The sequence below is a fragment of the Tinamus guttatus genome, unplaced genomic scaffold (assembly GCF_059628265.1).
Source record: "Tinamus guttatus ecotype Peru unplaced genomic scaffold, ASM5962826v1 Tinamus_guttatus_pri_ptg000038l, whole genome shotgun sequence".
NCBI lineage: Eukaryota > Metazoa > Chordata > Aves > Tinamiformes > Tinamidae > Tinamus > Tinamus guttatus.
This window is the reverse complement of record NW_028288572.1, coordinates 375,625-1,529,057: the sequence shown is the minus strand read 5'-3', so window position 1 is coordinate 1,529,057 and position 1,153,433 is coordinate 375,625. Positions and strand designations below refer to the sequence as shown.

General features: G+C 41.2%; 10 protein-coding genes across 14 annotated transcripts; 3 read left to right on the top strand and 7 right to left on the bottom strand.

Annotated features, from left to right (window-relative positions):
• Window positions 1-21,839: 21,839 nt before the first annotated feature.
• Window positions 21,840-22,850, bottom strand: LOC148595979 (uncharacterized). Its single transcript, XM_088534797.1, has one exon. It carries the CDS (start codon window positions 22,848-22,850, stop codon window positions 21,840-21,842), a length of 1,011 nt encoding a protein of 336 aa, XP_088390923.1.
• Window positions 22,851-220,142: 197,292 nt separating this feature from the next.
• KCNK9 (potassium two pore domain channel subfamily K member 9) lies at window positions 220,143-299,067 on the bottom strand. Its single transcript, XM_088535091.1, has 2 exons — window positions 298,456-299,067; window positions 220,143-220,984 (listed from the first exon to the last, which is right to left on the bottom strand). The coding sequence occupies exons 1-2, from the start codon at window positions 299,021-299,023 to the stop codon at window positions 220,143-220,145; spliced, it is 1,410 nt and encodes a 469-aa protein (XP_088391217.1). The 5' UTR covers window positions 299,024-299,067.
• Window positions 299,068-356,423: 57,356 nt separating this feature from the next.
• On the bottom strand, window positions 356,424-716,326 carry TRAPPC9 (trafficking protein particle complex subunit 9). The gene is made up of 23 exons (XM_010225586.2): window positions 716,278-716,326; window positions 714,922-715,522; window positions 705,442-705,587; window positions 704,479-704,607; window positions 701,387-701,413; window positions 700,259-700,380; window positions 698,713-698,838; window positions 695,129-695,345; window positions 693,774-693,917; window positions 680,836-680,962; window positions 677,418-677,563; window positions 673,556-673,641; window positions 665,697-665,823; window positions 664,132-664,264; window positions 661,077-661,240; window positions 653,913-654,065; window positions 646,125-646,249; window positions 597,131-597,273; window positions 586,986-587,096; window positions 557,374-557,527; window positions 550,184-550,274; window positions 364,635-364,858; window positions 356,424-357,843 (listed from the first exon to the last, which is right to left on the bottom strand). The coding sequence occupies exons 2-23, from the start codon at window positions 715,503-715,505 to the stop codon at window positions 357,664-357,666; spliced, it is 3,459 nt and encodes a 1,152-aa protein (XP_010223888.2). The 5' UTR covers window positions 715,506-715,522; window positions 716,278-716,326; the 3' UTR covers window positions 356,424-357,663.
• Window positions 716,327-718,902: 2,576 nt separating this feature from the next.
• CHRAC1 (chromatin accessibility complex subunit 1) lies at window positions 718,903-720,121 on the top strand. The gene is made up of 3 exons (XM_088534784.1): window positions 718,903-719,057; window positions 719,167-719,293; window positions 719,873-720,121. The coding sequence occupies exons 1-3, from the start codon at window positions 718,920-718,922 to the stop codon at window positions 720,013-720,015; spliced, it is 408 nt and encodes a 135-aa protein (XP_088390910.1). The 5' UTR covers window positions 718,903-718,919; the 3' UTR covers window positions 720,016-720,121.
• An 8,041-nt stretch (window positions 720,122-728,162) lies between these two features.
• Window positions 728,163-772,817, bottom strand: AGO2 (argonaute RISC catalytic component 2). Its single transcript, XM_088534905.1, has 19 exons — window positions 772,736-772,817; window positions 755,407-755,602; window positions 752,014-752,134; window positions 746,266-746,447; window positions 744,830-744,966; window positions 744,558-744,692; window positions 742,392-742,479; window positions 741,459-741,606; window positions 741,144-741,263; window positions 740,658-740,780; window positions 738,720-738,853; window positions 736,858-737,042; window positions 735,150-735,309; window positions 733,164-733,254; window positions 732,210-732,404; window positions 731,077-731,211; window positions 730,484-730,585; window positions 729,255-729,454; window positions 728,163-728,899 (listed from the first exon to the last, which is right to left on the bottom strand). Exons 1-19 carry the CDS (start codon window positions 772,764-772,766, stop codon window positions 728,791-728,793), a joined length of 2,592 nt encoding a protein of 863 aa, XP_088391031.1. The 5' UTR covers window positions 772,767-772,817; the 3' UTR covers window positions 728,163-728,790.
• Window positions 772,818-777,608: 4,791 nt separating this feature from the next.
• On the top strand, window positions 777,609-778,825 carry RPLP1 (ribosomal protein lateral stalk subunit P1). Its single transcript, XM_088534885.1, has 4 exons — window positions 777,609-777,782; window positions 777,872-777,946; window positions 778,091-778,205; window positions 778,702-778,825. The coding sequence occupies exons 1-4, from the start codon at window positions 777,711-777,713 to the stop codon at window positions 778,779-778,781; spliced, it is 342 nt and encodes a 113-aa protein (XP_088391011.1). The 5' UTR covers window positions 777,609-777,710; the 3' UTR covers window positions 778,782-778,825.
• A 1,161-nt stretch (window positions 778,826-779,986) lies between these two features.
• On the bottom strand, window positions 779,987-875,339 carry PTK2 (protein tyrosine kinase 2). 5 transcript variants are annotated; one of them, XM_088534864.1, is made up of 34 exons: window positions 875,237-875,339; window positions 857,247-857,473; window positions 851,101-851,267; window positions 846,241-846,328; window positions 836,331-836,410; window positions 835,090-835,152; window positions 831,522-831,576; window positions 828,887-829,027; window positions 828,619-828,696; window positions 827,517-827,624; window positions 825,820-825,937; window positions 820,047-820,077; window positions 818,155-818,207; window positions 812,000-812,083; window positions 810,728-810,745; window positions 807,819-807,875; window positions 806,486-806,506; window positions 805,340-805,437; window positions 804,929-805,013; window positions 802,663-802,763; window positions 801,138-801,253; window positions 800,008-800,108; window positions 799,149-799,238; window positions 798,254-798,458; window positions 793,570-793,681; window positions 791,953-792,039; window positions 791,361-791,498; window positions 790,270-790,401; window positions 786,220-786,282; window positions 784,144-784,183; window positions 783,378-783,484; window positions 780,927-781,082; window positions 780,723-780,803; window positions 779,987-780,258 (listed from the first exon to the last, which is right to left on the bottom strand). In XM_088534864.1, exons 1-34 carry the CDS (start codon window positions 875,337-875,339, stop codon window positions 780,046-780,048), a joined length of 3,417 nt encoding a protein of 1,138 aa, XP_088390990.1. In that variant the 3' UTR covers window positions 779,987-780,045. The 5 variants fall into 5 exon arrangements, with proteins under 5 accessions (XP_088390990.1, XP_088390979.1, XP_088390996.1 ...); XM_088534853.1 differs by lacking the exon at window positions 812,000-812,083; XM_088534870.1 differs by lacking the exons at window positions 806,486-806,506; window positions 810,728-810,745; window positions 812,000-812,083.
• Window positions 875,340-987,023: 111,684 nt separating this feature from the next.
• DENND3 (DENN domain containing 3) lies at window positions 987,024-1,014,838 on the top strand. Its single transcript, XM_088534895.1, has 23 exons — window positions 987,024-987,107; window positions 991,000-991,276; window positions 991,594-991,709; window positions 992,180-992,319; window positions 995,915-996,026; window positions 996,688-996,807; window positions 997,031-997,249; window positions 997,734-997,855; window positions 998,300-998,455; window positions 1,000,778-1,000,874; window positions 1,003,271-1,003,374; window positions 1,003,663-1,003,844; window positions 1,004,425-1,004,946; window positions 1,005,869-1,006,131; window positions 1,006,685-1,006,855; window positions 1,007,434-1,007,563; window positions 1,007,923-1,008,030; window positions 1,009,606-1,009,745; window positions 1,010,393-1,010,553; window positions 1,011,699-1,011,832; window positions 1,012,897-1,013,012; window positions 1,013,682-1,013,819; window positions 1,014,537-1,014,838. Exons 1-23 carry the CDS (start codon window positions 987,024-987,026, stop codon window positions 1,014,735-1,014,737), a joined length of 3,813 nt encoding a protein of 1,270 aa, XP_088391021.1. The 3' UTR covers window positions 1,014,738-1,014,838.
• A 5,655-nt stretch (window positions 1,014,839-1,020,493) lies between these two features.
• On the bottom strand, window positions 1,020,494-1,068,414 carry SLC45A4 (solute carrier family 45 member 4). The gene is made up of 8 exons (XM_010221736.2): window positions 1,068,218-1,068,414; window positions 1,044,235-1,044,856; window positions 1,027,953-1,028,141; window positions 1,026,069-1,026,248; window positions 1,023,771-1,024,846; window positions 1,023,560-1,023,659; window positions 1,022,149-1,022,360; window positions 1,020,494-1,021,361 (listed from the first exon to the last, which is right to left on the bottom strand). Exons 2-8 carry the CDS (start codon window positions 1,044,476-1,044,478, stop codon window positions 1,021,017-1,021,019), a joined length of 2,346 nt encoding a protein of 781 aa, XP_010220038.1. The 5' UTR covers window positions 1,044,479-1,044,856; window positions 1,068,218-1,068,414; the 3' UTR covers window positions 1,020,494-1,021,016.
• Window positions 1,068,415-1,123,747: 55,333 nt separating this feature from the next.
• GPR20 (G protein-coupled receptor 20) lies at window positions 1,123,748-1,136,948 on the bottom strand. The gene is made up of 2 exons (XM_010221735.2): window positions 1,136,665-1,136,948; window positions 1,123,748-1,124,921 (listed from the first exon to the last, which is right to left on the bottom strand). Exon 2 carries the CDS (start codon window positions 1,124,898-1,124,900, stop codon window positions 1,123,839-1,123,841), a length of 1,062 nt encoding a protein of 353 aa, XP_010220037.1. The 5' UTR covers window positions 1,124,901-1,124,921; window positions 1,136,665-1,136,948; the 3' UTR covers window positions 1,123,748-1,123,838.
• Window positions 1,136,949-1,153,433: the final 16,485 nt, after the last annotated feature.

Here is a 1,153,433-nt window from a genome sequence, read left to right as displayed (position 1 = left end):
GTAGGTAACAATTAAATGCTGATTTTTTTTTTCTCTCTCTCCAGGTCTGTGTGCTAAAATTCTATAGTACTGAGGTCTGCAAGAAGGTAATAAATCACATCACACTTGAAAACAGGACACTTTTAAAGATATTGGCACACTGGAAGGAGGGGTTCTGTTTATAGCTGTGACTCACTAACTCAGCTAGTCAGTGCATTGCAAAATGCAGCATACCTGATGGAGTAGCACTGATTTAATGTTTTTTCTTCCTCTTTATTGAGCAACATTTCAAGGATTTGCCTGGAGTACACTTCAACTTCACATTTCCTTGTAATGTAGTAAATCAACATCAATGTCTATTTCCTGGGTTTTCAATGGAGCTAGGCTAGTTCGCAACAGCTGGATGAAGGACTCTTATTTTGGGTTGCTGAATGTAAAACCTAAATACAGTATCTCCATCTCTCTTAAGACAATGAGACATGTCCCTTCCTTTTTTCTTCTTACATCCTGGTATCCTTACAATCAGAAAATAATTTGGAATTTTGAAGTCCTAATTCCTTCTTAAAACATCAATGCCCACCACACTCAAATCATTGCATATGGTACATGAAATGAAACATTTATTTATTCTTTGAATTGGGACAAAACTAGCAGGAGAATGACTCAAAGATATGATTATGATTCTTGAATTAAGAATACTGGCATAGGTATAAAATTATAGGATCTATACTTTGAATGAGGCAAGAAGCTGTCTCTGTTCCCTCGTGATCACTAATAATCTTGTAACAATATCTGTAAAAATAAATTTATTCTGGTATCTTAATCAGCACTGTGACGCTTACATGTGCTGAAATGCATCTGCAGACACTCTGGGTGAAGTGGCTTGTTCTCTAGCTTGCGACAATCAGACAATCACTGTATCGTGCAGCAGCTCAGTATCAATAAAACCAGCTCGTGCAACTGAAGATCCTTACTTAATTCCAGAACTACTCTGTCACATCATAATAGCTAGGGGATTTACAGCTGAATGTGGAAGCAGTGTGAAAGCAGTAAGTCAGATGTAAGAAATTGTGCATGTCATACACAAAGAAAATACATGAGAGTGAGTAGTCAGTCTAAAACCTTTTGCAATGCCTGTTTTGAAGTGAGACTATTACTCACATGCAAATAAGTTGGACGTACCAGTAAGTGCTAAGCATACATCCCCCTTTTGCACTGTTTTTGCCTGTTACCTGACATGTTAAACAGTTTGAGGCTGATGTTCTTGATCCTATCAAACATACATTCCCATCCTTACACTTCCTCCACCCACTCCCCCAGGTGTCCCTGTCTATAAAGCCATTCTAAAAGTCCATACATAATTCTGAAACATTTTTTTTGCAATATACTTTCAATACAAAATAATATTCTCAATGCAGAAATAACTTCCCAGTGTGAATAGTTTCATATCATGCAACCTTCTGGGTACATAAGGCATATTTTTATATCCCACTGAGAGCCAAAAATCTAATTTTATCCTAACATAAAGTCAGATTTCTTCTCCTATGACTTCCATAAACAATATTCTGTAGGTTTTATATATATAGAAGTAAAAATAATGATCCAGACTGAACCTGACCTATTCACAGCCTCGAGCCAAGACAAATTTAGAAGAAATAAGGTTGAGAAAAAAATAATATATTTTCAGGATAACTTGTTTTAAATGGTAACTGCCTTATGCTTTTTCAAGGTCTAAAATATTGCAGTTGGTATGAGAGGATGGATTAAAGGGCACTAAGCTGATATAGTGGTCAAAGGCAGATTAATTTATTTAATGGATATCCACATCTCATGTATAGTGTATTTACTAGATAGATGCTTTTTTTTTCTTTCTATTAAATATGACATGCAGTGAAAAATCAGTGTCAGTACTAACAAGAGACAAAAAAATGCACCCAGCTGCTATATATTTACAAACTGAGCAGGGAAGTGAAAAAAGTCTATGAATATAAAATACATTTTAGAATTGAAGGATTGGTTGTATTTCTTTTTGATCCTGTTAAATAAATATTAACACTAGCTGATATACTGTTTGAAAAGAAGCATGAGGGAAGAAAAACAAAAAGGCAAGAAGAACAGAAAGGAGTAAAAAGGAGAGCAGAGCAGAGCTAAGACAAGGTTTCCTCTGTCAGACCACTGAGATGAAGTGAGGTGAAAGAGGGGAGGAGAACAGTTGTTCTGCCCCAGATGTTGCAACCAGATGTTGTTCTGAGCACTGTACACTACTGAAGAGAAAAGGAGCAATGAGGGATTGAGAGAAAGACCAAAAAAGCTTGAATTTCACAATGTGAACTTCAGTCAGGCTAGGAAAGGATGGTATGGTGCCTTCTCCCTGGCAAGCCAGAGGGATGGTTTAGTCAGTTGCATTTTGGAGACAGATAATGCAGATGTTTTAAAAATTGTAAGAAATTATGGAAATTATAAGAAATTATTGAAATTATAAGAAGAGCTGTATTGAGTCGGACCAAAATTTCAGATATCCCTGAATGATCACTTCCCTTCTGAGACATGTATGGAGAAGAACAAGACAAAAAATCTCAAATATTAAGTATATTCTTCTTAAGTGCAGTAACTCATAGTTTAGTTTGGGGTGTTTGTTTGTTTTGTTTCTTTATTTTGTTTGTTTTTCTGAATGAGGGTGGTATTTAAAAACTTTCAGTGGATTTCCCACACTGTAAAAGAATACAATCGCTTTTTAATCCCTGAAAACTGAAGAAAGAGTTTTTAACCACACTGCACAAAGAACAACCTCCTTTTATGTATTTTGTATCTACTCATTTTATTTTATGTACTTGAAAAATTATGTTAGAGTGCAATCTTTCATGACTTTATAAGCCTCTCACATCCCTCTTCAGGCTTGCTTTCTTCAACGTGAAGAATCTTAGTCTATTTACTTGTTCTTCATTTGAAATCTCTTTCAAAGGCTTAACTTTCCTTGCATGTCTTCTCTGTACCTTTTGAAATTCCAATTTACCCATATTGAAATATGGGATCTGGGGGGAAGCAACAAGGGCCAAATTCATATTCAAGTTTTGATCGCACCAGGATTTATTTGGTGACATAATTCTTATTGGTTTGCTCACTGTCCTTTTGCTGATAATTGCAACATTCTCCTTTTTTTGACCATTACTGAGCATTGAAACGTCATTTTCATAGACTCATCTAATATAATCCCATGATCTAGTTCTAATAATTGGATCCAAATCCATCAGTGTATGTACCTTTGTGATTAGTTTTCCATATGCACCACTTTATATTTAGCTATAATGAATTTCATGTGCTCTTTTACTTCAATGTCATGAAGTCTTTCTGCCACTATGTGCATTTGTTTTCCATCTTCACTAATCTGCATGATTTAATATTATTAGAGAACTTTGCTTTTTGTTGTTCAGCTTCCTTTCCAAGACTAGCTCTAGCACTAACACCAGTGTGACTGCATTGGAGACTCCATCTACAGTCACATGCTGTGTTACACTTTCCTGAGTGTCCGCCACTTGCAAATCCATCTCTTTCAGGGGATTGGGAATGTGAAGGCTGGCACCCATCTGCAGCTTTTAGTGACCAAGGCTACTTTTTCTGCAAAAAGAGCCTCCATTTGAAATAGAATCTAATTGTTCTGCTGTTGAGGAAAGTTTTGCATCTTCCCCAAATCACTAATGGTTTTCTTCCTAACGTGAAGAAAGAGGTGCTAACCCAAGGAAAATGCCAAGCACATCTAAGTCTGTCAAGGAATTACTAGGTCTTGCTCCTTTGGCTGATCTGATAAACATCACTGCATGAGTCTTCAGTTCTCCCTCAGCAGCAGAGAAGGTTCAAAATAAAAAGTGGGAATGGAGTTCAAGCCTCTCATCTTCTTGCACTGAGGTGGGATGTAGTTTGCCCAAGTCATTCCTGACAAATATTTGTCTAAGGGGTTCATGAGCTCTTTTCATTGAGGAATTCTTGTAGCATTTTTGCCAGACTTCTCCAATGTGTCCTTGCTATTTCTATTAGAAAGCTTTCCCTATTGATCAATCTCCATTTTTTTCTGCAGAAGAAACAGATTGTTTCTTTCCCATTACCCAATAGTCATGAAAAGGAGCCAGATGCTGCCTCTTTTAGAGAAGTTTTTGCACCCTGGAAGATTTATCTGCACCACAAGGTTCTGAATGAACACAAAACCATGCATATGCCCACTGAGGCCTCTGCTCTTTCCTCATATTGCTGGCATTAGCTCTATCATAATCTGCTTTCATTTGGAACACAGTGTCCACGTTGTGCCTGGGAAGACCCAGGCTCTGTTATAGAGAGTACGAAGTCCTCTCGTGAACTGATCCTAGGTGTCCTGGGATATTCACCGAAGGACTTGGCATGAGCACCCTCAGGCACATGTTAGCTCAGTCTATATTGCATAGAACAACTGAGGTTGACCCTATGCTGAACAGTCTCCAGATACCACCTGTGTAAGCTCTGGAGCTCAGGCTGAGAAACTGTCTTCTGAAGTACTTACATACAAACCATGGTAAATAATAAAATGGCAGGTGAGCTTAGTGTGGAGGCAAACACATGGACTTGCTTAACAGACAGCATAGGTATGAGCATCAATAAAACATGATCTAACAAGATAGATCATGTCTAAAAGGACTGACTTGCTTAGCCTTTGCTTTCCCAACATAGCATTTCTTTAAATATTATTTCCAGATAACTTAGGCTATCTCCCACTTGTCTGTGTTTCTTAAAATGTGAGGTTCAAAACAATATCCACTTCTCTAAATGAAGCCTCACAGGCTCTGAATAGAGTGGAAGCAGTCATGATAAGATTTTCCTTTTTTTTTTTTTTTTTTTTTCCTAGCAGAATTCTGTTGCTTGTTGCAGGAGTTCCATATATGGGAGTTGACTGAGATGAATTAGACATAATATATGTTAGGAAGGCCATGTTAAAGGAAAAGTGTGTTAGGGAGGTAGTACCGTACACCTTTTGGATAGTTACAGGGAAATAGAAGAGGAGAAGACAAAGAAATCCTGGAGGAGGTTAAATTTCCTAAACTACAATAAAAGAAGACAGCAGTGTTTTTCTGGATTAGTCACTAGTGTTTTTACCACAAATGGGCTTGCGAGGGGAGCCACTCTGCAGCTCTAAGAAGCGAAGATGTAGAAATAATAAAAAAAGGAAAGAAAAATTTGACATCAACATAAGGTTAAAAGCTTTCCTAAAAATATTTCTTTTGAAAATTACCTTTTATCCCCTGTAAGTGTCCTTTTTTTTTTTTTTTTCCTGTGAAAACTGAAACTTTCAGGGTGTTTTGCTGGAAGCTTATTAGGGAGCAAAACTTTGCTTTTTTTTTGACCACCCACAAATCACTTTTTTGTTCTAATCCCCTTGACTTCTTGATGCACAGAATAAATGTCTGACCCTCAGATGTGGGATTGCCAGCAGAGAGCACCCGCCTGAGTACTCAAAGTTATGACATGCGTGAAAGAAAGCCCTGTTCTCACAGTCTAGCTTGGCCCTGGTTCTGGTAGCGACAAATGTGGTGAGTATCAGCCGTTGCAATCAGTCATGATCAGTGAGTGCATCTAAGAAGTGGGAAAGCAGAGATGACCTTTACCACCTCTTTGCCCTCTCAGATGCCAAAACAATTAAGGAATTGCTCTTGTTTCATCAGATAAGACATTAATCTCTGTCTGGTCCTTTCAGTTCAATATATTCCTAGCACCGGGATTAGGGTTATGTGGGTCCGTTGAAAAGCCTCCTCACAAAAGATTCTTGATGGCCTTTTGAGAACTCTCTCATTAGTGATGAAAAGAAATACTACAATGGAGCCCAACATTGGCTCAGTGGTTATAGCTAAGTGTCCTACACAGTGTTTCAAAAATATCCCCCCTATAGGATCTAACTCCTGGTTTCAAAGGGAATCTGAGAAAACATTTGTCTTGCTTCTGTTAGTGCTAAACACTCCTCTCCTGAACTTTAAGTTTTATTTAGATTTTACTGTGCTGGCTGTATGACTCCTCTCACAAACTAAGCAAAGCAAGAGCAGTGAACACAGCAGTGGTCATATCCACCCTGACAGTCTTAAAAGAAGTCTGAAGTATCAGTTACTGACTCAAAGGCATGAACATGCCAACTGGTGTATCAGTGAGCCTCATTTCATGAGTGTCACCTGAATGTACAGAATTCACCTCACTGTTTAAAAATACAGATTGTCAGAAACTGAGACCAAATAGCCTTAAAGTTTTCAAACATTCCCCATGTTCTCTGTCCCTTCATTTTCTTTGTCAAAGTCAGTAAATTCTTTCACGTAAATGAATGATTAATATGCATGCAAATCTGGGAACAAAATGTTTCTGCTTAGATACACTAGTAGTTCTAATTTTATGAGGTATAAGATTGATTTTATATGACTATGTTTTGAGTTAAGCAAACTGTTCTGCTTCTGCTCTGAAGATCTACCTTCAGAGGTAGGCCTTCGAATTTCTACCCTTCAGTAGAAATTTGAGCGTTAAGATGAGGCAGGCTGAAACCTAATGGCTTGCCCAAACAGAGAAAATGGTCCACATAGATAATGTGAGAAAAAAAACCCTAGGCCAGCGGAAATATGAAAATTCAGCTCTGCAATTTATTTATTGTCTACTAACCATACAGAAAATCATGGTTCTTCTAAAATGGCATCTCTGAGCTATCCCATAGCAGGGCAATTCATCTTGAGCTGCCTTCACTGGTGACTCCCAGTTTTGGAAGCTTCCTGATAAGATAATGTCACCACAATGTGAGTGATACTCTAAGACAGCCATTCAGGCTTAAGAGACAATATGAACCTACTCACATTGAATTTATGCCTCAAACCGCTCCTTCCAATTTTCTACCTGAGAAAGACTATGACAGAAGTGCCTTCAGGACTGAATGTGCTATGCAGGTCACCAAAAGAAGTGACTCCAGTAGATGCTTGTCTAAATGAACTTATAAAGACTTCAACAATGAGGATTACTTTCCTGGTACTTAAATGTTATTAAGGTTAGGAAGATTTTCCTAAATTTCTTTTGCTACAAACTAAGATAATTACTGTCTGTGGAGAATGAGCAGGAAAGAATTTTTTTTAAAAACACAGAAGTTATCTTATTAAGCAGTTGAACAGTTCTATTGGGTTCTCTCTCAGCATTCTCTTGTCTGGCCTAAACAAAGCAAATTCTTCCATATTCTGAAAGGCTTTTACTATCCTTTTTGATTTTGATCATGCATGTCTCATTTGTCTCTCCATTGCAGTGTGGTGTCAATAACTGCACATATTCTTCCATTCATAAATAAATTTGAATTAAGAGAAATAATTTACTTCCAGTCTTTCCCATCATGTTGTTAACTGTACCTTTTTGAAAAAGTGCTCTCTTCCATTGCCCAAGTCATTGTTGATAATAACTGAGTAATTCTTGATCCTCTACGGATTCTGGTAGGATCGCTGTCAACATCTCCACTCAATCTGATTGTCTCCTTGGAAGTGGATTTCAGTTTGATGTTCACACAGTATCTTTTCCTCATTCTGTGAGTTTGAAGAGGCGAATATCAAAAGGCGAATAAAATCATGAAATATGATTATGTCATTCCTCTATATCTGCTAATCCATTACTTATGAAGCAAGGTGAATAAATTGGTTTAATATGATGTGACATATTGCTGAAGCCAAGAATTTATCAGTCTGTGAGAACTTCAACAAGCTTTATGAGTAAGGTATTTAAAAAGTGGACATAAACTGTCATGCTTAAAACCTTTGACCAATCTTTTTCTCACAGGTTTTACGTACTTTCCCAAGGCCATAACATCCCACAGTGATCCCATAAGAAGTTACTTGCACCTTCTTTACATATCAATAACAGAAAACGTTAGAGAGAAAATACTGCTGTGAAGAACCTGTGGGTCTTTGCTTTTGTGATCCAGATGGGGCATGAAAGAAAACCTTTGAAATATGGTACTTTTGGGGGTCAATTCCCATCCTAAATATAAGCTACAGTACAGTCATCTGAAATACAGACAACTTGTTTAATCCCTTCACCTCTGCACCTGGAAAGGGAATCACACTTAACAAAGCAGAAAGACCCATGCTGATGACAGTAGCCACAGTAGCAGGGCAAGTGCTTTCATTTTGTTGAGGTGCTTTTACATTTGGACTCAGTGATCTTGAAGGCCTTTTCCAACCATAATGATTGTATGCTGGGCTCATCCAAAGTGGTCTGGAACAACCTGATCCCGACAACTTCATGTTTTTGTTTGGCTTGCTGCTGCACCTGCTTGCTTTGACTCACAGATCAGAAGACTAGGGAACCGAGAGATCATCTTCTCTGGCCTCTTCCATCTCACCTTTCACTCTCCTACTGAGACAAAACATATCTGTTTGTTAAAATACATTCAGGCTCTTTCCTTTGACTCTAGGGAAGGGGAATGGCACTTATTTTATCGTTTCCCAAAGAGAATCCATCCAGGCTGCAGGTGTTAAACACTTTGTTATATTAACATTTAAAAAGAAGAGTGTTGAAAGGATAAAGGAGTTTGGTGTTTTTTCTTCAGAGGATCACTAAAAAACTATCTTTTCATGTCATCAATTTACTTTGTATTATCTTATTTATCTTCCTTGGATTGTGCAGGACTGTTGTTTATTTTTAGTATCATTAACAAGTCCAAAGAGGGACAAGAGCTGCAGTGTTAGAGCAGAAGGAAATAAATCCCTGCTCTTTGCTGTGATTGTGTTGCTATGCTTTACGTAGGTGGATTTTATTCATGACAGAAGTTGGCCATCTGCTGGAGAGTTGCTGAAATAACCTTTTCCAGCAGAGCAGGCCACCCCTGCGAGCTGATATTTGAAAAATCCATCCTTTTCCTCAAATTTTACCCAAAATAAGAAGCTTGTTTAAAAAAAAAAAAAAAAGAGGAATGTAGAAACTGAACAGAGCTCCCTTAAAAATAGACCATAAGACAGATGTTAAGTGGTGACAGAGGATTAAAATTTCTGTGATGAGTGGGGGGATACAGCAGGAAATGTTCAGATTCTCTGCCAAGCTTTCAGGAAGGTCGTATGGTCTGCTGGAGAATAGGGAGACGGGAGACACGGATATTACTACCAGCTCCCCAGCTCTATGACCCTGAATGAATCACTCCCTCTGCATTTTCCCTTGATCCATGATTCATCTGTCTGACTGAAAAGAAAAAATTTCCTAACACGCGCAAGCTCTGTTCCTATATACATATCCTGTATCGAGCACTGATGTTAGAATCCATCATACCATGTCCAGCACTTTTTTACTGGCAGAAGAAAGTTGGCTTCAGGTATATTGACTAAAGATTAAACAATTTATACAGAAAGACTCATCAAGGAACAATGATAGCTGGAGGAACCCCAATAAGATAGTGAGTGAAAGCCTAATCAGGGACTAATCCCCTAATCAAGGAAAATCAGACCACTGAATAAGATGCTCCTCAGATTGAAAGAGAGCAAACAGACCACTACTGCTGCTGTGTAGTCCACCAGGATGAACCAACCAAAGGAGCTTTCTTGCAGAAAGAGGAGCTGGTGCCTATATGTTTATAGGGCTTGATGGACTTCCAAGTCTTATCCTTCAGTAGATAAGGTTAGAGGAAAGATTATCAAAAGCCCTTAAGTGAGTTAGCAGAATTTGTTCATTTTTCAAAGGTAACTAAAGGAGGAAGAAGGAAGCTAGTTGAATAAACTATCATATTTAGTGGAAAAAATAGGACCGTATTTTTAATTTTTTTAACAGAATTCCTGGTTACCATTTTTTAATCATTTCATCTCTTTCCTGTGCCAGCTTTCCATCTTTAATGGAAGAACTCCTCCAAAACCTATTCAATCAACCATCTCACATGTAAATTAATCCTAGGAGCAAGAAACAAAATCCTTGCAATTCTTAACCCTAAGTATTCCAGAGGATCAGTGTTTACCTATAATATTTTATTTTCCCTAACTTTTCTGAGAATCTTTAAATTATATTGATAATGAGGTTTCATTTTTGAATCTAAGTGCATATTAGTAAATTAAGTAGATCCATAACATATTCTCAAACTTGGGGATCTAATTGGCTGTCCTATGAAGTGGTCTCCCAGCCAATGCTCAGGGATCTGGGAATCAGTATGGGCCAAGGACCATTCCCAATAGGAAGCTGAGATGCAGCCACCCTCTTTTGGCACATGAGAGAGTTTACTACTAGATGCAGGCGCTCACGTCACCTGACCTACATACCAGAGAACAAATCCGGACAAAGACCGGTCAATAGTATCTATTAGATATTTTATATATATATATAGCAGCAGAGTATCTACAGCTTTCTACTGGAATCTGATAATCTCTGTGGAACATTCAGGAAGAAGACGACACCATCGGTTGGGATTTACAACCCGCAGCACAGTCTGACAGGAAAGACTGCAGATAACAAGGTGCCAAGTTCTGTTCCTCTGCAATGATAGTGCCTGACTCAAGATTAACAAGCAAAAGAGAGAAATGAACTAAAATCTCAAGATGGGTCAGGTCCTAAATGATCTATTCAGGTCTCAGGTAATGTATTAATGAACAGAACCAAGGACATCGTTATTCAGCTTTGTGATTGGATTCTCTTGATGGATTCACTAGAGCTCACACCTGACGGTTCCTGGTCCTGAACTCATCTTGACTACGTGGCCACCACAGCCAAGGGAATAAGGGATCAGGTCAGCTTGCCTCTCTGTAAGATAAATGTCTGCCCTTTGCTCCACAGTTCTTTGGACTGATATTTTTTGATGATGTAGGAGGCCATGTCTCAGAAGCAAAGGACTGAATATACCATTTCAAGTGAAGCTGCTTCACATGTTTACTGGGGTAGGGAGATATTTCCCATTAGCTAGTGGGACTGAAGTAATAATTGCTTGTTTAATTGTCACTGGCAGCAACCTGGTGCAGCACTACTTAAATATGACAACTTGATTTTAGGGCAAACTGGCTAAATTACCATGTGAATTACCACTGGAAGTGCACTTGAATGTCAAACTATGTTTTTTAACTTAGCACCAACAGTTTATTTCCAATCCACAGTGCCCTGCTTTGCTGGCATTTTCGTTACCTTCTATTGACAGCTGTTTAAAATCAGAAAAAAAGCGGTAATGGAAAATATTAATTCAGGTTAAAAAAAAAAAAAAGAAAGAAAGAAAAAGAAAGAAAGAGGATGCTCAGCAGGAAAAAAAATCTTAAGTGCATCCTCAAGGTGGCCTTTAGAAGACCCTGTAGACACATCTAGTGTTTCTGATGCTCCCTTATTCTGCTTGCTTTATGGATGTGTTTTCTGGCAGGTAAAGCTGATGGTGGGCCCTAGCTTTTAGGAAGTGCTACTTAGAATAAAAACACCTTGCTTAGTTACCTTATCCTGTTGCTAAGGAGCTTCAACAGTTTTTTACATTCCTTACTACAATGTACTATGGAACATTTAAATTGAACAAGAAAATAATGGAAATGTGAGGGGAAAGAACTCCTAATGAAAGTTTCAGTTTGGAACAAACTAACCTCAACTACACCTCACTTGGTTCTCCACTTGTCTGTGACCGATAGTTGAGTATCTGATTTTCAACATGTTTTTCACACACTCTTGTGATAAACTTGAACCTGCATCTTAAAGTGTGCATTCTGGATAAAATAGGTAGTAACCAAACAAGTTGGTTGAATGACCTGAAGACAGGACTGTGGAGAGGATATAACTAACAATACTTGACTGAATTTCATCTGGGGCATTTGGCATTTTGCTGGGTATTTTTAATGCTTCGAGAGTGAGCTGAGATGTCTCTCACTATGTTCTTGCCTCTTAGACTTGACTCTAACACAGAGTATGGGATTAATTAATGGACTCTGCAGACCTGGTCCTAAACCTTACTTTTGTTCTTAGGACCCTCAGTCTTGGCCATCAGCAGATCTAGATGGGTCCTGTCCCATGGATAGCAATGAGAAAATGAAGTCAGGTGGCCTGCAGCTTAAGACAGCATTTTCTACAGTATATGAAAAAATACCTGTTGAAGTGTATGTCAAGAGTTGGATAGGTATCTGCATAATTCCTAAGAAAAGACTGCCTCACAAATTCACTAAAGTCCTGCTGAAACATTCCCATTGACTATAAAAACAAATCATAATTCTCGGTCACACCAAGACCTCATGTTCCCTTTGCTCATCTCAACTTTTTCGGACCTTTTGGATCTCTCCTGCTCAAAAACATTTTAATAAGGTGCTCGATTGCTGCTGTCTGTTTCTTAGTGAGACAGAAACACTTGAAAGGCATTTCAGAGCTCCTGCTCTTATTTCCAGCAGGAACTAGCACATGCAGCACAAATTAAGTAAGAAGAAAGAGAAGTACACGGAGCATGGGTTTTGTATCTCTTAGAGTCCACCATTTGTTTGCTTCTAGGTTTAGCTGGTTGTTCCATATATCCTTTATTTTTACTGAACCAATTTCCCTTCTGCAACTACATTAAATTTCCAAAGACAGAAAAACTCTCACTACCCTGCTCAGAGTAAAAAAACCCTGCACTCAAGGAACAAAGTTAAAAGTGCACTCTGCTAAAAGTTCTCTAGTACTCTTCCCTTTATTGACATTTGTGTTGCAATTGCCAGAAAGCATGTCATCCCCAGGGCCTCAGTGAATATTCAGAGAAAATAATTATGTCTAAAATCATGTCTCACAAAATGAAAATTAAGGCACTCTGTTGGTACAAGTGACCTGGGATCATTATCAGATTGATCCCAAAGGCAAGCTCTGTGCCAGGTCATTGCTGAAGTTGGAAGGGTGTTTTCCAAGTGTTTAATGCTACTATGCTCCATCAGCAGGAGAAATCAGAGGCGGCATTTAGGCTTTCCAGCCTTATTCTGGCAACTAGAAATTCTGTATTGGAACAATAGTATTTTCCCTACTGCTGATAATTGCTGAACTCCCTGGCAAAGGACCCGACTTCCATTTAATAGCCTGGTCATGCAACACTAGAGTGATCACAGCCTCTACTGTGGAAACCAACTCCTTATTCCCCTCAGGGGACAGCATGGACAAAGAGAGTGTGAAATCTTTGGCTTATTATTACTGGATGCAACTCAGGCCTCTTCACACTTGCATCAACTGCTAGATATAGATGTTGACTGAGCTTTTTGAAATTTCAAGTCTTCATGATCTGAAAAGTATGGCACATGAAGAGGGATGCTTACAGAAAGCAGGAACTACAGTCACAATGACGATAGACTAGACCTTTTTTGGTTCCATGCTTCTGGTTCTTATCTTCCTCCTTCTCCAGGTGATGGTTACATTGTTGTTTCATATAATCACTGGTTTTTGTTTTCACACAAAATCCATATTGCAGTCATTATAAACTCAAGCGTAGTTGCAAAGGGAGTCAAATAATAGGTAATAATAAAGATGAAAAAAATCTCTGTCCCTTGTTCTAAGTCCTCACTTTTAAAAATTTACCCGAATCTCTTCCCTCTGTCTTCCATCCAAGATGCTGAGCTTTCCTGCTTTAGACTGAAGGGCGGAACAATTTCAAGCAAATAGCAAGGCAGTTTCTCCAGGGGCATTCATGTACATTGGAGGGTACAGCCAAGACACTGGGGTATTTCACAATGTTCCCATCTGTCACAAGTAGTGTTTGGGATTCTGATCTCTCTGGCTTGTCCTCTTCTCGTTTCTGGTTTTTGGGTGTAGAGGACTATGTGTTGGTCAAAGATTTCTTTTCCCATATCAAGGAGTGCTGATTTCCTGTATGGTGTGAAGAATATAAAATCTCTGGGGGCAAAATGTAATCATCATGAGATAGGCATTATTATTAAATTACGTAATTGTGCCAGCAATCTGCAAGTTTCATTCATCACAATAATTTACAAAGGATTGCACTATAACCTTTTGCTTACTCAGTCTCTGTTGGATCCATCCATTGTTTCTTTATTTTACATTAAGATTTAAAAATCTTTGAGGTGGAAACCATCTTGTGTACTGCTTTTCTGCAGCTTAAGGGAAAGAGATGGAGCTTGCTCTTGTGAAATAAGAAATAAATCACCTTCTGGATTCCCAAGCTCCAAAAAAGACAAAAAATGTTGAAACTAAAGGCAGAGAAGTGGAGCAGGAAAACAAAGAGGTTTTATCTTGGAACAATCTATTGAATAGATATACAAATGTAAATGCTTAAAGTGCTATTTATACATTTTTGGCCTTTCATTACATAAGAATGGATGCCCACCTCATCATTTAGTTGCTAGAACTTTGTCCATTATGATCAATATCCGAGAATGTTTTATGGTACCTCTATTGGCTGCATCAACCATTCCTGGTTCGAACACATTATTGAAACATATATTCTTTGTTGTAACTTTGAAAGGAATAACATAAAAGCAACTAAACTGACTTCAAGGAGTGATGAGGTAGGTAGAGGTAAATAGGAGCAGAGATTGACCCGCTCCATGATACGCACCTTAATCTGCTCAATATCTTTTTGACAAAATCCTTATTTTGCCCTAATCTTACTATAAGAAGTAAGCATGACTGTTTATTGAAAGAAGGTCTTTCAAAATAACATTTACTTCTAAATATTTTTTTCATGTGTGTGAACAGGACTGCATTTTCATTGCACATGTTATATGCCAGCAAGTATTTTTAGTAGCAAATGTTTATTAGCAAATGGCTAATTTGGGGGTATCCTCCTGGAATGACCTGGAAAAGTACCAGAGTTCCCCTGGTCCTCCGTCAGTAATGCACTTTTCCATTATGGAAAATGTATGGCTATCATCACATTCCATAAAAAAACCTTAGATAAGTAGAAGGGAGATTCACATATTTGAAAGACACAGTAGAGTGTTTTATCGTCCAGACTACTCTTCCAACTAACACTAGTCCAGGCATTTCTAAACCAGGGGGACAATTATTCTTCAGTCTACAGAATTATAAAGACGGAGTCCAGATTTTTCAAGATTTTAATATCATGGAGAGTGTTCCCACTGTGTTCCTTGGCACACCAATACTTTAATTTATGTCCTCAATATATGATTTAAAGACACTTTAACTTGACAGAAGTACAGTCTGTCTCCAAAATGGACAGTCTTGTTCTCCCCCATCCCTTAGTTCCTTGCCTCCTCCACAAGCACTGCTAAATCCATTTGGTGAATCAATCCTGGGGATGCATCCCACCTTAAAATTCATTTTAGGGAGCAAGTTTCTATGTCAAATTCACTGTTTCAGGTCACTATACAGCTGTCTGAGGAACAGTACCAGCACAAGGGAGTGGTGGGAAGGCCTAACCAGCTGTAAGAGACAGTTATGGATTGTGTTTGTCTCAATATTGTTGACACACCATTTACCTGAACAATGCCCTGGTATCTTGTCTCTGGGAAGACTGTAATATCAGCTATCTACTTGGTGTCAGCATGCTGTCTCTGGGAATATCACCTCGAGACCTAAACAATGACATTCTCAGCAGTGGCCCCAGAGCAACTTACATTTGAATCAGGTGAGGAGGAACATTAAAGCACACCACACCTACAACACGAACAACACAAACCAGAAAACTTCAAGAAAGTGGGTGGACTCTTTGAGAAGGGGGACATAAAAAGACTATGTATCCCTTCCCTGTGTGCACGGACTTCTTCCCTGCCCCGACTCCCCGGAACATCACCTGCACCGGAGGCACCGAGGAACCTGCACTGAGAAGGAGCCAACAAAACCTAGTCGGACTGGTGGTGGTAACTATAATCTTGTTGCATCTCTCCCACTTGCTTGCTTATCTTTCTTTTTCCCTTCTTCTTTGTCTTCCCCTTCTTCTTCCTCTCTCTGTCCTATTGTGCTTATGAGAATAAAGCTAACAAGGTTGTATGGCATTTGACCCCGTTGGTGTCTTAATCTCGCTCTTGGGATTGTATCGAAACCTCCCCAACAGTGGATTGGGACACCAGCCCAAAGAGATAGGACAGCATGCTCTTGTATTGATGAATGTTACTGTGAAACTGTGGTCTCAGTTGTGTTAAAAGAGACAAGTTAAGGAGCAGAGCAATAACAAGGTGTTCTGATACACACGGTGACCTTCCTACAACTTCATTTGTCCACCCAGGTTGTCCATCCAGTTGATCTGCCACTGTAATTCCAAGGCAGAAATCTCAGCCAGTTGGGCACAACACCCACTTGAGGAAGCTCCTCATATCAGCTTGCTATAGCTTACTAAAGCTGAAGATCTTCTCAGATGAGCTAGGTCAATCTCAAGAACTCATCTGTTCACCATGTTGCTGTTCTGCCTCTACTACTGTCAACAGCAAATTATAATAGCATTTTTTTTCTCTGGGTGTTGCCTTATATATACGGAATACTGCTTGACTGGGAACATGTGAGATGCCACCAAAATGCCACATCTTGGGAAAGCAGTTTCATATTCTTAGATCGCAATGAGTCAGAGATGTAGCTGAATTCACATGAGCTGAATTGTTGTTTTTCCTCACTGCCCAGACATCACAAGGAGGATTTCTTCCTTGGTTTCTTTTATCCCTAGGTTAGCGTCTAATCTTAATTCCTTGCAGTGTTGGAGAATTACTACTACCTTAATTGTATTTATGTTATCTTGCCTGCATAGCTTCAGGCCCTTACTCTTACTAAGCAAACTGACAAATGGAGCTAGTGGCAAGTCATAGGGTGACTGATTTGTGTAAGTAGTGCTACTGCTGCTGTGATAAGCCCGGGCACAATTTCAGTCCTAGTTTCTGCAACTGGTTTTGTTTTTGTGTAGGAGTATCTGGGAACAGCACCAGAAAGTGTGTCCTGAATGGCAACTTTTAACATCTTCAGAAAGCTTACAAGACAATAAGTTAGCAGTTACTGCCAACTAGTTGTTTTTGCCCAAGCTCAGAAAAAAACAAAATAATGAAAAACAATTTCTCCTTCCAAAATGTCCCCTTTACCTCAGATGGCTTCCTCATGACTTTTCTGTTGTACATACACTGCTCCTATCCCCCATCTTAGTTTCCATTCACTTTTGTAGTCCCTAATTATTGTTCCATAGGGAAAGTTTCTGTGATTTCCTTAAGCTTTATCTCAGTGCCTGATTTTACACAATACAAATGTTTGGATTATGGGCCACTTTCAATGTGCTGAGCAACATTTTCTCTTTATCTTAAAACATCTATTTTTCTATAAAATATTTTCCTCCAGGTTTGTCTCTGATTATTTAATTTCTATAGCCTGAATTCAACTGTAAGTTGCCTATGGAATCCTCTAGAAAGGGTCAGGTGTTATAGAAGAGCAAATTTGTTCCATCTTTTATGGAAATGAATCACAAAGTAAGGATTCAAAAGTTCTATATGAACTCAAGTGTAAGAGTTCATGGCCTATCTAGAATTACCCAAGACCAGGCAATTGATAACAAAAAATTAAACTCAACAGTAATAGTTCCAAAATAATAAATAAACAATAAAAAAGTGGCAGAAAAAGCACATAAACACAAGCAGAGCAAAACAGGGGGACAAAAAAGAAAGAAAACCAACAAAAATGTTGAGGTAAAATCTCTATTCTGGCACTGTTTTCTCTCCAGCAAGAGATACCAGGAACAAATTCTTGATACATATCTGTACACTGTCTTTTTTTGCTGAAAAGGTAACGATCAGGGAGCATTTCTGGGAGAAAGAAAAAAAAAAAAGCTTTACAGTTTCTGATATTGTTGGAATGCAAAAAATGACTGCAGTGGTTAACCATATCTCATATGCTGTGGCTTTGGCTGTCCTCAGCATGTGTATAGAAGAAAAAATAAAGTGTAAATAAAATGTAAGCTCACCTCTTTCCTGTTACAAATGTTTTTCATTCTCCCCCCACCAAATCAAGAATTTCTAAAGACTGAGTTCTACTGTTTTTAGCCATCTTATCTAACTGATGTTTTTCCAAGAACATCCATGTATTTTTGCCAACTTTCATGATTTTATGGCAAGCCTCACCATTTCCCTTTTTAGTTTCTTTCCAGCTTCTAGAATCATGTGATATCCAGAAAATATCAGCTTTGCTAAAAACAAACCAACCAATCAAACAAGCAAACTACCAGAATATTTGAACCTCCCACTTTTTAAATTGAAAATGTCATTTACAAAGCAATTTCATAACACATTAGTTTTACTAATAATATTATTTGTACTGTATTAGCATTTCTAACAGCTTGTCATACCAGCTCCTTGAAAAAGAAGAAAAGAAAAAAAAACACAGAATAGATTTTGCTCCTTTAAAATATTTTGGGACATTCTTGGGAATGTGTATGCTTGGGATTTTTCATATTGTACATTATATGCTATATGTTTTCACATTTACATTGAGTAATATTCAGTCTTCAGGAGAGAATTATGGTCTTAAAAAGTGACCAGAAGTGAACAGTGAGAAACTGCAGGATATTTTAGATGATGAATTGCTGCAAACAAATGCCTACAAGTCGGCGCAGCTCAGCAATGACTGTAGATAAGTTTGAAAGTAGGGGGTGAAAGAATGAGGATTTATCATCCCTTTACCAAGAAAACAGGAAAGAACAAACAATTATATCCAAAGAAACCAGACAGAAGCAATCCTCCCATAAGGTGCAGCCTTCTGAAGGATTCAGTGAATATCTTGGCACCAGATGTAAGAAAATGGAGAAGAATCACGACAACATGGAGAGTTATTTTTATTGCATACTTTTGCCTTACAGTATATCTGCATAGTTAGTAGTTCTCCAAGCAGACAAATGAAAGATATAGACTGTAGAACAAAAGGAAATACAGGCATACCTCAGAGATATTGCAGGTTTGGTTCCATACCACCACAATAAAGAGAATATCACAATAAAGTGAGTCACACACTTATTCTGGTTTCTCAGTGCATATAAAGGCTATGTTTATGCTATACTGCAGTCTATTAAGTGTTTAATAGCATTATGTCTAAAGAAAAAACAATATACATACCTTAATTAAAAAATTCTTTATTGCTATAAAATGCTAACTATCATCCGAGCCTTCAACAAGTTGTAATCTTTTTGCTGATGGGGGTTCTTGCCTCAATGTTGACAGTTGCTGACTGATCAGGCTGGTGGCTGAAGGTTGGGGTGGCTGGGGAAACTTCTTAAAATAAGACAGCAGTGAAGTTTGCCATATCAATTAGCCCTTCCTTTCACAAAGGATTTCTGTGCAGCATGTGATACTATTTGATAGCATTTTCCACGCAATAGAACTTCTTTCGAAATTGAAGTCAGTCCTCTCAAACCCTGCTACTGCTTTATGAACAAAGTTTATGTAATATTCTCAATACTTTGTTGTAACTTCAGTGTTCATGTCTTCACTGGAAGTAGATTACATCTCAAGAAACCACTTCCTTTGTTCATCTATAAGAAGCAACTCCTCATCCGCTGAAGTTTGATCATGCGTTTGCAGCAATCCAGTCACATCTTCAGGTTCCACTTCTAATTCTATTTCTCTTGCTATTTCCATACATCTGCAGTTACTTTGTCCACTGAAGTCTTGAAACACTCGAAGTCATACATGAAGCTTGGATTCAACTTCTTCCAGACTCTTGTTCATCTTGATATTTGCCATGAATCATGATTGTTCTTAATGGCATCTAGAATGGTGTCTCTTTTCCAGAATGTTTCTGATTTACCTTGCTCAGATTCATCAGAGAAATCACTATCTATGGCAACTAGAGCCTTACAAAATGTATTTCTTAACTAATAAGACTTGAAATTCGAAATTGCTCATGATTCATAGGCTGTTGATTGTATGTTGTGCTAGCAGGCGTGAAAACAACATTAATCTTGTCATACATCTCCATCAGAGCTCTTGGGTGATCAGGTGTATGGATCAATGAGCAGTAATATTTTGAAAAGAATCTTTCTTTTTTTCTGAGCAGTAGGTCTCAACAATACCCGGAAGTTGCAAAGATTGTAGACAGATGTGCTGTCATGCAGTCTTTGTTGTTTCCTTCACAGAGCAAAGGTAGAATAGATTTAACATATTTCTTAAGGGCTCTAGGATTTCTGGAATGGTAAATGAGCATTAGCTTCAACTTAAAGTCATCGGCTGCATTAGCATCTACCAGGAGAATCACTCTGTCCTTTGAAGCTTTGAAGCCAGGCATTGACTTCTCTCTAGCTGTGAAAGTCCTAAAGGGCATCTTCCTTCAATATAAGTTTTTTCATCTATGTTGAAAATCTGATGTTTAGTGTAGGTGCCTTCATGAATTATCCTACCTAGATCTTCTGGATAACTTGCTGCAGCTTCTACATCTTGCACTTGCTGCTTCATTTTGCACTTCCATATTATAGAGGCAACTTCTTTCCTTAAACCTCACAAACCAACCTCTGCTAGCTTCAGACTTTTCTTCTACAGATTCCTCACTTCTCAGCCTTCATAAAATTGAAGAGAGCCTAGAGCTTTGTTTTGGGTGCTTTCATTTAAGGGTTTAAGGATTGATCTTCAATCCACACTACTAAGCATTTCTCCATATGAGTCATAAGGCTGTTTTTTTTTCTTATCATTTGTGCGTTCACTGGAGTATCTTAATCATTCCTATCTTTGGAATTAAAGTGAGAAATATGCGACTCTTCCTTTCACTTGAACACTTGAAGTCCCTTGCAAGGTTATTAATTGGTCTAATTTCAATATTGTGTCTCAGGAAATAAGGAGAGCAGAGGAGAAAGGAGAGAGACAGAGGAACAGCTGGTCAGTAGAGCAGTCAAAACACACACAGCATTTATCAATTAAGTTTCATGTTTTATATGGACCTATTTTGTGGTGTCCCAAAACAATTACAATAGTAACATCAAAGATCATTGATCACAGATCACCATAACAGATGTAATAATAATAATAATAATGAAAAAGCCTGAAATATTGCGAAAATTCCCAAAATGTGACACAGAGACACAAAGTGAAGACATACTGTTGGAAAAATGCTACTGATAGATTTTCTTGACACAGACTTGCCACAAACCTTGAATTTGTAAGAAGCACAATATCTGCGAAGGATATAAATTGCAATAAAAGCAAAGTGCAATAAAATGATGTATGTCCGTGGAAGTGAAAGGGACATTAGAAATTATTATCCTTTTTCCTTATTCCTGTATCGGATTAACTCTTCTGAATTCATTCTTGGCAGTTCTTTGTCAAATATATTATTTCAAATTTCAGCAATAGATGCCTCTGCCTTTAAGCAGCATTTTTCAGTGTTTACTGTCCTCTATCACTTTCTAACTTACATTTTGTGCTAAATTTTAGGCAAATTGCTTCTTGTTCTGCCCAAAATAGTAATGAAGAATATTTTAGTCCTTCCTTTCTGAAGCTAACTTGTTGTAGCTGAAAATGGCAGTGCTTTCTTTTCAGTAGGAAAAATCCTAATTCTTTCAGTCTCTTCCTAGAGACAAATTTTCTAGGGTCCTTTTTTTATTCTTTTCTGACAGCTTCCAACACACAACCACAGCCACAGGCACAACCACCAGCATCCAACCACATCTGAATTTTCGCTGTGTAGTCCACATCCTTCTTGAAATTTTGTACTCCGGACTGGACATAGGACTGCAGCTAGACCTTTTTTGCACTGAGCACAGTAGAAGGATATTTTCTGTATGAAATGCTTGTCTATACATCTCAAGAACTGTCATGGTAGTGGAATAGGTTTGCAATTGTTTAACAATGTTGGCGTCTTTTCACTTGGTGGTCTACTAAAATCTCTAGACACTCTTCTGAATAATTTCTACCTTAACAGTGAGTCTAATGTCTTTTACTGGGTAGCTGTAGTGTTTAACACTTCTTTGCTTTTCAAAGTTGGATCTAACAAGCAGTGGTGAGTATCCATATCCATGATATTTAGTCTTCATCCACTTGGATGATATCTCCCAAGGCCATCCTTCGAGTAGACTGCCTCCTTACAAAGGAAGCTTCATCTATTACCCCTTGCTGTGCTCCTCGCTCCTTGTGCTTTTTGACCACATTTTCAATGAGCTTGCTTGCATCACTTAGGGTTTTTTGTGTTCGTTGACCTGCATTTTTCTGCTTGCTCTCTCCCACAATCGGATCTGTGACCTTCAAGGTTTTGTCTTTCACCTGGTCTTCCTGCTGCTCTTTCATGTGCCTTAATCTGAACCGGCGTCGGGAATCATTCTGGCAAGGATCAGGGCTACTGTCAGGGCTGTTAGAGTCTTCATGTACGTCAGGTACCTGGAGAGTGGGGATTGACTGCTTACGGACTGTCTTTGGGGTGTCTTCAGGACCTGATTGCTTAGTCAACTTACTCCGGTTTGTCTCTGGAGGCAAAATAATTTGGATTTCTCCCAGGGGCTTGCTGCTTTTCAGGGAAAGATGATCATCTTTACTCTCCACAGTAGCCTTCTCGCTCAGTTTTGTCTTATGAAGGTTTTCCAGCTCCCCCTGGGCCAGATTCTTTACTCTTTTCACATGGGGTTCATTGCTGATGGAGCTAAGTGTCAGCTTTTGAGCAGCCATTTGGGCTTCTCTCCGGACAATCATAATCTTTTGGAGCTGAGCTTCTTTCACTTCCAAAGGAATCTCGAGGGGAGCCAACTTCCCTGGCCTCTTCAGGGTGATGTTCTCCATACTACCTAATTCGTTTGCACGATGCAGGCTAGGAGACAAAGACCCCTCCTTTTTTACCTTTTCTGGCCATAATTTTTTCTCTCCCTGGGCTGGCCTTTTCTCCGAAATCCTGGGAGAAGGAGGATGGAGACCAAGATTTCTACATTCACTTCCTGACTTCCCTGCTGACAACATGTGGATAGGATTCTTCTCAGGCTGCAGGTTCCTGATAGTGACTTCACTGATGGTGCAGTTGTACTTGGACATCAGCTTGTCCTCGGGCATTGGAGCACCCTTAAAGAAAGCAAACACACATGGAGATCACTACCACACATTCTACTAATGGTCAACCATTAAGGTGTTATATGTTTTGTGTTTGGCAAGATTGCAGCTTGATGCACCTCCCTTCCCATAGCCATAAGCCCCAAGCATCCTGCACCATCATTTGGTACTAATCTAATACAAAGAGCTAGCTCAATTTCCTTATCTGCTCCATGTTTACAATAAGCCTGATTGATAGCCTTCAAGGATCGTCTCCCTCTTACTGTGCCACCAGCTCTATCTGTCATTACTCATTTTCTCATTTCAGCTTTTGCATTTTTTTCTTCCGCTTTATCCTGGGTATTGAGTGTCATTTCTAAGCAGCAAGATGCACTATTCTGTACATTTCAGTCATTGATATACAGGAAGATGGAGACTTCCATAACACGTCTAAAATGCTGCTCTCACTACAGAACTGGTGTTAATTTGAGGGAGCTGCTGGATGAGGCACGGGTGTGGGCCCTCCCCTTCTTCCTACAACAGGACGAGTAATGTGCATTTCTGCTAAAGGTAATCATTCAGCTCAATCCCGTGCCTGTACTGATATCGGTTTTGTAGGGCTGGACATGGACCTTAATTTCTGTCCAAATTCGGCCTAATTACACTACATGCTTTTCCAAATGGCAGAGAGTTACACTGATAGTGATTTTTCTAGTGTCAATAAAATATACTCCTGAATGGATCGGAATGTATTTAGCATACCCCAGTTGTCATTCAGTTTCATATCCACTGGATTATAAGATGTTAACTAATGGGAAGCACTGAAGTGCTAAAGTCAACAGTTTAAGTAAGTGCCCTGCTATATTCCAGTGAAACAGTTAAGTCTGGCTACAGCTCTGTAAAAGCAAAGTGAAATACAATAAACATAAATAAACCCTTGTCCTAAAATTCAAGGACATAAAGCAATGAGACAGACTGAAAGCTCCAATTTACAGTGAAATATGTGAGTGGAAAGGAAGGAAAGGTAAATAATGTAGTTCCTACAAATGATAATTCTAAAAAAGATCTTTGTTGAAGAATGTTTTACATACCTTTATAAAATGGGGAGCCAACTAAAACCCAGTGATCTATCCAGGTATAAACAAATGTGTGCCATGGTACTTGGTATATAGAACGTGCTGTCCTTACAGTGCTGACTGAACATCAAAAGTGTTTTACTCTTCCTCGCTATGGCCATTCTTTGTGTTTATGCTATTTCCAGGCAAGAGTGATTACATGACCAGATAACTCTTTGCTACATGATCCTCTGTTACCCTGTACGCATTACTCAATACCTTCTTAAAATGTCCATCTGCTAAGCATATAGTCCTACTTAAAATTTAATTAAGTAATTGGCCAAATCTTGTATCTGTAATTGCTCTGTGCCCAAAATTCCCTTTGCAGTCAATGAGAGACCCATGCAAAAAATGACTACTTCAAGCTCTCAGGATCAAAGTATTATTATAGTGGTATTATCAAAGGGGCCACTGGTCTTTATTTAGAAACCACAACCTTCATGTAATTTAAATGCTTTCTTATCCAGATTCAGTTTCCTTATCCTTCTGCTATAAACTGCAGAGTAGTGGAAAGGTAGCTGCAAAAGACTCAATATATGTTATTATTATTTTACCAAATTTAATGCCTGCAACACAGCAAGGTCGCCAATTAGCATGGACTCACCACAAATCTAGTCAAGGAAACTTGGTGTCCCCCGCAAACAAATCTGATGACCCTCTGCTTAAACTATATTAGGGCCCGACTGGTCCTTGGAGAGAGGTTCTTCTGCTATATTTACTTTGAATTCAGGAGTCTGTTTCTTATAGGCAGTAAACAGGTTTACAGGCAGAAAATGAAAGGTGCAGTAGCACCTCAGGGTGATCTGACACTGTTTTGAAAACTTGCTCACTACCTAGAAGACACGGCTTGTTGAGGAAGGGATTGAGTAGAGTAAGACTATCCAGTCTTGGCTTCCAATCTCTGCCATTGAATAGGTGATAAAACCAGACAGACCTCAGGCAGTCTCAGAAGTCCTGAGGTTTCTCTTGGTAGAACTGGGGCAGGAAGAATGGGCCAAGCACATTCTACATGGGATTAACAAAGATACCCCTGGCAATCAACTGGGCTTTATCCACAAAGTCTATTTTTCAACAGGAAAAAAAAAGCAGCAAGTCTGCGGTGTTATTGTATAACTAACTCTTCAGGGCTTGAGATCCAAACCACTATTTTATATATATTACTTAGCTGCATGGTTCCATGGCCCTTTTATTTATGCCCTGTTGTGAGCATAACAACAAAGAAAAAATACAAGGAGGTTATAGTGTACATAGTTATAGGTGTGTAGAAGTTGAAGGAGGAGGGGGTCCTTTAAAAATTTCTGCACTCTGTTTTCCTTAGTCACACATGCAAAGTTTCCTCTTCCTGCTCAATGAAACCAGATTTGTAATACACTAAAAAAAAAAAAATCCTAAATCCCAAGCCCTTCCTACATAAGGAAAAGGTTTAATCTCATTGCTACCGGATAATCTGCAGCGATAAGCAGATGTTACACAACTTGAATGCTTTTCCTTCTCACCATCACGTGTATCAGCTGTTTGATGTGGTTCAAATGGAGAGACAGAAATATCTAGGAAAGGAAGTTCACAAATCAAATCCCCCAGCTTATCCTGTTGAAAGCTTGTCCCTAGATTGGAGGTTTCTGAGTGAACACGGAGTCCTCATCATGCCTTAATTCTCCATGTAATAGCTGCAGTACTGATAGCAAAAAGCTCTCTGGCACATGGAGATCCATTATAGATGCCATCATTCAACAGGGGAGAGACATGGCTCAGTTTAAATGGCTAGGAATCAATGGCTTTGCTTCCACTGCAAATTCTGCGGATGTGGTGAATGACTCCAATCGTTGTCATCAGGCAATGCCACAAAAACAACTGGCACTTCAGGCAACTCCCAGAAAAGCTCTAAGCACCCAGCCTCCAAGAACTCTGTTTGCTTTCATTAGCTATTGTAAGGATCACATCTGCAAAGCCAGGAGCTCATCATTTCTGCACTGGAAAAATTTAACAGCAACGTGGTGTCTGGCCCATTGGGTGCTAGAAGGATGTTAGATAGTTCATCAGATAGGTGAAGCCAAAACATAACAGTGCCTATAACCAACAGCACTGAAGATAGTGTTGATGTCACATTATAGCGACAAATATAAGGTAGGTATTAGGTATCCAAATAAGTAGGTATCCACTTCAAGGTGGAGTGAGTAGGGAAGATTTGGCACAAAGGCATGCTGAGCCTTTGCAATTGTGGATTCAGAGCTCTGATAAGCTAATCTGCCACAATTCCCCTTCTATTGCATCTGTAGGTGTCTTAAAACAATAACAACAGTGAGAAGAACTTCAGAACAAAATAAATCTGAGTGGTTTTAACACCAACCCTGGCATCAGGAAACCCACTTAAAATACCACAAACTTTCGCCACAAACTGTGCATGTAATAGCAGGAAGATGCTTTGGCCCTCTTTGACTATGTTCTCCACTTGTAAACTTGGACTGATTCCCTCTCCTAATTCACAGAAGCATTATGAATATAAGCATATTATAGAATACAAGTTTCTCAACAACACTGGAAATGAAGTTATGTTAGCTCCCAAAATAGATTCTGTTCCAGACAACTTATTTTTCAGAAAACAAGTGCTTTACAGAATCAGGTAGCATCTGTAGAATAGTTAAAAACAGAAAACATGCAAAACCCTACAACCTCTTGAAAATCACAGCCCATAATGCTGAGCATATATGGAACAGTTTTTCTCTTTAAAACTCCATGCACTTTATAAGGTAAAGTATTCTTGTTTCCTTTTGCACTTGACGTGACTGAATCTTTCAATGGGTAGTGGGATCTTTTTAACATTATGATGCTCTGAAAGCTTATAAATGCTTTGTGTTGGGGAATACATGTTACAGATCATTGCTACAAGTTGTATTCTGAAAAGCATTTATTCTAACACTTACAGATTATATTGTATAGGTGAAAGAGTTTTGGACATGATTCAATATTTTCATTCGGTAATGTACAGGCATGTTTCATGAAACCATATTTAATATTTTTTCATAAAGCTTTGGGGATGTTGAGAGAAAACATATCATTTTGTATCATTTGGAATTCAAATTCCATTCCCTAATGTTATCACTACTTTAATATCACCTCAATGAATACATGAAGAGTTTCTGGTTTGAATTTTAGAAAACCTACAACAGACTTGCCCTTGAGGATCCACCCAATTTGCAAATCATGGGGCCCACAAGAATAGCAACCTGTTTCAGGTGGTGTTGATTTTATTGTCCAGTATTTCCCATACCACTGCTTAGCCTCACAGAGCAAAGTAACTCTGGTTATTTAGTTCTTGGTAATTTTTTTTAGGGATTTGCAACACTGCAGAAAGAGGATGAGTTCAGTTATTACAGAATTCCAGTCCTGGACTTAATATTGACACTCTGCAATCACACATAAGTCACATAAACTAATATCTCCAGCTTCCACATTTAAATAAGGACATGGTTCCTTATTTAGACTAAGACAAAGATCTGTAAAAAAACCCACAACTAATATTAGGATTCTAAATCAAAATTTAAGATATAAATACATGACCTCTTTTTCAATGGCAGCACTGACACTGCACTTTTAAAATTTGGGTAACTTATTTAAAGTAAATTATATCTAAATCATAACTTAAGATTCTAGCTTCAGATTCAAAAATCTTAGTCTTTGCTATTGGAACAAGGAGCTTGTCTTCCCATATTCCTGAGTAGATCTCACAAGACTGCATGACAAGGTAAAGGGCTACATGTGAAGTTGGATCCATGCTACAGAGCCCACATATCCTAGGATGTTGGGGGTAATTTTATGGCACTAGCCTAAATCTTCCCAGTGTTGTGAGTGGAGTGAGGTAAAAATGGAAAATTCAATATCCCATACTAACTACCAGCTCCTACTTAAAGTTACATGTCCACAAAGAGAGCAGCATGAGCAAAACTTGCAGGGACAATGAAATTGAGTTCTCTCCATGACAGTTTTTCTTAATTTAGGACTTGGCACAGTATAACCAGAGAGTTGAAGCTATCTACTATAGTGGAAACTGCTGTCTACAAATTAATTTGGTATCCTGAATTATCTCACTGATAGCAGAGGCCAGCACCTAGAAGGCAGTGAAAGCAGCTCAGCAATCATTCAATCTGCCTGTTCTCTGGATGCCACTCATCCATTGCACTCAGAAATACTTAGGGAGACAGGCAACTTTTCTCAGATCTCTCCTGCAATTTTTCATTCAGCACAGAAGAAAGAGCATCCCTGTCTTCTGAAAAGGAGGCATCAGCAATGACATTATCTCTTCTTAAAATATAGAGGTTAGGAAATTTGATTCTTAAAGGAGAGACTTTTAAGCCCCTATGTGCTCTCTCTCCATAGTATTGAGAAGGGATGCTTATTTCTGCCAAAACTGTTCCATTATGCTTAGACCAACTGGACCAGGAGTCAAGACCAGCATAGACATCCTGGCTGGAAATTAGTCTTTTTATCTTGGAGGTTTATTGGTCTTGTCAAAGGCCAATAAAGACAGCCAAGTACCAAAATCTCTCCCTTACCAACTGAATGTCCTGTCATAGGGTTGAAAGCTCCTCTCACATTTTCTTGTAGATTAGTACAACATGTTTCTGTCTCCACAGCTTCAACGTTAGGGACTGAGAGGACATCCAGCTCAGGTTGACCTCATTCTTTGTTTTGGGCATGGCCTCAAAGGGATAACTCCAGTAGAATTTCATCAAACCAGGGCATCCTACAGTTGAAACGTCTGTGAGAAGGTAGTTCTGCGCTACTTAAAGGCTGTGCGCAGGGGGCAGGAGTCATGTCACCTCTAGCTATTAAGAGTCTACTCTGAACTGGTTATCTAAGCATCTTCAATAGGAATAGTAAGCAAGCCTCAGAAAATAGGAACCTCAAATAGTGTCTCACAAGTGGGGTGCCTCACCTTTGAGAAGGCCCTGTCTCACTTCTATGGCTTTGTGACTCCATGGTTAAAGGTAAAAGAAGGGAAACTTACACTAAGGAACCAGCAGCAGAGCAGAGCCTGATCAACAGACCCCCTCCCTTTAATGGCTAGGACAAGTTTTGAATATTTATTTTACCCCTCAGGATAGTTTTCTCACCCACAGTCTGCAGATATTACTCACTTAATAGTGTCACTCCATGAACACATTTTTCACATGTTCCTATTAAGCTGTAGGCAGCATATAGTGTTATGTCAGTATTGATGTTCAGGCGGAATTACCTGCTAGTTCTGCTAATCCACTGATGCTTTGACAGCAGGGGTATTACAAATAGAGCTTCTTTGTGCAAAATGATTAAACATGACCCAAAAGTCTACAGTTTTCCGATTCCCTGAAAATTACTGCTTTCTTTTTGAATTCACTAGCATTTAAGGCCAGAAGAGTCAACAACAGCCTATTCTCTGATCCACTAATGACATGGGTGTTGAAAGATTTTAATGTCTCTTCTTTTTTTCCTCAAGTCTGTTTTCTGACTCTTCTCTCTTTCCCTTTTGAAAAAGAGACTGTTTTATACAGCAGTGCAGTGGGCAGGGAGGGGTTATGAGCCCTTTGCTGTAGGCTTGTTTTGCAGACTTACACAAGCCACTGAACATCTCTGTGCCTTGTAATCAGGGATGCTCTCCACATGATTTGTAAGGAATGGGAGTCTGTTAAACTTGCTGGGCTGCTCAACCATACCCTCTTGCAACCTATATTTACCTCTAGTTTCAGCAGGATGCAATCATCCGGTTCATTCCATTTTTTTTTTTTTCCCAGTGCTCCTAAAGTTGTGCAATGTTATTCAGCTATTGCATTGTTCTGCTCTGGAAAGGACTGCATTTCAATGACGTTTGGATTCCTTCACCATTTGGAATCTGCTGTAGGACCATCCAGATGGTAGGCAGAATACATTAATCTATGTCATGAAAATTTAATTCATATGAAGGTAATAAATTGTTTATGTATAAAATAGGCAGGACTAATACATTAGCATTCAGGGCTGATTCGCACCAGGGTACAGACACATACAGCTCACAGTGAACTCAGCTTTTTTGGTTGTTATAAAAAAAAAGCAATTGAACAGAATTACCAAGTGCAGATACTCTGTATTTGGATAGAATAAGCCAACACACTAGCTAATGCACTGTTAAAATAACCTACCCCTCTCAATAGTAAATCTAACTCAATCAGAAGAAACTAGCCATGATTTAAGAGAGAAAAAAAAAAACAGAGGCATGTAACAGCATGGGCTTGCTGCTACATTTGCATTGACGTCAGAGCAAACAAGATTAAATGAAGACAAGCACAGCTACAGAAATGTGACCTTAAATACAGTCACAGAGCTGCAGATATTGCCAAAATCTTTGCTCTAACTCCACCAGGTTTGCTGATATAGCCCTAGAGATAATGTCCTCAAGAAATAGATGAATATCCTGCTGACAGCTGGCACAGTGGGAACTTCTCCCACTTTTGAGTAAAGGGCATATTGGCATGGAGAGGAATTGGAATGGGGCAGAAAGGATCTGAATCCTGCTGGCATGATCATGCACAAGGAATCGCTGAGGCTGGCAAAATTTGCAGCAGCCTCTTAGATGCCATAAGTTCTGCTGAGGCTGGTTTGGTCTCTGCCTAGTCCATATTAGGGAGAAGAGGAAAGAAGGCTTGATCCTGTGTTTCCTGGTCACTCAGTCTTCACAACTTTGTCCAGTGCTACCCTGACCCTTTCGAAAAAAAGTCCTGGAAAGCTTGGAAACAGAATCTGGGCAACAATGACCAAGGGGATGTTGCGCAGCTGAAAGTCTGTTACCATACGAGCAAAGCCTATGGTATCCATTCACATAAAGCCTGTTTACATGATGACCTTGCCAAAATCTGTACACTCACTGAACAATGGAAAACAAAAATGGAAGGAAAAAATCCACAATCAAGAAAAATTCTCCAATAAGGGAATATCCCTACGAGAAGACTGAGTGCACAAAACAGACCCCAAGTTCTCCCAGATACTATGACTTGCCATCAGTGAATGTACTTCCCTTGACTTAAAGAATGGCATTACCTGCTGGGCATCACTTAAACCTCTCAAAACCAGGCTCAGCTGGGATATAAATGATTTAACGACTTCTCTGGTTTTCTGTCCTGGGGCTTATTACACCTTATATATTTGCTGTGAGGCAGTAGTTTCCCTTCGGATAAAGTGGGTAAAGCACATTTGTAAAGGTCCATCTATCTGAGTGGAATCTGCTCAAATATCTATTACAGGCTAATTCCATTGCGGAGAAGCTAATCTGAACACAAAGATACCACTACATTTGTATCTCTGCATAGAGCTGTTCTGGAATGGTTAAAGCATACCAGGAGAGCTATGGTTGACAGGTTGCAGTGTAATATCTTCACTAATCAATTTGTCCTAGCCAAACAAAGATTCAGATAATTTTACCATGAACTACCAAAAATTAAATTCTTTTCCTATTTCCTTTCTATTGCATCTCTGGCTAGCTACTTCCAGCTAGATGCTTTTGTGTTTCCAGCAACTTAGAGTACATAACTAGGTAGGTTCATTAGCAGTGGAGGAGGAAGAATTAAAAAAAAAGAGTAGTAATGAAACCGAGATGTGTAATTTCATTTCACTCATGGCTCTGAACAGATGCTCTAGTGACCCTCACAATATCAGGCAAAGCTGTGCTATGAGAAGCTAAAATCCCTTTCAGAATGCTGTCCCTGTGGCAACCACATATCATAGGGGCTTGCAGTTCTCCTGGTCTTTCACCAGCCTCAAAATTTAATTAGTATTTATTAAAAGGTCAGAGAGATATTCTGGACCCCTCTGGGTATGGGTTTCAGTATCTTGTATCAGTTTGTGATACCAGCATGGAGAAAGGTGAAAATGAGCCATGTGTGTGAAAAGTCTCCCTGAGTTCTTATGCTTGCTCAGGTTAGCGCATCACAGCATTGAAGAAAATAGAGACAGAGAGAATCTATCTGCACAGTAAGATGCAAGATGGCCTTTTCTTTTTCACTGGTGTAGATTTATGGGTGCAAATTCCTCCAAACAAATCTATTACTTGATCGTACACATTCCACAAAGCTACGCATTTCTGATAATTGCACCAAGCAAATTCTCCATCCTCAGGAGCCCAGATAAATCAGATGTTATCTGATTTATTGCTAAAAGATCATTGAAGAATTCACAAATTCTTATTGTGTCTCTTCTATCCTCTCTTTGAAAGCTAGGGTACAAAAGCTGCTGTTTCATTAATTGCAACAGATCCTGTTTAAAATATTAGAGTAACTCTCCCATTCAATTGGAACTTGCTGTTGCTGTCCACATGGATCACTACTGGTGTTATGGAGACTTTTCATTCATACCACTGAATATGCAGAAGCAGTTTCAAATTCTTGTGAAACATGAGGTGTGAGATGCTAGTTATGCAGGGATGACTTCTGCTTTTGAGCACGTTCTGTTCCATCAGACAAGAGACCCTATTTTTTCTCAATGCTTAGCATTTAACTTCATTTAATCAGGAAACATATTGGACCTCTCTGCTTCACTATGACCTTGTGCTCAACTATTGTATAGAAGGATTTTATTTTCCCAAGGTGAAGGCATTTTTAAAATGCTCTTAGAACCAGTTCCATCTTCTGTCTCGTGCCTTACATTGGACATATAGAGTTACTGAAGGAAAGTTCAACTATTCTACCAAGCCAGGGATCATGGACATTTTTCACAGCTTAGTGTAATTCCAATGGTCCTCTTAATGAAGTTTACATCCTTACTTGCAAAAGCCTGCATTAGTCCCTTCATTTAATTGTAGACTGATTTACTTCTGACAGCTCTCTAGGGATTTTGAGGCCTTTATTCAGCTCCCTCCATTTTATTTTATTTTCTTTTAATTATTACCATTGCTTTGAACTCAGGAGTTAAGATGGAATAGAAAACAGTTTTTCTTCTGAGACCTAAACACATTTCACCCTGAAGAGCAAAAAATGCAAAGAATGCCTGACTGAATAACAGCTTTTCAGCACAACAGTAAGTAACAGTAAGTCAACAGTAAACCAGCATCATGATTTTCCAGCTAATCTGCTCCCTCATGAATTCATAAGGACCTCTTCTGTAATGTGAGTGGCTGGATACAGAGGTGACTCCAACTCTTCTGTAGAGCACGGCCTAAAGCTAGTGCAAGATATCATAAAATAATACAATATATTCCATTCCAATAAATGACTGTTCCCTTCTAATAACTGACTGTTGTTCTTCCCTCAGGACAATGGCACTGTACTTCGACAATCAGCTCTCTGTGGGAACATTTCTGTTCAGTGCTGGATCTAGTCCAACAAGGAGATCTTCACAAGTTGAATTTGTATGTCACAACAGAGGGACACCATATGGTAGAGCCCTCCAATTCCCAGGATATTGATCCAGTGCCTTTTGAGCTCCCCTTGACAGCCACAAAAGCAGAATAAAAAGGGTCCTCTCCAAATTCCCCATCACCATTTTAAAAATCTTTTATAAGATTCACACAATTTTACATGCAGCTGAAGAATAGTGAAGGGAATCTTCTGATGAAAACTGCATTAAATGCCATTTAACACTTTCAAGGCTCTTCTCTGTGAGTCTTCAGCTCTTTAAGCTCATCTTCTGCAAGAAATCTAGATGAAACTTTTTAAAAGCTTCTAGCAATTATAAGTATTCAGTATTTCCACACTCAAAAGGAAAAACTGTGTAGGTTGACCTTCTCAAAATTGCTGATTATCAGTGCCAGATGTTCCTTGTTCTGAGCTGCATAGCATTTTTATGGCCTGGCGGCAAAGTATATTTTTGTTCATTTTCAGCTTACCTAGTGATCGAGTTCAGTCAGACACAATAACCTGTTTTCTCCATCTTCATTTTTTTGTAATTCCCTCCACCTTTTCTGTATGTTCTCTTCATCACATGCTTTCAGCCCTTCCACCCTGTGCCTCATGGGTGCTATGCATGTCCTTTAGCAAAGGATCTAGTGCTGTAAACACCTAGGCATGTGTAGCACTGCAGGAAAATGAAAACCACTGGGCTTCCTTACAGCACAAAAGGGCAAAATAAGCCCTAATCCCCGCTAAATTTCCATGCAAGGCCTCAGAATCAGTCTTTAGTAGAGTATTACCTTCTGATTTTCTGGAAAAGCAGTGAATTTTCTTCATTGAGTTGATTCATACACTTATTAGTACGAGTAGGATTGGGCTCTATCAAAGGCACCTATGTTTACACCAAAGATGTTATATTTAGCATAAACAGGACACACAAAATAGCTCAATCTCCCAAAGACCCCAAACCATGCACAAGTTTGCTTTTAGCACATCATAACCTTCTGTCCATCTCAGAACTGCTAATATGTCTTTCTCTGTCTCACTGGAGATTCTGCTCCTGATACTTGCAATTCAACAGCAAATTAGGAATTTCTCATTTTGTCTTTTTCTCTGAAGGAAGGTGTGCTGGGCTACCTTAGCCAACAGATCCAGAGATACCCACATCTTCATGTACCAGCGTTGCTTATTCTAATTCAGCAACCTGAGTGCTTCGTAGGGTAAATCCTATCAGAGCATAATAGGAAAGGAAGTTAAAGCTATTAGTACTTAGGACTTTCTTAAAGAGTCAGGGGAATGAAGGAGAGTTCTCTAGTCAGCTTCAGATTCATTTGTTTTCCTTTCTCATAGTCTTGAATCATAACTAAATATCAGATACTCCAGATGGCTTTAGGAGCTATTAACCTATTTAACAAGTAACCCTGTATATACTTACCCAAAAGGGTAAGTATATGTGAGGAGTTGCCACAGGGCCTTGTCTGTAGAAAAGCAATGACTGCCAGCTGCCCATCTTTAGGAACAACTTAGGGGAAGGGTTCCATCCTGAACGGGGTCATGTGCTGCCCACCCTTCCTGCTAATTTTGTTTTCAATGGAAAAAACAAAGGCATGGAGAAGTCTAGATTGAGTCAGCCTGGCACAGTCACACCTATAATCAGTGACTCTTTCTCAGTCACGCCTGAAAAAACATTTTTTTCCACCAACATTATGATCTAGTCAAGTGGCAGATGGAAGAATCCTTGTTCTGCACTCTGTCTTTTCCATCACCCTGCTCTGTTTTCCCAAAGAGGTTCATTTCCTCTGAGAAGCCAGAGGGAGAGGGAGAGGTTTATCAGTGTCCACTCTCATTACTTACCTTTATAATACAGGACTTAGTTCAATCTGAACTATTACTCATTTTCCACCCTGCTCAAAGCAGACTACATACACACATTCCTTGGAAGATGGATGGTATGTGTGGTGTTGCTTGTATGATACAGACATATATACAGGGTATGTCTTACTGTCCTCAAAAAAGCCTCTGCTCAGGGTTGATTTTAAGCATCTCCTTCCCAGGAGATATAGAAAAAATGGTGCAGGGATCAGAGATGGTCACTAGTATCTTTAGATATGATCTTTAGCCATTTCAGGCAGCCATTTCTGTGAGTGTGCAGATTAAGGAGCAAAAGCAAGCCTAGCCAGTCCTACTGTGGTTCCTATGTTGAAAGGATGCTAAATATGTATGTCTGTTGACTTAAGGCTAACATCAAATCATCATCCCATGAAACTAAGGAAAGTGAGGGGTAGAATTTAGTTGTTCTAATCTAACGGTGTGTTGCCTTTTTCAGAAATTTCTCCGATAGCTTTTCCAAAACATTGTGTCGTCATTGCTGTGTTGTGCTAATTCTGGCTCAGTATAACTGCTCTGATACAGAATATGTTTGGGAGTCATTTGAAAAAATACACCATACCAGACACTTGCAGAGCCATGAGCACACCACAACACACCTCATAGCCCTTTGCAATCCCTGCTGCTAAGGGCACAGAGATACCTGCAGCTTTCTGCTGTGCAAAGTCTACAGACACAATCATTGCTGCTCCGGGCTACACTGAAGGTTATGTTTCACAGCATGTTCCTTAACAGTTTCTTCATCCTCTTGTACTACAAAATGTTTGCAATGTTCAGGTGTAGAATGTGTCCTACACTCAGTAAAACACACAGATTCACTCTCATCTTTGCCCCTTATGCCTCTCTCAATTTTTTAAAGTGTTCCACCTGTCTCGTAATACTACTGTTTTGGAAAGCAGTATGACTAGTGCCTTCAAAAGCAGAAAAGAAATGACAGCTCTTTCCCTATTTGTCCAACAGATAAGTGAAGAGCTTTTCTGGCTTCAAAAACTAAGCAGTAGGACCCAACACTTACCAATTTCTGGCATCTAGTACCCCCCCATGGCCTTTTCCCCATTAACTGTTGTTTCATAAGGCAAAAAAAATCTCATTTGCTTCCCCTTAATTGTCTTTTTCAATCCTTGGATCCTGGAGATCTCCTTAAGGAAATTAGGCAAATCAGGCTTAGAATTCTCCTGAAGCCTTTCCCCAGTAGTGAAGAGCTGATGATGGTGGTTATTAGTAGCTTGGTTTTAGAGCTACTTATAAGACTAAATAAGCCGGTCTATTTTAGTAGTAGTAATTTTCTAATCTGTCAGAAGAAACTGAGAATTTCAATACAACTAACAAGTGCATCAGGAAAATCTATAAACAGGTTTTGCTTACAGAAAAAAAAATACAAAGAAATGTAGCAAGAATGAATACAGAAAAGTTCTACTTCAATCACTTTAAAAAAATCCATTGAGTTTAGTAGAGGTTTCCTGAGAACCCATCTTATAGGACTGAATAGCAGAACTTGGCAGACATTGTTGGGGATAGAACAAAATTTTGCAGGAATATTTCTCTGTCATTCATATCTGCAGACCTTTTTCTCAAAAGCTGGCACCAGGTGGTACATCAGTGAAAGATGCCAAAGGTTGAATAACTGTGTTGCATAATGGGAGATGGTCCCTGAAGGTGAAGACATTTGTAGAGCCCAAACATTACGTTGCCAGCTGTGAGAAATTGTCACCCAGCTAGCAATAACCAGACAAATTGAGATTGCAGGCTTATCTGGCATCTCTTTTGCCATCATTAGCTTCATTTTTTTTTCACACTCTGAAGATCACTGGTTCCTATTTACAACTCCTATTAAATATCCTAAAATACATCTCTTCTAGAAAATTGAACTCTTTAAACCACTCTTTTAAATAGATGCTTCCATGAACAAGGATTTTCAGTCAGCTTTTACTGCATAGTTCATTGTTTACAGTTTCTCCATTGTCATTACTATGGGAATCTGAGCAATGCCCAAACTAGAAAATACATATTCTTTTTATTTGATTAGCTCCCAAGTTCTGTCTTACTACTTATGGTCTCATCCCACCCATGCTCTACACTGATCTGTCTGATCAACATTGCTTCTGCTGTTCTCAGCCATTGTAGAGTAACATTTTTAAAGGTAAAAATTTCCAGATATCTCTCTAAGATGAGACTCCTGTAACATTAAAAAAGCCAGTAGCTCCCAACTCACCAATCGGCCCGGCAGGTCTTGCTTTGCTCTTTGTTTTATCATTCCCAAGACACTTCTCCTTCTACAGACGAGGTGTGTTCACTCCACAGTGTTCAAGCTGTTCTGTCTGTATGTCCTAAGACCAGGTGCCTATGCTGATTTAGGATGACAGAAAGGCTTAGAAAACCTGCTTGGAGAGATTAGGGAGATTAGGGTCAATGCTTCTGCATTCACTCAGGGAACAGGGTTCTGAATATATTCCACATTAAAAAAAATGGACTTGGTTTCTTCTTCTTTAAAGTAAGAAGCATTACTTTAAGTACTCCTCTTTAAAGAGTCCCTCTCCTCAGATTGTCTTTCACAACCCATGCACCTTTTCCTCCTTTCACTCTTTTTCCTTTTCTTCTTTGTTTTTATCCTCCACCTTATCTTTGCCGTGTTTTCATTACAAGTGCCACAGACATCTTCTGATCATGCCAGTCCCACTGTTAAGGTACAAATTCCTAAAACAATACCCCCACATTTCTGTTTCAGGGACTAAGCAGAAATTGCCTGATTTCCAGCAATATCAATGAGGGCTTTGGCAGATGTATGGGGTTTCCAAAAACCCAATCCAAACTCCAGCTATATCCAATATATTTGGATATATTATATTCAAACCCAAGTGTTCATGGTTGGCTACATCAGGCCAAGAAGGCTGGTAGCTTAAAATGAAATATGTAAGACAGGAGGCATGCCAAGCCACATCAAACCTTTAGTGTTACCCATTTCTTGGGGAACATTCATATACACTGAATATTTATATTCTCATACACTGAGAAGATTCTTCATCAGACACTGCTGAAAGTAGAAGGCAGTGTAGCAGGTTTCATTTATATCAGAGATTTTAACAACAGTCCAAAGCCTGGCCTCTTGAGAGCCAGCTAAGGGCCAAAAGGGAACAAATCAAGGTGAGTGAGCAATAAAAGCCAAGGGATAGCCTGACCTACCCCCATCAAATAAAGATGATGCAGACATTAGCTAAATTAGTTGAGTTAGTTAGCAGAGAAGTAGCAGGAAGAGTGAATCCTGTCATCACCATTAGTGAGAGGAGGAAAACAGATTTATAGCGTCTATTGTGATATCAAAACTGCTGTCTCCAGCTAAGGAGAGCAGTCTCTTAGGATCCAACTTCCTCTGACTACATCTTACATCCTACCTAGAGTGCAGTTAGTGAGGTAGTTAGGCATCATCAAGTTAACAGAGCTGCATAGACGACCCAGTGTCAGTACTCCAGAATATTCCTTGATGCTCTTGAGGTATCCTGAGATAGGCCTTTTTTGTCAGCAAGAAGAAAAGCTATGACAGTGCTGTGTTTGGAAAGAAAAAGATTAGAGCTCTGCATTATTCCCTGTGCTACCTGGATCACTCCAGGATTATACAAGGAGATAACTCAGTTATGTAACCATGGACAATTCCTGGTGTCACCACCTGGTGACACCAGTGCCAGTACATGCTCCTTTCTGGTTTTGACAGCCTTACTCTACAGGATGATCTTACTCTACAGAGACTTTCATTCTCTGTAGAGGAGAGGAAGGAGAGGAAAGAACATCTCATCATGCTATGTATTCTCTATTTATTCTGGAAGATCAGCCACCTGCCCTGCATGTGGATACCTGGCATATCAGCACCTCCGATATAGTGTCCACCTTTCCCATCTACCACCAGTAGTGAGACTGCTGCAGTAATGCCCTGCTCAAGGGGCGAACACCTCCAGGATCAGTGAATAGCTCTGAGAAGCTGCAGATGAGCATCGATTTTTCAGTAATAAGCACAATAAACATCCCTCCCAAAAAAAGTGTTTCAAATGGGGTAGAATCTGGAGCTGTTGTGTCCCTTAATATCTGCCTCTGAATAGAAATCACTCACTTATATGTTCCCCTTGTCTGCATGTTAATATGGAAAAATCCAAACCAAAGATACTGCTGTGTAAATATTTATGTTGGATAAAATGGGAATGGAAAATTCACAAACACCCCAGTGCCCAAGGCCAGCTTCACTCAGTTTGTATAGCCAGTGTGAAGAGCAAGAGCCATTCTAGCACTTACATGTGCAGCCGCTGGCTCACACAGGATCAGCACGAGCAGCTCCAGAGCTGCCTCATCTATGTGGCCATCCCGCGTTCCCAGGATGGAACAGTCTGAATGCCACCAACAACAGTCCCTTAAACATTTACAGCCCAGATAGTTAGGGCAGTGACTGGGGGAGGAACTCACAGCAGAGAAGTGAACAATTCTAGTCGCAGCAGGAGGTTAATTGCAGCCATTTGGGCAGCCCAGCTGATCTTGCCTTCCAGCTCAGTTGCTGTTATAGACCGTGCATTTCTAACCCTTTGGGCTCTGCTTCTCTCTTCCCTACAAAGTATTTCGCTTTGATTTTTAGCCTGATTGACCTGGCTGGCTCATGTTAGCCCTGGGAAACACACTCCTGGTCTAGCCCTACCTTTACGGCAGAGTTGATTCTCCTAAAGGCCCCTGGGGCTTTGCCCTCCCAGAAGGACCAGAATTACTGCCCACATTATAAGGCGGATCTTACCTTTCCTAAACAGAATACATCCTTCCAGATTGTGGTGGGTAAAGGCTGGAAAGAATCATCAGTCCCAGTGTTTCTGTTTAAATCCAGTAAAAGCAGAAGCTATGAGATTTCTAGGGAAAAAATATGCTGCATTTGGCTGTTAAGATGTTTTGAGCTAAACACGGTGTTACTTAAACTGCTTGTTTAAAGGAGAGGGTCTCCTCTCTGCTATCGGGCTTTCTGTTTACTGGTCCAGGACCCTTTTCACAGATAACACAGTACATACAATAAATCCTTGAGACTCTGAGAAAGTGAGCTTTTTATATACTTATTTAAAATTCTGCCTTTTTCTAACATTTATCTTTTGCTGGTGTTTGTCCCTCCACTATGTTGCACTGGAACAAACTGAAAAGAGATATGGATTTGCAGTTTGCAGGAGACTAGCCCGGGTTGAGAGTTTTTAATACCAAACAGAAAGAAAAAAATGTCTAAGTAGAGGCAGACAGAGGGAGTTTCTCCTCTCCTCTCCTCTGGAAGGCACATGATGCTTGTTCCTCTTCAGTCTTTGATCTGGTGGGATTTATTTCTATACATTTTCTTAACACATGTTCTTTCTTCTTATTGGTTCCTACTTATTCAGTTTTTATGTTCTTTTTTTCTCCAAAACTGGCTGTATCTGAATCACACTACTGTAGTGACCATCAGCTGATCATTAAGATTTGTGTTGAAACCCCTGGTATTACCCTATTTCTACTCTTTTCCATACCACATTTTATTCCGGAATCACCAGCTGTTCAGGCCACATAGCATAACCGTCTGTTGTCACCATAAACTAAAGCTAAGCTACAGCAGTCCTAAGCCATAGTTCACTGACTGCTAGGCAATTACTATCATAACTAAAACTACAAGGGCCTAGACAAGCCCAGACAATTTCCCAGTCTGGGCTGACTCAGTCTTGACTGTCAGGTCAAGGCCATTTACCTAGTAATAGCAGAATCATAGGTACTGAGCTACAAAGCCTTCCTGATATACAAATGGCAGGACATACATCCAAAAAGTACTCTGAGCTGGCTTGAGAAAGAAACACTTCTTGGGATGTTGCCACAAGTAGCTTCCAACACAGATCAAAGAAAACTTATCATCCCCAATCTTGTTTATCAGCTCAGCTCTGTACCAGTCCTTCTCTGGGCTTGCATCAGAGGTGGCTGCTCCTTGGTTGCTCTCTCACTACCTGTGTATAATGCTTTGGTGAGTGGCTCTCAGTCATTTGATGAGCATGAGGTTTTTAAAGCTCTTCCATCTTCCAACTGTCTTTCTATTGTCTTTGGATGATGATGAACAATCTGAAAATTCACTCCCTTTGCATTTTGCTACAACTTTCTGTGCTTTGCCCTGGCTTCTGACCTTCCTTATCCTACAGAGTAAGAAAGCACCTTTCTCCCAAAGGCAAGTACCTTCTGGGAAAAAATAGGGCTGACTTTAGTCACCATCAAAGGCCATCTCAAATATCCTGGATTAATCATGAGGCCATTGTTAGTGCTCAAATTTTGTCCAAATTGTTTAGGAAAATCTGCAATCTGATGTTCAGTATGTGTGGTTCCTAGGGTTTACACTGAGATTCCAGGACTTAACAGGACCTCTCGGTCACATACATGTTTAAAAATTATGTCATAAACCATGGTAGAGTTTCATCCAGCATGCAGGCATGCTTCTATAGTGAGAACAGTGAAAATATGTATTTATGCCCTTTTTATTGTACACTGTGATGTTGTCTTACATTTAGGGTTTAATTTAATTTCCTCTGCAATAGCCTTGCTTCACACTGCTAGTATAATCCTGTGGTTTGTTTGTTACACTGTCTGTCTACCACAAAACAATACCTTCTGTACATTTCAAACCTAGCACAAGAACATTTAAAATTATAAACTTATTAACTAATTTCTGCTCTTTGTTTTCTGTCTCACTACAGATGTTGGGTCTTCATGCTAGTATAGGTTACTATGAAGCAAATACAGTGATTTTTCAATATTTAATTTAAAATGTACTCACAAATTTAGAAGGGTTAACACAGGAGGGTTACCAAAGTCTTTGACCAAGAAACCTGTTACTGAAGTGAAAGGTTAATTAAGCATCACGTGTTTTGGATCACTGTGTACGTAGGAGTTGGAGCTGGCCACAAAATGAACTTAGATTTCCTGACCTATTAAGCTGCTGGTATTTGTCTTCAGCTGGTATCAAATTAAAGACAAGATTAAAAAAAATGCTAGGAGAGGTTCCTCATGGCACAGAAAAAGCAAACAAACTAACAAAACTGATCTGGGGATATGGAAGCTCCTCTGGAATTTAGAAAGGAAAATTCACACAATCATAGAGTCACTGATGTGGACAGGGGCCTCTGAAGATCACTTAGTTTCACCTCCCTGCTCAAAGCAGGGTCATCTGGAGAAGATTGCTCATACCTACTTCTCTGCCCCATTTGACACCCGCCACGTCTCACCAGCCCTGGATCACTGGTTGTTCATTTGTGCTATTTGGCCACAGAAAACCTTCAAAAATTTTCTTTGCATTTTTCCAAGCATTTGCACCAGTGCTAGCATTTAGTTTTGAAACAGCTTTTTGCATCAGTATGCACACAATCTAGGACAGTTACCAACATTATAATCCCTGGATGCTGCCACTAATCCCTTAGTGTGGGGCATGAATTTAGTATCTCTTTCTAGCTAAGGACCCTCTAAGCCAACACACATCCGATACAATGTCTTCCTGGTTTTCCCTTGCAGTAGCATGATGTCTTTCAATCTAAAATTGCAGTTTGGGTCCTCCTTCACCTGAAAGAAGAAAGATATATTTTGCAATCTTAAAGTTTGGGTGACCCTCTGATGTCTGGTACCACTTACAAGAAATACTTCGAAGATGAACAGATGCCTATAGACTGTTTCAAACTTTCTTCTTCAGTGGCCTTGCTAGGCCACATCACATTTGTGTTTAGATAAAGCAAAAGCCTGCAGAAATCGTGCCATCTTCTGTTTGCCATGTCACTATCTTGTATTTTGAAAAAAGCAACTGATGCTAATGATTCTTAATACTCATTATAACATATTCAAAATGGGTTATTAGAAGAGGAAGAGCTTATTAATGTTCTTATTAACTAAAAGTGTTAGCAAGCACAAGCATATGCTCGCTTACTCAAACCTTCCCTTATTTTCTACAATTCACCAGTGTCAGATGCCCAGAATGCAGGTTAGTAGCAAGGGAGAGCATTGTGCTGTGAAGCTAAGCCTTTGTTCAGAGTATATGAGTGCTTATACATAGTGTTCCTATAGAAAGTGGACACTACACAAAAGTACCCATCTTCCTTCAGACTATATACAGTCTGTTTATATGTAAGAACTGTGAGACTGTGCAAGTTCACACACACACCAAAAAGTTACTCCTGATTTCTTTTTTGCTGAGTTTCCCATCCCCAGTAAATCACATAGCTGCTTAGGTATGAGGTGATAAAAGATTTTAACCTCCAAATGTCATGTTTTGACCTTCAAAGGTGCTCACTTTCTTAAGCTCCTTATAGTTATCTGCTGTAGCCATTTCCTTGTTCTTCTATAGAAAGCTGGACTTCTACTAGAACCTCTCTGGTCTATGGTCACATTGCAAACTATTGCACAGATCTCAAATAGTAGTTATTTATGTTCAATCACAAACATTTTCCTACATGTTTTTCAAGCAAAACACATGTTTATTCTTGCTGAGTTCCAATCCTACCAACCACATCTTTGTCTGTATTCTTCTCTAGTATCATGCTACTCCACTACAAAGGAAAGGGGAACACTTTTCTGTATGGATTTCAGAAGGCTTTAGTAATGCATATTGCAGTTCTTTGCCTCTTAAATGACTTGCAATCCTCTGTCAAGGTAAGCGCAGGTGCTTTAAGTTTCTAGAGCTTTGCCTTGATGTGGCTGTCTTTCCAACATTTATTCCTTCATCTAACTTAAATTTATTTTCACTAATTTATCTTTAATCATGAGATTTGCATTCTTGACCAGTCCAATTCTTCTCCATCCCCTGTTTCCTTTACCCTGAGCGCTTCTAATTTTTTCTCATTACTCATTCTTTACATTGTTTTGTCCAACTGTCCAAGGTTTGATTACTGATTCATTCAATGCTGTTAGCACAATACTGGCAGAAGGATTCTGTAGGAGTCCAGGTGGACTGAATAGACTGCTCATTGCACCAGCTACAGCCAGATAGAAAGAGCTCATGGCATGTCTACTTTTTTTTTTCTCCTGCCCCTGAGCTCTCATCTTGTAATTCCAGTCAAATCTCTAGTGTCTCAGGAGTTATATAAAACACCTTTTACAAACTTTTCTAATTTCTATGCAGGGAAATACTCTCTATCCTTCTCTGAAATTGAAATTACAAATGAAAATCATTGTCCATTCCAACTGGACTAATGCGGGATTGATTGTTCCTCACAGAATATAACCCAGTCTGATCATAAATGATACAAATGATATCTCTTTAGTATTTTTCCTGGAATACTTTGTCACATCCTGATCAATGCTTTTGCAACAAGTTTGTTCTGCAATACAGGCTTATATTTTTAATTTTTAAAATTCGTCTAACTACACTTAGTTCTTTTGTATTGTACTATCCTTAATCAAATGATCATTAGGATTCTTGCCATTTACGTTAAGGAAGTCATCAGTGGAAATGCTTGGGCAACATAGTGCTTTCTCTTTTATATGCATGACAGACTCTCTTGCACTGAAGAGTTTGTAGTCTCTTTATGATTCAAGATAAGAAGATGATGGAAACACTGAGGACTTACAAGACAAGGTGATGATATAACAAATTTATGTAACAAACCAGTTTCAAAAGTTGGTGGTCCATCTTTCTGAAACCTCTCGTGTATTATTTGATTGTGAACACATTTTAAAGCTCATTCATGGCTGTGACTGCTGTCCCTTTGTGTCTCTGCAGAGACAGCCCCTGCCCAAAGAAGTTCATAGTCAAAGTAACAGGATTATCAAAGATATATATAGACATGTACATCCCTGCCTCAAGCATACTCTCCCAGGTGATACTCATGAATCTTTCTAAAACCCAGCAAATGAATCAGTCTTCAAATATCTTAATTAAGAGATAAATTTAGAGGCTAGCAGGGCAATCCACATTGAAGCTACTGATTTCTAAAACTGTTCTAAAAATGTGTGATAGAGAATCAGAGGGATGCAAAATCAATGTTTTTATCTAAGCAAAGCAATACTGTTCTTGTCTGGATTGGAGTCCATCACATGTAAGACCATCCTACTCTATGTCATTTTATCAGCCAAAGTTCTTAGTTGTACTATCCTTGGATTTCTGGGTCATGGTAAATGGACCAAGGGCCTGGCCATCTCCCCTAAAGGTATTGCTTTTAGTCCAAGAGCTTCCTTACAGCCCACAGGTTTCAGTTTTGTCTGCTTTCATCCATCCGACTGGCATCCAGGTCCTGCAAAATTCCCTTTCAGCTTCTTATATGCTGCCTGTGGCTGCATATATCTGCAGTGACAAAAGCAACTGCTTTCAGAAGAAAACGTTTTTTACTTATGGTAAGTAGATACCAAGCTTTCAGAGCAAAGTATGACAGCCACACTCAGGCTAAATGCATCAGTAATAGGTGCATCTTCATGAATTTGCATCCTTTCATCCTTTAGGCTTAGAAACATCTCACTGTGTCACCACATCTTTGTCTCTCTGTCTTTCTGTGAGACAGGCAGACTGTTACTTTTTCACTGACGTGCATTACCCTCACTTACCCAAACTCCTCCCTTCCTTTCAAACACTGTTAAGGTTTTAGCCCCCGCTTTGATTTTTATGTCATTTTTTAGCTTTGGAAGAGTACCACTTTATAACTGAATGAAGCCATCTAGATTGTGGATAATTTTTCCCTGTAATTCATGGCCAGCTCTTGCTATGTAACTCCTAAACTATGTACCTGAAGTGCTTTATCAGTATGATGGCTTTATCCTTTTTTTGCTTTGTACAGTGCCTTTTTTGCTGCAACCTGACTGAATTAAAAAAAAATAAATAAATAAACTGCAAGCAGATTCTCAACTTAACTGACATTAGTGATGCATGGGGAGAAAGGCAGGTCAGGCCAGGACAAGACTAGTTAAATAGCATTTAACAGGTAACAGTTAAGTGGCCACAGGTCAGTAGGGACCATTGAAATAGACTTAAATATACTGTAAGATGCATCAGGAGCTACCAATACCAATTGCTGCACGTCTAGAGATTATTTTTGAAATCTCATGGAGGAAAAGTGCCAAAAAAGCAAAGGGCAAACAAAACAATTGTAAAAAGAAAGGTGAATTAAAGAAAGGTCAGCCGCTTTGATACTTGGAAAGAAAATAGACAAAATGATTAAATAGTTGATGTGTAAGCAACTAGAAGATAGGAAAGTGATAAGAAACAGCCAACACTGAATTGTCAAAAATGGATTGCTTCCTTCCAGTCAAAGACAGGATAATTCACGTAGTGACCAAGAGGAAGCACTGACATTTCCCACAGCTATGCTCCCCCAGCATCATGGAATTTGGATCTGCAAACACCTTTGGAGAAATGGGGTTCTATGAACTTTCAACAGCCACTTGTGGGTAGATTGTAAATTTCTCATTTAATTTAACATTTTAGAATCATAGAATCATAGAATGCTTAGGGTTGGAAGGGACCTCTAGAGATCATCTAGTCCAACCCCCCTGCATACGCAGGGACACCTAGAGCACGTGGCACAGGACTGCATCCAAGCGGGTTTTGAAGATCTCCAGAGAAGGAGACTCCACAACCTCTCTGGGCAGCCTGTTCCAGTGCTCTGTCACCCTCACTGTTAAGAAATTTTTCCTTAAGTTCCTATGGAATTTTTGATGTTTCAGTTTCCGGCCATTTCTTCTAGTCCTATCAGTGGCCACCACTGAAAAGAGACCATCCCCGTCCTCTGCACTCCCTCCCTTGAGGTATTTATATACACTGATTAGATCCCCTCTCAGCCTTCTCTTCTCCAGGCTGAACAGGCCCAGCTCCCTCAGCCTCTCCTCATAGGGCAGATGTTCCAGGCCCCTGATCATCCTTGTAAGGCCCCTGATCATCCTTGTCATCCTTGATCATCCTTTAAATGATTTTCACTTAATTATTTTATTTTAAAATGTGTAGCCTAACTGCCGGTTTATTATAGTTCTGAGTTAATGCAATGGTGATGAAATTACCAGTGCTACATCTTTGAGATCTACCTGTTTACCCAGTTGTTAGTGCCAAGGGAATAAGTACGGCTTCAGCATCATAAGTAACCCTCTAGCACAGATGCACTTCTTGGGGGAAAAGAAAATATTTTCTTGTGTGCAAGCAAAAAGCATTCACTTCTGGACAGAACATCCAGAGGCCACTCAAATAGTGCACAACACCCATGTGTGGACAACTTCAGTGAGCCATAGATAGTCCCTGGAGAAGTGATCAGCACAGTCAGTGGAGCACAGAAAGCAGTAACGGGATGAGCCCATTGCCTGCAGAGCTGCCTACATAATCCATAGGACGTCACCCTATAGCATCCATGGATCTCAGCACAGCTGCCCACAGCTAGGCGCCCAGCACAGCTGAAGTTTCCTATCAGATTTCCCAATGTGACTGGAAAACATGAGACAGCATCTGAGAGAGGCCGATACCTTTTGGGAATGGCTCCAGAGGTGACGTGGGGTTCCCTGGGACAGGTCCAGTGGTAGCAGATGGTTCTCTGTAGGTGCCTGAACTTTGCCATACCAAGAAGCTGAATTAAGATGCCCTGTTGACACCTATCTGTAAGCACAAAAAATAGGTCTTGATCTAAGCTGAATTCCACCTTTACAGTTTTATTTTTTAAGTGAAATAAACTACACTTAATGTAGGTTTAGAGCGTCCCCAAAGGGAATTAGTGTGGAGGAAGCAGAACATTATATACGACAACTGATTTTACAGTGACTGTATTTTCTAGGCAAACCCTGTGATATTGCTGCAAACAAGATCCATGGCATTCTGGTACATCTTAACCACTGTCACTTATGTAAGGCCCTGGAGGGAATTATTCACAGAACGTGGCTCTAATGAGACTCCAGCAAGAGTACTGGCGTCTGCCACTTGGCTTTGCTCTTTAGTAAAGAGGTTGACAATTGGAAGGTGTCCCTGAGCAGAGCAACATGAGTGATGCAGGTGCTGAAAAGCTGATGAAGACTGGATGAAATAATTGGGTCTGTGAGACTAAAGGGGGCTTAAAAATAGTTTGGATCCACTGCGCTCTATGCCCACTGAGGATAAATGAGTGAGTGTCTTAGCTTTCTGTAGGGGAGACTTGTTTTAGCTGATAAAGCTAGGAAAAGGAAAACAGACAACAAAAACCTTCTAACAGGAAGCATAAGGGAGCTCTTATGGAGATTGCATCGGAAGGCTGTGGATTACAAACTAAGGAGCTTCGAAGATGTTACACAAACTTCCCTGATAGTGGCAAAGATTTATTTAATCCTACTGCAGCATAGAGGGTGATGTCTTAGCATCCCTTCTAGTCCTGTACTTCATTGCATTTCTAAATATAAGTTATGTTTAGTCTTTAATTCTCTTTATTTGGACAGACATGAATTCAAACTGAACAAGGAAATGGGGACTCTCAAGAACTGGAAAATTGTGTTTCCAGTTTAGCTGTCCTTTATGCAAACTTTCATCCTTTCATCCTGACTGTGATTGGAGAGAGAGACAGATACCACAAGTGGGGCCAGCACCTCTATAGAGCCTTGCTGTAAATGTGCTCTGCAAAGCAGCCCTTGGGACTTGTTCCTCCCTAGAAAAAAGTCAGAAAAGCCACCACGGTAAAAGGCCAAGTAATTGTATGGGCAGGGGGTGAAAGAAGAGGGAATGATAGACAGCAGAACTGGCCAGAAAGGAGAGGGAGATGATGGAAGGATATAGAGAAAACATGAAAAACTAAAAGTAATAATAAAAAGAAAAATGCTGTAGTGAAAGAAACCCGGAAAAAAAAAGAAAAAAAAAAGAAAAAAAAACAAGAAAAGCTGTGTAATAGCCAGGTTAGTATTGCTGCATTAACACGTATTAGTGTATTTCCCTTGAGGAAGAGGCAGATGAGAAGGAAAACCTATTTTGGTTCAGACATACAAAGAGAAAAGAGGCAGAAGGTACCTGGTTTGGAGCTCGCCCCAAACTGTGTGTTCTGTCAAGTCTTGCAGCATTACCTCAACACCTCCAAAGCCTTGGCTTCAAACCAAACCTACCTTTAACACTGACCAGGCATTTGTCATTGCCCAGCAGTGGCTTCTCGTTGCAAATAAGCTAATACTACAAGATAACAAAATTTTTGATCACATTTGGTGTGCTTGATGTCAAAGTATCCTTTCAGTGGGCAGTTGCAGTTGGATCATGATTCTAGCTTGAATGACTTGACAGTCTATGCTCTGAAGGACCCTTGAAATCACTGGTCACTGCTAAGGTCACCAGAAGGCAGCTTGTGTGGCAGCACACAAAGAATTTAGCAGCATTAAATATGTGACTGGGAATACAATCTCTTCAATATCTTATACACCAAAGCTCAGATGGAAGCATTTCTCAGATACCGAATAACAACCCCAACCAACATGAATACGGAGATAAAAAGGCTATTCTGAGCACATGTTAATCCCCTCCTGTGCAAACTTTGGTAGTCCCAGGCCATGGTCTTTGATTTTACCAGCCTAAAGCTGTTTTAATCCTAAACACACAAAAAAATCTTCTATTTAAAATAAAGCAGGGAAGAGGTGCTTGGATTCAGAGCCAGACTATCCTCTGGCATTGTCTTGGCAGTGCAGTTGCCCAAAGCCTGTGAGCTCAAGAGCGAAGCACCACTAAAGAGCAAAGAGAAGGGAGAACAGGTCCTCAGAGGGACTTGAAGCCAAAAAACAAAAACAGCAGCAACAAAAACAACAACAACAAAAACAAAAGAAAAAAAAAAGAGTTAGAGAGAGTATATTAGGGTCCCACAGTGAGCAATGGTTAGAAGTGTCTGAATTAACTCAGAGCTTCCAGAGCCCCAGTGGGTCTCACAAAAGTGCGGGGACCAACGTGACACTGTCTGCAAAAACATCCACACTCATAAGAGCAAGTGATTTTCTTTTTTCTTTATGTAACTGATAAGAAGAAAGACTTATTTCTATAAGGCTGAAATGATTTTTCTCAACTCCATGACTTATATTTCCACAAACACTGCCTTTCTCCAAGGTTTAGATCCTCTAACGTGATTGCAGGGCAGACCATTCACACACGCTTTCCAGAAATATGTCCATTTCCCAGGAAAGCACGATGCCCAATACAACCTATAAAATACAGGCTCTGCTGTTGCTTTGCCGCACAGAACAGTAGCAGCAACCAAAAGGCAGATCGAAAAAAATGATGGGCAGAAAACAAACAGCCCTTTTTTAAAGAAAAACAGATAGCAGCACACCAGGCTGATGTTACCATTCAGATTCTGCATAGCTTGAAATGGGAGAACCACCCTCGTGCCCCCCCCCCCCAAAAAAGAAAGGGAATTTGGAAAGGGTAAAAAAAGAAACATTCTTAATAAAACAGTTTAGTTTGATTTTCACAGAATCATCAGCAAGAGGGCTGGGGAGTGAAAGAAAACAGCTCTGCTCTGATTTGGCCAAACCATTTTACCTCTGTATGCCTCTGTTTCCTGAACTGTGACACAGAGATGAGAGTGATGGTTGCAAAATGGTCTTGAGAGAAGAAGAATCACTGTCTGCAAAATTCACCATCTTTATTAGACAGCATGCACAAACACAAGTTTTTCATTCTCAAACATTATCCTGTTGTGTGTATACTGATCTCCCACTCATCACAGTATTTCTGTATCAGGCATATGGATAGCACCAGATCATCCTCAATGATTCACTATTTACGTGCAAAATGTCATGAACATCTGAGAGTGTTTTACACCTGGAATGCTATATTTGGCAGCCCCAAGTGACTCAGTTTTGCTAGCAATGTTAACAACATTGAGAAAAATAAATGGCAATTTTAATTACATTTTGTAGCTATTTTGCTGCAAGGATTTTTATTTTGGCAAATAGAGACATCTGGAGTCTAAATATTTTATCTTCTCTGCTCCCACTGCTTTAGGATTGGAGGGGAGGGATGCTGTACATACATTGCTATTCCCATATGTATTTGCCGCGCTCTCTCTAGAGGCACCACCAACATAGCATAGACAGTCACGGTGGGGTAGGGCAGTGCAGTAACACATCACAGTATCACAGAAGCAGGAATCTCCTGCTGTATTGCAGAGCAGCCCTATGAGATGAGAATAAACTGAGCACAGTATTAATACAGAGGACTTGGCATCTGTGAGTGTTCACTACTGTCTTTCACAGAGCTGTGTCTTGAACACCAGGTTCTTCCAGCCTGGGGACCCCAGCACCCCCGATCCTCTTGTACACATGGTGGCTGTGCCCACGCACAAACCAGAAGAAAGGCTGCAGGTAGATAACTTCTGTGGTCAAGCTCCTACACTCCTATTTTGTCTATTTGGACATGTGAGGCAGTGCTGGGCCTGTCCAATGACAAGTGATGCTCCTGAAGGTTCTTCAAGTGTTCAAGGAAGCAAACTATCCAAGGACACACCAAAATCCTTTTGGTTGCTCATGGGCCTGCTCAGCTGCCTTAACTTCTAAAAATATGAGGCAAGATTGCAAATGACTTGCAGGAAGCAGAGCAGAGGGTACTTTGATTATAAGGAAGCACAGACCTGAGTGTACCTCATGTCCACAACAAACATTCTGTGGTGTTTTATCTCATTCTGCCTAAGCTCACAGTGTTGCTCTGTTTCATCGCTAAATATACTGAATACTCTCAATAAGTCATCACATGTGCTGGCGACTGTCCGTGAGGGACATTGCTGTAAATGCTTTCTCTACTGTTGAAGCAAAGAAGTCATTAGATACCTTTGCAGAGCAGTGAGAGATACCACATACTGTCCTAAATTTAGGACTTGTGAGATAATGTTCTTTCTAATTGAAGTGGCTAATGACTAATGAAAGAATAGAGGATGCAGCCAAGCTTGGCTATACATTGGAAAGTTCATTAATAAGCATTTTCCCAAGATGTTCAGGGTATTCCCCAAAAGAAGCTAGGAATTGGAAGCTGCAAGATATGAAGGTACAAAGCAGAAAATGTCCTTGCCCCATTTTCCTGAGTATTCACTGTCATATAGTACTCCTAGAAACCATAAGTCATACCTTAAAGTCTGAGCCTGAAAAAAGAATTCCATAGTCGTTTGAAAGGGTCTCCTTTACCTTCAGTGCAATTGTACTTTAAGATCTGCAGCATTGTGCCACCTAACATGTATGGGATATAACTCAATGTTTGGAGATGTGGATGTATATATGCAGTTGCTGTGGCTGTGGGTATAAGTAGGCCTTGTTATTCTTCGTTTTCTGCTACGTATTGCTTTGTAGTACCCCTGCCAAGGGTTTTTCCAGCGTTTGCTGGCTATTCTGCAAAATAGGAGACAGTTGTTTTTAACAATAGCCAGCAAACGCTGGAAAACTGGAAGGGGTAAAAAGAAAAAGAAGAAGAAAAAGAAGAAGAATAACAAGCAGAAGAAAGGAAAAGGAAAAGGAAAAGGAAAAGGAAAAGGAAAAGGGAAAAGGAAAAGGAAAAGGAAAAGGGAAAGGAAAAGGGAAAGGGAAAAGGAAAGGGAAAGGGAAGGAAAGGGAAGGAAAGGGAAGGAAAGGGAAGGAAAGGAAGGAAAGGAAAGGAAAGGAAAGGAAAGGAAAGGAAAGGAAAGGAAAGGAAAGGAAAGGAAAGGAAAGGAAAGGAAAGGAAAGGAAAGGAAAGGAAAGGAAAGGAAAGGAAAGGAAAGGAAAGGAAAGGAAAGGAAAGGAAAGGAAAGGAAAGGAAAGGAAAGGAAAGGAAAGGAAAGGAGAGGAAAGGAAAGGAAAGGAAAGGAGAGGAGAGGAGAGGAGAGGAGAGGAGAGGAGAGGAGAGGAGAGGAGAGGAGAGGAGAGGAGAGGAGAGGAGAGGAGAGGAGAGGAGAGGAGAGGAAAGAAAAGAAAAGAAAAGAAAAGAAAGAAAAGAAAAGAAAAGAAAAGAAAGAAAAGAAAAGAAAAGAAAAGAAAAGAAAAGAAAAGAAAAGAAAAGAAAAGAAAAGAAAAGAAAAGAAAAGAAAGAAGAGAAAAGAAGAGAAAAGAAAGAAGAAAAGGAAGAAGAGGAATAACAAGAAGAAGAAGAAGAAGAAGAAAAAAGAAAAAGAAGAAGAAAAAAGGCAAATTCATTGCATTTAATTAACTGACATGGGAGGAAGAGGCAGATATGAATGACAAAGCAACTAATTTATTCCCATTTGGCTGAGTCAATGCCCCAACAGTATCCTACGTGTCGTTTATCTGACATAGTGTTGCTAGGAGGCCTTTTACAGATCCTGTTTCTTAACTGGATGATTTCTAGAGCACATCAAGACACATAATGGACAGAACTTGGGTTGAATGTGATTTAAGCAAAAACCTCGAGTTGTTTAACTTATCCTCATTATCCTTATTCTTAAAATAATGTAAGCAAATCAGGAATATGTGAACTAACAAGTCCCACACTGAAAGAAGTGAATAGTACAGACCTAGGATTACTCTCTTGTACACTCATATTCTCTATGTCCAGCTTCAGGTGACTACCCACATAGCTGCCCAGGCTTGGAGGCTACTTTTTGCCATCAAGCTGCATCCCACAGGTGCTTGGTATCTTGTATCTGAGTTTTTTCCAACTAGCAGTCCTGCATTTTTCCCTCAGCCACTGCTGTATCTAATGCAAAGGCTTCTTCTCCAGGCTAAAAGAGGTGGAGGCCTCCTTATGTTGGGTTTGAAAGTCGGAAGGGCATCAACAACCTCCTCTGGATATACCTTTTCTTTTCAGTTGATTCTTAGGGTTTCTTTTAATATAGGAGACTATAGAGAAGTGAGCCACCTAAGATTTACAGCAACAAATGAGCAAAGCTTTGGCACGAACATGAGCCCCACCTGTTACCATGCAGTTGACTATTGTTTTGGCCCATGCCACAAGAACTCTCCCAGACAAAGCCTGGGCAGAAATTGAAGTCAGAATGAGCTAGGGACTCTTCCCAAGAAGCTGTTTGGATGGGGCTATTCTAGGGAAACAAGAGTAGTCGATTTTCCGGGCATGAGCAATGCTTGACCAATTGCCAGAGGGCCAGAGAACAGCGGACCATTTTATTTGCTGATAGAGCCTGGGCTAAGAAGGATGACCAAATAATTCAGAGAGTTATCTTTTTACTGCTCAGTCTGGCAATAGAAGATTGACCTGTCCCTCCCCTTCCCAGGGTAGAGCCATAGGAGCCCGTAAGGAGGCTGTCATCTTTCCTTATTCCACAAAGACAACCTGCCTCAGCCAGCAAATGTCCTCCTGCTGTCCTGCACTACTGCCTCCATTTCTAATCCTGCTGCAACAGCATGTGTTGGCTTTGAAGTCTTGTGTGAAGTATCAAAAATGAGGCCTCACGGAGTGGAAAGAGGAAGGAAACTGCTCTGATGTGACTGGACTGGACAGGAAATTTTATTTACAACCTAATGAAGTTTTCTGGAAGCAGGCTTACTGACAATGTAGACCTTGTAATTCCTCACACCTTCAAAAATCATGCATGATAACTTCTAGCACAGTCCCTGGATTAAGCTGCTCTGGACACTTGGACCCTTTACCTCCCACAGGAAATGAGCTACTCCAGGCTGTATGTACGCCAGCCTCTCCCCAAAGGAAGGTTTTGGAGCACCTGCAGCACTCTCATTTTGGGTGTGGTGACTCCAGTCGTAAGAACTGCAGGAAACTCAGAGGAATTGGAGCACTGAAAATTAGCAGGCGTGCAGAAACATCCTCCAGCACAAACTGCTGGTCTGCATGACGACTCTTCAGCATATTCTTGGCTCAATTCCAAGTGTAAAGAGAAGTGGAGGGGTATGGGGAGATGAGCTTGGTTTAATTCTGGAAACCTGATTAACCTTTTTCCCACACTTCAGACCTTAAGGCTTCTCAACAGATCTACCGCTGCTTTTTTAATCTATTTAATACCTAAAGTAAGCATTAAAGATTAGATAGAAGCAAGGTTCAGCTCTAAGACAGCCATTTCTGGAGGCAGTCTGATGGAGAGAAGTATCCCCATCATGGGGATGGCAGAAAATGGGCCCTCCCATACAGGGCATTTCCAAACCTGAAGAAGAATAAGGAGGGAAAACTGTTTGCAGAGTTTATGTGCTCTCCTGAAGAGTAGCCACATCTGGAAAGGATAAAGTAAATTCTTGGTCTGTGCACAGCATTGCCAGCCACTACCTGCAGGGCGCAGGAGAAAAATAGCATGTTCAAGACAAAAGGATTTCCTGGCAAACTTCTTTCCAGTGCAGTCATAGGGATGCTAGGTGTCCTTGCTTATGCAGGGGGGTTGGACTAGATGATCTCTAGAGGTCCCTTCCAACCTTAACCATTCTGTGATTCTGTGAAAGTCTCAGAAACTGCAGAACTCAACAGAGAGAGTCAGAATTACCAGGCAAGGTTCATGACTTGGACCCTTGAAATACTCGGTGAAAAGTTTATCATTTCTCCCCAGCATATTGATGAATTAACCAGAAAGCTCTACTCTGTGTATACAGTTACTCTGGTGTTCCCCGGGTCCATCAAAATGCTTCTAGCAAATGGTTATCCATACTCATTCTAGTGTTCAGCACAATTAGTCTATATGGCAAGAGCTTGTCCTCTGGGCAGGTACACTTCCAAAACGCTAGCCAAAGACTCAGGTAAGTGCAACCAGCTTTGCTAAGGTCCTCCATGTTCCTTCACCACATTTATATTGGGCATAATATTGATTCAAGCCCATTATTTTCAAGCATCATTAAGAGTACAATAGAGAGTGATAAATTATTACTTTAATGGGAATATAATGACATAAAGACACTTTTAAAGTAATTGGATCCTCACCCTGAAGAGTGGAGAGTGCCTTTTTCCCATAAAACTCATGCAATTTTGATAGGAATGAGATTCCAAATGTACCTGAGGGCGGGACTGCTGCCTGAAGCAACTCCAGCAGAGCAAACCCTTGTCTCTCAAACTGCTTGTTGTTTTTTTTTTATTATTTTATTTTTCCATTTTGCCTCAAATTTATGCTTGATCACTACGCCAAAGAGAATGGGATTGCCTGGGAGCAAGAGCAGCCAGGAATGTCTTGGTTATGATGGTAGACCTACTGATAAAAAAAAACTGCTCCTGTTATTTACTCAGTTGCCTTCCCCTCTCCTAGCACAAGCAGCATGGAAATGTATTTCTGCAGTGGCGTACTCAAAAATCTAAACCCCATTTCTTACCTGAACCAGAGCTAATTACGATAGTTTACTGAGAACAGGTTTATTAGAGGTAAAAAAGCTCTCACATGGCTCGGTTTACAGACACAAATGTTCAGCTCAAGGCATCGAGGAAGTCAAGGATGGAAAAACATAAAACTCATTGATCTAAATTATTTCAACAGCTTGTGGAGAGCTTGGAGATGTTCAGGGGGACATTTCTGTAATAGCAAGGTCTTATTAGCAAGACCTAATACCTTCAGCGTTGGTGATTTATGCCACCAAAGTGTAATCCCTTTTTCTCTGCCCAGATCATTGCAAACAATCCTCTGGATATGGCCAGGACATAATAAGCAAGACAATGGTTTATGAGTTTTAAATCTTCTAAAAATTAACTGCTTTCTTGTAACAGAGTGATTTATGCAAGGGTTAGCTCCTGTCTTTGGTCTCTCATGATGATTAAAGACTGAAGTAATGACCAATAGCTCTGGGATTACTGCTTAAATATCACTGCCTGGAAAATGAAGACAGCAAACTGCTCCTGAATGGATCTGCATGAATATTGAAGGTGCATCCTAATGAAGATGAGACAGTAGCAGCCAGGCAATATGAAAAAAAAAGCCCGTGTGATTAGGACACCGTATGGGAAAGGGTCAGGATGAAGGCTAGAGAGGAGGATATGCCAATTAACTCAAAATGAGACTGAAGAAGGCTCAAGCTTCAATCTCTGTCTCTGTAAATATGTGGGACTGATTGACTAAAAAGAAATAGCTGTGATTGCTTTAGAGCTTAAATTTCTTTTTCCATAGAGCTACTGAAGTTCACCTTTGAAGAGACATTACCTTTTGGTCTGTTTAAGTGGCAGCATTTGGGAACCAAAGAGAGATTTCACTACAGCCGAGAAAAAGTACAGCTATTTTGCAGTCTTGCAGCCTTGCAAATTATGGGACCTGTTACTATCAAGGTGGGTAGGAATGGCAGGACAGCAGGAGAGAGTCCTGAATTCATGCTTGGTCAAAGTTTCCTGAGACAAGTCTCCTGGCTTATGTCTCAGGAACTTCATCCCATGAATGAAGACTTCTGAGTCTGTTAGGGTACAGACTGTCCCTAAACCTAAAGCATCAGCTTCAGCAATATCCACTAATGATGAAATAAGCACACAAGGAACAACTTCTCAAGTCATAAAAATGGAGGATTTATCCTGCCTATCTAGGCTAGGAGTGAACTTGCCTGGAAGCCCCTCAGTCCTTAACAGAAAAGAGGAAGGATTCAGTGATTAGTGTGAGATGAATTAGCCTCTGGAAGTCACTGACTTATTCCTCGGAAGTTCACATAACTACCTCAGTTTTTAGGTGGTCTTTGAACTTAATGGAAAACGGGGTGATTGCTGCTTTCATATAGATTTAATGTATTGACAAGTTAAAAGGAACCTTATTAGTAAGCTACCAACATTAGATTAAAACCTATAATCCTCTATATTTTCACTTTTTAATTCCTGGTGACCATCTTCTTAAGGTTCCAAGATGGATTGGATTTGATGGTCTGTGAAAAAAAAATGGAGAAGTTGTAGGAAAAGTTTGTCTGCACAAGCTGGTCTGAAAGACCTACCATCAGAATATGTTCACATGGTGCATATGTGCACTGTAGAGCCTCTCCAAGAGACAGCACGTACTTAGGGGGTCTGCTTTGTTTTTTCTCTTTGTGCTGAAATCCCTTTTTGAACTGCCTTGTTCAGTGTTAAAGCATCACCTGGAGATTGCAGGTCTGTGAACACTTTGGGGCAAGAGCTATCTGAATTTTACGGAGCCAGGCACAGGAGGGTCCTGGTCTGCGGCTCTGTCTTTCACTTCCTATTGAGGTCTAGATAACTACACATGATATTTTAAATGTGATGCTGCCTAGAGTAGTTGATTTTAGTATGTTGGTTGTTCTGAAAAAATGTTCTTATGAATAGCTTTTAAATAACATCTTCACCAGTGGAAAATACAATCTTTTACAAGAGAGGTTGCTCTTACCTTTCCTGCACAGAAGGATCTTTTCCTGGGATCTCTTATTTTTTATTTTGTTGTGTTGTTGTTGTTATTGTTTTTTAATGAGCAACAACACAGCCCTCTCATTTAGTACTTTCAGAAATCAAAGCATTGCCTCCTTGGAGACATCTTTATTAACCAGAGACTAAATATCATATTTGGCAACAGGGGATGAAAAAATAATTACATTATGCTTGTAACGTGCCTGGAAGATTTAAAAGATTCTATATATTCAATTAAATCAATATTTATTAGGATCAGTCAAGTCATCAGTCAAGTGGCACCAAAGGCCACAACATTATATCTTCCTACTCCTTTCTTCACTGACAAACTTGATCTTGAGTACAGCAGTAAATATCCAGCCAGATGTGCACACACTGTTCAGTTTATTGGTGATGCTATTCACCAAGTACTAGGGAATTTCCATTTGGACCAGAGGAGATGGTTCCCATGCCAAGGACAGGGAGATGTTTGGGAGTAAGAGGGCAATATTTTTCAAATGTATTTAATATGAATCAAATATGACTCCTCAAAGTGGCTGTGACAGATTGATGCAGACAAAATTTGTATAATAGATGGTGCAAGGGCAGGTTCAGGTGCTGTGGATTGGAGCTAAAAGAGGTGGGGGAGCCTAAATCCAGAAGATCACTAAGGAAACAAAGACAACTCCACAAGGGTTGGGCAGAGAGTTAAGGAGTAGGAGTGGGCAATTTTAAAGTGGATGGGCCAACCTGAGAGGAAGCTGGAAGATGATGACAAGCATAGTGGGCAGTGGATGGAGAAAAGTGTGTATATCAGCAAAAGCGTGTACAAATTCCAGGAAGGGAAGAGAGCCTCAGAGTAAGGCAGACAAGACCTCCTCCTTGTTCAGATGCTAACCTGCTGTAAAGCCCTTGGAGGAAGAAATGATCAGCCTTCCATTTAGTCTCCACAGACACTTTCCCCACCTGCAACATGACAGAAATTAATGTTTGCCTATGGCTGGGGAACTGAGTTTTTGATTCCTGGATGATGTGACACGAATGCAAAGTGTGTTGCTATGAGCAAAGCGCATGCATTTACTTTGCTGCTGACGTAGTTTCTCAGGTCACAGCAGAGGAGAGAGAGCTGGGTAAGATGTAGGAGGCAAAGCACAGTAGACTCATTTTCCAATCACACCATGGCCACTATCACCTAGCTGTGACCCCTGATTTCCTAGAGGGGTGTGCCAGATCCCCAGGGCACAAGGACATTTCACCCTCCTGGCCACTCTGCCTCTGGTCAGCCTGCACTTCCTGGGGATCCTCCACCCTCCCCTGATGTTGCTGGAGAAGACTCAGAAATTGCACAGAGGTAAACTGGAGAATAATAAATGAGGGTGGAGAGCCAGAAGATCTAACTTCCTCACTAGGAAATTTTCCTTCTTGACTCCATAAAAATAAAAATCCCCAAGGTAGTGTAGCATGAAAAGCCATATGGAATGACCCTCTCCTTTCCCATGGATTATCCAAGCCCCACATTCAAAGGATCTGGTATCTCACATACTTCCCTTGGGTCAAAGCATAGTCCAGATGTCCCGTGAGAATAACAGTTTAGAAGTGGAGAGCATCTGATTTTGAATATCTGTTTTTGTCAAAGAGGCAAACCAACAGTGGGCACACTGCCGCTGCACAAAGAGCTTCTCAGTGGACCTCAGATTTCCAGCATCTGAAGATCTTTATGAAGGTCCATCATCTCCCCTCCTGGACTGCCCCACTATAAGGCCAGACCTCCCAGGGCATGGTGAGAGCCTCCACATAGTGCTCAGCCTCCTGGGCAGCCCAAGTGCTTTCTGGTAGAACAGAGAAGCTGCACTTATTTAGATTTATATGTCTTTAAGAAGAGCTCTGTGTGCCTTTGCCATCTATTAAAAACCCACATCAGATGGAGCAGTGCAAAAGTAGCACGATCAGCAACCCAGGCCACAGGGGGACTTGGAGGGAGGAGGAGGAACTAGACTAAAACTCATCTTACCAAAAGGTAAAAATCTAAATCAATAACCCTCCCTCTCTGCTCCCAGTCGATACTCCCCACTGCAGAAGACATCACCTGGCATTATTCAGCTTCTTTTTTCAAGTTCTTCACTAAATTCCTGGCTATTGCCTAACTCTTAACAGGAATCTCTGAGGTTTTCAAACTCAAGGGGTTCACTTCGTGGCACATAGTTGGCTCTGGAAGACGAACTAATTCCCAACAGCGTCTGCCGAAAAAGCATGCAAGCAGCCGTTGCACTCTCTTTTCAGCAAACAATTGAGCCATGTTTTTATGCCTGCCAAAAAGCTACACTATCTGCTACATGGAGATTTATAGCAGGACTCAGATAGATGGAGATGAGTGCTTTTATTATCTATCTGAAACCACACAAATGCCGTGTGGGTTATGATGTGAGAGAGAAAAGCCTCATTCAGCAAGACAGAAGAGCTCGTTTGGGAAGTAAATAAAATGTTGGAACTTTCCCTTGTATATGAAGAGAGGGACGGCAAGGACTACTTCAACCTGCTGACTGGTCTGCAGAACTGACAAACACTCCAGAGAAATTAATGACAAAAATGCACATAATGACAGAAATCACATTGAGGAACAAAATCCCTACAGAAAATGGTCAAACACAGTTTAGTGACCTTCAAATTATGGTTAATAGTTTGTTGACTCTAAAAAACAGGTCTAACACAAAAAGAAACTGTCACCCTGAAGAATTAGAGAATCTCTGTCACATTAGATATTTCTATAAATTTACTACATTGCAGGTCAAGAGATGGTGGCTGGAAGATGCAACTTGCCCACATAATAAGTAACTAAAAAGAGTCCATCTCTCCCTCCATCTGTGGAGGGAGGATTCTGTTGAGATGACTAATATTCTTTCCTATAAGATCCTGGGTAGATTCACTTGTAGCTGTAAACTGAGTATCTAAGAGTAGTATTTATTTATTTATTCATCTGGGAAATATATATATATACATAATCAAGGAAAAAAAGAAAGCTGATCGTTAGAAGCAAGACTTTTACAAGTTGTTCAATGGCATCAAGAGGACCACTCACACGAGGAATCAGCACAGACACATATGTTGCCTGGATAAAAGCTAGTCATGCATAGCACAGATTAGGTTGAAGAAGCTGAGGTTAGTTTAATCTAAATTAATTTTGTATCCAGCTACAAGGCAAAAATACATGTCTTTTGGCTACTTACCCAAAACATCTTCAGCAAGGTAGTATTTTAAGATATTCATATGGTAATATTTTTAAGACATAAATAGAATATTTAAGGATTTTAATAGAAATTAAGGTATGATCAGGGGCACAAATGAAGACTGTTGACTCCTGTTGACTTCAGTGAGTCACTAATGCTCAGCACCCAGACCTTGGTGTCTGATGGGATCAGGCCATCTAAAGAAAAATGCAATCAGTAAATTGCCAGCTGAGTAGATACACTAATGATTAACTCATATTATGGTAGCTAATGGCAAAGCTATTAATGAAGATGCTCAAAATGTCTTTGTCTGGTGCTTTTAAAGGGAATCTTTGGAGCCAGGCACCCAATTGCTCTGAAAAGTAGGAGGATATGGCTCATAGAAGATAGTGCAAGCATCATATGTAATGCATCCTCCCTCCTTAAGACAGGATTAGGTACACTTAAGCTATTATCACCCCATATTTGTGTGCTCTGTTCTTAAAAAATCGTTGACGAAACACCCACATCTTCCACAGTTCTTCATTATCCTCTCTGTTAGACTTTTTCCACATCTGAATCTCCCTCTTTATGATTCAAGTCCATTACTTCTTGTCCTATCCACCTTGAACATGGGGAGCAGTATATTGCGTTACTTTCACCAGCAAGAATCATGTCTCTTTCTTGACTCCTTTTGTCCAGATCAAGTAATCCCAGTTCCTTACATCATGTCTTTACTGCAGTCATAAAAGTAGCAAACGTCACTTAAATCAGGTCTCTGCATAAACTGTTTTATACGTACGTTTAGTTAAAGGCAGTCATAAGTCAGGAGGAGCAGGAATAGATGGGACTATATTTTTATGAACTGATTCTCATCCCCACCATACGACAACGCCATTGTCCTCCATTCGGTTTCACCATCGCTTTGGTGGGTAGCTCCTCACTTACTTGCTGTCACCACCACTGTGTCTGCATGCTAAGGACTGAACTTCAACACACCTTCCTGCAATTCAGAACTGCTGCCCTCCACATTCCCTATCATTGCACCTTTGCTTGCTTACCCTTAAAGCAAATTTCAGCAATGAGGTTAGAGATTCGTGCTTGGCTCAGCACTTGCCTACTGGGCACTATGCAGTTTCCACTATTTGGTCACTTAGCAACTCAAGGCAAGGTGTCCGTGCATGATTGGATCTGCTCTAAGTGCGTACAGTGAATTGCTCACAAAAGAAATCTATTGCTCAGAATGAGACTCCTCATCTTATCACTAATTGCATCTTGTTATAGGCATTGCTAAAAAAAATCAAGTTATGAAGAAACTTGCATCATTCAAACTTTTCCTTTATTCTGTTCAAACTTTTCCTTCATTCTGTCTTACTTGACCTATTTTCTCATCCTTTTTCCTTTCTTTTGCGTGTTTCTACCAGAAGATTTTAATCTATGGAGGCGAGACTCTGGGAATCTTCAACTGTAAAAGAAGATTTAAATAAAAGAAAGAGTTCTTTAAATTTATGAAAGGGGACCAATGCTTTGAAATACTGTGAAGCTTTAGAGCTGGCAGTCTGTATTTTACAAGTTCACCATGTCACTGTGAGCAAATTTACAACCATATCTGCCTGACTGATTTGGCACTGAGATGAGATTAATAAAAACACACAAAGCAGAGTGGAAATTTTAACAAGAAAAGATATCAGACCTCTCATATAGCATTGCATGGGCTACCAGACCACTGATATTTTTTATTACATCCACCTATGCTGACCTGATTCATTAACATTATCCCAGAAGTGGATGTGATGCCATCAGCAATTCTTCAGAATCTTTCTTCAAAAGAACAAATTACCTTTTCTAACACACATAATTCTTGATCTCTGAGGACCCAACACCGAAAAGGACTACCAGGTGCTGGTTTGGTGTGCCAGAAGGTGCTTGCTGTTGTTTGGGACAGGGTAGGTTATCCATTCAATGCATTTCTAAACATTTCCTTTCTCTCTCTGGTCTACTAAATAGTTGCAGACCACATGAGCTGCTGTGGGAGTTGCTCCTGAAGAGTGAAGGAGCTCTGTACCTGGTCTAGGACTTTGAAACTTGTCAAATTTGTCCCTCACTTTTAACTAAAGTGAGGGTCAGGGTCAGAGCCTAAGCAGACTTTTCCTGACTGCAACTTAGCAGTTGGATCCATGCGCTTCAACCTGCCAATTTGGAACAGAAATTCCTGAAAATCTCCAGGAAATGTCATCCAGAACTACTTATTGCCTTGGGGCCAACATGGTGCAGTCAGCCTCTGCAATAGGACTCAGGGCTGTGAAAAGAGGTCACATCACTGAGGAATGAGTTGTTTCAGTCTCAAAGAAGATGGGAAATGTTGTTATGAAGACACTCGTACATAGCTGAGGACCTGAGATGAAGATCAGAAATGCAATGACAGCTACTCTCTTGATCCCCAAGGATACCATGTATGCGTCCCTAGCACTCACACTGCTGTTTCTGCACTGAAAGCACAACCCTGAATTGTCATTTGCCGGCAGCTGTCTTATGTGGATATGCTCGGCTTGATCACTTGTACAGTCAGCCTAAGAATAGCTTCCTCTTTAACATCTGATTTCTCTTAAAGGATAAAAATAAAACAATCAGAGCTTGGGTATAAAAGAGCAAACTGCTGAACACTGCACAGCATACATCTATGTTTAATGAAGGAAAATTTTACTTTACGTGTGGCACAAGTTATTTGTGTCAAGCATATTCATCCTCAAGATCAGACTCTAAGATGCCACTTCATTATCTGACAGTTAAATGACTTTTCATATTGGAAAGGGCTTGAGTTCTCCAATCATTATAGATGGTGCAGCTTTGAGCACGAACCTGATGTGGTCATGCCTCTTGTCACTTTAACTCTCCCAGGAAGAATGCAGGGGCCAGTACAGACAGGAGCATTCCCAGGAGGCTCTTTGGAGGCAGGAACATTCTTCTGAGTGTGGATTGTGCTGTTCCACTTGCCCTCAGGGGGCAGGGAACAGACAGGTGGGCTGGTTTTAGGTGTAGCTTGAGAATCCTGGGTGCTGTTATCAGACAGCCTAAGAGAGATGCTCTGCTTATACATATGTAAGTCATGGTGCTTCTGTTCAGGAAGAGTGTGGACAGGCCAGTTTTGGCTTTCCGGTCTAAGTTGCTGCTCTGTCAGTGGAGAGAATTCACAATACGTACCCCAGATGACTCAAATAGAGCCTATAAATAGCATTTGGTTCCTTCCTTCTCCCCTTCCTATTCGTACTCTGCATTAAATAAGCAGCTCTCTCATACTGAATCCTCATGGGGCATCTGTGGTAGGCACCACACCTTATAAACAGAAAATACTTTCCTTTTCAGAAACAAATAAACAAACCAAATAACTAAAAAAAATCAAGGAGAAATTAAATGTGATCAGCATTTTGCCCAGGTTAATCAAAGTGAAGAAATACTGCCTGAGGAGGAAATGCTGAAATCTAGCCAACGTGTTTTTTTTTTTTTTTTTTCCATGCAAAGCAGGCCTGTCTCTGTAGTGCCAGACCACCTGTCACGTTAATAAGATATTTTTCCTGTTTCAAAAATAGCATAGACCACGCTTGAGTCAGATATGAATTAACATGTAGAATGAACATGATTAAAGACAAGCCTTAAGCCAACTGCTTAGGGCTACGGTGCAAATATCTGAGCACTAAGGAAACAGAGATGCCAGCCTTTTGACAAAACACAGTCCTACACTATGCAGCATCGCAGAAAGGACGTCAGAAGTGCGTGAGGACCCTGAAGGACAAATCAGCAATGCAAATCTGTGACGTAAGGCAGCCAAACCCCAGTTCAAGTGGTAACGCTGTGCAACAGGCCGGGAAATATGTTTCTCAGATGTTAGGATGGGAGAACAGGAAACTTTGGGCTCTCATGCTCAGGCTTGTAGACTTGGTGTGAGCAGGAAGAGGTCCTAACACCTTTGATGTCCCACCTTCTATTCCAGCTACATCTTAGCCCATCAGATCACCAGAAAGGCATCTCTGACCTTACCATCTCCCTGGGCTAAGTCTTCTACACATTTGCAGCAAACTCAAAATTGAAATTAACAGTCATCAGAGGGTGGGAGAAAGGAGTTGACCTCATCTCCACTTGACACACAAGGAACTAAGCCACGGATGAGTGATTTGCCAGATGTCATGCAAGGAGTTGACGGCAACACTAGGACCTGGTCTGATCCCTTCAACAGAGGCCAGGTCACCCCCCAACTTGAAATGTTATTTGAAAACTTAGTTTAGCTGATTTTGGCTAGTAATGCCTCCACTGCTCTTTCTCTCTCTCTCTTCTTAATTACATTTGATTTTTCTTCAGAAGAGAGTTCCTTTCTGTGGTCATATTTTTATGGGAATTTTAATGAGTCGCTTGGCATGACATTAATCACTGAAGATTTAGAGTGTCTTTAAATCGTATTTTCTCTCCTCTTGAATGCCAGCCACACATTTTTGTTTACAGTGAAACACTAGGAAAAAAAAATCAGTCTATTTTCCTCTGAGCTAATTGGGGGTTTATTACTGCTTCATTTGCTTACAATTGAATCAAACAACAACCTCCATCCCTTTTTCATGGTGCTGCTAATTGGATTGAGTGGATTATAATGATATTACAGTATATACATAAATGAGCATTTTAAAAATAAATAAATGAACATTAAAAATACTTCTAAAGACAGAGTCTAAATCGTTGCTTGCATACTTCTCCAAAGCAGGTTGCATAGTTATGCTTAAAAAAATTGTGCACAGCTCGATTCTGCACTCAGGTTAACCCAGAAGCCAGCCAAAGACAGCATTGCTGGAAGAGGATTGAGGACAGGATTTGCCAAAGAAGTGAAGAGAATGAAATGCATTTTTGCAAGGGTACTTCATTGGGATTTTGGCATATAATTTTCACGAATGTCTAGAAATACTGCAGTCCCTAGCACCCACAGGGTACAACGCTGAAGCTGGTATTACACCTGGCCACTCTGATCAGTACAGAAGGGACCATAGGCTTTGGCATTGACCAGTCTCACACTCTTCATCAGATCTAAACTCAACATTGGTTTTATGTAAATTGCTGTTTAAAACAGCTAAGGTTGCTGCAATCCATTTGTTAAGTATTGTGACCATGTGCAAAAAGCATTTGTTACAGTTCTTATCAATGTAGCTCTCCACAAAATGCACCATTTTTCCTTAGCTACATTAAAATCAACCATGGCTATTGGTCTCCCAGGTCCCTCTCTACAATGTTTCCTCTGTTTTTGTTGTAGTCAGTAGAAGGCTGTTTATTTATGTATTTATTTTCTTTCAGCAGTTGTCTTTAAAAGAAAACAGTATTTCAAATTCAAGCAGTTATTTTTGTCTCCCTTAATCCTTACCTAACTCTGGTGTTAACTGGATTACGTACATCTTATAATCAAGTTTAGTGCAGTTGCCTGATAAAGCATCCAGGTGGTTTTGAGTGAGAACCTGCGCCCACGTTCAGGTTTCCACTTCCTGCAGCAACTCCTGGAACAAACTCAGTTTGCTAACCATGAGTGCATTGCATGGAAAATCAGAGCCAAAAATTTGCTTTCATATCATCACTTGTTACCTCTCAGGAACTCTGGAGGCAAGAGGAATTTTTTTTTCTTTTTTTCTTTTCCTTTTCCTTTTTCTTTTCCTTTTTCTTTTTCTTTTTCTTTTTCTTTTTCTTTTTCTTTTTCTTTTTCTTTTTCTTTTTCTTTTTCTTTTTCTTTTTCTTTTTCTTTTTCTTTTTCTTTTTCTTTTTCTTTTTCTTTTTCTTTTTCTTTTTCTTTTTCTTTTTCTTTCCCTTTTCTTTTCCTTTTCCTTTTCCTTTTCCTTTTCCTTTTCCTTTCCTTTTCCTTTTCCTTTTCCTTTTTCTTTCCCTTTTCCTTTTCCTTTTTCTTTCCCTTTTCTTTTTCCTTTTCTTTTTCTTTTTCTCTTTCTTTTTCTTTTTCTTTTTCTTTTTCTTTTTCTTTTCCTTTTCCTTTTCCTTTTTCTTTTCCTTTTCCTTTTCCTTTTCCTTTTTCTTTCCCTTTTCTTTTTCCTTTTTCTTTTTCTTTTCCTTACCTTTTTCTTTTCCTTTTCCTTTTCCTTTTCCTTTTTCTTTTTCTTTCCCTTTTCTTTTTCCTTTTTCTTTTTCTTTTTTTCTTTTTTTCTTTCTTTTTTTTTCAACACAGTTTTAACAGAAGAGGAGCCTGATGCCTTAAGAAAAAAGTAGTAAAATGAGAAAAAAAATGCTGACTAGTATGGAAAAAGCAAATAAAAAAGGCTATTAACTATTTCTCATTACATAAGGACTAATAAAAACCCCTGAAATAGTCATGTAGTAGATTTAAAGCCAACAGGTGAAGCTGCTTCCACAGAAAGGCCATAATTGAACTGTGAACTTACTGCCACAGGACTTAACTGTTCTTAAGAGCATAAATTTGACCAGGTGGGGTTTATCCACATTCAAGGAGAATAAGTGAGTCTGCTAAACAAAGTGATCGTGATGAAATCCTTGGTTCAGACAGTCAGGCTATGCTAGATACTGGGAGGGAAATGCCCCCTTGGCACTTGTGTTTGGGATAACCTTTCCCTAAAATTTCTCTGATTTTGAGACAAGGTACTAAGAAGGCACCTCTATGCAGTGACCCTTGCTATATGTGCCTTCGAATAGTTTATATTCTTAAAGTGCAGGGAGGACCCTCTATTCAAGTTTATTTACATGCAGAGATTGTAGGTCAGCGGCTATTTAATCCTGACTGTAAGAGATGTTAAGTTTTAGGAGACATTATGGTATTTTTTTCTTTTCTTTTTGAATGATGTATCTTATTTGTCAAAAGGCATCTTGAATATAAATGCAAAAATCATGTTAAATGAATTACGAGAGGATTAGCTTCATTGAGTTTGTTTATAATTTACTATAGAGTTGCTAGTAGAGAAGTCTGTTGGCAGCACTTTATATTTCACTGGAACAGCAATCTAAATAAGATGTAATACAGTACATTGAATTTTTATGTACTTACCTGCAGTTGCATAATAAAGCATGAGTTACGATATGAGTGTTCTTAGGTACATTAGTTAGTAGTCACTCATGTCACTTTTAATAACACACTGCATGCAAAGATGCTGCCTGTGTGTTTTTTAAAAATAAAATATATTTAGTGCAATGTTCATATATTAATCCTCTAGAAGCTTGACACTAACTTATTACTAGCCCGTGTTGCCTTGGGTGCATACGCAAATTGTTGTTTGGTTATTGTAGGGCTGTTCACCGTAAGTGCAGTGCTGTAGGCATTGAGATTTTTTTACACCTGCACTGAAGCATTTATTTAAGAACAGTTATGTATATCTATGTTCCAGAACACTTCTGAAAGGAAATGCAGTTCTGCGACAGAATAAAGCTTGGCCTTCCTGATTTCATCCCACTCAAATTTAGGCACCTGAAAACTTCTGTTTGGAGAGTAGCTATGCTGAGATTTCTCCACAGCCACTGGCAGGAGCTTGAGGCAGCCACTGGTTCAAGCACTTCCATCAGAATGAGCTGCCAAAGAGAAATGCCTTGTTCTTTCCTTTAACTTCTTAGGCATGAGGATAGGACAACTGAGGGGGAGTTTATGTGAGGACCAATACACTCTCAAGGCTTTGCTTTTAGCCTGATTTTACTCACTGTTGCCCCAAACCTACCCCTAGAAGAGACTGGTGGAAGACCCTTATATAGACCTCTTGGCACATTTGGACTTCCACTGCACGCTTGGTGATCGAGTCAGTAGCACTAAGGTAAAGGCTACTGCTCTAGCACTTTGTTAACTGGTCTGACTGAAAGACAATGGCTAATGACTTGACTTAACCCACCATGCTGTGTGTCTCTGCATGACCTTCCACTGGACATAGCTTTAGTTAACTGCTAGAGTAAATAAGGACATCCAGGGCAGGATCACTGATTCAGATGTCTTCCACAGTGCAAAGCACTGTTCATCTACATGAACAAACATGATTAAGAAATCATGGGCAGCAGCTCTGCTCTGCACAAACATGACTTTTTTACAGGACTAGCTCTCAAAGTAGAGTCACCTTAATGAAACCCTGTGGGCTCCAGCAAGAAGAAACAAACCTTGTACAGGTAAAGAGGACTTCCAAGATGACCATAAGACTATGCATTATGGGACATGGGACATAAAACAGGACATAAAATAGAGCAAGTCAATAAAGTTCAAACTGGAAACATAACGCAGAGTCCAATGGTTCCACTAAGTATCTCAAGTAGTTAACTAGGATATTGTCTAGTGGTAAGTTAATACTATGCCTTTTTGACATTATACATTATGTTAGGCCATGTGACAAAAGGAACAGATGAAGGAACTACTGAGCAAGACTATGCAGTTGCAAACGTTCCTATTCTGGCCTTGGGTGCAATTCATTCAGTTTAATGGCAAAATTCCTGGTGACTTCAGCAGGACTAAGATTTCATGCTGCAAATAAATAAATTTGCCCTGACTAGGCATAAGCATGGACCGAATCACAATCTTGTCTCCAGAGCCAAGCTAAACACAGCTATGCATAGGAGCTGAAGGGCAAAAATATAACATATGATTTAATAAGCAACAGTTTTGCCCAGGAGAGATCCATTCCAGCTGCTGAGATCTCTATTGCTGTGTGCTTCTATTCACCAGAACATTGTGTTTATTCTTAGGCATGACGGATTAGTTGTATTGGTGATATATAATGTGATGCGTACCTTGCTCCTGCCTAGTCTCATGATAATAGTTTCACTGGGCATATACACCATATGCACAAAATGCTTTTTGATATTTTTCTTAAAATGATATGAAATTGGAGTTGCGTAAAGCCAAAGCACAGAACTGGTGGCACAGGTGCTGCTGGCAGGAGGTCCCAGACACCAGCTGAGCAACTCTTGTGGTAGTGTTTGGAAGATGCTCTCTCATTTATTTCCCTCTCCTTTTACTGGAGCTAAGTGGCTTGATTTTCAAAGGTGACAAGTCTCCCTGGCCCCCACTGACTTCAGCTGGAATGACAGATCCATCTCTCTTCTGATGCAAGGAGGTCACTTCACCAAGCCAGGAAACTAACTGCAGGCACCTGATATGCAAGAATCTTTCCTTAATCTTTTTCCAAGTGGAAATACCAGGCCATAACTCCATAGTAAGCTCTGCTTTCCCAGAACTCATGCAGATTTTTCCTGAGCATTAATCACAATCTCACTGCTCAAGAGATCATAATGAGACACTCTGAATATTTGTTACCTTGAGTCTCCATTGCAAAGTCAATAAGCTGTCCTTGTGCTGAAACCTCTGAACTGGCCAGGGGAATGGGCACAGCTCCCTGTCCTATTACGGTTACTTGGTGTGACCTGGAGTAAATCACAGTCCCTAGATATATCTTGCGAGCTAGCTTGGTACTTCTTTGGAAATGACTGTGTAAAAATGCACCATTTATCCAGATTTCAGGATCTTCTCTTTGTAGCAATTGCAGGTGGCCAGTGGTATGGCACGCCGGTGCCGTGAGACACCTCCTTTTCTCGTGGTAACTCATTGCAAAAATTCAGTCTTGCAAGTTCCCAGGTACCAAACACTTGCATACCAACACAGTTGTATTCATTTCTTTAATCATACAGCAACCAAAGGAGTTCCTCCTATAGTGTTCTGTAAACAATATATGAGGTTCAGTGTGATCTCACTGAATCCCTCCACTAACATTACTTCCAGAAAAAAAAAATAGTTCCCTCCCTCCAAAAGCAAATTGAAGATGCTATTGATTTACTCAAAACTGTAACCACAAGCTCACTGTGGCCTAGGGCCCTGTCACATTAAGCAACACAAGCAGATAGATTAGGTGCTGTGTTTAAATACAAGGAGCTATATATAAATACAAGAAATTCATTAGTAACCAAGGCAACTGATTGTTATGGAACTTTTTTTCATAACAAATACCAAAATAAGCGAAAGAAGGGGAGGAACAAAAAACAAGACAGTGGACTATTTAGAAAAGGATAGTCTTTTAATAGCACTGGTAGCATCACATTTGAAACTACTACATACAGAAACACAGGCAACTAATATTATATCAATGTACAGACAGACTTTGCTCAGGCCAAGGGCCCAGATAGACCTGTATTCAGTGGCAGGATAGACAGGGCAGACACGCTGACCATAAAGGTACTATTGTCTGTCTGAGACTCATTTCTTACACTCCACATGTCCTGGTTCCCACAAATCAGTATACGTCCATAAGTAGATGCCAAGAAAATAATAAGATTAGAGTGGGCATATATGCTGTGTCCCCCTGATACTCTGCTAGTCTTTGACTATTTTCAGCTCAAGGATTTCCTGAGTCCATTATGGCTCATCTGTTTAGCACTGCATATTTTATTTAATTTCATTTCATTTTATTTCATTTCATTTTATTCCATTCCATTTCATTTCATTTCTTTCTGTAATGGATCCATCGTCCAAGTACTTTTCCCCTGAACTCACGCAGATTTCTCACATCCAGCCTTCAATGGCAGGGACTTCTGCACATCTCCTGCCCTTGGGTGAAGAATCATCTCTCTTCAGTTTGACTTTGCTTCTCACCATCCCCATCCCATCACCCCAGTTCTTGCACTGGAAGAGAGTGAATTAGTCAATCCCTGTTCTAACTACTCTTTAGAATTAATGCACCATATAGTCAAGCTACTAACTGCTTATGGGTAGGTGTGAATAGAATGAACACATGCCTGATATAAAGGCTATATCGCACATTGCAAAGACATGAAGCTATTGTTGATTCCTCATTTTTTTCCCTGTCTTTAAATGGCTTCTCCCAGTCTACCATAGCTGAGGGATACAAAATCTCTTGGGAAGTGAAAATAACATGGGAAAATGCCACCCCTCTGTTTGCAGCCACCACAAAGAGCTCCGTTGAGCAGCTCTCTGCTGAACAAAGCACTAGGAAAACGTAATTTACTGAATCTATGTTACCTAACTTGCAGCATGACAGGTCATTAGAAGAAAATCATTTTATCTGTGAATATTGGCCTAAGACTTGTTTGACCCTTTCAGACCTCAAACAACAGCTTTCACTGACCTGCTCCTGCTTCCCCATATGATATTTCTTTTTGGATATTTCTTTTTATTTCCCTGCTCCCTTCACTGCTTCTCACCACAAATCTCACTGCTTTGGGTTTCGGAGCTTTCCCCTTCCCTGCACATGCCATGTCTCTTTGCTTTAGCTTCAGTAGCACTTGTCTTGCCCTTCTCAGAGTTGTGGGGTGAGAATTCAGAGACTCGGGTCCCCTTGCCACCCTGTTATCTGCTCCCTGTAGGGTCTTCAAGCCCCCATCTGGCATGGGGGAGAGCAGTGGGAGAACTCATGGTGCTGAGCAAAGCCAAGCATGGGTGAGTGACCCAAACCATCTTGGCCTCCTCTGATGATGGGTGAGCACCTTGTCATGCAAAAAGCCCTATGACAATGGCATGGAATGACACCATAGTGTTTCTGAGGAGGTAACACTTCCAAATTATTCTCTCCATTCCTTAACACTCAGAAAGAGCTAAGTTTAACCATGTTTAAACTTTAGGTCACTTCCAGAGTTGGGAAGAGCCACTAAATGTATTTTTCCATCCCCTATGCATTTTGCTAATCCAAGGCAGAGGGCTGAAGGAGACCCTCCTGCAGAGGGATGATGTTGCACTATGTTATTCATGAAATCCATGAGTTCTTTCTTAAAGCAAATTGGATTTCATGCTTTATCTTTCTTATTATAAACATACACCAGAACCTCTGCTTTTGAGGCCAGAAACATGGGTATGGCTTTCTTTTCTTATGCCCCATTTGCCTTTTCATGCCATCACACCACTGGCCAATCTGCAAGGCAAAGCCTTTCTTAGCTTGTCTGAAAACAGACACTTTCAGATTCTTTCCTTTCTTGCTTCTCCTTCTCATTTTTTTTTTCTCCTTAAAATCTATATCCTATATATAAATGTAGCTCCAAGGGTGAATATGTGAAAAAACAGTCCACACTCGAAGTGCATTTCTATATTTAGCAATCTTTATAAAGAACTGCACCTTCAGAGAGGCCATAGCAGAGCTTCCGAGCTAGAAAGCATTAAAAGAGACTCGTCTACACTTCAGCACTATAAGGCTCCTAACTGTTAAGCTTACTGCTGGAGGCACAGAAGAGGCACATTTGCACAGTTAGGTTGTTTCTAATCTTCCCAGAAACTGAAGAGAAGGAACACAGGGTTAAAATAAATGTCAGAGTTAGAAAAGCTTCAAAAGTCTGTCTGAAATAGCATCATCTCCCTCTTTCCCACATAACATTGTTCAAACAGGTACTGAGACACATTGCATGTCCACTGTAATGACTGATAGCTCAACGCCCCGTCTGAATCCTTTTTCCCAGAATAGATGTGAATAACCATATCCACCTTACTCCTGGCAGTATAATTGCATTCGATTGTGTGCTGCTTACCTAAAATTTACTCTGATGATATTTCTCCTGGCAAAAATAGACCTTATATCCCCTCCTGATTGATCTTGCTGCTACTGCTAAATGAGCCTGGCCCTTTGGAGAGGCTGCATTTGTTGGAGAACAGGACACTGTTCACTTACTTAAAAGCAGGAGTCTAAATCCCGCCCCGACCAGTTTACTAATTTCAATAGTTTATTAATTTTATATTTGTCTGTGGGTTGGTCTCTGAGGATATCTCATCTGATGAAAGTACATGGAATGGTAGTTTCATGATTTTGCAGAATGTTTACTAGATATTTCTAAACTGCTATTAAAACATTTAATTGCATCAGCACTCTGTACATTACGTAAAGTGGGTGAAGTAACTGAGAATCATGAATATCATTAATTCTAAAGAAAATATTAGTATCATGTGGAAGTTTTCATTCGTTGGGGTGATTTTAGTAGGATAAACATCTGTACACTGCAAATTATTTGCATAACTGTGATATCTGCGGAAGACAGACTGCATAAACCCACCACCTAGGCATTCTGGAATATTGATCATTATACGCTTGCTGGTTCACAGGTAGTTAAAGAAGATAAAAGTTTATATATTCTCCAACACCCTGAGACTTCTCTTAAAGATAGACATATCAGCCACATTCTCTTTTCTAATTTCATTCTGCCATTTGATACCTGTACTATTTTTACTTCTCTCTCCTCTGTTACTTCAAAGGTGGCTGCAGCCACCTTTCAGCAGAATACACATATTTGTACATCTCGTATATTCAGCTGATGGCTTTACTTTGACTCATTCTTAGTTTTCCTGATCGTTGAGGTAAGGAACTTCCCGCTGATGGCAGTAGAAACTTCATCACTGTCATGACAGCAGCTCAGGATGCTGTGTGGGTAGTAATGAGAATGAAGCTGCCAGGAATAGCCTTCTCCCAGCAGGAGAATTGCATATTTTGGGGGGCAGATGCCAGAAAACTAGCCAAGCCATGCCAGCATCCCAGCCCCTTTCCAGTTGCTTTTCAGAGAGGATGGATCATTCCAGTGGCAATGGAGAATGGCAGCATTCCAGCTGGGTAAATTACATGCCGTTTGCTTTAAATAAGCCCTGTTACGAATCAGGTATTTCTCATTTTTTTCTCCTGTTTTCAGATACAAGTGAAGGCAGGGAGGAATTTCCCTTTAGTAATATGGACGATCTGTGTTTTTTTCACCTTAAAAGCTAGACTTGACCATTCTCACAAAAAGAATATTGTTTCATGGGCAAATACGTCATGCCACGTTGTTCAGAGATAAGAATTTTCTAATACTTTCAAACACAGAAACATCTGCAAAAGTGGGTGGAAGGGATGTGCTTTGGGTACATAGATAATTATTGCAATCGTTACATGATAGATGAGGTTATTTTCTCAGTTCTGTGCATACAGTTCATAATGACTGTATCCTTGCAAAGTGAGGTGACATTTAGCCACTGAGAGCAAAATGAAAGACAATTGCTGCCTGACTGTCAAGCAGGAACATTAATGCCCTTTTCACTCCTGAGAGGAACACAAGAGATATATTTATTTATGTATGCAATTTTAATTCCTTTCTCCATGTCCTGGCAGAGATAAGGATCAAGACCTACACATCCTAGTGAAGTCTATAAAAGCTCTGAACAGGACTTAGGAGCTTACAGAGCTTTGTGAATCTGGAAATCAGAGGCCCTACACCAATCAGAGGTCCAACCGCAGTGCCATCATACAAAGATTTTCTTTTCCCACCAAGATCTGCTTTGATTGGTATGTTGAATCCCATTTTTTTAAGGAGTTTTGAGAAGAATACTTTGAAATTATCTGTTGCTAATGGAGGCACGCACATATGCAGCATTGTCCAGATCCATAACGACGAAAGGAAAAACTTGGAGAACTCTTTCCATATCATATATCAGCATTTTAAGTTCGTCGTCCTTGACTTTGCTAAAATATTTTTTTCTTCTTCTTCTGTTACCCTGCTTTTATGTTTGGAATGAGGCCATACTTCTGAAATTCATGCAGATAAAGTTATTGAATATGCTCAGTGTGAGTGGAGAGCATAATAGCAAACTACAGAAGTAGAAGGTCTGTTTATATGAGTTATGCCGTTACACCAGTTTTTGAGGATACTGCCAGCTCTAGAATATATTATACTACTGAAAGTCTTGAATCTGCTCAAGGTTATAGAGGTCTTGTTCTCCTCCTTATTGGGTTGCTGCTTTATTCAGTGGGGTAATGATTGTTCTGCTCTGAGAGAAAAGAAACATAGCCGTTGTAAGAATGCATTTTAATGCAGAAATATGCCAGGGCACAAGTATTTAAAATTTATGTAAAGTCAAGCACAATTTTAACAGAATGATAGATGTTAACATGTTAGCAAGAACAGAAACACTCATCAGTTTCATAAAAAGCTCAGCTGAAACAACATCTTTCGTTGCACCAAGCACCAAAATCAGCTTTAGCTCATATGCAGTGGTTTTCATCTCTAGGTCATTAGTATTGCTAGAAACTGTAAGAATATAGGAGAGACAGAGTAAATAATACTTCTTTGCAGCAAAGCTCACAAATGTTCCCTGCCTAAGAATTTATGCTGTCTCTTGCCCCCTTTCCCATTAAAGTCACACCATTTTGAGAAGGAACTAGTTACCCATAGTATATAAGGCTTTAAAACCATTGGCTCTGGACCTCTGAACCACAGACCTCTGGCTTGGTCTTAAATAGATGACCTTATTTCTCTACTAAGGCCTTGTCTGACATTCCATATTGCTTAGCATCTGGTTCTACCTTCAGCTAGAGCTTCTAGATGGTTTTATGATGCAGTCTTTTGTATCATAATATCACTCATAGTGTCATTTTTCCTTTACACTAAACAAATTTGAATCCTTTCCATGTTTTTGCAAATCCTTCCTCATCCTTATACAGTAGAAGAAAGAGTTGATTCAGTCTCTCAAGAGAGCATTCAGCTCAATAGAACTGTCTCAACAGAAGCATTTATGCAGCAGATTCTGTTATATACATTGTCTTCATCCTGTTGGAGACATATCACCATGCGGCAGCTATTGATCTCTGATTTTATTATCCATATATTGCACACAGATATTACTGAGATTCTACCTGGAACTGTTTGTCGATGGCACATTCCCATACCAGCTTCCAGACTCTTAAAAAAAGGGAAGCATTTTCAATATATCTTACAAATCATAGGCATTTTACAGTTATTCCTAGACATTTTACAGTTATTCCTAGACATATCAATTGGATTTCAAAAAAAAAAAAAAAAAAAGTATAGGCTTCCTTCTGCAAACAGACATGAGGCATCACTGTTAATGCATTGGGATGGAGTCAGGGCTCCTGGAGCAGAGTTTTGGCTTGGCCAGGGATGTAGTCGTCACTGCACCTTAATTACTTCCATCCCTTTGATCAGAGAACGCAAACAAAAGGAACTGCAAATCTATGATGGACTGCACTTCTAATCAGGCTTTACATAAAGAAATAGAAATAAAGAAGAGGATTATATCACATGTGTTCAGGATGGTCTCTTGCACCTTAAGGCTCAGAAGAAACAGACATGAATGTACAGAATGTTGCCTATTCTGTATTAAGTTTCCACCAGGAAATCCATTAAGTACAAGATTACTGCCTCCATTTTGGAAATAAAAATGCCTTAGAATTAAATACAAGGCAAGTAAGGAATTCAGCAGGAATACTCATATTATTTAAATTCCTGTCCTGCTCATATTCAGATATGAATAAATCATAAATTTCCTACATAAATAAGTCCTAATGAAAGAAGAATCTGTCTCTTTAAATCTATGGGCAATCTTTCAGATCACAGGAAAATTTGCCTGCACAAAAGTTTGTCTGAAAACTGCATGGCTCCAGAGCACTTACTTGCTATGCACCTCATGCACAGAATCGCCTTTTACTGAGAAGTACAAGGAACACAGACAGTTTCTGTTTTCAAATCGTTTGATATCACTTGCAGTGTTCAAATAAATTTTATGGTGTGTCCTTTTTCTCTGGTAATGATTTGTTGTTCTATTGGGTTTCATTAAGCTATTATTTGTAAAGTGTTTTGTGATGCATTGCATGAAAGCTGCTATATAAGCAATTTTATGGTCTGGAATGACAATTCAGGTATCAGCAGGCAAGGATTAATGATGCTAAATAGTCAATACAATTGTTCCTTTCTTTAAGTCCTTTGTTTCAAAAGAGGGGTGTATTAAAATGAGTGAGAAGATGTTGTCTGTAATAGGTGAAGGCACTTCTGTTGATGGAATATAGAAGACATAGTTGAAGAACATGAAAAATAGCTACAAATATTATCTGTCTGAATGTGGTTACTATATGTCATGTAAATTACTCAATAAAATAGGACTCTACAAGCTACAGAGCAAAACTATTAACATATCAAATAATCCAGCTGCCAAATATGGAAAAAAAAGGTGAAAAATGCACCCTCCATCAACTACACTACCAGCTCTAACCTCCAGCAGTTTTTCTGAAGTGGATCGTGCTGTGCTGTTCCAAAATTTTCAGTAAGAAGCGTAACTGCTGCTGCTGAACCCACCTCTCTTCAGAGAAATTGGCATAAATAAGCCTACCTATACAGTGGGTTAAAGGTGTTTGGTGGGTTTCCTGTCTCTAAGACAACCAGTAGGACACTTCAATATATATTCCTAGGCAATCCTTCTGCTTCCTATTCTGCAGGCTTGATCATCTTGGCTCATTTTTTCGTAGGTAGGCTGCAGTTAGTCCAGGTTTTAGTTTTCTTCCTAAGAGCTTCTGCTTCTAAGCATGAGATTGCACACTGTTTTATCAGCAACATGGTACCCCTTTGATAGGTAATGGTTCTTTGTCCCTGCAGATTCCCTGCAGGAGCTGAGAAAGAGAGTGGAGATCGCACCTCATAGAGATAAAACAGCTGCAGTGAGTTGCTGTAGTCAGAGAAGGCTGACTGTGCAGCACACAGAGCTGGGAAGTGTCTTAAAATTGCAACAAGTCCATGATATTTTGCTTTTGTTTAAGTTCCTAATTCAACTGCAAATATCGACTTCTACTAACATACAAAATGAGGTATGTTTTTAGGAAATTTCTTTATCCCTTCCCCAAATAAAAGACTTTTCATTCCATTAGTAGGTGAAGGTTGCTGCAATTTTTCTCTCTGCCCCCTCCCAAAGTCTTCTTTTCCTCATTTTCCCTGATGTTCACTCTTGTTGGCAGGAGACTCAATTTCTATAAAATCATCTCCTCATAGAAAATCTAGATTTTCCTATTTTATTAATAAGAGATAAAGCAGTTTGTTTCCTTGTGTTACTCTCTGTAGATGAGTCATTCTCTTCACTGCTCAGCCCCAGATTCTGTTAATATAAGTTGTTTCTATCTATCTAGTGACGGATACTCAATAAGCAAATGGCCACCGCTTCGCATGTATGAAAAAACTCCCAAGACTAAGAGCAGTCCTCTAGAAGTGCTATAATGTACTTTTACTGATCTGCTTTCATTTCACCATGTAATTTGCTTGAACCGTCCTTACCACCTTCATATCAGTGGAGCTCATGCACATTTCAATACTCATTGAAATATTTGTTTAGACATTCAGATGGTGTGGATTGAGGGTCTAAAAGTTTGATACTTCATTTTCAAAATCCTTGCCAGGAACAATTCTTCACTTCCTTTTTGGCCTGGAATGAGTTCTGACTTCCTTCTTTTGGTCAGAAAGCATGGTTCCATGCTGAATTAAACCTCCGTGATGCCGTTCCCCCAGTATAGAGTTTTCCCAGTGGCAATCCCTTTTACAGCAGACAAGTCTATAGTGTACAACATACTTGCAGAAGAAACTGGAGTCACCTCTCACACCAGGGCTTTATCCCACTCTGTCAAGACCCTCTGCAGAAGGGAATTATTTACATGAATGATCCACAGAATCACAGAATGGCTGAGGTTGGAAGGGACCTCTAGAGCTGCTCAACAGGGACACCTAGAGCACATGATATAGGGTGGCATCCAGGCAGGTTTGAAGATCTCCAGGGAAGGAAACTCCACAACCTCTCTGGGCAGCCTGTTCCAGGGTTCTGTCACCTTCATAGAAAAGAAGTTCTTCTTCACATGGAGATGGAACTTCCTGCATTTCAACTTGTGCCCATTGTACCATTCTTCTCGTACCATAACCCCTTGCCCTGTCACCAGCCACCACAGAGAAGAGTTTGGCCCCATCCTCCCTACATTCTCCTCTCAGGTACTTGTGCATGTTGTTCAGATCTCAATCTTCTCTTCTCTAGGATTCTCTAGGCTATAATGCAAGTTATAGACTGTTGTACCAGGTCCCAGACTGCCACTAGGAGTAGGCAAGTGGAAAAAAAAGAACATGAAAAGAGTTTCCTCATCAAAATATAGATTGTGGCTTATAGTTAGGAGGCCAAAAGCTGAGTAAGTAAGGCATATTCTCTTTATGGCTTTATTGATTACCTGTGTTAATTAGATTTGGGAAAACAGACCAGGATGTTAAAGAAAACCTTGTTCCACATCAGCCTTTTATTCATTCATTGTTAGTCTTCCTCCTAGGTTCTCTCAGCACTGATACACCTGGACGATTTTCTTTGCTGGTAGCTGCAGCTGGAAGCACCAGCCTCCAGGAAACATTGGTCTTCTTCACATAACAAGCTGCATTCAACAGACACACACATGTTTCTATCGAGTTTGACTTCCAGCTTTGCCTGTTATTTACTACCTGCTTCCTAGGTATGCATATGAGTGTGCACATTCAGTGCTGTAGGGAGGATGATTTATTCCTATTACCATGCTAATTAAATCCTGGACAGAAATGGAAGAATTTGTAGTGCTCACATATCCAGCAGGAGCACAGTGAAATTTCTGCTCCTTTTCTGTGGGCTTGAAAGGGAAAAGGCAGGGATGATTTACAAGGTAACCATTTTAAAGCATGATCCTTGTGCCCTTAAAGTTCCAGGAGCTACTACTCTTCTGCTAATGCTCCTATTGGAAAGAGCAGTAACCCAGCTAAGGGATGCAGGTAGGTCTGATAGTAATGGTTAATTGCCAGCTCTGCTCCCCACAGCAGCTATGATCTTGACTTGGGTATCTCTGCAGTCTTGCTGCTCTTTGGGAACTTGTGGCCGCAGGGCCTTGGACCAAGGCATGACCTGGTTGCTAATACAACTAGATAATTACTCCCCCGATGGTTAAAGTGTATTCATTTTAACGTGAATCCAATGCAAACTGCTCATTTTAATTGTATTCTCTCCTCCCCACGCACACTTAACTCCCATTGACAGGAAGATCAGAACAGACTCCCCTCTGCTTTCACTTATTAGCAAGTGCTACAATGATTTTTCTGGTCGGGGAAGGTTTTGGGTGCTCTGTGGTGATGTGTTTCTGACTCATCCTCCATTGTAGCAAGAAGGGAGGGTTATTTTCATAGTGCTAATAGGAAAAGGCATGTGGAAAATGTAATGCTTCAAAGAGATGCCTTCTGTGGAAAGTCATCGCTAATTAGGTGGTACGTGGGTGTCATCTGGGTCTCTGTAAACTATAGGTCATGCCAATATTTGAATCCTCTCAAGATTTTAGTGTAATTAGGGGGAAATAGTTAGTATTTCACCTTTCATGGGGAAATTGTGATTAACTGTGAAGTAACTCCTTTTAATGATTTTCAGGTTTTCTAGAATTACTAAGTTCCCCGCTACTTTCAAAGGTCTGTGCTTAGTGGCAGCCAGAGAGCATGGGGGAGTCTTATTGAGTATCACAAAGGATCTCCATCTCTTTGATCCCAGCAATTACTGTCATCAACTCTTTACACTGAAGTTTTGTCTTTGCTTACCTGAGATATGGACCATATTGGGCTAAGTTCTTCCTCCCAGTAGAGTAAGTAGAGTAAGACAGAGCCCCCTACCTGGATAAAACAAAGTCTGGAAAGGAAATGGGAAATGTTAATTCTCTTGCAAAGAGTAACCCGGACTCAGGGCTACGGGACTGCATCTTGCCTCTTGCCACTGCTTCTCCTGGACAGAAACATCAAGAATGTGTTCACCTCTTTCCACTAGGTTTTAGAGATGTGAACGCCAGGATGTTGCACTTCCTTCTGATGGGTCCAAAGAGAAAGGAGCAAGTACAACAGGGGACAGTATGCAAGTAAATTCTGAAACAGATATGTACTAATTGCAGCATGCTTATAGCACAATCCCCCTGGGACTCCAGAGACAGCTTGTGCTAAGCTCCTTTATATTAGTGAATTAAGAGCTGATTCAGGCATGAGTGCAAGACCTGCAATCACACTTCTGACCAGCATAAAGTTTTACCTTAATATGTAGAGATTTTGCTCTTCCCATTGATCAGTTATGTGTAATAAGAAACATCCTCAAGGGAGGTATTTTCTAAGTCTGCTTTTCCCCAGTAGCAGTATCCTTGTGTTTGTTTCAGGGCCATTGATATTATTGTAATCACTCACAATAGACATGAATATGGAACGGACATACCTCTCTGGATGTGAATTTTCCTAAGTTTGAAAACTTCCTCTTCCTGTGGGAAGAGCATGGCTTCAGAATATTCTGCCAGAGGAGTAGTCTTCTCTTTTTTCTTCCACCAAAATGGACAGAAGTTTATCCTCCAAACATTACCTGCAAAGCCATACAAGATCCATCCACAGTCCAGACAAGAGGCCAGTTTTAGGACTCTCTGGTCTTTCCCAAAAACACTCCAATGCTGATTCCACTGGAGTTACAGGACTAAATCTCCTCACATCTTAAATGGAGTTTCTGTAACACAACTGAGAAGATTTTAAGACATCCCTGGGTAAGCATGAACTCCTGAGGCTGATATGTTTTAAGGAAACATGCATTGTGGACCTACGCATAGTCCCATTGCATCCTAAGGGGATATAAGGCTTTGAGTTCTGATTCTGAGTAAAATGCTGATGGACTCTCAAGAGCTGTACTTACAAACCCAAAATTCCTTCTGCACTGTTAGATTAGATCATTATTCAAGGAAAGGGTACTGTTCTGTCCATGCTATATCATGGTTTTCCTTAGCTCACTAGCAACAGATAGGGCAAGTATACAACCCTCACCAGTGTCATATTTCCATTACAAAAACATGCAGCTTGCTCCTCCAAAGTTTTGGATGGAATGATATTAAATAGGGTACAGCATGTATTTTATATTACCTGACATCTTCTGCACTTTTCTGGCTGACTACAGGATGCCTTCTTAGGAATGATCCAAGGTATGTGTCTTTGTGGTATTTCAGCTGGTAATAACGGTCAGAACAAGGCATGCCCAGAACTGCTGCAGGGAACCTGCAGCTATCACCCATCCAACTCTCTCTGTAGGTAGTGTGGACCATATGCTGTCTTTGGCAGGTTGTATCCAGCAACACTAAACGTAGGAGTTGGCAGTGCTCTTTGTTCTCCCTGAAAAGCTACAGATACTGGAGTAGTTGCCAGCCATTGACAAGCAGGAGGTTTCGGCTAAGAGCCATCTGTCCAGGCTTGCTTTCTGCCACGGCTGATGCTAATGTCCAGCAAGTTCCCACAAGCCTGCAGAATGAACCGCATTTGACCTCAGGCAAAAAGCTTGGAGGTGATGAGAGGAAAACGTGACAAGGAGTCAGTAGCTTTCATCTTTAGGAAGAAGGCATACACTTGAAAGCAAAATTAGGGAGAAGGGGAAGGAAAACAGCATGACCACCTACCTCACTGGAACAGATTGGTGTGTCACCATATGTGCATGCTTCAGGGCCCCCAGGGTACTGTGCTTGGAAGAAAAGCAACATCTTCATCCAACAAATTAATAACAGTAGTGTAGATAAAGACCAAGGTATAATTACTCGCATTAACAACTTAGTAGAGAATACAAGCAGTGGAGGTGATGTGATAGATTCTGCTAGCCTACATCAGGCAGCTAGTTTAGATACCATGTTACATAAAACATTGTTTTCATTAGACTTCACAGCTACATTCACATAGCTGTGAAATATATATAGCATATATATATTCACATATATAACACACTATCTCCCTCTTGAAGACAGACACATCCAGGGAAGGGGGTGTCCCAGCAGTCTGAAACCCATGTTTCAATATTAGGCTAATGAAGCAACTCCAGAGTTGCATATGGGACAGCAATTGTTTCGTAGGAGTGACCACTGTGGAAGGAGAAATGGAAGACCTCAGTCTACATATATTCCATCGTGGAAGGACAAACCAGAAAGTCCCCATGAGACATCTACCAAGAAGCAATCCTTTCTTTAAGGGCAGTGGCTGCAGTCCAGGAGGATCCAGGTTGCTCCTTTTCTTTCACTCTGCATAGAACATCTGAAAAAAAAAAAAAAAAAAGTTCTGAAAAGAAGAAAAACTGGGATATTAGGTTGAAGCTGGCTGCAATTATTGCCCAGAGACACTAGATGGAGAAACGCAGTTAGGGATAGACAGTGGGTGACAGGTTGTGTCACCAGTCTTACAGGAAAAAACAAAGGGAGTAAGTGCTCTCAGCTCACCGTTATTGATGCCTCTGGCTTTAAGTTTTGCTTAAAAGCTTTCTGTTTTCGGATCCCATTACAGCTCTGCACAGGCCATTAGTTAATTAAGTTATGCCACCAGAGTCTGTCAAAGCTTGGATATGTTGTTACTCTCTGCCAGCTCTCTCCCGCTCCCCCTCACTTCTCTTCCCACCCCTACCAGCAAATTTGTAAAATACAGTAAAAATCAAGGCCTTGGTGGATCATAGTTGTTTTATCCTTGATGAGGTTGAGCCAATGTAACCTCCCTGTGCCAAGTGCACGAAATCATTATTTACACACAACCATGGCACTCACATCTGTACCAAAAGTGCAGTCAGAAGTCAATAACGCCTTTCAAGCAAACCTAGCTCCTGCCTCTGCCTCCCCCACAACACACTTTCTAGTGGGTTACAGTTTACCTGTAAGAAGAAAAATGATATGGATATTCTTTTTGCTCCCTCCAGACACACAGGAGGAAGAAAATTGGCAAAGCCACAAGTGATGACTGCCACGGCCTTAGTTTACTGGCTTACATGTAAACGCCAGTAGTTTCTGCTGGGAAACATTCTCCTGCTCTCATTCCTCTCTTCAGCTCTGGGTTGGCTCAAGGCAAATGAACTAGCAGAGCTTGCATTAACTCCACAAGTGGAAGCAATGGGCTCAGGCTGGGCGCGCCAGCACTTATTTAGCAGAACATTTTGGCACAGTGGTACACTAATACAACTACCAGGACCTTGCCCATGTCTGTGCTCAACACTGGCGCTGCATCAGTTCACCTCTACACTTGACACTAACCCTGTGACAGCTATATTACCCTAATCTGTTTATTGACAGTGCTATAGCCTGCATTCTCTCATGAGTTCTTCTAGTGATAGCCTGTTAATTATAGGTGTGAAAGAGAATTAATTTTACTAGTTATTCACACATAAGGTATACTGACAATACTGGATGTTTCTTAGGACTCGCTGGATGTGCGCCCCAAATGATGCACTTGGTTAGACAGTGTTGATGGACTGGAGATTCAAGGCTCAGACACAGAGGTCAAGACTGATCATCATCATGAACTGCACCCTCTGTAAACAGCTGTTTTTTCTGGAAAACCAACTGTAGAGGTTTATGAAGGTTAAATCAATCTTAGAACAAGACTAAATCACAGTCACAACCAGTTGTTACTACAGAGGAGAGTAGATTCAAAACAAATGATGAACTTGCTACAAGCACAGCTTGACCTCTTTTGTCACATGTCACAAGCAAGGAAGGCATGTCTTGACCTCCCGTGTCCCACCAGCAAAATTTGACTTATGGTGTCAAGGACCAGAAAGTGGCCAAAACATCCTTCAAATTCTGAAATTAGCCTCTTCTGCCAAGAGCTCTATCTCAAAATATTCGTATTCAGATAATGCTGAAATGCAGGGTCTTTTATTCAAGAGAAAGAGCATAAGCTCATTCAGTCCTACCTCAAGCTCAGTGAGCAGATCTGATGTGATCTCTGCTGCTTTTGGAAGACAGATTTTTTTAATAGCTAAGATTGTGATTCTAAAAGAAAAAAAAAATCCCATTAACTGAAAGCAAAGTGCAGAAGGAAGCTGTAGAAATATTCACTTTGCTCTCTATAGCTAGAGATTTCACAAGCTTGAAATGTGGCTGATAAAAGTGGTAAACCTGAAGCTGGAATATTTTTTCTCATAGCAGGGAGCTGTTTCACTCTTCAGTAGAAGGGAAATGGTGCAGTCATCACCAGATGATCTGGGTTGCACTTTAGTCAGTGGAGAAACAGAACCCAAAGGCTACTCAGCAAGGAAAGAAGCAAACTGCTTCTGACAAATGACAACATGTTGTACTTGCATTCCTTCTTATCAGAACACATAGCAGTTTAGGAATTTGCTTCTTAAATTTTTAAGCATATATTTTTAGCTCAGTGCCTAAATTAACTGCCTTTTCTCCTTTCATAATGTCTTTGCTGCCAGCCATTAACAACAGGAATGCACGACAATCCAACACATTTCTCTTATCGGATGCAATTCTGGGTCTTTGTCATCAAACATGATCTGAGGTGAGCATGCTTTGTCAGATTTACAGACCTTATGAACTCATGAAACTAGTAACTCCATGCCTGCAGTGCTTTTCCTCTTAAGGCTGAAAAAAATATTGCGTGTGGGTGTGTTTGAGCAGGAGGAGAGAGTGGGGAATGTCAAGAGGCTAAGCTGCCATTTGTTTGCTTTACTTGGCTTCAAGGAGTTTTTTTTTCCTTTATTATCAGATATCAGGACTATGTCAAGTAAACTGAATTACAGATATATCAATGGGAAGAGAGTGAACTTAAATGAAAACCTGGAGGGAATGAGAAGATAGTTGAAAGGCTCTAAATCTGGATACATTAAAGCTCAGTGGGTGCTGAAAAGTTATCGAGGTGCTAGGCTCAGACCAGTTTTAAAGCACAGCTGATCAGGTCCAATACCTCACTGCCTTTTACTCTGCAATGTCAACTTGCTAGTGCAGAGTACTTCGAAATTCCATCACTGATCCGATCCCAGAATATTTTAGCAATGACACAGAAGACTGATTTCCATCACCATGAGAATATGTAGCAAAACAACCACATCACTGGGCCTGGAAGGAGGGGAAATAGGTGGTGATTCTCCCCACTGCTGGGAGAATCCCCAATGACAGCTTCCAACATACTGCATGCAAGAACCAGCAAAATGTGGCATCTTTATTTGAACTCTAAATTCATTTGGGAAAATTACTTGATCCAAGTGAAAATTGAACATGGCATTGGAAAGTGAGGTGGATGTTTTTTTCTGGATAAATATCATCCCTTGGTCAATAAACAGCTTCCAAACTGCCAAACTGATGACCAAACGCACAGAGATGTAGGCACCTGCATTTCCACTGAGCTGATGAGGCACCTAAACACTCTTTGGATGTTGGCTCAGTATCCTATCAATTTCTCTAAGTAAGTGGTGCATGTGTTCACCACATATCTCATAGGACCTTGAAAATCCTAACGAGCTGACCATGAAGCTGGCAGCCATAAATAAAGTGTTAACTGATGCTACCTTGCATTTAAAGTCTTGCATTTAAAGAAAGTTAAACAGCTTGGCAGAGACTCCTAACTGAAGACACTTGCAGTGCTTTAGGCAGATTCCTCTTATATGAAACTACTAAACCTTACTATTCTTTTTCTACTTGGAAAATCATGTCAAGATTCAGTCATGTAGTCTATCTCCCTGCTCCAGGGCAGCATAAACTCTACCTAAAAATAATATCAGACTCATTTGATTGAGGGAAAAGTCTGAAACACTTCCCTGCCCCCACCAGAAAAGGCGAAAAATCAGAAACCCAGGGATCTAAAATAGACACTGTAGTCATTCTATATAAATCCAAGGCCCTCATACCTAAGCCACCACTAAGTTCAGGGCATGTATACACACCAACACTTGGAACTATGTTGCTAGTCATCATCTCTGTGAAAATGAAATGTCTCAACAAAATATCCCCTGGTGTGGACTCCATCGTTGATTCCACATGGTGAGCAGCTCTGCGCAAACTTTCTACCATAAAGGGCAGGGATAAAGGAAATGGCAATAGGAAAAGTTTAGGCATCATGTAGGAGTGCATCAAGACACCTGTCCAACAGCACGTCACTGAAAACATGTCCAGAAAGAGGCAAATAAACCCAAAGGACTGAACTTGAAGCAAGAGAGAGGCAAAGCATAAATATCTAAATCCTAGCTCCATGCACATACAGCAGTTTGCTCTAGCAGTTCAAAAGATATTCAGGACCACTGAATATCTACCCTGGATTTTCCCCCTCTCTGGTAAATTGGCTCCAGTCACAGCAATCTACGCACAATCAAGCTCTGTGACACCAGATCCACAATGAACCTAGAGATACGATAAGAATTGTCCAGGGACCAGTGTGGGAGGCTGACAGACACTCAGACAGAAGAGAATCAACAGGAAGGGCTTCTACAAATATATCAGCAGGAAGAGGAAGACTAGGGAAAATGCTAGTCCACTGCTGAATGGGGAGGGTGCCCTGGTGACAGAGGATGCAGAGAAGGCAGAGTTACTAAATTCCTTCTTTGCTTCTGTCTTTACTTCCAAGGCTAGTCCCCATGAACTACAGATCCTGGATATAAAAGAGAGAAGCATGAGAGTGGAAGACTTTCCACTGGTCAAGGAGGATTGGATTAGGGATTATCTAGGCAAAATGAACACCCATAAATCTATGGACCCAGAGGGGATGCGCCCAAGAGTGCTGAAGGAACTGGCAGGGGTTATTGTTGAGCCGCTCTCCATCATCTTTGAGAGGTCATGGAGAGCCGGGGAGGTGCTGGAGGACTGGAAGAAACCAACATCACCCCAGTCTTCAAAAAGGGCAAGAGGGAGGAGCTGGGAAACTACAGGCCAGTCAGCCTCACCTCCATCACTGGAAAGGTGATGGAGCAGCTCATCCTAGAGACTAGGCATGTCAAGGAAGAGAAGGTGATCAGGAGTAGTCAGCATGGATTCACCAAGGGAAAGTCATGTTTGATGAACCTGATAGCCTTCTAAAATGGGGTGACTGCCTGGATGATCTCCGTAAGTGTGGACTGGATGAGCAGACAGTGAATTGCATTGAGGTAGATTGAGGACTAGCTGAATGGCAGAGCTCAGAGGGTGGTGATAAATGGGGTCGAGTCTGGTTGGAGGCCTGTGGCCAGTGGTGTCCCGCAGGAATCAGTACTGGGCCCAGTGCTCTTCAACTTGTTCATCAATGACTTGGATGAGGGCACAGAGTGCACCCTCAGCAAGTTTGCAGATGACACCAAACTGGGTGGAGTAGCTGACACTCCCAAGGGCTGCCCTGCCATTCAGAGAGACCTAGACAGGCTGGAGAGTTGGGCAGAGAGGAACCTCATGAGGTTCAACAAGCACACGGGCAGGGTCCTGCACCTGGGCAGGAATAACCCCAGGCACCAGGACAGATTAGGGGTTGACCTGCTGGAAAGCAGCTCCACAGAGAGTGATTTGGGAGTCTTGATTGACAACGAGTTAACCATGAGTCATCAATGTGACCTCGTGGGCAAGAAGGCCAATGGGATCCTGGCTGCATCAGGAGAATTGCTGCCGGCAGGTCAGGGGAGGGGATCCTGATCCTGCCCCTCTCCTCAGCTCTAGTGAGGCCACACCTGGAGTATTGGGTGCAGTTCTGAGGCTCCTGAGTGCAAGAGGGACGTGGAGCTTCTAGAGAGGGTCCAGTGGAGAGCAACGGATGATTAAGGGACTGGAGCATCTATCGTATGACGAAAGACTAAATGAGATGGGCCTGTTTAGCCTGGAGAAGAGAAGACGGAGAGGAGATCTGATCAATATGTATAAGTACCTGAGGGGAAAAGGAAAGAGGAAGGGGCCAAACTCTTCTGGGTGGTGGCCAGTGATGGGACAATGGGTAATGGGTATAAATTAAAGCACAGGAAGTTCCACCTCCGTGTGAGGAAGAACTTCTTTCCCGTGAAGGTGACAGAGCCCTGGAACAGGCTGCCCAGGGAGTCTCCTTCTCTGGAGATCTTCAAACCCTGCCTAGACTCCACCCTGTGCCATGTGCTCTAGGTGTCCCTGCTTGAGCAGGGGGGTTGGACTAGATGATCTCTAGAAGTTCCTTCCAACCTTAACCATTCTGTGATTCTGTGAACTCTGCCAGGAATCCACCTCATATACCTACACCTTTTTCCATATCTCTTTCCACTTTGTTTTTCTGCTTGTGTTAGACCCACGGAGATAGAGCTTTGTCACAGCATGGTTCTTCCTGCAATTCTGCTTCTTGTGCAGCTCCCAGAGCATCTCCCTTCCTCCCCATGGGGAACATTTTCCCCTCTTCATCACAGTGCCACCCCTCAGCCCTGCCATAAAAGCAGGTCCCTGAGCTGGGCCATGTCAAACATCTCCACTTTCACTTTTGTTGTTACAAGGGAGACTGGCTCCAACATCAGGCCCCTCGTGTGAGCCCACAAAACAATGTTGTATGGACAGGGCATTGGGTGGTCCAAGCATTCAGATCCAGGAAGGGCAGAAAAATGAGATACAGCTCTGCTGTGTATGTGCAACTGTGCCCTCACTACATGCGTGCAGTGCCTTCTGAGAGGAGACTTCTGGTGATCATTACCATGAAGTGATCGGCTATGGCAGATATCAGGCCTCTAAGCACGCTGATGCTCAGCATGCAAAGCCTCTCTCCATGAGCTAGGTTCTTCTGGGCCACTGTGCAAAGCCTGGCTGATCTCAGAGCACCGTGACGTCTCCCCAGCCAGCCCGACCCCAAATGCTCGCTAAACACAGCACCAAGTGCCCTATTTTACATTGCCTGTAACATCCCAAAACAATGTCTGACTTCTCAATTAGTCCATAAGAGGGCTGTAAACTTGAAATCCAAACTGATGGACTGTGAAATCCATATCACGTTGTCACCCACAGCACACTCTCCCTGCTTTGCACAGAGCTATAAATAGACTTTCATTATTAGCAAGCAGACAAAGGCAGCCTGGAAGATGTTCCACGCTGACACTGCTCCTGGCTTACTGATTTCTTGTTTTCACCTTGATAGAGGAGTGAGGATGGGGACAAGCAGGGAGGAGCTGCTCAGCAGCCACAGAGCTGAATTCACTTCTTCCCCTACACAGGATTATTTATCTTTTTTTTTTATTATCTTTTTTTTTTTTTTTTTTTTTTTACATTCTCTCCACAGAAGCCAAGACACTTGGCATTTATTACCCAGTGCAACAGAATACATTACACCACCTCCTGTGTTAGGTCATCTGTTTAAGCTCCCAGAATCTAGTTACCAATACCCAACAATGCAGTCATTAAATCCCCAAAGATTCCTCTCCCTATTTTTTTTTTTCTGTGACTAAAAAGGATTATGATCTTTAGTTTTACCATTTATATGTCTTAAGGGAGCTGCCCACTTGGAATAGTGGGAGGAACCTGAATCTTCTGGAAGGAAGCAAACTCTGGTACTTCTCTCCCTTCTAAACTCTGGTCTTTGCAAAGATTGAGTTTGCAGTGGCCTTTCTGAAAAACTCGAATCCACAGCAAAACCAAACTATTTCCTGTCAGAGAAAACATAACTTCAACAGTGACAGGAGATGCAGAAGCTTTGACCTTGGGACATAAACCAAGGGAGCCCTGAAGGTTTGTGTCCTTTAACATAGTACAAACACAGCACTGGTGCAATCTTTTTTTAGACAACCCAGTCACCCTTTCTGAAAAGGAAATTCGTACTGGGAACTGAAATGAGAAGAATGGTTATTTTTTCCTATTCATTCATGCTTTGGGTTTGCATGCCAGCTCTGCTCTATCCATGAAGTGTTTATCACCTATGACATGCAGCAACTCTGTTTCTGCCTGCTTCCTTAGCATTTGCATTGAGATCAATTGAACATACAAAGGCTGACTACTGTTTGTGCAATATTCCTCAACTAGCAGAAGTGAAGTGGCTGTGAATAGAACCTGGGAGGGTTTAGATTCATAGCAAATAGCAGACTGAATCTTTGAGAGAGCAGGTAATACTCAACTACTCAGCAAGCTGCTCTTTTTTACCTTAGCTTTCATTGAAAATAAGGAGAAAATAAAACAACTCCACAAATGTCCATAGCACATGCACGCTGTGCCTATGTAGAAAATCTTATCTGCAGAGCTGTGTCTGAGAGCATTGTCCTATTAACATTTATTTCTCACAGCTGTGAAGGTTCAAGTATTTCCCAGCCCCTTTTTGGCTGCTTCTTCCCCTTGACAGTTTTCAGTTCCACAGTTTCTGTTAAACTACTGAAATAGTTTGTGAGGCTTTACTGGAAATTGTATTTTTGGACGAGGGAGACAGTGAAATACGTTGAACTTAAATCACTGTAAACCACACCTGCACAATGATCCAGACTTTTGGTTTTGGTTTCAGTGAATTGCTCTAGTGCATGGTCCATAAATGGTTGCATAGGTACAGCAAAAGGACAGCACTTTGTAGCTAGGGAGAAAGGAAGAGTATCAGAAGGATGGAAATTTCTTAAACCATCTTTTCTGGGAAAGAAACATTAGGTGGAACTACAGTCACAGTCCTGCATAGACTTGGGCCAAGAAGATCACCACCTTCATGAAGTGTTATCTAAGCAGTTGCTGACAATACATGTTAACTCTTTGTTTCCTCCTACCAAAAATGAGACAGAGGGTCACATATCTGTGAATGACATCTTCTGCAGGGTCCTGCTGGGAAAGGCTGCCAGGATGCTGTACACTTATTCAATGTTTCTCCACAAAATCAAAGTTCAGTAGGACTGTATGACACCTAGCAATATACCATCTCAATCTGCATTTGATTTTTTGCATATTTCATAGTTGTAGCATGCTGTGCTGTGATGTGATAGGCCTTTCCTATGTCACCATCCCTACTTGTCCACAAGTGATGAAAACAGTGTTCTTAGCTTCCAAAGGTGTACAAAGCAATGATCCTCCATAATATTTTTCATTTACCTGACCTTTTCAAAAAACCTCAAGACTAATTAAAGATAATATGATGCAAAGACACATTGGGATGTTATAGTGCATACTCACTGACTAATGAAATTAATATCAGGACAATAAGGAATATTATCGGAATAATAGATGCCCATGAGTCTTAATAACAGCTGAAAAAAATGGGCAGATACTAGATGTTTTAAATCTATTAAGCGCCTCTGCTTTGTGTATTGACACAGGTAATGAGTTCTACGGAAGGAACGCTACACTTGAAAGCCTTTAACACTAAAAGCTTAATTTAGTGTACAATGAATAATACAGGGAGCCCATTCATGGGTCGATCAGAATGGGATGAGAGAGCACCAGAGGAGCAGACAGATCATGTTAATAGGAAGCTTGAGGCTTATTTAAAAATCTATAGTGTAGTTAAAATTAGAACGCAAATTGGAAGTTGGCATTCTGTTGCTCAGGAAATTGGTAATGGGATACTAAAACCTTGCACTTCTCTCAGTCTGGTCCTAGTTAGATGAGGACAAAGGCGATGACAGTCACAGTGTCATATACCGCAGGGAGCCATTAAAGAAAGTGATAACATACAAAAAATCAGTGTTTTAAATCAGCATTTTCCCAGCCATTTGCTGGTATGTGCTGTAATACTTTATTATTTCAAGTAGAGAGAAATATAGGTCAACATGAGCAAATGGATAATGCTTTTGTTATCTGTCTTCAAGACTATTCCAAGGGTAGATGATCATTTTGGCTTTTGGATTTTTACTGTAGACTTTTCTCAGGTATACCATTGTGGCTGGTGACATTTGGAGCAGATGTGCCATCAAGTCTTCCGATATAACAGCCATTTCCAGGACATGTAGGTGCCTCATCTCACCCCAATGGCCCTGTTGATCAGTGAAAAAGTGTCTTAGGAAGTTTATTCTCTTTCTAAGAGTAAAACTATCCCTATCTCTTTCTCAAAGTTACTTGTTAATCTTGATTCACTTAGCCAAACTGATCCTGAAGGCAAAAAAGGGAGAGGTGGAAGAACATTATCTTTTCGAAATTCTATATCTTTGTGTCAGGGCAGAACCACCTACCATGGACAAATGCATTCCTTCACTGTTATCATTTTCATGGTCTTCTAATCAGGCTCTGAGGTACCAGCTCAGTGCCTCCGTCTGGTAAAACACAGGAGTGCCCACCTGTTTCATTGCAGACAAGTGTGTGTCAATCTGAGCCGCAGGCTGGGATGCACAAAGCAGGGAAAAAAAAAAAAGAAAAAAAGGCAGACCTGGGATTTAGAGCATAAGTACAAGGGACAGCCAACCATGTCTCTCTGCAAAGAGACTAGATCTGCTCAGCTACTTCTGCCTGTAATAGAGGCCTTTAACAACCCAACAACCAGGTGAATGAGCGCCACCGGCAGAGCTCAGAAGATACCGACCATCTCAAGAACGTATGTCCTCAAGGAAAAGGTGCCTGCTGATTCTAGAAAACACCCTCAAAACTCATTTTAAACATAAACCACAGACAAACGCAGGCACGCACACAAATTACAGATGAGTCTTAGGATAATTGTTTCCTGGAGTCATAGGAACAATGGAGAGTGGTTAAATAACTTCTAGTTATTTTAAAACATACAAAAAGTATTAAAAAACATGTTAAAATGCATGTTCTGAGCAATGCCTTATGCAAACATAATGATTAAGATAAAACAATTATAGGCTTAACTGGAGGAATAGTCACCATTTTTTTACCACGGTTTGATTCTGATGGCTTTTTTTTTTCTCTATTAAAGCCTGACATCCCTGGCTGACAGTTTAATTATTAGGGTAATGTGATGGATAAAGGGACTTGCTCCATAGTGCCTCCCACTTACTAAACACTTGCTTGGAACTGCAGCTGCAAAAAATGCCACAGTTCCTCAAAGCAAAGATAATAATTTCCTTGTTGTCACTGCCCTTAACACTTCTTATATGAGCTTTTAAAGTAACATCACCTTTTTCAATACTTAAGAGAGCTTATGGAGATCAGAGGTAGATGGGGCCCAGCTCACTAAAAGACACTAAAATACCAGCCTATGCTCTTGAACAGATTCACATAAAAACGAACACTTTTACTTCATCGGGATTATTTGAGGACAACCAGAAAAGCACTTTAAGAATTTCCAGCTTAGGTCTATAGTACCTACAAAAAGGATCTGCTCCAAGCCTATTTTTTAGACTGATTAAAAAAAAAAAAAAAGGAAAAAATCAATAGATTCGAGTGTCCAGAATAACTGCATAATCAATAGACACAACACCTGACTAGCGCCAGACAATCTTGAGTAATAAGGCAACAAAGTTAGCTGCATATATAAAATTATGCAGTCATAAAAGCTACAAAAAGTTGCAGAATTTTCTTATACTTGGAAAGAAAGTGTCAAATTAAATTCCCTGATGGTGAATGCAAAGGATTGTATGGTGGAGGGAAAAAAACCTAGCTGTTCCTAGTGCAAAGTACAGAGTACTCTAAATTTCTAAATACTTCTGCAGAAAAGGATGATGTTTCAATAGACTCAACCTGTAGAAATGCCAACAGAATGTTAGCAAGAGGTCAGAAGTCAAGCAACATGTTAGGGATTATTAGAAAAAAAAGATCAGAGAACAAACCAGAACATTTCCTTTGGTCCCAGGGTTCATTAATGCTGAACCCAAAACAGTGGGTGCATATTTTGGTTGCACTATCCCAGAAAGGTGCAGAAGAACTAGAAAGGCTACAGTGGAGGTCAAAACAATGGTCAAGGTTACAGAATAGCTCCATGTAAGGACAGTATTTAACCTGGAAACGGAAGGAGCGTGGAGAAGCTCTAGCAGAATTTTGCATGGCACGGAGATAGAGAGTGGGAAATGTTTATTCTACGCTGTTTTTCATAACACAAGAGTAGGGATATCAGAAGAAATTATCAGCCAGAAGATCTATACAAAGAACTGCTTGTGCAGTATATAATTAAATCATGGAATTCATGGCAATAAGATGTGGACTCTAAAGTTATAAATAGGTGCAAAAAGCAATTAGGCAACTGCATGGAAGAAGAGACTTTCATGAGCTGTTAAACTCAAAGCAGAGAGTTAGAGACAAACTGCAGCTTAGGAAATCCCCAAGCTAGAGACTAGGGAAAGCTGGAGGACATGCCACAGAAGCAGGGCAATATTGCCACATGCTCTGCTCCTTAGGTGTTTGCTACTGACCGCTGTCTGATTCAGCTTATTGAGCTAGAAGAATCATCACCCGATCAGTATGACTATCTAATGTCTGAATTCCACCCCTGGAGCCTCAAATAGAACTGAAAACCATGTCTTTCTTCAAGATATGTCTTTCAGCCATCCCATTAAGGCTGAGTCAGCTTTAACTGAGTGTTGCACGTGCCTAGACAGAGAAGAAAACCCTGTCTTATTCTTGCAGACTGACAGTGTGGGACGATGTGTTGGTTCCTCTTCACAGATCTTTTCAGACTTTCTACACTACGGCAGTCAGATTTTTAAAAACATTAAGAAATACAGGAAGGAACCTGGAAACTCTTGTTGGAAAAGCAGAAGAACTTCAATACCAGTACAGAGGATGCAGCTTGTTCTGGAAGGACAAAGATGAAAGAGGGTGTTGTGTTGCATATCAAGAACATACATTTCCTCTGAAGATCAGAAGTGATGTAGTATTTGTTGCTCTCTTGACATCAGTATGAAGAGGGGCAATAAGATGAGATGGGTCTTCTGTAGGCCATGAATATCTGAAGGACTGGATGGGTAATAATAAGGAATGCTAAGCATCCACATTTTTGTTGGGAAACATGGTGGGATTCAAACAGTCAATTAAAATCTTTCAAATGAATCAGGAACATTTTAATAGGTGGAAGAAATTATAAGGAGAGAAAATGTTTTGGGTTTGTCTCTCTCTATTAGAGAGGAACTGGTTAAAAATCTAAAGAAGGAAGGTGACTTAGGTGAAAGGACCATGAATCACTATTCTAAGAAAAAGTAAAGAGTCAGGAAAATAAAGTAAGGATAATGGACTTAAAAAAATGGCAAACTTCAACAAGACCAGGGAAGTCATCTATAGGGTCTCTTGGGAAGGTAATTTAAGGGATAAAGGAGTTACAAAAGAGCTGGCAGTTACAGTAAGAGAGTGTATTAAAGGCACAATAGCAAACTGTCTTGATCCAAGGGAAGGACAGAGAGCACAGTAAGAAGCCATTATGCCTGCATCAGGAGCTCTTAAAGGGCCTGAGAATAAACTAAGGAAAAAAACGACACACAAAAGGCAAAAAAAAAAGTGTATGATTAGGGATGAGCAAGGAAAAATCAGAATGGGTTTGGGACAAAATGGGTAGCAGCTTGAAAGGAACATAAGAAATGATAGGGTAAGGATTAATAAATGCATTATAAGTAGGAAAATATATTGGAAAGGATAGGTCCATTACTTAACTGGGAAGGAGAACAAATAGCGCATAATACAGACTACAGCACATGATGAGAAGACTGGAGAATTCAATATTCTCTTTGCATTGGACTACACCAAAAATTAATTATGACTAGCTACTTAAGGCAATTAATTTTAACAAGAGGACAAGCTCAAACAAAGAATGAATAGGTGAAAGTATATGCAGATAAGATAGATGTATTCAACTTTGCAAGGCATAATGGAATTCACCAAAGGATGTTGAAGGAGTTAGCCAAAGTAATCTCTGATCCCTTAGCAATTATCTTGGAGAACTTGTGGAAGACAGGACAGTTCCCAGGGGACTGAAGCAGTGAAAACAGAGAACTTAATGAGAGGACCCAAAAGCACGAGGTTAGCCAACATGACCTTTATTCATAGACTGATTCAGGAGGGATGCTACTGAACAATCTACAGTCACCTAAGTGAAACTCAGGTGACAGGAAAGAACCGACATGATGATACAAGGAACACACCATGCTCATATTTCCTCTTTGATAGAACTGGTAGATGAGGAGGGAGTGGTGGATGCAGTTTAATCTGACTCCAGTGAGGCTTTCTTATAGTCTCACATAACATCTTATAAGCAGGCAAGAGAAGAACAGTTTGTGGGAAATTTCTAAAAACCCTTTTTTCTGTTAAATGTGATCTTGAAGTTTCTTGGCACCATGTTTATGATGCTTTGTTTTGGGTGCGGGCATATAGCGTGCTTCTTCCCACTGGCAGCTGGGGAAATGAAAAAAAAATATATCTCCAATCAGCCCTCTCTGTACATAGGAAACAATTGTTGCCCAACTCTCTTCCCACAGAATCACAGAATGTTTGAAGTTGGAAGGTACCCCTGGAGATCATCCAGTACACCCCATCATGATCAAGCATGATCACCTAAGACAGATATCCCAGGATTTCGCCTAGATGGGTTTTGAGTATATCCAAAGAAGGAGCTTCCACAACCTCTCTGTGCACCCTGTTCCGGTGCTTGAACACCCACAGAGCAAATATTTTTTTTCCTCATATTCAGGTGGAGCTTCCTGTGCTTCAATTTGTGCCCACTGCCTATTGTCCTATTACTGGGCACCACTGAAAAGAGTCTGGTCCCATCTTCCTTACACCCTTCCTGCAGATACTTATATGCATTGATAAGATGCTCCTGCAGCCTTCACTTCTGAAACTGAACAGTCCCAGCTCTCAGTCTTTCCTCACAGGAGAGGTGTTCTGGTTCTTTAATTAACTACTTAGTTCTTTTCTGGACTCTGTCCAGTAGCTCCATTTCAATCTTGTATTGGGGAGCCCAGAAGATCACACACTACGCGAGATGTGGCCTCACGAGGGCTTAGAAGAGAGTGAGGATCACATTCCTCCACCTGCTGGCAATGCTCTGCCTAATGTGATCTAGGATGATCTTGGTCTTCTTGGACACAGGGCAAATTGCTGGTTCATGGTCCACTTGTTGCCCACCAGGACAACTCCTACACAGAGCTGCTTTCCAGCAGGTCAGCCTGTTCTGGTGCATGGGGTTATTCCTCCCAAGGTGCAGGACTCTGCGTTTTCTTTGCTTGAACTTCCTGAAGTCCCTCTCCACCCAACTCTCCAGCCTGTTGTGGTCCCTGGGAATGTCAGCATCATCCTCTGGTAATTCAGTTATTCTTTCCAGTTTAGCATCATCAGCAAACTTGCTAGGGGTACCCTCTGTCCCTTCATCTAGGTCACTGATGGTTAAGTTGAACAGCACTGGACCCAGTTCTGACCCCTGGGGGACACAACTATCTACGCATGTCTTGTTAGACTTTGTGCCACTGATCACAACCCTCTGACTGTGCCATTCAGCCAGTTTTCAAGTATGTCTCACTGTCTGCTTATCTCTCCTGCACTTTCTGAGCTTTCCTTAAATTCTCTTAATGAACCCCATGCACAGGGTTGAGATGTAAAGACATATCTTGGATTCAGATAAACGCAGTATTTCAAGAGTTAACTTGCAATCAAAATCAGAGGGCATTGCAAGGGATCCTATGAGGGCCTTCCTTGATGTGGCTTATTCAATATTTTCATTACAACCTTGCATGATGCTGGAGAAAAGGCTCATAAGATTTGCTGATGATGTGAAACCGAGAGGCATTGCAGGCACCCCAGAGGACAGGATCACAAACCAAAACGATCTCAGCCTACCGAAGAGATGCTCTGATAAAAGCAAGATCAATAAATAAGTACTATACTTAGGAAGAAGAAATCAGATGCAAAAAGGGAAATAATCGGCTGAGCAGTAATGCAGCAGAAAAGAAAATGGGGTGAAAGCCCACTGAGTTGGACTCAACAATATGCTGCTATTGCAGAATTCCTGAGTGGATTAACATATGGAAGACATGGGAGGTAATTAGAATTATCCTCCTTTATCTGGTGGTAAAACCTCAGCTGGAGTATTTGGCTTCAAACTAAGATGTAGAAAGATTGGAGGGAGTCCAGAAGATAACAGCAAGGATAACAGGTTTAAAAATGCAGCTTGTGGAGGATCTAGGTTTGTATTGTTCAAGAAAGAATGCTATGAAGAAGCATATTACAGTGGTCTTCCAGCCCATAAAAGATATATTATGAAAAACAGTAAAGAATTCTTGCTCTATGGGAAAGAGCAAAAAAAAAAAAAATCTACCTAAATTGAAAAAAAAAAAAAGACAATTTACATTAGCCTGTTGGGCAGTTTTCCTAACAAAGGGCAGAAGAATGCCCTCAAGAGATCTGAGAATCTCCGTCTCTTCGGGAACTTCTTAGGAACAGTTTAGACAGACATCCGTCCCTGATGATGTCTGTTCTGCTTAGTTCTGCTCCAAGCAGCAATAAATAACTTTGCAAACCTAACCCCTAAGTTACTTCCCTCCCTCCTCTTCCTTGTCTGGAAAGCGTTTATGCAACAGGGAGGGAATCCGGGAAGAAAAAGCAGAGACATCACTAGGATCTGATATGACTGGACAACTTGGAGACTTTCTAGGGATGGTCAAAGGCTGGATGCAGGGAAAACAGAGGCACCTCTCTGCAGCTCTGAATGAGGCAGTGGCCAGCCAAGATTTACAACATCCCTGCCATCAGCATCTTCTGCTGGCTAGCTTTAGATAGCTACGTGCTGAGCACGCAGGAATGGGCAGCTCTTTATTGAGCATCCTGCATGTTTTGGACACTTTTCTCACTTTTGGATCCATTAGCTGTTATAGCCTTGAGAAACTTGCTTGGGCAATTTTCATTCCATATTAATTCTTTATTCTTTGAATTCAAGTCTTTATTCCTATCCTATGACTAAAAGCAGAAGTAGGACAATGAAGGATATAAGGAAGTTTTCACACACAAAATTGATGGAAAAATAAAAATAAAAATAAAGTAAAAAGTAACCAAGGCATATCATCTTGAAATGTCATTTTTATTCAGAAAGTGGAGAATTGCTTATTTCTGCATGGCCAGGGAACATATTTTTGATGAAGTTTGTCTGTCTTTGTCACCATCACAACTGCTACTCCTGTCAGATTCCCTCATTTCACTGTCCCCCTCCAAAATTATCCACTTAAAGAGCAAGTAAAACCCATTTCCTAGTAGGTTTCAGCTTGCCAGCAGAACAGCGTGATTTAAATCATGTGCATGAATGGTTCCTGCCATACTATAAAACTGTCCCAGTTATTTCCTCCTAAGAATAAACCAGAGATTACCATAATGTCAATGTTTTTTTTCAGAAAATTCTTACTTCAGATGCCTTCATTTATATCTTATCCTTGGCAACAGGCATTACAAAGGAATAGCTGGGGTTGAAACCCTCATGCTGGAGTAGATCTGGAAAACCGAATGTAACTGGAGAAAAAAAAGTCTTGAAAACAATGTTCCAGAGAAATATATTTTATTTTAGAGATGGAGTAAAATTCCCTGGGGCATCCCTGCTCAAGCGGTGATCCTGGCGTGTGGTCTGCTGCCATGTGAGGAGAGCTCAATGGGCTCTCAGGCTGTCCCCGTGTTTATGGGATAAGATGATTGACTTATAGTCATTCTTTCATTTCAGAGGACTTCTTTTGCCTGTTGTACGCACAATTAGCCTTATCTCCTCATCAGGATGAAGCCATCAGGACTGTCATTGATGGTTAATGTCTGAGTGGGGGAAGAAATCAAGGAGGCACCCACCAGGATCAGATAATGTCACCAGTGGTTAACACATGAATAGTCAGATTGGTTTGGGGAAGGATCACACCTGTCACACATGGTCATAAGATGGGCACTGTTGGTCAGCTGCTTCAATCTAGTGCCTTGGTCATTCAGGAACAAGACCCTTCCATTTCAACATCAAAGCCCCCATGGCCCCAAAAAAGCCAAGCTCATGCTTCCCATGGCTCCTCTGCCATCTATCTTGGTCATCCCATCAAACACTGCCATGGAAAAGCCCAGAAGCCCTCAGACAGGACCAGGCCTGGATGTGGGATGGGCATGGATGCCTTGTACACTGCTCAGACCATTCAGGTTTAGGCTTAAATTCCTCCGTAATGCTGAAAAGTGCTCATCTGATTATAGGCTTTAATAAATGGCTAGATGAAACAACCGAGATCCTTACGAACTGCACTTGAGGAAAACAAAACTCTTGGCCTAGATAATGAACGCTTCAGAAAAAAAATTAAAAAGCACAATTCAAAACTACAGCTGGTGAGAATCGCAGTTAAAGTGGAAGAAACTTGTATTTCTCAGCCTACGGATCCCTTCAATAAACATTGGCAACTGCTTAGTTTACTCAGAAAGAGCTCCCAGGCTCCAAAAGAACACTTGCTCGGGTAGCGTCTGACCCTGGAGCTCACAGCAGGCAGAAAGCACAAATGAAACAGAGGTGAGGAGCTGCTTGACTCGCTAGACACCACACCAGAGCAACAGCATGGCAGAGCCTGGGAAAATGTGTGTAAAGGGGAGATGGACACACAAGGTTCACTGGAAAACAGGGACAGTCGCTCTGACACTTATGTAGGGTCATACTGATGCAGCAGTCAGACCTTTAGAGTACATCTGTTTTGATTTTATTCAGATGTTCTGCATAGGAAATAACTGGTTAGTTGCTCGATACCACACGCTGTTTGGATGAATGCACTGCATTATGTGAAAGAGAAATACGCAGATACTCATAACACAGCTGGACAGACTTCACAGAGCATGAAGCTATGAGAGAAACTTAAATTAACATTTAATAAGGAAAAAACAGATCAATACCTATGCATATTTTTGCAGGTGCATTTAGTGTTTGATGGATTAAATTTCTACAGAAGCAGTATTACAATACTTAATCTATACCAGAAGAATTACACTGAGACCTATATCTGATGTGATATGATATTTAAAGCTGCTCAAGTAATGACTGTGACTTTACTGAGCAAAGCTGTCCAGTTCCAGAGGCGAAGGTCAAAGTGCTCCAGAGGGGACCAATATTTTCTAGCATACCAGTCTCTGGACATCTAATCTGAAATGTTTGCAATTTGGCTTGAATTTATGCAACACACTGAGTCTGCTCACATCTGGGAACAAATCAGGACTGCCGCCCGCCCAAACACAGACCTCCCAGACATGGTTTCACCTGAAAATTAAGGCACCTAAATTCAACAGCAGTTTTGGAGAAAAAAAAGGAAAAGATGTCTAAAATGAATAAGCATTATAATGGGAAGATGAGAGAAAAACAAAAATAATTGGAAAAAAAAAAGGCCCAATACAGAAAGCTGCACTCAAATATTGCCTTTTTCCAAGCATGTGTCTACGTGGAAGTTTCTCTTTGAAGATGTTCTTTCTTTCTATTTTTTTTTTCTTCCCTCTGATCTGATTCGCAGCACTTAGGAAAGCTGCCAACAACTATGAGGAGGGATGGTGGGGGGGCGGCCACGTTTCACATGCCCCCTTGAACTTTATTTGACAGAGCCTAAACCATTACGTGGATTTGATTGGATTAGGAGGAGTGCACTGCAGCATTGCATCACTACCTGAATATAGTTGACCTCTGGGGAAAACACACTTCTCACATCCCTGTCAATCCAGCCCGGATGCCTCCAACGCAGTTGCTCCTGGTCAGGATCCATCCCAGAGAAGGGCCGGCACTGGCGCTGCCCGCCTTGCGTGACTTGTGCAACCACTTGACTTTGTACAAGGTGACCGACTCCTCCAAGAGCTGGGAGCCGAGCCGGGAATAAGCGTGAAAACGCAGCCAGGCGAAGTGCTCAGCAGCCCAGGAGGAGGGAGCTGGTCTGTGAAGCAATTTTTCAAACAGGTGAGAAGCCTTTTCTCTGTTTTTTTTTTTTATATATATATATATACATCTATTTTTTCCCTCACATTCTCAAATGGCCTTCATTCATCAATATATGATGGAGATTTATTAGAAGAAAAATATTCAGTCTGTTAGAGAATGGGGCTGAAGGCACTGCAAACTCCGATTTCATTCAAGGACAGATTGGTTTTCCAGCACTTGCAGCCCCCATTTGTTGATCAAACCTGCAAAACAGCCATCAATACCTGCCCCTTCAATACAATCCACCCAGTCACAGTCTTGGACCAAAAAAATGCCTTTCAGGAAGCAGAGCAAAAGCAATTGCTGGCAAAAGCTACTGTCCCCTTCCGAGCATATGCCTGTGCTGAAGTCCTGCTCTGAGTGTGAGGGGGTGAATTCTATCTTGGTATCAAAGTGTTCATCAGCCAAAGCTGCTTTCACAAGTGGCTGGTTGTGATTAAAAGGTCCTTGAGTAACAGCAGATTGGGTTTACATTGGGTTTGTCTTTGAAGAGCTTTTGGGTTTTTTTTCCCTCCTCTGATCCAATTCTCTGCACTTTCTGTAACAAGTATCTGTTTGTTTAGGGCAATGGGATCCCAGGATTCACAGGGAAGCCTGGCTCGGCAGAGCTGGCTGTGGAGAGCAGAGAACAGCATGGGGTAAAGGATCATCTCGTTTTCTCAGTATGGCAGTACCTACCATGGGAATACCATGGACATGAGGAACGTTGCTCTCTCTCCAGATGAAGAGCCCCGCATGAGGTTCCGAAGACCTCATTACAGCCCCATTACAGATGTTGGTGTGATCAGACGGGGAAGGAGCCTAGAGCTGCTGCCTGCACAGAAATTCTGCAGTGCTCATTTTGGAAGAAATGTGTTCAAATATTCCTTAAAGATTGCTGTTAGTTGCTAAAGTTATAAATGAATGCATAATAAATACTTTGAAATCAGCTTTGATGGACCCCCAACAGCCCAATAGGCTGCCAATATCAAGGTTTATCGTAATTAAAAAATACCTCATCCAGGTGCTTGTGTCTGTAAGATGCTTATAGGAACAATTAATAATTTATTAAATCTTTAGCTGGTTATAATGAAAAATTCATGGAAACTGTGACCATAAAGGGACTACACAGGAACTCCTTCAGCAAATGAAGGAAAAAAAAAGAAAAAAAAAAAAAGAAAGAAAGAAAAAGAGAAAAATAAAAGCATTTCGGTTCAGGTTGTGTAAGGGCCTTTTCACCCAGCAGAGTTCAAGGTATGGAAGGGAAAGGTCTCTTATCCTACAGGTAAGAACAGAGAAGAACACCCAGCTCTTTTGCTGCACTTGTTTGCTTGCATTAGGTAGCCTCGCATGCAGCGGTCAGCTCTAGAGAGCATTTAAAGATACTTTCAAAGCTTCTCACAAAACAAGCAACAACCCCATATGGTGCTGTGCAAGAAATTTTTCTTCCTAAGCACCTTCCCATCTTCACTAAGCACTCCCAGGTATTCCTACTTGTTCAAGGTGTAACTCTGCTTCACTCTTCCCCTGTGGTCTCATCTAGTCATACAATTTTTACTATTCTCCAGTGTTCCCATATAATGGGTTTTGAGGGGCAGTTGTGCTGGATACTGTGTATACAAGTCAACAGCAGGAATAAAATGGCTACTTTTGTCTACTTGTTTTATCTTCCTATGAAAATGTCTTCTTTTGCTTTAAAAGGTGGGGGTACTGTCAATTCCTCCATACCAAAGACCAGGAGAAACAAGCTGCTGCTAAAAATGCTCCGCTGCTTTGATCATCACATCCCATTTTTGTCACTGTCACTATCTGGAAATAATGTTCACACTACATAGGATAGCCCTAAATGATGGAAGGTTGCTAAAAGCCCTGTAAGATTGTTGTAAGAGACAGAAAAGAAAGGTGTAAGATGTAGTTGGAACAGGAACATGTAAAAAAAAATCTCCTGGAAAACATTTTTTTCTACTCCGGTCTACCCCATTTGTTCTAATATGAACTTAGTCAATGGCTTTGACAACTAGAGTTTTAAATCAAGACTGTATCTTGATAGTGGCCAGTGACAGGACAAGGGGTAATGGATACAAGTTGAAACACAGGAAGTTCCACCTCCATGTGAGGAAGAACTTTTTTTCCTGTGAGGGTGACAGAGCCCCGGAACAGGCTGCCCAGGGAGGTTGTGGAGTCTCCTTCTCTGGAGATCTTCGAAACCCACCTGGATGCCACCCTGAGCCACGTGCTCTAGGTGTCCCTGCTGGAGCAGGGGCGTTGGACTAGATGATCTCTAGAGGTCCCTTCCAATCTCAGCCATTCTGTGATTCTGTGACAGGAAAGGTGGAGGCTTCTGCAAAACCTCTGAGATGACCTGACCACAGGCTATCATCATGTCCCTGTTTCATGCGGACAACAAAAGGGGAGGAAAAGTACAGGAATTTGGCACATTTTGTGGCCAATATTTTCTCTTCCTCCAGTTCTTGGCGTGGCAATTTGCTCTCTGCCATCAGGCACAGGCCAGCATCTCAGGGGCACTGAGTATGTGTCTTGTGCTTCTCCTCGCAGCAATCTTCCTCCCCATTTCCCTCTGCACTGCATAGATTTTGTTGTGTGGGCAAATGTAGGGATGAATATGTGTTTCTCCAAGCATCAGCTTTTATAGCTGAATCCATCCAAGCAGCTAGGAAGGGAAGTCCATGCATAGGCTAGAGGGGGAGATGGCGGGGGCATTACAGCAGCGCCTTATCTATAATAGATATGCTCTGTAAAGTGCTCCCTGTGACTCATTCTCCCAAAGAGCTGGCTTTCACAGCAGTGGTGATATTACAGAGTCTGTATCTGATTTGCCTCAAAACTCCATCAAATACTGCATATTGATCTCATGTCATTTGACATGACCACATTACATCGACCACAGCCCAGACATGAAAATTAGCCTGCTGCTTCTACCCTTTCTTATAACCTTTCACAAAGAAGTTGCATAGTGCTTTCAGTGTAACAAGGCACCAGGAGATACAGCAGGTGCATAAAACATCCATATTTAAGACAGTATCTTTCTGACTCACTCTTGTCCTATCATTTTGTTTCTCTTTCCAAGCAGCAATTTTCACTTGTAAAAAAAGAGTCAATAGATAGAAGTTGCTGATATCCTTGGACGTACAGGAGAGGAAAGATTTTATGCATTATGTTATTTCTCTTTCTTTCTCAGATACCCTTAAAAAATAAGGATTTAAGCAGTGTAACAAAAGACAGCTTTCCAAGCAGATATTTTTATTTTCTCTGTTTCAGTAAGTTTTGAATTTAAACAATTTATTCCCCAGGACTAAGTGAGAGACTTCATCCCAAGAAAACTGTGTACCCTTGTGGGTACACAGTTGTGTTAGTTTTCAAACTCCTGCTTTAAATGAAGTAGAAATGTGAATCCAGGCTTTTCACTCTCTTTGGAGATGCCCTCCTCACTGCACTGTACAGTTATTTGGGATAGAGCCATTTCATTTACTTCTGTTGACACTACTTTTCCTTGCAGAGCTGAATTAAGACCTAATGAGCAAGAGAAAGTGGGAATTTCTCCATAACACAATAGTTTGCGCATTCACCTGGGATGCAAAACACTTTTTCCTGGTTCCTTCTCCAATGAATAATTAATTACTTATGAAACATGGAACGACTTCAATACAAGTAAATGAGAGAGACACATCTTCATTACTGGAGAGGCTGAAGTAGCTGCTGGCATGGACTGTAAGAAAATGCAAGTGAGGAACATTCACAATGGTGCGCCAGGAATACATGATGATCTGCCAGTTGCACTTTGGCTGGATCTTCCTTTCTGGCTTTTGTTTGGAACTTCAGTCCAAGAACTGCGACAGCTAGAAGCAGGAGGACAATATCCTATCTGTAATATAAATCTCTAACAGTACAAGATTTTTTCCATTAATGAATATCCACTCAATACTTTATTCTTTCCCATGTTCAGAGACTTAAGTGACATGACTTTTACTACGTCTCCTGGAAGATTATTGCACAAGGATGGAATTAAGTCTCTTTTACAAGTTCTGCATATCTGACATGTCAGCTTCACTGGCAGCCCCTTTCCCTGGTTTCTTTTCCTTCTGCTATTCTCCTTCTGGAGAGTTTTTCAACCATTCCTCCTCTTTAGAGACTCCCTAGTGATTTCTTTTCCAACTCAACTTGCTTAGTGTTCCCTTAGACTTTGTTTTCATTTCCCCTTTTTCTTGAGGACGTCCATAATCTTGACTCCTACAGTCTCTCTCCATTAAAGACTAGTTCAGCATGACTTTTCTGATAACTCTCCCTGAACATTTCCTTTGACACCCAGCCACCTTTGAAGCTGAAAGTTGGAAAATGACATTCTTTTTATCTGTACTCTCTAAATCTTCCCATTTTGTGAAGAGATTACACTGCACAACGAACTACTCAGGCTACCAGTGTGACTTTTTTTCTCCACAAAACTGCAGTCCATTGACTAGATGTACTTTGTCTCAATTCTTTTCAGACTCCCTCCTCAGACTTTTCAAACATTCAAATATTTCCTCCACCCTTGTAAACTATGCATGCCATCCTCTTCATTTCCTTTGCCACTTTCTTTCCTCACTATTCATTAGGTGACAATAAAGCTAAACGGAATCTCTCAGCTCAACTGAGCTTTGATCGTCACATTTTTGGAGAGGACTAGATGAGGTTCTTTCTGCAATCCTGTCTCCCTCATCAAAGTCAGAATTCTCTCTCCTTCCATGGCACTGGACTGTTCTGATTATTCCTCATCTCTTTTGTGACTCCGCCACTTAAATCCCATTGTTTGTTATTTCTTTGCCCATTATTCATGCAACATTCTCATCAGTAGGATCTAAAATATTTCTTCCACACATCTGAGCAATATATGTCTTTTTTGCCCCTGAAGATCTCATGTTAAACACCTCCCTTGAGAATCCCAGGGCAAGGGGTTTGGTTTGGTTTTATTCTGTTTTGTTTTGGCTTTTTTGTTTGTTTGATTGTTTGTTTTTTGCTTCTGGCCATGCTTCCTTTTAGAGCTTTGTACTTCTCTGATGACAAGAAATATTCAGTCGTTGCTTCAGTGATAACCTAGGAAGATGCTATTTAAGATGAAAAACCTTTAAAATATGAAGAGGTTTTTAAAAGAGGAACATTGGCAAAATATCACTAGTCATGCAAGTGTAACTGTGCAACTGTAATTGAAATTGAGATTGAAAAACAGGTGGGCATGAATCTTTCTGTTGTTTTCTCTTCCATGACATGTTGAGTCCATTTGAATACTTCTGGTAAACACTATTCTCGTTCTTTCCTCTTTCTGCATCAAAAAGAACTGAATATGTAGGCTGGACCACATCTTCACAGCCCGTGTTCTGCACAGCAGTCTTCTATGGTAGTCAGAAAGAGATTAATAACAAGAGCAGAAATTTATATGTGGAGATTCATGGGTTTTATTATAACAACACTTGTTCATCACTAATTAATTTTCTTCTCAAGTGAAAACAATTTGATCATCGCTGACCTGGTCTAGACCAAGCAAAAATGTTCCGGAGCTCACAAGTTTTCCTCTCAGTCATTTATCTTGGAAATTGGAAAGAAGTGGAAGATATTTGGCTAGATAGTTCTCCTTTTGAGCCTTCTGCCTGCTGAATTCCCCATGACTCTGCTTGAGGAAGGTACATGCAAGGACAAACCAGGGCAATGCAGATGACCTTCTTACAGGTGCAACAGGGTCTATTTACCCATATGCCTGAGTCCTATGCCTGTGTCATCTGTAAAAAAATGCATAATTCCTCTGCCACATCCTAGTACGGTGAATGGACCATCACTACTTTCTTCTAACAGGGTGAGCCCTTGTTCTTCTTATAACTTTTAGCAAGGTGCATTCTTCACTCATGTCAACATCAGGGTAATTCTAGGAGCCCCAGGTGATATGGGGAACTTGCTCCAGTGCACACATGTTCAGACACACATGACTCTCTGACATTAGGCAACTTAAACTCAGAAAGCAGAAAGCTTTTCCACGGTTGGGCTGCAGGTCAGAAAGCATAGCCAAAATCAGACTCTGGTTTCCTTACCAATGGATCAGTGTGCTCTCCACTGACTGTCATGGGGTAAAGCATTAACCCTCAATGAGATAGCACCATAGTGTGAAGTGGAACTTATGTGCCATGTATGTTACGTATGAGCATCAGCAACTACCAGCTATTGTGCAATTATATATATATATATATACATACATATATATGTGTGTGTGTGTTCACATCCATACTTTCCCAAATTGCCACATAAGCCTCTGGATTTGTAAATATGTCCATGAAGTTAAAAGATCTAGTGTGTGACAAAGTCAACCACTCAAAAATGAGCAAATGCCAAAAGCAAAGTTTTCTGTGCAACTGTTATTACACAGAATAGCTAGCATTGGTAGGAACCTCTGGAGATTGTCTTGTTAACCCTCCTGCTCGGTATATCTAGTTACATTTTGAAAATCTCCAGATATGGAGACTCTGAGTATGGAGACTCCACAACCTCGCTCAGTTACTCATTGCAATGTTTGACCATCCTCACAATAAAAATTAAATTGATTTTATGTTTAAATGAAATTAGGTGTGTTGCCATTTGTCCCCTCTGCCTCTTGACCTGTCACCAGGTGCCAGATCGGATCCCCCCAGAGCCTTCTCTTCTCCTCAGCTCTCAGGCTGAACAGCCCCAATTCCCCTAGCTCCCCCTTGTATAAGAAATGCTCTCTATCCCTTAAATATCTTTTTTGTCCTTCCCTGGACTCACTGCAGTAGACTCAAGTCTCCCTCAACAAGTCTGAGCAGAAGGGAAGGATGGCTGAGCAGAGGATCATATTCTTCAATCTACATTTTCAGTGTTTTGCCTCCCATCCCCATCTAGCTGCTTCTGAGTATCTGAATCATGGTGTTCTTGCCAGTCTATACTATAGAAGAGTATTTAAGTGCTACACTTGCTTTGCGGAGTTTTACACCCAAGATGCAGTTATTTCATCAATATCAATAATGACACCTGCGAGCTTGTCTGTAATGTATGCAGACTGTGGAGCAGATTAATATGGCTTTCAAAACATTTTTGTTGTATCCATGAATTGTGTGAAAATATTTTAATTAAGTTACTTTAATTCACTAAAACTTAATTAAAGACTTGGTTGCTCATTGCCCAGAGCAACTTAGCATGAAATTCACTTTATGCTTAATACTGGCAGAGTGTAAGACATGGTGAGTGAAACACCCCATTCTAGTAACGTACAAGAGTGTGTGCCATCATTTGTATTATGGTTATTCTTTGTGTATTAAAAGTATCTGAAAAATCCAGTGTCCATCCATAATAATATATGTGCCCAACACTTGCCATAACGTCAAAATATCTTGGTATTCTTCATGCAGTACACATCTTTCTTCTGAGTTCACACAATTAACATTTATCCAGGACCACCTCAACCTCTCTATTTTCCCTGGCTTTGACCAGTGTCACCTAAGCTTTGCAGTTTCACTCACGAAGCTGTATTCCTGCTCCATGACTCAGAACACCTACCATCTTCTGCCTCCACAAGAAGGCGGTTCAGGTCTAAGGTCAAGAGATCCACAGACCTCCTCCAGTAGGATACTCATATTATCTAATCCCTTCTGGAAAGGGATCAAGCTCTGAAACTCAAGTTATGAAACTACTTAGTTCTCCTTTTCACATAATTCACATTCATCCAATTTACCCAGTAGTTTATCCAGTTCCTTGCACATTTTATAATGCATACATTAACTTCCAGCCTCTCTTGCATCATTAGTAAAGTTCGACACCGCATCAGTTCAATCACTGTAATGAAATCTTGAGACAGGAAATGTGCTGCATTTCTTTTGTCATTCCATGAAACACAAAGTGCAAATCCATGTAACATACTAAAGAGACAAAAATAGAAGAAAATATAGCTTTCAGTATAAAAAGACTGATGCCTAGGGATTCTGAGAACATAAATGAATAAATGAAAAGATGAATAAATTAATGAATACAGTAAGATGTTTAGGTAAAAGGGTGAGAGAAGTGACATATCTTTAAACTTGTTAATTCTTTTCCTAGCAAGCTCCTCCTATACATAGTGACCAATTACATTATTTTCCAGATCTTAATGAATCATCTTAAAGACAATTAATGACAGTTAACTTGCCTGCAAAGCTAAATATTGCTGTAGATTAATCCAGTATACCCTAGTCATGACCTCTAACTGGCAGGTGCAGTCTGAGGCTGCAATTTCTAGTTGTGTTAGGTGTGGCAGCTCTAAATGTTGTTCAAAAGTAAGATCACAGAATAAATAAAATACTGAATGTGAAATACAATATATCATTTTCCATCGTTTACATTCCAGTTCTACTCCAGCAATTCTATAGAATGACAGATGATTCAAACAGGCATGTCTAATTCTCCCATAGAGCCTTACACATCACCCTTTAAACTTTCATTATTTGAGATTACTCTCTTTATGAAACTTTTCAGACATACTGGGGCAAGAGCCCCATCGAACATTACCAGGGCCAACTGGAAGGTGTTGCACTTAGTCATTCACAAAATGTATTAAGACAAAAACATGACAGCTCTAATTATTATAAATGGATCATTAAATCCCTTTCAATTGCAATGTGAAATACAATCTCTGAATAGAAAGTATCTCCTGGAAAAAAAAAATTCTCTGAAGGTAGAAAAAAGGATCCATTCTGATTGAAATGGGATAGAAGGTGAAACACATTTCCTAATGAATACTGGTGTTATTAAGACATTAATTGCTACTAATGGAGAGGAGGTCTGGAATGCGAGAAGCATTATTTATAGAAAAGGTAATCTGCAAGAAGGAGAAACAGCCTGGGATTGTCATATTTCAAACTTAGATTTTACAGCATTACAGCTTTTGTGCGGAAGAATGATTAAGGTGTCCTTAGACGTATTTCCCGTAACTTTCTAAAAGTCATTCTCCAGAGAGAAGGGCTGCTCTTATAGATTGTCAAGGGAACTGGTGGAAGTCCCTGCCATGAGTACACTTGAGAAGACATGACATTGTGCATATACCTCTGCTCATTCAAAATAACAAAGGGAAAACAGTGTAAAGGGAAAACATCCCAAAGGGAAGAGCTAAAGATGCAAACAATAATAATTGCCAAAATGTCATACTAGACATTTTCTTTGGGCTACTCTCTTCCTATTTCTAGACTAAGTGCTAGACTCAAAAAGGGCATATTGAAAAAAAAAAAAAAAAAAAAAAAAAGGACAGACGACATGCACTAGGCGACTTCAGAGGCAAGAGCTTATATCTGACATGCAGTTTACACATAGTTTACACAGCACCAGAACAACATACTTGATGCAGACAGAGAAATCAGTTGTGCATTGGTTCACATAACCCAAAAGTGCATAACAGCCTTAAGGAGACTTTTTCCTATAGAAGGGAGTATTTCAGTCAAAAATCTGGACCACCTGGTCTATTAGAGCAAGGCAAAAGAAATTAGCAAATTAAGGTGTAGACATCTGTGACAGATAAAACTCTCAAGCTTATATCCAAGCCAAACTAACTACAGGCAGCAGTGTAGGAAATCAATTTCCATCTGCAGCCCAAACCCATGTTAAATAACTTCTTCAGATTTGCAAGGGCTCATAGATAAAAGGTCATATTCTTCCTCCATGTATGTGTTTTTTTTTTTTTTTTCCTGGACAATCTGCCTTATAGAATAGGGACAGAAATGACAAAGAACTCCTAAATTTAGAGGGAGGGACATGCTAAAATGTTACCTACCTAAGAAGGGACCTGGCACAGCAATAACTAGCAAATCTTTCCTGTAGTTCTTGCAGTACATACTTGCAGTTATTATAAGCAGGTTTCCAGCATATACCTTTAGTATCATATAAAGAATACAGTTCAATACAACAACCACCAATCCCAATTCTCCCTTCCTGACAAGAACCAAATGTGTCTACCAACAACTCAGAGTCTGCCCTTCGTTATCACAATTTCCTTCAGTCAGTCTGTAGAAGCAATACAATGTGAATGAGGAGACAAGTCATGAAAACACATAGCAGAAATAGTGCTTGAGTCATCCCTGTCTTATCTTCTCTCCCATCAGATGTAACCATAAGTAATAAACTCATAAAAAAGCTCAAGTCTATTCACAAAGAACTTTGGAAAAGGTAAAGGGTGAACTCCAAGAAACGGTCTGCAGACTAATAAGTAGGAAACCTCATGCAAATTTCCCTTACAGTCAGTCAGATGGCACTACCAAAACACAACAGTCCGTTAAACATTGACGTGAAATAATTTTTATGGCCTTGGAACAGAAACAATGTCTTGGTTCAGCAAGCCCAGGTCCCTTGCATTCAGAGATACAGTGTGCTATGCCTTTATTAAACAAGTAAGAATCTTCCCCATTTCTCTTTCTAGATATTTCTCATTCCTCTAAAATAAACATTCTCCAATTTCTAGCCTGAATGCAGTTCTGACTATTTTATAGTTATTTGTCCTCTTGTTGATAATGTTCTTTAGTTCAAATAGCCCTTTCACTGTCTGGGTGTTTATCCTCCTGGTATATGAACAGGGAGAAATCCCTAGCCACACTGTTCTGCTAATCTGAGTCAGCCACACTCTTTCATTGTCCTCAGTAAAGAAAGGGTCTCCCTCACCATGAAGATCAAAATAACATCCGCTCTGTGAGTTCCAGTCTGAGTTCATTTACCTTCAGCATAAATGACCAGAACTGCATAGTGCTCCAGACAATATAATTGCAACACTCCCTAAAAACCCTCTATATCTACTAAACTGGCTCAGCAGATGTGTCCTGAGACACATGTGCCCTTTTGAACTTCTTTTCACAGTTTTACCCCTTCAGCATATCATTGTTACTCTGCAGACGTCTAATCCAGTCACGATTCTTTTTTCCCCTCCTCAGTCATTTTTAGCTAATGAGCCCTGTGATGCTGCTGGTCTTCCTGTCTTCTGTTCCATATGACCTGCATATTTTTCTGGTTATATTTGGTTTCATTTCTCATACCGCAATCTTCAAAGTCATCCAACATTTCATTCACGATGGCCCCATTTTCTTTGGCATGGAGAATGTATCTATTCTGTCATAAGCTAATGTTATTTTCATACCCTGAATTTTATGCCAAATTATTAATGAGAATATTAAATATGATCAGTCCCAAAACTTGCCCTTGAGGAATTCCTTTAGTAACACCTCTTGATGCTGATATTTCATTGCTATCATGACCACTCAGTCATTCCTATATGAGTCCTTCAAGTACAGCACTCATTTTCATTTCTCCAAATCAGCTGCTAATTTACACTGAAAAACTGTAGAAAATATGTTAGACTGATAACACCTAGTAAATTCTCATTCAGAAAGATATTGGGTAATCTGATGCAATTCTAACTGTAAGTCCAGCTTGCTTTCTACCCTGTTTCTCAGTCTTTAGTCACCTTTTACTTTAAAAATCATTTTAAAGCCTGATCATCTGTGGAATTAGACCCACTGCTCTCAGTTTTTCTTCCTTAATGATGCACTTCAGATATGTGAAACTTTTTTTCAAGGTGAAACGCTTTTTCAAGGTATCTTGTGAAGAAGTGAAAGTAAGGCAACTGAGAGTGAGGAGCATGAATTCTCTGCTTCCTATTGTAAGAGAGCACAAAAAATAAGTAGGGAATTTTGTCACTTACATGTCTGGCAGCCACAAAATGAAGGAGATTAGTAGAATTGTAAAAACTGGATTTTTTTGTTTGTCTGGTTCAGTTTTTGGTATTGTCATCTTCAGTTCAGTTTCTCAGGAATGCAGGAGTGAAGCTGTTATGCTGTTCAAATGATTGTATGAACCTGTGTGTGCCTTCCTGTCCATCTGTCTGACTAGAAAGGCTTTGGAGGAGAGATATGCAGTCCGTGCAGCCTGAGCTCACTATTACTGCTAGAGAATTCACTCCCCTTTCCCCACAGGAAAGCAGGGAATCAAGGTACTGTGCCATCACATGGCTGTGAGTGAGGTCACACCAAACGATGCTCTGGGACACCACATTTAAGTGAAGAATGCTGTTCTCCAGTTAAATCTAGATCTCTTTCTGAGTGTCTTTAAGCTATTGGTTCATACCTCAGTGCTACAAAGGACATCGTAAAAAGTCAAGCTGGCATCACCTCTTAGTGAATAATTTATTTCACAAAGTTAGACACTTTCCCTCTGTGAATTGTGCTGTGTGAGCACAGGAGAACACTGTTTTCTTTAACTCATTATTATAAAAATTCTGCTGAATGTTTTCTTCAAATACTTTCTGAAGTGAAAATGGTCTGGAAGGCATAATTTCAACAGTCCAATTATCACAGTGGCCATGGTTATCTTATGATCACTAGGTAACATTCCTTTTCTCTTTATTGCATCCATCTCTTGTTTTATTGCAAGTCTGTAGGGAGTAGAGATCTTTTCTTGCTTTATTTGTATGCACGGCTTAACACAATGGAGCTAAGCACTCTACATCTCCCTGCAGTATGAATAATAATTCAGGCTATGATCTATGTTGTCAACACACATCAATCTCAGGTATTATACAGCTTCACTAAGATAGCACCTCGCAGTATCCTAACAATACCTCCATTAGAAACAAGACTACTAAACTACCCTCTTATTGCTATGGAAGAAGCCAAATAAATACACACTACTCACTTTGGACATTTACCATAATGCTTAACAAGATGTTCCTAACCAACCAGTAAGTTCCTAACTAGGTTCCAAACTTAGTTTAGGTACACAAATTATGTAGCTCAATGGAGAGGGTTAAACACCTCTGCAGGGCAGAGATAGCTAAGGGCCCAGTCTCCCCGTGATGCTACTACATGATGCTGCATGCCACTGGTAGGGCATTTCCATATTCCTAACTGGGGATCCAGCTGCTGTAGGACTGGGATACAGGGCTGTTAATCCCTAAGGCGATGCACTTCTGCCCAAATCCAAGGAACAAAAAGCCAGAGGAGGCAGTAAAACTGAACAACTGTTGCAGGAAACCTCTCAGTAAGACAGAATGGAGGTGGAAATCCGTCAGTAGTTTTCCTGCACACTTTCTGGTATATTTCTCTACATCTAGAAGGTGTGCACTAGCACTTCTGAAAGTACACAAAACATGAGAGGGGACGGAAAGTGCTCCTGAACGCCTTTTTTAAGTTGGTGCTGAGAATTACAGACCAGGACACCTTGGGAACATCCTTGGAAACATACGCAGTGACACACACACAGGACCTGACCAGAAGGTAAGTCCCAATATATGGATGAAAGGAATCATGGAGAAGAGGGGTTCAGATATATTAGCAACTACAGAAAATCCTGGAAGGGATGGCAGAAGACACTGAGGCCCAAACAGAATCAACCTGCAGGTGCTATAGATAAGTCTTAATCTAGATATGGGTCAAAGCAACCAGTATCGAAAAAAAAAAAAAAAAAAGCAGAGACTGAGATCACAAATGTCTCTTTGAAAAGCAATTGAAATCACAAAGCCTCCCTTACCTTAACAAGACATTGGATAGAAATTTGTAAAATTAGAGTAGGAAGCAACAAAGATCAGACTCAACAAATGCAGACCCATTTAAGGAGGAGGGTGAAAAGGCAACAGTCAAATCCATGTTAAATTTGTTGTTGCTTTTGCATAAATCCTAGAAATTTCATAACTAAGATGGGAGAACTGAAATACCTCTTTCAAACTCAGATATTGAGATTAAAAAAAAATGACAGAAGAGGAAGGCCATCCATGTAACAGTGTAAAAGCTGAGGTATGAACTGCATGAAAGAGCAGGTTGCTCTGGTGGACACTTACTGTAATTCACTAAAGAGAGCCTGAAGTAAAGCTAAAGAAAATTAAATATTCCAATAGAGACCCCACGGGTTGAGAGTTCATACCTGAGGAATGATAATATATTACTGGATCATTACAGCCCATTACTCAACCAGGATGATTCGGTGATGGAAATCACAGAGCTTACAAGGCAAAATATAAAAGAATAATGGGAAGTTGTTTCACTCACAAGTCAACTTCAGCTACACTACAGAAGACACAATGTCTCTGTTCTTGACTACCACAACATTTCTCTATGGACCAAACAATCAAAAAAATCTTCAAGAAAGGAAGGCATTTTTAATCTATTCCCCAAAAGTACACACAGACTAATTCAAGATCTTGCTATGAAAGACCCATTTTCCCATGAAAAAAAATGCTATGACAGACCTATAATGACTAAAATGTATTCAAATATGTTTTAGGGACTAACATAGGGAAAAAAAAAACACTTACTATTGTTGCATATGAAAAAGGACAATCGTATAGGAATAATAAAGTTTGTTAAATTACTTACTGCTACCAACATGCAAGAATTTCAATTGGAGGATTAAGAGTTCTTCCAAGAACAGCCTTAGATAGATAGGCTGAGCACTCTTGGAGGAGATAAGGATATGAAAAATACCAAAAAAAAAGAAAAAGTCTGATTTAGACTTCCTACATTGTTAGAGATTCTATTAATTCTGAGATATTGGGTAAAACTAACCTGCAGATCAATTGGCCTGCTCCAGACTCATCAGTGAAGAATTATACTGATGCATCCCAAGGTGCTTAGGAATGTAAGAAGCAGTCAAAGGTATATGGCATTTCAAAGATCTCAATTTGGATTTAGATGTCAACACTGAACGAGATGTAGGGATTAGGCATTTAGGTCTTTTGGAGAACTTGGCCTCTGGCAGCTCACCCCGACTTGTTCTACCTCTGTCCTTAATGAAGCATTACTCTAATGGAAAATTGACAATTTTCTTGCATTCTAGGGTACAAATGTTGGACTTGGTGCATATATTTGGGGCCCCAGTTAAGACAGACTCTCTGAATTGCAGTATGCTCATTCACTGAAAGGTCTGCAAAAGCACACACAAAATTGGCATGATCACAGAAGGTGAATCCCATGCTTTATCCCCAATAAATGTGTTGAACTCAGCTCACACAAGTAGCTATCGATTTTAAGCTGTTTGTAGCGTTAGCTGTTCCTCTGGATGGATGCAAGAAGTTGCATATGCAACATTTTCCTCGGCCTTCCTTCTGCATAAATGGGTGTTTGTTAATATGTGCTCAAGGCTGAGCTGTTTTCTCCTGATATTCCCAGAGCCTTGCTCCATAAACATCAGACTGGTGAGAAGCGATTACTTGTTGCCAGCCAAAACATTTGCAATTCTGTTTTCATCAGGTCACATTAAATAAAGGCTCCAAAAAGTGCATAACAGTATCTTTTATTTCCTTTTTTAAAGTAAAATAAAGCTCTCTCTGATTTTTTTTTTTCCTCCAGCAGAAGCAGTCATTTTGCTAGTTGGTCCTGGCAGCTCCAGTCAGAACCACCTACATGGCTCTGTTTTATCCCACATAATTTTGTGCGCTATAAACAAAGTGCTGCTCCTCGCTCTGTATCGGCAAAGTGACAATGCTAATTACAGCCAGGCAGCCCAAACATCCTGCCGTCCCGGCAGGGAGGAAAGTGCACCAGGATTTGAGCATGGACTCAAAGGTGGGGAAAGGGAAGAGGGGATGGAGTCGTGGCAGCTCAAGTGCTCCTGACTACCTGGGAGGAGGATCATGCTGAAAATAGCTCCAGTTAAAAGGGGAACTTCTCGCTGATTTTGTGCGACCCTGCCAAACACTCCATATGCTGCAAAGGGCTAAATGAAGAGCCAAAAGAGTTGTTGCTACACAGCTCCAAAGAGCACACCATGGCTGTCTCCTTCGTGCGTGATGGAAAGCCAGTCTGGGAACGGTCTCAGGCAACCGCCTTCTTCCAAGCTTCCCATACGTTCCTCTGACTTTGGCCCAGCATGTGGCATGCAAGTTCCCCTTGAGCTCTGCACATCAGCTTGGGAGCCCACCCACGGGCAGGCAGATTGCAAAAGTTTAGAGCCCAAACTTAATTGATCTAGAGGTTTTTCTGTGTGTGAACAAGAGCTTGGGAGGAGAAAATACACAAGCTCCATCTCCAGGAAATGTTGCACCAGAGGCAAAATCTACATGGGATGTCTTCATCCTTTTCCTTGTAATAAATATTCAGGGCACACATATTTAACATACTAGGTTAAGGTGCTTAACATTTGAGTACACACCATTGAAAAAGTAGGTTGGTACTTTATTACTAACTCATCTCTATTTTTAGTCTTAACACAGCTATAACATCCCTAGAAGCCTGACCACCCTGCTGTGATTAAATATCATATTTCCACAGTGAACTGCTGCTGAGGTTTAAAAGCAGGTAAATTTATTAAAAAGCTCTGATCAGGATAGTAAACCATTATTTTCAGTCTAGGTTATTAAAACAGAAGAGCCATTCTTCTCCTTTTTCATATTTAACCATGCAAAAGAATTGCTAATGGTGATTTACATTTTAATTGGAATTAGTGGAAGGCCTTATTTAAAGTTAATTGGGAGTTTTCATGCCTGTCAGATTATTGGAAGTTGCTGGGACAGTGAGGAAAATAATTCAAAAGTGTTAAAACAATGTGAAAGGGCAAAGAGAAGTCTCCTAAAGCATTAGCCAGAGAGAGCAAACAGAGGATGAGCATTGCAAATGAACAGGGACTGGAAGAGCATGCTCATAGCACTGCTTATTTTAATATACAGAATATAGAGTATCTTATCTATCTCTGTAAAAGTTTTAAATAATAATATATTTACTTATTTTGTTGCAGCAATTCATCAAAATTTCTGCCTAGAGCATTTGCCCTAAATGTACAAATACATAACAAGGCATAGGTTGGTCAAAAGAAAGTAGATACACAGCTGGAGGAGAACATTTTGAGGCAAAGAAGTATTATGATATGTACCAGCTCTGCCCTCCAGTCTGTGTCAAATCAGGCAAAGTCTCAAGGGCTGAAAACAGACTCTGTGTAACTGGGAAATCAGTACCACAGCCTGTAACACTGGAGATCAGCCATGCAGCAAGCTGGAACTGGTGGGATTTTCTGCTACCAATGGGCTAAAAACTGAGCACACATCTGGTTCATGTTATTGCAGCTGATTACAGTCAAAAGCTTTTCCTTCTACCTTCCATCTAGTTCTCTTGTTTGTGTCATCCACCTTTTATGTCTCATCCATCTAAAAAAGCCTCTCAGGATAGGGACTGCTGTTTACTTCACATTTGCACAATTGCCGTGCCTGCAAAAGAGATGTCCAAATGCTAGCACTTTTTATACATCAGTTATTATTGATGGTTCTTCCAGGCAGTGTCCAGTCACAAGTGTCTATATGTTAATGTATCCCAAGAAAAGTTTCTTAGGGCAAAAGAAGGGACTTTAATCCCTAATTCCTCTCCTCTTTTATAATTGCACTAACTCTTTTCTCTTCTGCTCTGAAGACTACAAAACACAAAGTGACTCCAACACTAGAGAATGGGTGAGCTATGTCCATCCCTCATCCCCCTGCAAATGTTCAGAAAAGCCAGAAAGAATTGAGGAAAAAAAAGCCAAAAAAAAAAAACTATCAAAAAAATCCTTTGTTTTTTCAGTTGCAAGAAAGCAATCACAAGAAATAATAATAATAAAAAAAGGCCCAGTCATTTTCACTTAACAGAGTCTTCTTCTCTAGTGTTTCTGCATTACAAGAAAGTGGTTGGTAATGATTTGTGTGCCTGAAACACTTCTAAGTAATTAAAACAAACCTCTGTCTGCTGCAGAACAAGAACGTGCCAACTAACCCAACCAGGCCAAGTTTGTCTAGGCTCAGTAAATTCACTGCAGATTAATATCACCTTGGATGGCCAATCACAAGGCAATATTTCCTGGAAGCCAGCTGGCCATCCACTTTTTTAAAGATAAGTAACTCCCCTGCTGAGACAGCACTGTGTGTTGCCTACCTTAGCTTGAATGCTTGAAGCATGTGGCATATTACAGTTTTATATAAGTTTCATATATCAACTATTATTGCAGAGGCAATGGGAACAGCAGAATGACTTGATGTGGCAGCAGAATTCATACATCACTGTTCAACCTCTTTATCTCCAAAATGACAAAAGCCCCAAAACCTTCTCCACCAAGACAAACTCTGATACAGTTACAAGATCAGTTACAATGATTGGAACAATAAAAACCTTCTGGCTTCTCATCTTTTTGGCATGCAGAGCCCATTTCTACTGTGAAGAATCATCTCACTTCATCTGGAGCTACCTGCAGCTTGTGAGGAGCTGAGGACGTCCCTGGAGGGCAGAGGGAGAAATTTTCTGTTGGCTTCTGCCATCAGGCATGAGAGACAGACCACTGACAATAGTACCTGCCTTTGGAGAAGGTAGCACCCAATCCTCTAACAGCTGATTTCAGTGTTTCATCCATATCCTACAGGTGTTAGTAGAAGTCCTTCCGGGCCACTAGCCTGGATAAGGCCAGTGTGGAAGGTAGGAAGATTTCATACTTCCTAGGTAAAGAGTAGAAACCCTAGAACAGGTGAGATGACGAAAGGTGTGCATGTGTGAGGTTGTGCAACAGGTATTTTTAAGGGCCTTTGAACAGTCTTTTTGGTCATAACTAGGAAAAGAACCCCCACAAAAATCTCCCTGCAGGAATTAAATGAAAAGCTTTCATCTGCATGATATAGCAGGAACAATGAAATGTTTAATGATCTCTGCTAAACATCACTTTTTCTTTATCTAAGAAAGGAGTGTTTTCCTTTTCCTTGGTATTTGCTATTGATCTTGCTTCTTGTCATTTTGCCCAATTTAGCTTGCATTCCAAATTGTTCATTCATGTGTCTCACAAGCTTTGATGTCTGCATGGTTTTGAGGAAATTGCAAATTGCTGTCGTAGGTGCATTGTCTATATTATGGTAATAACCTATAATGCACCAAAGGCCAACATTAAAGGAAAAAATCCTGTGCAGTGGTGCGGAATTGGATAGAACTCAGCATTCAGGTTAGTATAAAGATGAATTGTGGGTTTTTTTGAAAAAGTGATAGAGGACAGTTACTTGGTCTTGAAGTGAATTAGATGCATTTCTTAAAATCCTGTATATGCCTTTATTTCATCTAAGATCAAGGAATAAAGAAACAGAAGTGTGGCTTTAAGAAAGTTTGACAAAAGAGGAGAACCTCAGATGAAACATTCACCTTTCAACTCTTCAACACACATCTCTAGAAGGCATTCTCTGATGAAAGTACTGTCATTGTCAACTCATTTCTATTGCCAAGAGAAGCACTTGCAAAGGTAATTTAAATGCCAAACAGTTAGCAAGGTTATTATAAAACCACTGGAACTATGTTAAATCCCTGTCCTTATTTTGTCTTCTGCAGAATCTCTCACATCTCCCTCTATAACTCACTATCTGCTCACATTTTTTTCCTGACTAGATGGGGTGAGATTTATTTCAACTAACTATAGCCATCCAGAAGTTAGGAATGCAAACTAAGACATCCATTTAAACTCCTGCTGTGTTCAACAGAGAAAGACTTTGAGAAAGATAACACCTTCGGAAAGCAGTTCACCCACCTATTTGGTAGGCTTCTGTTATGCTGGGATGAATTGCCCTTTGAAATCACCATTTCCTTTCTGCTGTCTACAAGATGGACCCAGATGACTCTCCTAAACCAGACATGGAACTTCTAAATGGTTAAATGACTTCTAATCTCTGGCTTTCTCTCTGTTTAAGTCTCAATGCTACATGCTCCTTGACTTATTTCCTCATCTCTCAAACAATTATCTATCTGCTGAGGAACTGATCTCCCATAATCAGCTCCAGTCCTCAGTCACAACAGGAAGTCATGTCATATCACCCCACTTGTACATTTATCAAACTATCTCTTCAAAGTAGTTATGTCATCTTTACTCACTGCTTCAAGTGAACAGATGAGCTGCATTAATCTTCTTCCGCTAAGGCTTCTTCTAATTCCCTGCCTAACCATATTTATGATCATTTTATACCCCATTTGTTCCTTAGCTTAGTTCCTATCTCTTCCTGGAATTTACCCGCTTGTGGATATTTATAAACAATAATTACATCCTCTACTAGCTTTCATTTTGCTAATCTGAAGAAAGCAACCTTTCAGTTCTTTTTTTTAAGGTAGTTTCTTTTTCCTTTGCTCATTCTAATAACCTTGTTCTAGTTTTAACACCTCTCTTTCCAATGCTGCTGATCAGAGGTGTACGTTGTATTCCAGGCCTGTTACATTTTCCTCTCTCTACACCTAAATCCCAACTAAAGGGCCCTAGTATTCTTTCTCCTGATGGCCTCAAGCTGATTGGTCAGTCACTGTGAACCATTTAGGACCATCTTGTAGGACCATCTGTGTCCTTCTTTTTTTTTATTTTCTACAGAGAACAATTCGTCTTACAATAGATCTTCCAGACCTTCCTCCAAAATTCATTCTACGTCTGTTTTTCCAATATTCATGGACATCCGTTCCTTTGTATGGTAACCCAATACTTTTTACCTTGATAATGCATCCCAATATACTTATCTGTTATTTTTATTAGCATGATCTTATTTTTTGTTTCAATATCCTTGATGCAAATAGTAAATGACGTTAGGTGCAAGAATTACTTTTGAATAAAAACAGAAGCAATTTCTCTGTAGTCTGATGACTCTCTTGTCATTATAAACAGTTCTCAAATCCCACTGCAGTAGTTTCAGAGGCTTTTCATTTCTTTTACAAATCTTTATCTTCTCCATTTTTGTAATTTTCAGTGTTGAATTATCAAATATCTTACTGAGATATGAAGAGGTTAAAAATCTATGACATATCCTTCTGTAAAAAAAATTGTTCTTTGATCAGAATATCGGTTTGGTCATGTGTGATGCAGATTTCCTTTGCCTTTGTCAATCTTGTTACTTTGTCACTCTGGCACAATAAAATCTAATTTTTTTTTTTTTTTTTTTTTTTTTGGCAGAGGGAGGATTGTTCTGTTTTATGGCGGGGAGGACAAATACGTTTTCTTTGGTACATATTGCTAGCAACTCCACCCTAGTTCAGAACACTAGATTTCATTACTAATGAAACATCTCCTTGATATTCATATAATCACTTCTGGAAAGATTGTGGCCTTTAAAAGTACCAATCAATGCTTATTTTTATTGAGAAACCCATAGAAATGTATTTGCAAAATTCTAAGTTATTTGCAGTTTCGAGGATTCTAATCATAATGTGAAGCCTATAACTATTTAGAAAGGGTATCCCTTCTTTAGATGGAATACAAGAGGAAAAAGTTTACATATACATATATATATTTATATTTATATTTATATTTATATTTATATTTATATTTATATATATATAGTATATGAACTCTGATCTTTCCAGTGAGACACTTCTCAATTTATTTAGTTGAGCAGAAGATATTCACTGCCATGCTGCAATGTTCTGGAGACTGGAACAAGAAAGAATCAAATTCTTCACTAGTCACCTGAAAGAAGATTGAGTATCTATCTCGTGCAGACAAATAATAGTAGTCTACCAAGCACACTTGCCCTCCTACTCTGCTTGCTTCCACACAAAGAATTCCTGAACAGTAAAAACTACCTTCATTTTATTTATTCATAATCATCAATCACTTCCCCTTGAATGTCACTTATTTTTAATATCTTTGAGCAATTTAAGCCTCATAATTCTCCTATCAATTAACAGCCATATGAACAGAGACAAATATTTTCTGATCTATTCTACATAGGAGCTGACTGACTGACTGACTTTATACTTCAGATAAATATTGCTGGGTTCATCTTTCCCATAATAAGCCATATAGGGAACATAATTTAGTCATTGCTGGTAACTTTATTAATAGAGTGAAAAAAAAAATTATTGATCTCGAAAAGGCAGCTTCATAGAATCACATTTTAGGTTTATCTGAACTCCTGCCCAAAGCAGGACAAAGTAGACCAAGTTAAAGACCACATTCAGTCAAGTTTGAAATGTCCACAAGGATCTATTGTCTATTGTGACTGTGACATCCATGAATTGCCCTATTCAATGAGTTTCAAATAACAACCATATCTCTAGTTAAAAAAAGCCACAAGCATTTTTGTATTTGCAGAGATTTGTCCCACAGAGTTTGCGAAATAATATGTCTAGCTTTTTATTGGAATAAGACACATACATGTGTATGAACAAAATACATGCACACGCTTTTATATCTATCTGTCTTTCTATCTATCTATCTAGGTGAGAAAGGGAGAGAATTTAGTGCAAAACATGAAGTGTGAAAATGACATGGTGCTATTCTGCATCTAACACTTATTTTGCAAATATGAGTGAATTAAAGCAGATATGCTACAGAAATCTCCTCCTAAATGTGCCTGCACCAGAATTATGGATCTTTCTCCCTTGTGCTGCATTAAGTATGGGCTTTTTTATGACCTATCATTTTTTAAGCCTTCATTTTACCTTTCATTAAACATTACAAAATACGTCTCATCAGAAAGCATTGTTTTTTATGGCAACATTTCAAGCTCAGTAACTGAGGAAACTTTATTCTGCATCTGAATATGATCTCTGTTTTTCTTTTAATTAAGTGTTTTTATAGTGCAAGAGCATAAATGAATAACAAACTGAGTGGGCAAAGGTGCTTAAACTGCTTTCATAGAAACAAGTTTAATTAATAACTGTCTTTCAAGAGGAGCAATTTGGAACCTGTGCAACAGTTTTATCAGCAAGCATTAAGAAGAAGCTATAGGACAATTAGAAAGACCTTAGTTCTGGAAAACTAGTATGAAGCCCATTGCCTCAGTTTTAAATTGAGTCTTCCATCAGATTCTTCTTCCATGCAGCTGTTCAATGAAAGTTCCTCTAAGTTTTAGCACAAATTAAAGCCTGGCTTTATAACTTAGTTCAGAAGATGAATGGTTCACTAAACAGTTTCAGCAGAATTGTAAGGATGATTAAACCACAGTATCTCCAAGTGTTGGACCTGGGACTTGAGTCTTACCCTTATGTTGGATAGTCTCATCTCAGTGAGATGGTCACATCGACCACACCTCTTTCTGGTGCAAATTCTGAGCCTCAAAAATTGGTTTAAAAAGGCAGCATATTTTTCTTTGTCTTGCCAAATTTCTTTACTGTAAGCATCTCATTCAGCTGTAAGACATATGTAGGTCTCTTAATAGAATGGATTTCTTTGAGGAACCAATTTTATCATTATCCCGTAATGAAGGAGAATCATTAGTACTCGTTTTCTAGTGTAAAAAAGGCTTTGTGTTAAGGTCCTGAGTTTTTCTCTCCAAGAACTGTTCATCACCATGAACTGTCATTTCACTGAATTATTTGTCCCTGTTAGACATAAGCTACTTTTACTTGGCATCAGAATATCTGATTTCTTTTTCTTTCAGTAACTAAAAAATTAACTGAACAAATGAAACACTTCAAATGAAGACATTTCAATTCACAATTCAGAATTTCACAAATGAAGACATTTCAGTTATTTGAAAACAATAGTCAAAGATGCATGTAAAATCTGGTCCGTACCAATCAGGCCAGGATTCAAGATGACTTCAAAAATAATACCATATCAGTTTATGCAGGAAAAAAATCAAGCTTATTTACAGATACTTTTTTTAAAAGCTTGGCAGTCAGACTAGCTTTAACAATAACCAAGTGCACAGTCCTTAATCCTGGAACTTAAGCCAAAAGTAGTCTTGCGTACTAAGGACATCTGTGATTGTCTTCTTTGGAATTTGTTCTCTGTGCATATTATATAAGTGCAGCAGAAAACCTCCAACTCTGATCTCTTTGTTTTATTTACAGCACATGAGAAGGCAGGCTTGGAAACCTGTCAGCAAAAGTTTGCAGGGAAAAGAGAAAGAGAAAGAGGAAAAAAAGTAAATTCCAAAAATAGTTCTGATTAATTTGAAAAGAAAAAGAAAAATTAAAGACAATAAAAAAAGGAGTAATCATTTTAGGCTTCATTCACATGTGCATAAAAGAGAAAAAAAGAAATATGCAGAATGCAGCTAGAGAAAAAAAAAAAAGAAAATGAAAGAAAAGCAACACCTAACAAGGTTAGAGATTTTTGTTGGAGACTGAGTTTTGCTCAGAGCCATCAGTATCTCCATTCTCTGTTCTTTGCAACTAAAAGAAACATTTTTCCCAAAACCTGATTATTCCCAAAACACGCACAAATCCTCTCCTGCTTCCAAGGAAACTGCCTGTCTCATGAGCCTACCCAGAGCCACCTCTAGGCATGTCAGCACGCACTGATCTATTGGGGTATTTTAGTCCCGAGCAGGAAGAAAAGAAGAGCATCTTCTGATTTCACACTGGCTCACCCTGCCCTCATCACACTCACCCTACAACAAAGTAAAAAAATATTTTTAGCTACTGAGGAAACTAATTTTGAAAGAATACGCAAGATTTCCACACTATTCCTTCCTGAGTTAATGTCTAACTGCTTCTCAGAAGCCTTCATAGATCAAGGCTTCTGCTTTTATGTCTTATATTTACAACAGTATATATACTTAGTACCATTGAAAAAAAAGTGCAAGGCATCTAACTTCAAATGGTGCCTTTAAATGATGCTGACAGTGTACTTTACTTGCAAAAACCACAAAGCGGAACAAATAAAAAGAGCTGTTGTAAGACTAGCTAAAAATGTTCAGGTACTTGCCATAATCATTTTTCAGCTGGAGATAAGCCTGGAAGAACATTAAAGTTTCAGAGCAGAGATGTGATGTAAAGTTGATTATGTCAAAAGGTTAAAAATTTTGTTTTGCTTATGCTTTGGGAGAGCAGATTGTGAGATATGTATGAATCACCTACATCATAGTAACACAAAGCTCTAATTCTCTCTTTGAGACTTTCCATGGATTACCATACCAAAGTGCACTTTCTGTTCAGCTTCCACTCTTCAGTTGTCTATCTACTTTACCCTCTTTCATCCTCTTCACAATAATCTCTGCGTCATTTTTGAAAACCCAGCACTTTTCAACACTAATTTTCTGGCATTATCTGGCTATATATATATATGTATATATTATATATTTCCCCCTTTCAAATAACTAACAAACATAATACTTCTCTTATTGGTTTAAAAAAATCACTTTTCCTGTGATAAGAATTCAACACATACTGTTTTTAACAATTTAAAAGAGTGCGAAAAACAGTGTAGAATAGGATGGTGTATGAATCAGATTCTTTCAAAAAGTACCATTCTTTAAAAAAGAGAAAAAAGTTTGATGTCCCAGAATAGTGCTACCATGACATTACGATGTCAAATGCATTCACAGAATTTACCAATGACATCCCACAAAACTAGATGACATCATGATAAGCCATCAAAAAGTAATAAGCTTGGAAATTCAGAACCATCTTTAAGACTGAGCTAGGTTGGGAATTAAAGGTTTTCAGAAGGCTGAGAAAAAAATGTAAAGAAATTCGGAGCACAAACTGTTTCCAACTCCCAAGCTACCAATTCTAGTATTCAGGGGAACAGGTCATACAGGGGCCTTGGGCAAAGGCGGGATCTGGTTGAGCTAATTTTTATGCTATATAAAGACCATCTTAAGTCATCTCAGTAAAGATACCTGCACGTTTTATTGCTGGAGGGCCTGGGGTCATCAAGTGCATTCACTTGTAACGGTTACACATTTCTGTGGCATCGGGTGTTACAGTAATGAAAAATGTGAGTACCGTACATGCCCATAATACGAATGCAGAGGAATTCTATTGCATAAAATGTCTGCTATTATTCATACTGAACACTGAAGTTATTTCTAGTGTGGGTCAGGCCTACATTTTTAAATATTTTACTGCCTACTTTTGACTAAGTAAAATATTCATGAATATCTTTCAGAATAATCGAATCTAATTTAGATTCTAATTTAGAGCTGTGCTACTCAACAGGTCACACTATTCATGTTCTGCACACTTGTGAATAGGAGAGCTGTTTCCAGCACAGAAAAATATTTCTGAATGTTAAATAGCTTGCACTGAGGATGCAGGGCATTATTTTCCTGTGAATGTATCTCAGACACCCAAGCAGCATGCAAAAACCAGGCCATGTGAGCTAACACATATGAAGAATTGTGATGATTTGAAGTGAACTGTTTGCAAACAGTGCACAGATTGAAAAGTTTTCATCAAGGGTATTTAGCAAAAACTTATAAATAATACAGATATTCATGAAAGTCAGGAAATATTTTTGAATTAGATGGGACTTAAAGCCTTCCAGGTTCCGGGCTGGCAAATACTGCTTCATCAACTCTATCTTTAACTCAGTTGAGTCACTGTTTCCCAAGATGATGAAGCTAAAAGTAATAAGGTGGAATTTATTTATATTTATAATTGAATTTATTTATATGTAAAAGGTTTATTTTATTTTCATGTGTAATATGCAGGAAGTGAGAGTGTGCAAGCAGGGAACCCTCATAGCCCATCCAGAGTGGTGAGCTGGTATCTCATTGCTTTCTGTATCTCATAGCTTTCTGTAACAGCAAGCACAACAAAAGAGAAGAAAAAGAAAAGAAGATCAGTATGATTTAAGGGATGGGGTATTCTCAGACTGCACGGCCTTGGCCATCATAATACTATAAAAAACAGCAGTTCTGGGTCAATGTAGGTTTCTTACCAGGAGCTGAAGCAGTCTGAGGGTGGTATAGTACTACAGAGGTCTTGATGGAGCAACTTTTTTTCCCCAACAAGTCCATATGAGCCATTTGCTCATTTTAATGTTTTACGTCTATGGGTTATAGCTTGATCAAGAATAGGTAGGTGTGAGGATCATTCAGAGACCTTCTTCATGTTTTCCTACGGCCAGTGCTGGAAGCACAACTGACCCAAATCACTGGCTGCACATTCACGACATGACCTGAAAGCTCTGGCAAACCTTTTGTTTCAGGAGGCTGCCAACTCAACATTCATTTCAAGGTCAAGACAATGAATTGGGTTCTGTCAGAACCGATTTTGGTTTTGTCTTGCAGAGATATTTGTCTTGCAGAGATTTTGGTGATGGGAGCACTAGTAATAAAGTCAGCAAAGTGTGCATGACCCACCAAGGTCATTTAATCTTGCATCCAGAACCTCAGTTACTTCTGAATCAAAAGCTGATCAGGAAATCACCTATTCTTTTCACACGGGTTTTGATGATACTACAAAGTGTAAATGTGTACTACCAGTTGTGCAAACCTAAGCATTAGATTTTTTTTTTTTTTTGAGAGAGATTTATCTCTGAGAGTAACCCAAGGAAGATATCAATAACCCCACTTGCCATCTCTCATTGTATAAGATCAGCAACTATTTCTGCTGTTCCTCATTCAAAATGATGCCAGAAAATGAAAGTTCAACCACTATTCCTTTAAAATGCACATTTTATAAGAAGAATTTTAAAAGAGTTTCTCCTCAGACACTGTAGAAAAATACTTTGAATTATCGATGTGTGCACATGGCCTGTGAAGATACTGTCAGCCCTGAGGAAGCATGAATGCTCAATGTTTTAGCCATCCTGACCTGCACCCTCAAATTTCCATTACATATCCATCCAGATAAAATATTTGCTTTCACATCCATGGCTATCTGAGAAGTACATCAAAGACAAAATTCCCATATCCAGGTTATGTCTCAGACTCAATTTCCAGAACGTTTTTTGATTCCACTTACGATTAACACTCCTTTAGCACACATGAATTTCTCCACAAAAACAGCCAACCAATTCTAGAAATGGTTTGCCTAAGGTGACAGAAGAAGGCAGTGTCAAAACTAGGATAAAAGCAAGCAGACGTATCTTTCCCAGGCTGTGCAGAAATGACTAGAGGTTTATTCAGTTTGGTATTTTGCCTTGTTTTATTTGTTATACTTGTTTTGTCATTAAAATTGCCCCAGTACTCAACAAAGAACTTTAAATAGATTCATTTCTCAGTAGTCTGGGGTAGAACTAGTAAAATGTGGTTGCCCTAAAATTGCCTATAGACCTGGTCATGCTGCTCTCTCTTTGAATATGAATATGCTTATTTCCTTTAGGGTTTTGTCTGCTGCTGTTGGCCTCATGCTCTTCAGGCTTCTAATCATTATTCATGAGGCATTCTTCAATTTAAAATGAAAATTTGAGGAGCAAACCTTTCAATTAGATGACTATCTCCTGTTTCCAGAAACAACGTTAAAAATATAAATATATATATGCATATGTATTCATATACGTGTGTGTGTATATATATACACATAAATTTCCAGACAGCAGGAATTAACCTGGACTATGGTAAATTTTTTAATTTAAAATGCATCAAATATCACAGGGGCTTAGAAGATGGTGAGCAAATGAATGTGGTAGTATATGCTCAGTGTATTTGCTTTCTTTACACCAGTTTGTAAAACTACAAGGCTTCAGAAAGTGCTTCTTCACCTTAACAATGACTCTGAGCCAAACTTTCACTCTAAAAGAGAATCGGCATCTCTGCTGGCTGCATCCCCCTCCAGAGTGCAAAAGCTGTGCATAGTAGTGCCTTTCATGGCTCTGCTAAACGTCCTTTGGAGACAGAACAACATACTGACACACCTCTAATTTGATACTGCAATTATGGATGCTACCTTAGTCTAATCAAGCTGCATTTCCCATCTTTGTCAATGTAACCAACATAATGCTTTATGTGAGAAGTCCATGACCTTATGATGATACAGAGCTCTCTGGAGACTATGTGTCAACTTCCAACTCTATGAGCAGTTTATTTTTTCATGCTTAATGATGCAATTTTTGAGGTCCTGAATGACTCTTCTGTGAGGGGTTCCTAAATGCTCTGTCCCATATAGGATGTGACATTTCCCTGACTAAGTTTCAGTTATTTTCCCCATGCATGGCTGCCCAAGGACTGTTGTAATCCAACCTGGATTCGTATGGCTTAAATCCCACTTGGGTTTAAAGTTTCCCATGGGCTGAATCCAGATGGTATAAAACTTTAGACACAACGGCTTAACTGAAACCATCTGAATCATGAATTATGCCTTTTCAGAAGGACACTAAGAGTGAATATACCTTGTTTCCTACCATCATATTACTCAGGTGTCAGCATGTAGACGCAGTCAGAGACAGGGCAATGAACATGCTGAAGCACTCTTGGGTCACACATCATGGCCTGGAGCGACACAGGTGGGAGAAAATGTTTAAAACAGAGGTTAAATGGTTGAATTTAGCATATTCCTCACTTGCCTACCCTACAGACAGTGTGAACATAACCAAGTAGCCTGTATTTTGATTATGCCTCATTTTTTTCAGATATTCAGATATTATTATACCCTAAATTACAAATAATTGTTTTTACATAATCCAGTTGCAGGATATTCTAGAAAAGTTTTCTTAGAAATGACTCCATACTTGAGCTGTGATAAGACCCAGAGTCTGGTAGGAACTTCCTAAGCTGAGCAACTTGGAGCATAGATCAAAAGGCTCCAAAAATGCTCCAAAAAGGTCCAAAGAAATATAGTGACTTTGCCAAGAAGTAATTAGATAACATCTTTATCCCTAATAACTCTTTCCCTTGTTTTTCCCTTGTTTTTCCTTGCAGATCTTTTAACATTCAGTGATCTGGTGCACCCGGTAATTTGAAGCATTATTAAAGTTTGTCACATTATCACAGAAATCACAGAATCTTTTCAGAAAAGATTACCCAGTGGTTAGAGCCACCTTGTAATTAAGGTGTCAGTTCTCATGCCACGGACAGTAAAGATAAACCATGTTGAATGTCTGTTTCTGAATGAAGAAGGACAGTTTGACAGACCTTCACAACAATGATTTCAATTTCGTGAAAGGAGTGGTCATTCAGGATCTGTCATGGAAGTAGCTGAACTTAGAGCTCTTGGATGATGTCCATTTGTCTTAACAAAAGTAGGAAATATGTCAGAAAAAAAAAGAAAAATGTTGAAGTACTTTCATTGATTTTTTTTTAGATTTTTAGTTTTTATTCTAGGAAAACTACCTCTTATTTCTCTTACTTTCACAGAGATGCATCAGAGAGAAGTCTTTTGTCTAAAAGTTACTTGCTAGCACCAGTAAAGTCTCATAGGAAAGGGAAAAAAAATCAATCCATTCTGGAATTCTAGGTCAAGAAATTTAAACAATATATATTCCTATGGGTTCTTCTCGTGAACACATAGGAGCTGAAGGAATAAAAGAGTAAAGGAAAAAGAAGCCATGCGAGCTTCTGTCTGATCCTGACTCAAGTACCTCAGCTCACCCTGGCATATCACTGCCATGACTTGATCCTACTGCTGCTTCTGGCAGCAGCCTGCTAGGGTCTGGTTAACTTCCTGAGCAGACTGTGCAAGTTTTGTCATTGAACTGGGTTTCTTGCAAAGCCATATGAGCTTGCAAAACAAAAAAAGACTAGACCCTGGAAAATGGAGCTATTCTTCCCGGGTTTTCTTTCAAGCTACTGAAGCTGGTTGCATTTACATGAACTTACTCCTCTCTGAGATGATTTTTTGACTGGGTCTAAAACCCCTGAGTGATGCTTTGCTCTTGCAGGGAGGAGGTAATATGTTCTTCTCTCCCAGCTAGGGCTCACAAGGCTTCATATCTAAAAATACAAAAATGTGCTGTTTTATTCTTTGAAGGTTGCAACAACACCTTGCTCGATCCTTGGTATCTCCAAGAACCCACAAAACAACCATTCTGGGTATTTACATTGTAGGGGCAGGAGTTGTTCCAGAGCAAATAACTTTGAGAGGAATTGAAAGAGCTTCCAGTGCTCCACCTGCTCTGAGCATCTGGCACTGCCATGAGGAGCCCCTATCACCAAGGAGTTAATCTCTAAAGCCTGCTCTACAACAAGAAAGCATCGCCAATCATATTCTTAGACAGTGCACTTCACCAGGGCTTAAAGTAGACCACAATGTCATTTTTTTATGATGAGAAAGTTTTGCGGTGAAGGAAAAAAAAAAAAGAAAAGAAAAGAAAAAAAGAAAGCTGTGTCATGACAAGATAATTTCCTTCTTCAAAAGATGAAGGAGGTATGGTGAGCTTCTCTACAATGGCCAGTAGGAGAGCTTTTCTTCCAGTTTTCTGAAACAGAAGTGAATTTGATATACTGGAGTCTGCAATTGCCTTCACTCCACCTTAAATTTCCCTTCCAGCACTGTAAAATGAGCCATTTCTTCTCTAAGATCATCATTTCTTTTTAATAATCAAATTACCACTGAAACTACATATGACAGGTCCATTTCCAACTCCTTTTAAAGAGCCATTTTGCCATCCATAGTTGCCTTCCCTTATCACTTTCTGCCCTGAGTCTTGGCTGACACCTACAAGCCCTGAAGGTTTTATTTATGTTAATTAACAAGGAAGTTTCCTTCCAACTGAATAGCCAGAGTATCTAACACTAGATTTAATGACAATCAGCTTTATATACTGCAGTTTACTGTTAAAAAGTATGAACCAAAAGAAAACTGGCCTTCTGAAATGCTCAGACCACAGAATCACCACTCCAGGCTGGGGTATTTCAGTTCTGGTTGAGGTCCAGCACTTGAAGCAGATAGATACTGCAGTTTTGCTGCTGTCCATTTATTTTCCTACTCACTTTCAGATTTCCTCTGCAGCCTCAGCTCCCTTCATGTCCCCAAAACTGTGATTTCCCTCTTTGTGACATTACTCATTCTTTGTCTCCAGGCAGCAATTTAAGGGTTTTTGACCCAGGGACACTATGCGAAATGATGCTGTGTTGTAGAGGGTGCAGCATACTTGGAAAAAAAAAAAAAAAGAGTGAGAAGGGAACCTGACAGTCCCTCAGATTTGATTTTATAGAGGGAGATTTTAGAGATTTTTCAAGGCTTGCCCTTCTTATGATCCAGGACACTTTCAGGAGAAGGCTGGTATTTGCATGCAAACTCTAAAGGACTAGACATGGGGAGGAGGATTTGAGCAGTCAAATGGGAGGCTCAGAAGTAGGTGGAAAGTTGAAGATGCATATTTAAGGTCTTCAGAAACTCTCAGCATTCACAAGCCAAGGGACAGCAATTAATCCAGAGTTACTCATCCATTAGTCACTCCCTGGCTTCTCCAAATACGTCAGAGCTGGAGGTCCCTCTGTTCCCCTAATATAGGAAACGAAATCTCACATCTGTCTGTGGAAGATTTTTCTGCTGCTTTGTATAACTCAGCCACATTAAACAACTCACCAGTGCCATCCCTGTTAATTTATGGCCAGTGAAGGTGAGGATCTTTACCTTTACAAACAGGTTGGGCCTGTCTGTAGGACATGCGTCCTTTCATATTCTCTGACACACGTGCAACCCTGACTTTTTCTTCCCATCTCCATGCTAGCCCTGCCTCTTGTCAGTCCTGAACATTAATCCCATGGTGGTCCATCTCCAGAAAGCGGGTTCCTTCACATCAGCAATTGGAAATAGAGATCTAGCATATTGGGTAGTAATACTGTGACAGCTAGTGTACACATGCCCATCCTCCACCCCAGGACAAAAGTTCATACAGAATCACAGAATGGTTGAGGTTGGAAAGGACCTCTGGAGATCATCTAGTCCAACCCCTCTGCTCAAGCAGGGACACCTAGAGCACGTGGCACAGGGTGGCATCCAGGTGGGGTTTGAAGATCTTCAGAGAAGGAGACTCCACAACCTTCCTGGGCAGCCTGTTCCAGAGCTCTGTCATCCTCACAGGAAAGAAGTTCTTCCTCACATGGAGGTAGAACTTCCTGTGTTTCAATTTACACCTGTTACCCCTTGTCCTGTCACTGGCCACCATGGAGAAGAGCCTGGCCCCATCCTCCCTACAATCACCCCTCAGGGACTTACACAGATTGATCAGATCTCCTCTCAGTCTTCTCTTCTCCAGAGTAAACAGGCCCAGCTCGCTTAGTCTTTCCTCATATGACAAATGCTCCAGTGCCTTAATCATCTTTGTGGCTCTACACTGGACCCTCTCTAGAAGCTCCACATCCCTCTTGCACTGGGGAGCCCAGAACTGCACCCAATACTCCAGATGCGGCCTCACCAGAGCTGAGCAGAGGGGCAGGATCTCCTCCCTCCACCTGCTGGCAACACTCCTCCTGATGCAGGCCAGGATCCCACTGGCATTCTTGGCCACGAGGGCACATTGCCAACTCATGGTTAACCTGTTGTCAACAAGGACTCCCAAATCGCTTTCTGCGGAGCTGCTTTCCAGCAGGTTCACCCAATTGTCTCAGTGAACTTCCAGTACACCATGAAAATTTGGTAGCAGGGCATCTTGTAACAAATACTGGTTAGAGATCTGGCACACTCATGACTGTTTTTCATGATGCTGTTATAGAAAGTCTCATCATTCCTTTTGCTCCCTTAGTGCACTTGTGTTTCCTCATACATCAAAAGACAGTTCTCTGAAAGGCAATTTCCTAGCCAACAGGCTATGGGTGGCAATGAGGCACCCAGGGAGTGCTATGATAGAAGCTATAAATCTTCTTAGAGCAGAAAGAGGACTAGAGGAGTGGAATATGGGCCTGGAAAAATCTCGCGTGCCCATCTGTGATATGTATGAGGTGGTCCTGATCTTTGCTTGTATCACAACAAATGATATCTCCATCCAGAACATCTGCCTAGCAACAACAGAGCTTCCAGTGGTAAATCTCAGTGCAAGCTGTGCTTTTGTGGATCTCACGGAAAGGTCATTGCCAGTGGACAGATAACGGGCATTAGTGATTCTGAGCATTTTACCAACCTCTCTTAGAAGTGCTGCATAAGTCAGACAATGACCTGTTTCACTGCACTGTGCCCCTGAATGAAAAGAGCATCAACAAACTGGAGCATCAGTGCCTGGAATAACAGAATATCTCTTTAATGATTTATGATCCGAACTAGCAAACTTGCTAGCCAGATGGATCTGCGACTGAACAAGCCAAGGCTGACCCGAGGCTACAGAATCCATGTGAACACACAAAGGCACTGCAGAGACTTCACTAGAGAGTGACTGTGTTATCTCATTGTCACATAATCACCTGTTAATTTTTAATACTTTTTTTTTCTTTTAGTTATTTTAATTTAATTCAGACTGTCTGTTCACTTTCTTAACAGGTGCTGATATAACAGGTTTCAGGGCTCAAACATTTTTATAACTTACTGCAAGCTACTGAATTTTAGTATGTATTTTGCTTCTGAGAACAGCAGGTAAAATTTGCAAAGTCATGGGAGCCGGATAGGAGATTGGAAAGAAAAATGAGGAGCTATCTGTTTCTAACCAAACAAGAATTGTAACCACAATTTAGAAGATATATCAGGAGATTTCAAAGTCATGTACCAACAACTAGGGGAGAAAGATTGTTTGCATTTCTTTATTCAATGCAGTCATAGGGCTTTAGAATATTAACTGGGCCCTTTCTTGCTGGGCATGTTTCTGACAAACAATTGTGCATATAGGAAAAAAGAAACTAGCGAATAAAATATCCACTTTATTTTTCTATTTTGACTTCTGAGGCAGTATTTGAAGACAATCTCTTCTAAAAGATACTATCTAAGTCTGCATGAAGGAACTAAGGGGTGGAAATCCATCTTCATGTATTATCTTACAAACAGAATCCTTTTTCTGTTGGTCTTTCAAATAAATAATTTTATTTCAGCATTCTTATTCTGTTTATAAATGATATATTTCCATGCCTACGCTATGAAACTGTCACATGAACAGGTATCAAATGATGTATACAATGCATTTGTCTGACTTCCTGGGCAAACATCCTGCTATATTTGCAAATCCTATTTCACTTTCATAAGCATGGTCATCAAAGATGAAGACCTTCTTAATCACAGTAAACCAAAGGTGGCTTATTCACAAATACTGTATATTATTAGGCAATGCTCTCAGGTAAACTGAGATTTACTGGAAATTTTCCAATCACCTCTGCTGTACATTTCAGAATGTAGGAGCCTGAATATTCCTTCTGGCTGGTAGTCCTTGGACCTCAGGTGCACACACACCCTTCCGACCATGCAGTGATCAAGTTATTTCCCTTCTGTGAATGCCACAGCATTAAATTATCAACAACTTCAATACTTTGTCTGACTTCTGATGTACAATTTTCAGGACTTAGAGTTCTCTTCTGTATTTCTGCCTACTTGTTTTTCATTCCTTAATGTCCATCTAGGCTGTCCTTACCAAGGTCAGTTTTAATTAGTGAACTGAAGATTGAACACCTTCATTAATGATCTACAAGAGGGAGCAAACATCATATTAATGCAATGGATTGATGATACTAGAACGGAAGAGGACATATCCAAGGAGGAAGGACAATTCAATGCCAAGGAGGACAGACAAGTTATTTGTCTTTGTCAGAAACAACCCTTTGTTTCTTTCCTGAATGTTTGCCCTAATGTGTTGTTCATCTCTCAGTTTGCTTTTCCATTCGGAATCCTTATTATTAGGCATATTTCACAATTTAAATTTTAACCTAAAATGTAATGTTCATAATCCCAAACCCTGTATCCATACGGGCTTTGTTGCAGACACAGTGAGGCTGAAGGCAAGGTACTTCAGGCAAACAAGGCACCTCTCCAAGAGGAAGACTACCTTGAAGTGTCAAGTGCCATAACATGCTGAAGACACTTGTCCTCTTTTATACCACCTTTTAGGCAGGTACAAGGACATCTCAGGTCTATATCAAAAATGAGTCCGACTCAAAATTACAAACCAGTAATTCAAGCTATGAAACATCATAGGAGTTCATAGGTCATAGGAGTTCAAAATGAAGTTTCTGGAACTTGTCTTTACGCTGGTGATCATGTATTCATTTACACCAGTCTAGACCAGATGTAACGTTCTTGTGGCTTTCCAGGTAGACCATGCAGTGAAGAAGATGATGCCACAAACTGGAGACAATGAAGTCCCATATATTTTGTAAATCAGTTAATTAATATACTGCTGTTCTACTGTTATCCTTCCATTTCTTTGATGAAAAAGTACATAAAAAATGCTAATGGTATTGTATTAATTTCTGCCTATGTTGTTGCATTAATACACGATTTCTGTGCATCACAATCACCTCTTCTCTACTAAGCCAAAAACAGGCAAATTAACACTGCAGACAAGAACATCTTTGAAGACCTTGCATACAGCAGTTCACAGGGGAGGAGAAGGAAAGAAGTATTTGAAGAATTAATGGATGTGCAAGAACAGACTGGGAATTTCTCGGTGATATCCATTTCATAGCAACTTTTCAGTAAGTTGCCAAGGTTCCCCAGGTCTCAGCCTTGATTCAATGAATAAATAGAAATTTATCATACAAGACTACCAGTGAGACAAAAGGGGACCATTACAGGATAACTAATTGCCTGGTGGTAGGAAATTCACTATAAATGTGTGCAAAGTTGCAATTTATTGCTGTATCCAAGCTGATTTTCTGAGATGCATCTCTCTCTTATTTGTTCCTTTGAGGAAAATTTATAAAAGACTAGTTTGTAGAAGACTAGTGGAAAGAAAACCAAAAGATCCTAGACACATTTTATAAAGATTTTTTATTATTATTTCACAGACAGCTCTCCACTTTCTTCCTGCCCTCACCCTCATCACAATACATGAGTTTTGAAGGGATTTTTTGAGACAATGTGCTGCAAAGTTATGCTGACAGAGGAGCACATATGATAACAGCCTGTGCCTCAAATGTCTTGCGCTAGGTTTTATGTTTATGCATTCATATGGTTAACCATTAGTTTAAGGATAAGCAAATCTGCCATTCATCCCATCATAAAGCTGCTTTTCATGTCAACAGCACGCTCTAGATTCATATCTAGATACCACACTAGTAATTGTTTTAGAAATCAGAGGGACAAAGACAGAAAAAAGTGGTGGCCAGTGCCTTTTGTCTCTATCCATCCCTTTGTGGGGTGGCTGGGGCAGCTTCTTGGCAGCAGTGGTCCTGACTCAGTACTTTCAGAGGAAATCCAGATGGTTAGCCTAGACTGAAGCTCCTCCTGAGAGCATATCCATGTGCCCTTCTTCATTTATGTAACTTGATCGTTTCGGAGATCATTTCATTGATCCCAAATACGCCTTGCTTAATCAATTTCCCGCCCAACACCATGACCTCAGTGTGTGCTCTACCAGACTTCCTCTAATAAGGCTTCTAAAGTTGTACTGGCCCCAGCAGCAATTACAGATGGTGTTTGGTCTGCAAAGAAAGGCAATTAGCAGAGAGCTCCACACAGTTTTTCCATAGATGGTTGGATAAGGAAAACAAAAATTCTGATGCTGAAATTCAATCTTTGCATGTTTTAAGCGTGTATTTTATTAAATTCCTTATGTGGAGGCTGATTCTCATGTTATTTATGCAGATAATTGGAGCTATGCAATCACCACCACCAGTGTGGCTCCCCAAGAGAACTGAGCACACCGAATCTGTCCCATCACAAACAGCAAGGCACCAGTACAACAGAAACCCTTGAGAAGCAGGAACAGTGTTCAACTCTCAGAAGAATGTCCAAAAGTTTGTTAAGACAACTTGCCTTCAGCACACAATTCCAGTATAAATACTCGCCCTCATTCTTGGTTTAGTTTTGTTTTATTTCTATATATCTTTGAAATTCTGGACCCTTATTCAATAGATATGTCTGGCTGACATCAGAAATAGAACAGTAATAGAGCTTTCCATAGGAAGTTCTAGTTTCCTGTGTCTACCTAAAGCAAAGCAACACCTTCAAATGCAACAGTAAAACCCTCAATTCAAAATAAGGAAACCTGAGAAGCGATTTTTCTGGTGAGGATTTACGTATGGGGACTTACTATTTCCTCCCACTGAGAGACAGTCTTAACCATTAATTATGACTCATTTTGTGTCACATTTCACTTGTCTCAGTGATAAGAACCACCTCTTCTGACTTCACATTTTCAAGTTCAGTTGATGTACAGCACGTTTCACAACAAAGCCCTTATGTGACTGGAGAGCATAAGAAATACCTTATCACAAATGCCCCTTACTTCTTTTCTAAGGCATAATATACATGGAATATTTGAATGACTAATTGCAAGAGGAGGTCTAGAGTTGTTGGTTTGGTGATATTCTACACAGCTCCATTGAAATGTGGTGTATGTTACAGACAACAAAGCATACAGAGATTTTGATTTACAGAGATTTTGTTGTTGCTGTTGAATATGGAGGACACATAGGCCTAAAGATGATATTTTTATGGGCTTTTCAACAATTAAAGAAGTAATCAAGTCCTGAAATCCAGAGTTTGCATTGCAGACACTTTTGATTTGTTATTGCTGTTATTGTTGTTGCGGTGCTAAATAATAAGATCACTGCAAATGAAAGTACTCAGTTTGCTAGTTTGCACACAATCAACACTAAATTCTTTCCACTCATCAGAGATTTGTATTTTTCAAAATAAATGCTTACTTACCTTTCAATAATATGAATTGGGTGAATGAATTATAAGTTCTGATGTGCAATTTGGGAACATTTTCGTAGAATCATAGAATTCTTAAGGTTGGAAGGGACCTTTAGAGATCATCTAGTCCAACCCTGCTGCACACACATGGTCACCTAGAGCACATTGCTGCTTAAATACTAACCATTATACGGAGCCCCACGTATTTTGCTCTTTCAACAAAGAATAGGGTTATGTTTTGGTTTATATTAACTCCGTTTAGGAATCATAGCCTAGTAATTGAAGCACAGGGTATCAGGTGATAACCAGCTCTCCGGTCTTCGCACTCTCTCTTGCGTATACTCTTCCTATTGTGAAAAAAAAAATGGAAGTAATTTTTTCCCTATTCTGCTATCGTTGCCCATTTTAAACTATCATAGAGGACTTATTTATACAAACGTAACAGGAGAGTGATTCTTGTGTTTTCTCTTTGTATTGTCTTTTACTTCTTGTGCATTAGAAACATTAGGGTCCCCTCTAACAGGAGAAAATTATTCAGTTAGACCCAAGATGCCAAAAAATCAAAAAGAAGCTCATACACCAATAATCATTATGTTTTCTGTTTCATAAGGATGGGAAATGTTGTGAAAACTTCCACAGGTCGCTGTCAGCAACCTCAGTCTTGAAAGGGATACATTTAGAGCATTTGAGATCTTGCTTTTTTTCTTTTCTTTTTCTTTTTTTCTTCTTTTTTCTTAATTTCTTCTTTTTTATACTTTTTTTTTCTCCTCAAATAACCTCTTCCATATGTTCTTGCTACAGGACATAGATGTTCTGCTATACTTCTCCCTTTTCTCCGAATCCAGATTACTCTCTTCTGAATGTTGGTTGGTATCAAGATAGTTTTGAAGAAATAAAAAAGTGACAGTCTTAAAATTGAGCAAACTCTACTAAAATTTATCTGGCCAAATGCTAAGAGTTGGTCTTATATTCTAGACGATGCTATGATCGATGCACATCTGGGGCATCTTTTCCTGGAGAAGATATTTCAGACCGCGTGCAGAATGTACATCTAGTCTCTGCCAGAGGTGCCTAGTCCAAACTACTGACTATAAGGAGTTGAGGTCTACCTCAGATGTAATTATCCACATTAAAAACCTCTAGGGAAGAAAGGTTATGATGCCTGTGTGTGAATTCCTAATTATAAACTATACGGCTTCCACTTTAGTTATGCTGCCTAAACACAGTAGCTAGTGCCACTGGAAATTTCCTACGAAAGCAAACAGGCTGCCAGGTGAGATGAAGGTTTTGCTGAAGACCTTCTCTCATTTCGAGTGTCAAGAAGAGAACAGTCAAGGTATCTTAGGGCATCTCAAATGACACTAGACAACTATCCGCAAACAATTGGGCTGAGCCCTTTATCAATACAGTCAACAGAGCCCAGGGAGAAACCCAGATGACCAGATAGTAAATATCTACTTTAACACAAGCCAAATCACTGTGTGGACTCTATTGACAACTCACTAAATCTTCACTGACTGCAAAGACAGCATAGAAATATAGTGTACATTTGGACACCTACTTGTAGAATTTAAATTTTAGGTGTCTTTGCCTGGAATTGAATGTCACTTCTAAGGTCAGATGAGATGAAGCCAGTCTCAGATATCAAGGAAATGCTGCACAATGACAAAACAAAGTTCTGCACTGCCTCTGCATCACATTTCCCAGATGAATAGTTTCATGTGTAACTTAATATTGTGCATTTCTCAGAGGAAAACTCCCAGTCATTTGTATAGTTCACTTTGTCTATAAAATTGGATGAAGGATGTTAGGCCATGTTTAGGTACCAATCTTTTGGCAAAAGACATAGCAACTTTTCATCTTCCAGGGGTCAACCTACTATCATATCTAACGACAATTTTGTGACCCATGGACCCATAATTACTGGAGAGAAGTAATCACTTTCATAACACAGTACATCAGATGGATTTTATGGCATACTTCAGAATGAGAAGAACTGTAGCTTAATCTTCACTGACTATGACAAACAGATATCTGTTCATGAGAGAGAGGAAAGGGTGATTGTTCAAGGCTTTTTAGGTTACATTGCACGTATACCTACATATAGTCAAATGAAGCTCATCCATGTTGTCTGCAAAGATTAGAGGTCTAATCATGGGTAATAATGAGACATACTTGGATAAAGTACAATACTTAATAAAATAGTATATATACAAACATGTAGAGAAATTAAAGGTTGCCTGAGCTTACCTAAAGACCTCCATTAGTTAAATTTTTTCATTCTGCAATGGATGCTTTCACAAAAATACTGTTACCTAAATGGGTTTATGTATGACTCACTCACTTGAACTGTAATTCACAGTATTTATGGAAACAGTCAAATTAGGTAATCCTAATGGTCCTTTCTAGCCTTGTGAACTGTGAATGAAAAAGTTCATGGCTCCTCAGTAAAATTCATAACTGTGGCTGCTTTGAGGAGTTACAGTACCTTATGCACAATATTGAAATATATATTGGGTGCCTAATTTTTCCAACACTGCAATATTCCCTTTCTTAACAGTGCTAATCTGTCACACTGGTGGAGATAGGCAGGAGTTGAATATATTTCTTGATAATTCTCTGAACAACTAAAATGCATAATTAAAGCTGACATCCCAGCTACGTTACATGCAACTCTAGCTCTGAGAGAGAAGAAATTTTCAACATAAGAGGCCAAACACACTGTAATAGAAAGTTCAGATCATTTCAGCTACTGGATATACCAATGACTGGAATTTATTGTGAATCTTCTTTGCAGTTTATTTCACAACTTTAAATGTCTTTCCAAGAATACAGTAGAGATGGGAAATAATCAAATGTGTAGTCCTCGAGAAGTATCATCAATTTGGGCTATTCCCTTACTCTTGGTAAAGTGATCTGACTCCAATTTGCAATTAGGTATCCCCTTTCTCCCAAAGGACAAACCCACCCCCAATTATTCTTTGGCAGGATTGCTATGGCAGAAGCATGAATTTGTCTTGCACTGTGTGTGAGGGGCAGAAAAAAAAATGAGCTGCCATTTACAGGAAGAATTTTATTTTAATTTTAAATACAAGTGATTGCAATTGATAGCCTACAACACTATTACTTCGACGGGAACCCTCTGAAGTGTTAGAATGCTTTTTTTATATTTTTAATCCGGTTTTATTAAATAGTTGGAAGAAAAACTTTTAGGACACAAACTCATGGAAGAAATAACTTTGATGTGTCGTGTTTAAAAGAGCTGTTTTTATTTATGCTGTTTGCTAAGGGTTTCTAGACAGGGTTTGCCAACATCACCCCATAAAGGATGCAGGACCTCCATTTGTATAGAACTTCACTTCCATGCAGGTACTCTGTCACTGCAGATGAAACTAGCTTCACAGGATCAATGTCCAAGGTTGTCTCCATGGTTAGATTAATGTCTCCTCAGACAGGAGAAACTATTGGCTTCTCTAGTAAACGCTTCAAAACCCACCACGGATTAAACATCCCTAAACAGCGTGAGCTGTTGTTTTCTGTAGGAAGATTTCTGGCTGTTCTCTCCAACAGTGCAGATGAGCCAAAGACCAAAAATCATCTCAACATACTTTGCATTGTGCCTGACAGCTTTTGAGGGCATACAGAGACAGTGGCTTATTAGAAGCTCTGTTATCAGCTCTACTTCTAATTTTCATTCAGTACAAAGTGCTTTTGGCAACAAAGAGAAAATTATTAGTGACAACTACTGAAGCAGAACAAGGGAAAATGGACTGATTTGGGGAATGAGGGAGGACCTTTTGTCCTTCTCAAAAGTATAGGTGCCCCAAACAGTTTCCAAACAGTTTCAAAATAGTTTTGAACACGTATCTGTGCAAATGTCTCCTTTTACCACCTTTGGCTTCCCTGAAAAAAAAAAAAAAATATATATATATATATATATAGTTGCTTCTTCAATTCAATACTTTTTGTGGCTGAAACTCAGGTTGTTATGAAATCAGTATGGTTGTCAGTTTTGGGGAAATTTCCAGATGACAATATCTCCACTGAGTAAGGGATATCAACAAGTTCCTTTCCAAATGGTGCATTTTATGTTCTTTGGCTTTGGAATAATTATAAGAGGGATTTTGTAGAACGAGAAAAATATCTCTATAAGATATTACTGGGTAGCTGATGTGCAAATCATTAATATAAAAATTATGGTTGTATAAATGTAAAGTCTTTCAACTAAGATATGAATAATTGCCAGGAAGCAGGATAGAGTTACAGAAACCTTTACATCATCAAAGAGAAACGATTATAGGTAAAATGATAAAGAATATTATTTGGAATTACATTAAATCACATTGAAATCTTTAAATCACTCTTCTTTTACAATGACTTTATATCCTCCACTTCAAAAGAGTCATTTTTGAAAGAACATTTTTTGAGGAAAGAAAAAGATTGCAGACTGAGCAAGACTAAATTATAAAAAGCATCCTATGTGCAAATACTTCATTTTAACTGGTGGCAGTTGTTTAAGAAAGTGAAATGCCTATTGACTTTAATGGAAATAAAGCAGTCATTGAGTGCACACCAGTGCATGGCAGGACGAGGTGGAGCAGAGAAAAAGCCTCTGAGGCTGAGGAGCCTCAAATGGCCTCTGCCCCAAACGGGCAATTAACCAAGTTGCCTGAAGAAAGGAGCTTGGCCATCCGTTCCTCACATTATAGCAGTTTAAGTGTCCCTTAAGTATATTTATCTTTGCAGAACTATATCTTTCTCCCCCTGCAAGAATGATTGATTGAGGTCCCTGTTGAGCTGCATTGCGTCTGGTATGTGTTTTTATTAGGACAATAAACTGCTGTGTCTACTGCACCCATGTGACATGCTCCTTCAGTGGTCAGAAGGGATCCAGTGGTCAGGAGGAATCTGGTATATCCTGGGTGGTGACCAAATCCTGAGAGTGCTCTTCCTAATGCCTAAGGGGCATCACGTAACCATTCCATCTCCACCTCCCGTAACATGCATGCACAAAGCAGACTTGGTAGGCTCCAACTAAACACCAGTGTGGAGCTGTGTTACCCAACAGATGTTATAAATGAAACCCAAACTCTGAAGGCGGAGGTCAGAAGTCACGGGAAGCCTTTGTATGGGCCTCAGCCAGCTTTCAGCTTGGCCCTAACTGAGACATGAAATATTTAATCACAGTTCATTAAAGGTCTTTGAACTGGTACTTGTCAGGCATTCCAGTTTTCTGAATTTTCCACTTGTCATTGTTTAAAAATTTGCCTTTCTTTTTCGCCTGGCTGCCACTGAGAAAGATAATAAATGACTAACCCTGCAGCAGGATCCCATAGTACACTGCACACTGGGATCTTCACAATGAGCTTCTGCTCCAGGAATCACAGCAAGCGCAGTGAGCTGCAGATCTTATTGATGGCATGTTTCTGCCGCCACATATGCACTCCTTGTATGGCATTATCGACTAATATTTGGCACCCTCTGATCCCCCACAGTTGCTCTGTGTTGACAGACAGTGCTTTCCACACTCACAGAGGCACTTGGTATCTGCTCTATGCTGCCATGGACCAACCTGATTTACTCATTTTGGGATCCAATTAAGTCTCTTGCTGCCTTATGGGATGAGTCATTTCATATTTAATGACTTCTCTCAAGTTTCCTGCAGCTCATTTTAAGCATCGAAGAAAATAACATGAAAATGCTAGTCCTTGCACTGAGGCAGGTAAGCTGTGTTTGCGCAAGTCCAGCAACCTAGAGTCAAGGAGATGGTGGCAAATTTGCCATTTTCTCAACCTCATCCCTAAACCAGCAATGAAGGTGATCCTGAATCTCTTCTGAATGTCTTCAAAGGAAGGACCTAAAAATTTGTTGAAGTGATAGGTAGACTTAGACTTTTTTTTCTTTTACTTTTGAATTGATCCCAAAGGCAGCATGATGAGACTACATACATATTAAGCAAGAAAGCATCCAAATATCTGAGAAAAAGGAAAAGAAAAAGAAGGGTAAACTAGCTCTGATGTAGTTCTCATTGAAGTCATGGATCAATGCCACTTTGAAAAGAAGATGCCATCAGGCACTCCAGATTCCTCCCACACAGTCCCCTCTCCTTTTAGCCATCATTTAGATGATTCTTTAGCAACTGCCAGTTTTTCTGCTTTGGTTTGAATGAGTTGCACAAAAAGTCAATAGGCAAACTAATTCTGTATCATCTGGAATTAGTGTGGTGCTTGTAGTACCTGATCACTCCCTGCAAGTTTTAATCCTGTTCCTATTTTTTTTTTCAGGTCCACAAATTTATCATCACCCTCCATGCATTTTCCCAGCTGTACCATCCTGCTTCAGTTTTCATTCTTTTTTTTTTTTTTTTTTTTTTTAATTTTACTGCAGCTCTCTGTATTGTATCTTATACAAGACTATCCATGTCTCATGCTTGGAAAGTTACCTCAGACAACACTCTCCTAACCACTTCATAGGGGCTTTTCCTGTAATTACAGGCTTCCATTTTAATCATTTCCTTTTAGATTTTAAAATCATTAATCCATTTGCCCTAATAATTTTTCAGACATATCTTTTCCTCTTCACTACATTTCCTTAACTCTTTGAATACAATAAGTCTTTTTATTGCACCTCCAGTAACTGCAGCTCCTATTTCATAGCGACACTTCCTCATGTCCTGTTTGAGCTCTGTTCTTAAACCACAGCTACAAATACTTTCCACCCATTACTCTAAATTGCCCCATCTTTTACGCAGCTCTTTTAACAAACATTAGCCTTCCTTGAACCGGTGAAACATTTTGGGAGACTGTTTGTATAAAAGATCATTGTCAGTTTAAAGTTATGCTCAATTTTTGCTATGATCAGGATGGGGCTATTTTATGCACAGGAGCTCATAATCTGAGGATGGATGTAGTTTAAAGAGAGAAAGAGAACCAGGCATGCTGCCAGCTCTAGCCTACTTTTGCAAATAGGCAGGGGTAATTCATGCCAAGTTTTTGGACTACTCCCTATCAGACATAAATAGGATCAGACTTCTTACTCTTGCAAATTTTAATGAGCAAAATTTGCTACTAAATAATAAATACCGGCTGCAGCTAATATCTGAGGTAGAAAACCATCTAGTTTGTCAGTCCTCGAGGCTTCTGCTAAGGCAGTGTATAGTGGAGTCAATTCCCTGTTAAGTAACACAGCACTGAGGAGTTTTAAAGAGGTGGGTGGAAGTTGTGCCATGGATGAAGAGGGCTATATATGAAAGGTCTCATGGGCACTAGTGGAAATTGCAGAGACGCAAATGGCCAAGCTGAAAGTGTTGGGAGGGTGAAAGTGGCCGTGGGGGAGGAGAGGACACAAGCTTTGGCCAAGGAGGTGAACAGGGAATGTAGGAGCTGGACAGAGCCTCAGAGATGGTGATTAGAAGATCTAATATGAGGTGCTGCTGAATGGGGTGTCAAAAGCCATGTGCTCTTGCATGGGGTTGTCTGGTACCTTCTCTCCCTTTTCAGCTTCAGTTGTCACGGTTTATCCCTGCCACTGCAGCACTATAAAAGTTAAATATTGTTATTAAACACAGAAGGAGGGAGGGAAGTTAGACATGTTTAGAAACCTACTGTTGTAAAACTAGCAGAAGCTGTGCTGGAGAGACAGCCTAAAGGGGAGACTGTTCCCAGCCCCTCAAACTCTCCAGCTGTGTCGGCCTGTCCCACCTTGCAGTTTTCTCCCCAGCTTAAACAGAGCCATTATAGGGCGATACATCAACCCAGCACCTGCACCAGAGGGTTCATTTTGTTGGCACTGCATCATCATCACCATCATCCTCATGTCAGCTGTTCAGCAGCACAACGCATCAGTCAGACACATCATTGGAAGGGAAGCAGTTTGAGGATAATGTATGTAACAGATAATACAATTGTAAAGCTGTTGGGGCTTAATTATGGGATGCAAGCAACCGCTGCATCTGCACCACGACCACCTGGGAACACAGAGAAATGAATTATTTTCAGTGTGCAAGTCATATTGATGACTCTCTTCTATTGACACTCTCGGTTCTGGCAGTAAATTAGATTAGACAGAAGGGGATTTTTTTCCCATTTCAGTCCATGTTAACTGAGAGCTAATTTTAAGTCTCTGCATATTTACTTAGTAAACTTCAGTCTGGCAGCTTTGAACAAAGGAGAGAGAGGAAAGAGTGGAGGGCTTTTTTTTTTTGAATGCCACCGATTTTCTTGTGCAGCAGACTGTTAAATCCTATTAGCGAAGTTTCCCCAGGAGTAGCTATAGTAAGTGAGAGACGTGGTGCTCTCCATTGTGGTGATGTTTGAAGATTCACACATTTGGTTTGACGTTTTCAACTTTTTTTTTTTTTTTCAGTAAAATGAATGGAAAGTGAAACTCTACTGCCCTTGAGGTCTGTGAATTCACCAAGCCACCTCCACAGCCTTCAGGAGCGTCTGGATGCTCTTGTGGTCCCTGAGCCTGATCCAAGCATCAATGGTGTCAATGAACACCATCACTTCATTAGGCATTAAGTAAGATTCTCCATGCCTGAGTTGCCTCATTATTTAACCTGCCCATGGTTGGCAGTGCAAGCCACTACCTGTGGGACACCTAGTAGGGGGAGAATCTCTTTCACTAGGATTCACAGCTCTAGTGTTGATACACAAGAAAAGAACATCCCATTGTCCCATTTCTGATTTTTTTCTAAGCAGATTGTATGTTTTATTTTCCTTCAAATTTTATATACATTTGTGGGGCTTTTTTATTTGCAAAAAAAAAAGGAGTCACACCAGTAAAATTTGATTCAATCCCTTTGTTGTTCCAGGTGTGATCTGAGATATTCTGGTTCAGTTCAGGTTTAAATGCAGCATATTTCAAAAGAACAGTTTGGCTTTAGCTCCTCTTCCAGGGAAAAACATATATACATATAAAAAACAGAAAGCGGTTCATTTTCAAAAAGACTTCATACTGACCAATCCAGTTCATCATCTGCTCAAGAAAAAAAAATGAAAAAAGAAAAAAAACTCTTTAAACCAGCTTTTGGTTTGAGTTCAAGCTGAAATCAGCTCTCTGCTTGTAAACTCCATTTATCTTGGGAGGGAGGCATTCATAAGCAGTAAATAAAGGATAGGGCATAACAGTCACTCTAGATACAAAACTTCACTTCAGCATCATCTGTACAATAATAGCTAACATATTTGTCAAATTTGGGGATATAAAAGTGACTCATATTTTATGCAACTAAAAAGACAAGACCCTCTTCTATAAAAATAAACAGAAAAGAAATACAAGAAACTTAGAATAGCTATTCATTCAAAACCAGTAGGAGAGTTAATGAGTACATATTGGAAGAGCCACACTAAATTGATTGAAAAGATAAAGTCTTGCTTACAGAGCTGGGTTTTCTTTGGTGGTCTCTCATCTTGGTATTAATTAAGGCCAACCTTGTTTAGGAGAGCTGCCAAGACTCACAGCTCAGCAGTGAGTGTTATTACTGCAAGTGTTTGACAACTTTTTATTTTATCTTAAGTCTTCTGATTTCCTGTAACTGATTATTTCTACCAGTGTGCCTGGCTTAACGATTGAGTATTTTCCAGTAATGGGTCTGAAGGAAAAAACAGATTGACATATAGAAAGTATAGAAATAAAACAGTAATTTGGTGAGGAGCAGAGGGAGAACAGAAAATAACTTCTGCTGTCCCAGAAGAAGTCTAGATGATTTACCCAAACTATATAACGGTTCTATTTTTTTCGTTCCTCACATCAATGATTCTTCCATCCACACTTGATTTTTGGCGCCCAGACCACACAATGGCACTAAGCAGATGTGTTCTTCCCATGGCATCCACACTGTTTAAAAATTTTGCCCTCACTGACATTTCCACATGTTTTCTTGCTTAATGCAACAGCGGTCGATATGTTTTGATGTTGGTTCCTTTTCCTTGCATCCTTGCCTCTCTGCCATTTGTCAAGGCTGAAAAGCCAAGAGAGTTCAACAAACACCAGGAATGAAATCATATCAGTGTTTCTGTGGCTTGTTTGTTTTAGAGAAAGCATGGATCAAGTTTCAACATTTATCATGACTTGTCCATAGATGTTTATGTGCTGTTTCTACCTTATGGCAGTCATCAAAAACAAGCTGATGTTTTTATCATTTCCTATGATATAAATGTTACTTAACTACTGTGGTATCTTATGAGAGTCCATCCTGGATTTGGAACTGTTTGCAGACATTGTTTTCCTGTATATGTTTGTGTAAGTAATGATCTATGTGTAAGATCTTGATCTACGTTTATGTCTATGACAATGTTCAGCATTTTACATAGTCTACTATGTGTTCGAAACCCAATACTAGAGGAAATGTTTCCTTTACAGAGTATCTTACTGAAGCTGAGGTTAGCGGATTTTGTTTATTGTCCAGCCTGCAAATCCATCTACTCAGCCATCCACGCTTAAGAGAGACCAGCACTTCTGAAGACAAGCAGCGGCAGGAAATGACCCTTCAGGAGAAATGTGAACATGGAATATTTCGATTAAGAATCAAGTTTATGAGTGATAGACTGTCCTCGAGGGAAAAGGTTTGAACTTGAGAAGAATCCCAAACAAAACGAGTCTCTAGGGAAGTGTTTGTCTCCAGATCAAGATCCCAATCAATGAAAGCAATTCTGAAGGCTAGAGCCTTGCCTAAAGACAGCATTGCAGCTGAGCAAGCAGATAGAAACCAAGAAGATCCCTTGCAGGCAAACAAATATACATATAGCTATAAAAGGACACCCTCATTTCCTACATTGTTGCTGTATTAATTATGAAATGTATTCATAAATACATCTTCTACTTTTACCATAATAGCTATTTGGTTTAGAATGTTTTTAAGAAACAAGCAAGCCAGAGGGAACTCCCAGGGAAGCTGCAAATACGGGGAGAGGTGAATCCTTCAGTATCCAAAATTCCATACAAAATCAAAGAAAATCCAGAAGAAAATCATGCCTTTCCCTTAAGCTGAACAGTCCCAGTTTGGGAGAGCCAGGGCATGGGATGAACAGTACCACAGCTCTTTCTTTTGAATGTTGTGGCAGTCCCTGTATTTAAACAGGTATGATGCAAATATGTCATATTAATGTCTTCAGTGCAGCCTGGAGATGTCGCTTATTTTTTAGATATGTCTCAGCTGAATTCTCATACTAGAGGAAAGCAATGGTGAGAAAGTAAAATGCCTGTGCTGTAACCTGGCAGGCAGCACTCTCTGCCTTGTTACAGCCCTCCAGAGTTTTTGAGCAGTTGCAGCAGATCATCTTCTGGTGATTTTATAACACTGCTGAATGTTCAGCAAGGACATTCTTAAGAGAGTGAAGATCTAGTAAATTAAGGCAGATCTGATTTCTCTTCTCTAGATCTAATAGGTTAGTGCTTTTTATTTTAAAAATACTATATGCTTCATCGCAGTCCTTCAATAATGCAAAAAATAATTCAGGCATATCAGTCCCTAATGGGCTGGAGTCATGCCAGTAATTAATCTGTTTAACTAGGGGGATTGAAAGAACAGATGGGAAAATGCATCCCTTTTCACCTGAAATAGCATACCATAGCTTCAGTTCCCAAGCCTTTAATGTCTCTGTAATGTTACTTTACAATTCAGTCATGACAGCTGTGACTCTAACCACTGTAACTGACCTCTCCCATAACGTGTGATGATTCACCTTGCTTAAGCCCTTCTGATAGTTGATCTAAAATTAAATAAGTAAATATATATATATACATATACATACATTTGATCATATACACATATATAAAAGAAAGAAAGAATCAAGGCAAGAAATATTTGGTAAAGATGTAATCAAGGACAAGTGACTAAATCAGTCATAGGAGCATGTCTATCAATGCTATAGCCTAATTATTGTCTCTTCAGCAAACACATTCCCCCTCATGTGATGTGGGAACTCCTACGCAGTTTCACAGTTTTTCTATTCTGGTCAAGGGCACTACCTGTTTTTGATTACTGAGTTGGGTTTTCTTTGATGGTCTCTTTCTGGTATAAATGAGACAACTTTGGGCCCTAAGGTACTAAATGCAACCAAATAGAAAACACATGAAAGAACATATCTTCTAATGCCCAGATATTACCACTAGGAGTATCTGACCACCACCTGGTACTGTTTCATGCATATAGGTTGCCAAAAATCTCTGAACCATGCCTAAACCAGCTGACCTCTGTCTTCCTCTGGATTAAAGTTTACATCATGTGTACAAAATGCCCATCACTTAGATTTAAAACCTTATTACTTTATTGATTTGTACTTAATAAAATAATAAATACACTAAATACACTATGAAATAATAGAGAAATATCTATTACATTCCTATTAACCACAGTTCATTTTTACTTTCACCACTGTATGAAAGTGGATCGAATTGCAGTCTACTCTTGCTGAACAAAAATATTAGTAACACAAGAGAATTATAACAGTGTACCTGATCATTAAACCATGACCATTAAGAACTATTAATGTCATAATGAACCATCCTTCTTGGCATTAAATAATATTATGTATATTAATTCAACTATCCAAAGTTATTATTCTAAAATGCTATGCATGGCCAAGTTCTTTCTATAAGTAAGAAGAAAAACCACTACTGGTTTTGGTGGATTTTGAAAAAGTAGTTTTGTGGCATTTTTTCATCCATGGTTCCACATTTTTTGCCTCCAAGCTTCTTAAAAGAGAAGGCATTTGGAATGCTCTCAATATATACTTTAGAATACTAGGAACATTTCAAAAAATCAGAAGAAAATTATATGAGTCAATGTTTTAAAGGATAAATGTTGGTAATTATAGGGGTAAATTTCCATCTGTCACTTATCCTGGGCAAAATAATAGCCAGGCTAATATATGAATTGTTTAATAAGGAATTAGAGATGACAATATGTAAATCAGAATTCAAGTATAATAATAAAACTTGCTAAAATAATACGATGCATTTTTTTTCCTGAGATTGTACGCTTGGATGAAAAAAAAAAAGAAAGACTATAACACCAAAACAGCAGAAACCAATCAGGTATTTGACTTCATAACAGAAACAATTTGTACAAGAAACTAGGAGGATACAAAATGATTGGGTGTGTAGATGTTGACTTTTTACTGATTGACTGATAGACTTCCAAAAGTAATTGCAAACAGAATGCATATTTAGTTGGGTTTTTAAATAAACTATATTGAAAAGAGACATTACTGTGAAAGAGCTACCTAGTAAAGTGGGCACACGCAATGTTTTTATCACGATTAACTGACAAGTTACATATGAAGAAATAGAGAATAAGAGTAGAGCTCATTCCTTCTTGGAGATCAGCGACGTCGGAAAGGTCATGACTTCACGATGCATCATGCAGTCAAGAAGGCCAGTATAACTGCTGGACACATGAAATGGATGTTTTTTGATTGTATTAACACTAATTACACGGCCTCTTGATTTGGTAAGGTATCATAATTGTAGGAAGACTTTTTCTCATTCAGTGTATGTATCAGAATATTAGAAAGATAACAGAGGCAGCTTAAGCTGTCTACCAGTTCCCACACAAGGAACTGAAAACTTAATTAGAGGTTCTTCTGTTTCACAGGGAATGATACTGAAAGAGCTAACCTAGTCTAGACAAGCTCAGACAAGGAATAAGTCACAAGCTTTTAACAGCCAAAGTAATTAACTATTGGAACAACTTACCAATGACTGTGATGGATTTCCCATTGCTGAAAAATTTTAAATCAATGTTGGCTTTTTTTTTTCCTAAAAGTTACATTGCAACTCAAGGAGAGATAATGGGCTTGAAGCAGGAATCGGCTATACCTTGTCGTGTGGCTTGGCCTATGCCTTTCACATTGAATTATTACTACAGCTCTTGCTGGCTTTGAAAGCTGTTACACTAGGAAAAGAAGAACATTTTTCAGAGATTTAGGAGTTGATGATTAGCATGCAGCATCTTTCTGCCTGACACTGAGTGCATGACTTTCGTGTACTTGTGTCAGTCAGAGTACTTGAGAATGCAGCTTGTGAATTCCTCTCTTTTTTATGTTTCCCAGTGTTTAATAGATGTGTCAGTGTATCATCTGATATCAGCAACCTGAGGTGGGAACTTCTGGAGGAGCTGAAAAGCAACATCCTTAATTTCAGAAAGAAACGCAGATATATTGTGAGGTCATGATCCTTCTGTTTGTCATAAAAAGTCCTCGAAATGATCCAGGAAAAGCTTAGCCATCTGTTCAAGTTTGCTCTGTTGTAAGTTTCAACATTTGCTAAAGACAGCTCTGATTTTCCAAAATAGCTCACCTTTCTCCAATCACTACAACTCCCAGACTATCAAAACGGGTGAAATCTATTTCCCTAGCCAATCTTTACCATATAATGATCTCTTTCCCAAGTATCTGCTCCCTGTTTCCACAAGCATCTTGCATGATCTTTGGGTACAAATTTCCAGCTCTTTATATAAACTCATTTCACCCACATTTTACCTGCTTATTTTCTCTATTGAAGCTTAGCTATGAAGACCAGTGAATCAAAATAACAGCGAAAAAAAAATAAACCCTTTGCATGGAGATCCTGATTTTGTTGTTACTGTACATGCACAATAACTCTTAACAAAGAACTCAAAAAGCTCACAATGTGTAAGATAACACAGAGTATATTAAAATATTTTTCATACATTCATTTCCACTCATATACATCCACTCTAAAGCTTATTTTCCATTCTATCAAACATCCTGTATCATGTTGTGGTGATCATAGATAGAAGCAAGAAATCAGTGATGGAATTCTGCCCATAATGCATGTTAATTAAAGGATTATTAAGTGCATTGAAAATTCAGCCCTTTTCCACAAGTTTTTTGGTAACTTCCCACATAGCTCTTGACAGAAGTGCCCTTCCCATGGGCAGGTTCAAGATGACCAGTCAGACTTAGTTGACTTTACTGTCCATCTGCTCTGTAGTGCTGACTATACTCTAAAGAGCCCAGAGCAGGAAACCCAGTAATTATTAAACACCATCCTAGGTGCAAAAATAGTTTTATAGAAATGAACTACATGGGTAATAAAGCAAGACCTTTCATCTTATATTAAAAATGTTCTCTTTTGTAAGAATTCTTATATTCAGGCTTACTGAGGCTGGGATGGTTTTATTTTTAGTTATTGATTTTCTAGTCTACATGATGATTGTTCTTTAAACACTGCAGAATCATATGGCATTTTGCTGCAGACTCTAAACCAAGTAAGAGTAGAAAGACCATTTGAGTCACAAACCCAAGAAATACCCTGTGGGATTTTTTATTCTCCTTCTTCAACTGACCCTTGAGATGATTTCTGGTCAGATCTCTGTCTTTGTCAAAAGTAAAATTACCTCCCACCCACCTCTCTTCCTCCATCCAGCTTGTTAACAAGTGATTAACAGCAGTCTTTATAGACAATTATTTCTTCCTTTGTATTAATCAGTAGGAGCAAGGTGACTCACTCCATCATCACAGAACATAAATGTCTTGTTAGGTCATCTGCCCTTCACTCTGTTGGAGCAGAAATATAAGCTGATGCTCAGTGCCATCAATTCTCAAATGTCTCTACCTATCAACTATCTTTCCAGCCTAATACATAAGCACCAAATGTATGAAAAATACATAAGCACCCAAATGTATGAAAAACCACCTATGCTGTGTTCTGCACATCAAGACTTGCCACCATCCTCCAAACTTGAGAAGAAAATAGATTTTTCTTGGCTTTTTCTTCAAGCGTGTCTCTCTTACTCCTACACCACCCTGTGAGGGTTGAGGCTGCACTTCAGCCGCAGGAAAAGGGAGATTGATTACATGAATGCCTGTGGGAGGGAGACCTTTTGGCCATAAGGTCATATGAAATGTGCAACAATTATTACTTCCTTTTCGGTGGTCATTAAACAGACCCAGAGCAGCATGGAAACTGTGTGGGATATCTAATGTGGTAGAAAAAAACTAAGCCATTACTGATATCTTAATATCTGTGCAATATTTAGCAGAAGAGTCTTACCACGCTTCACCCGCTCAGTCGGGAGAAATTACAATACCATATGAATAATAGATGAAGTGCTATTCTGATGATGCAAATTAGTATTAATGCAGAAGATTATTTTAATGGTGTGCATAAATGGAATTTTCAGTGCTGAAAGGAAGCCTAATTAAATGTGATTCTTTTAACCATTCACTGCTATGCCACTCAGCATTTTGGCAGGGGGGAGGCTGTTTGTTTTCTTCAACATTTATTTCTGTCTCTCTTTAAATCATGTTTTGTTATATTTAGTCACTACAATCAAAAAAGTAAAATAAAAACTTAATGATGAGGTCAAACAAGCAGCTTTTTAATGATGCAGAGCACACTGCACCAGCAGGAAAACATTCCGGCACCTAGGGAGAGTCATACTGGGGACAGGCATGCTGTACTGTTAGGAAGCTGGAGAAAATATTTCCCATCCCTTTTGCTTGTTTTTCTGTAACAAGACCTTGGAATTTCATCAGTGTGGAACAGCCAACAGTACTTTTCTTTCAGAAAGCACAAGGGATTTAGCTGGCTTGACCTCAGTTTTACCTGTTGCTTATAATTATCTGTACAGTGATATACAAGCACCATTTCGATGTAACTAGTGCATTGCATTAGATTGTACTTGGGAAATGATGCAGCAACATCCTTCCAGGGACTTTCCCTCCTAGCTTTTTCCCATTTATCATTCATCTACCTGAATCCCAGATAGCTTAAAACTGGCTGACCTATTTGGACAGTCCTTCCATGTTCTCTCATCTACATACTGGAAAAAAACAATTGCATTATGTAAGTGAGGTTGCCCAAGAAAGAATAAGGGCCCTGAAAAGCACGGTTGGCCCTTTTGCATTGCAAGAAGAGCAAATCTAGGATGATACTACGATAATCTGCTAATTCTTCTCAAGGTCCACTTCTGTTTCTTCACAAGAGCGTGGGATCGGGTAAACTTGAAAGTAAAACATTTTTGTTTGAATCAATGAGGATGGATCAACACTTCGCCAGCTTCTTGGACAAGCTCGGGCAGTTCCACATCCTTTCTCTCTTTGCACAAGCAGAGCAGCTAAACCTGGTCTCTCTTGTGAAATGAGTGTACAATTACTGGAAAGGACAACAGCAGTATTCCATATAAACCATTTTCACCCCACTTCTTTTGGGGAAGAGGCTCTATTTCAGTCCGTTCTTTGTAGCTTTGAGGTGTTGTGCATTATTAGATTACATGGATCCTTGATTTCCAACATAGAATCATGGAATCATAGAATGCTTAAGATTGGAAGGGACTTCTAGAGGTCATCTAGTCCAACCCCCCTGCACACGTAGGGTCACCTAGAGCACATGGCACAGGACTGCATCCAAGCGAGTTTTGAAGATCTCCAGAGAAGGAGACTCCACAACCTCTCTGGGCAGCCTGTTCCAGGGCTCTGTCACCCTCACTGTTAAGAAATTTTTCCTTAAGTTCATGCGGAACTTTTGGTGCTTCAGTTTCCGGACGTTTCCTCTAGGTCTATCAGTGGCCACCAGTGAAAGAGGCCAGCACCATCCTCCTCATTGCCTCCCTTGAGGTGCTTATAGACACTGATCAGGTCCCCTCTCAGCCTTCTCTTCTCCGGGCTGAACAGGCCCAGCTCACTCAGCCTCTCCTCGTAGGGCAGATGTTCCAGGCCCTTGATCATCCTCGTAGCCCTGTGCTGGACTCTCTCCAGCAGCTCCACATCCCTCTTGTACTGGGGAGCCCAAAACCGGACACAATACTCCAGATGTGGCCTCACCAGGGCTGAGTAGAGGAGCAGGATCACCTCGCTTGACCTGCTGGAAACGCTCTTCTTAATGCATCCAAGGATCCCATTGGCCTTCTTGGCCATGAGGGCACACTGCTGTCTCATGGTCCACCTGTCGTCCACCATGACACCCAGGTCCCTCTCTGCAGAGCTGAACATGTGCTGTTGTGTCAGCTTTGTGTCTATTGGTAAACCCCTCCAGATGCTGGGCAGTAATAAAATATCCGTTAAGATAAATCCATCTTCTCCAAAGTGCCTTTCTGCAATGCAGTGAAGGCAACATACTTGACCAATCCCACCCCAAAATAGTCAGTTACCTCCACTCTGCCAGACAACTAGCATTCTGGTCAATACTCCAACTTTCCCCCTTTGACAACTATCAGAAGACACATTTTAACAGGGCTGGAGGTTTAACGTTATGGGTCTCTGAAGACATCCTGAAGCGTAGCTCCTCCAAAATCATTGAAAGGAATAAAGGAAAAAGCCCCAGGAAGGAAAGGAAAGGGAAAATCTGGAAAAAAAGAAAGAAAGAAAAAAAAGGATCTAGAACCAACACACAAAAATCCAAGGTACTAACACAAATCCCCATAGATGCAAGAGCTATAAAATTAGAGGTTGAAATGCATCAGCCTAGCTCTACATGCTCTGGCTGTAGAGTGAGGTAGCTGGAGATTGCTCTGCCTTTGAGCAGCGGCCTGCCATTCCCCTTTGCAGACTCTGCTCAGCAGTGGTTTAAAGCTGTAACCGCATCCACATCAAGCTGAGGGACAGTATTACAGTACAGTCTGTCATGCATTAGTCATTTGAGCAGTATTGATGGCCATGATTTGTGCTGTGAAGCATAATAACCAATGACAAAATGTCGATGGTGTATTTATCTGAAGAATCATCATTTATGCTTTTTATGATGGAGCTGTTTCATAATTTATTGCAAAGTTGTTTTGTGCTGGAAGATACATTATCCAATAGTTTCTAATGTATGGCCATAATATATTATCATGGCAATAAGATTAAGCTAAGGTGTTTATTACTGAGGCATATTTAAGCTGGGACAGCTCATACAGGAAAAGCTAAGAGTGACTAGCCCATTTTGGTAGAGATTTGAGTTAATGGAATACTTAAGTGAGAACAATAGATGCTGTCAAAATGGACAGGCTATAACAACAAGCTGGGAAGCATTTGCATTTAGTAGAGAGAAAGAGTTTGATTTCCAGCTGCTCTGTTTTTGTTCTGGTAGTTTTAATAAAGATATAAATACCTGCCTGGGGAGAAACCAGAATTTTTGAGTCACTCCACTGTACACAGAGGGTCAGAAGACATTTAAAGATTTGCTGTCCTCCTAAGGCCCTGAATAATAGCATCTCCTATACAGAGATGTGCTGGAAGAGATTACTGCCCTGCATGCACAGACTCCCTCTCCCAGGAGCTTTTAGCAGTCTCTCAAAGCCATCAACAGTGCAGATGGCCTCAGTTTACCCCAACACGCCTCAGCAGAAATGTCAAACATCTCTTGTTTTGGATTGAATGGTCCAGGGACTCAAGCCATGCATGCACTGTGCATATCTACCTGCAAGTCAAGTCACACCTGCTTGTCCTTCTGTATTGTGTTTTGCTGCTAAAGAAAGCATCATCCTGAACTGTGCAGCCACCATTTCTGTCTCCTCCAGAGTCACCTCTGCAGGGATGTGAACAAAATTTGCAACCTAACTGTTCCCCCCCAACTCTAACAGCTTGGTTCCAGGTGAAGCATTGCTCATTTTGTTGATAACGTATTCATTCTCCAGGTCATTGATTACACTCCCCATAGAACCAGACTACGATGATAAACCTTTCTTGACTGAGAGCTACTTATGTATTTTGAACATGAATGTAACCACAGCACACAAATGAGGTGCAAAATAGATTGCCTCAAACAAGGCAGTAAGTTCACACAACCTAGCACAGCTATAGGGAGAAGCCACTTAAAGTCCAGCAGCAACAAATACACTGATTCCTGTGACTACCTGTGAATTTCTTCCATAACTTGCATTGCGTGACTGAGGCATGCCTCCACTGTGCTCCCCTTCAAATGTGGTAAAATTTTTCATAAGGCCTGTACTTTCCAGAAAAATGAGAGGTTAAAATAGCTAATGGCAGCTAATAATTAACCCACTTTGGCATTATTTTAATGTTTTTGTAATACTATATTTAAAATAGAGTATAGACATAGACCTAGATGTATATTTTTGACATCAGTGTCAAAAAAACATGCTCTCAAAGAAATTATAATGAGAATTCTAGCATTGTGTATTCTCAGACAGCTCTTAGAATGTCTAAGATGTCATTGCTTTTAGAATGTTTAACATGTCTGCAGCCATTAAGGGGGTCATCGGACAGGTAGGACCTGAACTTGAACTTAAAAATTTTCATCATGGAAATTTCAGCTTCACTTAGATATGTTGATCTGAAACATGCACTTAATCAAAAGCAAACTCTATTCAGAAACAGAAAACAGAGCTTTTCCAGTAATGACTAAAATATAGTTGACCTGACTAGGCATTTAATTGCATATCTGTTTGCAAGGTTACAATTTCTATTCCAGGTCAGTTGCATTTACTCTGAAGACATTTACATCAATTACATTAGTTACTCCAAAGATATTTCCAATCCGATTAGCAATTTTACATGTAATTCTAGTAACCAAGAAGACAAAGTAGTTTGGTGGACAGGATAGTTTGTTTCAGATGAAGGCCAAAAAGTCACGTCTCAAAATCCCTCATAGCACTTTCAAACTATTCTGGATACATCAACTTAGGAAAATTTATTTCTTCTTTAATTTTCTTTTGAAGCTGGGTTACTTAAGTTTGAGTTTCATTCTGAAAGAATTTACCAGTCTAATCATATGTGTCAGTTTTCCTTTCACCTTGAATTTCAAGATTAAGGACTCTTAAGTTTGAATGTCAGGTCAACAATGAAAGACAAATTTGATAGTCACAGAACGCCATTAGTTCTTCATATTGCTTAACTCTCTGTTCCAAGAACTGGCATATTTCTGGAAGAAAATATTGAAAACTTTTCAACATTTTTCTCTTGTACATTTTTGTGAAGAAGGTAGGTAGGTAATGTGCATTTTTAAAAGACCTTTTAAAAAATAGAAGTAATGGAATGTGATGGGGATGAAATTTGCTGTTCTTAGGATGGTTGGTGCTACATGAGAATTGCTGGTAGCCTGTGCAAGCTCTCAGGGGCTCTGGAAAGGTGAGACTTTCCTGTGCAGAAGAAAATCAGTATCATTTTGAAGCAAGAGAAAAGCAACAGCTGCTGTTATTGAAATAAGTCTTGGTATAAGTACATCCATGTCTTCCATCCATCTTTCAGATAGCTGAGAAATGTTTTCTCCTCAGTAATTCCTTCTGGTATAATTTTAAATAGTTCTCCTTTGAATCTGTGCTCTGTGGACATCTTTCAAATGAGTAGTGGGCTGTGTCGACAACAGCTGTTGACTCGTTCAAGAGGAAGCTGGTAAGAATGCATGCTTCAACTTTCTTAAATTTCCCATCAGATCTTTCTTCTGCAGCTCCAATTTTCCTCTTTTTTTTCCCTAAAATCCTGTAAATTTGGGCACTACTTATAGCATTTAAAATATATATTTATAATTATTAGAAAGTGAGTTTGTACATGCAAGGTGAACCTCCTCTACCATCTATATCTGTTCTCTTTTTGGCGTGGATTTCTGATGCAGGATACAACCGTTGCAACTTCATGTTCAATTCCTAAAAAAAAAATGAGAAAGAGCAAGGCCAATCCAAGACCTGGGGGTGCATGAAAGACTTTCCACAGTCAACTGGCAATTCTCTTGAACAAGTTCACAGGGAGCATAGTGGCCAGGCTCTTCCTTTTCCTCGCCGTGTATGGCAGGACATGAACAGATATCTCATTTTTTACTTTCTGACACTTAAGATGGAAGTGCCTATGGTATCTTTCCAGATCTTGTCCTTTGGCTTAGATTCTGCATCTACAGAGTGTTGAATAAGCCCCTGGACAACCGAGATGTAAGTGTCTTGAACATGACATATTAATGGATACTTCAGAGATTACTTGGCCTTAGCTTTCTGCATTTCCAAAATTCAAGTAATGATTGTTACTTACCTTGAGGGCATACTGGAATGCTTAATTCATTAACTGTGTCCATAAAATAGAGCAGTATCTTTTGGATCCTAATTTACATTCAATAGCCAATGTTAAGTTCCTAAATCAATATGTAGGGATGTAAAGAAAAAGGATTTGCCTTTCAAAAGCATTTGGGTCCATGTATCTCCCAGTAAGAACTCTGCTCAGCTGAAAAGCCAAGCAACTTTTAATTGGCTCAGCTGAGAATTGGGAACCCAAAATTTGGCCATTATGACCTAATTTGTATCTGTCAGAATAAAAATCCAGCCCAAATCCAAAAAAGAAAAGAAAAAATAGTTGTTATACTCCTCACAAGAGCAGCTACATATGTACTTCATTACACACAAAGCCTCATTACAAACATCAGAAGTTTGAAGACACTTCACAGACAGGAACTGTCAGAGTCTGTCTCTCCCCTCATTATTTTTTGCTAATATAATATTCATAATTCTATTGTATGAAAACAGTGAACTTACTTAGAAGTTAAATGTCCCTACCACCACAGGACCATTGGCAGGTTATTTTCCCTCATGAGTGAGAAAGCATGTTTGTTTTTCTTTTCTTTATATTCTTCCTATTTCATGGACCACCTGTCCATGGGACACTCATCATATGGGAACACTGGAAATGAGCTGAAACCACATCTCAAATGTACTGGTTTTCTGTCCTCTCCTTTCTTCTTAGATGCTGATTTCACTTTCTCTGCTTTCTTTGCTTTTAGATGATGCTGTTGGCTTGGCAAACAATCTTAAATCATAAAATATAATTCCACTACCATTCTTCAGGGTTTCACCTGGCAGCCTGGAGAGATGGTGGAAAATCTGTTTCCTAACTGAGGTATAAAGTGTCTCGTATGTTGTTTTATAGGACCACTTCAGCTTCTTCTGAATGACCAGAGATTGCTGCAGACAGGCGTAGGTGATAAGTTATCTCTTTGCTGATGTGTTTTCCTGAATCTCTTGCATCCTGAGAGGACAGGTACCTCTCAGTTCAGAACTCAATATAGCCTGCTGAGATCAGATTTTTTGCCTCTTTATTTAGCACAGTGCACTCTCTACTCTCTTGGAGTACCTAGGGGATTTCATGGTAATGTCCAATGTACTCTTTGCATAGCATATCATAGTGCTGGCATTTGGTCTTTGATTGTAAATCTTGTTACAACCTGTTGTAGGCAGGTGGAATTGATGTTCTAAGGCCTCTAAATACTAGACATTTATGACAAACTTATTTATAATTGCAAGGAATTTAAGTTTTTGAACCAAGTATCTAGTCCATTGCAAAGTTCCTATGCTCACTTTGGTTTAGACAGACCTTTCAATGGATTTTTCGAGTTCCCATATGGGTTTCTAATTAATTCCACATTTTTTTTTTTCATGTACAAAGGCTATAAGGACTTAGAGTAATCTAAGTTTTAACCACCTGTTGAAGATGAACTTGGAGAACAGTTTGGATTTAGATAACCTATTGTTTTTCCCAATCCAGAAAAAAAAATCCTAGTTCAGGGAAACATTTGCATACATCCTCAAAGATAATTGCCTACTAAAACTGGGATTATAATGGCAGGATTTGCAGAGACTGAGGTTTGTTTTCAAGTCAGACAGACCACTGGACTACTACAGTTAAGGCTTCCTCTTGCTTATAAATAACAGAGCACGAGGGAATGCCGTGATTGGCATTGTGCTCAGGCACATTGTAGCAGGTTGTAATTAAGCAATCAGACACAGATTTACTGGGTGAGAAGGGGAAAGTGCTGCTTTAGCCAGCATGCACTCCTGGCTGGCATGCACTTCCAGCTGCACATCTGACTCACTGCATTAACAGCACAGCAAGGTGCGACCAATGACCACATCAAGCTGCTTTTGTTTCTCCAGGCTCATTCTGAGGGAAGACTCCTAAATTTCAATGGATTCCCTAATTCCAAAAGCTCATTGCTTTGGAGAATGGGCTTACTCTTCCACTATAGCATGTGTGATACCATGCTTAGTCTCTTCCATTCCTATTTTCCTCTGCAAGAAAATAGCAGGTAACTACCTCCTGCTCTGCTGTGATCAAAACAAACCACTATGTAAGAATAAAAATTACTTTTGTTGCTAGAAATTATTCCTGTTCTTTCCAGACTATAGAATAGAAATGGTAAAGAAGTTGCCAGACTACTCCTTGATTCCTGCTAGGACGTTTGTGCTTGTTTTGACCTCTCAAGTTGAAATAATGGGTTAGTACTTGGGCAAACTAGCTGTATTTCCCTTTTCCAGAAATTACTAATAAGCAGGCAGGAAATGTGCCAGAGAAGGACACAAATTTGTCATGTTCTTGTAGCGCCGAAATCTCTCTTATGAACATCCTTCTCATATTCGTGTTGGGTCATCAACAGCTGAAGCCCTGAACGCAAGTGAGACAGTGACATTTCTCAGTAGAGTTTCAAGTTGATGAAGAATCACCTGCAAACGTTTGACCACCTTCACTCTTAGCCTAGGATGGCTAGAGGAAGTTACTTCCTGACTTCCCATTCAGCTTTCTATCTTTCCACCTTTTTGTTTCCCCAGGAGGAAAATAAAAAAGTAGAGAAGGAAATAAATAAATTTAGGATCTTCATTTAAAAGTGTGTAAATGAGAAGTAATTGGCACTTTAAACAATATACTGTATTAAGTACTCTCTGTACTCCTCAATAGAATAGTTGAATAGTTAAGGGAAAAGATCTTAACAGGCTTTGTATTAAAGAAGTGAAGACAGGAGGAACACAGGACACTGGAGACACTGGTAAACAAACACAGACCTTAGCCAAATGTGTGTCTGTGATGGTCCTCAGATGATTAAGGACTCACAATTTTTTCATTTTGGAGAAATATGAGGAATCAAGCAGTGTTTAAATCTTTAAACAGTAAGACCTGTGGTCTCACCTTGTATTAATTTAGGTACTTTTTATCTTCTTGTATATTCCACAACAACTAAACAAAAAATGTTTCCTATTATATTCTACTCCTTTTAGATAAAAAAAAAAATCAAATGTACCCAGCCTGGGAGGAAAGCCAAAATGTTGAAAAGATATGACGAATGAGAGCAGACTTTAGCTGACGCAGTAACGCTGAACAAAAAAAAAAAAAAAAAAAAAAGATAAGGCATCAGCATGTCACTGCTTTTATTGTCACTAGCTAATCCAAGCACTTCTGCTTTTTAAAGTATTTGTATTTTTTCCCCCTCAGCTTAACAGTAAATTTCACATAAATTGAATACTGGATATGTTTAATTAAATAGTCCACCACTGCCATCACCTATGCCCAAACAAACAGGCTGCAAAGCACAAATGAAGTTCACAGAGGCTGTTGTCAGTAGGCTCCTAAGATGCAAGATGAGAGAGATTTGTAGAAACTTTTTCTGAGTAGAAAAGTGTTTTCCTGGAGGGCGAGTTCCTAGGTGATTTGAAAGCAGGCTCTAACGCACAGTGAAGTTTTTGGCAATATTTCCTCTGACCTCTAAGATGTCCACATGAGCATCTACCTCAGATAGATGTGACACGGATCCCACGAGAGATTCACAGTCTGTTTGAGACCAGGTGGAATATGCCAGAACATGTAACATAATATTAAGCTCTTACATTTATTCTGTTAGGCACAAAGGGGATTATGTCTTGACACCTCAATATCCCTTCTTCATGTCTCTCATGGTTTAGCCTGAGAGATTTACCAATTCAAATTAAACTTTTGGTTCCTTTCAGCATGCAATAGTAAACTGAATTTGCTCTGTTCTGCTCCCATTTGGCTTAGCATGAAACAGTTTCCAGAAGTGGATGTGCCTGAGCTAGAAACACAGCCTCTCATTAGCATATTAGCATGGTCATATATCCATCATTGGAGCTTGCTTGCACATGGCCAGTTTGATATCGATATTGGTGATAGTGATGTAGGAACAAAGTAAGTCTTCATGAGCTTCTGTGTAGCTCTGAGCAGTTTCTTTTGTGTAGCTCTCACATACCTCCATTGAGGTAGCATCAAACCTACATCAAGATGCACCAAAGGCAACATGCACTTCATTTACAAGCCTGCCCAAAGTGTCCTGCTCCATTAGGATCACAGTAAAAAGGATCTGGGTAAAAGCCACAGTAAACCAGATAAATTATTTTTACGTCAGGCTGTAGTCTGTTTTTATTAGAACTACATCTGAAAGAACAACCACCATCTGGTGTGGAAGAGCTTTTAAGATCTAAACCAAGAACACACAGAACTCAATATGGGTGAGGAAGCAGCTACCAAGGGGCCTAAACTTCCCTGGCTTCATCCAAAGCCCAGGAGTTGCTCTTGCATACCTGTGCAGCATTATTAATGAGGCCAACACTTGTGAAAGCTGTTTTGGGTGTTGTGTGAGCTGCAGAATCATCGCCTATCAGATCTGTGACCAATGTGGCCTGGGGTAGCAGACTCAGCCCAGGCACACTTAGCTCACTGTCTGGAACTCATTTAAAGCTCTTTGTTTTTATTATGAGATGAGGATTTGCCAACCCTAGTACTTCTATGTACTGATAGCTTAACTGCTGATGTCAGATGTTGTTGAAAAATGAGTTAATTTATGATTGCATGAAATGTTTGTCAAAAAGACAAAACACTTGGAACTGTTGGCAGTATATAAAACTATAAATACTAGAGAACACAGTGACAGAAGCCAACATTTATTAAAATTATGGCCTATAATGTTTTCAATAACCTCTTTCATTTGTTTATTATCATTTAGCATCAGGAGGTTTCTAAAACCATACAATCCAGGCAGCCACAGCACATCTAGAATATGAGTTCAGCACGAAGGACCTCCAAGAGCTAGGCACACATTTTGACAGAACATTTTCCAGGGTTTTCAGGAGAAACTGGTGATCACTAGTCCCTTTTTGATCTAGAGAGAAAAAAAATAGTCAGATGAGCTGGCAATATATGACATGACGATGTGGTTCCTTGATCTTCAAAGCGTGGTCAGTCAGGCAAAGTAACTGTGCTAGCAGAATACAAAGAGCAGCAAATAACCTATTCCTATACCTAGATGGTCACAATAATGCTAACTGTGCTTTTCATTTGGGATTATTGTTGTCAAAGGGCACTCTAAAGACAATATACGGTTTTTAACCTTTCCTAGGGACAGCCACCTCAGCTGCTATTTGAGGAACTAAGATGCAGTGTTCTCCAATGAGGCTCTCAATAAATCCTCAGTGATATGTTAGTCATTCAAATTGAAAAAAAAAAAAAAAAAAAAAAGTTTGTGAGTGAGTGAGTGAGGCTAAACATTTATGACAAAGTCTGAATGTCTTTGTACATGAGCTGTTGTTCCAGCAGTTTTCTATTTATTCTGGTGTCCTCACCTTGACACAGGAAAGATCTTCAAGCATCAGTTGCTAGGATAGTGACAAAGCAATACCTTTTTTTTCCAGCCATCAGAAGATTCAGAATTGGACAATTTTGCTGGAATTTTGTACATGCAGTTCTAGGGAAAGATGTCTGAGAAGTAAAGACAGTGAACAAAGATGTTTGATCCATTTTTCATGAGAAGAGACTTAAACTGTGACTTAAGATATTTCATTTTAAGAAGCGTTATAAAATCTTAGCTTAAACATCAATTATAAGTGTATAACACTAGCCAAACAGCATGGATTCACCAAGGGAAAGTCATGTTTCATGAACCTGATAGCCTTCTATGATGAAGTGACTGGCTGGATGGACGATGGGAGAGCCGTGGATGTTGTCTACCTTGACTTCAGCAAGGCTTTTGACACAGTCTCCCATAACATCCTCATAGGGAAGCTCAGGAAGTGTGAACTGGACGAGTGGACAATGAGGTGGATTGAGTACTAGCTGAATGGCAGAGCCCAGAGGGTAGTGATAAATGAGGCCGAGTCTAATTGGAGGCCTGTGGCCAGTGGTGTCCTGCAGGAATCAGTACTGGGCCCAGTGCTCTTCAACTTGTTCATCAATGACTTGGACGAGGGCACACAGTGCACCCTCAGCAAGTTTGCAGATGATACCAAACTGGGTGGAGAGGCCAACACTCCCGAGGGCTGCCCTGCCATTCAGAGAGACCTAGACAGGCTGGAGAGTTGGGCAGAGAGGAATCTCATGAGGTTCAACAAGGACAAGGGCAGGGTCCTGCACCTGGGCAGGAATAACCCCAGGCACCAGGACAGATTAGGGGTTGACCTGCTGGAAAGCAGCTCCACAGAGAGGGATTTGGGAGTCCTCGTTGACACCAAATTAACCATGAGTCAGCAATGTGCCCTCATGGCCAAGAAGGCCAATGGGATCCTGGCCTGCATCAGGAAAATTGTTGCCAGCAGGTCGAGGGAGGGAATCCTGATCCTGCCCCTCTCCTCAGCTCTAGTGAGGCCACACCTGGAGTATTGGGTGCAGTTCTGGGCTCCCCAGTACAAGAGGGATGTTGAGCTTCTAAAGAGGGTCCAGGGGAGAGCAACAAAGATGATTAAGGGACGGGAGCATCTATCTTATGAGGAAAGACTAAATGAGATGGGCCTGTTTAGCCTGGAGAAGAGAAGATCGAGAGGAAATCTGATCAATATGTGTAAGTCCCTGAAGGGTGATTGTAGAGATGATGGGGCCAGGCTCTTCTCCATCGTGGCCGGTGACAAGACAAGGGATAATGGGTGTAAGTTGAAGCATAGGAAGTTTAATCTCCATGTGAGGAAGAACTTCTTTCCCGTGAAGGTGACAGAGCCCTGGAACAGGCTGCCCAGGGAGGTTGTGGAGTCTCCTTCTCTGGAGATCTTCAAAACTTGCCTGGATGCCACCGTGTGCCCCGTGCTCTACGTTTCCCTGCTGGAGCATGGGGGTTGGACCAGATGATCTCTAGAGGCTCCTTCCAACCTTAAGCATTCTGTGATTCTGTGAAACCAGACAAAGAAAAGCTATGGAGTTGTGGAATCTTCATTCTGGAGATATTCAAAAGCCATCTGGGCATAATCCTGGGTAATGTGCTCAAGGTGATCCTGCTTGAGCAGAGGAGTTCAACTAGGTGGTCTCAAGAGGTCCCTTTTGAGCCCAACCATTTGGTGATTCTGAGGTTCTGTGCATCTAGAGGAAATTTCCATTGCATGAACCGTAGAGGAGATTCATAACTTGAACCATTTGGTCATGTGTCTGGGGGACAGGCTTAGTCTCAGCTCTTGAGAGGACAAAAGCAATGGATGAAATAACCTAGTGTTGTCCTTTTCCTCCCTCACAGTTTTGCCAACAAGGAAATTGGGTTTGATGGTTCTCAATACCACAGCACAATTAAAGTAGGAAGGAAATGACTCCTTCACTGAACTCTGCCACAGTGCTCACAATGAGTTGTGCAAATTCTCCATGCTGGAATGGGTAGGCTTCATCTGCCTGCTCTTTTATCTGCCTCCTGTGCAGCCGTAGATGTAAATTCTGCTTAAATATATATATATAAGAAGTTTGAGATCTTGTACTTCAGCCAAGATTCGATGTACTTTTCAATGTCAGCAAATTGGAAAATCTCAGCTTAAGCTGGAAGTTGAAATAAATGAGCTCTGAGATCTCTACCTCGGTAGGAGGATTTGTTTTGTCTTTTCTTCTTGGCTCCTTGAGAGTATTTATTTCTGAGCTTTCTTGCCTCTTGCCTTGCCACGTTGCAAGCAAAATAAAAAAGTATTTGTCTGCTAGGGAGCATGGAGAACAGGGGAGCTGACTGCCCATCTGCAGATGTCACAAGCGGATACCTTCTGGTGAAACGGTGTGAAAGATCTGGCTGTGTCTAGACACATGGGTGCCAAAGTCCCATTTCCAGGCACAAGATGCCGGACTGCTCTCAGAGCAGCGGCTACACGGGGAAGTAAAATCAAGATTAAGCCTTAAATCATATGAGAGAGCCCAAAGGAAGAAGAAATGGTTCTCTACCATGCAGTAACCGTATCTATCCTTCCAAAACCTGGCAGAGGCTGAGTCAAACACTATAATGCTCAGAGTGACAGAACCTAGTTTTGCTGGATAGTTTCAGAGCAAAAATCTTGAACTTGGGATAAATACTCCATGTCCCTGAAGACAGAAAGGGCATTTAAATGTTTCTCAACAGAATCTATAGCAGCTAAGAGAGCCATGAAAGCCAAGAACACCTATGCTAATAGGACATGCTGAAAACCAATTAATCCACCTCCTCTTCAGGATCAAAGTGTCTTAGTGCTATATTCATTTAAACCTTTTCCTGAAGGTGGCTTTATTCATTTATCCATTTAAGTCCTCCCTTTTCAAAGAGACCTCTGGAAGTGCAAGGGCCTGCCCAGGATACGGGGAATCATGCATACAAAACCTCTGGGACCGCAAGCTGGTCTGCACTGCAGATCTCATCTTTTGCATATGAACCAGTTTTGCTGAATAAGAATTTCTCCCATAACTGCCCCTTATGCAAGATGAGGCACCAAGATTATCAAAAACCTGTCAAAAGTTGCAGAGATAAGAGGAGGGAGAGGGGGGTATTCTCCCACATGAAAAACAAGCTATGGATTTTAAGATGTAATTTAATGCTACTCATAAGGGGGGAGTACAATCTCTCAGACTGATGAACAGTCTAATTGAGACTAATTTATGAATAATAATTCCATCTAAACAAAGTTTCTGTGCTTACATGTGTATGCGTGTTCGTGCAAATACTGACTCTGCCTCTGAGCTTGGAAATCTCATGAGTGTTTTGGCAGGGATGCTAATGAACCATAAGGCACAAATAGCTGGTTGTCTAACAGTGCTTCATAATAAGAAAAGGAAATGAAGTGTAAAAGGGGACGGGGTATGAATGCATTAAGCATTGCTGTTTTTCATGCTTGTATGGAAAGCGTGCAACACCAATGAATGGAATTCTACCAGACAGCACTGGAGTTGCCTCAGATACCATCTCTTGAATCACTCATGTTTCTGAAGCAGAAGAGATTTCGTTTCTCACATTGGCCTTAAGAACCACACACAAAATTCCTTGTTGCAAGGTTATTAAAAATATTTTTATTTATCGCAAAGCAAAAGCTATGAATTCCCCAAGAGGAAAAATAAAGAAAGAGAGACCCTCTCTATCATTGATTGTAAAGTAGTGGTTGCGGACTTGTATCAAGGTTTTATATATTTTGAGCTCTGGTTCTTATCTCAAACAAGTGTTTATAACCAGGATTAGATTTATACTGCTGATAATGTCTAAAGCAAAGTTTCCTGGCATGTTGTAGAAGGGAGCAACAGAAGAAAACTTGATATTCTCTATTTCTTTGTGCCTTTGCAAGGAACACTCATTAAAAACTTTGTTGAGAGATTACATTGATGTATTCAGTCTCCCTTTTTTTCACTCAGGCAGGATGGATAAGCAGAAGAACATAAATAGCAACAGGAAAGAAGAGTAAGCATTTTTTACACAGGACATTGGAGAAATGACTGTTGCAGTGGCATGCTCAGGAATCAACAATCAGGTCAGAATGCTGCAAAAATAAGTAATTACAACAGTTTGGAGCTGGGGCACCATCCTTCCTTCTTAAGAAACTCTAAGCAAGGAATTCTCTGCAGAGGAAGACAGAGAGGTTCATTATAATTTGTATGTTGTCTCATCTAAGGTGGGACTTAGCTCCTGATTAAGATGGACATATCTAAAAATAAGTAAGGGGGCAAAGTTTTCATTATAATCTGCTCTGATCTTGTCAATAGAGTGTCCACTTTAGGATGAACTGAACTGCACTTTTTGACTAAGCAAGTAATTCGGTTGCCTAGATGGATGTGTCTAGAGGCATCTGAAATATCCTTCTCAATACACCCACACAGGTTTTGGCAGACACGATGCAGATTTAGAAGAGATTTGTGCCTTTACAGACTGGGAGCTGAAAACCAGGTTGGATGAGCTGAGAAATTTTAAATGGCACTAGAGATCTATGTTTAGACAACTGAATGAAGTCCTAAATCTCAACTGTAACAGGAGCTTATCCATTTCCCATGTGGACATGTACAGATAAACACCTAGAGCCTGATTCAGCTCCCACATAAAAGCATCTCAGGTCTTTTAAGATGCCCTAGCTGTTCTGGCAAGCCCATGCAGGTATCTCAGAAGAAGGAGGCTGTTTGAAATGGCATTATCGGTCTATACTTGGGTAACCCAATCACACTCCTTAAGTTCTTCTGTCACAATTCTGAGACTGGGTCCCTTTATACATATACATCATTGTTTTCTGGGTGTATAATCACACCAGGATGATATTTTTCACCTTCTGCTCTCTTTCTGCTTGGGCACATTATTACAAAGATGTAGCTTAATAGAAAATGCTGTAGGAACTGGGGAGGAGATATAACTCTAGAAAAGGGAAGGCTGAAGGAAGAGGGTCCAGTCTTTAAATATCTAAAAGGCTACTGGAGAAAAAAAAAAAAAAAAAAAAAGGAGAAAGGTGGGGGAAATACAGGCTTTGAATGTTGTCAAACAGTGTCCAGGCCAACAAGACACAATAAATAACAACAGTGGGAAAAGAAATTCAGGTTGGAGATTAGAGAACTCTTAGGCATGAGTTAGGGAAGCACTGGAAGAGACTGCCTAGGGTAAGGCAGTGGTGGGAGTCAAGAGAGGTTTCTGCACATGTTAGATCAGCACTTGTCAGCTCCCCTTTCATTCCTGTTACAGATCAACATCTCCCACATCTCCCACCTTCTTATTTAATAACTTGGGACTATCCCGTTCCCACTTTCTGCCACAAAAAATAGCTTCTACCCTTTGCTCTCCCCTAACCTCCTGCCCTTCAGCCTCCAGCCTCTTCTTTCCTTTGGCAATCTGCAATTGCCTGTTCCCTCCCCAAAAACACTTTATCCCCACCTTCCAGCAAAGTTACTTCTGGTCCTACCCAAGTCAAGTCCCAGTCCACCATCCAGCAAGGATCTCCTGGATCCTTCATTCCGCCAGCTCCCTTGGCTCCTGTCCTGCCTCTCCTCCCTTGACACTTTTGCGGCCATCACTGCACTTCTACCAACCTGAGCTCATTTTCAAATGCACAGAGGGGAAACAGAAGCTTCATTGTATTGTCCAAGCAAGTGTCAATAAATGAGAGAGTAAAAATAGTAATACCTCATGGAATTTCCTTGGATTAAGCTCCGCAGATCATGAAAGCAACGAGTACCTTCGCTCCTAGCCTAATGTGTGAGAATCATTAAGCTAAAGAAACATGTACTGAGCTTCAGCTTAGGTCAAAGGGATGATTAGGCCCTTTTTTGATGCTTTTTTTTTTACTTTTGTGCAATATTTGAATCTCAGGTATCACTTTAGAATATACTTTACAAAATTGACTTCTCTACTTAATTCTCTATCTAGAGAGTTACTTTCTCCTATGAAATCAGTTATGACTGTTTTAAAAAGCTGATTGAGTTTTCCAAGAACTAATCATAAAGTGAGATACTTAGATTTACTTAAAATGCTCTAGAAGATGAGAAACAAGGGAAAGGCAATATGTATCAGCTTGTAATGCACTGTTTGCATTAAGTGTCTCATGGTACACATCAGCAGCATCCAAAAATAGGTCTCAAAATTCAGATAGTTATACCTATACCTATATTTATATCTCTCATGTCTAAATCCATATTCATCTTATATCTTGATCTATATCTATATATTTGAAAGCTGCAACAAAAATCTTTCATTTCCAACAATGAAGCTAGGCAGAAATAAGATGTTCCTCTATCATTTCTGGATTCATACTTATTAAAGGCAGGGAATAAATGGATGCTGAAGCTAGTTTTTCTGAGGGGTGTGAAAGGAAATGGTGTGAGCTGCCCTATTGACTCAGGTAGGAACACCAGCAGCAGGTGAGCAAGCACCATGTTGGAGCTACGCTGGGAAAGTGAGAGCGGGTGGATACCATACTGGGCCCAGTATAGAGCACATTCAGCGAAAGCTTGGTACTATCAATGCCCTGGTTCTCTATTTCTCCTAAAGGGTCGTTGTTATTATAGAGAACAGAACAGTTCAGTTTACAGAGAGGAAAATATTCTGGGGAAATGCTTCTTGAAAGCATCCATCATTCTCAAAAGGTATTGCTGAAAATAACTGCCTGCTTTATAACCAAGTGAAGGAATTTAGTGAGTACAGGATTATACAAGGTTTACAAAGGCCTATTAAGATTTGAGATAAGAACTCATTGTGATCTACAAAAAAGCCTAAAAAGGGAACCATAAAGGATTAGGCACCTGCCTTGCTTAGGTCCTTTTGCAAGTGCTGTTAGGCACCCTTATCCACCTCTGTGTGCAGAAATCCCTGCAGAGACTTACTAAGGCTTTAATCATATCCCCTTAAATGAAATTTGAACCTTGAATCTCAGGGTCTAAGCACAGACATGAATCATGAGTGGAATTTTCCCTTCAGTTTTCAGCTCCTCTCCAAGCCCTCCCTTCCCATCCTCAGCATCTTTGGTGAGACACAGGCTGTACTCACAGAGCAGACTTCTTTCTTTTTTTTATTTTATTTTATTTTTTTTTTTTTGTGGCTGGAGGATAACAAGCTGGGCCATTGAGGCAGGACTGCACATGTTCACTGATCTCACACTTTTTGATCAATCTCTCCTCTTCGTCTCTTATGCTCCCATCTCAGTCATCTTTCCTTGTTCTCAATTTCCATCGAGATCAACAGAAAGTTTCATATGTTTCATATTATGTCTTAGCTTCATTTATGAAGAGCAAGCAGAGGGTTGGAAAACTTGATCTTTTTCTCTTAAACACATGTTCTGATTAAGGAAAAGGAAAAGACCTTTCCTTTTCAGCAAGACTCCTTCTAGTGTTTCAAGGAATAATGCAAGGAATAGAAGTATCTTCTCTGGATATAAAGTAATTCTTGCACTGTTTCCATGGATATTGTCTAGCACTTTCATGTTCACCTCATGACACCTTTTGTATCAGGGTTGTCTTGTCTACTCTCCTGGTGCCTGTGGAGCTGCCATTTCACCAGGCATGTTACACAGGCTTGTGGGGTCCTTCTAAGACTCTGGATCAAGCAAGCATGTTTCCTCCTGGAGTTTGGAAGAATGTGATGACCTCCAGCTGTTCCTTCTGGCTGATGGGGAAAGCTATGGGACTGGAGCTGGGACTCTGGAGCTTGCTGCTTTAGTCCCCCTGTAAATCAGACAGGAGGAGCATATTGCTCACTTCCAGCAGCATCACCAGCCCTGAAGAAGGGGGACATGTGCTGGTCTTTCTCCCCACACTCCTGAGGGTGGATCTAGCCCCTGGCCTGTGAGACAGAGGATGACTGAAAGAAATATGGCTTGAAGCTTCCTGGCAAATTGCAAATGAAGTTCTCAAACTGACAAGCTTAGCAAGGTCTTTAAGACCTTGCTAGACACAATCTTGTGCTAGGACAGAATGGCAATAAGAAACAATCTTGTTTTTATATTGCTGAGCAGAAGCAGTAAGCATTTAAAGAAATGCTCATCCAGCAAACTGAAACAGCAACAGAAGAAAACACTATATTTTTGTCAAGATTCAAACCACCTCGAAGAGTAAATTAACACTAACCAGTTCTGAGTTTCTTGTCCCATCAGGAATGATAGTGTCTACATATTTATTGTTAAGTAAGTTTCAATTGCTTGAACAATGAACCCTTAAAGGAAGCAAGGCAATTTCAAGATGTGGTGGTGATGTTAGTTGTGCAGATGGTTAGTTCTTTGCCTGTGCTATTTTTAAAGACCATAAGAATTACTCATCTATGTTTAACACTGCTAAAAGAAATATCTATCAAGTATATCTCAGACATCAAGACAGCAACAAGAAACTGGGCGCTGTGGAGTAGATACTCGTGACTATTTGGTATTCTGCTCTGTACTCCAATCAAATGTTTGCCTTCCTTGATTCAATCTAATTTGGATGTGATCAGGAGGAATAAATATTTCTAATAGTTACACTTTGTAATCTACTCTGGACTCAGAACATAGAATTCCTGATGGTTACTCTTGCGAGTAAAGCAATCTTCACTAGGGAAATAATAAAACAGTCTTCACTGTGGCAAAGGAGGCACTAAGCACCTCAGTCTTTTTGGTGTCCTTTGCCACCAGGTCCCCTGTCTACATTTTCCTAGTTCCCCTTTGCTGCAGTTGTATTTGTAGAAGCCTTTCTTGTTGTCCTTAACATCTCTTGCCATTTTTAAGTCTGGGTGGTCTTTGTGCTCCTAAACCTATTCCTGCACGCTCAGACACTGTCTCTACATTCCTCCTTGTTGCTTCCAGCTTTCAGCTCTGTATACTTCATTTTCTGTTCGAGTGTAGTCAGAATTTCCATGTTCATCCATCTATCCTGCTGCTTTTGCTTGATATCTGCTTTTTAGAAGGGATCATTCTTGAACTTGGGGGAGGCGAGGAAGCTTAGGATTCTTCCAAGAGGTCTCTGAATAGGCCCTGACAAGGATGAGGGCCACATTCATGCTTCCAAAATAAATAAATTCTTCAGACACCTTCTTCCACATGTCATTATATACATGGATGGAAACATATCTTATTTAGAAACCAGAAGGTCTTTGAACTTGAAGCCAATAGGCCCATGTTTTAAAGCTGCATTCCCATGTGAATTTTCCAGCATCTAATAAGAGATGCCATGACTATGAACTTTCCTTCAGAGAGAGAATGATCAGCATCTTTTATCTATCTTGAGCATGTAGTAAATTCCTATCTTTAAGATCTCCATCCTTCGTTTAGATTTGGTTGGAATTGGCCATCAGGATAAAATAATAAGGGGATAGGGAGTTGCTGATTAACAAACAGACAGTATGTGCAGAACTCTTTATTTCTTTAAGAAACAAGACTAAAAATAAAGCAAAGAAGCCATGATTTTTACCCATTCTCTTCATCTGAATTTAGACAAACTATTTTTGTCAGGATGCAGTTAAGAGCTATCATCATTAATATTGAAGATCCCTGGGGTATCATTTAGAGAAAAATGACTGCAAACATCTGTATTCAGCTTCCCTGGAGGCTCAGAATCCCATATAAGAGCATACAGCTTTCAACCTATGTGATCATGTTATTCAGTAGCACTTAACCATGACTACTGAGTTAGACTGTATGGAAAGAACAGGTATAGGACAACCTATCTATTTTTACTTCAGAATTCCTTCCATTTCAGATGCTTTTATCACACACACAAAAAAGCAAATCTAATTTGATGGTCAAAAGTGTTAGCAGGAAGATGCATCTAAACTCTTAACACTTCTCACAAAGAAATGAGCCTGTCCTCAGAAAATTATGAACTTGGATTAAGATCGTAGTTTTTTTTAAATGCAGGTCTCTCAGCCTACAGGGGGACCTCCATTCACGCGAACTTTCCTTAACAACACAGAGAGCTAGAATTTGATTTCATCTTTTCTTTTTCTTTTTGAATAAAGGCTAAAGTCTCCACTGTTAACTCTGGCAGCTGGGACATGCTCTGAGAAAAAAAAACATCAACCTGTATGTGACTCATGATTGTGTCACAGAACTTACAAAGTGCTACCATTCCATTGTTTTGTTTTTAAAGATATTCAGAAGACATTATCTTCTCAATCCATAACTCTGTCTACACCATATCAGACCAGAGCACAGGCTCAAACGCAATCCTGCAACTGTCCTTACTGTTTAACTATATACTCCATTACATGGTTTGGATCTATACAAACAAGCATGGTTTTGGGTGATGTCTGTGCCTGGTGCCTGGTTCACAGACAGTACAACCTAACCATTATGTCAAGGGTGTACCATAGACAGTTCTGCTCCCATCAGGCAGTTTGGGTAAGAGAAGAGGGAGAATGGTTTAACCATCATGTGCATGTCCCCTATTCTCAAATTAAAAAAGCTCACCGTGGCACATTTTATTACCAGTGAAGACATAGCTCTCCAGCCAAAATACAGAAGGTATTCAAGAAGCTTAAGCATTAGTTCTGCTAAAGCTTTTGACTCAGCAATCACAGAATCACAGAATTGTTAAGGTTGGAAGGGACCTCTAGAGATCATCTAGTCCAACCCCTGCTGCTCAAGCACAGACAACTAGAGCACATGGTACAGGGTGGCATCCAGGCGGGTTTTGAAGATCTCCAGAGAAGGAAACTCCACAACCTCCCTGGGCAGCCTGTTCCAGGGCTCTGTCACCCTCACAGGAAAGTTCTTCCTCACATGGAGATGGAACTGCCTAGGTTTCAACTTGTACCCATTACCCCTTGTCCTGTCACTGGCCGCGACGGAGAAGAGTTTGGCCCCATCCTCCCTACATTCACCTCTCAGGTATTTGCACATGTTGATCAGATCTCCTCTCAATCTTCTCTACTCTAGGCTAAACAGGCCCAGCTCACTTAGTCTTTCCTCATATAACAGATGCTCCAGTCCCTTCGTCATCTTCTTGGCCCTATGCTGGACCCTGTCTAGAAGATCCATGTCTTTGACGGTAAACAGCTGAAAAGGCATAATGAACAAACAGGATGACAGTTTGGATTGAATAGGTCACCTCTGTAAGGCCACGGAATCAAGCTGTAATTTGTACTTGACCAACTGACCTTCTTTTCATACCTAGGACAGATCTTTTATCAGTTTAGTGAAGTCGCACAAGATTCTTTTTTAAAATTTGACACAGGTATGAGGATGGCGGTACCCTCAAGTTAGGCTGGTGCCTGTGTTTGAAGGAAACAGAGATCTGAAGCCACGTTCTTATTCACTGTATGCACTGAACTCAGAAACTCATCACTAATCTTTGTGCTGAAATATACAACATAATAAAAAATGAGCATTGGACTGTTGAAGCATATTGAATTATTCATGATTCATGATTTTCTTAATTAAAAAGGTCCATAAGGTTGTTCAATATCCTCCATGGAGTCACTATTTTGAATCTTTGCTTTCATAGCCCTCTTGCATTGTGCAGATCTTGAAGTCCTTTATCGTACCACATTACAGTTGAAAAGATCCTTTGAAATTTAAGAAACATATCAGTACCAATCTCTCTCTTCCTGTCTCACTCTTTCTCTCTCTCTCCTCACCTGTGCAGCTGGCTAGATGGTAACTGAGGCAAGTTGGATTTATACCATCATGAAATGAGAGTTGAAATGAGAGTTTTATAACTCTCTAATCCGTAGTATTTCTATAAAAATCTGCAGCATAAACAAAGCAGAAGTGTAAGGACTGCTCATGAGTAATATGGCCATCCTAAACTTCCAAATTTAGAAACCATTAATGGGTTAAACAGAATCTCTAGCTCTCCATCAAAATACAAACCTGACTTTCCCCATCTCTAGAGACTGCCTTTACCATATTTTTGCAATAAGTAACTTTGCAGAAGCTCATTTGCATTAAAACCACAGTTCATCTCCAGATAGGTTATTTTCAAAATTCTAACTTGATTGTTTTAAGCAAATGACCTTGAAACAAAAAGTCTGGTAAAACAGTTCTCATGATACTCATGTCCTAAGGCAGAAGAGTATAAGTTGCAGCAGAGGATAAGTTAATGCCATATGGATATTTCCCCGAGAAAAGGAAGATGAATTCATTTCAGGAACCACTTGAGACAGAAGTCTTCATTCTGTTCTTCTCCTCTTCAGTGCAGCCTTTTGGAAACCTGTTTCAATACACCTTACATGCTACAACCAGAAGAGCAAAAATAGAGCGTTTTTCTTTCAGAGTGTTCCTGGACAGAGTCAGCCTAGAATTAGAAACCCTTGTTTTCTTTTCAAATTACAAAAGAAAAGACCCAAAATCAGTTATAGCAATCTCATCTCCCAGGTTATTTAACGTTGTCTAGTTCTGGAAAAGGGCATTTCAGTATAGTAAAAAGATTGCAGAGTGCTCAGAGGCCAATCCAGTGTCTATCCCATGTCTAGGCAGCCCCTGAGCGAATCTCATCATTGTATGTAACTCAGTGCATGTAATAATGGGATGGGATCCATGTTGTGCAGTGTCTGTGGTTTTCTCTCCTGCTGAGCAGGTCCATGCTTAGTGCAAGGCTGCTGGGAAACAGCAAGGCACAGCTTCAGCTCCTATCTCCAGATCCACTCAGCTGTTCTTCTACTGCCTGTCTGCTCCTGCCTCGTGTTACTGGCTGTTCGCTTTATACTTGCAGGGTCCTTACAGATGGATAAATGTGGTGTTGCCTTCCAATACTAGACATTTCTTTCTTTTCATGACAAGAGTCTCTGCATCTCCGAATAGCATAAGAACAACATGACAACAGCGACCAACACACGAGTGGACAATTCTAAGGCAGAGCCGTGTAGAGATGTAGACACAATTTACCTGTAGCCTTTCCAGATTCTTCCCATAGTCACTATTACAGGCATTTATATGTCAATGAGGAATGGTAGCCAGCTACCAGCAACATCCTGCTAAAAATGCACTTTACATACCATAGACTGTGTCATCCACCTGGTGACGGCATCAGGATCCCAGTCTACCACAGCAGTGCTCCAAATAGCTGTTTCTTGTACTGACACCAGTGCATACTGCTCTGCATTCAGGGACAAGGACATCCTTTTGCAGAAAACATGAAAAATAACATAACAGAAAAGCTTACTGTTCTGTTGAATGTTACTACATGCCTCCTATTCAAAACAACCCCTTGGCTGGAGAGCGCTTGCAAACACATCTGAACCAGATAAAGCTTTGAACTCCCAAACACCAATGACACCAACAGTTTGCTGATGAGGCTATGTAATACTACGTGAATCAGAGGAATAAAACCCATGGGATCAGGCATGTAAGCAGAAGGTGTAGAAGCAGCTTGGGAAATTGAGTGATCAGTGGTGGTAATGAACTGATAGTGAAGGGATCATGTGAGCGATGAAGTCTGTGCTACACACATGGAATTCAAACCCTTCTCGCAAATGAGGGTCCTTGACAGATTATAACAGTGCATTCTAGACAGAGAGATATTGTGCATCTGATACCTAGACTCTTTAATAAAGTCCAGGATTACAAGCTGTAAATCATTTAGCCCACTTTTGATAAGTATCATTTTCAAATCGGATTATAATTTGCAAAAGCACAACATGTTCAGGGCAAAACCTGGTCAGACACTGAGATAAAGATTCCAAGGGGCTTCATTGCACACCAGCTTCATGGAGGAGGAACCAGGGTATGGGGATCAGGAGAGTAAAACACACACTGGCCAAAAAAATAAAAAAGGCCTGTTTTTTAATTCAGCTTAGGGCAAAAGTGATTTATCAAATATCGCAAGGCAATTGCTGCAGAGAAGTGGGGAAGTCTGTGCAACACGCAGCTATTTCTGGTTGTTTTCAGTGCTTTGGCACACAAATACACCAAAGATGCTGCTGTCTTTAAGTCTCGTTTTCCCTTGTGTTGTGGGAAGAGCAATGGCATTCGACACTGTGATAGTGACCACTCTTTGAACGGATTCCATCTCACAATTTCTTTCCCCTGTGATGGATTTGTGCACATCCAGCGGAACAAACAAGAAAAAGAGCTGCCAGGTCTGGCTCAAAGAGAATCTGGATGCCACAAGCAGGTGCCCAGAGGAAGTGAACATGAAGGTTTCTTTAACATGGCATGCAGGTTGACTGAGGAGCACCTTGCCATCTTTGCAGAGAAGCTGGCGTGTAAATGAAGGATGTGCAGATCTCCCTCCTGCTCCTGCTTCTCTCTGAGGTCCAGGGGGTGAGTCAGTGGTGAGCTGCTGTTGCTACGTCACCACTGCAATCAGCAGGGAGAAGCCCAAGTCGCCAGAAGAAGCTTAAGCCACCAGTGTGCTGCGGGGTATGGGAGAGACTGTCACTCAGCAGTGGGATTAGCAGCAATTGCTTATCAGGATTGAGCTGCTTGGAAGAAGAGGCCTCCCTTCCCCTGGAGTTTCTTCCCTGTCAAGCTTTGCATTGACCTGCGGAAGACTAAAGCCACCTACAGCTTGATTAGAAAGAAGACTGAAAGGTTCCAGCCTTTAATGTTATTAAAACAGAGAGTGACAATGCACAGGTACACAACTGTGATTCAGTTTTCTGTCTGGCTAAGTGTACAGACAATGTGGGAGCATATGTTTCTGCATGCTCAATAAACATAGCTGGAGAAAGAGACTCAAGAGGACATGCTCTATCCCCTCACCCAAGAGAAGCATGAATCCTTAGCCTTTGGGTAGTATGAGGACTCATTAACTCATGTTTACATAGTGCTAAGTATTAATTATTAAGCCAAGCTGTCACTGAAGTGAACAAAAGGTCTTGGCTTTCTAAATAGTAGGGCAAGCATTTCTTGGAATTCTCCCACAGCCAATTTGACAGATACGCAGAGTGACATGGCATCTAGGAAACTGCAACCATGTTTTCCTTTAAGTCACATAACTAATTAAACTCATGAGTTGTCTCAAGCTTCACTGCATAGGGTGATGCTTTGGAAGAAAAAACTAAAAGCTTCTTGAATTACTGTAACAGAGAAGCAGAGGATTTACTGATGAAAACTATCATCAGTGATCAAATAACTGCATATTTTATTTTCAGCAGAATTTTTGCATAAATGTGAGGGAAGAGCACCAAGAAAGAAGGAAATGAGCATTTCTCATTAGCAAGCAATTATTGTATCTACAGTAAAGCAGCAGTCAAAACCCTTTATAAAATTCAGACTCCACTGAACAAAAAGTTACACAGTAAAATAAGGAACAGCCCCTGCCAGTGAGAAAGGTTTAAACCAATGCCAGCTTAAGGCAGCAGGAAGAACATGGCATTGCTGAAGACTAATATTTACTCAGCAAATGTAGGAAAACTTGACTAAAAATTGAGCAGTTCATGACCAAGCATAAGCCATTAGTCTAAAAGATGGTATATGCTGTAAAGAACATCTTACGTGAGAGAAATGACTGTGCCAGACTAGTTAGAACCCTTTCTGCCCAGTTCTCCTCAAAGTTAAAAAAGCCCAAAAGTGTCAGGGGACAGACAAGCTCTTGACCTAGGTATTCTATGCATAGACCACAGGATAGCTGACCCACAACACTATGCCGGTCATTGTATGGAGGTATCTTGGAAATATGGGGAGCAAGCAGACATCTAGTTCTGTGGACATCTTACCTGCTCTGAAAATTGAAAATGAGCTTAGGAGCCATATGGTACCTCCATGTGAATGTGCCCATGGTCATAATTTTATCACTGGATTCTGACAGCATGCTTGTAATATGCTACAGCTCCAACACAGCCTCTCCCACCAGGCTATTTATCTTCACCCCTCTATTTTAGGCACCTGGGTGTTAAAATAGCCTAAAGAGAGTTTTTTCTTTTTTTTTTTTTTTTTTTCCTTCCACCACCACATTGGAGACACCCTGCAGCATGCATCAAAATTACCCACAAGTTCAACATCAAAGAACACCAGCTCCAAAGTGATGCCCTAGGGAGCTCCTAGGTGGACACACTGCTGCTCTCCAAGGTCAAATGGTGGCAGGGAATCAGAGTTAGTTTCTTTATTCTTGCAAAGGGATTTTGAGTGCTCAGGAAGAGCTTCTTTATTAATATTATTCCTTGTTGCTTTTATCATTGCTATTACTAGGTTTGCTATACCCTGAGTATTGGCAATAATAACAAGAGCAACACTCCTAGGAGTCATAGTCATGACTTCATCTTTACTTTTACCAGAAATACAAATCTCCTAAAAACTCTCAGGTTAGCGTCACTGGTAAAACCAATTGAAGGTGAGGAGGATATTGTTAATAATTGTCTCACTTGAAACTAGTGTGGCATCTCTAGCAGGACACTCTATCAGATGGCAACGACATCTCGTCAGATCCAACCCAGGCAATGCCAGGACATGGGAAAACAAAATGCAATTGAATGAGTAAGGGAGGAGTACAAGGATCCTCATTTGGTGTGTACAGGCTCTGCCCAGATTTACTGTCACTAGTTAACTGGTTCTGTAAGGCAACCACTTATGTGTAACTGATAGGTAGTAAAAAGAATTATTTGATGATTATCCCATTGCCTTTCCATTACTGGCCTGACCTGATAAGAAGCAGCTCCCCTATCCATCATAGCTGTGACCGTTCTAACTGAACTCATTTTTCAGACCACTATCAGCCAGCCTTGGCTATTTTTACTCCTAGATTTATGGTGCAAATTCATCCCCTAAATTCAATTTTCTTTGATGAAAGCCATTCAGAGATTTTTTCCCCTCCTTTCTCCATTGTCTGTGAATTCCTGTCCCAGGTGTAAGTCCTGAAAGGTTATCTTCACCTGCAAGGAGATTGCGTTGTCCCCTGTATTTCTTTGTAACTACGGAAGTTATTATTTTCAGAAATAATATTTTTCATTTAAATCTCACTGTAAGATTCAGAAAGACTTAGAACAAGGTAGCAGCTTACTTGTGTGTGTGTATGGGTTTTTTTTTTTCCTCCACAGAAGACTTTGGGTCAGCTGATGTTCAGTGAGTTTCTAGTGGAAGTGAGAGTATCAGTGAATTGTATTTGGGAGGATGCTCACCATTCACTTGCATGACTGAATCACAGAATGGCTGAGGTTGGAAGGTGTTGCAGCTTGGAGCGGGTCAGGAATGCCAGACAACAACTTCATAGAAGCTGGAACTGACTTCGTTCATTAGCTTACATGCAGTACATTTATATGATTCTAGGAGTTAGTGATGTAATTACACAGGATCCTAATTGGTAGACAATGATCTAACTAAGACCCTTACAGCCCCCCCTTACTTGTTTAGCTCATCCTTTTAGTTCAACAGCTCTTTTATTCCCTCTGACCTTGGTCTACTTTCTTATCTCCTAGTTAGCACTCCCTTTGTTCTTTCACTGAAACCTGAAGGCTGGAATTGAGCAGGCCTGCTGGGCAGCCATGTACACGGCTCTCTAGCCATCCCTCTACAATTCCCCCTTTTTCTTTTGTACCAGCAAGGCCTGCTTAGTAGTACAGGACACTTCTTCCTCTCATGATGTTCTGCAGGCTCACACTTCCCACCGCTAGGGTACCAGCTGTTTGCCTGCTACATCTGATGTATGCAAGTTTGCTTCCAGCCAGGGTTTCACCCATTTTGCTGGCACCCATCTGGTTCCAGCATCTGTAATGATACAAGCATACCCTTTTTCCCAGGTTATCAAGTCCAAAGGTCCCATCCATTTTCCCATGTTCCAGTCTCTCAGCATCATCTTACACGGACCCGACTTTACTTCTGTCAGGGCTCCCTTTAGCCCAGCCCTGTGTTTGACCATCAGAGGGACTAGGCTGTCCTGGGGTAATCTCAAAAATTTTAAAACATATTCTGCTCTTGCCAATTTTTCTGCAGGCATAATTCCCAATTCTCCTCTTTTTTTTTTCTTTTTTTTCCCTTTTTTCCCTTTTTTTTTTTCCTTTTTTTTCTTTTTTCTTTTTTTTTTTTTTTTCTTATAGCTGGCATTTCAGCGTTTGGTTCATACGTTCCACTATGTCATGGTCCTCAGGATGCAATAGTATGGTGAAAAAACAATCTTTCAAATCGATTATTAAGATGTCCCAATCATTTTGAAAGGTTCTCGATTTCCATTTCTATTTATGTTTGCATAGCTTCAATTTGGTTTCCTCCCCAGAAATTGCTTGGGATTTCTATATATTAAGGAGGCCCCCGCTCCAGTAGCATTGAGGCTTTTACAATTTGTAAGGACTGTTGCAGGTCCTTCCGTGCCAGTTGCACTGGAGCTTGGCCGTCGCTTCATTCTTGTTTCCCATGCTGAAGTACTTCCCTAGTCTCTTTCCAAGGATACAAGTCAGAGTACGGCTCCCGGTCCTCCACTGGTTGGGGGGGGACGCCATAGTCTGAGTTATTCCTGGCTTTCCTGCTTTCGAATTCTGCACTTTCCTGTTGTGCTCATTCAGCCCTCTCTGCTGATATATATATTACACAATAAAGATCTAAAGACCACACACACAAACAGCACAAACACAGTTTCTACCCAGTGGCACGACCTCACGTAGCTGTGCACTCCTCTAGTGAGTTCCACTGTCTCAATTGCCTAATCCCATCCTCGTTGACAATTAGGTTGCAAATGGGTTTGGGATTCGGCAATAATCACACAGAACAAAGTGGCTACGGCTATTCAGGTGAAAGCACGTTAAAGAAGCAAAGTATGACTAATTACTCGTGAGGTAATACTTGTCGGCAGGACACTGAGACTGAACATTCTCTCGAGGTGGCAGATGAGAGGGTTGCTGACAGGCTCCTAACTCAGCGGGCGTCCCCGCAGAGACAACATGGGTCTCAGTGTTAGGAGTCTCACCCCCCCTTCTTTCTGCACTGTCTTGTTTATGCCCGGTGCATCCTGCCACGTAGGGCCAGTACGTGCCAGCAGGCAGACCAAGGGGGCGGACAAACTCCGCCTTCAGTCACATAACCTTCCCTCCTGGTCGTGCAGGTGCGCATACCAGTAAGTGGTCGCAACCGTCAGTCTGAGGGTCTTGCCTTTCTCATCTACTCCCTCTCGGGTGTTTGACCTTCAAACTAATTTAGAGGATGTTGCAGTTAAGTTGGCTACAAGCCCGGTCGAGCAGCCGCCTTCAGCTGCTTTTGGAGGAGGTCGGCTCTGAGCCTGGCTGAGCAGCCGCCTCTATGCTCCTTATCACTCAGCCTGGGCAGGCAAACATCTTCTTTCTCAAGGTCTTGGATTCTACTTCGCACAACAATTTTATGACTCTACAGATCATACAAATTTCCACCTTTCAACCATACCTCGTGTCGGCATCAATATACAAAGGATACAACACATAATAGAGATGAACATAGCAAACAGAAACAATAGCCCTAATAACGGTTTCTGTCCTCACTTAAAGCATTACAATTCTCCAACCCCCACTTTAAAAGACGGATCAAATCCACCTGCACCTCCCTCCTGGCTGTTGTCAAGCCCTCAGCAACACGAGTCTCCTTGATCTCATTCGCCTTCTCTTCCCCAGCCCTCCTTCTCCTTTTTTCAACGTGATCTAACAAGTCCTGGACCCAGCCGGGCCGTTCTTAGGCACGACGGGGTGGTCCGGGAGTGGGGGCACAGACAGTGCAGGCGCCACAGGCACACATGAGGATGCGGGCGGGGGGGTTGGCAATGGATCTCCAGACACCAGCGGTTTTCGGTGGCGTGGCGGTCCCGTTCCTGAAGTGCTCGCAAAGGCTTTTACAGGTACACTGCTCGCAGCTTCGGGAGGCTCACGATCCGGCGGTGGCCCTGTGATGTCCTTTAGGCGATGGTGGGGCTCAGAACCCCCTCGCTTCAGCTTGGGGCTTTGCAAGTGTCCCTTGTCTCTAGCCCATTTATACAGCTCATACAGCTTCTTCATGCTCACTGCTGCTTCCCTTTTTGCTAATAAGTCCAGCAGCAGTTGTTCAGCAGCTTCTCGCTCCATGTACACGTGCACTGGGAATTCTGCTTCTAACCGTTACCCCACGCCGTCTTCCCGTGTGCGCAATCACGGCCGGCTTACCCGCTCCGGTCCCCTTCTTGGTCGGATCACTCGGCTGCACCCGTACGTCGTCCTCCGGAATCCCGCACCGTTGTGCCAGGTCCCTGTACTGGTCCCTGTTCGGAATCTTGTCCCTGTTCGGGCGCCACTTGTTGCAGCTTGGAGCGGGTCAGGAATGCCAGACAACAACTTCATAGAAGCTGGAACTGACTTCGTTCATTAGCTTTCATGCAGTACATTTATATGATTCTAGGAGTTAGTGATGTAATTACACAGGATCCTAATTGGTAGACAATGATCTAACTAAGACCCTTACAGCCCCCCCTTACTTGTTTAGCTCATCCTTTTAGTTCAACAGCTCTTTTATTCCCTCTGACCTTGGTCTACTTTCTTATCTCCTAGTTAGCACTCCCTTTGTTCTTTCACTGAAACCTGAAGGCTGGAATTGAGCAGGCCTGCTGGGCAGCCATGTACACGGCTCTCTAGCCATCCCTCTACAGGAAGGGACCTCTAAAGTCATCTAGTCCATCATCTAGACTGTTTCAATTACCCATTAATTACTGCAGCAGACACAGGTAGTGGGGTTTGTGTGTTAGGCATCTATGGAGCTCCTATGAAAGAGACGGGAGTCCTCAGGAGCAGATTTTGAATTTCCTAGTACCTCACGCATCTTACGCAGTAGGACATGTCATCTCCCCTCCAGTCTGCTATACATGGAATTTTGCTGGAACACTCTTTCCCCAGACATGCATTTGGCTCTTGGGACAAATTCAGCAATCTTCAATTGGAAAAAAAAATGAGTTTCTATCCTGCACAAATGGCAAATGCACAAGTGTCAGGGAGAAAGCACAGTGCTGATTCCTTGAAAGATCTAAACCATATCCTGTCTGTGCAAAAATACTTCCAAAGCAGAAAGCTCAGCCCTGCCCAGACACCACTAACTAAGGGAGAAAAATCTGACATAGCCCAGACCTCTGCACCCTCAGACACTCCATATATGGCTTCAGATATGAGGTCTTGGCTTTTGCTCATCCTTGTTTACATCCCATTAAATGAAACTGCTTTAATAGTATCATTTTTGCATTTCGCTCCTCTCAGCTGTTTGGTGGGTTAGTGAGGCAAAAACTGAAAGTCAAACACCTCTTCAGACCTTCTTCGCACTGCATAATGAAGACGGGAAACAGAGAAGAAAGAGTACCTGATATAGTCAGTCCTACAATTCAAAAGTCTGGAGGACACCTCACCCCAGGAAGCGGACCGTTTGATTGTTCATGCTGTTTGTATGGGTACAGATTAATTGAATCCAAGGACTATATCTAAAGGTGTTAGTCTATGTAAAGTCTGAAATAATCACAGCATACTTACTTGCTACCAACTTGTTACTTAAAAGCTCGCTGACATGAAGGTACGTCTTATTCTGTGTCATCAAGGATAATATCTAGCCATTTCCCCTTGGATGTCCTTGGTGGTTTTACCAGGGTTGTAACAGATTTCCAATTGTTCTGTTCCACTGCTCCTACTCCAAGAGATAGAGCTGGACCTCTGATCTAGCATAGAACCCATCTGGACCAAGCTTTGTACTTCAAGTACCCACTGTTGAGATACTCTCCATGAAGCAGCCAACACAGTCATGAAGGTTTTGCAGCTGCACTACCCAAACTTATGTGGAGCCTCCTGAAATGACAGGTTCGCATTACATTCCCATGGTTGCTACCTCCAGCAGCAGCACAGAATAATCATCAGGGAGCAATCATCAGTTGTCAGGGAGTAATCATCAGTTGTCGGTAGTAGGAAACAAACCCAACAACCCTCAATCTCAAATGACTTTCTGAACTTATGGTGCGATAGCCTTGGGCCTTATCTGAGCACTTCTGAGTGCAAAGCAGCTGAGAGCAGGCAAGCGTGAGGCGTCGAGTGCCGTGCCCAGCACCTGCACATTTCTGCTCCTCTGGCACTTTTGGCTTGTTCAGGCTGACCTCCACACTTGCTCTGAAATTCCCAGTCCTGATTCACTTTCAGCCCAGGAATGTCACTTCTGATCATTTCAGCATTTCCCTTTGGCTGCAGCACTCTTTTGTGTTTCAAGAGGCTCTTGACCTTAAAGGGAATAGAAGGCAAAAGAGCCAGACAGTAGAGGATGAGATGCATGCATTGGTACCTCTTATCCAGGAACAGAGAAGAGTGTCATATTTGTGAAGGAAAAAAAAAATGCTGGGGATTGTCTCTATCAATCTGCTGTGCTCTCCTTATCTTATATTTCATGGTCATAGAGTCCAAATGTCAATTTCCCCAGGCTAGCATGGACTGCCATCTCAGAAGGACACACTGAGCAACAGGAGCTTCCTATCTCATCCGGTACAAGTGCTAAGAGGAGTTAGCTTGCACCATTGCTGCTTACACATTTCCCTGCAGCAAAGTGCAAGCAACCTGTGGTGCAGTGGCAGAGATCTCCCACATCAACCTCTGAGCCCCCCTCTTTTATCTTGGAGACCCTGGTACTGAGCATAACTTGGATGAGAGGCCACCTAAAAATTAGGGGTAGCAGAGGTACTAAGTAGTCACAACTGTAGGGCTGGTGGCTCTAGACCAGAGAAAGCAGATGAATGGTCATACTACTGATGCTAAAATGACAGAGGCCAGGAAAGGTGACCTGACAGAAGATCGCTTCAATACTACCTTGCCATGTCGACCCACCATTTTCCGGTCTACCTCGAGCCTGGAGTACAGCTGCAAAGGAGGAGATTTTCCTCACTAGTACATGCAGTCTTGCTGGTGTGTAGACCTCCCAGCAGTGTGAAATCAGACCTGATTCTCCAGGGACAGTATCCTGCACAAAATAAAACCAGGTAGACAAAGTCTGTGGTCACACTCCCATTGTGCTGGCACTAATGGCTCTGAGAAGCAAGTGGACAGGGATCAAGAACCATTCATTCAGCAATACAAGGCCAGGTATGGGAGAACAAAGACATTAGCCAATCCTCAGGAGATTTCCCTTCAGCTTTTGCCTTGGGTAGAGTGCAGCAATTTAACATCAAAATGTGGTTTCAAGGGATGACAGTAAGGAAGAGATTTATTCCCTCAGTTCTGAATTTTCAGCTCAGTTTGTTCAAGCTTTTTCCTGCCTAAGCAAGAGTTGTGCCTTGATTTTAAATATCTGAAATCACATCATGACTGGTTATAAGGAAATAAAGTTGTAAAAAAAGGATAGTAATTCTCTACAGTAATCATATCACCATAGTTTCATAGCCATTCTGAATTCCTATTTAAAAATCTTATGCTGAAGCCCTCAGTAGTGATCACCAAGCGGAAGAGAGATCAATGATCTACTATTCCAAGCAATCAGACATTATACTAAGCATTGTAATGCTCGAATCATTATAATTCCCATCCCCAAATCCCATCAAAACCAAGATCTGGCCACAAGGTAGAACAGATTGAAACGACCTAGAAAGATTGTGTGATATATGGATTTTCTTCCTTCATTCAGCAACAATTGTGAGAAAAGCGATGACTTTGAAAGTAGCTTTGGGAACCTGTGAGAGTGGGAAGAAGAGCAGACACCATTTTGCTGCAGGATTCTGATAGGTGTTAATTGCTACCATACATTAAAAAGGCTTAAGACAGAGACTTCACAATGATAAATGGTATCCTCCCTTCCCTCACAAGGCATCCCAACTCCCTGTCTCATGTACTTGACCGTTCAGCTCTCACTTTGCACCAAGTTACTCCTCACTGCTGCTTCTGACCTCTATGCTGCCACCGCTCTGTGCTTTGTGCTTCTCTACCCCTGTGTCTATTGACTGCCTGGCTCAGGGATTGTCCCAGGACCTGGATACCTCCCTCCCTTCTCTTTCTTTTTCTTTCTCTGCTTATTGCCTTGCACAATCTGAGTGTCACCCACCATTTCCAGGTTAACAAGAGCAGAAGATGATGTCCAGGCCAGTTCCTAACATCTCAGGTGCCCTGTTTTCCTTGTAGGGTGCTGCTGACGTGAGACACACTACAAAGTGTGACAACAACTCTGGTTGTAGTTGGTTGGACACTCCCTAAGGACTATGGCATGTGGTTTTACTGCTCTGCTGCAGACCTTTTCTACGACTAATCCCCTGCATTAGACTAGGTTGCTTCTCTCTCAATAGCCTGTGATTGATTAAGGATGTAACTACTTCTGATACTAGCACTAGCCTTCATAACTTGTTATCAGGGCAAGTACCAAGACACAGAGAAAGATTCAAAAATCCACCAGCATATAACTTCATAATCAGGCCCAATAGGCACAACTACTTTTATTTTATTGGTGGCAATATTTCCTAAACTGCATGGAGTGGGATTCTTTCTGGGGCAGATGCTGCACACACTGAGGCTTGTTCTCATGCAAATTGCAATAGATGAACTGTAGGCATTCAAAAACCAGTCTGTTTGAGGGCTACAACAGTAACCCAAAGAAATGCACTCAGAGCCAAAAATTCTTCTATAGAGAGGGCTGTTTTCCTCAGGACAGAGTTTCAGTGGAGTGAGTCTATTCCTGCTATACCAACTACTCCCTACAACTCTGCAGTGTTACCATGTAGCCCTTGCAAACTCCGTGGTTTTATCACAGGGGTCCTTGGGGCTCTTCCATATGTCAGAAACCTTCTGGCTTAACAGTGACGAGGAGGATCTTCTTCCTCACAGGTACCATGTCACCAGGTGCAAAATCACCTGCTAGAGTGCAAGGGGACATATGCTCCCATTACCTTTGGATTCCCTGGAAAGTTAGTGCTGTTTTTGTATCTCAACAACTTCATTTTGAGGGCTGACACTCCAAGGGGACAGAATGCCTTGGAGGTAACTTGTTATCTCTAAATCACTTTATCTGAGCAGGCCCAGATAGAGCACGCAGTACAGGAATCGATCATACAATGTTTACAAGATATTTCTATAAATAAGTTTCTTTCTAGTCTAGCAGGTTGAGAAGTTTCTTTCACACTCTGTGACTTCAGCTAATAAGCTGAAAGATGCTCCTTACTCTTCCTGTTCAAGGACACTGATACTCATACAGCCCATTCACCATCTGGCTGTCTCAGAAAAGAGACCCCGTGTATAGAGTCCTTCTTTCTTTTATACTTTAAGTCCTTCCTTGTAATTTCTTCAGATTCAAAGATTTCTTATGCAATCGAGAAAAACATTCAAGCAGTCTATCCTCACACCATGGCCTAGTCTGAGTTGTTGGGGGCGGGTGAGTGATGCAATACACTTCTCTCTTACAAGAGAAATAGCAATGTGTTTTATTGACTGTGTTTTATGGACAGTGGTTCTAATGAGAGTCTATGTCAAGGTTACAGTTATTAATGCATGGAGGACAGGTTTTTACAAAATTACCAGGAAGACCCTCCTATTGGGTCACGTGGCTGAGATGGGACCCCCCTGCTTTCCAAACTCCTTCTCAGAGGAGCCTGGGTGTGGCTGGATTCAATCTTAGTCCCGTATTTGGCCAGCGGTTTATGTCTGAGAGATTGCGCACAATCAGTCCTGGATACAACTTAGTAAGACTTAGAAAATACTAGGAAGTCTAGCAGGTTGTGTTCACTTACCATGGATCTGCTGCTGATAAGAGATCTCTCAACATCAAGGAGTAACCTTGAGAGGGTCCATGCTCAGGAGAAGATCCTGGTGTGCCTTGCAAGCAGAGTGCATTGCTCTTGGGCTATCTTAATATTTATGGGATAAAATGAATTCATTTACAGATATTTTTGCATGTCAGATGAATATGTTTTGCAAAAGATCAATTAGCCCTTTCTAGTGTGATGTTTGTTTCCTGTCTCCCCTGGGTCCTTCAGATGTCCCCCAGCACAAGGCAACCATCAGGACTATTATTGCTGGGTTTTGTCCAACTTGAGGAAGAGATCAGGGAGGCAGCCACCACCATCAGATAATTCGACTGGTGATCGACACTTCATTAGGGCTACACTTGAAGAGGGCTAGGTGTGAAATATCAGATTGGGCTGGAGGAGGAGCATATCTGTCACAGGGCCCCACCAACATTCAAGAGTTATGTCCTTTGGACATAGCCTAGTGCAATTTCTGCTTGCCCATATGGTCAATAAAGTTATCTAATGAATAACCCTGTAGTCAGGGCCTATCATTAAGGACATTACTAAGAATGTCGTTAAGAATAATGAATATTCCCATGGCAAGGGGATAAATCATTAGTAACTGTAGAGGAAATGCTCATCCCCTCTGCATGGCTACAGTGAAAAGTGAGAGTCAAGCCTCTTTATTCATCTTCATATTCCACAGAGCCGTGTAAATTGACAGCCACATTTTACCCAGTGAAACACATGCTGCTGATGTCTATGTTCTACTGCTGGATTATGAACAAGTTGCACCCTGGGGTGCTAACAAATTTGGGATGAAATGCCCCACTAATTCTGTTTCTGAGGGACACGGTGACAGAATTATATGAGTCCCAGCCTATTCCTAACCATGTTGCACCCCCAGCTGTGGAGCCTGTATATGGCAATTATGAGAATGATGCCAGAAAAATCAGATTTGATGGAAAACTCTGCCCTGGAAAACTGGGCAGAAACATTCATTTTTTTTGCATGCTGAGCAGAGAGCAGCCTGTTACCAGCTCTGTGGACGTTAGTCCTTTCTTTTTAGGACAGGATTTGCAGATAACTACCTTATTATATTTCATATCTTTTAAGAGATTCATTATTTGTGGATGTTGCTCTTTTTCTGTCTCTGACAGTTCAGTTGTTTAACTTAGCGAACTGTAGGCTATATCCATTAGGAAAGGACAAGGAGAGGCTTAAATAATCGGAGAGAGCCTTATGTTAACTAGATACTTCAGTGCAAAATTTCTTTGCATAAAAATCCCATTCAGCTGGTGCCTGTCCTCTGTAACATCCAAACCCCTGTGTTTATGATCCTGAAATTCCCTAAGCACCTGAAATTTGCACTAGTGTTGAATATTTGTCCACATTAATGTAAATATGATTGGGATCCCAGAAAAAAGGCACAATGTTAACTTTATATTTCAAGATGCCCCTGACTGGACACCGTCAGCACATCCTCCACACCACAGCACGGATCAGAAACCTCTAAAAGTGGAGCAACAGCTGGCTTTTGCATTTCAAACATAACTATACAAATCAGAGGTAATAGTAAGGGCATCCATGTTAGTTGCTGCTGAGGTTTTATTGGACGCAGAGAAATGAATGACTCGAAACTGAAGGAGGAATGAAAATCTAGAGTCTCATTTTTTTGGGCAAATGCCATAACCTCAAAGCTGTGGTCTAAGAGGAGGAGACATTTATCTCCTTCATTGCTAGCAGGCCTGTTCTTAAGAAAAGATTGGTTCAGTTCACTGTAAAAAAGATTGGAGAAACTTACTTCTGGAAATATTTGGAGAGAGAAGGGCTTCTTTTCATGCAGTAAAATGTTCCTGATGGTTTATACTTGTTATCAGTTCACTAGCAGGAGATAACCGCAGGCTGCACATCTTGATTTTAGCCAAGATCTTGCTCAGACTCTCCATTCTACTGCAGAAAACTCTACCTATGCACCAAATCATAGAGTTAATGAAGGGTTAAGAAAATCTCTGGAGACAATCTAGCCCAAACTCCCTGCTCAAAACAGGGAGCAGGTTGCTCAGGACCCATTCATGCCAGGTTGTGAAAATCTCTAAGGATGGAGACTCTGCGACCTCTCTGGGAAACCTGTTCCCATACTCAGCCCCCTCACAGTGAAGAAGCCTTTTTTTATGTTGAAGTAGAAATTTCTGCTTTAATTTGAGACCATTGCCTCTTCTCCCAACTCAGGACACTACTGAAAAGCATCTCTTTCAGTCTTAACTCTCCTCTTTAGGTATTTACACATTGATAAGATTCCTCTTGAGTCTTTTCTTCTCCAGGTTGAACAATCCCAGCATTTTGAGCCTCTCCTTGTATGTTAGATGCTCCAGTTCCTCAGTCATCTTCAACACTCCTTGCTGGACTTGCTCCAAATACATCTCTCTTTCGCTGAGGCACTCCATGTGTGGCCTCACCAGTGAAAAGTACAGGGGAAGGATCTCGTCCCTCAAAGTGATAGCAAAGCTCTTCCCAGTGCAACCCAGGATACCATTGGCCTCCCTCTGGTTTATCAGCCATTCCTCCCAGTTTTGCATTGTTCACACACCAGAGCAGCTCCACTCACGAGGCCTCAGTTCCACACTCAGAACCATAAGAGTAAAAACTGGATATCACAGAAAGTAACTTCAATGGTCTAAGCCTCTTTTTTTCTGGCTCTGAGAACTGCCCTCCCAATATCTAAATATCATTCCTCACTCCTCACCGAGTTTTCCCTCACTCCTCACCGAAAAGACCATATTAAAATATCACAGCCCTGGTGCATACACTTTGCTTCAGCCTCTTTGCGTGTCAATATTATTAGTATTGATTTTCTGAGACTCTGCAGGAGAGATGGCAAAGGGGTCTCTCTGCCTCACACTCTGTGCGCAGCACTGTGCTCACACGTCACTGCTTTCGCAAATGCAAAAGCTCCATCCCAATTCTCCACATGCCACAAAAATTAACCAACTATGAACCCTGAAAGCAAGCCACGTTCCAGCTCATATCTTTTTTTAGAACTATTTGCTCAGCTTTGTATTCATCTCGTTGGCTTGGCTTTGCTTGCTGAGGTTAATTTCTGTAAGGAGGCAGCAAGATTTTTCTCCTTCCTTTGCAGCTGAGGTGCAGTGTGATGGCAGACAAGTGCTTATGTTGAAACTAGGGCCTATTTCTCTCCTTCCTCTGTCCTTTGCAGGAGCTCCACTAGAAGGATTTCATTAGGAATTCTTACTAGGGGCACCATCAAGCCATCTGCTGCTACAGAAAATAGCCAAAAAAGTGTGGATTGAAAGTATTTCTTTCATACATCATTCCCGAACAGTTGGCTCTGTCTGGTATTTAGGATACTCCTGAAGGGTGTATGTGAGAGAGTGCATGAGAGACCTGTCTGATGGGGAACTTTCAGTTGTGCTTTTTGCTAAAAGCCTCAGGCTTGACCAAATCCTGGTGGACATCAGCTGAATCTACCAAATGTTTTTCCTGTAGTTTGAGCAAGGCTTTTTTTTTTTTTTAACTCTGTTTGATTTCAACAACTTAAGTGGTTTTGACCAAAAGATCTGGAGAACTCAGACATTTACACTGTCATGAATGTCCACCTCACAAGCTGTGGTTTCTTTTCTGTAACCTAAAATGTTAATCCAATATTAGGAAAGGAGCCTCTGCCCAGAGGGTTGCTAACTCACTTCTCCCATGGTATTGCTCTCTAGTCTAGGAATATATTCCGCTCTGCATGAGTTTTTGGAAAGGATCCTTGGGCCCTTCTTGGAGAGGTTAAAAGACTAGTAGGACCTGAGAGCTCAAGTAGTGACTCCTTCTTGTGCAAGGCATACTCATGTTATATTAAAACTGTTATTAATAATCAGTGTTTGCTTCAGGATCCTCTTGGAACAGAGCGTCTTTAGTTGTCTCACTGTCTTTAATGTCCTTGAAGCTGCTGAACATTACAACCAGCACTCTTCCAGGATAAAATAAAGAAGCAGACAACCTTGGTGATCAGAGTCACTGTCCAAAACACAGAGCAGCAGAGTGGCCACTTCATTAGGGACTGGCACACATGATGGGCATGATGGGGTAAGTGCTGCACAGGGTCTCTGTTGCAGCAGGTCACAGAAGGGCAGGTGGAAGGACTGGAAAAGAAGGGAAGCACAGAAAGAAAGGGATAGGACTACATTAGACTTCTTGGGCCCCATAGCATTATATCCTTTGACTTATTTATAGAACTCAGAAGCTCAGTTGCACTTTTTGCTGGTAGCCAATTCAGTGTTAGGGCAGAAGCCAGTCTAAAGGTGAATTTCTTGTGGCTGAGTAAGGACCTCACTTAGTCCTTAGTCACTTAGTAGGATCAGAGCTACAAATACATTTTCAAAGTGCTGTAGAGATTTTCATTCATTCATATGTTTTTGTGTTAACAGCAAAGACAATGTTATGGAAATCTTTACCACACTTGGAAATAGGAAAAAAGGCTTAATGAGTAAGTCCTATTTGAAAAATAAGCTTCATTTTTACCACATACGGAGAAGAAGAAAAGATATCTCAATTTCTTTCCCAAATTTTGGGCAATATCATATTTTTTTATTCTCCTTGTTGAAGCTTTCTAAGCTTTAGTCAATTCTACTGGGGCAAACATGAACCTCAGAGACCAAAAGGTATGATTAAAGAGAAGCGTGGTTTTATTTGTAAACACTACTCTGAATTGAGCAGACTGAATTTCTGGCTGTGTGATCAGCATGCATCATTCAGAAATGTCATTTAGTTTCTCAGCTTAGAAAATAATGACTCTAATCCTCCTCCTTTTCTTCTCCATTTGTCTTTCTTCTCCCTCTGGATCTTAAGAAGGAATTAACTTTTTTTTATAAAGGGTTAAGACTTCATTGCATAATAATAATAAAAAGAGTAATACTAATTTATTACTATGGTTACTTTCACAGTTATTATAGAAAATAAGTAAAATATCTGCTAGAGTTTCAGGTATGCAGACTCTTTTAAGACACTTCCATGCCATTCCCTGAATTTCTGAGCTTTTGTAAATCAGTGTCCTTCACATCACACTTTGAAAAGGCTGGACTAGACAATTTCCTGAGGTCAGTTCTGACCTGAATTATGTTGTGATCTTGTTATATTGGTGCCATTAGCTAATGATGCTTAGGCAACACATTTCATCTCAATAGGTGTCTTCTTGTTTGGATGTTACTGCAACAAAGGCCTCCGATTCCTGAAGTAAATAGTAGATATACAGCTCAGTTATGCTACAACGTCACAGCCAAGGGCAATATTGAAACTGAGGAGAATGGCACAATGGGGAAATCTGGTAAACATATTTATCTTTTTATATATTTTATGTATTCATTTATATATAAAAATATTTAACATATTTATGAGAAAAATCTGCAAGATTGTAGAATGGTCTTTGAAAGCAAAAGGAAGTAGGAGTAAAGTTGGATCATGCTGCCAAAGACCTTTTCCAGACTTTTTTCAAACTTTTATCATCTCCAAGGCTTCCACTAGGACAAACTGTTCCTGCATTTGACCATTCTTACCAGGATTAACTTTTCCTTGCATCTAATGGCTAATTCACTTTCTTCAGCCTGTATTTGTTGGAGCCACAGCTCCAAGAACTTACTTCCGTCCATAACAACCCATATAGTGTGAGAAAGAGCCCATTCTTTTAATTCTGGGACAATTCTGATGATAAGCAATGGATCTGCACTCGTCTAAAACAAAGAGGTGAATATCTCTCATCTTTCTGTGAAGGATTTGCAGGATGTTGAATTTTCTCAGCAATGATTCTCAGGGTGATTTCTCCATGCTTCCATGCTCCTTCCTCTGCATGATTCTCTGGCTTGTTTTTCATTACACGTGGACCTCAGCATTATCTTTCATGATGCAGAGAAACAGGACTATTTAATACCTTATATCCCAGCATCTACTCTTGATACCTCACTGGGATGTTGCCATGGAAACAGGGATAGTTTGAAATAAAGGCAAATATGCTAGCTTTTCTTATTTTTCTGTAGGGACTTCAAAATTTACAGCTTTATAAAACAAGCCGTGTACCATCTGCTTATTGAAAATTGAATGCAAATGTTTATTTTTTCCCCTTTGGAGCTCTAAATCAAAGCTGCAATGCACCCGCTCAGGAGAGCCCTTTGACACGGTGCGTGAGTTCACGTAGCTTCCCATCTGATACTTAGGTACATGATACATAGTGCTGCCCTTCAGTGATGGATGACAGAGAAAAAGAGCAGTCTGACGGAAAACTGAAGGTGACACGTACTAGAAACAAGCAGAGCCATAAAATCCAATGCTGGAAAGCGAACCCATATATAAGTCGCATGTCCTCCCAGCTATGTTTCGGAATGGCCACTTTTTCAAGTGAGAGAAGTGTGTTGGAGAATTTTCACAAACATGCCAGTGCCTTTCCTTCCCCCTCTATGGTCACTTTTTCTGTATATCGAGTCAAGCATTGATAAACTGGGAAGTGAAGTCCTCTGTTCACAGAGGCAGCACGTGACTCCCGGATGATGTGACAGTGATATTTACTCAGATGTTACTCAGACATTACTCAGAACAGGGGTCACTAGAGCATGGTTTTCAACAAAGTCAATAGAGATAAGTCAGCTAGCTGGAGGAGGCAGACGGTCTGTATATAACACAATTCTCTCCAGCACTTGCCCAGGTCTGGAAAGGATCTCAGTCACCCTTTAAGTTATGTGCCATAGTAGGGATCTAAGACCATTGTAGGTGGATGGAAGAAAACCCTTCTTTTTCCACACTGATCCCACTCATTATATTGAGATTGCCACTTAGGGGAACTTTTGGCAACATTTTGAATAATCCTTTTATGGCCCTAGACATTTGTCTGTCAATGAACTGTCTCTCTGAGGCAGTTTACAGCTTTCTGCACCAATGTCAGTGTCAACACATCCCATAAAAATTCTCCAGAACTTGAGGAGATGGTCCAGAGCCACTACTTAGCGTTGGTGGACAGCTTCCCAGGAAATGCACAAGATGGGGCCACAATGATGAGCACAGTTACTGTTCTGTCCCCAGTTTCCCCAACCCTTCCTAAGTCACTGGTTGAAGAAAATAAAGTTCTTTACAAGGTTTTTGTGGAGTCAGGATGGTGGGACGCATGGCAGGGGGCAATTTGCAACCATCCTTGCATAGTAGGTCACCCTCCTCTCTCGAAGGAGAAGGTTCAGCCCTACATTTTTGGCATATAATGCTGCTGCAGTCTGCAAGGCTGCTAATGTTGCAAGTCAATCTGTCTCTCACATCTCTCTGCCTTTCACTGAGCGTTACAGGGAAGAGGTGTTTGGGTACCGGTTGTGAACAGATTGTGTTTTCTGTTGCCGTTTCTCTGGTAATCAGACAGCTACACAAATAATCATGTCCTTACAACCCTGGCTCCTGCTTATCACAGTCTTCTTTGAGAATGAAAGCACGCTGTGCCCTGCGCGCTCAGCCATCCATCACTTTGCAGTCCTGAATGATTAATGTCTACCTACCCGAGCTCGCACACAGCTCTCCCTGGGAGGCCACGGATCTGGATATATGATGTTTTGGGCTTGGTGGAAGATAGGCATGAATGGACCAGGGTGATGACTATCAGGAAGTCCAAGGTGCTCAGAGAAGCTCTATGGGGGACCACACAGCCTGGGAAATGTATTTTAAGGGTGCTTTGATTGCTGTTCATTTAGCCTTCCTCCTGTTACAATATAAATCTTGTTTATGGGCAAAGAGGAAATACACCTTCTGTATATAAATAAAGATAGGAATTAATTGCTAGTACAATGGTAATCTTAGTCTGACTCAAGAATCATCATTATTCTAAATCTAATTATTACAGGTGAATAGAAAATAACAACGTAGAGTACTTATATAAAGAAAAAATCATAATAGTAATGAAATTTTAAGTGTAACACACACACACACAGTTCTTATTTCTATCTTTCTTCATGGTTTTATGCTCAGCCTTCTCTGCTCCTGTGGATTGAAGGGCTGGTGATTTATGCTCAAGGAAAACAGACCTTTTTAAAGACTTATTGAAAACCGTTGTTTACCATAAGTGAAACACTTGCAAAGACCACAGGAGTACACATTAATAGGATTCCTGGTCTCCTGTGGTTACCATAGACTGTATACAAAAATTTGGGTGGTACTTCAAATTGCCATAAGAGCTCACAGAAATGCTGCCCACATTCACCACTCCTGATTCATGGCCATCCAATAAAACCCTACCAGCTCTGTCTGTAGTGACAGACCTATCATTCCCTGAGGAGTGTTACTGATATTATTATATTTAGATAGCCACAGTTGAGTCACTTGTATTAAACCTATGGGAAATGGTCACCACAAATGCCATGGCTGCATCCCGAATCCTTCACATCACATTAATTTAAATACAGAGTCCCAGTCTTGTTCAGTCTGGAAGGAACCACAGGAGGTCTCTAGTACAACCTCCTGCTCCAAGCAAGGCTAACACTAAATTGAGATCTAGTTGCTTAGAGTTTTGTCCAGCTGGGCCCTGACTCTTCCCTTGTTCAGGTAATTTGCCTCATGCATTTTGCATCATGGTTGTGCTTCCTTACAAATGCCTTACCTCTTTGATAGAGATTTTCAGCAAGACTTTTAACCATGGCCTCTTGGTGAACAGCTGATCCATCAGTCTTGACTGACCTATTCATGTTTGGGCACCTGAGAAGGCCACATCTTGCAGCCACATTGGCCTAGGAACTGCTCCAAGGAGATGTTGCTCAAGGTGGAGAATTGCTGCATGACAACAAACACAGCAGGATCTGCCTTCTAGATTTCTCTCTCTCCATTCCTCTTCCTCAGGAGGGCAGACACTAATCATTGCCTGTAACAGCTCTAGGTGATTAATGTAAGTGATTTAGCACCTGGGAATTCACCTTCACACAAAGATCGATGGTTTGGATGTTTCCTACATTATCACCCTTACAGCAATTACCTCCCACAGATACTCGCTCTTGTGTTAATGAGCCAGAAGCCATTAGCATCTGCATCCACCATCTACATGTTTTATAGCTGTAGGAGGGCTCTTCCTTGGTGACCAAATCTGGACAGGAAAATTTATGACATAAATGGCAAAGCCTTTTCTGCAGGCATTTTGGGAATTAAAAAAAAAAAAAGTTTTGTATTAGCATCAGGGCCAAAGAGAATACAGTAAGTCTCCCAGTAGTGTGAACAGAGCTGGGATTTACCTGGTCTGGTCAGTGTAAATAGTCCAGGAAGGAGTGTAGGCAGATGGAACTGTTAGGGTAAGAAAATTTGCATCATTTTTCCAGGGAAGCTCAAACGAGCAGAGCAGAGTAGTCCAAATGCTGATTGTACCTGGATTTACGTGCTTAGTGCATTGCTGAAAAACAATCTGCTTTAGTAATTCTGACTAGCTAACTCCTAGTTATTAATTGCTGCTCTAGCCCCTCCTTTCTTTTCCACCCCATCTGCACTCAGCTGAGTGCTCAGTAGTGTTGGCTTTTGCATCACTACTCAGCAGTTTGGCCCACACTGTTGTTGCATGAAATATGGATGGATTTTACCCATTAGGCCAAGTATTCCTCTCACTTACAGTAATGCAAATTCAGCAGACTGATAGCAGATTTAGTTTGAATTGCAGAGGCTGAATCACAAGGACCAAAGTTTATAAGAATTGTGGGGGACTACAGAACAAAAAGGAACTGAAAGGTGGAGGCCTCCTTGCTGTGTGGTCAGTGCTTTACAGGAGCAAGGTGAGTCTAGAAAGCTGAGTGTCTGAGTTCTTTTTCCATCTCTGTTCCTTGCTTCCTTTATATTCTCAGGTAAATTATTTCAGCTCACCTTTCCAAAGACGGAGACAAGGACGTTATTCCAAAAGTAATCTTTGAGGAGCAGGGTGATTGCAGGTCATGGCCTCCCCTTTTTTATACATAGAATTTCCTACCTTTGGTGAAGCAGAAATAACGAATGGAAAGCACAGTATATGGACTAAGTGTGAGAACCATCAAGAGGTGTAACACAGTGTGGGACGAGGGTCAATCCAACAGCAAACTCACCTCGTTTCATCTCAGTCCTGTGCAGAGCGCAATGAAGATCTGTCCTAAAGCTCCACAGATATGTCAGAACCTTGCAGTTTTCTTCTGCACCCTACTGCTTAATGCAGCAGGTAATATTGTCAGACACTACATAGTGAAGATATACCCTTATTGATATGTATTGTGAGATATAATCTGCTGCTCGTCGTGCACTGTGCTGCACTGCAAGCTACGGAGTGGCATGGACTGTTGTTCCTCATTCGGAAAGTCAGATGCTGGCTCACATCTAGAGAAGGACTACAGATTAAGCTAACAGTGGCATAACAGATACACCCAGATCTCTGAGATGCTCTTCCTTTCCTGTGGCAGCAGTAATTTACCATCTCTAACATTAGTCTAAATTTAATGTCACAACCATGGATGTCACACCCTTTGGAAATACCAGATTTATTCATATAAACAGAGAATTCCAGAACCGCTGAGGTAGGAAGGGGCCTCTGAATATCCGGTACAAACTTCTTACTAAAGCAGCTAGAGCAGGTTGTCCAGGATCATGTCTGGTCAGGCCATGAATATCTCCAAAAATAAACACTCTACAACCTCTATGGGCAACCCGTTCCCATGTTCGACCATCTACATAGTAAAAAAGCTCCTTATGTTTCAAATTGTGGCTATTGTCCTGTTACTAGACACCTCTGATAAAAATCTAGCCTCCACCATCTTCTTTACGCAACCCATTTATTTATGTACATTGATAAGATCCTGCTGGGGCTACTTTTTTCCAGGCTGAACTCTCTCATACTCTCCTCGTGTATGAGATGGTCCCATCCCTTGCTCCTCTTCATGGCCTCGCTCCAGTAGGTGCCTGTCTTTCTTGCATGAGGGATCCCTCATGCAAGATCCTCAGCACTCCAGGTGTGGTCTCGGTGGCACACCAGCATGGGTATGACCTAAATGTGTGTTAAACAGGAAACTGCTGTCGGGAATGAGGTATGTAGAATTAATAACCCTATTAAAAGTTTTTCTTCCTCACACTCTCAAATAGGTAACAGAAGAGAAGGATAAGCCTCCAAACAGAGTCCAAGGTTTTCAAATTGTTTGTACATGCCAGTATAGTTTCTATATCTGGCATTTCCACCCTCTTAGAAACCAAGCAACACCCTTGTGCCCCAGCCAGAGCTGGAACACACAACTGTAGTGTTAGGAAAGGACAGTTTGTCTGAATCCATGTCAAGAGTTAGAGCCAAGAGTTTCTGCTAATAGCCAAGATGTAAGTAGCATAGCACATTGACTTCATCTATGGGAACATTATCTTCCTTTCCTTCAATGATCAACATTTCCCAGCAGTAACATTTTGGAGCCAAGGTTAGCCCTAATACAAACAGCAACTAGTCTTTTATACACCTATACACTTCCAGTGGCTGAATTTGAGCCTTCAGCTGACACACTGATTGCCATCCTTCCAGGGAGCCTTTCAATCAACAAGCAGTTTTTCCTCATTCTGAAGACCCTAGAAATGTAGCTCCTTTCCTGAAAAAATGTTTGCTTTTTATTTTTATTTAAATAACTGAGCTAAAAATATTCTTTTCTCTCAGATCTAAATGTTTTGCTTTCTGTTTAATTGGATATTGCTTTGTCCTGGGAGAGTGAGAAAACACAACAGGGAAGAGCTCATTTACCTTTTATGTATTGCTCATTATTTTGTACACTTCCAGCACAATTCCCTCATTTGTTCCCTCTCAGAAGTCACTGCTTTTGCAGTGGGGCAAGCAGAACTGAAGACATTGCCCTAGGTGGAAAAGATGCGGTGGCTCAGTCACAGCATGATTATAGACATAAACCTGTTTTCAGCTGCTGAAATATTTTGTTTGCTGTCAACCCAACAGTTGATGTGTATCTAGCAGGTTACTGCATATTGCTGCAGGATGCTTAATTTCTTTCCTCCTCTGAGGCACAGACAAGATCCAGGCACATGGCAGCAAGCAAGCCTTGAACTGTTAGGCATACATGACTGATTCAGATTTCTAAATATCATTTATATATCTTTATATGAAAAAATTGATTTTTTTCTATGAGATTATTTTTTTCCTGATGTCTCACTTTCCTATTGTTTTTTTAAAAAAATTCAGCACATGAGCTCTTCTTCAAATTCTCCTGGATATGCCTCTACACTACCTGGATCTCTTTAAATGTGGTTTTCTGGTCCATATTATTGATTGTTCAATTAATTACTCTAAAAGGCTTTTTTTCTTGCAAAAGGGGAGGACAGAGTTCAATGACTCTTTGGCTTGTTGGTGCATGCTGGATAAATTGAGATGACAAAATATGCTGGCAAAGACCTCTCCAGAAATAATGAAATTTTTGATCCTAATTACTATCAGAGGCGTTATCTGATGCAGCACACAAAATGTGAGATTGCTTGGGTGTATTTATCTCTATTGTTAAAGCTTTCATTCCCCTTTCTGTGCCATGAAAACTCCTGTCTTCACCATCAGAAAATAAAGCATTCAGAAAAATTCTGTTTGTCATTTTACATCAGGACAATAACCAATAAATAGCGTGTATATAAAACTGGCTGTGTCCCACCACACTGGATATGTCAGACCATTTTGTTCATTTTTAAGTAAGTGAGCCACATACACAGCAAGAGCAGAGGAAGGCTATCAGGATAATCTAGTTTCACTCGCTGTATAATATAGACCAGTAAATTCTATCAAGTACTTTCTGCATCAAGGCGATATTTCTTTTCCTCAGAGAGCGAACTTGGTAGTTGGTCTCTGCTTAATCCCTGCAAGTCACCACAAATGCACAGCAACCAGCTACTTATTATAATGATTAATTATTCTCACTGCTCATATGGACATTTCTCTTTCTTTCATTGATTTTGATGTGAAATATAAAAACCCCATTCTGTGTTACTGCACAGCAGGAATCAGCTCCTGACCATAGTTGACATCATCATCAAACAAAAGAAGCCAGATCTTTATGGAATATCAAATATTTGGAACTTTTAGAATTTTTTTCCATAAGTAGCAGTGGGCAGAAATTATACATACAGGCAGTGCACCTATACCTGCCATCACTTGAGACTTACCTGGAAGGGAACAACAGTGAAAATTGTACAATACTTCTACACGAGGGATCATTCTTGTGCTCCGTAGCAACAGGGGCCACCTAAAACCAGCACTAATGTCCTCCTCCTCTCTATAGCCAGGAAGCCCTAGATGATCAATTGTGTGTGTGAAGCTCCCCAAGTCAGGGGAAATAATGCTGTTGACTTCAGCATCCAAAGACCTTGTCCTTCAGCTCTATAAGGTGAGGTGGCAAAGATCACTCCAAAAATAATGAAATTGTTGATCCTGTTGTTGGTGAGATGGGTGTTGTTGGGACAGCTAACTCCAAACCACCACACTTTTCTCTGCTCTAATGCATTCCCTAAGCACTTTCCTTTTGCTTATTCTACACTAGAATCTTTCAGGCCCAGCATGGTTGGGTATTTGATGAAGGTTCATATTTCACTCAGCACATACTTTTGTCAAAAAAGCTTTTATTGCAATGCAAAATATCTTCTGTATATGACATCTCTCTTTCCCCCACCTTAAATTTAATGAATAAATCTTTCTGGTTTTGTACATTGTGATTGTTGTGTGTATGTATGAATATATATACATATCTATCAATCTATAGATGTTATATTAATACAATTGTATATAAATTTGAACCTATATAATTTTATATATATACACATAGTACTAGATATATGTATGTGTGCGTATATATACATATACACACATTATATATACACTATATACACATATATCCACACACATACATACTGTAAAATCATAAACATTTGTTAGTTGCCAAGGGACTTTTCTTTAACAAAATAGGTTCCATCGGTGGATTTTACTTCTGTAGTGCAATTTTACAGGAAGTTAACATTTCCACATTCAATATAAAAGAAACAATATACATTTGAAAACGTGCCATAGGATTTTTAATGAAAAAATTAGAAAAGTGCATTATTTTACAACACTACAGTAAATGATTCCTTTTTTTTTTCTCTGTAAAGACATTGTAAAATATATACAGAGCTGCTTAGTGCATTCATTACAAAAGAAAGATGCAATCCCTTGCATAAATTACATATTGTACAGGGGTTCGCTGTCTACTTGGACTTGTAAACATTTGTGTGATACAGTTTTCATTCTTCATGTAGGCTGCAATACATCTTATTTTCATTTGACTGTTGTTGCATTCTAACTCTGGTACGGCATTCTAAGGCCATGTGTGAAGGCAACCTCTCCAGCCATGGAGAAGGCCAGGAAAAGAAACAAAAACACAAAAGAGTCTTTAATTTGATTCACCATAATCAAGTTATCACTCTTTTAACAAATTGCATCTTGATGTTTATGACCTGCTCTTTGTCCCTTGCTAGGACCAGCTCAACAACCATGTTGCAGTTAAATGGTATGAAAAGAGCAGAGAAAACAGCCTCCGGGAGGTAAATTCTCAGTGCAGCCCACAGCCAGGCAACGAGCCTGCTCTTTTTTCTAGATAACTATGCTCCTAATTCCCCATGTGCTGCACAGAAAATGTATCAACCAGGGTAGAAATTTAGAGAGTTTTTCTCTATCTCAGGCTGCTGAGGGCCTTTAGAATGCCGTCAATACACCGTCAGTAAGTCCTCTTATGCACATTCAAAGAAGTACAAAAATGCACCAAAAAGTGTCAAGAGATCCAAAAGAGACATAGCATCAACACACACTCACAAACACACACATACACACACGCTTCTATCTGAGCGGGAAGGCTCAGTCTTCAAAGTAGGAATCACAATTTAATTTCAACATGTATGTGTGTTTGGAAGAAATCCAAGAATTTCCATATAAACTCCTCAGGTCCCAAATTGAACACTTTTATCCCTGTTTCTCATAGATGAACAGTTTGTTGAAGTAAGAAATTGCACCTTGAAGAGACAGTATCCACATTCTTTTGGCCTACTGGAAACAACTTCTAAGCCCCCCTCCCACTCCCCATTGACCTATCCAGCTCCAAATAACTCTTTTGTCATCATATCACTAGGATCAATTTTTTTTTTCAGTCAAACTCCTCAATGGCAAGAAACAGCCACACAAATCTTAACAAGCCAAGGGAAGGGGAAAAAGATTTTTTTCCCACATTCCACTCCCGACCTTGTAAAAAAAAGGAACAGCTGGATTATTGGTTGTATAGCATAGTATAGAAAATTGACATTCTGCAGAAGAAATACAGATTAGAGTTGCTTTCTAAGAATGAATCACTCTCTCATCATTTCTGCATATTAGTTAATTATTTAAAAAAACGTAGTAGGCAAGATTTTTTTTTCTGTAGAATGTACTAGTCCTTTTTACATGCAAAGTTAAAGCCAACTCACACACCCAGAATAACCTCAGGTGGATTAAACAAATTTGCTAATCTTAAAATCTAGAAGAGGGGTTGCAGAGTGGTACCCAAAAAATGACTAACAATAAAGCCAAATTTTAGAGTCACATAGTGTCAGAGGTCTTTGTAACCTGGACACTCAGGTCCTTCTCTGGTTACATAGATAGTCTGCTCTTCCACCAGAAAAGGAGAAATATTCCTGCATTAACAACTTGTACAGAAAGTATTTCCCACAATGTAAATGCAGATGAACAGCCAAAAAAGAAGAAAAGCTGCCATGAAGGGATCACTAAGCTGTTTTGAACATACCAGCAAGTTCTCAGTGGTAAACAATGAGATCAAGGATGAAGCAAAATTTCTTACTGCTACCCCGACCGACTGCAGTATTTCTTCATGTTGGAATTTGAAAAGATATGTTAAAAAGGAACGTTGACACCAATCTTTGCTGGAAAATGGTGTTTGACAGTGAGGAATTGTACAAAGACAAGAGAAGTCCTCTCATGTGGAAAGAGATGTCATTAGGAAGCAACTGGGGCTTAGAGTAAAACAAATAAAAACAAAACTAAATAATGCCTAACTACGGACTTCAAAAACAAACTCACAGAGGTACTATGCCTTTACTTCGGCATGCATGCTTGGCCAATCTTTTGGCAAAATGACAGTTTTGTAAGGCAAACAGAAGAATCTGGCCACATTCTGGTAGCTACGAGCACAGTGGATCACTGTGAGGTGTTCCACAGATCCATCCAGGTGATTTGCACAAAGCAAATATGAGAATCTGCTCCATTGCTGTGCGCTCAATGTGAAACCTTGATTCACCCACATTGCCATTCACAAGAGGCTCTCAGAAGGGTAGCTTTGAATCAGAGGGATCAGAGAAACATATTGAGTTGTTTAAAGGAAACATAAGCAATAGATATAGAAGAAACTGAAGATCTTGTCAACATGCAAGAGAAAGCATGTTTCTTACTGAGGTTGAGTAGATTTCATTCTTCCCAGCAGAGGCAATGCCTCCAGAGAAATCACATTATACCTTTTCCAGACTCCCCTGAGTTATTGAAATTCAAGCTCAAATGGAAAAATGGAAAAATAAAATAAAATAAAATAAAATAAAATAAAATAAAATAAAATAAAATAAAATAAAATAAAATAATGGTGCCAATCAGTTTGGCTACTCTTCTTTTTTGAAGTAAAGATTGAAGATTGCCTGCTTTTTCCTCTACATAATCTTACAACTGATTTTTTTTTAAGTGGAACACATGGAATAAAACCCACCATATACAAGTCTCATGGTCCTGGATAGACACTTGCTAGTAAATTTTTTGCAACACACTTGCAAAGAGGGTAAGCAATGTTACTCGTATTTTACAAAAGAAATGCAGGGGGCTCCCGAATCCAGCCTTGATCTCTGAGTGCTTTGCCAAGCATTTTCCCAGCATGCAGGCCAAAAATAAGTGTTAGAAACCATCCTTGGCCTCCACTACCCTCACCCAGGCTCCAGGCAGAAATCCACCCTGTTCCTATGCCTTCTCTAACCTGGTTTAGAAAGGGTTTCGGAGAAGGGTATGTCAATAGCATGTGCTTCCTCATCAAGCCAGGTTGTAACAAAGGTGGCTGCACCTTTCCCATTCTCCAAGGGGTCCTGACATGCTGCCAGCAACCCATCACTATGCTCATCCTCGCCTTGCCCCCAGCTTTGAGCTCTGCCCTAGAAGCATCATCTATCCAAGACCCACAACTGAGACATTTTGGCCGTGAAGCAAATTAGTATCAGAACCATGCTCCATCCTGAAATGAAGCCCCTTGCTCAATACCTGTATCAGTATTTGGATGATGTCATCAATCTGCAATACAGCACTATTTCTTTCATCTACTGGTGACACAAAATCAGGTCCAAAGCCTGCCTCTACAAAGATATTTAAGCACCTAAGCACCTTAAGCACTTCATTTAATGGGAATTAAGGTCCTCTCTTCACTTGAGACCTCAACAGGACTACTGTGGCATGGGTCCCCTGTCAGCAGGGATATGACCAAGAGTCCCTTTGGAAATCATTTCATATACTGGACTGGAGATTTCAGTCTCTGGGAGGCCAAAAGATTTTACATACTCTACTTCAACTAATCTAATTAAATACTCTTATCAGATTAATGAGTCTGATAACAATAATTATAATAAATAAGCTGTATACCACATAATAAATAAGCTGTATACCACTGCTGTAGGGAGAGCCAATAACCATGAATTATTGTTATTTCTCTAAAGGTCAATTTTGATTATTGCTCTGCATATAGGAACTGTCCAAACATTGTCAATACAAAGAAGTTTCTTTGCTATATTGTGACCTGCTGCACCCAGATGGAATGGTTCAGCATTCCCCACCCATTTTTGTGGCACAGGTCTTGGGAGGTGCTATCAAGATGGATAAGGATACCACAGTGCAGATCTCTCAAAGGCACAGTTAGATTACAAGTTCAAAGGAGAAAGGAGTAATGATATAACTGACCTCTATCAAGACAATCTGAGCATCCAGAAGGCATCTTTTTTTCCTACTCCCTGCTTTCCCTCAAAACTAGCAATGTGGTTTCACCATCAACAGTCCACCGTACCATGAACCAGATGTGCTTCATCCTTCCTGCAGTTAGCAAATAGACTAAACCAGGAGGATCCAGAGCATTCCTTTGATCTGAAATCACATCACAGACTTTACCAGTGATCTACGGGCAATGATTAAACCTTTGCGTAGCTTTGTTTGCTCATTCCCTTTGTGATGCCTCTTCTACTGATGGCCAGGCCTTCTCCCAAGGTAGCACCATTTCAAATTCTCCTCCTGGGCTGACACATTGCCAAGTAGCGGATCTCACGTGTGCAGGTTTGTGCACTTTACATTTCCTATTTGATTCCCTGGGTATTGTTTTTAATGAATCTGAAGATTTCTTTTGTCAGCAGTAATTAGAGTGGAACATCTTCTTCCCTAGGGTGCAGTTCTTTAATATAACACTTTTCATTAAAACATGATGGGGGGAAAGTACAGAATGTGGTGATTTTGGACTTGAACATACGTCTATGAAATGGCTAATGAGTTAATGTCAGGGCAGGAAAGGGGAAGAGTGTATGGAGAAAGCCTGAGGGCCACTGTCTGTGAAATGGATCTTTCTTCTAGCCTCAAGTACAGTGCTCTAGATACAGCAATTACTGCAAGCTGTTCCACGGACCAGATAAACAGGGAATCAAAGGCAGGCTAGTGGTATCAGAACACATGATGAGGAAGATGCATTATAGAGCACAGTTTCAATTATTATATTTGCCAGCTCTACTTGTGAACTAGGCACCTATGATAAATTTCACCACGTTGCTGTTCGCTCTGCATTTCTCAAAGTGAACCAGAGACAACACAGCTTGGAACTGTGAATATTAATTACCAGCAAAATTGCAGCATTAATCTTTTCTTTCTCTTCATTTTTCTTTTTTTCTTTTTCTTTTCCTTTTTTTTTTTTTTTTCCCTGATCTGTTGTGGGTGTTGTTGTATGGCAGCACTCCTTACATGCTCAGAAAGCAAGGTCGGGGGAAGGCTCTGGGATATTTGCTAATTACAATATTCACAGAAGAATAGACAACCGAAGGCCCCAGGGAAATATTTCCAGCCTAAAATTAGCTAAGCAGTTTTGGTTGCCTGGATTCCATAAGCAAAACACAGTAGCACGAGCTATACTGGTTGACTGTTGGTTTTAGGTATTTCTGCTCCCACCATTCTATTTAATGAAGTTTGTTCATAACATGACTAGATGGAGACAATGCTATAATACCTAACAGTACCTAACAGTAAACTGACACAGGTCCCATTCCAGTTTTAGTAAGAGGGATATCAATTGGTACTCATTGCAGTGATCAAAAATCAATTAAAATGTAGAAAACTGCACAAACAAAAAATAGCTTTATAGTGGTATTTTTTTGTTTCTTTAGTGCCCTGTAGCTGATATGAGGTGAATGGAGATCCCAGTGCAAAGGCGACACAAATGCTGAAAGCTTCTCTATTGGAAGCTTTATGCTGGAGTTTTCCCTAGAGGAATACTGATGTGCACACTTGGAAAACTGCAATGGATAACAGTGACTAAGAATCAGAGATTTTGGAGAAATCTCTGGGGAAAAGAATAAGAATCACCATCAAACTCTTTCTAAGGATAGGTAAAGTAACATGCCTAGCACAATATATCGCAGGGACTAGCACTGCTCAGGATGGGCTGGATGAATCAAGTCTTAGTTTCCATGAAGGCAGCAGTAAAAATTTGCCTGAAGAATTAGGAGCTCCATGGACTTCAGTATCAGCAGTAATCTGTGAAATGTTGTGCATGAAGGGCTGCACAATACACAGCAGGGCAGGGCTTTAAAAAACTGCCACCCAGAGGGTCTGCAGATCCCCTTGTGGAGCCCCTGTTCATTGGCCTTACCCCTTCCCTGTCACATCAGCTTGACAGTTCCTCTCAGAACTGGGCTGGGGACTGGATATGATGAGCGGGAATCATTTCATTGTGGTTTCACTTGGAAATGAGGTGGCTGGAGTAATAACTACTCCAGCTGTTGAGTAAGATTTTTCATTATTATTATTTCTTTTTGTCTTACTATTACTTATTCAGGTGTTTTTTTTCTGCTATGTTCATTATCTACATCTTAAATAAATGTGTATTCTGCATTCTGACAACAGGCACCATCAGTTTTCAAGGCTTTAATTTAGGCTCCAAGTTCAGATTAAGTAGCAGAAAAGTCCTAGATAACTTTCCATTTGTAACCAGTTTTTCCTCCTCTGATGTCATTATTCAATTTATTTTGATCTTGGTGTATCATTAAGATGGTACTCCTTTTCATATAGTTTATCTTGATGAAGTTCCTAAAATTTGATACTGAAGTTAGATGACATGAAGGTTAGTCAAACAGGCCATGTTTCTTTTTGAGTTCTGTGAGTATTATACAGATGGATATTTCAACTTTAGTTGGTGAAAGAAGTGGTACTGTGATTCTCATTGTAATTTGTACGATATTCCAGTTAATAAGAGTGTCTTGTCGAAATACGCATTAAAAAGTCCATAACATTAGTGTAATGGACACACTCCGGAACATCTCTGTGGTCTAGCTTCCTCATAATGATTTTAAATCACTATCTTAATTAGACACTAATATTAACAGGCATATTACATAAACCTAAATGAGGATATAAACTTCAATAAAGGCCACTTCAACCCAACATTCTGGTCTCTGTGCACCAGATCATTCTGGAATATTTTCATTCTCCATCCTACTTCCATTGATAACTCTTATTTTTGAGCTTTTAGTAACACACAAACATTTTTTTTTTTTCCCAGCATAGGCTTTCAAACTTGTCAGAGAGAAAAAGAAATTACCTTGCTCGAGTTTGACTCATGATACTATTGATTACTGCCCAGGCATTCCTTCAGTCAAAACACGAGGAAACTAATGAGATGACCTACAACACAGCAAATTAACTTGGTCATGTATATTGCTGATTTTGTTCTAATGAGCTGTTTAGAGCAGAATCCAAACAGAAGAAAGCCTGTTGCTCAGTGTTGACTGTGCCTCTTTTCCATTCATTAGCAACCCAGAAGCTATTGTGGAGCCTTGAAGTAACACGCAAGTGTCCTCCTAGAGCTGCCTCGTTAAAGTCATCCCTGTAAAGCACATACACGTACAAATTTCTGGCAACGCAGCCTCAGTTAGATCAGTCAGGTTCTTCCTTACACAGTAATAAGGACTAAGCACAGGGTTGTTGCCTGCATTGTTCTATTAAGTTTCCTCTTTCATTTTCCATATCACAGCATGCTCAGTCAAAGCTATTTTGGTGCTTCACTGATCAAACTGATTTTTTTCCTTTGATGATAATATGAAATATGATAGGATAATAGGGTTGTTATATAATCAAAGTCGACAGCAGGGAGCTAAATTTGTGTTGTTTTGATGAAGAGTACATTAGTGTGACATAAATAGACTAATCTGATTTATTATTATTATTTCTAATGCTTAATAATAGGAAAGGGTAGGGGGAACAAGACTCTGCAGAATGAAAATGCATCGCGAAGTGATTGCAAAAGTCAGTGTGCTATTGAAACATGTTAGGCACTTTCGATATTAGGATGCCTTGTAATAAGCAACACCAATGCTACCCGCTTCTAGTTGAATTTCAAAAGAACAAGTAGAGAGCAAGAGAGGCTGTTTCGAGAGAAATAATGTCTTAAGTGGAATAAAACTAATAATGTAGCAGCCAGAATATTCTGCGGAAAGCAGACTTGTGGGAAGGAAGCCAATATTTATGTTGGGCAATAAGACGCCGGAGATGGAACAGACAAACCAGCTCACCTTTCACCGAGTGATTTTGCATGTTTTACTGAAAAGATGGGATTAACCTTAGGACAAAAGCTTCTCTGTCACAGTATTCTGCCTGTTCCAACTTCAGACAGCTCAAGTCATTCATTTATATAACATCAGGCAAGAAGCACAGAAAAAGAAAGAAAGCAAAGAAAAGAAAAAAAAAAAAGGTGTTTTCAGCATATTTTGCCTGATTTACTCATGGGTAGACAGGAACGCTTGTATAGAAGTTGCTCACAAAGCGAAGTCTTGAAATGGCTCATGCAAACATCTAAAAGCATGAAGCCTTGCAGAGGTCTTGTCTGGCCTCTTTAGAATCTCATGAGTACCAAAAAAAAATAGATCGGACGGAATAAAAGGTTCCTCGCACTGAAAATGAAAATAATAAAGTTTTTTAAAATTCTAAGCAATGCAGACCTGTTTTACTGCAGCACTTTCCAACATACACACTTTTTTATAGCTTTTGATTCAAAAGTATTGCTGAGGATATCTACTCTGGTTCCTCCATAGCAACATGCATAATTTTTTTTTCAACCACATCCATAAACTTCGACAAAGCTAAAGCAGAGTTTTTAGGAAGCCATTGGGTCTTAATACAAAGAGTTTAGGTGACGGATACCTGTATAACCTAGGTTATTGTTCCCCTGGTTAAATACCTCCTGTACTAAAATTTCCTCTTAGTTTACAATTCCTGAAGGAAAATTTTGTAACAAATCAACTGGAATATGTATCCACTTTGAACTTTTGGAGTTCAGCACAATATACAGGACATTTAAATATTTTCACATGGAGCAGAAAGAGAATTTTCCTCTTAAGGGAACAAAGGAAAAAAGGCAACCAACATTTTTTATAATGTATTTTTTTCCACAAAACTACTTAAAGTTTTTCTGACTGCTAAAAGTTCCGTGACAAATATTTTCTATTACAAGCCATAGAAAGGCTTATACTTCTGAGTTCTGCAAACTGTTTCTGTTTTGCTCCTGTGCCAAATATGACTAGTAGATGTACATGCCATGGACATGTATTTTCAAGGATAGTATATCATTTTCTTATCTCCATAGCAAGAAAAGAGACCTACAATTAGTTTCTGTTTCAGGATGCGATCAGCAAAGCCTGTGAAGGTGAATCTTGCCCACACTGTGAGCCCTGTTCACCACCTTCCTGGACACTGGCTTCTAGGTGGCAGTCACTGAGATGGTTTATAGCATCCTCAAACTGCTTTTCTAGATACACTTGCTTCAACAGTTCTGCCATCAACATCTGCCTGTATCATAAATGTGATACCAGCAGCACATAATCAATGCACCCAGCATACTCGCATATTATGCTGAAGGTTGTTATACCATATTTTAGGCTGGAAAAGTCAATTTTCCTATTAACAATCCTAGAGTTGTTTCTTCACTAATCTTAATGGAGGTTTTCATGCCACAGCAATTTAAATTCTCAAAGGAAGTTGCCTAGGGAAGTCAATGGATACTTTTTAATTAACTTGTTGAAAGAAAAATATGGAAATTAGGAGAATATAAACATATTTGATATAGCTAATAATTTAAAGTCAGAGAGAAGAGAATAAAGAAGTGAGGACATTCATTATTTCTCCCTATTAGTGGTCTTTCCAGATGCCTCCCTGGAAGGATATCAAGATCCATCAACACACAGAGCTCAGAGCTAACATTTGTATGAAAACACACCACTTAAGAACGAATATGGAGGATTATTGCTTTTATACTGAAAAATCATAGAATCAGCGGAAGATGATTAGTGTCAAAAAAAAAAAAAGAAAAAAGAGAAAAGATTTTTTTTTTACAGTGAATTAACATGGAAGGCAATTTGAAAGATAGCATTAATTCAGAGACAATGGTGCAGGTTGGTAAAAATCCCAGTCCTGCCCCTGTCAAATCGAAGATAAATCTCCCAAAGCACTAAATCCCATGTAATCTTTGCAAATTCCTATTGTCTTCAATGGGAGCTGGATTAGGCCTCTAATTTGATTCTGGAAATCTGTACGATCCAGAACAACAACCGAGCCATGGACAATCTCCAAGGAACAGCTCTACCACGTGGTGTCAACAGCCTTCACTAAAGCCTGCCAATGCAATGCACGCCCAGTATCACCCTCTAAACACTGGAGTAAAACTGCTTTTGCTCAATACGGCTATGTGCATTTTGCCTTTCTGCCAGGCAAAAAAGCAACACCATAGCTAATCTCACAAGTTCCCAGTGAGCCAAACACAAGATACTGTCCCTTGAATTCTTCCTGAGACCAACAAAGGCTTTCCATTATTTACAAATCAAAAGCATTTAGAGACAATCATCTTTATCTTTTTATTTAAAACAAGGAATGCCCTGTCACTGTTATATAAGAAAAAATATACATCCACCTATTTATACCCATCCTAATCAAGCATTCCAAAAAAATATAATTCCTATTCATGCAGGTAATTGCTGCACAATAAAATAATAATAGTAATAATAATAATTATTAATAATAATAAAATTATAAATAAAATAAAAAATAACAAAATAGATACTCTTTACTTCCAACAATTCTCCCAATTTATCGTAAAAATTCCACTTGCACAGCAAATTGTTGGAACAGTTGCAAATGGAAAAAGTAAATATAGTTAAATCAATAGGATTATTTGCTTTTGATTATTAATTCCACTGCTAGTTTTTCTTGTGTTTTTATTATGCATACCAGTTTTACAAAGTGCATGCTTTATTTTATTTTTTTTTAAATTTTGAACTGGCAAGCTAAAAATGATCCATCTTTTCCTGCCTTTTTATGTTAATACAATCTAAAATCTAGTATTAAAAATTTTTCATGACACATCTGGTATATTGACTGCTTATGGCGCATGCTTGACTTGGCAAAAAAACAATGCCTCCCCTCCCACCCCCATTCTTTTTTTCTTTTTTTTTTTTTTTTCTTTTTAGAAGCAATCTAAAAATTAAAAGCAGGCTGGAACACAATTGCTTCAAGGGGAAAAAAAATAATACCTGATGCTTTAATTTCTGTCACATGGCACTAGTTGTGGAATTGCACGCGCACAGACACCCACACGCACACCCACCACGCACGCAAGCACGCACGCACGCAGCAACCTGCTCGTGAGGAAAATAGTTTATTAGGTCAGGAGTGCCAGTGGCACATGAAGGCTCCCAGCTGTGTGTGCAACTTTGGATTTGGTACCCACTTCACGTCACCTTGAATCCTCTGACATCCACCGAGGGGGTAATGTAAGGCATACTTTGCTGGAACAGTAATAATCCATGCTTCATGCTCAAGAGCTGAGTCTCAGAGGAGGACTGGCTTTCTCTGCTCCCTTTGGCCTCACTCTGTCTCACTCAAGGAACAAAACAAAAAACAAAACAACGGAGAAGAACTGGGGAAAACAAGGAAAGCAAAAGAAGACAAATCACTTTAAATGGACTTTCGCCTTCTCATCAGCCTGTGGTTATCTGTAAAGCTGTGCAACCCAGGTGAGATGGAGCTGACAGGAGATGGGAAAAGGCTGTTTTTTAATGTGCTTGGTGAGATCTCCTCTATCTTGTAAGAGATGGAGTGAAAGTACTGGGGGTTCAGCTTCGAGCTGAACGAATTTTGGTGGGACACCACCCGGCTGGTGTACTCATGGGACCTGTAACACATGCAGGAACAAACTGACTGAAGGTCTGTTACTTCGGCCTTGTACCGTGGCCGACCGTGCTGGGAGTCCTCTTGGATGTGGATAATCATGCTGTTGCGGTTCCCTGCCAGGGATGCCCGTTCCTCAGCATCCCGCCTCTCGTCCTCGCTGTTCATGGTTAAGAACCTGAGAACAACCAGATTTAGAAATGCCCCAATGACTGTCAACCCTACTAGAATGTACATAAAGCTAAAAGCCACATAGAGAGGCTTCTTTTGAAGGGCCCCTTTGGTCTGCAGGGCCACATAGTCTCCAAACCCTATTGTAGTCAATGTTATAAAGCAGTAATAGTAAGCATGGAAAAAGCTCCATTCCTCATACTGGGAAAAGGCTGCAGCTCCAATGCAGAGTGTTCCCATGCAGGAGAAGAAACCCACAGTGACCATGTTTTCCATGGAGACCTCGGTGCTCCTCATCCCACAGCACTTTTTGATGCGTTTCAAGAGGTACTTGACAAAGGTGTTCATGCGCTCGCCCAAGCTCTGGAACATGACGAGTGTCAGTGGGATCCCCAGGACTGCGTAGAACATGCAAAAGGCCTTCCCCGCATCAGTCCCTGGGGCAGCATGTCCATAACCTGGGAGAAGGAATGAAAAGACAGGACAGTCAGCAAGGCAGGCGATTACAACAGCTCCTTCTTCATGCAGGCCACACGAATCTCAGCATCTCAAACACTGCAGTAGATCCCAAATTGCTCTGAGAACACCACAGTCAGAGGATCTTCCCATCTCCAGGCCCACATCCTGTATCCAGGAAAAGAAAATAAGACACAAAAAACCACGAGAGAGAAAGATGAAAGAATGCATCTTTCATTTACTTTAAGTAACCATGCAGTCTCCTAAACAGAAAAGAGATGGTGTTAGCCCGTCCCAAAATCAGAGTACACTGATGACATCCCAATTCTTCTGGCAAAGAAGAGTAAACAACTTCAATACAGCAACCAACTGAAGAAACTCCTTTTCAAACTGTCCTTCATATAAAAACAACCCTTTTCCTAGACCACCCATGAAGGCCACTCTCTGTTGGAACACCATGGGATTTTAATGCCTGCTTCATATTTAATTATTGTAGAATGACAAACTTAACAACAACTTTTACAGTTCTACAGTCTTTACAGCCAGGCTGGCAAAAGCAGTTGTGTCAGGATGCTGAACTACTGAAGGACAAAGGATGTAGCATGCTTCACAGTATAGTTTATAAAAAAACCAAAATCATAGCTAAACCTTCATTCAGAATCACACCACATATGTGAGAAGTTCCGTTTCAAAAAATTGTGATTTCAAATCATGCTGCCCTACAAATCTACATTATTTACTGATACGGTAAATGACAGTACCAAAGTTCCTGAAACAGGATGTCTGGGACTCACCAGGCCACGACAATGACAATGACAATGTACACACCACTAGCAAGACTCCCCTTAAGAATAGATTAGAAATCAGCACTTCCCAAGTGTAGTTGATTTCATCTAGACCCAAAGAGCAATGGGTGTCTCCTTTACAGGAGACACCTATTTGCCTGCAGTGCTTATAACAGAAATGTAGGGGCAGAACTCAGTTTAAAATTAGCATACCTAAATTGAGGTATCCACCTGTGCACTAGATGCCAAAGATTAAATTACAGTCAACATAGATTTAATGAAAACAGACAAGAGAGTCATTTAACTGACCATCCACACCTGCCTACCTTATGACAAGGTGAAATGACTGTACTGTGCTCCACTCACCGTATTGACTAGGTCCCAATTAGACTGACTAGATCCCTGCTGAATACAAAAGAATTTTAAAACCTATTGCACAAGTAGACATCTATACACAAACACCTAAATGCAGGTATCTTAACTGTGACTAGAGCTCTGCTGTCCTCATTTAGCCCAAATGTAGACTGTAGACACTGGAGATTCAAGGAAGTTGCTCAGACAGAGATGTCTAGCATATTTTTTAACCAATGATAATCTGATATCTGTGTATTACCTAGAGATAATACACAGGACAAATACAGCAGATCCATACTCCAACAGACCAGAAGCTGGAGGCCATACAGCATCTCAGATACTAGCAGGCAGACTAGATGAGCATGGTTGCTCTCTGAAGATGGCTTCTTTCATACTGTCCCAACGTTACCCATTAACCTCACAATCTGTTTATGGACCTGATGCTCCTGAATTTATCTAGTGTTTTTTGTTAACCTGTTGATACTGCTCCACAAACTGCTGTGGCAACAGATTCCAGGAATTCACTACTTGCTATGTAAAAATATGTTTTATCATTTTAAACATACGTCCTTGTTTCAGTTCTACACCCACCTTATTCCCCACCTTCATGAATTGGCTAATTTCAGGTCTAATCCTGTCCTCAGCCTTTTTAATCCTCCTGCAGCCTTTTTAGCCTCTTCTCAAGTAGCCAATATTCCACACTCTTGATCATTTTAATTCCTTTCTCTAGACCCTCCTTTGCTTTGCCAAACTTATTTTGAAGTATAGAGACCAGAACCCCACCTAGCCTTCAAGATATGGGCACACTTCCAATCCTGCAGTTTTGATACAACAAAAATCTGAACACTGAACAACCTTTAAAATGAAAAAAAAACCCACTGGTCAAGTGAAGAAAATTAGAAAACCAGTAAGAATGACCTCCAAAAGCCATCATTTTGTTAGCTCAGTTGCTAGTTGCTGGCAGATAGATGGGATGTAAAAACAGTTTACAAAAGCCACAGATGAATTCAGAAAGGAAGACTTTTTTTTTTTTAATGTTACAAAACAAACAGATTCACCTGTTGCATTGGGCCAGGTAGCCTGTTCATTGTAAAAAGCATTTTCCAAATTACCTGGACGGGGAAGTTACTCCAATAGATTGATGCTGGATTTGTTCCACCTGACTGTCCTTCAGTAAAGCCTATAATTGCCTCTCATTACTAAGATCATCTTTTGAACTACAGGGGTGTTAATTAAACCAGGGACATCTTCCCATTTTATAGCTTTAGTTACAGCTGATAAGGAGAAAGAAAGCTTCAGAAAATGTGATTTTCCAGATGGTTACAGAGATGGCAGTTGGTGGAAACAGCTTTTCATTTTGGGTTCTAAAGAGAATGGTTGGGGTGAAAAAAAGATTTCTTTTGATATCATTATATCCCACTTACTATAGATATGCACAAAGCTAGTTTAGGGAGATTATAAAACATTACTATTATGTGCTTACATACTAGCTCACAGATGAATTTCTGAAGTTCATCACAGACTTTGTAATTAACTCAGACTCATAGCTCTCATAAGACAGGAATATATTCACAATCCTGTTTTACAGACTGTTGTACAGTCACAGACTATAATTTCTCTCCAACTCAAACAGCTATGCAAAAGATCCAGAAATTCTGATTTCTATTTGCCTTAGGTCATGCTCACTTTCCACCACATTAAATTATAAGCCTTTTACCATATTTTGGTCATGAAGCTGGGGGACAGAGAAGGCTTATTCGAGAAGCTGGAATAAGAGTTTACAAATAAATTCATGCATAGGAGATCAGAGCAATATATTTCTACAGAGTCACGTGTCTTGAAAGAGTAGGAGGTACCTGAGGCATTGATTTCAGCACTCTAAAATGCGTGTTTGCAATAGACTTCTAGGAAAGAGCAATTTCTCAATTACTTTAGCATTACAGAATCTGTCTGATAATATGTGAAAAGCAAACTCCAATAGCTCTCTGAAACTCAGTAAATCTAAAATATGAAACAAAATCCTCCCTTTTTAACATCAGAGATTGCCCATGGGGATGAAAGAGAAGGTCAATGTTTGCCAGAGGGAGAGGGGGCACACAGAATCATCCTCCCCAGGAAACAGTCCTCTGTGGAGGACAAGGTCACTCTTCAAGTAGATGCTTTTCACTTGTGTCAGGCCTGAATAGGCAAAAGAAACTGCTTTAGCAGCAGATTTCAGCTAACAATATACAGCCTAGGGACTTCTGTTAACTTCATTCACACAAATGCTGCTGTCCTTTCACAGAATATGAAGAGAGGGCTCCACACGAACAGCAAGAAATGGCAGGATTAAAGAAAAATAGAGCATTAGGTTAAACCTGGTATTGATATTTCTTTATTTTCTGTGGTGAAGAAAGAAAGGTCAAACAGAGTGATTACAACTAGATTCAGAGAGTGCAATCCTGAACAAGCCAAGGGACAGGGATTACAGTTAGAAAGTTCGTGTCCAAAGGGGAGATGACCATAATGTGATGCATCTGTTGTGTGTGTCAGGCAGCAAAACACTCAAGCCTCTTCTTTCTTCTACAAACAGAGATTTCTGTTTATTTTGTAAGTGGCTAGTTCACCCCTGTGAAATTCTTAGTTCTTAAAAATTCTTAAGGCTAGGAGGTGCTGTTCTGCTCATGCAGCATTAGGATTTAACAACAGAACATCCCTCAGCTTCCAGAAAAAAACGGTCAAGCCTTGTAATAGGATCTGACAGAATTCATTAGAAGGCCAACTTGTTCTTTTCTATAGCTTACACTAATAGTATGAACAGATGGAGTATATACATACATAGAGTTGTATCTTGGTGCATATCTAGCTGAATACCTCTAGCGCATTCTCCAGTTTGCCGTGTCCCACAGTACAGCAGCATGACCATGGCCAGCAGGCTTGTCTGATATTTAGTGAGATGAGATAACATTTCAATGATCAAGGAGAGTCTAAATAACTTTCACCTTGACTGAAAGTGATTTCATTAGTGCCCTCTCTTTCTTTTATAATCCCTCTTAATTGCCTAAGCTTTCAAGACAGAACTCGTCTAGTTTGGCACCAAGAAGAATAGTTTGGCATGAAGAAATGTCATGTTTCAGAGTGTTATTCCAATTCTGGAGCACAAAGTACCAAGTCACCGCAACTGCTGCCTCCTCCCAGTTATGAAAAAAGTTGAACTACAGATGTCAGGCAGAACTGCAAAAATGTTTAGGGAAAGGGCCAGACCATAGGAGCTTATAATAAATGGGTACTTTGTTGCTGTCTTCTTCCTGTCTTCTCTGCCTTTGATTTTTTTCCACACTGATGTCCTGTGGAAAGCTTATTTTTCCATGACACCTTTCAAATGAGCCCCTGAGAAAAAACCCTCACCAGAGTCTATGGAAGGTCTACTCAGGAGGACAAGCACAAAGAGCTTCCTCTTGCTTCTAAAGTGACATTGCAGCAATTGTCCTGGGGCGCCAGGACAGAGTTACAGCATGCAGTAGGGCACACTGCATCAAAATGTGACCAAAACCAAATGGTTGGGGAAAAGAGTTAGAATGGTTAAGAGCATATATGATATTTCCCCCAAGCATTCAGACACCCAGCTTCCAGTCATTTGAAGCCCACAGGCTTCCTGAACCAGACAGAAACAAAGGATTTCTCTTCCATGACTTTGGCCATTCGCTCCTTGAATCTGCATAAACTTTTAGTATTTACAGCCTCCTGTGGACAGGAGTTCCATCAATCAACTCTGTTCTTTAAAAAATCAACTCCACTTTTTTACTTTCAATGTCTCTCCAACTAGTGTCATTTCATGCCCATACTTCCTATATGGAAGAGATCAGGAACAATTATTTCCTGCTCACCTTCTCTCTTTTCTAGACAGTTTATCGACAGAAATGCAATGTTATGCCAGCCCACATTCAGGCCTTGAGCAAATATCTCTGGCAGTGTGCTGCTTCTTGTGGACAGGCCAGCTTGCTTAGATCTACATCAGTGATCTTTGCACCACACTCAGCTGCAGGGTATATGCATGCCCATGAAGTCTGAGTTGTCTTCCAGCATGAATCCTCCTAAGTAACACTTTGTTTCTGGAACAAAAAGTATCTAAAAAAAAAGAAAAACCAATGCCATGCTATTGCAGTGATGCAGACGGCTCAGAATTAAGTTGATTCACAACAAAAATAAAACGTTGTGAGGAAAAATCATGAACGTTCTCAGTGCTTTGCATCTACACGGTAAGCATTTCTTTAAGACCTCAAGACAATACCTAAGCTATCAAACTAACACAGGCAAAGGGATGGGTGCTTGTTGTTCTCTGGCCTGTCCCAGTAGTGTCCCAGGCAATGCCCCTGCATGGTCACCCATGGAGGTTAGCACCAGCCTGGGACCACTCCAACCAAGCACTTCGGGCAGCATCAAGATCTAACTGTTACACAATCTCCACACAATAATATCTGTTTGCCTCTGAAGAACAGGTCCTGCTCTACTTAGCAGCACAGGTACAGCTGGTGTAGAGCAAGGCAAAGGGTGCTTCCCATACAGGCTGTCTGCTGTCAGTGGTTTGGGAGAGGTTTGTCTCTAGATGTGGATTGATACCAAGCCAAACACATGGTCAGTGCTAAAAGATAAAAATAAATGTGGCAGTGATAAGCTATTTATAGTTAGGGCTCAAGCCAGAGTGTGGCTGCAGAACGGTAAGCCTCATTCACATTTACATTCAATTTACAACAGGTTTTAGAGATCTTGAATCTTGAAACAAGTATATTCTGTATTATTCATGAGGGACGTTTTGTTTCTCTCAGAAGTAGGTCTCTCCCATCATTCATCTACACATCGTTCATTCCAGTTTGGACCAGGTCTTCTTTGACAATGTTCTCCAGAAAGCAATGATGAGCTACACCATTTCCGTGACTCAAGCCCTTCTTACTCATGCTGGCAGCAGCTCTGGGTGTGAGATAATGAAAAGACAGTAAGGATGCAGCAGGCTTCTCTAGCTTTATTATCACCATCATAAGGAAAACAGTCTTTTCTTGTTGATACTGGAATCAAACTTTCAAAATATTCAGGGAAAACAACTTCAAATGCAGGCCAATAGAGCTCTGATGGGATAGGCAAACACATACAGACATGGGGCCCAGCAGAGAAAAGATGAGGAGAAGAAATGGTTTTGTTCTCCTCTCTTCACTTGCAGGTGAGGTGGCAGCTGAAGGCCTGACCCGTGCACATCATGAGTCAGAAGACTTGATTGTCTCAAATCAGCTTTTGTTGAACTTACTTGTTGGAGCTTCTACTTGTACTGTTTAGATAAGAGATAACTGTGACCATTGACAATTCTTTTGCATAGCATAGCAGACTATCCAAGGTAACTGCTTCCTGGCTTCCAAGAAGTCATGGTCCTCCCATGAAAACATCATATCTACTCATTTCTGTAATGATGTCTGTAATGCCACATTTGCCTCAAACACTTAAAGGGGGCACAATACTAGTGGCAATAAACGTGTGTTGCTAGTGATGATGAACATATCCTTTAGAAATTAGTTTTCTTTCTCCTGTGTTAAAAAAAAAGGATCAACAGCATTACATTCATCTAGACACTGCCTCCCCTTTTTCCTCCAGGCTCTCAGTGATGCTGCAGTGCTTCTAGCTTGCAGAACAAGCTTTTTGGTTTCCTCTGCCTAAGAAAAGAGACAGGGAAGAGAGAAAAAAATCCTTTCTGCAGCTCTGTGAGGAGACAGGCACTGAAAAGGGCACAAATTAGGGCCATTTTTTCTAGTAATACCATCTCCCAACTCTTTCCTAAATCAAGAGTGATTTGGTTCTGGATTTCCAGTTGGTCAGTGTTGATAGTTCCCTGAATTGCAGCTGAGCTTGGGTAGCTTTCTAAAGAAATCAGCAGTGATACAAATGGGCAGCCAGAGACATCACCAGGATAAATTAACTTGGAACTCAAAGAGTTTCTGAGCAACACAGGGACTCTGAAAGACTGATAAGCAGATCATCTGGATTCTCTCAATAGCAAGAAACCTCAAAAGGCCAAAGAGAGACACATTGACAGTTGCTCTTGCGGTTCAAAAGTCTTGGGATCTTCACAGTAACCACCAAATGATCTGGTTCTCTGGTCCCTACACAGCACAGATTCATGTATGTTAGGGTTGTGCAGCATAAAAGCTTTCCATTTGGACCAGTGTGTTTAATATCTCTTTGGCGCTGAGAGATGTGACTGCACAAAGCCCTATAGCATTTCTGAGTCAACATTTTCCTACGCAACTCAAGTTCTCTATTTCTGACTCTGCCCCTGCATGCCTTTTCTCCACTTATTCCTCTCCATTTTGTACTCTGAAACAGTCAGGTTTGACCTGAGGCTCACATCACATCTAGTCCCAAGACAAATCATGCCCAGAACAAGATCTCAATCTGAAGAGAATCGCAGCAACTACTAGGAAAAGACTTATCAGATCATGTTATCCACTCCCAGGGGCTGGCACATGATTGTTCCCTACAAAATATTCTCCAGGGCTTTGTCCAGTTTTGTTTAAATGATTGAAACAACAGGGTTTCTGCTCTCTCCCTTAGGAAACTATTCCCCTGTCTAACAGATCCAGCTATTAGGAAGTTTTTTGATACACAGCCTGTACTCTTCTCTACCCTCCTGTAGTACAGTGCTCTTTTACAGCACTCATTCCAACACGCCCCATTTCTCTCCATCATTGTTCACTCCTTTATGCTGCTTGGAGGAAATCACAGCTTCATTCCTTAGTCAATGTTACATATGGAGCTCTTTGGGGCAGAGTCTTGCAGCAAGGAAGAAAATACATGTTTTACAGGCTATATGCAGACTAGAATTTTAACTATTTGCTCAGAAATAATTTGAGTAGCAGATAAGAAGATGCTAAAAATGTGGATATTTTTATCATACTTCTTTGAGATCCTCCCCATTCTTCAGTAATTTTCCAGGATCTTTGCTACAAATGTACAGGACTATGGTAAGCAGGATTATTGGCCTCCCTTACCAAACTTACACTTCTAGTATGCACCTCTAACTGACCAATGCTATAACATAATGACCTCACAGCATTACAAACTTTCTTTTCTTTCTTTTCATTTCTTCACATTCGGAATCCTTCTTCAGCTGCACGCATGTCATTAAGTACTATTCTATAGTACCCAATCTCCTTCAGGAATGGCCTTCTTGCCCTTCTTATTGAACTGGAATCCCTACCTGCAGGATTTAGGATTATCCAAACAGTACACGGAAGGGTAGAGGGGAGGGATCTGGAATAAATCAGTTGGGAAGATCTGTAAGGGCTCATGCCTTAATGTAAGGCCAAAAGGGAATGGGTTCCTTCTTTCTTTCCTTTATTAGGCTCTGATGACAGAGAAAGGCTATCAGAAATACGCCTTATTTTTGTTTAGAGGGTTACCTGTTTTCAAGCTAAAAATGTGCGAGGTTTGGCACAGCTAACAGGATTCTGCTTTCAGACCTGCAGAACACCGGAGACCTCCTGGCACTGCCAGGGCCGGCGATGCTGACTCTGAAGAGCCCCCCTGCCAAACAAGGTGTTACTGCAGGCCAGCCAAAAGCAGAGTGACTCGACACACCAAGCACAACCCAGCGTGGCCACAGCACTGCACCCTCCTGCCCGTGATGTCACTGCCCACCGCAGTCCACAGGGTTTGCCTGCAAATCAAAGTGACATCAATCCCTGGCAAAACGCAGCATGTCCAGAGGAGCCCTCTGAGAGGCACCGATGGCATCCAGAGAAACCACGCGGCTCATTTCACTGGAGCAGTTATATTTTGCCTCTACGATTCCCCTCTTCTCTATGAAACTAAGAGACTTACGAGAGCACGAATGATTTGTCTGGCATTTGCCTGGGTATCTGCTTTCATTTCCCGCTATATCGCTATTGTTCCCATGTAGGAGAGAAAAAAAGGCAAAAAAAAAGGATATTTTGCAAACTTTAGGCAAATGTTATCTCCTTTCTGCTGTTAGAGAAACCAGGTTTTCCTCTATTTAGAAGGACAGCTAATGGAAGGGTTAGTGATTCTCACTATGTTTCCCAGGTCCACACTAGAGAAAAGATGCCAGCAAACCAATCAGAGGGCATGACTTTTATTAATACAGCTAAAATAATTCAAGTTCTGCTCTGGACAAAAATTTAAAAGTTTTTTAACTCAACAGATGAACTGTCAGTGTGGAGGAACTAATGATTCCATTTCTTTTTCCTTTGCTTTTCTGTCTCTGCCTTTTTGTGTGTGTGTGCGCAAATACAGTATGGGAATTAGCCAGCTGAACAACAGCCCTGGACTTTGAAGGATCTTATGGAGCTTCTACAATGCTGCTAAATACTAGTTTTCCTGGTTCCAGACCCTTGCAATCACATTCTTCTTTACATCAGTCTCAGCATTTATTTTATCCAAAACCAACCCTGACTCCAAAAAAAAAAAAAAAACAACAACAACAACAACAACGACAACAAAATCGCTCTCAGACAGAAATTCCTACTTGGGGAGGCTGCAGTTTTGGCCAAAGCCTGTTTTCCCTGCAGACACTCTAATTTTCCAGCAGCTTTATTAGCTGAAATGTGGCTTCAGTGATCTGATGGCCAAACCAAGTGAAGTCCATCATAATTCCCCCCATCCCATGCCATCACATACAGACCAAGCAGTAATTCAATAAGATTTATAGACAGAGTTGATTAAGGTGTATTTATGTGTATTTCATTAAAAAAAGACTAATATTATGTTCAAATGCTTTGAATCCAAAAACAGAGTGCTTTGCTCCCAAAATAGAGTGCTTGAAAAGGCCAGAACACAGAGATTTCTCAAGTTTCCCTTTAGAATTTCAAGTGTGTTCAGTCTTTGAAAAAACTGAAATAATTCAATCAGAGCACTTCTGTGAAGGAAAAAGTTCAATTTTGACAAAGTTTTTGATATTTAAAAATAAAAATGTTAATGAAAATATATTGCCCAACTTTACTCTCCAGTTCATTTGCCCATTGAGCCAGTACAAAGTCTGCCTTAGATTTAGCCTTGGACTTTAAAGACAGAAGAGCTGAGCTAAAATGTGAAGTGAAGCAAAAGTCCTGTATTATTCAGGGTTACATGAGAGAAGATTTGTTGAAATTGCAGTATCAAGGCAATTACACGGCCATAGTTATACTGGGTTGGGACTCTATTTTGCAGTAACCTCATCCTTTTTTTCCAACAGCAGCTTCCATTCCAAACCAGCAAGCCCACCTGAGGCATGTACAGACTGACCATATCTTTCCCCACCAAGGAAAAACTGATGCTTTTCTTGCGTGATTCTGTTCCAGTCAGGAGAAATTGCACAAGATCAGGGAGATGTTTTAGGATCTTGAGACTAAGATACATTAAACGCAGAACCTGCTTTCACATACAGCAGAAATCCCCTTCATAAAAAGATGGAGATCCATCTCAGTTAGGATTTTTGCCTCCACTAATCCAGCTGAAAGGTTGTCCCTAAACTCACTCCTCTTATAGATAAAAATATTCCTATTTTCAGTCCAAATTTATTCATGTTCTGCCTACTCTCATATAAATAAAGTTCTTACTTAAACAGCAGTCCTCCCAGATTGATTCCCCTCCTTCAACGGATTAACCAAGAGCAGCCATATTCCACCAGCCTTTATTTTCCTAGGATGCATAAGCCAGCCTTTTCTAGTTTGCTGCCTAACTGCCAACTACCTGCTTTCCCAACTGTTTTTTGTAGCATTTTGCACCTTTCCAGTTTGAAATCAATTTTCTTGTGTGAGGACAACCCAAATCTAGATATAGAAACACAGAAATTCAATGCTCCATCCGTACACATTTAGAATATTACTTTATACAACTTTGGACAGATCTTGGAGACAGCACTGCCAGGAAAGCTGACATAAAGTACTGAGCCTTGAACCTACCTATCTTAGTACTAAGCATCCTTAGGACCTTATTTTGTCTCACACTGGTAGAAATAGAGCAATCTTCCTTGGTAATCATGAACTCACAGAAATTCACTATGTAGGAGTTTACGGCATAAATAAAGCCCAGGATTTGAGTTTAAACTCCATGTTGTTTAGCATTCCACAAGTGAATGCTGAAAAGAAGCCTTCCAGATGCTGCAAGCTGCTTTCTAACAAATGACCCATGAAAAGCAGGATGAGTTTTGTGAACTACTGAATCTTGAAGCTGACAGGCATATACCAATTAGTTATTCTAAACGTGGCTCAGTTTAACCTCCTAAACACAGCTTCAGTCACCAACAAATCTTTTTGCAGAGGCCAATCTAAAGTCTTCCACCTTCCCTTTTATTTCTTTATTGCTTACGAACACCCACCTCTCCTGCATCGGCCCTGATGAACACATGGAGCAACAAGATTGCAGGAGGCAGTGGAGTGAGATGCCACTTAGTGTACCTGACTAGGCATAATCAGAGTAATCCATCACTTCAGTTTTCTATTCCCAGCCAACAAGAAGAGTCCAACTGAGGAGGAAGAAAGGAGAAGCCACTTACCAAAACTCCGGCCTACAACCCCTCACCAGTTCTCTTCTGCAGGGTCAAAAATACATCCCCTAATATATTCTAGTATCATGACCAAGTATTTTCTTCCATAAAAGGTAGTTCCAGAGTTCTGACTGAAAAAGTACTTCATGTGATATTCTTGAGCACTTGTAATCATCATTAATCATCGCTCTTTGTAGAGCTTTTATCCCTGAGAACTGCCATTATGGTTCAGGACCCCACAGTGGTTAAGGGCTCTATAAATGTCACAGAATAATGGGGGATGATTCCTGGCTCTTCACCACTTTTCTGGGACATTGAGGACCACCATCTGTATTTTACATGCTGAGATTATCAGAGAGAGAAAGAGGGATTACACATGAAGAACATAGCTCACACAGAGTTTGGCATCCCCCAAAACAGCCACGTAATAAAGAAAATGGTTAATATATACAACAAGGGAGAAAACTTACTAGTGGGAATATTTTTTGTTTATGGATATCTTAGTAGCACTATATTTGTTTTGTCAAAGCCTGGCAACATTGTCCAGAACCATTTGCTGGTGACATGGAGATCAGGTAAGATAATAGTTACTTGCCACAGGCAAAGTACCCATTACTTGCCATCCTTAATTTTCACTATTCAAATTCTTCTGTAATTCTTCTCTGTAAACTCAGGTAGCTCTGCTGAGTTCAGCACATTTACTCTGGATTGGGAAGAGTAACTTCCAGTTACTCTGAGCCAGTGTAATTTGGCTCAGGGTTGGAGCTAATTCCTCACCTACACAGTATATGAGAGCAAGATATGAGAGTCTGGCTTCCAGCTGATGTTAGCAAAGCTTTGACTAGACCCTTCTGATCCAGATGGCACCAAGTGATTAAGTGATTTCAGCTCCACTTCTAAGTTTCAAAGCTTGCAGAAATATGGAGAGAGCAACATCCATAAGGGTCCACTAGACTGCCTATAAGACATAATGACCCTTCCTTCATTTTAGTACCCCTCTCATGCATGCCCTGTATGCAATGATATTATTTGACGCTCCTCTGTTTGGAAGTAGAGCTGCAGGCACATGCTCAAGTTTGGCCTCCCTGTAAGGATCTCAGTGGCATTTCATAGTCAAGTGCACATATCCTACAATCTCTCTGTATAAATAACAGTTTCTTTCTATTTGTTTGCTTACTAGCCTTGGAAGTGACATCTCCACTTCCTTATCTCATTTTCTGTGGGCTCTCCATTTGCTTGCAAAGCCCTAAGCAGTTTGATGGAGCTACTGTTCCAGCCATGTGTGCTCACACTGAGACTGAAGCTGCTTCTGAGTCCTGAAGATCTCTTGATTTCCTAATTTAGTAGCAGCATCAGAATTACAGAGTGGGCAACGTTTTCTTTATTTTTGCAAAGGACAGCTCTCAACTAGAAGGAACATGTCTGAGAGAGAAAACTCCAGTAAGCATCAGCACATCTGCTGAGTAACTGAGTTGCTTTTCTTATTAGGCCAATATGTACTATACAACTTAAAGAAGAGACAGAGAAGTTGAAAATATGCTTCAAAAGAAAAAAAATTGCTTTGGCAGAACTGCATCTTAGATACAGGCCACCCACCTATTTCTTCCATCATTTTCTTTCTACCTTTTTTCCACATCTTCTTCTTTTTTGGCTTGTTGATATTCCTTCTCTTTCCCTGCATTATCTAAACCTTAGTTCCATGACGTTCTCTTGACTGTCTCCTACTTGTTAGGATTTGTTGCAATCCCCTTCTCTTTTTCCCTCCTCCGTTTCCCTACTCTCACTCATGCCCACATTCATGCCCTCTCACTCATGCCCTCTCATTCATTCCCATCTGCCTTTTCTTCATTCTCCTCCGTCCTGACTACACCTAGCTCCTTATACAACACACACAGATTAGAGAGCTTTATAGCCTATAACCACTCTGTACAGCAGTTGTTTTATGGCCATAACAGCCAACTATAAACCATCAGCCTTATCTTTGCAGACAGGATTAATTCTGGCATGGTGCATTTTAAAATTAGCCATCCTTGGCAAAACCAGTGGCCTGTAGGTTTCGCAAGCACACAATTAAATGGCATTTGCACAGCCAAGCTCAGAGGAAACAGATATCACAAAGTTATTAGATTAAGAAGTAAAAAAACTATATCTTGGTTAGCTCAAGCACCTGAACACATTATATAAAATTTCAGAGGTAATACAGGCAAAATGGAGTTGCTCTGAGGAACTTGCCCTTCCTTTCTCCATCCCTAATCAGACAAGGGGAAGTACATGCAGTATTAGCAAACAAAATGCAGAGGGAAGTTGCCACCATATCTCCACACTTTTGGTTTGCTCAGAAGGTAACTTTTTTTGCATCAGGGAAAAAGCTAACTCAGCAGGGACTCTGGAACGTGGACACAGCCTGTGGTCTCTCCAAATTAAACACACATGCACACATCATAACGAGAACTAACCCCTCACCCCAGGGCTGGATCCTGAGCTCATGTAAGCCTCCTGACTTTGATTTATGTTGGCTAAAAATCCAATCCCAGAGCATTTGTATGTAGGAAAGGATAGCCTAGCACATCTGTGGTGAGTATCCGTGTCTAAAAAAGCCTTGCTCACACACAGACTTTCACCATGATGTTAAGCACTTGCATATAAGCCTAGATCAAACCAAATCATCTTCTGCTTGACGATGGTCAAATCTCCAGAGTTGTTTCCACATGATTCAACCTGTTGGGGCACTCTCCCCCCAATTTAGAGTCCAAAGGAAACAAAAGTCAGTCAATTTGTTGAGAGTGCCCTATTTTTCCATCACAGAAATCCCCCAGATTTCTGAATTTGGCACAGTTTTTGACGAAAACTGCACAGAGAAGAGCTCAACTCACTAGATTTTACAAAACCTGGAACTTGACTTGCTCACATAATTTGGAAAAGTTAAACATTTCTCCAAACTCCTCCAAGCACCTATTTTATGAATAAGGAAGTAGGGAACCAATGATCCTACTCTGGTTCTCCTTTAGAGGGGAGGAGATAAGAGGCCCTGTTTTTGTGGTAAGATCTGTAGTCCCTTGAAGTCTGTTGAGACATGAGGAGGCCAAGTGTCCTGAGCAATATGCCGTGGTTAGGTGCACTCTGGGAGACAGGTTCAACCTTTCACAAACCACATAGGTTTATACATGAAACTTGCTCAGCATAGCTCTCTTTTTCCACCTGGCCAAAGGAGCCAAACCCAGACTGCAGATTAGCTTAATTTGCTGCTCTTTAAAAAAAAAGATACTGGCCTTCAATTTCTCTCTATCAAGAGAAAAAAATACCCAAGCTCCTCAAATGAAAAGCCCTGCAGGATTTCATCTCTGTGAATGTGGAATGGAGATTTGACAATAAAAAAGACATTTCATTTGTCTTATTAGTGGCCAACTACTGTGGAAGGTGTTCAATCAATTAGACTGATCTTGGACTCCTGAATTATTGATAGAGAGAACTGGATTACACTTTCAAATGCTTTTAGCTTAATTGGCCAACCCATCATTGCTTCATTTTCTTTTTCTTATGTACATAATTTTTAATATTTTGTTTTGCTTTTTTAACTATAGCAGCTTGCCAGCAGCTGACCCTCTAATTCTGGTGTTATTGACAGCCCTGCTGATGCTGATCCGGGGAGCAAGTGCTGAAGCCGTGACTGGGCTGTGCTCACACATCCCAGTGCTCAGAGTACATGAGAATAGTGCTAGCCTTCCCCGGAGACCAAAGGGGATTGGGATGCAGGAGACAGCAGCTTCTGTCTATGAAAGAACTAGAACGAAAGTCAGAGATGCCCCCCTTTCTTCCTTCTGCTTAGGCTTTTTGTTTTGTAGCTCTGAATCTCTTTCCAAGCCCTTCCCCTCATTTCCTTCCTCTTTCTGCCCACCATCCTTCTCCCCTGATGCAGAAATGTAATTCATCTCTGATCTGGAGGTGATCTGGGCCAACATATCATCTCCAGCAGCAGCTGAGGGATGGCGGAATGATCCTTCTCTTCCCACCTCTGACAATAACAGTTCCTCACAAACCCTGTTAATTTTGTCCTCACATTTCCCTTAAGCATTCCAGTCTCTTCTCATTTCCCACTCATCATCATTTCTCATCCCCCACACCCTATCCCCTATTTCCCAAATGGAGCCCATCCTCTCCCTCCTCCACTAGTGGCCTGGTGTGGGCAGTTTGGGGAAAAAATGAGCAGTATTTGGGAACAAAATCAAAACAGCCAGTTAAATGCAGCCAAGAGAGATAAGTATCACTATTTGCATGAGCTTTGAGTAATCCAGTCTGCACACAAGCTCTGAACTACACTGACCTTGATTGTTTAACTCTCATTGACATACTGGGACATTAGCAAAGACAGATTCACCGAATTTGAGCATTCTCCATATTTTATAGACTAAGCACATCTCAAATGACTTTAAAGTGTAGTTCCCTGTTACTCTTTTGCAAGCTAATCTAAAGCAGAGATGCAAGCACAAATGGATTTATAAGTACTTGGGAGCTATTTCCCAATAAGAGAGGAAAAAAAGAACATCATAAGACCAGTGATGAGAAAGAAAAAAAAAAGGTAAGTGAGAGTAAAGAAGAGTTTAAAAACAGAAAAGAGAATATGAAGAGACAAAAAGAAGAGAGAGAAGATGTGAAAATGACAAGAAAAACGAACAAAAAAAAAAAAAAAAAGGAGAGGAGAAAAGCTTTCCAGTGGAAAATGATAGATACCCAATCTAAGCGTTTGGAAGAACTAGAACTCCTGGTGCTAGATTTGAAAAGGATTATTTCTGTGATAACAGGAACATGATAGGATCAGTATTCTGACTAGATTACAGTACTGGAGGATATGATCTGAGAGAGAAATAGGAGCTATAATGGCAAAATGGAAGTCTGTGTGAATAATCTGAGTGCTTGTAAAGAATTACAAAACTAGAAAACAAGATCCATGCAAATGCAATTCAGTTCCTGCGATGTTGCTACAGACCTCTGCCATTGGACAGATATCTCGTGACAATTATTAGGAAGATGAATATCAGGAATGCGTCATTATTCAATTTTCTAGATAGCAAATGCAGAATTATTGTTACTTGCAATACTGGAGCAATACTGGAGCTTCCTGGACCTAATGGGCAACAGATTTGCCACGCACACACTGAAATAGCACAGGAGCCAGCAAGAAGCAATTCTGGTTTAGACTTGGTTTATAGGAACAGTGACCAACAGCTCACTGCTACTGTTTAACTAATTGGAAGGACAAGAGAAAGCAAAAGCTGGTCTGCAACCCAGATTCTCAATTTCCAAAGGGCAAAAGGTGAAAAATTAAAGGAAGTAGTTAGTGAATCACTTGCTGTGAAGAAGTTTGAGATAATTTTAAAAAAAGATAAAAAAAAAAAGAAAAAAAGAACCTTTAAACTTCTCAGTGACAAATGTGCAATGAATACTCTCTCTTTTTCTGCACGGGAAAAATGAGAGAAGAGCATTCCCCACCTAGCTGAAACTGCCTCAATAAATAAATAAATAAATAAAATTCAATAAATAAGTATATAAAAATTGACTAGGAAAAGGACAAAATCATCAAATCTATGTCTTATAGATCTGTATATGTAAGGATAGGATGTATAAGATCTAATATGGAACAAATACAAAATAGAAATACAGAAGAGTCCTTTGGCTGCATAAGGTAAAAAAAAAGAGTCTCAAAAATATGGGTGGGACGAGGATGAGCCATACAATAATAAAAAAAAATATTGCTTTGCTTCAGCAAAACGAAAGCTACTAAATACTCAGGCAAAGACCAGACAGAGATCAGTGTCTGGGATCGACAATTTGTAACAACTCATGAAGAGCCCTATGTCACAGAATCATAGAATCATTATGGTCAGAAAAGACCTTCAAGATCATTGAGTCCAACTGTAAACTCCTCAACACCATGCCTGTTAAACCATGTCCCTAAGCGCCTCATCTACATGTTTCTTGAACACTGCCAGAGACACTGTCCACATCTCCGGGCAGCCTGTTCCAATCTTTGACTACTCTTTCTGTGTAGAAACTCTTCCCAATGTTTAACCTGAACCTCCCCTGGTGCAACTTGAGGCCATTTCCTCTAGTTCTATCCATAGTTATTTTAGAGAAGAGATCAACCTCCGCCTCACTACAACCTCCTTTCAGGTAGTTGTAGAGAGCACTAAGGTCTCCTCTGAGTCTGCTCTTCTCCAGACTGAACAACCCCAGCTCTCTCGGCTGCTCCGAAGAATGTCCTCACATCAGAGCTCTCTTATTTCACTCCAGCAAGATAATCAGTATGTCCCACAGATATAGTACTCAGTAAAAATGAGAAATATTAAGAGATTAAAGAAGAAATGCCATCAGGTTGTCTGAAGAGCTAACCTAGGCGGAGTTGGACAGTTAACCAGAACAGGTATCTTTTGTCACTGTGGTTAAAGAGGTGTCTAATCAGTAGCTGGTGAGATAGGAAGTCTGTCAGACCCTTTCCTGCTGCATAACACAGTCTGAAGACTGGGAAAGAGCTGAAATGCAAGGGAAATGATACACTGGAATGGTGTCCACCTCCCCAAACACGAAGCATTGAGCCATCAAGGACATGTGAGACTGTGCAGCCCCTCTTGCACACCCAAGCCCACCCTCTGCTCAAGCAAAGGGCCAACGTCTGTGAGGCTCATCTCAATTCCTGCTGATTAGAAGGAAATCCAGAGCATGAGGCTAGTGCTAACAGAGACAAATGATATGGAAATGAGGAGACACCTTTCTAACACCAGCGAAGCCCTGGAGAATGATTTCATTCACAACAAATCTCCTTCCTTAACAGTGCTTATAGCAAGGGGATGGGCTGTTCTTCTCCCATGCATTTAATTCCACTGATGGAAGTTATTCCCAACTTTCTGTGTATAAGTGCAGAATAGGTTCCAAATTTTCTTTGCTACTGCTTCCATTCCATATTCCCCATTCAACTTTTCTCTGCCTGAGCTTCCCATGGTGTTAAAAGCTACCCCAAAAGATTCAGTTTTGTACCGTGCTTTCCTTGCCCACTCTTTGGGGTCAGACAACTTGTTATCCATCAGATACTAGCCTAAAAGAGAGAAAAAAAAAAGTACATTCTAGAAGGTGATGAAAGTTTGTGTTTAAAATTGCTGTTTAGATTTCAGCCTCATTCCACTTATTTATTAATCTGGAAGTTTCCAGACTAAATAGACATGAAGGAAAAGTTGCTCAATAGTTGGTGTTTTTTATAGAATATCGTGGCCCAGGTATTAAGCAAGACAGGTGACCTAAGATTGGTGCTGTCCAACCTTTAACACACTAACTCCTTGTTTTAAGCTAATCTCAGACTTCATAAGTGGCAATTTCTTGGACCACCTAACTTCCCAAATGAAGAGAATATGAGAGTGCATTGGTATCAAAGTTTGTGAAGGGTTTTTATTTAGAGACTTTAACGTTTGAAGAATATATAGCATGTTTGGGTACCTCTGCGTGTGCAGGGGGGTTGGACTAGATGATCTCTAGAGGTCCCTTCCAACCTTAAGCATTCTATGATTCTATGACACTGAGAAATTCCCACTCTCCAGAACAAGGTGCTAAATAGCCCCAGTGAGCTAGAGCCACTGAAGACTTCTGGACGGGCCCAGACTGAGGTTGCACCACAGCAAAGCAGCAGGTCCACCCCACAGCAACAGTCCAAGATCCTGGCTGCCCTTAGTATTTCATGACCCCCTTCCAGCCCAATGTTCCCAAGTCCGAACCTGAGGAATAGCCAGAAAGCAAAGAAATGCAAATTGCCAGGTCAAGGTTCAAATCTCAGAAGGCCAAAATAGTCTTTGTTTTATGTATCTGATGTGCTCAGACATTAATTCACTAGAGGCACAGATGTATATGGTATTCAAACTGCTTGAAATCATTTTGGCATAGTATATTGAAATGCTAACAAGTGAGAAGCTGAATGAATACCTGCAAATTTGGTAGTTTATAAACTGCAAGTTTATAAAAAATTATAAAGACTTTTTTTTAACTGATCTAGAAGATAAAAGAGAAGAAGAGAAGAGAAGAGAGCAGAAACCACCTTCTCTTCCACTAGAACAGCTTTCAAAAGTGAGTATAATTTCCTCTTCCAGGAGTTTTGGTGAGGTATTTTGCACAATGGACAAATCCACACTCAAATATTCAACATTTTTTAAATCTTTAACAGGAAAAATGAAATCCTGGTCTTGGTCCAGTGCTCTGAGAGAGATCAGTAAAGTATCTCCCTGCTGAGCGAAGGCAAAGACAGTTATAACATGGTTTTGGAGTCACCAAATGGCATTATGGACCCTGATGTTGCCATTATTTCTTAGGGACACGGTATTAGCGCCCCAAATCTTCCATATCAGCCTGCTTATCCTCACCACCAGCAGAGACGCAGCCTGATACAGAAGCAAAACCAGCAGAGATGTAGCCTGATACAGAAGCAAACTAAGCAGCAGTGCACTCAAAATGTCAAGGCAACCATGCAGGAGCAGTTTCCCTATACAGAGCTACTGCCAGGCATTTTCCAACACATTTCTTCATATTACTTAAGCCATTATGATCATGACCCAAGGCGTTTCCTGGGGACCAAAGAACAGCTGAAAGTATCACACACACAGACCATTAACCCTGGACTGTTGTTACCTGCCAGCTTGAGCTCCATGGCCTACAAGTCCCCCTACATCCCTGGTCAAGGTCTCCAGCTGGTACCATAACACAGATAAATACTGTGAAAGCTCCTTTTGTGCAGGCAAGCCCAGCAGGCTGACTGGAAAATGCTTAAAGGGAGAGAGGCCTTCAGATCACCTTCATTCCCTGCCTCCGACCCTTCACCCCTTAGGAAGCAATCTCCCATCAGATAATGCAGTTAAAAGGGAGGGATGGAGGTTAAGGCCTGGGATGGGGCAATTTCATCCATGAAAGGTGTTTCATCCATGGCATTAGCCATTGGAAGTAAGGAAAACTGAGAGGAAAGCTCCTCTTGGCCCGCATGAGAAACAGAGATACCAGGCTGACTGAGACAGAGCAAAAGGGTGCTTGAAACATCATGACTGGAGAAGATTTCCTTCCAAGACCCCTTTCACAGTCTTCCAGGGGTTACAACATAACCACAGCTACAGAAGAAGCATTGGTTGAGGGTCTATCAGCACCTCCTGATGCTGCACTCCTATTACCTGCACTGCTAAATGCCGCTTTTCTGATACTCCCTGAGGAAGATGCTCAGTCCTCCTCATTAGGCTACTGAGATACATTCATTTCCATTTCCAATTCCCTTTTGTTCACAATCCATCTCCCATCAGCTGTGTACATGCATTCACTTGTCTCCATGAGCAATGAGCTCTATCCCTCTTCCTGTTTTTCACAGAAGTCCTCCAGTTGACCCAGGACCAGCAGCTCAAAGCTTCGCTAGCTCACCTGGGGTACATGTGTATCTTTCTGGATTCGCCCTCGGCTCCTCCATCACCTCAAACAACCTTGGCCTGATTTGTTCTGGAGCACCTAGTGTCTCCAGTAAACACTGCTTTCAGCCCCCTTTTCAGCAGAGACATGGTTTATTGCCCCCTAAGTAGCCCTTCACCGTTCCCCTTCTCAATCAGCACTGGGTAATGGTTTCCTAGGGACTATAATACTTAGCAGCACAGTAATTGAATGATATTATTAACAGCAGCAGCATCTGTGTTGTCTGTTTAATTAACTGGAGAGCAAATGAGGCCCTAAGAGTCATTAGTCTGATCCTTTATTGTTTTCCTAATGATCTGCAGCTTCTCTTATTTGATTATTGGCTAAGGATCCCCTTTACCAAAAAATGCACTTTTAATAAAATAATAACAAAACAACTCTCTGAATGACACACATTACTTCTCTCAAGCTGCCGATTAGCTAACTGTAAACTTCTACACTAAATACTCCAAACACACCATTGCTACTCCGCCACAAGCAGTGTAAGAGAAATAGAAGACACATTTCAAGGAACAAAGTTGTAATAAACAGTGTAGTGTTGCAACGCTGATAAGTGACAGAGGCAAATCTTGCCCCTTTACCAGTTACAGGAGGTCTACAGGGGCTGGAGGAGGTAAGACCCCCCTTTGCATACTGCTGGCCTCGAAGGAAAAGAATATTAACTCAGCACTGCTGTTCACAAAATTTTAGGCCATTTCTGTACTGAAAAAACAAGAATGGGACAAAATGATGAAGACAGCCTTTCTGTCCTTAACTGTGCTGAATTTATGGCCAGTCCCACAGCAGCACTTCCAACATCTCCACTTAGAAACTTCTTGCACTGCTGAGATAGCCATGTAGGAGCAGCCCAAGCCCACTGTGCAATAGCTGTGCAGCCCTTCATAGGCAGCAGCCCCTCTGCCACCACGCAATCGGGAGTCAAACAGCCACCAATCCCTCCACTCCCATTTAGCAGCAGCCCTGGTTGAACGTTTGGTTGGAAGTTCATTGCTTGACAGCTGGTTATTGGTTTCTCTGCAAGGGGGATGTGGAAATTTCCATGGAGATTATCCCAACTGCAGTTTTTCAGCTTACCAGGAAGCATAGACAATTGGTGTTAACCAATTCAGAAAAAGATCCCATCTCAGACAGGAGGGAGTTCTTACTGTTTGCATGTCTATGATATTGGCTCCAGTAAGTCTGTAAGTTAAGCAGTAAATGTTGTGCCAGATATAGTCACACACAGATCTGGGGACACTCTGGGGACACATCACTCATTCATGGCCAATTCAGGGAGCAGGAGTCTTACCACTACAAAGCTTTTTCTTTACCTAATCTTGCACAGCTGGTTAAAACCTAGTGTCATAGCCAAGACAGAAACCATCACCCTGCAGCAGGAGACCTGGACTGGTGACCATACAAATGGGTGATCCCACCACCGCACCATCATCATGCTAGCACCTTGGTACGCTCATCTAATTGGTGGCAATGTCTTTACGCACGCCAAGAGTATAGCTAATCTGGAAACTACTGACCTCAAATGTGGGCTTAGGTCTTACCTCTCTTGCTGTCATCAAGCACCACTAAACACGGACTGAGAGGAGGGGCATAGCAGCTATATCCATGGTTCTGTTTAGATTTAGAAATGCAATACTTTTACTGTACCTTTTACTGTCTTTTGTGGAACTGATAATCAAAATGTGAGCAATGAACATCAAGTCCTTCCTGGCTGCTCTATTTCAAGCCTTACGGTGTAATATCATCAGTGCCAGGTGGTCAATGCATGTATGAATGTGATACACAAGTAGCACGGTTGAGAACTGGAGTTCTCAAGAGGGGAAAGTGGTCTATAATTTCATGATCTCAATGCAAAATCCTGCAAGACTCATTGCCCACTATGTGAATCGTCATTAGGGGGAAAATAAGCCATGCAACTTCTGCATCTACATATCAGATATATAAAGAATGAATATAGAGCATAACTGGATCCTGCAGCCTCAAAAAGACTGAGAAAATCAGTGTGGCTTTTGTGTGGGGAAAATAAATGGGAAAATCACATGAGCAAGAAATGAAAAGAAAATTAAGATATTTCTTGACACCATTGGACTTCTCTGTCTCAGGGGCACTTAACTGCTCCAAGATGTGTAGCCTTAAAAGGGTTATGATTCTCTGAACATTTCTTCGGGGATCTAAAATAAGTCTTCACTAGACCAATTTCTTAGCTATAGACCAACTTCTTAAAAATGAGAGATATTACTACTTCTTACTTGCTCACCTGGAAATTCTGTTACACTTTCAACTGGACGAGAGACTTGCTTATAATCCTTGCTTTGTCATCATTCCCTCCCTCCTCCGATCCTGACGCAACAGCTGTTGGCTGCCTGCTGTTCATTGAATGGATGAAAAATAAATGAATGAACACATGAACTTTGTGGCACGTAATTTAGAATATAGCAGCTCCTTCCCATAGGTTATAACAAGTACAATAACAAGTCAAGGATGCTGTCGTTCCCTAGATAAAATTTCCATTATGATGGCTAAAAGGACCTCAAATTCCTCTTTGGCTATGGAGAGCCAACTACAACTTCAAATATTGTTAATGGCCATGAAAAAGGTTGTGCTAGCAATCTGACAAATAGTCTTTCTCACGATTTAGTTGCAGATTACCTGCCTCCAAAAAATATATCTTCCCTGCAGCATTTTGGTATAGCAGGATTCAGTATTGAAAAGGAATGGGAAAAAATACAAACATGTTACACTTCTGTGGAAAGGCTAAATAATAAAAAAAAAAAAGATTTTTGAGGTCAATCCCTGATTTGGTAAGTAACTACAGTCTTGGCCATCTACACCTTCCTTTTACTACCTGTGTAAACTGGGAATAGTAGCATCTTCCCAGCAATATGTGGAAATGGATCTCCAAATAGAAAATACTGGATATGAAAATGTGCTATCAACTTCTGCCGATTTCTGATCCTTCCCATACCAGTTTTCCTTTGTATTGCCTTTCGAAAAGCCTTCCCACTTGATTCTCCCAGCTTCTGTGTTACTGTATTCATGGGCAAGATATCTACGGGACCTCACAACACAGCTTTACATGCATTCATACGTCAACAGGCCTGTTTATATACCATCCCTTTCTCTAGGTGCCTTTATAACCTGTGTGCATTTACCTAGTCCCAAAACGCAAACCGACTGCCACACAACTCCATGGAAGTTTCTCTAAACTAGCACATCTGACTACAAATTTGTACTGTACTCAACCATGGATTTTAACTTTCCCTAAATTCTCCCTGTTACTGCTAAGTGCACTCTTTGACTAAGCCAAATTACTCCCCTATTTCTTTCACTTATACATTCATTTTAGTAGCTAGGTAGCATAAGCCCTTTTATTCAGCTCTTGGATAGGTTCTCCAGATTTAGCTCTCCACTAGTATTTTACATCACTTTCCCACTGATTTTTGTATGCTTCCTGGTAATTCGTGTCTTTTTGGTAGCAATCCTGAATATCTGCCCTTACCGAAGCTATGAGAAGGACGCTTTGCTTTCCTGACAGGACAGATCAACCCATTCAGTTTCTGCTGTTTCTTCCCAGGGACTGATTGCTTCTTCCCCCTATGCTTGTGCTTGCAGGAAGTGTTGCACATTTTATTCCCTGGCATGAAGCCATCTACTTATCTCCTAGCTATCTGGAGGTCATGCTGAGAGTCCAGTGAGAGTCACACACAAGCTGCAATTTCTAAGCTCGTCTACTTAGTATCTTTCCAGTTGCATTGGCATTCTGCAGATTTAAAGCATCTGAAGAAAACAAGAAAGTAATAAATAGGAAAGAAACCCAGCTCTGTGGGTGGGATTCAGTACCCCCTAAGAAGGTGCATTAAAAGGAAGCCCCAGCTCTGTACCAAATAATAAAACAGGTGGCATCGTGGCATGTGGCGGAAGAGTGCAGCCATTGCCAAGAGGCAATGCAGGGAACCCGAAACCTTGGCTCCTTGTCTCTGATCTCCACATGAAGCCACTGAGAAAAACTGCATAATTCACTTAAGCATGAGCCTCATTTTCTGATCTCTGGATGTAACAAGGTGGCAAGATCAACAGCTTCATTGACCATATTTGCAATGTGCATAAGGAAGTGCTGCCTGACTTGGTTTTAAAAGATGTTCTTTGATGCATTTGTTGAAAGTTGTTGTAATTATAATAAGGAGAGAGCAATCTCAACCAAAAGAAATCCATCACACAATAAAAATGCTGCACTCAGATCTGCAGGACCTTACCAGCCAGAGGTAATTTATTTCCAGAAAATTTGTTCCTTGACAGAATAGATGACTATTTCACTAGCTTTGCTTTCTGATCTTTTTTTTAACAAAGTTGATTATTCAGCTAATTTGCCACTCTTTTCCTGTATGTGGCTGACCAACAAATTAGAGACAGCACTCCCCTATTTTCTTTTGTTTCAACTGGAGAGCCAAGTCACATTCCTTTTTGCACCTTGGCTGCTTGTCACGATATACCGATCCCATCACAGTTTGGTTTTGTGGAAATCTGATCTTCGCTGGCCCATTCAAGAGAGAGAAATTCCAAGTGAAGAGAGGACAAAGTCCAGCTAATGGTAGAGAAAGTCCAGCCAATGTAATTCTATGGCTGATGCAGCCAGACCAGAAGCTTCTGGGATGAAGTTGGTCAGGCCCCCTGCTGCCTTTTCTGACCAGGGAGAAATGCCTGGCAAAGGGACATTACAGATATTTTGATGGCTGGTATGAGATCATGATCTTCGCTTTCTACTAGCATATTCTGGCTAGAAAGTTTGGCAAGTACTGGCTCCAAGCCCATTTTGTATTTACTTTATTTCTCTTCTGCATGGCTCTTTTTCTCCTGTCTGTGCCTGCCTTGTCCTTTTTGCAGTACATACTCTCTGCTCCTAGAACTAGAGAGTTTTCCACATGGCTTGTTGGCACACAGCAAATGAGTGCCTTTCAGCTTCTTGAGGTCACTGTGTCAAAGGATGCTTCCCTTCCTGGTACAGAGGACAGACTGTGTTGATGAGCAGTAACAGAGCAAGACAGTCCCCAGTGGTGGCCCACACTTTTCCATACTGCTGGTCTTTACCAGACACCAGGGGTGTGTCAGGTAGCCCAAAGGTTTCTTGTGCCCAGAACACCAACTCCAACACATTGGCATAATACGTGCTGGCAAATGCGTTTTGAACACAGTGACTGATCTATTTTTTGTCAGGTCTGTGCAATATAGCAGAATAATTTTGAAAGGGTCCCCATCTCATTAGGTGATTACAGTGAGCTGTTTTCTGTACCCAGGAGGACCCCAAGTCTTTATCTTATCATACATTTCACTACAAAGACATGATCTCAGCTTTTGCCGTTGTAGCCCTCCTCACCTGCTCCTCGTGGCTGACCAAAGACCCCAAGAGAAAGCAGAGGGGAGGAGGTATGAGTAGAGCCATGCTCATACCTCCCTGACTCCTGCTAGAAAGCACTTCCAAGCCTACTTGCAGGTAGAAGCAAGAATAGCCTTATAGCTGAATGCAGCTGCAGACACTACAACAACCAGACTGGTCATCAGAAACTCTCTCTCAGCCAAGGCTTGGCTGTTTTTTAATGAGCTCAAAGTCTTTAGCAAAATGTTTTGCTCCCCATATGGCCAGCAGTGTACTCCGGCAGCTCGGAAGTACAAAATCAGGATATCCAGGGGAGAGCATCAATAGTGAGTGAAAGTGGCTGCGAGCCTGCAGCAGAGTCCAGAGCAGAACCCTCTTCTGACAGCTATGCCAGCATTTAAATCACAAGACTCTCCTTCCTCTCAGCCACAGCCTAATTGTCTTCTAAGCTGGTTAGCCTTGCTTTTTGCCCATGTCCTGACTCCATATGATTGTCTCCGGCATAAAGCAATATGTTCCATCTACTCAGCTTGCATTTAGATTGCCTCGTTTGTTGTGTTCTTAGGGCTGCTCTCAGCAAGGACTGCTGATCTCATTCAGATTTACCAAATCACTTTGTAATGCTGAGTGCTCTTTGCTTGGTAGCCTTCAGTAGAACAGGCTCAGGTCCCTTAATCCTTGCTCATATATCACAAACATTTTTATAAGCCAAATGTAATGAACTGCATTGCCCAGTGCTAGCCACCAAGTTCTTTAGAGCAAAAGCAATGTCTCTCCAGGAAAAAGCAGTCAAACAGCACACAGAGTGCCCAGAAAAAAATAACTGTCTGTTACCATAGGATAAAAATGGATTTATATTTTTGGAGTCTGTTCCTTCATTAAAAAAGCAGCAATAACACTTCTTCCTCTCCCCCTTCTCTTAGGTATTTGTCAACACTTATCTCTGCACCACTTAATGCATCAAGGACGGCCATAAAGCTCAAGTCCATGCTTAATACATTTGACACAATCTGCCAGATGCTGGGGATAATGACCACAGCGGGACACAGCATACATGGTATTGCTATTAATCATTTCAACAGCAACAGTCCCCAAAGACCCCATAGGCGTGTTCCAGGCCCATTTCCTCTAGGCTTAGGTTTCAGTAGGCGTTAGAGTGTGGGATGTTTAGAATTAAGAACAATTTAGGAAATAAAAGTCATGATTTGGACACACTATCAGGACAGGTGGGCAAAGAAATAAGTACTGTTTTCAAATAACAAAACATCTACTGTGCCAATTAAATCACAGAATCATAGAAGCTTGAGGTTGGAAAGCACCGCTGGAGATTATCTAGTCCAAACTTGCTCAAGCAGGGTCACCTAGAGTTTGTTGCACCCATCTAGATGGAGTTTGAATATATCCACAGAAGGAGACTCCACAGCCTCTCTGGGCAACCATTTCCAATGCTGTCACCTCTTCAGGTGAAAACTCCATCAGCACACTGTATGAAGATCCCTTACCACAACCAGTCTTAAAAAAAAATAAGGAATTCATGTACAGCAGCACTGTCTGGATGCTAAGGAGAGAACCATATTTGTCCTGACACAGAATTATGTGATATGGAAACAGAGTCAAACTCTGTAAGGATAAAAAACACTGGTAAATCTCTGCTGAAGCCAGCTGAAGTCATAATTTAGCACCCATCACAGGAAAACATGGCAGGTCTGGTTCGATATCATGCTTCTAGTAATACCATTAGCTGGTAGTTCAAAGAAGTGCTTTGGTGCTCTCTTTATGTAAAAGCACTTCCACAACCCTTCATTGATATTTTACCTGGCAAGGATGTCTTCTTTCTTGATCTATGCAGAAAATATTTTATGCTCTGAAATTCATAACCAGAAATGTTATCACTGCCCTAAGAATTAGTCAGCTGCAATGTTAAAAAGACAGCTTCATGCACGCAGCAATAGGCTGCTTTGCATGATCATCAAAAGAGGTAAAAGGAGGTAATAGTCTGATTTCAGCACCTACCGTGACAGGAGAATAACATTTAATTTCCCTAGCCCCTGACGAGCCAGGTTTCTTCTCTCGTCATATAATCTGTAATAAATAACCCATCAATCCTTTCACTGAGTGGCAGACTGCAGAGCTTTTCCATTTAACATATGGGCACTTTAGTGTCCCCAGTGCACTGCTTGACATTAGTCCACATTTCAACCTTACTTGCCTTTGAAAATCTCACCCAGAGAAAAGACCCACTTCTCTTGCAATCCACATTAGCCACCATCGCCAGAGTGACTCATCCCTCTGCAGCAAAATGAAACAACTTGTCCTGGATAATCCAGTTTCATTTTGTTCATCTCTCTCTGCCCCCCTGGCCTTCTTGTTAAGCATTTCACTGATTCCACTCTGGGTTAACTATTATGATACTCGTCATCAGTAGTCAATATATACAGACTGAGGGACAACGCCAAGTCCAAGTTTGCATTTCAGGAGGTGAGAGGAGCACCAGTGGCATGCATCCACTTGTCCACTGTGGAATGGGAGAGGGTGGACTTCTTTTGAAGCAGGGAAGGTACCATTTTATCACCTGCACCTACCAATTTAAATTTAGTAACACTAAAGGCAACACTAGTCACCTGCCTGAATATGCATCAAAATGCAAAATATTTTTATAGCAAATTTGACTGTAACTTGACCACCTCTGTGCCTGATACAGACTAGGAGAAACTGGTGGCGGCTGGCCAGATCTGCCTGCCCTAAAAACCTTCAGCTGATCCCTTTTGTCCTATGGTATTAAAGAGGGACAAAACAACTATGAATCACAATTAGCTCCTCTGGACCCCAGGCAGACCTCAGTAAAACCCTGAGTGCTTCCGTCCTCAGCTATGTGGTCCTACTCACTGACAGAGACGTAGCACAAAGCTGGATGGACTCAGGGTAGAGAACAAGCTCTTTCTGCCCTGCAGATATTCAGTTTCCAGCAAATGTTAGATGCTTCCCCTGAGCCCCTCAAGCCTCTCAAGGCTCTCAAGGCAGGCTGAGGATGCTGGGCAGGACTGGGGAAATGTGCTCTCTTGTTGCTAGAATGGCATAAACTGAGAACAGTCTCCTGGTAGATGAGTACATTAGTGAGGCTCGACTTACTAAGCAGGAGAAATGTTTCACTGAGACAAATCTACTGCTTCTGAACTCTCCACGAGAGCGAAGAAGCCAGCACCAGTAGCTGCTGCTCACACCAATATGTTTTCCACCCTTACCTCGGGTAACCTCTGGATGCTCGCTGAATCTTGCAGGGCCTTTGAGAGAGGAGAGGACGTCAAGGCCAGGACCAGCACATTGAGCTCTAAATGATTAATCAGAGACTTCTAGTTTGTTTAAAGTAGTAATTTGATGATAAAAATCCTGACAATATCCTGCTCCCTTCAACCTCAATACACTATAATCTTATTTAACACATTAGAAAAAAGTCTTGTAGTGAGCAGGCACCAGAGGGAATGTGGGCTAGGAAAGGATATTACAGTATCACTTCGGAGAGTGCCATAAATAAATCTTCGCCCAAGATAGGTAGGCAGATTGGTGCAGCACTCCACACAAAATTGTGCTGGTCTACAAGACGGTGACTCATCAAATTCTCCACTTCTGATAATCAGTCAGGCAGAGTATTCATTACAACAAGAAAGAGAAGCCAGGGAAGGGAACCATCTCTGAGCCTGGCTAGAAGAAAACCTCGCTGTCAGAGTGGGGAGCTGGGATCCACAGATGCAGTTCCTGCCACTGTTGCTCATTTTCTGACTGATATGGGTAAAAGCAGGACCAAAATTTGGAAGACCAAGTGCCTCAGCCTGGCCTCTGAAACACTCCGGTGGGCATGCCAACATGATTTGAAACTCCTGAAGAGTTGGCTTGTCACCAAGGTGCCATGCCTCAGTGCAAGAGACACGGACATACTGGAGCAAGGCCAGCGAAGGACCACGAAGATGACCAAAGCATCTGACGTATGAGGAAAGAGCTAGGACTGTTCAGCCTGGGGAAGAAAAGGCTCAGGAGGGATTGATCAATGTATATTTCAGAGTGTGAAGAAGAGGGAAACAGACTTTCTCAGTAGTATTCAGTGACATGACCAGATGCAATGAACACAAACTGAAATACAGAAAATGTAAACATAAGATTTTTTTTCTTTTGCCTGTGAGGGTAGTTGAACACTAGAATGGATTACCCAGAAAGACTGAAAATCTCTATGCTTGGAGATATTCAAAACCTGATGGTACACAGCCCACAGCCCTGCTCAGAGTAAAGACTGGACTAGACACTTTCCAGAAGCCACTGCCAACTTCAGCTATTCCGTGAGACCTACCTCAGTTCACTGGCTGTTCAAGGATATTAATATCACCTACACAGAGGGTTTAGGTATTTAAAGGTAGACAAACATTTAAATACTTAGCGGGCCTCAGTAACTTAAAATTTAGAATACTTATTCACAAGCCTGCATGCTTGTGAGCTAACATCTAGCCATGCCCTACAAAAGACTCTGGCTGCAGAGATCAAGCCCCTCATGTTCAGAACTCATTCATTTCTCTTAAAAACATAAATTTACCATGAGTTATAGCCCTTCCCCTTGGCTTAGGGTCTCCAGTGACCCAGGAACCCCTTTTCCATGTGGGGAGGTGATCTCAGGCTCTCCAGTCTCCTTCTCGGATCCCTCTGTCTCCTTTCTGGACTATGGATCAGGGAAGAGTAACCACATACTGGTATCCTAAATACGCAAAGCAATATGCTTAGTGCATGTCATGAACTCCTCTAGTTTTCTGCCCTTCTTAGTTATGGTATGCACTATAGTGGAGATAGCAGAAGCATGCACAGACAGCAAGGTAAATTAAATAGACACCCAGGACATCCTCTCCAACCTCATTTCATTGATAACTTCGGTTTGTTCCATCCAGCACATTCTGTAACAAATCATTTCAATTCATGGGGTTCCTTAGACTCTACACTAGGAAGCTATTGCTTGTCTAAAATGGTCTTTCTCTTTTCGTTAATTACACCCATCATCTCCTTGTGGAACTGGAACTGATATCTCTACCTCTTGTACTGTTTTATATTGTTTCTAAATGCAGGTTTGGACAGGAATGTTATGTGACGAACCAAGCCTTTAACTGCTATTCTATGCAGACAACTGCATGAATTCACCTTACATGAATTATCTGAAGAAAATGGAAGGCAGGCAGGAAGGAAGGTAGGAAGACAGAAAAGAAGGCAGGAAGGGAAGAAGGAAGAGAAAAAAATCATAGCCCTTAAGGCAGACCACACTATCACAGCTCTTCAGGACCTTAGGTGACTGGTAAGTCCACCTCTGTCTATATAACCCAGGACAAGGGAGAATTCTGCAAGTCAGAACCTGTTTTCATTTTGTTTTCCTCTTCCCCTGCTTTAGAACAAGCAGACACTGAATTAAGTTGGAGACTTTCTATTGATTTCAGGGACCACTGGGTTAGACCTCCATGCTGTAATAAACTCCCTAGCCCTTCAGCTTTACACTGCAGCAACCCACCTCCTGAGGCTAACAGCAAAATCCAATCAGCTTTTCCCCATTTGTCCCTTTTATTTCCCTCCTTCATCCACCCAAGATGGGAGCTTTCTACAATTAGCCTCCCAACACATAAACCAAAAGAAAAGGACACCAGGCAACAGCCTGTTCATCTGTAGCTTTTATTCCTCAGTACTTGTATTGCCCCGAAGGCTCAGGATGCTGCTCAAGAGGCATGGCGCTGTTAGAGGTGCTGCCTTTTGGATTAAGGGAAAGCTAAATCCATGACCACGTGGACAGCTTCAATACTCCACTGCACTGTTTTTAAGCATTCACAGACTTAAGCCCAGCCACCTGGCAGGATTCCAGCTGTAGTGAGCAAGCTCTGTGTTATTTCTGCTTGCCTTAAAAACTCCCTTAAATACTCCTCATCTCAAACAGATGTGTAGGGCATTTCATTGAAGCCAGACATTTTGATGTCAGTATGACTGCTGCCATGTAAGACTTCCTGTTGCTGAAAAATCCCAAATTTTGGAGATGACACCAGCCACAGAAGTACATGTTAACAGACTGTATCCTTCTATAATGTTGAAGGGTTTATGGTTGGAATCGATGATCTTGAAGGTCTTTTCCAACCATAAGGATTCTATGATTTTGATTCTATGATTAAGCCAGACTTCAGGAGGAATAAATCCATGAAGCTCTGCTGAACTCATGCAGTTCTGCCACTCTGCAGCGGGTTAGATTTTCTCGTACCCCTAGTAATAAGTGATATACTGCTTACCTGGGAAATGACACCCTTGCGATGAGTTGGAGAGTCGTTACTGGTCATTACAGCAACCTTGATGCATCATGATGTTTCCCCCTTGACCATCTTGCCTGTGTGAGCCCTGTGCTCCATCTCCCTTGCCACACAGACTAACATTTAACATTCCAGATACCTCCAAATGCCTATCACTGCTCTAAGAGAAAAACTGATACCTTATGCATTCTTTCCTTCATGCCATCCTCCAAAAATAGAAGGGAAATGAGACCAGAGAGAAGCATGTAATGCTAAACAGGCACTCTAAGCCTCAGTTCATGCTCTGCAACAGAAGAGGGGGGCAATTGATATTCACAGAAGGAGGGAGCTATGCACAGCAAAATATGTATCGCTTGCTCTAGAAATCAGTTGATTCAAAGGAGCAGCATTTATATATGCAAAACAGCTATTTAAAGTGGTTCACAGAAGCTTTATGGTTGCCTCCAAGCTCTGGAGAGCTCGACTCATGACAAGTAAAGCACCTGGATTTCCAGGTGGGAGGATGCTAATCTAAACCTAATTTTCATGTATTACAGCTCTCTATAATATTTGCAGAACAGTTTCTCTGTAAGATGGCACATAAAAAAATGTGTGTTAGAAGATATGTTAGCAAGAATTTTTCAGTATATGTTTTGCCCTCTTCACTTATAGGCCTCTATGCAATACTTAATGTAGGATTCCCACAACTAGTGCAATTGTCTATATTATCCACTAGGGTCACTATGAGTTTTGCATGGCACCTAAAGCAGATAGATGATAATTTGCAGTCAAATTATCCACTAAATTTTCCTGGTTGGAGGTCTTCTTCCTCACAGGCAGAGTGAAAGCCAGGTAGAAATCCCACATGAACCTAGGTAACTGCAATCCTAAACAAGAGGAATAGAGCTAGAAAAGGGCTGAGAGAAGGTTGCTGTGTTGCATTGCTGTGTTCTGCCCCATAATCAACTTGCTCTGTGAATAAAATTGAGTAGCAACTGGAAAGAAAAGGAGTGACTGCCGTTTAATTGCAACTACTGCAAAATCAGCTAGGTTGTCTGTCCCCCCTGCCCAAAGGAATGAGGGAATGAGGATAACCTAATACACTAATGTTGAAAGCTTTACTTTCCAGCATCTCCAGTGGCAAATGCAGTTTAAAAGATTCCCATGCTTCCAGCCATACACTCCTGTCTGCTTCTTCTACTCCATTTGCTGCTGCCATGTGAACCCTAGTACATCCAACATCCACCTATTTAAGAGTGCAAGTTCAAGAACTCCCCCTGTAAGGTATTTGCCTTTTTCTCATCTTTAAACATAGCAATATGATTTATTTTTTAGCTAGTTACCACTTTCTTATGTCTTGCCAATCAATGAAAATAAGTTCTAGTAACCTAAACATTGAAGCAAATCTCTAGTCAACACTGGAGAGGCTAGAAAGGAAAGCTTTTCTGCCCAACTTGTGGTTTGGATGTTCATTTCTCTCCTTCGCTTTGCCTTTGAATGTTGCCCCAGATGAGAGACTTTCTTCATGCTTAGCCTTTTGCTAGAGTGTCATCCTTTATACATTATGAGGCCACAAAAGCAAAGAGAACACTGTGGGACCTGACTCCCTTGCTCTAAAAACTCAGTGCTTTATTCTAATCATCTAGGCAAAACTGGGCAAGCATGGCCAAACTCCATCACCTTTTCTGTAGCAAAGGAGAGAGAGAGACACAACCACTATCACAGCCAACAACTTTAACTCTCTAGCCCAAATGCTAGACACACATGCTTTGCCAGGCTGATAACTTTTAGCAGGGGTGCAGAGGGAATTTCAAACTCAAATTTCTGGATCTGTAACAAGAGGCCATATCCTTATTATATAAATGTGCTTCACGTTGGAGTGACCTATATAGGGACACACAGCAAGAGTTCCAGTCTTATAGGCACCCCTATTACTCTGCTGCATCTGCAGGGAGAGCACTCACTGCTGTCTGTGGGACAGCTTTGGCAAGAGGGAAAGGAAACATGGTCAGCTACTCATGACATATATTTAGTGCAATTATGACACAACATGAACAAGAAGTTTTGCATCCTTGGCAATATTTTTTCTAAGATTCAAGCGCTGTATACTGGGGCAATCTCTTGATTCCCAATGAAACACATTTCTGAATGTAGTAACTGTGTTCTGCTGTTAATTCTATGCTTTCTAACTTCAAAGTACTAACTACCAAACTTCTAATCACCAAAAAGCAATTTGGTGGTCAGGAGATCATGTGGAGAAAGGATGAATAAAAGTGTAAGCAATTCCTGAATATAACTCTACATTTCCCTGAAGTCTTTCTGTGTTGGGGCCAAGTGTTCACAACTGCAACACTCCCAAATTTGACCAGGTCTCCTCCAGCAGCGGGGCAGCTGGCACATTGAACGTGTAATTTGAACATGAGGCTACACATCTACAGAGCCACGAGCATCTGTGCTTTCTCTTGACAGCCCTTCTGCATTTCAATCCTGACGATATCCATTAAATCCTTCTCAATTAGGTTTTCCTTGTCACATCTCAAAGGAAACAATCTGGGGCAACACGAGGCTAGACTGTCATAAAGAAGGAGTAGAAGGGCAGTAAGAGGAATGATATTAGCTGAAGGCATTGCTTTCAGAGCATCTTCCTGTGGTGAACGTGTGTGACTGTCCATCTCCTTCCAGCCCAGCTTATGACCCTGCTGCAGGGCAGATACATTCTAGCATCTCTCCACTAACTCTGCAGATTGACTCCAAAATGGACTATGCACAAGCATTTGTTTCTAGCCTTATTCAGTGGGCCCAAAGGGGCTTTGTCCTCAGTGAGAAGACAAATAACAGCATGCTGTAATGTGGTTCAGTATTACTGTCTATGGGTTTCTGATTTTTCTCCCCTTCCTGCTGTTTAGAGACATTGTTTAGAGCTGTTCAAAGACTGGGGATATCATGAAAGTCACTGCCCAGGGTGCTTCTAGGATGCTCTGTGATGAGTACATAATCACTGACTGGTTCCTGTGGCTGCCTCAGAATCCCCTTGGAGGCAGAGGAACATGAATTGAAAGGTGCAGTTTCAACAAGCCTCATCTCCCAGCCACTTATTATCTGTGGATCACTGGCATGGCCATTAGGGCCTATCAAGTCAGTGCATGCCTAAGGAAGGATCCTAGCCACAGACCCACACACACGCGTTAAGTCTGCAGATGAAATCCATCTTGATGTGATTAACGCTGAACAGCAGTGTTCAGACTTTGACCCAGACCCTCTTTTTTTTTGAAAAATTTTCAAATTATATAGCGTATTTCCAAAGGGGATTTATTAAAAGTAGAAACCCATGCCTTTTAAAAAACATACTTGTATAAAGATCAGAGAGATCTTATGATTACTGATATTCAGGACTGAAAGAATTATTCACTAGAAAGAACATAATGTGTTTAATTCATTTTAGAAATTAAAGAGATTAAGAATTATTTTTTTCTGGATCAACGTTGCTATGAATTTGTCTAGCAGCTATGAAGTGAGACTCATTCCCTACAGAATGCCCCAGAAGGCCTGAACTGTCCATAACTTACACTAAACATGAGGCAGTGAAGAACAGTGACCAACAGGAAGAAGAGGACAGGATAGTACCAATGACGGGAAGGTCAAGCTTCTGCTTTACACCCAGGGCCAGAATCCAGGACATGATCCTTGTGTCACATCTGATCACTGTCCGAAGCACTTATTTAACATCAGACTGCAGTTTCCTTTGCACAAGGAGCCCTTCCTCCCTTTTTGTCCTATTTGCCACCTTTGTGGTTAACAGCAATAGCAATAGTCCTGCAGGGAAACCAGGCGAGGCAGCCTAGCTGCATAAGGCTGGGACAGTAAAAACATAGTATAGTAAAAACATCAGGTATCTTGGGTAGGCACAGCATAAGATACTCTTCAAGAAGCTTTGGGAAACAAGAAAAGACTAGACGATACACATTCAGGCCCCCAACCACCACGTCCCCATCGCTGGCATGGGGGAGAGACATCTCAGCAATCCTCTCCATTGGCAGCATCTTCTTGCATCTATCTGTGTCTCCCATGCCAGCACGTGTGCCCAGTGACAGTGTCACAGCCACGGCCAGAGAAGCATCACCACTCACAAGTGCTTCAGATCTCAGGCAGTTTCTCAAAGCAGTCTTCAACTTTGGATGGATTTCACTTCACCACTCTTCAGGAAAATTTCTTAAGCTCCTTCCTGTCCAAGAGCTGGGGTGAATGCAGTTACCCATACTTCATTCGTAGGGTTCAAAAGAGCTCAGAAACTGAGCCTAAACCTGAAACAAAAATGTTGAGTTTCTCCCAGTGACAGAGACATATATAGGCAAGACCTTTCCAACCCTGCCCAAGTCATCCCAAGTTGGTCCAAGACATAAAATACCTGGGAATTGCTAGGTAGCCAGGACTACACCCTACACAATCACAAAATTGGAATGATTTGGAGTTAAGAGGGGGGCCATCCAGACTGCAACCACTGCTGTGAGGAAGACATTCTGTATATACCAACACTTTTGAAAGGTTGACATTTCCACACTGCTTCCCTTCCCATTCATAGTTCTACATCAGTCAGTATGAAACTTGAATATTCACAGCCCGTGGATAAGTTAAAAAAAATGTGGACAGATAGGTAGATAGATAGATCACACACTACTAAAATACACATATTTCTCCAGGAAATCCTTCTCCCACTGAGATCCACAAACTGGGAGCAGTCGTTATGAAGCTTCTAAACAGTCCACCCCTCTGAAATGAACTGCCTTTAACTTTCCAGGTTTTTCTATGCACTCAGAATTCCATGAAAAAAGATTAAAAGACAAAAAAAGCAAAAGACAATAACAAATGAGCTTTCCCCTAAGAGTATTAACCCTGTTAAATACTTCCTTTCTAACTTATTTATCTCCCTTCCATATGGATTAAACCCCATCACTTTCCCTTCTTTCACAAAAGAACCACATGCTGCTGATCACACTCATTTTTTCTTATTTGTGCTATCATTTGCCTTCTCAACAAAAGGGTGAGCAGGACTGAACACAGCAGGTGCCATTAGTTAATCGGATTATTATTAGCCACATCATTATTATTAGCCACAGCTTCCTCCACACTTTTCTTACTTGGGCTGAGTGGTCCTTTCACTGCCGCAAGCCCCTGCTGAGCACTGAACGAATCCATCTTTCAGCCATTGATAATGATGCTCGGAGGTCTGGAGGATGAGAATGAATGCAGAACCCATGGGTGTGTATGGGGTGTTTAAGTCAGTTCTTTCAAGCAGCATTGCACTTGGCTATATTGAAACTCATGTTGGCAATTTTTGAGGTTTATTAAGTCTTTATGGAGTTGCTTTTATTCCGCACTACTCTTCTCTAACCTGATTCTGGACAGACCTTGTTATTAACCTCTTCCCATGCTGAGAATTGAACTCTTAGCCTTCCTCTTTCTTTCTCTGCTCTTAAGCACTGCTGAAGCTGTGCTTCTGCCTTCCCACTCCATCCAGTCACCAAATGCCCTTAAAAGCTTCTTGCAAAATGTTTTTGGAAAAAAAAATCTTGAAAATATAAATTAACTGTATTTACAGTTCTCCCTTATCTGCTATGCTGTTAATCTTATCAAAGAAATTGAAGGAGTTATTAACATTAGAGACATAACTTACTATTTGTATTCAAGTGTAGTAGTGTTCAAAGACATCAGCAAAGATTAGATGGCTGCATGCAAAGTGCCGCCTACAGAAAGGGAAAGTCACCATCCCTGTTTGCTCATGATCTTAGTAGATATAGAAAAGCCAGTGAAAGAGGTAATGATTGTTACCTCCATCCTAGAAAATAGGAATGCAGGCATGCTGAATTTTGCCCTTAAAATCCATGGTGTTTTGCTGTTCTCAACTTTTTATCTTGGTTCTTTACTTCTTGATTTTTAATTAATTTCTCTGTTATTCTTCCAGCTACTGCAATAAGACTGAGAAGTCTATAATTCTTTAGATCACCAATAGTTCCTATTAAATAGATGGATATGTTGGCCTCTCTCCAGTCCTCCCTAGTCAAATTATTCATCATAAATAGTATTTATTATGCATAAAGTCCCATTTTAGTTAGCAGAATGTTTGGGAACCATCCTGATTTTCTTTAACTGTATTGATTGTTTATAAGTGTTTGGCAAATAGACATAAAGATATTTGCAAACAATTTTCTTTGACTCTTCACTTTTAATGGTGCCTGGATGGTTCTCTAATTCCATGATCTTTTTTAACAGCTCTATTAGAGAAAGCACACACTACACTCAAAAATCATTGATAGAGTATAATGTCCTGCAGATATGAATTTCCAGATGAACACCAGTGGGCTTCAGAGAGTAAAGGATGCTTTCACAAATCCTTTGGGGCTCTCATTATACAGCGAGCAAAGTGAATTGAGCAAAGCAAAGCAAACAACAGATCAAGCACAAATCACAAAAACTATATTTTAATTGTGTGATTATTTAATTACTTCAGGTGATTTTCATGATAAACAGCATGGCTTTGCACCTCCAATATAATACTGAATTACTTAGCTCCTTTAAAACACCCAGAAGACCTTCCTACTACTCTGATCTGGGCCTCTCTTCTCGGAGCCAAACTATGGGAACAACACTGTCCCTTTCAGTAGGATATAGTAGAGTTTTATTATTCATTACATGCTTCTTACAGCATCTGATCCTTACTCTCTTCACTGCCATAATGCTTTTTGATTCTATCTTTCAGCACCTGCATTGTCCTCTCCCTCTGATTCCTCTATGTGATCCAAGCATGAGCAAAGAAGGAAAAAAGTCTCTGAAATGTAATCCTGGATTATTTGTGATCCTGGTCTTAGCATAGTTTTTTAGGGCCGCTTGCTTTGGCATGATGTATTCATAGGGGAGACAGTTTCATGAGATATATTTGGACTTACAGGTACAGAACTTAGTCTGTAGGAACAGTACCACAGTACTCAGAAACGAACACCCAGAAGAAAAAATTCCCACACGTCTCTTCTCACCCTGCTACCCAAACCTTACCCAAATCAGTGTGCGGACAGCTTTGGAGTGAAGATTGAGGCAACCAAGTGACTGAACTCCTCCATAGTTTCTAAGTTGCCCATGATTGACTCCTTTTCACCTTGTTGGTCTAGCATATAGAACCATTGCAACTAGCTTGTAACTATGAAGATGGCATAAATCAATTGTTTATTAACGCAAGCAAGAAATGAATCTGAAATGATGCAGGACCTGCAAGGCCACTAAACTTCTAATAAAGGAGCCCAAACACTTCTACATGAAACTTACAGCAGGGGTCTTCATCTTTTGGAAAGGAGGATCTATGGATGTGGGCAATATTGCCACTCTGCTCTATCTCAGAAATAAGAATGTTGTATTTCATACTAATTTTACATATAAATTTATCAATAAATTGGAAAGCATATTACAGCCATTAATTCATTGTCATAGTAAACATTCTGGGTTTTACAAGATAAATAGCAGCCTGATCACTACTTGGAGATGTTGGAGGGTTGGGGATGGCTAAGAAGAGCCCCAGGTGGTTTGGGTTGCTTCATTTGCCCCTATTTACACCTCTGCCAAGCAGCACTGCCAAAAATCTCCAGTCAGACCCACGCTAGTGCCTTGCACACCTGCTGGAGCCTGAACAGTAGAAAGCAGTGGTGATCTGAGCACAAAGACTGCAAATCTTGTGCTGCACAGATGGCTGCACAAAGGCCACCTGTCACCATCAGGCCGAGATACCCAGAGATACGAAAGGAAGGATCCTGTCTTCCAGAAGGGATGTGAAGTCCTCTCAGTGATTTTTGTTTTCTTTGTTTTTATAGCCATCAGTCTTTCTATTGCCACCATATTCTCCATGTTGGTGAGTGTACATATCCATTTGCCAGACCTTGAAATGCCAGCAAAATGGATCTGACTTTTTCTCTCTTAGATCCACAGTGCACAGGTATGCAGGACATACAGCGCAGTTGCATCTCTGAGAGGTGGGAACACAAGTCGTGCCTCCAAGAGAACATTCAGACCCAAGTCCTGGGACATGAAATAGGAAAATCCAAAAGGTTCCCTAGGCACCAAATTCAGAAAACCCTGCTCTGATTTAACTCCTTACTTTGTCTCTAAACAAGTAAGCCAAGTAGGTGTGTAGGTAGCTATAACTCTTCCCATCTCTCTCCCTCTATCTCGTGGTTTCGGCTCCTGTACAAACAAGTTTAAATACGATTAGGCTTAAAATAAGAGTGACATACTGTTGTCACTGGAGTTACGGCTTGCACAAAACGGGAGTTGTTACAACTGTGAAATAGCACTCAGCCTTTCACTGTAGGATTTCCATCACTTTATAAACACCAAGCAATCAGACCTCTGACACCAGCGAGACAGCTAGCTATCTGCTTTGGTGAGGGAGGGAGATTGCTGACACAACCTTCAAGCTGAGGCAGGATCAGGACACAGAGGAAGACACATTGCAGTTAATTATTAGCCTGCTCCTCTGACTCTTGGAGTGCCCCATGTCTCCTCTTTGCCTGAAACAGGGGGAGATTTCTCAGTTTTCCACTGAACACATACCCTAGGTATGAGGTTTTGAATCTCTATCCACAAAAAGAGCAACCTTTGAAGACTACAGGTTAGTATTGATATAAATGAAGTTGTGCAGTTTCCCCTCAGGTAAAGAGAAGATGCTCAGCAAATTTATAATTAATAAAATGTGTCATAAAGTAAAACTCTGCAGTGTTAGACCAAATTCTAAGAGATGTGAAGTAGTTGCAACACTACTACTATGCCAAAGAGATCCCTGCAGATATTTAGAATCTTTGGGATTAGATATATTCCTCCTGCTTCCAGAGAAGTCTAATGGAAAACTCCCCAAGTTCAGTGACTCCAGCACTAAGCCCAGTTAGCACACATACTCCTGCCAGCTCTTGGGTGAGGCACTGGCTTCACATTTTCGGAGCAAACACATTAGACCTCCTGCCACATAATAAGTTCAAGTGAGACACAGAAATCAGCAGATCCTAGAATAATGCTGCAGGGAAATCAGCCTGACCATCAGCTCCGGCTCTTGTTCTTCTGAACGGCTCAGTATCTGCTCCTTGGCAATGACATCACGGGCTGAGGGGATGAAAGTCAACATTTTGCAGTCTGACAGAGGCTCAAGATGTTAGCTTGTGAATTTTTCATGGCCTATCTACACCTCTATCAGCAACACTTCACTGGTCTGGCCCATATTAACCTCTTGATCTAGAAGGGATTTTTGTCTTTACCGTTACCCTCCCTTCCATCAGAATTTATTTCCTGTTATTCTGCTGCACAATGCTGGGAGTTCAGACCTCTCCCTGAGACACCAATGGGCTTGGGGATGTTATTCTGCCTCTACTGGATCATTTGCAACACAGTGTTGCGTGTCAGTTGCACATAAGGTGAGTCAGGCACGTTGTGCTGTGCGCCCAGCAAACCCCTTTGGGACTCAGGTTGAGAGTTTGCAGTCTCACCCTTCAACCAAGGACATTGCTGTTACCCAAAAACGGTGCTGCTGGGCTTCTTGGAAGCAGAAAGCTTGTCAAAGCCCGTTTATGGGAAGAAAGCAGGCGCACAATGGGATGATACTACACAGGTTCCCTTTACACTTCCAAGTGAAGGTCTAGAAACAGAGCTAAGCTTTGCTAGAGACCTATTTAATAAAGATAGTGATGTGATCGTATAGCTTTGGTTAGAAGACATTTACTGTGTTTCCTTCTTTGGAGCTGGCAAGGGCAGCTTTCTGAGGCTTGCCAAAATATGATATTTGTTCTCCTTCCTACTTCAGAATAGCCAAAACCTTTGTTTCAGTGAAGTCTACTTAAATTCCCACCAAAAAAGAGAGCTGAATAGTTCAAGAGCCACTCGTATTTCAGACACTATTGCAGGTGCGCCACAGTTTTTAGGTAAGCTGAAACCCCAGCTTTACAAAGAATCCAAGACTACCAAGACCAGCCCCATCATATTATCCAGCAGAGTCAAATGAGTGACAGACACTTGAGAATCAACAGTGACTTCCTACTAAAGATCCCTGTCCCCTGCACTCTCTCAGGTATGCTGATGCATCCTGGGGTTCACAAACTTGCTGAAGAACAATCTAGAATGTGAGTCAGAGGATTAGAAAAACCTGTCACCCTTTTCCTCCAGCTTCAAGAAAAGCTGAAGCTTCTGAGACAGGTTCAGGCATACTGATGCTTTATGTTTCCTGGATGGCTAGAATCACTTTAATTTTGCTGTCTGGGACCTTGGCTTTGTTGTGGGTACTTATTCTTACACAGATGCTTCTTTTAAATAACAGGGCACCCACGGCACTGCCAAGGCTATAATTCTGTCATCTGACATTTGAATCAAAATCAGTCTTTCCATTTCTTCACTCATTGAACACAACAAAACTGAAGATAAAAGTCCTAAGGTTCTCCAGGAGTCTAACCTAGATGGGAGGAGAGAAGGTGGAAAGGAAAAATTATAAATGTCCTTGCTTTCATGAGTGCCAGATAACATTTTCCCCTCTAGTCCTGGCAAACTTCCACCTACCCAAGGAGACGGAGATATGACTATAACATCCAACCTATCCAAGCTACTTTTGGAGCCACACGCAAGGCTTAACATATGGATTTGATTCTGTTTTCGTACTAGCATAAATGAGGATTAACCTCCCCAAGGTCAAAGACAGCCTTGGCACTAGCAATAAGCTACACATGGCGTTATCAGGAGTGGAACCTAAATCAGCAGAAAGAATTACAGCACAACGGGGTCCTTGATCTCCTACCATGGAAGTAATCCCCCACCAGCGCTGTTTTGACGTAGGAGAGGGACGCAGGTGAGATGTTCACAAGCTTCAGTCACAGGTCAGCCTGTTTACCTCTGAACTACATTTGGCTTGAATTTTGGTATGAGTGAGACTATGACTCTTTCAGATGCCTTCCATTTTATAGCATCAGCGAAATGCAAAAGAAACAGAACCTGCAACTGGGCAATGAAACCCCAGAGTTGCAAAGGGAAAGCATACGGCAAAATTCCATATAACCTCTGCGAGTTTTGCATTCACATCTATCCAGAGTGTTGGTAAAATGCTACCAAGAGACCACCTCTGTGATTTATGTCACAGGTTACACCTACGTATATGACAACACAAGCTAAAAATCAGGGTAACATGCACCGATTTACAAAGAACTCAAAGACTCTTTACAAAGATGCGACAAGAGATGGGAAGTTACTCAAAAGCCTCACGCTAAGGAGTCCCACTCAGATTTATTAGAGTTTCTAAGGGTCTCTAATTCTGGCTCACCTTCCATTTCACACTTCTCTCTTTCCTGGAATCATAAAGACACCAAGAGTGCTACCTCTCACTCATCTCACCTCTATTTCCTCGTAATTTATACCTAGTTCTGTGCTTTCCTGTAACCTCAAATAGCTTAAGGTTAAATTCTGTAATAACTCTTTGCTAGTTTAAATACTTTTGGCATCTCAGAATTGGTCTCAGGTTAGTTACATTTCAGTGAAAACAATTTTCAGACATGTTACAAGAAGTGAGGAGCTAAGAAAAAAAAAGTCTTTAAGGGACTAGCAGTTCTGAAGTATATTAATGAACTGATCTAATACCAGAAGATCTCTCAGAATTCCTGTTAAATCCATGCAAAGAGATTATGTGACTACAGAAAGGTCTTCTGAGCACCGACTATCTGCAGAAAGTGAAAAGAAGCAGTGATATAAATCCCTAAATGTTTCATTCACATAAGTATCCCACAGTCCTTTATTCAGTTTTCTGACCCTCTTGGTTTTGCAAAACTACCCAAAAGAATTAGATCTTTAAAAGAGATTTTCACTCTTTCCTCATTAGAAACAAACAAGCGAACAAACAAAAATATACTATTTTGCATAACAATCCAAAGTCTCTTGTTCACAAATCACAGGCAAATCTGAGTCAGCTGATGATATTCTGCATGAAGATCCCATTCATGGGGCAAACCTGCGCAGGTGGAAGCATATTTTGCCCTATCCCTAAAGGAGTCATGGGATCCTTGAGGTTCAGGAGTTAAACCTTTGTCCACCTCCAGAGGATCCCCAAAACCCCTTTTCTAACAGTGGGGATCTTTACTGCTGAGGATTTATTTGACAAACCTACATCTTTCACAAACCAAACCTTCAGGCACACAGGGCTGAAGGTATTTTTTAAATGCTATCTTGAGAAATTTTCACTGTGCAGAAATCCAGAAAAACTGATTCTAAGTCACCAGCATCAGAACAATCCCCTAGGATCTACCCATGTAAACCGTATAGACAGAACAAAAATGGGTGGTTTGGCTATAAAAAGACCCCCTCCAAAAAAAAAAAAAAAAAAAAGAGATCTGAGAGTCAAAGTCTGTTAGAGCATTTATTTATTCAGAAGTAAAACCCATGAGGTTCTGTGACAAATCTCTACAGTCCACTTCCAAATTAATTCACATGCTAACCTTATATTCCTAAGGAAAACAGATGAACTATTCTCTCTTGGCCCTCTTGGCCCTACTCTCCCACATACTCTGTTCCTTCTTAAAAGCTTATAAAGAGCAATTTTGCTATGACATTTCAACTGAGAACCTGCAAATCTCTCTATCTCTGGCTACAGAACAGCAGCAATTAAAAAACAGTAGGTCAGCCCCTCTGTATGTTTTTTTCTCACAGGCTGAACAGAGCATAAAACAAGGGATTTGCTTGTGGAAAGTAGCTTCAGTGATGGAGATATTCCCTTTCTTAGCATAGACACTGTTTTGGATTGGATCAGAGCTGGCCCTAAGTTCACATGGCCAAGGTATATTGAAAGCAGTGTACAGGGAGTATTTTTTATGGCAGACCTCGCTCTCTATTAGAACAAGACTGAATTCAGCTTCAAGCTTTTTCTCATAACTCAATGAAACTTTCACAGCCTAAAGCAGCCAAGCTTCTGCCTTTGACTGTGATTATAGCTGTGGCGTTGTCCTTAAAATCTCTTCAGTCCTGTTCTTGAAAGAAAAGGCTGTGTTTGGCCCAGATTATCTGGGAAAATCAGATGTGGACCTAATCCCTCTCTTGTACTAGCCTGAAGGCTAAGAAAGAAGAAATCCTATTATGTGGGTCATCTAACATTGACTTGAAACAGCTGATATGGGAAAGCCTGACTGTACCAGTTCCTCTGTGCAGAGGCCAAGCTGGCAATTTTTGGCAGTAGAGGAAAACCTTAAAGCTGGGGAAAGATAATGGTTTATCAGCCACTGAATTATTAGCCCAGCATATTGTTACATACAGCACAATAAAGCTATCGAATATGCATCAGCAAAGTGTCTATTAGCAAGACAAGATGGGTGTAATGCTCTAAGTTGCAGCCAAGCCCAGTTACCACGCGAGAGCGCACGCTTGCTACTCCTACTGCTACCAAATCTACGGAGATGGTAGGGGCAGCAACTGAAGCTGTAGAGCATGGCCAACTCCCAACCTCAGCCATGCTCAGAGCAGCCCACAGCCTCCCTTGGCAGGATAGCAATCCTGGCCCACCAGGCCTTTGGAAAGTAGGCAACAAGGCCATGCACATCTGCTGCCTAAGAGACTAAGAGCCTCTTCCCAAAGTCAAGGATCCTGCTGTACACAGAACAAAAGCCATGCCATGGCAAAACATGTTGTCCCACAGAGACATTAGATTGGATCCTGCAGCTCTCAGACTACTGGGAAATTGCTTGGCCTGGTGTGCCTGCACTTTCACTGTCATGGGGCAGGTCACGGGCTCTCATAACCATTGTGCAAACTGTCACTGCTATTGAGAGCAGAGAGAGTAGAGCCAGTAGAGAGACTGAGCCACACGGTACGGTACATATCAGATCACATCAGGCTCCCTCTCTAGTCAGTGGAGACAGCAGAGCATCTTCAAAGGGCAATTAATCCTGCCTCTAGGCGGAAAAAAAACCCTGTGAGCATGCCTGTCACTGCTTACATGCAGAACTGCCAGAGAAAAAGGAACGGGGAACAGGATGGCAAAACCACTTCAATGGAGTTAACTCCGTTAATATGCAATTGAAATGCTTGGCAGCCACCAAACACGAGAAGCGCTCTCGCGTGGTAATTGGGCTTGGCTGCAACTTAGAGCATTACACCCATCTTGTCTTGCTAATAGACACTTTGCTGATGCATATTCGATAGCTTCATTGTGTAATATGTAACAATATGCTGGGCTAATAATTCAGTGGCTGATAAACCCAGCTAAGCGGGACCTCAGAATGAATTGTTTTGAACATTAGCTAATTTGCCACTAGCCAATTCATCCAGAAAAAAAAATGAATTATTGTGCACAACAGCATTTCATCACTTGGGTTAATAATTAGCACTTTTGGATGTATTTCTTCACTCCCACAGAACTCTACAAATATTAACTAAATCATCTTCACGAAGGATTCAGGAAAGAAGGAAGAGGTTACTGTTATGGTCAGATGGGGAAATTGAGGCAGATTTCCTCATTTGTTAAGAACTTTGGAATTTAAGCCACTTGTCCAGAATGAACCAGCAAAACAAAAAAGAGAGGGAGTAAAACTAACAGGCTTTCTACCCCAAATACATCCACTAAACCACATAGTTATCTCAGGTTTGAAAGACAGCTCTGCACTTGTTCAAAATTTTTTTTAAAACTCTTCTTAAAAACATTGTGATCTGTCACAGGGCAGAAAGGGATGAGCTGACCTCTCAAGAAGGTGTAACGGGAACCCTACCCCCTTTTAACAACACCATAAATATGAGTCCACCTTCCCTGTTGCTGGATAACTGTTAATGAACAGTGCTCAGTAGATATTAAAGCAGAGGGAAGTCTAAAAGAGTAAGTGAGGTTACATGGATTTTAGTTGAAGGGCTCACCCTGTTGTAAGGTTGTGAGAGGTTGGAGATAGTTGTAGTAGAGAAGACTCCAAAGAAGGTAAGCAGTGAGGGTTTGGGGTGGAAGTCAGGCCATGACTGACTGATATGCCTAGTTGGGAAAGCAAACAGCGAATGTTGCGTCAATTATAAATATCTCCATCATTTTCACTAAACATTTTAGTAGCATGTTGGCTAGAAGAAAAACAAATTCTTATGTTTGTCTTTGCTAGGTTTCACTATTTCATTTCCTCTTCCCACCAAACATCATTTTGCTGAAGATACTAAAAATGGACTCTTATGCTTATGACAAAGGAGTGGTACTTCTGAATACTCAAATCAAGGGGAAAGAGAAAAGAAATGAATCTGCTGATGAGAAGTTGAATGACTCAGACAAGGGAATTGATTATTTGAGTCAATTCCATCAGAATCTGAATGTCAGTGTTGTTCTTAAAATTCATTTTCTTTTATTGAAAAGTTATGAACTGGAAAGTAAAAAATAATATTACCTTAACAAAATATCAACAGAGATCTAATTCTGCAGCATTTCTGTGGATTTTTTTGGCTATCATTAACATATACTTGCCTATATACTTAAAATAAGTCTTTGATCTACACTTTCTAATGATAATTGGTATTAAAACCTTCTTGAGTTAGAAGCAGTTCAACTGCCCCCAAAACGTGTCTATTTTCCATAGTGCTTTATGCTCTTTTACAACCTTCTAAAAGAAAAATAGAAAAACAGAATTTTCTTAGCCTCTGAGTTTTATTAAATGTCTATTAACCCAAGTATTTACCCACTGACACACTCAACGAGACTGTTTTTTTTTTATTTTATAGGTGTTTCATATCCAATAAGCAGGTCAAATTTAACTGGATACTGCCCAATAAACAGCACATTTTAAATGTAATATTTTATTATGAATGATATCTGCACATGTTGAAGTGTATTACTGTCCTTTTAATCTAACATAGCATTATTACTCATGGCATGCTGAGGACTTAGCCACCAGCTATTTATTTCTTGTTTATACATCACTGCCTGGAACAGTCAAAGAGCTTGTGATTTTTTTTATCACTTACCTAAAATTTTGGATTTAAACTATTTAAAAAGACAAAAAGAAAGGTGCTCTCATTCCCTCCCCACTGAACTGCACAGTTACGAAGAAGGCAGGTTTCTTGGTAAGAAAAGCCAAAGAGGCCAATTTTAGGTCAGGTCTGCTCCAGCAGCTGTTTCGTTATAAACAAGTGCCACAGCCTCTCTGATGTTGCGTGATATTATTTTGCTGACCAGTAGATGCATGACCCTGGGGCATAACTCCTCAGGAGAACTCTACTGACGTCAAACGTAGTTTCCAAAGAACATTTTGCAGTCTTTAATATTCAAACCATGAAGGAACAAAAAAAAAGAGATATTGAATAAATCTCAATAAATCTCACTGGTTAGAAAAACATCAGGCTTAAAAATGTACCTACCCTCGTCTTTCCTGCCAATAAGGCATCTCCTGACAGCAGCTAAGGGAATCACCTTGGGTGATATGCACGGCATGGAGCCATCTCCACCACAAAACATCTTCTCCAGCCAGATAAGAACCCTAAGAACATTTTCACTGACAGGATTACTCAGGGCTTGAGCTCAGACTTCCCAAGTGGTGACACTGCTTATATGCTGGCTCCTACTCTGGCTCAAGTCTGGAGTAAGATGTTTGCTAACAAGTAAAGAAACTCCTCCAAGTTTGCTTCTTCAAGTGAAGAAAAAACACCTCAGACCCCATCCCTGTCTATTACAGGCAGTTAGGGGACTTAATCACATTAGAGAGGCAAGGTACCGCCAGAAAACTCACAGACAGCATGAAAAGAGGAGGGAGATACCAGAAAATCAGGCTAGCTGATGCTGCCCATTTCTCTTCACCACTACACATCACTGTTTTGGGGAGGAAAGGAAAGGGAGTGGGGTGGGAGGAGAAACTTAGCCAAAATTAAGCAAAACAGAGGGAAAAAGCCACAAGGGTATCATCCAGCGCATTGCCCACAGCTGCAGAAGTTCTCCGGGCTCAGCCAGGCACGAACACTACCTAGAGACACGAAACTGGGTTGCCAACAGGTAAGAGGTCAGTTTGGCCAGGAATCCACAGTCAGTAAGTACAGTGAGGTTAAAAAAATAATGAGGTGAAAAACAAGTACAAGGAAGTCCCTCGAAGGATTTCATATGAGCTCCCCTTCTCCTTTCTCTACCCATGCTCCAATGACGGTGGTGCTTGAACAGCCTGGGCCTAAATGAGTGATGCTTGTACATACGCAGCCATCTGTAAATCTCTTTTAACCTAAAGTGGCTCCTAAAAAGCTAGTGCCAAAAATAAAGCAGTTAGAATTGCTTGAAATAAAATTTGGAGGGGTTTCTTTTTTTTTTTCTTTCCTTTTTTTTTTATCCTGTAATCTATAACAGGCTTAATGACTGACTTCAGTCATTACGACTTCAGCCAGTCATTAAATGTAAGATGAGGGGTGATTTTTCCTTTTTTTTGCTTCTTTTTTTTTTCTTTTTGCCTAGCAGATGGTGGTGGAGCTGTGGCCTATTCCACAAACAAAACCAACAAGCAAAATCCCTCCTATAGGGAAGGGAAAAACACAGGAAAAAGGAAGAGGGGAGGGAGGACGAGGAAGAGCCTGAATAATTTATGCAAATGATAAATGTTTTACCCACGGCTTTCTTGGAGAAAGAAAGAAAGAAAACGAGGGAAAAAAAAAGAAAAAAAAAGAAAAGAAAAGAAAAGCAAAACCCAAAAAGCGCGAATTAAAGCTAAAGCCGGGCAGGGAGCGCCGGGACTCGGTGGTGCCGCCGCCCCAGAGAGCCTCTGGGGGGAGCTCGGAAATCACAGTTCACCCCCCCGGGGCTTTTCCATTTCACTTTCTGTTCCGTTTCCATTTCTACACTGTTAAATTAGCCTCCTTTCAGCCTTTTATTGCTGCTTGGCAAACTAACAAGCCTCTTCCCACTGGAAATTCAGGGTGGAAATGCAGATATCTGGTTTACAGGTTTTTGGCTTTATTTTGTTTTGATGGAGAGTTCAAGAGAATAAATGGAAATAGCAGGGCTGAGCAAGAGCATCGCTGGCCCTGCAGTGTGATTCTCCATAACCATGTCCCTTTGGGGTGGTGCCAGTTACACATGTGCATAGGATCAAGCACGGGCCAGATCCCAGGCCAAGGCAGCAAATGCTCCTACGGATATCCACGGTGCTGCTGAAGTTGTTTTCCCTTTCTCCCGGGAGGCCCGTTGGCTGCTAGCTCCTCTGGGTGCCCCAGGCATTTTGAACAGCTCCTAAATTAATTAATCTCAACTTGTTCTACCTCGGTCACTCCTTATCCTTCCTAACCATCTCCATCAGTAATATCACGTGGAGCAGTGCAGCTCGTTTGCACGCATCCTGTAGAACAGAGCTTCATGAAAAACTCTTGTTCAGAAGGTCCTGCCAGGGCACCACAGCACCAGGATACATCCAAGCGCCACGAAACAAACTTAACAGCAAATATTTCAGTTTCACGCAATGTGGTAACTTCCTCAGAAAATGTCCCCTTGGTTCTTGAATGTTATTGAAGATGAAGTTGGGAATGGCCCTGCTGCAGAGGCACTTTATCTTCACAGGCAAGTCTGTGCATTGCTCCTTCATTTCACCCGAAAGCTACAGATGTGGCTTTGAATCACCAAAGTCCCCAAGTCAACCCAAGATTTGCTGACATAGTTGCACAAATCTTGCATTTATGCTTGTATCAGAAGCAGCAAAAAATTAAAACCTAAAATCACCACTGAAATATAATTGAAGTGAATGTTCTGATGGAAAAAAAAATGAGACAAGAAAAGCTCTCCCATTATTGCTTTTTCACTGAACTCCCAGTACCAGAGAGAGAGAGGATAACTAATTGTTCAAGATAAGGAAATCCAGAGAAAGCATAAGAAATAATTGCAGTGTTGGAAAGAAGTAATCAAGAGAGATTAAAACAGACAATAAATATACAGTTTGACTAAACATAACCTATGGTGTGGACTTTGTAAGAGACTATAAATAGTGAAAGGATATCAACACTTTATTCGAGGTAGTAAAACTAGCAAAAATTGAAGGAAGATAAGAAACAGAAATGAAGGCTAGAAACTAGGATGTCATTCCTAAGGCCTTTGCATCTGTAGAACAGTCGCTCAAGGAAAGTGAACTTTTATGAAAAAAGAAAAAAAAAAGGTTTTATTTAATACTGGTTGTAGCCTTTCAGACTCTTCTGATATCTATGAGGATTCAGCAGAAATGATTCTAGGGACGCTACAGGGTTAAGTGTGCAGCCTTACACCAGCAGTTTAACGTAGTATGTTTGCAAGCTGTAATGGTGTCGTTACAACTGATGCTGAGCAATTTTTTAAGGACTACTGCACGAAGGAAGGAAAAAGAATCAGCAGAGTTACAGAAAGAAGCAGCTCTGCTCTGCTCCTTGGTGACAGCTCGTGGATGATTTTTTCCATTCCTTTTTTGCTAATATCCATCTATCTGGATTCCGGATTCTAGTGCTCTTGCCACTGCATGATCCTCTGGAAGGGCAAGTGTTGGACATGACGGGGGTGCAGCTCTGCAGGAAAAAAATCTGGGGTCTTGGTGGACAACAAGTTGAACAGGAATCAGCAGCACACCCTTGCAGCAATGAAGGCCAACTGCATGGTGTTGTATTAGAAAAAGTACCTAGCAGTTCAGGAGAAGAGATTATTCCCTCTTTTATTCTCTATTTGGCACTGACAGAGCTGAAACCCCAGAGGTGCAATGTGAAATGGCAGGCCATGGCCACAGGTTGCAGAGAGAAATTCCAATCTGATATTAGAAAAATAATCTTCACGACAGGGGTGGTCAAGCACTGGATGTGCAATCTCCAGCTTGATAATATGCTGAAGATGATTGAAACTCAGCTAGCAAGGCTATGACCTAACCCAGGACTAGGTCTGCTTTGAGCAGGGGTTCAACTAGACGACCATCTCTTCCAGCCTAAATCACTCTAGGATTCTATGCAAGGGGCTCCCTTGAACCAAAATTTGGGCAAACTTTAAATATGAATATGGGAAATAGAAATATAAGGGGAAAGTCTGCAGTTAGCACCATGCCAAGGTAAAAAGCAGCCCCTCTTTCTCAAGGCTGCGTGTGCCTGAATTAGGCCTCCCTGTTTTGTTTAGAGAAACAGGTATTTGCTACTCTGAGCATGTAGGGCCACTGCACAGTGAAATGAACTGGTTTCTAAATTGACTCAAATATCACCAATAAAGCTGTTTCCCATGTGCTGACTGCAGAATATTACTGGAGATGACAGTCATGAGGGAGAAAATGCTGCTTGATTTCCAGAATCCAGCTGAGTTTATACGACTGGCAGTTGGAAAAAAAATGTTGACTTGAAAATCAAGCAATTCCAGTCTAGAAGTCATTGAGCGGGGAATAAACCATGGAGTCCCAAGATGCTTTTTGTAGAAGCACTTTAGCATGGAAAAACTCACTTTGTAATGAGGCATTTTTCCAACTCCTTTGTGTGTGTGTGTGTGTTGATGCTACGTTTCAAATAAGAATAAGGAGCTTCTTACAGCTTGTGTGTGTGTGTGCGTGTATGTGTGTGCGTATGTATGACTTGCATAAGAATTGGCTTCTGCTAAGAAGTGCCCTCATCCTTACCTCACCAGAGACATTTCTGAAGTCCTTATTGCTTGAAAGCCAACTAAGAGTAAATGACTCCGTATCATAACCCAGCCCCAGATCATCAGAGAGAAGAACTGTCAGGCTCGTTCAGGTTGGCTGAGTCACAACATCATTGCTTTCGTTTTTATGATGAATGTCAGGGATAAAAGAAAAAGCATCACAGTTACATTATTCCTGCTCACAGAATATAGGAAAATGTATTAGATGACTTCGAATTGGCTGTAGCACCACCCCAGCTCTCTAAAGTCTTTAGTAACAAAGTTCCTAGGCAAGGGTGAGCTCGCATCTGCCTGCTGTGTCCCACCTGGCAGGTGTCTTCCCAGATATCCAGGATCCCTGCGACTGCAACATAAACCAAAGTCAACCTGCAAAGACTGAACACTCTCCATCACTTGAGCTGACCCTCCTCTCTCTTCCTTCTCTACTTGCTTAGCACCAAATATCAGGATGCACTTCTGAGGTTCATGTTGTCTGCTGTCATTTTCCTATGCCCTGCTGTAGCGACATATCAAAACTCAAGTTAGAAACAGAACTAATTGTATCAGGAGCATGTTCAACTTCTAGAAAGCTGACTGCCTCTGAAGTTAGGAGATATTTGGGAGAGCTAGTAGCCACAGTCCAGCTGGATTCCCTTGCAGCAATGAGAAAAGATACCGAAAGTATTAATTTGCCTGCATTTGGGGTTTTTTTTGTTTGCTTGTTTGTTGAAAGTTTCAGTTTGGCCCTTGGCCCTTGCTTACGGCCACTTTTGGCATATCGCATTTCCTGGGAGCAGGATGGAATTTCAGGCTGAAAAGCACCGTCATTAGAGTGAATGACACAGCCCAATTAGTGACGTGCCTGAACCCTGGCTTCGCACCCCCAAGCTTCTGATAACACCACCTCCTTTCCCCCTCCCTTTCTAAGTATCCATTAGCAGAGTAGCACCATAAATCCTGCTCACATCCCAAGGGATTATCTTGACTACTGCACTAGTCAGCCCATCTCTTGACTACCCTGTCTCTCTGGAGCAATGACAAGCTCCATCTCCAAAAAAGGCACCACCTGGGAAGCCCTAGGAAACCCATGCAAACACTAGCAAAGGTTCAACTGGAGTGTTGAACTCCAATAGCGACATGCTACCACAGCACTGTCACCCAACAGTTATTCTTTTTCCTCTAGCACCAAATAAAATGTCCTGTGACAGCAAAGACTCTGTCTTGTGCTAAGGTTGTGAATGTTTCTCTGTTCCTAGAGAAAGCTGAAGTCCAGGTCTTCCTGAAAATTTCATGAATGTCTCAGGCTAGGATGTAGTTTTGTAGGTTTATAGGTTACTGAATAGCTCAGACAAGCATTAATTGGCTCTTTTTACATTTAGCCATCACTGTTCACCTAGCAGACACTGTTCTGATACGTAACAGCTGCCTGCTACATACTCTTCAGCATCTGGCCCTAGGTAGAAATCCCATGAAGTAGACATAACATGGATCAAAGGAAAAAAGAAAAAAAGAAAATAAATGAGAGAGAGAGCTTGAGATATAGACAAAAAAGCAGAGTAATGCAAAGGGAGTGAATCTATCAGTGAATGATATACAGAGCAAGAAATAACAAATACTGGATGATTTGGCTGACTGGGAGTCCATAGGGCATGAGGCTGCTTATTTTTCTAAGGGTGGGATTGGATCTGTGATATATTTGAGCCAAATGTTCATGTCCTCCCTGCATATTCACACTGGAAAAGAGGTGCCAAAAATTCCTCTGCTCTCTGCACCCTGCCCAGTAGTATTAAGGATCTTCTTGCTGGTTTTGAGGCTGCTGTGACAGTCAAGGAGGCCACAGAACTTGCTTTAGTTGGTAACAAAGAAATTTTACCAAGGCCAATTTATCTCCCACTGTACACCATGCAGATTCTTTATATTTCCCATTTGTCTACCGGACCATTTTTATGCTGTTTTATTCCTGACCCATGAGCCAGCACTAAGTTTAGTTGGTTTCAAGCTATCTTTGTGGATATGCAAGTCTGACTTGTAGATATTGTTAACTAAATGCAATTTATAGCCAGTTTTGGGCTTTGCCTTTCACTGAGACAGGAAAGCTATCACTATGTACTGGTATGGAAGATCATTGCAAACATGTAGCATGAAATGGGACATTTCTGATTCCACCTGATACAAAACAGCTTCATCGTTATGACCCAACTGCTTCATCGCACCTCACAGCACTTTGCAGGATATTCAGTAGCACAGCACGGCGATAACTTGAGGTGATAATTTAGGTTGCTGCACTTTCCTAAGCGTCTGGATTTTTACAGGCTATCTACCCTACTTTAATTCTCTCTGCCCATTAAAAGCTCTTTGGGGAAAATAAGCATGAATGTGTAACAGGAAAGAATTTTCCAGGAATCTGGAGAATGATGACGGGTGCGTACATAAATTGAAATGATGCATTAGTTCATTGGATTTGATCTGTGCACTTAAAACCCCAGCTGAGCACCTATACACTATATACTGCATGAGCACCCAGTAAGAGACAGGAAGAATTCCTTCTCAGTGTAGATTGCACAAAGAGGGGAAGAGGGACACAATGTTAGACCTATTTCACTTGTAGAAAACTGAGATATAGTAAGATTAAGGACTAGAAGCAGTACTGTCCTCAGGCGCCTACAATGAAGCCACAGCAATGTTTCTGTTTTAGGTGTCTCATTCACAGAGGGAAATTCACAATCTTGTCCTAGGGGCTTGGTAGATGTGGCTGTCATGACTGTCCAAGCATTTTATTCAAATAAAATATCCAGAATCAGTGCAGGGAACAAAAATCAGAGACAAAGACTCCCTTTATCTCAGAGCATCTGGCCCAGTCACCATGGTCTCACTTTGCTTTCCATACAGATCCTTTCCTATAGGACGGTTGCTTTAACAAAAAGGTTAGCAAGTGGCATTCCCCACTTTTCCTTGCTCCAGAGTAACCTCTCTTCCTCATCTCAAGCGTGCCTAATGATGGTTTAGCTGTTGAGATGTTAAGAGAGGGGCAGTTCTGGGCACATGGAAAACTGTAGCAACCAGGAGAGTACAAAACTAAAATAAATTAAAAAAAATATATAGAGGCATCGCACGTGTAGAAATCGCAGTTTTCAGAAAGTGAAGTCTGAGACCTGAGAACATCTCCTGTATCCCAAGCCACTGGCAATTACAGGGCCCTGCTGATTTGGCTTTAGAGCAAAGGTTGCAACATGAACTGTTCACCCGTTTGTATTCACCACAAAAGGAAAAATCAGCATAGGCAGCACACTGAAGAAGCCCAGAGCCTGTGAAAAAATAATGCAGAAGCTACCACAGTGCCGAGATGCCAGTCAGTTCCGCCATCTCCACACAAAGGCAACAAGAAAGCAAATCACCGAGAAATTTCCATTCCACTTTTGCATTTGCCCTGGGCACTACTGCCTTTTCATAGACTTGCAGAGATTGCACTGTCTCTCTTATCAGCACCAGGGCTCGTCTTTTTGAGATGGTCTGCCTGGCATGCGGTTTTCAACAATAATGCTACCAAAGCAATTAACATTTTCTTTTAAGTTCTCAAGTCAAGGCAAGGTAAAAGCACTCAGCCTGCAGAGTGCCACTTTTCATCAGAAAAGGGCTGTTGTGCTTTTCAAGGTGCACAGTAAGATCATTAAACAGCTAAATACACCCAGGCATAGCGACAGATTTGTAAGAAATAACTTGCACAGTGCGGTTTGGAAGGCAGTGTATAAACAAAACCAGATTGAGGGTCCTGGCAATGGACAACCTAAGAACAGATGAAGGAGAAGAGCAGCAAGCCATGGATTTTCCACCTCGGAACTGGAGAGGAAATTGTAACCACCAGGCGGCTTGAAATAACCTTCTATTTCCGGACTGCTGAATATTTTGCAGGTCCTGAAGCTTTTTCCTGTAATAAAACAGAACTACAGTGCTGAAAGGTGAAGAAGTCCTGTCCTACCATAGATCCCAAACCACATCCATGTTCTTCACACATGTGGTACGCCGGACCCAGGGGAGGTGTATGTCAGCATGTTGGCAAGGGAGCTGCACCACAGTGCTAACCCAGAAGAGTTCATCATGCCCTCTAGTTGGTCCCTTTTCAACACGATGAAAAGAAGACACTATAAGCCAGGCAGAAGTGGTCAAGAATTCAAGGAATGGGCTGGTTAAATGTGTCTAGCACATGGGGGCCACAGGGAGGAAGAGCATCCAAGGCACTTGGCTTTCCACGTGTGCGGAATCAGCCTCGCTGGGGGAGAGAAGGAGAAGCGAACCAGTCCTGCAAGGCTCTCACTGCACGTGTGGGACTTGTCAGGCCTGCAACGTGTCTCAGGGCCAGCTCAGCAGGACCTCAACCAGGAAGGAGAAGCGCTCCTTCCAACACAGTCTCCCTGCAGAAGGTGTGAAGGCAGGTGGCATCAGACAAGGAAGAGAGGAACAGTTTGGCACGAGCCCTGCCGGGGCTGGGTGAGGGGGTGGCTTTGAGCAATCCGAAAAGCTGGCTGCCAGAATTTGGACTGAGCTCCACCAACTCATTCCTCACAGATCCCCAAACAGACACACTTCCTTTTCTTAGAAGCACAGATGCCTATATATATATTTAAATCACTGCTCTAGTCAGGGTTTGTACTAGCTGTAAATTTTGAAAATGGGGGGAGGGGAAGAAACTGACGATTCCAATATATAATTTTCTCTTTTTTGGCTTATTAGATTATACCCTTGTTTAAGAACTAACTGTTCTTTTACTTGGTGTCCTTTTGGCAACCATCTCTACCTAGCAGTACGTGGGTGTGTGCACTCCCCCAAGTTTGCTTGTACTTGCATAGCAAGTTCAAATGAAATACAGCTCAGAAATTGCACTCCCGCAGTCCAGGAGCAGGAGTATTTAGAGCAATTAATCACTAAAATGAAGAAAAGGCAATGACTGGCACTGTAGAGGAAGAGAAAAAAAATGTCAACTCAGAGCACTACTGAAACGTGCTCAAAATACACAATCTGGAAAAGAAGCAGTACATCTCTCCCAGCATTAGTGATGGCAGATGAGCATCACAACAACTTGGTGCTGAGCTGTTCACAATCAAATTTTTTCTCTGGGGTGACCTGGCTAGCAGAGTAGATTTGGCGGTTTCCTTTCTTTCCTGAGGTAATTTCGCTCTCTTCAGTGAAACAAATAATAGCAACAATATTTTGTACTCCCAGAGCATGGTTTAACTGGAGAACAGCTCTCGGATGGTTTAAATAGTCCTGCCCCCACTTCTCAGGCCAGGAAGCAGAAGCACCAACATACCTGCCACACATTTATCACGGCATCTTACCTCCTTGGAGGTCTGTTTTCAAGATACTCAAAATTGGAAGGCGTCCACAAATCCATCTGAATTCATAAAGCAGCATCTGGCCTTGGAAAATTAGGATTGCAAATTATTGATTGAGGATCCAGGTTCTATGCCAAAGACTTTAGGCCTGGCATTCCCATTCCAGCATTGTCTAACCCTGCTGAGATATGGTTGTTTCCACAACCAAATGCCTCCACAAACCCACAACTGGAACAATTCTACAGCTCTCTCACCAGTGTTTTTTCATACTTTTTTATACTCCAAAATTTGCTGAAAAGTGTTGGTGAGCATTAAAAGAGCTGAGGCACTCATGATGCTGATCTCATGCCAGGTCTCTAGCATGATAAACCTAGTGCTGAGAGCACACAAAACCTGTAGGCTCAGGAAGGACCACACTAAGATGCTGGAACCCAATCTATACTGCAGCTTTATGAGGTTTTTGAGCCTCTGGTGTTGCATTAGATTATATTACAGTTAGCTCTGTGAGGAAAATAATCTAGGAATGGTTATGGTAGTCCTCATCCCTAGAGGCTTAAAAACATCTATAGCTTCAGACTCATTCAGAACGGACAGTGCATCCTGCATCCAGATCCCCATGGCCGTGTCAGGAATTAAGAAAGTCCTTCAGTCACGTACAAATCCTGCAGGCATCCCGGGGAGCAGGCTCCGAGATGAGCCCATACTGTTTGAAATGACACTTGCGCAAGCTATGGTGTACCTGCAGGCCACCACGGTCAGGTGGGAAATCCTCACTTATCTTGAAAAGCATCAAAGGAAACCTAAGTGAGTACTTGTATTCTGACCAGCAGAATACCCTAAGAACTCCACCCTTTCTCCTCTGTTGGCTTTGCTATTCCCCACATCAACCTCAACTTTATCATGACCACAAAGCCCTACTCCATTTTTGCATCCCCTGCCCAGCTCCATCTCATCACCCACTTCCTCATCTGCAACATTATTTGTGCCTACAGTGACTAGCATCTGTTGGCTCATCAAAAATACCCCTACACACCCTTCCTCACAGCCTCTTGGACATGAAATACCTCCCTGATCTAACCCATGAGACTAGCATTTTTCTTGAGAGAGAGAAAAAAAAAAGTAAGCTTTTCTTGAGCTTATTCTTCAGTTAGTCAGTGATGGTGACAACTTAGAGCAATACGGAGGAGCTGTTTTTATATGCTGACCTCCTGAACAAAAAAATCCAATGGCTGGGAGCAAAGATATCCAGGACATCATGCAATGTGTTATCACATTCATGATTTCTTCCCCTTCAGTAGTATTCTTTTCATTCTTGTCTTTTCATTCTTCAAATTTGTCATCTTTCAAAGAGACTGAAATTTCCTCAGGCAGTTACCTATTCCATGTTTTAACAGTATTCACCAAACTCCTGTGAATATCAATGGGAGTTTGTACCTCACAAGTCAGAATGCAGAAGGAGTTGTTTAAGCAGACCAGCATCAACTTTCATTGATACTTGGGAGAGCAAAATCTCCCAAGGAAAGTTTTTGTGACAGAGAGCTGTGCTGAGGGATTACTAGAGGATTCAGAGTTACAAGCACCTATACCTTTTTCAAACTGTCCTAAAAGGTATATTTTTCACATGTTTCTCCATGGCTTCACACCTCAACCTGTCTTCCCAACTCATATTTGGCATGTACAAGCTTACTTGGCTTGAAAACTAGCCTCCTAAGTGCAAAAGCTACTTCTGAAAATGAAACTTCAGTTCTGAGGTCTTCTATAGCCACTTTTTTGAAATTACGCAGAATTTCATGCTGGTACTGAGCCTGGTGCAGTGGGGCTTGAATCCAAGGACAGGACCAATCATTCTGACTAAGAGTGAGTGGCAATTCAAAAGAAAACCTACATCAAATCCAACTGCAGATAAAGCTATGCTACTGTTACTGCCAAGCAGTGAGGCACACAATTCAGCACGTGATAACGCGCAGCCTTCACAGGCAGGTCTTACAACCTGGGCTAAGCACCTGCACCAGGAGCACCCCAATTAGGAGGGTCAAAGATAGGGCTAGCATTTCCCCAGTGTACTGTGATTTCAGAGCAGATGCTTTCTGGCGTCTTGTAAAGGCTTTAGAAGACACCACCACAGCCACAAGGTAAGGGCTGCACACAAGGCAGACACATGAAGGAGGTTTCCCCACATCACTGGCTCCCCATTTTTTCAGAAGGGCCCCTCAGCGATGCCATCCTCATATCTCTGCCTCACCTCTCCCATCCTGTGCTGGGCCCAAGCCCTTTGCATCACAGTCTCCCTACTCTCTCCTGAAACTACTATCTCCTTGTTACTTTGCCTGGTGGACCCAAGCAAGGCTAGTGCTACCATCACAATAGCACAGGCACTGAAGAGGTATCACAGCTCAAGAACAGCTCAGGTGAGAGACCCGTGAGCAAGAGGTGGGACTATGTATGCAACAGGGTAGGAGCTACTGCCCACTCACCTCCGGCACAACCCTGGTGGTCTTGTTGTCACGGTCTTGGCGAAAGTGCCCCAGCCTTTTGTCAATTGCTACTGCCGCCCATCTGTAGGAGAACAGGCACAACATCCAATGCTACCACCTCCCCATCATTCCTGCGCTCAGAATGTCCTCTAAACACTTAGACAAGCCAGGAGTTTGTTACTGATACACCCAGAGCTCACAAGTTACAAACACATGCTCAGTCCCTCTTATACTTTCCGTTACCTCCTCTCCCCAAACCTGGGGAATGTTACCAACAGTCTCCAAAATTGACAACTGGCAACCTAAGTGTATTGGTATCTTCTAATAAAAATATTTAATCCTCAAACTCCCAACCAGCTCTGAAAAGAAGCTTTACTGATCTCAACATCCATAAATTGCTTTCCAGCTTGATATACAGAGCAAGTCCACACTGGCACATGTGCTCCACCATCCTTTCCCCTTGCTAAGACACTTAGCATTAGTAAATGGATCCTGTCTTTAATCCACTCTCCCTGCCTCACTTATTTCTTTTAGCCCTCCAACAAAGGAAAAACTGGGAAATTTACTACCTGCTTCAGTATCTAGCCCCAAGATTGCGAGGTCCCTGCCTAGGCTGCTCACTGGTAAATAAAATTTCCATGATGACATGAAGATTGGAGGATGTTTTGCAGCTGCACAGGGATTTCTGTTCAAGCAAAGGTTGGTCCTTCATTAGATCAGCCCACGGGTGAAATGGAAGTGTGGTGACATAGTGAACATCCTACTATAACCAAAGAAAAGACTTCAGACCCACAGATGAGTCATGAAATCTGTCTGTTTCAGTGCTCTAATTACATTGCTCATCCAAGAAAAGCCTCTTTTGGAGCCATTAGGTCAGAATCTGCTCTCCCTCAGCTGTAAATCCCTCATAACTCAGTGAAGTCAATCGATTCATATTGGTGTAAGCAAAACCAAGAGCAGTGCACTTGTACAGCCTTTGATCTTTCTGTCTCTTTCTGAGCACAAGCTCACAGAAAGCTGTTAAAGAGACAAGAAACTCGGGCCCCTAGGACTCATTTATGCTGCAGGCAGACTCAGCAGTGAGACTGACATCAAGCACTGCACTTGGGAGGCGAAAGGGAAGCCATAGGAGAGACAAATGCCTTCTGTCTACCTTTCAAGGCTGTGGACCTCCCAAAGAGCCTTTGGAGATTTGTAAAAGGGTTAGGCATGTCACATTTAAAGGTTGTATGTGAAAAAAAGAAGAGTGAGAGAAAGTTGGGTGTATATTTTTCCTCAGTTTCAGACTGTGCTACCATTCCAGTAGAAAAGCAAACAATGCAGTGAAACACAACTCCTGTGGGCTCTCCAACAGCTTCAGTGAGCACACACACTCTTTCTCATATACAGAACTGAAAATACTAGGAGGCCAATGACCAAACCAAACATTTCTATATCAGCAAATCACCTGAATGAATGATTCCAACAATGGTCCATTTTGTCCTAATAGATGTTTCCAGATTCTTCATCATCTTCAGTGTTTCTACTCATATACCACCCTCTCCAAGGCAAAAGAGCTCTGTATTGTGAATGGAAGCAAGCGTCACCATTCAAAGGACAATGGATGCTCCCCAAATAATATGGATATTATGCAAACAACCAAAGAATGATCCCACCATTTCTTCCTTTTAAATCTATCATAATTTCTACTGAGAGAGTTGATGACATGGTCTTCTGGTTGGGACGGTCATTAGCCACCTACTTCATCTACAGTCTTGTCTCTTCCTTACTGGATCAGTGAGGACATCCAGTCATTAAAGAAAGGCAACAGGTTGCCAAAACACTTGGCTTGCACAAATCCTACAGGAATTGCTAGAATATTACTGACTGTGTTAGAAAAAGTAAAGAGTAGAGACAGAAGACCATGAGAGACAGATGGCAAGCACAAGGACATTCCTTCATCTAGGATTCCCCCCAAGCAGAAGAGTAGTTTAGGAATACAAAGCTTTGAGAATGACAAAAGCTAAAGGGCTGTCCCCTCTTGGGTACCCTGTACTTGCTCTTGCAAAGCCATTTTTTAAGCCAAAGGGTATGACCCAGGGAACAAGAATTTTGGAGAAGACACCTCAAATAACATTGAAACCCCCATGAATATATTTCCCTTTTGGATACTTATTTGCACTTGTTCTGTTCAGTCATTGCTGTTTGGGAGACAGGGAAGAAAATTCTTCTGTTATCTAACATCAGCCTCTGTCAGACTTACCACTGAGGGCCTTGTATTTAAGAACAAGACCAGCTCTGAGTTCTGAAATGAAGTCCCCTAAGTTATACATTTTCCATGGCACTGAAATGTGTACAGTGTGAGAGAGACCAAGAACAGAGGTATCTGCAATGGCCACTATGGAACTGTATTGATTTTGTTGGTTATATGTTGTTTATTTACCTTTTTAAGCCCTATTTGGGAATATTTTCTGTTCCGTTCAGGCTGCTGCCACATTTTATGTTTGCTGCAGGAGCTAATATTGATGCTACACAGTGTGTGTGGGAATTTGTTGGGTGAGTGGGAGGGGATGCTTCGCTCAAAATACAGGCTCTCAGGACCAGATTCTGAACAAATCCATCTCAATGTAAAGCCAGTGACTCCAAAGAAACAACCGAGTTGTTACACAAGCTTTACAAAGGAGCAGCCATAATCAGAATCTGTCCCAGTCTGTCAGGATCCACCATTTTTGTCTGTTGGGAAAGACGTAGGCAGTTTCTCCCACTCCATGTTGATGGAAGGGGCTGGGAACACAATACCATGTGGGATTCAGAAAGTAGGTTTACGGTGAACTGAAATTTGAACAGGAATTAATACAGGGTGGTGGGAAGGGAATGAATCAGCCAGTCCCAGTGAAGACAAAGAAATTTTTTCAGACACTACCCTGGTTCTCACCCACTCAGCCCCAGCATCTTTTCTTGGCCCCTGTTATATATCACCTCTTTCTCTCACAAACAATATTATTGCAGTACCCCCAAAAGCTATAAAAATGACACTTCCAGGAGCAAATCAAGTGATCCTACAGTCTGTCCATGCATGCCAAGTCAGTCTGAGGCCTCCAAAATGATTTGTGTTCACTAGCCTCCTAGGGGGGGAAGGAGCGAAGGAAAGGTGGAAAAAAAAAAAAAAAAAAAAGACAGAACGAAGCCTGGACCAAAAATAAAGTCTAGAAGTTATGGAAGCCAGCCAGCCATCTTATCAAAGTTCAGGCAACTTCAATTCCAGATTTAATGAAGAATTTACCCAAGCCATGAAACATGAAAAATTATACATTCATGACCTCTGGAGTTATTGGAACAATGGCATATATGTATATCTCATTGTTGTGGTATAAAGATCTGAACTTTAAGCCCATGGAGGGGGCAGCAGGTTGTGAAACACATGCACATACACACACAAAGGGAAAAAAAAACAACAGAAGCTGCAAAAAGGCTTAGAGGGCTCTTCTGAGAAAAAAAAATACATTTAGTCTTAAAAAATGTGTAGTGAATTATCTGTTCTCCCCTTGGTGCAAGCAAGTAATTCCTCTCACTTTAATGGACAATTTTATGGCTGCTAATAACATTTGTAGCTAAGATAATGACAAGGATAATCAAATTCCATGCTTGAGGGCATAGACTGATTGCTGCAGGGGTTAGCAACGAAATCACCATTGCCCTATATTGCACAGGTGGATTATGGGGCCGATTTCCCTCCTCTGTAGCAAGGCAATGGTCCCCGCCAAGATAACAGATTGCATGATTGTCTGTGTTATGGCAATTGCCTGGTTTTATGCATGGGACCTGGGGAAAGAGGAGAAATCTCTTTGTTTCAGCATGACAGTATTTGTGATACAAAATACAAATGAGTAGGGTTGCAATACCCACACTGATGCATGTTGTAGCAAGGCAAGTTCGGCCTTGACTGAGTGAAGTCCACTGCCAGACAGCAAATGGTGCAGGGCACTTGTTATGGTATTCAGCAGCGTCCACGGTGTGCACACTCCCAGCAGCTGAGTCCCTGGAGAAACCTCAGCAGACCCATTCAAAGGGTTTCAGGATGCTTAGATCCATCATTTAAGGGCTGTTCAAAATACCCAGCTAGATCCTGGGTAGCACTATCACTCCCACACTCCTAGAAATGTGTGGCCTGAAAGGATCTCAGGAGGTTATCTACTTTGCAGGCAGACTAAGGAATACCAAGACCATGCCTGTTGGACAACTTTCTCACCTGATCAGATCGATATCTTATCAGCACTATCCTGCAGATCATGTTCCAGTATGGACCCAGATGTTCCCACTGCTGCCAGAGAACCTACATCCCCCATGCTGCAGATTAAGCCCTGGGTAGCCACAAGGAAATGCTGACCACTGACCCCCTTACAATAATCTTTCACATATTTGAAGACTGTTACAACTCTTATACTTCTCATTTTCAGTGTAAACAATCTCCTTTCACTTCAGAATGAAGGCAGGACAAACTTTCTCTCATCATTTTTGTTGCTTTCCCCTCCTGACACTTTGATTTTGCTTCCCTTCTCAAAGCACTGTGCCCAGAACTGGAACCAGTTTTCAAGCTGAAGCATTACCAATGACAACAGAGTAGAATAATTGCTTTCCGTGTCCTACGTCCAACGCTTCCCTGTTTTGAAAGTCTTATACTATAGACTCATATTTAGACTGTAATCCACTTTATCACCATGATGTTCTGGTTGCAGTACTGCATCTAGTCAGTTCATATCATATTTTTACGTGTGCATTTGATTTTTCCTTCTGCAGTATAATACTTAGCACTTGTCTTTATTGAATTTCATCATATTGATTTCAAACCATTTCTCCAATTTATCAAAATCATTCTGCATTCTACTCCTGCCCTCTGAAGTGCTTGCCACCCCTCTCACCATTAATAATACGTGTACTCTCTGTTCTATCAGCCAAGCCATTAATGAAAAATTGAATAATAGCAAACACAAAACAGATCCTTGTAAGACTCTACAAGTTATGTTCATCCAGTTTGACAGTAAACTGTTGATAAGTATTTTTAGCATTTTATTTATTCTGTTGTGAAATTATCCTGTGGCAGATTTAGCAGGGGCCAGCCGGGTTTGCATTTTCTGCCCCATTTCCATCCTCCTGAATAGCTTAATCTCTTGATACACAAGGGACAAGGAGCAGCCCAGTCACAACACAACTTCTAGTCCATGGTGTGTATGTGCCCAGCCCTTGCACCCATCCATTGTAACTCAATGAGAACTGAGAATACAACGTTACAGCATTACATACAGCAATTACACTACATTGTAAGTACGTACAAAGCATGTACTGAAAGTCAAGATCTGCTAGCTAGCTCAACAACCTCAGTGAAAAAAAAAATCAAATGCAGACATGAGTTACTCATGAAAAAAACGTGTCAGCTCTAGCTTGTCCCTTGTTACCCCTAGGTACTTTCACACTGATTGTTTAACAGCTCGCTCAAATATCTTCCTGAGTATCAAATTTAGGTTGACTGAGCATTAAGTCCCCATGTTCCCTGCTGTCCCTCTTTTAAAGATAGGTACTTTTGTTTGCTTTTCTCTGCAACAGCTACTGGTAGAGCTGTTCAAACAGTAGCCATTAAAAAAAAAAAAAAAAAGTGACACTGCTGCCAGTGACCAATTGCTGCTAAGAGAAGAGGTTTGATTCTTATCCAGATTTTCAGCTGGAGATGAAATCATAAGCAGCACTGATAACCCCTCAAGGAACCAGGAACCTTCAACAACAGCAAAAAAAAAAGGACAAGATAAACTTACATAGATTCCAGGCAAGATCTAAGACAAACTTCAAACAGCCTGTGTGTGTACAGAACCATAGAAAATAAGGCAGGAGGAGAGTAGTCCATACCTTGCCGCAAGGCAGGACAGTATGCATAGGTCACTCTTGACAGATGCTTGCCTATCCTGTTCTTCAAGAGATAGCAAAGGAGAGCCTATCCCCTCCCCAAGCAACCTATTTGAGCATTTCCCAAGCATCATTGCTAGAAAGATTTTTTTCCTCCAGGTCTGGACTGAATCCTATTTATCATTTGTTTATCAGTTTTTCTTATTCATTGTACCACGTTTAATTTTTTCAGGAACAGACCATCTACTGGGTAAAATGTGAAAAGGTCCCCAGAGTGGATCTTTTATCCTGGAAATCTTTTTAACTGCTCATCACTGTACATGCAGTCAAGTTTCAGTTTTCCAAACAGAGGATACAAATGCTCCAGAGCCAGCAACTTCCACTGTGATATCTACAGCTAGATATTCAGAGCCAAGCTTGTGTCCCATGCGTTTACCTTTTCAGCACCACCAAACTTTACTGTGTTTCACCTCAAGAAAAGAAAAATTAGTTGAAATCCTAAAAAAAAAAAAAAAAGGCGTCAGAAAATACTTATCCTCCCCAGCTTTGGAAATGGAGGATAGGGGAAACCACCATCAAAACCACAATTCATAAATTATGACAGAAGACCAAAGTGTCAGCAGCTGGTCCACCTACATTGTAAGGACATTGCCTTCTAATTTCATACTGCAAAAGCTACATGCAGATACACTGTAACACAGCGACGCTCTATGAAAAATTATCTTTGGTGCCAGTCCAAGAAGTCAAACCAGAGCTAAATAGAACCCGTACAGATTAAGCCACCAAAAACATAGGAGCTGTACAAAGCCTTCTAAATGAAAATGTAATTGGGGGTGGATATTTGGGAAGAAAACAGAAATGAAGCCATTCTGAATCATATCTAGTGCTTCTCAAGCATTAAAATAAACCTCTTGGGTGTGCAGTACATTCATGAACTGACTTGTAACATTGCTAATTTGCCTCTGTTGGCCTACATCAGTAGGTATCAGCTTATGTTGTTTCCTCTGACTGGCAGAGTGCACTCATTAAGGCAAACACGTTGCTACTAAACCCCTAATTGTTTTGAAAAGTGCCCTTTAAATAACAGTCCTTTTACTACTAGGCAGGATGTGTTTTAAGAGCAAATCATGAGCCTAAGCCTTTGCTGCCAAAAGACTCGATGCTCATTTATTGGTTTGTCAGACAAAAACAACAAAAAGGAATGCAAAAGCTGATACGGTATCAGTACAAACAGAACAGCTACCATCTCCTTCCTCCTCTTGCAGTGTTCCGTGCCACATGAAATAGCAAAGGATGGAAGAAACTCAGAAGGGGCAAGACCAAGAAGACGTCTGAATTGTTAATATACCTGTTCAAGGGGCAACTGAAAAATTTCACAGTCAAGGTTACTGTTGTGACTCTTCCTCAGGATTAGTTTAACCTCATTTTATAATACAGCTGTGTAATATTGCAAAAAAAGACTACAAAGGTAACACATTTGGCATCCAGTAGCAAATAAACAGTAGATTAGGGCCTTCTATGAAGGATGTGGAGGAATAGTGGCGGGCAGATCTCTTTAAATGCTGGGAGAGCATGTCGCCTCCCAAACTTTGGTCCCCAAACTTCCATGTCCCAAAATATGCTGTTTTCCTCTTGAGTAGTCTAAGGAACTTACTTTTTTTTTTTTTTTTTTTTTTTCAGTCTAGGATATGTAGGATATGTAGCAATCCTGAATAATGCTGAAAAGGCATCCTTTTACTATTAGCAGTCTTCAGCAAAAAAATACTACCATGAAAGTAGGCTTTTAAAACTCACACCAGAACGACTACAGAGGAGCACTGAGACTTTGAGTCTCCTCTGTTAGTACAAGCTATTTCTCTGATGCAAAATTCCAGCACTGAGTTCAACCACTATTATCTTGTCAACAATTTTGCATCATTTCAGATGCAATATCTTATATTACATACATGTATACAGAGCATTACAGTCAAGTACTTCTTTCTGCTGGAGTTCACTTTATTGCAAGTCCCTTAGTTTCCATCTCATGCTTATTCAAAGTACCCAGATGCAGATTTTTAGAAATTATTCGTGATTATCACTATTATTGCTGACATCAGTACTGTGTGAAATCAGGCATGTCAGTATATAGTCCGGACTATTAACAGCTAACAGAGGCTGCTCAAGTACTAGAGACAGGAGCCTTTGAAACAAGAATATTAGACACCTTTTTCTACTGTGTCCGCTCCTTAAAACTTCCAAATGAGTGTGAAATGTAGCATATTGACAGGTCAAAACTCCAGGTGGTCACAGTTTTGCTACTATAGTCAATTTATGATATAGTTCCCATAGTAATAAACCACTGTGTGGGTTTAAACAGAGGAAGAAGACATTCTTTCTAGCAGTCATAAAAAAAAAAAACAGAAGATGGAAGGAAATAAAATACTCCACCTGTACACAAAACATCTCCATAGCAAATATCAGAAATTGCTCAAAATGCCAACTGCCTTGTGAACAGATCTCTCATTTCTATCTTTCCTTCAATATGACAAGAATGTCCCTAAACTGGAAGTCTATGTACGCTCCCTTGAGACTAATCTCCTGCACTACACAATTAGAGAGTTGCTGTAGGTTTCATTCATCAATCTGTGTCCTAAAACTCTGTGTGAAATTTTCCTGTCAGAGAAAGCTCCCACAGTTAAGAGGAGAGATTCTCTTCTGTGACAGAAGAGTGAGGAGACAACCAGCTTCCATCACATACTTTTCAACCCCACTATTTGTCCGCTTTCTCCAAAGCACTTCTTTCTTGCAGGTGCAGAGAAGTCAAAGGACAATATAGTCTATTCTCTCCTAATTATCCTAACGAGTAGGTTATTACTTGTACATGAGTCCATAATAGAGATGGACTATCTAAAGAGAAGTCTAAAAGACTTCTCTTTTAGAGAAGTTAGCTATGTAGTAGGTATGTAGTTTAGCTTTCCATGCCTGGGAAAAAAAAAAGTATAAACACGGAAGACAACATATGCTCCAGTTCATCAAAATCTGCCTGCTCTAGCATTTGAAAAGAATAAAAACCTTAAAACTGCTATGTACAGTGAGTGCCAGCTCAGAAAATTACTTGCATTCTTCCCTTCTAATGATTATTATTCACTTTGTATTACATATATTTTCTAGGATTTAGTTCGTGATGGAGTATATCTCCTTGCTTTGTGTAATTCATGTCAAATAACAGCCTGATCTTGAAGTAATGTGAGTTAAAACATTCTCACCATTATTTACAGCCTGCCTTAATTTCTGGTTCTTTTTTGCTTAATATTCCCTAATTCATACACATTCTGTTTAATCAAAGAAACTGAAGGGGCTGCATTTCCAGTGATATCAACTTTAGTTGTAGCCAGTCACATCACAAACTCGTGAAGGATGCAGGCAACATGAGAATCTATCCACAGATTTTAGACTGGGGTCCGTGGACTCCAGCGACTACATCCAGAGAAGGTAATGAAATAAAAATGAATTTGCATCACAACAGCCTACAGATATGAAATTTCTAAAGTAGTCTATACCTCCATTCAGAAAATTTACCTATTGAAAAGAGATAAAAACCTGTCTGCTACATACAACAAACATCTGTTGCAAGTCCACAGCAACTTGTAAGTTCTACTTAGAAGCAGCAAGGTCTCTTCCTGATTAGCTCTGCATCATCAGCAAGTGTCCTTGCCAGCATCTGTCACAGGGGCAAGGGATATTTCATGCAGCCATTTTCTGAATTGTGTTAAGGATTCTCAGTAAACATCCATAGGAACCGGGCAGCTAAATTTCCAAGAGGACCTTCGAAAAAGGACACCTAGTAATAACAGAGATCATGATCCAGAATTGTATATGCCTCTTTGCAAAATTAGGCTACAGAATCTGTTCCTATTGCAAGTTAGAAGACCTAAGGTGCAGGAGTTTACTAATATCACCATGAATTCATTGTGGATTTGTGCCTTTGGTTCATCTTCACTGTTTAATCAGGCTATAAGCTAATGCCATGTGGTCTGAAAGTCAGGGAAGCGAACTGTTTGAGAATTAGAATAGATCCCAAACTGAATCTTCAGCAAGTCACTTTATCTTGTCTCTAAATTGAGGGTAATTTTTACATCGAGGTGTTGTGAAGATGAATCACTTAATGTCAGTAGAGCATTCTGAATATAAAGTGCTGTGTAACACCAGCTCTAAACCACAAGCATTGCCTTCATCATTTATGAAGGAATATTCTCCAGCATTGAAGAAACTAAGCATTTCAGCTTAGATTAGCTTCAAGGGAAGCTGACAGCTTTCTGGCCCATGCTTTGTGCCACACCAAGTGATTCAGAGAGTCCGTCCCAAAACCCACGCAGTCCAAAAGGGAAGCTCTCCATTAATCATATTTCCTTCCCATCAAACTTTGTAATTCTGATGCTGAATCCACATTAAAAAAGAAACCAAAAGGGTATTTCCTTTTATTTATGAAAAGCAGGCATAAGCCCACAGTTAACAGCTATATCTTTTAATTTACTCTTCGTCTATAAGACAACTGCTTCCTCACAGTTTTGTCCTGTACATTTCTGCTTCACATCCTTTTATCAGTGCTATCATTTTCTTCTTCAGCTAATTCCTATCCCAAAAGACTCACTGACACCATAACTTAAAATATTGTGAGTGGGCAAACATAGCTATTTCTATTCTGACACTTGCAAAGGCACATAAATGATTTTGCTGCATAGAAAAATGATCAATGAGCATGTGCAAAGACCATATAGTAGAAAAAATATCATTAAAGATCTTTGGTTTTCTTTCTCAAGAGAAACAAACTTTCCCAGGAACTATCAGAGCTAAAGCCGCATGGAAAAAGGGGCATCGAAAGAATCATAGAACATATGTCTTGTAAAGACTTCAAAAGGTCAGCCAGTCCATCTTCCTCCCCAAAGGCAAAAGCAGCTATAATTTAACCATTCCTGACAGATGTTTGTCTAAACTCTTCTTAAAACCCTCCAGTGATGGAGATTCCACAGCCTTCCTAAGCAATCTTTTCCAGCACGCAACTACCCTGACAGTTGGAAAAGTTTCCAATGCCTAATCTAAATCTCACATGCTTCAATTTAAGAAGGAAAAAAAAAGTTAGGAGGAAAAGAAAGAGCACCAAATCCTGATAAAAACTGTAAGAAACTCATTTCTCAAGGCTGTTTTGGGCTAAAGTCTGGTCACATCACCACCAAATGAGTGGCTAGGAGTTTCTCAGCACTTCCTCCAAACCACTTTTTATATTACTGGATATTATTGCACGATTACTGTATATTGCAGCTACACTGCCAATAAGCCATACAGCAGGAAGTATCAGTCCAGCATCAGTCTGAGTTATCATTTTGCCTTACTTATCAGTGACTTTTTAAAAGCTTTTGCTAATGTGCCTCTGGCAAGAACAAGAGGCATCACTGCAAAACCAGTTTTCAAGAACTCAAGAACTGTTTTTGTGAGCATGTGAACAAAGCAGCCACATCAAGCCTCCTCAGGGGCAGTAGAACTCTATTTGAGATTTTTTTTTGTTTTATAATTCTCAATGAGACAAATGGCGTGAAAAGGTTTTACAGGATATTGTAATCCAGGGAAGCAAACTCTGGTGCAGGGTTCATCTTCATGTGAAACACTGAAGCTGATCTCTTCTTTGCCCTGGAGATACCACCAGCAGATATTACAAGTCCCCATATCTCCCACTGAAGCCAAAGATGGGATGAATCAGAATAGCTGCATTACTTCAGGAGATCTACAAGCATTCATATCACCAGAAAATCGTGCTCTCCACTTTCACCTGAATGTTTTAAATTTGACCTTCACAATCCCAGCAAGACACAAAAGGTGCAATTAATTGACCAAAGTATGGGTGACTTTGTTCTCTCTCTTTCCCTTTTGTGTCTTTTCTTCCTTTCTTCTCTTTCTTTCCGCTGCAAATTGTCCATCTGCCATGATTCCCTCCTCAAAGTTTATGAGTGGACGGGTTTTAGGTATTGCTATCTATAAAAGATCAAGAGCAGAGTTCAAACACCAAAAGATGACATTAAAGAAGAAGCAATTCTGAACAAACAATTCACACTTAAAAATGTAAAAAAAAAAAAAAAAAAAAAAAAAAAAAAAAACTTTTTTAACACTAAATTGCAGATATCACAGCACTACCAGCTTGGTGAGTATTTTTATACCCATTTTACAGAAAGGTAAATGGATGCAACAAAGAAAGGCTAAGGAGACTTAACAACTGTCCTGAAATGGGTGTAAGCATTTTGTTTGCTTAGTTCATTAATGCAGAATCAAACTCCCCGTCAGGCAACCATCTGCCAGAAGTAAGTAATCCTCTCATCTGGATGTAGCCAGCTCTTAAGTGGTTAACTAAGTAGCCAAGCAGTTGTCAGTAGGTAGATATTCCATTCATCATTACAGGTACTGCACCACATTCTTCAGAAATATTTTGTCTCTGTTCACCAGAACAGTTCAGTCACTGCATATAGTGGATTAGAGATGGATACTAATGGCCTAAAGTTAGAAAACGAGACTTCCAATTTGCAGCACACACTCTGCCTGCATTTTGCTCTTCTTACACAGTTGCTTCTGAGAAAAAAATAAATAAAAAAATCCTCAATCTGTTTGTTGTTTCAGTTCATTTTAGGGTGACATAAACAGCTTTCATTTCTTTACATTCTACACAAGCCTCCAGAAATATTCACTGTTTACTAGAGCTCGGTGGTGTTAAATCAAGTATGACTATCACCCTTTAAGGCCTAAACGATGGAGCAATATCCATACCAGTAACACATTTTGACAGTGCCAACACCTGCTTATATATAAATAGTCAGTTCACCCCTACAAACCTGAAGAAAAAGGTCATTAAAATAATAGAAAACGCAGGAATTACCTCTTGTTTTCAAAAGTTTATGCTTTTATACATCATATCCAGCCTTTCAACTAACTCAACAGCAAATTCTACAGTGCATCACATAAAAGACAAGAAGCTGGATGAAGAACTGGATTAATTCACTCCCTGTCATCATTTTGGCTGGGTAACTGGAAATGGATGGGAAATGATACTAACTAACTCTTATGTGAGAAGAATCCTGAAACAAAGTTAGCAAGTGCTGCGAGCCAAGAGGAGCTTATTAGTTCATTCTGATCACCTAAAACTTTCTCAGGATTCAAACACGACCAAAACTTTGCAAAAACAGGTTATTTCTCTTCTGCCTCTGGATTTTAAGAGCAGAGCCCTCAAGCATGGAGTACCTGCAGCTGTTAATTTCCTTGATGGATCAGTTTAAAAAGTAGAGTAAAACAACATTGTACCTGGGGAGTAGTAAAAACATCTTAGGTCGCAGGTGGGGAAAAATAAAAAAAAAAAAGAAGTCTCTGATTAGCTGCTCGTCTCCTACTTTGTTTTTTCTTGCTCAGACTGACAAATCCACGACAACTCCCTTTCACCATTCGATAAAAAGCTGAATGAGATCGGAGGACACGCGAAAGCAGAACCAGACAGCGCTGCCTCTCCACGCACGGATGGAAGGCTTCCCGTGTGTCCTCCTGGCAGCCTTTCCGTGTGTTCCCCGGGTGGCTGCGCACTCCTTTCCCCACAGGATGCGCGGCGGGATGCGCGGCGGGATGCGCGGCGCTGTCCACTTCAGCACCACGTGCCGTGTTGGCGTCCACGCCGCTCCGCAGCCTCCACGGCATCACCGTCCCCGCCAGCTGTGACTGCCTTGTACCACGTCAGAGCCACAGGAGCCCAGATCGATGCTCTAAAGAGGCAGTCGCTTGGGACATGTTGCTAGCACGGCAATCTCGAGGAGCACGGTTAAGCTGGACGTAAACGTGCACGCTACCGTGTGGGTATCGCTAGGCTTTACAGCCCGCTCTCATCTTTTAATGAAGTTTGTGGAGCTATATTTAACACTCCAGATCAGGCAGTATTTTGTTCAATCTATTTTAAAATCCAGCCCGAGAGGGTTATTGAGATAATAAAGAGGCACTTTTACAGGGACACCTACTGACTACAGCACACTCACTAACGCAGGCGATGCACGTGCTTCTTGAAGACTGTCTGGAAGGTCTGAGAGGGAGAAGGAAATGCACACTTGAGAGTACGCCAGGTTACGTTGAAAATAAAGATCATCACAGAAGGTTAACAGGAACATTTAAGATCACTGCCCTGTGCAGGAAGCAGCGAGGAAATCCTTTCTTAATTTCCTCAAAACTTCAGTTTAGGGAGCGTTTTTCCCCCTGTAGACCAAACTCTTCTACTACAAATAAGAATTAAACAAAAGCATTTCATGCTCACTCCTGCAGACTGCCAACAGAACAGTTAACATCATTAAGGTACTATTGCACTGAAGAGATATGCAAAATAGAAGAAAAGTGGCTTTGGCAAAATGCAGATAGCAACTCTTAATAAACTTTCCAAAGCGTGATCACATATATGTCACATACTGGAGCAAGGTTTCTTAAATGAACAATCATGAAAGGATGTCTGTCTTTCTGCACTGTTCTTTATTACCACTCTCCCTCCCAGTGGTTCCCCGTTGCTATACACGTTTTAAACAGTCCTGACATCCCGAAGCACCTCTGCCTACGGAAATGTACACCATCCTCTGCACACAGACATGCTCTGAGCTTCCTAAATGAGTCTCACCTCTTTGCACGAGAAAACTGTGGGGTTTCCCAAGCAAGTTGTACTTGTTTCCAGGTAAAATACTGCCTGAGCAGACAACATCTACAGCCCATTCTACCTGCCACCAAGAGAGCATAAGAACACACAAAGTACTGCAGTCCCCTCTTAGAGGGCGGACTGGAGTATAGGGCACCGGGAGTATATAGGCATGTATGTGCAAACTCTATACCTAGTCCAGAAGCACATGACAATCCTGTATTCGCTTATACAAATACATTAAAAGACATGTATCAAGGAAGAGAGAATTAGTGATCAAGTTCTGACATCGCAATGAATGATAGGAAATCTAATTCATTTGCCTTGCTATTACGAAGTTGTATTCTGCACTGTATTCTCTAGCCTATTAATACATACATATATACACACACGTATGCATGCAGTAACATAAGCAGAAGAAGAAATTATCACTTAAAAATCTTATCTTTGTAAGGACAAATAGGTTTCAGATTGCTAGCTGGTCTTTCCTGAGAAATTATTTACTACCCCAAATTAAAAAAAAAAGTCAAATGCAAAAGTAAGTAAATACAAATGACAGTGGACCGGACATTCCGCTGAAAACTGAACAGTCAGTATCTGGAGGTTATAATGTGCAAATTGGTCATAACAAGCACTAAACAGTAAAAAGACTGAGTCTTTCTATATTAATGACAGCGCTAGTCTTTCTTGTCCCGTTCAATACAATCCATTAGCAAACACTGGAGATCTTTTCAGATCTCCCCTGACTTTAGGGGGGTGCATCTAGGAGTGCTGTGAGAACGATTATCAACTGCCTCACCAAATACACCCTAATTAACGCAAAACAAGGAGAAATACACTCGCTCATCAAGCCGAAGCAGGAGTTGCAGCACACTTCTGTCGGCACACTACAGCCTCGAGCTCAAGTCTTATTTATTTTTACAGCACGGAAGCAAACTTTATACGAAATGCTCCGTTTTAGCGGAGTGAAGCAGAGAGGTGCAAGATGTCAGTCTGTGGTTCTGTCCACAGACTGTTCCGCTACAGCCCCACACTTTTACACTCGGCAACAAAGAAGTGCCAGCAGGTCTCATTCTGCCTGTTGGACTGTATGCCCACGAAACAGAGACACCCTCTGTGACCTGTTGGCACATCAGACTTGCTGGCTGCACCGAAAACTTCAGGAACACGTTGGGCACACGCAAGGGAGGGAGGCCCAGCTACAGGATCACCACCCTCACCAACGTCAAAACAAACTTTGTGACAGTGGGACTAAGTGGCCATACCAAGGGCTTGCAGAGCTGATCCAGTTCTGCCCTCAGCATTTTGTCAGTCATTCTCATGCAACAGCTTTTTGGCTAAGTTTTCCCTCATGTCTCTGAAGTGAAGGTGCACGCAACACTCCAAGGAGGTTCACAGCAACACGGCCTCGTTTTCCTTGCAGAAGACCCCAGGAGCTTGTCATGGTGCCTCTTCTCCCCTCCTCCTTGTGACCCAAGCCACAGCATGCTAGTAGCCACCTGGCTAGTGCCAGTCCCCCCACCTGGCTAGCCCCACTCCTCTCCAGTCCCACATAGGAGACAGGGGCTCCATCTCCAGGGAAAGAGGTACGGGACACCTTTGAGTTCAACAAGTGCCTGTGGAGAGCACTGAATTGCATAACACGGTCCCTGCGGGGAAGGGGTTGTGGGGAGACTCTCATCGTGCACTGCCACCTGGCTCCCAACCGCGTCGGCTCCTCGTCTCAGCCCCGGTCCCGAGGTGAGACACTCACCGATGGTCGTGATGACCGTGATGGCAAAGTAGAAGGAGCCGGCGAATTTCCACTGGACGCCAGCACGGTGCGGCTCGGACTGCATGATCACCAACTCAAGCTGCCGGTAGTCCTCGCTGGTGATGTTGTACTTTCCCTTGAGCCGGATCTCCTCGGCTTTGAGTTTCTCCTCCTCCCGCATCTCGTTGTCGGACTCCAGGGCATCGAAGACGGCGGCGCCGACCAGCAGGTAGGTGAACGTGCAGATGATGAGGGACAGCGTCCGCACGTTCTGCCTCTTCATGGCCGCCAGCAAGGGGCGAGTGAGGGGACCATGTCCCCCCCCGGCCGCCCGGCGATCCGACAGGCCGCAGCAGCCGCAGCCGCAGCCGCAGCAGCAGCAGCAGCGGGGCGGCTGCCGGGGGGGCCGGCGGCGGCTCCGGGGCACCTTGCGCTGCGGCGGCCGCTCGGGCTCCGCGGAGGACGAGAGGCAGAGGAGGCTGCTCGAGCGCCGCGACCAGGTGCCCTGCAGGCGCGAAACTCCGCGCACGACGTGCCCGAGCCAAGCGGGGCCGGTGCGCAGGGCCATACAGGGCAAGGGCAGGGCAGGGCAAGGCGGCTGCGGGAGGCCGCTTTCCCGCCCCCCCTTCCCCCAGAAAACACACACGCACCCCGCGAAGTTTGCGCGGCTTCACTGGGCGCGCGGCGCGCGGCGGGCGGCGGCTGCAGGTGGCCGCGGCGCGGGGAGCGCGGCCGCGGCGCGGAGGGCGGCGGCGCGAGGCGGAGGGCGACGAGCTGGGGGCAGCATCCCCGCTCCGGGGGCCTGGCGGCCGCGGGGAGCCCCGCCGGAGCCGCGGCGAGCGCGAGGAGCCGCCCCGGCTGGCGGCGGAGAGCGACGGAGGGAGGGAGGGAAGGAGGGAGGGCGGGGAGGAGGAGGCGGCGGCTGCTGCCGCGCGGACGGGAGCGCCGGGCACCTGCGAGGGGCAGAGCGGGGGCAGCACCCCCGAAAAGGGGAAATAAATAAAAAGAAAAAAGAAAAAGAAAAAGGAAGGGAGGAGAGGGAAAAAAAGAAGCGACTTTCAGGGGCGCTCCGCGGGCGCGCGGCGCTGCTTCATTCCGGGCGGTTTTTAGAACAAAGCCGCGAGGATGAAGAGCAGCCGCCGCCGCCCGCTCCCGCCGCCGCCGCGCGCCGGACACCCCGCCGGGCGCCGCGGCGAGTCCGCGCGCGCCCCGCGCCCATCGCCCGCGGGCCACGCAGCGTGTGCGCGGCCGCGGGCAGCGCCGCAAGCCGGCAGAGGCCGCGGGGCCGCCCGCGGCGCGGCCACGCCCCGGCGGCGCGGCGGGAGGGAGGGACGGGAGGAGGCTGCGGGCCGGGGCGCGCTCGCCGCTGCGTGGCGGAGCCGGAGCCGGAGCCGGAGCCGGAGCCGGAGCCGGAGCGGGCGGCGCAGGTGGCGGGAGGGAGCCGGGGCGGAGGCGGCGGCCGCGGGGCGCCGCACACAGCGCCCCACGCGGGGCTCTGTGCACGCAGCGCCCCACGCGCGGCTCTGTGCACGCAGCGCGGCCCCACGCGCGCCACAGTCTGCCCCGGCTGCCCTCAGCGCAGCCCGCGCGCACCAGGGCGCACTGGGCAGCCCCGCTCCGTACCACTACATGCGCTGCCCCGCACAGAGCCACCATCGCACACAGTCCTGTATGTGCCACAGCCGCACACAGCCCTACACATGCAGTCCTACACACACAGCCCCAACACAGCCTTTCTTCCTCCCCATCCCTACACACACCACACAGCCCTTCCCACAGCCCTACACACACAGCTACACACATAGACTCCTACACATGCAACAGCCCTACACACACAGCCCTACACACATACACACACAGAGCCCTGTCTCACTCCATCCCTACACAAGGCACAATCCCACACAGCCCTGCAGGGGCACAGAGCTGCCTGGCCATTCCCACATCCCTACACACACCATAGCTCCACGCACACCCCAACACATGCAACAGTCAAACACAACCCTACACACGCACAGCCTTTCCTCTCACCCTATCCCTACACACACCACAAACCCACACAGTCCACAGCCCTCCACACACCACAGCTCCACGCACACACACCTACACACACCACAGCCCCACTCAGCCCTACACACACAACCGCTACACAGCCCTATACACACCACAGTCCTTTGCCTCCCCATCCCTACACACAGCACAGCCCCACACAGCCCCATAGGACCCTACAGCTGCACGGCTCTACACATACCACAGCTGCACACAACTCTATACACACAACCCACACATGACCCTATACACACAGCCTTTCCTCTCCACCATCCCTACACACAACACAACTCCATACTACAGCCACATGGCCCTTCCCACGGCCCAGCACACACCACAGCTCAACTCACAGCCCCCCTACACACACACAACCCAACACACTGCAGCACCGTATTTACCACAGAATCTCCCAACACACCCACACACATAACACACAGGTCCCCACACACACCACACTGTCCCACAGACACCAGAGCCCCATGGACACCCCGCTCCTCACACAGCCTAGGACACACAGCACCTACACACACACACACACCCTGTGCCAGACCAGCCACGTACACACAACCGCAGCCTCCTCACAAGCCCCACGCACACAGACAGGTCGCCCCTTGGAGCGAGCGGCCGAGTCACGCGGTTGCCGCGCACTGCCGCCATACAGCTGCTGTGCAAACACGGTGACTCAGAGCAACCAGCTGGCTGCCGGTCGATGGCGCCCGGCCTGGCTCCATGCTGCCGCCCGCGGGCAGTGCAGCTGGGCCCACACACCTGCTTCCCCCACTGCATGACTGTCGCATCTCCAGCTCTCAGGACATTCCTCATTTTAGGCTTCCCTTGGGTGCTGCTCTAATCCCTCCATCCCCAGGAGCAACCTCATCTGCCTCCCTCCTGATTAAGAGTCGCTAAGGGTCACCAAAACCCTTGTGTGCCCTTGCAGAGACATTAGCAGGAGGTGGGAAGCCAGGGCCTTCAAAAAACAGCGCACTCCTGGGCTGAAAAGGCCACCTGGGAGCCTGAAGCCCTTTGAAAGGGAGGTCTCCCCATGAAGCCCTTCGTGAAACTCATGGGCTGAGCAGGTTTAGTCAGAAAAAGATTTCAGTCAGAGGAGAAGGAATTCATTTTGTTAATTCATGGATGGAGTTTTCAACCAGGGTGAAGTCTACATCACATCACCTGAGCATTACCAAAATTGTGACGCACAGCAAGAAGGCCTCGCCAGCTGAATGAAACCTGCATGCAATAGCAACAGGGCAAAAGAGGGAAAGAAAGGAAAAAGAGGAAATATCTGGTTTCGATCAACTCCATATTAAAAATAGAAGTCTGATTACTGTTGCCCATTTCTGATTCCCCAAGGGAGATGGGCAGAAAAAGATGGATCTATAAATAGTTTGCAACACAGAGAATCCTATAGAAAAGTTGCTGGGAAAGATCAATAACATGATTCAAGGAGGGCTCCAAATTACATCTCAGGGGAGGGAGGTGCTGAACTGAATTGATAAATGAGTTGCAAATTCTGTGTGTGTTGTGTGTATCTAATTAACAGAGGGTGACTGGGATCAATAGCAACGAAGGAGCTGGTCTATAAATAGCACTCCAGCAGGGATTGCAACCTGCGGGCAACAGCTTGGATGAAAACAGCCCCCGAGTAATTAACCTTTAGCTGGAAAGCGGTGGTTAGCCCGGGGTTGAAGCGGATCCTGTGAGCAGCTGCGGATGGATGAGGTCTCCGCGGTGCTCGGGGATACACAGTAGCGTGACGGTCACGGAGGTGCCGGGCAGAGGTACACACGCATGGTCACGGGCTTGCAGCCTCCCTCCCTCCGTTCAGAGTCAAACTGCAGAACAGTTGTAGTGCTTTCTGGAAGAATATCTGTGTATTTGTGTGAGGCCATAGGAGCAGGAAATGTTTGCAGTTATGTGCATTTGCAAAGGTTTCAGCTTTTTTTTTTATAAAAGTCACAGTCACCTTTTAAGCCAAGGTTTACAACCACGGGAACCACCCAGGTTTAGGGTTTTTCTTTTTGTTTGCTGATCTTGTTGCGGAGAAAGTATGAGTTTTCTCAGAGTGCCCAGACTTTGCTCTTCGAGACTCACCAGTGAAAGTCCACATTTGAACTGTGGTGCAAATAGCATCCAAAGAGAAGTTTCTGTCTGCAGCAAAGCAGTCAGTCAAACTTGTGGGAAAAGGAGTGACTGTCAACAAGCTGATCGATAGCTCAGCTCACTGGCTCTGTCTGAGTGCCAGACTCAGCTGAAATCACCAGTGAAAGGCAGAGACAGATACACTCACCCTGGATGCTGTCACCAAAGTATGTTGTCACCCTCATTGCAGGATTGGGACCCAAGAGTGTAAACAGCATGACAGACAGAAAAGGAAGGTATAAAGGTGAAGAAGTTGGAAAATATCTTTGTGTAAATGTGACAGGGAAAGGATTGGAAGGGTAAGGGATTGCTGAAAAGCTTTTCCTTTTCTTACAGTAAATGAAAGTGTCTAAAGAAGGCCAAAACTGTTCTCCATTAAATAAATAAATAAATAAACCCACATCTCTTATAGCAGTATTTTTTGCCAGCTAGGGACCTGCACAGTTGTAGAAGGAACTGTGGAAGGAGTGAACCTTGATCTTCATTGGAAGAAAGGTTAATTCAGGGTGTCCACATATAGTTCAGCTGCTATCAAATTAGCTGATTTGAGGGAGAGCAAACAGGCTGGATAGTGTTTGCACTTGCTGCTCAAAACTGCTAAATCAAGGTTTCCCCCCACTGCCTCCACAAGAACCCGAGAGGCAAACGTCTCCTGTGATCAGGATAAGAGAGTTTGAGTGCTCAAGCTTTATCCTATGTTTACTTTTCTAGTGAAGGAGAGTTGCTGGATGCTTTCTGGTTGCTTTTGTGGCCCTCTCTGGTTGCTGCTGTTGACCTATCAGATGCTGCTTGTCAGAGATGTAATGTCTGTGCCTCTTCAAGAAAGGGCCCGAAAGCCTCCAATCCACAAGCCATCTTTCAGCTCAAACATGGGCCTCACAGCATCTCAGATGATACAGAAAAAAAAATCAGAACAGAAAACAAACTATTGAAAGAAGATGTTCATTTTTCTCCACAGGTTATCAGGAAATATTTTCTTAAACAATGACAACAAAATGATAAGAATAGCAGTACTGGTTCAGGGCAAGAGTTCATTTAACCCAGTACTCTGTCCCTAACAGCAGTTGTAGCAGACATGTAGGGAGAAATTAAATCAGAACAAATATATGTTATTCTTTTCTCTTCCCCAAATGCTTTCCTGTCTCAGACTATTTTAATTCAGGGGATTTTCTAAGTCTGATACAGTTGCTCAATTGCTCTGACCTGTAATAGATATCTCCTCCAACTTCTTATTCATTCCCGTCTTGAATATAAGTTAAAATTTTGCTTCCATGATATCCCCTGACAAGGAGTTCAACAGATCTATTTATTCACAGTGGGAAGAACACTTCTGTATGCTATTTCAAACCAGGCTCATTTCAATGGTCCCTTCAACTTCTGTACTGAGCAAGAAAGTGAAGAATTGGTGTCTACTCAACTCTCCATTCCCCTTATGATTTGGTGGAGTCTTTGAAGGTCAAGCAAGATAGCCTCACTTTGTGTCAGTGTCCCCACATAGGGACACATAGGAACACCCCACATAGGGGTATGACACAACAGCTCTGTGTGGCTTCCCCATCTGTCCACCACAGGCAATAAGAGTAAGAGGCTCCCTGCCCAGTTCTTTCCTCACATACAGGCTGGCAAGGCAGGGGTATAGCACTGGCTCTGTTCCACCCTGTGCCGTGTCTTGTCCCTAGCTGCGATTTCTTTGAATTATTGCTCTACAAATTCTGTGCTAAGCTTTCTTCTCCAGTTTTGCATGCCCTAAGGAAGCTTAGATGCTGAGGCAGGAGATACTTTTCAACACCTGATGAGTGATTAAATTTGCTCTGATTATTTTTTCAGGTGGCAATAGGCAGTTCTTCATGCAAGGTGGTCACACACAGGGGGTGTTTGCTACCATGCTGGTTATATGGAATGAGTTTTTCAGATCTGTAGCAATTCCAACGCTCAGCAAGATTGGAACTGTGTAAGAAAAATATCAGTGGTTGAGAACAGCTCACCAGAGTTCCCTCATGTAAGTTCTCTATTGTAATATTTTTTTTTGAATAGTTCAGGAACTGATGTGTCCATGAATGAAGATTGTCCTTCACAGCAGCAGCCCTGAGGAGGATATTCAAATGATAGGAACAGGCTCGGTATAAAACTGCAATGTCTGACTCCAAGTAGAGTATTCCCATCAACTCTGTCAGTCTGGATCAGGCTACTAGTATTGACTCTCCAGGAATGAAAAGATTGTCACAAAAAGGATTAACACTGGACTGTATGGAGGCAAACCTCCCTTTAGCTTCGCAGCTCTTGTTTTGTGTTTTTGTCAGTCTGTGCATTTGAATACTCTATGAAATATTAGTGGCACAGACCTACTGCAGAGGAAGATGAGCTTTGCCTAACAGGTGAATACACCTGGGTCCTTAGTGCAGGAACTCAGGAAGATGATGGAGAAGGAACCTTTCCTATGCATTTCTCCTTTATTCTCTTTGTACAATCTCTATGGGATCCACTCAGGCAGATCCGAAATCCTTCAATAGTGTTCTCTTCCCCAAGCAGTGCTTACACAGAAGAAAGCAGAACAGGGAGACAGTGGCTTAATTCTTGCCTCTATATCCCCCTGCTTGCAACATGACAATCCTCTTGAAAAAAATCAGTGGTGACAGAAAACATGGGTGAATAATCTCACTGGCTTCAAGAGAGGGTGCTTGTGTGAAGCAAGTTCACATGTGGGAGAAAAATGAACAGGATCATATTTTTTCCCACATTTATTTCTTTTTACAGTGAATTCACTAATATTTAATCAACATAGGTGGCAGGAATGTGAGCATCTGGTCCAACCTAAATAGCTTCTTCTGTTCTATTTTTATATTCGTGTAGCATTTTTATTCTGCAGAGCTTGTGCATGGCGGAAAGGGTGAGCTCACTCCTCAGTATTCAAGCCAAAGGTCTCCTCCTTCTCTTCTGTGAAAGATTTGGAAGAAGATTCACTCAAACACAGAATTTCTGTATAGGCACAAAGGTTTCTTTGAACATGAGTGGTTAAGGGGACGGCGTCAGTCACTCACAGTCATGTATGCAAGGCTTGTAGGCATGCAGTAGAGAAGCTGGCTGCCTTGGAGAAATTAATATGGCAAAGGTGGTTATTATGGACCCATTCATTACAGAATTGACCTCACCTAAGTTTCTGGAGCCAATGTGACTTCCAGATCTACTTGCAGAATTCCAGTGGCCCACAGCGCGGCTGTCACTTTTGCATTTACAGTAATTGATGCCTCAACATAGTATTTGATGATTAGATGAGCATCTTGCATACCACAAGTGCTGCTGACTAAGAACAGTGAGTCGTCAAGATGAATCCTGGAAAAGCAGAAGGGAAGAACCTTGTCCTGGTACACGCTTCATCATCGCCATGGGCAAGTGAGCAGCAAAGAACTGAGATCTGGAGCTGCAGGAAAGACAGTAGTCTTCACATAGCAATGGGCAATATAATTCAATATGCATTTTATTAAAAATCATCACTAAAGGAAGAAATGAATTGCTTGGGGGTGGGAGGGGAGACCTGGCTAGTGCAATTGGCTATAGCTATTACTAATGAGGTGCAACTTGCCTCTACTATTGCATCTCTAGCAAACCTTTTTGGTAGTCCAAGACCTGAATACTCCAATGTATTCCCTGAATGCTCCAGTTGTAGGTGCAACACTGGACCAACTACATAGCGCCGACCAGGGCAAAGCAAGCCTGCCTGCTGTCAAGAAAATGGACGAGCAGCATCTTTCCTCCCCTCCATCCCCATGCTGGAAGCATCAGCTTTATCTCACCAAACTCAGGCACTGGCTGGACTAATTAGCAATTAAGAGTTTGGGTGCTAAGTATTGTTATTACCATATCTGACTGTGCTGTTATGGAAGTAAAAGCATAGCAATACATTAAACCTCAACTAATTCAATTACACTTAGCTGTGCCAAAGTCTCTTAGAGCCATTTTCTCTCAAATAATTCCAGCCTGTATATACGAACAAGGCTAAACTATTTCTTTGAAAGGAAGATTATAGTTTTACTGTAGAGATCAAGCAGGATATATACTCTGGTGAAAACCTTTCCCGAGAAACTCAGAGAGTCATGGCAAAGGCAGTGCCACCTCATGGAGAGAATTTCCCACCACCTCATATTATCACTTATTTTAGAGCTGGAGGAGGGAAGGAAAATGAATGTTTAATAACTGCCCCGATCTAAAATCAATTTCAGTGTTCAAGACAGCTAGTAAACACACAATATGCTTTAAAAAAAAAAAAAAAAGGACTGATGCTGAGGAAAGCGAGGTGCATGTTTTCCTGCCACTGAAGTCTAATAAGGCTGTTAAATAGCTTCCATTTCCGAGGATGCATAAGTGGCTATGGTTCCTTTTCCAGAGTGTTTGTTTGGCTGAAGAAAAGGAATTTTATTCTCAGCTCAGTTAGTTACACACACTGAGATCAGGAGTAACCCACTGAGAACTGACTGATGTATATTTTTTATCAGAAAAGAAAGCGACAAGGACTTTGTGTAAAAGATATAACAAGGACATAAATTATGATGATTTACATTTTTGGGCCAGGAGTTGAGAGTCCTTTTAAAACTGCAGTTGATTGATGAAGCCTCACAGCATCCCTGTGATTCAGTAAATAATACACTCAGTGTGCAGATGGTTGCTCTGAAGAGCAGCATGGTTACATGCTTACAAGCCCAACAAATGAATTAGAGACAGAGTATGAACCAAACTCAGGTCACTGTATTCTAACCATCATGCAGAGATGCTTTGGGACAGCACTTCTTCCTAGTGTTTGCATTGTGCAATCTACAGTGACTGAAAAGCTAGCGATTATCTTCATAACAAGAGATGATGAAGGAGAATTTCTGCAGTTTCACCTCTCTTGACTACCAAAAAATGGTGGCTTAGCATAGTCATGGTGCTACTGCCTTTATCCTTGCATGGTGTGACATTTAGATGCATCATCCGTCCGTGCTCTATGGCTCTACCTAGTAGGTCATACCCTAGCAAGTTCTCTGAGACAGCCAATGGGAATTTGAAAATGCATGAATGGTTTTTAAGATCATTTTGAAGAACTATCAAAGAACAGACTTCTGTTGTGCTAGCAATGCTCACAAACTATGCACACAGGACAGATGAGGCTAGCAGTAGAAAACACAAGGTGAGTGAAGAATATGATAGTGTCACTTGTCATGCAGAACATACTCATCATGGGAATCTAACCTCGTTGGAAAAGAAAATAAATAAATAAAGTAAAAGAACGTGTGAAGGGTCAGGGAAGGAAGAGGACAGAGAAACTGGGGGCAGCTGCATGTTGAAGCTAAGGAAAGGAGCTGGGAGGGAGATATCTGGTGCAATCAGCCATTTGACACTGTCCAGAAAAATCCCAGACAGTTTTTAGTAAGACTTTGGTCTTGCATAGACATGATAACAGTGCAGAGATTTTTCTGGAGTGAAGGAAAAAAAGAGCCAGGGCTCCCCCAATGCCTCAGCTTCTTGATGCCAGTCTCTTCTGCTGGAGATAGCCCATGTGCTCTGAGGTGTCTGAGGGACATTAGCCGTAATGCACCTCCCAGGCAATCCTTTCCCCTCATTTCTCCTGAATAGACTGCTGGGAGAGAAATCCGGTGCTTAAGTGGAATCTTCTTTGGATTAAATTTGTGTCTGCAGTAAGTGCATTTCTCTACAGCTAGAATACAGTAAGTGGCAAGGCATCTTTGCACATATGCTGAGATACCTGTAAAGTTCTGCTTTGCATCATCTTAGCAGCTTCCCCCATTAGCAAAGAAAGCTGTCTTATTAAAACACACAGCTTTAGCCATAAAACCACACTGCTTTGGGAACTTTGTGCCAGCATAGCTAAACAGTCACGGTTCACACCTTCTCCAACCCCTGGGCAATGTCACAAGCCAGCGAGAGTTTGTGCTTAGTGCAGGCTGCAGGGTGGCCTGGTCTGCAGCTGGAGGTGGCCCTAGTTCTGTACCATGTGTGATCAGGACACTGCTGAGCTCTCATTCACTCAACCTGCTCTGAAGCCACTTTAAATAACAGGCACCAGCTTTGGTCTACAAACAAAAGTCTACAAGAAGTGGCAAGATAATGACCTGATGTGTTAGCTGATGGAGGTGGGGAAGGATGGGGCTGGGTGTTTTGATTTTCCTGGATGATGATGTCTTGGCAAGGATAAAAATTTCAGACAGATTGAAAAATTCTCTTGGGCAGGTCAAAAAGCCTTAAAAAGGCCTGTTCTGGGCAGGCTGAAAGGCAGAAAGCTGAGCCCTTGCTATAAAACTGCTTGATGGTTTCATAAGACCACTCACCATCAATCTCATCCTCTTAACAACTGTAGGAACATCAGGGCATATGATTGAATGTTTTTCATATAAATGTTGTGAAATAAATCACACTCCATTTCCTACTGCAGGTTTCCTTCAACAGTAAATGTCAGGTGTGCAAGATAAAACTGCGGCTAATATCCACTCCACATTGGTGCATCTTCTGCATTGCAAATGTGCAAAAAGCTACCTCTCCACAAGCTACACAAGACTGAATTACTAAGTAAAACAGAAGACTGATGCACTACTAATAGTTGAGGCTTCTTATAGAAGCCTCATCTGTTATCACATCCTCCTCCACAGTCCAAGTACTACTCCCACCTCTCAATTACTCTGGCCCTTGTGCTCTGCTTGTCTTGCTCTTCCTTTCCTGAGTTCATGCCTAATTTCATGCCTTCCTTGGCCCAGTTTGCCTGTTGAGTGCCTCCCCATTCCACCAACTCATACAAGGCCTCATTAAAAGTCACTTTTACTATGACATGCATAAGCCCAAAGCTCACGATGACCATCGGTTTGTGTTCCTGGCTCAGCACAGGCTGCATGGTTTAGTGCAGCTCTATGCAGTTCTCTGTGCCTCAGCATTTCTGCATGGTGAAGGAAGAACAAAGGTTAATCTGCTATCACACCCAAACCTTGTGAAAACTCAATGCTTGACACTGTGTGTCTTGAGGTCTAGTCAATCAAAATCTGGATTTGGAAGAATGCCTGGTTTCACTGGGAGTTTGCAAGAGTAGAGACAGGGAATAAATGAAAATACATTTAGGTTTTAGCTCAAAGGTTCTTGTATTACTGTGTCATTAAATTGTTCCTAGCAAAACTTGTGTAGCTAAGGAATGGATAAGGAGCTCCAGGCCAGGACTGGAGCTGAGTGAGAGACTTCAGGGAGGAGGGAGAATTCAATCCTATGCAATATCACTACTGACTGGCAGGCTGTCATGATGCCTTAGAGCAAAGGAGAGGGAATGATTACAGAGGGAGAGCAGGAGCCTCAAAACAGCACTTTTATTTTTCAAAACCTTTCTGTAGTCTGGTAGAACGTATGACAACAGAAGTAAAAGCAGCATATTCCAGTTTTCAGTTCTTTATTTTCACAAGATCCTTCCCTGGAATTGCAGTTAGGATATTTATTTCACTGCCTTGTGCTTTTTCACCGCAGAACATCAAACAGTTTGATAGCAGATCATGGTTCTCATATCCATACAAATACAACAGAGCACATCCCTATGTAAGATTGGCCGCAGATATTTGTGATGCTCATAGCCACCACTACTGTACTATCTAAATGTCCTGCATTGATGCATCCTCCCTGCATCACTCAAGTGAAGAGGAAGCACTGCATTAGTAGCCTCATTTTCCAGAGAGAAAACAGGATCTTAGAAAAATTACACGATTTTCCAGGAAAATCTGTGCAGATCAGAAACCTCGGTCAAATGTCATGGAGACACAAAGGCTCCAATTTTGACAATAGTCAAAATTGCTTTCCCATATGTCTTTCTGCAGTATCTATGAGTGAAAGATTTCCCTGAGATTGTTCCCTAACCAATCACACAACTGAGCTATCAAACCACTATATGATAATCTAAGTCTTTGGCTGAGATCTTTACTTGACAGAAACTGGAGCAGATGCAAAGCTTCAGAGCAACCAGGGGTGTCAGTTACACCTGGGAAGATTTTGGCCCAGTCTATATCCAGTTACATAAATGGTAAACTACTGAAGTTTTCAGATCTAATATGTCTTTAATATGAGATCATATCAGTCTTTTAGACTATTTGGTCTTAGGGGATTGCTTTCTGCTGGATTTTAAGAACAAGAATCAATTAAAGTTTCTCTTTTTATAATAATGCTACAAAAAAAAATAGAAACATGGGATTTTCTTTGTGGAGAAGTTTGTTCTCATGAGAACTTCCTTATGAAAAAATTTTCCCCATTCTGTCTTCCCGTCAAGTATCATTCTGGATTTCCCAATAGGGTTAACAATAAACACTAACTCCCCCTGACCTATGTAAAGTGTGGATGTGGAGTAAGAGTACCAGGACCTAGCTTAAGTGTGAAGGTAATTTTAACCTCTCAACTTTTGGGCAAAGGTACTGACACAGAACACAGTAATTAGTCAGGCTTTCAACATAGGACATAGATTTTCTTCTTGATAAGACAAAAATAATTTCCAAGAGAAAGACTGACAAATCTTGCGCTAACACAAGAGTTGTCAACTCTTAAACATAGCAAACCTTCCCATAGCACTGTGTCCATCCAAGTGCTAAGTAACACCAAATAGTGAGTGACTAACTTCCCTGCGAACTTAGTAAACATTCTTAACCTCTCTTTTCAAAATTGTACACTATTTTGTCCCCAGTGAAGCCAGTGATAAAATTCTCACTGGGGAGACATTCTCAGTATGGCCAAGATTTCACTTAAAGAATTGTGATAATTCATATGAAGCCCATAGACCTAACCAATGACTAAAAAAAACCCCAGAACTCTCATGACTTAGGTAGGAGAAGGTGCTTTGGTGCTGGAATGGTTTGCAATTGCAGTGCTTTTGACACTTCTATTCTGCTTCTGGTACCAAAGTGATTGTGGAATCCCACTTTGTTTTCTCTCTTAGAAACCCATTTTTTATTAACATCTGTAGTTGCTAGCCTCCCAGCATAAAAATATGGCTCTTTTGTCATTTATTTATTTATTTATTTAGAGACTCAGTGTGCCTGATTTTCTTCTTGTGGGAATTTGATCAAATTTAGCCTTACAAATGCAGAAATAATTCCATTCAGAAGAGAATCAAGAGACATTATTGTATATGTGATATCCAGTGCTTTGATTCAGCACTGCAGGAAATGTAGGCTCCATTTGCCAGCACTGAGACTGTTCTTCCCTGAATTAAAGAAACAGATGAAATCTTTTTACAAAACTTTTCATCTTCTCCCTGCCATAAGGTTTTTCCAGTCATCTCCAGGTCATGTCCTTCTAGTGCCTTGTCAGCTTTCAGATAGTCTCACCTTTTCATACCTATTTTCCTTTTCACTTGCTCATTATCACTCTCCTTCATTCTCAGCAATCTAGTCCTTGGTTTAAATAAATGTCAACCTTTCTCTCCACAGGCACGAAATGATATTTTAACATTTATGCTCTTCCTTTGCCTCAACTTCATAATTAAAATGATCAAATTAGCTATTTCATTAAAGTCAATGGCCATACTGCTAGCAGAACCCTTCTTTTAGTATAATTTAACATCAGCGCACTGTGCAATAAATGTGCCCAACACTTGACATACAGCACCATCAGTTGAAAAAATACCAGTTAGCCCTGAACCTAACTGACGTCATTTGATACAACTGAGATGAAGAAGGATGTTTTACGCCAGCTGCATAGATCCAGGTATCCAGGACTCAACATCTTCTCTTAGCTTCTGTTCCTACCATCTACATTCAGCACAAGAGCCAACTTATAGAGGTTGTTTAAACTTACCTTCATACCCTCCTAGTCCCAGGATAACCTTTAGTCTGCCTGCTCATGGTGTTAATTAAAGCAGACACAAAACTGTTAATAGTCATTGCACCATCCCACAATAGTCATCATACAGCACTGCTCTGTCCAGTACCTTCATTCTCATGAGGCCTATTACAAGACCCCCAGCATGAAACCTGGACAGGGCAGCTCATAAAATAATGATATGCTGACTCTGTACTGCATAGGAATCCTCCAGCACCTTAGGGAGTCCCACTGGGATTATGGACAGGCACCAAAACCAACCGTGCTGTAATAAGACTGGGTCTGACTAGTGGCACACATGTGCTAAAGATTTGAAGATATTTAAAGGGTAAAATTAGCATATACAGAAAAAAAAGGTTTCTGATATTAACGGTTATTTTAAAATTTACCTTCTCAAAAATGAAACCCGCAATACATCAGTAACTGACTCAACGTGCTTTCTGAGGACTTTCTATTGAAGCGTATCCCATTAAGAGTAAAGCTTAGTTTGTATAGGCAAAAATGAATATTGATGAGGAACTCACACTATGTTGGGTACTGGCAGTTCCCATTGTGGGTAAGGGGAGCTAAGACAGAAAGCTGACAAAGCCCCTGGACAGATAGATGTAGCACTTGTGCTACCCCCAGTGTCCATCTTGGGGATGGAAAACAACTGTCCAAATACCCTGAACCCATTTTTCAGCAGCATTACAAACCTTGTCCCTCAGGGCTCCAACATCTGCAGTTCTGCCATGAGTGGTTGCCAGGAGTTCTGCACCACTAGCTGTATTACAGGCTATAATACTGCAACTGTAGATCCTTGGTATCTCTGCAGTCCGATCTAAAAAATCCTCCTTAGTGATCTCATTCATTGCAATGACTAGTGTAAACTAGTCTGAGTTTACTGTGCCATTATATTGCACACGGTTTGATCCTATGGAGCAGATTTACTTGCCAACAGCATGCACTGCAATTTCAACTGAGTGATAGGCACCACACAGGCAAGCATGGGATTCAGGATGGTTCAGCCCATAGAAGAAGTGGGGGGTTGCTGTACCCCCCCAGTGACCCCATGGGTGCTGAGTGAACATAATCAGCCTTGGGAAGTGACACTGCAGACTCACACTGCAAGCAACTAGGTACTATGGAACTTTATGTTGGGTTATCTGTTGAATATTAATACTGTTATCTGTTGAGCATATTGTTGTCCATCCTGTTGATCATCCTGCTGGCATACATACTGATGTTCATATCAACTGAGGCCATCTGTTCTACCACATAACTGTGGTCTGGCACTGATTGATCGGATGATGAGCTAAGCACAGAAAGCATTAAGGAAAGTAAGCCCAAATATGTGCTTCCACTCAGACTCACCTGAGGACCCAACAACACACTGCTCAGCGGAGACGTCTCAATGCCAACTGTCAAGGAGAATCTCAATTGTCTTGACACTGCTCAAGCATGGGGAGAAAAGTTCAGAAAAAACTATTCCAGAGTGATGGTCCATAAGGAAAAGGTGAGAATGGTCATTGTGCCATGCATCCGAGAATGATCATTGAACTGTGCACTGGTGGCGTAGCCAGAGAGCTGTGATATGTGTATCCTATTTTTAGTTCTTTACTATACTTCTTAGCTTTGTTATACTTGTAGATTGTCTGATTCTAATTGTTTAGTATATGTAGAACTGCTTAGCTCTAATGAATTCTTACACTTGAAAAATTATGATCTCTTGAGCTCAGTGCGGCTAACCGCAGAATCCAAAAGAATTCCAGATGCTCCTCTAGTGGTGTGCCAACCTGGATGTGGTGGTTTTTACTTGCCTGAAGATGTTCGATAGGGAAATTTTTAATGCCATGAAAATATTGACAAATTTCAGAGTAACATTCAGATTTGTGAGAGGTGGCATGAGCATTTGCGGTCCAGGTTAGGATTAGGAGTTCTGGAGAGGAGAACAAGAGCTTTGCCTTCATGGCAAACATTACAGACACGGAAAATATTCTATTTATTAAATATGTCTCTGTTTTCTTTATTTTTATGTCTTCATTTGCCTTATTACAATGACATCTCTGCTTCCTAAGAAATTTTGCCGTTTTAAGTAGGGGTTATACCCCCATCATTTATTCTATAAATAAGTGCCTCACTTTAGAGCAGAACTTCATACAGACAAGTATTGCTTCCAGTGTTTCATATATGCCCTTATTAAAGCTTAAGACATTCAAATATTCTTAGGGGACAATCTACTCTTTTAGTAGAGCTAGGCATACTGTGAGGTGGGACAAATCATGGGAATATATCTTAAGGAAAAATTTCTCAACAGTGAGGGTGACAGAGCACTGGAACAGGCTGCCCAAAGAGGTTGTGGAGTCTCTTTCTCTGGAGATCTTCAAAACCCATCTGGATGCCACCCTGTGCCACGTGCTCTAGGTGACCCTGCATGTGCATTGGGCTTGGACTAGATGACCTCTAGAGGTCCCTTCCAATCTTAAGCATTCTATGATTCTGTGATTTATCTCGATATTAAAAATAATTAATTGCCATCACTTGTAGGTTTCTTTATTTGCCATGTGATGCAGAAAGAGAGCTTGCCCCTACTGAATTGAGTCTGCCTGCAGAAGAGAAAGCTAAGGGAGGATCCGGTTGCTGCATTAACTACAATAAGGGGAGACTACAGAGATGATGGAACCAGATTCTTCTCAAAGGTGCGTGATGAAGGGATACAAGCTATAGACAAAAGTTGCCATAAGGAAAATTTCATTTTTCTTTGGGGAAAGTATTTCACAATGAAGTGTTTAAACACTGGAACAGACTACCTACAGAGGCTGTGGAATCTCCTTTCTTAGAGATATTCAAAACTCAGCTGGACAAGACCATGAGCAACATGACCTAGCTTTGAAATTAGGTTAAGACTAGAGACCTCCAGAGGTCCTTTCTGACCTGCAATAATCTCTCATTCTGAAATATATTTATAAGACAAGTTTATTCTCCAGTGCACTGAGGCCAAGAGCAGTACTCTTCATTTTAAATGGCACAAAAGATGTGTCCAGAAGCCTCTACACCTCAGCTCATGAGTTTCTTTTGGTTTTGAATTGAAGAGCTTCCAGATTCTTTGTGAATAACAAATGTAGAGAGTTTTGAGAAGAAAATACATGATGGCCTTTTAAAAGAGCTTAAAAGCTCACCAAGATAGACAGAAAGCAGAGTCAGAACTTGTTTTTTAAATTTTTTTCTTTCCAGGTTTTACTCTGAGATTTCCTGCCACACAAGAATGGAAAAGAAATAGTCCATGTAACATATGGTGCTTGGCCTTTGCCCATTCAGAGAAAAATGTTCATTGTAGATGGAGACTCGGTGTCAGGAATAATTCAGGGCATAATTCCAAACCTAGCCTCTATTCATGCACAGTTTGTAAACAGAAGAATGAAAAAGTAGCATTTATCAGATAAATTATTGATTGTAAATTATTCTCCCACTTCTGATTGCCTATTTCCTGTATTCCATTAATGTTACCTTACCTTACAGCTTGGAGGAAGGAAGGCTAAAATATTAGCTAGGCTGCTATATTAACTGTCACTCAACAAATGAACAAATCACTATATTTTCAAACTCAGTGAGCAAATCACTGTAAGCAGCCTTCAGGAACATGCACATTGACTTCAGTCTGATGTAGATTTTGGCATGTCTGCAAATAGAACAGGCACTATTTAATTTAAAGTTTGATTTTATATCACCTTGATTATACTGATCACAGATGTTCCTATTAAAAAAAAAAAAAGGCAAGCTAAATTCTTCCAATTTAGCCTAAATCTACAAGTAGATACTGTAGGTCTCTATAATGATTTAGTTTCACCAGTTAAAGCATATATACCAACAAAGTCGTTTTTATTTCATAGGCAGGTGTTCTATGAAAAACATGATTATATGAGGGCTTTATATCTTAGGAACACTCATTCGACCATCTTGCCAACACTTGTATAATAGAGCTATGAGGCATGAAGTTGTACTATGGGACACACAGGATGGACTACGGTCTGATAACAAAAGAATCCAATTCAAGAAAATTCCTTGATTGAACATACAGCACAGAAAAAAAACCCTACTTTTGACCTGTTTTCAGTTGAATTTACTAACAAGATCTTGGTTGTTGAATGCATAACAATATTATTTAACAGATGTGGGATTACACACAGCCTGAACTTCAGGTTTGAGCTAACTTCAAAAAATTGCAGCAAATTATTGATTATTTTGTAACATCTGGGACTGTATATTCACAACTTTGCAAAATATTCTGAAAGTCTTTCGGTGCAGTTAGTGTTATGACTTTGAGTCCAGCAGAAATGAATAGTAGTGTGAGATCCTACCTGAGCTGCTGAATTTTCTTCTGGGCATCAGTGGTGTTTTCCACTCTTAGTTTCCTCTCTTCCATGTTCATCTTTTTCTTACAGATAGAATTCTGCAGAGTTTCTTGTCTTTTCACTCAAGAATAGCTATCTCAGATTCACTCCAGGTTTCCTTTAGCTCATTACACCACCCTCGAAACTGGCTGGAAGTGGATTCCTGCAAAAGAGAACAAGAATAGGATCAGCATGTACTCATACTTGCTCAGCTACTGCAAATTGTCACTTAGGAATTCCTGACCCAGAGGTTATCTTTCTATTGAATAGCCATTAGCACATCTTTTTACTCTACAAACCTTCTCTGTCACTTCCTGAACCCATGTAAACATTTCACATCTACAATATGCCATGGAAAGAAGTTTCATAGCTTAATTACATATTACACAAAGGACTATATCCTCTTGCTTGTTCTGGACCTGCAACTTACTACTTTCACTAGTAGTGAAATCCTCTAGTTCGTTTATTGAAAGAGGACATGAAGAAAACTCTTTTCCTTCATTTTCTCCATGCCACTCAAGAATTTATAGGCATCTTTAACATTCCTCCTCTGCTATTCCCTTTTGAGGCAGAAGAATCCCAATCTTTTTAGTCATCTCTCATACAGAAGCTTGCTCAATGTCATGTCACTCTCTCTGTGCCTTTTTCAGTTCTACTTTTTGAGATGGGCAAGCCAGAACTCCACGCAGTCTCCAGGATGTGTGGAGTTACACAGGAATATGGCGAAGTTCTCTCTCTCTCTCCTTTTCCAAAATCTGATTTGTATTTTTGACAACCACTGAGCAAGACGCTTAGGTTTTAATACAAATAATACCATCCTAGTCTCAAAACCTTACTCCTGAAAGGTTATAAATATCTACTTTGTGCACACTCAGACATCTCAGTCTCACAGGCCTAAGCATCGCCTATCCAAGCCCTAGAAAGGTTCAGGAGTGATGAGTTTCTTTATTTAGCTCACGTGGTCTTGACCCAGTGTTTGTTTTTGCATGCTGATCTCACAAAATGTAGTAAATACTCTCTTCTGTCCACTACAGTAGACAAATACTGCTCATTTCCAACTTCCTCCAGATAATTCTGCAGCTAGTGTAACATTTTATTTACACAGAAGCAATCTGAGAGTCTCTGGAGGGGCTTAAATCTTTTGGTATGACATCCTGAAGGGACGAAGCACCATCTGCAACACCCAGGCAGAAATGTTCACCTGTGTAAATGTTTCTCTAATGCTTTCTATTGAGAGTGTATAAAAATAAGGTTGCTACACACCTCAGACACATGCTTCTGAGAAATGCAATAGCAAACTCTGAGATGAACTGAAATGCGGATTAAGAAGGCAGTCTCTGTGGACATTTCTGCCAAGCGGCCATATGTGGCAGGGCTCATAATAGCCAGGACCAAGTACTACCAATGAACACACCAGCAAAATATCGGATGTGCAAGTTAAACACCCTACCAAGCATATGGCAAGGTCACATTTGCTGCTCTGATTGCCTGCTCACCCACTGGTGGTGATAGAAGTAAAAAAGTACAAAAATAAAAATATAAATTCACAAACATGCAATTTCTGAGAGAGGAGGGTAACCCTGACCCACCTAAAAAGCCATCCTGACAGAGAAACTGTACTGCAGCCTTGGATGTTCTTGCACAGAGCTACATCTTCCATCATTTTCTTTAGCTATTCTACTCAGTTTACTGCCTTGATTTTGTGAAATGCTGCTATCAAGAAAGTGTGAAACATGCAGCAATGGATTCACTGAACCACAAGGCAGGGCAGCAACCTGATAGCCACTTCAGCTGAATGGTGGCTGTTATGTGCCATTATTCTAATAGCACATCAGTCTACTTTAAATGGATGTCACCACCTTCATCGCAGATTTTCTTAGCCCTTCTATATATGTAAAGACAATCTTTTGCAAATATTTTTAAAGAATGAATCCTTGAAAGGCTTCAGCTTTGGCCCATTTTCTATGCAGACATTTTAGTGTTTCGTAAAGGTGTGATACATATAATATGAGATTTATCCAGTCTTAGCATCATACGCAGACTGAAACTTGAGCAAGATAATAACTAATTTAAAATAGTCATATAAAGGTGGAGCAAGAAATCTTTCTGATGTTCTTGAATGCCTTTCTTTTTGTGTCACTTTCTAAAATCATTTTAGGCTGAAGCATGCAGAAGCTGTGATATAATAGCCATTCTGGATAAAAAAAATTTCTAAAAGTTGGTCACAGCCTGTGGCAAACAAGGACGTTCTGGAGATGGCTCCAGTCTGGACTCTGCTGAGATTAACACAGTCAGTAATTCTATGATTGGAAAATACATAAAGCTTTCTCCAGAAGCATATTTGCTAAGTTAAGGGAAGTTTTTACTCCTGATACTTTTGCAAGACTTTGTTTAGATCTTGATTATGAATGTCAGAGAGAGGGCAATGAAACATAGTGCCACTCAGATGCAGACCGGCCTTCTAGGCTTTCCAATAGCGTGGATTACCCTCTTTCAAAATATCTTGGATATGTGAAATAATTTAAATGCTAGGCATTTCTGTCTGTATTTTCTGAATGGAGAAATAAATTTTGTGATCTCATAGAAGAGTGGAGATAAGAATTGCCTGACAAAATACTGAGGTGGCACTGAGTTTGCCAAGGATTTTAGCAACTTGTAGCTGGCCAAAAGCCTGTTATTTATGTAATTTACTGATAACAATGTTATGCTATTTTTCTTCAGCATCATCTGAAGGACAGGGTAATATCCTTGGGCTGTGGCTCCACTAAAGAAAGTGATATTATTTGCTGTCTTCTCCAAAACATTAGATTGCAGTCTTCCTTTTGCAAAAAAAAAAAAAAAAAGCAATTAGTTCTGATAGATACAAGTGCTACTATAATAAACCTAGCTGCTTTATTATACACATGTAGGGTACTTCAGAAATTCCAGGTTCTGTAAAATACGTGTATCTGGATGTTAGCCGGTCAGTCGGAAGAAAGGGACATCCTAGACAACACAGGCAAAAATCTCATCTAACTATTTAGAGTGTTAACTGAAGTCTTCCAGCCCTCATTTCTCTTTGTTGTCTGAGAAGGGCAATGGTGCTCATATCTCCTGCTATGAGGAGCATCCTCATGACTTGTACAGTGAGGGAGTGAGGGAGTAGCTTTGTCCCTTCTGTTGAGTTTGTTCCAATTTGCAAGGGAAAAAAAGAAGAGAGAGAAAAAAAAACAGGACTCGCTGAGCAAAGAGACAAGAGTGAAAATGAATCACCAGTTGAGTGATGAGTGCATTCTGCTGGGAGAGAAAGAGTTTGAGGTTCCAGCTCCTCTTCAGAAGACTATGTATTTTATATATTCGTACAATGGACACTTCATCTGACACCTCAAGGCTTTCACCACTCTAACATTAAACCAGTTACCTGCCAATCAGACTACCAGATTAGTAGTACACATACTTTTTTTGGATGCCACCTCTGGTTTCCATAGAAACTGTCTTAAGCCTCATCCACTCTCAATTAGAACTTATAATTTCTCCACCCTTATGAGATCATTTGTGGTTCCCATGGTAATCACTGAAAATGTATGAAGACTCAAGTACTCTTTCTTAATCAGTCTTCACCAATAGCAATGTCCTGCTGGAGCAATGTAAAGCAGAAAAGTCCAGTTCTCCTTTTGAGAGAGAAGAGAATAATGTATCCTTGACCCACCCATAAGGCCACAAATCCAGAGTGAATCCTCTTATCTCTGACATCAATATTTTGGTCACTGTAGATTTCACCATATTCACAGATCAAGCTACAGTGTTGCCTTGTCAATGACTGTAAAACTGAGGCAGAGTTATAGTGATTTTGCCCAAGATGATTCTATAAGACAAGTTATCCCAACAAAGTTGGTAGAGAAATGCAGGTCTCCTTAGTTCCTGCCCAGTTTCCTCATCATTGGAACATAGCATCATGCACTCAGTGATGCAGAACAGGTACCAGTGGCCCAAATGCCTCACGTACCTGCCACTCCTGTTCAGGGATGAAAACATCACAAAGCCTCTGGGAGAAAAAAATATATCCATTATACACACACATGCTATATTGACAAAGCATATTGATACTCTCTCCTTAAAGTCTACATAATAATTTCCATCACTATGTCAGCCCTATGATAGTTTGCTCCAGATCTAGGCAGCCTTTTGTGACACTAAATACAGTGATATACCTGATCCTAGCTCATTCTCTGAAAAACCAACCCACACTTCCCTGCTTTTGTGATAGTGATACTTTTCCTGCTCTGATTCCATTTTCAAGGTTCAGAAGCAAGACTTGTAGGTAATGTCCTTGAGCATTTCTGACTCAGCTCCCGTATTTCAGCAACTATTATCTATTCATCTGTAATCCTATTGGACACTTTTTCATCAAAACATCAGTAATGCTTTTCTGTCAGAGCTGATTTCTGAGTTTTTCCTAATACAAATCAACTGATACAAACTTATACCACCTGATACAAACCAATCGTGTTTCAAATACCAGTTTAATACAAAATGCAGAGAACACATGCCTCTGGCTTTAGTAGGCATTGCTTGGTATTTCGAAATCCTGGCCTCATCTGTCCTTGTGAAGCTAGGATTTCACCCAGGATGTTCAAATTGAGAGCGAACTACTTGAATCACCTATCACTAGCTCTTCTACCCATCAGTGATGCATTCAGTTCCTTCTTTCTCTTTGAAACAGCTCATGCCTTTTGGAAAGATTTCAGTTGTTGATTAGAAAAGTTTAAATAGTGGACCATCTTCTTGCACCTACAGAACAGGCCCTCATGGGTATTAGTAAAGATGCACTCTATTTCCAGTACGATGTGCAACATGACTTGCACAGATCCCGCAGAATTGACTGTCTTATACATCCTGTAGTGTTGTAATGTTGCAATGTTCAATGTGCCTGCACTTGTCCTTCAGTCCATCATCCCACCAAGATGTCTCGGACAGATTTTCTCCACAATTAATCTTCCTGCATCTTTCAAATATGAACTTTCTTTCTCAAAGCGATATTAGTCCAAGGTCTAGACTGGTTGATATGGTCTTGTTTGTGACTGCATGATAGTGTTATGCATTGGTGATTAGGTGTGTGTAGGGAACTCTCCTCTAGAAAGCAGAATGCTGTTCTCTGTAGAAAGGATTAATTCATAAAGAATATAAGAGATTTTTAACAGTACCTTCATACAGAATTTCTCCATTAATTCATTAAGTTAGGGTTCTCTCCTATGCCAATTTGCATCCAGAATTCATAGCCTGTTGATGTCCCATGCCTGTTGATGCGTGGGAGCGTGGGTTTCTCCTTATAGTTCACAGGAAGATAAATTTTCAAGTCGGGTTGTGAGCTGTGTACTGCAAAGTTTCTTCAACAGACTGTTCTCTCTGTGGTTGGCTACAGTCAGACATTTCCCATGAAAGGGAATTGAATTTTTCTTGGTTTATATAACTGGTAGGCTCTAGGAACTGTTTAACACTGTTAGTACTAAGCAGGGTATCATTTTATTTTATAAAAATATATAGCATTTAAAATAACCGCATCCTAGGGGTGTTATGACACATCAGTATTTAAGAGAAAGTTCTGTAGCTATGAAAGCAAAACTGGTAGGCATTTTGGAAGAATTTGACATTTTTGTGTGTCAAAAAAAGGTTAAATGAATGCCTGATAATTATGTAACAGAATACTGGCATCCATTTGATATTCAAGTAATAGGTGTTTGTAACCTATAGCAGATCAAAGAGCAGGAAAAAACATTTCACTTATATGTTGAAGAGCCAGTGTGATGTCACAGTCTTCAAGGGCTTTGCTAACATGTCATCAGAAGGAAAGAAATTGCCACAGAGACTTGTTAGCGGCGTTATTAGACACAGACAGTAACACCCACTTTGAAAGAAAACAGATCACGTAGCAATGCAATAGTGTTACTTACGTGCTGCCCCAGAGAGTTTGTAACACATCACAAAGAAAGAATCTTTTTCTTTTCATAAAATACCAAAGCCTCAAGTGGTTTTCAACAGTCTAGTGGATGCCTCCAGACAACGATGAGTCTTACAGAAAGAGCACATCTCCTAAAAAGGGAATTGAATGTCTAAAGATCTCTCAAGCATTTTAAAGGCTCCCATGGCCATGTTATCAAAAATAAAGAGTTTTAATACATTCATTGGTACCCAGCCCTGGGAGATGGGTGATGGTTCTGTGATGGTTATGATGGTTATGCTGCGTGACTCAGTGTGTATGCGTTTTATAGACGTGGGTAGGAGATCAGATGCACCTTGGCTAAGGTTGTAAGGAAAGCTTACAAGCGGTTGCCTTACCTCAGGTGTGACTCCTGGAAATCTGTATTGAAATGAACCTGTTCGTGCAAAGGGACCTGTCTGATGCCCATGGGACAGTAAGCCTAGCTTGCTGCGGGCAGCACAGCAGTCCTGCTTCCATGCCACCTTACATTACTCATTTCCAACTCGCCCAGCCTCAGGTTTGCCTCCTCAAAAGTACTGCCCAGCCTGCTGCAAATAGAAAGCAAACAAGCAAGTGAGGTCTGGAGATTGGAAAACGAATCTTTTAATTAACATCTCAAATTCCAAATGAGTGTTTGTTTCTTAAATTGCCTGTGTTTAACAGTGTAAGCATTTTATGATCCCCAAGCAAGGCCTGGAAATAAAAACTGACTGAAGTGAATGAAGTAAGAGAATTCACACCTCATTGACATAAAAAGAGTATTACAGCTTACCTAAGTTTTTCCAAGGGTGAATTAACAAATGACAGTGCTCTGATTAGATTACCCTATTAGTTTTGTTCTGAGCTCACTTGAGGATCTGTGTACGTCTGCATCTTTCTAACTCTTTCCTCATGCCACACATTTGCCATGTTGCTTAGCAGAGATGTTGGGATCTGTGACCTGCTCAGACTAAAGGGTATCTCCCTCACCTCTCTTGCTTCTGCAGAAGGTGCTGTACACCAAGATATAGAGGGGAGGTTTGAGGAGATCGTCTCTACCCTTTGTGTCGAAAAAACCCCAAAGAATACAAGCCTCATTGACCCATAGGACAGAAGCCCAAGAGGGGCCAGGGCTAGAGTCTGCTCATGACAGCACCTCCTGGCAAAAGGGAAGCCCTGGGTTCCTGTCATGTTCCTGGGTTCCCTTGCAATATAAATGTTAAGTGTAAAGTATATGACCAGCCCTTGGAGGAAGGTCAGAAAATAGGTTCCTCTCAGATAAGGCAAATAATTCAGACTCTTTTTTGGGGATGACTGTGTGGATTTTGGTGCAGATTCCAGCAGTTCTGCACATGAACAGAGCAAAATTTCAAGTACCTGGAAAACATTAGTGCCAAGTAAGCAGATATTAGAAGATGTGTGCTTGCAGTGGAAGCCAGTCATGGGATTTTAAGCTCAGAGATTTGGACTTGAGTACTTTAATACTCGTTTTTCATCATTGTCTTCTTACTCCAAGACTGAACTCCTGCCATTTTCACTGCTCAGTATCATCTCCTGAAGTCAATGGATCTGCTAATAAAGCGTGGGAAATCCTGCCTTCCCTATGGTTTTGCAAGTTTATCTGTGCAGATACAAGCCTAGTCTATGAACCTGATCCAGCAGAAAGCCAAACCTTTGAAAAAAAAAAAAGTGCTAAGCTTTCATCCTTGCAGCACCCATGTAGGACAGGGACTCGGATTCCAGCCTCACAGTCTTAAATAAGTTTGGGCAGCAGTAGAGGTACTATGAATTTCCATGTTGGAAATCCACAAGTTTTGCATTGTCTTGGCTGTACCTGTAGCTTAAATTCCAATATTGTAAAACCTGGTTTTAATTCAAAATCTGAAATAAATAAGTATATGCTGCATGAGAGATTTTGTTCATAACTGCAGAGGTAATTTTATTTACCTCTTTGTCAGTGAGGTCAGAAACTTATCCAAAATGTTCAGCTTTTGTGTTGGCTAGGAAAAATTGTTTGCATTTGTCTTAAAATTCACCTTGATAGCCCCCTTCATTCAACATAATAGGGAATAGGGTTCTTTACAGAAAGACTTGTCTCTAATCTGATGCAAGGGGATGGACAAGATAACCTAAAAAGGGTTTTATGTCTATGAAAAATTCAATTCTTGACTTTTTTTTAATTATTTCACTGTGACTCCGCTTATTCAGAAGCAGTTATGTCCCAAGCATTAAGGAGATTTCTGTCCATTAACTCCCCAGATCTCTTTGCTAGTCAATATGCTGCTGGATCCTCCTAGTTAGCATATTCCTTCTCTATATTCCTTGCTCCAAGACTCATTATTCTACATTTATCTGCACTGAACTGAATTTGTCATCTTTTTGCCCAATTACTTAAATGATCTAAGACCTTTTGTGTCTAACTGCATTGTTCTTCATTATTTACCTTTCTTCCCAATTTGCTGTCATGACAAAATCTTGCTTTCGGTACTATCCAAGCCATGGCTATAAATAATAAAATATTTAAATAAACCTTGGTTAACACCCATATTGTAATGCCTTCCCAGTTGTTACAAGAAGAATAAGCACAGCTTCTGTATGTTTTACACCTCTTACTCTGATGCCTTCCTGTTGCTCTTTGCTACCTGAAACCCTCAGACCTGAAAGGCACATATTCAAGCTGCCAATACAAATTTTATTTTATGAGCAGACTGTCTCAAGGTCATGTATGAAAGGAATGTTTTCCACCTAACTGGACTCTCTAGGAACAAGCTTAGGAGCACGTTGAGGGCTGTGAGAGTTAGTAATTACACAAATCGTTTCTGCCCACTCCACTAGCAAGGAAGAGAGGAGACCTGGTGTCTTTGTTTGGAGCTACCATTCCCATGCAGCTGGAGAAAACCCCTTTCTCCTCATCAGTACTATATCTTCAATGAAAAAAAGCCACACTGCCCAGGCCAAGCCCTTCCTGATAGACAGAGTAACACCTTTGTGTAAAGTTTCTGAGAGATATTTTAACAATACGAAGAGCCAGACTAAAATGTCCAGAAATTTTTTCCCGGAAAAATACCAGTATCACTAGTTTTTCTATTTTCAGTGGGTATATTTAGCCACACACCAAACTAGGTCAGTGGAGAATCAGGAGAAAACTGTATTATGTATAAATGAAATGAGCATAAATTTTGGACAACACAGGAGCAGTAAGCTACCAAAAAAGCTAATCAACTAAAAAGTAAAACATTTGCCATCACAGGAGCTTTGCTTTTTGGTTGTTTCCCCACTAACAGGGGCTAACATCAAAGTAACAGCAAGTAGGCAGCTGAGCACTCAGCCTTGTTTCCTCCATAGCCCTTTTTGGCTACTTCCATCCAAGGAAGTAATCAAGTGGGATAAGTAACCCATTACTGGCAGCTTGGCCCATTCGAATTACAGTTTATGAGGAGAGCGGAGCTTCTTCTTGTCCTGAAAACTGGTTTCAAGCCTCCTAAAGATCCCTTCAGTCACCAGAAGCTCATTGATTTGGGAAATACTGATTGCCAGATGGAACAAATATCTATCCACCAGCCCACAAGACACTCAGATTCAATCACTGAAGAGATAGATAACCTTGCTGATGTCTTTTCAAAAGCACCTGATTTACAGTCTTGGAAGGCATATTTGAGCTAGTTCCAACTTCCTGCAACTTCAAGACTGGTCTGTAATAGATTTCTCAGTGCCTTCTATAATTCAACATTTAGTGTTTCCCAGGGATAAGCAAAGACCATCATCTTCCTACCACCATAGTCAAGATGGACATACGAGATTTGTCTTCATCATAGGATTAGTTTAGATCATGTATCATATTGCTTGCTAATACAGGCATAGACACTATATTTTTCTCATTATCTTATAGCTATTCTAAAAATTAGGGGCTTATTTCCTTTTACATTTCCCATGAAAGAACACCTGCTTACTGTCAGATAGTCCTATATTAAAAAATGTTGCCAACTCCTGCTGCTTTTCATAGTTATATGTAAGATGCCTGAGGTGAGGAGGGAATGTAATGAAATAGGAGAGACACTGAACGAATAAAAAAAATTTGGAAAAGAGGGTGAATGAAACTGAGGAAAACAGCAAGTGGCAAGGGCTGAAGAAATTAGAGCAGATGGCAGTTTGGGGATACAAAAGTTAAGTCTTCTCTTGACAGACAGAGAAGAGGATTCATTCTTAATGCAATTTATGTCACAACAGACATCCCTTGTAAATGGACAAAAAGAGTTATCTTTGCTTTCGGGTACTCTCTTGCTCTTGGACTGGACAGCACACCGCTTTCAGGAGGCATACAACATGTCTTTATTAGCTAAACTCACTGGTTTTGATTGCTCATTTCACTTGTTTTGGGAGCGCAAGCTGCTGCTTTCAAATTAGATCGTTCCTTAGCAGCCAAGATGTTGCACTGCATAAACCTTGATCATTTTTGTCAACGCTGTTTCCCAAACTTGGTTTCCATTAAGCCTCTGTTCTCATGTTATATCTATAGTCATATATTTTTCCCTATGTCTTAATAAAGGTTCAATGGAAAGAAAAAGACAGTAAAACCATCAAACAGGAAAAAAAAAAAAAAAAAACCACATGCCTGAGTGACTCACTACAGAATCTGAATGCTTTAACTCTCATCCTTTGTCCTCCTGCTGTTTGCTGTTCTCAAATGCAGTGTCATATTTAAAAAAGCTTGTAAGGCCTATTGGGATTGACACCATGTCATAACTATTTGCTTTCTTTCCCCAGAATATCTCAGCACATTTTTTTTTCAAATTTTTAGGTAATAAATAAATAAACTTCGTTGGTACCTGTTGAAGATTCAAAGGAGGCAACAACTGCAGAAGAGAACAAACGGTAGATGTTGGAGATATGTCTTTCATTCGTGGTGATCAGCATGTGAGATCGTTTGCTGTCTTCAGCCACCCACTCAGTCTTGTGTCCTTCTCAAGTTTCCAGGTATATGGTGTTGCTTGGGAAGAGCATCTTCAAGCAAAATGCATCAGCGGATACTTTCCATTCCTTTCTTGAGTCTCTGTGCAAACTCATCAATGCTAGAATGACTAACATTATTTAAAGTTACTAACAAGTCTATTTAAGCTTCAGGAAATGCAATGCCCAATACTAGACATTATTGGTGATCCATGCATGCACTTTGGAGAAAACCTAGTAGAGGCCTTTTAAAATTTCTTCTTCCATGCATATATTTTGGGCAAACTGTGGCAGATAACACACTGAAGGGACTGACAGCTCCAAGTATCCCCACACAGCATCCATGCACAACTGAGGACTGCTTTCTCCCAGCGCTCCTAATGGAAAAAGGAAACAGGAGCAGAGCCCTACCCCTTTCTTCCCCTCCTCCCCTTTGCAGCTAGGGCTGGAAGAACACGCAGCTGAGACATGCTGTATCCCATTAAGGGTGGTAGCAGTAAACACACTCTTCAGCAACACCAGGGATTGTCATGATCTCAAGTGCAGTAGCTAACAAACAGTCGAGAAATTTCTGGATGACCAGTTCACAGAGGCTGCCACAGCGGCTACCGATATGGTCAGGGTTCCCACCTTCTGCTGCCAGAATTTGCTTCTCCAAAGCTCTTGCTGCATTGCATATGCTGCTTATTGAACAGATAGAGTCTAACAAAAAAAAAAAAAATCCAGATGTCTAACAGCTGTGAGAGTAAGAAAGCACAAGATAAACATCAAGAGACCAGGGAGTCTGTAAGTTGTGCATCTGCATCCTCAATCTCCCACACAAATAAAAGAACTGCCCACTCTCTACTATTAGTCCTTAATTGTTTTTTAGAAAGTGTAACTGGGGATTAACCATTCTTTTCTTTTCTCTGGTTTCTGGAAAGAAAAGACTAATCACAGCTACCTCATGTGCTTAGAGAGCAAGTAGATATCCACTTCCAGTGGGTCAGCTGCACTTCTCTGCCATGTTTTTTCACTTCTGCCTCCTTGCAGCCTTTGCTTTTCCTCCTTGCTGTAGAAGAGAGGGTCCTTCCTGTGCTTGGCTTCTTCTGGAACTCAGAAGGGGATCAGAAGCTGGAGAAAGAATTAAAAGGCAGGTTTGGGAGAAAGGAGAACCTAGAGCCTTGTGCTTCACTAAATTATCTTCTTGAATTCTAGAAATGCGATAGGTCCAAAAATATCTACAGTCAGCATGGTTTTCTTGAGCAGCCTGTGATGGATGTGCTCCTTCCCCAGCTCAACCTGACTTCTCACACATTCTCTATTCAGGTGTTAACTATCACATTATCTGATCCTGATAGTTGCCTCCCTGATTTCTTCCCTCTCTCGGACATTAGCCCTCTATTGACAGTCCTGATGGCTCCATCCTGATGGGGAGATAAGGCTAATTATGCATACACCAGCCAACGGTCATTTCTGAATTGAATGTATGACTGTAAGTCAATCATCTTATCCCATAAATATGGGGACAGCCTATTGAGCTCGTCTTGCATCACAGCGGGCTGCACACCAGAATGTCCCCTTGAGCAAGGGCACCTCTCAAGGATACTCCTCGGGGTTGAGAGATCCTTGTCACTACAGATTCGTGGTAAGTGACTATAATGCGCTCTCCTTCTGAACTTATAAACTTTACTTTGTAACTGTTCACAAATCCCTTAGTCATAAACCATTGACCAGATCTGGGACTAGGGTTGGATCCAGCTGCACCCAGACTCCTCTCAGAAGGAGTTTAGAAAGCAAGGGGGTCCAACCTGAACCTCGTGACCCAACAGGAGGGTGTCATTGGTAATTCTGTGTGTATCTTGAACTTCCATGTAGTAAATAATAGGACACCTTGCTATAGAATCTCTTGAAACCATTGTCATTATCAATAAAACCTATTTCTTTCCCACAAATGAAGTGCATTGTGTCACTCACCCCCATCACCACTTGTTCCGTGACACAGCCCAAGCACAATGTCAGTGTAACACACTCCTTCCAGCTGCTATTGGATTTTCCCTGGTCCACCAAAGAGTCACCTCTAACTATCACAGATTATGCCCCAGCATGCCCTACAGGTCCCATCCCTTTTCTTTCACCCCTGTCCCTGGATTTATAAGAAATAAACAACTAGAATAATAGGCAAGTATGTCTTATCCTATCCACAGTCAATCTCATGTGGCAGACAGAGTGTGAGGTCAAGTTTTTTTTCCAGCTCAGTAATCCCCACCTACCTAGGACTGTGATTACAAAGTGAGTGTGGTCTTGTACTCTGTCACCCATAAATGCTTTATTTAAAGTGAAGGTAATTCATGCTCCTCACGGGGAGGGAAGCTCAGTGCAAGTGCTAAGGGTGGGCACACAGACTTTCCCATCATTGGTCAGATATAAACAAGGTAGGTTATTAATAAGCCTTCTAGACCAAGATACCAGAAGAATTTCAGCTGAACAAGTCCAGAGCCGTGATATAAACTCCTGATCCTCGAATTAGCTTGTCACAGTAGTATGCTGCCACTTGTTACATGTGTATTCTGTCAGTAGGCAATTCCACCAGAGTTTATGTGAGTCCAGATAGCACATTTCCTCCTAGCACTGATTTCCATAATTATTCTCCAAATATTTAAATTCTTTCACTTGTTCTAAATTACATACATTTGTGTGAGAGAGATTTTCTTTCACAGAAATATTACCTTTTGTTGATAAAAAATGTCAGTTCAGATAGCATTATTCATTTTGTTCTTAATCCTAGCACAATGAAAACTTACACAGACACCTTACTGCTACTGGTTAGCTTGATACTTGTTTTTTTTTTTCTTATTATTATTCCATTCCATTAGAGAAAGTGAAATGTGCCTAAGATCCCTAGTAACTTCAGTTAATTTAGGGAGAAACAATGTCACAGATTCCACCCAAAATTTATGTTTAACAAATGTTCAGGCAACTGTAATTCCTCCCTCTATATATTTAGTTATGACATATTCTCAAGTCATGCTCAGTCCCTACAGCCTTCAGTTAATCAGTAACTTTCAGGTCCAATTCACCTCAACTAACTTCATAGAATCATAGAATCATAGAATGCTTAGGGTTGGAAGGGACCTCTAGAGGTCATCTAGTCCAACCCCCTGCACATGCAGGGTCACCTAGAGCACGTAGCACAGGACTGCATCCAAGCGGGTTTTAAAGATCTCCAGAGAAGGAGACTCCACAACCTCTCTGGGCAGCCTGTTCCAGTGCTCTGTCACCCTCACTGTTAAGAAATTTTTCCTTAAGTTCCTGTGGAACTTTTGGTGCTTCAGTTTCCGGCCATTTCCTCTAGTCCTATCAGTGGCCACCACTGAAAAGAGGCCAGCACCATCCTCCTCACTGCCTCCCTTGAGGTACTTATATACACTGCTCAGATCCCCTCTCAGCCCTCTCTTCTCCAGGCTGAACAGGCCCAGCTCCCTCAGCCTCTCCTCATAGGGCAGATGTTCCAGGCCCCTGATCATCCTTGTAGCCCTGCGCTGGACTCTCTCCAGCAGCTCCGCATCCCTCTTATACTGTGGAGCCCAGAACTGGACACAATACTCCAGATGTGGCCTCACCAGGGCTGAGTAGAGGGGCAGGATCACCTCCCTCGACCTGCTGGAGACGCTCTTCTTAATGCACCCCAGGATCCCATTGGCCTTCTTGGCCACGAGGGCACACTGCTGCCTCATGGTCAACTTGTCGTCCACCATGACACCCAGGTCTTTCTCTGCAGAGCTGCTCTCCAGAAGGTCAGTCCCCAGCCTGTACTGGTGTCTAGGGTTATTCCTCCCCAGGTGCAGAACCTTGCACTTGGCCTTGTTGAATTGCATGAGGTTTTTCACCGCCCAGTTGTCAAACTTGTCATACCTACAGTGTAGATGCCTGCACCTGAGCTGCTAACCCCCTTGGAAGACCTATTAATAGTGTTCTCATCAAGAGCTAGGGGTTCTGGGTAAATATGGCCAAACGTAGAGTGAAAAAAAAAAAGCACACCCTGAATGCCATTAGGTTCATACTGCTCCGGTTGGCACTAACAATAGAGGAGCTGTGGTTTTCTCAGATAGAGCTGGAGATGTCTGCCGTAGGTGAACACATACAGGCAGAGATGTCATAGATAGTTCTATGCCCAATACTGGCAAAAAGGAATTATGATGAGGGAACAGAGCACACACAGGGTGGGTGGCATCTTAACAAAATGTAGAATCCAGGCTCTAATAACGCCCTTACTGAATATGTGCAAACAGATTTTTCAGGAATTTGAAATGAAGATTAATGGGGATGAATTTTAATAAGAGTTGCAAAAAGCCACATAACCGTGGCTCCAGAAGCATATCATCTCTGCTCTGGAATATGTAGATGATGATAGGCTTCCCAGCAGATCGCAGGATTTGGGTGAAACAAGCAACATTTTCCATATTCTTATTCTATCTTACAGCCAAATCATTTTTGGTGAAAATAAGGCATGGGTTGGTTGTGGGAATCATCATGGAAAATTTTAACCTAAATAGTTAAAGTTATGCCATGGTTGAGTGAAAGCCTGGGAAAACTTTTGAAAAGAGAGGTCATATGCAAGTAAAAGTGATAGACAACTTTATAGGCTGCACAGTCAGCTCTGACTGTGCTTGTTAACTGCATAAAGACCCAGAAAAGATTGAAAGCCTAACATTTTAACTGCTTTCATTTGCTCCTTCATTTTGAGAGTGGCTTTTCCATAGACAAGAGGTTAATAATAAGATACTAAAAAGGGTGCAGAAGGTGATTGCTTAGCCTAGATTAAAGCAAAATTCCCTGGTACACAATCATCTGCTCCTGTAATTGCATTCAAGTATATCTATATTTGATTTCTTTTCCAAGCACCTTTAAAATGTTGTTCTACTACCTGTGGTGAAGCTACGAAAGAAAAGAATGGGACTCAATATTTTAAAAGGCTATGTGCTGAGCAAGCCTCCAACAAGAGAGATGTAAGTGTTTAGTTATGAGTTAATGGGATACAGATGATAAAGAGTTATCAGAGTTGAGGAGTTGTTTTTAGCTTGAGAGAACGTAATTAAAAAAAAAGTTTTTTTTTTCATGGGTAAAGTCAACTTCTGAAAAGTTGCAAGAGACTTTAATTACAGTTGAACACCCTCATGGAACTTCTGTCTTTAGTTTTATTTAGCCCTGAAACAGCTTTTCATTTAAGGTTGGGTAGGCAGATGCTGTTTTCTCGGCCATTAGTACAGCACACCAGGCATTGGATCACTTCTTTGACATGTCATTGACCATGAATTTAATCACCTCCATGTCTTTGGTTTAGCACCTTTTCACCATCTTTATGACCTTGTCTCTTTTTTCTTTCCTTTTTTTTTTCTCTCTTTTTTTTTTTTAATGCTGCCAGATTTCTTGTGTCATTAGGCACCAGTCCTATCCAGTGTCCTATGTACATCTATTTGCTAAAGGTATTGCTGTTATCAAAACATGTAGGTCACAGAAGTACTGCAAGAAACATATTCCCTCCATGCTGGACTGAGCAGCATTTGGTTACACAGATTCATCCCTCTTCACTGTATGGAATTTATGAAGACAGACGTGTTTGATTCACTTATTTTTCTTTCAAAAGTACATTTCTTTATATTGTCTTTTTACTAGGATTGGTCAAAAGGATGTTATCAGAAACAACCAGGATCCCCTGAGATAGTCTGCATTATTAACTGAGCCTGGGAAATTGTTACCTGTGGAATAAAGTTGTACCTAGCGAAATTTTCCACTGCAATTAACAAATATTGTTCCTTTTTTCCCTTTCCTTTCCTTTTCCCCCCCTTTTTTTTTAAGGCTAATATTTTTTAAAATGAGAGGCTCAAAGCTTGATGTCTATTTAACTATAAGCATAGATTGCACCTGAGTGCAAGCAGATAAAGGTGTTGAAGGACATATAAAGCCAACAAATTTAATCCAACCACTGCTACACTGACTGGAACCATGAGATCAGTACTGTGAAGGAGTGCCAAGAGTATCTGCAGTATATAACCAAATGGTTTATTTTCAACATGGAGAGAAAAAAAAAAAAAGTAATTATGGAGCATCACAAAATCTGGACGCGGTTCTGCTTTGTTTAACAGCTCTTTAAACTGGAAAGTTGCAAAGAGAGCAAAAAAAATTGCAGATGACATGAAATTATTTAGTCAATGGCAGAGGGTTAAATGAATAGACAAGAGCAAGGGAAATATGGGATAGATTAAAAAAAAACACATGATGGAGGCAAAAATTTAGACTATTTGTATGCTCTACAGCCTGATAAATGAATTGTACCAAGTCGGAGGCATCAATGTTTGTAGATAAGTGAAAACCTCTTGCTGCTCAAAGTTCAGCTACACATGGAAGATAGATAGCAAACACAATGTCAGACTGCATGAGGTGAATGACAAGACAATATTAGAAGATCTTCATAGAAATAAATATCCCAGCCCCATCTGAACTGTTTTCCAGTCTTGGTCATGCATCTCAAACTCTTGCAAAGTGGAAGGACTCAGGATGTTGTGGAGGATGAGGGAATTTCAAGAAGATGACAAGGTCAATCAAAGTGAGCCATGATAAACTGAAAAACTGTGAATAGACACTGAGGGGGAGAGGGTATTTTCTCTTCAAAAACAGATAAGTGGGAGATAACATGATAAAAGTTACCAGATAAGTAGAAGAGGTAACTAGTTAGAGAAAAAAGAAAAGTTCCAGGAGAGAGCCTACGAAGACAAAACAGAAATGTCTTTTGCTCCCATGCACCTCTCATGTGCCATGAGATAGTGACAATGGTCAGTAACACTGGAAGACAGCAAGTTGTAAAGAGTGGAAAAAGTGGAACAAGGTGTTTTTTGATTTTTTCTTGTTTGTTTGGATTTTTTTTTCATGTATTTCTGCAGCTATGCAGAATATCCAAAGTTATTTAAAATGACAATAATAAACTGGAAGGGATCTTTAATCTCAGACTTGAGTGCTTGTGGCAGGCTTCCTTTGAACTCAGGAGAAGACCTATGGAGAAGAGCACAGTAATCCCACCCTGACATACTGAGGTTCCTCCTCTCTTCTATACTTGCAGCCCCTTCACAGTTAGATGAGATCCTACCAGAATCTCGCTGAGCCACCAGGTATCCCAGGCTGTCCAAGATCATCTTGTCTGGGTCCATCTCTGCACGGCACCTCATGCATGTGGTTGTGCCCCTCTTCTGTGCCCCATGCAAGGTCCTGGATAGTCAGTCTGCAATTTACTCATCAGCCTTTGCTTGGGCTGTCCCAAGGACAACAGGAGAATGGTGCTGAAGGTGAGCATTGAAGTGCTTAGAAGAGAAAGGACCCACACAGCAACAAATATCTGGCTAGAAAAATCACCTTCCTCCTTGCAGCTGCACACTGTGACCCTTTTCTGCCTGTCACAACCGGTGGTGAGCTTGTTTCACAGCCACCAGCCCTTTGGCAAGTCTCTGTCAAAGAGGGGCCAAAACCACTACCACCTGAGCCAGCACAAAAGATCAGAAACAAGTTAAGATGTGTGGGTTTTCTCATGAGGGGTAAGTTTTGGTTTCATCTCTACCCAGACTAGTCTATGTGGAGGTGAGGAAAGCATAAGTAGGTAAAATAAAACAAAGAAAAATTACTTCTCCTAGCAAAGCAAAGAGGAGACAATAAAACAAATAAGAAGCCTTTTCCTTAGGCACAGCTCTTGCCTTCCGATGCTTCTGAAACAATGAACGAACAGGCCACCCCCTTCCACAACCCATGGTCCATGTGTTCTGTGACCCTTTAATAACAACAACCAAAAAAACACAAAGGTTATTGTATCAGCAGTTTTCACTGATCTCTGGTTTAAAAAGTGTAGCCCAAAGTATGTCTATGACTGTGCAAGAAACCTCTCCAGAACTCAGTAGAGCCAGGATGATTTTTCTCCTTTAACATTTCTTTTTTTTTGCTAAAATTATATTGCTACTTTTATTTTTTTATCACAGCTGTATATTTCCCCATCCCCTCTCTCCCTCACACATATACACAGAATCAGTGGAAGGAAATATTGAAAATGCACTCTTTTCCCCTTTCTGTTATAAAAGGAGTTTTGTAGCATCCAGAGGTTGTGGCTTTTACAAATAAGTGACCCTGCTAACTGGACCTAAACAGATAGGAATGCAAAGCACAACAAAAGATTGAAAATTAAAACAACATTTGGGGCTGCCGGAGCCTTTTTTTTTTTTTCTTTTTTGATTCTCTCACGGCCATTCAAACAAGTTAATGGGGCTAGAAAATGAAAAGCCATTTTTTTCTGTTTTGTATTTTAATAATTTAAGGGCACCTCCGGCAACCAAAACAAATATATTTATCATAGCACACAAAGCCTTTAGGCGTGAACTCTAAAGAGGAACATTAGTGTCAATGCATCTGGTACACTGTCACTTTCCAGTTTAGTTTAACTCTCACTCTTTCTTTTTTTTTCCCCAACACTTCTGAATAGGTGCTGTCTGTTGATGCCTCTTCTCAAAAAAAAAAAAAAAAAAAAAAGTACGCTGATGCAGGAATCACTTTGTAAAATTCAATAGCCTGTCTATGCAGAAGATCAAGCTCAATAGTTATAATGAATACACTTTATCTAAGATGTAAGAAATAACAGTACCCCCTATCTACTCAGAGGTCCATTTGCATGTGTCCAGAATAGTTCAGTTCACCATAGAGAAAAAACTCTACAGATCCGTAGCATAATATATTCTTGGAAGAAATTTTCCAAGATTAAATGAATGGAGGATACATGGAGGATTAGACCAACAGCAACACTGTAGACAATCAGACTGTAATCTTTAAACTGGAAAGAGTGAAAAGATATAGCAATGCCTGAGCATGCTTATGTTCACTAGCTCCTCAGAAGCCAGCTTTCATGGTGGAATTATATTAAGGGGATCAGCTTGGAGCGATGTTTCTTTTGCATCATTACATCCAGCAGTCCAGTTCATGAAGCAAGCCAAGTAAGAGACACGCTGCAAAAATTACCGCTCCGAGTGTCGGTAAACAGTCTGGGAAAGGTGGATTGCCTAGGATTCATGCACCCATCCTTTATAGGTGAGAAAATAAAGGCAGAGCCTCTGGGACCTGATGCAAGGTCAGGCAGTAAGTCATTGCCTGAGGCAGTGTGAGGTCTCAGCACTTTTGGCTCCCAGAGTCATGCTTTGACCAGTGAACCAGACCTGTCATTCAACAAGAAGCAAAGCATCAGTCTCTTAAGAATGAAGTGAGTTTGTCTCACTATTTCAATGGCACAGCAGCTTAACTGGGGTAAAATCAGCCACAACTGCTCTCCAGCGAGCCAAGATGTGCTTCACTGCAGCTGCAGTCATGTGGTGATCTGCAAGGGTCTGCTGGCCTGGCTGCTTAGGAGCATCAGAGAGCCCTCTGCCTGCCCACCCAAAAGTGGGAGCACTATAGGGCTGCCTTCGCCATGGAAAAGAGGATCAACAGCCATGAGAACTCTCCAAAACACAGGCTGGTGTATGGGGCAAAGCAATCATTCCAAGCACATGTGCTTTTTATCCAACAGATTTTTGTGAGCGAACTCAGACCAGCACAGTCTTGGAGCCAGAACGTGCCTAGGAGGACTGATTTTTCTGTCTTTAACACTAGTTTCAGTGTTCGATTCCCTTGGCTTCAGCAGCATCATCCATTATTCACATTAGTGTGAAAGAAGCAGCAACTGCAAGGATGCTTTCGGTTTCCCACTGGGGCTCTTTCTTGGACACCATCTCAGAGCCAGGCAGTATTATCAATCTCTTCTCAAGAAAGCTCTTTTCTCCAAGCTGAGATGTTGAAGGTCGAGATGTGTAAGGGGCACTGGCAGAACTTTATATCTCCAGCTTGCATTATTCTGGGTGCTGGCCAATGCTATCAGTCTCTTGCCAAAAAGGAATAGCTATTATGGCATTGATTTGCTGCTACAAAATCAGGGAGAGTGACTTCTAGTTAAATGCAACAGTAGAAAGTGCTCCAGCCTTTTACTGCCAAAAGTGCTGTGTCTTGCTCTGCAATAGATGAGACCTGCACTAAAACCCTTCCAAGGCCAGTTTTGCAAAGAGTAATTAGAAATAAACAGTAGAAACAAACCATTGTGCATAGAATAAGATATTCAAAGTTATTAAAGATTGATACTAACTACTATAGGTTGCCAGTGGCAGTAAAAATGCTTGGAAAGTCAATAAATTGTGTAGCAATCCTAAAATTTAACAGTGGGTTTAAATCTGCCTACTGTCTTCATAGTGCCATACCACAGCACTGATCTTTTTAAGTGTGTCTCCCCATTGAAAAGCATGTTATATGCTTATTAATAAACAAAGAAAGCATCCAGACTGCCCAAGACAGTTCACCTTAAAGAGAAAAACAAACAAAAGGAAACAAAACAAACAAACAAAATGCAGGCACAGTAAACATCAAACAATCGATAAGTAATTCTTAAACCTTGTTGCTTTATCTAGATCACTTGGCCTCTGAGAAAATATTCTTTTATTGGATTTGTAGTATTTCCACTTTGTTTTTGATAAGGATGGATATAAACCCAGCTTTGGTTCTGGCATTTCTTTTTTCTGTGCTTAGTCACAACACAGATGAGGGCAAATGAGGAAGAGAGAACAGAAAAAGAAAGAAAACATGAGAGAAAGACAGAGACTTGTTAGAACAATGAAACAAAAATTTATCTGTTCTTAACTCAGGATATGCTTCTTCTTCAGTTCTCTCTGAGCAGTTGAAGAAGTGAAGGATCACATTTTATTCTTACTTTTGTGGTTTGAAACAAATCAGAAAGAGATTAAGCTCACATTTTCCAAGCTGAAAATGAACCCAAATTCATTGTACCCAAAAGCAGCCCAATCCATTCAAGAAAAAAAAAATCAGCTCAAAATTCACGATGATTTCTGTTGCTTGCAGTATGTGAATAGCTTTGGAGAAGTGCCATGGAACAGAGAAATCACAAAAACCAGCACTTGAATTTCCATTATCCCCAGTTTAGGTCCATCCAGGTGGTATTGGAGGAAGTCACCCCAACTAGGCTGTGTCCTCTCTGCTTCTTCTGCCAGCAGATATCAAGCTACCAGCCATTGCAAGTTTATTTTTATTTCTAGTGGTGTGCACAATTCCCTTCCAAGGCTGAAATTGGTTAAGTATTTGCTGCTGCTGCTGCTGCAGAGTGTTTCCAGCATCCCCGACTCAGGCCAGTTGTGGACCAGTAACCTGGACTCAATCCACTAAAGCCTGTCTGCCAGGACTAAGGACCAAGTGGCAGAATTGCTCATAACTGAGAGGCTAGAGCACTCTGCCAAGCGCCTGCATCACCCTCTCCTTCCCCAGAATGTACACTTCTTTAAGCCACCACAGCGGACAGATATCCAAATAATTTATATAGAGGATGCAAGTGGAAAACTTGGCAAATTTTTCTAGCTGCAAAAAGCTGTCTAATACAGCATCTAATTAGGGTGGCTTTGTTGAGGGTGAAAAAGTAAAACTCTCTTAATTGTTGCCATTGTCTTTAAGCTGATCTACTCAGTTACTTGAGACAAACTGTCTTTCCCAGCTTCTTTTCTCATCAAAAGCAAGCTCAGTTTCCATTCCATCTCCTGCAGTGTACTGTATTTTCATGCAGATAGTGTTCCTGCACTCTCCTTGGTGGCATCAGGAGCTTGCAGTGAGCACTTACACTGGAAGATGAATTTGGGTACTCAGGTGGAGACTAATCATCCTTGTGAACAAGTGACCCTAACTGAAGACAAACCTTAAAAACCTTCTCGAGCATTTCACCTCAAATGTTCTCATCCTGAGCATAGGAGGAGCAGATATCCTAACCCCAGCACATCCTTATGCTCCCCATCCTGTACCAGTGCACAGAAGGGTTGTGTTCCTTTGGTTCTCAGGGAATGCAAGTGTTTCCCAGCTACACAGGTTGACTCCTTAGCTCAGCCTGCACCTATGACTCATACTTTGAGCTCTCAAGGTTCTTAATTCAGTTCCAGGTGTGCTAACCCTGACCATCATCACTGACACACGTGAAACGGGGCGATACTCATCTAGTTGCAGCATATGAAGTTAGAAAACAATCATTTCTCAGTAATGAGTCACAGTCATGGAGATTTAAGCATGGGGATTGAAAGGGAAATTAAAGTCAAGTTTCCTGTATGGATAATTCTCCAGCTCAGCATTGACTCAGCCAGGGGAAAGATCCCGTTGTGTTCATTAACAACGTGGGCAGATCAAGCAACCCTCCCCAGTGGTGACCGATGACGTGGTGATGATCTGCTTTGGAAGCCTGGGAGCACGTAGAGCTCCAGGGTATCTTTTGTCACGCACATGGTCACACACTCTAGGGGGTATTTCCAGCCAAACCTATGGCGTGGGAAAACCTGCCCTTCCTCAGGAGAACCTCCCCTTCCTCATGGGGACTGGTTCCCTGGATAGTGTTCCCCATGCTCCCTTAGCAAAGCACACCATAATGTCCTAGTTCAGCAATAGTCAACAATATGGTAAAAAAGGCAGATGATACTGGCTTCAATAGTGTTTAAGCAAAAACCTAAGGCTTTGATTAACTTTTGGTTGCAACTGTGGGAAGGAAAGTGGCATCCTTAAGCAAGCCTCCAAATATGGATCCAGAAAATCTGAACACAGAAGGCACTCTCCTGGACACCCCTGAGCAGCTAGTTAGCTTTATGAGAATGTAACAATTTATGGCATTTTCTAGACCTCTGAATAATGAGCAACACAGTAATCTTATTAAAAAGGACTTTAAGGGCATGACCAGCTGCCTCAGTGTCAAGCATGACAGCCCTTGGAAGTGCTTAGTCACACTTTAACTCCAGTTATGATTTTCCAGGCCTGTATTTAAGTCTCACAGAAATGTGGCTTTTCATCACTGTGCATTACATGCTGGTGCGTTTAAACATAACCACCCAACATGGGCAAAGGGGCAGCTATTACTTCTCCTTTCGTTAATGCAAAAGACACAGGCTAGTACAATTTTCTTAAGGTTTAATGTTATTTTTGTCTTTACAACATCTACTTCTGGGGGCAATCTCTGCACTAATTTCCCTCTGAAAGGTCTGGTACAGAACTACCTTTAAAAATATTGCCTTTATTAACTACCACAGTATTCTGGAGCAGCTGGGAACAGCAAGGCAGAAAGCAATCAGAGGGTGAAAGATCAAGAGAAGTAACAAAGAGAAACTGTTGAACATAGCATGGAAGTGTGGCAATTCCTGCAGGAATTTGCTTAACCTCTCTAAACCCTTGTTTGATCCCCTGCACAGCATCCCTTCCTAGGCTGAGAAGTTCAGGCCAGAAAAAACCTTTTGCAATCCCCTTTGTCCAGTGCAAATGAAGTGTCTAGGTGTTATTTCCATAAACTGTCTTCACCAGATTCCAAAGGAGATGCTTTTTCTGAGGATTTTCAAAGAAATTTTCCCAGAAAACAAACTGATTTTATGCAGATAAAGTTACAGATGAAGTTACAGGAAGGAAGCCAACAGATCCAGAAAGTCAAAGTCCCGAGAAGACGAGGAGATGTCAGATTAAGATATGTGGAGAAGGGAAAGTGTACAGAGAGGGAAAAGGCTCCTATCACATTCACCACTAACAGGCAAAATGTAGGAGTTTTCAGATATTTAGAGTGAGTCCCCTGTACACGATAATTCCTCCTGGCTCTAGCAACTAAAGGGGGAGATGGGGAAAAAAAAAGGAGAGGGAGGAGAACTTAGTGAAAATAAAGACAGTTAATATGAAAAGTTTCTGAGAAAATCAGAGAAGGGGACAAGAAAACTGAAGGAGCTACCAGAGGTTTTTTCTGGGCGAAAAAAAAAATGTGTATATATATGTGTATATATATATGGCAGCAAGAACTCAAAAATATCAAAAATAATAGCTCTCAAACTAATGTCTTCACAGCTTCAGGCTACAGAGTTTATCGCTTGCAGTATGAAATCTAATGATGTGATGATAATCTCAAATCTCTTCCATCCAGCCCTAGACTAACTGACAGCCTTAGACCTCAACGTCTATTATTAACTTGCTGACTTAATGTACAGCAAGGCGGAGCACAAAACTTCTCTGGTTCTCTTCAAATTTGGCTTAATTGGATTGCCCACAGGATGAGAGGCTTATTTAACATGCAGGTCCACTCAGATAGCCACTGTACCCATGTCTTGATGAAGGGCACTGATCCTGAGCATGTGGACAGCTAAGCACAGAGAGGAGTGCACTGAGGCCGTTCTTGCGTGTCTCCCACCTCACTGACAGCACAGGAGAGGACAAGCGCGCTGGCCGCTATCCATCTGAACCGTCTCCAAGATAAATGTCTGTGTCAGACTGCTCTTTCAAAGGACTCCTGAGAAGGACACCAAAGAGAAAGGGCCATGCTCCTGCCTCCAGATCATTCTCTTCTTTAGATACTCAGTCTAACCCTACTGAAAGCAAGGGTTGTTTTCCATGATTTCACTGGATGTGGTATCAACCGTGCAAGGTCAGAGAGGAAGAGCAGTCACGGATCACAGGCAATGGGTTTCTTCCCCGAACCATCACTCAGAAAGCTTGCTGATACAGCGGCACATCCTCCAGCAAAGTCCCATGCTGGAATTTCCCTATGGAAAATTACCGTCATCTATAGGGAATAGAAAAAAAAAAATGTTTCTCAGAGGAAGAAAGAAGCAGCTCTGTCATCACGGCAGTGAAAGAGCCAGGGGCTCTTCTATTCTTTAGTTGCTAACAACACTCACATTTGGTCACCTGCTGCCCCCCAAATCTGCTAGCAAACATCTCCAGCCCACAATTCCCTGGCTTTGCATGTTCCAGGTCTGGATGGCCGATGCACATGTTAATCACCCCCCATTCCCTTCTTGGATGGCTGCATGGTTGAGTGAGGTGTCAGAGCAAAGAGGCAGGAGCTGCCCTTACTGCCACCAACTCAATTATCTCACACAATATCGGGAAGAAAAAAATGGCTGCTGTATTTTTTATAGTCTGGAAGAAGCCTTGCTGATAACAATTCTTGAGTTTGCTGGAAATTGCAACCATCTCCTCTGTTCACATGCATTCTCAGGCTCTTATAATCCTGTAGGAATTAGTCTTGAGATAGCTTTTTCTCGCATTCAGAAAAAAAATAATAATAAAAATGCAAGGTAAGAAAAAAAAAGCAAGCCTCAGTGCTGAACACGCTTTCTTCTCTGTTAAGCTGCAATAAATGTTGCTCTCTGGTTTATCTCTTGCTCTACTGTGTTAATATTTAGAAGTCTGTTCTAGCAAGATGGTCTCTGATTTTCATTTATGGCTTTGGATTTATTCTACTGATCCCAGCACACTTCTGGATCCCTGACAGCAACTAACTTACACACGTCTCATCAGCACCCTGTGATACAGCATAATCTCAAAGAAACGAGCAGCTGAGATGCTGCTTCTATCGTGTTTCCACTGAGCCGAAGTCAGAGCGGAGGCTGCTCCAGCTGTTCCCTGCAGAACCCTCCCGAGGTCCCATGCTGGGCTATATGATGCTCCAGAAGCCTCTTGATCTCAGACAAGATGCAATAATTGCCTGAAATCTCCTGCTGTAGCAGAGCCTATCCTGGGCTCATTTCCTGCTGCAAGTCAGCATTCCTGAAGAGTTTTCTGTGACACTGTTAGTGGCCTTTTATTTTTTTTTTTCCTTTCAATGTTATGCTGCTCTTTCAAACAAGAGATCTAGTCTGTGGACTGCTGACTTTCTCAGTGCAAAAACCAGTCTGAACTCAAGCTCCTACAAAGTTGGAGCTGCCAGAGGCTCAGCTGGGATGAATCTGTACCTTTGCCTTAGTGGACCCATGCAGTATTACTCCGAACACAGTTCTGCTCTTGGCTATTTGACATATTTCTCATCTTAATGTTATGTTGGAAGTCTCCTGGGAGTTTTTTTCCTGAATAATGTCCTTTACTTTGTGCTTCAGCCAGAATAATCTCTACCCTCTATTATTTTAATGACACTCAAAACTATTCCAGGCACCTCCCACTGCATACAAAAAGCATTGGCCTCTCTCTTACATATCTTGCAAACTAACTTTAGACTAACTTTCTGTAAAGAAAATGTCAGGTAAAGCCATCAGCGAGCAGTGTGTTACTATAGTGGCACAGTCACTTGGACAAGGTATGGATTTGAGGGTGAGGAGTGGCAGAACTTGAACATGGCATTTGCCTTGTGATGGTGATATGAAGATAAAGACATTTTAACCCTGTAAAGAACAATAAGTGACCAGAGAGAAGACAAAATGTCCTGCATCATCCATCTGGGTGTCTGATTCAGGATGAGATCCTTCTAGAGTAATCCAAAAGCAGCACTGAACCAGGAGGAGAACTTTGGGAGTGGACTGCATGTGGAATATCATGTTAGAAATGTTAATACCATCTGTAGAATCCAGTGTAGTCACTGACTGGATATAATGTAAGAAGACAACAAGTTTCCATACAGGTCCCGTGAAAGTTGGAAACTGGCAAGAATGGTTTGTCGAAATGCATAAAAGTGGAACAGCCAAGGAAGGCAGTAAAGGACTGGGAGAGCCACGTCTTGGCGAAGCAAGGCCTGGTTTTGAGAAGCGCAGGACACATGAAAATTTACTTGGAGAGAAAGGCATTGCATTACAAAGTTCCTTAGGTGATGCTGTGGGACTGTCATAATGGAGAAAAGCATCCAAGAGGTGGCAAGAGGTGGAAGCTTGGAACAGGACCTACAAAGAAGTGGCACCAAGCAGCAAGGGAATCGTGATGGAAGAGGGATTCAGCACAGAAAGAACAGGCTGAGACATTTGTTCAGCAGTAAAATCTCAGCCAATGCTTAGGAGCAAAGAGGAAACAGCTCCAGGACACCATCAACTCAGAGCAAGCACGGTCTAGAAAATAACAAAATAAAATTCCCTTCCAAGCCAAAACTGTGAATGACAGGACTGAACAAAAGGTTGATTTTTTTATGAATAAGTTCACCTCTTTTTAAGCTCCAAAGCTAGAACAGCAACTACTTCCAAGGCCTGTCAAACACTTTCTCCTCATTCTCCAGCTAGCAGGCTGAACACAATGTATTTTAATGTCATCTTAGCTCATGCAGAGGAAAAAAATGCCAAAGACCATTTACTGTGTGTGGACATCCTTTTAAGCACAACACAGTCAGTCTTTCTAATTTTAAAGCCAGTTGCCACAAAGTTATGAACTTTTTGCCTCATCTTGTATGCTGTGTTTCCTCACCAGTCTTCCTGTGACAAGGACGAACATCTTCTAGGTGAAGCATCCTGTCAGCTTCCAGGCATTATTTCCTGGATTCCAGGTCTTTGCTTAACAGGGTTAAACTCAATTAACTCATTATTAGCCAGACAAAATCCAACAGTCACATGTTGCCAAACAAATTCAACTTCACTAAGTTAACTGGGATAAATTTCCCTTCTCACATGAGCTGTTGCACATTCACATACAGGAACGGTCTCCTCTTTTGCTTCCTGTGATTGCCAGGAAGGCATCTGCTGCATGAGACCAGCAGATTTTTTAGCCATGCATCTTGTGACTGACCCAAACCCACTTCCCAATCAGCACAAAACTCCGTTTCTAGATTTCTGTACCTAACACCTGCTACTGCAGGCAACACATTTGTCAATGTCAGATCTCAACCCTTCAAAAACAGAAGAAAGGCTGGAAGTCACTGAAGGAGAAAACGTCTTGCTGTTATCAGCACAGCTAAACAGATAGCTTTGAACCTCCTGTAGGCCAGCACAGATTAAGTAAGAATATCAGAAAATACACAGGGAACTAGAAAGTGTGCATCCCGTCTGACGATTGGGTGTTGGTTGTGTGGAAGATGAGTGCAATTTTTTTTTTTTTGCTATGGTCCCCTGACCTTTGGTAAGAGAACTAGTCTGTCATATTTGTCTTCTAATGAGTGCCAATACATGCTCATGAAAGCACCACAGTGGTGCTGAGTATTTTTATTTTTTGTGTCAAAGGGTTCCTGTCTGTGTGGTGTGATGGGATCCCAAAGCCAAGCACAGGGAGTAAATGTTTGAAGAGTGGAGCTGAGCTGAGAATAAACCTTTCCCACCCAGATTTTAGGAGTTATAGCAAATCTTCATCTTTTCCCTCCACTCTGTTTCACATTTTTGAAGACCCGAAGCACAGCCTGATTTCTTTCAGCCACACAAGGTTCTGCAGAATAAGGCCATATTCCTCACCATCTCAGCTCACTTCTTTTAAGATTGATGCAGTTATAAGAAGTGCATCTTAATCACAACATATTTGGTTATACCAAGGCCCCAAGAACATCCTTACCAAAGGGCAACCTTTGTCTTTTAACTCCTCTTCCATGCATTTTCCTTTGAATCTGTTAAGTCTATGTAAGTTCACAATTAAATCACCAAAAACGTGTTCCCCAGATTAATCACCTTGTGATTACATTTTAAGGGATAAGTAGCACATGACCAGCATTAATCACTCAGTACGGCCCGGGTGGGTGGTTGGGTCCCACGGAGCTATAAGATGTTGTATGTTTCCATGGATGGAGTAGCCTTCGATGAGGTCAAATGGAATTTTAAATTTCATCTAATTTGTTAACACAGAAAAAGTCAGAATAGAGCTGACAATGCTACTAGTAACAAAATTTAAGAGTTATTATCATTTCTGAAGTTCCATAACATCTTATTAGAGCTAATGCAATTCTCCCAGACTCTAATGGTCTAATGGTAAAAATGCATTTCTCAAATCATCTTACAGGCATATATCATTGCCATCACTTACCACTTATTGGTTGCTTTAAATACCAAAATACATCAAGGAGGAGAAAGAGAGATGTGGCAGTTAGATTTCCTACAGAACATTGTATCGGCCTTGCCCTAACAAGACTACAGAATCTATGAATTTATTTTTAATTGCAAACCATTTATTGATCGATCCTGGTTTAAGACATCTTCCTTTAGTTCACAAAATCTGCACTGAGAATCGCAGCCCCTGCCGTATTTCCTTGTATCAGGATCACTGCTGGTGCCTTTATGCAACGTAGTTTTACAGATTGCAACTGCTTTACTAATATTCTCAAGCAAGCCAAAGTGTTCAGTTGTTGCAGCACAGTGGGTGGAGGGGGGGGATATAATCCTTAAAAATAGATCCTCAATTCTTTACTTAGATTGCAAAGAAATTTAAAAAAAAAGAAGAAAGAAAGAAAGAAATCCAAGCTACCACACACTCCTCCGTTTGTCTGAAAGTGATTTGTTGGCAAGAATAGAAGTTTGGTTTCCAAGGTACAGTGAAAGAACATAGAGACGGATGGAGGTAGGGGATAAATATGCCATATTATTGGTTACACAAGGACTGTAGCTAAGGGGAACTGCACAGAGGGTACCAGCATTAGAGCCAAACACCCAAGAGCGTTTGGAGGTAACGCTTTGTGTCCAAAAGCTTCTCATATGCTTATTTCCTTCCTCTGAGATATCCACAAACACCTTTGCATTTCTTTTTTGCCCCCTAAAACCTCCCATTTCTGGGCCCTTAGTTTTCTCCAAGTGCACCCTGCTGGAAGTATCTATAATTTTCCATGATGGGGCTGTTTCCCCATCACCAGATTTCTGTGTGTCTCCACTGAACATGGCCTGACATGTAGCAATAGTGGGAAAAGAAGAATAGGGTCAAAGATAGCAAGATTCAGACATATGTTAAGCAGATATCCTGCAGGAGGCCCAAATCTTCTGGAAAACCAGGTTATCTTGCACCTTGTAGGTCAAGGAAAAATAAAAAAAAAGGCGGGGGGGGGCAGGACTTCTCAGCAGCCACATGTGGGGATAAGCTACATCTCATGCACACTGGTATGGCACATGTGTCTATGTAGCTATGGCACACCAAGCCCTAAAACAACCAGCCAGCCCCAAAGGCCACCACACACTAACACAGGGTCCCTGCCGAGCACAGTGTCACAAACTGCCGCTGCTCCATCAAAGCTGAGCTGGAAATGGGAATGATCCATAACACTGATAGCATCTAACAGTTGGGTTATTTTCCTTTAATAAACCTTTCCTGACCGGAACTTTCCCACCCTTTTATCCTGGCTCTGCAAATAAAGGCATTTCCTACTACGGGAACCCTTGACCACAGCACAGAAATTTCCTATAGCCTTCCTGGCATCATTTGTGCTCAGAAATGCCTGAAAAGGCACAAAGTCTTTCAGAAGCCAAGGTGCGTGCAGAAAACAGAGCTGTGACAAGGTTAGGTGACACGGAGCTGGGGCAGGGGCCTCTTCCTTGCTCACCAATACGGTTATTCCCAGTACAAAATCATCACAGACTGGCCTGAGGAGTGAGGAGGGAAGAGGGGAGCAATGTGCTTTTGAAAAAATGACCTGTCTTTTCCACCTCACCCACCATTTAGCCATCACAACTCTCATATGCTACTGGCTTTGGTTTGAAAACCCTGATTTCTGTGACTCTCTATTGATCTGTGCAGTTAATATATGGGGTAGATTGAATAGTTCATTCACTTTCAGGAGAGCTGCCTGGATCCTGATACTATCGTTTAGGGTTTGTTGTGAAACTGTATTAGGTTTGTGCACGAAGTCCTTAGAAGATTGCTGCAAACACTAAGCTTTTAAATTAAAGGGAGTTAATGAAAGTGTACCTGTGATAACTATTAGCAGAGCCCTTGTACATTCAGCAGCCACATTAGGATGATTTCTTATTATCTCTAAATCCATTCCAAAGGCATGTTCTTGCATTACAACCCTCCTGTGCACCATCGCAGGTGCGAGTTTGCTGCCCAGCATGGCAGGAAAAAAAGGCCAACTGTGTTGCTACAGCCCTAGCCTTTTTTTTAAATGTTATTATTTTCCAAGACAGGCAAGCTGAGGCTTTTAAAAAAAAACCTGCTCAACATTTTCCTCGGATTAAAAAAAAAAAAAAAAAAAGTGCTCGTGTATCCATGTCCCCTGGGCATTCTTAATGCAAATGGAGATTTCACCTAAAATGAGAGGAGATTTTTCTTTTGCTATAAGAATAGCGATGCAGTTTTCAGCAGAGTGGATGCTGCCTTGTACAGACTACATCAAACAAGACAAAAATGGAATATTGTGTTGGTGGAGCCCAGGATGCTGCAGCCACTCCAGCCTCTAGAGTATATTATGTGGAGTTTACTAGCAATGCAGACTGTCCAAAATATATTTGGCGCATTGTCAGTCACAGGTAGCCCATGAAATATGCATTTTCATAAAGCAGACACTTCAGTGTGATTAAATCAGGCGTTCATTCCTGACCATTTTTCCTCGGCTCTCTCGCACAGCCAGTTCTTTTTTTGCCTCTGTTTCAGCTTTGGTTTACTGATCTTCCAGTTATTGGAAGCAAGGTGTCTCACATAAGCCTGAAGTCGGAACCATGTCTTCCAGCCTTGCTTCGTGGTACTGGTGAAGGAGCTGCCACTCATTGCCCCTACCAGAGAGAAGATCGTAGGCAGGATCCTGGAAAATCTCCGCTTTTTGCAGGTAAGCCTGAGACAGCTTGATAAGAAACCAAATCGTTGCCCTGCAGGAGGTTCTTCATTATTCACAGTGCAAAGAGTGGACTATTGCTTCTGCTGGGCTTAGTCCAGAGCAGTCAAAGGCCTCGCTCAAGGTGGGAGAAGAGTCTGGGGGGGACTGAGCCTCCCTTGCTTGAAGCTTTCTAGGGCAGCTGATGCCCTAGTACACACGATGCCCCTTGCCTACGGAGAAGACCTTTTGTAGCTTCAGGGCCTCCGCGATATGTGAGTATCACCAAGACTTAGGAACAGACAGATTCATCTTTGTATCTTCAGGTGGATGTGGAAATAGAACTGCTGAAGTTTTTTCCTCTCAGGAACAAGCACGAAGCAACAACAAACTTCAGGTTGAGATTTCCAAGGCCACACTGACACATATCTGAGAAGGTAGACAGGTGTTCCCAAGACCCAGGTTTGCAGGTCAGTTTGAAGAATGTCCCCCTTATGGACAGAAATTCCTCTGGGAAGACTCTCTTCTGAACTCAGGCTACCTCAGATCCCATCTGAGTAGACCAATGTGCTATGGGGCACATACCTGGGACAAGCCAGTCAGCCACTGAGGCAGGGACAGGGCCATTTTTTTTTCCGAGCAAATATCTGAATTACCCTTCAGCAGTTTGAAGTGGAGCAGACATCTGCATTGCAAGGGAGGTCAGAGTGGAGCAGAGAGACTTGGTATTTAGCAAAGCTTAACTTCCCATTGCATGGCAGCACTTTGCATTTAATATTTCACATGTAGAGCTGGGACTGCTTATGAAGATGTTGTCACTAAGCAACAAAACACGGATTTTGCAGGAGATAGTAAGGTGATACTAAATCTCCTTTTCTCATCCCGCCTCTCCGCTACGCTAAGGTCACCAGAACCCAGAATTTTGCCTGTTTTGTTGTCGAGGAGCCGGTGGGAACACTGATAAATAAGGGAAGGGAGGACAACAGTGTCACGGGCTAATTTGAAACAGATGCAGTAGGTCTGAAGGGAAAGCACAGCTTGGCAGTGCTCTTTTTCTCCATTTAGTATCTGAACTTTGAAATAAGGCAGGAACAGAGCAGGGTGGGGAGGTGGAAGTGGCCGTGAGCACTGCGAGGTGGACAGGGGACTGCATCCTCCTGCATCACCCCAGGCTTCTTTCTCTGTCTGCTCTATATCAGGACTGGAGTATTGGATCAAATGTAGAAAATGCTACAGCCCAGCTGCAGGAAATCCCTACAGAAAAAGTGAGAGATTACAAAATAAAGAAATAAATAAAAAAATAAAATTCTACAAACTTGAATATCTAAAGAGCGGAGAAAGAAGTTTGAAGCAGAGCTTCACAATGGAGCATCCAGCAGCATTATGCAAGGTTAACGTAGGGCTCTTTAGAGAAGGGATGTCTGCTCGGGCTGTGAGCAGTACCAGCATTGCTGCAAACTGCTGCTCTTCGCGTAGCCATCAGAGAAACCCGCTGATGTCAACGGTACCGCGAGCGGCGGCAAGCGAAAATCCAGTCGCCATGAGGGGTGGCGCATTTCCATTAGTGTCCCGTATGTGCAAACAGATAGACAGTTACCGCCCAGCTGCCAAAACACAGCAGTGTTATCTACAATGAAGCAAGAGGAGCAGGGGAAAGGGAAAATACGACAGCGGTCACGCAGCCACAGCGCAAACCTCTCGGCCGAGGGTCCCATCGGAGCAGCTTTGCAGCGAGCCGAGATAAAGCTACCGCACACCCCAGCTCTTTCACGTCACTGGTCCCAGGAGACCCATATTTCCTCCTCACGTGGCCTTCAGCTGACACGCTGAGTGATGCCCTGCTCACCAGGAAGGTCACTGAGCAGCTGGCTGAGAAGGAAAAATACTGGGAATGAGCAGCATTCCTGATATCTGCAGTACAGTAGTGCTGAAGAGCACGTGCATAAACCAGGACCTCTGCTGTGGCCATGGAGTGCTCTATAGCAAATGTCTTCGCTGAGAGAATTTGGGCTCTGCTACTACCATGGCAAAGTCACTGCAATGGCACAGACCTTGCAGTCCAGGCAGATGAGGCTTCCCAAAAATCCTGTCTCACTGCTGTTCATCACAAATGTATGTCTGCTACTTCTAAAGAAATGAGCCCCTGTGCTCATGCTGTCTGCACCATGTCCTCTCACAACTTTGAAACACATCAGCTAGTTCCATCTGTGTTTGATGGGTAAAGGCAAGTGCAAAGGGTTGTCTGTAAAGCATGAAGTGCCTGTCAGATGTATGAAAAGGGAGTTCCCTCGTCTTATGAAAATGGAGGTAACTAATAGAGACAAACCAAGGGCTCATGAGAGATCCTGTGAGAGAGGGAGGACCACAGCGAGTGACTTCGGAAGGTATTTGCATCTCAACTGTCAAAGCCTCCAAGCAAGGGACATAGAGCTACAAGAGTTGTAGGGAGGATGGGGCCAGGCTCTTCTCCATGTGGGCCAGTGACAGGACGAGGAGTAACGCGGGTAAGTTGAAATAAAGGAAGTTCCACCTCCATGTGAGGAAGAACTTCTTTCCTGTGAGGGTGACAGAGCCCTGGGACAGGCTGCCCAGAGAGGTTGTGGAGTCTCCTTCTCTGGAGATCTTCCAAACCCGCCTGGATGCCACCCTGTGCCCCGTGCTCTGGGTGTCCCTGCTGGAGCAGCGGGGTTGGACTGTATGATCTCTAGAGGTCCCTTCCAACTCAACCATTCTGTGATTCTGTGGTTCTGTACTTTGGGTACAGCTGTACTTGATGGCCCTAAATAAGTAGTGGGTCCTCTTTTTCCTAAAGATTTTTTTATTGAAAATTTTGAATGCATTCATCCAGGGCCAGAGCCCCAAAATGCCTTCCTGAAGATGCTTGTAAAGACACAACCCTGGCCAGCACTTCAGCAAAGTGTAGCAAGATAGGAAAAAGCAAGATAGTGTTTGGTGAAATTCTGTTGTTGTTGGTAGTGGTTTTTTAAATATTTTTTAGGTGAAAAGAAAGATAAAGGGGGAAAAGTTCCCTGTTTCAAACATCTTAAGGTCACACTTCAGATCAATGTTTCATTTATAAAGAACACATAAATGCTTAATACATGCTTAAGTGATTGATGAATCATTTACTGTATATTGCTATTGAACTGTTGGTCTCTAGAGCTCTGACTTAACCATCTATAATATCTGCTGCAGCTGTACACAGAGCCATCGATAATGTTGGAACATGAAGTATTTGTTTGTATAATGTGCTTACAGCATTTAACATTTATGAATGCTTTATAAACAATTTATAAATAAAATCTTAATATACAGTGTAACCTATTTTTAACGTAGTGGAATTACGTAAGCCATTTGGCCTTGATCCACTTATTTTGGCCATCTCCGGTTGTAGCCCCATGGCACTTTTATTTCCTTTTCAAACTGCCCTTTCTCCCACTGCCGATTGACCCCTTTCTGTCCCCAAACAGCCATGCAGATGTGTCTGTCACCTGGGGTGCTGCAGCCTCATGGGCTTCAACAGAGATTGCTCTGTATCACTACTCCCTACACACATGGATCATGCCATAAGAAAAAGGGTAGACTCTGGGCAACAGAAAGGCCGTGTTTCAGACACTGATCAGTGATAGCTTCCTCACATCCATTAACAAGACACTCACCACTAAACATTTAAATAATTGACCTGATTTCCTTATGGTAACACCGAAGATGTTTTGTTGAAACTGAACACACAGTGAACAGTGCTGCAATTAGCTCTTCTACAGCCATGATATCAGAATACATGGGACCTTAAGAAATTCTTCTTTTCAGAGGATCCACCACTCCAAAACAGTGGTGCTGTGTTTCTTCACCAATAGCATATGCATAACATGAAGCCTCTTTTATGAGTTGGACCAGGTAATTTCTGAGCGATGAGCAGAGTTGCTGGTTAGTGACTAGGGAGATTTCCTGTGCATGTGGAGTAGGGGAGGCTGAGAGGAGACACGACCTGGAAGAGGAACTCTTGGAAAAGGAACTGCAAACAGGAGAGGAACCATCTACGACTTGCCAAGCAGGTGCACTCATATGCTTTATACCCTCAAGGTTCATTACTATGGTTTGTATAGGTACACACTAAAGACATGATGTCCTGGAGGGCTCTTCTCCACTGCCAGACTCATTTTATATATGTCCCTCATGTATTAAATGACAGTGCCGGATTTTGATGACACCTCTCCTCATTCTGTCATTGTTCCTGGGAGCCAGCGGTCATCCAGTAATAAGATAGTCCATGAAATTGGTAATGGTAAGTGGGCCTTAATTCCAAAGTTACCGGAACTTAAAAGTTAAACACCTTGCTGAATCAGGCATGGGACTGGGACAAAAAGTTACCAGCATATACTTGATGGTGGCATCTACATACAGTCCCAGTTCTACTGGTGTTAGGAATCTGATGCATCATGAACATACTAGCCTAAGTATCCCTCCAAGCAACACCAGATGGTTATTAAATAGGTAAAGTCCCATTCAACTGAAGCATCGTGAGATGTTTCTAAGACATAATGTAAGAGCCAAAATCCAGTTTAACATCTAAAATATGTTTTGAAACGATTCTTTTTTTTCCCTAGAAGATGCAAGCCAGAAAAATCTCCAATTCCCACCTATGCCAAAGAGATGAATTATAATCCCAGAGCACTGCAAAACATCCTTAATGCCCTGGGCAGTTCGCATCTTTCTTCACCTCAGCTAACAGGATAGACTGGCTGGTAAGTGTTGGGCAGCACATGTTACTCCGCTCACCTTGTACCTGCTGGACAGAGACATATTCAGGAGTTGCAGTATGAATCACAGAATGGTTGAGGTTGGAAGGGACCTCTAGAGATCATCTAGTCCAACCCCCCTGCTCAAGCAGGGACACCTAGAGCATGCGGGTGCATCCAGGTGGGTTTTGAAGATCTCCAGAGAAGGAGACTCCACAGCCTCTCCGGGCAGCCTGTTCCAGGGCTCTGTCACCCTCACAGGAAAGCAGTTCTTCCTCACATGGAGATGGAACTTCCTGCGTTTCAACTTGCACCCACTACCCCTCGTCCAGTCACTGGCCACCACCGAGAAGAGTTTGGCCCCATCTTCTTTACATTCTCCCCTCAGGTATTTGTATATATTGATTGGATCTCCTCTCAATCTTCTCTTCTCCAGACTAAACAGGTCCAGCTCGCTTAGAATTTCCTCATATGACAAATGCTCCAGTCCCTTAATCATCTTTGTGGCTCTCCGCTGGACCCTCTCTAGAAGCTCCACATTCCTCTTGTACTGGGGAGCCCAGAACTGCACCCAATACTCCAGGTGCAGTCGCACCAGAGCTGAGGAGAGGGGCAGGATCACCCCCCTCGACCTGCTGGCAATGCTCCTCCTGAGGCAGCCAGGATCCCAACTTACATCCTTCATCAGCTCTGAATTCTGAAATTTCAGTCCGGGGTCACATATATTCTCTTTCAGAGATCCCAGCATCATGGGATATATTATCATTATTAACAATAAAAACACACATGAACACTATTAAGAATTATAAACAGAATGGACAGGCAAAGGTGTAAATAACACAAGATAAGCATTTATTCAGATAATTAAATTTATATGGTTTATGCTTCTCCAACACATACATATAATGCTCTCAGCAATAATGATTTATATTAGGAATGATTTAATTCAACTAAGTAGGATCACATCAGATTTACAGCTGTGTAACAATGTACAGATTGGCTCGTCATGTTCAAAATAATAGCTGGATGGTTCCGAGATACAAAAACAAGTTTCAGTTCCAGAAAGGGAGAGTATATCAGAAAACTATCATCCTTTATTCAAACCACTGTGAGCACCAATCCTGACAGCAATTCCAGCAAAAGCTTCCATTAAAAAGAAAACAAAAAGTCATGCGGTATTCTCATTCTCATTCTCAAGTACCTTCCCCTCACCCTTCTCCAAATTACTTGACACTTGACATTTTCCTTCTGGAGAAGTCACAAATGATCCCCAGAAGGAATAATTTCTTGTGTTTTATCTCTCTCACCAAGACAAGTAGAAATGTAAGAAAACTGGAAAAGATATCATAAATGCCAAAAGCAACTAACCATCAAACTTGACAGGGGACAGAGCACTATTCTGTACAATGAACAGACCATTGAGGGTCTGCTCACACATAAATGCTTAAATTTAAGAGCACCTACTGCCCCTTTTTAAGCAAAGGGCTGTGCCTCAGTACAGACTTCACAACACACCCTCTGTTCTCATGGACTACTCTCAAAACCCAGCTATGAGAAGCTCCCTTAGCTGGGCAAGCTGAAGCATCCTAACTGCAGCAACATCAGCTTCACAGTATTTTTGCTTTAAATGCAATGTGGCCCTTATAAAGCCTTAGCTGTACTCCCAGCATCTGCAGACTACCTGCTGGGAATACTGAATAAAACACAATTTGGATTTTGTGGCAACAGCGTTGTGTAACATAGTACAGAGACACATGTCAAAAGCAGGCTTTTATGGAGAAGAGTAAACAGTCTAATTCCTGCTCTCCTGGGATCTTATTTTATGCATACACAACTATCTAGTGGCGGAGACTCAGCTTCATGACACAGGACGTACCTGGCTCTGCTGCCTGGACCCTCTTCTCACTGGTCTCTCCGGCCCAGAGCCACTGTGTAAGTCTAGGGAACCATTTTGTCACCGGATGCTGCTCACTGGCAGCTGACACAGTGGCACATCATTGCAAGCCAGTGTTCATCCAGCCTCAGATTTCCATCACTTGATGTCTGAACACTTCTACTCTGGAATTCAAAGCCCTGTGCAGGGCCACAGCTCAAGAGTGAACACTGATGAAATTGCCACAATACAAGGTTGAAAGATAACACCCACTGGGAATGTAACCATTAAGCTATAGCTACAGTTCCTTCAAATTAAGAAAATGCAGGATCAATACATTCCAGCCTTTTGCAAACATGCCATGAATCGAGTTCTGAGCACTGCCATGATCCTATTGAAAATACCCGTCATAACCACAAGTCCGACTGAACATGGTGCAGAGATCCAGAGAGTGGCTCTCCAGCCTAGTGCTCCATGGCATCAGCGGACACACCAATGCAGGCATGAAGTAGTCTATCCACATTTGGATAAAGCCTAAAGAAAAACACTTGTGCATGTAGATTTAGCACAGACAGAGCTAACTTGAGCTTCCCACCACATCTTGGCATAATCATCCTCTGTGAGGTTCTACCACCAGCTTTAGCAACTGCAGGCTGTAAATCCAAGAAAAGATAGAGCCATGTTTGAAGTCTATGGTCCATGAAGTAACATATAAGTCATGCAGATGAAATATCTCCCTGTTTTGCCTGGAGTAAATTCAGGTTTCTCCATGCAAAAGCATTATTTGGAAAAAAACAGCTAGTTAAATCTTCAGTACATTCAGCAACTACTATTTTGGTCAGGAATTCCATGGCCTTAACTACCTAATCATTAAACTTAATCATTCTTAAAAAAAAACAAAACAAAACAAAAAAAGCACATAATCAAGCTCAGCCTATTATCATGAAATACCTGATCAGAAGAGTCTGCGAAACTCACACAAAGTGGTAAAAATGGTCAGCTGATTAATTCTGGTGGCACATCAAGGATCTGTAAATGTTTCTGGTGACTGTGACTTCTTGGAAACATGAGTTCATAGACTGAATTGATAGGCTAGCCCCCAGCCACCCAACAGTTGGCTTATTTCTCTTCTCAAGGACAAAAATTTATTTCCTCTTTGCCATCCTTCTTTTCATGTTCATAGATCTCCTGAATAAAAGGCAGTGACTCCACCAGGAACAGAGGCGCTGAGCTCAGGGTAGGACGAGAATACCTGGAGGCACATCTGCTATTCTTTCACAAAGCAACACAAGAATAGGCATCACTACCAGTATTTACCACTGAAAACACCAAATACTCAACAAACAAGTGGAATAACAACAAGCCTGGGAGCCCAACGGAGAACTACACCCCAAGGGTACCTACTACACACCACAGGTTCATTGTATGCCAGGAGGCATTTAATACAGATACACAACTTTTGCTGAAACAATAAGGAAGGACTATCCAAACTGGAATCACTACCTTCAAATACAAGGTTAAATTCAGCCTTCAAGATCCTTTCAAATCCGCTGATATCAGTGGGGTGTATGAAAGCATAATGCACATATTAGCTGTTTCAAAGGCTTTTTGGAAGCAGAAGAGAACTCTAGCATATTTATAATCTTTCTCTCTGAAATTAGCTAAAGCAGCTGCCCAAATGACTACCAGCCAATTCAGAAAGTGTTCAGCTGTTCCTCCAAAGTAGGGACTGTGGCCGGGGGGTGGACAGAAACAAGCTGGGGTCAAGCAGAGACTGTGCCAAGCATTTCTGGGCACTGTTGTTAATCAACCAGCACACAGCACATCTACACTTTAGTTTGGATGACAGGCTCCATCGCACGGATGTGAACACTGGGAAGGCAGAACCAGGAGAGAGGGAGATCCCTGTTGCAGTTGTCCTCGTGGAATTTGATATTCAGGTAGAAGTCACCTGTGTAGAGAAAGAGAAGTGCTCCAAAGTACACAGAGTCTTTGGTTGGCTTCACCTGAAAAAGAGAAGGTGAAAAATCAGTAAAACCAAGCAAGCAACACCACAAAGTAATGGTACTTTTCAATTCAACAGCTTCTCTAAGTGATCCCAAAGTACTCTAGAAATATGCATACTTTAAACCTCTCAATATTGCCTTCCCACAAGAAAAGGTGAATACCTTGCCCTTGTTCTAACAATGATAAAACTGAAGCATTGATCATCAAATCCTATGTTATCATCCTCTGCAGCAAAGCTGTGGCACAGCTCAAACCAGAAGACAGATCTTCAGAGGTCCCTGATTACACAACAGACTTGGTTTGTGGTAGAAGGAATTCCAGTTTTCCTGTATGTCCAGAAACATCTTCCCTTAGACTACATTTATCAACTACTTTATCTACGTGTCTTTCATATCTATATCAAGGTCTAAATCAAAGCTTTGAACTTTTGTTAAACACATGCTTAAACACCATTTGCCTACCTAGCAATAACTAAATTAATCCACAATTATTATTAAGGCACAATCTGACTGTAAATTCTAACCAGTAATATTTAACATTCCCTATCATGGGACTAATTAAGTTGGTGGGAAACACTCTACTAAAAGTAGATCTCCCAATTTAACTTGTCCTAATTAAATACAGAATCAGCACGGTTTTCACATTTATTTATCTCTTTTCATCCCAAAATCATTTGCAATCCATATCACTATAATAACATATAACATGTTATAACAAATAGCAATAACAAATAACAATATCTTGATCCACCATTTCAGCAAGACATTTAAGCACTTCTTAACTTCAATAATCCCATCGCTATGCAGCATGTGCCAGTCTTTGAATTCATACACTGCTTCCACAAGATGTTAAATCCAGTGTCAGAGTGCCTAGAATTGAGTAAAAACTGCCGCAGATGCAAAAAGCTGAATCAGCACAAATTCCATCAGACCAAATTTATTCCAAAAAAACAAAATAAAACAAACAAAAAAAAAATCAAAAACAAAACAATGTGAAGAGGTAACTTTAGTCCAGCAAAACTGATCTAATAAGAGGCACCTGATGCTCTTCAGTATTGTTTACCTCACAACCAAAACCACCTTACCAGTCCCCTTTTTCTCCCAGGACCTGGAAGCCACCCTCTTAAGATGAACCCAAGGTGTAATCCCTTCTCTCCTAAGCCTGCATACTTTCTTTTTTCACTTGGATACTCACTGGTAATGGGCCTTTCTTTTCTGCCAGTACACCTCACCTCCAAACACCTCAAAGCCCACCATGTCACAGTGTCCAGGGCTGATGCCAAATGAGAGCAGGACGGGTCAATCAGACTCCGACCCAGACCCAAATCTAACTGCAGTGGAAACTCTAGCATTGCCTCCACAACAGCTAAGCTGACCACATGCACTAGACTTGACTGCGTTCAGGAGAAAATCTTTGCAAGGGAACCACTGCTTCATTACTCCTGGTACAATGAAGGGACAAGGCTAAGGCTTCAAAATGGGACTACCAATGTGGTCAAGGACGAGGAGGATCCCTGCTCACCAGTTGGTCCCATCTTAAACTGGGACATCAAAAACTGAGGATTTGCTGGGTAAATGTTTATGGGTGCTGAAAGGCACCTTGCCATTTCCTAGAAAGTCGTGAAGAAGGATGATCATGAGGAGATATGGGAAAGAAACCACTTGGAAAGGTTTCAAGGAGTGCAATTTCTTTGAACGTGGGGCACTTCAAGAATATATCAAAAGGCTGAAAACTGTTTGGATTACCACTGCCTCTATGGGTTTTCTGAGTAGATGCAAAGGGCTAGGCTCAGCCCAGTTCACCCCTAACCATCCATCCTACTTCATTCCCTTGCACGTGACTTCCAACAAACCAGTCCCAGGGCTCATCACTTCATTGTATGATTGTGCAGCAAGAAGCACCAAACAAAACCAGTTCTCATTCTAAATAGGAACTCATGCTGTAAAGAAAAAAGTGGACAGGACTGAGGTCTCTCCTTCAACAGATACTTGCTGATTATCCATGAACATTATCAGGAGTGACAGCACTGAATTTTAGATAGCAGACACACACTCCTCATAGACCACGGGGATATCAAGTGCTCCTTTCTGCTGCTCCCACACTGGCGTTTGGCTGTTCACAAGCAGTAGCATAGCTAGAGCTGCCAGAGCTTTGGCTCCATTTGGCTCTGATGCTGAGCACTTTTCCTGACCCACAGCAAACTTACCTCAGCATCGTATCATCCACGCGTGTCATAGCTGTTCTCCTGACCCCTATCTTTGGCATCTTCCTTCCCCACTGTCGACAAGTTCTTGCCCCCTGGGATTGAGTCCGGACATCCCAGAACAACTCATTAGACCTATCAAACAAGCTTCCCTCTTGTTTTCTGCCCATTCTCCATTTACTTGCACGACACTGGTCACTTGTACCCCACCTTGCACGAAGACTGCAGCGCATGATCCGGCGAATCTGACGGAAGCACAAAGAACATTGGCTCACGTCTGCCCTGGACCAAATTTGTATTGCCAACTGATCTAGCAGCACATGGATCCTATGGTGATCCCTGTGGAATCACGGCTTCGATACATGCCTAGAAGCTGTGCTAGTCTGTGATGTTGAGTCAGCAAGCATCAACTAAAGCTCTTCTGCTGTATCTTCTGCCTGGAAACCAGAAATGGGAAGCTGCCACACCAGGAAAACATGGCTAGAAAAGTAGTGGCTCACTGACCACATTCCACCTCTGCTCCTCAGAAGAAAAATTTTCTACCTCCATCCTAATCCTTCCCTTATTCAGGCTACCATGTGGGACTCTGATCGCTAGGAACTAATTACGCTGTATTTTTACTGCTGTAATGCTTAGGGAGCCCAGTTGGAGACCAGGGCTGCTGCCAGCAACTGTGCACTGCCCCAAAGAGTTTACAGTCTGAGTAAAGCAGTGCCAAGAAAAGTAATTTGTTCCAGCTGGGCCACAGGGGACCTGCCAGCAGTGAGCAAATGTTCATCATAGCTTCTGGGCTGATTCAAAATGACTATCTATTAATGATTTTTTCTTCATCTTCCACTACCACTTGAGTTACGCAGTGATACCAGACCCAAGGAAAAATGTTTTTAAATAGTAATGGTAAAAGGAGAACTACAAGGAAAGATGAATTGCTGGTGGTTCCAGTAATCTGCATAACGTATCAACTAATTATTCAAGACAAAATATTGATACGAGCTAAGAATTTACAATAATATATCTAAAGCTAAACCTAAGGCTGTAAAATGAGAGAAAAAAATAACAAATGCAAAGGTATTTGAATAGGTGAGGGTCCACCATCCTGTCTCACATTTTAATATCTTCCACCGAAAAAAGGTCTACATCTGTATGTTTACTGATAAAGTCATCTTTTCAGCTGAATGAAAACATAGCAAGATAAAGATAACCAAATTAAAAGTTATGCTTAAAAACAAAGATTTTCTGTAATTCAAAAGGAATGGGCATATTCCAATACCCTTTAAAATCTTCAAATAGTATTTGCTTGCTTTTTTGAGGTAGGCATATCCCAGCAGAAATTTTGTGATGCAAACCCAGACTGCTGCATTATATTAAAGATCAGAGAAAGGTAAATAAGCACTCAGAAGAGGACTCCAGGAGGAAGCAGCTAACTTGGACTTCCAATCGTAAGAGAAATACAAAATCCTCTATCTTTTCCCCGTGAAGCAATTTTCGCGCATTGTGCAAAGCAGTGTGTGGATGATGAAAAATACTGCATATATTCCCTGCCTTCCATATAGGTGTGGAAAGAGATTTGAAACTCTTTAATCTGAAAACAGCCTGGAACAGGCTGCCCAGAGAGGTTGTGGAGTCTCCTTCTCTGGAGATCTTCAAAACCCGCTTGGACGCAGTCCTGTGCCACGTGCTCTAGGTGACCCTGCGTGTGCAGGGGGGTTGGACTAGGTGACCTCTAGAGGTCCCTTCCAACCTTAAGCATTCCATGAAAACAAAAATAATTTTGATTTGCTGAACAATTAGAGATCTGGCTTGATAAGAATTAATGTTTCTGAAAGCTTTTCTTCTTCTTTCCTCCAAAGGCCACATTCAATTCAGAGCAGCAGTGCTTTGGTTTCTGTAATAGCATGATAACAGACCAAATTTTTGGAGCTTGAGGACCTTCTTCAACTCATGCTCCAACACCTGATGCTCCCAGCTGTTGTGGCCCATCCACTACCTGTGCACCAGATCCTATACTGCTTCTCCAGCCTCCCTCCCAGCTCAACATAGCAATAAATCATGTCACCACCTCCTTGCTAGTGTCAGTGTAAAGTCAGCCTAATTAGCTTAAGCTGCTGATGAAGGGAGTTGGCGAACCTGGTTGGCTCCACGCCGAAATGAAGGCTCTACCATGTCTTCTGCTGGGGAAGAGGAGGACAACTTCCCACAAAGGGGACAAACAGCTGGGAGATGGGAATATCTCAAGCCAACTCTGTTAATCCAGCAAAATAATGCTCTTTCTGTGACTTTAGCTCCTAAAAGCAATGGGCACACGTTCAATAAAGCAGCACTGAGTACCCCAGCAGGGGATCTGGTCTAACATTTCAGCTCTCATTTATAAAAAGAAAAACCATCAATCTCTTTCATCTCACCCAATTGTAAGCTTCTTTGGTTCCTCAGACGGCGTCTGTCTGAGTTTCTGCCAAACTCAGAGCATTAACATATTCTGAGGATGCTCGTCATTCCCTGAAGCATCAGATGCACAAACCAGGACGTTTTTTCTTGTCCCCAAACCAGGTGCTGCTTCCTGAAATCTTTTTTTTTTTTTTTCTTCCCATAACTGAATTAGTTATTGCAGGGGATGAAAGGGCCTCTGACAACATTAGCTACACTCTTGGGAGAATTTTCTTCCAGCATCAGTGCTCTATGCCTCAAAGAAATATGAGTAAGTGTTTTCTGGGGGAGCCTGTGGAGGACAAACATCAACACTATGAACCGTGAAATATAGCACTTCTTGCCTAAGAGTCAACATTTGCTTCATTCCTCCTTTTTGAATGAAAAAGAGGACAAATAGCAGAAAACAACTCTATTTTTAACTTATCAGGGGTTGTGTTTACAGAAGAAATGTCACAATCCTGAGCACTGGGGCAAATATGGAGCCCGTAACGTATGAGAAGGCTGCCTGGCCAAGCACAGGAGATGTGACCTCCTGACTTCTCGCCCCATCGGAGACTCAATCAGAAGGTAGGAATACATCACACTGACATCTCCCTTTTCCCTCATTAGCCTTCAGGGTCAACCCCTTCGGCAGCTGCCATTGAAACACTGCAATTCTGATTTAAAAAATTCACGTTGTCAGAGAGGCAAAGCCGACTCATGAGTACTCCTGCTGACATATCTAAGTTATTCAGCCAAGAAAATGGGTAGCACCCATTAAAACCCCCATTGATGGTGTGTTCTGTGCTCATTAGCTTTTTAAAATATTTTCCTCACATGATGCCTAAATGCAAAATATGGACATATTCTGATACAATTAAAATCTTCAAATAATATTTGCTTGCTTTTTTTGAGGTGAGCATATCCTAGCAGAAATTTTGTGATGCAAACCCAGACCGCTGCATCTAACCTCACTATTCCTGTGGTTATATTTAATATATAATTTCTGTCTTACTAAGGTTCCCTTCAATATTCAGTTTTGACAGGTGTATTCTATTAGCTAACTGAAGAGCTGACCTAAGCAAAAGTCTTAAACACTATCCCACACACTCACCTTCTTCTTCATGTTTATTTTCTAAATATTGCAGAGTGGAAAAAGCAGTATTTTCCTTATGCTTTTCACTCCTCTGTTTTTATTATTATTATTTTGTTATCTTTGCTCTTTGGGGAACGATGTGGGATGGAGTAGTTGTATCTGGGAAGAATTTTCAGCATTTTGCCTTAGAAGCAAAAAAACCTCCTGGACTTGCAATTTCTGAAGAGGTATTTGTGGGAAAACTCAGTTCTTCTATAAAAAAGCACTTATTGGTCTCCTGTAAATATATTTTCTATCTTTTTATTTTTATATACAGCTTAATAAGAGTATGCTATGTGGCAAGTAAATGAACCAGCTTATCAGACTGGTCATTAATGTTTAGCGTTTTCTTTTCCCATTTCCCAGGGACTAACTAAAACTACTTTGCTGAGTTCCTTTGATTAGCCTAAGGAACATTTCTGAAGGGCTAGAAATAAAAAGTTACTTAAAATCTATTGCCGCAAGCTGCACTGAATGGCCCAAGGGACTGGCAATATGGCATTAAACATCTTATCCAGGTTACTCATTCACATCTAGTCAGATCTGGAGTGACCAAAACGTTACTCTCATGGATAGCTCACTAGCAGTTTATGTCATACAAAATTACAATCTTTGACCATTTCAGGGAGATGATTCCATCTCCCCAAACTCAAAAACATCTTCAGCAGGAGCTCCCATAATTGTAGTACTTTCTAAAAATTAACCTGCCTTAAAATGCACAAGCAAATACTGAAACCCCTTCCTGCAAATGATCTTTTATAACTCTTAACAAGGTTTTCACAAAAGCCCTAGAATTCAGGGAGATTAAAGTTGAACTACTTTTCAGGATGGTTATAATTAAGTTTATGATTAAGTTATGATTAAAGCACTTTGCTAGGGCAGCACAAGGAAAATTTGCATAACGAAATGAAAGAACTGCTGCAAGGCTGTCGGTGTCACTCCTTAGAAAAGTTCAATCACATCAAGCAAGACAATCTACCTGGGGACTCGGCTTTCATTGCGATGCACGCTATCCAAAACATGACCTGTCCAGTAGAAAGACTCACCGAATCAATGTAAAAGGTGTTGGATCCCACAAAAGTGATAGCGTCTTGCAGCTCATAGTTGTGCACCCCGTTTTGGTAGTCCTGGTAGGGTGTCACTGTGAGAGCAAAAGGGCCCACGCTGTGTTTGCTCCAGTTGGTCAGCTTCACCTCCAGCGGGACAGGGTCTCCAACTTTGCAGTCCACCACAACGTCACAGTCGCAAAGCTTTCCATCAACGAGGATGTCTGCAAGCAGAGAAAACAACCCCACGTTAACGTTGGATCAACTTTGGCTGTTAGGAAACCTAGCAAGAAAAAGCAGCCTAAGCCTTAAGAGGGCACAAGAGTTAATGTTAGGAGAGGCAACCAAGCCCTGCAGAGAGTTGAACTTTCCTCAGGCTGATTTTCATGAAGCTTCGTGCTTCCCCTGCATATGAACATCAACAGCAGAGGGGAACGACGAACAGGAATCATCAATACAAACCATGGCTCTACATTTCCAGTACTGGATGACCATGTCGCACATTATGGCCATGAATAAATCCTCCTGTTGGGAGACGACCTTTCGGAGCAGGATGGGCACTGCCAGAATTTGCAATGTAATGCATACATTAAGTCCAGATAAGAAGGAAAATTGGGATTTTAAAATTATACAGTAGTACTACAAGCTTGTTCACACTTTGCACTTTTAATTCATTCTTGGATTTCTATTTTTAACTTTATACCTTTCGTGGGTTTCTCTCCCTCCCTGGGATGGCAGAAGATGTAAAGCCTCTAAATTGGTTACTGCTGGGACAATGACAGCTGGAGTAATGTGTCCACTAACCTTGCCCATTTGCTTATACAGAACCAGAACATCTCATTACTAACACACTAGGAAATTGCTAGTCCAATTCCTCGCTCGGAAAGGTTCCCAGTTGTGCAGTATTACTGTATTTTTTCAGATGAGGGTTATCTCCGATGCACTATTAATACAGCAACATTTCTATTTCACTACAGGTTCATGTTCAGAGATAAGAAAAAGCCCTGGGCACGTGTAAAAGAACATGCTCCGTGTGAATACCTGTCCCTACAACCTCATGCACCCGCAGGGAAGGCTTTTCCATGACTCATTTGCTTGCCTTGTGACATGCAGCATATTATTCCTCTGCTGACAGCATTGGATTTACATCAGTAATACCCCCATTTTCAAGAAAATAGACTCTCCTTATGCTTCAGGAACTTCCAGAGGGAAAACATTTGGCACAAAAGTGATTTTTGTAACTAATTTTTGTTTTGTTGCCTTAGAAGAAAACCACCAAATTGAAGCATGTTGTAATGATGCCCTTTGGCCTAGCAAATCGAACAGCCTGAGCACAGCATCCCCAGGCAATAATCGAGAAGAAACAAGTTCAGAAAAGCACAAGAATTCCAGAGGCTGCTGTGACACAGATGAGCTGTCCCAGCTGGAAAGCCCTCCTTGACCAGAGTCATGACATGTAGCATCAAGCCCCAGGTGGAAGAGACTCAACTGAGGAAGGGCACAAACCCTTGGTGCTCGTGCTGCTTCTATGGCTTTCCAAAACCCACGCTGATGGCCCAGCCAGGACCAGCCCCATGCCACAACATCGTTTCCCCAATGAGATGCCTTGTTCGTGATGATGAGAAGGAGAGGACATTATAATCACCACTGTATGGGCTAGAAATGCTGTTCTTCTATGTGCCATAAAATTATGGACTTCATAAAATTATGATCAAATGGATTCATGCAGGATACAAAAGAATATGGAAGAAAGGTAGCAGGCATTATTTGGGATACGCTCTAATCTTAACTGCCTTGAATCATTTTAAACACAAAAATAGCTGTGCGTATTTCCATATAACCACTGTATTTCTCAACCTCGTTCCACAGCAGTCCAGCTGTTTCTTTCTCAAGTAATGAATTCACGAGTTTATATCAGTTTATGCTTTCCAGTCTCTCTGTAAGCTATGTTCTTTCATTAAAATGTACGTATATATACACTATATATATATATGCATATATAAAAAAATATTTACAAAATGTAAATGTGTATACACACACACACACACATATATATATATATATTTCTGGTTTCTCCAGCCATGGTGTCTTTTAGACCTTTGAAAACTGCTAACTCCCCAGACCAGCCTGAACTCACTGAGCTAAGCGGATGGATCTTAATTTTCCAAGAGGCTCATCGGCACCTTGGAGCTTTACATTCAAACCTCTGCCACAAGAATTATAAATGAGCCCTTCGCCCTTGGTTTCCACCTTTGCTTCTAATAACAGCAAGGAGCCTTGCTTCCCCATACCTTCATGTAAAAATAGAAAAGTCAGGCAAAGGGGAAGCAATTAAGCCTGACTCATCCCTATTAATTTTCTTTCATATTCCTAAAAAATAAAATACATCAATTCAATGCAAACTACAGTATATAATTTATATAGAAAGAGCTCAAAGTGGAATAAGTGGCTATTGAGAACAACACCAAGGCCTAATTATTACCTCTTAATTAAAAGCTATACCTGTTGTTGGTTTGTTTGTTCTTTTCTGTTTCAACTTCTTTTGTAATAAGCCAAGGCACTTTTCTCTCTCCTTTGCTCTCATTCTCCTGCACAAGGCCATTATGCAAAGCATCTTTATGGGCCAGCACCATTCCGCAATGCCTGATGGCCACTGGCGAAAGGAAAGCTATAATCTACAAACTCATGTTGGACAGACCCGAGGAAGTGTGCTATATTTAATCTTTAGGATGTTCTAAATGATTATGGATGGAACAAAACTATTTCTACGCAATTTTGGGAGGCGGAGGATGAGGCTAAGACGAGCTGTTGAGATAGGACATCAGGAGGCCTTGCTTGATTATTCCTCTCCTGCATGATCCATAGGTTTCAAGATGTGACCTCACTTTTTAGCTGAAAAAAGCAATTTATGGTCCACCATATGTGCTATGCTTGTTGATACCACAAGCAACCTGAACAACCATTTAATGAAAATAATACCTCAGAATTCAGGCTTTCAGGACCTCAAAATTCTCAAGAAAAGGGAATGGATGTTACCAAAGGCAAGACAACCACCACTCCATGAGAAAAACACCTGCAAAGCACACTCTGTCTACACTGCCCAAAGGAGCACCCTGGAAAAGAATACCAAGCACATCACATTTGATGTGATTTATTCCGCTCATATTAACATCCAGCTAGTTGTTGTTGCTGTTCTGTCAAGTTTCCATCTGAGCACTGGCAACCCATTGCCCTGTCTGCACATGCAGAGCCCGGAGTCATGGCTAACTGGTCTGCCATGCACACAACTCCCCTGTCATCAATGTGAAAGTTCGATTTGGGGAAAAAATGCATATAAATATATTTTTTTTTCCCTCAGTGTAAATATATACTAATTGCAGCATCTACATCCTTCACTCAGGCTTGGGCTGATTTTGAAAAATGAGCCGCATAGGAAGATATAAAGATAGGGTGTTTCTGCATATTGTTACATTGGGAGATGGAGAATTTTCCTTTAGCAATTCGGTTTTATGCTGGAGGTGGGATCCCCAGCTGATGCCGACACACTGGCTTCCATCATTCACCACAACTGAGAACCTGGTTCGAGGCTTCGAGCAAACACCCCTTGGAGACGCTGCTTTGCAGAGATGAGAGGGTCAACAAAACTCAAGGCAAGAGGGCCCAGAGCAGCAAATAAATCTCATGCAATAGATAAAACAGATCTTCAAGACCAGCAAAGCAAGCCCTGCTCAGCTGCTGTGGGACAGTTCGGGGAAATTTTAGTCAATCATCTATTTTTTATGCTGTTAGAACTGCTCAAAAATGCAAGTTTTCTTCCTCTCGATCTGCACACTGGGAGAAAGGGCAGCAGGGAGAGACAGAGGGGAGAGGAAGAGCAATAACGCTGACTTCTCCAGATAAGATGCATCAGATACTTAGATGGAGGAAAGCCAAAGACCAACAGCCCAAGCCAGAGCTGCTACAGTGAAAGTTTCAGAATGATTCAGGTACTTTGTTTTCACTAAATCTAAAGTGCTGATTAAATTGTCTGCCCAGGCTAGTTTTGCTTCTAATTGTCCTACAAGAGTGATCAAAGGGCCAGCAATGCAGCCTGGAGCATCTTCTGCTTGGTTGCAGGCTACTTTGTTCAGGATTTTGTAAGGAACATAGAATTGCACAAAGCTGGAAGAGTCAGTCCTTTAGAAACAGGTTGAACAATTCAGTCAAATTCTAGTATTCTGCATAATAGAAATAGAAGAGAGATTGAAATGGAGTAAAAACCTGCAGGATGGACAACTTCAGGGTACGGGACAAATGGCTTCTGCCAGTCTCTGACCAAGTAAGCATCCTGTCTCTTCTTTCTGTTGAGTGTCAGGTCAGTGGCAGCTTTAGCAATCTATTTTGGGGAAAGTATTCTTGTAACACAATCGGATCTCTGATTTTTATTATTATTTTTTTAAACGTATGTTCGCCAATATCTGACCTTAAACATTGTTCATTTCCCCTGTACCTACTTACTCCCTTTCATTTTCCAAACTGATGATACAAGTTATTTACACGCAGAAAAATAAGGTTGGTGACATTTGCTTGTTCACTACACAGTCCTGCAGCATTTTCAGAGCTCACAACACCCCTGCAGGAGATTCTTCTATGAATATAAAATCTCTGTTCCCCACTAGTCACATCAAGACAACACCAAAAGAGTATTTAATAACACGAGAGCCTCCTATTCTTCTGTGTAAAACCTCCTGCATGTGGTTTGGATCTGTTCCTGACACCAGACCTAAGCACCTTGGGTTGGAACAACATGCTCACGGTCACTCACTTCTGTCCGGACAAAACACTGAGCCACATCTATCCCCTGCATAAAGTCATTACAGTCAATAGCAAACCCAGATACAGAGATATACAGTTGTTCATTCAGGGATAAAACAGGGAAAGTTCCTGCAAGCAGCTGTAACTCTGAGACCTTCAAGTGGCATCAGAGCACAGACTTGAAACCAGGAAAGCTGGCAGAGGATGGGACAACTGAACATGAACGTGGACTATTTAAAGAGGCAACCGCTTTCACAGGACCTTGGAGCTGCCCGACTCATGGCAGGCTTCCCATCCCCAAGCAGCTCACAATTGAATTAAGGACACCTCGTTTGTTCCAAGAGTAATTAAAAAGAAAAACACATTTAAAATATAGTTCTAGTAACAATAAGCAATTAGTCTTCAATAATTGTCTGTGTCTTCCTACTTAATCACTCTGCTGCAGCAGCCAGTCTGTTGATGACAGATCCTGCCTGCTCCTGTTATTATGCTAGCCCAATCATTGCGAGTTGGTGCCTGTTCTTAACCCTGTGATGCCAGTGGACAGAGCACACCGTGGCCTCCCTTAAGGGCTCCCTTTCCCCACAGGATTTTTTTCCAACTCATTCATTCAGACTGGGGAAGCTCCCTCTTTCCCTCCCCATTGATACGATGTTAACATCCAGTTTTAATTCCCGAATCTCATCCGGGCAAAGATGTGACCAGCAGCTCAACTCCATCATGATCTATTGCACTCGTCTTCAGTTAACCCTAAACACCCAGGGTCACGCGAGCTGAGAAACGATGCGCTAGCAGAGATGGTGCTTTTCTTTCCACTGTGTCTGAGCTCCTCTGTTACTTATTTTAGAATAACATTCAGCAGCAGAGTCCCACTTTGCTTAAATAATCTTATTTCTGAGCACAGGCCAGGCCCTTTTTCTGTAGATATCGCCAGCAGAAGACTTCCCTCAATTATCTGCTCCACAGCTAAAAGGTCTGGCTGGCACTCACCATGCCTGTATTCCAAAAAATACTCACTATACCAGGGTTTGCATGTTATTTTGGGTTACTGAGAACTTTATTTCTAGAGTTGGTTTGTGGCCGCACTGCTTTGAAAGTGTCAAAAGTAAAAATAGGAAAAAAAAAAAAAAAAAAGGAAAAACTCAGCAAAACTAATCCAGATCAGGATATACTATACAGTGCAATTTTGTACACCAGCAGCTTTATGAAAAAAAAACCCCACTTCAGATCATGAATAACACATGGCTCAAGCGACAGCGTGCTGAAAAAAATCATGACTACTCCTCACTAGTTGTGCAGTAAGACTTAAAACTTCCCCTCCTTCCTGACACTCTGCAATGGTGCATGGACACGAACCTCCATCTCTGCAGGGGGATTTTTATGTCTCATGCAATCTTTGAGAGGATTGCACCACACACAATCTACCTACCTAACTTACCACATCTCACTAGATATGGCATTATCAAGCAGAGACAATATTTTCTGTATTACCTATTTAACAGCGGCATCCTACTGCTCTGGACTCCTACATAGATAAGGGATTATACCTAGCAGATAGCTATATTTTTTCAATTCCTAGATAAATTATTCCTACATGTAGCATAATTGCTATATTTGAAGAGCATTTGGGGAATCCTGTAGGATGAAATATGCTAGGCACTGTCTGAAGTAGGAAGGAAATTTATTGCAGAAGAGAAGAGAGATAAGACAGTAGATCTGCTGGCATCTCTAAGCCCAGGACATCTCCAAGCCCAGATATTTAAAGATTTAGTGGCAGAACGCTTTAACAAAGCAAAGCAAAGCAAAAAAAAAAAAAAAAAAAAGTGATACTGATTATTTATAAGATGATGGGTAGGTGACTGGAGATGTTTTATCCATGCTTATATTAAAAAGAACCATAATATATTAGATTGGATGTTTAGGCCACAATAATTTTGTATCCTAGTAGAGCAGCCGAAGCCTGCTACAAAATAATATATAACCCCTATTAACAGGCAGGTAGATGATTTACCACATTTCAGTAACTGTGTAAATATGAGCGCTAGGACACTGAGCCTCCTGGGCCTCCTTCAGCCCAACCATGATTGAAACGCAATGAGCTGAGTTAAATGAGAGATATTAAATGACTCTGTTCGGGTACAAATGCTGTATCTCAGCACTTTACGTGCAGGGGAGGTGTGACGTGTGGTTACCAGACTACACACGGCTAATGTCTACAGACCAGAGTTGCTCAAAAGCAGAGGTCACCTACAGCACTGTGTGCATTACACACATCCTTAACGACGTTTCTTTGCATTTCAGTCACAGAATATTTCAGTCTACTGAGTTCAAGTTGTTCTAGTTATCTGCGCATCAAGTTAAACTTTTACTGTTTCCTATAGGTATGCTTAGTTCTTTTTCTGCATTAAGACAGCAGACAATCTAGGCTGCTATAACTCAAAACTTGTCAAGCCCTACTGCTCATTCCTGTGGTGCTACTACTTCGTAATTCTGATCTAATACTAAAGCACTTATCAGGACCTACCTGAAAATCCAATTTGAATCCACTTACTAAGACCAGAGTCACTTCTCACAGGATTAAACCATACCTGCACAGCTAAGAGGATTTCTGTCACCTGCTCAAGCCAAAACTAGGACCCAGCTCTGACTGCAAAGGAGATGTCCAGGGTTGCACCACAGAACAAACAGCAGAACACAGAAGATCTGTTGGGTTGGATACTCCCAAACCAGGACAGTAACTGTTTGGACTGCACACTGCATTCATTACTGGACGCATGTGTTAGAAAGTTTGAATCATTATCTGTAACAAAATACCATACTTGTCCTCTTCAGATAAGACACCTAAAGAACAATCAAACTCACTGAAAAGAGTTTTATAGCTTTAAGCCTGGAGGGATCTACCTAAAAACAAATTTTGGCTTCTCTAAGATATTTCTGTTTATAATCTACCACCTGCTAAAACTCAATGCTCAAAACTGAGTGCGCAAGTTTTCCCTGAAGTCCTTTCCTCTCTTTTATTAAATTAAGGAACAAAATTCAGAATCTTTCCTGCCAATCTTGGCTTTATCTTTGACTTCATCTCCTCTCATGACTCACACCTCCAGCCTGTGATTAAATCCTGATGCCATATCCTACAAAACTTCTCCAAATTTGACCTTTTCACTCTGCCCACATCTCCAAACCCTTGTCTAAGATCTAATCAAATTACAAACCCCAATCATTAAAAAAAAAAAACTGTTAGTTTCCAGCCTTGACACATCCAAACTACTGCCTTTCTAGTCTACTAAAAAAATCTCACTTGAGAGAACCTCTTGTAGGCCTATAATATAATTATATCCACTTGACAGCCTCAAAGGCTGGGATAAGGATTTAGCCTACATCCATATCACGGTTTTCTCCCATAGGACCCTATTTTTGTGGTATGTTTTTTTTCCCTTTTCCCCTAACAAGAACTAATTTGTTCCTGTTTATGACATATGTATTTATATACCATATAAAGAACACATATGTAGTACAGCTACATATACATGCCTATATATGTACTCCTAGATTATAAGCTCATAGGGAGAGGTATACTGATGTTCTTTAGAGCTTAGCTGTACAATTTTTATGGTACCTAGACCCATCTGTTAGTCAGTACTGCCAGAAAAATAGAAAGAATTAAACTATTTACCTTAAGGAAAAGCCTATTTATAGAGAATTGGAGGACATGAAGTAAGCATTATCCCAATTTTCCGAACGGGAAAAATGAGACCTCTTAGGAACAAGCTAAACAATCCTGGTAAGAGTCGTTGGGACTTTACACTCGATGCAACTGAGCAAGCATAAATGCCTAACCTACGTACTGGGAGCAGAAGAAACTCATTTCCGGAGGTTAGAGGGAAAAAAAACTCTTAGTTGTAAATCCTATGCTGGCTCGTCAGGGCACATTTCAATCCATTAGCTTTTTGTCACTGCCAACTCGTTACAGGAAGGAGTTTTACACTAAACCAAAGGCAAAAGCTGGGGATTTAAGACATACAGGGAGGAAGAGAAATGCTAAAAAGAAATCCAGCCTGAAGGAAAAATAAATTGAAATAAGAGTAATGCCATTTAAAGAAGTCTTTGATAAAAAGAGCCCAGAAATCCTTTCTTCCCCATCACTCTATCTTTAAGCAATGGAGGCTGCAGGTAACAGCTTAGCTAAGCGCAGACAGGATGAAAACTTTGGGTTTAAATAAAACAACGAATGAAATGTATCAGCAAGAGAGCTGATAGTAAAGCTAAAGAGCTTAGTAAAGAAAGCATAAAGTCGAATTCTCTCCGGACTGGAGGCCACTCTTGCCTTGAGCTTCATCCGTCAAGCGGCACCACTATTCCTGCCTCTTCCTCTGCTTTGAGTTGTTCACTTGGGCGGCCAAACCAGACCACTGCAAAAGCCATGGCCAAGTGTCAGTGTCCTTCTTCTACCACCAGTATTTATAGGACTGACGCAGTTTTACATAAATATGTGTAGTGTGGCAACTGGCGAGGTCTCTTTTCCAGGAGTTATTTGCTCCTGGGTTGCTCCAAACCAAGCAATACCAAGTTGTCTGAGCATCTCTGTATGGTGCAGGTCATGTACTTTGAGAACACATGTGTACATTAGCATGCATCGGTGAAGAAATGAAGACAGTTTATAGAGCGTGGAAAGCTGACAAAGTGGAAGCAAGCAGTCTTGAAAAGCTAACGTATTATTAATGTTACACTTATTTTGGGTGAACAGTCTTCCCTGAAGTCTTAATACAAAAACTGAGGGTTAATGTTAAGAGGTCCTGGTTGCCACCTCAGCCCCAGAAGCAGCTCTTCGGCAATGGTTTTTGTAGGGCTGCATTCTAATATACGCCCTGATTCGCCTACGTGATTCCTGCTGTCTGCTTGAGTATAGTCATCGAAGTGGGGATACAGGCTATGTCACATAATTTGTCATCCTTGTGTCCAAACTCATAAGGGTTTTATATAGCTTCATAATGTAAAATAGGAGAGTAAAGAATAATTTTGTCCCGATCATCTCTAAACTGCTCAAAAAATAAAAGACATTTTCAGTGCAAGGGAAACTTTCACTGGAAATTTTCTAGTCTAGCAAGACTTTGGCTATGCTCTTTCAGAAATATTTTGGAGGCAAGAACGCGAAGGCAAGCTTGTGACTTGCTTGGAAAGCCTATAAAGCAAACAGTGACAGGTATTAGTAACTAGTCCCCAGAGCACTGGTGTTTTCAGCAAGTACAACGCATTGGCAGTTAACCACTGTGTTCTGCAGGCTTTTTCCAGCATTAATTTGTGAAAAAGACTATCTTTCATCCACTTGCAAGCCAAACAAAAGAACAAATTAAAAGAACTAGGCACACAAACAATGCTGGGCAATACAGTGTCACTGCCAAATGCTGCTGGTAATTTATATTCACATTGTAGCATATGAACTGACCCAGAATTAACTACGGTTGTCTTCTCCTGGAAAATTCTTTGAAACAAAAGAAATTTGCTCTTACCCGTTTCCATCAGTGATGTTACCATGGTTAGTGGCAACAGGGGAAGAGCACGAATTGTGACAACGCAGAAGAACATGATGACTGAACAACACACTAAGAGGAAGCAAGTTTTAAAGACTATCAAGTGGCAATAAGACTGAAATATCTTTCAGGCCTCCATACTTGAGACATCACCTACAAGTATATCGCCGGTAAGGATTTGCTATAAAGGAATTTCTTGTTCAAGCCTACTCACCAGAAATCTCTTAACATCCTTTTTTGAGAAATGGCAAAGTGTAAGATGGTAATTTGGCCAATATGACTGACAAATCATTTTTTTTATTTTTGCTTCCACAAGATATCACTAAGATTCCTAAGTCATATCTAGCAGTAAGACCACATGTTTGCACTCTAATACCGTAGACTAATTATGAGATTTCATGACAGGGTTGGTCAATAAAATATCTCTGATCTTAAACACAAAACAAAAATCAGAGATAAGTTTTACAAAGAGCCGTCTTAGATGCTGCTTTCAATTTGCCTCAGTGAAAGGCAGCAGGGCTACAGTTGTCACGTAAGGAGTTCATCAGCAGCCCATCCAGATGTGGGATGTACCAAACTGTACAGTCAACCTTTCAGTATATAGGGAAGTTAAGCCCTCCCTCGAATAAAGATTCGACCAAGGTCTTCATGACTAAGTTGCAGCAGTGTTAATGACACTTTTGGGTGTCTTTGACAAGCAATATGTCCCCAGAATATTGACAAATTACAAAAAAGAAATGGAGAGTTTTTCTTGACACAGCAAAATCAATTCCAGTTGTCCTGAATTGTCCGAGTCATACAAAAACCCAACATCAGAATCTGTTCCCTTCTTTTCCCAAATTTACTTCTAGCACCATTTCTAAACTCCACTGCATGTCTGCCTTATGGAAGGCAGCTCTGTAACAGGAAAAGTCCATTCCTTCTTTTAGATGTGATTTATGTAAATATTGCTATTTTTCTCTAAAAGGTAAAGTAAAAAATAGAACTGTTAATTACGTGAAAAATCAGTCAGGACTGACCTACTCTTACTTAAATTAAATATTCATCCAAGAAAGCCAGTATCTGCTGCAGATTATTGCCTCCAACACTTATTATTAACAACAATCAAAAAATAAACTTTTTGAAAGTGGGCTGCTAGCTGCCATTGGGTAATTTCTCATATGAGAGAGGTATTACCAGTAAAGACTATCAGAAGATATACTAGCATTTATAATTTTATTTTACTTTTTAACATTTTGAACTCCTTCTTCAGAATGGACTGCCCTCTTTACCATCCCAAAGAACTTTGGTATGTCAAATAAGTACAAGCCTTTAAGGAAATAGAATTAAAAAGGTCCAGACATCAGTGTGGAAAAACTTCATACTCCAATAATCTCTTTCCAACCCAGGAATATGCCTATAGTTAAAAAATGTAAGCTGTATTTAACTCTCTAGAGAGTTAAGATCAAATAATTTGATCAATAATTCATAGGGACAATTTTGGACAAATTTCTCTACTGTCTGATAGTCGAGAAAGGAAGGATCTTCCAGCTTAATGACACACAAGGCATTGCAATTAATGTATGTGAACCTTACACTCCTGTATTGCTTTGGCATTTTGGGCCTTCTGCGCTTATTTTAAACTTGGATTTAGAACCATGCTGAACTCACAACATGCATCTTTAGCCTTTTCTATATCCACTGGGTTTATAGAGTGATGCGATGAGAATGTTTATAGAATGAACATGAGTGATTACTCACTCCAGGCTTACAGGTTCATAGAGAAGATGCTGCTAGCAAATAGTATAATTGATTAACTATCTATATAGCTACATAACACTTTCTGTGTCAGCTTCCTTCATCTATTGACACACCAATCTGAGAGCTGCTGGAGCATTTCAGACCTTAGGAAGTTTCAAATATCCCTTGTCCATTCCCCTCTATAGTTCACTAAGTAGAGAATTTCCTCCCAGGTTTCTCCTGCCCCAAAGGGCTTCCCTCCTGTCCCTCCTGTGACAGTAACAGCCTTTTTTTTTTTTTTTTTAATGCCTAAAAGTACTAGGGCTAGTTATACCTGGAATATTTCTGCTTGACGCAGAGATGGAAAAAAGCCCACATCTGCTCGGCCAGCCTTTCTGCTGCCAGTGTAGGAGTATTTCATGCACATATTTGCTTGTGCATTGTGAATCCATGGAATCACAAAAACAATAATAAATCTAAATATTTGAAAGACAGCATGGTAAAGTCACTTGGAAAATCCACCCGAAATCACTGTGAGGCTCATTTCCTTGCAATCCACTGAAACATTAAACAAATCCGAGCAACAGTTTACCTTATCATGCTATCAAAACAGTCATAAATACTTGAACATTGCATGAGAATATGTATTGTCTGGGTCTGGGAACCATAATCTCCTCTTGAATCATTTGCAAGCAGGGCTCTTTTATTGCTTGGCCACAGAATGAAGTGCCATCAAATCCAGCAAAAGGCATTTCCCTGACCGCTCACTTGCCAAGCCCTGGGTGGGAAAGTATATATATATATATATATGACACTGACTTTGAAAGCCTGGATAACCACCTGCCATCTTTGGCACTTGCAAATGAACAATTTCTGCTGGGAAGTCACATGGATGATGTTTCTATTGAGATTTCCGAGACAGAATGATAGAGCTGTTAATTAATAAATAGCTGAAGTTCGTCTGCAGGTGGATAACACTAGAGAGCAGAGCCAGCACTATGACTGCTGCTTTTCAAGTTACCAGGTCCCCTTGCAGAAAAAGAATGGTAGTAAAGATAATTGTGGTTGTATGAAATGAGTCCTAATAGTTCCAAAATGGTTATTTTTATACAAAGACCACCTGAGTTGGGGGAGATGAGGTCTCTTGTCCAAAGATTTTTAAAAAACTGCTTATTGTCTGTTTTTTATCCATATACTTCCCCCCATTACCTTCAAAGCAACCATGTCACAATTCAGTTGTCACCTCTTGAACTGGCAGCACTGAAACAGATGTTTCAGAAGTGGCCTCCCTACTTGAAGATGATTCTGCGCATCCATCATACTCAAAGCAGCAATCACCAAGCACACTAGCTTGTTAATAGGCTAAAAGAAAAGGCTTTAAAAGAGTTTAACTTAAGTGACAAAACATCCTGGCTTCATCTCTTGGGCCATCATTCTGAACATGCTACATTTGCTTTAGATCATCTCCCTGATTGCATATCGCCCACTGCAAAACCAGTTCCAGTTGCTATTTCTAATGGTCCCTTACAGCTGTGCCCCCATCTCCACTCATGAGAGCTTTTAAGAAATTCAGTCTTCTGCATTTTTTCATACAAAAATGTTATTAGCTATGATAGCAAGTAGTCTTACTAGCTCTGTGGGTAGCAAAGCAGAGAACATTCATCTCCTGAGCAGGTGAAGAGAGGAGAAAAATCAGAGTTCTAGTGACTTCCTGGCTTCTGTCAGAAAAGGTTATTTCAATGCATATTCAAATATAACATACCTTCTCTTCCAATGCCTTCTAGTCCCACTTAAGGGTCTGGATAAAGATGACAAATTTTAGATTGAAAAGAGAATTAATTTCGAACTATAAATCCAAGATTGCTCCATGTAAAGTTATTTTTCTAATTTATCCAGTCTAGCTGAAACTGTTCAAAGTGACAAGGCTTTCAACATTTCCTTTAGGAAATAACTCCACAGTCCAATAGATCTTTCTATAAAGGCTTCTTAAGTCTCTTTCTAAATGTTCCCTTCTTCATTTAATCCTATTACCCTTAATTATAGTCTATATTCCAGCCTCAGAATAATTCCAGTCCTACAGGGGGTTTGCAGCTTTCAGACATCTCCAGCCTCAATTACCACGGCACAGGAAGACATTACAAAAACATGCTAGAATAAATTGAAATTGTCAGAACAAAAAAATAAAAACAGTGAAAGCCATATAATTTAAAAAGTAGAAATATAACAGCTTAAAAAAGCAGAAGGCCTATTAGATTACTGAATGTGCCCCTGAATACAGGATGTCTTAGATTAATCTGATATCAAATGTGATCTAAACCAAAAGGTCAAGAATAATCTTGCATATATTCTTTAATTTAGAATTTCCTGGGGTTTATGCAGTATGTATCAAAAGGTTACCTGAAGGTGTGTTAGTTTTTGTTCTTCAAAAAAGAGAATAACTGATTTTCAAGTAAAATGACGGGATTTGCCCTACCTTAAACTTATCTCTGGCATTAAGATCAGACAGGACTTAAGTACCTGTCAAGCCTGTGCCACCTTCAAATCGAATACTGCTGTGGTCGTCTGCAGTGAGGGAGAACTGCTGCATCCAAACCTTCCGAGCTACAGCTTCAACAAAAACACACGGAATTGCAGTTGCAGTAGTGGAAGAAAATTTGATTGTGCTTGTTTACCAATAGTGTGGATGCCAAGCAGCTTTGTCTGGTTAAAAAAAAAGTTTAATTTTAGTAATACTCTAACTCTGATAAAAACTGTGTTACAGGAATACTATTTCAAGGCATCAGAAGAGAAACGGTGTAAATGAAATAACAGTACACCACAATCTCAAATAAACAACTTTCCCAAGACTTATGCAAGGGGAATATAAACTTAAATAACTATTCCACAAAGTGGAGTGTGTGATCACGAAGGCCACCACTTCAACTAATCTTGGTTTGGACTTTCTGTGTGGTTATATCTGCATTTGGTGAAGATGGAAGTTGTTTCATTTCTTCAACATAAGTCTCTGAAGAACAGAAAAGTTGTTCCAAAAGGTTTTAAAACCAATAAATCACAGTTAAACTTTGAAATATCTAACAGTCTGCAGTGTGTTACAGTCTGCACTTACTTTTAACCATTTGGCATGATGGCCAAAGATTTGCTTTGAAATTACCAACTGTCTCAGTCTAGAATGACCTCTTTCTTTGGATGATTCAAAAAAAAAATCTACATTTGGATCAACTGAAGGCCACTTTGCTTCAGTTTCCTTCAGTGGCATTTTCTGTCATTAAGATAGTAGACCACACTAACAGGTAGAGGCTGACTTTTCATGTCTTTATCTTCTTTTTTTGCTGTTTTCCAGGAGATGATTACCTTTGCAACATCCTTAATAAAATGACTAGTCATGTCCTCCCTGCGTGCAGCTCTGGCTCCACATAGTCATGTTTGCATGTTACATGAAGGCACTCCAAGTAATCTAAGCACCTAAGTAGGAAATGTCAGGCTGCAAGGAAGTACCTTCCTTGGGAGGTGCCCCTTTTCCCTTAAAATGACCCAGGAGTGCACAGCAGCTGGCAAAGGGAGGACTTGAACCCATATGGCATCTAAGAGGTCCATGATCATCTCTGGACAGACATCCCATTCATATCTTCTAAATATCTTCTTAACAGAAGTAGTGGGGCAAGGGATATATTCCCTCCCCTCTCCATGTTGTTAGATAAAGGGTAGCTCTGTCACCATTTCAGGCATCAGCCACCAGCATTAATCCTTCCGGTGGGGCATCCTCACTATTGATGACAAATTGCTCCTAAAAGCTGGCCACAACATTCACTTAATGAGAGTGAAAAAATGAAAGAAAACAGTACACTGAACATGTCCAGGACCTCTATATTGCTCATAAATTTCTCCAAATTAACATCTCAAACTACCTTCATCTGCCTCAACAAACCACCTAAGTTTTCAAGTCTTTACCTGAACCTCATCTATACAAAAGGTATTTCAGCTCAGTAAGCACAATTTACTACATGCAAAATAGGAATCTGATGAAATATGGTTCTCTAGATCTCCCTATTTTTGCCATATTTAAGGGACTAGAAGAAAATCCCATCACATTACTTCCAAGGCAGTTTTTTTTTTTTGCCATTATGCTTTAAACACCACTACTCCTAACCCTCAGGTGTCCTCAAAGAGCTGCTGTGAAAAACTCTGGTTGCTCAAACATGAGCTGTACAACTCAATTAGTGAGATCAGAAGGCAACTTGCATCCTTGGACAGCATCTCTGAGATCTCACCCTGAACGCTGCCTGATCTAATTAGGAAACACTCAGCATCTTTGTGGCAATTAGTAAGGAAAACAATTATGACGTGACCACTGTCTTCCTTCAGATGGAAAGGCAACAGAAAATGACAGGAAACATGACTTAGCCTGGAGTTAATAAAACAGCCTTTGGCAAGAGAAACATTGACTCCTGGAGAAGCTGGTACACTTCTCTTGACTGGAGAAAGAAATAGTAGTATGCTGCAAGCTAAAGACCTATGGAAAAAGAATGTTTCATCACCCTGTCATTAGCGGGCCATAGACCCTCCCTCCCAGTAAAGCACAGTTCATGCTTGTAAACAGCAAACAATTAGGGTTTATTTTAAGAAACAAACCTGTAATAGTGCCACATTACAGGTCATGCCTGACCTACCACCACATTTGCCCTCAGGAGATACCAACTAACCATGCATTAACAACACCACTCCGATTAATGGAGTGGAATTAAGTTTCTTTCAACATAGAAACTAATTTCAATCCCTGAAAATACTTTAAAGCACTGGAGTTAGCCCAGTGGCTTTAACAGACAACTAGAAAGTGATAGTCTAGTTCCACACCAACCTCACCACCAATTTGCTGCAAGGATTTAATAAGATGACTTAACCCTACCACCTTGATTTACTGATGTGCACAATATTGAAAACAACAGCTCTAGAGCAACGAAAATATGGCAGACACTTTACAAAACAATGAACGCGATCAGGATGGCACTTATGTAACACGGAGGTGCGAGCCTTAATTAATGTTTATAAAGTGCTTGAAGAACTTGAGAGAGCTGGTGCCGAGGGAATACAAAGTATCATCACATTTATTTTGCAAAGAGGCATGAATATGTGATTATAATATTATTACCCACGCAGATTTATACAGAGAGTTTGAGCACAAAAGAATTTCAACTTTTTGACAGTTTCTCTGCAGCACGGGTTCATTATCCGAGCAGTGGCTCAGACGTAAGGGATTTAATAAGTTGTTCTGAAGATCGACTACGAAATCACACCCCAAACTTCACCACTTTAAAGCAACATATAAACAAAAACCTATGCAGGGAAAACCGTTTTAAAAGTTAGGATGGTTATGTGGATTTTACAGCATTATACCATTTGAGTATTTTCAGAGCATTCATTTACAGCTCAATTTCCCCTCTATTTTGATTATCTTCACATTTTCTAATCATGAGAATTATAAATTTTAAAATGATATGGCAGGCTGCTAGGCTGTGAATTCACCCTCCTAGAGTCAAGTTACTTTTTTTTATTAAATGTTAAATTGCTTTTCACTAAAAGGAGAACGATATTTTGGTTAATACATTTATTTTATTTTTATTTATTTTGTGTGTGTGTGCTTTGAATGCTGCCACAGATTTCTCCTGATAGTACAGTGGTCTGAGTGACAGCAGAGATTTTCTGCTTCAATATTCCTGGATAAATATTGACCAAAGATGCCAGTTCTGTCTTTTACCATTGAGAAGAATCATTTAGTGCAAAATTATAGCAGCCTTTTTCAGTGTGACTTTTAGTATGAGTTAAAAGTTTAAAAAATTAAGACCAGCTTAAGACCAGTTGGAGAGATACATTTGTCTGAATGTAGGTATGATGTTTTAGCTGCTCAGCCCAAATTTCTGGAAATAGGCTTTGTAAAATTATGGTTGCATATTCTTAGTCAAGACTTTTTATCCAAATACCACCTACATTCTCTTTACAGAGTAGTTTGATTCCCAGAATCTGAAGAAAGATTTCATTATAAAAACAGTGTGAAGTCTATTGCAGCTGTGACTACTGAGGCCAGAGGAGCCTGTTGCCTCAGGACACCATCAGCTGCACTGAAGGTGATGTGAAGAGCTTCCAAATAAGAGTTAAACAGGATGGCTATTGACAAACATGGAGATCTTTCTGTGTAACCCAATTTGGAGAAGGAAGAGCAAAGAGAAGTTTCATATAATTTTGCCAGGGAAATTTCTTACCTTTGGCCAGTCCACAGTCCATTTGATCCTAACAGATATCCATTTTACTGGTAACCGAAAGGCTTATGCTAGAAATGCATTCTAGCAGCATTGCATTCAAGGCCATTACTTCCAAGATAAGGAATCCAAGGAAAGGAATTCATTTTTCAGTCTTCCTCCTTAGCCTTGTGGGTTGGAGGAATGCAATTGCACAGCTCATGCATTGGATGAGACCTTGCAGGACTTCTTGATTTTAACAAATACAATCTGAAAGACGAAACTCATCATCATCCAGGTAAAAGGATTTGTACCTTTTCAAATTACAAACGAGCTACAGCTTTGAATCCCTTAACAACTGTTTGCCGCACAAAACGGAATGTAACGACTATTACCCTAGCTGCACAGACATGAATTTATATTTGAAGCTCAGTTTAACCCTCAGAATGGTGTATTTGTGTTCACTGAAGGCCTTATTCTTTCTTTCTGCTCAAAAGACTAGCAAAGAAGATGTGAGGTGGATGACTAGGACTGATGTCTCCAACTTCTATTCAGAGGACAGCATTTGGGAAATCTGCAGTGAATATCAGCTGACAGCTTAAGCTAAGATTGACACACTGATTTCAATGCTGTGAGTCATGCATAGCAGGAAAAAAAAAGAAAAAGAAAAAAAACACACACACAGCTGAAATACTCTTCCTCAGCAGTCCTTCACTGGATTTCGGGTTTATTCAGGCTGACCTACAACCACTCTAGAAAATCAAGTTTTACTCATCCATATATGTGCCCAAGTATCTTCAAGAAGTAACCTGAGAATTCGATATTCTCATTGATAATTCTTCCTTGTTTGTGGCTCTTCTTCTGTTTGTGTCTCTTGTTCTTCCTGCCCACATTAGCAGTGACCAACCTTTTTGTTTAGCCACATACAGAATTTCTCTCAAAATACACCTATCTCAGAAAGTAAACAGAGAAGGAAAACAGACTGTCACTGCTGCATCTGTAGCAGAGCTGCTCTGAATCAATTCCCTACTATACTTAACCCACACTGAAAAGCTCTCATAGCAACAGCATTACAAGACCTTCAGAGGGACCAAGGGATGATGACCAAATGGCTATGGACACAAGATGCTCAAGGACAAATTACGTCTGCAGGAATCGGATCATACCATTCTGTACTGTAATACCAACACTGTGCCTTAGAGAAATAGAAGAACAGGACCATTTTTCCTTATTTTTGCTAAACATAGTGTCCTAGGAACAGAACCACATCCCTTGAAACCCACTGGAAGGCTTATGGCTCAGAAAGCTGGTACAACTCCAAGGCTGAGTTGCACTGCAGAAATAGCCTCCTCACTTTTAATTCTGCAAGGAGGAGAAGGTGGCTTAGAAATACATCCACTTATTTCTGTTCTTAGCAATTTAAAACGGTCTAAGCAGATAAGGGAGGATGTTGGGTAATACAAGTAATATCCTCTTATGCATATGAGCAACCAACAAAATAAAGCCCTAAGATGTACATCGGGCATCAAGCTAGTGTGCTTGGATTCTTTAGTTGTAACATTACAGGCATAATACTTAGTCCTGACTTTGAATGTGTAAATTTTACAGAAAGCGTGAAAGCATTTTACTATACGATAACTGCAAGGATAGCTTTGTAGTAAGACTTAAAGAGCCTTACAGGGAGGTTAGGATCATTAGCCCTACTTAAGGGTGAGAAACAGACACTGAGAAGAGAAAAATTCATTTTAGGCCAAGGATAGAGGTGGACATAGGCCTTCAATCTGTCCAGTGTGCTGCAGTCTCTAAACAATTCATTTCTAGCACACACAAGAAATAATTATTTCCCAGCTTCACAAAAGAAATTCTTTATTGCAACCAGGTAAAACAATTTCATTCGGTTTTCTACAGCAGAGTGTCACTTTTCCTGCTTTGTTTTCTCTCCATTCATTGTTTATTCCCTTTCAACAGCCTCATCCCTCCTTTGAAGCTGCTTTCTGTTGCTCACACCAGCATTAGGTGCACTGACGATTCCTCACCCCTCATCAGTGGGGAAAGGTGAGTTGTGGTAGAGCTGCTTGGCATTAGGTTTAGGACATTATTTGATATGTCTCTGCAAACAGCTGCCGTCTTGTAGTATACCCATTTTTATGGCTAACTTTCAAAGCAATACAATGATAAATAATAATGGATTTTCTAGGAATCAGCCAAGTGGAGAAAAGGAAATATATTCCCTGCAGAAGCCAGACTTCATGAAATAAGGCTGACAAGAAGAAAAAGCAAAAGAGATGAAATCTTGCAGTCAAGGTGACAAAAAAAGAGAAGAAAGGAGCAGAGGAGGCACAAAAGTAGAGACCCTGAAATTATCTTGCAAACGAAGGCCAAGGAGGTATGAACACAGACTAGAGGTAGAAGGTGATAAGCCCCTGCCAGTGACAAATTAGTGCCGGAATGAAAAATGAACAAGCAAGAAAGGAGACCTTGCCAGTCTTTGCTTCAACATGGGCCAGATCTTGCATGCTGGAGAAACGAGAGAGGGGAGAGAGGCTGGAGGATGAGTCACTGTTTACACAGGAGCAATTAGCACGCGGGCGCAGGAGGCACGAGGCACGGGCAGCCAACTGGCAGAAGGGTAAAGGCAGCGGCCAAAGCCCCAGGACCCAGTTCTGCATCACTTCTTCACTGGGAGTGATCCTGAGCCCCACGGGCGGAATGCGGGGACAGACCCCCTCTTTTGGCACAGTGCAAGAGACATGATCATATTTATATATAAGGCAACTCTACACCACCTGCTGTGGTATCTGCTGTAACAGCTGCCCCAGGCAACGCTTTGGCCATGTTATCTGCTACCCAATATGCTTCCATCCAACAGCAGATACACGGTGTGAGCTACTGAGAAAAAGGCTTCTGGGGATGTCTTCAATGTAAAAAGTTGCCTTTCTTCAGTTTGCCTCATAACTACTTGAGTTTCTTTGTCACCATTCCTGTTTTAACCAAAAAAATTCCCAACTTTTTTTCCTATGTTCTCTAAATGGTCAGTAGCTCTGTGCTCTAAGCCTACCTGTCTTAAGCTATGCTCAGTCATGTGCACTGTATTAGTTACTGCAACTAAACAATTAATAAGTGATGATTTCATGTGCTATTGAAATACATGAACTAGTTCTTTTATGCTGCTCTTATCTGCAGAACATAGCAATGAGCCATTCAAGGTTTCTGCAAAATATCACTTTTTACAGAGAAAACACCAGTTCTGACTACAAGCCTCCGAAATCTTCTCCTCCGTTCAGTTTGAGGTGAAATCCAGACATTTGCCATGCAACCATTGCCTGATCGTTATTATTGCGCTTTTCTTCCTCCACACTGCAAGGACATCACATCACTTGATCTCTACAAATTACACCAAAATCCTGTGTCCTAATTCCTCTTTGGAAGATTTCCAGCTCTTAAAAAAAGCAGATTGCAGTGTACTGCTATTTGGAGCTAAAGAGAGTACATGGCTCAAGTAACTGTTATTTATCCATCTGACATTTTTAAACATACAGTCAGGATACCTACAGAGCTTCCACAAAGCTTCAGTGAAGTCTAAACCTACACTTAGAAATTTCTGTTTCCTGTAATTTGCAGGTCAACCTTGTGATTTTCTTTATTGCGAATAATTAACCGATTCAAGGTGGATTATTTCACTCACAAAAGTTTATAGAGCTCTAAGCAAATAGGCTCCAGAAAAGCTGTGCTGCAAACCATTCCCACTTGTCTCTTCAAGCACATTGCAAGTCCATCACCAGAAATCAGGTTCCTTGTTTCACACTGCTGCGTGCTGCTTGGTCAATGGAAAGGAAAAGAAGGAAGGTGGCTTCTTACCAAAGAAGCATCAAGCAGCTGCTCTATTGCAGAGAGCTCCCAGCCCAGCATCCACAGCCAGGGTGCTGTCCCTCTTCTGACACTGCAGATCTGCAAAGGGAATAGGAGACAACCTCCTGGTGACAGGAGTCACAAGCTTCCCACCTTCACTAGCCTCTTGATTTCCCAAACCAACCAGCAAAGTCTTTGCTTTCCCCTCTTTCAGTAAAGTTGCGACTTCAGACTCTTGAAGGTCTTGGAGATGATCCAGTCAGACTCTTTTTTGCCATCACTGGTTCCATGCAATCTGCTGTCCTCCTCCTGCACCTCCTTTGCTTGGTGACACAAAAGCTCTACCAGCACCCACCTCCTGCAGGCACCCCAAGAAGCCCATGCCCACAGAGTGCCACCCTTGCAAGAAGTCACAGCTTCTTGTAGCTGTCCTTGCCTAGTAAGAGCCCAATGTTCCTCAAAGCATTTCCAGAATTCCTCTGAGAAAACCAGAAGCAGTTTCCAGAAGAAGTGGCAGCACTCTCTTTACCAGATTACTACAGTCCCAGTGAATGCCATGAACCTAGGTATCGCAAAACTTTATAGATTAACAATACGCGAGTTCCCAAGCAGAACTTCTTGGGTTGCAATAGGATACAGCTGCTAAATCCTAGCCCCTCTCTGACCCAAACAGTAGGGATTTAATGGAAAATATTGTAAATCTCAAAGTCTTTGTTTACAACATCCAGTCTCCTTGATGCTTTCATATTGCTTTGCAACCAACAGCCATTACAATACTTTATGGAAAAATAAAATGGAAACATTTTTATGATTTTTGAAAGGCAATGGGAAAAATACCAAAACAGTAAGTTTGCAGTTTTGATATTATTTAAAACCCAGCTCTAAAATGCAAACTAGCAAACATTAAGGGAACACTATGATAGAGCAACAAGGCATTAAATAAACTCGGTAAATGAGGAGACCGCCATAAAGAGGCACAGCAGCTACTTATTTAAATGCACATTATGGCTGCTATCAACCACTCCTAGAATAACAAAGTCCTGCTTCAAAACTCCACTAGAGAGGAGAGTGTCTCCACTTATCACAGAACACAAAATGCTGGCAGATAGACAATTGATTTTTGTTCTTTAATGCTGACATAAGGTAAGATACTTTATCATTTGTTTGGAGAGTAAGCACTCGTAGGTGTTCTTGTAGCAATAGCTGTTATTCTTCAAAGACTATAGAAAAAAATAAAAGTAGAGATCAATGTATTGCAGGTCTGCTGTTATAAATTTCTGTAAGAAGTGCAGAACATCTAATTCCCATCCCCATTTATAACAGAAAAAGTAATTCCAGCAGTACTGGAACTAATTGATCCTGGTTCCCTATGACTTCTTGTTCTGAACTGAACAAGCATCAGCTTCTCTAGTCTTGCAAAGAGGAAGCTAAGGAGAGATCTAACCACTACCTGAGGGGAAATCATAAAGACAATGGAGTCAAGTTCTTCTTACTCATGGCAGAGGAGGAACAAGGGTAAACGGCCACAAGTGGCTATCCTGGAGATTCAGACTAGACATTAGGAAAAGACTTCACTTGGAGACAAGTGCAGTGCTTTTGAATCTCCACCCCTGGAGGTTCTCAAGACTCAGACAGACCAAGCTGACCTGGTCTAGGGTCTTGGTTCTTTGAGCAAGCAGTTGGACTGGAGCCCCTTCCAATGGACACAGCTGAGTTCCGTGGTGTGGATTTGCTGGTGCCTAAAGAGGCCCATGCTCAAACTGCAGTCTGCTCGTTAGAGCTTTTCCCTCATTTAAAATCTCGCTCCTCTCCCCCATATTTCACAGATCCACAGGAATTTCATTAACACTCATCTCCCTACCTCTCTATCAAAATGGAAAAAAAAGAAAGGTAACAAATTCAGAAGACATTTGGGAGGTACTGGGAGAGAGGACAAACAGAGAAAACCACAAACAAACACACACTGCTTCTCTTGCTACAAAGACAGTAATCACACACTTTTTTCTTTTTAACGGGAAACTAGAGTAAAAAGTATTTTTGGTTTTGCTTCCACACCATTATGCCAAAAAACAGGACACCACAGGCCACTGCATGTGTGAAATCTTGTCCTTTTCGGTATGTTCTTAAACACTTAAGACACAAAGGCACAAAATTGCCATTTATCTTCCCAACACGCTTAGAGTCTTATTTTCCAGCATACTCCTGTTTTTTTGTCTCAGAGACACATGGTGCCAACGCTGCCAGACATAACTCCAGACGAAGCAGACAACTGTTCTGACCTCGTATTGTAATTCCTGCATTCTGGCTCTCGCATAACGTTTACGTCCATGACCTAATTTGCAAATCCAGCTGAGGATATAGGCCAGGACAGAGCAGATGGAACATCATGTTATGACCTCGGAGTGGTATTTCTCCTAATGTGTTGACTGAGTCAAGAAGACGAGTTACAATGTCGGGCCCGCCAAGGTGCCAAAGCAGAAATCAAAGCTCGCATATAAAACCGCCGAGTTAAAGATGTATTTTGCATGGCCAATACCAGCATTTCCAGGCATTGAGTTGAGGGGGAAAAATTTACTTACCCACGTTGGAAAGTTATTTAGGAGAGAATCTGAAAGTCTTTCTTAATGCTACACATATGTAAGTCCTTGCCACACTTACTAGCAAACACAATGTATAGCCATAGACCATGTGAACTGGTGTCTGAAATACCAGCTGTTATGTAAGGTGGGTTGAGAAAAGATAGTACTGACTTGCCTTGAAGAGATTAGCTCTCCATTTTAAACTCCTCGCCAGGGATTCTGGCCTACTGGGTAAGGAAAACAAGGCATCTGGGACTCACATGAGCGTTTTGAGCTCTGATCCCATCTATCACAAAAAGTGTTTTTATTTACCACCGCCCTTCACTACAAATACCCTTAGCCTCCCACATAAAAACAGTACCAAAAGTTCCTGGGGTTTCTTGACAGAAATCTCTGCCCAGATAAAAACTCAACATGAGAACTAGCTTTTAATTCGACATTTTATCCATTTGCTGTTTTCGCTGTTTTTCAGGTTTGCTATTTTTCAGGCATTTATTTATTTTTTCCTGCTTTTCCTGCAAAAGAAAGGGCAGCAGCACTGTGAATAAATACCAACCACATAATTCCTTTTTTGAAACTCGTGCTATGCCCATGGGTTGTCCCCTAGGCAGATCTCTTCTTTACTCTCAGCTGAGCTTGTCCAGAGCTTTTTGTTTTGCCTTGCTCCATGAATGAGCGTGCCTCATTTTCCTCCCTTCTCTCTATGCTGTCTCCTATTATCATTTACCTCAGTTTATCTTCTCTCACTTGTGAAATTCATTACTGTACACAACTGTAAGCACAGCACACCAGATAGATAGCGCAGAAAGAAAAGGAACGAAGAAGAGTGCACACAACGGACCCACATGGGACAACTAAAATGTGTTTCTAACAATAAATGCCAAAAGTTTATCACGTAACAAAGAGTTAATAGCAAAATACAGCTACACAAAGCAAAGCAATACAAAAGCACCTCCTTGACAATTAGCAACATGGAAAAAGATGAAGAGCAGCAATGAATACCTTGTGCCTGATAACTACGTTTGAAGAAACCACTCTGTTTGTTAGTTAAACACACTCCTATGTGCAATAAGAATAGGAATCCTTTTCTGCTGCCTTGCTCAAAACACTTTTTGTTTTAAGGTTCCTCACCGCATATCTGGAATTTTCATGTCATACATTGCTTTAAATCCATGCTCCAAACCCATAGAGCCCTGGAAAACCCACCACTAATTTCTATTTTCTCCTTTCAATTTTTTTTTTTGCTTAAATTTTACCTTAAAATCATCCAGCACACTACCCCTAGTTATTAAATTAGGAAATGGGAATGTAGGAAATCACACACACTTTGGTTCTGTTGGTTCCCCAGCTGTTTCAACATCCTTCTTGGGTTATACAGCATGGCAACCTACTTCAGTTCCTAAACCCAGGGCTATATTCAGAAGGATCTGCTCCCAGTAGCTAATTTAGGTATCACGACTGCTTCTCTCTCCTGACTGTGCAGACAGCCGGGTCTGGCAACACTGGGTTGTAGGTGGCCTGAATCACTGATCATTCTCTCAAATTCAGATGCTAAAGATAGGCTTCAGGAGGGGGGGAGAAAAAAAAATATGAATATGGAGTCACAGCACTGCCATTTTTTTTCCAATGATTCCTGTTTGACTGTCTCTGAACCTCTCAAAATCCCATCAAAGATGCCGCAGGAAATTCTTGGTGCTTTAGCCCCCAAAGCTGCCGCCCTGCAAAGCTTCACTTTCCTGGAACTGGGACCCGCATCTCTCTGCTTCACAGTCTTGATGCCTCTTTATGAGAATTTCTCCCTGTAATCCCTGTTTAGAAATCATTTGTGAATCCTGTTTGCATCCTGCTTAATACAATTTGCAGCTTACTGCAAACTCCCTACTTGCTGAAGACCTTTTTTTAGCTTCAGCCTTCCCTGCTTTAGATGAGTTCACCCTTAATTCATCTGTCTGCTTTCTATTTACCAGGCTTTGGCAACTGTCAAAGCAAACAGAGCCAGCTGACAGACATGCAACTCGGTCCGAAATCCAAAGTGCTGCGGGAATGTTAGGGCCTGATCCTGCAAAACTCCATTTCTAGAACTAATCCTGAGTTATAAGAAGGGTTACCTTGGCATAAGAGGCCTCAGGAGAAGTGGAGAAGAATCTGAACTGAACCTTTAATGGAACCTAATGGAACCTGGATGTCATATATCTGGACTTCAGCAAGGCTTTTGACACTGTCCCTCACAGCATTCTCCTGGGCATTTTCCAGTAATGTGGGTTAGATGAGTGGATGCTGAGGTGGATTAACTATTGGCTGGATGGCAGGGCCCAAAGGGTTGTGATCAGTGGCGCAGAGTCTAGTGGGAGGCCTGTCGCTAGCGGTGTCCCCCAGGGGTCAGTCCTTGGTCCAGTCCTGTTCAATTTATTCATCAATGACCTGGATGAAGGCACAGAGTGCTCCCTCAGCAAGTTTGCTGATGACACAAAACTGGGAGGAGTAGCTGACACCCCAGAGGGCTGCGCTGCCATCCAGAGGGACCTGGACACACTGGAGAACTGAGCAGTGAAAAACCTCATGAAATTCAACAAGGCCAAGTGCAAGGTCCTGCACCTGGGGAGGAATAACCCCAGACACCAGTACAGGTTGGGGACCGACCTTCTGGAGAGCAGCTCTGCAGAGAGGGACCTGGGTATCATGGTGGACAAGTTGACCATGAGGCAGCAGTGTGCCCTTGTGGCCAAGAAGGCCAATGGGATCCTGGGGTGCATTAAGAAGAGCGTCTCCAGCAGGTCGAGGGAGGTGATCCTGCCCTTCAGTCCTGGTGAAGCCACATCTGGAGTATTGTGCCCAGTTCTGGGCTCCACAGTACAAGAGGGATGTGGAGCTGCTGGAGAGAATCCAGTGCAGGGCTACAAGGATGATCAGGGGCCCGGAACATCTGCCCTATGAGGAGAGGCTGAGGGAGCTGAGCCTGTTCAGCCTGGAGAAGAGAAGGCTGAGAGGGGATCTAAGTGTCTATAAGTACCCGAAGGGAGGCAGTGAGGAGGATGGTGCTGGCCTCCTTTCAGTGGCGGCCACCGACAGAACTAGAGGAAATGGCCAGAAACTGAAGCATCAAAAGTTCCACAGGAACTTAAGGAAAAATTTCTTGATAGTGAGGGTGACAGAGCACTGGAACAGGCTGCCCAGAGAGGTTGTGGAGTCTCCTTCTCTGGAGATATTGAAAACCTGTGTGGATGCAATCCTGTGCCACATGCTCTAGGTGACCCTGCGTGTGCAGGGGGGTTGGACTAGATGATCTGTAAAGGTCCCTTCCAACCTTAAGGATTCCGTGATTCTGTGATTCTATGATTTAAAACCTAATGTTTTGCAGGTTACTTATAGAGAACCGAACAAGCAGACCATCAGATTTACACATCCACATCTGTCACTTGTCTGGAGACTCAGATAGATGATTACTAGGAAATGGAGTTTTATTAATATTGAGTACAGTCCTGCCTTACTGAAAATCAATGGAAAATTGTTATCAATTTTCATGGGATGGAAACATAACACATTCACACACCCAAACTCCCAAACATACTGAGCTATGCTGGCCATCAAGAAGCAAGCTGAATTTGGATAACACATTTCTAATAAATTTCAGCACTCCTGAAGAACACTGGTGGAAACACTCAACTTTGCATAATCTGTGTGGTATGAAATTTAAGAGAAAGCAAAGCAAATCCAAACGATTTAGGTTCACAGTATGGCGCTCCATGCTGAAACACTCACAGGGAAGGAGCTAGTGCTTGTGCCATCAACGTGATTTTCTCTTTTGCCTCATCAGACAAGAACACTGGATTATTTTACCAAGGTCAATTAAGACTCCAAAAGCTTTTGGGACGTGCATCCTTATTGCGCCTGGTCTTGCTGGTTGCGGTGACACAGTTTGACTCATTAAAGGCCAAAAAATGAGTCATCAAGGAAAAGGACCTCCCAAGTCCGAATCATCCATCTTCTGTGATAACCACCACCTAACCTCCCTTGCCTCCTTCATTAGTCAGCCTTGAGACCAGAATCACTTATCTGAAACACCAAACTATATTTGATGTTTGCTTTATATTTTGCATATTTGTTTTTTGCTGTGATTGCCTTCTAACATTTACCAGCCTCGCGTGCATGCTCATGCACTTAATTTTGACAGACACAAAATCCCTCTTAAATCTGCCCCAGTGTTTGTGCTGAGATGTATAAAAATGACTTGGCGAAACAAGAGGCTCAAAATAGAAAACGAGATTAAAAATATTTTGCACATGAAGACTTCTCCAGGTGCAGGGAGAAAGAGAATATTACAAACCTTATTCCATTCTTTTCCTGATTGCCTGAAGGGGCTCCTGCAGCAGAACTATTATCTTTAATCTTATGTTCTCTTTTCTGCGGGTATTTTATTTTCTTCTCCCAGCTAACAATACCCTGGCCTCTTAACAGCTCCTGAGTTCACCTCCTAAAAAGATATGCCAGGGTAAGATTTTTTTTTTGTATTAAATTTGCACAGGTTTTGAAGCTCTGTGCTAACAAATGCTTAGCTGGAAATGCCGTCTCCAAGAGAGTGGCACAGCAGTGATTTGGTCAGCACACGAGCCAGTTTGCTTAACAAGCATGAACCTCTCTGGCCTGCCAGCATTATACTGCAAAATGGAATCATTTTCCTAAATGATTTCATTAGAGGGATATTGTGAGGCTGAGCAGCATCCACTGACAGCAAATGGACAGAGGGGATTTTTTTTTTAGTCATGCCAAAGCAGTCTGGGGCATCAGTTAAGTGGGTTTCACGGAGGGAAAAAATATTATTCAGAGGTAACCGTGTTCATGATGAATTTCTGTGAATGAGGCTCTTCCACAACCACTGGGGATACATAATGCTTACCAACCATGCTCAAGGCCAGAATGAGTTATGGTGAGACAAGGCCAAGACTTACATTCGCTCCGGAAAATCACAATCATCACAGGTTGTTTCATACAAACCCCATCTCAATCGCCTCGCCAACTTATTCAGCCAACTTATTCAAAATATCAAGAAGGAAGAGTAAGCCACACAGAGCAACTGCAGATTTTCCTCCAAGGGGTGTCACACCAAGCAGCTTGGAAAGCAACAACAAATTCTGCATTTTTGACAGATACCAGGAAGAAGAGGGCCAGGAGGGCGCCGCGTGAAAGAGTTATTGCTATTTTCAACACACTGCAGAGCTGGAGCACAGAGTGAACCTCCCATCTTTGGGGATTTTTCAGCTTTTTCAGCAAGATGGGGTATGGACACGTAGTAGGATCTTCTGTGGAAACTACACCTACACAGTAATTTAACACAGGTCACAGGCACTGGGATTTTTCTTGCTGCTTTTTTGACATGAAGCCTGTGTTTGAATTTCTAGAGGACTGAGGCACATATCCCTAATGTCTTCAGGCTAGTAATAGTGTAGTTGAATGACACTTAATGGTCTGTGACAAAAAGAGTTGATGACCTGCTCTTAATTTCTAATGAATCTATGTGGAACAACGGAGTTCTTTCTTTAATCAGGTATAATATACTTCCTTATATCTGCTCCATAAAACAAGCACCATTAATGTGTAATGGACACATAAGGGGCTCCACACTAACACAAGCAATCCCATGAACAGGATTCTTATCCAACTGCAGTTGTGTAAAAACAAAATCCTCTCTAAGGTCACAGGGAAAAATAAACCTCCAGAGGTGTCTCCATTCCACCTCTCGGACTGTTTTTGTAGGATGGGAAGAATTGCTGCTCATTCCTCTGACTGCCTCAAGATGCCTCAAGATGGGGCTTGAGAGAACTAAAGTTAAGGGAGCTAGATATGACCTATAATATGCAAGACAGATAATTATGCAAAAAAAACTCCTACAACTTTGTGGTAATTCAGGGGAATGTCTTTTTATTGTTATCAATATTTTGAAGGCGCATTTGTAACACCAAATCCATTTTCGGAGAGCATAAAAACAGCTGAGAAGCATGTAGGTGTTGCAAATGTAGGTGGGGGTTTCTATAACTCATCTTATTTCAAATCCTCTGTAAAGATAAATATCAATGCATGGAGATACTCCAGTAGGTTGTTTACTTTGTCACTGACTTATGACTTAGTTGACTTAAGTAGCAATTAATGTAAAAATTTATGAGGAAAAGCAGATATAAACTTTATTAGTCGAAGGGCCTAGAGAAATGAATATTGAAGAATTGATGTTATGCACACGCTCCTTTAAGAAAGGATGGAAGATGGAGGAAAAGGCTGCCTTATTCTCCTGAACTTCTCCTTCCAACTTTCTCTGCATTACCGATCCACATGCATCTCTGTCAAGGCAGCCTGCTCTTTGCTTTGTGAGGCACTGTCCTCAATGCTGGGGCTTGAAACAAAACTGAGAGACCAATAAATCATGCTACAAAAAGCATCTCAAAGAGCGCATAGCAGGGGCACTTTTCTCTTTCCCCTTTTGATTTCCCAGCACTGCTTTTTTGCTTTACGTGATGCTTCTGGCAAAGGCATTTTGCAGATCAGAGAGGCTTGTAGACAAAGCCAATTAATTAAGTCTCATCATTGTTAGTGTGTCTCTTACCAAACAAATACATTTAAAATAATCTTTAAGAAATGGGTGTGGATCAAACCGTGAGATCAGGAACTCAGAAACTGATCAAGCAGTGAATTTTCCCGCTATTAAAATTTTCAAGATATGACCTCAAATATCTATTGATATTCATTCAGTACATTAAGCAAATCTTCAAATTCCTGCAATAAACACGACTTTCATGTAGGTTTGCATCTGACTGATATTATCATTATATATTTGTGCACCTACCTTACATTTGGGTAGGTCCTGAATTAACCGCGCTGAATCAGGCCATCCATTCTCTGTGCTGGGCTAACTAGAGGCCAGTATGGAAAACAGATGTGCTCAATATAGAATGGGTGGTAGATATTGGAGAAGATATGAGCTGCCAAGTGACTACAGCGTAGTCAGTGCTGTACGAAGGGCTGGTGCTCGGAAAGGCCTATGAGAAGGTAGTGTAGGAAGCTTTAGCTATGCATAGGGCATATTCATATGCTATAGAAACTCCAGTAAACATTCTATTCCTGCAGCATTTCTCCAGAGGTTGGGAGAAAAAGCATTTAATACTTTATTAAAATAAAAATTTGGGGTCTGTCCCACCCAACATTTCAAACATATTCTTAATAAAGATCAATGCTTAAAAAACAAACAAACAAACAAAAAAACCCAAGCCAACAGAAAAAAGCATTCTTTATAACTATATCAAAAGGTTTCTTGCTCCCTCCCTCCCATACAAATGATTTCAGTGCTGTCTCTTTGCTATAGTGCTGATCAAACCTATAGACACATTAAGTCTTCAGGGTTGCCAAGACAACATCCTTACCAAGACCAAATTTCTTACCATCACGGCAATGAAAAACTCACAAATTTATCTCAAGACAAAAATTTAGAGCTTTCTTGTGTAACTATTATTTTTCTGTATGTCGACTGAGCTGTTTTGCGAGACTGATTTGAATAGACAGTTACCTGCTCCTTATTCTAAGTCCTGCACTAGAGATAAAACTACCAAGGTCTGCACACTGGAAGGGAGAGGAAAGTTGGACAGAAAAATCCCAGTAAGAAACATAAGCAAAAGTGTGTGGCATTTGCAGAAAAAAAACCCCAGCAAATTGACAAAGACGTGGTTTTAAGGCAGTTCAATACACTGTGTTTTAGGATCTGGGGATCTCTATTGCACAACTGCAGCTGAACACCGTACATTCAGTTTGAACTACCCAATTTAGTTCAAATATCACGAGTGACCTTACTGCCTGTATCAGTGCCTTTCAGTATTGACTCATAAAAAGAAATGAGGATATTAGTGGGGTTTTTTAGTGTTAGTGTTAGATTTTTATTAGTGTTTTTTTTTTTTTTCCAAATGGCATCCATCTGGCTATTGCAAAAATACTAATGCAGTTGTCCACATCCAGTTCACAATTAATCTAAATTAGCCTTTTACATTGAGAAACCCCCTAGATTTCCCCTGTCTTTTTCTCCCTTCACATTATATCTGACTATCAGTGCCAATGGAAGTTTTAATCAGAACAGTGTCATGCACCAACAAATTAAACATGGGGAGAGCATATTAAATCACAAAAATATTAAACAGATTTTAGAAGAGATTTAAAAGGTTGCAGGCAAACTGGAGTGGAAGATAATTTTAAAAAGAAATAAGATTCATATATAAGATGCAAATCTGATTTAAAGACCAGCAGTCTTTGGAAAAAAATACGCAGAATCTAGCCTTTGCAGTATAGCAAAAAAAAAAAAAGTAACGTTTAGAATAAAAATAATATTTTCCATTTCAACTTGAGTAGACTTAAGCAATAACTTACTTAAGTTATTGCTTCAAGCTCTGTAGACCAACTCAGGCAGGGCTACAATATAGGGCTGAACCAGAGAATAATCACTGATATTCCCAGAGTTTCCTGCCTCCAGCTGGGATAGGACAAGAGTGATGACAGCCTTTTCCATGGCATTTCCTTATCTTTTTTTCCATTTGTGGCCTTACTCTTTATGAATTGCAAATGATTTAAAGAGAACTGAAAATCTCCATGGAAAAAGAGACCATTGATAATCCGGCGTCCTTTGCCCAAAACATTTCAGAGGCATCTCCTGTGAAGGTGAGTCCTCAGGTCTAGCAGGTATTTCCTCTGATTGTGTCAATTCTAGACAAAAAAGGAGAGAGGACGGAGCTGGCTGGCATGAGCATTAAGACATTCCATCTTCTACTTCTACCTATCTCTACCTACCTGAAGGTAAGCAGAAGATTCCCACTTCAGAGAAGATCTTTGAATATAGCTCTTTTATATATGCAAGTATTAAAAAGTTGGCTCTAAAATGTGCAGTGGCAACATGGAATCTGTAAGGTATTGTAAAATTGTAAAAGGACTGGGAAAGGCATCTTGCACAAAATCCACCCGACAAATGCAGCCTCAACACCAATACTAAAAAATAAAGAATGTAGAAGGTAATAAAAAGCTGTAGTGAAAAACCCTAGCTGAAGGCTGGTGGCTGCAACAGCAAATATTATTCAGTGCTCTATAGAGCCAGACCACCATCCACAGCAGAAAATTCATTTGGGGGTTTTGTAACAAGCCAGATCCTCAGAGCAGAGGGCTCGGAGAATCAGTTGCTCTTTTGTATGATTTGTCTTAGGGGAAACATGGCAAAATGCTGACTGAACCTCAGGAAAAGACCAAGCATGCTGGCTGGACTCTCCTATTCCATCTCTCCCAAATAGACAGGGTGAAAAGACATTATCAATGAAATGAAAAGATAAAAATAGAGGGGATAAGGCAGCAATACCTCTGCTCTAATTCGATTAATCTGGGGCACTGCCTGCTGAAATTCTTCCATCAGGGTTGATTTTCACGGGAATAGTGTGCATTATACGCTTTTTTTTCCCCCACCTCTACTATGCACACTTAGCTTTGGCTGTCGCTGGACATAAATATGAGCTGGAGCCTGAAAAACTTTGATAACATTTGCATTCAATATAGAAACTTAAAAAAAAAAAGAGGTATACATATAAATAAGAGCTATTTGTGACAGCAAAGGTTTGCTGGCTGAAGCAGGTGGATTTGCCAGCAGCCTGTGCTGAGGTGCTAACTCAGATGCTCAACCAGGTTTTACTGATGTACTGTATGTGGCAGGCAGGGTAGGGGGTGGAAATGCCAAATTTCATTACTGCTCTCCCGCAGCCACAGTAAAAAGGAATTAGCATGAGAAGCAGAGCACAAAGCTAGCGGAAGAGCACTGCACAAGTGAATAGAAATTGGAGAAAAATGAGCTCCTTGTGAAATACTGCAATCACTCCTTAAGCAATAAAGAGATGGTTTGTTAAATAATAGACTAGAACAACTCCAATAAAATAAAAGCTGTCAAAGTGCCCACTTTTAAAGTTGCTACACAATCTTCCAATTTTGCTTTCATTATCAAACAGCAACAGATGATCAGATTTTATCATCATCTTGTCTGGACAATATCTTACCAGCATTTGAATACATTAAAAAAAAAGAAAAAAAAAAAAGAAAGAAAAGGAAAACTACCGGAAAAAGAAAATTTAATATAATTACCACTCTCTGAAAATAGCTTGTGCATAACGTTCACTTAATATAGCTCAAATAAAGTGAGAAAGAACTCAAGGATGGAGAAACGGCTTCCTAATTATGGCCAGCTACAAACAGCTTGTCCTAAGCTTTGGCACTCGCATCCTTTCCTTGCACGTGGACCCAAGTCAACAAAAATACCAATGCCAAAAGACACCACGTGTTATTATCTCTACTTTAATTAGCCCAAGGATGATTTACTTCACGAGCTACAACTCTTGCTGTAGGCAGACTCCTCGTGAACACTTTTTCCTTTAGGGAGAGAGATTGTGAAAGAAAGTGGAAGGATGGAAAGAGCAAAATGTATATAAAACTTGCCACAGCGCCACACTTGCATGGACAGTAGTTTTCCCAGTGAGCAACAGAAGAGAAAAGGCCCAATTATCTGCCAAATTTGTGGGCTCATAGGCCCATGTCCCATGTGATCACCCCATCTCCAAGCCTGCTTCTTATGACCCACTTTGTGGCCAGAAATCATCTCTGAATCATTGACACCTTTGCTGCCTTGCAGGATGTAACTACTTCTGAGATGTCCATCCTGGTTGCGATATTGTTGAAATTGGCCAACGTGTTGAAAAGCTTCAGACTAACAGATGGACAGAGTTCATCAGAAAGCCAATTTTCTTAGGAAAAGCAGCTAAAACCTCGCTTCCTGCTCCAATTTCTGCCCAAAGCGCCCCCTTCCCAATGCCACAGGGCTTATAATTCCAGATGCTTCAACCCCAGCTCTCCAGCACGACCTACAGCGATCTGGACATACGCCCGAGCTAAAAGAACTAACCAGGGCCTTGACTGCAGCAATCCTTTACACGACAAGGGCTGATACCAGAAATGAACAACAATTATCCGAGTGTCATTAGGACCATAAATATCCTTTGATGAGTTCCCAATCAGCAAAGAAACAAGTCACAGTTGAGAGGAAATGTCCACTATACTGGGACAGAGACACAACTTTCTCCAAGCCTATTCCCACCGAATCCATAAAAGATTCGTGCCCATGCTCAGCCCATGCCTTTGTTTCTCCGTCTACAAAGCAGGGAGGACGACCCCGACGTCCTCTGCTCACCACTTGAAGATCTACTGCTGAAAAACGTCCTACTGAAGTGCCACTATTTTTAACCCAGGAAACTACTTCACCAGTTAATTGTAAATCTTCAGTGTGAAAAAATAACACACTGCCATTTCTCAAAAATAATAGGCTCACTGTAGCAGGTATCTGCTTTAAAAATGAAATACCTTAGTCAAGCGAAGGCAAAACCCTTTGAAATAAGAACAAAAGGCACACTTTTTCGACTGTCGAACTCTTTCAATGCTTTTCTTTTACTCCTCTGCTGAAATGCGGAATTAAAAAAAAAAAAAGACTAAATTATGTATCTCCAGTTTTATCAATGAGCGCTTCAGATTTTTGTTTGAAAGGCTGCTTCCTTGCCACCCCCTTCTCCAAAGAAAATACAGAAGCCTTCAGCTGCATTGATAATCTACCTGTCAATTGCTAGAAATGAATTTGGGAGGTTAGATGGGACATAACTTATGAGGAACCACTCTGCAGGATTACAGGCGAGGTTGCTGAAATGTCCTTTAAACCGGAAAAATAATACATCCATTCACCACGAGCCAATCCTGTCAGGTTAACTCATTTTCATCAGCCCTTTTATGATATGATATTCATGTGGAAATAGGGATAAAAGTACCCCCTGCCAGGAGGACTGAAGCCATACAATTGAAAACTTTATTTTGCATATTTTCACATCATGCTTTATCCTAAAATAATGGGGCACATTAATTGAGCTTCACATGGGGAAGAAAGACCATGAAAGCACAGGAGGGAAGGAGGAGAAAGAGCAGGTGCTGTCACATCTATCAATGATTAGCCAGCTAAGCTGGCATGATATTCCATGCTCCTCAGACACAGAATACTGCCTTCATCAGCATTATTTAGCACCTTCTATTGTATCAGGAGAAGAAAATAAAAATGTTTTTGTTTGGATGCACAACTGCCCAGCAGCACCCACACAAATACAAGCTGCCAAGTCACTCCATGATTTGGCTTCCAGGTGGGCAAGTAGGCAGAGATGCTACATGTACCTTCTCTGAGAAGAGAATGTTGCTCTCCAGGAATGGACGAGAGAAAGAGGATTTCCTCTACCTGTGGTCCTCAACAGTAAAATTGTCAGCTATTGATGGAGGTGTGTTCAGGCAGAAGAAAGAGAAGTCTTGGGCTTACCTGTGTAGACACGTGTAACATGACCTAAGGCTTTTGCAGAGGACACCATGCATGGTCCCAGCATGCTGCCGTTTCCCCCCATGCATCTTCATCTTTTCCCTCAGTCCAGCCTCATCATCAGCATGGAGGAGTCCAGCAGCCAAAGCGTCAGGACACCTCACCCATGAAGGAATGGGAAAACAGCGCAATCTTTTGCTGTTATATCGGCTATGCCATTCGGACAGTAATGAAAATTTGTATCTGTCCGTTTATTAAATTGCGTTAACTGAAACGAATCGCAGGAGACCAAGGCTGTAATAAAAGAGGCCAGCTCTTCAGTCCACATATTGAAGCTGTTCCCTTTGTTTCCCCCAAACCTTGAACTAAGTTCACATAACCTTTCAGCAAGCAAACTCATAGGAGGTTTGGGAAACTCATCTTCTACAGAAGCAGGGATACCTCAGTACTGCACAGACCACGACTGTTACTGGCATTTCCATGCCACAAGTTACGTTAACTACGCAAGATTTAAGTTGGTTTTCAAAAAGGCATTTTATCTTAAAACCTGCAGCAGTGCTTTTGGCGATCTGCAGCTGAACTGAAATAAATGAGGGGGCAAAAGTAAGCCTATTAGGACAAAATTTAATATCATGTTGCAGACAAAAATAACATAAGAATGATTTTTTCCTGCTCTTTAAATGTAATAATTCTGTTCTACTCTGTTTCCATAAAAAACTACCAAAAACATTCAAAGAAAACTGACATTAAGAATTGAATTTTTCCATTTCAAAGAAAAGAGAGCCCTCACTTACTATAACCACTCTCCTTTTTCAAGGGCAAAAAGAAATGATTTGATCATAACCAAAAAGAGTTGCTACTGAGTTTGAACTTTGCACAACTGTTTACCTACAATATTTCTAGGGATCGACACTGGAGTTGATACTAGCATCTTCACCAGTGACCTAGACGATGGGATGGGGCTCACATTCAACAAGTTCACAGATTACTCCAAAGTGGGGAGGAAGATCTATGAATATGCTAAGGGGTTGCCATTCAGTGGCACATCAGCAAACTGGAGAAACAGGCTGCCAAAACCCCCAGATCTGTTGCTCATTGGTGAAGCGATCAGGTGGCCTCCTGGTTCTTTCGGTTTTCAGTGAAAGCATGTCTTTTGCTTCCATGAAGCCAGGGGACCTCAACATGACCAAAAGTAGGAGATCTATAGTGGCTCTGCTCCTGGTCTTCCCTTTGGGAATCACAGAATTGCAGAACGGTTCAGGTTGGAAGGGACCGCCAGAGATCACCTAGTCTTACCCCGCTGCTCAAGCAGAGACACCTAGAAGCTGAGAAAGTAAATATAGAGCGAAATATTTCAGAAGATTGTGCCAAGTGTATGAAGGATTATAGACTCTCTGTTCCTTGAAGCAGTAATTATACATCTATTTCACTGTATCATGCTAAATCACAGGGAATAGTACCCCTTCCATGCATGCTGTTGCACAGCATAACCTCATCTTGCAGAAGTATCAGTTTACTAAGCAAATATCTTTAGAAAATCACTCCAACTTTTCAAGGTGAAAAAAAAGATAGATGAAAGGACATATTTTAGGTAAGAGTAAAAAATTACACGATATGATGAGTGATAGATAGCTTTATAAGACAATACAGACACAGATCTGATCATAGGTACAAAGCCGCATGGCGGTTTTATTAAATTATTCCAGATAATTTCACTACAGGCTAGGCTGAGGAAAATCAGTCTACCAGTACTTCAGGTTGAGCAATCACTTCCTATACCGCACTTCCATATTTTAGTAATATAGCTTCAGCATGAGAAAAAGCTTTGCTGAGCCAACAACCTTTTGACAAAGAGAAAAGATTTACTCTGATAGTAATAGAGCATAAAAAGGAAAAATGTTCTTGTGGAACCATCACATTTGCAATAATATATGTTTTGTCTTAATGACCTCAACGAAGTCTTAACAGAGTTTTTACACCTAGCAAAAGCATAAAGTTTTCCTAAATTCAGATAAACTGGAATCATAATAAGTCCTTTAAAACTTTAGAAACAACAGCAAAACAAACGGGGAAATAATCACGGATAATGTAGGGGAAAGGAGTGCTCTCTGGCTAGCAGGAAGACAGAATAGCAAAGGAAAGGTAGTTCTTTGTGTTATTTGAGCTCTTTCTTCTAGCATTACTAAATTAAATGGTTACTTGGGTCACAAAAATAGAATGAAATTTCCTTCTTTTTGCCATATAGCCACTGAAATACCACAAGAATAGTACTTCTCAATTTTTATTTTGGACTTGTAAGAAGGTCCTGAAGCACTAAGGCTATCCGCAAAATAGAAAATAAAAAAAAGAAAAAATCATTTTTTTACCTTGCAATATCCATCCTCAGATGAGAACAATGTAAAAAAGTGACTGAATTAATTTGTAGTACTTTTTTCACACTGGGATCATGGAACATATCTCATTTTTATGAACAGTGGTCCCTTAGAAAAATTGCAGACTTAAATGTGTTAATTGCTGAAACCAAAGGTAACAGCTGGAGCCTTGCAGAATTTTAACGATAAAGCAGCATATATACAGGGTTTCCCTGTAAGGATCTCTAGTAAAAAATCTACCACAAATGTCAGTCTGAAAACAGCAATAAGGGAACAATCACAACTTCTTTGTAAAAACAGTGCACCTGAATAGCACCCTAAGGAATCTTATTTCTTTACAAGTAGCAGAAAATTGGAAGAAAGAAATCACAGTATCAAAATGAAATGAAAAGATTCTGCTTTTTTATTTCATTGTATTGTGCGCATGCAATCTATCATCGCTCCTCTTCTAATTTTAACTGGTGAGTCAGAAAAGTGTCATTGCTGTATTGACTAATCTGGTCTGACCATCGTAACAACTTTCTTTCTGTTATTTACTCATATTTGGTAAGGGATGACTTAACGATGGTGTTGTAATCCATGACTCCACTATTTTTTTTTAAGGTACCCAAGGACCTAAAGCTTTCATTTAGACCAGAGACATTTTTTTATTTATTCATCTGTCAAGACTTTTTTCCGATAAAACACCTCCCTAACAGGACACAGTAATATCAAAGTGAGCTGGAAATTCAGAAAGAAAGAGAACCTGAGTGTTTTCAGTGACCTCTTCTACAACTCTGAGGCTCAAATTAGACACGTGGTTCTATATAACAGATGCTGTAGCGCCTATAATGTTTCAGAGCTTCATTGCTTCAGAGAACCAGAGCAATGAATAAAGAAAGAAAATGCAGGTGCAATTCTTACATTTACGATTTTTTCCCTTGTATTAATATGTAATGAAGTAGGATGCATTTTATTTATGTTGAATGGTTAATGACATGATGAACCAAGTGTTTGCCATGAAGCAAACACTTCGCTCCTTTGTGAAGGAAAGCAGCCATCCTCAATCTTTAAATCTCCTTCTGACCCTCATTTTGCATGCTGTCCTCTTAGCATCCCTTTGGTTCAGAGGTAGAAGGACTTACTGACACCTCCTCGTGCAGCCATGCAGCATAGTTTATGTCAATGCTATAAAAAGTAATGACATTTGAAAAAAAGAGAAGCCTGTTAATTTTTCCAAGAGCTAAAATAGGTCTTTGAAGCACTACCCAAGGAAGCACAAATTTACTCTGCAGTGCCCCCGACCCCTACAACATATCCACAATATTAAGGAGAGTCCCATAACACTGCAGCATTGGCTAGCCCTGCACAGGAAAACCTGGCAATGTTGGGTTCAAAAAGGAAATAAAATAAAAGGGAGGTGGGAGAAAACCTCTTAGGGAATTTTAGAAAACATTTTTTTTTTCCTTCTGCCAGGTTTCCTGCAGAATTAGCTCCTCAAAGGCCATCTTGCTCTTTGGGTGGCCTTTCTGCCACTACATTTCACTGCCTGCCCCCAAGGACATCTTTTTAATATCTCGCTAAATGGGAAAGGAAACGAGCAATGAGCAAAAGCACGCTAAAATGGAGGCACTTCTGCTTCAGTAAATACTTTGAGGATACATAAACCGCAGAAAAAGGGTCTCTCATATCCAAAGGCCAAAGATATTTATAGAGCGCTTTTCCATCAGTGCTCCAGGAAACCGGTTCTTGCACGGTAAAAGCAAACACGGCTACTGAGGATTTCATTGACTACTGCATGCTTTGTCAAAGAGAAAATCGTTATTAATGTAAGAAATACCGTTGTTTTAAAAGCAGCCAGCCCCATCCCTTCAACCTGACATTTCATTTGGACTTCTGGAATACGAGATGAGATCTCCCATGATCAAATACTGCACTAGATGATCAGCTGAGAACATCCTCAAATATAGTTATGAAAGCATATGCTGATCCATCCACCTATGATGAGGGAGAAAACAGCTCTTTAGAAAAAATGTAGAAGAAATGGTGGTATTTTTTTCCTTATCCTCATTTTTGCTGCAGTAAGAATTCGGATATATTTTTGCTCACTCAACACTTTCTCTCAATTCCTCCCCTTCCATGAGATGCAGCAAACCTGAAGGCCTCATTTGCCTAAACATTTTATACTATATTTGCTGCAAAAGACATCAAATGAGCTGTATTCAATTATATGGGTTGCCTTGGGTATCTTTTCTTTTGAAGAAGACCCTAGCAAAGATTAAAAACACCTTTAAAAATAGTAGCGCCTCTTCTGCTTGCCTGTTAAAGGAGAACATCAAGCTCCGACACAAGAGCTTGTCAGAAACTTTATTTAAAAAGATATATCAACCAAAGTGGAAAAAATACCAAGAAAGTAATGCAAAACCCCAATGTCTTTGATGCACAAGATTTCTAACTCCCCACTCATCTTCTCTGGATGTGCTGGGTAGCAGCGAGTGGCTTGGGTGGTCCCCTCTGCTCAAGCATGTGCTTGGAAGGAAGACTGTCAAGTTCAAAATGGCTTTTTTTTTTTTTTTTAAAAAGAGAACTTCAAAATAATTAGTTCCTACAAATCACTGGGACAGCCATGGAAGAGAGGAAACAGTGAGAATTTACTGCCCGGTGTGCTCATAAAACGGATGCTCAGACCAGCCCAACAGTAAATTTCTCTAATTTCTCAGAGGAGGAGGTTGCCCAGCCTATGCTCCTCTTCAACCTGCCAGTGACAGCACTCCTATCCAAGACTTGTCTTCCTCTGCTTTGTGCTCTTTCACACTTACTAAACTCTGAATTTTACTGGCAAGACTTTTTTTGTTGTTGTTTTAAATTACCTTTCCTCTCCCCCCCCCTTTTAAATACATCCCTCAAGCAGGGTTTTATATTCCACCTGATGCCTTCGTACACTTGGACATGATCACTTTTACTTTTAGCTCTCAACCTTTTGGCTGTGCTGCAAAATAAACTTGTAAAAGATTATTTGGGGCTCTTTTAAATCAGCTTATGATAATAGAGAGCCAGGTTCCCGCAGCTTCCACAAGGAATTGTCCACAACAGCTGGGCAAATAATTGAACATGCATAGAATGGCAATAACCCAAGAAGTCACTTATTAACTTGCTCGATTAACATTAGTTTATACATCTATTAGTAACTACTCAACTACTCCTGAATGCAGCTGTGAAGAGTTTATTGGGGAAAAAAATAACATACTATTGATGAGATAAATGATTTCCATTACTTCTAGTCCATCTTGTACTAGAGATATGCAAGGATCTGCACCATGAAGCCAGCTAGTCTAGACTTTAATAATAAATGTAGCACTTTTAGAGCACTTTGGTGCAAGGGCTACACATCATGTGCTTGAATAAGCGTGCCAGAGCAAAATTAGCCAATGTGCTGGTATTTTTGTCAGAATTCTCTGACATTAGCCATGATGCCATTTCAATGCGAATGTGCAAACATGGGTTTCAAATGCAGAAATGCATAAAATCACGCGAAATCAAACTAAAAGCAGTAAATGATAAATGCCTGTGGTTAAAAGCACTATTTTCCCCACAAAAATGAAGTCATCTTCCAGAGAGGCTAGAAGTGCTGTTTTACTCTTCGCACTCTCTCTGAAAAGGCTGCCTAGGAACACAAGTTAGCCCCATGCACGAAAGTAATTTCACTTATAAAAAAATAAAAATAACCCTAATTTGGAAATTTTGAAACCTTTATAATGTTGGACTGAAGATTTGGGGCCAGGGGACCTTTCAATCATTCAGTGCAAGACATGGCTCTGCGTTAAGAGCATGTGTAAAAGTATGTTTACAATCTCTCTCCTTATATCACATTATTCAAATTAAAGAGACAAAACAATGATGAGAAAAGAAGCACATTTGCTCTGATTTTTATGCTAAATAGTATTTATGTATTTGCTTGTTCTTTAAGATCTTTATGAGTAGTCCCCAGTAGCAGAGATTAAGACCTCACCTCTACTGACCAGTGCAAACTCTTCCAAGCCCAAAACAATAATGTTGACTTAAGTTGCTTCATGTATATCTGATCAGATGCAGAAAAGCTGAGATCACATTAAAAAAAAAAGCTATATTCCTGTGGCTTGTTTGAATCACATCTTCATGCTAAGGCTGTTGCAGCACCAGTTTATTATTATTATTATTATTAGTGGTCAAGTTATAGCTCTCTGGTTTGATAAACAACTTCCTGTAGTTTGAACTTACGCTACAAATTTTAGGGTTTTAAATGTATGACCTGACATGCAATTAATAAAATCTACATTCTTCCTCCTATCTTTGTTTCAAGCACACATTGTACTTAAACCACCTATGTACCAGCCAAGCAACAGACAGATTTTTAGCACCTACACACCGAAACTACTAGTATAAAGAGATATTTGCTTGCTTTAAAAAATGATCTGATGTAAACTAAGCAGCTTTTGAAGACAGATCTAGCCTTCCAGCGAAACATAAGGCTTTCTGTGACAGAAGTGCTGCTCTGTTAGATTTTGCTGTTCTATTAGATTTTAGAGGGAATGTCACCCTGCCTTCACAATGTGAATTATACGACCTACAGTGCTGGCTTGTGATCATGCATCTTGGTTACATTCTGGTTGATGGACAGATGTTTTCTGCTCCAGCGTCCTGGTGCACCTTGGCCTCCTCTCCCTTTGCAAGTTAACTGATTCCTGATGAACTTCCCCTAAAATTCCAGAACAATCACGAGATTTTTCACTTTTTACAGGCAAGGAGTATTTTAAAAGGTGGCATTTCAAGCCTCCTTATAAAATAGGAGCATCAAAAATGTAAACACAGATGACCATGTTAACAGGGTTTCTCTTCATACTTGGCTCCCAAGGTAGGAAAGAAGTCAGGGAAAGTGCCCCCCTCTTCTCAGGCTGCCGTAGGATCAGAAATTGCTTGCCGTGTGTTTAGATTGCACTTCTTCACAGCTCATATCTTTAAAGCCCCATCTGAACAGTTTATTTTATCTTCTTTTTTAGTGCAGGATAAAACACAGTAAAAAGCATTCCCCATTATGGGGACCCCAAGGAAGCAACACGAAAGGACTGTGGATAACAAGACTTAGTGTTCAGACTATTGAGGAAGGACAAGAATGGGTAACCATAAAAGTGATACACGAGATTAAGTCTGCAAAACACTAAGCACTCTGTCAGAAAAGCAGGCCTTCCTCATGTATTATTTTAATACATATAATACCTTTTTTTTTTTAAAAAAAAGATTATCCTCTTGAGTAACACAAATTCTGCTAAACCCCAACTGATCTGGAAGGACAATGGGATGATTGCGCATAATTTCTGTTCGTCGTACAGCTATTGAAAGAGCAGAGCCTATGCAATCCTTCCAAGTCTCATTTTTAGTCTGGCTTTCCTTCCCATCAAACATACATAGCTCCCACAGAAATATGCCTCACTATGTACCTCTTTCTACCTGAGGATAATTTAGTTAAATTAATGGACTTATGTGCAAAAAGCAAGAACACAATGGAGTTTGCAGACCCCAGTTCAGAAATGTGTGAGGAAGGTGGCTTCAAAACCTCAATAATATCCTAAGGTTTATAAAGGGTCTTTCTCCTTGGCTAGTCATGGTCATGGTATTTTCTTTCTTCTGACTTTAATAGATTTTTCTGTACTCCATTTTCCATTATTTTGCTCAATGACATATTCTTAAAGCAAATTCATATTCTGGTCATATTCTGGCAAAAACTGACCATCATCAAAAAGAAAGAAGCCTGTGTTTATTCCATAGATCCATCTCGATTCCACACGAGATGATAAACTTGTCCTGACAGTGTCATTATCAAACTGATGCTCAGTGAGACAGAGGTCAGGTCTGATTATGGGATGTCACGGGACGATTTTAATTAGCCTACTGGGAAGTCTATTCTCAAGTGGTTACAGAAAAGTGGAAAGATAATAAATAAAAGACAGTGAGGACAGATGTTAACAGCCGTTTATGAAATTCACTCATATTTCAGTTCCTCCTGGAATTAAAGCAAGAGATTCTTGCAGATCCTCACTATGACAGCTGTCCCTGTTCACAGCAGTGTTTGCAGAGCAAAGATCCTGCTTATCTTTATCATCTCCCCTCTGCTATTCATTGTAGTTAACTAGAGTCTCTCTTTGGTATTTAGAAGATAAACTCATTGAATCTTCGCAGTATCCACATGTTCACAATGTTAACTACAATGAGGCTGGAAGCTCTACAATAATAATAAGACTAGATAAACTTATTAGAATGGGACAGCTTGATTAAGACTTATGCTACACATTGCACTAGAGCCCATGATTAATGCCATATACAGGCATTATACAGGCAGGACTTGCCATATACAGAAGCAACTTTATGCACTGAGGCAGTTGGTTATCATCGTTATCTACAATAAATAGATGTTTATTATGTAGATATTCTTCCATTACACATTACAAGAATATTAGATAGAACTGTATGCAAAGTAAGTACTCACATCACTGAATCCATTTAGGAAAGAGATGTATTCACAGAACAGTGGCCAGAAGTCAGTGCATTGCCCAGCTGAATGGGCGGGTGATTTCAGTTTCCTTGCCTGTATGTAATAACTACCCTGTTTTGCCACCAAAATTTCTATTAATGTTCTATTTGAACTTCTATTAAAATTCAACCAGTCATGACATCAAACGCTACTGTTTGAATTTGTACAGATGCCAAAAGGAGCAGATAAAGGCTAAAAGGGCTTATTTTCTCTACCACTAGACAACAGCATTGTGTCAGAGACAGTTCACGAGTTTATCTCATGAAAGGTCTGTCTCCTTGGAAAGGTCAGTTTGCTACGGAGCTAAGGGAAAAAAAAGTCCAAAATCTTTGCTCAAGAAATCATCTAGAGACGAAAGGAAGAAGGATTCTTCTTGTTCCCTCCACTGAATAAGCAATGGCTTAACGAAATATCGTGACAAATAACCAACTCTTCCCGTAAGAGGAATTTTTCCAGGTTAGACGTGAAAGGGCAGAATAAACAACAGTCTACCATGGTTCATCACATTACACACATTCTGCATCTCCTCCTTCACAACTTCTCTGCGTCTTACATGATGTGAAAATAAAACTGTAGGCCTACTGGAGATCCAAGAAGTTCATTCTCCACCAAGACTTTGTTCCTCCCACTCATCCACCACCCCAATGTCTGGCTGCTCTCTACATGACACGTTCACTGCTACCATTTCTTGTGGAAGGTCTTGATAAAGACAGAAGTTTAACAGAAGGCACAGCTGTAGCAAATATGGTGAGACTGGGGAAAAAGTCTGCTCTTCTCAGTCATTCAGAATATTTTTACACCACAGATTTGAGCCCAGTGGATTTTGCTGTACAAGGAGAGCTTACTATATATTTGTAGAACGACACAGATTTCTGATTACCAGGGAAAGAAACACAAGGAAAAAATGCTGTCCTAAGTCCAAATGCTGAGTGACAGTGATGAAGACCTGGCCTCCAAACATGCTGAAACACAGAGCAGCTTGCTCAAAGTTCCTCTCTTGGAAATGTGCAACCATCAAATCTGAGCCATTGAGGAGCAGGACCTATGGTTTCCCTTAAAACTGCCTTTGAAAGACATTGTTCCCATAAGCACAGAAGAGCTGCTGGGTTGGGAGAAATCAGGTTCCTGCAGCTTTCAGACTTTAAGTCCAGAAATTATTTTCTTTTAATCTCAGTCTCTGCATTTCATAGAATCATAGAATCATAGAATCATAGAATGCTTAGGGTTGGAAGGGACCTCTAGAGATCATCTAGTCCAACCCCCCTGCATACGCAGGGACACCTAGAGCACGTGGCACAGGACTGCATCCAAGCGGGTTTTGAAGATCTCCAGAGAAGGAGACTCCACAACCTCTCTGGGCAGCCTGTTCCAGTGCTCTGTCACCCTCACTGTTAAGAAATTTTTCCTTAAGTTCCTATGGAATTTTTGATGTTTCAGTTTCTGGCCATTTCCTCTAGTCCTATCAGTGGCCACCACTGAAAAGAGACCATCCCCGTCCTCTGCACTCCCTCCCTTGAGGTATTTATATACACTGATTAGATCCCCTCTCAGCCTTCTCTTCTCCAGGCTGAACAATATGGAAGTTCTCATATGGAAGTTTGCAGTCAAAAGCTACAGTGATGGTCACGGACTTCAGTGAGCAGGAGAGGGGCAAGACAGTTTCACAGGCAGAGCTGCTGTTCAAACAGATGTCTGGAGAATACAACTGAGACCTGGATCCAAACACAGAACTAAAGACTTGGAAGGAACCTGCTGCTGGAAGGATCCACTGCCCCAACTACCACAGAAAACTATATCATATTGTGAAGTCACACCGAAACTAAAAGGATGAATTCTCTGAAGTTGTTGTAATCCAAGGAGAACAGGAAGAATTAGAACACTGAAGCTGTCTGAGAAATATGTCAACTAAAGATAACATCTTAGTCTGCTGTAGATACAAAAGGCGGGTAAGAATAAAGCTTTCAAAGTGCCCTTTTTATCAACTATCCTTGTACATCTTTCAAAGTGTAGACTACAAGGATGGTGACAGAATTAGAGAGGCTGTATAAGGAATATGTGGAAAGGTAGTTTTGTTATGCAAAGCCAAAAGTTGATGCTCTGTCAGAAGTCCTGGAGTGAAAAGGGAAGGAGTCCTCTACCTTGGACATCTTCCAGTGTCCAAGGCAGCATCTAAAGGCAGATCACGTGCGTACAGAGCCCAATTTGTTGTCACTCAGCTAGATTGGTGGCCTCTTCTCCGATCGAGCCAACTGGCTGTGATGGAAGAAGCTTGATTGCAAACGAGCAGAGCAGGACCAGCTTGCTGGTACGGACTCTCGATATGACGGATTATTCGATCTCCTCCTGTTTGCTTTCTATCTCAGCACTTGGTAATTCTCATTTGTAATGTGATGATTTTTTTCTTAGGGTACCCTAAAGTGTTCTACAAAATTAAAAATTACAGCTCGCTCCTGGAGAGCAATGAAATACTGAAACCTATTCTAAGTAGCGCCAATGAGCCACCAATTGCTGTACAAAATCTATTTATTTAATATGTCAGAGTTAATTGTGGCAATCTACCCCAAAAGATATTTATACACACAACAAATAATTAACCGCTGAATTTAGGAGCATGAGGTAACCAAATTCTCTGCTGCTTATGAAATGCATGTGAAATGTTTAAAGAATATATTGGTGTTATTTCAAGAGAGGGGAGGCTTGGCTTAAAAGAGTGTGCTATTTCTGAGAGTATGAGTCTACCTCTCTGTGACAGGAGAGGAAAAAGATGAAGAAAGAATAATCTAACATTTACTTTCAGCCCCAAACAATAGAAATTCAGACACAGAGCTTAAACAGCAGGGAACCTTTTTCTTATTTTCTCCTCACCATGGTTAAACAGAAGCTAGGGACCTAAGAAAGAGGTCAGAACACAAATATGAGTTCCTGTTTTATACGGATAAGTATTTAGTTGCATCAGTTGATGAACAGACACTTAAAACAGACCCTGTCTGATCCTGTTCAGAGGACAATTTATACTATGGATAGTTAACCAAGAGTTTCATTCTCACAGCATCTATTTTTGCTGTGGAGTATCACTTTCACAGCTCTCTTCTCACTCACAATTTGGCTTATGATTTTGGATCAACCAGTGTTTTTTTCAGCAATTCAACTCCTTTTAAAGAGGTAAGTGTCACTCAATTTTGCAGAAAAGGGAGATTGCTGCAAAAAATTCTCAAAATCACAACAAAAGTCATTACTTGGGACAGGAAGGCAACGCTTATGGTATGCTGATAACAGAGATAACATCGTCACTTGAGAAAATAAACACTGTTTAAGGCAACCAGGGAAAAGAAGGCTGACAATCAACATGACTAATTTTTAAGAACACCTAAAACGATAGCTGAACTATTTTAACTTTTTTTTGTATTATTCACTTCTATATAGAAACTGTGGTCATTACCAGTCAGGCCACTGCCTCTTCAAAATTGGGAAAAAAAGGTTTCTTTCCAAATCCTTTCTCTAGAGTACTTAGCTAATTTCCAATGAAAACAGGTTTAACATTACAGCTTGAGCACTTTTAAGTGACCAGGGCTACACAGTGACACATTATTCCCTACTGTCCTCAGTTTCATCGATTTTTTTTCTGTTGTAGCAGAATATAGAACTGAACTAACCTAATTTTCACTTTAAAAATCTCTTTTAGGACTATGAAATACTGTCAGCTGGTTTCTTTTAAATTATCTCCAACAATTTTTTTTAAAGACATTTATGCGATGCTGTTGGCTTAGAAGACCAAGCATATGGAAGAGGCTACTCATTCAGTGGCTTGGTTTTGTGCCAGGGCATGATGCACACAAGAAAGGAGAAGATTTGCATTTTTTGTCAGTAAGGAGCTCATACCCAATATTCTCCATGCAATTTGCACAGATTCAGGCTACTGACCAGCTGCTCTTATTATGCAAAGGTAAATGTTTCCTGTTTTATAAGGACAAGAAGCTATTATATGTATGCAAAAGAGCAATTGGGTTAAGTTCACTTGAAGTCTTATGGAGTCATATAAAAAGCCTCCTATTCAGCTTCCCTAAAAGAGAATTAAGGGTTTGTTGTTGTTGTTTGTTTGTTTGTTTTTGTAAGTCTTAAGTAGAACAACCTTTTTCACTAAAGGATCTCATCACAAAAAATCATAAACAGATTGATGTTGTTTAACAAATCCTGCTTAAGCATCCAAGGTTGCAACCTGGAATTAATTAGGTATCATCATATGTTGCTAGTGAGCTGTGGTTTCTACTAACCTGTTTGGGAGAGAAAAATATATATATATATGTATATGTCTAAACTCATACTTTTAGAAAAAGAGATCACAAAGAAAAGAAACACATTACATCATAGAAATAATGTTACACTTCCTTTATTTCCTAGCGGGCACACAGTGATAAATTATGAGGACTACAAACTGTTGAGCACCATGTAAACCACTTGGAAAGCTAGGCTCATTTATTTTGATCAAAACCCATAAAAATGAATACATGTGTATGTATTCAAGGAAAAAAAAAGGCCATTCTTACAGTGGTGGAGAGCTGCCATAAAAATGAGTAGTTCTGAACTTAGTGCAGGAGGGTTATGACACAGATCTATAAAACCAGGAGTGACCTGGATTAGCTGCACAGGGACCAACTGTTCACAGTCTCCTCGAGCAGACGTTGTCGAGGAAGTCAAACAAAAGTGGCAGATGGCACAGCAAAAACAGAGCGTGTACCTCACCACCTGATCCATAGTCCAGCTGCAGAGTCTCTTACCAAGATACGTTATCAACCTAAAAGGTTTCCCAGAGTTCAAAAAAAAAAAAAAAGGCAATTGGACAAATTGAGGGAAGAGAAACTCATCAAGATCTATTAAGTAAAGCACCACTACTTTGTGAGTGGCCTATAAATTGCTACAGAAAAGTTCGACTAGGCTTTCTTTGGTCTTACATTCTTCCCCAGGATCCCTTTTGGCTGCTGCTGGGGACAGGATCATGGACTAGACTGTCCCACCTGGTCCAGTGAGACCAATCTCATGTTCTTGCATGTGAGAGACAGGCAAGAAACTTTAGCTTCTACATATTGTGTCACGTTAAAGAAATTTGCAACCACAACATGTAAAAAGCAGAAGGGAAATAATTTACTTTTTTATTTTCTAAGACTAACCCTATAAGCAGAATGCAGTTTGGATGCCCCTGCTTTGGGAAGAATGCAGAACATCAGGGATGTAGGAAAGAAGGAAAAAAATAACGGGAGACTGAACTGGAGAAAATATTATTTAGTGACAGACTTAAAAAGCTTAATTGTTTAGCTTATCAAAAAGATTGAAAAATGACTTGATTAGCTTGTAAGTACCTCTATGGGAAGAAAATGAAGAGTCATAAAGTGTTCTTTAATTAGCAAATAAAGACATTACTAAAAGTAATGTTGGAGACAGAGAAGTTCAAATCAGCAATGGAGCCTGTGGTTTTACCCAGAGGGATAGCTTCAGGATTGCCAAAAAGCAGGCAGGGAAAAGCGGAATTACCCCTATCCTGACCTCTTCATTTAAGACCAGTGTGTCTCTGTAACTAAACCCAAGCTGTGGTGCTCACAATATTAGGAAGGAGCAAAAGGTTCCCAAAAGGTGCAGGAGCTCAGACTGGATGCTATATTTTCATTATAAATTTGTAAATCCCATGGAGTCAAGGCCGTAACTTGCGGTGGTCAATGGAGAGATGGGAAGAACAGGAGTGAGCCGGAGATTCCCATGGGGTAAGGTTGACGGGAGGGTCCCCGTTAGATCTGAAGCTTGAAGGTTAAATAACTCCAACCATTCAAAAGCAAACTCTAGTGATCCAAGCTGGTGGAACGGGAAGAGGAACCAGCTCCCCAACTTGAGATGTGATTCAATCCTTTGCGCTTTTCTTGCTCCTCAGTCACCTTCCAAAGACAAACAGTGGGTGCAGAGAGGATTCAAGGAGTGCATACTCATAAAGATGTCCAAGGAAGACAAAGACAAAATACTAAGCCAAAGACAAGAACAGAATTTATGGCTTTTCTAGATAGCATAGATGTAAAATAGATGACAAATGAGTTGTTTTGGAAAAGCTGGAAGTCTCTGGCAGTGATCTAATTTTATAGGGTCAAAATAGCCACTGTTTGTCTGCAGGAATGTAGATCATTTTCCAATCAGAGGTTTGCAAGAACTAGGAGTTTTTCCATCTTCCTGGACTCAAGGCTTTTATAAAACTGATTCACTGCTCAGCAGCTCAAATATTTACTCATTTGCCAGACTAGTTTCCCCAAAAGGCTATTTCAATTCAACAATGCCTGTACAGCAGAGACAAAAGCCAGTAAACAGGGGACGATGGATGTTCAGTAATATAATACAGTGAAAGAGTGGAATGGCAAACACCTCGTCTAGAGTTCTCCAAAGCAACTGAAAAACAAATGGGATTAAAGAAAGCCAGGAGGGCAGTGTGAAGACAGAGGCGTGATGTGCAGGCAGAGCTGTTGCAGATTCTGGGATGGGTATGTCTTCTCTGAGCATATGTTAATCCCTTGTTTATATGGAAGACAAAAGTAGAAAACAGCCTGTGGCTCTTGAAAGGCAAGGCTAGGCACCCTCGCTTGAAGGCACTGTTGTGGTCACAGTGAAGAGAAACCTAAATTTCACCCTCCTATTATTGTGTTTTGTTTCCTATATGGTATTGCATCATTTTAAATACTGACATGCAGTGGACCTCCCAGCAGCTCTCTCAGCAAGCTGGTTGATGAACCAAGAGATTTCCCTAACAATCATTTCCTCCTTCTTCCTTTCCTAAATGTATTCATATTGCTCAAAGTTATCGTTCTCCATGCAGCTTTAAGGAATTTCTGGTGACAGCTCAGCAGTGGGAGGGGGCAAACTGGGTATCATAAAAGACCTTTGCTAAATTTCTTCCTTGACATTGATCATCCCCGAGAACATAAACAGTGAAGGAGAAGACCATTAGACTTCCCTACATTTGCTGTGTGAACTGGAGCTAGGCAATCTCAGAATCACAGACTGGATGGATTGGAAGGGACTTCTGGAGATCATCTCGTCTAATGCCTTTGCTCATAGTAGGGCCAGCTAGAGCCAGCTGCCCAGATCCAATCAGGTTATGAGTATCTCCAAGAATGTAGACTCAGCAACTAGCTCCCATGTTCAATCAGCCTCACAGAGACAAAAGGTTTTTCTTATACCTACGTGGAATGTCCTGCATGACCGTGTGCATCTCTTGCTTCTTTGCCTGTCAATCAGCACCACTGAGTAGACTCCTACTCTGTCTTCTTCTTTCTTGCCCCCATCAGGTATTTATACATATTGATAAGATCCCGCCTGGCCCTTCTCTTCCCAGTTCTCTCAGTCTCTCCTCACGTAACAGGTGCTCCCACACCTTGACCAGCTTCATGACCCTGTTCTGGATTTGCTTCAGCAGGTCCATGTCTCTCTCGTACTGTGCAGCCCAGCCCCGTACGTGGCACTCCGGATGTGCCCTGCTCTACTGTCCGCCCTGCCCATATGGGATGGTTAAAGTTCTCTAGGAGGACCAAGGACTGCAACCGTGAGGCTTTCTGCTGTTCTCTGAAGACCTCATCTACAACTTCTTCTTGACTACTAGCGCAGATGTCTCAAAGGCATGAACCCTTGCATGGGGAGGCAGGATGGCAGGAGAGCCATCTCCAGTGACGCTTTTGGGTTCCGACAACCCTCTTAGGTTTGCACCTTCTGTCTAAACATCTTGCACTGCTTATGGGGTTGTTTTATGTTTAGGATTAAAGCCAGATAGTGACAGTGTTCTGGTTTATCTTCCCTATTTAGGTGCACTCTTCTGTTTGACTGCCCTTAACAGGACGGTGCTGTTACCTACCTCAATTTCAGAAAGTGGGGTTGAAAGAAAGAGAAGAAAAAAGATAAATTAAGGAAATATTTATTAAGGAATCGTTAACTGGAAATGTTTCTGGCCATTGATATCTTTTAGGGCCTCCCTGATCTTACCTGAGGCCCTCCTTTCTCCCAGGACCGCACACAGTGAAATCAGCACGTTTCACATTTGCATTTCTCTAGCTGAAAGGGTGTTTATGAATTTTGGTATTTTCCAATAGTACAAGAGGTTCTGCAAATAAAATGTTGCTTTAACAGTTTGCATGAAAACATAACAGTGACTAAGATCCATTACCCTCCATTTCCAGCCCAAGCATCTAGAGGATTAGCTAAATGAGCACAATTTACCTCCCACACAAACGAAGATTATGGTTAACTCTGTTGAAGTCAATGGAGTTAAGTCGGTGTAAGGTAAAACAAACTGCAGGCAAGCAGAAAACATTCATTTAAAAAGTAGGTAATGTTAAAAATAGCTGTAAACAGACAATGGGCTTTATGCAGGAGAGTGTTAAGCAGCACCTAGCTGAAGAAAAGTAAAGTAGGTGGGCATTGATTGTTAGTAACATAAACAAGATCTATTCTAAAATAAGCAAAGTTTTATATATCAAAATTTACATATCGACTGTCTATACCAGACGGCTACATAGTTTTAATTACATCATTGAAAATTCAGATTTAGCAGATGCCATCCCCTTGATAAATCTTCTGCTTCCAGGAAATAGAACTTTAATATTATAGAATTTAATGTTTCCTTTAAGGGTAGAATTTTCATAGTTGATGTAAAAGTTGCCTTAAAACAAAGCACACCTTTACCTGAAGCAAGGGATAAATGGACTTTGCCTGTTTTTTTTTATTGTACTTTCACCTTAACAAGGTAAACTGAGCAAAACAAAGAAGCTATTTCTTTCTTTCTTCTTTTCTCTTTTCTTTTCTTTTCTTTTCTTTTCTTTTCTTTTCTTTTCTTTTCTTTTCTTTTCTTTTCTTTTCTTTTCTTTTCTTTTCTTTCCTCTTTTCTTTTCTTTTCTTTCCTCTTTTCTTTTCTTTTCTTTTCTTTTCTTTTCTTTTCTTTTCTTTTCTTTTCTTTTCTTTTCTTTTCTTTCCTCTTTTCTTTTCTTTTCTTTTCTTTTCTTTTCTTTTCTTTTCTTTTCTTTTCTTTTCTTTTCTTTTCTTTTCTTTTCTTTTTTCTTTTCTTTTCTTCCTTTTTTTTTTTTTTTCCCCTAAAATAAGCATGCACGAAAAGGGCCAGGACGAGCTCAGGAAATCTCATGCTGCCAGGAAGTACTAGAAAGCACCGAATGGGAAGCAGGGAAGACCTGGGAGTAATGGATGTGCTTGGAGAGCAACAGTTGGATTGCGTGGTACTGGGAATAGTATAAGGTGACAAGACTCACCTGTGACCAGCAGCAATTAAAAGAGCTGAAAAAGCTGCCAGTTAAAAAATAATTGGGCATTCATTTTGGAAGACTGCAAAGTGAAGGCTCTGTGAGCTATGAAAGAAACTGTGGCTGTGGTTAATAGAAAACACTTCAAATCTTATTAAGCAGAGAGTCTAAACAGGCTTTTCTCTTGTTTTGTACCTAAGCACCTGACAATCGTTGCTTTATTAGCGTGCAGAAAGGCAGTCACTCAACATCCCAGTCTTATCCATGGGGGGAAAAGAAAACCTGTTGAAGAAGACAATTTACAAAATTGACCAAAGCCACTGACTGTAATTGGAAAGAAAGGACGGTTTGGGCTGAAAGATGTGAGCCCAGGGAAGCCAGCCGCACCGTTCGATGGGGATTATAAAGCTAAAGAAAGAGCAGCATTAGTCAGATGGAGCTTGGGTTTTCCAAAGTCGAGCTCTGGCTCGGTTGAGAGTGCTGGCTGCAGTGGTTCTCCCCAGCCGCGGACTGCAGCTAAGGCCTTGGGAGACCTTGGCTACGCAGCCAGATTACACAGCACGAGAAACTGGAGGTCGCTCTTTAATTCCAGCACATGCACTCCTTGAGGGCAGCCCAGGCATGTTCACTGAATCCAGCAGATCCACTGTTATCAAAGGAAAAATTAGCTGAGAAGCAGTCTAGGAGTTCAGAGTTTCATTCCCAAACAAGCCTGACTTAGAGCAGCAGAAATAGGAAGGCACTAGGGTGCAAACAAAACTGTGATGCTTCCATGCAGTTTTGGCATGACAATTCACATTGTTTTCTAAAGCAGAAATCAATTTACCACTTAAGAGCAATGCAAGGTATATCAGTACTTTATCCTTAAAGCAAACCATGATTGCCACGAAATGGAATGCAAGATCACACGCTTAGATTAAGTTTTCTAAGCCATCGATAAATCATAACCAGCCTGCTGTTATCCACTGCTGAAGAACAGCCACAGCAACTGGACATCAACATCAAAGACCACCCGGTTAAACACTTTTCTAGGTTCACTGCACTGATGAAATTTAATATCTTGAGCTACACGCCAGCTGTAAAACTCTCAGAGAGCTTTGCGTCCACCGTTTGCTGCTGATAGGCCAGTCAGGTTTTTAACCTTTTGTAGTCAAAAAGAAAAAAAGAAAAACACCACCAGCAACAAAATTGAATTTATCTTCTCAATATTTGGGGAGTTTCTTGACTATTTTCTGTGTAATAGTAAATGTTCACTGCCAGGGTGGTTGCTTTGACGGCCTCATAAACTGAATCCAGAATCCTCCAGCAGCGTCTAACAGAACCATATCACAATTTTACATAGCATTTATAATGCAATATTTCCTGTTGACTACCAAAGGTGCCGGCCTAAACACAGGCTGTAACATTTTGCATCATTTGCAGCAGGGTTTTCCCTCAAAGGCACTGGTACAAGTGCTAAAGTCAAAAGTGCTCCAGTTACAACGCCACATGGTTGGCACTGGCTACAGAATAATTTTGCACTGTCAGAAGATGGCACAATGCTTCATTTAGAATGTAACTAATTTAAGCATAAAACATCCTTATCTACATACAAAACAGAAGAAAAAGGCCAAACTAGAGTTCCCCTCCAAAAACATCCTTCTCTCCAAACAAAAATCCCGTATTCTTAGTTGAGAAAAGATTTGTTGTTGCTGTTGTTTCTAATTTTACTCCAAGTTCCTCTCAATTTTCATCACCCTCCCTTTGACGACATTATACTAATTGTGACTGATATCACGTTAGAGGCTTCCTGCCAGCTCTGGTGACTTACTGACATGCATGAGAAGTTCTCCATACCACTAGCATCACAGATGCTTGAATATGATTATTACTCTATTTGAAAGGAGGCATGTGTGGTGAACTGAGCAGCAAAAGCTGTCTGTGGACTGCACAGCAAAATTCACAGCATAATATCATCCTATGGAAAGCACTGAAGTCTTTATTTATTTATTTATTTATTTATGATTTCTGTAATGTTGCAAGACTGTATGATTTCTATATGTTGTAAGAAAGAGGCTGATTTCTCCTCTACTGTTCCAATCTAGTCATTTAAGCAACAGGTCCTTCCATCAATAAAAAAAGATCTGAATCATCTATTTGAATATCTGTATACTCAGCATCCTCACAAAAGAGATTTTGCAAAGACCCAGTTCTCTACTCGTAAATAGCAAATGTTGCTTTTCTAAGAATTAATTCCTGAGACAATAATGACACTTATGAAACAACATATAACCATTTATCTTTGGCTAAATGGGAAACCTTTTTGTACACTCTATAAAGAAATACATCTCCCAATCAAGTACAATAGTAGCATGAAAATACTAATAATGATAATGGGAAAAAATTCACACAGAAATCTCTAAAATTATGAGTCTTCTTCCAGCTTTCATAGGTGTTTTTCCTATGCCTACGCTGCATTTTTAATTGTACTTATTTTCCTTGCAGTTATAGTAATTATTTTTAAGGTGGGAGGATTTATTTTCCTTTAAGACGCATCACGAAGTAGAGGAAATGCTGGATCAGAAAAAGTACCATGTTTATACATGCACTAAGGAAAACAAACCAACAAAAAACAAAACTAAACAAAATAGGTTCCTATCACTAGCAAGAGAAAGTTTCAGTTCACTCACCAACACTGTCCATTTGCCTGATCTCCTTGCCATTCTGACCTTCCTATGAACTTTGACATCATAAAAAGGTCGTTCAGAAAAAATGCGAGATTGAAGAGATGTAATGATGGTTTACAATGCTTATTTCCATTTTTTGGATTCCCACAGTTCTTGGTTTTGCACTTCAGATGTGTAGCCTACATTTAACCCTAGACTAGCCTGAAACATAAGACAATATATTCTCATGAAATCACATCAAGCTGTAAAATTCTTCATCGGAAGTTGAAGAAAAACATTCTAGCACTGAATCCAAGTAACTCACTCAACTGTCCCATTAGTGCATCCTCAGGCAAGACCGTGTGTCATTTAAACACAACTTTTATCACCCACAACTGAATTTCTATGAGTACCATGCCTGAAGTCAACCCTTTCAGCCACTCATTGGAAGTGATTCTCCAGGACACATTTCAACTTCCATCCCATGCTGCACACAAATCAGCCACACTGTTCAGTAATTCCAACTCTACACGTGAGAAAGCAAAAAAAGGTATGGAAATCCTAAACAAAACACATCCTGACACGTATAGCTTATTGTGGAGGTGACAAAACATGCAGGATGCAAAGCCATGGCATTGCTGAGCTCTCTATCCAATGACCTCCATGACTCCAGTTTCTAAGGGATTCTGAAGTTGTAAAATAATAGGAACCAGAACGAAGCTGTGACAGGTCCCACATCTAAACTCTGAGTCAGCTCACTGAATTACTGGGGCCTCCTGAAAAGCCTGAATGTCCATCAAATCAGAGAAGGAGCCTTCATTTTTACACCTCCTAGCTTCCTGAAGGCTTGACTTTATGGCTTAGTCTCAATGTCCTTGGCATTGCATTCTTCCAGGGTCATTTTCAGAAATGATGCAACTACATGTTGACCAAAACAGTAGATGGGCTTTTGTGTCCCATCATATTTTGACAGAGCATCAAAGAAAAGCTGACTGAGAGCCTTCTAGTTGAAATTTACAGCTCCACAAATCATGACCTCACCGTCAAAGTGTCTTGAGTGTAAGAAATTCAACCTTCCTCTACCCGCAAGAACAGAGGTGGTTGTGTTAAAGATGGGGATCCAGTGTATTGCACCAGAGAATAAATAATTCTTATCTGAGCTTAAGTAAAATACCCTATTAGACTGCTGTGATGTATTTAAAGACCAATAAAAGGTGTGGAAGGGAGTTCATAAGCAGCAACACAATTTAGTAGAACAATATGCGCTCGCCACTGAATTAGGTCAGAGTCAAATATAAAATTCAACAAACAGCAGACACAGATACACACTTAAGCAAAACAGCAATCAGAGGAGAAAGCAATCATCTTGAATGATCTAATGCATTTGGGAAGAGTCTGACGTGCCATACAAAAGCAGAGGTTTCAGCCTCACTTTTTTTGGTGGAAGTGGGAACAGAAGACAATGACATTTATATGACACCTACTGGTATTTTACAACAGCTATGGACTTGGTTTTTTTGAGGACCTTGCCCTGAAACCCAAGCATTTTTGTGAAATCCAGGTTTAAGGGAAGACTTTTTCCAACTTTCTGTCTATTTGGTGTGGAGGTGAAGTTGTATTTGAGTTATATTCTCTTGTACACAAGAGAAGTACAAGGTTGTTAAAGGCTGAACAAAGCTGTGTAAATTTTGGTAAGAGATCCCCGGAGTTCTTGCTAGAGGTTGTCCTCTTCAGCACCTACTTGCAGTAAGTGCTGCTGTTCTCAAAGCTCTGACATTTCTAAGATAGGAGTCCACACTTTTTAATACTTTATGCCCCTTCTTGACTGGTGGAGTGATTTAAACCTTTCTTAACTGCTATCTAATTAAATCAGGATGATATTTTTCCTACATTTGCTCCGATTTAAATATTTGGTTACATACTTTTTAATTAAGCCAGGATATTATTCATATGAGAAGTCAAGATCCTTCATTAATCATGCATAGCAGAGAGCTGCAATCTTCTTTCCTAAGGAATGGTCTCGGATCACAAGATTTTCAACATTCTAAGCTAAAATCTGAAAGTCTGAGGTTTGTTCCCTCTCTGTTGACCTTAATGAATAAAACCTGCAAATTAATTTTAACATTTGGTGTCTGGGATGAAGAGGAGTCTTTCTTCTTCGAAATACCAGCACTAAAGATTACTTTTTTTTTTCTTTTTCATATGGAAAATCTGAAAGAATTTCTGAAGCAATGATATATTAATTTTCTAGCAATCAAGCTGGACTGGAAATAGCAGCAAAATTGACATTTCACAACAGTATCAGCACTACATTAGTTAGTGCTGATTTTACAACAAGTAATATCTTTTGCTGCCGCAGCGTGCAGTGCCTTGCAGTGCATCTATATTCCAGGAATTTTTCAAGCTCCCTATGCACTCAAAATGCTAATCAAATTAAACATTTCCTGAGCACATTCTGATTTAATGTTTGCTTCAATTTTAATACCTGCAAGCTCCACAGTTGGTTATTAAAGTCAAACTCCAAAGTACCACACCGTATTGAAGGGTAGGAAGACCACAGAAGGCTAGAAGAATCCCAGAAAGATCTGCTAAGTGTGGCAAGGGTCTAGGAATCAGCTCATTTTGACCCAAGTTAAACCAAAATCCTAGAAGTAGAGTTGAGTTTTAGCCCACAGAGACACAGTTGGACTTAACCAGTTCCCAGATTAAATAAAAAAGTTCTTGGATAACTTTTTCTCTCTTTTTTTTCTTTCTCTGAACAAAGTCAGCCTCTAATTGCTGCATATGCCCATTAATATGGTACATTAATATGCAGTGTAATAGTTTTTCACATTTTTGGAAACTCTGGGGGAGGCAGGTGGTAAGTATTTAATTTGGGAGGTGGCATCATGGAGAAAGGGATGGCAATGTGCTTTAGACCACTTAGTAAGACAGAAGCATCTATTAAGCCAATTGCTTCAACCTGGGAATCTTAAAATTCATGTTTTCCAACACAAACTCAAAGTCTCAGCCAAAACGTAGCAGGAAAACAGCATGGCCAGCCCTAGCACCCAAGAAAACATTGCAAACTGTGTCCTGATTACGTGCGAGCCAAGATTTCTGAAAACTGAGAGTGATCAATGATGCTTTTTGAGGCAAAGAACCACTTTTCTGCAGACTTTCTCAGGAGACAACCGCCAGAATGGGCACCGCCATCATGAGCTAGGAGCACCTTCTCTATAGCAATTCGCCGATGAAACGCGGTGTGGTGCAAGCACGGCTCTTCGGGGCTTGAGAAATAACGCCCAGCTTTTACTCGGGGCTGTTCATTTACTCTCAGTGTGCTCCCATGCTCCCCAAAAGTGGGTGTGAGAGGAGCCCTACAAAGAGTCACAGTGAAACTCACCCTGAATCTGAGGCAAGAGGAGCTGAATTTGCATCTGATCTCAGCATCCTTGTTCCCCCCTCCATCAACAGACCCGTAGAGAAAACAGACACTGAAGACAAGTGTGTCTTGCATTAACAGTGTTTCAACTGTTTCTTAAGAAGGTTTCAAATAGGAAAAATGAATGAAACACATTTTCACAAATTGCAAACCAGAGGCTCAGTTTTGAACTGTGCTTTCATGACAACCATTTTTTTTCCCCCGGGTATTTCCAGGATACATTAGCTCAGCAGTATCTGTGGTTTACAGTAGCAATTAGCATCCTGGGGAGTCAGCCACAGCCACAAATAACAAATCCATAAACTAAGTAGAATTAATCAAGTGTAAAATGAAAACTAAGGTGGAGATTACATAATCTTAGAATGACAGAACAGCTAAAAGAAGCCCTAGCTTCAGGCAAGGATCACTCTGTCAAAATCAGAGTCAAATATATAACTACACTTCTTTTTCCTTAATGGTTTAAGAAATTAATGAAAGTTAATTATATAATTAAATAATGATAATGGTACAGCCAGTCTAGCAATTACACTAGAACCATAATTATCTCACTAAATTTCAAGATGTCCTTGCGAGCTTTTCATTGCAGTAGGAGGAGAGAGACACTCTTTAACCACATTTCATGTTTGGACAAAACAGTGGACAACAATATATGATTTCTGGTAACAAAATCCCAACGCACAGTTGGGATTTCTTTAAATGTAAAGGCATGGTAGGAAGGTCTTCTGTTATTAAATTATTAAATCAACTGCAAGCACACAATCAGCCTATGCACTATTTCATACATCCAAGATGGAAAGGGGCTGGATGTGATCTTCGATTAGCTGCAATCTTGTCCTTTGTTTGCTGAAACCTGAAGTTACCTAAATGAAAAACTAGGATATCTTTATTTCCCATGATTTTTTCTAAACACTTCCCCAGTGTTGCACCTATTATCATGTGCCAGATATCAGGCTGCAGTCAATGAACCAAGTCCCATGAGGATTTTGAACTGCAGTGGGAAAGAGGATGGACAGAGATGGGAGCCTGAGCTACAGCATTTCTGTCCAACCAATTGAGTATCAGACTGGCTTCTCCAAGGAGACCAGGCTAACAGACAGTCTTCTACAGGATGGAAAACAGGAGGATTTATATTTTTTAGGAAGCTTCCCCATAGCTGAAGTAACTAAGTATATATTTAAGGAGAAAACCACTTGGGAGAAGAGTTCATGAAGTTTCCTGGGAGACTTACTGTGGTGAGTCCAATTTACTATGAAGTATTGAAATACTGTCGAAGGGAGAAACTCAAGCAAAGAAAAAAGAAAGAAAGAAAATCTCGATGAGACAGAATCACCTAAGCTTGTCAAAAAGGTAGGTAACAATGTCTTGAAAACTCTTCTGTTCAAGCAGTCCTAGCAACTTTACCAGAAAAGTTAAAAGTGCAAAGCTACTCGCATCCTTCACCAGTGGCAGGATGGGGCCGTTATTGAAGCGCCACGATTTGCTTTGCATTTCTATCTAAAATCATTTCCTTTCAGAGCTTCCTCCTGAAAGGAATGAAGGACTGTGAAGCATCATTTACTTTGCACTTGGAGGAGAAACCTTAGCGCCTATAGCTGGCCAGGAATCTGGGTGTTTTGAGATAGCAAAACCCTGTTAGATTACCTGCCTCATCCCTGAAAGCACCAAGAACAGTTCCATAATAAGTAGATTTAGTCAAAAATGTTGTTAGAAGAAAAAAATCAAAGCAGTGCTTGTGCAGCAAATTCTTTTTTTCCCCACAAAAAACAAAGAAACCACTAATTAGACTTCATAATACTCCTCCCAGCTAAGTAACAACCACTACTGCCATTTTACAGGTTGCTAATTGGGGAGATTTTCCTTCATTATCAGAGGCAAGAGGATCTCTATCAGACCCCACAGCAGCTCTGGAAATGAAAGGAATCTATCAGGTCATAAGGCAATATTAATCATGCATTTTCTCTGATCAAACTCTAATTTTATGTCAGATTATCCCTCTGTGGTTCATCGTGCTGGTACCTTTCCTCTCCATTACCTAGCAAAATTGCAGTGAAACAAAAGCAATTTTCTACAGTGCAAACGCTAAACACTGCTCTTCAAGTGTCAGGTCTTCTGCTGTCACGCAATCATCTGTGCCACCTTCTTATTCTGGGGTCCCCGTTTCGTTGGTTGTAAGATGAGGAACAGATCCGTGCAGGAAAAGAAGACAACTCACGCCTTTTTACACAGGAATGTAGATGAGCGCTGCATTATCCTCAATGCTCACAATGAGCCTAAAGCTAGGACTTGATAACTGAAATGCTATTTCCAAAGTGCTTTCATAAATTCCCATAAGGGGCATTTCAAATGCACAAAATAAGGGATTGATATTCCAAGATAAGAGAGATTTAAAAACTTTTTGCATGTGGCTCAATTTCAATTCAACCTCCTCAAACTCTATCCATTCCCCCTGTCCTTCAGCAGCATACAGTAATCAAATGGAGCTGTAATTTCTCTAAATATTTACCATATTTTGTTATTTTTTCAACTGTTTTGCAAGATAAGTAGGTTAATAAGGGTACTTAAAGGATATTTAGAAGCTGAAACAGAACTGATGGAGAACTACAAATCCACAGCAGTTATGAAGAGGTATTTTAATTTCCCAAAGACTTCGACTGATCAGGTCTGACTTGCCAGGAAAAGGCTTTAATACTTGTCTGCAAAAAATAACTTGTTTCAAAAGCAAAAGAATTTGTTAGGGGAGGAGCTGTTTTTTTTGTCCCTTCCCATGTGCCATCAGCCTGGCCTTCATCTCCGCAACATGTTGCTCTCATTTTGCTCTCTGGAAACCCATCTTCCACCTCCTCCCTTTTCCTTTGGTCTCTGTCCTTTGAAATCTCTGCTGACAGTCAAATCCAAAGATTAAAAGATTCAGGAATACTGTCTCAAGAAAGTGTAACTCCCTACCATATACTGTTGCAATAACTTTTTGGCCCAGATTGTGCACGTCCTCTCAGAGCACCTTTTGGGGCATCACCCAAAAAGCCCCTTTGGACAATGTCAGCCATGTCCAGGGCACAGATTCTCACTTCCATTTCTAGTATCTCAGCTTCAGTCTGTCATATTCTGGCCAAGACTGCAATATTCTCATTAACTATCTACAAAGAGACAGATTATCAGCTCACTTGATATACTATAGAGATGGAAATGACATACATGGAAACATGTTTTTTTTTTTTTTTAACCCCTCTCGGTGACATTTCTTAATTTCTCTACCTTCCCTCCATCATATGGGTTTTTTCTTTCTATTTATTCTCTTCCATATGTTTCTATATAATAGAAGAAGTACAAAGGACAAAAGAGATATCTCTATATAGTCATACATTTTGTTGTGTGATGCTTTCATTCTGGTGAACATTTGGGAAAACAGATTTTATGAACAGGTTCCATTAACAGTAATGGGACAAGTTTCAAAAGTAATACAAGCTTCCGAAGTGCAAAGGCTTCAATTACTGGCTCCAGGCATTTTTCTTTGCTCTGCAGTAACTAAACCCACTAATCTAAACGGAAAAATCTGCAGCCTTCCAGCTTGCTTCCAAGGGTAATATAGCGGCCCTTTCCTTCTCAAGTGACAAGTCCCTGCACTGTAAATCTATGCCCAGGCACACTGGTGACACAATGCTGAGGGAAAGAAAGATATGCTGAAAGTGCTGCCCAAGCAGTGTCATTATTTTTTGTCTCTAATGACACTAGTTCATTACTCACGCGTTGTGCTCACTCAAGTGCTCCAAGTAGAACTACCCAAGTTAACCAACATCAAAACAGCACGTTTCATTTGGTTTAACATTAGCCATCTCCATGTTAAGAAACAACAGATTGCCAATAACAGCTTTCAGCTTGCATTTCATTGGCAAGTTCTTTCAGATCCCACAGATGCCTGGACAAAGAAGACATGGGCACCTATGGGTAAGGCCATTCCTTTAGCTGCTGGTAAATCTGCTTCTAGTCCTCAGATCTGAGGGACACTCTGAGCAGCTCCTCAGTGCATCACTCATGCTACGCAATGACAAGCCAAAATGTAATGTCAGGGTCTTGACTGAAACGAGGAGGTTTGCAGAAGTTCTCTCCATCACACTGTCCAACAGGAAAAAGAAATTAATACAGATTTGAGCTAACAGAATATTAAAAAATCATTCCAATCCCAATTTGAAGTACAGGAGGATTAGCAGGTAGCATTTTCATTTGAGACCAAGCATCTTATTTTTGCTGGATTGTCCCTGTTTGAAAGTAAAATGAAGGGAACTGAAGGCTGCAACCAGACCACTGAAGGGCCTGATGAATCCTCACAAACCTGGGCCTTGGCAAATGGTCTCACAGGCACATTTCTTGTCCAACTGTTGCCCCTAGCATGGAAGATCAATGAGGAGGACAAGGTTATCATTATTCAGTATCTGTTTGCACGAAGGAAGGGAAGAGAGAACAAAATTGTGCTGGGTGAGAACAAGCCAACCTATTTCAAATGAACTAGATACTTCAAAGCCTCTTCTCTGTCAGGCAGCCATGTGAAATTCAGTGTGCTACTCTTTGCCTCCAACTCACTCTGAAATATGAGATTGGATTTGTCTTTCCATGCTGCTACAGACCTGACAGACTACAGAAAAGCAAGCGCTGATCAAAGGCATCTTTACTGCACTCAGCTGCATTCTTTGTAACCCTGCTTGCTCCAAGTGAGCTCTCTGTGTTTTCTGTGTGGTTCAAAGCACCGAAGTGGAGAAGCATCTGGGGGGCTCTTCCCCATTACTGCAGGGTGTCAATGTAGATCTCCATTTCCCAGCCCAATCCTCAAAATCAATCCAAAGTGGCCATCATGGCCTAAATACTCCCAACAGTTGGCCAAGAGCTGTAACTGTGCTCTTCAGACACAATCCCTTTATTCCACCTCATTTCATCTTTTCTTTATCTAATAGGCAGTGCTGTAGCGCATGGCACATATTTAATGAGCACCTACCTCCCTTTTGACTCACCATTTCCAGTATTTTTTCTCTCAGGCCTATCACACTGACGATACATATCTTACAAGAATTTGCAACCAGGCTCTATTTTAAGTCTGGAGAGTACTAGTAAACACTTTTGATAAATTAGCTAGACATTTACTTCTTTTCAACTAATCAGGGCACATAAATCTACCAAATTCTGCCATAGTTGGTATACTCTACGTCACTCTATATGAACATATACACCTCCAATGCTCCCCCCTCTCCCACCCACTAGTTCTTAAAATAGTAAATATATGAAATTGGAAGGAGCTGATTTGCCTTAATGGTTAAGACTTATTCAAGAGCCTCAAATACATTGTGACTGTAGTGAACAAGCCTGGCAGAACAGCACTAGCAACAAGCATCACTGTAGGCATCCCTCTCTCAGCAGATGTATGGAAGTATTCAGCATATGCCATCAACGACATAGAAATTACTTTTGAAAAGCAAAACTTTTGCTTAAGTCTGCTCAGTAAACTTCAGAAATGTGAACATTAAAAACTAAAACCGAATTTTGGGTGTTTGGGCTCTATACTCTACTTAAAATGTTTTTAAATATACCAGTCTGATTTAAGCACAAGTTCTAAATTCCTACTTATGGATGTTCTTGTATGATTGCCAAGACTGCCTTCAAACTAATCTCTCCTCCTTTCCCTTCCACTCCTGTATTTATCATTACTACCCTTATTAATTTTTAAAAATTGCATTTCTTTGCAAGGGCTAAATAGGAAGAATTTGAAATGCTGAACTATGGCAGATAATACAAGTTTGGCAAACAATTCCTTTTCCCATCCATACCTGCTAAAACTCAGAATACACCCCTCTTTCTGATTTCATGAGCTATTAGTAATTTATAAAGAGTGAAGTAGCAATTCACTGGCTAGCATTTTAAGAAGCATGAGCAATGGCACATTGGGATGGACGTATCTTTTTGGTAGCAATTGCTAGACATCTGGGCTAGCCAAATGCACTTTTTCTTCCTTCTGCCGAAATCTCCTTGCTGGCCCCTGCTCTGCAGACCGAAGCAATGCAAATCCAGGAGAATTCTGTAACTTCCAAGCATTTTGTCACTTTTGAGCACCTTCCAGTGATGAAAACCTGATGCAGAGCTGTTCCTTAGCTGTTTGCTATCAGAAATCTCAGCTGCTCCTCTGAGCTGAATACTTGTCCCAGTTCTCTCTTGCTTCTGTAACAGTATTGTTGCACTTCTTTTAATGACGTTTAACAAGAAGTCCTACATCGAGCCCAACTTTCTTCTTCATGGTCTTCAAAGGTGGCAGTTTAATACAGGTATAACAGGCTGAACAACCTCAGCTCAACAGTTCATACCAGAAAGCTTTAATTGCCTGATTTGACGAAGAATTCAACATAATCAGAAAGCCACTTGGCCAAGGGCAGCGTAGGGCTGAACAAGAAAGCAATAAAAAATGCTGGTTTTGGCCATGGGGAAAAATTATTTCCTCTTGGTGTCTTCTAATGCACAAACATCCATCACGACGAAACATTATATAGAGTAATAATTTCCCAGTGGAAAGGATACTCACGCTGGAGCACAAATTTTTATGTCACACAATGCATTTTCCTGACCTCTGCATCGGAGAAAGCATGGAGCAGGTCAGCAGAACCTGATACGCCTTTGTACAGAGAGGAATCACAGGCTGCTTTCTACAAATCAAAACCTGTGTTGTGGGGTAGAAAGCTCATGGTGCTGTTATTTTGCATTAACCAGCCACCAAACCTCTGAATATTCAAGCCCAAAACCTCCTCCTTCAGAGGGAGCCACATGCTAAATAAGTTGACAGGATAAGGAAACTTATACCCACAAATAGCCATCCACAAGCTTTCTCCAGGGGAGAAGTTCTTAAACTAAGAACCTAACGTAAGACCAGACTCAAAATCTGCTTAACCCTTTAAAGGTTGAATTATCCCATAAAGACTTCCACAGTATTCAAGCTGTAGGTACACTATGCAATCACGGATGTAACTTGAGCTGCAGGATTTATTTGCTTTTGCTTAGTTAATAATAAGAAAAAATGATATTTCAGTCTCCCTTTCTATTCAAACTTAAATATGTACATACATATATATCTATATATATAGACACACACATATATATGTATAAATCTTTCAGGCAACTCAGATGGGAAAAGAAAAACTCCTTGGAGGTAAAATTCAGAAAGTTTTAATACAGCAACCAGAGACTTAGAACAGGAACACTCATGCAACCCGAAATGTGGAGACTGTTACAACACCTTTTGTAATCAATGTGGATGTACTTAGGTAAAATCTAATTTTCCAGGGAAATCTTAAATGCCTCATTTTCATAAGAAGCCCGAGGGAGCCTATACATACCAGAGATAACACAGGGATTATATCAGCTGTCAAAGACAATGTAATTGGATATAAATAAGAGGGAAATACAGATGCAATTTCATCAAATACCACCTCCCCAGACTACGAACGGGGCTTGTCTAGTTCTTACAATATGCCAAGCATCTTTCCAGAGGGCTATCATTACAGCAGAGCTCAGAACTGTCTTGAGTGGCATGTTTTAAAACATGGTTCTTGCCTGCAAGGTGGTAAAGTGCTTTCTCTGGCCAGGCTTGAGGATTGCTATAAAACTGCTTTGCAGAAGAGTACATTGCGCTCATGGGTTATAAAGTGCTTTACAACACAGCTTTGTAACCACAGTTTATAGCTCAGTTCATTTTGGTAGTTGCCAGGCAGTGCGTGGTCAGGAAGAACCATGTGTTCCTACAGCCTGCTCTAATGAGGTTGCATTTCTCTCAAGGAGGACCAAGACAGACCCATGCCGTAACTGAATGGACGTCACCAAATGAGGTCTGGTGCAAAGATTGCACAAATTGCATGAGAAATACAAATATTCCCCTGTTTTAGGAACTCTAAATTGAGCAGTCACTAATTGAGCACAAGTGCAGATACTTGATCCATCATCAATATTCTCCATTATTTCCAGTGATATACAGATATTTGGCTCACTCTACTCTTTCATAGAGCCTAGGTGCTTTAAAAAAAAAAAGTTCTCCCTTTTTGCTTCTTCAGAACTGCTATAATTGCCTTTGAAACTTTTAGCTATAACTTGAATTAAAGGCATCAAGGAGGAGGAAAGTTAAGAGCACTGTTTCAAACCCTGGGAAGCATATCCAGCAAATAACAGAGCTGGAACACCAGCTGAGGAAGCAGTAGAAATCCCATTGTGAAGATCTCAAGAGTACATGAAAAATAAATACTAAGAAAAGCACTAAAGTTCTCAACAGAGGGGCTGGAATAAGACTTTTTTTTTTGCTGTTGTTTCTGAGTCTGAAAAGTTCAGTTCTTAAAAATCGGTAGAACTCCAAATTTAATTATCGACCTTCACCTCCACTCTTTGCCCACGCACAGCTGGGATTTCAATTGCAGTCTCCCACTTACCATGAGACTGTTGGCCACTTATCTACCGGGGGCTCTGAAACAAATCTCTCTCATATTCTCCTTACTGCAGCTGCTTCATGTTGCACACCTCACTTGGTATCCCCAGGCAAGCAGATACCAAGGGAAGGGATACTAGCGCCAGTCGAGGAAATTCATGTTTAATTCCACCTTCCTCTGAATACTTCTCTAGCACAGGACTGTGTTCACCTTGGCAACATTTCACTTCGATCTTTTGAGGAACATGCAAACTGGAACTTATATTTTCCTCCTTTTTCCCTCTGGGTGGAAGTTAAAAGAGATTTTATTTAGTTTGATTCAAATAAAACTTTTCCTCTTGAAAAAACAGCTATTATTAATGGTTCTCAAGCCTTCATGTTGAGATGTCAAGTTCTTCCCACCTTTCTCGCTCTTCTAGAAGCCATTCAATAGACTTAAGAAAGTACAAAAATAAGTCAAAACACAAAGGATTAAAGTCCTCTTTTGGCCTCTCCCAAGAGGGAGAAGGCTGCTAAGGAGATCCAGTCATAGTGGCAGCAGATCACAGTATTCTCTGGCACATTTAGAAAGGACGGTGATAGAAAAGGTGAAGACCAAGTTTGGGTGTTAAACAGAAACAAACTTTGCAATCATCAACAGACACTGAAGCTTGAAAAAAAGAAAATGATGCTAAGAGAACAGAATTATCTTTTAATTTTAGCCCCTGCAAGTACATATCTAGAGACAAAGATGCATAATCACAACAGCTTATAGTAACGGTTCCTAAACATTTCCGATCACTAATTCACTTCTGTGCTCTACAAACTGACTATCATTGACACTGCCAGCCTCTTTCCCCAGGGTAACAAATATGTGACAGCATAACCCCATCACACTCAAAACTCATCTACACATCGCTATTGCACCTACAGGATCCCACTCGGCGTATGACAGTTTCTCTCAGCTTGACCTCATCTCTTCTCTAGGGGTTGAAGGGCAAACATGCGACTAAAATCAAATTACTCAGAAACTGATGGAAGGTCTGGACTCAGAGAAACCATCAGCTGAAACTGTGTGTGTGTGGGAGGGGAGCAGAAGTAGTAATCTGTGCTGAGTTTCCTTTTCTTTGGAGTTTTTCATGGGCGTTGTCTTCCCAATCTCACCCTTGACATTCGAGTTAGTCTGATTTTAGGACAGTACAGCCCATTTGAAAATAAACACATGAGTCATTTGTTGGGTAATGGTAAAACAATTAAAACAAGACCAACCAGAGATATCATTATACAATTGCCTCTGCCTTCCCTGTAGCCATTTAATAACTGTGTCGGATTTCAAAAGGAAACGGTCCATTCCAAATGCAAATTTTACACACATGAAAACACCCAAATTTGAAAGCAATTAGATGACTTGTCGTTTAGATGCAATAAAATAAGAAGACAACAACTTAATTTAAATATTTTTAAAATTCAGTTTTCCAAAGTGTAAGTGAGGCCAATGGCTCAGCAAGACCTGAAATGACCTTTCCCCACCAAACCAAGAGACTCCTAACGATGCTGATGAAGAAGACATGGAAGAGAGATGCATTTTTGAGGGGCAGTTGAGACTCTGGGAGGGCTATGAAGAAATTCTGCCAATTGGCAGCTATTTCCAGAGATACCTCCTCTCATGTACATTCATCTATGCCTAAACTTCTACAAAGCCTGATTCTGGAAAAGTGGGTTGGGATGGACCAGGAGCATGAGCTGGTGAAAGAGCTGCTACGTTCCTGTCCTGTGTTCATCGACAAGCAAGTAGGTCTGCTAACGAGAAGACAGAACAAGCTAGAGGAGACAACAACCAATTTTAAGGCAAGTTTATTGCCTAATTACTTTTGAGTTTTGTACAAACAGCAAATCCTGCAATGGGGCTTGTTTCTTTATGGAGAGGGTAGTGTACATGGTTTGGCACTGCGGTAAATTGAGAGACTCCAAAGCGATAAATCAGGAAGACTCCGTAGAAACTAAAATTAAAACAAAGCCACACTAAATCTTAAAAGTAGAATACATAAACACTTTGATGCATAGTTTCTATTGTTGCTTATAGATAACAGAGTTATCTATTTTCTAGAGCTATGAAGTGCTTTCTGCATTAAAGTCTACTGCCATCATAAAACATGTGTGAAAATTAACACACAACTTCTGCCTTGTTCATTTATTTCTACATGAACTTTTTTTTTGGCCACACAGTTTTCAAAACATCCTCTCTCCTGCAATATTTAATTTTCTGAGGAAAGCAATTTTTGATCAAGTTACCCAGATCAGCAAGCATATAACCTCCAGAAAAGCACTTCTCATTGTGGATTACTAGACACAAAATGAGAAATTAATACCATTTTCTATTTATAAACCAAAATTGGCCAAAGAGCTGATAAGAAGTGGTAATGGCAGTAGGTGGATACTAACTGCAACTGTCAGGTGAATTCTGGCCCTGGATTTATTTGAAATGAAATGGTTTCACATATGCCTTCAGAGTGGGTAACAGTAATACTGTGTAGAGGAACGCACAAGTTCAAAATGAGCAGAATTACAGCAAGTATTCACATGAGAGAGGGGGCATAAACTCAAATATAGATGTTCCAGAGGAGGGAAAAGTCTTGAAAGAAGCAACCGGAGAGCCCTGGTGTAACAACAGACCAACCCAGGCAGCAGCTCACAATTGATCAAGGCAGCAAGGTGCTTTGGCCACTTTCAGAATATTTGCATTAGCATGATCCAGGCATGCTAGTTTTTCCTGTATGGCATGTAGGATTTCACATGAAAACCAGTTCATACACTTTGACATATCTCAGCGCTGGAGAGGTTTAATGAGATTTGTAGAGCATGGTCAACATGAATCATTCAAGAGCTGCAGTGCCTGATTTAGGATGAAAGATACTGGCCAAATAGTAATTAGATGACTACTAAAAAAAGGAAAAAAAAAAAAAGTTGAGGAACAGTTTTGTTTGAGGAGGTCCTTCAGGATCCAGCAAAAGTCCTCCCAGCTACTCAATTCTTCTGTTGAGCGTTGCAGTACTGCCAAGAGGAGGGATTAAAAACACCACCATTTTTTTTTCTCTCAGGCCTACTCCAGGAAACATTTATAAACAGCAGTAAATTGCTGCCTGTACATGTCCTAATTAAGGTTTCTGTATAAAGGCTTTCACAGTCCTGACTCTGATCTCTCCATCTCTGCTGAAAACATATAAGTGCTATATAAAGCCGTTCATAAAACTCGGGCTGAAAGCCTTTACCTCACTTGCCCAGCAAGAGCAATGATGAAACGATGCTTCATGATTTAAATTAGTTTTTGCTGTTCAATCCCTTGCCTTGATTCAAATATTCAAACCTCTGTTACATTGCTCTAATTTCCTTTCTACTTTAAACTGACATCAGATATGCCAGATAAAACTTTTTGCACTAAATTACACTGGCAAAAACCTTTAAGAAAGAAAAAGGAAAAAGATATCAGCTTTCTAATATTTATATCTATAAAGCACTTCTCATGTACTTGATACTATGCTTCTAAAAAATTAAAATATATGAACAACGAAATAATTTCCTTATTAGGCTTGAATTCAACTTTTTAAACATATTATCACCATGATGAGCCTCTATTTATCTTTGCCTGTGGTAGTACTTTATAATGATTACATGAAGCAGTCTATTTTTGGAAGGATATATCTTTGATCTCTTTTCATATACATAGAAATGATTTGCAACTGACAGATCTATTACACTTGCACATGATATTCCTCATCTGCAAATAAACCACTATATAAACAACTTAGGGAATCATTTTGTTTCCTTTAGAAAAGTGCATTCCTGCTTCCCTCAGCACATATAAATTGAATCCATACTGTGAAAATCAAAGAGGGTATTGATTCCTTGAGCAAGCATGTAGAATTCATCACACCATAATTTTGTTATTCGGATTAAAAGAGGAAAAAAAAATCAACTGCCACAAAAATGCATCTGTTTATAAAGTCTGCTTGTAAAAAGACCAAGCATTTGTCAGGCTGGTTTAGTTTGTGCAAAGTTTCCAGAAAGAAGAGCAAGTGAGAAAGATGGAAAAGGTTTTCTGGCTTGCCTTAAGGAATGAACATGCCACCATGCTCTTGAGGGAAGTACAGAGGGAGATCAGTTCAGCTGGAACCTACTTTGCATCCACCTCTCAACCATGTTCTGCCTTCCTTCTCTCTGCAACCATGTCTACAGAATTGACCAGGATATTTCCAGAGGAAACAAAAGGGGGCAAGACAAGTGAGGAAAGGGGTAAACAGAAGAGAAAAGAAGAAGAAATGAGGAAAAGATATTTCACAATGAGAAATATATTTCTGCAAGGGAACTACACACAACACCAAGTCTAGCATCAGCTGGGGATGCTAATCTCAATTTTATGATTACCAAAGATAAACCTGTATTGTGGCTTCTAATGCTTCCGAAGAGAGCCCTTGCTCTTCTCTGGTGAACACATTGCCCCAAGCATGACAGAGTAAGAACTGATCCATGACTAAGCTGACCCTACAGCTTTCTCACAGTTTCTAACCCAGCAAGAAATGGAAGCTTCAGAAATGTCATGCTCTTCTGATTTCACCCATACCAAACAAGTCCTCTGATATAATCAACATTTCATGGTCAGGTGCTGCGTAAACTGTGGAGAATTAGGACAGCCTTGGCTCATGTTACTTGGTCTTTGATCCCAGTGATCTGGAAGCAGTTTGCCATGGACAAGCTGTGACCTAATGGGCCATACTAGAGAGACAGAACAACAGTGGGAGGACTTACTTATGTACAACACCCCACGGCCTTGTACTGGTCTCCAATACAAGGTCTATACTCAAGAGATCAGTTCTGCCCCCCACTTAGGTATGCTCTCTCCACTGATGTTTAACTCTATCTACTCAACTGACTAGTTGCACTCACTAGATTTAATAGTGTTCTTTATTAATGTTATGGAACTGCATTAATATCCTCAGGCAAAAGTCTCCGCACAAATGAAAAGGAGTATTGTTTCTATTGTGATACAATAAAACTCTGTAGCCGACCACCTACATAATGACAAGTATTTCCATTCACCCTGGCTATTCGACAGCAAGCATTGAAACCACCTTCAAGTTTAAAATAAAGTAGCACGAAAACAGACAACTTTTGAAGTTAAGCACTTCAGCAAATTCAGGATTGCAGTTGAAGTACCATCCTAATTTATAGACCAATTAGTAGTAGACATCTTTCTGACAATTTTCAAGAAAGAGTATTTCAAGAGCACACAGAAGGTTTTGGGCATCCAGCAAACCACATGGATTGTATGGATTTTGGAGAAGACACCCTTTAATATACCAAACTCTTAACGCCCCATTGACTGAAAGCAGCACAAAATCAAAGCAATGGAAAGACTGGTGTAAAAAAATACATGAGCGTGGCACCTTGGAAGCACAAAGAGTCAAATAAGCAGACACAGTTCATTCTGGATGTTTTCTGTGCTGACTATCAGAAACAGAGACCTCTGAGCTCGTTCACAGGAAATGTAAACCTATCAGCTACCTTACTGAAACACTGGCGGGCTGAAATAGATTTTCTGGAGAGGCATCTCTGCCATGTTATATATTGCCATGGGATAGATGGGCATCTTGCTTAGAAGGTTCAAGGAGATATCTTCATACCTCTTTTGATTATACATTTATATTTCAAATAAATACAGCAAATGTAGATTCCCTCATTATTTCTTCAACTAGAAATAGAAAAGTTTTTCTGTAAAACAAGGACATAGTAAGAGGCTGAGGTGTTTCATACTATCATGAACAAGATTCCTGTGCTTTCCAAAAGTTTTAATGTCATAGGGGCAGTACAAAATGGCCATAAAACCACTCAAGCTGTCAGGATCCCAAATGGCACATATAAACCTGAAAACTGCCAGGAATTACACTGATCCTTACATAAAAACACTCCATGTATTTAAATTCCCAGCAAAATTAGAAAGCTTTATCACTGTCACTGAGTGGGAATCTTCATATGTAAGGCCAGCGCTCAGGTGACATTTTACAAGCCAGGAAATCCACCTGACTGACACCTTCATTAAGTGGCTCTTAACTTGCTGGGCAATAAATGCATTTCTAAGATTACTAACAACAGCTAAATAATGGAGTGAATCCATTAAAATGACGTATCTGAAGACGCTGCAAGTCTGTTTGGAGCATTTTAGTGCTCTGATTTTTGATGCTCCGCTACAGATGACGTGCTTGGGAAAACATATGTGCGTAGACAGAGCACGGCATTGCCTTGGCGGCAGGGACATTGCTGTTCTTTTCAGAAAAAGGAAGGTGGGGAAAGGGAAGAAATCAACTAAAAGGCAAAAAATAAAATAAAATAAAATAAAATAAAATAAAATAAAATAAAATAAAATAAAATAAAATAAAATAAAATAAAATAAAATAAAAAGGATCCCAAGAGCAGAGAGAAGGGGAGGGGAAGGGTATTCCTGCAGCTATCTCTTAAGCACACAGTTCTGTATTGTTCTTCATTTCTTTGTTCTACTCAAAGCTGCTAAGCTCAGAGCTGACTTGAATATGTATAAATATACAAAAGGTATTGCTGCTTTGTTCGTGTCTTTTTGTAGAATACTTCTTTTTAGAGCATGGCTTGGAGCACATGCGGCTGTTCTGGGTGGTCCCCGTCTGGCCCGGCTGCCCCCCAGCTCTTGGGCTTTGTCTATACTCACTTCTCATCAGGTCCCCCAAATTGCCCCAGAACATACTGAAAAACAAAAAAAGTCCAGTTCAAGGCATGCAGGTCAGGATGGTGAGGTGACCCAGCCTAAGCCTGTTATTACTTGATTTTTTATTCTTACTAAGGGTAGCTCAGTGGTAATATGGAAACAAGCACACACTCCTCCGGGTGCTCTGGTTGGGCTGTGAGGTAGAGGACACAACTTCCTTAAACCAGGATGTCTGTGAAGACATCTGCAGTCATAAAATTCAGAGATGATGCAAATGCAAAAGATTTTTTCATATTCTAACAGATTTTCATTTTAATCTTTTAATTATCTAACAAATTTAGAAGCAAAGTTCTGCTCTGTGAAGACCTGCACATTTTTTTTTGCTACTGACGTGGTTGTTTCTAACCAGGCCTAGCTAGTATTGCTGGGAAAAAGCAGCATAAAAGCGGGAATGTTTTGCCTACATGCACAAAATTACTAAAAACATTAAGGAAGGAGCACCACCAGGGACAGATGTTAACAATCATCAGGAGACAAGATTAGTCCATAGAGCAGTTCTTTATATTTTATATGGCATATTTTGTTGTAACCGTTCACCTTTAATTCCCCATCATATTTTGAGTTGCAAAGGGTGTCTCAATGATGACTGTGATCCCACATGCTCCATTTGGCTTCCCTTTCAAGTACAAGCTTCCCCTGCAACCATCATGGCAGCGGATCCTCACAACCATTTGTCCACATACACAAACAGCAACATTCAGACACATCTCCGGGATGAGATCATAGAATCCTCAAGGTTGGACGGGACCTCCAGGGATCATCTAGTCCAAGACTTTAAACCCATAAATTTCTTTGAAAATGAGATTCCTTATTCAAAGGCTAATTCATAAACACCTTACGGAATAATAATCCAACACCACACATGGGGAATTAAGCAGCACAGCTCTGCTCTTGTGTCTTTGTTTGTGGCAATCTTGTGGTGCAGAGAGATGAACAGCACATGGGTTTAACTAAGTGGGCTAATATTTATGTTAGTCCACGCAGCTGCTCTGAGGACACAGAAAAATGTAACTCAAGCTTTGGTGAAAATGGCAATTAGAAACTGAATTAAAATCCAATTAATTCTTGCCCTATTCCACTGTAATGCTTAAATTGTAATGATGAAATCCTTAACAGGAAAGGCTTAAATAAGGAATAAATTGCACCTATAGCAGAGCAAAGGGGGTAGAAGCTGCAGGAGAAATGCCATACTGAACCATGTAGGTGCTTTGCTGGAGATTGGAGCTGATTATTTGCACTAGAGTCATTTAGACTCATCGACCTGAGAAAAAATGAGCAGTTTTACAACCAACTTGGCAAATTCTGATTGAATTAGACTCCATTTTGGGAAAAAGGCCATTTCCATACACAAATGTTGACATGGCATGGATTTAAGGGCTATTCGGAGACTACCGTGTGCATTAAAGTTCTTTGGGACAGAGGTTTCTTTGCAGACCTCCTAGCAACAGAATTTCTGCCTAAATCTGCAGGAAGCCACACACTTTCCGACAGACTCCCAGAAGGCTGTGAGCAACTGTAGGTGCAATATTCCCCTTCTGGCCTGCATTTTAGCTTCTGAATTTCTGGACTTGCAAGAAATGGTGGAGAGATCACAGACCATGATGGGTTAGACATGAGCAGGAACAGCCAAGGTGATCAAGTCCTTGAGAAGAGGGAATGTGGAACTGAATTTGGAGTTGAGACACTAACTTCAAATAACTGAATCTCCCATATGTTTCAAGGTTTTGGACACCCCATTCCTCCAAACCATGAGTATATGTGCTCTTTGTAATTAGAAAAGGGAAGAGCAGTAGAAACATTGCTGGGGGACGGCAATATCTTCCTTCGTTTGCCAAAGGAGCAGTAAAAAATAAAAAGCCAAGCCAATCTGCTGCAATCTGGTACACACGTTTTCTTGAGTTCAGAATAAAAGATAATGGAAATGCAGCAGAAATAGTGCTAGGAAACTTTAACTCTGATTCCTTCTCGCACCTTTAGCAGACTGCAACATATCCTGAACCTGAAGACATGAATTCAGCATGGAGGGAAGATGTGGCATCATCCCGTACAGGGAAAAGCACAGGATTAATGCTGGGTACAGTTTTATTGTAGCAGTGAACATGCTAAATTGCTGCTTTGGGGTTTATTTGTTAATTTTCCCTTTTCTCCCCCCTTGAAGTTAACTAAATTCTTGCAGCTTCTCAGCATCGGTGTCTCACATAAGCAGATTCTGGGCACACCTAAGCTAAAAACATAGCCTGCCGTTTACTCACTAACAGACAAGCAATTTCCCCAGGATCAAAGGACCCATTTCAAATTCATTGAACGGGAATTTATCAGCAATTATTCTTCATTCACTGACATATTGTCAGGATCCATTAAGGTCTTAACCATGCCCAGGATATGTAAAAGCCTGTAAGTACAAAAGGCTACAACCACCATGGGGTAGGCTTCCTTCAAAATCTTAAATTGAATACAAGGAAATGTATTAGTGACGTAGGGAGTATCCAGGATACTCAACGTTTGAAGCTTTGAGGAAAACTCACCAGTTCTTCCCACTGGTGAGACCGCAGTGATTTCAAGCATTGTCAGCAAAAAGTCAAAACACAAATTGTTGGAGACAGGGCAGATACAAACTAAACAGCTTCACCTTGCAGCATTTGTCCAGCTAAGTTTTCCTTACTCCCTTACACACCCATTTACTTTCAGTAGAGCCAGTTCAGCTGTCATGTTCCAGCTCAGATATTTTGCGTGCTGTTTTTGGGTATATTAATGGGCATATACAGAGTTTTTTTTTGACATGGATTTGCCTGCCTACTTTTATTACCGTGGGTTTTTTTTGCCATATATTCATTATGACATGGATCATAATTTTTCAGTGGTGAATCTACTACTCTGTAGTTTGCGGAGGTCCTTTTGTATCCTCTGTCACCAGCAAACTGCAACGCTCCCGACTTCAGAAACGCAAAACTCTTCACCAAATTCTGCAATAAGATTTTGGATTTATGGTACTTCATGCCTTTTAATCACAACACCCATGACAAACGTATTAATCTGCTGAATGCTGCCTGAGTCCACAACACAGCGGTATTTCATCTTAGACTTCTAACATGGTAACATTTACTAAGCTAGAGGAATTTATCCATTTCTGGCCACTTACCTTGTAGTCACCTACATCCAATAGGTCTCTCTCCACTAATGCATCACCTATACTTTATTTATTTATTTATTTATGTAGCTTAAAAACAACTTTTAGTGAAGCTCTGTTTAGCTAATTTACCACTGGGAAAAGAAAGCAATCAGGAATGGCGCATTCTTGACTGCTGCATCCCTTCAGGGATCAGGTTAATAAGAACACGAATTAAATGGAACAAAGAAATGAAAATCCATCTGCTGTTGAAAAAAAAAAAATCAAGCCTCCTAGCCTCGAATCCCCAGAAAGAAACTGTAAAATTTTCCGTTTGCCGTATTAACATCACAGGTTGCAGGAAAAGCGACACACACAGACTCAAATGAGGATGTGTCATTGATTTCACTGAGGTATTTACCTCGTCAACTTTCTGGAGAGAAAAAGTTGGGATTTCACCTGCGGAACAGCAACGTGTATGGCAGGCTTCAACCATCAATGCCTCTCCAAGGGGAGCCTGACACTTAGGACATTAAATCAAGCTGGATGTTAACTTAGTTTTGATTGCTTATAGAAAAACATACCAAATAACATTGATTTAATGTACTCCTAATATCAGCTACAATTATCTGGATGGTTAAATTCAGCTTACTGGCAAACATGTCTAAAAAATCATTCAAATTTATTCAGTACTGCATACATCACAGTATTCTGTTCCAAAACGTTCATCCCCGATCTCATTTTGCTGAAGATTAAACCAAGGCAGAGTTCAAATGCTAAGGCAGAAAAGACATCAGAGAGAAAGTCCCCATGTACCTTCCACTGCTGGACAACAGGTCTCTACAGTGAAAGAGCTCAGTAAAGTGCTGTTTATTTTCTTCTTTTTTTTTTCTGTGTTTACTTTTTCTCACTTAAAATTGAATTATTTCCTCTGTGACAATGGATAGGAACCGAATGGACTTAAAACACCAACAATACAAAGTCTTGCCTCTTTCAGACAGACACATAAAAAAATGAATTCTCCCTCCACTTGCAACTGTTCAACTTCAGAAAGTATCTTAGATACAGTTTATATGCAAGACTTTATATAAAATAGCACTTTTATTTAAATTAATGCTGTAAAATGTCCCACTCAGTTTAAATACCCAGCAATCCCGAAGCGTCTATAAAAGTTCTTTAGCCTAAGTAAGGACGCAGTTATTATTTCAGCTTGACTTCAATTAGCACTTTGCCCGAAATTCACAAGTAAAAAGAATCAGAGGAGGTTGCATTCTTCTCCAAAATTGGTGTTTTAAATGTCTTCTCTTGAACCAGCTAAAATATTTCTTCAGGCCAGATAAGTACTATAAACACATTTATAGAGAAGTTCCAGGGACACGATGGGTTGTATATAATGTAATAGCCTTTTCAATTCATGAAGGTGATTCATATCTACATAGAACAGAAGCAAAATTAATTTGATGGCCTCGGCCTAGACCTAATGGTCCTAATTAATATTCCAACCCTCCATCAGAAACACTACTTCAGTAATTTCTTAAATGAGAACCAAAAACTAAATAACACTGTAAAGCCCTAGATGACCAAGTGCAAAGCGGACAATCATTTTGGTGCAGGATTAGGTCTTCTCTAGTGGAGGAAACAGGAAAGCATATTAATGAGGAGCAAGATTTGCGGAGAGAATTAATGAAAGAGATGACCTCTTCTTACAAACTTTAGCTTTTTTATATCCTCTGATATGGCTATGACGAGGTTGCTACCGTTAATAAACAGTTTTATTTTGTGTAAGTAGATGCAGTCAAATATGGAGATTTTTTTCATCAAATCTAGCTATGGAATTTAGGATTTGGCAACTAATTGTAAGTGTTGCCTTTAAAAATGCTTTTGCAAATAATCTTTCATGTCAGACAGTCTTCATGCCACTGCCTCCTAATAGAAAGTCATGTGAATTCGAAATGTGTTGGGACACCCATTATGTTGTGTTGGACTGTTTGCTCCAGGTTTTCACCTTCTACTTCAAGGAACAAAACGAAACTAGAGAAATTCCATTTTTTGCTTTATCTTAGTGTTTTGCGAGATCCATATTTTACCAGAACTAAGTAATGCATGGTTGGAAACCGAGTAGTATTATAAATAATAATAAAGCAGAAGTATTACAAATATTGCCCAACAGGAGTTCCAAGCTACACGTGAAGTTACAGGCAGAAGTAAGATACCTCACCTTCTACTGAGAGGACTGCAGAAACACCATGGAAAACCCAGTAGTAGACATACTTGCTCCTCAGGCACCATTTCTTCAGGTATTTCTGGCCAAGATTTGGCTGCCTTGCATACCTGACTTCTAGCCATGCTCCAGTGTTAGCGAGTTCCCCATGGTTAACACTGGGACATTTTCATCGCTTTGGTCTGATGTTCGATATAGTGTGATGATTTTAGAAGTATGTGGTTTTTTAAAACAACCATGAGTGAAAAAAAAATGCTAAAAATGAAGAATGTGTTTTTATTTTTCTTGCCAGACCCAGCACTAGGACAGCCAGCATGCACTGAGGCATAAAAATAATCCAGCTCACCAATATTGTTAGCTTATTTATAGATAAACAGCAATACACTGTTACCGAGAGCACCTCCCTGGTCAACTGAGTGAAATGCTAGAAAGGGCATCTCCTTCCCTGTGCTCCATCTTCTTATTTACAAGATGATGCTAATGCCACTTGCCTTTTGAGCACTAGAGATGAAGAAGGCTCCAAGAGTTTCATAGCTTCATGTTACGATGTTCTGCATCACTTGCGCAAATTTTAATCAAAAGAAAATATTAAATTGGGAAGATCATTTCCCCTGTTATAGGCTAAGGGGAATTGTGGTCTAAGGGAGAAAGACTTAATGAATGTGAAATTTCTTAGGGAAAAAAAAAAAAAAAAGAAAGAAACAAATCTAAACAAATTCTGTGTTAATAGCCCTTCTCCTCACGGGACAGCACTGGATCCCGTGCCTGACTCCCCTTCCAGTTCATGCAACATTCAAAAGGACATTGAAGAAATTTTACTTGTGTAACTTCGATACCAGCCAATGCAATGAACAGATCGAGTGACAGCTCCTCAGTGCCCGAGCAAAGCAGGGGGATGATCTTGTCCCATACTCTGACCCTTATGCACATGCACAGGACAAGATCCCCCCTTCCATCTTCTCATACAGAATAGAGCAGAACCAGAGATTGCTCCATTCTTTAAAAATATTTCATTTCCTGCCTCACTGTTCCTTGCAGGATACATTAAAACCCAGCAGAAAGACCATAACGTTCTTTGCTATTGCAAAACAAGCAGTAGGGAGCTTCCTAGTTTTGTAACGTTCAACAGCAACAAATCTATTTTAGTACAACAGACCAAAGACAAGCTCTTAATAAAGTGACACTCTCTCAGTGCAATGTCGTTTTCAGCTCTGTTTTCTATTATTTTAAGTTTCACTGAATCAAAATACATTATTTAGGGAATTTGGCTACAAAAAGCGTGGTAACAAGCTGGTCCCTAGAGTATCAACAAGGGCCTTTTCATGGGCTCTCTCTACTGAAGAGAACAGGAGTACCTGTGAAGGCAGCATGAGCACTCACTGTGTTACAGAGCCTTGCTGTGATACCCGTATCTCAGCTACTTTAAAGTCCCAGCAAGTCTTTGTCTGAGAAAACAAGTAAATAGCTCCTTTTATTTCACCTTTATTGGAATAATTGATGTTTCTACCTAGAACACAGCCATAAATTTGATCATCATACTGACAGAAACAAACAAACAAAAATCTCTCTAAAGAACAGTCTGAGTGCACGTAAAATAATGTAGCGGATAAATTTAAACCAACCACAACTGCAGAACAAATTATGATGGATATTAAGAACGTACAGATCTAAGTCTATACATTCAAATAGGAACATCATTGTACCTTTGCTCAAAATCAGTTCCAAATATGAAGTGAAAGCTGTTCCCACATGTCAAACACTTCAAACACAGACTTTGGCCAGTTTGTACTTTTGTAGAAGAAATTTACCCCGAAGACCTGAGGTTCCCATTAGATCTTAGACTTCCTGAACTGAGACGGCAGCCAAATGGCCCTGTGGCCATAGTACCAGGAGGGATTCTGGGGTAGTGCAAAATGACCTTCACCACATTTCCACAGATGTTTGTTATTCAGCCATTTCTGCTTTTTGTTGTCATTACTGGGCTGCTAGTGACTGTGTGCTGGTTCTTAAAGAGCTCTTTTGTCAGTCAATCAGACTTTTGTCAGACAATCTAACAATACCACTCCAAATATGACTCAAAAACTGAAAGCCTCACTTACCCCTACATCTTCTACCTGGAGTCATTTCAGTATGTGAGCACATGCTGATATTGCCAACACGCTAGCGAGCCTTGAAGCTGGTCATCACTTGCCAACCTTTCTTCTCTGGAGTACAGTTGAGATTTTTTTTAAATGCTCTTTGATAACCATTTATCCCCAGTGTGGGCTTTGAAGGTAGAAATATTGCTGTATTTTTTAAAAACTATTTTTAGTAAAAGCCAACATTTGAGTTTTCTACAGAGTGATCTCTGAGGTATTCTTAGAATAGACAAGGTATGGAAAACAATATTTCAAGTACCACTGACTAGCAGAGTAGTAATATACGCTTGAGTAAGTTTCGTTGGCCAACAGCAACATCCCCATTGTAGAGTGTATTTTTAAACATTAAATACATACACAGACACCTGCAAATACGGATATATTTGCATGTGTGTGACATTGCTACAGGTTCTCGCTTGCAAAATAGAGATCTCATATGTGAAACAGAAGTTCTGTTTCTCAAAGCACAAACACCACTTTTATTCATATTAAAAGCTCTCACATACACAGATGTCTACCAAAAAGAATCTATGAGCTTTTCATATCCGAAAGGCACATTTCTGATTTTGATCAGTAGTCCACTTGCAACAAAAGAAAACTGTGAATTAAATTCCCACCACTTCCTCTTAAATATTTAACATCCAATTTTATTCATCCCAATCACTGAATTCTTTTCAGTCACTCACACGAATTCTGAGCAACAGCAAAGTTTTAAGCAAACCAGCTCCAAGTTAATATGGGAAAAATCAATGAGCTGCCCAAAACTGTCAACTGAAATTTCTTCATTTCCTTCCATGCAAGTGAGAAAAGGCCTAAGTGGTCACTGAAGAGACCAGCTGCTGCACTGAGGCCTGCCCACCTCAGCATGAACCATGCCACCAAAATTGAAAAACCTCTGGCAGCTACAAAGTAAATAAAAATGATAAGAATCAGATAATTATTCCACATATCCTATATAGTGTTAAATGTATTTAATTAATTCCTGGCTTTATTTGGGGACTGCTTTTCTGGGAACAAGGCCTGTGGTACTGCCTCCTTGTTTCAGCATATTTAGTAACATAAAGACCAGGTGTTGATCCAATTTGATTTTCACAGTACAAGTTCAAGAAAATTCTGCATTAAACTGTTTTGACTATTTTAATTCTCTCCTGATCTGCTTTGCAAGCAAGATATGGCAAATAAATCTTTAAAAGGTGCAAACAAAAAACCAACGAACCAAACAAAAAAAGATTTGGGAACAACTATGAGACTCCATTAGCTTAAGGAAAGCTGGCATTTCTGTAACATACAAAATTTGCAGGATTTGCATCTTCCATTGAGAGTCTGAATTCTTATAATGAGCTTCCAATACTGTATTAATTCCAGTGGGATACAAATGAAAAGCTTTCAAATGACTCCTACCACCTTCTCCTTCATCACAACAAAACTGCATAAGAGATATCTTTTAAAAAAATATACCAAACAAACTGAATGAACAAAACAAGTATTTATTTATAAAGGGTATTCAGGTGGGCACAGCTCTCACCATCAGCAAGAAAAGGCTTTTTTAACCCCCTTGGGAAAACTGTGACTTTGGTATCAAGCTTGCATTGAAATAAAGTGTGAACCGTGGCATGGTTATTTTCAATCAAAGACGCAAAATGGGATGAATTGTGTGCAAGAGAGCAGAGTAGGAAGGTTCATCACTTCGAAAAATCATTACCTAGATATGCTGCTTACAATCATTTTATTTCTTAGTAATACACAGGGTGAACAAGAACACACATTTCACCATTAACTTAAAATTCTTCTTCATCTCATGAGGTCTGCAGGCCTTGGCAGGCTCTCTATTACATGCAATGGATGCAAGGAAGGATTATTTGCCAAACATCTAAATTCATGGACAGCAATCACAACCCAGAGGAGACTCAACACCAGATCAAACACTTACACTCGACAGATCCCACTGTCACATCTTCAAGTCATGGCATCCATGTCCAACAACCAATGTTAGGGGTAATTTGGAGAGCAAACGGGTCTTCTCAGACCTTGCTGGGATGACCTACATGACTTAGGCCACTGGATTTCCCCTGTTTAATCTGTGTTTGCACTGGAATGACTTTCAGAGAAACGTGGGCTGCTGAGCAATGGCGAATCCAACACCAGTCCTACAACACCAATTTACTTCTCCTGTTCAGAAACGGCACCTTATTTAAGCCTATATGTATCCAGCTACACTCTCTAGTTATTTGATCTTTCTTTGCACAGCTGAAAACCCTTCCATTACGTTTTTTTTGGTTCCTCAAATAAATATGCAGAGATTGTGATCAACGTCTCATAACCTCGTCTTCTTATATTAAATGCATTGAGCTCCCAAGCATTTCTTTATAATGCATTTTTCTAGTCATTTGAGCATTTCTGAATTTAATCTGATTTTTCCAAACCATAGCGATCTTTCTTTATAACAGCTGCGCTGTTGTTACCATGATGGTCTAGAGATATAAGCACATATCAGCCTGTTCATACGTCTGGAACCTGACCTTACAAAATATTTTAGTGTCTTTATTGTAAAAGGATTGCTTTACAAAAAAGAATACATAAAAATAACTGTCATCCCAAAATGTGTAAAGGACGTATATAATATGTAATTTCTATTATCATATTCAGATTTATCAGGATTTCCATACTGCTATTATGAGAGCTAGAAAATGACTGAATTTAATGCACTGTAGATGATGAGTGCTGCCTTTGAACAAGGAAATTTTGCTACTTAATGTTTTCCCAAAGGCTTCTTTGTAATGAACCTGGGCCAGCTCAGAAAAGAGATATGAGAGACCATGACAATTTTATTATTGCTGCCATCTAAACAATTAGAAGAACTAAAGTAAAATTGAGCTAATTGTGAAATGTAATTATCTCTGAGAGGAGTAAACCAGCACTAATTTTGCTAACCCTCTAAAGGGGTTTCTCAGACATTCTCTAAGTAGAAAAGTAAGAGCGAAAACTGGAATATTAAAATCAAGACGACAACGTCACAAATCAACCCCACAAAGAAGCAAAAATTTCTTTAGGGAAACGTTAACAATCTTCACATCACAAACCTTATTAGTTCTGTTCTCGTTTTTTGATTAATGCCACATAGGATGGTACAAGTGCTCAACTTCGCTTCTCCAAGAGATACGTTGAGCTTAACTGAGGCATTTTATCTTTCCTGATATTACTGCAAACAGAGCTAGTAACTCACTGGTCTAGTTTTTTTTTGACGTGCATACACAGAGCAATGGTACAGCCAGGCACTGTGCATGACTGCATAAGGTATGGACATGGACAACCTCAGCCTAAACACATACGCTGCATCGGAAACCTTAATTCAAAGAAACACAAATTTCCACAATTTACCATTACTAAATCTTGTTTTGGGCTGGCATGGAATAGCTGATTAATAGGTATCATCAAAGGGATGCATCTGACATAAATACATGCCATGCTATTTGTATTCTCACAGCCTATAAAAACTGCTTCTTTTCTTAATATGAATTTCTTCTAAATAGGAAACATTTCCGATAGATATTTCTCCTGTCTTGCTGTTGGTTGCAAGTGATTTCATGTGTAATTTCATGGCACAGGAAGTAAAGAAGAAATCAATTTGGATATTACTAAGCTTATGCTTTGCAGAAGTCACCCACATCAATTAATTCTAGCCATCAGTGTCATAAGTACCTCGAAGTTCACCAATATCATAAAAATGCTGAAGATGATCAACAAGCCAAGCAAAATATTTCTGCTTTATTGAATTAGTAATGCAGTTGCTGCTAGATTTGAAGAGAAGCATTTGGCTTCTGTGAAATGAAAGAGGCAATTGGAAACCAATTAGCTAAGCTGTGGCATAAATGGAAATATTTCCAGCCTCAGATCTGCAATCTGCTACCAGAATCGCATCAGTGTTCTTATTTTAACCTACACACTGAAAGAAATGGGCTTCGTCTGCTGAACAGCTACAAATGTTGCCTAGTTTGGGAGAATTTGAGCATTTCAACATTTATTATCAACGGCAACAACAAAAACAGCACCAAGATTCTCGTTTATCTGTGATCCTAAATGTATGCTTTGGCAGATTTTTTTTTGACATTTTTTTTTGTCTATCTAGAGATAGGAAATTCAGACCAGAAGGTTTAGCCCAGGTCTGGTGGACACCACTAAATCCTGTTCAGATGGAACAGGTTAATTTAGTGCACCTAACACAATGCTATAGAACATTATTGGACACAGAAAGTCTTTCCATTTTCAGACTGTGCAGCAAAGTTTTGGAAAGGGGATGGAGGCAGTCAGCAAAGTTGCATCAAGTCCAGCCTCATGGTTTGCATTAAGGAACATAACAGACACAGTTTGGTTTTGAAGTTAAAGAGATCTGTTAACATGTCAGTGGCAATTTGTCCTGCTTGCTTTCACTTAAGAAACAAGCTTTCCTGAAGGAGCTTTTGATCACACATGAAAAAAGAAATATTTAACACAATTAGAAAGAAAACCCATGTCATAAATGAGTTTAGCTGCATCCGGTGGAACAGCCTGTATTTCGAGTATAGTAGTTAAAAGCTCTTATATCTATACCTTCATACATCCATATCTAAGATACATATGAAGGGACAGCTGACAATTTCATGCTGCGGAATCCTCCAAATTCCCAGAAATAACTGTAAACTTGGAGACAGAAGATCTTTACCTGAAAGAACTGCCTGGGCATCACTCGGAGTAGTAATGAGAAGAGAGTTAACAAGATATTAATTGGCTACTGGGTGAATTTTATTCTCTGAACACATTCTCTCCACAGACATCTGGGGTTGCAGTGTGGCATATACAAGCACATGTGGTACCCTTAAAAGATTATCACACGGCAAGGCCAAGGCAGAAATATTCCCTGTGGTGTTGCTATTGTGCCTGTAAAAAGGCTTTAATGAATTCTGACATCACACCACCACATAAGAAGTGCAGTAACAGCACAGAAATCCAATGTCCATCACATTTGGTTGCTTGCAATCTTTTCCATGGTGTGTCCTCCCTTGTATTGCCCTCGTTCTGTGCTGGACGGTTGAGCTCCCCTCTAGCATCTATCAACATCTGTCAGCATCTGATTTTCAATCAAGCCTTTTTCATGCTGTTGCTTGTGTTGCTTCCAAGGAGCAGTAGTGCTTCTTGGAAGAGCTATGCTGCTCTGCTCCTCAACAAGCTTCCTTGGTGTGATGCCCACAAATACTTCATGACCGTGATGCTGTTCACATGTTAGAGATCACTGGCTACTGTGGTGAACTGGAGTATCTCACCATTTCCTAATATCCTCCTCAGCTCCTTCCGTTACTTTCCCTCATTTTCTGCACAGACAGCTGCTTTCTGGACAAAGTCTCCTCTTTTTGCCCCAGGGCTTGCATCAGTATTAGTCAATCAGCAGAATTAGCAAGATTTATGGGTTTTGTGGCAATATAAAAGACAGAAAACCATTAACTTATTAAGAGTGCAGGAAAATAAGTCTTTGCCATGTGTAATAGACTGTATTTTCTCATTTACTTCTCCGTACCAGGACTTACTAGCTATACTGCTTCAAAAATCAGATACAAACTTTAGGTTTCTCCTCATTCCTACAGTTCTCCTTCTTTCTTTTTATCTAACATACGACTTTCTTAATATCATTACAGAAACTATTTCTATACATTAAGATATATATCCAGAAATACAATCTAGCTTGAAGATACAGATTTTTATAGTCAAATAGGAATGTATTTATACCCATGCCTAATGGCTGGCTTTTCAAAATCCTCACCAGGATCCATAGACATGGTCAGAAAAAGCAGTGCTATTTTTGGTTGCTGGAAGGAGACCGTTATTTGCAATGAGCAGTTTCTCTACAATTGGTAGAAGCCACAGGGGCTGTTGACCACATGAACCTTTAAAGGAGAGCAATTTTAAGCACAGTAAAACACGGACACCTGCTAACTCCTGAGAGAGGAGAAGAAAAAGGTCTTAGGAATAAAGGATAGAAAATCTCTACTGAAAGTCATCCACTTCTTGCTCAACTAATGCTAGACCCTACAGCAAGAACATGGGGAATTCCTCAGAGGGGGAGCCTCAGCACTGGAGACGTGCAGCTCATTTGGATGGTGCTAACTAATCTGTGCAAATTTAATGGAAGCTTCTCAAAAATGGAAATTATTCTGAAATCAAAGTAATTCCTTATCTCAGGTATGCTTTCTCTATGCTCTTTAATTAATTTAATTGAAACACTTTCCTCGTGAGACTTACTCTGATCTCATGTGGATTTACCACTTTATCAGTGTTAATTGCATGGAAGAGAAGGGTTTGGGGTTGTTGGGACCTTTTTAACCAGTTTCTGAATCCACAATTTCATACAATATGTTACCTGAATTAAATAATGACCAAAAATGTCTTGTAAAATATTCTGACTAGTAAGAGAGATTAAAGAAGAGTTCCAGACTGAGGCATGAACGAGAAACAAGAGTAGAAAGCTGTGAGTCTGAGACAGGTTTAGCTGAATATTTCATTTCAGGGTAGAAAGCAGGCTGAGGGGATCCAGAACATGAAACAGAAAAGGGTTGGTCCATTTTTCCAGTGTTTTTCCCTAAATAGTCGCAAGGGCTCTGTAGTGATAGGACATCCACCACTCCTTCAGGAAGGTCTACCATCAATGAACCTTACTGAGACACTGCTCCTGATAGCTTGTATTTTCCTTTTGATCACACCTCCATATCCCATAAAAGAAATGTCAACAAGAAAAATTTTAATACAGAAAAGGCAGCATTACAGAGGAACTGAAAGGAAAAAATATTTACTGTATTTATACAAATTAAATGTCATACATTGCATTCAAAGCAGGGCAGCTTTGCAAGGTTCTGGAAAGTGCCCTACTCAGCTATCAACAGACTTCCATCGAGAAGACTTCCTTTCCGCTTTTGTAAAGCATCTCTTTCTCTCTCAGTTGCCTCCAGTTCCTAGGCTACAGCTTAAAATAGACTCTAACAAAGAAAATTACCCAACTTCCAACCTGGAATAACTCTTAACACCTTGAAAATGAAACCTCAAGGCAGTAACGAAAAGCAAACAAACATCAAAAATTTAGCAGCCTGTTTCATTTACTTGCCCATTTTCAGCAAACAAATTAGTGTTTTAACATTCCCTGGGCAAACTACAGTAATTGTGCCGAGAGAGTTCAAGATGGAGCAGAAAACTTCTCCTTTCAATCTTACATATTAAACAACCCATCTTATCTGCATCTCATTCAATATAACTAACCTGTGCTGGTATTGCGTACATGCCAATGACTGTCACTGGGATGTAAAGCCACATTTGAATTGCGATTTACTGCAAACTTTGCAATAAATAAAAACCTGTTTACCTTAATAACTTTAAGAATTTTATCACTGTATCAAAGCACACTATACGGTTGGTGATACTCCATCTTGTATTCCATAACTCATGGACTTAAGAAGAGGTTAGTTCCTTACTAAGGAAATGAATAGGGCAGAATTCATCTGGGGAAATGTAGATGTTTTTCACCTGTGTTTTGGCATGCTATGCTCCCTTCATAGTCACCGGAGAGAAATCATAATTCCTCGAACGTGACTCAGACATCAATATAGGCCAAACCCTGTAAGTACCTATTAATATCCTTTCAGCATATAGGCTGCCTAAGACAACAAGATTAGATGCAGACATCCACATCAGGTGACATGAATCCTGTGCTTAATGTTTCTGTTTGAAGGTACCTTCCCTTTGTGGAATACTACCTGATATGGTTTTTAAACTCTGATTATTTGTGGATGCTTATACATACAAATTAGGAGGATCTCAAATGAATTCAAAGCTTATGATTCACTCTCTTCTTAGCTCTTCAAAGTATTGTTTTAAATGAAATAAATTTGTTCCCGCAATAATGACATGCCTTTCATCGAAGAGTTCCCCTTTTGGACCTCGTTGATTTTAAATGGTGGATTGGGCTGGAGGGGGATTTGCTTTTTTGCCGTGTTGTTGTTGTTGTTGGGTGGAGGGGGACGGGGAAAAAATAGCCTGTTATAAGGTAAAGTCAACACAGGGTGCAATGGTTGGTTAACCAGTCCCAAAAGCCCTAGCTGGGTCAGGAAGTAACAAATGTATCCGTGGTCTCACTTGTTTTGTGGTTTTTATACAGTCACAGAGATCACTGGGAAAATATCAGGCAGAAATATTCATCATTTTTGCAAAGATAATCCATCAGCTGACATTTCAGATTCCTATATATCAAGCTGAGAGAGGTTACTTTGCTGCTGTTAGCAATGCAAGGGGGTCAACCACCAACCCATCACTTTGACTGAAAAATAAATTGAGCAGGGGAACTTGCTCAGAATTATTAATGTCTCCTTTGGGAGCTTGTCCCTGATTCATAGGCAACCAACAGGGAATATTATATCTTCTTCCCTGACCTCTCATATTCACCAGGACATATAACTTCACTCATTTCTCCCTCATCCACTTCAGTAAGTTGTATTTGGCTGCGATGCAACCTGCTGGGACAGGGGCTAGAGGCAAGGTTTATAGTCTTTGCTTTCCAGGAGGCCACACAGGAGCCTTTCCTGGAAGGTGATGGAGATTCAGTTGGCAAAAGGAGTCATGAAGGACTCACATGCTAACGTAGCACTTACTACAAACAGTTCCTGGCCACTCACAGACTGTGCTGGAGGGACATCTTTGATATTGGCCTTTTGAGAGTCTTTTCAAGGAGACAGCCGAGGGAGGATAGAAGAGGAGTTTTAGTTCTCACATTTGTCTCTTAGCAGACAAGGTGCTACAGCGACTCATTACAGCACAGTGTCATCACTGGGACAGAGATCAATGGCTTTGATTTTCTGGCTTTCCTTCCTGAAATATCTGCTGGTAAAAACACTTTTCTGAGAGAGCATGTCGAAAGGACTGTTTCTCCCCAAAAATCAGTACAAACGAACCTGGACAAAACACATTATTGAAAAAACAGTTATCCAGAAATGGTCATTAAGAACTTTGAAATGTAGATTGGAACCTCCCTCCGAAAGAGAAAAAAACTGTGGGCAGTAGAACTAGCAAAGCCAAAGGTGAACTGTAGAACTCTGCTTCTGTCATGCAACAGAACCAGGCTCTGCTATTTCTCTAGAAAAGCTGAATTTTCCTTTTAGATGGCCTATGTGCTGGAGGTCAAAGCAGAGGAATAGGAAATAAGTTATTTGTTATAGTTTATTGCATGAATAATAAATCACAATCCCAACAGTGTGGGAAACTATGTGGCAAACCTTCCAATATCCCAATTAGTTCAGAGAAGAAAGACTGTGTTCTGACCTCTTCTATAGGGAAGTCTCATGCATGGGAAGTAAAAGTCCAAAATACAGAGTCTGCGATGTGAACATCTATTCAGAAACTCCTTGGGAAGAAGAGAAGGAAGAGGAGGAGGAGGAGGAAAAAAAGGAGGAGGAAGGGCGGGGGGAGAGAAGCTAGAATCACTACCTCTGCAGTGATTATTTCTTACTTATCTTCCTTCAGTCCTAATGTTCTTTCTATGCAGTTGTTTGCATTTATTAAATTATAATTTATTTCAGATATCTCAGAAGGAAAATAAACATTGGAATGTCTTGCCCTGATGAAAGTGGAAACCAGTATGACAGCAGAAATTGCTAATATGATAAAATATGCCTATCTAGCCAAGGCAGAATATCAATCCTATTCTTTCTGGCTCATTCAGTCTGGTGGATAAAGCTGTGGCCTTGAGCTGTGTTGGGAGACTATTTCTGCCACCAGAAGCACTGCACAAGAAAGCAAAGGAGAGTAAAAGGAGAGCTCTAGCTCCACCAAAGATGAGTGATTCCGCAGTCACTTCTACAATTTAACATGACGGGCTTGACTTGAGATGTTTGCAGCCATTTACAAGCACAGTTGCATGTACAACCCGAGTCCTGCTCTTCCTTCTCCTGGGCTGCTAAGCAATATGTACAGTACTTCCCAGGCTGATTATGGTACATGATGCTCTATAATAAATTCAATTATTAAACAACACCATATGCCACTTCCCTCCAGCTGAAAACGCAGCATACGCTTACGTTGGTGGAGAATCAAAACACGTTGGAGAAACAGGTATTACATGTCCCTACAGTATGGAGTTTAATAAGAAGTTTGGGGAAATTTTAACCTCCTTCCCTCCAAGCACTCATTCAATGTCTCCCCTGACCACCCCACACGGATCATCTTGCCCTGATCACCTCCCATCTCAACTGCTGTCTTTTCTTCCTACCTGGAATTCAGGTCCCATGCACTTGCTTCCCAGCCTGTCTGAGTGGTAGCTGATCTTCCTACTCAGTCCACTTTAGGCTTGTACCTTGTACCATGTTACTTAGGCTGCTTGCTCCTTCTTTCCTCCATCAAAGCCACAGCCTATTTTACCTCCTCACTTTGTTCTCCTATGTTCTTCTGCTACCCTCCCTAGATCACTCATAGTGGGCATGGCAAAGAGCATCAGGTAGTCCTCATCCCAAGATTATTTATTAAATGGTTTTTCATAGCCAAAATTACTGGCCAAATCTGTGTTATATAAAACAAACAGGAACACTTACCACAACACCATCTCTAAAACAACTGTTTTATAAAAATGACAGATGTTTGCTTCTAAAAGCAAAACAAAACAAAAAGATTTACTTAGAATCATAGAATCATAGAATGCTTAAGGTTGGAAGGGACCTCTAGAGATCATCTAGTCCAACCCCCCTGCACACGCAGGGTCACCTAGAGCACATGGCACAGGGTGGCATCCAAGCGGGTTTTGAAGATCTCCAGAGAAGGAGACTCCACAACCTCTCCGGGCAGTCTGTCCCAGGGCTCTGTCATCCTCGCTGTCAAGAAATTTTGTGAAATTCATTTTCTGGGTAGTTTTCTAGTATTTCCTTAGGTTATGGGCACTGGGGATTGATAGGAAGGAACACTGGCAACTTGACTTGAGAATTAAAAAGCAAGTAAGTCGAGATACTACCAAACTTGCAAAGTACTCTTCAGAATTCATCTCTTCCACCTTCATAGTAACACTAAACACTAAGAGTATCCAAATAACTTTAAAATTTCTGGATTTACCTTTACGCTAAACTTGCAAAAAAAAATGCAAAAAGGAAAAGAAGCACTAGGAGATAGGGAATCTACAGCTTGAAGGGCAAGAGTTCAAAATGTTCCAGTAAATCACATCACTCTTTGGATTTTTAGCTCCCTAACATTACTCCCTTGGCTAGGAAACAGTCAGTTTAGGACAGAGAACAATTAGAAATTCTCTTTCCCCAAAAATATATTCCCAGGGAGGCCACATCTCTGGATACCACATGGGATTTGGAGAATCACAGCTGGCCGCTCAAGTGAGAAAGCGAATATACAGGAGAGAAAAGGAGAGATATTGAACAGCCCTCGCAAGGAGCAAAATCCCCAGGGAGTTAGGCCTCAAAATCCTCCCTCCAAAGCATCCAAGAGTCAGAGTGAATGGAAGCACATTTAAAGGAAAATAAAAATCCATCACTAAGACAAGATGAAGAAAAACATGGAAGTATCACTTAACAACTGTAAGGCTTCCAGAAGAGACATCCCGTTAAATATTAAAGCGAGCCCTTGATTCTTTTCTACAACTGGAAGGAAATACATGGAACACTGTAGACACAAAATCACCCATTAACTTAGGGTGAAGAGGCTGTAAAAAAATATATTTGTAGGCATTCAAAACACCTTTACTTTGTGCCCTTTAAAAAGATAGGGAACATGCAGACAAAAACTACCACAGGATACCAGCTGTGATGAAAAGTGCCCTTAATTGACAGTGCTTCCAATCCTATAAACCAAGCATTGAATAGTATATCTAAAACATTCTAAAGGAAATAGTGAAGTCAGAGAGAAACGGATCTCTTGAACAGCAAAAGTGAATGCAGAAAAAATAACAGGATGTTAAACTTCAGGAAAAAAAAAAAAAAAAAGGTAATGAGGCCAGCCCATTCATTAGGAATAGGAAGAAATACCTGATAACTAGTTCAGAATATATAGCAAAAGTTTTCGGACAGGTTGTATTACAGGGTTATCTGAAACAGATACACCTCCTTCACACAAAACGAAGCCAACTATCCTATGGTCTGACCATGACTTCAATAAGAAAAAGATGATAGGACGAGACTGGACAATCTCATTATATGTATATTTTACATCTATTCATATCTATCTATCTACCCATCTATATGCTTTCCTATATTTTCCTACTCAAACAAACAAAGAAGCAACCTATGTGAGCTTATACGTGAATTTTACATGCTTTAAAAGAGTCGAAAATCTTCACTAGTGGATTTATTTAGCAAACTCTTGCAAAGTAAAAGTATTTCCTTCCACTACAGAGAAGAAAGAACAGTTGTAACACTTAAAGAGGGGAGAATGGAAGAAGAGCTTAAACCTATAAATGTTGATGCAGAGATGTTTACTATAGTGTCAGCCGACAAAAGAGAAAGCACACTAATCGGATTTATACACCCAGATAAGGATTTACGGTTGGCAAACAAACTGTAGGTGATCGTAGGAGGCCCTGTAAGATGGCATAAAACACGCATGGAAAATTCCTTACTTTGATATAGGCACTGAAAATACATACAGTTTCAAAGACTGATTAGACAAATCCATCAAGGGGGGGTTCAGCACATACTCTTCAACACCAAAATCTGGATAGAACCTCTGGCTCTGAAAGCACCTAGGATGTGGTTTTCCAAAACTGGAGGCGTACATTAGGAAAAACTTGCTTCGTGGTGGGGTCTAGGAGCCTCTCCAAATTTCCGGTGTATTTCAGTACCATCTCTCCTAGCAGTCAGCTTTCCGGGTGATGGCTTACAGAGGCAGAAATGTGAGCACTCAGGGAGTTTTAAGGCACTCAGGAAAAAAATTGTTGGGGTTTCAGTGTGCCTTCCTTCTAATACAAAAAATATCTGCAGTAAAACATTGCATAAAAGCAATTCACCATCATCCCACACAAGCATTTGTCCGATAGTGTAGTTTTGCAAACTCCCTTACTCAGCCAAGAATTGTCTACAGTGGAAAAAAAAAGCAATGTTCCCTGAAAATGTAGTAAATTTTATTATACATCCGTAAGTGAAGAACTTGAGATTTTTTCCTTCTTACTTTTCCTGAAATTTGAGAATAGGGTGCTAGTGCTTCTGATGACAGGTCAGCCTCTCCCAATCTAGTAAATAATCTGCAGATGCGGGAAAGGCCTCTAGGAGAGGTACTGTCTTTTGGTAGATAAATTACTGAAAGAAGCTGACGAGCTTTCAAGCATCTGAGACTCTTTCTCAGATCCTAAAGTCAAACAGAGATTAATAGCAAGACCTGAAGAACTGTAAAATTGGCCTCATTTTGAGGGACACCAAGAATGTGAGACCCAAATGCAAGATTTTTCCAAGCTGCTCTTGTAGTCATGTGTTTCACCCTAGATCTGTTCCCCACCTGCAGCAGTCTGGATTGGGAAGTTTACTGCACTGGCATAGCAAAACACAGCTCCCAAAAAGTAATCTTGTCCACCCAAAGAAAGCACAGCCCCTCAGTTGAAATATCTGGATTTTCATAATTTCCACTGCACGAATCTGTATAATTTTAAGGGTTACTCCTGGGCACTAGATAAGTCAACCAAGAAATTCTCCTACAGGATCTTAAGTATGTCTTTGACTCGTGTACTGGATACCACAGCTGATCTTGAGGTCCATGTCCTGGTGTCACCACTAACTGAGGCATGTACAGGGCGAGAGAGGGAGTAAAAGCATAACTTGGCTGCTAATCAAGACAATGAAAAGAAAACTGATTTTTCATATATGTACCTTATTCAGAAGAAAATAATTGCAGCAGCAGGAAGATTTTCCTTTTCCTAAGCGATATTGTTTATTCAGAGTGAATTTCTATGTATACCTGATGGAACCACAAGCGGGTAGCTCAAGGGAGCAGGAACGATGAAGAAACTCTCTTAAAACAAGCTGTGACCTTCCAACCACAGTGCTAACACCAGTGCCTAAAACACCAACTCCTAAAGACTGGATTCACTTGTGCATAAGTGAAGAGCTGTGCTGCATTTTCAAGAAGGCCACTCAATGGCATTTTGCGTTTCAGTTGACCAAAACGCGCACCAGTCAACTGGACACGCCAACAACCACAGACGTCACTGAAGGGAAGGTAGCTCTGGAAAGCTAAACCTGATTGTCAGATGTGACAGAAATGGAGATGAATCCCGGCCAAAAGGCTCTCTTCTCGCATCAGAAGAGAGTCATGAGCTGCTTTGTGCGATGAGTACAGCAATGTCTTGGTGCCCATCAAATCCATAAAGCGTCTGGAGATTTGCAACACCAGCAAACTCCCCTGAGACAATTCAAAAGACCTAATAAAAAGGCTGAGGAGACCAAACAGCTGTACTAGTGGTTTTAAACCAGCGGCGAGATCTCGCAGTTGATTAAAAACCGAGACTAAAGTGCTGACAATTGACAAGTTTTCCAAAAGCTCTGCAGAAGACATTAAAAACCAAAATCTTTTATTCCTCCTACTTCTAAAGCAACGAGCTGGAGGTAGCCTTGGAAAATAAAATCTCACATTTCTACACAAGGCAAGCATGTATCTAAGACGGAAAGTCTACAAAGTCGAAAGGAAACATATGGCCAGTTTAGACTGTTATTAGCCTAATTCAACTTTACCACTAAGCGTAACTCAGAGAATAGCACAATTCATATTTCAAATTATGGGCCCTGTCTCCTAGGAGGCCTGCTGGACAAATACTATATAAATCAGGGAGCCTAATTTAATAGATTTAAATTTAAAGAGTTAATAGAAAAACCTGCTAAATTGATCTGTGAATATAAGGCACTGCAAAGCATTGGTCAGTGTTATCATGTAGAAACCACATAGAAATCAAGCTAGGTGGCTAATAGTTTTCTGCAAGTGTTTTTCCCATGAACATGGGATGGACTTTCTAAACTCCATCCAGGAAACCAATCTCACATACAATTCTTGACATCTAAACTATACTTTAAAAGTGTGCTGGGGAAAAATAAAACAAACAGACGTGTTTTAGAGCAAGACTCTGAGATCTTCCACTGCTGCCACTGCCTCTGATCTCTCTGAAGCAATGGTTTACCTCTTTGACAAGTGCACTTATGGTTATTTTAAACTCGTTTTTTTTTTTTTTTTGAAAACACTCAGTTCTGCAAACTCAGTTTGCTTTGAAACTCACTCCTTTGCTGGGGGAGGCAGAATTTAATATTTATGATCTCTGCTCCTGTAAGGGAGTATTTGCTATTCTTCTGATGCATGTTACTAGGTTAATCATCTTTTCTTTCCGAAAATGTAAGTATCTTTTGTTCCTACAAGGTAATGAAGGAGAGTTACTCATCTTCATAATTAATCTTGAATTTTAATTAAACCAATTAACTGAATGTGTCAAATGTTTGTCACTTGCAAAGCAGCATAAAAATTAGACTTAGTAATAAATGTTACTTATTCACATATTGCCCTGGGTTAGACTGCAGTCACAGTATCTGTAACAAGATCCCGATGCTATTTTATTCTGTATTAATATGATTTATTATGCTATAATAAATGTAATCTATTCACTCTTCTGTGCCACCAGCAGCACAGGGATAAGTCCCATCATTGAACATATTGGTATTTTCTTTACAATAAACACAGTGAAATAAAGGCGCTGGCAATAACATATACATGCTCTCCCCAATCTTCCTTAACTCTGGGCTAGTAAACACAAAACGCGCTTTTTATGGATGTCTTATCCGGCAAGCACATTGGTAAATGAACAGCTCACATGAATAAACATAAGCAAGTAACAAAGTGTTTGAAAGATCAGAGTCCAAAATCCTCACGGTAGGGATCTTCCTCTCTGTATTCTTTGAATAAAAAAAATACACGATATGTAGGACACCGAAGAAAAGAAAGAGAATTAAAAGTATGACTCTCCTCTGAAAAATGAGCCTATGAAGGGGGACTATGGGTTTCCATACTAAGTATCCATAACATCATACTCAACACACTTGATTCTCAAGCCCCAGTTCTGCTCTCCCTTAAAAGATATTACTTCATGATTAACCAAGGATCTAAAAGTCGACCTGTGTTATAATTTTCTCACAAAAGGAGCGTATTTCTTGACAATGCCAATGCAGTCCTTTCAGCAAGGCTATAAAATGCTCGTGGTGGGGATGCACAGGCATCAGCCCTCTGTCTTGGGTGAAGTGGCTCCCAGCTCCTGTGCATGAAGAGGCAGAACGTCGCCACACGAGTCAGCAGATGTAGCTAGGTGTAAAATTGGAACCATGAGCAAACTTTTAAGGACGACATAAACCTCCTTTCTAGGTAACTGGGTGAAATTAGGTGTTTGCCTCTCCTCCTGTTACATCTTATAGGCAACTTAAATACTTGTAATCTCTCACCACGCTAATATCTGTGTGCCTAGGTTGTTTTAGGCTTCATTAGCACTGGTCTGCATGAGCAAGCACGATAGCAAAGCACACTAACAAGGTAATACCTAGAAGAAGTTAGTGTTTTCACTTGTATTTTGGAGGGGTTTACAGACATGCAAAAATTGAAGTTTTAATTAAAGAGGGAGAAGAAACAGAATATTTCCTCTCTGCAACTGCTTGGAAACAGGTCTCTTTCCTTGGGAGTCCAGGTAGAGAAAGATTCACCAAAATTGCTAAAACCAGTACTTTTTACATCTTTCATCTTTCTCTGTTTTTTTTTTCTTTTTTCTTTTTTCCCAATCAGGCAGCACCACCCCAGGCTTGAAAGATATCTGAAAGCTCCAGGTCTGGAGACACCACACAACATCCGAGCTGCCGCTGTAATCCACAACCTTAATGGGCACATTCCTGTTCCATTACGGAGCTATTGATTTACCTTGCACGGCAATAAATAATACGGCAGCATCTTGACGCCGACCGGCTCGCAAGCTGGTAATCAAAGGGAAGCGAACATAACGACCACATCCATAAAGAAGCTTTTTTTTTTTTCCTTCTTTTTACAATCATGTAAGTGCCAGAGGAAAGACTGAGAATGCCAAAGTCCCCAAGACGAGGGCAATGAGAGAACAGATGGATGTTCACATGCAAAAAAGGAGCCAAGCTAGACCCCTTCCTCCGCTGATTAACAAAGCGCTAACGCCGAGGTAGCCATATGGAAGCACTTTAATTTGCATGCTTTGGAATTTCAATGACACACATGATTTGCCGAATTGCAATCGTATGCATAACTAGCCCTTGGAAAGCCACTTCGATAGGAGATTTTGGAGAAAAACAACGCATACACAAACATAAAAAACAAACAACAAAACAATGCCAGCATTGCCTTATTTCTAATGAGACGCCGATGAACACAAGGAGAACAAAAGCAAGGGTGAATCTGAATGCTGAAACCGGATACACGTTTCTGTGGATGGAAATAACAAGTTTTAGTGAAAGAGAAAAGCGTTCGGTTGGCAAAAGCGAGATTTTCCCTGCATTTTTGGATGTGATGTGAATTCATGCTCCAAGCAGCACCAAAGACAGTGCAGAAGACTGTATAGCCCCTAGTTGGGGCAAGACATAGTGAACAAATCTGAAGAGGAGAAGCTGCTGGAGACCTCGGCAGCTGGGAAGAGGAGAAGGAAAGCTGACTATTTCTGCTGGATGCTTTGGGTGGTCTTTCTGGCTTGCTCCAAAAGACAGTCACACATTCCCAGGTGAGTTCGCTCGCACACTATTCATCTATTTGCACTGTTCTCAATGATCAAAGTCAGACCAAGACTCCTCAAATCACTGTTTTGCTCAGTTCTTTTAATCCAGCTGTCCAGAGTCCCACATGACTGCTACAGCAGAGGCCTAATTAATCACTATTGATGTATCTTAATTACATAGAAAAATCTCTTAAATATCTTAACTGCATACAAAAGAATGTCCTACATAACCATCCATGCAGGAAAGCTTCTATTGACAATTGTGTGACCTATGCTTGATCACTTCTGCAACAGGCATGATGTAGGAGAAGCTTTGGGACACTCCATCTGAGACATCAATCCACAAACACATCTTGGCATTCAAATTGGGCTGGGCATAACAGGAGCTCCTGGCAGCAGGGAGGGAATTATTGCTAAACTATCTAAACTAAATTATTTCTAAATCCCACCTGAAGGACTCCCCTAACAAGCAGATGCTTAATTGTGAAGACATGGGCATGCATCTAGCTTCAACTTAGTCCACTGTCTTAAAGCATTTAGCTATCATCTCATCTACACAGACACCAGGCTGAGCTATCAGACCATTCAATTAAGTGCAAAGTATCAATGACTGTGACTTCTTGTAGTTGAGAGGTTTAACTGGGCATTTAGTGTATGGAATGAGAAGTATTTTAATCATATGTCTTAAGCATCTCTCAAAGCAGCTGTTGAAGGCAAATGCCCTTGCTTCCTTCAGAACAGATGCTTTTTATAAGCTGAGGACAATAGCCTAAACATGCAAATAGTTTAAGTTCAGAGCAAATTCACTATATTTATTTGGGGTGTCCAGCTATAGACTTAATTAAAATTTGTAATCCAAGTTTATAGCCAGAGAACTGATTCAGAAAATTCAGATCAGTACTGAACCTCTGGAGAGAGGTTGATAAAAAGATGAAAAAACCTACACAAGCTACTGAAAAGGAAGAAAGAATCTGTGGATCACCATACAGAGGAACCTATTAATTCAAAGACACGAAAGGGTGGATCAGAAAAAAGAAAAGTGCACAGACTAGAAAGATTGAATCTTTGGAGTCTATCAGGACCAGTTTAAAACTTCAGAGAACGAAGATCTCCCCATAAGCCCCATAAGCCAGCCAGTTGGTGGAGAAGGACCCTTCCTCCTGGTAGAGAGTTACAAAGGACATAAGGACAGTGTCATGTATCAGCCAGCCTTATACAAACACATACCTCCACACACTTAGATAGTCTTTTAGAACAAACTTCTTCATGCTAGAAAAAGCATGTGCCATTTTTCTTCTGCAGAAGATACAGAGAGAGGATGCTGGAATGATGATGATTCACTTTGGGAGAAGCAGATGGATGTTTTGGTCTGATTATCTGATGTTGCACCACTGCTGATTAACTATTACTGCTTAGCATATGAAAAGAGAAAGTCCAAGAAATGCAGTCCATTCATTACGAAGCTAGTTCACATCTAGTCAATATGAATATTTTAAAAGCGCAACATCTTAGTGGTGATGGATATGAAAGAGTAATCATCAATTTATGGGCCTAATTACTCTAATGCTTGTGTATATGAGATGAGGGGGTAGATGAAAGGAAATGTTTTCCCTTCTTGCACAAGTGGTGCAGAAGAATTCCAACACACACGACACATCTATGTCACCACTCAAGACACATCTCCCTCTCATGGAGCCTTCAGCCATATAAATCCACATTCTTCCAGAGACTGCAGTGACCGACAATCCCCTGACATCACTCCTCACCTTTCTGATGTTACCAAGGTATGGTTTGAATGATCTCCTGGACTCAAAACCATTTCATTTACCATCTTAATCAACCTTAACAAACAATGGGTCATGACACACACATCGTTTGGTCTTTTGTGATCAAACTGTTGTGCAAGAACATCCACCTGGTGGGATAAAACTGCCCAGAAAACACTCATCTATCCACAGGTAATTTATACCCCAAGATGCACAATGTGCATGCTGAAGATGCTCACACATGTGGTGACCCAATCACACGAGCCTCGATTTATGCAGTGTGATGTTCACGATGTGCCTGATTATGAAGACCATGTCCCTACCTGCACATCCATGGGATCCCTTCCTGGCAGTGAAGGCTTAGATGAGGGTGAAGCATTTAACACCAGGCACTAAAAGCAAACTGGGGGAGAACACGAGTAACCAATCTGCAGTCCTCTAGAAGGTCTTCGTCCAAAGAATTCAAACACATAACATATGCATTTTTTCCTTTGGGAGGCAGAATGGAGAGAACAGCAGCAGGCTTGCAGGAATGAATAAAAAATGTATTGTAGCTGTAAATTAATTTACTGCCTCTCTTTCAATTCAACCCACTCCCGGTGGACAAGTCTATGTGCACACCCAGCTCTGGCACGCACTGGCGATGGAAAGGGTCATATATGATTATTATGAGCTTTTAGAGGTGCCAAAGGAGAGGCCATACTGAGGAGACACAATCCAGGTACTGCCCCCATCAGGGAGCACAAGTACTCTTTGATTCGCTGATATTCTGAGTATTTTGTTACTAGGAGGACGGGAACATTGCTGGAGGTGACTCAGCCCTGGCTTTCCAGGGAAAGGGCTCCTGATACTCGGGCCATAACAGGTTTGTCCTGTGTGGACATTAAGGTATTGACAGTGCCAGGAAAGAAGCGCAGCCTCTGCAACAAGGTGAGATGAAGAGGGAGCAAACTCTGTTTTTAAAGCTCCAGCAATCCCCATCTATGACAAAATACCAGCGCTCTGGGAGAGCATAGCTCAGGGCAGCAGCTTGATACATTCCTGAGGTTTAGGCATATAGATGAAATGGAAATTTAAATTTAAATGCTATGTGATTTATAGTTCCACATACTTTAAATTCCTGCTTCCCTGGGATGATATAATCCCTAGTGGTGGCACGATTCTGTTGTACTATTTTCATGGCCAGGCATCAGCACTTGTTTTATATATATTTATTTAAAAAGCAATCTCAATCCTGAGAAAGTGGCATGTGTCTTATTTGGGCTGGCTTTGCAATGAGCACAGATGCAGTAAGTTGATTGTAAGAAGAGCACACCAGCGGACGAGATGCAATCGCTCCGCGCAAAAACGTTATTTTCCTACTCCCAGTAGGATTCAGCACATGTATGGTACTACTCACAGAACCTGAGGAGTCTAAAGAAGGAGATAAAAAAAAAATGAGGAAAACAAAAAAAAAATCTTTCCCTAACTGCCAAATTCAGAACTTTTGTTTCTGCTCCTTGGAAACAAGCTGCAGTATTTCGGGTTTTGCAAAAAGCAGCTTGGAACGTGTGAAAGCCAAGGGGCGACCAGACAATATCCATGCAAACCTGCACCATGACCAAGCCTGCATCTTTCTGACTGCAAAACAAGAGGAAGAAGAGAGCAGTGACAGGCAAGGCACAAACCTCCCCAATCCCGTGACACATGCTGGAAAAATAATGAATAAAACTGAAGTCGAGCTGATGCATGGCAAACACCAGATGATGCTCTTCTCTTCCTCCTCCTTTTCCTGCTCTGGACAGAGGGATGAATTTTTAAAGAAAACTTGCCTTTATTTTCCATCGGGGAAAGAGTAGGGGGATAGACTTCCAAAAATAGGCTCAGCCTGTCACAACTGCTCACTGTCAGCCGGTGCTGGGATTGGAGCTGCTCTCCTGGGGAGGAGGCTGAGAGCAGTCAGTAAAGCAGGAGAGTAGCTGCTCTTGCCACAGCAAAGGGACAAGAAAAAAGTCAACCGACAACCTGCAGTCCATCACAAACAATTCATAAACCAAAAAAAAAGAAAAAAGAAAAAACCCCAGTCATCTGCAAGTAAAAATACTTAAATTAACTTCCCATCAATTATTAGCACACATGTAATGCTCTCCAGTATCGAAAGCGATATGCCACCACCTCAATGTGCTCCCCATCCAAGGTCTCACCAGCACGAGTACAAGATTATTGCCTTTTTAAGCAAATCCATTCAGTGAATTAAACCTAAGCACCTTCTTTAATTTTCCAATGTTATCCTAAAAAGGCTTCAGTTCCTCTGGCCTCTGTGGCAAACAGACACTGAAGTCATCAGATGCTCGGAAAGAAAATAGGTTTCAGATTGCACAAACTGAAAGTTTTTTTAGGAAAAAAATATAAATAAACATACTGAAATCCTAGCATTTTTCCCCCAGTCCTAAACATTTAAAACTATACAAGAAGGCAGGGAAAGAAAAAAACTGCCACATCCTTATTAAATGAGGATCTTCTTCATCCGTGCAGGCGTTTTTGCTTTCTGCTGCCCGAAGGAAATGTATTTTGTCTGCATAATCTTTGCCAATAACAGACTACTTTTTTTTTTTGCTTGCCTTGGTCACATGGTGATATTAAAGATTCTCTCTGTTATGCCGCAGTGCCAGGTATTTCCTGATGCATTGGTGTAAGATGCTAAGAACCTACCTGACGTTGCGTCTCATCACTAACTCATGAAAGTCATTCCGTTTCCTCAGATCCACAACGCATCTGCTGGCCATTTGCTGGCAGGTAATAGGTGGTTTTGTTGCATAGAGCTATGAAATGTTGATTTTACGTTTCATAGCTCTTTCACGTTACGAAAGGCTGAGATGTTGACCATTGAAAAATCATATTTTTTAAAAAAAATAAAACCATACCTATAGGCATAATGGATGACCCCACCAGGCTTCTAGGCACTGCATACAAACAGCATGGGTGCAATCTCTGCCTATAGGCCATTTTTTTACCCTTCTTTATAACTTCGCCTATTTCTTTATTTCTATTTCTGCATATCAGTAGCATGCAATGCAAGAATGCACTAGTTAAATTTCATTATTATTATTACTATTATTATTATAGCTAATATTACTACTATTACTATAGGTGCTGCATGTTATTCCCAAGAATATTTCTACAGCACAGGCAGACGCACCACTGCTGCTGCCGTGCCCCATACTGGTCCCAATTCAACAGGCAGCAACCAAAGAACTCAGCTTCAGTGGTAAATTTTAAAATATATATATGTTTAAGCTGTAAGGTTTTTTTTTAAAAAAAAAAGTCAGGAGAAGTTGATTTTATGATTAAGGCAGCAGACAAAGACTCTGATGAATTATATAAAACAGGGAGGATCCAATACTGGTGAATCATGGGTCTTCCTGCCCCTCTGATTGGGCATCATGAAAAGGCAATAAGGAAATAAAATAATAAACAGTGCCAAAATAATAAAATTCATATTACAATATAATAATGGCAGTAATCGGATCCTGCACCCAGAGTCTGAAGACAAGTGCATGAGAAATACAGCAGGCATTCGCCATCATTTCAGCAAGTCCTAGCCTGGAGCACTTTCTTCTCACCCAGGACGTGTTTATGAATGCTTTTACAAGAGCTTTTGCGGTGCCCAGCTACATCACAAACAGATCTGGAGATTACTGCTGGCAAGAGCTCAGGAATAACAACCCAGCAAGGAGGAGCCTGAAGGCAAAGACCTGGTACCTGAGAGGGAGTGAAGCAGCTCTGAAAGTCAGAAACTTCATCCCAAACCCGAGCACAGGTCGTGTTTAGGTGGTCGCATGAACCCTGTAATCATTTTGGGATGTTAATTCATAGGAAATATAGGAGAAATCATGATTCTTCATTTTGACCCTTTACTAGCAGCAACTTCTGGTCATTGCTAAGAAATGAACGCAGCAAAATACCCAACCATAGCTGAGTTTTCTGTACTGTTTGAAGACACAAAAATTAGATCTAGTTATAGATGTTCTCAAAGTTGCCCATGAAATATTAGCAGGGTAGTGAAAAGGGCACTAAAAATAAGCAAACGTCTGAAGCACAGGTGTTATAGTAAAGCATATCCATAAACCAAATAATGCGGCACAAAATGGGGCACTGGGTAATGACGACAGCAATTTCTTCATTGGGTTTTTTATGCAAATTCTTCATTTGACCTAAGGACGCTGTTTCTGGGCAGACGGCAAAGCAAAAATACTGGAGATGCAGCACGGCCGCTTCCTACCAGGTGTTCCTTGAGACACCTGGGCAGCCTCCGAAGATGGAGGCTCCTCAGCTCCTCGTTTTGCCGTGTACAAGTAGGATGTGAATGACGACTCCGGGAGGCTAAAGCTGGACCAAGACCACCCTTCTTCAAGTTATTTTCTCTGGTTGCCAAATGCCTTGGAGACCAATGTGCAGTTAGCGAAGAACAGACTGATCTTTCAGCCTCACTGGGAATTAGAGCTAGCTCGAACCACTTCTCAGTTTTCTGAATATCTCCCAACTTTCCTGTGCTGAGATAGTAACATGTGAATCACACACTCACGCATTATAGTGAGTGACAAAGAATTTTGGCTACTGAAAAAACAGAAGGTTATTTCAAGACAAAACCGCCCTGCAACACTGTCATTTAAATCATGAACGGCTCTGCCTCCTTGCTTGATTTCTTTCTCCTAAAATACTTCTTGCATTCTGGTAGTCGGCAACAAATAGATCTTAGCATTTGCATTTCAAGCAAGAAGACGAATCCAGATCATTGCGCCAAAAGGACTGAAAAAATGTAAACACGCCCAAACTTCTCAAAGACATCCAAACTTTGCCAGCTGGGGATGGCAGTTTGACAGTCCCCATGATCTGTAGCAAGAGAGACTGAGCGTCTTTTAGTCCCTGATACATAACTTAGGATCAACCAGAACATGCTCAGCCCAGTTTTATCCCTGTAACGTGTGTGGTGCAGCAGAAAAAAATACTAAACAACGAGGTTTCTGGACAACCATGTGGCTACACTTATACAGCTGATGAATCAAGCACATTTCCTGAAAATTTCACTTGAGATCGCTGCCTTGTGGACTCCAAACTATTCCAATTTTGAATTTGTCCCACTCGATATTCCACTGGAAAAAGCACTGGGACAGGATGCCCAGAGACATGGTAGAATCTCTTTCCTTGGGATATTCAAAAGTTGCCTGGATAGGATCCTGTGCAATGTGCTCTAGGTGGCTATGTTTGAACAGGGAGGTTGGATTAGATGATCTCTAGGGGTCCTTTACAACCTCACCCACTCTGTGATTCTTTGTGTTTTTTATTTTTTTTTTGTCTTCGTTTGGCTTTTGCTTGACATGGACGTTTGTCAGGGAAGGCACAAACCTGATGACTGTAGCTGTTGCAGGCTCTGTTCCCTTCACAAACACAGCATCAAGCTAGTCTCATGAATTATAAAAACTACCTCAAAATACAGTTCAGTACTCCTTGGTTGCCATGCTGTATCATACTAAAAACAGGAGAAAACAAAGAAAACTCAGGAAAGAGGAATAAAAACCATTTAGGCACACTCCTGGATTGTGTTAAACACGGTTGCTCCATGGATTTGTTACCGCATCGAAGACCAGTTGGACAGCAACTGTGTAATCTAAAACAGTGGTGTGCAATAAAAAAACATGTGTAAAGGTAAGAAATCAGCCTGGGAGAGTCGACATGTGAATTAATACAATATCAAATATACATACACAGACAGTACATGGCTTCTCACACATGTCTAGAGTTGGCTTTCACCTTAGATGATGCAAAGAATAGGGGTGAAGCGGATGTTTTACACGAATGCCTATGCCATTTTATCACTTTATCTCTCAAACACTATCCCTACTAAAAGAGAAGAAATACTCTATTTATTTATTGTTTCTCTCCTTTTCTGAGCGTCCAGCAATCCTTCGATAAATCATTCTTCATTTTACTCAGACACAATAAATCCACCATGGACTAACTGGAAAGATCCTCCCTCCCACAAATAAATCCTGACTGTTGCATATTTCCAAGCACAGAAGAATACTAAGAAGCAAAACCACAGTCTTTCACATCACATTGAAATGAACAGAGAATTAACCTTCAAAACTATTTTAATGCATGGGCAAAGTTAAGACCACAGAAGAAAGCCACAAGAATACAGACAGACCTGAGGAAAAACACTGCATTGAGAAAGTTCTGCAACAGACTAGCAACAGCAACATTAAGGAAATTCTCGTGCAAGGAAACAGAGACTTCCTATGCATATTTCTTAACTTGAAAAGGTATTTTTAGAACACATTAATATTTATGAAGATTGGCGAACTCTGTGAGCAGAGGGTTGGATGAGGTGGCCTCCAGGGGTCCTGTCCTTTCCACCTGGAATCATTTTATAGAAAGGAGCTGAGTACATTATAAGATGAAGCATGGGTGTAAAAATGCCTGGTGAGAAAACACCTTGCTAGATATTTAAATAATGTATAGCAGTATGATGCAATGGTCACACTAGGAAAATTTCTGTCATGCTCAAGGATTTTATGAATTTCAGAATTTTTGCTCATTTGATATATTAAGCACTTTTTTTTCAGTAAGGAAACCTTTCAGAATTAAAAGACCTTTCTCAATATCACATAAAACTGATTATTTTAATGGCCTTTCAAATATAACTCCAGGCAGAGGCTCAACTAACATATCTTCAAGGGAGCGACTGAATTTAGTGGCAATGATTTCTTCCTTATATTCCTTTTTATTCCAAAATGCAACACTAATTCTAATGGATTATACATGCAAAAATGTAACAGTAATATCTGCTTTTTGGGCAGAAGCATGAGAAAAAAGGCGGCCACCGCAAATCTGTCTGTAGCCTCAGACCATTCCTCTTTGCACTTATGCCTAGAAAAATGTGTGAATTCAAAACAGCCTTTGCATTTTCTTGCAAATAAAAAGAACTAGATGTAAGTAAAATTCGGGAAGATGCACAATGGTCCCTAAATGCTAATCCTACAGCAAGACACAAAGATGACATCCCATAAGAGCACTTATTAAAGACTATATGTTGAAAGCAAACCTGCTGTTAAAACTCTGCAGACCACACTCATCATCACAGATGGAACACTAGCCAAAACATAACAAGTTTGTATATAAAAACTCACCCACTTGCGAGAAGTATCTACCACCCCAACCCTCCCAAGCCAAGCAGGGCATAAACCAAACCTAAATGATATATCTACACTCACATACAAAACGTAGTTTTTGTTTCTTTATGTGTGTGTTTATTTGTATATATGGTGTACGTACATAAGTGTATATATACACAAATCTACAATACATAACGTACATAATAAATATGTGTACATTATATATAATATTTATATATATATATAAACACACGCATATATACTATATGCACACATATACTACTATAGCTGATCCTGGTTGAGCAGGAAGGTAGGACTGAATGATTTACAGAGGTCCATTCCAACCTCAAGCAGTCTGTAATTTTGCCACCTAGAATTAGGGAATGGAGTGATTTTCTCCTTTTTTCCACTCATTAAAACACCACTAATGGGACTTAACGTAGTCTCAACTCTTACACTTGACTGAAAATAAAAGTTCAGCTGAGCATTTTATACTTTTAAAAATGCAGAAGGGGAAGTAGAGCTAAAGCAAAGCAGCTGGGTACTATGATATCCTCTCAAGCCTGCTCTGAGAAAGTATTAACAAATGAAGATACATCTAGAAAAGATGGAGTTGGTGGTATGTGCTTTCTCTATTCAAAATCTTACAGGAAAGGGGTTTGGAATGGAAAAGAAAAGACCTGTCTGTCCGTCTTTGTTTTTTGGCTTCCCAAAATGGCAGTGATAGTAGCCCCCAGACTTCAGTAGACTCACTTTTCCACCACCAAGAATCACAGAATCATAGAATCATAGAATGCTTAAGGTTGGAAGGGACCTCTAGAGATCATCTAGTCCAACCCCCCTGCACACGCAGAGGTACCCAAACATGCTATATATTCTTCAAACGTTAAAGTCTCTAAATAAAAACCCTTCACAAACTTTGATACCAATGCACTCTCATATTCTCTTCATTTGGGAAGTTAGGTGGTCCAAGAAATTGCCACTTATGAAGTCCGAGATTAGCTTAAAACAAGGAGTTAGTGTGTTAAAGGTTGGACAGCACCAATCTTAGGTCATCTGTCTTGCTTAATACCTGGGCCACGATATTCTATAAAAAACACCAACTACTGAGCAACTTTTCCTTCATGTCTATTTAGTCTGGAAACTTCCAGATTAATAAATAAGTGGAATGAGGCTGAAATCTAAACAGCAATTTTAAACACAAACTTTCATTACCTTCTAGAATATACTTTTTTTTTTCTCTTTTAGGCTGGTATCTGATGGATAACAAGTTGTCTGTCTCCTTTTTTTCTGCTTCTCCTAGAATAACTGTCTACTGCAGATTAATTAGCAACTTACTAATAAACATATTCAGCTTGCTACATAAATTCAATTACAGCTAATGAGCTCTAGATAAAAGCTACTGAACTATAACTGATATTCCAACATCTTGCATACAACAGGCAAAGATAAAGTGATCCAGATGAGGCACAAGGAAACAAAAGCTTATTCTTCCTCGAAAAGCAAAATAAATGAATTTTATGGGAAGAATTTGACAAAGAGGTCATTCTTCGCATCTATCACATCCATTAGTCTCATTCATGGGACATAAAGTTCCAGCAAAAGTTCAAATGATACCCAAAATTTTCATTCTTAGTGTTGTCCTTCACTAAGATGGTTACAAATAAAAGCTATTAGTGTTTGCTAATACCGAACTTGGTAATACCGTGAGGATGCCCCACAATGTACTATGCACTTGAAGATACACATTTGGGTAACTTCAGGAGTTTTAAATGTCTGTAGCGATAAACCAAATAAAGTCAAGTATTCGAAAGCTGTGAAATTCAGATTTACAGCTTTAATTAAAGGAAATGAAGAACTGAAAGCAAAGCCAGGAAGAAACAAAGTGGTTGGGAAGCCCCGATGTCTGCCCAGCTCTCTGGGCAGACACACAGATGACTCTTTCAGCTTCAAGATAATTTAGAGATACCACATACAGCACTTGAACTATACTATATTTATAGAGAGTTTTTGTACATTCTTTTCTCTTCTCTTATAACCAGGGATTTCATTTGCAAGGGTATTAGTACCTCATGCAAACCTTAACCAAAAGGAAGTTTATTTCTCCAAGAACAACCACGATGTCCCATTTGAAAGGTTCACACTAAATCCCCCAACCCTGATTTAGTTTATTTGGATCTAAACATTAAAGGTCCTGGCAATGCTAGCAATGGCTTCTTCTCAGCGTCCACTCGGTCCTCACATGTTCATCATAATTTTTCACTTTTGTGGCACAAAGCCAAGCTAACTCATCAGGAAAGTTGTTTTTTTTAGGGAGGAAACTTGCATTTGCTTCATAGTAATGCATTAGCCAATAGTTACAGCATGCAAAAGCATCGTGTTAGACTTGCTAACACGGCAGATAGCAAGAAAACATTAAAAGGAACAGCTTTAGTGTTTGATTTAAAAATATATATATTTTAAAACTTTTTTTGCAGTGTAGAATTTACTTTGCCTCTTCAAAATTATGTGGTTCTTTCACAGCTATATCAATCATTGCTATTGCCGCAATCTTGGCAATAGTAACATTTGCTGTATATTACTTTCTTCCTGATGTGTACTATATGGTCCTCCAAAAGCCAAAAAGCTTAAATATAAAGGACACAGTCAGCCTCATGCAGGCTGCCACTGAACTCAAAAATCAGTGGTTAGGAGTAGAAGAGCAGATAATCAGATAACCACCCAAAAAGGATGAGAGATTGGTCATTTGGAAGGTTTGGGGAATGTGGTTTAGATTGAGTATTAGGATAAACTTCTTTACTAGAGATAGTGCAGTGCTGGAACAGGGCTCGCAGAGGGGCTGTGTGATCTCCATCCCTGGAGAGTTTTAATGACCTGTGAGACAAACCTGATGGCAAGAGATGATCTTTCTCTTTGAGCAGGAGATGAGACTAGATGACCACCACATGTTGACCAAAATTTCTATGATTCTAGGAAAGCTTAAGTTATGTTATATCTACATGTAAGTACTTCCATGTATATCTGAAACCAATATGAAAAACAAATAAAATAATTCTGCTGCCCTTACTATACAACAGACTGCTCTAAAGAGACCAATATGTAACACTGAAGGTTGGGAGGACAATGCAGCCAGTGAAACTCCAGAGCCAGTGAAACCAGCAAGAATGGAGACTCATCATCAGGAATAAGAACACAGGAACATTTGCCATTTCCCTTAAGGATATAATATGACAGTGAATAAGAAAAAGCATGTAGATAAGACATAGCACTGGAACAGTCCTTGGTCATTTATTTGGTTCCATTTCCCCTGAGTCAAATACATGTGGTACCACTGTCTACTTGTCTATCAGTCCCCCAGAGAGTCTGGACACACTGCCTTGTTTCAGGAAAATCTGATAGCATTTCAAAGGCAAATACATTTCTACAGGTTTTGAAAACTGGCCATTGGGTGAAGGATACAGGCTCCAAAACACCAAAGCATACAAGGTCCTTTGGCTCTATTGTTGCTCTTCATAAAACACTTTTTCTATCCTCATATCTAAGTCTGTCTGATGGTTCAATTTTAATTCAGCATTTTGGTTGGACACATTTAGACCTTTGTTACAGGTTGAGCCATTTGTGACATCTGAATTTCTGAAAGCAATTTTCCAGTTAAAATTTTCCTCTTTGTAGCCTCCTAAAGGAAAAAAAATGGCGGGAGGGGGCGGAATCCCACAAGCTTTCTACTCTAAATAATGCGCAAACACATAAAACACGAATCAATGTCTAATATTGTCACGGGCCAATTATAATTAATGCACTATTTTAAAGATACTGTTGCTATGTCATAATTCAAAGAACATTTGTGCATTTAACAATCTCTGTTCCCAGCAGGGTTGCATGGCTTTTTTTCCCCCTTCAGTTTCTTCATGTAACCTATATAAGACAGAAAAGCAATATATCTGCTCAATGAAATTACAGGATAAATTCCATTAAGTCACCCAAAAGCAAGACACAGACGGGCACATGAAAGCTCTGAAGTATTAATGTTATTTCCTGAGGCTGGGAGCAATAGGCAGAGATTGCAAAGATGCTTGTTAAAATTGCATTTCTTGAGCTAGTGGTCACCAATGAATCCAGCCACAAGAATACAGAAAGCTCTTCTTCTAGTCCCACTAATTGTCTCCATTAATTCTATTTATAAATTGCTTTTCTTTGAGTGTTGCTTTTGAGGTATGGAAAAAGAACCGAAAACCAAAGAAGTCAGAGTTGGTAGGAACAACAGCAAATCAAAGCAGCATTTACAACACTATGAATAATATGTGGAGGTGAGTAGAAATGATGAGAACCAAAGTACCATACCTCTGTCAAGAAGGGTATTTTCAGTTCCTGAGCACTGTCACGCTTTCAGGTTATCTTAGAAAGAACTTGGGGCCATCATTTTAAAGGGTAGGAGAAAAAGCACAGGTAGTATATTTTAGATTTAATTCCTAGGAATAGGAACATGGATTAGCTAAAATTAGTCTACCAGACCAAGTCTTCAGCCACCAGGACAAGTCAACATCTGACGTAAACACTCTGGAATCAGGACAGAAACACAGCCAGGTCTATGAGGGGAAAAGGGCAAGAACTGCACTACACCCAGTCTAAGCAAAATGGTCCTGATTGACAGAGAACCTACAGGAATTTAACATAAACCAAGCAGAACTACAATATATGCTAGAGCTCATGTACAGAAAAAATTAAGGCAATCACCTGAAAAGCTGTAAAATGAGATTGGAGATGATGGCAAAGCAGGGGATATAAAGCTTAACTAGAAGGTGTGAATTGCACAGAGCTTGGAAAGTGTACCCAAATCACTTGATATCTGACAGAGGAATGAGCTAGGATCCATGTAGGGATCAATAAACAGTCAAATAAATGAAGAAGGAAGATCACATTAGTGGTTACAACTCATGTGATATCAAAAGGAGACAAATGGTGTCAAGAGGCACTAAATAGCACATGACAGCAGTAGAGGAATCCTACCATGAGGTATTAAAACAATCTGAATTCTCCTAATGCATTTGGAATCCTTCATCCTCCATTGTCCACAGTGCCTGGGCAAAATATTGAATTGCCCTCATTACAATGAGCCAACATTGATGGCCAATGCATCTGAGAAAGGTTATGATCCCTGGCCAAGTGTTGTAGTAGAGACACAGTTCTTCAGAACATGGATGGAAAGCTGCCACCAGCAGCAGACAATTATATCAATTAAGGGACCTTAAATACGTTTTCTCTCCTTTCACTATGAGACACGAGTCAAAAAGAGGAACAGCAAGGAAAACTTAATAAAATCATACCCTTAGCATATCAAAATAATTGATTTCGGCTAGTTAAGTATGCACATTTCATTTTAAAATAAGTCCAAATAAAAGAAAGAAGACACAGGGCAGAAATTACTCATGTTGTTTGATGCAGTCCTAGAAAGTATTGATGGTTGGATCCACAAACAAGAATATATGTCACGATATCCTATCACCTCATCACTGAATTTTCAGTTTAATAGAACTCATACATCTGCATCGGGAAACGTAAAGGACATATGGGCACAGGAGCTGCTGTAGCCAGGACTCCAAAGCCACCAGTGAGCTTGGGAGAAGACATCAAACTCGGCCGTCAGGAAACGTGGACGTGACAGGTGCCTTTTAAATCTTACTCCTTACTGGCAGCAAAATCCTTTCAAACTGCAGGGAAGCAGGTTTTATTTCCCTGAAAGCCACAGTCCTAATTTGTCTCCAAGTGAAATACGAGTGCCAGCTTTCCTAAAGAAATCCAGGCACAGATGAAGCATGTTGCTCATACCTCCAAAACGTGGGAATTCACATGGGAATTCGCATCTCCAACCACCTACAGCATGAAAACCAGGAACACAACTCATGAATTCCATTTCTTCTGCTGCAGCTCTTCTGTAGGTTTGGAGCAATAAAGTAATGAAGACTCAAGAGCAAAGGAGAAGAGAGTGTAAATGGCTGTGAGGATACCACAGATCATCATGGCAATTCTGCAAGCAGAAGCATCTGGCCAATCTTTCCAAAATTCTGCAACTAGAGGGGTTAGCCACTTCCTATGACAAATCCTACTACTTCAGATCATTCCACAGCTTTCTGCAATCTCCACTTTATTTTTCTGCTCATCCTGAGAAATTGGCTGCATATTTTTACAAGTAGTTTGGCCACAGAAAAATCCACTTAAATAATCAGCAGTGAGATCTCTGCACTGATAGACATGTATTATTCATCATGGTGCAATCACAACACCTTGCTTAACATGCCAAGGGCTTCTCTGTCTTCCCACAAAAAGGCTGGTGGGGAACTTTTTCCCCCTTTTAAGCACACCAACATTAAGGCTAGTCCATATGCTAAAGCTCCCCCTGCCTCCTCTCCCCTCAACTCCAAGGTATACAAAGCAAAATCCACCAGGTAATAGTTTGATTGAATGATTTCCCAGTTCCCCACCAGACCAGAGTTTCAATCTGTTGTTACAGATGGGTAACCCCAACTGCATTTGCACTAAATCCTTTCCATGTGAAGAAAAACTAAAGTAAAACTTTGACAAGTTCTCTGCACATGAATTAAAAACCAAATCCATACATCTAAAGTATGCTGTGTTATTTTTCCCCACAGACAGCAGTTTTCTGATTAGCCCCAGATGTCAAACAAATATTTCTAGCAGGCTTGAGAAGAACAGCTATTGATACAAGAAATTAAGGTGGAAGAAAAGGAGAAGAGCATATAGTATCTAAAGTTGACTTTAAAGAACAAGGATGGATAGATGGCTCCTCTTCTTATAAATGTAACCAGGCTTCTCCAGATTGCATTTAATGTTCTGCTACACCAGTCAGCAAGCAAATACAATCACATATTAAAATGACATAAGCAAAACGCATTAATTCTTTTCAACAACAGCTGAAACTGCTGAACCAGGAGCAGGTTCCTTTTTTTTTTTTTTTTTTTTTAATTGCAGCATGGAGCATCTTCTCAAAAGCTCAGGTCTGGATTCTGCAGGCAGGCAGATCACAACTTTATTTTCTCACCAGTTCCTTTTCGCATTCAAAATATTTGTGATTAGCCAGTGGAGGATGTATCAAAGATGATTATCCAAAGTAATTCTTTTCATTCTACTATCAAAAGCGACAATTTGTTACATGTTTATGATAAACTGAGTTACAAAGAAAATAAGTTCTACTAGTCTTCCACTTATTACACTGTTTCTAACCAAGTCACAGTTCCAGCAAAGAAGTTCTTCAACGACAGCTCAGAGTCATATGGCTAATTGTGCAAGAAAAATAAAGTATCCCTAAAAAGCATTAAAAAACATGCTGACTTGCTGTTAGAACTAATTTTAGCTTATAAGGGTCTCTTGTTGGTTATACTAATGTCGTTTCAGCATTAGACATATGGGCTGGAGCATTTTTTTTTAGCACAAATGACAGGGCAGGTCAGAACCCGAAGACATTGTGAAAATCGCATCTGTATACCTAGCATTAACAGGGTCTGCACACCTTGAGAAGTGCCAAAAATGCACATTTTCTACAAAGAAACTTTTTTTTTTTTTAACTCATGACTCCTGACGTTGTAGAGCATAGCCCAATGCGTCCACCCAGATGCCTTTTCTAAACGCCACGGCTATATTTAGCACAACATGCATCATCCTCCTGCCGTCAGTTCAGCGAACAAAGCGAAGCCAGGATCACGCCAAATGATGCATCCTCAGCTTGTGTCAGCAGCACAGCAGCGAACGGACCGCAATACCAATGAGGTTCAAAACGCAGTTCCGTGAGCTAAAGGAATAAGCAGAGGATGGTATGACGGGCATCAACGGGCTTGAATCATGAAGTCAAGGATAAAGAAGGGAAGTATAAAATATGCTGACATACGAACTCTATCTGTTCCGAGCTAATCTCTGCTCCCCTGCCATTCGCGTACGGCACCATCTGATCCTTCGAGTTTTGCAGGCACGATGAGCTCTTGGCTACGGACTCTACTGGTGCAGCCAAATCCCTGCGATTCCACCTGGTCAGGACAGAATGCAAGTTATCACTTCCGACTGGCACAATTTCCTCTGCCCAGAGCGAGCCGGCTTGATAACTCCATGCCTCATTACGCCAGCCAAGAAATTAATGTAGAGCACCAGCCCAGCACAGCCTATTGCAAGCTCAGTAGAAGCTGCAATCCAGCTACCAAAATTCAAAACAGTTCATGTGATTTTTTTTTAAGGGCAATATTTAGCAAATGATAAAATTTAACTGCTTTAGCTAAGAAGCAAAGACACCTTTTGCTGTTGTTATCTGATGGCCAACATCACACATCCGTTGCTCATCTCACCTTTCTGTTAATCGACCATCTTTCTGCTGTTGCACTCTTGGAAGCATGGTCAGTCATCTGGTACAGGTTTTGTGAAGGACAAGGTCTCCTTTTGCCAATGGACAGGAGCACGGGCAGTGAGCAGAACCCTTCGAGCACAAAGGAGCACTGGGAGGCCAAGCCAACTAATTCAGTCTGCACTGAAGGGTAGAACCAGAGAGGACATTTCATGCCATGCACCCGCACATCATCAAAACTACACTTTGGTGGGGCTTTATCCAAATTTAAAGTAGGGTATAGAAGGTACTGATAGACAAGACAGGCGCCAGATGCCAGAAAGACCTGAGTAAATGGGATGGAAATATGATTCCTGAAGGACGTTGCTTGGAGCTCTCGCCATTATAATGTCACCATCCCTATGCAAAAGAGAAGTGCTGGGGCTAATCTGGACCCACAAATCAGCTGCTGCCCAATGTGACACACCAGACAAGTTCTCCAGCCTCTCCTGAGTCCAGTAACATTTGGGGCCACTCTCTCTAGCATTTTGTAAAACTAGTAGAACTTTAAATTACATTCCTCTTCTAAATTTGGGTTGGTTGTTCAACAGGTTAAAGAGTTAGCAGGGGTGATGGAGATGAGCACAACCACAAAAAGCATCATTCCACAAGAACCAGTCTAAAAATACAAAAAAAAAAAATGCAGCAAATAGTAACTGAATTTGCAATACCAGCCCCAAAATTGGATTTTTCTCTCAGTACCCAAGTACTTGACATAAAATTAGACCTCTTCTCAGAAAGGCATCTTAGAAAATGCATATTACTTCCAAAATATATTAGGATAGGAAATGGTTAATTCGGTCTCCTTCTTTAACAGTCCCAATTGAAACATTTCTGCTCTAGAAGCAAGAGAATTTTGCATTGATTTTAGGGATTAACATCATTGTTAGCTTGTTGTACAGTTCGTCAGTTCCTTGAATATACAATTAGCAAGGTTAACGATAAAAAGCATCCATACACAGACTTTGAAATTTTATTGTATCTACTATGGGAAAATGGGTCTCTGTTTCCCTCCATGACACGAATTTTATTTATTTCCCTTGTGCATTATCATAATGTATATGCTGTGGCCTTTTCTCTCTTCTAAAGCTTATTAAAGCTTTAATTTCACTGACGAAAAGGAATAGGCTATTTCCATAGAATTATTTACTCTGAATCAAGCATTTTCCAACACAGCAAGGGGCACATCATGTGTGCAAGGTCATTTTTGGGAGACTATCTCCACCGTCTGCTCTCATTAACAAGAAGGTGCTGTTCCAGAACAGCTTTTCTAGGATATATTCACTAATAACTAATTTTCCTTCCAAAACTGTGCTCAGGTTTGCTTTATCAGTTTAAATGTAAAACATTTAAAAATAAGGACAGATTATCCTCCAGCCCACTTAACAGTAAGATGGAGCAGGTCGGCATGTTGCTATATGAATGTTGCACTCCAGCCCCTTGAGCACGTCTGAGGTTCAGATGACGGTCTTCTTCCATTTCCAAAATGAAGACTTCAAGAGTAGAACACTTGAATTTCAATTGGATCCACAAGATCTCTATAGAAAAACCAAGGGATGGCATCAGGATGAAGAGCAGGAGAGATCTAAAGAGCACTAGAGATCTAATGCAGGGAGGTGGGAATTGGAGGATATTCTATTTAGAGAGAGGAAATATTCTGCTCCAGATATAGTGGAGGAAAAATATGCAGAGATTGCAGCTATTGTGACAGATACTACGTATTTCCATTACCAAACACCACAAGACATTGTTCTGATAAAACTGAAAACTAAATTAAATGATCTAGGCACGGGAACCATCTACTGGTCTTCAATGCCAGTTCCTTCAGGCTTCAAAGGCTCAAGATTTCAGAACTGAAGAACAGTTTCCAAGGACTCAGACAAGTGCCCATGGCTTCAGAGGCACAGTATGTCAATGGCAAGAAGGGTTGAATGACAGAGCTTGCTTGACAGCCTAAGGTACAAAAAATATAACACCATCACCCTGAGTCCATTAAAAGCCATCATAAAGACAGTATTTCTGAGGTTAACTGCTCCACAGTGCAAACAAATCAGCTTAATCTGGACTTGGCAAGAACACATTTTATCTGTATGTACCGTTTCTCTTAATTCTTCATTCTACCTATATTCTACTAACACTTTTTAAAACCACATTAATCTAGTTTTGTGGCTTTTTTTTTTCCCTAAGGAAATTTTCAGTTTGGTCTCTTGGCCTCTGCAGGAGTAAATGTCATTTTTTTCAGGCTATTAGCACGGCAATTACTGATAACATTCTTACATTTACAGTGACTTTTACCGAAAGATCCTAAAGAACTTGAAACATTACAAACTGACTGCATAAACTATAAAGCAAATTCCACCCTTTCCGTCCTACCTACAAGGTCCTGTCTATATATAGAAGAGCCAGTGTTTTTCTGCTGCGTAAATTATGGGAGCAAGAGGAGATACACTGAATTTCAATGCTCAGATTCAACACGTAGAGGGCATGGATTTCTGTGCAGAAAAGCGTGTACTGTTTTCTCTTGGGAATTTCCTCGTGTCCACTGTAGAATTACTGCAAAATCAGCTTATTTATCTACCTATCCTGAATGAAACAGGTCACTGTGAAAGAGAGGAAGAGGGTCCTCTGGGGGTTTGGAAGTGGAGGCCCTAGGCTATTTTACAACACGCATCTGGAGACTGGAGCTGAGAACTGGGCGAAAGTGTTGATTCTTAATATATAGGAATTGTTTTGCCTACAAATGTTAAGTGGGGTTGTTTATAAGTAAGTTATTTATTTTGAATTCCTTCCTCTAATCTGCTTAAGTAGAAAATAATTATCACAGAATCACAGAATAGTTGAGGTTGGAAGGGACCTCTTGAGATCATCTAGTCCAACCCCCCTGCTCCAGCAGGGACACACAGAGCATGGGGCACAGGGTGGCATCCAGGCGGGTTTTGAAGATCTCCAGAGAAGGAGACACCACAGCCTCTCTGGGCAGCCTGTTCCAGGGCTCTGTCACCCTCACGGGAAATAAGTTCTTCCTCATATGGAGATTATTAGCCTTTGCCGAAGCCCTTTTTTCATTAATGTCCAGGACAATTTCAAGTTTTCCAACACTCATAGTAAAAGAGCACTTTGCTTTTATATTCAAGAACCTAGAGAAGGGGCTTGAAGTCTTGAGCATCTGACATGTCCCAAAGTGTTGTTGGGCTTTGGATCAGTCATCAGCTGATGACTTTCAACAGGAATTCAGGAAAAGAACTGCAGAGAGGTTTTGTTTTTTTATAAAAATCTTGAGCAACTTCATCACACAAGACATTTTTACTAATTACCAGTTAGCACTGTAATTTAGTAATATCAATTTATATTAATCTATTAATAACCACTAAAAAAACGACACCAGCATAGTCTCTATGATTAACAAACTATTGTCATCTTTCTGAAATTCAAAGTTGGTTCGGGGCTGTCTTCCAGAACTGAAATTCATTCAGACAAAATACAATTAACGCAATAAGATCAATAGTCAAAAAAATTCCAGCAATAAACCATACATGATTGCTAAACAATATTAAGCCGTCAGTGTGCAAATGATGGCTCTAGGGAGAAGTTGACATCTACAAATTGCTTTATTTAAGATTAGGCAATATGCGATAATGGCACAAAACATGCCAGAAGAGAAAGACATATTTTAAATTGATTTAACTACTCAAGTAAACACTGCCTTTTCAAAAACATCAGCTTCTGCAGAAGTATATATGAGCAATAAAGTATTATGCCTGCACTATGCAACTACAGTGTTCTTCCTTAGCTGCCTAACACAGGCAGAACAGTCCCTGAGCATCACTGTGTAAGGGAATGACGAAAAAGCTGAGCACAGACATAACGGCATATTAGCAAAGACAAAGAGATCAGACAGAGAGGAACCAGCGTCCTTTCTTCTAAGGACAGAAGTTCTGGAATCAATTCTGGCTCTTACCTCGCATCCTTGGCTACTAAGTTGGTCCCTCTTACCCCTGGAAAAAAAAATCTTAAAAAGAAAGAAATGATTTCTAGAGACTTAAGAGCACGCATGTCACCAAAAGCTCCATCTGCCCCTTTAATCACCTCATACAGGTGCACTCTTTGAAACAAGTTATGGCAGCAGAGGCCAGGAAAAAAGGGGCACTGTTGCAGGACACCTTAAGGACTGCAACGAACTGCTCTTTCCAATGAACAGATGTCATCTCCTACACATTTATACCAAATACAAGTTTCTCCCTGTGCCATGGAAATAACCTAAGACAAGATTCATCCAAGAGCAGTCCGTAAGCACGTGAGTGGGTCACTGCTCAGATGAAAAGCACGCTCAGCTCCACTAAGTAGATGTCCAATGACTGTGATGAGAACATGCACAACCTCAGGCGTAATAACCTACACTGAAGATATCAAAGGTGAGGAAGATGGATTTTATTGCAGTTTTCTTGCATAGTCAAGTATTATCTCACCCTCACAAGACAGCAACTTCTGCTCCTCCTTCCCTCTGTGATTTTTTTCTGCACCAAACCTATCAAGAATTCCCTTGGTTCCCTTCCAGCTTCCCTAGCCAATGGCCAAGGAAGATGGAGCACGTGCTAAAACCAGTCAAGAAAATTTAGATGACCAGGCAAGTAAATTGGCCAAGCAGAACAGAAAACTTTCTTCTTAGCAGGGGCATAGGTAGAACGTGCCTCCTCTGCCCAGTTGTTTTCTTGCAACTACTATGAAATTGCTATCCTTGAGAAAGCAATTTCCCTCTGCAAGATTTGGTTAGAGAGCACAAAAGTTAACAGATGGTGGGAATAGACAGAGCAACTGAATAAGCCTCTTTTTTGTTTCTTCTTGCTTTTTATAGAATGCAAGCTAAAAAAGGACAACCCCAGAAGACAAACCATAGGCTTCCACCAAAGCCTACAGCAGTCTTGCACTGGTCGAAGCAGCTGTTCTCCAGCTGTTTAATCTTCCATCAGGTCCAAAAATACAATGTCGTTTGTAGGGTGACATATTATTTTTATGAGACCAGTTAATATCCTTGTAAAAAGGCAAACAAACTTCTCCTTTGGGCCTTACAGAGCAGCAAGCAACTGTAAGCCAATCCCAGACATGATGCAATTGCTCTTAATGAATCTATATTGTAATATCTAATCACACAAGGCAGTTAGCTCCAGCAAAACATAAAGGTGTAGTCACATCTCATTTTCATTAGTTGTCATGAATTTTAACACTCAGGTTGTTCTACTGAAGGTGTTTGGAGAAATTCCATCTCCATGTGAGGAAGAACAACTTTCCCGTGAGGGTGACAGAGCCCTGGAACAGGCTGCCCAGAGAGGTTGTGGAGTCTCCTTCTCTGGAGATCTTCAAAACCCACCTGAATGCCACCCTGTGCCACGTGCTCTGGATGTCCCTGCTGGAGCAGGGGGGTTGGACTAGATGATCTCTAAAGGTCCCTTCCAACCTTAAGCATTCTGTAATTCTGTAACTCCCTTGAGTAAGAAACAGTTTACATGGAAACTATCATCCCGCTAATAACTGAGCATTCCTGCCCATGACTACGTTCTGCCTGTGGACTATGTTCTGTCACTATTTTATTATTTCAATGTATATTCCAAAGGACAGTTGCACGAAATCACCAGGTCTGGCTGAAGGCACCTTCCTTTCTGTGGCATTGGCTATTTCTGCGTGTACTGATGTGGCTTGTTAAAAGTGCACCTCAGTTCCTTGAGGGAATGTCTTTCGTATGTAGACATCACGTTTGGGCCAGCATGAATGGACACCATAGAGAAGACACTGCTACCCCAATGTGGCAATACCTGGCTGTATTCACAGTTTCTTGTTGCATTACAAATGTTGGTAATACAATTGGATGCATTTTGTAAAATGGTATTTTGCAAAACACACTAGATGCTGAACCCACAGCATCTATGGAATTGTATAACTTACCTGGAGATGCTTTTTTACAAAGTTTAAGTATTTTATATATTCTTAATGGATTAACTATTAGTTAAATAGCATACACCACTAGAAAAAAGTCTTAACTTTTAAAATTGTTTAGCCTTGATTTGCTTTAGATACTCTTGCTTTATTTTAAATGAACAAAAATAAAACTTTTTTTTCTTGGAAATATTGCTAGGAAAAAGAGAAATAATCCATTGCTTTTTGTGCTAACTACTGTAGATAGAGAGCCTGAAAATAAAAAGAAAAGAAATAATTCTTTCTGTGATCCCAGCTTCTGCTGACAGCAAGTTTCTAAGAATATGCATTTCCCACTCACAGTTCTCTTAATTCCTGCAGCACTCTCATTTTACGTTCATTAACTTCCTTCTATCGCTACTGTAGATTATTTCCAGGTAGCCAGAAAAAAAAAAAGGTGCAAATGGAGCAGAAAAGAGGAGTGACTACAGAAGTTTTTAGTTTCCCAACAAAGCTCCAGGAGACATAACATTTTCAAATAAATGCAACACTAAATCCTCCTATGCTGCAGTGTAACAATCAATTTGTTTGCCTAGAAAACTTCTAAGGCTCTTTTAGGAGAAAAAAAAAGGAAGATAGATAATTCAACAGTATCAGGAAATGGAAATTCTTAGCAAAAACTCCCTACAGCAAATAGCAGGCAAAGAATAAGCCACTGAAAAGAGCATATATTCAATTAAAATATTAATTAGCATCCCAATCCTTACTTCAGCTATATTGACCCCTTTTGCATGAGTTTTCACCCAGAAAATTCTTATCAAGAAGTTTAGTCATTAGCACTTAGCAAGATTTAAATGAATATTCACCTCTTAAATTACTGCAGAGCATTTTAAGGCCAAGAGGACAGATTCTGGTGTACAAACTGGTGTAGCTCTTTAAAGATCAATAGAGAAACAGGACTTACATCCTTGTTTCGCTAAAATATGGTTCACCATAAAAATGCATTTCATTACACCTACTAGTAATTTAAAAGAAGTAACTTCCCCACAAAAAGATCTTCATTAAAGGCAGATGCTTTGCAAAGGCGTTTGTGCCTGTTCGTTCTTCACCTTCCTCATTAAAAGCCCCTTCTAATTTTGGGCTCTGATTTTCCCTGCCCGAGCGCCGTGCATCCCACTGGGTCACGATGACATGGCTTTGCCCACGTGTCTGTCCAACCTCCTGCATAACGGCAATTTGGCTCCAGAGCCCAATTTGTTCCATAATGTAGTCCACAGTGTACATTCATTCAGCTAATTTCCATAATGATAACAGCACTTGAAAAAGGACTGCTCTAGTAAATTGAAACGTGACATCTATATCAAGGTAAACATTGGAGCCCCCTGAATATTTTATTGGCAGCCACACGATTTTAGCTCGGAAATAAATTTTTCCCCAACAGAAGCTTTTATTTCATTTCAAATCCATCAGATCTTCCAACTTCTAATTCCCAGCGCTGCCCTTAGAGTTTTTAATCTTATCTTTCCCACATGAAACTGCTGGAGCCTAGTGCTTTTAAACACAATAACGCAACAGTTTCTGAAAGCTATATAAATCACGTGAGAGACTATCCTATTAATTCCTCTTCTCATTACCAATTTTTCTCTTTTATTTACAAGGCTTGGGGACTTGAAAATTCAGTTACTTGGGAGGAAGGAAGAGCTGCAATTTCATTGGGATCTCCCCTCTGGCTCTTGACATTTTCAGAAACCTGTTGGACAGCAACAGTCGGGTCAGGCCAGACATGGAAATTATGCTAACTCCAAGACAGATCAAGTCCAGTTTGCAGCTCTCGGATAATGACTTTGTGCTCAAGGCTCTTTAAGAAAAAAAAAAATCCATCTTCAAAATAGCAGACTAGCAGTGCTAAGAAAATCCTGTCTGGAAAAAGGACGGTAAATGGATTAAAAAGCACCAGAGGGTGATGAAGCAACTGGTTGTTTTATTCTACTTATGAAGACCAGCATTTCTTTAAGGAAGGAAGAAATTATCCCGTGAGCTGTAAAAGACAATTTTTATGTTGCAGATGCAAGCATCTACAAGTAACAGGCAAAAAAGAATTTAAAACAAGTATTTATTAAAGCACCATTGCTAAATTCAGCTAATTAACTGAGAGCAATTCTAACATTTTATGAGACTTCTGCTCTTAAAAATGAAGCCTCTGTAGAGAGAGAGGATTAAGAGGAAGCCACATGCCATAAATGAGCCAATGCTGAAATGCTGGATTTGTCTTCTACTCTGAGCCTAGAAGGACTGGCCTGAGTTATCTGGAAGTTACAAATATTCAAAATAAACTACAAAACTTGCCTCCGAAGGCAGCAAATTCCTCATGAGGTGACAACTTTGTGCAATCTGGGTAGTGGGTAGATTCCCATTCTGGGTAGACATCTCATGGGTCTCCCTGGCTTCAGACCTCGATGGTGCTGAGTGCCCTTGGGACTACCTGGACAAATCTGCTATGTAACTGGCTTAATAGCTTCTTGCCCAAGTGTCCTCCAAAAATAAACCTCCAAAGACCTGAGTCCCCTTGGGCTGCCCTCAATGCTTGTCACACGTTTGGGTTTGCTGAGAGAATTAATTGACTTTGTGGAGCATGAAGAAACAGAAATGGCAGCATGTACCTCAATTAGGCTCTATTTTTACAATTGTTTTCATACCTGCTAAATTATGAGACTTTAAGGACTTTTACAAGTCTGTTTGATTCTTTTATATCGAACGCGGCTAGGGACTCGTTATTACAGCGCATGCAGCAGTTTAACAAGATTAAAATACACCATCAAGTCAATCTTGCTGGAAAGGGCTTCAGAGTGCACAGTCAGCAGATCTGAAGAGCCCTGCAATTTGCAACTGGCAGTCCTCACGCTGGTAATGCTAAGAGGCTTTCATAACTCCACCGGTATTTAAATTGATGAGCCAAAACACAGCATAAGTTCTCTTTTATTGCCGCCAAGTGCGACACAGACTGTCTTATTTAGCCCTTTGCAACTCACGGGGCACTTCTGACTGTTTAAGGGAGGTATCTGCTTCACCGAGCAGCAAACAGGGGCTCCTGTTTCTTCAAAACCTGTTGGCAGAAGTAACTGGCTCTTTCCAACCAAACTTACCAAAGTTCTTAATTATTGCACATTTTGTATCGTGGCAAAGATAGAAGGAGACTGCTCAGCACAAAACTGCTACCTTCTGCCGGAAAGCAGAGCCTTCAGCCCCACGCTTTGCCAGTGGTTAAAGGGAATATAAATTTATTAAGAAGGGAATGAGTTCTTAAGGTCCTCGTAAAATAATCTGGCAGCACCGAAGTATCAGTAGCTATGGACTCACCAAAAGATCGATAAATGTGAAAAAAAAAATCATTGGTTTCCATCCAGTCTGTGGATGGAACAAACTCAATTACACTATTTACTTCACCGGCTTCATTAAATAAGCCAAGCTATCCTCATCCACCCACAAAGCCATCTCCAGAAGCCTATGGAAAATATTGATTTTTCTTGTTCAGGTCAAAGATGCAATGCAATAAAATAGCTTAAGATAACTGCTCCCTTCCCAGGTTGTAATTAGAGCCTTGAAAACCACATCTCCAGGTCCCGGTTTTAGATCTGTTAGCAATTCACTTTGACCTTAGGCAAGCAATTTTAAATTCTCAGGAACTTGCTTCTTCCTGTGAAACAAACACAGTTAAGCTATCCCAGCAGCCTGGTTGTTTGGTTTTGAGACTTTTTGCGCTTTTAACTGATAGTGAATGAATGAAATTCACTTCAGTTAAATCTATTGAAAAAAAAAACAGGAAAAGAATGGATCAGGAATTAAAATTATTCTATGTGGAAGATTATGGAGCTGAGGACCTAAGCAAGGAGATGAGTCTCCCTAATGTCATGGGATAGGAACAGGCTCACCAGAGTGTGATTTCAGGAGTTACTCTGAGGTATCACTGAGAAGAGGTTTTCTTGTCATTACCTCTCCAGGGAGGATCCTGGGAGGGTCATCCTGGGAAGATGTCATTGCTAAGCTGCTCTCCATCATCTTCAAAAGGCCCTGGAGAATGGGGAAGGTACCAGAAGGCTGGAAGAAAGCCAGTGTCAGGCTAGTCTTCAAAAATGGCAAGAAGGAGGAGCCAGGCAACTTTAGGTCAGTCAGCCTCACCTCCATCCCTGGAAAAGTCATGGAGCAGCTCATCCTGGCTGTTGTCCCCAAACATGTGAAGGAAAAGAAGGGCTCAGAAGTACTCAGCATGGATTCACCAAGGGGAAATCATGCTTGAATAACCTGATAGCCTTCTACGATGGAATGACCAGCTGGATAGATGAGGGGAGAGCGGTGGATGTCATTTATCTGGATTTCAGCAAGGCTTTTGACACCTTCCCTCACAACATCCTCCTGTGGAAGTATGGGAGAAATGAGTGCACACTGAGGTGGATTAACAACTGGCTGGATGGCAGGGCCCAGAGGGTGGTGATCAGCGGTGCCGAGTCTAGTTGGAAGCCTGTAGCTAACAGTGTCCTCCAGGGGTCAGTCCTCAGTCCAGTCCTGTTCAATTTATTCATCAATGACCTGGATGAAGGCACAGAGTGCTCCCTCAGCAAGTTTGCAGATGACACGAAACTGGGAGGAGTAGCCGATACCCCAGAGGGCTGTGCTGCCATCCAGAGGGACCTGGACAGACTGGACAACTGGGCGGTGAAAAACCTCATGCAATTCAACAAGGCCAAGTGCAAGGTCCTGCACCTGGGGAGGAATAACCCCAGACACCAGTACAGGTTGGGGACCGACCTTCTGGAGAGCAGCTCTGCGGAGAAAGACCTGGGTGTCATGGTGGACGACAAGTTGACCATGAGGCAGCAGTGTGCCCTCGTGGCCAAGAAGGCTAATGGAATCCTGGGGTGCATTAAGAAGAGCGTCTCCAGCAGGTCGAGGGAGGTGATCCTGCCCCTCTACTCAGCCCTGGTGAGGCCACATCTGGAGTATTGTGTCCAGTTCTGGGCTCCACAGTACAAGAGTGTTGTGGAGCTACTGGAGAGAGTCCAGCGCAGGGCCACAAGGATGATCAGGGGCCTGGAACAGTGTCTGTAAGTACCTCAAGGGAGGCAGTGTGGAGGATGGTGCTGGCCTCTTTTCAGTGGTGGCCACCAACAGAACTAGAGGTAATGGCCACAAACTGAAGCATCAAAAGTTCCACAGGAACTTAAGGAAAAAATTCTTAACAGTGAGGGTGACAGAGCCCTGGAACAGGCTGCCCAGAGGGGTTGTGGAGTCTCCTTCTCTGGAGATCTTCAAAACCCGCTTGGACGCAGTCCTGTGCCACGTGCTGTAGGTGACCCTGCGTGTGCAGGGGGGTTGGACTAGATGATCTCTAGAGGTCCCTTCCAACCTTAAGCATTCTATGATTCTATGACCCACATATTCACCAAAGAAAACGTAACACAGGGTGTAACTAGGTCTGACTCACTGAGCTTGGAGGAGCAAGGAGACAGAGCAAGAAAGATCATGAAAACAAGCCAGTCATCTCAATGTTGAACATCACCTAACTGATTGTGATTTATTTATTTTAGGTGTAACTACTACTACTACCCCACTATCACAATGGCCAAAATCAGCAAGGAAATTTTAGACCAATGGTAGTGAACTCAGAGACCATGAATAAAGTGTTCTTAATACCTAAATGCAAAGGACAATGATGGTCGCCTTCTTTTACGGTTTGTTCCATTATGATTCACAAAATATTTACTCCGTTTTGTGAAATCCTAATAATTTAGGAAGAAATATACATTTTTTCTTGGACACTCAGTTCTTTACAAGTTGAGAAAAACGGTGCTGCTGAACTCAGCAGTACTAGTTGGAGGTAAAAAAAAAAATCTTTGCAACTTTTAATCCCTAATAAATTATTTTCACATTCTGTCATGGGACTTGCATCCAGTGAGTCACTTTGCTTCCTACTCATAATCAAAATAATTGCAATTCCACTTTCATAAAAGGTGCATCTATCCCTCAGAAAGGTTGACTGAAATGTCTTCCGATAAAATGCACATTCTGTAGAGAAAAGGACTTTCACTATTAAAGTTTATTAATCTTAGCTATGATCATTCTAGCACTAAGAGTATTACCCCGAACTTAACAGATCAAGGCAAACTGGAGGGCTTGTAGAGCAGTTTGGTATAAAATGATGCAGCAGATTAAGGCCAGGGTTTTACTGAAATTTAAGACTCTCAGATCCAACTTATATTTCCAATATTTAAGACAAAGCAGAGAGATCAAGCTCCTTGCACCAGCCAGTCCCACAGAGTTTGAGAAAATCTTTATGGAATAGGCACAATCTTCAAACACTTGTGTTCCCGATTGGGCAAGACACTAATGTTAAGAGTCCACCATTCTCCAAGTAGAAGAGGAGAAGACTTGCTGGTTTCTTCAGCACATTTGCATTTGGCCTCTTAAGGCTCTGTAGACTGAGAGGATTAGGGGGGATTCCTGATGCAGCCCCCCAATCTAGAGAGAAATCCTCACCACTAAAACCACACTCCGACTACCCACTATGGCAGCATCAGATGTTCCTGCACTTCCAGAGTGGAAGAAACAGGGCTCTCAAATGTTGTATGAGGTCTCTGAAATTCTACCTGGCAGCTGACATCAGGATCAAGCAAACATTAGCACGCCACATGATTAAACCAGCTTTTTCCTTTCTCCTTTCCTCGTGTTGTCAACTTTACGTTTTTTGACAATACCTTGAGTTTTGTAGCATTTTTGTTACGATGTCTTACTAGCTCAGGGGTTGGATATTGAAGGCATACGAAGTGACTTCATGAAGCATGGAGCATCTTTAACTACCTTGTACAAAAATGAGTAACAGCTTCACATGTTCACATGAAGCTCTTGAAGCATCAGGAGCTCCAGCCTCAGCTCTGAACCAAGCAGAGCTGTTACCCTGCTCCCTGTTCCTCAGAGTGTGGTCCATGACAAGGGTGTGTTGACTCTACTTGCCTAACATGGTGCTTTCAAGGTGATTTACTTTCCTGAGACACTGTACAACCACTGGCTGGGAGTTGAACAAAACTTCTATCTTTCCTTACTGTTTGGGCAATCACACAGCTCTGGAAAGAACCACATTTCACAGATACCAAAAATATCCAGCCTATTATAGGAAAGTAAATGTTTTCTCCTCTTCCTTATGGAGAGTAAAGGGAAAAAAGGAATCAAGTGCTAAAGTTGATGCCAATGCCACATATTTTTTCAGTTTGGAGCTTTTTGGTTTACCCAGCAGTACTCCAGCAAACAGCTGCATCCCAGTTATCATGAGCACTCGCTACATAAAGTATGAGGATCAACGGGTAGACAGAAATGCTATGCAAGCATCACATTTCAGAAATGTGTGAATCTAAATCTTCAGATTTCATTTTTGCTCGGTGGGACACAAGATACATGTACAGCTCACTAAGCTGCCTCCTCAGGCTACACTCCATAGGAGTTGTAGGAGCAAGAATAATTCTTGCAGAGGCAGCATGTTTGATTCTCACCAGAAAATACCCACTTTGAGACCCAGCAGAACAAGCTCTTGTGAAACTACAGGTTTAGCAGGGCTGTTACTGAGTAATTCCATACATGAGGTCAACATTGCCATTTCTGAAGTGACATATATATACCAAAAGTAGTGTTCTTCTTGTCACCAATGTCATGGTGTTGAAGAAGACACTTTGTTCGATAATGCAAGATCTTATTGGAAGGAAGGTGCTTTTTGGCTTCTCACCCAACAGATACTGGACAGTGAAAGGCTGGGCAAACACTTTAGATCATGGTGCTAGCAAGATCGTTTCAATTTGGAAAGGATGAAAGATTTATAATCTAGGGCTAAGGAAGAGATTTTTTGGATGGATGGATGCTGAGACAAATCTCTCAGAGCTGTTCAGCAAAGCAAACAGGAAAGAAAAAGTAATACAGTGTCACTAACTGGTAAAAACGGCTCCAAAGTCTGTTCTCTTTGGGTTATTTTACCACAACTCAATGGCTGGAACATTCTAAGCCCAAAAGTCAGGTTTCATATCTAACTGCAGGACACTCTTATAAAGCACTACTAATAACACCGTAAAGCTTCAAATCTACATAAAAAGAAAGGTAATGCAATGCAGAATGAAGTTACATTTTATCTACTGCATAAATACAGCACGCACATATCACACGTGGTGCAACAACAGGCTGGTCTCAGTTTAAATGAACCAGGCCTTCTTTAGTACAGTAGAGCTGAATAAACTCTCTGAACACCCTAAGCATTAATTTTACAAGCAATTTAAAAAGGAAAAACAAACAAACAAACAAACACCATAGAAATCACAGTGAAGCACTTGCCTGTAACATTTTCATGGAATCAGTAAGCTCCATTCAGTGATTTCCAAAAGCCAGCCAGCGTGTGATACACGCACACGAGGAATTAAATTGATGCTACTTTTGCAAGATGTTTAAGCTCAACTAGGAACACCAGGCAAGACTGTAAGTTTTTAAAGAATTACTTGTAGGGGCTACAGAATGAACCATTAACTGCTTAGTGACCTTCCGAATCCTCCTCGGATACTCAAACGCAAGTTGTGGAGATGCAAAGTTTCGTTCTCAACAAATCTCGAGCTATTATTTGAAAGAGCAAATAAAACCTAGAGCCTTCTGACAAGCACTTAGCTTACAAAATCCCCAAACCACCAAGCTGAGAAGTTCTTTGCTTTCTCCTGTTCTCTCTCATTTATCCTTTCTTGTAACCTCAGTGCACGCTTTCTGAAGCAGTGATAAAAATAAAACCTCTCTACTGCTCCTTCTCCAGCCTCTGGCAAAAACTAAATTCATCAATTTAGAATTTTATGTTAAATCTGTACAGTTTGCCTATGCGTCCTGCTTCTACTGTTAATTAACAATTCAAAATGAAGACACTCATACACTGCAACTCTGCAGGCTTGCAACCATAAAATGCTACACGGTAGAAAACCCAAAACCCATGTTGTGGCAGCCACAACACACTGCCAGAGGAGGCACTACTGAAATGTAAGACCAAATTAGGCATACAAGAGAGCAACCAGATGTTTCTTTGCTGAGGTCAACTTGTCTGCAAGCAAATATCTACTGCATAATAGAGCTTAATAGGAAATACTTTGGAAAAGGACCAGGGTGAGGGCTTCTGTTGGAAGGATAGCAAAAAATAATCAGAAATGGCTAGTAAAATGTGCAGGAGCAGAGGAGCAACTCTTCTTAGCAGCATTAAGCCATTGTTGCTTTATTTGTGTCACAGACAGCGACTACACCGTGCAGACGGTGAAAATTTATCAGCCAACTGGAACGACAGCAGCTTGGCTGTGCCTCTTCAATTGAAAACCACCACAGACCTGAAGGGTGCTCAAAGACTAAAGAGGCATTTTGAGAAAATGTAAAATCTTGGAAACAAAAAAAAAATCAGGCTGATCATCCTAGTGGGCAATGTCAAAAGCAACACCTTTCTGACTGATATTTCTTCCAAAAATTTGTCTGCAAAGAAAGTACAACCCACAGCCCTTTCTGTAGGCAGTAGACATGCTGTTAATAGCTGCCCGTTCAAGTATTTTGGAGAAGGTGGAAAATCCAGCTAATAAACTGGTGTTCTTTGAGGATTACTGGAGTGAAAACTTTCATAGTCATGTGACAAAGTTCAAAAATAACACTTCTTCCTTGTTATACAAAAGGATACCTTGTGTATGTTGATTTACAGCTCCATATTTCACTACTCCAAGAAAATACATCCTGTGATTTTTCTCGATTCCTGTAAGCCCTAAAGAATAAACAAAGCTATAGGAAGTTGGACAAATACTATTCTGATACCATCACCATCCAGAACGGTTTTTCATAAATTCATCATTGCAAAGTCTATTTCGCAGTGATTATCTATAATCCCAAAAGAACAGGAACTGACATCCATATCACTGAGGAATTGCAAGCTAAGTAATAGCCGAGCTATTTGAGCTGGAAATCACCAAGATGCAAACATGAAAGTTCAGCACAGCACTTCTGATACTGTGGCACTGCATGATTTAGTGGCTCCATAATGTACAACACACATGCGGAAGGAAAATACTCCTAAAGTATCTTTCACAAAGCATATTTTTGTCAAAAGTAGTGGAAACTATTTATTCATAATGATTTATGGGCGAGGAAGGAAATCAAGGATTGCCTCGTGTTGCTTTCAAGGCCCTTCTCACCTTCCTTCTCTGGGGCTTTTCCAAGTAATTCTCTACATACTCACTAACCTTTATGAAAAAGGTAGAGAAAATCAGTGTACCAGCATCCGGTGACTCCAAAGAGCTGCTTTCTTCCCCCACCCCAAACGTACTAATCTACTGGAAGAAATCTGTGGCACAAACCATTCCTCTAAATCAAAACTATGTGAAAAAAACCCTTTCTCTAGAGACTCTTAATGGTACATTTAACTAACCTTAATGCTATTGGAAACAGATGTAGAGTGGTCTTATTTCATTACAAGTAGACTTTATAAAGTAATATATTTTATAAACTGCAATTCATACTCTTGCCCATGCATTTACCATCACTCCCTACATTTTAATTTACAAATGCTGCAATATTATCTGAATTTGGGAGCTGTAGACACATGGAAGAGGAATGAAAAGCAAGAGAAAAAAATCAAGATTTGGCAGTTATATAAAGTCATCTTAAATTTTCAATGATTTATTGTGACCAAGCCTTTCATAGACCGTTTTACAATAATCATATATATTATAGAGAGCCATGAACTTTCCAGGGCTGTTTTGACTAGAAAACACTATCTAAAAATGTTAAAAAACAACTGAAGTCTTTTTTTCTTGCAGCTGCCAGGCATTTCTATCTTATCCTTTAGCTGGCAGAAGCAAGAGCAGGAATGTAGACAGGTCTCTACCACAAAGAGATGGTTGCTGCACCATGGCCCTGTCTAGCCAGGACTGCCAGGCTCTAGGATGGAAAGCACTGAGCCTTGCCCAGCTGTGGTTTGGAGGACACCCAACTCTGACATACAGATTTTCTTATTTTCTCCCACTTTTCATGGAGTGTCTCAAACCATTTACAGCCAGGGATGCACTTTCCTAATCAGCTTGCTACTGAACATCCTAATGATCATCCCATTTGCCACTTGCCTACTCAAATTGCATCATGAAACAAAAGGAAATGGAAGAATTTAATTCACCTTCCTTCTTCATCAGTCTACCCAGGTAGCTAGCAAGACCAAAGCGGGTACAACTGCCTTCCTCCCCTGGTGCTCTGCTCGCACAGATCCTCCTGATTTCAAACAGACCTTCCAGGAGCCCTCCACTCTGTTAAGTGAAATTATAATCTAAGAGACTGCCCAAGGTAACAGAGCGACAGAGTTACTGAGCTGGAGAATGAGAAACAGAATCTAGAACTGTATTTTTCACTGTAGATTCACTGTCTAAAAGCTCTCTTATTTATATGCTTACCCAGATCACCTTGAAATTTGCTTATCACATTTAACTGAGGCCAGATTAGAGGCCCACATCTGGATTAATTCGAGCAAGGTGCTCCCAAGATACTGGTTTCACCTAAAGGACTAACCTGAATTTGCTCCTATTTATTTTTAACAAATTTGAAGGGCAAGACTATGTCACTGATACTCCCAAAGTCATTTCATTCACTCAGTCTGGGCCTCAGACAAGCTGGCTGTCATCCTCCCTTGGGGACAGCGTGTTACAACTCAAGGATTTGTTAATGACTAAGTCAACGATTCACAGCAGAGCTAACATCTGGCAGCCCAGGACTTTGCTGGAGCATACAAGGGAAAAAGCTGCTGTTTCTGAGCTTTAGGTGCATCCATGCATTGAGGGCTCAAATTCTGAGCTCGGAGAATAACCAGAGGGCCAGAATTGCTATCAAAGGGAATTTAAACTTTTCCAGCATGCTTTGAATAGCAGAACTATTTAAGAAGAAAATCTATTCTTTTCTGGAAGGTAATATATTACACATGTTCAAGGAAGAAATGTGAAAACAACTCCTAAATCCTCAAGGTCTTCATGTGTTCCAAACAACCTTGCTCCCCTCTCAGCCCTTCTGTCCTATGTTGCTCCCTAGTTCCTTGATATGCAGGTTTCTGCTATTTATGGGAAAAAGCTGTGAGGATGGAAACAAGGATGCAAGGATGAGATGTAACACAGGGATAGGCAGACATGCTGGGACAACTGCTGCCAAAGAGTGCAAGGGGCAGAATTTGATCACTGCATGTTGCAATGTTATTTCTTTGTCATTTCTTTCAAAATGGCTCAGGCAAGTATACAGACATAAAAGAATACTTGCCTATTCAGCTTCTCCAGGAATTTAAACAATAATAGCTAAAGTAATCTATGTTCATATTATTTCTTATCAACACATTGTCTATAGTCTTTCAGAGGGGGGTTGTAAAACAGCTGAACATCATAAAATGTCTCAGTACTAGCTTTTCCCTGGGGATTTTTAGATTTCAAAAAAACTTTCTATACGTTGCTTTATAATTAAGAACAATTCACAGAGGATAATTAGAGCATTAAGTTGTTGAACATTAAACTTTTCCAAATCCCTTGTTGTCAAATAAAGCGCATGGCTTCTGTAAATTGAAGCGGAAGCCTCAAAAACAACCAGCTTTCCTTATTTAGCAAGTTTAGTTATTTTTTCCACAGATTTCCTAAAACAACGCCAACCTAATTTTGAGGCTGATATTCTTCCAGACTAAACACTGCATCTTCTCTTAGAGCTTTCAAAAGTTAGTGAATAGACATAACCAGGAAAAAACAGCTTTACAATACAGATACAACAGAACGCCAAGCCAAAGCAATGGCTTTTGGTATTTTGCCTCCAACCCTTTTGTCAACCACAACTACTCAAACTTATAAAAAATAGCACACTTAATCATGCAAAGAAAGCCGCTGCATATCCTTCACCCTTCGCCTATTTTCATAACCTTTCCCATTGCTTCCAGTAAAGGATATAAAGGTAAATGCCTGCAAAAGGGATGTTTCTTCTTCCAACATTTTTGAGTAGATGCAAAGGCAGTGATTTATTGAAAATACTGATCCCAACTCTGCTGCTGCAGCGGAGATGTGTTGTGATTGTGAGAGATTTTGAAACATGCAGGATATAAAAATGCAACTGAGCTGAATGGGGACAGCAGTTCCTGAGTATTTAGCTATTGCACTTTCTCCAATAATTCCTGTGTATCTTTGGGTTTCTGACGTAAGATTTTTTTTTACTATTAAGAAATATTGACAATAAATATATAGGCATTTTGAAGGAACAAAAATTTGAATTTCTCCCACTTGTTTCACCCAGTCACATATTTGGATTGCAATGTCCCATTGCAATCCATTTCCGACTGCCCGTTAATTTTTGCAAAAGCCCATTTTTCTCACGGAAAACAAATCTGCTTAAAACAAATTTTTGCAATGGCAAAACTCCAGTGAGAACATTATCAGGGCTTTGGTTCGCTGAGTTATCTGAGTTTAATGCTTCATTTTAATCATATGAATAGTCTCACTGAAATGGAATACTTCTAGACTGAGCGCTAGCCACAGTTATTAATAGCTTTGGTATCAAACAGTGCCTCAAAGCCCAAAGCCCAAAGCTTCATTGCTCCAGACAAGATACATATAGGCTAGGAGATGATCCATACGTTGCAGCATTCTCACTACATCACAAACTAATTAAAGCAGCATCAGAGGAATGGCAACAGAAACTTCATGTACAGTTTGTGTCATTATTATTCAATGCACAGTCAGGGAATCCAATTCTTTCAGATTATTTATGAATCAGTCCCAAAATAGAGGAAAAAAACAAACTCTCTCATTAATTTGTCTATGCTAAACAACAAAAATCAAATTATTTAAAATTATTCCCCATTTTGCTTAGAGGTATGTGCATGGACACTAGGTGTTTATAGTCCCTCTTATGTCTAACATGGTTCAGCAAGCAAGGAATCAAGCTAAGACATCCTTTTAGCACATAACACACTGCATGCACTACATTATTGTATTATGTGTTATAACAGTATCGAACATCTTAGCCAGTCCAACTGGTCCTGACTCTGATAGTGTTATTCTCTGGCTGTGAAGGTTAATATTCCGCTTAGTGCCCTGCTTTAAAGCCAATATAGCCCCGTTACTCATGCCGCATGCTTGATAAAGCCATTTATTTTCTCACAGTTCCACTTGCACGAGGAGCCACGCTTCAAAAGTTGACGCCCAGCAGGAAACTTAAAAAAAAAGAAATCCATTTGGAAGGAGCTTTCTTAGTATCTGGCATATTTCCTGTTGTCTTAGTCTTGATAAATAACACGGCAGTCATTTTTAAGGTAACACCTCTTTCAAAGGCCTGCTCCCCAAAGAGAACATTCTCCGCAGTGAACGGTAGCGAACGTATAGGCTTATAATTTAAATAACGCAAAGTCTGAAGAAAAAGGCTCCTTTTCTACACAAAATCTTCTGTAGTGAAGAACAAGAGGGAAAAAAAAAGGTCTCAAAAAAGATTTATGTAAAGTTTTGGGAACTTCATCAGCTAGATCAGTTTATCCTAAACATCTGGAAGAGCCGGGCAGTACTTGACTGCATCTGAAACATCCTCACCCGGCCTGCCACAAAAATGCATAACTCTCTGGCTCTTGTCCCATAACACATTCTCCTGCCGGAATTTTAATTATTAGGTATTTTAGTGCCTTTTTCTTTTTCCTGAGAAACTACCAAGGCTCAAGCATGCTAAGGTAACTAAATTACGATTCTGGAAGTGTAACAGTAGAGCGGGAAGAAGAACATACTTGGAGAAAGGTGAGAGGGTTGAGGAACATCATCAGGGTTATGGACATGGCCTCAATGAAAGGCAGCTGGAAGCCTGAGGGCTCTACATGCTTGGGGAGAACATTGACCATCCATGGTCACGATGATGGCGAGGTTGAGCAACAGGAACGAGGAGAACCAGGAAGGGCAGCAGCACATATGCAAGGCAGTCACGGGGTTATACTTTGAAGCAGAGAATAAGCAGCTAATTAATTGATTAATCAAATCAATTAACTAGATGTCAAATCAGCACAGCAGTAAATTTAAACAGTCTATTAATTCATATATTCAAAAGCACAGTAAATAATTAATAAGGAATTAAAGAGTTTGTTAATTACGTGGCAGCAAATTAGGTATGCGGAGAACTAAATGAGAAGCAATTAATTAATTATGCAGAGAATCAAATGAACCACAAAATATTTATGCGAAGAATCCATACAAATGGGCAGCTTCAAAGCAGATGGGTGGCAAAAACGTCGAGATACATTAAGGAAAAATGTTAATAAGATCAATTACTGGCAACTGTAGTTAGCTAAACTATTAAGTAAATCATTTGAGTCAAGAATGAAAGTCAGGTCAGAAATCAATTGACTGAGGAGAATTAAGTTATCAAACAGATTCTAAAATAAAGATTCGTCCAGACACTGGGAGTCATCAACAGTTAGAAGGAGCAGATCCAGTGAAAAAACATGTTATAGGAAATTAAAATGGACAGCAAAAATACTGCTTTGTCACAATCTTTCACTATTGCAACCTCATCTGTCCATCCTCTTTGCCATCCTTCTTTGCTCACTGCTACACTGCTATTCCCAGCATTACAGGGAATACCCAGATTACAAAGGAATTAGGATTCAATTCTTACATTCATCCGAAAATTCTCATACCTGCAACTGTAGCGTTAGACAAATAAGTAATGCATTGCATGGACATCAATCTACCAGCATGCCTTCTTTAAAACGTTAACTGAGTTAGGTAATGGTTCTGAGAAGAAGGCTCTGCTGACATTAGAAAAAGGAAATGAGCTGCACACCATGGCATCAGCACAACTAGGATGGGAGCTGCACTGATATGATGCCACAAACATCAGTCACAGAGGTGCCCTGGCATCAGAATCAACCCAACACAATATCTGGGGCTCAGAAAAATACGGGGCTGCCCATAAGAGCTATTTGGCAATAAATGTCTATTTTAATACTCAGATGACTGAGATAAATTTGCAACATATCAAGCAATGCTAGAACCTGCAACAAAAATGTGAAAAGGCAAAGCAGTGTAGACTGGATGGGGAAGCACTATTTCCAACTCTTCAAGCTCTACAAATCATCAATCCACTGCAGCACTGCAAGCCAGGATATATCAGTTTGTCATTGCTAGTAATCTTTATTTAAATATTATTAAGTATTTGGGCTAAAATTGAGGGTTTATGACTCTAGAATAACGATGTAGCACAGACAAATACAGAGCCAGCGTGGCGAGGAAAGGGTCACAGGCTGACACTGTAGACCCCAGGGCCATAAACAACTTGGCCATGGCAAGTTAAAGAAATGTACATCTGAGTGTGAAAATGGTTTTAGAGATAAGAAAGAGATCTAAAGAGCAAATCTAAAACATCTAGCTAGCATATGTAAAACCCGTATCCACTGTACTTGTACTGTATCTACAGTGAATTCAGTCACTACCTTGTCTTGCAGATCGGTGAAAAAAGCAAGGTGAAAAAGCATATCCAAAACACAAAAACAGCCTCAAGCAGACCCTAAAATAAGGAGGAAGAAAGTAGCAACATCATACTTATCCTGATGAAAGAGAGGAAGAAGAAACTCTATCACCATCCGCACACTCCTCGCAAGGAGGAATTTGGGGATGCTGATAAATCACTACAACCTTCTGCTTCTTCTGATGACAGCTACCACCAACCTTGGGATGCCACGAGGCAATAGAAAGATGAGTATAATCACAGGGAGAGGATTGTACATATACATTTACATGTGTATGTAAATATATAAAGTGAATAACAATTTTAACTATGCTATTATTATTGAGATCCTTCCTTCCTTCCTTCCCTCCCTCCTTTTATAATAACGAGATACATGAGATTAATGAGACCAATTCTTTAATTTGGCTGTTAAAATTTCAGTCATACCAGCAATAAATTCCTAGCTTTGCAAATGAGAGGTATTTCTTCTCTGTCCAGAAGGAAGATTTCGGATTGTAGCATCATTCCCTTGGAATTATGTGTGTTAAACTAACTGCAACTTCCCAATCATACAGAACTAGATACAAGATTAGATTTCATCAGCTTTTGAAGAGAGAAAATCAAGTGAAAAATGCGACTGCTCGTTCTCTCGTGAAGAGGTTTCAAAGTACTCTCCAAACTACTTTTTCCTACGCAAAAAAGGAAATCCATTAGAGTCTGCTGAACTGCTGAACTGATGTGAATGGACTTCTCTTTTTACCTCTTTTTTTATATCGAGACAAGCTTTTCTAATAAATAAATATATATATACTTTTTTTGCAGCATTTTGGAACTTCTCCTGGAAACTTTTGGTTAGAATATTTATTTATGCAAAACTGGACAAAGCCCAGGTAGAACAAACTGCGACAATAAGAAATCACATTAACCTCTTTTGACTTTGACCTCTTTTCTTTGATATATAAAACTATAACTATTATCTAAAAAAAATACTGGACAGAAGTAGATCATACCTGAAAAGGTCGTTTTGTTCCCCTAATGACTGCAAGGAAGATCTCAAAAAACACAGATTACCACTAAGGTATTTTCTTAAGGTATCTTATTCTTCTCAGCATGGCCTGTGGCCATGACAAACCTCAGCATAGGTTTCTAACTCAGGATAAAATGCCAAGAAAGTTGCAGAGTCCTCTAAGGTGCAGTAAAGTATATTCCTGTTAACATCCTCTATCTTAGGGCTTCTGCCGAACCACTACTACGGCCCCTTGCTCTAAGAGATGCCAAGTCATAAATAAGAAAGAGAATAAAATCAGTAAATTATGCTTAAAATAGCATTAGAGAAAGAGCAAAATAAAACGTTTGCCAAGTGGGAGAAAGAAGAAATCAATATTGTTTAACATGTTGCTAGATTGCCAACCACCAGAGAGTGCAGGAGCTTACAACAATAAAAATACAACTTTAATACAGTACCAATAGAAAGCAGCAACAAAATCAATCAGAAGCTAAGTGAAATTCATGAAGCTCCAGTTCTAGCTGAGAGCGCTCTCCTGTCCTTCTCAAGCAGCCCACAAAAAACAAGAGTGGGCTCTGGCTACAAGTTTTTAATGGTTACAGAAAAACCAAGGTTACAATGTTTTCAATCCATTAAAAATTCAGAGTCTCCGTCCTTGGAGATACTCAAAACCTGAAGGGATGCAGCCCTGGGAAACATTTGAGTAGCTCAGTGGTCATGGCAGCATCTCTTTTTCACAAACCAAAACTTGAGTTTTTAATACACAGGAGCACAATATCTAACTCTCCATCTGCTCCAAAAAACTCTCCAGTTAGACCTCTGTTATTAGTATGAAGGACCATACAAGCCAATTTTTTTATTACTTTGCTGATCACCTTTATGGATATTTGCACAAAACCCACCTGTTCTCTCGGCCCATCTGTGCTTGCTGCTCATTTACAATGTGAACTCTTAATTCTACCTTTTGATACTAAAACTGGTCCCTGTAAAGGTAATTATGTCAGCAAAAACAAAAGATCACGATGCCTAACAGAAAACGGCAAGCAGAAGCTACTAGAATTGCTATAAATGGCTTCTGTAATAGGTATTTAAATAGAACTGCTTCTATGTGTAGAGCTCCTCAGGATGTATAAACTGCATTAAAAAGTCACAGAAAAGTTACGCTAAACTGAAAATCGCTTATTATAAAGAAAAAATAAAAATACTATCTCTTCGTCGGGCTTTTATTTAACACTACCAAAGCAATAAGTAATGATTTAAGGTGTCTGCTAGCTACGTATGCTTTTAATAAAAGCCAAGGTCAGTTCTAAAGAGCTCTTCACACTCATGCACTTAAGGTAAGAAAACAGCAGTCAAAACTCTTCAAAATTACTGTCTCTGCAGATCTACACTACTGGTCCTCACTGATGTTATTCATAAATTGATGGAGCATAAAAGGAAATTCCAACCCTGTGGTGGCCAGGGTACATCTACTTAAATAAAACCGAAATGTGTGACCTAAACTACAACACAAAGTTTTTGCCAGTATATCTTTTTAAAATACACTAGATATGAAATGTATTCAGTACATATATTGACTTTAAAGTTAGTAACATGACTAAGCCAGTGCATATTCTGTCCTTGATCTTAATGGCATAAACACCTGCCTTAGCTGGTGAACCTCTGCTGTTCAGAAAAGATTTCCAAAATAGCTTGTAAATGGTTCAAATGCTCATTTTGTCTATCAGAGTTTAAAACTGGGCATAATGAGTTTTCTTAAGTTGCACTACAACTTAAGTAGATTCAAGTCTGCTTCACACAGACTTATCTGAATGCCCAATCTAATCTTTAAACTACAGAAATATACTTTAAAAGGACCTGAAAATTACCCAGGCTAGCATCTTCCCCCTGAAAATTCCCCAGGCTAACATCATTCCTATTAAGAAACGCATTAAATAAATGCAAAGGTGTTTTTCACTGACAAAACAGAATGACACATGTGCAACATTTTCTACTTCATGGGTAACTTTCATATATTTTGAGTTTGAAACTGGTTTCAATTTGCCAAGAAAAATGTCTCGTTTTTTCCTCTTTGCTTCATAGCAGGGTAATACAAGCTGGGAAAGTCGGCATTTTTCTTTGAGCAGGTTCTGCTCAGCAGGATCCAAATCCTTAACAGGAGAAAATCAGCATGATCTCTCGAACATTAGATCCTCAAGAAACGCCGAGAGCTGTACCTTCCAGAGAAGTTCTAAAAAAACAGACTTTTCTTCTTTTATTATTATTATGCTAGCCTGCAGAAAAAGTTAAATTTGATTAGGGTAATCAATATTGCTTGGAATTGTGATACATGACACCCAAATAGCTCTTTTGTAGAAAAACGAGGATGGGATGAAGGAATGAATGAAGCATAGCCGCAATGCAGTGCTGCTTTCAGCAGCCAGACCTGCTAACTTCCCTACCCTTTCTCTAAATAGCAGCTGCGATTTCTTCCTCTAATTACAATTCACTCTGACTCCCCTCTTCCAACCCCCAAACTAATTTTAACATAGCTTCTTGTTAATTAACTCCGTTAATTGGTAACGCTTCTCGGCAAATTTAGTAGGTTGCTGAAAGCACTGACTCGGTATGTAGTAAATGCATATTCATCCTGATAAAATTCATGAAAAATGCCTCCTTCTCCTCTTTACAGAATTCTCCTAATTCAACAAACTGTCTTCTTCTCTTACCTTAAGTCGGGCTGCGAAGGCCCAGAAAGCTCTGGGAAAACCACCACTGAATATGTTATAAACTAGAAATTAAATAAGCACATCCTGTCCTATCAAGTTACATTCCTCAGGATACCTTCCCCTGAGGGTCTTTGGAGAAATCATACTTACTAATTTCTGAATTTATTAAAAATAAAATTACAAGAGCAAACTAACTTCACCCAGTTTAGAAAACACATTATTAAATGCTGAATTTTCCCTGAGATTTGGGTTTTTAATGAATGAAGGAGACCAAGTCATCCATAGCAACATGGAGCTCTAGTAGATGAAGTTGCATTCAGCCAAACACCTTTCAGAGTCAACGGAAGCCCCTGGAAAACAGCATTACTGAAGACTCTCTGTTTAGGAACTCAAAGAGTGGTTTATCCAGGCAGCGGAACTACAGATCTCAAAATATGAGCTTCATTTGTTTCAAATGAGTTTCTGTAAACTCTTCTTCAAACACTATAGCAGTGAAATGACTCTACGGCATGATGTGTGGTTGGCCAGCATCTCATATCCCAAAGACCCATCTCCAGGTACTACAGACCTGCTCTGCAAATAAGAATGATGTTCTTGCATTGGAAATACCTGCAGTATGTTACTTTACAGATCAATATTCAGAGTTTGTAATTTTAATGAAAGTAAAGAGTTTTTAGGAAGTTGCTTTCTAGCAAAACTTGCGCTTTCCTGCAATGCTGTTCATGGCAAGAAGGATGCTGCAGCACCCAGAAATGGGCAACCTCTTCCAGAGGGCTGGAAAACATTTGGAGCTACCTTATGGCTCAGGAAAATAATTTAATAGGCCTAATTGCCATTCTCTCTTTCCTCATTGCTGCTCTTCTCCATACAAGGCTGCTTCCAGTAGATCTCTGCAATGAGGAATGGAAACCATGGCTGTGCAATAAGATTGCTGGGAAGAAAAAGAAGACTCAAAAGCATTTGAAAATCATTCTGAAAAAAATATCTTGCAGCCATACGATATTATACTTGGTGCTGGGAAATGAGAGCTGCCATGTCAGCTAATGGGGACCAGAGTGAAAGTGCTGGAAAAGAACTGCTAATAGGGGAAGGAAAGTGCCAAGCACATTGCGACCAGGAGCCCTGTTCAAAGCAACGTGGCCGTCTGACCTACAGCAGAACAAAAAGTTCACACATCTTATTCTATAGAGTCCTGATTAACTCCAAAAGCCATAAATCTTTCAATCTTTCATTACCAAGTGGCATCCATCATGGTGCCAGAAAGGTGTCATCTTTAATTTGCCTCTTCACACATCTAAGAAGACTTTTTATGCCTTGGTTTTAATGTATCTTCAAAAAACATACCATGTTTGAGCTCTCTCCCCATTTAATCTTTAAAGGAGTCCTTATAATCTCACATACCTATATAAATTGTTCTTAGCAGGGCTTTGGTTCAGAAGAGGGAGGACTGTGAGTACTTCTTTCTCTCCACTGTGGTAGGGTCCTTCTTTCAAAAGCTCTGCTGAACGGAGAGCTCACAACTTCCAAGAGAAAACACTCAACAAGCATCAAAATGAGAGGAAGAAATAACTGGCCAACCAAACAAATTCTTGACTCAGGACTGTTTTCTGCAAGATATTCTCTGCCAGGAGAGTGTCACAACAGCATACTGGAAGCTCTCATACTAAATTTTCTGAACTCTGGAGTAGCTTAATGTACTACCACGGAATAGTCTCTGCCTTTTGGTATTGCAGAAAAAGCTCTCTACCCCTAGTGTTGATGTATTAACTTCATAAACTTTATAATGTGAGCCACCGCAGTGGAGCTCAGCTGTGCCAGAATTCTAAGAAATGTAGCCGTCTGCAAAATGGACATGGACATTTCTCTAATGAATACTCCCACAAAATAATTTTTTGCATAAACTATATCTTATGCATTCAGATTTCGTTATTTTCTGGTTTTCACTACTTCCAAGAAGACATAAATTCAATCCCCAACACTAACAAGTAGAGTCTCCAGAGCTCCCACTTAAATCTTGGTAGCACACAAGTAAATGATAAAAGAAAAGCCAACGAGACAGCTGAAGTTTACATCTTCAGGAAGATTCCTTGAATTCAACCGAACACAGTTAAATATCTGCCACAGAAGACCACATCTTAGCTTACAAAGAACATGCTGAGCAACTGCTGGCTCTCGTATCTGCTTAGTCAGCCCTTCATACTTGCAGGATTTACCAAAATGACTCACACTTACTGATTTTGTACGTTAGCTAGGACAGGTAACACCAGCAAAAAATGCAGGGCCAGCAAGGACTCCAATTCAAGCTGTGCAGGTCCCCCAGCAAGAGAGCTGAGAGGTGATTGATTTGATGGACTCCACTGAAATTAAGGCTACCTGGACTTCCTTTGCCTGTCACTATTCTAGATTCATGGAAATTAATGCAAGGAAATCTACAATACTGCAAATACAACTCTCTCTGGGTCTGTCTTGCATACTCCCCTTGGTCAATCACAGTTCCATTTGAAGCTATGCGTGATAGTACAGAAACATTCTTTCATAGTTGTGTTTATTTTTCTTAAGAAATAGTAAGAAGAAAAATTCAGAGTTGTTTATACTTAGAAATGTAGGTGGGTAGTTTAAGCACTAGACTCATGCAGCAGGGGTGTTTTAAGAGAAGGCACCCTGCTTATCATCACTGCTACAGGAATTCTCAGATTCACAGAATCTGGTGTTTTCCTAAAATAATCAGCAATCCAGATCTGATGATGCATCAAAGTACACATCACGGCCATTAAAACTCATTGCTAGAAGATCGTTGCAGCAAAGAAATCATGGCAAAGCTTCATAAACTTTCCTTAAAATAGCAATCTGTGTTTATGAGGAGGAGCTCCAGACTGGTGGCCATTCATCCTTATATTCTTGTTTAATTCACAGAAGTCCCTGTCTAGTCTTTGCTGTATCATGATGATGCTGGCTCAGAGTAGGATGCAGAAACCTGCGAGGGACCCGTGCAGTTGAGAAGCTTGACAAGCAACGTGGAAAAGGGATGGATTTTGCTGACAACTGAAAATTGTTCCAAATGATCAAAATCAAACGTTTCCTGTGAAAAAATTGCAGTGTGGTGAAATCCATCTGAGTGACGGGGTGACAAGTTGGCAGCTGAAATTCAGAGGAAGGCAGATAGGTCTTAAGTATAATGACAGGCTCTTGCTTAGTCATTACCCATCAAGAAGGAGATCCTGGAAGCACAGTAGGCAGCTCTACCAAAATGCAAGAAATACCAATGCTCATCAGTCATCACAAGGGAAGATGGTAGGTGAGACATTGATAAGAAATGGTATTGAGAAAAGGGGAGAAAATGCTGAATCTATGGTGCACCCATACCTCGGATGCTGTGATCTCAAAGTGATGACAGAAGGAAAAACACAGAATGACAAATAAGGATGAAATACGGCATGTCTAACACAAGATAAAGAAAATAATATAAAATCGGGAATTTCCATGATGAACTTGACTAGAGAGTGATTATTTCACAGTTTCGTGTAGCAGGACAACTGGGCCTTTCTTTGCAAAGGAGAATTTAACTTTGGATTTATTGCAGTTACTGCACAGTAGCTTAAGCACAACGGGATCCTTTCCCTTCCCTATTCGACTTAACCGCACTTCGGAATCACAGATGTATTTTCCTGCTCTTGGGGAACCTCAGACAGTCACTTCTTCTTTTCCAATGGTATATTTAAGGATGGAAATACAGTTTATGATACCAAAGTGTCTAATGCTTCCAATCAGTTTCTGTGCAAAGGGAACATTTTTCCACACAATATTAAAGGAGAATGAGAATGAAGTGCAAGGGCTGGATAAACAGTCCTCTCTTCCAATTGAATATCTATGATATTTTACAATGAAGTAATTTTGACATAAAGGAAAGTCTAAATGGTCGTTCACCAGCAGATAGAAATGCTGCTATCATTCTCCTGGTCTAACAGCTCAAAGCCATCTTTGCAGAGAGCACTGCTGTCCAAAGCAAGTCAAAACCCACTATTTATTAATAAAATCAATACTTATGGTAACCAGTTACTAATGCCATTGATACAGTTATTTATAGATATAAAATTCTGCTAAATTCTGCTACTTTTCACTTGCTTTGTGACAATTCAGTTGCCAAGAAAAATTAAAAGATAGGAGATGCACTTAACAATATGGATACTGTACACGTCGCTAACTGCTGTTGACACTTCACTATTTTAATTAGAGAGGCTGATTTTAAAGTATCATTTTTCAAATCTGAAAAGTACTGCTAATGCCTAATAGGTCTGCAAACAATTATTTAAGGAAAAAAAGAACACAGAAATTTTTTGTTTTGTTATCACTGTGACAGCTGAGTGTAGATGCCAAAACAATCTGTAGATAATCACTTCAGAAAGATGGCAATTAAAGGACAGTTACTTGGAGACCACTCAAACTGCCATATTTTTCCTTTTTTTTTTTTTTGGTAATTATTTAGGAAATGTAGGACATTAAAAACTGAAGCTTTGTTGAAAGAAAAAAGGCGAACAAGGCAATAAAGACCAAAAATAGCCTGCATTTTGAGACAGACAAAAGAGAAGTAGGTATCACGTATACATAAAACAGGTAGTACAGTTATGCTCCCCATTTTACTAAATGACTTTAAAAAAATAATTATCGATTGTCTAAAAATTTTTTGACCTGTTTCAAGCTGCAAAAGAGAAGAACTTTTAGAAGACAAGGTAATATATGTTATAAAAATGTAGAACGACAGGTAGGAGAAGCACCCCCAAACCTAAAGCTCCTCATGTGAAGCCAAACATGACTGAAGAAGATATTTGAAAGTCCTGGTTAATTACGAGAGAAGTGCAATGGGGCTTTAAAAGAGGGAAACTTGAAATATTTAAGAGTCCCAAGAGCTTTCTAGGAAGGCAGTAAACTTATTTCCTATTCATAAAAATCAAAGAGCTACTCAAACTCTCCTGTACCGGTATAGCTGTAAGATAAAAATAAGGTCAGGAGCTTTGGCTCTGTTTTAACGTAACTGGTCCTGCAGATCAGAAAAAGACCTCTTTGAAGGATAAATTAGAAGGATCCTGAAGTATCTCTTGAGTATAGCTTCCAACTGGAGCCACATCCCCCAAAGAAATCCAATGCACCTCGAATTCTATAATAAAATTGATGACTCAAAAAGACTTTATACCACCAAAAGCTTTTAAACTACCAGCCGTAAAGTTTTATGATTGAGTTTGATGGCAAAAGGTTAAAAATAGCTGCAAACTTTCATGGGTTTGTACTGTCGCATGCAAACACAGCGAGCTGCGCAGGGACTGCTCTAGATTTACTGCCTGATATCTGCTTCCCAACAAAAGGGGAAGATGGTCTCTCATATGTCATTATCATAAGCAATAAAGTAACAGCGCTTTAAAAGGAAAATAAAGAGGCTGTCAAATCACCTGGAGCTGCAGGCTCAGCCCAGAGCAGAGGCTGAGCTGGGAGGATGCAGAGAAGAATGGACGTAGGAAAATGGGGACATCCATGCAGGATGGTTTCCACATTGGGTCTGTTAATAGGGGAAAAAAGAAAAAAAAAAAACACCCCAAAATCCACAATGTTGTTTGAAAAGTAGCCTGGTTTTCCAAACAATCCAGTTACAGCTTTATGGCTTGCAGTCATTTTGGGGTTGGTATTTATATATCTCCTCTGAATTCCATGAAGTGCAATTTCAGGGAAAAAATGTGATGTCAATATAGCTTAAAGCAACTTCAGCATTATGAGAATAAGCAAGTTTTTTTCCACGTATAATCAGCGCAGGAGTTTGCAGCAGTACAACGCAGCAGTGATTTAAATGTCAATTAAGAGAAAATATTGAAGCCATCTTATTCCCTAAATTCGGGAAGCATTGTTTACTACATGGATGGCTTTCTGTGCCATCTTAACTGGGGACATCAAGGGTGCAATCCTTGCTAGCCCTAAATCAAAAACCACCTAAATCAGAAGCAGGGATGAAGCTACACCGGGGGCCAAAAGCTGTTTCAGGACCTTGAAACATTCAACAGCAAACAAGCCCTTGGAAGCAAAGCGTCCAATGTTCCAAAAGAAATTAAAATTCTTTTATTTTGAGGAAAAAAAAAAAGTCTTGGGCTTTGTTTATAAGGGAAATGATGGACTGAAAGCTCAGCAGTGTTGGCTGCTGCGTAAGTGCAAAGATGATAAAGAAAAAGGAGCATCATAGAGAAGTTGCATACGAGCCTTCAGTAATTAAGAAGGTCTAATCAGCTCCCAGGGCCCACTTCACTGCTTTTATTTTCTCCAGACTGCCAAAAAAAGATGCCAATTACAGCTAAATACAGTGGAACGAGATACGCTCTTGTGATGTGCGAAATAAGTTGATTCCTCAGTTGCCTTCAAAGCGGTCACCAAATAACTCTAATGGATTTTTCATTACCTTGATTCCGGTCGGACACCTCTGCCCCATCCCAGCCAATTCTATGAAGCTGGAAAACGTTAAGAAACAGGTTATTTATTCAAAGGTGCAAAAAAAAAAAAAAGAATATTAAGAGAGTACACACATTAAATGTGCTGCTTCTCTGAGGCAGTCTCAGCAGTGCAATCCCTAGCTCGCCTGTCCTGACCTGAATCGTGTACACGGGCAATTGTGTGACACTGACTCCAGGGCTGCCCAAGCACGGTCTGAAAAATTAAAAAAAGAAAAAAAAAAAGTTTACCCCATTCCAGTTATTGCCAGAACTAAGCTGTCCTTACACGATGGCAATTAAGATCAGAATCAACAGGTCCGGGGAGCAGTGAACCCATTTTGAGCACCTCGCTTACAACTGGCTCAGTAAATTCCAAGCGGGGATGAATAAATAAGGTGGGTGGTTGTCTTTAAAGGCAAGCGAGCCAAAAATAGAAGGCTCTTTTTATAGCAGGAGAAGCCTTGGGGGGAGATCTCACTACCTCTTTTCCCTGCTGAAGAATGCGATTTGCTTTTTAATTAAAGCTCCTTCGCTTTCTTTTCTTTTTGCTGCCTAATTTTCACCACGCACCAGCCTTGTCTGCAGGGATGAAAAATGCACATCCTAATGAATTTTCTATTTGGAAGAAGGCAGAAATGAAAAAGAAAAAAAAGAAAAAAAAAGGTTTCCACACGCAGCCAAGATTTGAAGGTGAAGTGATTTAATGGCTGACTCGACTCATTATAATTATCATTATTCATGCTATGGTGCCACCCAGAGGCTCTACGTTCGGCCCCGTACTAATAATATACTTTCCATAATAAATCTATTTGCACAGCACTGCCTGCATTTAAGGGACCAGGCAGCCTTTGAGCAGCGCGGATGCTTGGCAAGAAGGTGGGAAAGGCAGGATCAGGGACAGCTACCAGTAAGTGACCCCATATATGGGCTGCCCTGAGCTCCTAAACCATAATCTTACGCAAAAATGTTAGGGGTTTTAATGAATTTTAGGTTATTCCCTGCCACGCGATGAAGCTAAGCGTCCTTGGTAGCAAATTTTCCAAAAATTTTGAAAATTTTTCATTTCTCTGGGTGTAGCTGCCAGGAATATTTCTTGTCCAATGAAATCCAATCTCTACATAAGAAGTAACTCTCTAAATTAGTAATTGGAAATAATTACATAACAGTTCTGTTTCGATGCACACACATAAGCTATGTGCATTAGAGCAGTAGTATTGGGCTGCTTCAAAAAAGTGTTTTGAAGATGGGAAGTTATCAAGTTCCTATGAAGATACCAGGGCAGAAGCAAGAAATGACGATCTCAGACCATCCCCACATCAGCCACCAGCATCACAAAATCTTTTCATTGGGATTTCGCTGTGAAACAACTGACACGGAACTAGATTCGTTTGATCCAAGTGGCAACAGCAGCACCGTAAAGCAGCAGCTCGCTGGGACGCCCTTCTTCTTCTGCAGCCCTTCTTATTTTGACCCGCTGTCCTTGGATCTTGGTTCCAAGGATGTACCCTTCATCCTTGTAAATAACACGAATCAAAGTGCTTTAATTTTTGCGGTCACCAGATCTTACTGCAGGAAATATAAAATAAACTAAAATAATTCAAATGACCAAACCAAAAAACACCCTATTCGTAGATGCCATTGCATTCATAGCAGCAAAGTAAGGCAAAATAAGAGCCAATATTTGCCATGAGAAAGTGAACTCATTAGAGGTGATATTAATGTATACCTCTGCTTCATTTGTTTTGAATTCACAACTGCTCATCATTTGCCACTTTTTTTCCACTCCATACGAGTAAAAAATGGCTACCAAATACTCAAAATTTTATGGGGATGTTTAACCAAACCATCCTCTATTTTTATTAAAGACACCTCTATTTTTGCTCAATTGCATCACACTAAATGGCTGGCTAAATTAAACATAACTGCTGCCAGAATTTTCCAAGCAGCCCTCTAAGGATACAAGGTCAATTATTTCCTCCTTGCAAATCAGAGGCTGGAAACGGCATACCAAATAACCAAAAGCCTAACAACAGACAGCCTGTTTTCATTACACTTCCTATCAATAACAGTTGTCAAAACGAAAAGAACGGAATTCAAGCTTCATTTGCTTCCTACAAACCATTAGTAAAAGTGTAAGACTCTGTTTTGATAGGCAAGGGAAGCCTTTATAGTCTCATAAATGTAAAAATAAAAGATCTAATTTATTCCACTCATCAGCAATGGTGGATACATCTTGACAAGTTTATCTGCCTGAGCATCCCCCCACCCCAACTATAACGGCGAGGATGGATGATCATAGCAATGTGCAGGCACCACAGACGGTAGCCTGGTGAGACTGTCACAAAAACCAGAAGATCTTGAACCAGAAGAAGACTTCTGCTCCATCACCCTTCCACAAGAGAGCAGTTTGCTAGACCCAGTTGTTCCGAAGACACTTCTGTCTAGTCTCATCTCCAAAAGCACCACAGCTTCCCTAGAAGGAATATAATTTTGTTATATTTATTTTCTTTTAAAGTCTGAAAAAAAATCTATTTCTCCAAATTTGTTCAAAAATTTCTATTGACCACAAACACAAAATAATACACTCCTTAGGTCTCGCTCTTCCTTTCTACAGCAGCCTTTCACAAATTGGAGGTCCATTACAGTCCTAGTCTTCTATCAGGTTAAATAACATTCATTCTTCAATTCTCCCCTGCAGCTCATGCTGTGTAGATGTCCAATTAAACCAGAACTACACTCTGAATTATCTATAATTAGTCTACAACCTCCTGGAAAGAGACACCTGAGAATTAACCAGGTACTCCTGACTAAACTTAGCAATTCACCCTTGTTCCTATAGAAATTCTTCAGGTAATTTTAATTCTGTATCCACACACACTCACAGCCCTTCCCAGCTTGTCTGTATCTGCACACTTAACAAGTGTCTTCAATTCCACTGCGCAAGCTGGGAATGAAAATACACACTGGAACAAGTCCTTGCAGGGCTCCGCCTGGATCATCCTTCCAGTCCTAAAATGAACCATTTGTCACAGTTTTGGGAAAGTGGTTTTCCAATGAATTTTACATTCACCACACAGTAATTTAGCTAAACCGTATTTCTTCAGCTTCAAGTAGTGTGAAAGTCAAAACTTTTATTAAACCGCAAAAAGTACGTCATCTACTGATTCCTCACTCTCCATAAGGCTGGACTTTTCCTTCTGAAAGGAGATTAGATCTATGTAACACTTTCTTTTGCCTACTTCCTGCTCATTTCTCTTTACTGCCTGATTTGAGGGCATTAACATATTCCATTTTTTCTAAAGCTCAAAAGAACAGAATTTCCACTCTGTAGATCAGTCCTAATGAGACACCAAGACACCAGAACCTCTCATCATCAGTTTAAGAAACAGCACGTGTATAAAATCAGTAGAAGTGTGCAACAGCAATTTCACCCCAAATACTGAGCAGTTTGAAACAGTACCCTTAGTGTTTGTTACAAGAGCAAAGAGGCTGTTGCTTGAGCAGAAGAGATTGACTAGATGTTCTCCAAAGGTCCCTTCTAAATTCAACCGCTTTGTGATCCTGTGCCCTTTTTTCCCACGTATGAGCATGGTGTTTACTCGTGATGGACTTCAGGCTTGTGTCTGCCTGTGTGCAGTGCACAATGGCTAAGATAGAGGAAAGTCTTTTAGAAAGAGAGCAACAAACAGTTGTGTAGGAACATTGGTACTTCTGTGAGTTGGTGCTTCTGGTCTGCCAGTGAGTGTACAACAGCCTATCTTCCCAACTACGTACCCTCACAAAAGCTCAAGGAGACAAAATTACAGTAAACAAGGAGCAATGTACACCATATCTCAACCAAGTACTATAAAAGAGGCAGATTTATATTCCTTAGACAAACAAAAATGCAGCTATCTCACATAAAAGCAAATACACAGCAGGACAGTACCTAAGAATTCTTCCAAGACTACTTCTTTTTAAACCCAAGAGCAACCAGCTGTATCTTAACCAGCTTCTTTGTCTCAAGCACCAAGTACATTATCAAATACCAAATACCAAATCTACACAATCCCAAGCAAAATGCCAGGACCTTCTCCACTTTTCACTGGAGTCACAAGAAAACACAGGATACACTGGTTGGAACCACAGAGGCAGAAACTTCATCCCCAAAACTCATCACTTTTGATAAAAGGTTTCAAAGGTCAACCAACATGACATCGCTTTAGACATGTCTCTTTCTACTCCCAATTCTTCCTTTTAGCCAAAGCTAAAATCACAACACAGTAAAACTAACCTCTCCATTACCTTAACACACTGCAAAGACATGAGAACAGTAACAATAATTCCTGCTGGAATCAACAAGAAATACAAAGAAGAAGGATTCCTTGAATTTTAAAACTCAAGTATTTGCCTGAGACAATCTGTGCTACTGATCTCACGATCTCATTGGGGGCAATAACTAATAAACACTCACATTTCCTCACAAAATATTTTGTGATGGAAGAAAGCAGGTCCAAAGAGAATAAGTGATATCCTATCTGTTTAAAAACATTCGGTTGTTACTCTGCTGTAACAAATCTTGTTCAGATCCAAAAATATTATATACTTTAGTACGCCTCCCTTTGCCATAAAAAAAATAGCTCCGGGGAAAAGCAATGGACCCAAAGTAACTTTATAACCATTTGACATTTATAAAAAATTTATGTTTCCCCTAATTGATTGGCTGGGAGAAAACGTGACAATCCAGCAAAGTCAGTCTGATGAAAATGCAGAGAAAATAGGCAAAACTTCCTTTGCATCTGGATCAGGCTTGTTTACATGTACCTATTTTCATAATAAAACAGGGTCTATTCCATCACTGTCTCCATATTCATCTATTCTTCCTCTTTTTTTTTTTTTTTTTTTTTTTAATCTTTGTATTATTTCAAGCCAATTTTAAAAAAATGAGTAGAGGTCTTAAAGTATAAAGTTCTGACAGGTTTCTTGACAAATGAATGCCTCAGCAGAGAAACTCCCATCAATTCTTGCACGAAACTAAAGGCAAGAGGAAAGCAGGCATCATATATCTACTAAATCCAACACTCCTCATGCTGTTGGAAAGAACAAGATTTGTTTTAGTTTTCAGCTCCCTCCCAGCCCACCAAGAAAAGAAAAAGAAATCAATCTCCCTCCTTCTCTGAAATATCACCTCCTGTCCCTCGATAAAGTTTTGTTGATGGGTTTCGAAAAAAAATTGTGATGTTAACAACAAAAGGTAAAAAGTTAAAAATGTCTCACAACTGACTCAACTTTTCCCTTTTTTTACTTTTTTTTTTTTTAATTTAAGATCGTTGAGCTCCATAGCAAGCCACGTTTCTTCTCTCATCACAACAAGGGTAATGGTGAATGAAGGATAGCACTGTACATGATGAAGAAGTGCTTTGTGTCCTTATGTTTTCAAATCTGAAATGGGAATGATCAGAGTTGGTTTAAATCTGAAATGCTGTCTAAAAGGTCAGCTTATAGGTCGTGGAAACTACTACAAAACTTAGGTTTTACTCTTTTGCTCACAGCTCATCAGAAACAGAAAAGGAATCTGTTGAAAAAAAAGAAACAACTCCTGTGTAATTTCAAAACTTAACGTTTCAACAACATAAGAAACATTGCTCTAAATCGAAGTTGGTGCCTCCTCAGAACCAGATGAGAGGCTAGAGGGAAGATGTGTGACTTGAAACTTCTCCGCTGGCTTTCAGCCAGAGACCTCCTTCTGTGCTGAATTTAGCCCTAACTAGACACTTGCTGCTAGTTATCAATGATACTTCTTGTACATTCACTTGGGAGAGTTATTTTTTAAGTATATATCATCAAGGCATGTCAATGCAGCTACAGCTCTCTCCTCTGCTTTAATTTTTTTAAAAAATCTAATTTGCAAGATAGCATTTGTTTTGTATTCCATCACAACAAAAACTTCATTTATTTAGACCCATATTGCAATGAAACTATGATAAATAGTTGGAAATAAATTCACTTAACCAAGCTATTTTATTAAATCAGTGCAATTTGGAGATTCATAAAGCAGCCTTACAGAAACCACTGCAAGCACTCATCATACATATAACAAGCAGGCTCACACTTCTTGAGACTGGAGCTTTGGAACAAAATTACGCATTTGCCAATATTCTGCTTGTATGTGGGACGGAAACCTTGCATAACATTTTATTGAGAACTTCATGTCCACCATGATAGATGGTGACCTTTCTGTCAATGTATAGGAGAAACCATTTGCAGACCAGAGGTTTCGTCCCTCAACATCCTACACTGGGTTAAAGATAATATTTTGACATGTGCTGAACACAAAGCACTCATCTACAGCATCTCATTGTATCTCCCATTCTTGGCTCCAAACAGGTTTTCCACCTTGTGGCAGATGCCCAACACTCAACATTTCCCTCTTTTTTTCTGCCTGTGGGAATTCATGATAGTAACGAGAACTTGGGAAATAAAATCAGAGACAACATTTTCTCATACTATACAATATGATCAATAAATGTCAACTTCAAGTCACTGGTTCAGTTATTGACATGAATAATGTATGTGAGCATTGCATGGAGTTCGACGTGAACACATCTATTTGTAAAATTATTCATACATCCAAGTATTTACAGAATTGAATCTCGAACTGTCAGATAAGGGAATTCTGCTCCTGGGTTTGTCTCTCACTGATTTCTAGCACACATATGTGGCACCAAAAGTGGAAAAACTACTGAAATCTGGTAAAATACACCTAAACTAGGTCTATCCCAAGGTATTATCTGAAGGGAAAATGGACTCATTCGGTCTTCGTTCTTATTCAGCCTAGTTAGATACCAGAGTAACTACAGAAGGGAAAAAGAATTAGAAAGCCAAGTGATGTAACTACCAAAAAAAAAAAAAGAGGGACCTTGAACTGCATCACGTAATACTTTGCTTCTAATAATCTTGAATTTCTTGTTGAATTTCTTCAGAATTTGATCAATTCATTTTTGTATTTCTTGCCCTCCTGTACCCACACAGGGAACCGTAGCAAATACAGCAGCCCACTCGTTCCACCAGAATTAGTGGAAATTTAAATTTAAAGTACTTAACACGCGGGGGAAATGCACAGCTAACCGATATTTCCAAAAACAAGTCTCACCAATACCAAATTAGAAAACACAATTGGTGAAAAATAAAAATATTTAGAATCCCTGAAAAATCACAGTGCTAAGTTAGAAGTTCATTAAGTCTTCAAAGCAGGTGCTTAGAAGTCCTACCTTAACAAATTTTTGAAAAGAAGGCATTCAGAAAAAAGGAAAAATATTTTAAATTAATTTTGGTAATGAATGATATCTTGCCCAAACTTCTTTTCCAATTTCATACTGCAATTAGTATTTTGAAATTCTGTCCTAATGCTCAACCCTATGCATTATGATTTTGTAAAAAAAGGAACTGTAAAATCTTTTTTTTTTTTGAACATTCTTAAAAGTAAAAACATGTATAATACTTCATTTAAAAAGAACAGTTGCTAAAGCATAGGTAACTGTTATTAGGGGGAAAAATGTGATCAGAAAACAATCTCATTCAGATCAAATACTTGCTAATCAATTTAATTTGCATTTTCAAAACCACTTGGGCCAGCCAGATGTACCGCCGAATTGGAATAAAAAAACAGTTAAAACCAAACGGACTTTTACAATAAACAACCAAGAAAAAGAATCTTTCCAAAGCATATTATGGCCCATGCAGTCCCAATCTGTAAATATTCCCAATAACTTTCCATGTTATTCTATTACTAAAGATTTTTAGCTGATGAAACTATAATGCCCAGATGAAAGAGACCATTAAGGAGAAAAGGAGCCAAACAAGAAAATATGATTTCCATAATCTCATCAATAGGCAAATAACACAGCTCCTAAAATTAAGGATGACCTCATATAGCTGGACTAAAATCATGTCCCACCTCATTTTGTAAAGGATTCAGCTTCCTGCATTGCTTTTCCCACTTTTCCCATCTGCAGCATGCGGATCCTATCAGCCAAAAGCCCAGCGCTGCCCTTCTTACTAAGTCAAAATTAACCCATTAGCAGAATTAGCATTTGGGATTTTTTCTATTTCTATACCACCTGAGATGCCACTGTGCTTCAAAACATCCCATTCATTCTTTTCCTCACACTGAAACATTACCTTTTTTTTTTTCTATGTGACTTTTCCTTTCTTCTTTCCAATACTACTTCTTGAAGCTTTTTATACCCTATTTTGCAGTTAAGGCTGCACTAAGAGTAACTGGTTTGCCTTGCAGCCTCTGCCATTGGAGGAGGTCTGCAAAAAGTAGTCTGGGAAAGGGAATTAAACACACAGAATAATTTTAAGGGACACAGGTCAGCAAAAATGTCAAAATAATGAATGACCGAATAAATAAGTTGGAGAGAGGGAGAGAAGAAAGAGCAGATACTTAATTATGGATTGTAATGACACATTACATTCCCCCCCGACAGGAAGAGTGATACGATTTGTTCTCTGCAGCTGATGGATGCCACCAATTTTGGTTCAGCTTCTCTTTGCTCCAGGGCTCAGAGAAAATTTCAGCAACAGCAACAACAACAAAAAAAAAAACAGCAATAATGTCATTATGGTCCTCCTTTACCTCTGTGCTGGAAAATCACTAGGGACTGTAATAAAATTCAGCAAAGAAGAGGCATGACAGCTTCTGCAGGTGACCTGGAGATCATCATCCAAGAAGCAGAAACTTACCCAAATACATGATATTCACAGCATTTGCAGCACAAGTGCTATTTAGATAAGCTCACTTTATTTAAGGCTTGATTATAATCTCTCCTTATTATGCAACGCAAGTATTCAGCAGAAGAATTTACAAGCTAATTTAGTGGCTTTATTAGTTGGATTGCATTAGTTTGTTCGCTCGCAGATTCACAGTTTAAGGGAGAAAAAAGTCTTAATTTCACAATGATTCCATTAAAGGCTTTCAGGGAAAGAATGTAAAGTTCTTCTAACTCTTCTATTTCCAAATTATTAGAATAAAACAAGGAGAATTCCCATCTTCAGTCTGTTTCCAGTTAGGAAATGCAATTCTGCCTTATTTTCTGAGCTACTTTGTTGCACATCCCCAGCACACTTATAGACACTCCAACTAACACACATGCAATGCAGCTTTAATTCTTAACAGTGCTTATTGCAGAGTACAAGTGTACCTTATAGGATTTATGAGCTTCATTAAATTACTCTTTATTAAATGTTTGAAAAAAAATCAGTGCAAAGCTTAAGTAACACTGACATTCTAATCAAACTCGTTATGAAATTTGTACATATTGCAAAGCTAATTACAGCGTATTTCCATCCCTTGTGGATTTGTTGCTACAAAGGAAGCAAAATATTCCCAGTTCATCCTTATTATATTTTTTTAAAAAGCAACAAAGTACTTCTTTTGAGATTTTTCATTCAGGTCAATATTTCTTTTATGACTTTCTTATATCTTTCTGATACTCTAGATTGTTCCATATAGTGAAAAGCAAAAATCCAGCACCATGCCTGTTTTATTTTTTGCAGCAAATATCTATATGCTATTTTTGGATTTGGAAGGAACAGAGGTGGGAGTCAAGTTGTAGGAACGAGGGAAAAGAGTTAGAGGCTAAATCCCATTTAAAGCGTTATTAAGATATACTCTCCCTATGCTCTTTATTCTATCTATACTCTCACACCTCCTCTATATAGCAATATAACAACTTATGTCCTCAGGAACTGAGCTCAGAGAGTCCTCGGCTCCTTAGGGATGGCTTGGGAATCTCAGAGCCCGCTCGAGGCTCGGGACGTATTGAGGACTGTGGTTCCCACAAGATTGCTGAGGTTGCTTCCCAAAACTCAAACCCACTGAATCTCCTTGTTTTATAAAATATATATTTTTAATTTCTAGTTTTTATACAGATCACATTAAAACTTTTATTTTCCCTGCACAAAGTGGTAAATAAAGAGCCATGCACCACCATCAATACCACCATCAATTCTTATTACGAAGAATGAGGTGACCCTAAGCTGTACAACAGAGACATGGTCTGGATAATCCATCAAGTGACTTGCAAGGACACTGTGGGGGCACTAAAAGCTCCCATTTCAGTGTGGCAGCATTTCCACACAACATGTGTGCACTTGTTGGATAAAGGAAGAATATCATTTGTCCTGACTAGCAGCTTTCATCTTCAGGAGAGCTGGAAAAAAAAAAAAAAAAAAAAAAGGATTCCTGTATAGCCAAGTGCTTTTCTATTGATCATTTTGATACCCCCATTAATGCACAGCAACTCTGGGGTTTGCAGCTCTGCAGAGCTGAGTCTCAACATAAGTTTGGCTTGGAAAATTAGTTCTTGATAGAGAAATGGGGAACTGAGGGATTGAGATGCGACACTGCACATGTGAAGCAACACAAACCGACAGGCCTCTGAAATCACTTTTTGCTAGTCAGCATCAAATGCTTTCCCAAACTTCACTGCGATCATTTATTTTTTGCTTTGAACTCAGTAGGAATCATCTTCAAGCAATAAAATCGCATCACCTGCCAGAAACAGAGTGGGGGGCGGGGGGGAAAGTGTACTTTTAGACCGCTCGCAGCCTTGCAACATTTATGAAGCAGTGCATTTCAGCAAAAGCTGCAGGATTCAGCATTTTCACGGAGCACGATGAGGTTTCCATAAATTGCAGCCACATTCCTCCTAGAGGCGCATGAATAAAGTCTATTTATGGAATACACAATGGATCCAGAGTGGAAATATCACTTGCATTTTCAAAGACCGAATTAGCAAGTTTTATGTATCCTGAATTCCTTAATCTTTTTTTTTCCTCTCTTTTTTTTTCTCAGAATCACATGCTAATCATATAAAAGAAATCAGCCTGCATACAGCTCCATGAATTTTTTGTACATGTACATATATAAGCACACATGTGCAGTAGAAATACTATATATATATTCATACAAATATATATACACACTCTCTATATATTTATAGACACACACACACATTTATATATATATATATATATAAAATACTGTGTCTAGAAATAGCAACAACAACAAGCACGTTTTATAGAAAACTGTGAAAGCTGACACTAAAAATATGACCCTCTTCAAATAGGTATTACCACCTTCAAGATGCCTCGTGTGAAGGAGAGAAACCACATTCCACAAAATCCAGCTAAACTCTCTTCCCCGGGGCGACTTTAATTTGCCTGGGAGAAACAGGAATCTGCAGCGATGTGACAGTCGCAGATAGCGCTCAATGTCTGGAATAACTGATCATCCAGAGCTCATTATATGGTAAAATCTTTTTTTCCAAGGAGAGCAAAAATCCAACAGTATCATGCTTGATTTTCACTTGACACATACAATAAATAAATAAATTGTAAATATGGTCCTCCTAAAAAATTTGGGCCAAAGCAGACAGATCAAATTGCTTTTTCTTTTTTGCTGAAAAAATACAAAAGGATGTGTATCTTCAGGAGCCAAAAACCCTCTTCAGATGGCTTCATGCACTGGAATCTAGATGACAGCTAAGTGCTTGAGTGCCTTTTGGCTCAGAATGAGTTTTATTGCCTGAAAATGGCTTGAATGGCCTGCAATGTGTTCAAGTCAGCGAGCCAAATACTGCTAATGCTGAAGCAAATGAACTACTGTCTTCAATAGAGAATAAACAATAAATAATAAAAAAAGCTTGTTTAGGTTTTGAGGCTGTTACACTTCTATATATGCTCTATCGCTTGAAATGATCTATCTTCAACTGATAGGATGTTACTCTCATAGGTTCTATTATTAAACCCTGCAAAGAGACATTAAACAGTCTAATTATTGCAAATTTTATATTAGGCTTCAGTATAGAAAAGTACCTGCAATGAGTTCTTACTAGACAGTGCACTCAGTCTTTCCAGATTGATATCCTACAGACAAAATATATCAATTTTTTCCCGAGAAAACGCATGGATTTTCAGTATGACAGAAGGACAGCTGCTCTTACACTATGTTCTTGACAGTTCTGGTGGTCTTCTCTGGTGGGGAAAAGGAAGTAAACAATAAAATATATATTAGCATCATGAAGATAGCTTGACACTAGGCATCAAGAAAGAATATTCTCTTTCAAGATGGATGTTTAGAGAGAAAAAACGTGAAATCACCCAAGATGGAGATATTGACAGGAAACATTCTCCAGGTTTCCACAGAAAATGTGAATTAAAATACATGAAAAGCTATTACATGGTTTCACAGCTCAGATGAAAATAAGAGTTTGCATCCTAAGAGTTTTGTCCTCTGAAGGGTTGACAAAACCTGAGCAGCTCCAAGGCCAATTGCTCTGTTTTTGACATTGCCACAGGAGAAACAACTAAGGTGTATTGTGTGTAATAAACCTGACACAAATCCCACCAAAGAAAATCCTACTCAGGATCTGCATTCGCAGAGGTCCCTTGTGCATGGAGGCAGGAGGGCAGCCCAAGAGCACGACCCTCCCAGAGAAGGAGAAGAGCTAGGGAGGCCACCGCTGCCTCCCTTTTCCATTTTGTCGCATTGAATCATTTCTTTACACATTTCAGCAAGCTCTAAAATTGAGAGAGAAATGGAAAAAAATACAGAGAGACAGTAGGTACCACAGCTGCTACCAAAACGCTTGAGTAAATCTGCATTACTTTCACGTAGATGAACTAATCAGCAGAATAAACGATGAATACACATACATGGCTGATATTTTCCATTAAAAAAAATCACTTTACAACATTGCAATGACAGTATCACGGAGTTTAACTAGAGAAACAGAAATGCTCACAAGCCAAATGGTCAAAATAGTAGGCATACGTTCTCTTAAAAGAAAGGATTACTTAAAACTATAGGGGTTAATGACCAACAACATCTTCAGTGTTGATCTTAGGGCACGTTGCCAACGTAACTGAGCTCCCAGATCCAGGTCTCGCACTCCACTAAGGCTATTCAACGTTCACACCGTGCTCTCCCTCTCTTCATCATAACCCACCTTCGATTCCGCATCTAATTAGTGTAAAAACCCTGGAGAAACCCTGCCATGCACAGAAGAAGAGGGCTCTGCAGCTCTTTATAAAGTCATGAAGCAGAAGACGAAGCAGGGGTGGGAAGAGAGTTGTCAGATCTCACCACTGCCCTTAGCTCGCCGCCTGACCTTGGAGGTGTCTCCATCCACAACCCAAATGTGCTCTACATTTGGGGCATCTACATGTTCCTGTAGAGCGAGTCAAAAGTGAAACTGCAACTTTCGTGTGTTCACAATTTTGAAGTATTTTTGCATCTGCTACATGCCATTTTTAATGTCTTTTCTCCTTAGACTGGTAAATATTTGCTCCAAAACACACACCATGAGAGCTGAATGCAAGGCATTGCAGTGCAGACTTTATACATCATAAAAGGAACAGCACAAATACTGAAAAATTGCAGCCCTCTTTCATTGCAAACAATGCCATATACAAAAAAATAGCTGTACAGACCTCTCTCTCCTCCCAAATCATTAAATGGATATCTAATTCAACTCTAATTCTCTATTCCCAGCCCTCTGGGTCCAAGCAGAAACATTTACCTTCATCTCTGCTACTATTCTAATGGTGATTTTTTAGACAAATCACCCTCTATGAATAATTAATCCCACTTTCTTGGCTAGATTTGTGATTATTAAGTCATTATTTGTTGATTTCACTGACGATCACTCCGCTTCCCCCGCTCGCATTCAGTCATACTACGCCAGAGAAGAAAAACGAAGCTTCATTAGATAACTTGCACACAAGCAGTCAGCTCTATGGGGATTTGAAGTATAAAATATCTAGCTGAAGACAGATAAGGATGGAAAAGCGTTTTGTGATGTGGCTTCATAGCCACTGACCTGCTCATCCGGTTGTCTGGTAAAGACTTCTGGCAGCTCCACTTCAGCTGGACACTTCAGCTGGACACCAGGCACTGCACAGAGGTGTTAGCTAAGCCCCCATGAGGATGATGAATGTTGGGGACAAGCACACTGGGAGTTGGGTTCCTAAGCAAACCCTTTCCCCTCTCTTTTGGGGACCAGAAGATCTGCAACTCTAAACGCAGTTGAGCTAGAGTGGCCTCATCTCATCCCAATTTAATCTGATTTTCAAACTACACTTGAGGCAGTAGAAGGAAAACTCTGGGCTGCAGGAACAGGAGGACATTATAAATTTGAAATCCCACCTGAGGTCTGGATTCTTGATACTGACTCAGAAGAAGTGGAGCTCAGATTTGGGGATGCCCAACCTGCAATTCTGACTAGAAGCTGGCACTAGGGGTGACGTGATGCCAGGACAAGGCAAATAAATCTCGGTGCAGACGTATTGCTGCGATGCTGGGAAGGATATTTCAAAGTTCAGGAGAACATAAGACTAATGTCCCTCCATTGCCAAGCCAATGGCAGCTGGAGTCAGAAAGACTTGAGAAACAGCCAAATTACAAGCAAAAGGACGACCACGTCCCACTGATGTGCAAATAAATTGGAAGTAATTCAGTGCAGAAAAACATTTGTTTTGCTTACTAATCAGGGGAATTGCCAGAAGCAAAATACAGCCTCATAATTTTAGTTGAATTTCAAAACTGGACTGAACATCCCACATTTTCATACCCAAAATAGCGGACATTGCTCTGACCAAGCACTGTCAAAGCTTTACTCACCAGCCTTCATTCGTGCTGCTTTTTAAGCCGGTATCATAAATGAGTCATTTACTGGTTAAAGGAAGCAACTGCAAGACTGAATTTCCCACTATTTTACTGACTTATTCTGTAGCCACAGGCAAAATGATGGTATTTTCTCAGTCTGTTGATATGTAATACGCACATTATGCTCCTCACAGGGATCTGATTCGCTCACTGATGATAAGAAGCCTTCAATGTTCTCAGAAAAACAGCATCATAAATTCGTAAGAGGTAAGCAACAGAGTGAAAACAAGCGTCTTCTCACGCTAGTGTGGCTGCACGACTCGAAAGTTACAAACAAACTTTTAGCTAAAGATATAGAGTTCTATGGTCTCGAGCCCTCTGAAGGCTTCTGTTTTGTTTTTTATTTTCACTCAGCTTTCCCCCAAAAGGGAGGCTTAACAGCATTCTAAACCTAATTTCTGGCCAGAAATGAAAAGTTGCAAGTTCGTTCTGCCCTTGGCGAACGCTACCCACTTGGCTTTTCCAGGACTTCTGCTCTGGAGCTACATGGGATATTTCCGTTGTCTCCTGATCCCTGAGAGAGCGGGGAACCGCAAGTCTCCAGCTCCTGAGGACGAAACAAGCCAAGGAAAACTGAGGAGATGGTTTCAAATCCTTTCCTGGGGTTACAGAGAGTTGACGTGGGAGGAAGGAGCCAAACGGAAAAAAAAATGCTGAAAATAGGATTTGTTTCTTTGGTTGACCAGATTTGCCCATCTCTTTTATTAAAATACTGCTAAATTCTTGGGATCTGGTCGGTGATGGAATTAGTTATGGAGATGGAGACTGATAGTGATGCTCCCTCAGAGCTACCCAGTAAGAAAGCAAAGCTCTAGCAGCTCCAGGTGAGAACATGCAATGTTTCCTTCTGAGAATGAATTAGAACCTGGAGGTAGTAAGGAGACTGTGTCTCCATACAGTCATGTTTCTAGCTCATATGTCACTTTGTTCTTAGGTGCAATGCATGGCGTCCAAATCAGATACCTTCACAGGCTTTTCCCCTCTCACAATCCAACAACTTTCTCTTTTTAACAATCAAATTTTAATAATCCAATCATGATTTGATTATTCATGTTACTGTTACAGACTCTCATTTATTGGGCAAACAGGCAAAATTATTCTTGTCTCTCCTACTTTTATTCTCTTGCAACAGATCAGTTATTCTAGAAATCACATTCAGTGGTTGAGGTGTTTCCTTCAGAAGCACTGAGGAATATTTGGGTGGGAAATTTTTGGGGACTACTGTAAGGTAATTCAGCAGAAATATGTTTTTTTTTCAAAGTCTTTGTTCATTTATTCCTATTTATGCTGAATATATCACCAAAGAATCCTATGAAATTTTAAAAAGTTAATGTATGTTCTTGTGTACTTGCACCAAAAAAAAAAAAAAAGCCCTTTCCAAATGGAACAAGTCTCTTGGCTATTTTTTGAGCAACCAAAATATATATGGACAGGTATCAGAGTACCTTTTACTACATTTCCAGCACGTCAACACCACATGTCAGATTCTTGAAGAGAGAGGAAGATTTTATGCCGGGTCTTGATAATTCAACAGACAGCAAGAACAAAGTGCTCCTCCAGAAATGATTTCCCCGTAAGTACCCCAACCTAGAATGCTGCAAATGCTATATGGATTCCAAGTGCTCAAAGGGTATATAAGAAGAAAGATGCCAAAATTTGCAAAGTTTTAAATTAGAGGCAACCATGAAATAAATTTCCAAACACAAGAAAGTAAGAAACAAAATCTCCCCTTGGTAAATAAACAAATTAGGAAAGGACTATATGGTCACAGATAAATATCAATAATAGGAGAATAAATAATAACAGAAGAATAAATAATACATCTGCAGCAAAATACATTTTCAAAGAAAGGTAAAGGCAAACATTTTTGTCTTCACTAAACATACAGCTTTGACATTTCTGCTCTCTTGCAGCAGCTCAGTATTTAAGACAAGAAAATGAAACTAGCAAATGGCAGCTGCCAATTGCTGCATATTGGTTAAATGGTCTACAAGTCTGTTTTGCTTTGTGTTTTTTTTTTTTTTTAACCTACCCCCCTGCTTAAGGATGAGCTCTAGGGGAAAAATTTAATGAAAACAAAGTGTTTCTAATAACTGACTTGCACTGAGATTTCTGAATTTACCACAAAGCTCACGTCAAAAGTCTTCAGCTTCACAGCTGTATTTCTACAGCAACACCAGCCTGGAGCATCACCCCATTAGAATCCAAAGTGGTGTCTTTATTTTACCAAAAATATGCCACTGTATATATATATTTATGTGTGTGTGTGGTGTGTGTGTGCATATTACATATATATGTGTGTATATATATATATATATCTCAGAAAACAGACCATTCCCCACAAGACTGTTCAGTCAATAAAGCAAATTACTGCATATTTGAATGGCTAACTGTAAAAAAACAATTACAAAGAAAGGGATGTTGTAGGGAGTGTAAATTTGCAAGACACTACCATTAAAGTAATTACATCTGTTCTAAGACCAAATAAGGATTAAATAGTCTTTAAAAAAAAAAACAGAGGCAATCATACCCAAGCTTTCTCATGATGATGTGAGCCTAAAATGAATCATGAGTCACTACACAACTCATGGAAGAACTTCCATGAGAAGGATTTCCAGCATTTATCAGACCTAGAACTTTTCCACAAGCACCGCATTTACCCCTGAAGGCCATGAGAGTTATAAGCATGTAATGTTCTGCTTTGCAGTTAGGCTCCCCGTTTTTAATTTTACGTAACTTTTATTATCCGCTAGGTTGGTTACTTCCTCAAGCTACTATCTATAACAATGAAAGCAATCCTGAATGCTCAGCTTCACAGGAATCTTGCAAGAAATCTTTATGCTACCATTGGATTCCCAGGATTTTCTAGTTGCCCCAATATTTTAAATCCATGATTAAAAAGTTCCACTTCTGTTAAAAAAAAATAAATAAAAGGGTATATATGTGTGTGTTTATACACATTTGTTGGCAGCCATTCAAGCACTATAAGCCTCTTCATAATGTCTTACTCTCCCATCCTCTGTCACTCCCTTCAGCTGATGCCCATTTACCTCAATCCTATCCAATGACATAAGAAAATAATTGTGGATTTGAGATGTTTTCAGTCTCTCTGTTCCTTTCCGAAAGGGTTTTCACATTGGGCTGCTGCCTGGCACCACTATCGCAGAACAACGCCAAAGCCTACAACCACATCGGGCTACCTCCAAGCTACCAAAGTAGAATTAAAATAATTTCTAGTGATGAATAAGGAATTTCTTCGAAAAGGCAAGTGACAGTGGAATGCACATGTCAGAAGAACAACCTCCAGTGATGCCAGCTCCAAGGCATCCTTAGCAGAGGTGTGCAATTAATTGCATTATCACGGAATCACAGAATGGCTGAGGTTGGAAGGGACCTCTAGAGATCATCTAGTCCAACTCCCTTGCTCAAGCAGGGACATCCAGAGCATGTGGCACAGGGTGGCATCCAGGAGGGTCTGAAGATCTCCAGAGAAGGAGACTCCACAGCCTCTCTGGGCAGCCTGTTCCAGGGCTCTGTCACCCTCACAGGAAACAAGTTCTTCCTCATATGGACATGGAATTTCCTGGGTTTCAACTTGTACCCATTACCCCTTGTCCTGTCACTGGCCACCACCCAGAAGAGTTTGGCCCCATCCTCCCTATGTTCCCTCAGGTATTTGTACAGATTGATCGGGTTCCCTCTCAACCATCTCTTCTCCAGACTAAACAGGCCCAGCTCGCTTAGTCTTTCCTCATACAACATATGATCCAGTCCCTTAATCATCTTTGTCGCTCTCCGCTGGACCCTCTCTAGAAGCTCCATGTCCTTCTTGTCCTGGGGAGCCCAGAAGTGCACCCAATACTCCAGGTGCGGCCTTCCCAGAGCAGAGGAGAGGGGCAGGATCAGGATCACCTCCCTCGACCTGCTGGCAACACTCCTCCTCATGCAGGCCAGGATCCCATTGGCCTTCTAGGCCACGAGGGCACATTCCTGACTCACGGGTAACTTGCTGCCATCCAGGACTCCCAAATCCCTCTCTGTGGAGCTGCCTTCCAGCAGGTCGACCCCTAATCTGTCCTGGTGCCTGGGGTTATTCCTCCTTAGGTGCAGGAGCCCGCTCTTGTCCTTGTTGAACCTCCTGAGGTTCATTATACACCAAGAAGAAAGTGTAGCTAGCAGTGGACTATTTTACCCATCCCTTTGTCATGCTACACAATGTTTTATTAATATATCGAGCTACAGGACAACTTATTATCATGAAAATATGACGACAGGGCCAGCGTCTCCCCAGGCAGCACAAAACCCATGGGGCCTCTCCTCTGAAAACCCCTTTGCTAAAGCAAACAGCTATTTCTCCTCCGTCCTTCCCATGAGCATATTGCCCTAATTTTCTCCAGGTGGCAATGAAGCTCTTTTCCATCAAGATATTAGGAACTCTTGGTAGGCTGTATGCTGGCGTTGCGTCTTCGGCTCGGGCAGCACACGGCTGAGGGGATGACTAGTGCAGACATCCAGCCGAAATAGCACGTGCTTAAAACTCCTGTTTTGAGGGTGCTTTAACTCCACTGTAAGGTAAGATCTGTCTTTCACTTGCACCCAGTCCTATCCTCTTTTATATATATATATAAAAAAAAGAACTTTCCTAGAGCAAATCTTTTGACTAATAGGTATGGAGATGGTCTTGGGGAAAATAAAACCATTTGCTTAAGGAGAAGCCGAGTTAATGCGATTGGATACATCAGCGTGCCCCAAGTACTCATTCCGGGCACAAAATCCTTCCGACGCTTTATACCTTTAATGTCACAATAAAGAAATCTTCTTATTACTGAGGCTCGATGAGAGAGTAAACAGCAGCTGTGTGATAGCACCAACGGAGCAGAACGCATCCCCACGAGGATGCGTGACCTTTCCGCCTCCGTTTTTGAGTGCTGCAGCTAAAAATACCTTTTCTCCACTGACAAACATTCCAGCACCACGCTGCAGAATAGCAATGAGGAGCTTTATGCTCCAATGGCTTTACTATAAATAGCATCTCTCCAATGCTAAAAGCTCTTCATTAAAAGGATTACTGACTACAACACACACCAAGAACAAGTGATACCAAACCTCAGGCTTTGGACAAATGATTTTGAACGTGCTAGATTTAAGATTTCCAAATTGCATGATTTGGTAAATCAGAAAAAAGAAAGATTGATTCTCTCCTTCCCTTTCAGCTATTTGAGAAGCTTTCTTTGATATAGTATTAGTGGGTTGAAGAATCTGCTTCCTGGTATTCTCATTTTCTCCGATTCAGTGCCAGATTAACTGTATAATGCAAGGTCCAACTGAAGTGCAAAGTCATCGATGATGGTGTTTGAGCATCAAAAATGATGTATTTATCTGTTAGAGCAGAATGATTTTCTTTGCCACCCAGGTGATGGCTCAGGCTCTTAGCCGACCAGGCTAGGATGCTGCAAGTCCAGCAACATAGTGCTGAACGTTATTCTCATGGGGTGAAGGGACAGAATGACAAGGGACAGATGCGACAGTGAGCAGGATGGGCATCTGACTTCATATTTCAGGATAAATCCTTAATAAAAATCATAATAAAAGCAGCATTACAAGGGTACTTTGAGATGTACTAGTAATGTACCATCAGGTTGGTATCTCAGATACTACACCATAATAAAGAGACCACATACAAGGTGTAAACTAAAGCTGAAATAATGCACATTTTTAAAATGACAAGTCATCCTTAGCATGTCAGCAACAAAAGACCAACAAGAAAGGCAGAAACTTCCAGGAAGAAGATAACTATGACCTGCCAATCATCAAAACCATTCTACCACCTGCGACTGCTGGAGATAGGAAGCTTGCAGAGTATCCTGTCGAGTTCACGAGAACGTGTCTGAAGGATTCGAAGATCACTGAAAACTTCACGGCTCCGTACTAGAAATTGGTGAGTCCATGTGGCCAATCAGCGAAGTCTGATCCCCTTTGGGCTTCAAAGAATGCAGTAATCTTACACAACCAGCACAACCACTGCGGAAGGAAAGCGTTTCATGTGCTCCTGGTTGAACTGGATGATCTCCAGGGGCCTCCTCCCACCTCAACCCTTCTGCAATTCACTGAGGTGGAAAAGAAAGTGGTTATTAGCCTATGGAGCCATACCCAAACTTACATTGTTTTATGTGTATAATTTAGGTTGACAAAACAGCACACCATCTATTTACCAACCATTAAACTCAGAACTCCTGATTCTTTGACATTTTTCTATCAAGTATCTTGCATTTTAACCTGTTTGAATTAAAGCAGATCTGGTAAGTATTGTGAAATCTTTTTTTTTTTTTTTTTTCCAGGAAAGGAAGTTTTGATTAGTTAGAATTAATAGCACATTTAAATACAGCATGTGTTTTCTTCTTTTAGTTTTGTTTATCATTTAGAAAAGAGAAATCACATCAGACATAAATCAAATTTAGACTGCCGAAACAATTAAGGATAAATTTTTCCCCTCTGACATTTAGATAAATGGCAAATTTTCATTTCCTTTCAAAGATTTCTAATACACAGAACTACACACTTTTTTTTTAATTTTAAATTAGAGGATTTGTGACTAACATGCCATATGCTGTGTGATATGTTTAACAGAATGTTACGCTTCTAATTGCCTACCAATCAAGGGCTCATATTTTCCAACAATTAGCAGGCTAAAGTATAAATTTCCGACTGTCGTTAGTACTTTCAGGCATCTAACAGAGCCTACAATATTTTAATCCACACTTCTTCAAAATCACAAACATCATTTGGCGTCAGTACAAGGCCTCCGTTGACAGAATAAAAGGAGGGATATGGAGAGAGAAGAATGAAAGATGCGTTTTTACATACAGGACCATGTTTTCTAATTCCCAGAATCTCCCATAAAAATTAATGTCAGAGACCAATACTCTCTGACCAAGTTCTTTTAGATACCCGTCACAGACAGAAGACACTTGCTCCCCGAAATGAGGGATAGATCTTAGATGGCTTTTGCAGGTTTTTGTTTGGCTGGGTTTGGGGTATTTCTGGGGAGTTAATATATTTTGTTAATCAAAATATATCTGGTTTTATTCCTCATTTTCTCATAATGAGGCTTCTCCACTAAAAGGGCATGAAAGGAAGAATATGCAAGCTGCTTAATGAATAGCAAGAGGACTCTGATTCATTTTAATCCCTCTTTTAGAATACAAAGGATCCGAAATGGCTTTTCACTTAGACATTATTAAACCCAAGACAGATTCTTCTCCAAACCAAATATTTACTTGTATTTATTTCAGTGTTTACAAACTATAATACACTCTGCCATGAGAATATAAACTAATGAAAACTAAAGAATGTCTAGTGGTTGTATATAAAAATAGTTTTAATTGCCAGAAACTGTCTACTCAGGCTTCGTCCCTACAGAAAGGCTGAGGCTGATTTGACTTTAGCACTGGAAATGTTCAGACCTGCACTTACATCGTCTGTTTCTTCAGCATTATCCCAGAGCTCCAAAAAGCCTTTTGTAGAGCCTCCTCTCTAAACTTTAGCATGTCAGGAAAAGCACAGAACTCATGCTACAATATCTGACTAAAGTTTCTTCCCTAAAACAGCTGAAATACTTCATTACTGCAAGTTTGTGCATAAACAAGACTATCCAATGACAGTGTTGCGACATGTGAAACCATTACGTTGGTCTGGATGTTTGTGAAAAAAATGAAAATAATTGAACTATCGAGGCTCACACATGGAATCTGTGCAACTGAGAAAGAGTCGCTATCCCAAAGAATACAGTGAGCTCCCAATTAGAAGAATAAACTGCACTTGTGAGCTAATCTGAAGGAACAAATAGCTTCAAAAATTCAACAGAGTAACACTTCAGTTGCTAAAATGCTGGACTAAATGACATCTCAGGATTTCTGTAATACAGCTTTGGTCTCCTCATCTTTAAATTTAGAGATGCTGCAATTGCCTAGTGAGTCATTAGCCATAGGACTCTCCAGCTTAATTGGACTGAAGGTTTGCTGATTATTATAGCGTGTCATATGGCAAATAAACAGCCTTTTGGACAGAAACTCCAGAGGAAAAATAGAGGTAAATGTCATCTGTGGCACTTCACATAAATTAGGTAATGTTACTGGATTATTACCAAGTTGTCCATGCCAATGCAATCCGAAAGATAAAGAGAAGGATTAAGGATGATGCTGCACAGAGGTTCTGAGGAAAAGCAGTAATTGAAGGAGAAGGTCTAGAAATGGAAAAGTAACATGCTGCTTCTAAGCTCCAAGATCGTATCTAAGGGCAAGTTGAAAGGTGCAATTTCTGTGTAATGAAAACTAACCTGTACTTGAAGCTCACCTCTACATCTGAGTTTCTTATCTATTACACTCCAAGCTATGAAGCGATGCTACGAGAAACAGACGTTCAGTTCCACGCTCATATGGACAATATGGGCAGAAAAACGTCACAGTGCCACTCTCAGTGCAAGCTAGGAAAATAGGCAGAAAATAATAAAGTTTTTATATATCTGACTAGTTATTAATCAGCCTGCAGATTCCTATCCAATTCTCTGCAGATAGCTCTGCAGTTGCTGCATTTACAGCTGGTTTTCTCTGCGTTCTTCTGGCTACGGTGTTACAGGCAATTGTAGCAAAATGTTCTTCTGAAATTTTTGGTGGGTTAATTATTTTGTATTTACTCAGAGTGATTACATTATTATCCACCACATACATTAAAGATCCTAATCTCCTAGAGGACATAGAAGCAACTTGCTCACTCCTCTGTGTGGCTGCACTTCAACCAAATCCACACTGGTGAACATAAACTTTGAAATACACTGGCATTTATCAGCTTTGAACTGAGGCAGAGGCTTTAATAGCTTGGAGTCACTCCATCATTGCTAGTTTCAAATAAAAGTTTGAGAGAGAGGCAATGTTGGCCTCAGTAGCCAGATCCCTTAAACAGAGAGAGTAATTCCATTTTGTTTCATCTGAAACACCAATAACACTGAGGAAAAGCTCTGAAAGTCTTGGAAAAAAAGTCATGTATGGAGCATTATCTACCTACCTTGTTAATGCTACTAAAGCTATGATGAGATGAAGACCCTGACAGTTGGAAGAGACTATGCTGAAATCAGGGGTATAGCTAAAACACCCCAAATATATAGCAGCCCTTCTAAATGGCAGGCGATGCCAATAGATGATCTTGAAAATGAAAGCAGAGATTTACTTTATCAAGGCAGAGACTGATGAGAATCTGTGTCTACAGTGACTGTACTGAAGAGCTCATCTTTTGAAAATTGCTTATAACCTTGTAACCCATATCTAAGAGAAAAAAGACTTCAACAAGCACAGCCAGGGTCTAATGAGATAACTACTGAGTGAAGAATTAAAAAAGAAAAAAACATATATATTATCGTGGCAACTAGAAGAGTTTGTTCTATGACTGCTAAGTGTAAATGGGCTAAAGAAAGAGAAGGAAAAGGCAAACATCAGAGACAGGGAAAAGCTACTTAAACTAGAGAACAATATTGACACAAGACCAAAAGGGGTGGAAATGAGTCACAAATAAATTTAATCTGGAAGTCCCTGCCCACAGTGTGGTTCTGAGACAGCTCACCAAGTTTGGAGGAGGCTTGCCAAAGAGAATTGGAGGGACGCCTTCGACAGTCTATTTCTGAATTAAGTAGCATCTTACACAGAAACATGTATTTCAGGCCTCGAGTTTAATTTCAAACAGTACATGGACACGGCACACCAGTAACTATCCACAATGAAACCATTGCTGCTAAAGAGCTTCAGCAAGAGCAGATGTTCACCAACTGAGGTCTGATCCACTTGAAAAACATTTACTATATCTCACATTCTTTTTCGTTTTTTTCTTTTGCTATCACAGTTTGGCAACCAAGGCTCTGGGAGGATGAACAAGTGGATACAAGTATCCCATTCTTGGTTCGGTTTGATAGAGCTAAGCATAGTGCATTTCACATAGCATGGAAGAAAGAGCTAAAAATGACATATTAGGTCTAACCCAACCTTGTGCGCAGCCAGTTCAGGGATATTTACCTCATGGATCTCAAACTGTTTCCATCGTGGTAGTAAACACCGGTTTCTGTTGTGGGTCCCAACCCCAATTCCCAACCACCTTCACTTGGCAATGCCACATGGAGACCTGGTCAGACACAGGCAGCTCCCCTCTTAGGGGAGTTTAGTTTACTCATTCTGGCAAGGTCAGGCTTAAATTTTGGGGGAAGACAAGGGGGACAATTTTGGGGGACTCCAGCTTGTTTCAACCAACAGCTCTGGATCCAGAGAGGTCCAAGCGCAGGGTTCACTCAACACAACAGTCTGGGTGGTGGGGAAGCAAAGACTCATCAAGTCAGGATTGAGCAGCTCCCACGGATGCTTGGAAGCAGCATAAAACTAACTTTGAGCCTTCCCATCAAGCAGTATCAGGCTTCACAAACTCAACATTGTTCAAAGACTTCCCAGCAGAAGCCACTAAGCTCCAGTGGACTCACAGAATCACAGAATGGTTGAGGTTGGAAAGGACCTCTAGAGATCATCTAGTCCAACACACCTGCTCAAGCAGGGACACCCAGAGCACGGGGCACAGGGTGGCATCTAGGTCAGTTTTGAAGATCTCCAAAGAAAGAGACTCCGCAACCTCTCTGGGCAGCCTGTTCCAGGGCTCTGTCACCCTCACGGGAAAGAAGTTCTTCCTCACATGGAGGTGGAACTGCCTGGGTTTCAACTAGCACCCATTACCCCTTGTCCTGTCACTGGCCACCACCCAGAAGAGTTTGGCTCCATCCTCCCTACAGTCTCCCCTCAGGTGCTCATGCATGTTGATCAGATCCTCTCAGTCTTCTCTAGGCAAAATGACTCAATGAATGGTTTACTCTGAGGTTGCTGCATTAGGTTCCCCAAGGCTTCATACATGGGCTTTTTCTTTATCCTGAACATCCCATCCTCGCTACTAACTGAGGTGCTGAGAGCTGACTGTTTATCAAGTGTAATATCCCTTAGTGCTTCTTTTAATTATTGCTGATTGCTGCTGCCTTTTTTTTTTATTGCAAGTTCTTGCACAAGGCAAATGATTATATTTCTCTGTCTAAATCCACATGCTGCACAGACTTTTTACCCTTTCCATAGACTGATAAAAATTTTAATTGAGAAATCTTCCTCATTTCACCTCTTGCTTCTGGCCTTGATATAAAAATTCTATAACAGTTCTGTATGCTTCTGGTCTTCCTGGGCCACATCCTTATGTCATTCTAGGCAAAATACCAAGTAATAGGAAACAGTTAGGGCATCTTTTGATTAAATCTCTTTTGTCCAAAGTCGCGAGCTATGAAATACATTTGCTCAGCTCCTTTTTATATATTAAGATACTAAAAAAATAGCCCTTCTCTTTCCATAACTTTTTCTAATGCATTTCTAGTTAACCAGAAACAATACTAAAGTGAACCTGATAGCCTGCTTGATAAGGGAAGAGATACTGAAAAGTATATGATAAAGATGAAGACACAGAACCGCAGCTCAGGAAAGATCTTCTGTTTGACAAGCTCCATTTGAAAATCAAATCAAAATGTTTACCTGCTTTTAATACCTTTCTGGCCTAAAACTGTGCAATCTTTCTTCTCAAAAAAAATAAAAGAATATATATATACACACACATATATGGAGTTTGCTCTATACAAAGAAAAACAAAATAGTGAAAGAACAAGCAAAGAAAAATCAAAAAACAGAGAAAAAGATGATAAAAATAATCTCTATGCTAGCCAATAGGAAATTAGCTGCCGATTTCTAGGGTCTGAGAGAGACAGAGCAAAAATATGGGAGAGAAAGAGCAGGGACTGCAGTCATAGCTTACGTTTTCTCATCCAAATCTCTGTTCTGGTCTGTGCACACAACTGTTGAGGCTTTGACAGTTGAAAGCTATTAATTTTGGTACTACAAGGCTTACTGAGGTGGATTTGTGTTCTCCATAGTCATTAACACCCTTCTGCTTCCTTGATGAAATACAGGAATACTTCAGAATAATGCTTTAAAATCTTAACCTACAAGCTAGAACCCTTCCAGGGGGTGGGAAGACACACATACACAGGCATATATGTGCATGCACTGGAAAAGTTTGCTCTTGGCAAAATACCCAATAAAATGATACCTCTCCATTTAAAGCAACAAACTACATCTTCAGCTGAGGTTATAATCCAGGCAAACAACTCATTCCCTACACCCTTCACTGTGTGGTTCACTTAATTGCTGGGCAATTAAAATCCTGCCTGATCCAATCATCTTTCTGGCCTCTCTTGTTAATACATATATCTTCTGATTATTCTTTCCTTTTTCTTTTCTAATTTCACGCAGGCTGAATTGCACTCTTCTAGTATTTTATGCAAATGGTATTTTCTGAGTCCGGCAGAATTATAGAAATCTATCTCTCTACAGATTCGGTGATATTTTGCACCAGTTGCTTCACATGTCAAATTTCAGTCTTGCCTTTTCAGTCTTCTTCCTTACACGTCTTTGGACCTATTTCCAAAGCATAATGCCTCTCTATGAGTTTTTTCAATAGCTTTTAAGCTTTTAATTTGAACATTCAGTTCATCTATTATGAAGTTTATTTCTAACGATACCTAGAAAATTAAACATCTTGCTCAACTTTGCAACAATTTATCATCCCTATAATGTTCCTCAGTTACCTCTTATGGTTTAAATGTAATGTGGTAAACAATAATCCTAGAAATTAGTACCCAAAGTGTGGACTTAGCAAATTCTCTTTTTTTTCCTTTAAAAATAAAATTAGATTTTGTAAAACAAATGTTTGAAACCAAATAAGTCACTTACTAATCAGAACAATATGTGAGTGAATTAAGCATGAATGATGTCTTTTCCTGCTACCAATAATATACCAATACCATTATATGGTAGATTCTGCCTCACCAACATTCCTGATATAAGATTGTGCTAAAATCTAACTAAAATCTAAAATCTAACTAAAATCTAACTAGCAAACTAAACTAAACTAAACATTAATGGACATTTTCTATTGAGCATGCTTTTACGCCAAAAGCTGCCCTACTTCAGCACTTTTTCCCCCTCCTGGGAGACCCGGGCCTCTGACACATCCATGGAGATCAATCATCTCTTTTCTCTATGCCTTAATTTTGCTGAATTAAAGAAATCACTCTCAGAAAAAAACGCAGTTCAAAGCAAGCCAGACAGTGTATTGAAGTCAAAGGAGGGAACACAGACCTCATCTTCCTGGCCTGCTATCAAGATTTGAGCTATTTCTTTTTCAGGACTTGAGCTAATTCTACTCTATGCAGGATATCTATAATGTAAGCACAAGAATCTCCACTCCATGATCAGCTCCAAACTTTACTTTTCCCTCTTCAGGTACTAATTCATCTCTTCCATAGGAATTTTGATGTTTCAGCACAGACCTGCCTAAGCATCACAAACATATTTTTACATTGCCAAATCACGAGAATAGCTCAGAGCAACCCAGTGCCTTCTCCTAACCTATCATTTCAAGGGAATGTCTATATTCATTCAAGGGAATGTCTATACATTCAAGGGAACGTCTAGCTTCAGAACTGATATTCTTCTGTTCTGAACTACATTTCATCCATTTTACTTCCAACACTTCTGTTTTCAAGACTATCTATTGATTCCTGTGTGGTAGGTATCCTGATGCTTTTCTGGAGAGATGATGGTGCTCATCTTTGAGCCATCAACAGATTTCATCAGTTTACTCCTCCTCTTCCCCTTTTTGTTATTTTTTTATTTTATTTTTTTTACAGCAAAGGTCACTAATGAATCACACTGGTCAAACTGTAAAAGAATGGTCCAAGAGCAATACACAAAAAAACCCTCCAATAATATTTATAAGACTACTTTCCCTCCAGCCTTTTCTCACCAATTTGCTACAAATACTGGCCCTGAAGCTTCAGCTCCAGCTGCTTTGGACATCTGCGATGGAAGCACCCATGGGCATTGCACCGACCTCACTGTCTCGAGCCATCTGTCTTTCCGGGTCAGTTTTTGTTCATCTGTTTTCACTTCAGGGTGCTCTCTTTGTTCTTAGTATTTTATCTTCAAAACCGCTACTGGTCCCCTTACGTCTGCAACCTTTCTCTACTAGTTTTTCCGTTCAGTTTAGAATCACCAAGACTTCGGCAGGAATTAGAAACAACAGCTGATTCAAAGCACACAAGAGCATGTTTTGACATGTGAGAACATTACTAATGTGCCAGATGCCCTAGTTTCATCAAGTCAGTCCCTTTTTCAATGTACTACCCTAGTCCCTTAGCACTTCCCTAAAACTAAAGCATCTTGCTGGCTTGACATTGCCAAAATATCCCCCAACAGCCTGCACACAAGCTGTTTGGCTATGAAAGCCTTCTCACTTCTCTTGCGCTTAAAAATAAAAACAAAAAGAGCTGAAGATTTTTCTAAATGGGTGGGAAAGGTTGGTTACCTAGTAGAATTCATCTCCCACACGACTCCTTCTCGGTTTCAGTCTCTGTATGGACCAGACTGCCACTCTACATCACGGACAACTTGCTCTGCATTTTTTTTCTGGCCAACACTCTTGCTTTCATCCTGGCACTGATCATAATAGCCAGTCTAGTGTTATTCAAAACTATACATTATTAAAGAATATTTTACTTTGATTCATGAACAGAAAGGCATTCGTGATTGTGCTTGAAGGGCAGAAACCTATTTTTTAACATTGCGTGTGAAACCCTTCAAGGAAAGGTAACAACCACGTCTGCAGAGAACTGGCTCTTCTCAACTACCCCCATGGGGACAATCAACTGTCCCTGTGTCCTGATGGCATCCACATGGTACCTCTGCAGCCTTAGAGGTGTGTCTTTTCCTCAGCTACTCCTGGACAGCCATTTTATGCTATTTTCATCTATATTCAGGACACTCTTGATTTGACACCACCGTAGTCCCTAAAAGTGAATTCCAAGAACAACGGAAAGGAAGATTTACTCATGGTCTGAGGTCAGAATGGAAAATGCAAAATAAAATGGATGAGTAGGTGCAGTAATTAATTTTAAGATCCACAAAATAAATAAGCTCTGTGCATTAAGAAGGGTTCCTGACGGTGCTTTTTGAAACAAACGGTATAGTAACAAGATGATTTATTTTAAAAGTCATACTTCTGTGAGATGTTTTGTCAGACTACCTACGCAGACAGAACTTTCAAGCAAGCTGTCGTAAAAGTGACTGTATACTCATAAAACACTTCAAATTACATGTAAATCTACCTCCTCTCCTGATGCCATCCACTTATGAGGCACAATTTTGAATCATCCTTCAGTTCTAAGTTTTCCCTAAATACAGTATATGCCTGCATGATGCAAACAGGCTGCCAATTTATGGTGAAAAGTCACAAGAAAATGTGCAGCATTTGCTACCTAGAAGTAAATAATTAAGATGTTGCCTGTTTGGCACCACTCTCCTTAATTATTATCTGGAGAGCGTTCGGTAACAGAATTGTTAGATTTCTGCTTAATCATATAGTGGAAAATGAAACTTTCTGCATTTGGAAAGGTAATCCAGGCTAATTTAAATGTTATGAATTGTGTTGAAATTCGTATGTTATAGAGGAAGAAGTGAAGAATAATGGAAATGAATGAAGAATGATGGAAATAAAAGGAAAAAAAAGAACTTCTGGATTTGTCCAAAATTCCAAATTACTAAATCAAATTTATTTAATATGACCTCACTCTTCTACATATGAGGGCCATCAGGGAAAGCAAAGTATCCAACCTTCCCTGGAGGATGTAACCAATGAGGGAAGTTAGGTTTCTTCTGTTTTATGAAGGAGAATAAATTTAAAAAGACTTCCTACCTACAGCATGTAAAATGTTGGGAAACTCTCACCTAAGAGGCAGTTCTCAGATTTGAATGTGGAAATAACCCAGTTCCAGCCTATTCCAAGTCCAATCCACAGTCTATTCCCAATTCTACACATTTCGAGTTCAATCAGCAACATTTTACTCACACTGGTTGTACCTAAGATAATTTTGCTACAAAACGCAATATGGGCCTGAGAAGTGTTTGGTCTCAAAATTCTGCTTGCTTGCAAAATTTAGCAACATAAATCAAATAAAGATTGAAAAAATATTGCAGTGCAAGCAACTCCAAATGCTGCCACCTGACCATTTCCAAATCAAGCCCATGGCTTGCATTAACACATGTCTTCAAAGAGTCTTGGTTCCCTCCATTAAACTCTGCAGGCTGTTTCTGTGATTTGATGATGTTAACACGGTCACCTTAAAACCACATCCATTCCTACATTTGGTTTGTTGCCCAGCAGTAAAAAGAAAATATGTCATAAATTTTAGAGTATGTTGAACTTGCTGGTGTTGAGCAGGATTATGTTTTGCAATTACACATGATTTAATAACCTCCCTAATAGACAACTCCATTTTAAAGAGGTGTCTTAAATCTTAAAATCAATTTTAACAACATATTAAGAACTCTCATTCTGCCCTTCGACATATTTTCCTTTTTCTATGATCTTTTATGTTTTAAATATTTTTTCCTGCCCAGTCATCTACGCTATACGAAATTACACACACAAAAAAACACTGCCCACCAAAAGCCATTTTTTCCCTGCATACAGCAATTTTTAAAGCTGACTTCTAGCCCCCAGACCAACATTTTAGTGCCACTAATTTTTAAAAGTCTTCCCTTGTATTTAATGGAAAGACAGGATTGTCAAATTTACATGAAAAATTACTTCAACGTGTTTTTATTACTTTAGAAGTATAATATTGCACTAGTATGAATGAAATAAGTCAAATTCAAAAGGAATTTTGCATTCCAGATTGTACAACAGCCAGACTTTTTTTAATCAAAATCCTATTAAATATTCATTCATGTTTCGCTGTAAGCATATATAATGCAAAAAACCTTTGAATGTAACCATCAATATGGCAAAAATCTTGAATAATCATAGAATCAGTTTTACTGCATTAGACTAAGGCAACATTTCTCAGCCAAAATATGCCAAGATTGCATTAAAATGATGGCTAGCACTTAATAAAAATTAAAATACAAGCAATTCTTACCTACCTAAAAAAGAAAACTCAAAGCTGAGCAAGGTTGTGATTACAAGAAGCGTTATGACTAAGAGAAAGTAGCACCTCAACTTGCTGACAGTAGCATATTACTTTTAAGCTATTTTTTTAATCAGTAACACCAAAAAAGGGGGGAGAGGTAGGAAAAAATGCCTTAATCATTATATATGCTAAGATTATAGTGTTTTTTTTTTTTTCTCAGGGAAACCGTAATGTTTACAGAACTTTCAGATTTGCTTTCCTAATTTTCTCTTCCTGCTGGACCTCAGGGTAGAACACCATCAATGTCAGGGCTGAATCCTACAGGGTTGCTGAGATCTCTAATAAACCACACAAAAATGGAAATATTGTTTCCATTATTTCCAAATTCCAGGAAAAGAATATCACAGGGACAGTGAATTCACATTTCACATTATGTCTCAAACTCCAAGTCCTTTACTGTGCCTAAATGAGCTGAATGGGAAATACCTTCTGGCTAAAATACCCATCACATTGCAACTGCAGTCAGAGTTACCCAGCTACAGTCTAGTAAAATCAATTAAACAGAGATTTAACTACCAAATATCTGAAGTTGTACTTAATAAAATAAAAAAAAATAAAATCAAACCTCTCCACTGCTTTTTATTTTCATTTTCCTTTCTGCTGTCCAGAAGAATGGGACTTTTAATCAAAATGACTTTTTCAATAATCTCCTCTGCGAGTTACACTTCTAACCTAGACATAATTTTTGTGTTCTGCAAAATAGACACTACGTTCAACAGTGATTTCAGATTTAAAAAGTATTAGACAGGAAAATGAGGCAGACTTCTGGTAAGCCAGTACTTTCTGCTGCAAAACCTTTCCCCCCCGCAAAAATCACTTTTTTCTTAATCTCATCTCCTACTTTCTTGACAATGTCCCCATCCCTAAGTAATCAATATAAGGATTTACTGTATATATGTTGCAGCAAACAACACAAGGCTACCAAATCCCTGTGAGTCTAGCATCAGTTAAGAACAGAGGCCAGAAAAGCACAATTTGAGAGAGAAATGTCTGCCTTTAGAGTCTGACGTATATAGCACAATCCTTAAAAGCGTTATCTATTTTCATGTTCTCACCTTACAAATTTTAATGTACCAGTCAAGGATGGTCTGTATAAAAGAGCATTGAAAGAGAAAATGTTTTAAAAAGTGCTTAAACACTGGAGAGCGGGCTTAGCCTTTGAGGCCTCCTTAGCTCGAACAGTCAACACAGCCATCAGTGATGAAGCAGTGATCCTTAAAAACAGCCCTCTCTAGGTTACACAATTCACTAAAACAAGGAGTATCCAGATAAACTTTAAAAACAAAAAACTTTAAAAACAATTTTCTGATGAACTAGAGATTTTCTCAGTAAACTGTCACTGCAGTAGAAGTGTTGGGGAAAAAAAATCACGTTTCAAAACCTCTATGTAAACCTTGTTAAGAACCTCAGACAGAAGTCATATTTTCATGACTCTTAAGAATTAAATTAATTCAATACTTCATAATTTGAACATCATTCTGAATGCACAATTAAGGGATGCTGTTCTTCTCCACTACCCAAAGTAATAACCTTTTCTGTGCTTGAAAAGCTAGAGTAATGGAAATGCCTAGATTATGATAATAAATATACCACAAACTTTACTATAACTCCATACAAAAATATTTTTAAGTTATTACTTTGTAATACACACTATTAGGTAAAGTTTAAGCAGCAACCACCTCTCAGACAAAACCACCAGGACCACAAATTACAGGGAGAAGTGTGTACTCAGGTCTCACAGTTACTCAACACTGACACTTAAAATACACTAGACTCTATTTTACATTTGTCTTCAGCAAAAATAGCCAGAAGGGAAAAAAAAAATACTTGCAAATCCTTTTGTGTGATTGACTGAAAATTATCTGAAAATGAAAAACGTAGCATTCTCATACAACGCACACTGCAGAGGTTTGATGGTGTGGTGTTACAAAGAATACGATTCAGAAAGAAATACTGCCAAAAATTAACAATTAATGCAATAAAATAAAGGTCATTGATAGATTCTCATGTTACTCACCCCACTGGAGAGGAGCCAGTTGTAGATGCTCTAGGACCAGCTGATTGAGAACGCCTTCCACACTGGCTTCTCCTTCCCGCTTCAGAGAAGGGTAAATTAGAATTAAGGAAAACTTTGATCTGGAGAGGAAAAGAGCACGTCGTAACGCACACATTAATGAAAATCAAAACTGCATCTTAGAGACTCATAAAATTTCCTGTGGGATATATCCATCAAAATGGCACTTTTTTTAAACAAAATTAAGGTCATGGCTACCTTATAAACCCAAAGGTACTACAGGAACAGGGAGAATAACTGCCTATGTACTTCAACAGCACTCATGGAAAATTATGAAAATTTTCAGTTATGATCTTGGATGTTACAAAAAGCAGCCTTAAACTGGGCTCCTGATCCAGTTAAACCTTAGGGCCAGGATTAAGAACACTTGGTTAGCAGTGAGTGTTAGAGAGACTGCACTTGATGGTGTAATTCAAAGAAACATCCAGCATATTTATATAAATAAATATTTATAGCCTCTAACACCATAAAAGCCTTCGGCTCTCACAGAGCATGGGTCTCTCTCTAGAGCATGTCAGACCTGTCCAACGTCAGGCACTGCTCTCTTTACTGGAAAGTCACTATAAATTTTGGGTGTAGAATTTCAAGGTTACTGAGTTGAAGTTTCCAATGGGAATGATCTGTCAAAAACAGATCATGGATTTCCTGTTCCTTTAGTTAGCATTACCTGTCTCCTGCTGTGCAAGATGTGACTCTCAAAAACATGAAAAAAATGGATGGAATGACCGCCGGATGCCAGAGTTTTTTTTCCTCGTGGTAGACAAACTTACAAAGTTTGCAGATGACATCTCTTCATGGGAATTCACATATTGCTAGCAACAAACATCTCTGGAGTAATTCCCACTAAATTCAGCAAGCCTATCTCAGGTAGGCTGGGAGGAAGACACAGACTCATAAATGCTCCTTTTCCAAACTATTTGGAAAATCAAATGCAGCAGAATATCACTTCTGAAAATAAGACCTGGGACACCAACCTAACAGAAAAAAAAATCCACAAATCGAGTTCTAGGATAGAGGATACATAATTTGGATTACTTTATAGAGATAGCAGATACATTTTTGTGTTACCACATGTTTAATGTAAGGAATATAAGTGAGACAAACCTAATAAAAAGGCAATATTTTAAAGAAGTTTTAAAACGGAGTGGCTGCCATTAACTGCAATGTTAAACTAACTTAATTGCAATTTACTTGCAACTTGCTCACAGCGGTGCCTAGAATATTACAAATTTTTACAGCCTAAAACTCCATGGAAACCTTAATGTCTCAGATACCATTATAAAATGACCATAAGGTTGAGAGAAGAGAGTTTGTTAAGCCTTAAGAACAAAAAGCTCAGGAGAAATCTTATTGCTGTCGGTCTTCGTGGGAGGGTCCAGAGAAGATGGAAACAGACATTGCTTGGAAGAGCAGTGTTAGGAAGAGGGGCAATGGACACAAGATGGGAACGCCTGAAATTTCGGTTAGATACAATGAAAAAAATCTTCCTATTGAGTGTGGTGAAACACTAGCAAAGGCTTCCCAGAGAGACTCTGGCATCTCCATCCTCGGGGATGCTTGAGTGGACAAGGCCCTTCACAGCCTACCCGGGCCTGCTCTAAGCAGGAGGTTGGACGAGATGACCCGAAGAAATCTCTACCCTGCGAATCTACTTCCACTTAAGCTCTAATACAAAGTAGACTCAGAGACAAAATCTCTTCAGTTGACAAAGGGACTCTGTATGGTTAGCATGTGCTAACCAAGCCAAATGGATACAAACAGCATTCAATTAAATATCACTGATCTGTGTCTCCTGGGTGTCCATCAGATAGTTACACAAAATTGCTCAGATCGTGGCACTATGGACTGAACAGCGCAGCAAACGCATTGCCTTGGAGTATTTAAGCAACCAGTGTATGCAGCAGCAAAATCACAGAGTAAAGAAGAGAAAAAGCCCAGCTCAGCTTGCCTGTTTTCTAAAAGAAGCCTTTGGAGGTCACTTAAAGTAAAATTCATGAAGCAGTGAACGCCAATGCACCCTTCCTTTGAGTTCTTAGCTCAAAGGGGATCAATCCTGACACATAACAAAACTGCAAGATCTAGAATTTCAAATTCATTGGAAAAAACTGCACAGGTAGACAGAAGCACAAACTGCCAGCATGAAGTTGGACCTTGCAAAATACATTCACTTAAATAAACCTCCATTTTCCTGTACTTTCAATGTGATTTAAAAAAATGACATTCCATTTCTGTCAGATGCTAAAACGTCTTTAGGGACCTGGGGCTCAGCTCCTCTCACATGATCTTTATTATTACACATCCATATGCATCGGATGCATCAGCCTGGAATGAAACAGTTGATTTTTTTTTTCAAAAAGGTTTTTATCTTAAAATTGCTGTTTTTTTTTTCTCCCTGCTGAGCAACACTCCACCTCTTGCATCCTTCTAAAATTCATTTTCAGGAACATATTTCTCCGTTGCTCTGCAAATAAATTACACGTGGAAGGAACCACACTGACATAAACAAATTAGGAAATGTTCATAAATAAAATTTACACAAATGAAAAACAAATTTAAATGATTAACAACCACACTTTACTTATGCCAATAGCCTTGTCATATTTTAAGTTTTCGGCTTGATTATTTTTGTGGTTCTTCATTATTAAAACTAATTGCACTGAGTTATTAAGGTTCTTACAGAAGTGTTACTATTGCAAACAAATGTTGATTGCTGCATGGAGATGTAAAGCTCACTCCAACTGCAATATATCTAAGGAAACGTTTTCTGATGTACAAAAGTATCACAATATGCATTATTTTCATAACTGGGGTTCATAATTACAATCATGATAATAATCATCAAAAGCTGATCAGACAAATGACCACAAAAGCAAATTTCAATAATAATTATCAATGCTTTGCTCTCAGGCCCAGGCAGCATATCAAATAGCATAAGCCAAGGTGCTATAAAATACCTAATTTTTTTAATATTTTGATTTGTCCTTTAGATGACGAAACAAAATCCATAAAATCTGGGCATCTGTAACTCAGAAACTTAATAAACTAGTGCAACTGACTCAGATAAATTAGATGAAAATCAATGAAGAAAAGCTCCAAGCATCAGGAAGAAATCAGGGAATTTGATTTTTGAAATGGAGGCTGGGAATAATTGACTAACACATATAGTTACGTTGAACCATATGTAAAATATCGATTGGTACCAACATGGGACACTTTTGAAAGAAGACAGCTCTTGGAGTATGTATCACATTTGACATCCAGAAGGTAAATCTTTGATTCCATGAGAAGCCTCACCTGAAATAATCCAGCTTTGTATTGCACACACCAAGAATATAGCAGTATTACTGACATGAATGAAAGAAAATACAGCTTGAAGAAAAGCTGACATTTGGCTTTAAATATAAAAAGCCTAAACTAGAGGAAGCGATGCCGAATACAATTTCTGGAATGTAAGAAACACTGCAAGTACGACAGGCTCAAACACATCGCTAAAATTAATGCTGAAGTAAGAAAAAAAAAGTTAGAAAAATTAATATGGAACATGATATTTAAATCAGCAGTGGAACGTTCATCTTTAAAGGCTATTTGGGCCGAGCTTAAAATGTTCTCCCAGACATTACAGTCTCATTTCACTGAAATAGCAATTCTTATTTGATCTGGGAAGCAGATTAGAAAATTTCTCCAAGTGAAATCAAACCTGGAGAGAGTAGGAGAGCGGGAAAAAAAAAACTTGCTCTCTAACCCATCTCACTGTGAGATTGCATAAAATACAGAATAATTTATATTGGAAGGCCACTCTGCAGGTCAATACCCAACCTGCTGCTCAAAGCAGGGAAAATGTCAAACTTACAACAGGGCGCTTGGAGCCATGTCCACAAGTTTTAAATATCGTCAAAGATATAAATTTTGCAGCACTCCCGGGCAACCTGTTCTCCTGTTTGACTATCCTCATGGTGAAAAGGATTTTCCTTAGTACCTGGCTGGCATTTATTTGGCTGAAACTTGCTACAGTCGCCTCCCATGTTTTCAGTACGCACCTTCAAGAAGAGCTGGAGAAGTCAAAGCTCAGGTATCATTATAAAGATGCAAATCTTAGAAAACTCTGCAGTAAACAGCAGTCTAGAAATTTTAAAAGATGCTTAGCACAGATGCCTTGATCCACAAGTCAGAATGCATAGAAGTTCCTGGAGAAAAATATGAATTTTGTTTTAAAATATTTAGAAAATATAAAGAGAAGCATAAGTTGAAATATTAGCCACCTTAATAGTACATGGGCTCCATCTGTTCGAAGACTGTGTTAAGACAACAAACCCTGGTTTTTAAGCTGCTACCAGATGCCACTTACCAGATGCTAAAAAACAAGACAGTGTGTTCTTAATTTAAATTATCTCAATGCACATATAATCTCAATGATACTCTAAATTAAATTACTCCACGGTTTCTTTTTAATTGAAAAGGCATGGCAGTAAGTTTTCTCAGAAGATGGTCTATTTTCCTAATAATTTCCATTTTGTCAGACATGTCCAAAGACTGAATGGAACAGCAGACTGTGTCACCTAGCTCCAGCATCCCATCCCTCAAAGGTATAAAAGAAACTCCCACACTTCACTACATTTTTGCAAATGAAACATTGAAAACCTCATCATTTGAAGCCCTGATTATTTCAGTGGATAAAACCATGGAAAATGTACTAACCATACTGGAAGGAGTAACCTGATATTTACCAAGTTATCATTTATGGACTATATTTGGTCCTCCAAGGAGTCCTAAATAACTGACTTTTATGGCAGTCAATGTCATCCATCCAGTTAAAATTTGAAACCTTTTTTGCATGATGATTTCATAAAGTATAAATAAGATAGTGTAATTCATCTCAACACAAAAGGCTTGCTTAAAAGGTTTGGAAAACTGAATTCTTCTTTTTCTTTACTGTTCCTACCATATACCCAATTATATTTTAAGAGTAAAAATAGGCTTTGGCCTCCCGACACTGAAAACATGTTCATCAACTTTTCTTTGCTTACTTATGAACACTGAATCTCTCATAAATCCCCACCGTGACAACTCATTTTTCCATTTTATTGCATTGATAGAAACATACTTGAGTTTCTGTTTATTTCTAAAAAACTAAATAATATATCCCTTCCCTTATAAATAAAATATGATTGCTTGTAAAAAAAACTGTTCGAACTGTGCTCCAAAATCTACACTCCTCTCACGTACAGAGGTATATTGACATAGAAAGGTTAGCTGCAGAGCTCAAAGCAGTTTGACGACAGCAAAAGTTTTGCAAAAATGCCTTCTCTGGTAAGGAATATATGCAGAAACATAACGTAGTATTTTTGCAAATAAATAGTTTTTATCTCTTGGCTGCATTTATAATGCTTCTTTAGGAAAAAAAAAAAAAAGTTTACACATTTAAGCTGTCCACTATTCTTTCTGAAATAAACCCTGCTTGCTAACTTCAAATTCCTTTGGCAGAAGGATGGATGGCTCAGAAATGAAGACTTTCTCAAAGTTTTGTGAAAATAAAAGTTGTGGAATCGAGAATAGTTTGTTTTTTTTTTTTTAATGCTGAAATCTAAATTATAAGGAATGAAAGGAAGCAAAAGACTATCTTCATTTGGGATAAAATCTAGAAAACAATTTACAAGTTTCTTCAATAATTTTCACACCCACACCCACACACACTTCGTTGCTTTATATTACAGTTTAGTTTTAGTTCTAGTTACAAAGAAAACATTCATTAAAAAATCTTAGAAACTTAGAAACTAATTCTTGCATTGAATTTAGCAGATAAAATTCATGAATTGCTATCAGTTTTCTTAGACACTGACTTACAAAGCAGCCATGATCATTTTGGTAGCAAAATTTGGTTTAAATACAGAATACAAAACGGATGTTAACAGTGTTGCTCAGCAACAAAACTGAATGAGGATGTATTTTTACATACTGATAAAATTATTACAGCTATGTATTCAATTCCAGCATCAGAATTCAGCTCTGCCATCAAAGAATATTTATATCTTTCTATAAAAGAGAAATTTGCTAAGTGAGTTCTGGTTAAATATTGACATTTTTGCCTAAGTGAAATTCTTTTCGAAATGCTGCCTAGGGAACATGGCTGGAACCAGGCACGAGGAACTTCATTTATATTTCACGTCTTGCCTTTGACTAACCATGTATAGCTTCATGTTGTTTTAATACTTAGTAATGAAGCATCATTTCAGATCACTAGATAAAAGTACAATTAAAAGCCCAAAAAAGCGTCTCAAAAGATACATCATGATTTTCTTGCACTCTTCTCTCATTTCATACCGCTTACAATCACACAAATTTGAGTACGGTTTAAGTGGAAAAAAAAAACAAACCTCCTGAAAGACGCCGTGTAAACAACATCCAGCTTGGTGGGGTGCGCACAAGTTCTCCTTATTGACAATCATGGAAAAGGTGCTTTACGTAACCTCGCACAAGAATTTTTATCAAAACAGGTAGTTTATTTTAATTGCTGAGTGCATGTATATGCGATCTTCTTATTGCACTTCCTTAATTAATAGTAATGAGGCAATATTTTATTGCACTTGGAATGATTTGCAGGGGGTTATGTTTAAGATTTTAATGACTGAAGTCATCACTGTACTCTTTTTTAAGCCTTAAATAGGCTGCCTAATTCAGATACATTACTAAACCTGTAAAGAATTGGATGTAAATATTTCTAATTTGCTCTGATTTGTTCAAATAGAATTAAATTTATGAAAGCTCTATAAATCATTTAACATATATTTTCTGGGTCCAGTTCACTCATATAACATAGGGAAGAAGAGAAAAAATTGACCCTGTAAAACTGCTACTCATCAATCCTCACTATAGTTCTTCAGTTCCCTAAAAGTTGTGAAAAATACACAGGGCTTGAGCAGGCTCAGTGACTCGGAAAAAGCCATTACAGTAAAACCCAAACATCATCTAAATAATATACAGCACAATTAACCTTAAACAGTCTATAATTATGATAAGCTTCATAGTTCTAATTACTTTTCAGTACCACTGCTATACAGTGAGTTGAATTATAAAATAAAATGTGTCACAGCGCACCTATTTATACATTTTTAAAGTGAGTATTCATGAAAGGATATAATTTTCCAGCAAATATCCAGCTTGCTGTTAATCTCCAGACCTTTAGCCTGCTGCCTTTCCTCTTCCAGCTGCTTGGCGTTCGCAAACTGGGACCCGTCGGTAGGAGACTCTGGGAAACTCTCAAAGCTGAACTTGTCCACTTGGATAGCCATGCTGGAGAATAAGGAAAAGAAACAAAGAGAAAATAATTTTCACTGTAACAACTTTAAAGAGATGACTTCTGCAGAAACCTCTGTAGACCACTGGGAAACCAATTACTACAAGGTGATAAGGGATTGGACTCAATGTCCAAAAAGTAATGACATAAGATCCATACAATGAACCCTACCAAAAACAGGAGCTAAAGGTCCTGTTTTGGTAAGAAGAACAGGCATCAATCAACATTTTAATGCCTTGATGAGCAGCGTGCAAAATATCTGTTCTGCAGTTGTGACCAACTGACCTCACTGTGGCTCTATGGGGATTCATCTGCTTTTCCTTTTGGCATCTAAATGTTCCTGAGGCTCTTTATTAAGCTGCAGCACATCTAATGTACTGTGCTGCCAAAACACTTCTTGTTTCTTGAATTGGCTGAAACACTAGTAATTAATGAAGACTAAAAATACATTGCTTCCGAGACAATTTTGCACTTAGGGAAAACAGAAGACCAAGAAAACAATACTGAAAAAAAACCCTGGTGGAGTGCAACTACAGTCAAAGAGGAGGGATGAGAAGGCAATTCCACATTATACAGCAGGGTTACCATCACTCTTTTTCTCTATTTCCACCTATTTCAAAGAGGAAAACATTTTCCACAGGCCTTCCCAAGAGGAAAAGGCCAGTAATGGAAACTAACAGGAAAATGCTTTAAAACCCCACCAAACTAGGCAGGTTTTGCATAATTAAGACTCATTTAAGAGGACTTTGACCCAAACAGAAACAGGAGAAAGACACAAAACAATTATAAGTGCAAGGAATGATGCAGAGCTCATAAAGTTTGCTTTGAAAAGATGAATTTGAAGAGGCAGCTCATTCTTCACCCGGAGCAAAAAGTGACATCTCAGGAGAAGCTGTTAATATTCCACGGACACTTTTGTCATTAAAAGGGACAAATGCTGTGCCGAGACGATGGTGTCGTAATTACCGAGTCTGCAAGCTGCCTCCTCTGAAGACAACATCTTTGCTGATCTTCACATTTAAAAATCTCCTGAAAGACTCAGCAGAATTAATCTATGCCTCTCTAAGGGCTGTTTGCATTTTCTTTCTTTTCTTTTTTTTTTTTTTTGCTGTAGCAAGAAATCATTGCAATTTCTTCATTTACATGCAAAGGCCATCAAACGCCGGCTGCATGCAAAAGCTAAAACAAACTCTCAAATGCCTGTCACTGAAACTGCAGAAATCATGTTAGAAATGAAGAGTGTAATGGAAAACACCTGGATATAATCTCTACAGTGGATTAAAAAAAATGTAGGTAAGAAAACATGTCTATATCGCCATTTCCTATCAGTGCATAAATATGACTTAAGTTGGCAAATGCCAAGTTGAACTTCCAGGATTTTGCACGGGCAGCACACACAGAAGACAGAGATGCAACTGGAATATCACTCCATCATTTCAGCCTTTCTAAAGGACCTGATGCAAATCCACGCTTGACTTGCACTATATATGCAGTACAGCTTAAATTCTCATTGTTCATTACCAACATTTGTATTCTAACAAATTATTTTCTTTTCTGAGCGGTCAAACCCCATCTTCCAGCAGACCCGTAAAACTGCTCATCGATTACCTGTGCCACACTTCTCTCTGTGAATGATATATTAGAAAAACATTTGAGCCTAACAATATTTAAGATTTAGCTGAAGATATTCACATGACATTCTTCCTTTAATGGGGCATTACTGGCAAATGGTAATTTTTCTCCCTGATGGAAATTAAATATTCATTGAAGCACTTTTTTCCCCCAGATCCACATCTGCTTTGGGGAATATAGTTGGATTTTTTTTTACTTTTTTTTTTTTTAAACTTGCTTTATTTTTATACTGTATAGAGTATATTTAGCCAAGAGACACCTCATATTACATGAAAAGGTATCACAAAATAATCCCAGTGGTGTCCTTGTGTGCTAGAAAGCAAAGAGATCTGAGAAAGAGAGACTTGTGGAGAAAAAACTATCACTTTGGACAAGCAGTAACACAATATTACAAATTCAGTTGTGGGCAGAATGTAAGGGAGCAGCTGAGATAAGGAAACTTCTACAAGACTACAGTGACACTTGAGGTAAATCAGGGTAAAATTTAATTCTAGCTCTTTTTCCTAAACACAGATGCCTTTCACACTCAGGATTCTTCTTCTGCTGAAACTACACTGAGTTTTGTCTCTGGTGTCTATGATGTTTCTTCAGGATTTAATGCTCAGTCTGGCAATGTGCAGTAAATGGGAAGGCTTCCCATAAAAATCAACCCAAAAAATAAGCATCTTTGCCTAAACCAGTTGCTCATCACAACCCACCTTCCCACCCCCCTTCCAATGTGACCATTTCTCCCATCTCAACAGATGTGTCTCCCCAGTGAGGGGTCAACCCCTGGATGGACACAGGGCTTCATTTTGACCTCCTCTACCTTGCAAGGAGCTCTCCAAATTTTCTCCAGGGAGAGTTTTCAACTAAATCATGAAGGTATTTGCACAAAAACACTGTGTGATATAAAAACAATTTCGTAGCCAGTCCTACCCCTCTCCCGTCCTCTCCTTCAGGAATCATGTTTACCATGTCCTCAGCTCCTCTAATGCCACAAAATTTGATGTGACAACATATTTGACAAACAAGGGTTAAAAGCAGAAAGAGGATTCAAAGTTACTCATTTGATACAAAAACAACAGAGCAAAACAGCAGAGCAATCATGTCCCAGTATACAGTAATTCACAGCCTAGAGGGAACCTCAAGAATCAAATCTCTTATAAAATAAACACATAGCACTAGATGAAAGTGAGGAAGAAAAGTAATCCAAATTAACACTATCTCCTGTTTATTTCTAATTATTTCACTGCTTTAGAACTGCAATCTATATTTGATATATTTCAGTAAAGCATAAAAAAATAAAGTAGCTCAAGAGACCTGCAAGTAATGATGTCTCCTCCTGGACTAAAAATGACTTCATAAAGAAAAAAGATTGCTTTAGTATCTGAACTATGCAGAACAAAAGATAATTTTTTCCATTAATCTTTGAAAGGCCAATTAAGTTTAAAAAATTGCATTTAGAACTTAATTATTTATTTAAAGTAGTGGAAGTGAAGATAAATTCAAACTGTGGTATTGAAGTCTGTAGAATTCAACAGCAGTTACTTACCCAATACAAGATATTTCAGATGATAAAAAGTTAAAACAGGAAAGAATAGTTCCACTGTATTTAAGTTAAAATTTGAAAATGGAATGCTGTTAAAAGAATATTATCTATATCAATCTTCTTTCTTTAAATGCCATTTACTAGGCACACTGAGCAGCTGGCTTTCCAATCTCTAAATCCAGATCTGAAAACCATCTCAACCATTTCTCTTTCTAGACCAATAACTTGCATTCTTCTTGCATAGGAATGACCTTAGCATCTTCAAGATGTCTTAAAAAATTAACAAGCGCTCTGCGTGCTCCTCAGGTAGTTCCTTGAAGATTCTTGTATACAAGTGTCCAGTCCACTGGCTTGAATTATTTATTTTGCCACAGCTTTATTGATGCTTTTGGTATATAGAGATGTTATATAGATTTTATACAGATTCTCAAGTCCCAAAAGCAACAGAGTAGTCAGAGAAACTAGACTTCAAGTACTCTGCCAAGGAGCAGGACACAACCATCTTAAGGAGGCAAAACGTCAGTAGAGCAGTTACAGAGCTTATCTTTTAACTATTACCAAGTATAATGTTCACTATTATGAGTAGGGGCATGAAGAAGCTATTATCTGATTTCTTTTATCAGAATAAGGAAGCTTTATATGAGGAGGTGTTTAAGCTTCATAACAATGAACTGCTCAACACTATTAATAAAAATGTAGCACATCTCTCTTTTACACACACAGATGCTATCTGTGCACCTAAACAGTATTTTTTCTTAATTGTAAATCAAGTTACTATTAGAAAATGGGTTAAATATTAGTTTTTTCATTAACACACAAGACACTCATGATGCACAGCTGAGTACAAAGTCATCAAAAATAGTTTCTATTTTCAATATCCATCAAACAGGTATTTAAATACATTTTATCAGCTGCATTGTTGCCTTATGCAAATCTATATGCTATCATAGAAGTAGAGGAATCACTAAATCAAATCACCACCTAATTGCTGCCTCTTACGTGAGTGATAATAAGCAGAGATGCTAATTTTGGCTTGCAACCACAAATAACATTAAAAGGATTAAAATAATAATATACATATACATGCTATATGTATTTTTTTTCAAGCAAATATCATCCACGAGCTTTCAGGCTCTTCATCTCTAGTTGTTCTTAGCATAGAAGCAAACTACGACTTGACTTGTGTGTGTTGCATCCAGCCTGGCCCAGCCATGGGCCTGGTCCTTGCAATATTGCACAGGCACTCTGGTCTGGCCCTTGGCAACACTTTTAGAATTCCAAATGCAAGCTGGGATCAAAACATATTCTAGAAAGCAGACACAAGCAAATGTCCAATGCTACAGAAGACACAGGAGCAGGAATAGCACTACCTACATCTCCCCAAGGTGCTTTTCATTGCTCTCCCTTTTAGAACAGCACCTAACTTGGCAAAAAATAAGGCATCTTTACCTCATTTTGAGAACAATTCAATGTAGTTAAATCATTAAAATCAGTAATTATTTCGAAAGCTGATAATCAGAAAATCTGGGTTAATGATTCTTAGCTTAAATGCTTCTTGCAACTAACTTAATTCTGCAAATGAAGAGGCAAACGGTTTTGGAAAACCTGGGACAGGCTCTGTTCCTTAAGCCAAATTAAATTTTTCCTTCAAGTAATTCCCAGTAAGTCGCTTCTTTTTTAGCTGTTTATCTCCTTCTATGCTGTATCTTTTTAGACAATACAATTCTAATAGAAAACCTGTGACTCTATGTCACCTGAAAATTCCACTGGAAAACAGCCAAGTAGGCTTAAAAACCCTGCTTAAACCAATATTCCATTATCAGAAACTATCCATGCATAATTTATGGTCTATTTCATACATGAAAACAAACTAACATGGAAGCCTTGAAAAGCGAGTAATGTGACTATCTTGCTCAGTGGAACAGTATGGAAACGCAGAAAACAGAGAAAGCCATGTGGTTTAGATTGCCTTTGAAATATAAATATCACAAGAATAACCCTTCAGCTCACTTATAAAAATACTAATCATTAAAAAAGAAAAAAAGAATTATTCGTATTACCGAGTTCTTGTGTACCTGGGATCAAAAGTAAACGAGCCCATGCGCTTGAAGGCAGTACTGAGAGCAGCAAGAAGTGATACAGAAGACAAAAACCAGGGCTTGTTTTGGTGAGCATGAATTTAGGGCAAGTAGCAGAGACAAAAATCAACTGTCTAATGTCACCATGTACTTGAAAATATCATTGTACAGGAGTCAGGCCTGCCCAGACACTCAGATAATGCCAGATAAAAGACAAAAAATTCTCTTTCGCAATTACAGATGACTCTTCCCAGAAAAGGACACCTAACATTAAACTACAAAAGAGAATACAAGAAAGAAGTTGATTTGAACATGCATATTATAGCCTAGGAGACAAAAAAATATGGAGTACTCACATAAGACTAGTCCTTGTTGATTTATAGTCTAGACTTAGACATGGTTTAAGCATTTCAACCAAGATAAAAGCTTGGGTATCTGGAATTATTGCTTGCTAAACCCTTTTATTGGCTCACACATTGCTCCATTGGTGGGTTTCAAGACATTCTCTTCTTTCATACGGAGGTCGTGATCCTGAATATCCATAATTAAAGTCCCATCCTACCGAAGTCATTGGACATTCAGAAGGAGTTTAGTGGGCTTAAACAAGCTGAGTGCGAACACCTTGAAACAGGCTAAGTGTGTAGCAACACTTTTCCTCAGAAGACTGAGGGGGAAAGGAAAGGAGATAGCTGTAATGTTCTTCCCATGCCAGATATCAACTGGGCATATAACTGCTGGGCATGGCAGTGCTTTTGTGTGACGAGATGGCGTAAATGTTGCTCAGGATTAACCCAAAATACATTATTAAGAAGCATTTTGGAGCATTATTTATACAATACAGCATAGCCCATTACAGAGACCTAAGGCTATTTTCAAGAACACCTCAGCGACTTAAGACAAACTTCATTTTCTAAGGTTATTCTGGTACTTACAAGCCTGAATTTCAGTGAAAAAAAAATCAGCAAAACTTCAGCTCCCCATTTTCAAACATGACACATACGCTCTGCTATCTTAAAATTAATGCATCCTAAGCTTTGATCATTCACCTCAGAATGAATCATCTTAGCAATTTTCCCTTTACATATTTGCTTTATATGTCCTCTCCCATGAATAATACAGAATACAGAATGTAATACAAAGATATCAGTGAAAATTAAATTCAGGAGAGGAAACGTAACAAAATGATTACATTCATCCCTGGGTCCAAAGCAACAAGATCAAATAAAGAAGCTAAAAAGGCAAACTTAAAATAGTAATAAGTATCACCATAAACACCAAAAAATATCTAATGGTTTGAAAGTGCATAGAAGGTATTTGCAAAAAAAAAAAAAAAAAAAAAAAAAAAAAAAAAAAAAGGAACTGTTTCAGCTCTAAAAAGGAACTGCTCTCTCCCTGTTCTCCAGCTCTGTCCCACGGTGGGGTTTCTTGTCAGAGTGCTTCATCTCTCAAGCTTCTGAGAAAAGAAGTATCTAAGCTACAGGACGTGCCCATCACCACAAGCAGTAGCAAAACAACTCACAAAAACAGCACAAAGGAAAACTATACTTACTAAAGACAAAAATGCATCAAAAGCAAGCCATGTACAAAGAGATCAGAGTACTATTTCCATAACTAGTTTTTATTTGTAGAAAAATACCTGAAAATCTAGCTAACTATTTTATGAAATTCCAAGTCAATATCAAGAAAAAAAATTGAAAGAATTTTCAAATATTTTACACATCAGTTTATCTCAAGGGTAATTCTTAATAGTGAATATATTGAAATTTAGGAGATGAATTTAGGAATGATTGCAACATCTTTTTTCTGGTTTACATTATCGACTTGTACTTCAAATTTTAGAGTATTTTTAAGACAGGGATTGGTTTTGCCTGAAACTGTATAGTCAGAAATGAAAAACCATTAAAAACAAGAAAACATATAGATCCTTCGTACAAACTATAGCCGTTCTTCATAAAAAAAACCTACACAGCCAGGTCAAGGCAGCCACATACCACATCCCAAAAGACATAAGTATATGCCTGTATTGACTCAATAAGTCAGCACAAGGATTAAAAGGATGAATCTCAGCTTTTAAGTGCAAAATAAAATTCAGATTTCAGATAGCTACTGAGCTATGACCACTGCTCTTTAGTATTCAGGTTGTAAACAGCTCATTGGCTTCTCAAAGTCAAAAAAAAAAAAATCAGTGACACAAATATACTCGCAAACGGTCTAAAAATTACTGTAAGCTACTTATCTACAAGGTCAGAAAGCAGCAGATGCTCCAAATTGCAGAAAATAGAGACTTTACAAAGACTTCCTAATGAAGGATATATTATTGACAAGAGTGATGGTGTTGCCACTAGTTCACTGCTATTCTATTCAGTTCTGAAGACATTAGCTGACGCTGAGTTATATTCAAACAAGTTTAATAGGCTTTAGTTGGAAGAGGAATGTTGAGCATCCAGGACTGATGTTGCTCAAACTGCATCCATGTGCCTATTCCAAAGGTTTCTCTCCACCTCCTTGTCAGTCTTCAATGCGTATGGTCTTTCTGTTAATGTAATTTCCTCTTTCTATGGAGCTTGAGAACTGCCTCAGTGAAAACCAACACAACCTTAATATACCACAGCCTTTATTCCAATGGACTTCATGCTTCTAAGAGTTGAAAAACACAATGGAAATAGTGGCAATGTCTGCAGTTTATACTGCATCCACAATACTTTTATTTTCTGGATGTGGCAGGTATGCATTTGGTAGATTATTGTGTTTACCATAAATTGGATAAATTTGTAGTTCATGAAAACCAGTCTATCAAGACCTTCAATAAGCATGTTTTGAAAGCTAGTAGGGTGATTCACAGATAGGCCAGTGCAGCAGTTTTAGTGATCCTGGCTAGGATCACTTAAATTCAGTTTATCTGGCTTGCAAACATGAAGGACTAAGTCAACCCTCCTGGGCCTTGGACCTGTGTTTAAGGGGTCTTGATACGTCAACTCTGATATTTAAAACATTCTCGTACCCCATCCATCCATGCTTCTTTTTTTTTTCTGACTTTTCTTTTTTCTTTTTTTTTTTTTAAAAAAAGTACAGTGTTTTCTCTGGGTACAGAGAAAACAGAGAAAATGCGTACAGAAAATATTTGACTACTTCAGTAGGAAGTTATGGGCAGAAACAAAGCCACAAGAAATACTGAATCCTGTCAAAGGTGGTAAGTGCTTCTGATTACCCTTTCCTGCATTCCCTGGGCTCAGCATGTCATTAAATAGCAATGCTCTCTTTTAAAAATAGATTTACCACCTTGGTGTCCTGAGGTTCTTTCATGTTTTCAGCCAAAGCTATGCACAAGAAAGACTATTTTCCTCAGTAAGTATATTTGATTTTCAGTCCCAACATCACTGGTTAGATTAGCTAAGTTCAGGCAATAGGTCCTAAAATTGATAACACTAAAACAGATTTTTTTTTTTTAATCTCTATTTTTATCTCTTGAACTAGATGAATGAGAGAAATCAGGAAAAGTTTTAAGAAAGATGTAGGAAAATAAATGAGGTGCATTTGGGTGCAAGAAGGACAATACATGCAAACATTAATGCACATCAAAAGAAATTAGGTCTTATCGTCTGCATATTAACAAAACACTTTCGGCATATTTTGGTATAGGAAGTGTCTACAGGATTGCTTAATACTGCCTGCTCAAAACACATGCTTTCTCAATACTGATTAAGATATTGAATCACGTAAAATAACTGACCACATATTAAAAGTAAGAGATGTCAGACATTCACAGACGTGGGTGGAAATCTTACCATTAATATTGAAAAGAACAACTATACTTCCAAAGAAATCTTTTTCTTGAAGTAATAGGGATAAATGGCTTCAGTTCTCTAATTAGGGACAGCAGGAAAGCTGAACTGATATACTGTTAATCCAGGCTGAGAAAACAACACTTTCTACAGGATGTCAAGTTTCCATTTGCTTTTTGTCTTCAGTAGAAAATTCATCAAACATCAGATTAGGTTAATGCAATGCTATCAGGAGTCAGGACAGAAAAATAACGAAACACAATATTGTGCCTGAGTTTAAGCTGTAGCATCCCACTGTCAAATTTTAAAATACCGCCCAACTCCAGCAAATTACCACTGGGAAATATGTTTTGGTACTTCCTTTATATAAAATAACTTATATATAAACTAAGCAAAACATGGCCAGAATTCTGTAATGCTTCCTGCAAGTCAAGATGTTCTTCTAAATTGGATACTTCTTTCTTAAAACTTCTGTCTTAAAACTACTCTGAAAGAACAGAAGGGCGAAAAACCTATCCGAAGTTTATTCCGGAACATCATGCCCCTAATAGTTCCAGATTCTGGATTACGTTTTCTAATAAATAAGTATAAAGTAATGTGGGGAAAAAATCAATTAATAACAAATAAAATACTCTCAAGCACTAAAGAGGATGAAAATCATAGAACAAAACAAGGATGAGGGCACAGAGTGCACCCTCAGCAAGTTTGCAGATGATACCAAACTGGGAGGAGTGGTCGACACTCCCGAGCACTGAGCTGCCATTCAGAGAGACCTAGACAGGATGGAGAGTTGGGCAGTTGGGCAGAGAGGAACCTCATGAGGTTCAACAAGGACGGGGTCCTGCACCTGGGGAAAAATAACCCCAGGCACCAGGACAGATTAGGGGCTGACCTGCTGGAAAGTAGGTCTGTGGACAGGGATTTGGGAGTCCTAGTTGACAACAAGTTATCCATGAGTCAGCAATGTGCCCTCGTGGCCAAGAAGGCCAATGGGATCCTGGCCTGCATCAGGAGGAGTGTTGCCAGCAGGTCGAGGGAGGTGATCTTGATCTTGCTCCTCTCCTCCACTCTGGGGAGGCCGCACCTGGAGTATTGGGTGCAGTTCTGGGCTTCCCAGGACAAGAGGGACATGGAGCTTCTAGAGAGGGTCCAGCGCAGAGTGACCAAGATGATTAAGGGACTGGATCATATGTTGTATGAGGAAAGACTAAGCGAGCTGGGCCTGTTCAGTCTAGAGAAGAGAAGACTGAGGAGATTTGATCAACATGTTCAAGTACCTGAAGGGTGATTGTAGGGAGGATGGGGCCAGGCTCTTCTCTGTGGTGGCCAGTGACAGGACAAGGGTAATGGGTGTAAGTCGAAACCCAGGAAGTTCCACCTCCATGTGAGGAAGAACTTCTTTACTGTGAGGGTGACACAGCCCCCTGGAACAGGCTGCCCAGAGAGGTTGTGGAGTCTCCTTCTCTGGAGATCTTCAAACCCACTTGGATGCCACCCTGTGCTCTAGGTGTCCCTGCTGGAGCAGGACGGTTGGACTAGGTGATCTCTAAAGGTCCCTTCCAACCTTAAGCATTCTGTGAAAACATTTAAAAGACTGATCTAAATAAATCAATATTTACGTCATCTGCCAAAGCACCAGCATTCCCATTCACCAGGTTAATTTGTGAGGAGTTTGGCTGATTATATTTTAACATTCAGCTACTCGAAGTATTGTTTGCATAGTTAGCTCTAAAAACACATTTAAAGGATGAAAGAGAAATGTAGCCAAGAACTTGTGGGATAATCAGCTCATTATCTCTGCTCGCACAAAACCTAAAATTTGTGTCGTTCGTTTACTGTGTGTTGTTGCTTCAATTTATTTTGCAAAAGTAAATTAATAGTAAGAAATCTCCAAACTTCCTGTTACCCTCAACACCTACACACAATTGCAGAATTTTATATATGACCACCTAACGCACTTGCAAGTTCTGCAGGGAGATGCAGTAACATATTCCAGGCCAACACTTGAGTCCAAGTCACTGGACTCGGCTGACAGACAGTCTGCAGAAAGCAGCACTTTAGGACAAACAGAAAACATGAAGACAAGTGTAGCCTTATGCAGGTATGTTAAATCATCACGATAATGGTGGCATGGCATTTTGCTAACGGCTTTTTCATTGCTGTGGTGTTTAAGGTTGACTCGACAAGATCCTGCACTACCAAACCACACTTTTTGCACAGTAAGACGTGAACAGGAACCTGGGTTCTAGTGGGGACCTCCTGAAGTGCTAAGCTGGGTCCCAGAAGGAGGACGATGCTTTGGAGAGGCACAGGTACAACTAAGCAGAAGACACCACCAGCATCACTGAGCTTCAGCCAGCTGAAGAATTTGCTCTAACAGTAAAACTTCTTCATCTCTCTTTTCATTAGAGAAGACCAGCAGGAAGTTAGCACATCTGAGCTCAGCGTCACTCATCTTCTGGCAGCATGCCAAAGCCCTGAGAGTTATGACTCAACCGAGCCTTTCCTGAGCTGGGGTTCAGAGACGACTTCCTGCTGGACTCAGGAAAAAAAAAAAAAGAAGAAAAAACGCTTTGATTATCCCCTCTGCTTTCTGATTGTCATGCAACGGTGCCCCGTTCGCTGCTGATGACACACTGAGATGAACTCGAAATAAGATATTCAGTATGTGACATCCATTCGTTCTTCATTAATATGAGTGTACTTCAACAGCCATCTCTCTACGACCGGAACTACAAAGCTCATTATTCTTATGTTCCCTTCTGGAGACCTAAGCACATAACCGACTCTAGCGACAGGAAAACAGCACCAACAACCACTTCAGTGGCAGAGACTCTTAAAATCAATCAGAGTTGTACTTTGCCTCTTCTATGTTTTCATAACGAAGACTCCGTGAAATTCAAGTCTCAAGCGGTCGCCTTCAAAATGCTCCACGACAGAACAGCAGCATATCTGGAATGATTTTATTATGTAAATGAACTGCAATTTCTGAAAAACATCAAATGGCTGTAAATACTTTAAAGAATTGAAGACTTCCTTAGTTCTTTAGCTCTTTTTGTTTCCATGAATTTCATCTTCTTTCACCATTCTCCATTCAGAACACTTCAAAGACTGTTTATAAGGACGCCTTTTCTTTAGGGTCTTTAAGCACAATAATTTAAGCACAATAATAAAGCTAATATGGATCTTTATTTTCTTTCTACAACTTCTAATTCTTGCATTTTCTTTGCACCAGCTAACAACACAAAAAAAAAAGATTAGTGATCTGTAATAAAACTCACTTTTACAATCAGGCCATAACTGACTCACAACCATTTAATTCTGAATTGATTTTTTTTCTTTTTTAATCATACGCAACATGGAACCGAGTCCTTGCCCTCTAAAGACAAAGCTGACAACAAATAGAAATTTGCAGAGCAGCACAGTCAAGACTATCATGTCCTCTGCTCAATACCCTACGTAGGAGCGAACCTCTCCTTGCCTTGACAGATGCAATTCAAAGTGGGGTATGGTGTGAAATCAAAATATTGGAACTGTCAAATATAATCTCTCTTCTGGCACACCATGCAAAATTGAAGCTTTATTTTATGGGCAAGAAAGTTGTTTTATTGCTTGAGCAGACCAAGGCCTGGAAGATGAATCAGACTTGCCCTGAGGAACGTATCATCTACAATGAGAGTGAAAACAAACCGCATGCACTAGACGAGTGGGATTCTCTGTGTCAGACGGAAATCTGCAGCTGGAAGAAAACATGTTTACTATTGAGAATTAGGTATTGGAGACGTGATGGGCCTAATTCTTCTCCTTATTGAGCTACTAAACATAGGTTATGAAAGCAAGCTTTTTTTAAAAAAAAAAAAAAAAACCTTTCTATTTATATTCCAAGGTTCATTCTAGCAAATGTCTAATTTCTGGTAGCCAACTCCAGGTCACTAGTCTCCACTTCTAATCCTATCACCTGACCTAGCCGAAGTGCTGCCTTGTCATAGCACCACAGCTCCTCGAATGGTCTCCCTGGGGTCCTCCCTATCTCTTAGCTTCTGGCCATGCACATACTTGAATCCTAAGTCAGGAGCTCTGATTTTCTGAGCTACAAGCCCCGCACTTCTGGACACGCCTGTAAATTAGACACTTATTTAATATCCACTTTTTAATGGGCTCCAAATTTGGTTTTAATCCAAATTGAAGAGATTGCCCATTATTCACTTGCAAGTAGCAGGCAGCTCTACATCCTTTTCCCTTAACTGGATGGTGCAAAAGCAGTTTATTGATTGCAAGACTCCAATATTGCTTGTCAGAGACCAATTGCTTGGTTTCTGAAAATATATTACTTTCTGAATATATATTTCTCATAGTTTATGCAACTTATTTATTAGCATATTCAGCATATTATCCAGAATCTCTGAGAATCATTACGTTTGCTTTAAACACTACCAGAACAACATTCAACCGGCTCAGAACTTGTCACACTGATTTCCAAACTGGAGTAAGCAAAATCATAAAAAATGACCATGAAACACATGTATAACAGTAAATGATGAAATGTTGTTAAAAAATTTGAAAATGGCAACAGAACTACTGTCATATCATGTACTATTGAAAATCCTCTAATGGAATAGCAACACCATTATTTCTGTACAACTGTATTAGTACATTTAAATATGAATGTGTCTTTTATATATGAACCGAACTCAAAAAACAATGAATTCCCAAGTGATGAGCACTCAGCATAACTGCAGACTCAAAAACACATTTGTTATTTTTCTCAAGTAAGGCATTTTCAAGTGCTGGATTGTGATTATGCACTTCTACACCCCATTAAAACTGTTGGTAATAGATATGGAGTGACACTCTCCGTGCACAACGTGCAACCCGCAGCCAACACGGAGCCTGCAAGACATCGCTATCACTGATAGGCTTCCCAGGTACCTACCAGAAGTCTAAATCAAAGCTAGACATGCTTCGATTTTCTTCAGAGAAGGTCTGTTAACAGAAGACTTAAACTTTTTGTCAAGATTCAGCGCCTGTTGCCTGTTCTTAAGAATTCTGCCAAAGCAATTTCCTATCAGCTACAGCTTGATATAGGATATTGGACTAAACCAGCATTTAGTCCAACCTAGTGCGGTCATTTGTGCGGGACACACGGAGGAGGCACCAAGGCTGAAGCTTTCACCAAAACAGAGTACGGAGATTTGGGCTGCAGAACCCCTTCCTCTTCAGACTTGCTAAAATTTGTCTTTCAACAATATTTAGGCAGCAAAGAAAAAGTTAAAAAAAAAAAAGAGTTAAAATCCAATGGAGCTTTCATGCCAGAGAATCATAGAACCATTACGGTTGGAAAAGATCTTCAAGATCATCAAATCCAACCATAAAGATTTCAGACATCGATCACAAGCAGTGCAGTCTATGAAAAACTACAAATCTATTCACAACTATTGAATTAACCTTTTAATTATAAACTTGTACTTCTTTCTTAAATATCAGATACTGTTAAAATTGCAAGTGCACAAGTGGCTTCTGACTGTCCAAAGTTCCTCCAACATTCCCCCAATAAAGCATAGGCAAACTGCCAGAGAACAACGAAGAAATACTTCAGTGGACTGCTTTGAAACCTACAGCTATGACTGCATATAAATCATTTACAGAAGAGTGAGGAAGAAATCTCTGACACAGATTAGGTCTGAACAGAATGGAATAAAGAGAAACGCACCAAGAGAAAACACAGATGCCGATACCAATTTTGAGAAATTGTGATCATGATGGGAACTTCCCGTTAGACACTTAAGATAGCAACCTGTCTTTGCTAGTTTAAAGCAGATCCATGAGTAAGATGGAGAGAACAGAATGAAAACAAGGAAATCTCCTACTTTTCTGGATCAAGCCAGAAAGATGAGCTAAACTTCATTTCCATCAACAAATCGATCAAAAACATCTTTAGAAGTGATATAGGAGAACAGCTAGAAAAAAATATATATGTATTATATTAGAATTATTTTTTATCTTTTAAAAGGCAAAAACTTCCCCAAACCTATCAACCAAAACAATATACTTTTAAAAGAAAGATTTGACAAATAAGGGGCAAAAAAGCATCAGACTACACCTCAGAAGGACTGAAACTATTTGGCACCTTCAATTCCTGGAACATCATTTCAGGTCAAGGCAGGACTTTCAGTAGCTTCTTATAAATCCGCTCATCAGCCTGCTCAGTTGGGTGCTCTGTAGGGCTGCTCTTGTTAATCCTACTCATCATCCAGGATCCCAGCACTTCAGAAGTGGAGATAAATGCTTGGACTTCTAATGTGCCTCTTCAGAGCCGTGAGAGCAGAGGGCTCACAGTGCGTGATGGGGTTATGTCTGAGTGACCTCAGCCCTTGAGAGAATGAGTGCACTTAACCCGAGGACTCCATGCTTGCCCAAGTTACCCTATTCCTAAAGACATTATAATAGATTATCTCAGGTGGAGATTAAAAAAAAAATCAGAATTCCTTTAAAAAAGAAAATATTGAAATGCAGGGAGCATTCGGTCAAACTCCTTCCCACTGAGAAATTTTAGGAACACTACTTTGAATCGAATAAGTTATCCCATAGGCAGAAGAAAAAATAAAGTCTCTTTCATGTGGATTTGCATTCTTCCCCCCCCCGTCAAAGATTTCCTTTTTCCATGTTCCTTGTGAAGCAATCAACAAACTCCTTGGGGCAAAATGAAACACATATTTAGTGAATTCTGCCTGTCCTACCCCAAAAAGGGGCAATATTTTTTTTCTTTGCCCCAGTCATTGGTGATTTTGATAGAACATTTAAGAATTAAATCTATCTTTGAGACTTCCTTTCCTTGATTTCCTAGTGAACACAAAACTTAAGAGTGACAGATGACAAAAAACAATTGCATAAGCCTTGTTTCCTTTGAAAACCAGGTTTGATGAAGACAGATTTGAAAGGTCAGACACAGTACTAATCCTGTCCATAACAGCTAGAGTCCAGATTGCGCTTGTTAAAGTAAAACCACAGTGTTTCTATCACATGCATGGCTTCACAGCGCACAAAGTTAATTTCGTTTTGCAGAATTTACATCAACTTTTATAAAAGAATCACATTTAAGTCAGAGCTATGTCTTGAGTCTCGTTTTCTGTCAGTCGGTAATGTATTTTGGTGGTGCTCAGGGTCATGAATTGTCTTCCCATCACTTGAGCCTCTTCAGTCTGTCTCTCAAGGGCAGTAATCTACTGCCCATCAAGGGAGAGCTCTCTTAGGTGGTCTGCCACTACTACCAGGTCTGTCACCTGGCAAGAAAAAGCCCTCAAACTAATTTTGGTTGATCCAAGATGTACTTAGGAATCTGCAGGTACCTACAGTATCTCTTGGCATCATATACTGCATGCACAAATACAAAACTGCATGGGCAAACCCCAACCTTAGCGGGTGTTTGTAATAGACGTATAGACCACCAAATGGAAATCAGAGAGGAGAAATTCCATCGAGGGGCTAAAGAAAGACCAGACCCAAAACAGTGAGCTTGCAACAATGCTATTTCAATTCAAATGTGCAAGTAACGCTGTATTCTGACATTTCTCTGTATTTTATTAGCCAATGCACACAGCACTACCCACATTCAATTGCACGTCTCATTTTTACTGTATGCCAGGTTAGACACTTTTCCATCAAAAGCAGTGAAAACACTTACCCAAGCTTCAAATCAACCAAAGAAACAGTAAACAGGGCAAGTTGGGGCTATCTTGGAGGGAGCGCACAAAGCGACCTCAGCAAGTCCCTGATAGTCCTTCCTATGTACAACCCAAGTCATCGCAGATCTCGAGAGACCTGCTTTTAGCAGGGTTTCTTAACGCTGCTGACAGACTACTGTAAGTATATACTGACTACATGACTCTATATGCAGCTGCAGGTTGATCCAATGCAGCTGTAGGGAAGAAAGTCCATACCTACTTTCTTCCTCCTTACTGGCTGGAATGGCTGACAAGTAGCCAAGACCTCCAAATTATGAGTATTCCTGTGTTTAAATAATAATTAAAAAAGGAAATAAATTATAGCTTTCGAATAAAACTGGAGCACTTTGAACAAAAGCAACTGATAAGACAAATATTTAGTTCAGTAAAATTAGGTGGAGTAATAAGCATTTAACGGTATTTCTGTTGGAAACACAGTTAATCAGCTCAGGGCTAAATACAGGTATTGCATATCAAAGAAAATTTACCATTAAGAGCATGCAAATTTGTGTTTTCTTTAGAAAATATTTGCAACTCTACTTAAAAAAAAAGGAACTACAATCAAGTAAATGAATGTTCTACCTGCTTCTGAAGATGCTACAGCTTTTAATTATTTGCTACCGGGCAATTTCACAATGTGCCATAAGACAACACTATATATTCAGTGTAAAATGAATCTTTTTTTTTTAGAATCACAAATTAAGAATAAAACACTAGCCCGTGAGAAGACTTTATACACACTGACAGCTTTTGCAGGCCTTAAAACAAAACCAGAATAGTGTCTGGGTCCGAGCAATGCTACTGTTACAACAGCTGCTAGCACCAAACCAGCCCATTTCTCCATTAATTACACTGATTTCAGGAGCCAACTATTCTCCCTGCAGGTGACTATCTAAATCAATAATGAAAAACTGCAATTTATACTTCATAGTTATTTAAAAGGATAAACAAACAGAAAAGGAAACTAGGTTTATCCACGAGAGAGAGAAAGGGAATCAATGATCCCATACAGTCCATCAGTTCGTGTAAGTGCATATACATCTAGAGGTAATTAGAGCCATGCTGGGAAGTTTTATTGCTCCCAATAAGGTTCCAATTTAACACATTTCTGTTTCATTACGGTTAAATTCTAGGGTTTTAAGAAAGCAGTTCTAGATGATTTACATGCTCTCAGTTTTAAGTGCAGTGATCTGTCATTGCTATTGTACAGCCCCACAGACATCTTTCAGAAGTTATGTATTTAGAGAAGATTCATCAACTAAGTTACCAAGATGATAAAACTGAAATGAATTTTAAAATCATACCTTTCCTATTCTTCTCCATGAGTTCTCTTTCTGTCTTCCATTTGGTCAGAAATCTAATTCTGTTCACATCTTCATTTTGCTTATGGTAAATATTTAGGTTTGGGGTCCCAAAAAGTTGTATTTGTGAATATTTCTGATAAAGCAGTCAAAAAATTGGTCTTAAATGAACCTCCTGAGGACTTAAACCACACATTTAAACCATTTTAATTCAATAGATAAACTTTACCACCACTCCAAACAAACTCATGTTTGCTGCAGCTTTTTAGATAATGCCTGGACATGAGCTTCCACAAATCTGCTTTGAGTCACTCATAGAAGGGATCTGTATGGTTCTTCACCTCCTAAAAATCCTTCCCCTTCCACCCAGGCTGCAAGATCACCTGGTTATGTTCACACCTCACACTTCCAAAGAACTCTGCAGATTGAGATTGACCCTATTTCTCATAATTGGGTTTTATTTTGGAATCCCTCATTTTCTTATTTTCTGGGACAATCCACAAGCCTTTGCCTGAAGCAGGTGTAGGATGAAACAGTGTTTTACAAAGAGGAAAACAGAGAGCTCATAATTCAGTACATGTATATGATATTCTACCACAGTTCTGAAAATCATTTTTATGGCTGCTCTTAGAATACTGGAGTTAATGTGTGCGACTTATTGGACACACTCTGTATTCCTCAGTGACAGATCTGAAAAGACATTCACTGCTACAAGGTAAATTAATGTTTCTTCTTTATGATAATATAACATTATTCTTTGATTTTTTTTTTGCAATTTTTGCAGGAGCAGGTATGAGTCCTAATGAGCACTGGCTGTCAGGGAACACCGACACATGCACAGGGGAAAAAACAGACCACTGTCAATGAGCTCACACACAAAATGATATTAAATTGCCGGGTGGCATAGAGGAGAGAGAGCACAAAAATAAACAGCAAGTGGTCAACACAGCAGAAAAGTCAACACAAGAGGAAAAACTCACCGGTAGGTGTGCAGAATTACTTTTATACAGCAAATGTATGTAATTTGCTACATAAAATTTAGGCTTTAATGCCTCGAAAGCTTGAGAAATTATAGCAGCAGGAAAATACCGTTTTCTTCCCTGCATATTTAATTGCAGATTTCTAACAAGGCTCTGGCATTTCCATAATTGACTGTAGGAAGGAACCAGTAGTCTATAATTTTCCAAGCGACTGTACATGATCATTTCCATTCCAGAGACCTATTACTGATGCATTTGAAGTAAAAAATTCTGGAAATGTTCAAGTTGTTCTTCCTCCACCCCAACTCTGGGTACCACTGCAAACCTCGCATCCTCCCAGGCACGTCCTCGATGCTCAGAGGCTGCCATGGCATTTAAACTATATGGAAAACCACAAAAGTGCAGGTGGCCTCTTGGCTCCTTCTGCTTACAACTCGGGCTCTCCAGCCTTCAATCGCATCATGCACCTCTTTTACAATGTGCTTAAGCATGGGGATAAAAGAAAAAAAGAACATGCAGGAAAGATATTTTTAATTTCAACTATCTGCTGAATTAAATGCCTGAAGTATCAAAAAAAAAAAAGAGCAAAAAAAAAAAAAAAGGACCATATACACCTTGTATATTTTGTTCGTGAGCAGACACTCCAGGCAAACAATGTAAAAACAGGCAGAAAGATCAACAGCACGGCAGGAATCGCAGGACCAAATAAGACAGAGAGGAGGTTTCTGTAGTTGGGCAGAAAAACTGTGTTCAGGGCGACAAAACTCCAATTTCATATCATGCAAAGCTCTGTTATCTTTCCCTTTAAAATACATTAAAGTCAGACTTATTGTAAACAAGATATAAATCCTCTCAGAATCGGATCGGATCTGATTAGCATAAGTGCTGTCCTCTATCTTGTCCTCCAAGGAAAAAGTTTAAGGAGGAGAAATAAAAGTACTGAAAGTTGAAGTCAATTTTCCTGAGCTTTCCATGTAGTTTTATATTGAAAAATGAGGTTTCTGGACAAAGTTATCCCTCATAGAAAAGCATGAAATGTCCCCATCCTTGATCAGGTACCCAATTCCTGATGTTTGTTTTTTTCCAAAAAGAATCCTTTTGGAATTTCTGAACTTTTGCAGAAGATTTCTATCTGCAAGTATGAATGAGTCCTTGTAAATTCATCCTGATGGAGCATGGAAAGATAATTACAACATTCTAAAAAGAAATCGTAGTGGACTTATTCCTGGACTTCAAAGCAAATAAACAGGGTCATCCCTAGCCACTCCCAAGGTTTCTTCCATGAAAAGTTTTAAGTGTCTTTCTCTTTTTGATATATCTGTAAAGAAGACGGTCAGAGGACCCGGAGCACCTTTGGTCGAGCTCTGCCTATGGGCTTCTAGCACATACTTACCACTCACTGATAATCCAATTTATCACTGAGAAGTTGGGGTAACCCATCTCTTCTCTTCCCCTAAAAGCATGGCTGAATGTACTTCTTTAGGGCTACATTTAGTTCCTTAGCATAGTTGCAATCACAATTCACGAGTCCTTCCACCCTGCCCCAAGTGCTTGACTGCCACCATGACCATATCTCCTATAACTTTTCGTCTTTTCTTCTCATTTCTTCAACCATGAAACAGATACCCAAGACAGTACATCAAGGCCGTAACTGCCATCCTGATCCTGAAAGGCCTAACTGAGCAATTAAAGTGATCCAACCAAAAGTAGATAACCATGAGATTAAAAGAGTAGTCCTTGAAAATCCTCCAAAACACCTACAGGAAATCAGACGATGATCTCCTCAGCCTACCTCTAACTTTTTAATGCATCCTGCTGGAGCACCACGTGCCAGGTAACAGCATTAGTACCAACAAAGCACCTTCCCTTCCCCCTCCTCACCATGCAATCTTCCCTGTATCACAGTCTTGCTTCCCATTAGCTTTCAGCTCTTCAGGACATGTATAATTTCCTTGAGTATCTTCTGGCAGTAATAGCAGTGATAAACAGTATGACTTGTGTCTTAATGATGTCACCTTTGGTAATAATAAACTGCAGCAGCATGGATGAACCAACTCATGGTTCATCATGGTTTGAGAGCAACAGAGTATTTTCCCTCATACTGTTTGAACACAAAAGTAGCTAATATTTTAGTTACCACTGAAGGTCACAACTTAGATTTTCCTTATCAAGCACTGAAGAGTGAAACGTAGACTTGTGTCACCAATTAGCCTCTGGAAACCATCCTCTCACCCAGAGCCATCCTGCCACGTTGCTTCCTTTCGGACATGCAACTTAAACAGGGGGGAGGGCAGGAGTTAAAAATAGCAGCAGAAATATATATTTTTTTAAAAAAGCCAATTAGTAGGAATTGCCACAATAACCTTTGTCAGGATAAATTTAAGGTATAAGGTTCAGCAACAGTTCCTATGGCAACCAGTGGGACTTGCAAGGTGCCATTAATGAGAAATGCAGGATCTGTCACATGAGAAGCTGGGTGCCACGGTGCCCTCACAGTCCATTTAAGACCCACTGGTTTCTCCCCTGCCTCCTTTTTCAAAGTGGAAAGTAAACTGCTACACAAATATCATTAATAAACATATTCTTCTAATTTTGTGTTCTCTTACGACCTTCTTTCTTCTGTCACTGAACTGTTAAGACCTCAGTGTAAGCTTTATTTAAATTACTCTTTTCTTGTGAGGTTACTCCTTCATGCAGTTTGTTCAGGTCAAACTGAATCTTTATATAGCAGAGGACCCCTACCATAAGGAATTTATTTAAGAGCTCAGAAATGGCTCCAAATTATGAGTACTACTGCATTTGATCACCTTTATCAATCCCAAGCAGGCACTTTCTCTCATCTTAAAGACTGCAAATTAAATACTAAAACATTTCATCTCCTAAACTTAACAACCTCAAGGGAACAAAGGACAAAACTCAGATCACTGGCAGCTCACAATTCAAATATAGGTTAAGTGTGGTCCCTGCAACAGCTCAGCCAAGGTATTACCAGGTGTTAGATCTCCTTGAAGCTCTTAGAGCTCTGCCAAATTCATGGAACCTGCACAACTAATTAACACCACAAAAGATACATCTGACAATAAAGCTAAGCTGATGGAAGCAACTTTGGGTAATCTGTAGATATATATTTTTATGTTGCACTGATGTCTAGTTCATCTTGAGCTGGAAAAAAAAAGGGGCAAAGAATAAACACAGCAGGAGAAACATAGATGCTAAATTGTTATTGCTGAAATAATGTAAAGAGAGAAAGATTTCCTCCTGCAAACAGTGACTCAACAGCAACTTTCCAAAACCAGGTCCTGGAGACTTAGATGGGAAAGAGGAAAAATGATTAGGTGTATTACACGTTGCTATCTGTAAATCTCAGAGGATGCTATAGGATTAATGCTCTCACACCAGGAAAGCAGACAGCAAAGTAAAATTACTAGCATACATTGTTGGAATACAATATGGAATTACATATTTTGTAGGAATAAAAAAGATCAAATAAATAATAGGCATAGAAACTATGACCCATATTGATTTTCAAATTAAGACCAACATAAAACTAAGACTCTACTTTATAAGACACTCTAAGTGTCCTAGAGTGAAATTCGATTTTGAAAAGAATTTTGACTCCCAACTTGCAGAGAGTAAAATCTTTCCAAAGTAAGAACCTAAGCCACCGAAGAATGTTTTTATACTTTAGTCAAAGTCACATGATGACTTTTATTAACATTGAAATATTTTAATTATAAACTTTAAAGAAAGTATTTGAAAAATGCAGGCACAAGTTCCCTTTTGCCAAGCTTTAAGCATGCATCTAGACAGAAAACAAAGTTGGATGGGATGCAACCAGTTTCCATCTGTCAAAAAACAGCCCTTCTGAGGACTGGCAGACCACACTACACCGACGGTTTCATTTCAGAACTGTCTGGTTATTCTTTGAAAACCCAAAGCCAAGACAAGATCCTTCATTTTTATTGCACCTGCATTTTTATTGCAGGGAAACAGATTGGAGGCAGAGTGTGTTTGCATAACCTGAGCACAAACACTGTTTTCTGGATTAAAAGCAGGCCAAGTTAGCAAGGGTAAGATTCACCCTCGGGACAACACCAGCCATTTCAGGGCCAGGGGAGCAGGGCTGCTATTATATTTATGCAGGGTAAATAATACATTGCATTCAAATTTAGCAGAGTATCATATAGATTTTTTTTTTTTTTTTTTTTTTTTTTTTTTTTGTAATTTGGAACCTACAAATCAGGATATTATTCCCAGGACATTTTGTCTGGGATCCTGCTTAGCACAGCAGCTCTAGGGAATGATAAGAAAATAGAGATTCCACTTCAAACACATTTTGAATGGAACCTTTATGACTTTTAAATGAGAGTATAATAATAAAGAGGCTTTATATGCTACAGCATTTACGTAACATCTTTCAAGCTCCTCTTTTGGGTCACTGTTGTTTCAGCTTTTGTTTCCAGCTAATGAAGGAAGACAGCAACGCACGTCAAGACTGCACAATAAATGCAAACTAGTGAAGCACCAGTTTTAAATGGCTGTTCTCCCTCGAAGGAAAAGCCCATAAAACAGCTATTTTAATTATGCCCTTGATCATCTCAAATAAATTAACAGGAATCCTGCATTTTTTTTTTCAATTTCAGGAAATCCACATCTTTTTACAGGGGATCGGAGAGTAGCCTGGAAGCCAAATCATCGCAGTGTCAGGGTGTTACTTCAATAAATCCTTTGGCCATTAAAGCAGACTCAACTGGCACCCATTCCAGGCAATCCTCTTTCATCCTATTAATGCCATCCCCACGCCACCAAAGCCTCAAAACACACCAAGTGTTCCTAAATACAGAGAGCTATAGGCCAAATTAATCTATTTGTCCACAGATACCCATAAATTCAGCTCTGCCTGGGGCTGTCCCTATACTTGCCTGCTCACTGTGCTACTAGCAGTGTGAACAACCATGTCCCAAAAGGCATCGACCACTGTCTTCCCTGGTAAAGACGCTGGTCGACTGGGTAAAAAGCCTCAGCTCACTCGAGAATTTCAACCTATACCCTACAAGGCTTCTGCATATGCAGGCACCCTCCCCTCTGCATTTCCAGATGAGTGCAGAAGGCATCAGACTGGTGCAAACCAGTTCATACGGGCCCATATCCAGCACAGAAACACCAACGCAATCCAGCTGGTTCGGGGAAGAACGAGCAATTTTATTGCGAGGTCTTTGAATCACACAATAGTTTAGGTTGGAAGGGACCATTCCAAGCCTCAGAGCAGGTCCTTCCAAATACCGCCAAGCATGGAAACTCCACAATCTCTCTGGGCAATCCATCCCAGTACTATTTGTCCCCTCTCTTTATTTTCCTGACATCTTCTCAAGTCCTACTTGTTTCCTCATGGCTCACCCACAAGCATCCTGTGATCAACCATCATGCCTTCACTTCTTACCACAGAAGCATGTCCTTTCCATGGAAGACATTTCTCAAGTTCTCTTAATTACAAATCAGTCTTAAAAACTGAGTTTTTCTTTACTCAAACAATTTGCCACACTATCCTTTCTGCAGATCTTCTCAGTACTCTCTCCAATTTTTCCAAATATCTGAAATAGATACAAACCATAATAGGACCATACAAACCAGAACAGGACCATAATATTGTTCAGACAGATGCTATATGCATTAACTTTCCCTACCCTACTGAACACTTCCTTCCCAATTTCTTTGCTGAAAATGAATTATTCACACCAAATTATGTGGCATATTTAAAGAGTGATTTGTCTATTAGTATTAAAAGAAGGCAAGCTTTACAAAACTGATGTATTTAACAAGTGTGAGGCAAAACAAAAATATTACCATGGAAGCATTATAAGTGATTTTCACGTTTTCCTTAACACAACCTTCAGTATTCTTTAAATTTCCTTTGAAAAAACTGCCAGCTCGCCATGGATTGCACAGGAAGACCCAGGGAAACTGCTGTGAAATTCTCTTTTTCTTTGATGGCAACGCACATGCCAATCACAGCAGCTATGTCTTAAAACACAAACTATAAGTTCAACGTAAGGAAGACATCATTAATCTCTCATACAGACAACTTGCTCTATCATAAACACGAGCACAAATTAAACATAATCTTAGCAGCTAAGAGAACTACCCATCATGATTTACTTATACACGGGCAATAAATCCATTGAGGGGACTTACTGATGATTTAGGAAAGGGCAGAATATTTACATTTTCGCACACTTCAGCAGGTGCCAAAATGGCATATTTCGAAATGCTTTAAATAGGTATGTGCATTGGTGACTAGCACTGCAGAAACTGCAGGATGCAGTATTTCAATGCAGCTGAAAGATTTTTCTTGCTGAATACAAACACTGATTATTTAATATACATTTATTGCTAACAATTGAAAAAAAGATAGCAAGTATTTAACACTAATCATGCAACCAGTTTCCAGTGTAATGACATTCCTACAAATTCAACATTTAGCCAATTAAGTCTAATAAGATATTCACAGATTTTATAGCTCGATTAATCAATGTATTTAAATACATTAATTAAGCAGTAGTCAATGACACTCTTTAAAAATACACTTCTAAGAACTTTCAACATAATCTTTCAACACAATCACACTAAGAGATAATAAGGAAAATAATTTGTTGTTTCTTAAACTAATTATCTTAACTGTCATCAGGATTTAAAAAGGAAAAAAGAATATTCTAAAATAATTGAAGCCAATGCAACAAAAGTTTACTTATCAAAACTGAGAAAGATACCTATTTAATTTAAAAGTAATGGGTAACTTTTTATGGTGGATATGGATAAGAAAGCTCATTCATTCAGCTCAATAACTGTCCTAATAGGCAGGAACTAGATACCCAGCAGCAAGCTGAGCTGGAATTTTTTCTTGGAATAACTTCTGAACGCTCTTGGTACTCTAGGATTTCTTTAGTGTACAGGTCACCCGGAGTTTTCAGAACTTAGCAATTTTGCTCCTCCGTCATTTGAACTAACAGTCAATGGATCTTATCACTTGTGATGGCTTTTACCAGTGAGACACCCATCCAGGAGCTTCAGAAATAATTACCTTTACCTTTTGAAACACAAATCTCCATAAACTTGAAACTCAATCCAGCATACAGTGGGAAAGACGGCTTCTCTAGGGGATGACACCCACTAGACGTCTTCTGCCATGAGAGATACCATTTGACCCTTTTATTCCTAGTCTGTTCTTATGGCCTATTTGCTCTTCATGTCTTCACTGCTCACTCCAATCCTATTCCCTAAGCTTCAATCCTTGAAGTCCTCACCCCAAACCCAAAAGAGTTCAATCTCTAACCTCTAGACTTCCTATATGTACAGCCATCAGCTGTGGAGCCTTTGTTCATCCTAGGCACCTGCACGACTTTCCCAACTTGGTCGTGTTGGACCACAAAGACAGACAAGAGGATCAATCTGCTCAGACCTCTACCTTGGAAACTTGGTAACTCCTCAATGGTTGGGATGCCCAAGTGCCAGATGTGCTCCACACGCAATGTCAATGCAAAGGCAGCGCAGGGCACGCTGTACAAAATGAGATATCCTGGGGCATATAATGAGATAACGTCTATTACCATAAATTATGAAGTGATTTACGCATAAATGAGGGTTGTCATGAAATTTAATTTTAATGGTTTGATAATCAAGAAACACAATAATTACCGTATCTAACTTCTACAATAAATTAAACACACTGCTACTGGCAAGGCACTTCTTATTTTAACATACATAACCCAACTGCCTGCCAGAGCTGCCTCCTATATTCTGCCATTTGGAAGCATTCAGTTAAATGCCACGTTGCTGTGAGGAACGAGATCAGCTGTATTCATAGCATTTCAACAGGCCAACAACGTACAGCCGTAAGGCAGCTTCATCAGTGCACAGTTACTTCATGATAGCTTTGCACGTGGCAGGCTCCCTTGGTCCAAAACCCAGGTGAAGACTGAGCTTTCCAGCACTAAATTCAAGAGAATTTAGTTCAACCACATAGATTAAAAGCATATAGATACCACATATGTTGTATGTCACAAATATTTTAATTAACTGAAGATTCTGCAGGCATCTCAGTTTCACTCTCATTTTCACTAGGGAGAACTTCTCTAGAATAAGTTACCTGGCAGCTTTTTGCCAAGACATAGACTGTCGTACAACGAATTTCAGATGGAGCGGGACATAGAGGAATATTTCAAATCATATAGAAACGGAAAAAAGCGAGCATCACTGACATGTAATATCCTGGGATAGAGAAAAATGAAAGGCTGCTCCTGTGCATTCACAGAAAATATAACAGTAAAAGACAGAATGAGTGAGCCAAGAAATAAGCAAAGCACATGGTCCCTACAAATCTATATCCTAAAATATAAGAAGCATGCATCCTCTCAGAAACTCCACTTCATACAAAAATTGGAGAACAGTCACACAGATTGGAGAATCACACACACTAAATATTCTTAATAAATGCACTAAAAATTTGCAGCAAGTTTTAAACGTAAGGCTTTTTAAAAGCTAAAACAATAATCTTTCCCAGCCAACAGAACAATCTTACTGTACAAAAATATTTTTAGATGGTATTTTAAGGCACTAAAAGATGGCACTTTCTCTTAGTAGTATCTAAATACCATTTTTTCACCTTGCGGAAGGATCACGAAAAGATTTCCCGAGTTGTTCTTTTCCATAGGATTAACAAAAACCCATTGCTAGAGGATCTGCTAACTTTAAGGCCCAGTTTGTGCTCTATCTAAAGTTCTCTAGCAGATGGATAAGAACAAAAATTAAGTCTTTTAAGCAATACTACGGACATACACAGGGTTAAATGAATAGCTTAGCATTCAAGCAACAAAAAAAGAAATGAGTGCAGCGATCAGAAAACCTAGGGCAATATCTAAACGAGAATAAAAAGTATTTCACAGTAAGATTAAAATCATTATCCTTAAAAGGTTCAAATACTTTCACCATTTGCACAATCCTCATTGACAAATGACCGTTTCAAAGACTTTATTGGAAAGGTTTATATCCATTACAACATAATGATTTAAGGATATTTAAACTTCAGGTATTAAACCCCCAGAAAAATGAAAGCAATTCAGTCAAGGAGATGCAAAGTAACATTATAACATTTTTTTGCAGCATTATTTCTATTTATTATCTATCATTGTGAGAACTGAAATTATGATTATACCACAGACCTTAAGCAAATACACAATGTTAAAAAACAACGGGAAATAGCAAGGCATAGGAGTAAAATTATACCTATTGTATGGATAAGAATATGCACATTGTGGTGAGTATTTAGTTTGCTTAAAACAAAACAAACAAACAAAAAAAAACTAATGCTTTCTAAATAAAGAGGAAAAGCTAAAAACACTCTATTTTAGCAATATTTTTTGCCCAGCCTCCATTTGTGTGTATGCAATACCAAAGTCACTAGCAGCAAAGAATACTGCAGCTTTACTAATGTTGTGAGATATTCTATATTATCTTTCTGCCCAACTGCATGTCCTGTAGATGACATGTAGATAGATCTACATCATGTAGATGACCTTAACAACAGAAATGAGAGGGTGAACGTAGCAAAAACTCCCTCTTTCAATCCAAAGCTCTGCTGCATGATGTGGGACCGCAGCTCAGCTCTCACAGAACACAAATGAGCTCTGCTGATGCTCCATGACCAACCTGAAACGTTTCCTTTTTCTCTGTTTCACCTTTTCAGGACAAAAATGGCAACTCTAAAATGTCACAGTTGTCTGAGGGAGATGAACCAAGCAACACTATTCCTAGCTACAGCCAATGGCAGAAACTCAGGAAAGAAAATCTATCATGGCAAATGATTCTTAAGTATCTTACGCTGCAGTCAGCTACAAAATGGCCTTTATATCACCCTGGTAGCCAACATAAGTAATGGCCTACTTAACCCAGACATTTTTTCTACAGAAATTACCACTGTTTTTTCCTTCAATTCTAGTTTTCTTCCCTTCAGCTCTCTTTTTATATAATGGATGGAATGGCTGGGATGTCTGCAGAGAAAAGACTCACTCTAGTTGTGAAAGGGTGATAGTTGGATGCGTTCAGGCTGTAGCATCATGACAACTGTTTTGAGAATGCATGAAAATGGTATTAAAACACTCCATGAAATTACTAGCCATGTTAATGCTACATCCCTTTGTTTATCTCACAACTATATTACAGATTGTTATTTTGAGTATTAATAGATTCATAGCCAAAATAAAGTCTATTGAGAATTTGCTCAGAAATCAATTGTTACTTTAAATAAAACTATTACATTTTTTTATATGCAAAAAATGTTAAAAAAGAAAAGTATATTCGCAAGAACATGAATAGGGTACAAGTAAAGAAGAAACAGAGTCACAAAGAGGGCCCTTTTAATACTGAAAGCACTCACCGCTGACACTCCCCCGCGTGCAGAATTAAATCTTCGTTGTTCTTAGCACTAATGGTCAACTCGTGCTCTGTGGAATTGAAGACATCAAGAAGTAGGTGGCATTGTCGGGTGCTGCTCAGAGAAGAAAAAAAAAAAAAAAAGGGTATTACAGCTTCAACCATGCACCACAGAATATTTAGATTATATATGTGTGCATTTCAGAATATATATTTGCTTTATCCATATATACACATATTCATACATACATATTTTACATGCTGATTATTCAACTCTTCTATTAATTTCCTGGAAACTGTATTTCTTTTTTTTTTTTCTTCCCCTAAATGAAACTAGACATATGTAGCCAAAGGAAAAAAAAGATCTCAAATTAGAATTATGACCTGCACAAGCCACAAAGCTTATGGTCACTTAAATGTATTCTCACACTGCAGCTTCCAATCCACTTCTTTTAAAAGAAGAGCCATTTTTTTTTTCATTTTGAGCCTTCACATTAGATGCTATTGCTTCAAATTAACTTACCACCACCTTTTTAAGGAACAAAGTTACAATCAAAATTTAAATCCTTGCCCAGCAAAGGAACATATGAATATACCAACCATACACAGGAACGTATCAACTGCATTTCTGATAGTCTTGCGAACTAACGCTGATGAAGCTCCAAAAAAGAAATACTATGGGGAATTTTGTTTAGTTAGTTTTTCTCCTTGCAGAACTAACCACCAACTGCAGCATTTAATGAAGATTATAATTTAATATGAAAGAAAACGAAAGAAAGAAAGAAAGAAACGGTATCAGACATTGTTAGGCCAGATACAACCGTACAGTTGTGACAACGCTTTATCAGGCTGCTCCAAAAGTCAAAGTTGATTAATAATGGAGAAAAATCCCATGTTTCCGAAGCATTGCTAACCATTTAGGTTTAACTCTCAGAATGACTTTGAAGTTGAAATACACGAAGACCAAACTCAACTGGCTTGAAGCAAGCAACTTGTGGCCGTGAAGTGAGGCACAAGGTAGACTTTCTGTTGTACAAGGATTGCAGACCACAGCAGCACATGCAATTGCTATAGAATCTATAAGCAAGGGAAGGAGCTTGTAGGGTACGTCAGGAGGAGCGCCCATCACAGCACGGTTGGGAGGCAAGATCAGGAGGAAACCACAAGTGCCCCAAAAGGAAGGAGAAGAATCCCATTTGCAAGGTGAGCATCATCAGAGCTGTCCTACAACTGCAGTGTGCAGCTCTAGGATGCTCTAAAGGATTACATCTATCTAGACTATATTTTAGGAGTAAAAACTAAATTAAAACGCTGATCTGAGGTGTTACTTAGCTTTCAGGCACCTATAGGAATTTCCAAGGTGAAGAGTCTCAGTGGAAGCTTACATAAGCTGGGCCCTAGAAGTCTGCACACTTGGGTCGCTCCTTGCCCTTCAGTTCCACTGTGCTCAAAAGTAAACACAACACACAAAATAGCCCTGATTTCAGGTTTCTTCATGCATTTCACAAAAGCTAAGCCTCAAGAGAAATAACCAAATACACAAACAAGCACTCCTCTCCCTAGGTCCTGAAATTTTTCACCACAGCAGAATTTTTCATCAGCAAGTGAAATTTACAGTGAATTCATCATGGGATTAAAATTCTCCTAAATTTGCCAGAATGAAAACAAATGAAAGATGCAAGTGTTTAATTACCCAGGCCTACTGCTCACAAAATCCCATGAAAGTAAATGGAACCACTCAATTTAAGTGAGTTTGAAAGAAGGTAGAAATATCTCGGAGCACTATGACGAACTATTAAACTTTTTAAGAGTTATATGCAAGAAACTTCATAATACACATATTACATAAAGAGAATATATTATATACAAAATAGGTATATTTTATATTTTTATAAATATAAGTATAAATATAAATATAAATATAAATCTATTCTCTCTTAAAGAAAGAGAAGAGCAAAAGGGGATGCAGAGGCTATTTTTGTATTTGCAGGGGGTTCATTCTTTTCAAAAGACCATTGAGCACAGAGAAGAATGCGCAAAGCAAACATGCCAAAATTCATGAACTTAGAAGAAATGAAGAGTCAAGAGCTCTTAGTGGGAATTTCCTGCCTTAACAACAACAACAATAAAAGAAAAAAAAAAAGGAAAAATAAAATCCCAAAAAATGGAAGGGCATTACTCAGGTTAGTAGCTAACCTGTTACCAGGAATGAATGCAAATGAGAGAAAAGGCAGCCTGGTTTCCAGCTCAGCACTGGGAGAATGGGACAAGACCTGTAAGGACACCACAGACCTCTCTCTCTCCAATAGTAATAGCAGCGGTTTAGTAGTAGGGGTAGTCATAGCTTAGATGTGCAAGTGAAATTTCTGGTGGAGAGCACGTTTACAAAACATACAGAATATATGTACCTTTTTTTAATATATCCCATAGTTACTTTCCATATTGGAAATGGCATCCAAGTAAGGAAAAGAAGATGAAGTATAAGCTCTGGCAAGCTAGATGTAATAAACCCATTATAAATTAATAAAAGAAAAAAAACAAAATCTAGCAAGCCTTCAAAGAGCAATTTGCTAAAGATCTGAAAACTAGCAAGATTTTTTTTTTCTTTTAACATGTACCTATTAGAAAGGTTGTGGAGAACTGGTGAGGTCAAGCTATGAAAATTACCAAGGAAAACCATTAAGTGACAAGAAAGCCACAGGTGAACTTACAGAAGTCTTCTGCAAGCAGTGAATTAAAGGACCTGCTGCAAAGGGTCAGGAAATTAGATTTTAGAGCCAACACATGTTCATGCATGAGTTCTATAAAAAAATTTAAACATGAATTTACTGTATTCCTACATGCAGTCAAGTCAGTAATCTGCTCCTTAAATTGACAGCAGAAGTAGAGAAATTTGAGAAATTTCAAATGCTTCATTATTGTTTTAAGATTTTTAAGGCCATTGAAAAAATAATTTGGACCATGAACTCTGGCCTTCATACCAAATAAAAATGCATATAAGCTAATAAATATTTTTAAATACCCAAAAGAATAAATGGATCTAAAGGTGATTAAATTACTGACCATAGTGGTCTACCAAAATTCTTGGCTCAGACCTGGAAGCAAGAGAGATTATCCTAATCTTACCACATTTCTTCTTTTTTTAAAACTATCTCCCTACCTTCCTACTTTTTCAAAAAAATTAAAGTATAATTACATGGAAATTTTTCAAAAAATCAAAAATTAATCAAAAAAGTTCAAAAAAAAATTAAATCTGAGTCTTCCAGAGAAGATGAGACAAAAAATACACAAATACAGAACAAAAATCTCAGTTTCTGTACCGCCACATGCCTATTTTTCCCCCATACATCCAGCTTCCTCACACGTCCATCAGCTGCAGCTTTATGTCCTTGGTTGGTCCACGCCAACCAGTGCATGGGGCACCCACCGAGCTCAGACTTCTGCACCTCCTCACTGCACCAGAAACTGCCATCTCCTCTCTGTCCGGGTACCAATCTGCAGGGATGTTTTTAACTTCCCCTCCTACAGTTGGCTGAAATTTGTTAAGATTTGTTCAGGGGACAGGTAAGGACGACTAAAATGATCATATTCACTTCTTTTCCCTGTTTAATAACATTTAAAATTATCTGGGAAAAAATAATACAACAGACAGCGCAAATAAAAGGTGTGTCTTCTGAACAGAATGATACAGAGAATCATTCCATGATGATAAAAGGCCAAACTGAATGAAAACATATTTCAGTTACACTATAATGTATATTCTAGATGCCTAGACAAAGAACTACAGTTCTTGAAATAATACTCCTTTTCTCTCCATCTGTCATTCTGACTGCTAACCAAAAGGAAACAAGGTTGGGTTGAATAATTTCAGAGTCTAAGTGGAAGAGTACTTTCAACACTAAGTGTGGATAATTAAGTTAAAAATTTATACATCTCACTGTTAAAAGGTCTTTTCTGCTATTTTAAGGGCTGTCCTCATCTGACTTTTCCCAGCTATAAACCCTTTCAGTTATGCTAAATATTCCCAGCACATCTACAAATACTTGCAGATTTATGTTCTCGTGTCTTTATGTGCCAAATGGTACATATTTAACATTTTGATCTCAAAAACCAATTCCCTGAATCCATAAACTCTTTCTTGATGCTCTTCTCCAAACACACCGCAATGTTATACAATTACCAAGGTTTAAGGTTAGAAAGATGAATTGAATCTAACTTTCTATGTGCCATGAGTTCTTTGACTTCACTTACTTAAATCTATATTGAGCTCAATGGTGTATGCATGAATAAAGAATATCTTCTAGAAAGAAATCAGCCCTGAGAACATAAAAAAGGTTACTAAATCCATTGCTTGACAGCTCTTTCCAATGTTTAATCAGTCTAATTGAATAAAATGAGCCCTTTATTTGTAATTCCATTTGCCTTGTATCTGTTTCGACTTTTTAAATTTTTTTCATTAACAAAAAAGTGAATTTAACACTCAGCATTTTCTCCCACTAGCAACATCCATTCATCTTAAACAAGTCAAAACTTAGCCTTCCTCACAATAAACTAAATAGATTGATCTTGAAGTACTCAGCTGAAAAGCTTTTTCTCCATGCTTCAAAGATGCCTGTCATTTTTACTGTATCTTTCATGTTTGATTGTATTAGAGTATATACATTTTTTTTTTGTTTGAACAACCTGGAAGGGCTAAACTTGCCAATTCTGCAGAGAGCCTGCAGGTCTTCACAAAGCTGGCTCACAAGCATCTTAAAGATGACTTCCTCTGCAAGATCAACACATTCACTATGCCCTCCTGCTGTCATTAAATACTCCAGAAGAATAAAACAGCTCCAGGCATTAGATGCTTATGCAAACATAAATAGGGTTAATCACTACAAGCGCATCTGCAAGCTTCCCAACTGCACCTTCTTCACTAGAGGTCGTGCCATGTGGACAACCATTCTGAATAGTGCATTCTGCCCGCAGCAACTGATGCCATAAGAGGTTTTAAGGTGAGATAACCTAAGACATCTGCTTTTCATTAAAAAAAAAACACCACCACCAAACTGCATTAGTGATGCAAGAAAAAACTGTACTCAAAGCCACATGGCCAGGAATTCAATGAATTTAGGAGACCTGCAACAGGTCCATCCCCTTTCCTTTGACTCAATTAAAGAACAGATTTTGAGGGTCTGCTCTTGCCAGACAACATCTACAGCTGATGTCTCATCAGCTGCGCAGTGGTTTTAAGACAAGGAGAAAACTCCATTGCTTCAAAAACATTCAAAAATTTACCATGTTCCATCTTTCTGAATTTATACCGCTAAGAAATGCTTAATTAACCAGATTTTAAGCTTTACCCCAAAGGAAGGCAGCGTGCCTGATATGCTCTGGGTTGACTTCCTCTACAAATTCAGACCAACCTGTCACCCTTACGACAATGAAAACGGAGGGATTTCCAGACTTTTGTAGATTACCTGCATCTAAAACATGTTTGGACATAGGACACAATGGCAAGGAATGCCAAATAAAAGGTCTCTTTACTGTATTTAGATCACATCTTATCTGAATTCTTACTGAAAAAAAAAAAGAAAGAGTAAAGCGTGCTGGCATCTTTTCATATTCTGTGCATGAGCAGTTAAGGAACAACATTCACTGTCTGCCAAAATAGGCAGAAAATGTTTTGAAAGGGCCAACAGCTGTATTAAACTTAGTTCAAGACAATCTAGAGCTAGAACAGACTCTTTTTGAGCTAACAGCATGCCTGAAGGGATAAGTCACATCAAACTGGCAACACGACACTCCCTCTAACTTGTCCCATTAGCATTATAGCTCTATTGACCTCTTGAAAGAAATTTTCTGGCAAGCAAACTCTTCTGGGGCCTGACGACACGGCGGTAGTTTTAGGGTTAAGACCTGGTGAGGAGGGAATGCACAAGGTGTGCCCAACTACAGAAGACAGTGGAATGAGTGTTATTCTGCTGATTTGTGGGCATTTTATTGTACCCTTTTTTGCATAAAGGGTCAAAAAAACATATCAGGGAAGCCCTTCAAGCCTGCAGTAAGTGGTGGGACAGGCTGGGAGAACAGCGACACATGCTTCAAACCCTAATCTTTAGCTTATGCATCACAGGCCAGTGATCACCAGCAAACATGAAAAAGAAAAATCAAGCACTACAGGTGACACGGTCAGGGCAAACAACCCCCAGCACTGGGCTGGCATGCCAGCCTTTTTTGGATGCTGGACGATCAGGAAGCAGAGGTTGAGATACCCAGGGAAAACCCTTGGAGCATGGAACGACATTTTGGTGTTGGGATAACACCTTTTCGGACAGGAGGAGGGCTGATTTTTGAAACAGAATTAGGCAAGAGGTTAGATAACACGATGTGTTAAGGACTGCATCAAGCTAACCACAGACATTCATACAAATACACCTAATTCTTACGATTAATTAAATCTTAAGACGTAGGGAACATATAGTTAATGAAACTGCTCTAACTTGTGCAGTTAAGCACAAACCTGGGGATGAGCAGGGCGTATAATTATGGCTACACACTGATATCTCAGTGATAGCTCCCATGTATATCTGCTCATCAACTAAAAGCAAAAAAAAATATCAATTACAGTTTTTTACATAAACCAGAATCTGTATGTTACTACTGCAAAAAAACACATTTTTCTTTATTTTTCAGTAAAGTCTTAAGAGATAAATCAACGTTATTTTTTTTAACAATTTACTTTGATTTTAAAGTCCCGCACCTATTAAGCTACTGTTTCTTGCTTCATTGAGGTAAAATGTAAAGCAACACCACAAACAAAATAACTTAGAAGAAAGGAAAAAAATGAATTGAGAAAATGAAAGTAATGACAACTTGAATTGACAGCTGAAAAGCTAAGATATAAAGCACAGTTTCCCGTAATCACTAAACAAAAACAATTTAGAATTAAAACTAAAATAGAATTTAAGCAATGAAATCTCAGCTGGAAATCAAAAGAAAATCAAATTCAAGATTTTAAAAGAGCAACACTGACAACACAAGATTTGTCTTGTACTTGCTGCAACTTGGTCTTGGAAATCACCAGGGATGATGAAAAGTCAAGAAAGAAGCTTTGCTTCACCCAATGATAAGCAGTTACCCTTTGCTGTTTGGAAGATGACATATTTCTACAATTTTCACTTTCAAACAGCCCAGGATGGTCCACGACTGCTCTTGCTGAGGGAAAATCAATACTAGGAAGCGAAAAAGTAAAGCAACAGCGTCCTGATCATTAAGGCCATTAATATTGAACAAACTGTGGGAGATAGTGGGGATATAAAAGTCAAACGTATCCATGGCTGAGCAGATAACGTATTTCTACGCAACAAAAGCAACAAAAAGATTTTAATAGCCTTTCCACAGGCCTGGTAAATAGCACATTTCTGAAAGACATTTAAACTACACTTTTTCCCTCGATTCGGTAAGGCTTTCAAACAAAGTGATTCAGTCGCATATTTAACTTCATCTCCACCCAGCGAATCACTTAGTATGAAGTTACTGCATTAAAGGCTAACGTGTATGATGAACAGGAGAAGAATGAACGGAATGTATGCCAGGTGAATGCAAGCATTTTGCTCAACTTGGGCAACTACAGCTAGAGCCTGCTGCTGTAAGACCTGTGAAAGCGTACAGGGTTGAATGATGTGGAAACTTTACTGCTGAATTAAGACCTCCATATATTTTATAGATTTTATGATCAAATATTTTCCAGGCACAGCACCTTCCTGGCAACAGACTGGCAACACAGGGCTAGGGTAACCTTTTCCTGCAGAAAGCAGCTTTGTGGAAACCTAGCGCAAAAAAGCAAACGTTTCGACAGTTCACTGTCAGATAAAATTATTGTGTTGTACTTGAAGCTTTTGGGAAGGTTTGCAGCTGCAAATCCAGGCCACTCAACAAGTATAAGAAGGTAATTTGAATGAACATTTAAATACTTACCGTTAAAAGCATAATTAAAATAAACAGTATGAGGGATGTTTCTGACGTTTTGAATAGAAAAGGACTTTGCAAGGAAATAATAAACACAAAAGGAGTATTTTAACATGTGTAATAAATCAATTTGAAAACTGCAAATTTGGGATGCATTTCCACGCTGATACAGAAAGGTCACTTAGCTTTGATGACCTTATATATGTGTAACGAAGAGCCACTGCAGTGCCCAAGCTCTGCCTGTCATTAATGTGCTATTGAAAATTTGCAAATAGTCCAGATATTAACTTCAGCCTTCAGAGGTGGCATTAGAATTACTTTTCTAGAACAGTTCCTAGATAAATAAAATTACTCCTACTATGCCACACTTATAAGCAGCAAAATATTTCACAAAGCTGCTTTCCAATAAAACCATGTAGTTTATGGACTCTTGTACAAAGGCTGGACAGAATATAGCTACTCATTAAAAAATAATCCATTTGAGAATCTCATTTGTCTAATTTTTAAATTTCTATCTTTATATTAGTTATTGCAGATCTTCATTACCCTTGCTGAACCTAGAGCTCCTGTGCTCACACAAAGGTCATTATTTACTGTACGGTTACCTGCAGCAAAAAACAGATTCCTATCTGCCTTGTGCTGATATTTACATTAATAAAGACCTACCCCCCTCTACAGGCTTATCTTTGACTTCAAACAGTACAATAATTTCAAACCATCAGTGTAAGTCACATTTTTATCACACTTCTCGCTCTAGAAACTTTCTCCAAGTCACCCACATTTTTAAGTTTCTTCAAGTTCAGGCCCCCAAGCTGACACAGATATTTTTTTCCTGAGGCTTCACTACTGCTCACAGGAACAGAAGAAAGACTTCGTGCTTTGTGAGCTAGGTTGCTCTGTATCTGTTCTTTGCTGTCTTTGCAATATGATGATATTGGTGCCTTTGAAAATGAAATTTGGTCTTGGTATCTCCAAGGCTCCTGTTCAGGTCTTGCCTGTCTTTGGATTTTTTTTCTGAAGTTTGCCATGAAAAAGGACATGAGACTGGAAGGAATCTCTTGGCTCCACTGATTTCAGCCTCTACTATTAAAGATTATATAACTGTATTGAAATAGGTTGCAATCTGAAACAGAACTCTTGTCCCCGCTACATGCACCAACACACTTTTCATTAATTCTGTTTGGGTAGCTGGAAATCAGAAGTTGGAATTCCTATTTTGTTTATTAAAATAATATACTCTTGCACTAACTTTCTTCTTCAAGAGCATTTTCTCCTTTCTGGTACTTCCAAAATATTAATAGACTGAAATAATCCCATTCTCAGTCTGCTTTCTTCCCACAAAAGCCAAACTCAATTATCCATCTCTTGAGTAAGGGCTATTCCACTGCCACCTTGCAGTCCCTTCTACTGCCAAAAATTTGACTACATCCCAAATATTTATAAACTGCAAAGTATTTCACTACTTACATGCAGATATTAAAAAAAAAGATAAAGGATGAGTAAAATCATTAACTTAGAGAATTGATCACTGCAAAAGCCACTTTGCTTTAGTTGCATATTAAAGAATGTAAAATTAATGAAAACATACAGATTAAGAACTCTGCATTTGGCTGCAAATTAAGCAATTACAGTGAAAAAAAAAATGATTCCACTCAAAGTGGTGTATTAATTTGGGAAAATCAAATTTTCATGGTGGCATTCAACCACCATCAAATCACCAAAACTAAAAATTGCTTTTTACATGGGAAACTACTTCATGACTAAAAAATCAAAATTCCTGGACAACAGAATGATTCCAGTTTGTTCCTAACTTCCAAAGAAATAATTTCCATGTGCATTCTCTGCAAGACTGTGTTGAGGCAAACACCAATGTAATGTAGAACATACCACAACTGCAAAGATGCATAGAAAAAAGTCACCAAGTTTTACAATAAACAGGCAGTAGAACAGGCAGTCTCTGAAAAATAAAGCATCATGACAAAACATTGGAGCTTCAGATATTTTCCAGGACTGCCTCCACCGTAGTCTGAGGATTAAACAGCTCAACAGGGAGAATTTTGACATAATTCTCATGAATTGACATGACTCATGGACAATTCTTCACCTACCTGTTGTGGACGATAGCAAAATTTCCTGTGAGCTTCTGAAGTTAAAGGCAATAAAGCAGAGACGTGTCGAACACAGCACAAGGCTTACCTGGTGGCTGGCAGGGTGCTGACCCGCGTAAAGAAAACGGAGGGCTCTACTTCCACATGGAGGCCTAGAGAAAGGTTCCTGTAGTATCCTTCGATGTGTCCAGGTCCACCGGAGTATTTAAAATTCAGAATGGCTTCCAGGGTCTAAAAGGAAAGAAAAAATATATATAATATTTATTTCTACACACATTTATGTATTTGTGAGCTATGTTTCATTGCTATGGGTTAAAATATCTCAATTATACAAGACCATTTGAAGTAACTTAACAACAAAGTTTCTGGAGTATGGAAAGTTCATCCTCCTAAACCATAAACCTAAATCATCTCTTACCTTAGGAAATGGGAAACATCCACACTCAAATGGGCTCCTCTCATCTAAGCAGGTGCTATTTTTCCCCTGATCCTTTCCAACACTAAGGAGTCCAGAACAAAGTTGACCAGACTTCCCTTCACATAAATCCTCCCCATGCTACAGTTAACTGATTAAAAAAGCAAAGCTCATTTTCAATTCTCAGTGTTTAGGGTTTATTAAACGATATGCTCTTTTATGCACTTTAGAAGCATGGACGAAGTCCCTACCTTCCTCATAAAACAGGCTTGTAAAGTCCTCGATGGCAGACACACAGAAGATTAAACAGAATTACAGCACCTGGTCTCTATATAAGTAAGCGTAAGCACACAAAAACTAACCCCGTAAAAATAAAGCACATGAACCCTCTCTAAGGAGGATGATTTTCCAGTATTAGTTGCAGCTCCAAAAGCCAAGGCAATGTAAGGAGACAGTTAAGGAGACAGTCTCTCCTAGGGACAGTTGTACCTGCAGGTACCATCAGCCCTCACACAGTTAAAGATATTTTCCCTTTCAATTCAAGGTATATAAGGCTGTTTATGAAGTTTGGTAACTTCTTCCCCATAAGCTCTAAGGCACAATCTATAAAGATTTTTTTTTTTTTAGCTTCCAAAAAAATTCATGTTTGACACAATTCTGTCTCCGCTTGACAGACCAGAAACACTCTTACACACAACTTCTTAAAATTACCGTAACATAGTGATTTAAAAACTACCAAATCAAGAATTCAGTGATTTGCTCCATGCGTGCGCATACATATTTTGCATATTCCCAGTTTGCTTTCAAGTCCTGGGCACTCACTCTCGCTCCTGATTTCCTTTCATTAACATTCATATAAGTCACCTTGTAGTACAACCCAAAATATCCACAGGGCTGCATTTCCATCTACTCTGTTTATATTAATTCCTAATTGGCAGCTAATGAACTCGAGCTTCTATTATGTCAGGCAAGGTAATCAATATTAAGTACCAAAATAAAGAAAAAATGCAAACCCATCTTAAACATACTTCATTCTAATTAATCAGCTGGATGATTTAATAGAAGTCAGAGACAGGTTCTACATGTGTCTGACGCTTCTAAAGTCATAAGCTAAGAAAGCATTTCAATTTTAATTAGGATTTTTTCCGTGAAAACTCTGGCTATGTATGTTCTATGTGATTGCTGTGCAATTGAGGATGATAAGAAGATTCATACCATATAAACAGAATGTAAAAATGTAGATATATACACATTCCTTACAGACATATACATATTCCTTGAAAACCCCACACACATGGTATGAATGATTGATTTTCCATCCCTATGACAGAAGAAAATCCAACACTTCTGTCAAATTACAAAGTTCCAAATTAGAACAATTTACCCACAGAGCCTCCAAAGTGGAGACTCCTTTCTAATGCCAATGCCACTAACTTAGCTCTTGCTGGATACTTAAATCAACACAAATAAGATACTGATTCTGTTAATTTTTAACAATATCCATAGAATGCATTTGACTTTGCTAACCTGCAAGCCAGCTGGACAAGGCAAGGTGTCCCTGCAAACATAACAGCAGTGCTGGAGCCATAAAAAAGGGGAAAGCAGAACAGAGCACATCTAGAATTCAATCTATCCATACACACTTACAAACGTATAAAAAATATTATGGTCCTCCCCTCTTCCTCCTCACTTCTCAGACAATTCCACTCCCATACGCAACTCTGATGGGCCATCAGTGATATTCATCAGTGATAAAAGAGCTAAAAAAACGCACTGGTTCATTGAGTCCATCTTGCAAAGGGCACTGGAGAATCTCTCTCTGGGCAAAACGGATCTCTGATTTCCTTCCTCTGGGTGCCAGAATGCTTAAATTCTTTCACTTGTAACCAAAGAGCACTTCTAGGGAATTCTGGCTGCTTGATAATATTTTGTAATTTGTTTAAATTATGCAGCAGTAACAAAGAGAAAGTGAGTTTTTTGAATTAAGCAGTCCACAAGAGCAGCAAGTAAACCTGGAAGTAGGGACAGCAGTGACAGCAAAGAGCAGAACAGCAATTCAACTTGGAGCACTCCTAAGTCACTGTCGAGCTATGCATCAGTCACTTACTCACTAATAAGCGAATTAAGAAAGATTCCCAGTTCATGATGACGATCTCTGTTCCAGTGCTAAGCAAAACACTCCTAATCACCTAAGTGTTATTCTAAGAGGTAACACCTCTTCTCTGCTTGCTAAGTTTAAAGATAATGTTGCAGTTTGCATCAATTAAAGCAGACGAGCAACAACTTTATTCTCTGTCTGTGCAGACTTGAAGCATCATGATAATCCTGATTGTTTTTTTAAAAAAATCCACCACCACCAACAAAAAAATCTCACTTTTCAATCACAGCAGCAATAAAAGCTCTCGTTACTGATACATTTCAGTACAAGGAGCCTTCCTTTCTGTAACAGGGATGGATAGTAGCTATATTGTAAATGTAGTATTATTTGGCCAGTCCTCTCCCCTTCCATCGGGGCTTTTAATTTCCAAAAATAAAGACTGACTAGCCCCATCATACAGAAGAATCATCCACGCTGCAAAAACAAAGACCTAAAAATTGGTAAGTACGTTCATTCATACTAAGCTCTCTGTAAATATTAGAAAGATCAGTGGTTCAATTTGTTTAATTGAGTTCTTCGCAGTTTTCAGCACGATTTCTTAATTATCGTCTTCCTCATGTCAGGTCCTCATTTCTTCATTCCGTCTTGAAGACAAATCTCCATCACTAAACACAGAAAACTTTGCTAATACGGTTGAATTTTAACCAAATGCCAAGGATTCCTCAATTCTGTCAGGAAATGGTGCCTAGTAACACATTTGGGTTCACTGTGATATTTCGTGTCACCACTAATAATTTCACCATGTACAAAATCAAATCTATTACAGCTGGAAGTTATCCTTTTAGCCCCATAAATCAAAGCATCCTCTTCCCCTTGCTGATGCCTCTGGCGCTGGAGTCCCGGGGTCCCGAGTAGGACATCGAAGCCCTTCTCCTCCTTGCCTTGGTCCATCCAGCTCCACCAGGCTGGGCAGCCATAGGGTCTGCCCCAGTCCGAGGTACCACAGGGCATAACCATGATTTTTGACCCTAGTCAGATTAGATATTAGATATTATCAGTAAGATTAGATATCACTATCTAATATCTCTACTAGGAATCTCTCTATTAGATGTCTCTATCTAATATCTCTACCTCATGTAAAATGAGGTATCATGCAAAAAAAATGATTCAAATTAGCACTTTTCTGGAGTTTTAATTTGCCGTAGACTAACAAAAGTAAAATACTTGTAATATTTGTATTACACACAAATACTTGTAATCTTTCTTTTCTAACACTGACTCTACAATCCCTGATCTTATGTAGTAACCTAACAAAGGATAAAGCCTATATAAAATTCAGGCTTAACAATAGGGTTGAGGGAAGTAACAGGTGCCTATGGGCATAGAGCTGAATATCCTTTGGTCTGTCCTGTCCGTAGGGGTAAAAAAAAGCAGAAAGAAAGAAAGAAAGGCAGGAGTACACTCATAAATCTCATGGCCATGACAAAGCCTCTCACTGCAAGACAGTGGCCACAGAGGTGTCATCTCATCTTCCAAGTTTCCTCTCTGGAAGAACTCAATATAATCCCTCCTGCCCTGAGATGTTCCTTTTCTTGAAACGCTGGTATCGGGAGGAAATTTGGAGGATCAGAGGGGTGTGTGCTTTGTGATTACCCCTTACACCACAAAAGATTTCTTTTGAGCCCAAAGTTACTCCAAATGTTGGTTCCCCTTTGTGTCTTCAGGGATCAATGACAGCATCTGGCATAACTCTGAGGCTGCCTGAGAAAGATGCAGGGAAAGAACCGAAGAGCAGAAGTGCAATACATGAACAACCACACACACAATTTTTCCATCTGTAGAAAACATCGTATCATGGTCCATAAAAATTAACTACTATCACAAATTGCATTTTGCAAAGGAATTCCTCGCAGGAATGAGGACATGATGACATTATACAACTTTGCAGGCAGAGATCTACTCATTGTTCTGTCTCTCACTGAAGGATATTAGTCTATTCATTTACAGCTACGCTGCCTGCTTTTCTGAAATACAAAATATGCTTTAGGTTTTCTGTATTTTTTAAGAGATACAAAATTGTTCACATTCCTTTCATATTCTCCGTTATGGCTCTAGGGAAAAAAAAAAAAAAAAAAAAAGGAAAGAAAAAAAATCTGCATTTTTATGAGAAATCAAACAGTCAAGATGATAGGACAGAAAGTACTTGTCCATTTTTCTGAAAGTAAATCATAAAGCTAATCCAAATCCACAGAGTCCTTGCATCACAGTAGAATTACTAATTTTCCCCCAAATAGGAAACCCTGTTCCAGTAGATGCTGCTCCTTAAAGTACCAAAAAGCACAGAAATTAATAGCAGTATCCCTGACATTATAAATGTAATACAGCATTATAAAATGGATAAGCACATGCAGTCATCCTAGAGGACTGAACTGCAGGAAGAATCCTCTGCAGGAAGAATTCCCTTTTTCTCTACGCCTACTATTAAACATATGCATGGTAATTATAAAAAATATGATAAAATTCTTAATGCCTGATTGTCAAGAAAATAAATGTTGTGCTGCTGCAGTAAACTGAATCCTTTTAATCTATAAATACAAACTAAACCCAAATTGCTATTGCTGTTGCACTAGGCTAAAACAAGATTAAGTCTAAATTTTAGCACATGCCACCCAGGTGAATTTACACTCCTAATGTATGAAGCAAGTTGGGAAATAGATGTTTGCTGTACTCAGGTTCTAGTGATTTATTGAAGCACAGCTACTACACACAGCCTCCAAATTTTAGCAGCAGGACTTGCAGGGCACCGATGTTTCTCTGGCTCACGCATCTGCATTTCTGTCTAGTTAGGGCACTGAACTGTGCAACCGCAGCATCCCTTGGTAAAAATAGCAATGAAGAGTAGCTGAAGCTAAAAATAGCTTGTGTGGGCATATGCTGTGAATTAAATAGTTCACTTTCCTCTCCACGAGCCTAAATCAGTGAGCTTCAGCAAGGAATCCCTAGTGAATACACACAGGAGCTCAGTAAATCCCCCTTAAGCTTACAAGGCATATTCTGAATGTGAGCTGGCTAAAAATAGCCGTGTTTATAATGAGATTGGAGACGTGAGCAGAATAAAATTAAGTTTGCAGGCAGGCAGGCTACAGTCACTGAACATTCACTCGGAGGGTGAATAAAAGGTCACTCTCACAAACAGATAGATTGACACATCAAATGCAACCACCTTGTAATGAATACTGTTCATTTCACATTCAGCTATGTGCTTTCTAATTAGCTCCTGAAGCTTCTTCGAGTGTGGCCACGGGAAAGTGTGGGTCCATCGACACAAACCTGCAGGGCCTTTTAGAAAAGGGTGTGCTCAGAAATTACACATCCTTGTTTCCTAGTCTGTGCACATGGGCTTGAAGGGAATGGTGGGGCCAGTCATTGCACAAGCGCTTCAATAACTTCTCCATTTCCCAAATCCTTGCCCTGGTTCTGATGTTGCAAGGTGAAAAGGAGAGTAAAGGATAGCTCTCCTAAAGAATTCTTGCACATATAAAGAAAACTTCCACATATTGTCCAATATACTTGACTAAATATATATGTTGAACGATAATCCTGGTTGCTGAGTCTGTTGCAAGCTCAAGGTTTGAGTAGCTACTCAAGTGCCAGTGCTCTTGCTTTCCTTCCGCAGGGAAAGAGGATCCACGTGTGGATAAGAAGCAACGTTGATAAGAAGCAACAGATGCACAGCAGTACTGCAGGAGCCTGGTTGAGATGTTGGCCTTTGCATGGAGGATGTTTCCCCTTCCAAGTCTTCTGCTTGGATCCTCCCATCCAACAAGGTGATGGATACACCACCACCAAGCCAGAATGCACTTGTAGCAATAACCCGAAACGTCTGGTAACACCATCAAACTCTTCTTCACCACCACTACTTTACAATGCATGTGTTGATCAGTGTTGAGCTCCATGTAAAGTCTGGACACCATATTTCTATCACAGGATTAAAGGTTGATTTCTTTACCTGCTACCCCTGATAAACCTTGTTACAAGGCTCATCACCCAAATGCCCAGATCGTTCCTGAGTGGCACAGGCACAGCACCGAGCCCTGCAGAATTACACTGGACACCACCTTTTAGTGAGCAAATGGAGCATTTATCCTACCTTTAATCAATTCCTGACTCATGGCAGGACCTTCGCTTTTATCTCATAGCATATTTGTTCTTTTCAGAGCCTTTTGTGAGAGTCTGCTTGAAAGTGTTTCAAGAATCAAAGCAAGCCGTATCAACAAATTTTCCTTTGTTCACCTCCTCGGCACACGCATCAAAGAGTCCTGATAGATTTCCTAGCTATGACTGTCCTCCACAAAAAAAAAAAAAAAAAAAAAGCAGCGATATTTCAATATCTGTTGTTACATTTCTATTTTTACTATGTATGGCGGTAAGAGCAAAGTAAATATATCAGCTGTTCTGCTTCCCCAGTGACAGACAATATGAAACTTGCCTTTTCAAAATTTACAAACTTTTAGAATATCAAAGTATTAGAAGCTAATCCCAGTGGAAGAAGGAAAACAGTCACATGCCCTTGGGCATATAGCCAAATAGAGGTCCAGGATTTAGCAAAAGCAAGCAAAACTCAGAATTTACAATACATAAACTCAACACATACAAGGGCACACAATGCACAAAAGGTCTCCCGAAGACCTCAACTCTAGAAATTAAACATGTACTACTGTTTAGCTAGAAATCAGGCTGCAAGAAGTTGCAAAATATCAAGTATTTCCACTCTAATGCAACAATTTCCATTCTAATGCATCTTCTTTCTTTCAATGGGCATGCCACCCTAAAGTTAATATGCCAAGCAACCAAGCATTCACTCCTACTATTAAAACATACAGGATTTAATAAATGCAGTGAATGTGATTTCCTCCCATATTTTTTCTTGATATAAGGAATATGGCCTTGACTCTTCAGCAAACACAATAAGATAATTGCAGATACAAATCAGAAGGACAGACAACACTAAAATTCATTTCCTCCCTTCACTGATCCCATTTTGCTATAATTCAGGCAAGTAAACATGCTCCGTGAAATGAGATCCAGCTCCGTCGCCTGCTGCTGGTCCCAACTGCACCAGACAGTCCTACAGGCTGGGAATAAACTTTAAAGGCTCCGAGCATTGCAAGAGCAAAAACATTTTGGGGGGTTTGCTTTTACAAAAGCGGAAAGTCTTCAAAGACACGAAAGCTATTGCAGGATGCTTTCTCAGAAATAATGATTTCTAAGGGGCTGGTCAGCGATGAGCTGGACTCTCTATGTCAGACCAGGATGTAGGATGGGCTCAGCATTGATTTCCGAGCACAATCTCATAGTTTGGGTGACACTTGGAACATCACTGCTTCCACACTGCAATGTGACTACTCACACACCTGTACTCTTCACACAGGCCACAGTCTAAAAAGAACAGAATATCCCTTAAAAACAATATCCAAAATAGAGGCTTATTATATGTTCCTATTGTTTTCCTCCATCCACCATAAGAGATTATAGAAAGTTAGCTAGAAGTGATTACAATTAGGTCCAATCACTCACCATTAATGAGAAAATTAATAAGCCAACACAGAGAACTTCTCCAGGAGGAAACTTGACAAATCTAACTCCAGCATCTAAGCTGAAATCATCTTTTGCCAAAATATTTGAAGGGCTCTCCATTTTCTAAAAGGAGCAGGCAGAGAAAATCTGCTTTCCATGTGAAGAGGAGAAAGTCAGCATCCCTCCCTCCCTTCCTTCCACATTCCCCACCTCCCAGCAGTTACCTATATTATAAAATTATAATAAAAATCTTTTGGTCATTGGATCACTTGTTTTCCTAATGATCCCAACTGCTGAACTGACCTAATCTGTTAAGAATTTAAGAATTTTTTTACCTGCAATATTTACCCTTTTTTTTTTTTTTGGGGGGGGGGGGCGTGTTGGAGGGAAATAACCAGTGTCTGATCTTTAAAGCACTATTTTAATTCCGGTTTGGATGCTACTTGAATTCCAGTGTAAGCGGTTAGCACGCATTTAAAGGGATTACCAACGCCTATTTAAAAAACACACTGAGTCAGCTCACTCCGCGAACTTATAAATATTCAGCAGGAATCTCCCAGTGACTCATAAATTCAGAGCTTTAAAACATGAATTTCCCACCTGTTAGTCATACTCAACTGATTCAGAAGCCACAACCTTTGCACTCCTGCAAATCCCACTTGGTCATCCATAAAAGTCTACAGAGATACCAGCACTATGGGGGAAAAACAACCAAAAAGCAGCTAAGAGGGAAAGGAAGACTTATCCTGAATAGCTTATGTAGAAAAACTATTTCATATAATAATACACATGCCTGTTTTCTCTTATTCTGTTGCTGGCACTACTGGAAAGAATTGGCCCCACCCTCTTGACACCCTCCCTTCAGAAGTGAATATGATATAACCATGTTCTATTATGCTTAACTTTTTAATAAACACAGTTAAAGGACTGTAACCTTTAAAAGTCAAGGGTTGTTTACTATTAAATCTGTATTCACTCTTTAATAGAAGTAAATAGTAGTAAAAACTCAGTTTCAAAGTCAGGCAACAATGAAGTATAAATAGTCATCAACATTTCTTGCAGCTAGATGACAAGTGTCATAATCCCTTTTGAAGGAAAAATAGTAAAAATATGAAGAATCAAGTTGTTCTTGTCCATCTCTATCATTTTAATTTTATCACACCAAACGGTAAACAATCTGTTTGGCAATCTATTTTTACCAGGTAACACGAGGGTAACTTTTTCCTATTGAAATAAAAGACACGGGATAAGTCATTTTAAATATACAAGGCACACAGTTTAATAAAGTGAAGACTACTGCTGAGGACTTCACTTGAGGGTTGATTTTTAATTGTTTGCCTAAAGCAACCTCTCTGCATTCAATCTATATGAGAGAAAAATGAAGGTCTATGGATTATTGATTAAGCAAGGAAATTAACTTTTCTATGGCAGATAGGAAGTCCAAATGAGAAGTTCTGAAAAACCTGTGGTATTGGCGTTATGGGTAATATTGAACTATTTGGTTCTAAAAATATACCAAGGTAAACACAAAATGTTAAAAACACAATACCTATGTTTAAAACACTATGGGCTAGAATTAACCATGAAATCATGCAGGACCTTGGGTCATCAGGAACTCTGAGATGGATTTCCTGGACTTTCACTCTCTCAAGAGCCTCTTTTTCTGCCCCTAACAAGTCTCTAATATTGGGAAGAAAGAGTTCAAAATAAGTTATTTCTGCATTTTGCTCTATTCTAATCCAACTCTTTCTAACCAACTCTATATTCATCACATCTAAGGATGAGCCAAAGGAAGAGCTCTACAGATGAGATAAGGCGAGAAGTGTTCACGTGAGATTATATAAAAGCATGGTACAGAAAAGACAGGAGCTTAGCGTGATTCTCAGTTTAATATTTGAAATCCTATAAGTAGGATATGAAGAAAGGTATGAAGAAAAGTATGAAGAAAGGTATAAAGAAAACTCAGCAAAAATGGGCTTGCTTTTGACATATATAAACTCCACCTTTCTCATTTCCAGGATTGCCACTTGTCTTGAATTTGTCACAGGAGACTCCCTGTTTTGATAGACCTGTCATGTGCCCTGTCAAACAAGCTTGCAAGATATTATAAAATTTGTACAGGGAAGTATCTTTCTATTGTGGTGTTGATGTGACAGCTTTATGAATGACATCAAGGAAAAAGGCTGTTCTAGAGAGCAAATATATGGTGAGTTCTTTATAGACACTGCTCGCCCTCTGTCTCACCACCCAGATGTTTCAAGGCTCTGCTCTTCCCTTCTCCTCCTTTACACGAGCGAAATTCTTTTACTCTCTCATTTACCAGTTCAAAACAATAAAGAAAAGGCAGCAAAGCATATAACTAAAGTTTGGTTATTGTAGAGAATTATATATTAAATAAATATAAATACCATGTTTATTTTATGTATATTATATAAGTAAATATTTGGATGTGTGATCTTTTATATATATATAACATATAATAAAATACATAAATATAAATAAATAAAAACTAGTTTTGGCTTTCTCCATATAACAGAAATTGTGGCACAAACTTAAAAAAAAAAGAACATGGTAAAAGTGGCTGTATGTTTTTACCTATTTTGACAAAATCATATCATGTGCTTTCCTCCCATTTTAGAATTCATCTTTCAAATATTTATGCCAGAGCCCCTTCATGAACATAAGAAATATAAAACAAGAAAAAATAAAGTTTGTTTTGTAGTAATAGTTCTAACACAAAAACACATCTTTAAGAATTAATGAGTGCCATCATTTAACATACTGATACTTTGTACTTTAGATGTTTTGTATGAGAACAGTCACCTCCCGGCTCTCTCAATCCTATATAACCTTAAAAATTGTTAACACAGAACGTTTTTAATACTGATTTATTCTTTGTCTATCAGTAAAGTTTTTGCATCTGGTTGACATTGCTGTAAATCTCTAATCTGCCTTAATTTTGAAACCAGTATCATCAGTCTGGCCAGTCCCCACCACTGCTCGTACACAGCCTTCTGTGCAGGACTAAATCTCCAACCTTGGAAATCCAGGTGATTCATTACAACCATTGACAAAAAAAAAAAAAGAAAAAAAAGAAATCTGTGTTACTTAATGATATGGTTGGTTTATTAACTTGATTTCTGTAAAATTTTCCCTAACTCATAGCACTAAACCACCCTGTGCCACTTATGTACCAGGACTTTCGCTATTAGTCCTTCCACTCCTGCCTTGTTTAGAGTCTCACAAGCCAACCCATCTTTCTCCTGGATGGACTTTCCCATTGATATTAAAGTATTTTAAAAGATTTCTGGAATGGAAAAGCTATAAATGTGGAGTTTGACACCTGCATTTCCGCGAACTTCCTAAAAGTGACACTGGTGATCAGCCAGCAAGCGCAATGTGTCACCATGATGTTGTGCTGGCAGAAGAGTCTGCACTGACATTATGATAACTATGGGGATAGGAGATGATATGGGCTCCCTCCATAAAAATAAGTACTTTTGCAGTAAAATACAGCTAACTGGATAAAAATATTTGCTCTGTGATTAATGAGATGGATTTTATTGTCTCTCACACAAAAGCACATTATTTTGCTCACGATGACAAGCTATCTGCAGGATTTCTGTGCTTCTGAAACTCAGTCTTTTCACTATATGAATGGGACCTATTGACATAAATAGATTAAAATCCCAGATACTCTTAAACGTTTCAGACTTTTTTTTCAGTAATCTCAGTAAGTGACAGGGTTATCAGTCAAAACATGGGACATGCGAGAAAGAGAATTTATCTATGCACTGTTTCAAGTTACTGATTTACCTATAGATGTTTTTTCTTCTATTTTTATCAACCTAAGAAGTTGGCATCAACTGTTTTAATGTATAGAAATGCAGCGTACAGAAAATCTACTCATGACAAAAGCCAGCTTGACACTGCTATAGACAAACAGCACCCCATGGAGGAAAGCACCAGAATGAAAAAAAAAAAAAAAAGACTGCAAGTTGATTTTTAGCACTGTTATTTGTCAATAAACTTTAAAAAATAAAGCCTTTCGCCCATATAAAGCCACACATTCAAAATACAACCTACAAATGTCCTACCTATAATTTGTCAATTTTTTTGACAGCAAATTGCTTGTTAAATTCACCACCATATAAAGTGAAATTTTGTTCTGCTGTTGAACACATAGATCACTTGAATGATGCTGGTGGACAGTGCAATAAGCATTTTACATAGTCATATTTTCCTGGTTTGATCCCATACATGTTCAGCAGAGCTTTAAGCTGTTTTTCACTGTATCATCTAATGAAAGATTCGTTTTCTCACAGGTACTATCTGTTCAGCCTGACAGTCTATGCAATATTACTAGAAAGAGCTGATATGAAAATAACACACAACAGGGAAAAGGGAAGCCAAGGTTGAGGGAAAAAATGCCTCTTGCTTGGATTTTTTTTCTTACCCTATTTTTTTCTAATTTCTGGAATATTATAGAAAAAAGTGCAATTTTTGTTTTAATTTTTTTCCTCTACGCACCATGCAGATATGCTGGAGTTTTGTTTTGTTTTTTTACAATAGGCTTACAGAGATGGACACTGGGCAGCATACTCTTCCTTCTCCTCTAATTCTTATTAATGAACTGATGAATTTCATTACAGTCACAATTGTAAACAGCCGTTTATAGGGACCATGGGTACTTGTTAAATAATTAAAGTACGTACTTTAAGTAACCTGGAAAACAAGAAGCCCAGACACACACCATTGGGGAGAACTGCTGCCTGGGTTCAAACCCAAGCAAACAGAGGTGGTGAACTATGCCAAATGTGCCACGTACACGTGCTCACCCTTCTCAGGTCAAGGAATCAGAGATGCTATTCAGCTTCTGTACTTTTACTACAAATAAAGAGGCTTTACCCATTGCAAATACAGAAGGAGAAGTGTGAGGAGGACAGAAGTTAGAAATGTAAAGGGGGACCAAGCTACAGAAGATTTCAGGATTGCATCTGAATTCTAGGAAAAAAAAAAAAGAGAGAGAGAGAGAGAGAATATAGTTTAAAAGATATAAGAAGTCTAGAAAAAGGAAACTCTTCATCTTTCTGGAGATAGCAGTCTTTCTTTTGGATCAGGTCATGATTTTATACTCTAATACAGCACCAAGATACATTGCTGAAAGCATTATTTTTCAGAAGAGATGCAAAATTGGAGCCCTGGTCCTTCATTCTCAAAACCTGACAGTTTTCCCAAGCAAAGTGTTAACCTCCACATACCAGCTAAAGTTCATTTAGATAATTACATTCCAACTAACGACTCCATAATTTCACATGTCTGGGAGTCACCAAAAGAAGCAGCACTGCAACTTAGCTTTCAGACACAATATAAGGAATTAGAAGGTCACCGAGAGGCACATGAATTAATTTGAGGAGGTTTTTAAATGCCAACAAAACCATTTTGTATCTGGTTTAAATTACTATGACAACATTTCTGAAAATTATGTTGTAGAGTACGTAAGAGTTTTGGTAGCAGCCACAGATGCAGAATCTGGACTGTATTCATTAATCGAAAGGCGTTTTACATTAGACTGTGGTTACTTTTATAAGTTTTATTTAGCAGCAATAGCCAGTGGCACAAAAGTGATCCCGCTGCAGTTGACCTCTGCATTCTGACTGAAGAACACCCTGCTAGCTGTGTACATCTTCAGTATTAACAAAAGAGGGAGAAATAAAAATCTCTCTCCAGTATTGCTTACAACACAGGAAATACAACAAGCACGTGATTTTTTCCAGCAAGGGAAAACAAAGAGGCTAAGTAGCTTGAAAAAGTAATAAAGAATATGTTTTCATGATTAAACAGGCACATGAATGTAAAAGTGGTGACTTGAACCATCCCTGAAAACAGACTGACATCAAGGTAAGACATCAGCTAAGAACTTACTAAGCAAAACAAATAAATAATAAAAAGAGGGCAGATATGGTAGCGTGCTTCTGGTAGCAGAAAAGAGAAAGTAATATGGGGAGGACACCTGGAACACAGGAAAGTATTTACCTAGTAAATTTGTTTACCTGAGATCAGTTTCAAGGCACATCTTGCATTGCCACTAGTAAATACTAAAATATTAAGTATATTTATATTAAATATTATATTAAAATATTAAAATGACCTACCAGTCATCTGGAAAGTATGTGTAACATCTAATCCAGTACCTGAGACCAACTATATTCAGCATTCAAATACAGTCTCAAAGTTATCACAGGGTAGATTCAAAAATGTGTTGTACTCTATGAAATGGTAAGACAGTATCATGTTTATCTTTTGGAATAAAATAAAAAATAACATAATATTTTAATGGACTGGTTTTAGTGGGGAAGAGATGACTGCTCTGCTTTAGGCAGCATACCAATTCTTCATGCACCTGAAGTTTATCCTCTAGCATTTTCATTTGATAGTGTTTACACAGAAGACACATATGTCAAGGACTTGTAAAACTGCTCATTTTACCTCTGCTGGCAAACCATCACTACCAAACATGAGATCTATCTTTTCCCTTAGACAATCTACCTCTGTTTTCCCTAAATAACTCCTTTTCTTTCCTGGTTTCAATGTTCTCTAAAAGAAGCTCTTTCTGAAGCCAACATCCAATCATTTTAGAAAGCTTCAAACAGATGCAAGGATACCCTGTGCCCTGTGCTCCGGGTGTCCCTGCTGGAGCAGGGGGGGTTGGACTAGATGATCTCTAGAGGTCCCTTCCAACCTCAACCATTCTGTGATACCCTGTCTAGCTCTAATACCACCACCTGATTAAGCAGTGGTTTCACAGTTAGTAGTTTTGTGCAGGTGAAGAACACAAATCACCTATTTCACAGTGAAGCCAATACTGTGACTAAGAACACATCAGCTAGAAGCTGCCAGGAATAAACTGGCCCCTCCTACTGAACCACAGGAAAGCTGAGGTTGGCAGGGACTCCTGGACATCTTCCGGCCCAACTCCTCCACTCAAGCAGCATCACTTCAGCAGGTTGCCCAGGACCATGGCCAGTCAGGCTTTGAGTCTCTCCAAGGATGGAGACTCCATGACATCTCGTGGAAACCTGTTCCAGGGTTCAACCACCCTCGCAAGGACAAAGGGTTTTCCTGTGTTCAGTTTTATGCCCATTGCTTCTTGTCCTGCAACTGGGCACCACCAAGATGAGTCTAGCCTCATCCTCTTGCTACACCGCTATGAAGTACCTACACACCCTGACAAGATACCCCTGCATCTTCTCTTCTCCAGGCCAGACAGGCCCAGCTCTCTTGCCCTCTGCTCATATGAGAGAGGTTAAGACATCTTAATAGCCCTTTCTCTAGCCAATTTCTCTAAAAAGTATCCCCATTTTTCCTCCCAAACCTTCTAAGATTGAAACTGACTGCAGTCATTGGCTCTGCTAACCTAGGTGAGCTATTGCTTCGGTCCTTATTATGCATCGAAAACTTCACGCATTTTCCAATCCTGGATAAATAAAGCTAAATGGTAAGACAAAATCTGAAGATATGAATGAGACTTTTAAGAGCCTGAAACTTAATCACATTTTCCTTTCCCATATTAAGGAAAACAAGCACTTGTTCAAAGGGAGTAGAAAATCCTCCCAGGAGATGCCACAGTAAGATACCCTGAAGAGCTGTCACCCTGTCCCAAAAGGTGGCTGGGATAAAACAAATTCTGGCCTCAGTGGGACATTATATTGAACCTTCTTTGCACTTACTCAATTTTGAGTAGTTCAAGCAAGAGTATCTATCTGCCACATCTCGTAACTCTTCTCTCAAAATCATTAAATGGAATTCCTGTTTAGGAAAAACAGGTATTGTTAACCTGGGACAGAGACGTGACATGGTCCTCTATCACAGGTATCAAGTATTTCCTAGCTCCTTGTTAGCCTAACTAGTTACATTAAATATTTGCAGCAGGACCACAAAATTGATTGCTCTGCAATACAATTATCTCCTATTATAAGCATTTTATGTTTTTATTATATCCACTTTAAAAAAAGAATTAAAAAGCACTGTAATGCTTTATTTTCTCTGAATGCAATTCATCCTGCCAACACTCATACAAAGCACCTACGCAGGAAAGTGAAGATTTTTCAGCGCTTTCTCCAGGCCCTGAAAGCAGTTCTTCCATTAGGACAGAATACCTACCAGAATGCAAGAATACTGTGTTTGAGGTGCCTCACTTGGTACTAAAAATATGGCTTCTAAACCAGATACTCAAACTTTCAGGGCTTTGTAAACAGGTTTGTGTTCATCACCAGCTTTCTAAGGGAACAAGAGAATCAGAGTGCTGGGCTCTTGGGCCCCTATTCACTGACACAAGGCTGATTCTCCTAGCCCACAATGGCTGGGAAATTTAAAATTCAGGAAAGGAAAGTAACATCCAGAATATTATTAATGCAATAATTAAGCACAAAGAAAGACACTAGGGAAAAAAAAGTCTAATTACTTCACTTAGCTATATCATGTTCTCATGCTGCTGGGCTATAAAAATAAGCTGTCTTCAAAGCAAGGGTTAGGTTAGCTTTTCTCCAGCCGGTTCTGCTGTTTCTTTGGCATTTCACGTCCACAAAAATGTGCAATTTTGGGGTAAGCCAAGCCCCAAACCTATTTCTGCTTCCTGAATTGCCACGTGCAACGTGACACTGAAGTGAAAGCCTGGGACAGCTCCAAGGCAGCAGAAGGAAACCCCTAGGGCAGGTAGCAGAGGCTAAGCTGATGCAGGTGATATCCAAGAGATTATAAAGATATTCAAGAGAGTATAAACCACACGCATCATATTCAGGAAAGCAAGAAGACTCAGTGAATTGGTCAGAATAGTTTTAAGTATTTACACCTGCCCGCCGTTCTCTGGAGAGACCCTGCAGCAAAGTCAATGCGCAGTCTGAAATACAGAGAGATGTAAAATAATATGGAGACAATAACAGGATCTGTAAAATAGTTTTATTTTTAATGCTTTTGTTAAGCAGCCTCATAGTCAATGAACTTTTTTTCCAAAAACTGTAGTGACTGTAATATAGTTTTATGTCAGCATAACTTCTAATTAGCCCGTGCTCAAAAAGCAAAAAAGAATGCTGCATAATCTGTCAAAGGGACAACAAAACTCAAAGAAAAACAAGGAAAAAGGCATTAAAGAACAGTCACAGAAAGAAATAGTTGCTTCAGAAGATACAGCACATTCACATAAAAGAAAACGATAGCTGTATAAAATAGAGAGATAAAACAAAGAACTAAGAGCAAAGAGAAAAAAAGGAATTAAAGAATTAAGAGGCAATTCCTGTGAGACAGCACAGTCAGGTAGCCAAAGCAAATAGGCTTTGAGAGGCACAAAATTCCAAGGAAAACACAACTCCACTTAGGTGCGCATCTAAGCAGGAAAGAAGATGGGAGTATGCATTGCTTATAAGTAAATATATATGTTCTGGTATAGAAAAGGCTCCATCTTTGAGTACTTTAAGGTACATATAAGAATTCTAGGCTGTGAACGTGCACTTAGACATTTCCTATTCACAGACTGCTGAATTCGAAATTTTAATCATTTCTGTATTATCGGGAGAATCTTTAGTGAGTTTCCATTTGTTACAGGTGCAATTAATTTAACAACTTCTCTCTTTTTTATGCTTGCAAGGATGTGCCTGATCCTATCAGCAAGCGGACAGGAAAATCTAAGCAGTAACATTAATCGTGAGCACAATATTACAGCTCAGCCTACTAGAGCTAGCAGATTGTCTCACGCATCACAAGCTATTATCATTTTACACCTGAAAAATCAAATCAAGCCCACTTTAGTATTCCTGTGCACATAATGCAAACACATAGCTACATTGAGGGAAAAAATCTATTTTTACTAGGTTACCTTGTGTAATAAAATACAAGAATATCAGGCACCGGTTAGTCAGAGAGCAGCTCAAGTTTGGGGCAGTAGCTTCAGACAGGCCTAAAGATTTTGTGGGATACCACAAGCCTTCATGTAATCCCAGGCTAAGATGAAGAGTGTTTAACAAGCAAATAATATGATGCATAAGGTAGGATTATCAACGTACACCAATACATAGCTTAGCCTCAAAACTCTGCAAAAACAAAAATTCTCTCATCAGTGATCCATGGAAGTTTGCCATCACTAAAGTGTATTATTTAGATTCTTTACTCCTACTGCAAAAATCTCCAGAAGACAAAGCCATCATAAAAAACATAAGATTTTCCCTCACGTGTTCCTGTCAAAGACATCAAGAGGTTCAGGCTTAAGAATGTATCATCCTCTTTTCTGTGCTCAATGAAAAAGGAAATGTATATATGTGTGTGTGTGTATATATATATATACATTTGTATATATGTATATACATAGTTTATAAAACCTCTACAACATTCCGACATTCTAAGGCATGATTTCCTTAAAAAGGCACCTTTTGATTCTGAATATATTGGTCTATTGAGAAAACAAATACATAAAGTTTTCTAAAATATTTATAACTTTAAGAGTAATTATGAAAGAAGGCTTTCATTTGCAGTAAATCATTTAATATATTCCATCAAACATGACAGCTTAATAAGATAACTGCTGAGGCAAACGGAACAACCAGCAGCACATATATGACTTATTTTAAAATTAAAAAATTCAGTCTTCTTCAAGTTAAAATGCTTCTGTCAATATGCCAGTTTTTACCAAAAATGATCAAACCAGGACTAAATCTTTCTCAAGTAGAAAAAAATGGTTGCATTTATACTATGTGCAAATAAAACACTATATTTACACATTTTTGCTGTATATAAAGCGACCAACTTGGCCTTGCTCAAAGTACTGCTCATTGAAAACAAGTATATAGGCAAGCAGTATCCTCATGTTGGCCAACTTCAGACAAGCACATTTTTTTTTCAGTTTAACGTATTTTTCCAATTCTTTTACTGAAGTGTAACCTTCTGACGTAAAATACTTCAGTCAAGAGAAGTCTTCAGAAAACAAATGCATGCCCTTTTGAAAGCATTTAAAAAAGAAAAATCACAGCTTTGTAGCACCCAAAAAACAGGCGCTTGCCACACTCAGTATTGCAGATGGGCAAATAGTTTGCCCATGTTTTCTCCAACTGTATGTTAATAGTGACGGTGTTGAGTTTCCTTACTACGTGTTAAGGGTCTTTTTTTCCATCTGAAAAGGTTTGGTGACTATAAATGAAAGACTCCTCACTCCAGGAAATTAATTTAGCTGAATTGCAGAGGCCTTCAGCTAAAATCTGATTTCCCTTGAAATGATGTAGTATTAAATGTCTCTCCCAAAGTTAACAGATGAACAGGAGATCCAAAATCACAGAATCAAGAATGGTTGAGGTTGGAAGGGACCTCTAGAGATCATCTAGTTCAATCCCGCTGCTCAAGCAGAGACACCCAGAGCACGTGGCACAGGGTGGTATCCAGGCGGGTTTCGAAGATCTCCAGAGAAGGAGACTCCACAACCTCTCTGGGCAGCCTGTTCCAGGGCTCTGTCACCCTCACAGGAAATAAGTTCTTCCTCACATGGAGATGGAACTGCCTGGGTTTCACCTTGTACCCAGTACCCCTTGTCCTGTCACTGGCCACCACCCAGAAGAGTTTGGCCCCATCCTCCCTACATTCTCTCCTCAGGTATTTGTACATGTTGATCAGATCTCCTCTCAATCTTCTCTTCTCCAGACTAAACAGGCCCAGCTCACTTAGTCTTTCCTCACAGAACAGATGCTCCAGTCCCTTAATCATCTTTGTTGTTCTACGCCAGACTCTTTCTGGATGGAGATAGAACTTCCTGTGTTGTAATTTATACCCACTACCCCTTGTCCTGTCACTGGCCACCACCAAGATACAGGTTTGATTTAAAACTCAAGCTATTCCTCAGGCAGAGTCCTTTATCCTAAAAAAATAAGACTCAAAGCAGCTTGACAGAAAACGCTCAATAGCAGGTGCCGAATAAGGAAAAGTTTGATCCACAGGAGATAGGAATACATGGTCCCCGCATCCAGTATCGACAGGACAGCTACAGAAAAAAGAATTACCGTAGAAATCAAAGTTTTCTCACTGACAGCAGCAAAGCGTTAGAGATGATCCAACACAGACTGCTGAATTTCTCTCACCAGGTCTTCTTCTGGAGTGGCCCACACATTGCCTCTGTGCAAGAGGAACTTAGCAGCACCATAGTAGGCTAGGTTTGCTCTTGAAGCAACACTTTCTTCTTTTTCTCTTATGTATATTATATACATTAATTATAAACAACTTGCTTAATTCCTTATTAATTATAAATGGCACATAACACAAATGAAGGGCACACATGCACTTTTTTGCTACACACTTTAACCAGGAATTTTAAAATACTTCCTGCTTTACTGACTTTCAGATGTCAGCTGCTGAAGGAGCATCAGTGTGTTTATCAGCTGCTGGGCAGATAACCTTGCCTCTTAAAGAGGAGAAAGGAGTAATTCCCAGGAAAGTATAATGCGACTCATTTTGTAGCAAGGCTGTCTCCATATCCTGTCGGAGAGGGAGGAAAGCTGCTATTTTTCAAGCTCTAACCTTTGCACAGATTACTACCCTGAACATTCGTGAGATTAAGGAAAGATCAAGTACCAGCAAACATCACATGCATCTGAAATTTAAACAGATAATTTTATGTTAGTGATAATTTTACCTAGAAGCTCCACAACTTTCTATGACTTTCACCCAGGGAATGACAAATAGCAGCCATGCTAAGCAGCACACACAGTTTTTTTCATCAAATATGAGAAATAAGCAGTGCAGCAGTCTTTATGGGGTAATGTACTATCACATTGAAAATCTCAAAGATGTAAACACGTATTTAGGGCAGGGGCAGTGTCTTTTACTACCTATTATTTTTATTGCTGAAACACAGATGGCATAAAAACAACCACAGACTTTTCAAGATGACACAGTAATATAATGCTCTTAAACACGAGACAAAAGATATCAGCCTTTATTCAAAGGCTACTGAAGCTTTTTAACCCACAGCACACTTATCAGTTGCCACTTACTAGATCTTAGAGCTCAGTCTAGAAAGCTGTTTTCTCACCATTTCTTCCAGCACTTGAGGCCAGCTCTGCTTATGCTTTAAAGTTGGTCTCCACGGTGCATTCATCTGCACTTTCAGCTATTTTGTGAATCACAGAGTAATTAACCTTTATTCGATACATTTATCAGTCATTGACAAACGTGTCATTTCTCCCTCCAGTCTTAACTAAAAAAGAAAGAAATGTGCTACCAGTATAATTTTGCCAACCATGTATGCAAACAAATACTCTTAAAAGACAGGGTAATGCACACAAGAGTAGGAACAGGCAAGCAAAAGTCATTTCCACCAGCTCCCTGTGATTCACCTTGTTTTTCATTAGCCCAAAAACCCTTGTTCACAGACACCCTTCTGAGCACAAAGGATCAGTATGTTTTGTTTTGTTTTAGGTTTTTTTTTTCAGTTTTAAAAATATTCACCTTCCCCATTTACTTTTTTCACAGCCTAAGTAGAACACAAATCCTGCCCAATTTTTAATCTCAGAGTTTTTGAGCAAGTTTCAAATCAAAATGGCTTTACCATTACTAGGACATAGTGATTTGAACGTTACTTGATCACATTTTACAGAGCTAAATCTTTTAGCAAGAAAGCTTGTCAACATAAATTCTTGAAAATTGACTGACATACCACTCAGTGGCTGACATAATACTAAGTGGATGGGCAAATATATTTTCTTTTTTTTAATGTATTAGATTACATTTTTAAAGAGAATGAGCCTGACGAATTATATTCCAACTGGAAGGTCAGTGAATTTTAGGATAAATAAGAAGAGTAACAAATTGCCACCATGATATTGGCATTACAGTACTAAACAAACTCATATATGAAACCCATGAACAAGCTATCTGTAACAGCAAATACCCAATGCGTCTGTTTTCTTTTTAAAGAAAGGAGATTCCAAGCAAACGATAACAGAAAAGATATCTAAATGACTTCTGTATTCAGCCAACAGGCAGAAAACAGGATAGAAAAAAACTTAGGGAACAAATGAACTGCAGTGACAGCCTGGCAATGCTCAAAACACATTCTGCGCTCAGAAATGATATATCCCAAGTGTGATGTTCATGGAAGTCAAAGGAAACCTGAACAAGCACGACCTAGCAGGTTCAAACCTTCTACAGGTTCTTTAAAAGCACCTTAGAAACCAAGGCACCTGGGATAAGAGAATAGGGATTCTCATTGAAAATGGGGTTTGAAATCAGAGCGTGATCGTTGTGGCTGTATCTTGGAAAATATCTGCTGAGAGGCAGCAAATTCCAAAGTGGGAGATGACACAGACTGTGAGTCTTCAGCAACAGAGACAGCTGAAAGGGAATACTGAGGAAGAATACACCAAATAATACACAGGGTGCAGAAAATGAATACCGAATAACTAATTTACTATTAGGAGGGGGAAATAAAAGTCAATTGACATAATTATTTGGCAGGTAACAGATTTCCACGCTCCCCTCAAATAATTTCAGCAAGACACCGATGAGCTCAAAAAGGAATATGAAAAATGCACAGAAAACTGGCCTGAGAGGAAGGTTTTAAACAAGATGGATCAGGTACAGCCAAAGCTTAATGAAGCCAAGAAGCAGCTGATTGCTGCAATCTGGTAAAAGCAGAATGGAAAAGGATTGCTTTTTATGTGTCAGTTTTTCATGTTCTTCCTTCAAATGCTCCTGTTGGTGGTGGGCAGTATTAGGGATATGGTGCTCGGCCGTATGGAGCTGGCTTTGCACCTTCTTTATTCAGAGCTGTGCTTCCAGCAATCTTCTCTTAAGGTGTGTTTAACAGAAAAGTCCTACTGCTAATAAAAGCATAATGGCAGTAAAACGCTCTTTTTTTGTAATCCTATGAAAAGGGCAAGAATAGCAACATCTCAAAAGTAGCAAGTAATAACCAAAAACACTATTACATAGAATTTTAAGTCCAAATAGAAGTTGAATCTCTGTGTTCTGGTTCAAACTTCTGCTATGTTTTTAAAAGAGTGATCTTTAGAGATTAAAGGCCATGTTTCTCAAGAGAACACAGCACATATCCTTTTGAAACCACTGCCAATTTCAGTTTAACCTCACATATGACTGAAGAATTAATTTCATTGACCCCTCCAAACTTCAGTGTGAAAAAAAGAATGAAGAAGTCTCCTGGCAAGAGAGATTTCTGTGTTTATTAACTAGGACCATTCAGCTGGAGAACTAGTTCGCACAGCTGGACTTCAGCTTCTCTGACCAGGGCACGTCTTGGAGTAACGAGATCTGCTTCATAGAGATAGAGACCTGAGGAAACAAGACAAGCACCTCTTTGTCAATAAACCTGCTACCCAAGTGGGGAGAGCATCCAAGCTCGATTCACTGAGGGATGGAGACCAAAGCCTGAAGAGAAGCAGAGGGCTGGAGCACAGGTGCAAAACAAGGATGGACTAGGGTAGCTCATACAACAGAGTGCTGCAGTAAATGGATACACTTGGAGAAAGAAATGCAGAGAAGGAGGGAAGAGATAGCTGAGATATAAAGGCTCAAACACCCAGAGCTCAGCTATGGAATAGAGGGCCAGACAGGGAAAAGCTAAGGTAAGGACTGACAGAGGAGGTGAACAAGAAAACATTACGATGGGATCTACTATGGACTGCCCGATCAAGAGTGAATAAAGTAATAAAGGCATGTTTGATTGCACACACTGTTCTCGTGGAGGACTAACCACTGTAAGCATAATCTGGGAAGGAAACACATATGGCATAAGCAACTCAGGAGATTTCTGAAATGTAAAAAGCACAGTTTTTTGGCACAGGTGTTTGACAGATCTACTTCCTCTATCCTTGTAGATATTTCTGTCTGCTTAAAAAAAACCACTACTTCTGTATGTCAAATACATTACTCCTACCTTGATAAAACAAATACTTTTAGCACTGATTTGCTTACGCAGCATTTTTGAACAGAGTACTCTTGGCTGCTCTTTTATCAAGAAAAAAGATGGATGTCCTTACGTTAAGCCTATAAAAAATTAGTTCTTTATACTTATGAATCACAGAGCTCTTTCTGAAGACGCTTACTCCTTTTTCTCATAATGGACTATTTAGCTTTCATCAGCAGTGCTCCACTAATGATCCTGAAACTGACAGTCTAAAAAACATGATGAGGCCTTATAAGAAGCCCAATAGCAATTATCTTTTTTTAAATATCAACGTAGCGGATAGATGCTGAGTTGGCCAGAAATTTTCCGACAGACAAAACTTGCTAATGATGGATTCTTGAGACTACCAGGTACGGGCAGTGGAAAATCATCATCTGTAGGATTGCTCTGCTAAAGTGAAACTTCAGCAGGGAATTCAGGGTCTGAGCCACCGAGGTTGTTGGAAGAGAAGATGCTGATGTAAAAATTTCAATATCACAGGATCACAAAGTAACAGATGACCATAAGGAAGTCTGACCTAGTCCATGAATCAGCTTTAGCAGATCAGAATGAAGTGAAATTGTATCCGGGTTGACTGTGTGACATGACACACAACACCCAAGAGCATGGCCTGTACCTGCACAGTGGGAATCTTGCTCTGATCTGATCCCTTGGAACAAGAGTCCTGTCCAAGATTTGAAGGCATGACTACTATTAATAAAAACACTAGCCTATGATTCCTCAGACTAGGAATAATGTATTTTTTAATGTCAATAAAAGATTTTTTGAGAGAAACAAAAGAAGGGTTTTCTCTTACCCTTTCTTGAACAAAACTCAAGAAAATGTATTATCAAGGATGCATTTTCACAAAGAAAAAAGGTGGGGTTTCCTTTTTTTTTTTTTCAAAATTCCTATACATTGCAGATTTGCTAACAGATATCAACACAAGTCAGCGTTAAAATAAGAATTCTAATTACTGTTAAAATAACCTAATAGAAAACTGCATAGTGTCACAAGCTTCTACTATTACAAACAAAAAAAGGAAGGGATAGTTGGGACTACTTCATCCCTTTACAATTTCAATTTGGGAAGTAGGGAAAAGTAAAGAGAAAATAATGGAATATATTGGAATTGTAGTTGCTGTTACAGGAGATGCTACTGGGCAAGAAAACCCAGTTTTGCAGACAAAATCTATTCTAACACAAAGAATTAAATGCTAGAGGAAAAATACTTCAGGGAGATATCCTCACAGTCCACATAAATTATACTAACGAGGTGCTAGAAATTGGAGAAGGTCCAATGAAGATCCTTTAAATATACAACCCAGTTTTCCTCTGCATCAGCTCTTTGGATCTACTTCCTTCTCCCACCCCAAGGACAATCCCTCTGTTTCTTTCACGCTTGAAGGTGAAGGTCTTTTCATGCTTGAAAGGGAAGGTCTCCAATCTGTGGTGGAGCAGGTACACTGTGACTGCTTGGCTCTTGGTGGCTGTCCATGTGCACAGAATCACAAAATGGTCGAGGTTGGAAGTGACCTCTAAGAGATCATCTAGTCTAACCCCCCTGCTCCAGCAGGGACACCCAGAGCACATGGCACAGGGTGGCATCCAGGCAGGTTTGAAGATCTCCAGAGAAGGAGACTCCACAACCTCTCTGGGCAGCCTGTTCCAGGGCTCTGTCACCCTCACAGGAAACAAGTTCTTCCTCACATGGAGATGGAACTGCCCGGGTTTCACCTTGTACCGTCACCGGCCACCACCCAGAAGAGTTTGGCCCTATCCTCCCCACATTCTCTTCTCAGGTACTTGAACATGTTGATCAAATCTCCTCTCAGTCTTCTCTTCTCCAGGCTAAACAGGCCCAGCTCGCTTAGTCTTTCCTCATACGACAGATGCTCCAGTCCCTTAATCATCTTTGTCACTCTGCACTGTACCCTCTCTCCACATCCCTCTTGTCCTGAGGAGCCCAGAACTGCACCCAACACTCCAGATGCGGCCTCACCAGAGCTGAGGAGAGGGGCAGGATCAGGATCCTTTCCTTCAACCTGCTGGCAACACTAGGTTGTTCGATTCCTCACAGCACTTTCCAGTTTCTATTCAACATTGCAAAGCAGTGGACATTTCTAAACATTGCATGTTACAAGATATCTCTCCAAATAAGCAAGACCACATGATCATCATTCTGAGCAACTAATGCACATACTGATTATGTATAAATTTAAGTGTGAGTTGCATACAAAGGTATGTTTGCTATGCACCTGAAGATGCTATTCACCTATTTAATAAAAAAGTAAAATTCTTCACGTTCAGCTCAAAATCAGTGGAATAGAACATTCCTTTAGGAAGGCCGTAACAGCTACAAAGAGTAAGCAACATTTTAGGCTCACTGAGTTATATAAAACTTCATCTATCCTAAGTTTTTATTCAAGTACATAGCTTCTCCTGGGTATCAGGTTCGCTTGAAACTTGTAAGTATTTAATTATTTACAAGATATAAAAAATATCTTCGAGAACACCTCAGTACAAACAACATGCATAAGGCCACAGATGTCTGCCATGAGCACTTGGTAACTGAGGTATAAAAATTATTAGTTCTCAAAATGCAATCCGTTTATAAGACAACATACAATTCTCTGCTACCGCAGAACCTATGGGTGTATACACAGAGAAATCAGACATATATTGTCAATGAACTAGTACTGTAAATGCACATCTCCTCCAAAGTTATGGCAATATTCCACCAAGGCAAAATTATGCAGTACACCCCAAAACACGGATTTCACATTAGACCCACATTAAGTTTGAAGAGAACCAACATGCCAAGCAGATCAATGGCAGTGTTTAAATCTACAAACCACATTAAAAATTCTGTCTGTTCTCAGGCAAGAGAACAGGATGTTGAGATAGGCAGATGCAAACTGTAGTTATTTTAAGATCCTAAACAGATAAAAAATGTTCTGAAAGGTAATGCTCTTTCCAAAAGACTATGCTAAATGTCTTTTACGCAAAATGAGAAATGAAGGTAGGTACATTTTGTATTTGGGATATACTCTTGGTAATTGGAATTCAATAAATCTTGAAGACAAAACCACAGATAAGTATGACATTTGAGGCAATCAATTGAAGTCAGCATATAGGGAGTAAAATAAAGAAAGTAGCATCTTAAGTGAAAATTAGGAAATAAACTTTATATCCAAAAGGAAAAGCAAATATTTAGTATAAGGGGAATATCACATCTGTCTTAAAAACAAAGGCAGCAAAACCCTCTCAGGAAACAAATCCCACCACCTCATCTCAGCTAAGCAGTGTCATCTGCTTGAGCTTCAGACAGCTCTTTGCCAAAACCAAATTTCAGTCAGACACTGATCATCTAAAAAACCTGACCATCTGTGTTTCATGAAAGGGAGATGTAAAAATGAGTATTAGCAGCATATTGATGAAACTGCAACCCAATCTGTCACAATCTCCTTTGCAGTCTTACGTAAAAGGCAAGGCTAGCAGGAATTAAAAAAATTTTCATGGGAAAAAATTCTGGACGAAAAGGAATGACTGCTTCAAACAGTTCGGTTTCCTGTGAGAAAACAAAAAAGGGAATGGTTAAATCATGGATCTAACAAACATGAAGAAAAGGTGGAGATCTCACAACAATCCCTCATGGCCAATGAAACCAAATGCAGCACTCATGCTTGACATTTTCCATTAGCAACATAATATTATTAAGCAACAAAATTAATGTAATTTCTATATGTTAGGAGGAAGAAATAGAAAGAAATAGATTAAAAGTATTTGAGAACTTAGAATGTCTACCCAACATTTACTATCACCTAAACTTGACCAGGACGCATCCTGTCTCACCATCTAGGTTATTAAGATTTTGGAGAACATCAGCCTCGTATCATTGTAGAGCCATTTCATCAAAGGCAGCAGCCAAGTCTGATCTGCCTTTAGTAAGCCCACACTGACTGTGCTTAATTACTCTTTTCTCAGTCCTGTATTTGAAAAGGATTGTGCTCCCATTTTCTTTTCAGGAGCTGAGATGAAGCTGCTCAGTCGATGGTTCCCTGGATCTGCCTCTCTATCTTTCCTGCAAAGAGGCCTAAATTTTTTTTTCCAGTCATCAGGAACCTTCCCCAAATGCCTCAATTATCTCAAATCTGCTTTTGACTCTTCTACACGTCCATGAAAAAATCATATCCTTCAAAAGACTTCATTAAAAAAGGTACTTCAAAAATCACATCTAGATGTAATTTATAGCATGCTATCTGAAAATCAAATAACTCTGTCCTTCAGAGTTTTCCCCTTTCACCAAAAAGTTTTTCATACTCTCCAGCATCATTGTCCAGATTTTTGGTCTTTATCATAACCTCATCTTTGTGGGTTTTTTTCCTTGCTTTTTCTACACTTATCCAAGCCCAAAGTCCATATCCTAATCTTTATTCTAGGTATATGCCTATAGGCATATACATCCAGCTGCATATCCACAAATCTGAGCTAGGCAAGCCAGCACATTGCCCTTGCCTATGCAATGAAGTTGTGTTATTTCACTTCGGTCAAGGTGTATTCTGCACGTCTTGAACATGCTTTATCTTTTTTCACTGTTCAGTCAACTTTGTCTTGACTGTTTATAACTTCATATATATATAGTGTATGAAAAAAGATGAAAAAAAAAACAAAACAGACAACACGGTTTAGATATGATAGACCTAAGGGCTTCGTTTTGCAGTGTAACCTCTTGAATATGTATTCCAAGCACTACTTGGAAGAGGGGCATTTTTAATCACAGCAACCTTCGCTGTAATACACAGCATAGCTTTGATGGTGTTACCTGATTAAGAGCAGTAAATCTCACAGATGGAATATGGTAAAGGAGGTACATTGTGTAAAAACTCTTTTCCTGTCAATCAATCATTTTTTATTTTCATAGTAGTAGAATTAATCATTATTAATCACTAACATGACATTTTTATTGCTGCTTCTTCCTCTGAAGGCAAGTGCAAAATCAAGTTTTGTACCTGCTCTCATGATTTTTACATATTGCCCAACAACTAAGCCTTGTTACGCATTGTAGAAAACCCACAGCTTGAAAAGAATCCACATTTTTGAACATACCCAGCCATATTCAATCCATCTTAAACAGGATTCTTTCTTTAAATAATATTTTGAGGAAAACAGTTCACATCCATAATATAAACTGGATAACCATTTAACTTACAGGCACAATCGGCCACTTTGCAATTCCAATAATTAATTAGAATAATGAATTTCAGCATTATTTACACTTCCAGTGTTAAAAATAAGAATATCCATTAAAAGAATACGGATTTATATTTATTTACTCTTCTCCACTTCCATAATTAGAAGATAAAGACTACTTGTCTGTAATGATCATTACAAAAGTTATCTGTAGGAAAACTAGTAAAATTATTAGTGTCTCTGCTATACACAGTCTGCCAGCTACATAAAAGTATCAAGATAACTTCAAAAATACTTGAATGTTCTGCTAAAAATTTGTGGTTCTACTGAATTCATACAGAGAGTAAAATTAAGCAACAGGACAGCACATTATCTTATCTATTTTTTAAAAAAAAAACTGTTAAAAAATTCACTAACATTACTTAACAGACCAGTAAAAATTACAGAAAAAGAAACTACTTAAAAACAGAAAGCTTCCACTGATCAGTCCAAATAAACAAACTTGGCATTTCAATTAAGATGGTATGCGATATACTCAATGACTTGTGAACTTTTCCTTATTTTATAACAAAATCTTTTTTCTATATGAAGTCTTGTTGCTCTTTTTGTTAATAGAAGGCTTATCTTACTGAGTCAGACTAAATGATCTTTTAGCTCGGAATCCTATATGATCAGTAGCATTTATTTAAGTAGGAGTGTGGTAATTAAGGCAACAAAGTGATCGTTATCCTTCCTTATTCTTGGCTTCCAGCAGCCGAAGTTTTTAGGAAAGACACTGCACTTGGATCAGGATGACAACAGCTACCTATCAAACCCAATCTTCCACAAATTTGTCTTGTTCAATTGTGAACCTGTTTATTCTTCTGGTCTTCCTACCATTTGGCAGCAATGAATTCTACAATTTAAAGTACAGATAGGGGTAATTCCCACAGCTGAAGAAATCAATAATGCTGATGTTCTTTTCTACAAAAGCCCAGAATATTAGTTTTACCACGTCTCTTCCTACAAAAACAAAATACACTTTATTTTTCAATTTTTTAGGCAGTTAGGATATGTAATTAATGTTCAATATCTAGCAGAAAACTGATACATTCAATGGCAAGGAAGATGCACTAAAAAACATATTGATCTTTTTTATAAGTAGTTGTATAAGAGGCCAGACAGGTTTTTTCGATCTTTACCTAATGAATTTAAGGGCAAAGAAAAATAAGCGGCTGCGGTCCATCACTCAGATAAGGACTTTTCCCCAACCTCACAGACACAAAGGAGTGTATCTAGACTAACAACATGAGTGTACAAATGGCCTCTCATTCTCATACAGCTCAGGTCCAGACAGCAAGTGTAAGTTGCCCACAAGTTTCCAGGTAACAAGAAGGTAGATAATGAAACACACCTCTAGTATCATAGGGCATTGCTGGTCTCAAAGGAAAAGAGGCCTGAACTGTACATTATACAAGATATGACTATTTTACAGTTAGTCATTTTCAAAGTTAGTGATCTTCAGAGAATCAAAGAATGGTTGAGGTGGGAGGGACCTCTGGAGACCTTCTAATCCAATCCCCTGCTCAAGCAGGGTCACCCAGAGCACTTTGCACAGGGCCCTGTCCAGGGCTTTTGAACATCTGCCAGGAAGGGACACTCCACCGCCTCTCCGGGCGGCCTCTGCCAGTGCTCTGTCACCCTCACAGGAAAGTTTTCCCTCTGTCAGATGGAGCTTCCTGTGTTTCAGTTTATTGCCCACTGCTTCTTGTCCTGTCACTCGACACCACTGAGAAGAGCCTGGTCCCATCCTCTCTTCACCCTTCAGATATTTTATAACAGATATGATCCCTCCTGAACCTTCTCTTCTCCACGCTGAGCAGGCCCAGGTCTCTCAGCCTCTCCTCATAAGAGAAAGGCTCCAGGGCCTTCAACATCTTCGCAGCCCTCCAAAGGACTCACTCCAGTAGGAACATGTCTCTCTTACAGTGTGTGGCCCAGAACTGGACATAGCACTCCAGATGCATCCTCATTGTCCACCAGGACTCCTTTTTTTCTTCTATCTTGACTTTTAAAGATAACTTTCTATAGCACACATACATTAAAATAGCTCATATACCAACTAGGTAGTCATTTTCTCCTCAGCATGCTGGATGATATCGCGCCACCCCAAAACTGACATCACGTACATTGTACAGAGCCCCGTATCCCAGCATACGCTGTGTTATTGCTTAGCAAATATTTACCTGTCAGAGATACAGAGTAGAAGGGCTGCAGGACCTCACATTACTTGGGGTTGGGGCTCAAAGCAGCTACCAAAGCTCCCCTGGGATCTCTGGGCTCACTTGACCAGGAGGCGAGATAGACTCAGGTGCCAGCTGACACCACCGCTGCACCGCTAAGCCTACGCACACTTTGCATGATAAATCCCACCTCTGAATATAAAAATCTCAAATTCAGGAAAATTCTGCATTTCTTGGCAGGACATAACCTCATCCTTCTCAGCAGAAGACCTCTCAAAGCACCAAAGTGCTTGCGCACATACACTGTATTCATCATCCACGCGCCAGGAACCTGCCATGAAATACAAGCAGCGAAGCCATACAGCTTATATGAAAAATAAATGTGGGCAAAACCACCTCATACAGTTTCTCTCAGACCCAGACCTAGAGCGTACAATGCTAAGACAGTCACTGCATTTTCTAAAACAAGTAAATGCACCAATTTTCACTGTTTCATCTCTGTAGACATGGCTTCTTTTAATATCGTGCCTGCCTTTGTTCTTTCTTGCAGCGTAAAAACGTGTTAGCATATTAAAATGTTACTAAGTGTGTACAGATGTATAGCTCCTATTTGAGCAGCTAGGGGACTGGTAACCATGGTACTGCTTCCAAGAATAGAATTATCATCTGTAACAGCACTCACGCTGTGGCAGTTGACAGAATGGTTATAAATATATCTATTAGCAGCCTGAACTGAATCTTTAAACAGCACTGTAGGGACAGCAGCTGGCTAAAAATAGCTCGACAATATTGCATTCGAACACTTGTCCTCAGAAACACTTTGTCACACAGCGAATTTCAATTTCTTTTTGCCGGCGCAGAGCTGAAAAATGAACATCTGTGGCACCGAGACAGACAGCATGACATTTTTTGACCTCCACTCCCCCCCTGCACCCGTATGAATAAAAGTGTAACAGAAAAAATCTTGAAAAGCCTAACGTAAAACATGGAGTAATGCCTAAAACTCAGAGTACACAAAGCAGGGGCAGGATCAAAAACATTTTATGTGATTAAAAAAAAAAAAAAAAAGAAAGAAAGAAAACACGACAATCAACAGCAACCCAATTATGTTATCCAAGTTGCTGGAGCTCAGCTTCATTCTATCATACTTCTGCATGATTGAAATAAGAAAATGATGGAGACACAGTTGTTACTAGCAGCTGTATGAGCAAGCTTTCAACACGAACAAAGGAAAACTGTCCAAAACCAGATTTCTAAATTCATTAGTCGTGACTTCAGGCACACATTCCCCAAGAAAAGGTAGCTTTAACTTGCTAGTCAGCAATAACGTTTTCATCACCTTAAGTCACATCTTTGTGACCATGGTTGAGATCAGTGCAGTAATACCAGTGGGGCTGTTTAGTCAACAGATTAAAAAAATAAATGAGCGTCCACTATTGATCAGGTGAATGATGACATTTCTTTAAGCTATCAGTTGAAAATACAGACTGCTAAGCTCCTAACAAGCAACTATGGCCTAGAAAAAGTGGAAGCCCCCCAAAAAAGGTACAGACTGTGAGGATCTTCACAAACAAAACTGCTTGCAGAGACAGTAACATCATATATCAGAATATTTCAGGTTAGAAGGAGTCTCCAATGTAACCTGCTGCTCAAAGCACGGCCAAGGCAGAAGTGATCATCCAGGGCTTCATCCAGTCAAATTCTGACCACATTTCTGCAGATGGAGATTCTGCACATCTCCGAGCAACTATTTCCAGGCTTTGAGCACCCTCACTGTGAACAAAAAGTATCCTAACATTCACCTGAAGTTCCACATAGTCCAGCCTGGGCCCATTGCTTCTTGTTTTAAAGGACAGCTCCAAGATAAGTCTTGGACTCTCTCCCACTAGAGTCTCCCAATAGAGTCTTCCTATCTCTCCCATCACACCTTCACAACTCCTTCAGGCTTAAGACTGAAGGAACTTAATTCTCGGCCCCTCCTCATACATCATGGGCTCCAATGTCCTCTCTAGCACAGTGGTCCTCCACAGGACTCACAACAGCAGGTCAATGCCTGTCTTCCAATGAAGAGCACGGGTGCCTGCTGCAATCTTGTGTAAGATTTCATTTTGGAAGTGCATATATGAGTTTTCAGTTTTAACAGATATTACCTATATTTAAAATAAGAAATTAAACTTAAATCAAGTTTAAAGTACACTGAATTTGTGTATTTCAGCAGTAAAGACAAGCTCTTCAATGTTCCCTCACAAGTAAACGTAAAAAAAAAAAGACCTACAAGTGAAGAAAAAGCATTCCCCAGACAAAACAAAATAGATTTTTTTTCCATTTTTTCCTTGAAGATCATTTGAGCATGAACTACAATGGAAATGCAACTTCTTCTCTCCTTTGTGACCCTCTATCCTATCTCTGGTAAGACAAGGTATTCTGCCATACAAAAGGCAAGGAAATTGCAAGGAAATTCAGCTCCTAGAATAATTAGGACTGTTGTTTTAATAAAGCACACAGATCAACTTGTTCACTGCAGTGAACTCTGCCTGCAAGACAAACAGCCAGCCCTTCCACTACGATTTCTCTATTGTCAGCCCTGCATCTGCATCTATTCTTCCTCTCGAGGTTAGACACTGCCAATCTTTTTTATAGATTTATCACATTGGAATTACAACACGCTGCATACATTACAATTCTGAAATTCTGCATTTGGGAAATTTACATAAGCCCTCAAAGTGCTGTTCCAGATCTCGCTAGGACTTCTGCATATCTGCCAAGTGATGTTACTGCCACTAAGATTTTTACTGAACCAGTCCAAGTGCGATGCCTAGCACTGAAGGGAAGCGATGTGTGATCTGACTGGATCTGGTCAGATTTACAATTTTTGCAAACAGAAAGTTTCATTTTTTTATGAGAAAGAACTGCTAGCTTTCTTTTAAAATACAGTTTGGATAACTGATACTTTCAGTTACAATCAGATGAAATTAGATTACAATTAGATGAAACCTATGTAGAAAAGAAAGTGAATCCTGTTCCAGTCGACACTGAATGTTTCTGGCATAAATCTTTGCTCAAGTTCCATTTGAGTCCAGCCAGAATGGCTCCGTTTTCCTCAAGTAATCTGTTACATGTATCCTCTTACAAATAAAAGCATAATTTCAAAAGTAGTCCAAATGCATTATATTTTAACCAGATATTCTAAAATCGACCCTTAGTATAATGGGATGGCTAGAATTTCATAAATAGTTTTGCTTGGACAAACTAGCAGCAACTCAGCTCTAGCTATTGAAACTAAGAAAAGGCCCAAAGATGTTCAAAATGGGGGGGAAAAAAAATACTGCTCGATATAATAGCTTCAGAGAAATCTAATGTTCTTTCCAAGATCTGATTGACTATATTTACGGTTACCTGATTTAAATTTCAGTCACAGTGCCATCTGGTGACTATTTATACTCTTATACATTTTAAATAGATGACATGCTTTTAGGCACATCCAGCTACCTTATGTCATCCAAATAGCACGGTTGAACCCCCTCTCCGAAGTTTTAGCTGAAGGAGGGAAGATAAATGAATTGCTATGAACAGTACAAAATTTCCAATTCGCATGTTCTTCCAATCCTTTAAGTTCGCTAGGAACACAGTGAATTCTAAAACTGTAAATAACCATTAAGTGATATGAATACTGCTATAAAAAAATAGAAAGTTTCTATTGAGACTAATGAACAGCAGAATCCCAAGACTGAGATAAATGGAAGGGTTTCCCTTTGGTTCACCCTCCTTTAATTTGGCCTCTAAAAGCCACCCAGACAAGGACAACCATTGCTGAATTCGTTTTTTGAAGCTCTCCTGCTAAAATTACTGTAGCTGCCATTTAAAAAGTGGTTACAGATAAATAAACATGGTGAAGATGAATGGGAATATTAAGTATAAATTCGAATACCCTTCCCATCTCAATAAATATTTTCTCTCTTTTAAAGCAATCGTATATAAAAGCAATGAGCCAAATTCTGATGCTTGGATGAAGACAGTAGCATAAAATTTTTCATCTTGCTGCAGACCTTCATATTTTCCCCTTCCCCAAATTCACAACCAATATTCCCACTGTTATTCACCCTTCCCTGGCAATATGTTACCAGACTGTAATATATCACGTTCATCCTTTCACCCCGCCAATGAAAGGGGCCTGTTTAGGGGAACAATGTGCTAAATTTGCTCCGTTTTGTTTTTCAAAAGTGTTTTTCTACAAGACGGAGAGGCTCTAAAAAGAATACACTAATTAAAAATTTAGATTACATTGATCTTTTCATTCAGAAACTGTTACAAGAAAGAGATAGCTCTTGAATAAAAATTACAAGTAGACTTCTGGCTTGCCCTTGGTCTTGAATACAAACATGCCATGTAACACATTTCCAGAAGTTTCTCTATAGGACTTATCAGATCTCGACTTTGTATGAAACAAATTGTGTTTATCTCACGAGCCACATAATGAATTCTTTTCATTGGTGGTTAGAATCATTAATACTGCTTCAATTCCCAGTCCAATATCACTTTATTAAATAGACCTACAAGGAATCACATGTATAACAGATGAAACACTGCTTCATTTGCTACAATTTTTCTTCAAACTAGTAAGTAGTTTTCTCATAAGAAAATCAGCTGAGGAGCTCTCAAAGAGAACGTGTATTTCCTATTTCCCATTACTATAAATTGTACAAGCATTTCAGTGCTCATTCTTCTTGCATTTTGCCTGCGTCTCTTCTGTAAGCAAGGAGTTTGTGCTATTTTTCCCCTCGATAAAGCTAATAATACTACCACAATAAAGCTACTCAGCACATAAGTCCCTGCATTTAGGGTAGCATATGAATTGAGAGCAGCAAATGGTCTCAGCTCTTTTTGGCTAGATGTTTTTTTTTGTATTAGCAGTATTTTTGAGAGAAAAGGTGTTTTCTTCACATGAAGTCATTTCGTAAGGATGACCAACATACAGCTTTGAAGAACGTCAAATTCTGAGGTTACTGTCTTTACATGTGAAAAACTCTTCACCATCAGACATGCACCTAAACAAGTAACAGGGTGGTAAAAGGAAAAATGCGGCGGTGTAACAGAATAATTGCAGTTCTTCACTCCTAAATGCCTTTGCAGATCTCTTACTTTCCCAGTTTTCCTGAGAATAAAATCAGGGATCCTCTCCTTCTAGGATGAAGGATACAAATATCCATCTTCTTCAACCATTTTTCCCTGCTGCCTCCTTGCTGTATCCTATTGCCACTTCTACCCACAGGTTTTGATGGCCTCACAACATCTGTCTTCTGCACCAGATGACCACCTTGTAGAAGGATTTATACCCTCAGCATCAACCCTATGGGTCTGAAGAGTGGCTCTGAAAATACCACTGGGTCACTCAAAATTATATTAATGACCCTCTGAAAGAGTTTGGGGAAATAACCAGTAGCAAAACAAGTCCCTGGATACCTTACTTCAACAACTTCAACACTGCTCTAAAATCACAGTGTTTGGGATCTTATTACATTAGGAAGGACTGAAATGCACTGAAACAGGCAACAAGTCTGAAAATAGTACAGATTTTGTAGTCATACACAGCTAAAAGGGCAGATACTGCGGCTGAAGCCCTCAGGACTCACCTCACAAAACCCTGGGGTTTAAGGATTCATATAGTTATTCAATACTTTTTATGTATCTTAGCAAAAACAAGCTAGACCCCACATTTTTATTAAATAAATAACTGTTTTATTCTATTATTCCCCTTTCTAGTCAAAACTGGAAAATATGAACACTGTGAGATCTATTATGCAGACAATTGAAATAAATTTCTGAAAAAATATTTAAATGTTTGACAAATTTTCATCTAAATAAGCGTCTTCAAAAGTAGCACATTTTCAAGCATGTGTTAAACAGAAGCACTAACAAGACAGCAGCCAACTTTCAATTTTAAATGAACGAATTTTTAAACTTTAGAAAGTAAATTAAGAACTGACAGAAATGACAGCTGAAAGTAGTAGAATAGTCACAGTCTTTTTTTTCTAAATATAAAGCAAGTGAGACTGAAATACACAAGTCCTAGTATTTCTGTTTGATTTATAAAACTTTTTTTAAAATGCATACTTGTATACACAAGTAGAACTGCCAATTATCAGTTTAAAATTAATTCACATAATGTTGAATTAATTCATTTTACTTTGCAGTTTCCAAGTTATTTGTAGCTAAGCGTGCCTTAGAGGTAGGAACACCGAATGCACTGAAAATCGTGTGATTCTCTAGGAACTATAAAGTCTAAGACAAAAATGGAATGGAATAGAAAGACCATAGTAAAGCAATAATCTCATCTTATTAACTTTCCAAGCTAAAATCCAAAGATTAAACTTCTGACCCATGAAAAAGTGGCAAGGAAATTTCACTACGCTTTTCAACAGAATTAATTAAAAAAAAAAACTTTCAGCATTTCAAACAATAAAGAAAAATGTTATTTTTTGAAGATAGTTGCATAGCAAAATCTACACTAGCCATTCCTACCATTCCCTCAATCATATTTTGATTTATTGAGAGGTCATTTTCCCAAATTAGTTCATGTATAAAAGCATAATCCATTTAAGGGAATAAATACATATGTAGCTTCTCTAGGTATCTAGCTATTATTTTTATAACTTTGAATTCAACTTCATTTTTAATCATATATTAAGGGAGCAAGAAAATTTATTAAAAATTAAGCTGTTACCTTTGTAGGTAAACTTGATGAAATTTCACTTGGGGGACATACAGATTTCATTTTTCTATCAGATTTCTTTAAAAGAGGCTTAGATTGCAGCCAAATTACACTTTGTTGGGATGCTGGGCTATCTCCACTTGACTCTTTCCAAGTATCACCTGCAGTTTTGGTTGGATTCAGAGCTTGTACATTTAGCAGGTGCCAATCCTGCCGTCACACTGAAATGCCCTCTTGAATAAACATCCGAGGAGGGGTGTCACTGCATTTCCAAGCATGAGGACTGACATTCACATCGCTTCTAACCAGATTGCTTTCCAAAGGCCAGGGACATAAATAGACCCAGCTACCTAAGCACGTATTGGCACTGTTCACATTTTAACATGACTTTGTTGTCAAAATAGCAATACAGACCTGTGTAAGGCTTCCAGCCATAATCTCTTCTTCTAAGTTCCTAGACCAAAGGAGTAGAGTAAAAACAAAAACCAAAATCAAATGAAAATATGTGTGGGTTTTCTGTTTTTTTTTTTTTTTTTTTCCTTCTTTTTAATGTGTGCTTTCTGACAAGTGCGTTCAGCTCACACACAATCAAATTAATTTTGCTTGGCTTTTTATTAAGAATAAAAGTCTTTACTTGAAGGAAAAACCCTCATTCTCCCTGCTAGAGTATAGTTTTCTTTCCACTTTGTCCCCCAAGTATTTATTAAGGATGCAGGGTAGCAATTTGACAGAGAGGATATGATCATTAGCTGCTAGAAAGTCCTGAATAAATGTTAGTGGTAAGATAGGGTGGATTCCTGAGAAAGAAAAGAGCAGTAACCACAGTTGTTTTAAGAATATGGACATTGTTTAATTGTTTAGCAGATAACAGGCAAACAGTATTCAAATTCTAGTGAAACCCAACACTGATAGTTCAATGACATAGGCACAACCTTGCATACAAACAGACAAAGCATCCCTTGGATTAGGGACCACACATGCACTGGAGCCAAACATGGAGCAAAACTTAAGGTAACGCAGGTTTTTTTTTATTTATATATCCTGACACACCACGTTTGGTCCCAATTTCTTACTGAAAAGAGAGTGTACGTCAATGCAGTAGTCCAAAGTATTACAGGAGCATAATATACCTTGGAGACATACAGCCATCCTACCTCTCTTCACCTCAGCTTTCATTTCATATGGAATATGGGTTCAGTCAACCCATACTGTTCCAGAAACCCTCAGTCCCAAGGAAGCCAGTGCTCCACATACTGAAAACCCACACAAGTACAAAAAAATTCAAGTTATTCTTTCTGAGCTGTGTGTTGAGCTAAAATGAAAGACTGAATAGGAGTAAAAAAAATTAAAGAGATCTACTAGAGCTCCAAAGACATATCTACTCTTGTAAGCTAAGGAACAAGTTTTTTTTTAAAAAAAAAAAAAAGTTACCAAAATGAAGTTATCAAAGTCAGCAAAATAAAATGTACCTTCCTTTAAAGCAGGAATGAAGCATAAAAAAAGAAGAAAAAAAAAATGAAACATGGTTAGAAAAACTGTGAAATTCTGTTGGGATTTAATGCTGCAAGACACTCCTATGCCAATCCACCACATTTGTTTAGGTTAGTGCAAGACTAACACTTCAGTGTGTCTGACAAAATCCTAATGAAATGTTTCACCACACTGCAGACATGAACCGTTTGAGCAAACAGGATTCATCTTTCCCCGTTCTGCAACATTTTGAGGTTTTCTCAGAGAGCAAATTTGCAAAGGACATTTTCCACCACTTTTCTAATCCCCAGACCAGAGGGCTTTTGTTTCCAAAAGCAGGTTTGCTTTTTAGAAATTTTGGACAGTCGGTAGGGAAAGCAGCCTGGAAAACAGCTGAGCAGGTTCCTCTCTTGAGAGATGCAAGAAGACCCCAGGCACATTTTACCTCTCTCTGACCACAATTTAATCTTGATCTACTGAGAAGACTCCAAAATCTTTTTACTTCTTGGTTCTCTTTGCAGGACCATCAATCTAAAATAGGGCAGCATTGTGTTTACCAGACCAAGTATTTTATAACAGTCTTATACTAATGGAAATAAAAAACTTTGGATTAAAAATATATCATCGTCAAGATGTCTGCTTCAAGAGCAAGCGTTCAAAAAGATTGTCATTTTTTCTTTCTCTCCCCTCCTCCTCCTTTTTTTTTTTTAAGCATATCAGGATGGCCTATTTTTAGCACTAAGCTTATGTTTGCCCACTATTTTAGGTGGTTCTTAACTCACGCTCATACTTGAATGTACTAAAATATATAAGAAAAATGGTTTTGAACCCTACACTGAATGACTTCCTTATGTTGTAGTCTAGGCACAACCGTTATGAACTATATAGGGCAATTTTCATGACTCTTGAAAGGAGGTCAAAAATAAAGATGCTAAATGAAAATTCACTACAAATGCAATTCTTGACTGCCTTCCAGTTCCATTTGGTATTCTTTTCTGTAGCCTTAAAAAGCCAAATGCTCACGTGGCTTGATTTTCTTTCTGAATAATGTCTGTACGTTGAGCAAACACGGAGAAGGGAACATGTGGAAAACTGACTTTCACACATGACGCTAGTGCAGGGACTCAACAGATGGCAAGATTCCTGAAAAAGAAAGGCAGGATTTTCTACATGGCCAAGTACTTCAATGAGCAAAAAATACTGCAGGAGTGCTGAAAAGAGATAAATAATCAGAAGGCTGAAAAGCTCCCAGCAGCTTAATTATAAAAGCACTAACAAAGGCAGTTCTAGAAATGGTTTTACACCCACTATTAAAGTTTGCTCTCATTTGCTCTCCAGTTGTAGCTATTCCCTTCTATCCTTGGCTGGAGCAAGAGCTCTCACTGTTGACCAAAGGTGGCTGCCAAGCACATAGATAAAAACATTTGGGGAGAGGGTTTGGTTCACCCAGAACACTGCAGCAAAGTATCGGACCAAGAAAGAGGAGAAAAACATAGGCAGAAATGGGCGTAGATAATTACCCACTGGAAACAAGCATCTGGCAGGGGAGAAAGCCAGAAATGGGTTTGGGAACTAATAAAATAACAGGATGCTACGCAGCAAAAATACCTCATGTTGAATTTCTCCAGCAGCCAAGATAGAGCGTTTGGGGATTTTTAGAGGATAGAGTTGAGTTTTTTATTATTATTTATCTTGTTTTATTTTTAAATGCAGCTATTCCTTCAGGATTCCATTTCTCCTCCTCCTCTGAGAGGACCATTACACCCGACATACTTCCAATTCTACTTTTTGTAGTGATCTTGGATAAGTCATCTATTCGTTCTGGACTGTCAATCACTACAAAATTTATTAATTTTATAATATACAGAGGTAAAAATTGCTTTTTACTTACATTTACATAGCACATAATAAAGAAAAAAGAGTAGATTTTTAGGAACTGTCATAATCCAAATAAAGCTGCTTGTATAGAACTTGAAATGTGCTGCTTAGTTTGCTGATCATTGTGTGCAGACATAACTGTAATATTAATAAAACCAGTACACAGAAATTAACTATTGCCATTAAGTAATCTAGAAGCCTCTGTGCTCCAAAGAGTCACTTCATTAAAGAATATGCTTTCTAATTACTTCTTGTCATTTATCTTTCACTCTTGTTAATACCTATTTTAGCTAAATCAATGATCTGCTTTAAGAGTCCCAGGTTTAAAATCAGCTACTCTTCATGTGGCCTCCAATTTTAGAAATATAATTCTAGATGCTTAATGCTGTGTGTAGAGACTCAGTTATGCTGAATGGCTCCAGCTGATGCACATCCAAAGGAGTTAGCACTTATTCTAATAAATCTCCAAAATACAGATCTCCAAGTCAAAGGATATAGAAAACATGTATCCTCTAAAAGGAAGATTTTTTCCTCTGTAGTAGTAGTAATATTTCCTCTGCTATGGTCTACCATTGGAGAAGAGACTTTTTATTCCAGCTATACTTAGCAACATTAGGAATTCATTTAACTTTAAATGTATACCTACATAAGGTTATTTCTAAACCAACTGCAGAGAAAAATCATCACTCCTTTCCATCCCACAACGAAATAGCATCTCAAAACTCCTGAACTTCCACCTCTTCACATAATAATAGATTTCATTATCTCTTTTTCCTCTCACGCCATCAGTCAGTCAGCCCAACAGGCAGCAAAAAGAGTAGTTTAGCAGCAATGTACAGAAACAAGTTTCACAAACTGTCAAAAAAATGATGAGTTATAACTCGTACCTATTTTATGTAACAATATTATGAATAGCTTTTTTTTTCTTTCATTTTACTTTTTCTCCTCTTTTACTAGGATTTTTCTCTCCTCTTTTTCACCCTTCTAGATCCTCTTTCTTTTCAGGGGGAAAACGAAGGCTTTTAAAGACAGGGTTGGCCTACTTTGACTAATGAAGAGTCAGACTTCACCACTGAACAAGTAGAAAGCTAACATGATATTATTCTTACTATATGAAGATATAAAGCCTTTGTTAAAGCTTGATTGTATTGGTTCTGTAGCTGTTTTTGCTGATACTGATAGAAAATTTTAAACAAATAAATAAAAGCCAGAATTCTCCTCGGCAATCCCTCAACCAGAATATTAAGCCAAGTACAAAATTGCCAAGTATGACATTTAAAACTTCTTTTACCCCATTAGCAGTAAATGTGGAGCTTGCTGTGATGATTATCCAGTCATTCCCTAGGTGAAACCTAACTTGGTAAAGCAGATTCTGATGTGCCCTTTCAAAACCGGCTTCACATCAATTACCACAATCACATTCTGCGCTTCCAGTCTCCTCTGCTGAAAACCTGCAGCACTTGACCTACTCTTTTGAAGTCCCTACAGTGATAAATTACTAAACTTCATTCCCTTTCTCATACTCCTGGGCATGGCAGCTATTAAGGCGGTCACTTTTAGCACATCTTCTGTTTATTTAGCTATCTAAAGATCCAGCTTTTCTATTAAGATGCACTCTAGCTCCTTCGGCACGTTGCCCAAAACCCTCCATGCCTAAACGTGATCTGTGCTTGGAAGAAGAAATTAAGAATTTTTCAAGCATTAAGTGACTGGAAAAAATTACCAATGCAAATTTTCTTGCAGAATTATTTATTCTCAAATATAGAAGGAAAAAAAAACCTGATCTACATATAAAAGTACAGAAAAAAAGGTGAGCAACTTTATTCAGAATTGTTAGTCTCAAGGGACACAGCTCCACTCTATAGCAAGAGGATTTTCCTGGAGTTGAATAGCAATGTCAAGGATGCAATGGGTGACTCCTTCAGCAAGACCTCTGGTGTTCATGCAGTCTATTCCTGTTCCCATAAGCTCTGTTCATTGTGTTGAGGTCAATTTTAATTTTTCTCTATTCGTCTCCAGTCAAAATGAGGGACAGATGGATAAAGTGGGTTTCCTATAGGCAATTGTACCTGCTGCAACTATCCCTGATGGGATATTTGACTGAGTATAAGACCTCACACCTTGTTCACTGAGTGACAGTGAATAAAAGCCTTGAGAAAACAGTGCAAATAGACAGGCAGATAGTGATTTTATCCAAACTCTGCTATCAAAGGAAGGCAAAATTTTAAGGATTTCTTCATGGCTCATAAATTGCAAAAACAGAAGTACTCCAAGTTGTAATCCATTCCGAATTGAAATTGTAGCTACTGCAGTGATAGCATTCAACATAGAATACCAGATGAGATGAATTAATTGAATTCATTCAAAACGAGAAAAGGCAGCAATTTTATTTTTCCTGTGTCACTGGGGAAAAGTACTTTGGTAAAATACTTTCCTCGTGTTCTGAGGGAGAAGCATCTCCAGGGCACAAGACAGCGTTCATTCCTCGATGCAACAATTTGCACAGGAGAAGGAGCACTGGGGAGCAGAGTGCTGAATACCCAGCAAGCTATTTATAGAACAAAGAGCTCCTAAAGGAATAAAATCAGCTGGCAAACAGAGCAGGGGAGTCGGAGGATTTGGATCCAGACTGTTCAAACTGCAGATTTTCATCCAAAAGCAAATCATACACAAATTTTGCGTGGTATATCTAATGAACAAGAATCACAGAATGCAAATCTCTCTCTTTTTCAATTTTTATTTTATTTTTTTTCAGAACAAACCCATTTTTATTGTTCTTTCACAGGAGCAATTGCTATTTTTGGCCAGGAGAGCAGCATAAATAAAGCACCTCGCTGACAAGGCAAAGCTTGGTCTGGCTCCCTGCCAAGCAGAGACCAGCAAATAGGACTGGTCTTCAGGGCCACAGCTCACAAATCACACTTAACTAATCAAAAAAAAAAATGATGATGTTAGAAGTAACAAACTTGGGAAGTGGAAGCACTTTGACTTGGATTTCTACATAATTATTGTCTCTTTTACAGGCTTGATGAGTTATTAGTGAAATAAAGACCCAGAGTTGGCTCTTCCCCCTCCTTTTTTCTTTCGTAAAACCTCATGAGCATAATAATGGAGAGCAATGATCCAAGAATAATTCAAAAAAAAAGTATTTTTAAAACCAAAATATGGTACCGTGATAGTCTCTTCCTCAGCATGCATGAATTCACAAAAGCATTTTACACCCATATAATGCTTTTTACATTATATGAATGGTCTAGCTACACATACAACATTGGTATGACAACGCCAATAGAAAAGACAAGTCAGGGCCAAGGCATTTCCAGGCATATTACTCAATTCAAGACTCTGTAGAAGCAGAACATCTAACATGGGCCAAGCTTTCATGCTCAAGACCTTCCTCCTAAATTCACATTTAGGCAAATAAATAAGCAAATAAATCCAAATTTAAAAAGTAAGTCTCCCACTAATTTCACGAGGATCTAGATCCTTAAAAACTTATTCTGTGCAAAGGCCTAAATATAAAAGAATAGAGTTAAGGCTTCCATTTTGAGCTTAAAGCATCACCAAAATAAAGTTTGTCCCAATTAACAGCATCCCACTAAGAGAGCATAGCCTGAGGGCTTTATGGACAACATACAAAAAAGTCTCATGTCTCTTTTTAATAAACTATCAACTGAATTAGAAAAGATACATCAAAAATAGTGCTTATGCAGCTCCACATTTTATTCTCACACTTCCTATACAGTATGCATATATCCCTATACAGTATAGAAATGCAGTACTACTTGTAGATTACTTCTAACTCTTTTTATTCACTTTAACCCCTTGAATGCCAGCTCATGCACAGCAGGCAGAGGCAAATCCTCTGGAACATACAGGTCTGAAAATAAGTATTGGTCCACAGAGACCTATTTATATTATAGACAACCCCATAGTCTGCGATGCAACTGGTCATTAATGATTAGCAATGGTAAACATCTTAAGATGAAAAAAAAGAAATCCACAACAAACTTTCAATATTTTCTTTCAAGTAAAGAACCTCCATCTCAATTTTTGATTTCTTCTTTTGGCAGATTAGGGCCATGCAGCATTTCCTACTCCCATAGTATTCATGTGAAAGAAACCATGAACACTGTTGAACCAAGACGTCTTGGCAGATAACTAGTATTGAGAGAGAGAATGATACTTGTTTAACTTCTTCTGCAGCTTTTGCATTCAGGCATGGAGGAATTGAGTATCTAAATATGATCTAGTGTTACTCAAAAAGCAACTAAGTCAGCCCTAAAACAAATTATTTTGTGTACCAGTATAACAGCAATGCAGAGCTTCAACTGCAGCATTCACGTACCCAGCGATGACTACGGTTTTTAAGCCAACAGTTACCACAACTACTCAAAGTGAACAGTAGAGAAGAGTGTATCCGACCATAATACTACACTGTGATATTCCTCCCAGCTTGAGGGGGTAAGCAAGCACTATCATGGGGCTATAAGGCATTTTTTATACTGAATTTATGAGCTCATTATACCAACAGTCGTTCTCAGAAGCCAGCGACTGGTTTATTAGCAGATAGCCTGGGGTAAAATTGAAATCATAGACTGGAGGAAGGTCAAGCGCAAAACACTGCCAATATTCAGTATGCTGACACTTTGAAGCACAAAAAATTTAAGTAAAGCAAGTTGGGAAGGAAGACTTAAGCATCACTGTTATAAGTACCTAAATAGGGACATTTCAGGAACAGTAATAGGAACAACACTGATTTATAGCAATTTTCATTTGCAAAGATTCACTTGCTTTCGAAGACTAGCTTATGCACATATGGGATTGAAAAATAACTACTTACCCTGAAAATTCACAACAGACACCTATTGCTAGAGCATAAATGACAGCAGAGCTTTTGCACAACAGGTTTAAGCTTTCACATGCTTAAGGTTTTGCTACAAATGTTTAAGGTCTGTCTTGTTTCTTATCTTAAAAACTCCCACTTGCTCTTTGCATTAGTCCTTGTCAAACCGCTTTAATTAACTTGACTATTACAAGGCAAACCTTAAAATGTAGTCAAGTAATCACCAAAGGGCACTGGGCAGGACGCAGGCAAGAGCCAACAGGTTCAGAACTGTTCTGTGGCAACAGAAGGAAACTGAAATATGTTCTGTGGGGTTCTGGGTCATTCAAAAAAAAATCATAAACATGAAATATTTTTGAGATTCAGGGTCAAAGGGAATGTTGGATCATCTCTGTTATATATCCCAGATGGCTAAATTTCAGACAGCAATGTTCCTTCTTTGCGAAGGAGCATTTACCAAGAGTCATATATTCTGAAGGATATGTGGTATGGATTCAAGCGAATCAAAACTGAAAACACAGCAAATCTGCCAGAATCCAGCCAAGAAAACTAGACGAGAATTTTCATTGTATCTTTAATGACCAATTTACTCAATTATTCACAATAACTGCCTGATTTTTTAATTGGAATTTGTGTGGCTTTTATTTTAAGCTGCTGGTTCTTGTCATGTGTTTTTCTAGGAGACTAAAGAGCCCTGTCACGATAAGTAGGCACAAGTAAACACACAGTAATGAGCAGAAGACGTAGACAGCTCAAGAAAAAGCTGAATTTAATACCTGATCACAGAACAGCAACAAGTCAAACATGACGCAGTACTCTAAAGACAAATACATTGAATTATGACATGTGGTTTCTTCTCATCTTTTGGGTTATACCAACTGTGTATGTCCACATACACGTGGACTTTATCATGCAGACAGACTGGTTGGTCTGAAAAGTGCTTCTGAGATGTTCTAAGTAGGTCTGAAATTCACCAGCATTTTTAATTCATCCAGATCAAAGCACCGATTCATAGTAGTTTAATTGCTACAAACTGGGATGTGACTGTTATCTACAAATATAGCAATGTGGTAAATACAAAAACTAAGATTTTTAAAAAAGGAGATATGTTAAAATGATATTAGCCACGACAGTAAGTTACCCTGCAGAAGGGGAGCCCCTCACTGGGCTTTCTTCTTGCCTCATCCCTAACGAGCAAAGTTTACAGATCTTGGAAGAAACCAAATCATACTTTTATCTGATGAATTTCACTTGTAAATATGTGATCTTATCTTACTATAATTCAAGTAACTAGAAACAAATTTTGTAGGCTTCCTCCAGAGCTTTACCTTGTTGGATGTTTCAGCATGTTTCTCCTATGGATTCTCTACAGATTTTCTCTACCAAACACACTTGACCAAAAATGCAGTGCTGGTGAATAAGCCACTCTTAGAATATATATCTAACACAGTTAAGTGTTAACTTCAAGTTATGGGAGGTGAATAATAGTCATATAAGCCAGGCTCAGTACACGGGGGCTCCTTAGCAAATGTGTTTTTGACCACCTGCTTTGTGTTTCAATCACAAAATATCAATTAATTAAGTCAAAATGCATCTCCAAAACCTAAAGAGGAGAATCAAATACATGTGTGTTTCCACAAGGCAGCTTCTCTGTACGCCGCTGAGAACAAGTTCTTGCTCTGCGGCTCTCCAACACCCTTGTAACACCATCACACAGATCAGTGTAAGCGTGTATGTTCATGGTTGCCAGGGCAACTGGCTGACAAGCAAAAACTGCTCAAAATTACTTTTTTTTCACGTATTTGGTGCACTGAGAGTCTACATTTTTATTCCACTTTCAAAAAAAAATTCCCCTGGCCTCCCCAAATCAAAAGTTTTAAATAGGACAGAAGTTCTTGCTTCCATATAGTTCTAAATTTAATTTAAAACCCATGCTGTCTTTTCTGTATACAACCCAGATCTTTTTTCTCAATCATATTGATTCATATTGCTGAGAAATTGGAAATACCTCACCATGCCATAAAATACCTGAAGAAGCTTTGCTAGTATTTTATTAGCTCTCAAATGCTATCGCTATCATTTTGTAGTGGAGAAACGAGCAGTGATGAGTTAGAGTACTAATGGCCCAAAAAGAAACATATTGACAAATAAAACATGTTTATCAATCGGAGTTGTAAACAACCTAACAGCAAAGAGAGCAAGTTCAGATGCAAAGCGAGATACAGCAAAGGAAACAAAGCTACTGTTTGAGTCTCTGCCAAAAATACAAGTCAAATATTGCAGCATGCAATGTAATACTCGTTAAACTCTGATGGAACATATTAATGCAGAAGACAGATCCATAAAGGAAATGTATCAAATATTGAACGGCATGCAAAGCATTCACCAAAAACATGTAAGATTAAGTCCCCTCAAATGTTTGCAAGGTGTAACTCCTTCAATGCAAGGAAGTCAACAGCTCCTAAAACCCACATCCCTACAGAGGATTTTGTATCAAGAAAAGAGCATGAGGTGAAGCACCACCAGATGCTTGGCTAGACCCTACCTACAACCAGCACATCTGCTCTTGGGTTACTTTTTTGTTGGTTTTAACATAACAATCCAAACACATATCAACTATTTAAAAAAACAAGAAAGGAAATACTTATGAGGAAAAGGATCCTTTATTTTGTAAATCAAAAAGCAAACCATAGTGCAGCACAATGAAAACCTAATCTTTCATTTCTGTTGGTGCCACTTACCTTCACATGACTGAAATCACCAGCTTTGCTGCCTTCTGATGGATTGATGGGTTTGGTCTCCACTCGTGGCTTGACAACCTGTCGGAAAGGACTGGAAAGTGGAAGTCCACTAACGCTGATTCCATCTAGAAGAAGAAGAAATGAGATCAGTTTACTTTTTTTCTTTCAAATATTGTATTTTATTCTTATAAATCTACACTTGTTTTACCAAAAAGAAGAAAAATACTCAAAATGAAATATTGTCATTCAAAACAAAAAATATTTACAAAATAATAATTATTATACTCTGCTCTAAAAGACTAATAAAACAAAAATATAGCTAAAACTTGATGAAGTTCACAGGAAAAGGAGGAAACTGCATGTGAAATATCACAATAGAGGTTTCAAAGAGTCCATAATTCAAAACTAATTTTAATATTTACAATATTGCAGCACAATAGAGAAAGACACAAGTTTGTGCTTCGCGATGGCAGGGACCACACCAACTACTTAATATCTTTGACAAAACATTTGTCATTTTCATGACAAAATGTCCCCAATAGCATCTGCTCAATCAACCCAGAGCATTTAGAGCTCTTCAGAAGGCCAATCGCCCTTCCAGAATCCAATGAAAGATGGAATCACATGCACTGACATGCTGCAGACTTGAGAAACAATTAAAAGTTCAAATACATCTGAACTTACTGAACATGTAGGTGATGGCTTTAATATTATTGAAATTAATAACATTATCTTCTAAAAATCCATCCTATTTTCATTTTCTATTCATCCTATTCTTTCATTTCAAAGTCTAATGCAATCAATGCTGTATTTGAAACTTTTTGCTTAAAGATAGTGGCACTCAAAAGTTTCTTTCAGCACAGAGTCCAGGACCAAGCACTTTGTTGCACTTACAATGACTCACCTCTTCACAACTGACTTCACAAGGAGCCTCTTTTGCCACAGGATAAAAAATAATTAATGTTTTCCTACCGGTGATTATTAAGCCCTTTTGCTTCTTTGATAGGCAGCAAAATATTAGATATTGTCCAGCTCCTTTACAGTACATTAAATTGGAAAGGCCAGCACAGACTGGGGAAACACATTTTTAATGGCAATTGTGCACTGCAGAACTGAGCAATCATAGAAAAAAAAAAAGGCAATTGAGAAGTTATAAGATCCTCAGTGAACTAGCTCACCAGAAGCTTTCAATTATTCCATATTTATACCACATGAGTTTTCAGAGCGTAAATACAATTTGTTTTCTTTTGCAATGTTTTGAGCTTTTATTTATTTTTATATTTATTTTTAAATATATTTTTAAATATATTTTATATTTTATTTTATTTATTTAGGGCTTTTATTCCTTCGTCACAGCTTTGCTTTAATCATCCGTCCTGTCAAATGGACGGCTTGAGCGGTCTTTTACCATTTAAAAAAAAAAAAAAAAAAAAAAAAAAAAAAAGATCGTCTTGCTGTTCTGTCCAGAAATCCTTCTAATTTCTGCAATCCACATTGGGTATTTCCATGGAAACAGCACATAACCAACACTTTTTCCACAGTAACTGGAAAAAAGAAAAGCATCTTGCTTTTCCAGCATCCCGGTCCTTTCTGTTGTAATAAGGCAAAATCTCTGCAGACAAAATCTCTTCCCTCAAATGTTACATAAATTGTCAATTTAACTTCATCAGCTGCCTTCACAGCACACTACACTGAAGAAACCCACACATTTTCACAGGCGAACGAGGAAAATTTTACTAACGCAGTTAAAGTTGTCGGTTCACAAGGCAGCACCCGCAGCAGCTCCCAAAGGAGCTGCCGTAAAAACTTTGCCCCTGCTCTTCCGACACCTCTTGGCCCCAGTGGCTGCAATACTGTTTTGCACAACGTTCACTGAACTTAGCCAGTTGACAAAAATATGTATTTTTTCTTAATAAATCTGTAGCTAGAGAACTCCCGAACAAGCTTTCCACTGAAGCCACAAAATCCTAAAGCCCTCTGTATCCTAAGGCACTCTACAGGTAATTGGCAATACAATGTTAGACAAGATGCAAAACACTAAGATTTTTATTTAACTTTATCCTTTGCAGAAGAAATTATTGCTTATCCTCAAATAGCCGCACAACTCACCTATTGCTCTTTCCTAAAAATGGGAGAAATACTTAATACTAAAAACTATCCCAACACTCTAGCAACTTCTTTCTTATCTGAGTGCTTTTGGTGTGTGATACAGCAAGCAAAGCTACTTGCCAGAATGTTTCAAAATTATGCAATTCTGGCATAAAATATCATTCTTAAAAACTAAATGCACACTCAACCCTTTTGTTTATTTTGTCAATCTTGGGGTGAAAAAAAAATCCCCGACTTCATTACTTGACAAAAATTTCAGCCTACTGCTAGGCAAGAGTTCTCAATAATATTGTAACACTTTTGAAGTCCTTTCAGCCACAGAAAAAGGGTCAGAACAGTTCAAGATCAGAGACAGACTATGTCTACTCAACAGGGACATGCCTGTCTTCCTCAAAATAAAACATTAAACTTGCAGCCTACTTGTAGCATACACTAATGTTGCAATTTCTGGCTCAGTTAAATTGGTACTTTTTTTTTCCTCATTATAATTTGCTCAAGGTGTGCAATGGAATGAGCACCTAGTCAAGACTTCATCTCATCTGAGGAAAATAATAATATTTAATAATAGCCAATAGCCAACTAAGGGTTCCTTCCGGCGGACGACAAACCACCTAAACTAGTGTTGGGAAGTTAAACTTGGAGTAAGGAAGAATATCAAAAAAAGAAGCAAATAAAGTGTAAGGAAATTCATAATCATAGACTGGAAACTACTTAGGCACATGCCATTAGGCACCACAATAAAGCACCTCAGCAAAGAAGGAGCATGATAGGACATTTATGGGATGATGGGACAATTAATCCATATGTTCCATTAATCAGTTTATTACTACTTGCCTCACTGCTGTCCTACCTATTTATTTTGCAGAGATTTGCCTGCACTATTTCTCCTGACACTTACATAAAGGTCGGTACAACTGATGCTGGCTATCGTCTTATGGCTCCTTACACACTATAAAAAATAAGAAAAAAATACATATACCAGGCAAATTATGAGGAAAATTAGATTAAAAAGCAACTGGAAGAGCAAAAGGATTACTATCTTCAGCACTATGAACAATGCTTTAAAAAAAAAATCTATAAGGACAAATCCTAAAAATCTGTAAGGACAAGTTCAAAACCAGATGGTTCTAGTTATACCTCTTCTATAAGTGATATATGTGTAGGGATATTCTAAGTGGCCACAAACTAATTATGAAACCAAAGCATTTAATTTAATCAGAAATGCAACAAAAATGTTGAAGATCAGAGTTTTCAGAAACAGGCTCTTGCTTTTCTGCAGCTTCCCCAGGGAAGGGGAGACCCATGGCACACATTTGCTTCTCTGGTATCATGAAACCAATTATTTTCTTTGATGAGTTTACGAATTTGATATCCTTGCATTCATCTTTATGCTTCCTATATGCAGAATGAACACTAACATTTTTACATAATGAAGAACTTATTACAGACTCATTCATTTACTCTGCAAAATATTATCTGCACATAGGCTTTTTTTTAAATGACCATTTCCACTGGCAAGCTACCATTTATAACGCAATCCAAAGACAGCAAATTTATCCTATTTAGTAGAGGGGAGGCACGGGATTTCAGAAATCAGGTTATAATGCCTGGGAAGGAGAATTCACTGGCATTGTGTGAGCATCTGGTTCATCTCTTTGAATTAACAGGTCAGAAAGACCTTAACACTGAAGCTCCTTAAGCCTGGCTGTACCAAGTAAAGACAGGGCTGGCTCTTGTTTTGCTCAAATCCATGTGTCTTTAGAAGACCGGCCTGGTTGTTCAAATGGAGAATTTCCAAAAAGCAAATCAAGATAACTCTAGACTTTCTGAATATGAAATACAAGTCTTAAATAGACTAAGACGCTAAACAATTCCATTGTCTTCATCAAATCCAATGATATTTTAATAATAGCAGTTGGTGACCCCAAATTCTCACCACGATCACATTCAGACTCAGTCCCAGCACTATAATCTAGGTTTAGAGATGCACAAAATGCATACAGAAGTCACTATGCTGAAGGAGATCGTGTGTAGCAGAGGATTTTGATCTCAGGGATGACGATCGCAGATTTCTTGATACTCTCAAGCACGCAGTATTAAAAAAAAAAAAAGTCTGTCTGCAATTTCTCACTGATGTCATGCAGGAAGGAGTTCATAATGGAAGCAGAGCACAAGGCTACGTTAGAGTGAAAACAGCACAAAAAAGCAACAGAAGTTTTAATTTCCCACATCCCAGCACAAGAATCTGATGCATATGGCTGGTAAGAGAAGTTCTTTTAACTTTCCTTCTACTGCCTTTTTTCACACCCCCTTTTGCCCAATACAGACTGCCAAAATAGAGCTGGAATCAGATTCGAGCAAGTGCTTGTGACAGGAAGATCTTAGTGTACTTCAGTCTGCACGTGCAGGAGGGTAAAACTGCATCCTCAAATCGTGCTATTCTAGCAAACTGATCCAAAACAAGGAAAAATATAAAAGAGTTCGTGGCCTTGCTCACTCCTAGCCACTTGCCTTCTCCAAGCTGAAGCTGTCACAGTCCAGGTGAGCACACGCGTGGACACGAAGCAATTTCTTTATTTGAACCACTATTCACTTACGTGTCTGCATCAATTTTAATGAGAAAGGGCTGGAATTTTGCAGGCAATTAAGAGTCTTTGGGAATTCCATCACTGCTTCTTGAGGCAGTCTACATAGATAATTTAAATGCTGAGGTTCTTACATACAAAGTCCCCAAACTGTTCTTAGTCACTCTGAATGGATGTCAGACACGGCGGACACCTCCAAAGGGCACTGCTGCCACTCAGTTGTGCTTCTTCTCAGCCAATTCAGTTACACAAACTTTGACCATGAAAGGGGAAAACTGCATAGAATTTTAATAGAGGACAAGCTAAGTCAGTTAAAGCCAGTTTCAAACTGTACATGAAAAGAGATTTCTCATTCTGAGAAAAAAAAAAAAAAAAAAAACGTCACTGGACCTGTTATGAAAGACTGAAAAATGACTGTGGTGCTTTTTATATGATTATTATCCAAAATTATTTCTCTAAGGTGTATTGCTGTCTGTCTGAGCACAGAGATAAGGCAAAGGAGACTGAAAGCTGGTCATGAAAATCCAAAAACAAGAGCAGAGAGAGGGAAGAGAGAGAGTGAGCAACTTTGAGAGGCTGTAGAAGGTCCTTGTGAGATTTAATGATGGGGCAATACAATGTCAAGTAAAATTCAGTATAAATTAATGGGGAAAAAACAATCCTGACATGTGAAACAATAGGTTCTCATCATTACGAGGCAGGAGCAAGACCTTGGAGTTATAGCTCACAAGCCACCAACTCCATGCTGGAGTGGCCAAAAGAGCAAATTATAAGCTGTGTGTTAATGTAAGGGAAGCAACAAAGAGCAAAATACAGAATATCTTTAGGTCACTGATGAAATCCATAGATCACACACCTCACCAGGACTGTGTGTAGGACTAAGCTGCTCTCAAGAGCACAGAATGGAAAAAAAAAGAAGATTCGAAAGATAGAAGAACTGAAAGGAATTAGGCTCAAAGTTGACAAAAGGACTAATTTAGCTGTGGATCTTCTTGTCTCAGGATGCTGTGCAGAGCTCCAGGGAGTGACTGGAAAATTTTATTAAAGAGAAAGCCAGGGAGAATGAGTAACTACAGAGAAACCATGTCAGGCTCAGGAAGTTCCTCAGATGACAACAGTTGGAACCCACGAGCAGTAAGGGAAAGCAGGACGATTGCTCTCAACTTTCCCTATATTCTCTCCTACATGTCTGATCTTAGCCATTATTACAGCCAGGATATTGCACTAGATGGACATTTGATCTGATCCTGCACAGTCACCTGTGTGTTGTTGCTTCCTTTAATCTAGAAGGACACCTAACACTTTTCTTTAGCAGACAGTGTACATCAACACATAAAAATCACATCAGCAATTCTGATCAACGACTTAATTTACCTTCCAATTGAATAACTACCATCAGAAATATCTGTAATTTATCTCTTTGTGCCATAGGCCACTTACAAACAGCGTAAAAGGAAGCAATTTCAGCATCAAATGACTCAAGATCAAAGTAACACACACCCCAGGAAGGGCACTACTTTTAAAAGACAAAAGTATTCTGCTCATCACTGAAAATCTGGGATTTAAAGAGAAAGGTATCATAGCTACCGTACATTTAACATTCATACTGTCAAAGTCGTTGGCTTTGCTAGCATGTTATAGATGAACATATCAAGATCTTACCTGCTTCTTTAGAAAGTACAAGATACTTATGAAATGTTTATGAAATTTTAAAATCTATTTGGAAAAGGTGCATAAACCATTAAGAAAGGCAATGTATGTAGTATTTCTATTAACACTCTCAAACTACACACAGTGCATGTCATCTGATGATACCAGCAATCAGATCTGCCTTGCTTATTCTGGGAATATGTTGCACAGATTCACATTTTATGGAATTACTGAATCCTTTCCGGTCAAGGGTGAGAAAAGCCCTCAAAAGTCTGTTTTTTGACATCTGTGTATTTTTAACAATATCAAGGCATCTTATTTCCCTCTTTCCCTTTGACCAAGCTTTGCAAAAAAGTTTTAACTATCAAATTCATAAAAAAAAAAAGGGGAGGCAGAGGGAGGCAAGAACTAATCAAGGAACATCCGCATTTTTAGTTTAAAATCAGAAAAAAATAAATGTTTGAAAGTCAATCTCAAGCTTTCCCTCTCACGTTTTCCACTCATTCTTCGTTTAAAAATTATAGTATAATAACAATTGAGAAATTGAGTCCTTCAAAAATAAAGCTTGCGCAGCAAAATGGTGGATATTGTGCACTTAAGCTCCACAGTATTTTGACAAATTATCTATTTTACACCAGGTAAGTTTAAAAAATAAGAGGTCTTTTAATCTTTACCAACAATTTTTACCATACCTAAAAGAACTTGTAAGATAATTCAAAGAACTCAGTCCTGTTCGCTTTGAATAAGCTATGTATATAATGATTTGCTTTATTTTTCCACACTGATCTTTTTTTTATAATTAAAAAAAATATTATGCATAGCTGCAATTAGATCCTGGAAAAGAGTCCAAATGATAATTATGTTTTTATTTATTAAAGTAGAGGAACATCTTGTTTTCTCCAATTCATTCAGTGCAACTAAATCTGTTAGTTGGAAAAAAATAAAGACCTAAATATACAGAGCACAGGAAATACTCTGGTAAGATTTTGTCTTCTAACAAAGAGAAAATCTTTAGCACAAGTATCTGATACTTGTCATTCTGGATAATTCTGGTACATGCAAGCATTATCTTTTTTTGATTCCAAAGAAATATGAGCTTAACCACATAAATCTTTTTTTACATTATGGATATTAGGTGGATTATGCTCTGTCTTTCAGTGTGTCACTGGCAAAATGATGCCAGTCAGGATGAATTCTACAATATTAGAGAACTGAATAATTAACTTAATAAGTATTATCTTTGATGACTACTGAAGTTTGCAAACTATTTTTCTTGGCTTTCATAGGATAAAGATACCACAAACAGACACGTCAATAAGGATCTGTCAAGAATAAAAAATTTATCAGGGCAACATCTCATGACAAGAAAGTTTGGCCAAATTCTCATGTCCAAAGCTGTCACAAGAATCAATACTCCTAACTAAGAAGAGATTTAAAAACTCACCATCACTGAGATCTTGCAGAAGGTTTTCTTGGCAGGAAAAGTCCAGCTTCACTTTAATATTCACAGTAAACGTTGCAATCTTCCCAGGTTTTAAAGGAAATTGGGAGAGGGTTTCTTCTAGATTCCAACTCAAGAAATCACCATACAGCTTCTCTATATTAAACAAAAAAACAAAAAAAGAAATATTTCATGAGCGTAACAATGCTGTTAAGAACGTTTAATTTTATTACTGTTACACCACTATTATTTAACTGATTTGTCATTGTCTGTTTAAATTCTAAAGCATTTAGAATTAACGCATTAAGAATGAATTTAACAGTAGCAAGCTATAAGAGATGTTACTGATATTAGCCTGAAAACATACTGATCACAATGCTCAAAATATCAATTTAGCTCAACACACTCCTAGAAAAAAATATTTGACAATATGAAATATTGCATGAAATATAAGCTCTGAATACAGAATACAGCCTTATGGGAAATTAAGAATTTGTCTAGTTTTCAGTGAGACCTTCTATGCAAAGCCCATCTATGAAATCGTTACACCGATATTAGTTAGTTAGAAATCTGGGCATCATGGTGGACGACAAGTTGACCATGAGGCAGCAGGTGCCCTCATGGCCAAGAAGGCCAATGGGATCCTGAGGTGCATTAAGAAGAGCGTCTCCAGCAGGTCGAGGGAGGTGATCCTGCCCCTCTACTCAGCCCTGGTGAGGCCACATCTGGAGTATTGTGTCCAGTTCTGGGCCCCACAGTATAAGAGGGATGTGGAGCTGCTGGAGAGAGTCCAGCGCAGGGCCACAAGGATGATCAGGGAGCTGGAACATCTGCCCTATGAGGAGAGACTGAGGGAGCTGGGCCTGTTCAGCCTGGAGAAGAGAAGGCTGAGAGGGGACCTGAGCAGTGTATATAAGTACCTCCTACAGTGAGGAGGATGGTGCTGGCCTCTTTTCACTGGTGGCCACCAACAGAACCAGTGAAAACGGCTGGAAACTGAAGCATCAAAAGTTCCACAGGAACTTAAGGAAAAATTTCTTAACAGTGAGGGTGACAGAGCACTGGAACAGGCTGCCCAGAGAGGTTGTGGAGTCTCCTTCTCTGGAGATCTTCAAAACCCGCTTGGACGCAGTCCTGTGCCACGTGCTCTAGGTGACCCTGTGTGTGCAGGGGGGTTGGACTAGATGATCTCCAGAGGTCCCTTCCAACCTTAAGCATTCTATGGTGAGTAACTCTGACACAGCTGTAACATCATTAGATAGTTAGTCACTGAGCACAGGAGAAAACTGGAAAGACTATTCCCTATCAGATTTTATGAAAATAAAGTTCTTTCTCAAAATTGAGATGCAGAAAGATATACACTAGACCCAAGTAGTAAGGATGCTGCCAGACAAGATTAGATGCATTAAAAGATATTTCTGTTATAAATTATTTACCATTGCTCCACATGAGAAATGACATCTAAAATTATTAGTTCCTCCTACATCTGAAGTGCCAAGAAGTATACTGAGGAAAAAAATCCAGTATTTATTCCTCATGAACAGATTAAGATGCTCTACCCAGTTACACAATCTCTTCAGTACTAGGTCTCGTTTGAAATGAAGAGCAGAGAATGTCCATTTCAGGAGGAAAATAATGTTGTTTTAAGTCATGTGCTTTTTCAAACTTGAAGTATGCCAAAAACTAAAATAATGGGTATTTACATACCTTCAGCAAAAGCAATCAGGTATTTTATTAGTAGTATTAGTGTTATTATTAGTAGTATTAGTAGTAGTAATATTTAGAATGATATAGTAACACAGTAACTGTTTCCTGAATTAATAGTACTTCAGACACTAAACAGGCATAAGAAATATTTGCTTTTTATTTCTCTAATGCACTTCAGGAGTGATCTTGGATTTAAAAAAATCACTTAATTTCTTAGTGCTCCACTTTTAATCCTTGAATTTATTAATATTTACAAGAGTGTACAACAATGAGCACTGCAGAAATCTCTTAATATACATGAAGTAAACGTGGCATTTTGACTGGATGCATCCTAAAATGATATTATTAATTTATGATAATACATAGCATTGCAAAATATACTAAAGGCTTCTTCTACAGGCTCATACCAGCCTCCTGTGTTATGTATGGGCATTTCTGAACCTTTCAATAAAATTCACCTATGTGAACTACTCTAGGGTAGGAAGATTGCCTCAACATACATAAACTAGAATGAAAGATCTTTCAAAGAAATCAATTAGAAGTCCTGCTCAAAAAACTGTTATTTTGCATTTACCAAACAAAAAGCAAGTGCACAATTTTCCATTTAATTTCAATTACATGCTAACTGTATTTCCTGAGGCATATCTTTCTTGCAGACCAAATTGTTGCCTTGTTACTCTACTCTAAAAATCAATACAATGGGCTTCTCTAGAAAAATGAAGATGAGATAAAAATAAAAATTCCTGGTAGTAATTCTGTTTCATTAAAGTCACCTCCCCCTATTCTATTGATTAGCTGTGACCACAGCATTCTGATTTTATTTTCAAGAAGAGGAGGAAGTTCAACAAGTACAGCTATCCCTTCTTCCTGATGAGTAAAGGGATGCTAAAGGGATTAATTTTCCTCAGCTGCAGCAGAGAGGAATAATATATGACAAAGGTGGGGGGGATAAATCCAGTTTGAGGAACAAATTATTTCCAAAATGTAATTTCATCTAGGGGGAGATTTGAAGACATTACAAGGGAAAGGACTGCTCAAGTGAGAACAAACGCCATATGAGAGCTTACCCACAATCTAAATTCAGATTCACTCTGAACAGAATTTAGGGTCGTAAAGCCATTGCACATGAGCTCTTTGCACAAAGCAACTGCATCAAATCTCAGATCTTTTGAAAACCACCCTTCATAAAACCATTCATCCTGTGACTGGAATAAAAGTTGGTAAGAAATGCAAAAGACCATGAAGATTGGTGTCAACCAGTGTGGACAAGGAGGAAGAGTCAGTGAGAAAGCCTGACAGCAAAACCACAGCAGGTAGGACTGACTGGGGCAGGTTCCCCTTTGCCATATAACCCAACTCCAACTTCGAAGGTTGTTTTTTGTTGTTAACAAAGGCAAGCAGAGATATTCCAGAATATTCACAGTCCTTAAAAAAATCAGTTACCTGGACCCACGAGTGGATCTCTCACTCATGGTCTGAGCATCATTAAACAGCCATGACTGCAAGCGGATGCGTTCAGAGACCACGGGAAGAATACAGCTAGACAGGTGAATTAATTTCTTTCCGTTTAAATTCCAGAGGTCAATCACTCCTAAGAAAGATCAATGAGGTTTCGCTTCATCATGCAAGCGGGTGCTCACTCCAGAATCTTAACAAGCTGCCCGGCTGGTGAGAACACCTGGCACCCTCTCCTCATGTTTGAAAACATCACTGGGAAACGTCCCCCCGGGTGCACCAGATACCTGGGCTGTCAAAAGGTTTTAGAGTTGAAAATCTAAGAACTGCAGCCAAAGGAAAGAGAACAGGAGGGAGATGTGGTTCTCAGAGGATCTCATTAACAGGAAGATATGGAGAACCACAGTGCCAGTGAAATGAGTTCACCCAAGAAAGGTGACAGCAGAGACCGAAAGGACCACATCAGATGAGACCAAGGATGGCGGCAAGCTCCCTGAATTTGGAAGAGAGGAGGTGACATCTCATGGGCTCCCAAGGTGATGGGGAGGCTGCTGGTTGTGGCAGGCAAAGACACGTAACAGAAAACCTTGAATCATCTGCATCACAGCCATATTTCAGCTGAGGAGCAACAACCATCTGAGACTCAACTTCCTAAGGTACTACAGACAGTGCGTAAGCAAGTGCCTGCTTATGCTCTTAACTTGAGATATTATATCATTACGGTACTTAATACTGAGTTCACAGCTTGGGCTCCTTGTAGGACAGCTTAAACTAGAATCCACATCTTTCCACACGTGCAGTATTTTCAGCCTACAGAACACGTTCATTGACCAAACGGAGTTGCTGGCATGTCCAATTTCTTGTTCTCCGTTAACCCTGGCACTCTGCTTTCCTGCACTGTGTGGCGAGTCCATCTTTATGTGTTTTTGTTGTTACAAGAAGCGCTACACTAAAATGAAACACAAGAGTTCATGAAGAAAAGGCAAGGACTTTGCAGCACTTGCACAAAATTACTTATCATAATTATTTCATTCACTAATATTGGTTCTTTTACTCTGGATAGTCTTTTTCAGGACTTTATGTGAGATGCAAACCATACGGTCATATAATTAGGCACACTTAATTTAAATACTTATTTTTCCAGAATAGAATTTTTCCTCACTGAGTGTGCAGATCCAAATACGGGGGTTTATCTCACTTCTGTGAGCAAGTAAAGGAAATGAATACACAGAAATGAGTTTGCAGAAGGACCCCATTCCTTGCAACATCTCTACTTAACTATGTTATCTTATTGAATGAGTATGATCCTGTAGTGTCCATTAAAAGCAGGGCAAAGGTCCATCCTTTTGGGGTTCTTTCAGCAGAAAACAGAACAGGGATTTATTTCTTCAATATATAAACAGTAACTTTTTACAGAATATTAGGTATCAGGATACATATTTCTGCTTTTGGAAGAAAACAAGTTTTGTTGTCACTGAATAATGAATTACTATTTGATAATACAGATGTTTTACTTTGAAAGTAAACCAACCACTGAAAAGTATTCTGAGGGACTTAACAACAGGAGGTTAGAGTAATGCTGTTATGCACCTATTTCTCCTTAAAACTTGCTTATAAGATGGCAGTGCAATTTTGAAACGACTTTACTACGTTTGCAGATGACATCAGACTGGGATGAGAGGTAAGCAGTGGCACAAGGACTGGTGCCCAGTAACAAGACAAAATGCAACAGGCAGTAACCTGAAACACAGCAAATTCCATCCGAATGTAAGGAAGAACTTTACTGCGAGGGAGACAGTGCTGGAACAGGCTGCCCAAAGAGCTTGTGGTAACTTGATCCTTCGAGATCTTCAAAACCTGCCTGGACACAACCCTGGGCTATGTGCTCTGGGTGACCCTGCGTGAGCAGCAGGGTTGGACTAGATGGTCTCCAGGGGTCCCTTCTGACCTTAACCCTTCTGTGGTTCTGTGATATTTCACTCTATTTGGCACCTGCTATTTCACACCTGGAATTGTGTGTCCAGTTTAGGTCCCCCCAGATCAAGACAGACATAGAAAATACTGGAGGGCCAGTAAAATTATTAAAGAGTTGGAGAATTTGATGTATGAAGACCGGCTGAAGGAACTGGGTTTGCCCAGTTCAGACAAGAGGATGCTCAGGAAAAATGTTAACGCTCCAGCTGCACCCAGTAAACAGACACGAGGCAGCAGGCACAAACTGCTTCAGAGAAAATTCTCTCTGGATATAAGAAAAAAATTCTTTACCATGAGAAAAATGAAACATTGGAACAGGTTGTCCAGAGAAGTGGCATAATTTCCTTCTCTGGGTATCTTCAAGAATCAGCTTGACAGGACACCCTGGAAAATCGAAGCCTGGCTTTCCAAGGAAGGTTGGTTAAAAGATCTCAAGGTGTCTCTTCCGATCTACAGCTTGTTTTCTTCTGATTCTGTTTCTCACAACAGACATTTTTCAATACGTGCAATACACAAACACTTCCTGAAGCCGGTACACTCAAACGCAAGCATCATTCCTCACTTCTCATTCCAACTTCTCAGAAAAGTTGATTTATATTGCATTTTTTAGTGAAGCTATGCTTATTTTTATTATTCATCAAACCCTTTCATGATAAACACAATTATTGTCATGCTTAATAGCATCTAAAAGACTGACAAATATATCAGAAGAGTTCCTTATAAATGATTTCCTATACAGAAAGAACAGAAAAGGATGAAGTAAAATTCAACTTTCACTGAAGTCACAGTTGAGTGTGTCAACTTTTCTCCTTTTTTCCCTCTTCACTATTTCTTAACATAGAACTTTCAGTTGCAGTTATAACTTTTAATTGTGCCAGTTAGGACAGTTGCATGGTTGAAAACGATTGTTATTCCCAAATTCTGAACCAAGTTTAACAGCACAGTACTAAGAGTCTCATTAACACCTTTGACTCAAAGGTCTGTATTTCTCACCATTTAATGTATGTGCTGCATTTGGTCTTTCCATTATATACATACAGCTCCTAGCATATTAGGAGCACCCTGAAATTACTAAAATTAAAATAGCAACTTATTATATTTCTCAGCTTCTAAAATTAGTCTTGTGAACAAGTCTCAGACAGAAAACCTATTCTTAGATGACTGGCAACTTCTATTCTCTCAAGTTGAGAGAAGAAGATCCTCTATTGAAAAAAGAAATTGTGAACTTGAATACTGAGCAAAAATCACCAGGTATCACATTGCATTTTTATATGTTGGCACTGATAAATTAAAAAATCTACAACAAAATATGGTATTTTCAGACCATAAGAAGGTAAAAATCACCTTGCTTTTTGCCAGCAATTGTTCTGTTGCTATCATTTTTATAACAATGCCTCACAGGACAAGCCAAAAATGGTAAACACGCATCACAAAACAAAACCGAGCTTCACCCTACAGACGACATTTTAATGTTAATAAAGAGAGAGTATCTCAGAAGAAATAAATGAAAGCTGGAGAAGTATATACTGTAATTCTTCATAACCCTCAATTATTCTTTTAATTTTATTAATAGCTTATTTTGTTCATTGACTTGTTTTTAGTGTTTTACACAACTTTTTCTTATTGCTACCTGAGTGAAAGAGAAGGTGGTTTATTTACTTCCACTCTCTTACATACACACCAATGTTAATGATAATTTAATTAACTAATCACCTCATTCAGGCTTAAGGAGAAAATAATTTAGATCCAGGATTCCTGCTTTTAACTATTTATTGTCTTAGGGTTTTTTTTTTCAAGTGATACTAAAATGAAATCTAGATTTCCAAAAAGCTGCTGATCCTTCAATGCCCAAATGTTTCAAAGTTTTCTTTGATTTCTTTCTAGGTTTTCTTATATCCTCTTTCATTGCCATGTTTCTACCAACATGTTTCTACCGATCTCACTTAACAGGGATTGTATTTATTCAAAACTGCTCTGATTAAAGCAAAGAAAAAGCAACTCTTATTTCTAAATATATGTCAGCATACGTACCCTTGGTGTTGATTGTTTTTGCAGTGACCTCCAGTTTCTCCAGAGGTTCTGTTCCAATGTTTTCTAGCTTAATGATAAGCTGTTGGGTCTCTCCGTTGTAAAGCTGGACAGACACATTAGTGGAGATTTCATCCCCCGAGGGAGGCTGAAGCGTATGAGCAGATCTGCAGAGAGCAATAAATATGTAAACCAAGTATTAGGAAAAACATGTCAAAAGCTTGTTCAAGTTATTATACTCCATTAACCATTCCCTGAAGATTGACAAGCTACTGCTCTACAATCTTGCAAGATATTTGATATCACTTTCCATTCTAATTTTCGCTAGGATCATTTCTTTTAGAGCCATCAAGGATGAAAGTTAATGTGCAATGTATCAGATAATTCCGATTTCAAACAATATAAAATATTTTCTAACTGTGAAAGCTTAATAAAAATTACTGCCAAATTCCTAACAAATTTAATTATTTAAATAGTCCATTTAAATACTTATATGCATTTATTTAAATGAATGTCAGGAGTTGGATTTTAAAATAACCCATGTGTCAAATCAGTTTTTGAAATAGCAGATATGCACAGACCTATGACAGCACATGGATAAGAAGAATTGAGCAATAACCTTGAACTTCACCGGGATGAAGTAATATGGGAGCTTGGAGAGTGCAGGTTTAGTGGGCAGCTGAGGGCATAAGCCTTACAGGAGTGGATCCTGGAAGAAAATCACTGAGTGAAAGGTGAAACAGTGAATATAAATGAACTATTTAAGGAACCTGGATAAGGGAAGAAGGATGGCAAGACAAGACAAATGGGCAGAGGTTCAATTTCTGACCATATTTTCATGCTACTGCAAAGTAGCCATATGGGATCAAGGATACAAGGGCAAAAGCTACTGAGATTAATGACTGATAAATTTGTTGTCAACCCCCTGTTCAGTAACTTCTCTTGGCAGGTATTTCTGCTACCGATTTTTTCTCAACTTACTAGGTGCAAGACAAGCACCTCCACAAAGAAGTATCGCAGCAGTCTTAGCCTTTCAGAAAGTGTCTTTAGCAACAAATAAATAAAATCTGCCTTTTTTTTTTCTAATCTTTTAAACCTTGTTGTGATATATGTTTGTCATCTCAACTCTCTGAAGTATGGGCATTATAACAGGCAATGGGGGAGGACAAAGGGAATTTCTTTTTTTCCCTCCATTCTGATACACAAAAGAAAAAAAAATCAAGTGACTGCATATTAACAAATGAAAAGAATGGCTATTTTGACTGTATATAAGTATATAAGAAATGTATATATACTATATACATATATGTATATAAGAAATATAGGCCCTAAGGCAGGGGCTTGAGAAGTATTTACATGGAATGATAACAGCCAGAGCAGGGACCTGGCACCAGAGACTCCCCAGCTATTAAAACCTCACCAATGGCCAGGTAAAGAAATGCAGGTGGAGCTGACAAAACCTGTTTTCAGAGGGGATAACATAGGGAACAGAGAATGAATTCCTAACATATGAAAAATGCACCCTATCTACTACATTTGGATGTTAACATGGAGCTGCAAAACAGTGAAGAATTGGCAGGGTGTAACAGCTTGAAGTACTTAAAGTACTTGAAAAGAGTAAAGTGAAAAAAAATGAAAAATAAAGCCCTCATGCAAAAGAAATCTAGTTGATGTTTCATGATATCAGCTGAACATTTATTCAGCAGGTGGAAATACTATGGTCATTTAAAAATATCTGCAATTCCCTCCGTGTTTCAAATTCATCAATATATTCATAACTTTGGCTATCCAATATTAATTTTGATAACAGTTAAACTACACCTACTGCCATAGATTTTTTTAATAGAGGATTTATGAACATGTAACGCAATTGTGGTGTTTTATTATTTTGCTGTCATATCAGGATATTACTTCTATATCTTTGTAATATGATGCCATTAGCACATCCCACTCCATATCAGAAGAACAGAATGCAGTGAGGAAAAATAAGAACTAAACTGATTGCTTTACTAAGTAAAGTATATTACAAAACACAACAAAAAACAGGTATATACATCCCCTAGGAAAATTTAGATAACCTAATTCTACAGTAACAAAAATTTAGGCAGGTACATAAAGAGAAAAACAAGTCCCTAAGAAGAATCTTCCTTAAAATGAAATCTTAATCTTCCTGAAATGAGAACAAATCTCCCCTCAGCTTCAGTGAGAACATACGTATAATTTCTAACAATAGAAATTCATGCACAGCGCACAAGGGAGCAGCTCTCTATTTTTTGAAAAGTTCTAAGAACTGAATGAGATCAATGTCTTACCAGCACTTTCATTACTGTGGAATTAGTCACATCCTTTCCAAAATAAACAAACAAAAACCCACTTTAAATGCCTAAAACCCACACACAACTACTCTGTGCTTTTTTGCATGCATAAAGATCATATTTTAGTTAATTCTTGTACTACTTCAATATATAATTTCTGGAGTACTCTTTGGGGATCCCCACTACACAGAAAATACTGAAATACTGCAGCAAAAGCGGATGGCAGGTATCAAAATGGTTAAGGGGCTGGAGTACATGATAAGAGCCAAAATATATAAATTTGCTGGGTGCAAAGAGCTGGCTTGATTCCGTTTGAGAAGGAGGAAGGCTTGAAGGAGATTTTTACTGCTGTTGTCAACTAGCTAAGGACCCTGCGTGTTGGGTTGGACTAGATGATCTCTAGAGGTCCCTTCCAACCTTAACGATTCTGTGACTCTATGACAAGAGATGGCCACGTTCATTGTGCAGCTGTACAGGGACAAATGAGGACAAATTGCAAGAAGAGAAATTCTCATTGCAGAATTTCACAGGGAAGTTGATCAGACATTGGAAAACATTCCCCTGAGGGGTGATGGAAACAACATCCTTAGAGATATTTGAAACTTGACTAGATATTGTCCAAGTCTTCAACCAAAAAAAAAAAAAAAAAGAAAATTTATGTTTTGTATTTCTCATGTAAGGGTTAATACTGATTTTATGCATGACAAGCAAGGGAAGAGACAGAATCCCACTTTGTTTCTCACCTGGGAAGGGAGGTACTGATCTGCAGCCTCGGCAAGGCTGGCACGACTTCGACAGTACAGCCGTTGGTCTTGACTCCTGGCAGGTTGTCCAGAAGGCAGTCACTGAACACGCCAAAAACTGAAGTGTGATAACCTGATTTCACACAGAAAACACCAGCATATTCTGAAATTAATTGGTTTTGACAGGTCTGAATGAACAGAAAGCTTAGCAGGGGGATCTTGCAAGTACTTCCACTACCAAAATCATTACCTTTCATACCACAATATCATACTAGGACACCAAAATTAAAGATGTTTTCAATCCCCTAAAATTTATAAAAACATCATATCCTACAAAAAACATGTACCTATGTTTTCACATTTATGAAAGGCAAAACTTGAAATAGTCCAGGATTTCCCACTCAGCTTGAAGTTTTCCCTAACCACGAGTCACTGTGTACAGATCACCCTTTTACAACATCACGTCACCTAACCGACTGGTGCACACAAAGATTCTCACCCTTCAACACAAACATTTGTCCATTTCCTCTAAAAAGATTTTAACAAGAAACTGTATCTAGAACCTCAAGTGAAATTCTAAAGCAAATGAATTGTCTAACAAACAAACCAAATCTATAGAATAAAATACACACACACACACACACAACATCTCCCTGCGAAAGGCAGCTCGTTAGGTCATGAGGATGGCGTGAGTCTCTTTCCAGGAGCACCCAGAGACAGTGTAGGAGGCAACAGGAAAAAACCAAAACAGAGGCAATTCCTCCTGCACACAAGAATACAACTCTTCACTGTGGCAGTGAAGAATTTTTTAAAAACTATTTTTTTCCACATTTAGAGCCTTCTTCTTTTGGTGTTGAACTTTAGAAGTTTCTTTTTCTGTAATTCTTTATGCCTGGGACAATGACTTAAACTTGACCATCAGTAATACGCTGCAATACTGCTACTTGTTAAATCTGTCATCTTCTGCCTCTTTTACGAGACTGATCTGCTAGTCTCCTACAAAAGCTCTTTAATTCTCTTTACTTACACAATTCTATTTGCACTTATTAATGAAATGATATCTGCACTGCAACAGACTACCCACATAAGCTAAATTGCTTCTACACAAGCAATTTACAGAAATTTCTGTAATCTTACATGACCACGGTTAATTGAGAAAAATGAACTGCAAAATTATCTTGTGCATTCTCATGAAGAAGTCTAAGAAATTTTTCTCAGAAGATTTTTCAAATGAAAGCATTAATGAAGGGGAGTTTGAGTTCATTATCCTTCTTCTCTTACACTGGAGATATTATTGTAAATATCTCTTCATTGCTACCATTACAAACAAGTGATTTTTCAGCATCGTGGGCTATGTTCTTAATGAAATCTAGCATAGAAAAGGTTTTTTTCTTTTTTTCTTTTTTCTCAGGGGGGCTGTTTTACCTATTGAGTAAAATTCAGAGCAGCAAATGTAGAAAAGATACCAACTGAAACTGTGTCACAGACGCTTATACAATACAAAGAGACTTAAAAAAAATGTAAAGTGTTCTGCTAGGAAGAGAATGGCTAAACATGTTGCTTACCATTGACAGTGATCTGCCCAGTGGTCTGAGGAACTCCAACAAGTGTTACCGGATAGAGACCGGACTCCGCGGGTAGGGAAAGAGCTGCAGGAAGCGATTCAAATTCTACTCCTGCTGTCAAAAGACCCTGGAAATAAGTCATATTAGTCTCCATTAGGAGAGATAAATACTTATATTTTAATCCTTTACATTGCATCATCAGCAAGCTTTTAGGATTCCCTCAATATTGTCCAAATAGTTGCTTTGGTTTTAAAGTCCTAGTGACTCAAGTGTGCACCTAGAATTAGTGCAAGACTTGCATTCAATAGGGAAGCACATGTTCCCAGACCTTTTCACAGTGGGAATACATATGGATTGCAAACAAAAATATCCACCCAGGTATAATACAAACACCAAGAGATATAATCTACAAGATGTTTTTTGTACCTGCATTTAATTGTATCCGCAAATTTATATATTTCATTATATTTTGGACAGTGGAAAACAAACATCAGTGATAGCTATTGCCTATCTTTAATTAACCTTCCTCGCAAAAAAAATTTATCTAGAGGGAGGGAAGATCTGGATTACAGCCAGTCTAACTTTATCTAACTTAAATGTCTAAATTAGCTGCAATAAGACATTCACCTTGCTAAGTTGACTTATTCAGCCTGGATAGCTGCAGTTAGTCTGTATGATTTGCTCCCTTAATGCATGTCAGAGAAATCTCTAAGCTTCCTGACGTTAAAACAAGGGACAAAAACAAGAAATGGAGCCAAAAAATTATTAAATATAAATACAGCATTACTTTCCTGACTAGATTAATTGCTTTTCTAATCTTAATTTATAAGTTTAAGACTTTTGGAAACAGTACGTACTGTTAGAAGTAATATATTTATTGTTGTACTACACTGTGGTTGCTTAAATATTTATTTTTACGACTATATTATCCAGTACTATCCTCTCCAACATTTAATATGGAAAGTGCAACGGAGTTAAACCCCAGTTCTATAAAAATGCTTCAAAGAAATTTCAAGAGTCTGTCAAAAATGTAGATAAGATTTTTGTAAAGACAGATACAAATTAACAGCTTCAGCCAAAAAAAGGCACATGGAGGCTGAAGACCAAACAAGAAGCTATCAGTGATAGCTGCAAAGTCACAACTAGCACTTGCTTTTCCTTCATCTTGACCTGCCAGATACATTTAGTTTACAATGGCCTGACTTGCAAAGGGCCACATAACCCACAAGTCTTCTTCAAGCAGTTCCTAGATAGTGATTAAAATCAATCCCTAATGACCAAAACCAAAATTAAATTCTTCATCAGAATTCTCTCCCTTCTCAAAATACAGTGTTTTGTAGAAAAATTAACCATCACCTATACAATGCATACGATACATAATAAATAAATGTTTTGCATTTAAGATAGTGAACAGGGATATCATGAACAGACTTAAAATATAAGCACGCTCAACACACTTGGCAGGTCCTTGAGTTCTTTTTTGCTTCAGATCTGAAATCACCAACATTCACACAGTGCCTAATACACCCCCAAATTATATATCCTTCATTCTAACAATTATTTCTTTGTAGACTGTTTTTCGCCCAGTTCTACAAACAAGCTTCCACTCACAGCAAATTTCAAGTAAAAACTCATTCTATCATGCTATACTTTCATCACCCAGGATATCAGAGTACTGACGCTTTGAGCTTCCCACTTCATAAATGCAAACTTGATCATTGCCTTCTGTCGGGGCACTTTTATGTAGCTAAAACTCTGGTTTTGCCTTGACTGAAGCAAATCTTAGAACAAACATGAAAGGTCACCCCATATACTCCAGAACTCACCCTTCAAACAGGTACTAAAGACTTTGTAAAATTATCTCTGGCCCCAAAGCCACTTTATTGAAATCAGTCAGGATTCAACTCAAAAAAACATTTTGATACAGGGACTTATAGAATCCTAAAAAGAATGATAAAAAATTCAATAAGGGGTTTATTATCAACTATAGAAAGTTATCCAAAGGTAGAGTTGATGGAGAGCTCTCAGTAACTTCTACTTGATCTCCCTGTTCGGACACAGAGGCAGCTCTATGCAAACTATTTCTTACATGTTTATCTAATTGCCAATTTCCTAATTTCTCTCAGCTGTAGTTTCAAAAAGATTAGATATTTAACACCGTGCTTAAACAATCTTCCCAGTTCAAACTTTCTCCTAATGCTGAATTATCTTTTGAAAATTAATATACTCACTATTACCTTTCCATTCCAACTTAAGTCTCCCTAATTAATCCAGATATCCAGCGCATACAAACGTATCCCAATTGCTAAGAAACTGGAGCACAGAAGTCTCACTGTGAAACCACAGTTCTCAGATAAGGCACGATCCAAGCAAAGGACATTGGGTTTCAGTAGGACAAGAACCAAGAATAACAAGAGGTCAAGAGCTAGCCAAGCAGGAGGCAAAATTCCTGCTCTATATAACCTCACTTCATGGAAAGCTCCTGGTGAGGAGCATCCTCAGGTGGATTCTAGAGCTGCAGATCTAGTACTTCACATGTGCACCCAAAAAAGCCGAGGAGCTTGAACTCTGACATCTTGCACTGTTTAGGGCATTAGAATTTGCCTCCTTTGCCTGACCTAAAACTCCGAAATAACAGACTATTCTCTACAACAGCCAGCACTGCCAGAGTATAGGTTGCAATTTGGGGGGTTCTATTTCAAAACTTAATTTCCCTGCACACAGAGGGGAATTTTGCATCATCTTGCTACTTTCCCCTCTGTATAGAGGTTGTGGATTGAGAAAAAGTAAAAGCATTTTAACCAGGCTGGATTCTAGCACATACATTTACAAATCTTTTTTTTTTTTCCCCTTGCAGCATCACCAGTGCTTTTGGATAATACAGATCAGTCCCTCATCCCAGCACTGAGACATCCTCCATGATCAGATCACATTGATGAGGGGCATGGGTAGACTTTCCATTGAAAGAATTTTTAGAGTCCTACAGAGAAAAAGAAAATCATCCCAAGTAGAACCACACACCAGCACAGCCTTAAGAAATACATAAAAAGCACCCACATTTTCACAAATACAGGCTGCCGGATGAGCCAGAATTGCTGGCCAAAACCCCACTATCCTGCTGAAGTTTTGATCTATGGCATCTATGAATTCTCCTGTTACAGAGAACTGAGACATGGAATAGACTCAAATTCAACCAGAGTTCCTTGAGGAACTAAAGATCATAGGCATTAAGAATAAAACAAACTGAGAAACATGAAAAATAATGAAAAGCAAAGGTCAGGGAAAGCAACGAACAGAATAGAACAGGCACCCGAGCACTTCTGGAGTACAAGCATCCAAAATAGGAATGTGTTTATGGACAAGAAGGAATGATTTCATAACACTAGAGCAAAAAAAAAATAGCTAAATGCAGCGTACATTAATCTATAACCCCTGAGATGATATCAAGATGACACCCTGCATCACAGAATCCACAAATACAGCTTCCTGATCACAGAATAATTGATAAAGCAGATTATGCCCTCAGAAAAAAACACTTTCATTTTCTTATACTGCACTGAAAATTTATTTGTATTCTAAGACATACTTCTACAACAAAGACAGTGAACACCAAGAGATTTTCTAAGAGCAAACTCAATGGAAATGCCAAAACGTGAGCATTAAACTCAGAAAATAACTGTGATACATATTAAATAGTCTCAATTGTAGCATCCCATAAAGGAGGATACATAATTCACTTCTCTTGCTGTGTTTCACAATTCAGTAAAACTTCAAGCTTTTAAGAGTAAAGATAATGAAACCAAAAAGCAAAAGTTCATCAAAAACGGAAAAAAAAGAACCCTAAACTTCAACTGGACTTTGGAGTCCTAGGCATAAATTGAGATCAAGATTCTCATAAAACAATCAACAGTTTTAAAATACAGTGACATACGTAGAATGCCTGTATGACCCATTCAAAATTACTATTTGCTGGACAGCAGAATTCCACAATATTTGCCCAACATTGCCCTCTGCTGCTTAGAATTTTTATAGCACCAGGGACAACCACGTTCAGGTTGAAGTGCTGTCATACCCTTTCCTTAAGCATATCTGATGCACAAAGGGAGGTTGGAGTTAGATTCCTTTTCCCTGTAGTCTTGTACCTTATATCAGTAATAATATTTTAGTAATCATAGCTCTTCTTGATGTTATAGAAAAAGTTTACCTATATTCCACGTTTTCTCCAGGGAAGATATGAATCACCAGAGGAAAAAAAAGATTTATTTCCTTGTACAACCTAAACAACCTAAGAGTCTTAGAGTGAATATATGTATGCCATTATCACAGCCTGTATTTCCATCTCTCAAAAATTACATTTAGTTTTAGAGAAGTAAAACGATTGGTATGAAAATAGTAGCATTTGGTGATGCTGTTAAAAGCATCTGAGTGTGTGCAGTAAATTTTGAATTAAAATCATTCTTTTTTTAAATAACACTGACAACTCATTTTCCCATTGAACATACTTTGCACAATGTTCACTAGCATTTTCGAAGCCTATAAAAAATTTTAAATGTTCTCCTACTATTTCCAGTAAGGTTATTTTATGCAGACACCAAACAACTATGTTAACCCTTCCCCTCTCCTCTCTGTACATTCTTGCCCAGTGGTTTTTCAATTATATTGATTATGCACAAAGATTTAACAAATTAGCAGATTTCAGATGTTAAACACCAATACCGAAAGTCCTTTTAGGAATTAGTAAATAATATAGCTTGGAAGTTTACCAATAGTTTAACAGCCAGCTATTCTTATACCATCCTTTAACAGAATCATAGAATCATAGAACCATTAAGGTTGGAAAAATATCACTTTTGTGTTATTTTCAAATAAATTTACCCACTAAACAGAATGAAAACTGCAGAATAAGGAGTTTCTTCGGAATAATGAGCTTTAATATCATAAATTACACTACGTCCATGTACTGTATGGGGGTAATATATTTTTATTTTCTCAATATTCATTTTTTAATACAGTACATACCATTGCCTTCCACAATAAATGTAGCATTTTTGAGCCCACCCTACAGTATTAAATGCACCTTTGCCTTTAATAAAAAATCTAAAACATCAAAGATCAACTACTTTTTTCTTCTTTATTTTTCCAAGACACTTAGCACTGTATCCTCATATGCATTTTTATTTAATAGTAGATCTCAGCAGACTTTACCATGATTTACAACTTTAAATGTTTTTTTTGCAAGACAGAAAATAAATTAATGAAAGAAGTCCCAGAATTTTGTACTTTTCTGAAGTCCTGAAAGCTGAAAGCTAGTCCTCATTGGGAACAAGAAAGAGTAGAGCCTAGAGATATATATATATATATATATATATGAATATATACACACCCATAGGGATACATATTTGAACAAATCTAAGCAGAAAATAATATTCCTGAAAAAAAAAAAAGGTATATACATTTTGGTTTCACTACTAGGATGGCAAAAATATCCTAATCTCTCTAAGACAAAATAATTCGGTTTATTTGTATCTCTCTCCCTATGTTGAAATAGGATATCTGCTATGTTTTACTAAGCATTCTTTCTATGATCCCTCCCGCTTTGCTTTATTGGCCAAAATACAAATTTGTTGGATCTACTCACTCCCATATTCCCCAGTTAAACATTTTTATTTGTTACTGTAGGAACAAAATTGCACCTTTCATTGGATTAAAACTCCCACTGCATCAAAAGTAATACATGATATAGGAAAGCATAGAAGACACGCATATAAAAACAGGTATATAAATATTAATTTTTCTAAGGAATACCTCAACAGAACTACACAAATTTGACATAAACTCTGCAAATGATGCAGGGAAAGAGGTAGAGAAGGCTGTCAGTGGCAAATTATTCTGCTTAACAACTTGTGGTGTGTTGCTGTCACCTGCAAAGAAGGGTGATGGAGTGACCACTGGACAATAGCAAGGTGCAAAGCCAGAGAGTAACGTTAAGTGACGGATGAGCCGAAATGGCCACTGAACGTTGCAAAAGGATGTGATCCCTAAGAAGGCGACTCCATCAGTCTACAATAATATTAAAGAAGGTGACACATCGTGAGAACCCAAATGACAAGGAGGAGTGTGGACTGCAGGCATGAGTGCACATAAATAATAAACTAAAACATTTTAAAATATTAAACAATGCCTTGAATTATTAAAATAAAAACAAGAGATTTTATTCTTGCGATAAACCAGTAACTCACAGAATGAAAATGATTTAGGCTGCCAGGAAGTGCTGGAAATGACCGGGTCCAACCAAGTGCGTGAAACAGAGTCAAACTTTGCTGTTTGTTTAGGTTGCTCATGGTTTCTTCCAGGCCAGTTCTGAATGACTCCAAAGTTGCAGACCCCCCATTCTCTGTGGACAACCTGCTCCCATGTTTGACTATGCTCAAGGTCAGAAAAGAAAAAATGTTTTTCTGATACCTAATCAGAATTTCCATTGCTACAACTTGTTCACTGACTTGTCTGCTGCACGAGCCCGCACGCAGCTGGTGGCACCAGGACAAATTTCCTGTTAGTCCTCATTTTTCCAGACCAAACAGAAGCAGCTCTTTGAAGCTCTCCTCATCCCACTAGCAACCCCTGGGATGCTCTGCCAGGCTCACTCGGATATTTCAGGATTTCTGTTGCCCAGGGAGCTCAGAAGAGGATGTGGAGGTGAAGATGTGGCCTCAAAGCTGCCAAGCTGAGGAGAATCCTTCCTTTCTTCAACCTGCTGGTTACACTCTAGGTAACCCAGACAAATCAAGGAAAAAATGCAACTTATTTGTACCAATGAAATGACAGAAATGCTTGGTCCCAGTGAAAAAAATATTTAAATGTATACAGACTATGAGTGAGTCAGTTATCAACTTGTTCAACTAGTCACTGCGAGAGACCTAGCAACAGATAATAAAAATATTGAGCAAATACATAGACCTTAATTCACCTTGCCAAACAGAACGATGGCCTCCAAAAGACAGGAGTTTTTTTAAAAAACTGTATTAAATACTGGGAAAGCATAAAATTATTTAACACTGGATTAGGAATGAATGGATGTGAAGTTGGACTGACAGTTAGGAGATTCCTAAGCATTAAAGGGATCACGATTTTAGGAAGTTCATCTAGTTGGTAGAACAAAACCATGATGAACTTTTGGAAGTTCATCTAGTTGGTAGGTTGGACAAAAACAACCTAGTTTATTTTGGGATACAACGTGAGCTGCCCACAAAGAATATCACACGGTTGTCTGCAGCAGAAGGTCTGGGTTTAAGCAAGAGATTACCCTATACCCCTGTCTGGTATTTTTCCCTTTTTTTGTCCCTCTTGATCACTGTGTGTTGTTGTATTTTAAAACAATACACATCTTTGGGAATGGCAGATCCATGAGTTGAAGTTTCCATTAAAAAGCATGGCTTTTTAGAATTAATTATTTAAATTCCTAATTTTTAAAAAGGGCAGACAAACTCAGAATTTGAATAACGATGGCAAACTGCATTAGGAAGAATACACTAATCATTATGTTTCAGGATACGGTGACTGCTTGAAAGCCAATATTTAAATTATTCAGTCTAAGTTCTAATTAATGCACAGGGAGGTACAGAACTGATTTACAAGTAGGCAAAAGTAAAGTTTTTACACACTCAAAGTGGCAAAGATTTTTATTTCACAACACCACCACAAAATCTGAGGATAAAACTGACACTATTGCTTTGTTAAACTGAAGTTAAGCAATTTTCAAACTATGTGATACACAGAAAGCCATTTGAAAGTTCAACTTAGAAAAGAACCAGGATTTTTTTTCCAAAAAAATAAAAAGGAAAATTTAGAAAGGTACATACCATGTTTTCTACCCGGAGCTCAAAAGGCATAGGGTTGTACACCATCAGCTGGACTTCACACACGTCTCCCTGGACCCACTGGAAATCTGCATCAAATGATTAAAGAATTAATACAGGAATTGCCCAATAAGAGTGTTATAAAGAAAAAGTCGCATCAGCTGAGCTGGATTGCTATATTACCTTTATGTCTAGCTTAAATTCCCTTTTTAACTGCCATAACCCAAGATCCCACTTGGGTGGGACCTGGGGACAAAGTCCCCGTGTGCCAACATTACATTGGCAAAATTAAGTCGGGCATCAATTCAAAATACTTACGCAAACACAGCCTTAATGTTAAACACTTAGAGCTTGTGTATATGGATTTAGGTGCAGACTTGTATCATCTGGTAAAATCAAGACTTGGATAAAGAGCAACCAGATACTCAGTGAATAATAAAGGAAGGAGGAAATTAATAATATTGGAAAGATATCTTCATATATACTTCATATATATTAGACAGTAATTTAGAATAATCTTTAATTTACTTCCTGAGAAGAAAAAGATGGCACAACAGAAAGGTGGTATGTTAGTTTCCTCCTATTCATTTTCTGTGGGAAAGAAGCATGAGAAATGCTGTGATAGGGGACGATGATACTCAGATGCATACACGCAGATAGAGATTTTTTTGAGATGCACAAAACGGAGACTTAACCAATAAAGTCAAAGATTATTGACTGCTGAAAACACTTAAGAAAGCCACATGAAGAGAGCAGAGATTAGGAAATAGGCAATATTTACAATTTATATCTCAATACAATAACACAATGACAGAGATTTGGCTTTAAAGATACTTACCCTGTCAAGTTTACTTTTTTTTTTTTTTAATTAAGGAGATGAGAAATTTAAAGAATGTAGGTCAATATCAGAGATGGAATTTCTAAGAAACTGCTTACTGCACAAAGACTATTTTACATCAGCATTTCTCAAGCTTTTCAGACCAGAAGCTACTGTCTACCTTCCAAATTTCTCACTGCTCGACACATGCACCTCACATCCACGCTTTAAACCGCCTGTCGTAATATCTTTCCTATCAGCTGAGGAACCATAGTCCTAATAAACAAAAGATGGTTTCATGACAGGCATTAAATAGTTTCTCTAAATCATGACCAGCATCTAATCTCTAACACACATGAATTAGCTTTTAACTAACTCAGTAATCTTAATAAACTTTATTAATACTTTTCAGAAGGATATTAGAAGTGTCCTGTATAAACCACGACCATTAAGACTGTAATTTACGATTAAAACTGTCTGTAATCTAATTACACATTCACAATCATTTAACTACATGGCTACATTTTGTAAGCAGCATTAGACAGCTCAAGGGAGATGTTCTTAATGCAGATGTTTAACTCCTATTAATGCAAGTGGAATTTAAAAACTTCCATTCTGAGAACAGGTTATACTGCTATGAAATTCAGAAATGAAAACTGATTAAAATGAAATGATCAAAAGCACAATTCTATGAGATTTTTGGCAGAATTCTATCTATATGTTTGCTTATTAGTGTACAAAATGTCTTATGTGTTTTCCACTTCTGGAAAGAATTAGTTGTGGCTTTGAAATGCTGTTGCACAGAGCTTCAAAGCACTGAACTCCCATTACAGCTGCTTCAACGCAGAAGGGCTCTTCAGTGACAGTGAACTGTGGTAATTTCCAGATCAGAAGGACAACTACGTGGTCAGAATGCCATTTTTGAAAATGCATCCAGCACACAAACATACAAATACATAAAAAGTGGCTCTGGAAAACTGAGATGCTGGAGAGCCACTGCTTGATCATTCTGAGAGTCCCTCTGAACTTCCATTAACAACCAATTCTGGGCTTCCTTTTTGCAGTTCTGACCCCCTTCTCAGTGCAAAACACCCCCCTACAAAACCACTAGAATTTATTTGTGAGCAAAAATAATTGTGTCTAACTGTTTCCCCCTAAAACGTGAGTCTCATGACAGATGGGTTGCAAGATTTTCTAACGAAACATTCTTGCTGCTTTCGACTATCAGGCTTTTACAACACAAATCACTTCATGTCAAAACACAGTGAGCTTATTTCTCCTAACAAGCGTGGCATTAAAGCAATTTAACCAGAATATAATAATCCCATTTCTTGTTTCAAATCAAAAAAGCTTATCAATTTGAAACCTCAAAAGCTGCAAGCATTTTCTGAGGACTTTTTGTAAGGGCCTTTGTTTGCCTCTTGTTGTCAGCAATACTTGATCTCCCTTGCTGCAACAGTCATTTATCCAAAATTGGGCTTACTAGCAATACAAACCGCACCATGTAATAAACGAAGTTTATCTGTAAAATCTTCAATGAGCTACCAGTAGTTCAGAACAGCAGAAAAATACACTTCATTATCCACAAAGGAAAAAGGCAGATTACTTGCAGGTTTATTTTTTTTAAATATATCCATATGGTGAATATCACATGTAGGTCTTAAAAAAACTTCAATTATTTTGAAAGTATGTTAAATTTTCTGCTTCTTGAAAAAAAAGCACCTGGTTTTGTTCTGCATGTTCTTTTGTTTGTAAGAGCTTGAATTAAACATCAGAAAAGTAAATGTATGACTTTTATATGGTAAAAGACTAAGATTTTACATGATCACAAGTAGTTCAAACACCTCCTTGGCCTGAAGAAAACTTAAAGGAATAATCTGCCCTGTAAAACACAAAATTTCAATGGCACAGACAGAGCATAACCAAACCCTGGATTTCTAAAAACACAGCTTCCCTTTTGTAACCATGACTAGTACACAAAACAACTATTTGACAAGATTAGCAACATGGCTTTATTTTAACAAAAAGCTATGAAAAGGTTTTTCTTTATCTCTTAAGAGATTAAATGCAAAAAAAAAATAAGGAATTGAGTTTCTTTGAAATAAATTAGTAAGACAAATGGGAACCATTTTCCAAAGAAATGCCATTTATTTAGAGAAAATCATTTAAGCTGTTCCCATAGAAATACATTTTTAATTTCTTATCCTTTCTTAGCCATCTTGTGAAATCAAAAAAAAAAAAAAGACTGAAGCAAAGCAAGCACTAAATCATGCCCAACCAGACTGCCAGATAATAATCCATACCTCTGCATTTTTCATAACCTCTCACGTTGCAGCAACTCACAGAAAACACACATTATCATGAAATGAAAACAAAATGACCAAGAGCTAACCCAGCACATGGGAAAAGCGTGGAGCACTAAGGAGGAATTGCAGAGCCAAATACAGTCCTGACGAACCAGCCAAATCGTCGCTACATCACTAGAGCAAATTAAGTTTTAAAAATAGAGGAGCAAGGACTGTGGGAAGGGGGAGAGAGAGGCAAGAAGAAAAGAATCCCTGGAGAACACGTAGCTCACAACGTAGGATGGGAATGAGAAATCACCCCGTCTCTCTCACATGTGTTCACATATGGAAAAGGGGGCAGGAAATGAAATCTGGATCCTATTTTCTTCATGTCCATGACGCTACTTCCATCCGAAAAGAGAAACGTGCAACTAACTCGGGCAGTGGCTTAAGACAAGTGACCAAGAAAATGTGTGAGAATTAAGATTGTATGATTTCTCTTTGTCCAAGAAGGAAATCTCATTAGTTTATCTCCTCTGAAAAATATATTATCACCTATAAGACTTCATCCCCCTTCTGAATTTGGGTAAAACTTCCCTGGATTCAAAAGGCACTTGGCAACTAAAACTTTGTTTCTTCACAGTGTTGGGCAAGTTAATTAATTCACACACAAGGAGGCAATATTCAGGCTCAATCTGAGTTTGACTGAGAAAAGATTATACAATATAACAAAAACACTGAAAATACTGTAAAATATTCTTACCTATTTTCTTACTTCGTTCTTCAGTCCGGCTGTGTGCAATAATTGGAGAATATATAAAGGGGCTTTTGGTTGTCATATTCTGACCAAGTAAACTTTTTATTTTGTGAGGTCGGAGACTGATGGGGAGATTCAAGAGCTTCACAGATCTGTAAAGTATACATATTTTGTGATGATTGTGTTAAAACTGATGGTGGTAAGTACTAAATGACACTCTGGTATTGATTAAAATACTGGAAATGGTAAAATATGAAATAAACACCAGGGCTAAAAAAAAAAAAAAAAAAGAAAACAACAGCAATCTGATAAAGGAAAAAAATCAGAAAGGAAACAAATACTAAAGGAAAATCAAAAATACATTTCTTAAGAAACCAGCAAGCACAAAACAAGCAAGATCAGTTACTTAAAACCCAGCTATATAGCTTCCAAGATAAGCATGAAATTATTTTAAAAATAAAAGTGAACAGAGGCACCATTCTAACAGAGTATCATATTTTTTGGCACCTTCTATTATGTATAATGCATTCATGGTTATTTTTAAAAAAATGACAAGAAACTTTCTTTTATAACCACTCAAGGATTAAAAACGACAACTTTTCATAAGCTGGTTTTCGAAGAAGTATTTTTCATAGAGCAAACACAATTTTTGCTAAGGGCATCACCACACTGAGATAAACTAAGAACAAAATACAGTGCTAAAAATGAAGTAAGCTTTTAAATTATACTTAATTATATAGATTATATAGATACTATATATATATTTATAGATAACTATATAGATTTTTTTATATTATATAGCAATTAGGAAGACAGGTACAAGAAACCTACAAAACGGCTATTTCTTTGTGGACTAATTTCCTTCATTCCCCCCTTTCCCAAATCCATCTACTAACCCGGAAGTTCTCATTGGAATTCTTTGCTAATGCTATAATATACCAAAGAGGCTCAGTATGTTAAAGTGGATGATTAACTTTTCATATTTTATTAAGTTCTTCAAACACTATGACAACAGCACTGGAGTACTAAGGAAGAAATCTGCCTTTCTCGGTTATAAAGGTCATAGAAAAACAAATTTAGATCAAGTGTCTTCATTTTAAAATACAGTTTTTTTCACATGCTAACATGACTTTGTATCAGGTACTGGGTATAACTGAGGTCATTAACTTACTTAAGTTATAGGAGTATATTTACTTTTAAAACATTAAAGCATTACTAAAAAAGTGAAAATAATTTAAGTTCTGAGAAATACCCAATGAACTCAGCACAATGAGTTAACAGTTGCAGAAACCAAACAAATCAGTGTCCCACTAATAAAAGGTATATACATATAGGAGAGCAGTTTATTTTAAAATTAATCCAAATCATTCACCATAATGTGGCACTGCTGAAAAATAATGAAGTTGTTAAGAGTAATAATACAAAGATACACTATTCAGTGATATAAAACACTTAGTAAGGAGTTATTAGAGAACATTAGAAATATTTCAGGACAAGAAATAAATCACATCCATACATTATCTGTTGGCAATGCTTAGTGCCAGCTTCACACTCACATATGAAAATACTGACAAGGAGATGGAAAAATAAAGAGAAACTACGACAAAATCCTGAATGTTTCAGTGTTAAAATTAATGCATTAACTCTTCTGATAAGATTTTGATACCAATTAGAATGCAATTTGCAGCAAACCATGCAAGTGACATTGATTTGAGGGAACTAAGGTTAAACTAGATGAACTGTTAATAAAGTGGCATTCTAATATAAAAATGCTTTGACTCATCCATCATTATTATATAAACATTGTTTGAATTAAAAAATGAATGTCTTTAATCTTAACATATGGCTGTGGAGGGAGCACTCTTAAACCACATATGCAATGGGGTCTTTAATTCATTTGAATAGAAATCTTGAATAAACTAGGTCTTCTACCCCCAGTAAAGCCCTCCTGAATTTAAACAAGCAACAACTAGGAAATACAAAATAACTGCACTTGCTGCTGAGAAGACCAAAATATGTTATTTGAAAAACACTAACTAAAAGCCACCTTTCTTAGAGAAGAAATAAAAATAAAATATATGTATAGTAATAGTAATAATAAAAACACTATACCTTAATAAAGAAAGTGAAAGAAAAACTGGTAGTTGTTAAAGTAAATTTCAAGTAGTATGAAAAATTTATAAGGACAGCTAAAAAGTCAGTGGTAAAAAGGAAGAAAAATCTTCCTGTTTTAAGTACGTTAGCAAAAATAGGAGTTTTAAGATGGCTAACATTAAAATAGTAATTGAGTAATACAGAAAAGCAAATCAGTAATTTTTTTTATTATGTCCTTGATGATGATTTCATACTACACTTTAATTAAATGTTTTCCAATCCAAAAAATAAATAATAATAATAATAATAAAATGACTTTTGAAGCTTCATCAAAAGAATTAAAGATTCATGAAGGAGTTTTCCAGACTGCACCATAGTATTTGAAACGTCAAAAAAAGTTCCGCAGGCTAAACAAAAATACACAAAAATGTGATACTATTTAAAGCAAGTCAATAATAGAACAGGTATCTAGGGAGATCACCAAAGTGGTGAATCTTGAGCACAGCTTCTCCTAGCAGGAGACCTCTGGTGAGTCTGATCACGCACAAGCAAACCTCAAGTAAAGGTTTAGGTCAAACTTGTTCTACAAAGAGCATTTCCCACACACTAAGTCACTAATGTGAACACACAGTGTTCAGTGTTAAATCCATTAGAACATCCTACAGTGTGCATTAGAAAGAGTTGGTGCCTTTCTCCAGTGAATGTGACAAAGAGAATTAAAAAGTTACAGAGTGCATAGTTAAACCCACTATATAGAACATGGTCATATAACAAACATTTCTTTTCCTTTCAGATCCTGAACATAATGTGAGGATAAAAATAGCTTTCTCTCTTTCTAGAATTTAAATATCTCTTTCTGATAAGGAAACATGAAATATTTAATGATCACTAATGAGAACTCAAATTTCTGAGGATTCCTTTCAATAACTTCTACCATTTTTTCTGGAGGGCAATTACTTTTCTATCAAAAACACACTCTTGACACAGGTTTCCTTCCATTAATGACGTCCAATGACTGTTTTCTGGTTCTAATATTTCACACTGTGCTTTAATCTAGCCTAATTTCAATCTACACCAGACTGCTCATTGCACTGATTAACTGTTAGATCTTGGAATTATTAACCAGTGGTGCACTGAAGACTACGGAATATACTTTCTACTCAAAGGCTCTTTTTTGGCCTAAGAATTTCTCAAATAAATTTGACATTTTAACATTTTCTCGTGTTATTGCGAAGAATTTATGTGAACTCAGAAGACTAGATCCCTCTAGTACCATTTAAAATTTGACAGATACAATGGAAAACTTAAAGGTTGTATTTTGGAGACTTACTTCACAATAGGCAATTTGGTGAAGGGAACAGGAGGCAACTTCAGGCCGTCTGGAAGAGTGATGAAATCCATTGTGCCAGGACATTTTGATGTGTAGCTTTCCAAGCTCTGTGTTACATCCTTCTTTTCTAGAGAAAAAAGTGTTAAAAGAAAAAAAAAAAAAAAAAGTCAAGCTTATATGACTTAGTCATAAACTAAAGTCATAAACTAAATTCTTTAACCTTCAGAGAACTCTTTGCATGAATGCTTTTTGCATTCATACAAAATTATTGTAATACACTGCCAAAAAATTTTATTAATTATCTTGGCCATTTCCATGCATGCTAACAGGTTATGCTCCAGAAGCTTTAGTGAGTGTAAGAAAATTAAATTGTCCTAAGCAAGACAGATTTATTGACATTAAGTTTCAGTGTATACACAATTTTGTTAGTTTTTTCACCATCAAAAAAAAATTTCTACAATTTAGCTAGAAAATCCACATTCCAAACAAATGGCCACAAGTATTTTAATATTATTAAGAACTCACTATGTGAACAAGCCCTGTTCTGAAACATCAGCTGAAACAATCCCCAAGGCGAAAGGGAGAAACAAATTACTTTTATTGTCATCATTTTTTAAACAAATATGCTATACTATGCTACTGAACTGCAAAAAACAGTAACAATTTTGCTTTGGTTTTGTTTGAAAATACAAGAATGTTCAAGCAAACGTGCATGAAACCAGGTTTCCATTATCCCTCTAATAAAAATACCTGGCTTGAGTGTTAAAGTTTCTCTTTGAGTGCAAATGTGAAAAGGAGGAGTTTGAAATTAGCAAATTTTTGTTTGTTTGTTTGTTTGTTTGTTTTTTTGGAATAGGACAGCACTTTCTTTGTCATAAGTAAAATAAAATATCATACCTTTATGAACTGAATAAAAATGTGCCCAGTGCTGGGCTGCCCAGTACAGGAGAGCCATGGAGCTACTGGAGAGAGTCCAGTGTAGGGCTACAAAGATGATGAGGGGACTGGAGCATCTCTCCTGTGAGGAGAGGCTGACAGCTAGGCCTTTCCAACCTGGAAAAGGCTCAGGAGGGATCTTGTCAGTGTGCATAAGCATCTGACGGGAGAATGTCACGAGGATGAGGCCAGACTACTTTCAGTGGTGCCCAGCACAAGGGCCATTCTGGGCATGTCCTGAAGCACAGGAAGCTGCATCTGAACTTCCATCGTAAAAACACAAACCCTGTTGTCAACACTAGGGGCACAGCCAGTTGTTAACTTAGAAAATGTGCTTATTCCTCCTCCCATCCTTCCCCTTCACCAGCAAGATTGAGGAGAAAATGACCTGGGCTCCTAGATCCTTGACCACCAGCTCTGGAGCTCTGAAATCCCTTTTGATGGTTTCCAACTTGCTTGGTACCCACCTAGTATCACTAGTGCCACACGGAAGAGCAGCAGAGGGTAACAGTTCAACACATGGACAAGCCTTTGTGCATCTTGTATTCAAGCCTCTGGAAGGCAACAAACCTTTCCAGACAGGCGGTGAGGAAGCCCTGCCCAGCTCCACCTCAGCCTGGAGGGCACTAAACCCGTTCCCAACTGCATGTCTTCAGGATTTGTAAGAGCCTTTCTCCTTCTACAAGAAGTGACCAGTGCCCAGCCTTCTTCTACAGTTTTGTGATGTTATGATTTCAGATCCCTCCAGTAACTCCACTGCTTGGGACACTTGGGATATATGGTCTCTGAGAACAACCTACAAGCCTTCTGCTCATCTTTATGGATGCTGGGCAGGCTACTGACTTCCTCCCACAACTCTTCCACCTGAAGGCACAACTTCTTCACCTGGAGATGCAACTCCCTCACCTGAAGTACACCTTCTGCAGGAACTCCACCTAGCTAGAGCTTCTCACCAGAGAAGCTAAAGCCTCCTGTAGTTGTCCTTGTCTACACCCCCTTTCCTGTTAGGGCCAACTACCCTCTAGTTCCTCAGAGATCCCCAGAAAGCCCCAGCAACTTCCCACAGGGTCCTCAAAAGCCCTAAGCAGAGCCTAGGCACTGCTGTGCAAACTGCCTCTGTTTGCTGTGCTCTCATTCAGGATATTATTTTGCTATTTTATACCATATTTTATATATGGTGTACATATAGCATATACTGAGATGGAAAGCAGCAGAACTGTCAAGAAAGAGCGATGACTGCGCCGGCACAGTGTGCACTTAACTTCTACTTGAAATGGGAGGTCTGTCACACTGAAGAATCAGCTCTTGTTTCCTAAAAGCTGCAGCGCAAAACTCTGCCAATCGCTGCATTCGAAGAAAGAACGTTGCCATTTTCCAGGAGAGGTTGTTTATAGATTTTAGGGTTGGATTTTCATTTCACGGCACAAGCTCAGGCTGCTTTCCACAAAAGACAAAGCTCAAATGGGACCTCATTCTATCCTCATATGATAAGAAAGCAATTCATACCTTGCTGTTCCCACCTCTGTTACTTTCCACTTAGCACTAGGTCACAAGTGAGATGCTAACGGAACCTCCACCACTGCGATGCATCAAGAAGCAGACTTGATATCAAAGAGCAACATGAGCACCAATCCTGCCCACGTTTGGAAGCAGTTGTGGGCGCCTTTCTCCCTTGCCTGAGCACCTCGGCAGTACGTACAAATGACACGGACTTTCTGCATAGTCATATTTGCAACCAACCCTAATGGTTACCCCAACCAACAAGCAGAGGACTGTTCATTATCAAGCAGCTCTCTGAGCTTTCCTAGCATCTGCCTGGCTGCCATGCTCTTTTGCCACAGTAAAAGGAGTGCACCAGCCTTCTACAGACTCTTTCCAAGTTCCCTGATTGATAGTTTAGAAGATTGCCTGTGGCTGAAAGATATGATACCACCAGTAGTTACCTTTCTCTTTGCAGAGGGATGAAAAACAGCTACTCTTGGAGGGCTCTTTATCCACCTAGTGTCTTCATATGTGGATATATCAGTAGGAAAACATTCAGCACTTGATCCTTTGACCTATGAATTCCTCAACTGCTCTAAAGGCTGCACTGCAGCTGGAAGCACTGCTGGATGATCTCGTGCAGGGATTACAGAGATTCATTCATTGAGTGAGAAATGACGGGTTATTTTCTAAAAGCTGAAATGGGAACACTGGCAATCCTGAACCTCCCTGCAAGTTGACCAAATTCACTGGGGATTAGTGCAACAGCACAGGTTATCTGTACAACCTAATGAACTCTTCAAGATCATTCGTACATATAGCGCAAACACAAACTCTCTCTGAGAGGTTCTATAGGTTCCACTATCTCTATAAAACTTTCCAGAAACAAGTACTCCTGACAATTTTATAACCTACAAATTCCATTATCTCATTTGGAATAACAACATTCATGAGTTTTTCTCCCATTTCCTCCCAGACTCATTGAAGAATCAGGATCTTAGAATGACTGCAAACTCAATAAAGCTGAATAAAACCAATTAGTATTAACACTTGTATCTATATTTCTTAGTTTGTTCTACATAATCTCATAGTACAACTTCCCCATTTTGTACAAATTTGTTTTCATCACCACCTTCATGCTTCTTCTGAATACTGAAAATTTTGCATGTCCACCAAAATTCTTTGTAATTTTTCTCTTAACTATTTCATGCCAGCACAAGGAACACTGCTGCTGTCGCAAACCTGCTTTGAACCTTCTTCTGTTCAGAGACTACAACTACTACAAACTGTTTTTACTCTATAGTTAATCACCAGATTACAGGATGCGAACAAATGATCTTCAGGACCTTTGAGCTTTTCCACAAATTCTAGTTTGGGAGAGATGCAGTAGGACACTAAACATAGCACTTGTATATTCAGGACATTCATTTTTCACCACCACAAGCAAGCCAAAGTTGTCAGTGAAGTGTCTTAGCAAGACTTGTAGATCAATCCCCTAACTCAGTATTTCAATTACTTAATTCAGCAGAACAGGGCAGGTCTCTTCCTATCTGCAAGCACCCACCACCTGTTTTTCTGTTGCATTAAGTCTGATGGGAATTAGGTGATAGCATTTTCTACATTTTAATTAAACAAACATATGTGCTGTCCTTCTGAGAAAAAAAAAAAAAATACACGGAGCAAGTAAATATTCAAAGTACTCAAAGATCCAATGCTTGAACAAGTTGTTCTGTAAGGAATGCCCTGAATGCTGGATTTTCCTCTCAGTATTCTCTACTGCAATAACTTTTCACTCACCTATGCTTTTTTACTGCCCTGAACAGTCTCTTTACAATTCTTATCTATCAGAGTGCCAGACAAAAAGGAAAGACTACAGTGAATAAGGGCTAAAGGTCTTTTTTTTTGCCTTTCCCTCAGATATGGACACTGTTAGGGTCTTCCTTTTCTTTGCAGTGTCAGGAATCTGGAAAAAAGAAAAAAAAAAAAAAAAAAAAGCACCTCTGATATCTTCTCCATACCATGGTTTGTCAAAAGCTCTTCCTATGGGGAAGATGGAAAGGCAGACAGCATATTACATAAATTTTGGTTCTCTGAGAGATCGCGCAGAGCAAGTCTTCACTAGATACAAAGGAGACTAAAACTAAGAAGATCCATAGAGTCTGAAAGGAAAAATTAAGACAGCAACAAGAAAATAATTAATCTATGCTAGCCAGGTGAATAAGATCCACTTCCATAAACAGATCATAACAAGTAATATAAAAGAAAGTGGCTCCATTCACATGAAGGAAAGCATGAGAGCAAAGGGACTCAGTTATTTGTTGTATAGTAGCACATTCTCAGAAAAGATCAGCTTATCCCTCTCCTGCAAAATTGGTAAAGATGTTTGTTTTCAGCATACACAAAAAAATAACTTATTTGTGGCAGATTAGTGTTTCCTACTTCTGAAGTAGATCAATACAGGGAAAGAAAGGGAAAAGACTGTCTAAACACACAAAGGTCTTTTAATACAGGATTTTTAATAATTATCTAAAACAGTTGTATACATGAAGTCACATTGAGCTTGAAATTCACTGCTAGCAGAAAAGTATTTTTAGATAAAACCTCATGAAAAATTGATATAACTAAGTCAGAGTTCAGAAACATACCATTAAAATTTCAGTAGCTGCTTCTCCACTGTATTTGAGAAAACTTCAGATGTCTGTATAGTTTTAACACTTCAAAATATGTTTTACAGATACAAAATCACTATGTAAGCCACTGAACAATACCAATCATTTCTCATATTTATAAGAAATACCTGAAGATCTATCTTAAAACAGAGTGGAAGAAATTAAACAAAGATAATTTCCATACCAATAAAAAGGTTGTCAAGGATTGCTGTAAAGCTGTTATAAACAAAACAGACTATAAAAATTTACAGATATGATGGTATAATCCTAAGAGACATCTGATTTCTGTATTTTGGGTGGAAGAGACATATGGAGACAGAAGATGATGGGAACAACATGCTGATTTCTGTAGGACATTTTTCCCCACTATGCTGTATACAAATACAGCACATCATGCCCTCATATTGTCAGATGAAGAATGTCTTCACCAAAGTTATTTTTTTTTCTGGAACAAAACTTTGTAATTTGTCTTCATGTGAACACTTATCCTTTTTTTCGATTAATCAATCAAACATATAACACTTCTTCAAAAGCAGAGACAACTTCATGAAAATTCGAGTCCTAAGTAAAAGCTTGGAAACTTCATTTCATTTGTGAATGGTTTTAACCAAGTTAATGAGATTTTTGTTGTCATCATGCAATACAGCGCTTTATTTTAAGGTGTAATTTATTCTTCCACCTATGTATCTGGATATGGTGTACATTGTAGTTTGTGCCTCATGAACGCACAAATCTAAAACAAGGTAGATTACGTGACAAAGACTTTCAGGTTTGTTATAATGTTAGACAATCTGGGTCACTCTTGATTTTAGTCACATTACAGTAGCTTTTCTTTCAAATGTCATTCAAGACATTTGTCTTCATATTTTGTGCTATGTAAATAAATTAAAATCTTTCTAACACCTATTTGAGCGTTTGTGGCAAGTTTACGGAGTCTCCCTTATTTATTGCCCTTCAAAACTAATAAATTCCTTGAGCTGGGTCTGAACCAGAACCTTCATGCCATATAACAGAGAAACTATAGTCAAGGGGAAGCAAATGATTATTTGTAATGCTGCTCTGCCCAAATTTTACAGTACAGAACTAAAGAAAATATGAAACTATAAAGCAACAGAACTCATATCTCTGCTAGTTATCCTAGAGAAAATCCTAAATAACACCCATCTTATTTATTCATACTTGTTAACCTTATGCACGAAATTTTCATTAGGATTATACAGTGTCATTCTTAGGAAACTTGCATCAGAGAAAGCAAATAGGGGAGGAAGGAAAAAAAAAAAAAACCTTTGGCTAATGAGGTCCTGTATGGTGCATATCTAGTGCATCATTAACACCTAACTAATACAATCTTCCTTCTACAATCTCTTTACAGCATGATAGAAAAATCCAGATTCAAGTTTTAAATTTGTTCTTACTTCCACCACATTGTACCATTCCTGAAGAAAAAAATTATCTGTTCAGTTACATATTTATAATTTTTTTTATTTATACCTGTGTGCACATTGCAGATAGCACTATGATGAAACAAAACAGCTGCAAAAATATTTGCAATTAATGGCCAAGAATCTACTATGCTGCTATAAACAGTTTCCAGTAATTACATGTCAGATTTCGGTCTCCATCCTGAAACAGGTTAATTTTAATAACCTAATACCAAACAAACTCCCTTTTGAAAGATTTATAGATTATGCAAAAACAACTTGCAAGCGGTTTGTAACAAAAATACAATTCAGTCCATTAAAATCAGCTCATTAATGTCAATTAAGTAACCCTCACTTTGAGTCAGAAGTTAACATCAAGTGTTGATTTACATCATATTCTACATTCAACCTGATGAAAACTTCACTCTTCAGCCTTTGAAATCAATACATTTTATTTCCTGCAAATGGATTTACATGCTATAAGAAGGTTCTAAGGAAAAGCTATCCTAATTTAAACATCGTCCTTGCAAATAACTAAGTATGGAGAGGTTATAGCTATCCTAGCAAGCCATGCAGCACAAAATGAAAGGTGCTATGGAGAAAAAGAGCTGCTAGGGAGGACCCAAAACCTGCATTGTATATTTGGGGGGACCACCTGAAATGAATCTTTACATCCATGGTCTGAATACCCATTGCTAGACACAGCTCCTGCAGCACACAAACAGACTATTTGTCTTAGCTTGACTATTTGTCATTGTCTTAGTTTCATCTAAAAGATGACGGTAACCAAGGCAGCTGAACTCTATCGACAACTATGTTCTTTAATTTTGCCTCCAATATATTTTAAATATATCACAACAATGGAAATATGAGATCACTCAGACAAATTGGCCTTACCAAACTTAACCTTAATATTAAGTTATAACCAAAACTGTATTTTAATCAGAAAATTATAGTCACACTACAGGAAACAGGTACAACACAAAGTGTACTGTACTAAGGCCCCAAATAATTCACTACATCTTTCCCCAAACAGAAGTACCATTTATTATTTATATAAAATCAACAGAAAAATAAAAAGGAAACCCACATTTAATTAGAAGGATTCCTCGCCTCCAAATTTTTTAAAAAATGGAGAGGTCCATTTGCTACTTTCCTTAAAAAAAACTTTAAAACGGACAGTTAAAATCCATTATTTGCAACAATTTATCATTCAGCTACTTCATTTTTAATTTTAGCATCTTGGGACCCTATCTGGTCACTGAAATTTCCTACTACTCATTATATCGTTCAGATGATTCTCCACTCTAGACCATTTCTAATGATGTTGCAGGAGAGTTTCTCAAATTTATTCCCTGCAAAGAATAGGTGGAGCATGGAAATCTCACTTCCTAAAATGAACCAACTTTCCTGCTATGCCTCAATCTTCCTTGACTGTCTCCTTCGCATACCAGCCATGTTTCAGGTCCACAAAAGCACAAGAAGATTTCCTGCTTCTGAGGTATTTGAAGAAGTTATTAACTAGCCTTAATGACTTCACCAAGATCAGAGTCTTTTCTGGCTTATGGGGTTTTCGTTTGTTTTCCTGTATAACTTGCCACGGTTTCTACTCTCACAATTGGACACCACATCCACTTTTATAAGCTGGACCCCCCTCCTTTTTTAAAAAAAAACCATAATGCTATTTATTTTGCTATTTAACTAGACTTGCTTTTTCATTGTTTTGGGAATTCTTTTAACAGAGAATATGACATCCTACGTAGCCTCTATGCTAACAACAAACAAGCCATTTCTTTTAACTTCCTTGAATCACCTTCTTTTCTTTTAGGTACAGGTGAATCTATAGTAACAAGTTGCTACTGTCATCCCTCAAAAAAAAGAGGTGGTTTTAAATCATATCAAGCCCTAAAATAAGAGCAGTTGCTCACGAGGCGACAGATTATTCTGTGTCCCTACCTCTTCTAAAATACTACGTGGTTAATACTGAATAAAACTCGTGTGAGGAAGTATAACTTAACAATTGCCCATGCAGTTTGACTTAATTTTATCAGGTCTTTGGGTGGAAATTCAACACAACACAAGTCTGGTCTTTATTTCTGCCAATTAATGCGTGGCAGAAGGATTACATTTCAGGGTATTCACATATTTACTTTTGGTCTAGCTGTCAAACTTTTTTATGAGCCTAGATTAAAATTCTTTGTTACTTTCTATGTTCTTGCATAGCAAATTGAAATTTAAATCTCACAAAGCGAATGCATATGCAATCTGTTCTATAAATAAAAGTGTCTATGAAATACTGCAGTTTCTTCTTGCAAACCGTGAAACAGAAAGGGATATTTTACAGTTGTCAGACAGCAAGTCTGACATGATCAAATTACGAGCAGGCCAGGTTTAGCTGTAACTTCTAAAAATACTCCAAGTTCAGGGATGTTTTCCTAAGATCAAGCTCATCACTCCTGTGCAGGAGGCAGAGACCTCCCGCTCCTGCCAGTTGACATGTCGGCCCTCACCTGAAAAGAGCAGTCTTGAAAGGATCAAAGGTTCTGAAAGCCATTTCAGACTTCTCCCACATCCAAGATTATTGACATGCAGTCCCTCATCCTCCAGCTACCAACAACCCTAAGCTGTCAAAGCATCAAAGTGATCTGCACAGTCAACACACGCACGTCCATCACCACTGATCTCGAGGATATGGGAAACCAAAAGAGCATCCAACATAAATTTTGGCAGAAATTCCTCATCAGGGAATAGCACAGGCTGAGAATAAGCAACCGCTGGAAGCTAAGAGGCTTCTACATGCATCAGAAAACAACCTGGAGCCAAACCTACAAACCTCTAAGGTTTGCACAGCATAGATCATCATGTCATAGGATTTTGAAGTGCCAAGTAATAGGCAGTGCTGCAGTTGAGGTAATCTCTTGCCACCACGGAGTTCAGAATCACATCAATGTTATTTAGACAACTAAATGCGCCCCAGAGATATTTCTGAGAACTCAACTCAGGACCTTTGAAAGAAACAAATCAAATCTTTCCTTAGATAAAACAGTTTCCATCATCCCACTGACCATGGCATACAGGAAAGGATGTCAGACACTCCGGCTGATGAGCAGTGTCATGACAAGTTCAGTCTTGCACTGGAGAGCTCATGTGCTTAAAGAAAACCAGGGACTATGGCTGGAATGATGAGGACCTACTCTGCAGAGGTCAGGCTCATATCCAACGGTACCTTGAAGCTCATGATATCCCTTGGAGTTTGCTAGGGCTAAAACAAATTCCTTTCTGACATCAGTAAGAAGTCGAACAAACAAAGATTGCTCAAAATCTTACACTCGGTAAGCAAAGAAGGACTGATAACTTCATCACCAGAACTGGAACAAAAAGTGTATCTCCTTGCCAGAATCTAACAGACACTTTATGATCATGTCTGTGGCTTATTTCTTTTTTTTCTCGGTCACTGCTGTTACTGAAAAGACTAAAGCCATGCACAGAAATGAGAGAAACAGATCCTGTCTCAGAAAGTACTAGAGGATCTTGGTCTCCCCCTCACCCCAAAAATAAAGATACCCAGGATGCTGGGAGCAGATGTAAGGTGGCCTCTGCATGTTTCATGCAAGGCTGAGCCATTATCAACTTAGTTGCTGAATTAATTGCAAGTCCACAAGATGCAGCTCAGCAGAGCTCTCCCAGGGTGAGCCTTTCATCTTAACAAAAATTTATTTTCAGTAGAAAAGAAATAAAACACAACAATCGAAGGACAGGACACTATTAATGCTGGAGCTATTCTAAGAAGCAATGGAAAGTGTACATTATTTCCTAGGTAATAAAACAGAGAAACTTCAAGTATTTTTAGAGGACCAAACACACTCAAAAAAAAAAAAAAAAGAAAGAAAAAAAAACACATTCCTAGCTTCATCACAATACAAATGGTAAGAAAAGCTTCTTCGGAGCACTGAGCCTCGCTAGCAGAAGGAAAATAGCAGGCGTGACACAGCTGGAAACTCAAGGAAAGTCTGGGAGAACCTGGGAGTTGGCAGGGTTGATGCACATGCCCTTTCTAAGCGGAATCTGCACGAGCTTGGATAATAGCTGCTCCCAAGTAATCGGTGTTTAGACAAGCTTTATTAGAGGAGCTAAATCAGAAGTATTTACACACACCACAAATTACAGTCCTTCTAAGTACTGTTGATACTATCAATAAAAATCCACAATATCATTTTTTCAAGTACCCAACCTCACTCAAAACTACTTCAGTGTGAACTGCACACACATTCAAAACACATTATGCAAAAGAGAGGAGTTTAAGTCAAAGCAACTTTGCAACTGCACATTTTAATCCTTTCTAAAGGAGGAATGATTATCAAGGAGTTAGTGCACGATGTTTTGAGATTTCAGATCCTTTATGCTGAATTTGGTACCTCTTTTTGCTAATTAGAAGGCTGCATTTTACATATTTATATAACTAAATAGCTTAATTTCAAATCAGACTCTCAACTTCTATGTTGTTACAACAGTGACTGACATCTCCTGTTCACTTGATGCTACTTTTTTTTATTCAGATTTGCCAGCCTGCTAGTTGAAAATTGTAATTCAAGCAAATAGCTACAAAATTTGTGTTTTCAAATAAATAATGCCATTCAATTGAAATACAAGAAAAAAATGTTTTAAATGCACAGAGATTTTGACAGTGTATCTGTATTCTATAAATAGAATCGAGCAATATAATATTACCCCCCAAGATAGCTATTAAGTCTCATCCTCTTAACTTTGCTTATACTTCAAAGAAAGAAAAAGATTCAGCTACTATTCAAAAACTTTGAAAAACTATTCTTAATATTTGTCCAAAGACACACAAAGACACACAGGATATTACAGTTACCACAAGTCTTGCAAAACTGGAAGCTTTACTTAGTCCTATAATGCCTGAAGATACACAAGATTTTCAACTTTCGTCTGCTTTATATAGAAAAAATCTGAAAATTAGCTAAGGTTTAAGAGGTTCAAAGCTTAATTTCAAATATAAAAACAAACAAGCTCTTTCATTTTAAAATTTCAAGCCTTTTTAGGATTTGGAATTAGCAACACTGTATGTGGACATACATAAATCTTATTTTCAGCCAAACTGTCCATACCTAAAACTATAAAATTTGATCAAAGAGTCCACAAAAACCCAAGTCCCCTGAGACAGCAAAAAATAAAATGAGATAGAAAGATAATTTATTCCAGCTTATCAGTTCCTCTGCAGGTCCTTCTTTTCTCTACAATTGATTAGAGTCACTAAATAAAGTGAATTTACTGGCAACGAAAAAAGCTAAAGCTTGGCAGCAAAGTTCTGTGCTGGACAGTCACCAAGAAGAGACATTTGCCTACAGCTAAAGCAGAAAACAGAGACGGAAGGAAAAAAAAAGAAAAAAAAAATCATTTTACTCCATTTCTCTGTATTCTAAACAAGAAAACAATTAGAAAAAAAATTACGTCTTTTACCTAGGTTTATGGTGAAGCAAAAATATTTTTATAATCTTCCAGCATTGGTTCAATGTTATAATTCTGAACTACACATAAAAAGTTTTTGAAGTTTTTGCTTCATTTTTTCCCAAGAAATAGAACACTAACATCATAATTATCACCTTTTGCTTTCCCAAGTTACCTTGTAAACATTGCTTGTCCTTTCGACTCCCTAAAAAAAGGTTTTCACACAGGTAAGCACCATTTTGACAAGCATTCACAGACAAATTCAGTTAACTGGCATCCAAAGAAATTTTTTAAAAAGAAGGCACTAAAATTTATTACTGAACTAAAAAAAAAAAAAGGGGGAAAGAAAAAAGAAAACATCCAAGGAACTTATTTAATTTCTAGGAACTTAAGGCTCCTATTGCAACTAAACAGTTCCACTGTGTTCAGCTGCTACACCTTCATTGTCCCAAACAAATGAGCAAGGACTGTCCCTCGTCCCCTCGATGACTTTTGCATCCAGACTACTAAGATATTTCATCAGAGAAAGCTCACAGTAGAGTCAGTCTATTCTACAGTGAACTTTTCTAATCTGAATTTCCTAACCAGCTTCAATTCCTCTCAAACTCTCCACTAAAAGCACTTAAGAAGGCTTCTAGTATTTTCAAAAAATAGGTATTTTTTCTCCATCTACATACAAATCAGGCTATCTGCTCATATACCTAAATGTTACAGAGGGAATAAAGCATTAGGGAGTCATTCCAAAGATGGAAAACCTTTAAGAAAGTTTTACATACTACACAACAAGCTCAGGGCAAACTAACCCTGTATAATTGTTGTCTTATTCTTTCTTACCCAATTTTTGGCCTCTCCATTACTTCTCAAATTAAGTATATTACAAAGTCACGCTGCTTCACTATAGCACAGAAGAAAGCACAGATTCTTATTTCTTTTTATTTTATTTTTCCTCTTTAAACCCTACCTTGATCAGAAAGAAAGTCCAGCATGGTCTGGAGAAGGAAAGACAAGTGCCTGACGGACAGAGCAGGATTGCCCATTCTTCTGGAAGCATAAACTAGTTCATGGAGCAAACGCATCTGCACTGCAGCCCATCCTCTGTGAGGTCCTATGGAGGAAACAGAGTATTTACATTTAAAAAAAAAGCTAGAAATTATCAAAAAACATTGTATTTAGTGTTCTTAATATGCAACAATTCTTGTATAAATACATGTAACAATACTTGTATAAAAACCTCCAAATTTAACCTATGGATTACAAAAAAAATCAGAAGTTCCCAAGCTAGTCTTCATCTATTCCATGATAGGTCATAGCCTATTTTACCTCAATATATTCCCTCTTCCTACACAATTTGTATAGTCCATTTGACATTTTCTGCCTCCTCTCACACACCATCTCTTTCCAATAACCATTGAAGTATGACTTGATGCAAAAAATAAATAAATTTTGTCTACACATACAGACAGTTGTCTACAAGCCTGTTGCAGTCCACAGAAATCCCACAAATGATTTAAAATAATTACCTTATATTCAGTTTCAGCTAACATTAACACCAAGCTTTAATTATTAAAAAATGTTCCAAAAGAGCTTACTTAAAGAAGGTCAGCAGACAGCATGTAACTTACAGAAAATGAACACAGTTTTTAACTACAAGAATAGTCATGCATTGTTAAGGGAACTTTTTGCTCTGCTTTTTTAATAGAGGCAATAAAATGGGAACTTAAATGATATACAGCATCTAAAAACTGTTGGAATGCTCTTAACCAAATGTCAGTATTGCAGATAATATCACATCGACTTAATTCGGGGGAAAAAGTGACCTTATGCTAATCATACCAGTACAGATACAGTTGTAGATACATAGGGGGTTTATATATAAATATGTATGTATGTACATGTGTGCATCAATATATAAAAATGCAAGAAAGAACCTTTCATTCTTTGACAAAAAGCCAACAATGAATATAAAAAGAAACACAATTTCTAAGGCACAAGACGAATGCATTTAATTGAAAAATTCTCGAAAATAAAATAAAACTTATTTTGTATTCAGAAATGTATAATCAAACACAAAGAAATAGTTTTAAAACAGATAAAGAGATAATTATTCCCAGCAAGCAGAGGAATAGAGCACTTAGCATTTAGCAGCACTTCTCATCAGAATTTTGGAACTGTTGAAAATAACACCACAAGAACTAAATGTGCTCTACTTGCTGCAACTCATTTCAGGTACAGAAGTTTGTTCTTATTTGAAACATCTCCAGGAACTGAGATTTACAGCAAGCCAGTTGAGTGCTATTCCACCCCTCGAGCACTTACCTTGACTGAAATCTTTCGGATCCAGAGACAGGCTATACCCAGGGAGGGTTTCCAAAAGCAACTTGTAGCAGGCCCTCCAACCAGGTTCTGGTATGCTAGGTGCCACACACTGCATCGCTGCTACCCGCTTGAAAAAAGCCGATTTTCGGTGAAAGCCAATGCGTTCATAGAGCTCAGACAGAATGCTGTACCGCTGGATTTTTTCTTCTTCTGAGAGCTAAAATTTAATAGAGAAAGAGAAAAGGAATGCTTTTATCAAAATCTTAAAGATGATATGAAAGTAAAAAGTAACATGTAAAGAATGTAATAGGTATTTTCCAACTTTATAGAAAGCCAGTGATTTCTCATTCAGCCAGTCTTAGCATCTCCTACTGTGAGGAAAACTTAAGCTTCAAGTCCAACAGCTAACAAGAGCAGAAAACATAAGTCTCCTCATCACTTTTTCTGTCAACAGTATTAACAAATAGAAGGTCAAAACAGTCAATAACAGCTAAACAGTTTTGCATTTTATGGAAGATATTTATTGTGATATCTGTACGTGCAATTAGCACTCAAAAATGCAACACCTCCAAAAAACATTGATGTGCTAAACTAGACCTTTTCAAAGCCTTAACAGTGAACATACTAGTTAATGTTCAAATCTCAGGCTATGAAAATAAGTGATCTGTTTACCCAACTATTTGCACCTCCAACCTTTTAAATTACAAAATACGAATACCATGACTCTAAGCAGATAGCCTACCAGAGAGGAAGAATTTGGCAAAAGGTGAAGTCCAGATCAGCTTAAAGTTGAATTAGACTTGAGAAGAAACTACTGACATGGACTTCTTTGCTTATTCATACCATGGCACAAGACCCAGGTAATCATTCTTTCCTCTCTGGTGTAAATAGCAACCTTGCTTTGAAAACAGCCAAGAAGAAACTTCTGTAGGAAGTCTCAAATTTCCAGGTACTTCAATTCCACATCCCAGCAAGAAGCAATGAGCTCTGAAAGCGAATCAATGCTGACACCTAGTGCACAAAATACAGCGTGCACATCCAAGAGCATTATAAAAGATTTTACGTTACCACAAATTATTTTGAAAAATACCTCAGCAGCTTTAAAGGCATTTAAAATAACAAGCTTCACACTAAAATTGTGCTAATGGAGAAGAAATGGCACTTCTGCAACTCATTCTTTGAGATGGAACATACCCATCAGGGAAGTCTGTGTGTCTAACTCCAACTATTTTAAAGCCTTACAAATTCAAATGACGATCCCAGCCACAGTAATAGCTTTTACAGAGAGAATTAAGAACATAGGTCTTATAAATGAAGTCTAAAAATATACTTTAGTCACTTAAATTCTAACACACCCATAAAAATGGTTTCAAAAGTCACTGCCAATTTTGAAAATACTGATATGCACCCTCCAGAGACCTGCAGAAGGGACCATGACTGTATCTGACACTTCAGATCTTCAAAAGAGACACAGACTAACAGGTGACTTTGTGCAGTTTCAATCTTTTTGCAGCTGAAGTTGCTGTTGGCCACAGAATGAGCAGCACAAAATATACAATGCAAGTATGCAGCTTGTGCATTAAAAAAAAAAGACTAATCCTGTAACAAAAGTTGTCTAAAGGCAATTGCACTAAACTGAAAAGTTCCATGAGTCAAAGACGTTGGAAAGAACGAAAGGCACAAAATGAAGACAGAGAACTTGTTAAGAACAGTTTGGTAGAGTCCCCAGAAGCTATCAGAAAGAAAGGTAGGGGGCTAAGGTTTCTAGCAGGCAGAAAGAAACTTCAATCATTTTTTTCTTTTTTTGCCATTCATGTCATTAAAAGAAAAAAAAAAAAAAGCATAATCAAATAAAAAACCCATGGTAGCAGAGCTGGAAAGGGCATGAGCACACAATCAAATATAGAAGTCAGAAGACCTTAAAAAGTATTAAAACTGTTTCTCAAAGACATAATTCTGTCCATGCATGTGTATCTATGGAAACTAAATGTTTAACATGGAAAGAGAAAAGGGTCGTGATAAAAATTTAGATGAACAAGAATGCTCACTCATAATCGGAACCACTATCAGGGAGGCAACATGTCATTCCTATTTGAATCCATTTTTAATGCTGTTACCTAACTAAATGCCTACGTTTTGCCCACAAAGTTGCTCAAATATTTTTTGTAGATGCAGGAAATTGCTTGTGTTTCCTCAATACAACAAGGAGGAAAAAATTTTGTCTTTTCCCTCAGCCTAAACAGCTCAGTGCTATCAGTATTCAAAAAATTAAAAATAAATAAATAAATAATAAAAGATAATACCATAGATATCCCAAATCAATTGTTTCTGGGAAGCCTGTAGCAGCCATTCTGCAGGCCTTTCCTGGCCTTACAAATCTATAAACATGTAAGGCCTATTAGATGGTGGAAAACACTGAACAGCTGAAGCACAGCATCTGTTCTAGCTGGTTAATTTTCATCTAACTATTAAAGCAAAACAAACTAACAGTTACATCTCTAAAAGCTCTTGTTGTCTAAAAGCCCATCCAAGTAACTGGGCTATTTTTTTTCTCAGGCCTTTTCTAAGTAAGGCTTTCAAGAGGGTAGTTGCTTATTGGATTTTTAATTATTCTTTCCTATATTAAAATAAGCTTCCAGCAATCTTTCTCAATTTTTAAGTGGATGTTACAACTTATTCCCCATAATTGGATGCAAAGATGAGATTTACTACCCTGGAGCTCTCCTATAACCAGAAAACAAGTTATTTTTAGAATGGACAGGAGATAGAGGGTATGGAAAGAAACCTGCATTATCTTTTTATCAGAAGCATACAATTTACCCTTTTGAGGGTTTTTTGTTGTTGATTTTCATTGTGTTGATATTTCTTCTATCTACTTGCAATAGAACTACACAATTCTGTAGCTTGTTTCTTTTTAACTTACAAAAAGATGACTCCTCCTTTAGCCCAAATTCTAAGCACCACTATTATCTGCCTCCCTCCTCTGTACTATAAATCTTGAACAACGGTGAAGATAACTTTCAGTCATTCCACAAGCTATGGGAAATAGATCCCTCAACAGTGGAAGGATTTATCTTCCTCATATTTCTCACATTTGTGCTTTCTAGAAGCAAATTTTCAAGCAGATGAATGAGATGTTGTCCATCTTGAAACCTGGCTGATCCATTGTCATCAGGTGTTAACAAGTTTAACTAGTATCCTAATAAACATGCTCAACAAAAACAGTTCACAAAGCTGCTTCAAATTAGAAAGGAAAATAACCAAGTCTTTGCTCCTGCCCTCAAACGAGAAGGTTCAGACATTTTTTCTCCTCTACATGTTCTGTCTACACAAGAGAGAAGGGACAAAAAAATCTCCAATCTCAAATAAAGTCCTAATGTTTTTACATGAGCTCTGAATACTTCTTTTTAACTACACTCAGAGATGTGAAAATCCTTAGAAGTAAAGTCCTGGTGAGGAAGTAAAGTGGTGGTGAGGAAGCTAGTGGCACAGAAAAAGAACTTGATTTTCCTGAATCTACTTTCATGCTTTTAGTACAGTATCTTACATGAGAACAGAAAAATAATTGGACTTTCTGCACTGACCTGACGAAGGTTGATATAAACTGCGTTCTGAAGAAACTCAGAAGCTTCCATGCTCCTTTTCTGTATTGCAAGGACTCTCACAGCCTTTACACAGGCTTCCAGTTCAATCACACCAGCATTCTTGTACTTGAACAGAGAAAGAAATAAAAATAATAATATTAAATAATAATAAAAATATTAAAGAATGGCAACTACTATAGTACTTGTCAAGATTTCTTTTCAGCACACAAGTGAGTTGTCACATCTCCTAAAGCTGGCAATCCCTGAATGCTACTGACTATACCATTAAACATACACCCAAGTTAAGGTATGATGAATTATTATGCAAAACAACAGTTTTCAATATCTTCACTCAGTTTTCACTATTTTAAAGGAACAGCAGAGCTTCACTGCTGAATCACAGCATAAGAGATACATAAGATAAAAGGCATTAATATACAGGTCATTTTTGTAATAACACTTCAGCATTCTAAGCACTTGCCTTTACTATTTATTACAAAATACCTGAAATAGCATAGGAAGCAATAGTAACAGAACTCTAGTTTTCCTGCTACAAATCTATCCTTAGTTAAAACACTATCATTGATTACAAATGAATTACAAATCATTCTCATTTTTCTAATACACAGTCGGCAATATTATCTCTAAAGGAAAATTTCAGTTACACTAACTGAAGAGTAAGAGAGGAAACAATGTATACACATTGATCTGTTTGAGCTCAGACAATAAATGGAGACAATTTTCTAGACAAGCAATCTGATCTCATTATTTCCTCAGATTATACTGATATTGGACATTTGGGTATGCCTACCACTTATGTAAGTTAAACTCTGTTGAAGTGTTCATCATGTCCAAAATTTAACGTGGGAAATAAGGCGCAGAGTGAAATAAAAGAGCAATTTTCCACAGAATTACAATTATATATTTCTTGTGTATTTGAGATAGCAGCAAAAAAAAATGTTTAAAAGTCTATGAAGGTTTCTTAAGCTCAGTGATAAGTCTTAAGCAGATCAATAAAAAGGGTCCTTGGTTATTTGTAAGTGAAGGCAGAGAAGCACAGTTGTTACTTGGAGAGAGCACAACAGATATTATACTCCCACAATGGATAATATTTTAAACAAAATATGAATAACTTGGCTTAAACTAAGCCCAATAACTACTCTTAAAAAAATATGTTCTTTCTAGACACACAACTTATCATTATGTTAACACAAGAAGTTGAATATATAGTGGAGAATTACTGTGGCATTGAAGGATATATTATTTATTTGAAACCATTCCTAAAACCTTTGCTGTTCATTGCATCTGATCATAAATTAATTGATGTGCACAACATATCTTTTGGGCACATTTGGAGAATCTCTCTTTGTTACAACCATGGAAATGACATATCATTATTTTCACAACGTTATCATATAAAATACCCCTATTTCTTCCTTTACCTTATTTGTACTTTTTTGTACATGCTTTAAAACACCCTCTGAAACCCAAGGCACAACATTTCATTACCTACAAGAAATTTAGTGTTAAAACTAAGGAGGACTACCTTGCTGTAATAAGAAATGGCTTCTTTATATTTATCTATGATGTCCTCAGGACTAAGGCAATTCTTGGCACGTCCTATCTCAGCGCTGGTATCTGCATTGATACCATTTGAAGTCAGGGCCCCTAAAACAGAAGAGGAGAAGAAATGAGCAGAAGTACTTTGAGTTAGTATTAAATATCTAAGAAAAAAAATAGAACATGCTGTAGGTGTTATCAAAGTATATACAAAGAATAAAGAGAGAAACCAGGCCATATCTAGAAAACAAGTGATCTCATTTGCTATGCTTTTCACTAAGCTCTCTTAATAAAGAAAACAAACGAGAAATGAATTCAATCATAAAACAACAAACAAGAAATAACTTTATACTTATTAAAATACAAATATATTCATAATATTTACACTAATCTGTATATTTGGACAATGAAAAAATATTACATTGTTAAAATTAGAGACAAATTTGAATATCTGCTTTTAATCTTTCATTAGTTTTCATTTACTGACAAACTGTATTCCCAGAGGACACATATAAAAGAAATTGTGCAGTATGTTATTATAAACTAATTAATGGAACAGTAACCTCCTCTTCCAACACAATCACTTAAAGCAAATACTTCTATTCCTGATCTCCAACCCCAGACAACTACTAAACTATTAAAAAAAAAAAAACACACACACACACTCCCCTGAGGCCAGTAAAATAAGAAATTGCATTTCATATATAGTAAAGAAAACGAGAAAGAGACAGAGAGGTTTACAGACATAAGGCATGAGAATATGACATAGAACACACAAAAAAAAAAAAATCTGGGGTATTGCACAGAACATAACGATTTTAACCTTTGAATGCAAATTTATTGCAGAATTACCATAATAAAACACATACAAAGACCTGTAAAGATTCTATATCCTTTTAGATGTTTGTAACAAAGTCCATGCCTAACTTTCTACTATAATTTATTTCTCCAAGATGTTTCTCTGCTAAGATGGCAAAGAAACCTTTATGTTCCGGAGCTGGTCCAAGCTCTTAGAACAGTTATGGTTAACAACTACTGTAAAAGCTGCTTTTTACTCCCTTTGTGCTACTAATAAAGAGAAAAGACTTTGGAAACATGCATGAAAAAAATGTACCTGGATCAATGAGAACTTCTTGTGCCCCTAAAAGGAGGAACAAAAATGATTTTTTTTCAGCCTTCAATACAGCCAACACAATAAGCTCTTATAATATAGTTTATAACTATCATCAGGCTTCAACAAAATAATAAAATGTATTAGAATCAGCATTCCTATATTGAAGGACTGCCAAATACATAAGTAATCACCATATGTTAAATCTAATTTTGTTAAAAAAAAAAAGAAAGAAAAATTCTTCTAACATTATAATCAATTTTAAGGCAAATCAACATAAAATGACTAATTTTTCATGATGTATTTTAAAGTCAAATCCTTTCTGTTTTTTAATCCTTTTCTTTTTTCTTGTTTTAATCAGCAAGTTTCTATGACAGTCCACTTACTATATTTCAATAAGCAGGTCCTACGGCTCTTACATCTCTGTATGGGAGCTCGTGTAATCTACACAACACTCTAGAGAAATCCTTTCAAACAGCTGTAACCAATGTATCCCTTACAATTGTCATTAATTTCACTCCATGATTTTTTTTTTTTTTTTTTTTTATGATTTGAATATGGCCTACTCAACAAGACAGGCTATTTACAGCAGAGGGTTGACAGGACTGTTGGAGACAAACTGGTTTAATTGGAACTTTTTTTGTTGTTGTAACAACTTTTTACTATTAGAAAGATCATGCAGGCAAGTGGTTCAGGTGGAAAAAACAAGGCTACACATCTACCTTACTCAGGCAGATATTTTAAATGTGATGTTATTGACTAATTCTCTTGTAAATGAACTACTCCTGCATAGAGACACATCTTCTAGGGAGTTTCAAAAGGAAGTGAATGGTTCACCACCAAAAACCACACGATATTCTGCTGGCTGCAAGTAACTGTGAAATATGACATTACGATTCTGCTCAGCAGAAAAGTAACACCTCCCTTTTCTTAAAGTTGTGTTTTATGCTATAGAAAGAGAGACAGTGTTAATGTTTCTCTCCCCAGATTTTTTTTTTTTTAACAAAGCAGCTACCACACCATTTGCTGAGTAGCCTGATCCTGCGTGATAGCCAAAATATTGCCAATGGGTAGAAGCCACAAGAGACTCAAGAGGAACAGGGTTTTTTTGGCTAGGTCTAGGCACAAGGGGCATAACAAGAAGAGGCTGAAGTTACATGTGCTAGAGGAGGTGTAACTCCAGGCATAGCAGGAAGATACAAAGATATCTATCACATCTATACTCCTTAAAAGCAGGTGTGAGTTGAAAAATAAGTTCCAAGTATATCTAGACGGAGGTAGAATTTGGAAATCCAAGAACTTTTTAAGATCCGTGCTGACTCTACAGAGAGCTATACTGGATTTAGTTCCCTAGGTTAAATCCTGTCCCTACAATATTAGTCATATCAAGATAACTGCATAAACAAGCTTGCAATTTTGGAAAAAGGGTTTTAATGAAAGGCATTGCAGAATCAGCAAAAGGCAATGAAAAGAATCTTTCAGAAGATAGAGGAGAATGACTTCACTATCCTTTGGGCTAGACATTGGAGGTCAACATTTCAGATATCAAAACATTAAAAGGTCATAACTAGAGGAACGGAACAGTAGGAACGGAACATGCAGTAACGCTTCTATCTGAAAGGAACAAATAAAATAATCAATTTGTCATCATTTTATTAATGTTTGGTTCCTAGTTTCTCAAAAAATCTTGTCAAACAGTGCTTACGGTTTTAAAGCAGGGTGCATTAACAAGCTTGCAGACTACCGGTGACAGAATGACTCTGAGCTACAAAACAACTTACCAATAAAAGCAATTATATACCCAAAATATGTTTTATTCAATTATTTTTACAGATGGAATTTATTTTTACATCTTCTACTAAAAAGGAGAACACTTTAGCAAAGAAGAGATTACCACATATACAGTTAAATATTTGCTGAAAAGTGGGGAAAGGTTCATAACTGGGTGACATTATACCGTAACAGCCTACATAAAAACACTCATAGGTCAGAAGATGAAATGAACAGACTTTAATACCTATACACTGTATGTATACATGGTATTTTCTCCTGAAATAAGGCAATTATAATTGTTGACCCCCAAATTATCTGGGGTTAAAGCACATCTTTTTTATTAAAGATGCCACAAAGAATTTCATTACTAGGTTGTGATTTATATATGAATAAACTTTGGGCCTTTCTAAATGAAGGAATTATTTTTAATCACACCACACACCAAAGAGTATTTATATCAGCAGTCAAACTCAGCTTCTATTTGTTTCAATACTGTACAGCAACCTAACTATGTGAGAAACCGTCGTTGAGCTGGGTTAGACCCAGCTGGACTGGGTCTGTCCAGCCTACTAGCCTAACTCCCATGAAGCAGACAAAAACAAAGCCAGCTTTTATGATATGTCTCCTGGCCTGCAGTCATTTGGAGCTCCCACTTTCTGAGGCAGTTTTCCCATATTTGAGAAATCAAAAATAGATATTTCTTCCATGAATCCTACCCAGCCCATCCTAGAAGCCACCTTAACTTTCAGTTTTCATTTTTTTCCCCACAACTGTTATTTCTCCTAATAATTCCTACATGTGTTAAGCAGGCCATCTCCAATGTCATATCAGTACCGTGTAATTATTACATTAGTGATGCAATGTAAGAGTCTATAAAAAGCATGCTGAATCTTAAGAACAGTGCTCATTTATGGGTATATTTTGTTAAACAAAACTATTTGTTAAATGCTGGCTTTGCAACAGTGAAACACGTCAGCATAACTATACCTAACCTTTCCTTCTCACACGCGCAGCTCTTTCACACCATGTGTGTTTTCTGAAAACTGTCCGCATTTCCTGGATCAAAATTCAACTGATACTAAACTGAAACTAAATCAGATGAAGTAATATTGATCCAAATCTTTACAACTCTGTGTAAAGCACACATGCTGACATTAGCCTCAGAAAAATCATTAATGTAAAAATTTCTGAAAGAAATATATCTCTAGTTTGCTTCAGTTCATTCTGTTATGTATAAAATTTTACTAAAAGTAGAAAGTGGGGAGGATATTGCCATTACTGAACATGTACAAAACGGAACAGAAATGGACTCCAGCACTTACCTGGTCTGTGCCTGTTGCCCGCCTCAGCAGAAAGAGAACCTCCTTGTGCCCTACGAGTTCCAGCTTTACCTCCAGTACCACCAGGGTAATGGTAGATGACTGATGCTGAGCACAGTCCTTCGAGAGCAGCTGGAGATTAAAGAACCAAGAGGTGAGTAGAATCAATTCATTAAAATGAAGTGTCATGTAGTAGAGTCAGTGTATTTACATGAACATGCAGCATATTTCAGCAGGGAACCTAGTGACAAAGAGCAGACTATAAAGAAAATCCTTCTGGAAGCCACTTCCAAGTACATAAAGGACAATAGGGTGACTAGGACCAGCAAACATGGATTTTTAGAGGATAAGTAATTCCTCATCAACCTCACTACCTTCTACAATGAGATGACTGACTCAGCAAACAATGGACACTGTGTACCTTGATTTTAGCGAGGCCTTTGATGTGATCTCCCATAGCACCCTTATAGCCAAATTGATGAGATATGATTTGCAAAGTGAACCATCAAGTCAGGGGAAGATTTTTTGGACTAAGAGCCTCAAAGAATGAGACCAGCAGTAAAAAGTCCAACTGCTTGCCAGTTGCTACTGATGTCCCTCGAGGTCAATACTGGGACCTATATGCTTTAGTACCTTTATTAACAGTTTGATTGATTGCATAGAGCTCATTTTCAACAAGTTCACAAATTATATGAAATTCTGGGGGGGGGAGAAAGGGCATATTCCTGCTCTTTTCATGCCCTGCACAAGTAGATACGTTTTCCTTTCCTGCTTGAAGAAACCTGAGCAACTTAAATCTTTTTTTTAAAATTTTGCTTTAATTCTTAGTCACTCTTGACATTCAGAGTTTGATCACCTAAAATTGTTCCTCCTTTTCATAGTACAGAAAGAATGTTATAGACGACAGTTGGATTTCTTTGATTTTAGCAAATAACTACTTGATCCACTATCATCAATTAATCCTACCTCCAAGCCACAGAAAGTCATTTACAGACCGCAGAAGTTCCACAGCCATGTGATAATGCACTAAGGAATCCTGTAACATTCCAGCTTGCAAACACAGGTCACCAACATGTTTCCGCATCCGGCCTTGACAACGCTTCTTATAGTGTCTGCAAAATAAAAGACAGAGTTTATAATTACTTCCAGGAAACATCTATTTGAGATAATACTTAACCTTTTTACTTTCCTCCTTTAGAATGTATCAGCACTAATTTACTCTCTAGGCAAGCATCCAGCATGACTCTAACCAGCATAATACACAAAAGATTCAATGTTCTGCGGAGATATAGAGAAAATCAGTCCAGCTTATATTTTTGGCTATATAATATTAACATACACAGTCAGACAAAGTTCAGAGATTGTTCTTCAGAATGCTTTAATAATATTTAATAATGGCAAAACTTAAATAAAAATATACTAATAAAAACTAAAGAACTGGTAAAGTCTGTGAAGCAGTATTATCTCCTTAGAAATACCATGGCATAGTAATAAATAAGATAATACTTTTATTTTGAAGGGATAATTAGTGGAAGAATTGATCAAGCCTGCAACTACTTTTCACTTTTCTTCCTACTCCACACTTAGAGACTCATTCTGACCACCATCATTTCTGTCAAAAAATGACAGGTTTCTGTTTCTACTCCTGTTTATTCAAACAGCACCACCAATGCAGCTCCTTTTCTAGCCCAACCAAAATGAACAGACAAGTAAAGTAAGGCCTTACTGAAATATTAAACAGACACTTTCATGCAACTGGAAAGGCAATAAAGCACAGCGTATTCATTTTTTTCCTTTAGATTTTAAGGCATAAAGGCTAGGAGAGATGAGAACAATGAAAACATTTATATTAACTACATGTTACTGGGTTTTACTGAAGATAAGCATCAAGTTCTAATGTTGGCCCCTACATTCAACCATGAAATAATGCCTTATTTTTTGAACTTAGTTCAAACAAAAAAAAAAAAAAAAGGAAAAAAGAAGAAAAAAAACTTATCAAGAGGTTAAGACAAAAAAGACTGATCATGGCTCAGTCCGGGAACAAAAATTCACAGGTAAGTTATATGGAAAAACATGCAATCTCATATTTCAAAATCAAGTAGAAAAGCAATCAGAACAGTATTACAAGTCATCAAGAAGTATGTCTCCTATTGCTTCTATATAGCAAAAAGTGGCAAATAAATCCTATAAATCCATATATATATATATATATATTTATATATAGCTACTTCTCTAACACATCATATTCATAACTAATATGATGAAGAGGGCAACACCTAAAATTACAAAGACTGTTTTCTTTATCTTTCAGGTATGTTAAGAAATTGCATTATTTCTTATCTCTGTTTTTTCCAATCAGATTGGAGTTAATGAATCTGTTCTAAGCAAAAACCAATAAAATATAAAGCGAAAACTAAAGCTGTTCTGCACAAACTAAGAACACCAAATCTTAACAAGACTTCAATATAAGCTTCGGCTTTTAGAGAAATACAGTTGGTCAAAATGTTGTTTTATAATCTTTTTTTTTATAAATCTTGCAAATCAGCAATCTTGCAATCTTTTTAATCTTGTAAACAATTTATATTCTCCTAAACCACTCTGATTTAAATCAGGGCTTTGTTAGTCTCTGCAGTTTAAAAGGCAAGGAAGCTTGTAAATGTTAAAATTTGAATTTTTAATTTATGGACAAACTGCATTCCTTATTCTGGCCAAATTGTCATATTATATATTTTAGTGCATACAAAATGATTTTTATTCATTACCATTCTAATTCTCTATCCTGGTATTAATTACTATATCAGTTTTTCATCATGATCTGTAACAGGTCCTTTTCTTTTTTTCCCCCCCTCCAAATATTAGTATCACAGACAAGAAACAAAGATTCTGAGTAGCTGAAAGGTTATATAATATTTATTTTGAAGAATCTCCCATCCATATTTCAAATGAGATCATTTCACAGTTTATAGTGGCAGCAATCAACAGGCTAGTAGCAACATTTAAAAATATAATAGGAAAATTTAGAGACCCAAGTGAAGAGCTCAAAATATCCAAGGCAAACCAAACAGATTTTATTTTCTAATTCCCAGACTGCATCAATTACTATTTTCTGCTTAATTTTATTCCTGCTTTTTGTACTTAACTGGAAGAATATTTTAAAGAAAGTTCTTTTAAATAAAAACTACTCAAAAAAAAAAGATCAGAATATATCTTAATAACATCATTAAACTTACATGAGATAAGCTAGAAAATTTTTAGAGCAACTAATATTTTCCAGATTGAGTATTTTTAAGTTCTTACATCTACATTCTAAAGTGTAAGTCCTACAGCAAAAGAAGAATAGAGCTAGACTCCTCAACTGGAATCTCATATCAGAAGTGCTTCAGTCACACACCACCAACTCTTCCTAACCAGTATCTAATGCTACTAAACACTAAAAAGTCAAGTCGCAGGCCTGTGGCCAGTGGTCGAGTTGAGTCTAGTTGGAGGCCTACGGCCAGTGTGTGTCCCAGAGGTCAGTACTGGGTCCAGTGCTGTTCAACTTGTTCATCAATGACTTGGACGAGGGCACAGAGTGCACCCTCAGCAAACTGGCGGACGATACCAAACAGGGAGGAGTGGCCGACACTCCTGAGGGCTGTGCTGCCATTCAGAGAGACCTAGACAGGATGGAGAGTTGGGCAGAGAGGAACCTCATGAGGTTCAAGGACAAGTGCGGGGTCCTGCACCTGAGGAGGAATAACCCCAGCACCAGTACAGATTAGGGGTTGATCTGCTGGAAAGCAACTCCATGGAGAGGGGTTTGGGCAGACAACAAGTTACCCATGAGTCAGCAATGTGCCCTTGTGGCCAAGAAGACCAATGGGATCCTGGCTGCATCAGGAGAATTGTTGCCAGCAGGTGGAGAGAGGGGATCCTGCCCCTCTCCTCAGCTCTGGTGAGGCCGCACCTTGAGCATTCGGTGCAGTTCTGGGCTCCCCAGTACAAGAGGGACATGGAGCTTCTACACAGGGTTCAGCAGAGAGCAACCAAGATGATTAAGGGTCTGGAGCATCTATCTTATGAGGAAAGACTAAAAGAGATGGGCCTGTTTAGCCTGGAGAAGACTGAGAGGAGATCTGATCGATATGTTCAAGTACCTGAGGGGTGAATGTAGGCAGGATGGGGCCAAACTCTTCTGGGTGGTGGCCAGTGACAGAACAAGGGGTAATGGGTACAAGCTGAAATGCAGGAAGATCCATCTCCATGTGAGGAAGAACTTATTTCCTGTGAGGGTGACAGAGCCCTGAAACAGGCTGCCCAGAGAGGTTGTGGGGGGTTGGACTAGATGACCTCTAGGGGTCCCTTCCAAACTCAACCATTCTGGGATTCTGTGATAACATTTCTCTCTCAGAACCTCTCCCTCTTTACAAGCTAAAACATAAGTTATTTTTGATTATAAGGATGTTAACTATTCATCATTCAAAGGCTGGATTCATTCTAGACTCTTAAATGGGGTGCCAAGATAGGAGCTACATCCTATACTCTTTGCAAAGCCTTCACCATCCTCCTTGAGAATACTTCCCCAACGATTATAGAGGAAACTTGCACTGCACAACTGCGTAAATTGTATTTTAATATAGCAATCACAATCATGACAATAAATTCAAATATGCTGGTTTTCAACTAATGCACGTGTGTCTGAAGAGATGAAAAGCTAAGATTTCTTTAAAACTAAACCTATAAACAGGAAAGCTCAAATTATATTTGGGAAACTTGTTTCAGAAAAATCATGCCTACAAAATCATGTCTTAACAATATGGCTTAATGAAGTAATTAATTATGACTTAACCAATTATTGAATCAATCATTTAATGTATAGTATATTCAATGCAAAAAAAAAACCACACAGGCTGACCCTCCTATGATAAAAATATGATCATTCATGAAGTTTCACAGCTTTACCAAAACAATCAGGCCGCAGCAAGAAGCTTAGAGATACCTTCTTTATAATTTAATTTTGATTAAAGCATTGTTTAATTGTTTTGGTTCTCCATTGTTTTATCCTGCCCTATCTGAGGACAGGAAACCCACACAAAGCAATTGCTACTTTTCTAGGATATCACTGCTAAGAGCTGTTTATCTGACTTTTTCCCCAGGAGGGATATTTAAGATGTCTCAAAGACACAACAAAAAGAGGCCCTTTCAGCAAGCATGATGCACTCAAAAACATCTCAGAGAAGGCCATGTCGTATGATTTATTCAAATGCAACAGTCATGTAATTCAGTACTATGTGCTATATACCTCGTAAATTCAGAATATCATCTGAATTCCTCTTCAGAAAGTCCTCTCCTCAACACATGTCAAACACCTGCCTATAAAGCTATGTGAAAATCTTCCTCTCTAAAGTTTCCCAGATATGGTAGTTTTATACCAAAAATATTGTTCTTCAGAGTAATATTCACCAGTATTGCTATCAGTAACCATTACTACTACTTCAAACTTGAGAAAAAGCCCAGTTTTCAGAATGGAATCATAAAGCACTACGGTACCTCATCTCCACTTCTACCTCACTTGCTATATAGGATATATTCTTTACCCCTCCCATCCCCAGCTCTCCTCTTCTGACCTCTCCCCTCTCAAGCTAAAATTGCCTAGAATGGCAACAAGGACATTACTTGGAAAATTCAGAGCAACAGTATTACATAGAAATAGAAATTATATAGATATAAATTATTTTCACTACAAACCAAAGCAACAAGTTTGAAAGGAGTTTCTGAATCCTCAAAATTTGAAAAAGGCTAAATTTAAAAATAAAAACATGCAAAATTAATTCACAAAAGTATTCATGCAAAATGCTTCAAAAAAAAATTTCCATCGAATTCTGCCAATTCCAATTAGCATGCATGACTATAGATTTCACCAATCATAACATTATTCAGACTTAAAAAACACGGCTACAGCATTTGACTGACTTCCAGAACTGTTGAATTTGGAAACCAAACACAGGCAGCAATAGCTTAATGGTTTCGGAGTTTGAACAAGAAAGCAAATTCCAGAGGCCAGCAGACACCTAAGCAAATTATTGTGTCCTACAAAAAAATTCAGCATTGCTATCAAATACAATTGCCAAATGTGCCAAAAGGGGTCAACCACAGTAGTGAGGGTCCAGGCAGCAATAATTTTTGTAGGTAGTGAAAAACAAATATAAAAAGCAATACTAAACTATGCAATGAAGGCAGAGTGGAAAGCCAGGACATGGAAGAAAGCTAACTATTTTTAAACATACACGATCACGGCCTACCTTTTTAGACCCAACAACAAACTCACAGGGCAGTATGAGAGAAGAAGAAAAAAAGAAAGGAACAAAACAAAAATTAGAAAGACAAAGAACACAAAGAAAATTAACAGCCACATACACATACTTAAGTATCACAAAGTTTGACAGATCAGTGAACAAGTCCCACCAACTATACTACTTAGAAAAACAGATTTTTACAAATAGTTTGACTTTCTCATCACTCAATAGTATTAAATAGATGCCCTAGAGTATTAAAAAAATAATCCTAACACACAGACTGACATAAACATTTAAAATGAGCTTATGTAGAAAGATTATAAATACAAGCATGCAGAGGATTTTTTAACTGAAAACAGAAAGGCCACAGAAAACTTAAGCAAATGGTATTTGTCAAGATGGTCAAGAATGGACTGATTTCAAAGGGAAAGTCTTACCCTACATCTTGAATAGGGCCGCACAATATTATACTCAGTAATACAGATGAAGAACATGGAAATTTTCTCTAAAATAGCACATTCTAGCTATAACCCTACTATACTATTTCTGGTAAGCATGTTTCCCTATTTCAACTTTGGAAGACTATGAAAAAAGGTTATATAAATTATAAGATTATAACCATATGTTCCTAGGAGACTATGTAATTCCATTCCCTTTAATCTGAGTCCATTCCCAGTTCCTAATCTGCAAACAACTACCAAGAGCAACCAATAATGAAAAAAACTTTTTCAACTATTCTCAGCAGCCCTGTGACAATATTGTATGCCATCTGCAGACAAAGAACAGAAAGACAAGAAAATTAACTGATTTGCCAAGATCACATGATGGCTGGTTCCTCCAGCAGTTAAACCCAGTTCAGACTCTCAGTCCTACAGCTTTCTGCTATTTCTTCAGCACTTTTTAGGACTCACCAATAGGGATTGCATTATTTTTGCTAGGTAAAGTTGTTATGTAAGTTTTTTACCAGACAGAAAAGTTATTCAACAGATAATCACACAATGTTTTTTTCTATATTACTGTCTCCATATGTATTCTGGTAATATCATCCCATTGGCTCAATGTACAAACAACCTGTCAAAAGACAAAGATCAAGTGCACCTTTCCTCAGAATCTTACGCAAAAAGTAGCTTAAATCATGTTCATAAAACTTACAAACAACACATCCAAAAGACAACAATTAGGTTTCTGCAACCTTCCAGCAAATATGAAGTTTTCATACTAATGTCAGTTTCATAAACAGGGCAAGACAAAATATCAATCCTATTCATCCAGTTCAAATCACAACAATAGGTCTCATTTAGTATGTTACCATAAAACCATTGGAGAAAAGTCTATTTAAGAGATTTTAAAAGTTGAGTAGTTTTAATTAGTCTTTCAGTTGGAAAAAAAAAAAAGATAAATCCCATAAAACTTCTTAACATTTTCTCAGTCAAAATGCCAACCTGGCTTATTGGAGTATTGCTGTAACCCTCAGCTAAATCCATTGAGACCTCTGCTAAAGACTACAAATTTTACTTCAAAAACTTAGAAACTGATGGAAAACAAATGCTTATTTACACTGAGCAGACAACCACAATGACAGCAGCAAAGATGGGTACTGTCCATAAGAAGCACTAGCTTCCATCCTTTTAATTTAGGAAACTGAGGGCAGTTACTGTATCAGTGACTATAAAGTCAGGATACACCACCCAATGAAAGTGAGGAAGAATAAAAACAGGATATAAAAAGACTAAAGGGACAATATTTGCCTTTTCCCCTTTAAAAATTTCTCTCTGTCTAGAAGAGGCTATGTCATTGTTCTATCTCAATAACAACTTCATTCTTTAAACTCATTATTCTCAAAGATTAAAATAACAAAAAAAAGAAAGTTCTTAGATGCTTTCTTATGCATTCCAAGTACTTAGACAACCATTAGTCCCTCACTGCACAGAATCATACAAAGCAACATTTTACCAAGACAGAAACTGGACTCAAGTGTAATAAGGTCTCTTCTCAAACTCCATATTATGACCTAAAGCAATCATTTCCCCTTATTTAGGGAACCAGTCACTACAAAAGAGAATATTCTACAATGAAAAGCTTGTCTTGAAACTCAAGTAATAAAATGAGATATAGTCGTATTTCACATCTAAAGATTTAAGTACAAGTCCTTTTGAAGTTTTAAAATGTTTTAGAAGTTGTTTTCATTTAATAGACTGATCTCAGTTGAATCACATTTCACACTCCTGAATTCCTGCTAAATAGACCATAGAGGAAGAGAGATGCATCAGGGACAACAGATTTTCTTAAAGGTGCCTTTTTTCCAATAGGGAATGTTATCCCCATGCATTTGGGATTACATACATTTCTCCTGTCTGTTACAAAATCCAATTACATACTTAGAACATCTGCTTAGTTTCCTGCCTAATGCAAAATACTAAACTGAATAGCAAGATTTTTTATTCAGCTTGTATATATTATTATATATTGTCCAAGTTTTAAAATAATCAGAAGCTCTAATTCCATAGCATTTAAAAAAAAATGGAAAACAATTTTTTTTTCAGATGAAGAGGAAAGATTAGGATATTCATCATTTTTACTTTGAGGTGTTAAGTTCAGAAAGCACTTCTTAGTTAAACGACGTCCACTGACACAGACTTACTGAAAATCTATTTAGTATTCAAGCCATTCAACAAGGTTGTATGCATATCTAAACTACTGCTTAATTCTTCCTAAACACATGAGGGAGGAAAAGGTCATGCACCCTGTATTTTGCAAAGAGTTGAGGCATGACACTACGTTTGTTTCCAGATTTCAGTGTAATAGCACAAAATTTCTTCTCAGATATATATGGATAAATATGCACCTTGTTATTTGAACTCCTACCACTGCAGAATTTCACAGGAAATATTGGACCACTAATACCCCAGTCAATGCTCATAAATATGTAATTCTACAATACGTAATTTTAACCTTTGGAAGAATGCTACTTAAAAAAAAAAAAAAAAGAAAGCAAAATTAATTCTGATATTAAGGCAAAGAATTTTCAGAAAATGTCACAGCTTTCTTGATTAGAAGCATGGAACTTTTGTGATTACGGTCATCCAAAATTCATCCAAACTGAGTAACTAAAGCCAAGATACTAAAAGGGTCTCCAAAAAAATCTAGCCTACAAAACTTTACTGCCCATGCTGCCCATGGAAAAAAGAACACCATAATAATTGATATTGCTAATGGGACTAACCAGAACACTGAAAGAGCATCTACAGTTGGAAATAACTGTACAGCACCAAAGAGGATCTGCAGCAGGGGGAAGGTGGTGTTGGCCATTTGCTCAGGTTACCAGAGACAAACGTAAAACACTGATTTGAAATACATTATTCCCACACTTATTATGTGGGAATAATGTATTTCCAGGTCTCTCTTCTCCAAGATGATAGGAAGATGTTTGATTTCTTACTTTGGATTTGCCTTTGAACAGTGGAATGAAATAGATTTTGCATCTGCCTGTAGCTAACCCAGAATTACTAATCTCTAATACCAGAACTTGGTTACACTAAAACCTGAACACTGAGCATGCAAACAATTAGGTGGGAATGACATGATATGAATTACAAATAATAATTATAATAACAACTTTAACACAGACAAATCCTCTTCACAAAGATAAAAATTGTGAATGGAATGGTAGCAAAGCAAGATGGCTTAAGGTCACCAAATAATTAAGGAACATAAGAAGGATAGGGCAAGATGATAAACTCGGTCAGCAAAATCATATGACCACTATTTCACGGCATGAAAAATATATTAAGCATTATCAGACAAATACTACACAAAAATATAAAATGAATTCTGTTAATGTTAACTGAATTTATTAGCACTGTATATCCATAAAGTATTTATTTTCAATAAGAAGTCTCATTGCAGTGGAATCTGTCAAATCTTTTCTGCAACTTCATCCTACTATTTGATTAGCCTCATAAATAATTATACAGCTAAACGCAAGACACGAAATACAGTAAGACAATAAATTAAATTCTCTTAAATTACAACAGACACACACAACAAAATAGGTTCACAGTCTTTGCGGTAACAAATTACGGTTTGTCTTTTCTAGTAGGTTTATTCTAGAGGCTAACAATAGCCAAATGTGTTTTTCAAAACCTACCCATTGATAAAAATAGCTGCTTACCTACTATCTGTGTCCAGACCCACAAAGTCCTTCTTTTCAAAAGGAACACAGAGAAGCGGGATCTTGTCTCCGGACTTATCCGTGGCTCTGTCAAGTCGCTTAGACTCCAACACGATGAAGAGGGATTCAATAAAATCTTCTATCCTCTTCTCCACAGTCTCACACTCATCGTAACTGGGGTAAAAGGCCACGTCTGTGCGCGGCTGCTCTGCAATGTCCCCTTGCAGCCCGAAGACAAACAAGCGGGAATCGTACAGCGTCGAGCCATACGTTTCCTTCTGGAGATGGAATTTTTCGAAGGTCTGAGGCCATTCCTTCGCGGAGGAGCACTCCGTAAGAGCTATCAGCCCCACCACTTTGCGGTGCGTCTGAAAATCCCCCCATTCGTTGTTCTCCGGCGGGTAGTGGTGCCTATAGCGGATATACAGCACTCGCTGGGAGTCGCGCACGTTCACGAGACTCACAGCTGAAATTCGCTTGTAGATGCGAAAGAAACTCTCTTCTGGCACGATACCAATGGGCTGCACCACAACCAGGAGCGTCTGGTGGTCCTCAGCACACTGCATGTAGTCAGGGACACTCATTTTCCCTCTGCTGTGGGCTAATAACAGAAAAACACGTATTATTTTTAAGCATTCAGAAGTGCCCATGCCTGCTGATTTGAGGACTTGGATTCTATTCCTGCACACTGTTCATTATTTGCTCCTCTGAACTTCTTCATACTTAACTGCTATATTATCCCTTTTTCGAGTTAAAACACTGCTCTTTGCTACTTGCAGCATTCTACTACATTTTCAATTACACAAAGTTAAAGAGAGCACAAGGAGCTCTTAGTCATGTAGCCGTACTTGGACTCTCCTGTCTGTCTCCCCAATACAGCACCAAAAACAGGGAAAAAAAAAAGGATAAATTAACACCAGCTCTAAATAACCACATTTTTCACAAGGTCAAGTGAAAAAACATGTCCACAAGACTTCTTCAAGTAGAGCTGAAGCCATTATTTAAACAAAACACACATGGGTTTATCTAGGCGACTACTTCTCCGTTTAAATACTTAAAATCCCCTGCAAGCTCTAAAATTTGACTGTACTACTGCAGCTTAAATGCAGATGGTTACAGCCGAACATTTTGTGTCCCCTGACACCTCCTGGACCAACAGACCCGTTGCCAGCGCTCAGCTTAAACACACCCTCTAAAAATGTAAATAACGAGGGGGGAAATAAGTAAATAAACAAAATAAAGGCAGCACAACGACACTGACCTCGGGCCCCCCGTAACGGCCACCCACCCCCCACGTGTGCGCGCGCGGGGCACGAGACCGGGGCGGGGGGAACGCGGGGTGGGGGGGTCACTCACAGCCGGGACAGGAACCGCCCCCGCCTCCTTCCGCGGCCGGACACGCCGGAGGGGCGGGGCGGAACTGACGGCAATGGGCGTGGCCACGCCCCCCGCGGCGCGGCGGCCCGCGCATGCGCAGAGCGGCCGCCGCGCGGCGCCGCCGTTAACGGTCGGCGGCGCGCGCGGGCGGGGCCGCTAACGGTCGATGTCGCGCTGCGCTGCCGTTCTGTATGGCGATGCTGCTGATGGCTCCGGGAAATGTTTAGTTAGCGAGGCACAGGCTCTGCTTGTCCCGCAGAAACGCGATTTCTCGCGTGGGGGAGGGTCAACTGCCAATACCTCTTTGTGTTTTTTTTATTAAAAACTCCTCCGGTGCTCACTTGGGATGACGTGCTGAGGAATCTGCTGTCATCTAGAACCTTGGCAATCAATTTAACTTAAAATCAACTATGAAATTAAAAACCTTACTTCCACAACAGAGTCTGATGACACTAGCTAAAATATTGGCTGGTTATTGTAAGAATACTTTTGGCATAATAAAAAAATAGAGTTAACTATGAATTGAGGCAGCAAAAGGTCAGTTAATTCTTCTTATGATGCTCCCCTTGCAGCTCAATTTTAAGGAGCCCTTGTCATGGTATGGCTGGGGAAAGATTAAAGGATTTGGGAAGCATCATAGGAGCCTAACCTACTTCCAACACACAAATATATATAAATGTAGGCAACTGAATGGTTTTAAACCATCTAGGTTGATAATTGAGTAACCAGAAAACAGATTTTCAGTGACTTACCCATATGCTGTGTTCATGCTTTGCTACACTGACCTAAGCTTCATCTTTTGGTCACTGACACGCACACATTTTTCCCCTAGTCCATCACTTTCCCACTGTCCTTTACAAAATAATGGTTAGTGTCAATACTTTTTTCCTGATTACACATAAGTCAATCTCTGAATGGTCTTAATGCACTTCTTAAATACACGTGGGTTAGTTTAAAAATGTCACTCTGCACCACAGTGGTCTTTTTTTTAACCTTTGTGTAAAGTTTTGTGCATGGTTCCCCTCACCAGAGCAAGGTGGAGCGTTTCCACAAGGTGTCACAAGGGGATAAGGAGCAGCATGGCACCACGGTGGGTTCTGCCTGGCTCCAGGCATGACCCAGCACCAAACAGTGACAAAGAAGTTGGGACTCCAGGGGCAGAGTCTAGTTGGAGGCCTGTAGCCAGCGGTGTCCCCCAGGGGTCAGTCCTCGGTCCAGTCCTGTTCAATTTATTCATCAATGACCTGGATGAAGGCACAGAGTGCTCCCTCAGCAAGTTTGCTGATGACACAAAACTGGGAGGAGTAGCTGATACCCCAGAGGGCTGCGCTGCCATCCAGAGGGACCTGGACACACTGGACAACTGGGCGGTGAAAAACCTCATGCAATTCAACAAGGCCAAGTGCAAGGTCCAGCACCTGGGGAGGAATAACCCCAGACACCAGTACAGGCTGGGGACCGACCTGCTGGAGAGCAGCTCTGCAGAGAAGGACCTGGGCGTCATGGTGGACGACAAGTTGACCATGAGGCAGCAGTGTGCCCTCATGGCCAAGAAGGCCAATGGGATCCTGGGGTGCATTAAGAAGAGCATCTCTAGCAGGTCGAGGGAGGTGATCCTGCCCCTCTACTCAGCCCTGCTGAGGCCACATCTGGAGTATTGTGTCCAGTTCTGGGCTCCACAGTACAAGAGGGATGTGGAGCTGCTGGAGAGAGTCCAGCGCAGGGCTACAAGGATGATCAAGGGCCTGGAACATCTGCCCTATGAGGAGAGGCTGAGGGAGCTGGGCCTGTTCAGCCTGGAGAAGAGAAGGCTGAGAGGGGACCTGAGCAGTGTCTATAAGTACCTCAAGGGAGGCAGTGAGGAGGATGGGGCTGGCCTCTTTTCAGAGGTGGCCACCGACAGAATTAGAGGTAATGGCCACAAACTGAAGCACCCAAAGTTCCACAGGAACTTAAGGAAAAGTTTCTTAACAGTGAGGGTGACAGAGCACTGGAACAGGCTGCCCAGAGAGGTTGTGGAGTCTCCTTCTCTGGAGATCTTCAAAACCCCCTTGGACGCAGTCCTGTGCTCTAGGTGACCCTGCGTGTGCAGGGGGGTTGGACTAGATGATCTCCAGAGGTCCCTTCCAACCTTAAGCATTCTATGATTCTGTGATTCTATGATTATTTCTTGTCTGAGAGACCGGGGTTGCATTTAGAAGCTATAAACCGCAAGAGATGTCTCCAACCACAGAAGTGCCGGGGCTGTCGCATCATCGGCGCCCACACGTGCTGGAGACGCGCTCCGTCCCTGACACGCCACGGGAAATCCCGGTCCCACAGCCGCGCAGAGCCCGCACGAGCTGGGGCGCCGCGGTGAGCCGGGCGAGGTGCACCATGGGACTTGTAGTTCCCCCTCCAGCCGTCCGCAGCCCGACGAAGTGCACCATGGGACTTGCAGTCCGCCCCGCACGTCCCGCTGGCGGGGCGGACTGGCGGCGCGGTGCTTCATGGGACTTGTAGTCCAGGTTCGGCGGCGGCTCTCAGGGCCGCACGGCGGTGAGGACTGCAGCTCCCAGCAGGCCGTGCGGCAGCCGCCCATTTCTCCCCGCGCCGCCGCCTCTCGCGGGGAGGGCGGGAAGATGGCGGCGAGGTTGAGTGGCGGCGGTGACAACCGGCTCGTGTCGCTGCCCCTTTCGCGCATCCGCGTGATCATGAAGAGCTCCCCGGAGGTGTCCAGCATCAACCAGGACGCGCTCTTCCTCACTGCCAAGGCCACGGTACCGGCTGCCCCGCCGCGCCGCCCTGAGGCCTCTCGTGAGGGAACGGCGCCCGCCCCCAGGGCCAGCCCCGTATCGGGCCTCACCCCGCGGCTCTTTTGCTTTCCAGGAGCTCTTCGTGCAGTACCTGGCCACCTACTCCTACAAGCACGGCCGAGGCAAGGAGAAAGGCGCGCTCACCTACAGCGACCTGTCCCACACGGCCGAGGAGTGCGAGACCTTCCAGTTCCTCGCAGGTATCCCCGACGGAGGGGCAGTCCCGAGTGCGCTGGGAGAGTGAAGGGGCGATGCCATAGCATAGCGCGGACACGGCCCTGCTACCCGTTGTTAATCTCCTGGAAAACGTTGTAGCTCAAATTATCACTAGAAACATTTATTTGTTTGTGAGACGGGGTTATTTTCAGAGCCAGCACTGTTCCCCAGAACAGGCTCACCTGAGTACAGGGAAGCAGTTTCCACAGAACATAAATTGGGGAGTTATCCCATTAAATCTGTGCAAGGAAGCTAAGTAATTGAGTTCTACGTTTACATGCTTTTAATGTTTTACATCAAATCCAAAAATGTAGCCAAGACAGTTGTTTGTAATGGCTTTTATAAAATATTTTCTTTGGCTTTAGCTACTTCTACCTTAAGTGGGCAATTCCCTCCTTTTCTTGCAGTTGGTTTATAAGGTAGGGTTCTAGTTACTCTCTAAAATCATAATTTCTAATTGCTTCTTTTGGACTGTGTTTCAGTAGTGATAATGGATAAAACAGTATTAATGAGATGATTTAAGTATTCCAGCTTTTCATACAAGAAGCAATTCTACATTTCAGATATCTTGCCAAAGAAGATCCTAGCTAGCAAATATCTAAAAATGCTCGAAAAAGAGAAGCGAGATGGGGAAGTGGGGGAAGACGAAGATGAGGAGGATGATGATGATGAAGATGAAAGCGTTGGCGAGGATGCCGGATCCTAAGGCTAAGAGAATTCCTTCACCAGGGAATCCATTTTGTGTTGTATAAAGGATGCTATTTTGGTGACTGAGAATCCAGATGCTGGACATATTTTTACACTGAGCCATCTGCTTTTGCTTTAAGAGCTTTAGAAATGGAACCTCATCCTTGGCCGAAGGAGGGAATTCTTCTCTCGGACGCATGACGGGGAAGGAAGTTACTGGAAATCTGATGGCCGAAGTTCCTTGGGTGACTTAAACTTTCTTCTTCAGACAATCGTTACCAAATTAAAAACGTCTCACGGGCAATGCAGCTTTCGGGCCCAAGGCTCTTTCTCCCTCGACTTGGAGTCTTCCCCGCGTTCGGCCTTTTCCTCAGAGTGGAAAAAGAGGGAGACTTTTTATCCCATGACAGTAACTGATCAAACCTTCCCCCCTATTTTCTGCAGCCAGGGCATTAGCAAGGGACCAAGCCCATTTAAAAACAAATCTGTAAAAAAAGCTGCTTTTGTAACGCAGCCTAAGTAGCCGTTTCTGCGCAGAAATGGGCTCGAGGATCAGATCCATCCCAACAGCTAATGGCGGGAAAAAGTGGAAGTCAGGTAATGATGTAAATATGTAATCTAGAATCTTCCTTTTTTTCTCCAGCAAAGTCTCTACTTCTGCAATTTCTCTGTTTTTCTACCCCGATGGATGACAATTTAAGTTTATTGAATGTAGATGGTTGAATGGCAAGCGAACAAGCTACCTTTGAGTGGTAGAGCTCGATTTATTTTTCCATTTTCTTGTGTGCTTGTGTTTTAATACAGAAATGGCACCAGTCCTACATAGAACTTTGTATACAAACTTTTTGAAATAAATGTTTTGTATGAAAATTGACAGTTGTTTTGTCCCGGGTCACAAATGAAGTCAAAAAGGGAATCACAGGAGAAGAGATGGAAGCAGGTTGGATATAAAAGCTTCTCCCCAAACTGCCCTACCCCACGTTCCTCTTGGGACCGCTGCAGCAATGGGCGAGTGAAATTTCCAAGCTGGAGGCAGTGGGATGCCTGGGAAGGGTGGGCTTGTTCTCTAACTGTTGTAAGTACAGGGAGAGCTGGGCCTGGCGGGAGTCGTGTCTGATGGCTGGAGCCCCTAAAGGAAACACATTGCACAGGGGAGCAGAGGTGCGTGGACAGGGGAGATTTTACCTGTCGGACTCCAAGTACCTGTTATGTTCCCGTCTTCCCACGGCCGCTGAAGGTCACGGGTGGACGCTAGAGCACGTGGAGTCCAGCTCTTGCTGCAGGACATGGGCTGACCTCTTCTGAGGGGTTTATCATGTCTGCACTGACAATCTGGGAGCTCCTCCTCACCCAGGCTGCCCAAGGAGACTGTGAACTCCCATCTGCCCAGATCTGCAAAACACCAGAGGAACATTGGCTTCCAGCCCGGTAAAAACTCACCCTGGTGCACCCCTGTGGCACAGTGAGCACCCTCTGCCGCGCAGCAAGGCCTCCAACTCAACCACTCCTCAGTGCAGGCAGGAGGCTCCACGGTGGCTTCCCAAGTGTCCAAATTGGGAACCAGCTCCAGATTTTGCATCCCCCCAGCCTTATTGCCATTAAAACAATAAATTTTGCAGTAATCCTGCATTCCAAAATGAGAGAGGCAGCCGAGCCCCTCTTCTAACTCACATGATTGAAGAAAAAAGCAGTTCCCTCCTCCCCACGCCCCCAAAAGCGCCCCAATCCCCCCCAAAGGCACCACATCAAAGCTCATAAAGATGAGGAACTTTTTTATTGACATACTATGAGGCAAAACGAAATGGACACCATACAAAACTTTATAAAATATCATTCACATCATTATTTTGTCAGGAATTACAGCATTCTGAGCCTGTTACAAGTCTTATGTTTTGAGGTGAAAAACACTATGCTAAATCTTTAGTATTAGTTGTATATATATACAGTAAGAAACCAAAACAGAAACTGTTAGGTTTTTTTTTTTTTCATGAGTTTATTGCAAAAGTAGTGCAAACTATTTTACCTTGCAAGCTGTAAAACGAACTCAGAAAAGGACCCACCTAAGCTTAAAAACGTGACAAGAAATGCACAGTTTCACAGCCTTCAAAGCTTCCTTCAACAGTTCTCAAAGAAATTTCCCCATCTCTGCACATTTTTCTGTTAGATTTTCACCGACTCGGAATGGTAGAAGGAAAAAGGCCCGAATGAAACGCTAGGCATGGGCCATAGCTAAGAAAGAAAAGAGTTGAGAAAGCCGAAAGAATGAGGAAAATAAGAGGTGCTAAGAAAAATGAGCAACATAGTCTGTTTTGAAGTAGAGCATCCTTATCCTGGAGGTCCCTACACCAAGCGGGGCCCCCCCTGCTCCCACCACCATCCGGGGCCGGATCCCACTTTCCAGAGCACTACAGAAACCGACACCCCAAACACTACCGGGGTCCCCAGCGCAAAACAGGGACCTAGGAAAATCCATTAAAAAAAAAAAAAAAAAAAAAAAAAGGCAAACAAATGCTACACGGAAAATGATAAAGGAACAAAATGCAGCATATTCAGGCTTTTTTTTTTTCTTTTTCTCCTTGAGGTACCTGTATAAATATTACTACCTTCTGCCCCAAATTCGGTACAAAACTAAAATCCTCGTCGTGAGCCAATTGCCGGGCATCCATCGTCACGGAGAAAGTGCAACCATGCTGATCATTTCTATGCAGCATCTTAAAAGCAGGATTAGGCTTTAGAAAATAGAGCTTAAGTAAAGACCTGATGGAGCAGATTTATAAAAAGATTTAACAGAGGCATTTTATTATTTTTTTTTTCCTTTTTTATTTTTTTTTTTTTTAATTTTTCTGTTTGAGTCTCTGCAGCAGAAAGCTTTAGGAACCAGCGTGGAAGTTCTGCCCCTAGGGAATGTCAGCACTTTTATTATTCCACATAGAGTTTTTCCTTTCATATTTAAACTAAATAAGATTTATAGAACAAATTTCCCCCCTCTCCCCTTTCTGTATTTGCTACTGGTAAAAAGGTTTTTTTTTTTTTTTCTCCTTCAATTAAAAAATGATAGCATATCACAGCTTAATATTTCTCCCAAAGGAATCATATTTGAGTTTTTTTTTTTTTTAAAAAAAAAAAAAAGATTTAGAGCGTAGAAAAAACACATACAGAATTGTAAACTGTTAAATATAAAACGGTGTGGAAAACGCAATGACGTTTTTCTTCCCTCCCCCTTATACACGTATCCCTTCATTGTCTATGTGTGGCCATACATACACACAGACACCATCTGGCATCGTGGGTGTGTATGTAGATGTGTATGTAGATATACCCAGAAGGACAGATCACACCGAAATGCACATACGCAGGGTTGGGGTTTTATCCTCTACAGTTCTCCTGACCAGGGAGCTCTTTGCCTGGCTCTGCTGGGACACTCCGCGTTTCCTCATCCAACACACCGAAAAACAGTTCAACAGTTGCTGAAACTACAGATTCCTGCTTCAAAAACAACCCCAAGGCCCCCAAAACAAACCCCAAACCCGGTCCGCCGCTACCCCCCCGAGCACCCGCCCCCCGGTAGCACCCGACTGTCAAGTGAGGTAGATGGGGCCGAGAAGCCGCCTGCGGCGACAGCGGCCTCCGGAATTTTTGCATCCGTTGAGGAAAGACTCCGAGCGGCTTCTCGGCGCGTTAAGGCTCCAAGCTGCATCGCCGCGGCTCGGCTTTCTCTTGTTTTATTTTCTTCTTTTTCCCCCCTCCAAGAAAAGAGTAAACTTCAAAAAAAAAAAAAATTGCATTTTGGTTCGCAGGCGGCACGACACTTCTCCACTCGTTTTTGGTTCTTTTCCCTCTAGTTACAAAAATAACAACAGAAGAGTGTGGAAACGCACAGGTTCGGAGCTCAGCTACACCTGCGGCGCCCCAAAAGAAAGTAGGGAATGAAATAGCAAAAAAAAAGGGATTTCGGCAATACATTCTGGTTCCTGCGCCCAATCCGGGGCTTCGCTCAGGAACTGTCCCCATTTTGGCCACCTTTCCCTATCGGACCAACTAACACAATCCCACTGAAGGCAGGAAAACTGCCCATTACCCCAATCAGTTTCTGCCTTTGCAGCTTCCTGGAGGGAGCCCCATTCCCTTTTCTGCAGCAGGCGTGTGCCTATACGGACATATGTTGGTATAGGAAACACATATACACGTACAATGCATATATACACACACAAATATGTATCAGATTTGCTAAATTGCATCAACACGTGACCCAAAACGAGCGGCAGCGTTCGAGGAGAGCGCACGCAGCTTTGCCACACCGGCATCTTCATTGCACCCAATGCATGGTTTCTTTTCTCCAGAATATATCAAACTTCCTCCCTATGTATTTATTTTTTTCTGAGCGAATGCCCTCATTTAAAATATGTAAAAAATATATATTTCTCCCCCCCAAAAAGGTCTACAGTAAATTATTCCCTACGTATTATCTTCTGCAAATGCCTAAAATACCTACCCCATCCCCCTACCATGTAACCAAAACCCACTATTTCTATTGCCCCAAACTAGGTGATTAAAAAAAAACAGAAGAAAAAAATATCTACTATCTATTTTTGGCGACAGTTTAGCCACGATTCCTGCTAGCCCTTAGGCCAGTAGGAATTTCATTTGCTCTTAAGGAGGAGAAAGAGCGGAGCAAGCGGAAGCTGCCCGGCACAACGGCGCATCCGAAAGGCAGGGGCAAAAAATCAGAATGAAGATGGAAAATAAAGAAGAAAAAAAGGGTGCTGCCTTTAATGTAGCTTTGCAATGTAAATATTTGGCTCTTCAACAACGTTTCCTAAGCTCGTGTCTCAGTGCTGTAGAACAGGGCAGCACCCCTAGAACACGACCAGGACGGGCGCCGCGGCGCTCCGGGGTTCGCGATCCGTAGCGCTGTGCCCAGGACTGCCCAAGAGCTACAGCACATGCCAAAAAACAGCCTTACAGTAAAAAGGGAGTTCAAAAATCATCAGTGCAATTACCTTTTGCTTGAAGCGTTCCTTACCAGAGCCAGCAGGAGCGCGATAGCGAACGGAATATAACAGTAAAACAAGTGTTGTTGGGTGGTAGAGGTTGGGAAAGCCACCCTGGCAGGAGACACGCACCAAAGGTGTGACTGTAGGAGAGGGACACTTGAAAAATAGAAAAAAAATGACATTTTAATATGCTGGTATTGAGTGTGAAGAACACAGAGTGAGAACTTTCTTTACATTCCTTTTTTAAGCCACCTGAGCACATGGGAGCCTGAACCGCCACCTCCAAAATCCTCGTGAGAAAAATGTAGCTTCAGTCTTAGAGACTGACTCTATCTTAACAGGATTCGGCTAAAATTCGACAGCAGCCGTAAGAGCTACTGACAGAATCAGAATTAAAGCTAAATCTTAGCAACATTTTGGCTTCAACAACCAGGGAAGGTAACCTGGAAAAAGATGAGGGGGACACATATATATTTATATATACACGCGCACATAAATATATAAAGGATTTTTTTGCTTCAAACATAACTAGCTGTGAATCTTCCCCTGCCGAAGAGACAGCAGCTTCCTAATATCCTGGACAGGTGACAAAGTGATGGGAAAATGGGTCACGCAGCAAGCCCGGGGAGGAAGCCAGCGGCTGTGGGGAAGCTTCTGCAACACGGCAGGTCCCCGATTCCCCCGTGGATAATTGAGCATCCAGTTACTGCAGCTGAAAGACTGACCCAACCCAGCCAGAACGAGCACAGACAAGCGACCCTCCGGCAGCACAGAGGTGAAAACGGGAAGGGAAGATGCTCAGACTGCTCTTAAGTGCTGGACCCGACCGCAGACAAATTCCCCTGCGGTTCCGCACGCGCCGGCCGGCGGGAAAACGCGTCTGCTTATTGCTGACCTGAGCCGCGCGCCGAGTTAGTGGTTTCAGCTAGTGGGTCCACAGCAGGAGCTGGGGACACCCTGAGCTCTTGCATCCTTTTTATCTTTGATCCCTTCCCCGTTCTCGAGCGGCTGCTTAGCTGTTTACCTGAGATATTGCTCTTTTTGCCAGAGGTGACAAAAGTAAGGACAAGGGAGCTGTTCTGGGATCAGATTGGGGTTGCTTGCATTAAAGACCTTCCCAGAGCCATAGTCCTTTTCCATGCACAAACTTCCTGGAAAGTTTTTTTTTGAAGAAAAAAAAATGCTGTCAGTCATTCACTGCTTCACCATTTGCTGGGGGGCGAGCAAATAAAGCCTTTGGCATGGCTCCCTCTTTGATTTAAAAGCTGCAAAAGGTCAAAACGTCCCTCATCTGAAATGCTGATAACCATCCCAAGGTCTTCATGCTCTGGGAAAGGAAGCTGGGAAAGGAAGCTGCACCAGGGATGAATTTTCTGTTCCTCCCAATAGGAGATGGAGACAACAGCTATGCAAAGGCGATGGGGCTGCTTAATGCTCCTGCTCTCACAGAAAGGGCTGCAACTGCTATTCCAGCCCAGAAAACCCATCCAGATTAGGTGTAGTGCAGTCCCACCGCCTGCTTTGCAGGGAAGACTTGGGATCTGCCCTCCGCGGCCACCTGCACAGAGTCGTTCATCCCAGGCTGCCTCGCAGCAGGAGGAGGATCGTCACATCCAAGAGGTCCCTGCCTAACGAAGAGCCAAGTAAATAAACTGAGCTTCCAAACAGCTGCTTGGCTTCCTCCTTGCTAAGGATAGTCCGCAAAAAAATAGTTCATCTGTAAAACTTTGCCAAATTAACATCTTCACTGAATCCTGAAACCTCCTGAGCTAAATGCACAGAAAAGCTCAACTTACTCACTGGGAAAAGGGTGGGTAGGAAACAGAAAGACGGAAACACGACCCAGATTTTGCTTTCTGTTACCCCAACATAACATTAAGTCTGAATTTACTTAACATAAACTTACTACTTAATGTAACTTTACTACGACCAAGGAGCTCTGCCCCAGGAAGCCTAAACAACAGCAAGAATAACACGACTACTCTAACAGCGACAGATTTTGCATCATTATTTCAGCGAAACGGCGACCAAGACGCTGCTACGAGGTGAGGAGCTGAACTCGCCCCGAGTTCCGTACCGAGAGCTTTGAGGCAGCAAAAATGGGCGTTTTGTAGCTTATTCGAGAGCCACCCGTTCTCCTCCACCCACCACATGGCACAGGCCCCGCTTCAAGCTGTTCACCCAGCTCCGTGGCTAGAGGTAAACATGCCCCAAAGCGGCGCCTGGGAGAGAAAGCAGAACGAACCCGGGGCCAGGACAGGGTTTTAAGAGCACCCATGTGGGGTCTCCTATGGGAGACGGCAGAGCTGAGCGGGCGCCAGGGCTCCGCACTCCCAGCTGGCTCGCGGCAGCGCGGTTAGTGCAAAGGTTTCCCAAGGGATCCACAGCCTCCCCACGGCTCCCAACTGCCCCTTCTCCGACAAGGAGGGCAGAGCTCTCGCGGTTCCTCCTCGCCTGATGCGCAACCGAAGAGCCTCACGCCTCCTGCACGCAGTGACCTTCCCTTTCCCACTCATCTTTTACTGCACAGAGTCTCCAAATTTGCTCAGAGTTACAAACCTCCTCGGCTTGAGCACCTCTGCCTCCCCAGCAGCAACAGAGAAAGAAGATGCCAACAGTTCTGGGCTCGAGTTGGCCCCGGAAGGGCACAGGCCGAACTCACCGCGACGCTGCAAAGCCCTCTCTGCGCCTGCCGAGTCCCCGGCGCCGTCTCCGCACGCGGCGCCGGCCACACGTCTCCGCGCTGGAAGAGCCACGTCCCCGCGAGCAGGTTTGAGTTTCCAAATCCAAAGCATTCTTGATATGTTAACAGAAGTATAGTGAGCACTCCTTAGTAAATAAAAAATAAATAATAGCATCTAGTCTATCACATTAATACTGTGAAACATATATAAAATTTACATTAATCCCAACATAACAGTGAAAAAGGATTGTACTGTATTCATCACCACAGACCCGTATTCTTTAGAGACTTTGGAAAGTTAAGTGTCACAGTCCTGTATGACAAATTCTAAAATTAGCTGTCAGTATGATTTCAAAACAAACAAACAAAAAAACTCTTATTTTTTGTTTAAATGGCACCTTTTCTTTTGCCAATCTAACTGGAACTATTAAAAGTTTAGGTACAAGTTCTTTTTTTCTTAAAATTTCATATTTAGACTATGAAAAACATTTTTAAATGCAGCACAATAAAAAACATTCAAGAACAAGCGTCAGAAAATACATTTACCCTCAGACACACAGAGAATAATCTTTTTAAGACAGTTGAAAAATCAGAATTTTGTCACTTTTTCCTTTTGAAAATAAAGTTTTGTAAATGCATCTAGAATAATCAAGGCATAAATAGTCAAAAAAATGCTCTGCTTTCCTTTGTATTAAAAGCTAGTTCACAGCATTGTCAGCCCCTCAACTTTAGTGTGAATTAGATCTTTCCAAATTATTAAAAGCGATTCAGATGAATAGCCAGCTGAACAAAGAGCTCTGCGGGGGGGTTCTCCCTAAGCCCTGAGATCACAGCTCTTGACTTGATTATAAAACATGGGTCTGTTTAGTAACAAGCAGCTCAAGAGATTTTTGGCAAGCCACATTTCCAACAATTGTGGGGTTTTGTAGAAGACTGCAGTTGGTAACCAAGTCTGAAACTCCTGGACGGAAGGCTTTCTTGCAAATGGGAAAAGGAATGAGGATGCATCCCTCCTTGTTGGCTGTCACTGTAGCTTGGGCATCTGTTGGTCTAAGTGCAGCTGGTCTCATGTGAACCCAACTGTGTCGTGCGCGGAGTCGCTGAACACTAAAACATGTCAAGCGAAGTACATAGTGCGCAACGTGTCCTGGTGAACTTGAACTGCTTTAGCAAGTGCTTGGTGATCTCTGCCGTTGCTCTGCCCAGAAGTGTGGCTTCCTTCAGCGCTGGGAAGAGAAGGGAGGGAAAGCAAGAAGAAAATGGGGGGTGGTGGTGTGAAGAGGGGAGAGAAGCCCCGTTTAATCTGCCTCTCCTTTAATACATTATTTTCACATCAAACGCTTCTGAAGGCTCTAAAGTGAATGCTATTAAAAGCACCACTCAAGTTCTGGAATAGCAGAAAGAACAGCAGGATACGGAAGCATCTTCTGCTGTTTCATAGTGTAGTTCAGTGGAAAGACCAAATTTACCAAATTTACCCTCAGGCTGCTACCTGAGGGTACCACTGATCCTCGAGCTAGCGACTCCGCATCCTTCCCACCGCCTTCAAACCACGCAAAAGCTCAGAATGCCCCAACTCACCTATCGTGTTCCTTGTCCACCAGATGGTACCGGGCTCTGAAGGCCACCAGGTGGGCGTAGTAGGCGGGCGCGGGGATGGAGACGGAGCGCGTGCAGCGCACGTACGTGTGGCACAGCTGGTAGGTGAGGATCTGCAGCTCGTCCGAGGAGAAGCGGTTGTCGTCCCAGAGCACGTGGTAATGAGAAGGTCTGCTTGTTCCCTGCAGGCAGGGACCACCGAGGACATGAGCACCCCAAAAACATCTCCTCCGATTCCCACCCTGCCAGGTGAACTGCAGTGTAACTGGCTACTTCCTCAAAATTATGTAAAATTACATAATGCAGCATTTTTTGTTCCTTTAAAAAGGCACCAAGCTCCCTCACTGCTCCCCACATAACTAATCCCTTTGCATTTTTGAACAAGGGCTGCATTTGCTCAAGTTTGATCTGTTCCTCAAACACTCTTTCTGAAGTGTATTTTGATCCTGTGAAGCATTGATCTGACAGGTAGGTCTAGGAAAACCATTAATAGCTAACTGCAATTTAATCAGTGCCTATGTTGAAGACTCTTTTATAGAAGAGCATTACATTTTGACATCTAGTCCTCTTGCTGCTGTTTAATTGTTGCTGTTTCTGATTGCAGAGAAGAGATCACAGGAAAACACAAAACTACAATGGTGATACCCAAAAGTGCTAGTCGTGTCCTAGCAATTGGATACACATTTCAAGTGAATCTAATGCAAGAGGCACTTTGTCTCTTATAACTTTTAGCTACAGAAATGAGGTGATTTCCAGAAAGCAAAAGGGCAAGGAATGAAATTAAGGTGATATACATATATATATATATACACACATATATACACACACACACACACATATATATATATATGTATGTATATGGTATTAAGGTGCTTATCTATATATGTGTGTTATCAATCTTAGACTCCTTTTTCAGTCCATGGAGAGAGCAAGGATATTTTAGGGAATGCTCCATTAATCCAGAAGCAGCTTTGTGGAACAGCCAGCCAACCTTGCTGCTATTTAGAGAGCAGCCAGCCAGGAGTGAAGCTCAGCAAACTAAATGCACAGGCTGAGCTTCGTATCACTTGAGTTGTTCCTTCTTTTGGGTTTTAAGAATCACAGAAGAGCATCATGGATGAGCCAGGAATACTCAGAAGTTGCATCCTTGGTCATCTGTGTAAGTGCCCAGTGTTATCATTCAAAGACTGCACCCACCCAGGACGCCCTACCTGAATCCCTGCGTGGCTGCATAGGTAGAAGTCAAATTCTGATGGATGGGTGATTTTTGTGTCCACTGTGGTGCCAGCTGGAATGTTTCCACTTTTTCCAACCTGCGAGAACAAAAAGTGCCCATTTAGTAAGACACAGATAAGCTCTTCTCTTTAGTTGGGCAGTAAAAAGAGAAACAAAACCCAGATTGTAAGATAACTGTAGCACAGATTTGAGGATTTAATTATCTTAAGATAATTAAAAAGCAAAAAGTGAAAAAGGGACCAGTGAAAATGAATCTCAACCATTGAGGAACTTGAGCCAGTCCAAAAACTGAAAGGGCACCTGAAGAACTTGATAAATTGTCCCCAGAAAAAAAAAAAAAAAAAAAGGATTTACAGACACGTTGAAAGCACATTCTGCTGTGTTTTCATAAAAGCCTCGGGCCTTTTTTTTAAATAAAAACAGAAAATGAAGGTTTGCCTGTTCAGGCAGAAAGATCCCACCACTTCACTTGTAGCACTTCCTCCAACCAGCCCCTTACTATTTGGTTAAGCAATGATTTTTAAATGCAGGGTGAGGGCAGCTCAGCTAGTCACAGATTACAACCTACCCGTTCGTTTTTATCTGTGCAGAAGAGCCTGGTGTGATGCCTCTTCTGCACAACTATAAACGTAATCCCAGGCTGGTAATCCTTCTCCAGCTTAATACAGGCTTCCCTAATGGCCAGCAACTCGTGGTGGAGAACCTGAATCATAAAAATAAGAGTGTGACAGATATGAAAGACAGTTTTCTATTAATTACTCTCATTTATAACATCCTTTCTTGCTTTGTCACTCAGAATGATGAAGTGTATGCGGGTTCAAATCTTCATTTCTTCACTTGATGAGAACAATTTAGAGCACCAGTTTTAGAGCAACAGTTTAAAAGCAGCCAGAATCAGCTTCCATATTTGTACAACTCTAAGCATGAGGCTTGGACCAAGTTGAATGTCAAAATCTTTTTAACTGCCAGCTACAAATGAACATTTAATTTCATTGTTGAATACACAACAGCCTAATTATTTTTCAGACTAGTTCAAGGAGTAAAATCCAGAACTGCTGAAGTGGATGCTGTTTCCTAGTTTTGTGAACTCGTGTGGTGACTACGAGAACCAATAAAAAATGAAAAAAAAAGTCTTATAAAATTCAAAATTGTTGCTTTTTGTTTATCATAATTACCTTAGCTATGAATGAAATATACAGTGGAAAACAGCAATAAATGGAAAAATCAGTATTAGGGAGAGAAAAAGCCCTGAAGTTCATACAGAAGCAAAATAAATACAAGAAGATACCTGTTAAAGTTTACAGGGAATAAATGAATAGTGACAAGGGAAAAATATGGGATTTATAAATTCTAGGGAAGAAATAAGAATACTAGCTCACATTTAGAACACGAATGGTACAGAAAAGCTATGAGAACGAATCTGACTAAATATCTTGAATAAGTCACATACATTCAATGCCTCACAGCATTAAAATTGTACTTGACCATTTATTTGTGCAAAGGGAAGTATTTTAAGGAGAAAAGATACGAAAAGCTCCTGAAAAATATGCAAAGACTTTTTCTGCTCCTCATGGGTAGCGTCCAACATATCTGTTGGACCCATACCCCTCTTTTCACTGCTCCACTGCACAGGACCACGTAGAACAGAAAGTCTGGCACAAAGCTACATATTCAAAAGCTTCAGAAAAAAAAAAGAGTAACCTGTTGGAACTGCCCCTCGGAAACACCATCTCGGTAGAAAATAATGCGAGTTGGTTTAAATCTGGTTGATTTGTAGAACTGAATAAGCAGCTCCCTGACCATGGCAGCCAAATCCTGGATGATTTCTTGGCGGTGCTGCTGGACCCGGACAGTGGCACAGTAACGATTCGGATGAGCATCCATGCTCCCTACAACCTGTTCACAAAATAAATAAGAACACCACCAAGCTTAAATCCAAGCCAAAGCAAACCACCAAGCCAAACTTGAAAGCATTTGAATAAAAGTTATGAAAATGACTATTTTTAACAGTATCTTACAATCTTTAGGTTTGACCAAAGACACAGTCAAAATCATAATTAAGCTTGGGAAATGCTTTGAGCGTTCTCTGTCTGTGGTAACACACTAAGTACAGCTCTACCTGACTTTCTCTGGACACATTTGTATTTATTTTTTTAAATAAACAAATGTTCGTAGTTCAAAAGATGTGTTTAATGTAACACAATAAGTCAAAGGCCTTTTCATCTACGCCAGGAGTGAATATTTGAGAGATCAGTGCACAATTTGCTTTGCCTGGAAGAGAGAATCAACAGAAAAAACACAACAGGACCAGCATAATTCACTAACAGTAAGGGACAATTTAAAAAATATTTTTAACTGCTGCAAGGCAGTTTTAAAGACACTCTGACTTCTTAGAGATCACCAGTAGGAGAAGCTCCTCCGTGTATTAGCATCTCAGGCACTTTACAAGTGAATACATAGATTTAAGTAGTTACTTCAGAGCAAGATCCCCAAAGTTTCATTAGATTCTGCAGAAAAATAATACACAGTGCTGTAATTAGGCAATAATAAGAAGAGAAATTCTAAGTATTTGAGAGCAAGCAACAAACTGAAAGAAATGCATCAAATCAGAGCAGCTGGGGAGAGCAGAGTTAAAGATTATTGCAGTTTACTCACTGCAGCAATAGAAGGCTTCTTTCCATCCCCAGCTGGCGGATGAGTTACATCTGCACCAAGGAATATAACAGGCTGCTGAAATACTGATGGTCTGAAAAAGAAAAAGTGGCTTTGTCAAAGCAGCAAGGCAGCTTGTGTTAGAGCATATTATAACTCAAATAAATAGCACTTCACACTCCTGCAGGAGGGACAAGAATTAGCCAACAACTTGCACTTGCCCAGAAGGGGTCATTTGTCCTGAGGCAAGACACAAAACTCCTGATCAGGGTTTTCATGCTAGATACTAAGTACTTGCATATATTTTTCAAGTGCGGCTAATTGCAAACTGGTAACTTTTCTATTCAAAAAAAAAAAAAAAAAAGAGGTTGAAAAAATATTTTTAAGTTCAAGCCAAAAAATTGCCTCCTCCATGCCCTGAACTGCAAAAGAGATTAAATCTGTTCTCTTAGGATCAAAAGAAATCTTCAAAATTAAAGATTTGTGTATATACGTATTTTTGCATACAAAAAGGAAAAACAGCCTCCGTAAGGACGTATGAAAAATCTGGATGTTACATATACTATTTATAAAAATAGATTTTTAAGAAATAAATTTCTAAGTTTTAAAAAATCATGAGGTTACTTTACGGCACCAAAAGTAGAACACCAGAACACTGCACCACTAATTTTAACCCCCGAAACCCTTTGCCAGTCTCCTGGGTGTTATATGTACTTGTGCTGTCTTTTCCTTTCTCCTTTCATTTAACTCCATTTTCATGAATGGATAATTTGTTGGTATAAAAAGCAGAACCCAATTTTTTGGCCAAGTTACTGTTGTTACCACAGAGCAGAAAACTGCTATTTATGAAAGTGACACAAAACTGTTGATACGGTGTGGGCCTATTTTTGTTTCCACAGCAGCTTCTATAAGGAGGTGAATGCTCTGTAATTATTCTTAAATGCTTTACTAGAGGAGGCTTAGACAAGCACACTATTCAAGCAGACCATATTTAGAATTTAAGCATGATTTAAACAGAATTTAAAATGTACACAAAATGTACCCCCTCGATAACACTCTTGTTTTCCCCTAAGTGCTTGTTGTGGATTGTTTTTCAGCAGCTGCCTTGCGACTAGCCTAAATATGAAGTGAACATTTGCTTATCTGAGCCAAACAGGGCGTTCACTTCTTTGAAATGGGATCCCAGGAATGATACAGCAGGTTATTCCTTGAGCTCTCTACAGCTTGACATGCAAGGATTGCAAAAATTCCATCTTTTGACTGAAGTAGAGACCTTGCTGCTCATTTTGATTGAACTAGCTATACCTACCTTTATCCTAGCCCTCCCTATTCTATGCAGGTAGGATAAAACAAGCTCAATTTTGTTCATTTTTTTTTCCATCAGAATTCTTTGTAATAGATTTTTTTTCCATAAAACTGATAAAAAGATTCAAACTGAGAGCATTTATTATTAAGTGATACATAAATGCAACAGATCTTGATAAAATCTTGAGCAACAGGGTCCATTTGTTTTTACAAATAAGAGGATATTTCACTGTCACTCTAATCAAGTATACAAGAACTGAATGATCTGTTAACTATGGAATTCCATAGCATCCAAGCAACTTTCCAGAGTATATCACAGTAGAATTAAATACAGTATGTACTAATACAGTATGTATTAGTGGTCAGCTAAAGAACTGTAGTAACAATACAGAACTGCAAAGTAAACTGGCAATTAATCATTTCTGCTCCCAACTTTTATCTTTTCAAATATAAGTAATATTATTTTTATTGTTTTTTCCTATCCTTCTCAAGTGGAAGAGCTATTTTTTTTCCAGTGTTTATAACTCAACTTTTGCAAGACCCTGCTAGAACCCCAAAGATATTTTGTCTAGAGTCCCATAAAAGAAAACAGTGCTATCAGCTACAGATAAAAGCACCTATATTATGTCAATATGGTCTGCATTCTCTTTGTAATACAAAACCCTCTTCTCTGAAAGCTCTTACCTTCCCTGTGGCAGCAAAATATTATTTACACCCCCTAATTTCACGTTTATTTTTAAGCAAAGGTTGGAAAGGGTTTGTGGTGTTGTTCTTTGTACATTTTTCATCTGGACACACTGCGTGGCCATTCCCAGCACTGTGTCACCAACACGCTTCACCTCCGCTGCAAAGAGAAAGGCAAGAGTAAAAATAAAATATTTGCACACTGCTAATCAAAAGCTGAAGGAGACTAATTCACTACTCTTAGAGTTCTAGCAAAGTGGTTCCTTTTTTTTCTGTAAACATGAAAAATAAAGAAAAATCCCAGTCTCCAAGCAAATCTTCTCTCACTTCTACCCGCTGACAGTACAGAGTCCTAATTCCAACTTTTTTTTTTTTTAAATCTTAACTATGAGTTGTTTCAAATTACACTAACTGTAATTTCAGAGTTTTTGTGTTTCAGAAGAAACTTTGACTAGTGAAGTCAGGCTATGTAAAAAAAAAAAAAAAAAACACTGGGATGAACAGTTATTTTGTCATTAAATGCTGGACAAAAAATGCAAACTTAATAAAAGTGGTAAGTAATACTCAGCCAACCCATGAACATCGTCCTCCCAGTTTATCACTTCATCAGTGTTAACCCTGACTCACATAAGAAGTGGACAGATGAGCAAAGGATGGCCCATAAACACTCCACAAGGAACTCATTGAGAGTTTCGCTCTTCAAATGTTTAAACAGAGTCTCCTGTTAATAATAAAACTGAGACTGCAGGCTCTGAGAGCACCATAACCTGACATTCTGGAAAATAAGAAATTCAGACTCTAAAGGAATTGAAGCAATACTGCCTTTTTTTGAGAAAGGGCAGTTCTCCCTTTGACATCACCAGAGGGAATTCTGCTAAACTCAGTCGAGGGGAGAGAGGTTTGGGATGGGATGGAGGGGACCAAATCTGCAGCTGCAGGTTTGCTCTGAGCCAGTAGCTGAGTGTGAGCCTTAGAAACCACAGGAGGAAAAAAGGTAGATGATCCTGCAATGGGGCAGAGCAGGACAGAAAATGGAGCAGTTTTTTGTACAGGACGAGCTAACTAAAAACAAAACACATGGTTTGTCTGAAGGGTATGAAAACAATAGGGATGAGCCCTGTAAAATGGACAAATTACCAATCTGCTTCTGAAACGGTTCAATGTCGCTGAGTTTATATAAACTTATGCATGTTTGTGTCCTTGCAACCCAAGAGTTAAAAGGTAAAACAACAGGAAAAAATCCACTGGCAGAAATCTTCCTCTTCAGGCAGGTTTTTGCCAAAGGCTGAGTCAGCAAAGATGTTTTAAAAGCTACACACAGGTTTTGAGTTCACTCCCTCGCTTAGAGCTTTTAGCACACAACTTGCTGCAAGTAAATTTGAAACCACTGGAATTTTTTTTAACAATTTTATAAAAAGCCTTGATTTTAGCCTTCTCACTAATTGGATGCATCACGAACAGGATGGATATGAAAGGGCAAACAGAAAGGAGAAAGTAATGCAGCAAACTGAAATGGAAAATAAAAACACAAACTGCAGCATTAATGTGAAGGATCATCACGCAGCACAAGAAAAGGAATAAAATTGATGCACAGCCTGTCTGTACATGGAATTTGCACAAAGTTCAACTTCTGCCATGCAGACACTTCACACAAACACATGGAAGGGTGGCTGGCACACACACACGCTCATGATTTGCAGGTACTCACCGTAGACTGGTGTTTTCCCTGGCAGAATGACCACGACGAGCTGCAGCCCCGTGTAGGTGTTTTTGAGGTGCCTGAACATGGGCTCCACGCTGTCGGCTCCCTGGGCATATTTGCAGAAACAGGGCTGCCCCTGGATGGGCATCCCTGCATCCCGGGAAATCTTCCTCAGCTGTTCCGTAAAGGACCTGGAGGACACCCGAACATTAGGCTCTTTGATGGCAAAAAAAACATTTTGACTTGGTGCTCATTTTTAATGGAAAATTATTGTTATACTGTTATACTTGAAAAGTTTTGCTGTATAAAAAAAAAAAAACAAACAAACACAGATTTTGTTTCTAAATAAACGGCTTTCCCTATTTGGCAACTGAAGGAAAAAGAGAGGGAGATCATCAAACGCCTTGTGTAAATAACACTCTTAGGAAAAACTTCATTTGCAAGGAAAATAAAGTACTCCATCCCATCAGTTCTGATGATGGGAAACATAGTGAGAGCTACTTTTGGGGAAAAACACTACAGTAACATCATTTTGGATAGCCACCTCTGCAATACTTCATGTTCCCTGGTAGCAATCTTAAACTATCACCAACGCTGCCCAAGACCTTTTCTTATTTTGGAGCAGATGTCCCCACAGGTGCTTAAGAAGTTGCCTGTTTTCATGGAAGGCTGCCAGGTAACAATCCTGCCCACTTAAGAGGATGTGAAGTTTTTGTTTCTTCTATATCCAAAGTTATTCTCAGGGACCATGAAAGAACATGAGCCTCAGCCCTGCAGCTTTTGACTTCTTGCCAAAAGAGGCATGTTGCACCCTTTCCCTGGCAAAACAGGCCCCACTGAAAGCAGAAATAAGCAGCAGCAGGATAAACAAGCCTGAAATGCTACATCTTTTTAAACTGTTTTTATAGAAATCTATCCACAAGAATGATTTCTAATAGGAAAGGTGATTTCACTGCTCCCAAGAGTTGAAGTCAAATGTTTTGAAGACATTTAGGGATTTTGAAGGTGGTCACTCCAAGCTAGGGACTCAACGACTCGACAGCAGCTAAGTTTCAACTTGCTCAACAAGATGCATCTTGTTGGGACGGGATGCAGAGAAATTCTCAGCATGAAAGAACTTCCTTTAAGGATGAGGACAAAGTCCATCTAAGCTCAAATTGTTTGATCTCGTTATCTTGCAGGTAGGTGTCACTTTTAAAAACAGTCTTGATTTATTTGTGCCCCAAAAAACAGAGAAACCATATTTCAAAAGACAGTTTCATTCATATGCTCAAGGTCAGCAAAACAACAAGCTGATCTTGTAAACACAGGGGTTGATACATCACTGTACCTGTAGTAGGGAGAAAACTGGAGAGCAAAATTTGATTGCTCTGCATTAAATTTTACCTTTTAAACAGGTTCGACACAGATGGATTTGTGATTGTTTGTTGTTTTTTTTTCTGCCCCTTTCAGGTATATACTTAAATTGAGACATAAGACCATCGATGCTAGTTTACAGTATCGAGAAATACTTAGTGATAATCACTGTTCACTGCCACATTTCAACAGTCCCCATTGTTCCTTAATGATCTTTAACTCTCTGCTAAGGCTTCACCGGGATAGGAAACTGGCCATACACTGCAAGCTGCTGCTGATGCTGAGGATTTTTTAATATTGATTTTTGAAATTGTGTTTGCACGGTACAAAACGATACCTTCAAAACCCAGGACACTGAAAGCTCAGCTAGAGCATCTAAAACAGTGTTACAGACATTTGGAAATATGTTAAACAAACAATATGTATATATAGCTAATAAACAAACAACTGCAATAGCACTTCCCTACATGACGAATACGTAATAAAACCATCCTCTTAGGAAACACACTTACTTAAGATGAACTTCAGTGCACTGGCGCTGAGGAGCAAAGCATGCAATTGCCCAAACTTTTATTTCAATTCCAGTGTGAAACTGCTTATTCCTCATGTCCCAAACACCTTGAACTGGTGTGGCAATTGCTTTATTCTGGAAGCGGAAAGAAAAAAAAAATTATGCAAAAAACAATTTTAAGTAGCAAAAACCAGTTACTGTCCTGCTGTCCTCTAATTTGGAGGCTATTAATAGTCTCAGGTTGTTCTCTGTTGTTAAAATCTCTATCCTATCTTAAAAAGAGAGGCTGCTATTCTGGGAGAAGGTAAAGCGTAAGGTGATTATAAACTCATTTTTATTGATGATAATGGTTATATAAATTATCAGCAAGTAAAATTACATATAAAGTCAGAGAGTCACAACAGGGAAATAGTAGTAAGAGGAATGCACTGCAGTGTCTTCACAACTGCTCAGTGAACTTGGCAAGGATTAGTTCAGCTTCCCGACACTTGAGGGACTTCATTCAAGTATTATTGACGTTTTACGCATCGGTAAAGGGAGACAAATAGTGGTTCAAGGTCACTTGGAATAAAAAAGTGAAAGAGCTGATGAGAGATGGCTGCTTATTGAACTCTGACCTGTGTAACACTCTTTCTCCTATCGAGTAGACATTATTGTGATGGATTATCAAGAGGATAAGGGACATAATAAGACGACTAAAGTGATTCCGCTGATGTTAATTACCTTAATAAGTCTTAGTGTCCACTGGCTGTTTTGCACAAGTCACTGCAGTCTCTGCCCTTCATTTACCAGCAAAGGCCAAGTCACATTTGCTAATTCACTTTGCAAGGAGTTGTGTTGGCTAAAGGCAGACCCACCGCCACCCCGACGTGTCACCATTTATCTGCCTCTGAGGTTTTGTTCCCGCTTTCCTGGTGCCATTGAAGTTCATGGGAGCTCTCTCCCTAATCGGGATCAGGCGGAGGCAGCTGGGTTAACTCAACTTGGCAGGGAGGGAAGGTTTGAGCTAATCTGTCTGGTCTGAAGAACGTTAAGGGGGAGGCTCAAGATCTCTCCCCAGGGCAGGTTTATGGAGGGGACGGTCTGATTTGTGCCTGGGAACAGAGCTATTTCCAGCTGCAAGGTTTCATTCACGTGACGTGCAGCAGAGGTCTCCACAAGCTATTTTATCATAGGTATTACTCACACTCTTGCAGAGAAAAAGGAGGCATTACATTACGTAATCGATTAAAAAAATATAAATACCCAACTGATTAAAAAAAATCCTGTTTCTTAAGCTTTTTTGGAAAAAGCAAGAGCAAGGGTAGGTATGATAGCGACCACGTGATGGGCCATTTTAAAGCAAAGAACCTGTCAAATGCTCCAAGAGGAAGTGGTGCCTCTGGAGAATAACATGCTGATAGAGCTAATACCTTAAGACAGTTGTCCTAAACACAGCTGTTTGCCCCAGAAATCTCTAAACCCAACCTGAGGTTCAGGCAGAAGATTTCAGTGTTAAAGGAGGCAAAAATAAATAAATAAATAAATAAACCCAGAATTTCTCTCTGTTCTTTTCTATATGCACTATGCACTGATTTGAACTCCTGTTTGTGATTTTCTCCTTGCAAAATCCCCCAAAATAGTGAGAAATACAATATGATTTATACATTCATATCAAATGAAAAATATGAACCATTCACTTAAGTGAAAAATACGTATTTTTTCCCTAGTTTTGTGATGAGAGAGGTAACATATCACAAAGAACTCTAAGTTTAAGGATGAAAATTTAAAAAAAGTGGAGGGGGAGGGGTGGAAGGACCTACTAAACATTTTACCAATCATGATTTTACCCCTCTACATCCAATTTCGTTCAATTAAAAACCTTTTAGGAGCACATTAGAGAAGCTAGCACAGCTGGTAATCCCTTGCTCACAGGTCATGCAGGGCTGGTTCGACGTACCCGGCCTCCGTAGAGGATTGAGGGAGGCTGCAGGACTCTGCCGGTCACATCGGTCATCTCGTCTTTGACCATTATCCCAAACTCACGAACATAAGGGTCAGTGTTGAAACTCGCACTCCGCATCTGGAATTTAAAGGAAGGAGATATTGCTTACAAAAAAAAAAAAAAAAAAAAGAGATAAAGAAAGCTCTTTTCATGAGATTTAACATTTTCAGGGGTATTCAAACTTGAAGAGGTGTCCCTACATGTGGGTGATGCCAAGCAACCCGAGCCTCTGTTAATTCCACTTGGATACTTGCCTTCAAAATTTGAAATAAAGTGAAAAAAACAATTAATTGAAAATTAACAGAAATCAAAAAATGGAATTGAAATTTGAAAATTTCTCCAACAGAAAAAGTCTTCCAAAAACTACCAACAACTCCTAGCCAGTCTCTTGTAGCAGCAGGAGGAGGTTTGCTACCCCACTCTGCTCCCCAGAGCACTCACCAATTTGCTAATCTCTTCTTGGCGATCAGGTGCCGAGCGGGCGGTTGCCCGAATCATAGTGGAAGTCTGATTGTCTGTCAGTTTTTTTATGCATCTCTGTCCTGCCACTATGTTGCACACCTGAAACAGCCCCACAAAGCTTGAGTTAAAAAAAAAATTGCAAATGTTATATATTTTTTTCTGCTTACTTACATGATTTCTAAAATTAGCTACTGTTAAAGCACAATTTGCCAAGAGTTCAGGCTTTTTTCTCTGCCTCCCCTCACGTGATGCATATATTATGTATGATACAGTATTATAGAGAAGTTTACTTGCCTCGAGAGGGAGGTACGTGTGTTTCTGCTCCTGTCCGACTTGTAAACATGGAAGATGAGGGTAGCGTAGAACTAATTTGTGCCTGTCCTTAAAATACTGAGCTACAGTGCATTCAACTGTTTGTCCATTCTCCTGCTGAAGTGGGAATCTGTGGGAAATCAAACGGGAAAATAAGTCACCGCGTTACCTAAAGCACCTTCCCAGGCTCGCTCAGTGCGCTTGGCACAACTTATGTTTGCTGGAAATTCATCCTCTCTTTTTAAAATGACGTCAGTGTATTTTTTATAATTAAGATTTCATCGGAGCCACTATCAAGTGTCTTTTAACAGTGTCAGAGAAGGCAATTTCTCCAACGTTTGTTGATTTGTTATGTCTGAAGCTTTAACATAAGCTGAATAACAATAGCTGAAGCTATTCCTTAAGACTGGGTGCCTTAGAAGCAAAAACTAATATTTTCTGCTTATTTATAATGCTTAGTCCTACATTTTATGATATGCCATGCACAGAATATAGTCATTCCTCTACAAGATTCACAAAACAATACCATTTTGAAGTTATCTGCAGATCCCTGGTTAGTGATAAAAGATTTCTTGGAGAGATAAACTGCTCAGTACTTAGCAAGATTAAGAACCTGATCCGAATTCACATTAAATTCATATTCAACAATTCTGGGGAGTATTATGCTTTCTGTTTTTCCTGGGTTGAAGAAATCCACAAAGAAAAATGAAACAGGCAGCTGTCCAAAAAATGAAAAGACTGGTTGAAGTTTTTATAAAAAAAAAACAGAACAAAAAGAACAGCAAGCCTGGTAAATTAATCCGGGGTATATTTAAAATTATTGACCCAACAAAGCATAATTTTACAAGATAGGTACTCATACAGCATGAGATTAAACGTATAAACACATATTCAAAAAGAAACAAAATACTTTACGTTTGGTGACTTGCTGGCCGTCTGGTAACATTGCACACTCTGTACTTTCTTTTCATTTGTCCACAGTGTGTTATCTCCACCTTTAGACCTAAAAATTGGGAAACATGTATCACCATTTCTTCAAAAATCAAGGGGGATTCCCTCCAAAAGGGGGAAGTGTCCCCACTCTGCACACTCTCCAGCCCAAAACACCACCAGCACAACTAGCTATGCAATGCAGAAAACTTTTCCATTTGCCACTACCCTCCCAAAATTACCTTGCATACCACATTTTCATTTATATTGCTTTCATATTCAGACAAAACCAGATGGAGGTAGACTGTTGGAGAGAGGAAGCTGAATGTAAGGCACTAGGAACAAAGGAGCTGTAGACATAGATTCCTTGTATATCTGCATGTGTGTTAAGCTCATGAAGCTGCAGAATAACACCATATATTTAACCTCCCTATTAAAGGCATCAGTAACTTGCCAAATAACCTACAGATCTTTCCATATTACTTGTCAGGGCTCCAGGTGCCAACTATCTCAAAAGCATCAGTAACTATCAAGTTGCCATGAACATCTCTGAAACCTGTATCATAACATTTTCACTAGAGGATAAACTGTTACCTCAGTTCAAACAACTTATGACTAGTTTTGTTCAAAATTCAAGACTATTTCTTATTTGAAGACTGAAAATCCTCACGGAAAAAATGACAGTAGTATCTGCAACTCAGTGTCTGCTTATTTTTGCACAGCATTTATGTTCAGCATAATCCTGTCATAAAGTATAGTCACCCTTCTCAGATATATACAGTCATTAAGAGCGATGTGTGTATCACCAGCCTGTCACCTCATAGGCAAATATACAGGAAGGATTTCGATTTCTCAGAAGAAATATTGTAAGTGACCATTCAGTGAGCATAAACAGCAATAATTCCCTCTACTTACTCTGTGATTCAGTCATTACTTATTAGAATAACTGTTTTTTTTTCCTAGGAAAATATATGTATGAAATATGAAAAAAAACATAGCATCAAATTATTAGTAAAACTTGGCAGTCATTGGAAAAATTGAAGTCTAGGTAATTTAAAAGATATCAATGCAGTCCTGGATTTTACAAACATTCTGAAACCATTGACATTCAAAGCTAGATTTTATCTTCGCTATCGAATCAGGAGTTGCAAAAGGGGAAAAGGAATATGAAACTTTTGCATCTGTAGCTTTTATTTATTTTAGAAACGGGGATGGAGGAAACTTCAAGAAGAGTTAGAGAGCTACAGTAAATATAACCTTTAGGTACGAGGAAGAACAGCAATATTCAAGTGGGAAGAAAAACATATATATATATATATATATTTTTTAAGGGATTGACAGAATAAGAGATGTTGCTCTATATACTCAGGCGAAAAGATCAGAGCAGTTTGCACTGAGATATTCTCAGACATCAAACGCTTAGGCTGGGTTGAGGCACAAAGAAATGGAGCTGTGTCAAGAAAACATGCAGTTAAAGGAGATGCTTGCACAACCACAAGCCAGGAGCTAATTCCAGTGCAATAAATTGCTACCCATCTGCTAGGAAGCTTTAGTTCATCCCTGAACTTAAAGCAAAATGTATCATCTTCAAGGTTTTACTGCAGCACTTTCATTAAAGGCAAAGCTAATTAAAATTAGCCTATATTTGCCACAGGCTAAAAGCACGTGCATATTATCATTGCCACAGATTCTCTAATATGTGCTAATTTACGTACACACCTGAGCGCTAAGTGTATATGGTTAAGTAAAAATAAATATGCTTGGTTAGTATTTTACACTCATGATAAAAATAGGGCTTTATACATTGATTAATCTCAACTGATGCAACTCTGCTTATAGTCACCAAGTAACTCTGTAAATTTACAGAGCTCAAGCTGACACAGGAGGAAAAAAGGGCAGCCAAAGGCTTAAATGTAAAACCAATCAGTAGACTTCCTAAATTCTTGGAATATACGCAAGTACATAGATATGTAAGTATATATTATATTTATGCAAGTAATAAAATGATTTTTGCTTCTTAGGTTTGCCTGCGTTCACTGTTTATTGTGGCAAAATAAAAAAAAGAAATCAGCTGCTACAGAAAAACTTTCTGAACATGTGGTTTTCATATATCATCACACCGATTAAGCAACTTTATATTGTTATTATTACCTTTTATTTCTTTGGTAAACTTTACCCTTTGGGAATCTGTCAGAGGTTTCTGTTGTTCTTCGATACTTTTGAAGTCCAAAACTTCACATACAAACTCTATAACTGGCTGTGCTTTGTAAAATGCAGTCGCAGACACTATAGACAAACACATGTACATTAAGGTTACATTAGAGTAACAATGAAGAAATTGTTAAGAAATACAACAAACAGGATTACATTTTTGGCTTGTTATTAAAGGAGAAAGGAGGAGGAAGGATTTGTACAGGACCTACCATCAATATTTAACATCATTTTCCATAATGAAGGTCTGACTGATTGATGAAACCCAAACCAGACTTCTCTGCCACCACCTAAGGGATTTGAGCACCCTTCTGATGCTGTAAAAAAAGATCGGCCCACAGGAGTATACCTGGAATAAAGAAAGTGGATTCATTAGCTCCAGAATCAGATCATAAAACAAAAGCAGAAAAAAAAAACAGCAACAAACCTAAAGCATTTAAACAAGAATTAATAAAAATTCCTGGTCAAAGAACACAGAAATATCAGTGTTTCCTCTTAATAAATAACCTGCAACTCTCATCAGGACTCAGGTTATACCTCTCAATTGCAGTTTGTTACAATGAGAAGTTAGCTAGTACTCTGCCTTTTTTTTTTTTTAACCCATTTTCAGTATACCCCATTAAAACACCCATTAATACAAACTAAAAAGCTTTACAGAGTTCTTTGTTCTCTATTACTATGATGCAGTCAGAAAATAATTAAGTAGTTCCAACATTAAAAACAACAGTTTCATAATCTTGTTCCTTATTTGCAAATAGCTCCTCTGACACCCATGGAAACTTTGCCCGAGTAAGAGACTAATCTAAAATATTTTTAGTGCATCTTTCATGTTGGTATTTGAGTATTTCACATTTAATATGAAACTAATCAAAACCAGTGCTAATATTATTCTCTGAGCAAAGATGTGTGACTAAATGGTATGGACCATTCTCTCTGTTGTAAAAGCTTACTCTAATAACCTTTTTTATGCTCTCATTAGGGATAAATTCAACTTAGCATAGGATATTTAAAGATTTTACATGATTTTAATTCTCAGTTTCTCTGTTTAGTGCTTTAAAAAAGAGAAGTTCAGCCTTATTAAGCTTTGCTCTTTACTTTTGAAGGGGACTTTAATTTGAACGGAAGTCTTAACAGCAGAATTTCTGCAACCTAGTGTCTCCTGGCTTTGACTGCAAATGCTGTGGGGTCCCACTTGCTTGGAAAAGGACATTTTTGAGCACGTTCCATAAAAATAGCTCTATCAGGTGAGACCAGGGCCTGTCTATCTCAGGATTCCATGTACCAAAATGGCTATAAACGTGTTTGAAACCAGCCTCATGTGTCTCCCAGTGTCCAACTTCTTGCAACCTGGGGGATGTCCCTCTCTTAAGACTATGGGGGAATGAGGTATGGGTGAGATGGAAGGTCCCTCCCTGATCAGACCACACAAACATGGAATGAGGCTGAAGAGCAGCGAGGAGGGGGTCTCATGTCCACGTTGGAGGCTGCGAGTTGCACCCGATGAGCAGAAAAGCAGCTTCTCACTCGAGCACGCGGGATCTACTCTTACAGTGGTTGATCTATCAAAGTACCTGCTATGTGAAATAGCCCCTGAAGCAGCATGAGCAGAAAGGCAAATTTCTAAACAACGTCAAGGTCTTCCCCTCACCTCATGGAAGGCAAGTGCCTCATGACCACATCCAGTGCCTGGATGGTCTCAAATGGGACACTTGGCAGCCGACCAGAAAGAGCATCATGTAAAGCCTGCAAACTCACACAGGACATCCACTTTATAGCCACCTTAAATATTCTGTCCTTCCCTTCTCCTGGCAGCGTGACCTCCAACTCCACCTGCAACAATGCCAAACAACAAACCAAGATGATTCTTTCCATTTAAAGGGAAAAATGAAAGGGGCTTAGAAGGGATCATGAATTCCTCTGAGCATCAACTCTAGAGCATGGGAGAAGACACAAAGCAATGCTGAAGAAACAACAATTTTTGGTACAGCCTCTTTTAACAGCTGGGTTTTCCAAAGGTGTCGTTCAGAAAACCAGCACACTTCCCAACTGGCATCTACCTCCCTCATTTTGGAAGAGCTTGTGTCATCACCAGGAAGGTCTCAGAGAAAATCTGGAAACCTGAATTTGGATATCTAAACATACTGATGTGTCAACACTCAAAACATGAATTTCTGCATGTGCAAAATGAAATGTGGGCTGTCATTACCTGCCAAGATGCATGAACTTCAGACCTGCTCTCTCTACAGCACCAGACAGAGTAGTTTATATATACACTGTGAATATAGCTCAAGCGACAAGAAAAAAAACTCAAAAAGAGCTTTAAAAAAATATACTGTTATTTCTAGATATCAAAGAATAGATGAAGTAGGTGAACGTTTTGATTTTTTGCCCAAAACACTGACAAACTGTATTATTTTAGCTTACTTCAGCTATGATGCATTTTATAATGTTGATTTCTCCTCTTTATTGGCACAAAGAATACCTGAATATAGATGTTCCTTATCTACAATTAAGGCTTGTCTGAAAGGATTAAAACTTCTGGGAAGAACTACAAGGAATAACAGCATCAGCAGAGTCTTGTGTAGGGTATAAACAAAAGCACTGGATTTTCCTGTCCCAAGGAGCCTGCAATTTAAATACAAAAGGCATCCGCTCAATAGACAAACTGTAATTAGTGGGGTAGTGAAGACAATACATGGGTAACAGGCAGCTAATACATGCAATCAGCTGGTCTTTTGTGATGGTTAACTGGTTTGCTCATAGGAAAAAAAAAGTAAAAATAAAACATAAATGATAAGCCTTCCTATAAGCCAAAAATCTAGTTGGCAATTTAGAGTAGAAGGTTAAAATTAACATTACAGCCTCGTCACTCCTCTTGCACAAAGGTTACTTGCCGGAAGAGTCGTGCAGAGGAAGGAGGATGATGGAAAAGGGAGTCTGTAATTGCTGGGTCACGGCTTTGAATCTGGCCCAGAACATTAATCCTACAAAAAAGAAGTGCAAGTAGGGGCCTAGGTTTCAGCTGACACAGGTTGGAAGCTTTTTCTGAGGTGTCTCTGCTACACTGTCAATAGGTCTTCAACCTACACATTACTTAAAAAGATGGAAAATATTTGTCGTACCTGAATTATGTTTTTTTTAATTTCTCTCCTGCTGCAAATCAGCCTACACCATTTTTATTACTCCCGACACTGCTGAATACATAACTGCTGATTATTAATGACTTTAGTACCATTTAATTAAACAACAACTTTTCTGTCTTTTTTTTCCTTCCTTCCCTCCAGGTTTCAATTTCCAAAGCTCCTTACCCATGATGGAATGGAAACAGATAAAGAACTGGACTACTTGTGTTGCAGTAACTGTGCCTCCCTGGTGGAAATAAAAGGCATAGGATTGAAGAATTTGTATTCCAGTTGCTGGAGTGCCAACTTGGGCCCGACCCAGTAACAGATGCATTAATTTTAAACGCAGATATGACAGAATTTGGAAATACTTTATCCAGCAGCAAAAATACATTCTATCATTCCACACAAACATACTCGGTTATCTTGGACAAATTTATCAGTAAAGTATCAGGAGCCAGATCATTTAGCATAGCTTAACAGTGAATTTACACTGGCAAATTTGGACCAAACAGGTATTGCTCCTGAGTCTAAAACCATTTAAAAATAACTCAATTAGAGTCAATGCTGAAGTACATAAGGTTTGAAACCAGTTCCCCAGGTTTCCACTCTCTAATATCTCACATGAATCACATGTTTTTTTAAGTTTAAGACATACTGAGTCCATTAAAGAAACCATAATAATACATTAGGACCAAAAATGATTCCATCATCCACATTCATACAAAAATTACCTACACTTCTAAGTTCTGCAAATCAGATTTTAAAGCTGGCAATCATTTGCGATTTAGTCCACTCTACATTTGAGCTGCATACAAGCACATTTACGCTTAACAGAATAAGCAAAATATGAAATTTTATATACATATATATAAAGAGAGAGAGGCAGACAGAGAGAGAGACAGAGAGAGAGAGAATTTTAAATGGGTGTCTTTCCCATTTTACTATTGGGAATAAATAGAAAGGCTAAATCTAACCCTCGACCTGTCCCAGGCTGCTCGGTAGAAGGAGTTTCTGCCTTCTGTTCCCAGCTGGCCACGCAATCCTGGTGAATTCTGCACCGAGTTTCCTTTCTGTAAAATCCAAGCCTCACTACACGGCTGGTTTCAGTCGTGTTTTCAGCGTGTGAAGTACCTTTTGTCCAGGAACCCAGGAGCTTTTTCCTTTCCACAGTTTCAGGGAAAAATAGGTGCACAGTTTCCAAGCAAATGCTTGGAAGCTTATCTCCATGCACTGCTCTGGAAACCTCAAGGTCAGGATTTATGAAATAAAATTATTTTTACCTTATTTATAGAAATTGATATTATTTCAGCATTTCAAATGGGCAAAATCAAGAAGAGTGAGGTTCTGTAACATGTCTGGGGCCATATACTGAATTAAGAGACTGCCCTCGGGACTAGACTTCCCTTCCCAAATGGAACGAGAGTTCTCTGCATCAGTTTCCTGTTCAATTTTTCAGCATCAAATTCACAGAAAGCACTTTTGTGATGTGCATCTCTTAAACGGTTTTTGTTCTAAGGTGTATTAGTTGTTCCTGAAATTTAGTTCAAACTTTTAATTTTAGCACATTTTGGACAAAAATAGAAAATATGTAGCAGGTTTGTTAAAGCTACAGGTAAAAATGAGCTAGACTTGCTCTGAGAAGCTACAAGCAAGGAGGCTATTAACATCTTTATAAGTTGACAGTGTACTATACATTGCATTTTCCCAAGTGTTTAAGAGTTAAAACTAAGAAAGTATTCTGTTAATATTTAAGTATTTCACATTTTCTCTGAAAGGGATAAAGAAACAAAGAGAAGGACATGTAAACAAAAGAGAAGGACAATCACAAGGGCTAAGAAGAAAAGATAAAAAGTGTTTATGTAGAAGGAGAGAGGTTATGAAAGAAGCAGGGTTGTCATCAAGGACAGAAGTAAAACCCACAACCACCTGACCAGAGGTGAGACTAGAGAGTACATTAGTGCAAGAGCAACAGGAGGAAGATGCCAGCAAGTTGGGTACCAGCCTTCTGGTCAGGATCAGTTCTTCCATGAAGGCCACACATTGCAGGTAAATCAGGCTCTGTTCCCATTTAGATTAAGGAATTAATATGTGTGTTCAGTATTTCCAATTATGATCCTAGACATAAGCAGTTCTGCAGCAAACTGGCTGCGTTTGCTATACCTGGATCAAAACTAGATAAAACCTCAATCATCAAATTGCCTTGGATGGGAAAAAAGGGGGTGGGGGGGCAGAATGGGAATTTATGAAAGTGAGCCTAAATGTGACACACCTGAAGCCATCTCAAGCTAAACTCCACACAAAACAGTCTCCCCAGTGAGGTTCACACCAGCAGCCCTTTGCAAACTCGCACTGCTCATACTTCATAACCCTGGCCCACTCAGAGCAATTAACAAAACTATGAGAAGTCACCTCTCCAAAGAGCAGGTTGCAGCATTTATCTTCAGGCACACAGAGGAAATGAGGCTTCAAATGCATTTCCCATATAACCACCTTAGCTTTATTTCTCATTTTAAAGCATTTTCTGTGCTTTGACTAAGACTAATACACTGAGAAGCTGCCTCCAAATTATCTCGTATGCCCCGCGAAAGGAGGGCAGGAAATTTTGAGAAAACTACCTATCATGGAGTTGGGCAGCTCCCCTCAGACTTTACTAAAAAAAAAAATGACAGATAAAAGCTCTTGACTCCTATCCTAGCCAAGAAGAAAGTAAATTTGCAGGCAAAATACCCACTTGTTTATTGATGACACACTGTCACTACACCTCATTTTTACCATGGACTTCAAAATTCAAAACATCAAGGGTAGAGGCTTATTTAGTAAGCAGTTACTCAGCTACAGACCATACAGAATTATATAGGTTGGAGATTACCTGCTCCAACCCTCAATTAAAGTAGGGCCAGGTTGTATCTTCTGAAGTCTCATTACATCAGGACTTAATTTGATCAAAGAACTTTTTTATTCATCATAGTTTTTGATCTCCAATGATCTTAAAGGCTCCCTATTGAGTTTTCCTAAATATTAGTTGATGAGCTGAAAAATAATTCAGACTAGAGCAAACACTGGACTTTACTGCTTTATGCTCGCTCAGAACCAGAGATCATTTAGGGGAAATCAAGAGTTGTACATTACATATATCAGAGTAAGAGCTAGATGACGGTGGCACTGTCAGCAATGTCAAGTACACAAGGTGGTTCCCCACAGACAACTGCAATCTAGTTTATAACACACTGCCACTGAATTTTGGGAGACCTGGGCTCTATTCCCAACCTTATCACATAAGCAGGTTTCTACATTGCCCTGGTTTTCGCTCTCCTATTACATTTTATTTCTGTTGTCTACTCCATCTGTAACCAATTTCTACAAGGCAAGGCACTTTTTTGCTGTTACTGTAGGTGCTTTGCCCTGTACCCACAGCAAAAGGTTGTAACGGCCCCGGGAACTACCGTAACACAAATAAATAATGGGAATGACCTGTTTTGCAAAGTGCTTCTCATCTAAACAGAAAGACAACAGAAAATTCAATCTGAAATTAGACCACAGAGGCGTAGAACTAATTATTTTATAGGTTTTGTGCACTAGCATGTTCTAACAACACTTGCTGCTTAATGAGTCATCTATGGGTACAGACATGTGTTTTAAAACACATGTCTGGAGCAAGTGAAGATGTGAGGGCCCCCAGAGGGGAGCAAAGCAGAACATGTGAGTGCTCCTCAGCTACTCCAGCACTCAACCAGCAGGCTTAACCTAAGCAGTTTAAGCTAATTTGGCACTCTCGTTGCAAATGATTAGGGAAGAGATACACATGCCATTCTGCCAGTCAAATGCTGGGGGAGTTTCTTCCAGCTCGTGGAGAGTGAGAATCAGCTTACAGGAGGCTTTGACAGGATTAACGAGCTGATACAACAGCTCCATGCTGCCAAGAGAGCTGTTTCCTCTCCCAGACTCTTTGGTGCCTTCACTTTACCCCTAGCATCAGTATGGAGCTCATCTCCACGCCTTCTTGGGCGACTGATCCAACTCACCAAACCAGTATAAAACTATGTGAGCAGGGAGAAAGAGAGAGAAGAAAGAAGGGATACAGGAAGGGCAGCGACTCTTTGGATGGCAACAAGTTCATAATTCTGTTCAGCCTGTCTTGTCAAACCATCCCAAGTCAGAAGAAAAATACATTTACATCAAAAATATACAGTCAGTTGCTGAAAAGGCTCTACAAATATTACATTAAAATCTCCAAGTAGAATAAAAAAAAAAAAAAAAAAAAAAACACTTACTTTATCTCTCCCGATAGGAAGCGGCATAGCTGTATAAAGATTTTTTCTTCCATCAAACACTGGTTTGCGATCTCCAAAGATCTGTGTTTTAAAGTGCTGAACCATATGCTCCACGATTTCTCTGGAAATACAAAAAGACTGTTAAATCAATGGTTTGGTTTTGTGGTAGCAAATGAATACTAACACTAGCATTTATGAGAACAGGCTTAACTCCCTCTCCAAAATATCAGATGGAAAGTGAAAGATTTGTCCACTGTTGGGCATTAGAGGCAAGATTTGACTGACCCGATTTAACCCAACCTTTTCACAGACTGAACTGGTTTCTTGAAGCAGCTGTTTTCAGTCTTTTCAGACTGAAATTTTTCTTCACTTTTTCCATGATACACCTGAACTGGAATGTGAAGAATGGACCAAAAGATGAGAGGACTGATAACCTTTTAAATAAGGACTATCAAACGTTCTCCACCATGTTTCACCAGCACAATATTCCCTCTCCTGATGACAGTGATACACAAACTTTTCTGCAGCACATTCCCAAGGATTACTTTTAAGCCTAATCTTTTCCCATAGCTAGAACACCAGAGTTCACTAGAGCCCATGCATACTAAAAATGCCTTTTAATTTAAGGTTATGGAATCAGGCTCTGCTTTAGCATGATGGAACCATTCACCAAGTTCCTGTGAAGCTGCAATGTTTATTTACAACCTGTCCCTGCAAAGCAGTTCGCTAGCAAGTTAGTGGCTGCTGAAATCACAACATCCTCTGTTACCAAAGGTCTTGGGTTCATATATCCCAGACATCCTTCAGGCTATGTGTAGCATATGGCTGTAAAATTTGATATACATCTTCCAGGCAACGAGTTGCAGACCACTGATACATAAGCAGTCTGCAACTCACTGCCTAGAAAATCCTACAGACATGGCTTGGGGCAAAAGGGTGTTAGAAATTTAAATAGACAAGGAAAATAAAACCCACTGCAAGCGATTTCTTCAGTACTGTTCTCAACTAGCTTGCACACAGGCTGGGCAACCATACCCTATACCGCTTTACTTGAAAACTTAACTGACAGAGCATTTAGTGAGATGTTACAGCGATGTTTGCAGCTGCAAAATTTGGCAGAGGAAGCTCCAAGGTGAATGACACACTGTAAGGAATGAAAGTTGTTTTAGTTAACAATTTCTTTGCTATGTCCCAAGGCTTTAGGACAAAAGGGGTTCAACTGAAAGGAACTCATCTGACCACTGCAAGAGTAAAAATAAAACTTGGTCCAGTAATTTCTGCTTCAGATCTGGAACATCTCACTGAACCACGAGTAATTTGAAGGGTGAAAGGAAGGAGATTTTTTGACCTTATGTTAGATATTTTGAGCAATAGAATCCAGTACCTTACTAGGGAAGTCATTCCCTGATTGTAAACTCTCTAGTATAAATCTGAGCACTATTTTAATTATGATTTTCAAGCTTCAAGACACACTTAGCAATAGTGTAGAACTTAATGGAAAGTAAATCATTTTCTCTCTTTGAAGTTGAATGGAAGAGTATTTACCCTCTGACATCAGCCCTTTGGGACTACTTTTCAGGTGGGAACTCCAGACTACTGGCTGCCAGCACAGCACATTTTGATCCTTTTAGGAGTTTTCACTATCATGAATTGAGCTGAAAACATCCATGGTGTCAAATCAAACATTATTCCGGTCCTTGCTGTGTCTGCGCAGTCATAGGCTACAGTGTAATAAATCTTAGCATAAAACTGAAGAATGAAACTGGGGCAGATGAAAGAGAAAAATAAAAGAAGAATGAAAATACAATTGTGCTCTACCCCTTGTGGGTGCTACTGTAAATACACATATGAATTAAATAACCAAATGACTAGAAAAGAATTAAACTGGCTCCAAAAATTATTATGCAATCTCAGATTGTAAGTGCATTCTGCCAAATCCTACATGCATGTGTGTGTATGCGCACACATAAATACGTGCATATGCATACATATGTATTTATGTGGGACTCAAATGTCCTGGCTAGCAAACTCCTAGGCACATGTTACCCTATGAATGTACAAGTAAGAATAAACACTCGGTGAAGAAATAAAACTTCATTAAGTGAATCCAATTTGTATTCTCCCCACGCTGCACTGAGAAACACTCACTGTACTACTCTGGAAAGCATTCACAACACCCTCATTTACTGCAAAAGGAACTTAAACCATGTAGATTTACACTTGCTCCTGTTAGCACAAGCAGATCAGGTCAAAAACTGTCAGCAAAAAGCAGCTTGTTACTGAATATAATCTGCCTTTTTGGTCAGAAAAGCTGTTTTATGATTTAATAGCTATGCTCTCTACCTTTGTCTTCAACTAATTTTAAAATGGCTTAAAAACTTAATTTATAATAGAGAAAAAAATCAGCACAACAAACTGTAATATATAATTATCAGCTTTATGGTATCATTCATAGACATTCAGTATAACAGTGGATAATGTACTCTAGTTTATTAGTTCATGTTTGGAAAGCGTCAGCTTTTGGGGGCTTTTTGGACTCCACAGTTTACACAGGGCTGCATAGTGTGCCCACTGCAATCTTTTTTCAAAAACAGGAAGTTTTAGCTCTTGGATATACAGACAGCCCATTCCAATCCTCTATAGTCAAGAGGCAGGTAGGTCTGATGAAGCCACTTGTGGTTTCTAGTTAGTGCCAAGGCTTGTTCTTCATTTCACTTTTGGCAGCATCTCTCTTTTCAAGTCAATAAGGTTGCCACACTGTGACTAATAGGGCACACATGCAAAACACAGGACCTAATTGCTTGTTTCTTTTGCCAGCTGATCCGTGTTTTCACCTTGCTATCTGTCTCAGGAGCATAGCTTTCCCTTATATAGAAAGGAGGATAATTTCTTACCTAATTTAGTTCCTTCCAGATCTCCTCCCAGCACTATGAGCACATGGGTTTACCTCCCCTTGTCAGTAAGGGAAGACAGCAAAACAAGCTGATCCCACACCTGCGTGGCTTATCAGCCCACTTATACTTCAATATTTAAATATGACTTTTAATGGTGCTTGGTTATCAGGTTGCATGTACTGAGCTAACTCCACTAGATTAATACAGTTTATACCAATATCCCCAGTAGCTTTGGTGAGCAGCTTTTTAAGATATGAAGAAGTTTATAGAAAATAAAGGACCATCAGCACAAAAGTCCTGGCTTGGTAGATAAAGATTTGGAGGAACAGAAGTATAATTATGCCTGCTGATAGATAGGAAGAGATGGAAAATATCAACAAAAACAATAATTAAAGATGGATTCCACAAAATTGTCAAGGAAAACTGGCATGGGGGTCCAGCATCTTCCAATGAAAACATGAACAGAAATAAACTGAGGAAAAGCAACTCATGCTGTTACCTGTTAACTCTTCTAGGGCATTTTTCTGGCTTTATATCCAATTCATAATGGTAGATATCTATTTTAGGAATGTCCATTTCAAAGAAGTTGGCCTGCAGTTTGATTGTTCTCCCAGAAGTCCCAAAATCTGGTCGGGGGGGTGGTTTGAAGGCATATCCCTGTATCGGTGGTGGCAGCGGTGGAGGTGGGGCAAGCACTGGGAAAAAAGGAAAAGAACATGTTAGCAATGCTATTTTACTATAATGTTTATAAAAAATATTGTGTACTTCCATGTTGGTTGATTAGTTACTATACCTCCTAGCACTTACTACTAAACAAAACCTTAAAAACAGTTGCATTTCTGTACTTCCAGATAAGTAAATGTGATGGGAAATGTAGAGGCTGAGCAGGCGCTCAGGAAGAATCTCGCCAAAGCCAACCCCCCTTACCAGGTTAAATTGAGCAAACAGCTATAAAATGGAGTTTCTACAACTTAAAAACACTTCTGGGATCACATTTGAATAAGTTGCATGCACATAATTGTAAAGCGAACACGGGAATCAGTCCTGCCTGCTATTTCCTTTAGCTAGAAGGCACACACAATTCATGGTTTTCTATTGCTGTACTTCACTGAGCTCAATTGGTAGTTGGCTGATATAGATAATACAGTGTGAAGTAGAAAGGTAAGAGCTGCTTGTGATTGTTTTAGTCTGGGAGAATCCATTAAAAACCCACTGCAATGTTCATTAACATAACCACCACCACTCTTCCAACCTCACTATCACCTATGTGGAAGTTGTCCCAAACCTCATGGGCTCTAACCTTCAGAAACACATCCTTCCGCTTTTCAACATTTTTTTTTTTCATGGCAAGGTTAGAGGCACTGTTTTTCGCATGAAGTATTTCCTGCTTTCCATCTTCTCTTAGTTTCCTCCTCCTTCTCACTGTCCCAGGAACTTGTCAAGTTCTTGCATTCCCCCATCCTTCCTCTTTTACTCCTACCTGGTGATCAGTCAGGAGGTGCCATGTCCATCCCACATGTTTATGAGTGATCATCTTCCCCTATACTGGAAGGTAGCTTAACTCCTGGCTATATGATCGTGCAGATAATATTATAGTATATAAGAACCAATACAATAAATTGTATCACTTCAACATGATTCAGCTACTCCTTTCCATATGGTAGTCAGGTTCTCCTTCCTGCTCCTCTGCGTCATGACAAGATTTCATCTACTTATTCCTTACGTTTGTGGAAAGGTCATTAACGAAATAATTAACAGGAGCACTTCCAAACTTAATAGCAACTTTCCTTGCTCAACACCTACTCATTGGCAGTTTTCCTCACTTGCTTTTCCCAACTCTAACCTGACTTTGGGGAACGATTTCCCAGTTATTAGATAGCTTATCAAAATTCAGATAGTTTGGTTTGATACTAGGAATGTGATACGGTTTTCTGCATAGTCTTTTTAGTAAGATAAACAATTCCTGGGTTGTAAATTCTTGGCTAGTGTTCAGGAAGCTCGTCCCAGGTCTTGTCTTCCAACTATATTCCCACCTATACAACAAGAATTTCTTCCTCCCTTTCATACAAGGGGCATTGAACATCACACACCAACTCAACAGATTTGTTAAAAATGCTTCCTGCTAAAGACTTGCACTTTCATTACCCAAAACTTCAGGATTCTGCAATAAAACACTAGTCTGTCTCCCTACTTTTAGGTACGCCTATTCCTTCAGTTTTGCTTTTGGTGCAAATGCAGCCATGCTCATTAAAATATTACTTTTTTCATACATCTGTCCTGCCTTTGCCATGTCATCACCGTTAGGGAGGAATTCAGCATTTTCTTCATTTCCACACAACACTACAGAATCTTCTGTCTCAAATCCACTCCACACCGCAAGAAACCCATCTCCCCTTTCGCTCTGATGCACCTGAAGGAAGTTAAAATACTTTCCTGACTAATTCCACTCAGCCTTTGGTCACTTGCTTTTATCTCCGTGCTTCTTGATGCCCGAGACAGATTTCTGCACCGATCTGTCTTTTTTTTTCCCCCTAATCCTCATAGTATCTCTGCCTATTTCAAGGTTTTTCTTAGGGTGATTACCTCAGGCTCTGCAACCCCTCTCTCCCCTCACTTGGCATTACTAATTTCAAAAGTATCTATCTGGATCTTTAATTGGAAGGAGCCAGCTGTTATGGCTATGATAACTAACGGATTTATTTATAGCCTTTATTCTACAGCTGGAAAGTACCACAGAGGCTATTCCCGGGAATATTTATACTTGCAGCATTGCAAAGGTTTCTATTATCCAGATCAGGCCCTGGGAATGTGCAGCGAACGTTCAGCTCTGCTCTAACCATCTCAATTACCGTCTTTTTCCAAAGAAACATTGACACTCACCAAATGTTTCATCCATTCTCCTGCTTATTTCTTTGCAGCCCATCACTGCATTAATACCCTCATTTCTATGTCCTTCCTTATGTAACAAAACATTCCCAGGAACCGCTATTACCTGCTGAATTTTCTTATCCATACTGAGCATTCCCCCTCTCTTTGTGGTCCATTCCTAGGCCTGCCAACATTTCTACTGTCACATCCTAATTTCCCTGCTCACTCTTTTTTTCTTACAACTAGTTTCTGATAACTCAATAAATAAATAAATAAACATATAGGATTGCTTAGTACTTCACAGAGGTGCAAGGAAAATACAAGTGTTCCAAGATCATAACCAATCACAAAAGCATAAATATATTTATGTATGTAAATGATGCTCAAAAACAGGGCAATTCCGTGGGAGCTTCAGGGACAGGAGTGAGTGCACACATTCGGTTGTGAAAATAAAACCAAAAAACGAGAGCAGCAAAGCTGTGATCACACTGTTTTGTAACACCCACATAAGCTGGAGAGGAACACAATCATGGTGCTCAGAAAGTAAAACAACTGCCACTGCGTATTTGGATTCGAAACACTTTTTAAAATGATAGTGTTTTTATAAGCCAATAAAAATGGAAGCTATTCCTGGCTCAGCTCACCAGACAGAAACTTATTTAGGGCAGGGTGGTGTTCGAATGAGATAAGTGCTGTTTATTGAACAGCAGCACTGACCTGATAAGAAGCTAACCTATATTTTTTGCCACATAAAACTCCTAAGCATGCGTTAGGGAGCAAGGGATGCAAATTTAACTTTAGACCACAACTATTGATCCAAGTTGAGTTTTTTGGACTATTGTCTCAAATTAAGAATTGAAAATAAAATTTTCTCATGTTACAAGTATTGCAGCAAGTACTTATGGCATTTACAAAGTCACAAAATCCCTGCATCAGCCACATCAGGGCACTCAAAGGGTCCCTCTCCGAACAGTTACCAGTTTGGCAGACAGGTCTATAGAGCCTCATTGCTCCTTTCTACTGAAGCACAAACTTCAGCCTTAACCAATAAAATGAGGTTGCTGCGTCCTAACTGAGTCAGGAAACTAGTCCACTGACACAACTCCTTGTTGTAACACTCTGGAGCAACCCCCCACACTCCTCCACCATGTAACAGGAGCTACAGAGAGGTGAGAAGACTTTCCTAGAATAAATATTCCTACTTAAGAGGGGTTTTGTGGTGTGAATGAGATGCCTATTACCAAGAATGCAGCTGAATACTCATGTCCAAAGTTGCCCTCAGGCAGTTTTCCTCATGCACTTCTGCATTATTTGACCATTCCTTGGAGAGCACGGATTGTGCACGGAGCTCTACATGCATACCTGGGTTTTACTTTCACTGTGCTGTCAAAGAAGGAATAAATTAGGGGAAAGATGAAAGACTGGTAAACTAGAGCATCGGTGGGATATGTAGCTGAAGCGCCTCACTTCGTGCTCCCTGATGATATGAATAATAAGAAAGTTTCAGCTTTGATATAATGATTGAGGTGACAAAGAAAACACCAAGTTCTTATTTTAAGGCTTGAAGTAAATTAAGCTGGATGCTGAACAATGAGGTGCCAGCACTTTGCCTTAAGGCTATTTTTATTATGAAAAACAGACTTCCTATTACAATTCACACAATTCAGGCTGAGCAAATGTTCAGAGTGATCAATCTTGAGAATGGCAACTTCTACAACAGGGAAGAAATCTGAAAGCAGAGAAATAACAGTTTCACAGCACTCTGAAATGAAAGCAAACCACAAGCAATACTTTCTGTACCGCTTTTTTCTGGCAGCAAATATCCCCCGACACAGCCAGGTCACCACAGCGCCAAGAGGGAGCTTTGCAAAGTTTGGACAGCCCCATGAACGTGACACACTCCACGTGCCCCTTTCTCCTCCATCCTAACACTGTGGATCAAAACTAGAGAGAAGAGCGTGACTCGAGAAACTCCTGGCCCAGAAACTCCTGCCCTGTAAAGGTTGCCAGCGAGCCCTGTTTTCAAATGTGCGCCGCCCAGTGCATTCTCCTATGCTGGAACCCGTGCAATTGTGTAACTGCAAATTTTCAGGGCAATTTGACTTTATAGCCCTTTCCCAGACTGAGAACATGAATTCTTTTTGTCTTTATTTTTTTAAAAAAGCTTAATAACAAGTTTGCTTGGTAATCTGGAAACCCTGACGGTCAACACCAATCTTGGGCTTTAAAGGTTTGGGGCCCTGAATTACACAATTTTAATGTGTAGTTAAAGGCTTAATGAGTTCTTAAATAAGAAAGGGTCCAACTAGTTGCATCTAAAGGCTTGTTGACACAGGAAATTGCCGGAGTATAATTATACTAGTGCAATTATATCAGTAAGTTTCCTCATGTAGCAAGTCCCAACACATATTTAATAATCAGGTGGTGCTTTCACAACTCGAAGACTATTTCAGCACTGGGTTAACATGACCTATGTTTTTCTGATAGGAAGTATCTCTAACCCCATTTTTCTAAAAATAGGATCTCTAAATGAAACTACGGTTAAGGAAGTCTTTGGAAGCTCCACTTTCCGTTGAAGTTCCCCGTATTGGACAATAGGGCAGAACTTCTGCATCCCCAGGATGGGGGACATCCCCAGGATGAGGGATTATTAAGACACTGCCGCATTTTGATTCAATATACCCTTAATTTAATATACCCCATGCAGTACTCAATTTGATGAGTGCCTTGCTTGATGATCCCAACTGTCTGCAGACAGCACAGCAATACAATCTCCTTAATATATTGCTTTTTTTATAGGGTGTCAGTATACCTGCATGGGGACCTAGCTGCCTTTTAGGTGAGTCATTGATACCATTGATACCAAGGCACTGAGCCTTGGGAAAAGCTTCTAAGCTCAACCTCAACTAGTAGTTTTGTCTCCAGAACTGCAGGAAAAAGTGACAGACAAATCTGTTCATCATGATCAAGCTAGAAATAATCAAGCAAAACAAGGGGCAGGACTGTATCTGCTTGAAGGGACTCTCCAGAATTGGAGGGTATCACGGTAAGAGAATAACATAGGTCAGATGGGACCTCAGGGTGCAATTAGATTAAGCTCCTCAGATCTTATCCAGCCAAGTTTTGACTCTCCACAAACAGAGAGCTCCCACAACCTCGCCTGTAACCCGTTCCAGTATCTGACCACCCTCCTGGCAAAATAAAAACTTTTCTCACCCCAAAGGCAGATGAGACTATAGCCCAGATCACTAAACAAGCAGGTCCTGCCAGAAGCGCAGAACACAGGCTGGCAAATTCCTGCCCAATATTCCCTTAAAACATAGGGTTTCAAAGACATCTGCAAAGATGGAGGTGCCCTAACAGACAAGGGCTCTATTACAGGGTGTTTCAGCATAAAACTGAAGTAAAACACGATGTTGCCACAGCGAGAGACCAAAGGGAAAGAAGGTTTCCAACAATGGTCTCTGAACTACAAAAGATAAAGACGACCCAGCAGCAATGTGGAAGACAACATATATAAATACTTGATAGCATCTGCTCAGAGTTTACATACACTCAGAATAGGAAGTTAAGGCTGTTCTTTTTTAAATTAATAGCTAAAAAGGCTTTGAGACATCATTTTGTTACAGTTGTTAGTTTAGAGAGAAGTTTAACTTTGACATTGGCTTTCTGTTGAGAACCGTTACAGAAAGATAGGGAGAGGACCTGCCGTGTTTTGCAAGAGATAAACAAAACTCAAAGCTGCAGCTAATCGTCCCTTGATATTACAAGGGTAAAGGAATCTATATGCAACCTGTGTATCTTCCTCTGCTGCTCACTATTAAGCATGCTTTGGAGTATAGAAACTATGCCATATCTTGACTGAGGCGTTTTTCACATCAGCTGTTGGGTCGGATGATGTACAACAAGGTAATGGACTTATCCATTAACCCTAAGAATTGAACGAACTCAGCCCTAGAAAAGGGAGCAGAAAAAGGGATGATGTGGTCAGAACTTCATTTGAAGGTAACGTCTGTCCCAGTGTTAGTTAACACTGAACAATTAACAATTTCCCGCGCGCTGGGAAGATTATTAACTACTGAAGGTTCTTTAGTGAGGTAGTTGTCACAAGATTTTTTTCACCTGATAAGCATCCAACAAGATTGGAAATAAAGGTGTGTTCTCCGTGTCTTTTCTAGTCACATATCTTCTTGTGACTGCTGAATCATTGCTCACACTCCTGGAATGACCCCTAAATTGCTATCCACAGTTAGACTGCTCAGGGATCTGCTGTTCTTGCTCCTCAACATATTCGGATCATCCTGCTTCCCCATGAAATACCTGCTTGTCCCAGGCATCCTTACGTCTACAACTGCACTGCAAATCCAAGCCCCCTAAGCAACTTAACTCTCCTCACACTTCTCACTCGGTCCGGAAGAAATCTCTTTTCCTGTTCTGGTCACTTACAAACTATGCCCAGACCTGGCCAAGGATTGATGAAGGCTGTGATGTCCTGTCACGTTCTTGATGGAGTTTCTCCCTCTAAAAGCCATTCTGGTCTCTCAAGAAGTAGCTTCCAGGCTTTGCAACCCCAAACAACGTATACACCTAGTTGGCTTAGGTATACACAGCTAGTGGCAGGGAAAAACAAGAAAAAAGGAGCTGTCTTTACATTCGGCCACATTTTAAGGCCACTACATGAGTTTCCGCAGAACTTCAGGTTTCTTGTTGCACCAGACCGCCCCCAATTTCTTAGTGTTGCAATATGAAGTTAAATATTTCGATATGGAGTATTGGATAAGCAATGTTGGTCTCAAGCCTTTAACACTGTTATGTTCAGCAGACGTGCTCTAGATACAATTTTTATGGTGTAGCCATCACTCAGTAACTCCGAAAGAATTTACAGAAAGTGAATTCTCAAAACAGGCTCAATTTGGTTATTTTGCTTGGGATAAATACCGGGTTACAGATCTTTTCCTGCTCTACTTATCCTCATCACTTCCCCCCATCCCATGGTCTTATGGACGATGTCAACCAAAAAAGCCACCAAGTGCCAGTCTTATTGCTTTTCCCCCTCCCACCTTCTTCTTGCAACCTAAATCTTCAATTATCATGCAAAATTGTAATTATTAGCAAGATGGTTCTCATCTGCTTGTAACAATCAGTAACTTAAAATTAGGACTGAGTGACACAAGAACCCATCAAAACATAGGAGGAAAGTGCAAGGACTCTCTATTGTTATTTTTAATAAACTTATTTATAGTTAAGATAGACTTTAATATTAATATTTTTCATTACTACTAATTGATTTCTTTTCATTTAATAATAGCATTACTAGTGAGGATAGATTTAAACTGTAAGTAAACATGACTGAAATCCTTCTGAAGGGATGCAGAGAAACGCTTTTAATTACAAACTGCAATATTGAATTAAGGCATCATTTGAAATAGTGAGCCTTATCAAAACAATACCCTGGATGCCCACGGCTCTCCCACAAGCAAGAAACCCAGCTTACAATTCAGCGTGAATTCAAACAACAGAATAACTCAGTCTTGACGCAAACCTCTACTAAAGCAAGGGCAAGAAACAAGAGAACATTCTTAGTGCTGCTTAATACATTTGACTTTAACAAGTTGTTCATTTTTCCTTACCTTAGGAAATGAGGTTGAATTTATTCCAGGTGACTTTTCTAATGATTTAAAGTTAGAAATGAAGCTGTATTTTCTATATTTATAAAGAACAATGTCTCTGTTCAACTGAATCTCCGTTATTCGCCATCCCAGAAGACTGATGTCATGAGGATATACATCTTGTAAGAGAAAACACCCACTAGCTTCCACGCCTTTTTCCAGGTTGCTTCTCCCCAGTAAAAGAGAAGTACAGAAACTCTGTTCTCTTCATCTCACCTTATCCTTCCCTTACCTCCAGTTTTCAGAGGAGTTGCATTTTGGGATCTTCCCCAAACGTCCTTGCCAATAGTACGAATTGATCTCCAAATTAGATACTAGATGAAGTGACCCGAGTAAAGTCACCCTTCTCAGTACAACACGGCACTCCCCAACCAACTGCTCTTCCTCACCCTCCTCCTCTCGGATCCCTTATGGTTATATCCTTTGTCTCCCCTCCTGCCTTTTGCAGCACTAGCGGCTGCAGCCAAGTCCAACACGCTGCAGTAACTCAGGATTTGCTCCTGCTGCTGTCATTTCTTCCCAGCGCGCAGGAAATTGGTGCCACAGAGGCCCCAGATCTGTATTCCCTGCGGTATTCACATTGTATAACACTTAATGAAACACAGAAATGATTTCCTCCCCATTTTTTGGGGAAACAAGCTGGGATGGCCATATTCTGTGCTGTACCTTTGCAAGTACATTCATATTCCCCACAGACATTGCCTAGCCTCTTTGAGGGGGGGGTGTAAAAACCTAAAAATATGAAGTTGTTACCGTGCCTAAAACCTTCTCAATTTACAAAATTAAACCGTTAAGCTACTAACTCCAAAGCAGCCACACTTTCCTTGAAAAATAAATCTTTGTCCAGTTCTTATCTGAATTAATCTAAAAGCATGAACACACTGGAGGCTTAATTTCAGAACAGAAAATGCACAATTAAGAGCCAAGACTATGACTTATCACTTTAGATAATGAAAGCAGCTGTAGCAGCATCTTTAACATGCAACAGATCCAACAGTATCTAATGCGGTTTCAAGAGATAGGGCTGTGGTTTTCAGAGTCACTGTAAAGAAGGGGTAAAGTGCAGGTTTATAATAGCGGAATAATTGAGATGATAGAACAAGAGTGTAGGCTGTGGGAACAAGTCTCCTATGAGAGTTTCTTTCCTATTACATCTTTTCCCCTCCACCTGCTTCTTGTAACCGGTCAAAGTCGCCATGTTGGCTGATGCAAGTTCGGATTCAGAGGTGGCACTGGGGTGACACAGCGTGACACAGGCTGGGCGGGCAGAGCAGATAGCAACGTTTTTTTACTGTGGGAAGATCCAAATGCATACAGGAATTTTCTGTGAAAACAACTCTCTTCCCACAACAACACTGTCAAAACCTACTACCTAAGTCCTGTTAATTTCAATTTTTAGGTTGCAGATTTCTCCTGAATGACTAGTACCTAACAATAATAATAATAAAAAAGAAAAGCCTACTGTTAAGCTTGTTACAGAGAGGCCCATACCTCCACCGGATGTTTACATCAAAAGGTTAGTGTATTTAAAAGAATACTCCTGTATTCTTTCTGTACCCACATCTCTCACTCCTAAATGTTCCCTCATTAAACACAGAGGTTTCCCTAAAGAGAAAGGCACCTGGTTCACCGAGACATTCATTCTTCAGTATTGCCATTTCCAGCTGAATTTGAGCACTTTCTCAATGCTATTTTTGTTTTGTCTGTGGTTTTGAGGTTGGGGTTTTTTTCATCTCGTACTAAGGTTTTCAACAGAAACATTTAAGTCGGAAGAGTTGAAGTTGAGGAGAAAGTACTGTTGTTTGAGAAACCTGACATTTGACAGCAAGTTTGCAAGGAAAGAAAAACAAAAACAAAACAGCACACAAATGAAGAAAATCTGGCTCTCCAGAAGTCCTCAGATTTGTTTTCCACAGGAAGCAAATGAAATTTCAGAAATGATGGACAAGTACAAGGTGGTGAGAGAGGACAAGCAACAGAGGAATAGCTAACAGCAAGCAGAAAGGAAACGTCCACAGAAATCCCAGTTATGCCAAAAGGACAACGGAATAAGTTAATTATCAAAGAATGAACAAAGCCAAGAACACAGCAATATTTAGACAGAAATTATCCTCTTCATGTATAGAAGCCTGTCTTTAACAGTGAACACTAAACAAGTTTCAGAAGGTACAAAACAAGGCCCCAGTAATAATTATGTATTAAAGCCTTCCTCATCTACATGGCAAGTTTATCTTCAAACAGTTTTCAGTTTGCTCTAGTTAAGCCAGTGAAGCCTCCTGTCTCTGAAGTATTTATTTTAAATAAGCCAATTTTAGAAATCACAATTGACACATTCACACACTTCCTACTACTAACTTTTAAGTCACATCTCACTATTTTCTCAAATCAAGAAGCTGCAACAAATTGCACTGCTAAAACGAAGAATACAAAAAATTGCTACTAAGATGAGAGGTTCTCAAGATCTGTGACACTAACAGCTACCCACGGTCACTTTGCTGCCTCACAAGTCAGTTCAGCCTCTGGCCAGAAACTTTTTTTTTTCCTAGACTAGGCCCCGAATTATCACAATGATTCTCTATATACAAGTCTGCACCGTAAAACCAATGGTTTCAAAAGCTTAAGCTCCCTGAGACAACATGCTGAGAAATGTAGTTTATTCCTCAAAAGTGTGAGGACTTTGTTTTAATATATGTAGGACTCTTGTTTCAACCACGTCCCAATAGAGGTAGGAAATGATGTAAGACATACAATTCACGTACTGTTTAAGTACAGAGACTTCAGATTATACATTCCTTATGAAATTACGTGTTACATTATCCAATTCTTCACACAGAGGAAGAGTTGACATGCTGCCTACTTTCCATGTTCTGATTACAAAATAAGACGCAGCATGAAATGGCACCAGGTTGCTGCCAGCAGAACTGTTAGGAAACACACCTGGAATTGCAGAACTGTGCATTTTCTCCATATCCCTGAAAAGTTGAAGCATTTAACACTTCTCTTAGAGAGAAACCTTTACAGCTGAAGAGCTATCAACGGCGCATTTTAACTCTGGAACCAAGGACCTAACTGCTTCACTTTTGGCTATAATAAATTCACATATAGACAGAACCAACACTGAAAGACAAGTTTTGCTTTCACGCACCTGTTCAGTCTGCCCTGAATTCCCAGAACTTATATTATCATGAGTGCTCCTGCAAAGGAGCAGAGCAGGTAAAGCTAACTGGGGAGCAGGATGAAGGCGAGGAATGGAGGGGTTTGGTTTAAGTTCAGGCTGAAGAGTGCACTATGGAGCCTCACTCACCAATGCAGCATGACTTTCTGCAGCAGTGCTAAATCAGGACAGTTTAAGATGTATGTGAAACTACAGGCTTACACAGAGACAGCTTCTACATCTCCTTTTGGCAGCATGGAGCTTATTTTTCAGGTGTCTGTTTAATAAAAACTGAAAGAAGATGGAGTAAAGCGTGCAAAAAAAGACAAAAGTAGCACTGTTGAGCCACGCTGACAAAAACAGAGAGAAAAACGCAAATGGCAACAGGGGAGAATGAACTATTCTCACAATAGCTGTGATTAAAATCAGTTTCACAACCTTAATACAACATAAATTTGGCAGCACTGTGGACAGCTCAATGAGACCTGAACTCAGAAGACACGAGTGCGCAAAAACATCAGAGCAAAAACATCAAAGCAAGCTTTGGACTGACTTAATTACAACATTATCAAGACTACTTATCTAAATCAAAAGCTTCCTGCTTGACTATGCCCAATTTTCAAAAGTCATATAACTTTAAAAAAATGTCTGGTCACTAGGGATAATACAGCTCCATAGATGTAGCAGAGCTGTAAACAAAGATATTTAAATGATAAATGTCAAATGTTTCCTTACTACAGAAAAGAAAAGATTAAAGAAACATATGAAATAATGGTCACACTTTTTTACTTAAGCGCTAGTTGTAGTCCACCAGAAGAGCAGTAAGAGCAAAGTAAGTTCAAATACAGAATTAAAAAGAATTATGCTAATCTATGATACCCCACCAAACATACTGAAAGACACTATTAAAGCACTTTCCTGAGTACATTAAAAATTATGAACAAAAATACAGATATCAACTCAGTTTAAGAATTAGAAAAGAGCCCACTGTGAACAGTGCTAGTAACTCCTCCTTTGAAACATCACATAGAAATCGCTACCAAAGAAAACAGTGCACTACTAAATTACAGCTCTGGAGTAGGGCATGAGATACATTACACTGCTCCAGTCTTGCTGGGACTGAAGCTATTCAGGTGTGTCTTTTATACATTCCCGTTTTTCTAAAGTTTTGTGCTAGCACATACTTTAAATTCAGCTTGGGATATTAAAATAAATCGGACAGTTTAAAAAAAAAAAAAAAGTTCTAGGTTGGAAAGTGAGAAAGTTGCCCAGTTGATAGTTAAGATCACTTTCCATGTCAGTAGGCTGCTTTTCATGTACATCAGAAATGCTCTATGATATTTATACCATGCACAGACCGAATCCTTACTCGCAATCGTTACAGGTAAAACTACATAAGATTTTTCCCAACAGCTACTGCTTTCTAGTTCACAACTTAGGAAAATTAGATACTTAAGGCTTCTCTTATTTGTCACTTAAGCCAGAGACACTATCTTAAAGTTGAATAATATCTTCCAGGATTTGAGCGTTAGAAATTCCGTCACTAAAAATAAGCCCAAGTATGCTGTTAAAACTCAAAATGAGGAATAAAACTCCCAACAAAATTTTGACAAGTCCTACAAGTTTTGAAAAGCTATTGAGAACACATGCTCAGCTCATACAAGCAAGGCTTTCACTATGCATGTAAAGCTTCTAGCTAATGGGAACTGCATATGTTTACAAAGTCAGCTTAGCAGTTAGAAGTTTCCTGCCTCCATCAGTTCAATACATGCAATTTCTGGACAACCAGAAGTCCCTGGAAGTGCTCAATTTGCTGAATAGCAGAAACTTTCCTCTTATGCTCTTTAAAGAAGACAGAAGGATAGAATAGCATATATTAGTCTAAGTCACCAGTTTTCTCCTGCAAAGCATATGCACTTAGCTGCCTTTCCCACCCTGTTGTGAAAGAGGGGAAAACCAACAGTGCTAACAGTGCAGAAAAGTATGAAAATGGCATTTCTCTCCAAGTCAGAAAGCTGTTGATGCTCCTCATCACCTATACTCTCTTTCTATATACATTACAAAGCACAGTTGAATATATGAGTGCCTGATGTTTCTGCAAAAATGAAATACTTCAAGTTGACGGAAAAATAAACGTACTAAAATCCTCCATTACTGCACAGTCAGTCTGCCAGAATCACTGCTGGAAACTTTTGCTTTTCACAGAGTGAATCTTTTGTGAATCTGGTTCACTAAGAAAAGGAGAAAGTTGGTTTGTGCGTATGACAGTATCAGTCATCTTCTCACCAATGAACTACGTGATCTTTAAGCCACCTAAAACTACACAGCTAATGGAAACACTACTATGGAATCTTTTTCTTTCTTAGGAAAATACACTAGCCTGACAATAACATTTTTAAGCAGTTAATTTTGCTTTGTACTCTGTAAGGATGTCAAATGTGATTTAAGAAAAAAAAAAAAGCTTCATAAAAAAATGAAGGCTATACATTAAATTCTCATTTCCTCCTTTGTAATTCATAATAATCTGCCATATTCAATGCAATTTACTTTCTAAAAATTAAGACAAAGAAAAATCCACAACCATGCCACAGTAGAAGGATAGAACAATATGGAAAGGCTCAGTTCCAACGTAAAAATAATATTAAGAGGCATTAAGAAGTGAAAGACTGGGCAGGGGACAAGCTTGTGGTGCTACTGAGGCAGGTGCTAAGAGGAAGCTGGTAGAGGTAAGTTTTGCAGATGAAGATGTTGCATTTTCCACCACCTCATCCCTTTCCCACAACAAAATTAAAGATCAAAGAGAGTCTACAACCATCACATATCCTCAAGAAGAACCCATGAATTGAACATAAGCACACACCAAAAAACAAGAAAGACTTAAAAGTTTCAAAATTACATTAACAATTTTAAAAAGGTACTTTATAACTAAATGACAAGCGATAAGATAATCCAAGCTCCGATTGCCTGCTACAGAAAACTCAGTCAAACTTGTTTCTCATGGAGAAACTAATTCTTTTTTCCTGGTGTTTTATATGTAAAGCCACAGCCCCCTCGATGAAGTCACTTATTTCAGTTAAGTGATGCTTTGACAACAATTAAAAACCGCAGGTAGCAAGCAAAACCAAATATTCAAACAAAAACTAAGGACAGGATCTCTAACATGCAAAGTTTAGAATTTACAAATATGTAAATACGAAACAGTGAAAGTTTCAAAAGTTTGATGCCAGTTTAAATCACTTCCTCAAACTCAGCTGATCTAGCAACAGCATTTTTATTACACCTCCTCGGTATTTTCCTGTCCTTCTAGAAAAACACATCCTAAAAAGTATCAAAATGAAACTTTTTTCTTATCAAGATTCACATGCTGAAAATGTTAGTCTTTCTATAGCTTCTTGAAGGAGAAAAAGATACGAGTACCAAGTCTTGGCACACAAGACGGTAAGTAAAGATCTCAAAGTCGAACAATGTTTTGGGAAAAAAAAAAAGGGACAGAGATCATAGATTTCTGATCTAGAAGTGACTTGTATAAAAATATCTTACACCTCAACGCAACAACATGTCAGAACAAAGTTTCCACGTTTGGCTGCGACTTTTTTAAATTAGTCAGATTCGGGCTCCTAACTTACTTTATACTGTTTCCAGAAAGAAAGAAAAAGCAAAAAAAAAAAAAAAACAGAAGTTTAAAATAGCAAGCCCTGTGGCAAAAATGAGTGATTACGTTGGCAGAGGGCCAACAACACAAACACCCTCAGAATGGGGCTGGCCTTGGTGCCCAGTTTGGTGACGGGAGCAGGAGAAGTCAAGTAGCTCGTGGGCAACAGCACCGCTCCAGATCTCAGTTACAGGAGATCTGAACGGAGCGTTGAAGCAGCGTCAAGGATGTGGTGACGGACACGTAGGGGCTGGATCTCTCCCACACTTACAGCTGTGCCATACGGAGCGCCTGCAAACCGCGCTCCCGCATGCTCATTCCTCGGCATGCGCTCGCTTGATACGTATTACATTAACGTATGGAAGGGCACTAGCACATGGCCTGCAAGAGACAACTAAGCCTCTATTTCCAAACCAGTTCACTGCACAGCTCTCTTCTCCCTAGAACTTCTCATCCCAGATACTGTGTGACCTGATGCCTGAGGAGGAAGCTTTTTGGAGTGCTATAAAGCATTGCACGGTGGCTCTGTGGATGGGCGCGCAGGAAGGAAATGGAGAGCCTCATGATACTGAGAACTTGCAGCTCGTGCTCCAACCCAGGCACTGCCCCTGCCCAGCTCTGCAGAAGCAAAAAGGCTGCGCCCAAGATAAACTAGGAAGTAAAGAGGGCAGAAGATGAGCTGGACTTCAGGGAGCAGAGAGGCAGCAGCTCGCACTGTTGGGAGAGGATGAGTGGCTCAGCCAAAGTACCGTGTTTGTTCGCTGGGGCTCACACAGGGTTGTTCCGATAAGGGGGGGGAAAAAAAGAAAACACACACATACACACTGAATCCGGGTGCCCAGCGGTAAACAGCAAGCACCAGTGCCAGCGCTGTGGAAGCACGATCACTCTGCGCCGAAGGGACAGTGTGGGATCAGATAAAGAGCAAATAAAGGGAGATACAGGCTGCTCCCACACAGAAACCTACGCTCGGCCCATATGCAGCAACTTTTTTCAGTTATTTGCTTCCTTTAAAACAAATAAACACCAGATAGTCAAAGAACTCATATATAACTTTACAAAAGATGTAGCAGAGTTAAACTTAATGGCCTTTGCAATAGTAGTTTATGCACCAAGATTACCTGCATACTGGAAGTGAACAGAAGAACTTGGCACTAGGAGCCAAGCAAACGATAAAGTGAGATTTTTTATGCACAGCTATTGGTACTGAAACAGGAAAAAAGCTATTTAAAAAAAAAAAAAAAAGTACTGAACATGATCAGTCTGAATGCACTGAGCCACAGCAGTCTGTACTTCTGCTGTATCTAATAAATACAGTAATCTAGTAAATACCCTGGATTTCCATGAACATGAAGGGAGAAAAAAGCAAGGAAGAATACACCTCCTCTGTTTTTCCAAAGAGATCCTCATCTCACTTGATTCTCTTCCCTTCCAGGTAATCACACCAGAGAAAAAAAAAAAAGAAAAAAGGAAGTCCCCACCTAACGTAGATCCTACAGTAACAGCATTCAAGAGAGGCAGCAAAGGTCTCCCAGCTACAGGTGCTATATTTATTTCTCCACACTATTCCTTACTAAAGCATCTCTCTCAGGGAAAAAGAAATGCAAAACTATGAGGAACAGCAAGAAAATACAGGAAGTTTCAACTTATTTTTAAACTTTTCTAGGAAAAAAATTAAAAGTTTCTCTGTTAGTAGAGTCTCTTCGTTGCAGAAGCAATCCAGAAAGCCAAATTCAAGCACCGTTCCATATTAACCCCGCAAGCGCTCCCTATTTTAACCCACCTTCCCCCCCCCCCCCAAAACAACACGACGGAACCCGGGCAAGTTTATTTTCCTCACAAAAACAATAACTAAATAAATAAAAACAAAAATCCCCCGTCGAGCGCCAAGCCGACCACCTTGCCCCACACCCAGGGGCTACAACCAACCCTCCTCCCACCTCCCGTGCTCCATGCGGGGCCGCGCAGGACGCGGCGGCCGCCAGCGAGGAAATGGAGCCCCCCCCGTCCCCGCCGCGCGGCCGACGGAGGCAGCGGGACACGGAGCGGCGGCTCCGCGGCCACCGCGCGCAGCCTCCGAGCTCCCCGTGAGGGGAAGGAGCCGCCTCGGGACGGGCGGCGCGAGCGCCGCGCCACCCTCCTCTCCTCGGCTCCCCCTCCGAGGGGCCTCAGGACACGCTCGCCGAGGCGGCCTGAGCCCTCCTTTACCCCCGCCGGGGCGGCCTCGGAGGCTGCGGCAGGCCCGGGAAGGCGGCGGGCACCGAGGGGAGGAGCGGGGGTGGCGGCGGGTCCCCCCTTCCCTCCCTGGCGACCGTTGGCGCCTCGCGGAGAAGAGGGGGGAGGCAGGGGGGGCGCGTGCGGCGCCTCACGCTGACAGAGCGCCGCGTGCGCCAACGGCCACAACGGTCAAGCGGCGCCGCGGAGGGACGGGGAGGGAGACGGAGAGCGAGGGGCAAGAAGGGACGGGCGGCCCTCGAAGCCTCACCGGGTCCGGCCGAGGTGGCTCCCGGGTACATGTCTCCGTGTGCGGCGGCGGCGGAGGCGGCGCCTCTCTGCGGCTCCGACCGCGGCGGCGGCTCGAGGGGAGGGGAAGGGGGAGGAGGGAAGTGAGCCCCGGCTACGCGGTCGGCGGAGGAGGAGGAGGAAGGGGAGGGAGGAGAGAGAAAAAAAAAAAAAAAAAAAAAAAAGAGAGGGAGGAGCGGCCGGGCCGGCGCCGCGAAACCAGGTTAACTCGGCGGCGCCGAGCGCTGAGGGGAGGAGCGGCGGTCACGGGGCAGCGGCGGGAAGCGGCGGCGCCGCCTCAGCGCGTTCCCGCCCTCGCGCCGCCTCAGAGCCCGCCCGCGTGAGGCGGCGGCGGGCGGCGGGCGGCGGCGGAGCCCCGCTGCGGTCCCCGGCGAGCGGCCGGGCTCGTGGCGGCCCCGGGCAGGTGCCGCCCGGCCCGGAGCGGCCGGCTGCGGGCGCCCCGCTCGCTTGGCCGTTGGGTTTAGCGTCCCGCAGCCTCGCGCGACAGGGGCTCCGCTCGCCGTAGTGTAACCGCGCGCCTCCGTCCCTGGGGCACGGCTGCCCCTCGCTCGGTACTTCTGCTGACTTCAACAGAAAACCCAGAGAATTATACACCAATAACAAAAGTATGTGTGGCTAGAGCCACTCGGGCTCCCCTAAATGTAAAGAAAAAGTTAAAAAAGGTGAACAAAGAAGTGGAGAAGTTAGGGAAGACTCCATCGTAACTTCTGGGATTGTTGGACGGCCCGAGCCTGTCTTCTCCCTACTGGGTAGGAACATTCAGTATTCTGTGCATACTGAGTAACTTAAATCACAGTAGCTGTTGTTACTGATTCTAGTTTGGTTGTGTAGCAGTTTGTAGTAGTTTGGCTTAAAACAACAGTTTCAAGCTTATTTTTCTGGAATCAGTGGGCTATCGACAGCAATCTCCGAACCTTATCCTGTCACACACTTGCAATCATCATCCTTTTGAAATCACCTTATTGGTACTTCCTTTCAGGAGGAGAAAGTTGGAGTAAAATTCTTAAGCCTGCTAAGGATGTAAAGGACAAGCCCACGACACTCATGCCACAAAGTGCTAGTTATGGAAGCAGAATATAGCACCATGAGCATTAGTGTCATTCACCTGCTCTAATCATCTCAGTAAGATGAAGAAGCCTCTTTAAAATAAATTAAATTAAAGGGCACATCCCAGGACAGTAATGCCCCTTCAAAGTCAGCTGGATTACCTCAGTAAATGCTGTCTGCTAATGCACAAGCTAAACATGCTGCTTGTGTGGTCAATGTTGTCCCTCTTCTCCTTCCTATGTGAAGCTCTGTGGAAGCATCTCACTATTCCAGAGTCACGTCAGCTCTATGTCCACTCTTCCCTTTGGGTCAAGCTGATGGATATTCGAGCTCAGCTTTTGTTAAGCTGAGGATGTTAAGAGGATTGGGTCAAAATTTGCAAAAACAAACAAACAAAACAGTAATTTAGATTGCCTAATTTAGTCACCTCAACTAGTAGCACCCAAACTAACTTCTGTGATAACATTGACAACTTTTAAACCTGTAACACGGATAGAAACAGGCCAAGAGCAGCAATTAAGCGTTATATTTTTCCACATGAAATAAGAAATAAGCCTTCCCATGGCTGCAAAATAAAAAAGATAATATGCTCATGACTGTACCTGCTAGCAGTCTGAAAATAGCTTGAGCTAACAAGCATATACCTAACACTTGCCTTGGCCCCCAGAGGATACTCTGCACTTGATTTCAGAAATTACCTGGAAATTATAATCCCAAAAACAGCAGGAATGCTGGAACATCCTATCCTGCAACATGCTCATATTGATCTAGAGACGATTTTGTGGGTTTAGAATAAGCATATTTGTGTATATTGCTGTGTATACAGGACTGCGGATTTGCACAATTGGTTAAATAATGAAATGTTTAAATATTTTTATTTAAGTCCTGTTTTCACATGTGGTCAAGTCCTGTTTTTCCCCTAGGCTATTTTCATGCTTTTCTGAACTTTGAACAACTTTTCTGTGTGCGAGGGAAGGAGAAAGTTACGGCTCTTTTCTACTCCCACCTTGCAGTAACAAGGCACACACTGATTTGAGACCTTGTAACCTGTTTTAATGTTTTCTCTTATTCATTCCACCTGACAAATGATGTTTCAGAGAATGCTTAAAATTACTTACAACTGAATGGTAAGAACTTTTTCTTGAGGAAGGATCATGTAGATTTGATTTGCGACTCTGAGAGGAACTTACACTCTATTAGACATAAAGTATTAGATTTTCCCCATATTCTATAGCCTGCTGTGCAGAACAATAATGTAAAAGGAAGGTGATCAGAAAAAAGAGAAATAATTTATATATATATATATATATATATAAAATTACCAGATTACTACAGTGAAGAAAACATCACCTTTCTCGATGATCATGTCCACTAATACAAAAATTCAACACTATGGAAAAGATGCAGCACCACCTATTGGGGACATGCATTTTGCACTGATCCTTGCAGTTTTGTTCTGGTTTTCTGCTGGTGGCCTCTCATCCACTCGGATTTCCGGCTGGGATTCCCCTTCAGTTATGAACTCAGGTATAAGAACATTTCTTGGATTTGAACCTAGTTATCAGCAAGTACAAAACAAATCAACTAAGGAGAAAAGTCCTTTCCAAAACGGTAACGGAAACAGATACTGCACCTTAGGCTGTTCTTGAGCAAGCTTGGAAAAATGAACTCAGTGATCAAAAATCAACTCAATGAAATCCCACAAAACGCCACCAAATTCAGCATGGCAGAGCACAGTATGTCCTCAGATCCTCAATGCAAAGAAGAAAGCAGTATCTTCACTGGAAAACACCTTCCCTCTCTTGGAAATCAGACTTGGGTGCCTGTGGATAAAGCAGATGATACTGTGATGAACACCCTCAAGTTCATTAGCGTGGCTAATTGCTAAAAAAGGGAGATAAGATACTTGCGGAGCCGGATTAGCATCTTCCCAGGATGTGAAGGGAACAAATTGGATGCTTTGAACAAGAACAAGATGACAACAGCGGGATTCTGCTAACACAAAGAAGTGTGAAGAGGTTGAGGTGGGCAGTAGCAAGACAGCCCAGAAGGGTTCGGCTGCTGCTAGGTCCTTTCGCTGTCACACAGCGAGCGCTTTGAGCAGACCAAGAGACCATGCAGGTGATTCTGGGCCACACAAAGCCCCAGCTTTAACACTAGCTCATTTTGAACCGAAACATAAACACCCTGACGCAGCAGCAGGATCAAAAACAACTCAATTCCTAGACCGGGTTCTGCTCCAATTAGGACCCAGCTTTGGGAAGCAGCAAGATCTGTTCTTTATCCCCGTTACTCCGCAGTGATCTGTCTTCACCCGAAATTCAGCCCAGACCCTCCGAACAGCCGCATCAGTGTCACTCAGCAAACGTAGCAAGACAGGCATGAAGCAAGGACACAGCCAAATCTCATCTGATTAACATCTCCACAGAGCCCACGCTCACGTAATGTCACATTTAAACTTTTATGTTATAATAGTTTATCCTTTAAACTGCCTCTTGACAGAAGGTTGTACAGGGACAATGTTCAAGGCGTTTAGGGTTATTTTCTATTCCATGCAGGACGTTTTGGATGGAGCAGATTATTTTGGATCGTTGTGGTTTCTTACCTGGTAGCATTTTTAGACATGCAGTAATTGGTTAGATATAAGTAATAGGTATGTGAGCAGTTCTAATAAAGGCACATGGCCTTCATTCGGGGTCTTGTACTAGCAATTTATAGAAATTTATAGTTGCTTCCCTCCACTTAGGCAATTCATTCTTCAGTTCCTTCCTCCACATATGTAACTGCAACCTGGCATGGGATCCATCTGGGAGGGATTCCCCCCCATTTGAAGTCTGTGTCTCCTGCAAATATATATATATAAATATAAGGTGCTGTAGCTGACGTAAAGGAATTCCTCCATGGTTCGGATGCTCTTAAAGAAACTCCAGGTTCTGCTTCCAGATCAGTGGTTTTGCGTGAAATTTGGAACAGTTACAGCCTGCGTATGATTTTCCTTCATAAGCCTCTTCCTGCCTCAAACTGGCACTGGGTAAACTCATGGAACTCGATAATAAATCACATCTACGGGCTCCCCTGGCAGAAAACGACTCTTCTCTTGATGTGTTGCCAGTTTTTGGTGAGCTCTTCTCACTGGCCTCTCTGCCAGTGCTGTGCCAACCCCATATGTATACATATATTTATATATCTATATTTAAGATTAGGGTGATGGGTACGTTTTGCTGCTGTAACTAAACTGTCATTTGGGGGGATCTTTAAACCTCCAGGTTTTTTGCCCATCCTTGAATTTCATTCTGCACGATTTTTATTTTTTGCAAAGTTCAACCTATTCGTCTAACATAAACAGCAGTCTGAAGAAACACACAGTTTATTCCAAGTAACCTCACTCCTCCCCAGCAGACCGGTAGGCTGCACAGAAATAATGATGATGCATTTCATGTACATAGAGGTGAGGAAGATGGCTCGGTGAAACGGGCCCCTCCTCGCGGCAGCTGCTTCTCTCGGGCCCCCCGGGGCGAGGCGCTTCCCGGGCCCTCCCCGTCCCCCCGCGCTGCCGTTAACGCTCGGCGCAGCCACGCACGGCGCGCGGCCGCCATGTCGCGCCGCGCTACCGCCACTCCCCTCACGCGGCACCGCGATTGGCGGAGCGCTCCCCTCACGGCATTGGCCCGCGCCGCGCCGCCCCTCGCGGATTGGCCAGCGGCGCTGACGCCTCTGTGACGCTTCTCTCTGCGCGGCGTGCCATTGGCTGGCGGCGCGGCTGGCGGCGCCCTGATAAAGCCCCCCCCGCGCGCGCGGCCTTCCTTCCCTCAGAGGCCGCACAAGGTGCTGTGTCCTTCGCTTGAAGCTAAGGCCGAACCACCCGGCGACCGGCACCGCGCGCCCCCGCCATGGCCTCCGTCTCCGAGCTCGCCTGCATCTACTCCGCGCTCATCCTGCACGACGACGAGGTCACCGTCACGGTGAGTGCGCGGCGGCCCGCGTGCCCGCAAGATGGCGGCGCGCCGCGGCGTGGCCGCCGGACGCGGGCCTCACGCCGCTCTCCCCGCAGGAGGACAAGATCAACGCGCTCATCAAGGCGGCCGGCGTGAACGTGGAGCCCTTCTGGCCCGGTCTCTTCGCCAAGGTAGGAGCGGGGCGAGCTGCGCCCTCGCCGCCCTCCCGCTGCCGGGGCGCCTGGGCCGCTGTTGCCTCTCCCGCTGCGCCGCGTTTGTTCCGCGCTCCCTGCCCTGGAATGAGGATTTTTTTTTTCGTTTTTCCCCCTCCCCAGGCGCTGGCCAACATCGACATCGGCAGCCTCATCTGTAACGTGGGAGCCGGCGGTGGCGCCCCCGCTGCAGCCGCTCCGGCCGGCGGCGCCGCTCCCGCCGGCGGGGCCGCCCCTGGTGAGTGGGGCCCGGGCGGCCTGGGGGGCGGCTCGAGCTCCGTAACGGAGCCTTGGAGGTGCGGGGGGGCCCTCGCAGCTGTGGGGGTGCTCAGGAGCAGAATGTTTTAAGTTTAGAAAGGCCACAATTGTGCTCTCACGCAGTGGGCAGGGCTAGTGTCACCGCTGTGTTAAGCCTGAGCTTCCTGTGTTCATTGGGACCTCGGTGAGATGGCTAGAGCACAAGCAGTGGCTTCATAAAGCTGTGCAGAGTTCAAGGGAATTTGGTGGGGAAAAGGTTATTGGCTATGCTTATTTACTGCGTATCAGACATAAAACAGCTTCCTGTGATGGAAGTGCTTGTTGCCTTGAGTCATTACATTGGCTTATGAGTTATTACATTGGTTGTCTGCTCCTGATGCTAAGGTCTGTATCCAGAGGGTTTTCTGTAGTAGCGGATGCTCAGTGCTGGCTCTTGTGACCTGAGAATAAAAACTGACTCTCTTCTTTTTTTTTAGCTGAGGAGAAGAAAGAAGAAGAAAAGAAAGAAGAATCAGAGGAATCTGACGATGACATGGGCTTTGGTCTTTTTGACTAAACACTTTTGTACATGTCTGTAATAAAGGACATTTAAGTGTAACTGAAGCTTTTCAGTATCTTGGTAAGATGTTAAGATTTTGCAAGAGCAAGAACTCCAAAATGACATAGGCTTATTTTCCCTCTAGGAAAACATGTCAGTGCTCCTGCCTCTCCCAGGCTGGATCCCTGTTGCTTTTTATGCCCATGTTTCATTCGATTCTTCAGAGCTTGGGGGACTGGCTATGGGGATAAATCACAAGGGACAAAACTTGGTGATATCTTCAGTTGCATACACACACCACATACAACATAAACATTATAGCCAGAATGTCACTGGTAACACCTTTTTAATAGGTCAAAGTAACTGTACAGTTCATTATATTCTTCCTGAGAATAATTTATATCCCTCAACAGCAAAAAGGGAGTGTGGTTTTTATTTTAACAGAACAGATGGTTTAACTGGAAAACCAAGGAAAATCTAATTACACTGCTCTACTGTAACTCCTCCCAGGCAAGATAGACAAAAAGATGGGTTAGTTAACTACAGTGGGTTTAAAATATTCCACATGGCTTTAATCTTTCTTTATAAATTATATAAAAATGGGGAACGTGAATGGTTACAGAACTCCTCTAAATGCGGCTCTGAATTGCTCTGGTACAAAGCAGCATTTTTGCTTCCAAGGAAAATAACATTGCTACAAAAACCTGGCACGTTATTCTGGTGAAAGACAACGAGAGTTTTCCGTTGGGTTCTACAGCTAGTTTCCAAACAAATGCTTCACACGTCCACGGAAAAGTAAAAGGAAAATGAAGAGGGCTTTAGTTTGTCTCGAAACGACCAAAGTCTTGAAAATATAGCTTTTTATTTTCTTTCTCTGTAAATTGTGGTTAGCATATTGCGACGTTAAGTGTTCTAATAAAAAATCCAGTCTAGATAGTTCATCCACGGTGGGCAAGAATTCTCAGCCCTGAGGTTTCCCCGAATTCTTCACGTCCCAATATCCTCCCCTGGCTCCGCAGGGCCTGGTCCGAGGCGAGGGCGGGGAGTTGAGCGGTGCCGCCCCGAGGCCTCGTGCGCGTCCTGCTGTGCTGATACCGCTTGCGTTGCGGAACCCCAGGCCAGCTTGGCTCTGCGCCGAGAACCAGGTTCAACTGTTGAGAGGAGAGAGGCCCGCGAGCCGCCGGGCAGCTCTGCCAGAGCGGCAGGACCGCGCTGGGGGCCTCCCGGCTGCTGGTGGAACGACGTCCTTCCGAGCACGACCACCGACCTCCTCCCGCGGCGCCTAGTGCGGCCTCGTCTGCGCGATCACCTTCAGCCTGGCCTGGTCGATAACATCCAGCAGGTTCTTGGCGTCCACGGCCAGGGCGTGCGCGGCCGTCAGCATCTGCTTCTTGTACTCCTGCTGCAGGCTCGTCATCACGTACTGCTGCGCCAGCTTCATCTTGTTAATGAGCTCGGCCAGGTCCGAGTTGAGCAGCTTCTGGGCCATCTCGATCTGCAGAGGAGAGACAGGGTCAGCCCAGAACCTTGCTAGCGTCACCACCCCCTTTTTTTCCTAACAGCAGCAACAACAAAACAGGGCAAGATGTGAACAAGCTACAGAGCCGTATGAGCCAAGTGGGGATGATGCTCCAAGAGCAGATTTAAAGAATCGCGCTCAGGCCGCCCAGTTATCCCACTCATTCGGGTTTAGAGGAAAAACGACGTTTCCTCCTGACTCCCAGGGGCTTCCCTGAGGGCTCAGTCTGTTCTCAGGCCCAGGTTACTACGAGGTATTTTCTCCGCAAGTGCTTCTGGCTACACTGGACTCTGCTCAAGCGGTTCATGATGTGTCGTGCAGACGGCAGCTTGCTGAGAGGTTGAATCCGCAGTGAGAACGAAAGCCCACACAGTTCCCCTCCATCTGGAGCAAGGACTTTGTGCCAAGGACAACGGGAAAACTCCGCGCGCTCCACGTACCTCGCGGTGGGTGCTCGCAGGGAGCACGGGCAACGTCTCATCCACTGTCGCCAGCAAAGTCCTCAGCGCCAAACCGACCTCCTGAGAGGAGAGAAAGGGAGTAACATCAGCTCCACAGAGGGACGGATTACTCTGCACCATGGACACAAATGCATCAAAAACGCAGGAGAGAAACACCCTGCCCGCAGGAAATCGCCCCCCTACCTTCACCATGGGCACGTACTCCTCCGGCGGCGCCGGCTGGATCTTGCTGGACATCTCGATGACGGCCTTGACGAGCCCGGTGACGTTCTCGTAGACCTTGTCGTTGGAGCGGTCCAGGTTGGCGGTGGGAGGAGGGCTGATCTCCTGCGGCTGGATCTGCAGGCACGGAGAGGCTGCTCAGCGCCCGCTCCCCGGCAGAGGGGGCTCCCGCCTCCCCGCCCGCTCCCAGCGGAAGGAAATTCCCTTCGCTCCCGAGCCTTAAGTGCTCCCACCGGGAGCTCTCCGAAGGGCTTCCAGTGCAGCACCCACTACACAGAGCAAATGATTTGCAGAATTTCCATCTAAGCATCTCGCCACGAAGGGCCAGTTTCACTGCTGAGACATGGGACTATCAAGGGCCCTCGATCCCAAGTTGTTCTGTGCTCCAGGGACATACTGGACACAGGGATGCAGGAAAGACAGACCATTGCAGTGTGGGTTCTTGAGCATTTCGTTAGTGAAAGCGCCATTAACAGGGAATGAATAAAAAGGGTGTCACTGGGGGAAAACATCGAGCATTTTCATGCGGTTCTTTCCAACAGATCAGAAAAATGCCAACGGGGTACAAATCCTGGAGTCCTTCCTCAAGCAAAACTTCCAGCAAACTCATCCTGGCTAAAGCTAAATCCAGAATTATTCTGGTGTGAAAAGAAACTTGGAAAACTTAATTTCAGAGCCCTCACTACAGCCTGCAAACGGCCCCTTCCTAACAACTGAGCGAAGCAGGACTGATTGAAGCACCTACAGGATCTCCTGAGCCCATTTGTTGAGATTCCTAGGAAATACCTGAGCTTTCTCCTTGCTAAGCCTGCGCAGCCCTGGGCTGGAGCTCGGCCTGAGGAAGGAGTGCAGGATTTTGTGCCGCAATCCCATTTTGCAGCCCCGGCCGCAGGGCTGCTCCAGTTGGGATTAGGATGAGGTGGGATTGGGGAAATGCATCGGGGGCCACAGCGGTGGGTGCAGGAGTTAGAGGAGGAACGGAGGGTGGTCCGGGCGCGCCGCATGCAGGCCGGCCCGGCGCGGGGCCCGCGCGCTCGCGCACTGCTTACCCTCCACGGCTAGCGGCGAGCACAGTGCGGGGAGAGGGGAAAGGAATGTCCCGAAAGGCAGGAAAAAACAAAGAAAAATAGTATTAATAAAACTCAGCAGGAGAGAAAACCAAACCGAACCGAACCCCGCGTAGCAACAAGAGGCCAGTTAAAAAGCCGGCACGAAAGGGCAGCCCTGAGGCGGGCGGCCGGGTTAGCGCGTGGCCCTGCGGGGCGCAGGCCGGCCATGCGCCCGCGCCGGGGGACATGCAAAGCTGGACGGCAAGCGGCAAAGTGGCGGAGGGGGAGAGGGCCCCGGCGTCCTGCGGAACCCCGGGCCCTTCATGCGGACGAGTCGCTACTCCAGAGGTCAGGAAAACGCTGCTCCATCCCGCTCAGTCCTGGTGTTTTCTCCAGGCCGCGCCGGGGAGCGCGGTTGTGCCGCTCCTGCTCACCGTGACCAACGCGGGCACGGCAGGAGCTACCTGGGAGCCCACCCAGAGGGATTCTCCCCAAGCCGCTGAATTCCTACAGGGAGCTCCTAACTTCTCACAGTAAGGATATCTGCATTCCTTAACTTCTTTTGTTGTTGCTGTTTTGCTGTTTTTATAGCTCAGGCTCCCCAGATTACTAGGCCAGGTGTCTCTCTGCACAGCCAGCAGCCCTGGCTCCAGCTGGCAACAAATAACCCGCTCAAACTCGCCACCTCTGTCCACGTACATTGACTTCAGTGTCATATCCCACCTTATCCATGTGACCTGACACCGAATCCAGCTCTTTCCTACGGACTCGGCAGGGCTGAGCCCAGTGGGATGTTTCCTTTCGCAAAAACTGAGAGGACGATACATCCGTGCAGGAGCCTGAGCTCTGCTGCTGGCCCTCAGCAGGCCCCGAGGCCACTCGGGTTCCTCCGTCCCAGGCTCAGAGAGGTAACGGGGTCCCGCAGGCAGAGGGCAGAGCCCAGAGACACTTCTGGAGGTGCTCGAGGGGCCACGGTTCCACCTACACCAGCCGCTGCCATGGGGGACCAGGCAGAGCCTGTCTCAGAGCTCCCCACGGTGCCTCCCTGCTGGAGGGCTCCCAAAAGTCTCATTTTTGGTGCCACAGCCTCTTTCCTAACCACATCCCACATCACCCCCGCCGCCTTCCCCCTTCCCCAGAGCCAGCAGGGGTTGAGGGCCTTGACGTGGCATCAGGCTGGAGCACCATGGCTTGGACATGTCCCCTTCGCTCCTGACCGAGGCCCAGAGGACATATGACCCGTGACAGCACCCGGAGCTGGGAAGCTTCCTTGCTTTTGCTTCCCATGGCTTCCCTGCTTCAGGAAGAATGGATCTCTGGGCGGCCCTGGGTGCTTTCCTGACCCGTGCGGCGCGGGAGGTACCTTCACCCCCTCGTTGTAGCTCTCCACAGGGCTGCTCAGGCTCGCGAGGCTGCCCAGGTGCCCAGGGGCTCCGGGACGGGGAGGCTTCTTTGGTGGAGCTGCATGATCTGGGAGACAAAAAGAAACAATTTAGAGGAGTGACGGATCAGGCGCACCTGGAAATGCCGTTCTGTCACTGCTCCGAGGGTGCCTCACTGCTCCAGCAGAAATGGTGCAGAACTGGCTGTCCAGAGAGGCTGTGGAGGCTCCTACGGAGATCTTCAAACCCACCTGGATGCCACCCTGTGCCCTGTGTCCCTGCTGGAGCAGGGGGGTTGGACTAGATGATCCCTAGAGGTCCCTTCCCACCTCAACCCTTCTGTGATTCTGTGAAATGGAGACCTTAACGTGGTGAAGTTAACTGCATGACCTACACTCCATTTCAAGGAATGCAGACACGGGAAGGTTGGGGAACTCATCCAACCCTCCTGCCCGTGGGTGGATGTGGCTGGTTAGGGACAGCAGCGCCCAGCTCCCATGCGGGGCCGGCGGATCCCTGTGCCGTGCGTGTCCAAACCCCACAGAGCCCCACGGAGGGACTCGGCTTCCGCAGACACCTCCTGGCTGCTGCTCAAACCCCTTCCAGGCCCTGCTGCCCAACTCCCCGCTGGCTGCAGCGGAAGCTCCAACCGGCGGAGTGAGAACCCCCAGCGCGGTGAAACCACCACTGGGATCGGCTGTGCGGGAAGCAGGAATTCAAGGGACAACGCAGGAACCTGCTGCTTACCTGGTTTACCCACGGGCTGGTATATGTGCTGGTTACCAGTCTATAAAATAAAAAACACAATTAAACTCTTTATCAGCATGCCCACAGCTTTCCTTAATGTGACCTTAAGCATACAGTTCTCAGTACGTTTCCCAACATGTAAAACCCTTCTCTGTTTGCCCTCACTAGCCCTCCTAACCATATCATTCTGATAAATCATTTTCATTTATTTGCTATTTTTCACAACAGCCCCCACCTTTGCCATGAGCAACTTATCCTCGCTAGGCTGATATCAGCATTAGGCAAACGTGTTCGGAGACGGTTTTGTTCCTCATGCAGAAATGAAACGAGGTGGCGAAGAGGAAACGGCAGTGGGGGAATTAGGAATTAGGAGCGGAGGAATTAGGAATTAGGGATTTTTTTTTTTCCTGCTCTGCCCAGTCGTTTTGGTAATGTTAAGAGGGTCTCTTGGCCCTTTCACTTTTTGTTTTCACTGTGCAGCTCTAAACAAAGGGCAATTGGCTTCCTCATTTGGAAGCATTTTGTGATGAATTCAAGCAACTTCCTTCAGTAGCTGCAGTGATCTCATTTTCATGCCAAGAAAGATGGGAACCTGTTTAGTCACAACCAAGTTATCACCTCAAACAAAACCCCAAGTTGTGTCAGAAGAGACCTTGTCATCCAGAGAGACACATCTTATGCAAATAGACCTGCACAAGTTTCCATTGCAAAGTAAAACCCTGACCATTTACTAGGTCTGGCAACAAAACATCTCAACGATGTTTTTATTTATAAAATACTACATCTATATTATATCTCTATTATAAAATAGAGGTAATTTCCATGCAGTAAGAACATGCCTCTCTCCATAAGGAAACCCGCAGGGCACTTGCAGTTCAGCACTCAAACTTTTTGCCTGGTGTTTTTGGAAATATTTTTTTCATTTTTACGATGACGGGTAGATCTGACAACGGAGCCTAGAGCCCAGGTTGTCTAACAGCAAAGAGGCTGCTGCAAGAAGCTGTTCTTCAAACCCAACATGATCCTTGGTCGTGACTTCGGCATCTCCTGGGAGCTTCCCAGGGTGCCTGCACGTCTTTAATTACTGTTACTCAAGGATATAACGACAGGGAAGACTTAATGATAACTATTACTCTTTCCAGAGTCACGCACAAAAATGTTTTAGTAGCTTCCAAACCTGAAAACCTCCCTGGAGGTTCTGCCACATTAATGTACATGTTCATTATGGTATTTTGGTGGTAAATGCCGAAAATGTCCCAAAATCGGGGGTAAATCAGGGGTAGATGGGGCTCAGGGAGTAAGTCAATACTGAAGCTGGACCCGGGCTTTAAAACGGCACCCCAAACTAATTAGGAATGTGAATTTAAAGCATCAATTTCAGAGAAAATGCTTTAAAAGTGATTGCTGAAGACGAGTGACAGGGCAGCTGCCAGGTTTTGCTCGCTGACGTGGCTCCTCGCCCAATTCCCTGTTCCCAATCAGTGTGATCCAGTCATTCCACTGGTAATTAAAAAAAAACAAAACATTTTTATGCAAACATGAAGCCCACAAGAACGAACCCCAGCGCTGCAGCAGCTGTTTGCCAGCAAAGGAGCAGCTATGGGGTTTATCCCACTCGCTTCCTAGCAGATCACTTCCCCCAGGCAGAGTTCTGAGGAATACAACACTGTGACATTTACATTCCTTATGGGAAACCCTTCAGATACTTAAACACTGCAAATGTTATTTTAATCCTGCTGACAGCAGATTGAGAAACTCTCTATTTTAAAATAAAAGGTCGAGCTAAGTATCACGCAGACACTTAAAAAATAATTGCAATATGTTTACACAAATGGGGGAGATTTGTTTCACTGGCAGCTTTTAGGGGAAAATAAAAAACTCTCCAACTGCCCCAAAACTGCTGCCTCAACGAGTTCACCCTGGTTGCTGCTCCTGCAGAATCTGAGCCACTTGGTACCCGCACATAACCGCAGTGGGAATATTTAGGAAAATATTTAGGAAAATGTCTGTGCTGAAGGGCAATGTGTTCCGCCAGGAAAGCGGAGCTGGAGGCGGGAAGCTCCCACGCCTACGTACCGGGCCCTGGAGCCCTCCGTCCTCGCGGTCGATGCTGCCCCTGGAGAGCCGCACGTCGGGTTTCTGCAAGGAGAAGAAGGGAGAAGGTTCCCTGTTTATTCTTCCCGAAGGAAAAAAAATACCAGGATGTGGAAAGAGAGAGGAAGAGCTGATCAGAAGCAGAGGTTGCGCTGCTCTGAAAGGCACAAATTCGGCAAAGAAAGAGTTCCTTTTTATTCCTGCTGAACTGAAAAAAAAGAGAAGTTAAAAGAAGCCAAGAGTCTTTGGAAACAGTGAGACAATTTGATCTCGGGGTCTTTAACTCAACGATCTAAGAATGCAAAGAATTTATTTATTGCTCCAGAAATTCACCCAGGCCCGGCTCCAAACGAGGGAGAGATTCAGCACTTCAGAAAATCCCGAAGAAGGCAGACACGGCCCGGGCCGCCCCGCAGACAAACTCTTTTAACGGTGAAGATCAAACTTACGTTTTAACTCGGTGGGGTAATTTAGCAGAGTCCTTCTGGGTGATGAGGCTCCCGCATCCTGGAATTTTAGCCCCCCAGTTGCCTCTCATAGCAAGGTGCTGCTCAGGTTTTAATCCCGAGATCTGTCAGTGGGTTTAATGTAAGATCCTCGTGTCCAAATTCCCCCACCTCATACCTGACCTCACTGTGTTGGGAAAATCTTCCTGGGAAAGCAGCGGCTGGGCTAAACTCAAATGCAGGTTTGAGCAAAAAACGTCTGTGTCTGCTGTTATACCCATCACAGGTGTCAGTTTTGGGGAGGAATCATAGTTTATTTAAATCTTGCTGAAAATCGAAACCCTGGAAAGGTAACTGCCCCGCTCTTGGTGCAACAGTTGTCCATGGGAGATCCTCGGGAATGTCAAGAGGACTTTTTGGACAGGATGTGTCTGTTGACATCCATCTTTTTTTTTTTTTTTTTTTTCCCCCCAGTATTTCTGGTCCTTCTCTAATAAAAGAACGTGCACGTCTCGGTATTCTCACGACATGCCCAATTACGATGTCTTGGTGGGATTTTCTCAGGCTTAAATTCCTATTTTAGCAACAGCTCAATTGCAGTTCTCAGTGTCAGAATAGGACAAATACAAACCGCAGCTATGCGGGAATTTCAGGAAAAAAAAAAAAACAAACACGATAAGGAAACTATGAAAGTTATTTCTTCTAAGCCTATCGCGGGAAAGGACTATAAATTTCTTAATTCAACACTGCTCTGTCTGCTGAGAAATTACTAAAAGGCATGAGCCTATAGGTCTGCTTTACACAGATTAAAACAATGCCTGGCACCATCAACACAACCACATCAGACAGCCTGGATATTAAATACATGTTGAGAATGAGCTCATTAAAAAAAGAAACAAGGAAGAAAATCATTCTGCAAAACCTGCAGGGAAAGATCATCCTCAGATTCTCAATCCAGATGGCAAAAGTGACAAGATAAAACCCATCACCTTCCTAAATGGTACATCCTGAAAAGAAACACAGAGGCACTTTCCCACCTCGTCCTACAGGGTGTCTTCTGCAGCTCCCTGTGCCAAACCTCAGGAACAGTTGTGCTCCAGCCTCTCTACATCTCCTTCTATTCCCCCAAAAATGGGAGGGGTTTCTTGGTCTCCTTCCTGGAGACATGGGCATCCACTGCACGTTTATCGTGCCCACGTCTGCAGATGGAACCGGTGTCCACTGAAACTGCCGGGCTAGGGAGCAACATCCTCTCCTTGCCAAGGCCTGAGAAGGAAAAAAGTCAGTCCTGGGAAGAAAAATACATAAATCGATAAAGGCAAAAAAAAAAAAAACACTCGTTGGACAAAAACTTCCACTTCCTGAGTCTCTTCTCACCTTCCATTGGGAACACACACTGCAGTTCAAATTTTAGTGCTTCTTTACTTGCTGTGTTTTAAATCACAGATTTATTTTCTATTTGGGAGCTTCTCAAGGAGCTCCTCAATCCGAGCGAGCTGTTTCTTCCTTCCTTTTGGAGGCCAATTCCCACATTCTGGCTGCTGGGAGGAGTGTGCCTGGCACACAGAGCGTCTCCCAAGGCTTGACTGGGGCTTCTCCGAGGAGCAGCTTTGGGAAACCGCTTAGGCAGATGTCGGAGCGCTGGCGAATCACCCTTTTGGTGCCACTGCGTTTAATCCTCCAGCTGGGGACTCCTCCAGGCCAGGACAGCAGCAGGGAGGCACCTACTTGTGCCAGCGTGTTTGGAGGTGGGTTATTTCGCTGCAGTTTTGAGTCACGGGCGAGCTGGCGGCGCGCGGGCCGTACGCACGGAAACGCCGCGGAGGAGGTGGCTTCTCAGCGCCATGTCTCGCCTTCAGTGAGTCACTGTGAGTCTCCCGGGAGAGAGGAGAGATTCTCCAAATTCCTGAGGCCCTAATCTCAACAGCAGGAGTGAGATATATTTTAGGAGGCCGAAGACGGTGTTGACAGATCTGTGAGTCAAATTAGGAAAGTCCCAGGGAAGGAAGGCCCTTCCTTTACCAGGAGATACAGGGCAGCCAGGGAGAGCACAGGAGTGCATGTAATATTTAGATTATTTCTTTGTAGACACATTCAGATTATTTCTGTGCTGTGTTTGGATTCTCATGTGTAAACTGGGGGTATCTCCAGGAGGCCCCCAAGAGCAACTCCCAACGCTGACTGCAGAGAACAGCCCCAGACAGACACAGATTATTCAAAAAGAAGCAAATAATTTAGAAACTTACTCCTTACTCCTCACTTAAGGCCCAGAGACAACCAACAAACCCCTCTTCATGCAGGAATCTGGGGAGTGGCAAGCGTCCTAATAGTGCAAAGGTTGGATTTATTCAGAAGAGCAAGGGCTACAAATAATTACCACCGATTTTGCCCCGCAGGCTAAGACCACAGCACCTGAAGTCACCCTACCTCCTTCTCCATGTATTAATTCCAAGCTAGGAAGTGTTGATCCACAGTGGATGAATCTGAGCTCTTCCTCTCTTAGGAAAGTCACAAGGAACTGCTGCCACTCACGCCTGGAAAAGCTAATGCCTAAAATAGGATGGAAGTCTCCCCATCCCCTCCTCCCTCCCAACAACTTGTAATAATTTGGATGCAGCAATCTGGATACAGTGTCCTGTTTGGTTTTAAATGCTACCAGCCAATGTCAGACCTCCAGTTCCCAAATGCCATCCAGAGAAGGCCTCCAAAATCCACCTTCAGTGTCCTCTCATCCAAAGCAGCCTCCCAACCCTGGCACTTTGTCACCTATCAGTTACCACCCAGCAGCCAGTAGAGATTTACCCTACCCATTAACATCTTCTGCTTTAAATAGCCTGTGTATTTATTCAGTCTTTCCTCCTGTAACAACCCTATGGCACCACACATTTATACAACCATGGTTTATAGCCACCTACAACGTTAAAGCTTCCAGAACAAACATGCCTTGAGATACACTTAAGAACCTGGATAAAACCTGAAGATCAAACATATGACAGATGCTGGTCACAAGCCATAACAAACAGTCTCAGTGGCACTGACAACAAGACAACAGGAAACTGCAGAGAAATGGCAGTAAGAGGTCCCATGACCAACACATTTCTTCCTCCCCTTCCTCCTCAGTTGAACTCAGAGCCTTGTTACCTTTAAGATCATTCTCTCCCATGCTTTTAAATTACTTCTTCCCAATAATGTGTCTGTATTTTCAAATCTTACTGTAGCTAGGGTTTTTTTTTAAGGGGTAGAGCAGGCACAGCTCTATCTCCTTAAGACAAAAAGAACAAAAAGCAGCCAACCTCCACATTGCCACAGAATTGTACCCACAGCTTCCTAAACAGAAGTATTCATGTGAATAAACTGGGACTCATGAAAGAAACCAGCTGCTCAGAATATTTATAACACAGGACTTGTTTACTAGCTGAACACTTCATTTAAACCCTGTTTTCAAACCTATGTTTTGGGTCCGAAGTTATTTGTTCGATAATTATTCTCAGTCCATAGAAGTGATCAGTTTTAGCAAATTTTAAGAAGTTTTAAATGAAAATTTTTAAAAGAAGGAATTAAGAAGCGCTATGAAACGAAGCATTACCAGGAATCGCTCCTCTTTTTCAAGCCAACGCTGATCTTCTTCCATCTCCTGCTGCTGTCGTATCAATCTCTCCTCCATGAGATGTGTGGGAAGAATCTGCCCCATTCCTCGTATGTCCAAGGGGCCCGAATCCTGTAAAAGTTAGGTTCAGTCTCACCACTGCTGGAAATTTGCACAAAAAGCTGCAATATCCTATGGATTATAAAACAATAAATTTAAAGAAGCCCAAACATACAACAGTGGTTAAGCAGAGTCCTCAATCTCCTAGACTGAAGCAGTCCAGAAGAAGTGCTTTCCCACTGCTGCATTTTATCACTTATCCTCATCACTGCAACCAAAAAGATTTGAAGAATGCTGTTTAGTCTTCCAATACCGTTGTCACCACATACTTTGCACTTCATTTGAGTAGGTCAACAAAAACATTTATCAAATTCATTTCCTTGATCTTGAGCAATAACACAACTAGCCAGTGGCTAGAACTGCAAGACGCATTCACATCCAAACTAAGTTTCTTTTCTTTTCTTCAGTTTCTGCCAATACTTGTAAAGCACAGAATGAAAACACTAAGAAAGTGAAAAATGTTGGAAGAGAATGAACCAAAAAATGACGGAAGACAAAAAGGAGAAATAATATGATGTTCCTTGCAGCATTTTGCAATCACAAGAGGCTGAAGAGGAATACTAGGAATACAACTCAAGAAGAGTTTTGCAAATTTTTCGACAAAACTTCATTTTGACAAAGTTTGTCCTCTCTGAGCAGCCACAAGTTCCAGAAGAGCTTTCTTTAAATAAACATTAAATGCTGGCAATCACTCATTTAGCCTCAGTGTTTAGGTTTAAGATGCTAAGCTGTAATATGATTTCATCAAGAATTAGCACAAAAAGTCCAGACACTTTATGCTCACCCTTCCCAAAGAGATTTTGGTTCAAAAAGAAATGAATTTAGTCCCCACTCCCACAGCAATCAAGAAATTAAAGAAAGGAGAAAAAAAGGACAAATGTAGTTAATTTTCCTGCGGCAGCCTCGAGATGCACCCAAATAGTAATGATATAGTGCATTTTGTGTACAAGGCATGTGCAGGTCCACGATACCTCCACGTTTGGTTGCCACGCGGATATTTCTTGAGGCCGATGGTTCCAGGACTCGCTTTGGTCCAGGATCGACGCTTGCCCGGGGTAAATGCTGCCCGCCATGGCAGGTATCCCATGAGAGCCCGGATAGCTGGACACCTGCCGGAGAAAAGAAAGAGGAAAAAGAAGTTCTATTGCTATGCCCTGTGCTTCTCCATGTCCAGGAGTTCATCCTTTCCCCCTTCAAGGAGTGAGGGGGAGAGCGGGGAGTGACTCAAGGCGGGCAGAGCCCAGGAGGGAAGCAGAAGACGGAAGCCAAGCCAAAATGTGACACACACAAAAACCCTTTCTGTAATCCCCGGGCTATTTGAGGACGCCTTTCCAGAACTTTTTAACCTCTGGAGTCCAGGGGATTAGGGCGCCCCGACGAGCAAGAGCAGCGCTAAGTCGCAGACACGGGAACTCGGCACGTGTCTCCCCAAGGAGCCCTACGGAAAGGGCCACGTCGCCGAGCACGCCACGAGCCTGCAGGAAACGGGCCCTCAGCCAGAGGGCATGCACAGTGTGCAGGGTAACTAATACCTGGTAATGGTTTGTGCAGGGTAATTAATACCTGGTAATGGTTTGGCTGGACCATGTGCTGCGGGCTCGGATAAAATCCCTCGCTGGATCTTGGGCTGGGGTAACCAGGCCGGCTGGGCTGCAAGGGCAGAGGGAGTTTGAGAGTCTTTAGAAACAGAGCAGTGCAAGAGCAGAAGATGGTGGCGAGACAAACGTTTATAGGGGCCACATGACAAAAGCAAGCTCTAAAAGAAAACTGAAATAAATATTGCAGATGATTTACAATGTTATCTATTTTTACGGCGAACAATTAAAGTTTCCCCTATTTTTGTGCAAAACAGAACAACCTAAATCTCTTGCTAGATACTTCAAATACCCAAAATGCCTGTGCTGAAAAGTCTTTCTGCATATTTCATTGCCATTACTAAAGACCCTGCTCTGTGCTGATTAAGAGGACCGGAGAAGAGCATAATTCTTAAGTCAAGTTTCCAGGAGCTAACGGTGATGTTTCTAACTGCAGAGCCTGCTTTAAACAAAAATCCCTCAATTTGTTGCTTTTGTGAATGTTCCCACAAGTAGATCCTTTTGCTGAAGCCTCGTCTAAAATGAGTGCAAGTCAGGCAAGCTGATTCACTTGGTTAGTATGAACTATTATTTATGTCAATTATTCTGAGGACTGAAGCTAGGTCTGATTATTAACATCCATGTAACTAATCGCCCTGGAGTGGAAGGTGCTTTTTGCTCATCCTTCCTTACACCAGTTTTGTTTGCAGCCCATTCCCAGCCAAGAGAGACAGACTGAAATAGCTCTTATTAGAAAGGACAGCTAGAAAGAGGCTATTAGGCGAGGAAAAGTGCTGACGGGTGTCTCAGGAAGAGAAAAATAAGCCAAACAGGGAAAACGAAACCAAAATAAACCCCAAACTCATCCATATACAAATGGACTACTATAGTCCCTCTAGTTGAAGGTCACCCCCAAATTACTTTGGGATAGCACAGTTTTATTGTTAATGTTAGGAAAACAGTCACTGTCCTTCTGTACATAAAAACCACTGTACAAAATCCTAACCTAACTTCATATATATGAGGGCATCTCTAAGGGTTAAAAACTTCACCCTCCAAATAGTGGTAGGAGAATTAATTTCAATCCTAATGCATCTTTTTTTGCAGGTGTTTCTGATTAGACAATATCATAGCCTTAAAAATGAACATTTCTAACAGGGATGTTGGTCTTCACTACATTAAAAGCAGTTATTCTACCTGGATGAGCCCCAGAATCACAGGACTAAACAAATGCTTTGGACAAGGTTTTAAGGATTCAGTGGCATTTTTTTTTTCCAATTCACACTGTTTATCTCCTTGCCTGCTATGGAAACGGAGAAACGAGTTCCCAAATCCATTAGGCAACAGAGCTGCCTATGGGGAAACGAAGCAAAACAAAAACCAGTGACATCCCCACGGGGCCTGGGGGTGGCAGAAGGTGACATGGGGCTATGACGAAAGCCAGCAGCAGGGCTGGCACAGGTAACAATCACGATCACAAGCTGATTATGGCACAGGTAACATGGGCCAAGAGGTCAAAGAGGCTTTGAAGAAGTAACTGCAAGATAAAAAGGAGGTTGTTTCTCCTTTTTTTAGTGTATACGGAGCGTTTTGCTGCCTCAGCTACCTTGGGAGGGGCTTCATCGGATCCTCCCGAGTCCCAGGACACGGTGACCTGCCGCCGCGACTCCATTCGCATCCGCTCCTCCTGCTGCAGCTTCTCCTCCTCCAGGATTGTGCTATGGAAAATGGAAAAGGTGCAATTAATAAAATGCCCCGTCCAGCGTGTCCCAGGGCTCTCCCCGGAGCACTACGTAGCCCAGCGAGCGGGCACGGGGAGAGCTCATCTCCACAGAGGGTAACGTTTCCAAAACACCAGCTTTGGGAAGACATGGAGAATTATCTGTCTGCCCTTAACAACAGAAATGGCAGCAGGAAGTTTTTAGAAAGTTGTGGTTGAAACACTAAAAAAAAAAGTTATTTGCATGTTTTTTTTTTTTTTTGATTTTTAAAATCCTCAACACAGTAAATCAAGTTCAAAAAGATGTTTTTCCCAAACAAAATATTCCACTAAACTGCTGCAAAGGCTCCAAACAGAGAATATGCTGGTGCTCCAAATTACTACGATTTTTTTTCTTTTTTCTTTATCAACAAAGCAACATTGCAAGATCCGATGCCTCCCTCCTACATTTTTGCCTAAGCAGGAACACAGGCAGCAGAGAAACTGAGCCCAAGAGAAATCCAAGGCAACCCTGAGCCAGCTCGGAAATTTTCGGCTCCAAGGGCTGCGTTTCCTACCGAGTGCAAGGCAGCAGGAACGCTCCCTTGCTACTTACCCCCGCGCTGCCTACGGAAAAGAGCACTCGGAGCTCCGTGGGATTCCGCTGCCTCCTCCGCCGCAGCCTCCTCCCGGCTCTGCTATGCGGATTATTAAGGTTGGATATTTGCCATCTCCAAAATACCCAGAGAGAGGCTTGGAAACGGGGGCTGCCAAGTTGCCCAGCTCCTCGGGAGAGGGGCCCAGTCGCGGCTCTCGCTAGCGCAGCGGGATAACGCCGGAGTCACGGAGCGATTCCGGCTTCTTCAGCGCTCCGGAGTTTCCAGCAGTAGAGCCGAATCCCGAGTTTCTCTCTCTCTCTTTTTTTTTTTTTAATCTCCTGCTCCGTGTGCTCAACAGCCACCCAAATTACTCATGCAAGGGATGAGGTCAACTGCAACAACGCGCTCGGAGCTGGGAACTCGCCTGCTCCGCTCGGGAAGAAATTCCTGCTTGGCGGGAGACTCGAACTGCACTTCTCCTCGTCCAGCCAAAAAAAGGAAAGAGAAGGGAGGAGGAACAGGAATAATAAATCCGTGCCCCTTTCCCAGACGGCAGCAAGAGCGACTTTACGAGCGTTGCTGCAATTTCAATCCATCACCGCCCGGCTGGCACAAGAATGTGGAAGCAAAACAACCTCGGACAAGTTATGTGCACAAGGAATCCTGATAAAACCACGGCACAAACACGGTGGCAGCGCCCCGGGGGGGACGGACGCTCAATTATTTCTTCCTCAAGTCCACCAAGCGCTAGCAGAAACGCTGCTTTTCAGGCTCCACTTGGGCTAGCTGGCACGTAGCCTTTCTGGAGCTCGAGAAATCGGTCAACACGGGGCCACAGCCCGGAACCGTGGCTACGTTTGCTTCTTCCAAGAAATATCACGGGATCCCAAGTAAAAATAAATATGTATTTTACACAAAATGTATTTTGCAACAAGCCTTTGAAAGAGCTGTTGGGCTCTAATGGGAGTAAAAGAGATGGGGCAGAAGTCAGCTACAAGGAGCCGACTTCAGGGGCGCCTTGTCGACCGCTGCGATCAACACGGTGTTCACGGTGCCAAGTGTTTCATACGCCCCAAGGAAGCTCAACAGCATTGACTGGAATTAATGCTGTTAGGAATTCCTGCCAAAAGGATGGATTTTCCCAACAGCGGCTCAGCTTTCCACCTCACCCCGGCAGCTCCTTCGGCTGGGCCACCAGGAGCTGCTCTCCAAGCAAGCCAAGGAGCCGCCCTGTGCAAGGACAATCCCGGAGCGCTGCCGCCGGAAGAGAAAATGAAACAGGATTTGGCCCAAGGCAAAGGCTAAAAACCACTTACAAAAATGCCCTTGTTTCTGCTCCAGGAAGCCCAGGCCTGGAGCACCCGGAGGCCAAGGGATATTTTTGCCCTTTTCTCCGCGCAGCTGCTTGCCGGCTCTGAACAGCATCTTCCAGTTTGCAGAAGGTCAGGCCAGTCAGATCTAGGCATATTTTCCCAAACTGTGGATATTTTTAGCAGCAAAGACAAGCAAGGAGGAGAAGGTTTTCTATTCATACCACTTCCGCAGCAAACCTTAAGGTGGTCTGAGCAAACGTCGCTCGTCTGAGGCCGAGGAGCCTGATTAGTCATCCCAGCTACTAAAAGCTCCCTGAACTGATAAGCTCATTCACTTGACGAAGAGCCCGTTTACTAAAACAGGCCTGTGCCACTGAAAAGGAGTCTGCGTGCAGGAGTATGGGAAATCCCAAAATATCTCCGTGTACTTCAGGAGATCGTGTTCGCCGATACCATAGCGCCGACGTTTTAGTTTTTGTGTTCTTCTGGTTTAATGTGAAACACTTGTTTTCTTCTACTAAGAAGCAATACTGAAAGAGCTACAGCAAACACGGGCACAGAAAGGCCTAAGTCCAGTCCTCACAGGTTAATTATCTCACAGCAGGGATAAAAACTCTCCTTAATTTGCTATTTTCAGTAGAGAGGAGGCAATGGCAATGGGTACCTGATAAGAAATGCGTTCAATGCTGCAATGAAACATCCCTGAATTCATATTAAGATATTATTACGATTAGCACTACCAACCAAAGGGTCATTTGGGGTGCCACACTTGAAAGCACAAGCCTGGGAGATGACTTGTGACCAAGTCTGTGCCTATACTGGTGTTACCTTCCCAACACAACACCTGCAGCACATTGCACCTCTACAGATAGCAAAGAACAGAGGAAGAGTGAGGCTGAAAATCTATTTGCTTCTGTGCTTGCTCTGAAGCCTTGCTGGTCCCTATACAATTTTTGGACCCAGAACAAAATGTAGAAAAACACCCTGTTTTCCTATGACCTCAACAGTGATCTATAAATTCTACAGAAATCAGCCACCCCACAGGGCACAAGCAGCTTCAAAAAATGTTTGTGCAAAGCAGATGTCAGCATGAAATGGGGAAAGCAGCAAACAGCAAGAGCACATGAGTTGTTTATGCTCCCATCAGTGCTACTTCAGATGCAGAAAAAAAGGTTTTTCTTCCCAAACTCATAGACTCTTGTCATTAAGAGAGAGGAATGTTTTGGCGATACAGCGTTGGCTTCAAGCACGTAACTTTGCCTGCTCCCAGCTTGGAAAAACTGTCCTGGAGAGTATCCAGAAAGAGCAGCAGAAACAACACACAGAAAAGGCCACCAGGGAAATGGCTTATTTTTGCAAGTTCATGGGAATTTGAATTCTGAAACCCCCTCTTTCCTAGCTGCCCGAGATTGTCTCATGGGGAGGGAACTGGCAGTCTTTCCAGCGACTTCGTGCGGCGCAGAGAAGCCTGAAGGACAACAGCACAGGAAGGTCACCCATTTGGCGTGGCAGAAAAGCCTCCGCTTTGGGGAGGAGAAGATGGATTTAAGGCTTGCTGTGGCCGCAGAAGGCAGCTTTTCCTCTTAAAGAGTGTCTCAAGTCACGGAGCACCACAAGAGGAGCAAAAATACCCTTCCTTGGTTCACCTTTCAGCGAGTTAAGCTTTAGGCTGGAAGGTCTCCTGGAGGTCTAAAACAGGACCTAATGGAGGCCAGTCCAGATCTGAAAGTTCCCAGCACAGAAATCCCAAGCTCTCCAGACCTGTTTTGGTGCTCAACCATGCTCTCTGGAAAAACATTTGCTCCTTTCGATCCAGCTGGGATCTGCCTTGCTGCAACCTGGGACTTACTCCTCACCCTTCGGCTGCGCCTCCCTGAGAAGAGTCAGGCTCGGGGACACTGGTCTGTCCCCTTATTCTGGTGACACCTCTCCTGCATCTCCTTGCTGCTGACTTGTGCTGCTCAAGCCCTCCAAGTAAGGGCTGCATTTACTTCACTGCCCTGGCTTTACTTTCCCTCTCCCCTTCTTGGCAAGATACTCACTTATAATGATACGTTCTTTGGGACAGGGCCCATGTCCCTCCATAATTATACAAATTATTAGTCTATGCAGGATTTCCAGGCATACCAGACAGTGCCACAGCACGACATTTTAATGAAGAGGAAAAGACTTAAAGATAGCTACAGAGCAGGACAAGTTATCCACGCAGCAGCTCTGAAAGAGCATCAGAATTAGAGTAAAATCACCACTTATTTTAATCGCCTGAATCACCCGTATACTTGGACACCCAGTGACAGCTCAAATTGTTTTATGAAAATACACTGTGCTGCAAAGCACAGCTTTTGAAATCAGGCAAAATTTAACCCAGAAGTATTTGGCAGCGAATTGCAACCAAGCCACTGGATTTATAGCTGAAAGAAACTTAAACTTTGCTTTCAAGGCTACTGTTGACCTAGCAAAATAAACATTGAGCGCTCAGAAGATCTCAAAGGTGACTGTAAACATGAAATGTGCTCATATAACATCTCTGATGCTTTCTGGCTTAAGACTCAGCTGGAAAAACTGAGATACGGATACATGGTCTAGCGTTTTTCATGGAAAGAGAACGTTTTAAGAAAATGTGCAGCAAAAAGAAACGTCTTTGAACATGGAAACCGTCCTTCAGAGGTATAACCCTACCTGAGTTGTGCTTTGAGTTCAGTAAACCTGGGTCGCCGGCTCGGGTCGTAGGCCCAGCACTTGGTCATAAGGCTGTAGAGGGTGGGAGGGCAGTTTGGAGGCATGGGCAGGCGCTCGCCGTTCTCGATGCGGCCGATCACGTCGTTGTTCTTCACCCCCTGGAAGGGCTTCACGCCGTGCATGAGGATCTCCCACATACACACACCTGAGAAACACAACTCCCCAGGGTCAGTGGATGATGAAATGGGTATCAAAAAGACACCTTCAAAGCCAACCCAACTCCTGAAACACAAGGCCTGGGCCAACGGCAGGAACTGCCACGCGCACGGCTACGCTTGGCCCCTTGCAAACCCGAGCGGCTGCTCGGCACGGGAAGCGCCGTGGGCTGCGTTTGCTCTCTGACTCGTTCCAGCTGGCTCGTTTCAACTTGCAGAGGGTGATTTGGCTTTGAGGGAGTCAACGCTGGCGTCGAGCCACATTTTTGGTGCAGAAACTGTGGGGTGAAACAGTTTCTGTTGAAACTGCGTTAGAAGCACATAGAGGAAAACGGTGTGCCCGGTTCAGATCAGCCACAGTGATCCACACACTTAGTTTTTTTGACTCTAACTGCACCCACGTTATCTTCAGACTTTTCTGCACCCAGTAAAAATCATATATGTTTAAAATCATGTATGCTTAAAAACATTCTGACTTTATTTTTTAAATAAACTGAATTCTTATTTGCTAGTCCTGCTCTTCCTTGAGGCCCCATCACCTTTCTTGTCCATCCTGACCAACAGACCATGAAGCTCCAGGGGACCTGGGGGACCAGCCTCATCCAAACTTACATATTTCGAAAGAACCAAGCTTAGAAATCAAGGCCATGAAAAAGCCCAAACGACTGCTTGTTGCTTACCAAACATCCACACATCGCTAGCTGAGGTAAAGCGTCGGAAGTTGATTGACTCTGGAGCCATCCATTTGATGGGCAACTTGCCCTTGGAAGCTGCAGGGGAGGGAAGAGCAGGGAGGATGTGATTTCTGCTGCGGGGTTCAAGCAATAGCGCAAAACCTCTCTTCAACCCTCCTGTTTCACCCAAGAGATTTCTGGAGGCAGCAGCTCTGTGTTGCTTAAACACACGGACTGACTGAGCAGAGGCTCATCCTAATTTTGAGTGATTTCTTTGGATTTTAAGGGATTTCTTTTGATTTCAAGCTACATCCTGATATCAAATCCTGCTCATGCAAAACCTAGTGCTGTTACCAAGAGACACAAGGGACATAAGGAAACATTCTGGGGAGCAGGGGTTCAGGTAAGGGATGTTTTTGCATATGAGAAGGAAACTTAGATATACAGTCAAGATTAAATATATAAAATCACGCTTTCATAATAGGCACCAGATTTTAAATGCCATCGTTTGGCTCCCTATAACGCCATCTCTGTTCTGCTCTGTTTCCCATTTATCAGGCACTTCAGGATATCTCACAGATGAGTTAACATCTCAGTTTTCCATATAAAATGCAAAAAAGTAGGTTTCAAAGAGTTTTTTTTCTACTAAATCTCTGTAGTCCCTACTGCTATTTGCTATTTTGCAGCACATAACACCAGGACAAACTCCTGATGAGCATCTGTAGGTAATCTTAAACTCAGACTATGCCATGAATACGAACATATCTTAAGCCTCACATGTGGATAACCTAAAATTGCAAAGGAAGCACTGTAAGCTTGTCCTAAAGAACACAATTTTACCTGCAAATCCAAAACGGTAACTTACCTTTATAGTAAGTACTGTCTTCCATATATCGGGATAACCCAAAATCACCCAATTTCACACAGTCAGTGGCAGACACCAGCACATTTCTAGCAGCAATATCCCTGCCAAAGAGAGGAGACACTATTTCCAGTCATCTAAAAAAACATAAAGTGGCAAAATACCATCAAAAGGAATATACTTTACATCCCAGAAGTACCAGACTCCTTGGAGAGGGCCAAATTATTTTTCTAAGCATGGTTTAGCTCTCCATGTAGAGAAAAAGACTACATGACATTCTCCATTGCTAATGAAAAGCTTGAAGAAATACTGTAGTGCATATGATCTTTAACAAATATCATATAAAAATATAACTATTGATGCAATATTAGAGAAAAATAGTTTATTTAAAGCTCACAGGCTAACCAATTTAGGCAGGGAAAACACATAAAGCAACAACCCAGCTGAGGTGTCCATCCTTCTGACTAAAGACAGCAACGTCTCTAGGTCAATCTAGCAGTGGGCCAGCAGGTGTCACTCTTGAAAAGGGTGAATTTTGGTTGCAGAACCTCAAAATAAAGCCTAAAAAACACTAACACGGAATCTAACATAAAACAGGCGAGTGGATTTAAGGAGTGTCTAAGAATTGCTGCTATACAACCATCAAGAGAAGCCAAGGAAAACAAAATAGCAAGGAAGCTTCGAAGTGTGCAACCACAGCAGGGAGGAGGGGGCAGCCTCTTTCCAGTGGTGGCACTGACAGAACTAGAGGAAACGGCCACAAACTGAAAAACCAAAAGTTTCGCAGGAACTTAAGGACAAATGTACTAGCAGTGAGGATGACAGAGCACTGGAACAGGCTGCCCAGAGAGGTTGTGGAGTCTCCGTCTTGGAGATCTTCAAGGCCCACCTGTACGCAGTCCTGTGCCCCGTGCCTTGGGTGACCCTGTATGTGCAGGGGGGTTGGACTAGATGATCCCCAGAGGTCCCTTGCAACCTTAAGCATTCTATAATTCTATGTCTTGTAAAGGTTTGGCTTCACTTAGTAAGTTCAGCAACTATCTAGGACACTTCTCATATCCTAAAATTATTAGCAGATACATATAAAAATATATATGCATACATACACAGGTGTGTTTTCCATCAGATCTTACCTATGTACAAATCTCTTGCTCTCTAAGTAGGCAAGTGCTGTGCTAAGCTGGTATGCGTAGAGTATCAAAGAGGCCAGATCCAAGCTGTATTTTCTTACTTGCAAAAACGATCTCAGCTTTTTGCACAAAGAAGAAAAAAAGGAAAGAATGACAAAAAAGGTAAATTATTTGAATAAAGCGTACCTTAAAGTGTAAAGTTTACCCAAGTACCAACTGACGTGCCCTCCCCTTAGACCGGAGGACAAAACAAAATCAATAGTCACGCAACAGTGGGGGAAAACCTGACAGATTTTTGTGTGTGTGGAAACTGTTAGCTAAACCATGACAAAATTTTTGCATCGCATTCAGGGACTTCTTGAAGACAAAACACATATGCTGCTGCTGGTCCAGACTCAAGCATTCCTTGTCTTTCCCTGAATTCTTTCCTTGAAAACTGCTCATTTTTGGCCTAGATAATTCCGGGAGGCAGTGGTATGTGGCCAGTGTGAATACCAGGGAGATTAGTATTGTTTGGGCAGCATTGTTTTACATTTACATTCACATTTGCTAAAATACCCAGCTTCAGCTCAGAGTACCTAATATCAATGAAGACTTTTTATAAAACTATTTCTGGTATAGGGCAAGCAAGAAATAATAGACTTTTCTTTTAAAATTAATATGAGGTGTTTAAAACAATTTGTGTACTGGAAAGGAGAACTGCAAAGTGTTGAGAGTAGATGACCTGTGTAATACAGCTTTGCTGGCATTTTCTTCCCTTTGTTTCAACTTGGCCAACTGAGAATTAAACTGAATGTCTTCTAATGCACTAAATAAAAATACTTCATCTCAAACATTCACAAGAATGTGGCTCAAAGAAAAAGAGTCGATCGTAGAAGCTGAGATCCATAAAAGTCAATCAAAAAAGTTGAGGTCTGTTTAAACTATTCATTCAAAAGACATAATAATGAGGAAAACCTCATTTTTCTTCCCTAGGGTCCCTGCTACAGACATCGGAACAGAAAATAACCAGAATAAATTCAGTGTTCATGGAGAAAAGCATCACTCAGGAAGCTACCTTCTAAAAGGTGAAAAATTGTAGCTTTAACTACTGTCAGCAAAACTTTGTAAGTTCTTTGCCCAGGAAGAGCAAAATGGGCTCTCAGCTTTCCCTAATGGTTACACACACAACACATTTTGGGGGAATAAAAGATATACTGTATATTTTTTGCCCCAAGAAGGTATGTTTGCAAACGTTGTCTCACAATCGTTGTCTTATTGTCAGAGCTCTCATTCACACTTTGGAAAAGCAACTAAATCACTGTGGTTTGAGCTGCTGATGCTCCCTTAGCAGCGGGATTAGGCCAAATTCTGTGGCTTCTGAATCCATAATTCTGCACACAGACATGGCAGCACATTTGAGGAGTTTGCCTCCACGTAGCTTTTCAGACCACTCTGCATTAGCACAGAAACAAATGATTTTTCAGTGTTTTACAAAAGTATCAACTCAAAAGGTGAAGGCCAAAGATGGATGAGATTTTTTCCCCACCTCGCCCAGCGTACAGAGCTCCATGATGATCCAAACGGGGTTTTCTGTGATAACTCCAATGAGCTTCACGATGTGAGGATGATCAAACTGACGCATCGTTACTAAAAGCAAAAAACAAATCAAGTTAGTGCATCAAACGTAACAGTTAGTGCAAGATCTGTTTTGTTCTGTTTTGGCAACAAAACAACAAACTTGAGAAGCTCTTAGTCTATAACTGAGCCACCAAAAGCCAGGAGGCACAATAACAGTTCTGTGGGCTTTTCCACGTGTGCTGCCTTAACGTCTGCTTGAGATTCTGCATCGTGGCTGCAGACAGCCCGAGATCCTGCCTGTCATTTATGGCATCAACACAACATCTCCTTTAATGATTATGTTCCCAACTGCTTTTATTTTCTATGGGCTTAATTAGCTCCTCAGGCTCAGCCGGGCAGTCACAGCACATTTGATGCAGCAAGATGGATAAATGTTGATTAATGCTGTGGGAAGATGTATTTGGTAGGTTAAGTAAAACATCAGTCTCCTGATTAAGTATTCATTTTCTCACACATACATGACCAATATTGCTAATGTAATCATAAGGTAGCATCTCTTTCACATTTACAGTTTACAGCATCAACAGAAATACATGGTATCTACACAACTGAAGAGTCTGCTTCAACTCAAAAAAATGAGCAGAACACTCTTGTTATTTTGCTTTTCAGTTAATAAGACAGTTTAACACATTGTTAGAAAGGAAAAAAAAGAAAAAAGGGCATGCAGAAATATCAGCTGGGCAATACCAAATGGTAAAACATCATATAGAATTGAAGCTGAATCCTTGAATCATTCAGATTTGCCACCTTTTTGAATTAAAGAGGATTTTATAGAGGGGGAAGGAAGTGGTTTCCAGCATCCTGATAAAAAGGATGCACTACTAAACTAGAATCTCTGAACCCAACTTGTTATTAAAACCTTTGTAAATGAAGTATCTATCCCAAGTCTTTTAGTTTTATGGTTCTCTTGCAGCTAATCAAGCTCAAAAGCAATTCTGAATATGATTTATAACACAAAAATGTTGCTTCATTGATGTAAAAGTGAAGCAGGAATACAGCTTGATCACATCAAAATTAAAAACCAGCCCTCTCCCTGCTACACGAGCATTTCTGATTGGCCAAGTTCAAAGTGCAGTAAGGACCTCCCAGCACACAAGTAATTATTTTTAATTAATTACAATTCTTAATAGATTAGGAATCAGCAGCATATCCTTGACTGCTAAGATATTACCATGAGCCATGGTATTTACTTTGCCAACAACTATGAACGTAATTGAAAAAAGCAATAATAAATTTTAAAAAACTATATTTAAAAAAGAAAAGCTATTAGCTACAAACACAGATTTTGTTGATAGTCAGAAAATATCCTTGAACATGGGAATACCGAGTGTCCTTAACCAAGGACACAGCAGCCCTGCAAGTTCCTCAGCAATACAGTAGCAGAGGAAAACAGGCAAAATTAAGGTGTGTGTCTCATATTATTTTGCTCACAAATGCCACTGACATCAGGGAAAAAATAATGCTCTTCCAGAAATTTTGCACTGGTACCAGCGAGATTTATGAACACTCGCAAAGTTTATGGCATTCTTAGAAATTCAGAAAGCCTTTTGGCCATGTATGAAAAGCACCGTTGGGGGAATTGCAGGATTTGTCAGCAATTATTTCAAAACTTGGATGCATATCATTAAAATTTTAAAATCCAAATCACCTAAACAGATTTCTTTTAGACATAACATTTTAGTAAACTTTGCTAGGAAGGACAGCAATCTGACTCTCCAAAGGTGGTGCAATGCACTCCAACAAGCACTTTATTTCTTTTTAATTCAATGGAGAAAAAGAGGAAACAGAGGATCAGATCTCTAACATGCCAAAACTGCTTATCAAGTCTTAGAGAGTTGGACATCCCTGCTTAATTTTGAAAAACATCAAGTTTTCTATGCACGGTCCTATGCCCGGGCAGTGGAGGGCATCGTGCAGTCTGCCTGGTGCATATGGCAGAAGACAAAGCTCATGTTATACAAGTGGGAATATAAGTGCAGGCTACATATACATACATAAAAATTATTTTTATGCATTTTATATAAATATACTAACATTTACATATTTTTGTAACTTCCTGGTTTTATATATCAAGCATTTAAACTAGTAGCAGCTGCTTGAGGCACAGATGGCTGCAAAGTCTTTGCAGAGACCACTTCTAGAAGCAAGCCCTGGAGAAATATTTAAATACTCACAGGCTTCTTGTAAGAACTTTTCTCTAACGCTGTCTGAGGTGCAGTTTTTACAGGTTTTGATTGCAACAGCCATGGCTGGATTTTCCTGAAAGACAAAAGATGAGGAATAACTGAAATGAGGCCACGTGCCTGCGCTTACCAGGCTTGGACACACTCAAACTGAAGCGTTCACTTGGCTATTGCTATTTATTTCCTGATGGGAATGTAGAGCAAAGTGACTACCCTGGAAGCAGGAAGTCTTCTACATCAGTTCAAAAATGTTGAACGTGCTGTACATGCTGAATATACTTTTAAGTAGACCAAAACCAGTCAATGCTTGCTTCTCCCAGTGGACTCAATCCACGGCATTTAGAGGCATACAGTATTTTTATAACTAGCCATTAGCTTTATTATCTCAGAAGTGACACTTACTGGACTCATGTAAACTCCTTGGTGCACATCTCCAAACTGACCTTCACCGATGCAGCGCCCCAGCTCAATTCTCTCCCGTTGAATTTCATAATCCCTGGCTGCAAAAACAGAATGCACTTAAAATACCAAGTTTCTAGCAAAGAAATAATCCACAAGATACCAAACTCAAAGTCAGTCACTCAAATGTCTCACATATGAACAACTAAGATTAACATCTGCTGCACACCAACCTATACAAATACTGCGTACTCACAGAGGAGTCCTCTTAAACATTGCAATTAAAGCAATGAAATGGGAATATTGACATTTAATTTGCTAAGTTGACTGAATTATTTATTTCAATGCAAAAGATACAATTAAATCTTTTGTAATTACAGCTTATAAAAGACAAAGAATGCAAACAGCCTATGGCAATATGGAATGTTTTAAACACAGCCCACACACACATGCTTTTATACGTTTAAGAGAACTCCATTCTGGGGGATTTTAGATCTTTGAACCATCAAATGAGCCAGGAGAATTTTTAAAGAGGCAACTGCAAGAAAAAAAAAATGAAAACAACACCATAGGAAATAAAGATCAAATAAAAGAGAAAAAATTTGAGTGCACTACACTTCTGTCGGCGTATAATTGAAATGAAGTTGATAAGATGTTCTGGAACTTAAGCAATTTTGTTCGCTTTGTGGTTTAATAGAGTAGAGATATTACTGATAAAAACAGCTCACCGCTTCAGAAAAACATCTAATCAGTTGTAAGTGAATTACTTTGCAATTTAATTTCTAGAAGACATGGAAAAATATTTCAGGAGTAGCAAAAAGATATTTATAGTATATTTTCACTTCTTTTTCTATTATTCAGAGAAAAAAATATAATCAAGCAGCTTAGACTTCACGGCTTCATTATTTCATATTTTATGGCTTCATTAACACTACAAAATTAATGTCTTCTAGCCAGATAACAAAGGGATCAATGTCTTTTTCTCCAACTCTTGTTTTAGATACTGCATTTTCCTCTTTAAAATCCCCAGCCTAGCCCGTTTAACGATAAATAAAAAATGCTTATTAAATGAAAGTGATAGTAAATTGAAAAACCCCACATCATTCCAAACTGCAAGCACACAGAGATGGGTAAAGGGTCTCCTGTTACCTTCATCTATTCCATAGCTTTCTGCAGTGCAATTAAGAGAAAAATCAAATGCTTACTTAGAGAGAGCTTCTTAAAATTAACAAGACAAGGACAAATATATTTGAATTTATTAAAAACAAAAAGAAGAAATAACACATTGAAGCAATTTCAAGTTTACATTAACAGAAGTCATGCGTCTGGTTATCTTTCCTGGCTCAGTCCTTCGAGAGCTGAACACCTGAGGCCCCTTCAGCAAAGCACTTAATGAGCATCACTCCAAGGGCGCAGCTCGTGGGCGCTCGGCTGAAGGTCTACTTAGGTGTTCAGTATCATCCAGGGCTGAGCTCACAAGGAACATGAGAACTTAAGTGAAAAGATTGCAAAAAAATACATACAGAGTCAATATGCTAACATGTATTTCATCTACCACAGTATCCTTGGATTCTGCAGTTATTTTCGTAGCGCCCTGTACTGACTTACTGCAGAACATTCAAAACACGTGTTTGTTTTGGGAAAACACAGGTATTTTTGCTTTATTGCTTGCCATGATAGAGCACTGCATTGTAAACACTGAAATGACTATGGAAGATTCCTCCCCTGTAAGGGAGGAATCTCTTGAAATCCTCAGAAACATCCCTTGTTCTCCATTGTCCTAGGTTAGCGGCATCTCCCCTTTCGTCCCAGCCGAAGCTGACGTTTCTGCAAGTGTGTGCCCTGCTCCTCTACTGCTACTGAAGTCCTAGACTGCCATAATGCAACCTTGGTTTGCAGACATAATTTGTAACACCACAACACTAAACTTCCTTGAGCATGATTATGCTCTAATTCAAACATGCCAGGAGATAAAACGCTTGCATAGGCTATTGCATTATCTTTTTTTCTGACTTCAAAGATGAAGATTCAGAAAGAAACTTGGCATTTTTATGCTCCTAAAGCATCAAGGAATTTAGAGCAGCAAGTCTGCCACAGAGCAGGGCTGAGATAAAACTACAGAGCAACATGCAAAAGCTAAAGATTTCCCCAGCTGTTTGCTCTTAGCAAAGAAATTATATCCACTCCTTTTTCTACGCATGCATTCATGATCCCAAATAAAAATCCTGCATTTTGAGATTAAATAAACAGATTTTACTGTACAGTTTTTGACAACAGCAAAACTTGTGGCAGAATTTGACTGTCTTGTCTTTGCTCTAAAAGTTGAATTTGAAGGACATGGAATGCATGAGTTTTTAGAACATCTTCCACCACGAGCATTTTCGTTGCCCATGTATTATTTAAGGTTGAAGTACAAGACTCAGTCCCCACTAAGCCTAAGAAACTGTGAGACCAAAGCTCCCAGGTGAGCAGGCGTACTTACTTGAGGGCATTGTGTAAGTATCTTCTTCATCTATAATCTCCGCATAGTCATCTGTTTCTGTAAAGGACGAATTAAAGAGTTTCGGGAAAAGCAAGTGACAACAAATTCCATCTTTTTACCACCATCTCCAATTTATCAACGCTGATAAGCCACAACCCCAACTTCCCCGCTGCTGGGAGCCATTTGCCACAGCATGACCTCAACTTGCTCATGCATGAGTTGCTTATGGAAGTGATGATGACTTCAGTGCCTGTTCCACTATGTCACGTAAGGGCGCTGAACAGGGAATAAAAGCAGAATTCACTTGTATTTCAAAAACCTGTAAGCTCTGTCACTGAAGCCAATCCGTCCCAAGTGATGACTTAAAGAAAAAACCGTTTTTATCAGCAAATTCCCACCACAAAAAATAGAGAAAACATTGTTGTTAATGGATAAAAACAGAAAATATCAACAGGCTAAATGCCTTTATTTTCCATGAAGAGTGAATAAAGGTGTGCTAGTTTTGCTCTATCTTAGAAGCAGAACAGATAGTAAAGATGTTCTAGGGCAGCATCTACCTCCAGTCAGTGTGGCAAGGTGAATAATTTTCCATAGGTTCTCTTAAGAGCGTGAAGATCCTTCAAGGTCAAACTCTGGCCTTTCACCCTTTCTTCCTCTTTTAAATCTTAGTTTTCCTTGTTTAATGGAAATTCACTCCAACAACTAGCCAGTTTTGCTATCCAGGATCAGCACCTCCCAGTTAGTTTTTGGAAAACATACATTCTCAAACTTTTAAGAAGAAAGACTCCTCTTCTTCCTTTACGACTTATTTTTACATCAGCAGTTCTCAAAATGGTCTAAACAGTGTCAAGTCCTATCAGACGATCCTCCTCTTGCTCTAAAAAGTCTCCAGTGTGAGAAGATCACTTCCTCGCCATCAGATAAATTCTCATTTTGGTTGACAAACCCAATGCACAACAGCGAGAGGATTTTTCACTGCAAGGCCATTAAATTCTCTTCATCAGCTTTCTTTAAATACATAAGAAAGGCACTCAAAACCCAACACCTGTAGTAATATATTTTATCTAGTAAAAACAGAATGCCTATGCTGTGTAAGCAGAGAGTGTCTAAGCTCATGGAAAAAAGGAAGCATACATTTTTATCTTTTTTTTTTGGTATTTGTTTTTCCTCCATATGTTATAAATGTTCTTTTTATACAAAATAATCTCTAATTTGGAAATAAAAACTAAGTACTTATCTGAAAGAAAACATAACTGTGAAAGCAAGATAACTGCGATAAATCATTCTGCTTTCCTGTCATATTATGGTGGGATATTTTTAAGTTGCTAGGCCAAGCATTATACATAAATATCTATATATAAATCAACTATCTTTTTGAGCTATTAATTGAGGCAGATGCCAGAGAGTACTTTATATAGGCATGTAATGAATGAAGGAGTGAGATTATAAACAGCTTCAAGAAGAATTAAAGGAATTTGGGCACTAGAGCTGGTCATTAAAACAGAAAATCAAAACGTTTGCCACACTACATTATGGAACAGGGCTTACAAAATGTGGCAAATGGCTTGGCTTGTTCATCTCTCCATTTTAATTAATGATGTTCCTTCATGTTAAAAGCATTATCAGATCACTGCAGGCCAGCTTACAGGCTTTGATATTTTGCCCAAAACTCAACTGAAGCTGGAAGGGTCTTCAGCTGGCCAAACCAAATGAATTAAAGGTAGTTAATTAACAAATATTCCTTGGTATGCACTTCATACTTCGGGGATATAAAGCTCATAGGGCAGAAAACGGTTCCCATCTATCTTCATTCTTTCTGGGAAGAGGAGGGAAACTTAATCAAGGCGTAACAGTGACGAGTGCTTGAAGTGCTCTGCACCGAAGGCATCAGGGACCTCCATCGCTTGCAGACTTTACACCATGGCTAGAGTCCCGGAAGACAAGTTTCTACCAGGAATTTTGCAGGACCCACAGAGAAAAATGAGTGTAAAACAAAACTCATTGAGGCAAGGCTTTCCACACTGCTTTATGAACATGGTAATATATATGGGAGTTGGCCACTTGGTGCCTTATCAGAATATATTTATTACAGCACAGGAAAAACGAGTCCCAGTAGAGGACATCTGTGCCAGCCAATTCATCAGTTTTACCCCTGTGACATTTCCCTTTATATGTTTTCTTTTCCCAGTGTCTCTCAAATTCCATAAGTTTATAAAAGGAATTAGACACTAAAAATTTCTGAATTTATGACAGAAAAACTTTGTGTTTTGAATTTTTTTAGAAAAGAAAATTGTGGTGGCATTATCTTCAAATGATTGATATCTGAAGGGAAGAATATCCCCTTGGCATTTTACTGAGTGGAAAGCCACAAATCTCTTTCCCTTCTCTTCCATTAGAGTTAGGCCTTGGAACAGCTGAAATCTGAGTAATATTTCAGATATTTAATCAAAGTTTTCCATAGCTTCTTTTTTATGCAAGAAACACTAGTGGACAGCAGAGCACTTTGATGCCACCATGTCTTTAAAGTCAAGCATCCCTCAATAGACTTGTTTACCATTCAAAGGTCATTGGCCAAGGAAAACCTGTGATGCCACCATTTTAACCAAAACCAGTGGCCACTCCTGAGACCCCAGAAAGCTGCTTTGCGCCATGCCAGCACTCGCACCGCAAACACATGCAATCCCAAATCCCCACATGGTGGAAACATTTCCCTCCCATTTTTTTCTATTCATTGAGCAGAGAGTGTTAGTTGCGTCACCTGTAAAGTACAGGGTATCTTAGCTGGTACCATGGCTTTTTAATACTACAATTTGCATAAATTTGATAACTGAAATGTGCATTTAAGCGGTATATGGATATAAGAGCTGCATATTGCATGTTAGTAACACACAGACTAGAAAACATATTACCGTCCCCACTAATTTCATCTGCAGATCCAGGTGGCATGCAAGGAGAGAGAAAAACAGAGGGGGAGAGAGAAGGGACAGAGAAGGGGGAGGGGAAAATATACTATTAAATTCATGAGTAATCCAAAAGTATTAAGACTGCAGTTATCTTATATACCTGACTCAAGAGAAACCAGAAAAGTAGTGGAGTTTAAGACTTCTCACCTAAACCCAGGGGATAGAGATATATTTGGAGTAGTTTGTATGAGGAAACAGTTAATGACTTGCAAACACAAAAATTAAATTTGGGAGTGGAACTGGTTGTCCCCAATGCATCATTAAGCACTGCTAATTTGTGATTTAATTGGGTGCTTCCACTAGAGGCCAGCTCTCCTCCAGCCAGAGGGGTCCCTTCAATTTGGCTTGTAGAGCTCCGCAGAGACACTCATGACTTGGGAAAGCCAAAGCTGGGCTTGACTCTTTCGAAGGACACGTGCTCCCAAAGCCATCGCCAAGACACAGAGAAGAAACAGAGTAGGTAAGGATTCATTTTACGGAACATTTATAGTTAAACAGGCTTGAAAGTTGTAGCGGGGGGGGTAAACGGAGCGACTCTACAGGGAATCTGTTCAAATAAACCCATGTTCTGCATTCACCGCGGGGCCGTAAGCCGCACCGTTCCCCACGACACAAGCTGATGCACTTCAGACATTATTTATAAAATGGAAATGCACATTAATATTGCAGAAATAGTGCACCTATTCCTCCGATTCCTTTTACCCCAACCAAAGACAAACTGGTCCTCTCCAAGTGCTGAACCAGTAAGCAGCCACAAGCATCGCTGTAGTCAATATTTAATTTTCAAGTGCTCTTAATTGATGCTTCTTGATGCTATTCTACTTCATTCAGGAGCATGCTGTAGCAGGGGTCCAAGAATGAGGTTCAGATATATTGACCAAAAAAAGAAAAGGAAAAAAAAATGCAATAAAACATTGGGTATTTGGGGACTGTAGAGTCGTGCCAGTGGAATCACCAATGTGTTTTCCATTCTAGCACATGACAGGTGGGACAAAGTTCCCAAGAGAAACAGCAATCAGCGACTTTGGGCCATTGCAGGAAAATTCAATGCAGGAAAATCCAATCAAGGAGGAAGGGATGGGCAGCAGAAACTTAACGGCCATTATTCTTGGAACTCTGTTTTTGCCTACGTCTAAAGTCGGGAACGAACAGCCACTGAGTTAGTCTAATATTCAGCGTGGGTTAACAAGGCAGCCTAGGCAAAGAGCAGTGCAGTACCCGTAGCCGGCGGCTCATGGGAACAGAAGACGAAAGGCAGAAAGCGTCTCGCTTTCTTTACTTTATGCTGACAGTGATTGACTCCTTTACAGAGGCAAGAAAAGGAAAGAGAGAGAGAAAGGAAAAAAAAATTATTTGGAAATAAAACCAGAAGAGACCAGAGAGAATATCTACAGTGAATGAACGCAGGAAGTAAAGGGTTACGGCACAACTCCGCACGCGCCCAACAGGTACATGGAAAGTTTTGAAGATGTCTGGCTCATTAGGTGTTTTCCTGAGAATTCCTTTCCCCAGAAATAAATTATTCTTATTGTGCGCTTTAAAAGTGGTTGATTGGTTAAAAAGCTAACTTTTGCCAACGCTCTCTCTGTATCTATCTGCCCTTCCTAATGCAGAGGACGGCACCTTCCTAAGAAGTGGAAGGTGCTTCTGGGCGCTCCCCTCCTGAAACACCAAGCAGGCAAATCCTGACCTCAGCGGCACTCACCGGAGTTCAACACAGATGTGTTCACTTGCTGGACACACACAAGAAGAGCTGGGCACAAAAGCAGCATTTCACAGGGCCCCCTTGGGCAGAACAAGGCAAAGCCCCTGTTTTCTGCATCCCACCAAAAACCAGCATGGATGCTCCTTAGGACATGAAGTAACTGCCTGGAGTTTTATGCCCAGAGTGGACCTGCCTTGGAGCTGCTACTCCCAAATTTCCAAAAACATCCTGGAGAAATGGCTCCAAATCCCTGCAGGCCTGGTCACCCTCCAGCATGTGATTAGCTCTTGTCACAAGGACAGAGATTCAGGGAAGGAGAGACCGCAGAGAAACCACAACCAATTTCACAAGCTGAGAGAGAAGGAAAGAAAAAGATGCCAAGAGCCCGCGGACATCTTTGTCCTTCTGTTATTTCTCTTGTTATCTGGTTGCTCCTCTCTGCTTTACTCCTTCCTCCTTTTTCCTCTGTCTCAGAAAACGTAAGATGTGGTTTCCAAAGCCAACGAAGTAACAAAAAATAAAAACAAACCTTGATTTTTTTTGTGGACTCCAGAAATGGAGGCACTATCAAAGCAGATATGTTCATGCAAAGCATCACCGTATAAAAAGCCAGGCAATTTTTCAGATGCCAAATTTTGAGGTGCAGATTTTGGGGGACGGTACCGAACCTGCTCCATCGCTGCCTGGTCTACAGGCTGAGGCTGACACATGCACATGGCAGGGGAACGTGCTCCTGGGTGCAGCTTTAATCAAAGCAGCAAACATTAATGAGATCCTGTGTTAGAAGCAGGCAAACTATTATTCAGTATGTTAGTATAATACCCATATTTACCTAGCATGTTGATATATTACTTAACCAACAGGGACATGTCTTTTTCACTGCATAAATTTCAGCATTATCATTCTAAGGTGAGCCTGAGCTTCCTCACAAAGCTTTGGAGATAGTAAAAAATAGAGAAATATTCCTGCTATTATTATAAGGGACTTCAGGAATACCAAACCCTGTAGTGAAATGGCAGAAGGGGTCACAGAGCCACTGGCAGCACCACAAGATGCCCCTGAAAGGGAAGAGATGCTGCCACTCTTGATCTTCAAGTCTAGCTACAAAAAATGTTAAAAATCTGCTCGCATTGAGTCCTATATTCCTGAATCAACTTTACAAAAGCTTTAAAAAATTCTGTAGAAGGAATAAATCCATTTGTTTTCAAGCTTTTGAAATGAGTGGTATGCAGTGAGAATATTTACCAAATGCAGCTGTCAAAGCAAATGTGCTAACACGCAGCAAACAAGAAGCACTGCTAGTGACACGGGGGACATTTCTGTAGTTGTCCTACAGGGTCGTTACTAGCAGTGCAAAAGCTCAAGTCGAAAGAATGGATCCTAAGGGAAAAATGTGGGTGGGAGAGCTCTCCTCAAGCAGTGACCCAGGTGCATGAAATCAGGGAGAACTTGCCAGGCACTGAAAATCAGGTTACACACAAGAAATCATAGTCCACTCTGGGCTTAGCATCTAAGAGGAGGAGCAATGGTAGGTTAGTAAGGCTGAAATACAAGAGGGTAACACACCAGTTTATGCAACAGTGCTGGAATCTTACATTCTGCAGTTTAGCAGGGCTACTTTCAGTAGATGAGCCTCTTAATTAGAGCAGCTGGGTTAATTAACTAAACGGTAATCTTTGTGAACTTGGAGGCTAATGAGTTGCCCAAGGTTTGAGAACTGATCTGTGAAACATTTAGTCTTGAACATCTCCTCGGCCTGTGTCCATAGAGCAGATCTACAGCTGGGCACAGTCTTCACACTCCCCTGGTTACTGAATAACTTGGATGTATCCTTTATGCTATGAGTTTGGGGCTCTTCTTCCTTCAGAAGCAGTAGGTTGTCCAGTGTGGTCCATTCAAATATGAACTAAGGGACACACTCAGGATATATTTCTCATCTTTAAGTGTTTTCTTGCACTTATCAGCAGAAAAGATCACACACTGCACTCTGCCAAGAGAAGTAATTCAATAAACCCGTATTTTGTCTTTCCACCCTTGCCCAACTTAGGCCATAACATTAACTCTGCACTTACTGCTCTAATTTAAAAACGCTGTTTGTGCTACTACCAACAGCCACGTCAACCAAGGAACACGAGGACAAGGAGCTTCCCCCTAAGCTGCCTGTTTCCCTGTTGAAGAGGGTGGCCTTGATCTGTTACAGGGTGTAAGGAGTTTGCTGTAACGTCTGACACCAGAGATTTAAACGCCCTGCAATTTCCATCACCAAATATGCACTTATTAAAGCTACAAAACCAACATCCACTATGAGCCAAGTCCCAGCTCCTATGCCAGGCCTTAAAAACCCACCCCAAGGACATACCTGGAGCTAGTGCCTGCAGAAAGGTCTGTCTTTTTCCATATTCATCTCTCCCTAGTTATGGTTTCTTCCCTAGAGATGCATTATTTTACCCACCAGGACCAGAACATCCCAGTGACAGCTGGGACTGCCTGTTCAACCCATTTCCGAAACGTTGTTTTCTGCAGCTCTCTGTTCAACACCGATTCTGGCAGAGACAGGATTAAAAGCAGCAATGGCCAGAAGGTCCTTTAGGGCTGGCCAAAGGATGCCAAGCTACAATATTTATTCTTCCTAGTCATATTTACAGAAGGGAAGGTGATGGGGAGGAGAAATCAAGGAACTCTAAGTCAGGAGGAATTTATGCGCAAAGGGAGCAAGCAAACTATGGCTTTATTGATTTTGTCCTATAAAGAACTTATTATAGTAAGTAATTGACTGGGTAGACTATTATTTTTGGAAAAAAGTGCGCCGGGAAATATGTGCATCACCTCACTAAGGTCAATATTTGCTGTAAAACTGTAATAAACTGGTATGTTACCTCTTGCAAATTGAATGTATTTATCTCGATTTCAAATATTGAGCCCTACCATTGCCCAAATGTACGTTCCTGCCAAGTACAAAGAATTATTTTTGATGTAAAGACAGATGTAGAGGGAGAAGGGGATAGAAGCTGCAACTCGCTATTAGGGCACTAGTTGCTTCTGATGAGTGACAGTAACTTAAGCCAAACCATCAGATCTATGCCAAAGAAATCTGAAATCAAATTTCATTGTGCTTTTTATTTATACTTCTGTATAAATGCACACATACACGCAAACAAATATAACAAGTTTTGAGGGATAAATATTATTACTGTGCTTAAAAAGCAGGGAAAACTGGTAGGCATCTTATTAGCACCTGATGAAAGATGGTGCCTGTTGCAAGGAAGGTAAGATTTCAACAGGGCAGATAGTGCAAGAAGAGATGGGAGAAGAGGCAGCAATAACAGGTATGTGGTCAAACAAGGTTCAGTGAAACACGGCTAGAAGAGAACATTTCTTAGCTCCTCGGTCCAGTCATCTGATGCTTTGGATTGCCAGAACCAACTTCAGCCTTTCCTAGTTTGAAAAGGTCTTTATTTAAGGCTAGAGCAAATAAAAATATATATTTTTGTATGCTTTGGCATATTGAAAATACTTGGGAAGAACAAGCTTTCATTTCACCAGAAATTCTTCAAGATATGTTAATAAATATTTCAGAAAGGAAGTCCAGAAACCTTTCATTAACATGCAGATCTCGAAAATTTCAGAGAAAAACCTGAACCCCAAGCAGGGGGAGAACTTTCCTTTCGTACTAAGGGTATTAGAACTACAGATATGTCACACGGCTCTTCTACTGTAAGTTGGTTACAGGTGTCAGCAGGAGAGACACTTCTTGGCATCTACACGAATTATTACTTTGTCTGAAACAAGTCCATACCTTCAGGAACTCAAATTCTTAAGGAAAGCACCTGGGATGGTATTTATTGAATTATTTTATGTCAATGCACTGGCATCTGTGTCAAACTTGAGGCACTTACTTAAATTTGGGGCAGAAAAAAAGAAAATGTTCCACATGTCCTTACCAAAAGGAAGAGCAAACTTAGACTGAATAATAGACGCAATGACTCGAGTCATTCTGCATGCCAGCGCTTCCAGTGTTTTGTAACATGGCTTAAAAACAGGCCCCAAGCACAAGCATTTCACTGTGGAACCTCACTACAACGCAAGAAAAATCCAGAATTGGTTTTGATTTTGGTACTGGAAAGAAAGAAGGGGCATTTGCTGGCAGTTTTGCCTGTGACACCATGAGGCAGCTTGGGACAGCTAGGGAATCCACAGCACTGCTGATTCTGTCTCTCTTCTGGCTTGCTGGATGCTCTATATGAAGGCTGGTTCCCCAGTAACCATTAATCTTTCCGTGATACCCTCATCTACACAATTACATGGTATTGAAATTCCTTATATTAACAGCAAATTGCTGCTGCTGCAATGGAGAAGAGGCAGCTCTGAGCCACACCACTAATTCAAAGTGCAGCCTATCAGGCAAGGAGATAGAGTGGCTAAATTTGCACAGAGACTGCAATAAAGCTTTGGGAAGGACCAAAATAAAATCAAGGACCGTTTATTACTATACCTCTTTCAATAAAACCTCTCGCTTTCCATGCGGGTCTGCCTGCTTGTCCCCAAGTTTCCTGGGCGGCTCCTGTAGCAACACGAGCTGCTACTCGACCCCGTGAGGTAACAGTAGCTACGAAGCTCCGTTACACCCCTGCGGCCTGATGGACATTTCAATGCTAGATCCTTTCCCTTATTTCATTGCACAAGGTCTCTTTGGCCTTGCTATGCTAAGAGGAGAATCTTAACTGTCTTTTTGAAAAAGAATAGAGGTGGGGAGAGGAACAGGGAGTTGGGAATTAAATAAACACCAGACCATCTCTCCTTCATGCATGGAAGATGTGTAACTACATAGTCACATAAACATTGTGGTGATATTGCAAGTCAAGAGTGGACACTCTTTATTTTGGTCATAAAAATGATGCTGGAAGCTTGTGGCCACATGGATATGCATCTATAGGGATACATAATACACCTATGTATATCATATGCCTATAGGGATATGTCATCATAGCGGTACACTTGCGCACTGAAACTCTCCTTTGTAAACATTAACTATAAGGCTTCAGAAATATGTTTCTATTAAGGAGGACACTCAGTCCCTTAGAAGGACTTAGTTTTCAGACTCTGGAAAAGAAAAACATTCTCCTTCAACCATAAAAAAAACTTTAAGAACACAAAATACAGGAACTCCAAAAAGAAATCTTGGAATGTAGAGACTAGAAAAACAACATTATTACCTCACATCCTCACCCGTCAATTAACTGCAGTGACTCTCAATGGGAAAACGCAACCGGACTCGGATCTCAACAGCAACGACACAGAAAGGGCTGTTAGGTTCCTCTTTCAGAAAAGAGACCACTAATACTTAATGGCCTTTTTTCCCTCGTTCTAAGCAGCTCCTTTGCAACCGCGTTACTGTCAGCCACACAGCAACTTAAGATAATAGTATGTATATAAACATGTTTTCTAGAGATAGATATAAATGTGTTGCAAAACACTGCGGGTCGTTACAAGCTTGGCTTTCTCAAGCGGCCTGCCTGCGGCCATCCTCGCATGCAGAGGAGTGGGAAAAGCTCCTTTTGAGCAATCCCTCTCTGGAGGTGGGACTGGGAAGAGCCCTGCGCGGAGCCGGCTCCGCAGCGAGCGCGGCGCAGCCTCCCGTTCCCCCCGGCCTCCTCCGCGGAGCCCTTACCTGACACGGACACCGTGTGCGCCCGCACTCCCTGCTTCTCGTTGTTGGCCAGCCTGCAAGAGAGCGGGGGGAAGCGCTGAAGGCTGCACATCCCTGCGGGGCGGCACGCGAGCCCCGCGCCGAGCGGCACGCGCCGGGCCCCGGCACTCCCCAGGGGAGGAAATACGGGACTCTACCATTCCCAGGCCGGCTGGGGGAGGAAGAGCCGCGCGGACGTTTTACGAGGCTGGTTTTAATAGGCACATACATCTATAAGGGCACAGTATACTTAAAAAATAAATGCATGTTTTAGGCAGCTTTAAAATCAAGTAGTACAGGTCTAAACACTGCATTCAGTTTTCTCTATCTCAGTACTAAATATCAATGATATCAAAGTGTATCGAAAATAGATGCACTGAGTTGGGTTTTATGCAATATTCTCAGGGGAGTGTATTGAGTTTCTGTCTGTTAAGATAACTTACCTGGTGTAAAAACACATATTTAAATTGAACTGTATGCCAAATAAATAAAGGAAACGAATTAGAATTAGATTCATTTTATCTGTGGAAGCTCATTCGTGAAAGTAACACCCCTATAAATTTTTTGAGCAATTTTTCTCTACATGCACACGCACATAGAAAAGGTTATGGTAAGAAAGCAAAAGAGGAGAGTGCTTCCGTGCTTTGGGAAGTCTGAAATTTCATCTGTCAGGAGCCACCTTCCCCAGATGCAAGGTGATGCTGGCTAGTACTTTTGTATGTCTGACCAAAATGCTTTCCTCTGCTGTCAGGCTAACAGCAAAGGTAGTGCTTAAATAGACTCGATATTATAAATTCATTTTAGATGTCTCCAAAACGGCAAGGGGAATATTTTCCTGAAAATCTTACTTTATCCCAAAAATTCTTATAAAAGAAAAATATATATATATACACATATATAATGTAAATAGAAGCTTATTCTGTCTTTCTTAGTTGTAGCCATGCAGCTAAAAACAAATTTATAGCCATCTTGCATGCCCCTGAACACTGTAATGGTGCGGATGTCCCCTTGGGTACGGTCAGAGGGGAACAATTTAATGAGACTGGGCTTTAAATTGGGGCAGAATGTGGCTACTCAAAAAAGAACCAGACTGTAAACAAATAAAAAAGTAGCACAGGAAAAGGAGAGGAATTTAGGAAGTCAGAAGTTAGAGAAGAGAAGAAATAAATCTCGACACTAACATTAGTAGCAGGGAGAATCAGCAGAGACGACTAAGAGGCTTGTAATCGGTGTCTAATGGACTACAGTGTCCAGCAACATATGGAACAGGCTTTTTAATATTTGCCTGGGAGACTGAGATGGATTAAAAAAATAGAGAGAGGGGCTAGCACAGCTAAGAGCTATTAGATGCAGCCACCAAGTGTCATCGTACCTTGAGCACTGTGACACCACAAAAACAGTCAGAGAAAAACCAAATTCATTGATGCAGATTAGCATTCCCTACACATCCAGAGTTGTTACTAGAGAATAATTCTGCTACTTAGGTACCTTTTTAAAAAACAGGTGAAAATATTTGCTAAGCTTAATACTATTCTTTATCTCAGTTGAGCCTAGAGGTGCCAGCTTAGATTGTTCCAATTGAGCAAGTGTTACTAAGAAAGGGGACCAGACAGACTTATGTCCTACTTTTGATGCTCTTTATCTACACATTATGCATCTTTTTTTTCCTTAGGTTTTATGTTCAGTGTATTTACAGCTGAATGCCTCTGCCAGTCCTTTACGTCCCATGGTCTCTTCTGACTACCTGCTGTTCTTGTAGACCCCAAAAGCAGCAACGAAAACAAAGTATATACAAAAAACCCCAAGGTGTCATTTAAGCAGAGCTGTTTCTCAAGACATTTTTAATATGCGAAAAATGAAAGCAGCAAACTTACTTGGGTATTGATGGTAACGCTCTTTCACCTTCTGTGTAAAGAGGAGAAAAAAAAGGATTAAAATTTTATTAAAGTTTCCAGATAGCCTCTTTCATTGTGCAACAGATACATGCATTAAATATTAATCTCCACAATCTCCCAGGCAAGCGATGTTGATTCAAAAGACTGTTCTAAACTTCTCTCATCAGCAGCATTCAACACATCTAACCAGGGATATAGAACTCCTGATAAAAATCTTCTGAGAAGAAAAATGTACCAAAATATATAACCTCCTTTTTTATTCATGAGAGTTTTAACTCTGATAGATCACCTGCACAAGGCAGGACAGGATCTCATCTCTCCTGATAAATGCTTCCCTTTTATCTTCAAGATGCACTAAGTACTAACATAAATAAAATTATTGAAGTGAACTGGAACTCCCAGACAAGACAACTGACATAAATCATTAACTTACACAATGTATTACACCAGTTTCATATTTGGTTTATACTATAAAATAGTAATGCTTAGTAGCCAGGGATGAACTTTGTTTTTTACAAGCTGTTCAAAACATATTGGGTATAAATGCTTGGATGTAAACAATCGAAGTAACTGTTTTTCCTGATCATGAGACACACGGTATCCATGTGGGGGAGGAGGATGGGGACATTACTAAGCCTTTACTAAAGGCTTTACCAACAATTTACGGTCAACTGAAATATGCAGTGAAGGAGAGGGCAGGGTCCCGCGAGCAGTGATAAAGCAATCGAGAGCAAACGAACAGCCACGTGACTAGACACACCGTTCTCATAAAATCTTGTACATTGTAGAGGGCTTTTTGCCTTCCTGTATTTCAATTCCTGGAATTTCCAGACCTTTTAAGAGCAAGCTACAACCTCACAGCTGCATGCTCTGGGACAGAGGGGAGCAAGGTCCATGACCATGGGATGTGCTCTCCATGGCAAACCACAGTATTTTGCTACACTTATCCGAAATCTGAGCGACATAGCTGGGTGACAGAGCAGCATGGGGTTGGTTTAAGCCTATTTGGAGCAAAGTTTCAAAGATTAACAACACTATCGGCACTGCCTGTTACGGTCATTAAGATCCATTCTTAGTTTCCTACAACACTGCTGTACTTTTCCCAACCAGGGCACTGGTTTCCATGCTAAATTTCTCCTGCAGCCTTCTGGCTTATTTTTAGGGGGCAGGTCAGATATTCACAGTGTTAAAGGAAAGGAAACAAAAATCCATATATTTTATTTTGGGAAATTGCCTGAACCTCTTTGATGGTGCAAGGATGCACTTTAATTTGATGTGAAGCGGTGGCTGTACCAGAATGTCTCCTTTTACCAGCTCAGTGAAAGTATGTCTGATTTTGGTCAAGGAGAGGAAAGCATTGTGAAAGGTGTGGGAGAGCAAGAGCATTTGGGAAAGGAAATCAAAGGCAAAGATCCTGGAAGGAGAAGCATGGGATCAGAAGCTTCCAGAAGCCTGGCTCAAAAAAGATGAGTGGGGAGAAAAGGGGAGAATCCAAAAGAGAGATTTGAGGACGAGTAGATCTGAGGCGGATGGACCTGAGCCAAAGGCATGAGACTGGGAGGAAAAGGCACAGAAGTGTGGTCTGGTCCTGCACAAGCCTCCCCGGGACTGCGATTAAGACCCAAGAACCTGCACTCTCGCCTGATCTCCACATCCTAGTCCATATTCTGGTACCCAACCGAGACTTAGCAGTGGATTTAGTGGTTCAGATGGTGCTGAGGAATCGTGTGTGTCGCTGATAAAACACACTCGCAGTCTTGTTACTAAATTTTACTAAAGGTTTATGAAACGATGCACATGTAAAAACTTCTCTGTCAAAAGGTTACTAAATTGCAAAGTTAAACTCCATTTCTATATTTCTAAATCAAGATAACTGGTGCTTAATTAGTAACCAGCTATTCCAAATAATTTTCTTGGCCGTCCACTATGTAACTCCATGACACACTAAATACACATTATTTAAACTATATTCTAAAGATTAAATTTTTAACTGTACTCTCTTGTTTTTGGTACAGGACACATCAGTATCATATCTGAGAACTTGGGAAACAACAGTGAAGTATTCCGTAACACTGTACAGACACGATATTTTATATGCTCAAATTTGCTTTATATGTTCCTCCTGCTTTCAGTTTCTCATCGGATTGTGCAGCTCTCCGGCAAATGCAGAGCTCGATGCCTTGAGAAAATGAGAAACAGCCTTATGTGCAACCGCCAGTGCAAGTTGAAGTCACTTGTAAGTATCAAAAAGGATAAAAAAGATAATGATAGACTTTGAATTTCCAGAGAAGGATTAAATTGCCCTCACCATGAGATCTCCTATGCGGTTTCTCCAAGTCTGTTTCATTTACTGAATACCTTTCTATCAGGGCAAGATATAAAGCAAGGATCCCACCAAAACATCTCTTTTCCTACAAAATACCAATTCCATTTTTGGGTAGACCATTTTATGCATGTTATGAGAGAAGGAGAACATGAGAAGAAGTGGTAGTAAGTAGTAAGGGCAATAGTGGTAGGTAGTTAATGAGTAATAACACAAGAAGGAACCGAGATTAAACAAGTGTGTCCCAATTTTCTGATTAACATTCCCTTGGATCAGCAAGAAATAGGCCCAGACCAAGGGTTCCGCACATGAAACGGTTGCTGATCTTAGGATGAAGGTTGGGATGAAGGACCATAATGGAACCGGACAAAGGCAGGAGGAACAGACAGTAAAAACAGATCTGCACCGTGTAATACAGGCGCAAGAAATTGAGGATGCCTGGAAAAGTGGTGCAAGGAAATGATGGGTAGGCACAGAGAGGTATGCAGAGGCTCCCGGCCAAGTTAAATAAGTTTCCAGATAGTTAAAAAAAAAAAAAAAAAACATGTCTTAAGTTCCCAGTGTGATTAAAATCCCATCACTCCCGATTATCTTCCTTTCTGCTGTCCCTTACCATCCACATGCCACAGAGGACAAAATTCATTTTATTCTTCCTTTGGTGTGAAAAAAATATATAGGAAAGGAGCCTGGTTTTGACAGGTCTAAGAAGAGCTGTCAAAACTGGGCTCCTTCTGCTTGCAATCTCCAAAAAGCAGCGCTATCCAAGAGTGCTTTTAGCCTCGCCTGAGCAGCAGAGCGATGCCGCCCCAGAGAGAAGATGCAGAGAGAATTCAGATGGAGACTTGCAGTAAATGAATTTACAACAGAAAGGGAAGACGAAAGCTCAAAGAGGACGAAAAAAGATGCAACGCTTCGATCCAAAGGTGGTGCAAGGATTATTTTCTGATAAGCCTTACATAATTAGAGCTCGCTGTGGGAGGGCTCTGGGCACGCGGCTCATGGTGGCGAGAGCTCTCCTGCAGAATGTCTGACTAATATGTTGTGAATTGCTATGGAATAAATAAATAGAAAATCCTCAGACAAGAAAACACAACTTATTTTAAATGCACAACAAATGCTTTAGGTCAGCCTGCAGCTAGGAAATCACCCTTAAGGAAAAACACACAAAAATGCAGTTTATTTAAGGGATTCTCTTCATGTTTGCAAAAAGAAGTCTTTTAAGCACACTTCCCAAAGTGCCATATAATGAATGTTCATTTTACTGAATCACTGCTCATTTGCTTTATGTGAAAATACCCTGCAAATATCATACAAATAAACCCATTTCAGTCCATGCCTTGATTTGTTCTGCATTAGTGCCTACAGGCAAACACAGTGCAAGATACAGTGGTGCTTAGGACTGTGCAACACACAGGAAAACCAGAGGTCTTCCCTTCAAGAGCTTAGTGACTCTACGGGACAAGATACAGCTGGATGACAAGTCAGGTCAGAGGAAGACAACGTTAGAAGGAAACAAATTGAAAATAATTAAAGGGTGGCTCTATTTTTATCGCCACTTAGGGCAATAACTCAGGACTCATTTGCCCTGCGTGTCTTAGATGGCAGGTAATTGTAAGCACCGTGGAAGAGGCTGGAAATTAAGGAGGACAAAGGAATTTTCATAGGGATGTTGACGGGGATGTTGTTCCCCTGTTGGGCGACAGGAGCAGAGGGGAGAGCAGAGCAGGGCTTGGCAGAGAAGTGGAAATGCAGGTGCCTGGGGCACAACACGGCGCTGGCCGCTTGCGCAGCAGGTGAACAGAGACGAGGTTTGATGATGAAGGCTTTAACGACCCCGGGGTTGCTACTGGGAAAAGCAGAACTGCAATAATCACCCTGAAAGAAAACAGCAGCGGCATCTGGGGTAGTTAAGAGCATTTACACAGAAGTGGCAGGAATTGGTCAAAAATATGCCTCAAAAAAGAGAACAGAGGATGACAACATCAGCAACAGCCCTATCCATCAACCTGGGATGAAATTAAAATTTGAGGGCTTTGTTTTATTTTTAAAGGAACAGTTAACTGGCCTTATCATTGATTCTAGTAGCTCATCCTTTTCTTCCAGTGTTGAGTTTTGGTGCCAATGGTTCATCCTCACCCTAGGTTGGCCCATAGGGCGGCATTTGTGCAGCAGATTTGCAGCTACATGGAGAAAAGGCTGCAGGACTAACACAAATTCTAACAAAGCTGCTTGTGCTGGAGCTACAAGTTAGCTGTACATATTAGATTCCAAAATAAGAAAGGGTACACGGAGATTGCAGAGCACAAGCAGGATGTTAATTATGGAAAGACTTGAATGATGTCAATGCTATTACCCAACTGGAACAACCAGCTGGAAAAAAAAAGGTGGTACAAAAAAAGCAAGTGCATGGCTAGAGGAGACTTCAAGTTTTAGAGCTTCTGCTTCGTAACAACACCCAAAAATGCCCAATTTTGTACTTATACTTGTGAATGAAAAGGGTAACCAGCACGGCTATTTTTCCAGTATTGAACAAAGCGTTCAACTGAGGCACCCAACTCATTGCCGATGATATCAGTGTTTTAGCATCTTTCTGCGATGATGCATGTGCTGGCTCTTGTATTACAAACACAGAAGAGTTTATTCCTTGTTTCAGGAACCAAAAATGCTGCATTAATTTCCACGAGTAAAAGGCAATGCAGAGGGCAGAAATTTGCCGTTTTAAACAGCTTTGCTTGAGTATTTTTCAATGATTTAAGTCTTGCTGAAAGATGAAATTTTACTAATAAAATCTAATTATAGTTTTCTCTTGGAAGCCTGCTGTACCCACACCCTAGTCTCACTGCTACCAGCATGTGGCCTACTAAAAACACCAGCCGATCAATTCCATACTTGTTTTGCTTTAATTCTGTTTCATGAGATGCACTCAGCAGCCACCTACCAAAGCTAACACGAGAACAATGGAGATATATTGCCTATCTATGAGGAAGATGGATTTTTTCAAAACCTATCAGTTATCAGAGTCATATCCAAATCCATGCTGACTGATGTCCCTGAATTTCCGCTCCAGTATTAGGAATCATGTTTCAAGATAACACCTCTTCATTAGAAGTGCCTTTAATTATAGATTGTTTAGTTCTGATAGCTGAGTTTAAAAATAGCATAAGGCACTGACAGCTGGGAAAAAAAAAAAAAAAACCTAAATTATCATCATAAATAGATTTTTAGGGAACAGCACTTATTATTAGTCTTTACAAAATCACCTTTAGTTTCCTCCTGGAGAAGCAGCAGGCTCCAAGTGAGGATATTGCTCCTACCTCATGTCTTTTTCTCCGGTTTGAGACCCTCTACCAGCCCATAACAACTCGTGAGGTATCCGAATATTGCAGGCAGCAAGTTACGTGCTCCCTCCAGGACCAAACACCTCCTTACCTTTCTGTGGCCTGATGATGAAGGACTGGGTGGCTCCGTTCACCAGGCGGCAATATCCGTCTATCAGGTCAGCCATGTTCTCTGCAATGGTTAAGGATGGGGCTGTCACTGTCAGAGGCTGAAGAAGGGAGAAAACAAGGCACCAACAAAGAGGGATTATTGGAGCTGCAACCGCCGAGCACAACAGCTGCCTCATTGCATCAGCACTTCGCTCACATTTGCAAACAGGAGGCAGAAGAAGATGGGTAAGCGAAGAGCTGCCTCCAATTATAGGCGATTATTTGCACTTTGCTGGATGCCATCCTTAATATTTTGGATACATCCAACCTAACCTGCTTTCTTTACCTTCTGTTTAGCAAATTTTTATGCTGAGGTCAGAAAGTGGAGCTGATAAAACCTTCCACCTAAATGTAACATTGATCTGGGCTCATCAAACGGTTTCCTTGTCAACAACAGTTTACTGAAATTGCTTTTACGGCCATAATCACGACAATTCTCTAAAAGCTGCTTATTCCCTAAAACTCTTGCAGGTGATTTCTTTCTTCTTCTGTTTTCTGAACTTTTACAGATTTTTTTCTTTGCTCTACAAATGCAAGCTTTTCAATTTAAAAGATTAACATTAAAAAGAGATGTAGAGTGGAGAGGTGGGGAAGAGGAAGAGAGACAGATATACAGGCAAACCACTTATGTTAATATGAACACCTATCCTCCCCAAATTGCCCTCTATCCTTGTCTTGACTGTTTTCCAGCAAATAAAGCCTAATTTTACTTCCAGCCTTATCCCTAAGTAATATTCCCTATTTCCTCTTTTCACAAGTCACTTAGTATCTAATTCAATGTTAAAGCATCACACACAGTGTAAAGCATATTATATACAGGCTATTACTAGAAAGTTGTACTTAAAAGCTAATAATTCTAAATTAAAATTATTTATTAAAGATGACGAGTGTACAAGAAAAAAGTGAGCTACAAAGCTATTTGAGCTATAACAAGTGAGCTATAAAACTATCTGACTAGTATATTGATTGTGACTACTCATGATCACCTTTCAGGTCCCTTCAAATAACAAGAAAAAATGGATTAACTATACAGAGTGCCTGGAAACCAAAATATGCTTAAATATAATTCACTGGCTGTATTACAGAAGTGAGAGAGTTTAGCAGTCTTCAGCCATGGCACTATGCACATAGAAGCAGGTAGTCCCATGCTCAAAAGATGCTTATAACAGGATTAGGCAAGATGTTTGATAAAAGGAAATAGGAGTAAAAGCTATTTAGATGTTCCTGCCATGCCCTTCATCCTCTATATGGCTTCAGGCTATCTCTAGGTACAAAAAACTTCACATGTAGCTTAGGAGTAAGAAAAAAATGAGAAAAAAAAAAGAGAAATCAAAGAATAATTTCTGGGCTCTTCAATCCCGGGTAAACTGCTGGCTAAAAACAGTGATAAACAGTTTTTTTATATGTATAAGTGTGAGATCTTTTAGAATAATGTATTTATCTTAACTACACTAACAGTAGAAAAATCCAAAGTGACCTTGCAGACAAAAACATAAGCATAACGTAAAAGACAAAAACATAAGCATAGCATAAAAGACAAAAACATAAGTAATAATATACAGAAATTTTTCAATCTAATTACATTTTTTGGGGAAAAACAAACAAAAAAAGGGTTTATCACAATGGTTAATACCGTACCTCAGGTGCACCTGCTATCTTGAGTTGTAACATCCCTTTTCTGTCCTTGTCTTCACTATTTGAATACTGAATAGTCTGCACTTGATTAAAATCTGCCAGGTGAGTTGGCTGCAGAAAGGCAATGAAAAAGTGGAGCAAAATTACAGCAAAATACTTTGGTTTTACTACCAAAGCTGCAAAAGTATATGCAGACCTTGATCTTCAAGTCACACCATCACCAGTCTGTTTCCTTCTACAATTTCTTTGGGATTTGGGTAACAGTATTTACAAATAATTGCAAAATTAAGCCAGGCACCAAGTTTGCCTACAGAGGTCAGTGTTGAGTAACACAGGATGCACAATAAGCACACACAGGAAACAACCCCTTGGATTCAGGACAGAAAAGTGAACACAGCTCTTCACCATCTCTGAATTAGTTTCAATGGGAGTTGGAAATATTGCTGAACTTAAATCCTGGCTGTAAAGCTCCCACATCTTCTGCTCCCACATGATGAGTTAATGCCTGAATAAGCTTTTTACAGAATCACAGAATGGTCGAGGTTGGAAGGGACCTCTAAGGGATCATCTAGTCCAACCCTCCTGCTCCAGCAGGGACACCCAGAGCACGTGGCACGGGGCGGCATCCAGGCGGGTCTGAAGAGCTCCAGAGAAGGAGACTCCACAACCTCTCTGGGCAGCCTGTGCCAGGGTTCTGTCACCCCCACAGTAAACAAGTTCTTCCTCACATGGAGATGGCACTTCTTGGGTTTCAACTTGTACTCATTACTCCTTGTCCTGCCACTGGCCTCCACCAAGAAGAGTTTGACCCCATTCTCCCTACATTATCCCCTCAGGTACTTGTACATATTAATCAGATCTCCTCTCAGTCTTCTCTCCTCCAGGCTAAACAGGCCCACCTCGCTTAGTCTTTCTTCATATGATAGATGCTCCAGTCCCTTTATCATCTTTGTTGCTCTACGTTACGTTGAATTTCCTGGCTAGTTTGAGCTTAACTCAAGGATGAGACCTTCCACCCTCTTCTTCTTCAGTTCCCAGAGGCCATGGCTGACTTAATGGCTTGTTAAGGCACTAAACTGAGAAAGGAAACCAAAAGGGGACTTACGTTAGCGCCCTTGTCTGTCAGGTAACTGATTCCTTCTTCTGGGCCAATCGCGAGCTCTACCGAAATAATCCAGCTTGACTTGAGGATCGAAGGAGGAAGAGAGAACAAGATTTCCACAGCGAGAGAAGAGAACATTTCGTTAATGAAAACCAGGGATTCTTCTTGAAATTAAAGCATGAACTAAGCAGGCAATCGCCTGCAGGACTGAGCAAAACCAACGAGACTCCTAAGCAGAGCCGATGCGCTGCTGTCCCCATCCTGCACTTACCCCAAGGGCACATTTGAAGCATTCCTTGTCAAATCTGTACACCGGGGAGAGGATCTCAAAGAATTTCAAAATGCTTTCTTCTCTGTTGAGGTTGGCAAATTGTCGAAACGTTTGTTGGATTAATTTTCGTAGTGTTTTGGCCTGTGTATGAAGAAGTTTAAAGATGAATTCTTCTCATTCTAACCAGGTGCACTGTATATAAGAAGTATAAGCCACTTGGTATCTCGACAGTAGTTTCTTGACCAATGAAACAGCAGACAGTTGTCAAGAGAAAAGAAGCAGTTTCACAATATGAACAACAGACTGCTGCTAAGCAATGTATACCTTCATATAAGATCTTAATTTATTTCTGTCACCAAATGTTATTTTCTTATGTGATAGGAATAACTCTCAGCTGCAGCTGACGAGTAATACAGACTATCCTCTACTGAACTCCCAGAACCTCAAAATATGCAAAATAACTGTCATATAAATAAACAAAACTAAACAGGGAAATGAAAATCAGCTAAAAGTAAAGTACAAAATCAACTTTCTCATTTAAATGAGAAAGTTGCATGTGTTAGCTATATTGCTTATCATTTTCTTAATTGCTTTCAGGACAGAAATAACTCCAGAGCAGCACCTGTCACTGTATTGATGGCCATATATACATATATACATAGTTGTACAGCAACAGGCCAATATCTGTGATAGTGGGAGAGACTTGATTACATATGCTGGAAGATATACAGGATACAAGCAGACTTGGAAGCAACTCTTTTTTTCTTAGATAACTGAATGATAATTTATTAAAAAGTATATTTGGCTACTTACAAGCCAAACCTACAAAATGACTATTTTCCCATGCCTCACCAATGCCCTAACAAATAATTCTGGCTGGGCAAAACCGAGTAAGGCATCAAGAAACTGGAATAAAGGTCCCTGGACACCAGGATTCATGGAGACGCCGGAGCAGCAGCTTCTCTCCTGCGTCCTAATCAAGAGCATATGGACGGCGTGCGCCACGCCAGCCCTTTCACTGCCCTTCACCACTGTTTACACCATGTAATGCCAAAATGCCAAGCCACATGCACAGCTGTTCTGTCTTCCCTTGCCAAAGCTTGGCTTGCACCTAAAGTAGCTGCATGGGATGTAAAAAAAAAAAAAACAAATAAATTAGCTTTCGTACTGCCTCTTTCTGATGCTGGCATAACAGCTTTTCTCTGAGCGTGGTTTGGGCTGACATGCTCTATCTTGACCACATCTCTATTTGCAATATAGATGAAATGTAGCACATTGGGCAATGGCTTCAATGTTTTAGCCTGGGAAAAACCTCCCCAGACCCTTTGTTGGACTGCACTTGTTTTCATTCACAGCATTACATTGTGTCTTATAGGCCATATGGGATGAGCTAATATATCAGTGTCTTTAAACTCATTGCTTTAATGACCTTTCCTAAAAAAGCTGAAATTTCTGCTGGGACAGTCACCAGTCCTGCAGAGCAGGAGAGTCATTTAATTATGTGAAGCAATCCTGAATTATGTTTAATAAGTCCTTCATACTCATTGAAAAGTGGCACCATTTTTCCTTTCCCATATTTTTGTCTTTTAACTTTTAGAGTGAATGTCTTTGCAAGGTTCAGCTCAGCTGGACTTTCTGGTAATCCTTGCTACTTCTGCTCTTTTTTCCCTGATTTCCAAAGAGCAGCTTTCTTTGCAGATCAGTGGTTTTTGGGCTCCCCTAAAACCATTTTTGGACGTAGCTGTTTGGTTGTTTAGGTGAGGAGCCTGTCACGACAATTGGAGCGTTTAGCAGGGAATACAATCCTGTATTTCCTTAAATTAAAATGGGTTCTCTATTCATTCAGCCACAATAGTTATTTTTAAAAATGTATTGAGAGACCTTTTCTGTTTACCCTTCCATACTTATGCTCTACAGGTACATTAAGTTCTCTAACTAAATCCTCCATAAAAGCATCATTTCTTTCCAAAATCAGTTCTAAACTACGAGTTTATGGTAGTTTACTCCCATTCAAACAGCAGAGATTTCACCATGATTTTAAAATCAAGGTGGCTATCAATGCAAAACTACTTGGTGACAATTCTTCACTCCTTGTTCCGAACATGCTGAGAAAAATCTGCATTTTTTTGCTCAGGAAACAGAAACTTCAGTGGAAATGAGATCCAGTTAGCGCTTGTAATCTAACTACGGTTAACGTGAGCAGAAATTGCTGGAAATCCTCCTTAAGTGAGAGCTGGAATCAGTGGTGAGCAAAGAAAGCACATTTGGTCCATCCAGTTGTCCCCAAAAACACATTGTTCTCTTATGCGTCCCTTTCCCTGTTTTCCAAAAGCCTCATTTTACTCTTAGAAGGAAAATCTGTTATTTTCAGAGGAGCTGAGGAGTCACTTATGACTTTTGTCTGCGAGGCCACACAAAGCAGCAGCATCTTCGTTTTTCCCAGTTGCTCATCTGCTGTTTAACTAGGGGATCTCTGTCTTACCCATTTGTTACTCACCTGATTTTTTTTTCCCCTGGGACACAAGTTTACAACAACCCACTCACGAGTCTACAGGGAAATCAGTGATGCAGTTTCCTGCCTTCTGAAGGACATTTGTTTTTGCAATAGCATGCAAGTCACTGGAATTACAATTACCTTTACTGAATCTAGTAAACTCTTCGGGAAAAAACGTCTTAAGCCAACGTCTTTCCTGAAACAAAAACACAAATGTCGTCAGCAAAAGGCATGAGCGTAAACTCAAATATAAATCAAATACTGCACGAGCATAAACTAGATGCAGACTTTAGCATAAAATCTCCATAGGACAGAGAAAAAAATGTAAGAGAAAATTCAACTGGAAAAAGATTTTTTTGTTGCTTTCTCAGTGGTGTTACGGAAAACGTTTTTATTTTTGTTTGGTCAAGAGGTTACGATCTCTTTGAAACAATAACCTTTTGCTATCTCCAAAATGAGAATGTAAGAGAACTTTCCATGCCTGCATGCTTTGCACGTAAAAAGAAATAAAAATGGAATTCAAATATTTAATAAAAAAGCTGTTAGCCAATGTGAAAAACACAGCTTACATTCAATGCTACCTAGCAGTGCAAAAGCAAAACCAACATTAAATTCAATCTCAAAATAAGAACAAAAAGTGCTATTTTTAAAACTAAGGACCCACAGTATCTACCATTTATAATACATATTAAAAGCACCCTCAACTCCAAGAAGCTGCGTGTTCACCTACAGCTGTGACACTAAGCTGCAGAAGATTATAAAACCTCCATAAATGTTAAGTCCTTTGATGCATTTCTTGTCAAATGCAAATTGTAGGCCATTTATCAGCCCGTACAGTGAGATACATCGAGCACGTTATTACCATCTAAATAATATGCAAAGACATCCTGACAAGGAATGCATTAGTTTAACGTTAAGCATTTTAGCAAGAGGAGGTGTTTTCAAAAATGAGCACCCGGCCCCACTCCTGTCTTCCTCCTCTCCAGAAATTCAGTTAAAATGACTCGTGGGGTAGCTCTTGGTCCACGCCTGCATGTAGCAAATCCAGAAGGAATCCTCACAGGGAATATAAGGAATGGCATTTCCTAGTTTTACGTTGGGCAATAGATGTATTCACTACAGGCACTACAGGTGCAGCGCAGGTGTAATCACACAACCTCCTGCAAACTGCTCCTTTTCCATCCCCATCTGTTGCAGGGGCAAAAAACAACCAATTCAGGGGGGAAAAAGGTCCACCTCGGTGCTCCAGATTAAGGACTCAGACACCTATTTTCTTATTGCTAGTAATGAGCAGCTTGGTCCTGGTTCACAAAGCTAAAAAGGCTTTATATTTAGCTTAGTAAATTCCATCTTACCCATGGATTTATATGTAAAATTGTATTGCTTTCGTACCTAAACTTCAACAGGATTAATAAAATACCAGCTATGGATAGATGATTGGGCTTGTTATATAGTGATCAAGCAGCTCTGGCAACATTCCTCTCTATTTCTGCTTTTTATCTCAAAGTTACATTGAAAAAGCAGTGTTAGGAAAGCTTGATAGATTTCATCCACTCTTTCAACCCTGTGGATGCAGCTGCTGCTTCTTAAAGCTTCCAGTTCTGTCCTTGTAATTATCCTTGTTCTATGCAAAAGGCTTCACACTTACTATGAAAAAAAAACTCCTTTTATTGTCTGAAGACCCAACTATTACAGGCTCCTTTGCAGCCTGATTCTCTGCACCCTTTTCCCATCCAGATTTGGTCTTATATGAAAATCTGATCAAGGATGAATATACACCAAGTGGACAAAGACAGGCGAGAAGCAATCATACCCCGTGCAAAAAAAGGGCTTTTTACTATTGCACTCAGCTGCTTAAGTGTCTCCTGATGTAACCCAAGCTGCTGAAAACAATAAAAACACAAATAGGACACAGAAAGCCCTGAAAAATAAATGTTAGAAAACCTCTAAAGGCTATTGAGGTGGTTAAGATCAAATGAGTGAGTTTAGGGGATTAGTGGCACTTTGTGCAGGCTCTTACTAGCTTTTAATTAACTGCAGCTCCTTTATGGTGCTTTTATCCTTCACCTCTCCCAGTTGAATCCTATACAAAATATATTTTGTCTCTTAAAAAAAAAAAAAAGGGAAGAAAATTCCCCAACCCCAAACAAATAAAAAATCTTTATGTGAAATTCTGCTTTTCTAGTTCTGCACTAAGTTGTTATATTCTGCACATTATATTGCTTCTTTTTACCCCCATCTTTCTCAAGACCCATTAAGCGCAGACCTACCAAACCAGATGCTGCAGGATAAAGAAGTCACTGCTGAACTGGAAGCCACCCCCATTTGGGATCCTAAAGACCCTATCCTATGTTACAAATCTTAATTAAAATTGCATGTTATATGTTTTAAACCTTAATTCTTGTATCTCACTGGTTATGCAATTATGATCTTAATGACAAACTCTGGTACTTTAAAGGGTGGCCAACAAGAGACTCAAAAATACCTTTCTGAAGTCCTTGATGAAGCATACTGAAATTGTAACCACCACCACTTCTCATTTGCCTCATCTCATTTGTTTTAACCCATCTTTCAACCCAAGGTGAATTACCAACAGGCAGTCATTAATCTCACCAACTCTCTTCTTTTAGAGAGGATGAGATGAGAATTTCAGATCACACTGTTCTCCTATTTACTACTGCCTTTTAACCTTTTTTCTCCATTCATGCTGTTCATCTTTATTATTCCTTTCTCACTTAGTTATCTATGTGTTTGATATATATTTCTATTGTTGGTTGCTGACTTTAAGCTAAATGAAATCCTTCAAAAAAATCTCATTTTAAACAGCAGAATTGCATAAATACTGCATGGTTACAGGAGCACTATCTAAAATCCATGTTGTTCTTCTAAATTAACTGATTAACTTTCAAAGGAAACAATACTTTCCATTTAAAAAGGTTAAGAAAGTTTCTAACCCTAAACTATGTCTCCATCAAGTTCAGTCTGAAATATCTACCACTAAAGACTAAAGATTTAGAGGTTCCAGCCACACAAGTCTGGACAAAATCCAAAAGCCAGGACGTGAGCTGAAACTCCTCCAAAATACTCAGTGAAAACGAACAAATTTGGCAGAGTTGTTCCACTAAATTAACAGAATTAAAACCAATCCTCAATCTACAAAACTTCTTAAGTACTTCAGACTGTGTGGGTTGAAGCCATCTAACATACAGCAACACTGAGCAACCAGAACAGTTTTAGCATAATGATGCTTCTTTAAAACTCGTGGTTCATAGGTACCAAGTCAAGGGGATAACTGCAGGATGACAGTTCAGCAATATCACATATGCAACAAATAAAGGCAAAATGATACCACAGACATCTCAAGTAACTCACACTTTACCAGATTAGCAACAGGTGATGAATGCAACAATGCAGAGAAAACCAGAAACCAAATCAGCTGGACTTGATGCCCTGTAAGCATCAGCAAAAATGAAAAAAATCACAGAAATATCCCCATTATCAAATTTAACATCTTCAGTTCTCTTCTCCAGAGCTAAATAAGCATAGAATTTGAAGAGTTTCATTGTCCTTCATTTATTTAAAATACACTTGCAGATCTCAAAAAGCTTCAAGAAACGAAAAAGGCAGCAACAGCTTTCTTTTATTATGTCAAATTTAATATTTCTGATTAAGCACTAGCTCAATCCTCAAGTCAGGGCACAATACTTACTCTAACACTTCATAGTTGGACTTCTTTTCTAATGCATTGCCTCTCATCTCTCCGTAGGATCTCCTGAAGGCAGGAAAAACAGTGGAAAGCAACGATTATTGGATGATCCAACCTAAAACTGCAGTATCTGAATATTCAAATCTTTCTGATTGACCACTAGAAACCATGTGCAGAATGAATTCAAAGCAGCTACAAAATGAATTCAAATAAATATTACAACATTATTATCCTACCTCAATCAACCAGGTATTTAGTTTACAAAATGAATTCAGAACGAAACAAAAAAAATGATACCAATAATACTGCATTTCCAGGAGCACTTTTTAAAGCAGCTCAAAGCACTCTGCTGGGTGACAAGTGATTTAATGTGTTTTTTAGCACCTCCTTCCTGTCTCCAACACCTCTGCACGAGCATTAGGGTTTGTGCATGTAAACAGTGAGCACCAGAGCAAGGGGCAGAGATAAGGGAAGAAACAAATTTCCATTTTGGAAAACTGCTGTTCAAATAAGACCTTTCTCCTTTGCTAACAAGTTTTCATTTGCCATTTATTTCTTATAAATTCTACTGCCTTCCTAATTTCTCTGCACAAGACAACAACATGACCGAATCAGATGATTCAGGCTGGAAAGTTGCTGTAAATTAGCTAAAACCAAGCAGGAAAACTTGCTCAAGAATCATTTAACTTCATAAACTTAGCTTTTTTTCCAGTTGTCTGCACAGCTGACAAGAATGCTGAAAAAGTTATCAAGAAAAAAACGGATGCTTCACCTTTCCTGAACCATTTGTTCATTTAGCTATTTACTGAAGGAGTAATTTTTAAAATAGCAGAAGAAAAATTGAGGAAATGCACAGAGAAGCCATTGCAGCATTTATCTCTAATTACAGCAGCTGTAGTATACATAGCTGCACAATAAGACAATTTGCTCACATCTCAGATTTATTTTCCTTTTACTAAACAACGCTTTATAGGCCTTTGAATTATTCAAATGAAAATGTCACCCCAAAAGGCAGTAACATGAAGTAGTTAATTATAATTTTACTATTAACTTTAATTCAAAAATCAATAGAAATTAGTTACAATATAATCTCTCTCTTTCCTTCCAACTACTCTATAGCAAAAAAGGTCTTTTTGGTGTTTTATTCAGTTGTATTGGAAAGAAACCTATGAACTAAAACAGTTTCGAAATTAACGTGTATCAATCAGAAATGTGCTGAATAATAAATGAAATTATCAGCTTACCGGATTTCGAGGCAACCTAGCTTCAAAGCAATTTCCTGGTCCACTTGATCTGCTATTTCCAACATGTAGTCATTTTTCACCTAGAGCAAAAAAAGGAGATTTGCATCACAGAAAGATCAGGTCAGGACGTTACAGACTAAAATACCAACCGAGCAACTTCGGAAGAAATGTGTCTTTTCTGTATTTAAGTTTTGTGGGGGATAACTGACCAAAGTGCATGAAAATAAAATAAAATACAGTTCTGTACATACATATTCTCCCTAAAAGAACTGTGTTTTTGTGAGAAGCTCCACTCAACTGCAGAGAAGCTGGTGCCATCTTCAGTGGCGTCACTTTGGCTGTGATTTATTCAACGCAACCCAAATCTTCACGGGAGGCTGGAGCACAAGGTTGCACCCATGCTCAGGATCCAGCTTTTGAATCACTTTGGAATCCAGCTTTTGAATCATTTTGGAATCCAGCTTTTGAATCGCTTTGGCGACATTGATTTAACTCTAAGCTGGCATGTCTAAATTTTACATTTACACTCACACTGTATTTTACACAGTCCTCAACTTGCTAGGGGGATCCTGCAGAACTGAACAACTTTAAGAAAAATATACAGCTTTTTCTGCTCATTGGGGGAGATATAAATTGTGACTCTAGAACTGTCAGGCCAGATTCACAACATTTAAATCTGGTATAAAATTTCCAGCCCCTCACGTTACTACCATCAAAAACCTCTGCAGTATAGATGACAAATTACAGAATTGAACTCCTTGACTGCAGGGGTCTATATGGACCCTGACTCATACAAGGGATATATGGATAGAGGGGATACACGGTGAGAAGTAACCTGAACATGAGAATTTAAGTGAATCAGGCTCCTGCACAGATCGCTGTGATGACCCATAAATGAACTATAACCACTTTACTTCTTTTTTACAGCATCCAGACAGAGGTTTAATGAACTTTAATTGCACTTTAAATACAAGATTCTATTTCATTCTCCTACCTTTTCCGAGCATCCAGCTTTCCACTAGCTCAAGTTACTTCCCTGAAAAAGCTCAGGCACTTAATCCATCAGCCCCTCCTCCACGTACCCATACTGAGCTGCACTGGCTACTTCACCCAGCTTTGATTTTTTCTTTTTTTTTGGACTACACATGCAGTAAGCAAAGCAACCCTCTTCCAGTTAAAAAGCATTTGCTTTCTCTTTTTCATATGCAATTCCTGATCTCTGACAAGTTCACCTGGAAACCTGTTGCAGGATCCAAGCTGCAAATCTCCATTTTCACGAGTTCTGGCAAAGGTCTTTTACAATCCTGCCATATAAAATCTCCTCTTGCAGAAACTCTGTTAATTTTAGTCTACTAGCATGTAACGATCTTATCTTCAGCTCATTGCCTTGGCGCTCCCAGTGTGGAAGGCAATTCATTTGTTAAAATTAGCAGCCTGAGAACATCTGCAATTTCATGCAAATATATTAAAAAATGCTGCCAGGCGCAGGTAATTGCTGCTCTATAAAGAACTAGGCATCATTACCCAAGCATTTCTAGGCTGGCTTTTGTTTTCTCTTTGCCCTATAGTTTGGGAGCTCTCAAAATATCAGGAAACTTCACGGTGCTTTTGCAAGACAGTGCAAAATTCCCATAATAAAAATATTACAATTTTGCAATGTTCCAATACACGAGCTGATAACTGCCTACTTGACCCCATCCTTTTGTTAGTGTGACATAGAGAAAGGTGATTTTTATTTGGCATATCTTGGTGTGGAGCATATTTAAGCATATCTCTTAGTGTACATTGCGTATACGTTACACAAACCCATTTCTTTTCGCAGTTTGGAAGGTTTGCAGAGAAATAAGCAGCCTCAGGAAGCCCACGGCCATAACCCTGTGCTCTAATTAGCCTGAGCAGTGCTCTGGTACGGAAGGCAAAGGTAATAAATGGATGTAAGGAACTCATTTTATCTCTTTTTTTTCCAGGAGCCTTCCTACATGTGTCCTTGGAATTTCAGCAAGCCTAAGGCAGGGGGGAAAGGCAGATTAAGCTGCCAATATTGGAATACTAATGAGGACTTCTCTTATCCCCTTTAATTCCTCTCGCCTGTTCTCTTTGATGCAGCATGGGATCAATGCACGAACTAAGGCTCACACAGAGATGAGACAGGGACGGAGCGAGTGCTCGTGCGTGCTGAGGATCCTCTCATGGAAAAGCAAAAACAAGTATTAAATGGAGGAGGCACAACAGAATTTAATGGCAATCAAGTCCCCGCCACAGTAATTTTTCCTACCAAAGGTACCTTCATTTTTTTTTAATGTTTAAGAGAAAATTGGGTAAAAGTGAAGAAAATACTGCATCAATATAGTCTACACCTCCAGCAACAAAATCCTGCTTTTTTTCCCAACTTAGTCTCCCAACAGCACTCTAGCAGAACCTCCTTATTTGAACTTGCAGAGAAAAATACACTGGGAAAGGAAATTCAAAGGGAGAGACACAAAATAATTTATTGCTGCAAAGCAGCAGGTTAATTTTAATTCTCCATCCCGCCCAGGTTCTCTGAAACGATGCAGCAAGTTTAAGTCATGCTTACCATCAAGTAGGTGTGTGCTTTTTGGTACCAAATTAGCCTTTTATTTTTACTTTTTGGCCGCCAGTGCATCCTTCATTGGTCAGCCAGAGCAAAAGTAACAGTTTTGCTGGATAGACAAATTGCTGCAACTCCTCCAACTCTTCAAAATTTCTTAGACCGGGCCGTTTGCAGCTACAGTTTAGGATAAAAATTGGAGGTGGAAATCGCACGTTTGCGAACATGGCAAAACAAGAGCCCTGTTGTAGCGCGCACAAGCTAAGGAGGGATCCACAGCAGAGCTCGTATTTGACACACCAGCTGCTACCTTCCCCGGCCATCTGCTTCCCTTTGCTGCACGAGACTTTCTCCTGCAGCTGCAGCACTCGGGGAGCCCCTTCGTTGAGGCTCGCGGGCCGCATGAACCACAGGGCAGCTCACAAAAGCACCAGGTTACGTTCAGATTTGCCTTTACTAAGAACCCGAGTAAAATAATTTTGAATACTAACCACTTTCCAGGAGTTTAGGAATCAAAAAACCTATTGTTTTGTCCTGCTATTATATTTCCACTTTTAAATACAATTACCAAACTTTCTATGAGGTTTGCATCAGCCTGAACGACTGCATAAACTCTCAGCAAAAACACTATCCAATGATGCCTTAAAATGGGCTACAAGCCAATATTTAGCCTCTCTCCTGGCTTTCCCATCTCATTTAATGTTACCAAGGAATTTCCCACAGGATCATCTCCAATTTTTCAGGAGGACAGTTTAAAAATAAGTAATCTATTTCTCTCGTTTCACTTTCAGTGTCTATGACCTACTTACACTGCTTAGTTATTTTATTTTTTCAAATGGGCATTTGAAATAGGCTCTGAAAAGTGCATTTAACAGCAGCAAAGTACCCTCCAAAGAGTTTAAAGTGCAAACACCGAGCTGGTGATTCTTGTGGCTAATATATGTGTGTGTGTAGAAAACAAATAAACGTTAACAGGTCTTTCCCAATGAGGCAGAAAAGAAAGAAGCAGAAAACTCACAATTAGGATTAACAAGGCACAAGAAGTAGGTTTCCACTACTTCATTCCCTCTGCAGCAAATGTCTTTTACCCACTTTTTTTAAGTGTTACATTGGCAGTGACTTTTATATAAGCAAAAAACGATCCTACTTTTAGCCTTCCTGGACTTACAAGAATTACTTCTTCTCCTTTCTAGCAACTCAGGGGTGTCCCTTAGAACCTGCTGTTGACCGCTCAAGAGTCCAACAAGTGAAGGCCTTTTGGTGTTTGCATTTTGTATGCGGATACCTCTGTCTGCTGCATCTCCCACCAAACCCAGCACTTCTGGGGGCCAAAGCAGCCCAGGAAATTCCTTCCCATCATTAACCAATGCTTAATTCTGGCCTCTGCAACATGAAATGCAGACTACACTTGATATCTCTAGCTCAAGAGCTGATCTTTGGCCACCTCGCATATAACGAAGGACTAAAGCACCACATGACTTCACATTCAAATTTCCGTTGTGTTGTTCCTCTGTACTTACAGCAGTTTCCATAAGCAAGACCACCTGCTTAGGACTCAAACCCTTCTGGATGTATTACCAGAATAATTAGCACAAATATTGTGCATGTTCTGCTGTGATCCCTTTTGCAGTGATAAATGCACTGCTGAAATGCTGGAGGAGGCCAAGGGACAGATAAATCATTAGGTGAAAGTAAATCAGCTTATATAATCGTTTATATTTTTCATTATAAAACTGCCATAAAGCGAAGACTCCTGCACCTTTTCACAGAATGAAGCAATCCTAAAATCAGCAAGAATAGGTTCTGGCAGGACACTTGAGTTTTCCTCACTATGAGATCAGAATAATCAGCTCTAGATATGACTTTGCCTTGAAAATGTATGGTCCCAACTGGTACAGTTTCCTAAACCTTGTGCAAAACTATCCCTCAAAACGAATTGTGCCCAATCTGCTTTGAACAAAGCAACATATGCACAAAACCCCAAAGTGCTGTTCTAACGTCACCAATATTTTTGGAAGCAACTTTAACGATCATAATGACAGATAAACACACATGTGGTGGCTCCCCACCCTTACTTAGTCATCCGCTAACATTAGACTCATTAGAGGAGACAAATCCCCATTAGGGGAAAATTAAAGCCCCAGCCTTTTCCCGGGGAGTTAAAAGCACAGATTCGGTGCTGGGATAACATTCATTTGCCATCTGCCCTCAGCTGCTCCTCCTCTTCATCTTCCAAGGTCACAGTCCCTGTAGCATCTGGAGATGATCTTTGACATCGCTAACTGATTTTGGAACCCCCTGTGTTAATAATAAGGGCATTAGAGATAGAGGAGGGGAGGGGAAAAAGCAACTTTTGACAGGGTTTTGTGTGGCACAGAAGGGCTAAATACTCACCCTGCTGTTGGAGGGGCCGGTCTCCAGCTGTCGCTGCAATAGGACCTGCTGCTTCTCCAGCCTCTGATAAACTGGGGCTGGACGCGGGGGAGCCGTGGGGCACCCAAGGCACAAAGCCCCTTTGCTGAGGGCTGATTTATACTCCTGCCGTCCCCCACCAATAAACACTTTGCTTTTCCAGATCCAACGAGGCCAAGTATCAACGTGATCCCACTTTGCCTGGGGCTGCTGCTGTTACAGACGTGATTTGATAAAGAGAGGAACGAGAGCATTTTGCTCGACTGCCACAAAAGGAAGATGCATATATGGAAATATAGGGCTGGAAAGAGCTCGGCCACTATCGGAACTGCAGGATCTAAGATCATAAATCAGCCTTTATAGCTGAAAATGAGTATTTTACTAGGAACCATGAATTTCAGTAATATTAAGCAGCAGACTCCTATTATTGTTCTCATAATTACTCTTACGAGCTGTAAGGAGCAGGCAGGTGATGTGGGGGCTATTTTTCCCTTTTCAGCAGCTGCACTTCTCACATTTATTACCCCTTCCCTGTAGGGCCCTCTCTGTGTGGCCACATTAACCCTTCCTACAGGATTTTGGTTGTTTGTTTTAAACAGGCTGCCAATATCCAACACACCATGAGATCTTCTCTCTCTGTCCTTGATATTCTTCACAGCTTTTATTGGCAAAGTCATTTGCTTTTAGCTCTCCTATTTTTATTAGCATATAAGCGATGCTGTTATTTAATTAGGTTAAAGAGTCCAATTCCCAACCTGCATTTCAAATTATATCTCATGCACCTAAGCTTTAAAAAGCTTTAATCATTAAGTTATTAAGGTGATTGTACCTTGACTCAATATTTCTTGTATGTCAGGGACAGCATTAGAAAAATGATATTAATTTACACGAGACATTTCTCTACCACCATGTAAGTGAGAATTTCCAACTACCACCATGTAAGTGAGAATTTCCAACTCAGGAACTACATTTAAAGTGGTGAAATTATCTTTACAGACAATGCAGGAACTGAACAGGGCTGTTTGTCCACAAGAAATTTTGACTCATCCTGCTGATTTTTTTTCCCTTTTTTAATATAAAACTAGCCACAATTGTTCAAAATTACAATTAAAAATGATAATTTAATACAGCACTAGTGCATAGTTTTAAGGACTTAGCCAGAAGATCAAAAAGTGCACATTTGTTTGGAGGTCTCAACTATCGATAAACTGTATTTTAAGAAAATGTTGCATGGCACCGAGCTCAGCTCAGGTTCTCCTGCTCCCACCTTTGGGTTTTCCTCTCTACATCCGCAGTTCCTTCTCTGGTGCATTACTTTGGGGCATTAAAAAAGCAAAGCTGAAACAGAAGCCAGTGGTTTTTTATTCTGCAATTATTTTATGTCCTTTTATTCTGTACAGGATCAGCTCCAGCACAGCTTCATGCTTCAAGTTGAGAGAATTCTTCTCCGTGCTGCACCTGACCTGTGTTGATTCAAACATTCCCCCCCCGCCTTTTTTTTTTTTTTTCCCCAGGGATCTAACAACCCAAAAAGTGACTTTTGAAACCTTCTGGAAGAGGCAAGCACAAGGGGACAGCTCCCTGCATAAAAGGAAGGCAATTCAAGTAGCTTATGTCTGACTCCCATTATATGAATGTGCCTTCTATCTCGCTGTGAAAAATCCAATTTTTTAGGTCTCCTCATATACTTTTAGCGTTCTGTTTAAACATTTCCTTGGAAATTTGCATGAATTCATAGAAAATTACCTCTCTTCTTTCTAGCTTTACAACATAGCCAACAGAATGAAAGGCAATAGCTGTCACTGATTAAAACCAAATCATTGACAGGGTTTTTCTTTGCCTCTGTCGTGTTTAATGGCAGTCGGGACGAGCACGAGCGATTCCAGCATTGCAAGCAAATTCCCCGGCCTTTCCCCTCGCTGCTCATTTTAATCTTTTGCTGCAGAGATTTCCAAACAGGGCTTCTCTTGTGCAAGGCCTCATTAAGCTCCCTGCTTTCCCACTTCCAATTAGGAGTGATGCCGCCCACCGCAGATGGCGGGACGGACCACTCTGCTTGGGGCTCCTTGATTTATTCAAACCTCCTGAAAATAAAGACCATCCGACACAAAGAGCCCTCCCAGCATTCTTAATACAGTCCAAAAATCAAGAAAAAAGATATTTCAGCTATTAAGTCCAAACCGAGACTGAAATGCTTGCATAAATTTATGGAGAAAGGCGCTCATTGAAGTGAATGGGAGTAGTCAAGCATGCCAAGTTACAAATGTGCCAGTTTTCTGTTTAACAGCCTGATGATTGTGGTTTAACTACGTGAATAAATGTGGCTGCTGACAGCAATTAAGGTAACATTTTGTTATCTTTACAAATGTGCTTTGTTATCTTTACAAAGGCTCTGCCCTTCCTTCTGTGAAGACAGAGGAATCACCTGAGGATTTGGCCTTACCCAAACTTTATAGCTGGTTTTTCAGCAGTATTGCTGCTCAGACAATAATTACGTGTTTCTAAAATCCATGCACATTTCAGAGGCTTCTCTTTCACAGAAAGCTCCGTATTTGTTTTCCTTCTCCAGGGCCTTTTAAATTCGATATTGCGCATTTTTAATAAGCCAGTCAAGTTGCTTTTAAGATATTATCAAGGTAACAAGAGGTCCCCAGCCACAACTTGAAAAGAAAGATTTAGTCATGGGCAGCATCTGGTCCTCAAAATCTTTATTCTCAATTACAACACGAGGCAACAGCAGATTTGACTTTTATATCCACAAAGGCCAATGTGATTGCCCAAGTGTTACTTTTTTTCGTTGCTAGTGCTGTAAGGGGCTCCTATGTTCATTATCTGCAGTGGGGCTGTTTCTCTGGAGAAAGTTCAAGGTATCTACAGATGGATGAATGATTTATATCCATTTTGGTGTTCCTGCCTATATACAACACGGTGTGTTCGATGACCCAAATCGAACCAGGGCTGAGCTGCAGCTGGCAAAAAGGGAATGTTAAATGAGAGACGCTCCAACAGGACCTGGAGATTTGTTTTTCCTCGTCTTTCCATTTTCCCTTTTGCTTTAGGTCTACTTAATGCTGCAGTATTAGTGCCCAAGCTCTTCTCCTGCTTCTGCTCCTTTTCTGAAGTCAGGGAGGTTGCCCTAGTAGTTAACCAGATAAGGCAACTGTAATGGCCCCAATTTACGAGTGAGACTCGCAGAGCAGAGCAGAGTCAGGGATGGACTCTGAGAAGTTGGGCACTGATTCCCATGACAGCAAAGGCCCAAATACCTTGCAGGACCCCAGAGTGAAAAAGGATTATTTTATTTTATTGAGTTGTATTTAAAACTATCTCATGACAAGAAGAGAAAAGACAAAAAAGCGCTTATGGGGGAACAGCAAGGGAACAAGACCGTTTGATTTTCACTCTGTTTCCCAGAAAATGCTCCCCAGAAAATATATTCCTTTGCTACTTCAAATCCCCCACTTGAACGAAAGAAATAGCAATGAGAGGCATAAACGAGTTGTTGGTACTGGCCTGTAGGGCCACTCTGTTGTTTTTGCAATCAAAATAAGCAAGAATCCTTTTCCTTCCCGTAAGAAGGAAAAATACCATGATCATATCAAGTATCATCAAAATACGGACATCAGAAGGGGTAAAAAAAGAAGTATCTCCTTCCCTTCCCAGGGTTGGAGCATGGGATAAAGGAGGAAGCTGTGGGTTCTTACCAGGCTTCAAAGCTGCAACAGCTGGGGGAATTTTGTTACACTATAGAAACGCCTTCCCATAAAAGAAGGGGGACAACCTGGAGAAGGGGGAAAACCTTTCACTGAATGCAGGAAATTTCTCATTTTGGAGCCCATCTCATTATCTCATGTGTTTCAGATATTTTTGAACTAGTAGAAAGGCAACAGGAAGGACCATGAGGAGAGGGATCTCTTGCCAAAACCCCTGAGGTTTGCGTAACATTATCGGAGTGTCACAAGGTTGTTCCTTTGACGCAGCAAAATGCAAAGGAAAAAGGAAAATCCCATTCCAAAACAGCTCCCACTTCACAGGGGGCAGTTATTGAGCTCAGTCAGCGCTGAGCTTCCTCCTCCTGCCCCATTCTGTCTCAGCTATGGCAATATTCCTGAAAACGACTCTTGGAAGCGATCTAGATTAAAAGCCATCCCCCATACAATAGGGCATAGCATTATTTAAGAATAAAAGGTAGAAATACCACATGGTAGGCAATTCACCAACTCACCAACATCAGTGACCCAAATTGTTGTGAAAGCGCTGACAATATTCCAGTTGTGAACAAAGACATCGCAGCAGCCAGACAGTAATAAAAGACCAACCCAACACGCAGCAGATAAGTCATTTTAGGCCTGAATTTACAGGGATTCATGGACTCTTAAAATTAGCAGACACTTTACAAATTCAAGTCCAAACTCCTATCAAAGTCACTCTAACAGAAGTTTGAACACACCTAAAAACAGCTTGAAAGTATTTATTTTAGAGTGCGAAATGAGGATTTAGGCGCTATTTTTTTAAGGAAATTTTACCATTACACAGTTTTGCTAATTAGTAAGAGAGATAGAATCTAAGAGGATATTAGGTAATTTTTAGGTAATAATTAGATATTAAATATTAGATATTATTAGTTAATAATGCAGTTGGATAAAACAATTCAACATGAATAATTTATTCAACAATGAAGTTGAATAAATACACGTGGTTGTACATAAACTGCCCACTTATTTACACTTGTAAAAATAAAGAAATTCATCTGTCCTGGGAAACATTCCTCACCATTTCTCAGGGAGAAAGATGAGAGTCTTTTCCCTTTCTGTTTTATCTATGCAACCTTAAATTTTAACAAGTTCTGTTTCTGCAGCACTATTCTTTCTGCATAAACAAAACTTTACAAATTGCCAGCAAAATGAAGAGTAGCAGAACTGACTATACCTGTTGATAGAAGAAATTTAGTGTTGGCTTGTCCTCAGTGAACTGGTTTAGAAATCCTTTTGGTAAATATCGGATTCTCAATTCATATCTGGAAAGGAAAAAAAATTAAAAAGGGAATTAAAGTGACAAGGCACAAATAAGAACCAAGATTTCCTCAAAAATTAGAAACAAGTCTTCAAGGGCTCTTGGAAATAAGAGGTTTTGAAGAGATTTCTCTGCAGAGGGGTTTCTGACTTCCTAGCAAGTCAGTAAGACGCTTGCGAAAGAGGACTGAAGCTGTTCTCAGAGTGACTACCATATTCTACAGGTAAGAGCACATAACCAAGTGACACAGACTCAGAATTCCCCTTAATTCATGACCTATCACGAATTTATACAAAGCTCAAACTCTTTATTTCCAAATTCTAAATTTAGGGTTGCTTGCCCTGCAGGAACAGCTAATGATGTCTGACACACAGTGTTTGCCTCGTCCTCCAGTTCATCTCTGCAATGAAGCCCTGACAACTTGGAGCGAGCCTAAGTATAAAATTCTCTATATTCCTTCTGCAAAATGAGTATATTAGTTATGATAGTTATGATCACTTAGTTATGATAGTAGGAGTGAACTTTGCAACAGTTCAATCTGTCGGTATCGTCACAATGAGAATTTTTGTTGAAGCAGCTGATTTGGCTGTCTGTAATCAAGGTTTATTTGGAGATTTCGTAAGTGGTTGCTGTTGGTTTTGACACAGCAGCCTGCTGCAAGCAGAAGCTGCAGGGTTCTTTGCTTTAAAATCACTGAAAATATATATTTGTGAATCTTCAACATATGGAAAACCATGTAAAACTAACACGCAGTAAACAGATTAGAAAATTTTATAAAGAGAGTTAAAGATCTTCAGTTATTCACCAAATACAGGTGACCACCTGCAAGGGAGCAAAGGCTACCAGAAAGCTGAAGAACAGTTCCCCAATCTCTTGCTTCTAACCCCACAACCTATCTCTGAATTACACTGCAGAAATTAATACAGAATTAAACTAGTTTGCTGCATAAAGAAAAAATGACTTGTTTCCTTCTTTTTTGCTCTGAAACATTTTTAGTTGTCTTATTTTAATGTTAGGACCACGAAACCATCCTCTGAAAAGCACCCCTTCCAATTTCTTGTCATTCTTCAGACACAATCTTTCTCCTCCTCTTCCTTGTCATTCCTTTCTGTTTCCACCTTTAAGTCTTTTTTTCTTGCAGTCGATCTCTAGATACAGTTTTCTTCATCTTTTATTTTTTTTTATAACCTTATGAAACTATGCACAAGTTTGCAAACACTCTGAAATGAATGCAACAACACATAAGAACCACCCTCTATCAGCTCTTCCAGCATATTAAGAAGAAACTTAAAGAAGCTCCTAAATGCTTTGGACCCTCTAAAACATCTCTTTTTCAGCCATGCTGCTGGCCAAAAAAAACAGAGATTACTCAGGCCCAAAGAACAGCATCCGGAACTTCTCATCTCGGCTTCCTCCACAGTGTACAGCTGGATTCAGGCATCCCAATCTGGAGTTGGGATCCTACCTTTCTTCTCTGGCGTGAGAAAATAGAGGAAAAGCAGGAACCCCGCATGGTTCCGCAGTGAAGCGATAACGAGAGCTCCTTTTTGTATTGGGATCTCGTGAGAAAATCAGGAAAGCAGCTTGGCTGGGACAGTCGCCCAAAGGGACCTTCGTTATCTCTTTATAAGCTTATCGCTCGCTCCATCCAGGGGAATGAATAAGCAGCTGATTTCTGAACGCCAACTCAAGGAGCGTTTTTCAGTCTCATTGAAACCTACTGTCTTTGAAACGTGGCCTCCTGAACAAGTCCCTTCTCACAAAGCAGATCTGCTTTCTAAGGGGGGATCCCAGCTGATGAGCTCCTCCTGCTACCAAAAGGACCTGCTGGAGATGCCTGTAGAGATGCTTCCATGCATATGTTGATGTTGAAGGTTGGAAAAGTTTCATCCATCTGAAGAACAGTCCATGCCTTGTGAGGATTACCTCTTCCAGGATTCTTCTGAGATTGAACATCACTTCTACAGAGGTAGAAAATCTTTCTCTTGCTTGTGACACATGCTATGGACCCGCAGAAGGGTGGCCTTCAGAGCTGCCGTGTCGCATGGGGAAACAACCTGCCCACAGCACACAGTGCTGAGCACTTCTAGGAACTTTCCCTGGGCAAGAAGCAGCACTTAGGCAGCTGGTTAAGTCCTATGTGTGGTGACCTGGCCTTCGTATCAACACAGGGGCTTCCATACTGCAGCTACCAAAAGCTACAGGACAGCACCACTAAGCACAAGGCTCTCTTCTGGTCTTTACCTGAAGGAGCCAATGCACAATGTCTGCTCCCAAGTTCCTGCTTTACTGGCTCTTAGCTGAAAAAACAGAAGATCTCTCAAGTCTGAGACCGGAGTTTGTTCCAAAGATGTCATTTGTTACTTGAAGCTCCCAATTTTCCCTTGTGAAACAAGAAAATCTGAAACAAACTGAACACGCTCCAGTCTTTATTGCCTTTCCATTAAGAAAAAGATAGTTTGGAAGACAGTTATTCCAGAACAACTGCATGAAATCTCTCAAATTAAATCCTGCTTCTGTAGTCCTAGCCCTTGCACATCCTGAGATGAGGCAGGATTATTCCGTGTGATATTGCATACAGCAGACTCCAATGTATTTATTTCCTGAACTGTTATAAGCAAATAAACACACGATTCCAATAATTATAACTCTGATGGTTTCTGACACCATCATTTTGGAAACATGCAGGATTTTCTGATAAAGGAGGAGATTAGCTTTGCTTCCAGAGAATAGAATCAAAGGAGATTATGTTGCTATATAAACTAGTAATAAATAAACAGCTGGGGCAGAGTCACATCCCTGTCGCTGCCCTTCTCTGGCCCATTCCAGCTGCAGCACCATAAATAGCACAGACAGCCCCAAACAAAAAGCTTCATATACGGGGGATGAATTTTATTGCAGTAATTTTTGTCTGGATCCTACTGAGAGTCACCATAACAGCCAATATCTGGATTAGTCCCCCAGAATGGCTGGGAATCTACTTCTGTAGATATTGAATATACAACCCTTTTAATTAACATAATTAAAAAAAAAAGCCCACAAGAGGTAATTAGTGGATTATTAATACTATAGGAAGCTTTTAATTCAAACACTCTTCCAAGATTTCTCTCCCCCCTTACTAATCTAAATATTTTTACAAGCACTGTCATATGATCTTAAACGCTCTGCTTTATAGTATTACAAATATGACAGCAACATTTTGATTATGCACAGCAAATCCCCATGGGTTTAAAAGGTATGTCAGGCTGCATGTATTCGATAAAATATAAAATGACACCCTGGAAAGGTAGTGAATAATTTATATCTTATCACAGTTCTTTCATGAGTATTTTATATAAATCCCTTCCACACCCTTCAAAATAATCATTTTTTTCTTTTAAAACTGATTAACTTTGTTTTGTAGTGAGCAATATGCAAGCTACATTGCAAAATATAAATGCACTTGGCACCCGTGTACTAACAAATTTGCACAGCATAAATTATCTGCATTTTATATATAACACTAGTATCATGGGATGCATTCAGGAATACCCTACTTCTAAATCTGTAATTTCTAAGTGTTATCTAGGAAAAAATTCCTGAGACACATGAGGAAAAATATTGATGCACGTGCCACAAACATGTTACAATCTACAAAATGCCAGATGCATTGAAGAGAACACGCTACATTTCTGACACCTGGGTTTTAAACATTCCCAATTTTCTGACAGATTAAAGACAGATCACTAAAGTGAATTGATAACCTGAGAACTGCAAACAGGGACATCTGCTAGTATACTATGCTAATTCCATTTGCAAGACATTAGGCACAGGCTATTCACAGTAATTCTGCAGCGGATTGCACTGGTCAGCTTTAGCAACTGTATTTTTAGTAACTTTTGGACAAATTGTGGTTACAAATAGAAAGCAGCAGAAAAAAACAAACACTCAAAACCCCTGGAAGCTTGGAAAGTTACTTTTCAGTGTTCTCTTATGACTTTACTGCTGTACCTGGCTCTGTGCTGCTGCATTTTAAAACTGAGCCTTCCTCTTCCTCTGCTTCTTTTAACCAACTGACTGCTATGAAGAAAACATCCTATCAAATGTACTTAGGCTTTGGGAAACAAACCAAAAGAAACAAATCAATATTTTCAGTTATTTTTCTACTGTTCATTACATCTAGGTCTCAGTCAGGTCCTAGTATGGGAAGGGGGAGAAAAAATACAAAGCTTGTACCTTGGGGACTCAATTCATTGGCCACTAGCAAGTTTTGCAGTTGCAGAGCAACATGCTGATCTGTTCTTTGCAGATTATACGTGTTCCTTTTGATTTACATGGAAATGCAGCTACTGCTCAGCATTTTCTTATTTTTATTTACACAACAAGGTTTGCCCATTTAATTTTGCAGAGGCAAGCTTACACCACAGAGGGGAGTAAGATTCAGAACAAGATTCCTGCATTAAAACCGCGAAGAGGACAAAAACTTGAGACCTATCACAAGTTCTTCAGGTCTGGGGGACAATTCTGGCAAGCAGTTAGGAGCTTTCCACTCCTGTTTGGGGCCTCCTCTAAATCTCAGGCTATCCTATACCTTCTCAATTTGCAGAACCCCTTTTCAGTCACAAAATGCACCTGCAGCTCTCTGTTGTGCAATCTTTTTCTTTTCTCCCTTTGTCACCCCACTTTATTTAACCACATGAGAATTTTCTTTAATAAAGCAGATTAGAGTGTCTTTTTTTTTCTTCCCCAACACTTATATGACTTGATTTTGGCACCGAACACACCGAGAGCTCTTACTTCCATTCCTCGGGAGGGTGGGCCAGTTCAAACTTCTCTCTCACATTGGACACCCCCATGTCCAGGTGCAGCCAGTGAACCTCCTCAGACTGCAGGTGACTGAGCCGCAACCCGTAGCAGGCCACGTTTTTCACCTTGTGACTGTCCACAATCTTCTGAATTATGCCCTAAAACAGAGAAACACACACGTCTTATAAGCTGCCAAATGCAAAAGGTATTTAAAGGAGATTTTTTTAATATAGCTGTGGCATTCCTTATGCAAAATGCTAAGCAACAGAGCAGACACCACCTGCAAGAAGACTAGGCATGTTAAAGGAAGGCTTTATTTTCAGACAATCATTTACCACTTCTGAAGATTTGCCGGCGCACGCTCAAAGAGCTCATGTAAATACATCTCCCTGCACCTCATCGGAACTAATCCATGTAAAGCAAGGAACATTTGCCAAAATCTGAGCAGCAGATTTGTGGATTAAAGGGACATTATTTGTTTAAAAAAACAAGCAGCGTCATCCTCCTCCATTCAGTGATGGCACTACCACAACACCCTCGTCTTCCAGGGTCAGGAGAGGACTTCCTTCCATAGTCCTCATGGATACAAGGCCTCTGCTTGGAGCAGGATAGAAATAAAGAGCAAAGCACGAGATACTTGTGGAGACAGCATCACTTCCAAGCACTCGGGTAGCTCCTTCACCCACAATGAGATTTTCAGATGGCCGCTACCTACCAGGCGCACGAGTGGCACTTGAGACCTGGTGGCCAGGAGGAGCCCGGGGACAGGGACACCAGGATGAGCAGATACTGGAGCAGTTACCTAATCAGCCAGGTTAGATGCTCCTTAAAATTAAATATGATAAAAACAAGTAGTATGGGGTAAAGGTGGTCAAGTCCTTGAAACTGCATCCTGAACTCAAAGAGGATGAACTGACGCTTTATGTAAACCAAATATATGTGGTTTTTAAGATGGTCTGTGTGTTATTTTAAATCAGGAACACCTGTGAAATCACTCCACATACTTGAACCTGGAGCCAGAGTAACATGCTCCCAAGGTGACGCCCAGCCTTGTTTCCCCACTTAGTAGAAAGTCTCCTGCGCAGAAAAAGTCTTTGAGTAACATCTCCCATTTAGGGACGCTGCATTAATGCTTGTGAATATCTTCAAATACGTCAAATGACATTTATGCATTAGGTGTTACACTTCTGCTTCTCTTCATTTTAATGTCTTGCCAAACACCTGAAGCCTGCTGCAAGTTAAGACATAAAACTTCCTCAAAGCAAAGCTCCAGAATCACTTCACCAGAATTCAGGCTGTCCTAGGACAAGAGCGAGAGCAAAGGCCTCATCCTCTGATGCTACCAGAAGCTGCTCCAGCTTCCTCACTATTAAGTATTTACAGCAGGTATAGTTTTCTGGAAGGGTTTTTAACCTCCAGGACTCGTTGCCAAGTAATGAGAAACAGAAGAGAAACAGCAGGGAGTTGTGGCTGGAAGACGGTGGGGAAGAAGGTGGAGGCTACATTAATCTCAGTTTGAAAGTCGCAGCCGCGTTGCAAAGCTCTATTCTTTCAAAGCCAGAGCGCTTCCTCAGATCCAGGCCTACAGGTTAAATTCTACAGCAAGTGGTGGCTTGAAGTCCACATTGTGGATCTAGCTCCTACTTGCAGAAAAATGTCAAAGGGCTACTTAGAGCTCTTTAGAAAAACTAAACTGTTTTGCTTGCCTCTCTCATCCAAGATGAGAGGCCTGTGCATTACTGCCTCACAGTTCCATCATCTCAAACATATATTATCTCCATACATAGATATTAGAGGCTGAAATCTAGCCCCTGCATCGACAGCAAACTTGTATTGTCCCCCAAAATCACATCTGGCAGAGTTCTGACTCCTGCTAATGTTCACAGGCCCTTTTCACTGAATGTAGAAGAACTGTGTGTGACCAACCTCCTGCTCAAGTGCATTATCAGAAGGGTCTATTTTAAAAGAAAACACCAAAAGAGGAATTCTGCTGTCTAATTGACACTGACCTTCAAAGCTGGCACCAGATACACCAGCACAGTCCTACAATGTACAGAATTCTCCTTAATTCTTCAAGCAATTGGCTTACTTTAGGAGAAACCTAAATAAGGAGTATCTGAACCACTCAGCAGTGTCTGTTTGACTTTTGGCTGCCCAGAGGTGGGCTACGCAGGTGGAATCATTACTAGCATATGAGAATAAGCCTCTCCTGGACTGAAGATAGATTGGCACAGCATTAATTCTCTTTTGGCCACAAAGGTAGAAAATATGCTTGTTTATATGTAAGAGGAAACCAAGATGTCTGACTAGAAACACTTGTCTGACTAGGATCACAGAATGACAGAAGGGTTGAGGTTGGAAGGGAGCTCTAGAGATCATCTAGTCCAACCCCCCTGCTCCAGCAGGGACACCCAGAGCACGGGGCACAGGGTGGCATCCAGGCGGGTTTGGAAGATCTCCAGACAAGGAGACTCCACGACCTCTCTGGGCAGCCTGCTCCAGGGCTCTGTCACCCTCACAGGAAAGAAGTTCTTCCTCACATGGAAGAACTTCCTGGGTTTCAATTTGTACCCATTACCCTTTGTCCTGTCACTGGCCACCATCGAGAAGAGTTTGGTCCCATCCTCCCTACAATCACCCCTAAGGTACTTGTACATGTTGATCAGATCCATTCTGATCCCTGAAGAATTCGCTCTGGAATTTTATTCTCCTCTGGGAAGGGGATCCAGCATTGACATGGTCCTTGACTTCAGGAACTTCCTCAGCCCCATCGGGTTACATATATCTTCATCCTTAGTTAAGGATGAGTAATAAGTAAAAAGTCCTTTTTACTTCAGCTTCCTGAGTTCTCATTCTGTCTGCCTTAAAGACAAGGTTTGGGGTGGTACTGCGTAGAGGAGGGAGGAAAAGGCATCTTTGATGTGAGCAGGCTAGATGAGCCACAGACTAAGGACCTTTACCAAAGCCTTCTGTTCGTACCAAACAACGTGGTTTGAGATTTTGGGTTCTTACCACCACGCGCATCTTCGCTTCTCACAACTATTATTTAAGAATCACCAATCAGGTTTGATGGCTCTAAGTTTAGAGGAAGGTTCAGTGGATGCAAAGTGGGAACTTATGGAGCAGGGATGTGAACCATGGAGCACAGCAGCACCTCTGGTGTCAGCCACCTAGATGGGACTCTCACAAGGTTTTAAAATGCTTGATTTCTAAAGATAGTAATAGAAATTTGTTAAATATCAATGGTGCCTTTGTTTATCTATGAAATATGGTCGCTGTAATTCTGCATTGATCATATATATGTGTGTGTGTGTGTATATATATATATATAGATAGATTTTTTTTAATTGAGCATGTCCGTAGCATGACACCAAGGAAAAAAGAGGATAAAGAGAGTAAGTCAGCTCTCTGCAAACCAGAAATGTACTTCCAAGAACTGCAAAACTTTCCTGAACCCTTTGCAGAAGAGAAACTTCAACTTGCCAGCAGACAGCTTTCTCCAAAGTGCTCAATCCACCCAGAAAAAACAAGAGCTCCACAGCCAGGAAGATCTCACTGAAGCAAAGTCCAGCCAGGACATCAGCCGCTTCAAGACAAACAGCAAGGATCAGCATCTCCTTGTAGTCTCGCCACTGTGGGAGGATCCTACAAGAGGCCAGGTGCTGTTTTTTAGCAACAGTCAGGAGCCTCTTTATTAAAAGGCCTTTGCTTCAAGATCAGGGTTTTACGTGTGATGTGCGGCACTGAAGAGGGCAAAAGTCACTGCTTCCATTCTGCTTTTTGGAAATTACACAGGACCTTTAAATAAATATATATATGTATACTAGAGAGGGAAGGAAAGAGGAATAAAAAACACTAGTCCTTTTCTGAGGGCTTTGACAGCTAAATACAACCTTTCCATTGACAAAAGCAAACTTGACTTGGCTAAAAGTAACAGCTGTTAGGTTAAGCAAACATGAGAAATCAGGAAAGAAAAAAAATCTCATCCTTACTTTCCCTTGGTATAAGGACTTTCCACAGGTCCTTCGCTTTAAGAGCAGAAATACCTTTAATGGCCATAGGCCAGTCTGGAGGTTTCAGCCCAAGTCAGATTTCCTCTGCAAACTGGAAAGGTTCCTCAGCGGTGATCCCAGAAGCCGCATGCTAACCAGGGAGAAATCTTGAAAATAACTTTTTATTTCTTCCTTGCAGAGCTCTTTCAAAGACACCCCTGAATATGCTTGAAGAGCTCCCTGGAAACAAGTCCCAAACCAGCCCCCATATCCTTTCTGGATCTTAATTCAGAAGAAATGGAAGCTCTGCTGCAGACTGTCTCCTCCCCAAAACAGAGGGACGGTATCAGGCATTAAAACCCTAAAGGTTATTTTCATTTTAAATTATTCGGCTTGCTTTAACAGCAGTCATTTCAAAGGAATGTGGGCTTGTTCTCCAGTGACAGTTTACAGTTTCTAAAATAAATGTCAAGACATGGCAATACATCAGGGCTCGATCATTACTGCAAAGTACCTGCACATTTCAGCAGTCATTGTACCATTTTCTCAAAATTTTAAATATCCTTTTTTTTTAATTTCAAGGATAAAGTATAAGCATGACCCTCCCCAAAGATGCATTCTTCTGTTTTTTTAGGAAAGTGCAAAAAAACTGCTGCTTTTAGAAACAAATATCCAAATAAAAATTATAAAAGGGCTTATATGAAAACTAAAAATTAAGACAAGCCTCAAGCTTGTTGTCTGTTCTTTTGATTCGGGTTTTACAAAAATTCCAAGAAGTTTGTGCTTTAAACAACAGTACATAACTCTGCAAACTGAACTCAGCACTGAATTCCTTACAGGCAGAACAAGTTGCAGATGCTAAAAGCCCATAACCACAGGTATTTTTGAGTTGGAGAAACCAGAGATGTGACCTCTGCTTTTGAAGTTTTTTTGAAGTTTCTAGATATTTTGTTGGAAAGACCTGAACTTAGAGTACTATATAAGTAAGTCTTGCACATACTTTCTTGCAAGCAAGCCTAAAGACACACCAAGACTCACTATACCCAAAATTACATTTCTATATCAAATGCATCAATCACAGAGATTATATGAAAGCAATATAAAGACAGGAATCAAAGAGATTTTAAGTGACATTCAAAAATCCCTACTCCATGGAAAATAAATGTATATGTATTGACAACAATAATTCTGATTGCACTTCTACAACAATTTCTCCACTCTCCAAGATATCCCTAAACACACGTGAGCTTATTCAGGCTGACACGAAGCAGATTTTCTGAGAGTTCCAAATGAAAACCATTGAATTTCAAAAAATTTACTTAGAAATGCTGCTCATTCTATTCATGCACAGTGATGCTAGAAAATAAACAGCAGGAAGAGAAAACACGCAAGACTCCTTCACCTTTTTCATTAGTTTTCTCTTGCACAAAGGAAAATTAATAGTGGGTGGAAAGAAAGAACAGATCTCCTGAACTCTGACTACTCTCTCCTTTCAGCAGATCAGGATTAGGTCCTTAAAGTGCAGTCTGAAGTAGTGTACAGAGAATAGCAGTGATGAAAGGATAAGCAGACAGGAGACTACTGCAGGGAGAACCTTGCAATGAAAAAAGCAACTCCCACCAGCACCTCCCATCATGCAGGGTTCTGCTCTTGGGGGAAAGTTAAAAACAAACTGAGAAGTTTTTAAAAGATCAGGCATGTTGCAGGGAGCTCCTTCCTGCTTCGTTTCAGTTTATCTCAAAAAACAAAAAAGGTGTAGTAAGTGGTCAGCGAGGGCCTCAACTTTAGATTAGTTACCTAAAACTTCTACCTTAACTTCGCTCCTCAGAGCAGATACTGTGTTTTCATGCACTCATACATTTCCATGCATCTCTAAGACTATAGAGACTTTAAAAGATATTCTTAAAAGAAACTCAACCCTATTTTTTTGTGTGTAGATTAAGCAAACAGACCACACTACAGAAATAAAAGCAGGTGGGAACAGGGTCTGCAGTAACAACAGTGCCATTTCTCCACACTGCCGTGGGGCACAAAACCCATTTTTTTTCTTTAAAACAGCGAGTGGAGGGTTATGTGCATGAAAAAAAATATTTAGCCTAAAAATGACAAAAGCCAGATTTAGGAGAAGGCTAAAACCAGACTTACTCGGACATCAGTAGCATCTCCGTGCCGGATAATGCTGGCCCACGTCGTTGGTTCACTGCTGTTTTCGAAGTAGTGAAAGACCTTTAAGACTCGTTCCATGGTCCCCGGGGAACGCTCCATCCCACTGCTGAGATGCGTCTTTGCACTCGAACTCGGTGTGTGATTCAAGTTGGGATCGAGGTAAGCTGCTGCCATCGTTTTGCTAGATGCTAGGTATCTGTCATATTCTAGGAAAGAGAAAATAAAATAAATGTATATCTAAATCTTGTGCTGTTTCATATAAAATATTTATTTGCCATCCTAAGAGGCTCACTTTTTAAGTGATAGTTTATTGATTTTTTAGCCCCCTGCCATGTACATGCATCCAAAAAATTAACACCGTTACCACCAGAGAAATTGCAAGTGTCTTTTTCAACAACTCATCTCTATTCAAATGACGCGACGTCACTTCTCAGACAAGATTTCCTTCTCTATTTTCTTAATGTCTTAACACTTTCCCAAAGCCTTTGAGACCCAGAGCTGCTCATGCTAACAGGCTACTCGTGCATGCTCAAGGTTCACTTAGACTCAAATAGTTAACTGCCTTCCAGTTTTAGCAGGAGTTTGCATCCCAGAAGCTCTTCTAGCCCCTCCTCGAAAAACCCAACAAGGATCAACACATGGAAATCCTGACAGGGCAATCGCCAAATGGAAGGTTTTGCACCAAAATGCTGCAGGTCAACACTAGGCTCTCCTGGCTAAGCGGAGGACACTCGCAAATCACTCATTTGGGCCTGTTGTGAACACTGTCTATCCAGAGTGGTGCAGACATTCATTCTTCCATCGAACACTAATGAAGAACCACGAAGGACAATATTGAGTCTCCTTCTCTGCAGATCTTCAAAACCCGCCTGGATGCCACCCTGAGCCACGTGCTCTACATGTCCCTCCTGGAGCAGAGGGGGTGGACTAGATGATCTCTGGAGGTCCCTTCCAACCTCAACCATTCTGTGATCTTCCCCCTCTGCTCAGCTCTGGTGAGGCCGCATGTGCAGTGCTGGGTTCCCCAGTACAAAAGAGACAAGGAACAACTGCAGAGAGCCCAGCAAAGGACTACTAAAATGATGAAGGACTGGAGCATCTCTCATGTGAAAGGCTGAGAGCTTGGCCTGTTTAGTCTGAAGGAGAGGGATGACAGGACAAGAGGCAACGGCCACCCACAGAAACACAGGAAGCTCCGTCTGAATTTGAGGAAAACTTTTTTGACTGGGAGGGTGACAGAGCCCTGCAACAGGCTGCCCAGAAACAACGAAGTCTCTTTGGAGATACCAAAGAGCCACCCGGACACAACCCTGGGAAACATGTTCTAGGTGTCCCTGCTCAAGCAGGGCGGCTGGACTTGGTCTCCAGACGTTCCTGCCAACCACAACCATCCTGTGATTCTCCCAAATACTCTCCCAGCATCTTCTCCTTGGGGAACCTGCCTGCTACCTTCTTCATAACCCTTGACTGCCTCTGGGACCAAAAAGTCAATAAGCTATTACGGCTTTTGCACCTAGTTTTATTTTCTCCTTTCTTACTAGTGACTGGCTTAACACTTTCAAGCCCATCTTATACTCAGCTTAAAACCTCTCCTTCTATCCACACTACATCAATGGATAGAGATCAACATTTTATTACGACAACCTTCACCCCTTTGAAAGAGCAAATGGAAAAAAGATGAGACACCAATTGCTATGGACAGTCGTCCTCTTAACCAGCATAACCCAGGCAAAAAGCTAATGCAGAGCTAGTTTTTGCATAGAAAAGCTTCATGTTGATCCCATTGAGGAAAAAATCTGGGATGAAGCATCAGCTGGACATGACCAGGTAGAAGGTACTGTCCATTTTCAATTTTGAAAATGGCTGAGCACCAAAGATATCAGAGTACAGAGCTGCTTAAAATATTTTCTAATTTAAACTTATAAATGCAGTTTTTCTTCAGGGTTTGATCAACTTTGGATTCTATGCAGAGTCCTGCACCTGGGGAGAAATAACCCCAGATACCAGTACAGGCTGGGGACTGACCTTCTGGAGAGCAGCTCTGCAGAGAAAGACCTGGGCGTCATGGTGGACGACAAGTTGACCATGAGGCAGCAGTGTGCCCTCGTGGCCAAGAAGGCCAATGGGATCCTGGGGTGCATTAAGAAGAGCGTCTCCAGCAGGTCGAGGGAGGTGATCCTGCCCCTCTACTCAGCCCTGGTGAGGCCACATCTGGAGTATCGTGTCCAGTTCTGGGCTCCACAGTGCAAGAGGGAGGTGGAGCTGCTGGAGAGAGTCCAGCACAGGGCCACCAGGATGATCAGGGGCCTGGAACATCTGCCCTACGAGGAGAGGCTGAGGGAGCTGGGCCTGGTCAGCCTGGAGAAGAGAAGGCTGAGAGGGGATCTAATCAGTGTCTATAAGTACCTCAGGGGAGGCAGTGAGGAGGATGGTGCTGGCCTCTTTTCAGTAGTGGCCACCAACAGAACTAGAGGAAATGTCCACAAACTGAAACACCCGAAGTTCCACAGGAACTTAAGGAAAAAATTCTTAACAGTGAGGGTGACAGAGCACTGGAACAGGCTGCTCAGAGAGGTTGTGGAGTCTCCTTGGACACAGTCCTGCACCATGTGCAAGGTAGGCATAGTTAACGACTTTTATGAAATCGGCCCGGTTATTTTAAGTGATATAAAAAGGTAAGATTATGCTGCTTATTTGAGCTCTTCTAAATTCAAACCAGATGGGTTTGTAATGCTGTCACTGCAGATCTTATTTTAATAGAGCAGATTTAGTTTTCTTGGTATTAAAACGGAGGAACAGGATGCTAATAGGGAGCAGAAACAACTTCAAGTGCATATGGGCACTTAATTCTGCAAGGAGAATTAATTCTGGTGTATTTTACTGGATATTGCTGTGCTTAAAGAACACAAGGATGTTGAGAGTGATGGGCTAATATCAAGTCTGGCCCAAATTGTTTGTATGTGAGGCCAACAACCCCTTTGAGCAAATTCTACTGCTCCCAAATCCTCAAACCTGATAAAATACACCTTTATTTCTCAGTATTGCTAGGCTGGAGGGCTGGGGAGAGGAATGGGGAAACAAAACATGCAGGGCTCTTGGCTCTCTGATATTTAGTGGCTCTGTTAACATATCGCAGGTGTTGTCAAACCAATGATGTAAATCATTATTCAGACAATTTACAAGGTCAAAGGGTACTTTAAGCTTTGCTTGTTTTTAGTGGAAACACTGTACTTAGCTTCTCAAATTAAACACAAGAAAGCACCTCTCACTGTTCTCCCTGTTCCTTTTTCTTCTTTATTTTTTCTAAGACACAATTTCTTTTTTTTTTTTTTTTGTTCCCATTTTCTTTATTCAGGCACGAGTTGCACTGGGAAAGTATTATAAAACTGGTTATCTGTATTTCTTATGAGCACTGCATATTCCCCATGTTCTGTAGACACCTCAGGAACAAAGTCAAGTTTATGACTTTTCACCTAGTAGAAACGATCCAAGTTTGGGCTTACATTTCCTCACCAGCTCCCAGCGCTCTGAAACTCAATTGCTTCCAGTAAAGAGACACTCAAAGAATATCATACAAGACATTTAAATCAATTAATTTTTAAAAAATGTTTAATAAACTTGTAATAGAGTTATCCTAATCTCCTAAGGGAAATCTTTCCAGTGCCAATAACATCCTCAGTACAAACAAAAAGGAAGAAAAGCCCTCGCTCTAGGAGTGGCAGATGGCCAACAAGAAGGTGTTAACAGGTTCCTGCAACACTGAACCGGGCTGCAATTACTCACATGGCAAATCCACATTGCCTCCTGTAGACATTGTGAAGTCTTCTAATATACGTTACTTAATCTCCATATCCTGATTCCCATCTCAGGCCCAAAGATATGGATGTCTAGGAGATAAAGTCCCCACTAAGTCTTGTTTTCACAGAACAACCTCCTAATTCCTTCAGAATTAGGGAGATGATTCCTTCTGTAAAACATCCAGAACTACCTTTCACGCAAAGACAACCAGCCCTCATACTTATTTCTTTCCCTGCTCCAAGCGTAAAAATTCTACCCTACTTAAACACTGAAGCACTTTCATATTTCTAAAATACTTGAAGTTATTAAAAGCAACAACCCCGTTTGGGTTTCCTGCAGCTTCAGTAAACAAATAAGACCTTCTAAGTTACCTTCCCTTCCTAACTTTGATTGCAATAAAACACCGAGAGATATCATTAAATTTATTTCTCAGACTGTTTTCTCAGCAAGTACTGGAAAAGAAGCACGCTAGGTGATTTCATTTATTTTTGGTAATCATTTCTCTCCAGGCTCAAGGACGGTTTGTGAGCAAGAAGCAAAGCACAGGTGGCAGCTGGCCTGCCTGCACGAAGAAGGAGCTCCTGATTTAGCTCAAAAATACAAGGGAAATAAATGTGTGCTACTAATGGGGCAAGGGACCTGGAATAGACTGTGGTATTCAATGCCTTCCTCATGTCAATCTTCATGGATAAGATCTGCCTTCAGAAGAAGGCAGCCTTCTTCATCCTCAGAGTTGCCCAGTGAAAGGACAGAGTAACGAGCACAAACTGGGATCCAGGAAATTCCTTTTAGAGATAAAATTAAACATTTTTACTGTACAGTGGTCAGACCATGAAACAGGTTGCCCACAGAGGCTGTGGCATCCGCATCCTTGGAGTTATTTCCAACTGCACTCGCTTCTCAGTAACCTGCTCTAGTTGACACTGTTTTGAGGGGTCAACTCTAGATGAACTGATGACCTAAACAACCTAAACAGGGCCCTTCCAACCTCTGCTATTCTGCGAGATGGTGATTCAGATTGTAAATTAAGAATTTCACGCACACATTAAAATCCCTAAGGAGTTATCCATAATGTGTCTCACGTCAGCCAATAAGCAGCCGAGAGCTCATTCCGTTTTCACAGTTGTTACTAAATCCTCCTGCAGCTCCCCATGCAAATATTAACTTCTCTATCTCAGCCTCACAGAGAGTATAGATGGTAGGTACAATTTTAAACTATTTTCTTCATAAATCTTGTATTTCATACAGTCTGTATAGAGTTTTGCACATTGCTGACTCTTTTGGTACAGCGCCGCCTGAAATGAATTAAAAAATAAAATCACAAGATTTAGTCCCTAGGCTGGACAGATGACTCCCTAAAAATCCTTCATAGTGGCACTTACAAAAATATCTTTCTTCTAAGAAAACATTGTTCTCTAGGAAAACAAGGCACATGCAACCACATGCTGTGTACTGCTGCACACAGGGAGAGCCTGGTTACGGCAACAGTCCCATTTCCAAATCCTGCAGAATATGCCCCTGACCCAGGGCTAGAACAGATAACCTACAGCAAAGGCAACAAAGAAATTGCCACATATTTTCTCTTCCCTTCTACCTGTCCAACCGCTTCGTGGTCGCCCTTCCTTCCTTACCCGAAGCTTTGGTATGCGCATGAACTGGAGTCAGTAACATTTATCAAGTCATCTAGGGCAAAGAATAAAACAGCCTGGCAGGGTCCATCAACATCACTTAAATAATAATTTCTCAGTATCTACTTTAAGCCAAATGGGCATATCGGATATTTTGCTGTATTGATATAAACTGGAGGAACGATCGTTCTGGCTACCGACAGCTTTCCTAACCATTTTGCTTGGAGAATATTGCCTAACTACGGGTACTAACTCGGTGCAGTTCAAAGCACGGATTTAATATCTATCTTTCCTCGCACCCAGTTCAGTTTCAGAACGCACACTAGAAAGCCCATGGGAAAAGATAATACAAAGCAAAGGCAACATAAGTTTAGTAATGCAAGCTACAAACATGGGAAAAGTTTATTTCAGTTGTATAAATGTTTTGGGAGAATAAACGTTTGCAGGAGTTTTAAAGAGGAATCCAGGGAAAATATCCACAACACCCACACAACCAAGAAACAGGGCAATCTGAGGCCTGTTAAACTCAAGGCAAAGCAAATAAATAAATAAAATGTATATATCACCTGAATTCTCATATATAATTACATTTCATGTTTCATATTTACTTTTCATATAGAACTGCTGCTCAGGTAGGGTTATCTTAAGGTCTTGACAGTCACTTTTGTTAAGTGCTACCAAAGGATGAGCTACAGGGAAGCACTGACTCCTTGGAACAAAAGGTAAGGAAATTTTAGGGAGCAGTGACAACTGCCCCATCTATTCTGTACTGTACAGCAGTAACTCAAACTAATGATCATATCTTGTAAAAACTCTTAATTGTGCAATATTAAAAAGTCTCCACTCTTTTCCTGCACATGGCCTAACTCACAAGATGAAGTCCTGACATCTCTCAAACACTCAGTTTTCAGCCCAATTTTAGCCCATTGCTGCTGGCTCAGTAACTCCCACTGGAGTTGGCACCAATTTCTATTTTAAATACAAAAGAAAAGAAAAACTAACGATGAAGAAATACCAATTGTGTTGGGAATACAAGGAAACTAGTGTCTAAATAGGTTTTAATTAGCATGAGCTATCCAGCTAGATACTTGCTTCGTTCTTCAATACTGCTCTGAATCTTCACTTGGGCCACTTGGTACCACTGAAACCCCAAGTAAACTTCCCCCTATTTCTTCTACTGCTCGAACTTCTCCAAGAAGTTACGGAGTTGCACAAGCACATGTAGCTGTCATAGTGCAGCTTTCTGAAATATGCACCAAAATGAGCAGTAAAAAAATCTGTATTTGGGGAAAGAAAACAGTTAAAAACAGATTTTGACAATTTCAAAGCAGCATCCCTGTTGGCAGCAGCCCTACCTATGAACCTCACAAAACAAGAAGATAACCAACATAGTAAACTTGTTATTTTTACTTTTATTTGCACACACTGAATTAAGCTTTATGAATGCCATACATATCATAGGACCTTCTAAACAGCTTTAGAAGCAGTACACAGAAGCACGGAGTGATTTCTATCTTTCTAGAGTACTAAAAGCAAAGAGTTTACTCAGGTTAGTGAAAAGCAGGTGATCTTCTTGCAGATCAAGAAGTAGAAAGGCCTGAATTAGAAGACATTCAGGAGAGAGCACTGGTCTGGCTATGCATTATCACAGCTTTACCTAGTAGTGTTCTGATATATGTTTGACTTTAATCCTGCCTTTCCTAACTTTACATTATTCTTTGATAGCATCACCCTGAACCTTGTGTTTTGAATCATCTGACTGCACAGGCTCTCAGTCCTGCTTCACTTCAAAACAATTTTAACTGCCTTGGTGTTCCCCATAGCTATTTTTCAGGCAAACAAACCCATCAGATAAGAGGCATTTTAAAGCCCCTGCAAAAGGAGCACTGCATGGACATGATGTCTGTCACATTGCGCTGCTGACAATGGCTTATTACAAACTCAATGACCTGCAAAAAGTTGTACTTAAGCCTATTCTGGTTCAAGGGTTTTCCAAAGCCAGTAATTAGAGTTTCTGTTATACAGATAAAACAGAAGCACAAAGTGATTCTTATTCAAGTGACTGAACGGTAGTTTAGTGGACTGCAAGGATAATCCTTCTTCTAAATTCTGGCTTTTGGAGAGGATGCTCTGTATCTGCATACAAAATCATCAGGAATTTGCTCAGGGAATTAGGCATGTTCTGCATGTCTGCTCCTGATCATGTGGAACAGAGGACCTTCCTTTGAAGCCCCCTTACAACTAAAGCCCCTGGTTGCTGTAGAGCTTCACGGGGAACCCAAACACCAGCCACACCAGCCTCCAGTGAGGTGTCCTTTTTCCAAAGTTTTCATCTGGGAAAATAACAGAATGAGTCCAATTAGTCTAAAACAGGCCCTCTTTAGGTGTCTGGAAGGAGTTCGTCATGTGAGGATGGCATAAGATACCTGGTAGGGAATTAAAATCTTGGTTCTTAGCACACACTGAACCACAAGGCATCCTGAAGACTTCAAGCAAGCAGGTTCTACCACCTTCCTGACTTTATTACATCATTATTGTAATATACTTGAAGGTATGTAGGCAATAAAAAAAGAACCAGATCATGACAAAGCTGTTGCTTGACAGTGCATTTTTATTCCAGTTAGTTTTCCCTCTGGAAACCATAAATCACTTCACCGGCATGCCATGGTGATGAACTACAGCACTTGCACACAACAGGCAATAATAAATTTAGTTGGCATCACATAAGCAAGATGCTTCCACAAGTCAACATGATACGTACCCTACGGATCCTTTCTTCCTTCAATCCCTATTGGACTGAATCCCTATCTCAAGTTAGGGTCTCCCCACTCGCTGCCGTAAGAGGTGTTCTGCAATGTTCTTGTTATTTAGTTGTTAATAAATAAAGCTTTTTCCATAAAGGTGTTTTCCAGCTTGGATGTAGCCTGAGAAAGCAACAGTGAAGTCTGGCTTCAGCTGGGCTACCACTAAACCCCTTCAGCTCCCAAATGATTGGATGTAAGAGCTTCCAGGTTGTTGTTACCAAACATCCCTTAGAGAGGAGAAAAAAAAAAAAAAAAAAAAAAAGCACTAATTTCAGAGTACATTTATCCTACTGAAAGCAAGGAAGAGAACCTCCTTGAAAGAGGCATTTTTCCTTACACTTTTAAACTATTTTTAACTTGCTTACACCCCATAAAATTGGCCTACCAACAGGGAAATCCAAAGCACTACCCCCTTCTCCTTTGAACTCCACAAGTCCATAGGAAATCTGTGCATTAAAATTCTGCAATGCTCAACAGCAGACCACAGCGCTCTGCAAAAGAGCCAGCATCCTCCCTTGGAAAAGTCCCAAAGAGCAGAGCTCTGACAGCTTTCTTGTATGGGCATTTCCCCCCCGCCTTCCCCAAAAAACCCACCTCGCATCTACAAATGCGTCGTAAAATCCACACTGCCTGTTTGTTTGCCAAAGGAAGCTCACATGGTCCCTAGCAAACCGAGGTGCCAAAGCGCTCGGTATCACCTTCCTCCTGCTCCACTTCCCTCCTGCGCTCGGCTCCCAGTGCTTCTCAAACACCTCCTGGAGCAGCTTTTACTTAAAACAGAAGAAAAACTGTCCTGGCTTCTTCTTTCCTCCCCCCACCCAGTTTCTCTTTGTTTCTGTTGTGCCAATAAGTGAAGGGCTTCTGGAGGCAGCACAAGGTCAACAGCCGACGCAGCCAGCCAGAGGCTTCCTGACCTTGGCAGCCCCTGCCAGACATGCCAGATCCCCCTCTCACTGCCCCAGCAACTCCGAGCCTTGGATGTCAACTGTAAAAGCATCTTACAGAACACGCTATGCCTAAGGCCTCAGACTTGCATTAATTGCTTGTCGTTAATCCGAGCATGTTCTCGTGATTCCTGGTAGCGGAGCAATGGAAGCGATAAGTTCTGGACACCAGGTGCTTCTGAGTTTGCAACATCTGCAGATTGGCCAGGGAGGTGGCTGAGGCCCCAGAGAGCTCCTGGGACACGAATAACTCTGCAAAATACAACCTGATGCTACACGTGGCATCCAGGGGGTTATAATTTATCATTTACTTTTCATTTTATGAAATGAGGCAGCTTACGCAGACAAGGGGAAATCTAATGCACATATTCCCAAATCTATTGGATTTGTGCAACCCTGAAAATGTTAATATTAAGAATTGATGCATCTCCTGACTTTTGGTTAAGATTAGATGCTGTGGAGGCTCAAAGCCTTGAAGGTACAGTTTGAAAGGAAAAAAAGTTGCCTGAAAACCTAGATTTCCTCAAAGTGACAGTAATTTGCCCTTGCTTAGGAGCAAAGTGTTTGCCATCAGGGCAGGCAGTTCTGATGCCAACAGCTTAAACAACTCAGAAGTGCAAATATAGGAAACTTCTGGGAACAGGGCTAGATCAAATAAGGTTTGTATCTGATAAAGGCTCAAATTACAGGGTGATAGACACCAACAGTTTGTATTAAAAATTAACAGAGGGTCTGATATTTGGCTGCACTGCGATAGAATCTACAGCTCTCTTGCTAAGCGCCAAAATTTAACAGCTGGTGCTCCAAAATATTACGTCAGTTTTTCAGTAAAAATATGCCCCCAGCCAACACACTTTCACTTTAAAACTATATATTTAGAAGGTTTTTAAGAAAAAAGGGTAGATTCTGATGAAGTGTAACAGCAATTGCTCATGTAGATGCCAGTTTAAAAAACAAGTTCTTTCCTGACTCATGCTATTCTCGTGTAGAAATGTCTTTCATAATTGCAGTTAGACAGAAATAAATAACATTTACAGCAAGAATTTCAGCTGCACAAACTGCATCTTTTCTATACTTTGCAGCAAAAATGAAATACACATGAATAGGATGTTATAGCAGGGAAAAAAGTCCTTTGGGAATTGATGCCCACATGGTTCTTCCCTACAAAAAAACAGCAGCAGAGTCTATCCCCATTTACTCCATTTATTTTAACCATCCCCGACCATGTTCTTGCTAGAGATCAGACACCTCTATTTCTTCCAAGAATTTGTCATTTGGGGTCAAGTTCCTACCTTATAGCCCAGAGCTGCTTCACTGAAGATGCTGCCAATCAATGCTCAGTATCTGCAAACTAATCGAATACAGATCACCAAGAGCTCAAAAACTTCGGAGATTAAGGTAAAGAGGAAAAAAAGATTGTTTCCAGTCTCTGAAGCTATTTCTAGGGGAAAACAAAACAACATATTCCTCATATCCATCTTCCCTTATAGATTTAAGTTATTTTAACAGCATCTAAAAAGATGGGGTTTAGAAAGCCTCTCTCCCCCTTCCTGCTTCAAATTCTTTCATTTTGCATCATCTGCAAAATATCTGATATAAAAAGTCTGAAGTTAACTTAAAGAAAAATGAGGATAAATATCCATTAAAACCATCAAACACTTTACTCCTCATTTTCTAGGAGAAAAGAGGTATTTTTGGAGTTGGCTGTTTTCTCACACAGTTTAATTAAAAAAGGGAGGGAGGATTCATGCCGCTGCATGAATTCCAGCTCTAATTTACAGCTCTACTTTGCTGTTCCTTTTGCATTAGAAGGTGTAAGAAGCAGAAGCTGTATTTATAGCAACTAGGGCATTTGGGGGATCAGCTTTGTCCACTCTTCCAGTACATCTAGTAGAGATCCAAGTTCCTTGTTTCTTTTAAAACAATAAAATTAAGCTTAAGGAGACATAAGAAAACAGTGCACAGCAACAGGGCAAACATCATCCCTGCAGCCCAAAAGGAGAGGAGAAAATGGAAAGAACATGAGGAAGGAGAAGCCAGAAATAATATTTCAAGCAAAGACTCAGTGGTAGTCTGCACTATGCGACCAATTTCTATGGAAACACAGGTCATCATTCCCAAATCTCTGCATCCCCAGCATTCAGGAGCCACCCTTGACTTTCAGTCTGGCTTTAATGGTGCAAAACAATGAGTGTCTGCCCAATTCCTGGAGGACAGCAGACCAAAGCACATAAATATATTTATAAAATGCTGATAAGAGCTGGAACGTGTCCAGCCAACACGAATGAGGTGCTCAGCACCTGCGGGGTCTTGGCTCTACAACCGCACTAGCAAACCGCCCGCGCTGTCGCAAAGGGCGCGTTTTACAACCATCTTTTTCCCTTGCTTTAGTGAGGGGATAACAGCTCAACCTTGCTCCACAGCCTGCCCTGGGAAATAGCTTTGACATTAAGAGGAAAATATCAAGACTGTATTTTATATCTTTCCCCATAACCGTCAGGCCCTACATCTGGCCACACTGAAGCATCCCCAACTTCTTGCCATGTTCCTATCACCAAACAGAAAAATATTGACTGACTTCGGACATAAGCAACTATCTTTCCAAAAGAAGTAATAAAACAAATTAAGAGTATTTCAACACCTCTGTGGATCCACAAAGGCACAGTAATGGTAAGCAAAGACATTTTACCTTAACAGTTAAGCTTTCGACGTAAGTCTGCCCCTCTTCTCTCCTGCTCATAGTCACCTGTCTCATTTGCCCAATTAGTCAAAATAAAATGGAAAATAGAAATAATGAAAGCTTCTGAGCTGCCTTGGCTTTTGCACTTGTCAGAGGATGCACAAAACTTAACAACTGAGCAAATTAGCGTGGTATCTTTCGAGATTCTGAAGGTAAATATCTGTAAGTCACGGTTTTTTTTTGGACATCTCAAGCATGGTGAGCTCTTTGTGCCAAAACATTGGGGTATTCAGAAATATGTATCCAAGTATGATCCTCACTGTATAATGGGTTTCAAACAGGTAGCTTACTAAATTCCTCAACCTGAGCAGTAAATTGGAAAATGAAGAGTTCAGAAAATTAACCAAAATGGGGACTACCATAGGAACTATCAGACAACCACAGTTCTAGCAAGTGCTCCTGTTTTTACTGTAATACATTGAGCTCCATAACATGAGGCTTGTAACGTTGTCATGTATGATCCAACTTTGTGATGAAAAACACAGAAGGCAGCAAGATGTGGGGGAAGTGAGAGCAATATCAAGAGAATGATCCCAACAACAAGTCGGCCACTTGAATTCTTCCTGTATCTTCAGATTGACAAGATGCATTTAAAATCATGCTGGAATGTGGAAACTTGATTCTTCAAGCACTACGTCCAATGTTGACAGCCAATACAGATCTTGAACTTTAGTTTAGTATAAATACATCAGCGCATCTTAAAATATTTGTTCAATAACAGGTAACAGAACCAACTGGATTCCCTAAAAACCTTTAAAAGCAAACGCAGGTAAAGGAAACTCCCTCATCCTGTGCTCATGATGACTCGTACCCAGTTAGGAGTATAGAAAAGGAATATGGTTGAAGGCAGCTGGCAGCAAAAGAATAAAGAGGCAAAGCCCTAAAGGGCAGAAGAGACATGACACAATGACAGCCTCCTACATTAGTGTAAGAAAATCCTTATTATTAAACCCTCACATTATCACTACAGCAGGAGTTCAGCATCAGAAGGCACGGATTTAGAGAAGTGCACAGAAAATCCTACCTTCCGCTAAACCCCGTGATTAGTTTATTAAACCGTCACGGAGCTGCCTGTCCGTCCCCGAGGGCTGTGCTGCTAAGACCAGGTGCAGGGCAGCACCAAGTTGCTGTTTTGCTTTCCATGCACGGCGCATGCTCCCGCTGTCCGGCAGCACTAGTTTTGGGAATACAGGAGTATCAATTTTGGGGACAGGTTGAAGATGACTGCATCAGTGTCTGCTTCAGTTAGGAAACCTCCATATCCTTGAGGGCACATTCCGATATGAGGTTAAATATGAAACCCTGGATGCACAGGAGAAATTATGGCAATTTCCTGACAGACTTAGTTCTCAACAATGTCAAATTCAAGTCAAAATTTAGCTTTTAGTCTCAAAAATATCACACGTTCATTATCCTCTTCTCCTGCTGATACGAAACTTTCCATTGCTCCTCACTTCTAGCTTCTACCTCAACATTTTCAGCTGCCTTGAGTACAGCAGTATCCAGTAATTGCAAAATTGAAGGTCCCACGCTGATTTTCTTCTTCTACTTGCACTAAATGAGAAGACTGAGACCATGGCAAAACTTTTTCCTCAGAAGATTCCCACTAAAACAAGACTTCATGACAAGTGAAGTGCCAAATGACACTTCATTCAGAGGATTTCTGAGTTCTGAGAAGATTGCTTCACTTTAAGGTTTGGAAATCTTAGGTAAAATCCCAGCAATCCTCCTCTATTGAAACCTGGCTGAAAAACTGGTGGCATTGCCTCTCTCCTCAAAGATTCAATAGGATCACAGTGATCTCATTTATTTTGCAAAACAGTGAGATGTTTATGAATGCCACCATACTTTTTATAACTAGAATATGATGTATTAAAATACTATTTATGCTACACTGTACCTATGTTTAAACAGAACATTTACCAAGATATTTTATTATGCTATTGCTTTGTTTGCTGTGTTGTTCAGAGAAGTCAGTGCCTTGCGCATATTCACCTGCTCTAATGTGATCAGCGTCCATCAATTTAAGATATCTCCACTTTTGAATGGATTATCATGAACAAATACACGCCAGGCCATGAGAAAAGGATATTAAAAAGTTCTCTGGACTGACAACTGATGAAAACTGCATCCCCTTTGCTAATACACTGAAGTTGTTAAGCCACATGAGCTTGCAAATATCCAGTTTCTTTTAAACAGCGCCGCAGGAAGAGGAAGAAGGGAAAGGAGCTGCTACGTTTGCTACAAACTCATAAAACCTTATTTAACTACGCTAATCCTACCAATAAAAGCTGTATATGCAATCCAGTTGCCCAACGGATTTTGTCCATTAAAAGCAAATGCAAAAGGAGGTAAGAGGTCTTTGGTATCTAAAGATGCTAAATTGGAAATACTCCACCTGTTGCCAGGTTAACTGGGGGGAGAATATCAGGTTTTCTGAGAATAAGCGTGTGTAATTATATGTATGATATCTATATCATCTGTGCCCTACCGAAGTTTTCAAATGAAAGCTAAACAAGATATTCAAATTCCCATTTCACCATCCAGCAAAAACGCAGCATTTCAACAATATCCCACCTTAAACTTCCACACATGCTCTTCAGCCTTTTCCTAGTGCATCTTCAAAGAGACATTTTATTTTTTATTTTCCTTGCATAACTTTTCAAAGGCTGCTCAGGGCTCAAGTCCACCTTGGTTCATCAGTAGGTACCACAAACTTCTAAGCTCTCCTCTCTCACAGATGACACTAAATGAGCTCTCAGTGTCCTTGGCCCTTTTTTTGCACAAATATCCCGAAGTCCCATTTTCTGCTCTGCTTCTGTGAACAAGAGGCAACCACCTTCTCATAGTTACACCTTCATGGGCACTTTGGCTCCAGATCAGCCCCCGACACATTTGCCAACTAGTCTCACTTTTAAATCCCACAGGCACTTCAGGAACTTTCCTTATGTCACTTCTGAAGAAGTGGTGATGTTGGAAATACTAAAAAGCAGTAATCTCATCCAACAACCAAACAGACATACAGTAATGGAAATAATTGCTCTTTTCCTGTTTGCTGAGTGCTCGGAAACCAAGGAAGCAGCAGCCTTCCCTGCTAATGTCTAGGGATGGGCAAAGAGTGTATTAAGTTCACCAGGTGCCTCCTCCATTAGACCTCGCTAGCAAATCAAAGCAGACTATGGGAGTTTTATCCCTGTTATCAGAACCACGGAAAGAAAAGACAGCAGAAAAGTTCTCTATGGTTTCTCATTATTCATGTAACCCTTTGGCTTATCCCCAAAGGACGAGCAATAGGCACCAAGGGAACACCTCACAAAGTTTACAAAGAAAATTAAGAATATATCATTTAAAGAAAACACTGCAGTATTAACAGACTGCAATACCTACGGTACAACTTGTTTCTAGTGGACTGAACACATTTCACAATGTATTTGACTTAAGATGACCAGCTCAGCACACTGCTGTGGACCAAACTGGGTTTATTTGGAGACAGGAATTCTCTATTTGTGTTATATTCTTGTGTTATATTCCTAAAAGCTGGTAGCTGAGGGCTGCAATCGCCCTTCACTCCAATTACTCACGCAGTCAGGGTGGCACCTACCTGCATCGAACCCATTTATTGTTTGTGAATTATTAAACAAGCAGCTCGTCGCACACAGCGAATTGAAACTTCCTCCTCCTTCGGGTGGAGGATTTGCAGCTGTGCAACAGAGCTATCAAACAGCTGAATTTGCATTTCTTTTCTGAATTATTTTGTAAATCTAAAATAGCAAACCATATTAAACTCAGAGCGGGGGTGAAAGGTGACTGGCACCTGGTGGTTGCAAGAAATGATATGATTTATCATAGCTCGTAACTTGCAATTAGCACCTGTAAACTGGCAAGATTAACAACGATCTACAAAAAGCTATTTGGTAAAAATTAAGGTAATTACAAACACTTTCTAGTCTACACTTAAAAGCAGAAAAAAAGATACCCAAGACACTAGCACTAAGAGAGACCGAGACAAAATTTCGGCACTTATCTGGAGAAAGAGCATTGTCTCCTCAGCACCCAAGACACTCGCTTCAGTGTTCACTGAAGCCCTATCCAAGCTTAAATCCCTTCAGTTCACTAGATGAGAGATTTAATTTTAAGCCTGAAATTACTTAGGAAGAATTATGTCTCCCATCATTACTGAATTAAGGTAATACAGATTTGCTGGCTGAGAAGCCACGTGCCAATCAACAAAATGCATTGCATTTGCCAAACCAAATATTATCCAATCTTGAGCGCGCAGATCGAGACTCAGTTACCAAACTCGGCGACGTTACTCAGGACTGACACTAGCAGCCCAGACAACATGAATTCTGTATAAAGAAAGCAAATGCTCTCCGAATTCTGCTTTGATGCCGTTCTACGTGCTGAGCACGAGCAGAATTAACTGCAATCAGGTCAGCACGCAGGACCGCTAAGCAGATAAAATTTTTCTTTTAGTTTTCTACTCAGAAATAAGTTGAGGCGTGCTAGATTTGAAATATCTCACTAAACCTGTATTCAAAGCACTTCCAAATGCTTGCCGTAAGAGGACAGGTAATGCATTATTTGCTCTGGTGGCAAATAGAGCGTGGATCGTTTAGAAAGACATCTCACAGAAAGCAAAACAACCCCACCAAGATCACATTTTAAAACATATTACCAAATACCTAACAAAAGTTTATCAACTTTGTTCAGTTTAGCTTATTATGGCAGGTAATGAACCGAAGGTTTAAGAGATTAGCCAAAGGGCTAGAATAAAGCTCCCCAAACCAAATGTTTATCGCATTAATAAATTACCTTTCTTTGACTGCAGATATCTCAGAGCCCTTATCAAAGCAGGCCAGATCCGCTTCATTTCCCTAAGGTTACACTGGCGAACGGCAGACGGAGGATCCATCAGCCGCTCCGACACAAATACAGCCCAAGCTATTCCTCTTCTGTCCTATTTTTTTTCTCTTTGGTGGAGAAGATGCGGGTTTTTTCCTGAAATGATCCCAGCTGACTGAGTTGGAGATGCTGCATCTCCGTCCTCTTACAAAACCACTGGTGCCCACTTTCTCCCCCCAGCAGGGACCACAAGGGACCACGAGGCCCCTCTCCAGCTCCCTCCGCAGACCCCGTTACCGGGAGGCAGGGATCCCCCCTTGTTCCCAGAAGGGCTGGAGCTCAGAGGCAATGGATACCTCCTCCGGGACCTGCCGCAGGCATCGCCTGAAGGGATAAGCTGCCTGTTGCAGGGAGCTTCTGGAAGCTGTGCCCATGGAAGCAAAGGGATATCCCCCAGTATGAACAAGTCCCAAAAAGTGATGGTAACAACCCGCCCTTAAAAAAAAAAATGAAATAAAAGATTTTTCTGTCCTACTTACACATGCTGAAAATTGCTCTTCAGAAAGCATGTTCATCCCGACACTGAGCTCCCCAGGAAGGGGGTGAAGCCCAGCTCTGTCCCCTCACTTCACTATCCCACGACACCCCAGCAAGAGGCACCTCGAGGCGACCGCCCGCCTGACGAAACAACCTTTAGGAGAAGCGGGAACTCGCAGAAAGTTCTGCTCACAGCCAGCTCCGCTCGACACTTGACAGTCACTTTTCCATCTAAAGGGACATTTGATTCCGAGGCTACCAGCAGGATTTTGAGCCTAATCCCAGCTCTGTCTCCTCCTCCCGCAGCTACTCCCACCCACAACCCCCTTCCGGATTATAACCAGGGAAGCAACAACACCTGGCGACTCAGGTTAAGCAGCACCACAGGAGCAAGTCTCACATTTCCAGATAAAATGAAGTATGACAAAAATTAACCTCCGTTCCCAATGATTCTGGCAAGCGAGGAGAAATAAGTAAATAAATAATAATAAGGCAGCATTACAAGCACCAGGTGAAAGCAGATGGAGCCGACTTGCTTCACGCTACAACTGCGTGAGTGGAATTAGAAATAGCGAGTTCTGCTTTCTTTCTCCTTAGATAGGAAAGCTAAAATAAAATAAAATCAGCCCTCCGAGGCGGGCTAGCCGAGGTGGGGAGCAGGGGAGCCGTGTACCTTTAGCCCAGCAGGCGGGGAAGGGGCTACAGCCGCTTCTCTCCATGCGCGCGGCACCTGCTCGGCCCGGGGCCCGGCAGGCGGCCGCCTCCAGCAGCACCATGCGGCGCTCCGGGCCCTGCGGGAGAGGGGAGGGCAGGAGGGAGGCGGCAGCGAGCACGGAGCGCGGCTACCGACCTGCCCCGGCCGCCGCAGCGCGGGCGATGCCGCAGCGCTTCCCAGCGCCGCTCGGCCTGTTCCGGGAGGAGGAGGAGGAGGAGGAGGAGGAGGAGAGCGCGGCGGGGAGGCGATTAGCGGCCGCACGAACGCGCAGCTGCCCCGCGGGAGGCGGTGCCGCCGCGACCTCCCCTCACGGCTTCCCCTCCGAACGTGGGGGGAAATGCAAGCGCCGAGAGAAAGGCAGCAAGTCTATATTTAAACAGCGGGGGGTGGGGGGGAATATTCCCGAGGCCTCCCACGAACCCTGGGCCGTTCCGCTCCGCTGGCCAGGCACAAAGCTCCACGGGGCCTGCACCCAAGTGCGCAGAGGCACAAAGCTGCCCGGATCCAGGTCAATCCCATTGACCTGGGACAAGCAGGAGACGCACGCGGAGGTGCCGAGGGAAGGTGCCCTGGGCACTGCGGTCCTGAGGACGGGAAGGCCACGTTTGGGTGCCCAGTCTGGCAGCCCCAGCTCCCTTCACCATAAGCCCTCGTGTGTGGAGGAGTCTCAAAACTGAAAGCCGCAGCTATTTCCCTGTTTCTTTTTTTAAGCCGGCATCTCTTCACACCATAAAACGTAGCATTTTACACAACATATTAGAAAATTTATAGGGCCTAACGTCAATTTTACAAGCAAAAAAACCTCCTGAAATACTAATCCACAGGTGTGTTCAAGGATAATATAAATAAACAAAATATGTGGGCATCTTATTTACACTTTTCATGGACGGGACCAGGGCAAGTTATCAATGTGAGTGGCAAAAGCCCCGGCTGCTTCTTACCGCGCTCCTGACTGATGAGGAGTGCTACAGGCATCCTCTTCAAGGAGGGACTTTCTAGTTGTAAAACAAGGCTATAGAAGTGAAAAAGATAAGCAAAGAAGTATCAAAATATCACACCAAGATTTTTTGTTTTTTTTTTCCTTTTTTTTTTTTTTTTAAAAAAACTTAGGTTTAGAAATTATCAACTATTTTACATTCTGAAGATAAGACATTTTCAAAAGAAGCCTGGCCTTTCCTTGATGCTAAGATAAAAAGATAAAAAAAAAAAAACCCACAATATATACCACACTAACACATAGGAATCACTTCAGTTCTATTTGTTACTGCAAAAAATATGACACATGTTCATTCTCCTCTTTCAAATTATCAATCTTTCAGCCCAAAAAAGCCCAAAGTACTGAATGCCTTTCTGGCACAAGTTAAATCTCCCAAACTTCCAGTTTAAAGAAAGAGGAGGGAGTGGGTAAAAAGCGCTCCATCCAAACATTTGCAATACTTTATAAATACAGTTCTTCAAGGTCCTATCTGAGGACCATTCATGTAAAATAATCTGTCCCAGGTGATGTCAAGCAGATAACAACGTTTGCTGAGGTAACCAACAGTTGCCAGACAATGGAGAATGCTAAAGAACATTTTGGTTATGGAATATCAGGAATATCAGCAAACATATAACATAGTTGTTAAACACAGATATCGGAGAGAATACAGAAAAGTATCTATTCCAAGAGAAATCAACATATCAATATACTAACTGCATGAAGAAGCACTATACATTTTCACAGAACGCATTTTGCAAAACAAACCAACTTTCAGACTATGCTATTAATAATCTGAAAAGCCTAAGCCCCTCTGCTAAGAAACTGCCTTGGAGGCAAAATTCTAGGCAAGCTTTTCTACAGTAACTGTGACTTAGGTTGCTCAATTTTAGCCTGGTTTTAAAGGCTGCTGAATATCAGCATCAGGCCTTTGAAGGCAGTAGGAAAAAAAAGGGTCTATTAAAGCATTTGGATGTTGTATTAAGACATTGGAGTTTTGTTTTAATTCTGCTTTAGGAACTGATCTTGTTCCACAGGGAAGCCATCACAGAAAAAAACCTTATGAAATCAAGGGTTAAGAAATCTGCATACAGATATAAAAGGGGCAAACAAGGAAGTTTAATCACATTCATTTTGCTAAAAGAAAAAGAAAAAAAAAAAAAAAAAAACACACACACACACACACACTCCTAAACCAAGTCTGCCCTCAAAGAGCATGGGGGTTTTGGCAAAGCCACAAATGCCTTTACTGAGGCTATTGCAGAGTAGACATAAATAAAAATGCCTCATGACAGTTCTAACATTTTTTTAAAGAGCCACTGGACAGTCTTCTGCTTAACTCATTTGCTTGTCCATATTTATATCCAAAATATAGCAAAGATGCTCTTTGGTCTCTAAATATCATCCCTTTCTGCTAGCAATCCCTTGCTCTGCTCAATGCTCCTCTCCTGTTTTCTTCTCTAGTGCACAGTCTTCTCCTCAACTCCCCTTAAAGAGAGGTAAAGGAGAACAAGGATGGAGCACATAAAACCTCTCTGAGGAGGACAGGGACACTCCATCATCTCCCTGGTGGTACCAAAATTGCTCTCTTACCTATCACCACTCTGACAGATAAAACTGGAAGATAAATGACATTTTAGTTTTTGAGCAATGTTCAATTTCAGTCCTCTGACAGATGTATGTCAGCACAACTGAGAAACAACATCATCTCCATGACCTCATTTGACTCTTGATGACACGGACAAACTCAAATTCCACGCTCTAAGTGAGAAGTAGACCATTCCTTTCCGGAAGAAAAAGGCTTACCTAGGAAAATGTTCCTAGGCTACCTTGGAAAATGTTCCTAGGCTACCTTGGAAAATGTTCCTAGGCTACCTTGGAAAATGTTCCTAACAGAACAGATACAAAAAACCATGCAAAGCAAAGTATCACTAACATCTCCTGCTTGGAAAGCTAAGTTCTCTTGTGATGTTGCCATAAATCAAGTGTAAAATTCAGGTTTGTAAAGTTAAGTTTTCATTTTCAACTTCTAGTGGAACCTCCTTAGAAATCTCTTGTTCAATAACGCTCTGCTGTAAGAATACTTGAGAACTGAAAGATTATGATGCAGAAAAGTTCAGTCTTTCCAGGTTCAGTCTGATGCAGCTGTTAGTTAGGGAGCAGAGAAAATAGGGAGAGTTACATTCACACTGTAAAAATACACAGAAAAATTCCCTCTGTACTGCTTGAACTGACCACAGGAAGCTGCCAGTGTCCCAGTGTAAGCTTAACTCCAGAGCACAAGCTATTTTGAATGTCTCTACGAGACTCTTCTGGCATGAATTCTACCTGCTACTGAAGTTGCTGTTTTGCATTCCCCATTTGGTGAGCTTTAACATGCATCTAAGATCATAAATCATGAAAAAAAATAGAGTTTTAGAAGAACATTTAACTTCTGGGCTACAGCCACCTAATCCCTGGAGTTATTTTTAAGGTTTCAGTGGTTGTTTCATGTACGCTTACCAAAATACTCACCTCTCAAAAAGCAGTACCCAGGGGACTAGCTTTTTAAGTCTCTGGGACAGCTGAAGCTGACAGAATTCACTGCTTTTTATACTAAATCTCCACCTATCACCAGTGGAGAAACAGAGTAGGGAGAGTGTGCTAATGAAATTCCCAATTGTTCCCCCTTCCAAAGGATGCTCTGGTGCCACGCACCAGAGCATACAGCTTCTTAAGTGTACACAGAGTTAGAAGGACCACTGTGAGGTTTATTTTTCTTATTCTGTAAATAAAGACTATCTTTTTTAAACTCCTAGAGGTTGCGTTAATTTGCAGGCATAAACAGCACAGCAGATTTTCTTGTGGGTGGACTAACTCCTCATCCTCTCCCACTTCCTTCCAAGCACTTCTGGGAGGGCTTATCATAGAGGAACACAAAGCCAGCACAGTGACATCTGAGCATGGTTTCTAATTACTCCTTCCTTAGGGTGCCAATGCCAAACTTCTACCTCTTTAGCTTCTCAGAAGAGAAGCTATTGCTACTGCCAGGATTCATTTGAGAGGTCCCTTCTCAATTTTAAAGCTCATACCCTGCAAAAATCTGTTTCATGGGGATCCTGAAAAAAAAAAAAAAAAAAAAAGAGAGAACAACCTCAACTCCAGCCATGCTGCTCCATGTTTTACTGCAAAGTAAGAGCCCGAATTTTGCTCAACAGGCTCAGCACTGTTTCATTCGTACTGTGTTTCTCCTCAGATTTCTCAGATGTTCTCAGATGGTAGTTCTCAGAACTACCCAGCATGGTCACAAGGATGTCGAGGAGATCTGAAAGGGGTAGTGGTGAGGACACAACCTCCTGTTACCATCCTACAGAAATGCATTCTGCAACAAGGATTGATTTTTGGTCTGGGGGAGGCACCCATGACCTTCCAGATGCTCCTTAAAACCCTTCTTCATTAATTCAAAGGTAAACAAGGAATAATTAGTCACATCTTCTGAAAGAGGGGGATAGAAATCTGAAGCTCATGATGGCTCCATGAGTCTCTGCATTCTGGACACTTCATTCCCTCCTTGTATTTAACACAGAGAAGCTGATAAAGAGTTAGAACAAGAACCTAAAATTTTGCACTAAGATGTTTACAACTAGGAGATCTATTTCTGTATCCCCTCAAGAGGAAGCATTTTTAAAGACTCCTACATATTACATAAAACCCAAACATAGTATTAGTGACTCCTCATCTTTCTCAATCAGTAAATGCAACTACAAACTGAATAAAAATCCATTAAAATGCTCAAAAACAATGCTGTGTTATTCTATTTATATTTTAAAAAATATTGCTGGAGAAGTTGGCCTAACTTCAATATGTTAAAGTAAACTTATAGGCCTAGATATGAAGAGTAATCTGACTTTGAAGTTTCATAGTGCTGTAGAATCATCAATAAGCCAGTGCTGACACCCTTCAAGTCTCTTCCAAGAGAAGAGGAAATTAAAAATTCATTTTTACATAATGCCTTTTCAATTACAGTTTTATAACACAAGCTATATTAACCAAAGGAAATTGTATGCCTAATCAAGCAAAAAAATAAGTCAGTTTCAAAACAAGATACTGCAAAGAGACAAGAAGCCTCCTGCCCCTATCAAAGGCTGTAGTTTCAATTGGAAAGGGTTCAATGACAAATTTGGACAAGCTGGGTTTGATGTTGGGGTTTGACAGACCCCCATCCTGTACAGCAGCCAAAACTCCCTAAAAGAGGGTGGGCTGTACATCTAAACCACAGAAAATTCAACTCTTATTTACTTGAAAAAAAATATACATATCAATCCCTGTTCCAATTCTATGCCAAGAAATAGCAGACACTTTACACCCTTAGGCCAGGTCTTTGCCTTGTAAGAACAGCAATCAACCTGCAGGCAGTTGCTCTGTCATCTGTGAGCAATCAAAGGGTGCCTTCAGGCAACAGCACAACTTTCTTTTCCAATGCAAAATCACCCCTAAGTAGCCTCCTTTGTTCCTACAATTAAAAAAGATATTCATCATTGTGTTGAGCAAGCTAGTTTATCTAGAATGCCTGCAACTTGATATCACAAAGTGCCTGGGTTAACTAGACCTGAGTTGCTCCACCTTAAAAGGTTTTCAGGTACCTCACCTCGCCAGAGCTCAAGTTAGCTCAGATAACCAACTACAAAATGTAATGAAACAGCATGCAGTGAGTCAAAGATATCAAGTATTCCTGCTCTGTGTCCTTTTGTCTTCTCTGTGGTCCCAAACTCAACTGAGGTCTCTAAACTTGCTCAACTTCATCCATTGACTTGACAGCAATGCCAAAGAAGCGCCAGCGAAGGTGTTCTCATAAAGCCAAGATTACTGCCATAGATAAGAGCTGTGGAAAGAGGCAAAACTCACAAAACCAGCCCATACAGTTGGAAGAGAGCCAGCTGTTTGGGCACAGTCCTTTTTCAGGTCTAGCGGAAGGATATTAAGCAAATATCCATGGTCTAACCACAGTCGACAGAACACCAAAAAGCCCTTAATAGCTGCCTGAGTGACCTAAACTGCCAGCTGGCCCGGGAGCAAGGCTGTCAGCACTTAATGGCACCTGACAGGGCCAAGGACTCATCTCTCATCTGGCACTGAGTCGTCAAGCCCCACTTGAGAAAGCCTCCACTCTCCTCCTTGATCCACTGCAAACCAGGCAGCTTTAAAGTTTTCAAGTTTAGAAAACAAGAAACTGAGGAGACAAAAAAAAAAAAAATCCGTGAGTGGACAGAGGATGTCCATAAGCCTTGTGCTGTTACATAGTTGGCTTAAACCAATGCTAGAGAAGTTTAGACGACGTATCCCGAAATGAAACTACAGCAGGAATTTTTCATTGTAGAAAGAGCTGAGAAACTGCCACTGCAATAGGCTGGATTCCTTCAGGAAGGATCTTAGTCCAAGGTAGGACAGGCTTCCTTTTCCCCTCAAGCTTTGAAAGAAACAGTTCATTAAACACAGTCAGGTTACTGCCCTCTTTCCAATTTCCATATCAAATCTTCCATAATTCAGCAGCCAACATTTTAACACCTCAGCTCTCATGAACCCCTACGACATCCCACTCAAACGTATGTTTTTTGTATCATGACATCTACCAAGCCTTCACAGATTTAATTAAAGAATGCAGGTGAATCTGAATCACAAAATAAAGGCTATTAACCCTGGAAATAGAGTTCAAATATTTATCTACATTCAGTCTTCCACAGAAGTTATCCCATGTTGCTGTACAATGAAACACCCAACCAATATTAGGGCAGTTAGTGCAACCAAACTGAATTCGGAAACTAGAAACTCCAAAAAAGATTTTCAAAACCTAGCAAAGGGATAAATAGCAATGATGTAACGTGAAAAAACATATTTGTGCTGTAGTTGAACTAATTCTCAGCAAGTTGAATGGCTTCTGAAGTGAAACCACTTCCTATTTCAAGTATTTGAAAGAGGACAACAGAAAGATGAGACAAAGGCAAGATCACCACTTCTTTGCATCCATCTCAACCTTAATTCTAGCCTGCACACATCAGTTTGATGCCCAGCAAAGAATTTGAAAGACTGTGGACATTACACCAAGGTACTGGTTTCCCTCTCCATCCTTCACAGGGGGGAGACTGCAGGAAACAACCACTACTACCTTTAAGCTGTTTCAATATTTTCTTAAAGGTGTTCACTGACTTCTTAAAATAAAAAGACAGCAAAGCCAAAAGTGCACTATCTACCATTTTTCTTACTAGTCCCCTTCTTCAGTCTTCTGTCAAGCACAAAAACTTGTGCAAATAGCATTATTAGCTAACTACACAAGCAAAGTATTGAAATTACACACTAAGGATGTTAAAGTAAAACTGAAGGAGTTCTTATATGGTCTTTTATTCATGGTCATTTTAAGCGTAATTTATAACAAGCTGATTAATAAAAATTCCGCCATGTAATGTTTGTGCACCGAGTCCACTGCAGCCTGTGATATTCAATTCCAAACATGTATGTGTGTATTTTGGGAGATGAATCCAAGCCGCTCCTGACTCAAGCCCTGCAGAACAAAAAAGACAAGCTAACAGCTCCCTTTTTATATAAACACCCTCACAAGATCCAACTTGATTTCCAGAAACCGCCTTTAAACTCTACTTTTCTTTATTCTCCCCACCTTATTTTACTGCATAGTTGCTGCTACCAAACTTTGCTACTTGGTACCATAGCAAATGCCCTTAACGTGCTCATGCAAGAAAGCTCCCTGCTCTCATCAGAACATACTGCTGACTGCAAGAGTTGAAGGAGTTAGAGAGTTTAGCAGAAATTGCACTTTCTGTGGAGGAGTCCTATAAAGCAGTGAACATGTATCTTCCCAAAGCAAGATATTGCTCAGGTGATACGGTAAAGGACACAGGGTTGTGTACCTAGTTATGCACATTTATTACTAACTTCTTTAGCTTTTTCAGCAATTTGTTTTCTTGAAGGTGCTCTGAACATCAAGTTACTTTCAGGAACTGCCACTCAGGGTTTTACTTTGTGAACATGTGGCAGAATCTCTTATTCAGAGTACCCCAAAATACCTTATCTACCCCTCAGCCCTCCATTTCAGGGGCCTGGCTCTGCTTTTTGATTTTATTTATTTTAAGAGAGGAAAGGTGAATCTTCCATGCTGCAGCCCTCTTAGAAATATCCCTTAAGTTCCTAGCCACTTATTAAATACCTTTGAAAAGCTCCCTTAAAAGTTGCAGACAGTTCCAGCTCCTGGGCCAGGGCAACCTTTTGACTTAAAAGTGACTTTCTGATTTATGCCGTATGGCACCGCTGGAAGTCGGTTCCTGGTTTGCAAACAGGAAGCACAAACCTAACGGAAGGCAAGTTCTGCAAGTCTGGTCACTTTCAGCACATCTCCCTCCAACCAATTTTGTTACCCTGAGCTGGAATGGGGATATTCTACGAGGTTCAACCACGGTCCCCTTTGAGAAACGGGGGCCTCAATTTCACTGCTCTGCTGGAGACCAGTCACTTCTGAGAAGTGTCCCAGCTTTGGCTACGCAACAACTCCCTGAGGCCAGGATTTGCAGTTTGTCCTACAGGAACACGAGGCGCCACATTTCTGTAACCTTGGCACAGTCTGGACAAAAACTGGCTTTAGACATACGAAAAGCTATGTTATTAACCCCCAATGTCCCTCAAGGCTCTTTTCTGCACTGAAGTTGGCTGTCAGCTTGCTGACAAGAATACACATATACATGTGCACATATACACATGAAAGGAGCTTATTTCACGTTGCTCCCTGAAAACAAAGAGGTAACAAAACCCCTTTCTGGAATTCGTGACCTAGGAGGGTCAACAGCCCTTAATGGCAACAAAGTTCTTAATTTTCTTGTCCATCATCCTCAGTAAGAAGACATATAGAATCACAGGATCTCAAATGATCAAATATACCAAACTTGATTTCTTGGAGCATCAGAACAGATTAAGCCAATCCCAGTGGGACCCACACTACTCAACTTATTTCCAGCATTTAAAAAAAATTATATAGCACACACAGTACTCCATCTTAAAAACTCTTTCCTTTCCAACCTTTTATATGCATTCCCCCAAAAAAACAGGGGTCTACAATCACGGTAAGTTTAGCTGTACACCACCTTACAGGGTGGTTATAGTTCTTCATGGTAGATTGTAGCCTTCCAACGAAAGGGAGGGCTCTTATTTGTATATGCAATATACACACACTCATGTTAGTTATAACATATATGAGTGTTTTTTAAACACTTTATAAGGTATTTTATGTGTTTCCACATTCCTTTTATGATAGGAGTCAAACCCACCAGCACAGCTCTAGGGGTGATAATGGAAAATAAATAGTCCCAGTAGTTTTACAGCCTCCAAATCTAACACTTAGCTAAAGTGGGGCAGCAATACAGTAAGGGAACACAACTATATAAGAACATTTTCTTGCAGCAGTAGACCAGGTATTAGGCAGCCAGCTAGCAATATCCACCGTGCAAGACTGAGGTCCCTCAAAGAGTTTTCAGCCCTGCACAGCTGGGAGAGAAGATAATTGCTGTTTAAACCACATTTTCGCACTTGTGTCAGTAGCAGCCCAGAGAAGTTTAGGAATCCCTTGCATAAGCATCTACATGCATAGCATTTTATTTAGATATGGTTACACAGACCAGATCTAAAAACATATATACACTAGGCTCCTGTTTAGTAGCACTCAAAGCACATTCAGAGGCTTTAAAGCACCAGTATATGCAAATAGAGATGCCAAGGTCAAAAAAGCAGTAAAAACACAATTGCATACACAGGTTTCCTGTCATTTCCTTGACTTTCCAGACCTCTATCAAATCAAAAGCAGTAGCTTCTAGCCATCCTGCATTTTAAAAAAGAGATTCATAATTTTTTCTCATTACATTAGACCATCTAAACATAAAAAAAAATGTTATTTTTAACAGTGAAGGTGGTTGAACAGTGGAACTGGTTGCCACAAAGGTTGAGGAGTCTCCCTCCTGGGAGATGCCTGAGCCCTGACACTCGAGAGGGACCTGCTTTGACCATCTCTGCAGCTGCCTTCCAACCTCAGCTATTTTGTGCTGGGTTTGAGATACAGTAACTGAGGGATTAAGTGCTCTGTGGGTTAGCTGCACTTAAAAGTAAAATTCATCTTTAAAGTATTAAGAACAACCTGTAAAATCTTCTAGGACCTCTCCATGGAAAGGGTACTGTAAAGTTTAAGTAAAAGACCAAGAACATCATTTTCTAAGGGAAAAGGAAAGAAATGTTAAGCTATCTGTATTTTTTTTCTAAATGATTTCAGTATGCCTCATCATTTTTGATAGGAGTTCTAGAACAGAGACCAAACTCACTGCTTAAAACAAGTTCCATTTTTATTAGCAAAAGCATGTGTGTGACACTGTCCTATTGAACCGCTGGGATATTACCTACAAAACAGGCAGTTTGGGGGGCAAGGTTAACTAGTAAGTTTAATAAATATTCAGATTTAATTCCAAGGTTAATACTGTCCCCTCACCCTTCCCCCTGTAAGCCATAACACTGGCATCTGCAAACCAAAAATAAGGCACCACAAAAAAGGTGGGTAACATTATATTCCTATTCACTCACAGAGCAATTTCTGAACTCTGAAAAGTCCCTAATACAGTCTGGATTTAGAATTTGCCTTAATTTAAATGGAAGCGATAGATCCCAAAGTCACTATGTTTTACTTTTGATTCTACAGCGGTTTAGTTATTTTTCCTTTAAGCAGAGGTGTTAAAAGCAGTTTTCTGCTTACATTACTCATTTGTTCTCAACTGCATAAAAAAATGCATAATTGATTGCCTCTTGTAATAACACAAATTCTTAATGAATTCTGCATACCCTCAGTTCTGTGGTGTTCTTGCTACCCCGATTTACCCTGGCAATTAGTCGATTGATTTTTAATTTTCATTTTTTGAGTATCATTCAAAGTATCCAGACTCTTGCGCTCTAGCTGGTGCTGTGTGCCCAACTTGGCTTCTTGTTCCTTTCTTTCACTATCAATCTAGTAGACATTAAGTGTGGTCTCCAGATTTCTTTCTGGATTCTGGTAAGGAAGACTCCTTTGCACTATGGGATCAAGAACAAAGGACTAAGGCCAAAAAAAAGAGTTAGCTACGACTCACAAATTATCACATTTACACATCAGACCTTAGCAAAAAACAGGCAGGATTACTTCTAAGTGCCCACAGACAAGATCCAGCTAAATTTACCGAAGGAAACCAGTCCTCCCCTGCTCCAAGTACTACACGCACCCTCTCATTCAACTTTATCTACAGGCCAAGCAAGTTGCTCTAAGTCTCAACTGGTCCCAAAAATTTCTACAATTCCATCCTAAAGACACTACAAGGAAGAACGCTGAAGTATCCTCCTTGCTACCGTGAAGCCTTCAAACACTGCAAAAAACCTGTGTTACGATGCAAATTCAGAGTACTAAGGGATGGGTGACAGAAGGGAGAGCGCGGCTAGTGACCTCTATTGTTCATCCATTAAAGTGGCACCAAAAAGAGGAAAATAATGAAGTTCTGCAAAACTGAAAATAAGCAAGTATCATTTATTACCAACGCGAGCTCTGAAGCTAGACCAGCATCAATTAACATTTCCTCTCCCAACTGAAACGTTGTCTTTATTCAAATGCATCTTTGATCCAGGCCATTTCCCAATTCACCAAATTTCTTGGAATTTTAATCCCATTTGCCTGCCCATTTGTACAACACTTTAAAAGCACTTGTTTATAAAACAAGTTTACTTAATACACTTATCAGTGCCAAGTGCCTGCTGGAGTCAAGCTGTGGTATAGAGCATTTCTACCCCCTATACAAAGCCTGTTACCTTACCACAAGTCACCCAGCCAAAATTTAGGATGAATATTTGCTTTCTTTTTACCTCAGCACCACAGCTCAAAGTCCCAATGTTTCATAAAACCCTTAAGATGCTCTCCTACACACCCAGAGTGAGAAGCTGGCATCTCAGCCACTACTCCTGCTGCCACTTGCATCGTTATATAAAAGCTGCCTCAGAACAAGACACCCACCTCTTGCCCTGGGCCTGGCTCAACAACACACAAACCTTTGTTTTTCCAAAGGCACTTGCCTTGTGACAACAGCTCTCAGGAATCTAAGTGTCTTTTCTTACAAGAAAAATAACTTCACTATTTGAAGAAAACATAGATTTCTCCCAAAACAGCCACTTAAAAGTTCTTGTGAAAACACTGCACAACACACTAGTGCCCAAGCTTTTAAGCAAAACTGGCATTTGATTCCAAAAGGAAAAATCCAACTACAGTTGGGTTATCCCCAGCACATTTTAAGTGACTAAAACCCATTAGAATTCAGATTTTTACTTATAAAACGATTCTGGAGAAGTGTTAACTTAAATATAAATGTACAGCTATTAACAGGGACTTCTTCCCCTGCTTACCAATACTGGGAGAACAGACAGACAAAATGCTGCTGGGAGGCAAAGCCCACATTGTTATTGGGCCCACAGCACCAGCTCAGTAACACACATTAATGACTTTTACTAGTGATAGTATTTCCAACAGTGTTATGAACTATAACAAAGGCTATTTTTTTATTTGTATACACTACTGATAAGGAGACACTATTTCTAGCTCTGCCACAGATCCCGGTGGTTCTGGGCTAGTTGACCTGTCTGTCACCTTCCTCATCATTGCGAGCATTTTTAGGTAACAACTGCACATCTTTGCATCTCCATTACCTCATTCCCTTATCAAAATACACACCTATAAAGTGCTTGGACCTCACAAAAGATCAACCCAGCCTTCACAATCACCAGATACCAAGCAGTGCCAGTAAGAACCAGTAAAGCATTACCTGATGTCACATCAATGCATGAAAGAAAAGATCAGAACTTACCTGCTGGAGAAAAATGTTTTGGAATATCTGAAAAAATAAAAATGCAATTAGGAAGGAAAAATAGTTTGTAAATTGCATTAGCCTAATCTACTTTCTGCAAGGCTGTACTTGCTTGATGCTGAAGCAGTTTGCTAGCTGCCAGGCACTTCACGTGCCCATCCAAAGCAGCTTCCTTGTTTGATCCACTTCATTACCAACAGTTTTGTCAGCCTTAACTGGAGAATAAAGATTATACTGCTAGGTGATATATGCATAATTGCCATCACAGAATGCAGCTCACTACATTGATACGGATTTTGCCATCAGCATCCACAAAATTTTAGAGCTGAAGCTGTTGGGTTAGTCTTTGCCTCCTGACAAGGACATGGTACTGCTTAAAGTTTTAAGTAGAAGGAAAATAGGAGCAGAGAAGCCTTCACATGGGTAAGTTCAAAAGAGAGAAGTAAAACTGAAAGAAAGGAGACCTATCTTGGCAAAACTGGTTAGTACTAAAACACCAAGTATGTCTTGAGATGCAGCATAGCAGATGCCTCCAGCAAGAACCAAAAAAGTCACTGCTTCCAGGTCTGAATAGGTCATACTAAAAATTAAACCCTACAGAAGAGCAGCCAGTAATGCAAATACATTAAGTTTCCACAAAACATGAAAGTACAGGTTGTTATATTCCTTGTCTTTATATTCATATAAAACCTTACAAAAAAAATCTCTCCAACTATAGCTTGTTATGTTCCTTCCAATAAACATAATCTTAACCAGGGCTTGAGAGATCAGCAGAAACACCAAAGTCCACAAAGACCTAGAAACCAAGGTTTACTAAAATTCAGTAACAAGTAGCACATAGACTGAGAAGATGATAAAAAGTTGGAACAAATATAAAAAAATAGCAAGGAAATAAGAAAGCCTAAAATACAAGAGGTCCAAGAAAAGTAACATATTTGGTTGGACTTAGAAAACCAGACACTCAAATGCAAAGCTGAGTGGCAAGAATTGATCTGTGGGATACTAATCCATGTGAACTCTGAGCTTTATCCCTAGGCTTAAAAACTGGAACAGCTTCAGAGACCATCAGGGCAGATGGTCACGATTGTGTCACCTATTCGGGGTGGGGGAAAGAAAAAAAAAAAAAAAAAAGGAGGCTTAATAAATTTAGTGCTAAGAGACACTAAATGTCATGCTTGGCTTCATTATATCCCATTTTTGTGTCTGCAAAGCATGAGGGAACTTGAATACTGAACAAAATTACACACAAAATAAATCAATCTCTACAAAGGCAGCCTCCAAAAAATTCAAAATTAAACTTTAGTGTTTGTTTAGATGAAACAACTGCCCTGGAGTGGCAAAATACAAAGTTAAAACGTACTTAAAATGCAAACTAAACAGGGCAACAGGACACCCCAAGCAACAGAAAACACTGCACACTGTATTCTGGAAAAAGCAAAGTTTTCAACAGTAACAAGTTACATTTATAAAAGGAGAAGCTCACCATGCTGCCTTCTACAAGCAAACCCAGCTCGTGTACTAAGAAAAGCCTGGGGATGGCCGAAACAATAAACAGGCAGGAAGATGATGCATAAACTGCATCAACTGCAGGAAGGAAAAGCCTCAAGTTGTCTCCGGCAATAGTTTCTGCAGCGAGTACAGAGCTGGGTGTATATATGGAAAAGATCTTTGTGCTGGCAGGAAAAGGCTGTAGTAACAGTTAACTTGCAAAGTTAAATGAATCAAGAGCAATGCAAAGTCCTTCTCTCGGTTTGCATGTTCTCTAGAGCTTTCCCTGCTCGTTACAAGGACATACAATAGCAACGATCTGATCCACCTGAATTAAAAATAAAATAAAAAACGAAATTGCAAAATTAAAAAGCATCGTGGCTGATTTGAGTTTTTCTACTATGATGGAAACTAACCTGTAACTTAAGGAGGAATCGCTCACATTTTGGCGCTCGTGCCCAGCACCCGAGTTGCTGCTTTCTCAGTGATTTCTTTCCGAATAGGCGTTCATCTAAATCCCTTTAGTTTCTCTGGGACCTACACAAGCGGATACCTACAAGATCAGCACGCTGCTATATTTAGCCAACAACTGTAATGATTTATTACTTCCAATTAGTTTCATAAGTGTGTTAAGTGAAGAGATGCTCCACCTCTGGGACAAGGATACTTAATGCAGCTTCCTGCAAGTACAGGCTCCTCGGATACGACCGAGGATAAGACGGACTCTTTCCTGCAATGAACTCACACACTCTAGATTTAAGAGCAAGAAGGACAAAAGAAAGTGAAGCCTGAAGGTCACCTTGGCCTACTCAAAATTGCAGAAATGCTCTCAGCAAGTTGTCTGTATTGTATTTTTCAAGGATTTCCATTAAGCAGAAGGTCTTTTATAGACTAATGCATCTCAAATGCAGAAAACACCAGCCACTACAGAACAGTAACTCATAATACTATAAACAGAGCATTAGAAATTATGTCACGATTCCAAGATAAAATCATCACTTCTGGGTATTTTTTTTGTGTTCAACATTTGTGTATCCAGGTACCAGTACAATAAATCAGTCACTAATCTTCATGCATTTTTTCAGCTGCAGAGTTACATTAAGCGCAACAATCGACTCCCATGTTATTTTTTACGCTTGGGACTACCCTGCTTTCAACCCAAGTCTCTCATCTTTTCTGGCTTGAAGCTTCTTAGCTTTACTCTCCAACCATGATTTTTATTAAAATTAAGAAGAAAGCCAAATTCACTATCTATGCTAAAAAATATCTGCAGATTCTGGCAACATTTTAAACATGTTGTGCAGTGATACATGCATTTAAGCTAGCTAACTCTTTGCAAATTATAGATTTACATACTTGCCTTCATTGTGCAAAGCCGTCACATCTAATATACCTCAAAGTATAATTAAAAATTGATTAGGCTTCTGTTTCACTTTCTTCTTTCTACCAAGACTTTCCAGGGTTCAACTGTGTTCTATGTTTAACTTTGCTACTAAAGTAGGAAGCAAACTGCTAGTCATTAGGAAACATATATAACTCTGGGACCATATTGTTTTATTAATATGCATTTTGCATTGCAGCTTTTTCTCCAATGTTTTCTTGGAAGCGCAGCCACAATTTAACATGTTGTTTTCCAAGAGGAACATGTAATTGTCAAAACCAGGAATGCTTTCGGGGCTTCGTGTTCCTACCTCAAGGTAAAATGAGAACATGGCTCTGTGCAGCACAGCAAACCCCGCAGCCCAATGAAGGCATCCCAACCACAACATACAGGGCAACTTTCCAGGACCAAAGCAGCTCAGGAATACATGTAAGTCTGCAGATTTGAGTGTCTGTGTGACTAGCAGTAAACCTACTTGTTTTAGCCGCCTGCACAACTATATAAGAACAGCCCTTTATTCTAACAGTTCCCAGTTAAGGAAGTTTCTGGTTAAGGAGAGACTCAGTCAAACCTTTTCTTATATCAACTGCACAGAATAAGAACCAAAAACATCTCAGGGTAACAGCAGCCTTTTCTAAACCTTTGATCATCCTGACAAGTCAGAAATTCTCCAACTATTTCTGTTTTGATGAACTGCTCTAATATACAGCCACCATGCAGCATGCATAGCCTACCAGAACAGCTCTGAAAATACGACCTGCTTCCTCAGGCCGAGTTGTTTTTCCCCCCATCTACATATTTATTACATCTGCCTAAGGCACAGCAACAGCTCAGTATCTACCATGAACTTCAAGTTTTTATGTTACTCTTGGGAAGCTGAAGGTTAGAGGATCGATTCCCCCACTGCCAACTTTCCAACAGTTTTTATCCTTTGGCTGAACAGAAAGACCTGCCCTGTACAAAGCCACACTTTCTTCACGCTTTTCTCCACCTCAACTGAGCTCTGCCTGAACTAGAAGATAGACACTTGAAAACTTTATATTCAACTCCATAAATATGTTAAGGAACATGGAGAATTTGAGCAATTGTGTTAATGATTGTATCTTCATCACATACACAAGTGTTACATCTTTGACCTATGTGGATGAGAGGCAGGGGTAGAGACAAGCCAGGAGTGAGGTGACCTGAGACTCATTTTCACTCAGCATCATGAAACAGCATAGGTGAAGCCTCCAGGTGTCAAGGGCAGCCAAACATTAGGCCAATGGCAAGGACCTCCCAAAGGGCCTCACAGAAGAGGCAAGTTGCCAAACAGTAGCAGACAAGCTTCGAGAGAGATAAATACGAAGGGATGCATCTGTGGAAAGCAATTCTGAGCGGTGCCTTCGTTACTTAACACTTGCACTTTCTGCTCAAACGTGCAACGACTCTTTCCTCCAAAATCATCAGCTCCAAACACGGTAGTGAAAGTGTGGTAGGTACAGATCTGCTACTCCACCAAACCACCCACCTCCTGTGCACTATTCTTATCTCCATGCCAGAAAGAAGACTTAGGGGAGCTACGGAAGGTCCAGAGAAGGGCAACCAAAACAATTCCGCTGTAAAACACTCATAAGCTTTAGAAGTGACCTCTACAAACCCAGGAACCCTCAACTGCTTAAGACTTTTAAAGAGGGCCCTTTCTGCAGTGGGTGTACTGGGAACATCTCCAGCTCTAGGAGCACAACCCTGGTTGAAATCCCGTGACATTTTGGCAACCTGCCTTTCCAAGCCTCAGACAAGCTCGGGGAAAAGCAAGGCCTGCTCTATACCTGTCTGCAGACCCAGCTTTCAAGAGGTATTTTAAAAATCACCAATTCAGTGCTGCCTGTTGTTGTTAAATCTCCTCAGCATTTCTCACAGTGGAACTGGTGACATGCAGACACTGTGCACCTTTCCCAGACATGACTTTATAGCTCCTGTGACAAAAATCAAGATTATCACTGCATGCCACTAAAGCTCTTTTGCAATCCAAGGTATGACGGGAACTCAGCATAGAGATATTTCAAGATAAAAAAATTCCAGGTACTTCGCAAGGTAGAAGCCTTATCCTTGCAAAAAGAATTAATACCAAGGATATAACCAAGAATGGGAATTAAAAAGTACTTCAGGCCTACGTATTTGAAAACAAAGCACAACAGTGCTACAGATCCCAGTGCACAACATGGAAGAATGCTGCTTTATTGTTTTTTAAGGATAAATTGTTCAGAAGAGTTACAGTAAGACTAAGGAAAACACACACACACACACACACTCCTTTAACCACCTTGTGGTTTCAGTAAATCTTATGCTTCTTTCCAGGGACACGGATTTACTGTGACAGTTTGAAGGTGCAGGACACCTCGAAGTGATGCACATCATTTTTTTTTTAAAAAAAGAATTTTCTAAAACAAAAGCACACAAACTGTTTTTAAGTGAGAAGGATAGGATGGATCCTATCAGAGTCTCTTCAGTAAAGACTTTGGATGTCATGGATATTAAGACAACAGAAACGAGGAAAGGGCCAAAGAGCAGTTAGGAGGCAGAACACCATGCAGGACAAGTTCAATATTTACTCTGATACCTTGTATTAGTGATTAATGATTTCCCATATGCACAAGCCCATTCAGAGCCTTCAGCTCTACATCATTAAGATTCTATCAGTCTCAAAATATAATTTAAGCGAGTGTTTTCCTCCTTAATCCGCTGATCTATTTAATCAATTTAATGCCCAGTAAAAAACTTAATTTGACAAAATTGAATACATTACTTCTCTCTGCCTCTGGCATAAAATAGATTAAGACCAACCATAAATACTTGTGGAAAGATTTAGGATTCATTACATCTTAGGTGGCAGATAAATGTCAGACTTGCTGTAGCCCCTACGCTCTGCAGACTCAAAACCGCATATTTTTAACCTTAGTAACATAAGAAATGCGTAGTTTTATTTATTAGACTCCTACTCAGCGATCAAATCTATCATATACGAAGTGTCACACATGCCTAGCAGTTATTCAGGACAATAATGTTTTCTACTCTCTTGAAATTGCAGCCAAAGTACACATGCAGTGCTTATAATTAAAATAATTAAAATTCAGAGAATGCTATGAAAGCAACACAGAGCCCAGCACTAGCTCTGTTGCCCAGCTATCCCTCTCCCACTTTCTGGAAAGGCCATTGTAAAACTCACTCAAAAAGCAAACAAAAAAAATCATTCAAGCTCAAGTTTAAAGCACAAAGAGAAAGAAAACGGTTTAAGGTCCAGACTAACAACTTAATCAGATTTATGATAATTATCATAAAGAATGCATTTTCACTGCAAGCTGTTTCAAGAGTCACTCATAGTGGGGATAAAACTGAATTTGCTTTAAGATGCTAAGCTGTTCTGGTACAAAATCATCCAGCTCAATACATGCATGTTATAGTGACGCACAGAAAGAACACAAGATAAAGAACTGTAGTGTGTAGCTATTTAGCATAGCAGTGGGACAGTTAATATTTTTTTCTTCAAATTAAGCATTCTTGACAATGTCAAGGCATTTGAGGCTGCATATACTAAAAACATGTCATAGGACTGGAGTGGAAATAATTTCTAGTTTGTATTTGTGCATTTTTTTGTATATGGTGCTATAGCAGACAAGTCTTTAATGACTGGATAGTGAACTGGAAGACCAGATGCTGGTGTTACGCGGTGCCAAAACGCCCCTTACACACAATATATGGATGCAAAAAAAACTCTTCCCAGTGATACAGATTTACAGACTAAAATGCACTTGAGTTACCCCAGAAGTAACACCAAGAAAAATAAGATCAGTTTTTTCTTCCCCCCTACATAGCTTTTTTCTAATTAAGACATCTTTACATCTGTCTGCAGCCGTTACATAGTGTCAATAGGTTTGGCAATTACACACAGCTTTGAAAATTAAGTCTACATAAAATCTGAACGCTGCTCCAAGACTCATTACAAATTATACTTAAGATATTAAGTAGTTTCTCTGTTGCATTTACACATCCAAGATCTAGTTTCTAGAGAAAAGACAAAATAACAATATGCATTAACTAAATGTTTTCCAAGTGCATAAAAACACCCTCATTTGAGTTCATGCAAGAGCCATGAAAGGGATAAAAACCTGTCATTCCAAAAAAAGTTTCACAGACGACAAAAAAAAATCTGCTCAATTCAAATGATTTTTTTGCAAAACTAAAATAGCAGAGAGCTGTGAAATTTGGCAAATTTTACGGACTGGATTACAGTCCTAATTAATGGCAAAACACTCAAGTTGGTGATGGAAAGATCCAGTAAATCAAGCTTTGAATTCCCTGGGAAAGCAAACAGCAGGAGATGGACAGGGTGGATAAAAAGAAGAAAAAAGAAAAACAAAATACACACATGGGATTTCCAGATGTTTTATGCGTAAGCAGATAAAACACTTTCATGTTTTCAGTAAGCAAACAAGAAGTTGTTTGCAATAGGTTATTTCTTATTTTCCATCTTTATTTTCCCATCACATTTACACCAAGCATTTCGGAGTCACTTGCTCAGCAGAGCCATCTGCTCTCTACTAGTTAAAGTGGTTAAAGAACACATGAATCACATGTAAAAAAATACACTGATTTGTAATTCAAATTACAAATTTAATATTTGTCTTGCTTTCAGGACAACCACTAGGTATTAAAGTGTGGAATCAAGATCAATTAATCACAATTCTGAGTGGCTTTCAAGTTTAAAACCACTAATGCACAAATCAATATTTAATTTTCCATATATTTTTTTTTCCTTGCACAATCCAAAAAGCCAAGCCCCTTTTTTTCTCCTCATATTTTTCTTTCTTCTGCAGGGCAAAGAACACATGCTTAGATAGATTTCCCTGCCCTCAGGCTGTTCACATCTCCCTCTGCCTCCCTCCTTCAAATCTCTGCATTCTTTAAAAACTTGAGAGCTCTATCTAGGCAGTTCAAAACCTGCCCTCATCTCCAAAACCATTTTAAGCAACACAAATGGTAAGAATGAACACTAAGAATAAAAGAAAATCCCTGAAATTACCAGAGGAAAAGTTTGGGGACTTCATGAACAGACTGGATATGCCCTGTTGTGAGTCATCAGAAGAGCTGTAGAGAAAACGCAGATGTTGCAGGTGAATATCAAGATTAATGGAACATAAAAGTCTTCTGAATTCCTCTCTTGATGTGCATCTAAGATGACTCAGCCAAAAAGTTACACTTACTCTACGCAAGACGACTTGTCGCTTTCACTCAGCCTCTTGTCATTCAGTCTGTTCTAACTGCAACTTTCATGACAGCAAAAAATCTAGACTTAAGGCCAAGCTTACAACCCTTCCAATAACCTGGTTTTCAAAAATTCTTGGGTTTCTGCAAGCTCTTCTTCAAAACTCATTTGGAAGAAAAGGAAAGGAAGAAGTTCATTCTAAATTACCAAGATTACTTAAAACTCCCATTTGACTCCCAAAAGAAGTCAGAAAACTCTTTGCTGACAAAAATATTTTCTAGTTCAGATACAAGTTTAGGACAAAATATTTTTAACCCTAGAAAATGCAAGCCAGGCAAGGAAGTTAAATGAAGGTGGGATTACATAATCTCATACATAAAAAAATTGGTGAACATTCCGATTGATTGCAACCTTGCCTTCACCGACTTCATACCTCTATTTTCCCCCAGTAACTGAGTATTACAGAAGACACAAAAGTTGCCTCAGAAAAGTGTCTGAGGCACCACATTTAATTTCTCTGTGCAAGCATACCTTCAAATGGGAGTTTTAGCTAGAAAAGCTTGAACAGCAACATCCGACTCATCTTATTCACGCTGTTTGGACACTGCAATTACATGCTGGCAGTGGTAGCTCTGCAGGTTTTTCTGCTGTCATCACTATGGATATAGATACTGCCAATATATTAAGCAGCACAATTTACCTTTTGGCTTATGCAATTCCTTCTCCTTCCCAAGGGAAGGGTATATTTATAGCAGGCTTAAAACGCTAAATGTTTGTCATCAAAAGCAAGGCCAAATAAATATGAATCTGATTCAGTGAGATTTTTTATCTTAGGAAGTTTAGATTCAATGTAAGAGTTGCAGCTCTTATCCTTTTCCTTCTAAAAGCTGGGAGTACTGATATGAAATCTCACACTGCATACATACCTGTCCCCATCACCACTATGCCCCCCATAAATCTTCCAGGCAGCTTTAGCTTCGTTTCTCTTCAACTCATATTAACCACTCCCTAGTGTCCTGTTCTTCGCTGTCTCCCTGCATCCATATAAGATCCGGTGAAGAAGGCGAAAAGTGAATAGAAACCCACTCCCTCTGCCCTCAAAACCACCCGGGATAGCTGGCATTAGCACTAATATTAGTATTTAGGGCAGAGCTGGAAGCATGAGGGCTCAGGCTGGACAAACACATCCCGTACTGTGCAAGTACCTGTCTTGAGAAGCAGAACATAAAACTAAGGCTGGGTCCAAGGCTCTCATGGATGTGAAAGGGCACAAATCCACCCTGAGCGGCAGAACCACAAGCCCACAAAGCTTCTCTGCCAGATGTTATTCACATATACATGGATTCACATGCAGCTGACAGGGACAGAAACACCCACTTGCTGCTTGCAACATGGGACAGTTGTGCAACACAGACGTCTTGCTGCAAGAGGGAATGCCACTAGCTCCCGTCCTCAGAAATCTTTTAAGTTGAGGCTTAAGCAAAAATTGTTCTACAGTACTAATTTGACCCCAGGACATCAGTATCCTTCTATTTTCAGACTGTTTTTTCAGGTTAGCAGACCGGTTGATGCATAGCCTCTACTGCTATGCAGAAAGGAGGCACAAGTCAAGATCCACAATTTTAAGGAAAAAAAAATACTTTTTACAAGACTCTGGATAAAATTTGAAGATTGCAAGAGTACAAATAAGTGATTTTTAAGAGCGCACATACATTCAAAACAGATCAGCACAACTTGAACTGTTCTACTTAAAATAACTGTGATTCAGTGCTGTCCAGCCTCCCAGCTATGCTAGTGCTAACAAAACAACATTAAGGAGGCCTCCAGAAACAAAGTCACCAAATATATTTTTAACTTTAGTGTGAGAAAGAACCTACCATTCTTTCTGGACAGGGCCCTGTAGAAATCATTCAAGAATAAAGGAGTGGGCTAAAAAGGAAAGAGCTTGACGATGGTGGCTGTCCCCGTTCCTTTGGGCCGTTACACCTCCCAGGACTTCATCAAGCTTTTGTTATCCAATACATAAAGTTAAACTGATCCTGAAAGGGGGAAGTGATGACACCACCACCTGCTTACAATACATAAAAATATAAGCAGGAACACCAAACTTGGAAGCCTGTTTGATAACCTTAATTGCCCTTCTTTTTTGCCCTTTCTATTTGTCCAATACTAATTTTACTAAATTAGGAAATGGCTTTTTCAAAATAAGAATCTTAGTCACTGAAAGACTGCATCTTTCATGACAGAGCTGTTAGTGGGCGGTGCTACATGACAACTCCTATGTGTTATCAAGGAGAAGGCTGTATTTCAGTGGTATGTGAACAGTTACAGGTCACAAATCTCATTATGTGATCAAGGCTCCCTCTGAATAAAGAGCATTTTATCTTATCCAACATGTTCATTTATGGGCAGTTATAGACTTCTACCTGTCCAATTAAGCCTTCTCACTGAGCAAGCTGCACAAGCTGTGTTTGTCCAGCATCTTGTCCAGGAACTCAAGTTACCTGCTTTATATCTTCCCACAAAAGGGTAGTAATCGATAGGTGCCAGTAAGAAAGTGTAAGAAAAGGCATCATTTGGTAGCTACCTCCTCCATACCTGTATTATGTGGGAACAGAACCTAATATGATCAAAAGGAAACTACAATTTCAGCCAACTCCTACTGCTGCAAACACTTTTCATGAAATTCAAACACATGAAAAGATGAGTAGTATTTCCACTGCTGTACATGATGGTTGACATATTGTACCCCAAGTCCATAAATCCACTGGCCCAAAACTGTTGCTCAGTTGAGCATGTTTAAACAGAGATGCCAAACAGCAAAGGAAATAGGAAAAAAAAACAAAAACTTTTAAAACTTTTTTTTTTTTAACTCAAGTGCAAACAAAACAAACATAAAATCTTTACATTTCAAAAGAAACTAGCATCCAAGGAATTATGATCTATCACAAAGAATTATGCAACTCAAGGTCCCAAAGAAATAAGATACAAATTAAATTCCCCTTTAGAAGCATACAAGTAATTACACTGGTTTGAAATCACCCATCCTGGTCGTTAATTGATAACTGGTAATGGGCCTTATAGAGAGATAAGGAACAAAGTAGTCATACCCTACTCCTTGCATGTTTCTACTGCTATCTTCCATTATTTTCACCAGTTTTACACCTAGGGAGAAACGACCAGTGCTGCATAAACAAGATGAAGCTACTGGCAAGAGAAAAATGCCACAGAAAATCATCTGGAGGTTTCAGTGAATCAGAAGTGAAGATGAGCCCAAAGTGAGACCACTAGAGAGGAGAGGGGAGGGGGGGGAGCAATATATACACACACACACACACACACACACACATTTATACTGTGACTTGTGAGCAAGGATGCCAAAAATGAGGCAGATGAGTAACCCTTCCAATTTATTCACTTCAGCTTGAATATAAGGTCCAGTTCTGAGCACGACAAGTATATATAAACCCTAGATTTCCTGAAAAGCAAAATTCTTTTTATCTCTGGCAATGCTGCCTAAAATTCATTTCAGGAAGTGTGTTTGGGAGCGCTGCTGTGCAGAAGAACTCTCTGTCAGCATCTGCCAGGAAACAACCCAGCTCACCAAGTTGTTAGTTGCTCAGCCTGCTGCCTATCAACCTGCCCAGCATTTTTCCACACAATATTTTTTCTTTAATATTTGCAATGCAATCTCTTTGGCATAATGGCACTCCTTACAACCTGGTCTACAAGGACATCTCAAGACGTGATGCCAAACAACAAGTAGGAGCACAAAGGCGAGGGGGAAGCAGAACATTCCCGATTGAGTTTGCAGGTGAAAACTGAACCTTTCAAGTCTTGGGTCTGCTTTGAATTTTGGTCTTTTCACTGCACTCAGAAAATTCTCTTTATATTTTCTTTTTACAAGTAGAAAAGTGAACATGCTTTTCAAAAGTTGCAGATGCTGAGCTGCTAAGTGCGCAAAATTTGGACGTCCTGGATGGGTAAAAGTCCATCAGGTAGCAGTGGGAAGCATATTACTGCTGATTCTTTTGTATAACAATGGACTGGATGAATGATTCAGAATATCCTACTGCTTTCAGAAATTTTTCTAGGCCAGAGCAATGCCTTGGGCACTTCCTGCAGACACTGGTGGGCAGTACAGATTAACCCATTAACCAAACTACAGGACAAAAGGACAGTTATGCACCAGCAGCTCAATAAAAGGAGTATTCTCATGGTAATATCAAGCTTACAGTAACTTGAGAGCATATAGAGCACTGCACCCTCAAGAGCTCCATGTCTATTTTTAGAGCAGCAACACACTAATAGAATGGAACAGAATAGCTACGGTGAACCAGAATTAATTTGCCTTTTAAAGCAATAAAATGGGTTGCATACACCTTCCTTACAAGCATAGATAAAAACCTAAGCATTAAGATCCTCATGCTGGAAAACATGACTAGGCATGCTTGACTTCAACTAAAAGAACCACTTGCTGATTTAAGCATTACAAACATGGCTGAACAACCCTAAACAGGTATGTGCTTTCAGGACTGGGGATCAGGAAGGAATTTGTTGCTCTAGGAAGGATATATTTTGTGGAAAAAAAACAGTACTTTTCCAAGCTGAAATACTGTTGCAGCGTATACTTGGCATATGGGGGGGGAAAGCATCATGGACTTTTAACCATATCAATCGAGAAATCTGAAATTTAAGTCCAGTCTGGGAAGCATTATCAGTAGCACTGGATGTGCTACTGTAGAGTCTCCCAAGTTGTATTGCAAAGAAATAATATTTATGGACTGACACAGTATGTTTGCCTACTTGCATTTACCAAAAGAGGTGGCAGGCAAAATAATGTTATAGAATAGTGCAGTTCTTTAGTACCTCTGGAAGGAGGACTAAAGCCTGACTTCATTCTACTTCAGTAACACATTCCCAGACAATCCAAGTGTTTTAGAAATTATAATCCAGTGAGGAATGGAACAGACCTAAGAGTTTATTTTTATGTTTACTCCTACCTGGAAGGAAGTTTGCTATAACCTTGGTGGAAAAGTAATGTGTCCTCCTCTGCCCCAGAAATTTAGAATAATAAACCTGATAGGAAGCCCAGCAAAATTCCCTTTGCAGAAGCCAGGAGGAGCTGTAAGCACATAGGTGGTTACTGACGTGAAGCAATATCCATTAATTATTTTGTCTCCAAGAATAAAGTGGTTATGCTTTGGTTTTAACTGCACATTGATATATAATCTGAAACAAAATTTGTGTCAAGAAGGGAAAAGCTCTTAATGTATCAAGATTACATGCATAAAATCTAAAGATAGAAAAGAAAAAAAATAATCGTTCTTTACACATTTCAGAAGGGATATATTCATTAGCCCGAGACACAAATAGGAAGCCAACTCAGCATAAGCTTGCTTGCTGAAAGCAATCCAGTTTAACAACAAGCCTAGGGCTATGATGACAAGATTTATTTGTGTATCTGCCCCTGTCCTACCAAATTCCTTGGGGAGTGGAAAAAGAGAAAAAAAAAAAAGAGCTATAGAGCTATATATGTACGCACACTTCAATTTAAACCTGACAAGCCAGAAACATCCACCATTCATATTTACTGTCTTCTGCTGTTGCTGCTCCCTTGGCGTAGTATTTCACAACCCCATCATGCACAGAGCTGTTTTTCCACCAAGTCTTATCAAGGAAGGTACTGCAAGATATTTACCTAACAAACTAGTAACTACTTAGTTGTCATGGTTTTACCAGGATATGAGTCACTTTGGGCTTTTAGAGACTATGTATTCCAAGGGACAAACAGCACACAGGACACACAAGTGTGTGTTTTTGCTTATGATATCATGATAGTCGTAGCCTTTCCTCTTAAAAGGTCAAACAAAATGAAAGGAAGCATTAAATATAAATCCTGAAATTACAGACCTGAATTGTAATCCCTTTACATATGATAAACTGAAAGCAACTGCCCTGTTTAATTTCTCTTCTCTGACCCAAAAGAAATCCAAAAGCTTTAAGATCTTTACTTTTTTGGATTTCCCACGTTGTGTTCTCTGAGTCACTGCTTATTAACATAAAAAAATACAGTAAAAAAGTGTAAAACACATGCCTGGGATTTCATCCAAATCATAATTTGGATTTAGTAAGACACACAAGCCAAAAAATACTTGTCTTAATTGATAAAATACCATTACTGATGCTTTCTTATCCACTTTTTAATTGGAAGGCTCCAGGGTTTCCAATTTAACCATCAAACTGAAGACTACCATTTTTAAATCACTTTCAAATTAATTCTTAGAGCAGGGAAAGTTTGGAGGGTTTTTTTTACCCCCTAGAAATTCCATCTAGTAACAGTGTAACACCATACACAAGAAGCATCCCAAATCAGAAATAGAGATTATAGGCTGAGAGAGAGAGAGAGGAGTATCTAGTCTCTCAAAGTTGAAAATTTTAACAAAATCTGATTAATACCCAGACTTCCAATAGCAGAGGAAATTAGGTAGAAAAAAAAAAGATTGCTACTGAAGAGCAAAAGCAGATTTAGACAGTCATGAGACACTAAGGAACTTCTGCCACTGCCTAAAGGTGAAAAAATGGAGAGATCCTGGAGAGCTTTTTTCTACCTGAGAAGTAAAAGTCTACAGTTAGTGTGGAGACAGGAGCCTGATAAGACATTAGGGATTATTCCATCCCAAGCACTAGTAGCCCCATCTCCTCTGTTCTGTACATCACAAGCCAGCATTAGTTGGCTCTAAAACACGTGAAATAAATAAAATGACCAGTAAAACAGGCTCCCAAACTACTAACCAGAGAGAAAGATGTAGCAAGAAAGCAATTAAATACAGATTACATAAAAGGATCCAACGAGTGCTTTAACTACACTCAAATGCAGGAGTATGCCAAACATCCATATGTGTCAGGAGCAACAAAAGTAGGAGGGAAAAAAGAAAGAAAAGAGGTGAAAATATCAAGTATGCCAAGGATAAAATTGCGGTTTGCAAATATAACCCACCATATCTCAGAAGAGCACAAAAAATATCAAAAAGAGACCGAAGTCCTAGAGTACAAAGAGCCCTTCTACTCTTGCTCATAGCTAAAATGTTTGAGATTAGGTGAAGCAGAGACATTACCCAAGACAAATATTTTTATGTACTACAGAAAACAAGAACATGAAAACAGAGAATCATTAACATTTTGCTCCAATGCTGGCAAGCCACTCTGGTCAGACAACTTGCAGCCGAGTAATTTTAGTAGGTGAGAAAATACCTTACAAATTTCTCCCACGCAAGATAAACTGCAGCACGAGCTTGCCTACATCTTTATCGATCACACAGAATACATGTGAGTAGTGCTGAAAGACTGATAAACAGAAGGCTTTGGATTTGTCTTTTTAACAAAGCTTATAATCAAAAGCACTTAAAAGAACCAGAAAAATATTAACTTGGACCACTTTCCCTCTAACAAAACCCTGTGAGAACCTGAAATCAGTAGATATCACGTACCTTAAGTAGATTTTCCAGCTCTCAGCAGTAGATGTTCAGTACAGGATAGAGCATAAAGCCTGAAATAATCATTTAGAATTAATTAGTATATTGTCTTGACTAACATCAAAACAGACATATCTAAAAACTTAAAACACAAATTATTTAAGACTAAAACTGACACGGTTAAGACAAGATAATGTTCAAAAAAAATGAACTGCATAAGGCACCCTATTTTCAAGGGTGGATTGTTTAGTTGCAAACCCTTAGAAAGGCCAAACAAAAGCTGTGGAAGAAGCCAGGTAGAAGAGATTTGAAATGGAAATAAGTACCTTGCAGAATAATTCGATGACAGTTCTATAGGTTTCATAAAAACAAAGAATCATGGAAAATTTTCATTTTCAATATATTGAAGGGGATGGGGGAGAGAAAGTCTGAGGTGAACAAAATAGCCAAACCCACGTATGTAATGGCCTTACAATACAGAAAAACGATGGAAAACCTGAAGAGGGAGTCAAAACATTAGCACCATCCAGATCTGGAATGAGAGTCAGTTTGTTTCCTGAGGGGTTGTCAGGAGAAGTGTGTGCAAAGAGTGTGCGTGGGAGGAACCAGTGAAAAGCATTTCTTGCCTCGGGGAACGTGCATCACAGGACAGCCACGCCACTTCTTGGCGGAAATAGCAAACACGTACAGATATAGGTCAAAAATGCACGTAAGACTCGTCCAGAAAGAGGGTTTTTTTCTTTCCTAAAGGAAGTGATGGCAGCACATCAAACAAAGAACTTGCCAGAGTAATCAGCAGGCTAGTTATTTCTGTTCTCTTGCCTTTTCAACAAACACACTATAGAGATTAAGGCAGTGCAAGCAGAAAGAGTGAGCTTAGGTATATATAGAGCACGGAGAAATCAATTTTTAAGGACATTTCTGAACCACTATTCACCTTAACTACCTAAGCTTTCCCACATACAAAAGCCACTGAAAGATTTCCAGAAGAGAATCTGATGAGGAAAAATGACAAAGATTATAGAATAAATTCAACTTAAAACACAAACACCATTTTGTTTTTAAAAAATAGAGTAAAATGAAAAAAAATAAGATAATCATGATATTTGAAATTGAGTGAAACATCCACAAAAATTTAAGTGCCTGAACATGTGCAAAGTAATGGGAAACATCTGAGGTGTCATCTCTTCCCCTCATACCTTTTATGCACACTAGTAGCATACACTAAGATCACTTTCCAGAACTAACAGCCTGAATTTCAATCTTTCCATACAGAATTGATGTGCCAATGCTAACAAACTAGCTGAACAACTTCTGTATGAGAAATAGCCTCACATGTAGCCAGATCTGTGCTAACACAGCACACTGTGCTGACCAGGTGCAGCAATGCATACTAAGTGACAACAGAAAGTGCTTACTGAATGAATAAGCAGAGTGGTCTTCCATCCTGACTTGCCAATGTAAAATTTCCTGCATTTTTATGGGTAAATCTTCAGTTCAGACACCTTGAGACACAGACACTCACATGACAAGTATCCAAACCAACAAAAAATATCACTAACAGCTTGAACTACTTGAAATATTAAATTTTAAAGTAGTCATTATTAACAGTGAACTACTTGAACAGGGCTAATACTACCACAAAACCACTAATCTTAAAATCAGCACAGAACCTGCTAAGTCAGCTGGCTGGCCTGGCATCTCTACCAAAACTTCTGCTCCATAGAACCACGTCTGCTCTGAGTATTTTTAGGAAATTTGTCATGACTTGGGACATGTCATGAAAACACCAGTGATTAACAGAATGGGAATGACATCAACAACATCATCCTTTACAAAAAGGGAAATCCCTCAAGAGACTGCTTCTCAGATTGAAACACACACACAATTACTGATTTGCTTGCAGAAATGTTTTCTAATACTGCAAAAGCTACTTTTAATTCCCAAGACCAACAGCGAAGACTTTCTCCCACTCTAGGAAGCTATTTCAATAGCACCCTTAAGGATGTTAAAACAATATTGCATGCGTTAGTGTGGCAGTTATGTAATATCCAATGTGCACCAAGCATACTAGAAAAATATTGTTTTAATTGCTTGGGCATCAATAATGCAAACCCAATGATGCCACTGCATTTTCCACACAAGCTGCCTCACCGATTTTCAATAAAACTACCCATGTGTGTAAAGCTGGGTGGACAAATTCATGTTGCTGTGATCTGCTGCTGGACTGCAGATCCGCAAAATTGCTTAGGTTAAACAAGAAATTATTTCAACTTTTAAAAAACTATTTTCTACAAAATGGTTTATTTGAAGCAAGAACGAAAACATTTGTTTTGAAAGCATTAAGATGGAAATCTCTATAGCTTTTGGAACTACTTTACCTTTCTTCTCACGGGAAAGGTTTCAGTAAACTGACAGCATTTAGATGCTTTAATTTTGACATGCTTTTTCTGGTGCAAAACATCTCTTTTAAACTTTCTCCACCTGGCTGAAAGCATTCAGTTTCTTCAGTTTTATCTTGTTTCCTTATTTTTTTAAAGCTTATATTTATCTGTTTTTCCCTGTCTTTCCACCTACAGCCATATTATATCTCTCCTCTTAAAGCACTCATAATCCTAACAGTTTTATTTTATTATGCTTTTAGATCTAACCCTTAAAATACTCTGTCTAAAACAAAATACACACACACACACAGAAATTCGTCTTCCAGTCACGCTCTAGTCTATCCCTAGCTTGGCCTCTAGACCATATATACCCTTGAAGGCATAACCCATTTGTTTCTATGTACAGAAGGAAAACCCAAAAGCCAGTTTAAGGCATAGATCCCAATTCTCAACTGATGTGACTGAAGGACTGCAATCAAGTTCTTGAAGAAATCTTGTCCTTTTACTCCCTTTTCATCATTCTATTAATCTCCTCTCACAAATTCCTCTTTTCCCTCATTTCTACACAGAGACTTCTCAAGTTCTGCAAAGCTAAAGATGAACCAGTAACAGTCAATATTATTCATGTCCTTTACCTCACCTTTTACCTGTGATCTGTGACAGCAAAGTATAAGAACACTGTGGCATGGCAACATTTCTATTTCTATAAATTAGCTAACAATCAGGTCTGGTCTTTGATAAAGCCCCATTCATCATCATAAATCAGAGGAAGACTCCAAAAGATGATGCTAGACACAGAAGACTCCAAGAATTCTTCTAGTGCAAGGAAATATAAGCAATTTCTCAACATGAGTAATGTTTTATGTGAGACAACACCATTAAAATTAGCTATATTAGTTGCCATTATTATCACTGCCTATACAGTACATAGATTTTTATGCTCTCTCCTAAATCTTGCATAAGAACCTCTATAATGAGGATAAAATATTAGACCTCAGAGTAATGAGGTCTAATATGAGCTGACCTCAGTTGAATCCACTTGGCTTCTCTGCTCACAGAGCAATGGGATAACTGAGTCTGCTTGAAGCCCTTGCAGCAATAAATGGCACCAAAAATAGAGACAATCTGGCCCTGAACGTAATCTATGGATAAATCCTCTATTGCCTTCAGGACAAGTCCTACAACAGACAAGGCAGTCAAATTCTAAACTAACCTCAAAGCACTATTTGCACTGACACAAAGCAGTACTGCCTTGAAAGCCTTAGTGGTTTGGGATGATTGGCGCACAAAGACTAGCTCAGTCTTAACACAGCCCGTAAAGCAGAATCATCGCACCCGGACATAGATAATGAGCATGCTGAGACACAACCAACCACTTTGGTCACTCTCAATCTCACCACCAATAGGTCTGCACAAATATTTAACCACATTGTTATAACCATTAAAACAAGAAAGGAAGATCAAACTTTCTTGTATCCATAGTATCATAGTAAAAACAATGCAATATAAACAGGGCCACATGCACCATCACCTCCTCTTCATAAGGGTCATTGCATGTCAAAAGCATATACAAATCCAGGCAAAGATTTAACAACCAAAAATGTTACTTTTACATCTTGACTGCAACAACATGTAAAACTGCTTTAAGAGAGCCCCCAAACTATCCTATTTCAAGTGACAGATGTGCATTAAGTACTTATGCTATATGCACATGGCCACCACACTGCCCCCCTCCTCCTCACTCTCATTCTGAGTTTTGTTCCAATCCTTTTTCACAACTATTTTCATCTCACCTTTTCAAAGCTGACCTCTAAGTAACTCTCCAAAATCCTACCTTATTTTACTTCTTCTATCAACTTTGGAAGAGCATATCAACGTGAATGTGTTTAATCCACATTTATTTTTGTCACCTACTTGTTTTAATCCTCACCCTTCTTGTATTTCCATTCTGTGATCTTTCACTTGTTGTAATATAAGCACTGCTGCTACTCCCTCCTCTTGAGGAAAAACTGTGGATTCATCAGAACTTACTTTCAATAGAAGTAACAGATTTTTGTGAGCAAGATCTTCAATGTAACGCCCATTTATCCACAAAAAATATAGATTACAGAAATGCAAAAATCTGTTTCCTAGAGGAAAGGACACTCCATTGTTCAATATTTTTCCCTCAACTATGAAAATTTAAGGGCTTTGTTTGCCTTTAAGGGAAGAAAACGCTGATTCAGTTGTAACATGAAGCCACTGATACATACTCCTGTCTTATGAATTACCTCTGCTCTTTTAATGAACCCAGAGCAAGGCATAAAACTATCTGTTGAAAGCACTGAAACAGCATGAGACAAGCACCACTGCCATTACAGAAAGAAAATCTCTCCCTTCAATTGAGATCGAACAAGTGGAGGCTTTGTAGTCTATGAAACAACTCAACTTTCACTTCATTTAAATCCCCATCCGAGAATTAATCTTCTGTGCTGTACACCACCTCTTTCTAATTTGTCTAATCTCCTAAAACACTCCACCTGGTTATTTATTAATTTCATGTACATAACAAACTTCAGGGAACAAAGGAATATGAAATCTCAGTAACTGAAGCCAAATTTCATTTAAAAAGTAAAACGCGAATTTTAAATCTGGGCAGAAGGAACAAAAGAACATTTTGTGCTTAAGCTACATGGCACAGAAGGGGCACATGGGACTGTTCAACCCTTAATCTGTTCCATAAAAATACATGTGCAAAATGAAGGAATATTGTGAACCTCTAGTAATTCTTACTACTGACGTGATTGACTAAATGGATCTGCAATAATTTATGCATGTCTCTATTAAGGCATGCATTAGCAATATCCTTTTCCTTGTTTAAGTTGCAAAATAATTCACTGGAGCAAGCAATTCACTGAGGGTTTACACACATTCCATAGATGTACTCTTAGCTCCACCTTTTTGCTTGCAGACTTCCTGAAAACTCAAATGTACTACTATAAATGTGCATTAAAGAAGCTTCTACCTCCAACACTCAGTATTTAAAAAAAACAAACAACAAAAAAAAACCACTCCACACACATGCTTACATCAATGAGTTTATTTTATATGCAGAAGGAACATATTAAAATGGAGGGCACATCATTAGTATTAGTTTTAGCAGAAGCTGTTATGAGGGACAGAGACCATGTTTTAATTCGACTCTTTATACATTTTGGTTAAAAATTACTTTCCAAATACAGTAGTGACTTCTCCTTCCATGACAAAAATACTTGAAAACTGTATTTTGACTTGCTTTAAAACAAATTCACTAAAGTTACAATCAAGAGGAGGTCTACTGGTACAACAGCAAAATACAAATTGCTGTATGAAAGAATGACGGAAAGCAGATGTTCAGCACAAGCTATACATTATTATTTTGAAAGAAAAAAAAAAAACACAGTTTACAGTTTATTATGCAATAGAATATACTTATTATATAAAGAGCAACACCAAAGGAAATGAGAAGCCATGCTCCAGGGCTGTTTTATTGATTTGCTTTATACAGATCAGAAGGGTTTCACATTTTCTTCCATTAAATCTGTAAAGGTATAAACAAAATAGCAACTAATCTAACTGCTGCAGGATCAGTAGCTAGTCTGCAATTCTGCTTTTCCAACCATACTCTGGTAACACCTGCATTTACAGAAGAGCATGGCAGTCTTATTTGTGGAAGAGTTCTCATCCTGATCCTTACATAATTAGGAGCAGCATCTCATCAAGAAAACAAAAGATCCTTTGCCCAAACATCAAAACTGTCAGGCAAGAGCCAGCTAGATAACAGAGAGGCCTTACAAGGGCTCAGAGAAGACTATCTGTTTCTGAGGTTTCTACCAACTACATTCTGACTGTCCATGTAAACCTAAGAATGCAACCCACATCATCACTTCCTATTAATATATCTAGAATTCGTGCTGGAAATTACTAAAGAGTGTCTTGTTAATCCTTCAGTTTTGAGGTAGGGATAAATCACATTTTCTTTCTAATAGATGTCCAATCTGTTCTAGACAATCATCAGCGACATAGGTTCCTTCCACTTCCCAAAGCAGTTTGTTCCCAAGCTTTCCTATTCTTGGCATTGATTTCTCCCTTCCCCCAAAAGTAATCCAACCTACTGCTACTATTTAAGGCAACATTTTTTTTTTGTTTTAGCCTTCAGGTCCTAATCTTCTTCCTCTCTGTATAGTCTAATGTACATGAAAACCTTTTATCTCCTTTTAGTCTCAACTTAAAACATCTTCATTTGTACAATTCTTATCTGCCATCTTCTTCAGGTATCTGATCTGTTAATGAGAGTCCAGCAGACAGAAGAGCTTTCTTGAAGCGCAATGCCCCAAACTGAGCAAAGCTCTCTAATTAAAGCCTTCTAGCACTGAACTCAGTGGAAGGGTTTTTCCAATCATTTACCCCATGGATACATTGCAGCAGAGTCTGTTCCTTTCTGCAGAACATTCTTAATCACAGACTGAGCACAGATCAGTAGCTCGAACATCCAAACTTGTTCAGCCCTTGTAGGACTTGAACAGTAGGCTTCGAGCCCACAATTTAATAAGTTTTAAAAAGTACTAAATACAGAGCAGGAAGACAGGCTGTAAATGAGAAGTACCAGGAGACTTAAGCAATAAGGAAGACCAGTCACCTTTGCAATTTATGTAAAATACAGTGAAAATCATTAATAAATCAAGTAGGATCTAGAAGCCTCTAGGATATAGCGCTTAAGCCTGATAAAAAGATGTAAAAAACAGTATTCTCCATTAGCTAACATTTCTATAATTGTGCTGTTAACAAGAACAGCAGAAACTATAAATTTCAACGTTTGCAGGATAAAAAAACACACACACACACACTTTGAGCAGAAGAATCCCATACACCAGTAGTGTGTACAGGCTTCTTGAATGAAAGCTAATGATATGAAACTACAGCTAAATATGTGACAAAGTTAAACATTCTGCTATACAATGAGGAACTTACAGATTAAAGCCTTCCAATTTGTGGTTTATCTTTAAAGCATATGCATGTGTCATACATATTATCAACCTCCTTTTGCTCTTATTTAATAAAATGTCCTGGCATTATATTTTGAGAAAGCCAATGTACTTCCATAGCTCCACAGCTGAAGTCGCATGAAAGTTTAACAAATACACTGACAAATGTGGATCAATTTATAAGGCCAAGCCAAGGTTCATTCCAAGCAACAGGACTGCGACAAACTAATACCCTGATCCAACATCATGGGTGCTCTTTTAACTCGTGAGGGACAAGCACTTCTGAAATGCTTTCTGTAGGAGGTGTTTGAACTACTTCAGCACTAGCAAAACTACAAGACTACCTGAATCAAGTTCTAGAACTAACTGGGGAGGAAGGGAGAGAAATACAAACATCAAGGAAGTACCAAGATTAACTCTCTACAAAGACAAAGCTCAAGCAACTGAACCATTAAGGTTAAACCTCTTGCTTTTGTATTTAACTATCTAGACTGTAAAATTATTTATGGAGAAGTGCCTCTGCTTCTGCTATAATCTTGTGATTCGGTTCTGTAGTAGAAACTATGCAAGCAGGATGAATGGGGAGGAATCAGCTACAACCCAAGGTCTAAGAGAACATGAAGAACTGCAAAAGCATCCAGACACCATGGAAAGAAACACCTGGTGTACTGTGTGCAGTTTTGGGCTCCACAGTATAAGAGGAATGTGGAACTTCTAGAGAGGGTCCAGTGTAGAGTGATAAAAATGATTAAGCAACTGGAGCATCTATCGTATGAGGAAAGACTAAGCGAGCTGGGCCTGTTTAGCCTGGAGAAGAAAAGACTGAAAGGAGATCTGATCAGTATGCACAAGTACCTCAGGGGAGAAGGTAGGAAGGACGGGGCCAAACTCTTCTGGGTGGTGGCCGGTGACTGGACGGGGGGTAACAGGTATAAATTTTAAAACACAAGAAGTTCCACCTCCATGTGAGGAAGAACAACTTTACTTTGAGAGCAACAGAGCCCTGGAACAGGCTGCCCGGAGAGGTTGTGGAGTCTCCTTCTCTGGAGATCTTCAAACCCACCTGCATGCTACCCTCTGCTCCATGCTCTGGGTGTCCCTGCTGGACCAGGGGATTTGGAGTACATGATCGCTAGAGGTCCCTTTCAACCTCAACCATTCTGTGGAACTTCTGCCTCAAGAAAGCATATTAGGAAGAGCAAAAATTAAAAGAAACTGAAGAACAGTTTGTTTATTAGACAAAAATAAAGAGCAGTACTCAAACACTGGCTTCACTATTCTTTGTGCTAGTTTATGTTTGAAAAAGAACTCCCAGAACACACCCAATTTTTCTTAAAGAATAAAGATCATGATTGCTTAATGCAAAGAAGTGAATAATATTTTACTAAGTAAAAACACAAGAATGAAAGAAGATTTTTTTATGATCTTACACCACCCTTCATAGAAATAGAATTTTAAAATGCCTAAAATTAGTATGAAGAAATGCTCTTTTAAGATTACTCACTTTCTGAAACTCACTGCTGCAAGGTATTATTGAGAACAAATCTGCACCAGCATTCAGTACTCACGCTGATCATAAAAACATTTACAACTGACAAGACGAAACAGCTATGGTCATAAATCCCTACTGCTGGATATAACTAAGACATTAGAATTTACACCAAGTCTCTTATTAGTACCTCTAATACCTTACTAATTTATTAGTAGTAATTTTGAACCTCTTTATTTCCTAGAGATGCTTCAATAGAGTGTCAAGACCAGAGAAACCACAGGTCTTACTGGCTATGGTAAATCACAAGGCATATTTTGGTAAACACTTTGCAGCATCAAAAAGAGACTGGGAAGACAACAAGGTCTTTGATTAAAGAGGTGTATTCAGAAGCACAAAAAACTATCATATTGTTCATTTTCAGCTTCTGCTAAATTAGACATTTGCTACCCCTTTGCAACCCAATTACTTATTTTTCTAGCAGCAGGAAAATGGGAAAGAGCAGCAGACTCTTATTTCTACCCTGTAATAAATATATATATATATATATATATATAAAAAATCTGCTGCCACTTCAAAAGTCTTCCCTGGAAGTGGAACGCGACTAAAGAAGAAACAAACTCTGCCTTACAATGATATTTAACAGCCTGACAAGGTCTGCTCCCTCTCCCCTCCCCCAAAACTGAGTAAAACAAAAGCAGGAATTACACGTTTTCAAGTGCGGGTAAACAAGAAGGGAAAAGAGGGGAGGGAAAAAAAAAAAAAAAAAAAAAAAGCCAAGCATGACTGCAGGAAGCAGGGGCAGCCAGCAGGCAGGAGAGCCCTCTGACCTCTTTCTTACAAAAACTAAGAACAGCTCCAGCTTTTTAATCAATGGTAAATGAAGCAAACGAGACCATAGTCTCAAAGTGAGTTGAGCCACAGCAAATGGCCAGGGAAAGGGCAAAGATTCATCTTATGGATTAAAGTTTATATTGACTTGCATGAAACCCTGTGAAGATGGAACCTTGCAGCAAAACAAAACTGTGTGTCAGGCACTCTTCCCAGGAAAAAAAAAAAAAAGAGAGAGAGAGAGAGGCGTCTTTCAGTTCTTATTCATCTATTTTCCTTCTCATTTGACAAAAAATTTCTTCCAAAGCTTGTAAACCAGATTGCAGAAACTATTGTCTAAATGCTTAATCTAGGAAATGCCAAGGGTCCTAGTGACCAGCACCTGTAAGATTCAAGCGCTATCAGAGACCACTCATCTTTCACAGCTCTCCTCCTACCCTAATTACATTTCTGCCACATCATCTTGTGGATTTTCATTGAAGGGAGACACTCCTGGCCCACTTCTATCTTTCCAGAGACTATTTTGACCAGGTACCTGATTCCCAATGCCAACTCTCTCCATCCTACACCACATCCTCTGACATCGCCTTCAGAGTGTCTCCCTGCCACTTGCAATGGATTTCATAGAGCTTCCAGTACAAAGCATCCAGATAACCACAGGGGTCTCTCTTAGGGCTGCTTTAATAACAATGCAAGAAATCAAACCATGAGTGTGTGGGGGGAGGGGGGGGAGGGGGGAGGTTCTTTAAAAAAAAAAAAAAATCACAGAGGAAGTTTTTTATTCATAAAACCCTATCCCTCAAGGATCACTGATCTCAAGATTTATACCGCCATGTCAGTAATTTTAAAGGCTGAGCAGATACCCAAACTCCCACCTTATGTGAACACACAAACTCCTCCCTTCATGTGTTTCTAGTACACACAATAAACCACATTTTTTGAACAATGTGGTACAATGTACCAGACTTCAGAGGGTCCTAAAAACGAGTCATACATTAATCAAGAGACTCATCTGAAATTACTTACAGTTTACACAATGTGAATGTGTATTAATCTGAAATAAGTTCTGGATATTTTTAAGGCACTTTAGAAGCTGTCTTTTTTAACTATTATTTTTTAAATAATAACTACCTTGTGGAAATCACCATTCGTAGAGATGAGAATTACCACAGTTCAGATGCTAAATACACTCCGCATTACAATTTTAGATTGTCCTTAAATCACTCCTGCAGTCACTCTATAGTAGAAGTCAAAAAGATAACAGTAAGAAATGGTTTCTTTGTTGAGGCTTTAAAGCCCTGGCCTCCAATTAAAACCTTTTCAAGAAATTAAGTCTATATGTACATATTTTCATGACATTCAGCAAAGGTAGTTGGACATTAGGAATTATACTACTAAGTAATAAACTACATTACATAAGATAAGAGACAATATTGGAGTTAGACTGGAAATTGCCGTATCACAGATGCTAACAAGAGTCACACCCTTGAGTTTTCATTAAGAGAGATCTCAGAAATGAGGAATCATACGTCTTCTGTTGAGAATAAAACCCAAGTCTTCACTACTAGCATAACAGAGCAGCAGTTGTAAGATCATGAGAAAAAAAAAAAATCAAAATACAATTTTCAAACATAGGGCATTAATTACCTGAAATTTGTACAGAGCAGGAAAACGTGGAGACATTATGTGCAATCATATATACTAAAAGTAAGTACAGGGACTCTAGAACTAGGACAAGAAGTTATGCAAGATAAGACAAGAGATCTTAATACACAGGTTTTACAGCAAAAGATTTATTTATAGTTACCAAATACCGAAGTATTTATAGTTACCAATATCTGGCAAAACATCACTTATTTTTAAATATCAGTACAAGGTAACTGTCAAAAATGCACACACACTTCTGGGAATATGCAGCAAGGCTATAAACTCTTGACTACAGAAAGCTAGGAAGAAGATTTTTCCACAAGTTTTAAGTGCTATGTAAACAATTAGCATAGCCTGCATTTCCATTATGAACCCTATGTCACATTAAAGACAACATGCCACATAATGCAAAGACTAGAAAAGGAAGAAAATATCAGTTATGCAAACAGCAAGAACTTCTTGCTTTTCCAAGCTGCTCTTCGGGGGTGGGAGGGGATTACCCTCTTACCGAGGAAGACATGTAGTTTCAAGTACACATATTTGGTATGCATATGTATATAGTCAAAATAATCTGATAAACCATCAAAACCACCTGGTCTAGCACTTTATCTAGTCTCAACACTCCTGCTTTCATCCTCTGTTTTACCCTCTGAACATCTGTAAGTTTGGTAGAATTTACACCACCGAAGATTTCTCTGTTCAAGTATTAGTCATAATGTGGTAAACCATTATATTAAAAAAAAAAAAAAAAACACTGCATGTAACATACTTTGAAGCAAAACTGCATCACTACAGTTCTACTTCTGAGCAGAACAGTAGAAGTTCTACTACCCAGAAGTAGAAATAATGGTTGAGGCTGTTTCAGCAATTCTATATTCAAAATGCAAGAATATAGTCTTAATAGTCTAAGAATATTCATTTCTGAGCAACATTTACCGGTATCAACTCTATTTGATGACAGCTCTATTAATTGTGCATGTCCAGTACTATTAACAAAACCCAGGTCTCAAAGTTCAGGGCTTTTGAAAAAAAAGTGCTATATCATCTTTTTAATATGCATCTATTCTACGAATTTCTCTAAAAAAAATTTCGAGTAAACCAAGTGAAACAGCAACTCAAACCATGCTCTATCAGAACTGCATTTAAAACAAAAGAGGATAAAGCACAAATTAGTTCCAGAACTTATTTTTAAGATGCACAACGTTTTTTCCCTTACTCTATACACAGTCCCCTTTTTGAACAGTCATTAATGTTTATGGTCCTGTCAGAAGATTTGTTTCCCCACTACAAATAAAGCTACAAATAAACATTGTTTTTAATTAAGAAAGCGCCTGCAAACTTTATATACCCATTGCATATGCTACAGGCTCCCATTTCAAAGCGGCACGTATACTTCCTTCAGGAAATCTCAGCTTACTTTAAGAAACTCAAACCAAGCCGTGTAGGTGGCCACATGCAGACCCACAATCAGATATCAGTCCCATTTGAGAGGTAACAAAAAGGGAGGTAGGTGGAGAAAGGAAGCAGTGGAATTTGGGACATGGACAACATCAATAAGATAACAGGCTGTTCCGAGTAACTACGCAACATTTAATATTTTCTGGCCCTGCCCCAGCTGTGCCTTGGACCTTGCTCAGGTTTAATACAATCAGAGATGATAAAGGCAGATTAGCTTGGAGGAATGAGGGACTTTTCTGATTATCACAGAAAGGAGACAACAAAAGGCCTGCAAAAATCTAAATTTAAGAGACGCTGCAACATCACTCTACTTCTAAGCTCATGTTTGCATTCAATCCAATATTCCCATTTATTTAAATACAGCCCGCCCAACTCTGCTTTCAAGTGAACTTTTTGTTCCACATGTAACAGCACTGCCGAGCTGAATCTTATGGGAGCTGCCAGAAACCAAGCCGGCCGGCAAGGGTTGGACACCGATGCCGGGGCCTACAGGATCATTCTGCTTTCTGGGCATAATTAACTTGAACAACAGCAGACTGCATCTTAACCGGGACAGAAGCAACAGAGTGAGCAAAACACTGCTTTTTGGACAGAAAAAAAAAAGGTAAGAGAGGGGGCATCTCTTCCTCCTCTAAAAAAGATTATTTGAGGAAAGAAAGTTTGGAAACATAAGGGATGTGGAAACTGGTGATACATGGAGCATGCTTGAAAATTAGTCCCAGGGATTTGAGCACGAAAATACTTTGTTAGAGCTGCATTAGCATACAATTTGACCCCTCAAGCCAGTCTTATGGGGGGGGGGGAAGGAAATACATAAAAAACAGTTGAGATTCTCCCTCCGAGGCAGCAAATGATTTTTTTTTTCTTTTTCTTTCTAATCTCAAAGAACTTCTACTCGGGCACCTCCACCCCCCGCTTCCTCGCCCTGGTTTTACGGGGCGCTACAGTCGCCCCAGCGACCCCAGGCAGGAGCTGCTGCCGCCGCCCTGCGTGGTGACAAAACGAAAAAAACGTATTAATTAAAAAAAAAAAAAAAAAAAAAAGGAGAGAGAGAGAGAGAGAAAAACCTCAACCACTTCCCCCGGCTCGAAGCGGCAACCGCAGATTTCGCAGCGCGGCCAGGCGAGGAGGGGAAAGGAAGGGAAGGGGGGGAAGCGGCCGCGGGGCCCCCGGCCCTTTGTTTATTTTGGGAGCGCCCCGCGCGGCCGCGGAGCCTCGGCGGGGACCCCCCCTTTCCCTCAGCGTCACGTTCCCCCACGCGGTGTGAGCATGTGGGGACCCCCCACCCGTGACGGCCGGCTGAGGAGTCGGCACCGCCCTCACTGCGCCTGAGAAGGGGGGGGGGGGGGGGCGGGGGGGGCGTTAGGACCGTTAGGACCGTTGCGCCTCACACTACCCGCCCCCCCCCGCCTCATACACACCCCGCAACCTTCCGCCGCCGCCAGCACTCACCGGGCCGCAGGGAGGCCGCCTCGGTGCGGCTGGCGGCGGCGGGGAGGCGAAGCGAGGCGCGCTCCCGGCTGCGGTCCGGGCTGCGGTCCCGGCTGCGGCTCCGCTCGCGGTGGCGGCGGCGCCTCCCGCCCGCCCCAGCCCCTCCAGGCCGCTCCCCCGCCCTCCCGCCGCGCTGCACCATGGGATGCGCGGCCGCCCTCTCTAACATGGCTGCGGGGGGGGGGGGGGGGTCACGCTGCCGCCCCCGGGGGGGGGGGGGGCGCGTGCGCAGCCGCAGTGCGCGCCCGCTGCCGCTGCTCCCCGCTCCTGTGAGGGGCGATGCGGGCGGGCGCGTTGGGTGAGGGGGTCGCGCGGGCGGGCGCATTTGCGGCCGCCCCTCCCGCGCCCCCACGCCGCGGGACCGGCGTGGGGTTAACCCCCCTGGTCCTCCCCCTCCTAATCCCCTCCGCTGCCGACTGCTCAGCCCCAGGCCGACCTGCTTCGCCTGCGTCCTTTTTGGGGCCCCTTCTCAGCCTCTCCCCGGTCGCGCTGCAGCCCGGGAGAGCACAATTGTGCCCTTGTTTCGAGGTGGGAAGCTCCGCTTTCAAGGAAATACTTACATGCGTATATTAAGTTATATAGGAGTGCAGTGTTTCACGCGCTACTTGGTGTGGTTTCGCCTCGTGAGCACCACGGGGAAGTGGAGAAAGAGCCATTCCCTCTTCCAGCAAATCTGGAGAATCTGGGGGAAAAAAATAAAGATGAAAAGGATTGGATCTGAAATTACGTGGCAGCCTAAATCTGAAATGGTTACTTTAATGTAGGAGTGATGGGATTGCAAACACACCTGCCCCTCTTGGTTGAAGATGGACGACTGTGCAGCAGTGAAGGGAGGAAAGGCAAAGGAGGAAAGATTTTGGTTGTTTTATATATAATTACAGTTCTCAATGCATTTTTGGTGTCAGAAAAGGTAGAATGAAGCTAATGGAAAGAACCAACGACAGATAGTTGGAAGGCACCGATAAGGAGGAAGATTGTGGTAACGCACGGGGCAAATCGAGGGCTTTTGAGGACGGGCATCATGAAAATGGAAAGAAATGTATGGGTAAAAGCAGTATCAAAAGGCAGGATTTCAGTATAATACACTGGGAAACGAAGGGTACAAAAAGATAGTTGTCCTCCTCTTGTATGCCGTAAAGGTGAGGTGGTATTTGAGCTGCCAAATTCACACTTTAGTCACTACCTAAAAGCAAACAGTTCATGTCTCCAGGGCTAAGAGTACAAGAAAATACCTGCTTTCTGTCATGCATAATATAACCTACAGTTTTTAACTACAGGTGTTACATATACTCTTTAAGATAGCTTTTCAAATAACTTTAACAAATAATGACAATTTTTGAGTATTTATAACTTTATCCTTTGCACTTTCTCAGCAAAGTAACAAAAATGCAACAATTCTCTCCATAATACAGATGGGAAAAACATTAGGAGATAGATGAGAGTCTGATTCTCGTATTACTGCTCAGTCTTCTAATTGTTTTTTTTTTTTTTCTCATGGAAAAGAACTATGCTTTTTGAACTCTTCAGGAGTTTTCCCACTGCTTTTAATGGCATGAAGGCAAGCCTGAAATAATACATCAAATTGGTGGGGTTTACCAGTTCCTGAAAAGTCTTCCTGTTTAGTTCTAGAGATTTTTTTGTTGTGGCATTTTTTTTTTTGCATCAGCAAAATAGTTACCAAAGCAAACACCTTTAGCAACATGCCAGTTTTCACAAGACTGTTGTAGGGAAATGTTTCTTAAGTTACAGAACACACTTTTTAGTCAAATGTAAAGCCAGTACCATAAAAGCCCCATGATTCAAGCTCTCGGCTGGAAGAGGGCAGCAGTGTTGGTACTTGTGTTCACTGAAAAGTTGCATCGTTCCCCAAAGAAAAAGTTTGAATGGAAATTCATGGGTACAGGGTAGGTCCATTGCTTCTAAACTATGAGGTGTATGATTTGAAATGCTTCATCTGTACATACCCTTTTTTCCCCTTTAGGGTCTAAATTGCTTGGGAAAAGGACCGATACTGCTAGAAAATCATTCATCCTGCCTACTGAGCACACAATGAATTGCCTCTGGCTATACCTATTTTTCTCAATTGACTACAGGGCAGCCTAGATAATTAGCTTAAATCTTAACATAGCTAACCTTTTATGAGCTGTGACTTGTACTTAGTCTTTTAGGATTCTTGTTCTGATTTTTGAAAGCTTGTGCAGAAAAGTAAAATAATTTCCCTCTTGGTTCTGGCTACACAGAGGTTGTAGATAGGTGGAAAAGAGACTATCCTTTATAATTCGCTACCAAACAATTAACACTGAAGAAAGACATTCAGTTTAATACTAATCTTATTATTTGTCCAGTCCATGACATTATCTCATTTAATTTACAGGGTTATTAAACCGCTGAAGTATTGTGTTGCATGGGTATGAAGAAAAAAGTAGGAAACTTCATTACATAGAGTGTGTATTATCTTTCCTCTTATTAAATGATGGAGCTGGGGGTAATAGCTTCAAACATATCCAGTTCTCTCTGGCGTTTTGGAACACAGCTGCAGTCAGGCATCTTCAGCTTTTCTGCAGGATGGTAAATATTCATTAACACAACCAGAGTGAGCAGGCTCATGAGAGGCAGGTAGCTCAGAACTGCAGGGCTCTTTCAAGCTGTGACTATGAAATGCAGGGAGATTTAGAGAAAAGGAGAAAATGGCAAGGTGTGAAATAAAATTATTTATCATAAGAGAACAAAAAAGTATGTTTTTTAATCTTTAAATCAATCCTAGATGGAGAAGCCTTCTTCCATAAAGAAAGGAAAGGAGATATGGCAACTGCATGCATGGGAAGGCTACCCGGTACTTGGACATTGGTGAATGGAAAGCAAATAGTAGGTACATATTTTATAAAGTAGATAAAAATAAAAATGACAGTGCCCACATTATTGGAATTCCAGTCTCCTGCAACCAAGGTGATACATGTTTTTCTCATGTGTGATCTTCTTTCTTTCCGCAGGGTCAATGGCATGAGTTAGCTTGAAGGATCAAGTCCTACATTTGACAGTGAACAATGTCACATGGATGGATGAGAGTTACAGGAATTCAGGCAACCGTGTCCTAATGGTAAGAAGGTATATCCTCTTAACAGTGAAAGGCACCTAAATATGTAATAATAATACATGCAGATCTTTGGCATTCTCTCCAAGTCAAAAAAATGCCAAACCAGTTCTGGGCCACGACTAGAGTGGAAATTGAATGGAAAGTCGCCAGCAGATTTTTTTTTTTTTTCTGATTTATTAAAGAAAAAATTCGCAAGAAAACTCAGGAAAAGCTCCAAGGAAAAGCAGCAAAATTACGCAGGATCAGGGAGTAAATTTCAGATAGAAAATGTGGTGTGGAAAAAAAACTAATTAGTGGCAGTGGGACCAACTTGATGAGTTGTTGTTATTAGCTAGAACCTCCAAAGCAAATGTTAATGCCTTAATTAGAAGCATGGTAATAATCTCCTAGGTTTCCCAATGGGAAAAACAAAAACAAGACAATCTTTTTTTTTTTTTTTTTTTTTTTTTTCTGGATGTAGCTGGCTAAAAAGAAACATGGCAGTAAGAGAACCCCTGTACTCTTTCCTTGTGGAGATAAGGCACTTCGTTTTAGGATGTGCGTTTTCAGAATAGCAACTCTAAGGGTAAATTTTACCATCTTATCTGGCCTTTCATGTTGGTGAAAGTGGTAGTAAGGGGTCAGGAAGTTTATTTATCTTCCTAGGAAATCAAGCAAAATCTCTGTCTCTTCTTAGCTTTCCAGACAGAAAGGACAAGTCCCATGTTGCATTACTAGACAGGTTACGAATCAGAAATGGAAATCAATAGAAAAGAGGAAAGATTTAAAATCATCAGGAAATAGAAAGGATTCATTCTCTGTCCTTTCAATACAAATGCACAAGAGAATCAGGAGACCCTCAGACCAAGTCCAAGTTTGCAGGCATGGAAAGTAAGTTCATTATCCTTTCTAAAGTCCTGTACTAACCAACAGAAATTATGTGGCCTAGGATTGCCTTTTTATTCCGTTTTTTTTCTGTTTTTTTTTTTTTTTTTGTCCTTGTGCAGTTTGCCTTCTTTGTTGTTAATCAGATCAAGTCACAGAAGGTGTGACAGTGGTGTCACCACTGTGTTCTCTGTCAGATCCCTCTCAGATCCCCTCGGTTGCTTTGGTGAGCTTGGACTTTTCCTGTAGAGCCCCCTTGATGTGTAACATGTATGCTGTGTTTTGATCAAAGGACTTCTTGTTCTTAATGCAAATTTCAGCACACTTATAGCAGTCAGATGTGAATGTATAGATCTAATATTCCAGCTTTCCACACACTGACACCAGGCCCATGGGACATCACTCCAACCAGCAAGGAAGGCAGGGGTGGTTGTTGAGGAATACTTGGAACTTCTTTATTTTATTTTAGGCTGTGTATTATGTATTATGTTAAAGATTATCTAATGTTCTGGACACCTATATTCTATTCTCCCTCTATTCTATACTATTCATATTCTACAGTGACCACATCTGAGAAAATTAGTCTTTTTTTCCATTTAATTATCCTCATTCTATGACAAAAGTTCTCATTGCTGCAGTCCTCTCTGCCACGTCCTTTCTGCCACCTTAAATGGTATTTTACACATCAGAGAGTATTTTTTTAAGTCTCTTCTCAAACACATACATGAAATAGGGGACTTTGTGAGTATTGATGGTCATTGCTAAGAAGTCTCATAGTCAGCGAATGATCCTGAAGGCAAGTGAATTTTGAGTCTTAGCACTTCCTTTATTTTTCCAGCCTCTGTTTATATAGCTAAAGTGTCTGCATATTTGTTATCAGTCTAATTTTTAATTCGTGGTGAATGGAGCTTGGTCGGGCAAGGGAGTGACCGGTCATCTTGCAGACACACACCCGCTTCAGGGGCGATGCCTTGCGTTACATTTTTCTTTTAGCTAAAAGGGAGTTAGTTTAAGTCAAAATATCGCTGACCTGTATGAATTAATTTTAGGAGATGGCTGCACAGGGAGTTCCCAGTGTCTCCATGAAGTCATTGCTTGAGAAGCACTGGGTGAGTGAGCTCATAAGCCAGCCTGGAGGGACACGTCTAGGCAGAAGGCTTCTGTCACTCCTCCAGTTTGTTCATCCTGTGCATGAGAGCTGGAATAAAAGCTGGACTCTCATTTTCTTGAGTTCATATCCTTGCTTTTCATTTGCCTAATTACAAATTGATAATTTATTAGCACCTGGGACTCTGAAGAGAAAGGACACTGCATTTAGGGGGAGTTTTTGGAAAGCCTTGGAATGGATGAAATACGGAGCCAGATATCATAGCAGATACAGAGTAGAAGGCAGTGAAGCAGCGGAAAGTATTTTCTTTGCAGAATTGTCCAGCCCACGAGTATCCTATTAATTATCCCTTCAGTATGTTGACTGACATCCATTGGCACGTATGCATCTGCAGCACAGAAAGAGATTTTCTATATTATTTTGGCACAAGCCCTGATTTTTCCTGCTACATTACTTAGATGCTTCGATCTACCTACCATTTTTCTCAGTGCAGGCACAACAGTGTTTTTGGAGGAAAATGCTGAATGTCCCACTACCCAACTGACCTTATTTGCTTCACAGGAAAAATATTGCACCAGAAGTGGAAGGGAGAGGACCTGTGGTGTGTCTGAAATCTTAAAACACTTAAAAAAAAGTGTTTTGCTTTGAGGACTACGTGGGTTGCTTATAGCACACCTAGGAGGCAGTTCATAATTTACAATATCTTTTACAATAATTTAAAGAATAGACTAAATTCTTTAACAGTTATATTCTTCTGTATCCCAGTGTTGTCTGCTGTTACAGCTACTGAAAAGTGTTTCTTTTTGGTTGCTTTCCTGCAAAAATAAAAAGTGCCATAATAGAAACACTGCAACCAGCCCCATTTCAGTTTGCACAAAGATTCCTAAGGAACCTAACATTCCTTCTATAAAGACACTACTAGTTATAGGAAAGTAAATTGGCAGCTGAAACATATATCATATAGCTTTTAATAGCAATTCTTTCCTGAAAATGTTATTCTGCCCCAAAAAGAAAACATTAAAATAGTCTCATTTTCATTGAACTGTTAAAAAAGTGTGACTATCTACCCCTGTTACAGAATTATTGAATCGAATAAAGGCTGCTTCCGAAACAGCAAGAGGGAAGAATAGCAAATTACAGCTTCCTCTTTCAAAAACATTTAAGCGTGGATCACAGCCTCTCCGGGAAGTTATTTGGCTCGTTTGGTATGTACGGAGGGAAACAGCCTTGTAAATCAGCTGGGAATTATTCCTTATTATTTATTTAGAAGTATTTATTTTTTACACATCACAATATAATGTCGTAAGTGTATTATTTACCAGCATAATAGATATGTAGGATATTTCACTGTCAAAGAGTTTACAACTTGGAAGAGGCAGTGCAATGGTAGGTCTTTTCTCTGCTGTGAATTGCAGGTGAGATTTAACGGCATTTATTGTTTTGACGACCTCAGTTCCAGTCTGTAAAATTGTTGTACATATTCCATAGCTATGAAGAACATTGGGAATTAAAATTAGGAGGTGCTCAGGAAAGAGATCGAAGCTGCACAAATATTTAAGAAAGATCTTGGGAGGTTTCTCTTTCTTCCTGTCATTCTTATTTTCCCATATCCCACTTAACTACATCTTAGAAAAATATCTTCACAATTCCAGGGAAAGATTTGAGTTATGCATAATGGAGGAGCTAATCATTAATTATTATTTTCTTTAGATGCTGCTAGATCAGGTCCTGCAACAGACATTTTTGCTTATTTACCAGTTACAACCAAGCTGCTCTGCATATTTACACAACAGGCACAATTTATAGAGAGATTTATGAAACTGCTGTTAGTTACTCCAAAGCTTTTATGATTTCAAAACAGGTTAATGTCACCAAAATACAGTAAAAATAACAGGTGCTTTAGCATTTAGCATTTTAGATTTCATACCTAAGAATACCTAAGAATTTTTGTGTGTAGAGGTACTAAATTCTTCTTCCCTGTAACGAGAGAAGCCCTGCAATTTGTCTAAAAACAGGAACTGACAGGTGTTGATGTCCAGAATAAAAATAAACTCCACCGTTTCCTACCAGGTGCCAAGAAAAATCTCAATATTTGTTGAGAATATTGCTTTCCTCAAGTTCAGATTGACCATCATGTACAAATATCCTGGGAAACGTGCGATTTGTTTTTGAAATATTTAAATATTTTGTCATTATTAAGCAGCTGCAGAGCCACCAGTTGAAATGTCTGGGTAGGCAAACAAAGAGCCATATGCTGCTGCTGCAGCCTTTCTCCCACAGATTAGCATCTGGTTTATTTGGCACATAAGCCTGTCCTAACCTTTTGATAGCACCAGACCACTTCTAGTCTTCAGTTTTATATGATTATCCTTTCAGAGCACCCAGTCTCAGTTAATCTTTGTAATGTTTCTGCTGTGAGAACTCCAAAATAATTAGAAGCTTTGTAGTATTTTTGAAAGCAGTTGTCTTTGTTAAGGAGCAGATTTTGTCAATTGGTAAATATAGAGATTTATGTTCTGTGTGTGACTATATCATATACACACTGCAAAAATACATATGTGTGTGCACGTGGTTGTAATTTTATTCCTTGCTACTGGAAGAGGGAAAATGCATGTGGTAAATGTAATGAATAGATGTAAGTAGTGCCTGAAAATAGGAAGCCATTTTACTGGAATTACTTCTAAATCTGAACAATACTACATTTTAGAAAAGTTTGGAATTTAAAATGTCTTTTAGATTGCTGTTTAAACGCTACTTAATAGATTTCTACAGATTTCTGCATTAGCTTATGGATAACACAGGAAAGCAAAGCTGCAGTTTAGGTGTTGACTCGCGCCCAGGAGGGCTGAGGAGGCCTCCCCGCCAGCACAGGGCCCAGCAGCACATGCCTGTGTGTGCTGCAGTGCTGATTATAACCCCAGTGCTACAGAGGGAGAAATAACTTACTGAAAGTCCCTCCGGAATTCCCATTTTCAGTTTAGCAAACTGCACAGACTTGCTTAGCAGTTTTGTATAACTGAGAAGTAAAAGAAGGGATTTCTAAAATTAATTCTGGATGGTTTCGCTTGCTAAAAGAAAAGTTGTAGCTCATTTTTTATACGTACTGCAGTTCAATATTCTTTTAAGTACACCTGGATCATAAAATGAATGCTCCTTTTTTGTTTGTTTTTTTGTTTGTTTTACAAAACTTCAACATAACTTTTAATAAAATCAGTAATTATTTTTACAGTTAGCGCAGTTTTGCTTTCAAATACATGTGGTCAGTCTTAGCAGTTGAATTTTCTTTGTGAATTGGAAAGTATGGAAAATTTCAAAACAATCATTTAACTTTTTTTAATATATTCGGTTTTAAAAAGTGCTAACTTTCAATATTTTATGTACAAAATTGCTGTCCTACTAGAGTAAAGATCGAAATGCAAAGCATGGATAAAATAATTGTAAATAGAGATTGTGGAATTTTAAGTTTATCTGTGAAATCACAGCAGTGAAAAAAACCATCTTTTTCTAGGCTTGGTACGTAGCTGGAGTGGTTTTCATTTACATTTAGCAGAAATTATGAGAGAAATTGCATGCAGGTTGAGTAATCTCTGCGTCATTTCGTTCAACCTCTGCCCGGGAAGTACTCAAAAGGAAGTGAAAAATACAAAAAATCAGTAGCAATAGGTAGGTTATTTTTAAGCAACTGTTCTGAATGATGTCCCTTCAGTAAAAATAATAAAAATACTGTTCTCTGTGCCACAATAAATGAGGACTGTATTAGATTCCATTAGGCTTCTGTTGTCTTTCTTAGGCTGCAGCTGTAGTGTCAAATATTTATAAGCACTGGGAAGACACCTGTGGAACATCTGATGTCCTTAAACGCAGACATAACAATGTTTATTTTAATGGTATTTTTAGTTATGCACATTAACAATTCTTCATTATAAAGTCCTTCCATTCTAAGTTAAAGTATTTGCCCATTGAATTTCAAGATGCATATTTGATACATTCATTCATGAGCTAAAATAAACTGAAGTAAGCCCAGAAAGGGAGTGGATTTTACTACTGTTCAACTGGCCAAATATTTGGAGCTTTGCAGTGATTCATCGTTTTTCCTCTCTTGCTCAGTATTTTGGAAGCACAGGCTGCATAAGGAGCTAATGATAATCGTCATCCAAAGAAGATCAAGTCCTCTTTTGGTTATTAATTTTATCTAAATCAAATCCTCTATTGCCATTACGTGGCCAATTATGAGCAGAACTATCTCTGTTCCTAGCTCTGGGGAACAAGACTTTTGTCATACATTTTTATTCGGATTTATCGTTAATTTTTAAATGAGGTGTATTATTTAAGATTCATTATTATTTCTAGTAAATGAAATTGGCCTCAGAGCTCTATGGGAAGGTAAGTGCAGCGATGTATAGAGCAGGACCGTTTTGCCAAGGGCTTGGGCGCCAGGGGCTGGGCTGGAGGGAAAGCTCCCGCGTCGTCACTTGGGTGCCCTGCTCTGCCAGCAGCCCTGTGGCGTCAGCCTGGTCCTCATGTGGTCGGATTTGACCACAAAACTCTTCACTTCCCAGTCCCGCTCAGGGAGGTTCAGCGAGACGGCTGCAAACACGAAACCTCCTGCCAGGCTGCTCCCCACATGTGCCCGGCCTTGGCTAAATTTATCCGTCTCCCCTCGGATTAAATCGTTCTTTTCTTGCCATTCTTTGCTCCTGCCCCGTATCTACAGGCAGCAGCCGGTTCCCCTCTCACCCTTTAAGCTGCTTTGACACTCTGAAATAACCGAGCTCCCCATTCACTTTTGGATCCTCTCTCCTGCTTGTCCAGAAGAACCAGCCGCGTGGAGCATCCTGGGATTCCAGCAGCTTCATCCCACTGCAGGAGAAGCCGCCCAGGCTCTGGGCTCCCCAGGACAAGAGGGACATGGAGCTCCTAGAGAGCGTCCAGTGTAGAGCCACGGAGGTGATTAAGGGACTGGAGCATCTATCGTGTGAGGAAAGACTAAGCGAGCTGGGCCTGTTTAGTCTGGAGGAGAGAAGACTGAGAGAAGATTTGATCAACATGCTCAAGTACCTGAGGGGTGACTATAGGGAGGATGGGGCCAAACTCTTCTCGATGGTGGCCAGTGATAGGACAGGGGGTAATGGGTACAAGGTGAAACCCAGGCAGTTCCATCTCCGTGTGAGGAAGAACTTTACTGTGAGAGTGACAGAGCACTGGAACAGGCTGCCTAGAGAAGCTGTGGAGTCTCCTCAAACCCGCCTGGATGCCACCCTGTGACCCGTGCTCTGGGTGTCCCTGCTGGAGCAGGGGGTTGGACTAGATGATCTCTAGAGGCCGCTTCCAACCTCAACTATTCTGTGATTCTGTGATTTGTGGCTTTGCTCAATCCAGGAACTGCTCCCAGGAACCTTCATCCCGAGTCTCCTCGGGCTTCTGCTTTCCCTGCTGACAGAGAGAGCCCTTTGGGCCTAAGATGCCTGATGTTCAGCAGCAACACTGAATAAATGAAGGTATTTGTGCTCCTTGCTGTCCCCTCTTTGGTATCAGCCCTGTGACACCACAGTCAACAGGTGCAGCCACCTGAGGAGCTGGATCGTGAAACTCAGGTAGCTTTAAAAAAGGCACAGCTCAGATCTAAACCACCCATCTCGAATATGACGGTCACAGACAGGCTCTCACCCCTCGCTTCTACCTACACATTTCAGTAACACCTGAGCTGCCGTGACGTCTCACATGGAGAACTCAAAGCATGTGCCAGGTCGAGCTAAGTGTGCAGTGCTCTCTGAAATGCAAAAAAAAAAAAAAAAAAATGTTCTCATGTGCATGAAGTGAAACCTAAACAGATATAACCGCCTGCTCAAGGTCACAAAATGAGCCAGTGGTAAAGCTGCAAAGAGAACTGCAAGAGGTGAGTTTGACAAGCAGCGGGAGCATCGATCTGGTTCTGGTTGGTACAAGTGAGCTTCTCTACAAAGACTGTCATGTAAAGTCAAACCTTTTATCAGCTGTTAGGAGAAATGGAGTGTAAAATGTTAGGCTGTCACAGCTGTAAAGCAAGCAGCAATTAGGAAGCCCTAAAGTGGGGATGTTTTTCCTCTCCATCCTTGTTACGTGTGCCGGTAAAGTTGTGGTTCTGTTTGACCAAACTGCTAGGCCTTACCTCTCACCTTGTGTGTTCAGAGCAGAGAGCCTCTCAGTTTGGAAACTGTGGAAGCAGAAACACCTAGCTTGTACCTAAATCTCTAGAAGGCTGAAAAGAAAAATACAGAACCTCAATACCCAAAATGAAATTGCTGTGCTGTATAAAGGCAAAATGAAAACTCTAGAAATTAGCATTCTTTTCCACTCTCCAGCTATGACATCGGAGTTAATATTGGACTTAAAATAGCGGTAAGGAGAGAGTAAGGAGAACAGCACGATGCCTTAGACGTCTCTGGATTGCCCATCTCTACCCTAGCTTTGGGTGTAGAGAGGCCCATGGCCCTCCAAGAGCTCCTGAAACAAAGTCTTAGCTCGTGTCGCAGGTGGCTATGCACAAAATTACCCCAGCAACAGGTAAGCAGCATTTTACCTGCCTGCAGCCAGCTGAAACAGGGACACCAGGTTCTTCTCCAGCTCTAGGTGACAGATGAGTCCTGGCAGACCCACAACACATCCAAACTTGGAGCCATACAAAGGAATTTATGAAAATAGATAGAGATCATCAAGTCTAGTGACATAATTGAGGGTGAAAACCTATTCTACCCATGGCTGGTGCCTGACTTCATCATTTGATGTTAAGATACCCTTTTTTCTCCATCTTTTCTTTCCGAAGATCATAAATGGCAGTCTGCCTTGCAGGGGACTCGGGGATATTAAAAGGCCACTGCTAGATCAAAATTAATATTCCTTGTTTTTTTTTTTTTTACAAAATGTATTTCCCTCGGTTACTAACCATACCTTAGATTATTAAAACTTTAATAAAAACCTTGCACGTTTTATCTGTGTGATTTCTGTGTATCATTTATCTTTGCCCACAGAAAACGAGAGCCGTTTTCGCCTACGGCTGCTTGTTCTTGCTGGCTCTCCCCTCAGCGAAGCAGTAGGAGGCCAAAGCCGCAGGGAGATGTTTAAGCACTAATTAACTTTTGGATTCTGCGTGTGGGCAGCCCCCTTGTTCCGCCTGGAGCCCGAGTGCTTTTCCAACTATTTGCTTGGGGTCCCGGGGTATTTGCGTGCTGTGCATGGCTCCCTGTGTCCGCTCTGGTATGTGTGTGGGATCCCTTGGGCTGGAACGCCTGCAGCTGAGCCTGCCTGACATTCCCCTGGGAACAGGCAGGTTTCCCAGTCTGGAAGATCAAAAAAACCCTCCTCTTCTTCTCTTTCAGGCGCTGGATTTGTCGCCAGCAAATCCCACGGCCGTCAAGCTGTTCTGCACTAGGAGCACGAGTGCAACTCATGGGGTGACCGGCGTCCAGCACCTGCCCCGAGGAAATTTGGTTTGAAGGAGGCATCCCCTGCAAGCAGGTTTCTCTTTCCAATTTGTACCCAATAAACGGGGTTCTGCCTGGTGTTACTGCTAGAGCTAATCTGATTTCCTCTGGGAGGTGGGAAAAATGTGCCTAGAATTTGTATTAGCACTTATTAAAATCTCTTGTGTTTCCATGCTCCCTTCGACAGGTTCGCCTCTACAATCCACTTCTGCTGCGGCCTGGGAGAAGGGAGATCCTAAACTGAATTTGCTTTTAGAAGGTGTCCGTGCTGGATGTTCCTGCATGTTTCGTGTACAAAAAAACCATTTCTTCCCTGAAAGAAAGGTCGTAATGCACAGCTCAGCCCTCAAAACATTAAAAAAGGGCTGGAATTAAGAAAAGATTTAGAAAAGTTTGGTTTAAAAACACCACAGAAACAGCTGTGGCTCAAAATCCTGGTTTATAACGTAGTCCTTTGAGCCCTGAGGCCCAATGGAAGGAGCAGACATGAGTGCGAGCAGGCAATTGATGTGCAAGTTGCCTCAGTTTCCCAATAGCCAGGGGTATTAACCTTAGAAGGTTTTTTTCCCTCTGCTTATATTGCACTTAGCAGCACATACTTATACTCTCTGTGTGTTGGGAGAGCAGGAAATTACACAGTAAATGTTAGCAGGAAAGTTTAGGCTTTGATTGCCACTTGATAAACCCGCATAAATCCCATTAACACTGAGAAAAGGTAGCTGTATCTGTGAGGGGGAAAGAGACCACTTGCACTGGAGTGCATGTAACTAATAACAAATTTAAAAGCATGTGGAGCATAATTATATTGGACTGCAGGTTAATACGACGGAATGAAAAATGCTGGATAAGCTGGAATTCGTGGAGAGAACGGGAATGATTCTGGCTGCTTCTGTGCGTCCGGCGAATAGTCCTGCTCATTGCTGTTGAACGGTGTGGGGCTGAGGAAGGGGGACACCTGGCACAACACCACGGCCAAGACTCGTAGGGCAAAAACTCATGTGGAGGGAGACAAGAGAGGAAACGGCGGCGCCCAAAAGAGCATTTTGCATCTGCTGCTCCGCGCGATTCCTACCGATCCTTCTGGTAACTCCTCAGCATGGAGCAGTCTGTCACCAGCGTAACCCGACGGCGATGTAGGGCAGGTTGCTCTGCTCAGAAAGCTTCGGTGCTTGGCTTTCAGGAAAGCCACTATGGGGCTGGGAGAACAACAGGATTTATATTCAGCTCGCAGTGTCAGACGTGACCCGGCGTGATCGCTTGCTGTTACGGAGTTTAATTAACGGCGGGTTCATCCCATGCTCTGCTTCTCCCGTGTGAGATTAAATTAATGGCAATTTAGTGCAGTCGGCCAGTCCGCGGAGTTCGCTGCTGCAAGAGATAACTCTGCCGCAGCGACAGCCTTTGGATTCTTCATGGAAGTCTGATTTTTACAGCCTAAGTGTCAGGATGGGGAAAAATTTGGATTTCAAGATCTGAAATGAGTGGTGGAGCTCTGAGAGGGAGCCCGTGACACGATTCAGTCACGGTCACCACCGTGCCAGCAGCCGCTAAATGTCCCTTGGTGCTGACCTGGGTGTGCGGAGCGCCTTGGGAAACGTGTGAGCGTGGAACCAAAAAATACCAGTCTTCTTTGCAGGTTTCACATCCTCATAGAAAACACTTGCAGGGTATTATAACCTGATACTTAAATTTGTGTATGTTTTTGGCTGTTACCACATGAAAAGGCAAGATGCAACTGCTAGAACTGAGTGCATGGGGCACAACCAACTTCTTAGTTGGTTCTTAGTCATCTCAGTGCCATTTGCCTGTAATCGTCCTCTGGTTCCAGGAGGATAAAAACAACCTTTAAAGTTTCTGTCATGTACTATTCGCTCGCGCAGCCGCTGCTGGTTTCAATTTCATGTCCATTCTCAAAAGGAAAGTTGAGTTGATTTTTTCTTCTTTTTAATGATAAAAGAGCAGCCACTGAACTAGTAGCAGGAAAGCTGCGCTAGCCCTGAAGACAAAATAAACCGCTTGGATTTTGCCCATCCATAATTTGGCAGTTTTGTGGAATTCGGCTGCGGGCAATTAACGGGAAGGACCTCAGATCGCCTGTTGCACTTGCACATTAGGAGGTGCCGGAGGAAAATGATCTCCGTGAGCGCAAGGTTGAACCGGAAGCAGCGGCAACGTGTTGAAAACCTCATGCAAAGTAGTACTGGTTTATTCACTGGTTTGAATATTCAGGTGGGTCATACTGTTATCCCTAAAGTGTAACGGCCTGATTTTTTACCAGTGTTTTCTGAAGTTCATGCAAGTGAATAGCAATTTGCTGCAATTAAAACACCGTGCCGCCAGCACAGCTTGAGAAAACAGGGAACATTGTTTTTAATAGATGCTTATAAAGATGCTTAAATGTGCACTAATCTCGTTCCTCCTCATCTCTTTTCTGCACAGCTTGTTCCTGCTGAGAAGCCTCCTTCAAGGCTGTGCTCTTGGCTCACAAGGTCCCAATTCCAACTTTTCCACATCCATATCACTCCCAGGTACTACTTGCCCGCTGCTCCTCACAGGGGTGGCTAGTGAAGTGCTGCACTCCAAGCACTGGCTTACGTCCTGTCCGCAGACGGCTCCGAATCCAAGAACAAATTGTTCCTGTTACGTATCCGCGGGTTACTTTTCCCCTCTCTGTGCTTCCAACCATCTCCCAGTAGAGCTGGAGGAAAAGAGGAAGGAGCGGCGAGACGGGAGGGATCGCGCTCACGGCAGCGTCGCCGCCAGATGGACTCGGCCCCAGGCTCCGTCACCCTTCTCTGACCTTTGGTTCCTCGTCACGTTTGGCCACTGGCCTTTGAGATGGAGGCAGAAGAAGTGGCCAAAAGGGGCAGGTAGGAGGCCCGTGGAAGTCCAGGCTGTGGAGAATTAATAAAGTTACGGGCACAGTAACACACTGCTGCATTTTTAACATCTTTGTCATTACAGCTTCCCAAAGTGCTGCTGCTCTCCTACCCATCAGCATTTCTCGTGCTGCATTCCTTGTTTTTTGGGAAAAGTGGTGGTAGTTTTCTTGGTTCAGCCCCGTGTCTCGCTTTAGTGTCTGAGAGATTAGCTGAGAGCTTGGAGAGCGCAGAGACAGTCGGTGCCACCAGCTCTGAATCTCCCAAGGGAAGGAACGCTGCTTTGGCACCAGGATCAGGGCAGAGTGAAAGCATCCCTGGAGGATCCCAAACCCCTGAATTTTGGGCACATTCGCATTGAAACACCAGGTTGCCAGTGTGCAGCGGGCGTAGATGAGGGCCCTGTTGGAGCAGGCCGCGGGTCTCCCTCTCCTGGGGAGGAAGGTCTGTGTGGGGCAGGACGCAGCCAGCGCTCACCCTGCTGTGGGCCCTCCAACCTGGCCGGTGACACAGGACGCTGCCCTTGGCCAACATGGATAAGTGTCCAGCCACCCCTTGGCTTCCTTTTGGCTGCCTAAATAGGCTAAACTCCTCACGTCTCCTCTTCTGCCGCCTCGTGGGTATTTTGTGGCCCCTTCTCAAATCGTCTCCAGCTTTTCAACCTCCCGCTTGCTGTGAACACACGAGCAGAGCCCTGTACATGAGCAGCGCTTTCGGGAGAGACGGGGTGCACAGACAACATCATCTTCCTCTCCCCCTGGATTTCCTCTCCTTATACACGTGCACATGGAGTCAGCTCCTGGCCCACCCCCACTTCAAGCCTTTTTCAGTCACTGCTTTCCAGCCTGGGGCCACTGCAGCCCCCACCAGGCAAACACCATCTTCATTCTCTGATCCGCTGACTTTTCATTTGGCCGTTCTTGGGTTTCCCCTGTTTCCAAGAGGTCCCACTCGTTTGTACCAGTGCCCTGTATTCTGTTGCTTGACCATCCTCTCAACGTTTTGGCTCATCTGAAAAATTTGTGAGTGCTGATTTAATGTTTTGGAGCTTTTTCCTGCCCTAAGCTGTTGATAAAATACATGAACACAGAGCCAAGAACCAGTCCCTCTGGGATCTCTCCAAACACACACCCACTCAAAGAAAATTTCTCTGTTTGTAATTATACTGGAGACCTTAAGTTAGCCAATTCTTAATCCATTTAATGTGTTGCATGCAGAGTTTGTATTGTTTTAGTTACTTCATCAACGTGCTGGACCGTTACGAGGCGAATTCCTTACAGAAGCTCAGCATCAGTGCCCTTACTCTCAAGCTAAAGCAAGCTTGCATTAAACAGGTCCTGGAGAAGAGGCTGTTTTCCCAGGACAAAAGCCACCTCTTTTGTCACTAGAGCTGCTCTTGTTTATCATTCCATAAAGGCTCAGTGAGTTTAAGGTGTTTTGGGAAGATTTGGAGCGCGTTGGAGGTAATCGCAGCCTCACCAATACCCCTCCACGTTCCCAAGCGCTCGGAGAGCAAAAGGAATGGAAGGAAACTTTGAGGCAGGATGTTTATCCTCTTATCCCTGAGTGTTTGGCTAGATTTGTATCTAGGAATGAGGTTGATCGGACTGTCTTTCTTTTTGATCCGGTAACAGCATCTTACATGGTGTGCTGCTTCTTCCGTCGTATTTGCTCTGTTAAGGAGTAATGGAATAAGGTTTATCTTATGGTCCATATCTTTATTTACCTCTAAGTGGGTTGTTCCGTATAAATTTAGCCATTTCCTTGGATGCAAAGAGGCCAATTCAAAGCTATGTCCTTTCCAAAGACCTCTTTTGACCTTGGATAAGGGAACTGTGGAATGTAGTTAAAATATTTATAACAGCCTCAGAGCCCTTGGCTTTTCCAAAGGTATTTTGTATGTGCAGAAAACCAGACTATTGCAATTTGGACTTAGATTTGCAAATGAAAATGATTTTAATCCTTTGGAGATGATGTGGTCTAGTCATGGTAAGGTTTCACTTCTTGGCATGAGGATGCAAAATCAGACCTTTTACACTGTGTGTTTATTAAGGAAAATTATAATGATGCTTTTTGTTGTGATTCATATATGTTTATGTCTGCACACTCACTGTAATTACGTTATTTATAATAATGTCTGGTGGCGTACATATATTACAATGTAATGTTTATAAATTATTTGCATTTAAAGCTTAAAGGACAACGTGAAAACAGGGAACACCGGGATGTAGGGATGTTAATGTGCCAAGGGCAACGTTTTCGTGCTGGAAACTTCATCTACAGTCTGAAATGTCTCCGTTTGCTGAGAAGCTTAATAACACTTTAAGGTGCAGTTTGATGGCTTAAGCAAGGATCATTCAACAGCAATGACCAGAAGTAAATCCATCAAAAGCACAAAATAAGGAGGCCTTAATTCACACTAGCAGCTTCCTCTGCTCTTGGGAGGGTTTGAAGCCACCGCCGTCAGGAAGCAGGAGGCAGAAATTCTGTCTGAGCTGCATTTTTTCATCCCTTGATCGGTGAAAGGGATTTAAAAAAACTGTTTGTGGCTGCTGCTAATCGTTAATCACTCTGCAAACAAACCTGGCCTTGCAGAACTAACTGCGCAATCGGAGCGCTGGGGAAATGAGGGAGAGGAAAAGAGCGTTCAGCTGCTTTGGAGCTGCTTCAGTGTCTCTAATTTGGGGTTTCCTATGTTTTGCTCGTCTGGTTATTTCACAGTCTCATCAATCACAGCTTTGAGAAGCTTTTCTTTGCGCACGTGCTGAACTTCCCTGTGGACAACTACACCCCAGTATGTCAATCTGTTATTCCCAGATCACTTCTGGTCTTACAGGTCACTGTAAAGAGTGAACCTTCAGTTTGCTGATTCAGCCTGTTCCAGCAGGGGATGAATGAACCTGAGCTGTGCTACTGACTGCAGGAAAAAAATAAGGGCTGCAAAGCCGCAATTTATAAGGGTTGCAAAACTGTGAGGCTGCAGGAAGCCCTGAAGACCTAAAGATCTTCAGTGGGACAGAAAGGGAGTCACGCTGGAAGCTGAAAGGCCCAGTAGAGTCTTCCAGTTAGATGCAGGTAGCATCTTCCAGTAAAATATTGCACCGTGGAGCATCCGTGATGTCGCTGCCATGAGCACAGCCCTACTTCGGGCCATGGTTTCTTGTAGATGTGAAGGAGCTGCAGCTGAGCGCTCGTACCTGGAAGTCCCTCCAGGTCCACAACAGCTGGTCTTTCCCAGCTATAAATCTTGAGCCACAGTTTTTAGGAACTGTTTGACTATGTTTTTATACAGAAATGCAGGAGTCGCAAGCCTGCCCTGCATCTTTTTGTTTCTCCTTTGCTTGTTCTCGCTGGCTTGTTATTGCGGAATGGAAAAGGCGGCTGGTGGGAATGCGCACATGGAGGATACGCAGCTGAACACATGTTTTGAGGGGGAGTAAATGCAAAAAAATCACATGGACCTCACAAACATGCTGAAAGGCAGGAAAAAAATCATCAGTTTGACTTTTGGCAGTGTGGGAATGCTGTTGTTTAGCTGTGGGCCCTGGAAGACCCTCCGAGGCTGCTCTAGGTGCCCCATTTTACCAGGGATCGCCCTGCCTTTAACGCCGGGCAGGTGAGCGGCTCTCTGCAGCATCCCGGGGGTGGGATTGCTCAAACTCTGCTTTGAAGTTGGCTGTTTCGCCCAGCCTGTGATGTGGTCATGTCTGTTTGTGATTTGTGAAGCACCTCGGGGTGAAAGGCCCTCTGTAAATGCTGTTATTCATCAAAAAATACCCGGGCCTTTCCTTTCCATGTTATCTGGCATCGCTCCCAGCCTCCTCCCCACTCACACGCGTTTGACTGCTGATTATTTTTCTGACAGCAGCGCCCAAGGGTGAGAGGAGAGTGGGGGTCCCCCCATGCTAAACACTAGGCAAATATAAATGTCATCTTCTCAATAACAAGCGAGGAGAGGGCTGTGGGAGGGGAAATGTTTTATGCTCTGGGTTGGGATTATTTTTCCCAGCTCAGCAAGGATGACTGGAGGGCAGAAGGTCTCTACGTCTATGCCCTTATACCCAGACCTAATTCGCTTCCCTGCAAGAAGACAACCACGTCTGAGGGCACAGCCTAGACCCTCTGTTTTGCTGATGGGAACGCATTTTAAGGACGTTCCTCCTGATCTGCCTTACTCACCAAACTTGAGATGAGCTGCGTCCTGAACACACCTGCTTCTCTCCACCTATAGAAGGGGAGATCATAAAACTAGCCCAGATACAGTCATAGAGAAGATGAATTTGGCCGTCGTGTTGCTGGAGTGGTAGCCCAGGGAGAGAGACTTCTGCTGGGAGCACTACATCCCACTATATCAACCTCTAACAACTGAGAGCTCCTCACTAGCTGGGAATTAGCTGGCCGACCTCGACACTGAACTCCAAACCCTTCCTCTTTTCCTCTGCTTTACACAACCCAAATTTAGCAGCTAAACAGAGGAAATGTGAGAAAGGCAGGAAGATGTGAGCCCTCCCGGCAGCGCAGAGAAGAGGATGAGGATTACAGTGGGAGTAAATGTGTCCAACCTGAATGGGACAAGGAGAAAAACTGGAGTGAATCGGACCTTGTGTGTCTCACAAGAGGCTAGTCAGAGCTGCAACAAGCCTCCATTGATCCCCATAGGAATGTAGTATGTCTTGTGTGCTGCTAAGGACAGCATTCATGTTAAAGAAAAGTTAAATTAAAGGTCCTCTGTGTCAGTGCTTCACACGGGGATTTAGCCCGCAGAGAGAACTGAGCTCTGACCGCAGTTTCGATTCAGGGTCCCGTTTCAGTTCCTCTTCTCCGGGCTCCAGAAAAGGTGATTTCCAGAGGCTCTCCTGGACTTTGGAGCTGCAGCTCACGGCACGATGCATCCAGGGAAACGTGCACCTGCCTTCAAGCTGTGGCCGACCATTACAGGTTTGCTTTGGGCTAAAACCCATCGCGGAACCGAGCAGGCACTTGTTCACAGAATCACAGAATGGTAAAGGTTGGAATGGACCTCTGGAGATCTAGTCCAACCACCCTGCTCCAGCAGGGACACCCAGAGCACGTGGCACAGGGTGGCATCCAGGTGGGTTCTCCAGAAGGAGACTCCACAACCTCTCTGGGCAGCCTGTTCCAGTGCTCTGTCACCCTCCCAGGAAAGAAGTTCTTCCTCACATGGAGATGGAAATTCCTGGGTTTCAACTTGTACCCATTACCCCTAGTCCTGTCACTGGCCACCACCCAGAAGAGTTTGGCCCTATCCTCCCTACATTCTCCCCTCAAGAACTTGCACATGTTGATCAGATCTCTAAATCTTCTCCAGACTGAACAGGCCCAGCTCGCTTAGTCTTTCCTCATACGATAGATGCTCCAGTCCCTTAATCATCTTGGTCACTCTACACTGCACCCTTTCTAGAAGCTCCATGTCCCTCTTGTCCTGGGGAGCCCAGAATTGCACCCAACACTCCAGGTGTGGCCTCCTCAGAGCTGAGGAGAGGGGCAGGATCAGGATCCCCTCCCTCGACCTGCTGGCATCGCTCCTCCTGATGCAGCCAGGATCCCCTTGGCCCTCTTGGCCACAAGGGCACATTGCTGCCTCACACGAGTCGCACATGAGCTGCCTGGCTCGGCTGTGTCCTGACTCTCACTACCTCAGAAATGCTGCAGTGAAGCCTCTCCTCTTTTTTTTTTTTTTTTTTTTTTTTTGGGCATTTTAACATCCGGCTTTGGGAGGAGGCCACTCTATCAGAGCTGTGTAAAAATAATGGAACAAAAGCCATGCAGCAGAAGAAACCATTATGAACCAAACGCAGGCACATCCTGATGAAAATATGGAGACAACTTGTTTAAAAACCTTTCCGCAAACGTGCAATAGCTCTTCACTACGTGACGGTGGCTCCATGCTTAATAAGCCGGGACCAATTTCTTTGGAGTTGGGCTCAGGCACTTAACAGCTGCCTAGGAAAAATGGAGAGAGGCTTCCTGTTTGCATGGAGGTTCACGTTGGGGAGTTTCAGCTAGTAATGATCTTCGCAGTCCAAAATGTCCTGGAAACATCTCGCCTAGAATAACACCGCGTTGTGATGCTTGGAGAGAGCTGCATTTCCCTGCCCGAGTGCGATTGTGCAGGCTTGCGGGGCGCGATATGAAAGCATTTGTTTGCTTTAGGCCTCGGCTAAATATTTGTGGTGAGAGTTTTAACTCTTCCGCATTGGCCTGTGTGAGGAGCCCGAAGGTTTTCGGCTCCAGCGGGGGAGATGGAGCCCACCAGGTAGAGGGGTCCCGGGCCATGGTGCAGTACTGCTTTGCACTGAGCTGTACTGATTTGCACTGATTTATGCTGATTTGCACTGTTTTATGCTCACTTTCACTGGTTTATACTGATTTGCGCTGACTTGACCCTTTGCCATATGCTTCCTGGGCTTGATAATAAGACTGTTTCCCAAGACTTTGAGGAAGTTTTGATTATTTCAGGACTGGTTTTTCCTGCTTGTGGAGTTATTCCTGCTACACCTCCTTCCACGTAAATGTGACTGGACACCCTGGCCTTGGTAAAATAACGCTTTGTAGCACCGTGCACATCTTTCCATCTCGAAATCCCCTAGACCTGTCAGTGCTCTGCGTTGTGAACAAATGTGACCATGGACCTCCTGCCAGGTGTATCAGTAGAGGCAGATTTGCTCTATTACCAATTGCCTTTCCAGTATAATAACTTATTATTTTCACCTGATACTGATATTAAAAAAGGAAAAAGTAAACATATCCTCTGACTCAGTCATGGCGTACGTAAAAAGACACAACCTATAAACATCCTTTCCTGCTCTTGCCCAAACAAAGACAAAGGGCCTTGCTCTGAGCAGGGTGAAGGCTTTGAACAAACTCCGCAGAGGCTGCAGTGTCCCCAGCAGCTCCCTGTCTCTATCCTACTTCTTCTGTGAGTTTTATTTGTTATTCCCCAGATGATCAACTGATAAGAAGACTTACCCACAAGTTGCTCACCTATAAATAGGGGATGACCACAAACCTTCCCAAAAGTGATAATTTTGCCTGTCAAGGTCTTTGCCTTGTCCCTTGCACAAGAAAATAGGCTAAAATCCACTTTCATGGCTTAAAATTTGGTAGACCTGTGAGCACTTTCCTCCATTTCCCCATTTCTGAGGAATATGGCTAAGGAGAGGAATTGTAAATACAGGTAATTAAAATAAATTTGATCAAATTGACAGAACTGGAACCAGAGGAGGATGACTTATACGACTAGAGTGTTAAATCTGCTGGATGCAGCCTGTGCATGAAAATAGTGCGGGCACAAGAGAAAGGGTTGGGTAGGACACGATGGTTATGCGACTGCTGCCCGTTTAGATGTTAAATATATAGGCATTAAAGTGCTAACTAACAAAGTTAGGGGATTTAGTGAAGGGCGAGTGTGTCTGTAATGGGAATTACAGACCAGAGAATCACATTTGGAGGTAAAAGTCGCTCCTGAAGCTTTTATCTGTAAGATATAGAAAGAAATGCCAGCTAACGGGTGATTTCAATCATAAAGATGTATATGGAAAGTCTCATGTAGCCAGAAATAGAGCTCTCTGAAGTTTCTAAAATGATGTGTGATCATTTTCTCCCCCAGAAGGTATTGCACCCAACATGATATAGCAGTATTTCAGATTTCAGGCTGACAGATTGGTCTTTGGGTTGGGAGCTGTCGATATCTAAGGAACATATGGCAGAGACCCAATTTAATAGCAGCAAAGGACAGACTGATATGGTAATGAATACATTTAGTAGTTCAAAAGGATAATTTCCCTCTACTGAAGAATGATATGAAAGAATGAAAGCTGGGCTTTATATAAGAAGATTTTACCAGCTAACCAACCGCCTCAATCTCCCAGTTATGGGAGAGGACAATTTTGATTAAAAACCCATCCCACTGATAATGGGGGTTTCACATGAGCTGAATTGCTTAATAAGCTGATCAGGGCAAATAAAATGTGCCTGAAAAGAGGCGGATGCAACATTAGACCTGCAAGCATCGGAACCGGAGTTGGCGGCATGGAGAGCGGTGCCTGGGAAGAACTGGGGGACACGGCATGGCAAGGTCCCCCTTTTTGGCTCTACCAAAAACCTTGGTGAGCAGGGAGGAAGGAAGCTCCTACCTTCCATGGAAACAGGGTGACCAGCTTGTGTGTCTGCATTTTGAAAATGTTGAAGCAGGGGTTGATGCCAGGGACAAGGAAGAGCCAAGTCCAGCGTGACGCCCACCAAAAATGCCTCGCAGCCAGATTTAGGAGCTCTGTGAGTTGGGTTTAGCTGGAAGAAGACTAAGGAGTGAGTCGATTTCAGTGGATATACTTTTTGGAGGAAACACCAGGTAACCTGAGACTCTTTAATCCTGTGCAGAAAGGCATGAGAGGAACCAGAGCTGGGAAGGTTAAAGCTCGGCAAATTCAAACAAGAAATAAGAGTTTCTTTAAACACGGCACAGCAGGTCAGTGACAGATTCTCCATTTCTCCATGGCTTCAGATTAAAGTGTGGAGCCGTTCTGCACAACGTGGCTAATTAGGAAGTAGGTCCCTGGGCTGAAAGCAGAGCTAGAGGGTGCAATCTGCTGTGTCCTCTCAGGAGGCAACCCAAGGGACCTTTCTGCCTTTACAAACCTCTGTGAAAAGCTGACAAAGACATGGCTCATATTTTATCATCTGAAGAAGTGGTTTAATGAGGCTGTTGTGGGGAGAGAGCTTCAGTTCCTCAATAGGCAGCCTCTGCTTCACTGGGAGAGCCTGGGGGCTCCTATCAGGGTGGCGAAACAGTGGCCAGTCCTGCCAAGGTCCCCAGATGTCTGAGGACAAAATGGAGCATGTTTGGGTGCAGGTGGAGGGGTGCTGACCCGATGGGTGGCTTGAAGCATTAGGACTATGCCTGTTGCATGGTGCCGGACAGCAAGCCTCTGTGGATGCCATTTTTAATGTTAGGAAGAAATATCTGGGGACTTAGCAACTGGATTTCAAAGCCAGGCTTTCCACACTGAGTCCTTCAGGAGAGAAGTCCAGCAGCAAGAGCTCTTTGTGCCAAAGTGCCATTGCTGATGGTCTTTTTCTGTGCCCATTAGTACAGCACTGGCCATATGGTGATGGTGCTTCTTCCTGGTTGAGGAAATCCTTTGAAGGTCACTTTGCTTTTCTGAGCTTCACCTGAAGAAACCACTTGTCACCCCCCAGGACAGGAGGGGAAGGCTAAGAGCAAGCTAAAAACACCATCAGAAATGCCATCTAATGGGAACAAATCAAGGAAAGGGCTGGGGGTTGCACGTAGAGGTGACTTCAACTTTGCCACGCGCACGCAGAGATTGCCAAGGGACCCTGAGCTGCTCTCTGCTCTGCTGATCCCAACAGGCAAGTTGTCCCTTTCCCTGGTCACAAAACAACTTTTTTTATTGAGCACTTTGGCACCTGCTGGGCTGAATGGCTCTTTCAGAGCTTGCTGTTGTTATTATATGATTGTCCTATAGCGGGAGAAAAGAGCTTCTTCCCGATAACTGGCCTCATCCAAGAGTGACACGCTGATGGGTTCTGGAGTGTGATCAGGAGCCGTGTCTTGCAGTGGCCTAAAATGCTGTCGACAGCTGGTAACATCTCTGGGAAAGCTCCTGCCCGGCTAATGCCACATCCTCTGACTTGGAAATGATGAAGGGAAGCAAAGGGAGAAGCCCTGGGGCTTTTTGCAAGCAGTCAGATGAATTTCTTCCCTAGGACTTCTCAGGCAACCCAAGTTTTCTTTCCTTTTTCTTTTCCCAACTGCAGCCTTTTTGGCTCGTATGTAATACAGTATATTTTGGGGCACCTTTTACCCTATTTTCCTGGGGAAGGAAGTGAGAGGATAGTTAGCATATACTTAGCATTTGAGAAGGGTCCATTACAGGTGCGTCAATAGGTTTCTTTCAGCAGAAATCTGGAAAGAAAGGGCCTCCATCTCATCAAAACTCCTCCCTCTTGATAGCTCAGGTGTATTTATACAGGTGTAAACATCTGTCCCCGGTAAGACCTCACAAATCCCTCGTGATCACGCTACAGAGGAGCGGTTGTATTGCAGAGCAATCAAATATACTTTACAAGTCACATCTGATCACTAACCCTAAATTCACTGAGTGAGGGAAGAGCCCCCAAAGAGAGAAAATACCATGAAGTTCTGCTTGGAAACAGCTTGCACATAAAAACTCAAGTGTGACTGTGCCTGTTAGTTCATTGGAACTGCCAGACCTACAAACTCATTTATTATGGCTTAACATCCCCCAGTATATTTCTATCATGGGAAAGATGGAGGTGTTTGTTGTGTGTACTATGTATATTTTGAGAAGGGGAAAAGGAAAAAGGGGAAAAAAAAGGAAAAAGGGAAACGGAAAAGAAAGAAAGAAAGAGAAAGACAAGAAGAAAAGGAAAAATAGAATAAGGAGAAATCCTTCAGTGCCCCATAGCTAATCAGATATTCACCTAGAATGAGTACTAATGAAACCAGCATCACATCAAAAGGAAAGCTGGCTCCAGGGGAGAAGGTTATTAAAAAATTTAATAGTACTAGACGCCCCCCAACTGGCTTAAATGACTAAATTTTACACTCTGTTTTGTAGAAAGAAAAGAGCCCTGTTCTCCCACCTCTCAGCTGCCACCTGTTTTGGGGATATCGCAGTTGAGGAAAGACATCGAGGAAGTCATCTTTGCTGGCAAGGACAATTTTGGTGCTGAACAACTCACTATTTCTCTTCTGCTTTTCACAGATGCATCTTAAAAAACCTGCCTGGACATGACTCTGCACCACGTGCTCTAGATGCCCCTGCTTGAGCAGGGGGTTGGACTAGATGGTCTCCGTAGATCCCTTCCAACCTTGGCCCCTTGGTGGTTCTGTGATCAGCATGGACCAACGTGGACCAAAATGACCATCTGGTGACACCTGGTCAACAACTGTAACCAAATATGGTGACTCCTTTATGTCACCAGAGTAAAAATACATTCAATTTTCAGATTTAGAAAACACTTTAAACCATTCTGATTGCAAACCCAGTGAAAGAAAAACAAACATGTTTGTGTTAATGGGCATGTATCCCACTTTGCTCAAAGTGGGACATGTGCAGTTTGGTCACCGGCTGCACAAATGTTGTGGTTGCTGGAGGCAGGACTCACTAGTTGTAGTAAGGAGAAGGCCCCTGTGATTGAAAGCAACTTAAGGACTTAAGAGCATAGTCCCATGCAGGACTTATCTTCAGTAATGCCTAATGCACAAGGACTCTATTTCCAGCTCACAAGCTCAGGTGGAAAAACTCCTCTGCCGATCATGAAAATCCACATCGCAAAGTAAGCTAATGGCAAAGGAATCCACAAGGATGTCTTCCAGTGTATATCTGGATCACACAATTTTGCAAAATAATCTAATTAAAGGAGAAAAATATCTCTTTACTCAAAACATTTTACGTCACAGTTTAAAAGTCACTTATTAATTGTAAAAGAATATGAAAAGCAATGTGAAAACACAGTATATTTTATTTTAAAATCCCAACATCTCAAAACAAAAAGCAACTTAAATTCATTAATAAACTGTCTTTGGGGAATGTGTCATGGATCACCATATGAGTTCAAAATGAGAACTTCACCAATGACAATTCTTAGGGCTGGAAATGTCCTTGACAAACCTTCAAGAAAGACTGCACCATGGATAATCTAATAGTGTTAGGGCATCAACAGCAGATGTGGTCTGGTGAAAGTATTAAGAGAGTTTTTCCAAGAGCTGAAAACAGGAAAAGGGGAAAAAAATAAGTGATGAGAAAATGGAGAAAGCAGGAAACCCTATATAAACGTGGGGGCAAAAAGAAACGCTTGACCTTGCAATGCTCTTGGCCAAACTCCCACCACATAGGGCTCAGGAGAATGAAATAATAATCTGAAAAGTGTGAGGTCAGAAACTTTCACAGTTCCTAATAGATCATGTTTGTGCTACGGGTGCCTTAAAATGCTGGTGTAGACAGAAAAGGGGCTTTGTAAAAGTGTCATCTTCTCACCCAGTTTGTCAGTTCAGGTGTCAGGTCTGGCTGCTTTACAGAGCAAGAACACGTTTTGCTGCACAAGACTCTGGAGTTGGACTCTGTGATGTTGCTGATTGCTGAGTTTGGACTCCAGGAATTTTGCACCTAGGAAGAGTGGGAGAAAGGAAAGGTGCAGCTGGATCCTTGAGTTCCCAGGCTGTGTTTACATCGCCTGCTGGAAGAAAAATATGTTTCAGTTTTACACATGGAACAAATGAGATCTGCAAATCAGAGATTTCACAGGATCGATTTTACAGTAATGTCTGCACTGGAATTAAAAGAAAAGATCCTTTATAATTAATTCAAAATGTATGTCGGAGGGAAAATGTCTCTCCTAGCTCCGCAGGCCTTGTCAGTGCTGAAAGCCAAGGAAGCTCAAACTGAACTGGCCTTGGATGGCAAAATGTGATGAAGGGAAGCTGCACGCAAAAGGTTACACTGGTAGACTGAGATATCCTTATTTATTGCAGCTGGTTTTGAGGTTTTACAGGTGGAAAGCACAACATAAAAAAAAAAAAAGACATTTTAGCCCTATGTGGCAATGAGAGAAATAGATGGAGGCCGAAGACAGTCCCCTGTCCTTTGCTTTGCCAGGGAAAACATACATTTAACTTCATAAATACACCAGATTGTTCCAGTTACACCCAATTTGTACGCTAAGTTTTGAAGAATATAGAAGTTTGGGCTAAATTGAGCATTAGTTTAGCTCAACCATGCAATACTCTGTTTTATGTGTTTCATTCAAAGGCTGATTTTATGAAGGCAACTGGTGGTTGACACCTTGACTAGGAACAAAAAACAAGCCCATGGGCTGCATGTCTAGTGTAGCGAGGAAGACAAAAGTGTTATCCACTTTAGAAGGGCATGGAGTCCAAAGCACAAAAAAACATGTTTTTAAATGGTTGAAAGCCATATGCAAAATATATATTTATGGATTACTGTATGTGTGTGTTCCAAAATGGATGAAATTCTATCAGAAAAGGTTGTTCAGGAAAACAGCGCAAAACGTTGAACACTGACTTACAAATAGGGCCTTAAAAAGTCACCCTTTCAAAAGCACCAGTCAGGTGAGTGCTGTGGAGGGACCATTTAGCCTCGGTGTGGAACGAAGCTGCTGAAGAAGGTTGTCTCACAGAGAACGTGTCTCGACTACATCTACATGTTTGTGAGAGCAGCCTCTGTCACTTCTTCATCCTCTGACCTGCTGCTTGGACCTGAGTGTCCAGCCTGTCCCCTGCCCAGGCAACATCAAGACCGGGCAGCGCTCTACGGCCATACCAGGCCAGTGGCAGATGTGGATACATCAGGACAAGGGGGAGATATTTAGAGAGCAGGGCCTGGTGGCACGGGGGCAGGTGGTTGGGATCATGCTAAGAGGAGATGCAGGCCCCAAGCCCATTGGTGACACGTCAAGGTAGTCTATGGTCTCCTTGGTGCCTTCTGCTAAGGTCCTAGAGGTGGGGACCAAACCTTCAGCTGGTTGGAGGAACGGGAACACATGGATCTCGTAGCTGGTCCATGGGACCTCAACCAGAGCAGTTGGTGTGACCCTCACAGGGGCAGCCTTCTAGCAAATGGTCTGAACCCTAAAGGTCCAAGATTCCACCATGAGTCCCATCTTGCAGGAGATCTTGTATCTCCATCTCCTGGACTTGGCAAGCAGCTCCAGCAGCGTGCTGCAGCCCTCATACAGGGAAGCAGGAACCCACGCAATGCTTTTGGTCGAGAAGACCTTACTCAGGGTTCATGGAGGAGCCCCGACCTAGAACATCCTCTCCCCTGCTGTGCAATCCGCCTTTGTTTGAGACCATTGTCTCTGTCATGGAGAAGAATAGACTGTGGCTTGGAGCGTATTGCAATGAGAAAATTGCCACCCAGAGGAAAACTGTCCTCATGCCCTGTTTCCAATAAAACCACATTTTTTGATCATCTGTTTTCAATAAACAGTCCAGAAAAAAAAAAGAAAAAAAAAGAACTGAAGGGGGCATTGCTTTTCATGGAAAGCCAACAAAATAATTGTGAAAAGTCGCTTGTTTTGGAAGAGTTGGATGAATAGGGACAAAGCAGGGTGCTTGGGGCTGCATACACATGCCACACTCAGCACCAGTTTGGGACTGAATTCTGTTTATTCCTCTTCTCCTTGCAAATGGCTGGCCTGGGCATTTACCTTCATCTTCTCGAGCTTCTTTTTGACACAGGCTATTGCAAGGACACGGAGAGCGGAAGCTTTAGAAGCAGCTTGGTTGCTCGACAGGCGTGTTCAGTCACAACAGGATTTCTTTATGAAGATATCGATCTTGGCACTTGACAGACTGCACCGAGGCATTAGGGCTGATGCTCTTTTCCTCTTGCTGCAAGGTGAAAGCGTGGTCGAGATGGAGTTGCACCGACGAAACTCTACATCTTCCGCCATGAATTCCTCTGAGGTCGGGCATACTCTGCCTCTTGTAATAGCCTCAAAATAACCCTGAGATAAAACACCAGCGGAACATTAGAGAGAATCTTGTAAAATTTATGATTGTAAAAATGCCAAGCCAACAGATCTATACTATATATAAGTTATGGTATTCTTTCTCATGGTTTATCCTTTCTTTTTCCCGAGTGAATGATGTTTTCCTCTTTTTTACATCCTGCGTTTGTACAGCGTCAAAGCACTTCAGGGTCTTTTATCCACAGACCCTAAAATAGCAAGTCCCTCAAATGTTTCTGCCTTGCATCCTGTGGTAGCCTCTGCCAAGTTCTCCTCACATCTGTTCACGCCACGGCAAGTTCCATACCCCTTGGCATTCAGATCATGTTCTTAGTGGGGTCGGGGAGCTCGGACTCAATGTAGGAGGTTTTTGCATTTTAAATTTCTCTCTTCTCTAGGCCCTGTAGCCTGGACTTCACAAGGCTACTGACAATGTGCTGACACCAGACATTTCTGCAGGGAGATTTTGGCCATTCTTGGTTAGTCAGCGGGCACACAGGCCCAGCTGGCTCCCTTTGAGACTCAGTGTGTCCTTTTGCTGTAGAGTGGGCTGGGAAAGGGCAGGATGCTGCATCCTCCACTCCAGGATATGGTCTTTGCCTTTTGTGGAATCATCTGGGAGGCTACGAAGGGTAATGACATGGGAGACTGTCAGCTCTGCAGGCTTTTGCCCCGATTTGGGGCCATATGGGATAACCTGAAGCAACAGTATCAGAGCAGCTCTATTACCAGGTAGTTCTGAAGGCACTGGCAAATCTCTGCAGAAGCAGAAATATGGACAGCAGAGGAATTGGTGTCGTGGGAGAGTGGGTAGTTACTGTGGGATAATTATAATGGCCATCTAGAGCCTCAAGGCTGCAATGACTCGGGCGCTGGGTGCTCAAGGTGGACATGTGCTGCCATGGTCGTGACATCTCCAGCCATGAAGTGGGGACCTGAGTTTGGGAGCTCAGGCAAATATTACAGGTGGCAAATTGCTGAGTGGTGAGCCTTGGGGATGAGGAGCAGCAGCAGAAGATGAAGGAGAAGGTGGCGATCGGTTGGACCTAATACTACCGAGCTCCTAAAAATGACAGCTCGGAGAGCGGCGTGGGAAGGTGTCCCGCCAAGAGGGGAGAAATAAGACAGCTCTGCCTTGAAATGTCTGGGCGAGGATTAAATGCTACTTGCTAGGAAAAAAAAAAAAAAAAAGAGGAAGAAATGCTCTGATATGGTGCCAGCACTGCTGTTCACGCTAAGATTACTTCTTGTCTCTGCGAGCACCCTGCCAGCGAGCTGGGGGGATGGCCTTGGTGAGGCCCCGCTGGCTGGGGCACGGGCCGGGGCACGGGCTCCTCCAGAGCAGGGGACTCATCGCGGTGATTTTTTAGCTTGGTTTACTCATTCAAAGCCAGCAGTGCTTGTTTTAATTAATGAATATATTTCTCTTTTCTTCCTTTCTGGCTTACTGCTTCAGACCGCATTTTCATGCCTGGAGAATGAGATGCTCCACTGGAGGCAAGGCCCTCTTTGTTCCCGTGTGTGGCCGGTTTTTGGAGAGGTGAAGGGATGGAGGTGGCGGGAGCCATTTGGAATTTGGGGGTGGAGGAGGAGGAAGGGAGAAATGGGCAGGATTACAGCAGAACTGCCAACTTTGATGTTTTTTATGTCAACTTTTCAGATTTTCTGAGAGCTGCGGCAAATCCTGTTTATGCAAATCCTCACCTTACAACGTTCTTACCAGCTCTGGAGCGTGGAGATGTGAAACTTGGCGCTCGGGTAAAGCCCGTCGATGCCGCGTGCATGCGGAGCTGCTGCAACATTTCTGGGGAGTGACGTGTTGCTTCCAACCTGTGTCCACTGCCACCACCGCTGGCACCAGCTGCGTTCCAGGCCTTGCCCTTGGCTTACCAGCCCAACTCCATATTAGACGAAATCGCAAATAAAGCAAGGGAATCAGCTGCCCATTCATCTGGTGTGTTACAATCTTTCGCCACACTTAATTGAGCACTCCACTCGGAATAAGCCTCGGCATTAGATTAAATCTCTATTGATCTCATTTTAATGAGCTCGCCACGGTGGCCAATGGCCTTTCTCTTGGAGCAGATGGAGACGTGGCCATTTGGATGTGGAGCAGCTGCATTCCAGTTTTGAAGGACTGGCGCTGTCCCTCCGGCAGGGATGGCCTCGGCACCCCATTCCCACTGTGTTTGTGGCCCACGAACATGGCTGCCCACAGCTGTTTCCTACTCCTCAGACTGGATCTTTGTGTAATTGGTGTTGCATTGAATTTGGGGTTAAAATGCTTTGGGCTTTGGCTCACTTTTGTGAGCTGCAGAACTGTTTCTGCTCTTGCATTTCACCTTCAGACCCCTACGTTCAAATCTCCACCTGAGATTAAAATAGAAAGTGAAGAAAATCGCCCTGAAGTGATGTGCATTTAAAAGCACCTATTCTGCATGAACAACATGTCCTAATGATGCAGCACTTCTGATGTCAAACGATTCACCGCATCACCGCACCTTGTAGACTTCATGAAATGAAGGCCAGTCGCACTTTCTGCAAACCAAAGGCCCTGGATGTTTTCTCCGTATTTTTTTACCCAGTTTGATTCTTTTTGAAGGACCACAAGCTCAATGTGAAGACCTCAGACTGGGGGTGCCCTCCTGAAAAGACTGCTGGAAGCAACGTGGTTCTCTGAAGGAGAGAGTGAGTGTCGTCAAAAGCTGGCTCCTCCACAGCTATGGGCTTGTGTCATTGAAAGAGGGCGTACACTGAATACTATCTTAAAGCAGTGAATATGCCCCATTTAGGATGTGGTTTTGAGACAAATAGCATTGCCTAAATGCACTCAAGGAGCTGCAGTGACCTGAGACAGGGACATTGGCTTACCCTTGCTGTTAAGGTTTGCAACAGGAATTTGCAAACACTGTCTGGCATCATTTTCATGTTTGGTAATTACTTGCTTGCTTTTCTTCTCTTTCTTCTCTATCTACAAGAGATGGTATGTCTTGCATCAGCAGATTATAATTAATAGTCATTATGTGTAATGACATTAATTAGCAACAGCTATTGCTAATGATTAAAACCAGTGAGGTAAGTGAAACATCACTGCAGTGATTTATTTTGTTACTTTTACTGAGCTGGGCATCTGGTAGCGTTGTGATGCTCCAGCTTGTTCCAGGGTCTGCAGCTGCACAGAGATGAGACAAGCTGAGGAACTGAGCGAGTCTTGGGGACTGCTCCTGCTCGTCCCCATGCAACAGGCCCTCTGGCTTCAGCACAAGGGCTCCATCCAAACGGAGCTCCGGGAGGAGCTGGACACAGGACCTCCCACTGGTGAGGTACCACACGGTTCCTGAGTCTGCGTTACAGTAGTTTTGCCCTGATTCCTAATCTTTGTGCTCCCACACAGATAAGAGCTGCTCTTTCCATAGGATGCTGAGACCTCACTCAGCTGTGGTGAACTGAAGCATCACTTGGAAAATTGCGGGTTAAACCTCTCCTCAGTCCTGCCTTAAGGACCAAAAAGCAAGTTGACTCATGCATAGGTTCTCTTGTGCATCTTCCTCACATGGCAATACTCTCCAGAACGTGTTTTGACATTAGATGGGAGACAAGCTAGCAGCAATTTACAAAGTTCCTAGGAAGGACCTGAAATGAATGCCAGCTCTGAGAACCCTTGAAAAAAACTTGTCTCAAGTTGGAAATAAGGATTTGCAACATGGGCCCACAACTGTTGTTTGTTACCTGTCTGAAATGAATGAGAAGGTCCCACTTAACTATGGACTTAGTGATGGTTTCACCCTCAGAGAGAACTGAACTTACCTTTAGATTAAAGTGCAATTATTCCTTTTCCCTCTTGCTTTCTATTAATTATATGCAATTTACTAGGAAAAGATCTGTTACTGTGCTAATCTTAGCAATCACCATACTGCGCTAAAAACATTGCACAACACACTAGGTCTGCAAATGCTTCCAGAGATGAAATTTCAAATTAACAGGTGATGGACTACTGGAGTTTCCCTCTGTGGAACAAAGGTGTCTCAGAGAAACATTTTCCTCTCCTTATTTATAATCACTTCTACTTCTGCAGTTGTTCTTGTGGCCTAGTCTTTCTAATTTAAGTTGCTGGCGATACAAGGCAGTGCACAGTTATTTGATTAGTCTTGAATAAACCAAGCAAAGAAATGATGCGGGCTGCATAATAAGAGTCAACTAGTTCTGAGCAGAGAATGAGAAACTTAAACACTATTCCAATGACTGGTTTATACAGAAATATTCAACCAGCTTGAATAACCAGAAAGCGATGGATAACAGAAAAGTGAGTGGTTGGAAACTTTTCCCTTAAGAGTCAGTGGTTTGAAGGCAACCCAGAGTAATGTAATGGAAAGCTGTTTTTGAGTATTGGGAGATGCCAGAGGTATGGGCCATCTTTGTCCATAGACTTTGGTTGATGTCCTTTGACAAGGTGTGAGAAGAAAAGCCACCTCACAGCTTTTCTGGGATAGGGGGAGCCATTTCCTCCACATGCAGCAGTCAAGTAACAGCCACCAGAAGTCATAAACGACCAAGGTGACCCTCTGCCCTGACATCCTGTAGAGCAAAGGCCTCAGAGCTTCCTACTCCAAGCCCAGTAGCTTGCTAGCCAGTTCAAACATCTCTTTCAGAACAAGCCACTGTCTTCTTAGTGACCTTTGTGAAGTGCTTCGAAGAGCATTACAGGGAATACCCATTTACTGCCTTTAGCTGGTGACCGCCTGTGACCTGCAAGGTCCAAAGGCCAGCAGATTCTTGTTGGGTAAAGAAAGAAATGAAACTGAGTATGGGGTCTACAGTGTACACCCTCCAGGTGCATGAAAACTCATGCCAGGTGCCCGTTGTAGTCAGTGGGGTGAGAGTCACCGGCCTGCTGAACACAGGGTGAAATTCATCTTGTCCTGAAGAGGATACCTGCTTTTGATGACATGTTTTGCAGCCTACAGTTGAGGCTGGTGGTTATACCTGTTCTAACTGGCTACCCAGATCATTAGCTCAGATGTAAACTTCAAGTGACATTTGGTTGTTTGAACAAAGGTGAAAGGAGTGATACTGTAGAACACACAGATCTCCTGTGTAGTCAACATCATCTATTAGCCACGAGTGGAAGTCTTGAGTACCAAAGAACACCCCACATTGCTCTAAATGCCTATTTTCTAGGAAACTGAGTCCCAGCCTTGCATTTTGCGGACTACGAAAGTGATATGATATGAATCATATCCTATGTGTCACCTCTGATCTGAGAAGGCTTCAGAATTCCTCTGAAGGCCCTTAACTCTACACCAGAGAAGGAGCCAAGAAGGGACAAACCAGCTCAGGATGGGGCTGGCGAACACTGCAGGCCTCCCCACAGTGCTGAGGCCCAGAAGGAGGCTTTGCAAGCTGGTCTGATGGAAGGGCCACATTTTGCATCTTGTGGGCTCTGAGGTTGCTCTTCCAAGGTGCCTCGCTTTCCGTGGGGATTGCAAAAGCACTTTGACACCTCGCTCTGGGCTTTCAGTCCTGTGGTGGGAGCAGCTTTGCTAAAAGCTTTATAACTCTTTGCTCTGGCTTTTAAAGATGGGTTTAGTACCTGGAACATTGCTGTGACTATGTAATAAGTTTGTGGGGCTGCACATTCTCTGGTCGGAGCTCAACGATAAATGAGTGCATTAGACTTTGCACTGAATTTCCATATAATGATGCAGCTGGTTGACTTGTGAAAGCAATTTGAAGCCAACTTTCAAATTTGTTCCTGTCTACTTTGGGTGCAGCGTGGTGTGCGATTCTTCAGTGGTAGAGCTGATCTAACTAGATGCTACAAGAGTTAAAAGGGATTTAAGAAGAAAAGGGAGTTATATTTTGCCAGGTTATTATTATCCCAGATCAGTTCCTGCAGGATTTACAGGGCAGCCCACAGAAAGTCGCATTGACACACGTGAGTGGGCAGCACAGGCGGTGGTTGGGCTTGTTGGAGCTGGTTGGAGCGAAGAAGTGCTTGTCAACCAATGCATCACAGCAAAGGGAACTCTCAAAGCAAAACCGAGCAAAATGACCTACCAGGGCAGTAAAAAGGCCGATAGCTAGAAGGCCATATCTTTCTTGAGTTTCCTTTGAGAAGAATGTGACGTGCAGAGGGTTACAAAAAGATTGGACTCGATGATCTAGGAGGTCTTCTCGAATCGTAACTATTCTATGATTCTCAGATGTGCCCGGAAATGTGTTCAGGACATTTTTGAATCCATGTGTTCATAGACAGCATGGCCAGCTCTTAGCAAACTCCTCAGCTCCATTCATGCGTGCGGAGCCAGAAAATGAATCTGGCTAGAAATAAAAGCAAGGCAAGCCGGTATAGAGCAAAACATCTCAATGAGCTGTAAAGCCTCAGCATTAGAAAAAAGATTGCAGCTTTAAAGCAAGTGACTGTAAGACAACAGCTTTGATCTGTATGTCCAAAATTTGCCCAAAGATTTTGCCTGTGCAGTTAGATATTCACCCTAAGATTCACTGTGTGGGCCTGACCTTCAACGCGCGCAAAACTTCTCAGATTTGGCCCTTTCACACTGTGTGAAAGAGGTTAACTAGGACAAAACCTACCTATCTGTGGGCACTTCTGAAAATACAGGAGTTTGTAACAGGGATTTTCAAATGAACAAAGGCTTTCTGGCACCTCCTTCTCCACTAAGCAAAGTGCTGAGTCCCGTGAGACGCCTTTAAAACCTCAGTCTGTGTTTCTTATTACCATGATATATGGAGTCTAGCTTCAGTTTAAGTGTAATACATTGAGCTCATTATCCTCGTTTTGCAGCACTGCAGAACTGAATGCAATTATAAAATCTCTTAGAGGTGATTTGACTATGCAGACACTCTGCAGCCTGCTGATTTTTCAGCCACATTTAGTGCCTGTTGAAGAGCAGAAATCCTTCTAGGTGGATATTGGAGCCATCTGGTGATGTCTTTTTCAGTCCAGTAAGCATCTATGAGTTCTGCTTAGAGGATGTCAGGACACAACCATTTATTTAAGACCCAGAAATGATGAACACTGACTGGATGGTTATCAGAAACATATATACCTTGGGAATACTATACAGGCTGAGAGATACAAGTGCAAGGTGATATTTTACTGCTAACACTAATACCTAATGATAGAGAGGAGAAACCTGAATAGTTTCTGTTTAAGCATGGCTTGAGTTTTTTAACAGATTTTCAGTGTCACCCTTGGCAATTGCAGGGAACCTCCTATTTTGTGAGATGACTAGATTGTAAAAACTGTATCTGCATTGAGTGGTCTCACCTTGCACCCCTTGGTGCAGAATAACCAATCGATCGCTAGGCTGGGGAAGGAGACAGAGCAGTTCAAGGATACCTAAAAGCTCTTGTGCAAATGACAGAACTCTCTCGATCACCACACAACCCCGTGGCTCTTCTCCACATCCGTCCAAAGCACCATCCCCACTGCCTTTTCCAACTGCACCACTTTTCCTTAGTCACCTCCTATGTGAGATGGACGAGGAGGAGCTCTGTGGACCGGTGACCTCCGATGAGCTCATCCCCTCGACTGCCTTTGCCCTGGGCAGCTCCTGAACTTTCTTGTTTCAGGCCAAGCTAATTTCTGTGGAGAACAATATGACTCAGTGCGGGAGGCGATTTAGAAATAACCCTCTTCTGGCTGGTGTTACTGGAGAACAGAAAGGTCCTTTTGTTATTGGTTTTTCTCCTAATTGAAGTGTCTCTCTGTAACTTGTCCTGACACTGTGCCTGACTCTGACAGTCATAGAAGCCCATTTTCTAATCGATAGGCTACTTTCTCACACACCCAGCTCCTTGTACTCCCTGCCGTCCCTCCAGCTGCACTTTGCAGGCATCTTCCTCTGCCCTTTGCACACTAAGGCAGGGCTGGTGCTTTCTACCTGCTTTGCTCGCAGGCATCATCAACGCCTCCAGCCGCTGCGATGCTGAGAGCGGGGCAACTACTGCAGCGCCTTTTCCTTCAGAGCCATCCTAAACACCCATCCTTTCCCCTTTCACCTCCATGGGGCAAATCGCAGAATGGCTGAGTTTGGAAGGGACCTCTAGAGATCATCTAGTCCAACCCCCCTGCTCCAGCAGGGACACCCAGAGCACAGGGTATAGGGTGGCATCCAGGCGGGGTTTAAAGATCTCCAGAGAAGGAGACTCCACAACCTCTCTGGGCAGCCTGTTCCAGTGCTCTGTCACCCTCACAGGAAAAAAGTTCTTCCTCACATGGAGGTGGAACTTCCTGTGTTTTAATTTATACCCATTACCCCTTGTCCTGTCACCGGCCACCATAGAGAAGAGTTTGGCCTCATTCTCTTTATGTTCTCACCTCAGAAATTTATAGATACTGATAAGATACTCTCTCAATCTTCTCTTCAACACAATGGCCTTTCAGCTTGCTTTAAAACAACGTCATCCAGATGTTCCCCTGGCACCAATCTGTGTTGTCCATTCATGGCCAAACATCTCCCTCCTCCTTGTCCAGAAAACCATTAGGCCGTGTCCATGGCTAAAACCGAGCCCCAGGTCAACACTTGTAGCAGTGAGGACCTTCCCCAGGGCCCTTCCATTTTCTTTTACCGACACCAGCCCTTGTGCTCTCTGGCATTAATTTGGCTGCAGGTTCCTTGGGGCTGCAGCCCTGCCTGTCAGTCCTGTCTGTGAGGCACTTGTGTTTCAGGTGAGCTTAAGCCTTGGCTAATGCTTTTTAAATTAGCTGCTAGAGGGCAAGGTTTCTAAGCGGTTCTCAGAAATTTCATATTATGAGCTGCATTTTATGGCAGAAATTAATTTGCACGGTCATTCACAACTGCATTTTCCTCTCCTTACAGCCTTTTGCTTTTCCCTCAGCACTCTTTGTTGTGCCAGGAGGGCACAATATTCCCAATGGGAATGGGATTTTACCCTCCTTTGGATGCTAACAAATGGGTAGTTGCTGTGGCAAAGGATGGCACGGCCCTCAGTACTGGTGTGAAAAGGGAAGCACTAAAATTTGCTCAGCAAATGCAGTATCTTTTCCTATTTGGGAGCTAACAGTGCAGATTATTACTTTTATCGCATTGACTCCTTATTTCTCACGGAATTTCTTTCTTCTCGTAAGTCACGGCTTATCAATTATCCATTAACAGCTCATGGTAGACAGGTTAAGCTGAGCTGTGCTGTCAGTCTTGACTGGACACATGAATCACATTTTAGGTTTATCTTTCCTGGCTGAAGAAATTCAATCAAAATTAGCTGTCCTTCATGAACAACCTCCAACAGGACTGCATTCCCACAGTCTGCAGTCGCTCCCCAGGCACTTCCTTCAAGTTTGTGTCCCTAGGCATTTCCTTCACGTTTATGCTCATATGAACGTGCCTCACTGTTGAACGGAGCAAAAGGAAAAATTAGCAAACCCGAGCTGGAAGCAAACAGAGCCTGAGGGATTTCAGTTCAGGTGCTTGGTGTGGGGAACCCTGCGAGGTTTGCGAGGACAGTCTGAAGAGCTCAGTGTATTTCACATTTTCCTGCAGCACTCCCTGCGTAACGAGTCAAGTCACAGTTTTATGAAATGAGGACATAATGGCAACGTCAGGATTTTCCATCCATCCCCTCCTGTGGCCATTTGTTTTCATCCCTACATTGTGCCTTGAGATGTGCAACCCCCCTGCAGCTGGACAGAAGATGGGATCTTGAGACAAAACTGTTTTTTCTGTAGGAGTTCTCCATCCTTCGTTGCCTCTGGCTTCAGGGTATGTTTCCAGGCTTGAGTGGATGAGGACAATGCTTTGCACAGCAAAGAGAAGAGACTCTTCCGGCTCTTGGCATTTACCTCGGCAGGTATCTGGAAGAGTAGAGAAGGCTGGACATAGCAGATCATCATAGCAACTCTATTTCAAATTCTCCTTTTCCTCCTCTCTCCTATGGGAGGACATGCAATATATGCAATGTAGGGTCTAGCATAAACCCAGTAACACTGCGGAAGAAAATCTAAAATTTGAAATGCTGTTCATCCAATATTCTGCTAAGCAGGACAGATGTATCTTCGAAGGCAGTTGGTTCATTCATCGAGCTCTTTCTCAAAATTACCCCGGTTTTTACCTATGGGAAAGTTCTTCTAGGCTATCTTTGAGGAAGCCAGCCTGCTTGGGCACCTTCTCCCGGGAAGACATAATTCAGACTCCTGGACTTGCCCAGGTAAGGACACGGCTGGTTGCAACATCCCACGCATTGCAGCGAGGGTGTACGTGCCCTCAGGTGTCCTGCCTGTGCTCACTGCATGACTCAGGGTCTGGAAAAGATTGGCTTCCTGCACCTCTGCCTTCTGCCCACCAGTGATCTCTGACGTGAGTCACTTTGCAGTGGGACAATTGGTTCCTACCGGCGCCTGCAAAAATCTTTACAGCCCTCCAAGCTTCCCAGAGAGCACAGCTTGGTGCTCCAAGCCCAGTGCTCTAGGTGGGAGTGGGTTTTGTGAAAAACACTCCAAGTGACTCGTTCCTGGGGGTAGCTCTGGTGTCTAAAAGAGATTTCTGCAATTAACGCAAGGCCCATAGGTGCTGGTGTTTGAGCGCATTCAAGAAAGTCATTCACAACTGAAAAGGCACGAAATGCATTCGTGACAAGAGGGAAGTATGCTTGTTTACCTTACGGTGGTTTATTTTGGGGGAAATGGCCACAGGGTCCTTCCTGATCTGCTTAGCAGCTGTTCTCTTCCCATCATTTATTTTTCTTTCTATATTTTCTGAAGAACAAAGAAGTCACAGACTCCCAGGCAGTGGCATGAGACTGCCTGGGACTGCCTGGATGATGCAGCCAGACCTCGGCTTTCCCCCTGAAAGGGAGGAGAAGGTTTGTCTGCCTGGGAGCCATAGACGTAGTCCTGATTCACTGCACAGATTCGTTTCAGCACATGTGAAATATCAGCTTTCCCTCAGGGACTGACTGCCACTGCTGGCAAATAGCTCAGCTGGTGATTTCTGTGATTTCCTCCCCATGTTTGGCAGGGCTCCTGTCTCCAGGTTTGGAGGGGACGCAGGGAGAAAGAGGCACATCCTTCCCCTCGGATGTAACCCAAGGGAGATGAGCAGCTCTGACAGGGCAGAGAGGACTGATGGTGACTGGGGTTTTGGCTTGTAACGTGTTAGCAGAGGGAGGCAAAGGAGTCCTGGCTCTACTGCTTTCTGCATGTCGCAAGTCCACTTGTGTATCCCATCAAAAACAACAGCAATAAACACCCGGAGGAAATTCTGGGAAAGATATTCCACCTCCTGTTCTTCCGGCACCTGAAAAATGGTCTGGAAAATAGAGATCCTGCAAGAGCACTTTAATCCCAGTCTTTCAAATTAGCACCCAGTCTCACCCATTTCAGTGGCATAAGAAGCTGAATGCAGCTACTGATTTATTAAAATTAGCAAAAAAAAAAAAAAAAAAAAAAAGGGAATTAGTGGGCACATGGATAAATGTGATATCCTGCTGAATAATCAGCATGGCTTTTATAAAGGGAAGTCCTGCCACGTGGTCTCACTGGAGTTCTCTGAAGGTGTCAACAAGCCTTCGGATAAAGGATATCCTGTTGATATAACCAGCTTTTATTTCCTAGCAGCTACAGACAGCATCTCTCACCAAGGGCTTTTAAAGAAAGTCAAGGCGTAAATCGGAAGGCCCCTGTGTGAATAAAAACATGATCAAAACCTTGGAAATGGAGAGTGGGAGTTCATGGCCAGGTCTCCTGGTCAAGGTTGATGGACAGTGGTGTCTGCTGGGGAAATGTGCTATTCAGCACACTCAGACATGAGCTGCAGAGTGAATGAAGGGACAAGGTTTAGTGACACTACAAAACTACTCAGACAGACACTTGTCCTTTAACTGTGGCACTTTCTGCCATCATATGTTCCAGGAACAAAAAGTTTATGTGTCTTCAAAAGCCTGGACACATTTAAGGAAGATAGAATGAAGGTTACTAGTTTACAGAGCCCTTTTTAGGAAGTCCCTAGACAGAAAATGATTGCAAATTGGGAGTGTGCTTGAAAGAAACATCTTATATGTTTGTCCAAAACTTATCCTCTTCTTACTTTGGCTGCTGCCAGAGAAGGATCTAGTCTTGTGCAGTGTAGCTGATCTCATCCCCTTGCATTCACATTCTTCATTTGGGTTCTGTTTGGAACATCTCAAAGCCTCTAATTCCCCAAGCACTTTTTGCACTGCTTTATACTTTCCTTGTGATATTATCCATAAAGTGTTGGTAAATCATGTAGAGATCAGGATGATGCCATTTGCTACAGGGCTTGAGTACTTTACGACTGCTGCCAGAACTGGAGGCAGCTAAAGGGGCAATATCTGCAGCAGAGGAGTGTCTCCACTATAGTTACCATGGACTTTTATTGGGAATCCTAAAGACAAAAGTGTTTGGACTTTGGCTGCACTAAAATATAGAATGAGATGATCCACATGCGACCCAAACCTGAAAAACTTCTCAGTGGAGAAAAAGAGTATTGCACACTCTTCTCAACATCTCTGTGCATTTAAGATTTCAAGAATCTGCCCTGGGAAGCAGACAAAGCAGTGATTGCAGATATTGTGTTGCTTTATTCTTTTATCTTATTTCCTAGAGTCTGTTCTTCTCACTGCCCTTCATCTTGTTATCTCCATTTTTTTTCCCCTCTTGTGGGAACACGACTTGCTGCATTATCACTGTGAAGGTTTTACTACTGTCTGTTGTATAAAAAGGTAGAATGACAACAAAAGACATGAATTCTTAGTACATTATTCTGAGTGCTATATTTAACTAAATTACCCCCTCTTTTGGAATTGTTTGTTATTCCTTTGGTGATAGAGCAGCATCCTGTTTGCCTGCACGCATTGCAGCTGCACAGTTTAGAGAAATCCTCATGGATTTCTTGAAATAGCTTCGTAGCTGAAACCTCCCAAACACTGAGCTCTGCTCCTCCCATTTATTTAAGCAGATCCCAATATGAACCAAGACTCTTCCTGACACATTGTGGTTCTTCAGCAGGCACAACTGGAGTGTTTGCTCAGTGCAAAGGCATAAAAATACCCCCACTTTAAACAGTTTTTACCTTCTCCAAACTGTGACTCAAATTGAGCAAATTCCAGAGGGAAGGTTTGCTTCCATAAACTTAACTCAGTCTTGCTGCACATCCTATGTGAATAATCCATTGTCAACTGCAGGAAATGTGGGTCTTGTTGAACAATCACAATCTGATTGCAGACAATGATCCACAAACTAGCAGTTCTGAGTAATGTTCAGCATTTTTTTCTTGGACATATGAGTTTCGATATATGTCTGGGTAATTCATTAAACACTAATGAATTTGGTGGCTTGCACATATCAAGCTGCGCTAGTGTTATGGCAAACAGCAATATGTTCTAGTAATATTCCTTGCTTTCTATTTTTTACAAGTATTTCTCCACATCAGAGTAACAGACTGGGAACTAGGATTTCTCTTTGGAGGTGTTTGTCCTCTCACTGAGATTATATTTTGCAAGCTCAGGACTGGTCTGGATCCGACTGAAACCAGGGCTATGGATAAAGGATTCTGGTGTTAGTTCATATCTGATAATAGTTGGGGAGCTTTGCAAAATATACAGAAAATATACAGAATCCAAACAGCTACTGCTACATAACAGTAGAGAGCAGAGTTGAAAAAGTGGCTGGTAGGAATTTTGGATGGAATTTTTGGCAGGAATTCCTGGCAGGAATTTTGGATGTCTGCTCAATTAATAGCTTGCCAAAGCTTATACACAAAATATGTAGAAAAGAAGAACATACATGGAGTCAGATCTGTATTCCATGTAACGGAGACCTGATACTGCCTGCACAATTATCCCTGCACCTTTACAGAAAGGAGCGTGAAGGTTTGCTCAGACTAAATAATGTTTGTCTTCAGTTTAGGCATGGAAATGAACAGACAAAAGAACATAATCAGTATTACTAGCAATGCCACAGAAACATAAAGTATAAGGTTAGAGAGAGCATTTAGAAGTCATTTACGTCTATTCTTCTGTCGAAAGTCCTATGAATAACCATCCCAGCTCTTCCTGGAGATGAGAAACAGGCTGGAGAGACTGCCAGTCCTAGAGGTTTTATAGTCTCCCTAGGCATCCACCTGCTGTCCTCTCCATCAGAAAGCTTTCTGTCATCTCTAACCTTAACTGCCCTGTCTCGGTTTAAATTGTTAAACCTGGCCCACCCCCAGGGGACACCGAGAGCAGTTTAGATCTTCCCTTTCAGCAGCTATTTTTCTCTTCAAGGATATTGTCATATAAGATGCTCTGAGGAGCTCCTATTAAACTTCCTTAAGTTTTAATATGGAGAACTTCCTTATTAAAAGAGAAATGCAGATGCAGATGGCTGAGGTGAATGACAGAGATTCGTTGCCCAGCATGTTACACACATATGCAGAGTAGCAACTTGTTGCTCTTTGGTTAATGGTTTGAGCCTAAGACCAAGAACATAGGAACAGCAAATCTTCATTGCAGACTGCTGCCCTCAGCCAGGATGGTGTCCTGAAAGATACCTGGGCACTGGAATCATCTTCATGCAGAGATTCAAACTGCATCAGGAATAAAGTAAATAAAATGGCAACTTCATCTGGCTGTGGTCCAAAAATTAACTACTGGAAAAGTTCATTTTTAATTGCACTATTGGAAAAGACCAAAGAGGCGCTCACTCCATGCTGACCATGGCAAAGTTAATGTGCTGGGTTGAGCAACTGGGGATTTCACGTAGGAGAGTGGGAGGACTTCTCAGTATGTGCTAATGACAGCACCTTCTGCTTGACAGACAACCTCACATATGGAAACCATTTGGCCTCAGACAGAACCACCCATCGACCTGATTACAGCTCTCCAGCTCTGCAGCTCTGCACAACCCCATCTGCTCTGCCAGGACAGACAGGTTTGCACATAGTCCTTAAATCTTCATTACCTCCAGCCAGCAGATTGAGGGGAAAAAAAAAGGCCAGTTGCAGAGGTACAGGAATCTAAAGGCACCCAACAGCTGACAGTGCAGCAGATGCTTAGGTTTGCGTGGTACATCTGCTGCATGAAGTGAGCAGCACTGTGAGAAAGTCTTCCCAGATTATTATATCAGATTTTATAGCTTTAATATATGAAAATGAAATGTCAAGAACTGATCTATGTATAAGCACAAAATAACCCCTCTCAAAATAGTCCTTGTCAGCATAAGAGCACAAACACTCAAAGAAGTGCCTTCTTCAGGGACCAGTCATGGATTATGCAAGAGAAACTACATGACGGAAACTCGTCGGGGGAGATCCTGGCCAATTTCTATGATATCTGATGGAAATGTGTGATGAGTAAACCCTCTGTGCCCGCTCGACCTCTCCCTGCCTTATTCTGCCATTATTTTGGTCAGTTTTGATCATTGGTCATTATTTTGATCAGGTTTAACTTTGTTCTTTTTGTGCAGCTATTTGTTTTTTTTTCCCCCAGTGTGATGGTTATCCCCGCTGATGCTGGAGGATAATAAACCCCAAAGAGTGTAGGGTCTAGGCAGTCTGGCAGAGACACGACTCACACCAAATGCATCTGTCCAACATCTCATCCAGCTCACAGGAGCTGCCCTGGCCTCTGACTGAACTCCTAATGAACTGCAAATTGCAAAAAACACAAAGGTCACTGTCAGTTTATCACTTGCTCAAAATGCTGAGGATAAAGAAAAGTGCAAGGAACCAGTGGGAAGGACAGGAAGAGGTGGGAAAAAGCGCTGCATTAAAACAGATTAAGGGCAAGGGGAGCCTGCTGCGTTCTAGGGTTACGCTAAGAGGTTTTGATGAACCTCTTTTGATGAAGAGGTTTTGAAGGATGGTCTCAATTATCTCTTCCTGGCCTGTGCAAACTTGTTGCTGTGTCAGCATCAATGTACAGACACTTTTCTGATGTCATCCTGATCCACACTGGAACAGTCATCCTGCTTTTCTTTCTCCGCCCCATTGTTCTTTCTCTCTCACCAGCATAAAGCTGTATTTATCCCCTGCATTTCTTCCTTATTTTTAATATTTCTCTTTTTTTCCTGACTCTTCCTGTTACTTGTTTCCTCTCACCTCTAATGCCCAGCTTCCTCCTGTCCTTCTCCTTTGGTTTTGCTCTTCCTGGGATCCTTCCTCTCTTGGCAAGAAGATCACAGCTGTCCAAGACCATTTTTCCAGCTCTTCCAGCCTTTAGGATAGCATCTCTTTAGGGAGACCTGCCATTTGTCAAAAAAAGGAAGAAGGAAAAAAAAAAAAGGAAATTTAAAGGTTGTGCTATACAGGACACCAAATCCAGGCTATATTTCTGTATTTCTTACAGGGAACTCCATCCCAGTTTTTATTTTTCCCACTTCTTTTTTCAAATTGTTCCTTCATATGATACTTTCCTCCCCTTATCCACCCCTGATACTGTCATCCGTGACTACTCAGTTTCCCACCATCTTCCTCCTCCTTTTTTCACTATATTTGTCAAATATATGTTTAGTTCACTATTTCCTCATACTGGTTTGCTCAGCATCTATGCACAGGGTTTCTCCTGTGAGCTGATTCTATGTTAGGCTTCTGCTATTTTCATTCGGTCAGAGAAGCCACATGATGCTGTTTCTATTCCCTGCATATTCAAGGGCATGTAAATCAGACATGAACACTTGTCTGCAAATGAAACTCTTCTAGCTAAATGCAAAATGTGCTCCTCTTTTTTTTTTTTTCTTTTCTCCTAAATTTTATAATTTGCAGAGTTGTGAATTTGCCAGTTACACCACTGCAGAGAAGTGTGGTCTAATGGCCAACGTGGAGGACACAGAGCCAAAATTCGATGTCGAGCTCTGGTGCTTTCCTTTACCCCTGTTTCCTCCATGGGCCTCATTGCATAAATACTCATACAGTCACCAGCCTCTTATTAATTATGCATCCCATAATCTTGCATAGCATCCTCTTGCCGTGAGATAGGGTGTTATCGTCAACCTTATTCTATTAATGGAGAAGTTAAAAGGCTGCTAAACGACTTGCCCATGGTCACAGATATCCCATATCTCATGGACTGGGGCTATCAATTAAACCACCACAGAAAAATCTTGTGCAGTTCCTTAAATTGAAGGCACTCCAGACAGAACAGTGATTAATGTAATTAATTAGAGCAGTCATTAACTATTTGCTCCTTTTAAAAAATAAGCATGATTCAGTGCTAGTTGAGTTCTAGGCCTATGTGACACGTGCTCACCAGCTAAGTGTGACAGCAGAGCCACAGAGTGCTCTGTGGTGAAAATAGTCCCACTGCCTCCTAGAATGCCCTGTAGTTTGGGAACTTAGATCCTGGGAGTATAATGGGGTATTTATTAGAGTTTTGGGAAATGTTGGGTTTGAGAGCAGGGCCACAAAACATCATTCTCTGAAGATAAGAGATTCTGAGAGGCAGAAACCCTCTGAGCAGCAGAAACTCCTAGTGAAAGCCATAGATGTTGCAGTTTCTCAGCATCGTGCAGCATAGAGGCCAGGCAGCTGAGAAGAGGACAAAAACTGGTGATAGAGCTGAGGAGAACAGCAAGCCTGGGTTCATTTTGCTATGCAAATGGAAAACAGCTGGGTAGAAAGCTGGGATAAAGCAGACAGAGCCTGGTCACTCTTTGTGTTGTCCAGGGATATGTCTGAGCTGCCTGAGCTGTCAGAGCAAATAAGAGACTCTGTGTCTGCTCCCACCTGGGCAAGGAGTAATTCAACGCCAGGAGCAGCTGCCATTTGGCACAGATGTGCTTTTGAGCGAGGAGAACTTAGCTCAGTAGGACTGGGCTGCACATAAAACAATATTAATCCCAGGAAGGAGCAATTTGACCAGCCCTGCAGTTGTTGGATGAAATCAAAGCTCTTCTTGATGCCACAGTGAGTACTGCAGTGGCTGAGGGCCCTGGTGCCAAGCAACCCCCTTGAACAAAGCCGCCCTGAGGTATGAAATCTTCATCCTCCCAGTTTTTCCAGGGCAACCAGAGCTGGAATTTAGATCTGATGAAAGATCACCAAACCTGAGGCCTGCCAGATATAATATTTTTTACTCGCTCGACTGACAAAGTTGTTTCTAAACAGGAGCTGCAGTGTGCACGGCTAAGCTAAGTCTGAGCAAGGGCGCACTGGGCAGACACACATTTCTGGAAAGCAGAGGCAGCTCCACTGCCTTCACTGCTGTTGTTATCTCATGGGAACATAGGCTTGACTGTACTCCTGCAGGCCTGGCCACTTGGTTTCTGAGAGGGCTTGGTAATGCAGACGTCTGTAGGTGGTGGAAACATCCCCGGCTAGAGTATCTGCTTTCCTTGATGTTGTAAGATTAATCCCTGTTATATATTAATATTATTATTCATAACAAATAATAGCATTTATTTCAAGCTTGTTTTTAGCTTTCAGTGTTGCAGCAGGAAATAGTCTTCTTACTTCATCAAGATTTTGGGATTTCAGTAAATTCCAGAGTCACGTTTTTTTCCTATGTCCAGCAGATGGTTTCTGCTGAAAAATTATCATTCGCTACTTCTCATCTCCTTGAAAGACACCTTGTTCTCTTATTATGAGAAAAGGATAGCAGATACTCTTAAGTGACATGTCCTAGACCATTCATTTTTGATTTATTGCATCTCTCCCTTCCCTGATAAATGGCTCCAATCCTTCTTTTAGTTTCTCTTTTGTGCATCACTGCAAGAACGTCTCTTGTCCCTGAACTCCTTCAGCCCTGTTATTTATTTATTTTCGATGCACAGCAGCAAGCACTGAAGGCAGCCTTCGGATGAGAGCAGTCACATATATCATGCAATTGCACCATACAATTCGCCATCTCATCCCATCCCACCTCTTATATAGTCTCATGTATGTTTGCATTAAGTCTTTCCACAGAGGAGTTACCCCAAAGTCACTGGAAAAGGCTCCCAGGTAGAGAAGTCCTAATGCAGGACCTTGTTCGGTCTCTAGATGCAGTTTGGAAGGAAACATGGAGATGAATAAGAGGAAAAAGGAAAGTGTGAGCCATGACATGTGCTATGGATGGTGGAACAGGGTGCAAGGATGGTGAGACAGGGCAGCTAGCTAAAGTGGAAGTGACATAGTCAAAGACCTTGAAACAGAACGAAATAAAATATTTGCCCCAAAGACAGATCACTCTATTAGAGAAGAAAAAAAGCCCCATTTCTAGGCTGAATCAACTGTAAATCTCTAAGAACAGAGGCAGGAACATTCTTCTCGAATGGTTCAGAAAGGCAATAAATCTGCAGGTAATTCCCGGGGCGACCACTCAGCGTTATGACTGACAAAGGTCTGCAGAGCTTTGGAGCTCTGCCTTTTCCTAGTGCCGGGACGTGGCTTGGGGAAGTTGTGTGTGGCCTGGGGACACAATGTGCTAAAAAGGCCCCAACAGAGCAACAGCCCTTGGAGCCATGCAGAACTGGAGGTTTCTTAGTGGTGCTGCTAAATGTCCCCAGGCCCTTGGGAAGGTTGTCTGCAGCTCTGGACTCAACCTGAGGACAGGACCACCTTCTCATTCTGCTGTAATGTGCAGGAAGAGATGGTCATCTTGGAAAGTGCGAACGGCCCCTTGCACTCTCTCTGGTGAGGGAAGCCACCGTGCCCGAGCGCAGAGCCCGTGCCAAAGAGAGAGGAGAGGAACCGATGAGCCTGCGAGGTTTCTGTCCACAATGTCTATCCCTCTGCCTACTGAGAAGCTTTGGATAGAAGTGCATTTCCTTTAGCAGCTGCAATAATCCCACCCCAGCCCTATCTCCAACACAATCTGGTCCTAAAATAGCCTGTTCCACTGCACACAGGGAGGAGATGTCATTTTCAAAGCATTTCCTCTGCCGGTAGCCTCCTAGCTTTTACTCACAGCGCTGCTATTCCACCATCGCTATTGGGAATGGGCAGCACTTCCGGTATTAGGGGAGGGAGGGCAGGAACCTGGTGAGGGGATAAAAATTGGCCCCTGCCACAACACAGGAAACCAGCAAGTGACCTCCACAGAGGACAAGGAAGCCGGGAATTGTAACTGTGAGGGCGCCGGCACTCGGCCACGCTCCTCCAGCAAATCCCTGTGCACAGGAAGTGGGGAGAGGCTGCCTGGAGGCCTGGTCCAATCGGCTCCAGAAGGAAAGGGAAGAGATTTCTCGAAGAAGATCTGGCACATGGTGGACCATGAACAGTGTTACAGAATCACAGAATCACAGAATGGCTGAGGTTGGAAGGGACTGGAAGGGACCTCTAGAGATCATCTAGTCCAACCCCCCTGCTCCAGCAGGGACACCCAGAGCACATGGCACAGGGTGGCATCCAGGCAGGTTTGAAGATCTCCAGAGAAGGAGACTCCACAACCTCTCTGGACGGACACCCTGTTCCAGGGCTCTGTCACCCTCCCAGGAAAGAAGTTCTTCCTCACATAGAGATGGAACTTCCTGTGTTTCAACTTGTACCCATTACACTTTGTCTGTCACTGGCCACCACCGAGAAGAGTTTGGCCCCCATTTCTTCAGGCCGTGTTTCCACTCACACCTGGAAGCATCAAGTGTTGCATCCTTTGAGGTTTGGCAAGAACTCACTGAGTACAGGGATTGATCACAGGAGCACAGAGAGAAACACATCTTTAACACAGCAACGAGCTACTGTGCAGGAGAAGACCTTCTCATCCCACGCTGGGCAGCACGCTTAGCTGCATCTGCAGGAAGGAGATCTCCCAGGCCTCGTCCATTCTGGCTTCATTAGCTCACGTCCTAGCTCTCAGCTCAGGTCCTCTGAACCCTTTGGTTCATTCATGCTTGTCCAGCCCCATTGTGTCTTCAGGTAAATGGCCAAACGTCCATGGCTTCTAAACCAGTAGTTTCTTCATGACTAAGCAGCTCTATCTTTACTATGAGAGACCATGTCGCTTCCTGCTGCAGCTACACTATTGCCAGCTCCATATCGGCTCCACATGCCACAAACCCACACAACCTTCTCTCCGATTGTGAAGTCCAGCGTCTGAATTGAGTAGAACTTCAGCTCCCTCCTTCCTTCCCACCTGTTCTGTCTCCTTTAGCACTTGCAGGTCAGACAATGATGGATTGTCTCCATGGGGAAGGACATTGTGAAGCTCCGTGCTGCTCTTGGCTTCCTCTTCCACTGCTGGGATAATGCACAAGATGTTTGTGAAAAACAGACCATTTCCCTAGTGGCTATTTGTAGCTGAAATCAATTCAAGATCCCTTTTAAAGCACCATATGTCTTTAGCACTGATGTAAGGTTTTCCTGGGGTGCTTAAACGAAGTCCAGCTGTCTCAAAACAAACTTCTTATATATATATATATTTATATATGTATGTATATATAAAAACAATGACCTCCTTTCCCCGTTCAAAGCCTCTCGCTGGGCAACATCTGGAAATGGGGTCTGCTTGCTGCTCCTGAAGGGGGCCCTCCCGAGCGGCCCTGGGAAGTCCTTCCTTGGCAGAGAACTGGAGCTGAATCATAAAGCAAAGCCCCGTTCTCCCAGCCGACCTTTCTCTTGCTCATCCCAGCGGGATGCCCTAAAGGAATTGCTTAGGAAGTGTTCGGACTCTCCCATCACACCAGAGCTGCCTGCACACGAGGGAAGTCCCTCCGGTGCTGAGGAGATGACTTCCTTCCCAACAGAATCTCCCATTCCATCTGCGACATGCAGCACAAGCAGCGAGAGGCCGACGGGTTTGGTGCTGGCATGTTTCTTTTCCATCTCATCTACCTTTTTACTTGCCCTTGACCCCCAAAGCCAAAATAACCAAAGCAGAAAGCGCAGAGCCACGTCAGGAGGACACGTGGCAAACTGTGCCCGGCTTCATCCGCCTGCCTACCATGGTTCTTTCACATCATGTATTAAACGTAGCCCTGCTGACCATCCTGCAAAGCCTCACTGCGGTCTAAATCTTTATGGGACCCCAGGGTGAGATCTCGGTGGATAGTTTGAGCTGCTCCTAATTGCTGCTCAGCTGTTAGTTCAACTGGTCCCTGAGCTTCGACACAAAAATAGGAGTTTGTGCTCAGTGATCCAGGAGGCAGAGAAATGAGGATCACACATGCAGCCCCAGCTGGGCAGGTCCATCTGCGTGGCAGGCTTAATATATAGGGAGGACATACCTTATGGTGCCTATGCCAGATGGAGTAAAATGGCACTACGAGTCCATGAGAGCAACTGAGGCCACCTGCTACCCATGGCTCCTGGGTAAGGGGGCCAGGCTGTGCCAAGCTGGGTAGGACGTCTCGGATTTACTGTTAGATGCCACTCCAGAGGCTGCAGTAACGGTTTAAATACACTGCCTTTAAGTTGGAACCAGGATGGTTGAGCCACCAGGCTGTTACTTAACTAAAATTAAGAACAATTTGGATTTAGGTGCTCAGTGCCATCTGATGTTGCATGCTCCTGCAGGGGTGAGTGAAGCTGAGATTTGGGTAAGGGCCAGTGCCGAGTTTGCACATGACTTATGCTGTGTATTGAGCACGTGGCTATGGTGCCTACAAGGCGAGTTGTTTGCACACAACTGGGTCTTTATCATCCATGCAGCTGAGCAAAACCAACAGCTCGAGCGTTTGTTTGGAAACACTACCCCTCGCAGAACAGGGAGGCTAGTGCTGCAAGCGCTGGATGGGTGGCAGCAACTATTAACTCCTTGCAAAGCACAAAAAGGTACAGATGTGTGTGACACAATTAGCACCGTGACAGGGGGTGTTTTTCTCCTGGGAATGGAGCCAAGGGAAGTTTCATTCTTGTTCTTCCCTCTGTGCTATTTTTATAGGATTTATTTGCTCTGTAACTGGGGAAATAAAAAGCAAACTCAGCAAAATCACTGCCCTAATCTTGATGTGAGGGACACCTTGTAGGCGCTGCTACTGTGGGAAAAGCTTCACTTGGTGCTTGCACTTCGTTAGATACTGCGGTGAGTCAGTCAGGGGCACAAGTCTCTAGGAAACCGATATTCCCTGGTTCTATTGTTCAAGAATTACTTGTACAACTTACTGCATGCTGCTGGAAAGATTTCCTCACACAGCTGGCTTAAAATAGCGTAGTCCACAGCTACAATACTGCTTCTTGTTAAAAAAGGCTGTCAGCATGTCAGCATCATAGGCTACAAATGCTGGTTGATCTCCCTTTGAGATTATGCATGTACTGCTTAATAAAACATCTATATTACCCCTTTCATCAGAGGTTTTCAAAGCACTTTGCACACAGTAGTGAGGGATCCCGAGGGATGAGAGAAGGTTTCTCATTCCCATTTCGCAGAGAGAATTGTGTGATTTGCTCAGGGTCATACAAGAGATATGACTTAACTACAAGACCAATGTAGTTAGCAGCATATCCAGCTAACTGTGAGTCTCTGGACTGAATGAGTTGGTATAAATGGATACAGTTAATGGCTGGGCCAGCTTAATTTCATTATTTTCACCAAGCCAGGTTCAAACTTATGTCCAAAGCAGGACATAGTGGCCACTCTGCTATCACACACTTCAAGAAAAGTGCGTTCAAGATATTGTCAGTGCTCTTCCTGCCACGAAACAGTAGTTGTTTGATAGACTTTTAATAATAAAGAACCGAAAAGAATCAGCATGGGGTCTTCTTCTCTTCAGTAGACCAATCTATGATGAGGTTTCCTACCCTAGACTAGACGCTGTCACAGTTCTGGTCTTCAACAGCAGTGCTCATTCCTTCAGCTGTCGTAGGTGGCATTTGGCTTGTGCCTTTTGAATTCTAACCCTCATGTGGCCAAATTTGCTCTCTTGATTATGCAGGAGTTTATTCAGTTCTTGTTCTTTATGTGAGAATTGCACAGCACTGCACAATGCTGTTTTATCACACAAAAGCTCAATGCCTCTCAGAGCAGCAACTAATTAATCCTCCTGACTCACATCTGTAATAGGCAGGGAAATACTGAGATGTTTGTTTCTGTTCCCAGTGAGTTTAGCAGGGCTATGGAAGCTGCTATAATAAATTACAGTCATAATCTGAAAATTTGCATTTTTAAATGCAAACAGATATGTTTATTGTTCCTTGTGTAACAAAAAAGTTAACAAAGGATTTGTTTTCCAAATAGTTTTCTGAGTTTTGGAATTCTGTAAAGAGCTTGTGAGTTTTTTTCTTGAAAACTTTAGTGTGTGCAAACTGGTTAGGCTGCTGGACAGAATTTGATTGAGAAAAGTGGATGAAATAAGAGTAAAAAAAGCTCTGGGTTTTCTGCATTGTTGAAGCTCTTCATATTTTGAAGCCTGTTTGATAGAAAAAGGTAGTGGATAGAGACATTTCAGTCTTCCTGGGATGGACTTGGCATAATTCCCTAAAGGAATTCATGACATCTGAGCCTTGAAAAGGTGAATTTCATGGACATGTAAAATCCTCCAAACAGAGATTTGAAGATTTGCAAGAATTAATATTTATACTCATAAAACACCCAATATCCTCAAGTTTTGAGACAGCTGCAGGCACAGAAGTCTATTATCCCTGAGTAATTAACAGCGCTTGCCGAGCCCTTTTGCCTCCTTTCCCGACCTTTGTGGAGTGCAGAGCTCTGTGAAGCCAGGATGGGCCATTGACCACAACGGACTCTTTGCTGGAGCGACTTTCTGGGAAATAGGAGCTAGAGTGACAAACCTCTCCAGAATCAGAAAGATTTTCCCCCTCTTTGCAAATTTTGCCTCAGGATTTTGTGTAAGACTCAAGCGGAATCTCTCCCTCCAGCTCTGGCAATGCTGGTTGTCTGTGCCAGGTGTGATGTGTTTGCAGGAGATGTGATTGCAGGAGACTGGGACACTGAGGAAATCCAGACTGGATGTAGGGACCTCTCGTGAGCTGGAGTCATAGCAGAGCTCAGCTCGGCTCAGACTGGGCCATATTGGAGCATTCCTGGGAGTCTCAGGCATGTGGCAGTCCCAAACACAAGGATGGATGAGATGTGGGTGACTGCAGCATCTGGCAGACCTGGATGGTAGAGGATCATAACCATTTCCTTGATGCAAATGCTAAAATTTGCCAAGTCTGCCGTGGCTGGGAGGTAGTCTGAACACGTCTCCTAGCGGCTAAAAGCAGCCATGGCATGTTTAATCTGAGCTTTATTTGTCATTTTTGAGGCTCTCAGTACGCTGGATGATTAACTCTTTGCTTACCCTAGAATTCCCCATTGTAATTTTCTTCCCTTTTTATTTTTCATCCTTGCTAGAATGCTTGGACTTCCTCCATAATGACAAAGATGATGACTTTGTGTCATTTAGCCTTGTCCTGTCTGTCTCCTCATCTGCAGGAATGCTGCAGATTGGATTTGCAGTCACAGAAAAAGACCAAAGAGATAAAAATCTGAAATGAAAAGACATTTTGCATATTATAAGCCAAATTGCTTATAAGCTGTAAGACAACAAACAAACAAACAAACAAAAACCCTGCAAAGCAGTTGTCAAGGCTTCAATATTGTGATAGAAAAATATGTAAATATTTCTGTAAGCCTAAAGCACGAGAGAAAGAGTGAAAGCAATTGCGTGAACATCTAACTACCTAATTTGTGTATTAAGGATGATAGCCATGAATTCATAATGCGGGTTATGAAGGTTAATTCATGAGTATGTCTAAATGTGCTAAATACTGCTAAAGAACAGAGAACCGTTGAATTAAACACTTCGGGGAAAAACAAAATCTTAGAATCTTTTTAAAGAATGGAACTATGATTTTATACAAGGGTTGAGCAAAGAAATTGGAAGTGGCCAGGCCACATCTCCCTGATATAAGTGGAAGAGGTCAATAAGGTGAAAACTGGCAGAGGGTTTTTGCAATTGCAGACTACGCTAAATGGGACTGGGTTTGATTTTCATTTGCTGGCTGTGACTGCTCTGAACTTTAGTGTTAATGTGTGGGTCCTTTCCCAAACGTGGTTTATTTCAGGAAGCAGAAGATTCTTCACTGGGGAAGAGAAAGCTACTTACTCACATTTTGGGATAAAAGAACTAAAATGTATGGTAAGACTTCTAGGCAGCATATATTAGTATCAAAGAGGTTAGCCTATGTGGGCACAAGTGATGAAACTATAATGAAGGAAACATCATACCTAAAACAAATGTTTCTTTAACAGTGACTCATAAAAGTTGATTTTGAAAACTATCAGTTGGAAAAGAATAAATAAATAAATAAAGATAAACCATGAAAATCTTTGGTCTGCTGTCTGCGTTGGAAACAATCAGCAGGTCCACTGTGAAAAAAGATTCTTTAGGAATTTACAATTATCCATGACATGCAACAGCAGCTAACATGGCTTTCCTGGATCACAGATTCTCTAGTTTGGTCATTTACTGCAATGATTTTTCTTTATTTTTCAGACCTAGAGAGCTTTTTTTTCTGTCCTAGGTTTAAGAGGTGAATGTTTTTGAATGAATATTTTCTATCACTACCAATTAAAATAAGTTGTGCTTTGAGTCTCCACGAACATGAACGGGATTGCTATGTCACAGCAAAAATCCTATATTCAGCTTTTGCAGTGTCTGCAATCAGGTGTGCAAGAGTTAAGAGGCTGCAAACAGAAGAAACTGGGGTTTTCTCAGCTAGAAGATACTGCACGTGGAAAGGAAGACAAAAGGAGTAGTTTGCGGTGGGGGGAAATCCTCAAGTGAGTTATAGGAAACAGTTTATTCCAAGTTAGGCCATTTGGAGAAGATGGGACTTTCATTTCAGTCTGTACACATGCTGGCAAGGAACAAATAATTAGTGCATTTTGTTTTGTTTTGTGTCTGTTATCAATAGTATTGGGCAAGGGAACTCCACACTTCAGCATTTTTTCTAACTTCTGCCTTTTGAAGAAAGGCCAAGTAATTTCCCCCAAGTCTCCACAAGCAAAAAAGTCAAAGAGCCACGACAGTCGTGCATGTCCAGTTTGACAGCATCTCTGAAATCTTGGCCTAAGATATTTCAAACTCAACACATCAAACCGAACAAAATCAGCAAATACTTTTGAAATCCCTTCCCTACTTGCTTATACTCCAAAGGAAAAAAAAAAAAAAAAAAAGCTATATTCTTAATTTGTGCTTAGATGAAAATAAGGCAGCTGGGTTTTTAATGCAAAGAAACAGTTTGGTTTTATCCTCAAGTTTTGTTTACTAATAACCCCGGGTACAATCTGAGTTGTGATACTCACAGCAGTTTTAGCTCAAATTATTCACCCCAGTTAAGAACACTTTTCTCCCTGGAGTGATATATTTTGAGTCTTCTTATTTGGGAAATGCTTGCTCATTATTTGCATCTTCATAGGTATGTTTATGAGTTAATGCTTGCACAGAGCTTGAAAGGAAAGAGTTTTTGTTTATTAAATTTGAAGATCAAGGGTTGCATAAAAAAGAACACAAGCAACCGCTTCTGTGCATCCGGCCCAGCCTCCTGCCTGTCCTGTTCACAATGCTTGTTTGCTTTCAGCAGACGAAACAAGGTAAATGACCTGGTTAAATATAAATCCCGTGGAGCTCTTGTACCTGCTTCTTCTACACGGAAGGTGAAACAAAGCAGCAGGTCCTGAATGCCAAGGCATGACGTAGTTCATCTGCAGCCAACCTTGTCTGCCTTATGGAGAGAAAAGCAGCATGAAGATTTCTCCTGTGTGGTCTTAGAGAGGTGAGTCATGGCAGAGATGCTGCAACCAATATTTATGTATGAACTACATAACAGCATTACTTACTGTGCATCCCATGGAAAATGATGGGGGATCTACTTAGGGAGGGAAAACCAGCTTTCCATTTTGAGTTCATAACCTACCGTTTATCAGAACTGTAAAGTTAGGACAAATCTTTCAGGCAGGCTCATTTGCCAGTCTTAAAAACTGCTCGTAAGCAGATAAAATTGGGGGGAAAAAATATGTAATTTAACGTCTTCTCAGTCTTTCCAATATTGCAAGGCATGTTCCTTCCCTTGTTGTAATTGGAAAGATGCAGATGTGCAAATGCTTCTTGAGAAACTTCCTACATCTATTTATCAGTTATTCTTGGGTCTCTGTAGTCTTGTTGGAACAATCAGGCCAAGTTTATCATACTTGTGTCTAGGCACCAGCTGAAGTTCCTAAGCTGAGATTCACCATGAGCTCTCTCCGTTCTCAGTGGTATCTTCATCCCCCTCTCAGAAAATAATGGGCAGTAATGGTCAGAAATTAAGCAGCTTGTAGGACATCCTTAAATGCTCACCAGTTTTTGCAAGGTTGGTTACTTGAGGGCAGTCCGAGGAGAGAAGGAACTTGTGGTTACAGAACTGCCATTATTTCTCACACCATTAGTTAGTCAAGAGTAGATCACTCCACCTTTTTTTTTTCACAGTCTGCATCCAGGATGCTTGTAAACACGTCCAAAGAGAAGTTCCTTCCAGCAGGACCTTGCATGTCTGCAATGTGTCACAATAACAGTGCTATTAAATAAATCAATAGTGATACGGGATTTTTCCTCCTTCCTCAGGAAGAGACATGGTTCCACCCCAGCTCTTTAACAACGCACCTCCTGTTTTTTTTTTTTTAATCTTTAGAGGAAATTCTTGCTGATCATAGAATCATAGAATAATAGAATGCTTAAGGTTGGAAGGGACCTCTAGAGACCATCTAGTCCAACCCCCCTGCTCCAGCAGGGTCACCTAGAGCACGTGGCACAGGACTGCGTCCAAGCGGGTTTTGAAGATCTCCAGAGAAGGAGACTCCACAACCTCTCTGGGCAGCCTGTTCCAGTGCTCTGTCACCCTCACTGTTAAGAAATTTTTCCTTAAGTTCATGCAGAACTTTTGGTGCTTCAGTTGGTGGCCATTACCTCTAGTTCTGTCGGTGGCCATCACTGAAAAGAGGCCAGCACCATCCTCCTCACTCCCTCCCTTGAGGTACTTATAGACACTGATCAGGCCCCCTCTCAGCCTTCTCTTCTCCAGGCTGAACAGGCCCAGCTCCCTCAGCCTTTCCTCATAGGGCAGATGTTCCAGGCCCCTGATCATCCTTGTAGCCCTGTGCTGGACTCTCTCCAGCAGCTCCACATCCCTCTTGTACTGGGGAGCCCAGAACTGGACACGATACTCCAGATGTGGCCTCACCAGGGCTGAGCAGAGGGGCAGGATCACCTCCCTCGACCTGCTGGAGACACTCTTCTTCATGCACCCCAGGATCCCATTGGCCTTCCTGGCTACAAGGGCACCTGCTGCCTCATGGTCAGATGTACGTTGCCAGCTGGGGTGGTTAGATTTGCTGTTCAGAATCTAATGTGACAGACTTCATCTGGCACTGCTAATTCCTTAGGTATCATCTGAGCCTGCTACTCTCTTTTGGCAGCTGCTGACTTTATGGAGCTTTGCTTTTGTTTGATCTGCAACGTTCAAAGTTGATTTTATGAACACATGCAGTAAAAACACCCAGCAGTACTTTGCTAAGCAGTAGGAAAAAAAAAAAAAGGTGGATGCTAGAGAGAGCAGAGGGTTAAGACTTAAAAAGAAAATAGAAGCAGTGGAGGAGGGAGATAATAATGAATCCTGCTCACCTTCATGTGTGAATCAGTCCTCAGTTTGTAGTAAATAACTCTGGTTTGAAATCGTTTAGAATGGCCTTAATGTTCTTTTTTTTTTTGATTTTCTGAACTCTGTTAAGAGAGAGATTTCTGAGTTGCATTTGTGTATCATGCTTGTATTTATGCACCCAAAAGGTCATCAATGAAAGTAAAAAATTAAACTTCATAACTGAAAATGTCATCATTATTTCTTCATGCTGCAGGATGAGCCTACATTAAATGATTAAATATACTCTCCAATTATAAAGAGAAAACACAGTTCAAGCACTGCTGGCACATTTTTTTTCATATTTTTAGCTACGTACATGAAAAACACAGGCATCATAATCTCCTAGCATCACTTCAAGGGTTTTGCAAAGAAATACACATTTAGAGTGTTACTGCATGAGATACGATTATTTCACCTGTGAAATTTATATTATTTATATTATTTTATCCTGTGAATGGCAGAGTGCAGCACTTTTTCAACTCCTCTGTGCCCAGGCTCCAGGGATTTTGCAGTGGAGATTCCTGTGCAACTTGACTAAATCCATCTCATTCCACAGTGCTATTCAGGTGGTTAAGGTCATCCCAAGGTGGCTACAACTACTTGCAAAGTTCAATACCCGCTGTTATAAAAAAAAAAAAAAAAAAAAAAAAGAGAGAGAGAGAAAAGTTGGAAGGGATTTTTGGAGGTTCCTAGTGCATTTTCTAGCTTAAAGCAGGGATAATTTCCAACTTAGAACCGGAAGTGAAAGGTAACAAGGGGAGAACTTTGCCTGATGGTCTAAGTGAGATGTGGTTAGAATTAATCTGAAAGCAAAGCTGCAAATTCTGCATATTTATGCAATCACTTGGCTGGAAGATGTAGCTGTTCTATTTAAGTTCTGGTATTTATTTTAACTTAGCAAAACTGAGCACCATCTGTACCCAGAGAACACAGACAAATGAAGGCCTGGCTGCTCGGCTGTTGCTACTGCAGGGTCTTCAGAGAAGAGATGCTGCCTTGGTCTGTAGGGCACTTAGCACCAGGGGCATTTCAGGCTTGCTCAAACTTGCACAAACTCGGTTTGAAGGCTGCTTCCTACCAGCCAAAAACTGCTGCTTTATAAATAAGTTATTTAATTAAATTTTAAATAATTTAAATAAATTTAAGTAACAATAATTTAAGTAATTTAAATAAATAAAAGCAGCCTTTATAACACACCATCAATATGCTCTGCAGCACAGTGCCCTACGGCACTTTTTTAGGCATTGCTTTATTATTAGGCTCTTTGATTCCTTCCTGGTTAATTCAGAGTGGTCTTGTTGCAGTAACTCCAAAATTTCCATAATCAGATTCAAGTTTCTCTCCACATCAAGAGACTGAGCGTTCCTGGGCAGTAGGTAAATAAATTACCTTCTTTCCTTTGAAGTCTTTATCACAATTAAGTGATTAGCAAGGGCAATCCTGCATGTCACTGTGAAGAGGTGATCATGTCTTGCTCAACCCAACTAGCTGTACCTGGTATAATATGTAGTATATTGGCAGCAAATCACTGCAACGAAGCTGCTGTGGAAACCAAACTTTAAATTAGGGGAAAAACAGCAACTAGGAATTAAGGAATAGACTTATCAGGAACATCTGTTGATAGATTTATCTGAAAATTGTTAATATCTCCTCTTAATGCTGCTTTCTTAATAGCTGCAGCCAAGGAAGGATACATCCAGTTTTGCTGAACCAGCTTTTATGAGAAACATGTGCCTTGAAGGTCATTAGAGACATACGGATTCCATCAGGGCATGATCAATTTTTGATGTATGATCAACTTAAAGGCCCAGAGGGGAATTCTTTATGTGGTAGTGCCACAGTATGCACTCCTAGAGGGTTTTAAGACACTCCTCTATTTAGGTGCAGCATGGAATACTGTAGAACAAAATATTTTGTAATTTATATTAATATCACTTCTGGCCATAGCTGGTGAAGGAGTCCAAATGCAACCTGATGAAAGATGTAAACCAGCTTTCCTTTAAGACAGTGGCAGAAGTTTAATGAAGAAATCCAAGAAAGCCATCAATTCTTGTTGAGCTCTTCTCTACATGCTTTGGATCAGTGCCCTGTTCCGGAGCTTCCTGGAGATTTCCTCGGGAAATGCTGCTTGCTCCTGTCCTGAGGCATTTAAAGTCTACAGCTGCAATTCTGTGAAGAGCTGTGCAGCCCTGATTCTGAAGAAAAAAATCAGGGCTGAGGACTTATTTTTGGGAAGGTGCAGCAAATAAGTGTATCAATACACAGAACGAAACCACAGTTGCTGTTCTCTGTCGAAGCACTCATAAATTTGTTTAGTATTTTGTTTAGTTTTTCGTGCAAAGATGATATCTACATTTAGGAACTACAAGTTCTCAAAATGCTGGATTATTTTAAATGCTTTATGTAATTCATTCCCAGTTAGTGAACAGCTTTGGTAGCACTACTACAAATTTACGACCAAGGCTTTCTGAGGAGCTGCTTCTCTTATGAAGAAGCTTTCCCAAACCATGAGACAATCCCTTTTTTTTCATGCCAGAATTCCCTAAGAACTGTCTTTGCACTTGTAGCAACACTCCACAAAACAATACAAAAAATCTCTTCATTGACAATCATTTGGAGCACTTCAGTGGTGGTCGCCAGCTGACAAAGTGAGCGCCTCATGTTGAATTTGCTACACAAACTTCAGAAAGATGAGCTTAGGCTAGAGGAGTCATAAATAGTTTGCTCTTTCTGAGACTGGATGGTGGGATATAAGGTTAATCTTTGTGGAACGTGATCCTTTTTATAATTTCCAGTCCTTTCCATTTATGTCGGGTTATTTTACTTCCCCAAGATGAAATGTTGCATTTAGATGGTTTTCTGCTTCTTAGAAGATTTGCGGCAAATTAACTCTGAAAAATTCTCCAAATGCCACGAAAAGATAAATCCAAATAGGGAAGGACAGCATTAGACTCAGTTGTGCCAGAAAGGAAAGCCTGAATTTCTCTATAAATGATTTCTTAAAGTACTTTTGATGAATAATTCATCTTGGGAGAAGAAATATTCTCTCTGCTCTTTGAGGAACAGGATACCCTACAGAAAACTGAAATTGCTATTACGGGGGAATAAAGAACCACCATAGAAAATGTGGCTGTGGGAATACACTTAAAACTAAGTTTTCTACCCTGAATTAGGAAGATTTTTTTTTTTTAAAGATCAGGAAAAATATGACCAGGAAAACAAGTGCTTGGGCATCTTCCTTTGCTATGCACATGATCCTCCTTCACCTCGTGGCAGTGTAGGATATCTGCTCTTGTGATAAGACAGGTTGTCATATGAGGTCCCTATGCAAATGAGGGGTTTTGAAGCACTAAATAGGGTTAATTGCTTATGAGAAATTACGCTCTTTCTGGTTACCATCATGCATGTGCTGCAACATGTGCCCACTTGCCTTATTTGTCAGGGTCAGGCAGGATTTAAATGTACCCTTCTTATAGTATAGAAGAGCACCTAAAAGTGTATGATACATTTAGCTATGCAAATGTTTGAGCTGTGTTCTCTGACTGCTGCACTTTCAAATCTCGAAGGACTCTTGGATGCAAATAAAGCAATTCATGTTTAATTATTATAGAATCAAAGACAAGTTCTGGTGAGAAGGGACCTCTTGAGGCCTCTAGTCCAACCGTTTGCTCCAAGCAGCGATAACTTCCAAGTTACAGCAGGTTGCTCTGGGCCTCGTCCAACCAAGTTTCAAAAATCTCTCAAGAAGGAGATTAAAGAGTCTCCCAGGGGATCTCTCTCATTGTGAAAACTTTTTCCTTACATCCGATCAAAATCTCCCTTGCTGCAACTTGTGCCTGTTGCTTCTTGCCCTTTGCTGTGCACCTCAGAAGACTCTGTCTCTCTCTTCTGTACAACCCCTCTCTGCAGGTTGACTGTAACTCCATGTATGCTGAGCCTTCTATTTGTACAGTCGGCTGCACAATTGGCCCCTTGTAGCCCACTCATCAAGTCCATATTCTAATTTGGATGCTACAGGAAGCAGTCTCAAAGCCTTGCGGAAAGATAAATGACATCCTCTTCTCTCCCCTCTTCCACAGAGCTGGTCATCAAGGAAGGCTCAGATGTGAAAGGCTGTTGAGTCAGAACAGCCCCTGTACAAAACCAGGCTGGCTAACATGCACGAAAATCTTCTTTTAGTGTTCACAAAAGACTGCTATAAAGCACACATGAATCCAAGTTTCTTTTATTTAAAAAGATGTCACTTGTATCTGTGAATTATAACATCTGTGCTTATGTATTTTAAAGTTTCTTAGGTTGCTGAATGCATGCAAGAACAGTTATTACACAAAAACTGCTGGGCCTGAAAATCTATTTTCTGTATCTGACCTTCCATCTCTGGGCTAATTCATCCCTTCTCTATCTTGTCCCACTACTTCAATATTTTCAAATCTGCACTTTATATAATGGCAAACATTACAAACCCTTAATGCTACTACTACTAAAAAAAAAAAAAAAAAAAAAAAAAAAAAAAAACTATTGTAAAATTATCAAAATCCTTTTGGCTGATTGAGATTGGGCAGATGGTAAGGAACTGGAAGCCCAGTAAATGTCACATTAAACAAATCAGATTTGAGAGACAGTGTGTGTGTTTTTTGTAAATAAAACACTTTAAAAGAATGACCCTGTAGTGATTTAGGAGGAAGCTCTTCTGCAGGCTCAGTAATATCTGACAATATTTACAATGCAAAGTGCAGAGCATTTATGTTAGCTTGATTGTTTGCCAAAGTGTGACACCTTAACGTTACTGCATTTCTCTAGATGCAGGTGTTGAAGCCTTTTATTTTCTTCCCAGGACTTTTAACAGATTTTACAGCTTTGAAAACTAAAACTACTGCCAGCCTATTTATCAGAAAAATAGAGAAAACAGGGAAACTAAATGCTGCATTTACACCAAAAGTTATTTCCTTATAATTCAGTCATAATTCCATCACAAAATAATTATTTGTCAAATGGTGAACTAACTTTGTTTTCTGTGTATGAGAAGTTTTAACTCTCTCACTGTGTTTGTACACAGAGAGTCACCGAGAAAGACAGGGAGCTCTGGAGGACTCTACTCCAGCTTCCTGCTCAGCAATTAAATGATTTTCAGAACAAAAAATAGCTTCCTTGAATCCCGTCACAGTGTTGCTTGATCTATCTTTATGTATCAAAGGAGACAGCACCTATTAAAGTAATTAGTGACCATAATCTGAGCTATTAAGTATTATGTATCTGGCATATTGAATTAATCTGATATTTTTACAGGTTAAAAGACTGTTACTAATGGTCTTAGGCTGTTCCTGTGCTGCATGGTATAGTGTGGGACAGAGACACAAGTTTGGTAGAATAAACTCTTTTCTTTTAGAAAAATGGCTGACCTCCCTGCTCCCTGTTTTTAGTGCTTGCCTTGTCTTATTCAGGGAAGGAAAAATAGCAAAGCGGAAGATACAAACCCCATCTGGTGATGGTTTATAAAAGCTGGTCTTGTACTGTTAGCTTTTTGTAATCTCAATGAAACACATCTATTATTAAGGTTATGCATATTATGTGATATTTAACCTTGCAAAGAATTTGTATTCTGTTATATCATAAACTGTGGCAGGAGAAACACAGAATCACAGAATGGCTAAGGTTGGAAGGGACCTCTAGAGATCATCTAGTCCAACCCCCCTGCTCCAGCAGGGACACACAGAGCATGGGGCACAGGGTGGCATCCAGGCAGGTTTTGAAGATCTCCAGAGAAGGAGACTCCACAACCTCTCTGGGCAGTCTGTTTCAGGGCTCTGTCACCATCACAGGAAAGAAGTTCTTCCTCATACGGAGATTAAACTTCCTATGTTTCAACTTACACCCATTACCCCTTGTCCTTTCATTGGCCACCACCGACAAACCAGTGGGGGGGGGGGGGGGAAAAAAAAAAGATGAAAAGATGCAAATGCAACTATTAACAGATGCTAAGATCCCTAAACTGTCCTCCTTTCTCTCTGTTAGATTTACTTTCAATCTGGTGACCCTTTACAGAATAACATCGAAATCAAAGTCAAAACACTCGCTCTGACAGTAAAAGAGGACAGTAAAGAATGACAATAAATATGTCATTCATAGTGTTACTAAGAATGCCAATAAATATTTGAGGCTCAGAGACATTTTAAGACTGTGCAGGGTCTTCTTTGGAAGAAATAGGTTTCAAATTACATAGCTATCGAGGGGTTGCTAATATCTGTATAAATGCACAAAGTACTGTTCTGCAAAGAAAGAAATGTCGTATCTTTACTGGTATCTTTAATCCTGCCTTTTTTTTTTTTTCAAAATAACAAGGAATTTAAAACTGAGAAATGCAAAGTTAGAACATCATAAGCTGGGTTCCAAGTTTTGTTTAGAACAAAATCTTCCTACTAACAAAGATCTAGTTAATAAGAACTGGTTTTAGAGCTAGAGGGCTTAAAATCTTGAGATGCTAGGCTGTTTCACAGACTGCAGAGAGCGAGTCTGATGCATTTCGAAGTAGGACCTTCCTATCTTGTTTTTGTCTGGCTAGAGCACGCACTTCTTATCAGGCAAAATACAGACTTATTGATACAATCTTGCAAAACATATAAAGCAGCAGAGTTGACACAGAATTGCCAGGTACTGGAAAGAAGCTGTAGGCTCTGTCTCAGTTCTTACAAAGTCCTGAGTTAGAAACTCTATATACTACCTTATACAGGCTGTGTGTAATTCTCAGCACTATTTCTCAGTCATTAGTAAGAGAGTCATCACAGCATTTTATATCTTAAGTACGTTATAGGTTATAGTCCTAGCAGTTCTAGGGAGGGAAATTGTCCTTCCCCAGCCTTACCTCAGAGCTGTTCTTATCAGGCAGTTGCACCACATTCGTTGAGAGGGAACATGTAAGGTTTGAATACCGAGTCCTAAACTGTCACAGATGAAAGATGATGTGTGGGAAGATAGTACGATCAAGATGCAACATACAGCTTTAAATATATTCCCTGACTAAATATAGTTCTTTGCAGAGTAGATGTCAAACTTAACAAGTCACTTCGGGCTTCCTTCAAGGTCAATAAAGAACAAGTCAGTCATGTCCGTGGAAGTTATGGTGTGATTGCCTGATGAAGCCCATTCTTAGCAACTCATTCACAGCAGTAATTTGGGAGCGGTGAGCGTGGAAGTTTGGAGAAGAGTTTGGAAGAAATTTCAAATACAAGGCAGATTGTGGAAGAAGGTATAAAATCAGACATGGTAATGGGATTTTGAGGTCCTTTTTAATGCTAGAGCCAGGTCCGTACTCCAGATTAGGCAAAATGTTTTTTTGCAAGCATGACTGCATCAAAGAAACACGGGACTTGTAAGATTGTGTTCTCATCTTAGCAGAGAGAGCCCAGCTGAGCCACAAATACTACATTTGGAAACTGAGTTAGATTTCTACGTCAAGGATATCTTTAATTATTCAGTTATGGCCTCCAGCTTGGATACAGCTGTACTCTAGATCAGCAGTTTTTCCTTGCATATGTCTCTAAGGACATGAGTACCACATTGGATGAAGTTAACACAAAAATACTTACTATACTTGCACTCTTGCACAAATAAAAATAGATAGTAAAAGCAATTTCCTCTGTAGTTGATGATTTTTCTTAGAAAGAAGAATATCCACATGAATCTTTCCATAGAAGAAATGGAGTCTTCTCTACATTAACTATTTTGCCTCTTAACAGTGACTCTATATATCTTGTTTCCTATTTCCAATGTTCTTGGGATTTTATCACAGATTCACATTATTAGTTTCCATCTAGCACTTCTGCTCTGATAGTATCTTGACCATACTCTTGTATTAAGTAAAGAACATTAAAGATTCAGCATTGATCATTAGAGATAGCAGAAAAATCTACTACAGATTAATTAACTACAGTGAGAGTTGCATGGCTTAGTAATCTGGGGTTTGTATGATTCCTTTTATATGATCAAATGCCAGCTTGTAAGTTCAGGTCAAAGGATGCACGTTGCATTGGAAATAACAACCCTCAAAAGACTGTAGGGGCTACAAGTGGCTACTAAGTTAAATATCACACCCTTTTTGAATGTTTTGGAAACTGGTTTTCCACTGTTTCAGTTAGATGGGGACATCTGGAGGGAGTGGGTTCTATAATGTTCAGCAATAGGAAGTCTATTTTTGGTGTTGACAAATCAAAGATGTTGGGAAATTTGGAGGTGATTGACAAATGTTATAAAAGTGATTAGGAGAAACAAACCTAAGGAATATAAACCAAAATAACTTTTAAAACTGTCTGGTTATTCATAGTGGCGGTTATTTACCCCCTATCGTAAGGGCTCATGCATCAACCAGGGGTCTCTCTGAACGTGTGGCCAGCTAAACAACATAATTTTAACAAGCACCTTTTGGCCTAAAACAAACAAACAAAAATATAAATGTGCAAGCCCTTTGATTCAACAATTTCTTTCTTTTGGTCAGTGCTATATAGATGTAATTTCCAGCATTCAGCTCTTGTGACTTCCTCTGAAGACATTATTTGAGAACTTCAGAGGCCAAATATAGTCCTGAACTGTAATAAAACAAAAATTCAGACAACAAAATCCCCACAAGCACCACATCTTGCTTTTTTTTTTTTTTTTTGTACTTCTTGAAGAAGTTTCCAGTTCCCTGAACACCCTGCTGACAACAGGCTCTGAAAGCCTGGGGACATTTGGGGATTTTTACTGGTTTTAATGGAGGTGAACACTAGTCCATTACAAATTCATGACTTTGGTGAAACTGCATTTTATACCTCAGTTTCGCTGCAACTGCTCTCTGCGGTTACAGGTGCCTTACGGTAAAGTGCACTAGTCCCTGGGGAAACACATTCCCCGCAGCGAAAGCCTAGTCAGGGCCACCACATCCCAGCTGAGTCACTTTTAACCTCTATTGCGACTAAAAAAGCTCAAGAAGAAGCCGCACTACCCCTGAGGTTGCATCGCTGCTGCGTGGGTAGCCCCATCCGCCAAAGCCGCCACACCAGCCGCCTTGCCACCAGCAACCGGCTTGTTGAAACGGTGACGAACTCTAAATAAATAAATAAAAGGGAAAGAAAGGGGAAAAAAAAAAAAAAAAAAAAGCCCGGCTTAGCGGCGCTCACGCACTACTGTGAGTCACCCGGAGCAAACAGGAGACGAGCGGCGCCTCAAGGACAGGCCGGGACTTCCCCTCCTTCCATTCCCCTCCAAGGAGCACCGGGACGGGCTCCAGGCACCTCTCCGAGGGCCGCCCCGTGGGCGGGAAGCGCCGCGCACCAACGGTCGCAACGGTCCCTCAGGGAGCCACCAAGGCGGTGTTGGGGGCGGTGACAGAGGCCCTGATTGGCCACAGCTCTCGGACAGACGGGGCGGGTAGCCAATCAGCAAAGGGAGCCGCCATCTCCGCGCGTGAGGCGGGCGGCCGCCCGAAGCCGCCCGGTCTGCGGGGAGGAGCTGAGCGGCCTCCTCGGCGAGGGAACCGGAGCCGCTGCCGTGCCATGGAGGACGTGCTGCCCTCGGGCCTGCTGGAGATCTGCCTGCTGGTCGGCGTGCCCGGCGAGAGGCTGCGGGCGCTCCTGCAGGTGAGCCGGGGGGGCGGCCTCGGACCCGCCGTCCCTGCTGCGGCCGTTTAACGGCTCCCGGTCACTCCGCGCGCGGCGGCGGCTCTGCCCTCACGGGGCTTTAACCTGGGTCCGAGCTCGCTGAGCTCCCTGCTTCGGTAAATCTGCTGTCTTGCCTTGTCGCTGCCGTCTGGTAGCGCAGAAATGCTTTAAAAGCTGTTTAAGTCCCGCTGATTTCACAGGAGATACCAGCAAAGTAAGGTAAGTCTCTGGAGGCTTTAAGTAGACGTAAACTTTTTATGACGAGTTGAGCTGAGGTGAGCAGTAACATTAGGTAAGTGAAAGCCAGCGAGATGCTTGAGCAGTGCGTAGCCTTCCCTGGGTTATATCTCATTGCCCACCTTCTGGTGTGGGAGAAAAGTTAAAGAGAGGATCAAAACCTGGTGGTTTTTATCCTTGGGACAGCAAAAATGGTTAAATCCCTTTTCTGGGATTGCCCTGGTAGTCAAATTTGGCCCAACCTGCTCAGTTCAGGTAAGTTAGAAGGTGGTGATTTGGCTTCTGTTTTGAACTGTTTTATAATTTGTTTACAACAATCAGTATCCCAGTGAATTAACATTGAATGTCCTATCCTGGGCTGTATTATAAAGAGCAGCAGGTCTCTTTAGGGCTCTCTGCCTCCTCCTGCTCCCACGGCTTTCGGTTGAACTCAGATTTGGTGACACACCCCAGTGACATTTGATAACAAAGATCTTTGTAAGAATAATTGCTGCTTGCTTGCTTGGGATCTAGCACTGGCAGAGTCATAATTGGTATCGACTAAGTGTAATTCAGCTTATGTAATGTCACTCACGTACGGATTCAGATTCGGGAAGTAGTCGGGCCATAAAAGTCACCACCCGCCTGTTTTGAAATCGGTGTGTATGTGTTCTTGCAACATCTGCTTGAGAAGCAAACGTAAAACCATGTGCTTTCTATCTTTTTCTGTATGCTCCAAGCCTCACTGATTATAAATGGGAAATTGGCCCCAAAAGATGGAAAACTGTTCTGCTCATGTTACCTGTTTTGAATTCATTCTCTGCTCCAGATAGCAAATGTGTTGGAAATGAAAATAATCTCTGAGCGTGTTAGTGTTACTGTAGTCACATCACTGCAAGCTGTTGCACTACAGTGATTTTTAGTCTTAGGGCAAGTTTGTAGTTATTTATTTATTTATTTATTTATTATCACATACTTTTCCTTCCAAGCACTAGTTGTGTGAGAAAATGGTGACATATAGTTTGTGTCCAGTTTTGGCAAATGAGGCCTAATGATATTTACAGATAAGAGAGCAAGGTAAAGAAGGTGAAAGAGATTGAAAGCTTGGCCATGGAAGCATGTTGTGCACAGAAAATTCTCTTGCGCTATGGAACAATGAAGTCAGTGGGAATGGGATATTTAAACCACTCCCAAAGCAGAAAAAGAGGTATCTGGCTGACCTGTTGCCAATGTGGATTCCAGGAAGAGGAACCAAGACACATGGTTTTGTAGGGAAGCTCAGGAAACTTGTAGGTCTTTCATATGCCCTTTTTCCCCCAAGCTGCCCTTGTTGCATGTAAGCTATCTGCTGTCCTCAGATCTCCCAGTGGCTCCATCACTGCACTCTGTATCTACCACAGTCAGCAGTGCAGTTCTTGTCTCATCCAACATCTGTGTCTGGTTTTCTGACCTTGATATTTTTGTAACCGCTAAACCTTTTTTTTTTTTTTTTTTTCTGTAATAGTCCACTGGAAATGAGCTGTCATACTGTGCACGTTGTGATCAAACATTAGTCAGCAGCGGGCACTTGTGGCAGTGAAAACCAACCACATATTGGCCTGTGTTATCAGGAACCTAGCAAGCAGGTGAGAGAAGTGATTATTCCCGTTTGCTCAGTATTCCTGAGGCACACTGGGAATACTGTCCATGTTTTGGGCATCCTGATATAGAAAAACTCCTGATGAACTGGGAGGCCAAGAGAAAGAGCCCCAGATACCTGATGGCTAGAGAACATGTTGGAGAAGGGGCAACTGAGGGAACCTGGAGAGGAGAATGCTAAAAGGAGATCTAATTGCAATTTTCATTACTTAAAAACGATGTGGAAGCTTATAGAGATGACAGCCCCTTCTTAGTGGTGGAAGGGCAAGAGGTTATAAGCTTCACCACAGAAATTGTAGGATATTAGGAAAAAAAAAATATCCAGAGAGTGATTAAGCATTAGCACAGGTTCCCCAAGGAGGCTTTTACATCTCCTTCTTGAGAGATTTTTGAAACTTGCCTGGGTGAGGCCCGGAGCAACCTGATCTAACTCTGAAATTATCACTGCTTTGAGTAAGGGCTTGGACTAAAGGACTCTGGAGGTCCCTTCTAACCAGCCTTTTCTGAAACTTTTTAATATTCCCTGCCAAATTGTTCCTAAAAGAGTAACTTCTTTTCTGATGTCTTAAATTAAAATAACTGTTTTTTTTCAGTGATGGGGAGAAGAGAATGAGATGATGGGTAACAAATAGTTGAGTTCAATTCCATGCTGTGCTTTCAGCACCTTGCTGCTTGTTTGAGTCTAAAATAATGTGCTCACTGTAGCCAGTCTGTTATCTGTGTCCCATATGGCACATAGAATATGATCACTCACTTTTTGGCATCCTGTGAAATTACAGGGAAGAAAAGGCATTAGTGTTTGTGAGGAAAGTCTGCTTCAAGAACATTTGATAATAAAAAGCAACAGTTGGAAGAGAAGTGAAGAAGTGACAGTGGAAGCAGAGAATGTAGAATGTTCAAAGAGTAACAGAGGCAAGTGAAGATTGTTCTGTGATGGTTCATCCTGTTCCCCTGCTTTGGCCATGGAAGTTGATATGAGCCGACTCGAATGCTGATAAGTGGGTCAGTGGGTTAGCAACAGCGCTGGCAATGCTGTTCTGTAACAAAGTTGGACTACAACAGAAGTATTAAGCGCCAAGACATCAAGGACCTGCTCTTTTTGAGGCTGTTACACTGGGAGGCCATTAAATTGCTGGCTGTTTTCCAGCCTTTGTAGCGAAGTGCAAGTCAGAGTTTGTCTTGTCAAAGAAACTTTGTATTAAACCCTCTGCAGGGCCAATCTGCCAATAAAGAGTGCTGCTGTTCAAGGAGGTCTGTGTTTTTCTTGCTTAACAGCCCAGGGCTGAATATTAATTCTTATTTTTTTTCAGTGTTTAGCAGCATGTTTTTTTGGGAGTGATCATGCTGGATTTATCTCTGTTCCCAGTTTCTTCAGCTGAAACAGATGTCAGCTGCCAATGAAGGAAAATGATGCTTGAAACTCCTACCTTGTGGAGATATGGCACTGAGTATCCCAAATTACAACATGCTTTTAAAAAGCTATTGTTATCTTTTAAATAACCCAATGGATACTTATCTTTTTTTTTTTTTTTTGTGTGTGTGTGTGTGTGAAATAGCAAGCACTTTTAGCATAGTACTACTTGACAAAGCTGCCTTTTATGGAATTTTGTAATTTCATACAATTATGCAAACATTCTCATGGCCTTGTATTTTACAGCTTACTAATACTGTTTATTATGATACTTTTTTTTGTTGTTACTGCATGGACTTTCTCAGTTGCCTTATAAAGTTAAAATATTGTCTCGTGAAACTTTTTTTGTAAATCTTATTCTGAATAAACATGTAGTTTCTTCTAAAATTGAACAAAGGCTTATCTAGGGAGTTCAGCTTTCTCTCCTTGTTTTCATAGATTTATTGCCAGGTTTCTCTTACTACCAGTTTTTTCTTTTAGATAAAATTTATGCTTAATAATTTTAGGGTTAGTGAGCAAACAGGAACAGTTTAAAAAAATTAACAGGAGTATCAACAAACATGTGTTAATATGTGTGTATATATATGTATATGTGTATTTTTATAGGGTACTCAGAGGAAACCGAAAAGCCTCCCTCCTCTTGATCCAGAAGTTCTCTCTGTATTTGTGCCTCCATTTATCAGTAAAGATGATATTCAGATGATTAATACAAGTAGTAATAACTTGAATAAAAGTAAACGTCGGTCCTTCCGAAAGAAGAAAGAGAGACCAAAGATTGAAAATGTGAAGAGTCTCAATGGGGACCAGAAAGCAGCTGATACTGAAGAAATCACTGTTCCAAAGGACATTGATCTTATTGGATTGCCACAGCTGTGCTTCCCAGGTACTGTGGGATTCTGTCTTCTTACTGAGAACATTTGATTGTTATTTTTTAGAGATAGATTTAAAAAGGCCCATCTGTGGTAATTTTCCATTTAAAATGCGAAATTATTATGTAATGCTTTGGCTGCTTCAGTAAAGATGTGGCTTACAACCTTCATATAATAGCTCTTAGATTAAGTGATTATATACATGTATTTTAATTTCTTAAAATAAGACATGTCTCTTGAAATGAAGTGGAAATGTGCAGTACTTGTCTAATCTTTTTCAAATGGCTGTCACTATATGTGTAGTTATAAAAATCTTCTGCTTTAATTTCAGGAGGGCTTTATATAACTTCTGAATCAAAAGAAGACCACATCCATTTCCTGGTCTTCACAGATGTCTGCGGTAACAGAACATATGGTGTCGTTGCACAGTACTGCCAGCCTATACAAGTATGTTACTTGACTTATGCTCTTATTAAAACACATTAAAAGATATAAAACACGCTGAGAATAACAGCAAATTTAATTTCTGTTAACGTAGTTAACAATTCTATTTTTATGTTAGGAATAGAGAACAAACTGTGGTTTTTATTGGCATGTTTATTTAATGCCATGCTGATCCAGTGTACTTGGGAACAACTGCTATGGATTTCAAGTGGGAGTTTTGACATAATTTTTGAAGGGCAGGCTTTAGCCCTTGGGCATGTTTTTAGTTCTAAATGTTTGTATGATGGTTGCATGCTGTGTTCTTTTATGCTAAAGATTTTTTTATATATATATATATAGAAGTCTGGAATATGCTGGGTTTTTTTTTTTTTTTTTCTCAAGATCTTGGATATCATATCCCTTATGTTCTCCTGAAAATACCAGCTATAAATTTGTGATTAACATCAACACATTAATCTGTAGTTTTCTTGTAGGATGGGTGGATTTCTCCAAATGGGCCGGCCCAGTGGGATTCTGTGCAGACTGGGAAAACGTTTGGCTATTTTGTACCGTCTGCCATTTGTGTTATATCCAGATATCCTTATTTCAATGCCCTCAAGGACTGCCTGTCTTGGTAAGAATCACTTTCATTTGTATTTTGCATTATGTGTGTGATAAGTGCATGATGGTAAAACTGGACTTAAAATTAAGTTAAGGTGGCAGGAGATGTGAGCAAAGGAAGGGAGAAATGTCATGTGAATGTTACCTAGACAGAAAGAAAAGGTAGATTGTAAGTATCAAGGAAAATTCATTTGCCTTCTTTCAAAGTGGATTAAAATCTCCTTGCACCAGAGGGCCTGTCTTTACACATTTGACTGTCTTTATACAGTCGACTATTATGCTGTAAAAGCATAATGTGCTTTTACAGGCCTTCTATTGTCCAAATAAACTGCTTCCAAACTGCCGAGCTCAGGGCTATTTCCTGGGTCACAGCCTGACTCTGTACCAGGGTGACATCTGAGCACTCATTTCCCTACCTCATGTATCTGTTTCTCCCTAGGCTGAGGGCTGTGGTGCTCACTGGTGCTCTCTGGTTTTAGTGAGGAGAGTCCTGGTGCACAGCAGCACCTTCCTACTGAAAAGTTCAAATATTACCATTTTTTTTCTTTAAAGTGACCAAAAACTCAGCTGGAGCAAACACACTGCTGACATTCATGCTAAGGCTACTCTCATTTTCAAAGCCTTAAGAAATGTTTAATGTGGAAAATGGGCTTAGACGTGATGGAAACTAGTCGTTTATAAGTTTGTGCATGCATGTGCAACTTGGTAAAATAAAAAGGAAATGTGTGTCTCCTGTCCAGATCTCTTTCTTACTTTTTAAGTTTAAGTTTGAGACGTTATTAGCCCTTGGTGTTGCAGCAGCTGATTCATTGCTGCTTTTGTAAGTCTCACACCTCCAGCAAGCGCTAATCTGTAGGTGTAATTGTTGGAGTTACATAGCTGAGCCCCTGTGGGAGCAAAACTTTAAATCGTTTTGCCTTAAGGTACTTTGCCTTTATATACAGTCTCTATAATAAGATTCATGCTTCTTTTATGCTGCGAACTTAATCACTTTGGGGGTTTATGGTGCACTAGCTTTCCCCTGGGTAGGAAATGGCACAGCTTGAGCTTTGGAGCAGCGGTGCCCGTTGCTGGTTTATATAGTGAACTCATAAGTGAGTCATTTCTTTGAAATGAGACATTTCTGAACTGGAAGAATTTCTGGCAGGCAACTTGTGAACAGATTTTAAGGCCACTGAGAGGTGGGAGCGTGTTCCGGAAAAGCAAGGAAAATTCTAGAGGTTACGAAAACATTTCAGTGTATGTTGTATTTAGTCAGAGCAAGACAAGAACTAGCTTGAAAGAAACCTGGAGGTGGAATCAGCTCTCTTGAGGTGCAAATGTCTGCCTCGGGGTGGGTATTTTAACGGTCATGATTAAGCATCTCTGCTTTGATCATCCATAATCGGTTTGCACTTACTCAAAATGATAGCCTCTGAGCCAAATGCTGTGGGTGGCTTTTCCTTTGAGCCAAATCTGTAATGGTTAGTAACGGGGGTTCAAATTTATCAATAATGTACCTGCTAAGTTCTAGATAACTTATAAATATGTGGATAATTAGAGGACATCTGTACAGTAAAACCCTTCTGTGTTAGTAGTGTGTCCTGGTCGTGTAACAGGGGAATCTGTTATACAAGTGCACAGCTCTCCTCCATCCATGATAGCAGCTGTAACTGGCTCTGAGCTTAAAGACTTGGTCAGAATATATTTAAGTGAAAGGAGCGGGGAGGATAATGACAAAACTGTTTTGAGCTTTCGCATTTCCTGCTGTACTGCAAACTCAGCAGATAATGTTTACGTGTTATTTTTTATGTATGTATGTATTTATTTTAAAGTCGTTATCACATTTTTTTTCTTGGATACCGTTTGATAAGTTTGGAATGCCTGCCCTTATTTTTTGTGTGTATATGTGAACAAAGTGCAGAATAAATTTTACTTTGCCAGAATAAATTTAAGTGGGAGGAGAGGAAGGGGTGGGGCGGCAGCATTTTTATTTGTTTTGGTTACATTATGTTTTTTTTTCTCTTCCATGTGGCACAAAGCAGTTAGCTACTGGGATGTGTGGTTGATCTGGCTCGAATACAAGCAACTATAATAAATAAGACTGTGGGGCTGCCTTTTGGGGATAGTACACTATGTAGTTGGTGGTTCTTCACCTTTTTGAAACCTAACAAAGTTTTAGTCTTGTTTTTCTGTAAGCTGGAAAGGGTATTAGTGGTTTTTTTTTTTTTTTTTTTTTTTTTTTTTTTTTTTTTTTCCCAGAGATCTTAGGTGTAATCAGGGGGCAATGGATTAAAAACCTAATTAATTAAATTCTTCAATTGAGAAGGAGTATGCCCTTGAATAATAACAATTTCAACAGAAGTCTTAAAACCTTGGTATGCTTCAGTGCTGTTTTGTGTGTTGCTTAAACTGATTTATCATTCTGCAAGTCTGAGGACTCACAGATCTGAGGTAGTAGACTTGAAGCTACCTATTCCTAGTGCATAGCTCTTTCCTAATGCAAATTACTGAGGAAAAATGTTATTTGTGATACTGTAGGCCTGATATTGAAGTAGCTTCTGAAGGGGCTCTGCTTCCACTCAGGATCGTGTTGTAGCTGAAACTTTCATATTTTTCTAGAATTCTGGAAAAAGCACAGCTTGTTTTTTTTCAGGACCTGCAGCGAACAGGACTGCTCATAAATGGGATAGTACTTGTTTAAGAGAATCATCCAAAGTAATTTATCAACCTGAGCATTCCCCGATAAATATCATGTTTCTAACCTTTTTCAAATGGCGGAGTGTAGTAGAAAACACAATTGAGAATTAACTGAGACAAAACTAAGATACAGAGGCCAGGTCAAACTATAAATGCTTTAAGCTGCCTCTAACCACAGGGAGAGCTTTCAAACTTCTATTGGAATGATGAAAATCTTCTGTGTCACTACTAACGTGTCAATTAATTATAAAATTACAAAAAGAGCCATTCTTAGGTGTTCTTGCTTTCTGCAAAGTTTTTCTGTAGACAGTTAATAGAGGCAATGGAGAGTTTGTAAACTTCTTAGCTTCCTGCTTGAGCATTTCACAGATTACTTCATTTCTAACATCAGACTTTTGCAGTGCTGAGCTGTCAGCTGCTATTAGGTAGCGTTATGGACACAGTGAACTGATTAAGAAGCTCTTGCTGTCCCTTCTGTACAGCTACTGCTTGTTTGGTGCTTAATTTAAAAATTCTGTAAGAAAAAACATCTGCTCCCTGCTCACCCTGGTGTCTGATGTTAGGGGAGATCTCATGAAACTGTTGCAGCTGTGAGTGTGTTGCACTCAGAGCAACATCTACACAATGCTTCATCTAGCTACATTCCACCTAATGTCTCTTTTGCCGCCATGCAGCCCTCTGTGCTAGATTCATCCCCGATATATAAATAATAAAAGCAATATTTTATGCACAAAAAAACACTTGAAATGTGCTTTTGTGGCTCTGTTTAATGCTGCTGCTGTGCTGAAAGCATCTAGTAAATTAGAAATTAATTAGCTGGAATAATAACTTCATTGCTCACAACAATCCTTTTAGTTCTAGGTTATCAGAAAAAAAGTTCTTGTTTGCATGTAAATATTAATAAATAATTTGCTGTAATTTACTTTCAGCTTACTAGTGCAACTGCGACCTGTTAAGAATTTTGATGTGGATGAGCATATAAAAGAATTTGCAGCAAAGTTATTTTTAATACCTAGTCCTCCTCCAGGACCACTCCACTTGGTAATTACCGATGCTGAATTTCTTAATTACTTCAACGTTATGTGTTGTAAAGTACTGGAATGCTGTTTTCTGTAATTTGGAGAAAGTCCTTCGCTGTCAGCTTAAGAGATTTTACCCACTGGCATAAAATTGATGTTAAAACCTATGCTCTGAAAATAAAAGCTCTGTGTTATTAGCAGATCAAATAATGATGTCTACAGGGTGCAGGCTTGCATCTTGACATAGCAATTGGTTATTCTGTTTAGTTTTTACTATCCAGTGCAGAGTTTTTTGTTCAGACTCTCATTTTTAGTTTGGATTTTATTAATACTTGGATTTCTCAATTATATTTGTACATATAAATCCCACTATTTTGCTATGCTTATGGAAAGTGGGTTTTATAACTCCGTTTAAAGGATATTTCATTATTTTTGTAGGCTTTATTTGCCAAACAAGATATGATAATGAAAGGAAACAAAGTCCATGTTAATCTTTTAGAACTAGTTCTAATGTTTTTTAATATTTCTCTAGCCTCTCTTCCATTTTTCTGCAGTATGCAAATACCTGTCTCTCTGCTGTCAAGTAATCTGAATGTTTTGTAGATGAAACTAAAGTTATGAATACAATATATTGTGAGACCACTTTCATTAAAGTAGTAAATGGAAAACATCTGTTATAACAGGTATTTAATATGAAACCGCTTCAAATAATAATTCCTTCACGAGAGGATCCAGACAGTCCAATTATTGACCTGGATCTTCATCTTCCGTTGCTGTGTTTCAAGCCAGAGCAGGTTCTGCAGGTAAAATCAGCTAACAAATACTTTAAAATGGGTTTGATATTGACAATTCTCTCAATTTCAACTTTCATCTGTGATTAATTTTACAAGAATTTCCTAAGTGGACATTACTTCTGTTTATGAATATGTGAGGCTTAGTTTCACTCACAGATAAAACATCTGTATATTTTATTTTCTAGGTCTAACTCTTAAGAAAGTTAAACATCTTTTATTCTGTTACTTCCAGATTATGACCTGCATTTTAACTGAGCAGAGAATTGTTTTCTTCTCTTCTGACTGGGCCCTGCTGACACTCGTGGCTGAATGCTTTATGTTATACCTCCATCCTCTTCAGTGGCAACACACTTTTGTGCCTATTCTCTCTCGTCAAATGCTGGATTTTGTAATGGCCCCAACATCTTTTCTTATGGGATGTCATACTGATCATTTTGAAGAAGTTAGCACGGTATGTCACAGAATATTACTATTCTTGCTGTTCCCTTGCAGTACTTTTGTGGCCCCCTTGCTTCTTTCAGGTGCACCCTAAAATCTGTTTTTGTCATGTGAGCCTGTAAGAAGTGAAGAAATTAAAACACTATAGATGTGACTGCCGTCTTATTAGAAAAAGCTTATTGCTGTAACCCTTGGTTTTCTTTTGTTTCCTGGATAATATATTCCTGAATTCTGTGAGTTCAGCTTTTGCTCTGGCTTCAAAAACCCTGCTTGCATGTAGTTTTTGTATGAACAGCTTCCCCTGAAATCACGGAGTTTACTTTTATTCAGAATGGTCTGTTGGATGATTTATGTGCCTTTTCCAGGCATGTGGATTAAGAATTGAGCATAAGTTTAGAAATACTCTTACATTCATGTCTAGGGAGTATGTAAAGACAGAATAGATGCTTTTACAACAGAAGTATATCTCTAACTATTCTATTTGCATTCATTAAAAGGAGGCTGAAGATTTAATTCTAATCAATATTGATAATGGGGAAATTACACATTCAAAAATTCCTGAGGAGGAGCCTGAAATTCCAGATGTTCCATCACAAGCAGCAGAAACTTTCATAAAAAGGTAAAAAGAAGCTGCAGCTGTGTCTATCGTAGTGCATATCCTAGTCTATAAGTTTTATTTATTATTATTATTATTATTTAATTATATAGAAAATGTTATATTTGATGACAAATTTAACATGACTTTTAATTCATATACAGAAAACTGTAATCATTATTCTGCAGTATCAATAACGCTGCTTTCTTTTTAGTTACAGATGGAGATTTTTCTCAGAGCTTTTCAGTTGTTTTATACAAAGGACTTAATGCCCTATGATCTATCTATGTGCACTAGTAAGAATGAAGAGTTATTTCTGCCACGCTTGTAAATCAGTTTTTGTACTTTCTCGAGTAGAAAGGTGTTGAGATCTTTAAGACATTTTTTGTTTCTTTGTAAGAAGTGACAGGAAAGAAGGAAAAAATGGTCTTAGCATGTCATTTTGATAATTTCCTCCTTTTTGTGTAGAGTGAAGGGTCTTCAATTGCATTATGATCTAGAGCTCTGCCATCTTGGTGCCAGCACAGATCTTGGTGAACTCCAGATGCGTAGAAGGGCTTGGCAGCAGAAACTCAACAGTGAAGTTCAGCAGACTACTTTGCAGTTAATTGTTAATATCTTCAGGTAAGAGGTGCAGTATTGTGGATTATTTATTTATTCATTTTTTAATTGCATGAGCCCGTGGTACTTGTTAAGATGAACACTTCCACTGTCACTGAAAATACTGTTGTTTTGGCTTACTTCATAGATACCTTGTAAATGTCTTAAGTTTTGCGAGGGAATACGAGAAGGAGGTTCTGCTAGCCTGCCAGAATATCAGTAACTAACATATTCAGGTGCTTATTCACTGCCCGAACAGCTCTGTTTAATCCATTTCAGTTCTGAATTTAGATGTCTCTTCTATGAAGAATCCAGTAAGAAAAGTTTAACCCTTGTATCTTGATAGGAGTTTAAGGTTCAGTCTGTGTATTTATTTGTATCCAGTAAATGCTGCCTTGTTCACTCATGCTAGAGAAAAATTAATTCAATCTGGGAGAAGGCAGGAGAGCTGACAGCAGGATTGGGTGAACAGAAGACCTGGGCATATTTTGGCTAGCTGAACAAATGCTGAGAAGGGATGAGGGATGTGAAGGAGAGATGATGAAAATGGGATATTTTGCACTGAGGAGAAATGATTTGATTGCCTAGTTGGCAGACAGTGCTGAGAGTCTTGCTGCTTTGTTGTGACTCTCCTCTGATATCCACAGCTTGTGATTCGGTGAGTGATCTCTGTAGTTAACCAGCATGGTTGTTGCTCTCAGATGTGTGTTGTGAGCTGCTGTGTAAGGCACAAAAAAGGGAGAAGAGGAGTAAGGGGAAAAAAATAGTAAATAAGTGATTTTAAGCGTGTTGCACTCCGTAAGTACATAAGGAATTGATGGGTTCCTTAGATAAGGAATTAGATGGCTTAGATAAGGAATTGATAGCATTTGATAACATCTGATAAATTCTAATTTGGTTTCATGTATTGTCTTTAACACAATATTGTAAAATTGTGCAAGAGCAAGTTCCGTTTTGCTAGAACATTTCCCAAGTACCAGTGTAACCAAAGCTGCCCCACGCCTCTCCTCCCTTGGAATGCTCCAGCTGTGCTAATTTTCCTGGTTCTTAACATAATCTAAGGTATTGATACCTGTAGTGGATTTCATCTTAGCAGAACAGACTGCAAATCCTGCTTTAATTTGCTTGTATTTGGTGAGGAAATGATAATGTGGCAGGGAATTCCTTCAAAAAAGTATAGAGAAAGAATCAGTTTGCACTTGCTTCATCTCTTTTTGCCCAGATCTTAAAGTACTCAGCCATAAACCTCTTTCTGCAGTTTTCTGTGGTTTGCATCAGCTTCTGAATGGTTCACATGAATGTTTCCTAGGCTTTTGAGGCTGAATATGTTGGGTTAATTTAAATAGTCTGAATACCAGGTCTTTGCAAACCTGCTCTTTCACTGAATCAGCTTAGGGAGTGTTTGTACCCATAGCTGGGACCTCAGGGAGGGCAATAAATGCTGAGCATGGAGGAAATGACAGACTGCACAGCTGGATCTGGAAAATGAAATATATTCACAACCTGATGTGTTGCCTTCGTGGGATTTGGTGCATTTCTTTGTTTGACAACAATATGTTTCAGATAAAGATGAGCAGAAATGAGTTTTGCTACTAACACCTTGAACCCTTTAACACACAAAACACTTGGCTACAAAAAAACGAACAGATGCCCTGCTCTCTAAGGGATAGTAACATGTTTTGCAAAAGGGATGGTTCTTGCTTTCTTTCTCCTTTCCTTCAAACTTTCTCTTTTCTTTTTTTTTTCAGCATTGTCTCTTCTGTCTTCTAACACTCTTATCCACCAGAGTACAGGAGTGAAGGAAAGTAAATCTCTCTTCATGCAGTTGTGCTGCCAGTTGCTATTGCCTTCAGTGAAGCAATTGTAGTAGTTTTTTTTCGTGTGCCAGTGTTCATGATCAAAACAAACTTATGATAAATTACGTAGAATGATGTGTTTGTACTAGCTACTATTTTTCTGAACCTGTATGGCTTGATAAACTGTTATAGGCCTATATTTTTATGGAAGATAAGTTCTGTATAGGCCTTTTGTTGGGTCTCTGCATAGATGTGAGCTTCCCCTGTTGTACTTGCATTCAAATCTTATTTTGCCATCTTTTTTTTCCACATATGAATAGGTGAAATAATGTACAATAAGTAAGAGGAACCTTGATTTTAACCACTTGCGTGTATCTAGGTTAAAAAACTTTCTTTTTTTCACTATGTCTGCCAGCTATTGCTTTATGAGCAGAGTTTAAGAGGGCAACAAGAAATGCTATACGTTGTAATATTTTGTATGGACATTAGGACTGCTGCTTCAGAACTTGCTTATAAATCTCCCAACATATTTATTTATTTGTGTCTTCAGGGAAGTGAAAGACCATCTAAATTATGAACACAGAGTGTTTAACAGTGAAGAATTTCTGAAAACAAGGGCGATGGGAGACCAGCCATTTTACAGAAAGGTAAATTGTGTTCAATATATTTTAATTCTCTATTACAAAACTGTATTTTAAGGATTAATGCTAAAAATTAACGGAACGGCCATGATGTGGCCTGTCTGTTATTAGCAAACTGCCAGCTTTCAGAAGACGCCTTACCAAATTAATTTTGGTTATTGTAAACAGAATATTAGTGTTTTGGAGAGCAAGATATTAAGTAATTTCAGAGCAAATGAGATGTAATTCCTCCTGGGTGAACTCAACGTACAGCAGATGGTCAGTAAAGCCTCAGCAGTGGGGGTTGATGCTGCCTGTTGGGCTGCAGGCCAGGAGCTTGCAGTGAAATCACCCTGCCCGCATGGAGCACGGGAACTGGCCTGTGTTGGGTGGTAGAAGGTAGGTTGTAAGGCCCTTTAGTTCTTTCTTAGCACTCCTATCAGCTCTGCTTATTAGGTGTTTATGTGAGCTTAGAAATCTGTGGGTGTGGAGTTCTGTACCAGCCTTGAGCCCCTCTTGTTCCTGCAGTATCAGCTCAATCCTTCTATTTGCCTAAGCCTGATCTGGGTCCTCTGCTGAAGCTCCCTGAGGACTCAGGTTTTTGTCCGACATAGTTTTTACAGAGATATGTGGTGTTTTTTTTTTTTTTTTTTTTTTTTTTTTTTTTTTTTTACAAAAGATGGAGGTCTGTTTTCCTTAGAAACACTGACAGCATCACTGCGAAATGAGGAGGTAGCTTTGATATCCTCATTAAACTGAGAGTGACCTATCACCAGGCTGCAGGACTTGTAGCTTTTTTCCATTATTTTGGTTTAAGGCTGTGTCACTGAGCATCAAAGATTGGAGACCCTGGGGATAGAAAGGAGAGGGTGGGAGAACAGAGGAAGGAAAGGGACAGGAGAAGGAAAAAAAGGTGAAGAATGCATGGAATCCTCTGCAAGCATCTTGTGTTAGGGTATCTTGCCCGTGAGCGTGGAAGTTGCCATTCACATTTGCTGAATTATTGCTAGGTGTTTGAGAAACAGAATTTTAAAGCTTCACCAAGGTTTGTAACACTAGCAAACTTCTTTAAAACAAACAAATGAACTTACTAAACTACTAAATAACCTAGTGGTAGGATGGCTTTAAATGGAGGAACTCTTAACAGTGTCTAGGATTATATTAAAGGAACTCAAGTCATTAGAAAAGACTATTTTTCAGTTCCTGCAGCTTCTCACCTCCCTTGCATACAACTGCCAACAGAGGCTGCCATCTAGAGGGGAAGTGTTTAAAGGCAGGAATCTTAGTGCTTTCATAAATGGCATTTTATGGAATACATTGCAAATGGGAAGATGCATCCTCAGTAAGAGTGGCCTGTGTATTGGAAAAGTGTCTCCAATCACTTCAGAGTAAAAAAAGATTACCTATGAATTTTCCTCATTTAAAAAATACATTCCTGTATTTTAAAACATTATTGTAATTCACTAATGTCTGGTCCATGTAAGGGAATGTTTTTGTTTTGTGTTTTTTTGCCTATGATAAACTCCAAAACCAATAGGAATAATTTAGGCAAGCTTCTGGGATATAGCAATTAAAAAAAAAAGTCATTTTTATTAGTCAAATATATGACTTAGTGTTAGTAATTTTGTAAAGGCTGGATATAACATAAAATAAGTTGCCTGTCTTCATGTTTAATACTCTCTCCTAATGCCATTGTATTGCATTTTGTTTTCTGAATAGAGGAATTGGAATTGTTTCATTATCAAACATTACTAAGAGATCTGTTGTACTAAAAACATTTATGAAATATGCATATTATGTCGCCCCAAATTCTCATTTTCCACTTATTTGGTTATTTCAAAGGAGGGAGAATGTAGGTTGTGGATTTTTTGTTTTGTTTTGTTTGGTGTTTCTTGTGGTTTCCTCAGTCCTAAAAATAGTAATTGGACCTTTCAGAAATTATCTGTGGGTGACACCAAGGTAATTACTACAGCAGGAATTATTTTGGGGGTTATTGAGGGAGGAAAAAAAGAGGTGATTTGTTTTTCTTTTCTGTTTCGTGGCATAATGCATTAGTTTAAAAGTACCACAAATGTTGTATTGCAAACCATAGACATCATTAGCATTGCTTAGTCATAGCCAGCAAATATCAAGTTTAAAAAAACAAACAAACAAAACTTTTACGTAGAAACTCTTATTTTTGCTTTTCTTTGGAAGGTAGTTGGAGATCACTATTTGTCATTAAGCAAATATAACATTACAGAGTGGGAATGTTGGCTGAGGCAGTGTTTCTTTTGCTGGAGATTTCAACTACGTTGATTTTTGTGATTACTAAATTTGACACCCTCAGCTTTGCATAGGTAAAGATAATAAAAATGAGGAAAACGTGCCAATAAGAACAACCCTTGTAAATGATCCACAGTTAACTTGGGTTTCTCTTGCAGGTTTTGGAGACCTACATGTTTCACTCTTTTCTTAAAGCCCGTCTGAACAGGAAGATGGATGCTTTTGCTCGGCTTGAGCTAAGTACCCAGTCTGAGGAGGATAGGTAAAGATTTTTTCACTTCTTATTCTGATTTTGAGTCTTCTTCCATTTAAAAATAGCACTGGAGTCGAAAGGAGTTTTATTACTATTAGATCAGGTCGCCAGTGAATAAAATTATGACTTATTAGTATGTTGGTAAGCTCTTGTAAAAGGGTGGTAGCAACATGTCCAGCCATGACTGTAGAATCACGTAAATTGATACGATAATAAAAATATAGCAATGTAGTATGTGTATATACCAAATTCTAGTGTTTTCTAACTAGTTACATATTTTTAAATTATTTTCTTCAGATTAAACTTGATGTTTGACAGCCCCAGGAGACTGACTATGGAGAAAATGGCTTCGAAGAGGTTTAATCCCCAGTACCTGATCAGCAGGCGCATGGTAATCAGCATGCCTAATCTGCAAGATATCAAGCTGCCCCAAGGCCCTACTAGAAATTCCTCCCTTCGGCAACTAGAAACAAGCCCTGGTAAGGGAAGAACACTTTTAACAAACAAAGAGATTTTTCTGTTGATATGGGTGACACCATTGAATGATTTCTGCAGAAACAGTGTCAGATGCAAGAATGAACGTGTGATCTGTTGCGTTTTGAGTTGGTCCTGTCTGTGCTTCTCCCTGCATGTTATTACATCAATTTGAAGCCTGCTGTTCTGTTTTGTGGTGCTGCACAAATCTGAACACTCCCAGGAGGCCTGGCACTCTAGAACTGCTTCCTGAGTCAATAATCATGTTCAGTCCTTTCCTACTTTAAAGCCAGCACAAAACTGGACATAAAAATAGGCTATGGTTAAACTCCGTTCCACAAAGCAAGCCCCGCAGAAGTCATGGATGTTGTAGTACTTCTGAGAATAAGTCAGAATAGGGAATATTTTGATAAGGACGATACACCTAAATATGTATTTCTGTCCCTAGCACAACTGTAATCTTGAATGTCATACATTGTAACTGCATATTGCTGTCTTGCGGATTTTTTTCTTGTTTATAATACTGATGCTTGGTGAAGATACTCGCACTGTTTACACTAATCAGTGTATTCTTTTTCCTTCTAGCTGTGAAAATGCCCTCCAAATCAGTTAGTACATTCAAAATCCCAGAAATTCACTTTCCTCTGATATGCCAGTGTGTCCAATCCTACTATGCAGACTTCTTCAACCATCTCAGCAAAGCTATAAATACTTTACCACCTGATAACTCAGCGTTGCTGGCAAGGTACTTCTACCTCCGGGGACTTATTAGCTTGATGCAAGGCAAGCTACTAAATGCACTTTCCGACTTTCAGAATCTAGATAAAACAGACTTAAGAATTTTCCCTACTGATCTCGTAAGAAAAATTGTGGAAACGATGCCTCCTCCTGAACGTTCCCAGGCAGAGCGCAAACCCGAGCTGAAGAAGCTGATAAGTCGCATGATGGAAAAACAAAGAGAAATTGCGAAAATAGACGATCACGTGAAAAACTTTGAATTGCCAAAAACACACATGCAATTGGATGATTTTGTGAAGCGAATCCAGGAATCTGGGATTGTCAAAGATATAGGCACCATACATAGGTTATTTGATGCCTTAACAGTGGGTGAGTAGAAAACGCATATTTTGAATGAATGTCTCTGCTGATACAAAGACAATTTTGAACTTTGGCGGAGGAGAGATTTAATATATACGTGAATTGTTGGATCTATGTCCACAATAAGGACAAGAGATCTGCTTATGTATAGAAATGCACAATTCAACTTCTTGGGCTATGTGAGTGGGAGGGCTTTGCAAGCTGATGGTGTGCAGGTCTCTTTTGGCTTGGATTGTGAGCAAAGTGAATATAGAGAAGTCCCAATTGCTAATGAAAAAAACATATTTGTGTTGTAAAATATAAGTAATATGCCGAGGTAGTATTTTTAAAAGAATAAACTAGCAGAACCAGAAAAAACAGAGTAGCTAAGGTTTAAATGGCCCTCGTAGCAAAAGGGGAGATAATGTTTGTATTTGAGAGAACTTTCTCCTTTCCTAAATGTGGTTTGAGTCTTGCACAACTAGAGTGCTTTTATAAAATTCTCTTTGCTTTTCTATCTCTAGCTTTTATCCCAGATTGGTGAATGTGTAATGTAATAGCATTCAGTAGAATAAAGAACTGGAAAAGCATAATGAAAAGCATTCAACTTAGTGAGGAAGTACAAATTATTTCCTATCATCTCTCTGGATTTGCCACTGCTTTTGTAGAGGAGGGTGGAAGGGAGAATGTTGGATGAAGAGGAGTTTTGTGTCTCAAGTGTCTTTGGAGGGTGGGGACCTCTTGTAGTTTGTGCTTTAATTTTGTGCTTTAATGTTTATGCACATTTGTGTGTAACGTTTAAGTTTGTGCTTTAGTGTCTAAACATTTAAATTTGTGCTTTAATGTTTACGCTTTAATTTCTTACATACAAAATTTGGAACCTAGTGTCTTAAAACTTTCTGTTTAAATCTGCCTCATAGTTTCAGATAGTAAATAAGTCTAACTTTTCTAGGACATCAGAAACAAATTGATCCTGAAACCTTCAGAGATTTCTACAACTACTGGAAAGAAACTGAAGCAGAAGCTCAAGCAGTTAATCTGCCACCTGCAGTAATAGAGCGCCTGGATAAAAACGAATGTGTCTACAAGTTATCCTGCTCCGTAAAAACCAACTACGGCGTGGGGAAAATAGCCCTGACCCAAAAGCGCTTGTTTCTCTTGACTGAAGGAGGACGTCCTGGCTATGTCCAGATTGCAGCTTTCAGGGATATAGAGGTGAGTGTAAATTAACTTCCCTTGTGTGATTTGGATGAGAGACAAGCCCCATTCTGCCAGAATATCTGCCTCTCAGATTGTTTCAGCATAGATTGTAGGAAACACTTAGAAAGTCAACAACTTAAAAGTGGTTAAATTGCTAAGTCGTTGGACCAAGAGTTTCAGGGTTGACCTGTCTGCTGGGTGCTAAAATGACACAGAATAAAAAAAAAACTAGTGATTGTAACCTCTAGATTTATAGAAATGCAAAACATTGGAAATACGATATAGATTTGGAGACAATTGACAGCACAAGTGCTAAGGAAGCTTGTTTGGCTACAGGGTCAGCTAACTAGGCTGTTTGTGCTGCTTAGCAAGGTCTGTGCCATGTTTCATAAATCCTAATGAGCAACCACCTCTGCTTAATGGTGTGAAGGGATAATTGGAATAATTAGAAATTTAAATTTTAGGAATGAAGTCGTCCTGTGGGATGGGTACTGCATCTTCCCTGTGGTTATATCTTACATGTTCCTTACTGTTTTTTTTTTTTTCTCCTTTCTTTCTGTGTTCCTAGGATGTTAAAAGCACAACTGTAGCCTTCCTTCTTTTGAGAATACCCACTCTGAGGATTAAAACAATCTCTAAAAAAGAAGTCTTTGAAGCTAACCTTAAAACTGAGTGTGATCTCTGGTACCTGATAGTGAAAGAAATGTGGGCTGGCAAGAAAATGGCAGATGATCACAAGGTATAAATACGGAAATTTCTAACTGCAAAAAAAAAATGAAGTGTGTCTCTAAATTCATGGAACAGTCTTGGAAATTCTAAGTTTCGGCAAAAAATAGCTATGTAAAAATACATATTTTGCCATTGTTTTTAAGTATAAAATATCTGGACACGAGAAAGTGGAATTGCATTAAACATATAGCATGTGTTTTGTCATCTGCTAGCCTTGATTTTGTTTAGGTGCTAGTTTATAAAATATTTTCTTAGCTTTCATTTCCAATGTGAGAATAGTGATCCTAAAAGCAAAGTGGGAAAACTAAGCAAGAGGAAACATGTGCTACATTTGGCGAGATTTTGCCACGCCGACACCTTGGTGGCCATAGATCCTGTTAATGAACAAAGCAAAATATTTTCCCCTGCCCCAGAAACCTCAGGGAAAGGGGATCATGCAGAAGAGCAGGGTTTCCATCTGCAGCTAGCGTGGATGATGCTTCAGAAACTGGCTAGTGAGTGCTCGTGCTAGGCATGATACACATCACGATTATATGTATTAAAAGAGGGGGTGGAATAGATAAACTACATTAAGACTTTTGTCTCTAGGATCCTCAGTACATTCAGCAAGCCCTGACAAATGTTCTCCTGATGGATGCTGTGGTTGGTGCCCTGCAGTCTTCCAAAACCATCTATGCAGCCTCCAAACTGTCTTATTTTGACAGGATGAAAAATGAAGGTCAGTGACGCAGCAGTGCCACAGTGCCTGCTGTTGTTGCATCATCTGTCTCGGCTTCTTCCTGTTTTATATCCCATTTTTTCAAATGGGTGTCTGTAGAAATATAACAAGATGCCAGCGTGCTTGCACTTTCACAGATGTTATTTCTTAAGTAGCAATAATAGAAAGCTTAGTTCGTTCTTCTGTGAAGTAGAAGCCCAGGTGCTGTGTCTCATACTCAGGCAGGGTTAATGACAGAAGAAAAGAAAAGCATCTATTGCGAATAAATGGTGCAGACTTCTTCTGTCTTTTATAGAATTATATTTCAGGCTTAGCTTGACACTGTCTTGGAATTCATGACTTTTAAAAATCTATTTTAGTGCCTATGATGGTCCCCAAAACAACTTCAGAAACACTAAAACACAAGATCAACCCCTCAGCTGGTGAGATGTTTCCACAGGCAGTAGATGTCTTACTTTATACACCAGGTAAGGTGATTTATTCCTTCTTTTACATTAGCCCTGTTCTAATTAGCCTATAAAGCCTGTTAGCTCCTAACACCTGGCATTATGATTTTACCAATTTTGTTCATTCCAGCACGTTGTGCATAGAACACCAAAACAAAATCATTTGAAAAGGACAATAATAGCATAAATTTAGACACTCCAAAGCTTAGCTTTCACTGTTTCGTCTTCCTGTTTGTATGTGCCTTATTATAGACTTCAATTAGGTGTTAATTAATGTACTCTCTTCCTGTTAAGACTTCTGCCTTATTCATAGAGCAGGATGGATGATGCTGGACTCTGGAAGAGTATTTGTAGTTAGGTTTTTTCTATCTTCCCCTATTTCTTTGGGAGACTTTGCTTCACCCACATTGCAGGGATAAAAAGTACCACACTTTGAAATCCCAGGATCATTGCGGCGGGATGGGGGGAGAGGGAGGGCGGTGGAACCAACAAAAAAAAAAACACTTAAGGCTTCTCATTTTTGGATGCTTAATTTGGGATGTCTTGGAACAGCTGTATCTGATATATCTGAATCTGGCACTTCTGTCTTCAAGCACAAGTCTCACTTGCATCTCGGATCTGGCATCTAGAAAATGAGGAGCGTGCAGTTAGTACATCCATGAGAAATATGGGATCAAATAGGAATTCTGCTTCAGATACACTAAGATCCCACTGGAGATCTTAACTTCTGCCTCGCTTCCACGTATTTGGCTAAAAAATGAAGCAGGGACCTTAGCAATACAAGCAATACAGGGGCCCTTAGCCGCAAAATCCTGTTTCATTAGTTTCCAGGGCAGATCTACAAAGCACACTAAATCTAGTAGTGGGTCTGAGGGGACCTAGTTTGTGGATCATCCATTTAAATAAAAATCCCCATGTCCCCGAAGCTGTGTCCAATGCATGTGAATTTAGGCAGCAGAGATAATATTAATTCTGAATATTCCCGGGTGGTTCCTCTTCATCTTAAACCCTGCATTTACTTCTGACTCATCTAGGCCCTGGCTTTTTCTTTGCCAGCTTGCTTAGAATAAGCGAATGCACTTTGGGACATGCCCTTAAAAGTTCCCATTTTCAGGCAATTTGAGAGCAAAGTGGAAAGTAAATTCCAGAGTGAAGAACTTGGGCAGGAGTGACTTGTGGGGTTTTATTAGTGCCTTTTTTTTTTTTTTTTTTTTTCAAATGAGTCTTTCAAGCAGATTTCTCATGATGAGCAGTTAGAGTGAATGGATTTATCAGCTGCATTTTATAGGATCTGCAATGCCAGGTGGCTAAACACTTGCAGCCACCAATGGAAAAGATGCTCTGCTTTGAATGACCTCGGGGTTGAGATGAAGCCATCAGGTGCACACAACAACTAGATGAGAAGGAGCACAGGTTCATGGGGAGAACTGTTTCCCATTAATATCTGGTGCTGTAAGTTCCAGGATTCAGACACAGTTCACCAGGAAGATGCTCAGTGTCATAATCATTTCTCCGTGTGTTGCCAAATGTGCTGACAACACTGACTTGGGGGGTTTTATTTCTGTCTTCTCTCACCCATCTCTGCTTCCTTTTTAGGGCATCTTGACCCTTCAGAAAGGCCTGTCAATGCTCATCCAAAACTATGGTGTGCTTTAAGTGAGGGGAAAGTGGTGGTCTTTGATGCATCTACCTGGTCTATTCAACAGCACTGTTTCAAAATGGGCAGCTCTAAACTGGTAAGACTGACGTGTGCATCGTGACTACTGCTTTGACATGATGTTTCAGTTCCTATAGCTTGCACGGCGTCCAAATCACGGGCTTGACCTCATTGTGAGCCTTATTCCTTAAAATTTGTGGAAAGACATTTGGGTTTTCCTAGCTGGAGTTGATCCGGAGAAATGAAGAGCCTTGAGAAAAAGGGAAAGGGGAAACTGTGAATTTATAGCGAAACAAGGGAAGGTCACTGTGAAGCCAGCAGAGGAGAAGGAGAAGCATTTGCTTAAGCATTGCTTCTGACTGGAGGAAAAAAATGTGTGTTTATATCAGAGGGGTAGGGCAGCTTCCAATCCATAAGAGAAATGCACAAGTGGATGTGGTTTCTCCTGACTCCTTCACAGCACTTACTTTGAGCCAGGAAATAAAACTTAGAGTCGGTTGCAAAGATACACTGTTAATCCTGTTCTAATGAAGGATGGGCTGGGCAGAGAGATCCATCCTCTTCCTTTATTTATGGAGCAGAACAAAGCGTGGAGCAAAATAATAGAGTCTTGATTTCTTACATCTTAATATAGCCTTTTTCCCCATATTATGCTACAGGCTATTATTATTATTATTGCTTCTAGGTTGAGCTTAATCCTGTTTTATTATTATTTTTTCTCTGCAGACTTGTATGGTAATGATAGAACAAAGTCAAGTGTGGATCGGTTCTCAAGACTCCTTTATTTATATAATTAACACCCACAGTATGTCCTGTAATAAGCAACTAAATGATCATCGCTCTGATGTTACAGACATCATTGTAGAGAAGAAGAATGGAATACCCAGGTATATCAAAATGCAACATTTTCTTTGTAGAAATGCATACACAAGCAAGTGTGGAAGGCACCTGTCCCACTGGAGGAGCTGGGAACAGTAGGAAAATTCTTGTGTAGTTAAATAAAAACCACTTTGTGCAGCTAGAACAATATTCACAGCCTGGAGAATTTAGCATAGAGCAGAGAATCAGTTGAAGCTCCAAGTGCCACAGCATGATGCTTTATTCGAAATGAAGGCAGAGTGTTAATTGTTGTTCAAGGGAAAACTAGCCCATAAATGAAACCAGTGTCTGACTTTCCAAGATGTGGGAGCAATTTTAACAGGGGGTACATACCCTGCTAATATAAGTCTTCATTTGCCCAGTGTGGTGGCTCTCATGTTGTATATGGTAAACTAAAAAAAAATTAAAAATACTAAAAGGATTTTTTCCTGAAGTGCATTGGAGCAGAGAGGAAAGAGGAATGATGTTTTGGACAAAGGTGAGAGCAGCTGGGAATTGGCAGCATGCACCTGTGGATCAGCACAGATGCAGTTTAAAGCCCACTTCGTTTTTCTGTTTTGAGCACATTTTTGACTAGATTTTTCCAGGATATTCTGGTTTAGCCTGCGTGTTTGTAGAGGAAATCTTCTCAGCTGAAGAAAGCAAAGTGCCAAGAGCATGTGGAGTAACGTGGTTTGTTTCCTCGGGTGCAATAGCAGTGAAGAACGGTGTTGGGATAAATTTGGTGCTACCCTGAAAGAGAAAATCCCCCAGGCACCAGCACTGAGGAGGACAGTTCTGATAAGCAAAGTACCTACCTGAGATACATCTGCCTCTAGGCAGCTGTTTTTAGAAAATGGTGAGGGGATTTAAATCCTGCACTACAGTCACGATGCTCCCAGGATGGATGAGCTCATGTCTGTCGACCCTGGTCTCCTTTCAAAGGACTGAACCAGGCTGGTTGTTTGCTATTAGGTCACAATGGTGTTGGGCCCTGCAGCCTTTTGGGTTTCAATCCATTTTCTTTTGGAAGTCATTCCATCTTGCAGTCTGAGAAATGCAGGTTGCTACTTTGGCTTGGTGTAAAACGTGCCGTGCTGCAAGTGGCAGTTTCTGCTATGTGTAACTCTTGTTCTGAACACGATTTTTTTTTTTTTTGTATCTGTGCCAACAGTGAGGCGTACTCGTGCAGCTTAGATGGGACAGTGATTGCCTGGAACATCAGCACTCTGAAAGTCAACCGTGCCTTTCAGCTGCCCTGCCAAAATCTCACGTCTCTCAGACTTCATAATGGTCAACTGTGGTGCTGTAAGTCCCTCAAACAATTAAAAAAATGCATCTTTACATATTATATCTTTGTTAGAAAAAGTGCAGTACATGAATTCCAAACTGATTGCTGTGTAAGTGACCAGTTTTTCTCCTGTTCTCTACTCTTCCCATTCCCTATGTATCCAAAACACTCGCCTAGGTGCCTAGGTGGGATCTCCACTGAAGTATGAGGTAGGCTTGCATGTGCTGCACTTGCTGCATGCTGTGACCTTTGGCAGCACTACATTGGTGGGACCTGCACTGGAGGGCTCTGTAAATTGGGGTGGAAAGTTTTGCAAAGCCCTTTGAAGTCCTTGGCAAACTCTAGAGGGGTGATAACAGCTGGAAACTGGGCCACGTGTTTCACACAACTGTAGGGTATCAGTTTGACTTGATAATCTCTAAATCTGCATTTTAACCTCTTCTAGAAACCTGCTATCCACTCTGTAGGGATTTGATTGACCAAAAGAAGCTTTTTGTCAGTATATAGATTCTTCTTGAAGCTGTTTCCTAAATCATTACTGACTGGAGAAATTGCTCTAATACTTAGCAGTACTGTCACATACACCAGAGCCTTGAGTAAAGTGTGTGTGCGTGTAATATATAAATGTATGTGTGTGTATATATATATATATAAATTCCTAGTCCTGCTGCAGGCAGTCGTGATGCTGCCGTTCTTTCAACGGGGTCAGGATTCAGTCCTGTAACTTTGTTGTACAGACCCTTGGTCTCAGTTCTGGAGACAAAAATAATTAATTGTCAACTTGAGAACCAGAATATGAGATTTAACTTTAAAGAAGTTGTCTCTTTTCCTCTTGTTGGTATTGGGCTCTACACTGGTGAGTAGGTGCTGCAGAAAAGTAGCCAACATGTGGATGAAAACAGAGCAGACTTAAGGACTGGATATTGTGAGAAGCAACATGAAGCACATTTAAGACGTTTCTGCTCACTGAGAAATTAAATAATTGTTAGATACCCCATTTATGCTGTATTTTCCCCCAGGGCTCGTGTAGGTGGAGGAAGTAGGCACTACTGCAACTAACACTTGATGTTTAATATTGAAGGTACTGGAAGCTGCATATTCGTAGTGTCAACTCAAGAATTTCGACCGCACATGAAAATTGAGCATAACCTGAGGGATGTGTGTTCGTGTCTTCTCTGTTTCCAGCTGTTTCCTGAGGTATTAAATTGAAACTGTTAACTTGCTCTGGAGGAAGTGGGACTGTGGGGCATTGCCAACAGCTCTGCGTTCTGCTGTTACTGCAAATGCTTCTCATAAGTACTTGCTCACAGCAGAGCTAAACCTAAAGGGATCTCAGCTCTGGGGAGGCCACACCTGGAGTCTTGGGGGCATTTCTGGGCTCCCGAGTACAAGAGGGACGTGGAGCTTCTAGAGGGTCCAGCAGAGAGCGACAAAGATGGTTAAGGGACTGGAACATCTATCGTATGAGGCAAGACTAAGTGAGCTGGGCCTGTTTAGCCTGGAGAAGAGAAGATTGAGAGGAGATTTGATCAACGTGTTCAAGTACCTGAGGGGTGAATGTAGGGAGGATGGGGCCAAACTCTTCTGGGTGGTGGACAAGGGATAACAGGTAAAAGTTCAAACCCAGGAAGTTCCATCTCCATGTGAGGAAGAACTTTCCTGTGAGGGTGACAGAGCGCTGGAACAGGCTGCCCAGAGAGGTTGTGGAGTCTCCTTCTCTGGAGATCTTCAAAACCTGCTTGGATGCCACCCTGTGCCACGTGCTCTGGGTGTCCCTGCTGGAACAGGGGGGTTGGACTAGGTGATCTCTAGAGGTCCCTTCCAACCTCAACCATTCTGTGATTCTGTGATCTTTTTTTGTCTCAGAGAGATGAAGTGTGGGCATCTTACTCGGGAAGCAGTGACTTATATATTTGGAACACCAGAGATCTTGCAAGTGCCCCTCAAAAGATTCCTCTTCAAGATTGTGCTGAGATTACTTGCATGATAAAAGTTAAAGATGAGGTGAGTGATACTTGGACTCTTTCTACTTGTTGTGGAATTCATTAAAAAAGGGCAATGAACTATTTGTTTTGCAGCTCTCTCGGGCCATCATTAGTTAGCTGCTTTACTGGGTGCTTCCATCTGGACTGATCTGAATCATGAATTTGTCTCTGAAATCAGAGAATCTAATGACAGCCCGAAACAACTGGCTGCTCCAAGTACCTGACAAGCATGGAGAGCCAAAACCCTCATTAGTAGTTCATGTGCGGTGACTTTCATTAGCCAGGGACATTTCCAGGGAACTGCATAAACCAACAGTTTAGGTCTCTTGATGTTTAATCTCTGGGGTCCCAAGACCAAGCCCTGCAAAGGTCAATAGACAACCAATAAATGCAGATTATCCAGCCCATTTCAGGGGTGACCTTTTCCTTGTTCAGTCACCACGTGCTTAACTTGCTAAAAGGAGCCAACAGCCTCACTAGGAGTCTGGTGTCCCCATCGAATTGGCCCCAGCCTGTGTAACAGCAGCTGTGCTACCATGTGGGACAGGTTTAGGGGTAATTTACAAGAAAATAGCCAATATGTATTGGGAAAAGAATTTCTTACCATGGATGTGACGCTGAACTACTCACCAGAGCTTGATACCGTTTGCCAGCTTGGACACTTGAACGCCTGTTTAGACTGTGCCCTAGACTGCAATGTGAGGAATAATTCTGTTGTTTTCCTGTTTCCCCCCAGATGTGGATCGGCAGCAGGGGAAGGTCCCAGGGCAAGATCAAAGGGAAGATCTACGTGGTCAGCGCCGAGAAGAAGAGCGTGGAGAAGGAGCTGGTGGGTCACGCCGACACCGTGCGGGCGCTCTGCTCCGCCGAGGACCGCTACGTCCTCAGCGGCTCCGGGAAGGAGGAAGGGAAAATTGCCATCTGGAAAGTCGAATAGTTAAGCCAGGAAAAATACGGACACCTTTGCTGGCAGAAGAGAAGTCCTTGGGCTTCGCCTGGTCCAGTTTCCCGCCTGTATTTCAACCACCCTCAGTGTTATTTGCGTGTTTATTTATTGAGCAATTTTTTTGTAACTACATTTTATGATTGCTGGATCTATGGCGTTTTACTGTAAAAGCTAAGTATCCTTCTAAACTGGCAGCTGGATTTAGTTGGGAAGTCTGTCCATGACTGCTGTGTATATTTATGGTGCTGTATTATTTAAAGCGTAGAGACAGGCTCTCCCTAACAGCACTGAAAGCTCCCTGCTAGTGAAACAAGATACTTACTTAGATGTTCTCATTAATGGTTTTTAAACTTGTTTTTCCTTTTAAAAAAAAAACAAGCCACTGCACTTGGCATTTGTAACTTTTTATTTTTTCCCCAATGAAGGACCTCTTAATTTAATTCCAGTGTATCTTGTATCTATCTGATTTGGGAACAATCTTCTCATTCCTGTGCAAACTCCTACCCCTCCACATCCATAATTAAGTTCTCTGAAGTCATGGGATTGACTATTCCTTAATTGCTGAAGTGCCCGATGGGGTCACGGTGTTTGGTTTGATCAGTGTTTCCCAGTGGCTTCTTCAAAGGCTGCGTTGGTAAATTCTGAGGTCACTGCAAACCTCTCCAAGCTACTGCTCTCTTTCCACATTAGTGACAGAATTATCTGTAGGGGAAGCAGAACGGCTGGGGCCGTGTTGGCGCTTAGTAAAGTTGCATCAAATATTTAAAATAATATTGTAAATAGATGGGAGAAAAGGGCTGCTACTCTTGTTAACAACTATAAAACAGTAAATGCCTACTCAAAGGGTACAATACGGGTAATGATTCTGACAATATGCTGATGAAAGATGTTTATTACAGGATGGTAATTGAAATTTTGCCCTTTTTCAATTTAAGAATATTAAACACTATATTGGTATTTTGGCCTCTGTCTATCTCATTCTTTTGGTGTAATCCAATCCAAGACTGAAGATTCGTGCTCTTGCCTCATCCTGGCTTTTTCTCTCTCCAAGTTGTTCTTCCTAAACCTGCTGCTGCTCCCTCCTCGCCAGGCCCCTCAGCTGTAACTTTCAGGTTCCTCCTTCCAGCGCAGGGGCCTGACTGGGGTGCGTAAGTGCCACAGACAGACCCAGGCCAGGGGAACACGGCCACAGGGGCCTGTGTTATTCAGTGAGGTCGGAATGACGCAGCTTTCTGCAACCCTTGTGCCCAAATAGCCCTGTGCTGGTGCTGGAGCAGCTGCCCTGGGGAGAGGAGCCTGAGCTGGGGGCACCCGGCTGCCTCCCCCAGCTCCAGCTGCTGCTTCAGGCAGTGCCACGCAGTCCGAGGGGAATTTTGGACGGCTCCTTTTGCCGCTGACATTCCCACCCAGCGCGGGCTGTGTTGGCCTCCAGGGCACCGGTGAGCATCGGTGCGAGGGCTGGCGCTGCCTGCGCGGGGCCCTGCGTGTCCCCACCGGCCCCCAAGAGCCACTTTCTGCCCGTGCCCGCTGCTCCCCAGGGCCCTGTGCGGCAGCTGGTCCTCACCCCGCGCCTTGGCCGCCCGTGGAGCTGATGCCCTTCGGGGCTGAGGCCCAGGGCGCGTGCGGGGGCTGCGGTGGGGCCGGCTCCTCGCGTTCCCAGCGGCTCCGCAGCGCCGTCCATGTCGCCTCCAGACGGTAGCCACATGCGGTGACGCTGTCGGGACTCGCTCCCAGCGCGGCAGCCGGGGCCGCTCCGCGTGGCGTGAGTCACTTTTCCTCTGATCCTGGAGCCGGACGATCGTGGAGCCGGACGTGGCACCTCTGCGTCTGGCCGACGGCTCCAGGGAGGTTCCCGCTTCCCTTCGCGCGCCCCAGGGACGTTTTCCTGGCACATCCCACACATCTGGCAGAGGAAGAGGGCGCAGGGCGGCCTTGACCTCCCGCCTCCCCATCGGCTTTTGCCCCTCACAGCCAGAGCCTCCCCCAGCCCCAAGGGGAAGACGGAGCTGAGCAGGGCAGGGGAACCTACACATGCAGAGAGGGGTCACCCCAACTCCGTCCCGCTTCATTCTGGGCTCCTTTGTGTGAGCAGGAGGCACCCGCAGAGACCATGAGGGCCTGGAGGGCTCTTAGAGATCCAGGCCCCTCCAAACTCCCTGTTTTCCTCCAAAAACCACCCGTTTTCCCCCAAAACCTTCACGTGACACCCGCGTCCCCGACGGGACAAATCGTACAAATCAACACGGTGACACCAGCCGCAAACTCTGACCGAAATGTTTATTCAGCTCGAACAGGAGAACAGCGAATTGGAACAACGCAACGTGGAGCAGGGCCTTCCTAAACCCAGTTCGTTTTTTTTTTCTTTTTTTTTTCTCTATGCATAAATGAACCAAAAATAAAATCAAGCTTATACAAAAAGAACAGAAAGTGCAGAACACAATGAAACAGTTCTCATGCAACAAATCTCTCAGTTTTCCTCTTTAAAACAGAAAATAAGCTCAACAGTGTAGAAATAAAAAACATACATACATCTTGCTGTCTACTCACTCAAACATTCATCTGTGACACGACTTCTCTTTATCCCTTTTTCCTCATAAAACTTAACAGTATGTGTTTAACACATGCTTATAAACATTGCTAAACTCAGCAAGAGCTATTATAGTGCCCCAACTTAATAAGTTGATAAAAAAGTAGTTGTCGTATGGCCAGTTCACAAAGGAACCAAATATTCTCTCTTTTTTTTCTATTTTTTTCCTTTTTTCCACTATGAGATGCCTATATGCAGCTTTCTATTAATATGAGGCATTTAAAATAAGCTGGTCATTTGGCTACCGAAAGGGCTTTAGTGTTCATGTTACATCGGAAAAGATTAAGAAAAACCAAGTTGGGAACTGCCGATTTGCAAGCGGGGAGGTCTCTGACTTTGGGAATTTAGCTGTGTTTTGGCTATTACTGAGTATTGTCTAGGTGCACTGAGCTAAGGCCTGGGTAAACGAGGCTGGAGATGCATCCACAGCCTCCTGATTTCGGGAGAAAACGCACATCAAACTGAACCGACTCACCGCGTTTGCTCCCAAACTTTTCGCGGGTTCGGAAAGGCCTTGGAAACATCTTCGTTTGCCACGGCTGCCATCCCCGCGGGGTGCCCGGCTGGAGCCGCGTTTCGGGAGGCCGAGCGGAGGCCGCTCGTGGTCGGAGCTGCCGGGGCCTCTGAGCTAAACCCTCACGTGGGCCTTGCGCAGCCTCACGTCGCCACGCGCCGCTTCTGGATGCAACACGAGAGACTGTGAGTAGCTCCCCTGTCGTTCAAAAAAATGACCATTTTCAACACGTATTTTTTTTATTTTTGCAAACGTTCAACTTTGTAGTTTAAGGAAGAACCTATGGCCAGAGAACTATCTGTAACCACAAAGTTTGAGCAAAGAAAAATCTTCAGATTTGGTATTTCTCGCACACAGCCGTGACCCGCAGTCCTGGGCAGCATCTGGTGTTGGCCACTTGGCCCTGCGAAAGGTGACGAGAAAGAGCCGCAATGGGAACCAGCTCCCCCTCCACGATGGAAAAACTGGAAGAACTGGATCAAAAACGGTGTGCGGTGACGGAGAGCACAAAGCCAGCAAGATATCTTGGCCCAACTGTGTATATATATGCATAAATATGTGTATTAATACACCTATACATGCACGTACACACAGCCTGGCGCGCGCTCCTCGCAACCCCAGCGATCGCCCTAGGAGCGGGTGTAGATGCGGAACCGGTGACTTTGCCGAAACGGAAACGACGGAAAAACTTGAAGGACCAACCAAGGAAGCAACGCGGAAGCCCCCGCGGTGCGCGGCCCTTCTCCTGCTCTCCCTCCTGGTCGCTGCTCCTGAAACTCAACTTTTCCTGCCTGTTGCAGGGCCGCGATCGAACACAACACTGAAAAAATCCAGCTCCAGCGCGGGGCCTGAAAGCAGCAAACGGGGGGCGATACCTCCTGTGCCCAGGAGCAAAATCCTCAGCTCTGACTTTCCTCCGCTTCTGCAAGAAGATGTGAAATCTCACGCTTTACTTCTTAGGAGTGATGGAAACCAAAGGAAACCTTGCGTTTTTTTGCATCAAAAGATAAGGCGAGGGCCTCTACCCTGAGAAGTGACAGGGCCAGAAGGAAAAACCTCTCGAATCCAAGGGAAAAGCAGCTTCCACAGGGCAAATCTCCGAAACCGACCGGGGCGCAAGTGCCAGAGCGGCAAAAACGTTTCAAAAAATAAAATATTAAAGCCACTTTTAAAACATCTAACTCAGTTTAGAGTTTACAAGAATGCCAGTTACCAGGTGAAATACAACACTCGCTCCTGTTTTATATATATATATGAATATCACTGGAATACATTAAATGTAACTGAGATGATAAAATTCACTGCAGAAGTTCAGCTAAAGTATTTCTCACGACTGATTCCCTCAATAAGGTCTGATGCTCTTCAGTAGTACTATGCCCCTGTGTGAACACAATTCACAGTGTGTGTTCTACATAGAAAAATATATTCAACATAAAGAAAAACGACCTTCTTGAGACGCTTGGGAAAAAATAAGCAAGTCCCGTGCGGCTACGTGTACTTTAGTGCTCTGAAATCCACATCGCCACCCTTGACAGCTCTGGAATGGAATCCCTACGGAAAACCTTCGGCGTGGAGACCGGGAATTCATCGGTGACGTCGGCCAGGACTGCGCGTTGACTTCAAACATACCAAAAACATACATGTTTCTTAAATACATTGACAATTCAAGTAATTTATTAAAAACGGCTTTTCATTTTGAAATATATATATATATATATATATATTTTTTTTTTTTTTCTTCTGAATGACTATATTGCAGCATGATTTACACATGCATCTTAAAGTCCTGCAAGTACGAGAAGGTTGAGGCAGCAGAAATCTTGCAAGGAGCTGGGATCTGTTGAGATAGCAGGTGGGCTGGCTGCAGCCGCTCGGTCCGTGCATAGAGGAGCTTTGGATCATTCGGATCCTCATGGATCAGCTCTCACAACAGCCGGGAGTCGGGTTTCCAGAGGGGCTGGATCTCTGAGCTCCTGGGGCCCTCCTGGGGACCCCAGGGATGTTTTTAATCAGAGCCGCATCACTCGGTCAGGCTCTTTGTGGAAAAAGGGCTTTTTGCAGGAGCTACGCCCCGGACCAAGGCGGGATTGGAGAACAGCTCCGGGGAGCTGCCGGGAAGGGCAGCGCGTGCCACTGGAGCAGATTTTAAGGCCTAAAAACAGTTTCCGACACGGATCTTGACGCGTTCCCACAGTAAAAAGATGGTAAAAAGGGCAATTAAGCATCGATTTCCTTTCCCCACTACAGAGACTCCTCATGCCCCACTCTGAAAGCGGCCCCGGAGATGCCCTTCTCCGTCACGGCTTCATCCAGACACGACGGCTCCGAAAGCCGAGAAAAGCCCCCAAAGTTCATCCAAACCCGCAGCTGGGAAGTGTCCCAGCGTGTTCCAACGACATCCATGAAATCCAGCGCGTTGTTCCACAGACCTGCGGGCGCCGACGGCCTTCCCAGCTCCTTCCACCTCCAGGTCACCCCAGCGCTACCCGGTCCCGACAAGCAGCAGCCTTGGGAGTCGTTGCTGAACAGCATGAGTGAAAATTCCCAGCAGTTTCTCAGAAACTGCAGGAATTCTTTTGTTTGCCTTGGTAAAAAACGATTGCAAATGAAACTTTTCTGTAGCAATTGCACTGACAAAAAAATAGGAAGTCTAAACTCAACATTAAAGAACTGCAGCCGTCAGACCAACACCATCGTGCTCATGAAAAAAGATTGATTGAGATGTCTAAGCGTTTGATTCAGGTGCTGCACTAGTGAAATCTGAAATGGTCAGTCAAAAATAGCAAGAGACTATAGGTCGAGATAGCTTTCCATTTTCAGTTAAGTTTAAAAACAGCCGAAAACTTAATTTTTCTAACTGCTAATTGTATACACTGTGAGTCTCATGCAGATTAATAAAACTTATTTGAACTCTAAATGCATTCTTAATAAAAAGAAGTGTTCAGAAATGGCATTTCTAAGTTGTAGAGAAAGCAATTAGCATCATAGCTACCTGTTCAAACCTATATTAGGGAACTACAGAATTTCATTTACATTTTTTTGCACGAAACTGCCCGCAATTTTCTGCAATTTTAGCTACGAGTCCTGAAGATCCTAATTTGTTCTCTTGGAAAGAAAAGGGTTCCTGCTCCTGCACCTGCACTCCCTGGAATGTGTGTGAAGGGCGGCCTCACACGGCGGATTCGCTCTCCGGCGCCGGCGCGGCGGCCGCTTTGCGCGTGAGCTTCAGAACCGTCGGCTTCTCCGCGTCGCTCTCCGGAGGGCCCAGGCCTTTCTGCTCCTCCTTTGGCTCTTCGTTGACTTCGGGGTAGATCACCAGGAAGGTGGCTGTCAAAAACCCCAGGAAGGATCCCACGGAAGCCACCATGGGAATGACGCGGACGGTGCCGACGACGTCCACGACGCCGCCCAGCGCGGAGGCCACGAGGATCTGCGAGATGTAGACCTGGCACGACAGGATGGCGCAGTCGATGCCGAAGCCCCGCTTGGAGTTCCCAGGGCTGTGGTGGATATACTGGAAAAGACAAGAAATGGGTGTTAGAAGACAAAACGAAGAAAAAAAAATCATATATTTGAGCATGAGTATTTTCCCCAAATTCCTTGGCCATGTGGCCGCCTTTCTGCCCACCTTGTGCATCGTGCAGGCTACACATGTCTGCAGCAACAGCCTCATTTACACCTAGAGGGAAGTGTTCACTCCTAGCTTGAACTTGGCCCCCAAATCAGGTTGTGCAAACAAAGCTCAGTGAAATCACTGGTGCAAATTGTTCCCGAGATCTTGACAGGGTCTCTCCTCCCAATGCCCACGCAGAAACATGTCAGAATGACTGTTCCTTGATGGATTTGTAACTGAAATATGAGAGTGCTGAAACCTGAAAAGTAAAGCTGCCCTTGTTTCCAGGAGAACCTGTTTGCCTTATAACTTGCCAAATCCACAGGTGTATTTCTATACTCACTGCTATTTCTAAAAAACTGCTAAGAACCATCTTAATTCTAATGTGGCATGAAACAGGAGCAACAACTGTGCATAGAGTAAATATTTCAATAATTATTTCACATGCATTCAAATCTTTTTGCACCACAGCACAGGGTAAAGCAATGATGGCCCCATGAGCCAACTTCATGCTAGTTCTGTCTAAGTAGCCTCTCTTGCTGTTCACTATAAGCCCTCATCTGTTCTTGGCACGTGTCCCGCCCAAGCAGGTATCTCAAATAACGGGATGTACTAAATCCACTGCTGCTTTGCTCTTTGGAGAAACGTGAATGCTCTGCCTTGCTCTGCCCCTAAATATTTCACATACCTGCTTAATATCGTGATATTGTCCCAGAAGCGCGTAGGGGCAGTAGGAGATGCTCATGGAGACTATTCCCATGGTGCTGATCATTATCATGGTGACATACACGTTGGGGAACATGGCCATCACTGCAGTGCCAAGAGAAAAACCCAGCGTGCCCAGGATGTAGATTACTTTTATGCTAAGGTCATAGTTGTCCAAGTATTTCTGCAACAAGGCTGAAAAGAACAAGAACAAAACGTTAAGTATGAGTCTGCACGGGAAAGTTTCAGGGTCAGATGCAACAGGGACAGCTCCATGTGCTGTGTAGGGGTGAACACAGGGAGGACAGGGCCAAACTCTTCACTGTGGTGGCCAGTGACAGGACAAGGGGTAATAGGTACAAGTTGAAAACCAGGAAGCTCCACCTCCATGTGAGAAAGAACTTCTTTCCTGTGAAGGTGCCAGAGCCCTGGAACAGGCTGCCCAGAGAGGCTGTGGAGTCTCCTTCTCTGGAGATCTTCTAAACTGCCTGGATGCCACTCTGTACCACGTGCTCTAGGTGTCCCTGCTGGAGCAGGGGGTTGGACTAGATGATCTCTAGAGGTCCCTTCCAACCTCAACTATTCTGTGATTCTGTGGTTGCTCAGAGCCACATCGCAGGGACGTGGCAGAATTTGGAACAGAACTCAGTGTTTCATGGCTCACCTCTAACCCAGTCCACTCAGAGTGTGCTAATTAATACCATCTATTTATCAATTTAACCATGCAGATACGCTCTAGGCTCTGGCCACAGAGTGGATTCTGTTTCTAATGCACATACAATTGCCAGAGGAAATTATTAGACAACTCAATTTTACAGCCATGTTTCAGTTTGTGTTTTGAATCAAGCTGTCGGTCTGCACTTTGCCTTGAACTGATTTCCCAAAGCGGCAGTCCCCATGGTGCTGATCTGCTGAAACACACTTGCAAGTGTCTGCAAAAGGCAGGATGAAAGTGTGCCAAAAGCTCTGCATTTTAGAGTTGGTTTAGCTGTTATTAGAAAGCAAGACATGAACTTTAAGTTTCTTGCCTCAGAAATACATAATTTTACTTTAAAAACTCTCTTACATAAGCTTGATTTTTTTTTGTTTGGATCAAGCATAATTCTAGTGTACTGAATGGCAAGCTAAATACCACTCATATTCATTCGGAATGATTTTATGCTCTGTGCCACTCAACAGACCTTTTCATATGTCCACCTCTGAATTCGAAGGCATTTTTTTCATGCTGATTCTTAAAAGGGGCATTTCATGACCACATGAAATGATACATTTGCAAAGCATTCATTGCCCCAAACATGCAGGTGGCTGCTAACAAAGCAAATCAATACATCTGATTTATTTTGCAATACATTTATGAGGTTCATTCCACTGTCCCGTTGTGCAGATTCTCTTACCTGAACAAACAGCAGCAGTAGCAGCATATATTACCAGTCCCCAGCAGCCCATCTGAACTCCAGCATTATAGGCGTGTAACTCGGTTGAATTAGAAGGGGCCTGCAAACAAATCCCAAACCAAGAGCAAAGTCATCGTCTTTGGATCACCACATCTCTAAAATGAAGAACTATAACACAGGTCTGCCAAAGGGAACACAACTCTTCCCTTACCTTTGGGTCACCTTTAAAGATGACCTGCCCCATGAAATCTGTGTAGAACACAGCCTCAGCAATGATCGAGAACCAAGTTAGGAGGTGACAGACGCAGAGCCTCAGCAGCTCCTTGGGCATCTTGAGCATGGACAACCACAGGAGGCGGACGGTGGTCTCCGTCTCGCCCTCCTCGCTCTCCGTGTCCCCGCTGGAGTTGGTGGTGCCGCTCTGGTTCCTGTGGCGGCACTTCTGCCGCTGCCGCTTCTGCATGTCGTAGATGTCGTTCATGCTGCGCGACGACTTGATCAGGACGATGGCGTTGGCGCGCCGGAAGCGGTAGCGGTGAGAGCCGATTTTGCCATAGTAGGAGAAGGTGTAGGATGGCTGGCGGTAGAACATGTGCCGTCGCCTTCGCATGGAGTTGGAAGTGCTCGACTGCTTCATGCCGATTCTAGCGTGTCCGTTGAGGAACTCTTTTGGTAGGGAGCCGTTGGCGTTTGGGACTTTGTCTTCATTCAAGTGATTATCAAGCAACATCTCCTCCTCTTTCTCGTTGTCCCTGAGGAAAGCAGACAGGCGGTTGAGTTTGGATTTCATGAGCTCTTGGCTGGTGTTGTGGGGAGTGTTTGGGTAGGAAGCGTCCTGAAAAATGGAGGGTTCGATGTCGTGCAGAAAAAGCAGCTCTGATTCAATTTCCAGCGTAGCATCAGGCATGTGCAGGACAGAGTCACTCTTGCTCCTAACGATGTTCACCTCGAGGAACTCCATATTGAGATCATGCTCGGACTGGACCTCGTCATGGAACATGGAGGCTCCATATGGCTCTTCCTCACTAATTACATTCAGTCGATTCAGAGGGGGGAGACTACCACTGAATTTCACGCTGGAAAGTGTGTCCCCTTCGTCATCAATCCTGTCCTGCTGAGGGTTGTATTGCTCTTCTTCAATGCTAAAAAGGTGGAGGGCAACAGAGACGGAGAAAATGATGGCTGCGAAGAAGAAAAGGACTTGCTCTTGAGATTTAAATATACTGCCCAAGAAGGTCTGCGTCCAGTCCAGCCCTCCTAGCATGTAACCAATTGCTCCCCCAAGACCTGCAGAGAGATAAAGGAGTTTCGTCAAATAACAGACCCCAAAATAGCAAAAACAACATTCGACCTGACAGACAAGTCTCCTTTCCACCATCACTTAACTCAGATTCAAAAATATGGACTCTCAGAAAGTTGAATATTTCCTCTTTCACCATTAAAAAAATCTCTTGTTTCATAACAAGTACTGTCCTCTGACTGGAGGCTAAGCAGCCCCTGGGATGCCACTGGTGACTCTAAAATGTGGTATTCATGGGACTCCTGGATTAAAGTAGCTTAAATCAGCCAACCTCAACCAAATTTCAATGAAAGGCTCCCTCTTTTGCGTTTTTCAGGTTTAGATAAACTCCAAGATGAAGAGGAGTTTCCTGAAGGTATCCAAAAAATAAAAACACTAAATAAACACAGCTTTGCACAAGAGCATTTTATTGATTACTGGGGCTGTTACTGCAAGGATCTGAAACTCCACACTTCCAAGTTGTATTAAGAAAGGATGAACAATGCAGCAATCTAAACCTGTGCTGGTGTCATGCGAGCATGAGAGGGCTGCAAATCAACAGCAGGAGCAGAAGGGACCCCTCGACAGACTGCTGCTCTGTTGGGCTCACGAGGGAAACAGATTTTGGCACATATGGACCCAAAATGAAGCTGTTTCAGAGCAAAAGAGATGCAATGCCTCAAGGGCGCATATTAGGAATGAAAAACAGAGCAGAGCATTAAGCATTTAAAGGTTAAATTTAAGCCTACCTTCAGATATACTAAGATAAATCGTTAACTTACACTATTATTCCCACTCCACTGATATCTAGAAATCAAGCTTAGCAGAGATATCAAGACTTTTCCCTGGTTTGCTACCGCTCTGTTAAGCTTTTCTATTTAGCCTAAACTTCATGGTAGGGACTATCCTGCTCTGGCTACAAAGCACCAAGTGCTGAAAAGCACTAATTTTAATCAAAAAGTTTATAATCATTTTGCATTACTTTATTCCCAAGGTAGCTGATCTTGGCACCCTTCCTTTTTTTAAAGATTTTATTTTTCAAATTCTTTTTACTATGCTATAGTCAATAGCCCATACATAGAGAGCGTCATGAGCTTCAATACTTGTAAGACAGCAACAGTGACAAAAGATGGAAAAAAAATGAAAAAAAAAGCAAAGTGAGTTCAGGGAAAATCAATTCAGTCACAACTGGGTCATCAGCTGCAGAAGAAACGTAGATGAGCTACCTACCAGCTGAAAAGGCATGGATGTTAAGGGCCATATCTTGCTCTTCGCTGTCCACCACATCCAACAGGTAGGCCCGAATTGGCCCCTCCGTTGCATCAGCACAGAAATCCAGCACCACGACACCAAGCACCGTGAGGACGATACCAATGGGCTGCTTGTCTGGGACGTCGCCGATAGCCAGACCTGAGGGAAAACGGAGGGAATCTGAGCGTTTTCAGTCAAAAAGGGAGAACTCCTCAAGGCAAGGAGAGCCTCCTGAAGAGAAAGGTGGCCAACACACTTACTGGAAGGATTGCTTTACGGAATAAAATGGCAATTTCAATTCTTTGGTAGAGCTTCATGGAGGATCTGGGATAGAAGATACGTTTTGGCTCTTGGAAAACTGAGGTTTGTTTTTCAGAATGCTTTTTTAAAGCACCTCCTAACCCTTTGAAAGCATTGGTTATTATTTCATTTTCCTTGCATGCATTCCTCTTCAAATGCTGAAGGTTGTTTTTATAAAAGACAGCCATAGTGAAGGAGGAGAAGCAAAAATATGTACCACATCTAGAAGTCATAAGCTCTGGTGACAGCATCCTGACATTTCACACGATGCCTGACACAAAACAGACTGCAGTACAACAGCACAAAGTAGGACTGACTCCCCCTAAGCTCACAATACCATTCAAAGCATTAATATGACAGATGAAAATGATTATGGAAAGAGATGAACTAGGTAAGCCACTAAAAATCATCTAAACCTCAAGTGCTATGATTCCTGCACTCATTTTTACCAAGTTTTCTGAATGGTGAAGAAATTTATTACTTTCTGCTGAAAACATCGACAGCGTCAGCGCATAAGAAACCTGAACAGTGGATCTGGTGGAGAGAACAAGCTAGACAAGACCCCGTGGGGGTAAACTTCACAGCTACGTCTTGGAGCAGAGACAACAACCACGAAGTACAAATGACACCAATTTCAGATCATTCATACTTACTGCTTGGCTAAGTTCAAAAAAAAAACCCATCAGCTAAATGTCTTTAATCGGAACAGTTTGTCCACCGCAATTTGCAGAAAATTAAAAGCTATCATATGGCATCTCAGTCTGACTTTCCAAATCTAATGTGCTGAGCCAAGGTAATGTTCTACTCGTTTCCCTGAATTAGTAAAACTTTTTTACAATAGAGCTGCATCTAACAAAAAGGAAAGCCAAGAGGATATTATTAGGTGCTAAGTTCCTTTCATTTGCATCAGACCAACCATGATGTAAACACTTCCCGAAATGTACTTGCTGTCACCTCTCCTACGCTGAATTTACAGACAGTCTAGATTGTAGATTAAGCTCTGTAGTAAACTACGTTCAAGGGAAACTATTTTTACCAGCTTTGATGGGGGCTCAGGCAAAATTGTTTTCCCACATAGTTTTTGATAAACAAATATTAACCGTGTTCTGGACTGTTTCAATACCAGGCCTAAGAAAAGAACAAGAAAAAGTGAAAAGATAATTTTTGAAATAATGCTGGAAACAGGATGTGTTGCCAGATATGCATTAAAGGGAAAATGGATCACAACAGGAAACATTTCCCTGTGAACAGGTTGCTACAGTTTTCCCATGTCAAGGATCGACCAAATTCATCTCAGCAACTACAAACATTATGCTGGCAACCATTGTATTAATAACTGTGTATTACCAGTTACAGCTATGATTGCACAATACTTAGTCTCACACTGTAACTTCCAAATAGAAATGGGAATATTTCAGATGGACAGCTCAACTGCAGTGTTGCAGAGACTTCTTTAAACGTAAGGTAAACCACTGCACATTCTCTTCTTTGCTTCTAATGCGCAAATCTTAGCCCGGATAAGGTTTGCTAGAAAACCAGGGAGGTGATTTCCTTGTTCTTTACCTATCACGGAGCCATTAAGGAAAAGTGCAACTCCAAACAGGACCCCGATGCAGAGGGCGAGGATGAAGGGCCGCCGGCGGCCCCAGCTCAGCGTGCAGCGGTCACTGGCTGAGCCTATGAGCGGAGTGAAGATCAGGCCCAGGATGGGGCTGAGGAACCACGTGAGGCTGTAGTATTGCTCAGGAAGACCTAAAACAGAGACAGGAACGAGTTGAAGGTTACGTGACACAAAAAATTTTACTTTATACGCAGCGTTTTCTAACACTTCGGCAAATTAAGGGGTGACTTACCTGTAGTGCATCCTCTTGCAAGTTTCCAACTGGATTAGATGCTATTGTACAAAATATGCCATGTGCAAGTGCAAATTACTCAGGATAAAATGGAACAATGGGCACCCAAAGGAAAAGCAATTATTTGCTAACTTTAGAGAGCACCTAAGGAGCTTGCTTGCCTCTGCAGTGGACTAGCTGCAGGATGGGAAGAGCCAAGGATTTATTGTGCAGTATTTAGCTGGGAAAAAAAGAAAAATCTGCTGCCAAGGATGAAGTTGGGAGAGGGAAAGCTGCATGGAAAGTAGGAAATAAAGAGAAAAAAAGCCCTGCTCTCCCTTCCTTAGCATGGGAAAGAGTGGCCTGCAGATGGCAGAGTGGATCCAAGAGATGCTACCCTTGGCTCAGGGGCGATCTGGGTTAAGCAGCACAAACCGGGAACCTCTGATATCCTGGATGCTGCTGCTCGCGTGGTCCTGGACCAGCACACGGACACAGCGTCGTTTCCTGCAAATTAATGTTGGGAAGGAGGAAATGTTTAGCACAAGGCAAGCAAATCTCAACGCTGGGCAAAGTAGGGTTTATTTAGGGGTGAATATTTGCCACAGTTTCAGCAAGGAGACGATGTACGTGGCAGGGTGTGCAGGACAGCTCCCCGTCCCCATGTCCTCGCTGCCACCACGCTGTGTGTCCCCAGGGCATAGGGACACTCTTCGCTTCCCAGAAATCTTCACGCCAGCTCCATCACAAACGATCGCTTCTCCATGGAACTAGCATCGCCCCTTTGCAAATATTCTCTGCAACTGTAAAAACTGCATGTTTCTCATCTGAGTGCTTTTGTAGGCTTTATAGCGACAATTAATCAACTGTCATAAGAATGATGGGACATTCTTTAAAAAATGGGTAATTTCTCCTACTAGCATTACTCTTAATTTCAGCACTTTCAAGGTCAACTTTGCATGCAGTAACTAGAAGCCAGATTAAGCTTACACTGCAGATGTTCTTCCTCAAAAAGAGTCAGAGACTCTTTTTCATCCTATCATCACAGGCTTGCTAGTATTTTAAAACAGCACTGGATGTTTTGATTTTAGCTGGAAAGTGAGACAGACAAGAAGAAATCCAGCCCCTGAAGAAGACTGTTTTGCTTTTAGTATCTCAGGTGTCTGCATAAGTGACACGTGCATTTAGAAGCAATGTAAGGAAACTGAAATCTGAAATGCTTTCAGATATTATAGATACATATATTAGAATATGTGTACTTTATGTATACCTTTTATAGCTACATATAAAAGTTTACTGCCTGAGGATAAACTCAGTCAATGAAACTTCCAAGAAATCATGACCTGGAAGGGTGCTTGTTGTCAAAGAAGGTAACTACACACCATAATAGCCTTTCTCTGTGTGTGTGTGTGTTACTCTCCCTATACAACTCATTTCACCCAATAATTAGGAGTGAGAGGACAGTGAAGAAGGAAACCCAGACACACAAGATTAAGACATGAAGAAACGAAGAGATACTGTGAATTTTGGCCCCAAGAAGGCCCTCCTGATGCCACCACCTAGCAGTGAGGACACAGATGCAGCGCAGAATTTTAAATAAATTTGGCTGAAGCGACGTGCCAGGCCAGCAGTCCCGCAGGATGCAGCCTCCGATGCGCGGAACAGACACAGCGCCGCCGCCGTTTGCACCCACATCAGGGGGATTAGAAATGAAAGACAGTTATTTACAAAGGTAATTATTCACCAAGGTAATTATTTAGCGTTTTACTGACAGCTAATCTCAGGAAACATCAAGGGGGAAAAAACATGCTGGGGTAAACAAGGTTTGTGAATAGGGAGCAGGTCATGCGTCGACCTCCGAAATCTCCTCCAAATGGGTGAGAAAAAAATGAAAAAAAAAGCGCAAAATACTCGGTCATCGCCGGGGCTCGCGCCAGCAGCCACTGAGACCCGCGCAACGTGGCATTTCCCAGCCGCCTACAAACAAACAGGACACTGGCTGCTAGTAAATAAGGGTTTGTTTTTTTTCCCAGGCCCGAAAGAAAAAAAAAGAAATAATAATAATAATAAAAAAAGGGCCCAACAATAGTGGGACCCGCGGGGCTGGCGGTTCACAGGAAATGCTCGCTGTGTCACCAGCGGCCTCGGGGCTGCGGGAGGTCACGAGGCGCGGGGAAGAAAGATTAGGTCGCTCCTATTCAAACCCGGTTCTTTTTCTTTGATAAGTTCTATGGGGGCAGGGGAGAGAAAAAAAATAGGGCTTTATGCGCTGAACAATGAGATCTGATATGGGAATAGGATGCAATGGGGTCGGCTTGTCAGAAATCGTCACCTAGACCCTTGTTTGTGCTCCTAGGTAAACACCAGGCAGGTTTCTGCGTGGCCAGAAAGGAGCTGCCGGGTTCTGCAGCCGCTTTGGAAATGCTGGAGGTGGCTAAAAATACTCCCTATGGATGTGTTTACAACATATCAGTGGCACGAGGCATTCTGGATTTAAAGAGCACCATGGCAGGGCAAAGCGACGCTTTTAAATGGTACTCTCAAGGCTGGGAGCAGAGGAGAATGGAACAGCTCCTGGTTTGCACCCTTAATGCTGCACCTGCTGGCGGGTGAGAAATGAGAATGGTGAGAAATGCACAGAGATTAGTCTCCAAACGCAAGAAGCTACAATAAAATCGTGGGCTTCAGTTTCATATGGAAGTTTTGCTCTTAATTTACCCCCGTCCTGACCACGTTTGCTCATTCTCATCACATTTTCTGAGCATTAACTACCATCAGTTGGTAAAAATCCATCTTATTTCCCTGTGCTTTGTAGCTCCTCATGAGCAGGGATCACTCTCTGAGGGACGCTCGGGGCTGCTCCTGGCGGCCTGAGGATGAGGATGGGGCTGCCTCCTCCACAGGCACCTGCTCCTGGCACCATCCAGGCCTTCCCTGCAGTTTCACGCCTTTAAAATGCACCGACATTTCTGCTCTTGCCACACCAAATTGTAAGAACAACAAGATTATAGTTAAAATCTGGATCTAGAGGAGCAATAAATGAGGGGGGTTATAATGCAGGACTTTAGAGGTGCTGGAAAAGCTGTGCAAGCTTCGTTTCCTTAGAAGCCAGATGCCAAGAAGCCACACTTTTATGGCAGGAAATTTCCAGGAATTTGGAAACTATTCAAACAGGTTCTGCCCTAACTAAACTGGTGCAATAAAATAACGCTCTCGCTCTCCTCTCCAACAGCTTCAGCAGCGAAATGCTGGTATGCGAGTCCACATCCAGAGGCCTGAAGGGGTTTTTTTAAGCCTTGGAAGAGTAATATTACCCTCTGGCAAAGCTATTTCGCCTTTCAACATAAAAAGAGCTTTAAAAATCTGTCATGCAGTAGCATGGCTGCAGCAACCACATCGGGTTAAATAACATTAGTGGAAAATGGCATTGAAGAAATGAGTTATGGGCTTCTTAAAGGATTTCACCCATCGTCCAGTTTCCCATTTGCCGCCTCCGTTCAATCACTGCTCCTCAACCTCCTCCCCACCTGATCTTTGGCCAGGGTGGGAGTCATCAGCGTTTCATTAGGTGCTGCCGCTATATCGCCGCTCCACCCAATGCTGGAGAGACATTTATGGGGCTTCAATGACGGCTTCTTGTTTATAATGGGGTTTTATGGTGCTGCATTGGGAAGGAGAAGCCTACAGGGAAAAAGGGAGCCAAGGTTTGTGGGCAAAGGAAAGGCGGAGGTAACAGAATAAGAACTGAACATTGAAGGGCAGCAGCGCAATTGCCAATAAAATGCTGTCCAATAAAGCTTTTAAAGCTCTATTTATCTATTTTTTTTAAAGTTTCTCGCCCTCCTACTAGCTTACTTCTACATAGTAACTATATAATTCATGCAGAAGATGCTCTCCAGCCTATTACCCTTGCAACAGCCCAGCTTCCTACCTCCTTATACACAACTTGCACAACTCGCTGCGCTGCAAGCGATGGCCTCATTGTTAAATTCCCATTCCCTGCAATAGGATTTTTTTTTCTTTGCCCTACAACCCCCAAATCCTTGGAGACCATAAAGGATCCGGTCCCTGCTGCCAAGCAAGTGCCTGGCAGGTACTTAGCTCTGCGTGGCGCTCACTCAGGGAATCCAGGGGCTTGGAAAAGGAAGGCGAGCAGACACGAGGGTAGCCAAGAGGAAGGATTTTTGTCGAGCGGGCAGCACCACCTCCACTCCTTGGAATTGCAAGCAGCAAGAGAACAGCTTCTTTCCAGGTTTGGAGTTTAGGCATTAAGCGGAGAGCAAAGGAAATCACAAGGAGCACATGGGGAAAACCAGCCCCTTCCCCATTTTCCTGTGCATTTGGAAACAGAAAGAGCAGCGAAAGGAGGCTGGTTTTGGCCTGTATCTGCCTGCCCTCATCGCCCCGCGGGATTACGGAGCAGCCGGCTGATCCGGGTGGTTTGGCAGGGATCACATTTGCATAGTCCTTTACGGGTCAGGACGAGGCGCACGCGGCTCCCTCTAATTACCCTCAACGGCGAAAGCAAAACAAATATAGCTAATCAACACTGGCGGAACCTCGAGTAACCTTCCTATCCCAAAAGTCATTCTTTTCCAGCCAGAAATCCCCCTGTTTTTTGGAGGGATACACAGCTGAACTGATCTCACCTATGCTCCTTGTGCCAGGCGTGCGTCGCAGGCTCCAAGTGCTTTTTACTTCCTCTTAATCAGCAAAGCCTGCCCAAAAGCCGGCGTTCCCAGCACAGGGGTACAAAAAGAGCATTGTTAATTGTTATCACGCTGCAAAAAAGCAACCTGCTGGCCTTCCCAAGGCTTTAGGCTTGTTTAGCATAGGAATAAACACACTGGCAGTGTTTTTGGTGCACCACTGTTTTTTGCTGCATTTTTTTGCCACAACTGTGCTGTGGGGATGCACTACATGCCCTTTTAAGTTATTTGCTATTTTAAAAATGTTGCTGAAGTGCAGAGATCAATGCAGGCCCTGATTCTTCCAACTTGTTATTCATTGTGCATTTGAAAAAAGGGGAATTTCGAAAATAACCCATACTAAGCTCCTAAAGCGAAACCACATCCCTCCATGCAGCTGCCTTTGTTGAGGTTAATTCCTCATAGAGCGACACCAAGTGAAACAGAAAATCCTATTAGCGCTTTTCCTATTTGTCTCAGCAAATGAGCTGTAGGGTTTAGTTTGGATGCCTGGTTTTCTACTTAGTCAGATCATTGCTCCAGGAAAACACCGTGGGTCACCAGTTGTTTTAATAAGCTCTGTGCAAACTAATGCTGGTAAAAGGCCTATCAAGCACGCTAGTTAAATTCAACTGCATTTTCTCTTTTTATTTAAGTGCGCTCCTCTTTACAGCTATTTGCAGTGGACCTGCAGCTGCCTGCCTTTTGGGGAAGCCTTATAGGAATCCATCCTTATGACAGGGGGCTGATGTAAAAGATGGTATTTGCATTTTTATAAGGCACCCCAACCCCTTCCAAGCTTTTGAAAATGCCTCCTTCTAAAAAAACTGTGCTTTGGCTTGAACACTAACCTCACTGGAGCACATGCTCCAGACATATCAGACGTTTCAGTACCAGAGATTTGAGGGGACAACCTGGAAGCTTTTGAAAATTTATCTTAAATGTACTTGTTAGCTCAATGTGGTTGGAATCTACCGTGCAGAAAAATAAACCTTCCTCTGCAGTTTCCTTCAAAAGCTCTCGTGTGTTGACTGCTCTCCAAACCCACAGGATTTCTGGAGCAAGATTTATGATCCCCGACTTCCAGCTATGCCAGGAGAGGAGGCAGCTGTGTTTAGCAAGGATGCCTTAATTAAAACAACAGCAAAAGAGCCATCCTCAGCTTTTTAACTCACTGCATCTTCCCCTTTTTCTCCTTACTGTCCCCAAATGTCCTCAAGCTCCCACATGCTCTTCTTCAGCTCCTCCACATTTATGCGGAGGGGAGGGAAAGGCTGAGGAGAAGGATGTCAGTGTTGATGGTGGATACAAGCTGTTGGTGACGATGACCGTCCACGTGTTTCTAGCACACTGCTATTCATCCAACAGAAAGAGGAAAAAAAAGATATTCAAGGCAAACCCAACAGCAAAAATTTTTGTTGCAGATTGATGACAACTATTCTCTGCTCCCACTAGAAAAAAAAAATCTGTATAAAGCCAGCAGTGTTTGATTTTATGTTGCAAGGGCATTAGCAGTAGGATTATGTCCCTCTAGTAAAAGAAAAACTCCCGGAATTAGCAGTTTTTCCAAACAGGCAGACTTGGTACACAACTGCTGCAGAGGTAAACAAACGGCCAGGGGAGCTCGGCAGAGAGAAAGCTATTTTTGTAAAGGTCTGGATAGCTCCAGGGGAGAAAAAAGAAAGACTCACAGAGTTCTCCCCGCGCGGCGTCCGGGAGCAAAGCACGAGCTCGGCCGCGACACATCCCAGCACTTACATAAACACCCCGGCCGCCTGCGACGGGGGTAAACAATCATTTCTAAGTCACCTGATGCAGCGTATGGGAGACGCCAGGTATTCCTGCTATGACTTCTCCTTGCCAGAAAATGCCTGGCTCTGCGAGGCTCCGAGGCCTGACTTTCCAAATCGGGAAGCGAAAACAGGGCGAATGCTGCAATAGGATCCACTACAAGGAAGCTGCTCCTCTGTAAGGAATCACCCGTTGGGGCACCACAGGCATCTAGTGGGTTTGCATCCTTGTTTTCTTCTAGAGCAGTCGGTTTCAATGCGGATTTGGTAGCTGGCAATTTGATGCTGGTTTTCCTGACACCTCTGTGTACTCCGAGCGTGTGCCCTGGATCACCAGCCTCTAAAGGAAAATGCTTCTCTTGATCCTCTGCCCAGGGCCTGTTAGAGGCCAAGAAGAGGCCTGGAAGGCCTCTAACTTGGTCATAGAGCAGTCGTGTGAGACAGAAACCACCAATTCCCTAGATTTAACAGAAATTCAGACTTCATTCCTTCTGTTTATGTAATCTCTACCAGGTATCTCCATCCTGTTTGGATAAGGGGGCATTTCGAGGTTGAAACAACTTCATAAAGCACCTACTCTACAAAGGGATCAGGCCAGGTGAGACAGACGCTGCCGTGACACTAGGGTCATTTGAAGACCTGCTCTTCTGAGTTTTTATGGAATTTGATGCAAGGTGGAACAACTTCCCAAGCTTCGTCACCAAAGGAGAAGGCAACAGAGGTGCTGGTTGTCTCTTCAGGGAAAAAATCTGTGCTGTTTTCTGACCATCACTACTCAAGCCTTCATCCAGAGGATGAGTTATTGAGGGGTTATCCGAACCAACACAATTAAGATTTGTAGCCTGACTTACCCCTGCTAAGTCAAATGGATTCATATTAAATTTTACCAGCTAGCCAAATCAGCAGTTCAAAACTTTTCCAATAATGCCGCAATGCTCTCCCCTTCACCGTTGCCAACCTCCATCACCAGAACCCCATCAAAACAGCTGAGAAGTTCCTTTTCTCAAGCAAAGGAAAGGTAATTGCCTGCTGGGAAATTCCCCAGGTGGCAATTACTTCATGATAAAGCACATGGAAACACTATCATGTTTCATCTGTTTTCACTAAGGGCATAGCTGCCTCTAAGTCGTAGGTGAAGGTCAAACACAACTTCTCAACAGCATAATGAAGCTCAAACTATCACCAAGAAAGCCATTTTTAAGCTCATGGTACACACATTACCAGGTTCCCCTAAGGTGCTTGCTCTCCTAGAGTATGTTTAGACAGAATATGCAGCAAGATGGCAAGAATACCTTGGCTGTATTCCAGCTTTTGCAGTAGAGATGGAGACCTTTGGGCCTACCTTGCCTACAACAGCTTGTGGGTTGGAAGTCTAGTACGAGTGGGAAGCAGGAGCTGCAAGGTGACCCAATGACACAATGCAAGCAAGAAGTACAAAGAGTATCAAAGAAAACTATCTCATAAAGCCATAAGATGTGAAAGGATTTCTTAAAGCCATTGCCTGATATTCAGATTTTAAAAAGGTTTTTTTTTGCTTATACTTTAACACAGTCCCATAAGCAGCCTACTGCTACTAGTGTTATTAACTAGTCCTTATTTCTGCTGCTTTAATAAATCTGCTAGGGACAGAGTAGAACAGGATATTGAAAAAGGGAACAGAGAGGTCAAAGCTTTGCAGATTCTGTAAGCGCACTCTGAAGTCATCCCAAAAAGTGTGATCTCTCTTCAGTCTTGGCTATTCAAGACAAAAGAAGGCTGTGGGCTGGGTAGGAAAGGTTTACTAGCAGAAGGAATATCTATATAAGAGAAGTCCATTCCCTGCTTAAAAAGTGGTAAATTATTTTTGGAGGCCTAAGGCTCTGCTTACAGATCACGGACGGAAATGCCAATCTCTGTAGAAAAACAGATTTGAAGAGCAAAGAGAGCAACAAAATTAGACCTTGCTTTTACATCTCCATCCTCCTCTGACAGCTGACAGCGTGCGTGCCTACACCACGTGCTTTGTCTTGCACGTTGCATTTCTTCTGTTTGTCCACAGCTCTCAGGCCCGTTGGTGCTTTGTGTTCGCGATACCTGGTTACTCACGCTCACCTCAAATGGCAGACTCTCAAAAGGAAACTTCTTGTGGATTCAAAGGAGCATTCTCACATGGAAGACTGACTAGAAACATCCCGTAAGCTAAAAAATATCAAGCCAGCTCTGTGTGAACATTCCCAGAGACATAATTAACGGATCAAGAACTTTGGATAAAGATATGGAAGGATGAAAAACAGCATGAACAGCAAGTTCAACTTACTTGAGAAGCAACTTCTAAGCAGACCTTTTTCTGTCAAAGAAAAGGAACAAAAAGTTACCTACTAAACAAACATGTTTCATGCTGTGGGTGAATCCTGTGAAATCCTTTACATTCAACTTCCTTATCCTTGCAAGGCTCTTAATCCAAAATTGCAGAGTCTGGAAGATCTCAACAACAGCTTGAATCCTCATCTCACTCCAGCTGAAAATCTGCCATGCCTCTACAGCCCATATTCAAAGTTATTTAAGGAAAAAACAGAACTTTGTCATAAGAAACAGCTCTAAGTCATGGTTATTGCACAACTGCCTGTTCATGCGGCGCTTTCCTTGGTTTGGAAATGAAGTATGAACCTGTACTGCCTGCAGGATGAAAAATCCTGGAGGGTGGCATAGCTCCATCACTTTAAAGATGCCGTAAGTAAATTGTCAATCTAACCTTCCACTAAACACATGTGTTCAAAAACTGTGCTGACGCTGGTTTTAAGTCAAAAGTTCCTTCATGCAAGAGAAGCGATTTATATGCTTTATACAAAAGCATGTATTAAGAATTTACCTTTTGGTAAAAAGCAAAAAGTTCAGTAATATCAAACTTACACAACCCCTAGGTCTAAAATTAGTCAGTAACTAAAAAACGATGGGTGCAAACGTTTTCTAGAGCAATTAACATCTGCCTCAAAGGCACAGTATTTGCAGTTTTATACCTACCACCACTTGAGATCTCAATACAAACTTTAAATGACCTTAGAGACAATAACTTCAAAGGTAACGGTGCTGAAAAGCACATGCAGTTAAACTACCACTTGTTCCAGGCTTTCTTGATCCATGGTAAGTTCAATTCTTGTCCTTAAGTTGGTTGTGTTACATCCCCCCTCTCAGGAGAGGTCAAGCTTTCAAGCCATTAATTCCTCCAAAATGGAATTTTCTGGTTCACCTCCAGGATCAAATGCAGCTATGCCTGGAAGCCTGAGTGGAGCTGGTATATGCAAGAATTTAATTTTGAGAACCAGAGACAGTCACACAAACATATTTCTTCAACATTAAGTGTAAAGAATGAGGATATGTGATAGAGGTGTGAAATTTGATGGCTTGAGCTGACCTGAAATAAAGAGCCAAGATGTTTTTGCGTTCAAGAGATTCCTCCATCTGCATGGGTTTTGGCAGCCAGTCAGCCTTTTCCTATCTGAATCACAGGCAGCCTCTAAAAGCTCATCCAATCCCTTCGTTTCCCTCCCTCCCAACCAGATCTTTAAGGCTTTTAGATTTCTTTTGATCTCAGGCTTAGCCTTAGAAAGACTATCCCCCTCCACGTTGATTTAAGCCAGCAATTGATACTTTAATTCCTTTGAAGAAACATCCCTAAAAGCTAACTGATCTTCAGCATTCCATGCTTGGCTTCTAACGGCAGCTCTGTAATCTCTCGTCCACCCACGCTCATTCTTCCCAGGCAGGTATCAATGCTACAGTTCAATAGGGAAACCATCGGCTTCCTACTGAAGTTCACCGCCTAATTTTATACCTATTTAGGACAACAACTTGTCAGCGACCACTGTGAGATTTCTCAAAATCAGGAGTTCATAGCATTGCTTAATATCCTTTTTCCATCCTGGCAATTGCACATGAACTAGATTTCAAGGCCCTTAAAGCACAGCCTGGCTAATCTTTAGGCTGGGGGAATTTTATATATTGAATAAAGCGCTTAGCTACAACATAGGAGGAAAGATTTTGTGGTGAAATGACAGCCCCAAACCCTAAGCGACTGCCCTGCATGTAAAACACTTCAGTAACTCTAGTATCCTTTGGATTCACGGGTATGTAAGGAAAAAACCTTCCTTCTCCACACAAAAATCACCTATTGTATTCTGCTCTGCTTAGCTCAACCTTTCTCTTTATTACAAACTATTAATTTGCACTGAAGGGTTCAGGTTCCTGAAATATCCTGAATATTGCTTAGAGTTATTGCTTAAAAAGAACATTCTGTACAGGGTTAAGCTTAAAACCACTAGCTTGAATATTTAATGCTAGACTAGCTCATGTTTATGAAAAGAGCCCATGACCTCTCACAACAATGCAATGTCACCAGCAAGGTGTTTGCATAGGAAATACATTTAAAAAATGGAAGTTATTTTACACAGCATTAGACTTGATACACTTGAGTGTCTGTTTGCTGGGCAATATATGCCCATCTGATGCAGTCCTTAGGTTAAAGGACCCAAATGAAATGTTTGTTCCATATAGAAACAACCGTATGTTCAAGTCATGTCAGGAAGGTAAAACAGGAGAGGGAAAATGTTTGTTTTCCTTGAGCAAATATATATTGTTTCTTTCATAAAATCACAAGATTAATTTATTTAATAACTGATGCAGGGCAGTGAGGAAGAGTTTGGGGCCGACAACCACTTCTGAGCCTATTAACTATTCATAAACCCTCAGCAGCGCTGAGAAAAGCCTTTGGAGCAATAGGAAAGGCAAGGCTTTTACCATCTTAAATTTAAAACATGAAATTTCACATTTATGGCAATCACCCCACCTCTCATATGCCATACATCAAGGCTTGCACGCTAAAAGCCGAAGCCTTACAACACAAGTGGTACCTGAGTTACACCTCAAATCATCCAAAGGATGAATATTCACTTATAATTTTAAGTGTTGTCAGCAGAGGTGGCAGAGCCTGATTTTATTGCCCAAATTGCTTTTAGAAGCTGACAGTTTCTCTAAGTTTACATCGGGCCAGTCACCAGCTTCGCCTCACCAGACGATCTCTAGGTCTCTTCCAACCCCAACCATTCTGTGAGTCTGCAATTCATTCAAAACACTTTGCAAAAACCTTTCCAAACCATGGCCAAATGCTGCCCGAGCCCTTCTGAACAGGCAGCAGCTTTAGTGATTTAATCTCTACAACCCAAGCTCAATAACGGAAGAAAATACACTGTCAGTTATAAACAATAGCAGGCATTTTAATTCCCTCTCCCAGATAAGCAGTGTTAAGTACCGTCTGTTTCCGAAGGCAAAGGCCTCCCCGTGCACTAGGGAGTTTTGTAATATACAGTTGAAATGGCAGTTTACACAATGGTTGAGGTTGGAAGGGACCTCTATAGATCATCTAGTCCAACACTCCTGCTCCAGCAGGGACACCTACAGTACGTGGCTCAGGGTGCCATCCAGGTGGGTTTGAAGATCTCCAGAGAAGGAGACTCCACAACCTCTCTGGGCAGCCTGTGCCAGGGCCGTCACCCTCACAGGAAAGAAGTTCTTCCTCACATGGAGATGGAACTTCCTGTATTTTAAAATTTATGCTCATTACCCCTTGTCCTGTCACTGGCCACCACAGAGAAGAGTTTGGCCCCATCCTCCCTATAATCACCCCTCAGGTACTTCAGCATGTTGATCAAATCTCCTCTCAGTCTTCTCTTCTCCAGACTAAACAGGCCCAGCTCGCTTAGTCTTTCCTCATACGATAGATGCTCCAGTCCCTTAATCATCTCCGTGGCTCTGCGCTGGACCCTCTCTAGAAGCTCCACGTCCCTCTTGTCCTGGGGAGCCCAGAACTGTCCCCAACACTCCAGGTGCAGCCTCTCCAGAGCTGAGGAGAGGGGCGGGATCAGGATCCCCTCCCTCAACCTGCTGGCAACGCTCCTCCTGATGCAGGCCAGGATCCCAAAGATCCCTTTCAAGAGAGACATTTTTACCTTTCTCAAGTGAAAGCTCATGTGCTGTTGCATCCTGGAGTTACATATTACATAGTTCTGCAATTCCTGAAGTTATAATTTGTTAAATTATACAGCCATAATCCCTACATCTTTATCAATTGTAGAGAATATCCAAAATTGCAATAGGAAATCACTTGGTTTCTCAAGCACCCAGGGCTGACATAAGCAAGCAAACCTGGACTAAAGTACTGAAGGAACTGGCAGTTTGCTTGCTTGTTAACATTTTACTCCTGCTTGGGAGGAACCACTGCTTGAACGGGTCTCTACAAAGAGTTAACAAAGATTCACAGAGGTTAAAACTTAAGAAAGCGCCTCCAATACCATCTCAGCTGGAGTCAGGTTGCCAACACTCAGGATATCTGCAATATTTTTGGATTCTCCAAATTATTCTGAATATATTAGCTGCTTAATTTTGAATTCCTAAGCTGCAGATAGTGAATAACAACTCAAAGAGCAAGTTGGAATTAGAAATGTGCACTATATGTTTGGCGTGTTCTTGTTGCTAAGCTACTAAAACCAAGTTATGACTACAGGACTGTTACTAATTTATAGCTGCATTTCTAAAAAGGCCCTGCACCATCAACCTAAGCATAGCAATAAAGGCACAGATTAAAGTCATAAACTAGAATTTATTTTGGTAGTTGTACAGCATGCAGTGCTTTACAGAGCTTTCTAAACAAGAGCATCTTTCAATCCAGGGAGCTCTCATTGCTAGCTCGAGTTCTTTTGTTAAAAAAAGAAATTTTGGAAAATTGAAACACACTGAGAATTAACCCACTGATGAATTGGATGGGGACTTTTCAAGGCACTGTCTCCTCTAGCTGCTGAGTCTCAGGGCTTTCAAAACAAGTCAGTCAAGTCACTGACCAGGAATAACTAGTGAGATCCATCTAATACCTGCAAGCAGAAAGCGTCTAATACATTAACTGACCTAGAATTGCAGTCTGGCCTCAGAAGAATTGCAGAGAAATTCAGTGACTGAAGATTATTCCGAGATGCAGAATGCAAGTACATGTAGGAAAGCTTAAGATTCAATGTGTATTTGTAAGGAAGAGGCTTTTTTTGCACACCCTTTGACCAAGGCTCGTGTCCTTAGTGAGCATGAGCAAGATCTGCTGGTTGTGTTGCCACCCTTTTCCAGGAGTCCCTTCTCAGCAAGGGTTTCTCAAGCCCAGATTAATATGGCTTGGCAAACCCCTGAAGGTTGCTTTTTATCAAGACAAGATGCAAAGGGAATCTCACCAGCAGTTTAACCGCAGTAAGCGGCCCCTTCAGTGAGGAACAGGCACAGCTCGTGTCGAGGCAGACAGATGTTGAGGTTGATAAAAGCAAACAGAATCACGTAAGAGGTGATTACCAAACAGTCTACAGAAGCCAACCGTGTATTACTTAACCCTTAAGTGAATCCAACACTGCTTGCACATAGCAGAGTGGTAAGGATGTCGAGAAATTTCCAGACCACTAACCTTTGTAACCAGGTAATTCCATTTCCTTATCTATATAGCATATACCTACACGTCATTGCATCGCCACTTGTCTATTTGCCAGCTTCTCCAAAAATGAGAGCTCTTTTCCTCTCTTTCCTCCAAATCTCAATCTTTTTTGGATCGCTGGGGTTAGGAGAGGAAAGGAAAAGATATTTTTCAATTATCTGGAGGAAACAGATTTGCTAGAAGAGCTCACAAAAGAAATAGAAACTGGTAGAGTGCTGAGTAATTAAGAGGATGGTTTATTTATACAGGCTGACCTTACTCATTTGGGAAGGTAAAGTCAGCTCAGCTAGCTTTACATTTTAAACACCCAAGTGCCAGCACAAATAGGAAAGTGAACAAAGTAAAGGTCACTTACAGAAAGGAGGGTCTCCTTGTGAAATGCAGGATGCAAGAATTTTTACCCAGGGTAGGCAGTGATTGAACCAAAGCTGCTGGGACGATTCAAATGACACAAGTCTCTAAACTTTGGCTTACCCAAAAGATGCAAAATCTCCGAAGAGATCACGGACATTAAAAACATTCTGACATAAAGCTGCACGTGTTTGATTCAATGAGTCTGGCTGATCAGAAACCTCGTATTTTGGGGACACTCATAATAGATTTTAGCTAACTTACCAATAGATTCTCCAAAACATTGCTCTGAAAAATAAAGTTTTCAGGGAAGTTGGGAGGAACAGCCCATCAGCATCTCACCTGAGCTTAACATACTGATTACAGACCCACTTGTTGGTCCAAAGTAGACCATTAATTTCATATGAAAACACATTGTTGACTGCAGGAAGAGTGCAGAAAGCAATTTGCACATTGCATGTTCTTCCTCCTCATCTCTTATGCCCTGCTGTCATATCAGTTATACTGGGCGTGATCTAAGGCCAACTGTGGGTATCAGGCAAAGCAAGTAAAGGCATACATATGACATGCATGTTGAATGTATATTTATGCTATGTACACACACATCATTGATTTATTCACACACGGAAGCAGGATCAGTCCAGCTCTTCCATTCACCTTCATGTAGCATTTCCTGCTAATTGAGAGAGAACACGATTGCTAGATTGGCTAAAGATAATGTCAGAAGCTGTTAATACTGTTTGGTGCTTTATCTGGAAACCTAATTATAGTACTCTGCATGAGTCTTAACACCATTACTTCCTACTGCAATTCACATTTTCTCTCCATTTTATTTAAAGCTCTTTGTATCCTGGTAAGGATCTGGAAAATCATAAATGACTTGCTGCTTTATAGCACAACCACACCAGTCCTATGAACGTTTTTACCAGTATCTGATTCAGATAAAATGAGAAGTTACAGAATTATTTGAGGCTTACAAGTAATTTAGGGAAGAAGCTTTCACAAAATTCCGAAGACAAGAACTTCCACAGATCACTAATCCATGTGAATTAAGTTATCTAATCAAGTTGAACAATTTGGGCTTTAAGGAGCCTACATACTACTTAAAAGAATGAACCATGAACACTTGCTTCCTTTCATCAGGTTACAATTGAGTGTTGCATAATACAAACAAGTTTCTTGATAAGGGATTTATGTGTTTAAAGATAAACTAGGTAGATTAACCATGTAAAACAAGACTCACTAGTGGCTTGAAATACAGGTAACATTTCACTAACACCTGGGAAGCCAAATTATACAACTACTTATTCTCAAGTACTATAACCTGCAGCATTTGCCCATAAATTAAGCAAAAGTTCATTGCAAGCATTATAGGCCGGTGCTGCTTGTGGTTTCTAGAATACTTACCTTTTGCCCAAGAATTTTAGAAGCTTTTAGGCTTCCAGGTTTTCCATGTGATCTCAAAACTTTCTGGATTAAGTTTTTATAGGAGGAAGTGATATTGGACAGAATGTGAATGTAGATATGACCACAATCATACAATTAAATCTACTGCACAGTCAAGACAAAAAAAAAGGAAAGTTCATTTTGTATTTTTAGTTTGCAGCCCCCACCTCCTTTTTCCTCTGCCTTTAACCAATGAAAAAGAGGCAAATATGCTTATGTTTAAAAGAAATGAGAACTACTCACCGATCTGTAACAATACGGGTGTTACCAAAGCCGTCTCCATGGCGTAACAAAATTCCCTGCCAAACATTACTGCACCGTGCATCACCCAGAGGCGGATGGGTATCCGGTCTATGGATCCTTCGCTAATGGTCTCCTCTCTGCTTTCATTCTCCTTGTTCTCTGGTTTCTGAAGCTGTGCCACAGGTAGATCTTGAACTTGCATAGATTCCGAGTCAGCATTCTGAGGAGCCATTTTCATCACCATAAAAATATATATATATATTTATTATATCTATATAAATAATATTACCATATCTCCAAGGACAACTCAGGGTGTCTTCTCTTTCAGCTTTTGTTCCTCAGGCAAGTAATGCTTATATTCCTCGTATACAAACAGATATCTTGCAAATTCTTGTACAGGTATGAGACATTAAGAAGAAAAAGCTATTTGGTAGGAATTTCAACATATGGCTTGCTGGTTTACTGTGAGTTAGAGTTAAAAATCCATAATTGCCATTCAGTTAATACCAGTTTCATAATTATTATTGAAGAAGTGCTGAAGTTGTTTTTCTTGCTACACAGAGGTGGAAAGGCGACACAAAGAGGTGCTCCACTGTTAATCCCCATCGAGCGGCTGATTAATCTGCAACAAAAAGCAACCTTTTCAAATATTTCAATAGCATTTGTCAGGATATCGTCCCCCCACCCTCTTTTAACCATAAACCCTGTTTCCTGCTTACTGTTTTCCATTGTCCTTGCTTGGTGCAGGGGCTTTTATTCCACAATCCCTCCTACCCCTGGACTTTCCCTTAAGATGCAGTTATTCCTGATGCTTAAAGGATGCTTAGCTGCACTGTTCCTGCAGTTTGTGGTCCCAAACCACAAATGCATCTGTGATTCTCAGAAGATTTAACGTAAGGCAAACAATTCTGGGAAATTTAACGCCAGTTCCACATCAGAAACAGTTAGGATATTCCAGGGCAGTGCCAGGAAGATGACTCAGACACTGCCAAGTGCTCCTTCACCACAAGGACATCCCAGTTTACACTTCTGGAAGTTGCCAGTGACTTTACAGTCGCGCCTAAGACCCAAAGCTCCCTCAAGAGCCCTTGACACTAGAAAGTTGACCATCCAACCGAGTCGAGAGGTTTTCATTGTGGGAACTGAGACCTTCTTATAACAAAGACCTCTTCAAACCAACATCAGTGAAAATAAAGCCCTAGGAATACACTTTATAAGATCAATATTTAAACGTTTAATGATGAGAAGCATGGAACACCCAGCCATTTGGACCCTCCGCATGCAAGTGCAGGCTACCTTAGTTCAACCTCCTATGAGGTTTCTCAAATCCAGAATAAAATGATGCAAATCTTCCACAAAACATTATTCCCAAACTACATTCCAACCAAGCAAAAACCAGTTTCTCCTCTGTGTCTCTTATCTGTGCCACAAATGTCTCAGCAAGCGTACACATCATGCCATTTACGTGAAAATGTGAATGTTTTCAAGCACTTAAAGAAAAAAATAGCATTTTGTGAACACCCCTTACTGCCAGTATCACTTCAGAGCTGAATCCCCAGAGCTGCTCTTGCATATAATTTGTTTTTTTTTTTTTCCTCCCAGTGGAAAGCACTTTTTTTTTTTTTAAGCATTGCACTGGTCCTACTGTTACACTGTAACGTAGGATTGCTTTATGCAATGCCAAGGTATCCTGCAGAATGGTTTGCTCTAAAACGCTTCATTTACGAGGTTGTCCTTTAGAAAAGAAACAGATAAAGTCCCCTTCGTCTTCCTGGGGCAAGGCCCTCAGATTGGCCACATCCCTATGATGAAGCCGCTTAGAGCCTTTCACCAAGCATCACGTGGCAGCTTTCACGAGGTTCATGAACAGAAACCGAGTGAACTTTTAAGAATCGAGAAAGCAGAGCAGGAAGAGAAACTAAGAGAAATGTTACTCACTGCTCCCTGCGACTTCCTGGGAAACGATCTTCCCATCACGTCTGCAGGTTCCTCCAGAGCATTTTTTCAGTGATTCTCTACGTTTTATGCTGGACAAACCCTGTGCATTTCCCTAGGAAAGGTTTCTTCTTGCTCTTTCAGAGACTGCAGAGTTGAGAGATTTGCCTGCAAGCACCTCCTGTGGGTCCCCTTCTTGCTGGATCTCCCACAGTTGGTCTTCAACCATCTCTAGATGGACCTCCCTGCTCCGCAGGCTCTTCTTGCCCCACAGCTCCCATGGCACAGCCACGATACAGCAAAAACTGTTGCTGCCAGCCATGAATGGTATGGAAGTCAACAAGTTTATTTAAATTTCAAACAGAATGGCTAGAGCCATAACCCTAACACTACAATCAACTCAAAATCTGCCATTTTTCTCCTTCCTGGCTCACCAATATTACTAAAGCTTCCAGATTTGATCACCCCGATGAAAAGTTAATACTACAGATTGCTTTTGAGCGGGTCAAAGCTTTAAACCATGTCAGAAAAGCTACCATGGGGTACTCAGATCACAAGGCCTTTATATTGTTCAAGTTCCAAGTGTATTAACACATAAACAATAAACAGCTCCGAACAAAAGATCTCAAGAAACCCTCCCTTTCTCCACCTACTCACTGCCACCAGGGCCAGCCGTGTTTCGAGTTACTGATTTACAGGTACTTATTCATGTTCTTCATCAGCTCCTTGCTTTCCTAACACCTTTTCTTTCCATCTGTCACAGTCTAGATTTACTACGTTCCTGCACAAGCCAGAGCCCGTTTGCCTCCTTCCAGTAGCTACCTACAGAGCTGAAGTCCCAGCAGAAGGGAGATGTGTGACATTCTCCTACCTTGCTTTAGTACCTGAGGTTTCCTCCAACTCCTTGAATGGCTCTTAGATCATCATAAATATGAAATACTGTGTGCATTTAAGAAAAAATCATAACAGAGGTTCTGGCTGAGTAAAACCTCCAAAATAACATGCTGTCCTAGATGACTATAAAGATTATAGGCTTTTTCCTCTTATGCTTAATTTCCCCTTGTTTCACTGTCCGAGAGGGGTTTGATTCCATTTCCCTGAACACCTCATTTAATAACTAGTTACTGGGTTGCAAGATGAGGGTTGAACAGACCCAGAGCTCCATGCACCAGAGTTTTCTATGCAAGGAGGGTGACCCCAGGCTGGGAACATTTATCCCTGGCCAAGGATAAGGAGGCAGCAACAAAGAGCTGCTGAGACTTGGGCCATCTGAGTAAGACTCTGAGGGGATGCCTGAAAAAAATATGCTTGAAGTGGAAGATGAGCAGAAGGGATTGGATAATTTCAGAGATGGGAATAGTGGATGATAGGCAGAGGTAGACTTTAAAGCTGTATTGAGAGAGATAAAAGAATGGTGTCTTTTAAGCATGCCAAAAAAGCAGTTGCTGTATTCAAGCACAAGAGCAAGAAGCAGACGGGCAGGTTTTATCTAATGCAACAGAGAATGAGTGTTGCATTATGCCAATTTTATGGTGAGCATCACACTCATCTTCTCCCAAGACTTTCAGCTGGCTCCAAGCACACCTGGCAAGAGCTGGAGAACTGCAGCCTCCTGGAAAGGTTTCACTTAGGAGTCCTGTTGTGTTCTGTAGGACACCAAGGAAGGCACATAGCTCCTTCTGCACCATTTTGAGCTAGGAAAACCAAGACTTCATTGATAAGATTTAATACAGCACCTGAGAAATTTCACCTAAGAAATGGGCCAGCATTATTATTTTCTTTAAAAAAGTGGAAAAGTGGGCTTACATTTTACCTATCCTTCAGCCAGTGTCAGCATTAAAAGAACTGCAGATTTTAACTGACAAAATATAAAAGTGTAGAAGATTTTCATCCACAGAAGGTGGTTTAGAGGGTGCAAAGAACATCTCTGGATGCAAAAGGCACTATAGATAGACATATTGCTGATCTTGTGAAGTGCACATGGTGGGAGGTGACTACGCTAGCATTTCTTCAGTATCTAATTGCAAATGTTTCCCTTGGACCTTCGGCCACCTAGAGACAGTGACACAACCCGTAGAGAGGTAGTCAATTTTCAATAAACCAGGCAGGTTGCATGTTCTGAAAGCAGGTGACGTTTACAGGCTACCCAGAGAGGTCGGGGAGCCTCCTTCTCTGGAGATCTTTAAACCTTGCCAGGATGTGACCCTGTGCCACATGCTCTGCTCTGGGTGGCCTCGCTTCAGCAGGGGGTTGGACTAGATGGTCTCCAGAGGTCCCTTCCAACTTCAACCATTCTGAGGTTTTGTGAAAATGAACCTGGAAACAGAAGTTTTATAAAAGTTGCTGAAATGCTCAGTAAATCTTACCCATTACACTGCTACTCCCTTGCATGTAGGCACAAATCCTTACACGAGCGTGTGAAGCCCAGTACGACGTATTATGGGCTGGAGCCTACAGCCTAGGGACAGGCAGTGTTTGCAGACCGAGCCAGAGGACCATTTACTGCCTTCCTTTGACCGCCAAATGATATAAATGGTTTTATGGATCGTATCTGTGTGCCACAAACTCAGTGTTTTGTCCCTTGTGAACACTAAGATGCCAGAGAAGTGCAAAAAGCCTCTGCTAGACATGATGCAACACGATACCTCAGACAAATGACCTCTATCCTAGTTCACAGCATGTTTATTTTTTTCTCCTTCCTTAAACACAATTTCACATTTAGAGGTTGACAAGCGACATTGCCTGTGACACCATCCTCCAGAGATCAGGTGATGGGCAGCGCACCCATGCATCCCGAAATAGAGCATAAAGAGGGTTAACAGTGATCTTGTCCAAATCTTTTAAGGCAGAGCTATTTTAGTGCGTGCTTCCAGATATCTGCTGCCTGTAAGGAACAGGAATGCTCTGTTCTACACGCAACTACATTTTCTGAGCCCGTGCCAAAGCATATGACTTTAATTAAAATTACACAGTCTGCAGCAAATTTCAGGTAATCGCATACATACTTTATTAAGTAGCAAGTTTGGCAAGATCAGTGAGCTCCACTGGATACCATGAGAAAATTTCTGCTCTTTAGGAAGGCTGAATTTGTGGGTTTTGCCCTCTGAAGTCACTAGGTGATCACTGAGGCATTTATCAGCCTAAAAAAGTTCATTTAAACAGGGGAGGGGGGCATTACTTGCAAGATCTTAAGCCTCCAAGAGAAAATATAAGCACAACCAAAGAGGGATAGTCGCTTCCACAGTGCAGGTAGCAGCAGCTGAAGCCAGCCAAGATACTTCCTGCACTACAAATCCCATCACAGCTTCCAAACCTGGTGGAAAATCATGTTTTTGCTGGGGGCGACCTGTTTTGCAGGCCTGGGTAGTTCTGTTTCACAGCCAGCTGCTTGCACGGAACAAACAACACAAAATATTTTACCCCTTTTATTATGCTGATTATACTTTAGGTTTCCCAATCCGGTGTAAACAAGTGCTTCCTCTCAAAGCAGAAGCGCGTTCCTCCTTTTTTTCATCCCAGGTTCCTTACTTCCACCCCTTCCTGTATGGCTGCATTCATAGAGCAACCCAGACAGTGAACCCAACAAAAACAGACAAAAAATGCAAAAATCCTTTGCTCGGTGTTATCTGATTGCACAGCTGCATTGACCTGTGTAATGAGGAGAGGGAAGGCAGAAACAGGCCGCTAGGATGACTACCCTGGGTACCAAAGTGGCTGGGAAACTGCAACCTGCGGAGAGGAATGTAGTTGTCAGGGACCCCTGCAGCCAAGCCAAGATTCGGATTCACCTGCCTGGCTCACGACTCCTCTTTCCAGGAAGGAGGAGGGAGCTGCTGTGTCCTGGGACACCGCAGATGCAAGGCAGGACCCCGCTGACTTCATCAAGAGGCAGCTACTTTCTCCCCCCTTGTTTTGCAGCTCTGTTGCTAATTATTAACAGCTGTTTATAGTAGCAGAGCTGGCCACAGGGGAAGCTGCTGTGGCCCATGGCAAGAATCAAGTGCTTTGCCACTGCAGAAAAGCATCTAGAAAACATACCTGACCTTTTTGGCCCAGCTGGATAAACGTGCTCAGCATTTCTACTTGCAGTTTACTGAGCAAGATCCTCCTGTTGAACAGGATCCATCTGCAGTCAGGTGTTGGTCCTTCCTAAGAGCTTAGAGGCAAAAATCCTGCCATTTTCTAGCACCGCCACCACCTAACTGGGTCCTTTGGACCAAAAAGGCAGCAGTTAACATCACTGCAGATAGTGAGAGAAAAGGGAACACCGTCAACCATAATTTTAAAATTGCATTGAAGTGGACTAACCTGTTCTGATGCACGTTCTTTTTCCCTGCCAAGGGAAGAAAGTGAAGGAAACCGGGTGCGATTTGACACGTCCCAACATCTAATCCATCATTCAGATCCTCAAAGGCAGGGATACAGAGCAGCACAAAAGAGCTTGTTTTACAAGAATGTCGTGCCTAGCAATCCTGGCACCGAGCGAAGGCTCCTTAGAGAAGGGTTTTAACAGGGTCATTTTGAGACTGGAGATTCGGTTTCATAAAAAGAAAGGAAAAATGCTGCGGCACAACCTGCTTTTGAGGATGCCACCCAATTTAGGGCACAGCAGCAAGGTCCGATGGGGGTTGGCTATAGGAAATTTCATTTAGAAAGGATTAACAAACAACGTTGCACCATTTCCTTGGTATATATAAAAGTTCCAGAAATTAAAACCTGACAAAAGCAGAGCTCCTACCCCAGCACTGCCAGGATTAAACCTCCTATAAGGTTCCCTATTTGCTTTGCACCCTAATGCAGGGCCCTGCTGTCTTGCCACCATTTTTCACTCACTTCCAGCATACTCAAAAAACGACCCCAAAGAAACGACCTGCTAATGCTGAAAGAAGGGATGATGCAGAGAAAAAATGTTGTTAAATAGCCCCGAGGGGTTTTTTCCTGCCCAGACATGAACCACTGAGACTTTGAGAGAACTTAAGGCTTAACACAGAGATGGGGTATCGTCATGAAATCAGGGAGAACCTTGAGGTGAGACAATACTCTTTCTTCGTATTTTGGGGGCTAAAGTGGTTTCCCAAGCCTGATTATATTATTGGGGGGCGCTGGAAATAAAAGTAGGAAATCATGGCTCTTTATGAAGTTAATGAAACAATTCTGGGAAGTCATCTTTTCAGACGGGATCCAGCATTTCACATGAGACAGGTTTTATTCAGCGGATTGGATATTTGGCAGCTCCCTAACGGCGCAGGCGGCTGCTAATACAAGATCAGATTACATTGTTCAATCACCACCGCTCCTGTTTTCACTAGGAAACACTTTATTTTCTTAAACTGGGAAAGGTAGCATTATCTGATTAAGCTTATTTTTGGTTTATGGCTGGATAAAAAGCTACCTCTATGCTCCAGGTTGGTCTCATGGTCATTAAACAAGTAAATGGGCATAAATAGAAGTAGAAGGGGGGGGAATAGGATTGAGTTGGAGGAAACCCCAATAGCTGGAATAGCACTTTTTGGTAACACGGGCACTAGGACACAGCTCTTTTCTACAGCAAAGACTCAGGCATGTCCTCACTCGTGACAACAGGACCTCCAAATAGCACATTCTTCCCCAAAAGCTGCCATGAAAACAGCTGGTGGGATTTGAAGTTTGCTTCCAATAACAGAGATTTCACCAAGAAGAGGCAATCCAAACTTAAGGCCACTCTCAGAAAGCATCTCAATCTGTTACAAAATAGATTAATGAGAACAATCTTCCCTTTTTACAGAAGGAACGACAAGGTCTAACCCAGTAAAGCTGGTGGGGCAAGAGCCACCCCGGCTATCAGCACATCGTTGCCACCAGCATTTTTTGCAAGTTATTCTACCCAGGCCGTCTTCCTGATTGCACAGTGTGGGAAGTGAATTGTACCAGCATAGCCAGCTGCAAATTGCTCTATGGAATGAGCAACACTTTCTATAATAGCTTGAGATTAGTATTTTGCATGAATATTCATCCATAGAGAAAATTCAGGCCAGAACAAATTAGTCTATGCATGCAACACTAGATACTTCTGGCAGATGTTAGTGTACTTAAGATAAAGAGTGCAGAACATTATTTTCATGTACCAGAATTTGGACTAATTATAGTTGCTGCTCTGCAAACTGGCTGCACAAATTAATTTCTTCAGGCAGTAAATGCTGACAAATTCCAATTGCCGCCAGAATAGGTTTGAGGTAATTACAGAAGCTGCTCAGGAGATCAAGAGAGAAAGAGCACTGCATGGATCTCCACGCGTTGCCTTCCTCTAGCCTGTTATTAACGTCTGCAAGGCTAATACATTGGAAGGAACTCCAATTACCCATCCCTAAACGCATTACTGTCATCCAGTTTCACAAAACTCGATTCAAATGAGCCTTTAGAAGCATTGAGAGAATCGTGTTCACCCCACAAAGATAGAGCACTTTGGGTTTGGGCAGCTTTTCTAACTTGGAAGAAACGATTACTCCCTCAGTGGAGCACCAAAACAACTCAGAAAAGTGTTTCTCACATTTCAGATTCCCTGAAGGGTTTATAAACAGCTAAATATAACTCAATATCACCTTCCACTATATATTCTTGTTTTGCCTTCTTCCAGGGGACTTAGAGATCAAAGTATAGCCTGGTAGGCCAGAAGTGACCATTCAGGCTGAAGAGCAACCTGCAGTTTGATGTAACATCATTGCTACGATCGGTCTGTCCACAGCCAGTGTACAGGAAAGGGACACCTCTCCCTCATCCCAACTTATTTCCTTTTTTTTTTTCCTCTCCTTCCCCCTCTCACCCAAATTATAGCAGCCTGCTCCATTTAAGCCCATCATGGGATGCTAGAGTACCTTCACTGGCTCCAAATGAGGGGAACTTACTCTAAATCAAGTATAGGATCGTACAGGTAGAAATAAGGGAAGAAATAGCTATACATTAAAGCAGCAAACCTGAACACCTAACCTTTGGTAAGCCTCTTCAGTGTCCTCTTCATTGAAATAAATTTCCCAGACAAAATTATCAGATGCTAAATACGAGAAAGTATTTCCATAAAAAGTACAGTGAGGTCGCTTGAACAGCAGATCCCCATTCCATTGCCAAAAAATAGCTAAAAAGTATGTCATCGCTATAAAGTACTGTCATTTCATTTAGCTTCTGACCAATTTTGCTAAACATTTAAGGATATCTTAAAGAATAAAAAGAATCAGCATTAAGAAGGGCCTCTTTGTACAAGAACACCGGTTATTTCCTCGTTGCGGGCCTGCTGACAAGAGCATGGAAATGAGACGCTCAACCTATGTGAGCGGCATCGATTGTTTGGAAAACAAAGCTGATCCAGAGGTTGTTTCTTTATGCCCAGCTAATTGCACACCAGCTAGAACAGCTCTCGAGACCCCTCTCAGAGGGGGAAGGAACTCAGGGTCAGATGGTGTCACATGTGTTTCTACAAGCAGGGAAAACTGCTCTAACACTTGCAGGTGCTGACAGGGGCACTTGGGAAGCTGCACAACGAAGGAAAAAGCTAAAATTTCAGTAAAGGGCATGGCCTGATGCTGAAAACTCAGCTGAGTTGCCAGCTTATCCTACTAGTTATCTAATATCCTTGGAAAAGCATCTGATCCTCTACTAGGTAGCGCATTTGCTAGAGTCAGACATCAAGCAGAGGTTCTTTTTTCTTGTCCTACTGCCTTCGATACTATCCTGAAGGCTCAAACCACATGGGAAAAGAGCAGTGAGTTGAACATCACACAAATAGGTATTCTGCCTTTGTGGTTTAAAAATGCACAAAAATGCACATGCAACTATTCTAACTCATCTCCAGAGAGGTGAAAGGCCTCCCTAGTCCGTGTGAGTAAACTTGCAGTGGAAGTAAGGGCTACAACTTGAATTCAGCATCCTAGAATTTGACAACTGTATGCAGACAGAGGCTTTGAGCACCTGATTTCCATAGACTAGGTCAGGGGAAGCTGTAGCCAACCAAAGCTGGACAAGGAGGATGGCTTTATCACACTGAAAAGCAAGAGCATAGGCTTCTTAGGGCAGTTAAATGTCTCCTCAATTCCTCTTCTCTCATCCTCACAACTTTATCCTGGTGCTTGAAGTTTGCAGTTGCACCACTGACTTTTCCTCATCTTGCCTCACTCCCCTTCAGCCTGGCTTCATAACTGCTGCTCTGGTCAAAAAGCAGAAGATTTTTTAAGCCAGCACAAAAAGTCCACCCTCCAACAGAAATTCTTCTGATATTAGCAGTATTTTAGTAGCCCTCATTCACTACTCAGTTCTCAGCTCTAAGCTTTTATTGCTTTACATTCTTTAACCTTACAAGCTTAAAAAGATGTCAAGTCTTCTCATTGCTGCTTTGGAAAGCTGAGCCTGACCTTACAGGAGGCTGGATATCCCAATTCTCAGCTCCCTGGGGTCCCTATTATCCCTCTCATCACCTCTTCTGGCTTCTACTTCCTGCAACATGCTCTTTTTTTATTATTATTTTCAACCTTTACTTGGTGATGCTCTTCCAGAAGGTAACTCCTTACAGGTGACAAACAGCAGGAATTGAGCAAAGAACATACATGACCACATGCAGAGGTCAGATTAAATGCACCTAGCTGAAGCCATCAGGCATTTTTGACAATAAGACTCAGAATGGGATGCTTTATAGATGTGCAACTTATTTCTGTGGGGAAAATAGGACAGTCATCATTCCTGAAATAAGGGGATGAGAAGAATGAAAGGAAATTGCAAAACCAAAGTCATGTACTTGAAAGACTACTGCATAACATAAAACTTGAACAGATGGCACTAGGTAAAGTCATCAAGGTATGTCTTTAAAGAATTCTTCTTTTAACTAGATATTTTTCTTATCAATTTTCTCTAGTACAAGATAGTGATTTGGCTTCTAATCCTGTTTCCATGAACACAGTTAACTCTTAAAGGTTTTTTACTTTTCTCCTACAGGAGTTGAAAGCCTGGTATATTTGCCCCCTGCTTTTTGGTGCTTTGTGCTGGTTTCATGAAGCACATGTAGGCAAAACTTTTGGGGGGATTAACAGACTAGTAGTTCAGATTAAGGAGCAACTTTATGAAGTATTCATCAAAATCTTCACTTTGAGCAGCAAAAAAATGTTGCCTTGATATACAGACATACATTTGGGGTCTTAACAGAAAAGAGTGGCCTTGCTAAACACACATGTATACTAAGAATGGGTCTCCAATATCATGTGATGGAGTCTCTCAGCACATGGTAGAATTATCCCAGTCAGACAGTGGTAACATTTTTTAGCCTAGAATATCCAAAAAACATTGAGTACTTGTGCATACTGGATGGTTTATCAGATAGTTTATTGCATGCCTTTTCCATTTTCAGATAGAAAAGATTTAAACTGATTCCAGACAAACAGAATAGCTTGAGATTGCTCACTTGACATCTCCCAGAAAAACAATTCTGAAAGAGGAAAGTTCCAGTAAATTGGGAGAGATGTAGAATTTCACAAGCCTTAATAAGCAGTAGCTGCCATCCATCCCCACCATTAAGACCCTGGCAATGTTAGATGAAACCACCACAGGTGGGTAAGAAACTCAGATGGACTTGGGAAAACATCATAGCAAGATAAAAATTTGGTATAAGGAAAATAGAATTTATATGGGACTTTGAGGAGTTTTCTAGTGTTGGTCCAGAGGCCCACATGCCAAGAGCTGGATTATTGAATAGACATCTGAGGACTGGAAGAGATTAAAGCACAGTCTGAAACAGAAGTGATAAATTGGCAAATATTTATTCAAACACTGTTCCTGCTAATGCTTAACTGCAGACAGAATGGAAAAAGGGTCATAAACTTCCCAGAAAACTGAGGTTTATAGTAGATGAGCAGACCAAGTCAATATCCTCCTGGAAGACAGACCATAAAGTATCTACTAGAGGGTAGGGATTATTTCACATGATTAAAACAACTCACTGAGACTAACACCAGGTTTGTGCAATCTGAGCAACACACTGTACTTCAGAACAGATGCAGGCCAATAGGGAAGAAGCTGGGATGAATTACAGGAAAAACAATGAAAGCCAGAAGAAAATTAAGTCCTACGGTCTTGGGATTATTCTAATAGTTTCACAGTAAGGTTTGACAGCAGGTTTCAGATAAGAGCTGCTGAAAGGACAACATGAAGTGATCTCTTACTCATCAGAGAATTAATGATCAGCTTAAGCTGTAACCAGGAGGATTAGAGGGTATTGACATGCTCTGAGCAACAGAAGTGTCATTAACCATCAGGAGGCAACAAAAAAAGCAGCCTCACTCCTTCCTTACCGCAGTCATTATTGGAGATTTTCTTGGGCTGTACAGGCTGGGGATGCTCCTGTTGATGCTCAAGTCTCCAGTTCTGGACCAACAGACGATCTCCTAGCTACCGTGTTCCACCAGCACGGACAGGTCCCTGCATGTTATCCCTTCCCAGATAACGCTGGCAATTTGGGAAAGATGAGCGCTTAATTCTTGCGGCTTGAAAACACAAGAGCTCTATTTATTACTGAACTGCTACACATCTTAAAGCTGATGCAAGTTGCTGGTCAGCACAGACATTTAACATTTTCCATTTTAGTCGTTTGTCAAGTTAGAGGAAGCCCTTGGGCTAAGAAATTTCATAGCTGTTAAAGCTTATTTTAATGAAAAAGTAGCTTGCCCTTCTGGACTGTGTTTTATTTTGGCAGCTTGAACAGAGCATTCTGCTTAGTCACTTCATTTCTCTTTCCCAATTACAATACCAGTTTTTGCAATAAGCAAATGTGTTTACTGTTAGAGCTATCACCTGCCAGATTTTGGGGAAGAATATGGCTTGATTAAAGCAATGTGCAGTTTAGCATAATATGCTGTAGTGTTTTAGGCTCTTAGAGTCCAAAAGGACTTGAAAAATCTTAATATTGTTTTGTTTATGCAGCAGCCAAAATTCAACAGACACATCCCTATTCAGGTCATTGAAAATGAAATGCATTTTTCTGCATTTATTGTCCTGTTCTAATGGAACAGAAATCAAGTGCAGTAACAACTTTAAAATATTTCCTCTATGAAAGTTTTTTGCAATAAAATTAGACTTTTGATCCATTAAATTCTCTAGAGACCTAGAGCACCATGAAATATGATAGAAATAGTTCAAAGGGTCATTTCCACTTTGTTGCAAAGCTTTAACAAGCCAAGCAAGGCCCAGGGGTGAATTCTGCACTGAAAACAGAATGCAAGCTAAGGAACCAGGACATCACACTTCAATTGAACAACAAATTTAAGATGCATTTAAAATACTGGTTTATTAAGAAAAAGTCTAACTTACACTTTACTAGTAACAAATTCTGCAAAAGATTCATGTGGTGACCTGCTAGTTCCACATTTTGGGGCTGCATCAACTCTACAACATGACTTTTGGCAAGAAAATCTGTTTCTCAGCTCCCCTTCCTTGAGGGCTTGTGCTATTACCTTGTCTTAACACTCGCCATATGAGGTCTAGAGAGAAAGAGGATGTATATAAAGTATGGTAATAGTGTCCTGTATTGTCCCTATTGAAAAAATGTCCTATCAGAATAAGATTCAGTTCAATTTTATGCTTCACAGTTAGGAAGTGCAAAACCATGGAAGAAAAATGTTACCAGCTTTCAAAACAGGGAACTGAAGTTAGCTTTGATACTGGCTTACAGCTCAGGGTAAAGTGTTTCAGTAAAAGACTCCAGTTTACTCAAGGACAAACATTAGGTAAAACATCCAGGACTAAGTAGGACTGGGCTGCTTGAAAGGCACCTGATCTCATTCCTTTGCCTGTTTGGAAGGGAAACCCTACAGACCTGTGTCTTCTGGCAACCTTTTTATTTAAAGGCTATCAGTTCAGAGAACTGGACAAGGCCAAGGAATTCAAGCAATTTTAAAATGCACCTCCACCCTCTGTGCTGCAAGCAGGGATGTGATCTACACATCATACACATCAAGAAATTGAAGGGTGTAGCAAAGTGATTAGGTAATTCTGAACCATCACACATTTCTCAAGAGGGCTACTAAGCACCAGCAACCCAGCTCAACCTTTGGTCACCACCATGAGCACATCCAGGGTTGACTCAGCTGCACAAGGGAAACCTCGACTGGAAGAGTCTGTTTAGATTGAGAGGATCTCAAGTTATAAAGGGGCTGTCTTGAGCTGCAGCATCTGATACAACAAAAGGTAAGAAGTTAAGAAAATTGGTGCTCAGTTAATTAGGAGTTCAAGGTGCATTATCTCATTACACAGCTCAGCTCCAAAAACCCTCTAAGGTCTTCACCTTTTCTATCACTGCCTGCCCTTCATCCTGCAGACAGCATCAAAAGCTATACTAAGTACTTTTGTACATAGGGAAGGACATAAATAACCTAATTCTTTGCTTTTTTCCTCTTTAATGTAGTGCTATAATAGCACCAAAAAGCCTTTGCCACTCTAGACATTTTGGGGAATGGCTCCTGAATGACCTGCTACCATCCAGGATAACAAGCAAGGAACCAGCTCAGCAGATCAAAGCTAATTTTGAACAGATCAAAGAAACAGCAAAACCCTTCGCCCCCCTGGAAACTCAGATATCTGAGTTAACTTGGCCAACCAGCTTTCCAAGAGAAATACTCACAAGTAACCTCAGCTCACAAATTTAAGCTTGGAGCAGAAAAATCACTGATTTTTTTACTGTACCAGGCTCTCCTAGCAGCTGTCAGTGCAGTTCTTATCAAGGTATACAGGAGTCCTGGTGCAGGCACCTTTCCAGAGCCTCCTTATTTACCACCCCTCTGCCACCTCCTCTCTTCACCACATGTCCTTAAAGCCACTGATCCAGGAGGTGGCAGCTTTGGAGAGTTATGTAAGTATCAGTGGTGGCAGAGACAAGCCTCTCTGCTGCCCAACTCCAACAGGCAAGTGGCATAACAGCTGCTCGAGTCTCAGATGAAATCACAGCTGTGTTTTCTCTCCATTTTGTTAGGCTGCTGGTTCTAAAACAAGTTCTAAGTCAACTTCTGGTACAGCCACACAGAAGAGAAATGCAGGATTAAAATCTTTGGCTTTGGATAGATACCTGCTACTTGCTGATTTATCTTCCCCCAGACACCTGGGTATTGAAGCTTTTATTAGGGGGATCACAATGACATCTGTGTTCCTTTGAACACATCCTCCTCATTCCATACCACAATGGTAGTTTATATAATTATCACAGATGCTACTCAGACCAAGTGACAACTTCTGGTCAACCTGCAGTTTGGTCTGATTTGCTATTTCTAAGTCTTATCAAGAGATTTTACACCAAACTACATGGCCAGCTATAAATATAACTGGAGATTCACACATTACTCTTAAGCCTTCTATGTTTTTGTGCTCTCCTGAAGGGTTGGCATGGTGACAGCATGACTACAAGCACAAATCCTTTCAGGCACAAGATAAAGATGCATCTTCAGTCTTAGTCACTCATATCTAGCAAGTTTGAGCCACATCTGGTTGGGAAGTCAACCAGCCTGTGAAGAGCTTTGGGCTCCTTTGCTTTTTTGGATAGTACAGAGTCCAGAAGTTCCCAGTCTTGGCTTCCAAATTTACTCCTAGGCCAATGCCCTTTAAAAATACATTGAGAGCCACAGTTTGGTCAATATTGTTATTATCTGGATAACAAACTCACAAACTTCCCTTGCTAGTGCACTTAACTCATACACCCGCAGAGATGAAGAAAGCTTCATGATGGTGCTTACAAAAGCAAACCACATAAGATTGAGATGTTGGACAATCACTGAAGCAAAACAAGGAAACCTTTCCCCACCTTTTTTCTCCTTAATACTCATTACTAGCAGGCTTCCATTTATTTTCCAAGGTACAGGTTGATGCAATATTAACAAGCTGGACGCTGTCACTGAGATAAACAAGGTGTTGCTTTCACTCAGCTGTATTACAGCACCTTTTTTGACGTGTTCCCTAGGGTGTCTGCATCATTCAGTGGATTGAAGCAATTTCTGACTGCTTTTATTGGTGAATTTGTCCAAAGTGTCTTGTAAGCTGTGGTGCCTTCACTATTCAGTCTTAGCACAGTAGATCTATAGGAACTTAAAGCTTTATCTAACATGGATACTTGATCACAGGCCACTTCCCACATCAGAGTGGAGAAACCACTAAAACCTGAAGAATCCAAGGCTTTCAAGGACACATTAATTAAAAACCCAGGAGCAGAGTATGCAAAACAAGGTTGTGATTCACAATCAAGGCAGCATATTCTCAAATCCATTCATAGATCCTACAAGTGAGATATTTAAAATCACTTCATGGGACCCTGAGACATCCAGACAATTGGTCTAGTGACCAAAAGCCACTGAAAGAGGCTGAAAGTTCAGAAAACTGTGTGGCTACTGTTTCACCAACAATTGAGGCAGTAATTAATCAAGTTATTCAGTAACCAGGCTTAATGCAAGCTTGAGCTGATTGCTTAGAATAAGTGTTAATTTAGGAGCATAGTTAATGAGAACAAGAAAGCTGCTAAGAGTAGCCTAGGGAAATACTAGGCAGGGCTGTGTTGCTAGAAAGAAGCAGTGAGCAAATGCACGTTTAATGGTTTGCAGTTAAGGGGCACTGGGATTTTCCACACAAGGTAAAGCAACTCCCCATAAGATAACTTAAAAATCTATTCAAGGAGTATGGGAATCAAATTTATGTGCCTTACACAAACTATACTAGATTTTAGGGACAGGAGAGATTTATTGGCTCTAGTCAAACACTCAAGAAATCAAATTGAGGCTCCTTTTTAAGGTATCACAGGACTACTCATGCACAAATATATCCTAATATTCCTTAGGAGTACAAATAGTCATTGCTAACAACTGAAGCTTACATCTATAGATGCATAGGGACTGGGCATCTCAGGAAGAGCTGGCACAAGATTCGCTGAATGGGAACCCAAGCTCCTGTAGAACTATGTAACCAGAGGCTACTCGAGAGCATAGGAGAAAGACTATTTACTATATCACATCAGTCAAGCTGATGCATACAGCTCATGCATACATCCAATTAGTACCTATAGAACTGACTAGCCACACAATTTGGAAAGCAAAGCAGAAAAGCAAGGCTCAAGCTATCAGGCTTGCAATAACTGCACAAAAAGCACAGACAGGGAGTGACCCACCAGTTTGGAGCCACTGAAGGAGGTGGTGGGTTCATCCTTATACTGTGACAATATTTCAATCGAAAAAAGCTTTGGACAGCCCAAAAAACAAAGTCAAAGCATATGTAAAGAGTGTTCTGTGACCTGGAGAACTCAAAGATGTTGGAAACAGTAAGATAACTCCTGCTGGCATTTTCCCCTTCCACAGAGGGGTTTGAAGCAGAACAAGAGCCAACAAAAAGAACAAGAACAAGCCAACATCAAGAGCCAAATTCTCCAGACATTTTTCAGACAAGCAGGACATGTGCACTGGATGTGTTAGCACTGAAGCAAGTTGTGAGTTTGTTTTAGGTTATTTTTTGGACTCTTGGGAGTTAGCTGGCCAGCCACACTACTCAAAGGAGCAATAGTTCAGACTGCAAAATCACTCCTTTGGGAGTACCCCAAGCCAGACTGCATGGACCAATGTATTTGCAGAGATATCCCTCTGAAGAGAAAGAGGATTTACTCCTGCACGCTTTTCTTCCTCCCCACAGAAACCCTGAAGCCCTTGTTACCTGCAAGCAAAGATCCAACATCAAGATTACTTTAATAGTTGATTCTGCTCCTCCTACTCCTATTCTCACTTTGACTGATAAGCATGGGGTGGATTACGTAGTTCTCAAGCAATTTAAGGGTATTCTGGAAGGCTGCTTGCTGGAAGTGATGATAGGAAATGAAGTGGCACAGAAGTCTGACTGCTCCATAGTCATCGCTTGGTGGGTTAAGCCACTGGTTTCTGGACATGGGCCAGGAAGACTGATCATATATTCAAGGACAGAATGACGCTAAGTACAACACGCAACTGTGCTTTTGTAGAGACAACACTTCGGGTTCAGCCCCCAGTTAGGTCATTTATTTATCTGGCACTGAAGGGTGATAATGGCTTGTTTAAGTCTCCAAAATAAATGAACTCTGCTGCATGCAGAAGTACTCCAGGCCAGCCAGCAGAGGAGAGAAAATATGCAGGGTCAGCATAACACAGGTTTCAATTTCAGTTATAAAAACATTAGAGTTCTCAGTTAAAACAAGATGAAACTAGGTCCTCTGGACTCTTAAGAGCACCAGTCTCGCTCTCCCTGAATACTGAAAATCCACCTCGGATCCAGCCTAGTAAAGTAATTCAGGAGCAATTCTGTACTGCATCTGTTGCTGTTTACAGTATTTAAAGAGCATCTTCGGGATGTTTTTAGGGCTCAGAAATACAGGGCTGCCATCTCCCTTCTTTGCCCTAGTAAACAGGTTTATCTGGGGTTTTAGATTTTGCCCATGCACTAAAGATACAATCAACCCTTCTGTCAGCTCAAGATTTCCATTTGAGTGGACTCTACACAAACAAGAGTCAAACCCAGGTCAGAAACTGCTCCCGTGCCAAACCAAATCATTACCAAATGGAAGCCTGAAGCTTGCCAGAAAACCACGGCAAATAGGAGGCTCAATGAGAAGCCCTGGCTGCTCATCCCTAGTCACTACAATGTGGTATTCCAGCTTGCAGCTAAGTGACTTCACAGCACTAAGGGGCTTTCGTTAAGCTACCCTGTGCCAGGTTCCCTAAGATGGCAGTTCACAGCACATCAGCTTCTCTGCAGTGACTCAGACACTGCAGCACTCCAAAACCATTGCTGAGATGCCTCAAGTTCAGCTTTTAACTTGAGGCAAATTCTGCCTCCAGTAACTATCACAGGCCCACATTTAATACTATGAACTCAGCTCTTCCTAATGCAGAGTATCCTATTCCACTCCAGAGTGAAGTGTGTAATATTGAGGCATTACAGAACCATCAGGTTATTCAGAAGAGCAGTAACTGATTTGTGCTGGGGCACAAGACACCCACAAGCCCTTAAGGATGTAGTAATATCTTTTACCAGTTCATGTTTTGGGTGGTAATCGAGTGCACTGGAAGGGCTGTGGCCCAAGTGCAAGACATGTGGGTAACTGATAAGGTGCAAACTCTCCAACAGTCACCTGACCAGCAGTTTAGTGAAACATGTGAAACTCAGCTCAGAGCTCTGCAATTTAGGTGTCCACATCCAACACTGCATTCTAGACCATCTAGGAGCACCCATCTTGAAGACAATTCTCAAATTAAACCACAACCACCTTTCAAGCTACACACAAGGTATTGTCTACCACAACAGGAGATACCATGCAGCTTCCAAAAAAATCCAGTTGCCAGAATAGTTTGGTGTTTTTTTTACAGTGACTTGCATATATCGCTGTGCTAGAAAGTTCACTGGACTCATTGTTCAAACAGATAGTAGGCAAGAATAATATTTTGATTTAGAGGAGTATTGTTTCAATATTCTGGTGTTAAACTGGGGCTGTTTAAGTGCGCAACAACTGTTGCATTCAGTATTTCTGAGCACTTTTGAATGGAAGTTAGTCAGTAAAACTGACAGCAGACTGCACATTGAAGGAACTCACAGAATAACCCAGCCAGTTTAAGCCTTCTGACAGCATCAAGTTCATGCACTTTAGCCACAGGCAGACAAGCTCATGCACTTTAGCCAAAGGCACAGAATTTAAAGCTACTTCAGCTTTAATGGGCCAGAGCTTGGGATCTTGCAGAAGCCAGTCTTCTTAAGGCCCCAGTGCAGTGCAGAAAAGCTATATAAGACTCTTAAGGCTGTAAGAGCTTCCCCACCTCGTGATGGGCCCACTGCTTCCACGGCAGCTCACCTGGCAGATGAACTGGGAAGCCCCTCTCCAAATCTAATAGCTTCACCTCTATTTAGCATCTTTTTGTGCCATCAATGATTACATTATCAAACTCCCTTAAATAGCAATTGGAGCTTGCTGTTGTTTCAAGCATGATGCCTCTGTATGTGCAGGATTGCTCAACACAAACTGCTTGATCATTCACAGTTATTTGAGGTTGGCTGCTTCTGTCAAAGAACTGTGGAGACAGATTGCCAGTTAAATTCAGAAAGTTTCCAACTGCAGTTTCCCTTGATCGGAGATGTGAAAAGATTTTATTGCATTTGCATAACATGTAAACCAAGGTGACCACAATTCTTGTGGGAAACTGTGTAGTAGCCCTAGGAGTAAAGCCTTAAGTCACAAATATGTGGCTACAAACACAAGACAGCACCATACTATGGGAACCATACCATAGGCAGCATGTAGTTTGTGAGGATTCAGCCAGACAACACCAAATTTGACTGTATAAGGAAGAACTTGAGTCACAACTCTGCGCATTACATTGCGGTACTAGGTCAGCTCGGCAACTCCCATCTCAGCATTTGCGAGATGCCTTTCAAATCTTACACATTTCCTAAATAACTCCATTGCCAAAGTGTTTTGGCTTCTCAAAAGCAGCAGCATTACATACAGTTTCACCAGCAAAATGCTCTACAGCTATTAGCTAGCAAGAATATCCTGATATAGCTTTTAAGAACGATCCTTTTTTTAAAAAAGGAAACAAGTTTATACAGGGAGAGAGGCAGAGTTCACACATTCCTTAGCAGACAAGCAGAGCAATATTAAATTACTAAGACCAAACTCTTTAGCTGTCAGTAAATCCAAGACTGGAGTGAGTTTAAAAGTAATTAACCTCTGAGGTCACAGCCTTGTGAGACAGGTCCAAGTTCAGGCTGCTTTTGCTAAGCTCCTCAGAGCCCAGGTTTCCACACAGCAGAATAAAGACACCCTTTCACAAAGCTCTTCACTGCTACATTTGCTTCAGCAGGAAGAATTTGGGTCACGTGCACTCAAACATGGGTATAGTTTGAGTTGCATCATACTGAGCTTCCAAGGAAGCCACATAAACATTAGACTTGCATTGCACCACCAAAAGGTTACCTGAGTGTTGCACGTCATGATTTTCTGGTAAGCTGGAGACAGAAGCAGCAGCAAGTTCCCAGTTCAGTCAAAACAGTCTTAAATACACCACCCATTCATTATTAAGTAGAAGACACTTCCTTGCCAGCTGAACACAGTACTAGGCTAAGAACACACTTCAGCTTTGCAAAAAGGAGGTGCTTTTTGGGTGCAATAGAATTCCAGCAAGATTGTGTTAGCAGACATTGTTCCTCTCCAACACAGCAAGGAGCTCCTAAAGGGCAGCAGGTTCTAACAGGAGCCAGCGTTAGGTAAGAGGTATCTATAGAACCCGAAGTTTTCAGTTTTACTCAAGATGCCTTGGTTGGGTACAATGCAGGAACTGCTGTCACCTCCTTGCTCAGGGAGGCATGAGCCGATTAATGTGAACTGGCCTCTGAGAGTGCAAGCAGCTAACGAAAATAGACATTGTTCCACTGATCCCATCCATTAGATCATGGAAATTGTTATTTTGTCATGAAAAGCCCCTTAAATACCCGATTTAATCTCATTAATACTGGAATGAAGCTCTCACTTCCAAGACAGCAGCTGCTACTACCATTGACAGGCATGGGAACCCATCAGCTGTCTTTGGCTGACTCTAGGACTACTCAATGCTGGTTTAGAAGCCTAAGAAGATGTTATTACCTTCTTAAAATTACAGTAAAAACACTTTGGGGAGCATTTGCAACCAGACTGTCAGCTAAAAAGCCTTAATCCCTTATCTCGCACCCTTTTTCCTTGTTTAGGAAGGGAACACTTAGTCCTGTTGAACATTTCTGCCATTTGGTATAATCATTAAACAAACCTAATGAGGAAGACCTTATCTCTTGCAATTCTAGCACAGGGGAAGAAGGCTACTCAGGTTCTGCATTTTACACAGCAGAAATATCTCCACAACCCCTTTTGCCAGGTGCTTAGGAAAAGCCTGAGGTGAAAGAAAGCAGCAAGTATTTCCCTAGTTCTTGCTTGCAGCTGAAGTGCCAGCTCAAGCCATATTTCATTAAATATTTTAGTAGCACTGTCTGACCCAGGGAAGTGGAACATGATGCAGCTCATACCAAGACCAGCTTTCACACAGTATTACAAATACATGCTGTAACTGCAATGTTTCTTCTCATAAGCTCTTCTAACACTGCAGTTTATACCTCAGATCTCCACCTTTTCTGTGCTGCCTATTGCTATCAATCTGCTTCTTGCAACACCTTTCTGCAAGGTAGGAAGGACTCACTTTGTCAGGCATCCAGCCTCTGCAACTCCACTTTTCTCCGTGTAACCAGCTGCAGGAGCCAACTCCCAGCAACATCCACCTGTCACTGCACCCTGTGCTAGATCATTTGCTCCCTCCTTAGACACTGATGGAAGCCAATCCTCCAAACACTAGAGTTGTAGGGCTCATAAGAACAGGGAATGACTGCCACCAAAACAGTATTTCAAGGTCAGAAGCAGTTCATGCACTGCCAAAGGCAGAGACCACCATTTCAAGCCTGCAGCTCTCAGGTGCTCTAATCACTGATAAGAAACATCTGAAGCTCCCAGAAAACCATAGCTTTTAGGTAAGATACCTGTGAGTGTTGCAAGGGTTTAACAAGAGGCCACTTCTCCCTCCCACTGAGGTGAGACATCAAATTGCTTCACAGTTAAGCCCTGAGCTCCAGTTACAGGTCAAACACACACATTCTGAAGGGGCAGAGAAACCTCAAGGCCCAAGTCTGAGGGGCTCAACTAATTTCCAACTTTCACATCTCTGAGGAGCCCTTTCCAGCACATCCAGCATCCAGCAGAGCTACAAGGCAGCCCTCAACCACCTCCTCATCCTATCTTCACCTCATTAGGAAGACTTAAGACTCCAGACATCCCAATTTTTCAAGCCTTTCCACCTGCTCAGCCTCTCATCCATCCCCTCCTCCTGCCCACCCTATTACCCTCCCCAGCTCCTCATCCCTTCCCCACCTCTGCAGCCCATGGCCCTCTCCCCAATCCTTCCTCCACAGTCCCTTGTCTCCCTGCTCATCCCTTTTCCATTGCAGCCTCATCTCCCTCATACCAATTCACTCTCTCCAACCTCCACAGTCCCATGTCACCCTCATCCCAAACCCTCTCCCCAGAGCTCTTCAGCTCCTTCCCAACCCCACATCTCCCTATCCAGCTCCTCATCCCTTCCTAACTTCCTCAGCCTAAACCTTCAGCCTCTCTGCTTCCCTGCCTCCTCAGCCCCTCATCTCCTTCGCCCACCTCCCCAGCTCCTCACTGCCTCTGCACTCACCCCAGACCCTCTCCTCACAGCTCACCTCCCTCCCAGCCTCACACATCCCTTCCCAGCTCCCCATCCCTTCCTCATCTCAAACCCCCTCCTCACCCCTCTCCCCCCTACCCCACAGCTCCTTTCTGCTTTCCTATCTCAAGGGCCACCCATCACCTCCACCGCAAACCCTCTCCCACCTCCATGGTCCCTCACCTACTGCACCCCAAACTCTCTCTCCACAGGCCCATATCTCCCTCCTCAGCTCCTTACTCATCTCCAGAGCCCATCTCCCTCAGCCCAAACCCTCTCCCCAATCCTCTTCACACTCCTTCCAACTCTACCCCACAGAGCACCACCGTCACCTCAAACCCTCCTTCCTCCAAAACCACATCTCCCTCCCTCCAAACACTCTCCCCGCAGCCCCACATCTCATGCCATTAACTCCACAGCCCATCTCCTTCACCCCAAGCCTCCTCACCCTCTCCCCCAGAGCCCCTCATCATCTTCACCCAAACCCTCTCTGATCTCCCAAGCCCCCACCTCCCTCATCCCAAACGCCCCCCCGCAACCCCACATCTCATCCCTTCAACTCCACAGTCCATCTCTCCTTCCCCAAGCCTCCTCACCCCTCTCCTCACCACCCCACAGCTCCTCTCGGCCTCTCCACCTCCACAGCCACCCACCTCCCAACCCCGCACACCCCTCACCCCAAACCCTCTCCCCACACCCTCCCACCACCTCCCCCAGCCCTTCACGCTTCGCGGCCTCCCTCCTCTCCCCAGACCCTCCGCGCTTCCCCCCTCCACCGCCCCCCTTACCTGCCCCCGGGTCTCCCCCAGCACCCGGGACCGGCTCAGTGCGGCGCGGGGGGGAGGGAGGCGGCCGGCGGGGAGGGTGGGGGGAAGGAGGAGGGAGGGACCGGGCCACTCGGGGCAGCTCGAGCGCAGCGGGCAACACCGGGCACCGGCGGCCGCTTTATACCGGGCTCCTCGGAAACCGTCTCCCCGCTTCCGCTTCCGCCCCCTCCCCGCCCCCCGCCCCTCCCTCTCCCCCTCCTCCTCCCCCCCCCGCGCCTGGGGGTCATGAATATGCAATAAGGGGGCGGGGCTTTGGGGATTGTTGCTAGGGAGACGGGAGTGCTACGGGGGCTCCACCGCATCGCCCCAGGGGCGCCCACCTGAGGCGGCTCTCCCGGTCCCGGTCCCGGTCCCGGTCCCGGTCCCGGTCCCGGTCCCGATACCGATCCCGATCCCGATCCCGATGCCGGTCCCGGCCCGCCCTTCAGGCCGCCACCTGCCGTCCCGGACGCTCCCGCCGCGGCCTCCCCTCCCCCCCGCCACCTCTCGCCGCTTTCCAGACGTTTCCTCCACCGCCGCTCAGAGCGGACCCCCTGGGCACCGTTGAAGAGCGGCGTGGATTTTGATTCTAACGAAAACACCCCGATTTTAAACCCCAAAAGGGGCAAACGGAAGTTCAACTTGAGTTTTCGATCCGTGTCTGTGTTATTTTTAGGCTAATTCGGAGCACGGCCTTCAAAAAGTGTGGCTGTCCCCACAGGGTGCAGCTCACACAAGTAGCAGAGCTCAGGTGAATGCTCTCAGCGCGTGTTTGAGGAAGGTTTCTCTCAAATATTACTGAACTTCACAAATTTAGGTCCACATTGCTAGCTTTTTTTTTTTTTTTTCCCCCAAAAAAGCAACAAAATAATGATGTTACTTAGGTGGTAAAGGAGAGCTACAGAAGTGACAGCAGCTGTCCAGGCTAACACCTACTCCTGACAGTAAAACCTTTGTATGTAGAGCAGAATAAAACACTGAATTTTGTGATGCAGAGCAAGCAGATCGTACTTAGTGCTTACAGCAGTAAAAAAACAAAATTCATGGCTTGTGGTAAGAGAAAAAAGACTAGTGATTTTGTGGAAGTTGCACGAGACCCTAAGAGGACTGAAAGCACCAGCTGGAAACCTCTGTTTTGATGCTAGGTGCAGTTTGTAAAACGTGTTTGGTACCTCCTCAGTAAGAATACAGATGCTTGAGAATACCTGAGGAAGGTTTTGCAAACTGCCCTTTGGTTGTCTGCTGCTGTGGGGCAGCGCAGTCCTTGCCTAGCCCTGGGACTTGAAGCCACTCCAGGGAATATCTGCATTACGTTTCCTTACGTGGAATTTGCTTGAGACTTAATGTCAGCCACCAGCTGAGCTGAGAGCCAGGAAGGGCGGTTTTCCATGGAGAAGAGTTTTAGTTCAAAAAAAAAAAAAATCCAAATTTTTAGGAACAGTGGAGGGGGGAGGAATCACAAGGAAGGAGACTCAGCTCTTCCTCTGAGGTTTTTATTTACCCAGATAGTTAACCCATAATAAGTACAGTCATCCTCAAGTCTCTGCAGGGGAGAAATGACAATTTTCCTGTTTGCTGGTAGATGTGTGGATGCAGTCCAGGGGCGACTGTGTCGGTGGGCCGGAGTCAAGCCCCCAGTTCAGGAGGGCTCTCATGAGGGCACCTGCAAATTAAGCAAAGGGTCTTCCCTCCGTAATGGGATGCGTTGATTCACCAGATTGCAGATTGTTCTGCACTCCATTTTGCAGGTACTTGGCTTGCAAAATTGTTATGAAGCTTTGCCATCGAGCCAAGGCAAACAAACAACGCCCCCGATATTACTTTACATGGGTGTCAAAAGAAATAACTTGCCGCAGGCGGAGCGGGCGAAGGAATTTTACGAGGCCGTGTCTGATCCTCCCCCTCCCCTCCCTCAGACAGCTAAATGTTTGCATGTTGAAAGGGGTAGGGGAGCAGAGGACAGCTGGTTAGGAATTAATGCAATGTTTGAGCATCGTGGTGCGATAATGGATTTAGCTGACTGTTTGCCAGCGTTCAGCTCTAGCGTGAATTGCTTGGTAGGAAACGCAGGGATTCCTAGATTATCCAGACCTCCTGAGACCGGGGTATCTCTTGCAGAGGGCGCTTGGTTCATTCCTAGTGGGAAAAAACAGCGCTCAGTGTGTGAAGCTGCTGCTTCCCACCCTCCCCTATCATCTGCTGTCATTAAACTAAAACTTCTCATAGCTGTGTGAAACGGTCCGTGTCCCTTGATGCTTTTTATTTTTCGCCTTAAAAAAGCATCGGGATGACTCTGAATTCTGCCCATCAGATAAGGGCTATAAGCACGGGGAAGCCAGCAGAAGAAATTTTGTCTGCACTCAAACAAGTCATGAGAAGGTCTTGAGGATGGCAAGATAGCGTGTGCAAGTATGACTGGAACCCAGACAAGCAGACTTGCTGGCTAGTTTAGGTGGCCTTTGGTAGCCAAACTTGACTTCGGGCCTTAATTTTCCAAGCCATCTTCCGAACTGGCTTTGGGCTGAACCTGCTGAAGCAGAGGGGGACCAAGTCCTTTGCTCGCTCCTCCAAGTTTACCCATCTGGAGCCAATTGGCTCCTGTCACACCAGTGCAGTATCCACAGCCCTAAACAAACTCAACTTTGCCTCTGTCTAAGAGATGAAACCTAAGGTAGAAACACCTGCAACCTCCTTTTTCCCCTTACAAAAAAGAAACACTCATGATGGAGTCTCAAACCCATAGCAGTTAGGGTGGCTAGGAGCTAATACAGGCCATAGGATGTGTTTGCTGCTGCTGCCACGTGTGAGGTCTCATTGTTCATGCCTTAAAGACTGAGATTTCCTAAACATCATTTTCCTGGTTTGCATAGCTAAGGAATGGTATTAACAGCTGTAAAATTATGCTGCCTTTCGAATTTACGTGGTCTATAATTATCTTCGTAATAAAACTACGAGGAGTAAAGCTCCAGTGGAGTTTATATTTGACAAGAGATGATTTGATAGACCTTAAAGAACAGTGATTTTCTGTCCTTAGTTGACTACTAAAGACAGTTAAAATACTAGTTGACAGCATTTGAAAACTGCAGGATTCAGTTCACTCACTTCTTCCCTTGCAGTGATGTCAGAAGAGATCAAAACCTCTTTTTATGCTGTTTACTCTTTCTGTTTCTCTCAATTTGGGCAATGGATTTGGATTAGTCAGTCTTCCTTCCGAGCAGTCCCGTATTAACTCTTGACTGTGAGATTTATGAGCTTTCCATTGCTGCACAAGGAATATTTGTGCTTGGTTGCTCCATTTGAGGGTTGAAAAAAAAGGGATATATTTTGATCATATTAGGTTTGAGAAGAACCAAAACCTTGAACCAAAGCCTGAAATACAGGAGGCTGCTTAAGTCTGAGATGAATTTCAATCAAACGACTTCATTCATATAGTTTTACCCTGGTAAAGCTACGTTACTATTGGGTGACTAGTATTATTGCCAGTCTACACTAGGGAATGTAGAAAGACCAGGCCCAGGAGCTATGTGTTTTCTAGCTTTACAGACTCCTGCAGACATGCAGGAAAGCTGATTTTGCTCAAGGCTCATGCGAGAAATGTCTTTGCTCCCTACTGCCTCACACCAAAACAGCCCTGCATTTCATGCATTTATGGATGACAGCAGGTTGGGCTAGTCCGGTGCAGAACAAAATCCTGAATTTTACCTCATTACAATACAGTTGCTTGGGCTGTGAAGCTGGACTCTAGACTCAGCGTTTATTTATTTCTCTTCATACAGGCGTGTTGTCCTGCAGTCTCGTGGCTACAGCAGAACTGAAGCGATGCAGGTGTTGCTGTTTTGATCGCCCAGGTGGGACCCGAAGCCTGTGCAGCCGTCCCTGGAAGACCTGCTTTACTCTTTGCTCTGCTAAGGCCTGTTAGTACCACGCACGGCACCTTATCTCATCTCTGCCCTTGCCTAATCGGGATGGTGCCTAATCAGGGTTTGCAATATTCTGCATCCCGGTATAGACAGGATCCCACATGGTTTAGCCCCGTGTCATGAAAACAGCATCTGGAAAACCAGATCTCTGTGTTTTTTGGGAAAATCTGAGGAAATAAAGAAATTACACCTCACTTAGTGATTTCTGCAGCAATGACTCAGTGCTTGCACAGGTCCATGAAGAGTGGCAAAAATAGACGTGATGGTGTTGACTATATTCAGGGTATTTTTACGTTCCCCTGAAAAGATGAGTAACACTCACCTGGGTGAGGGAAAAGCAAGTTGGAATGGCACCGCTTGGCAAAGGAATGGAAAATTAGTATGTAAAGAACCTAGTGATTAAGATAATAAAAACAATGTTCAGAGTCTTCGATGAAGCCAAGTTTTATAGCCCTCGAGCCTTTAATTGTGAAACTGTTGGCTCACATTTTGTTTCTGAAATAGAAATCTATTTAAACAACTTAAGCAACCCAAGTTGCAAGAATAACTCTGATCAGGCTGTATTTGTAGTTGTGACCAAGGAGCTGAAAGGATTTGGGTAAATAATTTTTATCCTAATTACTTGAAATTCCAAACAAAACCAAACAGCTGCAGAGTCTGAAATGTTTTATATTAAAGACATTTTAAACTTTGAGAGAGAAAAAAAATTAGATGCATTTCCAAAGTCCAAACTCGACTGAAGTGAAGAAATTAAATTTCCTGGCAAACTACTCAGATATCTTAGGGTTCTTTAATCACTTTTCTCCTTTAAAAGATAGATGAGAATTGTCACAAGCACAATATTTGTAATGAATGAATATTTAATGTGCTCAACAACCTTTCCCTTTTCCTAGAGCTGAGTATCATCACCCAGTCATGAGTTTTCATATAACTTTGAGAAGTTCCTCTCTGTGAAGTACAGCATGGAGAGAGCTGTTCTGAGGGGTCTAGTTTCACTTTACCGCTAAAATGATTTAACAGCTCCCAAAATTGGGTCTAGCTGCTCCCAAAAGGGAGCCTTCCACTGAGCTGGGCATCGTGTATTCCCAGGATTAGTCATTTCAGCTACCTGATCTGGTGGAAAACGCTACGTAGAAACTGAATAGTTTTTGCGGGATGAACTACACACATTGAGTCTGCCACAAGGCAGATCAAGCAGGAATCTAGTGTTAAACCACAGTCTTAATCTTTGGTTTGCAAAGATAACTGCTGAGACCTCATTTTGCTTGAGGTTGCTGGCAGATAATGGTCGGGCCCTTTATCATAGTGTCTCTCTTGGTGTAAGTCATGCTCTGGTTCTCACTTTTGACCCTTAGAAAGGATTTTGTACTTCCTTCCCAAGCAATTCCATTGAATCCCTTGATCACTTTTCAGATCTTCAGAAGTTTTCTATTTCTGATTTTGTCTCCCATAATTAGTGAATCAAATACATCAAAAACATATTCCCCATCTTTCAGAATAGAAATTAAGCCTCTCTGATTGGGTCTCAGACCATTTTTCTGGAGTATTCTTGTTGAGTGTGTGCTGATACTTTTCACGAGGACATCTTAGCACTTATCTGGGCCACACCACAGAAAAAACCTTGAATTTTCTACCTCCCTCTCCCTGTCGCAAAATCAGTTGTATTTTTGTGAACACAGCCTGCTCCAGTCCCAAATAAATGAGAACCATCCTGAATGGATTGCACTAAATTTGAATGAAATATTGTCTCCAAGCTGGCAAAAGTTTCATATATTTTTCTCACTCTTTTGTTCCTGTTAGTGGTTTTGGTCAGACCAGCCATGTATGTTACAGAATCTGCCAGAAAAAAAATGTTTTTATTATTGATTTTTTTCTTAAACGCCTTTCCAAAATTTCCAGTCAGCACCCTTGGAAACAGAAATGCCCTCTTTAACTATAATAACAGGTACAAAACAAACACCACACACTTCAAGTATTTTTCTTACTGTCTTTCAGGATCAAACTGGAGACTATCCCAGACCGCGGGGTTGACTCCATTGTTGAACTTCCTTCTGAGATACCCTCAGGTGATCTGTACTTTGACCTCTGCTGAACCTCGCAGAGGCTGGAGAACCTCTGAGAAGTTTTAGGGGACTCTGGGACACTGAATTGAGCTAAAATTTGCTTTTTTTTTTCTTTTCTTTTTTTTTTTTTTTGTTTTCTCTATTGGATCATCGTGGAAATAACCTGGAAATACAGCCTGGCAGTTCATGAGAACACACCAACACCACATTCTTTAGAAAGTGGATAAATTTCAGAGATAGCGACAAGCCTATAATGTGGCTTTCCCAATATTTCCATGGCTTGGAAGTGGAAGGTGTATATACACACTTAAAACTTCTGTTTACTCGAAATCTGTTTTTTTTTTTTTTTAATCTGCACTTGAAGCCAGCCTCAGGACATCTCACTGCTCTTCAGACTTTTATCTGTGTGTAACCCTGGGGGGTTTGCAAGATTTAGACTTCAAGAATTCAGAAATACTGTGCGTGTGCAGACTATTTTGACACTGCAGAAGTTGACATTTCTTTCAACGTACAAGTAGATGTGTGTGTGTTGCACTGGTTGACTTTACTTTCTCTTTAATGACCTATGAGTATCTCTTGTCTCATGGAATTGAGTGCTGTTTGCTTGTTCACAGTTTCCTTTCCTTCCGTTATCCAGCAAAGAAAGTTTGCTTAAGTGGTTTTTGTGAACTCTTTCAAGATCCCCAGAAGGATGATACAGGAAACAGTGAGTTTCCTTTCTATACAAACTTCTAGGGTGTTCCCATAATAGCTTGAAATTTATCTGCACTCAACAGCCTGATGGGACAAAAAAAATAAAGGAACTGTCAACGTAGCAGGCAAAACTCAGCATATCAGAGAGGGGAGCTCAGTAAAGTCTATCCTCCATTTATTTAGCAGCTTTCATCTGAAAGCTTAGGTTGCCGAGCACTTTACTTTTGCATCCTTATGTTTCCAAATGCTTTACAAGTTGGCCGCACTTTAACCATTCAGCCTAAAATTTTCCATAATGGCTCTGTGCCTCGATTTTTTTTTTTTTTTTTGCTGAAGGGGGAGAAGTTACACAAAATAAAAATTAAAAAAGAGGGCAGTAATTTTTCAAAACGATTGACGCTAAAGGAGCAGTTTTGTGAAAGTTTAAGTTTCCTGTCTCTCTGTTTGCAGAGCACTTGCACTGCAGGAGGCTGGACCAGAAATCAGACACTTGGCACAAAAGGGGATCTGGGGATCAGAGTTGGTCACTGTCTCTGAAAATGCATCTGGATTTGCCCAAAAGGGGGAAAAAATCACAGACAAACCGGGTTTTGAATGTTTTTGAGGCTTGCTCACACCTCACTTATTCTGTCTCCTAACTGCAGTGCACCCAGTGCCTCCAGCCCCCAAAAGCAGCCCAGGAAAGCAGAACATGTGGACGGCTCACAGAAAACAGGGATCTTTCCTGAATTTACCCCGCGCGACCTGGCGCCGTGGGGGAGAACCACGAGGATCATAGCACTGGCAGGGAGGGCAGGGCCAGTGTTGAAAGCTGACAAGGTAGAAATGTGAGTCATTCAAAGGCAAAGGCCAAACTGTAAAGAAACAATTACTTACATATTAAAAAAAAAAAATCAGTTCTGGAAGGCATGTTTGCCTGATGGCTGACACTCCCTAGAAAAGCACTGTGTTATTCCAAAAGTCTCCCATGAGACGAATGTAGCGTGCCAGAAATAACAACAGGTATGAAATTGTCTAATTGCTCAACTAAATACAGGCTGAGAACAGATAGGGGAACCTGCTTTTTTGTTTTCCTGCCCGTTTGCTCCATTTCAGGGCTGTGCTGCGTTCAGGAGCTTGGTGGCTTAAATTGGCCGGAGCACTCAGGGCACCAGAAATAAATAAACAAAAAAAAGCTTCTTAGCAACAACTTGCCGGCAACTCCATTCATAAAAGCAGTTTGCTGTACGCTGAGCGTACACATTCCTGCCACGAGCAGAAAGCTCTTGTGCCTGCAGATTTCATACCCTCACAGCCCTCATTTAGCAATGAAGAAAATGGCTTTAAGCCACTCCAGACTCCAGCGCTGCCATCAGTGTTGTGCAGTTGCAGAGATCAAAGGACTACAAAGGGCAGTGCAGTGAGGAGAACACGGAGATGCCCATAACAGCTTCTTATGCCCTCTTTGAGGGGTTTTCTCTTGTTTTCGCAGGCAGCAGAGACCACGTTTTGGGGAGCTGATGCAGTGGCAATAAGGCTTGGACATTTCTGCAGCGCGCTGACTGGTTTAGCAGGAATTCACAGCTAACCAAAAACCAGGCAACTAACCTGCTATGACAGCAGGTCTATAGATGTAACTACCTATATCTGCATGGCCATGAATTCAGGTGAAAAGTTTGGGTAATAGCTATTACTGTTTCCATAGTTTTGTTTATTTATTTATTTATTTAATTTTCTAAAATGGCTTTGGGAAATTGGAACTTGTTGTTGTTAAGAAACAAGACACCAGCACAATTTGCTTTTAAAATCAAAGAGGTTTCAAAAGGTGGAAGGTACTGGGAAGAGTCTGTCTTTAATGACAGGTCACTGTATTTTATCAAAATGGAGAAATTTCCTGTAAAACTTCTTAAAGTGCTCTCTGGAAAAAAAAAAGCGAAGAGTTTCTGCTACAAAACTCAGTGATACAGGGAGAGAAATGGAGGAGGATTGTCAGCTTGCTTGAGACCACGGAGGGAAACTGGTATCATCCCTGCTGGGATGCTGGGGTGGTTCAGAAAAGGCTGTGAGGGTGATTCGAGTGCTAGGAAGCAGCTTTTGGACACAAGGGCTCAGTGTGTTTGTCTTGCAGGAGAGAAGATTAAAAGTGGTTTGATCACTCCCCAGAAATACCTGCAGAAACGGCAAGTAGCAGTTACTGTGAGCTCTCCAATAGACCAGGTAAAGTGCAATGAGATTCATTTGCTCAAAAGGGAAACAACAGAAATAGGAATCAGAAGTTAATTAACCACAGGAACATCCTACTGAGGAAGTCATCCTGTGAACTCCTATATGACAACATGGAGCATGTCCTGGTGCGGAGACACTTGTTTCTTTGCTGATTAGAGAGGCATCTCGAGGCTCCTACCTTAGGTATCCAAACTGCAGGACTGCAACCATATCCCTGGTTCCTGTCAAAGAACAGTGCCCTGGTTCTGTGTTTCTCAGCTTCTCATTTTGAAAGAACCACCTCAGCTTCCCAAGAGAAAGCAAAATGAAAATCAATTTGCACGCTTTGAAAACTCTGTTTTGCATTTACAACCAAACAGCTTCCTCCCCTGATGAATCTAAGAACGTGGCTTGAAGATTTCAAGAGCTTGGGGTATAACCCGAGCTACTTGGGGCTCCTGGCGAGCTGAATGCTCCTTGTGCCCTGCAAGGCAAAGCAACTTGGTCCACATCATATCTTGGTGGCGAGATGAGACCATCCAACTTGGATGCACGAAAAAAAATGCAGTTCTTCCAGGCACCAAAGCTGGATTCCTTCTGAGCACGGAGAGGCTGGAATAAAGCGAGTCCTGTCTCTGGGCAGTTTAATCTCACCAGCCAGAGAGCTCTATAGATTTGCACTTCCTTATGCAACCGTTGGCTAATCACGTTGCCATGGCAACACCCGAATCTTGCACTACATGTGTAATTTCACACATTTACATCAAAAGCGACTCCAGGACATATGGCTGAGCCTAACAGACCAAACCTATCTCCCTTCATAAACCCTTTCCATTAAAAAAAAAAAAAAACTGCATTATTGCACTCACCTTTGGGGGATGTTTTGGGAGTGAGGACTATGGTGGGGGTCAAGCCTGCAGGACAAGTTGCTGAGGTCTTGCCCATGTCAGTCATCCTGCTGTCAGGCTCGATGGGAGCTGCAAAATACTAGAATCTCTTGTGATAAAATAAAGAAAGAAAAAAGCTGAATATGTAGTTTGAATAATGCAGGGAGAAGGACAGGGAAGGTAGCAGGGGGAGCAGGGTCTGATGGTGGGGCCCCCGTGGACAACCACTGAGTGCTGAGTCTCGAGGGAGTTTTGCATCTGGACCCTTGCTGTGCTTCTCCTGAGCTGATGTAAACAGATTTTTAAGGAAGTTGAAACCTGGACAGTTCTGCTTTTGTGCTTTATTTATTTATTTATCTTTCCTTTTGCCTATAGCAAAGCAGCTGGGATGTTGCTGGCACTGGGACACTGCTGCAGCTGGACTCCTCCTGGCTCACAAGAGGTGTTGGAGAGTCTTTAGTGCTAGCAGAACACAGGCAAAACAAACCTGATTCCCCGCTTAATCTCAGAACAACCTTGTTGAAATTTAACTGACCAACACTAAAAACTTCGGTGCGAAGAACTAGAAAATTTAAAAAAACGCAAAATGCAAGATTTTGTTGTTGTATATGCATTTAGAAAAGCTAAGTAAGCCTAATTATTGAAGTTATTTGTTTTAATGAGTCACCACCTTGTTGTTGTTGTTCCTGGTTTCTGTTGCCATATAACTAGAAACTGCAGTCGTGCTGTGCAGCGAATCCTTGCTATTTGCTATTCCAAGATTGAGACACAAGAAAACAGATGGGCACAGAGGCAAACAAGAAAAAAAAATAGGGAGAAGGCTTAGGAGGAAAGGGATAATGCCTTGTGCAGAAACAAGGCATTAGGTTGGCAAGGCTGGTTTCCAGTTTCAGGAAATCCATCAGCTGTGTAGAAACAAGACAAGTGGCTCCTGGTCGCTGGGGTGTTGAGAGGGGTGTTGGAATTGCAGTCACGAGTTGATGGTTTCCATCTCATCCTGCACTTTCAGTTCTCTCTCTTTAGGACGTTAGAGTCTTTTTCTTTTTTGAGATAGACAGCTGGCTTCAGAAATGAAAAAAAAAAAAAGAAAAGAAAAAAACAGACCCTGGTGGAAGAAGAATGGGCTCTCACGGTTTCTCTCTTTCTCTCAAGTCTGCACAAGGGCAGGTATTAAAAATGCCATGAGAGCAGGCAGAGGAGGGGGGTGTGGAGAGCTGAGCTGCCCCCTGAGCTGAAAAACACCTCAACCTGCTGCATTTCCTTCCATGCATGGACTGGCCTTGGCCCCGAGGGACCTTCCCTGCTTCTTGGCTCTACTCCTTCTGGTGGACCAAGGGGCAGAAAGGAGGGGAGGACAAGCAAAGTTCAGCTGTGTTTTCCTTCAGGCATTGATCACTGTTTTCTCTTGCAGCCTGCGTGTGTGGGAATTGTTAAACGAAACTCCCTCTCCTCCCTGCCAAGGCACGCTGAATCTTTTTTGGCAGGTCACGAGCGGCCGGCAGACCACAAATTCAGAAACACCCATCTCATCCTCTCCTCCTAACAGGTATTTGCTCCATAAACACAACTAGATCAAGCACAGGAGTCCCCTGCTCCAGATGTGGGGATGATCCCAGCCAGAAGCTGCTCCCGTGCTTAACAAGAAGCTGTCTCAAAAACCTTGCTGGAATAGCCCTGAATGAGCATGCACAGGAGACCTAGTAGGTCACTCAGGTTGCCCCAGCTTTGCACAGGGACAGAGGTTGATCCTCCTGCAAGATTTGCTTCATCTTCTCTTCCTTGTAATACTGTATCCGAACAGAGAGCTTTCCTTAGGCATTTGCCACCTCTGAGTATGTTATATCGTTATCTATGTTATCATGTTATAAAAGACAATCTTCACAGAGGTGCTCAATTCCACCCTCTTTTTTTTTTTTTTTCTTTTTGGATGATTTGGTAAGACTTAAAGGGCAAAAATTCACTCATGACCAAAGCAGATTGAAGATCAAATATAGATAAGAAAACCAGGGAAATCAGATTCTACATCCGCCAGTCTTTTTCTGGAGGTTAGAATTAATGGGCTTTTCATGGCAAATTTGATCAAAGAAGAAATAGAATATAAACTAGATAGATAGAATGAGACAACACAGTGGAAATCTCCATGAGATCCTTCTAAATCCCCCCTTTTCCCTCTGCTCTTCAAATCAGGCCAATGTATAAGGTAGAAAAAGGCAGAAGAATGGACGAAACAGAGCTGTGTCTGCTTCCCCCTCCCTCCTACAAGCAGAAATGAATGACCCAAATAGATACAGGCCCAGATGGGATCCAGGATTCCAAGATCCTGTCACATTTTCCTCCAAGGCTCTTTGCCCACCACTGAGTTTAACTAATTTAGCAAAATATCTCAGACACGAGTAGCTAGAGCTACTTGAAGCAGCCAAACCACAAACTTCTGCAGTGCAACCTGCTGCCTGCAAACCAGAAAGACTTAAAATGCCCTTCCTGGAAGGGCTGGTTCCTGCCATGAGAGGAGGAAGGACATATTAACAGACTGACATATACGTGAAAAACCGAGGGCCTGAAACCTCCTATAGAAAGGTGGCCTTGTACCTGACTTGGGCAAAACTGGACATGCGGATTAGTTTCTACCAGACCAGTGAAACCTTCGTTTGAGTGCAGTCCAGGAGATGCTATGTGATACACAAGAGCTCTCCTGCCTCCAGAATAAGAAAAAAGACAACACCATGATCAAAGAAAAAAAGAAAAAATAATAAAGCTGGCAGTCAATGCTGCTGTGCAGTGCAGTGTCCAAGGAAAACCTCTTTGCGTGGGCTGTGCTGGAAAAATTGCTCAAGAATGGTGCATTTGCCTAAAACACGGCCTGGCTGCTGTTTAGGTCAGTGTTTTCTTGTTGGAGCTTCGGGCTCCGCGGCTGCCTCAGTTTCTGCTGCTGGGAAAGTGGCAGTTTTGTGTGTGACAGAGTCCCCCGTGCTCTGGGGTGCTGGAAAGCATTGCCTTCACCAGCTTGTGGTCCCTGGTGGATGTGGAGACTTCTTGGGGCACGAGCACATAAGGCAGAAATCAGGGCTGTAGCAGACAGTGACTTTGCAGAGCGAGTGTCCAGCCACGTGGGAAGCCATGGAGTGACATTCCCATGAACCTGCCTTTTTGAGGAACGTCAAGTGCCCACTGCTTGATTTGAAGGTGATGTTTGCTGGGAAGGCAGGAGGCCTGGGTCCATCTCTCAGTTCAGCGTGGGCTTCCTATACAATTCTGGAGTTATCTGGTTTCTTAGACCTGCTAGGCCAAGCAGTGGTGCAGAGGTGGATAAAGCAGTTCTGGAGATCCACATCATTAATAAGTGACGTGCTCGAGGACAGAAATGACAGGAATGCCCCATTGCCACCAAGATCCTCCTACCAAGCCTTGCTTGACGCTTGATCAGCGAAAACGACCCCACAGAGCGACAGCCCTTGCCCCATCTCCACTTCCACCCCAGATGAAGAGGTAAAAGTCGACTGGAAGAGCTCTTCCAAGCCAAAGAGCTGCACATTTTCCTCCCAAAACACTCCCTGCTTTCCCTCTGCCAGACCTCCAGCCAGCCGGACAACAACAACGTTGTTCTACAAACTGTTCCTATAATCACAAAGATTAGAAACACCAGAATCGCGGCTCCCGGCGCCTGTGGCATCCAACCCCTGCGGTTTCACAGTGTTAGCTTTAAGAGCCACATTTTAGTATGGTCGCTCACTACAGAGGACCCTTTGTCCTCAATGGTATTAAAAATAATAATACAGATAATAAATTCAGTGGAGAAAATCCATTGAAAGAAAACAAATTAGCAATGCAGTGGCAGAGAGCTACTTCTTCAGTGGTCGTGCTCTCAGATGGACGAGTATGTTGGTTATAGTCAGGCATGAACCAACCACTGGGGATTTAGAGCAGGCTGAAGTTGCAAGGAGCATTTGCTATGCTTTACATTCCTTGCACTACTGCATTTAAAAACGTGTTTTCAGAGTGACTGCTCTTTCCCTTCCAGGAGGAGAGTTACAGCAGACTTTGCAATGCCAAGCTTAATAGAGAAGTGATAGCGAAGCATGCAAAAATCACTCGTTTGTAGCTTTGCACACTCATTTGTAAGGACAGGGAGTGCTGAGTTAGTGAGAGGACCAGTTTCCTGAAATCTCATTCCCACGCGTGCACAGACTTAGGTACCTGGACCTATGTGGACTTATGATGTCTGACACCACAGCTATGGTGACACCATCTCACTGGCTTGGCTGCCCAGGCCCAAGTTCTGTTAGGGAGCAGATTGCACCTCCATCCCACCTCTCCCTCCTCCCTGAGCACAGAGAGACACAGAAAACAAATGCATGATTAAAATATGTCCCTGCAATGGCACATTTTCTCTGGAAAAAAGAAGCATTTCTGGAAAAAAATAGCGTTTGGACAGCAGTCCACACAACTGACTGCAGTAACATCCAAGATTGTGGTGTCTGGGTTTTGCAGAACAGGCTCTCTACCTTGGAAAATCTGTGTTATGATGCTAAGGTGAGCCCTTTGAGAAGAGGTGTCTCCCTCCGGTTTCTCAAGCCAAATGGCTCCGATCAGTTCCCTTGCCTTGAGCTTTTTATATCATTTAACGCACTCAGCCTGCTGGTAATTCTGCATCTGAACCAGCCTCCTGGTGCAAGCCCCTGCACCCCAAATTAACCTGAGCAAATCTGAACTGCAGCAGCCTCCATGCAATTGCCAACAGCACTTTTCCCTTTGCAAACAGCAGGATTTAAAAGCGGACGTTTCCTGCAGTGGCCAGATCTGCAGGATTCGTTATTTTTAAACTCGGGCGCTGCTTCAGCATCTTTAACCTCAGCCACCACCTTTAATCGCAGCTGCCTCCCGCAGCAGCACCTGGCAGAGGCGGCGATCCCACGACATTCCCGCTCTCCGCTCGCTCCCGGGCGGGCGATGCGGGTGCTCCCGAGGGGGCTGGCGGCGCAGGGGTGTTTTGTGGCTGCATCCTCCCCTGGAGAGAAGCCCCCTCGGCGCGCGGGCGGCCGCACGGAAGCCTTTGGGCAGCTCAGCCGTGATTTATTTCCCTGCGCTCTGCAGAGCCGGGCTGGCGGCGCTCAGCTGCGATGCCAACACGGAGGCGCCTGCGTGATGCTGAGGCGCCCGGCTTGCCAGCCGACGTGTCAAAGCAACGCTGCAGATGTATTGACAAACACCACGGCGGAGCAGCCCGCGCGCGGCGGCGCCAGCGGCTCTTCCCGCCGCGTTCGGCGTTGCTGCTGCACGAGCGGCTCGAGCTGCCGCTCGGGGCTTCGTGCAGCCCCACGGGCTCCGCTCTGCTGCTGGCCAGCGCTTCTGAGCGCCGCTTAGAATAGCCTCAGGAATGTGCCCTGCCGATTTCCCCGTGCCGGGCACTGCATACGGCGCGTTAAAACCCTCCGCTGGCTTCCTCCCTCCACGCACACATTCCCGGGGGCAGAGCAAGCCCTGCTGGCCTTTCTCCCCTAGCACCTCCCCGAGCGAATACCCCCATGGCTGAAATCTGCGGATTTGCCGACTTACCCTTCATCTCTTGCAGGAAGGCCGGGTGAGGAAGCCAGTGTCGCGCGCAGGGGATGGAGCCCGAGGAGCCCGGCGGCAGCAGCCACTGCAGAGCTTGCTCGCAAGTTCGCTGCCTCTGTCACGCTGCGTGCAGCTTGCCAGGTAGAGCCTCGATGAGAACACCCCGTGCTTTTCCCAAGATGAAAGAGATCAGCGCATATTCAGGCAAGAAGAGGAGAGGAAAAAAATATCCCTCTCTCCTAATATATGTGATGGTTACCCAGAGGTGAAGCATTAGGCTGCAAGTTGCTCTGCTTTACAGCTCAGGATTTTCTAGGGCAGATTTCATCGGGGGAGGAAGGTTCCCGACTTGTTTTGGTGGTGCTAGATGCATGTTAAAAAGCAAGCAAATGGTGTATCCACAGGGGAGACAGGAAGGCTGTCCTCAGCAGCTTGCAGATGGAGGGCAGGCGAAGGGTACCCCTGCAAGCATGGAGATGCCTTAACACCGCGCGTGCCGATGCCGATGCCGGTGCTTCACAGGCACCTGGCTCTGCAGGACACCCTTCTGCTGCCAGGTGCTTCGTGTCGAGTGTTTCTCCAGCCTCCCCACCTGTGACAGGGAGGCAGGGAAAGGGCACAAGCTGCTCTAGGCACTTGGGCTTTGGTCTCCAAAGCTTCAGACACCTTCCCTTTGGAAGTGCCACATAGGGCTGGTCTCCCTGTCCTTGTTTTGGGGGTATCCTGTACCTCCAAGAGCACCAGGATATGAATGGGAAGTATAATGTCTGCTTTGGCCTTAGCTAATGGGTGAGACTACATGGAGCACCAGGACACAGCCTTTTCCTTTACTCTTGGCTGGGCGGAAAATTTTGAGTTAGAGGAAAGAGGGAAAAGTTAAATGATTTCCTCAATGTCAGACACCAAGTCCTGTGGGACAGGGAACCAGGCTCAGATCTCCACGTCTCCATCCGCAGCTTTTGTCACAGGGGGGTTTCAAAGAAGGGGGCAGAGCTAGAGAAGGAACAACAGGGCCAGTGCAAGTAAAGGAGAAGAGGCTCTTTGAGAGCAAGCTTGGCCAAGAGCCCTGGGCTATGGACATGGTCTATATTCCATGCCCAAACCGAGCAGATATCTAATAACCTAGACAACAGCATGTTCTGACTTCTGCTGTGTCTGGTGGCCTCTGAAGTCCCTGCGGGTCCTGCAATGCGCGGGAGCAGGGCCCTGGTGGTCCCTTGGACAGGTACGTGGGCAGAGCGGGTGGTGAATCCTCCCCATCACCTCCTGCCTCTGCCGTTGGCCTGCGAGGCAGCCACGGGCATGTTCTGTAGATCCGCGCAAGACTGAACTAACCTACCTCAGATAGATGTTCGGATTAATTAGTCAATACATGTTAAGTGCTGCAAAGATTTAAGGCCCTGCTTAATTGTTAAGTAATTCAATCATCGTGTTGCCTGCGTGGGTTGCCTGAGGCTGAGAGTGGATGAATCAGCCAGGTTCTTGCAAGTGCAAGGTACCGAGGGAGAAAACTTTCCAAGGCTGGGTGACAAGATGATGGGTTTGCTGGGGGAGAGCTGCAATTACTAAGGCCATTGGGACTGGGGAAATTTAGAAATACTTACAAGAGGTCAAATCCTGGGTAGATCAGTCTGCTCTGTGGGGAGCAGGGCTCTCGGGCTAGAGAAGGAAGGAGCAATGACCTCATGACAGAATGAGCTTAAAAGGTCATCAGGAGCTTCTTTGGGCTCCTGTTATGGGTTATGCTCCTATTACACCCAGTTACGGGGCTGAAGTGAAACTGAGCTTTAAGGGATGTGAATTAGTCACGTGCCAGGGACCGGTCTGTCCTCACAGCAGGGACTGGCCCTGTGTTAGAGGTCTGGATGAAGCTGCTGACCAGTCTAGCTCACATGGCTCATTTCAGGGAGGCAGCTTTTACCAGCACCCTCCAGGTCAGGCCTGTGTGCACAGAGACATGAGGCGAGAGGCTAAGGGGCTCCCAGAACAGCCACCACCACATACCACGTCCAGATCTGGACCTGCACCCTCTGTGACCATGGTAAGAGGATGCTCTTCCTGTGACGTAAGATTGGGCTCTTCACTGCCATGCTTCATCCGTGGACATTTTCCCAAGGCTTTAGAAGAGGATGGGCCTGGGAAAGACCTACCTGGCTGGTATCTGCTTGGCTGCAAAATTCCTTCTGAGCTGTGCCCTGGTGAAACGCTCCCATTTCAGGAAAGGCACGAGCGGGCTGGAACGGCCTGTACTGTTGCGACAGAGTTGCTTGTCTGAGCCCAACCTCCCTACCAGGGTTGTGATGGCTCCACGTGGCTCACGTGGGATAGAATAGGAGCTCTGCAAGGAGACACAGCCAAACAGCAGCCTCGAGAAGGGCCAGCGGGCAAGCACGGAGGTCTCTGAGGCATCCTGCAGTCGTGCTCCGTGGTGTAACATTCCCCCTGGGCTCCTGCACCACTAATCCCATCCTCGCCCTCCTCCTTCCAGAGCAGCACTAAAAGAAAAAAAAAAACATCCTGGATTAGTTGCTTGGCTCTCTGATTAGATCTGCCCTCGTCTTGGAGAAGGCAGCGTCATGAGCAGACCCCAGTAGCAGCTGCGGGGCTCAGTGTACGTTCACGAGGCACCCCCTGACCTCCACCATCGCCCACGTCCTCAGAGGCTGCTCTAATCCCTTTTTAATTAACTGTGGACGGGTGTGATGGTATCAGGAGGGTGGGAGGGGGTGGCCTGCGGTGTTTTGGGCTTGGTGTGCATGCCAGCCAGCTGGCTTTGCTAACGAGCCTGTTGGATCTCACACGCTAGCTCTCCTTCTCTGGTTCCTCTCTAGATACAGCTGCAGCTCCAGCGTTTATGTGGATCATCCCTGTGGTTTTTTCGCTGCTCTGGGATCCTGGGATGTCCCACCTGGCAGGAGCTGCCGTGTCAGAGGTGTCCATGAAGTGAAAGGTGAGGTGGCTCCTTGGCAAGGGCTAACCACTGCGGAGGGAACCTACAGCAGCAAACAGCACTGGTGAGACACCCCAAGAGAGGAAGTGGCTGCAGAGCTGTGCAAGGCAGCAGCCACAGTAAGATCTGTTTGAGCAATGAGGTTGGGAAAAAGGCTGTTTTGAGCCGTTCTGCTAAACGTTTCTGCTAAACATTTGGGCTTAGCAGATCTCGAAGAGTTTCTCCCAAGGAGTCAGTAACCCAGTGGCCCAGGGTTCAGGCCTGAAGGCAAGACAGATCAGGCTTCCTGCTCCCACCACAGAGATTTAATGTGTGCAACTTGGTGATGCCCAAACTATCCCAAGGGAGCAAATGTTCCTGGTGACAACAGGCCACAAGCTGCCCTCAAAGGCAGGGATGGCAATGAAAATGCCTGTCCCCAGGCTGAAATCAGTGTCCCACTGGAGGGATGAGATACTCTGGACACTGAGTGTTTCTCTACCCATGAGCCAGAAAGAAGGCAGGAAAGTTGTGGGCTGCTGGACTAGTGTGTTAGTGAGAATGTGTGTGCTAGGGATTTGAGGCAGCGCAAGATATTGAGCTCTAATAAAAATACACCCAGGTTTTAGCATCCAGAGGACCCATGTGTCCATCTGGCACCCCCACTATGTATTTCTTTCAGATAAACCTGTCAGGATGCTGGTCTGGAACTTTCCAGCCCCATGGCCGAGAAGAGCCACATCGTGTCCCCTTCATTCCCCTCAAAGCTACACTGATCACTCACATTACAAGATCTTCCCAGGTGATTCTCCTGTTTGTAGATCTCAGAATATCTGGTAATGTGAGTGATCCGTGTGGCTTTGTGGGAAGCTGAGGGGTCACGACGTGGCTCTTCTCAAGTCATGGGGAACTACCAGACCCAGCTGTGCACCATGTGGTCCAGAGCCATGGTAACGTGCAGAAGAGAAGGAGCTGAATTGGATGGAGAAGGAGCTGAATTGATAGAATTATTGCTCAAAGGGAAGTTGTGGGCTTGACAGAAGTAGTCTGTGCTGCTCTGGGTTTTGCAAGAGGGCAGATTGCTTAGTGCTATACACTCCATGTGTCTTAAATCCCATGACTGTGTGATGCCAAGGTCACTTGAGAAGCCATGTGGGTTCACTGCATGGAGAGCTGAGCACTTTGCAATGTTGCTTAGAAAATGTCTGGTTCCTGTGCAAATAAATACGCGGAGAATTTGATGAACCAAAATTGATGAAGATGATGGAGCTGTCCTTCCCTCTGCAAAACCCTGATTTTGAGCTGAGCAAGAGCAATGCTTGAAAGAAGGCGACCCGTTCATCTGGAATGGCTTTGCCTGTAGCACACACATTTTCATGCAAGAAAAGCTTCCTGCTGCTCTGGTGAAATCCCATCTTGGGGTCCTGCATTTAATGTAGTTGAACCACCCTCCCTGTTTCTCCCATCACTTAAGTTACAGTAGGAGTCCATGGACCAAACTTTGCTCTCTGATGCAGTCATCCAAGCTTGGTGACCACCAGACACACCTGTTTCCTCCGAATGGAGGGGATCAATTCTGCCACTGGGATTTTGGAGTAAGCAGTGGTATTCCCCGACCTCCCAGGTCTCCTTGGCATCAAGGAAGTTGGCCATGTGAAGGGAATAACTGGATCATGGGATAGGACTACTTGGCTATGAAGGCAGGTCCCTGTGAGATACGAGGTCTCAGCCCCAGCAGAAGACAATAGAAAAGGTGAATGAGCAACTAGCTCAGCTTTTGTGACTGGACAGGTCTATGCTCACGAATATTGAGAAATGGCTTGGGAATCTTTGTCCTGCTGCCTTGTGCTCCCCTTTTGCCTTCCATTTTCATGCCTCCTATACGTCCAGTGGCTTTTCTGCAGAGGTGCCCAAGACCTCTTCACTCACATGCACGTGCCCAGGGCAAAGCCTAGCAGAGCAGGCAGAAACACCAGAGAGGAGCTTGGTGAGGTGAATTTGGTCTTTGGGAAGCCAGTGCTTAATCCTCATCACCCTGGAAATCTTCACGCTTTGCACTGCCATGGCAACTGCTCCCATGCTCACTCGCAAGCCGTGGCCAAGGCACCAGGGTGTGTTGCAAAAATCCTTTTCCTCCTAAAAGCCGTAGCCTGATTTACCGCCCAAGCCCGCGGTCGTTTCCAAGGGCAAAGCCAACGTGCGCAGGAGACGGAGACGTTCTGGCCTGTTGCATAAATTTGCCTTGACGTCTCACACTGTTGTCCCCTGTGGAAGCCGGGAAGCTTGGCAGTAGCCGGAGCTTTGCCTCGGCACAGACGCTGGGATGGAAGGAGACAGCGCACGGCTCAGTTAGCCCAGCACGTAACTCGTGGGGAAGATTTCCGAGCTGCTCGAAAGCGCGGCCAGAGGAAGCTCTGCTCAGCTGCTGAGATGCCATCATCCTGGCAGCCCTCATTTTAATTATTTTAAAGGACAAGATGTAAATAAATCCTGCGGTTTGGGTTTTCATAAAGCTTCCCTCTATGAATACAGGAATGCTGCGGTTTGGGCTTTTGTTGCTAGGTTGCTTTTTTTTTTTTGCAACATCTGCCTGTTCTGAGGTTGGTGTCAACTCAAACACGGTTCACTGAATTCAGCTTTTAGCTGGAAGCAAGTGCATTTCCTTATCCACTTTTCCCAGCTGTAACCAGATGTGTGTTGTTCTCCTGTAGCTGTGCTACTGTTTTTTATATTATTGCTGTTCTGTCTCCTAGAGCTCATCTGCAGCGGTACCCTGCAGCGACGCTGGACACCAACCCAGAGAAAAGCACCAGGGACCCGCTGCAGGGACATCGTGGGGTCAGTCATCGGTGCTGGTGGATTCACCTGTGAGCAAAGCAGATTTCTGCAGGCACTGGGCTATGCGTGAGATCTAGTTCAGGGCCTCTTTCCTGGTGACAAAGCCACTGCATATTCATTTACGGGCAATAAAGAGGTAGTGAATTGGGGAAGTGCAAGCTGCCTGGCTGCTGCTTTTCTGCATGCAGAGTGGATTTCACCCCTGGGGCTCATTAAAACCATGGTGTTTGCCACCATGACTGTGTCGGCCTGAGGAAAGAGCCACAGCTCCCGTGGAGGCCACATGGAGCTGACAGCATGTGATGTCCTTAGGCTTTGGGAAGGACTAGAGCAAGGCAAAACAGGATGGGGGTTCATCTGGGGAGGAGATCAGAACAAGGCTGGAATAAGTGAAGGTCTAATATAGGACATGTCAGTAAACCCAGATGTCCTGATATACCTGACCCTCTGTGTGCAAAAAAGACCAGCTTGACCACTGCTTGGTCTGTCCACTGAACTGACGGTGCTTGTCCTGGATCCTGGCCTGTCCATCAGGATGGACCAGGATGGACCAGCCCTTGAGCTGCAAAGTGCTTGGCAGCTTAGACTGGACAAGTCAGCTCTGGGTACAAAGACGCTTCACAGTTTGTCCAAAATGATGGTGATGGGCTTGGATGCAAAGGAAACTCCCTGAGAAAGGGGACCGCTTTGTGGAACCCTGACATTTCCCATGAGAAGGTTCCCTCTGTGCTGAGTGGAGAATCTGTGCTCTGGGACTTGCTCTGCAAGGGACACCACAGTGCAGGACATAAAGAGAAGCAAAGGGATCCTGACAGGCCTTGCAAACACCACGGGGGAGAAATACATTTATTCAGTGAGAAGGAAGAGCTGGCAGGGGACCTTTCCCCTCTCCTAGCATCTGTCCCGCGCTGAGCAAACACCAACTAATCTTCCTGACACTTCTATAAGATGAGGAAGCATTACGCTGCTGTAATGATAAGTGCCTTGTAAACCACAGCTCCGGTGAAGTAATTAAAATCTGACCTGGTCTCCTGCTTGGAATGAGCAAAAAAATCATATTTGCGTCATGGTCTTAGAGCAACCTTTCATTTGTAAATCTGCAGGAACCATATATTGTTTATTTCTCTTAGATTTGCTTCTAATCAGTTTTGCTCAGCAGACTGGGAACCAATTTATCAGGTAGAGCCAAGCAGACACTCAAATCAAAGTGGAACGGGGAGTGTTAGTTCCCATCAGCAATTCTTACAGCTCTGCTACCAAAGATATATGAGATTGTTCTTGCTACTGATGCTGTCAGACTTTTGGCAAGCAATGGGAAGCATTGGTAGGCTCCTTCTCAGATGACTTTGATTCAACCATCCCTGAAATTAATGGGAACCAACATCCCTTCTACGGGCAGTGGGTTGAGGGGAATGAGGAGTCCCCTCCATTTGGAGAACTAGGTTCAGTTTTGGGTTCTCCAGATCAACAACCTGGACCACATCCAGTGGTTGACCTCTAACTGCTGTTTTCTACTACTTCATGGAGGCCTGTTGAGAAGGCAGCCAAGCTCTTCTCTACGGAAAGAATGAGGCAACACACACTGGTTGCAGCTAGGGGAATAACACTGTGGTGTTTAGCAATGCACAGCCTGAGACCTTCTAGGATGGGAGGGTGATTTATTTTCAAAACAAAACTGAAACTCATTGCACTCACATCCTCAGGCTTACAAACACCAAGATGTGTGGGCCCTCAACTTAGGTACAAAATGATTATATGCAAGTTGTCCATCCAGGATTCCTTGCAATGTCAAGTAAGGGCTCTTTCCTGGGTTCCTATTCTGTGACTGACTAAAATTTGTGGGTTTTTTTTTTTTTTTTTTTTTTTCCCCTCTAGAAGAGCTGCCAGTGTTGGGTCTGTCCAGTCTATCCAACCTGTCACATCTTTGTAAGCCCCAGCCTGTTTGTCCAGGGATGGAATATGAAGATGTCCTGGACTCTTGCTGACTTGCTCATTTAGGGGCCCCTGATGTGTTCCAAGAGGGCAGCCCTTTTCCTGCCAGATGTTCCTCCCAGTGCTTCTGCACAACATCCCCACTCACACCAATCTTAACACTGCTGTTCTTCCCTGCACATCCAAGGGAATTCTGATCAGACAGAAGGAAACTCTAGGTGGTTAAGCGGTGGGACTGGTGTGCAGGCAGCCTGTGTATCTCTGAATCATCATCTCCCAGTGCTACTAACCAGCAGCTGCAGGAGGAACCGTGCACTTTCCCTCCTCAAAAGTCACAGGGAAAGACTTGTGAGGGCTAATGCACATACCCTGCTTCCCTCAGGGGATTTCAGAGCCCCAAAGCAAGACAGATCTTTATCTTCCCCTCGCCAGAATGGGAGGCACAAAAGGACAGGCAGTTTTGCCCAGCTCTGTGGTGATCCACTGGCTGAAGCCAGGCTCCTGTCTCCTCTGCTGGTCGTCTGTCAGACCACAGACACGTTGTCGTGGTTGTGCTGTGGGGCTCTCCAGGCCCTTCTTCTGTCCCCAAATTCGACGTGTTCACCAAGCCTTGCTCAAAGCCTCTGAGCAGGCCCCAGTCCTGGCTATGGGTAGGCAGAGAAGGTTTCAACCCTATGGGAATGCTCCCATCTCCTGACCGTCTCCATGACCTTGTGTGGACTCAAGGGATGAGTTCCTCCAGCTTTTCTATAGAGCCCCTAGTGTTACAAGGGGGCAGAGGGACCCTCCCCCATCACACTTTGCTCATACCATTTCATCCCAAACACATTACCTTTTCTCCCCTGCCTATTTCTACAGTGTATGTAGCCACACACACATTTTGTTTTTCCTTTGGCCATCGTGGGGAGCAGGGAGGGAAGCGTCTCCATCACGAGGCAGGGTGAGGGGAACAGCTCAGCAATGTGACTGCATGAGGGGGTTTCCTAGATGCTTAGGAAACCTGTCTGAAGAACAAAACACGAGCAAAAACACTCTCCTCTTGCAACCAGCTTCCTCAAAGACATTAGGGACCAGGTAGCTGTGCAGGAAGGACCTGTTCCAGACTAGCGGTGTCTCAGGTTCCCTCAGACACCATCCTGGGCTGCCCCATAGCCCCCTATGAATCATCACTTTGCAGCAGCCCTTTGTCCCCCACCTGCCTCAGAAAGCTTTAGTCATCCACCCAGCTGCTGAATAACCCTCTTGTCTGAATTGCCCCGAAGGCCCTCCAAGAGCCCTGCTTATCTAGCACTCATTTGACCGGGTAATTTGAAGGCATTTTACCAGCTCCATGGAAGTGACCTGCTCCAAGTCAGTTCAGCTTTTCAATCCCCTGGGCTGCAGCATCAGCACTTTTCCCGATCTGTTTCCCTCTGCTTGGTGCAGGCTCTGACATATCTAGTGTCACGGCATCGTGTCTGCCCTGCTGAGACGCAGCGGGATGCAGAAGTGCCCCCGGGTTCCCACCATGACCCGTGTTTTACCTTCCCCCTGCCCGTGCTAATTTGATTGTGGGCAATTATTTACAAAGACTAAGTGAACTTAGAGGCCTTGTCTCCCTTCTCTGTTTCATCCCAGAGCATTTGTGGTTTCCTAGAGCAGGTCTGTTCCCTGAGCACAGTGTTAGCAGCTTGTTCCTGCACTTTCTCTTTTTTTGAGCTCTATTGACTAATCCCACTTCTGTTTTCTGCCTTGCTGGCAGAGTTGCATTGGTTTCTCACTGTTGGGGAGATAAGCTGCAATGTTCCCATGGGCAGAGCACAACAGGTATTTAGTACCAGTGCTAATGCTTTCCAATAAAAACTTTGTTTTCGGCAACCAATCTCGTGCATGGCTTTGAAACACACTTTCAATGAGTCTATTCACTGCACAACCCCCGCGTGAACCTATGTCACAGAATTAGTGAGACAATCGCCTTGTGTTTGCTCTCCTCCATTCAGCGTGTGCCCAGCTTTTCCTGAAAATACTAACTGGGAGAGGCAACAGGATCTCGAAACTCTGAAACGCCTGAGCCATCCTTCCAGACCTGCATCTATGGCCAGATCCATCACGAGCCAATGGGGTCTCAGTTGACAGTTGATGTTGCAGGTTTAACATCTACTAAAGGTATTAGCTAAAACTGTCCTGGTCTCCTGATGTGCATGTTCTCCTTCACTCTTCCATAATAATTGTGGATCTGTTACCCCATTTCAATGACCTCTGGTGAGGAGTTAAAGACTCTAGGTATTAAAGTTTCAGCCAGTTTTGCATATTTTGGTTGCTTGGTAGAACAAGGGTCTCTTCTAGTGCCCCCACCATTGGAAATGCTGTGCTATGATGGCATCTTACACCCTACAGCTGAGGTCAGACATAGATCTCTAATAAATAAATAAATAAATAGAATAAAAATAAGAACTACTATTATTCTTATTATAGTTAAAACAACAACAACAACAAAAAGACGTTTCCTTGTTCTGCTTCTCCTAGGACAGCTTGCTTTCTTGACATTGTGTTTAATGATTTGGGTGGTTTCCTAGATCCTTTCCAAATCTTGGGATTCTGCTTCCCTATGCTGAATGTCCCTGGTAGGAAGAGTTGATGCAGCACCAAAACGGTGCCACTGCAGAAGGACGACTTTGTGACCTGAGTCACACTGGAGATGGGTGACAGGACCACAGGTGTCCTCTAGCCTTGATATGTGTCTCTGTGCTCACTTTGAAAGATAAAGGACCATCAGCTGATGCCAAAGAAACCACTGCAGCAGTGAAAAATAATGTGGGACTTTTAGATCACTATTGGATCTGTGATGATCCAATCTGTGGATCGGAGGCCATCTGTGGTAGCCTCCTTCTCTCTTCTTCACCTTTGCCTCCATTCAATTGCCATTTTGCCTTCTGCTGCCTTAGAGGAACCCTGCCAAGTGTCCCCCCCTTTGCCGCTTGCTTGCCAGGTCTGAGCAGGAAATTATTATTTATTTCCTGCAATTTCAGTAGCAGCAGCCAAGAAGAACTCTCCTCCTGAGGGTAGGCACTTCAGTGAACTGCAACCCTCACTTACCTGCCTTAGAGGAGACTGCGAGAGGTAAATTTGGTCCTTTTGGAACTCATTTCCACCCTGAAGACATGCCATGACAAACCAATAAAAAGAACTGAGATATGAGGCCCACCTCAAACACAGACAGGCATCTCCAGGACCCCTGGGCAACTTGGCTGTCTCTGTTGTGTCCTTTTTTTTCCCACCTGCTGTTGAGGGCTGAGCACTGATCCCTCCGGTTAGCACCAATACATCTAACAAGAGGCCTTATCTTCCCTGGGGATGTGTGTCCTACCTGCGTGTCCTGGTCTGAGTCACCAAGCCTAGAGAGGACAAGAGCTTTCCTGTGAGATAACAAATTGTGTTAAAGCCCTGGCTCCTCTAGAGTATCTCCCTACCAATGCACAAGAGAGCTTTTGTAATTGGTTCATTTGGATATCTGATGGTTTTCTCCCCGGACGTGGTCCTTCAGGACAAGTATATGGCTCTTTATGTCATTTTAACTAAAATAGTTGTGATGCATTGCTCTCTGCTGATAGGAGATGGTGCCAAGGTGTACCTGCTCACAAAACAGTTGCACAGAAATAACAGGGAGATGTGATCAGGTGATGTCTCGCTGTGGGTGATACAGTCTAGATGATGTGCTCACACGCTGACATCTCCTGTCTCCATGCTGACCTACCTCTAGCAGGCAATGCCTCCTCCTTTAACCTCCACAGTCTTGCTTTGATGCTACCCTGGTGGTCAAGACACCAGATGAGGTTTGAGCCAGAGCAAGGAGGACATTTTGTGGGCCAGAGCTTTAGTTTTCTCCTGGGGCTCAGGAGAAACTAAGGGACCCTCTGGCAGGAGGAATGGCAGGAGAACTTGCCTGAGCAGGATGGTTCAGAGTTTCATCAGGCACCAAGTGAGGTTTCCCTGGCTGTTCTGCAATCATAGGTCTTCTTGCAGGCACTGGGTCTTGTTCCAATCCTTGTCTGTTCCAAAGCAGGATGGGGATATGTGTGACTGTAAATACAGAGCCTTACACAATGGGGACTCTGATTTCTATGAGCCGAGGGGTCCTGTGTGGATCTTCAAACACGCTCCCAACCCTGGAGCTAATGGATGAAGGAAACTAGTGAGCAGGAATGAGTCACTAAAAGGTTGAAGTTCTCTCTCCAGGTCAGTCAGGCGATGCAATGCAGCCGTGCGCCCTCCGTCCCCATCTGACGTGCGCTTGTAAATTCACACTGGGACATCTTCTTTAATGAAGAGGATTGCTTCTGATAGATGAAGGCTTCTGATTATGTAATTGCCCTTGTAAGGAAGTGCAGAGGAGAATTTTAGCAATATTGCTGGCTCTTATGCAAGTCTGTTGCCAGTGTTTACTCTGCAGAGATGTGAATCTCCCCTGTCATTTGGGCAGCAAATGATGCCTTAATCTTTTAAGACATTTATGAAACATTGGATTATGCCAGGATCAGTGCACTATCAGCTGTAAGAAATTTACTGGCTGATTGGATTGCACACAACTTTTCAATGCAGATTTTGTATTAAATTCCTAATTTCTGTGCTGGAAAAAACAGCAGCTATCAAGCCCTTAAGAGCCTTGGGTAAATAATCAGCTCCAAGTTTGCAGCAATTGCTATCAATGGAAAGTTGGGCTTGAGCATCTGTCAAGAGTAGAAGTTGTATTGCCCATCACTGCTCTCCCAGATGCATTTTCATTAAATCTCTCTTGGCTAACTGCATTTAAACATAGCTAAATTGCATAGCAGTGCAAAGCCTATCCTGGATCTTAACTATTCCCCAGAGAGCTGTGAGATGATTTAATGATACAGATTTGGTGCTTCAGTAATGACTGCAGGGGTGACTTGAGAGATACATCGGGAACACAGTAACATATGAGACACTGAACCAATTTCAGCAAAGTAAGTTTGCTCTTTGCACAGGCTTGAGAATTAGTAATAGAGGCAAAGTATTGATCTGGTGTTAAGTGGGGACATGGACTCACATTAGCCCTGGAGTCCCAGAACATCGCCCAAGGCAGAAGAATTCAAGGCCTAAGGACATTGCAATTAGTCCCTTTAAAACACTGCCCTTTTAAAACACACTTTTGCTCACATAATTACCAGATATTATCAGTATGTGACAAGAATAATAATCTCCCGGCCTCTCTTCTTGCTGGAGTAAGAAGGTGGCCCAGTCTATCAGATGCTGACCCTTTTTTTTAAGGAAGTGTGATTCTTGCCCTTTCCTATCCCAAATAGGTTTTTTCTTTCTAAAGAAAAGTCAAAGGACTTGGGGCCAGCAAATCCACCTCCAAACTGCTGTTAAAAGGAGGTACATGGTGTCCCACTGAAATCTGGTCACAGCGTCTCCACTGGGAACTCCTCTGCAAGGCAAATGCCCGGCTTATGCTCAGAGGAGCACAAGGGTAACCAAACATGCCTGTGTGAGCACACCTGGACTTTCTTGCATAATGCAACGACAGCTCTTTGTAGATGGGTCAAACCCACTCCAGCAGCTGTAAACACCCCTACGTACAAATTACTGAGTACTTGCATCTTGGTTTTCACCCAATAGTTGCAAATCAGCAAGCATTGGCCAAGGGATTCCCCTCCCTGCTCCCTTCCTCTCCGATAACCCAGCAGTGGGGCCACTTGTTCTGCTCATTTGTCCTTTTATGGGAAACTGAGGTAGGGACTTGGTAGAGCTGAGGACAACAAATATTGTGGACCTGGATGTTTCAAGGGTAGGTTAAACACAGGGATCTCAGGACTCGCTTAATCAATACTTCATCTTGCCCTGGGGTAAAGGACAAGGTCCTCTCTTCTTCTCCTTCCCAACCCTGCTCTAGGTGGTTACAAGAGCTACCCCGTTACTTTGGAAACAAGGACCTCCCACCGGTGACAGAGAGTTTTCTCTGCCTCTTCCTGTTTATGTCTTACTGCTGCCCTCATTCCCACAGGGTTTACTGTCCCCCGGGCTCCAGGGCCATGAGCCAACGATTCAGAGTGTGACATGCACAGAACACCTTGAACTGGGTCACAACCACTACATGTAGTGCTATCTGACCTCCTGTGAGCTCCTGCAAAGCTCTCCTAAGAGCCCAAGGCCAGAAGATGTTGGACCAGAACCGCAAGCACTCCCAGAATGTGGCGCTGGGGATGGGGAGCACCAAAGCGGGAGCTCCTGGAATGTCTCTTGGCACCTTCTGTGTCTCATGGAGGTCATGGGCATCGCACCGTGAGGCCTGTGCTTGTTCCCAGGTGCCCAGGTGAAGGCCAGGGCTCCCTGGGTGCCGTGGGAAGGAGTTTTAACTTCTCCGTGGGTGGAGAGGGCGAGGAACTGGGTGCGGAGCACGTAGACCCATAGTATGAAGCACAGGAACTGCATTACCCTGGAGAGGCAGAGCTGGACGTGACCTTCACTGCACTCTACAACCCAGCCCTCCAGAAAGGCTCTGCTGCAGCAGCAGGGAGTCCCCGGGCCAGCCTGGTACGAAGGTGCAGGAGGCTGGACCTCCAGCAGCTGAGGTCTTGGGAACAGGGCGTCCGTCCCACCTTGACCTTGCCCTGGTGTAAATGATTGAACAGGGCGTCGAGTAATGCGGAGTCTTTCTCATGGCCCCGGGCCAAGAGGAAGAAACCGCGGACTCCATGGAACCAGCATCACTAATGCTAACAGGGAGGAGCTTTGTTTTATAACACCTCTCATGCGCTGCATTCATGCAGGGCTGTGCAAAGATTTGTCTGTCTGTGGTTTAAGCAGAAATGCTGCAGGGAGGGAAGTTGTCCCACCTCACTGCGGGACAGTGTCTGCAGGATCTTGACCCAGGAAATACCATCCCATCATGGGGAGCTGTGAGGAATGAAACCAACCAAATAGCCATGTAGCTACAGCAAAGGCTCAGTGTTGTCATTCTCATGAAGCACATGAGGAAAGACGACTGCTAAATAGCACAGGGGGTTAAATGTTACTGCTTGCTCAGCTTGTTATTAGATACTGACCTGTGTTTTGTTGGCAAAAGCCAAGTTCAGAGCTGGCAAGGTCAGTCCCCAGCTGGAGAGCAGTCACAAATAACGCCATGGTCCTGTGGTGCCGGGAGCTGGACTGAGATGGGAGGTCTTTAGTCCTACCTCCTGCCAATGTGGAAGGAGGACAGGGAACCCACCTTCTTGTGGGTCACCCTGGTACCCCAGAGGATGGCCTGCAGGACCAGCACCAGTTTCTGCAATGTTCCTGACTCAGCAGTGGTGAATTAGTGCTGGGCATGTGGTCAGCATATGAAGCTGGGCTATCTTCTCATCCAAGGACATCCGTTGGCTTCCAGGATAGGTGGAAGAGTGAGGCAATGTGACAATGAGACTGCAGCTGGTGTTGCAAGAGCTCACACCACCTTTTCTCTGCCCCTGTCTGAAGAAATGGGTTGGTGGAGCTGTTGCACTCATATTGCAGCTAAAATCCAAAGGGATACCCTGACTCCTGTAGTCTGTGTCCAGATGAAGATTTGGCTGTTAGGATATCCAAGGAGAGAAGACATTTTTCACTCCAAAGCCCCCATGCCTGTCCTTGATTTGACCTGTTTTCTTTTTCAGCAGGCCAGACACAATGTGATACAGCTCCCCATCATTAAACTCCTTCTCTCCTGACTAAGGATTGTAGCACGCGAGACAAGCTGTGACTTGCTGTGGAAAAACAGTAAGAACATAACTGATGGATTTTTGTCCCTTCAAATTAAATTATCCTGGGTGATGACTGTTGTCACAGAGCAGACACACTGACTGAAGGAGCATAAAAATGAGTAATAGTGCATGGCAAATTGTGGGTGTTATCTTGTGGGATGGGATATTGCAGGGAACAGGCAGCTTGCAGAAGGAAGGACTCACTTGGGGTTACTGTGGTTGTGTCTCTGGCTGATGTAGGTGGTACCAACCCCTTTATTTCAGCTGCAGACTGTGTGTGGGCTTTGAGCTGCTGGCAGGTTCTTTGTGTCTCCATATCATCCCACATTTGGGTGTTTCTCTTCCTCCACTTTACTGAGCTTGCAGGATTTTGTCTGCAAGGCCCAGACAGAGAATGATTCAACTTAACATGTCTGTGAGCATCTGCTTTCCAGCCCACACTTGGTGGAGAGTCTAAGGCCAGCCCCATCCTAGATTTTGGAGCTAACAGCAACGTTGCCAAAGTTCTCCTTTCTTGGGTCTTTGGCTGCTTCAGCATCACAGTTTTAACTCCAAATGCACGTCATGTTATTACTGTTATCATGTTACTGACGTAGTTACCGTTTCTCAGTCCGTTTAAGTGCAGAGCTCTAGACTCTTCTTATCCTGGAGGATGAATCATCTAAACACACATCGGTAAAGGAGTGAGCCGTAACATTTCCATGTAATTGTGTGGGGAACAGAGGCACAAAGAGATTGAGTGGGTTTCAATCAGAGATACCTCCGAGCATCTTAGATAACGTGTGATACTTCTGTTTAGACAAATGGGTTAGCTATGCATTCGGGCAGCTAAATTGCTTCTTAGTCTCTACTGATGGTGCAGATTAACAACTGGTGGCAGTTCAGATGCCTAACGCCCATGGAGACACCTACAATTAAGCATCTTAAGCTGGAGCTCCCTCCCATCCCAGATGGGTTTCCAAACACGTCCTCCAAGGCCACAAGGGAAGGTTGTGGTGGAGATGGGGAACTCCTCTGCACCTCCTGACCTTCCTACCATTCCCTGCCACCCATCTACCCTTGCCAACCTGCTGACTGATGTCCTGTGTCCTCACCTCTCCTGTCTCTATTTCAGCATCTCACTGGGTCATTTTTTGCCTTGTGCTTGAGGCCGAAGCCATGATGGCCAATTCTGTTCATAGAAAACTCAGAGTCAGGACGTCCTGTCCATGACCTGCACTCTGAGGTGACATCAATAGCGTTGTGACTGCTAGAGCAATAACAACAATTACTATTATTATTGCTAATAACAATGGCAGTAATAATAGGCACTAATATCTACTGGCAATTAGTGTCACTCCATCATATTAATTACGTTCACTCTATGAGTCCTCTTGAAACTGAAGGGCAGTGCTTTGGCCTTGAATTTCTTCTGAAAGGCTGCAAAGCAAAGGCTCATCCTGACTCAGACCCTCTGGAGGATCTGAGGTAGGACTGAGCTGCTACCCATCTGTCTCTGAAGGTGCTTAAGGTTGAGAGGGGGGAAAATGGTCACAGAATGGGCAAAACTGAGTAGTGAAAGAGATTACCAACGCATGTTTTTCAGCATTGGGAATTACAGCAGGTGCCTGGAATTAAAGGGCGTGCAAAAGAATTGGAGACACAGGCAACGATCAAGGTTTGGCCTCTATCAAAGTGTGCCCAGAACTGCAAGGGTGGCACTTTTCATACTCGTCCTGAAGGTTTCCAGGCCCGTGTTTGGACCACAGCAAGGTATGTGCTGTGAGATGTGTTAGCTGCACAACAACCTGATCACACGGGGGATGCACAGGTGGAGGGGTGGCCCCTGGGAGCTCAGCACAAACAAGGGGGCTCCTGAACCTGGAGGGGATTCACCCACTTTTGGACGACAGGGAAAAGCTGTGTTTTAGCATTTCTTAAGGACATTTTCTGAATTTCTGTTTTGAGAAGACTGCCTCTAACTTGTGAAATATGAAGTTTTAACACAAAATTAAGACACCAAAACTGAACCTCATTCAGAAGAAAAAATCCCTTTCTGTCCTCCTCCTTCTGCTGCCCTATATCTTTTCTCCATGGAAAAAAATTGACATTTGGAATATTGTTCCAATGTGGAACAAAGCCAGATTCCCAAAAGTGAAATCTGGGAGCAACAGCAGCTCTTGTCCAAATGGTTTGCTGGGATTACACACACGGTCTGAGCTGGGTCTCTCTTTTCCTATGCTGTGCAATATGGGTGATATTCCCTGACTTGTGGAAGCAGAGACAAGGGCAGGAACAAGCAGGGATGGGCTGCCAGTGTGGAGGACAAGGGCTGTCTAGGTGTCCATCAGCACCACTCTGGGTCACGCGGGTGGCAGGAGCGTCACTACTGTGACCGTGCACAGCTCCGCTTGATGCTCTGCAGCTGATAATGTATATGCTGGAAACTGAGCACTCAGGACCCATTTTTAATTTCATGGGGATTATGGAGCTATGGGATTGGATCTGAAATGTGTCAACGTCACTGCTTCTAGTGTGCAAGCTACTCTGCTGACATCTGCAGCTTGGTGCTGTATCTCCTGAACGGACTTTATTACAGGGGGAAGGATTAGATGTGAAGCAGAACACTCCCATTCTCATTATCCCGATTGTGTTTTATTACTAATTTTTGCCAGGTTGGCTGCCCATTGTCACTAATTTGTCACACCAGCCACAGGATGTTCTTGTCATGCCCTTGCTGCACATGTTGACCTTGGCAGGTTGCACGGGTGGTGTCACATGCTGCAAAACTGGTGGACGTGTGGCCTCCTCCAAGGTGACACACAGGGAGCCGATATCTATCTCTGGAGCTGATACAGAAATTTGTTCCTGTAAGGAATGTGGTTTAGCTGGACTTTTGAGGATTAGCTGGACTTTCGCGCAGGTAGGGACATCTTGGTGTGAGCACATAAACCTAGCTCAGGCTGTGTTACTTGGCGGATCCACTGTGGTGGATGAAACCTTGTGGTTGTTTCTGTCTAAGGGATCTGAAGAGCATCAGTCTGAATTTATTGTGATTTACTGATCTTGGAGTATTCCCATGAGAGGTATGGACTGTGTTTGAGATGTCGCAGGTGTACGTCAATGCCTGGAGTTACAGATATGGAGTTATTGTCACCAGGTGAGAAGAAACCCAAGAAAGGTGACGAGGGCTTGGTATTCATTGTCCCTTGTCCTCCATGTCATTGCATCCTGACCACAGCACCTGGACACACAGGTTTTTGCGCCTAAATGGAGCACTTGAACAAGCTTGGTGATTGGGGGTATGTGGATATGTCAGGGAGTAAAACTGCTTTTTTATTATTTTATTTTTTTTTTAAGGATAAAATCACCTTCTCTTCCGGGAAGGTGCTTCACTGAAATTTGTAAACTAGGACATTGCAGTATTATTTCTTTTGCATGCATGGCAGGATCGTGTCATTCATACTGAGGTGGGTACTGCATATGCCCACTCTTAGGTGCTTGGAGCAGGGAAAAGCAGAAGGGTGGTGAGCACCCACAGTTTGAGATGTGACATTCAAAGAAACCGAATGAGGGTGCTGGGGCAGGAAGAAGCCTCACATTTGCATTTTGGAGCCAGTGAAAAGCTCTCCTTGGATATAAAATTGGATGTGAAATTGCTTTTGCCTCTGAGTCATTTCTGAAATCTCTTCCATTGCTATTTGTCAGATGCAATCACTCCAGAAATAGCAAGCAGTGGCAGAAGCAGCAGCTGTGGCCCAGGGAATACACTGTAGACTTCAGGAAAATGGTATCTGTAATGTGCCCAACTGATGCAGAATTAATCAGGTTTGAAAAAAGAACACGGCCGGCTCTCGCACCCTGGGGGACTGTAGCTAAAAATTCCTGCCTGTGCAGATCTTCCCCTTGTGCTCCTTGACATAACTTCTAAAAGAAATAATTGAGTTTATCTCCTACATTGCCCAGAGACCTTTCACATGGAAATAGTGGGATTAAGGAGATTAAGATTTACCTTCAACTTGGATAAAAAACAACAAAGAGGAATGATTAACACATGAAATGGTTCCCAGTCATTAGATGTGAAGTCCAGTCTCCCTATATTGCCTCTAGTGAGAGCTTTTCTATCGTGCTCATTGCTGTCACATCTGATTCCATAAGAGAACAGCAGAAAACAAAATAGTTCTCCAGAGCGGGGTGTGCTGGCTCTAAAGCACCTATGGTTTGGGCCACGGAGGAAATAGAAGGCATGGAGGGGAAAAGGGAGGGTACTGAGAGTTATAGGATCAATTTGAGGAATGCTCCCGTTATGGACAGTGGGAAAACAGGCATAACAAGGCCAAGGGGGTACAGAGCAGAAGCTAAGGGCTGGGGTCTTGGTTCGAAGTGAGCTGAAGGAGGAGGAAGAAGGTAGGAGGCCTGGGGGCCTGGTGTGGGTTGGTGTGAAGGCAGCTGCATCTTGGTGTTGATGGGCAGAGCCTGGGGTGAGGAGTGGCCCCAGGTCTGTGTGTCCTGCTGTGGAACCGGACCAGATAGTGGATGGGGAGAGCTGGAGCTACGGAGGTGAAAGATGTGAGCAAGTGGGTCTGTAATAAATGGAGGGAAGAGGTGGAGAGCTCCCCATGGAGCTGAATCTGAATTACGGATTTTAGGGTGAGAAGTTTGAGGCATTTTCCCTCTTCAAGAACACGCTTGCAGCTCCTGTGGGTGCTGGGATGGCAAGGTTTTCGGAAGCTGCAACTGGAAGCCAAGGCTGAAGTGCTCTGATGGATTTTCAAAAGTCCCTGGGTTCCTCTGGGCCATGATTCTCCAACAGATGCTCTCTAATATGCCGAATAGCCTAGGGATCTTTTCAGTCTCCCACCTGGAGCTTCCCACACAATTTGGACCTTGTTAGTGCTGCAGAAGCAAACACCAGGCAGTTTCCTGAGAACCATTGGCAATGAATAGGGGCAGTGAGCACGATGATGGCCTCTTCTAGCCTCGTGGGTGCTTTGATGTCTCTAGAGCTCTGCCCCATAAATACAGGGTCATGTCAGTCTTCTCGGTCTGGGTGCAGGTGTTAGGGGCTCCAACCATGAGGCTGTGCAGGCCCCATGTTCAACAAGGAAGAGCCACCTGGGCTGATGGAGAGGAACCTGGCAGATCGCTGTCTGCAGGGACAGGCAGGACAACGTTCCTCAAACTGCAGTGTTTGGAACCTAGCCTAGTCCCAAGGAATTTTCCTCAGTGGGTCAGTCAGGGTAGGTTAAAAGCAGAAGTCCTTCTTACTGGCAGAATTGGGTGTGCTGAGCTGCTTGGACGCCTGGGCTCCTCTTGGTCAGGCTTGATGTAGTGATCCTTGGGAAATTTATTTTCCTGTTTCAGATGAGATCTTGGAAGCCTGGCCTGCTTCCTCAAGCAGCTGGCTGCTCTCAAGTTCGATGCTTGACATCTCCAAATCCAGGGCAACATGCAAGGAGAGAAAAGGGCACATAATCCTGGTTCCACCCCTGTAGATGCCAGCGGTGCTCTGGAGACTACGAAGCAAAGCAAACCAGTTTCAAACCTGCTTCCTCTTGGCCTGGCCATCAGATCATTGTTGGTTTCTTTGCAGAATAGCTTGGTGCCTTTTTGTGCTTCACTGTATATTAGATGAGACACAGATGTTTGCTCTGGCAGTGAGTCATTGCCATAGCCGCAGCTGTCAGGAAAGCTGGTGCTTTTTGCAGCCGAATCAGGAAAGTCAAAGCCTTTAGCATCTCTGGAAACGCAGACATTCCTGGGGACAGCTAGGTCTATCATCAGTTGCAGCGAAGGGATCCCTCTCTGTGTCCAAAACAGTAATAAAATTATAGCAAGGAGTCTTTGAATCCCTTCTTCTCCTGCCCAAGATGGGGGTTCTATGCCTGGTTATCTTGCTTGTGCCAGGGACTTACCATGTGACCCCATACAAGACAGATGAGTCTTCCAGGGAAGCAGAATTGAGCAGAAATATTTTTTTCTAATATTTTTTACATGTCAGAGGGTAAGGACAGGGAATGTCTTGCTTGGTGTTCGAGAGGGACACACAGAGGTGTCTGGTCTCTCCATTGACACTTAGGAGATCCCGTCCATCTGGGACACCCTGCTCTGGGGCAAAGGACAGGACCTTTTGGTGTCTCAGGGTCTTCCTGAGGTTGCTCTGGGGCCATGTGGTGTGGAGGTGCTGTGGGGCTCTCAGGCACAGACAAGGTGTCTCCAGTGGTGGAAGTCCTCGTAGCCCTGTGTTTGAGGACCTCCTCAGGAAGGGGAAGGAAGATCCTGCCCTGCTGAACTATGATTTATCTCAACTTCAGCAGCTGCAATGGAAGAACCGGTGTTGAAACAGCAAGTCTAGGCAGCAAAGCCTCAACTTACCTTAGGAGGAACCATTCCCTGCTGAAACATGGGTCACACATTGATTTTTCTTGCCTATTGCTGTAGCACTGTTTAACAAGTACGAATGTGACTGCTCTTAGGGAAGAACCAGAGCTCCTGTAGCATTTTCTCTTGCAGGAAAGAGCCTCTGGGACTCTCAGGGGTTACCTTTATTTAGCTTAGAGGAGCAATGGAGGGCACAAGCAATGCCGCTACTCTGCCAAGGGCATGCACCAAGATCTCACACCCTTGTGCAAACATTACAAGACCTGTAATAAGAAGATTAAGCTGAGGATGTTGGAAAAAAAAAAGGAAAGGAAGGGAGAATTATTGAATTAAAACTACATAGGAGACAGGGAGAGTGAGGGAGAGTAATTTCCTGTGCTTGTAAGGAGGGCAGGGAGGTCTCTGGGGTGAGAGCACTTTTGCAGAGTGTAGGGGAAAATGGGACATGCCTCCAAGTTACAACTGTGTTCAGCTCTCTGGGAGGAGCAGCCCTTGTGGGGAATTGATGCCACCATAAACCTAAAGAGAGGAAGTTATCTGTAACCCCAAAAACACAGGAAAATATTTTCCATGACATTCTGGGAGACCAGGAAGTTATTTTTGGTCTCTGTAGCTCACTCACTGCAGCTGAGAGCATGTGCAGCAACAGCAGAGTTTTCAGCAGCTCCCATTGTATTTGCTCCTATTGACCTTATCACTAATAGGTGCAGGATGTGAATTATAACGGCAAAGATGTAATCGGAGAGGCTTGGAGACAGCTCGTCTGCTAGGGACCATCAGTTGCCAGACAGAGGCTCTCTCATTGCTCCTTTTTTAAGTGGAACATCAGGTAAAACAAGGACTCTGCAACTTCTGTTGACTTCAGGATAATTTAGGGGGTAAATGACTTCACCATTTTCCTGGATGTGGGAGGAGAGGACATTTTTATGGTTATGAAGGATAGAGAAAGTCATGTTATTGTGCTCCTGGTGAAATGCATTGATATTCTGAACAGCACACAGGCTGGGAGACTCAGTGTTATTATTAGCTGGTGTTTGGTAAGTCATCATGCAAGGCAGGGGTGTACGAGAGGCAAAGGATCCAGATTTTTCCCAATTTACACCAGTTTAAACAACCTTGGTGGTGCTACACTCAGCTCCACCAAGCTCAGACTCTGTCCCAGAGTTTGCATGAGGTTCTTGGCTTGCAAGGGAAAAAGCTGCAGCCTCTTGTGTGTAACTGCACAAAACCAACGTCTTCTCTGTGTTGAGTAGTCCAGTCAAACGAGCAAGGACTAACTGGCCTCCTTTGCTAGAAATGGGAGAAGAGAAAAAAGATGTGGTGCTCAGCAACATGTGGTTGATGCCTGCTGGAGAAGCAGCAGCTCGGTGCAGCCCTCCCAGCTGGGGACGTGCTGGAGATGCCGACCAGGCAGAGATTTTGCAGAGGGCTTCTGAGCAGCTTGGAGACGCAGATGCCTTCCAGGTCCCTCTGCCTGCCCCATATGCAGGTCATAATAGCCAGGGCTGTGATCTAGGAAGGTGTAAGAGGAGGAAGGGAATCTCTGGAAGTTGTATGAGCAGATCCTTTTCTTTCATTTGTGTCTGTGATCATATGTGGATTTATCAAAAGATGGAAAAGAAGTGTGACAATCTGCAAGTGTCTGTGGGTCCAGAAGGGCTGGGCAAAGGGAGTGATGACAGGGATTGGACCAGCATACATTGACACCATTACTGTCAAAGTGCCAAAGGGCCAATGTGCCAATACTATTTTTTTAAGTGAAGGATTCATTGTCATTTTAAAAGGACTGTGTTTTTCCCCCTTGACACTACCTGATTTACATCACAGCACCTGAATCCAAGACTGAAGAGTTTTAGGTAAAGATGAGAACCAGCAAGGAGGAAGATTTTTCCAAAATGCTAAAGAAAGAAATAAAAAAGCGAACTGGGGACTTAAAGCCTCATGTGCTTTGAAAGAATCTTGTGGCTCTTTTTAACCACAGAAATGCAGTTCAACCACTAAATGTGTGGACCAGGTGAGTCCTCTCACTGGAGGAGGTACCTCCAGGTCTTCCACTGTGCCTACTGTGTTTCACAAAATCACGAGGTTTTGAGGTGGATTTGAGCACTGTTTTTGTAAGGAAAGAGACAAGAGGAGTGTGGGCAGGTATCCGAGCAGACCTCTGCTACAGCTCTGATTTGCCCATGACACACTGCTGATGGCTCTATTTTGCAAGAATATGGAATTGTTGACATTGCTATTTGCACAAAAATCTGGATGTTAACCATTAATTCATTTCTTCACATGATCTGGCCTTCCCAATGCACCCATTTCCAGTAACATCTTCTGGGCCTTGTTTGTGTTGCTGCTACAGCTTTGCTGGATCGAACTGCTTCATGCCTGGTGCCATCAGGGTGGTTTGTGGCCTGAGAAACACAGAGATCCTCATCTTAGTCGGTAATGAGCAGGAGGATGAATGATCTGCTGGATGCATTATTTCCTTCCCTGTCTCTCCTGAAAAAGGGTGCTCCTGTTGAAAACTGGTCACCGCTGCAGTAACAATGGCAGAGATTTAATTCATGAACTTTCACACTGGAAACAAAGGCATTTAAATGAGATGTCCTTTTCTTCTCTAAAGAGGATAGAAAGTTTACATGGCAAACCTAGAGCGGGGAGGGGGGGGTCTACTAATCTTCAGGAAACTTCCATCAGTTGCAGCTTAGAGCAGGAATCAGTCTGTGCTTTGGCTGTTTCTAGTTGCCCCTATGGATGTGCAGCTGGGTAAGGCCATATCATGTACACACGGGGTTTGTACCCCCTAACGCAATGGTATTAAGAGTCTAACTCACTCCCAGGTATTTTTTGATACTTCAAATACCTTGTGTTTATCTACATAAATTTGAGGTCTTTGAAAACTTAAGTAGTGAGATCTGGGCTCCAGACTAGAGTCCTACCAGTCCATATGGGCTGTCAGGCTGACCTGAACATCATGATGCAAGATGGGGCAATCCCAGGAGCAAAGTTTATATACATAGACTGCACCACCACCTGCTGACCAGTGGTTCTCCAGACATTGCAATAAGTCAAGCTCCCAGGCTCTCCAGAGTGCCATGGACTTTTCCATCTGCTTGTTTCTCCCAGTGCAAATGGTGACAAAAACCAAAACTAGATCCAGAAATACAGCACTGGTGACCTTCAGGCCCTGAACTGCTGGGAATGGTGTGGATGAATGGCACAATTGCAAGTATTGTAACTCCCTCCTATATTGGCCACCTATTACATATATGTTCCCTCTCTCACACAAGATTTTGTGCTGCACATAGAGGTGCTTGCAGATAGCATGATTTCACACAGACCAAATATTAACTTTGCAGCAGAGTAGCAGACTCTAATTTGTATTTCTACTATTTCATCAGCCTACGAAAGCCCTAAGACCACTTGAAAAGGCAGCCAGGAGCGCTCCCTCAGCAGTTTGCTGTGGAAACAGAAAGATGGAAGAGAAGCAGATCATAAATGCTTCTGTATGCCTGTCGTCTGCGTAAACTTTCCATGCAGCATGAGCTGAAACTCAAATGCAAATTCACAGTGCTTGATCCAGTGCCAGGGGAAAACTCCAGTTCAATTGCTTCAAGGCGCATCTGTGTAGACACAGGCAATTTGAGGTTAACTGAGATGAAGCCACTGCTAATTTCACTGATTGGTTATAACCTTGGGCGCACTTGAACCTTCTCCCAGAGCCAGAATTTCAGCTGAAACACACTGGCAGCCTGTACTGCAGCAGAAGAGTGAACTCCCTGAGCAAAATACTCTAGCTGGTGGAACTTTGCGTAAGTTGGAGTTTTAAGACAATTGCACAAAAGTTTCCTTCAAATTATGAGAAGCTGGTTTCGTCTAATGAAATAAGAGTTTCTGATGAAGACACGGCTTTGAAAGAGATACAGATGACCTTAGCAGTTCCCGAGAATACGGTTTCCAACCATGGGAAGCAGAGGCACAACTAACGCTGAAGAAAATTATATAAGTAGTTATAACTTCCCTTCAAGTTTCCATTCACTTGCTTTATAGCCTTCCTGAAGACATCCACCATGTCCTCTGTTTTGGAAACTAGTTACCTGTCCACATCCACAGTGATGCTTTGCTGGCTCTTGTACAGTCAGCAAGCAAGATTACTTGGGACATCACTGGGCCTCCTCATCAAAAGCCATTTGCAACTTTTCCTCTGGTACCAGCTCAGACCTAAGGGCTAGGCTCCGCTCATCAGATAGGTGTGATTGGTAAAAGGATTAGGTAAATCCCATGTTAGCAAATATGGGAGAGAGTAGATATAGTCAAAGCGGGTGCCAGGTTCATGTTGAAATAATCTCCACCCAGGATGTAGATAGCACCCTACAATTAGGGTGCTATCTACCCTAATTGCCAGGTTAATCCTTCCCACTGGGGTTTTCAGAGCTCTTTCCCAAGTTGAGACATCTCTATTGAGGAAACCAATAGCATAAGAAACCAGGCGGTACATCTGGACCCCTGGCCATCCCGCTGTAGCTCTCAGCACTGTGGCTTTTGCATGATGAATCTTTTTTTGTGGATTAATCACATTCCAAAATAAATTAAAGGTCAGAAAAAATTGTGGTGTGGAATAAAGAGCCAGAATAGAGCCATTACAGGGGAGCTCATCTGTGCAGAGCCGCCTTTGCAAGTCAAACTGGACTAACCAAAAGAGTGAATTTAAAGTGGGCTCATTAAATTGGGTCACAGTGAGCGAAGCTACATAGGAATAAAGTTGCTTTAATTATTACTCGGTGCGTCAACACAGTGGTTTTTTGTTGTTTAAGTTAGAATGTGTCCCCATGCAGAGCAAAGCACAAAATCTATAAGGGCAGGACAATGTTTTAGCGTGGAGGGTACAAATGGCCCCAGGGCCCTGATGGACAGCAGTGCCAAAGCTGCATCATTTCCCCATAAGGTTATTTAGTCAGACGTAGTCATTCACTACCCTGCCTCTGTGGAGGCTGGGAGCCTCCTCTCTGTGAAATAGCAGGAGCCTCCAGGACACAACACTGCTGTGCTAAAAGGGAAAAGGGGAAAGGGCAGTTTGTGGAGCTGCCTCACTGCTGTGTGCAACCACTTCTGACCATGATATCACTATGGGTTTTTTCCGCATTGATTTGTCACTCAGAAACGAATCAAATCACCAACCAGGCGAGCACCCTGCCTCTACAGGCTGGGTTGTAAAAGAGGCTGCTTCTGTCAGAGGTTCGCTCAGTTTTGGGCTGGTGCAAATTGCTGTGTCACCGTTGCACTGTGCCTCTGTGTTTTGAAACAGGCTCTGCAGCTGCTGCACCTTCTCTTGTTTTAGTTGGAGTGAAGCTGCAAGGAGTCATCATGGGACATTTTCAATATTCTTCCTTTGTGGCACTTTGCCCAGGAGGGAGATGAATCACAGGCAGGTTACACGTCCTGTCCTGTGTGAGTGTGAATTAGAGGGAAGGCTCTGAGATTACTGTCAATTGTCTCTCTGAAAGACCCACCGAATTGTGCATTTCACGGGGCTGGAGGCTGGTATGGCCTTCTAGCCCTCGGAGTCCTAGTTAAAGGGGGATGAGCTGTTGTGTTCTCCTCTGCCAGCTGGTAGCAAAACCTGTTAGGTCTGCCTGACCTGTCAAATTGTTAGGGTTCAAATGGATTAGGAAAGGAACGTCAGAAAATGTTCCCAGCATATGGATGCTTCATGGCCTTGCAGCAAACTATGTGTCATGGAGAGAGGTATGTGCAAACAGGGATAGAACAGGAGATAATGGAAATATTTGCTCCCTTGCTGCATTTTGAGCCATGAAATTTTCTGTCCCATGTCTAAATGAAACCAAGGAAGAAATAAGTATTTAGAGTTATAGTCCAGCTTCCAGAGTATTGCACATAGTCTCAAAGAATTCAGACCGTCCTTGGATGATCAGGGAAAAGAGATCAGTTTTGTAAGAGGAGCTTATGGATCACTTAGACAACCAAGGCTGAAAGATGCTCCAGTGGCTCTTTATGGGGGCATAAGAGGCATTTAATGGAAGATCAAATGAGAATAAACTGGACATGGGCATTTTTGGGCTGAGAAGGAGAGTATTTCTAAGCCTCAGGACATCGTAGGAAAGCTTTCCAATGAGAAGCACCAAATCTGTTTCAGTATGGAGTGGATAAAGTTGAGAAAAGGACTGCCCAGTTGTGAAAGTGATGAAAATTGGCTGCAGGAGAATTTGTGATTTGCCTGATACCGCAACAAGGTACTGGAAGAAGTGACCATTATTGTTGGTTCTAGTTGGCTACACACTATTCTCACAGCTTTGCATTATTCCCATATTTCAGAGTTTCTTCCAGGAGGGAGGAAACCTTTCCTCCTTGATGCAAAGGTTGGCTTTAGGTTTGTTTTGTTTTGGGGGCTCTTTTCTCCCCGTTCTCCCGAAGCCATGCACTGGTCTCAGTGAAGATAGGCGGTTGCAGAGAGGACTTGCACACTGTTTATGCTTTTAGAGGAGAATAGAAATGGTTTAGGTGCCCTCCTTGCTTATGCATCTTTTTTTTTTTTTTTTCCCACAGTCAGATATGGTGTCAGAAAGGAACTGGGTTGGGTCCTTCCTTCTCTGTAGCATAAGGGTGATATCATCTGACAGGGACCCAAAATCTTGGCAATATGGCAATGCTCTTTCTTTCTTTCTTTTTTTTTTTTTGCAATGGTACATGGCTGTGGGAGGCATATGATCTTTTGCATTAAAATTTTTACTTTAATCGTGGACTGCTTTATGCTTTTTTTTTTTTTTTTTTTTGACATTTGTGGTGCACATAGAGGGGGGTGGTGGACCAGCGCTCTGAATTGACTTTCCTGGGGGCTTTTTCAGGCATACTGCTAGTGATTGCAAGAAGTGGGTAAGATGTCCCAGGTAGTCCGGTTTGGAGCTAAGTTCTGAAGTGATTTGCAGGACTGATTTGTGGTGACGTATTTGTATCGGGGCCTTTTCCTTCCCCAGTGACTTGGCAACCAAAGGAAATTCCAGATGAAGACATTGCCTAACCAAGAGCACTTTGTGTTTGAAAATGGAAGGGGCAAGTCATACCTATTCTTTCCTCATTTTTTTCTAGCAGTCCTGGAAAATGACAAATAAACCATGATTTCAGACAGGAAACTATTATAATATAACACAGTGTATAACTGTATGGTTTTTTTTCTGGAGCTGAAAAGTTCCCATACATGTTCTCTTTGGTATTACTGGCCACAAAGCATTTCCAGGTTCTGGCTCCAGAAATCACTCAGGCCACATGCGGACAGTGTGTCATTTAGAGACCTGGGATGGATAAGAGTCATCCTGGGTTGGATGTGAGGTGGGTCAACACACAGACAAGGATATACTATGTGTTTTCAGAAGGAAAGGGGTCATTTAGATTGAATCAGGGCCACAGTATGGACAGAGTGACTCATAGCGGGACACGCTATCCCAGGATCATCCATGCAACAGCCTTCCAAGGCAAGAAGGCACATACCCTTCCTGCACAGGTTTCAGGATTGTCCAAAGACAAGCAGGGCTTGTTGCAGGGCCGTATCCCTTCCACATGGCTATATGGGGGAGTGCACAGCGTTCCCTGAAGATGGTTTCCAACTGGGAGTAAGTTTTGCCACCTCGTCGTATGCCTGCTGGCTTTGGGAGCAGTGGAAAATGCAGCAAGGCTGAATGCGTGGAGCCAAACCTGAGCTATGTTAATGCTGAGGTGGATGAAGGAGACCCCTTTTCTCGCCTTTGGGACTGAGGGAGGCATGGGGTACTTGGAGTAATCTTCAGCCGCCTCTATCCTACTCCCTACCTAAGACCGTGGTGTAAAGGATTGTCCTCCTTCTCAGATTGGGTCTGATCCCTGCTACCCAGGAGATGGGGGATCTGCTCCTGAAGGAAAGCAGGCTCTCCCGTGGATGGACCTCCATGTCACCAGTGGGGTGGTGACCTACTACTATGGGATAGGCTCTGAGTCTTGTCGCCGAAGGAATGGGGGGTCCTGTCACCTAGGGATGGAGTCTGAGTCCTGTCACTGAGGGACGGGGATCCCGTCGCCAAGGTATGAGGTTCGAGCCCTGTCACCCAGGGCGCGCGGGAGCTGTCGCCGGGAGGATGGGGGCCCCGTCCCCAAGGGACATGGCGGCGCTCGCCCTTTCCCGCAGCGCCATCTCGTGACGGCGCGAGGCCGCCGGCGCCGAGAGGCCATGGCGGGTGGCACCGCTTCAGCACCGCTCCCCGAGCCCGCCCGTGCCGTCCTGGGGCTGCCGGGCTCTGCCCGGCCCCGCCGGATCCCGGGTCGCGGCCTCCTGCCACAGCGGGGCCGGGCGGGGGCGCCCCCTTCCCGCCATTTCTGTGGCGATGGAGGCGCCACCACCTCTCCGGGCAGCCTGTGCCAGTGTCACCCCCACAGCCCCTAACCCAGGGTCTCTCTTGCAGCCCAGAGGTTTTCCCCCAGATTCGGAAGGAGCTTCCAGTGTTTCAGTTTGTGCCCGTTGCCTCTTGTCCTCTTTCTGGCCACCACTGAGAAGAGCCTGGCCCCATCTTCTTGAGGTCTCCATCTGAACAGAGACTGCCCCCCTGCCCCTTGCTGAGCTTCGATGTGCCCCTCAGGAAGGTTTCTTGTGGTGGAAGCACAAGATTCCTCAGAGATCTGTGGGTGACTTCTTTTCCTTGGCTTGGTCCTTTCTGCAATCAGTGGAGCCTGTTTGGATGTGCTGCTGCAGCAGCCCTCATGAGAAACCTTTTTCTTTTTCATATGTGTTACCCAAAATCCTTAACCAGGACAGCTAGTGGATGAATGCAAATGAAAAATATGCATTATTGCTGACAGAAAATAGCACTTTGTGTAGTCTTAGGTAGAAACAAGCCCATATATGTATTGTAGAGACTCAAGCAGGAATGTGACTTGAATCACAAAATAGAGGACTTTGGCAGCCGTGGGACCTGGGGCCTGAAAGAGAGGTCTAGAATTTAAGATGAGGAGGAGCTAAGTTTCTCCTTCCTCCCAGCAAAATGGGATTTTAATCTTAATTTTCTGGCTAGACGGCTGCTTGGGAGCTCTGTTGGGGATTTCAGACTCTGTTCAGCAGAGGGCAGTGGTTGGTTTGGTCACTACTTGGCTGCCTGCTTCAAACCTCGTAGTTTGGAAGCCTTGGAACTACTACCTTTCACTGTGCTGTAAAACAGAGCTGTTTGCTTAAACCTCTCTGTTCTGCAAAGTATTTGCAAAGGCTGCAGAAAGAGTCAGTGCAAGCAGATCCTGGTGCAGTGCAGAGCGATGGTAGGTCACGGATCAGTGAAATCTCTTGTGGAAATTTAGTAATTCCTCACTCCACCCTTTGCTGTTTCACAGAATTAAAAAATACATTAAAAAAAAAGCCCGAAGGAACAAATTATGATTCCTTGACCTGTTTTAAATGTGGTGATTGACCTGGTCTGGTGATTTATTGCTGCTTTTTAAGAAGCCTGACATTATCTGCAAGTGTTTAATTGAAATATATCCCTCCCCAACCAAAACCTGCTATCTGTGTTTATAAAGCTTTCCTAAACAGTATATGTAATCACTACTGCTCATGTGGGCAAAGAATACCACAGGGCGTCTCATCACCCGGGCATCCTGTTCCTGTGGGAAGGGAAGAGATGCGGGAAAATGGAAAAAATCATGCAAAAGAAGGATACCAGCCACCTGGGGTCAACAGCAAGCCTTAGGTAGTCTTGGGAAAATGACTTAAACATAGGAAAGTTGCTGCGGATCTGCTCTGAGCTGCTCCAGAAGGCCTGGGAAGGGAATGCCAGGGGGAGGGGTCCTGTGATGCTTCCTCTGTGGCTGCTGGCGTGTTGGATGCTGCTACGGGAAAAAGGCTAAGGACACGGATTCTCACTCCATAGTGGGCTGATGGCAGGTGGTATGATGCCGGACTCATCGTTATGGAGCAGCCTTGGTGTTGCCAGGAGTCCCCCTTTGCATCCCATCTCTGTACAAGGAGGAATGGGATTCCAGTTCGCTGCTGGGTGCGCTGGTGTGATGTGATAGGATCCACCACTTAACCATCCCCTGCTTGTCCAGCTCAACCCCTGCATCCCACTGTGATCAGATCCTGCTTGGTGCTATGCATCTTCTATTCCTGCTGCAGGCAAGTGATGAACCGCTTCTTAGGAAAAGCCCTGATTGGATATTTACTGGAAGGGCCTCAGGCAGGCTGTTTCCTGTGATTTTATGCACTGCTAAGCGGGCAGAGAGGCTTCCCTGGAGAGCTGTTAAGGTGTATTTAAGCCATGAAGATTTTTTCACTGATTATGGGAGAGGTGAGAAATGCCACAGATCCCTCTCCCCATGCAAGGTGCAGAGGGAGGAGGTAGTGCCCAGTAAAAGAGGCTGTGGTTTCAATGCATGCACAAGCGTTGGTGGAGCCCCAGGGTGTGCTGCTGAGTGCCAGCATGCACGTTTTCCCTGGGGAAAGCCCCGGTCTTGTCGACATGACTATCCAGCTACATGGCAGGAGTCCTCCTTCGCTGTCCTGGCTGGATGCACAAATCTTTTTTAAGGTTGGAGTGGTACAGCTTGATTTCTCCTCCACATCTGGGCCTGGTTCTTGAGTACTTGGTCACTGTCCACGTTTGAACACCTGTGTGAACACGCTGTTGCTTTCGGGTTTATGGTGCATCTGTTTCCTCTGCTTCTGAGGGGTTGTTGTGTTAGATGTTCAGCTGGTGCTGGGCTCATTGAGACCCCAGCGGACCCAGGAGGGCTTTGATCCATGGGGATGTCATCACAGAAGCTGGAGGCAGGGAGGACTTTGAGGAATAGCCCAGTAAAGACCCCAAACCACTGCAGTCTTCTCCAACTCTCAGTGGGTGCTGGATCAGGACATGAGTGATGTTTGCTTGGTATCATGTAGCAAGAATTCGCCTCATGAGGCTGAGGTGTTCAACAACCCGCAGGCTCCTGACAGATGAGACGAGTTCCCTGCCCAGAGCTGCCTGTGCTGGGCTCCGTGCCCGGTTTTTCCAACGTGGGGTTGCAATCACCCACGTGGCGCTGTGCACCTAGAGCTCTGTGCAGGTGTCCTGCTCCGCTCACCCCTGAGGCTCTCCTGCTGCTCCCCCATGGCTGAGTGCTGCTGACAAACAGCCCTCCAGGATACTCTTTGGCAGAACCGATTGATTTTCCTCGCCCTCGGGAGCTTGCAGGACAAACAGCTGCTCTGTTGATTGTAAACACGGAGTTGCAAATGGCACGTCCCCGTGTTCCCTCCTGGCAGCAGCTGCTCCTGGATTTCGCCACAGCAGCTGGAGGGACAGGGTGTAAAGAGCAACCCCCCGCAGTTCTGTGCTGCAATGTACATAGGTAGGGACCAACTTCCACCTCTGGTGGGTAAGGGTTAGAATGACAGGGCGTAAACATATATAGAGCAAAATATCCCCTGCAGGATGAGAGGACACTTCGGTGTGTAGCCAAACCTGTAAAAGAGGGATACAGGAGGCAATCTGCCCAGAGCTGCCTGAGGGCTCCTGGTGCGTCAAGCAGGGAGGTGTACACTGGGGACATTAATGGTGGCAAGTGGAGAAGGGAAGCAGCATTGCCCATGAATCCTGCTTGGGAGAGGACGGTGCCTTTTTCTGCTGTCCCTGAAATGGCTGGAGAAGGCTCAGAAAAGAGCCACAAGGAAGCCTGAGCGTGGAAACCTGCCTCACAGGAAGAGCTAGAGCCATTTAGTTTTTCAGAGTGCAGGGGTTGAGTGTGGTTTACAAATACCTTTGCTGGGAGAGAAAAAATCTGGCATTGGGGTGTGAAGCAATCTGTTAGACAAAGACAGAACAAATACCTGTGGCCTGGAACACGACGCTGCAAAGGCAAAGAAAGCACTTATCTAAACCTCACTAAACCTCAAGGAGACATTGGAGTGACTTCTCCAAGAAAAAATGGAGGCTTTTTCTGAGAAAGGGGGCTCCAGTTCAAACAGCCTGATGCTGGAAGCACTGAATGAGGTTATTTTGTCTCTGTTACACATGCAGTAATATTAGAAAGAAGTTCTGGAGTCTTCCAAGTGCTGCTGGCTTTGGGATGCAGCAGGGTTGTTTTGCCTGGTTTTGATATCAGCTATATCATCATATCATATATACTGATATCATCATAATGGGTTTATATACTACAGGGGCTTGCTGAAACCTCTGCAGGCCAGGCAAAGCATAAGCAGTAGCAGGACTGTTAGAACTGTATAGAGAAGCCACCCAATAGTTTGCTTTAATTATGACAATATCCATTTGTTTGCTTTGTGTGATGTTTGTCAGAAGATGAAGCATGGTTACCAAAATTATCATGCAGACTAGTCTGTATAAAATAGCGAGCCAAGAGGCTAGAAGAGGAAAGGTTTCCGGGTTGGGTAAGAGGCACAGAGTGAAGCTACCAGATAAACAAGCCATAACTTCTGTCAAGGACCTTTTAACAGGTTCCCACCATGTGCGCTGCAAATGGGCAGCCATGCAGAGGGCTGTTTGAATCGGCGTCTTGTGCTCTGTGGTATTTTCCAAGCCGTGCTGGCAGGGTGGCATTTCCAACTCTAAATAATATCCATCAAGAGAGGCCTGCCCTGAGGAGCCTAGATTCAGGGGAGTCTCCGAGCTTCAAAAACTTCAAGGCACTGGATACACTGCCTTGGTCTAGGCGCCGGTCTGATGGGAGTCACAAATTAATTTATAGGGGTTCTTCTCGTGTTGGAGAGATGCTGTGTCTGCAGGATCAAAGGAAGGATGACCTAAGTGCTGGGCTCAGGCCCAGGGCACTGGTGCTTCTCTATGCTGACATGGACTGGGCTAGTCCCATCCGCAGGAATCTCACGTTTCAACTCCCTTTGTGGAGACAAACAGGCATCTGTAGGCCTCTTTGAGATACCTGCTTTGGGGTCAGTGCTCCCAAAATGACCCCTTTGCCTCCTGACAAGAGAGCTGCATGCTACAGGACATCCCCTCGCTCTTAGCTTGTAGTCAAGAGCAGAGAGCTCAAGGAGAACCAGCTTTTCATGACCCCTCCAGCCCTTTTGTGGCAGCTGTAAATCAGGTGTGTTACCTGAGAGCTTCAGACTGAGCAGGTGATAGGCTTGGAAGGAGAAGGAAAAGGGAGTTCTTTTCCAGCTCAAAATGAATCAAAGGGCCAGAGCACCAAGAATGATGTGGAAAATGCTTCTCCATCTTATCCCTTTCTTTCATCTCTCCTTGAAGTCCCAAATGTGTCTCATTCTTTTTTGGCTGGGCTGTTGCCAATATGGCCTTACATTGTCACGACAGCAAAGAAAGCAGAACAGCAAAGGCTGCCAGTTGTTTAATTTCTCACTATTAATGGATTTTAATCTAAACACCAAAGGCAAATATTTATCATTATGTTTCTGTGGCCTGGTGCTGACAGATGATGGACAGCACTCTGCCCTGCGTGGCTATGTGAGTTTATTATGGCAAATGCAAAAAGGGGAACGGAGCTGGGAGAGGGCTGCTTGCCTTCTGCATGGCACAGCAGGAATGCCTCTATGCGCATTTTTGTTGAGATTGCAGAAGGTGAACAAGGATTTTCTCCTGCATTTAGCCTCAGTTTTATTTCATCTGAGGGGATCTCTCTTGGAAGCTGGGGCAGCTGGAGCTCAGCCCCGTGCTGGGCTGTGGGCTCTACATGCAGCTCTGAAGGAAAAGCCACATCCCTCTTGTGATAAAAGTCAAACTGTACCTAAACTAATCTAAGTTGGGATGCTACAGTCAAGCATTGTGAAGAAGGAGAGTTTCATGAATTAAAGACCTTGATATCCTGCCAGCACTGGCAGGTTATAGAAAGATTTAGGGAATCTCCTGTCTCTGCCAGGGAGGTTTTGGTCATTTTTACAGTGTGTGCTGGGTGTACAGGAGGGAGGGAGCCAGGCTGCAGTGGCTCGCAGTCTGCACGTGTCCTGCAAAGCCGCAATTTTCCTGTGGCATCACGTGCCATAAGGACTCAGCTGGTCCAGCCCCTGGTCCTCTGCTTGGTGAGGGACTTGCATAGATGATTACATGGAAAACCAGCAGAGGAGAAGAGCAGTCTGCACAACGGAGAGAAAGGCCAGCCCGTGGCTGCTGCCCCTCGCCCCTGTGCAGGATGGTGGCTTTCTCTTCAGAAGAGGGTTGGAGACCTGGGGATGTGCATGGACAGCGTCTTGCAGCAAAGGGAAGGGGACGGAGAGGACTGTGGATGTGTGGAGAGGGAAAAATGGGATCAGGGAGATGGGAGATGAATTGATATTGCAGGAGGTGACCCCCCTGCATCCGCATCTGACCCCAGAAGCCCAGCAGAAGCCACCTTCAAGCACTGAGATGAGCAGTGTTGTAGCTCCCATTGTTTCCCATGCTGGGGTTCACGCTGCTGCCTCCCAGGCTGCCTTTCTTGGGATGCCAGTGCATGGCGTGGGACACGTGCTGTGCTGTGACATCTCCAGTGGCATCATCCACTGGGGCTCCTCCCTTCCTGTGATGATCCCGCTCCTTACTTACAAAACGGACACTGATGCAACCCCACGCGTGTCCCACACCCGGGCCCCACTTGGCACAGCCTTCCTGAGACCGAGGAAACAGCTGCCCTCCCCATCCTTTCCAGCCCACAGGAGACCTTCCCATCTTCCATCCCAAGACCACGATCATGGAGAGGTCACTTTTGTCCCTTTTCTGAGCCCCGGCTGGGGAAGGGGATACAATGCTCTCTTCTTTCTTCCTAAAATGGGAGTCTTCCAGCTACGATCCGAGCACCGTAATCCTGCTGAGAGCTCCTGTTTTGGGACTAATGACGCCCAGATGGGAAAAAAAAATCAAGCCAAGTCCTCCCTAGTATTCCTGTATCATCTTTTGCTAGATATCAGCTGCCTGTGTTCCCTGGCTGCTTTCCCCTGTATTAGCTTCATCGTCCTTGTCCTCACCAGCCCTCCTCTCCGTTGAGCTGTGCCTGTTTAACCCCTTGGCTCCCACTTCTTTCCTTCCTCTCTCACTGCTCTGTCAGGACCTGTGGTCCCTTTGCAGCATCTTCTTCATCTTCTCCTACCCCGGGGGCAGCCGTGGGGATCATCCCTATCCTGCCCTGTCCTCCCAAATCCTTCCCCAGACCCACTCCTGCCCTTACATCTCTCAGGAGGCAGCAGGCGGGTGCAGGACAGGCTGGGAGGCCGCCCAGCATCACTTGATGCCAACACACCTGGCTCATGCTGAGGGCCGTAACGCAGGTGGGTCCCACCTTGTTAGTGCTGCTTGACTTGGGTAATGAGACTCCTCCACGTGCATCTGAGGGGCAGCAGAACCCAGAGGACCAACAGCAAGGAAGAAATGGCCTTTGAGTGTTGTATGTAATAAGTGCCACTGTGCAGGGTTTGCTCGCAGCCCAGGAGGGAGGTACCTGGCAGATAACCCACTGTGTGGAGTCAGGGGGTCCTGACCTGACACAAAACTGAAGATTTTCTGATTTGCTGGGCACAACTATGTTTGCAGTGTAGCTGAGGGCCAGGTGTTCTGCACCTCTGCCTCTCTCCAGGTTCCTGGGCTGAAACGTGCCCTCTAAGAGGAAATGCAAAAACAGAGCTGTGTTGGATGCACTGCAGGTGAGACACGCAGCAGCAACAGAAAGAGGCTACACTTTATTTCTGAACTGGCATCAGGGAGCCAAAATCTAATACCCACCAGTGTCTCGTGACTCTGCAGCCCAGCTCAGAGTTGCTAGAGATCTCTTGTCACAAGAATGGCTGCAATCCCAAGAAATAACGTGAGATTTTGCATGGTCCTATTGCTAGCCCCTGGGCAGCTGGTAGAAGAGGATATTTCTAATTCTCTTTATAGGATTTTAGATGCACAAGAGAAGCAGAGCACATCAAAGAGGAATGAATGCTGTAATTCCCTTGAAAGGTCGGGGCTTTTTACAGAGCTCTTTATTGCTGCTAAGCTCTTTAGGGAACGCTGTATTCTGTCTACCGCAGACTTGGCCGTGATAGTAAGATATGCAATGCCCATCCATCCCTATTACTATTTCAGTCCTCGGCTAATGACCCGGATCCTCAAAGGCTGTTAAGTGCCTGATTTCATTTGAAAACACCGGGAGTTTGGCATTTAAATCTTTAATGCCCGCGTAAAAGCCTGCCCTGCAAAAGGAGATGTGCAGAGCCCGGTCTGGTTTCATGGCAGGGACTACAAGCCTTGCAGTTGGATTAGCAGAAATGGGTATGCAGAGAAACACCACGAGGGACTGAGTTGTGCTGGAAGGAAGAAAGCCAGAGCCTCCCTGCTCTGCTGTCTCTGCGTGTATTTAATGGTATGTGGAATTACTTGGTCACCTGCGGGGCCTTTCCTGCTGTCTCATGGGGTCTTTGGTTGTGCCGTTCTCATCAGAGAAAGGGCAGGCGGGGTAGGACTAGGATTACTGCAGTCCCCATCAGTGATCACCGAAAGGCAAGAAGATACCCAGAACAGATGGAGGGAGCAGGTAAGGGTCAGAGATGTGGCTCCATCCTCCAGAAACGTGGAGGAGAACTGAGGGTGGCTTTGGCAGCACTGGGAACTGGCAGGTGCCCACCAGAACGGTAACATTTGGAAATCATTTCTGATGACAGCTGAGGTTTTGGAACTGTTTTCAACAGCATGCCCATTAATATGAGCAGAAACGTCTTGTCTTAAATAGGAGTATAGAAATGTAGCAGAAGGACAGAAATGGAGCAACTGTTGCACTCTGAGGAAAAAGGGGATGTGTTAGTAACATGGACTAAGCAGGCAGACAGTGTGAAAAATTGCTGAAAAATAGGCTGGCTGGGGCCTGCTTTAGCCTCTTGCCATTTTTTTGGAGACTGTCCTTGATAAAGAATGAGTTTCTGGTTTGGATCTGAGGGAAAATGAAGAGGGACTGCTGGAAGCTCTGGATAAGGCAGCAGATATTATAAAGTGAAGATGATTGTCCCAGCTGGGCCTTATAGGGAGTGAATGATACTGAATTCAGTCTATTCTTACAGCAGAACTAAGAGCCTGTTCTGAGACTTAAAAATCTAAGCAAAATATCACAGAGGTTTTATGCTGTCCTCAAATGAACAACTGCACTGCAAAAGATGCTAAGGCATTGCTGTATAAGGCAAAATATTGTTGACTGCAAAAGAAAGGGAGGTGTGAAACTTTAGCCTGTTGGGATAAGGAAACTGAAATAAGCTGTGCACTTAGCCTGCACTTTTGTTCCTGTTTCTCTTAGATAGTTTTGGCAAAAAGTCAGTACTGCTAACAACGGCCTTATGCTGGGAAGCCTGTCTTCATTACGAGTAGTTTATGTGATATGGAAATGCCTGTGAGCGTGTGCAGGATGGTGGGTGCGAGCTTCAATGCGTAACATATTGCCCCCAGGTCAGGGCTGGTGGAAAATGGGGGTAAAAATGTGGTTAACCTGGCTGAGAAGTTGGACACTGATCCATGGTACAGTGTAGACTAGAATATTTACCCAGCGTTGTGGAGGGAATAATGTGCCCAACCTCCTTAACCTCATGTAACCCTTAACCAACGGTCTTAAATCATCCAAGGGACATTATACTGGGATGAATTTTGACCTAGATTCTTTTCCTTTCCTTTGAAGCATCAGTATTTAAGCGACTGAGAGGGTGTATTGATAGTGGGAATTAGGATGGCAAGGCCTCATTTCACAATGTGCCAGGAAGGGAAGTCGAGCAAAGGTAGTATAGGATCACAGTCTGGTTCTGCTTTTCATCTTGGATGCTTTTCAAGAAGAGAGTACGAGTACAGAACAAGAGAGTGCTGGAAAGCACGTCCATTTTCATAGCTTTTTTCTATTTTCACCTGCAGTTTAGGGGATTTAGTGATCCAAAGGAAGGTAGAACATATCCCTAACTCCTCCACAAGCCCAGACAGTATGCAGGAAAATATATACCCATATGTATTTTTTCATATAGTTAAAGTAGTAAGAGGAGTCATTATGGCTTAAAGTTATCATCTTTCCCCTGAGAAAGATTGAAAACAACTGAATAGCTGCAGATTATAGGCAGGTTAGAGAATGTTGTGTCCCACTTTGCTGGCATGTAAAGTCTTTGTATTGAAAATCTCTGGAAACAACTCTGTTATTCTCTACTCTTAAGCACATGCCCAAGGCATGACAGCTTTCATAGAAAACAAAGGGATTTACTGCTTTCTAAATCATCCTAGGATGAGCGTCACATTACAATGTCAAACAGGAAAAGAAAACCACGGTAAGGAATTTGTTGCTAACAAAATGTCTGTATTAAAATACAAAGAAAACATTCCTATTTGGAACAGTAATCAAAAGACTCTCATTTGTATTGGTACTAACAACACTGCAAGTTCTTCTTTCCAGATAGACCATAATGCTCTTGAGGATTAAATTCCACCATTGTCATTTTGAACATCATCTTAAAAAAAAAAAAAAAAAAAAAGAGGTCAAAGACAATAGTGCCACACAACCTGGCAATATTCCAGCATCATTACACTGGCTTACTGCAGCATGTCCCATCAGAAGGGGGTTAGATCTGGGCATTGCTTGCTGACGGCAAGCTCAGAGGGCTTCCTATTGTGTTTGAGAAGGCAATGATTGCGTTGGAGCCCTTGGTGTTCTTGTTCATGCCCAGGATGTCCACGCTGGTTTGTTCTGGCTCGGTTTTCCTGAAGATGTTTTTCATGGTGGACTGAAAGTTGTTGGTGACGAAGCAGTAGACGATGGGGTCCATGCAGCTGTTGAGGCTGCTCAGAGTCACTGTCACGTGGTAGACAATGAGGCTGACGTCATGGGGCATGTCTGGGTTGATGGAGATGGCGACCTGTCGCACGTGGAAGGGAGTGAAGCAGATCATGAAGATGATGAGGACAGTGATAAGGAGCTGCACGGCCCTCATCCTTCTCTCCCGACTCTGGTGCATGAGGCTGGGTTTGGACAGAGCACACATAATCCTGGTGGTGAAGAAGATGATTATGATGAGAGGGAAGAAGTACTCGCAGACCATCAGGGCCAGGATCTTGGAGAGGCAGCACTGGGCAAACTGTATTGCCATGCTCAGGATGGAGAAAGTCACCACGGTTGCAAAGATCCAAATGAAGACACAGATGCCCTTGGCACACGTGGGGTTCCTCCATTTGCGTGAGGCCTCCACGGGCACGATCGCAAGATAGCGGTCAACGCAGATGCACGTCAAGAAGAGGATGCTGCAGTACATATTGACAAAGTAGCCAAAGATGTGGACCAAGGAACAGTGCAGGCAGTCCCCTGCACTATAGAACATGATGAGCCGGACAGGCAAGGAGAAGCCCACCAAGAGATCAGTAACTATCAAGTTGATGGTGTAGATAACAGAGGTGGTTTTTGTCTTGGTACGGAAGCAGAAGACGTACAGTGCCAAGCTGTTCAGCACAACACCCACCAGGAAGATGATGACATTGACCACCATCAGGGCAATCCACATGTTGTAAAATTCTTTGTATAGTTCTGTGTCTGGATGGATGAACTTGGAGAACAACTGGAGGCTGGAGTTGGTTCCCTGCGTAGAGTTGATAGAGTCAGGGACTGACAGGTGGGTAGGGGAGGTCGGCATGGTTGCTGATTTTCCAGAAATCTGCAAGAAAAGAAACAGAGACATTGATGTGTATGTCAGCAATCCCTTAGGCTCAAAATATTGTCCCTAAAAGCATTTTAACCAATGTATTTGCACATCCTCGGTGACGATCTATATTGCTGTAGTTTCTGAGCCTTTCCCCTGCCAATATATTAAGAGGCAGGCTGAGTTTACCAGTAATTGCCTACAAAATACCTGTTTTATAGCATCGTTCTGTGCTTCCAGCTGGGTGTTTCTAGCCGTGTGGCAAATGGCCCAAGGATGTAAATGGGGTTGCTGAGGTCAAGCAAGGTGCATTGCTGCTCACGGAGGGCACTGCATGATTCCTGTCCTGGCAGGGAGGATCGAACTCATCGGGGGCTCCTAACAAGTTTTGTTTTCTGAACATGGCCCTTGTTCTGCTGATTATCATTAGAGCAGCCTCTTCCCAGCTGAGCACTCTCTGCCCTACCATGGGAGCAGCCTAGTGCTGGCAGCCAGAAGATATTTTCCTGACTTCATGGTACAACTGTAGCCCCATCGTCACTCCTAAAATATCCCATCCCTTCCTCTATCCAGGTGACGGCGCAAGAATCATGTGCAGCAGCATTTTTAGGAACTGTGAGACTTGCCTAAGGGCAAAGTATGGCTGCATTTTCTAAGGAATCGTGAGCAGGTTGTGTGGCATCTTCTAGAGATTTGCAATCACAGCAACAGCAGCCGGGAGATTTCAAACCAAGGGCGTCAGCTGCTACTCCTGCCAGGGTTTGACAGTTTAATTTGCAAATCATTCCTGACTTATACACTATTTTAAACTGATTTGTATATTAGAAAGATAATAAAAAAGCTCAACATATACAGAGACTTGGCTGGTTTCAATAAAAATAAATGGTTGAAAAATGTCTGGAATATCTCAAAGTGGCTGAGCAGGACTATGAGGTTAAAAAAAATCAGCTTGAATCAGCAGAGAATGATGTTGAAAGGCCTGAGTTATGAGGGTTTGAAATGCCGGCTACCAAAGAGCCAAGTGCGGAAGGGCCAGGAGACAACGAGCTGCAAGAACATCTTCCAGCTCACAGAAAACGTAGTGTGCCTGGGGTGCATGTCTGAATGGGGAAAGTTGAATTGCTAAAGGCGTCCGGATATCCAGCTTCTCTGCGTCCTTTGGCAGCAGACTCTCTGCCTGGACTAGTCGTCTTTGCTGCTTCTGGGGCTAATGAGGATGGAATGATGCTGTCCTGTGGACTGCGAGATGCTTCAGGTTGATGGTGGCAGAGGAAAAGGCCAGCGAAAAGTGGCTCCACATGAGACTTTCTGCGGGCCAAAAGCAAATGTTCTGTGAGGATTTCCCTAGCTAGATCCAGGGAGGGTCACTACTGACCTTGGCCTGCCTGATGAGTGCCCAAGCCCACCTTTCCTGGGAAGCTGACCCTGGTCAGCTAATGAAAGGCCCATCTCTGCTGGCCATACTTCTCCAGCTCTTGGACTGCTCCACATCTCTTGACAGAAGTAGAAGGTTTACAGCTTTTTATAAAAAGTTGGGGAACTGAGATGTGGGAGAAGAGATTTCAAAGTCCCTGAGCCTATGGATTTTCAATAGCTGCAGCCCCTACAGTTCATGTCTGTAGAACAGACAGCTAGGGATTGTCGAAATATTTTTATTTCCAAATTTGAACAAGATCAAATGCAAGAACAAAATCAAATTCAAGAACTGAATCCTTAATGACTATAAGATTTTAAAACCCTCTGAAACATCCTGACCAGAGGCGTCCTTTAGCTTGGTTTAGAATTACGGTAGTAATCCAGGGAAAGAAAGAATTTTATAAGTGCAGTCACAGACTATTCATGGAGCATGTCTGAGAAATGCCTGTAGAAGATGAGTTTTCTTTTACTTTTCTTCTTCTTCTTGGCAGGAGAGGGCTATGAGCTTTCAAGTAGCATATGGGTTGAAGGCCTATGTTCCTGTCACACTGTCCTTTGTCATTATGGGAACAGAGTCATAGGATTATAGTAGCACTGGCTGAAAGGGATCCCTGGGTCTAGTCCCACCTCCAATCTCCCTGCAATGTTCCCCTAGTCAAGAAGTTTTTCATCAGGTCCAACTGGAACCTCTCAAACTTCAATTTCACAGAGTCACAGAATAACTGAGGTTGTCAGAGTCCTCTAGCGATCATCTAGTCCAACCTCCTGCTCAAGCACAGTTAGCTGGAGCAAGTTCCTCAGAACTGTATCTGGTCAGGTTTTGAATATCTCCAGGGATGGAGATTCCATTACATGTCTGGTCAGCATTTCCAGGGCTGACCATCCTCACACTAAAAAAAAGTTTTTTTCTTATGTTCAGATGGAATTTACTGCATTTCAGTTTGTGCCCATTGACTCTTGTCCTGTCACAGGCGCCGCCAGGAGAGTCTGTCTCTGTTTACTCCCTCCCATCAGGGATTGATATACATAGATAAGGTATCTCACGAATCATCTCTTCTCTGGACTGAACAGTCCTAGCTCTTCTCATACAAGAGATGCTCCAGGCCCGTAGTCATCTTTGTGGCCCTTTCCTGGACTCCTACAATCTGTCCATGTCTTTCTTCCTGTGTGGAGTCCAGCATGGGCTGAGATTAGATTTCCCTCTCTTAGTCAAACTAAACAAGCCCAACTTCCCATCTGTCCTAGTAGGATATGTGCTCCAAACTGTGTCCTGATGCCTCTCTGCTGGACCATTTCCTGTTTTTCACCATGCTCTTGAGTGGAGAAGTCATAAACTGGACACCTCCCTACTGCTGAATTAATGGAGTTAATTTACACCTTTTTATGGAGCTACTGAATTCTATGTGTTTGGATCGATCATTGGCATGGCTGAGGCTCTTCCGTAAAGCCCCCCTTAGATCAAACCTACAGTTGGGTTAGGAGGTGGGATTGAAATGCTGGGATCAGAGCACCTGTAATGTCCCAAAGAACTGCTCATCAAACATGAGCGATCCTAACCCACAACCGCTTATGTACTTCTTAGGACATCTCTAGGAGAAACTGGACGCTGGAACATGTTGTGTTTCAGGAATGACTGGATTACCTCACTGCGCTGAACTCCAGTGGCAGCCAAAGTAGCGCACATGTTCACATTATTTTGTCTGGGTCTGCTTGAGCCTGCAAACTCCTGGGGGAGAGTCTGGTCTCTTTACATTTTGTGCCAAGCATGCTGTCAGGGAATAACGGGAAAAGCTAGACCCAGGACTGGCTAAAGGTAGGAGAGTTGGAACATCTGGTACCTGAGAATGATGCATGGGGAGGGTGCAGAACATGGCTCATTTTCTAATGACTTTCTGATGATTTTTTTCAACATTTCACCCTCTCTGTTTGTTTGTTTAGCGCTTTAATTGCCCAATAACAAAAACAAATGAACAGATGCCTGGATCTGCTCCTAGATTGCCCTTCACAGATGCTGTCAAGGGGAACAACGTGGAAGCTTCTCTGCCCATGCAAACTGTGAAATAAAGACATTGCTGCTTCTTGAATGCAGCATGAGCCTGTGTAGCTGTGCTTATATGGATGGGGGAGCAAGTGGAGAAGACAAAATCATCTATCCCACCTTTTAGCAGATACTTGGGGGCATTGCCCTGAGTGTGCATTTGTCTGTTTTCCTATTGTACTTCTGCAGTATTGACTATTCACTTTGATTTTACAGATTGTTATCAGCTTGTCTCCTCTGGGAGATTTTTCTTCAGCCTCAGATACCTTCTTATCAGGCCTACCTGACATTGGTCTTGCATTTTTCACTTTCTGCCTCAGCAAAATTAGTGATTTGAAATGCATTCAAATGTGCCTCACGCTCAGATTGCTGCTGAGGTGTGCAGGCCACTTTACAAACTAATAGCATATCATCTCCTATGAGTATTGCCTGTACACAGAAATAAAAATCATAAAGATATAGAATGTGCTGTTTATGTATTTGCCTCTCCCACTCAGTCCCATTTACAGTGAAATAAATCCTAGGTGTTTTATGCTGCTACAGAGCATCAGGTAGCATTTTGCCAGATTGAATATGCAGTGCTGAACTGTGTATGAGCTGGTATCTCTTTCCACCCCATGGCTGCCCTGCCTGGGCTCAAAAGCCAAGCAGTTACATGCAAGAAAACTAAACAAAATTAAGCAATTCTGAAGATTCCTCACCAATCGGCTATGAGCTGTCTCTTAGTTAGCAGTGCAAAAAGTCTTTTAATCAAATTGTTGCTGGTGGATTTGGGGGTGAATGGCCTTTTTTGCTTTCTTTTTGGCACTGCTCTCATCTCATGGTTCACAGTCAGAAAGGATGGAGGGCTGGACTGGCAACGTAATAGCATTCCTCTGAGCACTCTTAATGAGATGGAGCTGGACCAAACCCCTGGTTAATAGCTACTAAGTATTTTTCCATTGTGGGTCTCCAAGCACTTGACAAAGGTACTTTGCCCCATTTTACAGCGACCTGAGCAAGGCACAGAAAGGCAGCGTGACCTCGTGTCCAAGGAAAAAGCAAACATTTCTACAGGTTTTCAATTACAACCTCTCCCATTTATGAGTCTGAAAAATCACATAGCCAGGTCTCTCTCCGTGATCAGAAATACTTGTGCAGGCGTTAAGTGGACCAGTTCAGCCACCCATAACTATGGAGTGGTGACACAGAGCAGTCAGTGTGGGTCATGGCTAAACATATGGGAAGCTTTTGCAGCCCTGGAGACCTCTGTTTTGTTATGAGCTCACTTCTTGTTATGGCTCCAGCTTGCAGCTATAGCATGAGCTGATGCAGAGCTATAGCAGCCACTGTCATATTTGCTTACAGAATGAATACCGCTGGTGTTGGCAACAGGGCTTTGGTTTCTACAACCGTGGGACCTTGTTTGACAATAGACAACTGATGAGGAGAGATGGGCCAGCCTGGTATGGAGGGCTTTAAACTAGGAAAGATGGAGGAAGAGACAGGATAGTCAGCAAAATGTAGCTCAAGTTGGGATTCCTCCAGAAGGTGTCTGCGGTCAGGGATGTGCGAACGGGACATGGCTTTGGAGGATCCTCTTGCACACCTCCTGGGAAATGTGCATGAGTGAGTACCTCTCTGAAATGACTGTACACACAGCACGGGAAATAAACAAGAAGAATTAAGATCTGTGTGTGCTTGCAGGGCTGTGATCTTATTGCAAATACAGGGAGGTGATGGGATAGCTTGCATGACTGGAATGCTATCACGGATGGCTACGTGCTTTTTAGGAAAGACAGGCTAGGAAGATGAGATGGTAGAGTTGCTCTTCATATGAGAGAGCGACTAGAATGTATTGAGTTCTGCCTAGGGCAGATGAAGTGTGAGTTCAGAGCTTATGGGTAAGGATTAAAGGGTAGTATAAGTGACAGTGTTGTGAGTTTTTACTACATGCCACTCTATGCCACATGATTAGGAATAGGAAGTGAGGCTAGAGAATTGAGCAGAGAGGAACCTCATGAAGTTCAACAAATGCAAGTGCAGGGTCCTTCAGCTAAGGAAAAATAGCCCGTGCACCAGAACAGGTTGGGAGTTGACCTGATGGAAAGCAGCTCTGTGGAGAGGGATCTGGAGTCATGGTGGACAAGTTTACAGTGAGCCAACCATGTGCTCTTGTGGCCAAGAAAGTCAGTGAACTCCTATGGTGCATTACAAAGAGTATTGCCAGCAGGCCAAGGGATGTGATCCTCCTCCTCTACTCAGCCATGGCGAGGCCACGTCTGGACTACTGGTGTGCAGTTCTGGGTTCCCCTCTGAAGAGGGGCTTGGAGCTACTGGATCGAGTCCAGCGTAGCTCTGTGAAGATAATGGAGGGGCTGGAGCATCTCTCCGGTGAGGAGAGGCTGAGAGAGCTGAGCCTGTTTATCATGGAGATGACTGAGAGGGGATCTTACCAGTGTATGCAAATATCTAAAGGGAGGGAGTCAAGAGGTTGGGGCCAGACTCTTTTCAGTAGTGGCCAGCAATAGGAAAAGAGGCAGTGGCCACAAAGTGATGCACGAAAGGGTCTGTTTTTGAATATGAGGAAAAACTTTACTGTGAGAGTGACAGCACTGGAACCCATTGCCCAGAGATGTTGTGGAGTCTCCTTCTCTGGAGATCTTCAAAATCTGCCTGGATGCCACCCTGTGCCACGTGCTCTGGGTGTCCCTGCTGGAGCAGGTCCCTTCCAACCATAACCATTCTGTGATTCTGTGTGATTCCATGGATAGCCTCCAAGCAGCCTCTCTCCCTAAGTTCTCCTAAGAGTTTGGAACTGGGCCTTCCTCATGCTTAGTTCTGCTCTCAGCTCCCCAGATTTCCAAGCTATTCCTATTTTGTAGAACTGGTAGTCTGCAAAGCCCAAGATGGGTAAAGATGCCCCTCTTCTGAGTGCTGTCTGAAGGTGACAATGTTATATTATAGCTCGCAGGCTAGATTTTGTCTGTCTGGCTTGGAAGTAGGGGTAGCATTTCCTTAAAAGTACAGCAGGCATATGGTAAAAAAGGGATAAGGGGAGGGACAGAGATTTGAGGTTGACCTGTCTTCCCTCGTTCTGTTAAAGGTCCCTGTTCAGCATCGGGAGACAGTGACTTGCTGTGAAATGCTTTCTCTTTTTATGTGACGCAACCAATTCCATCGTTCTTGGGCCAAATAGGAAACAGATGGATGCTGTGCTGAAACCAGGTCCTCCATCCTCTTCCTTCACTCGCTAACCACTTGGCAATTTAAAATGGACAGCTCAGGGCTACGTCTGTCCCAGGGTGATTTCCTTGACCATCCTCTATTTCTTTCCACCCAAGTTTTAGTTCAGTGTCAGCCCTAAAGCTGATCCTCCACTTGCAGGAGTCAATGTGGGTTGCTTCCTTGGCCTGAGAGATTTTTGGATCTGGCTCAGGAATTCAAGTAATGGGACACAAAAGACAAGACGAGTCAGGCAACGGAGCGCCGTCCTAACCGCCCTACCAAAAGGTTATTTATTGGTGTGTGCAGATAGGATCTTTGCAAGCAGACACAGAGAGGGAGAACCAGAGATGTGCACTGTGCTGGGAAAGATGAAAAGGACATTAAAAAGTGAGAGCGAGTGTTATTTTGTATAAGCCCTGTCTCCCTGTATCAGAACTTCTGACCTGGCCAACTGTCTCCTCTATCATTCCCCTTTCCCCCTCACCTAGTCTCCAGCCTCCTAACATTACTCTGCCGCTGGTGATGGCAGCAGCATTATTTAGTTTTCCCTCCTCTCGGTGTTTAAAGTTCCCTGGGTGATTTATCATAGTATTTATAAACGAAGGGTTAAACTTACTCTCTTTCGGTTTAAGTTGTATGATTCTCCTTCTGGCAAGCTCTCGCTTAACTCTGGCTCAAACAGGCCAAATATGGTGTTTTTGTGCGTGTCGAGAGCTTTGCCCTATACGTGGTAGTGTTCCTTCTGAGTGCTTCACACGCAGCATGGAGAGGGTGGGTTTGCTGCCGAGGAATTGAGGGAGAAAGGGAGAGAAAGGGAGTGAATCCAGCTGCTGAAAGGGGAGAGCTAGTTTCCATCTAGCCCCCAGGCTCTGAGAAAGGGGTTAATGTCCTGCTGAGAAGGATCTCACACCAAGGTGGAAAGTACCTTGTTAATGAGCAAAGGGTACCCTTGGATTTAGCACCCATTTTTCTGCAGGGATTTTAGGGTCTTGGCTGCAGAGGGATGCCCTGTGGGCTTGTCAGAAGCCCTGAATTCCCACTGATCTCTGTGTCGGGAGCCTTGTCCCTCTGCAAAATCCCAAACAACCCTATTTTGCATCTGTAGGTGCCTCAGCTAAACCCAGCGTACCCTTCTTTTTCCTAACCTAATTACTTTTTCCCATGTAGACTCTCTGGTGCCTTAATGAGAACTTATGCTCCAGCTCTTCCCTTGGCTTGGACACTTGCTAGGCTCTCTCCTCTCTTTACAGCCTATTTTCTTGAAAGCTGAGGTGATCTTTCCCCTTGGCCAAACTTTGGGTAAAATTAGCCAGTATGTTGAAAAGCATTAGGAAGTCAGAAGAAAGCACAGCTGACAAATATGCAAACATGCACTAAACATGACCAGATAATCCTTGTTTCCTCAAATACGAAATCGCAGGAAGTTTACTAGCACTCTTCACCACATATCATCTGATTTAGGTTTTCATCCCTGCACACTCTCAATTGCTTTGGCAGTAAAACACTGTAAACAGGGATGAGTAGTTTCTTAGCAGGAAAAAAAAACATTTGCTGCCTCCTCCTTTCTTTTTGACTACACTGAAATAATTTCAGATTGACACCAAATATCTTCCTTAAGGCAGAACCAGCCTGACTAAGGATAGATCTTAACTGACTGCCTGGTGTCTGCACTGTTCATCTACGACTTGCTTCTCTACATGCAATGGAGAGCATGATGGACAGCAGCTCCTACCCTGTCTCACATTTAAATAGCCACGTACCGAATTACTGCCAGAGAACTTTTGGTTGGAGCTGAGAAGGTCTGAATTCCCTTTGCACGACACCAAGAGAGATGAAGAACCTCCTACTGACTTCTGCAGCTCTACTGTTGTCCTTGAGAATTGAGAATTCTCTTTGATCAGGTTTAAGAACTTGGATGTCTAGTCCCTGGCATGGCCAGAAGCTGTGTAAACCATCACAGCCTAAGGGTGTGCAGAAGCTAACACGATGTCAGTCTTTGGTTGATACCCTGCTATGCCATGGAGCCATTTGCCTCCTGTCTGAAGTGTCTGAGTAGTCTGTGCTTTACCCTGCATCTCTAAGGCCCTGCGCTGGATGGGATATGGAGGCTGCTCTGAGTTTTGATTTGATTTCCATCTTTTTTTTTTCAAGGGATTCCCAAACACTGTGTTCAGTGTTGCATGTGCACATGGTAGACCTGACATCCCCAATAAGTCTAAGGCCCAAATCAGGTCCTCTGTGAGTGAGGGACATGGTTGAGGCCAGGACAGTCAGGTTGCAAAAGCCTGTGGGTACCTGAGTGACAATTTAGACCAGCAGATCATCCAAGGCCCTGAGGGATCATTGCCAGTTATCAGAGAGAGAACACAACTCTCTGAAATGCATTTATGGAGCAAAATGGCCCAAATGTGAGGGAGACAACGCAACCTGGCCCAGTGTGTAGGTTTGAACGTACTGGTTGACAACAGCCAAGGCATCACCAGTCCCGGACATGCTAGACACAACTACTTAACATCCAAAAAGACGTGCGTGGTCCACCACCCAACCGCCCTGTCCTGAACGTGCGCAGAAAATATGGAAAGAAGCACCCAAAGATACACAGAGAAGGAAATTCATTTGCTGGCAAATCTCTTAAGGGTTTATACTTTCTCTCTGCTCATTTTGACAGTAATGCTTCAGCCCTTAAAAGAAGGAGCCCAGCTGTGTGCGCTGGCTTAAGTGAACAAAGACGCAGACTTGTGCATACAAGCTGCAGCCTCCTGGCTGGCCTCTCCAGGCTCATGCACATGCACGTGGCAGTTGCAGGGGAACCATGGACCTTTTACAGGTCTGTGATAAGGCAGGATTATACAGGTCCCCTTATAAGTGCCTCCACACACTTGTTTATAGCACGTTTTATAGAAAAAGTCCCTCCTGAAATGCCTTATTGATACCACTGCATTTTTCATATCCCTCCTCCCTGTGTTACCAGATCTTGGCCTTGGAATGACAGAAATATTAAGTGCCTTGGTGAATGCTCCATAAATCATGCTGTTAGCGTTTTAAAGTCCAACATCTCATAGCCTGCCAGGGCTAGTACCAAGTACCATCTGTCATGAAGAAGAATGGAATGACATCTTTGCAACAGACACTCTTTCTAACTCTGAAAAAAAGAAATCAGAGCATGACTTCCCTCTCTGTTCTCTGTGGACCTATAGAATGTTAGAGGAAAGTGCCTCTTTGGGGTGAAAAATATATTTTTCCAACAGATTTTAAAATTATTTTTAGGCTAGATGTGGAAAGAAACTCATGGATTTGGAGTTGTAGAAGTATAGTCAGTAGAGATGGAGTTATGTCTGTCTTCTTGGGAGGTAGCAACATTACAAGAGAAATGAATTTAATTGTATTGGAATTACACTAATCCCTCTAGCAGCCCTAGGATACTTAGGGCACAGTGCTGGAAATGCCAGTTTGGATGAAAACGTATCACGACTGTGTACAATAAGGAGATCCCCGCAGTGAGAATTGCCATATAGGCACATATAGGAGCTTCACAGACCAAAAAAAAACATTGTGAGGGATTTAACTGACTGACATCTGGCTGATGTGTTGCTGCTGGCTTCTGAAAGGGGAAATTTTTAATTGCAAATCTTTGAGCAATTTTCACTCTTTCTGCTTTCAGCTGCCGGTTTGCATTATCCCTTGACGACAGCCCAGAGTAGGACGGTGGGAGAAGAACAACAGGAGAGGTTTGCATTTGGGGAGTGCTTTGCGTTGGAGGTTTGCATCTGGGGAATACACTGGGTTGGAGGTTTGCATCTGGGGAATACATTGGGTCCTGAATGACCCAAGGATGCAGGACAGAAGAGGGAAGCCTCCCTTTGCAAGGAGCACAAGGAAAAGAGAGCGATCAGCATGCAGGTAGGGAGGAGATGGAGGGGAGAAACAAGGGAAGAAGAGTCAGGTGCCCTCCCACTTGCCAGGGGTGCAACTCTCTGCAGCACACTGCATGCTTCAAGTTGTGCTGTGGGGGAAACGGAGGCCTGGAACCAGGCACTGGATCAGCAAGGTGGAAGACATCCTCAAGCACCAGACACTTCCTTTCTCCTAAAGCAAATCCCTGCACCCTGAGGGGAGCCTCTGTTCTCCCCTGGGTTGGTTTCAAGGTGTCCCCAGGATAAATTGCCAGATCTTTAGGCGACTGGTTTCTGTTATTATCTTTGCTGGGTGCGTGTGACGCACTCTGCTGTGCAGAGACCACCCTGCTAGTCCCTTAAGGGGTTTGCAAGTTTTGGGTAGACTGGGTCAACCTGGAGAAAAGTCGAGCTGTTTGGTGCAGTGCCAAGAAAACAGTGAGCGTTTCTGAAGGGAATAAAACAAGCCCCACTTAAGGATCTTGGAAAGAATCTGTTTCTCTTTGGGCTGATCTAGCAAACTGATTCAGAGAAAGAAAATATCATCTTCCTTAGCTAAACTCGCAGCCTGCAGCACGGCCGAATAGAAATGTCCCCAACCCTGGCTGGTCCCACGCCAGGCACACGTCTGAGGAGCAGTGCTCTATTTTCTCTCCTGACTTCCAAAACCTGCCTGAATCATTTCCCCAAGATTTTGTTATGCTTGAGATACAAATAAGGCATCATTCATCACACAAGCTGATGCAGTCCTTTTCACAGCCATTTCTTACACCTTTTCCCCCTCCCTCATTTCCTCGGATAACAGGCAAATATCACAGCATTGACCAGACACTAAGTGCAGAGAAGCTCGTGCTGGGAAAGCCCCCTTGCAGCCAGGAGCGACTGCTGGTGCAGCCTGGCTCTCTGGGGACAGGTTGCTCCTGATGAGCTTCTACATCTGCTGCAAGGGCAGAGTTGGGGCTTGCCAAGGTCTTCTTCCACGTGTTGTGTGCAGGGCCCTCTCCACCTCACCTGTAGGACCTCACAGCCCCATAGACTCCCAGCCATGATAGCCAGATGTTGAGTTTGGTCTCTGATGGTTCCCTCCTGGCCCCCTGCTCCCACCTTTCCGATGCTGTGCCCACCCCTTTCTCTCTGACCAATAACCCCAAGCGTTGGCTGCAACGGTCCCTGCAGCATATTCCTTCCCAGCGGATTGACTTACCTCTGGCCTGATCTGCCTTCTATGTAAGAGGAGCTGCCGTTAAGAAAATTTCCTCATGGACCTGAATGTTATCGCCCCAGGAAAGAGACATCTGTTCCTACAAGCAGAACAACTGGAGTGACTACAGAATATGAAGAAATGCCTAATCTTTCCCTCCCTCTCTCTCTCTCTCTCTCCCCCTCTCTTCTAAATATAGCCTTGCAACTAATGGGAAAAAATACACACAACCAAAAAAAAAAAATTTCCACTTGTCTTCAGTGTTCAGAATTTCTCCCCAAACATCTGGCTCCTTGCCCTAAGTCTCTCCGAAATTTACGAAGTGTTGGAAATGCTAGAGATCCAGCCTTCCTCACGGTGCTAATGCCTGAACATTGTTAGCAAGCTAAAACCGATGTTGGTGACCCCTTTCATCCCCTCCTCGTGTCAACTTCCCCGTGTCTCTGCAGGAATAAGATCTATTTAAGCCATGGCCTTAAGTGGCTGAGCATATATGAGATGAGAGTGGAAATGAGGTTCCACCAAGAGCCCGCCAACAACTTGCCACATTTATCCATCCTCACGCAGCCCTTATCTACTGGTGGTACCATTATTATGGGTATCGGGATCATGTCAAAGCTGGTGAGCAAACAGGTAATCCTGCAAACACCCAGCTCATGATGGGAGACTCCCTGGTCTAAACTGGGAGCAACACATGCCATTTTTTTTGTGGAGTGTGGAGAAAAAAAGGACATGCACAGGTGTTATTTCCATGTGGGAATATAGTAGCTGTCCCTTCAGAAGTCCCTTCTGAGAAAATAATCAGAAAAAAAATTAAGTGAGAAGCTTCATCAAATACAGTTATTTAGAAGGATAGGAAGGATAGATATTAGATTTCAGTGTCAGTCCTGGACTGTTCTTTTCCCATATCCTTTAGATAAAGACAACGCCAGTGCCAGTGCAATAAACACGCAGGATATGGCTCGTCACAACATCACAGGATCAACTGAGAGGCATTGAATTCCAGGTCAAGGGGCCAGATCCATAAATAGAGGAGAGGTAAACTCCACACATGCATGTCTCACCAGAGCACAAACAGTAGCTATGGATATGAGAGAAGGTTGACCTCATTTTCTGGAATTAGCTTTTCACCCTTGGATCTTTACCAGGAAGGCTGAGCTGATTTTTCTGTTGTGTTATTTTATTGATTTTCTGTTTTGAGTTTCATCACAGTGAGGGGCAGATTCTTCCCCCAATTTCAGGAACATCCTCCTTGACTTCACATGCTCCTGATCCAGACTTTCACAACTGACCTCCAGCTCAAGCACGTGTCTGGGCTCTCATATACTTTTCACTTCCTTACAACTTGGAAAGCAAGTGTGATTGGAAGGCCTCCACGAATCATCTCTGGCTAATACAGTTGCCTTCACTTCCTTCCACGCTGGGAGTTAAATGGGAGGAAGAACAAAAGAGAAGAAACCAACTTAGCATCCAGTGCTGGGTCAGGGGACTGAATCTAGATGCTGTCTTTCATGTTGCCTATGGAAGCAAACACTTGAGTTCCCCCAGGCTGTCACCAAAACTTTTATGTTTATGGAATAAATATTCAGGGGAGGAAGTCTCTGGAGTTACAAATGCAAGACTGAAAAAGGAGGAGATTTTTTTTTACAGAACGAGATATTGGTACCTACACTCTGTTCACCTGACCTGGGACTTCCTGGCCCTTGCAATGGCTTGTTTTTGTGCTTTTGCGTGATACATGGCAGCTTTGTTCTCTTCCCTTGTGCACAGGATAAAGAGTGCTTTGCACTCCCCCGCTATCCCAGCCTCTCCCTCCTTGCCGAATTTAGTGGCAACAGCTGCAAAGTTTCAAGTTGTGCCTGAGATAGTGCAGAGCATGCCATATTGGGAAGCAGATGGAGAAGGCACATCCGGGCTCTGGGACATGCTTTGTCCCAGACCCAGTTCCCACAGTTGACTTCAGGAGGAGTTGCAACTGTAGCTGATGAATGAAGCACTTCTATTGTCTTTTGATTTTCAGACAGAAAGACAGGGAGGGAAAAAAAGGGAAGCTTTAGTAAGTGGAAAATTCTCAAGCCTGTTGTCTGCATGTTCTACAACGTTTAGTGTTGCAATGGATGTCTTGAGGCTGTAAGTGGAAGAAGGTTCTGGCTCCTAGCAGTCCCTTAACTGCTTCATGTAAAATAAGAATGGAACAGGACTCTGTTTAAGTGTTGTAGAGCAGCAAAGCAAGAAGCTGGGCAATTCTGGAGAAGGTGGGCAAAAGGGTGATGGGGATTGCCCCAGCAGAGTGAACACTGTCAATATGGGCTCAAGACACATGGCCTTATCAGTTTTCAGGACATATCTGTTGTCCAGTTCTGTGAGGACCCAAATCATCAAAAGTGAGTGGATGTTCTCTGCTCCCTGCATGTGAGTAAACTATTTACCATGGTACAGAGACTAAATGGCATGGGGGAGGACTAATATCCATTTTACTCTCTCCAACTCCTCCTTTCCTGCACTAGATCTGCCCTGGATGATCCCTAGACCTCAGGAGTGTTCATAAACCCTGGAAAATGCTTGTATATGTCTCTGACATGCACTGCCCATGATGCCTAATTTTTTGGTTCTCTCCAGAATCCGGGGCCGTCGTTGGATGCTGTGAATCAAGCACCAAGCTCCTGCCTGATGCACTAAAGCACCTGCCTTAATTTTCCCTGCTCCAGCAATGGGAGAGAAGCAGGTATGTGGCTGAAGACACTTGCAGCTATTCTGAGTTATTGGAGCTGAAAAAAAAAAGCCAGGGAGAACCCTTGGCTCCTCATCCTACATCCAGCTCTGACTCTGCTCGTGCTCTGGGGGTTCTCCCTGCTAGTGAGGCCTTGGGGACAGAGATGACAGACAGCTCAAGGGATGGATTTACCTCAGTGAGCTCTATTTACTCTAGCAAAGTCAAAATTGGACCCTGGAGAGATGCCAACACTGAGGCAAGTGCAGCACACAGTGTCCATGAGAGAGATGCCAGGGTGGACACAGCAGGGTGTGCAGAGAAAAAAAGTAGTTCACAGGGGATCTGGGCTTGTGGTTGCTCCTTGGTAGCATTCACGTCACTCACCCCTGCTCTATCACTGGTGCATGAAAAGAAATCACATTCCCCTTTGGCAGGTCCTGACTCATAATGAGATGGTGCTGGAGTCTCTCTGCTCAGTCACATCGCCTGCATGGGAACCATTGGCCACGGCACCAGGATCAGGATGTGCCCTGCTATGCAGCTATCTCTGGGAAATGGATCCTGCCAGATGTGCTGGGACTTGCTATGCAGTGCGCTCCAGCCTATATTTTGCATCCCTGCTCTGCTCCTCTCTCACCCCAGGCTCTGTGAAAGCTGTAGTGAGGAAATGGGTAGATTCAGAAAGCAGGTCTGGGATTTGTCTGGGTGTCTTATTAGAGCCCATGGAAAGCTCTGCTGAAAAAACCACTGAAGTTTTGGGCTGACACCTGGATCCAAGATAGCCACTAAGTCAGCTTTGAGCTCATGGCATTTGCTCCTTTGGATCCGAGCAGAGAGAGATGTAGCTTTTGTTGCTGGGCTGTTGAAAGCTCCTTTGCTGTTCTCCAACATGATGATCCAGGTATGCCACATTGGGCCAGCCAGAAAAGGGAGATCTTTGTAATCCTTTGGGATCTGAACCCTGAAGAACTATTATTCCTGAAGGCTGTTTCTAAGGTGGCTATTTCTAAGTTTGAGGGACTGTAGAGAAGGACCAGAGACATTTTTACCGAGCTCTAGACAAAACCTGTGGGGAAGAGACAAACTTTGTCCCCCAGAACTAATGGCAGGATGTGATGCTGGGGCAGAAACAGAAAAGGGGCAACAGAGCATGAGCATCTTTTGCCCAAATAATGAGGACTTGGATCACTCTCTTGTGGTCATATTCAGCATTTCCAGGGTCAATTGTCTGGCTCCCAACATGGGCAGCAGAGGCAGTTTCCAACCATAAAAAATGATCCAACTGCCTCTGTAATCCCAACTCAGGAGCATTCAAAGGCAGCTCTATCTACCTAACATAACTGGCTGAGCAGAGTAGTTGGCTTTATAAAGACACTGTTCTGAAACCACAGCCAGTTCCCAGAGCCTGCTGGGCTGCCAGTCACCATCCTCAAAGGATTGCAAAGGCCAGAGGGACCATTAGTGCATGGCCCTGTCTCTGAACAAGCTCCCTATTTGTGTGTTTACACAAGGAGAGAGTTCAGACAGTTGCCATATGGTGGCTCCTGCTGATGGGATCCAGCTGTGGTTTGTCTGTTTGATGAGGGACAGCGAAAGACAAGTAGTTCCCAAATGACAGTCATGGCTCCCGTTGGGTGAGTCAGGCATGGGGGAGAAAGTGTGTGAAAGCCAGTTTCCTTCTTATCTGCCTACCAGATTTTTGGGAAGCTTCTCTTCTGATCATTGCCTTCCCATGCCTTTCTCTCCCCAGACCATGGCATTTTTGGTGGTGGATCTACTGAATTCAAAAAGAGGAAGATGTCTGCAGAGCAGAAAGAGCATGCTGGTCCGCTAAGCCACCCCAGAATCTTTATTGGATAACTGATTTGGAGTACACTTGATGCTGGCTGTATCCAGTTCTTGCATGATCAGGAGTGTAAAGCCGGGCATGCCCTGTTCTCTTATAAATGTACTCTACGGGGATGAGTTTGAATCCTTCTTTGCTGTCTAGTCTGCCCAGATCACCACCACTCTTAAACCATCTTAAACGTGTTTCCTTGGTCAACACACCAACAAAGTGATCTGGAGACACCCTTTGGGCACCCAACGTGGCCTATTGTGTCTCCACTACCCCTTGTGATCCAGCCCCCACTGGGGTTGCACATAGGATCTCACTCCAACTTTTTCATCCCCCCAACAGCTCTGGCCAGCAGCCACTTCTTTTCTCGCTATTTTTTTTGAGTCTCAGGAGCTAATTGCCAAGAACACAATGTCCAGTGTCACAACCTCGCTGAGAAGCTCTCTCCATTCCCAGCAAAGTATTTCCTGCTGGATTTGTTTGTCACTGGGCACGCAGGGGCACTGGCGCTTGGAGCGGGCGACTGTGCAGGAAGCCAGGGCTCTGGCATCGCTTGGGCACATGTGCCCTGAGGAGGTCAGAGTCGGGTCTCACGGAGCGGCTCTTGCCCAGCTCAAGCTGGAGGGCAGCGAAGCAGGAGCCAGCAGGACACTTGGCATGGCTGAGTGGAGATGTGGCTTGAGGGTTGTCCAGAGAGCCACGAGGCAGCTCTCCACTGCCCTGCTCTTGAGTTTGGGAAGGTGGGAAGCACAGCCTGGCCAAGCTGAGCAGGAAAATCTGGAGCTCAACATGAGCTGCAGCCTGAAAGGCATCACAGGAGACTCCAGCTGTGCCCAAAGCCTCCTCCACATCTAGGGCATGTGGCAGGAGTGCCATGTGGCTTGGGGCTGAGGTCCCAGACCCCGTTCCACGCACGTGCTCTGCCACCAGTGCGGCTTCCCTCTTGCCCATCTGCCTGCAGACTCCTTTGTGTTGGATCCCTTCTGACCTGGGCATGGGCCAGGTAGGAGAGATTTTTCCACCTTGGTGGACAGAAGGATCATTCACAGACCTGTGGAAGGGAATTGGTATGGACTTTAGGGCATCACTTTAGTAATTCCACCTGCTCTGATTCAGCAGTAAGCACAAACCTGGCCAAGGGCAGTAGGATGCTTATGAGACTCTGCTCATCAAGCCAAGGTCCATTGCTCTGTGAGAAGCCTCAATGCCATCTAGAATCATCTAGAGGAGGAAGAGCACCTGCAACTCAGAAAATCTCATCTTCAGACCCACAGTCCTCAAAGAGATTTAGAGAAAGTTGCATCCCTCCCTGCTCGCTCTCTGCAACCTGGGCCTCCTCTGTCCTCTTTGCCTGTCTGTAGAGATCGCAAGTGGCTCAGGGCAGGACTGTCTTTCGTTAGACATGCACAGAGCTCTGCGGTGCTCCCGTCTGCAGCAGGCAGCATAAATCTAACGGATTATCATAGGAAATTCCACTGTGATGAAAAACCCTAGAAGAAAAGGAAGAGAAGAAAGGGCCCCATTTGGGAAATCAAACAAATCCTGCTGCTGCTGCCAGCTTATCAGTGGTTTCTAAAGCTGCTGCCTCTGGAAGAAGCTGGTACAATTGCTGATTTTTTTTGCCTGTTGTTTTGGAGGGGATGTTTTCCTTTGTGTTTTCAACTGTTTGGAATTAGGCATCAAGTTCCTCCATGCAATCTCTGTTGCTAGCTCTGTATGAGAGGCCTCAACGGGGCAAAGAACCACCTTCTGTGCAGGTGCCTCAGTTTCCCTTGTGTTGAAATGGCCCTTATAAACACAAGGTGCAGAAATGTCCTTTTCAGGAAAAGTTTTCAGGAAGTGAAGGAGGGAATTATATGTGCAATTGAAGGAATTTTCTTACTGGAAATTGCCATGTCAGAATAACTTTTCTTACAAAGACAAATAGTGGGAAGGAAAATATAGCACTATTTCTGATGCTGATGCTTTTTTTCTTTTTCTTTTTTTTTTTTTCCTTCAGAATTCCACATCCATTTGTGCCAGACACGAGGATCCTTTACACAGTTTCTCAGTCATTTGAAATCTACCACATTTTCACTTGTTAATCCTCACATTTTAGCTTGTTAATCTGCAGTAACTCTGCTATGTTTAGTATCAAACGTGGGACCCCTGTTCCTCTTGTGCCTACCCCCACTTGGCTTTTCTAGTTTGCTTGCCGTGCACGGGGAGCTTACTGCAGAGCTGAGACAGGTGGAAGTGCAAGTGTTCAAAAATTCCTGGGCATTCTTTCCCTGTCTGCGGCAAAGTTTTAGACAGAAATTGCTCCTCTATCAAGGAGACCTTGAACTCTCTGCAATGTGGGCCATGGATGGTGGGATGTGGGGAAAACAGAGACCCTTCTCTAATTTGTGAGGTGCTGGGTGTCACCTATTTGCACTGTGTTTTTTTGCATCCTCTGAAGGGTTTTTTCTTCCAGCGAAGCTCTTGTAGGTGTAATACTGTTAGACGGGATAATGAAAGCGGCATATGTCTCTGTCTGTCTTGGAAAGGGTCCAAAGCAAATCAGTGGGAATGACCTGAAGTCCAGCAGACATGTCCCACTAGAAGAGATGGACAGAACAGGGATTTGTTTAGTCTAGAGAGGTGATAACTGAAGGCCGACCTGATAACTGGCTCTGGAGATGTCCAAGGCAGCTCTTCTTGGAGCGGCCCAAGATGGGTTCGTCTCACCTGGCTTTGGACATCTGAGAGTCACCTCCAGCTCCCTCAAGCCAAGGTGAAGAAGCGGATGTTTTTGATGGGAGGTCTCCGGCCTCCTAATCTGCAGGGTGACAATGAAACTGTGCAGACATGACTTCAGTCTATGCCCTGGTTTTTCTTAGTTCATTAAGAACTAAGGTGCAGCCTAAGTGACCTACCCCATCCCTGGTGGTTCCAGAGTAGAGATCTCCTTCTGGTTAGTGAGGATCTGTACCTCATGTCTCCTGAGGCAGGGAAATGCAATTAGCAGCTGCTGTCCCCTGTCATAGAGGGTGGCCAGCCTGGATCACCTCAGAGCACTGGGGTTGCAGGTTAATCCCATTGCTGTAACACAACCTAAGGGACACCTTCTTTTGGTCAAATCTTGTTGGCTTCTTTAAAGCAAAAATCCTGTCTGCTGCAGTTACTAAACTGGGCTATGCTTCTTTGGGTGTCTTTCCATTTTCCAAGAAAAATAAACTGCAGGCTCTGTATTTTTAGATATGCCATCTGATCAGAGCCAGTCATATATCAGTCCCAATACTGTGAGTCAAGATGCTGAGCTCCACACTGAGCTCCCTTGGGTACGAACTAATGGCTGGAGCCATCTCAAGTGTATTAATAAATCAGTGCATTTACAATAATTACGCATTTTCCTAGGTAAGCTGCTCATGAGGAGTCATGCTGTTGGGATTTATGACTGCTAGTGTTTTAGCTATAATTCTCTGAGTCAGTTTAATACTGTTGTGAGTGGGAGATGAACAGCCCTGGTATGAGCTGGACATAATGTAGGCAGGGGCCAGAGGCAGCACAACTCCCCTTCTTCTTCCTCTCCTGCTTGTGCCTCTGGCTCCTGACGTCTGTCCCGTGCTATTTCAGTCCCGGGTATCCTCTGAGGCAGCTGCCAGGCTAAAGGAGCTCTGTGCTGCTTCTCGCAGCAGTGGGGCTGACAACCAGCTCTGCGGGTGCTGCCGAAAGAGCAGTGGGGAAATACAAGGTTTGTACTTCTGTGCATTGGTCAAAGTAGCAGGAAGCCTTAAGCCTGGCATGTGAAAAATGGGCTGCTTCGTTCCTGGAACTTTGTTTGCCGATCTGCTTCATCACTCTAATGACAATCAGTCTATCCGCATAACTAGTCGCTGGAGATGGTGTAACACCACCTGGCAGCCTGGATTTATCTCAGGAATATGTTGCTTGGCATATTCATGCAATGCAAAAGGAGCCAGCCTGGCTACTGGGTGGCTGCAACTCTGCATGGCAGCTAAGTAGGTAAGACCTGGCTGAGATAACCCAACTTTCCCTCTCCATCCTGCCTCTCCATCCTCCTGTGGATGGGTGAGGACTTGCGCTGGGTGATAGCAGCTCTGCCTGGTGGCGACCCCAGGTGTCCCATGGAGATGGTGACAGCCTCAAGGTATGCAATGATGGGGAGCTGTCTGTTGGACCACCACCACATGCACTAGCCTTAGGGGCATTTCTCTGTGCCCCATCCCTTAGATCGGCATCAGGAGAGAAGGTGGCTGAAGTTACAAAGAGGAGGAAGCATTTACCAGTGCATCCTTTTTCCCCGTGTGGAAGAAGTCACCCTTTCTGTTGGATGGCAATGGCTGTAGTGGCACTTTTGGGAGGCTTTGATAGATGAGATACACATCTTTTATGGATTATGCATGGAGAGGCTATAAAGAATTCAGTTCCTCCGTGTTTATGCACTAATGGCATATCGACCTCAGTAAATATCACATTGAGACTGAGCAGCAGCATTCCTGGTTAGCGCCATCCTGACGGGCGACATAATTTATCCAGGCGACACAGCCCAGCTCAGCCTAGCCCTATCTAACCCACGGCTTTTCTGACCTGGCCCTGGGCCTCCTCTTTCTGTATCACTGATTCATCCCTCACCTGATTGTTTCCAGATGGAGTCAAAGCACAGCTAAAAGCTGCGACGCAAAATGCAAGGATGAGAACTGGAGAAGAAGGGTGAGAAAGAGAGAGCAAGAAGGGAAGGCAGAATCCTTAAAATATTTACAGAAGGGCTTGCAAAGCACCAGCAGACACTCCTCGGGAGGGGCTGTACCTTAGATGTCACGGGATGTTCGCGAACACGCGCGCTTAGGTAATAAATTGTTTAACTTCTCCCTCAACCTAGCAACTGGGCATTTATAGAAACCTGCTGCAACAGTCGCTGGTGCAAAGGCAAGTCCAAACAGCGTGTGCTCCGTGTGTTTGTTAGAGCACTACTCCCATGGGGGATTTTTTGGCTCCCATTTTAAAAACGGGCTCAGGAATTTGCATGTCTCCATTTTTAGATGCTGGGATTCACATGTCCTTAAAGGGTGACGTCTCCCTGCACGTGCCAAGCACCTTACCACTAAAAAGATCCCCATTTTGAGCTGATCAAAGCGCAGGCAGCCAAAATGCAGCAGCTCTCCCGGAAAGGTGGAGTGCAGGGCTCGGTCTCCCCCCTGGAAGAGGCCAGAGGATCCGCCTGATTCGAGGAGATGTCCCTGTTCTTGGCGGGCTGCAAGGCAGCCCTGGGGATGAGCACGTAACGGGGAGCAAAGCCGCTGCGGCGCGTGCGTGCGGTGGGATTTATTGCTGTACTCAGCAGCCTCCCCGTCTTGCTTGTCTCGTCTCCGGGAGAACGTGCCGTGAAAGATGTTTCATGTACAATTCCTTCCTTGGCCTTTGCCTCCTGCTTGGAGACGGGGGGAGGAAGACTCGTGGGGTGCTTTTGGCTTGTACGAACCGACTCCGTGTCTGTAGGAAGCACGTTATCCCAGGCAGGCTGCTGGGATGGTGAAGGAGGCTGAGATGGAGTTCAGCAAAACCTCAGGGAAATCAATTGATTAGTAAAGGAATCAGCTGATTGTATGGCTAGGTTGCCATGTGTAATAAATAGGGAGGTGGAAAGGGAAAAGAAGGGCATTTGCCTTCCAATTTGTGACTTGGCAGAAATCTCTGCATTCAAAAGAGCCAGAAAAGTTTCTTGCCTAGTAAAAAAAAAAAAAAAAGGTTCCCAATGGAGACTTATTTCTGTTCTTGCTTGTACTCTATGGGTGCTATGATACCAGCACCATAGCACAGCCGTGGAGATGGCAGGTCGAGTTCCTTGCTTCCTTTTTTTTCCTCTCTGTTTTCCCAGTTTTCTTTATCTCTGCCCAGAGAGGGATTTATAGAGTAGCTGGGATGCAGCATTTGTATCCAATTGCAAGAGATAGAGAAGCATTTGCTCTAGCAGTTTTCAAAGGGGACTGCCACATGCACGTAATAAGGATTAAACTTGTGCACCCACTCTCATTCATTTCTCAGTGGGAGACTTTTAGCTTTTGCTCGGGGAGCTGCCATTTCAGCAAGAGGGCTGGATTTCAGCTTAAGGAGAGAAATTGGCCCTGGCATGTAAGAAATGTTGAAAGAAAAGGCGCCTCATGTTACCAAAACACAGCTGAACTGAATCCAAAGGGCTGCATTTCCAAACCATCACACTCTGTGGCTGAGTATAGTTTGTGTAAAGGATGAGCGATGCTCTCCGTACTGGAGGGACCGAGCTATAGCAGACCCGTCGTGGCTGGCAGTGATTTGCTCATGGGACTAGCAGGCCTTTCATCCCTCCCACCCCAGCCAGCTCTTCCATCCACAAAGTGCCCGAAGCATGGACATTTCCATACCATTTCCCTGGGGGACGTTTTCTGCTTCCTCATCCTATATTACAAAATTAATCTTGGTCTGTGTCAGACCACCTTGCCATGGCTTGAGTCTAAACCTTTTGCACCCTAGACAGTGACACTTGCCAAAGTGTATACGTAGCAGCACTTGGCAGAGGTAGGCAGTGTAGGAACGTATAGCCAGCGTAAGCAACTTTGCATGCAGAATTCCCTTGGGCAGCTGTGCCTGTTTTAGATGCACATTCACGTGTGTGTCCTCATGTATCTGTAGAAGACTGAGCTAATGAACCAGTGCAAGTTTATTTGCATTGAAACGGGATTCTTGCATCGTGTTCAGCGACTAGGAAAAACGACTACATTTCCCTTGTTGAGATCTTCCCTCTCTTTAAGCTGATGCCGAGCTACTCGCCCCCCGATCCTCCCCTCCCCGTGTAATATTAGTGTTTGAGATGCTCTTTGCAAGCTCTTCCCATGCACATCCTCATGCCCGCTCAGCGCACGGACCAAACCGCGTCCAGACCCACGTGCTCTGCGCTCGACCCGGCGTTGTGCGGAGCCCCGTCGCCATCTGCGTGGACTCCAACGAGCCCGCACAGCCGGGGCTGGAGCGTGCTGCCTTCCCGGCCGCCGCCGCTGCGTCTCCCTCCCTCTCCCCCTCGCTGCTGCCTCCGTGAGCCCTGCGCGCGCCGCAGACGGGACTTACGCCGCTCGAATGAGGAAGCTCCGCCGCCGGCCCCCGAGCCCGCTCCTTCGCTCACCAGCGCTCAGCCCCGCACACTATTACAGGAACCAGACCTCTTCGGTTTACTTTTACATTGACGTCAGTGTCTTTGCGAGCCTCCGCAGCTCGTTTTGGTAAAAGGATGTCTTCGGGGTGGAGGGGAGGGCTGCGGAAGGCAGAGGGAGATGGGGTTGTGTGATACTGGCAGCCAGCAGCAGGAGGGCTGAGGGCTAGTGCTAGAAGGGGTGTGTGTTGAGCCCAAGTTGACCTTACATGTAGCTCATCACCTGGACATGGCCGTACAGGGAGGCCTGGCCCTCCTGTTCACGCGGAAAGATGCTTTCTCACCTGTACCAACACCTGGCTGGAGCACGAGCCTGCTCTTCCCCCACGGTTTCTACCTGGGTGCTGGTTCAATGGGAGAAGGAAGGAAAGAAGGAGTGTGGATGGGCAAAGGGAGGTCCAGCAGCCCTGCACAATGCCCTGTGGACATGGACACCCAATTGGACCATCTCTAGGCTCAAACCAGAGCTGTGTGTGTTGCCAAAGGGATTAGGAGATGCTGATTTGGTTTGCTTTTGCAGTCCCGAAACACAGCCTTAAAGAAAGAGGCCCCATGGGCTATGCAATCGTAGATGAGCGCGCAGCATGCCAGGACATAGAATCATAGCATCACAGAATCCTAATGGTTGGAAAAGAAGTCCAGCTGTAAACCTATCACCACCATGTTTGCTAAACCATGTCCCTAAGTGCCTTATCTACATGTTTCTCAGCATCTTCCAGGCCTACAGGTCACCACCTCTCATGTTCACATTGAAGCGCCTTGATAACTTGCAGGGCGCTCACCTCTCCAGAGCCTTTTTAATATCAGAGTATTTGTCTCCTGCAGAGAGCTGCCTGGGTCGTATTTGGGCTTTGATTTCATCCCATGATTTTTCCTGCATGGTGTGCACATCCTTCCCTGCTATCTGTGCATCCAGTGGGCAGCAGAAATGTGCATGGACATAGACACACTGTGCAGGACATCTGCAAGGGTTAATGCTGAATTAATGCTGAATTATTCACAGCAAATTAATCACACCTATATTTAGGACTCCTTTCTGCCTGGGAATGGAGCCAGATTTCTTTGTGTGTCCAAATAACTTCCAGTAATTCCTACGTGCATCTTTCATGCCCTAAAAATTGTTCGATTTCTTTTAGGTTTGTGCGTAGTCATTCACTTGGGTAAGGTGATGCAAACACTTGAACACTCGGATGTTAAAGCGTCTTGTAATACGGAGCTTTCTCCAGCGCTATTGCACAACAACAATTAAACCGGAGTTTTCCCTAGGTCACAGATCACCTTTCTGTGGCACATCCTTAACATAACTGGTCTGGCATCTGTTATTAGGCCTTTTATATGCTTCATTGATACAAGCCATTCATCAGAAGCCTTTCAAAGAAGGCATTGAGAACAGTCTGTATGAATCAGGCACAAACCTCACAGCACCCCAGCATCTGCTGATACCACTGTAATGGGGTTGGCCAAACCTTGGAAACTGCAGCAATGCAACATCTCGGCGAGCTGGATCTTGTTAGCAAGGAAATATCATCTGGTACCACCAGATGATCCAGGCTGTACTGGGTTCTGTGCAAACCAGTAGTGAAAAAGTGGTTGCTGGCCTCAGTGAAAATGCCATCTCTACAGAGCTGGAGAGGTAGAAAGGAGAAGCTTAGGTTGTTTGGCACATGGATGGCTGAGCCTAAGTCCAGTTCTTTGGTCCTTGGATCACATATCACATGATCTTTCATATATAATCTTAAGATCTCAAATATTCCTAATGTCCTTGTCATAACCAATCCAATCATGACTGAAGAATAACAGGATTTTACAAAAAAAAAAAAAAAGAGAAAAGAAAAAAAAGTCCCCATAAATCACTATGTCTATACTTAGAAATGTGCTAAACCTCCTTAACTCCATTTCAGAACATGTAAAGATTATTTTCCAAGTTGAAAAATCCATCCAAAGGTCAGTCAGAAACAGGAATAAAAGTGTCTTTGAAATCTCAAGCTGCAGTAATAGCATTTTTGGCAGTGAATGATAAACTTGAAAAGTTGAGGTTTACATGGCAGTTCAAGTGAATGTGTATTTGTCTATACATTGAATGACCTTGCAGTGGCCCTTTTTCATTTCACCTCCTGACCTATCAGAGTATTTATAGGCTTTTACTACAAATGGACCTCCTGAACAGAAGAAGTCACACTAACTAGCTCTGAAGAAACCATCACGGTGGAGCTGTGCCCATAAGCCATAATTCCCAGGCATCAGTCCTATTTTAGAGATAATCTATTAGGTAGCAGGACTATTAACCCTCAATTTACCTGACAGGATTCCCGGTATTTTTACAGTCTTTCACAGTTTTTGGAGGATGTGAATGGTTTTGAAGGGTTGTTCAGGGAGATCTCATGATCCTGTGGGCCTGTGGATTGAAAAAGAATTGTAGCATGCCCTGGCCACAACTCTGGTACAGGCTAATAAGGAACAACGTCTACTAGTCCCTGTGTAGAGTGCATCTGGCCATGGTCTAGAAGTAACCAGAGAACTGGAGCTGAGTATTCAGAGCTCTGAATTTAAATGAAAAGCCTAGCTAGTCCTTGGTGAATGGATAGTGATATAGATTTTCCCTTCCATCTAAGGATGGAGGGGATTTGGAGGCTCTCCTTTGTCAAGCATAGCCAGGAAGCTTCTGCTGGTCACCTGGGTTGCAGTCCTTGTTCTTTTAACTATGGAAAAATATATTCAGTGACTGCTTTTTGGAAAATATCTTAGCATTCATTAGAGCAGGATCTGCTATGACACCTCTTCCATCATCCCAGTTGAATGCCTGCACAATGATGTGCCCTGTCTGGCCAGGGAGTCCTAACAGAAACATCAGGATTTCTTGACACAGGTGACTATGAGATCCTCACCTTGGACAGTTTAACCTGGTAACTGAGGGACTGGAAGTATGAATTTGAACTTCTTCAGGTGTGGGAGGCACTTGAACTAGAAGATTTGCAATGGGGAAAAAACAAAACAAAATGGTATCTCCGGTTTTAGTGAAATTTGGAGCCACTCATTGAAAAAAAACAAGCAAACAGGTCTTTTTCATCCTTTGGATGCTCTTTATGTAGGTCTGGCTGAGCTGAGGTGCCTCCTGGGCTGAAATGCCACTGATCTGAGCAAGGCTAAATGCAGAGATGGGTCTAAAGAGCAGATCAGAACTAAAAAGAGAGATCTTCCAGGTGTGAATAGCGCTTTCCATGCACCCAATGAAAGAGACTGTCACCCTCCCCTCCAAAAATGACCAACCGAAAAACCAAAAAAACCAACAACAGAACAGATAGAGTGGGTATTTCAGTGTTTTGAGGAAAAGGCAGCTGTGAAAGGAAAAATTGAAGGAATTCAAATTTCTTAAAGCATCTCAGACAACACGAAGCAGCACTGCATCCTTGATCAGACCCTGGCACTATATTCAGCCTTAGTAAAAACCCAAAATATTGGTGTTTCCCTGTGCCTTGAGGATTCAGATGCCTGCTCTGATCACTGGAGGTCTAGTCAATCTGGTTGCGTAGCCTCAGCAGTCATTGAGTAACAAGCCAGGAGGGTCTTGAGGCTGTTGCTCGCATGCCACCATTTTACAGGAGCTAGCCTGGCCTTCGAGTCTTGCTTTTTAATGGCAGGGGCTCCCAAAGGTCATAACTGGATTCTGAGGGCCATGCCAATGGTTTGACATGCCTCTGAATGAGCAACTGAGCTGAGCCCCTTCCTTGCAGTGGGTGAGAAGGATCTCATACTCTATTACAAGCTACACAGACAGTGGCCTTGTCACTTGGCCAGCTCTACGTTCTAAGGACGAAACAACTCCAATTTCAGTCTCTTTCTCCTTTATTTATCCTTTGAGCAATGACTGATCTGTGTGATTAGTGGAATGCATGTGGGAGAGGAGGGTATTGCAAGAGAATCTCCTAGAGGTCCTTTAGCAGCAGTTTTGAGAGTAGCTATGCAGTTGTCCAAGGCAAATAACAGCTGGGCTCCCAGAACACTCCTGTGGTGCTGTAACCACGATGGGGCCTCAGTTCATTATTTTCAAATGTGTTTTTCCCTCTTGCTTTGCAAAACCTTTTTAGCTGTTTTTTATTATTATTATTTTTTGGTGCCTCAGAGCTGGTGCTCAGCAAGGGAAACAATGGCTCTTAAAATTCATAGCAGTTAATTTGAGGTCCTGCCAGGGCTTTTCCTTTCCCTCGATTCATGTTTTTGAGAAATCTAAGTGGCAGCGTAGACTCAGGGAAACAGGAAAACAGATCCAAGGAATTCACTTACAAAATAAACATGTGGCACAGCTACCTGGATTTTTTTTTCCTTTTCTCAGTGACCAAGTAGCAGATTGCAACTGATCTATATATTTACCCTTCTCTTGCTCTAATCAACAAGGGCCACATGCCAATCCTAGGATGTGAGCAATTATTTGGGAGTCTTAGATCTGGAACCGAAAGCTCATTTTGTTACATGAACATCTGAGACATATGCCACAATTCTAACTGTATATTGCAGGGAGCCCTATCTCATGTCCTAGTTGGCTGGGTGATGGCATGTCTCTGCTTTCTCTTGTGTAGGAATATCAGTTCCCTCCCTTCTATGCTTGCCTCAGTAAACAGAGTCCTGAGAAATCACCCTTCTAACACCAATAAAATCTGTTATTTTTCTTTTTTTTCATTTTTACAGCAGTCTGTTTGGAAGCTATTTCTGGGAACTCTGTCCTGTGTAAAATTCCATAACCATTTCAAATACTGTTGCTGCATTTCTTCCCTCGTCTTGCTCTTCCATTCTGTCTAAAATTAAGATTAAAAAAAAAAAAAGGCAAAGCAACAACAATGTCTGCTCAGAGAGTCTCAGACAAACTGGAAAAGCACAGCAATTTTAGGGCTCAGTGGCCCAACCTTCTGCGCCCTTATGGCTTAACTTTCCATTAGTCAACAGGACAACCCAGAGGGGTCCTAGTTCAATAGGTCAGAGAAGGACTCGCGTAAGGAACTACCCAATTTGCAAGTGGCAGACGATGTGGTACTTGGGAATTTTCCATGGTTTAAACTTGGATA

Coding starts and splice junctions, on each gene's coding strand:
- LOC148595979 (XM_088534797.1), bottom strand. CDS start 22,850: ATGCCCGAGGACAAGCTGATGTCCAAGTACAACTGCACCATCAGTGAA.
- KCNK9 (XM_088535091.1), bottom strand. CDS start 299,023: ATGGCCCTGCGCACCGGCCCCGCTTGGCTCGGGCACGTCGTGCGCGGA. Junction 220,985..298,455: donor CACGGTCATCACGACCATCG/GTGAGTGTCTCA, acceptor TCCTTCTCCCAG/GTTATGGACATGCTGCCCCA.
- TRAPPC9 (XM_010225586.2), bottom strand. CDS start 715,505: ATGAGTGTCCCTGACTACATGCAGTGTGCTGAGGACCACCAGACGCTC. Junction 664,265..665,696: donor TGGGCAGATCACTGTCAATG/GTAAGCAACATG, acceptor GTGTGAAATCAG/GTTATCACACTTCAGTTTTT. Junction 364,859..550,183: donor ACTGGCTCCTCTCCAGTGGG/GTGAGTAACATG, acceptor CTCTGCTTGCAG/ACATCCTCGTTGATGGAAAG.
- CHRAC1 (XM_088534784.1), top strand. CDS start 718,920: ATGGCGGCGAGGTTGAGTGGCGGCGGTGACAACCGGCTCGTGTCGCTG. Junction 719,058..719,166: donor TCCTCACTGCCAAGGCCACG/GTACCGGCTGCC, acceptor TTTGCTTTCCAG/GAGCTCTTCGTGCAGTACCT. Junction 719,294..719,872: donor GACCTTCCAGTTCCTCGCAG/GTATCCCCGACG, acceptor TCTACATTTCAG/ATATCTTGCCAAAGAAGATC.
- AGO2 (XM_088534905.1), bottom strand. CDS start 772,766: ATGTACCCGGGAGCCACCTCGGCCGGACCCG. Junction 729,455..730,483: donor GCAGCCACGCAGGGATTCAG/GTAGGGCGTCCT, acceptor CCCTGCCTGCAG/GGAACAAGCAGACCTTCTCA. Junction 728,900..729,254: donor GTGGACAAGGAACACGATAG/GTGAGTTGGGGC, acceptor TTCTCTTCCCAG/CGCTGAAGGAAGCCACACTT.
- RPLP1 (XM_088534885.1), top strand. CDS start 777,711: ATGGCCTCCGTCTCCGAGCTCGCCTGCATCTACTCCGCGCTCATCCTG. Junction 777,947..778,090: donor GGCCCGGTCTCTTCGCCAAG/GTAGGAGCGGGG, acceptor CCCCCTCCCCAG/GCGCTGGCCAACATCGACAT. Junction 778,206..778,701: donor CGCCGGCGGGGCCGCCCCTG/GTGAGTGGGGCC, acceptor CTTTTTTTTTAG/CTGAGGAGAAGAAAGAAGAA.
- PTK2 (XM_088534864.1), bottom strand. CDS start 875,339: ATGGTGCTGCTGGAGGCGGCCGCCTGCCGGGCCCCGGGCCGAGCAGGT. Junction 828,697..828,886: donor GCTTCAAATGTGCCCTTGGG/GTAAGTGCAGGA, acceptor TCGATCCTCAAG/TCAAGCTGGATTATTTCGGT. Junction 802,764..804,928: donor AAAGTTCTTACAAGAAGCCT/GTGAGTATTTAA, acceptor TTTTGCTTTTAG/TAACGATGCGTCAGTTTGAT.
- DENND3 (XM_088534895.1), top strand. CDS start 987,024: ATGGAGGACGTGCTGCCCTCGGGCCTGCTGGAGATCTGCCTGCTGGTC. Junction 992,320..995,914: donor CTCAAGGACTGCCTGTCTTG/GTAAGAATCACT, acceptor ATTTACTTTCAG/CTTACTAGTGCAACTGCGAC. Junction 1,006,856..1,007,433: donor AAATGGCAGATGATCACAAG/GTATAAATACGG, acceptor TTTTGTCTCTAG/GATCCTCAGTACATTCAGCA.
- SLC45A4 (XM_010221736.2), bottom strand. CDS start 1,044,478: ATGGTGATGAAAATGGCTCCTCAGAATGCTGACTCGGAATCTATGCAA. Junction 1,024,847..1,026,068: donor CATCCATGCCTTTTCAGCTG/GTAGGTAGCTCA, acceptor ATCTCTCTGCAG/GTCTTGGGGGAGCAATTGGT. Junction 1,023,660..1,023,770: donor TCTTTAAAGGTGACCCAAAG/GTAAGGGAAGAG, acceptor ATTTGTTTGCAG/GCCCCTTCTAATTCAACCGA.
- GPR20 (XM_010221735.2), bottom strand. CDS start 1,124,900: ATGCCGACCTCCCCTACCCACCTGTCAGTCCCTGACTCTATCAACTCT.